This window comes from Saimiri boliviensis, chromosome 2 (assembly GCF_048565385.1).
Source record: "Saimiri boliviensis isolate mSaiBol1 chromosome 2, mSaiBol1.pri, whole genome shotgun sequence".
Taxonomy (NCBI): Eukaryota; Metazoa; Chordata; class Mammalia; order Primates; family Cebidae; genus Saimiri; species Saimiri boliviensis.
The window spans coordinates 87,975,173-88,921,124 of NC_133450.1; the positions used below are offsets into that span (position 1 = coordinate 87,975,173).

Genomic DNA, 945,952 nt, shown 5'->3' on the forward strand with positions numbered 1-945,952 from the left:
GGCAAGCTTTAATTTGGCATTTATTCATACATTTCTGAAAAATTCATGACGGGTTTATTCATACATCTATCTGACTACAGACTTGTTTCTTGGGATACCGCAGTTTCTGTATTCGTAAATGTTAACAGCATAAAAAATAAAAGTTTTAATCTACAAATTTGTGGAAAACATTTCTGGTGTTCAGTGTTACAGTAATGAAATGCAAATGTTTGTTTGCAGATCTTTTTGGCTGTTTTCCATTTGGAATTTGCATAGTAATATAGAAGGATCTTGAAAGCCGTGGAGGAAGTCATGATTTGGTCCAAATTAATATTCAAGAGGTTGCTCTCTTTTGCTCTCCCCTCCTCTTTTGAGACAGGGCCTTGCTCTGTCACCAGGGCTGGACTGCAGTGGCACGATCAGAGCTCACTGCAGTCTCAGACTCCTGGGCTCAAGGGATCCTCCCACTTCAGCCTTCCTAATACCCAAGAGATTTCAAAATCAAAACAATATGAAATGACTGAGTTTTGAGTTCCCACTCCCTGAAATGGGTTATGTCTTCATTGTAACAATTTGTAACTGACACTTACTCGTGTGATTATTTGAATGTCCCTACAAAGGACACGAACTCATCGTTTTTGATGGCTGCATAGTATTCCATGGTGTATATGTGCCACATTTTCCCTGTCCAGTCTATCATCGATGGGCATTTGGGTTGGTTCCAGGTCTTTGCTATTGTAAACAGTGCTGTGTGGTCAGTTTTTTATCTCCTGCAAATGCTCAGCTTTCCAACGCAGCTTCCCTGACCCAGTGGTCAGATACTCCAAGTGATACGTGGGGGCTGGGCACCGTTCCCATCACCTGGAAACCTCCTCTCTCCAGCTCTGGAAACCCAGCTCTCCCAGGGAGTTTTCTTCTCCCTTTCAACCCAGAGCCCACCCCTTTGAGATAATCCCAGTGTACATCCTGGATTGAACTAGGCATTGAAAAATCAAAAGCCACCTTAACTCTGCCACTGGGCAAGGAAGGCCTTACTTTGGCTGCCAGAAAAGCCTAGCCCCTCTTTGAAAAGGGGGAAGAAAAACTGCCTCTTGTTCTTTCGGATGAACTGTCAAAGAAACAAGAGCTGATGTTCAAATGGGTCATCCTGCCAATTATATTAATAGCAATCCGTTCCAACTGGGGTTTCAGGTGATTACAATTTTCTTTTTCACAGTTTTCTCTATTTTCCAACTTTCTCCAATTATTACATAATCCTCTTGTAAAAAAAAAACAAAACTAAACTAAACTAAAAAACACCATACCCAAAGAACAACAACAACAAAATCTGCTTTTATGGAGTATCTCCTCACGCCTGTAATCCCCAGCACTTTGGGAGGCCACGGTTGGGGGATGGCTTGAACTCTGGAGTTCAACACCAGTCCGGGAAACAGGTGAAAACTCCATCTCTTAAAAAAAAATACAAAAAGTATTCAGGTGTGGTGGCATGCTCCTATAGTCCCAGCTCCTCAGGGGACTGAGGCAGAAAGACTGCTTGAGCCTAGAAGGTCAAGGCCACAGTAAGCCATGTCCACACTGAGCCATGTCCACATCTTGGCACTCCAGCCTGGGTTGCAAAGGAAGACTTTGTCTTTTAAAAACAAAAGCAAAAACAAAAAAACAGGTTGCCCCCCCTCCTAGAAACCTCCCACGTGCTTCTCTTGGATGTAATCAGCTACTCTCCACCCTCAGGTGCCTGTGGTTTTTCTCAATGACAGCCCTTGTCACTCTACTTGGCTGGAGTTGCCTTGTTCTCTCTCTCGTAATATCCCCAGTGCTTTTTCAGGCACCAGCACGTAAGAGGTATGTCTGTTAAACAAATGAAGTAAACGAATGAATACCTGGATGACTGAGGACCAGTATTACCTGCAGAACTCTACAGTTAAAACAAAAAACAAACAAACAAAAACTTTTTAGTCATCTAGCAGCTCGTATCTATTCAGACAAAAGTGATTCGCTGAGACCAAGGTGGTTCTCCAAAGCCCAAGACTCCATGGTAAAGGTCGAAATCTGACATGGAAAGCGTAACAAAGACTTGTTTCAAACATTTCTGTTCCTAATCCAAACTCCTTCCTGATTCGTGGATTAATTAATCTTTAAACATTTACTTTAAAGCATAATTGCCTTGGGCTACATAGTTCATTCCTACACTGCTACTACCCGAGATCAGGTAATTTATAAAGAAAAGAGGTTTAATTGACTCACGGTTCTACATGGCTGGGGAGGCCTCACGAAACTTTACAATAGAGGCAGAAGGTGAAGGGGAACCATGGACCTTCTTCACATGGTGGTAGGAGAGAGCGCTGCATGCTGGGAAAATGCCAGATGGTTTTAAAACCACCAGATCTCGTGAGAACTCACTCACTGTCAAAAAAACAGCATGGGGGAAACCCACCCCTGGGAGCCAATCCCCTCCCTCCCTCCACACGTGGGGACTACAATTCTAGATGAGATCTGGGTGAGGACACCGAGCCAAATCCTATCAGGCTGTAATGGATTATAGCTGAGAAACTTCCAATTTGTCCTCACCTACCATTTAAAGAGATGAGCCACCCCCACGGCCAGGTTCCACTGGCATTATGTTTTTCCTGGCTTGTTTCTTATTAGTAGAGAGCTGATGGTTCAACTACCTGTCAGCAAGGGGGGCAGGGGTGCGTCAGGGGAGGGCCAGGATCATCCCTACATATTTAGCTCCTTTCTTTCGCTGACTTTAAGGGGTGCAAGAAAGCCCTCTTGTACCCCAACCATTCATTTCCTAACTTTACTCTTTCCTGTAATAGGAGGACAAAACTTCTATTCCAAATAAAAGATAGGGTGAGTCCTGCAGACTCACCCCAGGGGAAAGGATATGGGCTAACAGCCATAACAGGATTGAAATAGTGTCCTACAGACTCTGGAAGGAGACCGGGAGGACTCAAGTCCTTTGACTCCCTCCCAATTTTGCCCAGAGCTTGCCTAGCTTTTGCACCAGATGCAGGCTATTTAAATAATGGTGAGTTTGGATTTCTATCAGGAATTTCTACCCTGATAGAATTTCCCTCACCTCTATCACTCTCCTTGCAAGGAACACGACTGAGCAGCCTGATTAGGGACACAGAGCTCGGAACAGCACAAATGCAAAAGACGACTGGCAAAGGGGAAACTTGTGTGCTTATTCTGTTTCGGGAAACCTGCTGACATAGGGAATGCTTCAGTTTTTCTGCAGAAATGCTGCCTTCAGTGGACAAAATTCAGCCACAATCAAGCTAATTGAATGCACAAATGTAATATTTTTCCAGGGCACCTCCAATTTAATGCTTGATGAAATTGTGTCTTTCGCATATATTTACAAAAGCTTTTCTTCATCCAGAAATGTCTGCTAAAATTGCTTATAGATGCTGAGATAGCAAATCACTCTTCTAATGTAATGAGATAAGTCATCTCTATAAACTTTGCTTGCTCAAATGTACTCGCATAAAAGAAATCAGGCTACAAGCTTTTTTCAATAAATAGAATGAACAACTAGAACTTGATGGCTATAGCATGTTCTGCCTCATTGCTAAGGGATGTTTAAAATTGCTCGCACTCTCTCTCCGCTTCTCTCTCCTGCAGCAGAGTTTTCATTTTGGTAGTTGATGGGAAAAGGAGGTCAAATAAACTGATGTGGATGAGAAACCAAAGCTGTTTGTCAAAACACAGGGAGAGGTCTGGAGACGGGAGTCATTTAAAGACTAAAATTGATTTAAAAGATTTCTGTCCCCAAATCATTTTTCTTGCTAAATGTAGCCATTTTGTGAGCCTGGTTTTCCCTGCCTTAGCTATCTTTACTAATAATTTATACCATGGGAACTTCACATACAGGGGAAGATTCATACATACAGCCATTTGTGCATAGCCCAGTAAAACTGGTCTGAAGATCAAGAGTCTATGGAAGTCAAAACCTTTAGAGGTTTACCCATTTGTTTCTAAGTAGAAGATTTGTCTTTTTTTTTTTTTAGACAGAATTTTGCTCTTGTTGCCCAGACTGGAGTGCAATGGCACAATGTCAGTTCACCGCAACCTCCACCTCCCTGGTTCAGGCGATTCTCCTGCCTCAGCCTCCCGAGTAGCTGGGACTACAGGCATGTGCTACCATGCCTGGCTAATTTTTTTTTGTATTTGTAGTACAGATGGGGTTTCTCCATGTTGGTCAGGCTGGTCTCAAACTCCCGAGCTCCGGTGATCCACCCGCCTTGGCCTCCCGAAGTGCTGGAATTATAGGCATGAGCTACCACGCCCAGCCTGTTATCTAACTTTTTAATCCGGAAGGCAACTGTAGCAAAAGGCCAAATAGGCCGTCTCACACATACCTAGGGTCACAATACTGGGCTGTCATGTATGGCTGCTCAGGTTGTACACCGCACAACACCAAGGGAGATACCACTCACATAGACTATAACAGGATGAGTATTCTCTGGGGTTGTATAACATGATGGCCCTGTCCAGCCCCACCAAGGCAGGGAGAAAAAATCACGTTCTGGATCACAGCGTTATAGTGCAGTAAGTTTTCATAGCTGCATTGCATCAGTTACCTTTTATTCCTCAAAGAATATAATCAAAGTTCTTGTTACCAACTCACAGCCTGCCTGGTGCCCTTTTCCTTCTCTTTGCAAAGTAAAATTGCTGCGGAGAACAGTCAAACCTCCAGATGGTTCTCTTTATTCAAGAAATGGTTTGGACAGCTTGGCTGAGGAGAACAGGCTGCAATCCAGAAGAAAATGGGCCCAAATTCCAAGCCTGGCTGTGAGTTTCAGAATACACTGTGCTGCCATTGCTTTGTACAGACGAAAGACAGTTGACAGTGTTTGAAACAGTTCTCCAAGCACCTTTCCTGTGCTGGCCTGCCCTTTGGATTTTCCCACATACCTGCTTCCCACACACTGTTGTGGTCACAGTGGGAACATACGTCTCCCCACATTCACCCCATGGCCTTGCCTTCTCCACACCACTGTTCCCTTTGCAGCCTAAAACACACTTCGGATTGAGGGGTAACAATGCCAAAATATTTCCTGATCTGCAACATTGCTACGGACAGCCTCTGCCCAGCCCTGTCAATTCTGAGTTCAGTGTAAGTTCTAGGACTGAGCTGTACAGCATAGTTGTACGTTTTCCCCAGACTCCCTACTTCTGTCCAACCTGCCCATTTCATACACTCATTTCCATAATCCACCTAGTCCCTGCAGATGACTGAGTGGACCCTGCATCGGCCAAGTTCCAAAAATGAATAGCTGACACCCTCAGAAGAAGGTGCTCTTCTGAGGAGAAGGGTTGGAGGGAGTTGTGTACCTCCCCATCCTCCCAGCCCTGCACCCTGCTTAGGGGGGACACTTGTATCAAAAGGAATCTGCAGATCCCAGGACGACAGCCTGGGAACAGCACCTTCACATTTGTGACCACAGACAGATACATAAATATACACACATGCTTTCGCAGTCTAGCCATGAAAATGTACTGGAAACCAGGTGGCTGCAGTGACCGGCACAGGAGAAACATCACTTTCAGGGTACAGAAAAGTCTCTGAACTTCTTGACATGTGTACCATTGTATGAGCAACCTGTCATTCATTCCCAGACCCCTAAGATCCTGCATGGAGTGTTTTCTCCCAGCTATAAAACCTCACCTTAGGTTTTAGGGTACAGCTCAAATGGCTTCTTTCTCTGTCATCTTTCTGAATCCTCCCAGTCAAAAGCAATCCGTTCTCTGTGCTTCCCGTCTGCTTGGGTGGGTGGGATCTCCTTTGCAAGAAGGCTGCAGCTTGCCCCACCCTGCCCCACTGCCTTCCCCAGTGTGTGGCTGCCCCAATACTTGTTTTCACCTCATTAACCTGTAGAAAGAGAAGCAGATGAAGGGCAGGTAATGGAAATGCTCCCTACCTGTGCTGTCCAGGTGTCCTAGCCGCTGACCACATCTGAACGCTGACCATTTGAAATGCAGGTTGTGTGACTGCAGAACTGAATCTTTTATTTTATTTTATTTCATTTCATTTAAATATAACTTAAATAACGACACCTGGATAGGGGCAACCATGCTGTACAGCTCAGTCCTAGAACTTTCTCCCTGGAGAGACAGCCTCACCGGCCCAACAGCACAACCCCAAGCATGTTTAATTTTCAAACAATTAAATTGACAGCAGGGCCACAAAGTACTTGTTTCTAAAGTACAAATTCAGTTTATTCAACTGTTTACGACACAGTACACAGGAGGCAAAGTGTTTCACATCACAGACTTCACTTCCAACTCCTTGGAATGTTCATTTCTTTGGCTTACGGGAGAGACTAGACAGGAAAGCCAGGCAATGCTTAGGCAACTAGAATGGGGGTGGGGGCAACGCTACCGTCATCCTCACAGGGCCGGCGATAGGGGCTGTTAGTCGCAAGCTGGTTTTCTAGACCTGTTAGCTGGAAGCATAGGGAGCACCGTTCCTGATGCTCACACCGTGTCGGGCTTCAGTCGTCTCCACCACACAGGTACAGCAGCGCTTTCTGGTAGTCACCCTTAGTGTCTTGCTGCAAATAGCCCAGGAGAAAAAAGAAATACAGCATCAGAAAAAAAAGCCCAAAGTAGCAGCTCAACGTTCAGTGAGGCCTCTCCCAGGACAGAGAGAAGACTCTGCAGGAGACCTGCCTTGACACAAAGGCCCGAAGGGCCACACCCAACCCATTGCCCTGGAACCCTCTGGGAGTGTGGTAGGAGGAGGCGTTGGGGAAGACATTCAAGTCTCCTTGGGACTGTGGCATGGAGGGAATGCCAGGCGCTGTAGACTGATAAAGACCAGTGACCAGGGCTGTTCTTACGCAGCAAGGTCCTGCCAACACCCCAACTTTCCTCTCTCATCCTCACCCTTCTACAGAGAACAGGGTACTTTCCTACCTCACTCTACTATTTCCTGCATGCTTAAGGTCAACTGGACATAAGCTGGTGAGATGAGGAACAATTGCTAATAGTCTAAACAGTCCTTTGACTTTAAACATGCGCCCTAATAAACCTGGCTATAGAAAAACCCAGCTCTAACTTCATCTTTGGTAACCATGGGCAGGCCCTAGGACATTTCAGGAAGTTTTAGAAAGGGGAATTGCAATGGCTGTCTGAAATCCACACAGTGCCACCACTGTGAATGCGGTCACTTCCTTACATGCAAATGCGCCAGCACACCAAAACAGACAGAGGCTAAATTGACTGGAAAGATGGCAGTCAGTCACTGAAAGTTGTCAGGCCTATCCCAGAGGATTTTCCAAGGCATAAACACATAATAAACGGTAAAATGTAACTGATCTTCCAAGTCTCTTTGGGATGTCAGCAAGGCTTACAGGGTCATCATCAGGAATACCAACAATCGTTGTAGAGGAACAGATGTGAAAAATATAAAACATCTGCCTGATTCCACAAAGACCAGGACAAATCACAAATGGTCCTTTCAAAGCAAATCCCTGATGGCGGGTGACCGGCATCTCTTCCCCAGAGAGTTAGAAAACAGAAAATCACCATTCCATCATCATTCTGCCAGGCCAGCTGCTGGGGCCCGGGGCGCTCTGGATGGCAGGGCAGGCTGACACGACACCTCGGGCTTACCTGGATGTAGTAGTACAGGGACTTGCCGTACTTTCTCTTGAATTCGGACCTAATTTTCAACATGTCCACTTCACTGCGGGAGACCATGATTCTGATCAGGACCTTATCTCGAGTCCCCTTGCCCTGAAAATCAAGTTGATATTCCAAGTTACACACACTGAGAATGTTAACATTAAAGAAACAGTCTAAAGGTTAAGCATCCCTGATCTGAAAATCTGAAACCTAAAATCCTCCAGATTCCAAAACTTCTTCAGTGCCAACATGATGCCACAGTGAAAAATTCCATATATAAGCACTGAACACAAACCGTTTCATGCACAAAATTATCAAAAGCATTGTATAAAATTACCTTTAGGGTATGTGTGTAAGGGTTACATAAAACACAAATGGATCTCACGTTTAGACTTGGGTCCCATCCCTAAAATATTTCATTATATGTATGCAAATATTCCAACATCAAAAATAAATCTGAAATCCAAAACATTCCTGGTTTCAAGCATTTCAGATAAGGGATATTAGGGCACAGCGTACACTACCTGGGTGATGAGTGCACCAGAATCTCAAAAATTACCATTAAAGAACTTTCATGTAATCAAACACCACTTGTTCCCCAAAAACCTGTAAGAAAGGGAAGACAGAGAGAGACAGAGAGAGAGAGCGAGAGAGAGAGAGAGAGAGAGAGAGAAGAAAGAGAAAAAGAGAAAGGAAGAAAAAAAGACAGAAAGAAAGAGAGGCAGGCAGGAAAGAAGGGAGGGAGCGAGAGAGGGAGGGAGGGACCGAGGGAGGAAGCAAGAGAAGAAGGGAGTGGGGGAGGGAGGGAGGGAGGAAGGGGAGGAAGAAAGAAAAGAAGGAAAAAAAGAAAAGAGAAGAAGAGAAAAGAAAAGAACAAAGAGTATCTGGGAATTCCAAACACACCAGGCTGTAGTCAGCACAGACTCCCACTCTGTGCCATCGTTCCGTAAATGTACACTGAGCACCTACTACCACAAGGCTCACTTCAAGCAGTCTGAGCTTCCAAATGTAACAAGAGGTTCCTGACTCTTGCAGGCTTAGCGGGGACATGCCAATATGCTTCTATCATCACTCTGCGCCATCTGAACGATATGTGCAATAAAGACCACCGAGTTTACTTCCAGAGCATCAGACCAGAGGCACTGAGGGATGCCATTTGATATGGAACTCAAAGACAGATGGCAGAGGCAGCGCGGACAAAGGAGATGTTCCAGAAGGAAAAGGCAGAAGCCCAGAAGCCAGAAAACACAGGCACATCTGAGGTGTAGAAAAGGGCATGGGTCTATGGGAAGAGGTGGTTCGTTGAAGGGAGAGTTGTGGGGCTGTCTTTGGAGAGTGACAGACCCAGGTTCAAATCTGGCTGTGTAACTTCAAGCAGCTTGAGGCCTTCTGAGCTCCGTCTCTGCATTTATAAAGAAGACAATCATATAAGCCTCAGACCTGATCTGCAATGATTTAAGGTGAAACAGTAGCACATGTCTACTGTATAGTGGGCACTTAATAATCCCTCCCTTCTTCACTTGTCTTGACTCTGGGGCTAACAGGAAGAAATCACTGGGAAACCGGAGCAGGAATCAGATACGATGACCACGTCGCATTTTCTCTCTCCCGCGGCACTTAACTTTCTGCCTGAACACAAATACATGTTCAAGCAGCTGAGAGAGAGACCAATCTGTTGTTCTCTCACATGTCAAATACAACCACAGCTGACTAGTGTGCTCCTGCCCCCAGACAGTGGGGTCCCCTTCCTCCATCCACGAGTTGAGGAGACTCCGTTTGGGGCACAAGACAAGAAAAGCTGTGCGTGGGAACACAGCCCTCTCAGCCAGCCGCCCTTACCTTCATGGAGTCGTACAGCCGATCAGCAAAATACAGGGGCTTGTTCTGAATGCACTGGACTGTGGAGAGAAGAACGGGAGTCAGAGCTGTAGGTGCTCTCGCCTCTCCTCAGCCAGTGGGAGAAGACGCCCTGACCCTGGGCCACAAACCAGAAGTGACCTGATACAATGGAAGCGGGCTGCAAAATGGGACAGGCTAAGGGAATCCTGGAAATCCTCTGCAATACTGAGTTCCACCACGGTTTTAAACCAGGGGACTCCGAGACGTGCAGATCCCAAGAGCACATGTGAGTTTCCTCAACACACCCCTCTCTTCTCCTGTTCCCTGACTCCTCCCTGGCAACCATCTGTTACCAACTTAGGCTTTTATTCAGTTTTATATTCTTAAACCAATACAATTAAGACTGTAAAACTATACCGTTAAACTATAAATTAATTATTTAAATAAATAATTAAAAACTATAAACCTATACAATTAAGACTGTAAAACAGAAGCCACACCTCCCAAACACTGGAATTAAGAGGATGGAATTAAGAGGTGCTCCAGCACTGTCCACTGAAAGCTGATGTCTACCAGTAATGGGGGCCACGCTTGCTTACCCAGGTTCAGAAAGGCATTTTCCAGGTCTCCTTTAACCTCTTTCCTGATGCTCTCCAACATGTCATAAGGGCTGTAGCTCTTGTACCTATCAAATACTGCAGAAAACCAACAGAGAGTTATCAGATCAGAGCCACTGGTCAAAGTTGTCAATAATCACCCATCTAGTTTTATGCACCACGATTTTTTCAAAAATTGAGGATGATCATAGCATCCTAGGGTGTTAGAGGTTGCCATGGTGACCAGAGCCGACATCCCACGAGTGTGTCCTGGGACAGCCATATCATGCACCTGTCCTGAATGGCATTGCCCAGGCCACGTATTTTGACCATCTCCATCTCCCCTGAATGGAACCCACTGCATCTGGAAACCACAGGAAACAGCACAAAGCATGCAGCAAAGTCCACTACTTCAACAAATATAGTGAGATAAAATGGTCATCAGACAAGAAGGAGCTGCAAGCTACAGCACCAAATGCAGAAACTATTTGCAAGAGAAAAGAATCCAGGCCAGGTGCGGTGGCTCAAGCCTGTAATCCCAGCACTTTGGGAGGCTGAGGCGGGTGGATCACGAGGTCAAGAGATCGAGACCATCCTGGTCAACATGGTGAAACCCCGTCTCTACTAAAAAAAAAAAAAAAAAAAAAAAAACAAAAAATTAGCTGGGCATGGTGGCGCGTGCCTGTAATCCCAGCTACTCAGGAGGCTGAGGTTGCAGTGAGCTGAGATTGCACCATTGCACTCCAGCCTGGGTAACAAGAGCGAAACTCCGTCTTAGGAAAAAAAAAAAAAAAAGGATCCAGAATGGGAGAGAAAGGCGAATGTACCTGGTGGGGGAAAACGGGTGAGCCTATGAGAGTGGTAAGTAGAGAGAGGACCTCATTCTGGCAAACTCAACCCCAACATGGACATCCACCCAGCCGCCCCAGAGCCCCAAGGCACTGAGACCCCCTCAGCACAGTGCCCACCTTTCTGCAGGTGGCACACGCTCCGCTCGGTCATGATGCTGATCCACTTGGGAACATCAGTTCCTTTCCTCTTCACTCCAGCGTCATAGAGATCCTACGAGTACAACCAACCAGAAAAAAGTTAACTACGCAATCCAGCATAAGGTCATAAAAACTGTCATGCAAAAAAAAAACAAAAAAAGCTACACACTCAAAACGCCCAATGGGGAAGAATGGTTATACTACACACATGGGCACCAACGTACTATTTAGACATACTTAGTCACAAGCAGTCTTCCTGAGGCACAAATGGATACAAATAAGACTGTAAATAGTTCATGAGGTCTGTGATTATAGCCTCCTTCCTTGAGTAAGAAAGGAAGGACCAAGAGCTTTTATTCATATACAGAAGGACAAGTCAATGTTAATTAGCACATCTGGCCCTCCTCCCTTTGGGTACATTTAGGGGCAGATAAACTAGTCAACATTTACTGGACAGCTATGGCCAGGCTCCCATTCCCAAGCTTCTCAGAGACTCAGGGAGTGATGGAGCTGGAAAAGGAGCCTGTCCCATCTCATTTTCAGTTTCTGGAAAATTTAGGCGCTATAAGCAGTCCTTAACAATGTCAGGAAGGACAAGAGGAAGAAAGGCTTACTGAAGGGTAGATATTCATTCCGTGATCTTCCACCCTCTAGGAACTGCAAAACCCAACTTCTATTATTTTATTTAAAAGTGTTCTCAGGCCGGGCGCGGTGGCTCAAGCCTGTAATCCCCGCACTTTGGGAGGCCGAGGCGGGTGGATCACGAGGTCAAGAGATCGAGACCAACCTGGTCAACATGGTGAAACCCCGTCTCTACTAAAAATACAAAAAAATTAGCTGGGCATGGTGGCACGTGCCTGTAATCCCAGCTACTCAGGAGGCTGAGGCAGGAGAATTGCCTGAACCCAGGAGGCGGAGGTTGCGGTGAGCCAAGATCGCGCCATTGCACTCCAGCCTGGGTAACAAGAGTGAAACTCTGTCTCAAAAAAAAGTGTTCTCTACTACCTTCTAGAAGTGTTGTGTGGAATATATTGAATTTAAAACTAACATGAATTTAATTTTTTTCTGCAGCTTTTATACTTACTGCGACGTAACTGTTGAGCCTTGAGTAATTACAGTTCATAGCAGTCTGAATAAGCTTAACAAATAGTTCTCAGACATTATCGAACTACAACTGGCAAAAGTTTTATTCAGCCAGAAAAGGACAGGTCTCTGCTGGCCTCCTTTTTCCCCCTACAACGAGCTGTCAGCCGCCCTGTCCCTGGCTGTGTCTTCACTTTCTTCTGCTTCCCACCTGCCTGCCTGCTAAGTGTGCACAGCCAGATCACACTCTGCAGAAACTGGTGCTTCCATACAAGCAAAGCCTGAATGAGCATATGTGAGTCAGGTATTGACTCTGTAGGTAATGCCAGCATTATAACAGAGTATCTTCTAATAAACATTGCTCTCAGACTACAGTGGGTTTAAAAGATGGCCAGAAATTCTTTGACATTCCTCCCTTCCAAAGGAGGAGCCTAATCCCCTCCCAGTGAGCGTGGGCTAGACTCAATGACTCACTTTTAATGAAAGGAGTATGACGGCAGTGCAGGGTGGGACACCTGAGATTCATAAAAGATGCTATGGCTTCCTCTTTGCTTTCTCTCAGATTGCCTGTTCTGGGGAAAGCCAGCTGCCATGTTGTGAGGATGCTCAAGCAACTCTACTCAAGAGACCCTGAGCCAGAACCACTGCACTAAGCCACTCCTCAATTCCTGACACAAAGAAACTGAGAAATAATACATGTTTGTTGTTTTAAGTCATAGAGTTTGGAAATCATTTGTTACACAGGGTTAAATTACTATACAGACTATCCAGAGATTTACCAGAAAATAGAAACTTAAACCGAAAAGCTCAGCACTTACCCGGGCATCTTGGTCAATCAATTCATAATCAATGACAGAGCCATCCTCTGCTCTTCTGCCCTATGAGGAGGGCAGAAAAGAACTTCAAATCCATTTCTTTGTGTATTTTAAAGCTGAAAATGTTTTCTCCCCAGTCCATGTAAGCCATTAGTTAATTTTCTAAATAAGTATCCCCCTAAGATTTTTCTTACTTTGAAACCTAGACCAGCCAAGGAGTGGTAAAATCATCGAGCAAGGAAGCGGGTGCTGTGCCTCTCCATCAACAACCCCCTCCTTGGAACCCAGTCCTGGCCTGCACACCTTACAGAATCCCTTTCCCCATCCCCCACAAAAAGCTGATGAGATTTAGCTCTTTCCTTTAGCAAGCTTGCAATGCAGATGGAGGAATAAGCGGAAACAAATGTACAGCAGCCAGGGAACCTACGGCACTAGGAAGACACGAAATCCACGCGGAGGAAGAACTCTCAGAGAGCAGAGTCAGCACACGGTGTGAACCATGGGGCCGGGCTGAAGCGGAAACTTCAAGGGTCAGTCAAATGCAGCTAGCCAGGAGGAGAGGGAGAGCCAGACTGCCCACGAGGGCTAGCACAGGCCACAGGTGCAGCAGAGCACGCTCCCAGGTAAGTGAGGAGCTGCCCTGTCAGAGCAGAGCGGAGCAGCAGAGAATCCTAGGAGCAAAGATGCAGGGAGGGTACAGAGGACTTTTCCCAGCAGTTACGAGTTTACAATGGATGCAGCAGAAATGGGGTTTGAACAGGGAAGTAACATGGCGAAAGTGTATTTCACAGAGATCCGTGAGCGGCGGTCCACAGGGGAGGTGGGAGGGAAGAGAGGAGAGCCAGGGAGAACAGCACAGGAGCTGCTGCAGTAATGGAGATGTGAGCGGGTCAGAGGCGGCATACCGTCTGTCATTTGTCATCAGGGTTCCCAGAGAAAACAGCCTCTCGTCCCTCCCCTGGCACATAAGCATTAAGTGACACACCAGCCAGAATTAGGGATTCACGGGGGAAGCACCGTTTCCTCCATGTTAATGTGTTAACATCAGCAATCGGCTCGACAAAGACAACTTCACTCCAGACAAAGGACTACATGGGCAAATTCTCCCATGAGAAGTGAACTCAAGAAAAAGAAAGAAGGTCACTTCCCACTGGGTCCCGCATGACCACAGAGAGAGGCAAAGTGACCTTCCCTAAGTCACGCGGCCAAGGCTCTGGCATGTAGATCCAGGCCGGGACTTGAGAGCTGCCCAACCCTCCTCTTGCTCCCAAAGTCCACTTGTCCATGAGGTTTAGCAGGATAAGAAATCCTATTATACAAAATTGACAACTCCGCAGTGACAGTGCAAGCCCACTGTCGAAAATGCAGCTGAATTTCTGATGCAGGCACAGGGGATTTAGTTAATTCACTTCAAGTCTAAAATGAGGTATGTGACTTGCCTTGGGAGGAAGCAAGGGCAAAGAAAGAAACTGGGAAACCAACCTTTGCCAGGGCAACCATCAGCTTGCGGAAGTCACCAGATGTATCCGAAATAATGTCCTTCTCCAGATCAGTCTTGTACACTTGGAGAAAAATACATCTGGTTTTATGCTTTCTGCCTGTGAAGCCAACCATCCACCCCAATTTTCCATTTCCCACTAAGACTCTGAAAAGCAGAACAGCTATGTCAGCTGATATATCCATTCTTCTTAACCCCCAACCGACAAAGGATTCACTAGAATGATTTTCACCCTCATGAAATCAGAGCCAGAGTTACTATCCACGACAAGGGGCAGCCAGGGTAGATCAAATCAGGGATCCTCGGGCTCACCTTTGACCAGTGCCCTCTTGTGTAGTTTAAATACTGTCTCTCAGCCCTCCTGACTGTGAATACTCACTCTGAACATCAAAAAAACTGGAGGGCTACACACACACACACGCACACACAATACCATGCTTTATTGTCCACTGAAAAAATGCACAAAGGCAGAAACTACTAAGAAAGAATGCTTTTGAATAAAATTATATTTCAGTAGTCAAAAACAGCATCTATACTGAAATACAGTAGCTAGAGAGGAACTGTTATGCTCCTAGTACAAAGAAAAAAATAAATGTGTGAGGTGATGGATATCCCAATGACCCTGCTTGATAATTACATATTACATGTACCAAAATATCACATGTACCCTCAAAATATGTACAACTATGATATATCAACTTTAAAAACTAAAAGAAAACAGAAATGCAGTAGCAACGTTGAGTTGTGTTGTTTATTCCACTCATAGTCTTCTATACTGTTTAGTGTGCACAGGTCAACAGCGGCTTCTTGCTATGATTTTTCAGCTACCCACAGTCCAGAGTTGGGAACCTCTTGAGCAGAGACTGAACAGCACCCAATAAATGGAATCCATCTATAATACTTGCTACTTCTCCTCCTCAGATCTTTTTTAAAAATAAATGTTGTTTTCTCTCCTTTCCCTCCTGTCTACTGTTCTTCGAACACAGAAGTTCCAGCGGAATGTCATGATCAAAATGCCGGCAATGAGGAGGTGAAGGAGAGAAATGGGACCACAGCCAACCCCGCTTTGCATGGTCAAGATGGCAGGCACTTCAGCACATCAACAATCCAGGCATCTTAACCCGAGTACTCACCCTGGTGGCCATGACAGAGTCACAGAAATTGGGCTTAGAGGGTGAATCACAGAAATCAAGCTACTCACTTTCCTTGTAGACTCTGTTAATTTCCTGCAGCTCCTGGTTGGTTCTTGAGCAGATGATCTCAATGAGGGAGTCCTCATCTGTTCCCAGCCCCTGTGAACCAGGAAGCACCAACATTATCAGGGAAAGGCTTCTCCACCGTTAGCCTACTTTTCGGATCTCCACCAACTAAATTGCAAACATGGATTGCGTCTGTTAGCATCCTGCCTTCTACATTCCTACTGAAGAATCTACGCTCTGTTCCTTAGCACCAAGTAACGGCATTTTCTGTTTCTTTAAAAAAAATGCTTCACCGGAGCACAAGATGGTGTAACTGGCACGTCTGAGTTCAACTGTTAATATGTTTGTTTGTTTTTTTTAAAGTAGTGAATGGGAAGAGGCAGCAATAGAATATGCCAAAATGTTACAAGTGGCAATTGCCTTTTGCTGTGGGTATGTATATAAAGTAACTTTTTCTTATTATTTTTCACCTTCTACCATAACCACCCACTATTTTTAAAATGAGGATTTTCTTTGTTAAACAATGCTTCTCACTAATTTGAAATAAAGGAAGATAGAAAATTTATGTTGTCACTCACAGCCAGCATTGTTAGAGGAAGTCTTTTTACCAGGAAAAGGTATAGAAAAAATTTTTCGCTTTACCTCTTTGAAATGTAAAATTGGGTTAATGTTAAAAATTTCATTCCTGTCCTTCCATTTTTGCTTCATAATTATGCATTCTTCAGGCATTTTAGAAAAGCAAAAAGAAATAATGAAGTGCCAAATAAACCTAGACACCAACACTTTATTAAGGAATAAGGATTTGATGGGTGATGTATTCAAATTTAATATATACACTTTTGAGCATGCCAGATAGCTTAAAAGGACTCAATGAAACATGTATTTCAAAGCTGGCTTCATGATCAAAGTCAAGATTTAGTAATCAGGCTTCTTTAATACTTGTCTTTCCAAATATGGAAATATCACTTTGAACTAAGTAGAATTACAACTGTTTAAAATGTAAATCAATTATAAGGTGTTAATACAATAAGAAACTTACTTATCCACATGAAAAGTGTGTCAGCTATTAATTAAACTTATTAGAGGTTATATGCCCCTGAAAAAACAGTTTGTATAATATAAGCTAAGCCTCGGGTTAATGGTTAATTTTGAATTTTATTCTTCATCTAATCTTTGAACCAATGGCTCTTCTTTCAGAGTTTTTAATCATGATCTGTAGAGGCTCCAGCAAAGCCAAAAAAATTCTCCCCTTGTTAGCCAAAGGTCTATCCAGCCTTCTGCACAAATGTTACTAAATGACTGCGGACCATCTTTGAATATTTTTAAGGAGACGCAGTTGTTCAATCTCAAGGATGATAGAAATACAGTCTAAAAATAACACACATTGGGAGAAATGCTATATCCTGACATTGTAGAATTGCAAGACAGGCAGAATAATGTAAGATGTGTTTCCTTCCTTCACTGATATACCAGTGTTAACATCTGAGAATTCTAAGAGTGGTTTTTACGTCTACATTCAAAGGTGACCTTGGCAATTTCCAAAGCCTGGCCCAAGCTGTCCACAGACTGTCCACAATTCCTAGCACAAGGGTAAATTCTACTGTAACATATGGCAGATACTGCCACTGGTACTGCCAGAAGTCAAAATAGATTTTTTTTTTTTTTTTTTTTTTAAAAGCATAGTTCAGTTAATGTCACTTCAAGCTTTATGGATTTTGGAAGGGTACTCAACTGTGATAGCTAATGGAAGAGCTGGCACAGGGTCAAAGCTTCAACAGTTAAAGCACCTTCCACTGGGCCAATTACATAGATTACCACAGTGACTGACAGCACAAAAAGGTCTGTTTCAAGTCACTAACACCTAGTAATCGATACTAGTAAAGTCACACTAATCATAACTAAATAGATTCTTGATAAAAATAAGACAAACTGATCTGGATTGTGGATGGTCAGAAGAAACCTAGGAGAGGCTGACTCATCCCTGCCTCCAAAGGTCCACAGACTCGGCTTTCAGGAGTGCTATTTTTATCAAGCGGGATCATGAAATGTTGTTGACATTTCATCATTCTTAAGGACGTCTTTTCTGCAGTACAGCCTACTTAGGACACTCAGACAAGTCCGCTCAAATAAACTGAGCACAGCCTGGGCTAAGCTGAAGAACTGAAGGAAGAAAGAGACTTAACAACAAATCTTAGAGCAGCCCTGAGCTATCAAGTTCAGGGCTCTGGAGATGCCCAGTGTCCGAAGCAGCCTCACTCTCGTGTTCTCTGGGGAAAGGATGATGACTGAACTGTGACATTAGCTCTGGTGACAGGCTTACAGCTCAGACTGTTCATAATTCAGGAATAGTGGCTTCAGAGAAAAAACAGACTCAGAATGAAAATCAGACATATGGCTTCCCCCACTACAGCAGAGCCTTTACCCATCTTAATCAGCAGAGGGCAGTGTCGGACTGTTCAAAGTGCTGCAGACACTACCAAAAAGGGTCCACACGCGTTGCAGTTAACATGCGTTTATGTGTGTGCGTCTATTACATTTATAGACTTGATGTTTTAGGTATGCACAAAGTTCAGGAGGTTTCCAGTCTAGAATTTTTACTTATTAACCTAAAATTCCAGGTTCAAAATAACTTTGCAAAAGAAAAACAAGACAACGTGCAATGAGACTTCACAGTTACCTTCACACGTGTACAATCTGGGTACAATTTGGGATTCATCATCCGAAATTACCCCTTATGTGCACTGTGATGTTCTGATTCTGCCCGAAGTTGAAACAAACAATGGTACTGACAGAGAGAATATGGGAGGAAGAAACACCCACGAAAGGATGAGCAGAATTTGCAAGCTTCACTTAACAAAAGCTATGAGATTTTTTCTTGCCTTAATATCACAACACATCTTTTTAAAGGAGGAAGTGTAATCAAGGAAGTAGTTTTCCCAAATGGTATTCCAATTGCCCAGGTGCTGAGTAGTAGCAGCTGGTAACTGACTTCTCAGCATCATGAAATTTCTTCACAGTCTTAAAACAAGTAATTGAAATATTTTTGGTACAAATCCTGAGACGTGTAGCTTCAGTTCATTTTTAAAAAATGATTCCAAATGAGAATTTAACAAAACTGAAAATCACCAGATTATACTCAGAAAGCTGTAATTCACAAAATTAATAGCAGATTTGACAGAGAGGACATCTCATAGGCATTTACCTTCATGGAAGCTTTTAGCTCAGAGGCGTCATACTGAGCAGGTGTCTTCAATAGGCCTAAAATCACCGTCTCCAGGTGGCCAGATAAGGCTGACTTCAGTGCTGATGCAAGTTCCTTCAAGAAAACAGGCAATCAGGAGGAAAGTATTTATTTTTTCCTTTAAAACTGGTGGGTAAAACAGAAGTAAAAGGGGTCTGTTTGTGAAGCAGGTTGTGAGTCTAACCACTCCAGAGTCTTGGTCAAACGCCATCAACTGCATTCCTTTCAACAGACCCAGATCTCAGAAACATAAACACCAGGCTTTGCTTTAAAGAAATTCCTTAAAATCCTAGTTAATTTTGCCTTCTTCCATGATCGATAAAAGGAAACTGGATTCGTATGTGATTCCTCAGAAAGCTGTGAGAGTACAGGCACTTTGCAATATGCCTGGAAGTGGTAACAGCCTGTGGAATCAGGATGCTTTCTGAGATCAAGGCCCCTGCTAAGAGGAGGTGTTTGAGCAGCCAGCCTCCTCCTCGAAAGCAGTCCTTGTGGCCTGCTGATATACTGTAAAAAAACGTGGGCGCAGCCATTGCAGCGGCAGCTCCTCAAAGTCACCGGAAGGAACCAGAGGCCCCAACACAGTTGGAAGTGAGGTCATGAAACTTGTCTATGCAAAACACTTCATCTAATACGGACAAAACAGCTCTTTGTCCACACCAAACTGAGACGGTGTTTAACGGAAGAGAGAACTCACACTCACGTGGCCCCCTTGAATTCCCTGCTGCATACAATTTCTTAAGGGTTCCGCCGTCACCATGAACACAAAAACTTAAGTCAGAGGTCTGGTGAGCACCCATGTATGCAGACAGAACTCCCAACTCCATGTGGCTTTCAGCGATGCCTTCCTTGGGCTAAACTTTCCACAAGTCACAGCTGATGACTGAAACCTCCTACTAAAATAATGTTCTTCTTTTCACCTTTTCCTTTCACTTCTCTTCTTTCTTTCTGTCCTGCTTTCTAAGAACACCCATAGCATCTACAAAGCTTAGCCCCTAGAGGTACTCGCAGGCTACAAGACGCGATTTGCAGCCTGTTTCAGACACCGCCATCTTGAATCATTCAAAGATGTCAACACTGTTAGAACTGACATGGATCTTAGCACCTGGCCAGAGCCTTTCCCCAACCACTTTCTCCTGCTTTCCGATGTCCTGGGAACACACAGCACTTAGAAGGGGGCTGTAAAAGCAGTACCTCCCAATTATAACACCAGTCTCCCAGTTTGGAACTTTGAGGTCAGCTTAACTCCAAACTTAGCCTACCCTTGACACTCCCCTCTACCCATTCTCTGTTCAAACCTCAAATAGCATTTGGGCACCTACTGACTTCTTCCACTTCTATTCCGAACTCCTTATGGGCGTTCAACTTCCTGTTTCTCACCATATCCAGCACAGAGCTTTGCTCTTAACAAAAACTAAACCGAAACTCCAGAAGTGTATGATAAACAAAACATAAGCGTTCCCTGGATATGTTTTATTTAGCATATGGAGAAGCCCTGCATCTGGCGTCTGCTGGAACATGAAGGAATCGTAAAAGCAGCTGTCTCTCCCCGCTCCTCTCCACTCTACTAGCTTGGCCCAGGTTCTTCAAGCTCATCCCCTGGGCAGTCGCAGCCCGTTTCCCTAAAGAACTCTGCAACGCAAATCTTGCTTATTTCACAAACATTCTTCTTAATTTCACAAACAGCTGATTGTTTCACTTGAAACTCTCTCAAGTAGTATACCTATCTTTTAGAAAAGATACATAATTCTCCTTGGCCCAAGGCTGAGAGTCGAGAATTAGTAGGACTGTGGCTGGGCGTGGTGGCTCACACTTGTAATCCCAGCCCTTTGGGAGACCCAGGCACGTGGGTCCTCTGAGGTCAAGAGTTCAAGACCATCCTAACCAACATGGAGAAACCCCGTCTCTGCTAAAAATACAAAAATTAGCTATTTCTGGTGGTGGGCGCCTGTAGTCCCAGCTAGTCAGGAGGGTGAGGCAGGAGGATCACTTTAACTTGGCAGGCAGAGATTTCAGTGAGCCCAGATTACACCAATGCACTCCAGCCTGGGTGACAGAGCAAGACTCCACCTCAAAAAAATAAAAAAAGAATTAGTAGGATGGTGAGCTGTCCCCAGCACACAGCGAAGCCTGTGAGATCTTGGGACCTCACCATAACTCTGGTAGTATCTTCCCTCCAAGAGGGTATGTGAGAGCTTTGTTCTCCATATATCTAAAACCAAGACCTAGAATTTGGGTGCGGCAGTCTCTGACTGTAATCCCAGCAGTTTGGGAGGCTGAAGTCAGAGAACTGCTTGAGTCTATGTGGCAGAGGTTGCAGTAAACCGAATCACACCACTGCAATCAAGCTTGGGTGATGGAGCAAGACTGTTGTCTCCAAAAAAAAAAAAAGATCCAAGCTTCTCTGTTTGTGCATATACACCCAAATGTATTCCAAGACCATACTCTCTTAGTGACAGCTGAAACATCAATTTTTTTGCATGCTGTCCAGAGATGAGCCTTCTGCTCCAACGGGAACTTGGCTTTAACAGCTCACAGACCCCTTTGGGAAGCTGAAGAAATAAAACACACCCCACTACGCCTCACTACCAAAGATTAATATAAGTCTAGTGAAAGAAGAATTTTAATGCACATGAGATGAAAGAAGCCAGATGCTTTCCTATTTATGTCCTTTCCAACTGTTTTAGAGTGCGAGAGATTGGAGTGTAGCAAGGCTTGACCTACAAATCCCAGGCCTGGTGCTCATGTCAATCCCAAGGGCGGAAGTATCTCTTCTAGAATCCTTCCAGCTCACCTCTACTGCGGCTATGAGTGAAAGCCTTAAGTCAAACGGGAGCTGCAGGAAGCCACATTTACTGCGCTGTCCAAGAATAAATCAAAAGCTTTTAATAGCAAGAAGTTAAAAATAAAGCAGCACATCCTTAAAAATAAAATTTCCTAAGACTGACAAAATAAAGGATGAACAGGCGCTGCTGTTTCTTAACCGCTAGTGGACAAGCAAAGGGAAAAGCACACAGAGATCCTTTAAATAGTAGGAGCGTGGCATATGAAGATAGCCTTACAGACCAAATGAACTACCAGCTAAGCCCACTCGCTGCAAAACTCTTAAGAATTCAAGTGTATATTTTTAAAATGAGAGGAGCTTGATAGGGTCGATACTCAGTGGAGGGCAGTGTCCTAAAATTAAATTAGAAACATCTTATCAAGAACCAGCAGAAGTCATAAAGATGAAATGAGTTGTGACACGTAGAAAACTGAGCACAGTGCCTGGCCCAAAGTAACCACTCAATCAACGATGCCCGAGGTTGTTACTGTTGTTCCCCTATTCCTTTCTAACTTTCTAATCCCGGAAGTTCTCCATCCAGGAAGCCTAGGTTGGAGTGGGGTAGTGTCCTCACACAGGAGCTCCCCAGCACTCTAAAGTGAGCATGACCACCTGCGCACTGCCCCTCTCAGACCGACGGTGGCATTACACTCTCATAGGAGTACAAACCCTATTGTGAGCTGCAGGTGAGAAGGATCCAGGCTGTGTACTTCTCACGAAAGTCTAATGACTAATGACCTGAGATGGAACAGTTTCATCCTGAAACCACCCCTCCCCACCCACATCCATGGAAAAATTGTCTTCCATGAAACTGGTCTCTGCAGCCAAAAGAGTTGGGGACAGCTGCTCTAAAGGCCGTGTGTGTGTGTGTGTGTGTGTGTGTAATCTAAGAGCACCCATGGCATCTACAAAGCTACACACACATGCACAGGGACTCTTAGAAGGATTTAAGAAAAATATCTTGGGGCCGGGCGCGGTGGCTCATGCCTGTAATCCCAGCACTTTGGGAGGCCGAGGCGGGTGGATCATGAGGTCAAGAGATCGAGATCATCCTGGTCAACATGGTGAAACCCCATCTCTACTAAAAAAAATACAAAAAGTAGCTGGGCATGGTGGCGTGTGCCTGTAATCCCAGCTACTCAGGAGGCTGAGGCAGGAGAATTGCCTGAACCCAGGAGGCGGAGGTTGCAGTGAGCTGAGATCACGCCATTGCACTCTAGCCTGGGTAACAAGAGCGAAACTCCGTCTCAAAAAAAAAAAAAAGAAAAAGAAAAAGAAAAACATCTTGGATATCCAAGGGTCCCAGAAGTATTCTGCTCATGAGAGCCACAACTCACGAAAAGACAAAGCAGCCGGGCGCAGTGGCTCAAGCCTGTAATCCCAGCACTTTGGGAGGCCGAGGCGGGTGGATCACGAGGTCCAGAGATCGAGACCATCCTGGTCAACATGGTGAAACCCCGTCTCTACTAAAAATACAAAAAAGTAGCTGGACATGGTGGCACATGCCTGTAATCCCAGCTACTCAGGAGGCTGCAGCAGGAGAATTGCTTGAACCCAGGAGGTGGAGGTTGCGGTGAGCCGAGATCGCGCCATTGCACTCCAGCCTGGGTAACAAGAGCGAAACTCTGTCTCAAAAAAAAAAAAAAAAAAAGAAAAGAAAAGAAAAGAAAAGACAAAGTAAAGCCTGAGGAAATAAAAATTCAACAAGAAAAGCCCTCCATCCCTGGAATGCCTTTACCTTTTTAGTCCTTCTCTGGTAGGCGAAGGCAATATCTTGTCTCTGTGCATTGCTGCGGTTGGTCAAAATGTTGACAATGGTGACCTCGTCCACACCTGTGAAAATACAAGTTGTTAATTGTTACTCAACCATATACTCTAATATTTTGAGCTTACCTAGAAGGTGTTAAGCAGAGTTTTTCAAACTAAAATTTATATGTTTTCCAAACTGAAATACCAAGACACCAAGATTTGTTCTGTCTCTTTTGTCCACATCCTCTACCTACCTAATGCACATACTCTCTTTCCTTTTTTCCTGAGAGCCTCAAACCTCAAGCTTTAATGGACCTTTTAAATATTTGTGGTTTAAAAACTATTTTATTCATAAATTGGTTTCTGGAATCAACAGCAGGAGGTACATTTGTGGGGCTTTGGCAGTCAGATGGAACAACAGAGATTTATTAGGATTTTAAATCAAGGTCCCCAGATTGCCATTTTACTAGGGATTTAATAGACAGTAACTGCAAACTGAATTAATAGAGATAATTATTTATATTTATTACAGGATTATAGCTATATAAGCAGCTAGGTATAATTTCTATAATTATAAAAACTGTCATGACAAATGAGTCAGATTTAATATGGCAGTTGTATTTTAATAGCATAATTGATTAACACAATCATACTTATTGAAGACAAAATTGTTCTGTAAGGAAAGTAAACGTTCCACTGCTTTTAATCTTCAATAGGCAACTTTAATAATCAATTTTATAACTTTATTAAAAAGAATAAGTGTTTTAATCTAAATTAAATCTACATTGGGAGTTTTTGAAGTGCCACCAAAATATTTTAGTACCTATTTTAATTGGAACATGTGTATTTACAAAGATAAGCAATGCCTTCTGGTGTCTGAAAGTTTCCAATTTTATATTAGAAATACTCCTAACATCCCATTTAACTTAAGAAAGTGCAGTTTTGAAAATTCAGAACGTGAAAAGTCTCTCTCCTGACTGATTAACTTTGTTTAATAAAAGGTAGAGTCTTTGCCATAACTGGATGGGTAATTTTTGGGTGAGAGAGTACAGTTGCTAAACCTGCAAGGTCACTTGCAAGCTACAAATGGCTTGGCCTAAAGAAAATCAGGAGTCCTAAAGGAACAGAGAGGTCAAAACCGTAACGCTTTGAGACAAAGACAAACAGCAGACCGACAGAGGAGGTATTCTGAATTCTCAAGTGTGTTGGATCAGAAAATATAAAGTTAGAATTTCTGGGTATAGGGCCAGGCGCGGTGGCTCACACCTGTAATCCCAGCACTTTGGGAGGCCGAGGCGGGTGGATCACGAGGTCAAGAGATCGAGACCATCCTGGTCAACATGGTAAAACCCCGTCTCTACTAAAAATACAAAAAATTAGCTGGGCATGGTGACGTGTGCCTGTAATCCCAGCTACTCAGGAGGCGGAGGCAGGAGAATTGCCTGAACCCAATAGGCGGAGGTTGTGGTGAGCCGAGATCGTGCCATTGCACTCCAGCCTGGGTAACAAGAGCGAAGCTCCGTCTCAAAAAAAAAAAAAAAAAAAGAATTTCTGGGTATAAAAATAAATCAATTTTTTAAATGTATATGCTCATTTAAAAGCAAGTCCATACCAATAGTCTGGCTATCTTAACTGTAGCATCTATAACTTTAGCTCTGATTTTTAGAGTAGCCAAGGTAAACACAAAAATCCAATTGCTGGATATGAGATACAGCTTCAAAGATGCTTATTTCAGCATTGTATATATCGAAAAGTAAAGTAGGAAAACCACCTATGTCCAATAAGAGGCTGATTAAATGTTCTTTTTTCCATATGAGATACTATGCAGCCATTTAAAATGCTGGCATATAAGTATTAAGTAATGTTGGAAAATTCCACAATATAGATACTGTTAAGTTTAAAAAAAAAAAAAAAAAGAGGTTGCAAAGCAGTATCGTCAGTATACGCTCATTATTGTAAAATGTATATGCATTACAAGAAAATATCTAGAATTCTCTATATAAAAATTTTAATAATGATCATCTGAATGGTGGGATTATGTATAAATTTTTCTTTCTTTTGATTATCTGTACATTCAAAGTTCACCATAATGACCACAAATGGGTTTTTTAAAATACCCAGTGAGTGGCAGGCAGTCATTGCTCTAACTTCACTTCAAGAGATTCCCTGTATAGCTCTAAATACTTCAGTTACAAGAAAACACAGTCATAATAATTAGTAATTACATCTACATAATTCTCTTCAGTTTCCAAATGTCCTAAGACAAGCTTTATTATTTCATCCTTACAACAACCAAGTGAGGATAGCTGTTTCTCTTTCTACGTCACAGGTGGAGGCTCTAAAGCTCAGAGGGACTGCATCCCACTCTAGAAGGACAAACATCCCTGTTACGTGTGTCAACATTGGCCCTCCTGGGGTCTCAGCTGCCACATCTGCACAAGTAAGGGGGCTTGAACAATGATCCCCCAGCCAGTTCTGTTTCTATGAAACACCAATGGATATAATAGAGCTTTAACTTGTATTTCGTTTCAATTAGGAATGGGCAGAAGAGAAAGATTCAAAGACTCGATAATGCCCACACAGTGGACGTGTGCCTGGGCTGCTGTGTATGCATGCCTACCCACACCCGCGTGCTCACTTGCTCATCTGCTCTCTTGCTGTCTCTCAAAATTCTATGGCTCTAGCTTCACATCAGGCAAACCACTTGCTTATTAATGGGTTTTGCCTTGTACTTAATTTTATTACCTACAACTGAAAACGCTGAAGAATTAACACAAAATACAATTCTATACTCTAACCTCAATTCTAATACTTCCAGAAGTCAACCTAGGAGCCGCTGGCCTGAAGTATCAAGAACACTGACCCATAAAAAAGCATTCTCTGATAAAAACAAATGCAGTCTGTGTTTGGGTCCGAATGTGTTCTTGGCCCACCTGCATTAACAGCACATGAAGCACTTATTAAAAACACAGTCCCTTGGGCCCCACCTGAGAACCACTAAGTAAGATTCTCTAGAATAGGCGTCCCCAGACTACGGCCCCCTGAGGCTATTTATCCGGCCCCCCGCTGCACTTCAGGAAGGGGCACCTCTTTCATTGGGGTCAGTGAGAGGAGCACAGTATGTGGCGGCCCTCCAACGGTCTGAGGGACAGTGAACTGGCCCCCTGTGTAAAAAGTCTGGGGACGCCTGCTCTAGAACTTGGAACCCAGGAAGCAGCACTTCAGCAGGCTCCCTGGTAATTCCTTGTTTGAGAATCACCAACAGAAATGGATAACCATGGGTGGGAAATGGAAATGTCTTTAGAACTCTACCAATCCAAAAGACTTTTGTGTCACATCTACCAACTGCTTCTGCAAGGTACGGGTGTCGATTACAGTTTTAAGGAAAGACGTGCTTACTTGGGTCCAAACAACCCAGATAAGAAGTAACATCTAAAAAGAGTTCCCTCCATAAGCTACAATGCAGTCCCACACTCTTAGCCAAGGAAACAGCTTTTTGCCTTTCTTTCCATTGCAGCTACGTGTCCAGCCAGCAGAGACAGAATTCAATCCAATTATTGGAAATCCCCATAAAGAGCCCTGGGTGGTTAACCCGAATCTTACCTAGGAGGCAGCAACAACCACAGTCTCAAGGAATGGAAATGTATTTTATCTAAATTAATTTACCAAGCAAACAGCCAGCTGAGATGCAGCATCTAAGGAGCTGGGACTTTACAAGTGAGCAGTCCTAATCCAGTGCACAGGTGCTAATGCCAGTAACTACAAAGCAATGAAGTGGAGGCTATTTCTACAAGTGGAGGAATCCCCTCCCACTGCCCTGCCCAAGAATCCCACCTGCACCGGCTATTTATCCCATAACACTGTCTGCATGTTTCAAGCTGAACTGGGAAAAGGAAGAATCATGGAGCCAGGATCAACTGCCTGGTCAAAGCCCCTTAAGTCCTGTCCTATGCCGTAATACCAAATACGTGCATCTGCAAATGGGATTGAACCATCTTATCTTTGGAACACTGCTGCTTCCTCCTGACCTGCTATTGTAATTGGTGGGGCCATTTATTCCTGTGGAAAATTGTTCAGTACAGATTGAGGCTGCAAGGGTCATCCGGTTAGTCATCAATTCTACCCAGGATGCAAGTGAAGGACTCAGACGCAACCTCAAATACCTATGTCAGCACAATCATCATCAACAATGTACAGCCAGTGCCAGGACACCAGAAAAGCCCTCAATTGAATACAGTGTCAGATGCCCGGGGGATAGGACTCTGCCTCCCTGGATTTCTACTCTTTGACCTCTCGTGTTCCAGTGCTTCAGGCAGTGTTTGCTGGGTGGAAGGGCCCAGGGTCTAAAGAAACCATGTGGGTGGGGCAGGGCATAGAGAAGAAACAGCAAATCTGAATAACGCTTTCTTTCCAACCTCTTCCTCCTGTGTCTGAGTGATCACAAAGTCATCTAAGCAAAGGCTCTCCCCAAGAAGAGTGATGTGGACAGGGCGATCCCATAGAACGTAGGTGAGAACATGAATTCTGTGATCCAGGCAGATTTTTTACAATTTTTTTTCAAAACTAACAGAAGTTACAGTTTTCCAAGATTACTGAGGAACCGAGACACAAATGTATTTGGCTTCCGATGGGAAACACCACAAGAAAGTCTTAAAGCATTTACTCCTTGAACAAAAATAGCCAGTTACCCTAATTAGCTAACTACAACAGTATTTTCAACACTTGGATTGTGAGCACCCCAGAGGCCAGTCACTGCTCCAAATGCCAGTCAATCCGAAGCAACAGCTTTGCCAAGGGAATGCCAGGGAGGCGTTGCTGACAGCAGGATGCCAGCAGAAACCTGGGGGTCCTGGGTCCTGTAAATCATTCACCATATTTTTCAAGCATAGAGCACATTTGCAGTCTAAAATGATGGCTGAATCCAAACCCACAAAATCAGCCTCCCGGAGTTTCCTCCTCCTCTCTGCGGGTAGAAACCCCAAGTCAGTTCCAGCATCTGGCATTCCATGGAAAATGTGTGTCTTTATTGTCCATGGCAAGGCACCAACAGCCGTTCTGAACAGGATGCTGACTCACATCTGCCGAGACACACTGACTGCACAAAGAAAATGGATTTCATTTGTGTTTGACGAAGGGCTCAGGAGGGTGAGGGCTGACTTGGAAAACAAAGGAAAACTGTCCATACCTCTCCTTTCCTAGATGATGGGGCAAACCACTACTCGACTAAGATTACTGAGCATACCAGTATCAAAGCTGAGAAGAAATCATCTTTACAAAAAGATGAGATGCATGCCAAAAAGAGAGGGCAGGGCACAGAGCTATGGGTGTGCACACGTGGACATACTTCATTTATTAGAATAATAGTAACTTTTTGCCGGGCGCAGTGGCTTACACCTGTAATCCCAGCACTTTAGGAGGTCAAGGCGGGCAGATCACCTGAGGTCAGGAGTTCGAGACCAGCCTGACCGACATTCTAGTGGAGACGGGAGAAACCATGTCTCTACTAAAAATACAAAAAAATTAGCCAGGCGTGGTGGCACATGCCTATAATCCCAGGTACTCGGAAGGCTGAGGCAGAAGAATGGCTTGAATCCAGGAGGTGGAGGTTGTGGTGAACCGAGATTGCGCCACTGCACACCAGCCTGGGCAACAAGAGCGAAACTTGGTCTCAAAAAAAAAAAAAAAAAATGTAACCTTTTACTGAGCCAGGCGTTTTTATGAGATGTCCACATTCTATCATGTAATTCTCATCACACCCATCTTGGGTGGGTGCCATTGTCATTCCGGTTGTACTAATGAGGAAACCAATGGTCATAGAAGGCAGAGAGACTCACTCAAGGTCACACAAGCAAGACACCTCCAGGGCTAAGACTCAAACCAGGACTAAAGACCCTGACTCACTGCACTGGGCAACTCTGCCTCCTGTGATACAAAACGATGCCAAACTTGAAAATAAAGCAAGAGGAAGACAGCATATCCTCCAGGTATGTGCTAGACCACTATCCCACAGGCCCAAAGACTCCTGTTCAAGGAACCCGCTCTTTCCCGACTTGCTACTTACTACCGATTTAGGCATAGATTATGTGGGGTTACATGTTAACTTGAAGATTTTGGTCCAGTAGAAAGGAGGACCCCAAAGGTTGTGGCTTCACTGCCCCATAGGATATTAATGGTCTTGTATCCAGCTCAACAATCTTCCTTTCTTTTTTTTTTTTTAGACACGGTCTGACTCTGTTGCCCAGGCTGGAGTGCAGTGGTGCAACCATGGCTCACAGTAGCCTTGACCTCCTGGGCCCAAATAATCCTCCTACCTCAGCCTCCTGAAGAGCCAAAACCACAGGCACTCACCACCAATGCCCAGCTAATTTTTAAAAATGTTTTATAGAGATGGGGCCTCCCTTTCCTGCCCAGTCCCTCCCAAAGTGTGGGATTACAGGCAAGAGCCATCATACCTGGCCTGGCCCAACAACCTTACTCCAACATTCTTTTCTCAACACTTATCAACATCCAGTCTCTCAAATTCTCCCTGGATCAGACTTGCCTCAATGCATTAAATAAATGTTTAATATATGCTCATCGTATGAGTCAAGTTTCCACTTTTTTTTTTTTTCAGTCTTTCCTTCTATTCTAGCTCTTTTTTATGTTTACTAATAAAACTGTTAGGAACTTCCTAGCCTAAAAATAAAAAAGACCTTTTCCTTTGAAATATGTTTAAAAATACTGAGCACACCCCTAAGTTAATGCTCTCTTCCCTGTCCTCCCCTTACTACCAGACTCTTTGGCAGACTGGTCTAAACCTACTCACTCTTCTGTATCTACTCAGGCTCTTTCAAGGTGGCTTTCACCCTGTAACAGTGGAACCAACAATAAGTTCACCAATAACCAACCTCCTAATTAGCAAGTCACACAAGCTTTCTCAGCCTCCGTCTTCCCCTGCCTCCCTCCTCATCCCCCAGCTTTCTGCCTGTGACACTTCTGATCACTTTCTCCTCTTTCAAACTTTATATATCTATATATATATATATTATTGCACTTTAGGTTCTGGAGTACATGTGCAGAATATGCAGGATTGTTGCATAGGTACATACACGGCAGTGTGGTTTGCTGCCTCCGTTCCCATCACCTGTATCTGGCATTTCTCCCTATGTTATCCCTCCCTACCCCACACTTTCCCTCCCTATTTCCTCCCAACACACCCCAGTGTGTGATGTTCCCCTCCCTGTATCCATGTGTTCTCATTGTCCAACACCCGCCTATGAGCGAGAACATGTGGTCTTTGATTTTCTGTTCTTGTGTCAGTTTGCCGAGAATGATGGTTTCCAGGTTCAACCATGTCCCTACAAAGGACACGAACTCATCGTTTTTGATGGCTGCATAGTATTTTCCATGGTGTATATGTGCCACATTTTTCCTGCCCAGTCTATCATTGATGGGCATTTGGGTTGGTTCCAGGTCTTTGCTATTGTAAACAGTGCCACAGTGAACATATGTGTGCATGTGTCTTTATAATAGAACGATTTATAATCCTTTAGATATATACCCAGTAATGGGATTGCTGGATCAAATGGAATTTCTATTTCTAGGTCCTTGAGGAATCGCCACACTGTCTTTCACAATGGTTGAACTAATTTACACTCCCGCCAACAGTGTAAAAGTGTTCCTGTTTCTCCACATCCTCTCCACCATCTGTTGTCTCTGGATTTTTTAATGATCGCCATTCTAACTGGCGTTGAGATGGTATCTCAATGTGGTTTTGATTTGCATTTCTCTAATGACCAGTGACGATAAACATTTTTTCATATGTTTTTTGGCCTCATATATGTCTTCTTTGGAAAAGTGTTCATATCCTTTGCCCACTTTTGAATGGGTTTGTTTGCTTCTCTTCTTGTAAATCTGTTTTAGTTCTTTGTAGACTCTGGATATTAACCCTTTTCAGATGGGTAGACTGCAAACATTTTTTCCCATTCTATTGGTTGCAGGTTCATTCTAATGATTGTTTTCTTTGCTGTACAGAAGCTCTGGAGTTTAATTAGGTCCCATTTGTCTATTTTGGCTTTTGTTGCCAATGCTTTTGGTGTTTTAGTCAGGAAGTCCTTACCTATGCCTATGTCCTGAATGGTTTTGCCTAGGTTTTCTTCTAGGGTTTTTATGGTGTTAGGTCTTATGTTTAAGTCTTTAATCCATCTGGAGTTAATTTTAGTGTAAGGTGTCAGGAAGGGGTCCAGTTTCCGCTTTCTGCACATGGCTAGCCAGTTTTCCCAACACCATTTATTAGACGGGGAATCCGTTCCCCATTGCTTGTTTTTGTCAGGTTTGCCAAAGATCAGTTTGTACCTTTTTAAAATTATACTTTGACACTTCTTGATACAACACTCCACCATCTAGCTCCTACAAAGGATATGGGACAAGGATGTGTCAATATGTGTAGAGAAATGAGCTGAAATTGTTACATACAAATTCACTTACATTTGGTAATCTGTAGGTAATGATTTGCCACCTGGTAATAATCCATGGCCACTAAAAGGATAACCCAACTGAGGTTTTTTCCAACAGAAAGAGCTAGAAGATTATCCTCTAAGGAGAGAGATTAATAACTCAACAGAGGGAGGCAGTACTTCCCAATAAGCCTATTATGCCAGCCAGCCAGCCAGCCAGCTACTAGGAGAGATTTTAGGAAGAAAAAAGCTCCCCTCCCACCACATGACTACTCAAAAGCACCTTCAGCCATACTGCTGGCTGGCCCGGAACCCCTGTTATCAAAGTCGCCCCTCTGGGTTATCCAGCACAAGCAAGCACTCTGTCTCCAGAGCATCTCCCATCAAGACAGGACGCCCAGCTGGGTGACAGATGCCAGGGGAGGCCTCTGGATAAGTGGCAGCCACAATGCTATGCTCTGGAAACTCCATGCAACTCACACCTGTGACATCCTGGGGCACATGAGTTCCCTCCCTAGGCCTGGGGGGTCTTACTCCATAGAACAGAGATGATGGTAATCCTTTTTTTTGGAGACAGAGCCTCACTCTGTCACCAGACTGGAATGCAGTGGCGGGATCTCAGCTCACTGCAACCCCTGCCTCCCACATTCAAGCAATTCTCCTGCCTCAGCCTCCCTAGCAGCTGGGACGACAGGCACATGCCAGCACATCTAGTTAATTTTTGTATTTTTAGAAGAGACAGGATTTCACCATATTAGCCAAGATGGTCTTGATTTCTTGACCTTGTGATACGCCCACCTGAGCCTCCTAAAGTGGTGAGATTACAGGCGTGAGTTAACGCGCCTGGCTGATAATACTTATTTTACCAGGATGCAGAAAAGACTGGCTGAGTTAACAGCTAGAAACACATCTGCTGCCTTCATTCAGCTTCTCTGTCACAAGCCTGGCCCCTGTCTGCATGTGATTTTTTTTTGTCTGTGAAAATACGGGGCAAAGAAAGGTAGAAAACATTTTAGCCACTGGCACATATGAATGAGGAGTTCAGTTACATGATACACTCTGGCAGCTGCCGAGAGATGGGAGAGAAAGCAGGCATTGCACAGGGTGAAAGGAGACAGGGGAGCTGGGTGCCTCTCCCACGTCTGGCACAGCTGGGGCACAAAGTCCCAACTCGGGAAAGCCTAGTATAGCTAAATGCCTAAGAAGCAGTTTTGGTCCAAAAATCAAGTTTCCTACATTTCCTTTCTGCTCTGATCTCACTTCAGCTGAGTTCCTTAGAAAAAATTTAAGGTATCATCGACGTGATCTCACCGGATGCTTTAATAATCTAGAACCCTGTCTGCCTTCTCTGAAATAAACTACAAGGTCAGCAGGAAAACACAAAGTAAGCCACTGCTCAAGATTCGAATCAAATCGAATCATCACTGAAGGAATATGCATAAAAAGCAAGCACCGTATTACTCCCCGCTACTCCATCAGCCTCATGGGATAGAAAATAAAAAATGTGATGAGATGTGAGAGAAACTCACATATCCACCCTTAACTCACTCGACAGTTGGAGAACTTTCTTGGTGTTGCTGACACCAGATTAGAATCTGGTTACTCCCATTGTCCCTGGGTGAAACCGGTATTTGGATTCCACAGGGAAAAGAAGTAACAGGTTTTTTTTTTTCTTTAAAAAAAAAAAAGCGCCGGGCGCGGTGGCTCAAGCCTGTAATCCCAGCACTTTGGGAGGCCGAGGCGGGTGGATCATGAGGTCGAGAGATCGAGACCATCCTGGTCAACGTGGTGAAACCCCGTCTCTACTAAAAATACAAAAAAATTAGCTGGGCATGGTGGCGCGTGCCTGTAGTCCCAGCTACTCAGGAGGCTGAGGCAGGAGAATTGCTTGAACCCAGGAGGCGGAGGTTGCGGTGAGCCGAGATCGCGCCATTGCACTCCAGCCTGGGTAACAAGAGCGACACTCTGTCTCAAAAAAAAAAAAAAGCAAGAGCTGAGGAGAGGCAGGTGACGAAAGCTGATGCCTACAACTGGAAAAGCACCAGGGACTCCTCTACCAGAGTTTGATAGCTACGTGGCTCAGGTCTGGCACCCACATAGCTACATAGACAAGTATCATTACAAACAAAATCTGTACTGGCAGAGTCTGGGTGGCTGTGATTCAGCACTGGCCTCTTTGTTCCCAGCACTGCTGTAAGATGAGAACTCAGTCTAAAGTAAACTTGAACACAGAGAGAAAGCCTTAGCAACTGGGAGGGGTCCATCCCTCCCGTTCCAGTCCAGGAGGGTGAGAAGGCCCTGGGCTACATGAGTCACAGAAGAGCTCACACTCAGGCCTGCTCTTCTTAATTGAGCTCCTCGCTTGAAGCCCTGGTAGAGGACAGAGGCTACTTTTCCCAGCCGGTCTGCCTCCTGGCGCCCTCAAGAGAATACCTTCCTGATTGCACTGCTCAGCCAAACGAATATACCTGGCGTGCAGGTGAAACCAAAAATATCCATCCTAACTTGTTCTGCAGTGGCAGGGGATGTGAGACTTTTGGTCACAGAAATCTTAAACAGTTCTATTTTAAAAGTATAAGAAAAAAATACGTGCAGAACTTGGTGCATTTATGCTTCTATACTTGTGCTTCTGAGAAAGGGGGAAAAACAATCACCCGCTTTTGCATCCCTTCCGGAGAATACAAACACTGCTAAAATCAAAACTGGCAATAATAATAGGGCAACTCATTACCCTCCCCTTCCAGAGAGAGACCAAAGCTGTACCAGTTTATTGGCACTCACACTAACTCTGGGGTTGTGCTGCTGCTAATTACAATCTATTTTCTGGAGTCTAGATTCATCCTTTTCTAATTTAGCTGACTTTCCTTTCTAGTTATTTGGACCCATATGGTAAACCATTCACAGCTGTGTTGTACACTCCACAGTATATATTTAACCCAAGGCCAATCTAAAGCAAGAGACTCCTACGGATTAAGTCTCAGAAACCTCTTGTTAATTAAGCAGTATTACTACTTTTGCATGACTTTACTCAGTTTCTAACTAGACATAAATTAAGGTAAGTCATTGCATAGTCTACCTCAAGCTGGAGCATACAAAAAAAAAAAAATCCTACATTTGGTTTAGGCAGCATAGGCAAAAAAAAAAAAAGCCAAGATCCCTTCAAACTAGAAACAAAGCAGACTTATTTTTACTTTAGCAGTATTGTGCTTTCCTCCCCCTTCTCACAAAAGCACAATAAACGAGTATATAGCATATGATGAGAACACAGACCAAGAAAAAATGGGTTCTGCCTTCTCAGAGAGAGCTTGTTGGTGCTACACACTGGCTGGGGCTCAGAGGTAAGTGGTAACGGTGTGGCTGTTTGAGGTGGGGAGGAAGGAGGCTGCAGGTTCCTGAAAGAACAAAGGCAGAGGCGTGCTCCTTAGAGGGCCATGAACAGAGCCGGACATGAGGCTAGAAAGATACTCTGTAGCCGGGTGCGGTGGCTCAAGCCTGTAATCCCAGCACTTTGGGAGGCCGAGGCGGGTGGATCACAAGGTCGAGAGATCGAGACAAACCTGGTCAACATGGTGAAACCCCGTCTCTACTAAAAATACAAAAAAAAAATTAGCTGGGCATGGTGGCGCGTGCCTGTAATCCCAGCTACTCAGGAGGCTGAGGCAGGAGAATTGCCTGAACCCAGGAGGCGGAGGTTGCAGTGAGCCGAGATCGCGCCATTGCACTCCAGCCTGGGTAACAAGAGTGAAACTCCGTCTCAAAAAAAAAAAAAAAGAAAGATACTCTGTAAAGATTGAAGCAGAGAGGTCTCTTAGAAGACAGATGCCATGGCCGGGTGCGGTGGCTCAAGACTGTAATCCCAGCACTTTGGGAGGCCGAGGCGGGTGGATCACGAGGTCAAGAGACCGAGACCATCCTGGTCAACATGGTGAAACCCCGTCTCTACTAAAAATACGAAAAATTAGCTGGGCATGGTGGCACGTGCCTATAATCCCAGCTACTCAGGAGGCTGAGGCAGGAGAATTGCCTGAACCCAGGAGGCGGAGGTTGCGGTGAGCCAAGATCGCGCCATTGTACCCCAGGCTGGGTAACAAGAGCGAAACTCCGTCTCAAAAAAAAAAAAAAAAAAAAAAAAGAAGACAGATGCCATAAGAGCTCACAGGAGAGGGAGTGACATGGGTTAGTGGAAGGGGTGAATAAAAGCTGTTTCCCATACACTGGAAATTGAGCCAGGACAGGTATTTTTGGTTTTGCCTGCACACCTGGAGGTATATTCATTCAGTTGAGCACAGCAGTTAGGAATATATTATCTCGAGGTAGCCAGGAAGGAGGCTGGCTGGGAGAAGTAACCTCTCTTCTCTAACAGACCGCTGCAAATGAGGAGCTAAACCAAGAAGAGCAAGTGTGACTGACAGTTCATCTGTGAGAAAGGCCTTCCTGACTCCTGCACCCATGCCCTGGCCATGCAGGCAGGTCCAGCCCACAGGTCTCTCAACAGCTCTGCCCTCCTAGCCACCATCCCACTCCAGGCCTGCTCCTGTGCACTATCGCTGGGGGCTGATTAAGCCTCCTCAAAGGTGGCCTGCTCCCAGCTTTTCTTCCTGAGAGCACACAGACCACAGGGAAATCAATGGAACAGGTAACATCCCAGCACAGTCACACACGTGTGTACACACCGCCAACCCTGTCTAAGCAAGAAAGAGGCCCAGAGAGTCATTGCTACATGGTCCATTGGCTTTTGTTTCTATCTACATTTGAGGTTTATATCATGTGCTTTGATGTCAAGGAAACACCAACTACTTAGTATTGTGTCTTCCCGATAAAGGGTTTGACGTGGGAGTGAGACCAAGGTGTGGTATAAGCTTCTTAATTACAGTTAAGGTAAAAGGCATTCTAAGAAAAGAAGGTAAGATCTTAATTAGCTCATTTTTAAGTGGTTTTAGTTATCTGGTATCTAATAATATCAAGGAGAAGGAGAAAGGAACAAAAGGGTTGTCATCCTTCCCAACTAATGACTTCCTTTTTTGTTTTTAATTAAGTTTACTGCCTCATTATGAAAGTAATACAGGTTATCATAGAAAATTTGCAAAAAAAACAGAAATACAGAATATACTGAAATGAAAAGGATCAATTGCCCACAATTCCATATACAGGCACACCTCAGAGATACTACTGGTTCAGTTCCAGACCATCACAATAAAGCCAATATAGCAATAATGCAAGTCACACAAATTTTTTGGTTTCTGAATGCATATAAAAGTATGTTTACATTATACCGTATTCTATTAAGTGTGTAATAGAATTATGTCTAAAAAATGCACACCTAAATTTTAAAACTATCTTTATTTCTAGAAAATGCCGGCACAGAGACATAAAGTGAATAGTAATGCCACAAACCTTCAACTGTAAAAACCACAATATCTACAAAGTGCAGTAAAGGAAGCACCACGAAGTGACGTATGTCTGTTTTCATTGCCAGTGCCTTTTTTTTAAATTAAAAAAAAAAAAAAAATTGTAGGCCAGCCACAGTGCCTCACACCCGTAATCCATCACTTTGAAATGCCAAGGCAGGTGGATGGTGAAACATGGTGAAACCCCATCTCTACCAAAAATACAAAAATTAGCCAGGCATGTGGTGCACACCTGTGGTCCCAGCTATTCAGGAGGCTGAAGCAGGAAAACCGCTAGAACCCAGGAGATGGAGGGTGCAGTGAGCCAAGACTGTGCCCCTGCACTCCCGCCTGGGCAACAGTGTAAGACTCTGACTAAAAAAAATAATAATAATAATAAAACAGAAATGTGGTTGTGATCACAAAGTATATACTATTCCACCTCCATTTCTTGATGTGACTGACACATTTAAGGTGAATGGATGTTAAAATGAGTGTTAGGGAAGTTACTGTGGTGACAGCTGCTCAACTCTGCAAATACATTACTAAAAACAATGAACTGTATACTTTAGGTAAATCATCTGGCATATAAATTGTATCTCAACAAAGATGCTGAAAATTATTGATAAACTTTAGTTTTCCTACCTACATTCTGCAGACATTCTATGTAATATAGGGAGTTACACATTATCTATGTAATATAGTTTTACTTAATCATGTATTTAATGATTATAGGGAAGTATACCTCAAGACATACTTCTCAACTAAAAGCTGTATCTAGTTTTTTCATTATGATAACCAATGCTAATATTAACATCTTTGGTACACTGAACACTTATGAATATCATATTCTTTCTTCCCAATCATCTCCTAAAAGGATTTAGGGTTTTAATAATACCAACAATCTAGAAATTATTTTAAAGGACTAATAGACTTTTCAAAAACTTAGTTACTCTCTAATATTACTAAGCATGAAAAATAATAAGTGGGGTGCAGTGGATCATGTCTGTAATCCCAGCACTTTGGGAGGCTGAAGTGGGCGGATCACTTGAGGCCAGGAGTTCGAGATTATCCTCGACAACATGGCAAAACCCCATCTGTACTAAAAACACAAAAATTAGCCAGGCACGGTGGCACATGCCTATAGTTCCAGCTACTTGAAGGCTGAGGTATAAGAATCACTTGAACCCGGGAGGCAGAGGTTGCAGTGAGCTAAGATTGTGCCACTGCACTCCAGCCTGGGTGACAGAGCAAGACTTTGTCTCAAAAAAAATATGTGTGTGTGTGTGTGTGTGTATAAAACTAAGTACATAAACAAAGAAATAAAAAGTGGTCCTAAGCGAAATGCACTGAAGAAGATTAACTGTGGGGAGAAAAAGGAGGCAGGGAATCTAAGGCTAGACCACAAGTATGAGACTTATCAGAAGGCAGTAAGATCATAGATGGACGATGTTTTTCATATCTGAAAATAATTCAGGGCAAAGAAAAAAATCCATTTCTCACAGGTGGGTGCTACACATCATGGTGCCTAAGAACACAGGCCTAGGGCTGGACAGAGCTGTGTTCAAATCCCAGTTTGATTCAAGGCCAACAGACCTCAAACATACTCATCCTGAATTGTTACCACCCAAAATTTGGGGATGACAGAACACTTACGTCAGAGGTTACTTTGAAGTTCACCTAAGATTAATGTTCCTTAAGTGCTTGGTACAATATCCGCCCATAATGAGCATTTCATAAATAGTTGCAATGATGAAAATGATGATGACAATGATGATGACAGCTGCTTTTGATGAAATGGGAATGTTGGAATCTAAATCTTAGCCCTCCAGACGTTTCTGTCTAAAAACGACAGTATTTTTCTACTAACTCCAAAAGGGCCTGAAGGTATTTTTATTACCATGAGAGTTTCAGCTGTGACCAGAGTTCATTTGCGCAATCTTTACATTCCAGTGCACTAAGTGCTTTCTCACGCAGGGATAAAAGAAGTCTTTGTCACATGCTTGTGAAAAGCACCATGTTTGCTAGATGAGTTAAGTGCTAAACTTAGTGTTGCTGCAATGGCATGCTGGGAAACCACATGAATCTAGGAACATCCAAATAGTGAAACAGCATGGGTTTTAGGGAAGCAGACCATGTGGACGTAGATGTGCACGTGTGTGTTTTAAGGTAACATATTTTGAGTAACATCTGTATGCCAGGCATCATCCTAAATGCTTCATACTTTACAACGATCCTGTGAAGTGGGAACTTTGATTAGCACCGCTTTATAGGCAAGGAAACACTGTCTTGGCAAAATTCCGTGTTTTCCTCACGTCGGATGGCTGATGGGTGAGTTGGGGAGCCAGCATTTGAACCTGGACTCACACATGCTCTCATCCTCTACGCTCCACTAAGCAGAAGTGACTGTGGTGAAATAAGCCCTGTAGATTGTAGTTTAATTTTCTGATTTGTAACTTTTGGTAAGAATGGTCACTTGGCCAGGTGCAGTGGCTCAAGCCTGTAATCCTAGCACTTTGGGAGGCCGAGGCAGGTGGATCACGAGGTCGAGAGATCGAGACCATCCTGATCAATATGGGGAAACCCCGTCTCTACTAAAAATACAAAAAAAAATTAGCTGGGCATGGTGACGCATGCCTGTTATCCCAGCTACTCAGGAGGCTGAGGCAGGAGAATTGCCTGAATCCAGGAGGCGGAGGTTGCGGTGAGCCGAGATCGTGCCGTTGCACTCCAGCCTGGGTAACAAGAGCGAAACTCCGTCTCAAAAAAAAAAAAAAAAAAAAAAAAAAAAGAATGGTCACTTAAATAAAGCACCTCCCCAAAAAAAAAAAAAAAAAAAAAAAAAAATTGGGCCAGGTGTGGTGGCTCATGCCTGTAATCCCAGCACTTTGGGAGGCCAGGTGGGCGGATCACCTGAGGTCGGGAGTTCAAGACCAGCCTGACCAACATGGAGACACACTGTCTCTATTAAAAATACAAAATTAGCCAGGTATGGAGGTGCATTTCTGTAATCGCAGCTACTTGGGAGGCTGAGGCAGGAGAATCACTTGAACCCAGGAGGCAGATGTTGGGGTGAGCCAAGATTGCCGCATTGCACTCCAGCCTAGGCAGCAAGAGCGAAACTCCATCTCAAAAAACAAACAAACAAAAAGGTTTTTTTTTAAAGGTCTAATCTGGATGCTTCATTATTCTGCCCCTAGTTGTGCAGGCAGTCACCTGGGGCGCGGTCCACAGCAGCCCCGAAGAACAGAAGGCTTCCCAGAGGCAGATGACGCCAACGCTTACATCTTGTTAGAACCAGAGCACGTAAGTGGATTTTTCTACTCTCCTTTCTGTCTCTGGAAACAAGGTCAGCAGATTCTCCATGGTTTTAGGAAAAGGTAGCCATGTAATGTAACCTCTAAAATAAAACAGTTCTGAGACTGAAAGGTACACTATTAATAAATATGCAGGCCTAAACCAGGATATCGCCTAGTTATAGGTTCCCAGGTCAGCCTGGTTGAGGCATCTCAGTCTTTCAACGAATCATATGTGAATTGCTTAAGTGTGTCAGTAAGTTAAAACGCTGTACATAGAAGGGAAAAACGTGACGTGGTTCTTTGCCAGGGACATGAACCAGCAGCTCTAATTGTATGGGTCATGTCTGCATCCCAATATGGCCTCATAGTGACAGGAAGTGCTTTAACCAAGGGGGGAAAAGTGGAGAATCACAAAGGTCAGCACAAGAACTGCAATATTTTTCAGGAATTCCGGGGATAGGACAACCCCAAGGACTGCTTCATTAATATAAGCCCAGAAAGTCTAAAAATCCAATTTTGTAGATCCAGAAAACAATATAATGACCTTAATAAGCTCTTGCTCAACTCTAACCAACTAGCACTTTATTTGCTTTACTTTTTTTTAATTTAATTTTTGGTGCTATTGAGATGAAGTGAATGTATTTATTTGCTTTATTTCAAGAGGAAGGCTTGTATGCCTCCTGGTCTCTTACTCATCCTGGAACTTCAGGAAACAGGCTCATATGGACAGCTCTTCTAATTCCAGCTCCAGGCCTAAGGAGCAGTAGCACTTACATGGTTGGGAAAAAAGAGTCTGAATTTTTGACTCTCTAGAACAACCTAAGAGCAAAACGGTAAGGTTTTCCCAGCATTTTTCCAGCAAATGTAGTGAAATTTAAGGGCACTCAGAAAAAGAGATGCCCTTAGGGACCGCTATGACAGACTTCTTCCTTGCAGAAGAAAGACTGAAGCCTCAAAGTGAAGAGCTGCACCCAAAACACATACCCAAAGGACCAGATCTGGCTCCCAGCCCGATTCCCTTTGATTATGCTGCTTGGTTAAAACACTATCTCAAGTTGTAGATCTCTCCAAAGAGAAGGAAGGATGGAGGGAGGGAGGAAAGGAGGGAAGAATGGAGGGAGGGAGAGAGGAGAGGAAGAAGGGAGGAAGGGAGGGAGGGAGGAAGGAGGGAGAAGAGAAGGAAAAAGAAAGAAAGGATGGAGGGAGGGAAGGAGGGAAGAAAGGGTGGAGGGAAGGAAGGAAGGAAGGAAAGGAGCCATGGGTTGAGCTAGGTCTAGATGTAACCCATCAAAGCTTGATGACAATTTCAAATCACCAACGTAAGGCGATTTGAGGGAGAACAAAGAGACAACCAAAAATGTCTCAGTAAGACCCTGACAAGAAGAGAACAAATGTATCACCTACCTTTGGTCTTGATGGCCGTTTCAATGTTCAAAGCATCCCGCTCAGCATCAAAGTTGGTGTAGGCTTTGACTGACCCATATGCACTTGGGGGTGTAGAGTGCTGAAGATAAAAGATAAACATACTCAAAAGACATACATTTAAAAGACTCCTGTTGAAACAACTCTTTTTTTTTTTTTAATTTCGCCCTCCCCACACCCCAGAAACAACAACTCTTAGTATGTTTTCCTATTGTTTCTTTCAACAATTCAAATCATTCTCACGCTAGGTAACTAGGTAGGTATTATTAACACACCATCACATTTCAGACAAGCAATTTCATTGTTTCTATTAAGAATTCTTCTTCAGCCGGACGCGGTGGCTCAAGCCTGTAATCCCAGCACTTTGGGAGGCCGAGGCGGGTGGATCATGAGGTCAACAGATCGAGACCATCCTGGTCAACATGGTGAAACCCCGTCTCTACTAAAATTACAAAACATTAGCTGGGCATGGTGGCGCGTGCCTGTAATCCCAGCTACTTAGGAGGCTGAGGCAGGAGAATTGCCTGAACCCAGGAGACGGAGGTTGCGGTGAGCCGAGATTGCGCCATTGCACTCCAGCCTGGGTAACAAGAGCGAAACTCTATCTCAAAAAAAAAAAAAAAAAAAAAAAAAAATTCTTCTTCTTCAAAGTCTCAGCTAGTTTAGAATATGCTATCTCAATTTCAACTTTTCATCTTACTTTCGGTGAGAGTTCAATAGTAGACCATGCAAAGCTGGGAACTGAAGCCAGCATTCATTCCGGAAGCCTCTGAAGACCTTTAAACTGGGCTGGCAGCAATATGAAATAAGCTGAAAATGTGGAAATACCTGAATGACAAGGGTGTTTAGCCAAGTTTCTGCTACAGGCACATGCATTTCTACTGGGCAGTTGTTGCTGAGCTAATAGTTCAGAAACGTGAGGGAAGTAGCTCCTCCTACCTCTTGACTTTGGCCACCGCGGCACCTTGCTCTGGCCAGATGGCCCACATGCTCCTTGTGTCCTCTCCCTTCTCTCCTCTGAAGCCCTCCCTCTGCCTGCATTAACACCATCCCTTCTGCCTACACCCTCCACTCTTCCTAGGATTTCTTACTGTCTTTTAAACCACAGCCTCTTCCTTTCCCAGAGCTTTCCTTTTGTTAGGCAGGATCTCACTCTGTTGCCCAGGCTGGAGTGCAGTCATGATCATGACTCACTGCAGCCTCAGCCTCCTGGGCTCAGGTGATCCTCCCACACCAGCCTCCCCAGTAGCTGGGATTACAGGCATCCACCACCACACTCAGGTAATTATTTGTTCGTATTTTTTTGTAGAGACAGGATTTTACCATGTTGCCCCAGCTGGTCCTGAACTCCAGCCTCCAGTGATCCTCCCATCTCAGCCTCCCAGAGTGCTGGGAATACAGGTGTGAGCCACCAGGCCCGGCCTTTCAGTGCTTTTCAAAGCTCATTATCCTTCCTGATGTGACAGACGGGAACTCTCCCACTCCAGATTGAGATAAGGACAACAAGTGCTTCCGTATCAGTTCTCCTTTCAAGGTATTAACGTCCCTCCTTGTCTGAAATGCTCTTATAGTTTTCCCTCTCCCTGCTACCCAGGCCCAAAGCAAAGGGCACACAAAGAGGATGGACAATGTGGTTGTGGTTGGCTGATGGCTGGTGGAGGACGCATCGCTGCCCATCCTCAACATCGAGGCTCCCATCCTGCAACCCACCCCCAGCCCTCCAGCACATAATGCCCATATAATGTGATGACCGGGCTTTGGTGCAGTGTTCTGTGAAGAGTGAAGAGACCAAGGTTATTTCTCCACCCACAGGCATCACACTGTAAGCCACCCAGGACCCACACCATTCCATTTTATTAGCACTGAGACTGTACAGGTGAGCAACTAAGAGGGCTTCCTCCTAGATGTCTCCCCAGACATGTCAGAAATCCAAGTTCAGTGTTTGACAAATGTTTCCAAATGCACTTGTGAGGACTATCTTGTCCAAATATGAAATCCAGTTAATATTTATAACTCTGAAATGCAATGCATTATCAAAGTCTGTTCCATCTAATTTCATCACTTAAACTTTCCATTGAGATGAACTTGACCTGGAACACACATTCAGAAAAAAAAGCAAAGTGCTATTCTGAACTACTCAGTATGTTTGCTATGGTAGCTACAAAATGTGGATGAAATCTAAGGAAAAACATTTTCCCATTTATTAAGAGTGCCATCAGTTATTTACAAGGCAGGCAGTCAGCCACTGAGCCACATCATGTATGACTGCATTTACCAGGAGGTATGTTGTCTTGTTCCAAAAACAACAGTGAGTCGGGAACACTTCTGTGTAATTTTATAGTGTCTCCGGAAATGAAATTAAAAAGCGAACTGAACCTATTACCTATAAAATCCACTTGTCTAAAATCAAATTAGTGAAGCAAAGTTGAGTTATCTCTTCTTTCCTTAAACTACTGGGGAACATGTGACATTTTCTGTTTCTGCCCCATCTCTCCACACACAGTAATATACTAAAAGTCCTCTTCCAAAACCTATTAACAAACACAATCCAAGTCCATTAAAGAAACAAAGTATTTAACACCTGAATTTGTCTGACCTCAACATGCAGTTTGTATTGTTGCCAAAACCAGCATGCACACATTTCAAGAAGAAAAAGACTTTTTTTTTCCGAGGCGGAGTCTCACTTGGTCACCTACGCTGCAGTGCAGTGGCATGATCTCGGCCCACTGCAAACTCTGCTTCCCTGGTGCAAGCGATTCTCCTGCCTCAGCCTCCCAAGTAGCTGGGACTACACAGGTGCCCGCCACCATGACCAGCTAATTTTTTGTATATTTAGTAGAGACGGAGGTTCATGAAGTTAGCCAGAATGGTCTCCATCTCTTGACCACATGATCTGCCCACAGGTATGAGCCATTGCACCCAGGAGAAAAAGGTTTTTTTAAAACTCTGTAGGCTTTATACTCCATACAACCTGTACTTCCATAGGCTCCATTAGTTTGAATGTTTTGATGGCAAGTGCCATGCACAGTACAGAGGGTCTCGCACCAGATGACCCAAGTCACTGTCAACCCTCTGTTGAGTGATTCATTGCATTTTAATTTCAATCAAAGCATATTTTGAAAGACCTGTAGGATAAGGCTACAAATCAGTATCAGTGCTGAGTTTGTGTAAAAGCCATTTCCGCCAAGACGACCCAGAAGATGCATAGTATCACTAGTTATTTTACATATTCATAATTAATATTCCACTTAATTCTAAAAGTATTTGAAATAATTTTAATTTCACATATAGCTTAAAATTTTTAATTATAAATAGCAAAAGAAACAAATGCATCAGAATTTCTAGGTTCACATATTTCCTATGAAGGAAAATTAAATTTAGGCCAGGCGCAGTGGCTCACACCTGTAATTCCAGAACTTTTGCAGGCTGAGGAGGGCAGATCACAAGGTCAGGAGATCAAGACCATCCTGGCTATATGGTGAAACCCCGTCTCTACTAAAAATGCAAAAAATTAGCCAGACATGGTGGTGGGTGCCTACAGTCCCAGCTACTCAGGAGGCTGAGGCAGGAGAATCACTGGAACCAGGGAAACAGAGGTTGCAGTGAGCCGAGATTGTGCCACTGCACTTCAGCCTGCGCAAAGAGCGAGACCCTGTCTTAAAAATAAAATTAGGTCAGGCGCGGTGGCTCAAGCCTGTAATCCCAGCACTTTGGGAGGCCGAGGCGGGTGGATCACAAGGTCAAGAGATCGAGACCATCCCGGTCAACATGGTGAAACCCCGTTTCTACTAAAAATACAAAAAAATCAGCTGGGCATGGTGGCGCGTGCCTGTAATTCCAGCTACTCAGGAGGCTGAGGCAGGAGAACTGCCTGAACCGAGGAGGCAGAGGTTGCAGTGAGCCGAGATCGCGCCATTGCACTCCAGCCTGGGTAACAAGAGTGAAACTCCGTCTCAAAAAAAAATTAATTTAATTTAATTTAATTTAAAAAATAAAAGAAAATTGAATTTAATTCTGAGCTCCCTAATAGCCAAAGCTAAAAAGGAAACAGATGAATTATAATAATTTCATTATATTCTTGGTTTTTAAAAGAAATATCCCAGCTTTTTTGAAGAAAATATTTTCCAGGTGCTAAATTTTTAAAAATATAGGTCCCCATCTGGAATAACACCTGGACACTGTAAGAAATCCAAAAGAAGGCCGGGCGCGGTGGCTCAAGCCTGTAATCCCAGCACTTTGGGAGGCCGAGGCGGGTGGATCACGAGGTCGAGAGATCGAGACCATCCTGGTCGACATGGTGAAACCCTGTCTCTACTAAAAAAAACAATACAAAAAATCAGCTGGGCATGGTGGCGTGTGCCTGTAATCCCAGCTTCTCAGGAGGCTGAGGCAGGAGAATTGCCTGAGCCCAGGAGGCGGAGGTTGCGGTGAGCCGAGATCGCGCCATTGCACTCCAGCCTGGGTAACAAGAGCGAAACTCCGTCTCAAAAAAAAAAAAAAAAAAAAAAAGAAATCCAAAAGATGCAGAATTATTTTCTACATGGCTGTAGCTTATGCCAACCAGTAATAAAATCCCGGGGCATGACATTAAAAGTCATGTAACATCATAACAATTATCACCAATGACATGCTAGGTAAGGCAGAATAAAACTCCAGCCATTCCAGTGTCACTAATGCTGTCCACTTTTAATGTGATGCCAAGAAAAGTTTCCAGTGCCATGGTATTTCCTTCAAACTGAACTACTAGGAGCCGCTGAAGTATCGAGAAAGGGGAAGAACCAAATGACGACTGTCTGAATTGTCCCTATCTTCCTTAGGTGTACAAAAAAGAGAGTAACACGGTTATCCAGTGAGAGGTCTGATTTGCAAAAACTGCATAAAGTGAAAGCGATATACTTACATCACCCTCCAAGCTGAGCTTGCACAGGATTTCATGAACAGTAGACATTTTGAAGGAAGCTGGAAAAAAAGAACCACAAAAAGTCTTTATGAAGAAGCTTTCCTTTACCCTGAAGCACAGGGATTCGTTATACTAATTTCTACTCCTTGGATCATTTCATCTGAGAATATTAGAGTAATTTTGCAAAGAGATGCAATTCCCATGTTATGATTGAAAAATCTAAAGCTCAGAGATGGTCTGCCTTGGGTTGGAATGGACTACTGAATTAGCCAGTCATTCTCCTCCTCTTTGTGAATGGAACCTTGGAGACTGATTTGTGAACACAAAAACGCAATGTGCCCCAAGGCTAACGCAACCTGTTCAGACGGGACAAAACTGAGTCTTCTACTTCTCATAAAAGGTGATGAGCCTGCCAAAGCAGACACTACTTCTGTATTTCTCACAAGTCATTAAACATATTGAGATGGGCCTGAAAGCTACGACGTGAACTAAAATTGGTAGCATTTTCGTGTTGCCCTAATTCTTAATTGGAACCTATATTATTATCCATAATTACTTTCTTAGTCCAATGACGCTTGGAACTATTTATGAGAAAGACGATGGACAGATTTTCTGACCTTAACTCATTCCATAAAGGACTGAATCTGTTTTATTTAAGATTCGAAATGGCTGAAATGAAGTCATCTTCTTCCAGTTAATATACTTAATGGGGAAGCAAAACAATAGCCTGATGAATTGGCTTCCCAGCTTTGCAATCATACAGTTCTTGGAATTGATACACCTAACCCCTGCCAAAAAGGAGTGCTCAACTGTCAGTAAATTTATCTCAACTGAGACAAGACAGGTCATCAACATAATCACCCCCAAAATAAAGAAAATAGCCTAGAGCAGCATCCTGAAATAGACGGAAATGACATTTAAACTGCAGCACTCCTGCTTTGGTCTCTTTTTGCTTAATAGTCTTTGATCAAGGAAACTGCACACATGCAAATTCAGCTTTCCCTTCTCTTCAGTTTGCTTAGTCTAAATATTTTCATAAAATTGGTTTGGAGCCGGGCACGGTGGCTCAAGCCTGTAATCCCAGCACTTTGGGAGGCCGAGGCGGGTGGATCACGAGGTCGAGAGTTCGAGACCATCCTGGTCGACATGGTGAAACCCTGTCTCTACTAAAAAAAACAATACAAGATCGCGCCATTGCACTCCAGCCTGGGTAACGAGAGCGAAACTCCGTCTCAAACAAAACAAAACAAAACAAAACAAACAAACAAAAAATTGATTTGGAGAGAGTATTTGACATAGACATTTGCTAACTTATAAGAACATTTTGGACTAAGCAGATCCCAGGCCTGGTGTGGGGTGGGAGGTGGGAAAACGTAAGAGGAGAGGATTTGCCTTTAGTTGTGGTGAAGGATATATTTTTGCAAGATTCTCCGAGACCACTCCTCTCTTCTTAATGCTCACCGAAGCTTTTGACACACGGTGAAAAGTCAGCCAGTCAAAAGATTTTTCACTTCTCCCACACTCACAACTCTCAGGCAGCCTCCCCACCCTAATATGTCCCACCGATGGGGTATAATTCTGGTTTGTAAAAAGCATTACTGGGCTGGCTCACGCCTGTAATCCCAACACTTTGGGAGGCTGAGACAGCAGGTCACGAGGTCAAGAGCTGGAGACAGCCTGCCAACATGGTGAAACCCCGTTTCTACTAAGCATACAAAAATTAGCCGGGCATGGTGCCACATGCCTGTAATCCCAGCTACTCAGGAGGCTGAGGCAGGAGAAGAATTGCTTGAACCTGGGGGGCGGAGGTTGCAATGAGCCAAGAACATGCCACTGCACTCCAGGCTGGGCGACAGAGGAAGACTCTGTCTCAGGGAAAATAAAAAAGCACTGCTCTAGAAATAAACTCTGGTACATTCAGACATGGAATAGTATTCAGCACTGAAAAGAAATAAGCCATCAAGCCATGAAAAGACACAGAGGAGCCAGGCACGGTGGCTCAAGCCTGTAATCCCAGCACTTTGGGAGGCCGAGGCGGGTGGATCACGAGGTCGATAGATCGAGACCATCCTGGTCAACATGGTGAAACCCCGTCTCTACTAAAGATACAAAAAATTAGCTGGGCGTGGTGGCGCGTGCCTGTAATCCCAGCTACTTAGGAGGCTGAGGCAGGAGAATTGCCTGAGCCCAGGAGGCGGAGGTTGCGGTGAGCCGAGATCGCGCCATTGCACTCCAGCCTGGGTAACAAGAGCGAAACTCCGTCTCAAAAAAAAAAAAAAAAAAAAAAAAAAAGACACAGAGGAACCTAAAATGCACGTTGCTAAATGAAAGAAGCCAACCGAAAAGTTAACGTACTGTATAGTTCCAACTTCATACTATTCTGGAAAAGGCAAAATGATGGGGACAGCAAAAAGATCAGGGTTTAGGGGAGGAGGAAATGAATAGGTAGAGCACAGAGGATTATTAAGGCAGTGAAATGATTCTATAAGATACTGTAATGGTGAATGCATATCATACATTTGTCGAAATCCATGTACAACACTAACAGTAAATGCTAATATAAACTATAGACTTTGAGTATGTAGGTTCATCAGTTCTAACAAATGTACAACCCTGGTGCAGGATGTCAATAGTGGGGAGGCTGTGAGTGTATGGGAACAGAAGAACATGGGCATCCTTTGTATTTTCCATTCAACTTTGCCATGAACCTAAATCTATCCTAAAAAACGAAGACAATTCTAAAAAGTCTTGCTCTGTAGCAGAATCATCCAATACAGTGACCATCAGCCTCATGTGGCTACAAAGCACCTGAAATATGGTCAGTCCAAACTGAGATGTGCTATAAGTGTAAAGGACATACTGAATTTTGGGGACTTAGTATAAAAAATATATTTAAAAATCTCTCATTAATAATTTCTTTCAGCCAGGCACAGTGTCTCACACCTGTAATCCCAGCACTTTGCGAGACTGAAGTGGATTGGGTGGATCACGTGAGATGAGGAGTTTGAGACCAGCCTGACCAACATGGTAAAACCCCATCTCTACTAAAAACACAAAATTAACCGAGGGTGGTGGTGCATGCCTGTAATCCCCGCTACCCAGGAGGCTGAGGCAGGAGAATTGCTTGACTCTGGGAGGCAGAGGTTGTGGTAAGCTGAGACCGCACCATTGCACTCCAGCCTGGGCAACAAGAGCGAAACTCCGTCTCAAATAAATAAATAAATAATTTCTTTTTTGGTAAAGGCAGGATCAGTCTTGCTATGTTGCCCAGGCTGGTCTCAAACTCCAAGACTCAAGTGACCCAAGCGCTGAGAATATAGGCATAAACCACTGCTTCTAGCCCAATAACTTATATATTGATCATATATTACAATTAGAACTATGACATGTTGAATATATCTTATTTCCATTTAATTTAACCTATCTACTTTGCCTTTCTTAATGTGGCTACTAGAAAATTTTCAATATATGCAACTCACATTCTACTTCTATTGGGCAGTACTGGTCTAGAGGAACCCAGAGAGCCATTACCTAATCTAAATCCCAACACCTATGCAACAGTCACAAATTTGAGTCTTCATGCTTTTTTTTTTTTCTTTTTTTTCATTTCTTTTCTTCTCTAATGTTTCAGGAGAGACAAGGTCCTACTATGTTGCCCAGGCTGGTCTTGAATTCCAGGGCTCAAGTAATCCTTCCACCTTAGCCTGCCAAAGCATTGGGATTACAGGGGTTAGCCACCATGCCTAGCTTTTTTGTTTTGTTTTTTTGAGACAGGGTTTCTCTGTCACCCAGGCTGGAGTGCAATAGTGCAATCATAGCTCACTGCAGGCTTGATCTTCAGGGCTCAATAGATCCTCCTGCCTTAGCCTCCCAAGTAGCTGGGCCTACAGGTATGTGCCGCTACACCTGGCTTTTTTTTTTTTCCAGTAGAGATAATCTTTCATTAAATTACCCAGGATGACAGTCTTCTTGAGAGAGAAGAAATCTCCAACTTCAACGTGGACCAAAAAACATTATAGAGGGTCTTATCAGTATTCCTCAGCCTGAGAATTACCAAACCAGAGATGAAATTCCTAGGATGGGCATCAAACCACCTAAGCCCTGGCCTTAACTATCACCCATGGACTCACAGAACTGGACCAGGACTGCAGGAGGGGATAAATCGCTGTCATCTACTGTGCGGAATTCTAGTCTCTACCATAAACAGGCAAGAAATAAAAATGTAAAACAACAGCAAAAACAGGGGACCAGCAAGTCAGAGTTGCAAAACAAAGAGTTGTTTCCACTTAGAGGGTGTAGATTAAATTCTACTCATTTATTAAATCAGGTACCTCACTTCGGTTCTGATGTTTAGAGAATCTCAACTAGAGGCATGCTAACTTTTCATTGTGTGATTCTTTCAAGTTGCCTTTCAAGCTCTGAGCACTGGCTTTGTAGACTGCTGCCTAACGGTGTCCCATGTGGGACTCCCCAGGACTGTGCAGATCAAAGACCATCTGATAGGCTTCTTTACACTCTCCATTCATGTTAATTCTTCTCCCACAGCCACAACACCTTGAGGAGACTGTTAAAAGCCCAACAAATCTTCCTTCCTATTTCACCATTCATAACTGTCCTGCTCTTTCATCAAATCAGGCCTGCATGCCACCATCAACTAAATCTACGTAATCTTGTCAAAATCACTCGAAATCACTCCTCTGTGGCTTCCTCTTACTCCGGCAGAGCCCAGCCTTCAAAGATGAGCATCAGAATCCAACCTCAGTTCCTTCTGTTTACTCCCCAGCTAATGCAGACTAGGGCCAAAGTGTGACTTGCCTCTCTGCAGTCACCACTACTTTAGCATCTGCTCCAACAGGGTCACCAAGACCCCTACTGCATAGAACTCTCTCTTGCCTTTCAGTGCCTGGGAACTTTTTGATACCACTTCATTCATCCGTTCGGCAGAATGTTTTTAAGTGCCCTACATGTGCCAAGTATTCAAATGATGAAAGCATCAGTGTAATTCAAAGCAGTAGGGAATAAGTACACGGTTGACCTCATCTTCCCTACATAGTCCCAGGCCCCCTATGATACAGATTTAAGAGTATCATAGCCAAGTATGGTGGCTCACGCCTGTAATCCCAGCACTTCGGGAGGCCAAGGCCAGAAGATCGAGGCCATCCTGGCCAACATGGTGAAACCCAGTCTCCACTGAAAATACATAAATTAGCTGAGCATGGTGGTGCATGCCTGTAGTCCCAGCTACTTGGGAGGGTGAGGCAGGAAAATCACTTGAACTTGGGAGGTGGAGGTTACAGTGAGCTGAGATGACACCACTGCACTCCAGCCTGGAGACAGAGCAAGACTCTGTCTCAAAAAAATAAAAAAGAGTATTTACAAAATCTATGTGCTAAGCTGGGCACAGTGGCTCACACCTGTAATCCTAGCACTCTGGGAGGCCGAGGTCAGGGGATCGAGACCATCCTGGCTAACACAGTGAAACCCCGTCTCTAGTAAAAATACAAAAAAAACAAAAGTAGGTGCTAAATCAACTTGAAAACAATGAGTTGCTATTTTGTATAAGATTCCTATTTAGCTGGGCGCGGTGGCTCAAGCCTGTAATCCCAGCACTTTGGGAGGCCTAGGCGGGTAGATCACGAGGTCAAGAGATCGAGACCATCCTGGTCAACATGGTGAAACCCCGTCTCTACTAAAAATACAAAAAATTAGCTGGGCATGGTGGCGCGTGCCTGTAATCCCAGCTACTCAGGAGGCTGAGGCAGGAGAATTGCCTGAACCCAGGAGGCGGAGGTTGTGGTGAGCCGAGATCGCGCCATTGCACTCCAGCCTGGGTAACAAGAGCAAAACTCCGTCTCAAAAAAAAAAAAAAAAAAAAAAAGATTCCTATTTATATTATGTATAATCACCCTGTAGAAAAAAAAAAAACCACAAATGTCACAATAACCACAAAGTCACACCTACCACAAAGCAATATCTATGAAATTTGACATTACACCATGCAGGTGCCTTTTGTATCCACATAAGTATTTCCTACTTCATTTGAGTTAAACAGCAAATATTTTCACCCCAGAAATAAAACATGGGCCCTTTCCTCCCATTCTGATAGCATTCCGAAAACATGGTAAACATTCCTAAAACCCACTGGGGCTTTCTTTAAAAAGTGTGGCAAGCAAGCACCAACCCCTCAAAGTGGCACAGTATCAGAAGGGCAAGGACTCCCTGCATGCACAGGGAAAGCGGTGTTATGACAAGAAACAGAATGACTATGGTGAGCAGCCTAAGCCAATTTTCTGGAAAATAACTAAAACTACAAAGGAGACTGTGCTGAGGCTTGAGTGTGCTGAGCCCAACTGCAGATCTAAGAAAATGCTGGCTGTTAAGACATGACAGTATTTTCAACTGGGAGGAGATTAAAAAAAAAAAGAAAGGGCCAAGTGATCCACTTCTAAGAGTCATCTTTTGTTTTATTATGAGGACAATAAAATCCTGAGGTTATGTCCAAAAAACAAAACAAGCAAAAAGAAATAAAAGACAGTGCTTTCTTCTTCACTTCATCAAATCCCCTAGCAATGCAAAGTCATTGTGTATATGGTCGATTATTCGCTACAAGGAACAATAGTTGGCTTTGCAGTTCATCGTTGGTTAAAACATGAGTTCAATAAAGTACCTTTCATTAATGGGAATGTGTCAGTGTGCTGCTATCCTTGAAAGCAGGAAAAGAAAGTCTTGGCAGTGCTACTGTAGGTTACAAACACTGGTAATTCTCTAAGAATTAACCAACGAACCCGTAACAAGCATACGCTGGGCCTGCACTACATTAAAGGATATAAAAGACACTTATAAAACCGTGAAATGCAGACTCCCACCCTGCAGGACCTTTGAGCTCTCTTCCCTTCATTCCTCTGTGACACACTGACAGTCTAGCCCAGGGTCACCCAGTGAATGAGTAGCTGAGGCAGGGCCAAAACCCAGATCCCCAGTCTCCTGGGCCAATGCCCTTTCAACCTCACACAATGGTTCTTCATTCCAAGAGATTAAGACACAGAGAGAAAGATGATAGTCATCAGAGTGGGATTAGTTAAGGGCTTAACAAGAAGGTGCTGACTACTAGGCTGAGAAGGGTGAATCACCGTGTGGGAGGCTCCAGCCAAGAAGCAAGAGGGAAGGCCTGGGGAGAGGGGAAGAGGAATAACGCCGCAGGGTGGCAGGAGAACAAGAGCACAGGCTTGAAAATGAGCCATGTCCAGTGGGGTGCCCTGTGGGGAGCCTAAAATATAAGTCTCTGAATCCTGCAAAATTAAGCTTCCCTATGGAAATATTGAGGAACCTATGAGCCAAAGCAATTGGGACTCGGTACTCATATTTACTCCCCAAAACATCTGCTCTGGAGGCAGAATTTCTTATCTTTTTTGTTTATTTTTTGAGATGGATGGAGTCACCCAGGCTGGAGTACAGCGATCTTGGCTCACTACAACCTCTCCCTCCTGGGTTCAAGCCATTCTCTGGCCTCAGCCTCCTGAGTAGCTGGTATTACAGGCATGCGCCATGACGCCTGGCTACTTTTGGTATTTTTAGTAGAAATGAGGTTTCATCATGTTGATCAGGCTGGTCTCGAACTCCTGACCTCATGATCTGCCCACTTGGCCTCCCAAAGTGCTGGGATTACACGCATGAGCCACCACGACCGGCCTCTGGAGGCAGAATTTCCTACTGAAAAACAACTACTCTGACTTTAGTGTACCTATTGTTTTGAATGAAAATTAAAAATGAAGTCTACATGCCATATGAGACAATTCCACCTCTACTCATCACTGTGTAAAACACATAAATCCATTAAAAGCAGAACCACCACTCCTTTTCCGCAGACTTCTCTAAAGAACATGAAAATGGCAGTTGGTACCACTCCTTCTGACACTTCAGACTCACCCAGCTGGTTTCAACTCACAAACAAGAAAAGAAAATCAGCAAATGGAATCTGTTGATAAGTGTATCTACACACCAATGCTTTGCATTCCCAGGGAAGGTTGGGTCCTAGACAACATCATTAAAATGGCCCTTTATCAGAGAAAGTTTTTCTGTTTAAGAAAACAAACTAGAGGTACAGGGAGATTTATTGAAAGAGCCACACCCACCTCAAACTGGTTTAAAATCATTCACTACTTGGGTAGGAAGATAGGTCACTTGGCCCCACCCTAATGAAAACAACAGTTTCTTCTGCCTTGAAAAGACCCACAAATGAGACTGTGAATGCCTGGCTAGAAAAGCTCCCAGTGCAAGGCTGATCATTAATGAAATCCATGCAGTTACTGAGAAACAAGTCATTTACATTTAACAGGAAAATTCTATTAAAGATATTTAGCTTGGTGCCAGTCACTGCCATCACTTTTAATGGCACAAACCACAATTACTTTTGCACCAACCTAATAATTTAAGGGTTTATAAATTTTACTGTCTTTTATCATTTCACTCAAAAAATGCAGTTACCAAAAAAAAAAAAAAAAAGACAAGTGAAACAGTTTTAACTTCACTCTCAAAAAGAAAAGTTTACAAAAAGGTTAAAACAAACAAAAGAAAACTTAAAAGTCAACACTTCGAATAGTAACAACACGTTCTACTGAACTGAATTAAGAGCCAGCCCCAGAAAGCCCAAATGGTTATTTGAACAAACGAACAAAAACATGCTGCAACAGGGCTGGTCTGCACAGGCAAATCTGAGTCTGATCCAGCAGTTTCGTGGGCACACCCACTTCACAGTTGAAACGTGGACTGTTGATCCGTTACCACAAAACAGATTCTTAGCAACCATGATGAATCAGTAAGGGACTAGATGATTCAAATGAAGGTTTTAAAACAAAAATGGGTGAGGGTGGGAGTGTGGAGAGCTGGGTTTCCCTGCCAAAGCTCTGACTGTCCACAGTCCTGGACACACAGTCTACAGGCCACACTGGAATTTTAAACTTAAAAAAAAAAAACAAAAAAAAAACATGTGCTGATGTGCTGGGTGGGGAGGGGGGTTCCCACTGCACTCCATCCTCTACCCACCTAATGTGTCTTTCTTTAACAGGACCTTTCAGAAAGCACATACTCTTGTCCTTGGTTTTATAGTCTTGATTAATGATGGAGTCACAGGGCCAACTCATTGCCCAGAGTTCCTGGAATTCATCCCAGTGGCCTTGATCAAACTGAGCAAGAGGGACACACAGCACTTGCTCTAGCTTGTCTCTATGGCCTGATCTGAATCAATATTTGTTTGTTCCCTACTGACTCGTTGCAGCTTCATGCTCTCACAGCCTCTCTCTGCTGGTCTCCTGATCTGGGGTTGGAGTGGGTGGAAACAGACCAGCAGGAAGAATGATGTCACTTGGCATGAAGCACTTTCAGGGTTGGGAAATCCGGGCCTTTGAGTCTACAACTCAATTTCAGTGTTTTATGGCCCACATATTGTACTTTCAACAGGGCCTGGCCACCTACAGAAAAAAATCTGAAGTCAGCATTCAAGATCTTCCACACTGTGGACTTGCCTACCTTTCCTTAAATACCTTCTACACATACATACATATACACACACACACACACACACACACGTATACACTCATCCTGCACAAAAGAGTTAAATGGACTGTTAACTCTTCCCCAAACAAGCTCAGCACTTTCTCAGTTCCCTCTACCGGGAACCTCAATCTTAATTAGCTGGTATCTGAATGAGTCCTTAGACACAGCAAATGGTAAATGTCGCCCTTCTCACACGCCCCTCCTGGCCCTGTGCTTCTGCAGCTTTTGTGTGTCTGTGCAACATTAGAGTTGTGTGTGTAAAGTCTGTCTTCCATATTATCCGCCCACAGGGTTTCCGACCAGCTTTTTGTGTGTCTGTGCAACATTAGAGTTGTGTGTGTAAAGTCTGTCTTCCATATTATCCGCCCACAGGGTTTCCGACCTACCCCTTCCTGTTTTTTTTCCTAGGTCTGAGCACAGTTGCCTGGCACAGGATAGGCATTCAATTTCATCTTGGGGTGGTTTACACACAATGGGTCTTTCTATAATACAAAGTATTTTCTTCTTCTTTTTCAACACACTCTCCTTCCTCAATTTTCTTTCTCCTCCTCAGACTGGACATTTCAAATCCAGTTCCCGCTTCACATATTCAGAGCTGGAGGCTTAAATCACCAACTTCTGCAAATCTTAGCAAAGCCCAGCAGATCAATTCGGGGCAGCCTCTTATCAATATATAGCCATGGCCCCCACCTCTGCACTGTCAGGGCCACTTGGGTCCTAGTTCTGTCCGTAGGACAACATGGGACTGTAACCTACAACTCCTGGCAAGCAGACAGTGAAGAGGCAGGATGTATGAGCAGCCTTAGGACTCTGATTTCCTCTGAGCTGAGGGTGTGCAGCCTGGGTGTGGCAGGGAAACAAAGGGCATGGACCAAGGGCTCCAAGTCACAGCCACTCCCTAGAATTCGAGCTTTCTACACCACACCTGGGATAAAACTCAGGCCACTTGGGTGCTCCTAACTTGCGGTCTAACAAGGTTGAACTCAGCTGGCTTAAAAGCTTCAAGGTGGGCTGGGCACGATGGCTCACGCCTGTAATCCCAGCCCTTTGGGAAGCTGAGGCTGACAGGTCACTTGAGATCAGCAGTTGGAGACAAGCCTGGCCAACATGATGAAACCCCGTCTCTACTAAAAATAGAAAAATTAGCCCAGCATGGTAGTGGGTGCCTGCAATCCCAGCTGCTCAGGAGGCTGAGGCAGGAGGTGGAAGCTGTTCTGAGCAGAGATCCTGCGATTGCACTCCAGCCTGTGAGATAGAGCAAGGCTCCATCTCAAAACAAAACAAAACCAGCTTTAGGGTGTACCCTAGGAAAGGAGATTTGGAAGTAATCTCAGTGGAACCCAGGCGAAGAACAAACAAATATGGGCATCTCCTGACCCCTACTGCTGACCTGTTCCTTGACAAAGTAGATGAACTGCCTCTGGCAACAGCAGAAGAAAAAACAGACCAGGCAGTGAATGAGTGGAATTTTTTTAAAGAACTGGAATTTCCTTTGGTGTGACCTACAACTAGAATAGGGTGTGGCACCAGGGAAAATGAAGTAAGAGGATTTGTGTGTGAGAAAAAGAGGAACATTGCATTTCTATTTCATCCTCACAGATGAATCTAAGGCAACTGAAGACACCGTAACTGTAAGCAAAACTTCCTTGAGGTAGGCAAATGAAGCTCAGGTCTGTGGAACAGTTGGATTAAAGGGGACATGAACCCCCAGCAAGTTTGGAAACTAGTATTAATTTGAGAAAATACAGTTTAAAACCCCACAATTCACTTACTTTGTCTCTTTCTTTCTCTGCTAGATTTGAGGGTGTGGAGGGGAGAGAGGGTCTGTTTTGTTCACTGCTGTATCCCTAGTGCCCACAACTGTGAGTAGAACATAGTAGGTGAGGCTGGGCGCGGTGGCTCAAGCCTGTAATCCCAGCACTTTGGGAGGCCGAGGCGGGTGGATCACGAGGTCAAGAGATCGAGACCATCCTGGTCAACATGGTGAAACCCCGTCTCTACTAACAATACAAAAAAAATTAGCTGGGCATGGTGGCGCGTGCCTGTAATCCCAGCTACTCAGGAGGCTGAGGCAGGAGAATTGCCTGAACTCAGGAGGCGGAGGTTGCAGTGAGCCGAGATCGCGCCATTGCACTCCAGCCTGGGTAAGAAGAGCAAAACTCCGTCTCAAATTAAAAAAAAAAAAAAAGAACATAGTAGGTGATTAGTATGTTGCAGAATAAATAGTGTTTAAAGCAGCCCACTAGAGCCTGAGACTCCTTTTGTGACACTCCCACTCTCCCTTAATGAAAAATGGTCCCGCAGGCTCCGGGCTCTGCACAAGTAAAGCGTGAGAACAAAGGCTCGTGACAGCAATTCGTTAGTGGCAGCTTCTAGGCCCGAAGGTGCAGGAAGACCCTACTGCCCTCAAAATCAATAGCAATTACAGAAGCATATTCTACTATGCCAGGAAAACTACTTAAATCAGAAATTAGCCAGGAAAACTAACGGCCATGACTGCAAGCCTAATGTCAATCAATACCATAGGTTAATAGCTCAAAGACACAAGATGTTAAATATTGAGACTTCAGTGCAAGACTGGGCCCCTAATCAGAGTCAGTGAGTCAGCAATATTTCCTGGGCATTTACCGCAGGCAGGCTACTTGGCACTGCAAGAAATACAAAATCTAGGCGGTCTCCAAATCATAACCCTCCAACTGGAAAAATGCACATAGATGGTCACACCCTTCCACTGCAGATTCAACAGACTCTTTTGGAGAAACCCTTGAAACCTTTCGATAATAGACGGACTTAGAAGAAGGGAAGAAATCAAGGACACCTTGGCTGTCTTGGTCTTACCTAAAATATTCCTTGATATTGCCTGAATATTACCACTTTCTGATTCCATAGCTTTGAGTTCTAAAAATTATACATCTGTTTAGGTGAATGAGGTTTTTTTTTAAAAAAATTATTTTACGTATTTATTTTTTGAGACTGGTGTCTTGCTATATTGCTCACACTGGCCTTGAACTCTTGGATTCAAGGGATCCTCCAGCTTGAGTAGCAGGGACTACAGGCCCCAGACCACACCCAGTATTGTTTTTTTGAGTAACTCCTCTGGGTTGCTGAGGATCTTTGGACCAGGAACCATTCCTAACTTAATGAATATTGTTTCAATTTGTTAGTCTCTAGCTGGATACGGGTTCGCTGAAATGGGAAGGGGGAAGGAGGAAGGAGGAAGGAATGTGGTGTAACTGGACCAGCCTGGACAGCTGCCTTAACAGGACACAGAAGAACATCTCTATGGAGGTGGAAGGTGAAAAAGAAAGTGGAACAGAGGCAAAGACATAATTTTTCAATTAAATTAATTTACTGTGTCAACCTCAAAAATTTTTTTAAAAGTTCCAGAAAAATATTTCATCGATTTAGTCTTCCTGTACACATACTGTCCCTCACTACCCTCCACCTCCCTACCCACCACCATCCCCATAATTAGGCAGGGCATGTCTTAAATAGGCGCCTTCTGAAATACAGATTCACTGGGAGAGTGCATTCCGCGTACCAAGTCACCAAGTTCCAGACAGGTACAGCAGCACACACGCATGAAGAGAATCCATCGCTACAGTCTGGGGCCCAGGCCCTTGCACACCAACAGCCTGAGGTTCTTGGTAATGGCCCAGCGTTCACCCATGAGGCCACTGCTCTTTTACACACAGACTCAGAACACCCACAGCTTTAAAATGGCAATCAGACTACAAAAATGAGACTTGGCATTTGCACAGCACTTAGTGTTTTCTGTGTGCTTTACACATTTATTTTTGAATGACTTTTCGAAATCTCCAATAGCCCTGTTTGGGTGGTGGTTAGACTAGGCATCCTTAAGCCACTTTCCCAGATAAAGAAAGGTGTTCCTCTCCTTCTCAACAGCCAGCTGATGGAACCCAAGCCCTCCACACCAGCACTGGGGCCAGCTGCACCGAGCGGCCAGGAGAGAGCGGCCCCGGGGCCACGCCCTTTTCTGTACCCTTAGTTCCTGACTCATTGCCACATCACGGCGAGTAACAGTCAGGACAACCCTCCCCACAGAATCATGGAGGACACTACCTTCCTGGGACCAATGTGTTCGACCAAGCGGAAAACTCTCCTGGAAGAGTGAAATCCGAAGTTGCAGTCCTACAAGATAATCTAGATCAAGGGGAGTGAACTGACGCTTTAATGTTTTCTTTTTCGGGGGCAGTGGTGTCTACTCACACTCTCGCCTCTCATCCTCCCACACTGCTCTCCTCCTGCTGGTCGTTCCAACTGCACAAGCGCACGTTTGTTTCGAGTACAGTAACTTAGAACAGATGGGGGCACTTTCCAGAGGGCGGTGGAAAGCCCACCCGCTACATGCGGCTCCCTGGGCGGCCACACCCTGCCTCGCGGCGCCCGGCGCGTCTGGAATGCGGGGCCCCCCTCCCCGCGCCGCGTCGCCCCGGTCCCGAGAGGACTTCAAGGGGAACCCCGACACCCCTCACCTGGGCCCTGCACCCTCCCGGCCTGGGCGCCGGCGGCCCCTCACCCCTGCCCCGCACACCTTGCCCCTGCGCCCCCTCCCCAATGACTCTCCAGTGCGGGTGGACCCTTCAGCCCCCTGCCCCCGACGGCCTCCGGGACACTTCGCCCGAGCCTCCCTGCCAGGCCGTGCCCTTGTTCCCAGCGTCTCCACACCCCGCTAGCGGGCGGCCGGTAGCTGGCAGGCAGGGCGCGCCTCGCTTACCTGGGCCGAGCGGCGAGAGCAGAGAGCGTCCCCAGATGCCGAGCGGAGCCCGCTGGCCTGGGTGGGGCTTTTATACTCGCCTCTTCCTCCCCGAGAGGCGAGGCCCGCCCCGCCCCGCCCCGCCTCTACCCCCCCACCCCCAGCCCGCTCCCACCCCGAGTCAGGGTGACTCACCCCGGCCCGCGGGCCCGCAGGGACCGCGCCCTGAAACGCTCCGGGGCCGCGCCACACGGGAGCGGCCCCCGCACCCCTGGCCCTGCCCTGGGAGAAAGCCCGGCCTAGGCTGCCCGCAGGCCCATAGGAGCCCGGCTTCTTCCTCCTTTCCTTGTTTTACTTAAGTGCCACGTCGAGCTCTCAGCCTCAACTTGGGTTAATAATGTAGCAAGACTTTAGTAGTAGACTCTGGGACTGGTTAAGTAGCTTTTTTTTTTTTTTTTTTTTTTGGCGATAATGCAATGGAGGAAAGAATTGTTCCAAGAAACATAAATCTGGACTCCCCTGAGCTGGGGCTGTTGGCATCTAGCGCCCCATTACCATGGGGCGTCTGCAACATGTCAGCTTAATCTCTGGCCACCAGTTCCCGGGGGGCGCGCCGGGAGGGAGGGAGATTCGCCCAGTGCTGCAAAGCCTGGGCCGCCCCGGCCTCCGAGCGCGCTGGGAAACCCCGAGCGCGGGCTGGGAGACCGAAGCCGCGAGCCAGGATGCCGCCTCAGTCACGCCCCGGGAGGCGCCCCTGTCCCTAGTACGACTGTGCTCTCTCCTCTCCGCGCCCGGGCACCTCTGCGCGGCCTCGTGGCAAGTGGTCCTGGGCTGGGTGTGGCCCATGGCTTTGAACCCGGAGTTTCAACATACTCTTCCCGTCCTTCTTTCTTGACTGCTCTGTGTGTGTGTGTGTGTGTGTGTGTGTGTGTGTGTGTGTGTGTGTGTGTTTCTTGCAGCTGGGTTTTGTGTGTGTTTCTTGCAGCTGGGTGTGTGTGTGTGTGTGTGGTCTTTCGGCCGTTTAGCCAACTCCCTTGCTTGGTTTTGCTGTTTTGTGCTGTGTGTGTGTGTTTCTCGCACAGCCTGATTGCGTGTGTGTTTCTTGCAGCTGGTGTGTTGGTGGTGGGGGGGGAGAGTGGGTGTGTTTCTTGCAGAGGTTTACCCAACTCCCTTGCTTAGTTTTGTTATTTTGTGCTCTGTGTGTGTGTGTGTGTGTGTGTGTGTTTCTTGCACAGGCTGGTTGTGTGTGTTGGTGTGGGTGTTTCTTGTAGCTGTTTACCCAACTGTCTTGCTTGGCTTTGCTGTTTCTCGATTTTCCTCCAAGAGTCACGTTGGCAATGTGCGGGCTAACACGTATTCGTTGTACGTGTGACGACGCAAATACTGTATTCAAAACCTCAAACTAGCAGGAAAGCTATGGTGAGAATCCCGAGGACCTCTCACAGCGTCTTTTAAATCCTTCCTTGCACACTCACTTCCTGCAGCTTTTTTCTGGTTTTGAGGATTCTGTGTTTTAATCTCCCATTTCTCTTAACGTCCATTTTTACTTTCCAGTTGAGCGTCAATTCATTCCTGGGAATCAGAGAATGATAAGGCCAACAGACCTTCAGTGCTCTGCTCACTGTCGTAGAGTGAGACAGGGGAAAGTTGGCCACAACTGGAGTCTCTTAGCAACCCACCCAGAGCTGTTACCCAGCGCTTTCGTGAGGAATTATACACGATGGGCCCTACCGCAGGGCCAAATAGAAAATAAAACATTTTGGGTGCAATTACATTTATAGCTCTTCAATTTAGCCTGAAAGCTTCAAAGGCAGAAACAATGTTTATCTGCCTATTTGGTGTGAACTGTGCTGTGATAGGCCCTTCACAGAAGATAAAATTTAATTCAAATCATATGGAATATATAAAAGCCATCAAATGTCCAAAAGAATTTTGTGCTCATCTTGGGCATGCAGCAATTCCAAATTTTCATAGATTTGTACAATCACCAGGCTTTGCTTCATTCGAAAGAAATGTGCACTGATGTTATCATAAAAATGTAGCTATTAGAAGTCGTAGTTTGGCTGGGCGCGGTGGCGCATACCTGTAATCCCAGAACTTTGGGAAGCCGAGGTGGCAGGATCACCTGAGATCAGGAGTTCATGATCAGCCTGCCCAACATGGTGAAACCCCATCTCTACTAAAAATACAAAAATTAGCTGGGTGCAGTGGCACATGCCTGTAATCCCAGCTACTCAGGAGGCTGAGGCAGGAGAATCGCTTGGGCCTGGGAGGCAGAGGTTGCAGTGAGCTGAGATTGTGCCATTGCACTCCAGCCTGGGGGACAGAGCAAGCCTCCATCTCAAAAAAAAAAAAAAAAAAAAAAAAGAAGTCGTCATAGACTATTTCTGAGGAATGTGAGGCCAGTTCTGCCAGTATAAAAGATCTTTTGAGTATTAGTCAGAGAACTCTATTCCCCGCAGCCCTGCCCCAGCCCACCGCCCCTCCCCACTCCCACCTCCCCCATCCCCCCACCCTCCCCACCCCCCACCACGTTGGGGAAACTATTTACATCAGCACTCAAATTGTCTGCTGTTGTCCATATTGTTCTCTAAGTGCTCGACTTTTTCTTCACACTTTATCTGCTGCGCTCAATACCTCCACTAGTGCCTCGCTAGCAATGGTAGGCACTCACTAAATGTGATAGAATGATAGAATACAATTATTCACTGAATAATAGAATGTTAGAGCAGAGAGGGACCCTAGAGATTAAATTGCCCAATCCTTGATTTTTACTGTTATTATTTGAGATGGAGTTTCTCTTGTTTTGATCTCCGCTCACTGCAACCTCCACCTGCCACATTCAAGCGATTCTCCTGCCCCAGCCTCCAGAGTAGCTGTGATTTACAGGCATGCACCACCATGCCTGGCTATTTTTTTTGTATTTTCAGTAGAGACGGGGTTTCTCCACCTTGGTCACGCTAGTCTCAAACTCCCAACCTTAGGTGATCTGGGCCTCACAAAGTGCTGGGATTACAGGCATGAGCCACCACTCCTGGCCTTTCTGTTTTAGTTTTGGTCTCACTCTGTCACCAAAGCTGGAATGCATGGTATGATCAGGGTTTATTGCAGCCTTGGCTGCCGAGGCTCAAGCAATCCTCTCCCCTCAGCCTCTTGAGTAGCTGGGACCACAGGCCCGTACACCAAGCCCTGCTATTTTTTCCATTATTTGTAGAGATGTCAAGGTCTTGCTATACTGCTCAGGCTGGTCTCGAAGTCCTAGGCTCAGGTGATCCACCTACCTTGGCCTTTCAAAGTTCTGGAATTACAGGCATGAATTACTATACCTGGCCTTGATTTTTATATATGAAGAATTTGAAGTCCAAATAAAATCTTCTGCCCAGTCCAAGTATTAAATAATGCACCCAAGACCCTCTTACCAGTTACCTTTGCAGTATAACAAATTATACCCAAAAACTTAGGGGTTAAAACATAACTATTTACTTGCTTGTGATTCTGCAGTGTAAGCAGGACCCAATGGGGACAGCTTGGTGCTCCTCCTCCGCAGCATATCGGGTTGGGTAGTTTAGTTGGGGATGGAAGATTGAAAGCAGCTTCATTCGTCTGGTGCCAGAGCTGGAATTGCTAGAATGACAGAGAGGAGGCTGGGCCTTTCTCTTCCTTGGTCTTTCATCCTCCAGGTTCTCCTCTTTTGCTGCAACACGGTCATCACGGCAGCCAGCCTTCTAGAAGAAAAAGCTGAAGGTGCTAGGACTCTTGGCTCACAGGCTGTGCAAAAACAAGCGACAGGTGGGATTTCCCCTATGGGTTGTAGTTTGCTGATCCTTGTTTTAATCCATTGCTCTACTCAAATTTTGGCTTTACCCTCTGACATCGAGGCTCCTCCCTTTGAATGTATTTCCTTTTCTTAAGAATGGCCCATATTTGTAGCTGAACAGCTCTCTCCGTCTGCTTCATTCATGCCAGTAGAAAGTGAAAGGTCTAGAAACCTCTTTTCATTTTGAACTATTTCTGGTTTAAGGTGGCAGTTCTTTCATTAATACAAGTATCTTAAAAACCGTGTGGATTTTCTATATCTTATTAAGGTTCATACTATGCTCCAAAATTAACATACAATTTTCTCAAAAACTTTATGTAAATCTTGCTAAGGTTTAATTCCATGTTCCAAGATTCACATTCATTTTTTAAATAGATCTGTCTCTACGTTACACATCAGGCTGCAGTGGGAAAATGCACTCAAGTTTCTTAGAAGCCCTGGGATGGTCTTCGAAGCACCACAACAAATCTTTCTTGGGGTCTTTAAAAAAATGTTTTTATAGCCATACCTTGATTTGATCTTTCTCCAGATACCATTTCTTACTTTGCAAACATTTCAATGGCTAGAATTCTGCTTGAAAACCAAACAGATCTTTTGCCCTTTAAGCAGCTAAATGAAACCCACTGGCACTTTCAGCATTTTACCTGAAAACCTCCTTGGCTATATCCAGAAGTTCAATGGCACATATTCTATCATTCGTGTCACCTCAGGCAACAGCAATGTCAAACATCCTGCCACTACGTGATACGGTTTGCCTCTTCTCCAGTCCCCTTGTCCATAACAACTCCCTCACTGCTCTTCCATCTTCCACTAACAGTCATCTCTCTAGCTACCAGCTGGCAGTAAAGTCAATGTCACGTATTTTAGGGTTTTGTTACAGCAGCACTCCAAATCCAGGTACCAGTTTATGTTTCATTTACCTATTACCATAACATAGACCTCCTCCAAATCTTAAGGGGTTTAAAACCACCATCACCATTTATTTGTTCATGATTCTGCAAAAGGTGGCGTTCACTGGGTGGGCTCATCTCTGGTCTGTCTTAGCTAGCAAGGTCCAAATGAGGCTGACAGATCCAGAAGGGCCTCTCTCCAGCAGGATAGTTGCTGGCTTTCAAGATGTGAAAGTGAGCCGGGTGCAATGGCTCATGCCTATAATCCTAACACTGTGGGAGGCTGAGGCAGGTGGATGACGAGGTCAGGAGTTCAAGACCATCCTGGCTTGCATGGTGAAACCCTGCCTCTACTAAAAATACAAAAATTAGCTGAGCATGGTGGTGCACTTGTAATCCCAGCTACTTGGGAGGCTGAGGCAGGAGAATCACTTGAACACAGGAGGCGGAGTTTGCAGTGAGCCGAGATGGTGCCACTGCACTCCAGCCTGGGCAAGAGAGCCAGACTTGGTCTCCAAAAAAAAAAAAAAAAAATTAAAGTGGAAGCTGCCAGGCCTAGAACTGAAACAGTGTCACTTCCACTGCATTCCAATAGAATTTCAGCATAAGTTGGTCAAAGCAAGTCACATAACCCAGATGCAAAGGAAAGTGAAATAAACTCCATCTCTTCATAAAGAGAGTGACATGCGAGAAGGTGGGTGGAAGGAATTGTTGGCAACCATCTTTACAGACACTCTACTGCAATCCTTAAACTCGTAAGAAACAGAGCTGAGGCCAGAATCTGTTTTTCTGTCGTTCCATCTACTGCCTTGTCCATTACATCATATTTCTCAGATACCACCACTCCTTCAGTGAGATACAGGATGACACTAGACCCACTACATTGCACAGTTTAGACACCGACTAACATAATGCTATTATTTCCTTGACCCTGTTATATGCAATCAGTATATGCATATATTTCTATTTGAAGATATGGCCAGAAGAGGAAAAGGATCTGGGAAACGTTAGCTGGCAAACACCAAATAATAATTCTATAAAGAAAGAACAGGCAAAATGGAGGGGAAAAATCATCAAAGAAATAACTGAAGAAAGGCCAAGCACGGTGGCTCACACTTGTAATGCCTGCATTTTGGGAGGTCAAGGCAGCTGGATTACCTGAGGTCGAGAGTTCAAGACCAGCCTGGCCAACATGGTAAAACCCTGTCTCTACTAAAAACACAAAAAATGAGCTGGGTGTGGTGGCAGGCACTTGTAATCTCAGCTATTTGGGAGGCTGAGGCAGGAGAATCGCAACTGCTTGAACCTGGGAGGTGGGGGTTATAATGAACCAAGATCATTCCACTGCACTCCAGCCTGGGCAAGGAGAGCCAAAGACGAAGGAAGGACGGAAGGACGGAAGGAAGGAAGGACGGAAGGAAGGAAGGAAGGAAGGAAAGGGAAAGGAAGGGAGGGAAGGAAGGAAGGAAGGAAGGAAAGGAGGAAGGGAGAGAATGGTTATTTCATTGGCTTTTTGAGTCTTTGCAGCAGCTAGCCTTGCTGAACTCATAGTAAGACCTCAATAAATCCTTGTTGAATTCAGGTGTCAGGACCCAAACCACACAGAGTACTCTTGGTATGTACAAACCACAATGTCGATTTTGTTTGGAGGCATTTTCAGGGAAAAATCTGCAGTGACTTCAGTGTCTCTTTCTCAGCTGTAACAGACAGTTTTAGTCTCAATTCACTCTCTGCAAGGCATCCACAATTCTCTTTCTGAGACATAATTCTGATATGACCGCTCTCCAGAAACTCTTTCCAGCAGGGCTCTCACATACCTGGGCAGCCTCATTCCCCACATCTTCACGCTTCACTGCTCCATGTGCCACTGCTGGGACAGGCCAGGCTCATTCATGCCTCTGTAGCTTCCTCCATCCGTTTTCCTGCTGGATGCCCTTTCTTGCATTCCTTAGTGGTGAACTGCCTCATCCATCAATCCTCAGAGTAAATATTATTTTCTCCTGCAGAGTAAAGCCTTTCCCAAGGCAGATCTGGCTACTTCCCTTGGCATTTTAAAAATATACCTCTACTCTTGCAATTGTCACCCTGCATTGTTATTTTTTAATTTGTTGGTCTCAGCAATTAGGCAGAGCTTCCTGACGACAGGCATTTGGTTGTTTCCTCTGTGTGATGACATCATCTTACCCAGTACCTGTTACTATCAGGTTTTTGTCCATAAACACATTACCTTGCCTTTGTTCATACTTAAACTCGCCTGGCAAAAATTGAAAGATATAGTATTCAGTGTGGTGAAAATGGGCAAAATGGAAATTCTCCTACATTACTGATGGGAGGGCAATTTGTCAGTGTCTATCAATATTTAAAATACTCATGCCCCTTGATGCAGTAACATTGCTTCAAGAAAGCTATCTTGAAGAGACAGCTCTATGTGACCATAACAATATGTGTATAAGGACATTTATATCATCATTTTAAGATGGAAACACCCCAATAAGGCTAAATTAATTTAAAAATATCTGTTCAGCGGAATGAAATTGCTGAAAGGAATGGAGTAGATCAATATGTTCCGACATGGACAGATTTCTAAAATATAGTGCTAGAAAAAGAACAAGCAGAATGTAGGTGCAAAATGGTATCTTGCTGGAATGCTAAGTTACAATACAGATGTATAAAACATTATGAAAACTGATTTGGCTACAGATGCCCACTCTGTCAAGATGATTCTTATATTAACCCACTGGAATATTGGGATGCTTCCTGAAGTGTAAGCATTTTATTCTTAACTCAGCACATTTTACTGCATTTACAGGTTGGCATGTCAGAGGATGAATATTTCAAACTATCAGCCTCTATTGTTTCTTCTGGCAGCATTTTTCCATCTAATTTTGTAGAAAATGCAAATATATTTACCTGCTAAGTATCTGTTATCAATAGAAAAAAATCCCTAATTCGGCTATACAATATGTGTTTCTTAGCCATGAAGTCTAGTCAAAATAGTATAGTATTTTTCAAGAAATAAAATATTTGAATGAATATGAAAACGCACAAAAACAGAGCTGCATTTTGAATGCTTTTATCTTTATGAAATATCCATTGAATGTACTTTGGGTGTTTTGAAATTTTTTTTTTTTTTAAGACGGGGTTTCACCATGTTGGTCAGGCTGGTCTTGAACTCCCGACCTCAGGTGATCCGCCCGCCTTGGCCTCCAAAGTGCTTGGATTACAGGCGTAAGCCACCGTGCCCGGCAGGATGTTTTGAAATTTTTAACTTAAAAGACTGTATGTTCACTGAGTAAAAAAAGTCAAAAAATAATATTACTAAATTGATTCTATTTATATTTATGTGTATTCACACATTTGTGTGTATATTCATATATGTCTGCACAGGTAGGTACATGTAAACACATATATAAATATATGGAAGTATATACACCAAAGTGATATTGGTTAGCTTTGGGGAAAGCATATGTTCAGGAGAATGTTCACCTTATACTACATATGCTTGTTTGCATTATTTGATATTTGTTAACAATGAATACAGACAACTTCTATAGTTTTAAAAACAGCTGGAAAAAAAAACAACCACATATAGCTAGCGAAAAGGAGGTCTGCCTTCTAACACTTAAGGTTATGACAGCCCATGCCAGGCTTTGAGGAAAATTTGAATCTTTTTGATGGTATTTTTCATGTATATTTAACAAAACAATAATTTAAAAATATATAAATAGAAGAAAACTTGGACATCATAGCACTCTCTGCTGACAAAGAAAATACTTAATATTATAAAATCTCATGTGATTTTTGTTTCTTCTAGTTATAATCCATGAGAATACAACTTAGGCAGAGCCAATGCTTATATATTTTTTAGAATGCATGAAGAAAAAAAACTTGCTAAGGCAAATTAATAAAAAATAACTTGTGGCATGAAGTATATGGGAAGGGTCCAGCACATTTCTTTATTCATATAACCTTTGTATTATTTGTATTACATATTTTCTCTTTTGGTACTATAACTGTTTATGTTTCAGGTTGCACCATCAAACTAGGAGCTCCTTGTTCATCTTTGTAACCCCAGCACAGGGCTCATAACATGCTCTCCATGTTGAGAGACCTGACGTTGTTGGAGTGGACTCTATTATTGGATACTCTCATAATCATCATAGAACTCAAGAGGCGTGGGCTCCGGTCCTAGCTCCGATACAAATTGGGTGTATACAAACTGACATGTCACTTAAGCTCTCTAGTCCTGTTCCTCACCTGGAAAATAAGGGTGAGGACTAAAAAATTATTAAATTCTCTTTTAGCTCAAAAACTAAATTTGATCCTTAATATGCAAATGTAATAATTTCAGCACATTAATCATATACATACAGTGGATGTTGCTAAACAGAGACAAGTTTTATCTGTTCACTGAAAATGCCAAATAGGATTTCTAAATGGAAGTACTTTGAATAATAAAACTCTCTCTTTACAAGTAGATCAATAAGTCATTTTTACCAAATATGATTGGCCTTCTTCTTTTTTTGCATTCCTTTTTTGTTCCAATTAGGAAAGGTATCCCTGTGTAATTGAATGCATGCATATAAAGTTGTTGCTTTCATTCAGACTCTTTGGATCGTGGGGCCCCAGCATGTATTTAGCTCCTAGATTATTTAAACATATAGGTGCAATTGAGAAATATCACTTTAAGTTAAAATAAAGCTGTGTCAAATATTATTAAGATAATAGTAACAGGCAACTGTTAAATATCCCTATGTTGCAAAGGAACTTAGGTTTATAATAAAGTGAGCTTGCAATAACATACTGAGGTAATATATATGGGTATGTATACATATGGGTAAATATACACTGGGGACACACTTACGCTATCACTAGCAATAGAGTGCAAGTATTCCTCCCCACTCTTCAGTGAGTGTTGGCAAGCAGCAAACAGAATGGAACCCACTTTTGTAACCCAAGAGGCCAGAGCTGGTACAGGGGACGTTTGGGAGAACATGAGAAGTTGGAGTGGAGAGAGCTAAGCTACATACCAAGGGAGAAGTCAAGGGCACCATGATCTGTTAAAAAGTCTAAAGGAAGGGCCGGGCGTGGTGTCTCATGCTTGTAATCCCAGCACTTTGGGAGGCCGAGGCAGGCGGATCATGAAGTCAGGAGTTTGAGACCAGCCTGGCCAACACAGTGAAACTCCATCTCTACTAAAAATACAAAAATTAGCAAGGTATTGTGGCGGGTGCAGGCAGTCCCAGCTACTCGGGAGACTGAGGTGGGAGAACAGCTTGAACCTGGGAGGTGGAGGTTGCAGTCAGCCGAGAACTATGCCACTGCACTCCAGCGTGAAGAGTAACACTACGTCTCAAAAAAAAAAAAAAAAGAAAAAAGTCTAAAAGACAAGGGCAGAATCTAAACAGAGGAAGAAGTCAAGCTCCAGGGCTGGAGGAACACAAATACCAAGTAGGAGAGAGGCAAGGAGGAAAGGGACAGGCTGCAGCTGGGGCTAGGGTGGCATCCATTGCTTCTGTGACGGTGATGCTGGTGGGTGGTGGGGGGATCAGGTGAGGTTGGAATCCATTGCTGGCATGGATACTAAATCATCTCTGCCATTTATTCAAACAATGCAAAAAAGAGAAGAACAGGAAGGAAAAGGAGAAGAAAAAAGACGGTGGAAGAGAACATTGCAAGGGACGATACTGTGACATTGTGATATAGACAGAAGTGGAGGGAGAGGTTTAAACTCCTGACCACAACATATTTTTTTTTCTTTTTTTAATTTTTTTTTTTTTTTAAAGATGGGGTTTCACCATGTTGGTCAGGCTGGTCTTGAACTCCCGACCTCAGGTGGTCCGTCCACCTTGGCCTCCAAAGTGCTTGGATTATAGGCATGAGCCACCGCACCCGGCCATATATTTTTTTTTATTTAAACTTAGTTTTTCACCTTCTGAGCCAGTTAATATAAAAATATGTACATAAATAAATTTTAGCTTCTTTGCCTCTGGAGAATAGAATATTTTGGCCCAGATCATCTGTAAGTTCCTTGCTAGCTCTTACATTTGTAAGACCCTGCTAAAATAATCTCAAATTCTGTAAAGCTCAGTTAAAACAATCCCTGAGAGATTTATAAACCAACTCTATTACTCAGCTAGTAGAATTTTAGTTCAACTATTTAACACTTTGGCATCTGGTTTTCCTGGGGCCTTTGGTAAGAAGGCCTGATTGCTTCCTAATAGGATGGGTCTCAGGATTGTGTTAGAAGCAAAAGGCAAACAAATGGGTAAGCTGCTCTAATCAGCTTGAGCTGAAAAAAAAAAACAAAAAACGAAAAACAAAAAAAAAAAACCCTTTGCTCTTAAAATGAGAGGTTGGTCTTCCCCAAATTCCAGAGCTCCACTCCCTGATTTGGAGATGAATCAGATTACTTCACTGGTCTTTCCCTTCTCTGATTTCTATGATTCATCAGCTAAAGCAACTAGGGTGGGGAGAAAGAACTCTCTGAGTACTCAGGCTAAGCTGCAGTTTAAAAGGAAGGAATCTGAGGAAAAACTGTTAGGACTGTAAAAGAATGAAGAAAGCTACCTTATGATACTCCTAACTCGAACACATTTTTAAAGAGGACTCCCTATTCTGATAATGGTCAATTACACAGACTTTTCTGTTTATCAATTGTTTTATAAATATTTTTCTATGAAATCAGTTAAAAAAAAAAAAAAAGCATCATACAGACAGAAACCTGGTTTCAGGCTCCGCATGGTGGCTTATGCCTGTAATCCCAACACTTTGGAAGGCCAAGGTTGGAGAACTGCTTGAGGACAGGAGTGCAAGCACAGCCCTGGCAAAAAAGCAAGACCCCATCGTTAAAAAAAAAAAATTAGCTGGGTATGGCAGTGTACATCTGTAGTCCCTGTACTTGGGAGGGTGAAACAGGAGGATGGCTTGAGCCTATGAGTTCAAGGCTGCAGTGAATCATGATTCCCACCACTGTACTCTAGCCTGGGTGACAGGGTAAAACCCTGTCTTCTAAGAAAAAAAAAAAAAAAAAAAAAAAAGCTGGGTGAGGTGGCTCACACCTGTAATCCCAGCACTTTGGGAGGCTGAGATGGGCAGATCGTCTGAGAGGTTGGGAGTTCGAGACCAGCCTGACCAACATGGAGAAAACCCAACTCTACTAAAAAGACGAAATTAGCTGGGCGTGGTAGTGCATGCCTCTAATCCCAGCTACTAGAGAGGCTCAGGCAGGAGAATCGCTTGAACCTGGAGATGGAGGTTGTGGTGAGCCAGGATCTTGCTGCACTCTAGCTGGGCAAAAAGAGCAAAACTCTGTCTCAAAAAAAAGAAAGAAAGAAACAAAGATAAAAAGATAAAAAGAAATCTAGTTGGTTTTGACCATCTCAAAAAGCTGCCAATATCTACCTGAGTGTAATAATCAATGAGCCCTCCAGATTCATTCAATTTAACAAACACTGAGTGTCCACTAAATGCCAAGCCAGGCAGGACTACACAGTGCATACGTAATAGTAAGAAACATGTACATGTATCCCAGAACTTAAAGTACAATAATAAAAATAATAAAAGAGAAACATGTAACTTCTCCTTAAGGACTAGTGGAAGTCAATATGTAACGATAATTTGACAAATGCATGAGATATGAGTACTAGGAGAACACAGTAAGAGAATGACTAATTCTGTCAAGAAACAGTTAACCATTAGAGAAAGGAAGTAAGCCATTCCATCCTGGGCAATGCATTAAAGTTGCTCATAGTTCAGGTCACTGCGCAACCATGAAGGAGGAAATGTAACATAAACCACTGTATTCTCTGTCAGCAGGAAGTGGTAATGAACAGAGGTGTGACTGTTTATTTTTAAACAAATTGTCTGGTATAAAAACAGTAAAGTGAATTAGTCACAAGAGAAAGTATATATTTGATTAATGCTACCATTGTGAAAATAGCTTTGGAAACCCTCAAGCTGAAGGCAAATCTGGTCACTCGGAAGGAATTTTGAGGAAAAGCAAGCAGTCATTCTTGGCTAGGGCTGGTGACTAAGAGGGGAAAAGATAGTAGCAGAAGAGGATACTAATTTGATCAGGCCTTCCTTTGATAACAATTTCAGTGAATTCAGCAATATTTATTTTCTGGTTGTAAAGATATATGATCCTTTTGATATGAGGGCTGAAGTGGATATCAGTCCAATGAAGCTTTTAGATTTCCTGAGATACTAAATATTCAAAATCATGTAATACTATTTAAAAGTAATAATTTGGTGGGGGTAAAAGTGTTAAAAAATATAGTGGACTGAAATGCAATATTCAATGATAACATGAATAATGTACTTACACAGCAAAAAAGAGTTTAAAAATCAAGTATTCTCACGAGCAAAGGAAAAGCTAAATGTGATATAGTTTCCAGCGAAAACTATATGACATTTCAGCCCTTCTTAGGTTTCCATAGAAACAGATTAACATCTGCCATTCCCTTCCTCTTCCAGAACCTATGGTATTCTTGCAAGCATTCTGGATAGCTGGAACAAGCTTAGACATGAACCCAGACAACGGAAGAGTTAAGACGGTACAGAGTTAGTGGATGCAGGGTTGGACTTGAGAGATCTGCCATCCTACCTAAGCCAGTCCTCAAAGATGTTGACTCCTCTCCTGGGGCTCCAGTTACTCTTCCTTCATAAATAGAAATCATACCTTGGAATAGTTAACATTGCTTGTTAGTTTGTTAATAAATTACTGTATTATAAAATTATCTGCCCTGTATTGTTAAAAAATATGGAGCCTTTACACCCTTAATATCTAACTAAAAAGGAACGGCAGGGAGGTTGAGGGGAATAGCCTGGGACCCACATGGGCTGGCAGTACAGGTCTCCACATTACCATTTTGTTTTAACTGTTTTTTGTGTGTGTGTGTTGGTTTTTGAGATGGAGTCTTGCTCTGTTGCCCAGGTTGGAGTGCAGTGGTGTGATCACAGCCCATTGCAACCGTCTCCCAGGTTCAAGCAATTCTCCTGATTCAGCCTCCCAAGTAGCTGGGATTACAAGTACCTGCTACCATACCTGATTAATTTTTGTATTTTTAGTAGACACAAGGTTTCACCACATTAGCCATGGCTGGTCTCAAACTCCTAACCTTAAGTGATCCACCTGCCTTGGCCTTCCAAAGTGATGGGATAAAAGGCAAAAGCCACTGTACCTGGTCTTCTAACTGTTTAAGCCCAATTTGCTCTTTCATCTTTTTTTCTGAGACACAGTTTTGCTTTTGTTGCCCAGGTTGGAGTGCAATGGCACAATCTCAGCTGACCACAACCTCTGCCTCCCAGGCTCAAACAATTCTTCTGACTCAGCCTCCTGAGTAGCTGAGATTACAGGGGTGTGCCACCATGCTTCGCTAATTTTTTATTTTTAGTAGAGATGGGGTTTCTCCATGTTGGTCAAGTTGGTCTTGAACTCCCAACCTCAGGTGATCCGCCTGCCTTGGCCTCCTAAAATGCTGGGATTACAGGTGTGAGACACTGTGCCCAACTTTTTTTTTTTTTTTTTTTTTTTTTTAAAGACAGACTCATGCTCTGTCACCCAGGCTGCAGTGCAGTAGCACAATCTCAACTCACTGCCACCTCTGTCTCCCAGGTTCAAGTGATTCTCCTGCCTCAGCCTCCCGAATAGCTGGGATTACAAGCATGTGTTCCCACACCCAGTTAATTTTTTGTATTTTTAGCAGAGATGGGGTTTCACCATATTGGTCTGGCTGGTCTCAAACTTCTGTCCTTAAGTGATCCCTCCACCTTGGTCTCACAAAGTACTGGAATCACAGGTGTGAGCCATCAAGCCCAGCCCACCCAGCATCTTTTTTCTTAATTTTAATTTTTATTAGAGATAGGGGTGTCACCATATTGCCCAAGCTGGTCTAGAACTTCCAAATATCCTTCAGGGCTAATTTAAAACAATTTTTTTTGTAAAGCCAGGGTCTCACTGTTGCTCAGGCTGGTCTTGAACTTTTGGTCTCAAATGATCCTTCATCCCTCAGCCTCCCAACCTGTTGGGATTTATAGGTGTGAGCCACTTCCGGCAAGAGCCACCGTGCCTGGTTCGACTTTTAAAAGGTTAGGAGAAAGACCAGCTAGGTAAAAAGTAGCATTTAAAGAGTTAACCATTATTTTTTAAGTGACTTTCCTGGGAGTTTACCAAGCTTTTTTACACATTTAAGGTTCACTTCCAAATGATATAATTCAAATGTAATTTTCTAAAGAAAAATTCTGAAAGGAACTCCTATCCCATTTAACTTTGGAGCCTATACAAAGCAGAGGCACCTGCCCCACTGTGTATGAGGGTCTGTAGTTCTTACGCCCTTATTACTTACTTGTCCAACTCCAATAGATTTAAAATCTGCACCTTCCATCTCCTTGGCTTGGCTGCATTTTCACCATATGGCAAGCATATTTAGTATACAGAAATAAGAGTGAACAGCTTGCCAAGTAGGACTGATCACTGTAAACTTAGAGGGTTTTTTGTTTTTGTTTTTTTGGAGACAGAGTCTCATGCTGCCAGCCGGACACGTACCAGTGCAGTGATGCAGTCATGGCTCACTGCAGACTCAGCATCCTAGGCTCAAGTGATCCTCCATATCAGCTTCCCGAGTAGCCAGGACAAAAGGCATGTGTCACCACACCTGGCTAACTTTTTAAAATTTTTTGCAGAGAGGAGGTCTTGCCATGTTTTCTAGGCTGGTCTCAAATTCCTAGGGTCAAGCAATTCTCCTGTCTCCTCATCCCAAAGTGCTGGGATTACAGGTGTGAGCCATCTCACCTGGACAACCTTAGGTTTACACGAAAACATAGCCTCTACTGACCTCCATGTCCTTAGACTTCCCTAGTTTCCATCCTGCTCCCTCAATCTCTCCTATCTATTGCAGCCACTTTCCATTCTAGAAGTTTAACCATGTTGCCAATCCCAGCTCCCACCCCCCATTAAAAACCTTTTGATTACTCCCCATCTCAAGATTACATTCACAGTTTCACTCTGTCGCCCAGGCTTGAGTGCACTGGCTCGACCTCTGTTCACTGCAACCTCTGCCTCCCAGGTTCAACTGATTCTCCTGCCTCAGCCTCCAGAGTAGCTGAGATTACAGGCCAGCACCACCACAATACTTCACATTTATACAGTGGCTTGCATTAAAAAAAAGTAAAAAACCTTTTATATTCATTATTTAATAGATGGGTACTACAGCCAGTAGGATATGCTAGAAAGGCATTAATATCTGGTTTTACAGATTAAAATACCAGGGCTTGAAGAGGGAATAGACAGGGCATTAGCGAATAGCAGAGTTGAGACTCTGTTTCAGGGCACTTTCCCCTTTCTTCCCCCAATGCTTCTTCCAACAAACTCCAACTCTGGGCTGGCTACTTCTAAGACTCAACCTCTCACACTTTTCTTCCTCTGAAAGTTTCAACTGACAATCTTAACATTCTGAAGACTTCCTCGCTGCTGGATGTGAATTAACTCTAGCACTGGGCTCCTGGGAGCAGAAGGCTTGGCTGACAGCCTTGTATGCAAAATGACATTTATGCCTTAGGCACTTAGTAAGTTACAGAGTCCTGCTTCTTAAGAGTAAAAGTTTTCAGGCACTCGAGTGCAGTATTAAAAAAAGCCAAACAGAATTAGGAACTGACCTACCACTTTATTAGCCTCCCAACATGCACATGTAGACAGAGATATGCAAGGCTACTGTACTGTGACTTCGCACTTTCCCCACCCCCGCTTTCTGAACTCGAAAGAAACTGTGCAATTCTATGAGACTGCAGATTGGTACTGGACGGAAATGATTTCCAACTGCCCATTGTGGCACTTGGGAATTATAATTTGCATCACTTTTGAAGGGGCAGAGGAGAGACATTATACTTGCAAAAAGTATTCAATTATTTTTCACAATAGCAAAACTGTGGTTTGGGTATTGTTAGGACACCCATGACTAGATACTAGTTAAAAATAAAACACCAATTTCCTAAAATACAGACTACACATAAAATACATTCTATTTCTTAGTTGTGTAGAAATGTTAACTTTCTCATTCGATTAAACAGATGGATCATAATCATTTATTCTGGTTCCCTTTCTTTCAGTTGAAAACTTGAGGGACAAATGTTAATATTGTCTCTATGAAGGATTATGTAGTCAGTGAGACTGTTCCTGGACATAATATTGTCATTATTTATTTAGAGTTCCATCTAAGAGGTTAAACCAAAAAAGTCCTTTTTTTTTTTTGAGACGAAGTCTCATTCTGTTACCCAGACTGGAGGGCAGTGGCCTGATCTCGGCTCACTGCAACCTCCGCCTCCTGGTTTCAAGTGATTCTCCTGCCTCAGCCTCCCAAGTAGCTGGGACTACAGGCGCTCAACATCAGGCCCAGCTGATTTTTTGTATTTTTGGTAGAGAGGGGTTTTCACTGTGTTAGCCAGGATGGTCTCAATCTACTGACCTCACGATCTGCCCACTTCAGCCACCCAAAGTGCTGGGATTACAGGCGTGAGCCACCACCCAGCAATTCTTTTTTTTTTTAATAGTTTCAGCAGCTTAAGTTAGACAGATGTCTGTTGAAAGACCAGTTTGCAAAACTGTGTATGACTAATGTTTACTTGGCATTGGAGAACATTACCTATGGATGGTGAAGCTTGTGAAAGAATAGGCATATTTTCAGCACACCAGTTATTGGGCAAACGTCTCTCCCTTTGAGAAGAGATAAGCCTTTTGTTGTTGTTGCCCCAGGAAGAACAGACTACATATTTAGGTGGAGACAAGTTTTGGCTGAAAGACAGAATGGTTTTGGTTTTTGAGACAAGGCCTCACTCTGTTGCCCAGGATGAAGTACAGTAGGGCAATCGCAGCTCAGTGCAGCCTTGACCTCCCTGGCCCAAGCAATCCTCCCACCTCAGACTCCCCAGTAGCTGAAACTATAGGCATGTCTCACCCTGTCCAGCTAATTTTTTAAATTTTTGTAGAGACAGCATCTCACTGTGTTGCCCCGACTGTTCTCAGACTCCTGGGCTCAAGTGATTCTCCCGCCTCGGCCTCCCAAAGTGTTGATATTACGGTCATGAGCCATGCTCGGCAAGATAAACTGTTTTTCAGAGGTTTCAAGATATGATATATTCCAAATTGTTTATCTAACCTGAATTTTTACTTCTTTTGTTGCCCGTACATGCAACAGAATTCTATTAAATGAGTTAGTTTGGATATACTGTAAAAATGTATCCAAAATATGGAGAATCAGTCTTTAAGAGAAATATACCTACAAACCGATACAATACAAAGATATAAATTGGAAGTATAACAGTCACTGGTGTGTTTCTTTGATTTGTTTAATTTCTTTACTTATGCAAGGTTACCGATAGCATTGTCCTTGTGACTGGGGGGGGTTCTATAATTGAGGTAGGGACAGCCTAGCTACATGTTGGTTTTGGGGGAATGCTCAGTTAACAGCACAATTTGACACATCTTGATTGACCTTCTAGAGTTTTCCTAGCCATATGTTCAGCCTTAGGTCAGGTACGTAGTTATAGAAAGAAACAAGCATTGCCTGGGAGGACCTTACAGTCTGTTTAGGTAAGCATACAAAATACATAGAGAATAATGCGAGATACATTTCATAGTCAGAATTTGTGGTATTTTAATAAGTATACTACGAATTTGTAGGAGAACAGACTTTTTGGGGATTGTATTGTATGAGCAGTTTCATGCCCTGGATCTGAAAAACAGGAATCCTTGATTCCTCCCTACTTCAACCCTTTTGTCTTTACACTTCTCTGAACCACTTGTTAGAGGACAATTCTCTTATCTTTTATTAGTTACGATGTTTCTGGACACAACTAACAAGCCTACTCAAACTGAGCACATAATAAAAGAGGTATATTGGATAAAGGAACCAAAAAAGTCCAGGGGTAAGGTGACTTTTATGTATGGCTCCATCAGAACTCAGATTCTGATTCCCCATGTAAATTTCCTGCTTCTTCCTTCAGAGTACAGATCTCATCTTCAGGGTGGCATCCATCCCATTTATAATATGGTGGGTGGCAGCACCCACACTATGGTGTATTTTCATCCACACTCAGAGAGAGTGCTTCATCTTATAAACATCTAAGGAGCCCTGAGATTTATACTGATTAGACACAAACCTTAAATCATTCCCTAGGTCTAAGACGTTTACCATGTACTGATTGGTTTAGATCTGGGTTACTATACAAATCACTAAAGTAGGGGAACTTAGACCCACTGGGGTTCACTCCTGGAGCTGGAAGTAGAGTCAATTTCACCTAAATTTCACAGTAGCTACATGACAGGGGATGGAATAATGAAATAAATAGGCTTTTTGTTGGGATAGTGGTGAGGGAGTGGGAGAGTCTCCAAGTTGTACCTTTACACCTAGAATCTTGATCTTCTCCATCTCCGTTCCCTCAGGGCTCCGGGTTGGTTCCCTATCAATTATTAACCTTTCAATTTGTACCTCTGTATTGTAGCAACAGGTATACTTCCTTTAATATACAAACTTAAACAAGTTCTTATCATTCTGAAAACAAAACCCTTTCTCCTGGATTTTCTTTCCGGTTATTGTCCTACCTTCACTCTTCCATTCAACATACTTCTCAACATGGCTTTTCCTCCGCGCCTTTCCTTGTCTCTGGTTCAGTTCTCAGCTTGCAGTGACTGCTTCTCTCACACCATTGAATGTTCTCATCAGTGCTGAATCCAACAGCCTTCTTTCCTTAGTCTTCATCCTCCTTAACCACCTTATAGTACCTGACATTGTGGACAATACCATTTTTTAAAACTTTTAAATCTGAAGTAATCTTCAGAAATTGTTGCAGAAATACTATATATAGCTCCTATATTCATTTCATCAAAACTCCTGTTAACATTTTACTGCCTAGATCCTTCAATTGGAGAGTAAGTTACAGAAATGATGCCCCATTACCAATTTATACTTTGGTTTTTAATTCCTAAGTATGGGACATGCACTGACATAACCACATCACAATCAGGAAATTAACATTAATAAATCACTAACAACTAATCTACAAACTCCATTCAAGTTTTGAGATGAATCAGGAAATTAACATTAATAAATCACTAACAACTAATCTACAAACTCCATTCAAGTTTTGCCAGTCATTCCAATAATGTTCTTTACTGGACTAGGATCCCAGCTAGGATCATGAGTCACATTCAGTTAGTTTTCTTTAACCTGCAGTAGTGTTACAGTGTGAAACAAAGAGAATTTTTGCAGATTACTGACCATTTACTTTATAGACTGTCACTCAGTTTGAATTTCTCTGATATTACCTCATGATTTATGTGTATTTGGAAGGAGTGCATCACAGAAGTGATGCTCTTCTTGGTGCATATGAAGAAACACTGTTGATTTGTTTCATTACTGGTGATATTAATTAATTTCTATCAATTAAGATGGTTTCAGCAACGTTTCTTTTTGGCACTGATTAAATACCTATTTCATACATGTTAAATAAATAATTCATGGGGAGATTCTTTAAGGCTATGTAGCTACCTGTTTATTATCAAATTTTTGCTCACCACATTTAGTATCCATTGATGATTACTAGTTGAATTATTGCCCTAATGATTTCAAATTGATTATTTCATCAATTTATTAGTTGCCATTCTATCATAGAACAGAATGTTTCCTTCCTCCCTATTAATTTATATCAGTATGAGCTCATAGATTCTTATTTCACTCAAAGGATTACAATATTACTATTATCATTTGATGCCCAAATTTTCCTGAATTTGGGAACTCCTTTAAGCTACAGCCCTTGTTTTTTTTTATTACTTTTTTTTTTTTTTTTTTTTGAGATAGTCTTGCTCTGTTGCCCAGGCTGGAGTGCAGTGGCACAATCTTGGCTCATTGCAATCTCCACCACCTGGGTTCAAACCATTTTCCTGCCTCAGCCTCCTGAGTAGCTGGGATTACAGGCTCAAGCCATCATACCCAGCCAGTTTTTGTATTTTTAGTAGAGGTAAGGGTTCCCCATGCTGGTCAGGCTTTTTCTAAGACAGGGCCTCACTCTGTTGCCCAAGCTAAGGTGTAGTGGCATGATCACAGCTCACTGCAGACTTAACCTCCAGGACTCAATGAATCCTCCCACCTCAGCCTCCCAAGTAGCTGGGACCATAGTCACATGCCACTATGCCCAGTGAATACTTACTTTCTCATGCAACATCGTGTTCCAGATTCATCTTCCACTGACCCTACCCAGACTTAGAATCAGTAATTTCTTCAAAGAGCCCTGGTTTCTCTTAGTGAAGAATGGGATACAGAAACCAAGTGTTACATGTGCCACTGCTGTTAAGATTGTCACTGCATCTAGACTCTCTCAGCAGAGTAAGAAAATGTGGGTGGGGCACAGTGGCTCACACCTGTAATCCCAGCACTCTGGGAGGCCAAAGCAGGTGATCACTTGAGGTCAGGAGTTTGAGACCAGCCTAGCCAACATGCTGAAACCCCATCTCAACTATAATACAAAAATTAGCTGGGTGTGGTGGCAGGTGCCTGTAATCTCAGCTACTCGGGAGGTTGAGGCAGCAGAATTACTTGAACCTGGGAGGCAGAGGTTGCAGCAAGCTGAGACTGTGCCACTGTGCTTCAGCCTGGGTGACAGGATGAGACTCCATCTTTTTTTTTTTGTTTTGTTTTGTTTTTTGTTTGAGACGGAGTTTCGCTCTTGTTACCCAGGCTGGAGTGCAATGGCGCGATCTCGGCTCACCGCAACCTCCGCCTCCTGGGCTCAGGCAATTCTCCTGCCTCAGCCTCCTGAGTAGCTGGGATTACAGGCATGCGCCACCATGCCCAGCTAATTTTTTTATATTTTTAGTAGAGACGGGGTTTCACCATGTTGACCAGGATGGTCTCGATCTCTCGACCTCGTGATCCACCCGCCTCGGCCTCCCAAAGTGCTGGGATTACAGGCTTGAGCCACCGCGCCCGGCTGAGACTCCATCTTTAAAAAAGTAAAAAAAAAAAAAAAAAAAAAAAAGGAAAAGGAAAAATGTATGCATATGTACCCACCCACACAGCTATAACTGTTTCTGCATCTCTCTCACTGTGTATATTAAATACCACTAGTTCACTCCAATACTTCCAATTCCAGTCGAATATCACAGGTTGTATTCTTGCCTTCCCCTTTTCCATTCTCCTCTTTTCCTGGAGTGCAATGGTGCAATCTCAGCTTACTGCAACCTCCGCCTCCCAGGTTCAAGTGATTCTCCTGCCTCAGCCTCATGAGTAGCTGAGATCACAGGTGCCCGTCACCACGCCCAGCTAATTTTTGTATTTTTAGTAGAGACAGGGTTTCATCAGGTAGGCCAGGCTGGTCTCAAACTCCTGACCTCAGGTGATCCATCCACTTCAGCCTCCCAAAGTGCTGGGATTACAGGCATGAGCCACTGTGCCTGGCCTCCATTATTCTCAATGTATTTCTTTATTTGCTTAATGAACCTGATACGTAACCTACGTCCAGACCCTTAGCCCAAACAAAGGGGAAGAGGAGTGTCTTAGTCCATTTTGTACTGCCAGAACAGAATACCAGAGACAGGGTGATTTATAAAAAACAGAAAGGTAATTCTCACAGTTGTGAAGACAAGGAAGTACAAGATTCAGGCACTTGTATCTACTGTGTGCTTTACTGTGTCCTTACATGGTGGAAGTCAGGAGGGCAAGAGAAGATGAATGTTGAATTATCACATAATAATAGATCAGAAGAGGGTGAATCCACCCCATATATCCTTTTCATAATAGCCTAATGCATTCATGACTTAGCCATCTTCCCAAAGGCCACACCTCCCAACACTGTTGCATTAGAGATTAAGTTCCAACACAGAAGAATTCTGAAAGGGAACACACTGAAACCATAGCAAAGAGAAAATTTAAAAAGGCCAGGCTGGTCTCAGACATGCCAGCCTCACCTTTCCTGGTGTCTCAGCACAAAGGTGAGCCCCCAACACAACATGCCTATCTATTCCTCTCCCATAAGTTGCAGACCCACATTTTCAGTGTTCTATAGGGCATTCCCTTAGTTGTTCTGCTGCTATTTGGTTGAAAACACAATGTGTCTTTTCACCCCATCCGTATTCTAACATTTTCATTTAAGTCAGCAGCAACACTTCGCAAAAACCTCAGTTGCCTTTGAAACATCTTACTGCATAATTCTACACATACATGCTGTTTTGTGGACCATATCTTTGCTTACTGAGGTCTCTATCACACCCCTACCTCTAACCTTATCAGCTGGAGAACATGCACACATCAATAACATGGATGCTCATTAACTTGTGATGGAGTTACAGCCACATTAACTCATCTTGAGTTTAGGCTGAGCACAGTGGCATATGCCAATAATTACATCCCTCTGGGAGGCTGAGGTAGATCACTTGAGGTCAGGAGTTCAAGACCAGCCTGAGTAACATAGCAAGACCCTGTCTCAACAAAAATAATAAACAAAGAATACGTTGAAAACACTGTAAGTTGAAAACGCATGTAACATACCTAACCTACCAATGAAAAAACAGAATGGCTGTACAGATACTTGAAGTATAATTTCTACGAATACATACTGCTTTGACATCATTGTAAAGTCAAAGAATTGTGAATTGAACCAAAATAAGTCAAGACAATCTTTACATATTTACTGAATGTTTGCTGTTTGCCAAGGTTGATTCTAGATACAGGGAAAAAATAAGGTATGGTTTTTAGCTAAAGTTTCAGTTCATTTATGAGATGTTTTTTGATGCCTACAGTTTGACCAACTCCTATCTCTTCATGTAACTCTTACCCATTATAGAAACTAATTACAATATTTACATTTTTGTACCCATTTAGATGTCTGTCTCCTTCTGTCAAACTGTAAACACTGAAAAATATGTTTTAATTTACTTTTGTATTTTCAACACCTAGCACAGTGTCTACTACCCAGTTGTGAATCAATGTTACTAGTAAACATTCATTTTGAGGATAGGGTAAAATCAGGTATCTGCTGCCTCTTAAAACAGCTTTCCAATTCATACCTTTTTAATCCACCTGCTGTATGTATGGTTAACACCTCGGTGCCATGGGTCTTTCTCCTCTCTAAATAATTATTTATATTGTAGTCTTCCTAAAATTAACCATTTTGCTTTAAAGCCTTTAATGCCTCCTCATTGCTTTCAGAATCAAATCAAACTATCTAGGTATAACATTCAGTATCTCCTACTATTGAGCTCCAATGTACCTCCTCAAGCTCATCTCCCATTTACTACATTTCACCCCATGCTTTTCACATGACCAACTTTGCTTATTTCCTAAATCCAGCCCCTTTCATGATTTTCTCTCACCCTGCAATGCTCTGCCTCCTGTTTTCCATTTTTATGTGTCTTTCAAAGAGCTTAAAGGTCTTTTCTACCGTGCCTTTCTCTGATTCCTTACGCCTTTGCACGATTGTGTCAGTTGAACATTTTCACTTATATTATAGTTAATTATGCATATCTGTCCCCCCAATTAGATTAGGAAATACTCTTAAGGAAGAAACCAATATTAAATTTATCTTTAAATACCGAGAGATTGGTTACTGCATTATACCCATCCAATAAATACTCAAAAATGCATTAACAATTCAATAGAGGACAGGCAAGGTTTTGATAGGCAATAATAAAAAATCCAAGTAGATGTAGAATCATGTACAACAGCATGCAGGCAGGGACAATAGCTAATTTATGTAATGTTAAACCCTGGCTAGAGCAGATGTTGAATTAAGGCAGTGCTTGGAAGGGACTGGAAACTCACGTTATCAATGCGGCTTTGCTCTACTGGTGTACGTCTCTTAGGACTATGTGTACATACTTTCTAGTGCTATATATTTTTAAATAAGCAAAACCTAGGATAGGAAGCAAAGAAAATACTCCTTCTCCCTACTCCCACAAGAAACAGAATTTAAAGAAAAGGGAAGGAGAAGTTCAACCCACTAATCACAGAATCTTTTTAACAGTTTTTCACTTTCAAAACAGCAATCAGGTCATACTTAGGCTTTCCTCCTACTTTCTTAAAGAATCAACCACATCTGTCAAGGCAAACTCTTGACTGTTTAAATCTGTTTGATGAAGTAATCTACAGACCCACCCATCTTAGAAACACAGGTCTGGTTCTTAACTCTTTCAGTAAGTTTTGCCTTGCAGGGCAGATCCAAATCCCAGATAGATGCCTTGTAAGTGTGTCTGCCATTATATACCTTGTTAAGTAGTCTGGACGTATGTCAAGGGGACACGGCAACAATAGATGAATCAATGAAATGAATCCCCATTATTTCTACATCTCAACAAAAAACTCAATCAATCTGTTACCAAACACTTTCAGGTTTGATTAAAAGCTACTATATATCTATAATGCATAGAAAACACCTTAATATCTTTACAACATGTCCATTAGGAACTAGACACAGTATGCTAGTAATAAAAAATTAAAAAGTGTTCTTTCCTCTCCCTCCCCTACCAGATCATAGCATACGTGTTGACTAAGAAATATGGTCACAAATTTTCCAAACTTCTCCCTTAAAAGGTGGAGCTTAAGTGGGGGCTTAGCAACTTACCAGTTAATCCTACGGATGACTACAGCCCTAGCCAAGAGCCTGACTGAAACTTCTGAGAGACCTGGACTCCTGACTCATGGTAACCATGAGATCATTTTCTTAAGTATCTTACGTTTTGGGATAATTTATTATTCAGCAAATTGTTTATAACCAATATAGCACCCAAACCTAGAATCCAAAAGTAGAATGACTAAAGGAAATAAATATTTTAAATTAACTTTCTTCCTACTCTAACCACAGTACTATTTTCTCAGTGGGTAACATCGTCATTTACTCAGTATGTCAAATGAGAAACCCAGAAGCCATACTTTACTCTTCCTTGTTAACCACAAAACTTAGTTGTCATTTTCCCCCCTACACATCACCTGAGCCCACTCCTACTCGTTGCTTTAATTCTGGCCCATTGCCATTTTTAAATAACTACAACACAACCTCCCAACATTTTTTCCCTCGTTTCGCAGCTCTATCACATTCTCTAGACTAATGCCAACAAGAGCCCTTTTCAAAAACCTATCAAACCATGTCAGTTAATTAACCTTCACTACTGGTTCCCACATTGCACAGGACAAAATTCAAATCTCTTAGCATGGTGTATCTGTCTCTGCCCTGTACTCTTCTCTCTCATCTCTCATGTTCATAGCATACAATCTCTCCATCTTTCACCTTTTCATTGGCTTAGTTTCACTTAGTTTCTTTGTGGAAGACTTTTTATTTTTCCCTTTTAACTCCTACTATTTTTTTTTTTTTTTTTTTTTTTTTTAAGACGGAGTTTTGCTCTTGTTACCCAGGCTGGAGTGCAATGGCGTGATCTCGGCTCACCGCAACCTCCGCCTCCTGGGTTCAGGCAATTCTCCTGCCTCAGCCTCCTGAGTAGCTGGGATTACAGGCACGCGCCACCATACCCAGCTAATTTTTTGTATTTTTAGTAGAGACGGGGTTTCACCATGTTGACCAGGTTGGTCTCGATCTCTCGACCTTGTGATCCACCCACCTCGGCCTCCCAAAGTGCTGGGATTACAGGCTTGAGCCACCGAGCCCGGCCAATTTTTAAAAGACTCAGCTGAAGCTCTATCTCAGAAAACCTTAACTACCAGGATCTAGTTGAATGATTTTCTTATATTACTTTATCAAAGCACTTATTATATAGATCAATATATTGTCTTCCACTAGAATGTGAGCTCTTGAAAAAAAAAAAACTATCTTTGGTATCTACACATTCATGCATCTAATTTGTAACTACTAAGCAACTACATGACAGGCACTGTATTAGGTGTTTCTTACTTAATGGTGAACAAAACAAATACACATTTGTTCTTGCAGAGCTTGAAATCTAAAAAGAGAGTAAGTCAAAGAAACAAATAAATATGGTGAGATCTGAAAAAACAATGCTATGAGAGAGTAACTGTGGGGACCTACTTTGGAATGCATGGCGCTAGTTGCACTCAAACACTTACTAAATTAAAGTGTTTTCAAAGAGGTGTGTATGAATTATACCTTCAATGCTGAGGTGTAAGTGGGCCAGGTTGAACACATCCTTGCTAATACAAAGTCTGATTTTTAAAAGAAAATCTTGGCCGGGCGCGGTGGCTCAAGCCTGTAATCCCAGCACTTTGGGAGGCCAAGGCGGGTGGATCACGAGGTCAAGAGATCGAGATCGTCCTGGTCAACATGGTGAAACCCCGTCTCTACTAAAAATACAAAAAAATTAGCTGGACATGGTGGCGCGTGCCTGTAATCCCAGCTACTCAGGAGGCTGAGGCAGGAGAATTGCCTGAACCCAGGAGGCGGAGGTTGAGGTGAGCCGAGATCGCGCCATTGCACTCCAGACTGGGTAACAAGAGCGAAACTCCGTCTCAAAAAAAAAAAAAAAAAAAAAAAAAAAAAAAAAAAAATCTTGCTCATTTTTTGAGATAGGCTCTTGATCTCTCACCCAGGATGGAGTGCAGGGGCACCACCATAGCTCCCTGCAGCCTCAAACTCCTAGGCTCAAGTGATCCTCCCACTTCAGCCTCCCAAGTACCTGGGATTATATACTGCTAAACATATTCCAGTTACTTCTTGGCTTATACACTCTCAGTACTAAAAATCAAGAAAAAGAACCTGAAGCATGATCAAATGTATGTTAAAAAAGGAGGCTGCACTAAGTACAAGCAAAAAACTAGCTTTATATAAAATCAGTGTTATTCAAATATATGGCTATATATTTCACTATGTAAAAAGTAATATTTAAAAAGTGAAAGGCAAGTCTTTCTGGTATTCAGAAGCTCGGAGCAACCACTGTCTAGCTTTTTTAAAAGAGCACATTCCATTTTGGTGCACACAAGTGCGCATTAGAAATAAAGAAACGGAAAAAGTAAGAGAGCACATTCCAAGGGAATCCCTGCCTCTCCCTTGGCTCACTGCCAAATGATTCACAACCAAAACATTTCCCAAATATGCAGCTTAAAGAACAAAAAACTCAGTGTTTAAAAAAAGGGAATGGCAGGAAGAGAAAACAATTTATCAAGGTACAATTTTACTAATAATTACTTCTTAAATAACTTAAAAATGTTTTATAATAAAAAAAATTAAATGAAACAAAACTTGGTAGTTAAAGACAAGTATTTTCAACTGTTACGATATGTGAGGAGATTTTTAGGTCTAATTTCTTAGCAATTAGGCAAAAAAAATAGCCATTCTTTAACATGGAATAGCTAAAAGATTTCAACGCAAAGCAATTATCTAGGATTGCAAAACTTGTATTTTACAAATGACATACATAATTTCTGAAAATTTTAGTTTAAGGTTCTAAAGATTAAACAAGTCTGTCCTTTCTTTCTTTCTTTTTTTGGAGACAGGGTCAACCCTCTGATACTCAAGTTGAGTACTGTGGTACAGCGATCATGGCCCACTGTAGCCTCAACTTCCGGGGCTTAAGCAATTCTTCTGCCTCAGCCTTCTGAGTGGCTGGGACTATAGGCGCACACCACCACACCCAGCTAACTTTTTTACTATTTGTAGAGATGAAGTCTCATTATGTTGCCCAGGCTGGTCTCGAACTCCTGGACTTGAGTGATCCTCCGACCTCAGCCTCCCAAAGTACTGGGATTAAGGTGTGAGCCACCGTGCCCAGCCCTGCCTGTTGTTTCTTAAGTCCAAATTTGCTACAGCAACATCAGCTGATTATAACCTCTTCTGAATTAATCTGCAGGCCCAGAAAATTTAAATCAATCAGTATAGATGAGGATAAAAACAGCTTATGCTTTACACATTAACCTTGTCCACTGGAGGAAAGATACTGGCTTTTTTTCTGGAAACCAAATTCATTTCTTTGCTTTCAGCAGCATATTTCAACACTTAGCTTGAATCTAGGTAAAGACAGAGGGAGATCTGTCATCAAACATGTTATATCACCAAAAAAAAAAAAAAAAAAAAACACCTTTTTTTTTAAAAAAACACACTGATGGTTGCCAAACAAGAAGATTGTAATCTGACTTTTCAGAGGCAGGGAGTTTTAATTTTTGGCTTCTGTAATGGAATTTGACCAGGTTTTTAAATGTATTAGCTTTATTAAACTGCAACATTCATCATTTTAAAGTATATAAAAACTTATCTTCCAACAGTGGCAATGTTTAACCTTTTGAGTCAGTCTCAATAGACTGGCAATATAACTAACAATACATAATGTTAAGTGTTGTTCTTGGTAAAAAAGCAAATTATATTTATATTTACAATTTTTAGAAAAGGTTTAATGTAAAAATATTTTTCTTCTTTATATATTTCCCTGCCATGAATATGTTAAAACGTATCAAGATTCTCCTCAGACTTTAAAGGTGGCAAGCATAACATTCCATTTTAGTTGAAACACTCCTTCACATAGCCAATGTATTTTTTCAAGGCACTCTAAGAACTCTTGAGGATACTATAGGAAAAATGTTCGTCTTGCCTTCTGATCTTTTAGTCATATTTCCCCTCATATTTTTCTAAATTAAACACTGTTATAACTGTTACTTTTTAAAATTTAATTTTCCATGGTACAGTCCTCAAGTTATTTTTCTTTTATTTGGAGCCACTCCTTCAGTTTCAACTTGCTGAGCAGGCAAGCAACTGCTTTTGGTTTCCATGGTAACTGGATTCCTGTGGCTGCGTGTAGGCATTCTTGTTCCACCAACCTAAGAGATGAAGCAGAGAACAGAATAGCCTAATGCATCTACAACGTACTTATATACAGTCAACTCTGTAGTACTTACACATGTATTAACCATCCTGCAAATGATCTCTTACATACTTTTAATTTCCAGCTACCTGGCTGTTTCTAAACAAGTTTTAATCTGACACATTTTTAAAGCACTAAACTTCAAAATAACCATCAGAGAAGGGGATAGATCTGAGTAGATGGGGAGAAAAGTGAATGGGGAAACTATTCTCTATTAAATTTATTAGAGGTTGACATGATAAATTAGAAATCAAGGGAATGACAGGCCTTTTGAGTGACATGTTTGCAACAATTAAACCGAAGGACAAGAAAAAGGAAGAAGTGAATAGGGAGGGAGAAAAAGGAAATACAAGAAGGTAAGAGGTGGTAAAGAGGGAGAAGAAATCACATGGACAAACAGGAAAGACAATATGAAGGGTAGGGAAGAAAAGGAAAGAAAATGAGGAAAGATAATGAAGATTAAGAAAAAGTCCAAGAGGGAAGAAGAAAAAAAGAGCAAGAAAGCAAGAAAGATATAAGAAAAGGGGTTAAAAAAAAAAAAACTGGAAGGGGGAATACGGAAGATGGGCGAAGGGGAAGAGGGAGATTGGAGTGGGGGAATAAACTCTGCTGTGGTTCTGCCTTCAAATTTACCCTTCCTTACCCTCACTTTCTAGCTCACACAAAGATAGATGGTCTATTTTTTTTTTTCTTTTGAGACAGTCTCGCCCTGTTGCGCAGGCTGGAGTGCAATGGTACAATCTCTGCTCATTGCAACCTCCACCTCCTGGGTTCAAGTGATTCTCCTGCCTCAGACTCCAAGTAGCTGGAATTAAAGGTGTGTACCACCATGCCTGGCTGATTTTTGTATTTTTAGTAGGGATGGGGTTTCACCACGTTGGCCAGGCTAGTCTGGAATTTCTGACCTCAAGCAATCTGCCCGCCTCGGCCTCCCAAAATGCTGGGATTGTAGGCATAAGGTACCACACCCAGCCAAGGTGGTCTATAAGAACAGACACAATCCCTTGCTATGCAGTCATGTTAAAGATGAGATCTGGAAATGCTGTCACCAGGCTGGCCCCTGAGAGAACATAGCAAGCTTTTTTTTTTTTAAAGAGTAGTAATGGAGAAGGCAAGATCACACAGAGGACCAAAGTTGTATAGCCTGAAAACATTTCCACAGAACCTGCCCAAATCTGCCTTTATTTTCCCTAGCTACCTTGCTCTCTTCCTATTTCTTCATATCCTGTCCAGTGAATTTCAGGCCTGGGATTGCTAGGTGATAGTATAACTCCAAGCACTCTCTCATAATGCTAGCCCAACAGAAATACTACTGGCATTTTCTCCAAGGAGTTACAGTCTCACTGGGAATGGATCAGACTCTGGCTTCCCTTATTTAATATCTACCGTCCCTTTAAAAAGCATTTTTTGGTTTACATTTACATGTAAAATATAAAAAAAAATATAAAGTGAGTAGAGATTTGTCTGTCTGAATCTGATAAATTTTTGTAATATGCTGATTAGAAAAGTGCTGCAATTTTTAGATGATCTATGCCATTCCTCATTCAGCTGTTATTTCCTATAAAGGTATACTGGTCACACTAATTCTATCTATTAAAATCTTTGAGAAAAGCAAGCATTTTGAAAACTTCCATTGCAAGACTGTATGTGTTTGAATGTGTAAAATGAATGTTTATTACAGAAGCTACAGAAGGAGAAAAAGAGTTAAGTGTGAAGCTGCTGGAAGACTAAAAGTAAAAGTCAAAAGCAGAAAGCAAACGGGACCCTTAAATATCTCTACCTGATGCAGTAGGGAGGCAGATGCAGGCTCTACTGGCTTATCTCTCATTGTAAGTACCAAAGGCACTATACAAGGATGCGATCAGAATTCAAGTGGACTTGTGACTATGGGATCACATTAGAGGGGAACATGTGAACAAATTTTTATACCATGAAAATATGCAGATAATTTTTATTTTATATAGGTCTTACTTTCCTAGTTTCCTGAAATATGTATTTTTCAGGAAATATACATATTTCCTGAAATATGTATATTTCCACAAATAGGGCTAGAACCCCTATTTGTGCTTAGCTGGGTCGGGACTAGAATGCCCATTCCCGTGGCCTGGCTAGGAGGTAGGGAGGAGGATGGGGTAATTCCTTTCAAATACAGGGCTAGATCGTGGGGAGGCGAGCCGATAACCAAAAGCTTTCTACTGGTTTTCAAAAATATATCAAACCAAGTATTAGTTATCTAATTGTCCACTGTACCTAATGCTGGGGTATACCATAGCCTGGGCCTGGATAATCTCGCTAAGTATTTGTTCCTGGACTGAATGCATGAAGTACACTCTGTGACATACATGTAATTGATAATATGTGGCCAAACTGTGAACATATGGCATTTCTCCTTTTCCAAATACAGTCACATTTTGGTCAAAATGAGCTGCATATACAACAGTATTCCCAAAAGATTATAATGGAGCTGAGAAATTTCTATCATCTAGTGATGTCACAGCTGTTAGAACATAACAGTGCAATGCATTATCTTGTCTACATTTGGATACACAAATACTTACCAGTATATTACAACTGCGTACAGTATTCAGTATAGTAACATGCTACACAGGTCTGTAGTCTACCTAACAGCGATAGGTTATACCATACGGCCTAGGTGTGTAGTAGGCTATACCATCTAGGTTTGTATAAGTACAGTATTTACACAACAACAAAATTGCCTAACAATGCATTTCTCAGAATGTATCCCTGTCATTAAGTGATACGTGAGTATAAATTGTTTTCTTACTATACTTAAGCACATTTTAAAGCACATTAGTTTAAAAATCAAATCATTAAAGTATTCCCAAAGCATAAGCATATAACACTATTTTAGTGTCAGTCTATACAAGTATATTACTCATCTTTTTAGAAACACCTTGTACACACATAATACATTTCTCCTTTCACTTAAAGTCATTCAGTTTTAAGGTATTAAACTGTTCATTTTCAGTAAAAAGGAACAAGCCACCCCCACACAGAATTATATGTTATAGGTGAGAGACTATAATCAGTGTTTCTAAATTAAAAGGAAATCATTCTCCTAGAAAAACACAGATCCTTCAAAAATAGTTCTTCGATTATTTTTAAGTTACTTAAGAAAATTTTTCCTTAGGTTATAAAAATGGCTACTTATATTAAACTGGAAACAGACAACCAAAACTGTAGATAAAATAGCTTAAAATGCTCACAAGTAACTTTCTCCATTCTTTCACTTGTCCCAACTTGTTAACATTTATACTTTCTTGGCCAAAGCTAAGTAGGAATGTACAAGGATACTCCCAAACAGTAACTTAGGGTGGAGAACTAAGAGACATAAACAAACAACTCTGTTTACTTTAAATTATTTAAAAATCCTCAGTATTTGCATTCCAACTATTTCTCACAAGGATCTGAGGACATTTACAAATTAATTCAGCATAATACAGACAGTAAAAAGGAAGAATACACAAGCGATAGATGCTCTGGGGCAACCATAATGAAAAGATAGTAACTCAGACAATTTTGACTCAAAGACTTTTGGCAGTACGTAAGGAAAATACACTAGATTGTCTCTTGAACACATTCAGAATCATTTGTAGAAAGCCAAACTATTTTTCTTTTCTTTTTTGAGACAGAGTCTCACTCTGTCACCCAGGCTAGAGGGCAGTGGAGTGATCTTGGCTCACTGCGACCTCTACCTCCCAGGTTCAAGCCATTCTCCTGCTTCAGCCTTTCAAGTAGCTAGGATTACAAGCGTCTCACCACAACGCCCAGCTAATTTTTTTATTTTTGGCAGAGATGGGATTTCACCACGTTGGCCAGGCTGGTCTCAAACTCCTGAGCTCAAGTGATCCACCTGCCCTGGCCTCTCAAAGTACAGAGATTACAGGCGTAAGCCACCGCACCCACTCAAGAGCAAAACTTTTCTTAAAACTAAACTCAAATTGGAATTTCTTACACAATACACAGAATGAGTGACATAGTAGAGACTATCTCTAGCTATGGCTTTATAAGTTTCAGATAATGTCATTCAACTGCTATTTCTGGTAAAAATTCTATAAAGAGAGTAATATTTATTGTAATTCAGTAAGTACTAAGTTACATCCTACTTAGCAAAACACAATTTAGGTCCTTAATACTTTAGCTGTATTTTAACAAACTACTAATACTTCTTTTACCTCATCCAAATTAACAATGTTTAATTATATCGTAATTTTATTACATGTGCTCTTCTGCAAATTGCCTGGAATGCTTAATGAAATGAAACCCAGTATACATAAACAAAAATTACAAAAATATCCACCACTTTGGTTTTCATAGGAATATAAGGATTCAACTATGTGGATGCCTTACCCATATACCTACTGTTCAAGCTAAGAGAGTCTTTTTTATTGGACTTAAAAATCTTACAAAAATAAAAAGTTCAACTACCATGAAGACTGGACTCAGTACAGTGTACAACTTTACCTTTCCTACGGACGTTGCTTTTAGATTGGTGCTGTGATTAATATGGCAATGAGAACATCAGGTTGAAACATAGTATAGTCAGTGAAATAGATAAATAATAAACAACCTAATGAAACTTTTAACTTCAAAAAAGATCTTACCTTTTGTTGTGTTGTGGTATCCAGTGATTTAGGTGGAAAAGTACAAGGTATTCTTCCATGATGGATATGATATGGTAATAACAGGCTGGGATCTAATGGAACCCAGGGAACTGACAGACTGGAAGGTATACCAGGAAGACCACAATGTGTTTTATACAAATTGTATGCCGTCCTAGTAAATGTTCCATCAGAGGCCTTATAGATCAGGAGTGAAGAATCTTCTGCTGCATGAGATAACAAGTAGGAACCCTCCTGCAAGCTAAATCCACACAATGAAACTCAACCAGTGGCTCACCATGTCAATTTCAACAGCACTTTCTTAATCATAATCCATTAGTAAAATTGAAACTTATGTGAAGATCACACCACCCCTAAAAAAACTTTTATGACAAAATAAGATTTAAGAAATCTTTAAAATTAATTTTATGCTTTTTAGGCAACTAATTTTAATTCTTATTCCAAAGTTCAGAATAGTTGATCATTTCCTTTTTACTTTTATATCAATTTGTAAGTTTTCATTTAATGGGCAACAAATAGTGTGCCTAATTCTCTAATCCATGGATTAGATATTTATAGATATCTACACTGAAAAGCATTCCTACAGCATTTTCATTCATTTAACACTGAAACTACTTTGTATCCAATAATAGATAGATGGACTAGATACAAAAGTGAAGGTGACATGTTGCTGCACTGAGTAGTTTAAAATAAAGCGGAAGAAAGAGTCAATGTAAACATACATAATACAACACGAGGTGCTATGAGGATAACAGAAGCAATAGCAGCTAGCAGGTACAGAATGTTTATTATGAGCTAACTACTATAGTATGACTTCACATCGATTTTCTCATTAGATCTTCCACAATAAACCTTCAAGGCCTATTAATTTAAGGTGATAAACAAACAAGTTAGAGATGCTAAGCAATTTGCCCAATGTTCTAAGTGTAGGCTTAGATATAAACCCAGACATTTGAACTCCACAGGCCACACCCTTAATCACGATCCTCTACTATACCAACAACCAGCTATGTTAAACATCAAGTCCACATTTTCCTTTTCTCCTTAGAAAGCTTTAAATATTTCAGTGTATCATCATAAAGAACCAAAGGGATATGAATAAATATATTGTGCTTTCTTGGGGATACACAATCCTCTGGATCAACGATGTTACGGAGAACACTGTTCTTTCCCACAATATATTAAAGAATAAAGATTTATCATACTTAGGTACACAGATTTGCCTATAAATCTAGTAAATTAGATTTTTTAAATTTTAAATTAATTTTAAATTTCTTTAATTTTTAAACTGAAAATAGGTGTTAGACAATTACTTGTATCCTCTGAATTTTTCCCCAATCACTTTCATATTTCCATATAAAGAAATGAATAATAAATTATTTGATAGTAGGAATAACATTTCAAAGATTGAGCTTTAATCAATGAAAATCATGTATCTTAAATACTTCCACTAAAAATGAAGAAAGCTTTGGTTTACACAATAATATATTAATATTTAATTCATGGAAAATGAAAGATACTCTAAGAAAGAGTATCTTATTAAGTGCTGTACACGTCTAATGTACATGGATAAATATAAACAATGGTAGGCGGAATAATGGCCTCCTAAAAATGTTTATGTTCCAAACTCAGAACCTACAAATATGTTACATGGCAAAAATAAATTAGGGTAGCAGATGGAATTAAGGTTGCTAATCAATTGACTTTAAAATGGTCAGATTTTACGAGATTATCCACTGTAATCACAAGAGCACTTAAAAATGGAAGGAGAAGGCAGAAGAGACTCAGAGGGAGATGTGACTGTGCAAGTTCAGAGAGATGTGATGTGAGAACGACTCAACTTGCCTTTGTAACTTTGAAGATTGAGGAACAGAGCTACAAGCCAAGGAAAAGGAATGCAGGTGGCCTCTAGAAGATACAAAAGGCAAGGAACAGATCTTCCCAGAGTCTACAGAAAGGAATGCAGTTTGCAAATGCCCTGATTTTAACCCAGTAAGCCCTGTTAGACCTCTGACTTGAGAACTGCAAAGCAATAAATCTGTGTTGATTTATGACACTAACTTTGTGGTGATTTGTTATAGCCATAATATAAAGCTAATACACAAACTAAATAACACATTGATAATAAAATTTCAAAACTCATCTGGCAAATTTCATGCATAAGCATTGTATGTAACATGCAGAAGAGAACACATGAAATAAAAATCCTGTGACATCATCAGAGATAAGAACTGAAAAGTCCCTAGGAAATTATTGCACTTGACACCATCATTTTACAAATAAGAAAACTGACATCAAGTGGTACAATAGAGTTCTTCAGAACTAGGACTTTGAGATTGCGACCTTAAGTTCAGATTCAAGTTGTTTTCAAGTTTATCCTTCAGTAAGGGCAGAAGATAAGGAATGCAAACATTCATATAACAAAACAGTTTGATAAATGATCAAGGGGAAATACCTTGATCTATATTCTAAGACTTGCAATGGACCTAAATGACTGTTCATTTAGCTCTATGTTCTTTCTTTTTCTTTTCTTTTTCTTTTGAGACAGAATCTCGCTCTGTTGCCCAGGCTGGACTGCAGTGACGTGATCTTGGCTCACCGCAACACTGCCTCTGGGATTAAAGCAATTCTCCTCCCTCAGCCTCCTGAATAGCTGAGATTATAGGCACACACCACCATGCCCAGCTAATTTTTGTATTTTTAGGGAAGACGGGGTTTCTACATGTTGGTCAGGCTGGTCTCGAACTCCTGATATCGTGATCCACCCGCCTCGGCCTCCCAAAGTGCTGGGATTACAAGTGTGAGCTACCGCGCCCGGCCAGCTCTGTGTTTTTCTTTATCCTGAAAGTGAAAATAATATAGCTATGGTAGGCTGAATAATGGTCCCCCCATGATGTCCATATCCTAATCTCCAGAACCTGTGACTATATTACATTTAATGGTTCTGCAAATGTGATTAAATTAAGAATTTTGAGATGAGGGGATTATCCTAAATTATGTGAGCAGGCCAAAAGTAATCACCAGGGACCTTATAAAAGGTAGGCAGAGGAAGATTTTACCACAAAAGGGGAGAAGGCAATGTGACGAGGAGGCAGATATCTGAGTGACATGCCCTGACAATGGAGGAAAGACCCACAAGTCAAGGAATACAGGTGGTCACTAGAAACTGAAAAACGTAAAGAAATGATTCTTTCTTCAGACTCCAGAAAGGACCCGCTGACACCTGGACTTTTACCCAGTAAAACTGATTTTGGATTCCTGACCTCCAGAACCAAAAAGAATAAATTTGTGTTGTAAGTCACCAAGTTAGTGGCAATGGGTTATAGGTGCAACAGAAAATTCATACAATAATAGACTGACAGGAAAATGTAATTGTAAGCTCATTAAAGCCAGATACTATGGTATTTATAATTTTAGAATATTTTGTTTTATATTTTTACAATATAAATTTTCTTATCTGACAGAGTAATTTTTGCATTTCTAGGTTATTTTCTCTCTATTCCTAACAGCATATTTTCAAAGTTTCTAAGAATTTTCATCTAAGAAAATCAGATCTACCAAAGAAAAATGCCTAAAAAATACTTACCTACTTAATTTCTTTAGAACGTGTTGAAGGATGTTAAATAAATTGGAAATCCTAATAAACAAAAGAAATTCATGTGAAATTAAACTGTAGGAAACTTACTTGTAGCAATTACAGCTCCTCAGGCTGAAAAATGCTCTCGATAACAACAACAAAAACAGATGACATAATGTAAAACAAAGAACACTGAAACCTATTTCTATATAAATTACATTATAATTTTACTTAGTTTTTGCCATTTCCTTTCTTTCCTTTTTTTTTTTTTTTGAGACAGAGTCCTGCTCTGTCTGTTACCTGGGCTGGAGTGCAGTGGTGGGGATCTCCGCTCACTGTAACCTCCACCTCCTAGGTTCAAGTGATTCTCCTGCCTCAGCCTTTCAAGTAGCTGGGACTATAGGCACATGCGACCATGACCAGCTGATTTTTTTGTATTTTTAATAGAGACGGGGTTTCACCATGTTGGCATGGCTGGTCTCAAACCCCTGACCTCAGGTGATTCACCTGCCTTGGCCTCCCAAAGTGCTTGGATTACAGGCGTGAGCCACGGTGTCCAGCCAATTTTTGCCATTTCACAATTTCCTTTCATTATCATATTTGGCTTTTTGTCAGTCAGAGCAGTGGTAAAGAGATCACTACTACATGTTCATATTATATACTTTAAAAAAATGCTAAGAGGTCTTTAGTAGAGCCAATATGCAAAAGAGTTTGTCTTTTAGAGGCGGCGGTGAATTAGCTTCCAAAAAAAAATTGGTCTGTTAAACCTGTGATGACAGAGAAGCCCCTAACACAGGACAGGATAGCTAATGGGAAATAAAATACAGATATTATTTTAAACATTTCTTTAGTAATTCTTCTAGACCTAAAGTCATTCTCTTTTTTTTTTTTTGAGATCTCTGTGGCCAGGCTGGAGTGCAATGGCATGATCTCAGCTTACTACAACCTCTGCTTCCTGGATTCAAGTGATTCTCCTGCCTCAACCACCCAAGTAGCTGGAATTATAGGTGCCTACCACCACACCTGGCTAGTATGTTTAGTACAGATGGGTTTTCGCCATTTTGGCCAGGCTGGTCTTGAACTCTTGACTTCAAGTGATCTGCCCGCCACAGCCTCCCAAAGTGCTCGGATACGCATGAGCCACTGTGCCTGACCTCCTTGTTTTTATAAAAAATGGTTTTCACTGGGAAAAGTAAGGCAGGTGGAGAGTAAGGTATGGAAAAGCTTTTCTATTCACATTTGTAAAAAAACAAAGTTACTGTTCAAGAAAAGCAGTTCTTGTAATACAAGCAGACGCAGTGAAGTATAAGTGGAGAGTTCAGCTTTGGATCTGGGACCCTTAAAATACTATGTTAAGCCTGGGAAAGCTGAAATTATGCAGCTAGTAGAATTCAGAATCCTTTCCCATCCTAAGTAGGAATCAAACATATTAACTTCCAAGGCTATAACCAACTTAGCCTTGTGCTCTGATGTATACCACTCGAATATTTCCTCATATATAAAATGGACATCACACTACTACCAGCCTTTCCTAGGAAGCTGTGAGATGCAAATGAGATAATACTCAAGAGATTCTCCTTTGCATTTAGACATTTAGAGTTCTGAGTACAAAAAATTCATTTCAGTCACCTGTATAATACTACTTGGTAGAAGGGCAAACTTTGAGAAGTTAGACTATACTATTCTTTCCCTTACCTATAATGGAGTAAAATGTTTGCTTCCCATGCATGGTGGCTACTTTGGCTCTAGCATCCCTTGTCTTACATAGAAAGGCTGGTGCTACTGGCATTATACTGAATTTGGAGACGGAGATAATATAAACAAATCACAAATTGAGTCTGGGCTCCACCAATGGATGAATGAATAAAGACGTGACAAACACACCCCCACCCCCACACCTCCAACCCCCAAACATAATGGAATATATTCAGCCATAAAAGAAACAAATTTCTGTTATTTGCGTCATGAATAGAACTGGGAGTCATTATATTAAGTTAAATAAGCCAGGCACAGAAAGACAAATACTGCACACTGTCAATCCTATGTAGAAGCTAAAAAAGTAGATCTCATGGAGGTACAGAAGAATAGTTACAAATGACTGGGAAGGAAACAGGTGGGGGAATGAGAAGAAGGTTAAGGTGCTAAACAAGAGAACTAACTTCTAATATTCAATAGTATAGCAGGGAAATCGTAGTTCATAATAATTTACTGTATATGTTAAAATACCTAGAAGAATTGTACTGTTCCTAACACAAAGATAAATGTTTAAGGTGAAGGATATTCCAATTACCTTGATTTGATTATTATACATCATATATGGGTATTAAAGTATCACATGTATCCCCAAAACATGTATAACTCTTATAAATATATCAATAAACAAACAAAAACAAAACAAAACATACTGCTGGCCAGGCATGGTGGCTTATGCCTGTAATCCCAGCATTTTGGGAGGCTAAGGCAGGCACATTACTTGAGTTCAGGAGTTTGAGACCAGCCCAGGCAACATGGGGAAATCCCATAGTTACAAAAAAATACAAAAATGAGCTGGGTATGGTGGTGCACGGTTGTAGTCCCTACTCAGGAGGCTGAGGTGGGAGGATCCCTTGAACCAGACAGGCAGATGTTGCAGTGAGCCGAGATCACACCACTCACTGCACTCCAGCCTAGGTGACAAAATCAGATTGTCTCAAAATAACAAAATACAAAAACAAGAGAAATCAAAACTGGGTTCAATAAGACCTCTATACATAAAAGGATTAAAAGTCTTCAAAGCAATTTAAGCTTAACCAGTATTTAGAGATAAAGGAAAATTAATGATCACATTAACAAGTTTTTCAATTCTCACCACAAAGTAAATTTTCTTACTTGAGTGCTGAAAGCTTTTCTTTTAATTCTTCTGAAGTAATTTCTTCCAGTAGAAAAAGCTTTGAAGTAAATGCATCGATATGCCCTAAAATTAAATATCAAATTTTAAAAGAATAATCAATTGCAGTATTTAGAAAACAAAAAACCAAGTTCTCCTGTCTCCTTAAAAATGCTTTCACAAATTTTAATGACTGTAAAGAAATTCTGCATTTTAAAAGGAGAAATACATGTTTTATTCAGTTTTAGGCAAAGCTGTATTTTAAAATGACACAATTCAGATTATAAAATATATTCATTCTAAAATATCTGCTGAATATATATAAAAGTTTACACATGTACACACATACAAAATCATTTCAAAGCCTACAATTTATGAACAACTGTCAAAGTATTAGTGTTTCTAATTCCTACTAAAGTTACATTTTTATGGTGTTTGTGAGGAGAAATACATACCTATTATCAAAACAGGCAGATAAAATCACATGTATAACCTGGGGCTTTCTAAGACACTTGGTTCTTTTAATAAAAATCATATTACAAAAATCTGGCCTAATATTTTAAATTAAAGCATACCATAAGATTTCCCACTGCTAAAAAAAAAAAAAAAAATCAAAGCAGTATGTTTGAAGTCTTTTTTTTTTTTTGAGACAAATTTTCACTCTTGTTGTCCAGGCTAAATGCAATCTCACGATCTTGGCACACTGCAACTTCCATCTCCTGGGTTTAAGAATTCTCCTGCCTCAGCCTGCCCAGGAGCTACAGGTGCCTGCCACCACATCTGGCCAATTTTTATGTGTTTTTACACAGAGACTGGGTTTCACCATGTTGGCAAGGCTGATCTCAAACTCCTGAGCTAGGTGATCCACCTGCCTCAGCTTCCCAAAGTGCTGGGATTACAGGCTTCAGCCACTATGCCTGGCCCGTCTTACTTTCTCTTTCTCTTTTCTTTTTCTTTTTCTTTCTTTCTTTTTTTTTTTTTTTGAGATAGAGTCTTGCTGTGTTACCTGGGCTATAGTGCAGTGGCGCAAGCTAGGCTCACTGCAACCTTGGCCTTCTGGGTTCAAACTATTCTTGTGCCTCAGCCTCCTGACTAGCTGGCACTACAGTTTGTGCACCATGACTCCCAGCTCTTTTTTTGGATTTTTGGTAGAGATGGAGTTTCATTATGCTGGCCAGGCTGGTCTCGAACTCTTGGCCTCAAGCAATCTGCCTGCCTTGGACTCCCAAACTGCTCAGATTACAGCTGTGAGTGACCACGCCTGGCCCCAAGTCCTACTTTTTTTTAGCAAACACAGTATGAATCTAGAATTCCAAAAAACAAAACAGCAAATTCTTAATATGATGCTTTTGTTTTAAAAAGTAATGCGTATGTTCTAAAACAAAACAGACTGAGAGCTAATACTAAGGTCCTGAAATATAACAATGAAAAGTGACATAAAAGATAGTCCTGGGTTAAGTATTATATAATCAAGTCAAGACAAAAATCATATGTATTGTACCATAGTTAAAAACATCAACTAGGTGAAACCCTGTCTCTACTAAAAATACAAAAAATCAGCTGGGCATGGTGGCACATGCCTGTAATCCCAGCTACTTAGGAGGCTGAGGCAGGAGAATTGCCTGAACCCAGGAGGCGGAGGTTGCGGTGAGCCGAGATCGCGCCATTGCACTCCAGCCTGGGTAACAAGAGCAAAACTCCGTCTCAAAAAACAAAACAAAAAAAAAAACAAAAAAAACCTATCAACTAGCATGATGAGAATATAATACGTATCAATGTTGAAAATACAATTTTTTTTTTAACTCTTATTGTTTAGGTATCAAAACAAATTACCTGGAAAGCTGATGTCAATCACTGGGACAATTAAAAATGCACATAATTTAATCTTTCATTTCCTTACGAAGTCCGCTTTCATTTCATTTGCTTTATGCTCACAAAAACAGAAACATTTTTACCAGATGCCTTCCTTCTATGACAACAAATTCGTTTGTCCACACACCTACTTATTTCTTATGCCAGGTTTTACCTCTGCACTTATAATATATAACACTTATTACACAGTGGCATTTCTAATAAGAAAGACACATCGTAAGGATTTAATAACCACAGAAAGGGAGTATTAAGCATAGTAACTTTTAGATGTTTTCTGATTATGTCTTTGGGAAAACTAATAGCTCTTACCTATTGAAAGCAATTCATTTTAAAAAGTATGTTTTACGGTACATGACAAATACTGTCTGTCAAAAATAACCATACAGAGAATAATACCACACTAAGTGCTATGAGGATCTACCTCCTCGAGGAGTTCACAACTCTCAACACTGGAGTCTTCTAACCTTTAGGTCTCAAATAAGATATATGTGTGCTTAAGATAATCACCACCTCAGCCCTTCAGACACCTAAGCAATGCTTGGGATGGGAAAAGCTTCCTGGCTGCTACCTTTCAGCCACGAGCAATTTCTCTTATATATTACAGTATACCATACAAATATTTATGCGCATCAAGGTTGCAAAGCACTGCTTTATAGACTACAAATAAAATATACACATAATGAAAATGAAACCTTTATATACATACATTCATTCACACATATATGCACATAGACATATACATGCATACACATATATTCATGTGTATAGGTACTCCTAGCTTTGCATGCACTGTGGGACCATAAAAATGACCACAGGCTGAAACTCTACCATTTTAATAATCAACGAGGAAAATTACAACTGTTCCGTTACATTTAAATCTTTTGTCAAAACACTATGAATTCTCTATCAATCATAAATGTATAGGAAAATGAACAGAACAGTAAAATATTTTAGTACACTAATTCAAAACATTAAAGGGTTTTATTTCTTTATGAAACATTAATCAAGAGCAGTTTGAATAGTTTTTGCTTGCTACCTTCTTGCAGAACTTGTGACAGGAAGGATGCATCTTCTTTCTTTTCTTTTTTTTTGAGACAGGGTCTCACTCTGTCACCCAGACTGCAGTGCACTGGCACGATCTCAGCTCACCACAACCCCCATCTCCCAGGCTCAAGCGATTCTCCTGCCTCAGTCTCCCAAGTAGCTGGGATTATAGACGCACATGACTGACGTCCGGCTAATTTTTTGTATTTTCAGTGAAGACAGGGTTTCATCATGTTAGCCAGGATGGTCTTTAATCCCTGACATCAAATGATCCACCCACCTTGGTCTTCCAAAGTGCTGGGATTACAAGAATAAGCCACCGCATCTGGCCTGATGCATCATTTCTACGCCATGGCGAACCGTTAACATTCCTTTCTGAGTTAGGATCAGCAACCAAAACTCTATCCTTTGTGCCTTCAATGTCATGAAACATCTTCAGGAGTTCATTTAGTGTAAAATCTTTTTTTTTTTTTTTTTTGAGACGGAGTTTCGCTCTTGTTACCCAGGCTGGAGTGCAATGGCGCGATCTCGGCTCACCGCAACCTCCGCCTCCTGGGTTCAGGCAGTTCTCCTGCCTCAGGCTCCTGAGTAGCTGGGATTACAGGCACGCGCCACCACGCCCAGCTAATTTTTTGTATTTTTAGTAGAGACGGGGTTTCGCCATGTTGACCAGGATGATCTCGATCTCTTGACCTCGTGATCCACCCGCCTCGGCCTCCCAAAGTGCTGGGATTACAGGCTTGAGCCACCGCGCCCCGCCTAGTGTAAAATCTTATGCCAGTGTCACTTGTTCTTCCTTTATGTCACAACCACTTTCTTCTTCATTTATAAGTTCCCTTTCACTAACTTCGTCTGGCAGCAAATCTAGTCTCTAGAACAACGGCAGAGCCAACATTCCCACTATCTTGTATTTTCTCTAATTCCATTTATGTTCCATTTAAGTTTCACTTCTGGCAGTATCACCTTTTCTTTCTTTGCTTTGATATTTGTTGGCCAATTCTCTCTTCTGATTATCTACTTTTGTAACACATCACACGGGTTTATCACTGGTAGACAAAGAGTCAACACAACTGCACACGTTGCTTTCTGTGCCTGAGCTCAACAGGTACACAATAACCAATTATAAACAGACTTTGAAAGAAGTGACATAACTGGTCTCTGATCATGATATGCCTATTATTTACTGTGATTTGTAGACTGAAAGGCCAGCAATGAAGCTTATACTTTATGTAATGACACACTGTTAATATATGTCGTAATTAAAACTTTTGCTTATTGAAACTGTGTACTAAATGACGACTGCCTGTATGTCAACTATATAAAACTCATCAATATTATGGGATTAGAGGGTGGATACAGAAGTTGTGTTGAGACTATGTGGGAACTTGTCCTAAAGAAGTAAATCTTAAAAGTTTTTATGGGGAAAAGATAGAGTACTTCAACTAGGGAAAGATGGGAACGTGTTTATAGCAAAGCAAACAAACAAATCACAAGTGTGTTTACTCTACTTGAAAAAGGGACTATAAGTTACAGAACTGATGTTCCAAGCGTGGTCCCGAAACAAGCAGCATCAGCACCACCTGAGAAAGTCTCAGGTCCCAATGTAGACCTAGTGAATCAAGTCACTCCAGGGTAGGGGCCAGCAATCTCCACTTTTACAAGCCTTTCAAGTGATTTTCTTCAACAACTTTCTTATATTAAAAAACTTTTTTAAAAATTCAAAAGCTCACAGACACTTCTAAAATAGCATTTTAAAACATATCCCCCCATAACCATACCAAAAAAAAACAAAAAAAAAAAAACAAAGCAAACCAAAATCCTACAACCAGACAATTAATATATGTTTTTCACCAAACACTTATCACAGAAACCAAAAACACTACCTCTGTATATTGAAATGAAAGGCTCACAAGTGGATAGGATTCACAGAGAATAATCAGTACACAGGGCAATGATTACTTAGGATTTTTAAAAATAAGAAGAAGTAATCCAGATAGCTGATGTTAAACTGTACACTTAAAAAACTCAAATCTCAAAAATTTTTTTTCCCATGAATCTCCATTCTCTGTCAGTACTTGAAATCTCACTCACAAGGTCTTACTCGGTCCTCTTCTAAAATGGATGTGGGGGGCAAACTCCTTTCAAGTAGCAAATGTTGAGATTGCTGGTATGAGGTCTTTTGGAGGAACACTGGAAATTCTGGTTACAGACTGAAAACTACTACAAAAACTTCTAGTATGTGTTGAAGAGGGAGGAAGGAGGCAGTATACTACCAATCAGTGCATTGAGCTAGTTCCCTTTTTGAGTTAAGCAGAAAGAATAAATCAATTATCTAATACTCTCATAAAATACGAAAACAAAATACTGATTAACCAAAACAGGAAAAAAATATTAAGTGAATAACCTTTCTTTAAGCAAGAAAAACACCCTCACAGGATTTATTACATACAAGGAACCATGCTAAGCACTATAATAACACAGAATTTTATTAGGCTCAATACAGAATTTTATCAGAGTCTGACCTTAAGCTGTTTATTGTCTAACAGGAAGAAGGGATAGGTGTTAAGAGAGAACAATAAAGTACAAAGTAACAAGTCACAGAGAAGTAAAAGACTGCGCTGAGAGGTCATAGAATGAAAAAGACTATGCGGAAGAGCAGTCTGAGATGATCAGGAGGGACAGAGATGTATGGAATGCATTGAGATGTTTGATATGAGACATTCCCGTGGAGGAAATAATACCAGTAACGACTAGCAAGTAATCTATTATGTGAGGATGTTAACGATACATGAACTGAGCCAATGCAAACTAAACTCCAGACTAATCCCTATGCCCTCACAAAATTTAAAAAAAAAAAAAAAAAGTTGGGGGGGGAGTCATTTCATCAAAATATTTGAGGTTTTAAAAGTAGTGTCAGCCGGGCGCGGTGGCTCAAGCCTGTAATCCCAGCACTTTGGGAGGCCGAAGCGGGTGGATCACGAGGTCAAGAGATCGAGACCATCCTGGTCAACATGGTGAAACCCCGTCTCTACTAAAAATACAAAAAATTAGCTGGGCAGGGTGGCGCATGCCTGTAATCCCAGCTACTCAGGAGGCTGAGGCAGGAGAACTGCCTGAACCCAGGAGGCGGAGGTTGCGGTGAGCCGAGATCGCGCCATTGCACTCCAGCCTGGGTAACAAGAGCGAAACTCCGTCTCAAAAAAAAAAAAAAAAAAAAAAAAAAAGTAGTGTCATTATACAAAAATTTCAAAATAAACTTATAGATGAATAAATAACCAATTAAATAGTACTCTTAAAAGAAGCTTGTTTTAGAAAACAAATACGTATTTTTGATTATACTATTAAACAAGTGTTTTTAAAATAGGTCAGCACGGTAGGTCATCCCTGTAATCCTAGAGCTTTTGGAGGCTAAGGCAGGAGGATTGCTTGAGGCCAGAAGTTCAAGAGCAGTCTAGGCAACATGAGACCCCCATCTTAAGAAAAAACCAAAAAATCAGCTGGGAATGGCAACACATGCCTGCAGCCCCAGCTACGGGAAGGCTGAGGTGGGAAGATCACTTGAGGCCAGGAGTTCGAAGTTACAGTGAGCTATGATCACATGACTATATTCTAGCCTGGGCAACAGTGAGACCCTGTCTAAAAATACATAAATACATACATACATAAAAATTAAAGTAAAAAAGTACAGAATAGAAGTATTCACAATTGAATTTACAAGTATGTTGTACAAGGAAATTATAAAGGAGAATAAAGACTTTTGTATAACTTACCAACATAGAATGAGCTGTTGGAATGCAATAAACTTTCAGTCCATAAGCGACAAAGTTCACTTTCAGTCAGAGCTTCAACTCCGTAACAAGCCTGATACTCTACTTTTGGCAGTACATAAACTGGAAATTGCTGCAATGCAAGATTATATGTTTTCAAAGCTCCACTCATTTATTATTAATAGTAAATACATTTGCCTATACAGCTTTGGCACTTTCAAAGTGCTTTCAGGTAATCTTATTTCATCCTTTTAATTACAGAAGGATTCAGACAGTAAGATGGATACATTCAGGCCTGATGGATAGAAGAATGTCTGGTGGCAAAAGGTGAACGAATAAGCGATCCCTCCCTACCATATCCATTTCTGAACAAAATCAACACAACTCCCCACACAGGCAGCATCTGATTTCTGTGAGGGAATGTGAATGACAGCATTTCCTGAATGAATCCTTGGAACAGTGCCTATCATACATAGTTAGTCGCCCAAAGGCTCAAAGCTAGATGCTGGGAAGCACTGACTTCTTTATCTAATAGTCATTTTCAAGAGGATAAAAAAGGTAGAAATCTTTTGCTCCTTTAAAGCATGAGTCACATTGTCTCAGACTCAAATACTCTGAGCAGCTTGTTTCAGTCTGCAATGGGCACTAATGCCTATATTAACACCTGTGTTTCTCATGATCAAAGGCTTTATTTCAGACATGAAGTAGCTGACAAATTATCCATCCAAGGTCACTGGTCAGCACACTACATAAGTAATTTAGACCAGTACCTATTACTAGTCTAAGGGAGCATATGCAAAGAAATACATGTTGTTCACTGTGCTTATGCTATCTCATACTTTCAAAGAAAACTCTACTCTCAACAGGAGTCTATTTCCATTTGCCAAAAAAGAAACACACGATTTAAGTACTTACTTGCACTGATAAAGCTAACTAGTATTTCTGAAATTATACTAAGGTGTCACCATTTATAGATTTAAAAATATTTCATCAGTATTTCTTAATTCTTGATTTTCACAAAGTAGCAGAGTGGGCTTGGCACAATGGTGGTGTTAAGAACAATTCAAATCCACTATTTTTGTTATCAACAGTGTTTCACATGATTGCCTTTGAACTACATGTAAGAAATCCGGTGATCTTGATAAAATGTAGAATCTGGGGTAAAGCCCAAGGTTTTATATTACTAACAAGCTATTGTTCCAGGAACCATAATTTAGTTAGGCCTCTAGTGTCTTCTCAATTAAAACAAAATTAAATGTGATTAGGATAATTTTATCATTCAAAGCATTTTACAGTGTAATTCTTTAGCAAATGGTTATCTGCATATGATTTAGTCTCTTCATAATTTTAGAGCAAATAGGAGGTTGGGATAAACAAATGAAGGCCCAGAAGGTTAAGAAATTTGCTCAGACTGGGGGCAGTGGCTAAGGCCTGTAATCCTAGCACTCTGGGAGGCTGTGGGAAAATTACTTAAGGTTAGGAGTTCAGGACTAGCCTGGACAAAAATAGCAAGACCCTGCCTCTACAGCAAATTAAAAAAAAAAAAAAAAACTAGCTAGGCATGGTGGCACATACCTATAATCCTAGCTACTCAGGAGGCTGAGGTGGAAGGATCAGCTGAGCCCGTAAGTTCAAGGAGGCAGTAAGCTATGACCATGCTACTGCACTCCTTTCTGAGCAATAGAGCAGGACTCTTGTCTCTCTAGAAAAAAGAATGAATGAAATTTGCCCAAGGACCCATAGCTAGTTTACAGCAAAGTTGAGAAAAAAGTTGACTGAGAAAAAGGATCACAATTCTGGACCAGAAATGGGAAACAGTTAATTCCATATATTTTTTAAAATTTAAAAATAAATATCATTTCTGAAAAGCAAATACTTCGGGAGATTTTCTTAGATAATACTACCCTATCTATAAAACCAAGTCCTAAAACCAGTTTTAATTTCTATATGTACTCTACTGCCATCTCCAGGAAGCGGGGGGAAAAAGAGGCCTGAACATTTCATCTTTCCTTAGTGTCCCAAAATTGAATTAAAAATTTAAGGAAAATCAAAATTTTCATTCTATAAAATTTACTATTTTCTTCCCTTGATAAGTGGCTCTCCAAGTAAAAGTTTTCCTTGGTTCTCTTCCAATTTTTCACATAAGGTACTCAGGATACTTGGTTAACTGAGACAAATAATAATACATATTATGAAATTATCCAAAGTTCCTGGGTATGGATTTTGTAATCATTTATTTAATTTAGCACTGATTCCATTTTATCTTGTGGTCCAAATTAGCCTCTTTATTACTTTTGTGAGATGGAATTTCGCTCTTGTTGTCCAGGCGGGAGTACAATGGCACAATCTCAGCTCACGGCAAGCTCAGCCTTCCAGTTTCAAGTGATTCTCCTGCCTCAGTCTCCCGAGCAGCTGGGATTATCGGCATGCAACCATGCCTGGTTAAGTTTTGTATTTTTTTTAGTAGAGATGGAGTTTCACCTCTTTGGCCAGGCTGGTCTCGAATTCCTGATCTCAGGTGATCCACCCGCCTCGGCCTCTGAAATTGCTGGGATTACAGGTGTGAGCCACAGCACCTAGCCTCTTTATTTTATTCCATCATTTGAAACTGGCTGATGTTTTAAGTTCTTCTTTAAAGCGCAACTCTTATTAAGCAGAGTTTTGGGGAGGCAATATAAATGACACTGGAAACTAAAATCTCAACTAGAATAAAGTAATTGAAGAAATGAGAAAAAACAAAGAGATGAGGTTCTTGGATATCAGAGGTTGAAGAGACTTCTAAGTATTTCAAAGCTCTATCTAAGCAAGTTGGTTTTTAGGTAGGAAATACTAATGAGGGATGTACTTTTACCTAATTAGTTTAAATAGCACCATTTACAACATTTTCAAATTGGTGCCTCAACATCCCTAAAGTTCCCTTACTCAACAATACCAATCCCTCTCCATTTTCCTCATTTACTCAGTGCCTATTTATTGAGTTTCCATAGGATAAAATGTTTTGTAGAAACAGAGATGAATAGGACATGACTCCAAGGAGCATACATTTTACTTAGAGATTTAAACCATGTGTACTAAACTACTACATATAATTATCAGGGGCAATATAAACATTCACTGAAAATTTTAAAATTTTAATGAGTTTGACACAATCAGAAATATGAGGCTTCTATTTAGATATTCTCTAGGGTGTGACTATTGATATATTTCAATAATGAATTTTCTCCTTTATGTCTTGAAATTTATAAATTTCACCTCAGTCAAGTGAATTACAATGTCCTTACCAAGCTGTCTTGTTCAAGAATTAAACTGGTATCCAAAATTTCCCTAGGCTATTCTTACTTAAGAGATATCGGCCATCAACAATTTATAAGTGCTGTAAGCTGAAAAAGAAATACAAAGTGGTATGGGTTCACAGAGTAGGAAGTGAAAGAAATGAGGTAGTTCTAAAATATATCAAAGAAAAAGCAAGGAAGAATTAAAGAAATAAACTCTTGAAAATATAATCTATAGGACTGATACTGTATGTATTCAGGATGTTCAAGCTTATGGCTATTAAATTTATTAGTTAACATATATGAGGCAAGAAAAATTAGCAGATAAAGTAAAATCTTTTAATTCACAGGATGTTAGCATTTATCTAGAAGGAGACAATCAAAATACAAAATGCTGGCATTCCTTGAGTTTCTCTTGTAAGGAGCACTAAAACCAAATGGTTTTAGTTTATAAATAAGGGATTTAGAGATAAGGGCTACTTCACCTGTATAAACCTTATGAAACCATAAAACAAAATTTTGACTGGAGTTTGGACTGTAAACCATCAAGTGAGGTCATGTGTGGAATTTTCCACTTGTGGTATCATGTTGGTTTTAATTCAAAACCATTTGGTTTCTAAAATTTTGAGTTTGAATCAATGATAAAAATTAAATTATGTGAATGAGAAGTTTAATAATTTAGGAATTTAATAATTTATTTGTAATCCTCCTTCTATTTAACAAAACAAAAAAATGTTATCAAGCACAAGGTCCACTGAGTTTACTGGATTTGAGTGGACAAAGTGTACATCCTGGATCTGGATGAGTTAGTCTGAGAGTTTGTCACAGTAGTCAAACCTTCACACTGCTGTTACTAGCATTGTGAAAAGGTTGGATACTTTTTGAAATCCAGTAATTCTTTGATATGATACAGCAGTCAGGAAGTATTCCACAAGGATCAATATTAGAACATCACTAGTCTGGATTCACCTGATCCCTATCTCAAAACATACCGATTTCAAAGTTGTCAGTGATGATTCTTACTAGGCAATGGGTTAGATAACAAGAGACAGAGACACCAAAACCTTTTTTTTAAAATGTATACTATGAAAAATATATACAACAGAAAAAACCCTCAAGAAAAATTAAAGGAAACACATTTTAATATTACATACTCAATTATAATATAGACGATTCTACTTACCAGAATTCAGTACTGATACACACAAAATAAATGCAAACAAATTTGAAAGAGAATTTCAAATGTAGAAAATTATTGAAAGAAAGAATTACTCAAATTGCAGCAATACATTTTTTTTCCTGAGGAAAATACTTACATCAAACAGCAAAGAAACAAAAGGGAGAAAAAGAAAGAAGAGACTTGGTCGTCTAACAATCCTGGAAAGACCTTAAATATGTGTGAAATGCCATCTTTCACAAGTTCTACTTGGACTTCTAAAGTAGGCCAAAAAGAGCCCCAAAGGAGGAGAGAAAAGAGCTCGAGCTTACATGTAATAATGAAAATCCAAATTCCCAGAGAAAACAGGAATATATGTGCCAATCTAGATGTAATAGATGATGATGCAGTTTTTTAATAAGGTTTATACAGGTGGAGTATCCCTTATCTATAATGCTTGGCACCAGAAGCGTTTCAGATTTTGGATTTTTTTCTGGATTTTGAAATACTTACATATACAAAATGAGGTATTTTGGGGACAGGACTCAAGTCTAAACACAAATTTCATTTATGTTTCCCATACACCATATGCATACAGCCTGAGGGTAATCTTATACAATAGATTAAATAATTTTATGCATCAAACAAAATTTTGACTGGAGTTTGGACTGTGACCCATTCATTATATGAGGTCACATGTGCAATTTTCCACTTGTGGTGTCATACTGGAGCTCAAAAGCTTTTGAACTTTGGAGCATTCTGGATTTTGGATTGGAGCTGCTCCATCTGTACATTCCATGCATAAATGTTACTAGTATTTATGGCTACTTTATATAAACACTTAACTTGATCTCAGCATTTTAGTTAAAAAAAAAAAAAAAAAAACTCAACCTGAAGATACTATGAGTGCTCAACATTTTAAACTTTATAGTAATGGCATGTCAAATATTTGTTGATTATTTATGTGATCACAATCTAACTCTTAGGTAACAACTTACTCTTCTGATTTTCTTCCGTTTTTTAGAACGTGGTCTTGTCTCTATCCTCTGGACACTGCAGCGCACGAGTAACAACAGGTCTTGCAGGCTAAATAACTTATAAACAAAATTTCCCTCCTGAGGAGCTAGGTATTCCGACGTATCTTCAACATAGTCCTGAAGTTCATACGGTAATCCTTTAAAAATAATGTTTCTCATTTTTAAAATACATTATCTCTTTACCCATTATAATCGAGGAAACAACAATTCAATTAACTATTTTTAAACTTCTATCATCTTTAAATATCTACTTCTCTGCCTAATGGACCCTCACACTATTGCCATTTCTGTTTACTCTTACTGGAACTGCAGTAAGAGCTGAAATCCATGCTTGAAGGTTCTTCTCCTTTTAACCTTCACTAACTCTAGGCAAAGTATAAATTCATGAGACACCACACCATATGAGAAAAAAAAAAAAAAAGTTTAAAAAGTAATGTTATTCCTAACCAGGCAGAGCTGAGGAGCAGATTTCATAAAACTGCGTCCAACATCAAGTATAAATAAATTTTAAATCAATCAAATATTTACGATTGTTCTGGATGCACTTACCCTTCATCAGTTTGACAAACTATATGACCTATAGCTTAGCATTCATTGTTCATGTTAGATAAACACAAGTTACAAGGCCCATACACTTTTGTGTACACAACAGAGAGTACAATTTGGAAGCAGAAATACTGATCAATAGATTGAAAAAATGAAATATCAATGACTGTGTGACAATTACAAAACAGGTTATAACAAAGTAAAAGAATGAGGGAAGAAAGAAGAAAAAAGAACAAGTAAAACAGTGTAAGCTCTTTGTAAATATTACTTACGTCCTTTTGGCTTCTGAAATGCAGGCCATCCAGGTTTCGGCCAACTAGAGGCGTCTGAAGGAACAGACAATTGCGCAGAAACAGAAGGCTGTTTAGAATTTTCTAAATTCATTAAGGGCAATTCGCGTACTCTCCTGGAAATTGGCTTTAAGAGCTCATCCTGCATTTTTAAAATCTCACCAACTGGATCAAATTTTTTATATACTCGTTTGATAGGTTTTTTTAAAACACATGACTCTTCAGGACTACAAGCAGTATTTGTCTGGTTTCCTACAGAAGCCAGTCCTGAGGAAGAATTTGGACTAGCTGGTTTAGAACTTAAGTTAGAACCCACAACAGCTGTCTTTCCATCACTATTATTTTTACACTCTGTATCAATGATTAAACACTCCTCATCTGTATCACTGCTGCAGAGATCTGTATCTTCAGTTTCAGCTGCTTCGGATCTAACTGCTTTTTCCTTTGAGGTATCTAGGTTTTCCAGAACACTGGGTCTTTCACCATCAGCATGTACCGTATCTACAGTCGTAACATTTTTATTAGAAGTTTCAATTTCCTGAGAATTTTCTAACTGTAAGGTATCAGATGTTTTCAAGTCCCTATCTTGCATCAAAGACTTGTCAGAATTTGATACCTTTTCACCATGTGATTCAAATCCCTGATTATCTTTATTTTTGCACTCTCCAGGGCCACCATCCACACCAGTGACAAGCTGTTTCTCCTTTTGCAACTGTTCCATCAGAATCTGAGATAAACTTTTAGAATTAGCAGAAATGTCTGATGCACTTGGGGCCACAGGTGTAGTTGCTGCTTTGGGGGCTGTAGGAGCATCTGTTATGTTAGGTACTGTGGAAGTACTTGCTGGACTTGGTGACTTTGATGCTTTAGTGGTGGTTACTCCAAAAGTTTCAAGTTCTGTGACATCATCATCAAAATCCAGATACGAGTTTTCAAGAGTCTCAATTTTTCGGCACTCATTGACTTCACAGGAGATCTTAAGTAAATAAATGGGTAAAGTATTAGTAAAAATTTCAAGCCAAGCTACCTATCTCTTAATATGCCTAACCCTCTCACACATACTTCATGTTCTTTTAAAAGAGAAAGGAAAATCTAATGGTTGTAATAGATTCTTGCTTAAGATGACAACAACCTACTACCCACTATTTAACCTTACCTTCCCACTGAAATGTTCGTGATGCCGGGCACAGTGGCCACGCCTGTAATCCCAGCACTTTGGGAGGCTGAGGTAGGCGAATCACAAGGTCAGGAGTTCGAGACCAGCCTGGACAACATGGTGAAACTGCATCTCTACTAAAAATACAAAAAAATTAGCCAGGCATGGTGGTGGGCGCCTGTAATCCCAACTGCTTGGGAGGCTGAGGCAGGAGAATCACTTGAACCTGGGAGGCAGAGGCTGCAGTCAGCTGAGACCGTGCCACTGCATTCCAGCCCAGGCCAAAGGGCAAGACTCCATCTCAAAAAAAAAAAAAAAAAAGTTTGTGGTTAAAGGCAAATTTGCCAAGTTGTAATAGCACAGGAAATGAAATATTTACAAACTACCACATTTCAAGAGGAATTTCAACTAGTCAAAAAATGGACAAGACCACAAAGAAGAAATGTAGGGCCAAACAAGGAGGCAGATTTTCATTTATGTCTACTCTGTAGACTCTGCAGAGACACCTGGTCTTAGCTGACCAGGAGGAAAGCCCCTCTGCCACTGTGAAGATGCTGCTTTCTAATGCGGTCGGAGAAGTGTTACCAGCTTCTGGTGCACCCTTAATATCAACCAGTCACTTTCATTCCACAACTACTCAGGGAAAACAACTCTCAGCAATAAAGATGGGGCAGAAATGGACACAAGATGATTTACTGTATTCGGAGACATCAAGTCATAAATGTTATTTTTCATGTACTGTTTTGGTAATGGAAACTACACACAGTTTTAATTTATTCAGGAATACACTTTCTCCTCCACAAGGAGATAAGCACCAGAAGATCTCTCTTCAATTTGACAGAGCACTTTAAATACCATTGAAATTTGCTAATTGGTTATGTACATCCACTAGCCTTACAGTTCAGGATTTAAGAGAAAGATTCCAACGGTCATCAGGTAGTAAGAAAGATCAACTCATCTAAGTTACTTAACCTCTCTGAACCTCAACCGACTCATCTCTAAAACAGGTAAAGTAGGGCATCTTCTTGGATTTGTTCTAAAGATTAAATGAGAAATTATACATGGAAAATCTCTTGGCATTGTGCCTGGCACTTAATAAGTAGCCTCTCCATGAACGGTGGCTAGTGAATGGTAATTCCTACTAAAAAGACTACGAAATTTGGTAAAAAAGAAAAATTAAACTATATGCTGCTTACATGAGGCATTCCTAAACAAAAAGGTTAAAAACAAAACAACAAGAGATGCCATCAAGATACAAAAAGAGGAAGAAAAGCAATATGTTAGACAAAGAAGAATTCAAGGCAAAAAGTTAGATAGATAAGGGAGAAATGCTAGTTTGAAAACAGAGAAAATCCATGATAAATAGATAATGGTCATGAAATGTGACATGTCAAGTAATGATGTCAAAATACACAGTCAAACTGAAAAATAAAAGAAAAATTTCACAGAAACACAATCATACTTGGTCAATGATATACTATCTCTAAGTAAAAAATAAAAAGGAATACAGAAGGTATGAATAATATTAAAAAATGTGAATATATATATAAAAGATTGAAAATAAATACATAAATAGACTATAAACTTTTTCTCTTCCCAAGAATCCAAAGGGCATTTCAAAAAACCGACTATAATATACAAAGAAAATGTCAATACAGACCAAAGCAGAATCTCATCAAGTCTTACTCTATGTTCAGAAGAACTAAAATCAGAGATCATTTAAAAAATTTAAACAAACAATAAGCTCAAGCACTTGGAAATTTAAAAACATTCCAAACTGTTGGACTACAGAAATCAAAATAATTACAGAATACAAAGCAACAAAAATTAAACTAATAGACATTAAGAAGTATAATAATTTGAAGTTAAAAAATGCATTATCTTCCTGTAAGGATTATTTTCACTTGCTTTTGCTAGGTGTTTGGAGACACTGGCAATCCAGAAAAGGCATTTTACTCTAAGGTCAGGGCCCAAAAACTCAGGCCACAATCTCAGAGAAAGCTGTTTTACTTCTGGTTCACCCTGACTCCTGAGGTGCAGCACCTTTGGGGTCTCGGCCCTCAGTGGAAAACTGATTCCTTTTATCCCTCAGTACTGTGATGCTGCCAAAAGCACAGTTCATTTTCTTACTTACCTCTTCAGAACTGGCAAATACAATCCAACACAAAAATGACCCTAAGTAACAGGCTGACCTTATGGGATTCCTGTCTCTTCAGCAACTCATCCCTACAATTCCTCACTATCTTGTTAGCTTTTTGATGCTTTTAAGAAAAACATTTAAACATTTGTCCAGCTTTTTTAGTTGTCATCAATAAAAGGAGGGTCCAAATTACCTGGCTTACCCATTACTGAAAGAAGTCATTGTCAATTTTTATCCCTCTTAACCTATCTCATGTTTCTTTACAGCCACTTGTTACTGCCTGATATTCACCTCAATATAAGTTTTAGGCAGATTTTTAAAAGTAAAATGTATAAGAAGCAAACATAAGTTAAAAGTGCCTTATGACATCTATATCATAAAAATATTAAAAGGCAAATGGCAAAGAGAAAACCATAAATATAAAAAACAAAAGGCTAACATCCTTAAAACTATATGAGCTCTTAAGTGTAAGAAAAGCATTTTTATATTTTATTTTAAAATTTTTGTTTGCTTTCTCATTTTACTCAAGTCTCTGTTCACATTTCCTGTCCTCAGAAAAGCCTTCTTGATCATGAATATAAAATGACTCCTTCCCCACCCATCTCTCTATTTCCCCTTAACCTACTCTATTTTTCTCCATAGAATTTACCATTACCTGCTTTTTTTCCTGTATCTGGGCCCTCTGCCACTAATGTAAGCTCTGAGAGAAAACAGGTTTTGTTTTTATCCACTGCCTCTTCCTCCCTGCATGGAATAGTATCTGCTCATTAAAAACTTATGGAATGAATGAATCAAGTTTTCTATAAACAATGTATTTTAAAATCATGGAAAAAATACTTTAAAACACAGAATAATAAAAGCTAATATTTACAGAATGCCAAGTGTTACTCTAAATGTTTTACATGTATGAATTCATTTAAACCTAAACAATCCTTTGAGGTAGTATCATGATGCCCATTTTACAGATAAGCAAACTAGACACAGAGATATTATGTAATCTACTCAAGGTCACATAACTACTAAGTATACCGAAGATTAACAATCTGGTCAAATACCTTCTGTACCAATCGAATTAAACTCATCTGTTCCTTTTCACACTTAAAAACTCTTGGATATGGGTTGGGTGCAGTGGCTTATCCCTGTAATCCCAGTGCTTTGGGTGGCTGAGGCAGGTGGATAACCTGAGGTCAGGCGTTTGAGACCAGCCTGGCCAACATGGGAAAATCTTGCCTCTACTAAAAATACAAAAAGTTATTTGGGTGTGGTGGTGCACAGCTATAATCTCAGCTACTCAAGAGTCTTAGGCAGGAGCATCACTTGAACCCAGGAGGCGGAGGTTGCAGTGAGCAGAGATCACGCCACGGCACTCCAGCCTGGGTGACAGAGAGAGGCTCCATCTCAAAAAAATAAAATTCCTGAATACAAATGAGACCAATGAAACAAAACCTCATATTCACTACCATCACTGACTGTTCACTACATACATTACTAAAAACTGTGCTCAGCCTTTAACCTGAAATATCAAACTTAAAACCCTCATGATAATCTTGTCAAGTAGGTTATTACTACTTTTCATGTATGAGAAGAGAAAACTGAGGCTGAGGGAGATTAAGTTAGTTGCCTAAAATCTAGCTAGACTTGAAATTCAATTTAAGTTGGAATCTAAAGCCTGCATTTTTAGCTACTAGGTTTAGGGATTTGCAGTAAAACTTTATGCTTCAAAAGGATAAACAAGTACATTCCCCTAAGGAAAAAAAAAGCATTACATACATCCATTTCAGCTATAAACTCTTCGGGTTTGTCCATGAAGACTGCAGAGACTGGAACAGATGTGTTTTTGGACATCATAAATTTTAATGGAACCTCATGAAAAATATGATTTCTCTCTCTCAAAGTCATTTTCTTCTGGGGAAGTGGTGAATTAATATATATTACTTTAACTGGTTTTGAACCTTAAAACCAAAGAAAAGAGGTAATTAGTATCTAATAGTGATATATTTTTTTTAAAAAACAGAATGTATAACATTAGGATCACCAAAGAGACACCAGAAGAATGGCAGCATATGTCCCATATATTTGCTACCCTTAGATTAGAAGACATTAAAGACCTTTCCAAATCTAAGGGCAAGAAAATTCAACTGGCAGGAGAAAAACATCTTTCTAACAATGTTTTTTACTGTTACATTCTTACTGTCATCATTGCTCAGCTCTTACAGGAACTTGCAAAGTGATGAAATATTCACCACAGAGTATATATTACATTTAATTCTAATTTGTAGTTTTGTTTCATTAGACATAGTCTTTCATTTACTGCATTTATAGTATAGTAATACTATACTATATATATATAGTATAGTATTGTGACATATAATAATATTAATTCTGGAAGATATTTAAAAATAAAATATGAATCAAAACAGTAGGGAAAAGCCGGGCGCGGTGGCTCAAGCCTGTAATCCCAGCACTTTGGGAGGCCAAGGCGGGTGGATCATGAGGTCAAGAGATTGAGACCATCCTGGTCAACATGGTGAAACACCGTCTCTACTAAAAATATAAAACATTAGCTGGGCATGGTGGCGCGTGCCTGTAATCTCAGCTACTCAGGAGGTTGAGGGAGGAGAACTGCCTGAACCCAGGAGGCGGAGGTTGCGGTGAGCCGAGATCGCACTATTGCACTCCAGCCTGGGTAACAAGGGTGAAACTCCGTCTCCAAACAAACAAACAAACAGACCAACAAAAAAACAAGTAGGGAAAATAATTTTTTGAATACAGGAATATGCCAATATTAATTTTGTTGTCAAAAGACAGACAACAACATTATTGCTTATATTTACACATTTACTGTAACTTCAAATTCCAATAGACAAGTTAGTAAGTCATGGAAACTCATCCATTTGAGGTTGTCTGCTGAAGAAATACATTCATTTCAGCAAAAGAAAAACCTGACCATTTCATGAATTTCTTGACGACTCTACGTCATCACTTTATCTCTCTCACCCTTAAACAATGATTATAGGTGTTATGGATCTAATTAATTCATTTAGTAGTGCTCAACCTATACTAACTTTATACATGAAAAAGTTTTACTGAATGTAAATGTCAAACTTATATCCTCCTTAAATCAGCACTTTGATACTTCATAAATGATCCCCTATATTTACACAGCTGTAATCAAACAGTTCTAACCTTTTTTTAAAAATTTTACTTTACGTTCTGGGATACACGTGCAAAATGTGCAGGTTCGTTACATAGGTGTACATGTATCATAGTGGTTTACTGCATATGTTAACCCGTCATCTAGGTTTTAAGCCTTGCGTGTATTAGGTATTTGTCCTAATGTTCTCCCTCCCCTTGCTCCGACCCCGCAACAGGCTCCCATGTGTGTTGTTTCCCTCCATGTGTTATCACTGTTCAACTTCCATTTGTGAGCGAGAACATGCCGTCCAACCACTCTTCTTTGAAAGCAGTATTTGACATAGTAAATCACAAACCTGCAACAGGTATTACTTGAATAAACACTGGAATTTCCCACTGTTCCTTGTATGTCGGTCCATGATTATTTAATAAGGTAAATAAGGATTGACTAGTTATAGCTATCTGAGGATGGTATCTTGAAACAAGCTTCTCCGCATTTGGATCTTTACTAATATCCTGAAAAACAACAAGTAATTTGTTACTTGGTTATGCTTACTGAAACTTTCTTTAATAAAGTAAAAGACAAAGAAAGTCAGAAATGGTACTTTAGGACAATCAGGTTAGATGAATTTTGTGAGATATAAAAGATCATTTAGGAAGATCCAATGTTGCCTTGGTACTTACATAATGCATAGCTTCAGCTGTTTGTTCTGGCGTTTCAATGGTAGCTGTATCATCTTTTGAGAGCTGCAACTTCATAGGCATTGAGGGAAATACTGTTTTCACATATTTTACACTGCCCTAAATGTGAATAAAATAATTAATCATTTTACTGCAAAAATCCTGATGTATTTTTTCTAAGAAAAGTATCTTTCATCATATGAAATTTATCATTCTACTAAATGTAAAGATCAGATTTAGAAACTTTATGCCAAGATATTCATGTTTTTGCTTGACAACCACTAGTTTTTTGTTTTGTTTTGTTTTGTTTTTGAGACTAAGACTTGCTCTGTCATAGAGGCTGGAGTGTAGTGGTGTGATCGCAGATCACTATAACCTCTGCCTCTTAGATTCAAGCAATCCTCTCACCTTAGCCTCCCGAATAGCTGGGATAACAGGTGTGTACCAGCACACCCAGCTAATTGTTGTATTTTTTTTTTTTTTTTGAGACGGAGTTTCGCTCTTGTTACCCAGGCTGGAGTGCAATGGTGCGATCTCGGCTCACCGCAACCTCAACCTCCTGGGCTCAGGCAATTCTCCTGCCTCAGCCTCCTAAGTAGCTGGGATTACAGGCACGTGCCACCACGCCCAGCTAGTTTTTTGTATTTTTAGTAGAGACGGGGTTTCACTATGTTGACCAGGATGGTCTCGATCTCTCGACCTCGTGATCCACCCGCCTCGGCCTCCCAAAGTGCTGGGATTACAGGCTTGAGCCACCGCGCCCGGCCTAATTGTTGTATTTTTAGTAGAAATGGGGTTTTGCCATGTTGGTCAGGTTGGTCTCAAACACCTGATTTCAAGTGATCTGTCTGCCTTGGCCTCCCAAAGTGCTGGTTCTGTCCGTGAGTCACCATGTCAGGACAGTTTCATAGAATTTTTCCAGTCACTTTAAAGTGTATCCTCTTCTTTTAGGAGATATAAATCATAACGGGGGACAACAGAAACTCCAAAATACCCTCTCCACACACTTATTTCTAATATGTTTGTGAATAAAACCCCATTTAAAAAAGGGGGCTTCCTGCTTGTATTCAGGGGCATTCAGACGGGTGATAAGAAAAGAGTATCAAGGAACAAAGTTAGTAGTGGAATTATTAAAAATATCAATATTTTGTATCCATAAAATAAAAACAAAGGGACAAAGATTTGTATTACACATTTAAAAACTTACCTAATAATTGCTTAAAGTTTAAATATAGTATCTATGTAAAATATACGTGAGCTGGGCACAGTTGCTCACTCCTGTAATCCCAGCACTTTGGGAAGCTGAGGCAGGTGGATCACCTGAGGTCAGGAGTTCGAGACCAGCCTGGCCAACACGGTAAAATCCTCGTTTCTACTAAAAATACGAAAATTAGCCGGGCATGGTGGTGGGTGCCTGTAATCTCAGCTACTCAGGAGGCTGAGGCAGGAGAATCACTTGAACTTGGGAGGCTGAAGTTGCAGTGAACTGAAATTATACCATTGTACTCCAGGCGACCAGAGCTAGACTTTGTATTTAAAAAAAAAAAAAAAAAAAAATACAGACATACACACACATGATATTTCAGACCAAAAAAAAAAAAAAAAAAAAAAAAAAAAAGCTTGTATCTTCAGGTAATAAACCTTACCAATGCAAGAAGAGTTTTTTCTAACTTTAATCCCATCTCTACTCTGAATGGGAAGAATCCCATTAAGCTGGTGACCTCATGCAGAGTATAGAATTCTGGATACTTTTTCACTTGTTCAATGCAAGCTCTTAAAATTTTCTGGGAAAGAGAAATTAAGAAAAATTCATTTGTACTGTATTTCTCTAACAATGCAAAAAGGAAATTTTTAATTACGTGTGACTATCTAATTGTTCATTGTAAAAAGTAGCCTGATTTCATTAATCAAGCTTCTAAGATTACATACATTGTATATTCTTTGTTTTCATAATTTATTTTTAACCCAGATACTTAAAATACTGATATTTAATAATACTAAAATTAGCGGTCTCATTAAAATTTAAAAACAGAGAAGACACATATTTTCCATGCTATTTAAGAACTGTTAAAGAAAGCCATATGAAAATTTCAACATGCTTTACTGCAATAAAAGCAGTTATATGAATAATTAGAAATTAAGTAGTATACTCTAAAAACATTCCCAAGCACAATGAATTAATGAAGTAGTTATCTTACAGGTCACTTTAATCTATATTCTAAAAAAAATCAAACGAGAAATGTTCTAACTAATTCAAATGATGGAGTGCTTATTATTTTCTCCAAACTGTTTTCAAAATATTAATAACATCAGGAAATGCAATCAGTAAATAAATAAAATTCACAGCTTCTTGTGAGAAGAGTATGTGCCACTTGTGATAATATATAAACAATTCAGAGATGCTTAGCTGTTGAAGGTGGGGAGAGCTGTTCATGATTAAAATACAGATACATTATCTTCTAAGATACATTTTTTCTTCTGTCAATGAACTTTATCTTAAAGTCTCAGAATGTATTTTACATCAAAAAAGCTCTCAGCATCTCTATACACTAGCTTTATCATATATCTATATCCCCTCTCCCTTAACATGTTTGTAAAATGTGTCAAGTTACAAATCAGTAACTTTACTCCAGTGTATCTTTTCATCTACAGTTTCAGAATCCCTTCTCCCCTTTTCTAATCCCCACTCCCACTCGCTGCTATCTTTCACATTTTCTCTCTCCATCTATGCTTTTCAAGGCAGACCTTGATATTTAATTCACAGTATCATTTGCAACTAATGCAGATGTGGACTAATATGGAAAAGTTTTTAAATTTATCAGTCTACTGCAAACTCGTATCTACAAAATATCTTTGCTCCTTATTTGTACTATTAGTCAACTTTCACTTCTAACATTCCCTTCCTATGGTAATTATTACAAGAACTTGAATAGGTAAAGGAAGGCAATACATAAGAACTATGGGAAATAGAAACTATTCTGGTCACATCATTTTCACATCATTCCTGGTGTAACTGTGAGGATGTTACAGTGTTTTAAACTGAATTTCACTTAATTCGCTAACTACATCAAGAGAATCAAAGGAAAATCGACAGTTTTATACCTGTACTCTGATACATTATACAATTATCAAAAGTATTTTGCAATTGGTAGGTATTCAATTAACTAAAGGATAATTACTTAGCTTATGTAGTACAAAAATGTTTTACACTAATAATTTATTTTTCTTTGAAAAATAACTGAACACCGGAGGTTAAAGGTTCAGGCTGTTCCCCATCACTCATCTACTGAATGCTATTACTGTCTAATACTCAAAATATCTTGGGAATTAAATATACCAAAAGCACATGGATTTATACAATACAGATCTATAATTACAAAAACAGGTGAAAATGACTATGCTCCCTAAATTTTATTTTGGGCCAGAAAGGGAAAATATTTCTGGGCTTGGTGAAAAGCAAGGAAAAGATGCAAGAACAATCAATTGAAGGCCTCAAACACAAAGAGGAGAAACTAGAGCAGTGAACTGTAAGAAAAACTATGAAAGGTGAGGAGGCTGGAGGGCAAATTCGTCATCCAGTTCTAAGATCAGGTGGGGAGCCAAACGTAGGATTTCTACAATTATGCATGGATTTGAACAGATATATGTACACTGATGTTTATAAGAGCATTATTCACAACAGCCAAAAGGTGGAAGCAACTACAGTGTTTTCATCAATGGATGAACAGATGAATAAAATGTAATATATATACACAATGGGATACTACTTGGACACATGCTACTTGGACAAATCTTGAGGACATTATGGTAAATGAAATAAGCCGGTCACAAAAAGGCAGATACCGTTATGTTTCCACTTGACAGATACTGTAAGTTTTCATTTATACAGGGAACCTAGAGTAGTGAAATTCACACAGAAAGAAACAGAATGTGCTTGCCAGGAACTGGGGGGAAGACGGAACAGGGAGCTACTATTGAACGGGTACTCAGTTTCAGTTTAGGAAGACGAAAAGTTCTGGAAATGAATGGTGGCAACAGTGGCACAACAATATTAATGTACTTAACGTCATTGAACTATACATTTAAATAGTGAAAATGGTAAATTTTATTATGTATACTTTACCACAATTTAAAAGGGAGAGAAATGGAGGACAGACTGAGGTTTAGCATAGGAAAAATTTAGAAATCCTACGGAAGAGAAATGAGAACACGAAGGAGAATCAATCATTAAAAATGGCTGATAATTTTCCAGAACTGATAAAGGCTACAGACACAATAAACCCAATCAGCCAGCAGGATTTTATTAAAAACCCTATTTTTATGAAACTCTAAAAACACCAAAATTAAAGTACAGTTAGTGAGGAAAGACAGAAGCTCTAAAAGAAATGACAATTATACATTTTTCAACAATAACATGAAAAAGTAGAATTATATTTTTAAATGTCACGGAAAAAAGTTAACTGCCAACTTTGAATTGTGTATGAAATAAAATAACTTACTAAAATGAGAACAAGATAGATAAAAGATTTCCAAATAAACAAAAATGAAGATTGTTCACCATCAAGAGACCTTCACCAAAGGTACATCTAGAATACACAGGATTTCAAGAAGAATGAAATAATCTCAGAATGTAGGTTTGAGGAGAAGAAATGGTGGGCCAAAATTTGGCAAACCTGTAGATAAACCAAAACAAACATAAAATAATAATGTGGGTATGTTTAAAAAAGAAACAGCATTACAACAAAAATAGCATACACGTCAAGAGGAATGTAATGAGAGTCAAAATGCCCTGTGATTTCTATACTCCTTGGGAGACTAGTTGATACTGAATAATGAAAGTTTCACTGAAAAAATTCAAAAGTAACCACTAAGAGAACAGAAAGTAAACATGTAAATTCCAAACCAAAGGAGACGGGGAGAAGAGGAAACATAGCAATCCCCTCAAAAGGAATAAAAAACAAAAATAGCAAAGAAAAAGTAAAACAGAAAGCACAAACAAATCAATATATACAGTCATCATAATGGACATAAATAAACTTTCTAATTAAAAGAGATTATCAGATTTTATTTTCAAAAGATAGAAAAGCAATCTAGTGGAACACTGTTTTAATCCCACCTAGATTTTTGTAGAAATGGACAAGTTGATTGCAAAATTTACGCAAGAAAGTAAAGAACCCATGATCTTGAGAGTATAAAATTACAGTTATCAAGTTCATATGGTTTTGGCATCAAGACAGACAGATTAATGGAACAAAATAGAGTCAAAACATGGATCCACATGATGGTGGGAAAGTACTTCAGTAATGGAAAAAAGAGTCTTCTCAATCAAACTCTGTGCTAACACAGAGATTCTCAACAGTGGCATTACTGATATTCTGAACCACATTAATTCTTTGTAGCGTGAGGCTGTCCAGTACACTGTAGGATATTTACTAGCACCTCTGGCTCTACCCACTAGATGCCATAAGCACACCTACCAAGCTGTAACAACCAGACATATCTCTACACATTGCCAAATGTCCATTAGGAGGCAAAGTTACTCTCAGTTGAAAATGACTATGCCAGAATTAGATATTCCTATGAAAAAAATGAACTTTGATCCTTACCTTACATCTTACACAAAAATCAACTTGAAATCAACACAGACTTATTTACATGTAAAAGTTAAAACTCTAAGCCCTTATTAGGGTTTCTCAATGCAAGCACCCTTGACACTTTCAGTTGGATAACTGCTTGTTGTGGGGGACATCACATGCTTTTAGTATGTTTGGCAGCATCTGTGGCCTCTAAGCAGTAGACTCTAGTAGCATTTCACCAGTTACAACAACCAAAAATGTCTCATTGCCAAAGTCCTAGGGATGGGTGTCTGGGGGTGGGTCATGAAGGGGTAAAACTGACCCTGTCAAGAATCACTTGGGATAGGCAAATATTTTTGTGCTGGAACACATGAAATCACCAACTACAAAAATTTCTGATAAATTAGACCATTAAAATTCTGTTTTTTGAGAGACACTATATAAAAAATTTAAAAATACATCACAAACTGGAAGAAAACTATACATAATAGAGTTGTATTCAGACTACACGAAGAAACTTTATGGCTTAATAAAAATAAAAGCCAATAAAAAAATCAACAAAAGACTTCATTGAATTATTCTCATAAACAATGATCAACCCAGGAACATCCGCAGTGCCCAGATGGTATTCTCGAAGTACCATTTCATACTAAAAGAAACAAGGGCTCTAGAAAATGGCTGACTCCTGGGCCAGGGCAGGAAATACACAACAGGAGCCTCAAAGACTACCAGACTTACTGAAAAGCCAGTATGAAGAGCCTCTCGGCGAGTTAATACTATTTGAGATTCAGAAAGGATAATAACTGTAGGATAATAACAGAAACACACACGTTTAACTCTATAGTTCAATAACATTTTTAAAACAGAAAGCACGCCACCATTGGAGAACAAAAATGAACTAGCTAATTTTTTTAAGTGGTATTTAAAGGGAAAGAATGCAGTATTTATTCTGTCACATGATAAACTGTATGAACTGGGAAACCAATACTAAATAAGGGAAAGCATATCTTTTAAAAATTATTCTAACAAATCAATTATGCAATCAGAATATTAAAACTGTATAAACCACAGTGAAAGAATGCATCTAGGCAGTGAGCAGAGGGTGGTGGGGAAAATGTTTGTGAAAGGACACAAAATTTCATTCAGGTCGGAGAAAAAAGTTCAAGAGATCAACTGTAAAAGACACTGATGATAGTTAATTATAATGTATTATGTTCTTGAAAACTGCTGAGAGTAGATCTGAGGTGTTCTCACAACAAAAAAATAGATTTGTGAGGTAATGCATATGGTAATTATCCCGGTTTGGCCTTTCTACAATGTATATGTATTTCAAAAACATACTATATACAATATATACAATTTTAACTTGTCAATACAAAAAGATAAAATTCAAAAACATAAAGAGAAAAACTGCAACTCACATAGCCCATAAAGTTTTTGTATTTTGAATATAAAAAGAAATCTTACATATTAGAAAAAATGAACAATACAGCAGAAAAAAAGCAAGACTTTAACAGTCTTTTTGCAAGAAAATATGAGCAAGAAGCATAGGAAAACATGCTCAACCCCTCTCTCTTTCCATATACACACACACATATATACACACACACACACACACACACACACACACAGACACATATATATATACACACACACACACACACACACACACACACAGACACATATATATATACACACACACACACACACACACATATACGTGTGTGTGTATATATACACACAAAAGATTTGGAGTAACAGAACTCTTAAACACTGCTGGTTAGAATGTAAACTGGTATAACATGGTACAGCCACTTTGGAAAACCATTTGCATATCTACTCAAATTGAAGATCTGTATACTCCAGGACCCAGTAATTCCACTCCTAGATACACAAACAGCCCTCGACTTGAGAAGGTTCCACTAAGTGATCTCTCAACTTTGTGATGGTGCCAAATGGTTGCAATTTTGTCACATGTATAGCATTCCACAAATTACAAGACACTCAACACTTTATTATAAAATAGGCTTTGTGTTAGATGATTATACCCAACTGTAGGTGAATCTAAGTATTGTTAGCCCATTTAGAGTAGGCTAAAACATGCTATAATATTTTGTAGGTTAGGTGTATGCATTTTTAAATCACTACAAGTTTATTAAGACGTAACTCCATCATGAGTCAAGAAGCATCTGTATATCCAACAGAAACATGTGCCTATGTGTACCAAAAGAAAAGCATGAGAATTTTCTTAAGAGTATTGCTTAGAATAGCTTCAAACTGGAAATAACCCAAGTTCTGATCAACAGAATATATTGTAGTTTATTCATATAATGGAAAAATAGAAATGAAAATGAATGAATTACAACTTAAACAACATAAAAATCTAAAAATCGTAATTCTGGCCGGGCGCGGTGGCTCACGCCTGTAATCCCAGCACTTTGGGAGGCCGAGGCGGGTGGATCACGAGGTCAAGAGATCGAGACCATCCTGGTCAACATAGTGAAACCCCGTCTCTACTAAAAATACAAAAAGTTAGCTGGGCATGGTGGTGCGTGCCTGTAATCCCAGCTCCTCAGGAGGCTGAGGCAGGAGACTTGCCTGAACCCAGGAGGCGGAGGTTGTGGTGAGCCGAGATCGCGCCATTGCACTCCAGCCTGGGTAACAAGAGTGAAACTCTGTCTCAAAAAAAAAAAAAAAAAAAAAAAAAAATCGTAATTCTGAATGAAAGAAGGAAGACCCAAAAGGATTCTCTTCACATAAAATTCAAAATCAGGCAAAAGGGGCCAGGCATGGTGGCTCACATCTATAAGGGATGTGAGGCCGAGACAGGTAGATCACCTGTGGTCAGGAGTTTGACACCAGCCTGGCCAACAAGGTGAAATTCCCTCTCTACTAAAAATATAAAAATTAGCTGGTGTGGTGGTGGGCGCCTGTAATCCCAGGTACTTGGGAGGCAGAGGCAGGAGAATAGCTTGAACACACGACATGGAGGTTGTGGGGGTGAGATCACGCCACTGCACTCTAGCCTGGACCAAGAGGGGAGCTCTGTCTTAAAAAAAAAAAAAAAAAAAAAAAAAAAATCCCAACAAAATCAGGCAAAAGAGTAGAACTAACACCCTCCATATACACACAAAAAGCACAGAACTTATCACTACCAGAGCTGGGACAGTGATTATCTATTCAAGGTAAGGAGAATGTTATTTATTATACAGGAGGACTATACAGGGAGCTTCTGGATTACTGGTATTATCTTATTTCTTGACCTGGATAAGAGTTACATAGACGCTTACTATACAATTATCTGTAAAATTGCATCTATTTTTATTTTGTTCTATATACTTTTCCATATGCACGTGACATTGCATAACATAAAATTTTAAAACTAAAAGATCTTAGAAAACTATCAGTGAATCTTTGGGGTGAATGTAAAATACAGCTTAGAGAAAAGATGCCACCACATTGATACGGAAAAAAAACAAGACAATGTTTATCAGTTATCATTAGCTACCAAGTAACGCACTTTGCATAAAACGTATAGTTTTATATTCACTTCAGAAATACTTACACTGAGCACCTGAGCGCTTAAGTGTGCCAAAAGCTATTCTAGTCACTGGAAGACTACATCAGTGAACAAAACAGCAGTTAAAAAAGGTACTGTTTTACGAAAACAGTGTGGAGAAGGACAATAAGCAAAAATTAAACATGGTAAAGGAAAAAGTGAGGGTCATTCTACATTCCATCGAGTAATAAGGGACATCTTCATTGATAGGTTACATCTGAACAGAGAGACCTAAAAAAATCAAGACACTATTCTATGTAGAAATCTACGGAACCAATTGAGAGAAAAATAGAATCAGCAAATGCCAAAGGACTTAAGGCAGGACTCTGCTTGAAGCACTGAAGAAACATAAAAGCCAGTCAGCAGGTGGGAGGAGAATAACTAAGGGAGCAATTTGTAGAAGGTGAGGATGGGGGACAGGAGGCAGAGGAGAGATCATGAAGGGCACTACAGAACTTCATAAAGACTCTTTCTAAGAAAGATGGGCTGTAATCCCAGCCCTTAGAGAGGTTGAAGCAGAAGGACTGTTTGAGGTCAGCAGTTTTGAGACTGCTTGGTGGAGTGACATATGCCCATGTCCTTGCTATTCAGGAGGCTGAGGTGGGGTCAACTGAACCCAGGAATTCAAGGTTCTAGTGAGTAAGGACTGTGTCACTGCACTCCAGCGTGGACTATGACTTACGTATTAAAAACATCATTCTGGCCGGGAGCGGTGGCTCATGCCTGTAATCCCAGCACTTTGGGAGGCCGAGGCAGGTGGATCACCTGGTCAACATGGTGAAATCCCATCTCTACTAAAATACAAAAAATTAGCTGGGCATGGTGGCGCGTGCCTGTAATGCCAGCTACTCAGGAGGCTGAGGCAGGAGAACTGCCTGAACCCAGGAGGCGGAGGTTGCGGTGAGCCGAGATTGTGCCATTGCACTCCAGCCTGGGTAACAAGAGCGAAACTCCGTCTCAAAAAAATAAATAAATAAAAATAAATAAAAAATAAGAACATCATTCTGGTCCTTTCAAAGGCACCATTAAAACAAGAACAGCTGCCAGCTCCTTTTCCACATAGAAAAATTTGACATTTCATTTAAACATATTATATTTAGGTTCACAGAAAATAAAAATCAAATTCTTTTATTTAGAAGAATCATTCTTTTGGTTCATATTAACAAAATTCTTCCTTACAGTGTTTATTTTTCTTCCTTTTCTTGAAACAGGGTCACATTCTGTCATCCAAGCTGGAGTACAGGGAGTGACACAATCAAGGCTCACTGTGGCCTCCACCTCCTGGCTTAAGTGAACCTCCCACCTAAGCCTCCCAAGTAGGTGGGACTAAGCCTACAGGTACATGCCGCCATGCAAGCTAATTTTTAAATTTTTTGTATAGATAGGATCTCATTATATTGCCCAGGCTGGTTTCAAATTACTGGGCTTAATCCTGCCGCCTTGGCCTCCCAAAGTGCTAGAATAATAGGTGTGAGCCACTGTACCCAGCCTGGTTTTTTAAAACCAGTAAAAACAGTAATAACCCTGCCATCTGTACTTCAACTATTTATAGTGCTTAGTTTTGTTTTTTCAAACTATGGTAAAATTTACCCTTTTTAAGTGTAGAGTTCACTAATGTTAAATATATTAACACTGTTGTTTACAGTGACCAGCTTTAAACGCTTAAATTTAGACTGACATTTATAGATGAACTCTACTACAAATATACTACGTGTGTGTGTGTGTATAGTTATTATTTAACTAGTATACTTCATTTATTTATTTAATGTATTAATTTTCATTTTTCTGGGACAGAGTCTCATTCTCTCCCCCAGGCTGGAGCGCAATGGCGTGATTTTAGCTCACTGCAAACCTCCACATCCCAGGTTCAAGTGATTCTCCTATCTCAGCCTCCCAAGTAGCTGGGATTACACGTGCCCACCACCACGCCTGGTTAATTTCTGTATTTTCAGTAGAGGCAGGGTTTCACTATGCTGGCCAGGCTGGTCTCGAACTCCTGACCTCAGGTGATCAACCTGCCTCTGACTCCCAAAGTGCTAGGATTACAGACGTGAGACACCACGCCTGGCCTATTTAAGCAGTACACTTTAAATTTCTTGTAGGCTCAGTGAGTGATGGTAGGGAACAAGCAGGAATGATATATTGGTCTTCCTAACAAATTTGCATGAATGAGTGAAGTATCAAAAAATGAACTCAGAGTTGAAATGGATCATTTTGCGGCTGGTTTCCACAGAAACAATAAGTGCAAGTTCACGTGACTGAGTTTTAAAGAACCATTCAGATTTTTAACGACTAGGATAACCCTTTTGAACACTATCCTCTCACAAGGGAAAACAGTGGGTCAGTTCAAACTATTATGTGAGTAAAACGTAATGATACAATACAGTAGTTGGATCGTTAACGAATATAAATATACATACAAATATACTATTTTGAGACGTTAGTTTTTCTACAATTTTAATGCACAATGAAGAAATGAAGTGCGGTTTCTAAACTGGTAATACTGACAGTTCCAAACGCTTTTGGCAGAATCATCACACCTTTCAGAATGCTGCTATTGTCTATCACTTGGCAGTTTACACAAATGTGATTTGTTTTGTTTACCTCTGTGAAGAGACGGGCATCATCAGAAAGCATATTATAATCCTGTGCACATTTCTTTGCAGAATTCTGTAAAAACTTTAGGAACTCAGTAACTTCTTCACTCACGTGTTTTTTCATATCCTGAGTTATAAAAAAGTAGACATGTCTTGGGATAAAAAGTTTCATTAAAAAACAGTCACTTCTCAATCATTGCTGTAATAATTTAAACTTAAAGAATAAAGTATCAAATCCAAAGCTGAATTCAAAAATTATTACATAGGAATGATAAACTGGTATTAAAAACTCCAAAGACGTAGAAAAGCAAATGACTAAGACTACAATACATGCTTAGGAACTGAGAGCTTATTTTATAAAATGCTGTCAAAATTTATTTATTTAGCTATTTTTTAATTTACTTTTTGAGAAGGAATCTTACTCTGTTGCCCAGGCTGAAGTGCAGTGGTGCGATTTCAGCTCACTGCAACTTCCTTGTCCTAAGTAGCTGCAACTACAGGCACCCACCACCTTGCCTGGCTAATTTTTGGTATTTTTAGTAGAAATGCGGTTTTGCCATTTTGGCCAGGCTCGTCCAGATGGAACTCCTGACCTTAGGTGATCCACTCACCTCAGCCTTCTAAAGTGCTGGGATTACAGGAATGACCCACTGCACCCAGCCCCAAATTTTTTTTAAAAAAGACAAACATCCCAATAGAAAAATGAGCAAATATAGTCGAGTTTACAAAAGAAGAAATAAAAATGGTTTATACACACATGGAAAATAATTATTTTCATTAGTAATCATAAATTAAATTAATGTAAAGCAAGAGATCATTTCCCCCATATTAAATTAAAGGCAAAAACAGTAATGTCCAATATTAGTGAAGATAGTTTTTTCTTTTATATTTGATTTCAATTTTCTTTTACCTTACCCACGTAGGATTAGAGAAGATAGTTTTTCAAAACCTGTCATACAATAGAGGTACAAACAAACCGGTTTAAACTTTTTGCAGAACAATTTATGTATGTGTAACTGCAAATCAAAGCTTTGAAAACATGCATAGGTTTTGATCTGGCAGTTTAATTTTTAAGAGTTTATCTTATGGAAACTATCATTGATATGAACTAAGATTCTGCTACAAAGACGTTCGGCACAGCATCATTCATAAAACTGACAATCTGGAAACTTCTTAATTGAGACATGCTCAGAAGTAGAGCGAAATGCTCGAACTATAATAGAATAGAACCAACAAAAAAATTAAAGCACAATTTCTCTGTCAATTAATCTCCTTAAATTTTCCGTTTTAAAAAAGATGACTGGACCTAAAAACATGAATGTAAATTTAAGATAAAAATGTTTCCTAGTTTTTAACATTTTTTCCTGAAACTGAAGAACAGAATACATACCAAGTACTGTAAGTAGTCATTTTTATTTATTCCAACAGCTTTGGAATTTGCAGGAATCTTTGCGTATTTAACCAACAAGTCCACATAACTCCTCTGCTCTCTCTGTGAGAAACGAGAGAAACGAGGATAAGGAACTCTTGGTTTTGGAAGAAGAACCATTCCAATTGTGGTTTTAACTTTTTCCTTTGCTTGAGTTGCTGAACTAACTGCCGGCTCATTTTCTACAGAACTTGCTGAGGCATTCAAATTTTCTCCTATACGTCTGGAAAACAAAATATAATTTACAAATATGTGCTTTTCACTATCATGGAACTTCATGATTCTTAATCACCAGGGAGAATATAGTGTGATTAACACAGTAAACTCTGGATTATTATCTAACTCTGCCACCTGCATTTTGATGTTTAGCCATTTAAAGTAGATTAAGTATTCTGTGGGATAGGATCACAAGGCAAACTTACCTTCAATTACCTGATGGAGAGGCAGAGGCATACTTATTCTATTTAGAAGTTTTTTTTCCCAGTAATAAAGACAGGAAAATCATTCTTGCCAATCACATAAGCAGGTATTTTGTGTTTATATTTTATTACAATTTGAGCTTTTAAAAAATATTAATCACTAAGATTTATCAGTTAATATGGAGAACAAAAGCTACTAAGCCCAGAATATAATGGAATCACAAATTTGAGGTTAACAAAATTCACTGAGATTCTAAATGTTCTGGTTTCCTCTGCTTATCTAAAAAATTAAGAAAATTCCAACATTATGTACCATATTTTATGAAAGCAGTATTGGTTTTAGAAACGCTGCACAATCTTCTATCACTCTTGCACAATTCTCTATCACTCTGGTACATGGCTGAACTCACAGAAATGACTTTACGCTTTTCATGGACACCAAAGAAAAATTCTGGCATATCTATAATAAAATGTACCAGAAGAGAAAGTAGTAAGTAGCTACAGAACCTGTCACCATATTTGTTTATGAAATGTGTGAAGGCTGTAAGAATGACAATGGAGTCACCAATGTTTAAAAACCCCTGATATCATGGAATACTATGCAACCATAAAAAGGAACATCATGTTCTTTGCAGAGACATGAATGGAGCTGGAAGCCATTATCTTCAGCAAACTAACACAGGAACAGAAAAATCACACACCACCCACATGTTCTCACTTTTAAGTGGGAGCTGAACAATGAGAACACGTGGACACAGGGAGGGGAACAATACACACTGGGGCCTACTGGGAGGTTGGGTTGGGGTGGGAGAGCATGAGGAAAAATAGCTAATGCTTGCAGGGCTTAAAACCTACGTAATGGGTTGACAGAAGCCGCAAACCACCATGGCACACGTTTACATCTGTAACAAACCTGCACATCTTGCATATATACCTTGGAACTTAGAAGGCCATGAAGACAGAGTTCTTATGTTTGAATTTCTGATAACAAATTACTTCTGCAAGGTTATCTGCTCAGGAACTGCCTGTCCAACCTCGGATTGGTGTCACCTTTGTTACTGATCTTTCAAAGATGAAGTATAAGTATGTCAAAACAAACACACAATCTTCCTAATTTTTTCCTTAAAAAATCTTTGTCCTCCTTTGCCTCCCTAAATACGCACAAAATTTTCTAGAGCATACATATTCCCATTGCAATGCTTTACTCCCAAATGAATTTCTTTTCTTTTAGAGAGTTTCTCTGTTACTTAGATTTACAACTACCCCTGCTTTTAAGAAGTCACCTTATCATCCAAGTAAGTATATGAACACAACTTCCTTATTTTACTCATAATCCATCTCTATTTTTGTTATTCAGTTATTGTCATCTACATTTTAAATAAGAGACTTTAGAAGTGCATCAAAAACTGTACTTCCTTGGCCTCTACAAATATAATTTCTACCACAGTAACTGTTCCTCTAACTTGGCTCTAAATTACACAATAATCTACACAGAAAGAGAAACTAATGAGAAAGATGAACATCTGCTGATTCATTCTTCATTCCTCCATTTGTTAGTATTTATCAACTAACTACCACGTGCCAGCCTATGCCAGGTACTAGAAATATAACACTAAGTAGGGTATCATCTCCAGTCTCCAGGACATTATAATCAAGTGCATTAGACAAGAGAATAAAGAAGAAAGAAAAGTAGGTATGTACATCAACACAATGGGACGAAGAAGAACTTAGGTTTCCAACGTGAACATACAAATAGGTCACTGAGGAGAATCTTAAGAACACCATGATCAGGGATTAAGGGAGAGAAAGAGAAGGGGGAGAAAATATCCACAGCAGTGGTTCTCAATCATGACAGTTTTAATGTCCTCAGGGCATTCAGGAAGCCTGTAGGTGTATCTGGATTCTAACAAAAGAGAGGGGGGATTACAGATATTCAGAAGTGAGGAATAGTAAATGCCTGCAATATGCAGTACTATCCTGCATAGCTTTTAACAGTCCCCTTCAGGCTTTCTCTTAGCAGGTACAAGTAAGTCTAGTCTGTTATTATTTATCCTAACAGTACATTTTATTCTCTTCTATTTTTCCTATTATTCTTTTACGGTATGCTTTATTTTCTCTTAAGAACTTTAAATGAACTTAAAAAAATCAACTGTGTTCATTTTAATGGGTGCATCTCATTACCTCATTGTATCTAATATAGTAGTCTCTATGAATTTACATATTAAAAATAAATTATTTCACATTTACATGTATAGGATTTTTTTTTTTTAATTATATCTATTAGTTTCATTTTAAGCTAGTAAAGGAGGTGTCTTACTTCCTATAAATATCTGTTATAAAATGCGGGAGGATATCAGTCTGATATGGCTGAGAAATACTAATTTAGAACCATGCCGGACAAAGGGTGAGTTACATTCCATCAAACCTACCACTAATTTGTTTTACATTAACTTTATAATACTAGAATAAATATGGCAAAAATTTCAAAAGATGACAACAGTATTTTAGAAAATATGTAGGTACCCAAATAAAGCAAAAATATTTAAGACCACTCTCCTAGAGCTAAATGATGGATAAAAAACTAATCAAGAGAGCTGATAAGGGAATGAGAGAATAATTTTGGAAATTAAAATTAGCATGCGTATGTTGGGTCTGAAAATAACACAGGTAAAAGAAGACATACTTAGCTACTGAAGTTTCTCCAATAACTGAATAAAAATAAGCATATTTTAGGCTAACAAAATGAATATTAACTGCTGATCCTGGGAGAAACATATTACAGCAAATTGACTTCTCACTAGAAAATGTCTTGAGAGCTATTCAAACCTAACAGTATTGTGTCTGCACTCTTAACAATGCTGCTTCACAGCTGTCTCTCTGAATATGAGAACATGTCTGTCCTCATGGCACAAACTGGCAAATTTAATTAAGCTGCTGCAGCAACAAGATGCTGACTCAGATATGCCAGAGTAGGAATGTCAAGAAATTCTAGCAGTTTAAATTGGCTACATTCAGCAAAGAATGAAAGGTAGCACATCAAGATCATTTCCATGTGCAGTACTGTCAAAATCTTCATCAGGGTGCAAACCAAAAGCATCTGACAGGTTTCTCTATCCACGTATACAGCACTATATATTATTTCACTTGATGGTCTGAAGTTTTCCCCCAGCATTTTGTCAACTACCTATTCTCCTTTCTTACAGTTTCTATGAAAAAAAAAAAAAAAAAAAAAGGGCAGAATCTAAAACTTTCAAGTTTCCTATAATTTAAATACTGGTTTGGTAGCTTGTTTAAAAGTAGCATTTGGAAATGGTGCTTCTAGTCTCCATTTCAAATCTACCAGTATTTTCTGAGTTTGATTTATTTTCCTGTATTAAATATGTTAAATCACTTCCTCTCTCTTTAAGTATATAATATTTAAATATTTATATAATATATATATTACATATTTAAAGCTATTTTCCCCCTTGTTTGCTTAAAACTGAGTTATGTATATCTGCAACCAGAAACTTTAATTAAAAAAAAAAAAAGGAGGCCGGGCGCGGTGGCTCAAGCCTGTAATCACAGCACTTTGGGAGGCCGAGGCGGGTGGATCACGAGGTCAAGAGATCGAGACCATCCTGGTCAACATGGTGAAACCCCGTCTCTACTAAAAATACAAAAAATTAGCTGGGCATGGTGGCGCGTGCCTGTAATCCCAGCTACTCAGGAGGCTGAGGCAGGAGAACTGCTTGAACCCGGGAGGCGGAGGTTGCGGTGAGCCGAGATCGCGCCATTGCACTCCAGCCTGGGTAACAAAAGCGAAACTCCGTCTCAAAAAAAAAAAAAAAAAAAAAAAAAAAAAAAAAAAAAAAAAGGCAATTGTTTACAGTGCTATTTCTACCTGAATGGCTCAAGGGGCATTTTAATATCCTTTATTTTCTTAGGGGACTTTCCAAATATTCTATAATCTTTTTTTCATGCTTCAAAGAAAAGTAACACAAAATTAACTTTTCATATCATTCATTTGTAAAAACACTATTCAAGCTGTCCTTTCATTTTACAAACATTTATGGAGCACAGAGAGCAAAAGGAAAGTTTTTTTTTTTTTTTTTAATCTTGAAATTAACAGAACAAAAGGCCTTGGTTTTCAATAAGAAAACAGTTGTAAATTAATAAAGCCTGAAATAATAATTGTAGTAATTATAGTTATTAAGAATTATTACAGTAATTACTCTAACAATTACTGTAATGATTCTTAGTAAAACAAAGTTAGGAAAAAAGACTAAAACATTATATCAATAGCTTGTGTACTTTTTCTGTAGTACAAGGTAAATTATAGTAATAAATTATTTTGTGCTCTATAGAAATCTAAAGAAAACAAGGATATTCAAAGAAAAAAATATTTTAGGAGTTAGATATGCCCAACTTCCAGCAAAATGCCTTCACAAAGCCAGGTTATAACCCACATCTGAGATATGCTGAACAGAAGTGGACTTGGAAAGAACCATTAAAATAAACTGGGCACACTGACATGCACCTATAATCCCATCTATTCAGGTGGCTGAAGTAGGAGGATCACCTAAACCCAGAAATTTCAGTCTAGCCTGGGCAACATGGCAAGACGACCACTCTAAAATAAAAAATAAAGTAAGAAGCAGTGGCAAGATGAAGATTAAAACTAAAAATTTTTTGTGTGTGAAAAGAGAAAGGCTGAGACGAGTTCAAATATATTAACATTTTTTTTTTTTTTTAATTTTTGAGATAAGGTCTCAAAATTTGAGATGGGGTCTTGCTCTGTTGTCCAGGCAGGAGTGCAGTGGTGTGATCATGGCTCACTGTAGCCATAACTTCCTAGGTGATGCTCCCAAGTGATCCTCCTACCTCAGTCTCCCGAGCAGCTGGGACCACACATGCATGCCACCACACCGGCTAACTTTTAAATTATGTGTAGAGATGAGGTCTTGCTATGTTGTTTAGGGCTGGTCTTTAATTCCTGGGCTCAAGTGATCCTGTCACCCCTAGCCTCCCAAACAGTTGAGATTTTAAGAATGAGCTACTGTGCCCAGGTGAGACTATTTTTTTCTTATGTGTGTGAGAAAGGGTCTCACTCTGGTGCCCAGCCTGGAGTGCAATAGATAGATCCTGGCTCACTGCAGCCTCAAATTCCCTGGATTCAGGTGATCCTCATACTTCAGCCTCCCCAGGAGCTGAGACTGCAGCTGCACAACCACCACACCTGGCTATTTTTTTTTATTTTTGTAGACAGGGTCTCACCATGTTGCACAGGCTGGTCTTTAACTCCTGGGCTCCTAAAGGGCTAGCATTACCGGTGTGAGCCACTATGCATGGCCTGAGATGATTTTTTTTTTTTTTTTTTTTTTTTTTGCACAGAGTGATTTATTAGGCAGAGAGAGAAAGAGAGAGAAGTAGAATGAGCTCCCACGCTATTGTGGGAGGGGATTCCAGAGACGGAAATCCCAATTTTTATTTTTTTAAAGATAAAGATATATATTCTCTAAATCCAAGGAAAATAGAAATGGTAGGCATCTTTTTTGATCCAAATAAACGCAATTCTGTACTTAATTAATAGTAAGTTTAAAAAAATCACTTATCCTCAAAAAACCTGTACAAGTTGAATAACAAATAGTTTTTAAAAATATCCACAAATTTACATACATAAGGGAGTCTTGTACTTTAACCTTGTACATCTGACATCAGCACAGACATTCTAACTATGCACTGTGGCAAGAGCAAAGTTGCTTCTGAAATTTCCCCTTTAAAACATTTATTTTAAAAAAACTTTTTCTCTTTTTTTTGTAGACAGAATCTCACTCTGTTGCCCAGGCAGGAGTACACTGGCACAATCAGAGCTCACTGCAGTCTCAAATTCCTGGGCTCAAGTGATCCTCATGCCTCAGCCCTCAGCCTCCTGATTAACTAGGACTATAGGCATGTGCCACCACATGAAGCTAACTATTTTGGGGGACATGGGGTCTCAATTTGTTGCCCCAACTGGTCTCAAATTCAGGACTCAAGTGATCTTCCTGCCTTAGCCTTCCAACATGCTAGGATTATAGGTGTCAAGCACTGAATCTGGGCTAAAATTGTCTCTTTAAAATAACTCCTGCTTGTTTTTATGTAAACTTATGCATTCATTTGATGGCATCAAAAAAGCGCTTTTTTCCTTACTGCTTTTAATGGCAATCTGGCAATATCTATCAAAATAAATATATACACATACCCTTCACCGATGGGAGTTTGTCCTGCTTATACAAGCACATGTAAAAAGGATGCTTACTGTTTCTAACGGTAAAGGAATGGAAACAAGCTAAATATCAACAGAGGACAATTTAAAAATAACAATAGGACCAACAACCAACAATAGAATATAATACAGCTATGGGCTGGATGTGGTGGCTCACTCCTGTAATGCCAGCAAGTGCAGGAGGATGTGCAGTAAACGAAAAGTTTTTAGTCCTGTTTTTAAATCCATTCTGCCAATCTACCTTTTGATTCAAGAATTTAATCAGTTTACATTTAAAGTAATTATTGATAGGGAAAGACTTACTATTACTGTTTTGTTAATTGTTTTTGATATGTCTTACAGCTTTTTTGTTCCGCATTTCTTCTCAGTGAGCATATACAAGTCTTTAAAGAAGTCTAAATATAAATGAGAGTAGAAGTAATTGGGAGCAAATGTGGAGTCCAGAGATTATTTAAAACAGGACAAGTTGAGCATGTTCAAATACTGATTAAGTTGGCCAGGCAGAGTGGCTCCTGCCTGTAACCCCAGCACTTTGGGAGACCAAATTGGAGAATCACTTGAGGCTAGGAATTCAAGATCACCCTGAGGAACACAGCAAGACTATGTCTCTTAAAAAAACAAACACCAAAACCAAAAAGTGATCAAGATGATGGAAAATGGGAGCGAACAAAGATAGAGGACTAAGAGGGGATGACTGACAGAAAAGTAAACTGAGAAGGTAGGAAAAGATGGGGAGACATGCCCTCCACTGTAAAAGGAGAATGGAAGAAAGTTAATGTTGCGCTCCCCTGGGGGAGTTTCCTAATTCCTCCTTCGTATATTGATCCATTTTTCTAGTAAACTCAATTACTTGGTTTTCAGATTCATCAACAATAGAGTGGAAATAGTCCATCAAAAAGGACAAGACGAGGTACTACAGGCAGGTGAGCAGTAAGAAGTACAAATTATCACTTTTTAGTCATTAAATATCAGAGAGAAAAAAAATCTTTAGGAATTTGGCAGTATCTTTTAAAATATAAAACACAGTCTGACTGAACAATTCAATTTCTCTGAGTGTATCTTATAGAAATAACTATAAAAATTCACCGATACATTGTTTTTAATTACAAAAGAAAACCAAAAACCAGAACACAATGTTTCGCAACACAGCACTAATTGGATGAATTAAAAGCACATCTATAATCTACGCAGTGAGGTAATATACAACTATTAAGGTTGAATTACATGTTGGGGCATGGAAAGATATTCAAAATATCACTTAAAATGACAGATAACTACAAAAACAGTTTTATAGTATATTTAGTATAATCCCATTTTGTATTATGTGTGTGTGTGTGTGTGTATTATTAAGTAGTATACTATTTACTACTATTCTAAATAATTACTAGCATAATACTGGTACTAAACCATTTATCGGTACAAATGTTAGTACAATATTATACTATATTATTAGTACAGTAGTATGAAAATTATTGGGATAAATGTTTTAGTATAGTACTAGAAAACAATATAAAAGTGTTTTGCAGTTCATGTGTGGAGAAAGAACTGAAGGTCTGAAAAGATAAATACCAAAGTATTAAAAGTTGTTTTAGGTTTACCATTTCTATAACTTAAATGTTTAATACTAGAGATACATATAAAACTTCAACTATAAGAAAAGCAACAATTAAATATGGAAATAACCAAATAAACATATTACCTGTTGGATAAAACACATAGTTCTTTTAAAGTTGGAGCCATGGAATGATCTTTATAATTTTCTCGTGAGAAAAACGTCTTAAGGCCATTTTTGGGGGAAATATCCCTGTGAAACAAAGTAATTTACTTATATCTGACAATTCAAAATCTCATCCTAGACTAAGACACATAATGGCACAATTTTAACTTATAATTTCATACCTTCTTGCCCCATGACCCCCAGACAATCTCTTCTTACTATGTTTAATTTCATATACCAGATCTGTGGACTTTTAAGTGTTACTTCCTGAATAGCCTTAAACCCAGGCCCATGATGAAATTCTCCAGCTCCAATAATCAGCCTTGCATTTTCTTTAGTACCTAATTAAATAAATGTCACAGAGCTGGAGAGTTAAAGATAGAAAAGACTGAAGTATAATCACAGGTCTGTCAAAGGCTCATCTCACTTCTGGCTCTAGGACATAACATTAAGATATTTGGTTGCTGAAAACACTTCTCAACTCATTTTGGTTTCACGCACCATTGTCTTGAGCCAAAAGACACTACAAAGACTAAATATCCCATTTTGTTTACTACGGCAAATGGGATAACTGGTTTGCAAAAAGCACCTCAAAGGTGATACGATTATTTGTAACACCGTAATTCATTTAGAGACTAACATACAGTATTCAAAGCTTTCCATATAGTTAGGCATCCAAAAATGCTGTTTTAATGAAGTTAAACATTTTAAAACAGTGAATCCATTAATCCAGGGAGGAAAAAGGTCAGTAAAATTCTGTGGAAAAGGATAATTCCATGGCTACAATATTGTGCAAAAGTTCTAAACAACATTTCGTTCCACAATGCCAGTGGTGTATAAGAGCATCTGTGCTACATCTGAATGCATACTTTACAGCACTGGCAAGGAATGCAACTGTTCCTATCTCTTATCTAATCAAATCGCAACTTCTGGCTATCCTACTGTCCATATAGGAAATTCTAGCATATTTGCTCCATATTCTTTTCTCTTTTTAACTGTCTTAAAGGCATTTATCCAAAAAACTACAATAAAGGTATTAATGGAATGGTAAAATTAGAATGCCTTATTTGCTATGTACCACTACAGTTTCTTACCACCTTGTTGTGGTATTACATCTGTGACATCTCGATAAATTTTTAAGTTTCTGCATATCATATAAAAACTAAGTGAAGGGACTCAGGGGCTATGAATTCCCTGGGGATGGGAGTGTTGTTTGCAATAAACAAATACATTATAACATCCTGACTTAATATTCTGAGTCAGGTACTATTTTAATACTCTTTGTAACCGTTTGTAACTTTTGATCCTCCTTGGCTGGCTCAGTAAAAGTGAGTTAAAATGAACTAACGCAGCACATGTGTTAGCTATTATATTATTTAAACGGATATCTGCAAAGTTTTCATACACTTCTAAAATACCATCTATGCATTTATATTATCATTTGATATACACTTCAACATAACAGCACGTCTATTCTTAAAAAAAAAGTCTTTTTTTATTACTTTTAGGGAAATGGGCAAGGTTCTTGGACACAAGAAAATTCCAGTATCTCTCCTTCACAGGAGAACAACACGCACCTAAAAACAATTTGAGGACTGAACTGCTGTTCCACGATAGGAGTGGAAGTGGAGTCAGCCTAATTCAAGCATTTAGTACGTGTAGATGAGGATAGGGTAAATTCTCAGACCCGAAACTTGTAACTTCTGTTTCCTCCAAATCTCTCTATGCCGAAAATCTACTTTCTTATGTCAACCATCAGCCCCACTATACTCCTCTTCAGTGGATTACAAAATGGCTACAACTCACCAATTCAGTCCCGGTTCACTTATGACCATCTTGGAGCTCATCTTCCTAGATTTCTGCTTCACTCTAGTTCACAGTTCACAGCTTCCTGGCTGCGAAGGCTCCGATACAAACAGGATCCCTCCCGAATTTACTCAACTGAGGAAAAACAAGAGGCCAAGATCAAAAGTGAGTGATTGGCTAGGCCAGGTGCTGCTAGATGAGGATGAATCTCGCCCTAAACATCTACCCTCAACAGCTGTGGCATCTAAAACAGAATACAGCAAACGGATGAACGTTCCCCGAGGTTGAGGCAGAGCATCACTGACGATGTACGAGGAGTCCGTTTTCACTTAATCTACGCCGGGGAGTGTTACTCTGAGGTCCCTCACTATGGAAATGAGAGCGGAAACAGAATGGTGTTCTCATTGCTCACATGCTAGGCTACCTGGTGGCACGGCACTGGAAGTGAACTCAGGTCTCCACTCCCTGACTGCCAAAATAAATCTTGCTTTTCTTTTCCTGACCTTGCTTGGTTATGGGGCAGATTCTGGCAGGCACTGCGTGACAAAAGCTACCTCGGTATCAGGAATCTTAGGCCTTTAGCAGAGGACCTCACCTTTGAGCAGACTGAGGTCGTCCACTTAAGCGACGTTTCATTAGATCACTTAAAGACATCGTCAGGACTACAGATCAGGCTTGATCTCTCCATGTTCAGTATTATTTCTGGGACCCCGGGCAGACTGATAAAGTGACACGCGAAAACCTCAACGAATGTAGGAGTCGGTCTCTCGGCACCGGAGAGGCCCTACCGGCTCCCCCTTCATCTACCTCTCACACTTCGACCCAGTGTGGAGCCGGGGTAAGGTCGGGGGGAAGAGTCGGTGAAGGCAAAAGGAACGGCTGAGGGAAAGGGGTCGCAAGGAGAGGGGAAACAAGGCAGGCAGGCAAAGGGCGAGCAAAGCAGGGGTAGGAGCCGCGCAGAGCCAGGAGCAGAGTCCCGGCCCGGTCGCCATGTTCCCTCCTCCCGCCCCCGCACGAGCACCCCCGCGTCTCGGCTTCAACGCAGCCTTTCCGCCCACCTCATGGTCCGCGGCGGCTCTTGCCCAGGCCGCAGCCACACACCATACACGCTCCACGCCACTCCTCACAGCGTCGCGCGCGCCGGGGATAGGCCATATTTAAAGAACGCGGCTGCGCCGCTTCGGCCCTGCGTAATGACGACACCAGCGGCGTCGTGGGCGGTGCCTTGCGTCTTGACGGCCTCTCCGCCCCTCCCCTCCCACCGGCGCGCGCTCACTTGTGGTTCTCAAAGCGAAGGGCGGGACTGGGCTCCCCAGGCGAAGGTGGTTGGAGGCTGCGTGTTGTCCTAGAAAGTCCTCCACCTTTGTCTGGGAGAGGAGGAGATTGACAGACTGGAAGGAGGACAAGCGACAAGTGCAATACTGGGAAGACCAGAACGTACTTGGTTGTGACCTTAGCCAAGTATCTTGACTTCCCTCATCCAGACTCCGCATCTGTAAAGTGGAGATGAAATTGTTAGCTACTGCTTCATACATTTTTTTGGAAAGGATAAATGAAACAAAAGATGAACCTGTGCTCCGCATGGTACCTGGCACATAGTAGGGCCTCATGAAGTGCTCCTTTACCAATGCTGCACTCCCTGTCCAGTTTTAGCTGTCAGTTTCTACCGGAGACCTTTCTGGTTCAAACACTAGTTTTGTTCTCATGCATTATGGAAAGATTTATTGACCGTAAACAGATTATTTTGTGCTTGGTGCTGGGTACACATAGGACTAAGACTGAATACTGATTTTTCCAGTGCTTTGGATCTTTGGGGATGTAAGAAATTTACGTTAAATACAATAGCAAGTAATAGAATACAATATTAATTATGATTATTGTAATACAATAAATACAATAGAAAGTTACATAAGAAAGGTGTATAGAAAAGATTGAGGTTAGAAGGAGAGGAATAGCTAGTGTGAGGGACAAAACGCAGCTTTGAATAGTATTGAGTACTTACATGTCAGTTACTGCACTGACCACCTGCCACGTGGGCTCATTTGAAGAATGTGGGTATGTGGAATGAAGATAAACGGCATTCTAGACAGACCAGCACAAGTGTCAACGGACAAAAATTTGACACATCTAAATATTTCTTTTTTTTTTTTTTGAGACGGAGTTTCGCTCTTGTTACCCAGGCTGGAGTGCAATGGCGCGATCTCGGCTCACCACAACCTCCACTTCCTGGGTTCAGGCAATTCTCCTGCCTCAGCCTCCTGAGTAGCTGGGATTATAGGCACGCGCCACCATGCCCAGCTAATTTTTTGTATTTTTAGTAGAGACGGGGTTTCATCATGTTGACCAGGTTGGTCTCGATCTCTCGACCTTGTGATCCACCCGCCTCGGCCTCCCAAAGTGCTGGGATTACGGGCTTGAGCCACCACGCCCGGCCCACATCTAAATATTTCAATTGCCTTTATTGCGATTCTAGAATCAGGCAAAACTTCATTCCATAAAATGGAATGAGAGTCCCAATGAGTTGGAACAGAGGAGGCTGGCTTTACCTGCAGAAGAAAGGGCTGAAGAAAGAAGTAACAAAGAACAAAAAGCAGATTGATCATTTCAGAATTACTTTCCTGGTAAGGTGGAAACAGAACAATAGAAAGATAACCGATTGGTTAACATCCGTTTACTTCAAGTTACCCTTTGCTGTAAGGACTAAAACAGAGGAAACTTCATTATTTTGCTGATTGAAGATTGAAACTCTCCTGTTATCTCTGTCTCCTGATTTCTTGGAGGGCCAGATACTTCAGTTTCGGTTTGGTGAGCATGGGTGACTCCATTTTGATTTCAGTCTCTTCTATTGGGGTCTAGTGCAGAAGTTCAAAACAATGGCTTCTTATAATTTTTGTTTAATACAAGGAACTGTGTAAACCTATGGCATAAATAGAATCTAGTGTGTACTACTAGGAAAGCATGTTCTACATTTTATGTTTTGTTTTAAGTCAGAGTCTCCCCGACTGGAGTGCAGTGGCACAATCTCAGCTCACTACAACCTGTGCCTTCTGGATTCAAACAATTCTCTTGCCTCAGTCTCCCTAGTAGCTGGGACTACAAGTGCACACCACCACACTTGGCTACTTTTTGTATTTTTTTAGTAGAGCTGGGGCTTAATCATGTCGGCCAGGTCTCAAACTCCTGACCTCAAGTGATCTGCCCACTTTGGCCTCCCTACGTGCTTGGGATTACAAGCGTGAGCCACTGAGCCCAGTAGACATTTGAGAATGATTTAGAATATTGTTAGAAATTATTTTAATGTAAAAAATATGCTATAGGAAACCATAGGTAGTTTCTTTTGCCTGGAATGCAAGGTCTCTGAAGAGTAGTAGAGGAAAAGGGGTTGAAAAAAACTGGTTGAAGCCAGAACACAGAAGACCTTAGAAGCCAGACTAAGGAAGTTTGACTTTATTGTATAAGAAATGGAAACAAACAAAAAAGCTTACGTAATGACACAATTAGAACCGGCTGACTGTGCTTCAGGAAAGTTCACCTGGCAACCTATGGAATGCATTTAAGGGAGGAGGCCAGTTAGGAGACAGTGCCTGTGAATACTTAACTTAAATTCAACCAGTACAATGCCTGTTACTGTGCAGATATGCAGACAGCATTTCTTTTTTTTTCTTTCTTTCTTTTTTTTTTTTTTTCTTTTTGAGACGGAGTTTCACTCTGTCACCCAGGCTGGAGTGCAGTGGCTGGATCTCGACTCACTGCAACCTTTGCCTCCTGAGTTCAAGCAATTCTACTGCCTCAGCCTCCTGAGTAGCTGGGATTACAGGCGTCTGCCACCACGCCCAGCTAATTTTTGTATTTTTAATAGAGACGGGGTTTCACTGTATTGGTCAGGCTGGTCTCGAACTCCTGACCTCAGGTGATCCGCCCACCTCGGCCTCCCAAAGTGCTGGAATTACAAGCGTGAGCCACTGCGCCCAGCCAGAGTCTCAGTTTCTTCATCTGGATAATGGAGGCAGTCATACCTCACCTAGAGAATTGTTGTGAAGACTAGAATATATAAAAACTGCATTGCAAAGACTAAATGTTCAACAAAAACGAGCCATTCAAAAAATAAAAGATGAACAAAACACAGTGGAGGTGGCACTGTACAAAAAATTATAATGCAAAAAAATGGTATACATCCATATGAAAGATTCCATGGGACCACAAATGAGGAAGAAATTCATTTTGATGGAGACAACTTAGACACTGCTTCAGAGAAGTTTAACTTACCATTTGAGTCTTGAAAAATGACAAGTTCACTGGGTGGTGACAGGGCTGTGGATTTTAAGGCGTGAAAAAAAAAGCACTGAAGTGTGAACAGCTCCACATGTTCTGGGGAGGAGGAAAAGCTGCTGCATCACTATGCTGGGGGAAATGAAGGTCATTGGACCAGAAATGGTGAAGTGGACTAGAGATGGTCTTCCTGCCATGCTAGAGATTTTGGACTTTATTCTCTGCATTATGGGGAATCTCTCTGTGTGTATGTTTGTGTATGTGTGTTTTGAATAGCTTTGTTGGTTTAGAATCTACATACCATAACGTTCATCCATTGTAATCGTACCTTTAAAAGTCACTTAGGTGACTTTTAGTAAATGTGTGAAGTTTCACAACCATCAACATGATAAAGTTTTGGAACATTTCCATTAACCCCACATCCCGCGTGCAGTTTGTGATCAGTCCCTCTTTCCAACCCCAGGCAACCATTAATCCACTTTCTGTCTCTGAAGATTTTCCTTTTCTGGACATTCCATTTAAATGAAATCATACAATATGTTGCCTTTTGCGTCTGGATTATTCACATACTGTTTTAAGGATTATTCATGTATTAGTTGTAGCATGTATTAGTATTTATTAGTATATACATTAGCATGTTGTATTAGTATTTTAGCATGTATTAGTTGAAGCATGTATTAGTATATAAATTAGCATGTATTAGTTGTAGCATGTATTAGTATTTATTCCTGTTGCTGAACAGTAGCTCATTTATGGATATGCTCATCTTGTTTATCCATTCAACATTTGATGTAGATTTAGATGGTTTCTACTTTTTGGCTCTTCTCAATAACGTTGCTGTGAGCATTTTATGTGTACAAGTCTTCATGTGAACTTTATATTTTTATTTCTCTTTAGATATCTAGGAGTGGAATTGCTGAGTTGTATGGTAAATTTATGTTTAACTTTTTTTTTTTATAGAGGTGGGGGTCTTACTATGTTGCTGAGGCTGGTTTCAAACTCCTGGCCTCAGGTGATCCTCCCCTTGGCCTCCCAACGTTTTGGAATTACAGGTGTGAGCCACCATGCCCAGCCTATGTTTAGCTTTTTAGAAAACTGTCAAATTGTTTTCCATGGCGATTGAACTATTTTATTCTATGGATTTTTAAGCAGAAGAAAGATTAGGTTTTCTATTTCTGGTAAACTGAGGAACAAACCAACCCAGAAGTTGAATGAGAAGCCAATTTAATTTGGAAAGAGCTCATAATAGTATGTGCTTGAGTTTATAAATGTTTCATTGGACCAGAATTTCAAAAAGAACTCTAAAAACTGCAAACATTGACTAAGCCAAGTTATCATAGTTGTTACTAAGTTACTAGGTATTTATTTATTCTTGGAGACCAAATCAAGGCAGGGAGATGTGCAAGATCATCTTTTTTCATTTTTATTTTTGTCAGTGCAAAAAGTCATTTTTCTACCCCTCAGCTAATGAGCTTCCTTTGCTTGATTTGAGATGAACTTGGCCTTGGAATAGTTTACAGCCTGGTAACTGCTTCACTTAGGGAATTGCTTCATGTATTTACAATCATCCATAAGGTACTTTCAAAATGAAAATCCAGAAATAGTCCTCTAGCAAAAAGGTTTCAATCTAGTAAGTGATTCAGAAACTTTTGGGGAAAATATTGTTGCTAATAGCAGTTTGTTCAAACCAGGCCTTTCAACAATAAATGGTATTTCAAGTGGGGAGGGAATCATCGTCAATGCCGAAAACCAGCAAAATACTCAGGCCCAGCATAAGAACAGAATGGCTACAGTGTTCAATCTTTTTCTACTCAGAATATTTTCTAAAATATATTTAGATATGTTCTGTATTATGTGGCCCCTGGGCTGAACAAAAAAACAACCCAGAAATCACTGTTCACTTGAAAGATGGTCTTTTATAGGGAGCATGTAAGTGTTACACAGAGAGAAGTTGGTAACAGCGATAATTCTAAGTAGAGTAATTTAAAATCTGTATTTGTCTTTAGAATGCTGTGTGTGTTTTATCAGCAGGGTAGAGAAAGAATGGTAGAAAGGGTGAGTGTGGGGCTTGTTAGGAAGTCATCATCATCATAGATTTTGGGTAAGGCTACTATTAATTTTTGTCCTTCAAGCAAAGAACAATTGATAAATGAAGTAGCTGCTTCCTCACAAAAGGGAAGTCATCCCAGAGTTAAAAATGTTGAGAAGTCTATCAAGCGGGTAAATAACAAATGGATTACTGAGAGATGACTAGATTATGTCCAGAAAAGACATTTCCCCTCCCAAGGAGAAAAAAAATCTAGATTCAAATGAAATACAGAAGGATTGGTTGCTCTCTTTTCGGCGTGAGAGATAAATGACATTAGAAAAAAAACCAAGAGTTTTCTTCAGGTCATCACTGGTGGGACAGTGAAAGGAGAGAGCTCCTGTTCGTCTCCTAGAGTGAGGCCTCTGCCAGCTATGGGAGTCCAGGCTTGCTTCAAAAGCTGGGGATGGGGAGTAGAAGCAGTAGGGGAGCCATCAGTGTGATTCTGCTGGAATCCGGGAGGGTTCTCGATCAAAAATTCCCTTCTCACTCTGAAGTTCCCCGAGTTCCTTAAGCATGGAAGTATCTTTATTTCTTTATGTCTCTGATGATGACTTACATGACATTAATAACCTCTTTGGACCATAGTTTTGAACCCTACTGGGCCCTATCTTTAGATTCTCGTTCACAAGGGGAAGCCAAGGTGCTTGGCTGCGTCTCAGCACAGCAGCAGTTACCTTTCCTACCACCAGGCATGTGGCTCGGTGTTTTCACAGACCTGTTAGGAGAAGCTGAGGCCTCTGCACCTGCCCACGTGGTCCAAATGCACGTTAGACACGAAATCCACTTTGGAGGGGCCAGACTTGCCCCTTGCTTCCTCTTCTTTCATGAAGAAAAGTTTAGTAGTAACAGCAGAAACTAAGACATTCTTGATGACCAGTCCATGGTTATTACTTTTGCTTCCTCTCCTAGACTTTATTCGTAACCTGGCATTTGTTATCCTTTCTGTTTTTCCTGTGAGATCATCATGAACAGAATCTTAAGAAGTCTCTTTCATATTCCTGCTGAAGTACCCTTTCTGAAACTGAGCAGGCTAATACAGGATAAAGAGGTGGCTGTAAATCATTATTTTTTAGCAAAAGGAGTTTAGGCATGAGTTTGGGCAGAGATCTACAGGTGGCAGATTTTCATATTTTAAACTGTATTTTAATTAACTCTCAATTTCTGTAGACACGGGAAGGTGTGTTTGTAATTATGGAGAGCTTGATGGTCTACAGCGATTTCACATGCATAATTTTATTCTTTTTTTCTGAGGCAGTTGAAAATAAAAGCAGGATTAGTGGTTGTTTACTACTTGCGCGACTTTGGGGATTAATTCAGATATTTATTGACTACTACTGAGTGTAGGGGATGCTTGGGCCTTATAGTATGTTGAGGAAAATGCCAGTTCAGTTGCCTTTATTCTGACTTCAGAGTATTTTATCGTTTGAATGTCCTTGATATTATTTTCACAGTAATTGATGATGAGGTCTTTGCACCATTAAAACGGTGTAATACTTAGCTGATGCTAAATTTATGGTTCACCTCTAAGTAATTTACTCAAAAGAAGGGGTGGGAGTGGGGCAATGACAGTGCAGGTAGTCAGAGACTCTAAAAAAGTCTTTGGCAACATTTCTGCAATTCGATTTTAATGATTTCTAAAGCAAAAAATGACAATATATACTATGCATTCAGGATTTCTCCCCTTCTGAACTCAGGGAAGATATGAGTTATCAGTCGTAGCACCCTTTTTTTTTTGAGACAGGAAGCAACCTCAGAATTCTCAATTCTGCATTGCCAAGAGTGACTGTCAATCAGTGGGTGATATCCCACAAGTTAATACTGATTTGCCTTCTCTGACCAAAAGGGTTGCTTGATCCTTGTAAATATTATTTTCCCTGCAAAATGGCAGTAAACTTTTTTTTTTTTTTTGGAGACAAAGTCTTTGTGTGTCACCCAGGCTGGAGTGCAGTGGCGTGATCTCGGCTCATTGCAACCTTCGCCTCCCGGGTTCAAGCGATTCTCCTGCCTCAGCTTCCCGAATAGCCGGGACTACAGGTGAGCACCAACACGCTCAGCTAATTTTTGAATTTTCAGTAGAGACAGGGTTTCACTATCTTGTTCACGATGTCTCGATCTCTTGAACTCATGATCCGCCTGCCTCGGCCTCCCGAAGTGCTGGGATTACAGGCGTGAACTACTGTGCCCGGCCAATAATTTTTTTTTTTAAGTGCTATACTATAGAACAGTGTTTCTCACACTTTAATGTGCATACAGATCATCTGGAATCCTAAAAAAATGCAGGTTGATTTAGCAGGTCTTGGTGGTGCTTGGGATTCAGTAGTTCCAACAAAGTGGCAACTGATGCTGTGCATCTGTGGACCACACTTCCTAAGCTTCTAGACCCTTCGCTACAGACAAGATGTAAGCTAGGAAACTATGTACGGCACAACTCATTAAATAAGAAAAAAGAAAAACAAAGCAAGTGTTCCATTAGAAGCTGAAGTTTTATTATAGGATAACAGTACATAAAGCACATCTAAAATTGATGTGTTCAATGCACTTTTAATAAAGGTAATGTAATATTAAAGGTACAGTTTCTAAGTACAATATAACAACATTCATATTAGAATGAAAATTGGAGTATTTAAAAGACAACATTAAATCTCTCTTTTGTACAGCTTGTATTTACAAAATGAATCAAAATATTTTTTTTAAATTCAGGACTCAATAAAATAAACAGCTGGGAATAAGCAGACTACTGTAAGAGTGAATTGAAAAGAAAACCCAATGTAAGTGAAAAGTTGGATGATCCTCTAATAAAGATCATTAGCAAAGTTTTAGTTCAATACTAGTTTTAGGATTCCCGTAAATGGCTTGCATTTTTAGTGTGGCAGAAAAGGAGTTTTTACATACTGTACACAAAACAGACAGCATATATTTATAGGTACAGTATTACTGTTTCCAAACTTGCATGTATTTACAGAAGGCTGAGTTTGTTACTCACAGAGGTTTGTGAAATTTGTGTGCTTAATCCTCAAGACCTACACACAATTAGAATCAGCATTTCATGTGGTCTTTTTAAATGTGGCTTAAATAGTTGGTTGTAGAAGAAAATATTAACCATAAGGCTTGCCTTACTTTATAAATTTAACAAAACAACCCAGGAAAAAAAGTTTTAATGGGGCACACTTTTTATCATTTAACTATTGTCAAATGCTGACATGTGCTGGCCTTTGTGCAGACGCAAAGAGATATACACAATCTCTACCCTCAGGAAGCTTAGGATGCTAAATGGTGCTTTAAAAAAAAAAAAAAAAAGGTTTCAATCTCTTTCCAAGCGAGGCAGTTAAGGAATGATGTGATTTATATTAAAAGAGATTTCTCCCTAAACTGTGGCCAATCCACTTTAAAAGGTTAACTATTAGCATTAGCTCTCATTAACCACACAATTGCATTTATAATTAAGGTAACAGCAACTCTTCCACAAAAATGGAAAATGTCTAGAATTGTGGGTAAATATGCAGTGCATGGAAGCCAATAATCATGGCTTGAGAATTTATCACCTTCAATTACAAAAAGTGCAGTAAACAGAAACATTTGCTCTACATTTATAAATTGCTCAAAAATCTTTGCTAAAGATCTTACAAATTCAGTAATATTACAGAACAATTCTAATCAATATTTAATAAGGTTAACTACATCCTTAGTTAGATATTTGATATACTTTGCTTTTCAATAATGCCAATAGATCTTGGGAGAATGGGTAAAAAGGTTTAAGTAAGCTCATTAGTAAATAACTTTAAAAATGAAGGTCCTTCATTCAGTTCATGGAACTGGTTGAGGTCATATTGAAATAGAACATCCCTTGTCGAATTTGCTTTATGGCCCATGTTCTGGCAGAGGATGTCTCCATCCTTCTCATCACTCAGGTAGGAGGGGAAAGGTTTATTCTGCCATCAAGCCACCTAGGATATTTTATATAAATGCCTATCATCTATAATAGGAGCTAAGTATACAACTCTGTTAGATGCCAATAATATAATTCCTTAATAAGAAAAAAAAGTGTATTACTCCATTAAACAAGTTTCTTTAGGATCTTGAAGGCCTGGCAAAATTATTTTTCAGCTTAGGAGATACGCTATAAAGCCAAGTTGCAAACATAAAGTAAATGCTAGTAAGTTTCCAGATAGCCATATTTATAAGCAAATTCACCCTATAGATGTCAAATATCCATACTAAGGAAGTAATTTTATCCTAATTAAATACACTCTAGAATAATTTATATAACGATATTATGTATTTAAAGAGAAAAGCATGTCCCAAATCCAGCACTCTGATACAGCTGCCAGTTGGGCGTAGGTAGATATATATATATATATATATATGTATATATATATACAAATATATAGTTATACTCAGTGAAATTAACAAGACCCAAAGGTGGTATTGTCTAGGAATAAAAGGGATTTTTTGTTGTTGTTCACAAAAGTAACTTGTCTAGCACCACACATCAGAAAAACACAAAAATAGCACACTCTAGTTCTAAACAGCTATGTCTAAAATAGATTATATAGTAAAACCGGTATTATACAGCATATTGTGGATTTGATAAACAGATAAATATTTGCACTGAGTAGGCTGTTTATAATATAACATTTTCTTATCTATACAGAATGAAAGCCAAAAAGTTAACTGTATAGAGATGTGCAGAACAACATTAAATATGACTCAAAAGCAGGGACAGGTAAATTTGAAAGAAGAGTAAGAGAGAAAATGTTTACAGGCCATTACAAGTTCTTAAGTTAATAGTAAATAAGGAATCGATTGCTCAAGTTGAAGAAAGCAGTAAACAAGAGATTGCATTTACATGCAGATGTCTAAAATTTGTATTTTTTAAGTCTATGCACAAAAGTCATTTGTTTTATTGCTTGACATTCAGTTATGGCTAGATTATTTAACCTATTTTTTTTGTACTTTGGAAACAAGAATATTGTTAAAGGTGCCATAAAAATGGACAACATTGAAAACGGTTTGCAAATAAACCACCTAACACTGCAGTTCTTTATACATATTAAAAGCCTTGTCTGGGGTTTGTCATATGTTAAATATTATTTAAACTGGGAAAATATGTTGTAGCTTGAAGCCTCCCATTGGCCCAAACATCCAATACAAAAACACATCTCCACAAAAGGAGCAGGCAGACAATACAGGTACATTTACAGAAGCAGCCAGCTAATGTCCTAATGTTTAAAAATTTACCACTGTTTAATATGAGATTTCAAACTGTGTGGATAAGAAGAGAATTTTGGATTCAGGAAGATGTATACAGTACATACAGATTTTTTTTTTTTTGTGAAATCATTTTCACTATATTGCTCAAGAATTATCTGCATTTACATATGCAATCTGTTCAATGATAATCAAGTTCCTAGAAATAGTATTCACCCACATTAAAGTAATAATGTTGAAAACGGAATCACACATGAACACTGGAGAGAATTTAGCTGCTCTTGGAGAACAACATAATGGCAGGTGCAGCATGTCAAAGCTAATAGCAAGCTATCTTTCATTAGTTCTTAGAAGCATGAAAGAAAAAGAAGTGTGGTACTGCTAATGTGGCAAAGTACACTAAATGTAAACAGCAAACACAGATTTTCTAGGCATCTATTTAAAATGTTCATATTCACTTTCTCAATAAAAGACTCCATGTTATGTTGCATCACTGAAAAAGGCTGTTTCTATTTGGACTGAATATTCTGTCACTCATTTATAAATAAATGACTGAATGTATTTATTGCTCTAAGTTCTGAGGGTTTGGTTGAACATGGAGATCCTCCCTGCCCATCTAGGATGGCTCCTTAGTATGAAGTCAGGCTTCTGGATTCTTGTAAAAATTATTTTGGGAGCCTGACAACACTGATCTCACCTACACAAACAAACAAACAGACCCAGAAGTGAAACCAGTTGCACAGTGGAGACGTTGCTAGTCAGTCTTCTCATCTCTTAAAAATAAATAGTAATAGGAAGGTCTCTATAATAGAATCTGGTGGAACCTCTTTATTAACATTATGTTTACAGACAGAATGAAGACCTGTGTCATAGAATATTACCAATAGATCAAGACTTACTATTGCAATTGCATTTCTGGGTGCATTATTTGATCTATAGTATAAAGTTACTTTCACGGGGTTCCATATCATAACTTTATAAGAAGTGGCAATCACACATTATATTAAAATGTCAGTAATGTGTGTGGGTATACACACAAATATACCAATACACACACACACACACACACACACACACACACACACACACAAACACAGAGGAGAGATTTCTACCATGTTCCATATTCTTTATTACCAAAAGCAACATGGCAAAAGTATCCTTTTCATCTTATAAACATGGGAAGTTTTCCCACATTATTCTCCTCTGTTATAGAAAGAAAATAGATAAATCTTCTTGTGAATGTGTATCCCAAGGTGAAAGAATCAGAGCCAACAGTTACACTGAACTTCTCTGACTTTATGGAAAATATTATGTGGAATATGGTAGCAAAACCGTATTTCAAAAATATAACATGTAACACTAATGTTGGCTTGAGTTGCTGCTGTCATATAGGCAGGTTTTATTTTATCTTTAAACATTAGCTCTTGTAATGCACCAGCTCTAAACTACAATGTAGAATAACTGTTTTCCGTGAAGGAATTTTTGGTTTGCTTCTAGAGGAGAACACATGGTAACAATAGTTAATTGCCAGTGTTTTTAAAACATATTTTATCTTTTACCTAAATAGCTGTACTGATTACTGGTTTTTTAAATTTTTATCCTTAATATGTAGAATTTGAAAGAGTTTTTAACATATGATGCTATCTATACATTTTTTCACGAGTATTTTAATTGGAGAAACGGTAACTGGAATATACAAGGACTATACTTTGAATGATGCTCTTTGCTAGTACATTACCTACTAATTTATCTTTTAAACACACTGGCATAACTTTGCTTTGAAAGTTATTCAGTGTTTTGAAACACAAGACTGAAGAGCACATCAAGTTCTGAACTCAACAAAATGAGATGAGAGTACAGAGTTTACACACACGCAGTTCTATATAGTTCACTTGTGCCTTGGAGGGATAGTATTATCATTATTATTAATAAGAAAAAAACACAATTTGTCCCAGTAGTACTGGCCACCCTGTTTTAAGAGTTTTAGGAGATCCCTGAGCACATTGTTTCTGACTCTTAACCCCAACTCCAAAATGATAGGGCTTCTATCGTTGATATCGAGATGGATTGTCATTCACAGTAAGTCAATCATAAGGTGCTTATTTACCCTTGTTTTTCACCAATCAGCACAAAGAACTGTCAGAAAATAACTTTTTATTATTATCTTAAAATAATAGCATTGGAAGGACATATGATTTCAACAATCAATGTTTGAAACAGTGGCTTTAGGATTATTATCTGGCTGCCCCTCAACAATAACAAGTGATTCGATCGACATTCCTTAGCCAAAAACAAAAGGCAAAACAAAACAAAACAAAAAAATCCCACAAAACAAAAAAACCCCCAAAAACTGTACAAATATGTATTTTTCCCTGAGGGATCAAGGTACACCCGCAAGTGCTCTATGTACATATTGCACTAGAGAGGAATGAAGAACGTGTGCAAAAAAGCAACAATGAGAGAAGCTCACGTACTACTAAAACCTTTTCATGAAAGATACTACTAGGTCGTTTTGCATTTTGGAATGTCGGAACACAACAGCTAGCTATGCCTTAGTCTAAAAACTAAAAACACACATTTCTACTATGGCACATTCAATGAAATAAAAAGTTTTCCAAAGACAGATAGACAAATTCCATCAAGAAAATAATACAAAGTTTGTTTGTTTGTATTTTTTTTTTTAGAAAATTACATTACTTTCTTTCTTTGTTTCACATTACAAAATCTTTTTTTCTTTACACAAATCACATTTTATTGCAGGAATATTTCAAGTGCCATCAAATATTTATAGAAGGGTTAAAAAAATAGAAGTCTCTCTAAAGTGGTCCAGACAAGGCTTTGTATAGAATAAATCTTTTTTTTTTTCCCCATCTTCTAGTTTTGATTTAAGTATTTTGAATACATTTTCTTTTCCATTGACACTTAGTAGCCTAGAAGCGGTCCGACACACACACATCATACACATGCAAATCACACACACACACACACACACACACACACACACACACACACACACACGCTCCTTCCTCACCTGACCCTCAGCCCACCCCCATACGCTCACAGATAACTGGGTATCTACACTATAAAGAACAACCAAACTTAGAAGCAGTGTCTTAAGTTATGTTTTTCTTAAGTTAGAAAGGGTGAATTAGGATGCTGAAGACTTTAAAAAAAAAATCCATAGCTTTAATACAAAGTAAGATGCTGAACACTTAAAAAAAAATCCATAGCTTTAACACAATTTGCAAACTGTCCAAAAAGCACTTCATCTGTACTTTTGTTTGCATTGTGACCAAGGCCAGGTTTTTCACAATATAATAACCATTTGGACACTATTGGAACAGAAGGTATTCAGGCTTTCTACAAAAGCCTTATTTGCCTTATGTAAAAAAAAAAAATATTATAAAGGCATTGTAGCAGCAAGGCTGACGGTGATGTGGTTCCAGTCCTTAAAAGACTACTGGACATTGAAGTTTAGGAAGCTTTAATTAGAGGAACTATTAAGGATAACTGTTCTGATATCACCCAAGTATTTTATGTTATAACATAGGTGTTTTTATAGCAATGAAGAAAGGAAAATGCAAAGTTTTCACATCCTTTTCTGAGCTCCGTATTTTTTTCTAACTGAATTTATTGTTTAACATCAGATCCCAACTTAGATCCAAATAGTAGTCAGTTGTTTCCTTGTTTCACGGAGCATGTCTCTGTCTCCTATTTCATCCTACTCTGTCAATCACTGGACTTGGCTCTTAAGCTCCACCCCTGCTTTTCTTGCAGAAACACCTGGGAAGAAGCATCATGTTATGCTATCATGGTTTACCATAAAAGCAATGTCACCATGGCATGACTATTACTGAGGTCAGATCATGAGTTTTCTTGTCTGTTTTTGTTTTGTTTTGTTTTGCATTAGGTACATGCAGAATCCTTACTGGGAAAAGGAATTTCTTTTAAGTTCAACATTATGTTCTCTCTCACCCCTGAGAAATTCAATTTGCTCTTATTATTTCACAAACGGACACTGGAATTAGGTTTAGTTGCTCTTTAATGTGCTAGTACCTGAGGCTGGTCATATTCAGAAAGCTTTGGTTAAAAAGAAGTTAATATACTTTAATAAAACCATCCCCAAATTTAGTGAATCTGAATGACAAAAAACAAAACAAAAACAAAACGAAACAAAACAAAACAAAAAAACCAAAACCCAAACAAAAACAAAACACCATTTCCTCCCAAAGGAGAAATAACAGGAAAAAAAAAAAAAAGGACGAATAAATAACTGAACTAAGCTTGGTACTCTAATTTTTAGAGTATAAATACTATTGATCTTTAAAGGAACTATGCTTACTTAAATTAAAGATTTGATTTAACCCTTCTTGCCCCAATATAAATACTATATGCTGACAGGTAGTCTCTCTCTATAAACACATAAAATTTTACATGCCTGTAAGAAATTTAAAGGAATATTACTCTTGTCTTCCATTTATGGTTAAACCCTTATTATGTTTTTGAAAAAAAAAAAAAAAAAAAAAAAAAGTCGGATGTTATTTAGGCTTCATACACACATCTGTGTGAATAATAACTTCCCGTTTTCCAAGTCCCTCAGGAAACAAGTCAGAAAAGTCAGTGGAGTTAGAAACAGAGTGAAGTGCTCTGGGAAGCCCATGCTGACAACCCAGCATAATGTGAGAAGCTGCAATTCCTGTGGAAGATTCCGCAGGGACACCAGCGGCAGAGGAGCCTATTTCTTGGACAGAAAGGGCTGTGTGGAAACTCCTACCTTAACATCCATGGGAGACATTCCCTTTTCTGTACAAAACGGTCTTTGACCCGTAGTTCGAATCCCACCCTAGTGCGACTAAAATCATCGTCTAAATGCCTACATTCTCAAAAGGTCACTTGTTTTTAAAATATGCATACCTGTTTATCAGGCTACTCCTTTCCCCTTCCCCCACTAGGGATTACTAAAAAAAAAAAAAAAACCATGAAATTAAACAGAAACAACTCAGTATTTCTCACCTGAACACACCAGCCAAATAATCTTCTAAATATTTAATAAAATAAATTACAGTCCACAGTTTCCTAGTGAAGATAAATACAAGAGTAAATGTTTGCAGCTAGCATCAACTTCACTTTAAAGGCTTAAAGAATTTAATGTTTAAATAAGAGAAACTGGTTCAACATTGTATGCTCCCCTCACCCTCCTACCCCTCATTTTTCAAATATGGAGAGCAATATTCTTGAATTATAGCATCTATTGACAAGTCTAGAAGTAGTTCACTCTGAGATAAACTCAAAGGGTTCCTAGATTGTACCAAGAACATAAACATTCACAAAGTAAATGCTTCATGTCCTCACATAGGGAGTGTGTGTTTGCTCCAGATATAATCTTTGGGTCCTTCTTATAATAAAAGCTAGATTCCAATAAATATTCTGGTTATTGATTGGTTGTCAAAGCCTAAGACTTGCAAGTTGAGACCGAGTCCGTATTTAATTACTGAATTGTGTAAAATGAGCTTCCCTCCCTCGCCTCCATGAGGTGGCATTTTAAAAAGTTTTAAAAAAAATGAGCATGATGGTGTATGTCCACAGCACCGATCAATCATTCCACTTTGTATGAAGCATAAACACATCTACCATTAAACTTACCAAAAAGCAAAGTATAATTTAGGGAGAGTTTCATTTCTAATTCCAAATTCACATGTTTAAAAAAAAAAAAAAATCCAACGTGGTGATTTCTAGATATGACCAGCCAGTATTTTAAAAGTAATTTTGTAAACAGCAGCATAAATACCTCCCGACGTACCTTCCAAGCCTTCTCAGTTAAACTTGTGTTTCTGGTGCACATGCGACACGACAGTGAACACGCTAGCATTTAATTTAAAGAAAAAGGTGCAAAATGAAAGTGCCTTATCAATTCAACAGGAGAAGCTACACCAGTAACTACATTTTATATTAATTAAAACAATATATAAACAATATCTCTTTTAGCTATATATAGTCTTCATGCCCATTTACCCTGTAATATATTATAATGCTATTGTTGCTACTGCTATGGACCCTTTTCATGCCATCCTGCAGACTGGCAATAATCGGTGAAAAAATAAAAACTTCCTTCATGAAACAAAGAGCCAGTTGTGCAAAGTAATGCCGCAACCTCCGCTATGCACACCAGTCACCGATTATTGCTGGACTCTTTGTTGCTACTGACAGATTGGTGACTCTGTAGAAAGTCTGTGGGCAGTGAGCTACAAGAAAAGGGAATCCTCCGACTTTAGTACCCTCCTGTTGTAAACAGAGGTCAATGATCAAGAAGTCAAGACAGAAAAAGGGTCCATATCTGTAGGCATAATGGAAATCATATGCATGAGAAAAACAAGTTCAACTTTTATTTGTTTTCATTGTTTCCCCTCCTTTGCCTGACCCTGATCACCAAAAGATGTGCAGTGTGTGGCGCTCCAGGTCTGTGCAGGGCCATATAAAGTGTCTCGGTTAATTTTTTTGTTTGTTTTTCAGGTTTGTACTTCAGACATTCTAGAAGTGCTTAGGTGATACATTTACCCATCAATTTGCATTGCTGGCTCAAATTCTGAAGTGAACAACTCCTTGTATAATGGAGGAAAATGAAGTCGCACAATGTCTGGGTATATTGCTTTAAATGCCATTAGCTTTTCTGTATGTCGTCCACATAAGGCTCTTAATGTAGACACCTTGCATATTAACTGTAAATGGAAGAAAGGACACACTGTCAGGCAAGAACAGGCATGAGCATCAAAGATTAGGGAATCGGAATGATCTTTACGACACTATTTATAATGGTCAAACACACTTAAAGCAACTTAATGATGGCCGGGTGCGGTGGCTCACGCCCGTAATCCTTGCACTTTGGGAGGCCAAGGCAGGTGGACTGCCTGAGCTCAGGAGATCAAGGCCAGCCTAGGCAACATGGTGAAACCCCATCTCTACTAAAATGCAAAAAATTAGCTGGGTGTGGCAGTGTGCGCCTGTAATCCCAGCTATTGGTGAGGCTGAGGCAGGAGATTTGCTGGAACCTGAGAGGCAGAGGTTGCAGTGAGCCGAGATCGCATCACCACTCCAGCCTGGGCAACAGAACAAGACTCCGTCTCCAAAAAATAAAAAAAAAAATGATGAGACAGTCATGTCACAGAATGCCAAGTATACACTAAATACGATTTTCAAGCTGAATAATAACTAGAGAAGGTGTTCATACGCAAAAGTTGGTACAGCTTGTTAGCGGCTGACTCGAGACAAGAACCCAAGGCTCTTGACTCCCACTCCTACTCAAAGATGGCTGCTGCTCTCTACTTCCGGAAACCCTGCCCTCCATCACTGCGCAAAAAGAAGAGGTCTGGTGACAGAGAAGCAGGTGAGGGACAGTGATGGGTAGTGAGGGCACTGCAACTGGAAATGACGGCATCCCCTATACATGTTCTGTAGAACTGGCACTAGTCAACTCTAATGATCAGTTTCTGTTCGATCAAGAGTTTTAACTATAACAAAGCAATTCTTGATCTGAGCACAAGAATGGCGTCACAAGGCCTGGATGGAGGTACCACCATTGATCATTTACCAGCTGAAGGTAATGACACAATTTGTAAAACTGTTTTTAAATTTCAAATCACCTCAAAAAGGCAAACTGCTTATTATTTTAACACAGAATGATCTTCTCTAGGAAGTGTATTCACCAGATCTTGTCCACATGTTAAGCGCTGTCTATCATCAGAGATCCTAATGGTACCCTTGCCTTTGGGCAAAACAATGGAGAAGAGAGTGAAGTAACCTGACAGGGTTCCTCCCTTCTATTTCCCATTCGTGCCCCATTTGCTCATTTAACAGGTGCAACATCAAAAGCAAAACAGCAATTAACCGCCGGTTACCCTTGGCTGACCTAACAGGTTGGAAATGAAAAGCAAAAACAGCAATTCATCCCCAGTTACCCCTTTCTGATAGAACCTAGCTATGAGGAGAAAAAACAAGCAAACAAATAAACAAACAAGAAAACAAAACCAAAAACCTCTCATATCATCTCACACAATAAAATACCTAAAATAAGAAAGAATAGGGCTGATTTTTTCTAAGACCAAATACATACTACTAGCAATGTCACTGAAGGATATTAGCCCATTTTTAAAAATTGGCATTACAATTATATTTTTATCGTGAAAGATGATGATTGGTAAAAATGAAACCTTATGCTGTGAATACAGAGTAGTGATGGCAAAGTGATGAGAATGCAGAAGTCATTGACTGTCGATGACTAATGAATTTAATCGAAGTAGAACTAATATTATCATGTATAGTCATTCTGACTAAGTCTTTTAGTCCTCTGTAACTTCCTTCTAAATTCAAAGATTCTAGGCTGGGCACAGTTGCTCAATCCTATAATCTCAGCAGAGGATGGAGGATCACTTGAGGCCAGGAGTTTGAGACCAGCCTGGGCAACACAAAAACTATAAACCTAATTAAAAAAAAAAAACAAAAACAAGAACAAAAACATCTCTATGAAAACTAATTTTAAAAAATTAGCCAAGTATGGTAGCACATGTGCCTGCAGTCTCAGATACTCAGGAAGCTCAGACAGAAGAATCTTTTGAGCCCAGAAGTTCGATGTTGCAGAGAGCTATGATTATTGTGCCACTGCACTCCAGCCTGGGAGACAGAGTAAGATCTTGTCTTTAAAAAACAAATAAATAAACAAATTCAAAGACTATTTTTCTAATTTATTTCGGTGTGAAACATGAACTCTGCTTTGTGCCCAACTTTGATGGAAGAGGAGAATTTCTAGAATGTAACTTTTTCCCCCCCTACATTGCAGGACACTTTGTAATCAAGCGATAATAAATATAATTCAGACTGAATAATGGGTTTTCGCTCAACAGAATTTTTTTCAAATGGAGATTATTTCTTTTTAGTAGCCTGTTGCTTTCTGATATTTTTGGGAATTGGTCATATGACTTAACATGACCACACTGGCAGCATCATTCGTGCCAAGGGGTAATTCAGGCCATGCCTTTAGCTCTCACCTTTGTTAGTATTCCATCTTCTCGGTGATTCTTCTGTAGCACGTGTTGAAGAGCTAGCTGAATTTTCTGTTGCAGTTTTTCAATTTTTACCTTTTCTTGCAGCCACGAGCGATCTAAACATAAAAAAAGTGATATTCTTTAGCATTCCTCCCCCATGGTGTCAGGATCCCCTTTCTCCGGATTCTTTTGATACAGATAATTGTACCACAATGAATATTTAGAGACACAGAGGCCAGTTTCACTCCTCTTTGAAAATTTCTCCTAATGGAGTGAAAAATAACAGGATGTTAAACCTTTCTATTTTTACCAATACTTAGAGGAAGGAGGGATCCTCCCCTTCCAAAGGATAAACAATTAAACATGAGGCCATAGTCATACGAATGCAAATGAAACCACCATGGCCCCTCAAGATTTTCAAATAATTATACTTGTAATGAAATATTATCAATCCTGCTAGCTTTTTTGAAAAATATAAAAGTTTTCTTACAATCTTTGAGGATGAAAATTGTCAATAGGATTCCAAGTGACTTAAGGGTTGTTAATTGAGGATTAAAGTCTTTATGTGTAAGTCTTCCAAATGGAAGGTAGTGACTAAGCAAAAGTGATCATCCCCAAACATGCAGTGCTGGTTGAAAACACAGATTAAATTCAGATAATCTAGTGGATGACATCTAAGTGGATGTTAACAAAAAACAGGATGCCTCAAAAAGCATGTTATCCTGGAGACATGTATTAAGAAAGGCAACCCTATTCTACGAATGCATTTCTCTCGTAACAGGAGGTTAATTCTGGACTGGGTTTTATTCAATTCTCATTTCTTTTCAGTTTATCTGAAAGGCGTGACATTTTCTTAAAAGAATCTATGTTTGTATTGGAGGGACAAGAGAGGGTATCACTTGAAGACTTAAAATTAGATTTAATAACGGTGGAGACCTCTCTTAGTACCTCCCACATATTTTATAGCTATTAAATGTATGTACCTTGTAAAAGTTCTTTATCTTAGACAATTCTAAATGTCTTTATCTTAGACATATTTATTTCATTATCTTACCTGCTGACATCAGTACGAATGCAGAAAATAATGCAATTTCATCTTCAGTCAGATGCATAGAACACAAACTCTTTCCAAATTCAAACACAAAGCTAATAAAGTCTTCACAACCTGCCAAAATTAAAATAAAGACAGTTTAGAATTTTGGTTACCGTCTTGAGAAAAACCTAGGTCTTAGCTTTTCCTAAGGTTCTTCTAAGACCTGTAAGAGGTCTTAAGAGAAAAAAACAGGGGAAGGTGAAGAGAGATCCAGTGGTTCAAGATTGAAAGGAATAGTAGTAACATTTCTACAGTTTAACAGCTTACGATCTTAAAGGAAAAATCTGTCTATCCATCACCACCATTGCTACCACTTCTATCACATCACCATTACCACCGTCATCCTCATTCAAAATAATGAGACCAAACTCTTGTAGTGTGATGACTTATGACAAGTATTGCTCTAAGATATTTCTTTGGGTTTCTTCTTATTTTACAACAGCTTTATGAAGGAGCGATTATTATTATCCCCATATAAGAGGTGAGGAAACTGAGACTTGGAGAGGAAAGTAATGCACCTGTGGTCACACAGGTAGAAAGTATAGCCTGAGAAGCAAAGCAATGTTGCTTGATTTCAGAGCCTGCACTTTTAATCTACAGAGTCTAACAGCCGTAAGCTAATAATAAATTAACTCATTTTTGTTTTCAACTCTACTCCATCTGAAACATCCTTAAAAACGTTAACAAATGACACATTCTGGTGGTAAGCTATTACCACTATTTACTAACATGAAAACACAGAATGTGAAAGTCCCCTAAAATAATAATCCATTCCACAAAAGACTGCTTAAGTTTGGTGTCTATTTCTTCAGATTTGTGTATTTTTGCAAATGTATATATTTAAATGACAATGTGCCATATACATATACATCTTGTCATATAGCTTTTAAAGAAATCTCATTTATCCATTCTTCTTAATAACTATATTCATTTTATTTAAATTACAGAAATCCAAAGTTTATTATTACAATTATTTTGAGACAGAGTCTCACTCTGTCACCTAGGCTTGCAGTGCAGTGGCACTATCTCAGCTCGCTTAAACCTCCACCTCCCGGTTTCAAGTGATTCTTTGCGTCAGCCTCCTGAGGAGCTGGGACTACAGGTGTGTATCACCACACCCACAAATACTAATTTGTGCACTTCTAGCAGAGATGGGGCTTCACTGTGTTGGCCGGGCTGGTCTCAAATTCTTGATCTCAGATGATCCACCCGCCTCGCTCTCCCAAAGTGCTGGGATTACAGGCATGAGCCACCGCGCCTGGCCCAAAATTCTTTATTTATAAATTGTGTGTTATGTTTTCCCTTAGGTTTAACTTTTACTTCTTGGATATACGCATTTCAGTCTCATTAATGGTTACTGTTTGAGGGGGATAGAAGGGCAGAGCTTTTGCCCTTTGCTTAATTTTATGTATCAACTGACATCCTAAAGGTTATCTGAATAATATACCCCCAGCAAATCTGGTTTCTTTCTTTTTTTTTTTTTTTTTGAGACGGAGTTTCGCCCTTGTTACCCAGGCTGGAGTGCAATGGCGCGATCTTGGCTCACCGCAACCTCCGCCTCCTGGGCTCAGGCAATTCTCCTGCCTCAGCCTCCTGAGTAGCTGGGATTACAGGCACATGCCACCATGCCCAGCTAATTTTTTGCACTTTTAGTAGAGACGGGGTTTCACCATGTTGACCAGGATGGTCTCGATCTCTCGACCTCGTGATCCACCCGCCTCGGCCTCCCAAAGTGCTGGGATTACAGGCTTGAGCCACCGCGCCCGGCGTTTCTTTTTTTTTTTTTGAGATAGAGTTTCGCTCTTGTTACCCAGGCTGGAGTGCAATGGCGCGATCTCGGCTCACCGCAACCTCCGCCTCCTGGGTTCAGGCAATTCTCCTGCCTCAGCCTCCTGAGTAGCTGGGATTACAGGCACGTGCCACCATGCCCAGCTAATTTTTTGCACTTTTAGTAGAGACGGGGTTTCACCATGTTGACCAGGATGGTCTCGATCTCTTGACCTCATGATCCACCCACCTCGGTCTCCCAAAGTGCTGGGATTACAGGCTTGAGCCACCGCGCCCGGCCTCAAATCTGGTTTCTTAAAATCTGGAAGGGAACTGGAAGGACATGCAATCTAAATCCCTTTGATTACCAACGAGGTAAAACGAAACTCTAGGTCTTTACATGTAATGTAGACAAAACACTTTTGAGCTATATGACTTTTCTACAGTGACTAACTGGAAAGTAAAATAGGTATAAAACTCCTTAATTTCTGTTTCTAAATAATCGGTTTTTATTTTGTCCAAGCAGATCTTTCACTCAACACCCATCTTTTCCTATAGCCTCAATTTGAAGAAAAGGCACCTTTGTATCCTCTTACCTAAGGATTTGAAGACATCAGGGCTAGCATACTTCCCATCAAAGTACACGGTGTTGTTTTGGGAGTCAAAGGCACGGCACATTCTGATAAACACCACCTCGAGAGAACCTAGGCAGGGGCAGAAATGGCTCAGGTTATTCAACGCCAGTGAGTTTGTTTCTAAGGTGCTCAGAAAGAGACTCCTGAGACAGCTTGGTGGGTGTGGTGTGCAATTAGCTAGCGGGTTCTCAGTCACATCAGCTGTCTATCCAAAAGGGCAGGGTTTTCTATGTTGTTAAAGACTGCTGTGTTGAAGCTAAGGCCTGTTGACTTGAAGTGAGGGCTGATTTATAAATTACTTCCTCAGCACTCTTCCTCCTTGCAATGTGGAGTCTCAGAGTTGCTGGGGAAATATTTATTCCCAGGTACTAAAACACAGACTCAAACACAAGTATATCTTTCTGCGTTCTATGTCCCTCTTCCTAACGACATCATAAACTCAGAGGACTTGGAGTGTAGAAACAAAACACAGGTGACGGGAAAATGTGGGAACGCGGATGTCCTTCAAATTAATCTTTTCACGCAGAAGAGAAGCGAAGCGGGGGGGGAGCGTTTCCTGCACATATCTCAAAACCTTTCAAAAGAACTCCATTTCTGCTAAGGAAAACCTGAGCTATTATCGAAACTGCTCCCGACACCTTCCTTACCCAGCATTTCTTTAATAAGTGGGTGAAAGCAGGTTAGGAAGAGATCTCAAAATTCACTTGCAAAGCACATACCTGCTTTTAGAAGCACAATTTGATCATTTTGACACAGTTCCATAAATCCATCAATGCGTTTGGCAAACTCCACCACATACTGTATAGCTTCTGTAATTTTGATGGCACACAACTGCCACATCACCTCCCGCTGCTGTTAAAGAGGGAAACATATTAACATCCTCCAGGAAGATGTTACGTTTTGTAGCAGAAGCTGGAGAGTCATGAAAGCAAAGCATGCCACTGCATCGGCCCTGGGCCATGAAGAATGGCAAAGTAGGTTCTTCTTTTTTTTTTTTTTTTTTTGAGACGGAGTCTTGCTCTGTTTGCCCAGGCTGGAGTGCAGTGGCGTGATATCAGCTCACTGCAACCTCTGTCTCCCAGGTTCAAGTGATTCTCCTGTCTCAGCCTCCCAAGTAGCTGGGATTAAAGACACATGCCACTATGCCTCACTGATTTCTGTATTTTTAGTAGAGATAGAGTCTCACCATGTTGGCCAGGCTGGTCTTGAACTCCTGACCTCAAGAGTCCGCCTGCCTGGGCCTCCCAAAATGCTGGTATTACAAGCATGAGCTACCGCGCCTGGCCTGGATGTTCATTTAAGCAATTATTTTGCCTTGGGAAATTTAACATCACTTTACTGTGGGAAAGGGAGAAAAGGGGGAATTAGTTGAATTTATTGTGTACCTACTATGAGCTGGGTGTTTTATGACACCCTTGTCTTAATTCCCGTTCATAAGACTATTTTTCTGGCTGAGTGCGGTGGCTCACGCGTATAAACCCAGCACTCTGGGAAGCCGACACGGAGGAATCACTTGAGGTCAGGAGTCCAAGACCAGCCTGGCCAACATGGTAAAACTCCGCTTCTACTAAAAATACAAAAATTAGCCAGGCATGGTGGCACACGCCTGCAGTCCCAGCTGCTTGGGAGGCAGAGGCAGGAGAATCACTTGAACCTGGGTGGCGGAGGTTGCAGTGAGCCACGATCATGCTAGTGCAAGTGTCAGCTTGGTGACAGGAAGAGACTCTGTCTCAAAACAAACAAAACAAAACAAAACAAAACAAAACAAAACAAAACAAAACAAAACAAAACAAAACAAAACAACTAGTAGATAGGGGAGCTGGGATTCCAACCCAAGCATCGCTGACTCTAAAATCCCATTGCATATACCTTGGTGCTTCTTACTGTTTTCTTGCTTCTCCCTTGTAGCTTTGGCTGCTGGAATTACCCGCTACCTCAAAGGCAAACAAAGCGGTGTGCTGCTATTCCTCAACATACCTGGCTAAATTCCTTTTATTTATGTACTCTCCAGTTCAGTTACAGAATGATCTGGATCAGTTTTATTGCTAACTTGTTTCCCTAATCTTAGTTTCAGACTGTTTCCACCAATATGATGGGGTGGAAGAAACGGCGAATTAGGAGCCCGGAGTCAAGGTCTGGTCTTGATGTTTCACTATCCAGACATGTCAACGGGTGTTAGTTTTCCTCATATGTAAAATGGATTCACCTAGATAATCTTGTTGATCTCAGTGTTTTATGGAAAAAGGTAAGTAGGGCACTATTTGTCAGCCTCACATTGCTAGGTTCGGACTGGAGTTACGATCATAGCTTCTACTTTTTTTGTATATACAACTCCATGTCAACTTCCAGAAACATGAGGCTGAGATTCTTTTACATGAACTTCCAGACCTTAAAATCTTCGATTGTGATATTGAGACAAATCTCAATTCATTTAGGCTTTTGGAAGCTGCTAAATCTAGTCTCCTTTTGCCAAATGGAAGGAGATATGCACATACCTGTAAAGCACAATAGAAATTATTCGCTACTGCTGAAATTATATATGCAGGCATCTCAGTAAAATGGCAAAGCTTCAAGTACATGAGTAGCTTTGGAAAAAAGATATTTAAACAGAAACTTGCTTTCTGATAAGAGACACTCATTCTTTGGTCTGTTTTAACATTTGAGCAAATTTCCTATACTTCCTATACCTACACCCTTCCCAATATTGCCTCAATCCTAGGAGGAAAAAGTCCTCAGATCATACCTTGTTTTGATAGTTCTCAATTTCTTCCTGCAAAAAGGTCTGCCACGTTATCTGCTGGAGCTCTTCTCTCAAGTATTGGCAGGTTTCCAGATGTGATTTCGATATATTCTGTGCAAGGTGTTCTAAGGAGAAAACAGGAGATCACAAACATGAGAAGCCAAATTCTTTAAATAATTGGTGATTTAGTATTTTCTTGAAAAAGTAACAAGTAGAAAGCAATGTGCTGTGCAGGTTCGGACCGTCTTTACACATTTAAACACGTAATCTGGAACCGTCTTGTACTTGGGAAGATGAAGGAGGATAGCGGCTTTGCAAAGCCAACATTTGAAGATGAGGCTTGGTGACTTCAAAGACCCTTCTGACTTTGCTCTTGTTCTGTGCCTTTATACCAACGTCTAGGAACGAAAAAATATTGACCTAGATAGACATAGGAAATGATTGACGTGGTGTTTCTTCTTGGCATTTTTATGAAGACACATCTGCCGCGTAACTTTGACCCAGGAAGGATTATTCTTATTCTTGAAAAACTGGAGAATGACATTCTTTTATGGTGACAACTAGGCATTTTCTTTTGTTTTGTTTGTTTCTGCAAATTGCAGAACAAGTGTTACCGAGGGCCCAGCATGTAACGATGCATACTGTAGTTGTCAAGACATAGATTCTGGAGTTAGGCCGTTCGAGTCCGTTTCTCAGCTCTGCTACTTACTAGCTGTGTGATCTAGGTTATGTTATTTAACCTCTTTGTGTTTCGGTTTCCTCATGGGTAAAATGACGGAAATGGTACCCATTTCATAGGGCTGCTGTGAGAATTAAATGAGTTGAGCCCTTAGAATGGGGAGGATTACTTAGAATGTACTACAGACTATTAGTTATTATTATAATTGAGCAAGGAGTTTGAAAATGTTAAGTATGTAGAGGCCAAAGAAGTTTTCTCTAGGTGCTTGTAATCTGGTGAACACGTATGAACACACTGGAAGGACAATTCAAGACATTAGATAATAAGGTATAAAGTTGAATTTCAGCAGAAGAGAAAGAAGAAATAACTGAAGCTGTCAGAAAAGGAAGAGATTGGCTGGGTGCTATGGCTCATGCCTGTAATCCCAGCACTATGGGAGGCTGAGGTGGGCAGATCACTTGAGGTAAGGAGTTTGAGATCAGCTTGGCCAACCTGGTGAAACCATGTCTCTATTAAAAATACAAAAAAAAAAAAAAAAAAATTAGCCGAGTGTGGTGGTGGGTGGCTATGATCCCAGCTGCTCGGGAGGCTGAGACAGGAGAATCGTTTGAACCTGGGAGGCAGAGATTGCAGTGAGCTGAGATCATGCCAATGCTCTCCAGCCTGGATGACAGAGTGAGATTCAGTCTCAAAGAAAAGAAAGAGATTAATGTTGGCTTGACGGAATTAGGAGATGCTTCTTGGCATAAGAGGAACTTTTGCATCGTACCCTGAAAGATGGATATGATAGGTAAGCAGAGTCAGTGGCATCAGGCAGTAGACCAGCTCCACACAAAAGGGAGGGTACATGAAGGGATTTATAAGCAAAAGGCAGACATGATAAAGTGATAGTGTCAAAACAGAAATACAGGTAGGTCAGGGCGCAAATCCTGAAGGATCTTGAATGTTAGGATTGAGTTTTGGACTTGATACAACAAAAATAATCAGAAAGATTCTCAGGAGGAGTTGTCATAATGAAAATTATATCTGGGGGTAAGGGTGTGGTGGCTCACGCCTGTACTCCCAGGACGTTGGGAGGCTGAGGCAGGTGGATCACCTGAGGTCAGGAGTTCGACACCAGCCCGGCCAACATGGTGAAATTCCATCTCTACTGAAAACACAAAAATTAGCTGGGCAAGGTGGTGGGTACTTGTAATCCCAGCTACTCGGGAGGCTGAAGTAGGAGAATGGCTTGAATCTGGAAGGTGGAGGTTGCAGTGAGCCCAGATTGCACCATTGCACTCCAGCCTTGGCAACAGAGCAAGACTCCATCAGAAAGAAAAGAAAAGAAGAAGAGAATAGAAGAGAAGAAAGGGAGGGATGGTGGAAAGGAGGAAGGAAGGAAATTCTATCTGGGGAAATGGAACAAGCAGTTCTGTGCTTGGTGGACTGGAGCACACAGAGGCTTGGGTAGGAGGACCACATAGAAGGCTGCTAGAATCTAGATTCCAGGAATCAACAATTTGGAGCAGCTTAGCAGTAATTGTTCTGGAAGGGAAGGATGATTAAAGAAGTATTTTTAAAAAGAATCAACAAAACACCATGAATATAAAAAGCATATCAAAAAATGATCCCTCTCCCTAGTGTTTTGAGTATAGAATAGGCAAGCCATTTTAAGAATGGGGCTGAATGCAAACCTGGCAACACCAGGGAGAGTGTCTATTTGTTTGGAAATTTGTTACTGCTTTCCTCAAACAGAAGCAGACTTGTTTGTGTGAAAACAGAGCAGGTTCACCTAAATGGAGCTTGAAACCAGAATCTCCTTAGAGACACTGAAACATAATAAACCTGAACGGCTCTACTTGGCAACACGGACACTCAAACAGCATGTATAAACAACATAAAAAATAAAACACAAATAAAAGAACAAATGTAAAGGAAAGAATGAGAAACTGAGAGAGGGAGAAGCCAGTAAATGATGTGTCTTACAATCAATGACGCTTGCAAAGAGGGGAGTAAAGACAAAAATAATGGGGAGTCAGAAACGAGAAAATACAGACATAAGGTAGTGAACTACCTCTTTTGGAAAGAACTCTCCTGTGTAAGATTGTTTGTATAATGTAAACCAATTTTTCTGATAAAAAAAATGATGAGTCTTCACGGGGAATCGGGGGGATGCTGTGGAGTGAAGGATAAGAAGAGGCTCATATCATTTCCTTCCAGGTTACGTATACTTCATTTTTAGTTAATAAGATGCTTCGCACCTTGTGGTTTCACTTTGTCTTAAGAAACTGGCCACTTTGCCCAGAAGTGGCACAACAAATCACGCAATGTACAAGACATACCAGTAGAGGGCAGTGGTTGCATTCCCACCATCTGCTCACCAACTGCTTTTGATTCCAATTCACAGTCGATTTGGCAAGAGTAAGATTTTAGACACTTGGCTATTTTTAAAATCTCCATTTCAGCAAAGGGGAGTATGGTCATGCTGAATAAAAGTTGAGAATTTAAGCGTGGTCTCTCAGAGAAAGTCTGGAGTAGTGAAATACCCTGGGCTAAGAGTTAGGAGACCTGGCTTCTGCCTGAGCTGAGCAGATCGTCTATCTACCTCACTCTGTGACTGGGGCAAGTCACGTGCCCCGACCACGACTGCTTCAGCAATGCAGCCAATGCCTTGATGCTTCAGATGGAAGTCCTGGCTTCTGAGTCAGTCACAGATTTTCATAATGGGAAGGAACTTTAGACACCATCTGGTCCACACTATCCTTGTTTAACAAATAATAATGACATGAATAATTATAACAGTTAGCACATACAGCATTTACTATGTGCCAGCCCTACATAATTTGTGTCCATCCTAAATATATATGTTTTCTCACTTAATCCTTAAAACAACCCCAGGAGAAAGGTACTACTATTATCTCCATTTCACAGAGGAGGAAACTGAACCGCAGGGAGGTCAAGTGACTTCTTCAAGGTGTCACCATTGGCAAGTGGCAGAGCTATGATTCAGACACAGACCTTTATATTCTAGGAGTAGAGAAACCACAGTTCGCAGATGTTACTTACATGACTTATACTGGACTGTACTACTTACATTAATGCTAGGACCACAACCCATGAGAGCCGATTTCTTGTCTCATGCTTTGCCTAATATATCAGTCGTCTCTCCTGCGCAAAGCTTTAGATATCAATTACAGTAACAAACATAATTTGCACTTAAAGAAAAAACCTAGGTTGTTTATCTGGAATGTATAATTCAGATACTAATTGTACACCAAGGGCAGAATTTCCTAGCCAAGGATGAAAACGTATTTTCCACTAAAAGTAATGGGTTGTGCATACCACTCTTGAAAGAAAGAACTGGACTTAGGATGTGTTGGTTTATGATTTATTTTCCTATTATACAACTGGTTTCATATAAAATTCAGTGACAAAGTGTAGCCTAAAATGAAGTCAAGAGTCTTAGTTAAAGAGAGAGCAGGTCTTAAGTCCCAAAAGAAACATCCGAGAAATTTAAGCAGCTTTGGAGAAGCAGCATCAAGACTTGGGCCATTTTCATGAAACTCTTAGCTCCCTGAAACACTTTGCAGGTATAAATGGGATAAGAGAATTAGAGCCCAATCATATCCTTTCCAGATAAATGCTAGTTGAGTTTAGGGTTTGGGCCTTCTACTGATGATCTCATTTAATTTATTCTGGAAAATGTCACACCACCTGTGACAAATCCCTCATTTAAAAGCACACAGAGCAAGCGTGAGGATGCAGGGCTCCCAGATTGCACTGGAAAGTGAGCCCATGCAAGAGGATGCTGACTTGTCTGGGAGCCTCAGGGAATCAGCTCAGCCATTTCGGGTCCCACTTCGGCATCAGTGCATTTTTTTTAGCCCAAGTGCCGTGTTCAAGGGCAATGCTTTGCCAAAGGCCTGTGGATTTATTTCAGGATTGAACATTTGACAAGCAAACAGGACAGAGTCACTAGTATTTATGGTAAGGTGGAAGCAAACATGAAGTGAGTCAGGTCATTTTTCATGGTATGTCAGCTTTCAATCAAATCCTTATTCATTTCTGAAAATTTCACTTTCATTACAGTTCTGCTTAAGGCTCATGCAACCAAGATTTCATGACGAAAATGGAAGGTTTTTGTTCTAGTTCAAGAAAAAAAAAAAAAAAAAAAAAACAACCTACCTCTGCTCAGCTTGGCTTCTAGTTCAAAGGTTTCTCTGTTAATCAAAAGAGCTGCAATACACCTTTTAATGCTGTTCAGTGGTTACAGGCCAGGCTTAAAATGTCCCTGCTCTTGAGGATTTAAATTTAGACCCATAAAGAGATGCTTGTGTAAAAACCATAAAGAACATTCAATTTGTTCTATTTGGAGAAAGATTTTACTGGAAATATAAATTTTCACTTAAAAAATCTTTTATGGGATACAGAGGTAGAGAAACCATCTAAAGAACACAGACATTATTTCTGTGAACTGAGGATTTCTGTGCTCAGTCTGAACCTGCTGTTTCTTTTCCATCTGAAGTCTTCATTCTCTCCTCGTATTAACTCAGTCTTCTCTACAGCAACTAATTGAAATATCCCAAAGGATTATAACTTTGTGTGAGGAACCACCAGGAGGAGCAGATCAAATTCAAAAACTACAAAGGTTCTTATCAAAGTTTTTCTAATAATAGTGCTGTACTTAAAAATCGATTAAATATAGCAGAGGATGTTAACACAACTTCCTTGAAATGGAAAGTTGCCCGCTGTCTGTGTTATCAACATTCTAGGTCACATCTCCCAAGAAGTAGTCATGTCCCAGCAATAAGAAAAAGACATTTTTTTTTTTTTTGGCATGGTGAGCCTTAAACATCAATTTTGTCACCAATATCCATCATCAGAGCATTCTGATAAATAAAGAAGCTAATTTCTGTTGAACACTTACAGCATATATCAGAGTTGCAAAACTTACATGCTTATGGGGGCTGTGTATATGATATAATGGTAGGGTTGGGATGGGCCATTAAAAGACATAAGCCTCTGGCCCGGCTGCTGACAGTTGGCTGGTGACCTTCGTAAATGCTGACCCAGTGTAAATAGATCATTTTTCCCCTCCCACAAGAAACTAAAATACCTGAATTTTGGGTGTAATTAGCCAAATTTAAATATTAGCAAGTTATTCAAAAATGTTAAAACTTTGCACTGGTCAAATAAATAAATAAATAAATATGCCTATGGGGGCCAAGTTTGGTTTGTGGACTGCCATTTTTTTTGGTTCACCTTAGATAGAAAGCAGTCCCTGGGATATAACTAAAGTAAACGACTAACGAAGTTGATGTGGCCATTCCCTGAGCTGACAGTTTCCTGCAGAATTCAAAGACCGTGGACGTCGGTTTTTGTCCCGTTTCGGATGCTGAGACGTCAATGCATGTCCTGGGGAAACCATGGGAAGCAACAGAGGGCGAAAAGCAAGAGGGCAGGGTGGAACACGCAGGGGCTCAAATGGCAAAGGTGAGTCGCATCATTTAAGTAACAGAACTCACGAGAAGAAAGTCAGACACACCCCTTTGACTTCAAAGGGCACGAACAGAGCATCCCAGTGGAAGCATGCAAGCCATTACCTAATTCTGCCATGGACACAGTTGGGGAAGTCTCTCCGTTGGTGAACGAACAGTAGGGAAAGAAGCCTGATGCTGGTGTGTAGTCACAGATTGGTTCTGGTTTGATTCCATTGATATCAAGACCTGACTGGTCTGGGGAAGGCTGTATGTCCAGGTAGAAGCTGCTGACGGCAGAGTCTGCCTTGCTCCCCTCGGGGGTGTGCCCGTCCATGTAGTTGCTGAGGTCGTCGTGAAGTTCCGTCAGCCCGTTGGCCGAGATGTTGTAGGTGGGCGTGAGCGGCTCCGCCTCTCCAGGCTGCTGCTGGTGGTCGCGCTGCTGCTGCTGCATCCGGTGTTTCTGCACTTCTGCATACAAGCTGTCTCTCTGCTTTTTCGACATTCGGCCAAATTTTACAGCTGGAAGAAAAAAAGCCAAAGCATACCATATACCATGCGCTTTTCTTCCATAGTCTCTCCTGCATGCGTTGGGGTTTCCTCTGAAGTCTCAGACCATCTCAATCCAAAACCGCATGACCACAAAATAGGGACATACCCAGAGGTGAAAAGGGTTCCAACCCACACAGGCTCACTCCAGCCCCCTCGACAGCAAACACAAATCACAGAGAAACGAATGTTTCAGAAAGAGACCAGGTACAGGTAGGAGGGGCCCAGAGAGATGCCACCTCTGTTTTCCTGCTGTCACATCCCCCCCATACCCACGGGGCCTGACTGATGACAAAACTTAGTGGACTTGTTCACTCTCCACCCGTGCAGCTACCTTAGGCTACCTCTTTCTCTCACGTTCAGACGAAGGCGCAGGGATGCAAAGACTTGCAGGGTCCCTAGGGGAATAAGCTATCAACCTCAGCATTCATTCAGTTCACCATCCCATATGCTTGAAGAGGTACTTCCTGATAAATGGCCAACTCTGCAGCTTCATTGTGAGGTGTCAATGAACTGGATGAAGCCTCTGTAATTCTTTGACTTCTATCAGAGTACCGGACCTAAGAAGCACCCCCTTCTCCACTCATGGCTCATGGCAGCCCCCGTGGAACCCTGAGACCCATCTTTATTTATTTAGAGACAGAGGTGTGAACACGGCTCACTGCAGCCTCAACTTCCTGGGTTCAAGTGATCCTCCTATCTCGGCCTCCTAAGTAGCTGGGACCACAGGTGCACACCACCACACCCAGCTAATTTTTTCATTTTTGTAGAGATGCAGTTTCACTCTGTTGCCCTGGCTGGTCTGGAACTCCAGGGCTTAAGCAGTCCTCCAGCCTCATCCCCCCAAAGTGCTGGGATTACAAACATGAGCTACCACACCTAGCCAGACCCTTTTTTTTTTTTTTTTTTTTTTTGTGAGATGGAGTTTCACTCTTGATACCCAGGCTGGAGTGCAATGGCGTGATCTCGGCTCACCGCAACCTCCGCCTCCTGGGTTCAGGCAATTCTCCTGCCTCAGCCTCCTGAGTAGCTGGGATTACAGGCACGCACCACCATGCCCAGCTAATTTTTTGTATTTTTAGTAGAGACGGGGTTTCACCATGTTGACCAGGATGGTCTCGATCTCTTGACCTCGTGATCCACCCGCCTCGGCCTCCCAAAGTGCTGAGATTACAGGCGTGAGCCACCGCGCCTGGCTACAAGCCAGACCCATCTTTAAACAACACTTTCTGCCGTTCTCATTTAGTTTCAAGTAGTCACCGCATCAGGATTTGGAAAGGACAAATATGATATTATAATATGATACGAGATCCTTATAATATATAATCCTTGTTGGGCAGATCTGCTTGTAATGCTTCTCTTTGGAATATGTCCCCATATTTAAAGTGGTGTAATCACTACAGTAACTTTCCAGTTCATTCAGAATATCAAATGACTTCTCATGAAACACCAAGATAATTGAAAAAAAAAAAAAAAAAAAAAAAAGCAAAACTATGATTTCTTGGTCTGAATTCTTTCATGAACTCATCTATTCTCAGCTAGACTCAGCCTCTGCTGGAGGGACTTAGCTATCCTAATTGGTTGTGGTTAAATTTATTGCTGATGGGGTGGATGAATTCATCCATTTGACTATCATTTTATTTCTAAGAGTCTAGGGCAGGAGGCAGGATAAATGGACATGAAGCTGGGAACCAAAGCTCCCATGGTGGCCAGGTGGTGAATTATTTTCTTGCCAAAGAGGATGCACTGTCTTTGTTCACAGAGGAAACAAGTGAGCTGGAATACTGATCACTTTCCAGTTTCCACAACTCAGATAACAAACTTGAGTGGGGCTAGTCAGGCAGGAACTGGGCTGATGTGGGCTCTGAATTTCAGAACTATTATTTTATAGCCTCCAGAATTCATTCTATACCTATGACAACTTGCACTATTTCTTATATGCAAAATTTTCAAAAGGCATACTAAAAGTGCTTAATTTTTTTGTAAAAAATTTTCTAGGACATCCAAGTGGATTAATATCCACAGGTGAAACTCTGGGTGACTCCACAATGATGACTTAACTTTTTTTTTTTTTTTTTTGCGACGGAGTTTCGCTCTTGTTACCCAGGCTGGAGTGCAACGGCGCGATCTCGGCTCACCGCAACCTCCGCCTCCTGGGTTCAGGCAATTCTCCTGCCTCAGCCTCCTGAGTAGCTGGGATTACAGGCACGAGCCACCATGCCCAACTAATTTTTTGTATTTTTAGTAGAGACGGGGTTTCACCATGTTGACCAGGATGGTCTCTATCTCTTGACCTCGTGATCCACCTGCCTCGGCCTCCCAAAGCGCTGGGATGACAGGCGTGAGCCACCGTGTCTGGCCCGATGACTTAACTTTTATGTTAATATTAACAACAGTAATCATATCCTGTAAGTGAAATAGAGGGACCAGCTTTTGAGAAAATACAAACATAACTTGTGATTTAACTTACAAATTGATGAGACAGACATAACTCTTATCAGTTTAGTACCATTGGAAAATGAAATCTGCAGAGTTGCATGCCACAGGAATTTCTGAGAATGGAGTGGAAGCTCTGAGATTTGCATCTTCCAGTGACAAACGCTTCACTTTTGTAGTGGTGCACAGGGTGGCCTCTTGGAATATGCAGGAACAAAAGTGAATGTATGCCTATGTAGGTCTACTGGCGCTAAGAACATCAGATTATGGGGAAAGCAGACTGTTGGAAAGCCTGCTCTGCATTCTGAAGTATTTTTCCACAGGCTGAAATTCCATAGGAGGAGACATTTTCCTTCAAAGGGATCTCTTAGGAGAGCCAGCTGGTATATTTGGAAAAATCCTTAAAATGGACCCGCTGTGCTTTCTGCCCAGTTTCCACGTATAAGCATAACTGTCTTGAAATCTGGTGTTGATTATTCAGTGCACTTAAGATAGTTTTCCAGGAGGATCTCGAAATGTTTTGTACTCGAATGGTAGACAGTCTCTATTCCTTAAAGTAGCTTCTTTTAATGAAAAGAACGCTTGTCACTGAGCCATGCTTTGCACTATTTTCACACATTCTGTATGTACAAATATTTGGCTTTGGCATGTGATTCAAAATAGCCAGTTAGCATAAAAGCGGATTCACTTCAATCTCCAATACACTTACTAGTGTAAAGCAAGTAACAATTCTGGTTCGGGTTTCCTATGTGCGACAAAGCCTAGAGGAGGCATCTTTATTAAGGCCCTCAGATGTCACTTACCGTTCATTAATCGACCCACCTATGAAGGCTGCAATACCAAAAATCTGAAGGTGCTCTGACCACAAGACACTTCTCCTCCACCCCACCCCACCCCACCCATCAGCAAGCCCACCGACTCTGAGGACGAGGAGGAGGAAGCAGTTGCTGTGAGTTCCACAAAGCTGCCAGAGGAGCATGGGGGGTGGTAAGGTGGAAGAACAAGGAGGGGGCAGGCGGGGCAGATGTTGGCAGATCTGAGTCCAGGTGTCAGGAGGCACTTTCACAACCCCGCGCAACTGTACAGCTCAAGCTGTCAGAGCTCACCATCTCGAGACATCCCTACGGCAAGGCATTTCTGTAATCGACAGTGTTGGCAGCGGTTTCTACTGGTTCGATCAATCAAACAGTTCTTCTGACGAGGACAGGAGTAGGTGGCATTGCTTTGCTGACTTCTCCTGAAAAAGCCCTGTGATTCGGTTATAAAACATAAAACAGGTTAGTGTCAGTATGAGCGGAATGAAACTAAAGGCAGGATGCTAGGCGCTGAGCAACATTAATATTTAATGGAGAATTAAAGTTGTAGCAGAATCATCCAGGAGACCATTAATGAAATTAAAGTCACTTCTTTTTCCTTGAGGAAAATTGATCCCCAGAGCCTAATCCTCCATCCCTCATACATGCAAAACTTTCTTTAACGTCCACACAAAGTTGCCCATGTAAAAGGCACAGGACCACGTCCCTGTTCTTGCCTCTGATGATCAAAGGCAATGTGCCTGACGGAATGATACAAAGGGACTTACCTTTAGCCTTTATCTCCAGTAGATTATTTTGTGAAAGAAACACAAAACACTTCCCTGGAATATCCAAGTTAAGGGAAATGCAGCCACACCATAACCTAGGGCGCTGTGAGCCTGCTACGCCATGGTAACCCCTGCTAGCCCATTTCAACACATGGCCCTTTAGGCGTTTCTCATTCCCCAAGTCTGAACCTACTGTTGCAAGCATTAGAGAACACTTGGATGGATTATTCTGACAGCTCAGTCGGAGTGGGAATATTTCCTTATCCCTGACAGTTTAGAAAGGCCACATGTTCAGAATCATGGCCTTTAAGATTTAACAAATCCAATCTGATGCTCATCAAGTTCCTCTCATGTGTCAAGCGCCGTTTTGAAAATGAGAGGGAATACAAAGATGGATAAAGAGCTACTGACCTCAAGATTTTAATTTTGTTATTATTTTTGCTAACTTCCTGAGCTGTATTCTTAGCTGATTAATTTTCGCTGTCTATTCTTAAAGTGTCAAGTTTTCTTTTTAGTGATATTTTAACAGCAATCCAAAAGCTTTACTATGTAGTATTTTCATTCTTATTCAGTGAAAAACATGTTCTAATTTTCGGTAATTTTTTCTTTAGCCCAGATTGTGATATAGAAGCATATTTCTGAATTTCTAAACACATGGGAGCTTTTTTTCAGGGGAGGGAGCAGGGTTTTGCTCTGTCACCGGGACTCCTGGGCTCAAGCCATCCTCCTGCCTCAGCCTCCTGAATGGCTGGAACTACAGGTGCACACCACCATGCCTGGCTAGGTTTATATATATATATATTTGTTGTTGTTGTTGAGACGGGGGTCTCACTGTATTGTCCAGGCTGGTCTTGAACTCCTGGCCTTAGGTAATTCTCTCGCCTTAGCTTCCCAAAGTCTTGGGATTATAGGCATGAGCCATCTTGTTATCTTTTTATTGCTGATTTATCTTTCAGTCGTTTTGCAAGTTAGGGATGTATGCAGAAAAAAAAACAAGGTAAGTAGAGTCATTTTTATGAAGCAAAGCCATGAAGGGTACAAGTGAGTATTATTATCTTCAAACTTTAATGGTGAAGATAGATGACCCCAATGAAGGTGATACTGGTGGGAAGAGGTAAAATCCTAAAGAATTAACAGAGTGGTAGGCAAATTGGTAAGGGTGCTCTCCCACCAAAAGAGTTTTCTGAAGGTCAATTTGGTAGTTCTATAAAAAAATTTTAAAAAAGCCTACCTACTGAGCTAACCTTTTAAGGAATACACCTTAAAGAAATATTAAGAATGATACAAAGATTTTTGTACAAGGGCTTTCTTCACAGTACTACTATTATATAAAAAATGTAGAAAGATCCTAACTGTCCAACATTACTGAAAGAAGAGTCACATTGTACATTCATACAATGGAATTCAGCAACCACTACAAATGGTATTTCAGAAATATAATTATTGATATAAAAAAGGTGATAAAAATAAACCAATGATTTTTTTTAAAAAAGCAACTAAAGAGCTAAACATAGTACAATCCAATTTTTTGGGGAACAAAGGGTACCCATATATTTACTATAAAAGCAGCTTTGGAAAATTATGCCCCAAATTGTTGGCAGTAGTTGGTGGTGCCAATCAGATATTAATTTTCTTTTTGTTCATCTGTGCTCTTTTTTTTTTCCCCTACAATAGGCAGGTGGGAAGGTATGTGGGCAACTTGAGAAGGAGAAGTGTGCCTGCCTTCCTTTGTAATGGCTGGGGGCCTCTGTAGACCAAATGGATGTATATGACCTCAGTTTCCAGTTCTTTGGAAAACCCAACCTGGGATGGGACAGGGCAAGACCCTGACTTCTCACTCCTCCTGCTTTCAGCCAAGCTGCTTGCTAACCTTGACATGGGCAAAGCTGGGTGCCTAGTGTCTCAGACTGTCTCTCTGTTGTACTTTACCCTCGATCAAGTCCCGCCTTTTCTGTAAAGCAATCTCTCTCTTCTGAAAATATCTAACGCTGTGTTTTCTATTTTATTTCATTGTTTGTGTGTGTGTTTCCCCTGTGAAAAGGAAGTGAGAAGTAAAGCTTTCTTTGGGGCTTACTAGGGAGAATTCAAGAAAATATAAACGGTCACAGAGGCAGATAATCCTTAGAAAGAGATACAAGGAGGTCAGCTGTCTGAGTATTCATTTTCCTCTGAGACACATAATCTCTGTCCAAGCTGAAAGGTGTTGATCTCTTTCTTGAGACTCTCCCACCATTCATGCCCTCATGTAAAGGCATCACTGTGGCTGCCTAACGTCAGAACTTTATTTGCTTCACATTAAGCCTGTTAGAGTTTCTCGTATGATCACTGAATGTGGGGAATGTCTGAAGGATCTTTTTTCTTCTTAACTGGAGCTAGTACTTGAGGGCTGCCATGCTATTTCCTACATATATCTTCTAAAGCCCAGATCCTCGCACCTCTCACCTTTCTTTCTAGGCTCTTTTCCACCTTGTGTATTTCTTCTCAGAACCCTCTTCAGTTTCTTCACTCCTTCTTCTTTTTTTTCTTTTTTAAAATTGAGGCAGGGTTGCGCTATGCTGCCTGGGCTGGTCTCAAACTCCTGAGCTCAAGCAGTCCTCCCACCTCGGCTCTCCAGGTAGCTGAGATTACAGGAATCTGCGAACCCCTATATCTGGCATTATTTCTTCATTTCTTTCAAAAGTCTGAAATCCCGAACTAGACACAGGTCTTGAATAACGGTCAGATCATTAGTGAAAAGGAAGCCTCTTTTTGGTTTGCACACACACATTAGGTTAACTCCCACCCACTATGAATAAAGTTCAATACTGTTAACAAAGAAGCCATATATAATCATCAGTGAGCTCTGCTGTAAGGGGACTCTGAGACGGCATGAGGGTGAGAACGACAGATGATCAGGCTCAATGAGTACCTATATTAACCGTATCTTTTTCTCCTGTATTTTGGATGCAGATGTCTTAGAGCTTTGCAGACCCTGGAGGGGCTGCTGTTGCAGGGCTGGGTAACTCCTACACAGAGCAACAACCTGCTGGCAGCCACCTTCCACATGGAATCCAACTGGCCAGAGCCCACACCCATGACACCGCCTTCATCAGGCCATTACCCTTCCAGCCACGATTCCCCCGCCCCAGTCACCCTAAGGCCAGGTACCTGACAGTCAGAACAGCCTTGACCTCTCAGCGCTCTCTAATGGTTCAGACTAGCCACTCCTAACCCTGCTCACCCTGCTGCACCTTCCTCCCTGTGGAAAACACAGTGGAAGCTCTCGGCAGTGTCTCCCCGCCTCCCTCTCCCCTTCACTGATCCCGGCGCTTCCCCGTGTGTCCCCTGGGGCACGGCAGGGGCCCCGTCTCTAGGGATCTGTGAGTCCAGCAGTCTCTCCTTAGTCCCTGTTTTGTTTTCCTTGTTTCAGTTACTTGCGTCAACTGTAGTAAGAGAATATTAAGATATTCTGAGGCCGGGCACGGTGGCTCAAGCCTGTAATCCCAGCACTTTGGGAGGCAGAGGCGGGTGGATCACGAGGTCAAGAGATCGAGACCATCCTGGTCAACATGGTGAAGCCCCATCTCTACTAAAAATACAAAAAATCAGCTGGGCATGGTGGTGCGTGCCTGTAATCCCAGCTACTCAGGAGGCTGAGGTAGGAGAATTGCCTGAACCCAGGAGGCGGAGGTTGCGGTGAGCCGAGATTGCGCCATTGCACTCCAGCCTGGGTAACAAGGGCGAAACTCTGTCTCAAAAAAAAAAAAAAAAGATATTCTGAGAGAGAAAGGGGAGAAGTGAAGCAAAGAGAGAGAGACCACATTCATATAACTTTTATTACGGTACATTTTTATAATTGTTCTATATTCTTATTATTGTTGTTAATCTCTCAAAGTGCTTAATTTATAAGTTCAGCTTTATCACAGGCCTGGATGTATGGGAGAAAACAGTACCTAAAGGGTTCTCAGTTTCAGGCATCCCCCTGAGGCTAAGGGGGTATTGCTGTGTAACAAACTTCTTCCGTTTTGACAGTCACTTCCATATCTGTGTCTTCTGATAGCTCATTAAAACAAATCCCAGCTGGGCACAGTGGCTCACACCTGTAATCCTAGAACTTTGGGAGGCTGAGGTGGGCAATGTCCCTGAGCTTGGAAGTTGAAGACTAGCCTGGGCAACATGGTGAATCCGCCGTCTCTACTAAAATACAAAAAATTAGCCAGGTGTGGCGGTGTGCACCTGCAGTCCCAGCTACTCAGGAGGCTGAGGCAGGAATATCGCTTGTACCCAGGAGGGAGAGGTTGCAGTAAGCTGAGAATGCACCACTGCACTCCTGCATGGGCAACACAGTGAGATTCCATAAAAAAAAAAAAAAAAAAAAAAAAAAAAAAAAAAAAAAACACCCCAAAAAGCAAAAAAAAAAAAACCTAAACCCACCCCCCCCGCCACAAATCCCAAGTACCATTAAAACAGCACTGACTAGGTACTCTATGCTTTATGCAGATTGTGACATTTACTTCTGACAGAGTGATACAGGGCAGGTGCTATCATTTCCCTGGTTTGAAGGCAGAAAAACGGAGGCTTAGAGAGGTGTAGTGACTCGCTCAGAGTCCCACCTCTAGCATGGGGTAAGGCCAGGATATGAATTCCCATAGCTGAACTCCAAAACTTACACTGTCGTTTTGCTTTTCTGCTTGTCTTGTGTGTCAAAAGAATTCCTCCTTAGTTGTTCTCATACAGGGCAACCATTAAATGAGGTAGTGTGAAAGACAGGTTCTACAGAATAAAGCAGCGAGAGTGATCTACTCTGAAATTAGTGTTTTCCCTCGATCAACACCTTTGGCTGACCCAGCTTCCTACTGCCCAGACATTTTACAAAATCTTGCCTCCTGATCTCAATTAGGAGTCACATAAGAAAATTAGTCTCATGAGTCCATCATGTTTCCTCATTTCTGACAGAAGCTTTATGCCCCATTTGCTTCACCTTACTTATTTCAAAATGACTTTAGCTCATTTAAGAACACAAACAGACAAACAATGAAACTTAGTGCAATGGTAGAGAGTAACCACCATTAAAGATGTCTGTGTAATTGTGCCATCAATTGCAAGGCAAATTCATGAAGCATTCCATACGTGCTTTGAGCAGTGGCACTGTGGCGGGAACCCATGTCCGGCTTCCACGCTATCTGCTTGGAAGAGGATTACCCTTATTTGGAAGTCTCAGTTTTCAGGATTTGGGGAAAGCAAGCACAGAAGCAGACATGCCTTATTCTTTACAACATCATTTATGCCTCAGCTAAGTCAGCTGAGCCAAAGCCTGCTGAAAAGTTCTGTGAGTGGCACAGCTAAGAACCAGAAAGGAGATCTTTCTTTTGGATTAAGTCAACAGAGTCACGCCCACAAGGAGAACTATCAAATATCAGCTATGAGAGGTGAAGTGAGGTTATAAGGTAAGGGCTGAGAAGGGAGAAACAGGGTAAGTAGACCTCCATGGCTCAGACGAATACTAAACTTTGCATTTCAGAAAGATACCTTATGATACCTAATGAGGTATCATAAGGTTGCTGCTCCTTTTTCTTTTTAAAAACCTCTTGTTTTCAGTATTCCTTGGGGGGGGGGCGGTTATCAGAGAATTAAGAGTTTAGAAAATTAAACAGATAAGATATTACGGTTAAAGAACACATAAGAGGAAGAAGGATTAGAAGAGAAGAAGAAAAAGAAGAAAAGTAGAAAGTGCGGTAGGTAGCTTCCTACCTCAAGGTAGAAGTAGTGTGCTTTTAAATTTAGAAATAGGATTTTGTCTGACTGGGGGGAAATCCTATAGAAGGATTAGGAAGCAAGTGAGCTGAGAGATGAATCCCTGGGCTTGGAGGCCATAGAGAGAGCACGGAAGGCACAAAGCTAGGGCATGGAGTTTTGGGTGGAACTGAGGAGGTGTTTAAAAAAAAGAGTGCTGAAGTTGTGAGTTAGCTTGGGAAAGACATCAAGTACATAATTGGGCAACTTTGTTATTTCTAAAAGAGAAGCTAACCAATTACGTCCTTGGCTGTCATAAAAGTTCACTTTCTATGGATGTCCAAATACAAGAAGATGTGGCATTTACAAACATGGTGGGCTTGAGCAGAGAGCCACCATAATACATTTCAGGGAAGTTATGTGCTTAGTGAGACTGTGGCGCACTATCACCACCTAGTGGCAGCATATTAACATGCAGCTATTGCAAATAACAACAAACAGGTCTTTGGCACTGAAAGAAGTTGAGAGATTATCAGGTAAAGTAGTTCACAAACTGGTGATGCATCACAAATACCCGTAGAGCTTTCAAAAGATAAACCTTAGATTTATCGAACCAGAACCCTCGGGGATGTGGTCCAGGCACACACAGTAGTCTGAACAATAAAGAAATTGCCATTTGTATAGGTCAAAAAAGAAAAAAATTGTCCTTTTTTCTTTTTTAACGAAATACTTTTTAAAAACTCCCTGAAGACACTGATTTCCTTTTGCAAAGAACCAGAGATTGATTCTAGTTTTCTGATTTGCCAGAAACAAAATGAAGCCTAGAATGTTAAATGACTTGTCCAAGTTCCCACGGTTGGTAAGTGTCAGTGCTGAGACTCAATCTCGTGTCCTGATTTTACAATCAGTACCCTCTCACTTACGTGTATCTTCTTCAGTGTGGGAAAAACAAAACGATGTCACACAATCTCGATTTCCTGACATGGAGTCCCTTTTGTCCACCTTTTGTTTCCATTTCTAGAGTCTCAAAGGCATCTCTTTAGTGATTCCTCCCTTATTTCACCTAGGTTTTCAAAACACCTTTCACTTACTTTTATTTCTGATATATGCCTTACCTTTGCTGGGAAATTCTATTCCCTAATGCTTTTTCTTAAAAAAAAAAAAAAAGTATGACTGCACACTATGAATTTGTTCACTGACCCCACTAGATGGGAGCTCTGCAAACTGGGATGGAGGCCATGGTGTTTAGAAGGCTCCTATCAGGTTGCAAGAGCTGAGTGGTAAAATTTCAGGAATTCTGTTAAGTCTAGTGATTAAATTTGTTATTACACATTAACTGATACATTCCTGACAAAAAAAATTAACTTAGTTTTTAATGATTACTTTATTATTATCGACGTTCTTCAGGTCATTTACATCAATTACCCTTATATCTAAAGGGGAAATACAGACCATGGTATGCTGCTGTACATCCCTTTCCTACTATGCATTCTGTGAAAGAGCAGGTCAGGTGGCTTGAAGATGGCCATTGGTGGGATTATTTACACCACAGAAATTGGCAAATGCTACAAATCAGGTTTTTGTTTATTATTTTGCTTATTGTCTAGATTTTAAAAGTGATGGCCCAGTGCAGTGGCTCATGCCTGTAATCTCAACACTTTGGGAGGTTGAGGCAGGAGGATCACTTGAGGCCAAGTGTTTGAGACCAACCTGGGCAACACAGACCCTGTCTCTACAGAAATGAAACAATTGGCTGAGCACAGTGGCTCACGCCTGTAATCCCAACACTTTGGGAGGCCGAGGCAGGTGGATCACGAGGTCAAGAAGTTGAGATCATCCTGGCCAACATGGTGAAACCCTGTCTCTACTAAAAATTCAAAAATTAGCCAGGCATTTGGCACGTATCTGTAGTCCCAGCTACTCGGGAGGCTGAGCAGAAGAATCGCTTGAACCCAGGAGGCAAAGGTTGCAGTGAGCTGAGACTGCACCACTGTGCTCCAGCCTGGCAAGAGCCAGACTCCATCTAAAACAAACAAACAAACAAACAAACAAACAAACAACCAGCCAGGTGTAGCGGCATGTGCTTGTAGTCCCAGGTACCTGGTAAGGTGAGGTGGGAAGATCGCTTGAGGCCAGGAGTTTGAGGATGCAGTGAGCTATGACTGTACCACTGCATTCTGGCCTGGGCAACAGAGTGAGACCCTGTCTCTTAAAAGAAAAAAAAAAGAAAGAAAATAATAATGCAGATTAAACTTAACAGTACATCATGTCTAGTGACCTCATTGTGAATAACCCAAGTGGAGGAAATGTTCTTCTAGCATTTGAAAACTATTTACTGATTCAGCAAGAAAGTTGTTCATGTCACCAATGGCGAATGAATGAATCTCCAAAATATCTTTGTTATTTCACTCTCTTCTTATTCATTAATGTAAACAAAATATCAACCAATATTCATGTTGGAACTAGTCTTTCCTCAACTGTAACCAGAGGATGGAGGTAAGAGTTCAGCCAAAATCATAAGAGCATTCAGAGAATCATTTGTCTGTATGAAGTTTATAATAAAAATATTGTATATTGTATTATTGTTTGAAAATTGTGAGAAACTGTATCAGTGAGATAGATACCAAAGTTAACTACATACTGAAAGACACTTTTTGCTTTCCAGAGAGCCGGTTGTTCACAGCTTGCCAGCACATGGCTGGCCTGAGTCTCATCCTCACTGAGTCCCCAGCTCCCCATTACGTTGTGTGAATGCATCCCCCGGACTTCGGATAGGCATTCACCCAAAGTTGTGGGTTGGCCTTCTAGAGCCCCATCACCTTTCCCCTACCCACTAAGTTCTAAAAACTTCAGCTGATTTTTATTTTCCTTTCTGGAGGAGAAAGAAAAAATACATATATATATATATTTGTGTGTGTATGTATGTGTGTGTATGTGTGCGTGTGTGTGTGTGTGTGTGTGTGTGTGTGTGTGTGTGTATTTAGAGACAGGGTCTCTGTCACTCCGACTGGAGTGCAATGGTGCGATCACGCCTCACTGCAGCCTTGACTTCCTGGGCTCAAGTGATCCTCCCAGCTCACCCTTCTCAGTAGCTGGGACCACAGGTATATGCCACCATGACTGGCTAATTTTTTAACTTTTTGTGGCAGAGACAGGGTTTCACTTTGTTGCCCATACTGGTCTTGAACTTCTGGCTTTAAGTGATCCTCCTGCCTCTGCCTTCCACAGTGCCAGGATTACAGGCCTGAGCCACTATGCCTGACCTAGAAGAGAATACATCTTCCCCCACAGCCAATTTCCCAGCCTTGTCTCCTCCAGTGTTTTCTTGCTCAGTGACAGGCACCATCTTTCTGTCAGTTACTCAAGGCAGAAAGACGGGCTTCCCTTCATCTCTACCTCCTCCCCACCCATATCCAAGCAGCACTACACATCAGGCTGCTTCTGGGCACCTTCCTATTTCTCAGATCCATCTACTTGTCTCTATCTTTACTGCTGTTTTCTTACGTTTCCATGTCTTTCACTTCTTGATTTGGTGATGATACAGCCTCCCAACCGGGATCCCTGCTTCCATTCTCATTCCCTCCAATCCACTGCCCACAGTTACTAAATAGATCTTTCTCTTTTTTTTTTTTCTGAGACAGAGTGTCGCTCTTGTTACCCAGGCTGGAGTGCAATGGCGCGATCTCGGCTCACCGCAACCTCCGCCTCCTGGGTTCAAGCAATTCTCCTGCCTCAGCCTCCTGCGTAGCTGGGATTACAGGCACGCGCCACCATGCCCAGCTAATTTTTTTTTTTGTATTTTTAGTAGAGACGGGGTTTCACCACATTGGCCAGGATGGTCTCGATCTCTCGACCTCGTGATCCACCCGCCTCGGCCTCCCAAAGGGCTGGGATTACAGGCTTGAGCCACCGCGCCCGGCTAAATAGATCTTTCTAAAACATCAAACTGATCAAGTCACTTCTCTGCTTATGAGCCCTTAATGGCTCCCTGCTGATGACCACGCGATGGCCACATGTCCAGCCAGCTCTTTTCAAAGTCATACTCTGACCAAGCCTAAACTGCTATGTTCACAGTTCCCCAAAGAAACTGTCGCCTTCCCTTCAGGATTCACTGAGAAGACATTCACTTGCTCTGGGAACCTTTTCTGACCTTGGCCCTCACCAAGCTGGGTGAGGGCCCCCTCCACGTACACCCTTACAGTCCTGTATTTATCCCCTCCTACAGCCTTACCTTGTTGTATTATGAATATCTACTTTTCCCAGGGACTGACAGCCTTGTTTCTTTGTTTCCAGGAGCAAACCCAATAGTTAGAGAAATCAACAAATATTTGTTGAATGAATGACCAGAGGAAAAAAAGGTGGTGGTGATAAAAGCAGTGGTGACGACAGGCTGAGCACCCACTCCATAGTCGGCACCTTGCAGGACGCTTTGCCGTCCTCATCTGCAATCCACGACGACCTACAGTTGGCAAAGTAGGGATTTGTGTGTATCTGCTTTACAAATGACAAACTTAAAAGTTAAGAGAGGTTAAGCCCTGGGCCCAAAGTCACAGAGCAGGTAAGGGGAGGGCCCAAGATTTGAATTCCGGAATCCGGGGTGCATCTTATTCCAAAGGCCACAGACTTCTTACTACACCACCTCAGAAGCACCAAGACAAACAACAGCAGCAAAAGATGAACAAACAACAAAACAGACAAGCAAAAACCACTTTTCTGTAGCCCGAGTTCCCTGCAATGGTTCAGAGCAAAGAGACGGCATTTTGTAGGGTATCAAGTACCAGGTTTCCAAAGCACTCCTTGGCTATATATACTTTAAAAGTCCAGAAACATGCCTGGCACTTCTCACTGGCGTTCTTAACAGTTTTGCCCAAGAGTCCGGACTGGCTGGACACTGCACCGTGGGTGTGGCCAGGAAGGTGAGCGGGGCGGGGTGGGGGGGGTCTGACTCTGAGGGGTCCTCTCCTGCGCGGGGCTCCTTCTCAGTGAAACACAGGCTGAAATGCTGATCTGATGTTTGGTCTTTTGACAATTTTCACTTAATGAATTGATTCCTACAGTTCATTAACATACCCACTTCCACTTCTGTATACACATATGTCTTAATTAGCTGCTCATTGGCTGTTTAATTACAAGAAAACAGCTGACAGCTGCCTTGCTGAATTCTAATGGCAGTCGCTTTGGAACGGCTATACACTTGCTTTTGACAACCAAGATTTATTCATAACGCTGTGATTTATTGTGAATGTTCACATGCCTGCCCAAATTATTGTATTTTCCAACAGAAGTAAAAATTTGGAATTTGGGGGACTGCTGAAGTGGGTGTATGTCTACCTTTCACTTTACTTCTGAGACTAAGAAAAGCAGAGAATCTTCTAAGTACAAAGCATGTCCTATGTTACAATTTTATTTATCTTGGCAACTTTCTCTTGAGAATGTTTCGAAGCATGGGGGTGAGAAGAAAAGAAATGTCTTTGGATTAATGTGGGCCAAAAGTTGAATATCTGGCTAGAGGGGTACAAAGAGGATAGCTTCATTTTATTGAGGGGTAAACGAAGGGCACGCCCGGATTAAAATCGAGCAGAGGAAATGATAAAATTAAAGTTGGGTGGGGGGCAGAAATGAGAGTCCTCAAATAAGCGTATGAAGAAAAAAATGTGTTCTTTAGAAAGAGTAGGCAGCCTCATTCACAAAACTTAGCTGGTCCAGCCCTACACGCATACATCTGGCAGTAATAAATCACAGAAATTCAGATTTCCTGAGCTATGTTTTTGCTCAACAGTGACTGGCCTCCCTGTAGAATTGTATGCGTAAGTGGTCTCTGATTAAAGCTGCCACGTGTCATATTTGGTAAGTGTAGATGTCTGCTTTTGCCTGTACTTTGCCGTGCTCAGATCCAATCCAAAGTGAAGACCTGCAGCAAAGGCTATTCCCAAGCATGCTTGAGGACCAGCCCCGAGCCAGGTGCTCTGTCAGGGATCTCTCTACCACATGGCCTTGAGCCCAGCGTCTTCTGTGAGCTGAGAAAGGGCAGCAGTTGCCGAGACATGATTAAGATCAAAACAAACAAATTAAAAAAGAAATCTGAATCATCTTGATGAAAATTGGGGTTTAACACAGCCTACCACTTGCACATTTCATCACAGGACTGGAAGATTTAGCTAAACAAAAATTTTCGCTTATTGCCCATGTACCACAGAACTGGAACTCAGACATCCTAAGGATGCAATGATAGCTTATCTTCCCCGAAGTCTGATTTTCATTTTATGTGCCTAGCTCTAATATTGGGGCCATGTGTTTAAAAGCATTAAGATAAAAATGTTGAGTATGAATGTACCAATGCTGAAAAGTGGACAGAATGAGTTAAGGGCTAGAGACATTTCACAACTGAGATAAAAGTATTACAATCCTCTAAAAGACAATTTGGGCCTCAAAGGAACATTCATAAAAATTTCTTTTTAACCTAAACATAAAAAGCTCCAGAAATGGCTTTAACAACTTCAGTGGGGCACGGTGTCACTTAAATACTCTAGAGATTTTTGAGAAGGCTTTTTTATTGTTAGTTTAAGAAAATAGATTTGTTAACACAGAGATAGTATCTCAAATTAACTTTACTGGGTAGAAGGGGAAGCTATGAAGAAGACATCATCTGAAATGTATTAATTGATGAGTATACGTTGGGCAAATGAATGCCACTTTGTTCTTAGTCTTATACAGAGGAAAACGTTTTAAATATAATCAGAAACCAATTCACTAACCCCAATACCGGATCATGTATTATCATTAAAAAACTTGCAGTTAAAATTGTACAGCCAAAATGTCTAAAAGGATATGGATTTTAAAATGTGTGTGTGTGTGTGTGTGTGTGTGTGTCTGTCTTGAGATAATATTTTCCTCCACGTTATCTGAGCAGCCACTATTCTCATAATGAAACTGGGGACACAAGTTGCATGGCAAACAAGATGATTTCTCGAAAGAAAACCTGAACCGATGATCATTTCCCTCCTAACGCTTCATATGTGTATTCACTTTGAAGACTGAACTTTAACATCTACAGCCTCCAGTGTTACTATGGCCTTTTCCTCTGCTGGCATGGGGCACGAGCTGCCCCTCCTCCCTGGCAGGACTGCCCCCGTGCATGTTCTGCCCCCTCACCATGCTCACCCAAGGCTGAAACTGAAGTCTTTTCCAAGAGCTCAGAAATGTCTCTGAACAGAACTAAAACCTTCCAGGCCTGGATTCTAACATATGTTCTTCTGAAATGCAATATTCAGGGCTCCAGCAGTGCCAATACATTGTTCCCTGATTCTTTCAAGAGAACAAGTCAAATACCTTTATCATAAAAACCTCGGCATAATGGCAGTTCCTTAAAAGTTTGGGGATGGAGTGCCTGTCTACCTTCATCTTCCACTACACAGAAAGGGACTCTTTGCTTCCATCAAACTGGGTTATGTGCTATCCCCTAAATACATCCAAGACTGCCCTATTTCTGGGCTCTTGCCTCTCCATTCCTCATTCTCCTTCCTCAGCCCAGAATGTCCTCCCAGTCCACCTTCACTGGGAAAATCCCTCCTCACCTTCAGCCCATCATTGGTTCCTCCTCAGTGACCCCTTGCTAGGCCACTCTCCTCTAGACCACCTCAGCATGTTGCCAAGTGGATATGGGCTTCTTTTTTTTTCTTTTTTTAGAGACAGGGTCTTGCTCTGTGGCCAGGCTGGAATGCAGTGGCACCATCAGAGCTCACTGTAGCCTTGAACTCCTGGGCTCAAGGGATCCTCCTGCCTCAGGCTTCAGAGTAGTTGGGACTACAGGCAAACACCACAGTGCCTGGCTAATCTTTTTTAATTTTTTTGGTAGGGATGGAGTCTTGCTATGTTGCCCAGGCTGCTCTTGAACTCCTCGGCTCACATGTTCCTCCCACCTCTACTTCCCAAATTGCTGGGACTACAGGCGTGAGCCACTGTGCCCAGCCTATACATGCTTCTTGTGTATATCACAGATTGTGGAGTTACTCTGTATTTAGTTATTGCATTGCTATTTAGCTTTCCATACGCAAGCCCCATCTCTACAACTAGACCATAAACTGCTTAAGGGAAAGATTTGTGTCTTTGGATCCTTTTAGTGCTCACATAGTCCCTGGGCCCCAGGGAGTGCTCACAGTATTATTTTTATTGGTAGATTCCACAGAACACATTGCAAATGGTCACAGACATCAAGATTACACCCACAGATGTCCCAGAAACAATATCTAACTAAACAGAGCAGCATTACCAAGCCACCAAGAAGTCTGCCTACCAGTGACAATGACAACAGCAGCCAACCAGCCAACACTCAGTAAGTGCTTGTGATGCGTCTGGCCTTCTTCTAGGTACTTTCCTTAAATGCATGTGACAACCCTATGAGTTATGACAATTACAGTCCTCATTTTACAGATGGGGAAACTGAGGCACAGAGCCGTGGTGTAGGTACTCAAGCTGGTAAACAGCAGAGCTGGGATTTCAACTCGTGCAGTCTGGTTCCAGAGTTAGAGCAGAAGCATGCTATCTGCTCTTTCTCTACAGACAGCAAAGGGGACCGGGAGAGGATTAGCCAGGAACAGCCAGAAACGACAGAGAGAGCTACCAAAACCTCTACCGTTTCTGCTGTGCATGTGCAATGCTTCTCAACTATGTGCTACAATAATTATTTCAGCAATTAAACAGGTTCTCTAGTTTCTTATGGTTTCAGGTTAATTTAAAAATGCAATGTAAAGTACATTCACAACATGATTAGCTCAGAAGATGACTGATCATCTTTTTTCTCTTAGATATCTATTTGATACGTCCAATGTGAAATTTTTCCGGTTTAATCACAGCCAAGTTATTCACAATTGATCATGATAGAACCACCTTCACCTGGTTAGAACACGATAAACAACATAAAATGGCAAAATAGAAGTCTATTTTTAGAACTAGGAATAAAAATGTTAGTTACAACAGAAATTATAATGGAGAACAAATCGTATATGTATCCAATATAAATACATAACATTGTTCAAGTCCCTGGTTAGGCATAGGCCCAATCTCCTAATAAAATTATGTTTTATTTGTCTTGTGGTTTTCATTGCATAAAGTCAACAGAGCAGGGGAACAGAACCACAGATAAATGAAAGCCACTTTGGCACTGAGGACATATGCAGACAAGATCTGGAAGGGAATCTAGAAAAATGACAACTTTGGAATGCACCTTTTGTTTCCTTATTGCTTTTATTTTTGTCTCGTTAAGTATTAAGGGTAAAAAGAAAATTGTTTGTGCCTCTGTGAACAGTGGTACTCAGAGAGTCAGCTTAGATTTTACTCAGCAGCATGCTGTTAATTCATCTTCCAAATTGTTGAGGTATTTCATATGAAGTAGTACCCCCTCCCTTGTCCTTGCCCCAGACTCAATTCCTAATCACTTCCATCAATCACTTCTATCAAGTTCTAGATAATCACTTGCCTTACTGACAGACTCAGAGGAAATGATCAGTTTTGTGGGCAGAATGAAGGGACAAGCAGCCAACTGGTATCCAGGATGCTGCCTAGAACCCCGTCCACTTAAGAAGACACTCAGTTGATAACGCAAGGCGCAAAAAGAACTGGCACTCCCAGCAGCCAAGCGATGCAGTCTATAAACCCTTCATCGAGAAAGGCCATGGCATGCCTACCAGGGACACAGCTTTGGGAGGTGGAACACAGACGGGGTAAGGGTGAAAGGCAATGGCTCCCCGGCAACGTCAGCCAAACCAACTCCAAAAACAAGGAGATGACAGTGGCCACAGGCCGATCACTCTTATCTTATAATCTGGGATGGCAAAGACCAGAGAGATTACTTCATTTTCTTTGTTTTTCATTATTTTTATTTACTTTTTTAGGGAGAGGGTCTTGCTCTGTTGCCCAGGCTGGAGTTCAGTGCTGTGATCACAGCTCACTGTAACCTTGAGCTCCTAGACTCAAGTGATAAACCCGCATCAGCTTTCCCTGAGTAGCTGGGACTATAGGTAGGTACACACCACTATGCCTGGCCTCTCATTTTGCTTAATTTATTTAATTAGTCAACAAATATTGAGGGAGGGCAGATTTTGGAAGCTTTTGTAGTGTGCTGAAATCTAAAGCTTTGCTAAGATGGGATCAACATGAAGCGTCTGTACATGTACAAATTAGCAAATGTTACCATGACTAACAGTACAATGAAGAATTAAGGCAATTATGAGGTTAATTTCCTTGAAGTTTCTCAGTAGTCATGTGAGTCGATAGGTGATTTTGTATTTTACAACCTTGTATTTTCTAATTTCATGAAAGGAAAGCTAACCAAATTTGTGGATTTTATTTTTTGCCTGCATGTCAAAAAGCCTTAGAGCTGACTGAGGCCTGGTGGTAGCAATCGGCCGTCTCAAAGGCCTCCCGCGTGTTTAAAAAGCTTCTCTCCTGTTTATTTTGCACTGTTGTATGCTGTAAGCTGTCTCAAGGCCCTTCCAATACAAGCATGAGGATTTAAATCTTAATAAAATGAAATTGGAATAATAGGGGTAATCTGGGCTCGGAGGGTCTTGAATTACTGGGAGAAACATCTCTATTTCCGATTTGCACACTACGTATGTGTTGTACATACCACCCCATGATCAAGGTCAGAAATAATAAAAACAGTCATAGCAGAAATAATACTGATAACATTTAGAATTAAATAGCACTTTTCCATTTTTAAGGACTTTTAAATATACAGCTTCTCCCTCTATTCTTGGAAGAGTACCCCATGGTAGGAAGATCAGGTGTTATACCCACTTTTAAAACAAAGCAAGTGAGTCACAAAGAGATTAAGACACAGTGAAAACAATACGGAGGAGTGGAGGCAGTAGGACTAGAACTCAGTCTTCCTGACAGCTTTCCTGCAGTTTGCCGGATGTGTTAACATATGTGTGCCAACAGTAAGACTCAATGACATTCCAATTAAACTTCCTGGAGACACCGTTTTATAAGTTTATGACAGGGACATTGTACAAGTGTGGAGTTAGCTCTTTTTTAAAAAAGATTACCAAAGAGACTGCTCGTCAGCTCAGCTCTGGGGCTGAAAGTGACAAATGAGCAATGCTCAAATACCTTCTATGGTCTCCTGTTATTTTGAAGGAAGGGGTAAAAATACATATAACTTCCTTAATTATAATTTAACGCCCAACTATTTCTTCGATCCTGTCATTTCTTATCACTCGAAATTCTAAGGAGTTGAATTTTAAGATCTAAGTAGAGATATAAAAATCAAGAAGATACATTCTAACATTAAGAGAAACAACAACAATTAAAAAGGCTTACCTTGCAGCCTTCACATGTAATGACACCATAATGGATTCCTGATGATTTGTCTCCACAGATCTTGCATGGAATAATTTCAATTTGAGCTGCAACAGAAGCACGCAACCAGTTAATTACATTTTCTTTTAAACACCTTATAAAAGCGTTCCCTGATCAGCATTTGTATAGTGAAAACTAATAACCTGCTAAACATTATACTGCATTAACTATTCATTGCTGAACTGTGAGGGTCCCCCTAGAGCCCTGGACTAAATTATGGCTGCTCGTTATATAATAGCTTTCGGGTTATTAAAATGGGTCATTTGAGAAGGTGTTTAAGAACCCACAAGAAGACTGGAATCAGCATTTCAAAGCCTTCAAGAACTGGAGAGTTCGCAGTTTAGGACTCAGAGCAAAGCAGATACTGAAGTGTTTCCTCCCATCTCATTTTCCGTCATTATTTTTAAAAGGTCATAAATCTGTCTTGGCTGAGCATTTTAGCTCGACTGCTAGAGAAAAATACACTCCAAAAAGTCAGGTCTCGTTAGGAAAACGATTCAATTTAAAATATTAATAAGTTATATATGATGGTAAGAATTCCTTATCCTTTAAAAAATTAATGCAGCTGCCATGTGTTAAGAATTAGTCCATTTGTGTACAATCAAAACCTTTTAACCACAGAGTTAATACCCTGTTTGAATTTAATAATGATCAATCCTGAAAAATAGGATATGTTGTTTGTGAGTTCCTTATGCTGGACACTGAGTAATTTCCGGTACAGAGGGCATGTGTTTCTACCCAACTGATGACTTAAAGATGCCTCATGCTGGAAGACTAGCAAATAACATGTATCACACCAAATTTCTCAAGTAAGACAAAGCACATTTCTAAGCAAACACAAATATCTCAAAGTTAAAAAGAGCATAATTAAGGATTAAAAAATACGGAATAATTAGGCAAAAGAAAATGCTTAGATCAACTATTAAATAGAACTTATGTATCAAATAAAGACCAATGCTGAGCTACATAGACAGGATGGGAACAGTCACCAGTTTACCTGGAATATGTCATTACACTAAATTCATTTCCCATGGTTTTCACTACTGGGTATCACGTTAGAGTCTCTGAGTTACACACACACATACAATTGCATGTGCCCTAGTCTATTTCATTTTCATGCAGCTTTTACCTAGCCCCAGGCCTTACACAGAGTAATTTCTTTGTCCAAAGAATATGTCCCATACTGTAAGCACCACACAGAGACCACAACCCACTTTTTCTTCTCATGTAATCCCATATCCTGGGATAATTCCACAACCACTTACTTTGGATTTGAGGCGATGCTGGATTCAATACTCAGAAAGAGCACACATGAAACTACCAGATTTAACCTCATATAAACCGTGTGTACTGCTAACTCTCTTCCTCAGGGCCTAATGCAAGCACTGTGGTGACTTTTAGGGAGTGCAAGCTATTCTAAAAGCTAGCCATCATTTTTTTCAGTGCTTGCATATGGAGTTTCGTCGCTTGTCCAGATTTAGAGATTGTTCCAAATCTTACATCCAGTGTATTTTCTAGACTCTGGAGGCTTTCTAATACTCTACTAATGGTGACTTTGGACACTAACAGGTACAGTTTGAGTTAAACAACTTAGTATGTTTAAGGTTGCGTTCCACAAAAATTGTCATTTGCAAGTCTTCCTTCTCATGTGAACACTTGGCTTTTTTTCAAGAAAAATTCTTTATGAAACATAACATCTAATAATGTCTCATACTTCACATCCCTTCCACTATGTTTCATATAGTCAAGGCAAAGGTTTGTGCCACAGCTCTGCAAATCTAGAGAAAGCAAGTTACGTCTACCACTTTCCAGAGATGCTCAAAAGCCAAATGGAAATAGAGAAATCCTGAAAGGTGGTATCAGCTGGCTGCGAGTTATTGCCTGCTTTTCTCTACATGAATTGAGTGGTCTAGAATGAGAACCAGCCTCCTCCTACCCTGGTCCCTAGGAATAGAATCATTAAGCAACATAAAGGCCTTGAACCACCTGGTAAACAGAATTTATACATGAAATGAAGAAGACTCGCTTGGAGCTGCTTCTGCTCATGTCTCACCTCAGGCTGTAATGACGGGAATTAGGGATGAACAAAACTCTTTTAGGTCCCCCACTTAAGTCAGCATCAAAACTACATGACGCTAAACTTGGGCCTTTCAAGAGTTATCTTGATTCTACTGTAAAAATTGTGGAGATCAAGCATGTCTCTTTAGTCTTGTAAGAATAGGAAGGCCCTGGGCAGGGCATGTTGGGAACACTGAGTCAAAATGCATCTGGACAAAATGAAAATGGTGTGCAGTATTCCTGTCCAGTCGGCCTGGACTCACAGTGGATTACTAACGAGAAGTGAAGTAATGATGTTTAAGGCTGTGACCGCGATGCCTGTGTGGCATGGAGGTCTGCTCATGATGGCGGTGGCCTTGGAAGTACCATGCTGGCCCCAGCACTTCCACCCGTGGAATGGCTCACGGTCTGGCGGGGGTGAGCGTAGGGGGTGCAGGTGGGGAGCAATTGTAGTGCAGACCCAGGAGTTTGGTGCCACTGTGACACAAGACTGATGGCCTCAGCCAGGCTTCAACTCCTAGGGGTTTTCAGATCCGGAAGATACTTGAGCTGAGATAGTCACAAGATCTGTGGAGGCCAAGAAGCTTAGGACAAATGGACTCACTGTAGATTGACTTGTATTTCCAAACAGGGAGCCATTCACTTAGATCTTTGTCCCCATGGTGTCTGTGCTTAGTTCCACTGGGCTAAAGCATCAGAATTAATTGAAACAAGCTTCACTGGGAATCTCATGGTTTCTGGATAGCAAATTGGTATTGTGATTGGTTAAATTATTCTCCTAGGCTCCCTCCTGCATGGTTCTCTCATCTCAGATGACAATTTCAGTTCCAAGCGCTCTTTAGGAAATGACTGCAATTCCCCCACTCCAAAAGCAAACCCTCTGAATGTGATCTGATCACACGTGTTGATACTCCCAGAAAGCAAGTATTTGCAGATTGGACCAGGGCACTTGCTCAGCCCTCCATTTAACCCAACAATGCACAAAACCGTCTCCATCCCCGCCTTTTAGTCAATTTCCAGAATTCAAATGAATCCATGAGGAAAAATGCAGTCTGTGCCTTGCCAATTCTCCAAAAGGATGCAGTTTAGTTTCATGAATTTGAGTTTTCTGTCCAACAAGAAGGAGGAAGACAATAATCCCTCTGTCCTTTGCCTTTCATCGTGTGGGCTTTTCCGTTTCCCACCAGGTAGTGCTGTGTCTTCCCAAAACAATCTTCTTTTAACACAGATGATGAATCTTGGCCCATATATATACTGCACACATTAACTCAGCCAGCATTTCAAAGGATGAGTTCTGTCAGACAGCACTACTGTCAACGTTCACAAGTATATTGATTAAATTAGCCCACATGCATATTCATCCCCGCAAAGAAGTTTATTGTGTAGTGGAGTATCTGGAGCAAGATGCGTGCATATAATCATGAATTGGCTTCACAATGAACAATCTTGCTATGAAAAATTCTAATTGCCCACATTTCCAGCTCTATTGCCTCAATAATCTGCTCTCTCATGTACCCTATATAATTCAAAGAGGCTCTCCACACCTGCAGAGGCAAATCTCTGCAGTTTCAAGGAGCTGACAACAAGGGGCAGCGGGCATCAGGAAATCGTGGAATGCAAGGGCGCTAATTAACCAAGTGGTCCTTGGGGCGAGGCTGTCATTTAGCACTGTACTTCTACAAGAAGTTCGCTTTGAATTTTTAATTATAAAAGGAACAAGAGCTTGAGCACTAGCCTTCTTAGATGACATGTATTCCTCAGGACATATCTTTAGAGACATCATGGTCCAGAGAACAATGCCCATTCTTCCAAAGAATTAGAAAAATAAAAATTGTATGAGAGTCACCCAGTACTTCATGCTGTGGGGTCAGCAGTGATCTCTCAATAGTAATAAAATTAATTTATAATAATACCTATATGTATTTGTGCTAATAATGTGTCATACATCACGTCTCACTCCTCCAACACCCTATGCGGCAGGCATCACTATTTATTGTTACTGTCGTCACTGTCATCGTCACCACTGCACTCTTGTTAAGCAATCACTAACCAGGGTTCAAAAGACCTCACCTTCATAGTTTGTTTAAACTTACATACAACTCAGGAACTGATGTCAACATCTCTTTCTGTGAGTTATCTGCTTAGTTTATAACTAAAAATAATCATCAACCTTCCAGGCCACTGATCTCAGTTTCACAAACTTCTGATTAGAATTTTAACCCTAAAATGACCAATGCCAGTATTTGACAATTCTTACTTAACCTCTCTGAGCCTCAGTTTCGTACTTGAAGGTTCAAGGATGTGATACATAAATTATATGTGCACATCACACAGTTGTTAGAAATAGCTGGCACTCAATAAATAGCAGTTATTATTATTGTTGCTGTTGATAAGAAATCCTGCCTTATAGTGAAATGAAATTCCTTCCTCCAGACTTTAAGCTCTTTCTGAGGTGGGGATAGAGAAAAGCTGCTTATCCTCCAAATAATATGACAGGCAGTTCATACCGGCTACCACAGCAATCCTTCACAACATTGCTGCTTAACTGTTTGCTACAACACAGTGGTATGTTGCAGTAAGTTGCAGGAGCATCACAGGGAATTGGTTTCTAATAAAACTTTAAAAGAATTAAAGTTTTTCATCAGTTCACATAAAAGTAAACTAATATGGACCCAAGGTTACCCCAATAATATCTTTCACTCTAGCTCACTTGCACAATCATATATTTTCTTGACTAGAAATGAATGGGATGGGGTTACTCTTGGTTGGCCAATGGTCAAACCTTGGGTACACTTTTGAGAATATGTCTGTCATGCTCATGAATGTCAACCAATTTTGTGTGTCTTGCAAAAATGGTTAAAAACGAGTACATTAAAAAGCCTACTTTTTACACAAATTTGTTGTTGTTTTTTTTTTCTGGAGTGCAGAGAATATGGAGGACTTTTCACTGGCTATATTACCTATTTCTCTAATGTTTGAATTGTTTACAACCAGCATGCATTACTTTTGTAAGCGGAAAAACCAATAAAGATTAAAAAGAAAAACCCTAAGGCATTTGATTTTATTTTCAGTAAAATGGCTTGAGTCCTTTATGGATTAGTCACTTCATTTTATCCCGTTTAAAACTGCCAGGGTATTAAAGGCTTCCGCTGCCTGAATGGTGGCCTGGCTTGCGTGTCAAGGCTAGCCAGGGGAGACCTGCCGAGTCTTCACCTTGTTCCTTGGAGAAACTTCAGGAGCACCAGGCTTCTAGAATTTCACAGCCCCCTTGCTCCAGGGCTTCTAAAGCTGGTCATGCATGTTGTGCTCTGCCCAGTGCGACCTCGTGAGGGGGCAAAAGTTGGGGCTGAAATGCACCTGGCAGTGAGCCTTGCTGCAGAGTGGCTGCAACAGCCTGGAGAGAGCCTTTCTCCATCTGTCTACCCTGACAAGCTCCTTTTTGGCAAACCCTCCTTCCAGGGGTGGTGCCCCTCCTCTATTGCGCTAGCAGTGGAGAGTTCAGGGAGCAAACTGTTTTCTCTCTACTCTGCCATGGGAGGCCCCGGACCACCATGAGGGTTTGCAGAGAGTTCTCATCACAGCTCCATGTGGAAGGGGAACAGACCATCAACCTGAAGCTGTGACTTGGAACAGCGTATGGGTATGTTCCACAGCCCAGGCATGTTTAATGGCCCTGAGGGATGAGGAGAGCCGAGTTCTAGCTGCATCCTGTGCAAACTGATGACTGAGTCGTTTGGCCACTTGGTCTACTTGGTCTAAGTATATATTCAACATAACACTAATGTGTTTTTCTAGTACATTATTTTCTTTTCCTGATTTTGGATTCTTTCATGACAGTATTTCATCCTCGCTAAACATCACCAAAACAATCAGACCTCCAATTAGAAAGCCCTCCTCCTTCGGTAAGCAGGCTCACTGTCAGCTTGGCAACAGTAACAATGCCTGAGTTGGTGTGAAATTCTACAAAGTTTTCGAAGTTGTAATCCTTGTTAGCTCGCTTTGATTTCGGTGCTTTCAACATTCCTAAAGGAGGCAGATCGGTTTTATCATCCCCATTTTACAGATGTGGAAAACGAGCCTCAGGAAGGTTAAATGGCTTCTTCTCTATGTTCAGATTTCCCAGGGTTTGATGCAGAAACAGCCATAAATGAGACAGACTTGGTGGCTCTTTCCTATTCAAGATTATTTGATGCGTTCTGATTTATTCCATCACTGATCTGGGGCTCTCAAGGGGACATGACACCAAAAAGAAAGCACTGGGAGTGAACTCAGCTAAGAGGTAGAGGTGGCCCTTCCAAGTCTCCATCTGAGACTGGACTCCCTGGGTGGCCTCCAGCAAGTCACTTACACCTCCACTTCCTCCAGCTATAAAGTGGGAATAATTCCTACCTCCCAGGCAGGTGGTGGTAAATGAGTGCTCACAAAGCTCTTTGAAGATGAAAAACCTATATAAATGGGAAGCTTCAGGAAGCTTGCCATATCATGCTTGGCAAAGATTATGACGCTGTGTTCTACCACCCATATTCAGCTACGCCACAAGGAGAATAAAAATTACATAGAACTGTAATTTTCATTTGCTAGCTAGACTTAAATTTTTTAATCACTGGTTTCCAAGATGCTTTCCCAAGGGACTGATGGGTCCCGACGTTACTATCTTATCCACAACTTAGAAGAGAAAGAGCACTTAGAGGGAGAGGTCGCCTCTCTATGCAAATTCTTTGACCTAGCTTTATCTAGGGCTTGTACAGTCTTGTTGGGGCATGATGGAAATGACATGATTCCCGCTTGTTAACATAATAAACATATATGTCACCTTCTGACATTAAACCTTACTATTAACATCTGACTCAAATGACTCTATCAAATTACAGCCATTAAAAAAAAAGTTCTGTACCTACTCAATAAGCTACTTCTTAAAAACTTCAACTGGATTGTCATTTCTGCTGAAAACCTAATGACTTTAAAAAATCATTTTTCAATAAATACCCGCCAAATACACACACACACACCCACACACACACACCCCTCCAACCATCAAGAGAACAAACATTTGTAAACTAAATTTAAAATAGGACAAAATTGAAGTTTGGAACTTTGACGATTTTTCTTCAGTCTTTTTAAGACCTAGGTGTGTTAAGAGGTAAAATACCGGGCCATAACGCTCCGTCTGAATTCAGAGAAAGCCGAGCTGTGTGTGCAGGAAAATTCTGAAGAATAAGGAAGCCAGGCACAACTTCTCATGTGGCTTTCTGTGAATATGCAGGTAGTTCTGACAATGGGAACTGAATATTAATCCTTTGTAATATGTTTCCATCCCTACTAGATTAAGCTTTCTGGAGAAACTGACTCACATTCCCTGATGCATATGTATCTTTGCTAAAAGCCAAATCCAAATGAGCACTTTTATCCCTAGACAGGGAAATTCTGTCAAATCAGAGAGGAAACAGATTTTTCATATAGAAGAACAGTGGGTGGCTTTGATTTTTAGATCCAGTTCTCTCTAGAATTCTTCCATCACATAGTAACGCACAAACTCTTAAAATTTTATACAACTGCCTCTTTATCTTTTTTGGTATCTACCTGGTAACGAATTGACACCTCGAGTGAAAGACTTGAACAGCAAGAGAATAAGCTTTGTAATACTTCATCATGCTCATCCAGTGGGTCAAATACTAAATTAGTTCTCACCCAATAAATGATGCCACCATGATCAGCAATTCAGCAATACAATCTTTTTTTTATTTTTTATTTTATTTTTTTACTTTTTGTTTTTCCTCTCTCTTGGTTTTATAAACAAGGGACTATAATTGTTGTTAAGGATTTGTGGGGTTATGTGGTATCAGGGGCTAAGATAAAGGTAATTGGTAACCAATGGTTCTTAGTTGGCATAAAGTCCCTCTAAGATTCTAGAATTAACTACATTTTAAAATATAAAGTCCTTGAAGATGTCCTAGGACCCTGGGATCAGTAACATCTAATGGAAGTCCTCCTCTAGACTCTCTCAGGATGGGTTAAATGTCATTTCATAGCAGCAGGAAAGAGAACCTATTTATTTTGCTAAGTGATTAGACTATGCTCAAGGGAAATTCCTAATAACTTTGTTTCCAACAATGGTGTCCCTTACATAATTCTGGATAATACTAGACCAGAAAAAGTCATCTGATTCACAGAACCACATGTAATCGTTTCTTGCTATCAACCTCACTTTAGGTACCAATGTCTTTTTTTCTCCTTCACAAGAACAATTACACTACATTTAGGTGAAGTCTTCCTTTACTTACAGCTGAGAGCGGTGGGGTCAGCTCTTTGTTTTCATCGCTCAAGGTCTGTTTTCCACGACAGAAAGGAAAACAACTTTAAAAACAAACCAAATCTGGTGATCTTATCTAGTTTCTGCTCAACCAAAAACATCAGAATTACTCTTACTGCATTTTATGAAACAATCTTACTCTAAGCAATTACCCCAACATTCTCACACCTAAGCCCACGAGAAAAACCACTCCACTTTACAGCTGTCTTAACTTCACACCTAATTTCACAACACCCCACAAATCCTTAACAACCACTGATTACTAATACTACCTGCACAATTTCCATAACCCCCATAACTGTGCCATCACAAAACTCAGCGGCACGAAGCAAGATGTGCAGAAATGGGTCAAAATAACAAGAATCCAGGTTAGGTCATAAAAGCTTACCAGGCAAAGGAACCCATCATTTCTTTCCATGAGCTCTGACGGCATTCTGAAGATCCGCTACTGCTCACTGAATAGATGTCACTCAAGAAATATTCCCCAAAAAAACAAACTTTGGATTCATGGCAAAAGACTGGAAATAACTTACAATGTTAAACCTTGAAAATGCATTTACGTCCCTCTATAGCAAGCCCAGAAGACTAAAAAGATAATACATTTTACAGTCACGGGAACAAAGTGTCCTGACCAAAACCTTCTCGGTCCACGGTTCATTTTAGTGGGTGAGGATCATTAAGAGGATGAGACCACAGCCTGTATCTCTGTAACTTCTGTGCTGTTTTCCATTTCAGAAAAGTGTCCTTAGAATCAGTACAACGATGAAGCTTTGGATGAGAGATGAGGGAAGGTTCTGGGTTTTATTTAAAATCACAGGCAAATTATTTAGGCTTGCCAGAAGCAGAAGTGTAAATGTTTACATATTAATCACTTTAAGATTGTAAGATCTTGAAGACTTAGTGACCGACTCCTAGAAATTCAACTACTATATTTATCTCCAATTTCCAAGACAGGGTCATTAACATCTAGACACAAAATATGGCAAGTTCTATGCCTCTCAAACGCATCACCAATGTATTTCTGAATTGCGGCTCAATAGTATTTTTTTAAAAATTCTCTTTTATGATGCTTTTCTTAGACAACCAGTTCAGCCAGGCATACTAATGACCAAACAAGCTGAAGACTTGTTTCTGACTCTTTTTCTAAATGCATAATCTTTAAACTTGCTGATTAAAGAAACATTTCCATTCTTAATTACAACATATAAGCTCAACCTGACAAAGGATAGCAATATTGTTTCTAAGCCTGTTCCCAAGGGGAAGCAGCAGGAGCTGGTGGCTATTTCTCAGCAGGAAAGGGAAATACAGAAAAAGGCAGCAGGCCTTGGGGACTGAAGTAGTTGTGAGACATAAGGAGAAGAAATGATCTCGACCAAGCTAAGAGATTGTCGGATTTATTTTAAGAAGGTCTGACATCTGATCATCGATGCAGACAATATAACACCTCATAAATGTCATTTTTTCCCAACTAAAAGAAACGCATAGCCTGTGTGTTTATTTTGAAGCTACTTATTTTTATGTGGGACATACACTAGAGGTAAGAACACAACTGCCATATAAAGATGTCAAAACGAGGCCTGCAATCCTGTCCTTCCTATTCCATTTTCAGTTTATGCTCCTCCATCCCAAGGTGGTTCTTCTGCCTGCAGAGACAAACATTTCTGATGCTATTCTATGACTATCCTGCAAATACCGCTATAAGCTATCCACTGTTTGTCAATGGGTGTCTCTGTCACTTAAGATAGCTTGAGTGAGTGTGACATTATCACTGCAGTAAGCGAATCTTTTTAATTTGCAGTAAAAGTGTACCATTTACACACTTTGGTACTTCAGTATGGCAAGGTTTTGAAATCCATTTCACAAGTGGTGGCAGCACATTTCACATCGGATGGAAACACACTCTGATTGCTAACAGCTGCCGCAGGCACATCTTACTGTCACAGCCAGAGCTCAGAATAGCAGGTCCTTTTTAATGCCAATAGCTGCTACCATCTTAAATGGCAACACAGGCACACATATACCACATATACACACATACTACACACCTATACCACACATGCTCACACATACCACACATACATATACCACACTCGCATATACCATTTTCACACACACCACAGATGCACACCTTAAACACACACGGCACACATGTACACCTCAAACACACAGGGCACACATGTACACACATACGGCACACATGCACACGGCACACTACACATGGCACACATCGCACACATGCACACCACACGTGACACACACGGCACAAATGCACACTACACACATGGCACACACACCACACACACGGCACACATGCACACCTCACACACAGGTCTATTCAGCTGCAAGCCCTACCTCCACTGCTGAGAACCTGCATGCCTGGGCACCAAGGACACAGAACACACAGGCTCACAGCCACCCTACATAGGGACCACACACACCACAGATGCACACCACACATGCCACACACACACATACTGCGCACACACACCCCACATGCTTACACATACACGTCACCCCTCGCCCCTCAACGTATGAGTCGACACATGGGTCCATCCAGCTGCTAGTCCCGCCAACACTTGCTGTGAACCTGCATGAGCTTCACCAGGGACAGAGAAAGGATGCCCAGAACCCCTGAGCATCCCTCATCCTGCTGCATGAGCTGCACCGCACAGGAATTGAAGGATGAAAGTGAAAACTTTTAATTTTTTTTAAGGAGAAAGAGGAGAGTTGATTATAACCTTGAAGGTAAAATACAGAGATTTGATTTGCAAACTCCAGATTCTAGGGCTCAATCCCTGCCCTGACATTTGCTAGCTATGAGAACTCGGGCACTTTCTTAATCTCTTTGTACCTCAGTTTCCTCACCTTTAAAACAAGCCCTATCTCATTATTACCGGGTACACAAGTAAAGTGCCTACAGCATCAGTGCCCAGCACACAGTAAGTGCTCCATAAATGTTAGCTATAATCATCACCACTGTCTTTTTTTTTTTTTTTTTTTTTTAAACTGGGTCTCATTCTATCACCCAGGCTGGAGTGCACTGGTGTGATCACAGCTCACTGCAACCTCTGCTTCCTGGCCTGAAGCAATCCTCCCACCTCAGCCTCCTGAGTAGCTGGGGCTACAAGTACATACCACCACACTCAGCTTTTTTTTTTTTTTTTTTAAAGTAGAGATGGGGTTTTGCCATGTTGCCCAAGCTGGCCTTGAACTCCTGGACTCAAGTGATCTACTTGTCTTGGCCTCCCACAGTGCTGGGATCACTGTCTATCTTTTAAGGATGATAGTATTTGGCAGGGGCTGCAGCTGGAGTTGAGGAAACTATCGGAAGAATGAAGGATAGGTCACTGTATTTCTTTTGTATAATGGCATGGGGTTTAGCAGCTTTATTTCTAACACAGAGGCCTAATGTGAGAAATAACAGTAACCAGGGAACGACTGAAAGAAACCAGTGTTTCTTTCTAGGGAAAGCCCACAGCGTGGCTGGCATGTTGGAGAGGTGGTAAGTGGAGGAAGTGGGAGAGAGGCCTCACACACTGAGGTAAAACGGGGAAAAGACTGAACGGCAGGGTTCGGAGGGTTCGCAACTGCCCGTGCAGTGAGCGAAATTCACCAGACGCCTGTAATACCCTGTGGCTCTCTTTCTCCAGGGCTCAGCTTCCTCATCTGTTCTTGGACACAATGGTCCACTGGATCTTCTTCCAGAGCCAGTCCCGCTGTATTACACTGTGATGTGAAGGGCGACCTTCCATTTCCCCAACAACAGGGACCTCTTTTTATGGCAAAACCCAGCAGGTGTTATCTCGGCAGGGAAAAGAGAAAGTAGAAGAGCAGACTATGTGGTGACTCATTTTTCCTTTTCATTGCATTTTGGTTTAGGAAAGAAGACACAGTGAAGTTTTCTCTTCAAGATCCAAAATAAAAGTTCTGGCCCCTAGACCACTGTGGCAGCTAGAACACCGTTTTTAGACACCTAACCCCTCGCGTTTCCCGCACCCACCCCCCACCCCCCACTTTTTATAACTTAATTTTAGAAAATAACAATTCTACTACCAAATGAGGAGAAATTTTTTCCATACCACGTCTTGCTATTACAGATGAGACAAGGCAAGCATGCTAATATGGTGATGTAAAAATAAAAGTTTTTTTTTTTTTCCCCTTCGAAGTAAACAATTTTAATTGAACATGCTAGGACAAACTTAGGTCATTTTTATTTTTTCTCTCTCTCTTTGAAGTCCACTAATTGTCCACTTTTGCTTTAAATCAATAGAGGCAAAACCCACTGTAGGTAGTGTCAGTGATGCAAATCCATTTCCTATTGTAATTCACTATTCAGAATGAAACCTTTTCCATCAGCGAAGCATTTTAGAAACGCAAGCTACACTGTTCCCACCTGCAAGATTCTAAGGTATTGGAGGTAATGGACAAAGTCGAAGGCCACGTCAAGGAGCATGAGGACAGAGGGGGAACTTCCGAGGTAGCCCCCACCATGGTCATATAAAAACATATTTATCAGACAAGTGCCTTTGCTGTGAGATGTTGGGGAACCGAGCCCAGTGGGGTGGCTGGATCAGCTCAGTGTTCCAGAAAAGCCAACCCAACTATTCATCAAGACTCGCCTCGATTTTGCCTTCACGGCTATTCAAAGAGGCTTGAAGCAGTCATTGAAAGCAATTTCAAGAAATCGAGCTAAAAAAAGAGAGAATTAAAGTTTAGAAAATAATCATTTGAGTAAGTGTGCAGACTTGCAAATAAATTCAGAATGGAACACATTTTTCGGGGGGATTCATAACCTTTGGTATGTTTTAAAAACCAGCCACCCCTTAAACATACCCACCAATAATGAGAAGAATGGCTAGCACTCATGAGGAATTATTATTCATTTAAAATACCCTTTAAAGTGTGTCACAAAGATAAAGGTGTTTAGTCCGTACTTGTCCCCACCCTTCACAATAAGCAATAATATGCCTATTGAAGCCAGTTTCCTATTCCTGGAATCAGCTTTTTGAGTTGTCAGTTAAGCTATATGAGCTAATTAGTACGGAACGTAGCATGTCAGTAGGAAAACAGGTACTTGACCAGAGAAATATCAGGTCTATTTTAGGAATGTTTTTAAGAGGGAGTTGTAGTTACCTACTAGAGAAAAATCAAGCCTTTTCTGGTCTGCTAGGTTCAACAGTGTGATGGAAGGATGTTTCACTGTCCAATTAGAGAGCACGGTCCATTTTCAAGTGAATCTGTTATTTTCCTTTCCTTCCTCATTCCTGACTTTAAGACAATGCAAATTAACCTCAAAGGATGTCTTCTTTGGGCATAATTTTATAACTACTCTTTAAGATCCTTTATCCCATTTCAAAACACTTTGCGAAAACACGTCCTCAATGAGGTAGGCGAGATATCAGGAACGGGGATAGAATTCGTTTTTAATAAATAAGTGTGTGCGATTTTTCTACTGTATCATTGCAGGGACTTTCCTCAAAGAGGCTTTACAGAAGAACTTAAAATGGAGAAAGGCGACTTCTGCACGTGGTGATCAGCTTGTTTTCAGTCTCCTCAAAGTCAGGGAGTCAAGGGGCTGTGGAGCCAGCTGTCCCAACTACTACCACAGTTTCCCAACCTTCTCCTAACCTGACAAATGCCATCGACATTGCTAGGCCCTGCTTCTCATTCAACTCTAATTGAAAAATGAGGAGAAGAAACTATTGTGTAAAAAAAAAAAAAAAAGAAAAACTTTGAGGGCCAACTAACAGATTTCCTAAACTAATGATGTATTTTAATATTCCAGGAATTTGATTTAGGATGAATTGTTATTTGGATGTCTGTCTACTGAGAGAGTAATTGCTAAACTCAAGGAAATTGGTCATATATACTTTAGCAACAGCTTTAGATTACCAGTGGGCCAAAGATTTTGAGATCGTGACGAACTTCTCCAGGAACGCTACCATTCATTTCACTCCAGTGTGGCTACGTTCCCCCATCTGCAGTAAGCCAAGGCAGTCCCCGGGAGAAGCAGACAGAGACAGGAAGATAGGGGGCAGTTCTGTCTAGTCTTCAGTGACAGACAGCTCATAAACATTAAAAAAATGGACTTTTAATAAAGCCCATTTTTATATTTTCAAACACCAAACTGGGAAGTGGAAGAAAACGATGATAGTTCCAAAGGACTTCCTGTGGGGGAAAGCTTCAATGTCACAACTAAAACCTCTATCAAATTCCCCAGCACACCCCTGTCTTCAACCCGAGGCTGCGTAACGGAGGTTTGCGGAGCCTGCAAACAGGGCATTCTGTGTGACTGCGGTCAAAGCACCAAGCAGCCTCATGACCAAAGTCTCCTGTACCTTAGCCATTTCTGAACTGGTGGCTGAAGTCAGAACTGTCCATGATTACTATCACAGGATGACAATGAAAGTCACCATTCTGTGTTCTTCTGAGAAGGATTTTCCCTCGTGTTGTCCCTCCGTTCAGCTTCCCACACTCACTGCTTGTGTAGAATTTTGTTAGGGGGGTAGCAGTCATGACGCAACCGATAATGTGTACTATCAAGATTGGGCTAATCTGGGTATCTGACATGTATTGTGGGCATGGAGATGCTCCTGTGCTGTGGCGGATGACAGCCTGCGAATGCTCTTCGTTGTCTTCACTGTTATCCACTCTATTAATTTTCTAGATGAAGAAAGCACGTGGCCAATATTTTCTTCCAACAAATTCACTGGCTCCAGCCTCAACACCAAAATGAGGACTGATCATCGAAGTTCTGATGTTGTCACTGCCCAGGACAGAGTTGTGGTCCTTCTTCCTTTTTTATTTTTATTTTTTCAAGATAGAGTCTCACTCTGTCACCCGGGTTGGAGTGCAACGGCATGATCTCGGCTCACTGCAACCTCTGCCTCCCCCTGGGTTCAAAGAATTCTCCTGTGTCAGCCTCCCGAGTAGCTGGGATTATAGGTGCCTACCACCACGCCTGACCTTTATTAGAGATGGGGTTTCTCCATATTGGCCAGGCTGGTCTCTAACTCCTGACCTCAGATGATCCTCCCACCTTGGCCTCCCAAAGTGCTGGAATTCAAGGTGTAAGCCACTGTGCCTGGCCTTTTGTTTAAAGATATATTTTAAGAAAAATGGCCTGGCTTGGTTTCTTCACTTACCTTTTTCAATACATTAACTATTGGTTTTTTCAAATATCAAGCTCACTTTTCTAGGAGACCTATGGGCACTATGGAGAACATTAAAACATTGCTAAAGGAAGTGAAAGCCATTTCAGAAGAGGGGTTATATATTAGCTTTTAGCAGTGACAGCATTATGAAAATGGACATTTAGCCTCCCCAGTTGACTGCTTTGAAGGGGCAATGTTCACGTGGAAGTGTATCTCCTAGTACATTTGTTAAAATAAAATCAGCCTCGTTACCTAATAACGTAAATGTCTTTGTGCGAAAACTCTTAAGTCTCATGTTCTATTTCATCTGACAATGCTGTTCAATTAGGGCAGACTTTGTGGAAATTCTGATTTCATTACCCATCACTGCTGCATTAAAATACGCTCTCTGATGTCATGCTCTGAAAGAAACTTAAGTTGTTTGCTCCAACTACCTACACAGAAATTAGAAAATTATATGACAAGAAGTTTAACACAGCCTGCAGTTGGGACACAGGTTATTACTGAAAGTCGTTGGCGGCATGGTTTCTGGTTTCACAGTAAAAGAAGACGACTTGAAAGCACTCAGTGGTTTTGATGCTCTTCTGAAATGAAAACACTCAGTGAGCGTGTAGCATTGGGTTGTCATTAATGTCAGCCAAGCGAAAACACTGTCTCCACGAACACTGCAGTCATTTCCCCACTGAGACCAAGACTTTCCACGCCCTGGCATTTCGGGCACTGTGCTAGTACTTTTCCAAAAGAGACTCTTCGGGCAATCCGTTCTAGATTACCAAACACAGACAACAGTCTTAAACGAATAGGTGGCCTGAATTTGCTGATGTCAGCCAACAATTTGCAGGGGAGCATGTGTTCCTTTCTGAGAAATACTGTAATGTAAGTTTTCCCAAACCCTCAAGCGTTGGAAGGCAAGAAGTACAAATACTATACTTCACGGTAAATGGCCTTAGTTTAAAATAATGTTGTGGATAAAAATGTAATCAAGGAACTTTACGTTGCTTCTATTACATTGCTTCTTGATACACACCGTTTAACATGGTCTTGATGAAAATAGGAAAAATCTCTGGCATTCTTGATACAGTCTATGATTTGTAGCAGCTCTTACATTTTGTGTCTGTTGCCTATTTTGTAAACAGGCAACAAAATACCATACTTCATCCCAAAGTTATAAAAAACAAGGAATTAATAAGCATGTTGTGTTGGGTGGAGTTAATCACGTAACAGTAAAAATCCCCAGAGTTTCCATCTACTCTCCTGCTGTCTGCAATCAAGCTGGGCACGAGAGAAGAAGATAAAGCTATTTTCTCTGGTAGGGAGTGAGCGTTGGAAAGCAGCACTTACTATATCAACAGGGCATATTTGTTGTTATTTATTTTTCCTCCCCCATTCATTGCCCATGAATTAATTTAAGAAACAAACTAGGCATCAGGGAATTGGCTAAATATAAAACAGTACTTGCTATGTTTTTTGGTTTCAAACACTGTAAGACCAAGGTACTAAACTTTGGATGAGAAAATACTGTGCAGTTTCTCAGGATCTCACGTTTGGCATGCTTCCTACAGTGGTAGTATACTATTTTTAGTATCACTTTTCTAATTGCAATGATTTTTAAACACCAAGGTAAATTTCCACAGACAACCGCCTAGGGATAGGTGTGTGTGTGTGGGAGGGGGGATCTGGTGATACTCATATGGTAACCTTTTAATTTCATCAATTTTCTCTGCTTTCAATTTACAAATTGGAACTGCAATATCATTCTCAACCCTCTCCCATCTCCTTTCTAATCCACAAAACAAAAAATAAAATTCATATTTTTACTGTGTATTGTGAAACAGCTTCCAATAGGACACGAGTGTTTTTTAAAGTCTTACTTTTTATAAAGTGTCTGATTTTCTTCTGGCCATCAATTGAATTTTAAGGACAACATAGCTCATTTTATGAAACAAAAGTGATATTTGAAACTAAATGGCTGAAGATTTAATTGTCTATATTTGAGTTGCTTCTGACCTTGTAAAAAGTATAGAAGAAGGGCTGGGCACGGTGGCTCACGCCCAGCACTTTGGGAGGCCAAGGCGGGTGGATCACGAGGTCAGGAGTTCAAGACCAGCCTGGCCAAGATGGTGAAACCCCGTCTCTACTAAAAATACAAAAATTAGCTGGGTGTGGTGGTAAGCGCCCCTTTAATCCCAGCTACTCAGAAGGCTGAGGCAGAGAACTGCTTGAACCCGGGAGGTGGAGGTTGCAGTGAGCTGAGATCATACCACTGCACTCCAGCTTGGGTGGCAGAGTGAGGCTCCTTAAAAAAAATGAAAAATGTATAGAAGAGGAACATTTAAGACCTGAAATTTAGATGGTAATTTTAAAGTTTTAAGTTGCTCATATTCAAGCCCAAACACATTCATCTAAAAAAATAAAGCCACAGAATTTATAATTTGTGCATCAATAGTTTCTCCGTTAAGTGCTCAACAAAAAGGTATCAAACTTGTGTTTGCTATAAGAGCATATTTTAAAAATATCAATGAATGTACCCCAGAACCTAAAGTACAATAAAAATATATATACATATCAATGAGAGTGTTACCAGTTTTCAGCCCTCCTCACTTGGACACTAAAGGGATTAAAGTTATTGTCAGCACACACATGTATCAGCTTTCAACGGAAAAGAATATTTTCTCATGTTATTTGTTTTCCTTAAGGCTCAAGGACACTCAGAGAAAGAAGTAAACAGAAGTATACATTGTCATGTAGATGGTGACTCTCCAAGGGGATGATGTGGGAACAGAAGTAATGCTACCCTAATTCCGAAATAATAGAAACTCAAGCAATGAATGGCTGAATTCACACCTCAAAACAGCATGGAAGACACGGATACAAAATAAGCTTTCAACTGAATGAACTCATTACCACAGTTAAAGAAAACAAGCAGCACCATTTTGCAGAACTACGCTGGTTTTGCTTCTCCTTCTGCTCAGTTATTCTGTCCAGAAGGTTCACTGTGTGGACCACTGGCGCTTCATGACGCTTAACCAACACCTTTAGAGGAACACCAGATAGCTACGAAGCAAGTAGTATCTTTTTATGTTTCAGATTTCTATAAGGCGATTTCACAGTATTCCAGAGTGAAATCAATTAAGAAATAACTATAGCTATATAGGGAATATGCAGCACATGAATCTATCTGCATAGACTGTATCTAGGCACATTTATTTTCAGCATTTGAAAATTACTGGTAAGAGTAAGGGCCTTTCCCTGTTGTTTTGATAATCTCATGTCTTTTAAGCAAAAGGAAATGTATACTGCATAATAGCTTTACCACTCTGACCTCAATATGGAGTAAAATGACAGATAACAAGCAGAAGCCAGCCAGTTTCACAAGAAAGTGATTCTGATGCTTTGGCTCATCCTGCTCCCTGCTCAGTTCCAACATCCTGACATGGCTGACTTAGTTAAGACCTGTCATTTCTAAAGTTGAAGAAATTAAACATAGTTTGAGAGTACAAAGAATCCTCTTTGCTCTGATCTCATTAACAACCTCCTAAGAGTTCATCCCCCTCACTAACTGTCCTCAGGAAGGAAAGTTAAGAGATCTGGAATAATTTCTCCTATTGCCCCACAATGATACTTTACTTCTCTCCTCTTTCCTAGTCTGACACTTCTCTGGAAAGAGACGTACTGCTTCTAGTAAACCATAGTTCTGGTTTTGTTTAGTGTACCCTCAAGAGCCACATGGAGTCTTTTAAATCATTCAGTGCCAGGCCTGTCAAGGTCTCTGTGATTAACAAATCAAAACCCTTTCTTTTCAGCCAAGACACCTGAGGCTCAGAGACAGAAAGTGACTGTCCCAAGGTTACCAAGCTGGGGTGAGACCCAGGCGGTACTGCCAGCACATCTGTTCATTCTCCTGCCACCTTTTCATTAGGGTTTCTCCCAACCTTGTCATTTCACGGATCCAGCGTGAACAGAAACAACGCACTTGGGAAGAGTGAGCCCAGGCTCTTCTATCAGTGTAGCTGGTTGAACTTCTGTAGCCACAGGGGGCCTGACCTTGAGGACACAAAACACAGGATCCTTCGTGGTTCACAGTGGTGGTGTTAGGGAGAGGCAGGGAGCTTCGCACAGTAGGTAAAACACAATGCAGCTGCGGGTGCGGGAGTTATCAGGGAGAGAAGGGCCCAGGAGACTGGGACAATGATAGTGGTGTCAAACAGAAAAATGACACTGAAATCACACCACGTCCACTTTAGATTTTCCTCAGTCTCCGTCCTAGCCACAAGTGTACTGCAGTCATATTTAGAGATGCAGAAGCTTCCACTGAATTTTAACAAGTTTTTCTTCATGTTTGTCCCAGGGTCCACAGGAAATAAAAAAACCCGAGGCATCCCTAGCCCTCTCCCCATAAGTCAACTGCTACGAATACCTGCTTTCATTCTTCAAAGCGTTTATCACTCCCTGGAATGCCATCTATTTATTAGCTGTCTCTACACATTAAGAATAAGATGTCCAGAGTAGGAACCTGTCACTCTTCTTCCCAGTGCCTGCCTTAGTGCCTGACACACAGCAGGTGCTCCAAAGGAATAAATAAATTAGGAAATCCTACCACCTGCTTCTCGCATGTAATACCTACCACCCAGGAATGGAATGAAAGGGTTATTACAATACCCAATGACAGCCTCAGGTTTTTCTTTCTAGTGTGCAAAGTCTATGGCAAAAACCAACACAAATTAAAGTGTATAAAAAGTCAACTGGGGCAGGCGTTTTCTTCTGAACTACATTTACTACAGCCTGCCACCAACAGACGCCAAAGGAAGTCATAGGATTATAAGAAAAGGCTGAAGGTAGAAAGTTAACAACTACTCTTGTGACAACTAGGGCTGGACTACAAGGGGTCAGCACGTGGACCTCTCCATATATGTTGTTGGATGTCAAAGAGTGTGGGTTTACGGATAGACAGCCTTGGACCCCAATGCTAAATCTTCCACTTATTAGCACTGTGATCATGGGCAAGTGATTTAACCTCTCTAACTCTCTATTTCCTAATCTCTACCACAGAGGTAACAGTAACTGCTTCACAGGGTTGTTATGAGGCTCAAATGCAAGAATATATGTAAGCAACTAGCTCAATGCCAGGCATACAATGGTAACTGCTATTGCTATTGTTATATGAGCTACTGATATTTTTATCTGATCCCAGATAATACTCAATAATCAAAGTTAATCTCCATCTGCTTTTTTGAACCAGGAATTACTGCTTTATCCTGGGATTACTATAAGGTCAAGATGGCAAGTGAGTTTCAGTTCATATTTTGAGTCACATGGATTTCAAGTGAATGCTTATGGGGGCTGGTTGAGATGCACTGTGCTGTGATTGACTGTGACATGTGCCACAGGTGTGGAGCCTGGCTCATTGTTGGTTCTAAAATTAGAACTGGTAAGCCTCTTGCAGTAGTATCACAGAGACTAAAGGCTATTTTAATATTATATAATAAAGCACTGAGAAATCAAAAGAATGGGCTAAGAGTCAGAGGTCTAAGTTCTAATTTAACTCTGCAACTAACTGGTGAAAAGATCAGAATATGCTACCCCAAATTATGACACTTTGGCATGAAGATTATTTTGAGCTGAAGGCAACTGAGAAATAGCAGAAAAAGCTCTCTACCCTCCCGCTATCTGGCTAAAGGGAAGGCATACATCTCCCTTTGTAAAGGTGCCCTTTGCCCCAACCCCATACTAGGAAGAGGAGACAATCCTTATCACTAGAGATGGGCACTGACTTAAATCTGCTAAAACAAACCTTATTGAAATAACCCTTGCCTTCCGTTAGTTCCCATATATGTTTACCTTCCCACAATTTACTGCCCCTAGAAGCCTCAAACCATTTTCCTTTATCTTGTCACTTCTCCAAAATTTTATTGCCCTTGTGTTAAAACGGTATATAGGTCTACAGATCTGATGTCCTTTCTGGGGGTTTTCACTTAGTATCTGTGAGGCCCCCTCATATACATATAAAATAATCCTTTTTCTACTGGTAATCTGTCTTGTAATTTTATTTTGTGGGGCCCCAGATATGAATATAAGAGAGTAGAGAAAGAAGTTGGGTTTTTTTCTTCTCTAACACTGGGTAAGTGATCTTAATCCAGTCACTTCTCTTTCTCTGTAAAGTTATTTTCTCTTGAAGTATTGTGATTTGCTGATACTGATTTTTTAAAACGTAAGTAAAATATGTCTAGCTATGACAGGGCCTGGGGTACACTATGGGTATTTGCTGTGATTATTTCAAAGAAAAACAAAAGCACAATGCTATAATATGGAAGTCTAACAGTTAAATATTTGCTATTCTCATTCAAAAAGATTGACTCTTCCTATCAACGAGGAATATATTCACAATGAGATAAAACTGCAATATTTTTGGCACTAAAAAAAAAATCAGCAAATGCTTAGTAATTCTTCAAGAAAGACAAGACTGTTGTGAATATGGCGGCGCTTTAATAACGAAGGCACCATTTAAAAATAGCCAGAATTCATTACAGGGCTAATGACCCATTGAAAGGCTTATTTAAATACCAAAGCCAGCACTGAACAATCATGGAAAATATGGCTTAAAAAGGGCGTTAGAGAGCAGAAACCAGGAACCACAGCTGAAACAAAAAACACATTATCCTAGAACACTAGCTACTTTGGTGAGAAATATTCAGGATGTGAAAAATCTCAGGGGAGTTCTCAGGCTGGGTAAGAGAAGCCACTAGGATCAACAGAAAGAAAGATGATGACACATAGGGTCACCTGTTTGGAAAAGACGGACTGCTATTTAGCATTCACCCAAAGAGAAGAATCCTTCAAAAACCATTCTCCCCCATTCATCAAGGCTTTCCTTCCCCCACGCTCCCTCCTCCACTTTACTGATATACCCACCCATTTTTAATGTACCATAGGATAACATTTTAATTTCCACAGAGAGGAAAACATATATTTTAATAAGTCTCTGTGGCCGCTTTAGAGCTGCATCATCTCCAAGAGCTTCCTGTGTCTCAGTCCTCTGTGCCCTGCATCCACACCATCATGAGCCAAGGAAGAGGTGATAATCCTCAGTGTGCCCTACTTGCCAGACCAAAGTGATGCCACTGCAGTTCTTAGCTTCTCTCTGTACCAAAATGGTCTTTCTGTACATCAGCGTCTGGGGAGCGCAGCAGGTGGCCAGAGATGGAACAGTTTCATTACTTCATTCATGCCCATTGATTAAATGCATTACTCTTACTCTTATTTACTATGGCCTAGACATGTAGCAATAAAACCAAAAGGTTCCAAAGCCCTTGAGAGCTTACGGCAAAGAGGCAGGGGAGGTAGGAGAGGGAGTGAGGCACTCTCAACATATACGGGTTTCAAGGAGCAAATATAAATTTTAGCATAAATTGCTGTTCACAATAATGCTTTGAAACCAGCAATTATTTATACTGTACAACTGGAGAAACCCTATAATTATTCTGAAAACACTTGCCAATGTCTACCCTGTTTCCTAACTGCCAACACAGCCTTGTTCAAAGAATTAGTGGTGATGGCAAAATTCTGTTTGGTACTAGGTTACTGTTTGAAAGAAAAAGTGATTGTACAATATTGGGATATTCAAGCAGAATGGGGCCAAGAAAGTCCCCAAAGAATGAAATTGCCTTGTATTCACGGGTGGGAAGAAAAGGAAGGTGGTGGTTGAAAAGGAAAAAAAAAAATGCCTGAATTGTTTTTCCTTTTTTAAACGATCTTCCCAAGAAATACTGCCATCCGTTGAACAAAATTACTTTAAGGAAATGTTCTTTAAAATGCTGGAAATGGTAGTGATTTGAAGGAAAAATGTTAACCCACTCCTCCGTCTTCCCCACTCCCTCCTGCCCAGAATATATGTTTCTACTTTCGGTCCTTACTCCTCATATTTGTAAGTGAATCTGGTAAGTGATTACGGAAACTTGGCTTATACATCTCAAAACACCCATCCCTGCAGGTCACTTGACTTTTCTGATCTATTTTCTGCCGTTTCCTTCTGTTACACAAATCTCCCCCACTTGAAAGAGCAAGAGTCCCTCTACTTTCCAACGAAGGACAGACAGCAGAGAGATTTCTTACTCCCTGTCAATGTAAAAGCTTTTGGAGCATCTGGCACTTCAGGTGAGTGTTTAGGAAAAAATGCACCTCCTCCTGGGTGTCTCTCTCATCTTTATTTCATGCTCTCTCTTCTAATAAACCCACCCAGTTGTGGACAAGGGGATCTGTGCTCTCCATCACCAAATGGAAACACATCCTAAATATACCCCAAAATTGAGGGTGCTGTGCAGTTTCATAAATAGAAACAGGGAGGAGAAAAATCTGGCATGACAACTTCTGAATTTAAGCCATTTATTCTCACCTCCACCCCATTTCTATCCCGCCTCTTCTCTTTTATGAACACGTCATGTAAAAGCAGAGAACTAAGGCAGTTTCCTAAAATAAATATTGTATTACTTGTCTAAATATTTTAGGGAAGTGTTTTTCCTATTCCGACTGTCCAGGCTACTTTCCCAGTTCTCATGTTCACTCTGCAGGTGAAGATATTGCCATTGACTGGCAAACGTGCCTGTGGACCATAACCCAAAGGTGACATCTTTTGTGATAAAAGAGGTATAACCCTGTTTCATGAGTCTATTGGCCACGAATGAGATCCTATATGCCCGGAAGTTCATGACTTCCCTTTTCTCTTCATCATTTCAGGTTCCACTGGAGGCTCATCTTTGATTCAAACCTCATTTCCTCCTAAAAGCCTTCATAAATGAAGAAACCTTGAAAATTACTAGATGTTCCCCCTCACCATTCATGTAACCAGTTTGTACTTCCTTATCTTCCTTTTGTGAATATGGTGGCTTGCTATTTTGCCTCCAGGAACATTTGTTTGTCCACCCCAATACAATGAGAAAGGACAAAGAAAAGATTTATCAGAGCATGTATTTACGCATAGCGCATCCCCAAATGCTTGAACAGCAATAAGCCCAAAAAAGTACTGTTTACATAGCCGACTCCCACTGTCTAATTTAATCCCGCTGCTACTGGATGTGTCTTCTTCTCCTTTTGTTCTAAAGAAACTCGTTCTACTACTATTTGCTGGCAGGAATAATTTTCTGCCACCTGTAGTACTCTTTGCTTCTGTGAAGGCTGAACTTCAAGTTGCTGGGAAAGAATTTGCATTATCCCTCTATAGTCATACCTAAAATTAACCCACTGTTTTAAGTTAAGTAAGATCCAGAATGCTCACAACTGTTATGGTTATCGGAGAACCAGAGAGTGAGGCTTTCTGGCACTATAAGAGGATGTAGAAGATGACACATGTGGTTTGGCCTTTATTTGGAAGCAGCAAAAATCACAGAGGTGGTGGTTACAAGACAAAAAAGGCCAGGGGAGTGAACAGAGAGTTTTGGCTGAGTTACTTTGTACTATTATGTAATGAGATACAAGCTCAGACTTGCATGAGTTTAAATCACCATAAAGAACTGTTATCAACTCTGGGATGGAGGCATTATCAACACTGGAAATTCTGTACTTGGCCCTCCAGTTGGTCAAGTCTACTTGTCCTCATAAGAAACACATTCCCTTGGGCTACAAGAGAAACATTCTGCAAACTGGAAATAGAAGTCACTTTCTGCATAGTTCTCTCAAAGAATATAATGAAGTAAATCTGAACTTCAGAAATCTCTGTGATCATGTATTTTAGAACATCGGCAATGAAGCGCAGCTGATCAGAGCTTTAGTAAATAATTGGGATAGCTGAATTTCCAAACTGCTAGAGTCTTATCCATGTAAACACATGAAAACAAAGCGGGCAGTTATCATAAATAGTTTTAAAGAAACATAGCTAAAATTATGACACATTTGTTTTTAGAGAATTCTGAATATAATTTACTTTCTTGATGATAAACAGTCATCGGAAAATTTATTAGAAATCTGGAGAGCAGGATGTTGGGCCTCTGAATGGGAACCTTAGTGCCAGTGACGAAAGAGAGAGTTAAATATGAGTGATGTTGAGAAAAGCAAGATTTTTGTCCAGAAATGTGCCCAGTGCCACACTGTGGTAAAGGGAGGCAAACACAAGACTGGGCCACATCTCCATGGTCTCTGGATGGAGGACACGTCAGGCTTTGAATTTTCTTACACGGACGCCACTGAGAACAAAACCATCACTGGGGCGAGGATACGCTGATGGACTACTTGGAGAATCCAAGAATGAAAATGATTCTAGGGATGTACTTCTTCACTGGCATTAAGAAGGCAGAAAGGCCAGACCCGATGGCCTATCTCAAAAAAGCTAACAATGAGCATTCATTAGCCACTGCCTTGTTTATTTATTACAAAACAGGAACATGTCATGACTTTTTTATGTGTCCCATAATTTAATAGATCTCATACACTAGAATTCAGATCTTTATAACTGACAATACTTTTGTTGGGCAGTTCTGATTTAACTATGACTGGATTGTGCTTAAATGAGTATGTTCTGTGTTTCTTTGAATTTTAATAGTAATTCCAATTCGGTAAATGCTATCTGTTTCCCCTTTCTAAAGATATGATCAGACTTCATTAGTAAAGTTCAACTTTTCATACAGATGGTGAATACCACTTTAAAACGTATTGGCAATTGGTTTTATGTTTAGATTTATGTAACTGGTTCTGTGAATATATTTAAATACTGGGGAAATTCCTTCAGTGTCTTGGAACCAAGCAAGATTTACCACTATTTCACATTCTCTTGTCTCTTAAAGGCAAGGGCTGAAGATAAGGTAGCAATGTCTACTTTGTATTTTTGGCTTTATGCCAATCTAATTAGAATTCCCTGTATCTACAATGGTTCCTTTTACTTACTGAAAGGCATTTTAGTGTAGTCTATGAAATAAAGACTATTTATTGATACTTTGCAATTTCTTTATTTGATGCACACACATACATTTTTTTTTTAATATTATGGACTTTACAGAAATGTGTGATATTTAGAGTCATATTATACACTAAAGTGTAATACGTTAGGAGTTAAATATTTATTTGATATTACATTTTGGTGTGTAGTATATCAAATATACTCTATAAATAAAATCTTACAAATAAGGCCGGGTGCGGTGGCTCAATGCCTGTAATCCCAGCACTTTGAGAGGTCGAGGTGGGTGGATCGTGAGGTCAAGAGATCAAGACCATCCTGGCCAACATGGTGAAACCCTGCCTCTACTAAAAATACAAAACTCAGTCGAGCGTTTGGCACGTGCCTGTAGTCCCAGCTACTTGGGAGGCTGAGGCGGAAGAATTGCTTGAACCCGGGAGGCAGAGGCTGTAGTGAGCTGAGACTTCGTCACTGTGCTCCAGCCTGGCGACAGAGCAAGACTCTATCTCAAAAAAAAAAAATCTTATAAATAACAAAATCTGGTAAAAATCAAATAAAGAATATTTAATATCATACGCCAAAGTGTAATACCAAATAAAGATTAACTCTTCTCAAAAAATTAGACACTTAATGAAAAAAAGTATAAATTATATACCCTGTAATGCTCTGAAGGCCTTCTAAGATTCCTATGACATTTTGCCGCAACACTACATGGCCCTGGATGTTACTGAATGTTATCCTTTTTCATGTTTTTCTTCCTTCTGTAGTCATATGCTAGATCTTATGAGGCCCTCCCTCTACCTGTAATTAATATTTTGACTTAGAATTAGCTATGTCTTGGAACCCAACCAGATAACTAAGCTTATGTAAAAACCAATTATAAATAGGATGTACTGGGTCTAAAGAGATTTTCTCTGAAATCAAGTGCACGCAGTGTAGTGCTTGAACATTGGGACCCTGTTTCGGCAACCTAAAGGCCTATCTGCTTACTTCCTAACTTCTCAGACGGTTTGTGATAGAGAAGGTTGTAAGAGGACAGATTCATCACAGATGAGGTATTGCTGTAGTAGGAAGGCAAAAAAAGATACTTGAAAGACCCTGTTCTTCAAATTACCATGAGAAAGATGTGCAGGAATGGGACAATCACCTTTCTGTTATTTGCATTACGGCTTGACAATTATCACAAGTAAATTCAGTTTCAGAATTTCTCAATCTCTTCTCAATGCCTTCAAATAGGTATGTTCTGACTCATGGCAAATTGAATTCATATTTACTTAAGCAAGGCCAATTTCATGTTCCAAAAATATTTCAAAGCCAAATACACGTAACTTTATAAATCTGACCATTGTTTTTTTTTTTCCCCTTGACTGTTTTATTCTTAATTGCCATAGCCAAGAGTTAATATACTTGCTTTTTCTTCCGGAAGCAACGTAAATTCTAACAAGAAATCTGTGAAAATGAATTTGTGATTTTAGTTCATTTTTGGACGGTATCAACCAATCATTGTAGCCCATAGCTGGCAAAGCAAAAAGTTTATCACGGCAACTCTTTATTTTGTTCCCTGTGAGGCTGTATTACATTTAGATCTCTCCAGAGCATTTGACTCACTTAATTCATGTTGAAAATTATCATAAAGCCACAAAACGCAGTCCATTTTACATTAAAATGTGTGTTTCTAAAATGTTTTGTTTTGTGTTCTCAAGAGTGCTTTCTAAAGCAAATTCATGTGACAAAAACAGGGTCAGCTTGCCCTAGTTACACCCTTACTATTTCATTAACACAGGAACTGGGCTGCCATTCTGTTTTTATTATGCTTATACTGAATAACTGCACTCAGCCAGCTGCCAAGTAATCTCGGCACTTTGAGCCCAGGAGTTCGAAACCAGCCTGGACAACATACTGAGATCCTGCCTAAAAAAAAAAAAAAAAAAAAAAATTAGCTTAGTGTGGTGGTGCTAGCCTGTGCCTGCTTAAAGTCTTGGCTACTGGTCGGGGAGAGGGGCCTGTGGTTGGAGGATCACTTGAGCCTGGGTCGAAGCTGCAGTGAACCGTGGTGACAGAGCAAACCCCTGAGTGACAGAGCAAGATACTGTCTCCATAAAAATAAATACATAACTGTATTCAGAGGGCTTTCTTCTTCTAACATGGCTGCTTGGGCAACTTATCCATCTTCCCCCAGCAGCAGCTGCTAATGTTTAAGTGTAATTTTAGGCTAAATTTCTGTTTAATTAAAAAAGTGAAAACTTATATCAGTTTATTGAAGCAAATATAGAAAATACAGAAAAGTATATGGAACAAAAAATAAAACATATTCATTGTCTTCACTCCAGAGATAACCAAGTATTTTAAAACGTACAGAAATGTACACATCTGTACTCATACATGAGCACACACATTTGTTGGCAGTGTCTTTAAAAATGTAAATGTTTTTATACATGGGAAGCTTTAACTTTAAATACTGGAGTTTTTTTTTTTAATATTGGAGAATGTAAAATAGTAATAAATAATGAGGCACAACTGTGACGACAAGAAAGTAATTTTAAAAAATGTTAAACTCTTTAACTCTGAAACTAACCTAAGAATTTGATTCTGTGTTGTAGAACCAGGAACACATGGGGAAGACACTTTAACCACAAGGTGGCTCTCAAGGTTTTTGGACCCCTTTCCATAATGTAATAGATTCTGAATTGCAAAATTCCAATACATTTTTTAAAAGGGTCAAGAAATACAGAAGGAAAGCACATCTCAATCTAAAACTATATCCACTGAGAAAAGAAAAACAGCTCAGAACCATGTGAGCTATATGAGGTATGGAAAATTTATCACCCCCTGAGAGAAATGCGTATGGACTTCAGTCACGCTCCCCCCATGCAGGGGTGGTGGTGGGTGGGGGAACTATTTCAACCCATTTTGTTCCTGACTAGATGCTCCCTCCATTATCTTCATGTCACTGGAATTCGTGATACAAAGAACAATAGCTTATGGTTTACAAAAATTTTTTTTGAGGAAGAATCTCACTGTCACCTAGGCTGGAGTGCAATGGTATGATCATAGCTAACTGCAGCCTCTACCTCCTGAGCTCACACAATCCTCCTGCCTCAATTTTTTGAGTAGCTGGGATGACAGGCATGTGCCAATACGCCCAGTTAGTTTTTAAATATTTGTAGAGATGGGGGTCTTGCTTTGTTGCCCAGGCTGTTCTCAAACTGCTGGGCTTAAGTAAGTGTCCTGCCTCAGACTCCCCAAGTGCTGAGATTATATGCATGAGCCGCCGTGCCCAGGCTGTAGCTTAGGTTATTTAAATACAAATTCTTGGTTAACAATTTAGGAGCTGCTTCTTACTGTTTCCTTTAAAAATTCACTTGTAACTGCTGTTAATCCGAGTTTACAAGGCAACTTGAATCTGTACTTCCAGGTGGCTAGCCTCAAGTTTGGGCTCAAATAAATGCTATACTTAATCATATTTTCTGAACATTATTTAAGACTGACATGTATAAGTTGAAATTCTCGCAAAGTGAACATGGAGTCAGTCTACCAAAGGAAAACCAAATGAAGTTGAAAATTTAAACATTCAGACAAAAATCCCTGCTATTGAAACAAATCAGAAATATTTGCTTAGCATCCACTAGGTGCAAGAAGCTGATGAAGCCAACGGCAGGTGTGGCAGACAACTGCCCAGCCTTTTATACCTCTTGGCCTAACCAGACACAAGACAAGGGCAGTCTTCCACACGGAATTCTTCTTCTTGTACTCTGGCATCAGCATACATCCATTCTAATGGTGGAGAATATTAAACAGACCTTTGATTTAGATGGTATCTCACTTCACTTCAAAACAAAGTCTACCTTGTGAATTTAATCAGGGAACCTTCAGGAGATTTTAGCCCTTACGTGTATTTCCAATTATTTCGGTCATGGGTAACACTTTCTATTCCAATTCTGCCACTTATGTGGTTGATCTTAGGGAAATTTCTTTGAGTTTCAGTTTCTTCATTTGCAGCTTGGGGATCTTACCACTCAACCTACCTCATAGTGTCCTAAAACCAAACTGAGCTAGCCCAGTGCTTGGTGGACAGGAGACTCTCAATAAACAGCAGCTCTTACTGTTGTGCCCCAGAGAGACTCAGGAAATGGGCTCCCCAGAGGTTCAAACCATGGCTTTTCCTGTGTGGCTGCATCACTGACATTGTTTATCAGAGGACACATCTTCTAGTTCACTGTGGTTCATTCTTGGTGGTGACTGGGAAGGTTGCTCCAATACAGCAAGTACACACACAGGTAGCGATGGCCACCTATGTATTTGTTTTCAAGCAATGTTTTCCAGCAAACATGGCATTCAGTATTGTAGGAAACATGCCACAGTAGCCCAGAGACCTGCATGCGGCTTTCACTTTGCGCTCTATTGTACAACTTTTCAGGCGCTGCCTGACTTGAGCACACTTCTTACTACATACTTCTTTTTATTAGCCTGTGACTTTGATATCCAGATAATCAATTCAAAGTCTGAGAAATACACACGCTAATAACTGGTATACATCACAGCTGTGGAGACATGGTTGAGAAGCTCTGGGACAAGATGCCTAAATTCAAATCTCAGCTCACACTTCCGTGTGAACTTGTGCAAAAATTTTAACCTTTTTAACCCTCAGGGCCCCTCATCTGTAGAATGGTTATCCCCATTCTGGGTGATCCCCAGAGTTGCTGAAAGTTAAAAGTGATCATGCTTGTTCAGTGTTTAGCCCAGTGTTTGGCATATAGAAAAAAAAATGCAATAAATGACATGCTATGATGTAATTGTTTCCCATTTTATCTTAACATAATGCACTTCACGTTTGGCCCACCAAATAAGATCATTTTTTGGAGTCTTTTTTTTACTGCCAGTGATAACAATTTAGTGAGAATGATGCACACTTTCATCTAGCTGCTTTTACCTTCAGTTATGAGAGAGCTAGCTAGGGAGAGGGTAACCAGAGGGCCACAAAAGACTATTTTCCTGTGTTCTAAGTCTGCTGGGTATATTAAATCTGATCTTTTGGTCTCATCACAATAATCCTCTAAGGTGGGGGCCTGGGAGGACTACAGCTTGTTAGAGCAAGTCACTGTTGACGTGTTGAACTTTCAACAAGTTTATTACTCAAATATATTTGGGGGATAGGTCATCTGAGAGTATTCTACATTAAAAGTATTTTATCAGTGCAAAACAGTGATTCTTCTAAGACAATTATATGAGAACATAAAAGTACTGATATTTAAATAACTCAATACTCCAATTACACTTAAATTAAAACCCTGCAACCAGCACAGTAGTATCATTATTATATATTTTTGCTTTACTTGGTGGGACTTTACATGTAATGCTACAACTAACAGCTTATAAACTGCTATGGGCAAGCAGTGACCCCCTTATGAGCTCAGTAAATGTTACCTATTGTGTTCTACCAACATCTCAGCAAAAAGACAGAGTGTTCCTGAAACCTCAGTCTCTAAAGTCGTCCACCAGAGCTTTGAGGAAGAACACTGTCTTCTTTTCATGTGGGCTGATTTTAAGGGACAATAGAGGTTTAACAGGACAACAGGATGTGACTGAGATAAAACTGTTATATTCACAAGAACTATCCCATAAAAGTAAATTCTACAGATTAAGACACTTGCTTTTCTTTTAATTTTTAAAGGTGATTTTTCTTGCAACTGGAAGCTCAAGTACTACTGCTATTCAGTGTTGGTTTCAAATAGTGCTAGAGGTGGCAAAAATAATTCTGCAAATGCAACTCACAGTGTGCACATTACATGCAATCTATTTTCATATATTCATTAGCAGTCGCATTTGGAATACCTCGTTGCTGAATAATGAAATAAATTGCATTTATCCAATCTCTTCCTATCTATATCACATTTATATCCGGACTTGAGATTAAACCAATGTTATTCAACAGCCGACTCTGTCTCATTCATAATGGATTTTCTCCAGGATGGATCTGTTTCGTGTTAAAATTAGTGATAAAGGTAGTTTTTAATGGAATAGGCAGTAGGCAACAGCAGCTTCTGAAAGTATATCCTAATGGGGATAACTTAATTATTAGCCATATCACCTACAGAGAACCAGGATTATAATAAAACTTAATTTGGTTCAAACATATATAGATACCACCCCTGTTTTTTTTTTTTAATTAGCTAATTATGATGTGGCCTGAATTGATAAAGTCAACACACCCTCTCAAAGAATCACTTAAACACTTAAGGAAAATGAATTGCCCTTGGATTCAAGGCCAGGTGTTTGACGGATTTATAAATGTCGCTTACCTCCTGGCTTGAAAACAGAAGTGAATTCTGATACAAGTTTCCTGCGCACCTACACCCTGATGCTGGTAAACTGTTAAGTAAGCATTTGGGTAATACAATGCAAAGTTATTAACAGAGGTCTATCATTAACTCATCCTCATATGTGCACTCTAAAAATAGGGTATCAAGGAAAGTCTTCCTATTAGGTGATGTGATCAAGAATTAATTAGCTAATGTCTATAGAGCCCAACTACATATAAATAAGCTTATGATTATTATAATTATGGAAAGCACAGTTTCAAGTTTGAATAGTAATTTATACATCTAAGTATAGATGCAAATATTTAACTCGGTAAAAACACTTATTTTAATGCTATTCCTAATATTGAGTATTACTTATCACTTGTTTTTTCTCTTAGCAAAAAATGATGATTCAAAAAATCCTAATTCCCTTTTGCCATTAATAACATTTATATATATATATTTATTTTTTTTGAAAACTTGGTCATAGGAAGGGAAGAGGGAAAGTTTGGTGTTAATGCAGAAACTGCCTTATTCATCACAGTGCATACCGGTTGATGGTTAAGACGGTGATTTAAATTTATTGAAGGCTAGGTTTTTATGAAAAAGAGAGCAATGAAGTTGGGTTCCTAGCCTCCAAGTCTTACATATTACTTGAAGTTGGGGAGATAACTAGATGAATACATGATAGCAACATATACAGATCATAATAACAGAATATACCAAACCAGATTTTTTTAGGGAATTCAGGAAGATCATCTGTCATTTCATTTGGGCCACAAGAATGAGTACCACATTTCCCCAGGCAGTGAAAGTTGTGATGGGAGTGAAGAAAAGCCAAGCAGAGGTCCCAGCGTGAACGTGCCTGATGTGTTCAGAGGCTCACTGTGTCTCAGAGAGACATGGTAGAGAGGAGCACATGGCTCCACGTCAGGATGGAAAGTGGGTAGCTAGGTTGGCGAGACCTAAACCCAAAGGGCCTTGAACACTCTGTTAAGGAGTTTGGACTTATTTTCTAGGTGCCTTAAGCTTTCAGAACAGAAGGGAGCCTGTTTAGATTACATGTTAGAGCCCATCTGTCCAATGTTCAACCACACAATCTCAATAATGAAAAAGATACTAACACACCTAAGTTTTTAAAATTCCTTTCTAGTCATTAATAACCAGGGAATTTACATTAACGTTCAGATTTATAGAATCTCTTTTAAAAAAATCAAAGACCTGGTGATGACAGACCAGTTATTCCAAACAGTGACAGAGCCAAGGGCAGTGCCCCCTCTCCAAAGCATACGTGCTGTCTGGTGGTCCAGCCTCCTCTATCTGCCACACTCACACCACCTGCCTAGGGGCACTAAATGTTTGGGTTTAAACCTTTTCTTTCAGAGCGATACCCTCTTTTATTTTTTTTCTGAGACTGAGTCTTGGTCTATCACCCAGGCTGGAGGGCGGTAGTACCATCTTGGCTCACTGCAACCTGCATCTCCCAGGTTCATGTGATTCTCTCACCGCAGCCTCCGGAATAGCTGGGACTACAGGCAAGCATCACCATACCCAACTAATTTTTGTTTTTTTTTAGTAGAGACAGGATTTCACCATGTTAGCCAGGCTGGTCTTGAACTCCTGGCCTTAAGTGATCCGCTTGCCTTGGCCTCCCAAAGTGTTGGGATTATAGGCGTGAGCCACCGTGCCCAGACAATATCCTATTTTATTAGCAAGAATAATTCTACCACGTATAAGTTCATATATACTGCTTGTCTCCAGCTTTATTGGTACTGCATTCCTTTCCCCTTTTTTTCCTTCTCATGCCAATAAAGTTTTCCATTTATTCCTTTACCTAACATTAAAATTATATGGCATTAAATAAAATGCATTTGGGTTGAAAATGAAAATGAAGATGTCAGATGCAAAGGGCCTGCGATGAACAGCAAGGAGAATGCATGCTCTGTAGCCAAGCTTCTCAGCCTTGGCACTGCTGACGTCTTAGGTGAGAGAATTCTTTGTTGTTGGGGGGGGGGGGGGCTGTCACAAACACTGCAGAATGTCTAGCAGCATCCCTGGCCTCTACCCACTAGATGCTAATAGCACTCTCTAATTGTATTAATCAACCATCTCTCTAGACATTGACAAATGTTCCCTAGTCGTCAAAATTGCCCCTAGTTGAGAACAACCGTGTTATGGAGAGAATGGTTTCCAGGATTATTTTCTCTGGAAAGGAGAGTGGTGCTCTGCTGGAAAATGGATAGGACAAATGCTCATGTCTCCTGCTGTTACCTCTGCCCCTGTGCACCTCTCTTTTGCCAGAGACAAGGGTTGTCCCACCCACAGAAAGGTGGGATCGCCAGGCATGCTGACGTAGGGATGCCAAAAGCAGCCCCAAGTCCTCTCCTACCTGGGAGAGCCTTTGGCACTTCCACAAGGCAGCATGGCATTGAAGGCTTCTCTTTCTCTCTTCTCTACTGCTGATGTAGTTAAGGGAAAGAAGAAAGGAATTTGCATGATCTACTCTCAAGACCCAAACCTCCCTGTTCACATACCCTGGCACAGCGTGGTGTCAGAACGCTTCTGAGGAATGAAGGAGCCTCTTCTCTTCGACAAGGCACAGGGGTAGTCTAGTCTAGATCTCACTGGGAAGAGCAGGATTTGCTGCTGGTTATACCTGGGAGGTAGGAAGCAGGCCTGGCACAGATCCGGGCATACATCAGACCAAGGTCTGGGACCTCCTGTCCTTCGGCTGGAAGGCCCTTGACCCAGAGCTCACTCACCCAAGCTTCTTTCACTTTTCATGTAATATACATTTATCTCGAAACTAAGCATTGTTGATACATCATCAAACTGTCAGGATGGTTCTGTACGTTTTCCTAGTATAAATTAAAAAGATAAGCTGCTTTGCAAGGAAGGAACAGGGAGTTGTTGGATGACAAAGTGAAGAAGTAGGTAAAAGTTGATTGAATAGTTTTGTCATTTTTCATAAGGATTTCAGCTTAGATGGTTCTGCACTAAAAAAAAAAAAAAAAAAAAAAAAACCTCTCAGGATGATGGCATTTTCTGGAGTGTAAAACAGGCTGACAATACAAGTTACAAAAGGCCTTTTTGTGGTTAGCGTCTTTTCACACCTCTACCTTCCTTCTGGCATTTACAATCTAATCATTTCTCTGTGGTAAGAGGTATTATATATAGGAAATTGGTTGAATTAAATTAATCAACGAAAGTGGCTTGTTCATTTTGCACTCCTCAAAATAAACCACCGAGGTGGGAGGACTGCTTGAGCCTAAGAGTTCGAAACCAGCCTAGGCAACAGAGAGAGACCCGTCTCTATAAAAAAAAAATAACAGGCCGGGCGCGGTGGCTCAAGCCTGTAATCCCAGCACTTTCGGAGGCCGAGGCGGGTGGATCACGAGGTCAAGAGATCGAGACCATCCTGGTCAACATGGTGAAACCCTGTCTCTACTAAAGGTGCAAAAAATTAGCTGGGCATGGTGGCGCGTGCCTGTAATCCCAGCTACTCCGGAGGCTGAGGCAGGAGAATTGCCTGAAACCAGGAGGCGGAGGTTGCGGTGAGCCGAGATCGCGCCCTTGCACTCCAGCCTGGGTAACAAGAGCGAAACTCCGTCTCAAAAAAAAAAAAAAAAAAAAACAATAATAAAATAGCCGGGGGTACTGTCATATGCCTATAGACCCAGCTACTGGGGAGGCTGCGGTAGAAGGATCACTTGAGCCCAGGAGTTCCAGGTTACAGTGAGCTATGATTGCAACACTATACTCCAGCCTGTGAGACCCTGTCTCTTTAAAAAGAAAAAACCCCAAAGGATTCATTTTTACAAAATTTAGGTCTTCTGAATGATGCTTAGTGAATATGTAGTAGATGCTCAATACAGGCTAGCTAATGACAACAGTGATTTTCGTCCTCACGATAACTGGGCAGAAGGGGGTTGGTTAAAAGGGGAAACAGGGCAACAGCAAAGCGAAATGACAATTAGTCTCCTCATTCACTGAATAATGAGTAAGTGAAACAGCAGTCACCCCCTTACAGTAATGACAGCTCAAAAGCATCAATTGGCTTGAACAGGGGAGGATGAATAACGCAGGGGTAAAAGAGGGATACAGACAAGGAAGGTTTTGAGTAAGTTAAACCTACTGGTGACAAAGAACGTACAGAGAGTAGGGCCAGGCAGCTGAAGCATTCTTTTATTCACAAATCAATGGAAGCGATTCAAGCCAATATGGTTTGATTTAGCAGATATTAACTGTGGCTAAAGTGATGCAAATACGTCAGCAAAAGGAGAGCAAGATAAACACGAGAAACCCACACTCATTTAAAAGGGGGATGAGAACAGAGACTGACATTTAAAGATCAGATTAAAAGGATAGGAAAGACTAGAGAAAAGGAAGACAATGTGAGCATGAGATCCTTAGACAGAAGGGAGGTGAAGGGGACAGATCCAACAATCCCCCTGCTTATTTGACTAAGAGACAAGAGAGAAGATAGCCGATCATGGGCTGTCAGTAACACAAACAGCAAGGGCACTTCATGAATATTCGTTAACTAAATGTGCATGAAAAATGCCTTCCTTTCTGGATGTGAAGATGAACTGAGATTATGGTACCATATTAACAAGCTTTTGTCTTTTGGAGGATGCTTAAAACCATGGACAGCATTTGTGTTTGTGTGTTGGGGGGCGGGGGTGTTTGTTTTTGAGACGGGGTCTTGCTCTGTCTCCTAGGCTGGAGTGTAGTGGTGTGATCACAGCTCACTGCAGACTTGACTTCCTTCCCCAGGCTTAGGTTATCCTCCTACCTCAGTCTTCTGAGTAGCTGGAACTCCTAAGTGCGTGCCACCATACCCAGTTATTATTATTATTTTTTTATTTTTTGTAGAGACAGTGTTTCACCATGATGCCCAGGATGGTCTTGAACTCCTGGGCTCAGGAAATCTGCCCACCCAAAAAGTGCTGGGATTACAGGTATGAGCTACTATGCCTGGCCCATGGACAGTTTTAATGATCATTTTAAAACAGCTATTCATTTGGATACATTTCCATGAGCCTCAACTTGTACCCCTGACACAGGTGCCATTACAGATTCAATTACAGGGTCACAGTACAGTAGCTGGAGCACTAGACTGAGAGTCAAGAGACCAGGGTTCCAAAATTGGCTTTGCTGCTAAGTGTGTGACACTGGGCCAGCCACTTAACCTTTCCGAGTTTCTGTTTTCTCTGGAGCAGCAGGAGTGGCTTGGACCAGATAACTCTCAGGCCTCCCTCATGATCCCACACGTGCCATGGAGTACATTACCATATTAATCATTTATTTCGTCCTGTCTGTATCCTGCCTCGTATGCCCACTGTTGAATGGCAGATAAAAGTTCTTTTTTTCCCTCTCTCCTCATTTTGTCTGCTAGAGGTTTGTCAACAGTAGTTTCTATAATCAATTCTGGAAATGTTTACCCATCTGTATTATCTGAAGCCTGTTATTTACTGTTCTTGCTATTTTTTTTCCCGGGGGGGTGCAGTAATTTTGATGGGCCTCCCACAGGAGACCGCAGCAAACAACAAGGATACGTTTTCACAATACTCAGCATGAAGGGACACCGTTTTGTTGATGTCCCCGACACAGTTTGAATTCATCGTAATGGTATATTTGAAGTGGTTTCCTGTGTTTTTTTGTGCCTTTAAAGACTAAATTAAAGCACCAGTGCACATGGGTCTTACTGTGTGCTGTTCCTCTTAACTAGAATGAGTTTTTTTCCTTTTCCATGAAAACACAAATACTTGTGCAGGCCAATTAAACTTTTTGATAGAAATTAATAGCCTTAGTTTTTAAAAGAGTAAAGAGACCTAGTACATCACTTACAGCACTTTTTGATATCACAATATTACATCTGAGCTGTCTGCGGCACTCTCAGATGAAGCATGTGCTATGGAAAGATTCTGGCCGAGGTATGAGGGGTCCCTGATTTTAGTCCCTGCCACTAACTTATCCCAGACATGGCCTTTAATCTCCCAACTACCTGATTATAAAGTTAGCAGACTGGACTAGATGACTGCTAAGGTCTCTTATAGGTCTAACAGTGCATATATGCAGCTAGCTATGAGACTGTTGTATTTAGCTAGGCCACCTTCTACGATGAAAATTTTCTTCCCTGCTGGGAAGTTAACAAAATTCACTTTTTAGAATGTTATGCCAACACAGAAATTGACCTCAGCATATTTCCGTTACTTCATTAAAAAAGTAGTAATCCATCAAAAAGTACAAGGTGTGAGGGTGATTTACGTAAACAGAATAACACCTTTCCTTAAACATACCAGAACATATTCCAGAGCAAATAGGAGTAGCTCATAAATCTCAGCACTCTCAGATGAGGAGACAGAGGCCTGATATCTAAATTCCATGCTTGAGATTCTATAAGTCTATGGAAAAAGTACGAGGTATATACCCTTATCCATTACTCAACATCCATGCTTTGATGGATGCCTTGGGAGCCTTAAAATGACATAGCAAAGTCGAGTAGCTTTAAGTGTAGACAGCAGGTCAGTGAGTGGCTTTAAAGTGGATTCATCTGTTGAAGATGCGTTTCTGCATTTCACATGGTCAGCGAAGGGCAAGGAGGGGAGAATCACTCAGAATGTGTGTACGGCGGGGAAAGAATCCCATAAGAAACCGACCAGAAAATGGACATCGTCCCTCCTATTTGCAAAATCTTTCCCAACTTTACTACACACTTGAATGCTCTGGGCATAGTGAACCACAAAATATATAGGGCGTATAATCCACAGGGCTTAATAAACACATGGCTATTATAGACAACTGGATCCTCCTGCTTTTAGCATTGGTAGCAAGAAAAAAAAGTGGCTTTTTAATCATACTCCGTTCTACCATTTAAAAACAAATCCATACATAACATAGATAACAAAACTATATTTACGAAGAAGCACTCACTGATGGGCCGACCACCTTAAATGTATCACCTCATTTAATCCTCAAAATAATCCAGTGAGGTTGATGCCATTTTCATCCTCGGCAGGAGATGGGCGCTGAGCGAGGTAAGCCGCTGGCCCTGTGGTAAGGCAGTCGAATCACCACTATTCTGGATCAATTGGCCAAGTTTCGAGTGTTTACCTTGAATACAAAAACAACCCGAGGGGCAGCTGGCAACGAATCCGTCTTCACAGTTTGGGCATGAGTCCTGACTAACATGTACTAAATTACCGAGCCTATCTTTAAATAAACGTGTGCTACAGCAACTCTAATTCAAACAACAATCTTTAATGTAATAATTACACTGGCTGTGACACGAGCTCAGCCGAGAGTGTATTTTTATTTTAACAAGCCTGAGTAAGTACATGAGTGTGGGCTGAGCTTTCTGCTCGATAGTCCATACTTGAAAGCAGGCTCCAGCCTTTAATTTAAGCATTCGCTTGTAGCAGCAACAGGGCTACAGCATTTCTAGTATCAAAGACACACTCCTCCAGCCTTTCATGGCCCCACTTCTGCAAGCAGCGTGATTGAACCGCGGCACCACAGAAGCTTGTTTTCCCTCCTTCTGGCAGCGTTAAGCCAAAACACTACTGCCCCATTCATCTCGCGCGACATCATAATGAAGTCCCTGAATCCATTTCTAACAAGCCAAGTGCAGAAATCCACTGAAGGAGACTTGTGGCGGGTGTCTTTCACACATCTCTCGATAGCATACAAAAGGCGGAGCGTCCTCACAGAAACCCAAATCATACCACAGAAGGGTCCTTTGCAGCATCCAAAAAGCATTTTTGCCCCTGAAATAATCAAGGGAAAGGAAGATACTGAGGATATCTGATTGTTCCTCGTGTTTCTTCATGTGCCTTAAAAACATCTGGCAACCTCCCTCCGTGGCCTCTCAGCGTCTTCAGTAGAAAGAACAACTCCCCTAGAATGAGGGCGAGAACGTGTGATAATCCAGACCCCACGCATCTCCTCTACACATCTCGTCTCCTGCAGTCCCCTGACTTGCCTTGCTCGCTGTCTAGCTTTCAAGGATTGTCACAAGCTCTGCCGATGGTTGGCAATAACCTTCCTTTGCTTCAAAGCTCAGCTAAGCCTTCACCTCTTCCAAAAAGCTGTTCCTAACAGTCTGCTTTGTGCCCCTCCTCTGTGCTCCTATCATCTCCTGCTTTCCTCTAATGTGGCATCCACACGGTGTCATGATTTTATTTTCACCTTGGGCCCTCCCTGACTTGTGAGCTCCTGAAGGCAGGGACCACATCTTTTCATCTCTCTGGTTCCTGCCGTTTTTATAGTGCCTGGCACACATCAGATGCACCATCCGTTTCTATGTGTATTTTGTCTACTCCCGTTCTACTGAAGTCTTCGTAAAGAACCCCTAACCTCAATTTGCATATCGCCTAATCTCAGAAACTGGAACAATGTGTGTTTCTGAGACTCCGGTGGTGCTGGGGCCATTGGGTCAGAACAGAGCAGGGTTAGCACAGCCCTGGGAGTCTGGCAGATTCAGCCCCAACGGCAGCTATGTGTTAGCACTGTGATCCTAGACAGGTTGCTCTGCGTCTCTGAGTCTCAGCTTCCTCCTCTGTAAAAAGGGGGATGAAAGGCTAATGTAAGTATTAAATGTGGTAATCCATTTCATGGTGCTTGGCACAGAGGAAGCGCTTTATAAATGATAGGCTTAGAACATGTATTACTGGTTACAAATAGCAGGGCTTGGATAATGCAGAATTAGAAGCCTCTTATGTTATATGACGAGAAATATCGTGAAAGTTCTCCTTCCATCAGCCCCCATCTGACCAGACCACGTAACTCATATGCTTGGGCGCTGGCCAAGGCCCCTGTTAAAATGCAGTATGTCCTAGCTGAGGCTGGATGAAATCATTACCCTAACTTCAATCTGAATATGTGATGTGTAGCATTCACCATGTGTACAAGAGGGTGAGAGGATGAGAACGTTAACACTTCTTCAGTGCCTACCGTATGCTAAATGCCTGCCACACGTGAGACACTACATTAAGTGCCTTCCATGTGTTACTTCCTCCTTTTCTTTTTTTTTTTTCTTTTTTTTTTGAGACGGAGTTTCGCTCTTGTTACCCAGGCTGGAGTGCAATGGCACGATCTCGGCTCACCGCAATCTCTGCCTCCTGGGTTCAGGCAATTCTCCTGCCTCAGCCTCCTGAGTAGCTGGGATTACAGGCACGCGCCACCATGCCCAGCTAAGTTTTTGCACCTTTAGTAGAGACGGGGTTTCACCATGTTGACCAGGATGGTCTCGATCTCTCGACCTCGTCATCCACCCGCCTCGGCCTCCCAAAGTGCTGGGATTACAGGCTTGAGCCACCGCGCCCGGCACTTCCTCCTTTTCAAACATCCTTACGAGGTAGATGTTGTTATCATTTTTACTTCATAGATGACAAAACTGGGTCTAGCGGGGTTACGTGACTTGCCCAAGATCCTTCTGCTAATACGTGGCATTTCTGGGACGTAAGCCTTCTATTTGGAAATATTTCCAGATCCATGCTTGCTCTTACGCCTATGCCAACTTTCTGACAGTCTTTCTTATTTATGTATCTTCTGTCACCCAGAGGAGCCAGGAGAGAACGGGACACAAGATCAAAACGCTGAGACAGGGGCAGGAGAAGAGGAGGGAGGTCTGGAGAGACGCACTCGATTTTTCTGCGCTGAGAAGGCAACTCTGCCCTCAGCTAAACCAGAAGGCCACTGAGAGCCCTGAGACAGGAGAGGATGACCTTTGGAAACGTAACTCCGTTTGTCTAATCCAGCCTTACCTAGGGCCAGAACCCTCGGCAAAGAGCTAGAAAGTGCACAGAAAGCACGAGGTCTTAGAAGACCTTCCTATTCCAATAGCAACGTCACCACATCTTCTGATTCACTTTTTCCTCCTCACTTGCCTAGCAGGTCATTCGAAAGCCAGTGATTATAAAGCCAGAAAAGAATCCTGTAAAGGTTGATACTGGGCCTTCACGATACAGAGTTATGCCTTTGTACACGTACTTGAAGTATAAATGCCTTCAGTCCCCCTGCTGTCAGGTGGTAGATTAAATTTACTTTTGTGAAGTGGTGCTACAAAGGAACTGAGAATAAGCAAAATGTTTGGTAAACGACAGAGTGGAAAAACTCCAAAGTCGAGGCTAGAGAATATTTTCAGTACTGAGAGTATATTGTTTACAAAACAAAAATTTACTAGAACCCTCTGCCCTTTGGTAAGCTTTTTACTGAAGTGCAATATGCAAACAGAAACAGACACAAATAATAAACCTAAGCCTGATGAATTTTCACAGTCCATACTCTCAGATCAAGAAAAAAATGTCCCTTTGGTTTTCTTTTAAATCGTTTTCCATGCCTGGTTCAAAACCACTGAATGATGCAAAACTTAGCATATAAAATCTACTGTTTCAAGTCCGGTTAGCCAGAAAATGCTAAAAATTTAATAAAATGCAATGCCTACACATGAGCCGTTTTACTTCAACAAGAACAATTATGTTGCACTTTTATTTCCCAAATTGGAAAGTTAGAAGTTTTGTTTTCTTTTTAACCAGGAGTGGGCATGTAGTTATTTCTCTCACCCTTTAAACAGCCAGGGTTTCCTCACCTTCCTAACACCCTCTCCAAGACTAGAGGAGGGCTAGCTTTGCTGTCCTTCCCTTTCACTCTCATCCTTCCCCCACATCACCATTGTGAGTTGTTCTGAAACTGGGCCATCTCATTCTCCTCAGGCCTTCTGATTTTGGGCAGATCCACAGAAGAGAGGAGGTGCTTCTTCTCATGGGCAGGGTGGCTGTGGGCCATTTCACAACCTCTGTTTATACAGTGAGTGTGTTTCAGCCTATCCTTTTAACTGGCCAATGAAACCACACCGGGAGCCAAGGCATCCCAATATTCCGAGACTGATCTGGCTCTAAGGGCACCAACTTCTTTCTTAGTGATGAGAGTCAGAAGCAAGACCCTGGAAATGCAGAATGTGCCAAAACGCATTTGCTCCCACTCAACTGACAGCCTTTTGATAGGAAACCAAATAGAAAGCAAGACCTGGGTGCCCCCTATTTGATAATAACAAAGAGGCAGATGGCCCAGCCACAAAGGGCAATGTGAATGTCTATATGTCAGATGCCAACAAAGTGATTATAAAATTAGGGACAAGTATTTAGGGGCACTGCTTTCAAACCGCATGCTATTTTTCACAAGAAATTTCAGGGAAGGTTGGGCTTTCACATATTTAATTAGTATAATGGAACTGATTCTGCCAAGTGTATCTGTTAGTTGAGGGCTTAGCCTCCTCGTCACACTCAGGTGCTGACAGCCATCTGGGCAGAACTCTTCCCCAGTGGAGAAGGTCTGAGGGAGGGTGAAAGATGGATGTGTTAAGTTGCCCATCACTTGCATGGTGGCAGGGGCTGCAAGGGCTTTCCGTCTCTACACACAGTAATAAAATTCTCCAAAGTGCCCACACGCGTGACAAAAGTTTCACATCTTTCAGGAGCTGGGAAAGCTCTGGAAGTGGTACTAATTGTATAGAAGCTTTTTCCTCCACCCAAGCCCGAACAAGAAAAGAAAAACAGCCATCATTTACTAGTATTATTTTTGTAAGCACAGGTTGCAGATGATTAAAGATAAAATGTAAGCCTGTGTAGACTGCAAATTTGATGCCCAGATCTTTGCTATACTAATAAAGAAAACAACAAAATCTCTGAAAACAGACTATCAGCAAGGATTCTGGTCTTCCACTGTGCTTAAGGATGAAGACATTACAAAGAAAATGAGGATTAAAAAATTTGCTCTTGAATTCATGTCTGAAAGCGCTTTGTTGAGCATAATTTATGGCTCGTCTAATAAATCTGCCTGAATTTAAAGCCCCTTCGATTATTACCTTGTGCTTTGAAAACATGCACTTTGAAAATGTAACTCCGTTTGTCTAATGCTAGCCTTACCTAGGGCTACAACCTTCAGCAAAGAGCTAGGCAGTTCGCAGAAAGCAGTAAGTCCTGGTGCTTTGCCATTCAATTTTCTGACTGTGTCTCCTAGAGTAAACTGTAGAGCAAGAGTTCTCAAACTTTTTGGTCTCTGTATACTTTTAGGCTCCTAAAAACTGCAAAGAGGACAGGCGTGGTAGCTCACGCCTGTAATCCCAGCACTCTGGGAGACCTAGGCAGGCGGATCACCTGAGGTCAGCAGTTCGAGATCAGCCTGGTGGACATAATGAAACCCTGTCTCCACTTGAATTACAAAAATTAGCTGGGTGTGGTGGTATGTGCCTGTAACCCCAGCTACTAGGGAGGCTGAGGCAGGAGAATCGCTTCAACCTGGGATGCCACTTTACTCCAGACTGGGTATAAGAGCAAGACTGTTTCCAAAAAACGAACAAACAAAACAAAAAAATCCAGAAAACACCTTTTGTTTTTGTGGGTTATATACCAATCATTACCATATTAGAAGTTAAAACCTGGGAAAATTTAAACCATTTACTTGTAATTCATCTTAAAACAATAGTAATAAACACCTTGCATATTAACATGAAAATAAGTATATTTTATAAGACAAAACAGCACAAAGAATACCATTATTTTATACTTTTGCAAATCTTTTTATATCTGGCTATTAAAAGAAGACAAGTAGATTCTCGTAGCTGCTTCTGCATTCAATCTGTTGTGTTATGTTCTCAAGGCTGATGTATTGAAGAAAATTTGGCCTCACAAATATATGTAGCTACAAAAAGGAGACGTATTATAATAGCCTTTGCAGATAATTTTGGATATTCTTCTGTGGTACTACACCAAAACTCAACGAGTGACAGTTTCTTAAAGAATAGTTTGAATATGGAACCTGAATCCTTATCAGTGACTTTTTGTACTCTGATAAATTAAAATACATAAGTACAGTTTGCGCTTTGAGTGGATCATTTACCTATGTGTATTTTTACAATATCATGCATGGGTCACTTGGAAACTACTGGTTCACTGAGTTGTTCAGTTGTTCACTGGTTCACAGATGTTGACAGTTTCCATTATTAGATGTGGTTATATTAAGGAATTATGTTGATTCATATCACTACCCATATTATCAGAAAAGTTTTAAGTATTGGGAAGCTGTCAAATTCATGGGGTTGGATACAAGTTTTCCAAAATTCTGATTTATTCCTGAATTTATGGGCAGTAAACACTGTGAATGGTTTCTCTTGACAAAACAGACTCACAATTCACTTTTGAGAAAATAATATATGAAACATACCCCAATCTGAATAATTACAGTCTGCTATTCTATTAAGTGGCATTCCATTCAAAAAAACAGCTAGTTCAGCTCTTAACTCAAACAACGACACAGGCAATTCTCCCTGCAGACAAACGTGGTACTTAGGTATGAAGCCAAAGTGCTTTATGCGTACTTCCAATTTTGCCATAAAGAACATTAAAAAGGTGTGGACTCAAGAGTCAGAATTTAATAAAGTTAATAATTCTATTCCGCTTCGTCAAGGACATTCCTAAATGAAACTGGCAATTTTTTTTAAAACAGTAACTGCACTGTAATGAAGAATACCATGACTGCTAGTACAGGTTGGCGTTACTGCCCTGCTTCCTGCTAAGGTGCCCGGAGTTTTACCTACCCATGCTCTGCACCATTAATACAAACGGTCACTGAAGTAAAAAGGGCAAATAATGCCTTACAGTGTTATGGAACTATTTTTTTTTTAAATTCTATCTCTTGGAGCCCCCGAGAGGGCCTTGGGGAGCAGCAGGGGGTCCCTGGATCACCCATTGAAGACCACTACTGTAGAGAATCATATCTATTAAATCCAAACACGCTCTAATCTGCTAAATGCTTATGTCCTTGCGGGGTTCATGTAAAGAAGATTTAAAAGGTTTATTTTTGTCTCCACTCTCCTGCCCTTCCTACTTAAAAAAAATTCCACTGTGATAGTTCAACATACATTGTGTATATAGAACAAAGAAATTATAGTACTCTTGATTTCATCAGCATTTTCTAACAAAGAAAGCTAGCTATTCTAACATGCTACTGAAAAAACTGTTCAACTACCATGAGTTATAGGAAATAGGACATGCTCAGTCCCTCCTCCATCTCACTTAGCTCCCAACTCTCCTAAACCTTTCACTTTGGGGGTATTTTGGATGAGCTCTTAGTAGTGTCCTCAAAAATAATTGGTTGTCCTAATTCAGCCACATGCAAATTAATGCTCCCCTAAAGAGGCCTTATTATAATTTCCAACCCTTGATGTCTACATAATCCCCTATAGTTCTTTAACTTCTTGTTTTCTAACTTCTGTTTACCAAAGCACTACTTTTGTTAGCTCAGTATAGCATCAATTAGTAACACAGTTGTGTTATTAGGTCTCCCTAGAGCCTTGAGAAACCTGCTTTGTATTTATTAATGACTACACAGAGCACTACCATTTTTCAATAGCATTTTAAAAATGAGTAAATTACTAAACATGAACTATGAAAAAACTTTAAATTTCAAAGGCAAGCCAAAAAAAAAAAAACAAAAAACAAAAACCCAAAAAACCAAAAACACATTATTTCAAACCTCTCATAATACTTGCATGGTTAATTTCATTTTCAATTTACTATCAAAAGAGGGAAAAAAAAGTCAAACCCAGACTCTTCTTCCTGTTCTACTTTTGCCATTTTGGAGTACACATGATCTGAGTTGGAGAACTGAGGCACAGCTCTGATGATTAATTCAGAGCTCGTTTAACAGGTCTCAAGTTCATTATCACACACACCTGTTAAGTAATGCACACCTGATTCAGCAGAAATCCACCCACAAGGTTAATCTCAAAAAATTAGGCAATCAAGAGGAAAGAAAAAAGAGGCATACTGCACTAACTGAGGTCCAGCTTTATGTTCTCAAGCGTAATTCCAAATGACCAACTTGAAATGTATCCACTGTGTTCTCTCTTCATTTTGTGAATAATTCCCTGTACTATATTAGGTGAAGTTAGAGTTGCCCACACAGGGATAGAATTCGCTACTCAAGGAAACCAGAGAGACCAATCGCTCCTGTACTGAATCTTTCCTACCCAAACTTAAAGTGATGGGGGCAATTAGGGCGTTCATTTGCCCTGCTTTTATATTCCCGGTCATTTATGAAATGAAGACGCTGATCTGCAAAAATCACTATGCATTCATGAAAGGAGCTCTGGGAGCTCCCCCTGAGGATCTGGCTATGAGGCAGAAACATACCTCGGTGCACTTCCTTTGTCTTGTGCTCCCTCTTTGATGTGCAAGTCACTGGTGGAGTAAGCTGTGATCGCTTTGATGTTGAACTTCTAGACTTTATTGTTACTAGCATGCCTACAAGGAGAGCTGTCAGTCATTTCTTACATCTGAACAACCATGTTTCTTTACAGCACCTCTTTTACAAGCATCAATCCTTAAATACATGTTTTCACATTCCTGCTGATTACCACACTATCTTCGTTGGGGGAGGGCTGTGCTCAGATATAACTACAGCACCCACGTTTTCTGTAAACACCCTGAGGCATCATCAGATGGCTGGTAACCAACCTTCCTACTTCAACAAGTGGAGCCCGAGTGCAAAACACATTTCTAGCAAATGAAAACATTCTGAAAACGCTCAATCCATCTCAACAGTCAAAATGAATAGTTTAGCCAATATTTCCCCTAAGCAGCCACTGAAATTGCATAGCAACTTCCAAGCCACTTCAAAAGGGATTCTGAAGGCAACAGCAGCAGGGGGCTTAGAAAGACTCCCAAAACTCTGAGACATCTTAACTCATCTTAAACAACTTTGTTTCTCTGCAATGGTGGAAACAAAACATTTCTGTTTTACAAGATTTTGCTTCTGGTAGGAAACATTGCTTTTGAGATGGACTTCTATTAAACCAATTGTTTTGTTCAACAATATGTTCAAAAGTTGCCTGCTATCACAGATGCAACTTAAGTTAGAAGATGATGATTTTTCATAATCTTGTGTCTAAAGCAAACGTGGCTGTGAATACAATTTATGCACTGTTCCTTAAATACAGACAGAAAATGGGCAATACGCAAATCTTTAAAGATCTCCATTGAAGAAGATATGGCTCTAATTTCATTTACCAGCTCCCATCAGATTTTCTTTTCAAATTCCTTTATCGCTTCTGAAACTGCTGAATATTATCAAACGCCACTGGGAAATTCCACACGAGGAAATAAACTTAAGGTGCTCACCGTGCTGGTTTATAATGAACTGCTGTCTTTTTGAATAAACGTTTCAATGAAAATCAAGTTCTTAGAGATGCCAGGTCTCAAATGAGGAAATTAAATGATACATTTCATGTTGGAGTTTAGTTCTGATTTTCTTTTTTTTAAATAAAATAAGATGGCATCACAAGATATACACTGTTTCTGCTTGCTAATAAACTGCAGACCATACATTGAGAGAGACTCCATTTCTTTGGGTTCCTGGCCTGGAGTAGTTGGTAAAGAATAAAATTACTGTGGTATGCAGTGGTTACAGCTATTCCAGGGTTTCCATTTTTAAACAACTGCCCTCACCCCTTGGTTTTAAATCAACCATCAAACACGGAAAAAGCTTTGGGCTAGAATTTAATAAATAAGGTATGACTGTAATTTACTAGAACTAAGTCTGGGCATATTTATTATTAATATTAATGAAAATTTGCTTCTTCTGAAATTTATTTAAACAGTCAGCATAAAGTCATTACCTCCTTCTACCTTAAATTTTCACTTCCAAAACGAACTGATTAGCTGATCAAAGCACCTATAGCAATTAACAGTAGAGACTGGGAATAAACAAAGTAGGAGGTAGTTGTTTGCTTCTCCCAAGTCTCAGACAAGAAACTAGAGCATGTTTCTGTCTTAACAGACACACTTTCATAGAACAGCAGAGCTGGACACGATCTTGGTGGCTATCAAGTCCAACCCTTCAGCTTTAAAAATGGGGCAAGTGAACAAGTTAGGATTAACCTGACAATTATTGCATCACAGATCTGGGACAAGAACCCGTGTCTTCACCTTCCTCCCACCCTGTGTAAGGGGGTTTCCACCACTCAACATTATTTGGCTACACTGCAGACAGGGTGACTCACGTATAAAGTGAGGGTGCTGGACTTCAGAGGTTTCTCAACCGGAATTATCTGAGCATCTTCAAAGATGTAGCAATACTTGAGCCCTATACCTTGGACCAATAAAGCCAGAAATCTGTAAGACTAGGCTTGTATATTTTTTAAAAACTCTCTAGATAGATTAATATGTGGACCAGGTTGGGAGCAGATACCTGTAAGCTCCCTTCTGGGTCTACTGCAAAATATTCGCCATCAGCTGGAAACATTTTTTGATTCAGTTCCCTGATGTTGACCCATGAGGCCGCAAGCATTTCTAAACCATTACACTGTTTCTGCATTAGCCTAGCAGTTGTCATTATCTGTATTTACCTAGTTTATTGATATGTTTACCTAAGTATTATCTACCTCCCCCACCAGAATGTTACACTCGCAGAAACCAGAGTCTAAGTCTGGCATGATCACTGCTGTCCCCTCGGGCACCAGCACCACATCTGCCACAACACTGCAACACTACACCAGCACTTTCAAAAGAAAAAGGGGGCTGGTGTCACAGTGTGGAAGGGGTCTGGTGGACCTTCTTCACAGCAGCCAGAGCAAGTCTACTTTGATCTATTCCACCAGACTAGAATCTAAGCTGCAAGAAGGCAGCCTTTGGTCTCCCCTGTTTGGACGTCACCTCCAGAGCCTGGACACTGGCAAATACACACCAGATGCTCAGTGCCTGAGAAAGTCCATGTGCTAAACATGAAGCACTGATCAGCTTCAGGGCGCTGAAACCTTTACTTTGTTGCTGACTAAAGCAACCTTGAAAAGACTTCACTGTTTCCACGGAGTTGGCCTTGACTCCAGCAGCAGAACCCTCAGCTTGCCTCTGCTAAGTGGTCACAGTATTGGCAAGACCCGGCCCAGGCACACACTGAAGGCTACAGGGCACTGTATCTATGCCACAAGCAGAGGCTGGAGCTGCCAGGCAAAGCTTTATGCCGAAAAAGAGTATAGTATTTGGCAAGTTTCATACCCACCTCTGGCACCAAAACAGCCTCAGGGTCCTCTCCTGTTTGGGCCACTTGGGGTAAGAGATTTGGGCTAACAGGCTGCCCACTTTCTTCTGCATGCTCGTTGACCACAAGGCCAAAGTTACCAGAAAAATAATTCAAGTGGGTTAATACCAATAGCAGAAATTGCTCACATCTGGTACCTCTTCCACCCTGAAGGAGTGAACTAAAGCGAAGTGAATGCCTATCTTAATACCATTTACTTTTCTGAGATTCCCTTTGCTCATGAGTAAGAGAAAAGAGCTCTGAGCAGTGGTTCCCAAACCCGCCTTATCCTCACCGGAGGAGCTTTTACAAATGAAGTTTCCCTGGTCTTCCCCTAGGCCTTTGTAAGCAGAATCTGCAGGTGCTACTGGGGAACAGCCTTTATTTTTTATTTTATTTTATTTTATTTTATTTTTTTGAGACGGAGTTTCGATCTTGTTACCCAGGCTGGAGTGCAATGGCGCGATCTCGGCTCACCGCAACCTCCGCCTCCTGGGTTCAGGCAATTCTCCTGCCTCAGCCTCCCGAGTAGCTGGGATTACAGGCACACGCCACCATGCCCAGCTAATGTTTTGTATTTTTAGTAGAGACGGGGTTTCACCATGTTGACCAGGATGGTCTCGATCTCTTGACCTCATGATCCACCCGCCTCGGCCTCCCAAAGGGCTGGGATTACAGGCTTGAGCCACCGCGCCCAGCCCAGCCTTTATTTTTTAAATGCTTCCCAGATGACTGTGAAGATCAATGACATTTGGGGCCCACTAAAGGAGTAGAGGACTCTGCTGCCTACTCCAGCTCTGACAGGCTAGGACAGAGCTTCACAAAGTGAGGCCTCAGGACCAGCTGCCTCAGAAAACATCTGAGACGCTGTGTAAATAAACACCTTCGTGGGCCTCACTCCAGACTGACGGAATCAAACTCTGGGTGACACCCAGGGATCTCACGCCTGTAATCCCAGCAATAGGGGAGGCCAAGGCGAGTGGATCACAAGGTCAGAAGATTGAGACCATCTTGGCTAACACAGTGAAACCCTGTCTCTACTAAAAATGCAAAAAATTAGCTGGGCCTGGTGGCATGCGCCTGTAGTCCTGGCTACTCGGGAGGCTGAGGCAGGAGAATCACTTTAACCTGGCAGGTGGAGGTCACAGTGAGCCAAAATTGCGCCACTGAGCTGTCCACTGTCCAGCCTGGGTGACAGAGCAAGACTCTTTAAAAAAAAAAAAAAAAAAAAAGACTCTGGAGTATGGATTGTACTTTACAGTTTCAGAACCACTGTTTCAGGCAGGATTTTAGACCTAACTTATGGCTTACGTGGAAGCAAATCACGTTCATTTGTAAGCATAGGGTTTGACTTTATCCAGCTACATTAACATTTCATTGCCCTGTTTGGCATGTCACAAAAATCTCCGTTGTTTTAAATGGCACGTAGCTTACAGCAACTGCAAACCTGTAAGTCCAACAGTCCTAAAGTAGTCTTCTCTAAGTGTGGCTGCCAACTTCTCAGTGCATTTTTTAAACGCTGATTCATGGCTGAAGACACTTGATTGGGAGGAAGGTGTCTCAGCTCTACTATAAAAGTGCAAAGGTGGTACCTGAATTACTTAGCACACAATAGGCACTTAAGTATTTGCCGAAACAAATTTATTTACTTATTTTCACCCAGTATTCTATAGAAGATTCGAAGTGAGATAAATAAAAAGAAAAAAAAAAACTTCAACAACTGAAAAATGAAAATAACATTCTGTGAAAAAGAATACTTCTCATGTGGTGAAGGAATCACACTTCTGGGTGGCGCAGTTTGTGAAACGGTTGGCTTCAGTAACTGATCTGAAACCTAACCACAAGTCCTGACTTCTGAACCACCACCTTATTTCTATGATAGGAAGGTTTAAACAGCAGGTTTTCCTTGCTTTTTTTTTCTTCTTCTTCTTTGTGTTTCACGAAATGATGCAATTTCATCTCTCTAATGGGAGCAGGTAAGCACTGTTATCCTTTGCAATCCTGGTGATTATCTGTCATTGTTATTACCCTGGTTATTCTACCTCAGATTAGCTTTGACTTCTTGAGCAATGCAAAATTCATAAAAATGTGCATACTTAGACATCTCTGTAGCATCAGTAACAAATAATATTTAAGCAAATAGGAAGATCTATATTTATTCCTCAGATTCCAACAGAAATCAGATTGTTTCATGATTGTTTCATACTTGCTGTAATAACAAAATACAAATCCACAATCCACTTGTATTATTTATCTTAAAAATTATGCAAACAAATGCTTGTCTCTACCTCATGCAGATTTTTTGACATATACTCTTTTTTTTTTTAGGCAAACTGTATATACTTAAGTGAACCAAATGATCCAACCAAAAAACTTCAGAAACCAAGGGGTTAATAGTTTTTTCATCCATGTTTAAAATTGTTTTAATGCCCCGCAATCAGCTATTGTAGTTTGCCTTTTTTCTAAATGTTTATCATTTCTTAAAAAGAAAAGCTCTAGATTTAAAAAGGGGAAATACTGAATTTAGCTCATCAAATGATGACCTCTTTTAAAAACATTTTCAAGGGTTGGGAAATAGAATGAGGGCTGAAACTTAAAAAATACAAGGATTACCATAAAGGTCATAATAATTGTTTACTCACAAGCCAAATTTCACTTAAATTTAATATGGAGCCAAACAGCAAATAAATCAGCTTTAATCTATCTGAAGTTAGAAAAAATGTTTCCCTTACTTCCTGGTAAGCCAACTTTTAAAATTCAGTATCTCCTTTGAAGGTACATTTCTGATAACCATGAAAAATAACGAGTTAAACTTTTGAATCTGATGTAGACTGTCTCCTTCCAATTGAGAAAAGAACTTCGACCTTTGACCTTCCCACTAGCCTGATGGGAAATTCACTGGCACCATTACAGGTTTAGGCGTCCATGGTCGACTCACCACTAGAGGGCAGCCTTATCTCAGCTCTGACATGCCGCAGAAAAACACCTAACACGCTTCTAATGTTCCTTTAATGATTTTTGTAGTATCTTTGATTTTCCTGGATATTTAACAATCAACTTCAAATGGAACTAAAATTATTCCCAAACAGTTCAAAAGTCCACTTTCACACACAATGATATCACAAACACTGGTGGTGAGAGGTGCTAGAGAAACAGCCTAGCTGATGTGATCTTCAAAAACTGGAAACAAAAGTTTTCATCTTTAAGTCATGACTTCTTCTCTACTACATGGTGGGGTATGTGTCAAGCGAATTATATCACAACTGGCACTTGGGGTCCATTTTTGGCATCAACATTTCAAGTGGTTCTAGGCAAACTGAAGTGTGTTTGAGGAAGAAACTGACCAAGAAGGTGGGAAGGCAAAACCACACTTTCAGCAAAAAGGACTGAAGAGGGACAGCAGAGATTACGTATGAGAGGGTGTGTGTGTGTGTCTGTGTGTGTATGTGTATGTGTGATATGCTATTAGTCTTCAAATGTCAGACAGTCTTTCATTTGAAACATGGAGTAAATGTGTTCTGCTCAGCCCAAAGGAAAGGATCAGAATTAAGAGATTAAAAGCACAAAGGAGACAGTTATGCTTGAAGTAAGAAGACTTTTCTAATTCAAGATGGAATAAGCTATCTTTAAAGATAGTGAGTTCCCCATCGTGAGGTGTTCAAGCATAACCAGATGACTACTTGGCAGAAATATTGTGGGCAGAGTCCAAATGCCAGTGGGGACATTCATCTGAGTGACTTTTAAGGTTTCTTCTATTTCTGAGACTGAAATAATCCTTATTTGCTTTCAGACAAACACACCTTAATCCAGCAGTCAGTAAGGCCAGTCCCCACTAAGTGAGAAATGAGCTCTTTCAGATCTACTTGAAAACTTTTAGACTTGACTTGATTCTTCTAAAAGACAACCGATTTCTCCAGAATGTATCTACAATCATGCCCCTAAACTGTCATGGAAACAAACAGGACACCATTCCTAAGCACAGAAGTTTTTAAGCTTTATACTACATAAAGGCGTATTAAAATTAGAAGTTGCATTTGTTAATGTTTCCTGTGCCTAAGGATAAGTGGAACATACTGATAAATCTCTCACTTCTATCACAATGGCGACCGGATATACAGGTTAGCACTACTTCATGATATTTTGTATTCTTCAGGAAAATAATGCTTACGTTTCACTCATATCCTCTGACAACAGCAGACTTGATGAAAATCATGGATGAAGAGAGCTAATGGTAAGCAAGTAAGAATAACCCCATTTGTACCAAATTGATTTTATTAAATAGTAATTTAAAGATATTAGGCTCAGCAAAGCATTACATAATGGGATCTATTTTTCCCCCGTATAAATGCCAGAGTTATAATTTCCACTAACTAGAGACAAAGTTATATCCAGGACGTTTTCACAGCTTCCTCCAGGGGAGGCATGAAGATAGAAATTACGGTTGTAGTTCTTGTTTCGCTACGTATCAGCTGGAAAGGCTAGGCTCTAGAGCAACCTCTGTGAGCCTAGTTTCTTCAACTAAAAACTATGGGACTATCAGTGACTTTCTACAGAGGATTAAATAATGTAAGAGTTTTTGTAAAACAAAGCACAAAATAAATACAGATTAACATCATCTCCCTATTTATGAAAAGCCTTGTAAACTTCAAAAGCAGTGACATTTTGAAAAACGAAATCATTGGCAAACCTAGGGAATAAACTTGACATTATTTTTTATACCCAAAGGAGTCAAGACTTTTAAAGTTATCATATTATTTCCTGAAAATATGATGAGGGCTAACAAATTTCATTCGAAAGAGAAAATCCAGAAACAAAAGATTTCAGCTGATTCCTTGCATTTTGTCCACTGGCTAACAGACACGATTATCCACGTATTTAGACCTCTTATCTCTGGATACAGCACTCTTGACAATTAACAGAAAACCCATGTTCTATCATGTCACACAAAATACTGATGTATAGAAAAAGCTCTGACTACGAATCTCTCAGTTCATGAGTCAAAAGGTTGGGATGGAAGGGAGTTACCTTCAGTAGAATAGCTAGATAGTGGAGAGAGAACTTGTAAATCATTCCTCAGAGGGTCTGTATGTGGTCTTTGAGATACTATCAAATGTCAACTCACACCTGACTTGTCACTGGTGGATGGCTCCATAAAAACTATGTTTTAAGTACAGAAGTAGAAAAATGGTGTAGCTGCTGACTCTGAGTGTCTAATTATGGTCTTAAAAACGATTAAATATGAAACATACAGATTAAGGCAGTCTTGATTTACTAATAAATACTGTAAATAGTTAATATGTGTGGAGAAACCACTTCATGGCAGAGTATTCTTAGGAAATTTCTTCAATATAAGGGGTTTTGTTGATCCCCTAATAATTTAAAAGATTTTTAAGAAAACTGAACCCCACATCTACCTCTACAAATCAATCTATCCACCCATCCACCCATCCACCCACCCACTTCTTTTCCCCAGTAAATGGTCCTATCTTTTTCCTGGGTATTATTTTCCTAGGGACCCCAGAGCATATAACAAAGTGGCTGGGTGCTATTGTGGGTGCTTTGCAGTTATCACTTTGCTGATCTCATCCATGTTAATTGTGTTTCACTTGAGTGGGAGGGAAAGATAGGAGAAAAAAAAACTACTGAGAATTATTAATATATTTACAAGTATAACTACCACATATTAAAGAGCTAAGATTTAGATGACATACTGTATATATATTTTTAAATGACTATTTCTGTTTAGAAATTGTATTATTTCATGACGGGGCAGCATTAAATAAATTATATGGTTCTCAATTCAAATAGAGGGCAAAAGGGTTTACTGGTATATGGTGTTCCTTCGTATCCCAAGTAATGTGATTGAAATATATAAAATCAAGAGGCTGCTCATGAAAATGGTGCTTTTAAAATACACTCTACTTCATGGAAGGTCCAGGCTTCCCCCGCTCCCATGGATAAATGAATTCAGAAATCCTCTTTGTCTTTAAAAGAACTGATCCCTTCTTGCCAGATAAGCACTCTGCTCAGTAGTGGCAATCATTTGGGTTTTCTCTTTTCAAGATCCAGACATCACCTTTTCCCAATCCTTCCCATCACAAGTAACAAAAAAGGTACAAAAATCTCAGTGAAGGGATACTAGGGAAAAGGTCCTTACAATGAGATCTGAGATCAAATTCTAATTTCATTTGGTAAAAAGAAAGGCCAAATTCTTCAAAACTATAAAATTATACTTATTAGAGCTGGACATACTACCAACACATACAGCATTTTCAAAATGGTGAAGAGTCTTGCATCTGCACATGAATCAGGCCGGAGGAAGAATCTATTATGGGCTGTAAATTCCCTTTAAGCCTCCCTGTGCCCTTGTAACTCCATTTACACGAACACAGGCTGAACACTCGTATGAAGCAAAGGGGTGTATCATCTGAAACTGATGAAGCTCTATCATTTCCTTTCGGTTCTCAGCCGCCGCATAACATTTGGCCAATGCACTTTTATGACGAACGGAACAAGTGCTCCCCTGATTATAAATGTTATCGCTGGCTCTCTCCCTTTGCCCAAGAAACGATCCAAACGGTATTGGAATTTTGTTGTTAATTAAACACAAGCAAAATTGAAGGAAGGGACTAGAGTTGCTCAAATGAAGATTTATTACATCTAAGCATGAAACTACTTTAAGCCTAAACTTATTTGACAACTAATGCAAAGGAGGATTTTCTTCTTTGGCGAGTTCAAAGGGCCTGATTTAATGATGTTTAAAAAACATACGTAAATCAGCCAATGAAGAGAATCTTTCTCTTTTATGGTGGCTTCTTCTATTCTCCCTCATCCACATGCATCCACATACCAAAAGGCTATATTGTAAATAGTGTTTCTGTTTTGCACGAAAAACCTAATTATACAAACTCTTACATATGGAACCAATTTAACTATTAAAACTGAGGCAATAGGGAAGTATTTAATAAGATTCTGGGCCAGTTTTCCCCCCTTAAATCTGATATGGAAACATTTACAGCATTCCTCACTTTCCCACAATTTTTTTGCAGCTTAAGTTTGCACCAAAGCAATATAATCCCGTTAAAATACAGGATGTTATGATATCGGGAGTGAAATATTCTAATTGTCCACATGCATTCTCTCTCCCTCCTCTCCTCCCCCCCCACCCTTCCTGCCATCCCCAGGCAGCTGAATTTATAGAAAAATTGCACTGCCAGTACTTATGAGCCACTGTTTTCAAAGCCCAATACTATGAATCTATTATTTTATGGCAGGCAGAGGTCACTCCAAGACAAATGTGTGGGGGTAGTGTGTGATTCTCATTATTCTGTTAGGGATAGTATGGAACTTCACTTTGTAGAACTATAGATGCAAAAGCCTATGTACTAGGAAGCATCAACATTAAATCAAAATATTAAAATGTACTTTCCTTATTGTTTCGTGGGCGGTTACTGCTCATTCGGGGAGAAAGCAGTTTAAAATGTGGCAGCCTCTCGCCTTTCCTCCAATCAACACAAATTATATTAAACAAACTGGATAAAGACTGGCTTTGACATCTTCCAAATAGCAAAATCTGTTTTATAATTTAAAGACAAAAAAATGTTTTAACTGCAGAGGTTATCTGTTTCATGCTTACAGGACTAATGAAAAGCAGGAATAGCATAGGGAGGAGGCAAATAGATTTTTTTTTAACATAAGAAGTCGGTAAGAAACCTTAAGTACTTCCCCTTCCAAATAATTTTAAGTGCTTAAGAGCATGGAACACTGGAGGTTTCCTTTTACTTATGAGTTGCATATTCTAAAAATGATTAAATCTCATTTCCCTCAAGCCACAGGGGAAAAGAGAAAATTTGCTGTGGGCACATTGTATAGAAAGATTTCATCTCAAGCAGCTCATCTTAACGTCCAGTACCTTTCAGCCTGTTAATAATTAATACAAGAGATGCCACCCAATCTCTAGTGAAGAAAGGCAAAGCTCGGTGATCCGAAAGTAAACCCAGTGCAGATACCAAACTGGTGTCCTTCATTCCAGATTGCAACAAAACCCCAACCTAGCAAACGTTTAACGAACGCTTGGCGCTCGCACGGGTGGGCAGGACCCGCAGGACAGTCTGGGTCTGCACAATTGCTGTCCATTAGCGAAGCCGCGTCCGCCGCAAACAGATGGGGCTCTAAATCCCCCAGCCTGGCGGCCGGGCCTGCGAAGCCGCTCGCGCAGATTACCCACGGCGAGGAACCTGCGGGCGCACAGGCGGGCGGCGTGCCGCGGACTGAGTTTCTCCAGAGCTGTTTGCAACCGTCCCAAGAGCGAGTCTCGGTTTCTCCCGCAGCACGGGCGACTTCCTGGACACCTCCAAACTTTGGCTTTCCCAGCAGAAAGTTCCCTGACTTGCCACGGTTTCTCTCCTCCTCATCTCAAAGCACCTCGAGCCAGTCCTCCCTCCTACCAGATCCCCCTGCTTTCCCGCCCCCGGCCCGGCTAAGGAGTCCTTATGAGAGCGGAAGGCCAGGCCGGGAGGCTTGGCCGCGACTAACCCGCGCGCGTCGGCCCTCGCCGCGGTCTAACCTCCGCCCCTGCCCGCGGATCCCGTGGGCCGCCGAGTTCCTTCCCACCTCCATCCACCAGGCAAAGTGTCAAGCGTGGGTGCGCCGCGGCTCCCGGGGCGGCCCAGAGCGTCTTGGCACCCTCTCGGCGCCCGTCTCGCTCTGGCCCGCGCGCTTTCGGAAGTGGCCGCGGCTGGACCCAGCGCGGGACCCAGCGCGGACCTGCGACACTTGCCAGACCGGCGGCCGCTGGGGCGCTCGCGGCCGCGGGGGAAGGGCGCAAGGCCTGGGGCGCTGACCAGTTCCCGGGGATGACACCGCGACCGCGCGCACGCCCGGCCCTGAACGGCCGCTGCGCCTCCCCGACCTAGGCCGGAGCTGTCCCGGGTGCGGGCCCTAGGGACCGGCTGCGGGGCGTCCCGGGCTTCCTCGGAACTCCATAGAACCCTCCCCTTCCTTCCAGAAGCGCGGCGACTCCCGGCAAACTTTCTTTTGGGAGCACCGCCGGATGCCAAGCGGACCCAGGAGACTGACAGGAGCCGGAGAGGGCAGCAGAGGGGGATCCACCGCGTGCGCCTTTGCCCCTAATCGGAGACAGGCCGATCCCGTCGCCGGGCTCAGGTGGCGCCGCGGCGGTGGCCCAGAAGGCCCCGGCGGGGGCCCGGCGCCGAGCCCGGGGCAGTACGTGCGCTCGGGCAGGCGCGCCCACCCCTCCCCCTGCGCGCCCTCCTCCCCACCCCCCGGAGCCGCCAGCCCACCCGGCCCAGGCGGGGCGCCCGGACTCACCTTTCATCGCTGCGATCACAAAATACATCATTTAAGCCGCGGTGCGGAGAGCGCAGGGAGAGCGGATGGTCCGACCCCGGAGCCCCCTCTGCCGCCGCCGCGCCGCCGCCGCCCGAGCCACAGCAGCAGCTGCCGCAGCTGCCCGCCCGCCGAGAGCCATCCCGAGCCATAAGAGGCTCCATGTGACCGGCTGACATCACGGCCGCCGCTCTGTTTACACCGCGCCCCTCCGCTTCCTCCCCGGGCGGGAGGCGGGAGGCGGGAGGCAGGCGCGCCCCAGCGCCGCGCCCCGCCCCGCCCCCGCGGGCAGGTGAGCTGCCGCCGCTCGGCTGGCCCAACCCGGCGGGGCCTGCCCTCTCGCGCCCCGGGCCCTCGCCCCGGCGCCCGCCTTCCCCTCGCCTTCGGGATCACCTGTGGCCGCCGGTCGCTTTTCTGCACGCAGCGCCCCGCGGAAGGCGCGTCTGACCACTTTCTCCCCCCACTCGGTGGGGCAAGAGGCGCGCAACCCCGCGCCACTCTCCCGCTGGCTTCCTGGAGCCTTTGGGGGCCATAAATGCGCCAGCTCGTTGACGGAATAGACAGATTTGGTTTGGGAAGCTACGGCCACCCTCATTTCCCAGAGCGCCCCAGCTCGAATCGGAAGGTACGGGCCCCTCCAGGGCCGTGGAGAACTAAGCTACTGGGAGCGTCCAGGGAGTGGAGTAAGCTCCTCCTGTCTTTCTGGAGAGACTCAACAGCCTCGGCAGTGGGAACTCCGCCCACCCAACCCTTGGCAACCCTTGGATATTGGCAGTTAGACCAGTCTCCAAGGTCCTGGTCTGCACCTGTTCCCCCGATCCCCTTCCCCGTGTCCAAGACGACTGACACCTGCAAGGAGAGCCGCAAATTGTTGGAGAATCACCTAAATGAACTCCAGGTGCCAACTGATTTGAGCCGCTAAATTCCCAGGCTCTTCCATACCTCTCCAGAGAACCCATCTATAAGTAGGAAAAGCTATCGTTTTCATACCCTAAAAATGAAACGTTGTGGTATTTTTGACAGAAAATAAAGATCTCTAAAGGTCAACTTTGTACATTTTAACATGCAGCTAACACTGAATTCCCTCTAAACTTTGAAGCTTTTTACTGTCCTTAAGGAACTGTAAATCATGACATTATTATTTTACACATCAATCTCTTTATGATGAATTTCACATGCTGCATACCCAGAGTCTGCATTGTTTAAAACTTTGGTTAGGACGTCTATAGTACCAAGCATAACAACAACAACCACAAAAATTCTCAAATGTCAAGTTTCCGTACCTATTGCTGTTCCTCCACGAAATTTCATGCTGCTTTCTTTTCTGTTGGTCTGTTTCCACGCACAACTTAAAATATTAGATGGCTATTAGCTGCTGCGTTCATGATGATTAAGCAAGGATAATTCTAGCATTTTTTTTTTTTCTCCATGTAAGTGAGTTGCTCTTGCCCCTGAGTTGGGCCACAATGTAAAACACAAGCAGATAATCAGCACTGCAAAAACAAGGTTTCATACACCCCCTCCCCAGCCCCCTTTCAAGGCAAAATTGAGTCTTCCAAACATTCGTACAGCACTCTGATTTAGAAGGCCAATAAAGTTCATTGTCCTTCAGTCAAGGCATGGCTTTATCAAAGTTTGATTTCAGATAAATTCATTCTAATAGTTTTTTTCTTTTAGATTGTTTCCCCAAATAAAGCTACAAAGAAAAGAAATTATAAAAAGGTGAACCCAAGACCTACCCATGTTAACTCAGCTGTCCAGCCATAGCAAAGTGGACAAGAGTTTCAAATGAATCAATCATACCCACTGCAATGTTTACAATTATGAAATTAAATCACACCATGTTCCTATGATGCAACTGTATCTCCCAATGAGGCAACGCCCCTCAGTTACACTGACACCGTCATTCAGATTTGATTCTTGATTTCCCTTGTGCTAACGACTAATGCCAAGCTCTCCTACAGGTAGGTCCCAGGTACAATTTTCTTTCTTTTGTATCGTTAAAGGATGGAAAAATATCAGAGACTGCATGCTCATAAGTATGTTGTTCCAGACTCAATGCAAATGAACCCAGATATACAACTCAGAGAATTCACCATGCTGCTTTAAAACAGTATCCTTCTTTAGAAAACAGTTTTGAAAATAACCAAATCTATTAGCTCTAGCCTGCCTGTCAGACATCTGACTCCAAGGTGAATAGTCTGACATCACTAGTAATCAGTATTTATTTCCAGATCATTTCAAATGAAATCAGTCACTGGGAACAACATGTAATGTGACATCTGCTCCTGCAATTACAAGTAGAATCTTTCATTCTATAGATATGTCCCCAACAGAAATATAATCTCAAAATACTTCTCTGAAATATTTACACATTTATTCAACAAAGACATTGCCAGAATAATGTAATACTGACCTTGCCCTTTAGAAATGTATTTCATTCACTTCCTACAACTAATGAGCAACAGAATTTCAGATATGAAGTCCTAACCTTCCGATGTAGCTAGATGCTATTTGTAATACATGCCTCTATTAAATGTCTTCAGCTTTTAACCCAGGGTATATTACTGTTCTTTATATTAACACAAAGCTCTTTGAGAGTACAAACTAGAGGCTTTATTATTATTTTTTTAACCACTTGAAATACACATTTTCTATGACAAATCAGTTAGGAATAAAAGGATACACATCTCCTTTCAGTAATATCAAATTAGATCCATTCAAATGAAGTGATACATTTCAGCACAAACTTTAACCCACTGTGTATTAAAATACAATCATGTAAAAGCCAGTGTGGTGGTTCATGCCTGTAATTCCAGCACTTTGAGAGGTCAAGGTGGGTGGATCACTTGAGGTCGGGAGTGCAAGATCAGCCTGGGGAACATGATAAAACCCTCTCTATATAAAAACACAGAAATTAGCCAGGCATGGTGGTCCATGCCTGTAATCCCAGCTACTACTCAGGAGGCTGAGGCAGGAGCATCACTTGAACCTGGGAGGTTGAGGTTGCAGTGAGCTGAGACACTGCACTCCAGCCTGGGTGACAGAGCAAGAATCTGTCTCAAGAAAAAACAAAAAACAAAAAACTAATCATGTAAAAATACAATAAAATATTAAAATGCAATAAATATGTTGGAATAATTGTTTGGATTTTATTAAACGAATGCTTATGAGTGCCAACAATGGGGGAGAACCCAGTGCTAAGGAACGTATTCTGTCTTTTTACCAAGCGTTCCGAAACAAAAAAAGTAATATTGCTTACATGAAGATAATTAAACAGAATGGGACTTCTTTACTAGGAGTGGGAGTTTGTTATATATTAATTCACAGCCCAAAGGTTTCTGTTGGCTAATCTCAGAAAAAGAAAGCACACAACATACTTATAAACACATGTAACTCATCTCAGAATCTCCCAGAGTTGGTCACAGCCCCACGTGGTGTCTTTGTGTGCTCGGTTCCACACTGAATCTGTCACTTAGTGAGAAAGTAGAGAGACACTTCTAATGCCATGTTGTTCCTAAAAACACCTAGGAGAAAAGGCTGGTACATTTAGTAGGAGTCTAGACTGGAGTATTATTAGTAAATTAGTGCCAATCTTCCTATATTACAGGTTAAATAAATGATACTTTACTTTTTGAGAGTATATTTTTTCACCACGCAAGTTCTGATCTCATAATTTGTCACCCCAAATCACAGATACAATGCTATTGGGGAGAATGACAAACCAGTGGACTGGCAAAATTATCCTGAATCTGCAAGCGGCTCCTAGGACAAAGGTGATTTCAACATTTGTTGATGCTCGTGAGGGACAGCATTTTGGATTTGTGTCACTCGGACCCCGTGTGTCTCTCTCCAGTGTGCAGCTGCTTGCTAATTCAATTAATTTCTTTCTAGCTGAACAAGAAAGGGATCAGTGAAAGGTTAATATGGTCCTAGGTAGCTTGATTCAATGGAATCCTTAGCCACCACTGCACTGTGACCTTTAGGAGCCGAGCCATTCTGGTTGACATAGAGCCAGGGGACCAGGTTTCCCATAAACCAAATAGGGTCAGACCCAGAGAGCTCTAAAGCAAGGATACTTGGGAAGCTATGGACATGTCACAAACTAACCTAGAAGAGATCACAGCCTTGCTTCAATTTGGGTCCAGAAGGGGCCAGTGTCTCATAAAGGAACACTTACAAATGGAGTCATACTGGTGAGACCCAGAAACCAACAGTAAGACAAAGAACTCTGCTATTTATGAGTGTTAAGGGGTAGAGGACAAATGGATTAATTCGCTTTATCTGCCTTATTCATGATTTTAAAACAAATATAGATGTAGATTGAAATATGCATGTATGTATGCATATGCGTAGTCCATGAAATACAATGAAATAAACTACATTCTGGTGGCAAGAGACATCTACAATTTTACACACACACACACACACACACACACACACACAACTTCCTCATAATCAACCACACTTACCGTAGGTATTATACTGACACTGTGATGGAGAATCAAACAAGAATAAGACAGTAGCCCTGATCTTGAGAAGGTCACAAATCAGCTGACCTGTGCTCTGAAAACTGTAGAGTTTCATGAGTCGGTCCGAACATTCCTAAAGGTGTACCCTGTCTGGCTGTCCACTGAAAAGACGTTTGTGCAGCACTCTGCCACTTACTAACAGTTGACAGATGACTGCAAATCATTAGTTGGCTATTAGTGTAATGGGATGTTGGAGGTGAAAGATCTGACTGAATGGAGACAATGGTGTAGCGCTTCTGGGATTTCTGGAACCATATATTTCATACACCTATTAGGAAATTCAGAGGACTGGCTTATGTTGTGTAATCATCACAATAAGGAAAAGGGTAAAGTTCACAGGCATACAAAGCTGAGCAGCCTCCACAGAATACTGTAGGTAGGTAGCAGGTGCTTCACTATTCACACAACAGCCAAGGCAGGAAGGGGAGAAATGCAAACCAAGGCCAAGGGAGACCTCCATTCCTTTATGTCCGCATGCTGTGTCCTCACCCCACTCCTATACCTGGCAGTGGAGCAAGCCATTCTTGAAACTATATATATGGAATACAAGAAATACAAGTGAACTCAGAATCTGGAATCCCGGGTCCAGGATACTTTCGCACTTGTCACTAGCTTTCTACGTCACATTGGGCAAACCGTTTTATCTTTCAGGACATCAGGCCCCTCGACTGTAGCCTGATGGAGTAGGAAAGGACTGCAGCGGGCTCTACAACTCGAACATCCTGTGACTGCTTTCAGAATCATTCCCCATCCACTTTCCAGGAACACTTTCTTCCCTTTCTCTGTGCTGTGCCATGTCTGCTGCTGCTCCAAGAAGCCTTCTTTATTTCCTTGAACTCCGTGATACGGTGGAATGGGCTCTGGCATTAAAGCCGGGCTCAAAACCAACCTACATCCCACTCACTAGCTGTATGAGCTTGACCACACCTTTGTTTCACCATTATGTCAGTAAGGAGAGCAGAGTCCTGTAGGGCCACGAGGAGAATTAAATAGACAGAAAGGAAAAAGTGGTATCTCTCAGTAGCGCTTACAAATGGCACTGCCACCACTCCACCAGCCCCTACCTTGTTATACACACGGAGCCCATACCTGACATAAAATACTGACCCTCCATCAAAATTCGCTGAAATGTCTCTCAGCATGCACTTTTGCTGAGTGTTCCACAATTTTGAAACTCGTGCACGTGTGTGTGTGGTGTATACAAAACAAGTACAGTTGACTCTCTAACGACACAGATTCGAAATGTGCAGATTCACTTTTATAAGAGGATTTTCTCCCACCTCTGCCACCCCTGAGACGGTAAGGCTAACTCCTTTTTCCCTCATCCTCCTCAGCCTACTCACTGTGAAGACGGTGAGGATGAAGACCTTTCTGACGATCCACTTTCGTTTAATGAATAGTAAGTATAATTTCTCTTCCTTATGATTTTCTTAATAGTATTTTATTTTTTTCTACCTTACTTTATTGTAAGAATACAATATACGATACCTATAACATCCAAAGTATATGTTAATCGATTGCTTATTTTATTGGCAAGGCTTCCAGTCAACAGTAGGCTATTAGTTGTTAAGTTTTTGGGGATTCAAAAGTGATACACACATTTTCTTCTACAAGGGGGTCAGCACTTTTAACCCCTACATTGTTTAAGGATCAACTGTATTTATTAAACACCTGCTAAGTATTGGGGACACAAAGATGACTAAGAATTAAATTACCCATTAGCCTAAGAGGCCTTGTGGTCTAGCAGGCTTTTTATGTCTTATTTCCTATAGGAGAGCAAGTTCCCATCCAACGAGCAATGACTAAACACTTTCTGTGTGCATTACACTGTGCTAGGACGTCGAGAGGGAAGGGCAAAGATCAAGACATCAGTCTGTCCTTCAAGGAGCTTGCAATCTAGTAGGAAAATAAATGCAATGCTTATAACGTAAGGCAGAATGTGTGCCACATACTCTAAGTGTTCCAGAAATAAAGTATTATGTAAGTCAAGAATAAGAGAGGTTACTGTGTGCAGGGTTCATCTGAAACTTTAAGAGAGGAAGGACTTCACGAAGGAGATTTGAGCTAGAGCTTGAAGGCCAAATCACATCTTGGTGGATAGAAGTGAAAATCAAGAGCCTCTTAGAAGGAGGATAGAACACACTTGTAAAAGTATAGGCTGAGGGCGGTGGCTCATGTCTGTAATCCCAACACTTTGGGAGGCCAAGGTGGGCAGATTACCTGAGGTCAGGAGTTTGAGACCAGCCTGGCCAACACAGAGAAACCCTGTCTCCACTAAATATTAGCCAGGCGTGGTGGGCACCTATAATCTCAGCTACTTGGGAGACTGAGGCAGGAGAATCACCTGAACTCGGGAGGCAGAGGCTGCAGTGAGCAGAAATCGCACCACTGTACTCCGGCCTCGGCAACAGAGCAAGACGGTTTCAAAAAAAAAAAAAAAAAAAAGAACACAGTTGTAAACATACAGAGAGAGAAAGTTGACTCAAGGAAACTAATAGTGAGCATTTACTATAGATAAAATACACACAGATAAGAAGAGAAGAAAGCCGAAACTGCAGGTTGTAGCTATTTCTTCTGCCTTCCCTTATAGTGCCCAGTACGGAGCTCTGCAAACTATATACTTGCAGAGGATGATTTTTGAAAAAATAATTGGAGGTAGAAGGGAATTGTGCTTCAGAAAATAAATCTCTTTGCAGCTTGCCTATTTCACAGTCTTATTGTAAGGATTAATAGTTGGTTTGATAGTCATAAAGTCAAATTACACTTAATAAAACACATAGAGCAAAAGAGTTCCACATCACAGCACACCAAGGAAGAATAAAACTGGAAATGGATGTTATTTCATCAGAGTGAAAAGCTAAGCAGAGCATTTTAGGATGAACAAGATAAATGGAATGTTATTTGATTTTGTATCTCACCCATTTCAGTTCTGAAAATTATCTGAGACAGTTCTATTAATATAGATGCTTCATATATAGGCCATATTTTATTTTTTAAAGAACTATCTTAAAATATATTTTCAAATAATGGAGAAAAGATAAGCCGTTACAGATGGTTTTCCCTATTTTTGTCATGCATGATCAAGGGCTGCAGAGTAACGTGGGCTTCATTGGGAAATCCAAATCTTGCAGCTAGGAGCGTTCCAGGAGCAAATGCTCGCATTATTTTGCTTTCACAGAGAAAATATGTTCCTGTTCAGTCAAGCAAAGTAATCAATTATTCTGCATTATGAAATACTCATTTTATAACTATTGACATTTCAGACAGTTGTGCCACATGTCAATAGTGGTTTTGATGCTCACATTTAAGCTCCAGCTTATAGGATGGGATTCATCTGGGCTGACAGCGTCTGATCAGAAGTCTATTCTCTGCTCTCAGAAGCACATCTATTATTTATGGCCAGTCCTACACTGTGGAAGTGTGTTGTGAGCACTAAAACGAGAATAGATTTGGATATTTTTTGTTTTAATAAAAAATGTTAAAATGTTCTAAATACGTTAGATCCACATTTTAAAAAACCACTCTTCTCTTAAAAACTCTTCCTACATTTCGTAAGATGAAGGTAGATTAAATTAGGCATTTCAGTCAGAAGTTCCAAAATTCATGTTAGATTTTTAGTATCCGGCGAAACCTTGTGTCCCCAAAAATAATTCTGTGAAATCAAAATGGCTTTCTGATAATTATATAATGCTGTTACTGTTGCTGCTACTACCTCTCCTAGTTGTTAACCATTCCCCGGAATTTCCTCTGTGGCAGGCATTGATTTCATGCTCTTTTTAGAAATCATTTCATTCACCCAAAAACATTCTGTACTTTTATTACATTCACTTTAGAGATGAGGAAACTGGGGCCCAGAGAAATTAAGTGACTCGTCCAACAGGCCAGGGCCAATCACTGGTGGAAACATAAGAAAATTCCATGTCCACTGATTCTAGCATGTGTACTCTTAAACATTATGCTGTAACTCTCAGCAATTGCTTTAACTCTTCCTTGAATTCAGCACTACTTAGTATTTTGAAAATAGCAAGCTGACTTCTCCAGAAATCAAAAAGTACTATTCTAATAACATCTAGGCATGTGTATGAGAAATTCTTTGATCACTGGCTCCTGTAATTGAGCAAGGTTAGCATGTGTCATTATGAATTATTGCATAATTTAGTAAATTATTTAATTACTACTAATGAGGAAACATAGTGTACACAGTTGTAATTATCCTGTTTGAAAACAATGTTGCCATTTGTACATTTAAGAAACACTTGCTACATACTGAATTAACTCTTGAGGGAAGTTTATTTTGTATTTTGGGATAAGCAGACAACTCTAAATGTTGTTAACGGTGTTAATGTATGTTAGATAGGATTACAGGAAACTAAAAAATGCACAAACCAATGCTAACGTTCCTAAAAGAATTCAAACAAAAAAAATTATAAAGGTTAAAAATAGCGATTTCACAGTTCATTGATATTCTACAGAAAAAGTACAAGATATATTTACTGCTTTTACTTTTCCAAATTATTTCACTGCAGCTCTTTGCATAGTTTTTGCAACGTATGTCATATAATATAGCAATTTGTTCACCTACTTTAACTATCTGACAAATGGTTTTGACAGCACAATAATCTTAAGCAGAGCCACTTATTTTCAATGTCCTTTGAGTAAACGGTTGTCTACGTTTATTAAGGGACTATAGTGCTGCATAGTCTTGTTATTTATATAAGAACACAGTACATACATAGCCTTGGGATGTTTTGACAAGACATTTTAAGCAAAACATAGATTAAAATCTTCAAAATATAATACAAGTGAGAGTGACCTGTGTTAGCTACAGTATACATTATTGAGAAACAACTGATATGCATTATTGAATTTGTTGTAAAGCCTTAAGTACAGTAATAGTCTCGGAAAGCCCAACTCGCCCATTACTTCAAAGGTTAGGTACATGTTATATGGTGAAACTGACTTTCATAAACCAGAATGTAATTGTGATTTGATTTACAACATCTTTGCTCCTTGAAATATAATAGAGGTAATGTAGCAAAGCCATTCTAAACACGAAAGAATAAAAAAGGGAACTATCAGAGTTTAAGACATTCAAAAAGGGCATATGGTAAGTCTCTCTGTTTTCAAGGACACAGTTAAACTGTTTCTGACAGAGGCCTATCATTAAATAATCATATATAAGCAAGATAAATGATATTATTATATTTGCTCTGTTGTCTTGTTTGTTATATTATCCCAAGGTCAACTGTCATTTAACTGGGTAATCCAAATCAAACAAAAGTTTGTCCTCTTATGAATAACGCATATATTGGAATCCTATTATGATTTGCAGATTACAGAACTTGTCAAAAAACCAGTAAAAAACTGTTTCCTGTCACCATGTTAGATTTAGGCGTAACGAAACAAGAGAAAAGAAAACATGTTTTATATGTTCTGAGAGATCACTGCTCTATCTGCAGTATAACATAAATTACTATATAGTGTTTATTTTACAGTGCCAGTACGTTATCAACTAGAACTACTGTAAACATATAGGGTGTTCTCTATTTTAATGGTATTTTCTGATGTCACTGTGTCAAACTAGAAGAATTGTACTTTGATTCGTCTTTCAGGCCTCAGTTTTTTAATCTTATTAAAATATAATTTACATATAGGAAAACTCACAGTTTTTAGGATATGGTTCTTTGAGTTTTGACTAAGGCATTTAATTGTGTAACCACCAACACAATCAAGACAGAACAGTTCTATTCCCTCTCCCCCCAATATTCCTCTGTGCCCCTTTATAGCCAATTTATCCCCTCCACCCCAAATCCTGGCAACCAGAAATGTTTCTGTCCCTACAGCTTTGCCTTTAAAGAATATTATTTCAGTGGAATAGTATGCTATGGAGCCTGTTGACTGGTTTCTTCCACTTAGCATAAGGCATTTGAGATTCATCCGGTGCTGCTGAGCACACAAATAATTTGCTTCATTTTACTGTTGAGTAATATTCCATTCCACGGTTGTTTTCAGTCCCCAATTAAAGGACAGTTGGGTTGTTTCCATTTTATGCCAATCAAAAATAAAGTTGCTATAAATATTCATGGTACGGGTTGTTGTGTGAACCTAAATTTACATTTAGATGGTTAAATACCTAGGAATGGGACTGTTAGATCATATGGAATGGATATATACGTTTAATTATAAGAATTCCTTGATGGTTTCCAGAGTAGCTGTGCCATTCTGCATTTCTATCAGCAATATATGAGAGTTCCAGTTGCTCCATATCCTCTCCAGCACTTGGTGCTGTTAAATATTTAGCCATTCATTGTTGATTTTGGCTCTTCGAAGTAGTTAAGTTTTATAAAGTTCCCAGGAACACAGAATTTAAAGAGACAAAATGATTTCTCCTACAAAAAATACAGAGTTTGGTTTCTGTGAGTCTGTACCCATAGGTTTTTTGTCCACTGATCAATACATAACTTTGTTTTATGTGTGTTTCTGTTTAAAGACATCTTACTTGGTATGTATTGTTGATTTACTAACATTGCACTGGCAGCCAACAGCAGTAAAACTCATGGCTGGAGACAGCTTATCTAACACATTGTATTTTCTCCATTAAGACATATCACAATCTTCTCGCCCTTAGGAACACTTCAGCAAGCACCGTACTTGGGGATCATTTTAAACAGTGAGATTACCAACAAGAAGCACAAAAAGGGCCGGGCGTGGTGGCTCATGCCTGTAATCCCAGCACTTTGGGAGGCCGAGGTGGGTGGACCACCTCAGGTTGGGAGTTCAAGACCAGCCTGGCCAATATGGTAAAAACCTGTCTCTACCAAAAATACACAAAAAAAATTGGCCAGGCATGGTGGCACGTGCCTGTAATCCCAGCTACTAGGGAGGCTGAGGCAGGAGAATCACTTGAACCTGGGAGATGGAGGTTCCAGTGAGCCGAGACTGCACCACTGCACTCCAGCCTGGGTGATAGAGCAAGACTCCATCTCAAAAAAAAAAAAAAAAAAAGGCACAAACATTAGAAAAACATGGCATTGAACAGACTTTAAAAAGGACACCTGTTTATAATATTAGAGCTGAAACAAGATGGCAGAACATCACCTTAATGAACCTCAGTGGGGAATCTGTACTAGGACGCTGTGTGCACACACCTGTCTGCCAAGGACCACATAGCCAGTGTGGATTTTGGGGTTATAAATAAATAGAGTGAGAATGCAAATTTGTAAACACAAAGTCCTCCAGTAATGTGAAGGGACTAACCTTACTTGCCTGTTTATTTTTGCCATTCTATGGTCTATGACTGCCCTATAGTCATCTTGTTCTCCTCTTTCTGTAAACCTGATTTGTCACCCTCTTTCTGAATCATTTGTTATCTTTTCTGTCTTCTCTAGATTCTACACACGAGAGTCAGGACACATACCTGTCTTATTCACCACTGTATTCCTTACATCATTAAGGCTGAGCATAGGTGCCTGGCGTACATAGATGTTGAGTGAATATTTGTTGAATCAGTGAATACTTCTTTGAAAGTAGTATATATGCAAGAAAAAGCACTGGAATTGGAGTTGGAAAATCTGGTTTTCCATTCTAGTTCCAACATTGGCTTTGGAATTGGTGGCAAGTTACCTATGTTCTTTGAGCTTCAGTTTTCTCACCTGTACAACCAAAAAACGAACACCTCTCTTTAGAGATGTTTTTAATACCTTAAAAGTAAGGCAATAAACACAAAAACCATTAGCATATGGCACACTGCTGATACCCAATAATCACTGGATTGGAGTGGTTTATGACCTATGACTAGACATTTATAACTGTATGAGCAACATAAAATATACTAACAAACAGTGTGAACAGTAAGTTTATTTGGACATACAGATAGTGCTAAGTCTCCATGTATTTGGTGTTATATACTCTGAGCACCCAAATAATTAAGAGAATTTTTCGCCTTAGAAGTAGATCTTTTGTGATTCGGTCCACCAAGCTCTGCTCTTCAGGCCCAAAGGTTCTACAGACTATATACTATGTACATGTCGCCATAAAAACTGATAATCTGTCTACTCCATTAAAAAAGAATTCCTGAACATTTAAAAGCAATTCTTCAGTAATGTAGTTAGAGTTTGTACTCCCTGGAAACAAGATTTTTTTTTCTTCCAAACACTCCTAGAGAAAAAGACATTTAGTTAAGAAGCTTATTATGATTCTGTATGAAATGCTTTCTTACAAAAACCTATTGTATCCCTTAAGATTTCAAGGCAATAAAAACCAATAATTTTTATAAAATTTTGTCCATCTTCCCACATAACTAAGGCTAACAACACAATGTAAATGTTAATATATAGTGAACAAGAAACTACATAAACAGTGCATATGGTTACTTCACTCAAAATCTGTACAAATACTTTTCTTACAAAATTATGACGATCAGATATGATTAATGACATGATTTAAGATTACTGGTCTTTAATAGAGGCCAAACCTGATGACTCACTAACAAAGCGAGCTAATAGCAGGGAGGGAGAGATGATAAGTGTATTTGATTACAAAGCAGAACAGATAAGTAAAACCACAGAATCAATTATAATTATATTATATGAAACTTTCATTGTTTCCTAACTTACATTTGTATTAACTTTTCTGGAGATGACATTTTTTAAACATATAAATTGTCATTAGGAACTTAACAACAGTTCTGAATCAAACCTAGGGTTAAAACATCACTTGCCGACAGGCATCCTCCAAGTGTTTTCCGCAGAGGCACATCACTTCTGATTATTCCCAGGCTGTTTTAAATGATCTTGGACAGGGCTACTGAATGACTTGTCAGTGAACAGGAAAACATTATGACACCACTTCTCCAGATTTCTTCCCAGAACACGAAATATTTGGGATCATTTTAATTGAATCAAGACTAGCTTGAAAAAACAAGTTAAGCTTCACTTTAAAGCTTTCGGTTTTAACTGGAGGAATGCTTCTAACATATGGCAGCTGGGTTCTGACTCACAGCAACCTTCAAATTCTGGCCAAAATGTCTGTTTCCTGAGGTTGTGTCTGACATGCCTGTGCATCCCTGGTGGGGTCCAGCAAGCATTCAGTAAACAGTATTGTTGGAACGAAAGAATGAATTAAAGGGTTCCTGATTACGAGCCACAAATTCTTCCATCAACAAAATAATCCCATAGGAAAGCTGCAAGGTACTTGGAATTGATATCCACGTAAAGTTCTATTTGCAGTTCCATTACAAATTATTTTTATTATTTATGCTCAACTTGGTCTTTCTGGTTTGTTTTTTTTTTTTTTAAAACCAAGATGTGAAAAGCACAGAAGCGTTTTCCAGAACATGAAAAACCAGTATACTTTGTAGAAAGTTTCATTTCTACGTAGCTTGTGTGTGACAATCATTTTTAAATCTCAGTTAATCATCATATATATTTTTTCGGAGCAGACTTTGGGTCAGGCACTACGTGAGACGTTTGAAAAAGATAAAAGGAAAAAGTCCTATTCTTGAATATGCACCCCAAACTGGAGTAGGAGGTAGGCAGTTTCCAGTAAGTCGAGTGGTATCTAAAGAAAAACGAAATTAGAACTGCTATCGGAGAAATATAAATAATTGCTATAATACTTTTCATAATCAGACATCTCTCATGTGAAAACCTTGTGAAGTGGAAGAAAGCAAGCCAAAAAACACAAAAGAAAAAAAGAAAAGAAACAAAGATCAGCAAAGACACCACTAAAACTCCAGGAACCAAAGTTTGTATATGTGCTTTAAAAAGCATCCCTCTGACATTTACTCCGAGGCTGTTTTCTCTTACGTAAGACACAATTCTGATAACCTTGATATCTGAACGTCCAGTATACGGGAGATATTTTAGAAGCACCACAGAGACTTCTGCTCATAGGCACAAAGAGAAACAATAAATAGTGAAGGAAGAGATTTTAAAAATGATAAAAAGTTAGACATAAGAACTCAAACAACATGGTAGCATGGAGCCGTTTAGCATGGGGACAAATAGTCAACCACACCTGCCGAGTTTCTGAGTGCATCCTGTATTACAGCATACTGTAAACACCATAATAATTAATGGTTATCATGACTTTGAATCACTAAGAATGCATCAACCCACAAAGTCTATCAGAAGATGGGGACTTACATAATATATTTTGAAAGCTCTCCTTCCCCCTGTAAAGTGAAGTAGTTTTGGCACTTACAGAAATATGCGGCAGAAAACTAATTTTTATGATGTACTTCATTTTCTGATAATGCCTTGAATGCGGCATGGTATACATACCTAAAATAATAACCCTAATTACTGAAGTCCTTACACTCAAGGACTTAGGTGTTCCTGTTTCACTGAGCTATGTTCTGAAGCATACTGGAAAAATAAAGCATGTTTCACAGGAGGATGCCTGCATTATATACAGGTCTTTCATTTAATTCTAATATTAGCCAAATATCAATAACACAAAAATTGTTCAAACACAACCCGTTCCCCCTAGTTAAAGCTAGAATGTTTTTGTAAATATTTTTGCTTGAATCATGAGTGTTCAGGGCTAAAGTTTAAATAGATAGCATTCTGTGAAGGTATTTGTTACCATTGCTATTTATATAATAACGTTTAACCTGCCAGAATTCTGGAGAAAGAAAGATTAGCAGTTAAAGCAAGTTCAATGGGGAAAAAAGAAGAAAGCCATGGACACAACTTGGCATTGTTCCCGTTCAGTGCAGGTGAAGTGACAGGTTTTTAAAAGTACGCTTTATCCATGCACACACAGGATACCGATACCTTTTTCATGGCTGCACCAATTCTTTTTCAAAACTGCTAGCCTGTTTCCAAGGCAGCTGCAAAACATCCGTGAAAACTAGTTAATTTGTTGGAGGCATGGAAAGTGCTGCCTCTCCACCTGCCAAGCTAGATCCACCTTGTACAGACTCTACAATGGCAGGAGCTGAGGGTCCCGAGATATATTTTCTCGGTTCCTGCATAGGTGGAGGAAAGGGAAGTTATTTCTGAGAATGGCCTGGAAATGGACGCGGAGCTCAGACACTTTTGGGTTTCTGTCTCTTTCACTCCGCATATTGTCCAGGATGCAGAGAAGAATACTTTTTGTATTAAAGTCACCATGGCCACCTCCAAATTGCTTTTAAATGTTATTAGTATTATCATTATGTTTTGTTAACGAGAACGCAGCTGAAAGGCTAAGTTTGCCACTTACAAAGGGCCACAAATCCAGCAGGCAGGAATCATCCCACTCACAGATGGGATAAGTGAAGCTCAGAGAGGCCTTTGGCCCAGCGGATCACACCGCGGATGGCAGAGCTGGGACTTACACGGGGGTTTCTACTCCCCACTCTGGTGTTCACTACATGTTACAACATGCTAAGTATTGAAAACTGACTTCCTGTTCCCGAGGAATTTATATTTTGAGAAACATCAGGTTGGCAAGTGTAAGGAAAGTTTTCCATGGTAAGACTTTGAAAAGTAAACAGGAGGCTGTCTTACATTTCTTCTTCAGGAGATTTTTTGTCATCACTTATATCTTTCTTTCTGTTCATCCATTTTTATATTGTCTAATCATTCTTGCCACAAGAGATAATTTGCATGGCTGTTCAGCAACATGCCACCAACAAATCACGAAACACAATTTTAATAAATCAGGACTCATATCAATCTACAGTAAACCAGATCATATGATGTTGAGCATATACCAAGCCTGGTCATAGGATGGAGGTTTTACAGTCTCTGGTCCTTTCTGTGTGATCCAGAAACACACACCATGTGCAAAGGGCCCCCGTGTCTATCATGACATTGGCTTTAGAAGTTAAGAATATATTTGCAGTTATGTCTGTTCATTTTTATGGCTCTGTATTTCATTAATTTCATTAAACGTTTCTTGTACATTTTAATACATTCACATGGTGGGGGAGGTCTAGGCAGGCTGATTCATATTTGCTTACCAATAGCCGAAAGGAGAGGTTCCTATGATTAAGTCTAAAACTGACCTCCTTCCACATTTAAGGGATGATCATTTGGCCGCTCTGCTCCACAGACCTTTGCTCTTAACATCATGCTTGGTATGAAATATTGAATTAATTAAGAAAAGAACCATAATGGATACTAGGGCTTTTGAATTCAAATGTGAAATACTTAATTAAGCAAAATAACATGCAACATTAATGGCAGGGATTTTAGAGGGAACAAAAATGTGGCAGCCTTAGGGTTAAATGACTTTTATATAAAGTCTCAGGTATAGAGAATGGCAGACCCGGGAATAAAATCCTCAAGTCTCATACCTGCTCAATGTTCTGACCATCTGGTCACACTCTAGGAAGAGACAATAAATATGTATCTGCGGAAAGTCCATAAGATGGAAATGAGGTGGCCTACCTTTCATCATTTGCAATGATCACAGACAAAGCCATCTATAAAAATACCTGCCATAACAGGAACCGCCGCTTCTCAACTCAAAACGGGAAGACACAGAAGAGCTTGAGAAAAATGAAATCATGATACACGAATCCTCATCCTATCACCAAAGTGGTTGCCCAAAGAGGGGTCTCCACGGTTGCCTGATGAAAGGCACAAATCATGGACTACCCACTGGGACAGCAGGGACAGAGAAGTGAGGGAATGGCCTCTTCTTCACAAGGCTGAATGGCTGGACTCTGTCGAATGAATAGATAACACCATTGCAGAACAGACAGTGGAGATGAAAGTAGGAGCCAATGAAAACAGAAGCAGGGAGGAAAACCATCAAAGGGGTGAGAAATAACAAAAGTCCAGGGACTGATGTGATCAGCACCCACATGCTAAAATTGTAGCTCGAGAAAGCTGTTTGAAGCTGCTAAAGAGATTTCATACAATCTGGAATGAACAGAAACATTGCTATCAAATAGAACAGAAGGGCCACCAAGAGACCTTAAGGAAGGGCAACCTAATGGAATGTGGGCCCTGCAAAGAGCTCACATGGCAATGTCCTTTTGAACATCTCACTCATTCTAAAGTGTTCTGTAAATCACACACACACGCACGCACACACGCACACACACACACACACACACACAGAGTCCAGGGTCTGTGGGGAATTTTGAGGGGAGGTGCTCATCAAAAGTCTTAAATAATGCAAGGCAATGGCAATCCATCCGATCTTCCACTCTGAGGACCAGGAGCAAAGAACAGACGCAGGTTTCATCAAAGCAGCCTCTAATCTTTCTAGCACATCTGCAATGTCCATCTCACCAGGGGTGACCTTCTGAGTGAACTTTGGGAGAGATGTGCTCTTTGGTTTTGTCTGGGTTGCAGTTTAATTCAGCAGGAAGCGGGCTGTGGCTGGGAACCACAGCACAAAGAAAATCACGGTAAGGAGGTGGAAAATGCAGGACTGATCGACAATAAGTAAGATGAAACAAATGACTGGTAGTTTTTTATGAGACCAGCAGAAGAAAAATATATATGTATATATGATAGGTGATCACTTTCAAGGCTCATTTCCCATTGCTGTTACTAAGTAGGCAGTGATAGAAACAGCACAATTGAGCAATAACACTGAGATCAGAGAGAGAGAGAGAGAGAGAAGGGAAAAAAAAAAACAAAACAAACAAACAAACAAAAAAACACGAAAGGATCAGAGAGGCTCTTTAGGACTGGGTCCTATCCAGGGCAACCATCCAAATAAAAACTTGGAATTTCATTCAAGTGCCATGTGGATAGATTGCAGTGTGGAGATAAAATACAGAGACTTCAGAAAATGATTCTGTTTTCATGCAGATTGATGCTGATAACTCCTCGGAACTGAGTATTCTGGTTTGTGCAAGGTAGAAAAATCAGAAGACAATAACAAGTTTCTGGTAGATAATGCTAAGAAGTCATGTCACCTAAAGCATATGGGCCAGCGGTCTTTCCTCATTTCAGACAAAGGGAGAAAGAACTTACTTCTCTAAGCAGGGGCAAGCTAAAGGGAATTTGCATTTGGAGGTATAAATAAAATGTCTATTCCCGCTTAATTATCTTCACTCTGCCAAGCTGGGTGTTATTGCATAGACAGTGGGGAATGGAAAATTCTTTCCTCTTGAATGGGTTTAATCTCTCAGACCTCAAAAGATCTCCAAGGGAATCTCTACAGCAGGAGTGGCTAGACCCTTGCTTCGGTATCTTCTGTCTCTCACCCTTGGTTGTTGATTTTACATCCTACCATGTTTCCAGCATGACTCAGCCCCAGGATAGGACATGGGTGGAAGGAAAAGGGATGCAATTGACCACAGCTTTAACCGTCCTTAAAGTCTTCTGTGTTTATGTACTGTGAGTTTTCTAGCAATCGGAAAATGCATCTTTTTAATAATTGTATTCTGCATTCTCTTTCTCCTGGTAGGAAACAAAATCAACATCTGTCTTTACCTCAAACCATCTTGAGTTTGGCAAAAAAAAAAAAAAAAAAAAAAAAAAAGGTGGTGTCTTCTTTGCACGAGGAGTCTAGAAAACTCTTAGCACCTAGTAGGTGCTCAATAAATACCAGCCAACAGGCAGGGCTCCTTTCCTCTGACAGCTGGCCGTCGACACAAGCTGCTTTGGGAAACCTGATGGAGAGACCCGCCTTTCTGGTACAGCCATCCTCACTCTTTCATCACTGCACTCAAAGATATTACTGATGTTGGTCCTCTGGTTTTGCTGCTTTTTTCCTCTGACTGGACTAACTGAGTCTACTCTGCTCACTAGCTGCCACTTCAGAATCCTGTCACGCAGCGGAAGGCCAAAGGACATTTTCCCCTAAGTCCTTTTAACTTCCTGGCATTCCGTTTTTCAACCCCACATTAAAGGTGCTGATGTTTCATCCTAGTCCTACCAGCCAATGGGTGGCCTCAAGTTAGACTAGGCAGGGCTTCTGTCGGCTCTTTCCCTGTTGGGCACAGGGAGAAGGAACCCAGAGAAATGTTTCCTCAAGCTCATTTTCTAATTTTTCCTTGGATGCTATCACTGAAGTTCTGAGATCATGTATTAAGAAACAGACACATTTGAAACTAACGTATAACAGATGTCAATCTAAGGCCAGGGTTGGCCAGCAAGACTGATTTTTTGCAAGTTCTCAAAAATATTTTTTTTTTTCCTTTTTGCTTGCCTTTTCTCCCCCCGTGCCCTCGTCCAACGCCCAGTCATCTTCTAATCCATTAAAATTGGTGTACCAATTCTGTTTCTATTCCAAGACAAGACCTGCCAACTTGAAAAACAAAAGTGAACCTCCCCTCATTTTGGCATGTTCCTCCAAGCCTCAACTAACCCCGGGCAGAAACCGGTGGATGTATGCCCAGTTGAAGCCTGAGGTTAGAGTCACAATTTTTACCTCCCTTAGTGAACAATTCCCTGGTATGTTCCTGAACTGTCATTCTTGGTATATTGCTAGAACCAGGCATTGGCAAACCCAGCAGACTGGCATTCTCTGCAGTTTGATGGAACAAGCCACCTGTCCTAAGGAAGCTGAGATCTGAGACACCTCTGTACCTAGAAGAATCTCTCTCTCTCTTCTCTCTGTTTTACTCTGTCCCCAGGGGTAAGTATTTTCTGCAAACATAAAATTAGTTTATATTTTAAGGGCTTTGGAATTACTAATTTTGACTAAGTTAAAAAGGGCAGAGCATCCTACTACTCTCCCAAGTGACTCAATCTGTGATTCCTGGGAAGGATTTAATGGAGATACTTTATTTTCGTTCAGGGTGACCTCACTGATCATTGTGGAATATGCCCTCTCTTTTTTTTTCCCTCCTTAAAACAAAATAACTGCAATTTTCTAGGCATTTCCTAGGGAAGAAAACTCCGTATTTTTTACTTGTCTTTAAGGCCACTGTTGAGGAATTTTTTAAAAATTCTATTTAAAGTGTAGGTGAAGGTGATTATATCTTTCCAAAGTCAGTAAAACAAATGTGTTGCATAAGTCATTTCAATTCAATTAAGAGAAACAGGTCAGATGCTAAAATATTAGTAAAATCAATTATGAGTAATAGGTCTCCTGTTAACATGTATCACTACAACCGCCTCTCTCATAATATTTGAATAAATTTACATTTGTTTTGTATCTCTGTGTGCCTGTAATATATAATGGTGTCACTTGACCATAAAACCTTCTCTATTTCCTTCTCTTAGTTACATTTTCTCTGATGTGCCTTGGAAATGACATGTAGACTAACCCTTCCTTATAGAGTGAAGGTTTTTCTAAGGAGAGAAAGTCCAGTGACAAATTAAAAAGAGTTTTGCAGTCAGATCCGACTTTGAATCTTGTCCTATCACTTGTCAGTTGGGCAGGGAGCTTCCTCCTTCCTTGGTTTCCTCACCTGTGAGGGTAATAGTGCCTTTCCACAGGGTTGTTCCATGATTTAAATAAAACAACTTGCCATAAGACTCCCACCAGGTTGCTAGGCACATCTGGCATTCATTAAATGAATGTTTCTTTGTGAACTCTTTTGAAAATCCTAAAAATTACTCATATGTAAGAGAAAATAATCATACAATCTCAATTTGATATGGGGTGCGTGCGTGCGTGCGTGCGTGTGTGTGTGTGTTAGGACTACTGCCACAGAGTCACCTGAAAAAAAAAAAAGGTGTCAGAGAGACTTTCTCCTTACTATTTAGTAAAAGGGCACCCCCAAAACTCAGGTGGATAGTTCATGGGAAGGCCTTAGGGAACAGCAAATTTGCTTCTGCAACTTCTGCCTTCCTTTCAGACAAACAACTCATCTACAACATTGCTAAATTGTGTGAAAAAAAGAATACGACATTGAATCTATGCCATAATTGCAAAAACATAAAATGATATATGTATATGATAAAAGACAAAAAAGGAACACTGGAAATGTTTTTGGCAGATTAGTAAAAAAATAATGGTCATTTTTTCCTTTGTAATATCCTTTATTCTAATATGACATTTGAACATTAAGTGGTAAATAGAGAATTGTATGATTGGAAATTCATTCTTTTAGGCTGATAAGCTACCAGGCCTATCGGTTGAAAAAGACAGTATCTCAGGAAGCTAAGTACAGTTTGGCTTAATGGCATACTTTTCTCCTAATCACAGAGGAAATGCAATCATTGGCGTTGACTTCTGGGGAAGAGGAAGGAAGGACAATTTTGGAGCACGAGCCATCAGCTGAGGGGAGCAGATCTGGAGACACTGGACCCTAAATGGAAATAAAGAAGTTGGAGCAGCAAGGCAAATCAGGACAAATGCAACCTCTGGAACGTTCTAGTTGTGTGGGACAGAGCATTAAGATTGATTCTTTCGGAGTGTTTCTGTGTACTTTTGAGGCAAAGAGGCATTTGTAGGGTGCACTGATGAGAAGGTCCCAAGAAAAGCATTCAAGAGTTTGGAATGCAGCTCACTGACAATCTGGTTTCTAAAGACATGGCTTCCGCATTGTTTCTATGAACCTTTGTGGGGAGGGGGCAGCATGGCACAGGAGAAAGATCAAGGTCTTCAGGGCTTGACCAAATAAGGTTCAAGCCCACCTCTGCCACGCACTAGCCATGTGTACTAGGCCAGTGGCTTCACACCTGAAACTCAGTTTTCTCAAGAAATAGGATATTTAATATGTATTGTTATCATAAGGTTTAAATGAGATTATACACACGTACATCCAGACTGACATGCTTACATGGGCTGCCTGGAACATAGCAAGGTCTCAAATAATGCACCTGTTCTCAACACAGGGAGCAGAAAAGAGAAGAACTCCCATCCTAAGATAATAAAATTAATAAAGTTCTCTGCTGTGGCTCCATCCGTGTTTATATGCTCAAGTTGAGACCAGAACAGCCTGCTCAGGGAGCTATAGGTTGAAGAGCTGTCAGGGAAAACAGAGCAGCGCCACCCCGCACACAGCCCCCTTTCCACTTCCTAGAACCTGGTGGTGGATTAGCTGCCACTATCGACAGCTGCCCAAGTCCTAATGCTCTTTCGTGTTTCTTCATCTTAGCGCTGGTGCACCTGGCGGAGCTGATGGCTCTGATTCCTGTATTCTGAATCCTGTCATAGCCCATGCTGACCATGCTTGGCGTCAGGGGATATAGATAAAGGGGCACTGGGTGGCTTCTGTTCTCCACTGAGCCCTGAGATCGACTGCTTCTAAGTCCTAAAGGTTTGCCTATCTCATCTGGGAAACCGCTAATAGGAAAGAATAACACCCCAGCTGGTATCTCTAACCCTCACCTTGCAACAAGTGTAAAATGAGAAGGGGAGGGAAGAGTCTCTCCAAAGTCTCACGAGATGGGGCTCTGAAGACTTATCATCGGGAGCTCACAAAGCAGGTAACTCTGTACCGTGTGCTTCAGCAGCAGCCGGGGAAGAGGAGGCTGATAATGGGATTTGAGTTTACCCAGCAAAACCAACAGGGAACAATCTTCAATGGGCGGAGGAAGAATGTGAGCTCAAGATAGCCCAGGTCGGGGAAGCTGCTCCCTGCCAGCCCAGCTCATAAGGAAACTGTTTATGTTTTTTGTTTGCCAAAAAACCTTTGTGTGCTGCTGAAACCTGTTTGTCCTGAACTCCTAACAATCAACGCATGGCAACCAGTTCTTCAGATGACAAGCCAGTTTGCTAATGAGCAAGGAATGACTGACGAGGCCCTGCTGCCTGAAACCCCTTAGCTGTGTGGAGTTCTGTGGATGAAGGCTGAGAGGGTTGCTTTGAAAAGAACTCTGTCTTCTCACTCTCCATCCACCCATATGCCCATGCTTTTCACACATGAGCAACCCGTAAGCATTATCGTTATGGGCATGCCTGATTTGGGGAGTACTGAATTTAGTTCCTCCAAAAAGTGCCATTGCTCCAGGAAAAGCAAATACGCCTCTGTTGGACTCACAAAACTCACTGTGAAGACTGTTATAAAATACTTCGAATTTTGTCAACACATATACACTCACACGCATAAAACACTGTTTAATGTATGCATGTACAAACATATGCATACATATGTATTTGGGGTTTGGGGATCTACCAAGAGCAAGGTAACATGTGAATTGACCGTGTTAAACAAATTGATGAAGGTGCTGATCAAATCCCGTAAGGGCGTGTGTGTGCTCAGGGTGGTGCCAGGACGGGTCTTCAGCGAGCGTGAGACTAATGCTAGCACATGTGTCTGCCCTCTCATCTCTCTCACCTTGTTGTCTATTAAAATCTCGCCTCCCACACCTGCCAGGTTCCTCCCAGTTGCACGAGGGTTGCCACTGGTTGGTGAGGATTGAGAAATTGTGATTTGTTTGTTGTTTTACTGGTATCTGTTGTGAACCGAAAGTTAGAAAATATTCCTTGAGTCCTTGTGAAGGCTCAGAAGGAAACAGGAGTTGGGAAGAGCCGCGAGGGGGTGTTAGGGGGAAGTTGTGAGGAATTCCAGGGGTCACAGGGCTTAAGAAATTCTTGTCTTGGAACCAAAACCGACCTTAAACATGTCAGAAGTACATTTCAGTCCCGGGCGCAGTAGCTCACACCTGTAATCCCAGCACTTTGGGAGGCCGAGGTGGGCGGGGCGGATCACGAGGTCAAGAGATGGAGACCATCCTGGCCAACATGGTGAAACCCTGTCTCTACTAAAAATACAAAAAAAAAAAAAAAAAAAAATTAGCTAGGTGTGGTGGCATGTAGGCACAGCAACTCGGGAGGCCGAAGCAGTAAGAATAGCTTGAACCCAGGAGGTGGAGGTTGCAGTGAGCTGAGATTGCACCACTGCACTCCAGCCTGGCGACTGAGCCAGATTCTGCCTCAAACAAACAAGCAAACAACAAGAAAACTAAATTTTAGGAAAAGAGCTTAAGAAAGAAAGTTTCTCAGGTACAAATGAAGTGATTTTCCCTGAGTAATCTTGTACTTTGCACCAATTAAGAATGAACACACCTGTGTTCTGTGGCTGAGGCACCTCCAGGTTCAGCCTGACTCGCCCCAAGGTTTGCTGGGTCAGGAGAAAGGCTGTAGGAAACCCCCTGGTCCTGAAAACCCCCTTTGTTCTCAGACCAGCCTCACACCAACCTCTAAGAAACATCTTTGAAGATGACTTGATGGACATGTTTTTACTGTGACAGGCAAGATTCATCTAAAAGACGATGCATTTGGGGAAAGACTTGCACAATATTGAATTGCTTCTGAAATAAACAAACAAAAAAGCCCACAACAACACAGTAGCCTCAAGCCTTTTCACCTTTCTATCCTAGCACAACTTGTCAGAAGCAGGGGCAATATGATGATATGTATTCTTTGCTAGTGAGCCCAGTAGCACTGGCAGTGTATCTGTCTGGTTCAGTGTTACAGGCACAGAGCCCACAGTGCCTGGCATAGAGTAGGTACCATTTTTTATTGCTTGTGTTTGCTGAATCGATCAATCAATCAATCAATCATACCAGGGAGAGAACCCAGACCCAGTCTTCAGTAAGTGCTTATCCACTAACTGAGGCAAATAAATTGTACCTGGTGCCACTGAAATGTGTAGTACCTATTTTTACCACAGCAACACGGTAGCAAAGGGTAAACTCTGTACTGAGTTTTGAAGGCAGCAAGGTCTGAGGAAGCAACTGCACAAGAGGCAGAACGTGACACTGAGCATTCTTCTTGGAGAACATCTATCCATAGACTTCCCTGGAGGGACTGCCTGCAGAACTGTCCCTGGCCAATTTCAGTGCAGGTTACAGATTCATAGCACAGTGGGTGATGAGCTATATTAATCAGGAAGGAAGAAACAATAAAGAAAAAAATACACACACACACACACACACACACACACACACAGAGAGAGAGAGAGAGAGAGAGAGAGAGAGAGAGAGAGAGAGAGAGAGAGAGAAGACTTAAAACTGTGGGCTTCTTCACCGCCTGGTCTGCATTAAGAACTTCACAGCTGGTGATGGGCAGATTTGCCCTGTGGTGGGAAGGACATGTCAGCTCATCCAGTCCTTGACAGCAGTTGCTATGCCCAAGTTTGGGCAGGACTGTTGCAGAGGCTGGGCCCAGGTATATTACGAACTGGGGTGTTGTTGTGGGAATGGAGGAAAGATAAGGGTATGGAGGGCAGCTAAGGAGAAGAGGTGCTTGAGAAGTTTGCTGTACTCTTGGCAAGCCAAACTCTGGTTCTTAAAACCAAGAAGTCATAGAGAAGTGGATGGGGCTTGTATCGAGGGCAATTTTTAATTATCAGCTAGGAATAGACTACCACAGGCCACAGACGAGGTGTCAAACATGTTCTTTTCATTGTTACTCATACCTTTCTTTTCTTGGCCAGTAACACTTGGCTGGTTTTCTTCTGTATTCCTAGAGGTGGGGCAGAAGTAACTGGGGACTCTAAGAATCTGACAGTAGCACCATCCTCAGAAACAGTGATGGAGCAAAGCTTGGGTACCAGCATTTAAGCCTCTATCAACTTTGGCCAAGGCCAAGAGACTCCGCTACCACACAGTCCTCTCTGACCCCTGCTTACCCACACAGCCCCTTACAGATAACATGTAGCACGGGGTGACACGGAGCTCTTACACACGTATCTTGAAGCCTGTCCTTTGTGCTCACCCTGGGCACCTGGCACCCAGCAGTGCCCAAAAATGTGTCAAATGTTGGATGACTGAATTAAAATATTAGGAGACAGGATACCTGCTGCATGTTATAGTTGCCCTACCAAATTTCAACTCACTAAAAAATATGTGAACACAGCTTTAAAAACATATATGTATTTTCTAGGAGCTTTATGAGAGGCAGGATACATAGGTAACATGTTCTACTTGGATGACAAAAAGAAAAATTAATGTGTTTTCTCATTTCAAGATAGGAGAAAGTCATCTTTCCTTTGAGTTTTACATTTTAAAGATAACCCTCTTCTCATTCTCCAAACGTCACCTCCCAACATTTACATGTTATGGGAGTAGGCGATTTCTTTGTAATTTTTCCTGCCTTGCCATTTCTCCAAATCTTGCTAATCTGCTGGGTTTGAAGCTCATGCATTTGTTTTTCCCATCTGTCTTAACACCTCCTGCTGACACATGCCCAAAGGTGCTCAGCTGAAAAAGGGAGTGGTCTTCAAAAACATAAACTAGGTGTTCCCTGTTCAAATGCAAAGTTGACAGGTATTCTCATAGGGAATACTGGCACCTTTCCCTCAACAGCTGTACAAAAGGTTAAAACTTGTTCCTGGCAAACACAGTTACACTAATGCATCCTACACGGATTGTCCCTTCTTGTGGTTCACTAAACTCTAATTGCAATCATGTTGGACGGACGTAAGCTGCTTACCATAACGTTTCATAATGTAAAGTGCACTCTAGAATTCAGTGATGCTTTCTTCGATTTAAAGCATGATCGTGGTAACAAAATGACTTCCAAAATTGACACACATTCTTCAATAGATCATCTTTCTTTGGACACAAAGACACATTCTGACTCCTCCTATTATTGAGGATGGGATTTAGTTTTATGCACCGTCAGCAGCCATCTCAGCTGCACTTGATCAATATGGGGACAAACTTTCTTGGGGCTACAAATACGGCAACCCATATTCACAGATGATGTATCACGATGATGCCTTTTACGTCTCTTCATAATCATCAGGGCTGAGAAAATTTTGGTTTGCCTTGTTTCTTTTTTTTTTCTTTTTTTTTTTTTTTGAGACGGAGTTTCGCTCTTGTTACCCAGGCTGGAGTGCAATGGCGCGATCTCGACTCACCGCAACCTCCGCCTCCTGGGTTCAGGCAATTCTCCTGCCTCAGCCTCCTGAGTAGCTGGGATTACAGGCACGTGCCACCATGCCCAGCTAATTTTTTGTATTTTTTTTTTAGTAGAGACGGGGTTTCACCATGTTGACCAGGATGGTCTCGATCTCTCGACCTCGTCATCCACCCGCCTCGGCCTCCCAAAGTGCTGGGATTACAGGCCTGAGCCACCGTGCCCGGCCTGTTTCTTAAAATCTTTTCAAATTTTATAGCATAAGAATATCATAACATATAAGTCAACTGAGAAATCTAGCAGTAATCCTGTAACACTATACACATTCGCTGCTTCCCTCCTTCCTGTCATCTCAGAGCATTGAAATCTGTCTGCATACAAGCTGGAATTCTGCATACAAGTTGGTCCCCACGTTTTCTGCATGGTCACTTTATCATAATGAGTGATAATGTATTATCACACAAGGATCATCCATCTTGACCATTTCACTGTGGCTCAGGATCTGCACCAAACCGCTCAAGATTTCAGGGCTTTATGCTTTTAAGATCCAGAACCACAGGCATTGTTTAAGGCACTTTCTGCAGAAGGTGTACAGCATCTTTGCCTACTTTTGCAGACCTCAATGGTCAGACAGCCTTAGTCCACAAGACTGTCTCTGTTCACGCTTTCAGTTTTCCAAGAGCTCCATTCACCTTCTCTGAGGTCTTCCCCAATCATTCCTGCCCCTAAGACTCTCCCCTTCCCTTCAACTCCTGAAGGTACCGTGATCAGTATCTCTCCCTGTCTCCTTCTGTTGTTAAACTATAGATGCTTCATTACCCTAACGGAACTCGGTCATTTTTAGAGTGAGGAATCTACGTTAGACCTCTCTGGAGTCCCAGGATACCTGGTGCACAGGACGTATTAATGCATATTTATAGATGGATCTGAATAATATTTTTGAGATAACCATCAAATAGAAAGTAAGTAAGTGAAAATAACATAGAAAATGTGAGAAGGAAAAAGACATCACGGCATTAGCTCAAATAAGCACAGGGACCCCATCTCACCCTCTTAAGTGACTTTACCTCTTTGTGCTTCAGTTTCCATATCCAAAATATTAAAATCGTAACAGAACCTACTTCACAGACTGTCATGAGAATCAAATGAGTTCATATGTGCAAAGTGGTTAGAACAGTGTCAGGCACGTAGTAAATACTACGTATTTTTAAACGAAAATAAAAATTAAGTAACATGGTAATGCCCAGATCTAGCACAGAACCTACCACAGAGTAACTGCTCAATAGAGGCTAAACTCAACTACTGTCTGTTTTGTGACACTTGCACCAGCGTGGACCTGGGAGGGAGCAGGGCAGGGACCGAGGGGCTGGCTGATGACGGTGCCTTCCCGGAGGAGAAGTGTTTGGGAACACAGTAAGGTCCGCACTCCAGTTCAAAGGCCCTGGACGTTACCAGCTTCTGCCACAAACTCGTTTAGCTGGCGTGCTCCCAGGTCTGGGACGTGTGGCTTTTCGGGTTAGCCCAAGGCACAGTTGCCGGGCACCCTGGCGCTGGTGGCTGCTGGGGAGAGGGGCACAGCCTGTAGCTCCGCCCCCGACTAGCCGCCCAGAGCCTGCACGGAAAGTTACTGCGTGCGAACGTGGCAGGAATGATGGAAAGCCCAGGGCTGCCAAGTGCTGCAATCCCGGGCTGCGCTTCTTATGCTCACAGGCACCGGCTCTTCGGGGAGTCTAGTCTATACATGCTTCCTGCACATAACTGTATTCTTTCAGCAATTACTATGTTTTGGCGTAGAGGGAGGAGATAGGAGTTTGAGGGAGTGGCAGGGAGACATGAGCCAAGAACCCATACACAATTTCTTCCTTGCCCTAAAATGTTCCTAAGAAGAAATTAGGAACTTCACCCACTGTGTTGTTTCTATCCGAACTTTCATCGAATAGATTTTTGTTGTTGTTGTTTAAAGAAGAAAAAAAAAAAAAAACCTCTTTATCAAGTACAACCCACTGGAGGCTTCCATTTGTCCACCCATTTTTTAACAAACATCTCCTAAGCACCAATTATCTGTCAGCTACCCAACTAGCCAGTTCCTAAGAAAAACTCAATTTCACCCACTGTATTGTGTATCTCTGAACTTTCGTCGAATAGATTTGTTTTGGTTTAAAGAAAAAAAACCTCTTTATCAAGTTCAACCCACCAGAGGCTTCCATTTGTCTATTTGCCCACCCACTTTTTAACAAACATCTCCTAAGCACCGATTATCCGTCAGCTACCCAACTAGGTCCTGGAAACCCAGAGAGGCTCATAGTCCACTGCAGAACCAGAGAGTAAATTGTTGCTATATGACATGAAGGACTACAACCGGGGCACACGCAGAGAGCTGCCTGGCAGAGAATTATTTCTGCCAGGTGGGGACAGCAGCCCGCACAGGCTTGCAGGGGCTCCTTGTTAGAGCTGGGCTTTGAAGAATGACTCTAGTGAGGAGGTCACCAGGTGAACAACTGGCCTAATTAGGCTGTGATGTACATTTATCATCTTTGTCCCACACCTGCTTTTTAAGCAAGGCTTTAAAAATACAAAAAACAGATTGTGGGTTGGAGAACAGTATTGTATCAATGTTACATTCCCTGATTATGATCATTGTACTGTGATCATGGAAGAGAAAGGCCATGTTCCTAGGAAATTCATCCTGAAAAAGAGTAAAGGCTGGGCGCCCGTTGCGGTGGCTCATGCCTGTAATCCCAGCACTTTGGGAGGCTGAGGTGGGCGGATCACCTGAGGTCAGGAGTTTGAGACTAGCCTGGCCAACATGGTGAAACCCTCTCCTACTAAAAATACAAAAATGAGCCCGGCGTGGTGGTGGATGCCTGTAATCCCAGCTACTCACAAGGCTGAGGCAGTAGAATCGCTTGAATCCAGGAGGCGGAGGTTGCAATGAGCCAAGGTCATGCCACTGCACTCCAGCCTGGGTGACAAGAGCAGAACTCCGACTCAAAAAAAAAAAAAAAAAAGACGGAAGGGGAATGTCCCCTCCATGTAGTCCCCATTGGATGCGTATACTGCCTCTATAACAGTATTTACACATGGGGATGGGAAAAATGAAGCAAGTAAAACACAATGTTAACCATGACTGAATTTGGATAAAGGGTGTATGGGAATTAGTTGTGCTATACTTGCAATTTTTCTCTAAGTTTGAAATTATACTAACACAAAATGTTAACAAAAATGTGTAAAATACAAAAGATACTAAATCCATTTTTAAAATACCAAGATGCTGGCCGGGCGTGGTGGCTCACACCTGTAATCCCAGCACTTTGGGAGGCCGTGGCGGGTGAATTGCTTGAGCTCAGGAGTTTGAAACCAGCCTGGGCAACATGGTGAAACTCTGTCTTTACTAAAAATACAAAAATCAGCTGCGCATGGTGGTGTGTTCCTGTGGTCCCAGGTACTCAGCAGGCTGAGATGGGAGAATCACCTGAGCCTGGTAGATGGAGGTTGCTGTGAGACAAAACTCTATCACTGCACTCCATTCAGCCTGGGTGATAAGACAGACCCTTGCCTCAAACAAACAAAAAGAAATAAAATACAAGATGGCAATGCCTTTTATTACCATCATCCTGAAAAGGATCAGCAATACTCAGGACATAATTTAAAAAGAATGTTTTTTTGAGATGGAGTCTCACTCTGTTACCCAGCCTGGGGTGCAGTGGCACAGTCTTGGCTCACTGCAACCTCAACCTCCTGGGTTCAAGTGACTCTCCTGCCTCAGCCTCCCAAGTAGCTTGGATTACAGGCATGTGCCACCACACCCGCCTAATTTTTGTACTTTTAGTAAAGATGGGATTTCACCATATTGGCCAGGCTGGTCTCAAACTTGACCTCATGATCCATCTGCCTTGGCCTCCCAAAGTGCTGGGATTACAGGCATGAGCCACCACACCTGGCCAGGACATAGTTTTTTATTGCAAGGACGCAGGTACGCAGTGAGACCCTGGAAACCTCGAGGAATGCCATGTCTTCTGTGGGTCCCTCCTCACTTATTCGCTCCCTTCTTTTTTCCCCCAAACCTTGAGATTTATAGTATAAAAGGGCCAGAAGAGCAGTGAAGCTCACCACAGGGGTGGTCTGCAAAGTTCCTGAAAAAGGAGGGCCCAAAAGATACTGTTTGCCTTTCTGCAGCGGAGGGACCCCCAGGAATCTCGAGAAAGTAGTTTCACCCAGAAGGGGGCAGTCAGTTTAGCAAGGATTTGGGATCTATGAGCAAGTACAATTCCACTGTACTTGCTTAGGATAAAATTTTAAAAGCAGAAAGCAAAAATTAAAGAGAATAACAGCCACAGCTAATGTTTACCAAGTGTTGACTATACTCCAGGCACTTGGCTGACTACTGAACATGGAATCAATATTCCCCCATGAGAGCACCTTGAGGTAGGTACTGCTAACATTCCCAACTAACAGACAAAGGAACTAAGGCCCAGCTGGGCAGTGGTGGAATTGGATATAAGCCAGCACAAGTGGCCTGACTCCAGAGCCAGGCTCTTGCCCACAACATTATCCTGCTGTAGGCTCTGGTGACCACTTTATGTGAATATGGACAAAGGATACAGAGAGGAGATGAACGTAGTGTGATCAGTTGGGGTGGCAGGACTGCCGTGATGTTTATCTTTATTTCGATGTTCAGTGTGTTATTCATGTATTAAATACTTTTAAAAATCAAATCTATTGTTTGATCACTTTTGACCCAGGAGATCCAGTTTGAGCTATGTGCCTAACACAGAATCTTTATCACTAAATAACTTATAGATTCTCTGTGATTTGGTTTCTGTATCTGAAATATAAGCTAATATTTTCCCACTAAAATCCTTGCTCGAAGGTTGAAATTCTGTGAATGGTATGTGTAAGATACGGAGCGGGTGGAGATTAGGGGGTGGGAAAGGGTAGGAAGGCCCATGGTGGCGTGACTACGGAAATACTCTATGGGATAGTTACTCACTGGTAGAATCAGATATTATGCATGAGGACGAGCTGGCTTTCTACTTATAAGGTATTATATGGTTCAACGTTAGAAAGAAAAAGAACCATCAGATCTGACTTAGGATCTTAATTTTTTCCCCCTTTCTTTGCTTGCCTCTTTTTTCTCAATATCCCTCTCTTCTTCCCCTCCTTTCTTCCTTCTTTCTTTTTCTGGGCCACTGGAAGCAACGTGTGGCCATAGTAACACATTTTATCTGACAGGAAAGACTAGCAGAGACTTAGACCACAGAGAGTCAAGAGGCCTAAAGACCTGAGCATATTTTCCTCTGAATCCAGGGACACGACCCCCTGATATAATTTAAGCCCCTTACCACATGCATGAAAGATGTCCTCTTCTATTTGCTGTACACACACACACACACACACACACACACACATATTTGCTGCAGGCACGCACTCACACACACACAATTCCTCATTGGAAATGTATCTACGAAAGGTCAATTATTTGAGGTAAACAAAAGGACATGCTCCTATGCCTAGAAACTATGTCGGTTAGCTGGTATTCTCTTCTTCCTGGTCACCTTTCAGGCAATCTGGATAGAAAGCACAGCTTTCATTTCGGCGTAGCATCCATCTATGTTCAAAGATGCTTTTGAGAGGGCCAAGGGAACAATGATTTAATGCTGTCAAGTGCTTTGAGATCTCAGACAAAGAAGCTCTGTAAATACTGAGCATTACTGAGCATTAGCAAGCCCGGTATCAGTCCCCTCAGTATTACCAAGGCTTTGGAAAAATTAACCAAGAAATGAGGCCTGGCATATGGAGAGCAGCAATCGCTTCTGGAAAGCATTAAAGACCCTCTACATCGGGAAACGTAGGGCTTAGTGAAAACACCTGCCCAAGAACTACTTTCCTTCCTTTGCAAATTAAAACCACCAAAGACTAAAACCTATTGCAATACGGAAAAGAAATAACTATATTAAAGCTTTTCAACCAAGCTCCAATGGAGACAGGGCAAGGGACCGTGGTTGTGCACATACTTATGAGAGAGAGACATACAGAAAGACACAGACTGGGCCTCAGAAAAAAAGCAGAAAAAGGCTTTTGTCCGTGTTTGTATTTGCCACAAAACCAAATCTTTTTTTGTTTTGTTAAGTAAAAAACGTCTTCATTCTGTCTGGTGAGGTTATAGGGCAACAGACACATACATTATTGGTGGCCACATAATCTGGCAAAGTCTCCATGAAAGCACACTTTGCAAAGTCTACTAATATTATAAATGTATTTACCATCGTCCTAGCCATTCTGCCTCTAGGAATTTATCCTGTACCTTTATTCGCATATGTACAAAATGGTTCATGTTTGAGGACATGCATCGTAGCTTGGTTTGTATTTGCAAGGCCTGAAAACAAACTAAAAATTGATTAGTCGGGGATTAAATAACGTCTGGTGGAGTATCACACAGTTGTTAAAAAGAACAAGGAAATTCTGTACAAAACTGCTACGGAATTATCTCTAAAGATGTAGTGTGAATTGAAAAAATCAACATGCAGAGCAGTGTGTACAAACAGATATATTTGAATATGTATGCCTGAATTCATCATGCTCATATATTCATAGAATGGATTTCTGGAAGGCTGCATAAGATATTGGTAACTGAGGCTAAGGCATAGGGCTTACCTCTAACTTTATATCGTTTTGAATATTTTATCATCTACCTACGTGTCCTATTCAGACAATAAATTAATGTTAATGTCTATGAAACCACTGATTAAACAACAAAGTGAAAATATGAGCTTTGTAACATTTTCTGGGGATGGGGGTCAATGAGGTGTGTCTTCAGAGCTCCCAGTTCTTCCTTCCTCACCAAGGCCAGGCTTCTCAGCACCCTGCTGCCTCAGGGAGCCCAAGAGGATGCCAGGAAAGCTTGGCCCGTGTCAGCTCACGACTATTTCCCTGCCTCTGACGTCTCTAGTGCCCCACAGTTCAACCCAGGGTGGGTAGCCTGGGATCTGTCTGACCTCAATCTCCCCAAACCCGGAAGCCCACAAGCTGTCCTGGTCACCGTCAAACATCTATCCGAGCACACAGGGACTTCCCATGTTGGGACGGACAGGGAAAGTGATCTCTGGGGATCAGGGCCCCCACTGGGCTGTGTCAAACATATTTCACAATTCCTGCAACTCTGACCAGGGATCCTTTTGAAATTCGGGTTTTGTGGCTGTTGTTGCTGCAAGGAACAAAGACTCACCAAACTAGAGGATGATGGCTGCCAGAACACACAAGGAGCAATAAGAATAGCCTCGTTCTCATGGCATTTAGTAAGAATCATAAAACAACAACCTCAAAAATATCAGCGACGAAGTACTCAGCTGCTAAGTGCTTCGTGTGGATTATCTCCTTTCAACCCCATCCTAAACCCATGAGGCTGTCACTGTTATTTCCCCCATTTTATAGGACATTTAGGCTTACAGAGGTCACTGCTGCCATAGAGCGGTGGGCCCCACAGAAATGGGATCAGGAAAATCTGCTGCTCTCTTGCCGTCCGTCTCGTGGGCAGAACGGTTTCCCTCTTTTTGGGTTGCTGCTTTTCCCTGCATGTTTGCCTCTCTGTTCTGATACCAACAGACTTGCTACCCACTGTTGGGCTCAATCATAGACTTTGCTTCGTTCTAACAGCAGCTTCTACAGAGGGATTCCTGCCCTTCTCCACCTCAAATCTCTGTGCTTCAGCTGCCCCCTAACTGCCTCCTCCTGTTCAGATTTCCCCAAGACAGGACTGGAGAGCTCATCCTTGCGTTGGAGGCCGGCTATGTCACTGGTCACCTCCTGACCTTTGGGGTGGGCATCCCACCTCAGGTTCCCATTTTGTTTCATTCCTGGCGGCTGAAAGGTAACAGTCCTTATGGGCTTCATCTTTTCCTTCACTCATCAGATATTCTTTGAGAACTGACTTTAAGCCAGACGTTGGATCGGGGCAGGGGGTGGTGCACAGTGATCAGCAGAGCGAAGAACTTGCTCTCAGTGGCTCTTTCTCATCTTCTGGCTCCTTCACCTGTAGGTGTGGGTATGGCAGACATTCTGGCCTGTCCAGTTCAGAGACGGTGACCCGTGATTGACCACGGCACTCCTGCCTCCTTCTCTAAGTCACTGCCTCCTGTGGTCCCCTCATTCATGCCTTTTCCTGGTTATCCATCTGCCTCCAGAAACTGGGGCTGTGCCTTGCCCCTGTGTACTATGGAGTCTAAGGCGATCAAACAGATGGCTCCAACAGCTGGGTGGAGAATGATGGGGAGGGGCCTGGGGATAATGCTCAGAGGGTCTGTGAATCTGCCACCATGGGCAGTGGAATCCCAGCCACAAAGAATGAGGTTACCAACTATTCTCCCATAATTAATCACTAAATTCCAAAGCTGGGCTCCTCTCTTTTCTTTTCTTTCTTGCCTTCTTTCCATACGAAATGGGCTGAAAAAAAATTCCATACTTTGTTAAATGCCATTTCCTAGGCTCAAATTAACCTTTTCCAAGCTTGTCTTTCACATTCTTTAAACTCCTATTAATCCTTCAAAACCCAGCTCCAGGCACTGCCCTCCTTAGTGATTTCTTCTCTAAATTTGAGATAATCATGCCTTCACATGGACCACGTTTGTACTTGGCATACATTTGTATTGTTGCCCTTATCCTACTGAGTTGCAAATATTTATTGAGTGCTTCCTCTCCTGGAGGATAAGCTTTTGGAGGGCAGGGAACATGTCTTAATTATCTATTTATTTATTGTTTAATTTAAATAGGCGATTTTAGGATAGTTTTAGAGTTACAGAAAGTTGCAAAAATTGTGTTACCGACAGTTCCTGTAGACTTCATTGTCTGGTTTGCCTATTGCTGTGGTATGTTCGTTACAGCTAAGGAATCAGCGTTGGTATGTGACTGTTTACTAAATTTCACTAGTCTTTACCTGGTGCCCTTTTTCCAATACAGGATCCCACCCGATCTCACATTATGTTTAGCTGTCGCGTTTCCTTTGCCTCCTCTGATCTGTGACAGTTTCTCAGACTTCTCTTGGTTTTGATGAGCTTGCCAGTTTTGAGGAGTACTGATCAGCTGTGTTGTAGAATATCCCTTAATGGATTTGTGTGACGTTTTTCTCATGGTTAGACTGGGGTTTGTTTATTTAATTTATTTATTCTGTTAGAGACGGGTCTTGCTGTGTCACCCAGGCTGCAGTGCTGCAATGTCATTATAAATCACTGCTCCCTCAAATGCCTGGGCTCAAGGGATCCTCCTGCCTCAGCCTCCCAAGTAGCTAGGACCAAGTGTATGTGTTACTGCACCAGCTAACTTTTACATTTTTAACGGAGACAGGGTCTCGCCATCATGCCCAGACTTGGTTATTTTTAAACACCATCACTGAATTAAATACCCAGCATGTACCACCTAGCACAGACCAGACATTTAATTAATGTTTACTGAACTGAATAGAATTCAAGTACTTCTTCAGCATCTTCTATATAAATAGAAGCCTGACTGATGCCCTTGGAGAGGTGAAGAAAGGAACTGAAGTCCAGTGAAGATCCTCCACACAGTTGAATAATAAAAGACAGCATGTACCCAAGTGTCAAGTAAGGAGAACCCAGAGAGTGACCTACAGCAGCTCCGGAGATGAATTAATCAGGATGAGCAGGTGAAGTCAGCATCTGTGTGAAAGAGGTGTCTGGGAAGGGAATGAGTTTAGAGAGGCCCTTTTCAGTTCTCAAGCACATGGAGCTTTTCCCTGACCTAGGGTCTGCTTACATGCTGCGCTTGAAGTCCAAAGGTATTTCTACCCCTCTCTTCTCATGTCTGGAGGGCTTCCCATTCTTGAGGCTTCAGCTTAAATGTGACCTCTGCAGACCTACACTATCTAAAATAGGCTCCGCCTGCCTCTCTGTCTCACAGCACCCCGATTGTTTTCTTCACGGCTTTGTCAATGTTTATAGGGACTGACTGTTTATTCTTTAATGTGCATCTTTCTTGTTAGAGTCTAAGGTCCTTGAGGGCAAGTACTGTATTTTTTTTTTATTCACTCTGGCAGAGCACATAGTGGTTCTCAAATTACCTTGCTGAATCAATGAATGGGCTGATGTTGGCTGAGACTAAGAAGGCATAAGACAGTGACAAGAGGACACGTGAGCAGCTGCTGTAAGAGGTACTGAAATGGAGCAAGAGTGAACTGGGTAGGCAGATGGGATGCTGCCAGGTCATCAGACTGATCACAATGGTGTCAGGTCATCCCAAATGGGGTGGCATAAGTTGGGCAAAGGCCAGCAATGTACTAGGTGTGGGCTGCACAGATGTATGGGTCACCCAGTGATTTTCCATCTTGAGAAGGCCAGCCAGCATTCATAGGACAAAGATGGAGGGGGGGGATTAGAAATAACTGGGGTCAAGGGAGGGGCAAGGGCTATAGGAGTGTCCGCAGAAACCAACACCGAGAATGTATTCCATGAATGAAAGTAACACAAAAGCTGCTGGAAGGCAAGGGTGGATCCTAGCCTAACTTCTGCAGCGTTATCACAAGCCCAAGAAGAAAAAGGGAACTCTGGTGAATACTTCCGAATAACAAGGATAAAAATGGAAGACTTGTGACTTGGCTATTGGGCTATAGTAAAGGACAGCCACCAAATGAGGAAACCTAGAAAAATGAAACAATGAGTTGAGGGCTCAGAATGGAAAGAACCCCATAGAAATCTCTGCTCTTTTCCACCATGCTTTCTACACTGATGCAAAGGACAGAATCAGGATATGCATTCCCTGATTTGGAAGGTGTGTATTTTCCCATCCAAGTTCCTGGTGAACTGCTGACCAAAAGGGCAGTGTTTTATATAGATTCTGCCTAGAACTAGCCCAGTGGGAAAAGGCTTGGAAAATGTACGGCAAAGAAACTCTGAGACTCCAGGGCATGATTTAGTAACAAAAAAAGTAGTGCGTCTTATCTCCGTATGCCCACATAAATAATCACGACGGCTGAACTCGGCTATTTTTTATCCAACCTAAGTAACAGCTTTGAAAAAGAGAGAGAACAATGACCTGTGGGTATAGAGTCCAGGGGGACCATCAGCAACGGAGCTCACCAGGCTCCTGGGAGAACCAAGCACATGGTCCAACCGACAGTCTTCTGACAAGGTAGGGGCGGGCAGTGGAAGGCAGAAAGAAAGACTATACTTGTGTTTGTGAAGGTCAGAGCAAGAAATCAAGGAGTGTGTCTTTGTTATTTCAAATCTATAGCCTTTGAAGTCCCAGCAGGTAAGTGGGTGAGTCTCGTGTACAGCTCAGCAATTCTTTTTCTCCTCTGGACCTCCTTAGAGATTTAGGGCTAAGAGAGAGCCCAGGTTTAGCCTGTCTAACCCCTTTCTTTGCAAAGGAGGAAACTGGTGTGCAAAGGACAACACAACCCACCCGAAGTCACACAGGAAGAGAGCATTTGAGCCAGGACAAGACTTTCTAACCCAGCTTCCTTTACCCAATCCTAAGCAGCCCATCTGGAGACATGTGACTGACCACTAAAACTGCCTCTGATTGCACATTTCGATTTTCACTTCCATGTGTTTGGAATGTATAAGCACTGTTGGCATTTTTCCCTCATATTACCTCTATAACAACCTTGAGGTGGTCAAGGGAAAGAAAAAACACCACCCACATTCCCAGGCATTTTAATGAAATACACATCAGGTATCTGACCCAGACTTTACTTCCCTGCCAATCTCCAGCTCATATCAATTCATTTCCCTAACAGAAAATAGGTGTCAACATGGTAGATGGAAAGTAATTTCCTGCAAATATTACCAGAGAGGTTACTGGCACTACTTGACAGTTTTATTATTACTTTTGTTTTGAGCTAAGGTGGGGGGCTCTAGATTCGCCAGGTAGAATACTGGACAAAAAAATGTAGAGCTTTTAACTTTGTATTAGTTTTAACATCAGAGGGGAAAACAAGAAACAAAGAATATGTGGGTGGTGGCTCACACCTGTAATCCCAGCACTTTGGGAGGCCGAGGTGGGTGGATCACGAGGTCAAGAGATCGAGACCATCCTGGTCAACATGGTGAAACCCCGTCTCTACTAAAAATACAAAAAAAATTAGCTGGGCATGGTGGCGCGTGCCTGTAATCCCAGCTACTCAGGAGGCTGAGGCAGGAGAACTGCCTGAACCCAGGAGGCGGAGGTTGCGGTGAGCCGAGATCGCGCCATTGCACTCCAGCCTGGGTAACAAGAGCGAAACTCCGTCTCAAAAAAACAAAACACACAAAAAAAGAATATGTGGGCTGGCCGCACGCCCAATACAGCTAGGGGCAACCTCACAGGATCCTGGCTTTCCTCACTTCCCACCCACAAACTTTCAGATCCTGTAGCTTCAGTGTGGGTTGGAGGGAATTACTCTGCAGCAACTGAAAAGCTCACAGGTGGGCCTCAGGGGCGACTGCACAGGGCCCACTTGTAAACACTGCGTATCAACTCCCTCACAAGGTAAGCCAACCCGGGCAAGTTCACTTGCTTTACTCTTCTGTGGATTTAATACAAGGTGGTTGTAATTTTATAAGAACCCAGCAATCTAAATATTTCACATGCAGACAAGAAAACTACACAGCCCAAAGAGAACCAAAAGAGTATTTTATTAATAACCATTTATGTGTAGTAGCTACTTAAATTCATGTTTCCCTACATATGGATTTTCTTTTCTTTTCTCTTTTTTTTGAGATGGAGTTTGGCTCTTTTGCCTGGGCTAGAGTGCAGTGGTTCGATCTCAACTCACTGCAACCTCCGCCTTCTGATTTCAAGTGATTCTCCTGCCTCAGCCTCCTGAATAGCTGAAATAGGCACCTGCCCCCACGCCTGGCTAATTCTTTTTGTATTTTTAGTAGAGACGGGGTTTCACCATGTTGGTCAGTCTGGTCTCAAACTCCTGACCACCTGACTTGCGCACCTCGGCCTCTGGAAGTGCTGGGATCACAGGTGTAAGCCACCACACCCGGCCTACCTATGTATTTTCTAAAGGGTCAAATAGACTTGGGTGTAGGTTGGCCAGAGAAAATCCAGAGATCCCAGTTAAATTGGAATTTCAGATGCACAATGAAGAATTTTCTAGTATATTCCAAATAATGATAGGACATACTTTTATTCGTTGTTCATCAACACTGGGTCCATTAACCAGCTGGTTTATTTATTAATATTATTGTTCCCCTTGCTTCATTCTTTTCTGACCTTCTGTGGTTTAATTTTAGGAATCCTATTAGAGGGTAGAGGGAGAAATACAACTCACACGCATCGGGTGTCCTACTTATCATTAGCTGAGGCACAAGTTTTGGGAGGGGAGGGATTTGCTACTTTGAGCTAAACGTGGTGATTATCCGCATTCTCTCTATTACCATATGGACAGAATTAGCCATAAACTGATGTCTTCCAGAGACTGGATTTTGCAGGCCAGTAAAATCCAAAAAGAAAAGAAGAGGCAATTGGGAAACTGTGAGAAGATCGATATACTGTTGCCAAGTATAAATCTGATCAAAAAAGGGTATTTAAAAAACCCCACAGTTACCATCTTCAATTACCACTAATTCATCAAAGCAAGCAACATTTCAATATCGCAAAAGTAGGAAGGACACACTCTTCCTTGCTTTTTAAATAAAGTTGGCAGCTTTACAACGGGTTGCCCTCATTTCTGTGGAAACTTCATCACAATCTGGTGCTGGCTCTGAGATCTGAGAATATGCAGACCAGGTTGTGCCACAGTAGCACCTGTAAAATGACAGCAGCAATGCTGTAGTTTACACAGGTGTGTGTTGGTAGCAGATAACCACAGAGCACCTTGTAGTAAAGGAAAGAGAAGGTGAACATGTACTAGTTCGAATGTCGATGATCTTAAATTAATATTTAATTTAAGCATTTTATTTCTGAGATGTATATTATTTGTGTGGAAGTATACTGTGATTTCTCTCAAACCACAAAGCATTTCTTTAACTTACATGGAAAACATTTTTCTAAACTTCCTTTGGAGCACAGCTCAATCTCTGAACTTTTCCTCTGTATCTCTGTAAAATGAATGCTTCAGTAACTGGATAATGTGACACTGAACTTAAATAGCCTCCTTCCTAAGAGAGTTCAGAGGTCTTTGAAAATACAGGTAATTAAGCCTCCTGGCTCCTGCAAGCTGGCAGAATGTGTGACCCCAGCTGAGAAGAGTTGGGTATTTGCCAAAAGGCAGGTGTAGTTGGTAGCAGTGCTCAGAGACCAAGTCCCCAAGTTCAGATTTTCTATCCCTCTTCCCATTGTACACAGGGGAAAACTTTAGTGTCAAAGTGGATGACTGCCTGAAATTGCTGAGTAATTAAGAGGAACCATGATTAAAATCAATTGCCCAGCCCAAATCTCATACATAGTTTGTTTTATCTTCCTCCAACCTGAGAAATGTATATAAAGGTGTTTTTTATCAGCGAAATTCTTCTTTAAATAGGACTGAAACGGAATTTCATATACTGCAGACAGATGCAAGGTATTATGTACCAATGATCCCTAAATGTTCTTTTCTTCTTCACATGGCTATGAAGTTGCAAACTGAGTATCCTTTGCAACTTCAAGGGCTTGTTGAAGCAAGGAATTAAATATACACATACATACTAAAATATATGTTAGTCTATTCTTTAGAAATATGAAGAACACATCCAGCTTTTCACAGGTGATAATCTCTGGGTTAGGGAAATAGATGGGGTCTTTTTCTACACTATGTTTTCCTGTAATGCTGGAGTTTTAAAGTAATTGCAATCAGGTTTTTTTGTTTGTTTATTTTGATTTGTTCTGTTCTTTTTTTTTTTTTTTTTTTTTTGAGACGGAGTCTCACTTTGTCGTCCGGGCTGGAGTGCAGTGGCTCGCTCTCGGTTCACTGCAACCTCCACTTCCTGGGTTCAAGCAATTCTCCTGCCTCAGCCTCCCGAGTAGCTAGGATTACAGGTGCGCACCACTATGCCCAGCTGATTTTTAAATTTTTAGTACAGACACGGTTTCACCATGTTGGCCAGGCTGGTCTCAAACTCCCGACCTTGTGATTTGCCAGCCTCAGCTTCCCAAGGTGCTGGGATGACAGGTGTGAGCCACTGCGCCTGGCTACTTTTATAATGGGTAAAAACCAGAGATACAAAGCATGCACACTCTCATTAAAAATCACTTCAACTTGGATTTTGGGGAGGTCCTTTAAAGTCACCTCGTACTCGCTCCTCCCCACAGTCCTTTGTCCAGCCTCTCTCAATGGCCTGAGACATTCAATGCCACTTGAGTTTCTAGACATCTGTCTTTCTGAGAGAAGCAGTGCTACCACTTTTGACCCTCTCAAAACCCCAACTCTTCTGTAATGATTGAAGCTCAGGTAATTTCCCACCCGCCACGACCCTGCCCAGCCCTATTGAATACCAGCTTGTTTTCATTTCTCTCTCTTTGTCTTTTGCTTTACTAATTCTGACGTGATTATTTTTTCAGGCTCAATTGAATAGCAGAGAGATTTTGGCTTTCATTCCAGAATGATGTTTCACAGAACGTCAACTCTTGTTCCAGGTATCTGATAAACATCTCACTAGCGAACTTCTTGCTGTTTCTAAGCGATTAACAGTTTGGTTAGCAAGCCCAGAGCCCTGCAGACACCTTTTGCCTCCTACACAAGGAATAAGCTAATGAAACCCACAGAGCGTGGCCTGGCCCTCTGCTTCCCTTTAATGGTTTCTGTCACCCAGGCCAGGCTGCCGCCACCACTACTCTGCACATGGATGTGCCGCCTCAGGGCAAGCAGAATGCAAATGACAGTGGCCCTCAAATTGCAATTTAAGGATAGCTGTTAGGTTATATCTTCCCATATATTTCTCTTCCTCACCTCCAAATTTGAGGATAATGTGCTGTTTTAACTTATTCTTAGTAGAAAGAAGGTTAAACCTTAGGGTGATGGTAGCATATTGCTGAATTCTGTATTCTGGAATAAATTAGATTTTTTTTTTGGTGGGGGGAGCACTGCATCCAAAGGTAATTTGATTTTAAAAGCTAGAGTTTCCTGGTTCCTGGGTTCTAGATATTTAAAAAATAGTCACAAGTAATTATGTACCAAATTGTAGAAGGCTGTCAAGCTGTCATCTTTATTAAGGTGTTTCTTGCCAGGCATATTCCAATTCTATGTACTCAGATTTTAACTGCATTTGCCTCTATTGATTAAAATATAGTTTCTGCAATCAAAATGGAACTCCAAGATTTAAAGGGAAAGAACACTTTAAAAGGCGTTTCCAAAGTCGTCTTGGATAGAGGAGCTTTCATCCAAGGATGCTAGGTGGCTTTCTGGAAATGAATCAGAGACTTGGGCCCTCCATTTCCTTAGAAACAGAAGCATGCTTAAGATCGTTAGCTTAAACGAGTCGGACAAAGTACACTCTGCATTTTGTTTTTAATTTCAACTAAAAAAAGTGCTGCACTCTGGTCTTGGCTGGAGAAGTATCCTCAGCCTGTTCATCTCCTATCCTTTGCCCAAATCAACTCCAAATGTGACTGACTGGATTTTCAGTTCCTGTATTTTCAGATCGGGCTCTCTCTGTGGTTGTGGTGGTGGCAGCGGTTCCGGGGTCTGCAAGACTTACCATTTTAAAAGGCTCTCTTCAGGTTAAATACTCTTTCTGTCTGATTCTCAAATGAACTCTGTGAGGAAGACAGTTCTGTGTATATCTAGAAACATTGGTTCTACAAGAATGAGAGCTAGAGAAGCTCGCCCATGTCCCACAGAAACCACTTCTTCCCTTTCCTGAACAAGAAACCCATGTTCTTCGTCTTCTGTCTGTCCACTTGGGCTTGGAAGGCAGGTGAAAACAACCCCATCTTTCTACTCTTAGAAAGAGGTAGGCAGGTGATGCTTATATTCCTCTGGCTTTTATTTGGATCAAATGCAGGAGGAAGGAAGAAAAAAGAGGAAATGCAAACTTGAGAAAGGGGAGGAAGAGAAAGTATTAGCCTGATGCAAAAGTAATTGCAGTTTTTGCCATTATTTTAATAGCGAATCCCCGCCCCCTAAAATCATCTGGCAATCTGCCCTCTGCAGTAAACTGACTAAATGTAGGTAGCAGTACTTCTCTTGGCTTAGAAGTATCTGATTGTCCCTACTAACCAGTACAAGACATAGATTTCTGAAGGAAAAGGATGCCTACCATTGGCTCTTTTTTATTTTTGTAGTTTGATTTTTTTTACTTTTTAAAAGGTTCTAAAAAGAACACATATATACATGGTAGAAAATTTGAAATTTAGAAAGAAGTTAAAAGAAGCCTGCAAAACAGCACCACATCATATTATCTTATTAGCCAAATGCAACCACCACGAACATCCAGGGATGGTTCTTGCCAGTATTGTTTCTATTTTTTTCCTATGATTTAAAAAAAATTCTTCACAACTAAAGTCATTCTGTGCACAGAATTTCACATACTAATTTTGTTCAATCAAAAATATTTTCTGATATCTTTATTAATTCTGTAAATATTATGTCAATGGCAGTACAATTTGCCATCATATAATTTGTTAATAATAATTTTCCTAATAATGGACATTCACAGTGTTTAGAATTTTAGCCATTATAACCAGTATTAAATAAACATGGTTTTTGCATTTATAAATCTTATACTTTTAAAATTATTTTCTTTTTTTTTTGAGATGGAGTTTTGCTCTTGTTACCCAGGCTGGAGTGCAATGGCGCGATCTCGGCTCACTGCAACCTCCGCCTCCTGGGTTCAAGCAATTCTCCTGCCTCAGCCTCCTGAGTAGCTGGGATTACAGGCATGTGCCACCATGCCCAGCTAATGTTTTGTATTTTTAGTAGAGACGGGGTTTCACCATGTTGACCAGGATGGTCTCGATCTCTCGACCTCATGATCTACCCGCCTCAGCCTCCCAAAGTGCTGGGATTACAGGCTTGAGCCACCGCGCCCGGCCTAAAATTATTTTCTTAGAATAATTGACTGGAAGTAGAATTACCAAATCAAAGAGTATGATCATTTTTCAAGACTTTAGTGCCTATCACCAAGAAACTTGAATCAATTTATATTAATATTATATTAATGTCTTCCTGAAATGGAATTAATTAATGTCATTTAAAATCATGCCATTTTGTTAGCCCTCTGATATTCTGTATTTGCTGGTGAGGCTGGAAATTGTTTACAGTCTAATTAGTTACACACATCACATATTAAGGTTATTAAATTTGTGCCTTAATTTTTGAAAAAATACATCTTATCAGTTTGCTTTTTGTCCTTTTTGCTGATCATGATCATTTTTGACATATAAAAATTTTATTTTTCTCTATATTTCAATGTATTGACATTTGTATTCTGTAATTTCTTCTGTTACTGTATAGAAAATCTCCCATATCTAGATAAATATGCAGAAATATGTTCTCCATATTTAATTTTTCAAAAATGTTTCTTTAATTTATCTGGGACTTAATTTGTTATATGGCATGAAAAAATGTATTTTGCTATGCTAAGCTAAAAAAATCATCATGCACAATTTGTTGACTACTTTTTCCCCAAAGCTTATATATGTATTCTCTTTATACAGATGTGAGACTCTTTTTACATATGCAAGATTATGTTTTAGGTTTTCTTCCAGCACTTGACTGATCTCTTTGCCTATTCATTTATCATAGTTTCTCCACCCCAGTCCGTTTCTTTCTTCCTTTTCTTTCTTTTCTTTTTTTTCAAAGTTCTTTTAGCTATTCTTATACTCATTTCTTTCAACTTAAAAGGTGGCCAAGATGACATACCAGAAGGCTGTCTAAAATTATTAGAGAAAGAGAATCTTTGCCTTTAAAGTTTTAGGTCTTAGGTGAAACGATGCAGTGTTAGCTCTGGTGTCTATAAAGGGTGGGGTTCATGGTATGACACAGAAAATCAGAAAGGACTTTCTTGACATTTGTAGAAACAGTAATATAAAGAAGAATTAGGGACCTTTTAGTTCATCTTAAGAAAAGAAAATTTCCAGTGAGGAGACTGAGACATTTAATGTTAAAAAGATCCTCTCGGCTCAGGCTTCTAGGGCACGAGTAAAGATATCAACTCACCTATCTGTAGAAAATTGCCAGACACTGTCACAAGATAAAAAATGAGAGAAGGCCTGAATTACGACAGTCCAGTTGGGTTCCACAAGGTGTGTGCCGAATAATTTTGTTTTCTTTTTAAGGCCTGTGCATAGCTCAGGGTGACGCACTGTTATAGGTGACTTTTTTCTTGTTCTTATTCAACTGTGTTTTCATTTTTTTGTCAAATTGTATAAAAGCCTTTTCTTTTTTTTTTTTTTCTTAATAATGGCCTGTTAATTAACATTAAGAACCCAGAATTGGAAACATTAGTCTCATGAAGTGCAAAGTTACAAAAAGTGGAATTTTTATTTCTTTACTTCTTACCTTAATAGACACAGCAACACTAAAACTCATCTCATTAGAAGAGATTTTGTGAAAATGAGATAGGACATTTCTAAACCAAGTGCTTTTCCTCCGAATAAGATTTCACCCAAAATGAGGTTGGGGACTGGATGAAGTTATGAAAAAACTACTTCTTAAAACTGCTATTTCTAAAGCTAACAGGAATTCTTTTGCCGTGGCCTTTTTCCCCTTGACGACCAATGACTGATACATCTTGCATGTTAAAAAGCAGATGAGTGTAAGTAAGTTTTCAGTGGAAATATTTTTTTTCCCCTGTCCCTTTCCTTTTTGTGATACAGTTGGCATTATTTTGCTGTCTTGAAGATTCCCATTTTACTTAAATGGTCTCTACTTTCCCCCTGTTCTTAGCTCTTCTTAAGTGTTACACTTTTCATTAGTAGATAATTCTCTCTGGCTGACCAATGGGGATGAGGGTCGGAGTCACGGGTAATATACTATATCTGCATTAGTCTGGCTTGAGGACGGCCAAACCGTGCCTCCTTCTCGAATTAGTCACTTTAAGTCTAAGTGATGGGCAGTCTCTGTGGCAATGATTTTGTCATAGTAAGCACTTCAGAATACCTGCTGCAATTTTTTCACCACCCTCCTCCTCTGCTTCAATCAGGCCAGTGCATCTTTGTTCTTTAAACCATAAGCAGGCTTTTGTATTTCTTTTGCATGCCACATTGAAAAGAAATAAAACCCAAGCGCCGTACACGTCAATTAAAGGCATAAACAATTAAGCAATAGTCCATTTCCCCGTTAAATCTTTCATGCTTACTTTGCCTCCTTAGAATAACACTTAAAAGCCATCGAAGCTTCCACAGGACCAGCGTCACCCCGGTTAGTGGGGTGTAGAGCAGGGTATGGGAGGAGGATTCAGCACGTGAAGTCTCTGCAGTACAGTAGAGCTCCACGTCCTGGCCTCCAGTGGACAGCCCTGTGAGATGGGGGAAATTTCCTTCCGCTCACATACTGTCAAGGCCAATGTGCCTTTCAGGAGATTGTCTGAGAGATTTCGAACGTTGAAACTGTAAAAAAAATTGAGGTGGACAGATCCTTGCCACCACTTTTTCTGCTAAATATAGAAAAGTTGTCATCGGGTTGCACAAGCAATTTCCAGCTACAGCACCTCAGGAAGGGAGGTGGGCTCCTGTCTCTGATCGTTAAAGTGCACAGAGCTGAGCCGACCCTGACTCATGGATTGTGAGGAACCAGGGAAGGTGGCTGAAGAGGAATGAGAGAAAGGTGTCTTTGTTTTGGTTAAACATAATGACATGGAAAGATGTGCAGCTGATGATGGTATTTGCTTACAATCTCAGAAAGCATCAATATTTGCAAGGAACGAGTAGAAGGAGCCCTATCCCAGGAGTCTGTGCTCAGAGGTCCTCCTCTACCACTGCTTTGGAAAACACTGTTGTACGGTGGAGGGAGACTTTGAAATATGGAGCCAAACAGGCGTGGGTTGGCATCCTAGCTTTGGAGTTAATTACTTTACTTGGCCGAGCCTGAGTCCTCATTTATAAGATGTGGGGTAAAATCATATTCCCCTCACACCATCACTGGGATTCATGTTATGAGGGAAGTACATGGCCTACTAAGTGCTCAGCTTTCATCGGTGAACCTTCCCCTTCTCCCTTTTAGGCAAATCCTTTAAGCTCCCTGGACTTCAGTTGCATCTTTCTCAGCAAGTCCTATTAATTCTACCTCTGAAGTACATTCAGAATTGATCCACTTCTCTCGGTTCTCATTGCTCATTGTCATTGGTAAACTATTAAGTTTACCAAGTAAAGAGCACTTTGGGTATCTGCTTTAATTAAAAAAAAAAAAATAATGACTTACATTTTGGATGTCGAGTATTTGTATGTGAAAGGATCCTTCTAAGCTATTTTAAAATTTTGTACCTTTAAGTAGCATTGCGATTCTCTGAGCAAACCTATTTAGAGTTTGCTTAGCATGCCCTTTCTTCACAGATCTTGAAAAGGAGAGTGACCCCACAACACAACACATCTGCTGAAAGCCGTGGCTCAGGTGAGCTCAGGCTGTGTGAATAGCATGTCCTTTAGCTCAGAGTCATTCTTTCCGCTGTGCTCTGTGCACGTGAGACCGCTTCTGGGGCCGTGCTTTCAGAGAGACACTGTAAAGTGGATCACATCCCAGGGAAGGAAGTAGAAACCATGTTAGGAGAAAAAACATAGGAGAAAATGGAAATACTTGACTTAAAAAGGAGGGGACTGTGGAGACCTGAGAGTCGTCAATTACTGGAAGCTTTCTCACAAAAAGACAGATTTGGTGCCATTCCCTGGGACAAATTTGGAACCGATGAGTAGAAGCTACTGAAAGGTAGAGTTGGTTCAGTCAGTGGAGGGCATTTCCAACAGTCTGGCCTCATACCTAAGTAAAGCCCTGTTTGGAAATATAATGAGCAGCTGCCTTTTCTGGATGTTAAAATTTCAGGCAAGTAAACCACTAGCCAGCAATGTCCTTCCTACAAGGATTCCTCTTACTGTGGGTGAGTAACATGCAGATTTCTGGCAAGCTCTCAGTGAAATCTCTTCACACGGCTGGGCATACTGGCTCACACCTGTATTCTCAGTGCTTTGGGAGGCTGAGGTAGGAGGATCACTTGAGCCCAGGAGTTCAAGACCAGCCTGGATGTAGCAAATAAGAATAAATAAAAGGTTCCTCTTCAAAGCTTTCCTCTTAGTTCACTATGAATAAATAATAGTTTCTTCAAAGGTTAATTTACTTTAAAGCTTTTGCTAATAATCTTAAAGTAGCTGTTAGTGATAATAAAGAAACACGTGCATCCCGTGTTCTTATACTTTAACCTAGATATCTGCCCTGACATGCCTGGACAAGCCCAGGCAAATCTTAGGTCATCGCTTATTCCCCTTCCTTATTTGGAAATGCTATCACTTCTAAGCATTCCTCAAATTACTTCTTTTCCTTTGTTCTCCTCTGCCTTTACCTCTTTAGAAAAATTTCCAAGTTTTCAGCCAATCAGGTCAAGCATAGCATGTGAGGTCTCGTTCCAGCCAATGGCAGCGACACAGCAGTAGGGCGATTGCGTCAGGTTATAAATGTCCCTGTCTTTGTTCAGGTGTGCTCTCATGTGGCAAGACTGTGGTGAGTTGTACCCTTCCTGCAGGAAGTAAACTAGCCTTGCTGAGTTATCTGTTGTCTTGGTGTGAATTTTTCCCGACGATAAAAACCCGTTTCCAACACTGGGCAACAAAGAAAGACCCCACCTCTACAAAAAAAATTAAAAATTATCCCGGTGTGGTAGTGGCATGCCAGCAATCCTTGCTACTCTAGGTACTGAGGGGATAGGATTGCTTAAGCCTAGGTGTTCAAGGCTGCAGTGAGCTACGATTGCGCCACTGTACTCCAGCCTGGACAACAAAGTGAGACACTGTCGTTAAAAAACAAATACAGGCCGGGCCCAGTGGCAGCCATTTGGGAGGTTGAGGTGGGTGGATTGCTTGAGCCCAGGAGTTTGAGACCAGCCTGGGTAACATGATGAAGCCCCATCTCAACTAAAAACACAAAAGTTAGCCAGGCCTGGTGAAATGCACCTGTAATCCCAGCTACTTGGGGGGCTGAGGCATGAGAATTGCTTGAATCCAGGAGGGGAAGGTTGCAATGAGCCGAGACCGCAACATTACACTGAGCAATAGAGTCTCAGCGATAAGCCTGAGGGATAGAGCAAAACTCAGTTTCAAAACAAAGACAGAGATACATACATACATACACACATCAAATTAAAGAAGAAATCTTTTTGCATATTCTATGTTGACTAATATTATCTGATTTGTATCAATAGTGTTTTTTCTACTTTGTCATGTGTGGAATGTGGTAAGTCTCCTCTTGTTAATAACATAGGCCCAGACAACTTTGAAGTTTCCTAAGTTAACTACAATCTCAGAGATCCATGGTTTTATACGCTGACTTGGAAGCAAGTCACGGGGTATTTCCTATTCAAGAGATTTCTTTCTTTTTTTTTTTTTTTTTTTTTGAGACGGAGTTTCGCTCTTGTTACCCAGGCTGGAGTGCAATGGCGCGATCTCGGCTCACCGCAACCTCCGCCTCCTGGGTTCAGGCAATTCTCCTGCCTCAGCCTCCTGAGTAGCTGGGATTATAGGCACGCACCACCATGCCCAGCTAATTTTTTGTATTTTTAGTAGAGACGGGGTTTCACCATGTTGACCAGGATGGTCTCGATCTCTCGACCTCGTGATCCACCCGCCTCGGCCTTCCAAAGTGCTGGGATTACAGGCTTGAGCCACCGCGCCCGGCCTATTCAAGAGATTTCTAATCTGGAAGGCTGAAGTAGGCTACTACTCTTCTTGGTGAACAATAGTTTGTGTTCCAAGAATAACCCTGGGTTTGGGGATAGAAGATAAGAAGATAAGGCTGAGAGTTTAAGAGTTGTATTAGATCTCCTTTTAATCGGTAGCCTAGCCACTACGCTATTTTCTACCTATGCCTTCCAGCAGGGGTGGCTTACAACTTCAGGCAGAAGCGGAACCTCCCTGGTGACCCCCCCAAGTCTGACCCCTCTTTTCTCCTTCTTCCCTTCCTTTGCCTTTCATTAGAATTCCTATGAGCCTTTGAATGCTTAGCATGAAAATGAGCCCACTTTATTTTTGGAACCCACAGAGGCAGCCCTGAGGGGAGTTATTGTGTTGCTTTTAGCAGCTAAACAAAAAGGTGTGAAATCATTTGCTGGCTGTTCTAGAATGGGAAAAAATAAATAAAAAAAACTGAGAAGAAAGGTTCAGGACAGTGTGTGGCAACTTGGAGGGAAGCTTGTGACGAGGGCTTCTCTGAGACCTATTTGAGACTCCATAACCAAAGTGACTTTGGGAATGTCTGTGCATTTCTCTCACCTTCCCAGGAACTTACTAGAATAGCACAGGAAGCCAGTGGGATTAAAAAAAAAAAAAAAAAAAAAAAGATTGATTTTGCAATACTATTTCCATGTTGCCTTGAAAAAGACTTGAGGAGGGGACTCATTTGCGAAAATTCCTTGAAGCTCTTTGTAACATTTCTTATACAGACAGCATGAGGGAGAGGGGAGAGGACTATTCTACCAAGCTTTTAAGACTTTCACACAACCGGGCAAGGCTTCTGTGGACAGGTATGTGAGTCTTTGACACAGGTCCTCAATGATTTAAACACGTAACAGCGGTAAGAGGCAAAGACTTCAAAGGACTCAAGCAGCAATAACTTCTTGGGAAACTTGAAACTTGCCCCATGCTAATAACATTCACTGAAAGCCATCTCCTGTTTTGGGGGGCTGACAGCCCCAGATACCTCTCTTCTTGGAAGGGGATTATATTTTGAAATGTCTGTTCCTTAGAAGGGCAACTTCATTTTCAAACGGCATCTTTGACTTGGGATTCTTTTTTGTTTGATTTTTTACAATGATGACATTTTTTTTTTAAATGAGAAAGTAGTAACATATAAACATGCAGAGACTTGGTAAACGCACATAGTTATTCCCCGATTTTCACAACTGTTTTACATTTAGAGCAACCTATTTGGGCTCATTTCAAAAGAAATGAAAGATTATGGTTAGACCCTTTATGTTTCCAAGCCTCCTCCTTTCTCCTCCCAAAGAGACAAACCGTGTTCTGTGGGTGGTGTGTGTCCTCCATACTGGACTTTTACGCAGGCCTGAGCGAGTAGCCACTTGGGCTAGTGCATCTGACCTTCGGAGTATTTAGACAGACTGACTTCAGGGGCTGGAGGATCTCACCTTGCAGGGGCTAGTCACTCGGCCTGCCTTATACAGGAAGATGGCTAAGGCTTCTTTTTTTCAGTATTCAAGGCCAGAATTACAGAATAGTAAAACAACAGGAAAAGGCAATCCTTCTTGAAGTACTATTTCATTAACGGAGTCATCTATAAAACGAATAATATTGACTTCCCTCATTGCCAAGAAGTATGTTATGTGCTGAATTATAATGTGTCACAGATAAACAAGTAGAAATTAAAAACACTGTAATTCCAAAATCTCTCTGAGGGAAGGAACTGTCCTGGTTTGTAAAAATTCCGTGATAAGCTATGACCTTGAGGATCTAAGTGGCAGGAATCAAGAGACCGCTGGGCCGGGAGGATCCTGGCATGAGGGAGGGGGAAGGAGAGAAGGAAGGAGGAGAGGGGGAAGTAGGAATCTCAGGGTGGGAGAGAGAAGACAGATGAGAGTAGAAAAAGGACAAAGGAGGGAGATGAAAGGGCATGTGGAATGCATAGGATGAAAAGAAATCTACAGCAGCTCAGCTGCTAGAGGATTCTAATAACAAGGTCCTGACAGATCAGTGGTTTTTTTTTTTTTTTTTTTGACACAGAGTCTCACTCTGTTGGCTCACGGCAACCTCTGCCTCCTAGGTTCAAGAATTCTCCTGCCTCAGCCTCCTGAATAGCTGGGACTACAGGCATGCGCCACCATGCCTGGCTAATTTTTGTATTTTCTGGTAGAGACAGGTTTCACTCTGTTGCTCAGGCTGGTCTCGAACTCCTGGCCTGAAGTGATCCACTCACCTTGGCCTCCCAAAGTGCTGGGATTACAGGCATCAGCCAAGGCGACCAGCTTCCCTACAGATCAGTTTGAAGTCATTTACGTTAATATGAAGGAAACTCATTACTTACTACCCATCCTCTTCTTCCCACTGCAGTAAAATGTTCAGCGAAATAGGATGTGTTTTTTTTTAAAATTAAGGTATTGATTTTGTATATATGTTATCATACATATATATGGCATATACACATATGTGCCATGTACACACAGACACATACACACACCTCTCTCTATAAAAGATATCTAGATTAACTGAAACAAATCAGTGAAAAGCAGAAATTCAGCACCATAGGTGAGCATGAAAACACAACTTCGGGGCCTCCCCCGTATGCTCTCAAAGCTAAGATTTCTCAGAAATCCTGGTAAGGTCTTGACCTTCATTTGGCATTGGGAAAGTACACCGAGGGACATCTCAAAGGACAGGGAGAGCTTATTTGTCACCAGAGTTGAGAGCCGAGCTTACTGTTTCACAGCTGTAAACTGTAGGTTATAGGGAACATGATTTGAATGTGGCGGTAGACTCTGAAGTCATAATTTGTCAAACCCCTACCACAGCTGCACAAATGCTCTTTTTCTTTGCTTCCAACTTTCGAACTCTTACTCATCTTTTCAGATTCTATTTAAACATCACCTTATCTATGGAGCCTTCCCTGATCCCCCAGGGAGGATAATTTTCCTTTTCCGAACTTCTGTATTTCTCCAGATCTCTGTCTATTACAGCATGTATCACATGGGATCACATGGCTTTCAACCTTAATACAAAGTGGACCTCACGGTATCACTTTTGAATTCCCATTGCCTAGTGAGACGCACGTCACTTTTGCTGAATAAAACTTGGGTATGTGAGCAATAAAGGGAAACTGAAAAGCGAATGCCCTGCTTCGGAAACATCAGACCTCTAAGCCCCCAAATGGTGGCACCACTGTCCCCCAATAGTTCTGTTACTAGTCGCCATTTTTTTTTGCCCCTTGTTCTTATTTTGAATAAGAACTCATTGCTCTCTAGAAGTAAAAGCAATGTGATCATTTGTTTGTTTATTTACTCCCCGTGCCAAGACCCAGGGTGACGAAGCTGGATTGCACATGGGGTGTGGGCATCAGAAACTGGAAAGTCTCACCCTGCCCAGCCTGTCTGGCTCGTATGCTTGGGCAAGTCACATAGCTCCTGTGGGACTCCGTTTCCTCACCCAATGATAATGACCGGCTTCACAGGGTGGCTGGAGAGCTTAATTAAAGATTGAGAAGGAGGCAGAAAAGACAAAGTGCAGCATACACGCAAATTTCCCATATTTATTTCTGGGCTCAGTAACCTGTGGTAGGAGGTGTTTATGAACCTGAAGAGAAGTCTAGCAAGAGATGTAACTAGCTATTCTCATTCCAAAATGGTTCGCTTGGTATTGACTGGGAAATGGACCATGTCATTCTTTGCTTTTGTTTGAGTACCTTCTGTGGCCCTTGCTGCTAACTTTCTGGGTATGACTTGCTGACTCTAGACCTCAGTTTCTTGCACAGGACTTTCTCTGTCTTTCCCTTATGCTCAGATATGCTGTGATGGCTTAAGCTTTTCCCTTAATCCCTATACCCTTAAGCCACACTCAGATACAAGGCTGGGGGAAGGCACACGAGTTTGCGAGTGACCCCATGGGGTGGTTCCCTGAGCCAGAAAAGACAGAGACTTATGAAGCCCTGCAAAGGTGACACCCTAAAACTGCCTGGCTTTGTGGATCCCAGCCTTTCTTTTAAGTGCTTGGAAGACCCTGGCAGCTTCAGCCAGTGTTTTGATCACTGCCAGAGCCTGCAGCTTTGTTGCTAATTGTTTGCTGAATGAATTGAGCAAAAGGACAACTAGTCCCAAGGCAAGAATGAAGAGGCGAGGGAAAGACAGAAAAACAAACCAGAAGAGGGGATGGAGTGACTGCCTTGGAAAACCTTATTATTACTAGTACTTTTTTTTTTTTTTTTTTTTTTGGTCTTTTAATCACAAAGACTGTCTGCACTAGGACTAAAGACACAAAACTCTTCAGAAAGACGGAGGAGCCCAGCGCCTTATACTCAGGAGATAACAGAGAAACATCATGTGAGGTGTTTACTGTTGAAAGAAAAGCACATGTCAGGGGATGCCCATTATTGAAATAGGGCCTTCTCTGTACCCTGGATGGGCATGAGCAGGGAGTCACCCTCAGCCTGTTGCAGCTGTTTTCAGAATCTGTGGGATCACACCTCAGGGGCAGCTGGGTCAGCCGCAGGCATCAGGTGAGGAGGAGGAAGAGTGACACAGCTATTACAGGCTGCCGGACCAGTGGCTGTGAAAAGGTGTGGGGCCACCAAGGCTTACAGAAGGACGATGGAGAAGGCAGGTCAAAGGGGAGGCTGTACTGCTGACTTCGACTGGCTAAGGTAATATGAGGCAGACTGAGGGAGGAGAAGGGCAGGAGGGAACACGCTTTAGAAAGCATGACAGTGTCTCATCTGTTGGCACGTGAACACGCAGGTACCTTCTAAAGATGATCCTGAAGAAGGTTTAGATAAATGAAAACTGATATACAATAAACCACATGCCTCTTTACATATGAACATATGAAAGAAGGTTGGCGTTAGCAGAATATGATGATATCCTAATTATATCAATATTGGATACGTTGTTAGAGCCACTTCTCAACTTCATTTAAAAATCGCTTTAAGAAAATACAAAAAAAAAAAAAAAATTCTGAAGATTTTAACCTTAGGTGCTCATAGATCATTTTCTTGGAAGATTGCAGCTTTTAGAAATGTTGGACATACTTTAATCAAAGCGTTATAAATGGTCTCCCTCAAGCCTAGGAAAAAGTTTTCCATAGAAACAATGCTAGAAAAATGCCACGTGCCATGGATTAAACACTGAAACCAGCTAATCATAATACACGAAGGCAAATGTAGCGTGTTCAGAAAAGCACAAATATGTTGAAACATGTCTGTCATGAAATCTGATCTTAACCAACCTCTGAAGACCAGCCTTTCTGCAAAGAGAACTTATCACTAACATACCTCATGCAGGGGTCTCATTTCTAACAGAGTTCATTTTATCTGCATTGACAATGGAAACAGAAGACACCCTGGAAGTATCCTTTTAATTCTAAGCACCATCCACCCTTTTTGAGGCGGGGAGGAAAGCTTTCAGTAATTCCCAGTGTGTCTTACATTGAGTACGCAGAAGATGGTAAAGCAGGGCCAGGTCAGTCCAACACTTAAAACTGCTACTTAACCATCCACGTATTAATGGAGTTCACATGGATTGTCAGCTCCAAAAGAGGTTTCTCAATCTATGTCCCACTCCACAGTCAACTCTCCTCACACGTGCACTTGGCTGTGGGGCACTCGTAATCTCAGAAGCCGATACGGCTGCCAAGTTCAAGTTGCCATGACTCTGAACATAGTAAAACATTCCCACTCCAAGCCAGAGCCTGGCGCTTTTGTGGCTGCTCAGATGAGGGCCCTTCTTGGTACCACTCTGACTCACACACACTGGCTGCAGCCATGTAGCAGGTGAAGGACTTAAGTGTCACTAAGTTGGTTTCCAGTTGCTTCCAGGAAAAAAAAAAAAAAAAAAAGGCATATAACATTCCTGCTCCTGACACCTGGCACTTTCTCCTTATGTTCGTGGCTGCAGAGAGGCGATCCGGCCATTGCTGTCTTGGCTTCAAGTGCTGTCTCCCACACACACATTGAGGGGCTCTGCCACAAACAGAAACCTAGGGACGTTGGCATTTTGGAGGCAAGGTATAGAAAAAACACTCTATGTGTATCTGAAAACTCTGCCAAGCACGTCACCTCTGACATGCCACTTCCTAGCTCTTCCAACATCAGAACATTCTGTATTAGGAGTTGCCAGTCAGCCCAATGTCATATGTAGTTTGATGGTATTGAAATACATCTACCAGAAAGGAAGCCAAAAGGAAGGGCCCCTCTACTGCTATCTTTTGCAGATGATCTGATCCCTGGTGACTGCAGCCCCTCGCTTTGCTCTGGGGCGTTTTCTCCCTGTGCTGCTCTTGGGTGTGTTTCATTTGGACTGAGCATCCATGGAGCTGTGTCAACACTGAAGTTCCGTGAAGAGTAAACTAATAAACAGTCGTGCTAATTACCAATAGATCCCCCAAAAAGCAATCGAGTAACAAACTCACCTTAACTTGGCCTTTGTATCTCTGGCAACCAGAAGCTCAAAATGCATTTCTGTCATTTGTGCACAGTCATTTGCCTTGACGCCCTCCCTCTGCTGTGGAATCAAATCTCCATGTATAAAAATAAACCTAGAAACCTTCTGTTCACACGTTTTGAGGTATGTGCACCAAATGACACACTTTGGGAGGTAAGCACGAGTCATGGTAACTGACCACATCCTTTATCTTTTCATCCGAAGGCTTCGCAGAACTTTATCTTTACAATAAAATGGCCTTTAGAAGTGGGTATCACCAACTTCAGAATGCGAACATCGTTACTGAGAAAAAGCATTTTCCTTTTAAACAGAGAAACCAACAGCCATGCACTAAAAGCCCTGAAAAAAAAAAAAAAAAAGTTGAGCTACCACAAAACAAACAAATATTCAGCTTGGTTTCAGGAAGCTTAGAGAGGATCAAACAAGGCTTTCTCTATTGAAGTTGTTGGAGAACATTTATGGTTATTTCAGCTTCGGTTTCTATTTACGCTGCTGGCTTTTATGCCTCGACCTCAGGAGGGCATTCCAACTTCAGGTTAACTCACAAGTAGCTTCAGAAAAGTTGGCCTGAAAATCCCACCCCCAGAGCGGGGGAGGGAGAGAACACTGGTTTACACTGGTTTCCAAACACTTTCAAACTACCGCTTTGGCCTTGAGTGGAGGATATCTCAAAAACTGGGGAGAGAAATTCCACTGGGAGAGGGCGAGAAAGGGTTTCTTGTGGTGCAAACATTCATATCGTGACACTATCTCTTCCTGTGGTATGAAACCAGGAGAAGAGAGCACCAATCTGTGGAGCCCTCCTGTCGGTTTCCACTCAGGAGTTTGCAATTTTCTGTTGGTCCCTAGGGAGGAAGATTTAGTATATGGTTGAATTTTCAAGCAAATTATCTTCTAGAATAAAGGAGGAACTATGCCAACCCCTTGCAAACAATATTTTTGTTTCATAAATGTATTTACTTTTCAATTGTTCATGCCATTTATCCTCATAACCATGTTTTAGTTAGTATTTTTTTTTTTTTTTTGAGACGGAGTTTTGCTCTTGTTACCCAGGCTGGAGTGCAATGGCGCGATCTCGGATCACCGAAACCTCCGCCTCCTGGGTTCAGGCAATTCTCCTGCCTCAGCCTCCTGAGTAGCTGGGATTACAGGCACGCGCCACCATGCCCAGCTAATTTTTTTTTGTATTTTTAGTAGAGACGGGGTTTCACCATGTTGACCAGGATGGTCTCGATCTCCTGACCTCGTGATCCACCTGCCTCGGCCTCCCAAAGTGCTGGGATTACAGGCGTAAGCCACCGCGCCCGGCCCTTGGTTGGTATTTTTAATGCCCATTTGATGGATGGATTAGGAAATCGAGGCTTAAAGATTAAGGAACAAACCCGAAGTTAGACAATAAATTCCACTAACAATCCATATTGTCAGTGGTGGAAAGAGACAGAAACGTTTGAAGTGGAATACTGAAGAGTTTTGATTAGGAAGCAGATATGAGGCCGAGGAAATATGATCACTTCGGTTGTTGTTATGACATCCCCATCCTTTCATGGAAACATACGGAGGTTTTCTCTTAAACATACATGTCAGAACTTGCCAGTGAAATTTGAGTCACACCCTGCCTATGGTGCAAGTTCACCTCTGAGAAGCAAGAGATGAAAAAGCCTCTCTTTCTAGATGTGTCAAATCTCATATAATATAAGTACCACATGTTGCTTGCCTCTGGAGAAGGTCTCGGGTAAGGTTTGCCCAAATTTCAACATAGAGTATTCCTGTTTAGATATGTCCCACGACAGACACACTTTGCTATGTCAGTATCCACTTGGCATACTCTGGAGCTTCGAAAAAGTTCCTGCCTAAGCTGAACAACTTCCCTGGATTGCTCCTTTGCAAACCGTCATGATTTTTTCATTATAACAGATTTTGATGACACAAAACATGCAACTATTCTAAGGTACTTCCCTCTCCCCAACCGCCCTTTCCCCCATAACATCAATACCCTGAAAAACCTGAAAAGGCTTCCACCCTGGGGGGCTTCTGGGAACATTCCCACACACAGCAACAGCTTTCTATACCCTCCTCCAGCCCTAATCTTTTAAAAAGTTAGTACAGCATGTCCATAAAGTCGACTATCCCTTGCAGAGTTTTGCACAGCCACTTTAGCCACCTAAATCTGAGAGAGATAAATTTACAATCCACTTTAGGTTTATGTGGGGAACCATAAATATCAGGCTTGAGCCCTGAGGGCTAGAATTTCACGGGCCGTTAAGCATGTCACCAGGTGGAAAGCTGTCAATAGCTAGATGTGTTACACTGAGATAACCACAGGGGCCTGGCTTAAGACAGCGTAGCACTGCGTCAGAGAGGGGTGTCCTTTCACCTTCTTCCATCACTCCACTCACCCACTCACCCATTCTCCCTTCACGCCTCTGACCTCAACCTCTCCTTTACTTCCTGTTAGGTGTCCTCTGTGCTAGGTAGCAGACTGCCTTTTTTTTCCCCTCTAGAGTGGAAGGTTGGGTGACATATGGAAGGAACAAGAGACGCGGAGTTCTGGAAGACCTGGATTTAAATCCTCGCCCTGCTACTTAGTAGCTATGAAATAATGTGCAAGTTACTTAACCCAACTTATAGCTTGTTTATCCAACTGTGAAATTATTAAAGATAATTAATAGCATAAGAAAGGCATAAGTAGGGCCAATGGGTAGAGATTGTTAAAAGACAGACTGCCTACTTAGTAGACAGAAGAACTTTTTGAAAGCCAGACTGGCCCGAAAATAGAATGGGCTGCCTTGAAAAGAAATGAAGAAGTGAATATTCTCTGTGACAGGTTTTGCGCATAAGCCGGATGCAGGGTGGTAGATCCCGAGAATAGATAGGAGTTTAGACTGGCCACTGCAAAGGATTTCTAATCTTGAAATTCCATGGTTCTATGATTTGCATATGTGTCCTTCCAGAAAAGCTAAGATAAAACTTCTCAAATCCCCTATGCGGAGGAAAAGTAAATTGACATTATATTTTTTTCCATTTTCATTTTCCTCCTAGAAAACTAATCCCTTCCATGTTTTCCCCCTTCCCTCAATTAGTTGGTAGAGAATCACATTTCCATCGAGTGCACAGAACACATCTAACCATTTTGAAACACTTAACATTTAACACAAGCCACATGGCCATAAGTTTTAATTAGTTCCCACTGCACAAATAGGTCCATTTTTAGAAAAATCAAAATGCTCGATGCTGCTGCTTGCTCTCTTCCTCTCCATTGTTTTCTGTTTGACTAGCTCAGTGCCACTTTCGCACCCTGCCCTCTTGCTGTCTGAGCCCATGGCACCTGCCAATAAAAGTGATGACAGACTTTGATGCTCACACAGGTTTGCAACAACAGAGTTCACTTCATAATCACCAGACTGCAGCCCGTAAGCCTGATCTGAGTGACACTGGATTTTTTACCTGAGATGTTACGCTGTGGGCTTTCGTTTCTACAGGTTATGAACCACTTTGAAAGTGAATTTTTTAGCTTGCTAGGGGGAATGACCTATGAGCCTGCAGACAAATCTCAACTGATTGGGCAAAGCCCAAACCCTTATTATAGTGCTTGAGTTTGCTGGGAAAACTGCCTGCCACATATGAGCCATAGATATAAGGTCCTCCTTTAGCATAATGTGTACAGGTGCGTGCGTGTGTGTGTGTGTGTGTGTGTGTGTGTGTGTGTGTGTGTGTGTATATATTTGAACATGTTCAGGTCATGAAGCAAATCAGAAGTGCAAATCAGTGTCTTCTGTTTGGCCAAAGTGAGTATCAAGGAAAACCACCAGAAGATGAAGCAGCCTCGTTGCAGCAAGGAATGATGGGAGGGCTAAGCCTAGGGCTCCTGTCCTCACCCTCATCACAAAGTGACTGCTAGGATGGATTGCACGCTGATCCGCCAGTCGCGGAGGAAGTACGCTGTTTATACCAACAAGTTGTTATTTATTCAGCCAGGTATTATTGTCTCCATTTTACAGATAAGGCTGAAAAAGATTACATTACGTGCCCACAGCCACGTTACTCATAGGTGGTTGTGATGGAGGTTGAGTCCATGGTAATGCCTCTGAAGCATGTGGACTTTTCATGGCACTGTCCGCTTTCAGAGGCTTTCTCAGTTCAGAGTCTGACTGTAGCTGCCTCTCAAGCCCTGTTTCAGTCACCTTGTCTCATTTTTTTTTTTTTCACTCTGATATATTTTCTACAAATAGTGGCCACATTCTTCCTCCTCCATTTCAGCTGTCCTATTTGCCTAATGTTATGGTTTGTGTTTCAGATACTCCAGGGTATCATTTTTGTTTTCATGTTTGAATGTCCAAAACTACAAACAGCTTTAGGGGCAATTAAAATCTCAACAGGAGCATGGATTCTATCAGGAGACCCTGACCTTTGCAGCCAACACGTCACATGACGAGGTAGCTTCTCTGCTTCTCCTGTGAAGGCTGCCTCTTTGGATAGCTGGGATTTAGCATGACATTTTAGTCAAAGGAGCTGCTGAATAAAGACTTATTGACCAAAGTTTCTCACCGGCTAAGGTCAGAGAAGTCTTATTTCTTCTCTTTGCAAATAAAGATTCCAATCTTCTCATCCCGAGACAGGGGTAATGCAACTGTTTTGATTTTTACCCTAAAATGTTCCATGGCACACTGAGCTGTTTTCAAGGTAGACTTTTAGAAAAGGCGGATTTATTTTTAACCTTGACACAATTAGAATTTAACAAATATTTTTTCCCATATTTTACTTTACACATTTATTTATACTGAAACTGCATGACTAGAATAAAGCGTCAAAAACAGCAGGCAAGCAAACTCACAGAAACCTATCCCACTGTTACCTGGCCATGCAACTATGCAAGTAGAGCCTAGATTCTCTGAGATTTGAAATGCTGTGTACCTTAGGGCAGTAAACTCAGTGATGTGTCCCTACCCCAGCCCCACAGTGTCCACATCTTAATTCCTGGAACCTAGAAACATGTTATTTTAGGCAAAAGGGACTTTGCAGCTGTGATTAAATTCAGGATCTGGAGATGGGGAGATTATTCTGGATTATCTGGGTGGGCTCAATGTAATCACAGGGTCCTTATGAGAAGTGAACAGAGGGTGAAACACTGCTGGTGATGTAACTATGGAAGCAGAGGGACAGAAGAGACATTGCTGGCTTTGGAGACAGAGGAAGGGGCCATGAGACAAGGAATACAGGTAGCCTCGAAAACTGGAAGTCGGGAAGCAGATTTTCCCCTAGAGCCTCCTGAAGGAACTGGCCGGGTGTCACCCCAATAAAAGTGATTTTGGGCCAGGTGCAGTGGTTCACGCCTTTAATCACAGCACTTTGGGAGGCCGAGGCAGGTGGATCATGAGGTCCAGAGATTGAGACTGTCCTGGCCAACAGGGTAAAACCCTGTGTCTACTAAAGATACGAAAATTAGCTGGGTGTAGTGGTTCTCGCCTGTAATTCCAGTTACTCGGGAGGCTGAGGCAGGAGAATCGGTTGAACTCGGGAGGCGGAGGTTGCAGTGAGCCGAGATTACGCTACTGCACTCCAGCCTGGCGACAGAGCGAGACTCCATCTTAAAAACAAAAAACAAAACAAAAAATTGTTCTGTACTTCTGACCTCTGGAACTTTAAGAGAATAGCTTTGCATTGTTTTAAGTCCCGAGTTTGCGGTACTTTGTTATAAAAGCAATACAAAACGAATACACTTGTTGACCATCTATCGCATCTCGTGTGTCTGGCACTGTGCTGGGTATACGACACGGCCTCATAAAGCAATATCGATTGAATGAGTTGAAAATGTAAGGGAAAGCCCTTTTGGCTTCCTGAGCAGCACCACGGCGGTTGGCAAGAACAAGCACCTTAAGAAAGGCGGTAAAGAGGGAGCCAGGAAGAAAGTGGTTGATCCATTTTCTAAGAAAGATTGGTTTGATGTGAAAGCGCCCGCTATGTTCAACATAAGAAATATTGGAAAGACACTAGTAACCAGGACCCAAGGAACCAAAATTGCATCTGACGGCCTCAAGGGCCGAGTGTTTGAAGTTAGTCTTATTGATTTACAGAATGATGAAGTTGCATTTAGGAAATTCAAGCTGATTACTGAAGAGGTTCAGGGCAGAAACTGCCTGATTAACTTCCATGGCATGGATCTTACCCGTGACAAAATGTGTTCCATGGTCAAAAAATGGCAGACAATGACTGAAGCTCATGTTGATGTCAAGACTACCGACGGTTACTTGCTTCGTCTGTTCTGTGTTGGTTTAACTAAAAAAACACATCAATCAGATACAGAAGACCTCTTATGCTCAGCACCAACAGGTCCGCCAAATCCGGAAGAAGATGGAAATCATGACCCGAGAGGTGCAGACAAATGACTTGAAAGAAGTGGTCAATACATTGATTCCAGACAGCATTGGAAAGACATAGAAAAGGCTTGCCAATCTATTTATCCTCTCCATGATGTCTTTGTTAGAAAAGTAAAAATGCTGAAGAAGCCCAAGTTTGACTTGGGAAAACTCATGGAGCTTCATGGTGAAGGCAGTAGTTCTGGAAAAGCCACTGGGGATGAGACAGGTGCTAAAGTTGAACGAGCTGATGGATATGAACCACCAGTCCAAGAATCTGTTTAAAGTTCAGACTTATAATAGTGGCAAATAAAAAGTCTTATTTGTGACAAAAAAGAAAGAAAGAAAGAAAGAAAGAAAGAAAGAAAACATAAGGGAAAGATGTCGTGAGAATGGAATGTACCAAATTCATGGCAACTTTTTCTGATTTAAAAAGTTTTCTCTTTCTTAGGATTAAAGGAACATTCCTTTAAGGCTCAGAAGCGTATACAGTTACCCAGATATCCATGGTAAGGCCCTAGTGGTTACACAGTTGTGGTTTAGCCCTTCAGGCCTAGCGAGCTCTTTCCTGGGAGCAAGTGAAGACCACAGGCCACGATAAACAGCACTTAGAGGCCAACTGATTTCAGAATACCTGTTTAGTGTTTCCGGGGACTCAAAACTCCAGGGAGACAAGTAGGAAGGAGAGGCAGTGTCAAATAGTGTACAATACAATTAGCAAATACCAGCACCTTGAGGAATATTTGGCATATAGTAGGTACTCAGGAAGTAAATGCTAGGATGAATGACATTCAGAGCTAGCGTATAAGCGTGACCCCCCTCTCCGAATGCTTCCTGAAGTGGAAGTCAGTCTCTTCCTACTTCTACCTTCTCTGTCTCCTTGGATGTTTATTTTCATAGGATTTTACTCATATCTGCTGAAGAAGAGCAAAGGGAAGAACCCTTCAACCTCAGACACAGACACATGTTATTTGTCAACAGGCCACACCTATTCTGAACACAGGGACTGCAGGCCATAGCAATGTACCTCACCTCTTCTGGGACCCTCTCCCTTGTTCAGTATTTGTAAGCCTTTTAATTTAAAGACAAATAAAGCAAGCCGTGCCGTCTAATTAAAGAATAATTCCCCCAAAGAATTTAACACTTAGTGATTCTATTAGTGATGTACAGTACTTCTCACGTTGTATTCTTTTAGATGTATTATAGAGGTAAAATCAGTATTTTCTACTAACTAGAGAAATTTAGATGATCTATTTTTGAGATACAGGTTCAGAAAAAAAAAATTAATGATGAAGACTGGAATAACTCTAGTTCCCCCCAAATCAACATCTGATTGGCCTTCAGAATCAGAATTTAGGAAGAGAGAAGTTTGGGGGGTCATGAAGTCCTGCTTCCTCGCTTTGCGGATAAGAAAACCAGGCCTCGCTGGAATTTCCTCCGATCAACAGCCAGAAAACAGCAGGCTCAAAACCAGGGCCTTGTGAGTCCCCAGTGTGACATGCGTATGTGTCTGCCTTGTTTCATTACATAATGGCACAGTGAGTTTGGAGGTACACAAAAACAGACAAACGCCAATCTTGCCTTCAAGGCGTTTACAATCTAGCAGGGGAGGTAACACACAGGTCTATTAAAAAAAATGACCAGACAAAGTAAAGAGCAGTATGCTCTACAAGACGGGTATGGATTAAAAGGAATCTTCAAGTCACTGACCCTTGAGATTCTTTTTTTCATTTTTAAAAACAATGGCAATCAAACTTGTGAAATAGTGAACTTCCTCCATTTTGCAAGATTCCTCGAAAACAAGTACTTGGAATACAACTTGGTTAAGGATTGCACAACACACACTATTTGAGTATCTGATTTGGAAAACGAAGCCACAGAGCCAGACCACACAAGGCACACTGGTGGGAATCTGCTGGGCAGGTATCTCCCCGTCTGTCCGGGCAAGCCAAATCAAATAAGGCACTGAGTTAAAAAGGACGGAAAAAGTAAAGGATAAATCTGTTGACCACCACTCCAGGAGGCCAAGGTCTCTTCCCTCCCGTTAGTGGTGGCTTGCTCTAAAATAAAAATACCACGCTCAGGCTGTGACAGAGGAAAGCCCTTGGTTTGGGACCCAGCTACAAAGTAATAGCAAAAAGAGATTATTACTCCTTAGTGACTCTCTTCTTGGTATAATTAGAAGAAGAGAAAGACCATTGAAGAGTGGGATTTGTGAGAAATGTGGATCATGTGTCTGCAGCACTAGTTGCTTGCAGAATTGGCTATGTGGGTTGGCACACAGCGCCGTGAATATTAGAAACCACAAATCTCCAGGGTTTCTTGAACAAAGTAAAAGGCCTTGTCTTCGGATTGCCAGGTTGGAGGCTGGCTTGTGAAAGAAGCCCCTGGGTGAGCTCCAAAGTTACCTATGCATTTCCTCCTTCTCCGTCTCTTTCTTCTCTTCCTCCTCTCCCCCTCCCTCTCCTCTCATTTGGGATATTGCATCTTGGTGGGTCCAACTGTAGCTTTGCTTCTGCCAATACCCGCCCTGGGGAAGCAGGGCCTCTCCATGACAACATTCCGCTGATGTGGAATCCATAGAGCTCCGGACAATGAGACAAACCGTATTTCTATGAAAGAAACCAAGGTAAGTGGATTCTTCTGCCCCTGGAGGACTAGAGAAGTTACTCCCCAGTCAGATTATGCTGCATTTGAGGGCCCAGAAAAGGAATGAACTTCCCTGTATAGACAGCAGAGCCAATTCCCGAAAAGCAATGCCACTGTGCACGTCCTTTAAAACCTCCCCCTTGGGAGCCTGAAATAAAAACAAAGTACTTCCCTGCGTTCACCTGTCCAGCTGGTGACTCTTCTGCAGAATTACTATCTTGGGTTGTAAGTAAGCTACGGAGATGTCTTTTATAAGGCATACTTTAAGAAAAAAAAGGAAAAGATGAAATGAGTTTGTAAAATCCTAAGGATTAACTATACCTTGGACACAGATTAATCGCCACGTTTTTATACTGCACTTCCCTTTATCTGCACCTGAGACGCTCTCTGGGTTCCTCCTGCATTGCTTTTCAGGCTCTGAAATATTGCTTAGCCAACACTTCAACCCGGGTGACTTCCAGGACCCTCAGCGGGGGGTGGAGTTTCCTAGGTTGTCTCTTTTCTTGGCATCTCTATCAAAAGTATTTAGAGGTGCATTCATGTCCTTTCTCCCTGTCTACCCGTGCCTCCTCCAAAAAAAGCAAAAGCGGGAAGTGGCAAGTGGGAGGAGATTATATTTTTTCTTTCTTTCTTTTTTTTTTTTTTTGGAGAAGGAGTCTCACTCTGTCACCCAGGCTGGAGTGCAGTGGTGCGATCTCTGATCACTGCAACCTCCGCCTCCTGGGTTCAAGTCATTCTCCTGCCTCAGCCTCCCAAGTAGCTGGGATTACAGATATGCACCATCATGCGCAGCTAGTTTTTGTAGAAATGGGGTTTCACTATGTTGGCCAGGCTGGTTTCAAACTCGACCTCAAGTGATCTGCCCACCTTGGCCTCTGAAAGTGCTGAGATTACAGGCATGAGCCACCATGCCCAGCCCATTTTTTTCTTTCTCTTTTTTTTTTTTTGAGACGGAGTTTCCCTCTTGTCACCCAGGCTGGAGTGCAATGGCGCGATCTCGGCTCACCGCAACCTCCGCCTCCTGGGTTCGGGCAATTCTCCTGCCTCAGCCTCCTGAGTAGCTGGGATTACAGGCACGCGCCACCATGCCCAGCTAATTCTTGTATTTTTAGTAGAGACGGGGTTTCACCATGTTGACCAGGATGGTCTCGATCTCTTGACCTCGTGACCATTTTTTTCTTTCTTATCCTTTGTGCTTTCCTTATAGTAGGGGGTCGGGGAGATCAAGGGGATTCCAGAATGAATAAATAAAATCTGCATTTCTTAGGAATCTGATGGACAAGAGAATCCAGAGTCTGTGCAATGGGCAGAGCAGGGGACCAAACACTTCATGGCTGGTTTCCCCACAGACCACAGCAACAGGGCAAAGCCCTTCTGTATGTATTTCTATTTTCACATGTATCTGCACAACCATATGTTTAGAAATCAGAGGGTTGCTATTTGTAAAACTCTTGAAAACCCTTCTTTTAAAGTGTAAAAATGATTTTATAAATGTCGACTCAATCTACTTTATCTCAGTGAGCTGCTATTAAGTGCAAAGAAGTTAACACGATAGAGGGGCTTAAAGAGTTTTGGCCACAAAGGCTAAACAGGTCCATTTTCCCATGTGAAGAAAAATGTTTCTGTTTCAGTTGTGATGTTTGGAATTTCAGCTTAAAGTACAAAAAAGGCACTGTTTCTAGAGTGCCTTTCCGAAAGGGGCTGTAGAAGTGGCTGATGGTCCTTGTGGAATCAGCTGGCCACGTGTTTCCTCCCTCCTACCCAGAAATGTCATTTGAGTATATTGACCCATCCCTGACAGAAAGTCTATGTAAGCCGGAGGAGGAGGAACATGCCGCACACCTGCGGCAGAGCATTAACAAGAACAGAATTAAAACAGATCACTTCTGGGACTCATCACACAACTTGGAAACAGTGTTCAATAAAAGGAAAGATAATTTGGGGCCACACTACCTGGAATGAACATCTGACATGCAGTCACTGGTCTGGATTTAGAAAACGGCTTTGATCCCCAGAGGGTAGATTGTTAATGAGTATTTTAAAGGACAAGATTAAGGAAGCATGATAGAGTTGAAAAGGTACTAGTTTCGAAGGGTCCCAGCCTTGCTTCCACTTCTGTAAGCAGGTGGAACTGACTTTCAACAACACATCTTACCCTGCCCTGAGAAAATACCCTCATCTCTAACATGGGAGGTGAAGTTAACCCTCTAGTCCATGCAGCACTCAAACCTAGGCCTTCGTGACTATGAAAACACGGAAAAAAATTTAAAACAAGAGCAAAAGTAATGCCTTTTTGCTACCTGATAGGAAGGCCAGGCAATCTTATTATAAAAGGGAACTTTTCTTACTCGTATGCTAGCAATCAATGCATAGTTTACATAGCAATGCCTATACTTTATATAGTTCAAGAGACCATTATTGACTGCCTGAATCTGATATGCTCATCCTTGTCACGTCCTTCTCACTAAATACTAATTACCCCAAGTGATCAAACCCCAAATGTAAAAATAATCATCGCATAAATCACAGACAACAAGGAGGTGAAAAAAAGAACTTAGTCAAACGTTTTTGAGTTCATACAAAAATTGAACAGCGTAATCCACCTCCAGGTTCCCATCCCCCAGCTAAAACAATATTTCACCACTCTGCCTTTATTTATTCCCAGTCCTCCCCAGCATAGTTATTTTCTGGAGCATTTTAAAATAAATCTCAGATATCTTGTCATTTCATCCATAACTACTTCAGTCTTCATCTCAACTGATAAGGATTTTTTAAAAACTACTACCATGACAGTATTACACCTGACAGCATTAAAAAGTTATTTACTCTCATATAAAAAACCAATCCATATTCAAATTTCATCAATCATTTAAAACTTCTTGCAGTTTTTGGCTTGAATAGGCATCTAAACAAGCTAAGAGGTGAAACTGGGATTTCACCCAATTCACAATGCCTTGTCTTTTAAATATTTCCTTTAGATGCTAACATTACTTAGACACAATGTATTTGGAACACAGATAATGTGAAGGTCAGCTTCATTGCTGTATTATTTGAAATGCCTTATTCCGGGAATCAGATACAAATGTAGTTAAAGGCTCAGAACTGGAAAAATCTCCAGTAATTCTCACAGTTTTCTCAAATGCATAAATGATTCAGGCAACCTTAATGGAATGTTTTAAAGATATTTTGCTAAATCTTACACCACTCCTAGGAAGAATACTTCTGACAGACTCTAGCAGCTTTTATTTTGTCCATATAAAAGCTGGATCTCTTAGACTGTGGAGCAGCCTAATAGCATAGGTAGCATTTTCAGCTGTAGCTTCACCTGCACCTTAAAAAGAAATCTAACTGAATATGGTAGCAACGAGGCCATCTTTGAAAACAGAGCTAAGAGCCTCAAACTGTCAACTCTGACTTTTGGGGAAAAGGGAGGTGAACAGTTTCTCCATTCAGCCTTCATGAGGCCTCTCTGGAAACACACAGGCACTGCAGTGACTCATAGCTACAAATACTGTTTTATAACACCAGTCTGTGTTTTGTAACACACACTGAACGAAAAAAAAAAAAAAAAAAAAAACTATTTAGAAACCAAAACCAAGCCCTGCATCTGGGCATTGGTATCAAGATCTCAAGATGTCAGAGTGGCTATTTAATCCAGATAAAGTAGGCAAGGCCTTATCCCTTTCCTTGGCAGGAAAGTAGAGGCTTCCTGCCTGCTGCACATGCCCACAGGAGGAGCAACCATGAATTTAATTTTCTTAAAACAGAAGCATTTTCAGACTTGTGTTTTCCTGGACGGCTGCCTAGTGGCTGTAATCCATAATAAGGGCGTGTAATTGACAGTAATGTGAATCACTCACTGAAATTCTGGCAAAAAAAAAATAGAGAGAGTTTTTTTTTTTTTTTTTTTTTTTTCAGGAAAAAATTAAAGAGCAGATTCATCCTGTCCATTGAAAATAGCAATTACTTTACACTTCAGCTCATTAGTTACCTTTATATATATAAATAAAATCACTGTAATTTGCACTATCAGCAAGTGTTGTAAAGAAGTGGTGGAGTTGCACAAGGCATGTGAGAGGCTGGGCTGGGCCGGGGCAATCTGCAAATGGCAAATTTAGATGGGTTACTCGATATAGCATACGTGGGATTCCTGGCCAAAGAGTGAGTTACAGGACACTGTTCTACCAGTCATTTTGCCACTTGAAAAGCTGCTATCTGCCTGGGACCTTGTAATTATTATGGTAATACCCAGGGCAGACTGATCAAGCTGCCATTGACGTCTATGGGCAGCTTCAGAATTCCTTTCACTCAGACACAGGGATCTCCAAAAGAATGGCTGGGGATTTTCCCAGGTAGAAGCTGTTGGAACCATGGAAGCTTTGAGACCAGGTAAAGGGTTTCTCTCATCTATTAATTCTTTTTGAGTAAGAGAAAGAATAATCTGAATTAACTTCACTATCAACCTGAAAGGGCCCCCTCTTTTCCAAGGCAGAGGCACGGGAACTAAATGCTGGAAAGCTATGGAAGATTTAATTCCATTTAGATAAACCCTGACTCCATCCGAATCTGAGAGGTTCAGATATTTGTCTGAAACTTCAGCACCTGTGAAACTAGAAGCCCTTGTCTAGAACTGTCTGGTATCTCAAGCTTCTGGTCCCAGAGGGAACAGGGGTATTTTGAACTCTGAAAATCCCACGAGTGCATGAAGAAAACCTTGGGACTTTAGAAAGCTGAGGTCTGTGTTGGGGAGATATATATTGAACCTAGGTGCAAAGAGTGGAAACATTTAACCTCTTTCCCTCAGCTCACCACATTCTATGAAGATGGTTTGGATTTACTGTCTCCTACTGGGATCTCCCATTCTTAGAAGTGAAATGAAAGTCAAATTTCACTAAATCAGACGTAATGTTGGGATTCTGATGAATGAAACTAAAATTCATGTTGTACTTTATCATTCATTATTTCTGAGACGCTTTTTCTCATATGACAACAGTTGGGGGATGGTATTATTAGCTTATGATAGTTCCCATCTTTGACAGCTACCACTAATCTCCTACTTAATTCTGGCTTCATTTGCAAGTAGTTGCTAACAGGCAAAATGAGGGTGGAGTCTCATAAACCACTAAAAAGAGACTTACTATGCAAATAAAAAGGCCCTGCAAAAATATTTAAGATACTGTATCTCAATTATTAGACAGTAGCAAACTGTCAAAATCTAAAAACTACCATGGAATATGTATAACCAGTTCTTTGCAGGCGTTCTCTTTGTTCCTATGTGAATACATTTTATGTGAGCCCAAATGGTTGGAAATGTGTTATTCATTTTTATAATTGAGAAGAATGTGTTAACGCTTTGGAATGTCCATGTATGGAAAAATAAAACATTATACGGAATGGCATACACATATGATTTATAATGCACACTTCCAGGACCAGAAATCCTAATGAAGAACCTTTTATTCAACAGAAAAAAAAATTTTTTTCTTCAGTATTTGCAATTCTGGCATACTGTAATACGCTTAGGGCAAGCAAGAATTTTTTTTTTTTTTTTTTTTTTTGAGACGCAGTTTCGCTCTTGTTACCCAGGCTGGAGTGCAATGGCACGATCTCGGCTCACCGCAACCTCCGCCTCCTGGGTTCAGGCAATTCTCCTGCCTCAGCCTCCTGAGTAGCTGGGATTACAGGCACGCGCCACCACGCCCAGCTAGTTTTTTGTATTTTTAGTAGAGACGGGGTTTCACCATGTTGACCAGGATGGTCTCGATCTCTTGACCTCGTGATCCACCCGCCTCGGCCTCCCAAAGTGCTGGGAGTACAGGCTTGAGCCACCGCGCCCGGCCGCATGTATTTTATTAGTTTAAATCCTAGCTAAGCAATAAAACGTGTGTCGTTTTAAATAAAAGAGAACATTTTTTCACAAAAGTTAAATTTCTTGTCCATTTGTGTGCCCCTGTAGTGGATGTTGTGGTGTGCTGCACAGGTCCCCCTGGGGCCCAGAGTATTGACTGCCAGTGGCTCACAGCTGAACTGCTTCCTGAGATTTGTCCTTAGGTAAAGTGAAGCTGCCTTGCCCAAGGCTGTACCCTTCCCTAGGTGCAGCCCACACCCAGTGGCTGCTTGATGCAGAGTAAAAGGGTTTTCTACCTGGGAAAATCCCCTTGCTTCAATTTGGGACATCACCAAAGGGCCACCCATGCTCTGATCTCCCTGTGGCATCTGCCGACGCCTACACTGCAACTTCACAGCACTTCCAGGCTTCCTTCTGCCCGGTCTAGCTCCCCTCACTCCTTATAGGCAGTGCCCCGATAAGCACGCTCCGACAAACTGTCTGTATGCCAATTTCAGAATCTGAGCATCTATCCTCCGGGAAATTCAATCTAAGATACCTTCATTTATTTAAGGATACTTGAGTGGAGCGATTAGCCAGCTAATCACTGGGCACAGTGATGAATTTTAGCTCAGAATATGGTAGAACTTCACTTTCTTCAACGTAAGATAGACCCAGCTTAGCTTTTATCTCAAAAGGGTTGGTTCTAGAAGTTTTTCAAAAAGTCCAGCATTGCAAGGTGAGCTTAATTAATGGTAACGGTATAATATGAGGATTTTTTTTTTTTTTTTGGAGAAAGAGTCTCACTTTGTCGCCAGTCAGGCTGGAGTGCAGTGGCACAATCTCGGCTCACTGCAACCTCCGCCTCCTGGGTTCAAGCAATTCTCCTGCCTTAGCCTCCTGAGTAGCTGGGACTACAGGTGTGTGCCACCCAGCCCAGCTAATTTTTTTGTATTTTTTTTTTTATGAGACGGAGTTTCTCTCTTGTTACCCAGGCTGGAGTGCAATGGCGCGATCTCGGCTCACCGCAACCTCCGCCTCCTGGGTTCAGGCAATTCTCCTGCCTCAGCCTCTTGAGTAGCTGGGATTACAGGCACGCGCCACCATGCCCAGCTAATTTTTTGTATTTTTAGTAGAGACGGGGTTTCACCATGTTGACCAGGATGGTCTCGATCTCTCAACCTCGTGATCCACCCACCTCGGCCTCCCAAAGTGCTGGGATTACAGGCTTGAGCCACCGCGCCCGGCTTTTTTTGTATTTTTAGTAGAGACAGGGTTTCATCATTTTGGCCAGGATGATCTCGATCTCTTGACCTCGTGATCCGCCCACCTCAGCCTCCCAAAGTGCTGGGATTACAGGCTTGAGCCAGGGTTTTTTTTTTTTTTTTTTTTTAATATGGAGTTTCATTTTTGTTGCCAAGTCTGGAGTGTAATGACACGATCTTGGCTAACTACAACCTCCACCTCCCAGGTTCAAGCAATTCTTGTGCCTCAACCTCCCAAGTAGCTGGGATCACAGGCATGCACCACCACACCCACTGATTTTGCATTTTTAGTAGAGATGGGGTATCACCATGTTGGCCAGGCTGATCTCGACCTCCTGATCTCAGGTGATCCACCCACCTCAGCCTCCCAAAGTGTTGGGATTACAGGCATGAGCCACTGCTCTTGGCCACAATATGAAAAGTTTTATGATGAGAATTTGCTATTGAAAGTAATAGAAGAATCACATCCAGTGTGTAGATGATCCGTCATACACAGAAAGTGAGAAGTTGGCTCTTCTATGTTTCAGTAGCATAATTAACCCAACTCTTCAGAATTCTTCTTATAAGTGAGATTCCGGGACAGAAGGAGGAAGAACTCACTGACCACCAAAGAGTAGGTAAAGCGCTAGGAAAATCTGTGAGAATGACACCCATATTGGTCATTTTGTTCATCAGAAATTTAACCAAAGAGAAACACCTCAACAGAATCTCAGGGGAAGCAATTTAGGGCAATAAGAACATATTCTCCTAAATGATACTGTCTCTGAGTGCCTCCCCTAGTGAAAATGAGAACATCTTCCTGTCTCTCAAATCACCCCAGTTATACACAGGATTAGGTAACTTCCACAACCAGGCCATGGAAAGTTCTTTGATTTAGAGATATCAGGCAGGACTCTTTTTTTGAGGTGGGTGGGAGCAGGAGAGGAGGATGGTGGCGAGGCTGTGTGTGTGATAGTAACAGCTTTTCCTTTTCCAACATCAAAAACCATAGGCCTTCTAGGACAGCTTCTACTTTGATTGCACTTGGCTGTATGAAAGAGCAGCACAAAATGAAGATAGCTCCTCTCACTGCGCTGTTCAAGACTCCCATCTGAGAAAGAAAATGGGTGAAGGAGGCTATAAGAGATGGCCTTTCTATCAAAAATTCAACTTCAGAAGCCTAAAAGATCTTCTTCCTTCATCGTGTTCTCATTTAGTTTGCTAATAGATGTCTCATGAGAAAAGAATTATTGTGAAGCTGAGAAAGTAGGATTTAAATTTCCTACGAAGAGATGGACTTTCGTTACACGCAAAGGACATTTTTTTTTTTTCCTTCTTACAATAATTCCGAAGTGCTTTTTGACCTTGGAAGAAGAAAATCAGTGTTAATATAGAATTGGTTAGGTCATCGCCTAAGGAGGCATAAAAGGCCACCAGGAAATAAATTAAAATTAAAATAGATTCTTTTATTGGGTCACATCTCATCCTCTCATTTCTGAGCAGGGCTTCCACTCAAGCAATTGATACTGCAGGGGATAATTTTGCTTCTCTTGTTTTGACTCAAGAAAAAGTTACAAACAAAAGTAGAGAGGAAGCTGCATCTGAAGCTTAAAGGACATTTTTAAAAGAATTCCAAGGAAAAAAGCACAGAAACCGTGGCTGTGTGCAGCCACTCATGAGGGGAACAGTAGTTTTGAAATTATTGGTTCCTGCTAAATTAAGGAAACATACTTACATTTTAGACCAGACAAACACAGCAAGTCACATGTTCTAACCCTGAACAAATAAATGTCATTTCTTTCCAGAATTTACCTTAAAATTCAATAAGTAATCTGGGATTATGAGAACATCTACTTCAGAAACTGTTTAACATTTTAGGATTACTTTTTCTTCTCTAGACCGGACAGACACAGGATATTTCCCTTGACAGAATATACCCTTCATTCTTGGAAAGGTCAGCCAGTTCTCTTTTCTAGTGGGTAGATTCCCACTTTGCATAAATGTAGATGCCAATGGTAACTGAAAATGTCCCTTTACCTTTTACTCTATAGAGTTGATCATCTGATTTACATGTATAATGCAAACAAATGGTGTTCAAGGGGGTCACTCCGTAAATTAACACATTCCTCATATTTAGAAAGACAGGCAAGTATTTTTTAAACCTCTGGATAAGATTCTGACTTAAATCTTACAAATTGCAGAAAGAAACTTTAAAGCTATCAGCTGTAAAATTCAGCCTTAAAACTGACACTCAAAAAGCATATGGTAAATTGCCAGACATCAAGAAGCCCTTTGAGTTAGAGCATCAGTTACCAAACTATTATTAGGCACATCTCACAATATAATTTCAAGTAATAAATACCTATTCTTTCTTTCCTTTTTTTTTTTAAAAAAAAAAAAAGACAGAGTCGCACTCTGTCACCCAGGGTGGAGTGCAGTCGTGTGATCTCAGCTCACTGCAACCTCCACCTCCCGAGTTCAAACAATTCTTATGCCTCAGCCTCCCTAGTAGCTGGGATTACAAGCGCACACCACCATGCCCAGCTAATTTTTGTATTTTTAGTAAAGACGGGGTTTGGCCATGTTGGCCAGGGTGGTCTCGAACTCCTGACCTCAGGTGATCTGTCCTCCTTGGGCTCCCCAAGTGCTGGGGTTATAGGTGTGAGCCACCGCACCCGGCCTATTCTTTCTTATAGCTGTTAACAATGAGAAGATCATTATTTTTGGCCAAACTAAAATGTGTGACAAGAGTGTCTGGTCATAAAATTACGTATGTATACACACTTATTTAAAATCTACAGATATTAATTGAACACATAGCAGATACTGACCACTCTGTTAAGCCCAAGGGACACAAAGATAATTTTTTTTTTTTTTTGAAACAGGGTCTTGCTCTGTAGTCTAGGCTAGAGTGCACTGGTGCACTCTCCGCTAACTGTAGCCTTGACTTCCTGGGCTCAAGCAATCCTCCTGCCTCAGTCTCCCAAGTAGCTGGAACTATAGGCATGTGCCAGCATGCACGGCTATTTTACAAATATTTGTTTGTAGATACTGGTCTCCCTATGTGGTCCAGGGTGTTCTTGAACTCCCAGCTTCAGCAATCCTCCCTTCTCAGCCTCCCAAAAGTGTTGGGACTACAAGTGTGAGCCACTACAGCCAGCCAAAGAAATTAAAGAATACCTAGTAGACAAAGCTATATAAATATCAACTATTCCGCAATGCATTTTTCTACCATCACCTTAACAATGTACTGTGGGAGCAGAGGAGCTGCAGCAATTAACAAGGTGGAATCGGAGAAGGCTTTGGATGGCAGATGCTACTTGTGTTGGCCTTTGATGGAGCCATAAGACTTTACAGGTGCAGAAGATGATGAAGGACATTCCAGGACAAACAAGATACGAAGGCACCGAGGTATGCCCCTGCATGGAGTCTCCTAGGAACAGATCACCGAGGATGGCAAAAACTGCCTGCATGGGAGAAGTCACGAAAAGACCAGTGGAAAGATGGAGACCAGGTGGTAGAAGGCCTTGAATGCCATACTTAGAATTTAGACTCCTCAGGCGATACAAAGCCTTAGAGGAGGTTGAATACGAAGATCCCCCCTGGCTCCTAAGGAGGCAGATTAAGAACATTCTGCTAGCAGTGGAATTCTAGAGAAGGCCACTGTTTTTCTTTTTCCTTCCTTTTCTTTTTTTGTTGGCTGGGGAACAGGAATTACTGAATGTCAGGCTGGTGTTTTCTAATATATCTCATCTCAGAGAACAGAATTTAGCCAAAACATTTTTAATCACAATCTTAGCACACAACGACGCTTGGTACAACTAGACAAGACGGGCTCTCTGCCCTCAAAGACAATGGTCCCTCTTACTGTTGGTGTTCTGTTAGCTTGACACTGCAAAGCCAAAGGGGCGCCGAGCCACACCTTGAGTTCTCTGCTCTGCAGATTTACTGCCTGACAAGCCTTAAAGTTAGAAAAAGATTTCAAGCTGAACCTGTCACTAACAACTTCATATGGTTTGTTGTTTCCTGTGTTGCTCGTTGAGAATGCCTGGCCACTGAGAAACCAAATCGGAGGCGGGTATTTCTGACAGGAGCCTCCCTGCCCTGTGCTTTATCATGCTTTATGTTAAATACATCACCACACCTAAGCCCTTGCAAGCCAAGAAGTTAAGGTTACGGTGTGGAAACAAAAAAACGGATGTTTCTCCCAACTGCCTATATTTACTTGAAGTTTTTGAATTTATACAGGCCATGGGTAGCAGAGAGTGTAGTTCGTTTTTTGTTTCTTTTTGTTTTTGAGACAGGGTCTCACTCTGTCACCCATGCTGGAGTGCAGTGGTGCGATCACAGGTCGTGGCAGCTTTAAACTCCTGGGCACAAGCAATCTTTCCACCTCAGCCTCCTGAGTAGCTGGGACTATTGGCATGCCCCGCCACACCCAGGTAATTTTCTTTTTCTTTTTTTGTAGCGATGTGGTTTCGCCGTGTGCCCACGCTGGTGCTCTTCCTGCCTCAGCCTCCCCAAGTGCTGAGTTTATAGGCGTGAGCCACTGTACCCAGTCCAGACAGTATGATTCTATTTATTTCTATTTTTATTATTTAATTCCTCGTCTTGACAGTCTCTTGCGGCAGGTAAGTGGTTAGTTTACAGATAGAAGAAATCTAGGACCTAAGAGATAAAATAATTGGCAATCATTGTTGTGCTAGAGTCAGGGGCAGAGTTTGCGACAGCATTGCTTCGCTGCTGCTCTCGGGAGAAGCCTGACAGCCTTGTTTCTGCTGCAGACTTAACTGTCCTCACTCCCTGTAGATCAGTTCGATTCCTGAGCCCGAATGACAAGCTGAACTACCAATAATGCCTTGCACAGTGTTTTAAGCAACATAATCAGCCGGAGAGGGACTTGTGTCAGTTAGACTTTGTCTCCTTAAAAATCAAGAGCAAGAGTGGTAAGAGAGAAGTTTTTAACAAGGAGGAAAACCCTAGACAGTTGTCTCTAAGATTCTTTACCACAGCTTCAAGGACAACCAGGAAAAGGGCTGCTATTTGAGGCAACTTCATTATAAAATCATTTTTAATAAGCAATCTTAACAAAGAGAGGGAATACTCTTGTGGAGAAACCCTCCAGGGACCCAGAGGCTGCCCAGTTAAGTTATTACGAAGTTTCACACAAGGGACCAAACAGCTATTTCATTGGCCTCGGGGGACAGAGTTTAGTTTTCACCTGTTCTCTAGAGGCACTGGTGTTATCCTGTCTACTAACAGCAGAGACTGGTAACAATCAATTACCCTGATGCCCCAACTTGGTGAGGGAAAAGTGAATTTTCAGTTTTGTCGACACAAAAAGACATGGTATAAGAGGAGAGATAAATTAACTCATTATGGTTCATTATACTGGAGACTAAGAACGCGCAGCCAATCAAAATGCCTCATCTGGACCTTGGTTTTCTTTCAGTAAAATGACAGAAACGTATTCTAAGGAAATTAAGAAAAATCCACAATGTGAAAAGGATGCTTAGTGGTCCTCTTACCGTAATTGTCCAGCTACATGAGGGAAATAATTCACTGTGCTGATGAAAAAGTAATAATCAGTGCAGTTGACTTTGCCTACCTAAGGAGTGAGCAAGGTTTGGAATTTGGGGTTTAAATTTTTATAAAGCTATTTGTAGCTGAGTTTAAAAGGGCTGGAAAGACAGAGGCTCCCACGGTAGCACAGTAGCCTTGAGCCAATTAGCAGCTTGAATGAAAGAAAGCAAGGAGAACCATTAGCTACAAAATTCAAAGTGCTTATGTATTTTTCAAGTTTCACTGAGCATTTCATACCTCAGATTTTAATGAAATGGCAAGAACGGGTCTTACAATTAGACCTTAAAACTGTGGAGTTAGAGAAAACGTCAACAACCTTTTTCTTTAATAATCAGAACAGCCTTCTCTTTTTGGACCAGATTTCTCCTTCTCAATAAGCATTTTTTTTAAAAAATGTAGTTGGTCACAGGAGCACACAGAGAAGAAGTCCTATCTAAGGATAAAAATTTCATCTGTGTTCAGACAAAAGACTGAAGCAGGGAACATCTGATTCACATAACCCTAACTCAATGACTGTGGCAGAAAAACATTGTTTATAGGTCACTGCTTTTTTTTTTTTCACATGCATTCTGTGGCTCCACATTGGTTATGACAGAAAGCCAAAACCTGCTCTCTGTTCTTCAGAGTCTCTCTTTTCCTTGTTAATACTCTACTCCAGTCAGACAGATCTACACACTCATCCCTGATCACACCTCATTCTTGCTGCACTTCTAGAGCAAGCTCGGCTCATCACACATGTTCCCAGATCATACAGCTTTTAAACACGTACTCTATTAGGTTGGTGCAAAAGCAATTGTGGTTTTTGCCATTGAAATGGCAAAATTTCATAGCCCTGCATTTTCCGGCAATTCTTTCATTACTGAAAGTTCCTCATATGTGTGTCCTTTCTCCTAGATACAGGCGAAACTGTTTGACAGGGAGGGATATAAGTTAGATGATCTATACCGCAATGTGCCTTATACAATGTTAGACACAGAGCAGGTGTTAAACAATACTAAGCTAAGAAAATCTGCCTGGCTCCCCGCCCTATCCTTCTGTAGGTATGGGCTGCAGTCTCCTTTCCAGGCTCTGTTCCTTAGACTCTGATATTACAAGTGTCTGAATTGCTCACCATATAATCTCCTTCCTCTTTCCCCTAAGAAGAAAATGTAAAATCAAAGATTTATGGATTAAGACCATTCCACTGAATCCAAACCTTAATCTAATATATCCTAGCATTTTTTTTCTCCTCAGTATGCCTTCGTCTTCTTTTTTCTTTTCTTTTCTTTGAGATGAAGTCTCACTCCATTGCCCAGGCTGGAGTGCCATGGTGTGATCTCAGCTCACTGCAACTTCCGCCTCCCAGGTTCAAGCGATTCTCCTGCCTCAGCCTCCCTAGTACCGGGGATTATGGGTGCATGCCATCATGCCTAGCTAATGTTTGTATTTTTAGTTAAGATGGGGTTTCACCATGTTGGCCACACTAGTCTCAAACTCCTAACCTTCAGTGATCCACCCATCTTGGCCTCCTAAAATGCTGGGATTACAGGTGTGAGACGGTGCACCCGGCCACTCCTCAATATGGCTTCTAATCGGTATCCTTGTCTATTAACTATTTAAGACATTCGGAGCTGGAGTTGATGCCTAGGTGACATACAAAATCAAGGAGGGAAAGAGCTATCACTCCTACATAGGAAAACATACTTTCCCAGAAGCGGAAGTGGATTGGGTGGAGAGCATTCCATTGTGAGGGATTTTGGCAGTCAGAGGAAAACAGTTAACTGAATAGCTTGGAAATGAAAACCTCTGTCATTATAATGTATAGATGTGGATGTCAATTATAATCCAAAGGGTCATGCAACTACAAATACACCAACTTCCTGGCCACAGAAATGATAAAAAAAAAATCAGTGTAAAAAATTTAGTGTAATTGATGAAGTTAATGTAGAATGATCACTTTCTTTTCATTTTAAATGCATTGGAATATCTGTTTCTTCTGTGTTTTTATTCCTTTGCATACAGATCCCAATAAAGAGAGAAGCTGATACAAGTGTAAATCCAGTCCTAAATTCAGGTATGCTTAAACATCCTCAAAATCTAGATGGTAACTTTCTTAGATATCCCTTTGATATATATACATGTATCTGTTTCCAGAGCATTCTGTTAGCATCCAGGGTTTTTTGGGTTTTGGATAGGTTTCTTTTTTTTTTTTTTTGAGATGGAGTTTCGCTCTTGTTACCCAGCCTGGAGTGCAATGGCGCGATCTCAGCTCACCGCAACCTCCGCCTCCTGGGTTCAGGCAATTCTCCTGCCTCAGCCTCTTGAGTAGCTGGGATTATAGGCACGCACCACCATGCCCAGCTAATTTTTTGTATTTTTAGTAGAGACGGGGTTTCACCATGTTGACCAGGATGGTCTCGATCTCTCGACCTCGTGATCCACCCGCCTCGGCCTCCCAAAGTGCTGGGATTACAGGCTTGAGCCACCGCGCCCAGCGGTTTTGGATAGGTTTCAAAGAAACTACTGTGTCCTGAATCATTGTAGTGCTTTGTGGTAATGAAAGTTATTAATGAATTACTAAGCTGGTCTAACAAAAAAGTATAAATTTATTACAAATGTCATTAATGTCTGTTAAAGGCTTTGTTTCTGTGAAAGATGGGTTTGTGCTACACAAAATATATATTACTATTAGAGCGGGGAACATAGCTATCCAAGAAACAGAAATAACCACTTTGAATAATTGTTTTATTATGGAATCAGTTGTGACATTGAGTAGATATCAGTTCTCTGATGCACTAAGTTGAATTGTTAAAAGGTAAGTAATGGTCATTTTAAAGTAAGAGACTTGGCTACGAGCAGTGGCTCACGCCTGTAATCCTAGCACTTTGGGAGGTTGAGGCAGGAGGATCTCCTGAACTCAAGAGTTCAAAGACCTGCCTGGGCAACATGGCAAGACCCCCCCACCCCCACACACACACCTCTCTTTCTCTCTCTTTTTTTTTTTTTTTTGAGACAGACTCTCACTCCATTGCTCAGGCTGGAGTGCAGTGGCGCAATCTCAGCTCACTGCAACCTCTGCCTCCTGGGTTCAAGTGATTCTCATGCCCCACCCTCCCAAGTAGCTGAGATTACAGATGTGTGCCACCACGCCTGGCTAATTTTTATATTTTTAGTAGAGACAGAGTTTCACCATGTTGGCCAGGCTGGTCTCAAACTCTCCTGACCTCAGGTGATCTGCCTGCCTTGGCCTCCCAAAGTGCTTGGATTACAGGGGTGAGCCACTGTGCCTGGCTGGCAAGATCCTGTCTCTACAAAAAATTAAAAAAAAAAAAAAATTGGGCCGGGCGCGGTGGCTCAAGCCTGTAATCCCAGTACTTTGGGAGGCCGAGGCGGGTGGATCACGAGGTCGAGAGATCGGGACCATCCTGGTCAACATGGTGAAACCCCGTCTCTACTAAAAATACTAAAAATTAGCTGGGCATGGTGGCTCGTGCCTGTAATACCAGCTACTCAGGAGGCTGAGGCAGGAGAATTGCCTGAACCCAGGAGGCGGAGGTTGCGGTGAGCCGAGATCACGCCATTGCACTCCAGCCTGGGTAACAAGAGCGAAACTCCGTCTCAAAAAAAAAAAAAAAAAAAAAAAAAATTAGCTGAGCATGATAGTGCACATCTGTGGTCCCAGCTACTGGGAAGCTGAGGCAGGAGGATCTCCTAAGACCAAGAGGCCGAGGCTGCAGTGAGCCATGCTCACGCCACTGCACTCCAGCTTGGGCAACAGAGCAAGTCCCTTTCTAAAAGAAAACAAATAAAGTCAGAAGGCTGTATAGTTTCCAGTAGACTACTTTGTTTAAATAATTTTTTTCACATAGTGGGAATAATATTCCCCTTTCTTATAATCAGTTCATTCTTCAAGCCTAGAAGCCTATGGAGGTAGCATAGTTGTAAGGTAAATGGAAACCTGGGTCAATTGTATGAATGACTATGTCGCACTTGGTTTTCTTCCTGGAACAACCACTTTGAAAAATGAAGCTCTTAATTTTAAAAGCATTGAAACTGTGGACTACCTTTAAATCCTGGCTCCACCACATGCTAGCTAATTGCAGGACCCTGGGCCTTGGTTTTTATCTGTAAAGTGGGGACAGGAGCAACACAGCACCTACCTCACAAAGTGCAGACAAGATAAATAAAGGAACACTTAGAAAGTGCTTAGGGAAGTACCTAGCACTAAGTGGTCCGTAAGTCTTAGTTAATGTTAATACTGGCGATTACAGTGTAGCTCTTATATGTGCACAAGGAGGCAATCTACTCTGTTGTGACTCTAGGCTCTGCCCAGCCGGGTTCGTTAACAAGGTTTTTCACTTTTCTAAGCTAAGTTACTTGTCTCTCACATACCTTTTCTTATTTAAAAAGTGGGTGCAGGCAGTACACAGCTCATGAAGCTGATGAGCAGATTCAATGAGATAATGCACAGAAAGCATCAAACATAATGCTTAGAACATTCAAATTGCTTGGTAGGTGGCGTTCCTGCTACTGCTACTGCTGCTACTGCAAGTAACGGCACTGCTGCTATTACTTCCGCCATTATTATTGTCAATATTAAACTAGGCATAATGCGAACTTATGTCATAGACAGCCAGCGCTTCTTTAAAGACAAATCCAATCATGTCTAACTAAGCATTTATCAGGTATGTAATAAGTCTATCAAGTCCACACCAATACCTGGTAGGCGAGGCATTTCTGTGTTCTCCCTGGTAGTAATTATGGATTTTAAAGAGCCGATCATCATCTTAACACACCCTTTGGAACCGATGTTATGAAGTGAAAACACAAATACTTCTTGTCCAAGCGCAATTCGTCAACCTCAAGTCTGCTAACCGGGCAAACCTGAATCAACCGGATGTTGGGATGGAAACGTTCTGCTAACTATTCAGTTTTTCTATGGAGTTCACAGGTCCTCACCATGAACTGTGAGCTTTAAGATGATGCAAATGTTCTTCTCTGGAAGAAGTGACTGGCAGGGCCAAGTGCAGTCCATTTATTTTTAATATGATGAGACAGAGAAATCCTGTTAAGCTTAGGAGGGCTTGGCTCTAACTGCGCAGGCTGACTCTAAACAAGGCAAATGTTTCCAGACAGTACAGAGAGACTTTTACTTCCTCAGACTGGCTGATCTTGAAGAAAATAAATAGATGTGACCCTACTGTGGGGCTGGGTTTTAGCACCCAGGGTTAAATTTCTGCCTTTGACTTTATTGCTATTTTATGCTCGATCACAACCCGAGAATTCTGGATGCTTTCCTCTAATTTTCTTTTCCTCACTCATACGTCCAGCTTAGTCTGTTTTCGGTTATGAGCTGACTTACGGAACTGGAACACCTGGCGTTTGTGTTTGCAGATTGTTTTATGTGACTATGTCCTTCCACCCCTCCCTAGCCTCCATCCTGTGGCCCTCCAGTCTTTATTTACAACTAGTCTGTAAACACCTGAAAGGTAAAACCCTATTGGCACAGAGTAGGTCCTCAACGCATAGTACTCTCTTAATTAGCCCTTTAAGACCTGTATTTTAGTCACGTCCCACTGCCAGCAAGCTTAATGTCTGGGATAGCGGGTGGCCTTGGTAAGCTAAGCAGTGAGTCTTGCACTTACTTTGTGAGTACTGGGTTATCCCTTTTTCGATGTGTCAATGGGCAGACAGGATCTGGGTGAAGGCCTACTCAAAGAACTTCAGTGCGGCTCTTCTCACATCTGTCCTAATGAAGCACCCTGCCAGCAGCTGAAATTATAACTGCCGTGAGTCACACTGTGAGTCACATAGGTTGCCACGGAAACCTACTAACTATATCACCAAAGCACCTTCCATTAGCTTTGCCAAGAATGGTTCCTGACTTTTCCTGGACTGTGAAAACGATGTGGATGAGCCCTAAGTTTGGGGTTGCTAAGAGTCTACAATAAAAAAGTGTGGCCTTAAGGAAAGGAAAAAAAAAAAAGAGAAAATAAGGTTATTCTAGTTTTTAGATCTCCTGAGTAAATGGCAACAATTGTGACAAATTGTTGGCTTCATTTTGTGATATCAACAGATGTCTAAGGAGAGGAGGTTGAGGCCTCAAAACTAATTTTCTCTAAGTCAAATTCAAAGCCAAGTCTCTGGGGTACAAAGTGAATACATTAACCTATTCCATTTTAAATGATTGCAATAAACACTTTTTTAAATGGATGCAAAAGATTAATTCTCAAACAAATATTCTGATTTGTGCTAAAATATTTTACTTCGGAGAACTAAGTCTTTTTATAAATAATACAGCGCTTTAATTCTATACCGTAGGCATTAGCCTGCTGCGATCAAACATTTGAAAATGGACTAGATTACCTTCTAAAGGCTATTAGTGTTAAATAAAAATATTTCAGAAGGTTCAGAAGCACGTCTTGTTTGGATTTTTATTAGGGAAAATTAACAACTCAAGTTGGGAGTAAACTGACACATTTTCCTGACTGCCTCCACTGAGTAACCTGTACTTTCCAGAAGCGTGGCTCTGTCCCTCAGTGTAGGGGAAAGCAGACAGGGTAGGCTAGGACAGAAGGAACAAGCACTGTGAACAAGGATGAGAACAGAAGGAAGCAGAAATGGTCCGATGCCTCCGGAAATGGTTCAGGGCCCTACCAGATATCTTTTCGGTCTGTGTTGTGGTGGCTGTCTGATATATGTCCTCTAAGGTTCGGACTACATGATGTCAAACTTCCCAGCAGCTGGAAAGAGCTTGAACGATTTGTTGCATCTTTTCACCTCCATAGTTATCCTCTTGTAACACTGTAGTAAATGCAGAACTGTCCAAGAAGAATTCGATTAAGAATTCAGGAGTGAATGACTAGTTGCCCTTGGCAAATAATAAAAACCAAGACAGCAGCTGATTCCAAGAAAATGATTCTTATCTGCATGGTGACTATTTCAGCAGGAAAGAGACCAGAACAAACTTGTGAAACACCAGAGCAAAGCGATCATGAAGGGGTCCAACCAAATACATGTGCTACATAATCACCATGAAAATTAAATTGAAATTCCACACCACAGTGTAAAATTGATCTAAGAGTAAAAACTCTCTCTGTCTGCACACCAGCAGCCAACAGCCACATTTCCTATCAACAATTGAAGAAAACCACAAACATAAGAATTCCTTGAACAATGTGAGTATGAGAACCACTAGATGTCCCAAAGCTTTGTCTTCTCCCACTGGCCAACTAAAGAAAAAAACACTTAAGGTACCCTTCTCAGGAACTCAGGAGAAACTGAGTTCTCCAGCTCTCAAAAGACTATGTTCATGGACTCCTCTGAAGCTAACAATCAAATTTCCTTTCATGGGAATTTCTGGTTCAAGACACCCAAAACATTTTTTTTTTAAATAAACGATACCTGTGCTTTCCAGATAACAAGGTGGACTAAAATATTATCTGGTGTCAGAACTATTCAGGTTCATTTTGCAGTACTTGCACCTCTGTCTGACGTACCTGTGAGCTGACACGCTGGTCTGATAATATATTCTGCAGCTGTACATATTAATTTGTATGTTGAACAATCTCTCCATGAGGGCAGTTAGGAAACCGAGATTGAAATTGCTAATGTCGGGTAACTTCAGCTGTCGTTGATTATGTAGTCAAGTCTTGACTAAGGTTTCCAGAACCCTGGCTAAAAACGGAAGTTTTGAGACAGTACAAAAATGAATTCATACACTTCACTGAGAGTGAAACTTCTTGAAGAACAGATGTCAAGATGATTTAAGAGAAGCCGGAATTTAACATCTTAAAAAAAATGTATAGGCAAGTTAGGACAGTTCAGATTTCAAGAAAAATTCGACAAATGCTAAAGAAGAAGTCATCTGGGTGACTGTTATTAGAGAAAAAACCGATTGATTGTCTTTCTCCTCACAAGTTGTGGGCCCTGTGGAGATGCTAAGATCAGAAGTATGATGGGCTGTCTGCTGAGCTGGGTGACAAAAACGATCTCCATGTTCAAGTAGCACGGAGGACTTCCACTAATATGTAACTTGGACAATTCAATTTCTCCTTGGCATGTATAAAGCTGTGTGTCAACTGTGTATTCAGGTGCTATTCTTTCCAGTGTGTCCTGGGGCCATTTTTATTCAGAGCCCTCTCCCCCAAATCATGAAAGTAAACATCAACCAAAACAATATGAGTTGTGATGTAAAACTTTCCGTCAATTAAATAAAAGGAGCTTTACGTCTTTCTACATTTACTTTAAGCTTTATGCCTGCTGATTTTCATAGTTAGAAAGGCACTCACAGTCCACCCTCTGTGGCTATATCTTGATTTTGCATGAAAGCCAGTATAGCTGATGAAATTCTTTAAGGCTCTGTGGAGAGACCCACCTGGTTCAAGCGTCTGTTATTAGAACACCAATTCTTCCTCTCTCGCCACCACTCTCATGCTGTCACCTAAGTCCTTCCATGAATTTAAACTCAACCACAGGTTATTATTTCTGCAATAGGCCAAGACAATTATTTTCAGGGATGACGGTTCCTCGAATGTCTGTCTACGGACTGTCTGTATACTAGCTGACATCTCAGTCTCTGTCGTATGTTATCTTCTTAGCTGAGATGTACTCTTCATGTCCACTTATCTCTGAGTCAAGTCATAATGCAAATAGCCAGTAGCTTTCTGTACATTGCCAGGTGGCCAGGAGTCCATACCCCAAACCACCATACACAGTAGGCACAATCATCAGCCCCTGTTGGGGAGAGGCCCAGGACTGAGCTAGCAGAAAGACTGAATTACTTACCACCTCTAGAGTGGGTCCCTCCGGGCCAGGGACGAGCTCATGGGCAAGGCTGTGCAAGGAAGCGCTCTGTACCATGCCTGCCCTGCGGATATACAGAGGACTTCAGTCTCCTGTACTGTCAATCTCTCAGTCATCATGAGCTCAATTATGCACCGACAACAGCAAGAACAAGAACAACAACAACGACAAAACAACCCCAAAAAAAGCTAAGGGTCACAGACTACCCTGATGGAGGGACAGCCAACTGGAACTGTGCATTGAGAGATGGAGGTGCCATCCTGATCACGTATCAGTACAGGCCTGACCTTTTCATTGCTCCTCAAGCAAACATTCCATTGAAGCCCATGAGAGAGCCACGTGGAGAGACTGCAGGACAGGGTCCTCAGAGTCAGGCAGCTTCTCATCCAATTTGATGTTTTTTGGTTATGCTTTTTTTTTTTTTTTTTTTTCATTTTTGTTTTCTACAAATACAGATAGACAGACAGACAAACCCAAGAGCGGATTTCAAGAATCAACTGAGGCACAAGATAAACCACTTTGATGTTACACAGATGTTTTCCCCTAAACGTTTCACATGAGATAAGCAAATTTAAAGTGTAATTACGAAAAATTAGGGGATACATCCTTGTTGTCCCTGTATTGTGCCATAAATATCTCCACTGCTTGCCTTAGAAGGATGCCCAAAGATATCTCATAGGTAGCACGTATCTGTGGTCTAAAATAGTCATCAAATTCTAATGACACCATTAATTCAAAGCCTAAATAATATGCTGGTCAAGTACAGTGAAAGTTGACTGCCTGCATCAATGATGTCTTGTTTCATCCTGAGGTTCAAGGGACAGTCAAACATCATTGCTCAGATTGCAAATCACAACACCTTACATTGACGTGAGTTTGTAACTTATGGTGTACTTCGAATGAAGGCAACTGATGAAAGCAGTTGAACCTGAGAAGTGGGATGAATACAGAGCATAAATCCAGCACACGTTTCCACATCAAGCTACCGATGCCATTTATCAAGGCCCTCGCAGGCCATGCCCGTGGTCGAGCGACAGCGCTTCTATTCCCAGTCAGCATCTCTGCTCCACAGACATGAGTACGAAACGGCCTAATTTGTGAACTAGTGGTGAGGAAAAGGAGATCAAAGTTTAAAAGAAATCAAGGTGATGTTTCCTAGAAACATACCAGCTCTTCTAAGAAGGATCTAAAATAAGGGTGATCAGTAAGTAATTGATCCTCCTGGCTAGATTTCATGATTTTTCTAAAGCTTCATGGCTTGAAACACTGGAATTCATCAGAGTATGTCTCTAGCCTCTCTCTTCAACACACACTCAGTACAAACAGGTGGAGATGTGCCACTTCCGACCACTACAGATTGAAAAAAAAAAAATGACCTCTGTTGACCATGGATCACAGCTGAAACATTAGTTTATACTTGGAGGGTCACAGCAGCCAGACATATGCGAATTCCAACTCTTCAGAAAACTTTGGACAGAAAAAAAATGCATTACTTACATGTATGTGTCTTCTTCGTTACTGAGATACCTGGAAGAGAAAAAACCAAGACATAGGTTACAAGGTGCCCCGTGTCTACTGCTTTGAATGTCCATCATTCCCAGTGTGTTCAGCAAAGCGTTTAGTTCAGATGGTGACGTGGAAGCAAGACCAGTTTTAATCTCGCACAGCAGTGTCGCCAGACCGACCCCAAAGCCATGCAACCATGAACGACGAGGCAGTGACCATCACCTCCCGGTTTAAGACATTCTGTGGTAAAAGTGGGAAACGTGGACAGTAACTAAACAGGGTTAATCAGGGTGACGGGGGACTCTTATTTTTTATTTTAAGTAGGCGAGATAATCATGTTTATAGGCAGAGTGGGAAAGATTTAAGGCACAAGAGAGCAATGCCAGCCTACTCAGTTGAGGGTAAGATGAGCAATTAATTTGCTGTGGCCATTGGTTCTCTGTTTACTCTTTAATGAAAATGATCCCCCTTCCTGTTCCCATAAAGCACAACTTTTAATGGTGAGGGGGAAATACATCCACCAAATGTACCTAGGTGTCTGTATTCATTAAGGTCAGAAAGGGAACCACTGCTACTTGTCTATAAATGGCCCCCAAATGTTTCATACAGTTGAAACACAACTGAGTGAAACGTATGAACACAAACTATGAAAACACGAGCAACTCATGAGTCAGCACCCTTGATATTTCAGGATGATTTATAGGTGGCAGGTGACAAAGAGAACTAAGCAACATTTGGCAGAGAAGTCCTGATAAAGATAGCATGAATGTATGCTTTGATGTAAACAACACTATCTCCATTTCAGAATTACTACATTTTTGAACCCTTTATGTTTCATTCTTTTTGGGAGACATTCTCGAGACGTAAGTAGGCTCAGAGTAATAAAACTGTTGAAAACATTTAGCCTGTGACTAAGAACTGTGGTAAACCTTGAATTTTTTTTTTCTTTCAAGTTATTAACGGGGATATTTAACCCCTCCTTAAAGGTTGTTGAAAAATTTGAAAAATTTGGCAAAACTATTACTTAGCTAGGGAACATATCGTACAGGGAAGAGATCTGTTATGAAAATCCACGGCAGACATTTTTTTTTAAAAAGCTAGTTCCAAAGTTGTGAGCCAAGACCAAAATCACACACTTGCTCCCCAAAACACTTTCCAAATGATGTACTTAGGGAAGCAGAAATTACATAGCCCAACTCAGATTCTTCTCCAAGTTAAGAACTTTTATTGAGAAAAACTATTGTTGCTGTTTTTTTAAAATCATGTTTGAGTTGGCTTCACAAAGTGAAGTTAGAACCTTCTGCGAAAATCCTTGAAGACTGTCTCACATGAAAACTACAAAAGTGTTCTAGAACTTTTGGAAATAACCTTTATCATGGGAAGGGAACTTCTCCCAATGGCAGCAGGGAGTAGTTTAAAATGTGAATACAATTTGCAGCTCTAGCTCATGACACCAGCACCAGTAAACTGACACATTAGTGCACTTTCAGCATTATGAGAGCTCTATGTGTATTTTCCTTCGGAAATAGTGCTTTCTGTAAAATCACTTTGAAGAGAAAGTGCTTAGGCTGTCTCTCCTGATTATTCAAAACCTCCACACAATTGGATTTAACACAGCCCAAAACAGGCCTATCTATATTCGCTGAGTATGGAACTATTTTCTCTTGACATCCAAAGACCTGATGAAAATACCACTGCTTTGACTTTTCTACTTAAATTTATTATACAGCGTGATGCAGTGTTCTCATCAAATATTTTCATGACGATTACATTGATAATAGATTTTGAAAATCTTCCCAAGAAGGCTGCTTGATCTTGGAGGTCACAGTAGCTGGCATGGAGCTAAAACTTCTCATTATCTGTCTCCAGGAGGAAGCAGGACTCTGGCAATAACACAATCTCTCAGTCCCTCAGTTTTGTTTAACTGTTAATTAATAATTAATAAATAACTGGGAGCTACACTTATATTGGAGTTGTCAGATTTAGCAGGTAAAATACAGGCTACCTGGTAAAATTTGAATTTGTTGTTTATCTTACGTTCAAATTTAACTGCACATTCTGTATTTTATCTGGCAGCATTAACTTATACAGGAATAATGTAAATTATATTTATTATACCCAATGAAGATGTACCAATCAATTAATACACATTTTTTTTTTTTTTTTTTTTTTGAGACGGAGTTTCGCTCTTGTTACCCAGGCTGGAGTGCAATGGCGCGATCTCGGCTCACCGCAACCTCCGCCTCCTGGGTTCAGGCAATTCTCCTGCCTCAGCCTCCTGAGGAGCTGGGATTACAGGCACACACCACCATGCCCAGCTAATTTTTTGTATTTTTAGTAGAGACGGGGTTTCACCATGTTGACCAGGATGGTCTCGATCTCTTGACCTCGTGATCCACCCACCTCGGCCTCCCAAAGTGCTGGGATTACAGGCTTGAGCCACTGCGCCCGGCCTAATACACATATTTTTATGGAGAAAGGCTTAGAAGACATACTCCTGGTACAAGAGCAATATATTTTTAAATTGCATTACAACTCCTTAAGCATGGAGATATGACTGCATGATATTTAATTTTTTTAACTTAGCCATTCTGAAGACAGAAGTCTATTTCCCTAGAGAAAGTGAACAAACAAAAAACCATACAAACACACAAAAGGCAATTTTAATTAAACAAATCAGGAAATGTACTGGAATGTTCTTTGTTCCTCTGAAATATAACTTCTCCATAGAAGCACTAGTACTTCATAGTAAATGATTCCATAGAAGTACCAGAAAAAGCAGAAAACATCTTTTTCATTTTACAGATGAGGAAACTGAAGCTCAGGAAAGCTTCATTAGCATAATAAAACATCTGTGGAAAGTTATATTAAACTGGAAGTACACTTATGGCAAATCTTTAAATACTCTGGTGTAGATGTACCCTCTAAAGAGCAGATATGCAAAAACGTTTTACTCCATGGAGCATACCACTCAGCAGTCAGCTCTGGGAATCATTTAAACCTGTGGGAGTGCCCTCAGCTGTATTTAAACCAGGAAGACTCATCCTGAGTTTGGGAGAAAGATGTACTCGGATGCTGATGTAAACACATAGAAACCACAGTCCCTACTACTAGAAGAGCATACTGAATTGAATCTAGAATGTTCTGGAATATTCTAAGAGAGAATATTCTGCCAGGAATCCAGCTGTCTGAATTATGCACACTTTCCTGCTTTAGGCCTTCATTCACAGTTGGCATGTGTGCCTGGGTTTGCTACCAGCAACCATTTTCCCACCCTTAAATGAGGGATGGGTCTCCCCTTTTCTTATTCTCATTTTCCTAGAGGTTACGAGATTCCTGTTTTTGTCACCAGGAAGAGAGTTCATACTCAGTGAGCTCACAGCAGTCACACACTGCCAATGTTTTTTCTCAAGTGGAAGGAGAAATGCCTTCAGAAAAAAGAAAATTGCATCCAAACCTAATGCTACTACCAGCAGTACCTCTGAATCAAGATTTTTGGGAGAATTAGGCTAACTAAAGGCAAACCACAGCAGGTCTTAAGGAGGCAAACAATTCTAATTCTACTGAGGAATAGAGAAGAATAAAGGCAGCTCTACATTAACTTGATCTAGAGTCAAGCTGACCTGAGCTTGCATTTACAGCCCACTTTCCTGCTTCTGGGCTGACAGACCTTGAGTAAGTTACTTAACTTTTCTAGTCTCGAATTTCTTGGTTTTTAAAATTGCGTATAATCATGATGACACTTAAAAACTGTTGTGAAAATGAAAGGAAATAAGGCTGTATGAAGAGCTTTACACACTGGGAAGTGTGACATAAATGACTTTGCTAAGGGGTGAGCAACTCACATAGCATTAGATTAACCAAACTGAATTGCAATGTGCTACTGAAAGCTATGCCACTTCTACTCACGATGTCCCTCAGTTTCGTACTGACTCATGACCTAGGACTCTGGTTTTCAGATCAAGTACTCTGACTAGAAAATATCCTCATATTTGATGGAAGAGAGCCTGAGACAGAGAATCAGAGAATCAAGTTCCTTAGAGTCAGTATACTCTATTCTAGACGCCACGGTCCATCTCCTTTACTCTCTAAAGTCAAAGGAAAGGAGCCTGGTGTGGTGGTGGGTACCTGGAATCCCAGCTACTCTGGTGACTGAGGCAGGAGGATAGCTTGAGCCCAGGAGTTCAAGTCCAGTCTGGGCGACACAGTGACACCCAGTCTTAAATGTAAAAAAAATAAATAAATAAACAAAAGGAAACTACGTACTCACTAGCCAGCGGCTGCATTGTCCAAGTGGGCTGCTGATCAACACAGCCAAGGACCCTGGTCCCTACCACCAAAGGGCGTCGAACAAAGTCCAGCTGTTGTACAGGTTTTGATTCACTTCCAAATGCCTGGGAAGAACACCAAGATCCTTCCCCGGAGATTCACAAACAGATCACAGAGCAGGGTAATGCTCTCTACAGAGATAGGGACTTGATAGAGTTGTGGTGAACGATGGGGTGAAACCAAGTTTCTAAACCTAAAATACACATACACTTGAGCCCAAAGTGAACACAGTGGATGACCTGGGCAAATCATTTAACTTCTCTGGGTCTTAGACGTCTCATATGCAGTCTGTTGTCCAAACTGGAGTGCAGTGGTACCATCATAGCTCATTGCAGCCCTGGCCTCCCAGGCTCATGCCATCCTCACACCTCAGCCTCCCTAGTAGCTGGAACTACAGGCATGTGGCGCCATCCCCAGATAATTTTTACTTTTTTTTTGTCCAGATGGGGGCCTTGCTAGGCTGATCTTGAATTCCTGGCTTCAAGCAATCCTCCCGCATCAGCCTATCAAAGTGCTGGATTAAAGGCATACGCCACTGTGCCCAGCCAACATGATTTCTTAATTTCTCTTCCAGTTCATCAACCAATGGCTCCTTGCCCTGCTTCGAAGCTATCAAACCAGACCACGTCTTTGCAAGCAACAGGCTGTCAGAGCTATTTCTCACTGTAAAAAATCCAGTGTAGCTCATAATCAAAGGTAACCCCCTGAAACTTTTTTCTTCTTCCCTTTAACAACCAAAGAAGAAGAAAGGCAGTACCCACAAAAGGTTATGTAAGTAAAAGACACACTTTTCTTGGGCGATCTTTAAAAATTATCTGGGCTAGAGAAAAACGGCACCTTTTGATAAAGTTGTAAGCCTCCTTCAATTTTACCCAGATACACACACACGCGCGTGCGTGCACACACACATACAGACAGACACACACACACAGCGGGTGTATTTCCAGGTAATGCTTGAGCATAATTTCTAACAACAATATGACAGAAGTTTTAAATTGCCAATTAAACCCCTAAGTGATTAAGAGGGTTAAAACCCCATAAATATTTTGTCCAAAGCAAAATAGGACTTGACTCTCTTTAACTGACCATGCCTCAAAGTAAAGCAAAGGAAATGTCATGAAAATATCACAGATTCAGCACTACCGTGGTTATCAGCAGGGAAGTTTCATCATAGTTATCACAGAACAGAGCACTTCAGGAACATAAGCTGCGATTTAATCCCATCAGTGCCATATCTTGGACCAATTAACTTCCTTGATGGACTTCTAATTGTCTTTTGGTTTGTAAGCAATTGTCTGCGTATCTAGTTAATTTTACTTTTTTTCTTTTCTTTCTTTTCTTTCTTTTTTTTTTTTTTTCCAGGACAAGGTGGCATTTTTCCTCTTCCCAAATGTAGCAAGTACCAAACTAGCATTTCCAGAGGCCTTGCATTCTGGATAAGGCTGCAGGCTCGACAAAGATGCCCCTCTGCCACTCGGCCACTGTTCAGCCTGTGTGCCTCCTTATTTTGTCCTCTTTTGCAATGAGATAACGACAGCTGACAAAGAGGTATTATAAACATGAACAAATTCTGTGTTAATATTAAAAATCAAACAAAACACTCAAACCCATGCTGTGTAGTTTTTCTTTTATTTGAAAAATATGTCAGTATTTTTACATTGCAAGTGAGTGTGGCTGGGAGGAAGGGATGTGTTGAGTGATAAACAGTCTTTCATTGGCCCAACTCATGTCTTTACACCAGCCTTGCACATTGACTCTTCCTTCATTTCCTAGAAAGGGAGGGCTCCAAATCTGAGGCCTTTAACAAGATTTATTCCCCCTCCCTGCAAGATGTCTGAGTTAAAGAAGACACCTATTATTGAAGCCATGAGCTCTCAGGCAAATGGCTTAACTTCTCTGAGCCTTTCTTTTCCTATCCGGTAAAATGAGAATAAGATTCTGGGGGCTAAGTTTATGGTAAAATTTAAGATCATTCACATGGGGCACAGGACATAGTACCTCTTTCCTACTAAACTATGTTTCTAATTGCATGCACCTGGTGAATGCACTGTGCATTAAACAGAGAGACAGCCCTTGAATGGACACAGGCAATACTCATTAAGGCACTACCATTAAACAGGGGAGTAATCCGGGAAGTTAGTGTTTGAGAGCCCAGGAAAGGATTTTCCAAATAAAACCCAAATAACCCACTCGCTGCCACGTTCTTAGCAAGCACACTGCAGAGGCTGTGGTCTCCTGACTTCCTCTTGACTTCCTCATGGTAAGGAGCCAGCAGTTAAAACGGTGACTTTACATGCATACATGAACACTAGCTAAGAAACGAGGCCTAGAATTTAGGCTTCTTCTTTTGAATGGCTAATAATTGTTTTCTAAAGAAAAAAAAAAAAAAAAAAAAAGCTTTGTGCTGGCCCTGTGTCCCCCTGCTCCTCCATCCTGAGTTGTCCGGGGAGACTGCTCTGTTCTACACATAGAAAGAAAATCAGAAAATCTGTGCACGAGGCGGATCCAGAGCACAGCCCACATAGGGCCTTGCCAAAAAAAATGATGTTACAAAACAATGTCCTTGTCTAGGACAAAAGAACTATTAATGATAATCAGTACATATTACTCAAAGTGCTCCAAGTAATCTTTGGACTTTGTTTCAAAAATTCTTAATGGACACTAATGCTTAGAGTTCACTCAAAAGAGAAATAAATTACGTGCCAGGGTTGCAGGGACCAAGGACAACATGTGGAAGGCATCAAAGCACTCGCGGTGTTACGACAATCAAACATTTTGTAATTGCCTAAAAAGCCTTTAAAAATCATTTAGATATACTAATTATGAACATTAATAATACTGTAATGGGAGGTTTCTTTTATATTCGATTTGAGCCTAGGTAGAGCTGTTTCGGCAATAATATTTCAGCTCTTTTACCAACCAGAGTGCTTTTGACGCCATGAAAAAAATTCCATTTTTGTTTGAAAAATGGTTATGGGAATGGATAAGAGGAATTTTTCCTGTTTTTTGAATTCGAAAAAAAAAAAAAAAAGTCTGCGATTGCTCTCCATCTCTAGGTCATATTTCCTGACATTAGTGCCCAGAAATATCTTTTAATTTTGGAGAGGCAGACCAGAAGTATGCCCTCTTTCAAGTCCTGCCTTTATCTTTAACAAAACAGTTCCAAGGACAAAACCTCATTCCGGGTTCCCCAGCAAAGGCAACATAAAGAGAACATCAGTCTATCTGAGAAAGAAATCTTCAGACAAAACTTATTTGGGAAACATTCCTCTTCTCAGAGATTACTATTCAATGCATACGCAAGGAGGGTAAATTCTCTTGTTATTTATTGGTCCCAATGTATGATTAGTACTCATGAAAAGTAAGAATCCTAAGAAGCCTTATTTTTCCAAATTGATTTCCTTTTACTGAGTGTCTGTATGGAAAACAATGCTATCCATTAGATATTACCTGGTTGATTTAAATGTGATCTTGGAGCTCTGAGGGCAGAGGTGTGAACTGATATCATCAACACTTTCAGCTTAGCCTTCTAGAATTGAAAAGTTTTATCTTATAAGTGAATAATTCAGCTCAGGTAAACATCAGCGACTTTCAATATGCTTTTCCAGGAAATGCTTTATGTGCCTCTGCAATCTGTTAAATCTGTTTATCTTCGCCACTCATATGGGCAGGTGTAGACGTGAACGGTCTGTTGGTGACAGTCAAACACGTGGCTATAGCTACAGCCCCCAAAGTCGAAGCTACCAGAACTGATCGGATAGGGATGACCCAAAGATGATGAAGCCGCTGGCCCTAAAGCAAGTCCGACACTGTGGGCAGCTTGCATGTATCATGCCCTTGGATAGACAACCTAAATCATACCTCATGGAGCATGGATCCTGGTTAGCATACCAAGTCAAGGCAAGTAAAGACGGAAGAAATATCACCTGGTCTGCAGCTGCCCCCAGATCAAAGTCTGCCACTGATGGCAGAAGCCTAGAGAGACCAAGGGTATGACTATGTGATAACGAAGGAGGGAACAGTCCCATGCATTCATTCATATCTTGAATCACCTAGAGAAGAGAGGGAATCTGCCGAAGTGGAGACAATGGAAATTTGGTTCTAAATTTAGAGGAAATGAGATCCACTCTCAGATCAGATGAAAAGTAAAAGTCCTAGGACCCAATGGGGTATTAAACAAATATTTAAAACTAGAGAGGTGGTGACCAGTTATTCCCTAATATATAGAATACTATGGCTACACAAAGAATGTTTAAGAGTGCCAATGTTATTAATACTTTGAACAAGACATGAAAAGCTGATTAAATTATAAAATATGAAATCATAGATCATTACCATTTGTAGCCTCTCTACTCCCCTCTGATTACAGAATTTTACGCAGTTTGTCTGGATTGGTGATTGCTGGATAAAAACTCAAGGAAAGAAAGCAGCCATCAAGATACTTCTTTTGAGAGATCGAGGCCGGCAGATCACTTGAGGTCAGGAGTTTGAGACTAGACTGGCCAACATGGTGAAAACCCATCTCCACCAAAAAATACCCCCAAAATTAGCCAGACATAGTGGCGCACACCTGTAGTCCCAGCTGCTCAGGAGGCTGAGGCACAAGAATCACTTGAACCTGGGAAGTAGAGGTTGCAGTGAGACTCCGTCTCCAAAACAGCAAACAACAAAATACTGATCTTGCGTTCACACATTTTATGAAGAAAAATTTGGTATTGTTAGATTTAGAGATATAAGCTATGTTCTCATATGAGATTTTCGAGTCAGGAAATCTGGATTCTATTCCTAGCTCTGCCACTTACCAGCTATGTAATTTGGGGCAAGATACTCTCTCTCTGAGCCTCAGTTTCCTCATCATTAAAAGGGGGGGGGGAAAGATTTCTTCTTTCACTTTAAAATTCCATCACTAGAAATGTTGTTTTAGGAATCAATCATGAATATACACAAGAGTTATCATAACACTGTTTATATCAGCAATATATTCAAGGGAACACCCAAATTCCCTTCCAGCAGTAGAAGATGACAAATAAACCATGATATGGGTCGGGCGCAGTGGCTCATGCCTGTAATTCCAGCACTTTGGGAGGCCGAGGTGGGTGGATCATGAGGTCAGGAGGTCGAGACCATCCTGGCTAACATGGTGAAATCCTGTCTCTACTAAAAATACAAAACAATTAGCTGGGTATGGTGGCACAGCTACTCGGGAGGCTGACACAGGAGAAACACTTGAACCTGCGGGGGCAGGGGTTGCAGTGAGCCAAGATCGCACCATTGTGCTCCAGCCTGGGCAACAGAGTGAGACTCTGTCTCAAAAAAAAAAAAAAAAAAAAAAAAAAAAAGCATGATATGTCTACTTAACAGGATAGTCTACCATCATTAAAATCATGAAAAATAAATCACAAAGATGTTTCAGCTGCATTATAAGAAACAAAAAAATGCAAAGTCCCAAAGCATAGTATACCATTTTGTCACAAAAGGAAAAAAAAAAAAAAGACAAACAATACATATACCAAATTAGTGAGAGTGGTTATCTTCGGGTGGAGTAATTATGACTGATTTTTGTCTATGTTTTCTAAAATTTCTGCAATATACTTGTACAAATAAAATCTGAATAATAAGAAAGGTTGATATTAAAATAATTCTTCCACAAGGTGACTATGAAGATAAAATGAAATAAAGAATGGCAATGTTGACCTAATATTGGTTAATACTGCAAACACCTCTCTGTGACTGTTAGGAGACCCAGTTTCCTCTGGCAAGTACTGAGTGTGTTATCCTTTCTAGAGAACCCTATGTGAAGTCTGAAGTGAAAGTGTGATCGCATAGCTGGTTACTTTCAGGAGGGCCCTGTGGTGATGGATAACTTGATAATACTTGCTAAAATGGTGACATGACCAATATGCTGATAAAGCTCTGAAAAACAAGCCTTGCTTAGTGCATGCATTTTACATAGTGCTCTAGAATGCAGTGAGAGACCTAAAGGCTGATCCTAGGAAAACCACCATCCTTTAGCTACCAGACAGGTGTTTGCTTATACCAATGACTATAGGGCATATGACTACAGTGTAAACACGTACCAGCAACCAAAGGCCTGTGGAGACCATTGCAGGGCAGGTGCTGCCTCAGAGACTGATCACAAATCCCGCAAGGCAGCAGCAAGCCCTTTCATCAGGACCCCCGATACATCTTCAGGACTGAGTGCCCTGTAACGTAACTGAGTGCCCAGGATCTCTGGAATCAGACCCAGGCTACAAGCCCAGCTTCACCTACCAACTAGTCATTTCACTCGAGGCAAGCTACTAGGCTGGAGCCTCAGTTTCAATTTCTGTAGGATGGAAGCAAGGATACCTTTTTCATGAGGCTGCTGTGATTATCAAAAGGTATAGGCAGTGCAAAGCTGAAAGTGGTCAGCTGTCAGCGGATTCTATTACCTAAGCAACATATCTGATGGCAATGCCTCTTATAGGAATGCACTGGAATGTTTACCATAGAGAAGGGAAGGAAGAAAGGCCCACATGTCCTTGGGTTGTGACACTAAGGTGGCCTTGAGCTTCAGGACACACTATGGGTTCTTTTTGAGATTGACATACCCTGTCATATTTTGACTGATTTCAACTAGCACAGTTCTTCTCTTCTAACTTATTCTTTTTCCGTTTTTCTTTTTCTTTTCTTTTTTTTTTTTTTGAGACGGAGTTTCGCTCTTGTTACCCAGGCGGGAGTGCAATGGCGCGATCTCGGCTCACCGCAACCTCCGCCTCCTGGGTTCAGGCAATTCTCCTGCCTCAGCCTCCTGAGTAGCTGGGATTATAGGCACGCACCACCATGCCCAGCTAATTTTTTGTATTTTTAGTAGAGACGGGGTTTCACCATATTGACCAGGTTGGTCTCGATCTCTCGACCTCGTGATCCACCCGCCTCGGCCTCCCAAAGTGCTGGGATTACAGACTTGAGCCACCGCGCCCAGCCTTTTTTTAAAATTTTAGTTTAAAAAAGGTTGTAATGAGTTGAATTGCATCCCCTAAAAAGACACATTCAAGTCCTAACTCCTGACACCTGTGAATGTGACCTTATTTGGAAATCATATCTTTAGAGACATAATTAAGACTAAGTAATACTGGTCTAGGGTGCAGTCATCTGAATACTTAGGCTAGGTATTTAGATTTAGTCTAAATTTAATGGCTATTAACTACTTCTCTAAGAGGCAGGAGAGGGAGATTTGCATTTGGGGACACAGACGACACCAGAGAAAAAGGCCACATGCAGATGGAGGAGGGATTGCAGTCATGTAGCTGTAAGCTCAGCAATGCCACGGATTTCTAGCAACTACCAGAAGCCAGGAGAGAGGCTTCCAGAACTTCTTCCCTGGAGCCTTCAGAGGAAGCAAGGCTCTGCTGCCGCCTTGATTCGGGGACTTGTAGCATCCAGCACTGTGAGAGAACATATTTCTGCTGTTTTAAACCACTCGGGTTGTGGCACTTTGTAACCGCAGTCCCATGAAATTACTACAAAGGTCCAGGAAACGTTATGAGTACAAGGTGTCTGGCAATAATACTCTGAGATCTTCCAAAAACAGAGCACAGCTATTTTCTTGTTGCCTCCCCAAATCGATTATCCCACTCCTCCAGGGCAGTCAGGTTTTAGATGGACACGTAGCCATCCAGTTAGAGGCTGTAATTCCCAGAGTCCCTTGCAGCTGGGTATGGCCACAAGACTAGATTCTTACCAAGACATATGAGCAGAAGGGGTATGTATAACTTCCATGTCACTTAAAAGGAAGCCGCTCATTCTGGATATCCTTTCTCTCTCTTCCCACGGGCTGGAACTTGGATGAAGTCATGACCCAGCTCCAGCCATGTGGGCAAGGCCACCTTTGCAGACAGGAGAGAGCACCCAGACAGAATCTGTGAGCAGAGCTTTTTCTCGGCTGCCTCCACTGACTCTGATACTACAGGAGAGAGAAGCCAAATTCTACCTCATATAAGCCACTGTGTTCTAGAGTCTCTTTGCTACAATAGTTTTCAACCTTTACCCTAACAAATACACAGGGTTAGGAAATAACTAGTTTACAGATTAAAATCCCCAAATGTTAGACTAAAGAAATTGTACCTCTCCCTGAGAAAGGACAGAAAACTGAAACGGACTCATGGGGATTTGGCAACTGGTTTCAAGTCGACCAGCCAGTTAGGGGCAGAGCAGAAAGTGGCACCCTACACAGGGGTGGCTCTGTGGCCTCTGTGGCCTGGATGTGTTGGAGTCTTCCTGTTACCACACAGGACACATCAACTGGACCCAGGAACAATTTCACTAGCCTCATTTAGAAGCTCCTGTAAGCCAGAGTGACTTTTTGAACTATAGATCCAACCACATCAGTCCCCTGCTCAAACTCCTTCCACAGTTAAGAGGGTCATACATTGATGCAGCCTGCCTGGTTCTCTAGCCTAGTATCTCCCTCTCTCTCTGTCTCACCCATCTCACTGCTCCACACTAGCCATCTGTTTTTTTTTGTTGAGACAGAATCTTGCTCTGTCCTCCGGGCTGGAGTGCTGTGGTACAATCTTGGCTCACTGCAACCTCCACCTCCCGGATTCATGCGATTCTCCTACCTCAGCCTCCCAAGTAGCTGGGACTACAGGCATGTACTACCATGCCCGGCTAATTTTTTGTATTTTTAGTAGAGATGGGGTTTTACCATGTTAGCTAGGATGGTCTCGATGTCCTGACCTCGTGATCTGCCTGCCTTGGCCCCCCTCAAAGTGCTGGGATTACAGGTGTGAGCCACCGCACTGGGCCCACACTAACCATCTTAAATTTCCTCTAAAGCTCTAAGCTTACTCCAGATTCACGTCCTTTCTGTTTTTAGTTCCCTCTGCCTGTCTCCCTTTCCCTCCAGTTCTCCGCAGTTCTCTTTCACATCCATGCAGCTCTCTGCTTGGCTCTCACCTCTCATCTCCTGCTGGAATGCTTCCCGGCCAGCTTATCCACGATCGCTCTCCCTGCCCCATTCCCCACTTTGCTTTACTTTGCATCTTCACGGTATTTCCCTCCTCCTGACATTCTATTACACAGCTGTATGTCTTCCCAACAATTTCAACTCTTGAAGCAGGGACTTCCCATCCTTGGTTTACCACTGTATTTATGATGCCCAGAATGGTGCCTGGCACATGGATAATTACAAAAAAACGTGTTGAATGACGATCAGAAAAATACGTTAAGTGAATGAAGATGACTCCCCAAAGCCACACATCTAGTTTACCGATATTGACTCCAAAGCAACTGGAAGTATGGAGAGAAGACAAGAGGAGCATGGAGGACGAGACAAGCGCTAACTGAGAAGGTCAGGGGACATCTAAAGAGAGGTTTGCACGGCCAAAGAGAAACTGAAGGCTATGTACAAAGAGCGAGAGGGCAGAGACACAGGCTAACCCCAGGACCCAAAGCCAAGATCAGGCAATCAATAGAAAAGTTAAAACGGCACTTTTAAACACTTGTGATAAAATTGATTTGGTCATTACCAGAGCTGAACACAGGGCATGCATGCCTCATCTGTTAGAAAGATCTTTATGATCTTGTCAGCAGATCCCCAACCCAGAAGCTGTAAAGGTTATAACCCAACTTGTAAAACTAATCTCATCCTGGCTCTGGGATAATAAAGAATCTACAGACAACTTTCCAGTTAACTGCATGCTATATACAGCAAGAAGCCGGGCTTTTGTGGCTTCCCCTACATGGCAATTCAGGATAACTCTCCTGTTTCTGAGATTCAGAAAGCTATTTTGCAAACAGTGATTTCAATATGCATAGTTCTTGGACACAACAGCTTAGAGGTTAACTTGAGTTTAACCATTTCTCTCCTATTCAAAGTGATTTTATAATAAAAGTCAGCATGCCATTGCCATTGAACTAAGCTGGGATCAGGTGGAATAGTAGTTTGGCAAAACTCTCTTTGCCAGATTTTTTTTAAAAAATTATTTTATTTATTTATTTATTTATTTGAGATGGAATCTTGCTCTGTCACCCGTGTGATCTTGGCTCACTGAAACCTTTGTGCCTCCCAGGTTCAAGCAATTCTCCTGCTTCAGCCTCCCGAATAGCTGGGACTACAGGCACGAGCCACCACACCCAGCTAATTTTTTTGTATTTTTAGTAGAAGCGGGGTTTTACCATATTGGTCAGGCTGGTCTTGAACTCCTGACTTTGTGATCCACCTGCCTTGGCCTCCCAAAAGGCTGGAATTACAGGCAGGAGCCACTGTGCCCAGCCAAATTATTTTATTTTTAAAGATAGCACTGTTTTATATTTGCATAATCCCAATTGTAAATATTTAGTTTATTACTATTATCACTTGATATGTGAATTTTGGGTCATTCTTCCTAAACAAAACAATGCAGCATCATTTCTCGATTAATACGCTTTTGGACCACATGGTAGGTGTATGGGGTAGTACGGAAAGAAAAAATGAGTTCATGTTACACAGCAGGTCCAGAAAACAGAACGCAGTAACAATTACAAAACGTACTAAGCAGCCTTGAAAAGGACACAAGGGAGAATGTGAGGGTACTGGGCACTTAATTTTGAGCAGGATGCATACTAAAGTATGCAGAGATGAAATGATATGATGTGTGGGATTTACTTTAAAATGCTTTAGCAAAGGGGAAAAGGGATAGATAGAGCAAGTGTGACAAAATGTCGGTAAGGCGGAATCTGGGTGCTGGGTATTCGGCAGTTCATTCCACTGCTGCGCCTCTTTGCAAACATGTTTGAAATTTTCATAACCAAAAATCCAAGCCAGTAAGGGCTGGCTGGAAAACTTTAAAAAGAGGTTTAATCACTCGTAAACTGTGTGAGTGATCCCAACTAAAAAAAAAAAAAAAAAAAAAACAAAAAACCCAGGACCGGATGGATTTATAGCTGAATTCTACCAGAGCTACGAAGAGGAGCTAGTACTATTTCTTCTGAAACTATTCTAAACAACTGAAAAAGAGGGACTCCTCCCTAACTGATTCTATGAGGCCAGCATCATTCTGTCAGCAAAACCTGGCAAAGATACAAAAAAAAAAAAAAAAAAGAAAACTTCAGATCAATATCCCTGATGAACATTGATGCAAAAAAACCTCAATAAAATACTGGCAAACAGAATCCAGCAGCACATCAAGAAACTTAGGCACCACGATCAAATTGGCTTCATTCCTGGGACGCAAGGCTGGTTCAACATATGCAAATCAATAAATGTAATTCATCACATAAACAGAACTAAAGACAAAAACCACATGATCATCTCAGTAGATGCAGAAAAGGCTTTCAATGAAAGTCTACATCCTTTCCTGTAAAAACTCTCAATAAACTAGGTATTGATGGAACATACCTCAAAATAATAAGAGCGATTTATGACAAACCCACAGCCAATATCACAGTGAATGGGCAAAGGCTGGAAGCATTTCCCTTGAAGATTGGCACAAGACAAGGATGCCCTCTCTCACCACTCTTACTCAACATAGTATTTTAAGTTCTGGCCAGGGTAGTTAGGCAAGATAAAGAAATATTCTTTCAAATAGGAAGACAGGAAACCAAACTATTTGCAGAAGACAGGGTCCTATATCTAGAAAACCCCACTGTTTTAGCCCCAAATCTTCTTAAGCTGATAGGCAATCTCAGCAAAGTCTCAGGATACAAAAGCAGGATGCAAAAATTGCAAGCATTCCTGTTCACCAACAACAGATAAGCAGAGAGCCAAATCATGAGTGAACTCCCATTCAGAAGTTCTACAGAGAGAATAAAATACCTAGAAATGCAGCTAAGAAGGGAAATGAAGGACCTCTTCAAGGAGAACTACAAACCACTACTCAGAGAAATGAGAGGTCACAAACAAACAGAAAAACATTCCATCCTAATGGATAGGAAGAATCAATAGCATGCAACTGGCCATACTATCCAGAGTAATTTACAGATTCAATGCTATTCCCATTAAACTACCATTGGTTTTTTTCACAGAATTAGAATTTAAAAATACTTTAAAATTCATATGGAACCAAAAAAGAGCCCCTATAGCCAAGACAATCCTAAGCAAAAAGAACAAATCTGGAGGCATTGCACTACTGACTTTGAATTATACTACAACGCTACAGTAATCAAAAGTGTTGGCAGCACATTTTCAATCGACTTTCTGATTTCCTCATCTCCCTCTGTGAAGTAAGTAGTGAAGATACTGCTGGATCCATTTTTCAGTGAGGAAACTGAGGGCCAGACAGGTGGAGGGGTATGTTTAAGGTCAAATGGTCCCTGTAAGACAGAGCGGGGCCAGAGCTCAGTCGAGGGATTTTTTTTTTTCCCAGTGGCCACTACACGTATTTCCTACTCCTCATCGACATTGACTGAGTCCTTCAAGTGCTTTTCCCACATCAAAAGCCAAAGGTACCCAGCAAAAAGCATGGAGTTGAGCATGCGAATTCTGGCTCAAAGCGCTCCCTGCAGTCTCCATGCTTTTGCAGCATTAACCCTTTCACCAATAGGCGCTCCTAGCTTTACATCCTGGTTGTCTCTTCCCATTTTGTGTAGTTCGGATTTGGCGAATGAGAGTTTTGATGGTATATTGTTGTGCACATAACTGCTCCTCAGTTCCACCCACCTCCTATTTGTAATTGAGATGTCCAGGATTGGAGGGGCCTCAGCCAAACCTTGAGGACACTCCTCGCTGCCGAGGTGGGAGACTGGACCTTTATGATACTGTACTATCCAAATGCATGTGGATCAACACCCAGCTCAATGTTCCCTTCTCTTCATTTCCCCCCACATAATGCAAAAATAGCACTCTCAAGGCCTTTATAAATTGGGAAATCAACCCCTATGCAGCGAGGTCACTTTAGTTACCTCTCATTTCAGAGCTGTCACGAATTGGTCCCAGGATCTCTTTAAATTCAGGTCTACAGGGCCAAAGGGAAGCTTGAATGAGGAATTTGAATGACTCATTCATGGACAATGTAAGAACAATTTGATCTTTTAGCGCAAAGTGGGATGCATGTGTCTGTGAAATCTCAGGCTTGGCATCTACCCCTGGCTGACTTTGTAATTGTTTGTTCGTGCCCTGCCCCGTGTTAGTCAGGCATTATGTTAGGTGACGGGGATGTAGCAGCAGACAGGAGAGTAATGATCCCTGTGTTCACGGTGCTCAGGAGGAAAGGCCTTATTCCAGGAGCAGCCAAAGCCTCTGCTAGTGACCCAAATTCCAGTCTGCCCATCCATGTTGCATCAGCCCCACCCACGTTCCTAGAAGCCATCTCTTCTCCCTGAGGAGGCCCCAACGCTGCTCTTCATATCCACAGGCTTCCAGGAGCAAAAGGCATTTTAGGGACCCTGAGAAAACGCAGGCTCTACTAACTCAGCCTGACCCTTAGCATGTTCTCTTTTTCTCTTTGGTGACTTGGGGCCCTGCTTTTTTTTTGAGGGTGCCAATATCCATCCAAGTATGCAGACAGGGACCTCTTCTTGCTTACATTTTTCCTCCTACAAACACCTTGATTTTTTTTTTTTTCACTTGCGTTTCACCAGATCCTGTTACGGGATCTAAATATTCCAAATAATTTTTACAACCGCTATATGATGAAGAGAACGAATCCTGTTACTCTTTATTTACATACATGACACCCATGCCTCAGTTTCCAAGGTAATGGAACAAAGAAAACGAGTCATCACAGGGATATCCGTACCAGTGAAGGTCAGACGGGTTCGATCTCAGACACCAGGCAGTTCCCAGCCAGCTCTACATTCTCATTCTTCATGATCCCCGCCCTGCACTCCCCTCAGTCCCACCGCCCCCACAGCCATACTTCCTGTGGCTTACTGGAGGGTGCTTTAAATACGGCTCGAGAAAGTACACGGAGGAAGCAAGTCGACTTTTAGGATTTCAGTTCCAGCAAATGAAGGCAAAAGTGACTCATCAGAGCGAACCGGACTCAGGAGCATCAGTCGCAGAACGAATCAGCCTCAGCCGACAAGTCTGACACAAAGTACTGCTCCCGTGACCACCAAGCCACAGATAAACCACCAGGATGCAGAGAACTCCTCCATCACTTGTAAGCTGACAGAAGTCTTATTATTATTACATATTATGCTGAAATTCTCAGCTTTACTGTAAGTCATCATTTTATATAGTTTTCACAATGACAGTAAAATCCTGCCACAAGTGGCACCGTCAACTTTTCTATGAGCACTTTCTTTTCCTGGCGGTGACATTCAGAATTCGGAGTCTCCTTCATCTAAAGGAGCTGTCCTATCAGCTCGCTAATGGGAACAATTTATTTAACCTGCACTCCAAGTACAGCCATGGAGCCAAGTCATATGTATGGGATCCGGGGGGAATTGGTCCTTCCAGCTGGCCCCTCCTGCCATTTGATTCATTGATGAGAGTTCCACTTTCTTTCCACTTAGGCTGATTTACAAAAAAAAAAAAGGCATTCCAGAAAAATTAAGTTAACTATTAGCCAAATCCCCTCTAGCTGCTGGCTTGGATTATATAACAACTCCCTAATTCCAGAAGCGAGGGAAGAGAAGGCCAGCATTTAGTCCGATTTCCTATCATTTTAATGCTTTTCCACTCTCCCCACCTATTCTCCCAGCCCACCACACCACCACATCACACCATCACCACATCCGCCTTTGGCAGTATACATGGCTCATCTTCCTCATCTGTTTAAATTAGGCTGGGTGCTTCTGCTTACACTGCAGTGTATCCTGGCTTCATAGAATACTCGCTCTACGTGACCCTTGCTTGCTGCCTTTGACCCACTCACCGTGTAACACTTGCGGAGCCAAAATTTTAGGAAAAGCACCCGCAATTATTAATGCATTAAGCCAGTGTTCGAAATGACTAAATGCATTATTTCTGCTGTAGAAGAAAATGCTGAGGTGAAGCCAGAGCAAAGGTAAAAGACCTGGATTTCCTAAAATGGATGTAGCCTTAGAGGCATTTATATTCTCGGAGGACCCAGTCCTGATTCTTCTGATCATTTTTCAAATCAACTTAATGAGTGTTAGATGGCCTGCTCATTAAACTGATATAATAGGTAAATATCACCTGCATTTAGAGTGGGCAACGGAAAGAGGGCAACTGTTTCCTGGGATTCTAAAGGATTTGTAAGGGGAGCAAAAATGCGGGTCTGATTTCTGAACGAGGTTTATGCTCCGCTCTCATTCTTGACTGGCTGCCACAATAAACAGGGGGAGAGATTTTTAAGCTCTCATGAACTAAAAGCAACGTCAATTGCTATGGATTGCTGTTTACAGAATTTCGAGTAATTTCACATTATAAGTGTTACCTCTGCTTATGACTTCCTTAAAAGATCACCAAATGCCAAGCCCACTGGAATAAACATCTAGAGTAAAGAGCTACGTGTACCCCAACATATTGTTTTTTCCAAAAGCCACAAGCCTAGGTTAGGTGCTTTGTCTTCCACACTGCTGCTCAACTGAAGCTTCCCTTCCCCCATCTTCCAAGTACAGCCAAAACCCTAAAGACAACCTTTTGAAGGATCCTTTACAAAGTGGACGTTAAACGTGAATCAAACCTCATCAAACCATCTATTCTTTTTGCTTTAACCTGTAGAGTCATCTACATTTGCTATTTCCTTCAAGTCTACTTTCTCTTCCCAAACACTGGAGAAACTTCAGAGCCACTCACACGTTGCAGTAATTCTGTCTGCTCTGTGTAAAATAAGGCCTGGTCTTGTGATCACAAAATCAGGCCAGTTACTCAGTAGAATCTGTGGTCTGGGGTGACCCTGAAGAGACATAAATTTCTAATTTTTATACTTTCCTCAAATTTCACATGTTATTTTTGTTATTTCAAAATCCAGTGCTTTATAATAAATTTATAGGGCGCCTAAGGGAATCTCCATTCATATTATATGGTATCTCATTCTCGGCTCCTCCGGGAGAGAAACACAGAGTCATACCTCTCAGTCAGCCAACAGCACTCTCGCTTGTGAAGTTCCTATATAATAATGAGAAACAAGGCTCCTGTGGGTATCCCACACATGTGTGTAAAATAAACGCCTACAAAGTGAAAATGATGCCATGCTACACTTAAAGCAGGATCACGTGGGTAAGCTGGAAAAAATGCTTCAGTGTCTGTAGTCATGAAGTGATTCTGTATTTTATTGCAGAAATTGTATCAAGTATCAGTTTCAAGTGATTTTTATATACTCCATGCTTCAGCTGAAATGTTGTCTGTTCCTCCTTCTTTCCAGGAGCGTCAGAAGCTGTAGTCAAGTTTCAAGAATGGGGAATGCTGTGGGAGTGTGCAGGCAATGACCTAAAAACAATAAAAAAGCCCCACGAAAAGCTGGCCTGCTTTTGATTATTAATTGCCCTGTGCTGACAATTCTAAGTAATGTCAATGATAGAATAAATCACTGGACCAACCACTCCCATGCCTGCCTCTAGTTGATATGGCACTGTGAAAGCACTCCAATATCTTTCTTAAGAAGGATACATCATCATTTAAATACTGAAAGTACCATATATTCACTGTAGGACATCTAGAAAAATCATTTTTAATATTTTTAGGAGAGAATTCAAATTTACATGAACTCCACCACTTAGTGATAATCATAGCCCTTTATGTCATTATTACTTTTTTGGTTATTACAAGTAATTCTACCATAAATATCCTTGTTATACGTCTTTCTTTTGGCCTTTGTGGTTATGTAGAAGTACACTCTTGAAAGTTTAACTTTTAAAAAGCATTGAATATATATCATCACGTTCTGTGAAAAGTGCTTAGCAATTGATAGTTCCTAGATTAGTGTACACTTGTCCCAACACAGAACTTTATCATGAAAAATAAATCCTGATAATTTAATTGGCTAAAAAGGTGTCCCTTTAAAGTGGACATTTCTCTGTTTATTTATGGTGTTGTTTTGTCTATATTTTCAAAAATTTGTTTTTATTGTCTAAGTTTCTTGACTTTTGTATTTCCTCTTTTGTTAACTGCCTGTTCATAATCTTTGCTCATTTTTGTATTGTGGTATTAATCCTTTACTACTTAATAATTTCTAAGAATTCTGTACAGTTAATCATATGTTGCTTTTCTTCCCAGTTTCTTTTTTCTTTTTAATTTTATTTAGGTTGCTTCTCATGCATGTAAATTAGCTCTCCCACTTATTGATCATCATAGCTCTTTATGTAATTTCTACCTTTTTGGTTATTAAATATAATTCTACTATAAATATCCTCTTTAAAATATCCAACATAATAGTCTTTTATTTATGGTTTCTGCTTTTGCTTGCATGCCTAAAAGGACTTTATCTATTCCAAAAACCTATTCACCTATACATAAAAACATCTGGCCAGGCACAGTGGCCCACATCTGTGATCCCAGCAACTTGGGAGGCCAAGGCAGGTGGATCACCTGAGGTCAGGAGTTTGAGACCAGCCTGGCCAACATGGTGAAACCCTCATCTCTACTAAAAATACAAAAGTTAGCCAAGTGTGCTGCCGGGTGCCTGTAGTCCCAGCTACTCGGGAGGCTGAGGCAGGAGAATTGCTTGAACACCGGGAGGCAGAGGTTGCAGTGAGCCGAGATCGTGCCACTTCACTCCAGCCTGGGTGACACAGTGAGACTCAGTCTCAAAAAAAAAAAAAAGAAACATATACATAAATATAATTTTACCTTTTATATTTAATTGAAAAATTCAAATTAAATGATCTAAATATAATTTTTTCTTGCTCTAGTTTAGCTTGTACATAAATTATTTCACTCCACTTCTCAAGATGTGAATCTAAACAACACACCAACTATCTTATGTCTTTCTTTGTTCTCCCGAGAGATACGTCACTCTGTCTCTTGTGTTAGAAAAAAAAAAAAAAGACAGAAAAACAGGACTATCAAAAAGGCTTAAAGCCAAATTCTAGCCCAAAAAATTTACCTGTAGAATTTGAGTTGGTTCACCTCTCTTTAGAAAATGAGGCCAACCATTGAGATTTGGGGCATCTATTTCCTAAATTTGTTTTTACTGAATAAACCTGGGCAAGTTCTGACTTCTTTGTAAAATGGGGATTATAATAAGAGCAGCACAGTACTGTAGCATCTGAATTGAACACTCGCTGTAACAGATTACTGGTGTAACAGGAAGTTTCATTTTATCTTTATTGCATTTAGTTTTTGTCTGCCACAAAAACTACTAATGATATTTTAATGTTTACCAAGAGTTTTCCAAACAGGGCTGATTCTATTTAAAAAAAAAAAAAGCCGGGCGCGGTGGCTCAAGCCTGTAATCCCAGCACTTTGGGAGGAGGAGGCGGGTGGATCACGAGGTCGAGAGATCGAGACCATCCTGGTCAACATGGTGAAACCCCGTCTCTACTAAAAATACAAAAAATTAGCTGGGCGTGGTGGCGTGTGCCTGTAATCCCAGCTACTCAGGAGGCTGAGGCAGGAGAATTGCCTGAACCCGGGAGGCGGAGGTTGCGGTGAGCCGAGATCGCGCCATTGCACTCCAGCCTGGGTAACAAGAGCGAAACTCCGTCTCAAAAAAAAAAAAAAAAAAAAAAAAAAAAAGACCCCTTGTGCTATTTACCGGTTTGTTTAGATCAGGATTATATTCCAGAAGCTAAGAGGGTTTCGTCTGCTGATCTCCGACAAAGTACACATATAGAACATGAAACGACACTGCTGAGACTGTCCCACTCGTTTTCTGGTTTTTGTTGAGAAGGAAAAGCCAGGGAGGTCACAGAGACAGAAAGTTCCTTGCAGAGAGGTCCACCCTGCCCAGATACGGGAACTGTGCTCATCAGGAAAAGTAGCCGGGGAGGGGAAGCACATCTTTTCTAAAAAAAAAAAAAAACCGGAGCATGGGAAGAATAATGTGCACACTGGCCATCCAATGAGATGTGAATAACAATTTACCACTCTATTCAGAAGTGTCTACAATATAATAATCCCTCTTTATTACTCCCTTTTGCCGGGATAGTTGCCACCGCAAAGGTACTGCGGGACAGGATTTTCGGCAGCAAGGCATTCCTTAAAGAGAAGGACAGACGGCAAGGTGGCTGAACTCTGATCCTGCCTGACCGTACCTCAAATCCTTGAAATCCTTCACTTTGCAGAAACTGGAAGAAGCAGAGCCAATGTGATGATGCTTAAGGGAAACCTGTCATGCCACTGACAGGGGACAGGAATCCAAAGGACATTTTTAACTCATTCCTCAAAGACATGGGAACGAGTATAATTTACATTCATTCTCTACTTCATGAGGGGGAAGGAACAGTCCGACAGACAAAGCAAGAAAAAAAAGTCAGGCATCTTTTCACTGGTGTCTTTCATCAGCAATAAATGTCTCCCCAGTGTAACACTGTATTCAAAGCATCAAGAAATTTACTTAATGAAGAAAGACACCTGGCTTCTCAGCCTTTATAGCTCTCCAAATGTTCCATGAGTTTAAAGACCCTAAGTTTCTTGGTCTTCTGTTCCCTCTTCCAGGAGTGCTCTTTCTTTTTTCTTTACTAGGCTAACTCCCATTTATCCTTCAAGATACAAAGCAGGGCTTCGCTGTGTCATCACACCCAGGGTAGATTGGTTCTTTCCCTAGCACACCCTTAATCCAGCCCGCTGTGGTCTGTTGTACAGCTTGGTCATAGTCCAAGGTCATGGGTGAAGGGATGGGTGGAGATATGTTTCATTCACCAACCCATGTGCTCCCCAGGTCTGGGTTTGCCTCCACCAAAGAAGGAGGCACGTTTTAAAAATCTCCCAAAGGTGGCCTACCCTTCTCTGCACTTAGTATTCTCTTGTTCACTTGTCTGTCTCTTCGCTACTTCCACCGTGTACATTTATCCCCTCCTATCCTCCCTACCAAAGAATAGAGAACACCAGTCCTTCCAATTAAGCACACGGACAATATATTTTAGTTCTAGATCCTAAGTCCCTGCCATTGTGTCTGGCACATAATAGCCTCTTGGAAAATATCAGTTGAGTATTTGCCGAATGAATCAAATATGCCTTCAGGAAACATGCAGCTTTATGCAAAGTTGGCCTTAGCTTCCTAGAAGTACTGTCACAAAAGCTTCACATGGGCAAGAACCACCACGGATCGAGGGGGACTGAAGAAGTTAGGAGAAGTTTTACGGAAGAAGTGAGTCACTGTCTCACAGGATCTCACTGAGAAACTTCTAACCAGAGAATCAGTTTCTCTCAATTTAGCGTACGGTGCACAAAGGATTTGGAACTCACCAATGTACTGCCTCTGCTCTCCCCTGTAACTGTGAGAATGCATTCACTTGCTCACTCAATCACTCACTGTAATATTCATCCGTCACCTACCACATGCAGAACTCCGGCAGTGCCCGGGCCCTCCACCCGCAGCACATGCTCTGGGGAGTGCCCTGTCCCTGACTCGGTCTGCTGTAATACTTCCTGGTCTTGTCCTTGTGAGCCCATGCTGTTTTTAAAGGAGAGAGGGATGGTGCCCGCTTCTTTCGTATTGCAAACGTGCTCACCAGTGACCTCAGAAGTCTGGAGGGAAGAGTGATGAAGCAGAGTTTTGAAAGGGCTGTGAGGTTATCAGGGACTGCTACGTCAGTCTCTGACTCTTCGAAGGCCTGGGATACTGTAGACAACAGCAACTTCTCATCAAGGTCACACTTCTGTAATTCTCTCTGGGACCCTCCGAAGGAGCACGTAATTGATCAACTAACACGCAGGAAATTGTCTAAAAGATAGTTTTCCCAAGCTAGCAGAAGATTAAAAACACGATCTTTCTGAGAGAAGTAGTTTAGGATTACAGCTGAGAGCACAGGCAGATGACGAGTTTGAAGGCTGGGATCAGTGCTTACCAGCGGTGGAACACTGGGCAAGTCACTCATCCTCCGAAAGCCTTGGCTCTCTCTTCTGTGAAACTGGAATAATGACGGCAATCTTCTCATACAGCTATAATTCACCTTCACATAACTTTTTTTTTTTTTAGACGGAGTCTTGCTCTGCCGCCCAGGCTGGAGTGCTGTGGTGTGATCCTGGCTCACTGCAACCTCAACTTCTGCCTCTCAGGTTGAAGCGATTCTCCTGCCTCAGCCTCCCGAGTAGCTGGGATTATAGACATGCACTACCACACCTGGAGAATTTTTTTGTATTTTTAGTAGAGGTGAGGCTTTGCACCACGTTGGCCAGGCTAGTCTCAAAGTCCTGATCTCAAGCGATCCACCTGCTTCAGCCTCCCAAAGTGCTGGGATTGCAGGTGTGAGCCACTGCGCCTGGCCAGCTTCAAGGATCTTGTGTCTGCAAACCATTAAGCAATGACCAGTGTGGAATGAACTCCTTTAAGGGTATGTGAATAACCTTAGGAAGTCACATCACCTATAAGTTAGTAGTAATGTTACCTAGCTTGGAAAATTTTACAAGGATTAACTGAAACAATGCATGTGCAAGTGTCTGTCACATGGTAGGTCCTAAAAATGTTAGTTCTTTAAGATTACTGGAATGAGATTTTTCTATGATGCCCTGTTTGAACATTCATTCTCAGCGGCTGAGTTTAACTCGGTTTCTTTGGGAGGAAGCCTTCTCCTCCCATGGTCACCTTGTGTGGAATGGGCCTTTTCTCTCTTGCCGTTTTCATTCAAAATATCTGTGGCAGTGCTGTGGAATATTCCAATACGTCCTCTTGACCTCTATCCATAAACAGCCTTTCTCACAATGAGATGTTCCGAGTTTAGGAGCCTTGCTATTTTCAACAAAGAATTAATTGCAAAGTAATTAAGTTTAGAGCAGGGGAATAGATGAACCCTGTCTATCATAAAGGAACAGTGTGGATGGTGACATAACGGAGCAAGGAGACGATGCTTCAGATTAACACACACACACATACACACACACACAATCTCTTTTCTAAAGCACACAAAGAAACCTCCCATCACATATATTGACAAGATAAATCTAAGCTGCTTAAAGAAGCACTTAATTTTGTTCTCATTAAGTCGCAGGGTTAAGGGCTTTACCCTCAACGCCCATGGAAGCGATGTTAGGTTTTCACCTTGGAAAGTTCTCTGAGGCCCTAAGTCCATTGACAAATATAGCACTAAGATGTGTTACAGAAAATTGCATCTGAAAGCCAGTTGCTTTACTGGCCACATTCCCACTTGGCTCTGTGTTCCTCAATGAACACAGAAAGCACAGAGAGCACCAGAGGGGCACACGTGTTCATCCCTCTGCCTTAATGCACACAAATTCACGAATAATCAGCGTGGATCTAAGGTGGGGGGCGGTGGGTGCGCAGCTTAGATGGGGACAGACACAAGCCGGTTTTACCACTACAGCTAGGAGGCTTAATCTTCTTAATACCGATTAGGTTGATGCCACCCTAACATTTTCTCTGGTTATTTCAAGGGACTCAGAAGGTGCCAGCTCACATCACACATCCTTTCTGATGACATGAATGGAGAAGGAGCTGGAGAAGTCTGTGTTCTCTGTCATAATTTAGGGTGCATTCTTACACATCCTTGTGTTCTGGTTAGAACAGTATTTGCCAGATACCTCATACTTGTACCTGAAAACACAGTACCTGGGATTTAAGAAATGTTTGAGCACTTGAAAGAAAGAAAGAAAAAACGGAGAGAAGGGAAGGAAGAAAGTCTAGAAGGACACATACCAAATTTTTAAGTGTCATTGTATCTAGTATTTTTCTTCCTTTATGTCTTCTCCATAATTATTACAGTGAGTATTGTTTTATGATGGATACAATAAAATGAACTTGATTTTGATCATTTACCAAAACTGCTCTCCAAAAACATCAATTTGAATACAGCATGCTTTAAAAGTCCTTATTACCCTCAAGAAATTTTACCTCTGACTCTAGGCAACACAGCCGTGATAAAAAATAGTGACTCCAAGTTTCAGTGGACAAAGTCTAAGTTTAAGGATTTTCCCGAAGTGTTTAATTGTGGCTCTTCTCTGGTGCTTTTTCATGGTTTGGTTTGGAGGTGAGTTATGGGAGGGGCCACCTCAGCGTGCGGTTGCAAGGAGAGAAGGGTGTTGCTGCCTCCCAGTATCACACCCAACCTAAGAGCAAAGGCAACCCACAAACCCAGTTGTCACACTGCCTGGGTGGCTCCCCGAAGGTGCTGGAGGCACACTCCTAGAGGGTGAGGCCGAGGAAGCTGAGATGCAAAAAAACAAAAACAATGGCCAGGGCTCTGTTGGGCAAGGTTTTCTGTTGTCTTCTTTCTTCTTGCCCATACTGTTCACAGTATTTGGCTGGGTTTGGCTTAAATCTTTCATAGAGAAGTGTTAACCTTCTTTCAGAATGAAATAAAATATAAAAAGAAAATCAAGTAAAAGCTTGAAAAAGATGGCCAGGAATGCCACAGACAGAATGTGGAGCTAGAACTAAAGTTCGGGGTGCTTCAAATGAGTAATCCAGGTCGGATGGGCACGCTTCACAGAACACTAGACGAGAGACCCTCCCAGCCAGCCTTGCTGGTTATTGATTCAGTTCCAGACAGTGGTTACCTTTCGGTATTGTACAATATTGGCTTGAAGTCCTCCACGTTTGCACCCCTGACTCATATTGCTCTCGATGGTGAATGAGCTTGCACACGACATCACATTGCTCCCCACTCTGACCTACATTACGTTCGACTGTGAATGAGTTTAATGGATTAAGATCTGATTCGCATGAGCTTTCACATGTGACTGCTGAGGGCTGGCAAGGCTTTTTGTGAGCCAGACATTCACTCTGAGTTTTCTTCTCAAAAATGTTGCTTTGTGTTTTGTTTTGCTTTCCTCCTAGAAAGAGTCTCGTTCTCATTATGACACTTTTGTGCCAGAAAAAAAAAAAGAAAGAAAGAAAGAAAGAAAGAAAGAAAGAAAGAAAAAGTGAGCAGTTTCCTGCCTATACAGTGAAGAAACCTAGGTGGTTTTTATTGTCATCCAAAACACAGGGCATGCTGAACTGGTTTCATTTGAAGACTGGATTTGTATTAAATGCCAAATAAGGAATTTTTACACAGTGTGGAAAATGAGGCAAATATAAAATGAATACTGGGTTGCATGTTCCCTGAAATTTCTGTGGACTGGAGTTTGGACTTAAAATTTTCCACTCATAACTTACATTAGCAATTTGTAGACTATCACCCCAAGTATGTGTGTAATGATGACCCTGTGATTTTTGAACAGTTACTTAACTACAATGGGATTTAATCAAAGGATTCAACAATTGTAGGGGCAAAAGGTCGTAAAATGAATGAACTTAGAACTGTAGAGCTGTCCTTACTATGTAATTATTATAAAGGAGACAAGGGCATTTTCTAAAAGCACAGAGGTGATTGTAGTCTCTATTTTCTTTGGTAACTAAAACCTTAAAAACAAGCTTCTGAAGTTATGGTTAGAATTGGAAATCCACCCCATTCCCTTCACCAGCCAAACAACTGACATTTTTTTATTATCAAAAAATGTTTTTTAAAATATATATTCTGTTCTATAGACTGTAAGAATTAGGAGGATTGGGAGATAATTTCTCTAAAGGAAAGTATAATCTATTTGCTTAATGATCCTACAAGGAGCTACTAAGTATCATCTCTCTTAGAAATACTAATACTTTGCTTTTATATAGCATCTTTTCCCAAGGAGTGCAAAGTATATTACAGAAAATATCTAATTAATCCTCTTAGGGTCCCCAGGTGGAAAGGAAGTGGCAGGTATTACGAGAGTTCATCAGCACCGTCAACATGTCTCAGGTGAGGAAGTGGAGCTAGAAAGCATGGTAAAAAGGGTACATGCCTAGTTATTCAGGCTACATCTGCATGACCTGAAAGCACTGAATCCACTCATTGACAAGAAGAACTAATCACGTTTGAGCAAAAGAACAGGATCGTTGGACTGAATGATTTGCCTTTTCCACCAGCTGGGCTCATGTAGCATGAGTTTTAGCGGATTTGCCGGTGAAAGAAGCCACATTCCCTGACTTCTCGTCTGGTGGTTTCTTCAGAAGGACAGCATGGGTAGTATGGATGGTCTCAACTTCCCATTTGCTGCTTGACACAGCACCCTCTAACAGCACATCAGCCATGTGGCTGTGGTTTTGCTTCTCACTGTCCTTTTAGATTTGCTTGCCTGGAGTCTGTCCACTATTCTCTGCCAAGTGGGTTTGGATGGGGTATGTTGGCAGTGGGGCATGAAGGAAGGTATTATGGTAAGAAAGGGGCAGGGGACTTGAATAATCTGTTTGGGTGGCCTCTCTCTCTTGAAGCAATAGGGGATACATTGCAGGTCTACACCTTTTGTATCAAGATAAATCACAACCCGAGAGTCCCGAGAGAGGGAAGTATTTGCCCTGTTGCAGTGAGGCTCCATTTCATTTTTAAACATTCCATGGGCAGAATTCATCTTCCCATGGTCACAAATCTTCTCCAGAGACAGAAGCCTATACCAGCGTCTTGATCAATAACTGATGAGCAGGAGGGAGTGCTTCTGCAAAGAGTGAGCAAGCCTTCAAATCAAAGCCAAAGTAGCACTTCCTAAGCTTGAAACTCTCTTCTGACAAGCTTTCTGGGGAATTGGCGCTCAGCTAAAATCACCTCCCAGAAAGGAAAAAGCCCCCAAGAGAAAATTCCATCAAATTAATAAACTAGTTGCCTCTGATATGAACTACATTTCTGACACATTGAGACAATAGTTTCTGATTCTTACTTACCTAGCTCAGGAGAAACTGATAGTGGTTTTACAAGAAAAAGACACTAATAATGTCACTTGTTTTGCAAACGGAGGCATACAACGTGCTCAGGGGGAAGACACCACTTTTTTCAACATTGGAACATAATAAATCCATTCGATGGCCCTCAGCTGGCCACTGGAATGTGTAGGTGTTGGTGTGCCACTAGAAAGGTGAGCATCTACTGAAGCTTCTCAGAATGGAAGAGGCTTCCATTCTGGCTGCTGGAAAGAGAAGATATCTCACTCAATCCCCTGAATTCACTCTAATCTGCTCTCTGACCCTAGCTTGCCCCTCGTATAAGTATGAGTACTTCCCTTTAAGCATCTATGGTCATCTATTTCTTGAAGCCACTCAACGGGTCCTTAAGGCCTCCCACTGACATGAATCCTCTTTTGATAACCTAGTTGACCTCTTCCTCTCCCACAGCTCTTCTGTTTCCAGGAAGTTCCCATTGGTGCCTAGTTCTTGGTTGGTACACTGGCCATCCTCCAGCCTGAAATATCACCCCACCTTCTAAGTTTAACCTCTTCCCTTCTTTACCACTGGGGCACAACTAAGTTCTTCTACATCTGCTTCTTATCCTGTTTCTCTCAGCCACTCTGTAGGATTTGTATAGAACATGTTGTATACATACTTGAGTTCATGTTTACCACCCATTTGCAGACCTTTTTTGTGGATGTGTGCTCAGCCTCTCCTTCCAAACAAACTGTCACCTCCCTGGACTGAGGTTTAGAGTTTAGGGTTCTCAAGATAGAGAGCTTATCTGTTAGGTCCTTTGAACCTCCTCCTAGCATTCTGGCAATAGAGGAGCCGTCTGTATTATTCATGTAGATAGCCCAACCAGGACCTTCCTAGGTACCTATGTTCTTTTTTAAAACCAAATGTCGCCTGACCAACATGGTGAAACCCCATCTCTACTAAAAATACAAAAATTAGCTGGGCATGGTGGCATGCGCCTGTAGTCCCAGCTACTTGGGAGGCTGAGACAGGAGAATCTCTTGAACCTAGGAGGCGGAGGTTGCAGTGAGCCGAGATCACGCCACTGCACTCCAGCCTGAGCAACAGAGTGAGACTCTGTCTCCAAAAGAAAGGAAAGAAAAATGTCACCAATGCACATCCAAGTGGCATTCAACTGTGGCTTAGCATCAGAGGTTGAGCTCTTTGTCATTTTATGCCTGTGTGTGTCTCAGGGTAGGTGGGAGAAACACAAATAGCTTCAACTGAATAAAGGGTTAGGAAGGAATTTTCCATAATAACTTGCACAAAAATTACAGCACTTAACTCCCCAGACTCTCCACAGAAATCCTAACGTCTTCCCCCACCCACCAAGCCTTTTCAGCTCCCTATGTCTTTTCCCCACCCTGTTCCCAGGGTGTATCGGCAATAGCACAGCTATGTCTGTTTGGTATTCAGTTAGAATTATTTATATATCAGAGCTCAAGCTTGTTTATGCAGTAGAATGATGAAAAGGAAGTGAGTCGAGACATCTATTCCCTAACAGGGCATCCAGGGGTCAGGCTGAAAACAGTACTGATGATAAGGTAAAACCCATGTTCTACAGTCAGCTTTACTATTAACCTCAAGCAGCACAGACACACAGGGCCAAGGCCTTGATGTAGTGCCTGCAGAGCTAGCAAAGAATACGTGAGCAGGTAGTCAATCTTATCCCAGGGAAGCTCCTGAGAGCCCACGGGCACGGGGAGAATCCCAGAGGCCTTCAGGAAACCACGGTTTTCAGTCCCTTCCTCCAAGCCTTCACATCCCAAAACTTTATCCGAAAGATCAGTGGTGGGATTCTACAATACAACATACCCTAGCTCAATTAACTTTACGTAAACGTATCTTTGAACTAACTACATTTAAGTTTTTTAGCAACAGTAATTAACAGCTACTACCATTCGCTGAGTTTCTACTACGCATGTGGTATTACTATACAGCATTCATTTAATTCTATAACAACATGGAGATATCGTGAGCATCACTCTCATTTTACTGATGAAGAAACTCGAAGATTCAAAACCTGCTATCTGTTAAGTGACAGACTGAGAATTAAAGCTCAGGCTCCTTTGATTCTAAAGCCAATTGTTTTCCTTTAGATCAGGGGTCCTTAATCCCTTGTATGGTTCTGCGACCTGTTAGGAATGAGACCACACAGCAGAAGGTGAGCGGAGGGTGAATGAGCATTACCACCTGAGCTCCGTATGCCGTCAGCTCAGCAGCAGCATTAGAGTCTTACAGAAGCGTGAACCCTGTTGTGAAATGCACATGCAAGGGATCTAGGTTATATGCTCCTTATGAAAATCTAATGCCTGATGATCTGTCGCAGTCTCCCATCACCCCCAGATGAAACCATCCAGTTGTAGGAAAACAAGCTCAGGGCTCCCGGTGAGTCTACATTATGGTGAGTTGTATACTTATTTCATTATATATTATAATGTAATAATAACAGAAATAAAGTACACAACAAATGTAATGTGCTTGAATCATCCTGAAACCATCCCCCCACACCATTGCCCCAGTCCGTGGAAAAATTGTCTTCCATGAAACTGGTCTCCGGTAAAGGTTGGGGACCACTACTTTAGACCACCCTGCCTCTGTATGCCACGTGTGAGGCAGTGGCTGCATTTAGCAGGCGTGGGCTGAAAGTTCTGCTGAGGAGGGAAAAAGTAACTTAAATATCATGTGTCTGGTCTGTCACGAGTTTTGACCTTGGTTTCACTGTCTCAGAAACACTCAGGGCTGGAGGTCTGACAGGAGAGACTGGATTCTCATCCAGGTTATGCCACTCTGGACAAAGCCCTATCTTGCCTTGCACTTAGACTAGGGAAGACAGGTTTCTCCTTATGTTAAAAATTAGTTATATTAAAAAACAGAACAGACAACACGGCCAATGTAAGTCTTCAGTCAGAGTGCAGATAAGTAACCTGTCTAAGGTATGGTGCAGGAGATGTTCAAGTCTCAACCCAGGCAAGAGCTCTGTGATGAGGAGTCGACAATTAATTGCTGGATGGCCTTTGCCTGGCATGCGTTTACTCACATTCTCATGGTTGAAGCCCAATTTCCTTCCTGAGCAGTGGGATGATGTTGGTGGGCTTTCTGGACAGCTCCTTTAGTGTCTCTGAAAAGCAGGGCTCTGCTTACTACACTGGTCCCAGGGCACAGAAGAGGGAGGGAGGAATCCCAGGTAAACCTCGAGCTGTCTATGCTCCAGGGCACACCAACAGTTAGGACCTGCAGAGCTTTCAGCAGAAGGGGCCTCGGAGATGGTCCTTCCAACTCCAGCAGTTAGAGGTGGGCAGCTAAGGCAATGAGAAAGCACGCTCCAGGCTGAACACTGCTGGGAAGTGGTGTGCTGAGACTAGAATTCTGGGCTTTTTCAACTCCACATCATCAGAGCTTCTCCAGCCTTGCTCTGCCCCTGCAGCCCAATTTGGGCACATTAATCCAGAAAGAGATTTTGCCTCTGTTTTAGCTCAAGGGCTAAAGGGAGACGATACTTCTTTTGGCGAAGATGATTTAACCTTTGATTGGACCTCCAGGTTTTTCAAAACCTGTCAGCCACCCACCTTTGCATCCATGACTTACTGGGAAGATCCAACATTTAAAACACCACCACTGAAACAAATTATATGATAATAAAGCAGCAAATTCCTTAGCCTTCCCACAGTCACCCTCAAGATGTTAGAAATTATAATAGAAGTGGTTTCAATTCTCTTTTTTTCTGCAACATTACAATAAAACTATTTTGTGATACATAGTCTAATAACATTGATTTTTAAAAAAAATGAAATGAAATCTGAAATGTCAATGACAGTATGTTTTTCTTCTATGAATATTAGAAGTGGTGTTTGTTATCTTAGTAAGTGTGGCTGATACTTTCAGATGGGACTCATATCCTACATAGGACATGTTGAAAATATCATTGCATTACTTTGGGGATGATGTGGGCGTATTCCAGAGCTGGTATACCAGTTGTTCCCTAAATATTCCGTTTGAGTTACAAGTGATTGTCTAACATTTCTAAAGAATTGAAGTATATTCCAACACTTAAACATCTAGATGTTTTCTTTAAAAAGATGTGGTTTGTTGAATACAGAAAATAGGTAATACAGACCTTTGTTCTGGCATTATGCAATTAAATTTGGTCTGAATGGGTGGCTGCCACCTTTAGCCAGGACACAGACTCTCCGGTTGACACAATCTATAGCTCTCTCTATTGTCTAGTGGAACTGAGGTCATCTGTCAGTTGCCATTTATCATTGGGTTTGCATGATGGTTTAGATTTATTCTGGCTTATCCTTTTAACATGTGCCCAGACAGCTTAAGGTATCCACCTAACTTCTGCAGTCATTTGCATTCGGAGCCCAGTGTATTGCAAGGCATTACATGATGGACTGGGCCCAATTCAAGCTCTGGTACTTCTTCCCGGGGCCAGAAGGCAAGCCTTTCTTGCAAACTGCACAAGACCCAACACAGTTCTACTGCTTCAAGGAAGCCTTTTGTGACTGCTGGTGCTCAGCTTTTCTTTATTTCCCTGACGTGGGGTTCCCCAGCAGCCAGAGCTAATGACACCACTCGGTGAGAATTCACATTGTCGTTCAGTTGCTTGACTTAGGACAGATTTGTCTTTCTACGGGAGAAAACCCCTGAAGATAAAAATACTCTCTCTTGGACTAGAAAGCCTGACCTCTCTCTGCTCATGGCTACTGGACACATATCTTACTCCATAGGGCGAATACTTTGAACCTGGGTTAAGCTGGGGGTGGGGGAACCAATAATTTAGGTTACATTAATCAGTAAGGCAAACAGACTTTTCATTTCCTTTATAATTTTTTCAGATTGTGGCCAGGACTTCCCTGGCAATAAAAGACCATATCAAATTGTTCTAAATTATGTAGATGATAGTTATTAATGTAACCATCTTCCTTAAGAAAACAAATGTCATAAAGCTAGCAATCCATGCCAGAGGAGCCCAAGAATGTTCCCCCTTATTAGGGTGTCCGGCTAACACTGGAGCTTACGAGTCATTCCTCCGTTCACAGCCTGAGGCTGGAGAGGTCACTTGGTTTGAGGAAATGGCTCCTCGGCTTCTCCTACCCCTGCTTTACCCACTAAGAAAACCAGTGGCGCCTTTTATCAGTTTGGCAAAAAGACAAAGGGGATGTTTAATTCTGCACTTAAAATTCTTGGTTCCTACTGTCAGCATTCCCAGTTCTCAGAGAACACTGAATGGATATTTGAAGAGTTTTGTGAAACTCAGACTGAACAGTGGCAATGACGAGGAAAAGATCCAAAATTAAAAGAACATTTAAAAATACACGCCCCCGTACATTCCACTCCCCTCGTTTTTCTCTCCTCCTCAACCAAGTCATATTCAGCCCTTAGGAATATTCCCCCAGGATGGAGGTGACGTCATGTCCTCAGACTGTCTGTGTTCCAATCCCAATTCACCCTACCTAACCGTGAGGACTTGGGTAAGGAAGTGAATGTCTCATGCCACAGTCTCCACAACAGTAAAGTGAGGTTAACAACAGTGCCAAGTTCTGGAACCTATCATATACGAAGGGCTCGATGTATAGAAATTGCTATTATCATTTGAATTTTCTAAGGAAAGCACCTGATTACAACAGGATTTGCAATACAGAGTAATAGCTGCCAACTGGCAGACCACTGGCCCTCGCCTTTCAAGCTAAGACTTTGCAGGGTGATGAAATGAAGCTCTCCGGTCATTTCGAATGAGTGAAGTGTTCGCACTTGGCAAAACTGGGTCCTCTAGAAAACCAAGAGAAATTGAATTAGCACTTTATTCTCTTTTTTCTTTTTCTTTCTTTTTTTTTTTTTTTTGAGACAGAGTCTCCCTCCATCGTCTAGGCTGGAGAGCAGTGGTGCGAACTTGGCTCACTGCAACCTCCATCTCCCACGTTCCCTCCAAAATTCAAGTAATTCTCCTGCCTCAGCTTCCCAAGTAGCTGGGATTACAGGTGCGTGCCACCATGCCCAGCTAATTTTTTTGTATTTTTTAGTAGAGATGGAGTTTCACCATGTTGGCCAGCCTGGTCTCAAACTCCTGACCTCAGGTGATCCACATACCTTGGCCTCCCAAAGTGCTGGGATTCTAGGTATAAGCCACTGTGCCCAGCCAATTCTCAATCTCTCTCTCTCTCTCTTTTTTTTTTTTTCAGATCAATCTGAAAAAAAAAATACTCTGTCCCCCAGGCTGGAGTGCAATGGTGAGATCTCAGTTCACTACAACCTCTGGCTCTCTGATTCAAGCGATTCTCCTGTCTCAGCCTCCCGAGTAGCTGGGATTACAGGCACCTTCTACGATGCCCAGCTAATTTTTGTATTTTTAGTAGAGATGGGGTTTCACCATATTGGCCAGGCTGGTCTCGAACACCTGACCTTAGGTGATCCACCCACCTCAGCCTCTGAAAGTGCTGGGATTACAGTCGTGAGCCACCATGTCTGGCGAATTCTCTTTTTAAAGGGTTTTTCTTCCTACATAGAAAATTTGTGTTTAAGGGGGATCTTGGGATGTCAAAGTGGGTACTGCCTTTTCAGTCTGAAAATATGCTGATGTGATATGTGACCATCTAATGAGACCATTGCTCACTTGAAATGTGGTCTATAAATTATTTTACAGACTGAATAATGTAATAGTCCTCTGATCTGAAAGCTAGAAGAGGCTTTATGAAGCCCTCTTTCACAAAAGAACCATCCAACCCCTGAGAGTGGAGAGAATATGACCAAAGTCAAGTGAGGGGTAAAGACGGGGCTGGAATTCAAGTCTTTTGGCTCCCATCAAACGGGTTTTTCTTTTCACCAAACTAACTCCAATAGGTGGGTTGGATGACTATGCTGTTGAAAAGTATTGAGCCTTGCAAGACTTTCTGATTCTAGCTCCTTCTGTGCGAGAAGATGAGCTTTAATTACTGTACAAACACCCTATTTATTCTTGAGCAGCCTGTCATGCAGGGCCTTGGCCATGCCGCCCGTGTGCCATCATTTCCATGGGAAGACCCACAAGGAGCAAGAATCCAACATACAAGGACACAGTGAGGAGGAAAGAGGCATGGAAGTAGATCAGAACTGCAGCAGTCTAACTTCGAAAATACCCCATATGATGAGAAACTTCTTTGAACCCAGTGATGTGGCACAGCCAGCCGTAAAACATCTTCCTCCTTTGTTAGCTTTCTTCCAAAGCCTTCCAGCAACAGGCTGGTGTAAACTTTCACGGTGTTTCTCCAAAGACCTGCATACGGTGTCTCGTGGCAGACTGCAAAGAGATTCCTTGGAGATTGTCTAAGGAGAACAGAAGAAGCCTGGGCAAACAAAGCTAGGAAAACCACAACTTCATTCGTTCCTGAAGGTTTGCAGTCACAGAAATTGCAGCAATTGTTCTGCACATTGAAAAACAAAACCAAAATTTTATTTTTAGAAAGGGAATGTAATGGAAACACAATTGGGGTTCCTTTTGCTTCCCAAATAGTACCCAACAGTTGTTTCTAAGAAAGTCATGAGCTAGCTTTTTTCTAATTGTGTACACAGTTGTGTCTGTGTAAACGCACACAACTGTATACATGTGTATAAACACACTCACCATTTAATAGTCAAAAAGTACTCTTAAATGTTAGGGGAAGGAAAGATCCATTTCCTAGTTGAAGTCACCAGTCTTAAAAGTCACAGTTGAGAGAAATTCTGCTACGCCTTGTTTTTTTTTTTTAATGTAAAAATGTATGATTCTTTCTCGCAACCTAATGTAGGGAATTGCTTTCACCCAGAAATGATCTTCTGCTACACTAGAACTGCTCAGTCAGCGTCTTTAATTATCATTTCCCACCAGCCTCTAGGCCAGTGCTTCTCAAAGTTGAATGTGCATACAAATTGCCTAGAGAGCTTATTAAATATGCTAATTCAGATTCAGGAGGTCTGGTGTGGGTCCTGAGGTTCTACACTTCTTACAGTTGCTGAATGATGCTACAACTTCCAGTCCATGGACTAAACTTTGAGGAGCAAGTTTCTAGACCAAGAACACTTAACATCGTTCTCTCACTAGGGCAAGCAGTGGGCCACAGCTAATTTTATGGCTAGGATGGTAGGCTTCAGTAAGGTACCATGTTTCCTGTGAATCTTCCCCTCATTCAGACATACTTCCTTCTGTGTCATCTTCCTTCTTCTGAATGCACTTGCAGTCGCAAACCTAAAAGAGGCAGCCTGTTGCACCGGCCCACGGAGAAGAGTACACAAACTTGGGTTTGAATTTCATCAATACCACTTACAAGCCAGGTGATTCTCTTCTCTGAGCCGAAGCTGTAATATGGAGCTAAGATACTGCGGTGTTATGATCTATATTGGTTTTCATCCACAGTTCCTGAATTGTAACTCTCATATCCTTTGTGACAGTCTTTGGTTATCATGTTGGTTGTAGGAGGCATCAGGGACAGGTCTCTGACCCAGTCAGCTGTCCCCAAGGAGGATTCTACTCTTTCCCCACCATTCTGTTTGTAGGTCTTACGACCGTCCTTGGAGAGAGTCCCACCCTATACTCTGAAGGGAAGGAATGCTGATATCATGACACTTCCATAAAAACCCAAGACGGCTGAGTTCAGAGCTGAACTTGTGGAGGTTCCAAGAGAATGGTGTCCTAGGGAGGGTGTGGAAGCCCCATTCCCCTTCCCCCATACTTTGCCCTAAACATCTCCTCATCTGTATCCTTTGCAATATCTTCTATAATAAACTGGTAAATATGTTTTCCTGAGTTCTATGAGCCACATCAGCAAATTAACTGAACCCAAAGAGAGGGTGGTGGTGGTAGGACCCCTAACTTGAAGCTGGTTGGCCAGAAGTTCTGGAGCCCTGGACTTGTGACTGATGTCTGAAAGCATGGAGGGCAGTCTTGGGGACTTACTTAGCCTTCAAGCTGTGGGATTTGACAACATCTCCAGGTAAACAGTGTCAGCATGGAATCAAAGGATACCCAGGTGGTATCTGCTGCTTGGTGTATGGGAAAAAACTCCCACACATTTGGTCACAGAAGTCTTCTGTGTTTGTAATTGTTGTGTTGGTGTGTAAGTAGAGGAAAAACTCAGTTCGGGAGAAATTTTCCCAAAGGAGAAACCCACCCCCGAGCTTGTTACTGTGGCTAAATGAGAGAATGTACAGCACCCAGAACAGTGCCTTGTATGCAACAGTGCAACGAACAGCAGCACCCTCTCGTCTTTCCTTTCAAGCATCATGCCCCAAGTCAGTGCTTCATATACAGTCCCAGAAGGACAGACTTAAGGAGGGCACAGTTTGTAACCCACAGCATGGAATAAGAGTCCTATAGAACTGGCAGTTATAAGGCAAGGTACAATCTTCCTTTCTTGGCAGTGAGTTATAAAACCTTTATCATGTTTCTTTGTCTTTCGTCATCAACGCTAAATTGGTATTATCTGGTGTTGCCAATTAATTAACACATTTTACTAGGCCCCTGTTGTGTGCCAGACAATGAGTCAAAAATACAAATGAAATCTCCAATGCAACCAGCTTCCAGATTAGCTGGAGTTTAGGCAGGAAAACTCTGGATAATTGGTTGCATCTTCTTTTTTTTCTTTTCCCTTTTTTTTTCTCTTTTTTTTGAGACAGAGTCTTACTCTGTCACCCAGGCTGGCGTGCAGTCTCTGCTCACTGCAACCTGCACCTCCCAGGTTCAAGCAATTCTCCTGCCTCAGCCTCCCCAGTAGCTGGGATTACAGGCATGTGCCACCACAATGGCTAATTTTTGGATTTTTAGTAAAGATGGAGTTTCACCCTGTTGGCCAGGCTGGTCTTGAACTCCTCACCTCAAGTGATCCACCCACCTCTGTCCCCCAAAGTGCTGGGATCACAGCCATGTTGCATTTTCATTTTAAGATCTGGTGTTCTGTAGATAGAACCTTCGTAACAGTAAAGTTATGTCAGTATGGTAGAGTTGGCATAATAAAATTAGTTTGACATACAGGCAAAACAAATGATGGTCTGGACATCACCGGGCAGAGTTTTTATTCTTTAAAGTTCGTCTACCAGTTACCGGTGTAAGGATCATGCTAGAATGCTAAAGTTTCTCATGTTATCCCTGATGCTGCATTCAGAAGCAAACACCACACCTGCCAACATTCTAAAGGTGGTTTTCTTCTCGTGGAATTCAAAACGAAGGTGACAGCAGAGAAGTAAAGACATGCATCTACAAAGTGGTCACTCCTCACTTTTAAAAACGAGTCTAGCAAATGAAAAAATCTTAGATTTACAAATTGAGTAGAAAAACACAGTCTGTAAGAAGGTTTTCTGGCTAAATGAATGAAAGGTATCTGTCTGTGGTTTAATCACATTAGACTGAATAATGGTTGTTACTAAATTTGACTTTCCTGTCAAAATTGTCACCATGTTGCAAACTGACTTACAAAGAATACCAAGAGCCAGAGAGGAGTAGTGAGAACTTCATACACAAAGTTGGGGTAGCAAAGAATTCATCTAACCATCCATGTCTTGACCTCCTTCTAACCCAAATACAAAACTTGGCAGGAAGCAGATGAGGAAGTCATTAATATGTAGAAAAGAATCTCTCAAAAGCACACCAAGACCTGTGCCTTTCATTGATGGAAATCAGAAGGAATTGTACAAATATTCACCACAAGAAAATAATTCTAAAAGCTGAAGGATTTCCACAAGTGACACAGGGTACCGTATTATTACCTAGGCAAAGCTTCGGTTCAGTACAGGCTCCCATTCCGTTCTGAAAGTGAGGTGTAGAGGTCAGTTCAAGGACTGGCCCTTTTGAGCTTTTTAAAAAGATCATCAGCTTTGTGTGTGTGGTGTGTGTGGTGTGTGTGTGTGTGTGGGGGGGCATTTCTAGTTAAAGATGCAAAAAGACCTTACGAAAACTGGTTATGATTCAATGTTTTTCTTCCTTATTTGGGTCTTTATTTGATCAAACCAACTGTAAATTTGAAAATGGACTAAATATTATGTAACATTAAATAATTATTAATTTTCTGTTGATTTGATCATGGCATTATAGTTATATAAACATATTTTTAAAATATGTACCTCGAGGCCAGGCACGGTGGCTCAAGCCTGTAATCCCAGCACTTTGGGAGGCCAAGGTGGGTAGATCAGGAGGTCAATAGATCGAGACCATCCTGGTCAACATGGTGAAACCCCCTCTCTACTAAAAATACAAAAAATTAGCTGGGCATGGTGGCACATGCCCGTAATCCCAGCTACTCAGGAGGCTGAGGCAGAAGCATTTCCTGAACCCAGGAGGTGGAGGTTGCGGTGAGCCGAGATCGCGCCATTGCACTCCAGCCTGGGTAACAAGAGCGAAACTCCGTCTCAAAAAAAAAAAAAATATATATATATATATATATATATATCTTGAATTATTTAATGTTGAGAGGACATGATGTCTGAAATTTTCATAAAATACTCTGGCAAAATAAACGTCTGTGTGTGTGTGTGTATGTGTGTGTGTGTGCTGGCAGAAGGGGTAGGCGAAACAACAGTGGTAAAATGTTGATGGTCATTGGAGCTGAATGATGGGTTCACTGGAGCGCTGCACTTTCTCTCAAGTATTTTTGGAAATTTTCACAATAAAAGTTTAAAAATTCCTACCCACAAAAAAATAGGGTTTCTTAAAAAGCACTAAAAATAGTTTACACAACAATACTAACGCTGGCCGTGAAACGCAGGGAATAGGTGCAAAAACCCAAGAGCAAAAATTAATGGCCAATCTTATGTGCATTACATTAAGCACGGGCAGCTGTCATAAACATCTTAATTTAAAGAGTTGGGGCTTGGGGAATCATGGCACTGCAAAAAGCTACGTCCTACTGCTGCTCCACAGAACTGGTACATATCAGACCCTTAAATTTTTAAACACAGCTTTCATGTTTTTGAGAGCTGAAAAACCTTTGAAAAGTCAGCTTGTTAGGAAATTCACCTTGTACACTCCTACTTCAAGGGTTGGTGGAGGTGCCCGGGTACTGGCAAAATTGATTTGGGGGTAGGGGTGGAGGCTCACAGGTAAAATAAATGTGTTGTATGCTTCAGAAGCAGCAAGCTCTCTCTTAAATATACGGGGCGTAGCTACGTTGCACTGGTGCCTTTCAGCAATGCAAAATATACCACCTCGGGAGAGAGGGATTTCAAGTCCACAAAGCCCCGCCTCCCAGCCTTTATTGTTCCTTTCCCAGTCCTCGTCATAAAATAGAAAGCTGCAGGCCTGGCGCCGTGGCTCAAGCCTGTAATCCCAGCACTTTGGGAGGCCGAGGCGGGTGGATCACGAGGTCAAGAGATCGAGACCATCCTGGTCAACATGGTGAAACCCCGTCTCTACTAAAAATACAAAAAATTAGCTGGGCATGGTGGCACGTGCCTGTAATCCCAGCTACTCAGGAGGCTGAGGCAGGAGAATTGCCTGAACCCCGGAGGCGGAGGTTGCGGTGAGCCGAGATCGCGCCATTGCACTCCAGCCTGGGTAACAAGAGCGAAACTCCGTCTCAAAAAAAAAAAAAAAAAAAAGAAAGCTGCAGCATTTGGAAGAAGCACTAGGCAGGGAGCAGGAGCCTAAAATTGAGTTTCTCTCACTGCTGTGTGTTCCTGTAAACACTAGGCCATGACCTGCTTTGGGTGCTGCTTCTGTGACACCGGGTCAACGTTTCACACCCACGAAGGTCTCCTGAATCCCTTAGGGCCTAATACACCTGAGTACAGGGGCTGTGATACGAGAACTAGACTTAGTTCCCATCACCCCACTAGCTGTAGTCCTCTCCCCGACAGCAAGACGGCACGCGAGGGTCCTGTTTGCGCTGCCAAGTTTAATGCGAACAGAAGGAGGCAGACGACAGCTAACACGATCTAAGCTAACCAATGAAAAGCCCAAACTCTGCAACGAAAACATTGGAATGGACCCAATCACCTTTTATCAATAGTACATGGAACCAGCCCCATTGGTGGCTGCTTCCATCCACGGCCCCTCCCTTCCCGCTTCCCTCAGAAACTCCGTATTTGTGTGTAAATAAGGAAATGTCTTGGGATTCTGGGTCCTGATGGTTGCCCAAGAACTTACGAACACCCATGTGCAGGCTGCATTTGACAAGAAACAAAGCTTGCTGGCAGCACAGACAAGGCCTCCTATTAATTTCTCGAATCAATCCCGGCAGTGATTATCTGGTCCAGGAAACAACAGGTCTTTGCTCATAGCACCAGATTTGAATGTTTTACAACAACACTCTCTATTGCCCGTAAGAATGACTAATAACCGTCAGCTGTAATTTCCCAGAGTTTGTGGGTACGACTTCCTCAGCTTTCCTCGTGTTTGAATTTGCCAGATTTCGTCTGGGGGCTTGCTAGGACTTTCAAGCGCCATGTAACCAAAACCCCCAGCCAGCTCTCGGTTCAGCCTGGAGAACTGTGTGGTACTCTCGAACTTACTACTTCCTGCCCCCACACCTGAGAGTCGCCCCGCGCCCTGTTTCCCCCGCATCATCCACCCTCAATCAAACAAACAGAGAAACACAGAAACCTCAGTTCTCAACTTCAATCAATACAACCTCCTTTCCTGGGGTAGCGTTGCCTTCGTTTTAAAGGTCTTGGAATGAGTCAGGGGCAGAAGAGAGAAACAGAGGCGGTGGGTTCTGTGACTCCACGTCTCAGAGGGAGATCAGCACATCCAGAAAAATGACCTTATTAAGCTGCACCAGTTGCTGGGGGGCGGGCAGTGCAAATTAATTTAAAAAATCAGAGTGGTCAGAATACAGTTTTGCTATTTTACACACGGTCTCAAGAGCTAGACAAATAAATTTGGCCTAGTGTATGTTCTAAGTCGCAAAGAGATAAGAGGAAATTGAAGCCACACTAGCCAAGCACCTCCCCGAGGAGAGCAAGGCTGGGCTTCCATTACAATCATATTCTTATTTATGTTTTCTCATGCACATTATGTAAGTATGTATGCATTTACTCATACAGACCAGATTTGTTGAGTACCGCTATGTGGAATTGACAGTATGAAGTGCCGTGGGGCAGGCAGACCTAGCTACCCTCGAAGAACTTGGTCAATCGCGATTCTTAAGGGCTAGTAATCAAGTTGCTCTTCTAGCAGGAAAAAATAATGGCTGGAAAACTTATTTATACTTTCAGTCCACAAGGCTATTTGGAACAAACCAGATATAGGAAACATTTATATATGGAGCATTTCTAAAACAGATAAAATCAGGGTTCCGTCTTCTTTATTAAAACAAAAAAGCAAAAGACTTTCCAATGTGAGCAAAGATGATTTCCGCAGAGGGTCATCTCTAGTAAGAGGTGCCTGTTTCTCAGACCAAGTGTTTGTCTTTTGGGGCCATTCCTTATTGGGTGGTGATTCATTTTACTGAAGGACTCACCCTAGACAGCATGCAACCAACTCTTTAGAAAACATACCAATTGTTTAAACAAACCATGCCTGTATTCATTTGCTTAGCAAATCATTTTGTCACAGATTTAGCCCAGCCAAAGTCTAAATCAGGCGTCCCCAAACTACGGCTGGCCCGTGGGCCGCATGCGGCCCCCTGAGGCCATTTATCCGGCCCCCAGCCGCACTTCAGGAAGGGGCGCCTCTTTCATTGGTGTTAAGTGAGAGGAGCACAGTATGTGGCGGCCCTCCAACGGTCTGAGGGACAGTGAACTGGCTCCCTGTGTAAAAAGTTTGGGGACGCCTGGCTAAATGATCAGAATTAGTGGAACAATACCAATACCTTTTCTACTGAAAACGTACCAAAGAAATAACATCAGTTCACATTATCATTATGGATTCTTGCCTTTTTCTTCCTTAACTCTATTCTCTTCCCTTTCAGTTTGTTACTTATTTTCTTATGTTCCAAATTTCAAGAAGACTTCCGTGTGTTATCAACATATGGTGCATCATTCACATAAGTACATGAAATTTTCTATACGTTATTAGCAAAACGGAGCTTCTGTTCCAGTAAGTGAAATTGAAGAGGAATTAAAATCACAAAGACAACCCTGCAAACTAAGGTGCAGCTAAAACAGTCGTCCCCTACCTCCATCAGCCACTGCACTCTGTCTCAGAACTTTCTTTACATATATGCAAATAAACAGAGTGTTTCTGTTCTGCCTTATTTGTATAGAGGACCTCCCTGCAGCTCTCTGACCTTCCTCTGGCTCCTCTGATCAGCCCCTGAGGGACCTGGATCACCCACATGCAACAGGCTGATGACACAGCAGAAGGCTGTCTTTCAGGAGAATCAGAGTCCCACCTCGGGACATCATGCCCACATGCTCCTCCCTGGTTCAGCTGACTTCCCTGGACTTGCTTTCCTGTTGCTCTGACCTGTGCCCCATGCCAGATCTCACAACCGAGGCTGGGCCCTGCTCGTTCCTGGCCAGTCTTGTCCTGTTGTCATCCAGGAAGAATGTTGGCAAGGAGGGCCACAACCTCGGTCACTGGAGACCCCGTCATTCTGATGAACATTTCCAACATCGGACGGGAAGGCCTTCCTTCCCCTTTCTGATCCTTCCCTCTCCGTGTCTCACAGACACCAAGTCTCCTTCCCAGAGAATTGGTCAGGGTGTAGCGAGCTGGGCAGCCCAAGTAATCCCACAGGTGAGCATGTTGCCGCTGATGCATGCTACCCCTTGAGTTTAACTTCTTACCAGATCTCTGCAAAGACAGAAGAAAACTAGCTTTCAGGAAACCCCAGCTCTCTGGATTGTCTGTCCTTAGGCCGTTGGGATTTTCTTTTTTTTTTTTTTTTGAGACGGAGTTTCGCTCTTGTTACCCAGGCTGGAGTGCAATGGCGCGATCTCGGCTCACCGCAACCTCCGCCCCCTGGGTTCAGGCAGTTCTCCTGCCTCAGCCTCCTGAGTAGCTGGGATTACAGGCACGCGCCACCACGCCCAGCTAATGTTTTGTATTTTTAGTAGAGACGGGGTTTCAGCACGTTGACCAGGATGGTCTCGATCTCTTGACCTCGTGATCCACCCGCCTCGGCCTCCCAAAGTGCTGGGATTACAGGCTTGAGCCACAGCGCCCGGCCTGGCCGTTGGGATTTTCAAGGGCATGCAGATAGCTGAACTTCACTTATTTTCAATAATAATATTATAATAATACATAATGAATTTAATGGATTATTTAAATAATACATAGGGACTCCTTACCCAAGAAAGATAATGTCAAGACTAGATTTTATAAAAAGGCTAATCACTACACATAAATAGATGGCTTAACAGATAAAGTTTTATCTTAGTAATAGCGGCCAGCCTTAGTTTAGATGTGCATATGGGTTGAAGAAGGTTTGCTGAAAGAGAACAGTGAAGACTATTTGTTATCTCAAAACTGGTTGAGATGGACAAATGTGATCCTATCAAAACCACTTCCCCATTCACATAAAATGGCCACTATCTTTGAAAATTTGTGGGAAATCACATTTTTTTTTTTTTTTTTGAAAACTCTCCCCCTCAGGGCACATCAGGAGCACAGGAAAAGCAAAGGAGAAGAAGGTAAGTTAAATTAGTTGAGTACTTTCTCAGTGAAATGATTTCAAAGAACAAATTCCCCTAAATAAAATAAACAATAGATTCTCTGCAAGTGATCCTTCTCAGAGATCTTCACACCAAAACAAATATGAAATGAACTCATGCGAGTTTATCATGGTCAGAAATCTTACTGTACCCAGGAGCATACACAAATCCATCCATCCATCCTGCCATCCACACATCCATTTATTCATCTATTCAAAACAAATCAAGAAGTATTTATTGAGTGCTTACTATGCAAGATCTTGCTCTTGGGGCTTGGAGGCTACAAGAAAGACCAAGGCAAGCTCTCAGTCCACAGGAGGGTGAGAGAAAGGAAGAAGGTTGGAGCATGTGCAGTTGTGTAGAGCTTTCTTCAGCACTTCAGATACCAGATGACTCTAGGCAGCACAGCCAACTCTGTAGCCCTTGACCTTGTCTTAGAGAAACTAAGTGCTTAAGGTAAAGGTGTTAATTCCTTTAACGCTTAGTAAATGTACCAAATCTGATAGTGTGCAATCTGAACACTTACTTTCCCTCTGGCTTCATGTTATGATTCCTACCTTTGTTTTACTTCCACCCTGACTTATTCACTGAATTTTTATCTTAAATATTCTATGTAGTATTATAAGCTACCACAAATCCTCTAGGGAAGTAAAGGGGTCTACATTCTTAAAGGATAAATACAATTACCCTACTAGATCTCTAACAACAATAACAAAGATGGTAATTCTTAATATCACAGGTAACTTTCATTGAGGGCTCATATGCATTGAGCACCTTACACATATTTTCTTGTTTGTTCTTCATAATAATCTCTTGAGATTGCTACAATGATGATCCCTATCATGGGAAAGGAAAACGAAACACAGAGAGTTTATGTAATATGCTAGTCTGTGGTGGAACCAAGATTTCAACCCATACACTTTGAGTGTGGAGCGGTTCCTTGTGTTTTATCCCAGTATTCAGGCTCTCCAGGTCTCCTGATGGGACAGAAGCCCATTGCTTACTGGTTGGACTCGGTAGGCTTTCCTATTGTTTCACTTTGGGACTCTGATGCTGTGTCCTACCCCGTCTTAGGGACCTTCTTGAATATGGCCTCCATTTTCTCTCATCCTGCGGTCGGTTTAAAAGGAGCTCCCCTGTCTGAGTGCTGTGTCTCTGGAGGGTGAGGTCCTTAAGAAAAGAGTGTGTCCTACTCACTTTCTAATTGTGAGTACCTGGAGGTAGATATGAAACACAGCAGGTGTTTAAGAAAGGGTGGTGGGGGTTGACTAAATGAATGAGGGTCCCCCCACTTTCTGGTGAATACTGTGCCTGGGATCCTCTGGCCACCCACCCAGATAGGCACTCCCAGGTCCTGACACCCCACTCCTCACACCGGGCCCTTCCTGATAGCTCTGTGGCTTCACCTGCCTGTGTTTGACAAGTTCTACCTGTCTAGGTGACGCTTCTAAAATTAAACAGCTATCAATCTGTGAATGATAAAGCATATGCATTCAGATTTTATCAAAGCAGAAAGCAAGCACACTTTACAAGGAAAAAAGGTCTTTCTGATTAGCGATTATAAAATGGACTTGATTTCAATCTAATTTACCATATTCAGAAGTGCCACATTCAGAATTGGAATGGGCACTTTCAATTATCTTATGAGTTCAGGTATTTCAACGTCTTCTCTTCCCCCCATTCGGCTTAGCACAATGCCAGCACCCCTCTCTTTCCTGCTCTCATGTGGTCTTTCTCCGTATTTTCTGTGTTCTTATTACCTGGACTATTTACTTGATGACTAATCATGTGTAACTTACTGATACGAGTCATTGGGTTCAACTGTTATTTAATTCCTGCTTTGTTTGTTCATGGTACCCATGTTTCTATCTCCCGTGGAAATTTTTCTTTTAATTTTTGTGGGTATATAGGTGTTTGTATTTATGGGGTAGATGAGCTGTTTTGATACAGGCAACAACATGTAATAATCACATCATGGAAAATGGGGTGTCCACCCCCCTAGCATTTATCCTTTGTGTTCAATTATACTCTTAGTTCTTTTAAAATATACAATTAAATTATTTTGACTCTAGTCACCCTGTTGTGCTGTCAAATACTAGGTCTTATTCTTCCTAAGTCTTCTTTTTTGTACCCACTCCCATGGAAATTTCTTGACAAGCGATCATTGTGACTTGTGCCTCTTGGGATCTAGTCATTTGAGAACTGGTTCCATGGTGCTTTGGGAAAGGCCATGAAATTTCATCAAAGACTATGTCCCTCAAATAAACCTAATTAAATGTCCTCCACTGGTTCATTCATACATGTGAAGTGGAGGGAGGCCATATAGAGCAGTCTCCAGGCAGAATTCTGGTCAGAAATGTGGAAATTCTGGCCACAAATGAAAGGCAAGAAAGGCAAGGGGTGAATGGTGGTGGTGGTGGTGGTGGTTTGAGGGGCACACAACATACTTTGAATGGCCACATAGCCTAGGCACTAGAATAAATGATTTACACCCTTGATGTCACTTAACCATCTACATAACCCTCAGATGTTGACATACTGCTACCTCCCCTTCTACCCATAATTAAGGCCATATAGCTATTAGGTGATGAGGTTGGGGTGTGACTCCAGGTTTACCTGACTCCAAAATGATACCGTTTCCTCTATATCGCATTCAGAATCGCCTTCACTTTCCACTGCGTGCACTATCCAGAATCCCCCCTTTAAGCTCAGAATGAAGGAAATGAAGGTTAGTGAGAGGTCATGCTGGCAAGTCTAATGGGGTCAGGACCAATAGGGAAGGGTGTCAGGGCCAATGCAGAAGGAAAGTGGAAATGTCTACTTGCCTTGTTGTCTTGGGATTGCAAAAATGAAGGTGGCAATGGTAATAAGGTCATTAATGGCCAGTGTTGAGCACCTACTGTGTGTAAGGCAGTTTGCCACTGCTCAGGGCACCAACAGAATCAGGACAAGGTCATGTTACCCAGGCTCCAGCTTACCTGAAAGCCAGCTGGGCCAGGAGGACTCATTTCCCTTTCCTTGCACTGGAAAGCCAGCAGCCAATCATCTCTTGAAAAGACCAAACCAAGGTAGTCCCTCAGCTTTATTCTGAGTGGGCCCTGCCTGGAGCCCCGTCTGCATGTGTCTCCAGTGGGGCTGCAGACGCGCCACTGCGTCTAGGGGCCGGCGGGTGTACCGGGAGACGAAACCAGACTTCAGGCAAGCAGGGGGTTAATAGCTCATAAAATAAAACCCTCTAACACAAAAATGTTATTTTAATTGTATTACATTGAGGAGCCCTGAGGGTCGTGGGGTAGATAATCAAAAAGGACAAGGAGGAAATTAAAAAAGGGAAGGCGGCAATCAAAAAGGCCATTTAGGAGAGGCCCTTAATCCTCAATAGAAAGAACACTAATTATACTACAGAATCTCCTTATAATTAACCCTGATATAAAGTGTTTTTTGAGCAGTAATAACTTTCACATTCACAATCGTTTTGATCTCAAATGCCTGTGAACGCCTCACAAACAGCAGCTCTCACAGGTTGGCTGGGTTTGGTCCCCAGCAAGCCCGGGGATTACACTGCTGTTCGTAACCAGAAAGACAAATATTTCTGCCCTCAGCTAACTCCACTGCTTCGCTGAACTCAGCCCATTGCTTTCTTTCCTTCTTTTTTTTTTTTTTTTTTTGGCAAGAACAGCTCGAAAGTCAACCATCCCTGTGCTTCCTTCCCTTCTTCGTAATTGCTTCACTATGCTCGTTTTAAACCTTTAATATGACTTGGAACATCTCACGATTGCAAAACGCACTGAATTCCCAACATACCTTCTTTAGTGAAAAGACCCCTGCTTAGATTTACCTACACTCCTAGGGCACACATTGCTGTAATAGTTCTTCATGTTTCCTGACAAAAGCAAGGATTCAGACGAACTCTGCTCAAATCCCGTCCAAAATAAGAGCCTCACATTCCTCTCCCTGACAGTGGATCCCTTACAAACCAAAGCTCCAAATTGTCAACTAGAAAACTTTAGGTACAGAACAGAACAAGGAAAGAATGCAGACAGTTATAGACTTCAGGGGTCCCAGGGTATCCGGAGGCAAAGCAACTGGAACCAGAGTGAAAAGAGAGAAGGGCCTGGAACAGGTTGTTTGGGACTTTAATAAAAAATGGCATGAAAGTGAAAAGAATCTGTCCCTGTCCTCACATGAACTGGCCATCGCTCTTATCCCACCTTGTAAGAGAAGGAGCAGGATCTCAGATCCCATGAGATCCCTGGGGAGATAGTTTCAATGGGGCGCCTGCCTGCCAAATGAAACTGTAGGAGAGGTTCACCGGCACTCCTGACATTGACAGCGCTCTAAAGGTATTCGTCTCCTCTGAATGCACTCCTGGACCTGGCTTCACCTCCTCCTGGCAAATACACAGCAGATGTATCTGAAAAGTCCGCCTGCTCACAGTGGGCTACATCCCCACTTTAACTTGGAGACTAGGACACCAAAGTCTGTGAAACATTGAGCTTAGTATTTTTCCTCCGTATCAAAATAATGAATGCCAAAGGAATTTTTCCATTTCTCCTTGCACGCTATTGGAACTAAAAACCTTGCTGCTACTTCCCATCCAGGTGACTACTTCTCATGTAGAATTTAACAAGATAACAAGATGCTTCCTTTTTTGTTTTTTATTTGTTTTTTTTTTTTTTTAGATTCAGGTCTCACTGTGTTGCCCAGGATAAAATACTTTTTTGCTTTGTAAACAGAATCCATAACCAAGAGACAAATATTCTCTTACTGTTCAACAATATTAAGTATCTGCAGTATACCCACCACCCCCTCCCATACCCACCCTTGGACCTGTCCTAGGCAATATAGGATAGGAATTATATTGACTTTGCTTGTGTAGGGAACTAGGTTGTTCCTCTTCACTTACCTATTCGGTTTAATAGCAAGTTACAGCTCATTAACACACAAGAACACAGGATGTTAGTTCATTTCCACTTTAAAACATCCCTACTAAATAAATCATCATTCATTTCACCCAGAATATCTGTAGAGACACACAATTCACTTATAAAGTAGAACAAGTGGATTAAAAATGAAGAACAGGTTATAAGTCTCCCATTTGAAAAAATTTTACAAGTAAAATACATTTACCAGTAAAATACACCGAAAGGATCTGCAGTAACCCTGCTCCATTCATTAATGCAACAAGTATATGCCAAGTGCTAGTCATTTCTCAATACCTGAAGGTGAGGCAGGCACAGATCCTGCCCTAAAAAAACTTCAAGTGTAGTAGGGGAGGTAACACACATTTACATATCATTCAACTGCAAGTCAGGGTGTGAAAAGTACTGTAAGCAAGGTATAGATTTTGAGAAACTTCATACAATGATAAAATTAGAATACAGATGTAGGATATTATTAATTTTATCTGGTAGAGGTCTCCCCTTGAGTTGTCCCATTTGAACACAGAGCTAACACGGTTATATCCATAGGCAAGATATTTACAACTCTCTCTGTTGGGCTTTTCTTCTAGATGTAAGTACCATTAGCAGGACAGGAGCTGGAAGCCAGTAGGAGGAGCTGAAGCTGAGGCTGATCTTTACCTCCCAGTTTTTGGTGTCGCTTGCCTTGAGAAGGCGGGCCCCAACACTGGTCTCCCACTCACGTCCCCCCACCCTACCCCATATTCTGAGTACCTCCCACCTCGGCTCTGCTCCATCAAAACTTCATTGCCAAAGAGGCTCATGGATGCCACTAAAGGGGACAACACATTAACTGGAAAGGTGCAATCTCTTGATCACTTTCCTTATTCCAACCTCCAATAATACATATTTTAACAGAGTGTTCTGGAGATGAGTCTTAAGCCAAAAGAAAGTCCATCTTAGGAGAGCCGGAGACAACCGAGTCAGGAGTCCTGGATTCCAGTCCCAGATGAGTCACTCAATACAATACCCTTGGACAAATCCGTTTATGTACCTGAGCCTCCATTTTCTCCACTGTTAGAATTCACCTATATCAGATTCCCAATGTTCTGAGGATATAATATGCAATATAGAGCTCTCACGAATTACGTAAATACATTTAAATACAATCATGAGAGGAAATTTTAATGAGGTGCAGGGAATCTTTTGACAGGAACCTTGTGTGGATTACCTTGGGTGGGGTAGGTTTGTCCTGAGACAAGACCTGTGCCGGCAAATAGCACTGAATCCATCCCAACTAGATTATAATCATTTACACAGTTGTTAGTCGATTTGTTCTTCTGTATTTTAAATCTAAAACATAAAGTCTAATCTCACTCATACTTTATACAGTCAGGGTTACAGATGGTATTTTCTATGGAACATCTTACCTCTCTGCTTTAAGGCTAGTTGGGAACAATAGATTAAGTTTTTAAAAAAATCGCTACATTCCTTCTTTTCTGGTTCCATTTCTGGAAATAGCAACACTAGCAGCACTGAATCAAAGTGGTCCCTGTCATGACTTGTCCCTTGTCCCTTTTTACATTTATCTCCTGTTAACGCTAGCACAAATAAAACCGTGAACAAGAGTAAACAGCTAATGTTGGGGAAGCAATTTTTTAAAGCAGAACTTGCAATCACTTTTAAATAGCCCACAGTTCCAAATGAGGCCGCAAGCATCTTGTCTTCCTTCAGTTGACCACAGGAGTAGATGTGCCCTAAATGATGCTGGAAGGTCTTCCTCTATTCAGGAAGATGGCTTTCCTCCCACACGGTTTCAGGTGTGCACACATGACCCTTGGACGTGACTGTTAGCAGGTGGAAACTTTGGGGCTACCAAGGACTGTAGGAATCACCATTCTTCTCTAACTGAATTTGGCTAAATGGTCTTAACCTTTTATGGCCTGATTTCTTTTGTAGTTGCCATCTTCCAATAAATTTAAATCAACCATGATTTCTTTAAAATACAGAAAGAATACATCCTGTAAATATCTTTAAAAATACAGTAGTATGTAGAATATAAACCAAAGGATCTTTTCACTTCCCCCCTCCCCGTTCCTGAGTCCCTCTCTTCTCTTTGGAGGTCCAACTTTTAAATGTAACTTTTCCTAGCCTACTTTCCATGCTTTAAATATATGCTTAAATACAGACGCATGTATGTGCGTGCTCACTTACGTTTCTCTTTGTTTTTCTGTGATGCTTTGATTTTACTTAATACTATATCATGGATTCATTTCCAAGACAATGTATCTGTGTTTGGTTACTTTCTAACACTGTTTTGTATTACAAGGAATAAACAGAAAGGTATATTACAATATAATTTCTCTTTGTATGTTTTCCTGTGATTATTTTATTTTACTTAATACTATATCATGGATTCATTTCCAAGACAAGGTATCTATATTCGGTTACTTTCTAACATTGTTTTGTATTACAAGGAATAAATAGAAAGGTATATTACAAAATAAAAAGTTTATGTCTCAACAAAATCTCAGTGAGCTACTCATATGGGAAAAGAATATTTCTTTTGACAGAAAGGACAGTGTTTTCATTGCTTCTTTTAAAAAATACTTTTATTTTTAAGTCCAGGGGTATATCAGGTTTGTTACACGAGTAAATGTGTGTCGGGGGGGTTGCTGTATGGAATATCTCGTCACTCAGGTACTAAGTCTAATACCCATTACTTATTTTTCCTAATCTTCTCCTTCCTCCCACCTTCATTGCTTCTCGATAACAATCTGTCACATATAAAGGCTAACCTAGTAAGCAGGAAAGCAACCCAGCATCTTTAACTCAAGAAGCTTGTGAACCCTGGTGAGTCATATGGAGTGATGGTGAATTTGAGTGATGGTGTGTCTAGAAAAGGATGATGTCCCAAACCCTCAAACAATACACTTGAATTTCACCAATAAAAATTCCTTCTTCGGTCTAACCAAGGCCCATACTAAGCATTCTCTTTAAACATGCATATGTGTTTGGGACAAGCTACAGTTTAGTTTGTGTGATGCTTTCCTTTCCAGAAAGCATGATTCAATCTGAGAACACCGAGTGTTTCTGGTGAAAGAATATTGCAACACTGGGGAGGGGGAGACACAAAATAGAGAAGATGTACTGGAAGAAGAACACATCAAAACGGCAAGGGTTCCAAATTAGCTGAAGAATCAGTTCCCTGCCTAGAGATGGCTCCAACTGCTAAGAGGAAAAGTTAACTTCAGATGAATAACCATAGATTGTTTGAGAAAAGTAAGTGGTTTCTTTGGCGAACTACAACAGAGGAGGCAAGTAGAGCAAGCACGCTAACACCCCGACTCCTTGTTTACAGCAGACATCACTAATCTATTGTGGAATGGTTTCCTGCCAAACCAGGACTCGGCACTACAGGCAGCCTCTACCACTTGACTGCACTTAGTGCCCAAAATGAAATACAATTTGTCATTCGGTCATGGGAGTCATCATCTCCTTTATTAGCAACCATGAGTTGGAATTTCACAAGTAGACATGAATTGCAAAAGCTTAAAGTTGCTGTCAGGGTTCTTTTACAGCCAAGTATCTGCAGAGGAGGACACGTCCCTGGGAAAATAGGAGGTCTCTCTTAGCTAATGGATTAGGATCCTGCCATATCAGACTAGAAGCTCTGAGCATCCAACCTCTTAGAGGCTGAGTTGAACGGTCATCTAAATCATCTGTGATATGGAACAGGCTGCACCTTCACCAGATGCTGGGTATACAGAGCTTCTGAGAATTTAAAAAAGATGTTGCCTTAAAATGTCTTGTTTGGATAGGGCCATCTCTGCATATACACCCCCAAATTAGATTATTTTTAAAAAGTTCTATTATCTAAAAATACTATGTAACATTTTAAAATATAGTAACCATCAAGGAAAACAGAGACTGAATCTAACAGGAAGAGGATGTGAGTGTCAAATTGTTGGATTATGTAAGATGGAAAGGTAGGTGCGGGTGAGCCAGCACCTTCCAGATTCCTGAGAGGCAGCAAAGACGGGGTGCCTGTGCAGAGGTCAGGCCAAAGCTTTCCTCTCTGTGGGAAATCTTCGGCAAACAGCCAGCTCCCTGTGCTCAGGACACACCACATCCACCACCACATTTCAGGAGGCTTACTTGAAGTTTCAGTGTAGAAACTGTCCTCAAAAAAATTAAGCAAATTAAATTAGAAAGCCTTAACCTGATTTGGCCAGTTTAGTTCAACTGTGTCAGAGCGAGGTTGAGCAAGCCCTTCCAGCTTGTCTGAGATGTGATAATCATTCTCATTCTCAGCTGGGTAGGGTGGCTCACGCCTGTAATCCCAGCACTTTGGGAGACTGAGGCAGGTGGATCACAAGGTCTAGAGATCAAGACCATCCCGGCCAACATGGTGAAACCCCATCTCTACTAAAAATACAAAAATTAGCTGGGCATGGTGGCATATGCCTGTAGTCCCAGCTACTTGGGAGGCTGAGGCAGGAGAATTGCTTGAACCCAGGAGATGGAGGTTGCAGTGAGCGGAGATTGTGCCATTGCACTCCAGCCTGGCAACAGAGCAAGACTCTGTCTCAAAAAAAAAAAAAAAAAAAATCATTCTCTTTCTCTCTCTTACTTACTCGTACACACCCACCCACAGACACACACATGTACACACACCACCCTCTACTTAACCAACACACGAACACTTATACAACCCTAAATGCCCTGACATGTGAAGACTTAAACATACAATCACACATACACCCACATACACTCACATACCTACAGCTACACACACACATTCACACACGCACCTATAAAGACTATTCTATTATCAGTCTTTGGAGATGCAAAGTCAAATATGGCCTCATCCCCCATTATACTGTTTTCTTTCAAAACAAAAACTACTTTCTTTTGACAGAACTCTCCATCTGCAAAAGGGACACTCTCATAAACATCAGGCCCTGGGGACTGTGTGGGAAAGTGGCACACACTTGCTCTGCAGCCGGCCCCCTTATTGCCAAGATGGCATGAGCCTGCTCCTCTGGAGGAATTCTGGCTCAGAACTTTTATAAGTAGGAGACTCAGTTATGCTTCTTATGAGTTCCCTAAATTTGGAAATGGAGCTAAATAAGGAAAGGCATTAGTCAATGTCCTTCTCAACCTCCTCCCCAACTCATACTTCAGTCTCTTTTTCCCCCTGCTTTCTTGGGGTGATTTCTTCAAATTAGTAAAAACTACCGGCTATAGAGGTCAGAAACAAGGCACAATATCGAGATGGGAATGAGGACAGTGGAAGAAGAGGAAACAAATGGCAATCTTATACATGGGTATGACCAGGGTGTATGGGTGAATCCCCAGGGCAAGCAGTTTTTGTGGGCCGAGCCAACTCACGTCATGCCGCACTCCACTGAAAAGCGAGCAGTGCTACTGTGAGATTCCAAGGAAAGAACACACCTTGACATGAGATCTTTAGATTTTAACTAAAATGCAAATATTAATGTTGCCAATATTTGGAAACTAGCGAGGGTATTCCCGATGAATGAGTACTGAGGAAGAAAGAAGACGATAATCTGAAAGTTAAAACTGTATGATCTCCCATAAAAGCGGCAGGCAGAGATACGCAAAGTCACCTTACGGAGCTTCTGGAAGGCAAAAATGTGACTGGAACCGGCCTGAATTGACGAATCCATCACAAGGAGGTATGACAATCAAGCCCGGCCATGGACGCAGAGAGAAAGGAGAGTTATGGAAACAAACATGGGGAATGGCTTATTAGGATTTTTCAGGCCTAAAGATCCAATCAGTTGTTCCCAGTGGCTGGGAAGTTGAGTTGCCTATCCAACTTTCTGCACACAGGTGAGCGGCTGGAACAGGGGCAGAGAGGAGGAGAGAGAGCACTGAGATGGGAATGAAGAAGGGAAGACGAAATGAAAGAGGGCAACAGAGTGGGAGGAGACAGACAGAGAGTGAGATGGAGATGAGAGATGTAACTCTTAATCCTTCATCAGCCTCTTCAGCTTCTCAGAAGATGAACATCTCTCTGTGCTCAGCACAAGTTTTAGTGTTTAATTCCAGCTACTGTTAATTCAACAGGACCCCTAAATCAGTGTTCTCCAACTGAGGTCTTTGAGCCGACAGCATCGGCATCACCTGGAAACTTATTAAAATGCAAACTTGAGTCTCACCCCAGCTCCACTGAATCAGAAACTCTGGAGGTTGGGGCCCAGCAATTTGTGTTTTAACAAGTTCTCTCAGCAATTCTGATGCACAATGAAGTTTGGACACCACTCCCCTAAACACAAGCCAACTACCACATCTGGAGCTGTGCTGAAAAAACAGCCGGAGAAATCTCTCTTTTAAAATAAACACGGTAACATTCTGATTTTAACACAGGAACTGATTATTTTATACAGTTGTTTTGGAAGCTTGAGCGATTTGAGTCTTCCTCTCATCTCTGAACATTGCAAAGACAAGGTTTTGAGTCTCTGGAGCTGAAAGCTTGTCTCAGCCAATGGGAGACAGTCACCAAGGTAATGGTCCACCATTAAGTTTCTTAGGACCCCTGACCTCCCCAAGTGCTGAGTAAGTACCTCTCCATTTTCACACCCTTACAGAAAAGTAGGTTTCCCTGATTTGACAGAGATCCACACCTTGATAACATGCTGTAGAAAGATCTAACATACTCTTCCAAAAGACTATTCAGCATGGTGTATAATGTGATGGCAATCATGTAGAGACTTTGAGGTGGCAGATGGGGCCAGAAATCGCTGTGATACTTTTGGCAACGGCTGACTAAACTGTGTTCCTGCATTTCCAATACATCATTCTGGTATTTGTTTCTAGCCTGCTTTTATTGTTCATTTTATCTGCTATTCACACTCAGACTTGACTTGCAGACAACTGTGGGCAGCACAGTTGGGTATAAAAGAGAGTTATTTAATGGTGTTATTTAAGGTGTGTACCTTAGCCATGCAGTTTACAAAAGCAGATCTCTGTGAGGTACAAAGCATCAGAGAGCAAAACAACATTCACTGACATCTCTTCAGAGGAGAGAAAGAAGCTGAGTCACTGAGCCTGCAATTCAAGTGAAGGCAAATATATCACAGAACAAAGAATAAACCTCCACCCTGGGTCACAGGACATCTACCTCAGAGATGTTCACCAACACAGAAAGATTTGTTGCTTATGATAAAAGACATCTGTGACAAGACATACTGAACAAAGCATTATTTGACCCCTAACTAAACATAGCTGCTTTATAAAAGGTTGTTTTTTTATATAATATTGCTAAACACTATTTCTGTAGCTCTTTTAAGAAAAGAGAGAACAGCAAGTGTTATTAAATCTGCGGTAGACATCATTCTAATCTGTGTCTGGGAAAGCATATGACACCTCCGTCGTAACTGCCTAATTTGCTACTTAGGGATAGAAATTAATGCTACTTAATTGAAATAAAACCAGATGCACTGCTGAGAGCCTGCCACCTTTAGAACTATGCTAAGCATCACAGGGAAAAAAGAAGAAGAAGAAGAAAAAAAAGACCAGGTTGCACTTTGGCCTCGAGAAGAGACAAGGTAAACAGAAGATGAGTTCAAAATGTTTGTGTTTAGAGAACTCCATGTGAATTGAAATGTGGCCGGAGGAGCTTTCATAGAAGAGATGAACTTTGCTCAGTGGGTAAAATTTCACAAGGCAGTTTGGCAGGAAACACAAGCAAAGCAGCACAATGGATTCAAGGCTCAGTGGTTTTGAAGATAAAATTCAATCCCTCACTTCCATTTGGGATGAAATATCGGGAAGCAGCAAAAGTGTCACCAGCAGGAAGGTCAACTCGCCATCGGAGATAGACTTACTGACTTGCCCAGCCAAGCCCAGTGTGATCCTCCATCCCCAGGTCCATGTCCTTCACAACACACATTTCGGCTGTCACCTCTCCTAATTATCTTGCTTACCTGTCAATTCTAAGGAGTCATCTAGGGATAAAGCGATGCCCTCAGAAGCCAGGACTGAGTCTGGGGCAGGGGCTGAAGCAGTTATGGGGCTGGAGGAGTCTCACTAGGGATGTCAGCTCACTGCTGGCTAAGAGTGGGGCCCAGATTCAGTCTTCTCCTTTTGTTCCCCTGGTCCCAAAGTATCCTGGAACAGTGCTTTCTGGTTGGGCTATGAGCTTTCATGGTGGCAATCTTAGTTGGTTCGGGAACCAGACGGCAGAGGTGTTGGCAGCCTGGCAGGAAGATCAAGGAAAACATCTGAAATTCTGTCTCCCTCTTCCAGCTAGCAATAATCAAGACCCTTCGGTTTCAGTACTATTTTAAAAAGGGCTCCTGCACCCAAAGGAAAACCTTTGTATAGGCCAGCATTCAGTTTAAGACTTTTGGCCTTGGTTTCTCAGTTCATGAACTCTGATTCGATGTTCTGTGACCTGAACAAACTCTGATCTGATACTCTCTTTTTTCTTCCTGAAAAAGAAAGTACATTAGAGGTATGGTGATTTCCAGAGCATCTCTGAGGAAGTGTGAATCTGTTTGTGTGGCCCCGTCTACCACGTATCATAAGGATTTATGGGTCTGCCTCACTCTCCCCTACTAGACCATCTGGATGAATCACCTCAACATTCTCTACCTTGCTCAATCTAAAAACTTATCCTGGGGAAACATTCAATAAATAGATATAGGCATCAATGGCCATACCTCCCTGAATGTGCCGGATCTTGTCTGATCTTGGAAGCTAAGCAGGGGCAGGCCTGGTTAGTACTTGGATAGGAGAATAAATAGATACACCTTGGTAAAGAAACACAGCAGTGAGAATTCAAGTTCTTGCAACCTTCCCACTGCCTAGAAGACAGAAGACTGAGGTCTTGCTAAACATTTATTTACCACCACTCTTTACCACTGTGTCCTTTCCTAGACCCTGCCTGTCCAGCTCTTCCTAAATACCTCAGCATCCAAGTGTATTTTCAGACCTGCACCCTGGCAGCACCTTTCTCCTGGACCATCCTGCTACAAGCATTTAACAGTGACACATCACTAGAGGGGATGCCAGGGGGTGGGTGGAGAAGGTATCACATTGCATGGAACAGGAAAGGGACAATCACATTGCATGGAACAGGAAGGGTGCAATCAGGTGGATCATGTTGTGTGGTCCCATGATCCAACTGCCCACAGCCCTTCTGGAAAAGTGACGGTGTCTACTCCCACCTGTTTTCCAGGAAAGTAAGTTCTATAACTTCAGGCAACCCATTCCTATGTCTCAAATTCATTATGTCCCCTAGTAATTGAAGTCTCTTTCACCTACTGGCAAAAAGACCAACGGAAGGTTAACATCTAGACAAATGGTTCTCAGGGTGTGGCCTCTGGACCAGCGGCATGGGCAGTACCTGGGAACTAGGTTAGAAATCCCAATTCTTGGGTTCCATCCCAGACTGACTGAATCAGAAACTCTGGGCCTGGGCCCAGCAATCTGCTTTTAACAACTCCTCCAAGTGATTCTGATGCTCACTCCTTTGAGAACCCCTGATCTATGGAATGGGGGCTATGAGCATCATGTGACTGTATCAGTAGTCAATTCTGAATCACCTGCTTGTTTGGCTTAGGTTTCTTCTGTTTGTTGCTGCTTGTCAGGAAGAGATACCCCCTGCATTCCACAGGTCGTGTGAACTGTCAGCTGGAGAGGATGGGACACAATATTCACGGGCCACTGGGCTCCTGGAAGCTGAGGTTATTTGACTTCGAAGAACTACACACAAGATCCTAATTGATACATTTGTCAAAAGCTGCTCCTTTTTGTGACGATTCTAGCAGAGACATCGGTGACAGCCGTCCACTTTTATGGATTTTAACTGAGTAATTAATAGGATAACAGTTACAAATGCAAGTTAAGTGCACATTATTTCTACTGGATTGGGTCATAAATAAGTAATACAGCTTTTGAAAGTGAATGGGAAGAGACGCTTGAAAAGCGAGACCTATTGGGAGCTGAATGAGGGAGCCCAGACTTAATTTGAAGCTCTACCTTCTCATTTTAGCAAAGCAAGCAGTTCCACAAGGGATACGCCGAGACCATGGCGGTTTCTGTTTCACTCTGTGCTGCAGCTGCAGCCAAACATCGACAACGTACCCAATGGAGACATTTTTGAAACTGTCCTCCTCTCTCAGATGTTAAAAGCAAAAACGACTCTTCAATATACCAGAGGTAAGGGGGAAGGACAAACAACAGCAGAGACTGAGGAATACTTTATCACACAGTGACACAGACCATCCGACACTTTTCTCTTTTCCCAGGTCCCCGGGGCTAACTCCTGCCTCAACCACAAACTCCTGGGCTGCCCTAGGACGTAGAGGGCCACTCCTCTGTTCCGTTCCAAATCAACTCGGGGTCTCAGGGCCATGTCACATCTTTTGTGGGTCCTGAGCACTTTTGCTTTCACGAGCCCCTTTCTCCATACGAAAAAAAATAAAAACTACATTTTATGATGTCGTTAGTATTAAGACAAATCGGTTATGTGTTCGTTATTCTGATATTTATTTTGTCCTGATTTGAAAAGAAGTAAAAATGAAAGCAGTTTCATCGATCCCTACAAGTGCTGTGGGCCTGTGGTCGTTTCCTCCGACTGCTGGAACAATGTCCCACTCACTGGTGGCTTCAGACAGCAGAAGTGCATTATCTCACAGATCTGGAGGCTGGAAGTCCAAGCTCAAGCTGCTGGCAGGGCCACGCTTCCTTTGAAGGTGCTGGGGGAAAATCCGTGCCAGTCCTCTGTCCTAGCTTCTCAAAGTCCTCTGTCTTGTGGCAGCGTAACTCTGATCCTCACAAAACATTCCCCCTGTGTGTGTCTGTCTTCAAATGCCCCCCTTCTAGAATGACACCAGTCATGTCAGATTAGAGGCCCACTCTGTGCCATTGATGACCTCATTTTAACTTAACTAATTGCTCTGAACAGCCTTATTGTCAAATAAGGTCATATTCCAAGGTACTAGGGATTAGGATTTCAAAATATATAAGTTTTGAGGCAGGGGGACACAGTCCAACCCACAACACAGGGCTGTGGCCTTGTGTCTAATGAGAAAGTCACCTCTTGCAAGGGCCTTCTCTGGGATTCTGAAGGCCACATAGAAACTTAGGGTCTTTAGTAGCATCAGAAATGAGATAAACACCCAGGGGTTGGGGAAGATACATTTTTGGTTTGGGGCTGGCCACAGTGGCTCACACCTGTAATCCCAGCACTTTGGGCGGCCCAGGTAGGTAAATCACTTGAGCTCAGGCTTGAGACCAGCTTGGGCACCACGGCGAAACCCCATCTCTACCAGAAAAATGCAAAAATTAGCCAGGTGTGGTGGTGGTGTATACCTGTAGTCCCAGCTACTCGAGAGGCTGAGTGGGGATGATCACTTGAGCCCAAGGAGGCAGAGACTGCAATGAACCCTGATCGTGTGACTGCACTCGACGCTGGGTGACACAGCAAGACTTCATCACAAAAAAAAAAAAAAAAAAATTTTTTTTTAAAGGAAATGCTTCACCACACTTCAGGAAGACTTTGTGTGGATTAACTCAGTCTGGGGGAAGGTGAACTGCTCTCAATGCCCCCCTTCAAACGAGTGCCTTGCCTTGGGGACCTCCCAGTCTCTGATTTAGGAGCAAACCTTCCTCCACCTTGAGTGTTACATCCTGCTTATTTATCACCTGTCCTGGGAGCTGAGCCCCACTAGGTAATGAGAAAGGAAACGATTTCTTTCTTTCTTTCTTTTTTTTAAAGAAATCTGATTTTCATGGAGCCATGTACCTTCATGCTCTTTTCCCCATATGAACGAGCTTTTTTCCTCTCCTGCAAGAAACATTCAGCTTGCCCCTGGGTCTTCCTGACAATCCAGAACAGAGGGGTAGAAAGAGAGGTTCCATCCAAAGAAAGCGACTTGTCCATCTCCCCTGGACACCACCCTCTCTTCTCACCTGACTCCTCTTCTATTAGAAAGGAGAGAAAGGCAGCAGGGGAGACTGGAACGGATACTTGAGATGATCACTCCCTTTTTCTTCGCTTCAGTGTTTTAAAGTTACTATCAGCCCATGGCAACAAAGGCCTCTGAATTCTTTCTCAGTCTGTGGCTCAATGGTTTAATTCTCAAAGGATTCTATAAACCCCAACAACGTGTGGGCTACCCAGCTTGTTACCCGCCCCCACTTCAGAAGAAAAATCAACCTCACACAAGAACAGCCAAATAAAGCCACACAGTCCAGAAGGCCTATCAGTTGAGAACTGAAATGGTGCATGAACTTTGCCTGGCCACTGAAATTGCAAAATCTCTGGCTCATTCACAGACACACAATTGGGTCTGGCAAAACCATTCACAGTCCTGGATGTGAACTGGAGCCTACGACAGGGTAGGCACCAAGGACAATGCCAGTGAGGCTGTGTCGGAAGCTGGACCGTCTCTGTGAAACGGTTCTCTCTGAGCAGGCAGAGGTAAGTAACAGTCATTGCTTTGAGAGTGTGCGTGCCGAAAATGAAGAGCCTGCCGGTTACATGGAGGAGCTGTTGAAACCATCCCAGGAAGACTTTTTCTTTCGGCACAAATTATAATAGAAAAATGGCAGTGGCACTCTGAACCGTAAGTCTCTTAGAAGTTTTTTTGGTTCACTTTTAAAGAAACGTGACACTGCTAGGTACACAGGCGGATGATCCATTTCTTGTAACTGTCTGCTCTTCGTAGCGCCGCTCTCTCACGGCTTTGCGGGTTTTATGACCATATCGAAGGAGCTAGCAGAATCGTGTTGGTTGGACTGCTACCAACAGGGCTTGGGTTGGTTAACCTACCGGACCAACCCGAAAGGTCGAGCAAACCCCAGTGAGAAAGCAGCTGTGGTGCTTTTTGAGGCTGTGCAATCCATTCGCCTGTGTTTCCGTGGTGTTGAACAACTGCAAAACATAAGCCCTAGGCCAGGCGTCCCCAGACTTTTTACACAGGGGGCCAGTTCACTGTCCCTCAAACCGTTGGAGGGCTGCCACATACTGTGCTCCTCTCACTGACCACCAATGAAAGAGGTGCCCCTTCCTGAAGTGCGGCGGGGGGCGGATAAATGACCTCAGAGGGCCGCATGCGGCCCGCGGGCCTTAGTTTGGGGACACCTGCCCTAGGCATTCTTCTTGGGCAGTGGCAATGGTGTGGTTTAGAGTGAATCGACACTCCATGCTCCAGGTCGGTGACAAACCATTTGAGTTATCCCCAAATCCTCTCCAAATGCTTCGAGTGACTAATCTTATAACACGGACCATTACCAAATAATGTGGGACAGGAAGAGAAAGTTTCAGTGAACCAATGACTCAATTCCGTTCCCAGCCAGAAACTTCATGGGGCACAGAGGCCAGTGTCCTCCAGAACAGTGGCTCTTGCTTCATACGACCTTGAGGCTTTCTTCACCTTGGAGGAGCTGCATGCGGTCTCAGGCTCCTCCTTCCCTCAGAGGAGAAAGACTGCTTACTGTTCATATGATCTCTGATAACATGAGACTCAACAGGCCATGGGTTTCAGAGGTGTTTCTTTGATGCCGTAAAAACCAAGATCAGAGGAAAGTAGGATGGGCCTATGCCTCCTTGGGTAAGAGTTTCTAGAGAATGGAATCAAGCAAAGGATAGGATCAGATTGATGAAAAATTCTCAACAACACTGCTCAGAGGGTTGTGGTCCAGGGCAGAGATTGCTGCTGGTTCCTCCCTGTCTGGCCCTGGAAATGCAGAGGTTTATACCTGGGGCGTTAGTAAATGCCACATAATTCCCCAAAGCAGGTCTGGTTCCCTAGCCTTACTGCAGAGGCGTGGGAGCCACACCTCATCGGCCTAATGGACCCGGGAGTTGGTCAAAGAGATGCATGCCCTCTCCCTGGAATTTCGGAGCCTCAGGGACCTTCTCACTGTCTTCATCCCCCCATTATTCAAGTGGGAGGCCTCAGCAACCTGGTCTTCTTTCCACACGTCCTGCATGGCCACAGCTGACCCCCTCACCTGCCTCAGAACAACTGTGCAAATCTCCTTGGGAACCAACATGCCACTCCCTCAGCACAGCCCTGCGAGTTCCTTCCCTCTCAGCTGGACAGAAGTTTCTCTCATAGCATTTATGTAACTTCTGAAACCCCACTTCCTCTTAAAAAGCCATTCTAGATTGATTAGAGAAATGCAAATAATTCCTGTAGCTACAACTGGAGATAATATTTATCTCTATCTCTATCTATCTCTATCTCTCTGTATATATAGATAGACAAATGTATGTATTAGGAGTTATCTTCAACAGCCACCAAAGTTCTTGCTGTCTCCTCACTGTCACTCACATTGAATGCTGTTACTCTTTTCAAAAGTGAAAATAACTTTAATGTTTTACTGATTATAAAAGCATGATATGCTCACGTAGCAGGTAGATAGGTGAGTGCAGAAATCTGTTCAGAAGAATATGAAAATCACACAAACCCCACTATACACAGACACAACTTTTCTTTTTAACTAACAGGTAAAAATGGTATATATTTACGGTGTACAGCGTATTTTGATACATGTATACTGAGTGGAATGGCTAAATCAAAGCACGCTATTTAACATGCATTACCTCATAGACATCATCTTTGTGGTGAGAATTCTTAAAGTCTCTCATGGCAATTTATAAATATGTATCATTATTAATTGTAGTCACTATGATGTTCGATAGATCTCTTGAACTTACTTCTCCTGTCTCACTAACATTCTGTGTCCTTTGACCAACATCTCCTCAATCCCCCCAATGCTCAGTCTTTGCTAACACCACTCTCTTTGCTTCAATGAGTTTGACTTTTTAAGATTCCACATATAAGTGAGATCACGTAGTGTTTGTCTTTCTGTGCCTGGCTCATTAGTTCACTAACTTAATGTCCTCTAGGTTCATCCGTGTAGCTGCAAATGACCAGGATTTCGTGCTTTTTAAAGTGGAATAAATAACATTCCATTGTGTCTATGCACCACATTTTCTTTCTCCATTCATTATTTGATGGACACTTAGGTTGATATCATATCTTGACTACTGTGACTAATTCTGCCATGAACATGGGGATGCAGATACACAGAAACAAGTTATATGATATGCCTATTACGTAAATGCATTTATTCTTTTCTTTTTTTTTTTTGAGATGGAGTCTCATTTTGTCTTCCAGGGTGGAGTGCAGCGGCACAATGCTGGCTCACTGCAGCCTCTGCCTCTGGGGTTCAGGAGGTGATCTTCGTGCCTCAGCCTCCTGAGTAGGTGGTGATGACAGGTGCATGCCACACCTGGCTAATTTTTGTATTTTTAGTAGAGACATGGTTTCACCATGTTGGCCAGGCCGGTGATGAACGCCTGACCTCAAGTGATCTGCCTGCTTCGGCCTCCCAAAGTGCTAGGATTACAGGTGTGAGCCACCGCACAGGGCCGTAAATGCATTTATTCATGAATGCTATTAGCTCCATGAAGCTGGCAAAAATGAAACTGAGGCTAATTTCCATAGCAAAGCAGAAGTAGCTACTTATTAATTGCTCCTATTTACATGCCTACCATGAAAGAATTATTTTTAGGCTTAAGGGGAAACCTTAAGCTTGACTGAGACTATCACAAGAAAGCCGTGAATAGCATATCTACCTGAAGTGGAAGATGAGTGAGCTTTAATCCCATTGTCACTCTGCTATAGATACTGATGAGGCTTATAAAGGCAGGAAACATTAGTTTGAGTAAAAAAAAAAAAAAAAATGACTGAGGTTGACAAAAGAAGTACCCGCAAGGCATGGCGAGTGGATCTGCCAATCTCTCTGGCCGTCTCCAGACAGTACGACTCTGATTCTAAGCCCAAATTTAGTGGGAGTCACTGCTGCCGCATCTCACGTACGGCTGAGCTTGGTTAAGGCTGGCGGTCACTGTCTCTGTTTCATGCACGTATGACAAGGAGAAAGTGATTTGCAGCTTCTCTTTCCCTCCTGCCTCTAGGGAGAAGAGCACCTCCGTCCAATTTTATCCGGAGCCTTGTTTTTCTAATCAGAGTCAAGGAACGGGGATGCAAGAGAAGAATAAAAAGAAGCCAAGACCATCTGATTAGTTTACATTGGAGAAACCAGACTCACAGGAGGGGAAACGCTACATCTGTAAGAGAGAGGGTAGGTGAGAAAAATACAAGAATCAGAAAGCACTAGATCTTAAAAAAAAGTTCTGGGAAACTTCCTTTTTTGCTTTTTTCTTTTTCTGAGAAGGAGAAGTGATTAAGGCAGCTGTCATATTGTGATAGGTGGAATTTGGAGGAGATAGATGGATAAAGAGATTTTTTCAGAAAATCTGCTGTAAGCTGTGGATGGAACTCTCCCTTTAGCATTTTCTGAAAGACTGTAATAAAGATATACATTGCTTTTAAATGATTTATGAAAACCAATGTGTGCTTCTTTGGGGATGACACTGTGCTGACACGGGGACACGAGGCAGCTCCGTTTTATACAAGTTAGGTAGAAACCCCTGTGTTGTGGGCTTAGGGGCCTTGGTTTCTAGAGGACAGGCACCCATACCCACGCAGCTGATACTGCTATATCCAGGGAGGCATCTTGTCATAGTTACAAAAGCTCTGAAGTAGGCTGAAGAGCTGCATTTGAGTCCTGGTTCCCTCTCTCGCCAGCTGAGTGGCCTACGGCATGTCACCTATCCTCCCTAACTTTGGTGTCCTCACCACCAGCTGGGGCAAGGATGGTGCTATCTGCCTGCACCCTGGACTTCTATGAGAATCAAGTACGGTAAGGGTATGTCAGCTTGCTCCGAGGACTGTGAAGAGCCACCCAAATCATTACTGTTTAAGGCTTCTTGGACAGCACGATACTCGCCAACTTACTGTCCTAGTGATAACAATGGTGGCTGGGATGGTTCTGAGACTGTTTCTGCCCAGGGCCATTAGCAATTCTTCTCTACTCCTTCCTGGCATCTTCTCTGAGTCGGGAGGCAGGGAGGAATAAACTCAGTCCTAGGAAACCTACTGGGAACTGGACAACTTCCCCACCTCATTTCACCCGGGGCCTCCACCACTGATTAAATGGAAATGCCGGAGGGCATGATGGGCCCAGGCCAGGATTCTCCTGAATCCAGCCTATGCCTGGCCACCGTGCTCTGTGCTGATGGTGACCTCACCCGCTGGCTCCCATCTCAATGGATGGCTCTTTCTGAAAGGCCATTTTGTGACTCGTCTTGAGAGGGCTTTATTCATGCTGGCTGAAGTTCTTTCTTCTTTGCTCAAAATTAACTCTCCTCAGTCCAAGGCAGCCAAAAAGAAACCAAACTAGACATGAGTGAGCGAAGACCTTGCATACTCCAAATCTGTTTCCAGGGGAGTTTTCTCTGCTTTCCAGGATTCCAAGAGAATGTCATCCAACGTCAGAGGCAACTGCTAGGCTGAAGCCAAGAGCCCACCTTCTGCGGAGGCCTCTCCTAACACGGTCCCGGCACTCCCGAGATCTGCACCTCCCTGTGCAAAAGTAGTCAGACTCATGTCCGGGTATCTATCTGCTGCCTCAGAAGCAGACCTTTCCTTTTTGTTTTTAGTTGCTGAGACCAAAAACTTGGCTGATTCTGTCTCTGGTCTGAGGCAAGAGTCCTTGCATCTGATTTTCCTAAGAGGCAGCCCAGAGGCTGGTCAATAAGAAGCTGGCCTGCTTTCCTTGGCCTCGGCACGGCCTGTTCTGCCCTCGCTCTGAGCCAGGCCAGCAGCGACCAGGGCCCAAAGCAGCACCAGGATCTTGAATTAAGACACAGGCAACTCATTTCACTTTCCTGGCTGCCTCAATACAGCTGTCTTGTCGGCCTGTGTCTCAACCTCTTGAGCGATTCCAGCTGCTGAACGATGCCTGTAGACACAGTGACATTTGGTTTCTGTTAAAACAGAACAGATCGGTGTGTTCACCTGCTTCATTTTTTTCCTTCCTGCACAAAGACAGGGACAGAGGCAGCCAGAAACTGATGCTGCTGATTTGGAGATTTCCCATTCTGTTTCAGTGACTTCATGCCTTGGACTGGCTGCTGCTGGGTCTTTCAAAGCCACTTTATTTCCTGTGTATTTCCAGCACTCAGCCAAAAAGAATGTACAGTATGAAAAAAATGTCTACTACCCTCAATTGCAGACCCTCTGGAAAAAAAAAATACCTGGAGGGCTTTTAAATAAAAGAAATAATTACAACCTGCTGAGTGCCTTACAGAATCCATGAAACTCGACCTTTTCCAAAATATCATAGTATTTCCTGTGGCTTCTGTAGGCTAAGCCTTCGTGGATTTATAAGTATGTCTCCAACAGTCTCTGGGCTCCATTTTTTAAAATCCAAAAGTCAGATTTGAAAAGCACAAATCCATACTCTTGGAAGACAGCATCCCAAAAGGTGTTAAGTGAAAACCCAGCTGTAAAAATATAGGCCGCCAGCTGTCAGGGGTGGTGGGCCCATGAGCATTTTTTTTTTTTTTTAATTTAATGAATGGAGATTTGCTCCTCCAGCTTGCCGCCCAGTTATAGGTTTTCAGAAGCTGAACATGTCAGGAATGCCCTGCAGATGTGTATAGTTGCAGCTTAGAACTACATGGTGGGTGGAGAGTAGTTTATGAGCCTTGAGATTCATAAATTCTAGTCTTTGGAACTCACAATATAAGCATGGTTAAAAATTGGAAAGGGAGAGAAGAAAAACATTCTGACCTTAAACTACCTGTGATCAACGACGCAGACTCCTGGTAGCCAGACCCAAGAGAAAACGGAAACCTTTGAAAGACAAACCCAAGGAGACAGAAGTTCTACAGACTTTCCAGAAGAGGTAAAGATTCTAAGCCTAGGTTCACTGTGCATGACTACGTCTTGCCGCGACTATGTGTGGACAGACGAGATGAAATAGAGGGTGGTACAATTAAATGGATGCTTAGTCTTATGTAGACCATGTCAGATAGGCGGTCATAAAAATATCTTTCCTTAGGTCGTTTGGAAAAAATAATTCAGATGATTATTTCAACTTCATGCTCTAGGTTGCCTACCTTAGTTAAACCCAAGGAACAAGGGACTTTATTTCCAGTGGGGAAGGGTCGAATTCCATATCAATTTACTCTGAATAAAATAGTGAGTACAAACTCACTAATCGACTCTAGTTAGTGTCAGCCTCGGGCTGAACTGGGAACTGATTACCATTTGTGTTCTCAGCCTTCTGCCCTTCCCTTTTGTTCCCCTTAACCCCTAATGTTAGAGACCCTCTATTAAAGTTTGGCAGCACCCCCGGCTGGGGAATACCCCCCTGCTCAATCTCTTCTCTAAAAAAACCAATAAAGTGATTTCGGTTAAGGTGAAAACAGCTGAGGATGGCCCACCTCCCAGATAACAGCAACGTTTTAATCCTTAAGGGAGAATTCCAAAAGAGTTGAAATCCTTGGAAACAAGGAAAGCTGACATCTTTTTAACTGGGAGATGGGCAGGTTCAAGGTTTGTTATCTGCCAGCTTCAAGGGAGTAGGAGAACAGTGCCTGAGAGATGGCAGTGTATGGATGAACTTGATTTACTCCCTAAATCAAGTGTAGGGCTCCAGTGACTGGAAGTAGAGCAAAGATAATGAAACAGATGTTTTTAAATTGGCATCTCTTCACTTAGCCTTGCTCTATTAAATAGAAGAATATATACAACTATTTTTTATGCAGAAAGAAAAATTCTAACACAACCCAATCACCTGCCGAAGACACTTTAATATAAACTTCCTACCACTTGGACTTGCCTCCACCATTTCAGGATTTCAGAATAGACGAGGCAGTCCCATGTGGACCACAAGAAGGACTACTGTGCGTTAGGAGAGGCGTTTTCGAGACGTGCAGTATGTGATTGCTGGAGGACACGAGCGAGGCATGGAGTAAAATACACAAACAGGCCATGGTAAGCTCTCAGATGAATTGTCTTGGGCTCCCAGTTAAGCTACAAATCAAGTAGGTAGACCCTTTCTTGTTTCTATGCCTCTCCTTTAGGGATCTAATTCTTGGTAAGGCAACTCAGGAAGAAGAAAAAAATAATGCTTCTTTGTTTCTAGGACTTGGCCTTTTGTTTTATAATTAATATAGATTCCCACCCAATGCATAAATGTTTAAAGCATCATTTATATTGCATTGCCCACTTGTTAAAGTTTAAAATGTTGCAAATAGCCAAGAGTCTGTGCTTTAGTTACAAGCAAACTTACTCACCCCATGGTCTTAATCTCCGGCAAACAGTGGCATAAATGAACCTCAGGGTCAACTTTGTATTTGCTGTACATCCTTTGCCATTATAAAGTAAGATGAAAAGATGTGCTTTTAAGTCAAAGCCTAGCTTAGAATATTTTAAGTATGTACACATATGTGCTGGCTTACAAAATGTGTGTTTGCATGTGTGTGCACATCTCTATCATATAGTTTATACAGAAATAGATGAAAAAAGTAGTCCTAACCCAATACTGGTATGATTGGAAAAAAAAAAAAAAGGCACAAGGAGATATAATCTCGTGTTTCAGATATAGGGATTATTCTGTTAACAAGGAAATGGGTCCAGAGATTGAACCATCTGCATTCTAAAGACCATATGACCATATGCAAATAAAGTAAGAGGTTCTTCTTCACATGGTTCTTAGATACGTTAATGTTTCACGTCTCTTTGACTTATATGTCAGCTCATCGGTGGATTGTGCAGTGGTTTCAAATCAAGGCAGCCTCAGTCAACTTGTCCTGGGCTGGGTTCTTGACTGGATTCCTACTCTGTCCCTAACGGCCAATCCAGCTCCTGGTTCAGTAACTGAGTCCTTGTTTGTTCTATCCAGGTTCTCGTTCTAGGCCTCCCAGGTCTCAGACTGGTTCCTTTGAATCTCAGTCTTACCACCGTAATTTTTAGGCAGTATGGATTTCCATTACAGGGTTCTAGTGCGGGAAGCATGGCATTGATAATGGGAAGTTGGTGTATGTTTCAGTAATATTTCCTTATTAAAGGGGGAGATTAAGTCTGCACTGGTGAGAGTGTTTGAATTCTAGAATATTTTAAAAAGAGGAAGCCCCAGTGTTTTCCAGTACACAGGGGAATGCTAGATATCTGCAAAGGAGTTTCCTGGTTACCATAATCAAGGTATAAGCGATTGTCAATATTTTGTGTAATAGATACTCATGAATTTTAGTAAATATAAGAATAGGCCAGGTGCGGTGGCTCACGCCTGTAATCCCAGCACTTTGGGAGGCCGAGGAGGGTTGATCACGAGGTCAAGAGATAGAGACCATCCTGGTCAATACGGTGAAACCCCGTCTCTACTAAAAATACAAAAAATTAGCTGGGCATGGTGGCGCGTGCCTGTAATCCCAGCTACTCAGGAGGCTGAGGCAGGAGAATTCCTGAACCCAGGAGGCAGAGGTTGTGGTGAGCTGAGATCGCGTCATTGCACTCTAGCCTGGGTAACAAGAGTGAAACTCTGTCTCAAAAAAAAAAAAAAAAAAAACAAATTTAAGAATCACCCAGGGAGCTTATTAAAATGCACATTCTGGCCAGGTACAGTGGCTCATGCCTGTAATTCCAGCACTTCGGGAGGCTGAGGTGTGCAGATCGCTTGAGGTCAGGAGTTCAACACCAGCCTGGCCAACATGGTAAAACCCTGTCTCTATTAAATATACAAAAAAAATAGCCAGGTGTGGTGGTGGGTGCCTGTAGTCCCACCTGAAGGCTGAGGCAGGAGAATCTCTTTAACCCAAGAGGTAGAGGTTGCAGTGAGCTGAGAGCACACCACTGCACTCCGGCCTGGGCAACAGGGCGAGACTCCATCTCAAAAAAAAAAGCACATTCCTAGATTCCTAGAGTCCATCCCCAGGGGTCCTGATTCAGAAGCTGTGGGTGTAGTTTATGAGTTGTGGACTTTCGCCCTATTCTCTCTTGGGTGGAATTTTGAGAAACATGGTTCTACACCTTCACTGAGCAACATCCATATATAAATTACAAATTTTAATTTCATACAGACTATTATTGTTACAAAAATATTTACTGTCTTTAACAAGTTTAGGGTATCTTACAATCTTACTTGCACCATTAATTCTTCCAGTAAATTATTTCTATAAAACATAGATGTAAAAGTTAACGTACCCTGATCCAGAATGAATTATCCCAAATTGCTCTAAGCAGGGATGAAATGTAAATTAATGAGATTTCTGTAAATACTTATTTTTTTCTAACTAATATCCTATAATGGTGAGTTATGATATGTAGTCAAATATTGAACTGTTTTAGCTATTTTAGGAGATTAATTTAAAGGCTATTTTTATACTAGCTAAGAGAGGGAGAGTAAGTTGATGATCAGTTTAACCCTTGCCTTAACAGACTAAATTTTGTGGGAAAAAGTAAATGCAAACCAGAATTGCCCAGGTAAATGTTGCAGGGTGTCTATTAGCACACTTAGACAGTGTCTCCTTTTACCAGGAGATAAGACAGAGAGAAATCTGTTCTTGATTTTAGATGTCTAATAAATAACAAAAAGAATAATGATAATAGCTAATATTAGGGCTGGGTGCAGTGTCTCATATCTGTGATCCCAACATTTTGGGAGGCCAAGGTAGGAGGATTGCTTGAGCCCAGGAGTTCAAGGTCAGCCTGGGCGAGATAGTGAGACCCCCCCCCCATCTCTACCAAAAATAAAAAAGTGAGCCTGATGTGGTAGCGTGCAACTGCAGTCCCAGCTACTCAGGAGGCTGAAGTGGAAGAATCGCTTGAATCTGGAATGTCGAGGCTGCAGTGACCCGTGAGCACACCTGTGCACTCCAGCCTGGGAAACAGAGCAAGATCCTGTCTTGAAAAGAATATAGCTAATATTAATCCAACCTTTTCTATGTGACAAGTACTTTTGATTTGTTATTTCATTTTGTCTTCACAACATCCCTACAGATGGATACTATTATCAGCTCCAGTTTACAGTTGAAGAAATGGAGGCTCAAAAAGGTTAGGTAATTTGCCCAAAGTCACACAGCCAAATCTGACTCCAAAGCGTAGGAGACCCAGGTCACATCTACAGCTGAGAAAGGACTCATTCTCCTCGCTGCCACTGGTCTCCTCAATCGGTATTTCCTTTGTTTTAGGCACAAACTAGCTAGCTAAAACCTACAGTTTGAAGAATTCATGCTGAATGAAGTGTCATACAGAGAACAATCGTGCAGATAATTTTCTTTAGAAACCAGAAAAAGAATCCCTTCTAAAATTTCGGTTTCAATATATTTTTGCAAGCATATTTTTGTCCCAGTTGCTACCATGTGCAACCTTGTCTGAATCCGGTGACCAAACCACAGTGAACATTCTGTCCAGGTACAGCAGCTGTTTTGGGCAGCCTAATAATTAAGACTCTCCATGTACATAATCTTTCAAGGAGAGAGGACATCATACCGAGATTAGATTAGAGGAAAAAGTGAAAGAGGACCAGGGATCGTAATCTATTCCCTTTTGTGATCAGCATGTAGAAAACAGTTTCAGAAATGTATTTTCACTTTTCACTGAAAAAAAATATTTGTATCCCCTTCAGGGAAGGCAAGAAAAAGTAGCACTCAGTTTCCTAGCAGTTGCTTCAGAAAGAGGAAATCGGCTGGCACTCTGCCATGCATGCTTCATACCCAAAGCCACCTATTTCCATTAACAGTCCTCTGAGGTGCGAAGGGCGGGGGAGGATTCAAGCATCTTAGTTCCGACTCCAAGTTGGGCGTCTCGTGACCCCACGATACAGGGATGATTTCATTCCCCTGTGAGGACCTGGATGGCAGAAAGGCATTTTCAAGTAGACAGTGAGGAGAGCAGGGAAAAAAGGCAGGTGGGGACTTGAATGTAAGACAGTGCACAGGGCCTGAGAGACCAGGAGAACAGGGAGAGGCCACGGTTGGAGGCCCCAAGGAGTACGTCCCCCAACAGCCTTCAGCTGAATGTCCTTTCCCTCCCCATAGTGGGGCATCTCTCTCCGCGCCCTGTCCATGTTCACCTTGTTCTGCCTCCTTTGACAGTGATTCCAATGCTGTTGTCATGCATTGATTACTTACGGCAAATAACGTCAGGAGGAATTGGCAGTTGCGTGAAGATCGGTGGTGGGAGTAAGAAGTGAGACTAGCAGGAAATGTATCATCATCATCAGTATCATTATTATTTAATTAAGCTTTGCTATTACAATAATAAAGACCATAAACTAGCATTTAGTAGGTCAGGCACTATGCCAACCATTTAGAATATGCACGCTTATTTAATCCTTATGCTATTTTGATCAGTATTTTCATTATCCCACTTTACAGATGAGGGTGTTGGGGCGTAAGGAGATAAGTACCTTGATCAAGGTCCTGGGCAGCTGAGTGGTAGTGCTGGGGCCTAGATCCTACATTCTGACTGCACACTGTGACTCCGGTGCCTGCTATCTTGACCACCACGTGCCTGACTTTCACAGGAGTTAGCTTCCTGCATCCTCATGGCACCAGGCTGAACTGAGCGTGGCTCTCCCTTCTTACAGATGAAGAAACTGAGGCTCAGAAACAGTAAATAATCTGCTCATCGGGAGGAACAGGGCTGAGGAACAAAAACAGCCTCTAAGCTCCTCTACCACAATTGCACAGACCACTCAGTGAAACACACTCTGAGTTAGAATGGGACATTATTTGTCACCGCTGTGACTCCGTGTCTAGGTAGAAGCAGAAGCGTTTGGGAAGAGGACAGAGATCCGACCACATGCGTTAGGAAGTAGGGAAGCTGTATGCGTGTAACATATCTCCCGGGGCCTCCATCACTTGAGAGGGGAGCCGTCAAAGTGGCTTTGATACCTTTGATATCTCCAATGTCCATTCCGTTAATCCATCCATTCAACAAGTACTTATTGAACACCAATTCTGTCTCAGGAACTCTGCTGGTAACTGGGAATACCAGTGGACGCAGACTCAGCCCTAGGAGCTTGTGTCCTAGTGGAAGATGGAAATAAAAACAGCCACTGTGCTCTGAGGGCCTGCGTAGGCAGGCACTGGCTCTCCACCCTTCATCCATTACTGTATTTGAATCTCACAACCACCATGCAAGTGCAGGTGTCTCTATCTCTATTTCATAGATGAGGAAATGGAACTCAGATGAGTTAAACGACACTACGCCAAATCACACTAGCAAGCAATGAAACTGGAATCCAATCCTAGGTTTTCAGAATTTAAAGCCATACTACATGAAGAAGAGTTTGGGGAGAGGAAACAGATCTGACAACCTGTGTTAGGAGACAGGGTAGCTGGATGCATGAATAACTTATCTCCCGGGGGTTCCCCATCACTCGAGAGAGGGGCCCTCCATAAGGACGGGGAGAAGGGTCATCTGAGCTAGGCTGAGTCTTCTTTGACTTGCTAAAAAAATGGGGAGGGAGAAGGCAATGGGCCAGTATGGGAGAGAATAAGAAAGAGACGAGGTAGAAATGAGGGAAGAACATTGGGCAAAGAGAGAAGCCTCTTAGAGCAGCATTCACAACCAAAATTTCAGGCACCAGCACAAGCCCACTGACGCTCAGACACCTCTGACTTTCCCCATTTCCCTCCCGACAGCACAACTGGAAGCTCTGATTTCGTATTTCCCTTTCCTTCTGGCTGATGCACCCTGACAAATACAGTATATAAAGCGCAGGGACGTGTGAAAGGAAAGCGTGAGGTTGTTTTCCATCTTCCAATAATAGAGTTTCAATTTGGTACCTAAATAAACAATCTATTTCAGTGGCTCCCCTTTGATATCTCCAATGTTCCCTTCTGTTATTTCTGGCAGTTCCCAATCCTGTGATGTGATTAGAGAGGATGATTACACTTACATAACAGCATCAAATTAATTTGCCGCCGAGAACAACAGTGGTAGGAAATCATTGGAGTTCTCAAATTGCTCCCCCTACCCCCACCCGCCTCGAGTTTATTTAAGTGACATCAAGGGATTAGAGCGAAGTCGGTCAGTAGAGCACTGCTGGGAAAACAACCAAAACATCGACTCTGACCTTGTAAACGAAAGAGGAACAGAGCAAATAATGAATAGTGCTGGTCCCAGGCCTGGTGCAGGGGCCATCGGATGAATCAGCCTCCCAAACACGCATTTCCGTCTGTCTGCAGGAGAAAGAAACAAACTGTACCTTTCGGTGCAGATTAGATCCATTTTCCTGGAGCTATGTCCAGCCAACCAGGGACTGTCAAAACCAAAGATAGTTGAGATTTTGCTTATGTTTCTTTGCTTTGTTTTTTGGACCCTTTTCAAAAAAACAGAAAGAATGTAAAAGTTGACTTGAATTTTTTTACTCTGTGAGCCCTGAACAAAAATCCAGGGGAAAAAAAAAAAAAAAAGCTTCTGCTTTTCTAAAAGATATGACAATAACAGCTCAGAAAACTGTTGCCCGGGTTCCCACTAAAGGTTAGAGGTTCAGAACAGGGAACACCACGTGGATGGCATAGAAAAGGGATGCCTTTAGGTCCTATTCCCGGTTTAGTTCTGACGCTAACCTTCGACAGTTATTCAAACTCTCTGGGCCTTGGTTTTGGTACCCAAGAAAGCAGATATTACCATCTTTCATCTCTTTTACAGGGTTGGTGTTCACCCATCCGTTCATTCCATTAATCCATCCATTCAACAAGTACTTATTGAACACCAACTCTGTCTCAGGAACTCAGGTAACTGGGAATAATACCAATGGACATGGTCTCAGCCCTAGGAGCTTATGTTCTAGCAGAAGATGGAAATAAAAACAGCCACTGTGCTCTGAGGGCCTGCATGGGCAGGCAGTGACTCTCCACCCTTCATCCATTATCCTATTTGTTTTTTTGGTTTGCTTTTTGAGACGGAATCTTACTCTGCCTCCCAGTCTGGAGTTTAGTGGAGCGATCTCAGCGCACTGCAACCTCTGCCTCCCGGCTTCAAGCAGTTCTCCTGCCTCAGCCTCCCCAGTAGCTGGGACTACAGGAGCATGCCACCACGCCCAGCTAATTTTTGTATTTTTAGTAGAGATGAGGTTTTGCCATGTTGATCAGGCTGGTCTCGAATTCCTGACCTTGTGATCTGCCTGCCTCAGCCTCCCAAAGTGCTGGGATTACATGTGTGAGCCACTGTGCCCAGCCCCATTACCGTATTCGAGTCTCACAACCACCATGCAAGCATAGGTATCTCTATCTCTAGTTCACAGATGAGAAAACTGAGCCCAGATGCATTAAATAACACCATGCCAAATCACACTAGTAAGCAAAGAGATTGGAATTCAAACCTAGGTTTTCAGAATTGAAAGCCATACTACATCCCTTTCTATTTCTGGAAACTGATAAGCTGTAAAGCACTGTGCAAATACAAGGAACTGCTTTAAGTGTGTTTGCACAAGCTGTTCATATACTAGACAGACGTCACAAATGCACGAATTTCTATTGCTTTATTCCAGTGATTACAGCACTTGATTCTTTTTAAAGCAAATCCACATCCATTGCTCCATTTGATCCTTGTAACAGCATTGTGATACATGTGGAGCAAGTATTATTACTCCCACTGGACAGAAGAAGGGACCAACATTATACAACTGGCTAAGGCCCTTGACCCACACTTGAAACACTGGTCAGTGGCTAGTCACTTGCTCTTCACCCTCAACCTCCTCTCCATGGGTCCGAACAAGTCTAGGATTATGTTTTCAGTTTTGGCCTCAATAGATTTATGGGTACTTCCTATATTGTGTTGGTCTTTTGGGTCCGAATGGCATCCCTTTTTGGGTAGCAATCCATATTTGCAACAGAGCATGAGCTATTTTTATAGTTGTCTGCTTTGAAAATCATCGGCTGCTTTTCCACCTTATGAGAACGTGTCACATTTTCCCATCGCCTTTTGTTAACATCATCAACATTTCACCAACCCAGAGGTTTCACTGTGCATTCCTCTCACTTAGCTCTTTCAGAAGATTCCTCTTAATACCAATGTGCAGGGCTTCCAAAGTTGGGATTATTCCAATGAGATGAATTTGACCTTTTGTTTCAGACAAACTCTTGTTCATTCCTTCTGCAGTGTAGAATCCATATCGTCTGACTGTGCTTTTCCATACTTCTCTTACTTCATAAAATAGACATCAAAAATCATTTGGACCGTTTTACTCTCATGGCTTGGTTCCTGTACCTGTAATGCTTGACCCCCAACTCTGACACCCTTCCCTCATTCTTCAGGGACAACTCAACTTCCACATCCTTGAGGATACATGTCCACAATACGTCTGCCAACACTTAACATCCACCTCCTCTGAATTTCCAAACCCCATAGACTGTCAGAGGTTTGCTGCTCAGGCACGTTGAGAAGCTCTGGTCCTACTTCCTTCTTACACAGATGAGGAAGCTAGGACCCAGAGAGGGCAAATGACTTCCCAGTTGGTGCCAAAGCTGGAACTAGGGCTCCATTCTCTTGCTTCTTGAACAGCTTCCCTTAGACTGCTTTTCCTTTCCGTCTAAAGTCTGTGGAACATGGATTGTGTATGTTCAGTCTGGAATGAATATCTCTCTTATCATCCCCATAAACTCAGACTACTTCTTGAAGATGAGAGCTGAGTCTTTTTCATCTCTGAATCCCACAGCATTTTTCACAAGCTCAACACATAGTAGCTGTTCAAGAAATGGTTTTGGGATAAATGTTCTTGATGGAAACAATCTGTCTTTTCACCCATAAGGTTGTTTGCTAACTCATCTCCTGTTGGTTTCCTCTCTTGTTCTTACAGCAGTCTCTCTCCTCAACTCAAATCATGTCCACTCCGTTCCACACCTCTGCAGAAAACTCTGACTTCTACCTAAGCTGCATTCATTCATTCACTCATTCATTTATTCACTGAATATCTGCAAAGTGTCTGTAGGGGATGCAGCAGTGAACAAAATGAAATCCTTGCCTTGGTGGAGCTTATCATCCCTCACTATCTCCACCTTCTCCTAAGTGACAGCTCCTAAGTGACAACTGTCTCCTAAATGACAACTCGAAGGAAACCCAGAGCTTCACAAAAATGTTTTTAAAATACATTTTAAAACATTAACTCATTAAAAGTGATAATAGCAGATATTTTAATGTCTACATAAATAACTGAATAAATGTAATGACTACTTACATATGGTTTTCATTTAAAAGTACAGAGTTTGGCATTAGCTACCTGTGCTCATGACTTTCTCACTCTCCACCACTGAATGAAGAGCTGAATGTTACCAGTTATTGTGGTAAGTGAACCAATAGGCAATTTAAAATGTTTATTTTTGGTTGGGCACAGTGGCTCACACCTGCAATCCTAGCCCTTTGGTAGGCCAAGGTGGATGGATCACGAAGTCAGAAGTTCAAGAACAGCCTGGCCAAGATGGTGAAACCTCATCTTTATTAAAAATACAAAAATTAGCTGGATGTGGTGGCACGCGCCTGTAGTCCCAGCTATTCGGGAGGCTGAGTCAGGGGAATCACTTGAACCTGGGAGGTGGAGACTGCAGTGAGTCAAGATCATGTCCCTTCACTCTAGCCTGGGCGACGGAGCAAGACTCTGCCTCAAAAAAAAAAAAAAAAAATTTATTCTTGGTTGTTTAATTAAGGTGTCTAATTCTTGCGCACAATGGGTTTTTGATAAAGACAAATAGTAGAAGAATTCTGAAGTAAAAATTTTAAAACAGGCGTCCCCAAACTACGGCCCACGGGCCGCATGCGGCCCCCTGAGGCCATTTATCCGGCCCCCCGCCGCACTTCAGGAAGGGGCACCTCTTTCACTGGTGGTCAGTGAGAGGAGCACAGTTTGTGGCGGCCCTCCAACGGTCTGAGGGACAATGAACTGGCCCTCTGTGTAAAAAGTTTGGGGACGCCTGTTTATGAAGAGTGTGCGTCTGATGGTAGCTTTGTAAATATATGTCAAGGTATTCTTCACTGGATTTCAGAACTGCATTTACCTCTCACATAACCCATTAAGATCCCTCCATAGGTTCAAAAATCAACCTAAATAATAGAAAATTTGGTATTACTTACGTCCAATTTGGCTTTTAATTTTTTGTATAGATGTGTTTACTAATAGCAGCTAGAAATCCTTCTATTTCATTAGAAATAAAGAAACAAGGAATAAAAATAAATCACATTGTTTACCCAAAAGGTAAGCTTTTTTACCATTAGTTGTAAATCAGATTTGGCCTCTTTTTATCTACTTTTGATACTAAGAGACAGTTAAATTTCAACCCGCAGTTCAATTTTTATTTAGTTGCTAAACTAAGCATACTAATGGATGTCATTTTAATGTCTGTTTCATAAATTGTCATTTCTTACATAATTAAAGTAAATTACACCATGGGCATCACTTTTTAGATGGAACTCATTCAGAATTTATTATTATAATCCATGAATATTAGTAAATATTGTATTCAATTAATTTTGTAATAAAATCTTTAATATATACTTATCTAAAATGACACGTACATTTAAAAACATTAACTCACTTCATGTTGCATTATATGCAAAATGATTAGATGTATAAAAAAATGTCCAAGTTATATGTATGACTATGAAATGAGTTTACAAGTTTCGAAGTGGTTGGGGAATGCTATTCTAGACTCTGTATAATCTGCCCTTGCCCTTACCATCTCTGCACCTTCTCTAACACAACTGTCCCTCTCAGCACCATTGATCATCCTTTCTCTCTCCCACATTATCAATCTTTCCTTTTCCACTTCTTTTTCTCCCTAAAATCCACAAACATTATAAGGTCTCTCTATTCTACACAGCCAGACAACCAACTATACACAGCATCAGGAAACCTCCTTCCCAGTCCTGTCTTCCCCTCAAGCTGCTACCTTACACAGCCAAACTGCTAGAAAGAGTATTTTTCTGCCATTTTCTCTGTCTCAGGGCCTTTGTACCAGCTGTTTCTTCTGCCCAGCATGTTCTTCTCACGATTCTTTGCATCAGTGGCTGGCTCCTGCCATTCAGGTTTCAGCTCCGGGAAGAGCTGACCAACCCTGCTACAATGCCCAACCAATCCCTCTTCTGATTCTGAGTATTTATCACTATCTGACATTTCTCTCATTGTTCCAAAACCAGAGAACATCCCTAGATGTGACTCCAGGGGTGTAAAATGGTGCCGGGCACATAGAAAGTGGCCAGGCTTACTTGTTGCATAAAGGAATAGACGAATACATGATGAACCCCTTCAGCCTCCCTTGCTGGTTTCTTCCCTCTGTCCTGACCCCCAAATGCTTGCTTTGTGCAGGAGTCTGCCTTTCAACCTCTTCCGTTCTTCCTTTTCACACTCTTGCTGGGCTATCACAGCCACTTGTCACCCTCAGAATTCCAACGTTCACTCACATGGAGATGGCAAACACAGAGCATGGTATAGCCCAGCAATGCAGACAATGCTAGTGCATCTCCACTCTCTTCCAGACAGTCTACTCCTAGTGTGTGCATGCTGTTCCAGACAGGATCTTCTAATCGATAGGACCAGCATCTCTAGGTGAAGGCTATTTGCTTTATTTGACCTGTATGTCAATGACTTCCCAAATCTGTGTTTGCAGCACTGGAGTTTTCAGACCCCTTTGTCAAACAGCCTTCTAGACACTTTCATTTGTTCACCTCTAGCATCCAGCACAATGCTTGGCACAGGGTGAATGCTCCCTAAATCTCCATGCTACGATAAGCATGGATTCAGTGACACTACCCACTCAGAGAGTCTCTACCAGCTTGCTAGGTATAAAAGGGAGGCTCACCTCCTTGTGCTTCTCTTCTTTCAGAGTCATGGTGGCGATCTGCCAGGTCTTGAGCACAATACCCATTTGTAACAAGCTACACGTTTTGGCCAATAGTTCACAATTTCACCCTTGAGTTCCTTCAAAACCCTTGGGTAGCTGCCATCAGTTCCGGTGATTTATTTACACCGAGGGTGTCATTCTAGGACATCCTGTCCATTTGCCACAACTTGTTCCAAGGCTTTAGACCTCTCTGTTTTCAAACACAGATGGAGAGGGGGAATTTTCCTCTTCACCACATGGTAATAGTGAATAACCAAGGATTTGTCACGACTCTCTCCACTATTTTCTGCTCATCTTTAAACTAGTGCAAGTGAGTCCAACTGTTACAATGGTCTCTCTCATTTTTTTTTAACTGCCATTGGTACATCATAAAAGAATGCTTTCTGATTGGCATAGGAATTCCCTGCAAAGTCATCCTCAAATTATCTCCTGAAGCACTGTGCCAGCTAACTACAAAGTTCCAGCTGATAACTCAGATGGATTCAAAAGCTTTCACACGCACCAGATCACTGAATCTGAATTAACAATTCTGAAAGATTGATAAGAGAGGCTAGACAGTTACCACTTGACAGGCAAAGAAACTGCGGGTTCAGAGTGGTCAAGAGATCTGAATGTCACATAGCAAGTTAGCAGCTGAGCTGAGGCTCAAACCATTCTGTAGATTTACAATCCAGTGGGTTTTCTCCTTGCTACACCTTGATTCAGTTGAACTGCATCAACCTACCCTAATCCAATCAAACGCTCAATGAATAGTCATTAGGACAACTGGAAAGAACTAACTGACGTCAAAACGGTTGATTCAGTAGCCACATGCAGCTCTGGCCTCATGTAACAAAAATGCACTCTGCTAAGAAATATTCCCCAAGGAGAGCCCGAGAGAACATACTGAGAGTCCTGCCCCACAGAGGACAGCCCGGACTACGTTTGAGGGTGGGCAACACACTACACGGAAATACACACACAGCTTTGTGCATTTCAAGGCTTAAAAGTTCTTGTTGCTGGATTTTATCTTGAGGTTAATTGAATTCTCACTATACGATCCTCAACAGGAATCCAGGTTGAAGGGGACATGGAAGCCACCTCTAGGAATGAATACATCATCAAACGGGGGGCAACTTTGAGTCAGTAGCAACCGCAATTCCCACAAGAGAATAATGAGGAAGCTGAGTAGCTGGAAGGACTAAATACTGGCATTTCATTTTAGGATCGTATTTTGCGTGCAACCACAGCTCCAGACCTGAAAGACTGGCCGTCTCAGATTTGCCCATAAACATAGAGAAATCTGCCTCTAATGTAATCTGACATCGTCCCTACTCTCTGATTAACCACTTTTGGGTAGGCCTCAAAGAAGTGTGTGCCAAATGATGCCCTGTGGATCTCAGGGGCTGCCAGTTTCATTTTCATTTCTACCTACTCTTTTCCCAAGTAGTACCTTGCCAGTGGAGACAATCTAATGGAACGGAAAGAACTATTTAACCATCTTTGATACAAAGATGGGAGGGGCAAATAGACTTGCTATCCCCTTTTCTCCCATCGGCGAGACACAAAATAATTTGTTAGATTTAATTTCTTTGCTACAAAGATTACTCTGACAGAATTCTGGACATCTCAGTCACTCAACTCGGTATTTTAAATTTTTTAAAAGCATGACCTTGAAGTTTATGTGGGGCTTTTTAGAGTTTTAAATTAGAAGGTCCTGAATATTTTATAAAAAGTTCAATTTGTATGTGTGTTTTTAGAGAAGGTTTTAATTTGCTTCATTACAAGCTGTCTGAGCTTAAAAACATTTTTTTTTTAAAGGTTTTTGAGCCTTCCTTCGGAAGAATAAAATGCTCTTCTAACAAATGTCAATTGATCACTGGGGTCGAGGAACCGTGCAGGGGATGAATGTGGGCTAAACATTCTCTGGCACCTAGTTGATCTCTCCCACATTAAGCGTACTTGCTAATGAAGAGAGCATTGGTATGGGACTGAAAAACAGGATTCCCTTAGTCTGTTAATTTACTTGGAATAATTCATTAGCTGACACTTTTAGCTGTGAATTTAGCTGGTAAATCCCAGGTCACCCCAATATTATGTGTAAAGAGGATAGTTCAGTTTTTGTGTGGGAACTTCGGGAGGATGGATTAAAGCCCTTTCTCCCATAGTTACCCTGACATAAGGGAGCTTGTTAATAAAGAGCTCTTCGGATCCTTTCCTTTGTACAGGCACTGTATGAATATTTATGGAATATTTCATCTGTAAATAGCATTAAAATATAAACAGAGCATACCAAGAAGTAGGAAGGCCATTTTCACCGAATACATAGCAGTGCTGTGAACATGCTGGGGTTCCATTCCCGGTTATCAGCTAAGGAAGAGCAAAGACGGTAAAAGTTATTTGTTTAACAAATGAGGGGGCAGCAAGTCGTGTGATCCGGTGGAGCTTTGGTGTTCTTGTTAATCAAGTCTTCTGGGTAACTGAATGATCTCTGCATGTCTATACACGCAGACACACACACAGACACACACACAGACACACACACGTGCCTCATATTTGTAACCACTGCAACTGGTCATATGAAAACGTGGCTTTTGTAGATAAAAAGAGGTCAAATATCAAAATTTTTGTATGACTCTGCCTAATTAGTGCCGCCCTAAGTTTCTGGCCTTTCTTCTTTTGGGCACAGGGAGGGGTGGGAATATGGAATGGCTGTTTACATGTGGGCTCCTTCTAGCAAGCTGAGCAGGAAAGGGAGGAGAGGGAGGAGTTGAATGAAACCTTCACAGAGACCAACTTCTGCAGATTCCATGGGCAACACTGCCTCTTCGAAGCAGCAGGATCAAGGATGTGGGGGTGGCACCCAGCCTGTACACCAAAGACACTTCCCACTCACCAGTTGTGGCTGTGTGCTCTGCATTGCAAACCTCTGGTACCCATCACTGATGTATTACCAATTTTCAAAGGGATTAGTATACAATAAAATACACTCAACAAGAAAACCACCCAGAACGCAATGAATCACTCTTTGATGATTCAGGAGGCATTTTAGGATCCTGTAGTGCCTTAGGGGCAGCATTACAAACATCAATTATCTTATGGTAAATGTGTAGAAGAGCTAGTTCACTAGTTAAGAAGAGCTGGGCAACTCTCTTTTATGATATGTTTTTTTAAAAAAATAATGTTCTATCCCAGGCTTTTCTACTTTCAAGCACTTGCCCAGAACGTTGCTTCTATTTTTTGCAAAAATGGCTCATTTACCAGCTTGGAGAAGTACCTCTTCTATGGTGTGCCTGAGTAAGTAAAACTGAAATTCTCTCATTTTCCTGTGAGCCATTTCCAGGGTAGACTTCTGTCCTTCTTCCTAACCACTTAAGTACGGCTCTAATTAAATTCAAAACACTATATGAGAAATTTGGTCTGACGAAGATGACAATGATTTTTTAGAAAGGTCAGTCACATCAGTCAGGTGGCACATTTGGGCATGGTTTGGTTTCAAAAGTTTCTTAAAACCAGGAGGGTGTGTGATTCTATTGCATTCAGGCCAATCGCAAGCTAAGTTTCCCCCTCTTCGAAAAGGACTGTGGTTAGTAATGAAAAGAAAAAAGTCTGGTCCTTGGAAATCAAGTCCTTGAGCACTTTTGAAAACAAATCTATCCAAAACATCTGTAAGAATGCTATCTTTAAAAACCCAGGTGTCTAAAACATTAGGGGAAAAAGAAACAAATGAGATTCTGTCCACCAAGTTTTTGAAAAACAGGTTTCCGGCAGAAACATAGTGTCTAGAATGAAATGCAGTCAGCTTTATGAATCTTTATTTTCCATGGTGATTCTTCCTTTCTGGTCTTCGACACAGAATGGAATTTCTAGGTAAGTCTCGTCAGATTTTCCAAAAGTCCTGCTGAAGTAAATGAGGGGATTCCAGGCAAGACAGCATCTCTGGGAGGCTCAACTTGGGCTTGAATGTATTAAAAACTTCCGGTTCTTAATGTAAATTTTAATGGTGACAGACCCGAAGCAACCAGACACAAAGGTTAAGGCATTATACGTGAATAACTGAAGACAGATGTGCCGTGTTTCTATCAAACCAAAACCACAGGCCTGGGCCCTGCCCAATGGTGAAAGGTCACTGGAATTCAGAGAAAGGAGGATATATTACAGCTGACTGCGTGCTTTAAAGAATTGCATGACACACACACACACACACACACACACACACACACACACACTACACAAACAGAATAAAGGAGCATCTCCAGGTTGCTTATACACATATTTACTCCTACTATTATTAGGTAAGCCTACACATAATCTCAAGAAATGTCATTTTACTTGAAGCGACTCTGGCTCTGTAGCTACATTTTGTTACAAGTTCAGTATCATCTAACTGCTACCTTAAAATTATGTCTCCAAGGGGGACACTACTGGTATTTTGTAAACTGCTGCTGCTTCTCCTCTTTCTCTGTTAGACATGGTCTAATGGGTTTAGAAAATGACATTCAAGATGCTGCTTTGCCAATTAGAACTTCCGCTACCTGATTCTTGAAGGACATAAGCATGCCTAATTGTGTGCTCACACATTTTATTAAGTTGTTTTGAGTGCTGAAAGTCTTTTAACCTTCATATAGACCCATATTCATTTTAAAAAAATGATTTCAGGGAAAAAAATAACAGGGAAAAAGGCATTTAATTACAAATAAAAGTACTGTTTCCAATATGCACAGATTTCCTGCCAGCCTACCAAAGCAAAGGCAGGCTGCAGATGGTAAAAACTGAGTTGGGAAAACTGCACAGATATTTTCCCAAAACGTTCTCAACGATGTTGCAAATGCCATTCTGGGTAGCTGGGAGGGAAAGACAGCAAGCGTCATCTTGCCAGGGGCAGAACCTACTCTCAAGCCGCTTTTGAGAGAAAGCTGAGCAAATGTGATCTAGATGTTTTCCCTGCCCTAGAAACATAGTCCTTGGGTTAACTTGGTCTTTGGACAAATTGAGGAACAGTGTCTCCTACCAGGGAAATTATCTCATGCAAGAAAAAAAGTTCTCTTAAGCATCAAATGATTGTTCCTTAACTTTCTTTTAGAAAGTTACCTTTTCAGCCAGCTTGGTGGCTCACGTCTGTGATCCCAGCACTTTGGGAGGCTGAGGCGGGCGGATCATGAGGTCAAGAGACTGAGACCATCCTGGCCAACACGGTGAAACCCTGTCTCCACTGAAAACACAAAAATTAGCTGGGCGTGGTGGCACACACCTGTAGTCCCAGCTACTCGGGAGGCGGAGCCAGGGGAATCACTTGAACCCAGGAGGCAGAGGATGCAGTGAGCCGAAATCGCACGCCTGCACTCCAGTCTGGGCGATGGAGCGAGACTCCGTCTCAAAGAAAATAAAAAAAGTTTCCTTTTCAAAAGTTTAGGAGGTTACACGGCATGTTAAACTCTTGAAGAAATCTAAGGCAGAGGAGTGAGGAGGTTCGCTACTGACAACCTTCCAAGAGAACCCAGTCATTAATGAACCCCAACTGTCACCAATCATATGGATTCCCATGTGGGACACACTTTAGCATGAACACAACCTTGCTTCGGAAAGCATATATGGGAAAATGTGCCAGGGGGAGGGTAGCTCCCCAATTCTACTGCCCAAAGATGTTTGCCATAGACTAGGCTGACTCGCCCATTCAGGTGCCCCTCACGTTCCCGCTGGACCTACTCATCGGATTTGAGATCACCCACGTGTCTCTTCCCACCTCTGGAGGCTTTTATTTTCCGCTTCCTCCCTTCTTAGTACAGTGCCAATCACTACTCTCTCCCGCCACCCCCTTCCCCAAAGGCTCTCTGAGGCTGCTCCCTTTGTGATTGGCATCTCATTAATGAAGAAGGGCTGGTGTCTCTCATTACAGTTACAGTGAGTGAGAGGACCTCAGAACTAATTTACTTGCTCTCACTAGGGAAGACACTTGCCTCCATCAAGAACTTCACTTTCCTGCTGCCTGTGGCAATAAAAGAACCCGTTTTGTTTTAACATTAATAAGGTGAGAGAATAGAGAATTTCCAAAAGAAATTAAGAAAGGCAAGAGGGTAGGTGTTGGCCCGTGGAAGTTTCCCTGAAGCAGGTCTGATGGTGGAGTTGAGCGAGGGGCCTTTGATGCAGCAACATCTGGACCACATAAAAAAGAGCCTGGCAGGCAAATAAGAAGCCTGTCAAGCAGAGAAGCTGGGGTGGGAAGCAGGAGGCACGGGTTCTAATCCTAGGTCCTCAGTCCCTGAGTGACCTTGGGCAAGTCTTTGAGTTTTCTCTGGTCCTCAATGTTATTATCAGTAAGATAAAGGGATGGAATAAAATGGTCTCTTAGGGTCCTCTCAGCTCTAAAATTTTAATATTCTATAAATGAGACTGTGGACTATTTAAAACTTTTTTCATGTTTGGAGTGAGTTTTTTTATCTCTGGCAACAAATTAGAAATTCCTCCAGAATTAAAGAGCATGGAATGGAAATCATTTGGCTTCTCCAGCTGAAAAGGTCAACTAGATTCAGAAATGTACTCCAAGGCTGCACTGTCTGCATGGAAACCTAATTAGAGATCATACTTCATTGGCTAAAAGGGATCAAACTTATCCGAGCTTTCATCTGGATATGTATTTTTTAAAAAATTACTCTGAGTTACTAATTCATTTATCTTTCTACTTACAGGAAATCCCACTTATTGATAAAGCTCTGCTTCAACACCCCTGCTCACTCTGAAATACCTTCTTTCTATCCACGTTACTTTATGATTGTGCCCCTTTACCATGTTATACTTGAAATGCCTCATCATTTAAGAAACCATAAACAGGATAGCTTTAAAAATGGGATCATCATTTAGCTGGAGATGGCTTATGTGCCTGGAACCAGAAGCCTGTCCTGTCAGTGGTACGCCTCCATGAAAGGACGCCAGCCTGCCGACTGCCACCACAAAAGACAGCATCATGTGCTGCCTTGATTTCTATTCAATCGGAAAGTTGGGGCCCGAGTCCAATATGGATAACAAAGCCATGGGAATCTGAAACGCCCACATTAGAAGTAAGGATGGCTTTATATTGGGAATATCCTCGAACCCAGGGCCCATTTCTAACTCCCCCTTCTTGCTTTCCCTGATACAGGCTATTTTTGAAAGAGAAGGACTTTGGCCCAACTCAACACTTTGGTTTCTTACTGTTCACATCTATGAGTCAAAGTAGCTTGCTCCCCAGACCCCTGACCAAACCAAATGAAAATAAATTCAACATATGCCCACTGAGCCAGGCCTGGGAGTTCTGGAGATCAACTCAGAATCCTGGTGTTTCTGTCACTCCCCAAACACTCCTACCTACTTCTACCTGTTCCTAAGTATTGCCTTAGGATACTGACAGTCTTTTCTCCTACTGACAGATTTTGAATGATATTAAAGCTTAATCCTCTCTGGCTTGGTTAGGTCTTGTGTAAGATTCCCACACCCCACAATCAAGGCCTTGCCATGTGGTGTTAGAAGAGATAGCCAAGCTACCACACCTGTATCACGATTCAGATGAGGATAGTTTTTTTTTTTTTTTTTTTTTGCCTTCCATGAAACAGCTTTGAAAACCTGAGTCACAGAACCTGCCTCATGCAAATCCTTCCACTCTCCTCCTCGCTGCCAGTATATTGGCACCTTCTTGTTAAAATGAGCACAGAAGCATGAACAAGACCTCTATGGACCTCAGAATAAAATGCAAGATCTTCAGATTTCCATTGCATGATTTCACCAGGCCAAGGCAGCCCAGCTTCATTTTTACACGCGCTGTAGCTCTAAGTATTTGCAGTGCTGTAACCCGCATGCCCACCCAAACCCCCCAATACGGATACTTAACTCACTTAGCTTCTAGTAAGAAGCATAAACAAAAAGAATCAAAGCGTAGAAGGCAAGAAACTGGGGACCAATTTTCAGGTCACCCTTTCCTTCTTGAAAGAAGGAATTTGCCTGCAGTGTCTATAATTTAGAAGGTTTTAATGAATGGCTTCTAAATTATTTATTACTCATAGAAAGCTGTAAACATCCCTCCCTAACCCATTATGATATTATCTGGGCAGAAGTCAAAAGGTTCAAACACTTGGCACTTTTCACTGGACTGCTGTTGAAAACAGTTGTGCTCTGTGAATGTAACTTCTCTCCTTCCTTGTTACATGGGATTGTGTGTGAGCCTGTGAGCCTGTGTCCGTATCATTCACTTGAGATCATCAAAAGGCATCCTGGCTTTGTAATTTGCTCTTTTGCAGTTTCAACTTAATAAGAGATTCCAAAATTAGTAAAAATAAAATAATAAAGTAAAATAAAGCCAATTTAAAAAGGCATTGACAGAATATACAAACTGGATATTCAAGCAGAAGTGTTTGAAATGCCTCAGCCTCATTTCAAAGAGCTTCCTGCTGTCAAGCCCAAACACCCAGACAGGCAGACTGCTGTGAAATATGTAGGCGATGCCTGCTGCCTGATTTTCAGATGGCGAGGAGGCATTTGAAAGCATCAAAGTTCTCTGTATAGATGTGTGTACATTAATCCCAGCCCCTGTGATCTCTGCACTCGCCTATTGTAACTTGCTGTTTAATAGATTGCCAAACTTTGCCCTTCACAGACTGCACATTTTTTTTTTTTTTTCCCCAAGAATCTGCTCCTCTCCCAGGAGCTTCTTGCTGGGGCCGAGTTTTAAAAGTTTTCATTCCTGGGCTTGTGCTATGGCATTGGGTCACTCTTTGAATTCTGCACTTTTGAACACCTCACTTGTTGGCTTCCTTTTCCTCGCCCCTGGTGTCGATGTCTGTATGTGGCTAAAGTCAGTGCCCTCCAACCATGAAGCATCTGCCATGAGCCAGCCCTGATATGAATCATTAACAACCACAGCACTAGCCCTGTAAGAGCCTGTAATGTGGTGGGAGAGAAGACAGATCAAAGGCTGTCAACTGGCAGCCCACAGGTTGTGTACGGCCCATAGACATGCACTGTTTTGCCTACACTGTGTTTTAAATTCAGATTAGTAACGAACACAGAAAGGATGGGAAATTTCACTTAGAAATCTGTGGTGCTTCAAGCTCCTCTTGGAAAATTGGAAGGTGTGATTATACGGGGCTTCCTGCCTGCATGGGTCCCGTTTTAGGTGGGATTTGTATTTTTTTCTAAACTGAGTTGGTGGAACAGATACCATTAGGCACCTTAGGCTTGGCTTTCTTGATATCTTGATGTTACCTGCTGGGACATTGGCCTTTTGAGTCTGTGGTCCATGATAAAGACACACACAAAGGCAAATAATACTAATTGGAATATTTGGGGGACACCAGCAGGTTCTCTAAACATGCCATCTCATTTGATCTTTCCAACGTTATCTGCAAATCTTGGATTATAATAATCACTTTACACAGGAAAAATTGAGGCTTTCTGTTTTTAAGTACCTTGCCCTATTTCACACAGCTGATGATAAAGGAGTTGGGTGTTGGAACTAGAGCTATCAGCTTTGAAGCGTTCTTCTTTCCAACTGGAAATGCAAGAAAGTCCCCAGAAAGGGTGCAATATGGGCTCCCAGATCTTTCCTCACTGTCACTCAACTCTGCTCTAGTCTCGACATCCCACACTTCTCACTGTACCCTAGATATTCTTGGTCAGTTGATCACTTCTTCTGTTCGTGTATTCTATTCCCTGTCTTCACCTTCCCTTCTGGACCTGCGAACTTCTTCTTTCTGTGCAAGACCAAGATGTATTGCTAGTTCCTTTATGAAGATTTTCATGACCGCTGGGTCAGTTTTTCTAACACTGGGGCTCCTAGAGGCTCCATTTTTACTCAAGTGTCTCGTGGTAAAAGGTCAACGTACTGGTTGCTTTTCATTGGACTGTCAGTTCCTAAAGGGCAGGGCCAAATCTTATTCATCACTCCACACCGCCACGCCCAGCACAGATGCCTGACATGCAGGAAGTACTCCACGCAGGGTGGCCTATGGGTGGAGTTTTCCAGGCTGAATCACACACCTATCAAGGTCTCCTTGGGGGAAGTGAAATTGAATTGGAAGGGTCAACAGTAAATTCCATTTGTGTTTTCATTTGTTTTCTCATCCCCCATCATGACACTCTCGCTTATCCTCCAAACTTTCTGCTTAACAAGACTTTGCCGCTCTCTCCTCTTTTGCCAGATGGCAACGCACTCACTCCTTCCAATACCCAGATACATCCATCAAGCAACTTCAAATTTGAAACACATCAGAAACTTGCTGGGCATGGAACGGGTAATGAGGAAATGGCATATGTGCACCGTGGGATCATGATGGGGCTGTAAAGTTAATCAAGAAAGAAACAATTCCACCAAGAGCCTGTGAACATACCTGGAAGGGTGGGCGGGTTTGCCCAGGTGTGAGCTGTAGGCTGGCTGAGTATCTCTTTCTTATGTGGGTTATGGGAAACCAATATGCCTCCAAATCACTGGCTGGACCTCAACTGAACTTTCAGTTTTTATTTTCCACTCCCGTACTATTTTTGAAAGTGTTAAATAATTGCTTCTACAGCTAACCGCTAAAGGCCTCATTTAACAAAAATCAATATGGAGCAGTACAGGCGTGGAATAAACCAAACCAGAGGCCAAAGCTTAAAATCCATCTCACCACTGAATCATAAGTGGTAAAATTAAGAGCAGGTGCACTGACAGACAGAGGTGAAGGCTGCCCTGATAAAATGGATTTTTGTTATGGCTAATGAACTCATCACACGCAGACAATGAGAAAGAACTGACCAGGTGGGAGGGAGGAGCCGACTTTGGCAATGATGTGTCTTCTCCACAAAATGATTATTTCAAAAAGCATGCAGAGTAGAGGCTGTAGTACATTTAGGGGAGTTTCAACCGTCATTATTTCATTTCTCATCCCAAACAAATCTTCACTGAATGTGCACTGCATGTGTGGTTATTTTTAAAATGTTCACAGTGAACACTGCTTGTGAAACTTCGGTCATCATCCTAATCAGCCAACGGATGCCCTATTCAAGATTGGTGTATGCTTGCGATCACATTTCAGAACTATTTTACCTGGTGTGAACAGAGAGTAAAGGAAGGCCAGCTCTTTCTTCCAATAACAGGTTCTTAACTGTTAGTCCCAGGAAGTAAAGTACAGAGGCAAATGAACTTCCATAATAAATATTCAAGAAAAATACTCTGAGTTAGAATGAAAGTAAACGTGCAAACTGCTATTTGAGAGAAATGTCTCGACAAGCCTCTTGCAAATACGATATGAAGCAGAAAGTCTGTTAACTCTTTTTGTCTCGTCTTTATTCACCAGGGTTAGGTGCTCTTACAGGGCGGGGGGAATCTGGACTAGTAATATCTTGATGAGGTTGCCAAAAGAAAAAGAAAACCCATTTGTTAGAGCACTGGAGCTGACATCTGCACCTGTAAGTGAAGATAATTCCAGAGCTGCTCTGCAAATTTGGTTGGGGTTTAGGGGATTATCTTAGACTAATAAAATAAACCATCCTTGAATGTTCTGGTCACCAGGTAGCAAAAACCTGCTTAGGTCTCAGTGGATCCTTCTTTCTGGTCTCGTTCGGAGTCAGACATTGATGCGATAAACCCTTATGCCATGAGTATCCCTCTCTGAGGTCTGATATCCATGTGGAATTACCTCGGAAAACTCAACATGACCAGCAGTTTCTTCAAGCAGGCCACCCTCTATGCTCCTGAACGTTCTCTGACCAGGCTGGGCCTTCCTTCTCCTCTAATAATTAGCCACCCATTGCCCCCCTCCAATTTCTTCCAACCCTGTTTCCTACCCCTTTGCATGTTTTCTTGCTTCTTTCATTTTTCCTGTGTATGCTGACTGCCTGGTTCCTCTTCTACTAAATTATGCTCTATTATTTCCACAGCCTGAAGAACTCACAGCTGAAGCATTATTTCTAACCTTATTTTGTATTCCTAGCATGTGCTATAACCTGTTTTGAGTTTTATTTGCAGCCAAGATGCTGACACAGCTCCAATTTCGTTTTCATATTTTGATTGGGTAGGAGTGTTCATCACTGTGGGTACTAGGGTAGGGAAGAAAAGTCATTTTAAAAAGGCACAATTTACACCTTCCTTAAAGAGCTTTTTGTTTCTGAGTGCTGCCCATTTGAATTCTAAAAACTACAAATGCTCAAAAAATATATTCCTTTTCTTTTTTCTTGGAGAAAAAGGGTTTAATGAAAATTGTAGTAGTCCAGTGTAATTTTCCTATTATGTTTTTTATGTCAAGCCTATTATGTCTGATTTCCTTTTGTGTTTCTTAGCTGACCGGCATACACAGGCAGGTGTGAAAAGCCTAGAAGTCAGGGGTGTGTAAGAAATGAGGTTTTCAAAGCCCAGTTCAGCTCTACACCAACCAGCCTTCCCAGGGACAAATGCCTCATTTGTGTTATTATCGAATTCACGGTTCATAGTAAGCTTATATCTCATAAACAGGTAATTCATGAGTTTCAGCTACAGGGAACCCCTTAGCTGGGGCATACAATTTCTAATGAGCTTTCCCATAAAGGAAAGCGTAGGATGAGTGAGGTTTCACGCTCCTTTATTTTTGTTTGTTTTTTAGAGACCCAGTCTTGTTATGCTGCCCGGGCTGGAGCTCAGCAGCTACTCACAGGCCCAATTATAGTGCACTTCGGCCTCAAACTCCTGGGTGCAAGAGATCCTCCTGCCTCAGCCTCCTGAGTAGCTGGGACTACAGGGGCCCGTCACAATGCCTGGATAGTTGTCACAGTTCTTGCTGTATGATTCTCAGGTTCCTTTTTGGAAGGGATTTAATTTCATGAGACTCCTCTACTCCAAAATCTTCAAGAACTCTACAGTTAAGGTTGTCAGATCAAGATACCCAGTTACACTTGAATCTCAGATAAACACCAAATCATCCTTTTGTATAAGTATGTCACATGCAGTATTTGGGGCATAATTAGCTCAAAAAAATACTCTTTGTTTATCTGAAATTCAAACCTCTCTGGGCATCTTGTATTCTTATTTGCTAAATCTGGCAACTATATCCACAGTACATAAAGGAACAAGCTTTAACTCTTAAGGTAGGACTCCTGAGTGCCACTTAGGATGACTCTCCTTTCTTTCTGCCTTATTTTCCGCCACATCCAACTGCCCCTATCCTCCCATCCTCCATTCCACTGAGTTTGAGTTACTTTCCCAGCTGGAATGCCTCCTTTCCTTCTTGCCCTGGATTACTCAAGACTGTCCCCTCAGGGACGCCTTCCCTGAACACAAAGCCAAAAGTAATCTCTTGGCTCTTTCAGACCAGGGAGCTCGTTCTGGATGGACCATTCATTGATACATTTCACACACTTGCCTGGGAGCTTCAGCTAACATGTCATGGGTATACTGTATTCTTTCCAAGAAGGCACAAGCTCGTGGGTAGCAGTGACCTTACCTTCTGCTTCTTTGTGTGCTTTGCAGTGTCCAGCACTAGGCCTTTCACATAGTTGGTGCTCATGAGATACTTACTGATAAAAAGACCGCTATTGATTGCCACTGTGCTGCTCTCTTCTACAGCTTCACGTTTCTCACACTTATTTCCCTGCATTGAGGGAAGGCTCAATGTGAGCATGAACTCCATCCATGAACTCCATCACACACCTCATTAAAAACTTGGTAGCCAGGTTCATTTCTTCTGGACAAGTGAAGAATAAGTAATACAAATTCAGTCTTACGTGGGCAAGCCACTTGTTCTCTCTGTAGATGAGCTGTCTCATCTGGGAGAAGGGCCTGGCTTCTCTCCTACCTCTAAGGGTCACGAGGATACATGAGATCTTGGAAAAACGTAGATAGGATGGTGCTGGAGTGCATTTAATTGTGAGGCCAAGAACACGGAATAAACATTTCTAAGTATATTCTGTTTAAACTGGATGCTTGAGTTTCTAATGAGAATTTCAGGGCACATGCCAGCATCAAATTTTCAAATTATGGCTGACAAGGTGGGATTTTTAAAAATAACACAATTGGAGACAAAAGCAGCTGGCGAGCAGGTGGCAGGATTCTCCTGCTAACCTAGGGTACTACGTCTTGGCCACTGGAAATTTCTACTTACGAACTACCTCATATGATTGTCTGGATTTTAGAGTTATGCAAAAAACACAAATTTCTAGGAAAAAACAACAGAGTATTAATGTCAGCTTTAACTTTCTTTAAAAACTGTTTTCAATGTTTTTCTTTAAAAAAAAAAACAAACTGTTTTGCTTTTCCTCATGTGGGTCCCCACACTTACCTCGTATCAGCCATCATCTCATGCATGAGGGCTTTCAAAATGTGGTAAGTAAAGCAAGACATCTACTGTGTATCATGTTAGGAACCTGCTTTTCCTTTTCGTCCCTGCTGTGCTACAGGAAAGATGGTGGGGCGTGCGTGCACCCGTGTGCTGCAATGGCAAGGTGAGCCACATGCAGGGGCCCTACTAGCCACAACTGCCTGGAAAACCTCATTTCACTGCTGGATCTACAGGCAACCCATGTATTGTGATTCCTCCTCCTCACACCCACATTCCAGGCTCAATTAGTGGAATCCCAGTCTTCCATCCATACCACAGCAGCACATTAAAATGTCTCCGATTAAGCCCTGGATTAGCATGTGCCCAGACTTTATCTTAATTGCCGATTAAGATTAATCCCGCTAGGGAGTTTTCCAGGGCTGCTTCATTACCATGGGGTGAATCATTACACATTTTGAGTTGCAAGTTTCATTTAGCTTCCTTTGACTAAAATGGGAGACCCAGACTCTCTTGGCTTCTAAGGACAGGGCTCTTTATTGCTTTCTGAAAACCTCCCTTGACAGCTCATTTGCACCTGAAGGTTGGGGGGATGAAGCCTTGATCCCTCTTGACAAGTCTATGAAAACTGGAACACAGGGAGTCACAGGCTTTCTGGCAGGCTCTCGGCTTTAAATATCTACAGTGAACTTTGACTTGAAGAATGATCTTCTTTATATACTCGGTGCTGTCTTTATCTTGCATAGTGATTCACTTAAAACCTTTTTCTCTCGCTCTCTCTGGCTCTATCTGAAGGTACATAATTTGTTTTCTGAACCATTTGAGGATATGGTACGTGCATGGTCCTTTAGCTCTGCATACTTCAGTGTGTGTTTCCTGAGAATGGGAATAATCTCTTACATAACCACATTTTTGAAGTTCTGAACTACAAAAATTTACATTGGTACTTTTACCAATATTGATTCTACTAATACTTTTACCAATACTGATTTACTCCAAAATCTACTTCACTAAGTGATACCCCAATACCTATTAAGTCTGGTTACAGAAAAGGGGTGGGAATTGAGAGCAAGAGAATTCTGCATGTTAGAGGTAAAGAAATGAGACCTAGAAAAGAGAAGTCACTTAGTGAAGGTCACACAGCGGCAGAAGAGTCCAGATAAGCTCAGGAACTCAGGGGCAACTTCTAGCCATTGAATTGAGAAGCTCATAAAGACTCAAGAAAGGTCAGGTCAGTATCGACTTTGGAAACATCCAGAGCTACCTGGTCAATCAGACTTGACAGTACCCTACCTAGATATGGAAATTTTCCAACTGCAGAGGCCAAGAGCTCTGTTTTTGAAAGGGTATGCTTCACATTTATGTGATACATAAGAAAGACTTGATGATAGTTGTACCTGCTTCACTGAAACAGGGATTCTCCCAGCTTTAAGATACTAATTGGTCACGGAAGTCAGCTTGGCCCTCTGGGGAGGCATAAGTCAGGAGCATTCAGCAGCTATGTGGAGATCACTAACGTGGCACAGCTGTGAGACCTTTTGATAATAGTATGTGCCTTTGGCCTGACTCAGACTGGAGGACCTGGTGGACACCCATGGCCATGGCTTCTGGGGATTCCTAATAGAGCAATTCCCTGCTTTCTACCCCAGGGAACCTGATCATGTTGTCGCTCTGAACGGATCGGCTTTGGTCAAAGATCTGGGTCAGATGAGTCTGTGTAGCACTTTTCAATGTCAAGACCAGTCATGATACTCATCATCGAATGTATTGCCCCATTCTGTGATGTCTCCATTTGAGAATCTGTCCTAATCCAAGAGCCAACACTGTAAACAGTTTTATCCTGTTTTATGCTGAGAGGCTATCAACAGATGTCAGAAGGTTCACAGAGCCCCAATCTCCTTCACAGATTCCCCACCAGACATCCCTTCCTAAGAACTCCTTCTCACATGGCTGTGGGTATTCCCGCTTCTGCTAGTGGCGTGCACGCCAAGAAAAGAAAAAGCCCCTCTCTGGTTTTCTAACCCTGCTTACTGCCCTGGGTGGCTACCAGTCTTAGTAGTATTTGGGAGTCCTAACGGATGCACCCATAACTAGGTAACACAAATACCCCGAAATCTTTATCTTCCTTTACACTAAAGTCCTGAGATGTACCACACTGGTCACTGATATTTCTGAATGGATGGAAGTCGTTTGCTGGTCTCTTTCTAAAGGCTGTAGTCTGCAGCTCTCACAGTAATTTCATCCTAAAGCAGAGCATAAGAATTGAGGATGAAAGCTATTTCTTTTGTTGAACCCACAGTATAACCATGTTCCTTAGATTCTATTACAAAACAACCATTGGCTTTAACTGGAAACTTGAAAATTTAGGGTAATTATAGTATCAATTCATGATTACTCAACACATTTCCTCAACTTCCTTTGTGACTGATATTTTGAGTATGTTACTGTAACATTCGTTGAAGAAAGTGTGCTGTCCTGAAACAAGTGAGGCCTAAGACACCCCACACGTCTAACATTTCTCACCCATGAATCATGCGGCTGCCAAAATCTCTTTCACCTTTCTTCTTTCAATCCTTCTCTCTTAAGTTCCCTAAACTGTGTCAGGCTTCCTGAATTTGCCTTCAGCACCAGCAGTAACAGGACTCTAAATGGATGAGTTTTCCATGTTATTCTGGTCCAAGCTGCAAATGATTAGATTCCCTGCCGAGCCCTGATGGCAGTATTACCAGGCTTTAACTTGATGGGACTGACTTCGTTAATAGAATTCTCTCTTCAGTTGTTTGACTATGTTAATGTTGCTAGAAGGGGGAAAAAAACCACCCCGATTTTCCTATATGTAAGCTGTTTTTAAACTCGCGTGGGGGTTCTCCCAAACAGATCTGCAGGTTTCTTCCTATGGAGACACTACAATTACACGCTCCTTTTTCTCTTTATCAAAACTAGTATCTTGCTAGGCACTCCGCCAGGAGTACTGAAATGTAGTCCTGATAAAAATTCTTCTTGGATATTTCTGGTCTAAGCTTTAAGATCTCTTTTCCTGCTTCCCCTCTTTGCTCTTTTCCCCTCCCCGATGACCCCCTACTCAAGGCACGTGCACATACACACACAATTCATTTATGCCTACCTTGGAACAGATCTGAGCCAACATATTCCCTGGGGGAAACAATGGTCTCTTTTCCTATTAATGAACAGTATGGTGTTGCAGATTCATGGAGGGCTTAATTTAATAAACATGGAAAGATGAATATGCTTATGGGACAGCAAACCTCTTTAGGTTTAAAATTACTGACATAGTAAGAATTGTCTCATGAAGCACCTCATCCTTTCATGGCTGGGTCATTATGGAATACAATGTGGCAGGGGAAACGTATCTCCTACCTGGGGCTTCGACTCTTTCTACCCGTTGACTCCAACTCCTCCATCCCTAAGTGCCGGAGGAGGCGTCAGATCTGCAGAAGTCAGCAATGCCTGTGTGTGAACTAGTTCAACCTCCAATTCTGTGGCTTAGTCCTTATCAGTTATTCGATGGGAACCTGAAACTTTGTCGAAGGGGAAGGTATTTTGCTGGCTCGGCTAGAATTGAGTTTAGACAGCACCCAGGATACTGTGATAACCAATCAGCTTGAGGTGAAGGCCTCATCCCGACTCAGGACCAGCTTTATCAGGCCTCCTCCCAACTCCTACCTGCTTTCCCTCCCGGCCACTCGATGCACTTCAAACTGAATCCTCTGTGCTCCTGACCTCACTCTTTTTGTGGGAGAAAAAGCATGCAATAAGACAATAAGAATGGATTTAGCTGATCAACTAGACTCTATAGTATAAGTTAATAAGGACCAGCCTCCTAATATCTCCCTCACTGGCCAAGCAGAGCCTGACCCTACCCCATCCTGAACCCATGGCAGACATTGCTAATCAATCACAGCATTCTTTCCCATTAATACCCAAATAGTCCATGAATCTTTCTCACCACAGTACCTTAAGTGGTCCCTATCAATCAAATGAAATTGACATGGGACCTGAATCCTACTCACAGGTCTGGGTTCCACTGAATAATCCTACACTGCTGCGGTTTGAATCCCAGCTCCGCCACTTAAAAGCTGTGGGGCTTAAGTTATTTTGTGTCTCTATTTCACCAACTGTAAAAAGAGGTCACTGCAGCCTTTTTCTCATATGGTGCGTATTAAATGAGTTGATACTGTGAAAATGCTGAGAACAATACCCGGCACACATCAAAAGGGAATGATGTGTTTGCTATTGTTGTTATTGTTCAAATGTAAATGTCAGGCAGGGGGAATGTGTTCCAGAATATCAGCCCCTTCCCCTTCATCTTGGACTAGTCTGTCAGAGGGCTAGGTAATCTGGCAAGGTTTACCAGGGAGAGGAGGGAAATGAAACGGGGAACTCTACCCAGGCATTTAAAGATGCAAAAGGCTGCCTGGTAGGGAGCAAAGAGCTGGGAAGTAGTGAGCACCAGCAGAGAGCTGGGTGCTGGGGAGGAAGAAAGGAAGGCGCTTCAAAGACTTCACAACCAGGCTTTATTAAAGTACATGTGCTCTTCTGTTCCTCGTAAATTATGCAAACCAAACTGAGCTAGGCACAGCGGAGCGTAGATCCTCCACTAAAAGGGTAAGAAGCTCGCAGCTGAGCCATGGCTGTAAAAGGCAGAGAAACAAGGTGTGGGGTTCCCGGAGCTTGGGGTCCGCGTCTGGTTAGGGGAGTGGAGTTGTTGTCGAGTCCTTACATCCTCCTCTGCACCAATCGCTGTCTAGACATGGCATCAGTAACAGAGCAGTTACCGTCTCTGGACCATTCCGTTTAAACCTGTAAACTGCTTCCCTTTTTCCTTGTCCCATTTTTCTTTCTTCCCTTAGCACTTACCACCTTGTACCACTATACAATTTATTTCTTATATTTACTGCTGTCTGTCTTCTCTCTGCAGAAATACATGCTCCTCAAAGACATGACTATTGGTCTGTTTATCTTCATTGACATATCTCTAGTACTTGGAGTAGGGCCTAGTTAATAGTAGTGCTGAATAAATATTTACTAAGTAAACGAATGAATGTTATTACTCTGTACAAGCAGTCCCATACTCTCAAACATCAGGAGCCCTTTAAGATGAGCAAAAACAAAGCCAGAACAACTACACGGAAACAAAGCATAAGAATGTTCACAATTTAGTCCTCTCTAACAAAATATAATCCAATGAGTTAAGTGAAAAGCTGATACAGAACAAAATAAGACCCAGAACATTCGCTCGGGAAGAAACACAGAAACGTAGAAATCGCAACGAACAGCCTCCTGGTATCATGGAAAATTGATGGCCTAGATATCACGAGATCCTGGTTGCAGTCCCAGCTTTGCATACATCTGTGTGGCCTTAGGCTAATCACCTTGCCTCTCTGGGCCTCAGTTTCTCCAGTTAGGTTTGATTCAATTCAAATATTTAATGTATGCCCATTTCATCACTTCTATCTCTAAAACGGCATAGTATTTCCTAGTCCCACCTGATATTATGATGCTGAAATAGCCTACTGCCAAAATTTGATCATTTCTGGGAAAGAAATTAAAATTGCATGCCCCGCCCCCTATCACTGTAGGCTGCAGTCCCCAGATGGATTACACCTTCATTTTAACATCCTTACTCAGCAGGGTAGGCATTTACTCTAAGAGGTGAAGTAGAAAGAGTCCCATCATGCAGCAGAGTCTGGGTGCTGACCTCTAGTAGCCACTTTGGAGAACCAAGAATCAAAACGCAATCTTGGCAGCCAAGGGAAGGAGTAAAATAACGATAGTCGAGGAGTATATTGAACTGCTGAGCAAGGGGTGTGCAAATGCTATTTCAGATGGCTTAAAAAGCATCACAGCAATGTAAGTGGGTTACGGTTGCCTCACAAAAGCACATCTGGAGGATCTCTTTGCTCTCTTACATCCTTGAATATTGAACCCAGAAAAATAAATTGACTGGCTGTTTAATCCAATAGTCAATATGAGCTTCTATTGTACAGACTCAACCGACTTAAAACTCAAGCTATAGCCTCTGGCAAGAAAAATGTAACACAACTGCGCAGGCCTGGTATTGATACATATCACAGGTAGCTGTTTCTTCAGCAAGAAACAATGATCGAATGGTCAGTGATGAGAGATCAATGTGCTTGTAATTTCTGATGTGGCGTACTGAACAGCTGCGCCCAGGTTTGGTTTGGTTTTCTTTTATCTTTATGGGTCTGATGGCTCTCTAAAAGGATTAGGTTATTGTGATTTTCTTTTTCCCACACAAAATAACTTTTTTTCCCCCTGTTTTAACAAAAGGGTATCCCCCACTGAGTACCACAGAGCCAGTGCTCCTTAATATGCCCTCTGCCATGCATTACCTTAGGTTATGTGGCAAATGTAACTCCAGACTACAGTCCAATCACCTCAGGGCAGACAAATGGCTGTATTTGATTGTTTTGCTGTTGAGGATGGATTAGCAGGGATAGAAATTAAATTATATTGAGTACTCTTTAATGCCTTATGTACAAACTCTTCTGGCTGTCAGATTCTCTGTTTGGCTTCCTCAGGGACTTGAAGGCAGGGGGTCAGGAACTGAATTTTTTGAGAACTGACAGCTCCCTTTAGCGAAAAACAGAATCCTCCCACCCTTACCCATCTCAGTTCAAAGAATTGCTTCCTACTTCTTTGCATGGAAGACAGTTACTATTTTTTTTTCCCCTTTTGAGTCAGGATCCCTGGAGAACCCTGTAAGAACACAGCGTCTACTGGTTAAAGGGGAGCCATTTTCAGGGAACTTGCATTAATCTTATTACAGTTTGTCTTCCTTCGGGGTGGCGGGTGGAATGCACTGTGAGGTTTCTTTTGAGTTTCGGGTTTAGACACACCCCAGAACTCAAAGTAAAAATGATATAGGCTTAATAACAACTTCTCAAGAAGCCTTTTCAAGTTCAAAGTAGATTGTAAACATTAATTAATCAATTCCTCCTCCCAGCACTGTGTGGGGCATGAATTACTCCCATTTTATAGATGAGAACGTTTAGGTAGAGAGCATGAATAACACGTTTCAAGCCCAGATTGGACTTCTAGTCAGTGAGGGACAAGCAGTTTGGATTCCTGTGCACAGTGAAGGCTCACCAGACTTTCCTCATTCACAAAAATTGATGAAAATCCTGTCCCAGGAACCTAAGCCTTGTTGTCTCCCTGGAGTGATCAGAGTGGCCTCTCCCACCTTTGCCCAACTCTTAGCATTTTCATTCTCAGTTTTCTGGCCAGAAAGAATTGCTTTCCTCCAACACAACCACAAGGAGTTAAGATCAAAGGCTCATCAGTGGGTCATTTAAACGCCCAAGGCTGTCTAATGCATCTCTCCATAAGACTCCCCGAATGGAGGCTTGGGTTTTACCAGCCCAGCTCTGCCAGTGAAGCCCTTTGCAATCCAGATCGCTCAATGCACGTGCAGCTCTGGAAGACGTAATAGGAGCGGGAAGGACTATAGAAGGGGAAATGCCATTTGGCACAAGTAAGTAAATAGATAGGTTAATAGGACAACACATTTTGCAATCGTTCACTATTGAAAGGTTGCAACCCGTTGGCTGATGGTAGTAATCCACGTTTCTTTCATAAAAGCCAAGCTGGTGGTCACGTTGCAGGAAACTCTACAAGGTTTTTCTCAAGACAGTCCTAACAATGAAGCTTCCAACAACCTTAACATGGTCTACCTTTCCCTCGGAATCGCCATAAACTGGTGAGCACTGATATTCTTTCCATTGACTGAAACATCATGATACAGTCAACTGAGAGCCGGGAGGAAAGATTGTGTGGCTCATACTCATGAAGGAGGTTCACCTCAACTTCAAGGGTAGAGACACTCAGATTTCAGCCTTCCCTCGTCAAAAAGACATATCCTCATTTGGACATGCATTTTTCAAGGCAGTTGGGGGTTTTCAGCAAATGTTTTGTTGTTGTTTTTGAGATGGAGTGTTGCTCTGTCGCCCAGGCTGGAGTGCAATGACAGGCTCTCAGCTCACCGCAACCTCTGCGTCCCGAGTTCAAGCAATTCTCCTGCCTCAGTCTCCCAAGTAGCTGGGAGTACAGGTGTGCACCACCACGCCCAGCTGACTTTTGTATTTTTAAGTAGAGACCGAGTTTCACCATGTTGGTCAGACTGGTCTCGAACCCCTGACTTCATGATCCACCTGCCTCAGCCTCCCTGGGGTGGGGTGGGGGATTACAGGTGTGAGCCACTGCACCTAGCTTCAGCAAATCTTTATACATCTCATGAAAGTAATTAGAGAAAATACTCATACTTCACAGAATACATGTGAAATGCGTCTGTTAGGTGGGGAGAGGATGGGGAGAAGGAGTTTTAGCTGAGCCATAATGAATAGCAGAAATTAAAGATAAACAGAGAGGGAAAATTTTCTTTCTTTTTTGTCATGCTGGGAGTGGAAAAGTTTGGCCTAGCGGATCTCCACCCTGGCTGCTTATCAAAACCATCTGGAGAACTTTTGAAAACTCTTATGTCTAATTCAGTCCTACTGAATTTGCTTCTCTAGAACTAGGGCCTAAACAGAAGTTTTTTGTTTTTGTTTTTTTTTTTAAGTTCCACGTGATGTGCGACGGGCCTGGGAACCACTGGGCTGGTCTAGGGAGCACAGTGTGGACAGTGAATGTCCACATGTAAGATACATGACCTGTCAGAGAACATTTAAGAGGGCAGTTCCTTTAAGAAGAATCAGGCGTGCTTCTCCTAATAGCTTCCAACGAGCATCAGTGTTCAATTAATAATGTAGTTTTCTTTGATGTTTCATGTGAGAAACTATTTTAAAACAAGAACTCTTTCATTCTTATTCTCATTTAAATGGACTCAGAAGAAAGAATTCGCTTGACAGATGATCAGAATAAGGGATTCTATGACCCTAAATTAACTGAAAATAAAAAAAATATTGAAACAACGAAACAAAAACCACACTTCTCCACCTGTGATCAACATCTGTGTAGCCATGCAGTAGAAAAATTATTGAGGGTCTAACGTGTTTCAGGAACTATGCCTGATCCTAGCAGTGCTGGGGTGACGCAGACACAGTCCCTACAAGCTACTGTCACCCAGTCTTCAAGGGAAAGGACAAGCAAAACAAAAAAGCCCTCTGCTAAGAGCAGATTTTTATTTACCTCTTACCAGGGTCATGCAATCTTTTAAGTGCTTTTTGTTCCATATCTCATTTTATCTTCACAACAATCTTAGTAGGTGGGTTCTATTATCATCCCCATTTCACAGATGGGGAACTATGACTTAGAGGACTTCAGTGACTTCTTGAAGGTAACAAAACCTGTGAAAAGGAGAGCTGCATCTTTTGGACTCAGTAGATCAAACATATACCTCCCTCTTATTCTACTTCTTAAATGCATAGAAGGTATGCCGAGGCTGGCTGGCCGTGCTGGGGTGGAGTGGGGACGATTGAGCTTATCCTGGTCTCTTGTTAGGTCAGCACTGCTCCAGGTAAGAGCAAACTCATCATCTCTGGTGCCTGCAGCTTTCCAGATTGGTGTTGAGGAATCCCCTTCCCCTTGAACTTGCATGCTTTATGGTTAGCAGTGCCTTTGAGGCACACACTTAAGCAAGGAAAGAAAACATAACCAGCCGGGAGTCCTCGTGCTGGGGCTTAATTTGGTACCTGAGATTCATTCATTTCAGTTCCGGGGGCAGGACACTGCCTGGCCTGCTTACCAGTGTTTCCGCAGCATGGAGGGGCTCCAGCCAGCCTACAGAGCTAAGTGCAGCTGATCTGTAACTCCAAATCATCTATTCATCCCCTAACTGTGCTGCTCCACGGGCAAGTGCAGGGAAGGAGAACGTACGCTTTGCCACAGTTCAGTGAGCGGAGCACAAGCTCCTTTAACTTGGCTGTGGTGTCAAGTCACAGTTATATAACCCCTGGGCTGAGTGCCTCCCTGGGGTGGGGGGGGGGGGCCAACAGGGGAGCAGGAAAGGCATTATTAGTGTAATGTTAAGAAAACAGACTGACATCCTCCAGAGTCTGAGAGTTTGAAGCTGCTTGTTTTCCATTTAGTTTGTTTCCCAGTTCATTCTACAATCTTCAAATCCCAGACTTTGGAGTCCTGGCAGCTGCGGGAGGGGAGTCCAGTAGTGTGAACTGGGCTCAGCCCCTTTTAGACAGTGAGCTTACTTAGCTTTAAGAAATGCCCCAGGCCAGGCACAGTGGCTCACGCCTGTAATCCCAGCACTCTGGGAGGTTGAGGTGGGCAAATCAAGAGGTCAAGAGATCGAGACCATCCTGGCCAGCATGGTGAAACCCTGTCCCTACTAAAAATACAAAAATTAGCTGGGTGGGGTGGCGCACCTATAGTCCCAGCTACTAGGGAGGCTGAGGCAGGATAATTGCTTGAACCCAGGAGACGGAGGTTGCAGTGAGCTGAGATCAAGCCATTGCACTCCAGCCTGGGTAACGAGCGAAACTCCATCTCAAAAAAAAAAAAAAAAAAAAAAAAAAAAAGAAAGAAATGCTCCATTGCACGATGGTTTTCAGAAGACCAGTGATTAAGAGCACAGGAAAATTAATGCACAAATGCAGCTAAGGAAGTGCACCTTTTGTAACCACTCTTTTGCTTTGCAAATCATAAAGTACACAACTCGAAAGACAGAAAGACCTGAGACTGACAGCCTTGTAGAAAACCCTGGAAACCTTTCAATAAGGACAACAGAGTAAACAAATGAGGCCGGGCGCGGTGGCTCACGCCTATAATCCCAGCACTTTGGGAGGCCGAGGCGGGTGGATCACGAGGTCAAAAGATCGAGACCATCCTGGTCAACATGGTGAAACCCTGTCTCTACTAAAAATACAAAAATTAGCTGAGCATGGTGGCGAGTGCCTGTAGTCCCAGCTACTTGGGAGGCTGAGGCAGGAGAATTGCTTGAACCCAGGAGGTCGCGGTGAGCTGAGATTGCGCCATTGCATTCCAGCCTGGGTAACAAGAGCGAGACTCTGTCTCAAAAAAAAACAAAAAAACAAAATGAGTTTTCCTTTTATTTTGGTAAGCCTGTTTCTTTTGGCCACAAGAATTACAAACATCTTTTCTTTTTTTAATTGCCAAGGTGGTCATATGATACGCAGTCACTTCATATCGCAGAAATCAATTCAAGTTTTATTCATGGACACTCTTCCACAGCTGCCCATCTGCCCCTCCAGCTACGAGAAGTAAAGTTTCCTGAAGACAACTACTCCCTCACATGAGGCCCTAAAACATTTTTAATGGATAGTCCTAGATAAGCGAACACATGGGAAAATGTTCATCCCTGCTAGTAATAAAAAATGCAAATTAAAGCAGCTTTGAAAAGGTAACATTTCAGTTTTCAGAAATAATATCCTAATGCTGGCCAAGCTGCACTGAAACTGACAGACTCAAATGCTGTAGGCATTGAGTTAAAGCAGCATAATTCTTCTTGAAAGAAATACGGCAATTGGTAACCATAATTATTAAGATATGCATGCCCTGACCCAGCATTCTTCTCTGGGACTATACACTAACAAAATAATCTGACAGAAGCAAAATGTCACACAAATTGCAGCACTGCCTTTAATGATCAAATCTAATCACAGACATACACACAAAATTCCAGAAGGAGACTAACGTTCAATAATGGGGAATGGCTTAGCAAATTCTGGTATATTGATAATAGAATAGTAAAAAAAAAAAAAAAAAAAATCAAACTCCAAATACAAAGGGGGTACATGTAAGATCTAATGTCACTGGAATAATAGGATTTATTTGAATGTTTTTATCTTTTCTTTTTTAAGAATATATAAATCAAATAAAAGCATTTGTACAGACTATACTAGGAGTTTCATAAGACAATTATTTTGTTGCCCACATAATCTGTGCAAAGGGTTATTTCTTTTGCACTAAAAAATTAAATTTTATTGACAAAAATTATAAATATTTATTGTGTGCCACATAATGTTTTGTAATATGTAAACATTGTGAAATGGCTAAATTGAGCTAACATACGCATTACCTCTCAAACGGTATTTTTTTATGGTGAGAACACTTAAAACACAAAGGGGCTTTTATTAAGAGTTTTGAAAATGAAAATAATAAAACACAGAGGGTCACCAAGATCATGCTGGATATGGGAAGAGGGCTTAAAACATCGCATCCCTGAGTCTCCGGTCTAAGTCAGGTCCTTGGCCTTTGAGTCTCACCTTTGCAGAGGGCCTCTTCCATTTCCCCACATGGGATGACTCTGAAAGGTGCTAAAACGGGGCCCTCCTCTCCTCATACCAGCCGTAGGAACTCACATCCATTCAGGTCCTGGAATGACCTCCAGTAAGGGCCTGTGAAAACTCTAAATGCCAGAGTTCCAAACCTTCCAGATCAACAACCTGTCTGTCTTCCATCCTGAAATGAAGGAAACCCCAATCTGCGTGTCCAATCATCTTTTCAACACTAGCAAAGAAGGGAATCTCCATGCAGGCTAAACCATTCCCACAATTAGGTTAACACAGTGATTTCTGGTCAAACCTAGGGAAGCCATCCCTCCTGTTTATCAGCAGCTTCCACATGCTGATCAGGGAACAGTACAGGCGGGCCCATGCTACGGTTATCACTGGTCTGTATCTAACCGAAGAGAATAAGGGTAACATAATACGTTTTCATGAAGCTAAACATGTTCGAAGTAGAGAATTATTTCTTACTCTAAGATAATGATCTTTTTATTTTTTTTTTAGTTCCCAAAGTCTACCATTTTGGGGAAAGATGAAGGTTTTTTGTTGTTGTTGTTCATGTTATTCCTTTGCAGTAAAATATAGGGACCCTCTATTGGCCTCCCCACATGTTACTGAAATCATACTGTCTCCTTAAGCATATTAACCTTGGATCTTCCATTCAATGGGGAGATGGAGATTCCTGACGTTCCAATTGGGAGTTTGGCAAAAAGTTCTGGTCCTTTTGGCATTTCCAACTGTGCTGTATAACCAGCACACAGCTTTGATTCCATCACTGAGTCTGTCTACCCGACCTGGCTGTGAGTATTTCTGCCCAGGAACCCCTGCCTGATTCAGCCTTTTGTTTCTGGTGACTAGCACAGCCTTGAATATCCTGTTGTGAGACTGAATCCGTAGTTGGAGGTACAATATGGGTGAAGTGCGAAGAACAGCTATGAAATTGAAGAGAAAGATTTCAGGGCTGGTTCAGAAGACCTAATTACCATCCCGGTTCTGCTATTTAACAGCTGTATGACTTGAGGAGTGAGTCTCTCTTATACTAATTTCCTTTCTATAAAGTAGAAAGTCAACCTAACCTCTATACAGTAGAAACGTCTCCTGTGCCCTCCCCGGTATCCTAGCTGTGTCCTTGCGTGAAGGGTCGTGTGAAAGTGCCCACATGTTAATTTCACTGATTTCTCTCCATTTTATTCCCTGCTCAGAGGCGTCTCATATCTACATGTCACTCCTGTCCCAGCCCCTGGCCAGAGGAGATCACCAAGCAAAAGGCCAGATTCCCCAACCCAAGGAGGTGGGAGTCCAGAGGTAGCTGTCAGCACGCTTCCAGTAAAGACAAAATCAAACGCTAAGCAGCGTCCATTTGCATTTACTCATGATTATTACGTCTGACAGGATAACCTGTACCCACGTGTACATTCATTACAGAGCTTCTAAAATGATTTTTCTTTGTCTGTGAACATAGGAATTTTTAATAAACAGTTTCAGTGTCTGGTTTCATGCAGTCGAAAAGTAAACATCACTGAGCATCTTTGTAACAGGCTTGATCCATGCCCTCGGATGGTCTACCAGAGACTCCAGGAGGCAGACTTGTGTGGGTTTGAAACTTTCTTCCTAAGGTCACTGATGGACACAAAGAAGAAACTTTCAGCCTCCCCCTTCCTGTGATAAACATTCTAAATAAATGAATAGGTAAACAGAGAAGGGATCTGAATTTTTATTGCTAGTAAGCGAAGCATAGAAAGGAAAAGAGAGAGTTGTTAACTGCCAGGACAATCTCATGCTTTCTTTTGAACAGAGTCATCTGTAAATGAATGTGGCACAAGGAGATGTCAGATGTTCTGCCTGTAGTAGCCTGGGAAGCTCAAGCCAAGTCTCCCATCTGCCCCTCCAGCTAGCTATATCTCACGTCACGCCTCCTCTGGAGCCTCGGTAGACTTCACCCAATTCCTCAAATACATAATCCTTCCTCTCTCCACAGGGCCTTTGCACATCACCCTCCCTTTGTCTGGTTCAGTCCTATTCGTGTTTCCAATCATGTGTTCCTCGGGGAGGCATTCCCCCCCTCCACGTTGAGGCTAAAGTATTTCCAGGGGACAAATGCTTCGTGGCGTTTCTCCCTGTTGTTATTTTACATTCATTTGGTGGCAATTCGACCAGCTCTGTCTCCTGCAGAAGACTGTATGCTCTGCACCACAGGGCCTGTGTCTCTGTTTGTTCTCCATCTCAACTCTGGCACGTCCCATGGCTGGTACTCAGCAACTATTTGTTAGGTACTAAATGAACGGAATGAATGGATCCCTGACAAATAACTTCACCAAAATCTTTTATTAAAGACTTGCCTTTTTAAGGAACCCTGTGGAATGAGTCAAAAGACATGGTTCCAGGCCTCTGAGGGCTTCATCAGCTGGAGGTGTCACCTTAACAGACACACAGCATGACTGCAGTTGAGAGTTGGGCTGTACATGACATCAGTGCGTCCAGGAGCGCTCTGGATAGCAGGTTCTACCTCGGACAAGCCACTAAATTTTTCTGTCCCTCCATTTCACCACTGGTCAAATGGTGACAGTATCAGTGTGTTCCTTGAAGGAATCAAACAAGCTAACAGAAACAAAAATGCCTCAAAAAGATAAATATTACTAATACCTTCTACTTAAAAGTACCCATCTCCTTAACCAGCTCTACAAAGCGTCTTGGGCCTTGCTAGAGAAACAGGACAGAAGCCCCCCTCTTTGTGAGATGCAGCTTGCCCAGGAGGAGTGGTTGGGGCCAAGTTGGGGCTCAGCCTAGACAGCTGAGAAGACAGAGATGGGGCTACGCTAGAGAGTTGAGGGACACCAACCTTCTGCTACCAGGTCCAGCCAGGGCGGACAGTGGGTCGGGTGGCCTCCCTGAAACAGGGCTACTGATCAGCTTCATGAGGCAGAGAGGGTCAGAGGAAAGGAGCAAAGGGCCAGATCCCACCGCAAAGCATACTGCCAATCCGCCCTGAGGTCCATCCTTTCTCCAGTGGTCCTTGGGCCCTGTTTTGCCTGGGACTGGCACACAAACAGGAAGCCTCCGCCTTTTCTGATGCTCACATGACTGGATCCAGCCCTCACTCAGCCACAGCCATGCAAGTGCAGGTAAAGCCCTCCCGAAGTCTCAGCTCCTGATAAGCGTTTAGCAACCTTCCCAGCGGAGGTGTGGAGAGTATGAATGGTCACAGAGTGAGAACCATGGCCTTTCTCAGGGTCAGTGTCTCGGGAACCACGGGGTGGCATGTGAGTGGAATCTCGTCACTGTTGTGTGACGATACCTAAGACTTTCAGTCTCTAGCTCTAAGAATGTCATCCCATTTCGCAAATGAGAAACAGAGAGGTTAACAAGCAAATCTACAGTAAGTCATTTAATGCTGCAAAGGTGCAGTCCATCAAATGAGATCTAACAGGAAAACTTAGGAGACATGCTGGGATCTGCACGGGGCCATCAGAATGGAAGGCTCTATGACTGTTCAGGCAGCTGCCACCAGCCTGGGAGCTCAAGGATGCTGGCCTGGCTGAGAGACACATGTGGCAGGCAATCATGCGATTCAACAATGCATTAAGTCCCTTTCTTGTTTGTTTGGAAAGGTTACACCCGCCTCAAATGCTAACAGGAACCATGAAGGAGCCACTAACTATGGCATTTCCTCACAACGTTTCCCCTGCAACTGCGGTCAAGAAGGAGGAGGGATGGCCACAACCAGTCATCTTTTCTGAGTGTTCCTCTGCAAGGGGTGGAGTGGGGACAGTATACGTTAGTGGGCTAAGAATTTGCTTATCAACAGAAATGCAGCTTAACTAACCAAGGGATACGTACAATTGTTCTTACAAATTCTGCAAACCATACCCAGCACTTATAAAGGCCAGGCCCCGTGAGAAATACTGAAAATGCAAAGCTGAATAAGGCACCTTGACTGCTTTCAAGGAGCTCTCTCCTGATTGGCTAGGAGAGGATAGAACCCAAAATTTACAGCTGCCTTTTGGCAAGCCTAACACTGCAATTTACAAGGTGCTGTGGGAACTTCAGGGAAGGAGAGACTGTCGGAAGAGCCTAGGAAACCTTCCCCAAACAAGGCATTGATGAAAGAGTGGAAATTCATCAGGCATCAGAAAAACCCTTCATTCGTTCATTAACATTCAACAAATACTGAAGAGGCACTGATTGTGTTGGGCACCCTGGTGGCTACTGGGGATACAGCAGTGGGTCCAACAGCCTAGTTCCTACCCGCACGAAGCTGAGTCTGGTGGGAGTGACAGGCACTTGGAGAGTGCTATGAAGAGGAAGGACAAGGTGTCTCAAGAGTATTTACCTGGGGAACTGATCCTGTCTGAGAGGCAGAAGGAGCTTCAGTGAGATGTGACATTGGAGCTGAGACAAGAAGGGCGTTCAGCCATGGTCTAGGCTAAGGGGTTGAAAGCGAGGGAGGCTGAGATTTCGGGGCTGAGCGAGCATCACGTGCATTCATCCACTCCACTGACATTTATAAAGAACATGCTGTCGCACCACGATCGCTGATGATGCGCAAGACGCATCTCTGACCTCAAGGAGCACACAGTCGAGTTGGGAGACAGATGGCTGGAATAGGATGTGCTAAGTTCACGGCTGGTGGGGTGGGGAATGCTTTCTCATTAGAGGGAACAGTGTGTGCAAAGGCCAGGAAAACAAAGCTCAAGACATTTTAGTGGGAAGTTAAGGGTTCCAAACTCCACTTGATTGACTGCCTTGTGAGGTGTGCTTGACCTATCGTGTTTCCTTTTCTTGCTTAAGAACGAAACTCTTTTCTCTACCAATCGCAGTACTGCTGCACCAAGAAGAAGCCGCCTCAGCAAACGCTGACGCATGCATTTTGCAGTGAGCTAGAAGTGCCCAGCCTGGCTTGGCCTCTGTCTCCCTCCTTTCCTCCCCAGGCAGGATCCACACAGTCATCAGCACCACGGGGCTTATTGCTTAAAGAAGGCACCCTCCCTGCCTCACTGCTCCTAGCTGGCCTCAGCCCAGGTACCTCAGCCACACCCACAGCTCATCCAAACCTGCTGTCTGAGGGTCAGAGCCTCCTTCCATGAGAAAGCCCCTGTCCCGCTTAATAACATTTTTTCCTCTGCCTGTCTAATTAACTCCGTCACTGTATCTGCAGTCAGATAAAATGCTCATTTCACACCACATTAATTTTTATCAGCTGAACATTAAGCAACACAAAGCTATCTATGCGTGGTTTAATTTACATACTGACAGACCTACAAAGCATTACCCACAGTGGCTGCGAAGCAAATAAGCAGAACCGGCATCAAACAAGGCTCTTCAAAATGAAATATTGATTTGCAAGGCTGACAGTAAAGAAGGGTTGGAGGGCTATGGAAGAAGAAGCAAGGAATATGAGAGTGATTTTTCCTTGAAGAACAACTGTCACCATTAGGCCTCCCAAAGGCCAAGCAGAAGAGCCAGCTGAGGCCAGGATTCCCAGGATCAGATGTTCCCAAGGAACACAGCCCCGCAGTCCATACTGCTCCCTGGAAAGGAACTCTCCATCCTGGCATCAGAGGCCATTGCAGCCTAAAAGAAAATGCCCTCAAACAACAGAGTGTTTTAATCACATGAACATGCACAAGCACAAAGTTCCTTCTGTAACTCTGCTCAAGCTATTTCTCTACAAGAGTCTTCCTTCTATTCCATGGCCAAGCTCAAGTATCACCCCCTCCAGGAAGTCTTCTCTGAACACCCTGCTACCTTACAAATGTGTCACCAGAATTATCAGTACTTGGTCTGCCTTGCAACCACCCATACCATTTCTTCATAATCCATGGGTATGTTTCTTTATCCCACTGGTTGTGAGCTCTTTCAGGGACAGATCTAGGTTTGGGGCAGCTGAAGCTTACACAAGTTAGGGGATTTTCATGAAGAAGAAAGAATTTTAAAATATCTAACTTTTGATAATATTACAGAAACTTATAACCATGAAAACATATTACTAGGGGCACTCTCAGGGCTTTGGGAGAGGCCGGTGCAAATGAAGTGTCCTGAAGTTTATCAGCTTTGAGGTGGGTCTACTTCGGGCCTCTTGAGTGAAATTCCTTGCTTGCAACAAGCATTAGATAAAATATAGGCAGCATAAATTAAATGAATAAAGAAAAAGGAACTACTTTGGGGTACACAGTCTATGATAGGCACAGCCAAAGAACTTTGGCAAGGATATTCTACTATAAGCAGCACAGCAGCCTAAATAATAGAACTGATAAGTGCTGAAGCCAAAATTGATTTCCAAGAATCACGATCCTCCATCTAAGAAATTATGACCCAAGAAAAAAAGAAGCGATACCCCAAGCAAAAAGGCATGTGGCTCACACAGGTAAGTCTTTAGAGTTTTGGAGATCTTAGCACTCATCACTGCACCCAGACCAGTGGTTCTTCCACTTTTGTGTGCATCTAAATCACCTGACTCAAAGCTCCAAGGCAGATTCTCTGGCCTGTGAACCAGAGTCAAATTTCTCATGTCTGTATCATTGGAGCAGAGCTTGAGAATCTGCATTTTAAATGTGTCCAGACACAATCTTGCTGCAGGTTTTCTAAGACCACACTTTGAGAAACCTTGAATCAAACACAAATGTCGATGTTGAAGGAAAGTGCACCGAGAGAATTAATTGGGCGAGAGCTGTTTGAGAGGCTAGTGGGAAGCTGTATTTCCTTCCAGAAGCTGGGATTTGACTTTAACATGATGTGGCACCATGGCCTAAGGAAGACCGGGGACTGACTGAGAATGGAAACCTTAAGTCTAGAACCTGATTAGTAAAAAGGCTGTAGGTGTATTTTGAAGAGCCTGTACAAGCTCCCAGTTTGAGAACAACAATCGTCTTTGTGTGACTTTCAACCTGCAGGTGTTTTCAACTGAGTCCCCATGAAGGAGAGGAACAGAAGACCTTCTTCAACCACAGGGGCCAATGGTGGCTGAGTATTCCACTTTGCTACATTCAGAATTTCAAGGCTGGCTGCAGTGGCTCACGCCTATAACTCCAGCACTTTGGGAGGCTGAGGCAGGTGGATCACTTGAGGTCTGGAGTTCGACAACAGCCTGGCTAACATGGTGAAACTCCGTTTCTACTAAAAATATAAAAAATTAGCTGGGCATGGTGACACGTGCCTGTAATCCCAGCTACTGGGGAGGCTGAGGCAGGAGAATCGCTTGAATCTAGGAGGCGAAGGTTGCAGCGAGCCAAGATTGCGCCATTGGAGCCAGCCTGGGCAACAAGAGCGAAACTCCTTCACACACACAAAGAAAGAATTTCGAGAGGTAGCTCCTGGATACGTAATGGACAGAACGCTTGTCCTGGTTGTATATGGCTTCTCAGGAAACTTCTGGCCTAAGCTTCAATTTCACAATTATGCATGGTGGGGCTTGTAGGTACCAGATGGTTCCAGGGTTACCACAGGAATTTTGCTTTCAACACCATCACGGTAAAGTTTTTCTCTTCAGAAATGTCTATGACCCTCTGAGGCCCCAGACTCCCCCAACAAAAAAAGCTTCAAAAGCCAGTGCTGTCTATTTTTTGTCTTTCACTTATTTGGTCGTGTTTAGTGGGAAGAAAACGCAATAGGTACTTTGATATGAGAAAAATCTAGCTCCTTTAGAATCAGATGTCCATAAACCTGATCGTAGAATGAGCACAGGTCAATGTCATGGGGTCTGAGTTCAGACCTGATTCAACGACTACAAAGCCATGTGAACTTGGGCAAGTCACTCAACTTCCCTGAGTCATCTCATCTGTAGCACAGACTTGATAATATTAGTTCCGCCTCCCAGAGCTGTGATATGAAGCCAAACTGTTTTGAAATAGGTAAATATAATGAGTATTGGCTTTTGGTCATAATTTACTAACCCCCTGCAGATAACAATTGAGTTATCCACACAAAACAATTTCTGAAAACCATTTTTGAAGGCAATGGAATACAGTCAAGAGCCAAAAGGAACTGGAAGGGAGTCTGTCCCCTGAAACATGAACCTTCACCAAGTAAAATTTATGAGTTTGTGGGGTTTTTCCTTGGGAGCACTCCCAGGTCAGCCTTTTTGCTCCAGATAGCTTGAACTATCAGAGAAAAAAGTCAGAAAAGAAACAAGAACATAAGGGGAGAAATTCTGGAACTGCAGAGGCAGTGAGCTGCAAATCTGTCTACAAAATCTGCCCAATCCTTGGCTGGCTGCTAAACTATGCGTGCATGAGGGAGACTCCAAGGGATCTAATACAAAGAAGCAGCTGGAAGCTAAAAGAACAGAAAAGTGACTTTACCTGCTGCTGACCACACAGGAACAACAGAGTCGGAATTTGAGTCCAGACAAGTCGAGTGGTTGCTAAAGCAAAAATTCTTTTCAGAGAAACAAACAAAATCTAGGGTCTCTGCAACAATCATTTGTACTATCTATTAGTCAACCCAAAGTCATCACACATGCAAATAAAGAGTAAAATGTAACACATACTCAAGGAAAAAAAGCAATAATTAAAAACTAACCCCAAGAATGCTCAGATAATGTCCTTAGCCATAAGAACTTTAAAGATGCCATTATAAATATGTTCAAGGAATTGAAGTAAACATGTAAATAATAAATGAACAGACATGTGACTTCAGTGAGAAACAGAAACTATAAAAATGAACCAGAGAGAAATCCTAGAGTTGGAAAGTAGAATGAATATAGTTTTAAGAAAAATTACTATATGAGCTTAACAGCACACTGGAGATGGCAGGACAGAGTCCATGGACTTGAAGATGGATTAACAGAAAGTATTCAATCTTAAGAACAAAAAGAAAAAAACTGGTTGCCGGGCGCGGTGGCTCAAGCCAGCACTTTGGGAGGCCGAGGCGGGTGGATCACGAGGTCAAGAGATCGAGACCATCCTGGTCAACATGGTAAAACCCGTCTCTACTAAAAATACAAAAATTAGCTGGGCATGTTGGTACACGCCTGTAGTCCCAGCTACTCGGGAGGCTGAGGCAGGAGAATTGCTTGAACCCAGGAGACAGAGGTTGCAGTGAGCCAAGATCGCGCCATTGCACTCCAGCCTGGATAACAAGAGTGAAATTCCATCTCAAAAAAAAAAAAAAAGAAAAAGAAAAAAACGAAAGAAGAGTGAACAGAGCCTCAGTGACCTGAGCATCATAAACCATCAAATAGTATAGCATATACGAAATAACAAGTCCCAGAAGGACAGAAGAGAGAGAATGAAGCAGAAAAAAATATATAATTGAAGGAATGGCTGAAAACTTAACAAGTACAGTAAAATACATCAACTTACACATTCAAGAAACTCAGCACATCCTAAGCACGATAAATACAAAGAAAACAATATCTAGGCTAACCATAGTCAATCTTCTGAAGTCCAACACTGAAGAGAACATCATAAAAGCAGCCAGAGACCTAGGGCCAAAACAATAATATGAATGATAGCTATTTCTCTTGCACATAGCAAAGGCTGGAAGACAATGAAATAGCGGCTCTAAAGTGCAGAATGAAAAACATTGTCAACCCAGAATGTTATATTCAGGAATAAAGGCAAAATAAAGTCATTTTTGGATAGGCTGAGAGATTCATTGCCAAGAGATCTGTACTAAAAGAACTGGAAAAGACAGTTCTTCAGTCTTAAGGGAAATGACACTAAATGGTAACTGAGGTCTACAGAGAGGAGCGAGGATCACTGGAAATGTTTTTTCAAAAATATAAGAATTTATTAATTTTTCTAGTGGGTAGCAAATTTATACCATATAATCACACTTTGCTCTGTACTAAATGACACATTGCCTTTTTGTCACAAAACTCCTAAATTCTATAAATTCTGTTTTTCCTGCTCCCTTCCTCCCCATCCCCACCACCCCTTCCAAACGGACAGAGGGAGAGAGAGGAGAGAGAGGAGAGAGAGGGGAGAGAGAGAGAGAGAGAGAGAAAGAGAGAGAGAGAGAGAGAGAGAGAGAGAGAATGAATTTGTTTTTATTATATAGCTGTGTGACCCTGGGCAAAAAGTTAACTTTTTTGTGCTTTTGTTTCTTCATTTGTAACAAGAAAAAGTGGAATAAATGATCTCAAAAGTTCCTTTTGGCCTGAACATACTGTGATTCAGCTGAAACTGGTGCACTATGTTAGAAATAGTCTTCATTTAATTTTTATTATTATGGTTACGGTAACTAAGTCTTAGTCTTCATAATCATACAGACTCATCAAATTCATTCAAGAACTAATGAAGCTTAGAAGTGTCTTACACACCAACATCCTTTGGAGCCTCACCACTCCAAAATAACCCAAAATATGCTCCCATGGCTGAAGTAATCAAATGAGGTAAGCCACAATACATGTCCTCTGCAAACTGCAAAGCCCAATGCAGACAGAGGTAAGGTGGTTTGATTATCCCAACTGTCAGATTCCCTTTCACATTTGCAATATATTGATGCTGTATGCCAGTTTCTTAGTCATCTTAAACACCAAGGAACTACATTAAACCATATTAGAATGTGCTTAGCCAAGTGCGAAAGTTCACTGCACAAGTCTTGCCTATGTGAGAAGCAGAGAGTAAGGAAGCTTTGAGCCCTCAAGGACTGGGAACAGTTAATTAAATATTCAGTGTGTCCATGTTTCACTGGGGGGAGAATTTATGGAACCTTCAAAGAGCTTTCTGGTGATTTGCCACAGAGATGGACTTCAGCCAGGCTAGACTCCAAGGCTTACTGGCCACCAAATCCTGGGAGGCTGCCCTGGGGTAGCCTTCCTCAGTCCTGATGCTCTGTGACATTTGAGCTGTGCAGCCTTTCTCTCCTGCCTCAGTGCCTCTGTGATTCTGCCAGATTAAGCAAGCAGTGGGAAGTTCCTGACTTAGGCAGTACACTCTAGAACGGGTACTTTGAGGACCCGGGTCCCAGCGGCGTCTCCAAGGTGGCAGGGAAAAGGTAGGAAAATTCAGTCCCTTCTTTGGCAGCCGTTTTACAATTCTGCTGAGTGCCATGTGTTCAATTGTTTCTTTTCTTCCCCAGAACACAGTCACTGTGAATAACGTGCTGTTTGGCAACAGGTCTCCTTAAAGTGCCACATTCATGTAATTATTTACGAATACTGGCATAAATGAAATAAAGGTCTGACTAACACAGAAAATCTCAAGCCTAACACCATTGCTTTAATGAAGAGAGTGGAGAAAGGCTGAATCGTTTTCTGCTTATTTCACAGCATTCTTGAGAAACCTTTTCTCCTTCCTGCACACACATTCCAGGTGAAATCTCCCTTTTCGCATTGGCTCCCACTACCCAACCTACAGCACATAATGAAGTATACATATCACTTGTGTTTCTGAATGGCTTTTAGATAGATTTGAACATGTTCACTGGAGGACCATGACACCTGTGTGTATGTTGCCCTTCAGAAGAAAAACAACTAGACAGTCCTAGGGGAAAATTCTGGGTGCACACTGCTGAGCCAAAACTTGCTTTTAGATAGCCAAACCTCCACCGACGTCACCAGCCTACTGAGTCCTCAACATCCCAATGAGCTGCCTGCAGGTTTCCGACAACAAAATCCAGGACGTGGTCAAAATGACAACCAGAAATGTCTAAACTATTGGCCACTGTTTGTCGAATAACAGCACTTCTATTCTGACAGTGCGGAGCTGTCATTCAGTCAGGGGCAGAGAAAAAGCACCTGGCTCCCTTCCCTCCTTTCTGTTGAGAAGGGTGCTTTGGCTCATGTGCCCATATCCTAGCGCTCACTGCTTATAAGCAGCAGAGGCCTGGAGTTCTGCCTGTCCGCTTTCTGTCCTTCAGCCATGCAAATGTGGAAAACAGGCAGGGCTGAGATTCTGCTGGCAGAGGGGTTCATCTAAAAACAAATCTTGGACCTTAGTTGCTAAAATGTGACACCCCTTCCCACTGCTTGTCAATTACATAAAAAACCTCAAGGAAGCACTGCCATAAGCATTGGCACTGACAATCTATCACCAGTTTGCTATGTATATCCCAGGGTGATATCGACTATTCAAAATCCCTACACACTAGATGTATGCCACCTCAGGAACCGGGAAAAAGAGTCCTTATCTCTGAAGAACCAACCTGGATTTTGTGGTTGGTAATAGAGACGGCCACAGAGATAATTCGCAACGGCAACCAGAAGTCAATGTTCTAAATGGGCTATTCGCCTTCTGCAGGCCGGCAGGAGCTCTTCAGCTTTACTCCTGTGCTCACCACGAGACAAGAGTAGCAGCAGTAAAACTTCATCCCCCAATGGGCTACTTGAGATATAAAATCTGCTTTTAGATTCTTCTTCTCTGAACTGTCTTGGAAAAAGGTAGCCAAACCCCAGGTGAGTATTTGTGAGCAAAGAATTTGACAACTGTTTAGACTGGAAGCTCCCTGAGGGAAAGCTCAGTCCTTAAACTGTATCTCGCTGAGGTACGGTTTGGCACCATGGTGTTATATGGTAGCTGATATGGTGCAATGCTGAAGGAGGGATCTGAAACAGCCACTGACCTCCTAAGATTGTGACTTCAAACAACTTTCTACCCTGCCTCCCTCCCTCCCTCCCTCCATGGTGAGTAGGGCAGAAACGACAGGTTGATTTGTCAACCGCGGACAATCAGAGAAGGCCTTCCTTATGGCGCCTTCCTATGTATGGCAACTCCCTTCACCTGGCCCACCATTCTCCCCTCACCTCCATCCCTACCAGATGTGACATGCCCTGCAGACTGTAAGGCACTGTATCACCACGAAACATTACATAAGACATAATGGTGATGGCTCTGTGAAATTACCCAAAAAGCCTCATGCCTCAGTTTCTTCGGCTTTCAAATGGAGATCGTACTACCTGATGTCTGGCCTACCTTATAGGATCACTGTGGGTATCAGAATGTATAAAGTCTACGCAAATAGAACCATCAACATTATAACATTTTCTTAACCTCTGTATCCTCAAAAAAGGGAAGTGCAAAGTGAATGTGTGGTTTTTGACAAAACTGAAAGAAGCCTGGAGCAGAAGTGAGCCAGGGCCTAGCTGTGGTTCTGCGAGGTCTCCTCCTGTGCACGGCAACCAGGCTCTCTGCTCTCAGTGCCTCTGATCACAGTGAGGGTGATGCTCTAGCTCTGCTGGGAGACATGGATTATAAGCTGGAATAGGCTTCAGCTCAAGAGCTTCTCCACGCACATGACTCTCCAGGCACTTACACTTTTGACTTCCCCACATGCAGGAGCCTGATTCTAAACTTGGAGAGACCTAGCAGGTCAAGCTGGGCCAGCCCACAGCAGTGACCAGGTCTATAAAAGCTTCCCACCTCTGAAAATCTTATAACTATTCAGGATAACAGACTACTCTGAAAGAAAACCAGACAGATACCACTCATACCCACTAGGATGGTTATTAAAAAAAAAAAAAGAAAGAAAGAAAAGAAAAAAAATAACAAGCATCGGTAAGGAAACTTACGTGTTGCTGGTTAGAATATAAAACAGTGTTGTCACTATGTAAAGGAATTTGGTAGCCCCTCAATAAATAAAACATAGAATTACCATATAATCATAAAATCCAGCAACTTCATTCCTAGGTATATACCCCAAAGAATTGAAAGCAAGTGTTCAAACAGAAAACTTGTACACAAATCTTCATAATGGCACCCTTCACAATTGGAAAAAGGTAGAAACAACCTAAATTGCTCATCGACTGATGAGCTGATAAACAGAACGTGGCACATTCATACAAAAGAATATTATTCAGCCACCAAAAAATAAATAAGTAAATAAATAAATAAGGGACCCATACAGGCTACATCCTGGATGACCCTTGAAAATGTTATGCTCAGTGAAAGAAGACAGTCACAAAAGGCCACATAGTATATTATTCCATTTATACAAATACCATGGGTAGATTTATTATTATTTTATTTATATTTAAATATATTTTATTTTTATATTATATATAAAATATGCATTTATTACATTATCTGTATGTATATTTATATTTTATTATTAATTATATTTGTTATTATTATTTCTGCACAGAGGCAGAAAGCCAGTTAATGGTTGCCGGCGGCAGAGGGGAATGGAAAATGGAATTTCCTTGCGGGGTAATTAAAATGTCCCGGAACTAGATAGTGTCATGGTTGCAAAACTTTGAAATTGTACTAAATGCTACTGAATTTCACACTTTAAAATGATTAACATGGTAAACTGTACATTATGTATATTATACCATTATAAAAAGAGAGCCATACAAAGGTGGGAATGAGGTGGCTGGAAGATAGAACAGTTTTGGAGCTCCTGTTGAGAGAGCCTTCCAAAGCCATCTTTGCTGCTGTGTGTGTGCCTTCCAAGGGCATGGGTTATACATTCATTGAGAAATGACTCCCAGTAAGTCCCAGGAAGCTACAGGTCTTTTGTGTACAAATGGGAAATAACCGTATCTCATGGCAGCTCATTACACATTCTTTTGGTACCATGAGTTGTTTTAAAACCGTGAAATTAGTTCTGGCAGAGTTTACAGAAAAACACCCAAGAGATGAGACCGAATGAGTTATGTAAGACTCCTCGCACTCTGCCTATGAGATGTGAACTCCCTACTGGTCCGGCCAAGGACACCGGTGTCATTTATAAAGTAGCAAGCATACCCTGGTTTCCAACAAGATCAGCATGCTGTTGACAAGAAGCAACAGTGTAGCCCTTGATCTGGTTGGTCTCATGGAGCAGTTGCCAGCTTCAGCAGCTAGGTCCTTCCTTCTTCACGAGGAGCCGGTGTGACCTTTAGCCAGGTGAAGGGACTTGCTCACACAAACCGGCTTAACTAAAAGTTCCAGTCTTTGTCCAGGAGTTAGGCTGACCTTTAAAAAGCTTTAAAATCAACCAGATGTGTAGAAGATTAATATGATCATCACTGGCCTATAGCTAGCCCCACCCTACCAGGAAGATAAGTCATCTGATCCATTGAGCTTGAACTCTGGCATTAAGGAGACACATATTTCAAAAGGTTCTATCTGGCAATAGTCACTAAACTAATTATTATACATGGAAGAAAAAGACTTATTTAACGTGTGAGCCCCAAACAATGAACTTCCTCTACTCCCTTCCCCTTTGTTTCTACACACACACACACACACACACACACACACACAGACACAACCACTTGTGTACTTACAAAATATATATGGAATATGTTACATATAAAATAGACTCCATAATTTATTTAGAAAGTAGCAAAGCATTCAAAAATGAGTTGAAAAAGCTTGTTCAAGATTTGCCTCAAGAGTCAAGTACTGAACTTGGAAAAACCTCAGGACTCTACTTTGAATCCATGGTCTCTCATTTTAGAAGCAACACGCTGAGCTGTCTGGTTCCTAAACACTAGCTCACTGGAAGGGGAGACAGGGAGCACCACAGCAAGAAGCCCTAAGCAACACGTGAGTAATGACCACCAGAGTGGGAAGAACAGAGAGGACTAAAAGCAAGCAGAAGTCACCAAAAAAAAAAATGACGGGCATCATCCCAAACCTGGAGCCATGGGAAGTGCCAGCAAACCATCTCATCCTAACAGGCAGCATGATAGTGGGGAGGGGACACGGGCCTAGGAGTTAGACAGATCAAGGTCTCAAGGCCAGACGTTGCTACTTATTAGCTGTGCAATACTGGGTAAGTTACTTTCCCTCTCTGACCCTTGTTACAGGGCCTTTGTGAAAATGGTGTTAAGTTATGTAATGAGCTAACCAAGGCATCTGGTTATTGCTCGGTAAAGGACTTTTTTTTTTTTTTTTTTAAGACTCAAGGACAGTGTATTATGGCGTGGGCTGATTATTCATGCTCACATTGAGGACCTTGAGTCATGCCGACAGGGCTGATATATAGTTGTGTGTCCTCAGTTGGAGGGCAAGGACCTTCCCTTTAACCCACCCCAGGACCCCAATACTGCAGGCCTCTGTGCCCTCGTGCTGGTCTCTGGAGCTATCCTCAGACTCTCTTCCTCTCTCCTTGAAAGCTTCTTCTGGCTAACTATTCTTCTCTAAGTTATCCAATAAACTAATTTATCTTAAGGTGTCAGTGTTCGATAATAGCTAAGCTTTCATGGGAATCAGTTAGCAAGGGGGGACCGCTATAAACTAACAGTGACGTTTCAGCAAAGGTGACAGGCGCATGAGGAATTAACTTGGGGTCCGGGGGCCCTCTTGGTGTCCTCTCAGTTTCACTTTGGAAGCAGTTTCTTTTCTACGGCTAGCCTGAAACATTGCAATATGGAGCCGAGGCACTTCAGCCAGCCAAGCACTGGCTGCTGCTGTCTGGCATGTCTTGATATGAGTTAGATGTTAAGACACATCCACTCAAAACATGATAGATCCTCTTCTGATCGATTCATATTAATTTACTTACTTTATTTATAAACTGCATTGGTCCAAAAACACTGCTGGGGAGAGGAGCCACTAATGTAAACAAGTTCAGATGACAAAAAGATCCCATCACCAAAATACTAAGTATACCATATGCTTCATGCCAAGGTACACTAAGAAGTCAAAATCGTTTCTTTTTTCCTTGTCTTTCTTTCCCCTACAATCTGATGTTCTTTTAAACACCCATATCCCGGAGATTGCGATAGCAGAGAGGTAGATAAGGAGGGAGGGGCACAGGAAGAGAAAAATCACTGAGGCACTTCAGAATTTATCAAGATAGGTAGATGGGAACCCATCAGTCTTTGTCTTGCTCTGTGTTTCTGTCTCTAAGTGCCTCTATCTCTTCAAAATAACAGAAATATTGCTAATATCAAATGAAAACCACTGTCTCTATTTCACCAGACCAATAACTGGTGGCTGTATTTCCTATGGAGGGCTGAAGCCGGGGCTGAGCTGTTCACCTGTCTATCTCCTGGGCCTGCGGTGATGTGCTAAACCAAGTCTGCAGCTCCTCCCAACCTTGTATTCAGCCACCCCCAGGTCGGTTTCCCAAAATTGGCTACAGTGAGAATTTATACCACAGAAATTGGCAAACATTAGACATCGGGGCTTTTTCTTCCTTGTTCTCTAGAACTTCTTCTGCAGAGTTAAACACTTCCCGGCACACCATTGATACAAGTATTTGTTAAATAAACGAAAGAACAACACGCTGTTCCATTTAATTCAGCGATTTCCAACACCTCTCTGGCCCTAATCAAGGCAAACGCCTCTGTAAGTTCTCCTCCACAACAGGATGACAAGCCCTGGGATTCAGTTATGAAGTAGAGAAGGAAATGCCAGGAAGACTAATCTAAAACAAAATTTCGTTTTGGTAACAGTGTCTCTGACTCAGCTCTGGTGGAAAGTATCAACCTCATAAACCCACAAGGAAGAGGTGAAGATTTCACATCGTTTCTTCTTTTGATGTTAAAAAGAGAAGCTTCTTGAAGGCTGGGACAGCGCTGTGAGAGGAGGGACGCCAGGCTTGCAGCAAGCAGTCCCTTATAGCAGCCTCCTCTTTGTGAACATAGGGAGCAAGAGACTTTCCATGAGCTCAAGTCCTCGCTAGAGACCAGAAACTAGGATAGCACCTCCTCTGTCTACTCCACACAGCGTCTACCTCCCAGCCCCACAGACTCCTATTTATCCTCCAGGACCCCGTTCACATGCCGCCCCACCTCTTTGAGAAAAGGCCTGCTGCCTCAGCATGCAGGTCCTTCCTGTCTCAACTCCAGCATTTACTACGCTGGGCTGCAGTTCCTTCTTATCGATTTGGTCACCCCTCTGTCCCTCTGTGACCCTCTCAAGGGCAGGGGCCACGTTGAGCCTGCATTCCCAGTCCTTTCTGTGGTGCTTGGCACACAGCAATTGATTGCTGCATGCCTATTAAAGTGAACCACTGAAAAACTAGACGTGAAGGCACTTTAAACGGGAAATGTAATCTGTAAAACTATAAAGAGTTATTGCCAAGGGCAGACCGCAAAATAGAGCGGCACACTACTGCCAACCCTTAGGAACAGTCCTTACCTGGTACAGACCCTATTAAAGCATTTAATCACCTTACCGATAGGTAAAATTCACCTGGAGGGCTTGGGTGGAAAGGCTCAGTTAGGAATTACAGAAAGCATTCTCTAAGTAGTGGGCTCTCCCTCCCCGCTCCTCCGACAGCTTTATTCCAGGTTTCCACACCCTCCCTGCCCACAGGGCTCAGAGGTAAGAACATTATATAAGGAACGAATGCTGCCTTCATTTGTTTTAATAAAGAAACAGCCCATTTAAAGAAACACAGACTTTAGTGGCTTAGATATTTCTGAATGTGAATATGACCCAGAGGCTCAGGAATACAGAATGACTGTCTTGAGAATGAGCATTTTTTTCCTATTTAAAACATTCTGGAAAATTGCTCGGTATCCCCGTGCCAAGATGAAAAAATAAAAAACATAAGGGCTATTTGGAATGTCTCTGCATTTTACAGATGACTTTAATGCATAATGTTATAAAGACATGAAGCTCTCTGGCCTCAAATGCCCCCACTGCAGCCGCCTGAAAGCCCGGGAGAGGCACACCACAGCGTGGAATCTGTGAGCAGACCCCACAAAGAAAACTCGCGGTTTCAGATGAGCGTTGTGATTGTTCAGGGGCTTTTAGCTTACAGAAATCTCCTGATAGAATGCAAGCAGGCTGGTGTGGAATAATCCCTTAACTGCATGGTATAAAATGTTTTGGTATAAAATGATGATGATGATGATGATGATGGGGTGGTGGTGTACTTCAGTGTAAGAAGCTGTTTTCACATGTATTTCATCTTGTTTTATTTGGTATCGCAACCACATTAGCTAGGTAGGAAATGAATTACGATGTTGCAGAAGTGGAAAAGGAAGGCTGAAAGAGGTGGTGTGGCTGGCCCCGGGTCTGATCGCCAACAAATGAATGGTCTGGCACCAGAACCCAGAGCTACTGTACAATGCTTGGTGCGAGTGGGAAGTTGAGTAAAAACAGGCACCACTGTTAAATAAAGAAGATTTCAGAGAACACAAGTGCTGGATCCTGACAGACCCCATTCTGCACCTGGGCCCTGACAAGGACAGGCTGCCTGATCACGGAGCAACTATTACAACCTTCTGGTCAATTTCTTCATCTGTGTATGTGTGTAACAATTCCAACTCATGGGGAAATATTGCAGACCAAGTATTTGGGCTCCATTACAGCACATGGTAGGAACCAAAGAAGTGGTAGCTACAAGTATTTCGTCATGATTTCCAGCTTTACAGAGGGCTACTGGCCCTCTAAAGGTGTTCATTTCATTTGTTTATTGTGACTACATCTGGGTGGTAATTCTCCTAAGTATTTCATGAGGCCCCTCTCTCTCCCTGTAGAAGCTTTGCCAAGGACAAAGAGCTCAAGTATCTGGCTTCCACGTTCAGAAGGAAGAACTTTAGCTTTTACAAGGCACAATGTGTGTGTCTTTATGTGCGTGTATGTGGCATGTGTGTGTATGCATATATGTAGGGTGTATCTGTGTGTGTGTGCATGCCATCAGCCTCGTGGCTGATGTCTATCACTCCTCTTTACTTTTGAAATGGTATTCACCTGTTGTCATTTTCAAATATTTCTGTGTCTACAGAGATGAAAATCTTTGTCCAGATACAATCAGGCAAGAAATCAATTAAGGTTTTCATTTACTGCTTAGCCTCAAAAGACAGGACACTGAGAGAAGACCTAAGTAAAGAAAGTATGTACAGCTTCCTGGAGGTTTCATTCCAGGTTCCAGGTTCTAGAAAAAATAAAATAAGAAGGAAAACCCTAAAACTCTACATGTCCTATTTAAAACCTAAATGCTTGGTTTCTTAAAAAAAAAAAAAAAAAAAAAAATCTAAAGCAACACCACTTCATTTTGATTAATATGGACACCTCCAACTAAAGAAAGACACCTCAATGTTTTGAAGACAGTCCTATACCTAACAGCTTGGTTTTTAAATGGCTACATTTCAATATTTCTTTCTCTGTTCATTTCCAAACCCAGGCCATAAATCACCCTTATGAACACAATGGCCTGTGCCTACAGCAATTTATCATTTGGATAATGTCACTTGTTCAGGTGTGCACTAATTTATGCCTCAAATTAGAACTCCTGTTGGCTGAAACCTTGCTTCTCATGTGCATATCCTGAGCTTTAGCCCCTTCGGACCAAGTGGGAACGGTCCAGGCAAGGAAGAACCTATGTAATTCTTCACTCAGGGGAGGGGGATGGAGGTGATGAAAAGAGAGCTGGGGCCTAACAGTTCTCTCGAATTCACTTGTTTAGACTCTTAATGTTTGTGGCCCAAGGATGCAACCTATTAGGAAATACTCAACAAGTCCAGACGAAAGAGGAGGTCTCTGCATGCAACATGCACATCAGCTTTTGCTGCTCCAAGAAAAAGCAAGGAAATGAGCAGCAGTGGGTGCAGAGCGAACAACGTGGCATTTCAGATTGGGAGGGATGCCAGAGTGGACGTCCCAAGCTGGAGTCCCGGCATTGCTGCAATTGCCTGTCAATTCATCTTTCTGGGCCTCAGTTTCCCTAGCAGTAAAAGAATCCTAAGATCTTCTTCCTTCTCTGGCGTTCTGTGACTCTATCTCGGGAGGAAGTCATTGTTTATCACCGTAGCCAGCTGTTTATTACTACCTACAACCCCTATCATGTCCCTATTTTCTCCACTTACCACAAAAGAGACAACACAGGAACAACTGTAGGTTTCTGACCCACAATATGGAGAATTGGTTTTTACACATTTGCCGTGGAGATCTTTATTTGGTATTCTCCCCTTCTATCTCCACTCTGTATTTTCTCTCTTTCACTGTTTCTCTCTTCCAAATATATCAGGAATAGACAAAGCACTTTCTAGCACCAGCATTAAAATGCACTACCAGTTAACACGTGTTTGCTCTGTGTTAGCTATTATGCCATAATTCTTTAATAAAATAAACCCATCTAATGCTCCCAACAGCTTCTGGAGGCCCACATGAATTCTCTTCATTTGAAAACTTATGATACTGAGGCACAGAGTGGTAATTTGTTTGAGATCACACAGGGAATGGCAGAATCTGAATGCGAAGCCAGGGCTGTCTGAATCCCAAATGAGTACTGTTTCCACAGTGCTGAAGTGAGCCAGTTCATGAATCAGGGCCATTTAAAATGTGGCTAAGTGAGTTTGACTGCTTAAGCACCACCTCCACTGGTGATTAAGATCAATGGTAGCCAAGAAGGACTACAAATATTTTGGAATTTCCACAAACGAGGGGTGTGACTATAGTATTACATATGTATGAGATTAAACAACCGATTTCAAGAGCCACACGCAAAAATTAGTCTCACTGCATTTCAGCCAGGGTTTATATATTTGAATTGTAAATGCAGAGATCCTTTATCAGTTAATATCTCTTTATAACTCTGTGATAATAGCTCTTAAATTCAAACAGGCTCTCTCTTTCAACAACAGAAGAAACCAGAAATCAAAAATTCACATTTGTTCATTGTTCTTTTGTAATGCAGTCATTGACTTCCTTATATGTGTACCTTTAAACACAATTTCCTCATCGCCCAAGTAAATCAAGGGAAAATGGCTTCCCAGGCACAGTTTTTAAATGCACTAGTTTTGTTTGAGGCATGAAAATTGTGAGAATTCCATGGATCCAGGGTGATGAATCACTGCTTCCACCAGTCACTTCCCCAACCTGCAGCCCGAGTTGTCCCGAGCTCCTCTCTCTCGCACCCCTTGGGCAGCCATCCCCTCTCACCATGACGCCACTCTCCTCTGACACGCAAGGGAACACCTGCCAGAGGGTGACTTCACCATACCCAGTCACTCTGACAACAGCCCAAATAAAACCGTGTCAGTCATTGAAACCAGAAACAACAGCCCAACAGGGCTGGGGAATTCAAACTCACAGGAAAGAGAGAGAAGGAGAGAAGAGAACTGTTGCCACCAACAATTAAAACCCAGGCACAAATACCTTAATGTAGGAAAGGCAGGGAGAAGAAGGCAGCAAGAGGAAGGAGTCAGGAGTCAGAAGGGGCTGGGTTTCAGCCCAGCACTTACCGGGTGTGCAACCTTGGGAAAGTCACTTACCTTCTCTGATCCTACTGTCCTCTTTGTAGGATAGAGTCATAACAGGACCCAACACATACAGTAGTTGTGATTCTGAGTATTTATGTAAAACACTTAGTACCTAGTTAGCAGTCAATGCACCTTAGCTGATATTATTAGTGTATCATTGATAGAGGATTACATAGTAGGTCTATGAACACTCTAGAGCCCAGGAGGCTCCCCTCTCTCTCTGGCAAACTGAGCAGAAAAAGCCTTGGATTCCAGTCCTGGTTTTGCCACTGGCCAGATGAGACAAATCACATTACTTGGTGTCCGTTTCCAATTCTCCCAAGTAAGAGCGTCATTTCAATGCCTTCCAAAGACCCATTTATAGCTCTATAATAAGGTATCTTTTCCTCTACACAACGTTCAATACCAGGTTGGCAACACAAATGACAGAAGTTTAAATCTCAGCTGTTCAGGAGCCTCTTTGGAGAATCAACTCTTCTCTCTGCCCCAGGACTCTGTATAGGGCAGACTGAGCAGGTTTGGGGGCTTGGGAATGGTTTGTAAAGCCTCCTTCTTTGGTGCTCTGGCCAATACGACTGCATCTCTAATAAGCATTTGAGGCAGTGACATGCTGCCTTGAAGTTCTTCCTTTCAGTAGCAAAGTCAAATCTGTCAGGAGGAGTGTAACTCTCTGCTTTTGATTTCTTGGTAAGAACCCAAGATGGAAAAAAAATGCAAGGAGGTTTAAAAAACAAAAACAAAATCTTTGGGGCAAAGGAAAATACATACTCTAGCAGCAGGCTGGCCGAGGTGCCTGAGTGAAAAGCACCCACCATTCTGCACACTCCGACTATAAGTTTCTCTCTGTGTGAAGATGTCTATAGCTCCACCCATGAACAGCAGCCACATGCAGACTAAATCTAGGGCAGACAAGAATGGAATGGTTAAAACATCTCTTGCCATGCCTTCTGGAATGCCACTCTTTTAATACCGCAGAACTCTCATTAGCATTACTAACGGAAACTTCTTTCTTTCTTTCTTTCTTTTTTTTTTTTTTTTTTGAGACAAGTCTTGCTCCATCACCAGGCTGGAGTGCAGTGGAGTGATCTCAGCTCACTAGAACCTCCGCCTTCCAGGTTCAAGTGATTCTCCTGCCTCAGCCTCCTAAGTAGCTGGGGGACCACAGGCGTGTGCCACGATGCCCAGCTAATTTTTGTATTTTTAGTAGAGACAGGGTTTTATCATGCTGGCCAGGATGGTCCCAATCTTGACCTTGTGATCCGCCCGTCTTGGCCTCCCAAAATGCTGGGATTACAGGTGGGCGTCACCATGCTTGGCACCAACGGAAACTTTTAGATTGCCAGTACTGATTTCTCTCCCAGGGAGCTGCCATGGTAACAAGAATAATAGCAATGCCTGGGATCTGTAAAGCTTGACAGTTTCATAAATGACCTTATCTATATCATCTCCTTCGATGACCACAACAATGCTACAAAGTAGGCACTGAGGGTATTATTATTCTCATTTTACAGATGGAGAAACAATGGGACTATAAGAAAACTACAAAACATGCTGAGCGAAGTTAAGGACCAGTAGGTTAAGAGCCGAGTCAGTACTGGAGTCATGCCTTTCTTGCTTCCCATCATGTGCCCTGTCCCTTTCTGGAGTATCTTTTATGGACAAAAGGAAGAAAAACGTAGGCTTCAAGGTGTCAAAGGGAGAAAATTGGGCCAGTTTTCTTTGTAGTGAGGGCTCCTGTCTATTTAAAAGAAGTCCTTCAACATACCTTAAGGTAAGAAAAGCCATCTATGACAAACCCACCGCCAACGTAATACTGAATGGGGAAAAGTTTAAAGCATTCCCCCTGAGAACTGAAACCAGACAAGGATGCCCACTTTCACCGCTTCGATTCAACATAGTACTGGAAGTCCTAGCCAGAGCAATCAAAAAAGAGATGGAAATAAAGGGCATCCAAATCAGTCAGGAGGAAGGCAAAGCATTGCTGTTTGTTGATGATATGATCATATGTCTAGAAGACCTTAAAGATTCATCCAAAAAAGGCTTCTAGATCTGATAAGTGAATTCAGCAAAGTTTTTTCAGGATACAAAATTAGTGTACACATATCAGTAGCTCTGCTTTACATCGATATGACCAAACTGAGAATCAAATCAAGAACTCAACCCCTTTCGCAACAGCAGCAAAAATAAATAAATAAAATACTTAGGAATATACCTAACCAAGGAGGTGAAAGACCTCTATAAAAAAACTACAAAACACTGCTGAAATAAATCATAGATGACACAAACAAATGAAAATATATCCCATGCTCATGGATGGGTAGAATCAATATTGTGAAAATGACCATACTGCCAAAAGCAATCTACAAATTCAATGACATTCCCATCAAAATATCACCATCGTTCTTCACAGAACTAGAAAATATAATCTTAAAACTCAAATGGAACCAAAAAAGAGCCCGCACAGCCAAAGCAAGGCTAAGCAAAAAGAACAAATCCGGAGATATCATATTACTCAACTTCAGACTATATTATAAGGCCATAGTCACCAAAAACATCATGGTACTGGTATAAAAATAGGCACATAGATTAATGGAACAGAATAGAGAACCTGTAAATAAAGCCAAATACTTACAGCAGACTGATCTTCAACAAAGCAAACACACGCATAAAGTGGGGAAAAGACAGACACCTTATTCAAGAAATGGTGCTGGGATAATGAAAAGGCCACATGGAGAATGAAACTGGATCCTCATCTCTCACCTTATACAAAAATCAACTCAAGATGGATCAAAGACTTAAATCTAAGACCTGAAATCATAACAATTCTAGAAGATAACAATGGAAAAACCCTTGTAGACACTGGCTTAGGCAAAGACTTCATAACCAAGAACCCAAAAGCAAATGCAGCAGAAACAAAGATAAATAGATGGGACTTCATAAAACTAAAAGGCTTCTGCACAGAAAAGAAATAATCAGCAGAGTTAACTGACAATCTACAGAGTGAGAGAAAATCTTCAGAATGTATACATCTGATAAAGGACTAATATTTAGAATCTCAAAGAAATCAGCAAAAACCAAAAAACAAAAAAACACAATCCCATCAAAGAGTGAGCTAAGGATAGACAATTATCAAAAGAAGATATACCAGTGGCCAATAAGTATATGAAAACATGTTCAACATCATTATCAGGGAAATGCAAATCAAAACCACAGTGTGATACCACTTCACTCCTGCAAGAATGGCCATAATAAATTTTTTTTTTTTTTTTTTAATAGCAGATGTTGCTATGGATGCGGTGAAAAGGAACACTTTTACACTGCTGGTGGGAATATAAACTAGTACAGACGCTACGGAAAACTGTGTGGAGATTCCTTAAAGGCCTAAAAAGTAGATCTACCATTTGATCCAGCAGTCCTACTACTAGGTATCTACTCAGAGGAAAATAAGTCACTATCCAAAAAAGATACTTGCGCATAAATGTCTATAGCAGCAAAATTTCCAATTGCAAAACTATGGAACCAGTCCGAATCAGTGAGCAGATAAAACGTTTATATATATATATGTGTGTATATATATACATGTATATATGTGTGTATATATATAATACACATGTATATATATGTATAATGTGTATATATAATATACATGTATATATATGTGTATTATATATACACACATACACGCACGCATATTCACACACACAAATATACATACATATACCCACACGTACACATATATACACACATACACACACACACACACACACACACCATGGAATACTACTCAGCCATAAAAAAAATGAAATAATGGCATTTGCAGCAACCTAGACGGACTGGAGTCTATTATTTGAAGTGAAGTAACTCAAGAATGGAAAACTAAGCATCGTATGTTCTCACTCCTATGTGGCAGCTAAGCTATGAGGACGCAAAGGTATAGAACGATATACTGGACTTTGGAGACTCAGAGGAAAGGTCGTGGGGCGGCGACAAAAGAGCGCACACTGGGTAGAGGGTACACTGCTCGGGTGATGGGTGCGCCAATATCTCAAAAATCACCACTGAAAGACTGACTCATGTAACCAAACACCGCGTTCCCCAAAATACTGTTGAAAGAATAAATAAATTTTAAAAGTCCTTCAGCTCTAAATTCTGTAAACAAATATTCCAAACATCCTAAAAATGGCCAGGCAGATATCAAACTTGAATTGGTAAATTGTGTGGTAACAGCGGCGTGAACTGGTAGAAATGTGCACAATTAATCCAAATTCTGTCTTTTTCCAAATTCATTTACTTAAAGTCGTACCTACACATTACTTAAAGAGACAAGTAATTCTACAAAGCTTTATAGAAAAACTTGTTTCTTAGAGCCTCCTGTCTTTCTTGGTTTATGCCCTCAAGTTTGATAGTACGTATCTTTCAGTAGTTTCCCCAGAAAGTGTATGTAAGCTAACATTTTGGAGACCTATCTAACCTATCTAATGTTTTTGTTCTAACCTCACATTAATTAATAGTTTTGTTACATAGAGAACTCTACATTAGAAACAATTTTTCTTTTGGACTTTGAAAACCTTGCTTTCATCACCCTCTGGTTTCCAATGTTGCTGTTGAGACATCAAACATGAGTCTAATTCTTGGATCTTTTATACAAAAGCTGCTATTTCTCTTTGGAAACCAAGGGTCTTCTTGTGTTTGGTGTTCTGAAATTTCATAATGATCCTGCCTTAGTGTAAATCTAACCTTACCCCTTATACTGGACATTTGACAGATTCAAAGAGAAATTTCAGTGTTGGGAAATTTTCCTGAATCATCTTTTGCCTTATTTTACCCTTCCCATACCCTGCTTATTTTTCTCTCGTTTTTAGCTTCTACTCTTCAATTCTTAATTTATTACAGCTCATTATTATTTTTTAGCATTCCTTGTTTTAGAACATTGTTCTTTGATCATGAATGCCATATCTCTACTTATCTTTCTGTGTTTGTTAAAGACGGGTATTCCACCCTTTCCCTCCTGTTTTTTTCTCTTCTTTCATAGTTCCTGTTTCCTCTAACTTGCTACTTCCTCTGTATCTTACATTAAATGCTTTCCTCAAATGCCTGGTAATTCTTCTTTATCTTCTCATATTTTATTGAAGAGTGGGGCATTAAAGCTGACTATGATTTCTGGGCACACGGAAGGGGTTCACCCACTGTTAGAATAATGCATTAGACCATTTCCTTGGGGAGCTGCAATGCCAGCGTCTTGGCTCTTTATTCCTCTTAGACTAGTCAGATACCACAGAGAAAATTCCAGTTGCTACTTAGAGACAAACATCTGGCTGCTGCTGTGTGGAAGACAAGTCCGAAGAAGAAGGCCGGGAGTCTCCAATTAAATACATGAACCTATGTCTTAACGCCACTGTCAGCACACTGACCTGAGTCCAGAGACACTCAGTTTCACAGTACCTGAAGGATAATTCTCTAGCTCGGGGGAGGGATGGTACCATTTCCCAGAGTGAATCTAGGATAACATTGCTCTTTCAACAGACTTTTCATCCACCTTATTTTTAGCCCATCGACTCCATTTTCAGAGGTACCTGGTGCCATCAATTCTTAAACCTGCCTGGCACTGCGTTCTGTGAGAACCTGGGTTTCCCCCCTTGCTGGCTTGGGATTCAGCTTTCCTGTATCTGATAAGTCAGTGACCTCTATTTCATCCGCTTTCCAGCTCCCAAAATACTGTTGCCAATCTATTCTCCACTATTCTTTTTGGCCTGTGGGTTATTCTTTAAAAAGACTCTTTACAAATCGTTTTAGTGGATTTTGAGGGAGAGAACAGAATTACACATGTATATTTAATCTGCCATCTCTAACCATTCTGTCTAAGCGCCTTCATTCTGTGTTTAACATAGTAAAATAGTCAAATATACTTTGGACCAATGATATAATACAGAAACACTGTCTGCAAAGAAATCTTAATCCACCAGAAAACTGACAGTTTCCTTATGGCACTTATAATTGTCCACATCTCAATTCTCACTTCTGCCTAGTACATCTCTGCAGAACTGGTCCTGCCCAGTGGATTTATAATCTGCACCTTTCAACTACCTATTTGATCATTAGTCCACAGTAAGCAATGTGTGTGCGAGGCCAGCCAAGGACCAGGGTATGTTAATTTCATTTACTGTCTCTTGGGTGGCTAACAACTTTTCATCTCAGGTTATTTATGAAAGTTGAATCATTTTCATATTCACTATTTTAATGCTGAAGTGGCAAAGTTTTCTAATTATTAAAAAAACCCGAAGTTGAATCAAACAGTAACATTCTTTAGTTTTTAAGAATTGTGCGCATGACGGGAAAGCATCACATATTCATAAGCATGGCATCGCTGATCACACTCCCTAGGTTTGAATCTCTGCTTCCCTCTCTTTGACCCTGGAAAATCTGCTTAAGCACTCTGTGCCTTAATTTCTCCATCCATAAAATGGAAACAACAACAGTACTCAACTTGTAGGTTTATTGTGAAAATTAAATGAAGGCCAGGCGCGTGCCTCATGCCGGTAATCCCATTACTTTGGGAGGAGGAGACAGGAGGATCACTTGAGCCCAGGAGTTTGAGACCAGCCTGAGCAACATAGTGAGAACCCATCTCTACAAAAAAAAAAAAAAAAAAAAAAAAAAAAAAAAAAAAATTTAAAGTTATACAGGCACAGTGGCATGTGGCTGTAGTCCTAGCTACGCAGGAGGCTGAGGTGCAAGAATTGCTCTAGCCTAGGAGTTCAAGGCTGCAGTGAGCCATGATCATGCCACTGCACTCCAGCCTGGGCAAGAGAGTGAGACCCTGTTTCTTAAAAGAAAGAAAGAAAAGTACATGAAATAATATGTGGAGAAAGCACTTTCCCCAGTGACCTACACAAAGAAATAGCTCAGTAGATATTATTATCCCATATTTGTAAGGACTTAAGAATAATATCAATAAATATGTATTAAGTGGCTTAGGGGCATGAGAGACACTCCCTCCCTCTTCACTGTGACAGAAGAGAAGTAGCAGTATCATCTGAGAGTTAAACTATAAATTCAACACCTAGCAGGTCTGAGGAGAAATACACAAAGTCAGGTTGAAGGAGGTCTTAGGTCAGAGAGCCTTAGTGCAGTGTAAGTGACAGAATCCGGACATTGGATGGGTGAACATCATCCAGAAGGGGCATGTCCTACCATTATAATAGAAAAGGATACTGCCAGATTCTGAACTATAGTCACATCACCAAGGCAACGGGACCGTGCTGGTCAGAATAGGCTGCGCCCTGCAATAACAAATCCCTACCTCTCAGTAGCTTAACAGAAAAGGCTTTATTTCTTGATTCCATCAGGGCTGGTGCAGATCTGTGGTCTTTATCTTGTTGCTCTGCTATCTGGAACATGCTGCCTCCAAAGGCACCAAAGTAGAGAAAGAGAGACAGAAGAGCTAGAACTTGCATCCTGTCCATTAACATCTTATTTGCCTGGACTCAGTTTCATGGCTCTAACCCACGAATGAGTAGACTGGGAAATACCATACCCTCTGTGCCCAGGAAGGGCAGACAGGTTGGTGAGGGAAAAGACCCTTGCAGGCCACTCGCTTTGCGGAGTTCTATGTGGACAGCCAGCTGCTTTCTCTGGGAAACACCTTTCTGTTCTTCATGGGGAACACATGGTTGTGCGTGATGGGCTGTGTTTGCTCACATACCATGAAGTCTATGGATGGCAAAGACTTGAAATCTGTGTGCTTAGCTCTCCTAGGATTCAAAATAGAATCTAGGCGGGCAACCTGTTAAGAGCTCCACCTCAGTGCTGCATAGGGTCTGGAACCTACTGACTAAAATCTGGTCTTCAAAATGAGCCCCAACCAATTGTACCATCTTCCCATCAGCCTGTCATTGAAATCTTAGCATTCGTTGTGTGGCTGAATGCAGACAGTCTAAGTGGCCACAGTTGAGGTAGTAAAAATTACTATACCATATTATATCTTTATTATAATTACTTATCAGCTCAAACATAAAAAGAGCAATATTTTATATCATACAGTATAGTTTACAAAGTACTTTTACCTGTGTTGCCTTCTTTTATCTTTGAAAGAATCCTGAGAATCAGGATAATTATCATAATTTTACATAGCAGAAAACCAAAGCTCAGAACTAAAGCATCACATTCAGTGACCTTTGAGCCTAGGTCTTCAAACTTGTGTTTAACTTCAACTTTTTCTTTATGTCTTTTAGGTAGAAGTCACCCACTCAGTCCTGCTCAGTTCTATGTTATGGGGGGGAAGAAGGTCTTAGAACTCGAATAACATATAATCTATTTGGATAAAAAGGCATACTGCAGGTCATAAAACAATCTATGAAGATTATGAGAGAATATATTATTAGGGACTAATTTAGCTCTTCTAGTCCAAAGGAACAATGTCGCATAATGAAGACTTAACGTTTTATATGGTCTCCAAGCCTCCTACAGTGCCATGCCTCCATGCCCTTACTCAGGCTGTTCCTTTTACCCACAAGGACTTTTTCTTAGTTCTCAGACCAACCTGGCTCAAATGCTACCTCCTCCCTAAAGCTTTCTCCAGCTCCCCAGTGTTCTTCGAGGCATCCTGCATGTGACTCCCCTGTACTGAAGCACAATTCATATGCTAAGGATGCTGATTTTTGGTAGAGGTGGGCAAGGTGAGGGGGATCTATTGTATCTTTTTCTCTTCCCAGATGGAGCTTCCTGAGGGTAGAAATTAAGCCTTATTCTGCTGTATCTCCAGTGTCTAGTGCAGTTCCTGATATGAGTTAAGAGATCCATGGAATAAAATAATAAATGAAGACAGAATATAGCTTCCTAAGACACCCAGCAGAGTCCCAGAGGTGTCTTTTCCAAGCTTGAATCTTGGAATTTTGGGAGCAGGAAGCCAGAGCAGAAGACAATGGATGGAAGAGAAGAAAGGGGCTGTATGAGCGGATGCTCAGTAGTTGCTGGGCTTCAAGCTCCTGCCATCAGAACAGGAAGCCCCTGGCAACAGTGGCCTCTCTGTCCTTCCATTTCCTTCCCCACCCTACCTGGCTTTGTCAGGCATTTTCAACCAGTGCTGTGATTTTCCTCCAAAGCACTGTCCTTGGCATCATTACGGATCAGCTTCTCTCTATGCATAAAGGCCCGTGAGAGTATGGAGAAGTAAGAGCACATGTATTAGGATTGCTTCTGGGTGCTTTGCCTCTCCTCCCCCTCCTCAACCCTGGGTAGAGGAAGGTAGGACCAGGGTCTCTAGGGTTTCCCAACCCTGTAGGTTTATTCTTCTTGTAGGCACTGGGTAAGTCTGAATCCATGCTCACAAGTAGGACACATGAGGCGAAAGGGCTGATTGAATATAAAAATCCCCAGGTTTTTTTTCCCACGGTTTGACCTTAAGGAAGTCAACTAATCCAACTGTGTTTCAGATGACTCCTCTATAAAAACAAGTCTGATGATGCTTCACCTAACTCATGGAGGAGTGGTCAGGCTTAATTAACCAATGCTCATTTCTCTCAGCACTTTGGATGTCCTCCATGGGCGCAAAATTATGTTATTACTTGGAATAATAATAATAGTTTCCCCTAATAATTCTGTGTTATTATTGCATTTAAGGAACTCTATTAGAGGCCTTCTGGAACTAGTTTAATACCTATAAATGTCTCTCCCTGGCAAAACAAGGGAGCATTGCCTGGTGATTATGGTTTGTCTTACATTTCAAAACTAGCCCATTTAAGCCCTCAGCAGAGTCCTTAAAACAGCGCCTGGCCAAGGGGGACCTCTTTTAATCTCAATTTGCTGGACCACGGACAGCACTGAACTTGAACAAAGCGGCTTCTTTTCAAAGCTGAGGACTTGGCAACTCTAAGGGCCCAACTTACAAATGTAAGACAGGCACAGAGAAAAGATATACAGACGCAGCTTCCCCCACTGCAAGCCAGAACCAGGTATGAAAATCACAGTTCTGATCACCAGTGCCACCCCCCACCCCCGCCACCATTTACTTCCACCGGCTTCCCTGGCTCTTCATTAGAGACCAGCCAACACTCCCCCCGGCGAGCAAAGCCCTCCAGCTCATCTTTAGATGCCCCCTCCCTTGCATTCTGTTCTTCCATTCTGATCTTTGTTTTTTAAAAATGTTTGTATTTCATTGACAAATAACAGTATATATTTGTGGGGTACCATTTGATGGTTATGACACACGTATGCATTGTCAAATGAACATATCCATCACCTCACACACTTAGCATTTCTTTGTTGTGAGAACATTTAAAATCTAATTTTTAGCAATTCTGAGGTACAAGCAAATGTCGGTGAGATTGTGGGTTCGGTCTCTAGACCACAGCAATAAAACCGGTATCGCCATCAAGTCACACGCATTTTTTTGGATTCTCAGTGCATCTAAAAGTTATGTTTACACTCTACTGTATTCTAGTAAGTATGTAATAGCATTGTGTCTAAAAACACAAGTATACCTTAATTTTAAAATAGTTTATTGCTACAAAGCTGACACGGAAACATGAAGCGAACACACGCTGTTGGAAAAATGGTGCTGACAGACTTCTGCGAGGCACTAATGCCACAAACCTTCAATTCGTAAAAGAACTTAGTATCTGCAAAGCAGTGCAATAGAAGGAGGTATGTCTATATAATACATCATTATTAACCATAGTCCCCATGCTGTGCAACTGTGCAATACAGCACCAGAACCTACTCCTCCTGTCTCCATCCTGGTCTTTTGTTTCTTCAGTAACACCAGGTCCAGTCTCCTTGGTGCCCTGACACACCCTGTTCCTAGCCTGGCCAGCCCTTTCTCCTACATCTTTCCCTCTAGTTCCCAGGTAGACCTCATTTCCTTCCCATGTGTGGGCTGAGGGCCCTCTAGGGGGCACCCATAACACCCTGTGTTTGTCCCCTACACCAGATCACTTGGCAGAGAGAAACATACCTACCTATTTACTTCCAGGTTTGCCCATGTACTCTTTGGAGGGGGGCAGTGAAGTTTGTCAGTCTTGAGCCCTGGGTCTGCACACAGTAGATGCTTCGTCAATATTCACGGAATGAATAAAAGAATACCGTCTTCTTTCCCTTATATACTATTTTCTTAGATTCTATGCCCTGATTCTAATGTTAATCATTCCTACCCTCTTTTATTCCAGTCACAGGACAGTAATATGGATGAAGAAATGAAAAAGAAAAGGAAGTAGATTCTTTGAAAGGAAAGAGAGAAATACTGTGGGTGAGAGGGATTAGAAACAAGGCAAAATGAGGGAGGAGGAGGTAATTTGGATGGGGAGGGCCTAAAATGAAATCAAGGAGCAAGCAGAAGAGTCTATTTAGGCTAGTGCAAAAGTTGTCGCGGTTTTTGCGATTACCTTTAATGGTAAAAACTACAATTACTTTTGCACCAAACTAATAATATGTTAAAATGCAAAACAAAAAATCATCCTTAAATTTTGTTTCTCAGGGATTTTCCATATAAGAGAAGTGCAAGGGGAAGGAGAAACCTGTTAGGATTCTTTACATAGATGATCTCCATTTATTCCTCATACCCTATTGCACAGGAATTCAAGTCACATTCAATAGAGGGAAATAAAGAAGCTCAGAGAGGCGGAGTACCTTGCTCGAAGTCACACAGCAAAGCAGCAAAGCCCAGTAGAGAACCAGAATGTGTTTGAATCCCACCTTGCCCATTTATAAGCAGGATGAAATGTTCTTCCTGTGGGACTCTGGGGCTTTCAAAGTTCCCTTCTCTTTGGGATGCAGAAGAGAAAGGGAGTAATTAATAATTAAGAAGAAAAAGAAACCTAGCACACAGCCAAATTCTGCACTTTGAAGAGTGGAGTCTTGCTTATGCATGAAAGATTGAAAAAAAAAAAAAAAAAAAAGGGATTCCTATCTTTCATCAATAGGAAAATGAACTGATTTTCCTTGGCTCTTGGTTCATCTTCCTAGGGTTAGGTGCATGTTTCTGAGCCCTGTGTACATAAGCCCAGTGCATAACTTGCTATTTCCTTGTCACACCCACGGTGCTTAGGGGCAGGCAGAGACAACAGTGCTGCTGGACTTTAGCAAAACCAGCCAAAGGGAGGCAACAGGTATGCTGAAGAACACTCTATACCACTGTTTGCCTGTCGTAAAGGCTCCCTGACTACAGTGAATAGATTCCAGCAGCCCAGATCATTACTGACATCTAAATAACTTGGTCTCAGTCTCTGGTTTTCTACATCTAAATTTCCCCTCCCTCTGGGGCATGAGATTAAAAACAAAAATCTTAAGCAGAGCAAGCAACAGTCTTGTCTTTGATTTATGCTATTACTGGAACTGTAGTCCTTGAAAGAAATTCCTTCACCACCATAATGAGGATGAAGATTCCGTTAACTAATAAATCCTTCAGGACCATGCTCTGATGCTGTTGAACTTTTCATGAAACCATGATGTACAAGAAAAGAAGAAAGATTTTTAAATAACACTATACAGACACACATCCACCATGGAATTAGTCAAGCCTTCGACACACCATGTGTAAGAGAGCCGGGATGACAATCAGTGATAATACATCTCTCCTGAAAATACTAGGTAACTTAGTCTTTTCTTCATTCCTGGGCCTGCCTTTGTAAAGGGAAGGGAGAGAACTAAAAACCTATCAGTGATTCAATCAGAAAATGCAAATGAGGTCAAGTTTCTTACAGGCTTGTGTGAGATTTCCCTAGAGAAATTTCCACAGCATCGCTGCTGCTGGTGCCCTTTGGAGGCTGGGACTCATCTGTGGGGTGGGAGGAATGCAGCAGAAGCTTCCTCTTTTTTCCTTGGACCTCCTGCTGGACGGACAGTTGAATTTTAGTAAGGGGCTCCTTAGTGCCTTGAGAATATCACTCCTGGACTGAAGTCAAACTCACACACACACACACACACACACACACACGAGTTGCATTTTTCATGGTGGAACTCATGGCCTGCCCCTCTCCTTAGTGCCTTGAGAATATCACTCCTGGACTGAAGTCAAACTCACACACACACGGGTTGCGTTTTTCATGAGGGAACTCATGGCCTGCCCTCTGCCCTGTCTCAGAGTGATGGCCCTGCATCCCAATCAGGCAAGAGGAAGGTCCCTTAAGCAAATCCCAGTGGTATGAATGGATCCTGCCTGCTTCTGGGGCCAGCATCTCCACCTGGGCAGATGCCACAGGGCAGTCTGGAAGGAGCTGTCTCTCACACAACCACACCCCTCCCTAACATCCCAAACTAAAAATGTTTGTGCATGTGCACGCGCTCCTCCCCTGGGCCAAAGAAGTTTGAAAAGCCTTCCCTGCTATCTTCGACTGAGAAACTAGTTGATTGGGACAAGCTGACAGGTGAGGCTGCAAGTCAGGACGCTCCACTCCACCTCCCATCACGTGGGGGTGGTTCAGGGAATTTGTAGGGTTTCTCTTTGTTCAGCACAGGTTTTGGCATGTGTTTTGAAAGCTGCCTATTTTTTTTTTTTTTTAACCCAAACATAGATACAAACCACCAATCGAAGCTCTAGGCCAGTTCCCCTACGTTTTAAGATTGGACAGTATCAGGAGACGGCTTTCATGGCACTGAAACGAGGAAAGAGACAGGAAAATCTCCCTCACCCTAGCTTTCAGGGTGCTGGAGGTCTTGAAGAAATGGTCAGACCCTTGATTAAACCTTTTATATTTTTATGTAAAATAACATGAAAACGGCGGGTGTAAATGAGGCCTGCATTGTGTAAAGAGGGTTTAAGATTTGAGGAAAAAAAGGTGCATTCTCTTTCCTGTAAAATTTGCAAACATTTTAAAGCTAAATGCTACCCTCTTGGCCTATAGATTTCACCCTGGGAGTAAAGGCAGAGGGTGGGGGTGGAGGCGGCAGGTGAATGGGTCCTCCAGGAAACTTCCAAGAAAACAACGTAGGTTTCAATCTGTTGGCCTAGTCTTGGTTTTTCATTATGGAGGTTCCATTGACTATCCAGCGTTTTACAAAGTCTCTAAGTGCAGTCACAGACTACCGATGTGAGAACTCTGAGTGAAGCTGTTTAAAATGCAGATTCCAAAGCCGTGCCCTGAAGGATTCTGGGTGTGATACAGGGATCTGTAAATGCGGTGGCTGATCTCTAATCCCCACACCCCACCCCAGCTCTGCGATTCTATGCTTCTAGACTCTCTGGAAGGGAACACCACCAGGAACTGCGGCTGTCCCACTGCCAGAGCGCACCTCACCTGTGCCAGGTGTCACCAATTACCTATTTCCAGCTGCAGGGCCTAGGACCTCGGCCAGCATTGGCTCCCTCCACCAGCTAACAGGGCCAGTTGGCTGTACGAGGGATCCATATTCCACTGGAGATGGCTCCAGTGCCTCCAGGTTCACTGATGACTGGCTGCGGTGTGTGCTCTACTTAGCCAGCTCCCCGTTGCCGTAGCCTCTTTCTGTCTCCCTGCTGTCTGCTCTTCCCTTTCACGCTGGCTCTTGTCTCCTTGGCTGTCTGGATCCGGGGCTTCTAGCCCCTATGCTCTGCACTAGGTTGCTGCCCGTGTCCTGGTGCCTGTGGTCTCCTTCAGCCCTCCAGAAGGGCAGGCCTCACATTAAGAGCCGGCTACTTCTTCCTCTCACCACCCAAAGTGGCTCAAAGGCTTCCACGTGACTAGTAACTCACCGCTTTTATCCCCTACCTCTCCTCCATATTCCTCAAAGGCCTGGAACACACTTTTGTCATTTCACATCATAGTCTGATGATTTCTATCTATCTCTCCTCCCTGCCTAGGCTGTAAGCTCTGTGATGCCAAGGACTGTGTCTTACTCATCTTTGTATCCCTAGCAACTCGTGTGGGCCTGATGGTACTGATAAAAACATTTATTGAGTGCTTACGATTTGGCAGGCATTGCACTAGGTGCAAGACACTCCTTTGTGCAATACTTGCTATGCCACTCCATCCTCACAATAACTCTACAGGAGCCACAGCTTTATTAATCCCGTTTGAATAAGTGAGACCAACCAGGCCAAAGAGTTTAGGTCATTTGATCAAAGTCACACAGCTGGTACGTGGTCAGTTGAGGATTGGAATCCAGGCAGTCTGACTCCTGAGTCGCATACTAGAAGCTCAATGAAAGTTTGCTGAATAAATAAAGGAAATCTGAATAAATCAACGAGTAGCAGTATTCATAGAAGCACTGAATTTTAGAACTAAAAGAAATCTAGATACGATTTAGTCCAAACCCTGATTTTATTGCTGGAGAAACAGGGTGGGAGAAGCGAAATGAGGTATGGTGGTAAACGGTGTGGTGGTAAGTGGCGTGGTGGTAAATGGCGTGGTGGTAAGTGGCATGGTGGTAAAAGGCATGGTGGTAAGTGGTGTGGTGGTAAGTGGCGTGGTGGTAAATGGCGTGGTGGTAAGTGGCGTGGTGGTAAGTGGGGTGCTGGTAAATGGCGTGGTGGTTAAGTGGCGTGGTGGTAAGTGGGGTGGTGGTAAACAGCGTGGTGGTAAGTGGCGTGGTGGTAAGTGGCATGGTGGTAAGTGGCGTGGTGGTAAGTGGCGTGGTGGTAAATGGCGTGGTGGTAAACGGAGTGGTGGTAAGTGGCGTGGTGGTAAGTGGCATGGCGGTAAGTGGCGTGGTGGTAAGTGGCATGGTGGTAAACAGCGTGGTGGTAAGTGGCATAGTGGTAAGTGGAGTGGTGATAAGTGGTAAGTGGCGTGGTGGCAAGTGGCGTGGTGGTAAGTGGCGTGGTGGTAAACGGCGTGGTGGTAAACGGAGTGGTGGTAAGTGGCGTGGTGGTAAATGGCGTGGTGGTAAGTGTTGTGGTGGTAAACGGTGTGGTGATAAAGGGTGTGGTGGTAAATGGCGTGGTGGTAAGTGGCGTGGTGGTAAATGGTGTGGTGAAGGGGACCCCAGGGTGGAAGAGATGGCCTGAGTCAGAATACAACTTGTCACCCACTATCTGTGTGAGCCTGCGCAAGTCACTTAGCCTCTTTGTTCTTCAGTTTCTTTACCTATAAAATGAGAATGATAATAAGAGAATTTTATTGTTTTATTGTTAGTATTAAATGAGATAATGTAAATCTCTTAGAATGATGCCTGGTATACAACAAATGCTCTTTAAACGTTAGCTACTGTTATTTTTGGTCCATTCATAGCACATGGGGCCGACAATAGTCTTAGAAATCACAAATCCAACTCTTATTTTATCAAGGGGAAAACTGGGGTTCAATGTCACACTTACTTCCACAGCTGAAATTGCCAGAATTTGATCATTTAAAAGAAGCATGTTATCGCTTAGTTCAAGAGCCTCATTTTGCAAAATAAGCTATAGCCCAAAGAGTTATATGACTTGCCAAGGTCTCTACCTCATCAGAGCAGACTTGGAAATGAACCTGGCTCTCCTAAGTCCAACTACACTAACACAGACCCATTAGTCAGCCCATTCTCCACCACTCTCTCATCCCAGCTTCCCCAGTCAGGGACAGAGAGTCCAATTCTCCATGATTTAACCTTAGTAGAAACTTAAATCCACACTGGAGCTCAAATGCAAGACAAGCAGGTCCATCCAGATCCAGTTCTTTCATATGACAGGTGGGTAGAGTTACAGGCTGTCATTACACTGGGGATTTGTGAGATCCACCTCAGAAGAAGGCAGCGTCCATTGAGTGTGTGAATCAGCATCTGGGTGGTGAACCACCCCCCAGGATGTATACACTAGCCAGCCCTCAGCAATCAACACCACACTTTCTGGCACCACCTAGCATGCACATTAGCTGCCCTTGAAAATGCTGATGCCCAGGCTCAGGCCCAGACAAGTGCTATCAGAATCTCTGGGAGTGGGGCCAGGCATCAGTATTTTGTTTAAAGGTACCCCCACTGCAGCTCCAGGTGATTCTAATACATGTTGAGCTAATTCATAAGGCAAGTGAAACGTCTTCCTTCCAAACTAGCAGCATCCCCTTGGAACGTGTTAGAAATCCAAATTCTACATTAGGCCCCTTCGTTATTTTCTTTCTTTCTTTCCCATCTTTCCTTCCTTTCTTCTTTCCTTCCCTGCTTCCCTCTTTCCTTCCTCCCTCCCCTTCCTTCCTTCCTTTTCTTTTCTTCCCTTTTTTCTTTCTTTTCTTTTTTTCTTTGTTTCCTTTTCTTTCTCCCTTCCTTTCCTTTTCTCTCTTCCTCTCTCCCTTCCTTCTCGAGACAGAGTCTCAATCTGTCAGCAAAGCTGGAGTTCGATGCTGCAATCATAGCTCACTGCAACGTCAAACTCCTGGGCTCATGCAATCCTCCCACCTCAGCCACTGGAAGTGCTAGGATTCCAGGTGTAAGCCACCTCAGGCCTTCCCTGGTACTTTCTCTCAGAGCACTGTATTGTTACTTTTCAGAACACTTAGCAGGATGTGAAATCATACATTCATTTATTTTACATCCTTTGCCTCCTCCCAACCTCGGATGGTAGGCTTCGTGGATACAGGCCGTATGTGTTGTGTCACTCAGCACACCTCATGCCTGGCACACAGTGGGCACTCCATAAATATAAATGATAAATGAACGGATTTGAAGAATGAACAAATTGACAGACATTAGGTACATACAGGCAAGACAGATGTCTGAATTTTTCATTTTTCAGCGTTCACTGCTGTAGCCTTACAGAGACAGAACACAAGCATATGTAATAGAGACCTTATCTTCCCCAGAAATACAGAAGTTTAACTCACTGGCGTAGGTAACTACGATTTTTTCAAGACAAGTTACCGGAAAAAAAGAAAACACCAAAAACACCTAAATTAAAATAGCAAATGCTAAGAAAAATTTTTAAAAATGAGCATAACAACTTTGGCCAACTGAGTGGCTTGGCCTAAAACACGGCTTCTTTAGGTCAAGTCCCTAAATATTTATCAAATATATCTTGAGGGTGGCCAGCATATTAATACTTCTTTTGTGAAAACATTAATAAAGTTTCAACCATGGTTTACGGCCTTCAAGTTTGTTGGGAAAGTGGAGCTTACTGAAGTAGAATCAGAAGAAGGATAAGGTAAGTTAATAAGTAGGAAGGGTTACTCCCCACACACAGGCCTGTGGAATGCATACACATATATGAGCTGGGAGATAGATCCGCTGTCCTGATTTAGGTTCAGGGGATCTCCAAGGAAGAGGCCTGCAGGAGGAGAGCACATCATGGGCTGCCATCATCAGAAGGATCTTTGTGAACGAGGAAGAGGGGTTGGGACTCGGAAACATTCTTGATTCAACAAGGCTCTTGGAAGTTAACGTAGTCAACATTCTCCCCTAGTCCTTGTGCGGAGAAGAGGTCTCATCTACGAAGTCAAAACAAACTTTGTTCTTGGATATGATTTGGGGGTTCAAATGAGGAGACACAATTGTCTCTTTGGGCTTTAAATATCATTTTGCTGACAGAGAACAAGTGGCTCTTTTCATAGATAGCTTCCCTTACAAAAAACCTCCTAACGTGCCAGGAACTGGGGTGTTATATTCAGTAATAAAATCCGTGTTTCAAAACTTGGTGTGCTCGTGGCCATATGCTGTAGTGATTACATCAGAATAGCTGGATTTAAATCTCAGCTTCTGTCATTTAACAGCTGTATGACTTTGGACAAATTATCTAACCTTTCTTTGTCTCAGTTTCCCCATCAATGAAATGGGGCTAATAATAATTCCTCACTGAGTGTTGCTGTGAAAATTAAGTGAGGTGATTTACATAAAGTTTTATAAGAAATACTACAGAAGAGTTAGCTCTCATTGGAAACCAGATGTAATCTCAACTCGCACCCATGCAATTTGCCATTAAGATCTATTTGCTTATCCAAAAGACCACCTAAAGTGAACTGCAAATCTGCTAAAGGACAGAATAACAGCTGGTCAAGGACAAAATAACCTAATGGTTGTGGAAAAGGTCACAGCAGTGATTTCATAATAGAATATGAAATATCCTAAAGACAGTCCAAATGGGCTAACGTAGCACTGTACGGTTAGGAACTTCTAGAGGTTCCTACTGCTGATACCTGGGACCTAGCTCACGTGATCAGACCACCGTTTATCGGAGGAAAAATACAGCGTTCATTCTAATTTGAATCAGTTGCTGTCCCTCCTGTGCTATGGCATCGGGGTACCTGTTGTCAACCGGCGTACCTTCTAAATTCTGATGCCACTGTTATTGAGCAGAACCAGAAGAAAATGTAGTTGAGGTGGCTTGCCACAATTCCTTACTGCTTCTAGACCCATACCTCAGAGCACATGCTAAGCACTTCATGTTCACACCACACATGCACAGAGAAGGCATTAAGGCAATGATCATATAGGAAAGTCAGGTTTGATAGGCAGAGCAGTAAAAACGATGTAGAGATTCTGTGGAAGTCACTGTGACATTAATAACTATGTTCACTATTCAGCAGAGACCAGAATTTGAACTATGGCAAAGCTATCTTGGAGTCTCATTCAGGAGGTCGGTTTGAATCACTGAAGTTCCATAGGGGGTTTGATTCAAGGTGGCCTCATTTATAAGTCCCAAGGCCAAAAACCGGAGGCATTAGAGTGAAATCCTAGCAGAATACACAGTCAGCACCGAGTAGGCTGCTTCCCCATCTTCCACCTCCATTCTCCACCGCCTTCCCCTGCACACGAAGCGCGGCCCTGAAGAACAGCGAACCGCTACCCCAGCAGCCTGACTCTCTCGGAACCCCCTCTTCTGTGACATACAGGAAGTGAATTGGCTAATTTCTAACATCTTTTCACTTCCTACATTTGAATGTAAGATAATCTTTATTAGAATCTAAGATATAATTTAGATGTACCTTGGCTGAGCATTGGGCAGCACAAGCAGCGGCCGTCCAGAATAAGAGGAAGAGTCTCCTTCCCGAAAAACTCTCTCCCCTTCTCACTATCATAGTTCCTGAAATTTTAGCGTCATAAATATATTCCTTTGGGCTTCAAAGCCCTTTTACATTCTTAAAAGGCTTTAAATTCTATGACAAGGCAGGTAACTCTGAAAACAATTTAAGCCTTCTTTAGTTCTCACCTTAGGGCCAATTGGTCAGACTGCTTTCCAAATATGAGGAAGACACGGGCCCCATGGGAAGGGAACACTGGATGGGGATGGAGTGGGTCCCAATCTACCCAAGAGTAGGAACTATGTCTCATTCATGGCCATAAATTACATCCTAGTAGCAGCTGGCATATGCTTGGTCATTTTCACGTTTTTTTTTTTTTTATAAGGAAGGAAAGAAAAAAGAATAAAAGAAGAAAGGCAGGATTAATGAACGAACAAACAAGAAATAACTCTTGAGAGTACTTTCCACACCTGACCTGGTCAGCATATCCCCAAGGGGTTAGGGTGACCTTGGGTCCTGGGTGTTAAAAACAACCCCTGTTCTTAAGGGGCAATCTCTACCCTGGCAGGTGACTTCCCTTGGCTTGGAGAGGGTCCTTACTATCACTGAGGACTATTCAGGGACTGAGGCAGCCCAGGCAGTTGCAGTGTTCAGCCCTGCACCAGTTCCAGATGTTACACTTTTTTAAAGCACTTGATTTAAATGAAGAAAGAAATTGGCTTATATTTTTAGCAGCTCCTGCTACTAAAACTCATTTGACAAAAGTGCCAAAGGGACAGTTAAGTCTGAGTATGATTTTTTTTTTTTCCCATGGAGGAGGAGGAAGATATAATTTATCTGAAAATGACTGGTACTTTCCTGGCCTGGGGACATTATTCTACCTGCGCACGCCCTCTCTCTCTCTTCTTTAAAGACATACCCATTTTTTTTTCCTTCCCATCAAATTCCAAGCTTAAGATATTGATTGTCTTTAGGTTTCATTCCTAAACCCTAACACAACCTCAGAAAGGAAAAGGTGTATAATCGGAGTTCAGAAACTCCCCAACTTTCAGTAACATTTTGGAACCAGAAGCCTCTAAGTGGGTTTATCAAAGCCTCCCATGTTATGCATGTAATGTCAAGTTCTTGTTAAGAGTACAACATTAAACCCAGCTGAAAATCAGTATGAATGCTATTCTACGGGTACTGGATATCAGATTCAAAGTGTATGATTTCAGAGTGCCCCAAGCCCCTCTTCCTGATGTTTCTATTACTGACTTGCCTTAATATGTACTTGAGGTCTCCTCCATTACAGCTATGGGGAGAAGTTCTCTTTTTCGTTTTTAGGGCTAAGGCACTGTTCTGTCAGAAGGCTCTGCTAAATGCATATATGTTGCTTTTGAAAGTCACATATTAACCCAATGCTTTGTAAACATAAATGACTTAACGCGTGAGCTCATGGAAATTGAATCTTGAAAGAACGGGAGTTTCAGGGCTGCTAAGAAAATGTCTGGCATGTAAAAAAAAAAAAATCCAAAATGAACTCATTTGTTTATTTGTTATTTGGAAACACAAAGTCATGAAGAGTGATTATGTTCCCAGAGGACAGCTTGAAGAAATATGTTTTGTAACCAGAATGTAATTGAAGTGTACTCCTAAGGGGAATCCCTGAACCACACTGCATGGCCAGACTTCCAGGGGAAACTGTGTTCAAACAACCAGCTTGGGAGGCCAGCACCCCAGATTCCTGCTGCAGGGACATGAGGGATGCGGAGCTACCTCCTGGGAGAGAAGGGGTTCCTGAGGAATCTGGGTTGGACAAGCAGCTGCCTGTGTGGGTCCCTGGGAACAGGCCAGCTGCACGTGTGGATGTGTGGATGTGTGGATGTGTGGATGTGTGGATGTTGGCTTCCTGTGAGCGAAGGATTGCTGATTATTGCCACTTCCAGTTGGGATTCTTAAAGACTCCTTTATAGCAGTCGGGACCATTATAGCAGTGAAAAAAACGATGACAGCTACCATTTGAGATGTTTTATAGACAGCCAGACATAACCTCTCATTCACGTGAGTAAGCCGTGGTCTAGTGGTTGGCATGTATTTGGTGCTCAATTAGCACTGGATGAAGTAAGAAAGATTTGGGTACATATCAGAGAAAAACTAGGTCCAACTATGTTGGGCGTGTCATTGAAGAGGGTCACTAGGGTGAAGAACAGGCAATGCTGGGAGTGGTGGGCACTGTACCTGAAGAAGGTACAGGGCAGGAGATGGGCAGGGAGCTGAGACTTGAGGAGACAGCTAGGAGGGAGTCGGGTAGCTGTGGGGAGCAGGAGGGAGCGCGGCTGGTGGGAGAGTGAGGGTCAGGAGAGGCAGTGCCCTTCCCAGCCTCTCAGCCTTGACTCGGTGTCTCAGCCTGGCACAGGCAGGTAAAGAGATGAGGTTGGTGAACAAGGTGGTCCTGCCAATCTAGTAATCAGTTCCAGGTAAAGAAAGTCTTGTGTTGGGCCCAAAGGACATCAAAGGGCTCCAGATGGAAAGAGTCTATGAGGAGGACAAGGGAGGGGAAGGGGAGGTGAAGACACGCCAGTGCCCGAAAAGTCTGGATTCAGCTACAGTGGCGGGGGGTGGGGTCCGTCCATTTTCAGCATCTCTGGGCAGCTAGTGCCTGAGGCTGCTGAGTGTGAGGAGGACACACTCTCTGAAAGCCCCTCCGGAGGGAAGAGTGCACCACTCTTCCTGGTCCAGGCTCATGGGGCCTCTGTGTCCCTCAAAGAGAAAGCTCCTGGGAGGCACTAGGGCAGAAACTGCACAGGATCTTTCTTTATAACCTTAGGAAGAAAGTAATAAAAGCCAAGTCTCGGTTAATAGCTTCTCTAAGGACCACCACTTTACATTTTCCTTCTCTCTCTTCTTCCTGATTCCCATTGATTTTGATTCTCTCTCATGTTCAGACAACGGCTCTCCGCCGGTAGTTCTCTAGTCTCTCTCAAACCTGTGCAAAGGTGCGGAATTCATTTGCATTCGTTACGGTCTCAGGGCAACTCATTTACTTTCATCTTGCAATATCCAAAGAATTACTCATTTACTTAGATCATTTAAGGGTTTCCAAAAGTCCTGCAAAGAAGACACTAGGTGTCCACCTCCCCCTCGAACTTTCGGAAGTTTTGCACATCCCACGGTGGTGGGGGAGGGAAGTGGTGCCTTGGAGAGACTGAGAGAACCAGTCGGACAGAGCATTCAGTAAGAACCTATCAGGGAGGAGACGTCCTTCCTCTGTTCCACTCTAGTTCAAGCCTCACCTTTGCTTACCCATGACTTCCAGTCTGGAGACAGGAGATGCCTCAGGGAGTTTCACAGCAGCAAGTCTTCATCTCCCCTGGCATTCATTTAAACCTTAGGGCCAATGGAATTTAGCGGGTCACTGCTCCCTGGGGCACTGGCCTGTTAAAAACTCTACATCTCCGCCGGGCGTGGTGGCTCATGCCTGTAATCCCAGCACTTCGGGAGGCCGAGGCGGGTGGATCATGAGGTCAAGAGATCGAGACCATCCTGGTCAACATGGTGAAACCCCATCTCTACTAAAAATACAAAAAATTAGCTGGGCGTGGTGGCGCATGCCTGTAATCCCAGCTACTCAGGAGGCTGAGGCAGGAGAATTGCCTGAACCCAGGAGGCGGAGGTTGCGGTGAGCCGAGATCGCGCCACTGCGCTCCAGCCTGGGTAACAGGAGGGAAACTCCATCTCAAACAAACAAACAAACAAACAAACAAAAACAAAACTCTACATCTCACTGGGGTAGAAGATGTCCTCCCCAGTTCCTGTATCAGGGAGCAGGGAGCAGGGAGCAGTTAGGATGACAGAGGGCCTTTTCAGGACCTTTAAGGCCACATCTTGAAGGTTTTTAACTTCCACCTCCACATGGGCCCAATTCCGCCAAAACATCATTGTTTGGCCACATCTCTAGCTCGAGTTCTAGTCCCACAGGAGCCCTGGATTCACTAGGAAGAAACTTCACACGTCTGGAGGCCTCCACCAGTGACTCCTTCCAGAGTCATCCGTTCCTTAAATGGCACAAGCTCGCCAGGACAGCACATGGAAAGAGTTTGTCAGTTCTTCCATGAGCCATTATCATTTTATGAAGCGATCTGCTGAAAGGGTAGGGCCCAGACACTTGAGATTCCTACCAGGAGACGGAAGAAATCTCACAGAGCACCAGAAAACTCTGGAATAAAAGGCCAGGGCTGGAGATGAACTCTTGCTTCTGTTCATTTACCCATTTATTAATGTCTTCAGTGAACACATACTTACTGACAACACCAGCAGACAATTAACATATTGTCTCAGCAGTAGTTACTACCTCCCTATCGTACTACAGTCGTCTCACAATTGGAACCTAGGCTTTACTCGGTTTAGCACTGTGCTTGGCATACAACGGGAGCACAACAAATAGCTCTGAGGAATGAATGAATCAACAAATAAGTGAACAAACAACTTTAAAGATATCCCACTGAGCACATGACTTTGTGCCAGAACTCACTCAAAGGTGAGGAGTCACAACATTTGTCTTGGATTTTTGGAGAAAATATCTGCTTCCATCAATACCTTCACCCATTTGTTAAATAATACTTTTGTGCTTATTCTTTAAAAAAAATAAACAAAAACGCTTTATTTACAAATGTAAGATGTATTGGTATTCAAAGAGAAAGAAGAATCATTTATTTAGAAAATGTGGAAAAACACAGATGAGTTTAAGCAGTAAACCAAAACTTGTCCATGATCCCACAAACTCTTGCTAACATTTTGGATAATTTTCTTCTAGTCTTTTTTTCCTTTATATACAAATTTACAAAATTGGGATCGTGCTGTATATGCAGTTTTAGATACTGATTTTTCCACTTAACATTATATCGTAAGCATTTTACCACATCGTTAAATATTCTTTGAAAACGTTACATGAAGTGGCTGCCTAATATTATATTATAACTATTCGATTCTTAACTAAGGCAGATTTATTGTCCTTAATAAGTCCCTACATCACTACACAATTGAAATTGTTCCCAGGCTTCTGTAACTGTCTTAGTGGCTGATGAGGACTGAAACTTTTACAACATGACAAATACTTCCAGGCAAGAAAAGCTGTTGCAAGAATGGCTGGATCTCATCTTCAGCTTTTTCCTCCTCAAAGCTACTAATTCATACAGGCATACTAATGCCTTTGGAATGTTTATTCTCTTAAAATTGGAGGCTCTAGGGTACACAAAAAAACAGGCACAGAATGTGATGAGAAACACATGGCAAGTGTCTAGTTGATTCACAAAACACTCAAGATTTTCTTCGGCATGAGAGACCACACCTCAGTTTAATGGAACAGAAATATTTCAGTTCTCTACAGCAAAGCGATTTGGCTAAAAATATATGTGTCTGTGTGTGTGTGTGTGTGTGTGTGTGTGTGTGTGTGTGTATCTGTATCCATCAAAAAGAGAAACACCAATTCAACACAGACACACAGCCACGCACTTGTATAGTCAGTGAGGAACTGAGAATACCTGGAGAGGAGATGGTGGAAGAGGAGGAGATGAAGGGTCTTTACAGAATGAAAAACATTGAATCAGTTGTGTCTTGGGCTCTCTTCTCATGAACAACTAGTTTCCCAATGTTACTGCATTCTCTCTCACTCCCTGGGTCTCCTACTTTTCCAACCCAGTCTTCTTTGCCTTGAAGCTGGAGCATTTGATAGGGTCTATTGCAACTTCTAATGCGGGGAGGTTACATGGAGAGCTAACTCCAGCACAGCCAGGACAAAGACGGGATGGCATGCCTGGCGGGGCAGAACTAGTTACCCTCACGACTCAGCAGTCACATCTGTGTCCTCAGGCTCATTCTTTCCTGACATCCCAGCTTGAGAGTTGATATTACCTCCTAACAGCAATGGAAATAAAACACACATCTACCCTAGAAAGCTGTTTCTAGGCTGCTCGTTGGCTAATTACATGGAAAATCTTCCCCGGATGTCAAGTCTGAGGCAGGTCCTTACATTTGCTATAGGCGAGACTCCTGGAAGCTCACAGTTATGTTTCTCTGATAATATTTTAATGCAAAACTCCAAATCCTTGCATTTGTCCACACATCACTTGGGTGTTTTGGGATAAAACCACACCCTCCAGATGAATCTTTCTCAAGCACTTTTTCATCATGTCATTTCATGACTCTTGAACTCAAAACCATTCCAGTGACCTACTGCAATGTACCTTACTATGTCTGGCCATAATGGCATGTTGCAATCAATTCAGAGGGTGTCAGAAGAAATATCTGTGGCTAGTCAAGACAATACTAAGCAAAAAGAACAAAGCTGGATGCATCACACTGCCAGACTTCAAACTATACTACAAGACTACAGTAATCAAAACAGCATGGTACTGGTACCAAAACAGAGACATAGACCAACGGAACAGAACAGAGACCCCAGAAGAAACACCACACATCTACAACCATCTGATCTTTGACAAACCTGGCAAAAACAAGCAATGGGGAAAGGACTCCATGTTTAAAAAATGGTGTTGGGAAAACTGGCTAGCAATGTGCAGAAAGCGGAAACTGGACCCTACCTGTTACCTTACACTAAAATTAACTCCAGATGGATCAAAGATTTAAACAGAAAACCTAACACCATGAAAACACTAGAAGAAAATATAGGCAAAACCATCTGGGACATAGGCATAGGCAAGGACTTCAAGACTAAAACACCAAAAGCAATGGCAATAAAAGCCAAGATAGACAAATGGGATCTAACTAAATTCCAGAGCTTCTGTACAGCAAAAGAAACCATCATTAGAGCGAATTGGCAACCAACAGAATGGGAAAAAATTTTTGCAATCTACCCATCTGACAAAGGGCTAATATCCAGAATCTACAAAGAACTAAAACAGATATATAAGAAAAAAAAAAAAAACACAAAAATCCCCATTCAAAAGTAGGTGAAGGATATGAACAGACACTTTTCAAAAGAAGACATATATGAGGCCAACAAACATATGAAAAAATGCTCACCATCACTGGTCATTAGAGAAATGCAAATCAAAACCACACTGAGATAACATCTCACGCCAGTTAGAATGGTGATCATCAAAAAATCTGGAGACAGATGCTGGAGAGAATGTGGAGAAATAGGAACACTTTTACACAGTTGGTGGGAGTGTAAATTAGTTCAATCATTGGGGAAGACAGTGTGGCAATTTCTCAAGGATCTAGAAAAGGAAATTCCATTTGACCCAGCAATCTCATTACTGGGCATATACCCAAAAACTATAAATCGTTCTACTATAAAGACACATGTACATGTATGTTCATTGCAGCCCTGTGTACAATAGCAAAGACCTGGAACCAACCCAAATGCCCATCAATGATAGACTCGACAAAGAAAATGTGGTACATATATATCATGGAATACTACACAGCCATAAAAAACGATGAGTTCATGTCCTTTGTAGGGCCTTGAATGAATCTGGAAACCATCATTCTCAGCAAACAGACACAAGAACAGAAAGCCAAACACTGTATGTTCTCACTCATAGGTGGGTGTTGAACAACGAGAACATGTGGACTCAGGGAGAGGAACATCACACACTGGGGGCAGTTGTGGGGGGTGGGGGAGAGACAGCAGGGTGTGGGAAGGCAGAGGAGGGTGGGGAGGGATAATATGGGGAGAAATGCCAGATATAGTAAGCACCTAAAGTAAAATAAATAGATTTAAAAAGCAGAAGTATTTGTGGCTGATTAATACTTGTAAAAACAAGTGAGTAAGGTTCAAGATTCCCCCTATGAAACATCACTCTCAGATATGCCTCCTAAACTGGGAAAAAGGTGAAATTGCAGCTAATATGGCAGAATGTACACAAAGCCCACAACCTGACCTTATGGGACAGTGTCTGCTAAGCTGTCTTTATGGATACAGCACCATCAGCCACATGAATACCTGCTAAGTATTCTCTTCATCAACCAAAATATTTATATGTTAACACAGAGACAGCTAATATCTATTACCCGCTTCTTCCATAGCCAGAATAAAGACCGTATCTTCCAGCCTTTCTTGCAGCTTCGTGCGACTTGGCGACTAAGTTCTAGAAAATGAGATGTAACCACAAGTGAAGCATACGACGTTCAGGTTGGGCCCTAGAATGAGGCTGACAATCTGCACTCCCAACCCTATCCTACCCCATCCCTCCAGTTTGCCAGGAATTGTTCTGGTTTTAGCATCAAGGGTCCTGTGTCCTGGGAAACCCTGTAGTTCTGGGCAAAAAATGGGATATTGGTCAGCCACCTCCCATTTCCATCTTTCCTCAGCCTATTTCCATGGACTCGGTGGTGAGCCACCTTGAACGTGCAAATGAAGGCAAACCCCAGGAGAGGCAGGAGAAGCCTGGGACCCTGCCAGCTTCATACAGCACAACTGTGACTCTCCCTCAGACTTTGATGTAAAGGATGAATCAACTTCTACGTTGTTGAAGCTGCTAATTTTTGAAGTTTGTAGTACACTCTTAGACACCTAGACCCAAACGAATGTATCTAATTTCATAGTTTACCTTGCTGATGAAAAAGAAAATGCAGGAGAGGTGGAGAATTGATTCATCAAAATTTAAATACGCCAGGGGACAAGTGCCTGCCCGAAAACATCACCCGTCACATTTTATGGAGGAAAAATGTTGGGCAACTTTTATAGGACTAAAGTCTGAGTCTTCATCTGGAATTTCTCTCTTGTCCTTACCATGCCTGCACTGTGTCTCCCGCCATCCAACCTTCTCTTCGTCCCATCTAGCCTTCTGTTCCATCCCAATTGAGTCTTCTTTTATTATATTTTTTATAAAATATAAAATATATATTATATATAAAAATATATTTTATATATTCATATATATTTATAATATAAAAATATATATTTATATTTTTAATATAAATTTTTAAATATAAAAAATATAAAAAAATGTATATATATATTAGATAGTGCAGTGGTGCTATCTTCACTTACTGCAACCTCTGCCTCCCAGGTTCAAGTGATTCTCCTGCCTCAGCCTCGTTAGTAGCTGGGATTACAGGCATGTGCCACTACACCTGACTAATTTTTGTATTTTTAGTAGAGATGAGTTTTCACCATGTTGGCCAGGCTGATCGCAAACTCCTGACCCCAAGTGATCCACCCACCTCAGTCTCCCAGAGTGATAGGATTACAGGTGTGAGTCACCCAGCCCGACCCCAGATTAGTCTTCTTGCTGGGTCCTCCCTTTCTGTGCCCCTCTCCAGTTAAAGGACTCTTCTCCTTTCCCTTAAGTTCACCAAACCCACCAAGCCCCATCTCCTTTACCATTTTTCGTTACCATGATTTTATCCTTTTCTGGAATCTGGCAACACCTCTATGAATGTGGCATATAATTACCGACCTCTTTGTACTGCCTTATTCATGTGTTAAATCTTGCGTCTCTGTAAAGGTTCTAAGATCCAGGGAGGAAGAATGGTTGAGAGAACATCACTTAGGAGTCAGAAGATCTATATTGAAGTCTGGCTTCCGACACTTGCCTCTTGGGTGGCCTGGGATGTCAATTTCCTCATTTATATAATTTATATAATGTGACGGTGATTACGACTCCTCTGCCTAATGCACCATGAAGTTGTGAGAACTGAATGTTATGGGAATACATCATCAACCAGTAAACACTTTAGCCATGCTAATTCTCTTCAGAAGCTATCCTTTCTCTAACGTCCCACTGGACAGCCCTAGCACGCCTACCACAGTGCTGCGGATGCAGTGAATGACAGCTCCATAAATCTTTGTACAATGAATGAGGAGAAAAGGCAAAAACAACAGTTTCTCAAATATTATAAAACTGCAAAGAAAGGTCTCTGCCTGGATATCTCCTTCAAATGCAAAGAAGGCACCTAAGAGCACATGTCAAACTGAGTCTCAGATCCATGTTTTCATCTCTGAGTGGTTTTAAAAGCTAAGTCACTCCTTAATTCCCAGTAATAAACTCTAAGTCAATAATGCTAGAGATCCAAGGTTAGTTTCTGGGAACAGCGGCACCACCCTTCCCAGCCTCAACTCCGTGTGCTCCATACGGAGAACACGAATGAGTAAAAATCAAAATGGCCCCAGATACGTCCTATGATGCCAAGAAAGAAATGGCTTCTGCTCAGCAAGCAGCAAAGAGAGGTGCTATATTCAGGTGCTCTTGAGTTTAGTAGATTACCAAGGTGATGACATTAAGCATAAGACTGCCTGTTAATGGAATGATAAATGTGAGTAATTCAGTAAGGCTACTTAAGTAAACACCAGTTGAAAGATAAAAATCATCATAAAGACCATGGGGGAAGAATCAGAGGCAGATTCGCCCAGCAGCCCAAACAATGGACCTCTCCCATCCCCAGATGGGGCACCTGCTCATTTGTTGAGGGCAAGTCATTTTGTTAGCATCTAAGTGACACAGCGACCCCTCGACAATGCTGAGAGCTAGGCCCAATGCCTCGAGTTCTTTCTTGTTCCCCTTTCCCCGTTCACCCTGCAATAGTGTATTTTCCTTCTGGACCCTAATCTTTGCAGGATTTTTTTTTTCCCCTCCAAAGAACTATCCTTGTTCTCAGAAGAGGAGCCAACAAGCTCAGCATCACTGAACTATAAATGATTGGTAGTTATGTTTCCTAGATATATTTAGAGCTTCCAAGGGACTGGAGGTTCTTAAATCCAGGGAGTGGACTTGTAACTGTGGAGCTCAAGTGTCTACAGGGCCAGGTGGGAGTGGTACTGGAAAGGAAAGTGGTTTTGAAGGGAGAGACACCCGAGTCACTTCAGAATAACATCATTTGGCTGCTGTCTTGGCTGCATCTGCACAACGTGGGACCAGAACACGGCACGCAAATTGCTCTGATCAAATCAAGGGGCCCTAAAGGAGATCAGGCTTGGCTTAAAAGCTCTTGGGCTACGAGTTAATAAGAATTTTAATAAAAATGGAAAGCATAGCCCGGGGCGCTGGTACAATATCTCTCTGGGTTGCTGGTGTTCTATCAGTCAATCATATAATCTTTCTGACGTTACTAAAGTGAAGAGGGTAAGCGAAAACGGTGTGGACCAGAGATGATTTCAAAAACAGAACCTACAGCAACACCATCAGCTCTCTGATTGGCCTTCCAGAGCCAGGAGATACACCTTAAAAGTGAAGTCTTCCCCTGAAAATAACATAGCAATGAAAACAACCCACTTCACATCACAAAGCAGTTTCCATACACACAGAACTGTCATGGCAACCCGTGATTTCAGTTTATTACCATCCCTATTTACAGTTGAGGAGTCTGAGGACGGGGTGTGGGAGCCTTGATTCCAGGTATTGGACTCTTACTTCTCCCTCCAAATTCCTCAGTAGCTTATTTGAACATTTTTGAACTCAAGCTGTTATATCATTACGATCCTCTACTTTGGTTTATTAACCTTACATGCAACCAAGTAGATGATTGGCCTGTGTCATTTGATTCACCTCTAAAGCCAGCAAATATTATTATTTCTTTTTACCCCCCCCCAAAATTGGCATTGATATGAAAATTTACTACTGATTTAAAAACAAATAGCTTCTCTGGTATTTATTTTTGTCTGGAAAACTCAAATTCTGTGATATTCAAGGCACAGATTAATACCTGGAGTGTTGCCCAGTCATTTACGTACTTCATTACACTGACCTCTTTTAGTATGCCTAGTAACAGGCATATTTCTGATGGTTAAGCACTGGTCACAACAGTTTACATGCAAATTTGGTTTCATTGTTTTTGAAACAGATGACATTCGGCTGAAATCTACTCTACATGATGTACCGTTAGTCAGCATGTGCCAGTGTAAACGCCATTCCATGGGAAAAGAGCATCCCCAGGCAGAACTATGATGTGGCTTGAAACATCCCTGAAAGATTTGGGCTGGCCACGCTGCTTTATGTGGAGATGGAGAGAGGAGGCAAAACTGAGGGGCTTCCTCTTGCTCTGGATTTTTTAAAGCATGCACAATGACAGAAGGAGAAGAGATGTAAAAGGTTACTCTGGTTGTCCTTGAATATCTCTGATCATTCTTCATCCTTGTCACAGGCTCCTTCCCCTCTGCCTGCCCCAGAAGTGAAGGTCCCATAGGCTTCCTTGATCAGTAGGCTGATCATTCCATGTGCCACGCTTTCCCTGGGCACTAAGAAAATCCCCAGCATCATTCTCGAAGAAGAGCTCTCCGTGGGTCCAGGCTCCCTTCCCTGTAGCTCCCTGAACACTTCCACCCACACGTTCAGTGAGGACTCCAGACATAGCATTGTCAGAATCAACCTCAGCCTTCCTGCCTAACCTACTATTTCCTAGGTTTTCCGTCTTAGCTGGAGATGCCTCCATTTAACCCCTGCAGGAAAGCTGATAATCTCTACCATCCCCTCTCTTCATCATAGCTCATGTCCATTAGTCACTGAATCCTCAACGGGTTCTCTCCTAAAATATCCTCCAATCAGTTCCCTCCTCTGTCCTCCCACCTCTACTCTCCTAGGTCAAGCTGTCCACATCTCTCGCCTACTCTAAGGCACCAGCCCAAATTCTTGTGTACACTGTACAGCAGTGCAGCAATGCTTCTACATAGCAAATCCGACCAGGGCCTTCCCCTGTTAAAGAACACTTCAATGGCTCCCTAAGCTCATAATCACATACAAAATCCTTACCTTGACCTTGTTTTTTTTTTTTTTTTGTTTTTTTTTTGTTTTTTTTTTTTTTTTTTTTTGGTAGGTATGGGGTTTTGCTAAGTCACCCAGGCTGATCTCAAACTCCTGGGCTCAAGAGATCCTCCCACCTCAGCCTCCCAAAGTGCTGTGATTATAGGCATGAGCCGTCACACCCCATCCCTACATTGACTTTTTTTTTTTTTTTTTTTTTTTTTGAGACAGAGTTTCACTCTTGTTACCCAGGCTGGCGTGCAATGGCGCGATCTCGGCTCACCGCAGCCTCCGCCTCCTGGGTTCAGGCAATTCTCCTGCCTCAGCCTCCTAAGTAGCTGGGATTACAGGCACGTGCCACCACGCCCAGCTAGTTTTTTGTATTTTTAGTAGAGACGGGGTTTCACCATGTTGACCAGGATGGTCTCGATCTTTCGACCTCGTGATCCACCCGCCTCGGCCTCCTAAAGTGCTGGGATTACAGGCTTGAGCCACCGCACCCGGCTCCTACTTTGACTTTTAAGTCCCTCCTGAACTTTGTCTTTGGCCCTTTCTTCCTGTCACTAAAACAATTTCTTTCTTGTTCATTTTCTTTCCCATACTGCCTATGTTTGTGTCAATATATGAAATTTTAAAAAGCAGCCGGACTGGGAAAAAATGAAGCCTATTTGATTGAGGTGATTCCAGATGTGGAATGAAGCTTGGAGAACACAAGCTCCTCCACAGGTGGGGCTTTAATAATTATGAAGCAATGTGGATGCACATATATCAATCAATGTGCATGCAGCACGCTGCCAGCCTCGCCCCTCCTTGCGCACGTCAATACAGGCTCAGGCATGGTAGCAGGTACTACAAGTTTCACACGTGAAAAGCACAAAGCAAGAATCACCATCTCCCGCCCTGCGTTCCGTGGGGAGCCTGTTTGAAGCGTAGGGGCGCACCTGCTCGAAGTCATGTCTCATGCTGGCCTGTAGCCTGGTCCTCGGTTTCCCTGTTGAACACATCCTTTGTGCACCATTTACCCCTCTAAAGAACTCACTGCGGACACAGTCTTCATCCGCTGTGAGATCATAAAGGGCTCCCCTCGACAAGTCGGCATCTGATTGTTTCTTCTCACGTTGCCAAAAAACCTGGATATTTGGACACCTCTGGGAGCAACTGAGTTGTCTGCCTTGCATGCACGCATTTGGCATGTGAAGACACAGCCTGAAGGACAAGAGCCATCTCCTTCATGTCTGTGTCCTTGTTGCCTAGCACGAGAGCTGGCAGAGAAAATGTCTGAAAAGCCTGAGAAGGTGCTTTAGGGATGAATAACCCAGCTCTATCCCAGAACGGGGAGTGCAGGGGACCATCCAGACCCTTCAAGGCTTGGCTTCCAAGCCCTTCTCTGAATAGAGACTCCGTTCTTACTGTCTCTCAGCTCCACTTGAGCCATCATAGGTGGTGGAATGAGCTGTTCTCTGCCCTCTTAGACCTCTATCCTATTGTTTCTGCCACCCCTACTCCCCAGCGTGCCGTTCCTCTAGTGCCAGACCTTAGAGTCTGCTTTATCTATCAACAACCCTAGAAAACAGGTGGCATTTGTTGACCCAGACATGGCCTGGGGTGGGGATTTTACTCTATGAACGCGTAGCACCAAACATCTGGAAGAGAAAGGGAAAAAGCTATCCAGCTGTTTCCAGATATCCAGATGTCTGGCATGGGGAAGAGAAGCATCCCACTGCCTGTCCCACTGTGCAGGGTGTGCTGTCCTGGCAGGCAGGCAGCAGGTCACAGGGCCGTGGGGCCAGCCCATGTGGTCCAGGGTTGCCAGTCTGTCTCTGGGCAAGGTGAAACTGGACCTGAAACCACCCGACTGAAAAGGGCCCTCTTTCTGGAAGTTTTCTTTAGAAAGCAAGTGGCAGAAGCAGCAGCAGGTTCACAGGGAATCCGCTCACGCCAGATGTAATGGCATCTTTTATTTGTAGGTGTCAAAGAGTGTGGCCAGTTCAAGATTTCCCTCTCTGCTTTCAGTTTCCGGGGCACATGGTTTAGCCAGAAACATGTGAAAAACTTCAGTGTCTTCTGGCTTTAACTCAGTTCCCCCAGACTATCTTCGTCTTTTCCTTTCAAGGGAGCATTTGGCTATCCACCTGGTCATCCTTCAAAACATTCATTCAACACGTATTTTGTAAGTGCTTACGTGTCAGGCACTGCAGGAATAGTATTCACATACTGTACCCTGAATGAATATAATGATACTTTTGACTAAACAATAATTACATTAATGATGATGATAATAATTAAAATTACGTATTGAGCATTTAGGTACCCCACTGAATAATCTCATTTGTATTTATTTAATTTGTCAAACCACCCTAAAAATAAATGCATTACTTTTAACGGCAAAAACTGAAATTCCTTTGGACACTAACCCAGTATCTCGTAAGAAGCTCAGAGAGATTAAGTCACTCACAAAGCCACATGGCGTATTGATAGTTTAGCTCGAACTTGAACGCAAGTGTGCCTGGAGTTCGGCGACCACACCCTTACTCCCTGCATTATATCAATTCACATCAGCACAGTGCAGGCGGCAGAGGACCCAGGGTAGGTATAAGGAGTTCATAACTCCACAGAGCACCATTCGCTGTATTCCGTGAGACTGGCACTGGCTGGAGCACAGCTCCACAGCATGCATGGAGAATGACTCCCTCTGGAGTTGTGAGCCCAAGTGTCTCTGTCCTGCATTCACTCCCAGGCACCAGAAGCCTGGGAGGAAATCAAACCCCAAATAGCAATCGCTATGCATGCCCATGCATATGTGCATATAGCACGTATGTCTCTGCGCAGCTATGGAGTGTCTAGAATGAGGGCTGGCGTCTAGTAGGAACTCTTACATTTCTGCTGTTTGCCTAATTACACAGAAACATTTAAAAATGTAAACAGAGAGAGTGGATGCCCAGACTGGAAGAGGAAGTAAGAGCTATGTCCTGCTGTGGGTAGCAGGCAGGGGCAGGGGCTGGAGAGTCTTGGAACAGCCAAGGGACAAGAGCTGTCATGATGGGAAGGGGCTGGGTGTGTAGGCTTGGGCCTGAGATGGCTCCCACGGGGAGGAGGACACCTGGGTCTGCAGCAGCAATCACAACTGTTTCTGGGGTTCACCTCACTTGCTGCCTTAGCATGAGAACCACGGTTTCCTTTGACAGCCTAGTTCTCGGGTGGTCCACTTGTGCCTCGGAGGGCTCTCAGAGGGAAAGGAAGGATGCCTGTTTCTCTGGTGCCTGGTCCTCTCAGCCAGCGTCCTCTGCACCTGCCCCAGAGGACTCCGACACAGGCCTGGTGGAGAATGAGAGCTCAACCTGGGGCTGGTTAAAGGCGAAACTCCCCAAGTTCTTAAGCAGGATTCAGGTCTGTGGCTGCAAAGCCAGGCTTTTTGCCCTCAACCAGAAGTCTCTGGACAATGGATTTGCAGCCATGACACACACAACCCTGTCCCCACTCTCACCAGCAGTGGCTTGGCCCTGGGAAAGTTAGTTCAGGACTCTGGGCCTCAGGAGTCCTATTTAGAGAAGGATCAAGAGAGTGAGATGTTTGCTCAGCTGCCTCTTGCCTCCAGAGAGGGTCCCAGCACTTGCCCCGCCACTGTGAGGCTGGTGGAGGACAGGAGTGAATGAGCTCTGTGTTCACAGCACGTCTTCTTACCCAGCCTCTCTGAACATCCCAGGAACGGGGCGCTTAGCTTCTGGTTTGTGACAAGAGGAGGATGCTTCATGATCCCCCACGCCTGTCTCCATGGACTGGCAACCTGTCTGAGAAAGCATCTGCCCGGCACCGTGGCCCCTGCCATCGAAGCCGGACCAGCTGGAGCCCAGGCGATAGTTTTTCGAAAGCTGTTACCCAAAAAAAGCAACACTGAGTCGGGTGTAGAGATCACTATCTGTGCCGTCACACCACACGGGGAGGGAGGGTAGCGACAATACCACCTCCTTCCTCGACAACGATACCTTACGGAAGCCAAACACATGTAGGCATTGAAAGTAAAAACATTGCACTTACCAAATGTTGACTGACTCTCCGTGAGCATATTTTCAGCAGGAAGCTCAGGGAAAGCACTCTTTCTTGTTTTCTCTCCATGCCACTCCACAGCTGACCCAGCTTGGAGAAAGAACACAAGCCCAGAGACTCCAAACACCTGGTGAGGCGGCTGTGAACCCTCTCGGGGCCTCAGGCACTGCCAGGTGCCCTCCCCGACCTCCTAGGTATGAAACACAGAGGCATCTAGGGCTGCGTGACTGTGTGCTGCCAAAGAGAGAGAGAGAGGAAGCGAAGCCACAAGTTGGATCGTCCAGAGGCCACTGCACCTGCCACCGTCCAACCAGCAGCTCACCTGGCAGTCCCTACTGGCAATGGGCTCTCTCTGTCTCTCTCTCTCCCTTTCTGTGGCTTTCTTGCTTTCTCTCTCCCTCTCTCTTGCCTTTCTTGGGGGTTGTATTGGCTCTGGAGAAGAAGGCCCCTGCCATGGCTTCTAACATTGCACAGGAGAGGAAGATTTTTAAATGCCATTGAGAAAGACCTGGTTTTTCTGTCTTTGCCGAAAGGGATTCCTCCCTCGCAAAGGGGGTGGATTAGAAATGATGGAATAGCGATGGGTTCGTGTCCTTTGTAGGGACATGGATGAACCTGGAAACCATCATTCTCAGCAAACTGACACAAGAACAGAAAAGCAAACACCGCATGTTCTCACTCATAGGCGGGTGTTGAACAATGAGAACACATGGACACGGGGAGGGGAGCATCATACGCTGGGGTCTGTGAGGGGAAACAGGGGAGGGACGGGGGGGTGGAGGTGGGAAGAGATAGCATGGGGAGAAATGCCAGATATAGCTGAGGGGAAGGAAGGCAGCACATCACACTGCCATGTGTGTACCTATGCAACAATCTTGCATGTTCTTCACATGTACCCCAAAACCTAAAATGCAATTAAAAAAAAAAAAAGAAAGAAATGATGGAATAATCCGAAGGCCATGAGCGGACAGGTGGAGCCAGCAGCCCTCCACACACCTGGTGAGGCCGTTTTCTGCCCCCGTCCCTCCTCCCGGTCACGATGTTGTACTCCACCCTCTACCTCCTTTTTTGGGTTGTTACGGTTCCAGCTCAAAGTCACTTGTGAGGAAGGTGGAAACCGTCCACCGTGGCTGGTGTAAAACGGCCACAAATCTTTTGGAGGAAAGCAGGATACAAATGAGTCAAGGTGCCATGTAGTGCCCGTGGGGCTGCGGGACCTGAGTCCACTGATCCCAGATGCTGCCCCCACCTCCCGGAGAGAGAACAGCACCGTCTCTCCTCCCCTCGCACTGCGGTTTGGGTCAGTGCCATCACGGATGCCTTCTCAAAACACAGCTCTGACACCCGCTTCCTTCTCCTCTGTGGTTGCCAAGCTGACCCATCCCTTGCTCCTCAGCTCCTTTCTGAAGTTTATGAATTTGTGTTTTCCGCTCCCTTCCCTTTCTCCACCGCCCCCGGGCCCTCATTCGCTTTGCAAGGAGCCTGAGAGAGCCTCCTTGCCAACATTCTTCCTTTCTCCCCAAACTGATGACAGGTGAAGATTTCTCCAAACAGCGATTTCTTTAATGTCATCCCTGCTGGAATACCTTTCTTGGCTGCCCACGGACTGCAGGATAAAGTCCAAATACCTTGTCTCGGCAGACAGAAACTTCTACATCTTGACCCTAAGTTACTTTTCAAATACATTAATCACAATAGGTATTTTTTAAGCTACCATTTATGATTTATGGGCTACTTAGAACACATCAGATACAGCGTTAAGCACTGTTTCTGAGCTGGTTCTCACAGGAGTCCTACATGAAGTTTCATTACATGCACTTCCCACTTTCAGGCCTGTGGAGATGAAGCGGCTTGAGAAGGTTGCACAGTGAATCGGTGGTCAGTGGTGAGCACTGGACTGCAGATCTTATGATGTCAGAACCCATGCTCTTGACTCTTCCCTGTTTTTTTCTTTGAGACAGAATCTCACTCTTGTTGCCCAGGCTGGAGTGCAGTGGCGTGATCTGAGCTCACTGCAACCTCCGTCTTCTGGGTTCAAGCAATTCTCCTGCCTCAGCCTCCTGAGTATCTGTGATTGCAGGTGTCTCCCACTGCACTTGGCTAAGTTTTATATTTTTTAGTAGAGGTGGGGTTTCACCATGTTGGCCAGGCTGGTCTCAAACTCCTGATCTCAGGTGATCCACCCGCCTCTGCCTCCCAAAGTGCTGGGATTACAGGGGTGAGCCACCATGCCCGGCCGACCCACCCCCTTTACTGCCCCTTCTAGGTGAATGGAGGCTCTGTGCTGCTGTCACACCCCTCCCCTCCCCTCCATAGGCCCTGGGCAAGGTCCATGAATGTCTCTTTTTGCTTCTCCTGGGTCTCTGGTGTACCTGTTGGATTAAATCTTAAAGCATACCCTGAATGCTAAATATCTCAGGAGAATGCAGAAGGTCCTACCTCAGCCGGGGTTGGCTCATCTTTCTACAGCCTCACCCTGATAGACCCACTCTGCTCAGGGCACACGAAACATAGCCCACATTTACTTTTTCTGTTATTCTCTCCACCAGGAAAATCTTCCCCTCCTTACCCAGCAAACTTGCACTTGACTTTGAGGATGGCGTTTCGATGCCTGCTCCTTTTCACAGCTTCTTCTGGCTCTTCTCTCTTAGTAACCTCACTTGTCTTCCCAGGGAACTCTGTTCATGGAGCCTCTCTGCCCTTCCTAGGTTGAATTCTGGCTATTTGTTAACATATGGCTGTCCTGAGGCTCTCTCAAGGACAGTGACTCAGTCATATTCATCTTTGTATCTTGAGTTGTCAGTTCAGTTTCTGGGACACAGACAGAACAGAAGAATTACTAGCTTCGACTACAGAGAAATGCATCTGCTTAAGGAAAACTTTGCTCCAAGTTCCCAAATGAAAAAGCCAGTGAAGGTTGGGTTTCTTTTTTCTTTTTTTTTTTCTTTTTTTTGCCCCTAAGAGTATAGCAAAGGCCCCTGACTAGTCAGTTTCCATTCTGAATGGTAAAGTGTCATTTTACAAGCTGCTGCCATGAGCAAACCTCCACGTATATCGAATGCACACTTGTGTGCATGCACGCACACACAGGAGCTAGAAGGAGCTGGCTGCTCTGTGGCAAGAAGCGGCAAGGAAGATAAGATCACCATACTGCAAGGGAAGGTAAGCCACGTGATGATGTGGGTAACCCCAGGCACAGATGACACCCTCAGCGAGGCCCAGCTCAAATCTAACCACATCATCTTTTCATGACACAGACATGAAAAAGTAAGATGAAGACAATTACAAAAAAGGTGGTTTAATGCCTTCTTGCCTCGATGGTATCAAAGCTATTGACTCCAGGGCTCCACTTGGGGAAACAACTCTCTGAGATAAGGAGATGAACTATCTGTTCAAAAGAATGTGCAGGAAGCTAAGGTCACTGGGCAACACATAATGAAACGGTTTGTGGCCAATGAGCCATCTAAACAAAAGTGTCCCTGCATCAGTTGTGTAAGCGAAGGAAACCAAACCCACCCTTGTTTCAAAGTGAAGACTTTGTGGGTGCCAGTGTGTATGTGTGTGTGTGTGTGTGTGTGTGTCCTCATTATCACAGTTAAAGTGAAATTCACAGCTCCCCCAGCTGTGGCTGACACTGGTATAAAATGGAAAGGTTGAAAAGGTGAGACAAGTTGTCATACAGCAACCTTGAAGTGCCTTTCCGGGTGGCGCTGCCTGCTATGCGAAGGTTCATGTGGTGAATGACCATCACTACATTAACACAAATTGAGATCTCAGCATTGATTTATCAGTGTGTGTCCCAGAAAGAGACACTGCATTTCGGCATCATGGGATTCTGATATAGTTAGGTTCTGAATTCCCTGAGCCACAGACAGTGGTGTGTTTCTCCTCTCTGAAGCTCTGCTAACGCCTTGTCTGTATTTCCCTGAAATACAGTTTTCCCCCATCAGTTTTCAACCTTTTCATTCCCCGAAGCAATCTTCTGATGATTCTTTAAGGTTCTCAGATCTACACAATGTGACAGCTGGGATGGGCTTTGGGGGTGTCAATTGCAAGCTTTATAGGCTCTAAAACTTGCCATTGAAACTCAGCTGTGGCATTAGTCAATGTTCTTTCATTTCAGGTAAATCACACACCCTAAATCTGCGCTTTCTCATCTACAAATTGGGACTAACAGAACCCATCTTGAAGTTGAGTTTGCTTTAGAAATATACAAGTTAATTCACATAAAGTACTTAGCACAATCAGCATAAAGGTACATCTCAGTAGGTGAAGCTATTTTTATTACCACCACCAGTATGGTCCCTTCAGACCCTCTTAATCTTGAGATCCAGAGAGGTAATGTAACTTGTCCTAGGGAAATGAGTCTTAGTTGAGACAACAGCTATTGTCTCTGCTATGCAATGATTAAACCAAAGACGGCAGCAATCGCAAGTGGCTGGCAGGACTCAAGTCGACTTGCTCCCAGGTCAGAACCACATTCGTGCCCATACTGTGATTTATCATTGCATACTTATGCTTTTTCAGAGTGTAGCACTTGATAGGTACTGTATAAATATTTATTAATCAGCTGATTGCAAAGATCACTGCTGATTTTCAAAGCAACAGGTTTCTCCATTGTAACTGCTTCTCCTCCACACTATCAGGTCCTAATAATTTCAGAAAACTCATCTAGGAAGGACTCATACTAATGTGTTATCAGAGGGAAACATTCCACCCCTTTTTGGAATGCAGTTATAGATTGCTCCAGATTTCGGGAACATTAATTAGAGCCACTGGTAATTTGACTGAAGCGCTAAAGCCCCAAAGCACTCACAGAAGGCACCTTTGTCCTCGCACATTAGAGTTTTTGTCACTACATATCAAAAATGGTCAAGTTGCCTTTTGATGGTACCTACAGCCTGGATGACAGGATCAAGATGCCAGTCCACCAAATCCATCATTGGAAAGAAAATTGGGGCCATCCTATTTCCTACCAGTTGAGGATGTTGCACAGATTGCTGGTTCTAAATAGGATAGTCTAATGAACATTGCTATTATTTTTACTGTCTGCTGCAGTATTGAATATGCTTCTCATATTCTAGACTTTATGCAAAGCCACCATGACCTAAATGTTTAATTCAGATCTTTATTTTCTGTTTCATAACCCCTTTTAGTATCACTGTAAAAATCCAAATGGATATACATGATTCTCTTTTATTACTAAGCTTTTTGGGCTGTACTTTTGTGGTTAATATCAGGGTCAGAGGAAGAGCTCAAGAGAGCATGGGTAGAGCTTAAAAGTGCCTGGAATATACTTCTTGTCCTAGCAATTGATACCCTCTCATTGCTTCATTGAATTTTTCCTGTTTTTAACCTCTGCCCTTGTTTTCAGTAATATTGGTATAATGAGTTGAATAAATGGCCCTATCTAAAAAGAAATGGGAAAAAAAATCTGGCGTTGGCTGAAATTCCCTGAGGATTAAAGGTATCAGGGTGAATGCAGAGGTAAACTCAGAGATCTATGAAATAAACAGAGACAGGGTGTTTCAAGGAGGTTGCAGCCAAGCAAGAGTGTAATCAGAGTCTGTGGCTGAACCTCAGCGGCTTCACCAGAAGACATACGCTTTCTAGAATCTCCTGTTCCATCCCCGACTTCTGTGGCCTACTCAGAGCCTCTGAAATTGGGGATGGCTGATGGAAGTGACAGGTAACCCGTATGTTCTGTGACACTGCACCTGTTCATTGCTTTCCAAAATACCACCTGAGGAGACTTTGCACAGGATTCTGAGAACAGTGCCTAGACATGTACTATCCAAAATGGTAGCCACCAACCACATGTAGCTGTCAAGCACTTGAAATATGGCCAGTCCAAACACAGGTGCACTTTATGCATAAAACCCACACGAGATATTGAAGATGTGGTACAAAAATGAATATAAAATATCTTATTAATAAGTTTTCCATATTGATTACATGTGGAAATGATAATACTTTGGATATATTAGGTAAAGAGAAAATGTTTTACTAAGGTTAATTTCAGCTGCTTAGTTTTCCATCTTAACATGTGGCCACTGGTGGGGACTATCTAAACTGACAAATGTGATTAGACTGTGTTTCTACCAGACAGCACTGGTCTAGACAGCTGCCAGAGACGTTGTCTTCATTCACGTACAAGTCAGTCCGGTGAAAACACAACTCTCCAGCCCTCTGCCCACGTTCTACTGTGCTCAGAATGAAATCCACCCTCCTCCTCTGGCCCTTGCAATGCTGAGGGACCAGGGTCTTGCCTCCTGCTCCAGCCTCCCCTTCCAGCCTCCCCCTCCAGCCTCCCCTGGCTGCTCACTTCAATCATGCTGGCATTTTCCTCAGAATCTCCAGGCTTGTGCCAGGCCTAGGATCTTTGCAGTCTGTCCCCCTCATCTGTTTTTGTCGTTTGGGTCTCCTCTCAAGTGCCACCTCCAGGGAGAGGCCTTCCCTCACCTCCTGTGGTAGGAAGAATAATGGCTCCCAAAGATGTCACCTCCTAATCCCTGAAACCTGTGAATATGCTACGTTACACGGCCAAAGAGACTCAAATGATGAAGTATTTTGAGATGTGGAGATGATCCTGGCTTATCCATGTGGGTTTGATATGATCACAAGAGTCCTTATAAGGGAAAAAGAGGGAGGAAGGGGACTCAGAGAGGGAGGTGTGACGACAGAAGCAGAAATTGGAGAGATGCAGGGCTATGGGCCAATGAATGCAGGCGGCTTCCAGGAGCAGGACAAGCCCAAGATACAATTCTTCCCTGAAGCCTCCAGAAGGGGCAGGCCTCCAACCTGTGTTAGTCCATGCTCGCTATAAAGAACTACCTGAGACTGGATAATTTATAAAGAAAAGAGGTTTAACTGGCACACGGTTCCACAGGCTGTACAGGAAGCATGGCTGGGGAGGCCTCAGGAAACGTACCGTCATGGCAGAAGGTGAAAGAGAAGCAGGCACGTCTTCCATGGAGGAGCAGCAGAGGCAAAGAGAGTGTTAAGGGGGAGACGCCACACAGTTTTAAACAACCAGATCTCATGAGAACTCACTCACTATCATGAGAACAGCAAGGGGGAAATCCACCCATAATCCAGTCACCTCCCGCCAGGCTCCTCCTCCAACACTGGTAGTTATAATTCAGCATGAGATTTGGACCGGTGCATGAATCCAAACCATGTCACAGACTGTTTTAGACTTGGGACCTCTAGAACTGTAACAGAATACACTCATATTGTGCTAAGCCAAACCACCTCTGGTTATTTGGTATAGCTGCAGTAGAAAATCAATATACCTCCCAACTTGAGACTGTGCTCCACCCATGCCCCAGCTCCTCTAGGTTCTTATGTATCCTTTGCTGCTATCAGTTTCTAATTTCTCTGAGGATTTGTTTACTTGTTTATTTTCTGTCTCTCCTGACTAGACTGTGGAGTCCCCTAGAGCAAAGACCTCCTCCGTTTTGATTACCTCTGAGTGCTCCGCCTTTGTACGAACGCCTGACACACAGCAAATGCTCACTGGTATAAATAAATGGTTGAATGAATGAAGGAAGGAATGACAGACAATCAGGTATCTCAAACATTCACTTGTAACCAGTTGGGTAGCATCTGAAAACTTTTAGGGAAAAAGTATACCCCAACTATTAATAGATGAAATGGACAACATTGACAGATACGGATACCGGACAATGCTTCCTGTTTATGAGGTACCATGATGACGCTGTGGAGATACAAAGGATGTGATGATCCTCTTACAGTCTCCACTGAGAGACAAGCACGGGCACCCATAAAACCTCACCAAAGTACAGTTTTAGTCGTTGGGGCCAAATGAGTGGTGGGGCATTAGGTATGAGCAGTGATGTGCTTAAAAACCAGCTTGCAAAACAACAGCAAAAACAAGGGTCTGATCTGCAACACTGGCCAATTCCTGTGTTGTAAATATTCCTACAGTGACTGATTTCAAGCTACTATTGTGATGTCTCTGACTGTGGAGCCAGGAAGAAATATATACACAAGGATGGTCTTGTTGAGGAGGTGGGATTTCCACTGGACCTATAAGGGTTGGTGGGACGTGGATGGCTTGAGGATAGAGGAGGAAGCATCTTGCACACAAAGGGAAGAATCTCTTCAGGGATAGTGAGGTGCGGTCTCAAAGGCCCTTGTGGCTCTAGTGGGTTTCCTGTCACTGAGAGAAGCAGAAATGACCTACTAATGAGACATCATCATGAAGAGGGCTCTCTGGAAAGATGCAGGGGCAAGGAAGATGTAGATGATTTTGCATCCCTGTGGTCATTTTAACAAGCATGGAGGTATGGCTAAAGCACAGGCTGCCAAAGCCCAGGGAAGAGAATGAACAGTCCATGTTCGTGGAGCTGGTCCCAGGACATCCCGACCTGAATCCAGGCTGACGCCCTCACTCATTCTACCTCTCACATGTTTATAGTCAACATAACATGCAGCTCCTCCATCCCAATGGTGAGCTGGCAAGGGAACTTAGAACAACCCTTTTTCGAACAGTTCTCAAAGTATCCCTTCCTGAACTTCCCCTCCTCATTCCATGAATCATCCTCACCAATTTGCAAGCACAGGAAGTTTGATTCTGAGGATCTCAGGGCAGTGTTTAAGATGCTGGTGTGATGTTGAAGCAAGAGGTCAGATGGTACCCAGATTCAAATCCTGACTCCCCATGACTCCTCCACTGGGGAGGTCACTTGATCTCTCTAGACTGGGTTCCTCATCTCTAAAATGGAGATAATAACGGTATCTGCGTGAGAGGGTTTGGAGCAGATTATACGATGCCTAAGAGACACCCTGTCCCGTGCCTGGTATGTGGTAAGTGCCCAATTCATGTCACAGTGATGGTGATGATCATGCTTTCCCCTTCTTCAGGCTTTGCCAGACACAGCGGAGCTGCTTTCCAGTAAGCCCCTTTCCCATCTGTAGTCACCTGCCCATCAACTTGCTCTGAGCAGGGAGCCCTCTAGAAACCCAGTCCAGCATCCTCCCAGGCCGTGTCTTGCTTGCTGATCACTTTAAGAGCAATGCATTCTTCTGTGTTCAGGGTGAGATGTTTTCGTTGCTTTGGGCATCTTTTAGTGAAAGACAAGGATAAGGCCATTATGTGAACACAGGGACAACAATGAAAAAAAGACTGCTTTCTGAAAAGCACCAAAAAGCCTTATTTTGCCTGAATGCCCATTATTTTCATTCTTTCCCCCCCACACAAAGCACCGGAGCACATTTCATTCAGTCTGTTGCTGAGTGAGTGGGTGTGAAGATGCAGTACAAACAAAAGCGGTAACATATTGCTGTTGTCAGGACTCTTGTTAAGCGCTTTGAGAGGTGGACCAAGCTTCCCCGCTAGCGCTGCTGCTTGAGTCATCAGGAGCAACAATGTACATATACACACATAAACAGAAAAACCCTCCATAATCCCTGACATGGTTACACAGCGATTTACGAGCAGGAGCTGGATTTCAAAAGTCGGCAGAACATAAAAGCACAGTTTTCTTCTAAGATGAGGGCACCTTGTCAGCCCCGTTCACAATCTTACGTGTGGATGCTGCCTGCCTTGGATATGCTCTGTTCCTCTGACACATGAGGGCCCCCTGGTGTGAGCGTGAAAGGCCTCAATGGGGTTGGGAGTGTTGGTAGCCAGGTGCCTGGAGAGTGGGGAAGATGTGTGAGGTCCCAGGGTGCTGGCGTGTTCTAGGTCCCAGGCTATCCAAACCATATAACTCAAAGCAGGAGAAAATCCGCCAATTTCGACTCTGTGTTTGCTGAAAATACAAAGCAGTTCTGAAGAGGGAAGGAGAGAAATCTTGGCACTTGCTGCCTTTTGCCATGCAAACCTTGGCATTTACCATAAATTGCCCTTTCTCAAAGACAATTCTGTGGCTTTGGTTATGAGGATTAAATGAAGCTATATATATAAAATACCTACCATGGGACCTGGCACACAGTAGGTGCTTATGAAATTTTTATAACCAGCTTCACATCGATAAGCAGAAAAAAAAAAAAACTGAGGAAACAAGATCAACATACAGAAAGCAACTAGGGAATATTATAGAGTGAGCAAATAATAAAGAAGTAAATAGAATAAATCATAAGACCTTTAGAATAAGCTGAAGCTATCTACAGCCTAGAAGGGAAATGAAGGATTCTGGGTGAGTCTGCAGCAAACAGTATCGCAAAGGACAAAGATCAGAGATGGAGCTTGAAGAGATGGCCTAAATGGCTGTGGTTCCCCTTGGAGGACAAGGTTTCTGGTGCAATAAAAATTGCCATTTGAAAAAAAAAAAATTCAAGTGCCTGATTCATCTCATGGGATCATGGGAGTAAAATGAATAACAGAAGGAAACACGGGCTGATCCAGGTGGGACAAAGGCCCTCTTCTTCCGACAGCATCTCCCCCTGAAAGATTGCCAGTAATATTCTTTGTGTCTGTCACTGAGGCAATTAGTAATGACCCCCAGCTTGGCACTGTGAGCACGCCTTTATCACAAGAGCCGGCCAGACACAATCTCTCTGCTCAGAGTTCAGGGCGGAGGGGGAGAACCAGGCAGATCCACATGGTACATGCTTCCAATTAAAAATACAAACAGAGGCAAAGCAAAATGAATGTCACAGAAAAGAAAGTGCTGCCACCCACTCTTGGCCTAAAGGTCACTGTGCTGCAGCCTTGGCCATTACGTGCAGCCGCAAAGGTCAGGGGGGCCGTCTGCATTGCTGGGGAGTATGTAGGCTTTCATAAGGCCTCAAAATGACTGTTGCTCTGACACCAAAATTAGTGACAAGCTCTCAGCAGAAGACGCTAATAGAGAAATGGAGTGACTGTAACCTTTTCCGCCATCTCTCTTGTCGGCTCCATGAAGCAGAGTCACAAGGCATAAAACGAGAAGTTTCCACATTCTACAAAAGACTACAAGGCTGCTGACTTAATTGGGTACGTGACAAATGGCTATACCATTGCCAACAAGAAGACATCAAAGAGGAAGGAGAAAAGAGCGATTAAAACATCTCATGACATCCCTTTGAATTTGGAAACTGGCTCCCGATGTACCTGGATAGGCCCTGATACAAATGCAGGGAGCTAGCCACGTGGTCCACGAATATTCCAATCACTGTGGCCCAGCAGGGACAACCATGCCACTAACTAATTTGTTGAATTTCAGGAAAATTTAACCATAGGAAGAACTGGAAGAACACTGGACTTGGAGTCAGATAGACCTGCATTCAAATCTCAATTGTTGTCCATATTTGATGGGCAATATTAGATAATCATTTACCATCCCTGCACTGTAACTCCACAGTGTTTTCATCTGGAAATGGAATGACTTCAATACCTAAATGCACAGGGTCCCAGTGAAGATTAAGTAGGAGCAAAGAAACAGAAAAATCCTTACTAAACGATCAGGTACAACACAAATACAAACACAACTTGAATACAAATACAAAAATAACTTGAATCATTATTATTATTAGCTAGTAATAATGTCCACTATCCCTACAGAAATCTCTATTCCTATCCACTCTGAGGTAATTTTGTTTTTCTGTATTTAGGCCATCCAAGGAGAAAAATGTTTGTTGTTGATGATAAATAGAACGTGCAAAATGCTACATGCACAACTATTTCATTGGGTTGACACATAAAGCACTAAAGGAAATAAACCAAGGCACACAGCACACGCGTAAACATAGGGCTAACGTTGGCCTTCAGTAGGTATCAGAAACAAAATTAGCAACTTGTTACACTTCAGCTAAGCTTCCTAGCAACAGAAATACATAAATAACAAATACTTAGGATGATTATCTCTAAAGCTCACTATAATATTAGCACGTGATATTGGTCCCTTCAAGTGTCTCTAGCTCAAGGCATTTGGTGTTTTTCAATTACTTAGGTAATAAAGTATTTGATGTTTAAACCATCAAGGACGGGGCATAAATGATACTTTGGCAGTTCAAAGTGTTGGCCTCCTTCGTTTTCAGAAGGAAATCAATCATCGCATCAGCACTACTCCAAAACTCAGAATCACCCAACGTAGCAAGGACGGTTTTCCTTCTGAAGTTCTGTGCCCGTCCCCTCTTAACAGGTCTGGAGAAGATGCTGGTAAGTAGTTTTGAGCATCGCATAGTAACTCAAAGCAGCTGACAGGCTCAGAGGCTGGGCAGAGCTTATGATCATGCTAGTCTGTGTGGCTGACCACATGCGGGATGCTATTGGCACTGCTTGCTTTATTGGCCTGCATATAACTCCTTGGGAGACACAGCCAATTTGGTAAGATGTGGGAGAAATCTGTACTTTAAAGTTTCCCAGAACACTGGGTATCAAAGGAATGAGATGTCTCCTGGCCTTTCATGTTGCAAACTAGAGAAAGAGACAGGGCTTACCAGAGCAGCTAAAGCTTAGGATCAACTTTTACAGCAATATGGAAACCACATGACAGATTGCATAGGCGCCTGCATAACTTCTGACTCATTGCCCAGGTACTTCTGTTCTCTATAGCTTCACGGAGCCATGTTGAAGAGAGACGATCAGAGCAGTATTATTCCACTTGGTGAAACTGGTCATATTTGGTCACATACTTATGAGGGAAGATACTAGCAGGAGTGGAGGCAGTGATATCTGAGTTTACTCTGTCATTGTGCAGGTAAAATGTGACTCAGTTCCCAAAGGGTAAATGTGTGGATCCTTATACTTTATTATTTATTCTCTTGCAGTGTTTCCTCATTTTTTAAAAAAACATTTATGCATTAGATTGAACTAACGTTAAATACAATGTAGATTTCTGGGCTAACTTCATTTATACTAACTTCATTTATATCAGGAATTGTTATGAAAGGCCCTGGAGTCTAAACTTTCAGCAATCTCAAGGGATCCTTCAACCCACTCAAGTTAAATATGGTGGCCCTGCTGATCCATCCTCAACAACCAAATCCCTGAACAGATCTGAAGATCATCCCTACTAACTGGGGAAGCTGATTAAGTGCGGAAGGAAAAATTTAGAGACAATGAGAAGAGTGCAGGTAAAATTACCTTCTTGGCTTATCCGAGGCCACCATTAAGTTGCATAGTATATTTTGCTTCTCAAGCAGAAAATCATTCAGATGCCTCCCACAACTCAGTATTTTATTTCCCTCTCAAGCCTTCCCCCAGAAATCACACCGAATAGAGTTCACCTTTCCAGGTCTCTGCCTGCCCAACCACTCACCTGTTAAGATTTAAAGTACGGTAGCAGATCTGAATAGAATCTCTTAGGGTGAGGAGGTGAGATTCATCACTGATTTTATACAATTATTGATTTTTATTTTTAGAACTAAGAGGGTCCTTAGATAATATCAAAATATTAGCTGGACAAAGAAAACTCACTGATGCAAATGAATTAATATGTCTGTAACTTGAAAAAAATGTCTAACATTTTACATCGTGTTTGGATCAAGGAGGTTAGAGAGAGTATCCGTAGAGTATGAATTCAGACGACTCCTGGCAACTGCATGTTTACTTCAAATAGGGCAAGAGAGAAAGTGGTACCTCTTTTCTGGCCAAAGAACACTTCCCAAATGAGAAGAGTTGTAGGTGACATTTCACAGGTGGAACCTGGCCCGTCAGAAGTGTGTGTGGGTAAGGACAGAGGGAGAAGGGGTGCTATTCTGGGGACAAATTCATTTAGGAGAAGGCTCAGAAAAGATTCACCAATTGGGTAAACTTTGAGTCTATCAAAAGAGGAAGGATGAGGAATAATCGGAGAATGTCAGAAAGACAAAGGAAACTCTTGTTCCTAATCTGTGCATAGAACACTGGAAGATGAGCATAGAGAAAGCCGTCATTGCTTCATTCATTCCTCCACTCTTCATTCAATAAACATCAGTGGGAGAGCATCCAAGGATGAGTGATACATAGCTGGTGCCTATAAGGACCTTGCAGGCTTGTGGGCCAGCCAGAAAAATAATGAGAGACATTTTCATTATGATGAGACAAGGGCTATGATGGATAGAAATTGAGGGGCACATGGGTGAAATACAAATGCAGACATAACATGTTAGGGAGAGCTTTCTAGATAACAGGGCACCTCCTAGAGCTTGAAGAGAACCAATGAGCAGAGATCTGAACCCCAGGGGGAGCTACCCAGCAAGTCAAGTTCCCACGAAGAAGCCCAAGACTGAAATGATCTTTGCTCATGCACCCCCAAAGGGAAGTAAATGTATCAGATGTGAGTCTTTGCCCTCTCCACCTTGAACACCCCATCGACACAACACAATGTGCCAGGCTTTGGAACATAACCAGCAGTGTACACTCAGCCAAAGTGACGGATGTTGCTTTCCGGGTATTTGTAGCTGAAGGTATGCCCGCTCCTTTCCAACACAAACAGAGGAACTCAGCTGGCATCAAGACGCAGCCTCATAGCATCCAGCCAAGTTAGAAGGCCTACCTGGCTGCCACACACGCCCTGCAAAATGGCACACAGGTGCCATCATCCAGCTAGCAGCTTTAGCCGTGTAACCAGCTCCAGAGGGTTGACAGCTGCAGTAAAACACACTTGGAGTTCAACATAATTAAGGAAAATGATTAGCACTGAAGAGAAGCTGGCAATAAAGAACTCTGGTTTCCGAGGCAAAATTATAGGGTCCCAGGATATTAGAGCTGGAAAGAGGTCTTACAGATCACAGACAGCCATCTCCATTTCACAGACGAGAACGTAAGGCCAAGAAAGGTGAAGTGAAGGGCCGAGGATGACAGTAGAATCTACATACACAGCATCAGGGTAAGAGTGAGGACTTTGAGATCGATCACACTGGGCTTTGCAACCCAAGTCTGGAACTCGCTGACTTCAGGACGGCACCTTGGTCTCTGTAAACCTCCGTTTCCTTTTTGAAGTCTGCATTGCCATGAGGATTAATCGAAGGATATTGCAGGGTCTGCTGCCCATGGCCAGTATATAATGTTACTATGGAAAGTCAGAACACTGGGGTCATGGTCTTGCTTCACCGCATATGACCTGTGCTGCTCTGGGTCTCAGTTCTTCTACCAGTGAAATGGAAATAAAGATGCTAGTACCTGCCCTCATTACTTGCCAGGATAAGTGGAACCGTTGCAGGTGAGAGCTGTGTGTGCTTCTCGGCAAGTTGTTGTTATTACTATTACTATTATTGCAAAACACGTTTTGGGCCTTCCTACTGGTAAGTGGCAGAGCCAAGGCAGGATACATGCAGTGAAAGAAAAAGACCAGAGCAATTTTCTCCCGGGCAACTGATGGATTGCAGTGTTTGGACTCTCCCAGTACGGTTCAGAAGGTCTGACGGGTCAGTGAGGAGCTCAGGCGCGAGAAGAAATCCGTGGTATATTCAATGCCACAGGGTCTCACTTCTGGGTGGGAGGGACAGTGGGGACGGGGTGAAGCAGGGGTGGGCAGCAGGAAGGAGAGGAAAGAACCTGGGGAAACCGAACCGCCTGCCTGGGTTTCACTCTGAGTTTTCAGATTCATTAAAAAGAAAGAAAAATACACCCAAAAAAAAAAAAAAAAAAGCACAAAGTAAAACCCCAGTTTGGTCGATCCACGAGAAATGAAAGACGGGGCTGTAAAAAGTGCTGAGAATGGGATTGCTCGACTTTTCACAGCTTCAGCTGGCTTACAATACCCTCAGCTTGGTGCTTCTCCCGAATCCACATCTCAAACGCTCTAATTAGACTGTGCAGCCGAAAGAAGGCCCGGTGCCCTTGGAAGTAAGGGATTGCTTACTTGCCACAGGAATGTTCTGTGCTTTCATACGCTTCTTCTTTTTTTTTTTTTTTCCCCTGGGGGCTTGGGAATGAATTGGGCAATTTCTGAGGTGTCTGCCCCACTGAAAGATGTTGAGTTTATATTTGGTTTCTCTTTTTACCTAGGCTGTTGCCTCGGCCTAAAATATTCTTTGTCTGGCTTCCTTACTTGTTCACCTGCTCACCTCTAAGACCCAAGTCAGGGCTCCCACAGGCTCCAATCCACCTAAATCCTTACCTGGAGTGACCGTGGAATGGTTACTGTTTACCTGTCTTCCCACCAAGAGATGATCCCCTAAGGACAATGACTCTGTCGTCTTCATCTCTTCACCTTTGTGTTCTCTGTATCTGACATGACGCTTTGTACCAGGGGCCTTGAAGCGCACAGTGTGTCTTACGGCTTCGCAGTATCAGTCCCACCTGGGACCCTGTGGGATGTGCAGAGATCTCAAGCTCCACCCAACCCTTACTGAATCTGAATTTTCTTTGCTTTTTTTTTTTTTTTTTTTGGAGACAGGGTCTTGCTCTGTCATCTGGGCTGGAGTGCAGTGGTACAATCATAGCTGACTGCAGTCTCTTGGTGGGACTGTCCACGAGATTGTCCCGCCACAGCCTGGTGAGACTATAGCAATGTCATGCCCGGTATTTTGTTTTCTTTCTTTCTTTCTTTCTTTTTTTTTTTTTTTTTTGAGACGGAGTTTCGCTCTTGTTACCCAGGCTGGAGTGCAATGGCGTGATCTCGGCTCACCGCAACCTCCGCCTCCTGGGTTCAGGCAATTCTCCTGCCTCAGCCTCCTGAGTAGCTGAGATTACAGGCACGTGCCACCATGCCCAGCTAATTTTTTGTATTTTTAGTAGAGACGGGGTTTCACCATGTTGACCAGGATGGTCTTGATCTCTTGACCTCGTGATCCGCCCGCCTTGGCTTCCCAAAGTGCTGGGATTACAGGCGTGAGCCACCGTGCCCGGCCTCTTTTTTCTTTTCTTTCTTTTTTTTTTAAATAGAGATGGGGGTCTTGCTTTGTCCAGGCTGTAAATATGCAATTTGACAAGTTTCCTAGGTGATTTGTGGCCACACTGAAGACTCACCAGAACAGAGTGGGGTGGGGAATACTTGATCAATATTTGTGGAATTTACCCATTGAAATCCAGTTATTCCTACTGAGTTTCTCTCTCCTCCAGGAGGACACAGCAAACAAGCTGAGGAGGGTGTGTGCTGCCACCCTCTCCTCAGCCCTGCAGCCGATCCCTGACATAAACTCCTTAAAGTCTAGAGGCCTCTTTCCATGCACCTACCACCTACACCTACTACTTTCAAAGAAACCACAACCTGGACCTGGAACAGACCTGGACGTGCCAGAATGCCTGAGGATACTTCATCGAACATGGCTCTCTTGATGGGAAGCTGGCATGACTAGAAATGTCAGGAATCTTCCCTCTCTAGGTTTCCAGTTTTGTGATGCTGATTCAATGGTCCGGATTGAGATCAGATGAGTCAAGTTCACATAACCATCCAAACCTTTAGACGAGGCCTAAAAGCAAATCTGCGTTCTCAAACCATTCCAAATGTGTTGATCACCAGTTTTAGTTTGCCATGCCACCCAATCCAAGAGAGTGTAGTCATTTCTCTAATAGCAGATGCATAATTTGCTCATCAGTGGAAAATCTACACGTACATCACAAGGTCAAAAGTTGCAAGAAACTTGACTTCTTTGAGCCTGTGCCAAACCTCAAGCTTTCAGTAATAAGGGCTCTCAGTCAAACCTTCTGAGGAGGATGAAGTATATTTGACCCAAGGTTTAGCATAAACAGGCACATACTATGCTGTCCCTTTAAAACGGTTGAATTCTTGGCTAGGCTATGAAGGAAAACAACAACCCAAGCGAAGCCTATATAAAACATCAATCCACGGCCGAGGCCCAATGAGGTATGGAAATACTGTTAAAATCCAAGAAAGTGAAATGAAAGTCCTGAGCCTTATTGGCTAAATTCCCTTAATTGTGTCATGCTAAACAAGTACAGTCATTAGTTCTAGTATCATGTAAGCACAACATTCTAAAATGTCTACTACAGATAGCAAAAGCATGAATTCAATGTATACTTTCTGGGCACCCACTGTGTGCTAGAGGAAGTGTTGGGTTTTGGAGATTCAACATGCAACTTCCTTTTACTTTCCTTCACTGCCTTTCTCTTTTCAAATATTTAATGACCATCCACTGGGTCCCAGAAGTTGCCAGGCCTGGAGCAGATTCTTTCTCCTTAAGCCCCCTGTGTCCCAGCTGGGAGTGACAAATACATCAACCAAGAAATAACGTGGTGGGAAAGGTCCACGAATAATGATGTGCACACAGTCCTTCGGGGTATCCTTAACCATCATGCTCCAGCTTCGATCTCTCAAAAAGACACTTTGCCTATTACTGAAGAAGTCAGCAATAAAACTCGATCCTAAAGAAACCATTCATGATGATATATCCTTATTGGAATTGAAAATGCATGAGGAAATCACACATAGGTCCCAAGTGATAAAATAGTATTCATCCATTAAGTTAGATAGGAGAGGTGACTTAATGTCAATTACGTATCTCAGAAAAACAAAATGTGCTCATCTCTTGATTTTTGTAGATCACATCCCACTAGAGGAGTTGGGTATGTTTGTAGACTCAGCTACTTCCGTTGATAAGGCAGTTTTCAAAACGACTTTATAAATATTTGCTCACTGGGTCCTCAGAGTAACCCTGGAGGTAACTGGTGGTAATGTATCATACTCTTCGTCAAGCAAAAGGCAGACAGTCCTTCTCCACTTTTTAACTGATTGACTGCTTGCTTGATTGAGATGAGTCTCACTATGTTGCCGAGGCTGGTCTTCAACTCCTGGGCTCAAGTGATCCCCCTGCCTTAAGCCTCAGGAGTGGCTGAGACTACAGGCGTGAACCACCACACCTGGCTTATTATTTGTTCTGAAAGCATTAGAAGTACTTTTAGAAAATTCCAAGGAACTCAGTGGCCCTCTCAACTGCCTTCCTCTTCATGTAATTTGACACTAAGTGCCCTGGTGTGTTAAGCTCTATTTAAAAGGCCTTGCAGAAAGCCACGCCACTCAGGTTTAAGGAGACAGAAGGCACTCTGTCCCTGAAGCATCATGACACTGAAAGTTCATTAAGATCTCTGTCCCAGGTATTAGACTCCTAAGGTCACTAGGCCTCTCCACAACAGGTATACTAACCAGTCTCCAAAAATGTCCTCAGTTTTAGGATGCTAGGGAAATAATTCATGAAGGGGATCAGCTTTCAGTTTCAATTATATGTGCTGTAGATTTTATCTTGGCTCCTGCCCATGAATATTCCATCTTCTATTCACATCTAAGGCAACTAGTTCAGAGCGGTAGGGAGTGGGCACTTTATGAACATCTGCTATATACAAATATTTAACCACCTTTTTCCTCCTTTAGAATTTTTCTAACTCAGTGAACTCTCCATTATTCAAAAGAAGTTCTTGATTTTCACTCCTCACAAGGTTACCTCTTAGAGGTAAGAGTATCCCTCTTCCCTGCAAAGGTCAGGACAACAGAATAGAGGAAAAGCTAAGAGAATCTCAGAACTGTGCATGTGCTACAATTCTTAACTTAGATGTATCTGGACAAGGAAAGTGGGCAAGAGAAAGTAAAACTAAAATTTAGGCAAGGAAACCAATTAGCCAACAGGGAGAGAGCCTAAAGTGAGAGTATCAGACCAGACTATCTCAGACCCATAATCCTGTGGATCAAGGTACTGATGGAGGGCATCGTAGAAAAATGTGGAGGGCAATATGGCAGACACCTCTGCAGTTGGCATACTGCATCCTCTCCTACTAAACGATCACACTCCCAGAAGCTAAAGGAAAGAAGTGGAGAATGGGAGGTATATTTTGGGTAAGAAAGAAAAAGAAGCTCTTGTATGGGTTTTCATGCTATTTCAGTGAAGTCATAATAGAACAGCTTCCCTTCCCAGAGCCTGCCCAGAACAGCTATTTAAAGGGAGAACGGGAACTGTACAAGCTTTGACTAGATTCTGAGGTCGGAGCCTTAATTAGAGTCACAATTGTATTGTACATCTATTTGTGTTACTGTTCAATTAGGAGTGTAATAGCTGGGACAGAGATCTTAATGAGCTTTTAGTGTCATGATGCTTCAAGACTGCCCTTTTTTGGTTGTTGTTATTATTAAGATTTCATATAGGGGCTTTTTCCTCTCTGCTGTCCAGCTATATTGTTCTCTCTTCGGACAGGTTGAAATGTAAGACCGACTCTTTGTATATCCAAAGCTGGCCATTAAAAATGGGCTGTCTTCCCCTCATCATCTTCATAATTAGCTTCTAAACAGTTGCTGGGATCTATCCTGTTATCAATATAACCTCTGGGAATATTGGAATATTAGGGCCAATCTTTTACAATTGAGGTAACTGAGATTCAGAAAGATGAAGTGACCTACTGGACACACCATAGATAGTGACAGAGCCTGGTCTTGCAAAACAGCGTTCTCACCTCCCGGCAACAAAACAATCAGAACACCTGAACACATCACAATAAGGTCATTCTAACACTACAATGAATACAAGTAGCCAAACTGAATCATTCATTTAAAAAAGAAAAAAGAATTCATTCCCAAAGACATAGTTTTTGTGGTCTTAATAGGTATTTTACTTAATTTTTGTCTGCCTTTCACTACCTAGGCTTGGGTACAATTAAAGATGATTATTAGATGGGCATGGTGGCTCACATCTATAATCCCAGCACTTTGGGAGGCCAAGGCAGTGGATCACAAGGTCGGGAGATCAAGACCATCCTGGACAACATGGTGAAACCCCGCCTCTATTAAAAATGCAAAAATTAGCCAGGCATAGTGGCATGTGCCTGTGGTCCCAGCTACTCAGGAGGCTGAGGCAGAAGAATTGCTTGAACCCACGAGGTGGAGGTTGCAATGAGCCAAGCTCACACCACTGCACTCCAGCCCAAGCAACAGAGCAAGACTCCATCTCAAAAATACATATATATTTATATTTTGTGTTATATAAAATGAACAGTGCTCAAACACATTCTTATTTAAGCAAACCTGGCCTATGAAAAGCTGTATTCATGAACCCTAACCAAATAAATGGTGAGGGTGGTTCTTCGTTTTGTTGTTTTGGCTTTAGAAAATGATTCTCTGCCTTACTTCCCTCACACGTAAAATAGACATCATAATGTCTATATTACGGCTACCTTACAGGATTGGTGGGAAGATTAAATCAAGTAATGCGGTTAAACTGTTTCGTAGACTATCTGGCAGAGCTTCAAACTCAATCAATACTAGCCGCTTGTGTTCTTACTCTTTTCATTATTACAGAAGGATGGCCAGAAGATTACGCATGCCAACTGTCAGAATCTTTTTTTTTTAAACGGAGTCTCTCGCTCTGTCACCCAGGCTGGAGTGCAATGGCGTGACCTTGGCTCACTGTAACCTCCGCCTCCCAGATTCAAGTGATTCTCCTGCCTCAGCCTCCTGAGTAGCTGGGACTACAGGTGTGCACCACCACACCTCACTAATTTTTGTATTTTTAGTAGAGAGGGGTTTTACCATATTGGCCAGCTGGTCTCGAACTCCTGAGATCTGCCCGCCTTGGCCTCCCAAAGTGCTGAGATTACAGGTGTGAGCCACCACGCCCGGCCCTCAGAATCATTTTTTATATTTTGCTGGAGGAGGTGGACGACTTGGGTGCATGGTGGGAGGTGCTGTAAGTGTTAATATTTTGAGATGATTAAAAAAGAAAGTGAAAATGAGTGTAAAAGCTTGTGAAAATTACTGTTGAGACAAAACAATTATTCTATTACAAATTAATAGTACAATTCATTTATGGTATGTTATTGAGTGCTTAAAGAATGGATTGCCCTCAAATATTCTTTTCAAAACCCATTTATTGCCCAAGATAAACTTAAAGGTAGTGTCACACTTTGAAAAATGTTATTTTTTTGACCATAATTTTTCACAGTTCCAATGGGGACCTAGTGACAGGCCAACACAGCAAACGTCCTTCACGTTACCATCCCTTTTTTTTTTTTTTTTCTCCCTCTAAAGCTAAGTTGTCCTGGGACCACTCCAAATGTGATTTATTTGTCCCCATGCCAGCAGAAGTGTCCGTGTAGGTGAAAACGGATGTTGGGCTAGTTGAAGAGAAATGGAAATGAATTCTGCAAGCTGACTTACTCAGTGGAAACCGGTAAGTAACGTGGGAACATTCTATCACTGGACATTCTCACTACAAGGAATTCTGGATAATTCATGTCCCTTACAGATATATATGAACGTACACATGTTCTATCAGGAAGGAAGAAGACAGGAGCCCCAGGAAGAGGGTGAGCATCTCAGAGCCAGGCCTTTGTGCTACGTGCTTTATTTACTCACTTAGTAATTGTAACAGTCTAGGGAAGCTTTAGGTTTCAAAGTCACAGAACACCAAGCAGCACCACCACTGGGATCTGTTTCACATTTGGTTTGCTAGTATTGTGGAGATGCTGTTTTAGCTTGTCTCTTCCTTTGGGGAACAGTAGTAGGCCTCCACTTTTACAAGAAAGTTGATGCTGTGAAGAGGAAATCAGAGGCCAGAGAAATTCAAGGTAAAATGAATGAAGATATGTTTAGATCCTGGTTCTCCCATCGCCTGGTCCAATGTTCTTTCCACCGCACTCCAATCCACGGGGATGAGGTAGAAAGAGACAGATGTTTGACAGATCTGACAGGCCCTGAAGAGGGCTCTGGGTCAGAGAACTTGGGTTCCAGTCCAGTCTGTGAATCTCACTGCCTGCAGCCCGGCCCTTTACTTCCTCACACCTGTTTCCTCATCTATCAAATGGAGAAGCTGGTCTAGAAGATCTCCAAGGTCCATTTCAGATCTAACATTCTATGATTCTATTATCTTTGTGCTCTGGTAAGTAGAAGCATATAGCCCTGGGCTTATTAATATTAATTGGGGCAAACAAGTGAAATTAGTTTATGAAAATAGAGCTGTGGTTTTTGCTTGGAGCCAGTTCTGCCTTATGAGACTCACTTTAAGCACTGGTAATGGGATTGCTGATGGCTCCTTGGCCAGAACCCGAATGCCCTGCTGTTACACTTTCCAGTTGGTGCCAAGGGTGAGCGTCCTCTGCAGACACATGAAACCGAGGCACCACACGGTTTAAGTGAAAGGAATAAATCAAATCAGTCACATTCAGCCAGACTCATCTTTCTTCTATCTTTTCTCAATGTTTGTTCACTCCAGCTCAGTACAAAGGCCAACGCTTCCTGGAAATAGCCCCTTCCAGTCCCAGCCTGCAGTGATGGGTTGCTTTACTGAACCACAGAGAGTTCCTACTCTCTACACCCCCACCATTTATAGTCTGAGACTCAGGCCTGTCTAAATGTCTCAGTATCTGAGAGCTATAATGAAGATCCTTTGTGCCAGGGGTAATGCTTTATGCCTTTGGTCAGGGGAGAGATGGGATATTAATTTGTTTTTGGCCTAGACTTATCTTCATTTATTTACATATTTTTACATGTGATATTTTGATACAAACATACCTTATATAGTGATCAAAGGGCAAAATGCATTACCCCAAGCATCTACCACTTCTCAGTGTTAGGAACATTCCAATTCTCCTCTTTCAGTTATTTTGAAATCGACATAAATTATTGTTAACCGTAGTCACCCTACCGTGCTAATGAACATCAGATCCTATTCCTTCTAACAGTATTTCTGTACCCACTAACCATCCCCTCTTTATATGCACCTCCTTACTATTCTTCCCAGCCTCTGGTAGCTGTTATTCTACTCTCCCTCTGCCTGAGTTCAAGATGTGGTTTAGCTCCCACATATTAAAATATTTGTCCTTCTGTACCTGGCTTATTTCACTCAACATAATGTCTTCCAGTTCCAAGTGACTTTGTGATTTATAATTAGAAATATATATTTGGTCTTCATCCATTTCTGGTACTGAGTTCCTAACACCCTTGGAATTGTCTTTTATTGTTCATAACATACCCTTTTCAATCACACCTGAGTTGACGTTCATGACTGCCCTTTAGGAAGCTCCTGAGGACTGGGGGGCTGCTTGCCAGAGAAACCTACTGTGTGATTGGGACTCTCAGCCCCACTCTCCAGAACTCTAGGGAGGGGAGTGGGGCTGCAGCTTAAATTAGTCACCAGTGGCCAATGGCTTAATCATGCCTACATGACGAAGCTGCCATAAAAACCCAAAAGGAAGGGTTTAGGGAGCTTCCAGGTTGCTAAAGACATGGGGGTGCTGGGAGGGTGGCATGCCCCATCCCCTATATCTTGTCTTATGCATCTTTTCCATCTGGGTGTTCCTCAGTTGTGTCTTTCTCTTTCTCTTCTTTCCTCCTTTCCTTTCCTTCCTTCTTTCCCTCCCTCCCTCCTTCCCCCCTTCCCTCCTTCCCTCTCTCTCTCTCTCTCCCTCCCTTCCTTTTTTCTTTTTCTTTCTTTTTTTTTTTTTGAGACAGAGTTTTGCGCTTGTTGCCCAGGCTGGAGTGCAAAGGCATGATCTCGGCTCACCGCAACCTTTACCACCCAGGTTCAAGTGATTCTCCTACCTCAGCCTCCTGAATATCTGGGGTTAAAGGCATGTGCCGCCACACACAGCTAATTTTTTGTATTTGTAGTAGAGACAGGTTTCTCTTTGTTGGTCAGTCTGGTCTCAAACTCCAGACCTCGGGTGATCCACCCACCTTGGCCTCCCAAAGTGCTGGGATTACAGGCATGAGCCATCACACCCAACACTTTCCTTCCTATTTTCAAAACAGAATCTTGCTCTGTCATCCAGGTTGGAGTGCAGTGGTGTGATCTCGGCTCACTGCAATACTGCCTCCAGGATCTCAAGCCATTCTCATGCCTTAGCCTCCTGACTAGCTCGGACAACAGCTGTGAGCTACCACGCCCAGCTATTTCTTGTATTTTTAGTAGAGATGGGGTTTCGCCATGCTGCCCAAGCTGGTCTTGAACTACTGGGCTCAAGTGATCTGCCTGCCTTGACTTCCCAAAGTGCTAGAATTACAAGTGTAAGACACCACACTCAGCCTTTTTGTATAAACATATATATATATATATATATATATATATATATATATATATTAATATAAACCAGTAATTTAGTAAGAAAACTGTTGTCCTGAGTTCTTTGATCTGTTCTAGCAAGCGACTGAACCTGAGGAGGGGGTAGCGGCAACTTCAAATTTATAGGTGGTGGGTCAGAAATCACAGATGACAACCTGTAGATTGACATCTTAAGTGGGGGCAGTTTTGTGTGACTAACCTGTGGAGTCTGATGCTGTTTACAGGTGGATAGTGTCAAAATTGAGTTTAATTGTAGAACACCCAGTTCTTGTGTACCACAGAACTGAATTGTTATAGGAAAAGAAACCCACCCATCTGGTGTCAGAAGCGAAATACTGAGAGCGGTAGTAGAGTTTTTCCTCATAGGGTAGAGTATAGACGGGAAGTCATAAGCTATATATTTGACCTACATTGCCCTTTTGGCCAAGTTTATTTTAATGATCTGCCCTTGGGTTCTAACAAAAGATGCCATAAGAGCCTAAGTAGATCAGTATGCTAAGTACATTAATGTGTATCCTGTAGAAACTCCGTTGAGGCTACAGCTACCTAGATCTCTTGATGTTCTCTCTATGAGACCCTATGATAGTTCTTTCACAATTTAATGTCAAGAAAATGGCTCATTTTTAATGATCATTTGATTAAAAAGACTGTGAATTGATAATGTCTCCCATTTAGTTTGGTTGCCAGGAAGTCCAGGAGAAATATAAAATGAATTGATGTAGTCTCTCTTATTCTATATAATATGTATAGCGTATTTTTAATGTGGTCATGATAGTTTTCAGTGTTACACTTTCTCTGATCCTGCTTCTCTAGTCGTATGTATATTTTGCCATTGTTACATATCAGAAGTTTCCTTCTATTTCCCCCAAATATTTCTTAAAATAAGGTAAAATGTATATAAACACACAAAGAACACCCATAGTTTGTTTAAATCTAAAATACCTAGCATGGTGCCAGAATTTTAGCAGTTAACAACTGCTGATCTTTAGGGAGACACACTGCACCTGACAGAGAAGCAGTCTCTGACAGTCAGAGCTGGCTGGAGAAGAACTGCATGGTCCCTGTCACTGGAGGTATCTGTAAATAAACTGGATAAGCACTTCGGCCAACTTACTTAAGCCTTGGTTTCTTTAACTGGAAAATGGTAGTAATAGAATCTTGACCTCCCTTGGAGGTCACTGTGAATAGCATAAGTTGGTACATGTCAAGCTCGCAGGCTCTTAGCACAGTGATGCATATTTGAAAAAAGTAGCCTTTATTGTTAATGAGGACATGTGCATTGAAAGCTGTTTTATTAGCTTAAGTTCACTTCCAAACCTGATGGTTCTGTTGGGTTAGCAAGCCCTCGGTCATCAGAAGAACAGTGGACTTGGGAGTCTTGGACCAACCCTCCTTGTGCGGCTCATGTGGGAGGGATTTAAAGAGCAAATAAAGGACTGGATGGAGTGGCCTTTAGGCTTCCTCCCACCCCAAAGTGCATGATACTTTTGTTTCAAATCCATTCAGTCAGAGATGGTGTAAGTGTGTCTGGGAGATAAAAAAGTATTCTAATGTAATTTTACTAAAAGTTCTTCCTTCTTTCATGTGTAAATTTCACTTGGGACCTTATCAATTGAATATGAAAGCATTTTCCAGGGGAAAAAACAGTAAGAGGAGAATTGAGGAAATGTCTGAGAGCACTTCATGCCTTCCCGTCTATCTGTACATAAAGAGCTGCTTTCTTCACAGCTTTCCAAACACAGGCTGGCAACCTGATTACTTCCATTAGGCACAGACAGCACACTTCAAGCAAGGAAGCTGACCAGAACCCATGCCAAACATGATGGATGTTCCAGTTCTAGCACCATCACCCTTGCACCAAATCACTCCATTATGCACGCCCCCCCGCCCCCATTATTTTACAGTATTATGAAGGTGGTATCCTTCAGAAAATGGGCCACATCTAGAAAAAAAGAACACATAAGTTCCTTATATTTTGGCTGAAATGACCATAAAACTGCAGGTCTTCAATGCAGCCAAGGTAACCGTTTTTTCCCACTGACCTTTGTGTAAGGAGTTGTCAGGCACCGAACGGGGCTGAATTAATAGGTAGGACCTTTCCCGGAGATACAGAGGGCATGGGTTGAGTTCACAATTTTAAAGATGGATTTTTCTTTTCCATGAAAATCCCAAGAGAGGCATCTATTACAGAGGTTGGGACTACAGGTGTCACCCAGGGTAGGCCACAATATAGATTGTCCAGGTCCACCTCAAAGGAGAAGGAAACAGCAGTCGTAATGCAGGACATGTTTCAGCTTAATACTCCTGAGTTCAGCGAATACTTTGGTTAGAAACATGACTGGCAATCTCTTGTTGATAGTCTCTCCAAGCTGAGTGGGCAGGTCTGATGGCACGCAATGTGCAGCATGTGGCTGGTCACATAACGGGTACTATAAATATTTGTTAAAAGTTTCAAGTTGCCCCAGCTGCTCTCAAGTAATGGCTTTTATAAGCCCCAGACTTCCAGGAGCAAAACAAAATAAAACCAAACCAAAAGCAAGTGACCACTGCTCCCTCTGCCCTTGGAAAACCATAAAATAGACAAGAAAGTACATCAGCGATGCTACCCTAGGGGCACCCTGGCCCTGGCACCTTATGTCATCCTCCTCTTGTTCCCTCTGGCTCGGTACTGCATCACTGTTTTTCCTTCCTCCACAATTATGACCCAGATAGAGGAGGCAACATGACCAGGATACGCTGCACCACTAGGAATTCATAGCAAGATCAGGAAGAAGTGACTTGAAAACTCTCCGTGTTCTTTGGTTGCCTGCTTATCTTTTCTCACTCACTGCTAGAAGGCTCACTGTGGTTGACTGAGCCAAGGAAAAGATCTCCATGAAGTAGTTTCTGCAGCAATGGTATAAGAATTCAATCAGACATGTGACTACGTCTTCCTATTATTCATGATTTCAGTTATAAGGTAATGAGCAAAAGAAAGGTTATTCTGTTACTAGCTGCAACTGGGTACAGAAACCAGGTGCTATTTATTGAGAGTTATTGAACTGCTAGTATGTACCAAGCAGCATGGTAAGCACTGTGGGGGTAAATTAAGGTAAATTAAACAAACATCCCATGCACAAATTATCCTATGAGGGGGAATTAGACACCTACTTCTATCACGAGAGAGTGAAAAGTGAACCTAAGAGCTACAGATGCAAATTTTGTGAATTTTAGAGGAGCAATAATGTCTTCTGTTTACAGGTAACTACAAGGTTGCATGGAAGAAGTAGTGCATATGTTGGTCCTTAATGGATAAAAAGCATCTGGACCTGAGGAGGCGGAGGAAGTGCAGAGACAGTGGCAACAACCGTAGAGCAGAGGGGCATCTTTAGCCAGCAAATCTCTGTGGGACGGTACATTAGACTAAGAAAGCACCTGGCCATCACATTAGGTAGTTTGTTTATAACCGTGTATGTCCGATGACGCTCAAACACTTTTGCACAGAAACCTACTTGGTGTCACAAAAGCATAAGACTTCCTGGGTTACGGCCTGCATTTCCCCGCCTCCACTGGGCATTCTGGTTGTCAATGGTCACAGGCATGTTATGCTAGCCCAATCCTTATTCTCACTAGTTACACACGGGGCACTTGTAGCGTTGTTTAACTGTCACTGTGACATAAGCATATGCTTGCCTCTGGCTATTGTACAAGACAAGTCCTAATCCTATTGTTCTTTTCCAAGACAACCAATGTGATCTCTTGCCAAGAAGTATTTTTTAAACAACGTAACTCCCTCAGTTACCCTACTGGCCCTGTTATGAAGACACTTCACAGCTGTCTGGTTTGCTAGACAATCAATACAGTTGGAGAGGCCTGACACTCGTGCAAACACAGCCAGATCCTCTTTTCTCTGAAGTGAGAACGTTTACAAATACCTTCTTGAGCACATTAGAACAAGCATAGGAAACAGTAATTAGAATGGACTTCAATGCAAAATAGATCAAGCCTACAAAAGGAGATGGGATGGAGATATCCAGGCAACAGAAGTTTTGCATAGTTCCCCAAATTACATTCCTGTTGCAGATCAAAGGTCTTTTTTTTTTTTTTTTTTTCCAAACCACAACAAAGCACAAATTTGGAAGCCAAACTCCTCAAGGGCACTTAAGAATTATTTGGTAACTTTCCTGTTAAATTTGGAGTTTAGCTTACAAGCCTAAGGTATACCAAATAATGGCCTTTACTCAATCACTGCCTTAGCAAACAAAGCATTGTTTATGGGACTGGAGAATGACATCTACATGAGGTTTGAAGTATTTTATGTGCATAATTTGTTTCAAGGTCCACCGCCAGCCAGGCTACTTGTAATGCCATTCGTCAAGTAAATATTAATATCATCAACTCTGATTTTGACTCTGTTCTTCCTTGTGGGAGCCATTAGCCTAGAAGAGTTGAGCGAAATGTGTCTCCTATATTCCAAAGCTGAATGGTTTTTCCACTTAAAAAGGAAGACTCTTCCCTTTTACAGAACTGGCTCTCTCTTGTCCAGTCTAGCCTGTTCAAAGCCTTTTATGTGAAACAGTCAGCTTCCATATACCACAACCATGTATAATTAAAAAGTTTAAGGACGTTAAATGCAATACAGTATCCTGGATTCGATCCTGGAACAGAAAAAGGACATTAGTGGAAAAAACTGGTAAAATCAAAATAAAGTCTGGACTTCAGTTAATAGTAATGTGCCAATGTTAACTTCTGAGTTTTGGCAAATGAATCACAGTTATGTAAGATGTTAACATTGGGAGAAACTGGGTAAAAGGTATGCAGAAACTCTCTGCGCTATCTTTACAACTCTATGCAAATCTAAAAGGATTCCAAAGTAAACAGTTTATTACAAGCTTTACAGATGAACTTACACTTTGGAGAATAATTCACTGGCAGCGCTATGAGGGAATCTCTGTTATAAAGCACGCGTGCCATAGGAGAGTAAGCACTAGTGTAAGAGGTGGGAGCTCTATGTCTGAGGCCCCGGTCTACACATGCTTTAAGCTGTGATCTTGCATTGGCCATTTAACCTCCTGTCGAATGAATATCTGCATCTGTGAGATGCTCTGCGTCTCTCGCAGGAGTATTAGGAAGATCATATGCAAAGATGCTTTGGAGAATGCAATGAAAACCTAAAAGGATAACAAATTCAAAAGGTGGTCTAAGCAAGACGTCTGTTGGGTATCTTGAGAAGGTACAGAGCCATAATGTGCAGACAAACACACAGGCAGCTATTGTTTTGTCTTAACTCTGGAAACGGGACAGCAAGAGAACTTTTTGAATGGTACCCGAGGGACCACACTAGGGTCTCTCAGGGTGCACAGAACGTAGCAACCAAGTACAAAGTAGTGCAGTGAGAACAGCGAATGTTTTGCTTGGGATCTCCTAGAATCTCTGAAACTGGTGAGTGGAATCAACTCTCTAGCGACTGAGAGGTGATTCATACACAGGTGGAGGGAATCTTGTGATCCCAGATGCTAGCACCACTATTTGCTGATGTGTCAATCCAATTAATTAGTTCCTTCCTACGGCAGTACATCTGCTCTTTCTTGCACGATTCCCCAGCACCAACACTACCAAAGCCAACTCCTTAGCATGGTGCACAAGCTCCTTCACATCTGCCCCCTTTGGCTCCTCTCCTGGCCTGTCCTCCTTACCTCCAGCCATGCTCCCCTATGTACTGTTTCCAGAGTGCACATACTGTTTAGTGCTATGTGCTCTTCACCTGCTCTTCCTTGTCCCTGGGGTGTCCTTCCACATCCTCCTCACCAGTGCGGTCCCTACTCATCTTTTCTTTTCCTAATTCCTTCATTTATGGGCTCCCTCTCTTTCCTTCTTAGTTTTCATTTTTCACATCAAGTGCCATGTCTTTAAAGATTATTCCTTGATCTTTTGTCTCTCCCAATCTCAGCTGGTACCCAGAGACTCTTGTGCCCAGAACTTCCCCTCACTCACGATTCAAGTGTTCATCTCAGATTCTGACTCTCTCCCTAACACATCCTCCACACCAGATTGAGGTCTTCTATGGGTAAAGTGTGTGTGTGTGTGTTACAAAGTAGTTTTTGGAATAAATGAACAAATAAATGGTGACACCCCTTAGATCTAATCCAGAAGAATGCAGGTACTTCTAGAAGGCCAGGAAAATTTGGTATTACATGTTAAATGTTATTTCTATTAGAATAATTTCCAAGTATATTCATATAACTGTAGTGAGCTCACACAGTTCGGTATTATTAACAATATGCACAGAGTATTTTGCAGAATGACATAATGAGAATGACAACATTTTATGACTAAGTACCAGATAATGAAAGAAAATTAATTAATTCGCTGCTAAATGACTATACAAACTTAGTGGGGAAAGCTGCCATAGCTATTATGTGTCTAAGTTTGTTCTGAAATATAAAGTACCTTCCACTGAAAAACTCCCACCTCCAATTAGCTGTATTAGCTCTATTAAGTTGAAATACAGCTAGAGATATCCAGCTGCTGTTTTAAACATCCCCAAATAATACATTCTGGAGCAAAAAGCAAATTTTGTAGGTAATAGGTATAAAATACCAGGGAGTTTATCTTTCCCATAGTAATTCACAAAAAAAAAGGGCAAATAACGAATGCGAAGCAGTCTGTCTATCCTTCCATATATATTTGCCAATTAGCTTATAGGGAAGTCACCTAAAACAAATAACCTACTTTTTTTAATGTTAATATTAGTTTTACCAAGCCAAGGCCTGAAGTCCTGAAAAGGGATAAAGAAAAACCTACAACAGCTGTTTACCGTACATCTGGCATCCCTTCTTTGATAAATGCTCAAGAAAATTGATAAAATTCTCACAAATTCACTGTTACATAAAATTTATACATTTGAACAATACATTTTATAGGTTTTTTTTTTAATGGGGTAGATTATACTAAAATTCCCATTTTTTTTTTTAATGGGGGTAGATTATACTAAAATTCTGCTTATTTACAGACTGAAGCTGTGTCCTTGAGGGCATAGTTGAAGTTACGAACAAAATATTTTATCTTATTTTTTTCAAAAATATGTATTAAGCATCAACTAGGTACCAGGCACTGTTCTAGGTGCTGGGAGTACAGCAGTAAACAGAATAAACTTTCCAACTTTATATAGTTACATTGCAGATTAGGGGTCAGTAAACTACCATAAAGCGTCAGCAGAGTAAATATTTTTAGTTTCGTGTCAAGACAATCTTTTGTAAGACTCAGCTCTGCCATTGTGGTACAAAAGCAGCCATAGACAATACATGAAGAAATGAGCGTGGCTGTGCTCCAATTAAACTTCATTAATATAGACAGGCATGGGGCCTGATTTAGCATGTAGGCCACTGTTTGCTAACTCCTATTCCAGCTTAAAAAATTTCGTCTTAATCACCAAAGCTAAGTAGGGATATTATAGAATTTATGGAATGATTTACAGAATTATGAAAATTTAGAATTGAAAAAGGACATCTACTTATTTTAACCTTACTTTGTCCTGAGGAAGTAGCATCATGGTTAAGAGTGTGACCTCTGAGGTCAGCCTGCCAGTGTACAAATTCTGCTTTTTCACTAACGATAGGTGATTTGGGGCAGGTTATTTAATCTGTTATTTTTTCTCACTGAAAAAAGGAAGCAAATAATACCATCTACACTGCAAAAGACTCCTAAGGTAATCCAGGTGAACATTTATCAGGGTATATGGCTCACAGGGAACCCACAACAAAATTCTAGCTATTTATCCAAACAACAGCATCAACAGTAACAAAAACAGTAATGGTAACAACAAAAACACTGAGACTCAGAGAGGTGACAGGACTTGCAGAGGGTCCCATAGCTAGACAGTGTCCAAGTCAGGATAGGAACTCAGGCTCTATGCCTCCAAACTCAGGATCACTCCCTGTCCTTCCTGGATCTCAGTACATCATGCGATTCATGAGTAACAAACGCTGGGCTTGTCTACAAATAGTAGCAGGACTCACTCAGTTCAATTACCCCAGGAATTCTAGAGCTGGGCTGTGCTGTAAGGAGAGGCACTTCAGGGAAACTGACCTTTGAGAATTAACCAAATCTTTCTGTTAGAAATGCATCTGCTGTTGTCTCATCAGTATGTCCAATGGTGAGGATACCCGTGGAAATCACCCAGGAGAACAATATGGTCATTCTGGAAAAAAATTCTGCAGCCAGGGTAGATGAGAGAACCCAATCCCTCTAGGGATGAATGAAACCAGGCCTTCAGTAGTAGATTCACTGTGAACCAGAACGCCTGGAGGAGGTTAAACGTTTTGGCTTTTTCCACCCGATGGCAGGCTCCAGTGGACCACCCAAGGAGCCCTTTGAAATACAATTTTTTATGGTAATTATTTTCAAACGTTTGCTTATTTCACTTAAGGATCAGGTTTTCTAAAAACTTCTTTGAGGACCAGAGTTGTTCAGCATATTTAATCTAAGTTATCCACAGGGAAAGAGAAAAACCAGAGTTGTGAAAGCCAACGGTTTTATACCACCATACCCTTCTGAAGTCCCACAGATTTCTACTATTTCAAGCATATCAAGCCACAATAGCATAAATGTCCTTTCCAGGAACTTTAAGCTAATTAATTGTGAATGTGACAGCTAGAGTATGGAGAATTAATTTCCTGAGGTTGCTTCCCCCCCTCCACCCCACCACCAAAAAATGTCTTTCTTCTTAAGTTGACTTTCTGGGATCTATCATTTGTGGGCTCTGACAGGAAGTCGGAGGGCTAGAAGACCACCACACTTGTTGGAGTCACTCAGAATTCTTTTGACAAATGGTTTTGCTGACTTGAGACATCTGTCTGGTCCCTATTTGGCTTAAATCTGATTTTAAAATCTTTCTTCCTAGGCCAAAGATAATGTTCTTTTTGGAAATTGTGGACATCACTGCACTGACGCCCATACGCATCAACCTTTACGCATTTTTTAAAACCTCTGTTACCACATCAAGGTAATGTGATAAAAGTCAAACAACTTCCGTCTGCTTGAGACACCATGGATCGCACTTGTTGGGATTTTTGTTGATTTTCTTTTCTGAAATCATTTGGGCAAAGTACCATTTCCAGGTAATTGTCAAAGAGAAACTTCATCTAGTGTTTGTGCTTCAGTTATTTATTTGTTTAATACATATGTATGGGACATCTTTTATGCCTGAGAGTTATGCGGTATTTGATATCATGAAAACGTGGTTCTTTCCTCAAGGATTAGTGAGGCAAACACCTAGTTACAATGCAACATGCTAAGTGCTATTAAATTTTGTGGATATGGGACATGTTTTCACTTGTAAGTGGGAGCTACATGATGCGGACACATGGACACATAGAGCGGAACACCACGCTTGGTGCCTTTCAGACAGTGGAGGGTGGGAGGAAAGAAAGGATCAGGAAAAATTACTAATGGATACTAAGCTTAATACTTGGGTGATGAAATCTGTACATCAAACTGCTATGACACACATTTACCTATGTAACGAATCTGCACTTGTAGCCCTAAACTTAAAAGGTTAAAAAAATATGTTGTGGATATTGGTGGAGACTTTTTAGAAGAATGGACATCTCAACACAAGGCTGAGAAGTAGTTCAACGAGGCAAGTAAATGGGAAGCACACGCTAGGCTGAGCATGTATGAAATCCAAATGCAGATTCTAGGACCTCTTAAGACCTAATGGCGTATTACTGAACATTGAAAGCCTGTGTTTCTTTCACGTGCATGGTGTGGTACACTCTTATCCTTCTCATTTACCTCTCTCTCTCCCCAAAACTTAACATAGTGCCTGATATTTTATAAGAATACAATGATATCAAGTGAATGAATGAGTGTTCTTAAGACTTTTGGGGGGCATAAATGTTCTTCCCCTGAGATAGTAAGTTCTCTTAAGATAGGGTCTGAGACTGTTTTGATGTAATCCAAAGATAGCTAACTGATTTGGTATGAGAGTAAAAATGGCTGTTATTATTTTTAAAATCCAGGTAGATATTATCACTCTCATTGTTATTATAACACTGTTACCATATCCAAAAAATTTTAATGAAAACACCAAAGTTTACCTTAAAAATAACAAATCCATTCCAAATCTAAGAATCTGTTAACAATCAAGATCCATATTCACGGAGTTCTTGACACTTTACTACTTGAGAAACATTAGTAAAATAAATTAATAAGACACAGCAGTCAAAGCAATAAAAGAAAGATTTCACTTTCATGCTACGGAATTATGTCTGAATACACCCATAATTTCTTCCCTTTGCAGATAATGGTAAAATTGCCTAAATCATACACCAGTGGTGCTCTAATGAGACCCGATTTGGATTCACTTCTATTCAAGGCAAACTAACCGTATATAAATGCCTTGCTTCAAACATTCACAATATTATACAAACTTTCACAATAGATCCCACTGAAGTGAGTTTGGGCTGATGAAGAATAAGGTGTGGAGCCTAAATTAAGAATTTTCCAGTCTTAAGGAGGACAGTGTGACTTTTTCCTCACCAGCCTCCCGCTGTGGGGACACAGAGAGAGCTGTGAATTTTGCATTACCTGGGTGGTGGCTGGCGTGACTCAGAAGGAGGGAAAATCATGGCTCAGAAACTGAAGATGTGTTGAAACTGCTGTGATCCTTTGAGGGTCTGCCTGCTTGCTCTACAGTGGCTGAGTCCTGACCATCCTCGGAGGTCACTCCTGGTCCTGAAAGTCCTATTCCTCTGCTAGTACTTTTTAGCCTTCTTAGCTAAATTCTGACATTATTATAGCTCAAACCTCTGTCTGAAAACCTGGGCCCCACAGAAACAGCAGCTATCAGAAGCCATGTTCCTATAACAACCTACTGTACTTATTTTTCTAGATGAAGTTAATTGTGTCTGAGGTATTGTCTTTTCTCCCCAAGTTCGTGCAGTGTGTTGGTTAAAGAAAAATTCCCATTAGTTAGGTCTCCCTATCGGTATCCAGAATTGGTGTCTTATCCTACAACCTTTAGTTTTAATTTTCTTGATTTAAGCTCCCTGGATTCCAGAACTCCAGACCAATGGCACATCTGCTCATCAAGCCCCAAGTCAGCCACTCACTTGTCAGCTTGGGCAGGTTTTGGGACAGGATCTGAAGACCTCCAGTGACCTTTCTAGTTCTTGGAGTCATGATTTTTAAGATCTAGCTGGCGTTGGCCTTTTTGGCTACCCAGTTCCTCCACTACCCAAGTAGCAGACAATGTCCTGTGTGACAAAATCAAGTGTGTCCATGTGTTAGAAGCATATACTTAATCTCCACTAAGCAGCAGCAAAGAATGATCATCTGTCTTTGCAGGGGAGCAGGGGCTTACTGCAACAGAGAACCAGGGTAGTGTGGCCCACAGTGCTGAGTTTCAATCTTGTTGCTAGTTGCTAACCAGGTGGCCTTGAAGAAGGTTTTTTTTTTTTTTAAACCTTTCAAAACCTCAGTTTGTTCAACAGTAACATGAGATGTTACTGATAATTACGGTACCCACAAATCATGGGACTGTTGGGTAGAGTATGTGAGATAATATATTTAAAGCCTTTCACAGAGCCAGGCACACAATCAATGCTAGAAAATATTAGCCGTTCGTGTTAGTGTTATTTAGAGAAGAAAAAGCAAATAACTATCAAAAGTCAATAAAATGATACTCTAAACATCTAATTAAATGCAACTTGATCATCATATAACTGTATTATTTATATGATTTGAAGTATTTTTCCTAAAAAGAACAGTTAATTTCTTTGATGAATTATTTAGCTTACAGAAACAAATTTGAGGGCTCACTTTAAGAGGACAAGAAGTGGCACCAATGGAGATCAGACATAAGAGGATATCAATGAAATCTATGTCTAACAGGCTAATAGCACTGAGGTCAGCGTTCTGGAAATTCCTCTATATTAAAAGGAAATGCTTTTAAATGTTACTTAGCTGAAACAAATAGTTTCCTTTTTCACCACTTGTAAAATATGTCACAAACATAAACCTTCCACCTCTATGTACCATTTTAGAATGTTATTTCCTTTAAAAACAGACATACAAGTCATCCCCATGAATGTGGGATTGTCAACTGGGTCACTAGATGAAGGAGATTTTAAAAATCTGTGACTGCATTTCCTGTAAGCACGCTTTGAGGAAATGATCTGCTCCTTCACCCATGGGTCCTAGAATATGGTCTTGACTCAGACAAGTGTGTAAGGAGTAAGGGGCAGTTCTGCCTCCCTCAGAGGCTGAAGTTATTTCTTCCGACCAGTCATATCTCACTTTACTCTTTGGTTTCCGGGATCATTTAAGCATCAACTACTGGCAGTCCTGTTGGTCTATAAGCCGACGTATTTCTATTCCCTCACCCACTCCTCACCCTGGCACTGGTTTGGCATCTACCTCTTCATTCTATCTTACTCTTGGTCCTAATTTCTTAACAATGATTTCTATTAGGTCAACCCTATTGTCATTTGTATAGGTCAAAACCATTGAATTTCAACAACTTCATTTGAGTCAACCTATTTTTCCCATTGTTAGTTTATGGATTTGTTGTAGGCCAACTCAAAGCCTCTGGAAAAGGAGAAAATATATGCATATAGCAATAATCAGCAATAGACTGTTTTTTAATAGATATTCAACATAACACAAAGAAATTAAATTTAATATATGTCTGACCTGAGAAAGCCAGAAATAACAAAAATTTGCCAGTGGGTTTAACTTTTTTTCCTTAGGGTATGCCTTGCTTTAAAGGTAAGGCAGATACCAATCTACAAAACAAATCTTGCCACCTGACACCTCAGCCTCCATCTCTTACCCCTATTTTAACCTCAGGGCCTCTTCTGTAGACCCCACTATGGGCTCCTCAACAGTTAGACAAATGCTGATCTAAACAAGGATTAATAAGGAGTTGAAAACAATGCTCTGTGCTCTGCCTTTCTCACACTGAGTCTTATGACTCAACTTCATCATGATCTTCCGACCCTTACTGTACCTTCCTTATCGTCAGCCTCGCCTCTGCTTTTGGACCACACTTATCTTTCTTCCCCGTGCCACACCACACTCCTATGGCCTCCTAAGCTGCATGCCTCCTGCCATTCCCAGGTCTGGACACAGCCAGCATGGCTGTCTCTGCTGGGGGCTGGAAACAGCCCCACTAGAGAGAGACCCTCACCAGGCCAGGAGGCCCCAGACAGGCACCTCTGACCAGCCCTGCTGGGACCCAGTGCTACTGGCCCTGTTTCTCCCAAAGGGTTTTCTCAATATATTCAACGGTCCTGAAATCTCTACTCCACCCGTTGGATGAAACACCATTTTACCATAACTTAGAAAATCAGGATATGGCTTAAACTATAAGGCTGGCCATCAGAGCTGAGGCTCAAAGCACATTTCTAAACACAAAAAGGCCACTCTGTCACTGTCATTTCATTTTTAACAAACCTCTAGCCTTTCTTTTACCACCAAAAAACAAGAAGACAACAAGAGAGACAGAGAGAAAAGAGAGTGGGAGTAATAGGGAAAGTGTTAGAAAACAGTGACATTAGGTCGGGTGCGGTGGCTCAAGCCTGTAATCCCAGCACTTTGGGAGGCCGAGGCGGGTGGATTACGAGGTCGAGAGATCGAGACCATCCTGGTCAACATGGTGAAACCCCGTCTCTACTAAAAATACAAAAAATTAGGTGGGCATGGTGGCGCGTGCCTGTAATCCCAGCTACTCAGGAGGCTGAGGCAGGAGAATTGCCTGAACCCAGGAGGCGGAGGTTGCGGTGAGCCGAGATCGTGCCATTGCACTCCAGCCTGGGTAACGAGAGCAAAAACTCCGTGTAAAAAAAAAAAAAAAAAAGAAAACAGTGACATTTTCTGAACAAAGGTTGCATTAAAAAGCATCTTTGCGGCAGAGAGACCACTCACGAAGGAAACAGCACCTCAAACCAGGGGGCCGTTCACCAAAAGAGAGTTGCCATTTGAAGCTCTTTGCAAAATGTTTTCCTGCGTCTGCTTTCCCTGGTTCACTACAAAACTGATGAAAAATAAAGATGATAAATATGTTTACACAAAAAGAACCCATTCAATAATTCATCACCTTGTTGGCTTACAATATAACTACTCCAAAAGAAATGTGTTTTCCTACCCGCTGACCATGAATGGACACCTGAGACTTAAATACGGCTCAGAGCATTGTCTTCCTGTGCACGTGTTCCGGAACTGTCCCCAGCAAGCTGCCTGTGCCAGTTAACCCAGGTGGGGCTTCCTCCTTGATTTGCCCTGCTGTTCTGTATCTTCCTCCTCTCATCTTCCACCTCCCACTACAACACATGCTGGCGAACACCCAAAGTTTTGTTTTGCTGCAACCACTAAAATTCACTAGACATGGAATTACAGTGTTTTTCAGCCTAGAACAGCATTCTCAATTAGGGGCAATTTTGTCCCCCAGGGTATATTTGGCAATGTTTGAAGACATTTTTGATTACTACAACTAGGAGGGCAGTATGCATTGACCTCTAATGGGCAGAGGTCCGGGATGCTGCTAAAAACCATCCTACAATGCACCAGACAACCCTTCATGATCAAGAATTTTCTGGACCAAAATGTTAGTAGTACTGAGGCTGAGAAACTCTAGCCTAAATGGAATACAGTAATAACCATCTGCTAGGCCAAAGCCTAGGGTGGGAAGCAAGGATAGGATTTTCCCAGAACTACCCAGCTTGGAGGTGGTAGAGCTATATGTGGCTCTCAGGTTAACTAGTGCTATACATTTCCTCTACAGCATGTTTATTCTAAAAGGACTTATCCTTCAGATGGAGCTTAACTACACGCACACATACACACACACACACACACACACACACACACAGTCTGGAAGGATACACACCTAGATGTAATTGATGATTACTGCTGGAAATAGTAGGATTTTACTGTTTTTCCCTCCTTGTTCTGATACGTCCAGCCTGGATTTATTTGGTTCGTTATGATTTGTTACTTTTGTTTTGCTTTACAATAAGCACTTCTGCTTTTATAAACACAAAGAATAAGATACTATTTTTATTTTGAAAACCTATATATGGAGGCCAAGGTGGGCAGATCACCTGAGGTTTGGGGTTGGGAATTTGAGACCAGCCGGGCCAACAGGATGAAAATCTGCTTCTACTAAAAATACAAAAAGTAGCTGGGCATGATGGCAGGCGCCCATAATTCTAGTTGCTCAGAAGGCTGAGGCAGGTGAATCATTTGAATCTGGGAGGTGGAGGCTGCAGTGAGCCGAGATCGTACCACTGCACTCCGGCCTGGGTGACAGAGCAAGACTCTGTCTACAAAAAAAAAAAAAAAGGAAAAAAAGAAAAACTATATAAAATACAGTCAAATTTAGCTTGATTAATATTTATTGCTGGTGTGAGGACAGCAAGAACAGCATTACAGAGTCATATAGAAAGGATGGATACATGGTACAAATAGGGACTCTTCTAAAAAAACAGACAACATGGATTCAGAGTATTAAGAGTGTCCTGTTGTTGACTTAGCAATTTCTCTGTAACGGATTTGTCCCAATGAAAAAGGGATGTCAAAGATGTCTATAAAGAAAGCTAAGTGAAGTATTATTTTATAACAGAAAAACAACGGAAATAATTGAAGTATCTAATATATGACGGGCTTAATAATAGTCTGAGTGAACAAAATATATAAATTAGAAAGTGTTGGTTTAACCCCAAATATATGCAAATTGTGGAATACTATGCAGCTGTTAAAGGTCACGTTTTCCATTATTTCAGTGTGGATCTCCCCATTAAACTAAAGTCCATGAGGCCAGGGATCCTGCCTTTTCAATTCCTTCTGCATCCCTGGTATCCAAAGCAGTTCATGCAGGAGGTATGTAATAATTATTGTTGAATGACTAAAATGAATAAATGAATATGGTTATCGATCAGTGACAGTATTACAGATACTTAGAAACTTTCTATTTTTCTACTAATATGTTTATGTTTCCAAGATTCTCCAATAAGCATGTGTTACTTTTATAAGTAGAAGATAGATCATATTGTTTGTGCAAAAAGTAAAGGGACACAGAACTTCAGTTTAAAAAAGAATGCAGTACAAAAGAGCATAAGAAAGAGCACTGAGTGTACTTGGGAAGCCCATTCCACGATGCAACTGAAGGATATAATGATTTGGCTGCCATGCATTGAAAATGTGGGGGTTATATATAGCCAATTGATGGCTAGCACTCCTTTGTCAAACTGGTTTTCTCTCCAGCATTCTTCCCTGATTTGAGCTTTTCTTGCACTGGTAACACCAAGAGCTAAAACAATGGAGAAGCTACAAATCAGATTCGTTGGGCAGAGACTCTAATGGCCCCCACAGTATTGGAGGCATTGTAGCAGCGGTAGAAGCTGGGGTGCTTTCAACTGGATTGCGTCTATGGCTGACAAATGGAATAAAAGAGCTATGCTGTAGTGCTCAAAATAGAACAACAACAAAAAAAAGTATCCCAAAGAGAGAGAGAGAGAGAGAGAAAGAGAGAGACAAGAAGAAGAAGAAAATGGCACAGACATGAGAGGCCAGCTTCTGGAACAACCTAAAAAGACAATGTTAACCCAGACCGATGAATATGATTCTCACATCCTTTGTAGAACTTTTTTTTTTTTTTCTCCACAAATGCCTCTTTGGCTTTGGGACTGCAACCCTGAAAAATGTCATCTGCCCACTTCCTGGAATGACTGGATCCTTATGTTACCCAGCAGAAAAAAAATGCCTGGTGATTTTATGTATATTTGACTACTTGTGGTCATCTGGGTGAGGTGATTAAAGAAACAAACAAGTCTAAAAATATAAGTCCATGTATGTGTATGGAGAGAGAGCAAAAGAATAAGAGTCCCAAAAATCTAAGAGGGTTACAGGGAAAGAGACAGGGACATGTGGACAGCCTACAAAACAGGGTGGGTCCCGCAATAACATCATGGGGAAGAGTTAGCAGTTACTGAAGTCATCTGAGTTTACTGGCTCTGTTATGGTCCTTTGTCAAAACCCATCCTCTCTTGCCTTCTTCATCCCCCCAAAACCTTGAGACAATATTTCTTTTCTTTTTTTTTTTTTTTTTGAGACGGAGTTTCGCTCTTGTTACCCAGGCTGGAGTGCAATGGCGCGATCTCGGCTCACCGCAACCTCCGCCTCCTGGGTTCAGGCAATTCTCCTGTCTCAGCCTCCTGAGTAGCTGGGATTACAGGCACGCGCCACCATGCCCAGCTAATTTTTTGTATTTTTTTAGTAGAGACGGGGTTTCACCATGTTGACCGGGATGGTCTCGATCTCTTGACCTCGTAATCCACCCGCCTCAGCCTCCCAAAGTGCTGGGATTACAGGCTTGAGCCACCACGCCCGGCCGAGATAATATTTCTTTACCAAGAGAATAATCCTTTTCTCCATCAATTAGAGCTATAGCTCAAGATGAAAACAGTCCTCAGAAGAGCATGGGAGTCATGAGTATCTCATTGTCTTTGAGCACAGGTTTTAGAGACACACAGCAAAGGTGACTGGGAATCTAGGGGTGAGAGAAAGGTAGGAGTCACTGAAGGAATAATAGGCCCCCAAAACAAATGTCGTTTTTCTTACAGTTTGGCCCATAGCGAGCCCTGTCTTTAAAAGCATCATTTCATTCTAAGAAAAGAGCATATGGGACTATAGTAGATTAAAGATGGCTATACATTTTTGACACTCCCTTTGTTGAGAAGTGGGTTTGCTTTGCTCTGGCCTTGAATCTGGGCTGGTCTACAATACTTTGACAAATAGCGTACAGTGGAAGTGAAGCCATGCCCATTTGGGGCTCAGCCTACAAGAGAACTGGTAACTTCCATCATGCTTTCTTGTAGCCCTGATCTTCCACATAAGAAGCCAAGTGCTCTGTGGTAGAACCATGGTGAGATAACCTGAGAAAACCCGGGGTGTGCAGTTGAACCCCAGACTTCCAGCTATCCCTGCCAAGTTACCAGATATACAAGTATTGCCATCTTCGACTCTTTAAACCAGCCTGGCTGCAGCTGAATACCAACAAGTGACTCTAACTGATGCTAGGCAGAACAGAAGAATGGACCAGCCTAGCTCCGCCTGAATTCCTGACCCACAAAACATTGTGAGATACAACAAAATGGTTGTGGTTTTGGCTAAAGAATTCTGGAGTACCACATTATACAGTGATAGACAGTCTGGTCCAGGCAAGAGGATGACAATGTCTGCCTACTTTCAATGTTGACTTTGCCTCAAAAATATATCTATTTCAGACAGATGGACTATATAGAACACAACTTGTACTCCTTATGCAATGCAGTACAATGCAAATGCTATCTGTTTGTCTCAGTGCCATTCTTAGCCTTGCCATTTGCACCATAGTATATAACTTTGGCAAACTACTAATTTCTTTGAGCCTCAACTTCCTCATGTGTAAAACAAGGATAACAACATTGCCTTGATGGAATGGTTGGAAGTGTTAAATGAGAAAGCGAATGTGAAGCACAGAGCTCAGGAAGAGGTGTGCACAGCCTGTGCTCCCTGAGCCATCCTGTCTATGCTAATTTCCAGTGTTCAAATCTCAGGCAGCTTCTCTGCTGCCTCATTTCCTGGTCACTCTGACTTTTACTAGGGAATCACTTCCCCACTGCTTGTGACATTTTAACCTGACTGGCTGTTAGACCTTCAGCAAACAGAGGGAATCTTTAAGAGACCATATCTGGTATCCAAAAGGTTCTTCAGCAGCAGAGAAGTTGTTACATGTGGAGAGGACAATTCCCCAGTAAAATCAAATGACATGGTTTGTTATAAGGCAGGTAATGTAAACATCCATAATATGAACAGTAAAAAAAGATCAAAAGGGAGTGCTAAGAATTGAGATGGTAAGAAAAAGAATAAGAAGGTTCTAGCTTGGGATTTTGTTTAAGTGACTGGACAAAGGTGAGCAGGTGGGGGCCCCTGGGTATATTTCGTATCTCCCTGTCTTACAGCTCACAGGGGTTGAGGACTAGATCTCCAGGGTTATACACTGCAATGTCTTTTGCCTACAACCAAGTGCAGAAATATCCTACGTGAAAGCCCAAATCCCATGCGCGGGTGGTTCCTGTGGAACTTTTCCTTGCACTTGCGTATGTTAAACTCCTTATAGAGTCAGCCTGCCAAGGGCCACCCGGTGACAACCATGGATTTCAATTCCTCCTGCAAAATAAGTCAACCCATTTGCTTAGTCAGTACAGACAGCTTTGATCTCCATCTGAGGTGGGTCTAACAGTAATGAAAAAAGCAACTTTTCTTGCATGAACAATTGTAAGGATGATGAAAGAATCAAAACTCTTAACAACTCAGGACATTACTAAAAGGACTATGTCCTCATCCAGGTTTTCCAGTGGGGATATTTCATAGTTACAACTTCTTCCTGGACAACCGAATCTCTTTCTGAAATGGTTTGGCACACCTGCTAAGTGTTTGTGGCATAGGCTTGGAAGACGACCGGGAACTTTGAAATTCCTACCATTTGTAAAGACCAGAGGAGACTCACAGTTACCGCACTTAAACCTAACAGCCCCCTAGAACAACATCATCTGTGACTATCTCTCTTGTGCTCCTCAGCTACAAGATCGTCTTCCTTGATAGTTTTTATTGCTTCTGGAAGTAATTTGCTCTTCATCTAGTTATCACAAATGAAAACCAAGACAGGTCAGAAGAAGGCTGGCTTCTTTGTCAGCAAGATACTTCCCTTTGCCAGAGCCGAGAAAGAGAGAGCTGGAATTAGAAAAAAAATGTTTCAAGTCCCTTTCTGACGTCTGTGATCTTTTAACAGAGATGTAAAGCATATGAGATTTGCAACCTTTCGTGGCCTGAAGGGATCCAGTTATTTGGCCAGTTGTAAAGACATACTCTTGTTCCTACTCTCCCGGTCATGCTGTCATGGGGGTGCACGCCTGTTTTATGATAAAAGGAAGCCAAACTGGGTTTTTACAGGAATTTCAGAAGTCTCAAAATTATTGAAGACTCATACCAGGATGAAACCCAAGCTCCTCAAACCAAAGTGAAGCAAATGTGACATATTATAGACAAGAGCAGAGGAGCAAGAAGAAAGAGAAGGGAATGGCAAAGAAGCAAGGGTACACGATGAATAGGAAAAAAGCATCTTTTCATGCACGTTGGATGTAACTCCTGGGACATCTATTTCTTTCTATGTGGTTAAACGTTCGTGGTTATTTGGCATTTGGCCGGGCAGAATGGAGGGAAGGGTTTTTTTAAAAATAGTCCACTCTCTTTGGCACAGGACAGTACTAGCATGAAAGGCTGGTTGTTTCAAAGGACGAATCCAGGCTGTGGAGCTGTCCTGCAAACACTGAATCATGACCTTGCCGGCAACTGGCTGTGGGCATCAGCAGGAGATGATGTAGAAGCTCCAGCAATGGTATTTTGTTCCACCTAAGACCAACCACATTCCCTCACATCTTACTTCACATAGTCTAGCACTCCGTGTAGTCCAACATGGGCATCTAAGAGGCAGCAGGCTAATGAGAACCCCAAATGAAGAAAATCTAAACATTAGCCCTACTTAGCCAATAAAAGGTAGCTCCAGCTAACCCAGCCAGAGCTTTAGGAAAGAGCCCAGGAATGTCTCTCACCATCCCTACCCTGCTCCTTAACCTGCCCCTTGTTCACGAGGCTCCTGACCTCTGCTCACCTCATCCATACCCGGCCGCAGATGCTGGCTGATTGGCTGGATGCACAGCACTTAAAGGAGCAAGGGCTTTCGGTTGTCATTGTTGTTGTAGCTGTCCTTGTGCTCCATCAACTCCAGGCGAGTATTTCAGGGCCCCAGCTGGATGGCCCCAAACCTGTCAGCTCTGACCACTCCACCTCAGGGGGCACTGGCCTGACAGGAAGCAGTTTCTGGAGAAGGTGTTTCTACCACGTTCTTTTGGCGTGACAAAGAGGACACGTGTGAGTGCTAAGGGAGGGTTACACAGGGTGAAGAGGGAGAGGAAGATGATGTGTGCACACGCACACACACACACATGCACACACACTCACACTGGCAATCTTCTCAGGGAAGGCAGCTGATGATCATGTTTCTGCAACGGAATAAAATCAAACCCAAATCACAAGGTAACAGCAGCTGTCTGGCCCGCCCTACACATGGCATTTCTAGGCACAGTGTGGCCGATTATATCCTTCACCCCATGGCTCTTTCAGCCCTGCTGTTTCTGGCTCTCCTCAAAATTCTCTTTCCCTTTAAGACATCAGGTGGGCGCTTGTCAATTAGAGTGAGCCACAGAGAAAAGCTGTCTGTGCCCTGGGAGAGATGAACCTGCTTCTTGATGAGCCCTTCCTGAGCCAGCAGCACGTCTACTGCGCAGAGAGGATGGGACAGAGATCCCACTAGGGGATGGGCAGAAGGAGCCTCATACTCCTGCTCTGAGGAGTGGGAGGGTGGGGGCAGAAGAGGAGCCTTCACCACAGAAAAGCAATGTGTCTTCAATGCACAGAAAGCCACTGGGATCAGAAGCGTTCACGCTGTAAGACATGCATCAGGAAAATGGGGCCACCTCAGAGGCACCTCTGCTGACCCTTCTCTGCCACCCCTACCCCGTGCTCAGGGTCACGGTTGCCCCCCATGTCCCACACTCATCCTGTGTATGCCCGCCATTACCCTGGCTACAGCGGACGACTTCTCACTTGACGAACTTCTCCAGGCAGGAACGAGATTCTCCGGTGCTATGCTTCTAGCACTACACCTGGCACAGAGAGGGGGTTCACTCAATGCATGTTCAGGGACTGACATCTAGGCAAGCTTCCTTTTGCAGAAGAGAAAACTGGTGCTTAGAGAGAAAGATGGGGAAGGCAGGGGAGGGAGAAAGAAATCCCCGCTTCTGGAATACCAGAGAACACGTCAGGCATCTGGCACTCGTTTCTTCATTTTCCTCTCAGAACCCTGGTGAATTAGGCTTCGCTGTCTTGCAGACTTGCTAGTGAGTGCTGGGACACCCATTTATTTGGGAGAGAGCAAAATGCACATCGTACAAAGGAAAAGGCTGAACAGTTGGGGAGAATGACAGTTGGAGAGAAGAGCATCAGAGGCCTCACGGTGAACCGAAATGAGAGCTGTGCTGTGCGGGAGGATGCCTGGGAGGCACCGATGCCCCTCGAGCTTAGCTCTGGCCTGCCTTGCAGGCAGAGACACAAAATCTCCCAAGTTAAAACGCTGAAAGGCAACAGACCAAAACCAGAACAACACAGTTTCCACCACCTCCCATTCACCTTTGCCCGTTAGTAGAGTTAAATTTATAACAGAGTTAAATTTCTATGTATGAACTCATGCACAGAAACTAATACACACTACTATTGGAAACGTAAATCAGAACAACTCTTTTGGATGGCAACGGATGTAAAAATACCTTAAAAATATAAAATTACTTTTGACACACAAAGAATAAGAGATTAGTAAACAGCATCAAGTAATTCACCAATTTTGAAAATAGAGGAAAATGTATCATATATGTATTCGTGTACTCTGGAAGGTTCCCTGTGGAAAGCAGGTCCTATTAGAATTCTCAGAGTCTGTCTTTCCACAGTAAGTCTCTTAGAGGTCACTGTCTTATTTTCCAATTGTCTGTGCTACGCACATACACATCCCTGAATCATATCGGTACTTGTTTAAAGTCACCTGATATTAGAGCTGAAGGCACTTTCATGATCATTTATTCTAACCCCCTTATTTTACATTTGGAAAAATTGAGAGCTCAATGAGTTTTCTCAAAGTTAATAGAAGAGGTGGGCCTGGAACACTGCATCTTTCTAAAATGTCCCATTTAATGCTACTCTTTAACTACAGGCCATACCAACTCCTCTCAGAAGAATGCAGGGTACACAGATTTTAAATAAGAAAGAAATTACATGCTGGCCATCAAGAGGTTTACGACTGGTCCGCACCATCTCAGCTTTTCTCTTGCCCTGGAGGCCCCAGCAGCAGAACCGTGAGCACATAAGCCATGGAATATAGGGTCCAGCCCTATAGGGTTCTGTGAGCCCCTCCCTGCTGCTGTGGAGACCAGAAACTGTAGAAATAAAAGACACAGACACAGAGAAATAGGAAAGAGAGTTTGGGCTCAGGGGTCCACTGCCAACCAAAATGTGGAGACCTGCAGTGGCCCCGAGTGACTAGACACTCTTATATTGAGTACAAAGCAGTGGGCAGGGAAGGCAGGGTGAGGTAATGGTGGTCAGGGACAGGGTCGGGTAAATCACGTGTCTTGAAGGCTGGGGGCCCAAGACTTTCAAGTAGCCGAGGCAAGGAGAAAACCTAATGCATCAGCGCTCTTCACATATTTGTCAGAAATGTCAAGGACACTAAGATTATGTTACTATTATGAATTCTTATCTTTTAAGAAAAAGAGAAACCAGGTGCAGACGCAGGGCGTAAGAGTAGACAGGAATGTGACCACCGAAGCACAGCACCACGCAGAGACAGTTAAGCCCCCGATGTCTGCGGGTCTCCCTGACAGCCGTCACGCCTTGCCACAAGAGCTTGGAGAAGCGGAGTTTCCTCCTAACTTCTCCAGGAAGGAGGCGTCTCAGCCATGCTGGACATCTCCTTCCCTAGCTGGCTAAACAGCGGGCGCTTTCACAGCGCTGGCGCTGCCGCACAGCCCAGGCAGACGTCATGCGGGCGTGACAGAGGGCTTAGAGCATTCTGCCTTAGGATCACTTTGTTCACAATGTCACCTCAGTTCCATGCCTCATAACCCGACAGTCAGTAGTAAAAGTTACACTGAGTATGTGTCTTGATGATTATAAGTAACTAGAAGATTATATATGGTTATATAAAGGAATAACTATGTGCCTCCATTTCTGATTCTTTTCTAAATTAATATTTATATGGGAACAGGCTGAGGCTTCAGACCCTCGCCACGGCACTTGGCGGGGTTCTCCCCTACAACGGAAGATGCTGCTGCTGAGGAGAACGTGTGTTCCTGTGGTCAGGACATCAGCCACCATCGCCCTGCTCGGGGCCCCTTCACAGGGACTGCAGAGAGCAGCGTAGATAAGGTGTGACTGAGGGCTGTTCTTTTTGTGTCATTTTAGTGATGCTGGGATGTTATGCAAGGAAATCTTTGGCATTGCAGTAATCCTGGATTATAAATAATTTAGCATATTTCTTTGTAAACTACAGGCCAGAATCCTTGCAAATAAGAAAGGATTAACTTTTTTAGAAGTACTTGCTCTTGAGACTTTAAGTTCAAGGCAGAACAATGCTTGCCATGGTAATTCCATCTATTTTAAGATCACAAAACCATACCAAGTTGAAACCAGAGCAGAAGATATTAATGCAGTGCTCTCTCTGAAGTGCCCAATAGTGGGACGAGAAAGCTTTCAAAGAGAATTAAGTAGACAGAGAAAGCTCCCTGTTCATGTCCAAATCATAAGGAGGCAGCTGAATAGGATTCACAGTTCTCCGTGGGAAGGACCCACACCACAGCTAATGTTCAAAACAGGGGGGAGATGTCTTGGGAAGATCAAGGACCCAGAATGCTGCTGTCAGAATCAGCTGCCTGCCCATTAGAGCCTCAAAAGGACCCTCTACGATGTGTGAGCCAATATGATCCTGCAAATGAGCCCACTTTTCTTTTTCTAACTGGCCCAAACTTTATCTGAAGGAAGCTGTCATTATGAAATATTTCCAAAGAACCCTTGATGTAAACTTCAGATCTGATATGTGGGTGTACGCATGTGCACGTGTGCATGCATATTGTGTGGGTGCATGTGTGCGGTGGGAGAGGGTGAGGGGACAGTGAAGAGTCAGATGTACATACAAAGTAGAGAAACTGATGGGTAGCTGCTCTGCATATGGAGGACCAGAGAAGCATCCAGACAGACCCTTAGGTCAAAGCTCAGCACCTGGTATGCCACACAGACGACAGTCATGAGGAGAACAGTATTAGCTCTACAGAAAGTCAGAGCCTGGAACAGCGGAAGAGTCAAATGGGCAGCAAGAGACAGAGACTCAGAAACCATCAGCCAGTAAGTAGGTGGCAAGGCCAGGGCATGAAGACTAGGACAGTCAGTGAGCTGCACTTCCAAAGCCTGGCATCCAGTGCTCACTGTGCTCTGGCCTCCGTCTCTTTCCAGCCTCACTTCCTGCTATGCTGCACATGACTCCTTTACACCACCAAATTATAAATGCAGCCTACTCTGGACATTGTTTTCTAGCTTCTTTCCTTTGATCTTTCTGTTCTTTGTGCAAAGAAAATTCTTCCTCCCTTCTCCTAAAAATGTTTCTCATTTTCTAAGCTTTAGCTTTACAGTTACTGCCTCCTGGATGCCTTCCTGGCTTCCTAAGCCTTCAGGGTGGGTTTAGTACCACTCCTACATGCTCTGATGATATTCTGCCAACTTCTAAGCTTCCTCCAGAGGAAGACGGCAAAGAAGTTCCATCTTTGAAAAGCTCTAAAAGAATTATGGTTGTTTGGGGGCAGGCACTGCGTTGAGAATGATTCTGACGCCTCATCCAGAAGTCATTGGAAGGAGTGCTGCAGTCAGATAAGGATGCCTGCCACTTAAGGGTGTGGGTTAAAGTTTAGCCAATCCTCATAAGGCCAGCATCCTCATTAGGCAGATGAGGAACCTGAGGCTGAAACATGGGAACTGTCTTGCCCAGTGTTATAAGGCTGGTTAACAGCACACTCAGATAGGAATTCCAGGTCTTGGGATTCCTAAGCAGGTACTTCTTTTAAATAAGATTCCCAAAGATTCTAAATTTGGAATATTGAAACTCTTAATATATTTTTAACTTTTTCCAGGGGAGGAGGGTAATTACATAGTGATGGAGCCAGTGAGGAAAAACTTCAAGCTTTTGCAATTTTGCTTGGACACCCACTCACCTGAACCTATGTCTTAACGTTTTTTTCCCTTCCTGATCCTCCAAAAGTCCCTACCTTTATGCCTTTTTTTTTTTTTTTTTTTTAAGTGAGCACTGTTAGTACAGCCAGTATCTATTACCCAGGTTAAAATGAAGACTTCTGAGCTGACTCTCCTGATATCACAAATATACAATCAAAATGGATGCATATATCTCTGTCAGGGAGAAAAGGTAGAGGAAGTTGAAGCCACTTTTTCCAACTTCATCCTTTACTCCTCTCACTCTGGAAGCTGAAACTTTCCTGACAAAGAAATATACTTAGAATGGTTTCATTAGATAAACTCTTTCCCTATCTGACTGTGAAAGAAATTTTCCAGTGGGCTCCAGTTTCAGGAGGTTACAAGGTAAAAGGGAAGGAAAGTTGGCATGCTCCCAGCCTGACAAGAAGTTGTCACATTACCATCACCGTCATAAATTTAGCTGAGACACTGTATTAGATTCTATAGTGCACTTACCTGAGTCATTAAATGGTGAGAAACACACAACATTTGCCTGCTCACCCCCTCTCCCACTGCCCTCTGCTTCCATCAGAGTTTGGGATTCGAGATGAATTCTCCCAGCATAGCCTCAGCTTACAAAGGGTCATCTAACCTTTAAACTTCAGTCCAGCAAAGCAGGCTGAAGAGAATCACCAGGGTGTCTCCTGTTATGTGCTTCAACATCAAATGACCTGCTTCACCAGGTTACCCAAGGACACAGCTTTAAGCAAAGACGTGAGAATTCCCAGAACTGGAAGCAAACGCGAGCTGATGATAGGACATTCCCTAAACCCCCTATCCCAGGATGCTCGACAGCAATTAGCAGCCATGTCCTTTGTCTCACCTCCGCTGTGTTTTTAGCAGCTCAGTTTCTTCAGAGGACAAGGCAAGAGGGAATGGGATTAAGCTGGGAGCCCTGATTTTCTGAAGGAAGAGGGTATTAAACATTTTCAAGTTTCTCTGTAGGGTTTCTGGACAACCAACGCCGCCCCCCACCCATCGGCCCCGGTGAAACTCCTCCCCACCGCCGTCCCTGATTCTCTATTTCTTTAAGTGCCCACCTTACTCTTCCACAAGAAATCATAGCAACCAATATGCAGTTAATTTTCCAAGTGGCTGAAAAGAGAAGATTGCCTTGTATTCGTTTGCCTGGGTGTTTTTTATTTTATTTTAAATTTTGCATAAACCCTCTAAGAAAGAGGCTCCTAAGGAAAGTGGGGGGAGGGGGCGCACTGAAGGAAAGAAGAAGTGGGTGACAGAGCCTAGGGGATCAATAAATTCAGCTGCTCCCGTACACAAGGGGAAGGACAGTCCAGGAAGTCAGATGGGAGAAGAAATCCCAGACATCCATTTTAAAGCTGAAAGGTCACCTGGCATAACCTCCTCTATTTTATAAATGAGGAAACTAAAAGTCAGATATGCTAATGGACCCGTCCAAGGTTATGCAACTTGCCGCGAGAAAACAAGGACCCCAACCCACACCTCTCAAGTCCCCCGTCTGGGTCCCTTCACCTTCTTCACGGCCCACAGCAGCTGCCACCTCGGCCAAGCAGCCATGTTGATCGCTCAAGTGCCTGCCGGAAGACCGGACGGCTGACCACGGACACCTCCCATGATGCTCCTCTCCTCAGCAGCCACGTTCTCCAAAAACTCCCTCGGCTGGCCCCGCGGCCCGCACACCTCCCATGATGCTCCTCTCCTCAGCAGCCATGTTCTCCCAAAGCTCCCTCGGCTGGCCCCGCGGCCCGCACACCTCCCATGATGCTCCTCTCCTCAGCAGCCATGTTCTCCAAAAACTCCCTCGGCTGGCCCCGCGGCCCGCACACCTCCCATGATGCTCCTCTCCTCAGCAGCCATGTTCTCCAAAAACTCCCTCGGCTGGCCCGGCGGCCCGCGGCCAGAGTTCCTCCTGTGAGGAGCCCCCGCCGCTTGACTTTTTATGTGAAGCTGGCAAAGCCGCTTCAGCGATCATTTTTTAACACGGCAGCTCCCTGACAGGAGGATTAAAGCAGGCGGCTTTCAAAAAAGTCTCAAGAATAATTTAAAACTCACTATGTTAATGCTTGTCTACAGTGTTGTACACTTGCGTGAAAAGTCATCCATCTCTCCCGCCACACCCTAAGTACGCTCATGTAACTGGCACGGTTTTCTGACATTAAGAAAAAAGAAAAAAAAAAAATTAGTGAACACAGTCATAAATTAGGACCAGAAATCTAACTGCGCAGATGAGGCTTCCGAAGTCACAAAGCAAAACTGGGTGTGGAGTCACAAACTGAGGCTTTTTGAGGGAGTGGGTGGTGGTTATTTTGGAAGATGGTTCCTTTGCAGTCTTCCTGGAGGATGAGCAAGGGACTAGAAAACCGCTGCTCAAATGCTAGTGCGCCTCAGAGTCACCTGGCGAGTCTGTGACAACAGATTGCTGGGCTCCCTTCCCTAGCCCTTCTGATTCTGCAGGTCTGGGACAAGGCCCGAGAATTTGTATTTCTAGCACGTTCCCAGGAGCTGATGCTGCTGGCTTGGGGAACCATGCTTTGGGAACCTCTGGCCTTGCAGAGACATCTTCAGGCCTCTGCTGGTGCAGGACCTCATCAAAATATGGAAGCAGGAACGTGAGGCGCAGCTTACAAATCCCTGCATAGGCACAGCAGACGGGGCGGGAAATCGCGCAGACAGGAGGGCCCACCGCCACAGCACCGAGCAGTGCCTTCAGCAGGGAGGTGAGCAGTGCGCTGCGGCTGCTACAGTCACCTCTAAAAAGATAATGCTTGTCTGAGCAAAAGCAAACACCAGAAGGCTTAAAAACCCGGGGTCCCCATGTTCCTTCCTCCAGCAGTAGAAAATGTCTTTATGTACAGAAAGCGCAGTGTAAATAGAAAGTAGGGCTCGATATCCACAAGCTCAAGTCAAAGAATCTGCTGAGAAGGCCACATGACACACGAAATGAAATCCAGGTCCTTGATACCCGGAGGCAAAAGAGCGAACGCAAGATCCAAGAAAATCCAAAGTTTCCTGAATTTTTACAGTAAACAGTTCTGATCGGATTCACTTGCTATTTTGGAACATACATGAAGTTCATTAACTGGCATACATTAAAAAAGAAAAAAAAATGGAAAAAGAAGGAGCTGGAGGACAAATCAGTAATTGCTCCTTTAGAGCAAACCCAAGTTACTGAGAAAATCTCCTATAAAGGCTCTGTCAAAACAAGTCACTTAAGGATTAGTGAGAGCTAAATCCTCCGTCAGAGAGATTTTTCTCAACAGTCGTAAATGGGTTTTAGTATCGGAAAATCTTAGAAAATACACTTCTGTCTCCATCCCCCTCTCAGAATGGCTCTTTCAATACCTCGGCATCTTGTGGGAGCACAGTATTTCCTTAGGCGGAGGCTTTTTATTTAAAAAATAAAATAAAATAAACTCTGTCATTCACGGGCCGGCACAGTCGGTGGCTGGAAATAAATCTTTACAGGCACCGAGTGCATGTTTCAGAGGCCTCCCCATGCAACACACATGGTCAAGTACATACAGTCTTTTTTTTTCTCTCTCTCAGCAATTTCCCTCATAACAATTAGTATAAGCTAGGGCTCTTACTTCAACTTTTTACCTTGTTCCATTTTGGTCTCTTTTTTTTAAGGTTTCACTGCTCAATTTGTTCATTTCGTGAGGCAAGGGCTTAAGGTTCATCCTTAAAAATGCATAGGTGATTCCGTGATTTAATTAGAAAAAAAGCAAACACGGCTAATCTTGAACCTTTTCAATGGCAGCCTTCTAGGAGCACACATTTTAATTCCATCAGTAAAGGGTCATCTTATTCAGTCTCTTAAAATCATCGTGGGGGTCCATGCTTCATTTCTGGGCAGTCTCTTGTGGATTACAGAGGTCTGTCTCTGTTCATTACATGAGTATGCAGACAGACCCACTCATCCTGTAAGCACTTAGAGACACTCTGGAGTTTGATCCTCAGGAAAGGGTGACCTGGAAAGGCCATTTTCCTATCTGCCTCCCAGATGGTCACAATCTTCTTTGTCTGCCCAAACCTTTTTTCTCTTATTAGTACTCAAAGCTAACGCATCTTAGACATCATTGGTACCAATCAATGGAAAGCTAACACCTGTACAACAGTCCATATGTGAATAAGGATTGATTTTATCCCCTTTGGATACAGAACTACGTTTCTAAACTTTCCATTTCCTCCATTAGACGCTTTAAAAACATGCATCTGTCAGGTAGGCAGAATATTTCTCCTGATACCTACACAGCAAGTCTTAGTTATAGGGATGGTTTTAGGTATTACTATACTAGGCCATTCCTTAGTATGTGTGACATGAGTAATCAGTTATCCCAACCCCAAAATATTTCCCTTCCCAATCTACTTTATCCCCAAAATTTCACCACTGAAAAATCCTTAAGACATTTTTAAGTCCAGAAATACCTTTTTAATATTAAATTATTCTGAGAGGCAACCCATTAAGTCTATTTAATTAGCAAGACTCTGGAGAATTTAGCCTTTTTTTTTTTTTTTTTTTTTTTTTTTTTTTTTTTTTTTAGCTGCACAGCCAAGGGAATTTAGGGTTGGAATGACACAGGCCAGAGTAGAAATTCAAGAGCTGTCATTTCCTAGCACCATGAACCTGGGCAAGTCACTTAACCTCTAAGAAGCTCAGCTCTATCACTTTATCTACATGGGGCCTGATACTTGGATAGTACTGAATAAGCAAATATCCTTTCTCATGGACTGGCTGGCCAGGGAGACCAAGTCTGGAGAGAATGTCTACCCACGGCTGAGAAGACAGAGGCGAAACCAGGATACATCCTGGAGAGGGCAGCTTCAGGAATGAGTCCTGAGGTCTGGGGTGGGGTGGGAGATGTTTTTGATGTCATTTAATGGTTGGTAGTGGGAGCAAGGAGAGCATCGGTCACTTGGAAAAGAGGACTGCAGAGTGGAGGCAAGAGCCACAGAAAGGAGGGAAAGCTATAGAAGGGGCTAGCAAGGGCCATCTTCTGCTTGCTCCACTCATCTGTGGATCACCAGGTCTACCCACAGTTTTACAAATTTCACTCCAGTTCTGCCCTAACTTGATTACATATCAGGGCCTTTCACTCATTGTCTCAAAAATGACATCTTAAGATCTTTGCCTGTGGGGTTAATGAGTAATCAGTAGGTATCATGTAAATTTCCACTTCACTACAGAACAAGTTAAACAGTTGCTTCAAATCCTTTCTTGTAGACGAATGGGGGGTTAATCCCAGCACTTTGGGAGGCCGAGGCAGGTGGATCACGAGGTCAAGAGATCGAGACCATCCTGGTCAACATGGTGAAACCTCGTCTCTACTAAAAATACAAAAAAATGGCTGGGCATGGTGGCGCGTGTCTGTAATCCCAGCTACTCAGGAGGCTGACGCAGGAGAACGGCCTGAACCCAGGAGGCAGAGGTTGTGGTGAGCCGAGATCGCGCCATTACACTCCAGCCTGGGTAACAAGAGCAAAACTCTGTCTCAAACAAACAAAAAAAGAATACTAGGTGAATATATAAAGAAAAGCGTGAACCAATGACCCTGGTAATGGTCCCAGACACCAAGAGACCTTATTCTCGGGGCAAGAATAAAAGTTTCCATGTCTTATTTAACCTTGGATGAACCCAGGTTTCTGTATTCCACATCCACTGGACAGATGCCCTGTGGCTAAAGACATCTTTTTGAACCCCTAAACTGAAGCACTGGATTTCCCAATGACGTGAATTTTATTTATGTAGGTATTCTGATGAAGTTTCACTTTCCTCAAAAGGATGAAGCTTAAATGAAAGAGGATGAACCCAGAACATGTACAGTGTAAAAATACACACAGTGAAGGAACTAGGTCTCAGCCATGATCGGTCTATCTTGAGCTTCCTGTTAAGCACCAAAGTGATGCAACAAGACAAAGAAAAACTGTACCCACAATAAAGAGGGGAAGACCCCTGTGAAAAATAAGATGGAGCCCATACTAAATTAGCAAAAGACTTGATGTTTCCCTCCACCTTCACCTCCTTCTATTTCTATCCAGGAGTAACACAAATGATGAACACGGGACCTTAAGTCATCAAGAAATTGTAAGATTAGGAAAGGAAGCTGTACTTGTTTAGAATCTACTATGTGCTAGCACTGACTCATGTAATAGATGAGATAAGAACACAATGAAGCAGAATCCTTTTCTCCGCTTTCCAGGCCAAAGAAGCAGAGGCTCAGCTTGGCTCAACTGCGTATCAGTTTAGGGACAGGAATAAGATTCAAACTGAGTTCTGACGACTCCAAAGAATGGGGCAGGGTTAGGATGGTCTTTAGGCTTTGGAGGCCTTCTGTTCACTGGTGGCACAGGCTTAGTTCCAGGCTGTAGGAAGAGAAGTAAAGAAACTGGTAAATCTTTCTGTATAATTTTCCAAGGGTTGAAATGCGGGCAGGAGAGCTGGCCCCAGGGGCTCACAACTACAATCCCAGAAACTCAGGAAGCTAAGGCAGGAAGACAGCTTTAGACCAGCTTAGGCAACATATCGTCTCTAAAAATACACACTATCTCTAAAAAAAAATAAAACCTTTAAAATTAGTCAGGAATGGTGGTGCACAGCTATAGTCCCAGCTACTCTGGAGGCTGAGGCCAAAAGATCACTTGAGCTCAGGAGTTTGAGGCTACAGTGAGCTATGATCATGCCACCGCACTCTAGCCTGGGCGACAGATTGAGACCCTAACTCTTAAAAGAAAGAAAGAAAAAAGAAATGGAGGCAGGAAAGGCAGAATGCTTCAGAAAATAAGGCAATGCATTCTGGCTTTGTTTGTTTGTTTTGTTTTTGAGAAACATCACATGGGGTTGGATAGAGAAGTACTCTAAGAACATCTATTCAAAATGACTATGAAGAGGTTCTACCTAGCATACAGTTTTCAGGGAGTGGATATGAGGGCACAGCGGGTTTGAGGGCAATGAATGTATGATCTCAGGCTTACTAATAGATGAGACCATGGTAGACAGTCACTCGAGCTTCCAGAAAGCATCCAGCAAGTTACTGCCTTCATGCCACTGTAAACTAGCATTTGAGAAAGGGGTAGTCCACATCCTACTTAAGCGTGTAAGGAGCAGCATTTCATTTGCAGGCAACTAAGGGCTGTTCGCAATGCAACAGAAACCCCTTCTTATCCTTGAGGGGGCAGCCAATATGTAATCATGTTTCACACCTGTCATTTTCCAACTTCATCTTCTTCCATCCTTATGTAGTATCTCTTAGAGAAGATCTCAGAGAAATAACTGTGTATATACCAGTTTCAAAAACCCTCAAGAGGAAGAGCATGGAACTCTGCATTCAGCTGCCTGGACATGTCAAAAGCAGATAATGCAATAAGCCAACATTTAGTATATGGCCCTACATGGACATGGTCCCTTCACAGCTCTTATCTGATTGAAATGTATAGATGTGGATAGGAAATGACATGATCACTAATTTTCTGAGAGGAAAAAGGGGAAATCCAGTATAGTGACTGGGTGAAAAGTTAGTAATAAAAGGTAAGTGACCCAGACAGGGAGTTTCCTGAGCAAGCATAACCCGGCAGTTTTTAGCCACACTTCTTTCATGGCGTTCTCTTCAAGTTAGGTTGACAGATATCTGATCCAGTACTTGGCCATCTACTGAAACCACCTCTTACCATTTCACCAGGTAAGGACGTCAGCAAAAAGGCTTTTCACCACAAGTAGCAGCCTACTTTCCAAAACAACTCCCCAAAACTAAACCAACGACTAAGTAAACCTAGATTAAATAGAGCTTTATCAGGATGGAGTTTGAGTAATCTCTGCATCAGCAAAATCTGGGGAATGTGTGTACAGAATATCCATTATACAAATGTCAGACCGCAAAGTCAAACTCTTTGTTGAGATGCTGTTAAGGCCCTCCCTAATCCAGCCAATACAGGAGAGCGGGAGAAGCAGGGTCGTGCTACCATCTACTCCAGAGCCTGTTTTTCCTTATGTAAAGGCTAGTAAAGCAAATTTTCTCCAGAATTATTTTAGTTGTTTCCTAAAAACAACAAGATAGCCTTTTCTCATTAGTCTGAATAGGAAGCTCCTTTTCTGAGGTGCTCTAATTTCTGCAGATTAAGCTTCACTATCATGTATCCTCACAACCATAATACAACTGGCATCATTTGGTGCTTTTGGACTTGGTTGAGTACAAACTAGAAAGTCCAAGATGAAAAAGGTCATTTATTGTCTGCCAGATGGAATGTTTCAAAATGAAATGATTTAGTCACATCATTAGGAGAAAAAAGAAGAATAAAAATGTATGCTCACATGCACATTTAAGTATGCTTACAAAATGATCAGCACAGGGAAATGTGAACAGTAGCCCAAGAGCATACACATTACTTGGATTGCCACAGACGTTCTTAAATGGTATCTTCTACATTTATGTTGAAACATGTGGATTGCTTTTTAATACTGCTATCATAATAGTCTAGTACAACTGGTAGCATGAGGCTGAATATGCCTTAGAGTCAGACAGAAATGAGTCCAATAAGAGCCTGTTCACTCACTACCCAAGTTTGTTAGGGGCATGTATCTTATTTCTGAAACTGCCTTATCATCTATAAAATGAGGACCACATGGTCTTCTTCCTAGTTTTTTGCATAGATATAAGAAAGTTACATGTAACGTTATCTGGCTCTGACACATAGTACATCCTTGATATTATTCCAGTTCTCCTCCCCTTAGGTCAGATACTTTGTGTGTGTGTGTGTGTGTGTGTGTGTGTGTGTGTGTGTGTGTAGTATTGAAATTATGCTCATATGTAGAAGAGAGGCAATAAATATTTCTTGTCATTTACTCAATAATGGACATTGATCATTTACCTTTTACACTGTCTAACTCAGAAGGTCTCAAATGACTCGATTCATGATGTTCTTAATGGTCAGTCCATTTTTACAGCCCATCTCAGCTGAAAGAAATACCTAATAGTTCTGTTTATTTGTAAATTAGACCCAAATAACAAGTATTTATGTCCTAACAATTTGATTTCTGAAAAAAGAATATACATAAACTAAAAGAAAAATCATGAGTCCTTTTCATTGTTAAATAATCATAAGTACTTAATACTGAGATGCACATGCCTGTTGAGCAGCAGGCAACTTCTCAAACTCTGGCATCAAGTTGGATGCCCTCACCCTCATTTCCCACTCCACATTAATTTCCACATGGTGCTGTTTTATATTACAGCAATCTACAAAAACTTAGCTTCTCATAGGTGTGACATCACTGAAAGAAAGTTATGCATTCCAGTAGTGAAACTGTGAACTACCTTGAGCTAGTAGTTCACACGGTGTCTGACAGATGTTGAGAACTGTTGTATTTTCCTCAACTATTGAGAATATTTCCTGGCACCCCTTTGAGGTCTCTGCAATGTCCAGAGTGCCTCAACTCACACCTTGGGAACCCAGAGGCTAATTAACCATATTGAATCAGATTCGTTTGCTATGCTACTACCAAAATATGAATTGGACAATGTTATAGATAGCATGACTTTTAAATGCAGTTCTAACTCAATTTTCTATTTTGATTCCATTCTTCAGTCATTGTTATTGGGCTTTTGAAAAGCTGTCCTCATAGTGTCATACGATCACCAGATAAACTCTGCAGCGAAGGTTCTTTTTTAATTGCATTTTAGGTTTTGGGGTACATGTGAAGAACATGCAAGATTGTTGCATAGATAGACACATGGCAGTGTGATTTGCTGCCTTCCTCCCCTTCACCTGTATCTGGCATTTCTCCCCATGCTCTCTCTCCCCAACTCCCCACCCCCACACTGTCCCTCCCCTATTTCCCCCCAAAAGACTCGGGTGTGTGATGCTCCCCTCCCTGTGTCCATGTGTTCTCATTGTTCAACACCCGCCTATGAGTGAGAACATGCAGTGTTTGATTTTCTGTTCTTGTGTTAGTTTGCTGAGAATGATGGTTTCCAGGTTCATCCATGTCCCTACAAAGAACTCGAACTCATCGTTATTTTCTGTTCTTGTGTTAGTTTGCTGAGAATGATGGTTTCCAGGTTCATCCATGTCCCTACAAAGAACTCGAACTCATCGTTTTTAATGGCTGCATAATATTCCATGGTGTATATGTACCACATTTTCCCTGTCCAGTCTATTGTCGATGGGTATTTGGGTTAGTTCCAGGTCTTTGCTATTGTAAACAGTGCTGCAATGAACATTCATGTGCATGTGTCCTCATAGAAGAACGATTTATAATCTTTTGGATATATACCCAGCAAAGTGAAGGTTTTTTAGATTCAAATCTATGTTAAATTATTTCGATTTTTTGATTAAACACACACACACACACACACACACACACACACACACACACACACACACACACACAGAGTAACCCAAAGCTTACTAGGTGATCCTTCTCAGTCAAAGGGATTTGTGGGCTGTGGATCAGCTTCCTACTGATTCATTTGAGATGAAGACAGGACTCTCCATCCTGCAAACTTGGGTTTGAAAAAAAAGACGCAGGGGAAACTGTCCTTTTACATGTGAGAATGGCTCAACCCTCAAGAACGCTGCTTGCATGTTCACTGTTCTGCATTTAGAATCCAAGCCTAGGGAAGCAGCAGGCCTTGTCTCTGCTCCGAATCAGACTATCTTACATTGTTTTAGAGCCATGTCTACATAGCTGAAAGATAATTTAGACCTTGTTCAAAAGAGGGTGGTCAGAAGAGTACAGTGAGGCAGAAGACAATGGTGGTCAGTGCTTAAAAATGACTCTCTGAGAGGACAATCCTTGGTTTCTACTATCTGTGCTGATTTCTATGTTAAAAATACTCCCACCATGGCTGAACAAGGTCACTGAATTCAGAGTTAGGGAAAGAGGCACAAAATCAGCTCCCACCAGCTGGCTCTTGCCCTTCACTGGGCAGAAGGCTTTTCTCCTCTTTTATAGCTGCCAGCAGAATGCTCTGAATCTAGGGACATACTCTGCTCAAAGGAAGATTTGTAAATGCTCACGTTTATTAGCTCCTAATTGAGGATATCTGCCAGACACAATAAATAAAGTTGAAAAAAAGAGTGCTTTGGAGAGAAAGTAGGCTAATCCTAAGCTTTTTATGCAGTGGGTGAATTCTGGTCTTTTTCTCTATGTTTGGGACACTCCCTTGACCTTTCTGGCTGAGCCTATTAGCTCAGAAGTGGCACTCCAGCGGTCAACAGGTATTCATCAGGCACCAACTACAGACTCAAAATTGATATTAGTTGTTTTGGAAGGTTCCAGGAGAAGACAATGTAGACTCTGTCCTGCGGAGTGGATGATGTAGGTGAGGAGAGAGGCTAATGGCACAGAAAGCCAGTGCAACTGGGCTCTAGACTCTTCTCATTGAAACTTCAGAGTAAATCAAGTAATGCTGTCTGTCTTCCCGGGGGTACCATTGGCAGAGACCAGCAGGATCTGTTGTTTCTACTGTTGGATGCGTTTAGGGGCCCTACTGGCCGATTTGGCAAGCAGCTTTATATAAAACGTCTTCCGGAACCGTACCGTCCCCTGTGAGTCAGTCATCCTCAGAGTCCTAATTCTGTCCAGTTTGTATCAGGCCTCCTCAGTCTCTGCAGTCCAAAGCACATGATAGGGTATCGATATTCAAGGCCCTGCTTTATTTTGGAATTCAACTGGCACAGCTATTACATTCTACCAACTATTTCCCCAAGTAGTATACAACGCAAAGTGGCAATTTTACACCATGCTAGCCCAACATAAATTCACAGATGAGTGCACACCTTATTTGGAGTAAAGAGAAACATAATAGTTATTAAAGGGGCGATTACCTTCCCAGGGACCATGAATTTAAAATTATGCAAAATCAAAGGTCGGTCTCTAAAAGTTCACATAGTGATGTAAACGGAGGTAACAATGAATATAATACCTTCTAACATGGTAAAACTTCCACAGCAAACCTCTTATATAATGCTCTGTTGCTTCACTGATTTGATAAGCTTGCGGGGGGGTACATTTTGCATTCGTGTACAACATTTTGCGTTCACATACGACATATAAAGTATCTTGTTTGCTTACAAAAAGGAAAGCTCAATAACAACAATCCTCAGGTTGTTATCATTTCTTTATCATTCATACTGAGTGCTCAGTGTTGGGAACAGCGTTTGTTTTACCCTTGAGGAATCTGCAGAGCAGTTAGTAGGTATCGGTGTCCTTTGCGGTGGTTCAAACAACAAATAACTATCGCCGGGCGCGGTGGCTCACGCCTGTAATCCCAGCACTTTGGGAGGCCGAGGCGGGTGGAGCACGAGGTCAAGAGATCGAGACCATCCTGGTCAACATGGTGAAACCCCGTCTCCACTAAAAATACAAAAAATTAGGCGGGCATGGTGGTGCGTGCCTGTAATCCCAGCTACTCAGGAGGCTGAGGCAGGAGAATTGCCTGAACCCAGGAGGCGGAGGTTGCGGTGAGCCGAGATCGTGCCATTGCACTCCAGCCTGGGTAACAAGAATGAAACTCCGTCTCAAAACAAAACAAAACAAAACAAAACAAACAACTATCATAACATATTTGAAACAAGCCAATTATTATGCCATTTGAACATTTATCCTCCCTAAGAAATATCCTGGGTTTTACTGAAGGCCTTCTCTCTTAATAAGGTTTTTCTTTATGATATGAGGGTCCTGGCTGGAAAAGAGCTGAACTTCAGATACATGGTTAGGAGGAAGAGGAGAGTCTTTTCCCTCAATAGTGATTTGCCTGGGAGCTAAGGAGCCTCCTAGTTGGGGAGGTGAACTTGAACTGTAGCAACAATCAAGATTCAGACATGTATAGACAAATATCATGGCTTGAGGAGGACAGTGCAGGCAGAAGTTGGGGGACAGGGATGGAAAACAAGGGTCACTGCGAGAGAATCCGGCAGGGCCAAGCCAACTCAGCCACAAGGCAGCAAGTAGACGGGGAGACGCTGAAACGGGTGAGATGTTCTCCTTCCATATGGTGGCTGGTGTTGGAACTCATTTTGCCCTCTCTTCCAGAGGCTATGTACACCTTAGGTAGAAAGAGCTACACATGTGAACTGAAAGAACTCTCTCACCAAATTCCAGGACACTTCGGGGCTCAAATTACCCTATTCAAAGTACTACCCTTCTAAATAAGCACAGAGACAGAAAACGTTTTCCTCACGTCAGCACAGGCTGCTATTCTGTCATGGTAACGAACTGCTGAAGGACCTTGGTGGCTGGGGTCTTCTTCTCATAACCATCGGAAGCAGCAATAAAGAAAAATAGGGGTAGTGTGGTTTGGGGTGACCAAGGCCAGTGCTGAAGACCTTGGTAGAGCTCAGAAGAGCAAGCAGCATCCAATGGTGAGTGGAAGCCCAGATTAATTCTGAAACACGCGTAAAGCACGTCTACCTCTTTGGGAACTCAAAAAATATTAAGGTTGGGATGAGCTTCGTGAAGGATGGAGTTACCTGAACAAATGGGTGAGAACTTGAGGCTCTGGGGGCACTCATCTTTAATGTTAAGGAGATTCATTCATACCAAGGGCTGGGAAGGCTTGGAAATACTTTGGTTGGAGAAACTGACATCAACCCCTCTTCTTCTATTAATTGATATACAGTCTTAGCCCTGCCCTGTTATCATCTCTGATCTTGACCATTTCCCTGAGCCACTGGGCAACCAAAGTCTCTTTCCAAACAGTTGGAAGAAATGTAGATTCACTGGTTTTCTCCAGAGCAGCCAGAGGCTCCCTAATTTGCATCGTTACATGAGTGCAAAGCACGAAGCTAAAAAATGTAATTCTTAAGAAACGTCAAAGACAGCTCATTAGATCAACTTTTTTTCCGTATATGTGTGTGTGTGTGTGTGTTTGTTTGTTTTTAAACAGGGACCACTGTGCTTCCTTTCAAGTGACAAGAGTTGTGACAGCTGCTCTATAAGATGTTCAATGGTTAATTAAGACACGAGTGTCATCACCGAGCTCTTTTGTGTTTCATAGAAAGCAGTTGCTAAACAGATGAAAGTAGGTCTGAGGCAAGGGGTAGCATAACTATTATTTCAATTAATAAATAGCTCTAAAAGTGAACGAAGTGACAAAGGCCTCAAGAGCGTCTGTATCTGCCCCGGTTCTGTCAGGCAAATTAAACAGAGCACTTGTGATTGCCACTGCTTCTGTTTAAGAGATCCAAGCAAGTAGGGTCACCTGTGCTGAGCAGGTTAGAGCCTGCCTGGTTCTTGGGGCACCCCCTAGTGACACGTTCCTATACCCCGGCATATCCCTTTCCTTGCTACTGAAAGAAATGGGGCTGAATTCACCTTGTTCTTCCACCGCCTCATCCTCCGTTCTCCCCCCTCTTCCACCAAAGAAGCCCTAAAATGTATTTTCAGATAAATATCAGGAAAGCATTTATAAATATTTCAGAGGCGTTTCATAAATAAATCAGCAAATCTACAAAAAGACTTCTCTCTTTTAATGAGATCTTGGCTGTGGTATATGCCTTTTATTTGAGCATCATTAAAACCAGTTGGGAAGATTTTTATACTGGACTCTCTTTTGGAGGCTTCATAATATATGAACAAGCCTGCTATGCGTCTGTGAAACGTGTAGCCTCTTCTTCTGACAGATTAGGCAGTCCTGGCGCGAGGGAATAGCTTTTACTCTTTTTAAAGTAAATACTAATCAATAGCTACCGTACTGACAAAAACCTTCTTGCTGCCTAATTACACCGCAGCCACTCATAGACCCTAACAGAATTTTCCCCTGGATGTCACAAAATTAACTACCAGAGGCTGAACTACTGAATTATCACCATCCCTCTATTCAAATGTAATTCACGCAACACCCCAACTACCACATGCACCATTAAAGTACCATTTGTATGTGTAATTTTCAAACAGCGTCTAAAGGTCGTGCCCACATCAATCTTTTCAACACACACATCTGCACAGGAAATCAAACTGGCAGGGAGGTGGTCCCAGCCATTCTAGGAAATCTCTCCCTCTCTGAAATATTGTTTGTAGTTTCTCCTCTGCAGCTTAATGCCCTCTGTGGTCTGTATGGCCGTGTCAGAAATAGCCGGACTGTATCAGAGGCAACGAAGTGATTTAAGATATTTTAGCAAGCAAATCTAGTACCCAGCTCTGGCGGATCCAGGGGCTAGCTATGCAGGAATCTTGCTGATAGTTTGGATGGATACTACAGTCATTTTGGTTAATAATAACTAATATATGTATATAGGTATTTGGAGAAGGAGTCTCGCTCTGTCACCAGGCTGGAGTGCAGAGGGTGCAATCTCGGCTCACTACAACTTCAGCCTCCCAGGTTCAAGCGAGTCTCCTGCCTCAGCCTCCTGCATAGCTGGGACTATAGGCATGTGCCACCATACCCAGCTAATTTTTTGTATTTTTAGTAAAGACAGGGTTTCGCCACGTGGGTCAGGATGGTCTCAATGTCTTGACCTCCCGATCTGTCCGCCTCAGCCTCCCAAAGTGTTGGGATTACAGGCGTGAGCCACTGAGCCCGGCCAATAATAACTAATACTTTTATTGCACATTAGGCTTATAAAAAAACTTGTACCTGCATTTTTTGAACTCATTATTATTATTGGCAATTGTAGTAAAAGCAGGGGCTGTATACTGAGCATTTGCGGTAAGAGCTTTACATATATAGTTTGTCAATTAATCTTCCTAACAACTTTCTAAGTTAGGAATTATTTCCTCTATTTTAAAACCAAGGAAACTGAGGCTCAGAGCAAGTATGTGACTCAAAATTCTCCAAGCAGCAAGAAGGAGGGAGCACCAGGGTTTGATCCCAATTTTCTGACTCTGAGGGTCATTCTCACATATAATCACTTTGGGAAGGAGGGATCATCAGCATCCCCACCAACACTGTAATACCGTCATCATCAATATACATCTGCCTTTCATACAGAGAGGTAAAGCAACTTCTTCAGGGCTACACAGCACGGAAGAGTTCGGAAGAAGAAGCTTCTACAGCAAGATAAAGGGAAGAGGCAGTCATGGGGATTCATGGAATGGATGTCTCTCTAAATGTGTCATGTCCTAGTGGCCATTCTGTCACCTTCAAAAGTGAGTGGAAAGAGTAATGGAAGAGCATTAGAGAGACAGGGGCCATCCACTCAGACCAGACACCAGCTAGGTGACCTTGACCTTGACGTCCCCTCTCTGGGCTCGGTGTCCTTGATTACATAACTAGCTAGAATAGAAGCTCTCTCAAGTCACTTCCAGAAGCAACATTTTATGCTCTTAGTTTGTGAATTCCTTGTGCTAAAAGAGGACATATATGGAAACCTAACATAGTGTTACTTTCTCAAAACGACCTGGAATGTGCCCGCTACGACTAATACACCCGTGTTGTCACAAAGCCACCTCTTGATAAAAGGAGAAGCCCTGGGCTAAGGATGCCCACATTTAGTGTTTTTTCAGAAATACTTTGCCACTCCCAGAGCCAACATATACAAATAGCACTTGCTACACTCTCTCCACGTCCCGTGTATCACTTGGCAAGGCTTCCCCGCTTCTGAAGAGGTCTATGCAATGTCACCAAGGTCTGTAACTCCAGCTAGAACTCAAATGCTGTAATTTTTCAGCAGCAGACTCTGTTGTTAGAAACCTTGCTCCCAGGTGCACAGTGAACACAGAGGAGCCTTCTCTAATGGGAGTGCCTTGAGTGCGTCCATTCAAAGATGCCAGGTTCTGGCCTGTGAGGCTGTGCATGGGGCCAGCTAGAATGCTCGGAATGTCCCTCCTCCACCCAGATACACGCTGGCCACATGTGTCTGGGGCTCCTGAGTTTTCTCTCCTGCCTGTGGCTCACCCAGGACATGGGTGCCTTCTGCAGTTGAGGTTATAGTTGATCCATGTTGGTGAGGTCTACCATTAGCCTGGTCTTGAGGGGACATGCACCTTCATGCCTGAGCTGACCCAGGGGTGGGTAGGTGGGTGTGTGTGGAGTAGGGGGCTTTTGGTGTCCAGAGGCAGTGGGCATCACATTAATTCCATTTGAATATGTTTTCCCTTGATTCAGAATGAACTGAGAAGCAAAAAATACTCATCAAAATGGAATGCAAATATCCAGGGCTCCTTTCTCTCAGAAAATGCCCTATTTTCCCCCCTCCATGGTACTAATGTTTTAGAAATAGAAGGCACCTCTGGAGAGACAGGATAATACCAAATTTTCAAATCTGTAGAAAATGAGTACAGGGGTAGGCGGCACTATTAGTGCTACTAAAAATAAGCTTTGGGAAGCTACAATAAATGGAAAAACCAGAAGAGTCATTCCTTTTTTAAACTGTGCTGAAAATCCTGTATGTTCGGGAGCCATTTTCTCCAGAGATTCCAACAATAATACTCTGAATTCAAAATCCATTTCTACAGCGGTCTCTCTCCCATTTTGTCCCCCTCCCTTCACCACTGCCCCAGTAATGCAGGCTAAATATTGAGCTTATTACCCCCACGGAAAGCATGGTTCTGCCAAAGGAACGCTGTGCCAGACGCCAAGAACTGGGGGGGACTATGCCCCGCATACTGCTTGGTGTACTGAAGACGGGGATTCTTTTACTTTATCTGTATTTCATTTTATTGATTACTTTTTTTTACAGAGAGTTCTAAAGTTACTGTAGACAAACAACCCAGGGATTGTTCGAAGAACAGGGATGTCCCCACAGACTTGGGGATTCTATCACGCATGCAGCCTGGTATGCTGCCCAGTTCATTTCTCCCTCAGTGGACAAGCCTCTTTGTCATTATGACCTCCAGACGGAGACACCCAGGGGTCTGCTCACACCACCCATCTCCAGGCAAGTGGAAGCAGGTCCTGAAGAGTTGCCTGAACCCTGGACAGCTCCATCTGACTAGAGAAATGGTGGCAAAGGAATTCTTGCTATGGTGCCAGTGGAGAACATAACAGATTTACCCCTCTCCACCCTAATGCTCAGACTCCAGGGACACTGGCTGCCAAGACGTGACCTGCTTGGAGTTCCATTGCAGATACTCTGCTGGATGTCTCCGCCAGCCTCAACCACAGACTTCCAGCTGAGCTGAGCTGTTCTGAGGATTCAGGAAATTTGGGGGATTTTAACAGAAAAAGAAAGCCTGGCTCCGCATGTGTCGAAGCTCTGGAGACTGGCTCCTTAGAACCTAGGTGGGCTAACGGGAAAAGTCAAAGTTAGCGGTAAACCCAAGACCAAAACGTAGTCCTGCCTTTCCATCTTCTCTCAAACATAGCCTTTATCGAACTACTGAACCCTCACGTACATAAATGCAGAAAGATGTACTCTGAAAAAAAAATCTACAGAAAAGAGAGTCACGAGTTATTTATAAAGGGGTCATTTGTTAAGGTACCCAGTCTACTTCCCTGATTTTATAGGCACAGCATTTGTTAAAGTAGCCAATCTACTTCTCTCATTTTACAGGCAGAGAAACAGAGGAACAGAAGGTTGAAGGTTCTGAACAGGATCCCCACTCAGCATATGTCACATCTGGGGATAGAACCCTTGTGTGAGCTTTTGCCTTCTAATTCAGCATTCTGACCACCACGTAGGGCCCTGTTGTTCCAAAGAGCCTCTGGAAAGGGAGTGGCCTTAAGTGTGACAGGAATGAAAGGCCAAAATTGCTAATGCCTCCCTATTTTTTCCAAGGTGATCTGGAATGTGTTATTATTTTTTCCCCTCTTTATTTTAGTCTGGGCATTTTTGCCTCTTAAAAGCAGCTAACCCTTTACCACAGAGGTGATGCAGAAATCTACCCATCAAGTAAGTCTGAAAGCCCTTTGCTTCCTGCAGAAAAATCTCTATGTGCCCTTCAGCCTCATAATTGAGTTGCAAAGGGGAAAACTAAAATTGTTTCCTAGCTGTGTGGAGCCATTCTCCCCCACGTGCCAATAAAAAGCAAGTCGTGTTTCTGTCCATAGGATGTCCAGGTTCAGAGTCAGATCCATGAGGCTAAACAAGGGCTAGGTTATTACCAACAAACGATTACACTCCGGGTTGTATTGAACAGAGTGAGATATTTGAACGCTTGAGACTAATTGGAAGGGTTCTGAAATGTCAATGTTGACATCCCCTGTCTGGATTCCCTAAACCACAGTGGAAACTCACCCTGAATCTCAAAAATACTGGCTTCCAGAAAGCCCTATTTTTATCAGGAGATGTGAATATTAATTCTAGGCTAGTCACTGAGCCACTAGTGCCTTTCTTTGCCATCAGACAGTAACAGCCATCTGCAATATCTTTTCTCAGAAAATTATTTGGAAAATTGAGTAAATAGCGTAGAGCATTTTAACATGTGAACTACTCTTCTTATTCAATCATAATTATTCTCGGCAATATGTGGAAGCAGGTGAACACCATCTACCTCAAAACAGCTTTGTGAAGTTGGGGTCCTATTTTCAGTATGAGAGGACTGAGACTCAGAGAGTTTAGGTGGCTCATCGAAATTCACAAAGAACTTAAAAGAGCAACAGACAAGGTACAAACCCAGATTGGCTACTTCCATCTCATGTTCTCTACGGAGTGACATGGTTTATCTCCTGATACTTTTAAAATGTTCTTAAAGGTTAAAAGAGTGATACTGTAATAACTAATTAAATTCATCCCCACACTGTCAGTCATGTTAGTATTTAGGAGTTCACGCTTCTCTACATGGACATAAATCATCTTTATGAGTCTCTGTTTTTGTTTTTGTTTTTTTTCTTTCTGAGATGGAGTATTGCTCTTCTTGCCCAGGCTGGAGTGCAGTGGCGCAATCTCGGCTCACTGCAACCTCTGCCTCCCAGGTTCAAGTGATTCTCCTGCCTCGGGCTCCCGAGTAGCTGGGATTACAGGCACCCACCACCATGCTCAGCTAATTTTGTGTGTGTGTATTTTTCGTAAAGGCGAGATTTCACCATATTGGCCAGGCTGGTCTTGAACTCCTCACCTCAGGCTATCCACCTAACTCGGCCGCCTAAAGTGCTGGGATTGCCGGCATTAGCCACCATGCCCCATCCGTTAAATGATTTGAGGGAAGGTCACAGAGGTGAAGAAAGAGCACAACAAGCATATTAGAAACCCCTCAGTTTGTCCATTATTTTGCTTAAGACAATGCCTGTTAAATCCCCAGGACCAGTGGCTCAGGCCTGTAATCCCAGTACTTTGAGAGACTCACCTGGGAAGATCGTGTGACGCCAGGAGTTTGAGACCAGTCTGGGCAACATGGCAAAACCCTGTCGCTAGAAAAAAAGAAAAAGAAAAACACAGCCAAATGTGGTAGGGTGTACCTGTCATTCTAGCTACTTGGGAGGCTGAGATGAGAGGATCACTTGAGCCCAGGAGTTCCAAGGCCATGGTGAGCTATGATCGCACTGCTGTATGTACTCCATATCCAGCTGGGATGACAGGCTGGGCAAGAGAGGGAGACCGTGTCTCAAAAAATAAAAGAAAAACATCACCGCCTCTTGGTGCTAGAGAAACAGTGTCTGGGGAATCCATTAATAGGTGTGATTTAAAAAATGTTCAGAACTGCTTTATCGAGGCCTAGTGTATATGCCATAAAATCCACATATTATAGGCATGCAATGTTATGATATTTAATGATTTTTAGTAAATTCAGAGTAGTAAAACCATTATCACAATGTCGTTTTAAAAACAACTTCGACTGGAGAAAAACAGTGCTTTGAAAAGGTAACACTGCTTGCCCAGCATAGCACTATAGGGTTTATTCTTACTGATAACCTGCCTAAATTAGGCTCCACAAAACACTGGGTAAGGGCAGCCGTGCTCTGGAGGACTTCCTCTTTCCCTGGCTTCCGAGTGATGATGTGCTGGGATTTAGCAGTGAGCTCAGAGCCTACCACCCCGTGCTCCACCTCAGGGAGGGGCCGTTGGCCTTGGTGTGGACATGGAAATCCCTGCCATGTCCGCAGCCTCCATGGCTCTCTACCTGGAAAGTTACAGACAGCTCCCAGTTACATCTCTGGTTTCCAGAGCCAGTAGAGCAAGCCTGTGATCAGCCCCTCCACCCCAGCCTCCTACACCCACGTCTCCTAGGAAAGCCTGGAGGAAACTGACCAACGTCTGGGCATGCCATCTGGTTGCCAAGTCCCCTTATTGTTTTTGCATTTCTAAGAGACCTTCAGTACAACTGCCCCCGTGACTGCCACGTGACAGGCTGTGCCGTCCTTTATCTCAGGACACCAAATGACTTACTTCATTCCAGGTCTTTCTGTTTCACTGTGAGTCCGGTGGAAAGCAGAAAGGTGGGCCTATTTTAAGGCAAATGTTAAGACAAAGACACTGCTGTGCTTTGCTGGCATTTGTTAGGAGCAGACACAGTTAAAGAATGGCTATGGGCAAATATCTGGACGAGTACAGAATCTGCTTAAATACTACGGATTGACTGTATAGGATGTCAAAGTAACAGTTGGAGAGTTAGAGTCATTAGGGTGGGTCTCAGTGAAAAATATTTATGCCTTTACATGCATGCTGTTTTGTCTTTTGAGAATTATCTTTCCTCTTCCTTCCATCTCATAGTTCCCCAAACCCAAAATATTGACCTTTGCCATGTCACTGCTTCCTATGGAACTCAGGCAGGTGGCTTAGGTGATTCTGTTCATGTCTGTCTCCCTTTCACATTGTGCGTTTGTAGGAAAGGGACTATGTCTATTTATCTCTGTAACCGTAGCATATAACACAGTGTCTGGCAATAGATGATCTGCACTCCATTGACTGGGAAGAGGCTGTGAAAACAAAGAGGGGCACACATTCAGAGCAAATATTTCCTGCTTTGGCTCTGCTAATTTGCTGTATTTTACATGGACAGGGAATGATGTGTGATCATTTGTTGAATTAAGAAATTGTTTTGGGCTCAAGAAGCACCAAATGTAAACTTCAATGTCAGATAGCGAGAGAAAAGGGCAGGAGGTTTTGAGGAAGGGGCTTTCCCACAGTGCTTGCATGGGGAGGTAAGGGGAGTGCAGGTTCCTAGCCGCAGAGAATACAGTCACTAAGTCCACCACCATGCTTTGCGAGGACCAGGCAACCACTCCTTACATACATCTCCAGTCAGATCTATAGGCATGGCAAGAAACACAAGGGTGAGCTTTTCATTTGTGGTTTATGGAATTGCCTTCACAATTTGAATTTTATCTACCATGTCCACTGTTCTGTCTCCAAGACTTAGCACAGTACCTGGCACACAGAAAGCAGTATTTGTGATGCAAATGAATATTTCATAGTCCAGCTGGCTTCTTTCCCATGTTTTTTTTTTTTTTTTTAAATTCTACACTAAAACTGCAGTGTCCTGGAATAAATTTTCTATTGAACATCTCACTTGACAGGGAAGTAATCTGTGAATGTGATTGTGTGATTAATAAATGGATAGCAAATCCATGGAAACCAAGGCTTGGGAGTTCTACCGTTTAGCAAACAAAAGCAGTGAAGACTAAAAATCTCAGACATTATAAAGTGATTATGTGCCTTCTGGGTGACCTCAGAAATACCAGAGGACTCTGGGGGCCAGTGAGCCATGCACAAAGAAACTTTGGTGAAGGGGAGAGCACTAACATTTCTTTGACATTTCTTTGACAGGTATCCGGCCAAATGCTTCCACCTCTCATTTTGGTACTCACAACAAACCCTACCAGATGGTTATGGTGATCATGACATTCCAAATGAGGAGGGGAGATCAGAGAGACTATCTGTCACCCCCAAGATTGCCCAGCTAGAAAGGAGCCACACCGGAACTTGAACACTAGCCTGTCTAATTCTAAAACCTCAGCTATTTCCAGCCCACTGTGTTCCTCTGGATTTTGAGTCCCAGCAGGTCAGAGACAAGGCTCCGGGCAGTTATCTCTGTAGCCTCCTCTCCCCAGTATGGGCCAAAAGAAGCATCAAAACATGCTTTCTGAGCTGCATTTCAGATCATAAGCACTAGGACTTCTTTCCCCAGTAAGGGGTCTGACTGAATCCTGGCCACTGCCTCCACAGGCACCCACCTACAGAGTACTGGCTCTAAAGGAAGTTCTCAGGCAGCGCTGATTCCTCTGGTGGGGCACTGGTCCCAGTGTAAAGGAGGGGCTCATTCTTAGGCACATCACTTTTCCTCCCTGGACCTCAATTCCTCATCTATACTGAAAAGATACGCTAGGTTGTTTCTTGGCATTGTCAAAGTTTCCATGATGAAACAAATACTGTATTTCTGTACCGTCTAGTACATTCACCACTAGCCACATGTGCCTACTGAGTACCTGAAATGGGCAATGACTTAAGAACTGAATTTTTAATTTTATATCATTTAAATTAATTTAGATTTACGCTGAAATAGCCACATGTGGCTACTGGCTCCATTACTGGGCAGTGAAACAAGGAAGCTTCAGCTTTAAGAAGTGGAAAAGGAAACAGGGTAAGATCGGAATTCTAGCTCACTGGAATATGGGTTCAAATCCCATTCTTCCACTCACAGGCTATGAGGCCAAGCCCAACATATTTAAACTCTTCAAGTCTCAATTTCTTTTTCTATAAAATGGAGATAACGGCTTCCGCATGAATTTGGTGGGATAATCATATGAGATAAAGCACTTCGTGCCTTGCCCATCGCATAATGAGGGCTGCTCCAGGAAGGCGATTAGAAAAATTTCATGAAACAGCACAGACCTGGTGGAGGTGGGGGGGCACTCTTTCCCTGATTAATCCATTATTTCATTCACCAACAAGTCACATCTAAAATTAAATGGAAAAAAAGAAAGGTTTAAAATCCACTGGGTGGGGCACTGGAGGGGGAGGCAAGGCAGTTCTGCTGACTTTATACTTTTCCCAGGGCTGTTCCTGTTTGTGTCGTTTGATTGATTGGGTCAAATTACACAAGATCTAGCTAGATATTCAGATTCCCTCCAATGCATCTGTGTTGTGTAATCCGCCCAGCCTTGTAAAAGAACAGATCTGACTGGCCAGAGACTGTACAGGAGGCGTCTTCAGTGAGATTCACAATTCACTGGAAATAAGGGATGAGACCTTGGTATTCTATGACAAATGTGCAGACAGTCTAAAACATCAGGACAACATTTCCTATGCTATTTAACTGGTATTTCTGAGCTGGAACAATTAAACAGAGATCTACCCACTAGTCTAAAAGAGAAAGCAGTCGACAAGGAAGTCAGTCCCTAGCTCCCTTTGCCCCCAAATATGCCAATTTTGAATATTTTCCATCAGCTTTCTCTTAATAAATAGCTTCCTACCCATCCATCCCTTGAAAGTATCATTAGAATTGCCTGGATATATATATTAATCATCACATTCACTTAAATCAGAAAAGGTGATAGGTGAGTGTGGCACCCAGGCATGAGTATTTTTTAAAGCCCCCTCACCCCAGGTGATTCTGATGAACAGCTAAGTTTGAGGCCAAGTGTTCCAGATCTGGGCAGAAACTCAGGAGTTAACTGCATGGTGAGCTCGGATCTGTATCATACACTCAAGGCCTAATCAGAACATGCTGATGTTTCGGTTAGCATGCATTGCTTATTGCAACTAGAATATTTCTCAACCAACATCTTTCTTAATAAAGTCTAATTTGGGCCAGTTCTGCGCTGTTAGTGTTGACAGGGAAATTCCCCATCGCACTAGCGATGGGAGGGGGTGGTGCTTTAAAATCAAGCCTCCAAGAAGTATCCTGCTTCCAGAGCCCAAAAACCTCAACAGAGGAGCTGGTTCAACAACTTCTGCATACTGCCACCTGGTGGGGCCTGGACCCAACTTCACCACAGCTCTTCATCCTGGGGCACCTACCCGCCTCCCCATACAGATGTAATTTAGGAAAATGTCATGCATTTTCAATCCAATTAACTGGTGCTTTCCACACTGATCAGACTTCCTTCTCCCTTTTCCTCCCATCTGGTTAATATAATTATTGCCATTTTACGTAATACCTTTGTTTGTTACTATGGCTACAAGTTTAGTAGCACTTTGGAATATAAATCTACCAACCCTGAAAGTAGCTTGTAGCTTTCTATTTGTCAAGGTGCAGCCCGTAGGTGCATCACAAAGCAGAGTAACAGTGTTAGATTTTTGTTGTAAGGAAAGCGGCCTTTCTTGGTCTTACTGTATCTGAAAGTTCTATAAGCCTAGCCTAGACACTCCTGGGAAATCGCTGGGTGCTGTCCCACTTTCTCCCTCTGGAATTTTCCTGACTGATGAGGCACCCACAAGCAGCCCTATCGGGAGAAAGTGGGAAATGTCAGCCTGAGGGGCAGCTGTGTTTGCTGGGCCAGAGCCTTCGCATTGCGTAACTGGCGTTTTCCCTCGTGGGTTTACTCTTGGCTGATTTATTTACCAGTTAAAGGCAAGGGCTGAGAATATAATCTCTCAGGAGTTAAGTTTCTCTGAGTGTAATCCCTTCCTCTCACGCATGTGAAGCATTGGCCCTTATTTCCTGATGGAAGTGGAGTTATAATCTCTGTTTGGAAAGTGGTAAGAATTCAGTGCTGGGTTCAATCTGCCACCTTCAAGTGACAAAGCGTGACAGCGTCTCCACTGCAGTGCTTCACACCCAACTGAATCAGAGCCAGCCCTTTGAGCAGAAAAGTGGGATGGCCTGTGAAGTTGGGCTTTCTTCCCATTCTCAGCCAGTAACAGCGAACCTCGGAGAGTTTATAGAACGCGTCCATGTATGTAACCTCATCTAATCCTCGTGACAACGGGAGGTATGCGTTGCCATCAAGCTGGCATCACTCCCATTTTACAGAGGAGGAAATTGAGGCTCAGAAGGATGAAGCACCATCCCAAAGTCATATAACCGATGCATGGGACTTAAATCTTTGGAAAGTCCTGGTTGCTAACTTCACAGACCTTCACTTTCCAGATTCAATGAATGAAGAGAAAAGAAAGAGCAGGCAGTATCAATGCCTTCACTAAAGCTTCAATTAAACCGAAGTGAACAAACATCAACCATCTTCTTCTCTTGCAGGAGAAAGTTATTGGCTTGGTAACCCATTGGTGAATTTCCAGTGGCTGCTAACTAACCATGTCATTCACATTTATTATCACAGACCAGGTGTGTATTTATTTACACCACTCACACGGCAGGATAATTTGCAGTTATATAATTTCATGGTAATTACGATTGGAATTGCCATGAAGAAACTGGGCACTTTGGAGATGCTTGATTACCAACAACTAGCTGCCTTGGAATTACCCATTAATGACATGATTAGTTGTGGCCTTGTAAGAAAATGTTATTATGAAAGAGACTTTATCTTTTCATTCCCAATTGACAGAAAAGCAGGAGCCCTGGAGATATTAGAAATATTTTTTTTCTTCTTCCGGCAGGTAAAGAATGTAGTTGTGCAGGTTCGTCCTGTTTCTGGGCATGTCTTGGTGCCTTGGTGACAGGGAGGGAGCAGAAAGAGCCGTGTGAGCTTGAGCAAAGGGTGCAGGCCCTGAGTTGTACCAGGCTAGTCTTCAGATCTGTTGAGCCAGGATACAGCCAGGAATTGCTAACTTGGTAGACAGGGAGTAAGGAAGCTCAGGCAGCCTGTGCTTGGGCTAAGGGGTACAAAACCCAGGAGGACTGAATAACTGCCTGTCCTCTGCTGTGTGGGGACCAAGAGAATATAAGGAAGGCACAAGCAGAGGAGATGGTAGGTCCCATCTACTTATGATGCTATGAAAAGACGTGCGGCTTATATAACATCCACTAGGCGTGCACCATCCTGTCCCCAAATACAAAACTGGTCTTCAGGCTGTATTTCTTGGCAACAGTGGCCTCCTTTGCTTTTCTTCCACATCCCCTTGAGTTCACTGTCCTCTGAGCTTGCTGTTGCTTTTGAATATCACTGGCTATCACTAGGCATGGGGAGGAGAAACCCACACAAAGGGTGCCTCTTAGGGAGAATAAGAGTCTCTTTAGCTCTTAGAACTGCAGGAGACCCCTCGTTTAACAGAGGAGAAGCCCCAAGCCTGGAAGGGGTAAAGGTATGTTCCAATGCCACACAGCAGATAAATGGCAGGGCCAGGCCGGGAGCCCACACAGGCTACCTCCGAGTGATTTTCCATAATGAAATTCTTACATGAGGGAGGAGTTGTTGATCCTTCAACATTAAGACCAGGCTAATACCGGTAATATCTACATGGGGAGTGCCTCTGCATCCATTATAGAAGCTACTCTGGGATAGTTCAACACATTTTTTTTTTTTATATCTGACTACGCAACCTATACAAAGACTCCTGTATCGAATTCCTTTCACTGGTCAAGAGCAGACAGACATTTGCACCTCCTGACCTACAATTCCCCCCTACTACTACATAATGAGAAATTTGAAGTCCACAAGGATTAGCTTTTCCTCTGGCTGCTAGGAAGCTGAGAATCCATCTCTTCCTTAGGCAGGAGTTTTTCATTACGGTTTTCCTTTCCTCTCTTTTGCTTGACATCTGCTCTTGCTTTATATAAATTGTGTTGATCTTTCTGAAAGTGTGTTTTTAATATAAAACATCTAGATGCAGGTAGGGCTGGCAACCAATCAATAAAAAATAAACAAGTAATAATCTTCATGCTGGGTGTTCAATCATGCAGGAAATAAAATCTTACAGAAGGTACCGAAGAGCCAGGAAGGATCACACACTCTCCTGTGCTATCTACATACGAAGGAGAAGGGGAAGAAGGCTCAGTGTCAGTGGAAAGGAATAGGAAACAGAAAGAGGCCTCGTCCTCTTATCAGCTCTACCACAGCCCCAGCAGCACGATCCCACTCCACTGACCAAGCATCCAAAGGACTTGAAGGCAGAAAAGAAAGGGCTTCTCGAGACCTAGGAATTATCTGTGCATCCATCTACGTATCTATGTGTCTAAGTACCTATGTTTCTAACTATGAATCAATCATTTTATCTTCCACCTCCATCATCGAAGTTAAAATTTCTCTAATCTTTCTCTAAGCGAATCTCATCATCTTTGTCTTAAAGAAGCAGTGACTCCGAATTAAGTGATATTTTCAATGTCAAAGAATAAGTAGCTGTGGCATCTGAACCTATGCACATTTGTATCTGAAGGCCACATTTTTTTTCTACCATGTCACCCACATTTTCAGACAATCGTTTTCACCTCAAACTGTCAATAGGCAACCAATTTTAGGTCTCACCAAGTTTTACTAGTACTGAAACTGGGTGCCTAGGAAGAGGTTGAGCGCTACAGATATGACGTGCATAGCTGCTTACCCCAGGGGAGAAGCCTATACCGTGGGGTTCATAGTTAACAGTGAGCTTCAATATTTTTCATCATCAATGATGAAACTGTGATGAGACCATTGCTGTAATATTGACGAATCATCAGGTACACCAAATGTCAAGATGAATTTTATTGAAATTTTCATAACATTTTTCCTTTTGCTGATGGTTTAAACAAGTATGTTCAAGTTTCTCTCTGTCAGATGATTTTTGGTGTCCTGAAATGACATGCTATTGTGTAAAACTACAGATGCAGGACACTTCAGTATAGTTCTTTTCTTGCATTAAGCTTACTTCAAGGAAGATTTACGAAGCCCTGAAGGTCTAGATTGGGCCTTGGGGCTCATCATCAACCCTGGACCAGAATATCAAGGCCCAAACTGCAATCTTGGTTCTACCTCATAGCCTTCTGGGACCCTGTGTTATTCTCCAGCCTTACAGAACTAATCACAGAAAGTAGTTAATTTCTTGACCTATTTGTAGAGAGAAATGGGTGATAGAAAGAAAACAGGACCTCCTGGTTTACATATGCCTACCCCGTGCCCCTGCAATTCCACTCTAGGAAACATCCAACAGAAATCCATACTTCTATCCACCTGAGGACATGTATAAGAATATTCGCCGGGCGCGGTGGCTCAAGCCTGTAATCCCAGCACCTTGGGAGGCTGAGGCGGGTGGATCACAAGGTCGATAGATCGAGACCATCCCCTGGTCAACATGGTGAAACCCCGTCTCTACTAAAAATACAAAAAACTAGCTGGGCGTGGTGGCGCGTGCCTGTAATCCCAGTTACTCAGGAGGCTGAGGCAGGAGAATTGCCTGAACCCAGGAGGCGGAGGTTGCAGTGAGCCGAGACCGTGCCATTGCACTCCAGCCTGGGTAACAAGAGTGAAACTCCGTCTCAAAAAAAAAAAAAAAAAAAAAAATTCACAGAGCCATTATTCATAAAAACCCCAAAGGGGAAATGCCACTAATTGCACCCATAACAGAATGGATCAGTCATGGCACATTTCTACTGTGAAACACTATACCGCAATGAAAAGGAAAAGACCCATTACAGGCATCAACATGGACAGATTCTACACACATAACGTTAGGCAGAAGAAGCCATCCATTAGAGTACACATCACACGTTTCCATTGAAATAAAGTTCAAAATACATGCAAAACTCACTGATGGTGCCAGACGTCAGGACAGTGGTTACCTCTGAGGAGAGGTCATAGGGTGGTTTTGGAGATCCTGATAGTATTCCATTTTTTGATGTGGATATAGGTTATTTGACATGTTCACTTACAAATTCACTGAGCTGCACAAATATAATTTGTGCACATTTCTTTGTATGTGTTGTGTTCCAATACAACTAAAGCAAAAAGCAGGGTTCAACTCCCATCTCTGCCACTCACCATGTGGCTTTTGGAATTCACTTTACCTTTACACTACATCTTCCTCATCTGAAAAACCAGCAGAATACAATTCACTAACAGGGCTGTTGTGAGGATCTAATAAGAAGCTCCATATAAAACATCTAGCACTGAACCCCACACATGGTAGGTGCTCAATATATGGTCATTCATTATTAAAATTTTAAAAAAATTGATGGACAATATTGAATATACACAAAACTAAAGAGAACAGTATTAACAGACCCCCATGGACCCCACCACCCAGCTTCAATAATTATCAACCTGTGGCCAATTTTGTTCTATCTGTATCTGTCTCCCCAACCATTAAAAAATGTATGCATAGTCTACAGATACATGCTTTTTTTTTTTTTTTTTTTTTGCATATACACATCAGTTTGCATCTCTAAGAAATAACTCTTCTAAAAAACATAATAAAAAAGATCAGTGATTGCTGGGAGGGACAAACAGGTGGAACACAGGGGATTTTGAGGGCAGGGAAACTGCTCTGCATACTACTATGATGGTAAATACATGTATTTATACATTTACCCAAACATGTACAACAACAAGAGTGAGCCCTAATGTAAACTGCGGACTTGGGTGATAATGATGTAGGTTCAGCAATTATAACGCATGTGCCACTCTGGTGGGGGATGTTGATGGAGACAAGGGGTAAGGGGTAAATGGAAGCTCTTTGTACTTTCTGTTCAGTCTTTCTATAAACCTAAAACTGCTCTAAAAATAAAGTCTATTTAAGAAAATACTCACAACTATGATCATTAAAGACTACTACTACTGTCCTACTTCTTATCCAGTTTTCCCGACTCATAAATACATTTTTACAACGGTTTTGTTCAAATCAAGGGTATACTTATTTCACTTTTTCATTCTTAATTAATTCAATGTCTTAACAAATCACAAAGGAGAGAAAATAGAGAGAAAAGCTGTTTATGACTTTGGCCACCGATCACAGAATACTTTGTGGGTTGGGAAAAAAGGGTATTGTCATAAAGCCTCCTAAAAACATCCAGAGTTTCTGCCTATAGCACGCTTCTGAATTCTTTAGAACTATGGATGGCTGCTGTCACTGTCAAAACTAGATCTAATACCATAAAAGAAATACCCTTTAACACAAGATTGTGAATATAAGTGGCAGAGAAGATACTATTATCACACATACATGCAGAAGAAATTCTGTAAGGGGTATTTCCAGGAAGACAGACAAGGTGTGCTATCTGGTGTCACCGTTTGTATGAAACAAGAGTTTTAAGATCCTCAAATAAACATTCTGCCCAAATTAAGGTAAAAGTGAAGCAGACAGGACCCACTTTTTGCACTTTGTATCTTTTCTCTCTGCTCTTTCAGCATGGCCCAAAGAAACTGTCGTTTTCATCTCGCACACTGGATGCCATCCTCTGAAGCCTGAACAAAGGCTGGATCACATACCTAAGCAGTATTTTACCTTGTGCTGATTCCTTAAAAAAAAAAAAAAACAGATTGTCTCCTGGATTGCATCTAAAAGTTCTTACTGCGTTTTATTAAATAACCAGCTAATGTTTCTGCTTCCTCTAAGGAAATCATGAGTCCCCTGCTCCCGAACAAAGGGCCTTCATTTTATTCATCTGTCTATTCCGTATCCCAGCACAGCACTTGGTACACAGTGGGCCCTCAAACAAATGTATGTGGGATAAATGAACAGATGTGAGTAAAATGAGCCTGTGGGGAAAGCACTGGACAACGGAGCTGGAGGCCTATGGCCCCAGACATTCAGAGTGACTTGAGACAAGGCACTAACTTGCCTGGGCTTCCGATGATTTCTAGGGTCTCTCCCAACTCTAAAAAAAGCACAGAATCCTAAAATGTGTTTATTTACTGCTTTGCTGTGCTGATCCACCTAGTGACTTATATCTAAAGGCTAACTGCTGGGCCGGGCGCGGTGGCTCAAGACTGTAATCCCAGCACTTTGGGAGGCCGAGGCGGGTGGATCACGAGGTCAAGAGATCGAGACCATCCTGGTCAACATGGTGAAACCCCGTCTCTACTAAAAATACAAAAAATTAGCTGGGCATGGTGGTGCGTGCCTGTAATCCCAGCTACTCAGGAGGCTGAGGCAGGAGAACTGCCTGAACCCAGGAGGCGGAGGTTGCGGTGAGCCGAGATCACGCCATTGCACTCCAGCCTGGGTAACAAGAGCGAAACTCCGTCTCAAAAAAAAAAAAAAAGAAGACTAACTGCTAAGCAAACTACTTATGCCCTCCCGAACGTGCCACAGCAACAAAACTCTTGTCTGTCCAGTTGCTCTATACCTCCTGTGTCAATGGTGTTCACACTACAGATCACGGTGGCAACGACCCCACCCAGAAGAGTGAGAAAAAAGCCCTCCCCTTTAACTCACCATAGGGCTTGCCATGTGCTGGATGTGGTTCCGCTAAGTTGTGCTGGAAGCTAGAGTGGGCAAGGACTCAGAAGCCTTCTCTTTCCCCCTCAGTCCATGTCTGGCCCTGCTGTGGACAGAGCTATGATGAATGACCATGATCATGTGTGAGCACGGGGCAATGTGTTTCAAGGAGGGAACACTGGCAGCAGTGGGTACAGGGAGGGCCAGCCTACTGAAAACTTCCTAAGTGGGTGAACCTCACCCTGGCACTCGCTCTCCTCTCTCCTGCCCTCCATTCCATTCCCGCCGAGTAGTATTCCATTCTAGAAAAGAACTCTGACTTTTAGCCTGTTGACAGCTTGTCTCCTGAAGGTCTTAGCTAGAGCCTTTTCTGAGGCTGAAGATGTGACCAATATAGGTGCTGAGAGAATGGAAGGAACTGGTTGAGTTATATATATTCAGTGCGTTTTCACTCATTTAAAATTAAGCACGCAACTGAGAGGAGTTATCTTCTACTTTTAAGAAATTTTCTTATTGTACCACTGCCTCTAATAGTCTAAAAATATAAAAACATGGATTTGAACAAAGAAGGAAACTAAACTTACACATACTACAGTCCTTTAAAATTTTAGAGCCTTCTAGATCTTTTCATATAACTTAATATATTTCTTATGTGCCCATACTCATACTTCTACTCATCTGACTTAATGGAATTCTATTTATCTGTAAAGGAATAGAAATTCTTGTCCTTGGGTAAGTCACTGGCCCCTTCTATCCTCAGATTCCTCATTAATCAGTAAAGCACTAATACATAGGAAAATTAAGTCATGAAACACTAAAACACAGGGTTGTGCATGGGAGCAGCCAGGCCGTGTGGTGGAAATACTGTGAACTCTAAAAACCGGAGAGATATGAGGAGCGATTATTGATAGGACACGTTACCATTTTCAAGGATTTAAAGGTAATCTGGCAGGGCACGGTGGCTCATGCCTATAATCCCAGCACTTTGGGAAGCTGAGATGGGCGGATCACTTGAGGTCAGGAGTTCGAGACCAGCCTGGCCCGCATGGTGAAACCCTGTCTCTACTGAAAATTAAAAAATTATTTGGGTGTGGTGGCGCGCCCCCTGTAATCCCAGCTACTTGGGAGGCTGAAACAGGAGAATCTCTTGAACCCAGAAGGTGGAGGCTGCAGTGAGTGAGCTGAGATCGGACTGCTGCACTCCAGCCTGGGTGACAGAACAAGCCTCTGTCTGAAAAATAAATAAATAAAATAAAAGTATTCTAACAACTGAGGAAGTGCCTCCCTATCACATCCTGAACAGGTGGACCCTCACTGCAGCCACAGGTGTAGACGGCTCTCTCAACGGCATTTTTGGCAAGGTGGCAGTTTCTCGGTGTTGGAACCTCTCCCAGCTCAGAGGTGTCAGCTTCAGACTATCTATCTTCTCTAAATGGGACTGACTTCGAAAAGAACATTTGAAATGTTCCCATATTCCAACTAAAAGGAGACAGGCTGAACCAGTAAGACCAGCCAAGAGACGCTGAGTTACACACATTGTTGGGGCCACAGAGCCCTGCTCTGTTTCTCCTCCACCTGTCCAATCCCACAGTACTAACAATGTGTTGTCTGTAGCCCCAGTTGTAAAGACTCGGGCCCTGTGGACCGGCTGTCCTCAGAGGGGAGTCAGGGAAGCCCCAGAGGGGCTGTCACAGAACGTTGGCCCAGCAGCCCCACAGCTCCGTCAGAAATGCACTGCGTGCCTGATACAGTGAGTGTTCATCAGACTGGCCATCCGAGGCCGAGCACTTTGCCTTTCTGGGCGTTTGTTTCGTCATCAGAAGCATAAGGGTGTGGGACCCAAGGGCTGTCAGAATTCCTTCTTGCTCAGATGCCACGAACCTGTAAGTTTCTGTCCATTTTTTGTGTTCTGCAGGTTCCCAGGACAGTGCCTATGATAATACAGGTACTTTGTAGTATCTGTTGAAGGAATGGGTGATGAATAAATGAGTGGAAATTCTTGCTTACCATGAATGGTAACACAATGGTCAGGGAGAATTAAACTCTAACACATCACATGGTGACCAAAAATGCTGAGGCCCTATCTGGCCTGCATGGTCTGACATGGTCTGATTGCAGGCTGCCCTGAAGGTGGTAAGATAGAGTAGATTGAATCAGAACTGCTCTCTAACAACTAGGAAACAAGGCTGCTATATCAGGGGTCAGGGGCCAGAAAACATTTGCACGAGGGCCTGGCGATGGTAATGTCTGTGACAGGTGTACATCTATGGTTTTGGAAGCATCTCTATACCTGCATTTCTTATAAGCTTGTGCATATAGTGACACACAGCTATTATGAAAGCCAAAGGTCCTTCCATCCAGGAACATTTGGAGCAGAACACGGAAGACAACGTATCTGATCTGGCATCAGCTGGCCCCTGGCTGTCTTCAGCTTTCCATAAACCCTTGGCAAAGTCTCACCCTGCCCAACAGGATCATGGACTCAGGAGTACTTGGAGACCGAGTCACTGGGGAGATCGCAGAGTTCTCCAAGCCTCCATCCTGCCCAACCCCAGCCCTGGGTGCACTGGCATCCCAGTGAAAGAGAACATTAAATGACATTTTAAGTACAGTGGTACGTCTTCTCAGAGAGATTATTTGGCTATTATATGCCGCAAACTTGGAAAGATGCATACACTTTGCTTCTGCAGTTTCATGTCTAGGAGATCATTTGAGAAATGCACAAACATATATGCACATTAATATCAGGAAAAAACTATTATCATTTTGAAATAAAAAAGAATTTTAATGGAAGCCTCGGAAGGGAAAAAGAGTGGAGATCGCTCCAAACCGTTGAAATGAATGTGTGCTAGTTACACACATCCTTCCCACCTCACTGACCAGACAGGAAGTGCTCAGCATGTGTGGACCATTTCTCTGCTAGCTGCCAAGTAACCAATACCTGAAGCAAAATGGGGATTCTACAAAGCGAGAGTCCTAAAAAAGGTCTATTCTAAGTGATTTGAAATGAAAGTAAAGGATGTGTCCTACTGCCATCTGCAATGTTCGCTTCCCAGGACCCATCTGTATCCTTAGCAGTAAGTAGCTGACGAACATCCCAAATAACACTTCTGTTTCAAACACCGTCTTTGTAGCTTCCTCTTCTTTCCTACTTCTAACTACAGGGGAACAAAAAAAACCCTGAAAACCATCTAGGCATGGTAGCTCACACCTTTGGGAGGTACAGGTGGGTGGATCACTTTGGGATAGCAACACTTTGGGAGGTACAGGTGGGTGGATCACTTGAAGTCACGAGTTTGAGTCCAGCCTGCCCAAGATGGCGAAACCCCATGTCTATTAAAAATACAAAAATTAGCTGAGTGTGGTGGTACACGCCTGTAATTCCAGCTACTGGGAAAGCTGAGGCACGAGAATCACTTGTATCTGAGAGGCAGAGGTTGCAGTGAGCCAAGATCACGCCACCGTACTCCAGCCTGGGTGACAGAGTGAGACCCTGTCTCAAAACAAACACACAAACAACAAACAACAAACCAACCAACCACTGAAAACCTAACCCCTGCAGAATGCAAGAGTCAGATTTCGAGGCCATTCAGTACAATGCTCTTATTTTACAGAGCAGGATACATATTCTGGAGAAAATAATTCAGGTTGCTTATTGACAGTGTCTGGATTAGAACCAGTCTTCCAGCTGCAAGTCCTGTGTTCTCTCCACCTTTCCCACAGCCATGCCCTTGTTCGGGGCCTGTGCTCTCTCCTGCTTGAACTCTTGCCACAGTCGTCAAGCGAGTTTTCCTCCCACCATCTCCTCCACGCTACAGTCACATTCCATGGAACTAGAGAATCTCTGTAAAACACTGAACTGCCCTGCCCATATCTTTCTCCTGAACAAATCCCTTTAAGAGTTCTTCACGGACTCCAGGACAAAAACCCAGGCTCCCTTGCATTTCACATGAGCCTTTTGAAACATATTCATGGACCACAGTGGCATCCTCAAGAAAGAATCTTTTACATACAACAGCTGGAAATACTTCATGTTCCTTTATTGTCAAATAAGTGAGAGTTTCTTCCAGGGGACTGTCTTGTAACTGCTTAATGTAAGGAGGAACTAAATCCGGAAGTGCTAACCAGTTCCTGAAAATACAACCAACATTCTAGACAGGAAGCTCATGGAAGCCCGCAACAAAACCACTCACACTCAGTACGCCTGCCTCCCCCTGGGAACCTAATACGTGGTAGGACCTCATAACCACCACTTGCCAAATAAATAGACTAAATAATAACACTAGGTGGAGAGGCTAAACTAATACAATGGGCAGTGAACAGAAAAGCTGTTTCTCATTTTCTTAGACCCATTAGAACTGAAAAGACTCAGTTTATCCAATCCAGTTCCCTCATTACATAAGGCAGCTGAAGCTCAGAGAGACCAAGTGACCTCCCTGAGGTCCCACAGCATGTTCATGGGAGAGTTAGGACTGTGCCTGGAGCTTCTGATGGCTTCCATGGTGCCATGCTGGCTCTCCAGGCAAGTCTAAAGTAACGCTGGCAATAACGCACAGCGCTCTAGCCACAGGCTCCTCTGGAAGGCGCAAGACAGCACACGGGCTGGGGTCCGAGGTGTATGGCTAATCATCCCCAGAGAGGTTCACCTGAGCTCCCGGACGGTTTTGCTTTTCTTTTAATCTTGAATTGTTTGGTAAAGAGTGTCTCAGGCCAAGGAGCAGACACAGTTGGGTGCCCCCCTCCCCCTCTTCCCTTCTTTGTTCCTTCTCTTCGAGCGGGGTCCATTGGAGGAGCATTGTACGGTGCCCCTGCTGGGTCTACAAGGCCCCTTTTCGGTTCAATTAATGAGCCATAAATAACCCAATGAAGGTGTCAACAAAGAGGGTAATTTATCATACCTTGTCAGGAGGGCGAGCCTTCTGAGGCAAGCGCTCATTCACAGTCTGGTGCAACATGTTAAGATTTATTCCTGGCCGGGTCCCTCCTCCTCCAGCCCTCCCTCCCCACCTCACCAAAATTTATCTTCTACAGGAATCCTCACAGGTGTGCTGCTTTGACAAATAAGCTATGAAGTCTGGTATTCATCACCGGCTGGTCTTTGTTGGGATGAAGGCAGCGGGAAACAAATTTATTTTAGAGGGAAGGTACTTGTGATTCAAACACACTCAAGGGGAGCAACGAGGTTATTTCCATCCTCCTGGTTCTGCAAAAGGAGAGAAGGAGATAATGCTGGGACAGCCTCTATCTTCAGTTTTCACCACCTGATGAAGAACAGCCAGGACTTCACTGAGATGACACCCTTAGCTGCCAGTCCGGAGGCTCCAGTCACATTCTCTGGAAAATGTTGGGTTGGGAAATCTTACAGTGGAGTACAAAGTGTTACCAGACATCTGAAATGCCCAGAATCGCTGTACCAGGAGGTTTTCCTGTTTCGCTTCTCAACTTCTGGCTTCCCTTAAAGCGTTGACACTGAAGTGCGAATTTCCATAATAGCCATCTGGGAGTGCTTGCTAAAACACAGATTCCCAGGCCTCCCCTCTAGCCCCCAGAGATCCAACCCAGGAGGTCTAGGGAGGGCCCAGGGACGCATGTTTTGACAAATTCGCCTCTGTCCTTGCCTTCGGACGCATGTGGTTTACGGAGCACATTTTGGACCGACTCATGCTGCTTGGAGTCTCTGGTGCATGCCTTTGAACTTCCTGCAAGGATGGAAATGTTCTCTATTCGTGTTGCTTAATACTCTGGCCTCTAGTCTCTTGTGGCTACTGGGCCCTTGAAATGTGGCTTGTGTGAGACAGGAATGAAATTTCTTAATTTTATTTAATTTATTCAAATGTATGTGGCCATGTGACTAGTGGCTACCATTTTAGATGGTAGAGCTCTAGCCCATCCTTCTGCATTCTGCAGAGTAGATACAAATGAAAAAGTTCAACATAAGATCTGATATGCCAGTCTCTTCCTACTCTCCCCTATTTTCCAGCTAAGAAATACTGCAAGCCCCAGGGGTGTGCCCTATTTAGGCATTTCTAAACAGGAAGAGGGAGGAGTATATCCTCCCACCTCCATTCCCAAGGTCTATATAAGTTGAGAGGCGGAAAGATCCAATTTCTTAAGTGCCTTGCACATGGGATGGTGGGGGGCATCTCTGAGAATCAGATACGGTCTCCCAACACAGGGAGGGAAGGCAAATACACAAGTGACCCAACACCAGGTGGCCCACTGTGACGCTGTAAAGAAAACACCTACATCTGTAACGTGCCAGGAGTCCTAGCCTCCCTAGCAGATGTGAACACTTCCCCGCACCAGCCATTCCCTCCCCACTTTGGAATAAACGCAACAGCTTCGTAGTTCACTGTGCCCAATTCACAGAAGGAAGTTAGACTTCCGAATTCCTTCCCGGAAGCATCCAAGGCAGGTTTCCCTCTGTCTACCCTGTTGAGATGGAACCCACCTCTATGGTTATACTTTGTATGTGGTGACTGTCATCACCTGCTCCTCTGCTCACCTGTAGACTGAGAGGTCCATGAGGAGAGATTCCAGTCATTTATATCCGAGCCGAGAGCAGAGCTGAGAGACCAACCCTGGCGGGGCAAAACCAGTAAGTTCGAAACTGAAATGGCCTCACATCTGCCTACATGAGGCCCCTTATGTCTTGCTGAAGGCTGCAAGTGAGATGGGCAAGGGGGCCTCGAAAATCAGAAAGTGGGCTGTTCTCTGAGGGTAAAAGGGCCTGAATGTTCCCTTTCTACAGTGTTGTGAGAGAGACTTACCCCTTAAACATGCATTTTAAATGGCAAGAGAGAAGGGAGGGAAGGGCACATGGCAGGAAGACTGGTCAAGGGTTTGCGAGAAAACTCCACCTGGGAAAGAGAAGGCGAGTCTGCCTGCAGCGGCAGATAGGCTCCAGATCCAGAAGTGGGGTCAGGCAGGCTTGCAGGAGGAGGAGGCATGAGGCCACACCGGGAGGTGGGTTGTTCACTGCCCAGAGGCACAAAGCCCCTGTCCCAGAAGTGAAGGGCAGCCTACAGGCCCCCACCGATGCCCTGCCACCGCCGGTCAGCCCCTCCCTGTCCAAGCACTCTTCCTTACTCAGTCCTCTGGCTCCATGGGGAAGCAGAATCCCAACTCATAGCTGCAGGGGGAATAGCTGAAGAGAGAAGCGGCCTGGCTTCAGCTTCCAGAGCTAAGCCCTGCCAATCTCCCAGACTCCTGCAGTCTTTCAAGTCTCCGACATTCGATTCCTCCTTTCTTCTCATGAAGTGTCCTTATTTTGCTTCTAGAAAACAGGCACTGGTATCAAGAGTTGGGTGGCTGAGGCCAAGACTTCATGCTCCAGAGAGTCTTGCACAGGGCCAAAGCTGTCTCTCCTGGAACACAGAGAGTTCTACAGGAGAGCCCCTTACAGGCCACCAGCCACTGTGAGGACCTCAGAAGTAAATGCAAGCGGAGGAAGAGATGGGACATGGTCTGGCAAAAATCTCAGCCTTCTCCCCAAGATCTTCCGCCTTGTCACAGTAACGGCTCAGGCTCAAAACAGCTGGCTGAGTTCTCCAGCTAAATATTCCTTCCCTCAATATTAATGCCATGTGCGGGAGCCATGTTAAGCCACGGCCTCAACTTAGCACTGCGGCTAGACACCATGAAATGCCAGAAATTAGGGCCTGGAATTGATTGTGATACCAACTGTAATCCTGAATTCTCAAAAAAAAAAAATCTAGAAAGATAATTAATCCAGAGATATACTTTTTTTTTTTAAATGAAGATCCTACACTGGAAGGAGAAGGGTAACTTCTATTTGGAGTAACAAGCAGTACCGTCTTTGAATTCACCTTGAAACTGTGGTATCCTTTGGCGTAGAAAGACTTCAAGGTGTTTGACATTTGCAACATTACTAATGATGTGAAAATCTGAGGGACCTGAGAAGATATGGTTGCTTGAGAAATAGTAACGATGTAAGAAATGAAGTACGGTGAGCAGCAGCTTTGGACCAGATTCCAAGGTAGTATCTTGTAAACTCAGCCAGGACTGGAGCTGGGTCATTCTGGACCTTCCTATAGAGAAACCATTAAAAAACTAATTCCTTCAGCTATCACAGCTACTTACTCATAGTCGCTCTTTCATAGGTGAAGAAACAGGTCTCCCGAAGACCGTATAACTAACACGGATGTTAAAAAGTTTCATTTGTTGATGTGTTACTACCAAGTTTCTCCATGAAGTGCAAGGAAACAATTTCTGTGCAACAGCTCGAGATACGCCACCTGAGTCTGCCTAAAGCCCTGGCACCGTGAACGTGTGGCTCCTTCAGATCTTGCATGCTACCAGCCATTTGCCGGGGTGGGACACTGGCTGGAAAACCTCCCAGGAAACCACAGCTCCTGCGAATGACTCAGTAGGTGGTTCTGACTCCTCTGAGTCAGACCAAGCCCATGGCCCAGCCCCACACCAAGACTCCCTGGCATTGCTGAGATGCTCTGGGCTTGGCTGGCATGTGATACTGAGGACCTCTGGTGTTTGTCTGCAAAGGGATGAATGCTCTATCTGATAAGGAACCAAGGGGTGTGGACCAGAAAAGCAGCTGAGTTCTCTTGGCGGCCTGGCTCTCTCTTGACCCCAATCCCTGAAGAGTGTTGATGGCTTTCAACATCAGGCAACTATTCAATTAAAAGCTTACTCCTCTTCCTTACCCAGGAGTTTCTAGGTTGCCTCTCACAGTGATGAACTTGTAGACACAGAATGCTTAGTTCTAGTATTGATTCTGCTGCTACCAGGGCTGAGACCCTGAGCAAGTCTCCTACTGTGGGTCTTAAGTATTACCCACTCCAATTTCATCATCGGCCCAATTGTCTTCTAGTGCCATGATGATCATACTAATCACCCAACCCAAATTCTCCACTGGCTCCCACTGCCTATGGAATCATGTCCCAGACTTCTTAGCCTGGTATTCAAATCCCAATCTATCTTTAAAGCCTTAGCTTTCTCTATTATTCTCCCTGTAGCCTACGTTCTCAGCAAATTGGACCATTCACTCTCCCACAGTGGGCTGTGCATTTCCCATCCCCTGTGCCCTTGTAGTGTGCCCTTTTCTTGAGATGCCCTCTCCTTGCCTCTGGAAATGTTCCCTGTGCTTCCCCATGCCTCCACACTCAGATCAAATACGACCTCTTCCTCCACGCAGCTTCTCCAGCTCATGTCTTGTGAAGGCCCCTTGATCTCTCACATCACACTTTGTTGGTATCTTCCTATTGACACATAATACACTGTTCTGACTCGCAGGCATCTGTGCAGATGACTTCTCTCTCCTAGATGGCATACTCCTAAAGGAAGATGGGTAGGGGAGGGTGTCTTATTCCTCTTTCAATTTCCCATTATGCCAGGGTATACAAATCTGCACTAATGAACAAATGAATGAATTTAGAAAATCTAGATCAGGCGTCCCCAAACTTTTTACACAGGGGGCCAGTTCACTGTCCCTCAGACCGTTGGAGGGCCGCCACATACTGTGCTCCTCTCACTGACCACCAATGAGAGGTACCCCTCCCTGAAGTGCGGCAGGGGGCCGGATAAATGGCCTCAGGGGGCCGCATGCAGCCTGCGGGCCATAGTTTGGGGACGCCTGATCTAGATGGATGCTTTAAAATTATCTACAGCTGTGGTATTTCACATCAGAGGTGGCTGCACATCAGTAATAAAAACCAGCCCAGACACAAGCTTTTCATATGGGAAAAAGCTGAGGCACTGGTGCGATCCATTCTGTTGGCCATGAAATGTCTTTGGGTGTGTGCACACAGACTCCCACAAACCAGATGTAACATCTGCTTTTGAAGGGCCTAGAGAGGCTGGGCTCCCTCATTTCTCAGTGTGAGGAGAAGTACATTGGAGTCTTGCAGCTGACAGTCGTTCTGGTAACGAAACACCTACTTAGCACAGCCCCAGCTCCAGCTCCAAACCATATGCATCAACAGGGGAGGGTCACGGTGCCCTCTTGGCAGTAAGCCAGGAGGAGATGTGAGGTTTAGTTTTGCTGTGCTCAACAGGCAGTCCTGATCTACATCAACAAGGCTCCTGCTTCCCTGTGACTAGCTAACAAGGAGACTGCTGCCTGCCTCATGCAGGGAGACCTTCCCCAGGGCTGGGCATCTGCCCTATGCTGGCCCAGTGGAGGCCAAATGGGGGAGCAAAGAGGAGGACATTGCTAAAGCTCTCTTTTCCACTCTCCTTCAAGAGACTAGACCAGTATTCTCAAACTTTAGCAAGGACCAGAGTCCTCTGGAGGGCTTGTAAAAGTGAAAAACGAAAACGCACATTGCTGGGCTATAACTCCAGAGTATGTGACTTAGTAGGTCTGGGATAATGCCCAAGAGTTTGCTTTTTTTTTTGTTTGTTTGTTTGTTTGTTTTTTTTGAGATGAGGTCTCACTCTGTGACCCAGGCTGGTCTTGAACTCCTGGCCTCAAGCAGTCCTCTCGCTTCAGCCTCCTGAGTTGCTGGGATTACAGGCGTGAGTCACCACACTGGCTCAAGAATTTGCATTTCTAACACATTTCCACGTGAGGCTGATGTTGCCTGTCTGGGAATCACACTTTGAGAACCACGGTAGAGGCTACTCAAAGAAAGGCCTATGAAAGCCATCAAGCCATCACTGGTTGGACAAGAGGTGTGACTCTCTTCCTGCCTCTAGGCTCTGCTCCATTACAATCTGTCCACTACTTTGCCACAGAAAGCACCCTTCTAAAGCACCCATCTACCTATGCCACTGGCTGCACTACCTGTTCCTTGCCTATAAAATACAAACTCCACAGCCAAGCTTATATTGACTAAGCCCTAACTGTGTGCCAGGTACTGTTCTGAAACCTCTACACATTATTAGCTCATTTAATCCACATAATTCTGTGCAGTAGGTACTATTATTATCCCCATTTTAGAAATAATGAATCCCACAGGGGGCCCTAAGGAAATTTTTTCTGAATGAATGAATAAAAAGATGCTCATAAGCATTTACACCATGTACTACACAGGACTATTTCCATGCCAGAGGAAACCATCAAAAAGTGAAGAATTGGCTTGCCAACCAGTCATTTGTTCCTGCACTACACCAAATAACCCGTTTGCCTGTAATTGGCTGGATATTCTGGCTTTGTGTAGACATCTCCTCGCTGGGAGAAAAGCCAGAGTTAATCCTTCACAAAGGGTTAATAATAACCAGAAACTGAAGGAGAGCAGAAAAGAACACAACGATCCCACACAAGAGGAAAATGGACTGTGCAAACTCACGGTGTCCATGCTGCCAATAAGGTCCCTTGGTGTGGCCTGAGGTTTCTTCATTTTTATTATTAAAAATAGAACATGACTATGTCTCTCCTGATTATCACCACCAAATGCACCAGCGAAAACATCTATGGCTGCATATGACTCTAATGCAACACTAATGCTTACATTGGAACAGAAAATCAGGTCATCCTACAGAGCCTATAAATGGACAGCCCTCTCCACCCATTACTTATTCATGTTTCCCACCTTTTGCTTAACCAGCCTTGAGGCCCAAACAGAGAAACGCATCACACATAAAGTTGCCAGTCCAGATAAATAAAACATCAGACAGAAATTGGTAGCTCCATCCTTCATTGCTTTGGAGGAGGTGGACTTCAACAGCCAGATGCTACACAAATGATCAGCAAAATGTGACCTTTGAGACTGCAGCAGGCAAGTCATGCCTAAGATGTGTTATTTTTCCCAAAAGTTAGCTTTGCCCCTTTTGGAGAACGTTCTTGTTTACTGCAGGCAGAAGAAAATGATCGCAAAAGAAGTTTGAGCCCAAATCTCTTTGAGTTGGACAAATTAGACTGACGCTGTTGAATTCATCACCAGTTGAAGTCAAGGGTTTCCCCATGTGGCCTGCCCTACAGTTACTCAGCCTTAAGGTTCATCATGGTATTATTAGCCATGGGGAAGTCTGCACATTGAAGTAATCAACAGAGTCCCTGTGCAAAGTTCCAGCAGAAAAACAATGATGCTAGGCCCCAACCCTATCTGATGGGCCAGAGGTATCTATGGCCCTGGGAGAAGCTCTACTGGGTAAAAGGATGACTCATCTCCAGGAACAACATGACTTGCCTTGCTCCTTACAGTCTTCCTTCTGTCTGCTCACAGCAGCCATCTCCTGGCTTGAATAAAGTAGGATGCTTTTACCTAGTTTTCAGCTTAGCCTAATGCTAGGCAACCTGTGAAGTTGCTCAGATGGAGAGAGCTGGTGTAATCAGCTGCACAGTGCACGTTTCCAAAAACAGCCTGGATGGAGAAGCAGAGGGCAGCCTTGCACACCTGTTAGACCTTCAGCCTCTGCTCAAAAGCCTCCACCTTCTTTGTCCACAGTAGCTACAGAAGTGAAGATGTTTGCTTCGGCATTCTCTCCATCACCGTCACCACTGCCTAGCCCCCAAACAGGGATCACAGTGCTCCATCCACCTCTGAGAGTGACTGTGTGCCGTCACCAACTAGGATGGTTCTGCCAGAGTGACGGGCACTGCCCGTGACTACACAGTGGCTGCGGTCAAGAAACAAGCCCTTCCCAACACTTCATCTTTTTACTCTGTGCTGAGAATTAAGTGCCTCTTACCTAGTTAGAAAAACAAGCAGTTTTTACTGATGAAATGTGTAAGACAGACATTTTGTTAGGGGCAGGGAAGAACATGGTACAAATCTCCAGTTGCTGAGGACTGTCTCTAAAACCACTCAAATCAAACCACTTCAAGGATGGTCACTAGATAAGAGGAGTATAAAATCTTATGCTCTGTGAAGAAAAGTGTATAGGTCTCTTATTTTTTTATTCAATGGTAACAATTGCAAACATCTACTTACTGTGTGCTAGGCAGTGTATGGGATGCTCTAAGTTGGATTATCTCATTTTATCCTCACAATTTTATGAGGAATACATCATTATTATCAATCCATTTAACGGAGGAGGAAACTGAGGCATGCAGTTGGCAAGTGGCAAAGCCAAAGTTAGAACCCAAAAGTCTCACACCAAAACTCAAACTGCCCCCTCTACCACAGAACCTTCCATGGAGCTTGGTGAGAACTCCAGGACCAGTGTAGCCACTAACTGAATTCTTCTAGATAGCACCGAGCTTGAGCATAGTTATTGTTGAAGAGGATTCACCGTCTGGGTGATGATTCTGGCTCATTTCAAAAGGCTTTTATCTTAGTGAGGAAACACTCACCCTCTTCCAGCTGGAAAGCCAAGGTCTTCCAACCTTGGGAAAATCTTGCTTCATTATGCCCTGAGTTACCAAGCAACACAGGAAAATATTACCACAGATTTCCTGAAACTGGGTGAGATTATGCGATTCAAAGCCTGGATAATTCTGTTTTCTACGCATTGGGGGCAGAAAATGCATAATAGGTCCTTAGAGCTCATTCTCATGGGTGATTCCACCAATTTCCAAAACTCCAACTTCAATCTTCCCAGTAACGTCTAGTGCCACCACAGACAGTAAGGTGCGGCAGAGGGAGTTCTGAACCATAACACCTGGTTCAAGTTTCAGCTCCAACTACTGTTACAATTCGTGTGACCTTGAGCAAATCACCCAACCACTCTGGCCATCTGTGATATTATCAGTCAGGTGGGGGTGCTGGTATTTGTGATAATGCTACATAGACGTGCCCACTTCAGAGGCTCACAGTTAGGACCAATGAAGATCCTCTACGTGAAAACATAGGTTAATGTAGATCACAACAACAGTGATAATGGCTAACATTTCTTTTCTTTTTTGCTTATGATGTGCCAGGAACCTTATGAGATGGCTCATACTATCTGCATTTGCTGGTGAGGAAGAGAAAGGAGGAATTTTCTTCAGAGGGAGAAGATTAGCAGAAGTAGAATTTGAACTAGGTTCCTAGGTTCAAGATAGGCTTTTCTAGCTTGTGCACGCAAGCTAATACTGCCCTCAGAGTGAAAATTGATTTTTGAGGGCCAAAAAAATGTTGCTGTTTTTATATGTAAAGTACAGATATACATACTGTACATAAACAAATACATAGGGTATCTACAGGATTAGAATCTCATGGGGAGAGCGATTAGAAAAAACAATGTCTAATCTAGGTCCATAGGAGGCAATAATGAAGAAAAATTTGAGAACTACTGGTGTGTCTTCACTTTATCATTCCATTTCACATAATTAAGAAAAATAATCATTACTACAATGACAAGTAAGTTTCTACAATGGAAGGTTGCATGCTGTATTCAAATACAGTCCCTGAGAAGGTGGTGGCCAGTTTAGTTGCCACTGTGGATGATCTAGCTTAGAGGTCGTGTGCAAAGAATTCAAATTTAAATTCACATTTAAATGAATTTTAAATTCATATTTAAATTCACATATAAATTCTAAAGGGTAAATCTTCCGCCAATCAAAATAAAAAGGTCATGTGTAATTAATGGCTATTCACTCTACACCCTGGATCCAGGTACATGTTTAGATCAATTTATACAAACCAGAGGAGAGAAAAACTCATTTTAAACATTTTAAATAAGAAGGAGGTAAGGAGGATTGCTTGAGGCCCAGAGTTTGAGACCAGCCTAGGCAACATAGTGAGACTCCATCTTAAAAAAAAAAATTTTTAATTAAACACTGAGAAAAATAAAAATGATAATTGGTATACTTAGGACATTAATACAAATCTGCCTAGATCTGCCACTGTGGATACAGATTGTTTCTTTTCTTTTGGCTATTGAAAAAAAACTGGAGATTTACATGTAAATTCAAAGTAATATCTGCTAATTAAATAAAAAGGTACTGGCCCATGTGCTACTTCTTAAACAAATGAGGCTTATTCATGCAACAAGCTTCCAGAAACGTGTTAAAGTCCTGTAACCAGCGATGGCTCGATCGTGGTGATTTGCTCAGGCCACTGCTCATTCATCCATTTCAACTTGCTACGTCTTGTGGTCATCGTCCTTTCTCAGACCTCTTCCCTCAGCATCGCAGCTCCTGACCCCCACACCCTGGCCTTCCCACTGCCACTTTCCACTTTGCTGTTAACGCTCTCTCAGAGACTTCCTCTCATTCCAATCACGGATTCGTTCACTCACTCACTCGTTCATCCATTCATTCCCTCATTCTTTCACTCCATTCATTCTATGATCTCCAACGAATTGTGACCTTGTCTTCACCATGAACCAGGCATTCTTTCAGCATGGTAACCCTGTCTCTCGCGTCTGAGAGGTCCGACTGCATGGGCCAGCCTTGCCCAGATTCTCTACTGGACAAAGCAGGCTGGAGAGGAGAGACTCGCCGTCATCGGAGACTTCATTTTGTACAAATTGCCTTTGAGGTGTTGTTCTGACTGGAGCACGGCAGGGACACACGTGCTCACTTGCAACGCCGGGCCAGGCTGGTCCTGAGGTACCTGCGATAATCAATCCAGTTGCCATGGCGGCCGTAAGTGTTCATTTACCACTATGCGACCTGGAGCAATAATATATTATGCCTTTCGCCAGAGGGAGCCGTGCCAGCCTCAGCACAGGGCGGCCGTGTCGGCCATCAGTCACCACTCCCCTTCACAACCTTTTGTTCCCCGCTCATTACGGTGAATTATAACAGGGAGACAGCACATTTTTCAGGAGAGTCTCTCCTGTTACGTCTGAGAGCTAACTCTTCCCGGGTTGTTCCAAGTCAGCTGTGCTAGCCCCGTGCCCCTGCAATGTTTAAGCATGGGGCAGTGCCGTTCGCTGGACTTGCCTCTTTTCCCTCCTCTCGCCCTTAGAATGGCTGAAAAGCAGTGTGTGTGCACATTTCTATAACGCAAGATAAAAAACCACTCCGGTGTATTTACCATAAATATTGGATACTGCATTTCGTTGCACTGTCAGGTCTCCAAAGGCCTGTCCTGTTGGTAAATTACTTTATAGCACACTAAATAGGCCATCATTTCAGCCTTGGGCCTTGGCATTGCTACTTTAAGATGAGTAGAAGATCACTTCCAAAGTCACACACGGGAGGATCAGGGGCCAACACCTCCAACTCTGTTAGTATTTCTGGAAACTGTTTCACTGTAACAGTGACGGTAAGCATTCTAAGATCCTAAACATTAGAGGCTGCTTCACAAGATTCGAAGACTAAAAGAAATTAAAGATAAAACTGTTGGCTAAGATGACTTTCAATAGCCCCAAAGCAGAAACAGCCCCAAAGGCCATCAATTGGTGATGAATAAACAAAGTGTTCATCCATACGATGAATTACTATTCCAGTAATAAAAAGAAATGAATTATTAATATATATGATAACATGGATGAATCTCAAAAACATTTTGCTAGGTGAAAGAGGTTGAACAAAAAAGACTATGTTGTATTATTACATCTAGATAAAACTCTAGAAAAGGTAAAATATAGAGACAGAAAGCCGATTTGCAGTTGTCAGAGGCCGGGGGTAGGGGGATGGGATTGAGAACTAAGAGGCCTGAGGGAGCATTTCCAGGTAAGAGGTCTGTTCTATGTATTGTTTCAGATGGTGGTTATGAGTGTAAACAATAACCAAAATGCATCAAACTGTATGCTTATAATTGGTGGATTATGTGGCATGTAAGTAATATTTTAGTCAATGGAAGTAGAGGAAAACAAATGTTGACTAAGGGGAATGGTCCTAACTTTTCTCCTATGTGATAGTAATCCAGCAAGCAAGAGAGAAGTGATACTGAATAGAAAAACAAGATACACTCATTAGACAAAAACGAATGAGCCAAGCTTGTGAAGCTAAGCTTGGAGACACTGAACACTTGATAATTTTTATGGCATGGTGATAAACTATTACATATTCCATCCCTGGGGTGGAAAAGCCTTGTCAGTTTCAGTTCAACCTCTGGTTAATTCACGCTGGGTCTAAAGGGTACTAAATGACTGTGGTTACCCTTCCTTGGATTTCAGCTTCCTTGTCCTTGAAGTGGAAGGGTTGGACAAAATGGTTGTTAAAGCTTCAAAATGACACAACTGTGCCAGTCTTTGCTCAACTCCAAGTTCTTTAATGTGTTGGCATCTTGCGATTCCATGTAGCTATTAGGAACCCATCACCAAATTGGGCTTGTCCCAATGTCATTGTTCTTCAAAAACGGGTGAAGGGGCCCAAGATACTTGGAGGAAAGTCTACCAGTGCCGTGGTCAACCGTGGGCCCTCCCAGTGAGACAGCCTCGGGCTGAGCTCCCTGTCTGGACACAGCAGCCAGTTTCTGTGATGCTCTGACCCAGAGATGTTCTTGGAAGATCTCCAGTCTACCTTATTTTTAGTTCCTTGGTGAGTGCTCACTTTGTATTCTAAGAAAACTTTTAGAACTCAAGATGAGGAATTTTTGATCTCGCTTTTTTATGCAATTATGAGTCATTCCACATGTTAGCATTAGCAACCCAAGACCTCCCTCTCCTCACTGATCTGTCTTTTTCATCTCTTCAAAGATCCTGGAGGTAAGGAAGGGTTTTAAATGTTTGCCCTTGAAAAGAAAAGACGTGTGAACCGGAAACTGGTGACGAGCACTGCTGTTATTACCAAGAAATGGTTTTTAAAAGCAGATCTTTCAGAAGTTAATTATTGATCTTTGCATTATCCACCAGTCCAGTGAGCAGGCAAATCTCCTATGCATAAAATCTGTTACAGCTTCAAGCAAACCCACCTTTCCTAAAAGATTGAGTTAAAACTTAATCCACAATATCTTGGGAAGATTCCTCCTAATTTTTTGAAAGCATGGAATTTTTTTCATGTGATAGATCTGGCTGAAAACTAAAATATCAGCCAAAGCCATAACTAATCATAAATACAACTATTTATGGAGCCCTTACATAATGGTCAGCTATGCTGCACACAGTAGATCTTTCAGATCTTACAACTACATGTAGAAACTGAGTCTTAGGGAATTCATGTCTCAAGTGCAAGGCTGCCTAACCTGTAAACAGCAGAGCTGGGACATACACCCCTATCACACCAAATCCCAAATCCATACTCTTTTCCCTATTGCTTATTGCCAAATTTGAGAACCAGGTTTCCATTTCCATTTGCATTCATAAGCAAGATGAATAGAAATTCATAAGCAAGATGTTCTGCAATTATTTGCCCATGGAGAAAAAGGTGTATGTTTAAGTTTCTTGTATCTTTTACTTTGCTTCACATTAAGGATGTAGCTTCAGGCATACGTTCATGTGAGCAGTGACCTGTAATCAGTTTATAAGATTATCACTTAAAAGAATTTTCCTGCTACTAATGATACTTAGAGATTTGCTGTTAGAATGTCATGTGAAAGTTATGTGCATGTACATACACAAGACATTTCTTCTTTATCCTTGATCTTCCTATTCTGTTTCAAAACAAACACCATCTTCAATCTTTAGGTTTATGTCCAAAAGTAATAAGACAGATATACCCTAGGATGGCGGGGGGGGGGGAGGACACAGGAAACTGGGCCTAAGGAGAGAGAATAAAACAGAATTCCAAGGCTGGCCTTTGCTGCCCTTACACATTCTGGAACAAATAAAGCTAATAATATTATCAAGCCCACTAAGCCCTGTTAGAGTTCAAATTGCAGCTCATCGAAGGTCAAATTTATTAGATTTTCTTTTCTGCCTTCCAAGGATGGCTGAATAACAACTTCCTATTTGTAGCACGAACTCTCCTTCGTAATTGCTTCACCCAAATCAAGAAATCAAATAAAGAAATCAAGGGTACCTGTATCCATCTTTGCTGGCATCATGTTCTAAATCAAGTCCAAGTAGCTAGGCACAGCAGCATCTTCTTACTTTTGAGACTTGGCCCTTCAACTCGTGGTTTAGAAAGAAAGTTGACTTTGGTAGCATGTTGCGGGGAAAACCAGGGTGCTTAGGAAGACTGCTAGTTTCTGCAGGATGTTTTAAAAGTGCACTGTCAGGTTTGGGGTTTAACCTCTCACATGCCTTTTTAAATTTTTTTTTTTTTTCTTCACTTTTAAAGTTAGCTTAGGAATGTCAGTTCTGATTCGATTCAATCTTGTTCTGGCTCTTGCAGTCACTCTTCTGAGGCACTCTTATTCTTTGCGGTAATCAAGGTCATACTTAAAAAGGGATGTTATTTCTTGATCAGGGTTTCGAGAGGATTACATTTTCAATGTGAAGGTTCGGCCACTGGTTTAGAGGACTGTACTAATGAGAATAAGAAGGAAAGTCTCGGCCCAATGTGGACCCCTATTCAGTTCTATTCTCCAAGTATGGAATCTTTAACCTCAGCCAGCTATTTCACAAAAGTGAGTTACTGGTCGGTCAGACATGGTGACTCACGCCTGTAATCCCAGCACTTTGGGAGGCTGCGGCACGTGGACTGCCTCGGCTCAGGAGCCCGAAACCAGCCTTGGCAACACAGTGAAACCTGGTCTCTATTAAAATACAAAAAATTAGTTGGGCATGGCAGCATGCACCTGTAGTCCCAGATACTCGGGAGGCTGAAGCAGGAGAACTGCTTGAACCCAGGAGACAGAGGTTGCAGTGAGCAGAGATCGTGCCACTGCACATCAGCATGAAAAAAAAAAACCAGGGGGAGTAATGGGTCAAAGGGGACCAGATGAGAGCATAAATGAGCATAAATCGATCACTCCTGTTAGCTAAACAAACCATAAAGTGGAGGCCTTTTGCCACAGTCACTCAGTCGTCCATTACCATGACGGGAAAAATCACACATACGCTCTCATATGAGTTGTTCATCTGTCAAAGAATGTGTATAAACTGAAAAACTGTAACACACACTGAACTATGGAAAGCACCTGAGGAGCTTTAAAAATTCCTGAGGCCCAGGCCACCCCGGTCCCACATGGCAAGTTTGATGTAACTAGTCTGCGTGGGCATCAGTATTATTTAAAAGCCCCTGCAAGATCCACCTGTGCAACTAGAGCTAGAACCACTGGTCCAGACCTAGTCGGCCACAGTGAATGCCATACTAAAGGCCAGGGACTCTGTACAAACTGCCTTAATGGGCGGAGTTGCAGGTAGGAAGAAAACTGTATACAGTAAGCAGGATGGTGCGAGGTGCATTCGTCCAAACCTGTTAATCCCAGCAGTTTGTGGGGCTAAGGCGAGTAGATTGCCCGAGCTCAGGAGATCGAGACCAGCCTGGGCAACACAGTGAAACTCCATCTCTAACAAAAATACAAAAGAGAAAAAAATGGCCGGATATGGTGGCAAGTGTCTGTGATCAGCTACTTGGGAGGCTGAGGTGGGAGGACTGCTTGAGCCCAACAGGCAGAGGTTGCAGTGAGCTGAGATTGTGCCACTGTACTCAAAAATAAATAAATAAATAAATAAATAAATAAATAAATAAAGGCAGCATGGCCCAGAATTTCTGTCTGATGCTTCCCAGATTCCCAGAGGGCAATAAATCATTTCCAGTGATTGTCCCTGCAGAAGGACAGAAAAACATCAGCAACATGAGTGACACTTAAAACTGCACACCAGACCCCTGTGGTTGAGGATGCTGCACACCCAGCATGCTCTGACTTCCTACTGACTGACCTAGGCGCAGTACCAGGCAGAGCATGCAGACATGCCAGGGTTTCCACAGGGTCCACAGCTCGGAGATATACCAGATGCCCAATCGGAGCAAAATGAAACACTGAAACAGAAACAAACAGCCCACTTTTGTTTTAGAGCAAAAAAAAAAAAAAAAAAAAAGCCAGGAGCTGACTGGCTTAAGAGCAGAGAGGAGGAAGGCTACAGTATAATAAACCCAGCAAATCCAGCCATACGGGGCCGGACAACCCTATACAGACAACCTAAAAAATAATATTTCCCTCCCCAGCCTCTCTCTGAAAATCCAAGCTCATGGTCACATAAACCGCACATGTCACGGGGAAGAACAGGAACTCTCATCTCTCTTTTTAAAGGAAAATATGTATTCCAAGGCTCCTGTTGGCAGGAGCTGGGCATTGCAGGGCTGATATCTCTGGGGACGAAGCATAATGTTGGCTTCCTGCATGTAAGGTGGGTGGTGCCAACTGGCCAGCATGCCAGGTTGGCTCTCTTCCGGGACACAGTGGCTTGCCTGAGTTCCTGTCAGGGAAACGCTGTTAGATCGCGGCTGCTGCAGACAAGAAGATGATGGAAAGGACAAGGCTCTCTAGGCTACAACTACCGACAACAGTGCTTGTTAGAAAAAATAAGACTTTCCACCATTAGGGGAGGAAAAGGGCTGTTTCTTCAAACTCTTCCCATTTCCTTCCCCTCCCTGCCATGCCTAACAGTATGTTCCATTCAGAAATAATGTTAGAAATAAAGAACTGTACGCAAAACTGTATTTTGTAGAAGGGAAAACAATTGATTTGGTCAAGGGTCACTTTTTTGGCAAACCTAAGGCAATTCACATTGGTACATATTCTTGTCTATCACACTGCACAGGATGAGACCTGAAATCAAGAGGTCAATTCTGTTTGTGGGAAAGCCAGGATCACTTAAAGTCACCCAACTGGCCAGAAGAGCCAGAAGCAAACCAGCCTATCAACCCAGTTTTTAATCTATGAGGCAGAATCTGTTCCCTGACTTTTTCACGCAGGTGATGGTAACCCTAAGTTCTCCTAGCAGCTGGGCAGACTGAGAGTCAGGAATGTAGCAGGCTTCCCACCCTGAGTCCAGGCTCGGTTCACTCTAGGGCTCAGGCAGGTCTGGGGAAGAGGTGATACTTAATGTGGGTTATATGCAGGAGAAACCAAGGACCCTCCAGGAAGCAGATGCATTCCAAGGGAGAGTGAAGCCAAGGGCACCTTTCTGAATCCAAGATAGTGGGCCAGGATCAGAGGGTATGTTGAGGGTGATTCTGCACAGCATCCCCCACCTCTGCTGTCCTATGTCCCATGGGAGAGCAGCTGCAATTGCATGGATGAGTAAAACCAACATGAAACAAACAAACAAAAGAGCCATTTTCCAGAAGTCATGGGTAGCACCTGGCCAGTGCAAAGCACGGTCTCGGCTGCTGTGGTCCCCGCAGCCTCCGCGGCGGAAGCTGGTACCTAAACAAGGTATTGGGAAGAGCTGCAGCAGTAATGGCAGCATCGACAGGCAGGGCATGGGGCCTTGGGGCCTCGGGGCAGCTGTCTGTGGGTATGAGAAGAGGCATTAGTATTATCCACAGACAGCACCACCACCCCTATGGCCACCTGTGGGCATCTATGGTGGTGGATGATGTTTTCTTTGGATGTCCTGGCTAAGCCACTGTTTGGGGCATCTGCAGCTTCTGAAGATGTTACTGAGAGCCACAAAGAAGGCAAAGACATCTAAGACAACCAGGTCACGTTGAGACACGCCCAAGATGCTTAGATTGCTTAAAAGGAATTTGGTAAAGGGAGCATTTAAAGTACCTTCCAGAGGATGGATGGGGGCAAAACTACCTGGAGAGCCTACTTTTTATTCCCAGGTAAATAGGACTCAAAAAAAAAAAAGTCACAGGTGTTAAAGAAGAAAAATAAAATGGGATAAAAGCATGTCTCTGCTTTTTCTGGTGATGCAAATACAAGGCATCGTCCATTTAAAAGAAACAAATCAATTTGTTTCTTTCCACTCCAAAATGCCAACATTCACAAATGAGTTACGGGAGTCACTTCTGGAAGGCAAAATACTCTCCATGGTTCATTTCCTCAGTCACTCAACAAATAGTAACTAAAAATAGATGATGTTCCCAGCTAGTGCAAATGTCTATCAGGGATAAATAACAACAAAAACAATATATAATTTATGCCAGACTCTTTTGCATGAGCAACCTCATCTAATGCTTATGATCCTACTGTGACAAGCACTATTTTCTCCCATTTTAAAGATGAGAAAACTGAGGCTTAGACAAGTTCTGTGACTTGGTGAAGATACTACAAATATTAAGGGACAGAATCAGGCCATACATTTGTGTCTTCCAGTTCTCGCCCTAGATTCTTCCCATCACCCACAACAAATATAAAGATACGTTTCTTCTCTCTGCTTTCAAGAAACAGACACAAACCCATTAAAGAACTAGACTAGAATCTGTTTCTATTCTCTCCTGGTTCTGAAGGATGAAGGCAGAAGAGACTGATACCATAGTTCAGGCAGGAGAGGAATCAATGAAAGCAGGAATTGTCAGGGCGTTGTTCCAGAGCAGGTAAGAACATAAGCATCTGAACAAGCAAACAGGAAACAGGCAGAGTTAAGCAGAAGTATATTTTGAGCAGTGGACAAGAAGAAGAAAGATGAGCTTTCTTTCTAAGCTGCGCTGGAGTGATGAAATACAGGAAATAGTAGTGGTCTCCAGTCCGGCATTCTGTCCTTCCGCAGCATCTCCGAAGCACCCAGCATGCACCAGGCACTTTACCGTACCCAGGAGCGCACACCCTCTGTGACATGATTCCTTCCCCGTGAAGCTCACAGCCTAATGTGGTGAGGCGGCTGAACCCCATGTGATTCCCAGGCCAGCCAAACTGTCTCCTACTATCCATGATGAAAACATCAGAAGTTGCCAGCACAAATCCTACTTGGCTTCTCAAATCAGGCGGTTTATCAGCACTGCTTCACAGAGATAAAACCTCTCAATATAGAGCTAAAGAGGAAAAAAACTCAGCACGTAAAAATAAACCACCCAAATCATGTTTCCTCCCCAATCCATTCAGTGCCCAGTATCACTACACACAAGAGAATGCCACGCAGCTTCTGGACCTGAGTACCAGAGCAGCTGCTGTGTGTGGACATAAAGCACAACTGAGAGCCCTCTCCACTTCTGCTCCAATTGTCGTAGCCTCATTTGAACTCTGAGCTGGACGCTCCACTGTAGGATACAGAGCACGGATTCAGAGAAAGCTTTCTAACCTTCGGATCGTCAACTGGTGTCTCATGGCGTTTGCCGCAGATCCCATGGTGCGCTGTTAGAAATGGTATTGACACACTCCCACAAATCTCTAGCATTACATTTTCCATTTTGCTCCTTCTTACATCTTTATCTGCACTTGGCTTATAAGTGAAATCAACTGATAAGGCTTCCGTTGCATACCATCTGTTACGTGTCACCAGCGCTGGTTTTGCAAAAGAGATGAGAAGGATCTGTTAAGACTATTGAAACGTTCACAGTCATTTCCAGCTTGGGAGGCTAGAAACGGAATCTCAGAGTCACTGGACACACTTAAAGAAGAACTTCCCATAAATGTTAAGGTGTGAGTCAAATCTTCTTTACAAGTGGATGTTGACAGCAACTGTCTCCTGGAGGTCTGTCTTATGGAAGAGTGCCCTGTTTGGGCCCCAGCGGATATGGTACCCACCACCTATTGACCGATGTGGGGTTTCTACTGGATTTAATAAAAGTGAAAGAAGGCTGCTACCAAAAACGTCAAAGGCAAATCCTGTTAAACCCTGAAGTTTCAGGTGAAATGCCACATCTTCTTGCACAATTAGGTTGTTGAAAAAGTAACTGCAGTTTTCGCCATTAAAAGTAATGATTCCCTAGACTCCAAGACCAGTTATTCCTACTGAGCTCCCCAAGCACTTGAAGGGCCTTATTCAGCTCTCACGACATTCAGCAGGATGGTGAGCTTCTTGAGTACACAGACTTGCTTTGCTCCTCTTTGCCATCATCCAGAAATAACAGACTTTAACTCAGTACATACTTATTGAGAAAAACTGGGCATTTTTCTCCAGTTATCTGTTGCTTTGACTTACCATATTAATACGGGTTTATATCTTTAAAAAAAAAAAAACCATCTTACAGCTAGGATTCTCATGTCTGTAATTCCAGCACTTTGGGAGGCCAAGGCAGGCAAATTACTTGAGTTCAGGAACAGACTGGCCAACATGATAAAACCCCATTGCTACAAAAACAGAAAAATTAGCCAGGCATGGTGGTGGGTGCCCGTAATCCCTTCAACTTGGAAGGCTGAGCCAGGAGAATTACTTGAACCCAGAAAGTGGAGATGGCAGCGATCACGCCACTATACTCCAGCCTAAGCAACAGAGTAAGACTCTGTCTCAAACAAATGAAACAAAAAACCATCATCATGTATATGCATTATTCAAGACTGATGGTACTCTCTCATTTTAAAGAACTCGTGAACGTTAGGAAATATGATAATACATGTAAAACGTTTAGTATATTTCGTTACATATTAAGTACTCAATAAATGTCAGCTATTACATTGTTGTCATACATAAGGTCACCCGGCATTGACTTCATGCCTTTAAAAACTCCTGGTTCTAAATGTAATACGAAAATCTTTCAAAAGATGCTAAATATTCTTGGGAATTCAACATAATACGAACTCACATTTATACAGTGCAAAAGATTTTATAAACTGATTTTTAGAAAGTTAAGCTGCTGTTTTTGCTGGTGAAGAAATGGGCACTCGGCCCCCACGCGTTCTCCATTCACGGTCAGAGAGCCAGCTGGAGCAGGCGGAGGAGTCAGGCCCCAACAAGAATGCCGACTTCCAATCCTGACAGCCCCTATGCCTCTCTAATTCTTCCTTGCCGCTTTCCAAACGTGTTTTTAGTTTATCCATTTTGTGTATTCCACTGAGAAAAGGACAGCTTATGGACGTATATTCTCGAAAGAGGTCAGATGATGTGTGAAACTGCAATAATGGTAGACAGAGCTTTTGAGCAGGAGGGTGTATTATTGAAAGCAGTTAGAAAACAATGAACAACATTGTAATCGCTGGCACAATTTTAAACAAGATTGCTTTACCTGCTTTTGTTTGCTTTCTGGATAGCTAATTTCACCAGCAGGTTTGTAACAAAAAGAAGCAGGGCAAGCAGATTCTCTTGCTGGAAATTTATTAGTGTGATGTTCAGTGATGAATAGAATTATTTCTCTTATTTTGATCATGCTTTGCCCACAGCATGAACTCACTAAACACCTGTTCAATCAAATTAGTATTATCAGGGCTTGTTGCTTTTTTTCCACTGGACAATAATAACTTTAACTTACATAATGCTTTGTAGTTTACAAAACGTATTTTTCATGTAGTACCATTTAATTCTCACAGCAGTTCCAAAAGGTAGATACTAATTTCTTCATTTTACAAATCGGGAAGTAGAGGCCCAGGTAAGAGAGCTAATTTGCCCACGGTCAAAACTGCCCACAAAGCATGGCCTGCTAGAAAACAACAATTTAACAGAAAACTGGTCTTTTAGGGGAGGACGCGTGGCCGAATGGGAACGTAGAGGAGCTTTGGACAAAACCACCTGGTTCAAATCATGTCTCTATGACGAACCGGCTCTGTGACCATGCACAGGTTTCATAAATATTGTGTCTTGGTTTCCTCATGTATGAAATGTTAGTAACAACAATAGCTGCTCAGCAGCACATGAGTTAGGACAACTTATATAAAGTTAGCATTTACTGAGTACTCATCTTAAGGATTCAACGAACAGCTATGATTGCTACAATGATTACTCTTTCTGTCCTCAGAAAAGTGTCTCAGTAGGCTCCCTCATCCCCTCAATGATCAGTATATACTAGTCTATTATAAATTGCAGAGGAAGGTGTGAGTTAGGGACATGGCTCAGGCACCGGAGGTCCTCCATGTGAGTCCTGGCCCCACCTTTATCAGCTGTGAGATCATGAGCAAGTTTTCAAATCTTTCAGATGGCCAGCTTCTGCATCTATGAAATGGTATCGCTCTTGTCCTATCAGCCTCACAGTGCTGCTGTGTGAGTTAAATCAGGGGAGATATGAAGGGAAGGCACAAGGTAGTCCATTCATTCACTCATTCATTCACAGCCTGTTGGCAGTATGACTCCTAAGTGCCAGGCACTGTGCTAAACAGTGGTGATTCAAGAATGAGTCAAGATGGTGGAGGAGACGGACAGGTAGAATGATAAGTAACTGTATCAGAATATGTGTTCAAGTAAGGTATTATTAACATGCACTTATTACTGAAATAGACATGTTGGGGGCTATAAGAGTGTTTTAAAATGTGAATTCAGCCCACATCCTCACTGCAGAGAAAAGACTAAAATCCTCTCAGCAACCACATTCAGGAACTTTGCCAAGAAAGGCAGGTGAGGACTCCATTGTGCCTGTCATCCTTCAGCATGGAAGAACTAGTGAACTGCAAGGGCTATGATTTTAGCTGTGGTTCCAACAGTTCTGTGACACCATGTACCTCCTCAAACACAATGCAATAGTGAGGCCTAATGTCCCAGGATTTATTTTCACTCTTTTAAGTCGATGCTTATGGAAGACCTAATATGTGACAATCATTGCGCCTGGTAAACAATGTTGGAAAGAACACTTTGCTCAGGCCCTGAGGGGGGCCATAGTTCAGAGAGGCAGAGATGCACACATACTAATTATTTTGCAATACCCTGACTGGAGGTCAGGAAGGCTTCCTGGAGGAGGTTACAACTAATCATAGACCTAAAGGGTAAGAGCCAGTTAGCTAGAGTAAGTGGGGAGAGTATGACAGAAAAGAGAAGAACATAAAACAGGTAGAGACAGTTCTAAAAGAGTTAATTATCCAAGCAAACTGCTGCATTTTCCTCTCAAATATAAACACTTGGTCCCCAAATATCATCACATTATGTCCCCTACTTTTCACGATTTATCTTATAAGGAGCTTTATAAACATAACCAATATTCAAAATGACCTATGAGGCATGTTTGATTTCAGAGTCTTTTTTTCCCTAATCCAGGGTACCTTGAAATGAAAATAATTAGCCATCTGCTTTGATTCAATGTCTCCTTTGAAATCGTTCATCTACTTTATTTCTCCAACTGGATAAATAAATTATTCAGAAACCTGACTATGGGAGCACACAAATCTGAAATCTGAGCTAGAATTTTGGTGGGCAAAGGTTCATATCTCATTACAGAAGATGTTTGATATAAATATTAATTTTGCTAAAGTGGTGATGGCAGAGATTTCATACAAAGGATGTTCATATTGGATTAAACACCAGACTCAAATTACCTGAGGCTTTGCATGCATGGCACATCAAATTCCATTTCATCTTGATAAGAAGCTGCCCTGGAGAGTCATCAGGGATTTAGCAAGCTAATGTGGTCCACTGCCACCTTACCAAAACATATGATGATCTAAAATATTATTTATGGCTTAATTGCCTTGGCTAGAGGTGGAGAGGAAAGTAGAATTTCATAATATCCCATATAATATCAATTTTGTCCCTGCAAGCTAGTAACTGTATATTAATTGCCTAGTGTAGACGCTCATTCAATTATACTCAGTCTTCTCAACCACTCTGGGAGGCTGGAATTTTATCCCTATTTTAAAGATGAGGAAACTGAAGCACAGAGAAATTAAGTGTCTTATTCAAGGTCAAATAGTTGACTTAGCCATGGTTGCTGTGAATAATAAAGGAGATAAAACATATGGAAAATGCCTAACATGGGGACTGGCAGCTAAGAAATAATGGCAGCCATGGCTGTCATTAAGAAAATCTACCATCCACAAAATGTATGGAAAGTATATTTGGAACGTGCCCTGTGGGAAGATACTTCCTGATTGTGGATCAGGATATGACACAATCTGAGACGTCCACTCAGCAGGTTCACACAGCAGCTTGGCTAAGGCACATTCTTAGGTGGCTGGCAAGGAAAATCTCAGAGAGGCAATGGCCCATACCTTCTGCACCAGAAGGGCATGAGTCCCAGCAACCAACTCTCTGCCAACCAGCCAGACATCAAAGCTCTTCAAACATCACCCAAACCTGTAAATTGGCACACCTATTAAAGTTGTACCTGTGAATAGATCCCTATGGACACATACCAAGGCTGTAGAATTTTGGAAACTTCAAAAACTAGAACTACCAACTTGCTTGGTACAGCCATTCCCATTGGGTACTTTTGTGCAGAAAGAAATAAAAATGGGTTCTTTTCCTTCCTCTTATGACTACCGGACAGAAGACTACATTAGATATTCTATCGCTGCTTGACTCTGTGCAACAGAATGACAAACAAGAAACTGACTCAAAGGGATCTAACAAAATGTACTTAAAAAATCACTTTCCTGAAACATTCAAGTAATTTCAAGTATGCGGCACCTTAGTCTGACTAATCTGAATTCTAGAACTCTGATGGAAGGGCTTACTTACCAGAGTCCTAGTTCAACCACGGACCTGATAGTGACTTTGTTCCAATGTCTTTAACTTTAAACTGAGGTATTAGGCAAAATGAATGTGTTCTGAAACACATAAATGTTGCAAGATGTTTCCAGGAGCCTTAAAATAAAGGGGTTCTTTATAAAAATAAACAACAGCAAACCCTATAGATATGGATGTTTGTATCCTTTCCTGGAGAGTCACCATGCTAATGAGCATATTAAAGACTCTGAAACTCCAGATGCAGACATATTAGTGTCCATTGAGCCATCATTTCCACATTTTGTGGACCATGAAACATGACACCTTTAAACACCCTGGGAAACTGGCAGAACACACTTGAAAAAACACTGAGTTAAATGGTCCTGAAGGCTCCTCTGCTGCTGCATCCTGTGATCGTCCAGAGAAGGCTTTTTCTTTTTTTTTTTTTTGCCATAAAGGTTTATGGTAGAGTCACATCTGTGAAAATCTCTCAGTTCCTCTCCCATCCAGCACTGTGGCCTCCTTATCTCTTTCCTAGCCTTGGGGTGAGGGTGTGGGCTTGCCATGCAAGAAGAGGTGCCCTCTATACTTCCCTGTGGCCATTAGACATTGTAAAACTTTCCTTAGAAGCCCCCTAAGCAAATGGAAGGAGGATATTTTTTGTGGAATGAGGAAAAAACTGCCTGAAACTAAGATTTGAGGTTCTGGACACTTCCTGGTTTACAGAGCCACCTGGCTTCATCTCCCTCTCATTGCTACAAAGACTAGATTGGTTTTGTGGTCCCTTCCCACTCCAAAATTACATGATATCATAGAGATATATTAGAGAAGAATCTTTATCATAAAATCATCAGTTTACAGCTGGCACATTTAACAAGCCTGGTGCTCTCATGCAATTCCTGTAGCAAAGACAATCTCTAGGAGCAAATGAGCCAGCCATTTTGACTTGTCCTCCTGAAACCAGCCTCGGAGTTGGGAGACTCTCTTAGGAATAGCAGCTGAGAGGGTACTTGAGATAGACACTGATTTAGGTAATATAGTTGTCCATCTGATCAAAAAGAAAATACCTGCCCAACAAAGAGTCGTGATGAAAATCTGGCCTGCTGGAATGGCTAACTAGGGGTCTGCGCAGCTCATCTACTGAACAGGGCAGGAACTGAAGAGTTACATGATCAGGAGAGATGAATTACAGACACACCCGTTTCCCCTTCATATCCATTTTCATCATGTTACACTTCAGCACACATTTTTTTTTCTAACAACAGTTTCCTCTTTCCTACTGCACCAAGTCCGAATTCCTCCAAATGACTTCTATGGGCCTCCGAAGGCTGGTTTCACTTGATTGCCTTTGAGTTTCAACACATTCGCATCACTCTAGACCGTTCCTCTCTTTGGTCTCCCTGCCTCACCACCATCATTCCCCCTTTTCAGCTGTGTGCTTTACAGGTATTGTTTCAAATAACCTCAAGGTTATCCATGAGACGGACACCATTGTTATCATTTCCATGTTATAACTGGGGAAACTGAGGTTAATAGGAAACTGATCCAAAGACATTTCACAAAATATACATTAAAAAATCATTTTCCTCAAACAGTCAAATAATTTCAAGTATATAGCATCTTGGCCTGACTAATCTGAATTCTAGAACTCTGAAGGAAGGGCTTACCAGAGTCCTAGTTCAACCATGGACCTGATGGTGACCTCTTTGATAGAGGTTAACTAACTTGCCCAAGGTCACGTAGCTAACAAACAGTAGAGCTGGGATTTAAGCCAAAGCCATCTGTCTCCAGAGTCTTCACTCTTAACTACCAGCTTATAGAGGCTTTATTCCTCTTCTTCCCCATGTCTGACCACTCCATCAAGGTCAAGTGCAAATCTCACCTCCTTCAGGAAGTTCTTAGATCTCTTACGTGTGGCCTCTCGCCCAGCCATTCCATTTGGTACACTTCCCCATATACCATTTTATTTTCTCATGTTGTGTCATGCTGATCTCTGTGTGCGTGGACTCTGACTGGACTGCTAGTCACCTGAAGTCAGGGATCATTTAAAGCATTACTTCTGTATGTGCAGCAACGCCCTGCATGGTATAAGGTACACGGTACCTCATGCTCAACAGAAATCTGTTCACAGAAGAGCTCTCTGATGGTCCTATGAAGGCATCGTTCCAGCCTCAATCCTCCCACCTGAGATATAGGTACATCTGGTCCTTGAATCCAAGATTCACAAAGAAAAAAAAAGTTAACAAGAAGAAAACGTTCAACATCCAATGATATACTTGACAGAGACTTAAAAGTCAACTGCTGATAACATGATGCAACCACACCTGTGTCGCGGTGAAGTGTCTCAGCTGCTACTTCAGATTTGGCCTAAGACATGAATGGGCAGAAGCCTCCTTCCTCTGAAAGACATTCCTGGCTCTGAATGGACTAAAGGAAAGGAGGAGGGAGGAGGAGGGGGAAAGAAGCCATTATGGCTTTAATGGTTTAATCTACCGATATATGTTGTCCACCTGGCCAGCCTCCAGGAGCACTGAGCACCGCTAGCTCAAGCCAACACGAGCACATGCTAACTTGATGGGCTGTGTAACGAGACACAGATTGTATAGCTGAAGGTTAGCACGCGGCCCTCATCCGGTTTATGATCCCTGGGGTCCCAGCCTGAAAACAGTAACCGACCAGCCATCACGTGAACCGGGTTTAGACACAAAAACGCAGAAGGCCTGTGAACATATATGTGGAAGGTGCCGGGGTTTGAATTTTTTTGGCCCAGTGCACGAGCTGCGCGTGGGCAGATTCTGCTGGAACACTGAAAGGTGCTCCGATCCTGCCGAGTGCTGCCTTCCTCTTACTGTGACCACGAGGCCACAGAGTGAGAGTGAGCTGCTTAGAATGCTGAGTGCCTTTGCTTTTCTGGAAGGTTGTAAGTTGGGCTTTCTTCTTCAATGCCTTCAATGATCACAGTGCAAATGATTATATTCCCAGCACCTCCACCCAAGAGCTGCAAAAATTTGGCATTTCCTGTCCTGACTAGAAAATGACCTGGCACGGCCGGCACAGAAGCCTGGCTCTTCAGCTTTTTTTCTGATGCAGCCTTCAATTCATTTCCCCTCCCCCGTTTCTAACCGCAAGAGAAACAAGAGATTAGTGCAGATGGATGGAAATATTTTTTCCGCTTCAGCATTTGCTGTCAGAACCAAGAACTAAGAAGGTTCTCAGACGGTGTCTCAGGCAACCTGGAAATTCCCAAACTCATCTTGAACAATAATTAACTGGTCCCAAAAGGAATGCACAGACCAAAGAAGCCGATTTCTCCAGAGAGCAGCCCCTCGACATGCCACTTAGAGCTCTAGTTGAGGCTGGACTGCTCCCCAACGTCCGCTGTACCCTAGCCGTTCCAGAGCTGTCCTTGACACATTAGCACACTATTTTAGACACCATAAGATGAACACTTGGCAGTCTCAACATGTCCACCTGCCCAAATATGAATGTTGCTCTTCACTGGTAATCACGGCCCCCCAGGAACCAAGGACTATATAACACTCAGTTGAAGGGTGAGAATGGTGGCATGGTTCTTGTCTGAAAGGGCTGACAATCAAACTGGGAAAACATAAGCCTTGCTCAGAAGAGTTGGTAGCAAGAGATAAAGGCCAAGGAAGTGATAGAAAGTAGGTGCGCCTTACGTTCAAATGAAATTAAGTGGTTGCAAGAAATGGGGAAGACAACACGGAGGTGGTTATCATTTGTGGTCATGAAAAATAAGCAGAGTTTTAAAAGGTAGGAAGAAAGTATTCCCACCGAGGGAAATCGCGTAAGTAAATGCATCTAATCACCTCTACGCTTCTACTACCATGATGCCTGTAAGCAGCAATCATAGTATGTATGCTCTACATGCATACAGAGATGCTGTCCATGCAGATGCATGGCACACAGTGTGATTCTGAACTCGTGAGGCAGATATGACTATCCCCATTTACATTCAGAAGAAACGGAATTTTTCACAGGGCAAATGACTTGCCCCCAAACTGAATAGCCAATGGGTAAAATCAGCTCTGATTCTAAAGTCTGTGCTCTTAACTGCTCAAAGGCACGGAAGTTAAGACTGTGTGGATGGTGCAGGGAGCCTCTGTTCCAGAGCACAGGCCTGACGCATGGATCATAAGGCATCGTTGACTAAGCAGAGGTCTTAGGCCCGAATAGCAGAGATGAGGATTGATGGAGGCAGACGATGGGAGCAAAGGGCTGAGCAGGGCCAAGTTTGGAGGGAATCTTCAGAGGTTTATTTTAATTTCTCTTGGGCCTAGAGCAAGTATCTGGGAGGTGGTGGAAAGAATGCTGGCATCATCAAGCTTTTGGCCCCTTGGCCTCCTGGAGGGGGTCAGCTGATAAACAAATTACACTTACTTGTGAGGTTTCCCTTCCATTCCTCTGCTCCTGTGCAGCTGACTGCTGAAGGCATAGCCCTCAGCTTCATCTGAAGCCCTTTCTGAGCACTGTCTATGTGTTGATGAAAGTGTTCTACTAAACGCTACAGAACTCAGCAGGAATGGCCCAGTTAGCTCTGCTAGCACATTCCAGGAGACTCTGGCAGACAGGTGTGGATTGCAGCCCTGGATAACACGAGCAAGCTCAGGTTCCTACGCAGTATCCCAGCCGCAGTAGGAACCCTTCACAAGCTTTCTGGCTGGGATATTCAAGGGGAGGTTCATCAGTGGGTGGTTTAAAGCCGAAGATTTATATCAAATTATTCCTTACGTCTAACTTAAGGGAATGGAGAGACATGAAAAGCAAGGTGGATTTAGCACCTCTTATTTGCAGGCAGCAGCGTGCCTTCATTTCACATTTTCTCTCACATAAAGCCCCTACTGCCATGTAAGAGAGGAATCATCTCATTTAATAGACTGGGAAACCATAGCCTAGGAAGTCTTAATAATTTGACCATGGTCACATAGCTGGTAAGTGGGACCATCTGGTTTCAAGTAGAGGTCCATCTGATCCCTACCCCTGAATGGTTCTCCCATTCTGCTGAAGCCATTCTGGGGCTCTAGGAAATATTTTTGGTACCCAAAGCATTAATATGCCTACCTGCATAAGATGAGGTGTGGTGTCTAGCTGAAGAGGATTTCCCTGGGTAGCCCCCTTCTTTATGACGCAGAGATCCCAGTGTGAGCCTCACTGCTACTCGCCCTAGGATTCGGGTATGGCTGATGGAAGGTGGCGGAGGCTCTGGGGGGTTTCCTGGGAGAGCCCTCCTTTGAAAAGAATGAGTCTTGAGAGGAACAGTGTGAGGAGGGGATGGAGCAGAGGTGAGAGGGTCATGCTGAGATTTCATTCGTACCCCTTTTCCTGGAGCCATATAGCTAAGTCCTGGGGAGAGAGAGAATAAAAGGGCTAGTAAAGACTCCAGGACCCTGTGGAGTGTACGGAGGGCAGCGCTGCCTTGGGACAAATGCAGGGGAGTACAGCCAGCGAGAGTTGGAATGAGGTGTCCTGCTGGCCTGAGCAGCTGCCAAGGAACTTACAAACGCCCCAGGGGAAACGAGTTGAGAATACTGGTGTGTGTCTTCAATCACTGCAGCCCCTTGCCCAAGAGTGCCATAGATGCTGGTGTGGGAAGAAAGGGAAGTGGTGGCTGGGGTGGCTGCTGAGAGGCTGGCTTCCGAAGCACCCCCACTGACGCTTCTGGGTGAAGCAGCGCTGCAGGGGCACTGCATAGGAAGAGGTCTTGTTTGAGACCCTTGGGAACCGTAAGTCACTAAGTTAACACTGAATGATGGCATACTAATTTTGCTGCAGGGAGGCTCCTTGAACCAAAGAGAAGTGTCTCTTCCTCTCTCCCACCCGGTAGCAAACACTTACTGAGCGCCAATGATGAACCAGGCATAGTGTAGGTTCTAGAGATTCTGAGATAACTATAGGATGAAGTTATCCCTCAAAGAAGACAACTTCTTAGGCCAAGAGGACTAGGGAATTGTGGGGCTTGGGTCCTGCAGTGATCTTTAAGCCTACGAGCACCAGTGGAAGCCCCATGTCCCATCACCAGTTATTGACATCTTGGAGCTCATGGTCCACCCTTCCTTCCCAGCTTCATTTTTCAATACCCTGTCATAGAGCATCCCAGCAATAGAACAGGAATGGCAAAATATCACCCTCTTCTCAGTCCTGTTGCTTCTCTCACCACCTAGTTTGTGTCCTGGTATTGTCCCAAGGGCCATCAGTAGTCAGGGTACAAATCCAAATATAGAATTAGCAATGGTCTCTGCACACTGAGCTTAAAACTAAATCCCAGCATTAAGGAAATGCCTAACTGCATAATCAGATGAGGCACAGAGAGTCTCACATTGGAAGAACTTAATATGTCTGAGCAGAAGAAGAAACTAGCCTAACACAAAGCCATTCTACGTCTTTGTAAAACAAGCCAGTTCAATAAACATGACATCAGGGGGAATGAGTCCTCTGGAGAGGGCAGAAGCCTCTTTCACACTGATGAAGCTATTACGATGCAAAGAAGATTGCAACTTGACTTCTCTGTTTGCAAGAGCTATTTTTCTCCCCAAGCACTGGTTTCTTCGCTGTTCCTTTTCCCTGAAACACTAATTATGCCAACCTCCTTCTCTACTCAAAACCTGACCAAACCTTCACCCTGTCTCAACCTTTGACCCTACTACTAGCCCTCCCCATTCAGGCCAGTCCATTCCCCGTCCATATGTTTGAATTGCAATATATATATATATATGTATTCATTTGATAGGGCTACCATAATGAAGTATGGCAGCCATAACAAAGTAACCACCCAGACTGAGTGGTTGACATGGCAGAGATTTACTGCCTCGCAAAGCTCCAAGTCTGATGTCAAGGTGTCCGCAGAGATGGTCCCTTCTGAGGATGGTGAGAGAAGGGTGTGCTCCAAGCCTTGCTCCTTGGCTGCTCAATGGCAATCTTCTCCCTCTTTCTTGACATCACCTTCCCTCTGTATCCACATTTACTCTTCTTAAGGATATCGGTCCTGCAGGATCAGGGCCTACCCTAGTCACTTCTTTTAACTTAATTACCTCTTTAAAGACCCCAGTTATATGACCACATGCTGAGCATAGGGATTAGGACTTCAACATATGAACTTGTGGGGGAACACAATTCAACCCATAATAATATTCTCTAGAGATGGCTTTCTGATTGGTTTCTGGAAGATGAGTCTTATTTCCCAGCTGGTTTGCACGTTCCACCAATGTGATTCATCTCTGCTTTTCACAAAACTTAATGGTTAGTTGACTTAACACTTAACATTTGTAAGCTCCAAGAAAGAAGGGACTGTACTTTTCTTGGGAACCACTGCTAATTCTACAAGGATATCTGGCAATGGTAGGAATGTATCAGATGAAGAAATAAGTAACCAGAATGTTACACGTTGGGATTACATCCCTCTGACCTTCCAGAGACTGGCTTTGTTTCTAGAGAACAACCTGATATTGGCTTTTACTGTAAGAGGGAATATTTCTACATTTCTGGTAAACCTGATATATTGTAAATATGTTGCATCAGCCACTGAAGTAAATACATGTTAGCAACAACAGGCAGTTAAAATACTCTATAAGTGTGATTGAATAGAATTCTGATTATACGGTTTAGCCAAGGAAGTCGGTCCAGCTCAGCAGCAATTTTCACAGTCAAAGCCAATTTGAGCAACTTGGGGCTGAGGCTGAAACTCACAACTGCCATGACGTTTCTACAGGCCCATGAATCGGTGTCATAGCTTTAGGATATTTTACTCTTCTGCCACCTCAGCAGAATGATCCCGGAAATACCCTAAAGCTGTGCATTACACAAAACGTTTATCCATGAGTCCAAAGGGACCAACTCCCTATCTTCTACAGGGTGTGGAGACAGATTCTAATCAGTAGCAGAACCTGAAGTTAAGAGCTGCTCAAGACACATCATGACTTCAAGTCCTTGCATTTATAAGTATGTATACAGATACTTAAATAGATTATTTTGCAGCTTTTCGTAAAGCATATAACATACAATTTTTGTTATAAACAGGCATATCTATTTCTGCATGGACAGGTGTATGTTTTAATGTATTATGTGTCCTTTTTAGCATCTATTTCATTACCCCCACCCCCAAATAGTACCGATTAACAGAGAATTTCAACTGGGCATCAGCATCAACTGAATGCGACACTGATGAATGGAGCCAGGAGGGACAGAGGCAGTCAAAGCAAAGAAGAGTCTACGTCCCTGGTTATGTCTGTCATTATGACATGCTCCCCTCCATCCCAAATGATGGACGAGCCTGTAATTTGCTCTTGCTGGTGTTTTGGCACACATTTGCAGAAACAAACTTGGTCATGGTCCCCCTGCTGCGAGCTCAGCCAGGCAAGTGCCATAGGAAACAGACTCTGGCATTTTAGCTGCTCACAGTCTGGGTCATTCATACAAGTTTAATTTTCTAAAAATATTCAGTGAGATGCTTTCCCTGAATGAGATGGCTTCTGGTTCATCAAAGTATTTATGTGAGTAACTAGGAGGAAGATCGGTAAGTCAGGAATGTAATCAGCTATCATCCAGTCCATCTGGTTTAATTAGAGAGCACAGCAGCTCGCAGGCACCTTTTAGTAAAAGGCTTCAGTACTGGCTCCCTGAAAGGCGGGGGTGCTTCTGAATGTGGTTACAAATGCTTACCATCTCCCCTGCCTCCACAGAGCCCTTTATCAATTCCCATCACAGATCAAACTGGAAACACATCACCGCATGCCCCTTAAGGGCATGCAAATGAAGCTACATGTGGCATAGGGGAACACCACTGAATATCACCGCCAGCCCCTCAACTCATTCGATAAGCATCAACTTAAGCATCTATAATAAACACGTACTGGTGGTTACGCTATGCCAGGGACTGTGTGAATGGGCCTTGAACTAACCCTGGTTGGGAAGAGACCAGGACGTAAACAGATGATTTCCAAACCCTGAGATGCACTCTAAGGAACTGAGGGAGCTCCAGGACTGGAAATCTGCTGAGCTGATTCTGGAAGGGCACTTGGGAGCAAGTATGGATAAAAGGGAAGGAAGGAAGGTTGTAGGCCAACAGTTCTTGAACACACGCCTGCACCAAAACTTTGGTACATTACAAATTGTTGGGTCCCACCCTCAGAGTTTCTGATTCAGAATGTCTGGGGTGGGCCCAGAAAATTTTCATTTCTAACAAGTTTCCCACTGATTCCAATTCTGCTAGTGTGGGGACCATAGTTTGAAAATGCACTAACAGTGCCAACCCACTGGAATCACCTGGGAGCTTCAACAGCTACCCAAGCGTGGGTCTCCTTTCCGAAATGTGTGATTTAATTGGCTTTGGGTACAAACTGGGTATCAGGGATTTTGTCTGTTTGTATTTTAAAAATCTCAAACTTACAGCAAAGTTGCAAGCACAGCAGAAATAACTCTTTTATTTTAAGTGAGCCATTTGAGAGTAATTTGTTGACTTGATGGCCCATCATTTCTTTGTAGTGCATTTTCTGACAAATAAGAACATTCTCCTACATAACTAAAATACAAACATCAAAATCAGTCAATTCGCATCTCTACATTACAACCACCCAAGTTTTGGCAAACGTACCCTTCATGTTCTTGATGGCAAAATGATCTACTTCAGGAGCACGAGCTGCCTTCAGTTGCCATGTCTTTTACTTCCTCCATTGGAAACAGTTTCTCAGGCCTCCCCTGCCTTCCATAACCTTAACCCTTTTGAAGATTACAGGACTGTTATGTTAAAATACGTCCCTTAATTTGGATTTGTCTAGTGTTTCCCCGTGACTCGATTCAGCTGCGTGTCTTTGGCAGGACTATCTAAGCAGTAACGTCTTACTCTGCCCTAGAAAGCGGCCCATGGTTTCTGTTTGTCCCATTACTGATGACGTTCACTTTGCTCACTTGATCCAGGGAGTAACTGCCAAGCTTCTCCACTGTAAATGTACTCATTTTCCTTTGGAAATCAGTAAGTCCTTCACGCAGAGTTCTTTGAAATTACGTAAACACTTTGTCATCATACTATCGATGCGTTAGCTAATAACCTCTATCAGATGAAATCATGGTTCCTTATTTTGCATATTAGGTTATAACCTGTTACTATCATTATTTGTTTGAGACCAGTGGAGGCCCTTCAACCCGTCTCTGACTTACGGGTTTTAAAAAGCTTTTTGGGTGATTCTAATGTGCAGCCAAACCTAAGAACCACTTTTCTAGGTAGATCAAAGCACCTATATTCAAAGGATATTCAAAGGAATGCAGGTAAAATGGAGCAGCCTCAGAGAAATGCAAGGTGTTCAGTGTGGTTGGTAGACAGGATGGAGAGGGAGATGAAGACAGGGAGAGATTCCGTCTTTAGATTCATCTGAGCTCAGACAGCCTCATCATCATTCTCTCCAATGACGGCATCCTATCCCTCTCTATACACCAAGCTACCACTCCATACAGCATGGTGCCACTGCCTCACAGTTAGGTACATGGTTTTCAGCATAAGGGAGGGGGTTTGAGTTCCTGGCTCCAATACTTAGCTCTGCAACCTTGCACTAGTTTCCTGTTTTGGGCTGAATGTTTGTGTTCCCTTCCAGATTTATATTTGGAAGTCCTGTTGTGGCTGTACTTAGCCATGGGGCCTTGAAGGACGTAATTAAGGTTAAATGTGGTCCTGTGGGTGAGGCCCTAATCTGATAGGATTAGAGTTTTGGTAAGAGGCACTAGAGAGCTCATGCATGTGCACTCTTGCATGTGTGTGCTCGCTCTCTTTCTCTCTCCACAAAGAAGAGGTCCTGTAAGCACACAGCCAGACGGCAGCCACCCACCAGCCAAAAGAGGCCTCGGAATGAAACCTGTGTTCCTACAACCTTGATCTTGGACTTTCCAGCCTCCAGAACTATCAGAAATAAATGGCTGCTGTTTAAGCCACTCAGTCTATGGTATTTCCCATCTGTAAAATGGATACTAATGGTCCTATCTCATGGAGGTCTTGTGAGGTTTAAATGAGAAGGAAACAAAGTACTCAGCACGCTACCTGGTTCTCAGACAAGGCTTAACAAGTGTCAGCTATTGCTATTACTTCACTGGTCCGCAGACACACCCTGCACATTCCCACTTCTGTGCCTTTGTTCATAATCAGTTCAATACCACAAACATTATTTGAGCAAGTCCCTACTGCGTGCCAGGCATTGTATGAGGTCCTGGGGATACAGAATGCAACAAGGCCTTGCTTCAAGTCCAAAGACTAGAGTGAAGATGCTCCCCACTGCTGGCCTTGGTGAAGCTGTTTCAGATTCCATTTGTAATAAAGGGACTGATTCACAAGAGGAAATAGGAGCTTGGTTTGAAACCTGTTTCACAGCATTGGGCTGCTGGGAAAATGAGTAAATCATAGGATTAGATCCAACAATTTCTCCGTCTCCCTTGGTTTTACGATATTCATATGCTAATAAAGTCTTCTCCCCAGCTTACCAGTAATTATCTGAGGCCCTCTAAACTCATACGGGTGTGTATTTTTTTTCTTGACGATCACAGAGATTTTTTTTTCCCTTTGTGTTGGTTTCAGGTGTAAGGTAATCACACTCTAAAACGAAAAGAACTTTAAAACTAGCAAAAATGGAAGGGCCTTCCTATGCTCCACTGAAATTCAGACAGGAGACGGACAGACGCATTCCTGAGCCACGTGCAAATCATCACTTACAGGGTTCAACTGACTCATGTTGGAAAAAAGCACAGTCATAATTTTACACTTCCTTTGGGCGTATCAAGAGAGAAGCACTTTCTTCGTTTCTGGAGGAAAGCTAACTGAGGAAAAGGGAGTCAAAATGAGTTTGAGAAGATAAAATATGAAGAGTCCAAAATGTCATACGAAGTCCATAATAAAGCATGGAAAGGGACATCGTGCCATGTGTTGGAGGAAAGCCAGCTTTTGCATGGACACTTCGACAGAAGCCGCCCTCCTCTGGCCTCCCCCCAGACTCCGTTTGTATCTCCACGACTGCCTTTCCTGATTGTCTCTTTGCCTTAGAGTTTTTGAGTATGTTCTCTCCTAGACAGTGAGTTCCTTAAGAGAGAAATTCCTCTCTCGCGGGTCCTTGCTGGTGTCTCCCAGGGTCTAGCACAAAGCGGGTGCACACTCCCCACTCCCGGTCCTGCACGTCCCTAACTGCAGGGGGAGGCTGGGTACACAGAGGATGCAGGTGTCCAACATTCAGCCTCGGATCCAGACATACCATGCTTTCCCCTTCTACTGGAAATTCCCACTGTCTATGGTGTTTTTTCTTAATATCTTTGTGATTCTGTCCCTCATTCCATTGCAATCCTTAAATTTTTTTTTCTCTTCCCCTTTATCATTCTCGACCTCAGAACTAACCTTTCTGTTTATAGCCACCACGTTCCCTTTTCTTCCTTCCTTAAAGCATCTCTGCAAACCTCTTAAAGCTCTTTGACAGACATGAATGGTGGATGAAAGACCCTGTGGAGGTGTTCACTAAAGAGTCGCATTCTCCTTCCTTGTGGCCAGGAAGAACGCTTAGGAGAGATGTGGATGTTCCTTCAGTTCACAGGCAGAACTTGCTCACGCTGGGGGAGAGCGAGCGTGTGGAGCTCCTGACACTGGCCCTCCCACCGCTGGGCTGTCTGAGCCAGGGCAGTGGTTTCCCAGCTGCATTCCCTGGAACCTGAAGCCTCCTTGGCCCTCCAGGCCTAAGGAGAAACCAGAATGGGAGAGAAGAGTGGATGGGGTCATGTCTCCCATCATTCCTGCTTCACACACAGCCACTCCGCCTTCATCTGCCAGACAGATTAGGCTTTTCTAAACGATCAGGGTAGAAAATAAAAATGGTGCCACTGCTGAAATACTTTGTGAGCCACTGTAACAGTGGGAAAAAAAACAGCCAGTCAGATCAACTGAATGTTGGCAAATCCTTTAAGGGTAGATTAGATTTACACATTGGAAAGCATCAAAAGCCACTTGGAGTCAAGCCTGGTGAAAAGATAATGTGAGCACAAGGAATAACACCACAGGAAGGCCAAACAGCAAGGGCAACAAGAGCACTGTGGGAGGCCGAGGCAGGCGGATCACAAGGTCAAGAGATCAAGACCATCCTAGCCAACATGGTGAAACCCCGTCTCTATTAAAAATACAAAAATTAGCTGGGTGTGGTGGTGCACACCTGTAGTCCTAGCTACCCACGAGGCTGAGGCAGGAGAATTGCTTGAACCCAGGAGGTGGGGGCTGCAGTGAGCAGAGATTGTAACCACTGCACTCCAGCCTGGTGACAGAGTGAGACTCCGTCTCATAAAAAAACAATACCGTCCACATGTGTATGTGCGTAGCTCATGAAGCGCTCCCAGGAGAAACTCCCCAAGCAAGCATATGTGACATGGTTGGAACAAGTACATAAACTGATCTTACAAGGTGATGACAGTAAAGCTCGGAACTCACTCGCACGCATAAATTCTCCTGTTCCTTATGAGTATGGCTGACTGTGTGTGCGCATCTTACTGCTTTACAATAAAGTCCAAAATTACTCTAGTGAGTCTTTGGATAAGAAAATGCCTCGTGGTGTTTAGTCTGGATTTAAATGCTGCTCCAACGCTTACTGGCTGCGTGATTCCAGGAAAATCATTTTAACTTTTCTAAGCTCGATTTCATCATCTATAAAATGGGACTAATAATATTACTACACAGGGTTTGGGGAAATTTAAATGTGGCAAAGCATGTTAATTCCTTAGCTCAGAGACTGGCAAAGAATAAGTTCTCCTAGTAGTTGTGGCTATCAGTATTATGATTGCTATTATCATTATCCTCTGACCTGAGCATACCTGACTCCAGCATACCTGGGCAGCACGCATTCACGATCCCCTTCTCTTTAGTTAATAGATGAGGTCTTACTATAATTGACTGAGAAGCATTTGGAAAAAAAAAAAAAAAAAAAAGGCAAAGGGCAGCTTTGCTAACTCAGCGGATGACTCATGGGAAATCGAGATTACAACAAAAAGTAGAGGGAGTTTGGACAACAGGGCATGGGTAAGAGTCACAGTAAAGTCCCATGCATTTTTCGTGGGCAGAGACGCAGAAAAAAGCGGTAGGGAGGGTCCTGGAAAGGAAAGTGAAAGATGCTGAAACATGAGAGTCTCTTAAACTCACAGGTTCACTGAATATCAGCACGAGATCTGTGAGAACCCTGATTCTAGTCTATGCACAGTGAGGCCCAGAGACGTGAAGTTACCTGCCCAAGGTGGCCCAGCTCCTGGGTGGATGAGCAGCATTTAAGTGCTCCTGATGCAGGAGCCACTGACTTTTCCCTGCCACCCAGAGGGCTCTGTCTGAGCTAAAAGGGTTTGTGAGGGGCGGGCAGGGTGGCTGAGCAGCCTTCGCCCAGTGCTCTGAAAATGCTCTGGTTTTTCAAGTCTGCAGCCTCAAAGCGTAGCCTGCAGTAGTTGTCCTGTCTCACCTTCTACTAAAAATGTTCACTCTGAAACTTGTAACAGCGGTGACCTCTGACAAACGGCACGTCCCAGCTGTTAACATTATTTGGCTTACAACAGAAGTTGCCCTCGAGCCCCTTGTAGCCATGCCCAGGGAGGAGGTGACACTGTCAGGGCCGGGCCGCAAGAACGACAAAGAAAAAGTCACCTTAGCACTCACGGTCTGGGAACGGCTGGTGGCTCCATCAGGCTTCCTGCAATCACTCCCTTCTGTAACGGTGGGTTGGAGACGCGAAGGCTGCCTCTAGCCTCGCCAATGAGGCCCAGCCACGGGGCTGTGGAGCCCCACACAAGGAATCCCTATTAGCAATTAGTGGATGGAGGATCACTTTATACCAGGGCTTATCTTTAGCACACAGTCACCTTTCCACTGGGGCCAAACTTTTTTGTACCCAATCCATACCTGAGTTTCAGGACATTGCATTTCAAACCTCTGTGAATTGACTTCATTAGTTAATGTGCTGCTCCTTGAATCCTGCGGGTAAATGAGGAGATGAAGAAGACGAACTTAAAGCAAGTCTGCAGACAACAGAGGAGGATGGATGCCCCTGCCACCACCCTGGTCTCATGGAGCCCACGTCAAGGGGCATCAAATTCTCCCAGGCTTACCTCCATTAGTCATCCCTGAATCCTCTAATGAGCTTAGGTCATTTCCTGTCCTTCCAGGTTTTTATGAAGGGAGGTGTCGTAGGCAGTATGAAGCCTGCGTGTGTATCTGAACCCAAAGCAGCTCTCTTCACCAGCACCCCCTTGCCAGCTGATTTCACCTTAGTTGTTTCGCCTCTCGGGTTCCTTGTCTATACATTGGGAAAAATTGCTGACTCGCCCCCTTCTCCCCTTTACAAAGCCAGACAGGTGGTTTTGCGGAGCAAAGCCCTGCTAAGGCGAGTGTGATTAGCTCCCTTGGGTGACAAGGGAAGTCATTCATTCACTCTGCACTTTTCCTATGTGGCTCGTGAGTTATCAGGACCCTTAAGGGCCAAAATACATTAGAAACATGTTCTGGAACTTCAGCCCTCTAAAGGCATCATTCGTTCCACATGCACTGAGTCTGTGCCAGGCTGCTTGTAAGCGGACAGGTATGGACAAATCCCAAACCAGGCCCCCAAAGCCACGGATGAGTGGCAGCGTCATACAACTTAAAAGCCAGGACCTGGCCTCAACCTAGAACAGCCTCCACCCCAGCCTGGGGCAAGAGGACCACAGTAGCAGATACCTTTTCCTGAAGGACGGGCCCTCATAGATGCTTTGTTTGCAAAGATTCAGCAAGGGAGAAGAAAAGGCAGTATTTTTCCTAGGTGTTGAAAAAAGGATGGGAAAAGGCTGGCACAGCTGGGGAAGGGAAGCAACACGGTTCGGCTGGACATAGTGAACAAGTGTGGACTGCAGAGGTGGGACCTGGGCAGGTGGCCCAAGGCCACACTGCAGAGAGCCTGGAATCTTTCCTGAACGGGAGGGGAGGGGACAGAGAGGGTACTGGGATTTCAACAAGGGAAGAAGCATGATGAGGGACATGCCTTAGAAAGATGACTGTGGAGAGTCGGGGCGGCAAGGGCCTGGGCAGGGTGAGCATAGATGCCCTTGGAAGCTGCTGCACGGAGCAGGGCTTGGAGAGCACGTTGTTGAGCAGGGAGCAACCGGGGGCCTAAGCAATTTCAATCCATCATAACATACAGCGTGAAGATATGCAAAACTTGAGAACTGAGATCCGAAAAGACAAAGCAGGCAAACTGAGTACTGGGTGCCTGATTCCAGGAAGGTGTTCCGGTCTGGTACGCTTCTTCCCAGGCCGAGTCCCGTCACTGTCAGGGCATCTTCCTGGATTTGTCAACTAGGGCTTGAGCTCTGACAGACCTTCTGGAAGACGTCTATTTGTAGTTTGCCAGACTTAAAAAAAAACAACAGAAAAGTTGATCCTAGAGAGGATCGACTCTGGAGAGCATTGAAATGAACATGTGGAATTCCATTCAGAGCATGTTCGCCTTGAGTGTATGAAATCTGGGCCACCTTCCCTGAAAGCCCCTCTCCCTTGCAGGCTAAGCTGGATTCTGGGGCCCTCCACTTTTCCCCAGGAAGTGAGGACAATCATGCCCGTGTGTGAGGAGTCAGGGGATTAAGAGTGAATGAATGGAAAATAACTGATACAGTGTTAGGCTGGGCACAGAAAAAGGGAGACACCTAACAGGGCTCCCTGATTCTTACATACTTAAATGTGTCCCCTCTTCACAGCCACCAACACTAACCATATGCACACGTGTGTATGTACATTTCAGTTCCAACTCTCAGTTAAGAGCTGCCATTTTCCTTCTGTGAGGTTTTCTTGGGAGGAGACCTTTCCAGAGAGCCTCAGATCCCTCAACACTCATTTCTTCTCCTCACCTACCAGCAGGGGCTGGCCTGAGTGCTATAAGCTGGACGATTCATGTAACTTCTCTTTCATTAAGGAACTTTCTGGAGGTGGAGCAATTAATCCACAACTCAGCTCAGGGAAGCAGACAGCTGATCGTCATTTCACGAATGAGATCACTGAGCCGTGGCTCGGAGTGCGTGGGCCCAGCCAGGTGGAGACTGGATGCTGGCAGGAAGGGTGTTAGACCCCTCAGCTACCCAAGCCCGTGGTGGAGCAAACAGCCCTGCAGGACTCAACGCCTTGAACCCTTGGATTTTCACCCAACACTTCTGCGAATCTCTTTCCTCAAATAAACCGTCCCCTACCCGCATAATATGGAAGCTCAGAAGATCGCCCACAAAGAAAAGAGAACAATCTTGTAGAACGCGAGGCAGTCAGATTAAATAATTCTAAAGTGTCTTCTGGCAAATGCAGATCAGAATAGAGCATACTAAACACGTATCCTTTTAGACCCACTCCTTCTGCTTGTGTCTGGAAAGCCCAGGCCTGCCAGCATCAGCAGCGACACTTCAATTCTGCCAATTTGATCTGACCACGTGGATTTTCCCTCTCCAATACACCAGTTGATAAAGAAGAGACAAGTGTTAGCAAGGCAGCCCTGGTCAATCCCAAAGTCCTTAGATGCAAAACACAGGGAAAGTGGTAATCATCAGGAGGAGATCCCAGATGGGCTCATTAAAACCAGTATAAGCAATCCCTGTCTCCCCCACGGCACCCCCCGACCTCGGAAACCCTGGCCCTGGTGAGTGAGTAGGGATTGCAGGGGCTTCGGTTCTTTCTGTTTAGGAGGGAGCACGTGGCTCAGCTCACCATCACCACCTGCAGCAGCAACAGTAGCAGCAATTACCTTTGAAATCACCCTCGCTCACAAACCAAGTATTTGTTATGAGTCTGTGCCTGGAAGTAAATATCCCTTCTGTTTCAGTGACCATGTATCCTGGATTTCCCAGGACAGTCTGGTTTATGCCTGTTTTGCTGACAGCACATATGATTAGTACCTATTTTCATGCTGAAAAGCTTCTTGATTGGGCAATAAAGTATGTGGTTACCTAAGCTCTACCAAGTTGTTTCAAAATTGGTTGGAGGGAAAGAAAAAAACCCTATAGAGCCACCGACGATTAAATTATAAGATTACTTTTCCAAGATGACAGTGATCCAGTTTTCACTCACAGATGTTATTATTTAGTTTGAGGTACTGGTGGGGAGGGGGTCGTAAATGCAATTGAATATAAGTTAAGACAAGCAAGAATGGTATTCTGTAGCCTTACAAAATCACAAACACATGACAGTTGTCAGTTCAACAAAGCATCCTCTGTTTAAAAATAAAATGTTAAAAAATTATATTTATACTCATTTTAAATGTTTTCCTATGAAAAGAAAGGTTTTCCTGTTTTTCTAATGAGAGAAAATTCAAAAATATCAAATTAACCATTTTAGAGTATACGATTCAATTGTATACTTTCACAGTTGTATATGACCATCAAGACTATCTAATTCCAGAACATGACCCCAAAAAGAAACCCCATAGCTGTTACCAGACAGTCTAATTTCCCTCTCCTTCATCTTCTGGCAAGCATTAATATATATTCTGTCTTGATGGCTTTGCCTATTTTGAACATTTCATATGAATGGAACCACATTGTATGTGACATTTCATGTCTAGCTTCTTTCTCTCAGCATAACGCTTTGAGACTCAACACATGATGCAGCATCAATCTATATTCCACTCCTTTTTATAGTTGAAAAATATTCCTCTGTATGCAGATACCAGATTTTGCATGCCCATTCATCAGCTGATGGACATTTGGTTTGTTTCCACTTTTTTTGCTATTATGAATAATACTGCTATAAATAGTCAATGTACAAGTTTTCATGTGAACATGTTTTCAATTCTTGGATATATACCTAGGAATGGAACTGTTGGAACAAATGGTAACTCTATGTTTAATTTTTTGAGGTACTGCCAAACTGTTTTCCACAGAGGCTAGATCATTTTACATTCCCACAAGCAATGATCACGAATTCTAATTACTTCACATCTTCTTCAATCTGTCTTATTTTCTTCACCACCACCACCACCACCATCATCATCATCATCATCATCATCATCATCATCATCATCATTGCCAGCCCAGTAGGTATAAAGTAGTACCTTATTGTGGTTTTGATTTGCGTTTTCCTAACGAATAATTTTCATGCATTCTTTCATGAACAGCTTTTTTGCAGTGGCCCTTTGTGTATCGTCTTTGAAGAGACGTCTGTTCACACCCTTTGCTTATTTTATTCATTCAGTTATTTGTCTTCTTGTAGTTGCGCTTCAAGAGTTCTTACATACTTTGAATACTAATCTCTTATGAGATATACTATATACAAATATGTTATCCTATTCTGTGGGTTGCTTTTTACTTTCTTGGTAGTGTCCATTGATTCACAAAAGGTTTTAATTTTGCTGAAATCCAATTCACCAATTTTTTCTTTTGTTGCTTATGTTTTGGGTGTCACATTAAAGAAACTATTGCCCAATCCAAAGTCCTGAAGATTTATACCTATGTTTCTTTGTAAAACTTTTATAACTTTAGATTTTACATTTAAATCTTTCATCTATTTTGAATGACTTATTTGTACACAGTGTGAGGTAAGGGTCCAAAATTATTCGTTTGGATGTGGCTATCCAATTGTCTGGCAACATTTATTGAGAAATTATTCTTTTCTGTTTTGACCATACATGTATGTATTTATGTATGGACTCTCAGTTCTATTCCATCAGTCCATATGTCTATCCTTATGTCAGCACCAACTTGTATGGATAACTGTAGCTTTGTAAAAGTTTTGAAGTCAGGAAGGGTGAGTCCTCCAACTTTGCTCTTTTTTATTTTTTCAAGAATATTTTGGCTATTTGGTGTCCCTTTTATTTTCGTTAAATTTTCAAATCAGCTGACTTTTAAGATCAACTGCAAAAAAGCAGCTGGAATGTGACTGGCATGGTACTGAATCTGTATGTCAATCAGGGGAGTACTGATATTTTAGTAACAGTGAGTTTTCCAATCCATAAACACAGAAGATTATTTCTTTCAAAATTCTCATAGTTTTCAATGTATAGGACTTTCACTTCCTTGGTTACATTTATTCATAACTACTTTATAATTTTTCATACCATTTTAAGTGGCATTACTTTCTTCATGTTTGGATGTTTCATTGCAAATAGATAGAAATACAACTGATTTTTGGATATTAATCTTATATCTTACAACTTTGTTGAACTCCTTAACTCTAATAAGGGGTGTGTGGGGGTGTGTGGGGGTGTGTGTGTTTCTTTAGGATTTTTTTTAGAAAATCATGTCATCCACTAATAGAGATAGTTTTAACTTCCTTCTTCTAATCTGGATTCTCTCTTTCTCTCTTCCACTTCTCTCCTTTTTCTCTCTTTCTCACCTAATTGCCCTGGCTAAAATTTCTAGTAAAATGCTGAATAGAAGTGGTGAGAGAAAACACCTACATCACGTTTCTGATATTACAGGGAAAGCTTCCAGTCTTTTACAGTCAAGTATGATGTTAGCTGTGGGTTTTTCATAGATGCCTTTTATTTGGCTGAGGAATTCCTTTTCTACTTCTAGTTTGTTTAATATGGTGTATTACATTGATTCACTTTCATATGTTGAAGCAACTTTGCATTCCTGGGATAAATTCCCATTAGCTATAATGTCTAGCCCTTCTAATATGCTGTTGGATTCTGTTTGCTAGTATTTTGTTGATAATTTTTGTATTTATATTCATAAGAGATGTTAGTCTGTAGCTTTCCTTTCTTGTGATATCTTTATCTGGGTTAGGTATCAGGGTAAAACCGACCTCACAGAATGAGTTAGAAAGTGTTCCCCCTTTTATTTTTTTGGAAAGATTTTGAGAAGGATTGGTGCTAATTTTTCTTTAAATGTTTGGTAGAATCCATTGATGGAGTCATCTGATCCTGGACTTTCCTTTGTTAGAAGTTTTTCATTGCTGACTCAATGTATTACTTGTTATAGGTCTATTCATGTATTCTATTTTATCTTGAGTATCAGTTTTGGTAGTTTTTCTATTTCTAGGACTTTGTTCATTTTATGTAGGTTATCCAGGTTGCTGGTATATAGGTGCTAATTATATTCTCTTAAGATCCTTTTGCATTTCTGTAAAATTGGTGGTACTGTTCTTCTATCATTTTTAAATAACTTTACTTCTCTTTTTTTTCTCATCAGATTTGCTAAAGATTTGCCAATTTTGTTGATCTCTGCAAAGAACCGACTTTTGATTTTGTTGTTTTCTTGTTCTATTACTTATTCCATTGTTCACAACTCTAATCTTACTCTGCTTGCTTTGGGATTAGTTTGTTCCCCTTTTTCTAGTAACTTAAAGGGGAGGTTGGGTTATTGAGTCCAGGCAAACTGTCTCCATTTTTATTTATTTGAAGGTTTCTTAATTTCTCATTCACTTTTGAAGTTATCATAATTTTGCCAGGTACAGAAGTCTGGGTTTACAGTATTTTTCTTTCAGCGCTTTGAGTATCATCCCACTGCCTCTGGCCTCCATGGTTTGTAATGAGAAATCCACTGTTAATTTTATTGAGGATTTCTTGTATATAATGAGTTTCTTCTCTCTTACTGCTTTTGATATTCTGTATTTGTCTTTGGTTTTCAATAGTTATTATGATGTATCTCGGTGTGGATCTCTTTTAGTTTATCTTACTTAGAGTTTACTGAGCTTCCTGTATGTATACATTGATTTTTTTACAATCAAATTGGGAAGTTTCACCATTATTTCTTCAAATCATGGTTCTACCCCTTTCTCTTCTCTCTTATGGGACTCTATTTACGAGGGGGGTTGGTAGGCTTGATGTCCTCTGGTCTCCTAGGCTCCGTTAATTTCTTTTATTCTTTTTATTTCTCATTCCTCTGACTAGATACTCTCAATTCACCTGTTCAAGTCTTCTCATTCTTTCTTTGGTCTGTTCAAATCTTATGCTAATCCCTGTAATAATTTTTTCTCTCAGTTACTCCACTTTTCAGTTACTCAAATTTCTATTTGGTCCCAATTTGCAATTTCTATCTCTTTATTGATATTCACTACTTGGCAGGGTATTGCCCTGATATTTTACATTAACTCTTTAGACATAGTTTCAGTTTTTTGCATGTATTTTAGATAGCTGATTTAAAGTCTTTGTCTAGTAATGAATTCATTTTTACTTTCTCACTTTCTCAAAGACAGTTACTGTTGATTGCTTTTTTTTCCCCCTGGCATGGGTCACTGATACATTTCTTTGCATGCCTTGTAATTTTTTATTGAAAAGTGAACACTGACTATCATAATGTGGCAACCCTGGAAATCAGATTCTCCCTCCTCTCTATAGTTTGCTATGATTGCTGTTATTTTATTTGTTCCTTGACTTTTCTGAATTACTTCCATAAATCTGTATTCTATGTCATGTGTAGCCACTGAATGCTTAGTTAGCTCAGTGGCCAATTAAGAATAAAACAGAAATATCTTTCAACACTTGGAACTAATCAATCATCCACTCCTAGCCAAGGGGCTCTGTGTGCACTGTGTGTAGGGGTACACTGAGCCAGGCCATTTACTACTCAGCCTTTGCCTTCACTTCCTGCTTATGCACAGCCTGATGGTCAGCCAGAAGTAAAAGATGGGGGCCTTCCTGCATTTTTCCTGAGCATGTGCACAGATCTGGGCATGTGAATGTTCCTCTAAAATCTTAAGAACATGGAGGACCTTTTCAAAACCTTATTCCCCAGACTTTCCTTCCAAGTTTTTTGGTTAGTCTATTGTTTCCCCCAGTTGTTATCCAGTGCCTCAGACAGCAAAGAAGAATGTTTTAGACCATGATCCCTGGGAGCAGCCTCGTATAAAGCCAAGTTCCCAGTCAGAAAAGATAAAAGACATGTTTCTCGTAGCACGTCTTCAAGGCAGCCACCAGACAGATCAAATCAGAATTTTCTGTAAATATGGGACATTCTGCTCCCTCATACATCTGTACTGGGAATGTGGGTTGTTATTTCAAGGCTGCTGCTGAGCTAGGGAGTGGAGTATGGGATTAAGGTAAGTTAACACACCCACAGTTTTGCTCTTTTCTTTAAGAATTAACTAAGGTTTTTTGTTTTTGATTTTAAATAAATTCTTCCCAGAGTACTTCAAGCATTTGGTTACATTCCAGGGTTCTGAAAAAGCGGATTCTGATAAGTTACTGCCACCTTTTTTCTAGCTTTTACAGAAGGGTAAACTTTTGGGGTACCTTACACCACTATTTTCGTTGACATTACTTGTTTTGTCTTTCCGTAAAGGTGAGGCACCTCCTGCTTCTCTTGGGTGTCATGGGAAGTCAGATGCCGTTATAGTCCTTGAAGAAGCCTGGAGGGTGGAGGGTGGGGATTGGGAGTTTCTAGGTGTAAACCAAAAATAAAATTCTTAGTGCCACCCCAACACAACCAACTGAGGGTCCCCTCCTCTCGGCCAAAGGGATTTCAAAGAAACCTGCAAAACTAGTTCAGGCCATGATAAGGAGGATGTGGAAGGAGTGGTTGGACATGTCTCCTTCTCTGTTCCCTTTGGAATCCAGGCACAACTGACCAGCATTAACGATAACACTCAGACCTTAGACTAACAAAATAGATTCTTTGTAGCAATAAGATAGAAGCTCCAGCCTAACTCTAGTATTGAATCACATGACAGAGAGCAGGTCCTGAAAGTATCAAAGTATTTTACCCCAAAATATATTTCTTTGTCACATTTTGAAATATGCCTGCAAAGCTGTCTCTTGCGGGGAAATTTTACATTCTATAGAGAATCTTCTTCCCTTTCTAGTTTTTTCCTGATCTGGGAGAGATTTAACTAAGAGTCTGGCACCTTTTAAGGTCTGATGAGAGACATATACCCTCTATTCTGTCTGAAGCCTGCTACCTAGAGGCTTCATCTGCATAATAAGAACCTTGGTCTCCATAAACCTTTATCTTAACTCAGACGCTACTTTCTATTCATTACAAGTCTTTAGATAAGAACTCTTTCAACCAATTGCCAGTCAGAAAAATCTTTGAATCTACCCATGACCTATAAGCTTCCACTTTGAGTTGTCCCGCATTTCCAGACTAAATAAACGAATGAATACATACCTCATCTGTTCTGACTGATGTCTCATGTCTCCCTAAAATGTATAAAACCGAGCTGTAACCCAACCACCTTGGCCACATGTTCTCAGGAACTCCTGGGATTCCATCGTGGGCCATGGTCATTCATATTTGGCTCAGAATAAATCTTTTCAAGTATTTTACAGAATTTGGCACTTTCTGTCAACACAGAGAAGAGGCAGAATTTATAATTTTCTGTTTGTATATTTCATAGCAAAATTATAACTGTGCCATGTTTTTAATTCCTAAGTACTCTTGGATCTGGAATGTACTCGGGATAATACCAAAAACTGTTTGAGCATACGTCAGTAGGGTAAGAACCACGATGTGAAGAACAACTACAGAGTTTCTCATATACAATTACTTTCTGATTCACTTTATAAGAACACATAGCATCCCGACTGAGTGATGATAATTAACAGGATGCTTTTGTTTCTTTAGGTTTTAAAAATTACACTTTTGGCTGGGCATGGTGGCTCACGCCTGTAATGCCAGCACTTTGGGAGGCCAAGGCAGGCAGATGATGAGGTCAAAAGATCGAGACCACCCTGGCCAGCATGGTGAAACCCCATCTCTACTAAAATACAAAAATTAGCTGGGCATGGTGGCACGTGCCTGTAAGCCCAGCTACTCAGGAGGCTGAGGCAGGAGAATTGCTTGAACCCGAGAGGTGGAGGTTGCAGTGAGCCAGGATTGCGCCACTGCACTGTACAGCCTGGCACCTGGCGACACAGCATGACTCTGTCTCAAAAAAAAAAAAAAAAATTACACTTTCCCTATGAAACTAGATTTAAGCAATGGAGTATCTTCAGGATAACACTAATAAAAAGAGGTTGGAGAAGGGGGCGTTCTAGGCATATTTTTGTTGTTTTATAAAAGAATAGTGACAAAGTAATAGCAATTAACTGCTTTTACCAATAATGCTACTCATTATTTATTTTTAATATTAGTATAATAATTATTACTATAATTACTGACAGTTACCTACTTACAAGTCTTATTGGAGAAAGTGGGGGAATGTGGACACATAAATAAACACTATCTAATGTCTATCCACAAACGATTTACACCAGGCATGAGGTAACATACAAAAATAATGAGGCACTGTCTTTAATAACCAGTGCTCCTCAAAGTTCATTTTGAGCAGAACTGATCTGCAAGCTTGTTGTTACTGGTTTGACACAAGATAAATACAGAAATTGAGAGTTGTGCTTGGAAACTTATAGCCCTTTGCACTGGGTGCGGTGGCTCACGCCTGTAATCCCAGCACTTTAGGAGGCCAAGACGGGTGGATCACGAGGTCAAGAGATCGAGACCATCCTGGTCAACATGGTGAAACCCCGTCTCTACTAAAAAAAATACAAAAATTAGCTGGGCATGGTGGTGAGTGCCTATGATCCCAGCTACTCAGGAGGCTGAGGCAGGAGAATTGCTTGAACCCAGGAGGTGGAGGTTGCGGTGAGCCGAGATCGCGCCACTGCACTCCAGCCTGGGTAACAAGAGTGAAACTCTGTCTCAAAAAAAAAAAAAGAAAAGAAAAGAAACTTACAGCACTTTGACAACGGGGCACATCCCCTCCAAAGTGAAATGTGGTATCTGTGATGTTTGATAATAATAAGCCTTGGCTTGTATTACATATGTTTGTTTGTTTGTTTTTGAATTTGGAGGGACAGAGAGATTACTAGGGTCTAGAGTGGTCTGAGCAGGATTTATGGAACAAGTGTGACTTCACATTATTACAAATTGTAGGTGAAGAATGAAAGAAAATTTCAAGATCAAGTTTCCTAAAATTTGGAAATAAACTGTGTAAATTCTCCTAAGGTTTGTATCTTTCTTATCTGAATATAAGAATCTTTTTCTATTATGATGGGTAAGATCAGGAAGTGAATTAAAATCTTTTAATTTCCTCCTTGGTTTTGAAGTTCCTTAAAGAAGGGATTTAGAATTTAAATAGTATGGTTATTACTATCTTTGAGTGAAGGATAAAATGTAAATTAAATGTCTTCTCATTTTTTAAATTAGGTAGAAAAGCTTACTCTCACCTAAGAAAAAGAAGAACTAAATTAAAATTCATTTTGCCCTGAGAGTAATCAGTATATCTAATCCAAACTGAGAAAAATGAAATCCTTTTCAAATTTTAGGACCTGTATTTTCAAAAGCCATAATTCTGTTTGGAAATCTATGAAGGTACATTTTTCTCACATATGAAAAAGTAATCTTGTGCTGAGGCTAGGCAAGGAACTCATCCTGACTTTTTTTTTTTTTTTTTTTTTTTTTTTTTTTTTGAGACAGTCTTGCTCTGTTGCCAGGCTGGAATGCAGTGGTGTGATCTCAGCTCACTGCAACCTCTGCCTCCCGGGTTCAAGGAATTCTCCTACCTCAGCCTCCTGAGTAGCTGGGACTACAGATATGCGCCACTGTGTCCAGCTAATTTTTGTATTTTGAGTAAAGACAGGGTTTTACCGCGTTGGCCAGGATGGCCTTGATCTCTTGTCCTCATGATCTACCCTCCTCGGCTTCCCAGTGTGCTGGGATTATGGACATGAGCTACTGTGCCCAGCCAACATGTTTTATTTAAATCAAGGAATTCTCTAAAATTAACAGTTTATCTGAAGATTTAAATTAAAATTTCTACAGTAGTTGAAGGTTGTGGGAACCATGACTGGTCCAAATCAAGTTACTTAAACTTAGTAGTGAGAAGTCCCCAGTCCCTAAGAAGCTAAGACTTCCTGGTAGTCCCACAGCAATATCTAAGTAGGTGGGACTAGAAGATAGGACCCTTAATTGAGAGTAGAAGTATGGTCAACTGATTTCTAATCTGACATCCTTACTTTTATAGTTTCCTATGACTACAATTATGTGCTTTTCAAGTTTCTGAACAATTTGAGGCCATCTCTTCCTAACTGGCCAAAGTCATCAATGATCATACCAAGTTAGACAGAGAAGGCGACCAGCTAGTTGGGAAGCTTGTAACTGTCTTTGGCCATGGGAGCTTTAGACATGGGTTCATCTGGGGACAACAGAAGGCTGTCAGGGGCAAGGTAGAGGCCTCCATTCAAGCACACAGTGCCCAGACACACAGACCCTGGGTTTCTGAAAGGCTCCCAAAGTGCTTAGATCATAAAGCACACGTCACATGCTGTGGTTGTTGTTACTGACCTGTTTGTCACTAACTGCATGGTAACTCTTAGAGCTGTCGTACGGGGGTCAGGTTGAGGCAGCAGGATTGCAGAAGCATGGACCAACTTCCAGGTTTTCCTGAAATGTCTGCCTTGTTTCAGTTTAGGGGAACATAGAACTGCCCAGAATCATTGAGACTTTGATTCAACACAATCCTCAGACTGGGTGATTAAAGCACTTTGGTTCTTTTGGATATTTGTTCATTTTCTTTGTCTGTCATCCACTCAAAGCATTTTGAATTCAGCTATTTCTGATGTCCAGTAATGCCAAACGTTCTTGTAATAAGGCTAAACCTGCCTCTCTATGGAAAGACTGGTAATCATGTAGCAAGGGATATGAAGATATTGGCAGCATACTGAGGTCAGCTGGGGAGACTGATGCTCAGAACAGATTTCAAGACTAAAGACATGGGGTTATGATGTCTCTTTATCTCTTCCCATGCCACATGGATGGTGTCTCCTCATTGTTGGGCACATCAGTCTCATGCCTTGGTCCCAGGTGTTCCTCCTTTCCTGGAGAATCGTCTGTCTAATCATGATTATCCAAGATAGATTCATGATTGAGCCAAGTCTTCTTAATCTTCAAAGCTCAACTCAAATCCTACCAAAACAGTACTGCAAGATAGGAAAACCATGGACTTCGAGGCTGACCAGATCTGAGATGGGCAAACAACTTACCTCTCCCAGTGACAGATTCATTATCATGAAACGCTAGGTCACTGCTCAAAAATGAGGTGCTCAAAAATAGTAAGTGTTAGAACTTTCACTATTCCAGCCATCCACTGGTGCCCTTCTCTCAGGAACTACAAAAACCTGAGACTCACAATCACATCTTCAGGATGTGTATGATTTGTACGTATTTTGGGGATTTCAGTGTCGTTTCCTCAAACATTCTTGAGGGCAGTGAAGGCACCTCACTTCTTTGAAGCACAGATCCAGTTATGCTGAGTATCTACTTAGGGAACACTTGCTTTGTGATAAGTACTGGGCTGCCTTCGTTTAATTCTCCAAAGAGTCCTAAGGAGGAAATTTTTATCCCACTTACAGATGAGGAAACTGAGGCTCAGGCCAATTGGTTGCATGTCCAAAGGCTCACAGCTAATGACTGCCACTCTGATCTTGAACCCAAGGCCTCTTCACCTGCAAGTGTCCTCCACACAGTCGGGGCTCAAGTGCAAATACTGACTGATTGATGGGCTGCATTCCACTCATATCCCTGGTCTCGTTGCATCCTTTTCTGCATGGCATCTTGCCCTGCTGTCCCCTGGCTGCCAAGATGTGCTTACTTGCACTGATCTGCGTTCACTCTTGCCATTGTGTTGAGCATCCATCAGCACAAAGCTGGACAGTTCTAAGTACCTAGGAAGTGAGCAGACCGTATCGCACAGGACCACTAAGTGGTAAGAGTGAAAACAGCATAGCAGACGGGGACCCTAGGCAGGTTCACTGGGCCAGAGGGAGGGTTGAGAGAGGGAAGATACTGGGGGCAAGTGACAGATTACCTAATACTAGAAACAGGTAGAAATATTAATTCCTCCTGGGGTAGAAAGTCAGAAGCAAATGTAGCTACAATCGGTCATAGCATGCTAATAGCCGGGGAGTCACATTTGATGCCTCTGGAAATGAACTGCTCACCTCGCAGGTCAGAAGGCAATTACCACCATTCGGCTCAGGAAATGCCTATTTTTCAACCAGTGAGCATACTGTTTGGGGATTTTTGTTCGTCTGTTGTTCTTCCTCCATTGGAAAGAATATATAAAAGTCATAGCCAAAGGCAGAACGTTTGCCCCGCTGACAAACAGCCCATCGACCATGGGAAATCCTCTGCTGCTAAACTATTAGAGTTATGACTCGCTGCTTCCTTGGCAAATACCTGCCCTAGATGAAGTGCTCCAAATGCTGCAGCTGTCTCTGTCTGTTCCCACCCCGCACCCAAAGACTCTATGATGTTTAAAGGCCACCTGAAACATTCTCAACAAGGTACACAATGTAGTTTAACAGACACTAACATCTTAAAGGGCTGACCTAGATTTATGTACTGCAGGTGCACAGATATTGGTATCTATACCCCACTCCCCATTTCGACTCACTTTTCAGTTGAAACTACTATGATCTCACTGTCTTTTCTTTTACACCGAAGGAAAGAAGGAATCATCCAGAATGGGTGCAGGTTGGGGGGCGGGCACAGTGATAAAGGAGGAATAAAGAAAGGAAAGGGTATTTTTTGAATGCCCACAGTGTGTACATCATTCTGATTTAAACCTGATCACCTTCAGGGAAGAGTATTCTTAGTTTATTTCTATTCAGGTGAAATGTACATCAAACGCAATTCCCCATTTTAAAGAGCACAATTCAGTGGTATTTGGTGTATTCATGATTATCTACAACCACGACTTTTTTCTAGTTTCAAAACAGTCTCACTGCCCCTGAAAAACAACCCACACTTATTAAGTAATCGCTCCCCACTCCCTTCTCCCCTCATTGACTCCTAACCACAAATCTGCTTTTTGTCTCTATGGATTTGCCTATTTTGGATATATCATATACAAGAAATCACATAATACGTGAGCTTTAGTGTATGGTCTTTTAGCACAATATTCTCAAACTTCATCTAACTTGTAGTATATTGGTACTTCATTCCTTTTTACAGCTGAATAATATTCCATTGTATGTAAAAACCACTATTTATGTATCCATTCATCAGCTGATGGATATTTAGATGGTTTCTGCTTTTTGGCTATCATGAATAATGCTGCTCTAAACACTAAAATTTCTGTGTGAACACATGTTTCTCTTGGGTATACACTCAAGACTAAAACTGCTGCTTTAAGTGTGCTTTACGATAGGGAAACTGAGGCTGAAAAAGGGCACGAACCTTGCCCGAGGTGGTTTGGCTGATTCGTGGTAGAGTCAGGATTGAATATGGTCGACACGATTCCAGAACCACTTTTTTTACTTTTACTTTTGTTTTTATAAGAAAAGTAGTCTGTCCACTACACTTAGAACTTCTTTGGCTAAAAATTTAGTGAACAATTATTTTTGTCAGAGATTACTAACTTTTACTCTCCAGCCAAACACCCTGAGGTCATGTGACTAATACCACTAATTTGAACTCATGGATTCAATAGTTGCATTTGCCTCATGCTGAGATCTGAGCTTTTTGTTTCCCAAGAAAATCAATAGCAACAGACTTTATCTTGTTAGATCAAATATAACTTTTATTTTTAAAAGCTCCAATTATGCCCTAATGCACTGTTTATGTACTCAGAGGGCTTAATGAGATAATAAATGAAATTTTAATTTGACAATTAATAGTGTAAAAGTGTTAGGATACTTTGGAATTAGGAAGGCTTGTGTGTGATTTTCTTTTTTTATTAGCCTTTGTTTTAGGATATAATTATACTTGTCTCACATTATGACTGGGAGTAACTCAATTATTAAGAAGTAGAAAAAGGAGTAAAATTTCTACTCCTGTGCCTTTTGTAGCAAATTATGAAAACAAAATAAAAAATAAAATATAACCAGGAGTCCTAAGCATTGCTAAGAAATGGTGTCATTCTTTCATTTGCAATCATTCCTGGCTAAGAAATGACTGCTCAAACAGCCAATATCTTTATCATGAATATTCATCAGGAATGTAAACTAGTAAGACAGCAAAGTCTGGAAGAACTTGGGTTCCCTGAATGAGGCAACAGATAATTGTAAATGTGTGAAATATATTACTATACAATTACAAAGTTATTTCCTCACATACCTGTGTCTGCACGCACACACATCCAAGCCCACACACCCACAGCCATAGCATGACTTTTCCAGAGTTCCAAAAAAAGCAAAAATACTTGGACCATTATTTAATACGCATTTACTCAATATGAGGGTGCCACGCATGAAACATTATAAAGGAGTAAATGGAATCACAAAATACAAGGCCAGCAAAAACCAATTTATAAACCTTAGGTTTAGCTAAAGTGAGTTACTGACAATGAAGTAAAATGTTCTCTATGTCATCCAATTCCAAGTCATCTTTACCTATATGTCCTGTGTATTAAAAAGGCAAACAACTCTTTTCCAAATTAGCAAGAGCCAAATCTCATTCATTTTTCATTTATTCAACAATTACTGGATGCTCACCGTAAAAGTACAATTTCTAAAAATGAATGGAAAACCCAGTCCCTGTTGAGAAGACATGGACTATACCCGGGAAATATTACCACTTGACTCGCCTCCTCAGAACCACATGGGAAGAGAACAGAACTTCCTGTATCAGGCTGACTTCTAGCCAAACACCAAAGAACAACTGCCAGGAGAGCAAGCAGAAACTGTTTGTTGAGTGCATGAATAAATGAATGAATGAAATACCACAGACAGAATAAAGACCTCGCAGAATTTACTTGGACACCACAGACTGGGTCAGGGGAGACTCACTGGGGGTTTTCAAGGAGGTTTTCTTCACTTAGCTCAATAGAGGATGTTTCTGAACCGCTTTAGACACGTAAAAATTAACTTGACAGGCAATGCATATCAAAAGTCCTAAAAGCCTTAAGAGTGTTTGTGTCTTAATAATACTAGTTCTAACAGTTTTTGTTTAAAACGCGTTCAAAAGATAAAAAAAAAATTAAAAGTAGCAAAGTTTTAATAATATAAAATGGTATTTACAAGTGAAGACTGGGCGTGGTAGCTCACACCTGTAATCCCAGCACTTTGGGAGCCTGAGGCGAGAGAGCTGCTTGAGACCAGTAGTTCAAGGCTACCTTGGGCAACACAGCAAAACCCCATCTCTGCCCCCAAAATAAAATAATTAAAAAAAAATTATCTGGGCTTGATGCTGCACGTGCCTGTGCTACTCAGGAGGCTGAGTGGGAGGACTGCTTGATCCCAGGAGCTCAAGGCTACAGCAAGCCATGATGGCGCCACTGCACTCCAGCCTGGGTGACAGAGCGAGACCCTGCCACAAAAATACAATAAAATGGTAAAAAGTTAGAAACAACCTCAATGTCTAATGTTAAGAAATAAGAATCTTATGGTAAATGAATAAATAAAATCAAGTCTTTGGATTTAAGGAGAAGCAGATGTGAAATAGAGTTAAGTAAAAAAGATCCACATGAAATGTTGTTAGTACTATAAAGTATGCTTTTACACATTACTGTGTTAATAAACACCAGACTTTCAAACAAGGAAGAAAAACGGATTCCTGCCGGAGGAAACGGCACCGAGAAGGCCCATGGGTTTGGAATGATGGAGAGAAGACGAGAAAAAGGAAGACTTGATTAAAACAATTTCAACTAGTTGCTAGGATTTAGGCCACATTCATTTCTGGTTAAAAACTGAGCTATGATGAAGTTAACCTAAGCCTCCACGAAGGTGCTAATTGCAATCCTTAGCAATTCTGTTGAGCGGAGGGACTCTTGGCATCTTAGCATCTAAGAAGACACTACAGTCCTTCTGCGTTAGAGTCTTAGACTTTAATACACACTGCCATGCAAGGAAATGCAGGGACCACTGAATAGAGGGTCAAGAATAAACTCAACTAACAGCCTGATTCCAAACGCCAGCACACAGAGGTCTTACCAGGTTTTATCTGAAACCACTCATTCTACAAGTTGATCGATCATCTACAGGCTGAGATACTGTGAAAAGGCTTTTTTTGTTGAAAAGCTGCTGTTGCATCCCCCAGATCACAGATTCGCACGGAACACAATCTGCAGGCATAACTATAAACTGGGAGAATACAACATCCTTTAGCAACCTCTTTTCACACCTCCACCCTACCACTGACCTCCCCTGCCAATAATCCATTTCAATCAGCTCTAGGATACATAAGTCATAATGGTAAATGTGGATTACAGGCAAAACTCATTATACACTCACGGAAAAGACTGCATTTGTCCATGACAGATTTAAAACCACTTCAACACTTTTGGTCCCTGCAGTACTAGGCACCCTGTGACATGGTTTGGCTCTGTGTCCCCACCCAAATCTCATCTTCAATTGTAATCTCCCCACATCGAGGGAAGGACCTGGTCAGGGGTGACTGAATCATGGGGGCAGTTTCCCAGTTTCTGCCATGCTGTTCTCATGATAGTGAGTGAGTTCTCAGGAGATCTGATGGTTTAAAAGTGTTTGGCAGTGCCCCCACCCTGCCTTTCCTGCTCCAGCACGCGAAGACTGTGGCTTCTTCCCTCTCTTCACCTTCTGCCACGATTATAAGTTTCCTGAGGCCTCCCAGCTATGTGGAACTGAGAGTCCCTTAAACCTCTTCTGTTTATAAATTACCCAGTCTCAGGCAATTCTTTTTAGCAGTGTGAAAATGGACTAATACATCCTGTTTTTATCTGCAGCTCTACTTTCAGAATTCAAATTCCCAATATAAGCCATAAACATTCAGTGAATCCTTTATTTTGTCTATGGAACTCTCCTCACCCCCACTTTCCACAGGCATCCCTTCTCTGAAAGGCTGTAATATACACAACAATCCTACTTAATGCTTAAACCCATCCTCAGACTCTAGCGTTCATCAGAATTCCTTGGAAAGCTGGGCTCCATCATCAGTTTCTAATTTAGGAGGTCTGGAATGAAGCTTTGGAATTTGCAGTTGCAGGAACTTTCCCAGGAGAGGCTGATGCTGCTGGTCAGAGGACCACATTTTAAGAAGCGCGGGCACTTATGGAGGGAAATCTAGGTACTGGTATTTCCTATGCTTGCCATAGGATAAAAGGCTTATACAACCCCTACATTTCCAATTTGCCATTACCACCTATGTAGGGTAGGTTCTACAGACACAACATATATAAGAATGGGAAGGAAGAATAGTCAAGACCAGATCTTCCTATCCCCTTTGGGTGAGAATCCAGGCCTAGATGTAGATGGGAGGCTACCATGGGATCACTTTCTTCTCTTCATTGCCACCACCATTCTGAGAGGCAAGCTTTACCTCCACAATCAACTACTAATCTGTTGTCATCCTTTGTCTCACAGAGCCTTTGACACCATGAATGTTTTCAGAGAGCCATTCACACAGTTTGCAAAGATATGAGAGAAAGATGTACAACTGGAAATCAGAATGCACCTGTGGATATTAAGCAAGTCAAAAGTCAGCTGGGCGCAGCGGCTCACGTCTGTAATCCCAGCACTTTGAAAGGCTAAGGCGGGCAGATCATGAGGTCAGGAGATTGAGACTAACCTGGCCAACATGGTGAAACCCCATCTCTACTAAAAATTCAAAAATTAGGTGGGCACGGTTGTGCGTGCCTGTAATCCCAGCTACTTGGGAGGCTGAGGCAGGAGAAGAATAGCTTAAATCAGGGAGTTCGAGGTTGCAGTGAGCCAGGATCGTGCCACTGCACTCCAGCCTCGTAACAGAGTGAGACTTCGTTTAAAAAAAAAAAAGTCAAAGTCAACCTGTGCTTTAAAAAAACAGTCTATTTTGGTCTGGTTTGAGTACTTAACCGATACTTAGAACACTAACACACTTAGAAGAGAAAGTCACATAGAAAAAGGCTTTCTTGGACCCACATACCAAAAAATTTCAAGTGCTTCAGCATGAAACAACTGCTCCATAAATTGGAGATGTCCCGCCACCCAGCCCCTCTCCGCAAGGTGCTGGCCTGTTCTGAAATGGAAAGCACCAGCTTCTGATCAAGCTCTTCACACTTACTTGACCTTGGGATTCATTACTTAACAATGCAGGCAACAGGTATCTATTTGCAGTATTCTCATTATGTTAAGCTCAGCTCTTTCTTGGATAGCGGTTAACTTTTCCAGTTTGAAAAAGTGCACTGAGAAATGGCTCAATCTGCGCATTCTTCTAGCATGTAACATGCCCCAAGGATTCTATCTCAGACGCTTCATATATGGGATTTCACTGACCGTCACAATATTATTGTGGGGAAGGTATGAATGTCCCCTTTTGATAGATTGGCTAAGTAACTTACAAAGCAAGTTAAAGACCTGGGATCTAGCTCAAATGTTGTAACTATGTTGTTACCATCGGTACCCCATTTAATTCTCATTTAACCAGTCCAACTTTTTTTTTGAAGGGATCTAACTTCAATCTTTGAAACCATCAGAAAGAACATTTGGTATTCCTAGCTACCCCCAAACAGTGCTACTAGCAGCTTGGATAAAGACAATTTAGCGGGTGGATCCCCGTACACCAAAGGTAAATTTATAACACATTTTCCCTATAATATTTCTCTAGATATTTACTTTTCAAAAGAAAATACAATGTCTATCTAAAAATTCTAAGACCCTTAAAGGGATCAAAAAACCACAGTGTTACCCTCATCTGGTATAAATGCATTAAGTAACTTGGTAAAACTTTGGGTTAACAAGAAAACAATCTGAGGGCATGTTAAAAATTCAATGTTTTGTCCAAATTTGAACTGGACAAACAGGTGTATCTCTAAAAGCTACCTCAGATAAACAGAGGTCACTAAGAGAGATTATCTAAGCTGTGTGGCCGTTTTTTAATTTTGGAATTACAGATTTCAAAACAGAACAGAAGTGAATGGAGACAATCCTGATGGGAAAAGCCTAAAGTCACTCATAATTTCTTCTCTGGATTCCAAAAACTTCAGTGATTACAACACTTACGGGCTTCTGCGATGAGTCTCCGCAAATGTGGTAGCTCTAATGGTAAATATTCTGCTCCCGATTTTCTTTAAAAGAAACTGAATGGAATGTAACCAATTGTGTGTGTGAAGAACCAGGCCTACATCTCCAATCTCAAGCCCAATCAAAATCCCGCCCTCCTCCTTTGACTATCATTCCGTGAGCCCCAGCAGAATGGGGTCTAGGCCAATCAGCCTGGCTTCCTGTTGCCATCTCTGCCTTTCCCTGCTTCTTTGGATACTGGCTCTTTCTGTTCTTGCAGGAGGATTTGACAAGGAGAAATCCTATCCTCCTGCCCAGGAGCCTACATGATGACAGCCCAGGAATGGTGGAATGCAAAATCTGAGATCAGTAATCAAGTGGGTCCAAGAGCAGGAAACAGGATGCTGGGAGAGCACTGGACGTGTGACTGTCATCAGAATGAAGACATCTCAACACACGTCTTCTCTCAGGTCCTTCCATGCCCTAGTCCACTGTAACCACAGGCCCGAATAAACTCACAGGCCTCCTTGAGAAAGCCAACTTTATCACCCTTCTGAAGACCCTTCGTTTTAACAAGTGTGCTTATTCCATTGGAGCAATGGGGTGTCAAGGGCCAGAGCTTTAAAAGGGAAGGGAAGAGAAGAAAATCAGGAAGTAGTGTAACAAAGGCCTAATGACAAGGGAGGAGTGTCTCTCTACAGACAGGTCACTGGAAGGATGCCAATGGCTCTTGTCGCATAAAGGAAAAGATTGTTATAAAAAGATTTTTAAAAAAAGAAGAAGAAGAAGAAAGAGGCATGGCAGTGGAGACTGGGAGGTGGGGGCAGAGAATAGGGAAATGAATAAGAATAATGACTTAAAAGCTGTCTTTTTTTTTTTTTTTTTTCTGGTTCTCTTCTTTCCTTTCTGCAGATGCTCAGCTGAGCAGTGCAGCTGGCTCCTGACAAATGTGGAAAAATCAGCCAATTTGAGCTGGTTGTTAGCAGTCGGGGTACAGAGGCTCAGATAAATGGGGGCCTGCCTCAGGTGCGCCAGCTGATCTTCCCGTGTGTTCTCAAATGATTCTCGGGCAGCACGAGGCCTCCTGGCCTTCAGGGTCTCACCTGTGCTCCCTTCTATTTCAGGGCTCTACATTCTCCTAGGAGTGACCTTGGAAGATGTATTTTCCTCTGTCTGTTCCTCCTCCACTCCCCTTTCTCCCTCTGACAAGGTTTCCTTCCCTCAAACTGGTGGGGCTTTCTCAACTAACTTAGTGAAAAGCATAGATAGCACAAGGTCTCTTGTTCCCAGACATCTGACCACAGATCTGAGGGTCCAACTCAAGACCCCTGAACAAATGCCTGATGTGTATTCCTTTTCACATTACTGCATTGGACCACAGAGTCTGTTGACACCCTGGAAGAATACCCTGGAGTTTCTGTACAAGACAGTGAAGGCTTCTTTGTACAGGTTCACTCACACCAAATAGTATGCCACACAGACTTAGGTCCTCATTATTACGTCCACACACAGAGTACGCATAGGAAAAAAAAGAACGCACATCTGACCGTTCCATTCAAGAATACTTTGAGCCAAGTTCAAGGTGAAAAGAGTTTTCTTGCAAGTAGCTGTGGAAGTTCCTTGCTTCTCAAATTACCCTCTTTCCAGTGATTCGTGTTTATGCATTGATAAGTAAATAAAAAGAACATAAATGAGGAACTAAGGTATTAAAATAAGTGCTTATGTGAGGGAAGTTTCTAGAGGGATGGAAACGATCTAGATCTTACGTGGTTTTTTGTTGTTGTTTTGTTTTCTTTTTTTGAGATATAGAGTCTCACTCTGTTACCCAGGATGGAGTACAGTGGCATGATCTCAGGTCACTGCAACCTCCGTCTCCCAGGTTCAAGTGATTCTCCAGCCTCAGCCTCTCAAGTAGTTGAGATTACAGGCATGTGCCACTATGCCCGGCTAATTTTTGTATTTTTAGTAGAGAAGAGGTTTCACCATGTTGACCAAGCTGGAATAGAACTCCTGACCTCAAGTAATCTGCTCACGTCGGCCTCCCAAAGTGCTGGGATTACAGGCATGAGCCACCACCCCAGCCATACATCTTGTTTAAATTGGTGGTTACATGGGTATATACGATTGTCAAAACTCCCTGAACTGAACACAAGATCTGTACATTTTGTTGTATTGTTAATTACATCTGATTCAAAATTTAAGAATTTTAGGTCTTACATTTCAGTAACACACTGAGGTCTACACCAGCATAATGAAGTGGCAGCTACTATAAAAACGCACAGGACACACATACACTGTGTCATATCATCAGTCACCCTTTACACCCAACAGAATATCTTCAAAAGAATCTAACATAATTTTTATACCATCCTCAAATACATTTTAGAAGCCTATAAAGTCCAGAGTGGGTCAAAAAGATTTTTATGGAAGAAGAAATGATGTGTGTGTGTGTGTGTGCGCGCGCGCGCGCGTGTGTGTGTGTGTGTGTGTGTGTGTGTGTTTGATTACTGCTATTCTTGTAAGTTGAAAAGAAAATACCTTCGGTGCTTGCATTAGCAGTTCTCAGATGTTTTGGTGTTGGAAGTATTATCTGGGAACTTGAAGGGGAGGGTCAACGTAATTGGTTTGTTTGAATAACACTAATTTGCAGATTAAGTAGGAATGTTTGTTTGATTTAGGAAGAGAATGACAGCCCTTCAGAGGTGAAAAAGTATTGGATTGTAAGTATTGGATTGGATTATATCATTAAAGCAATATAAAAATAGAGGCTCAGAGAAGGAAAGCAATTTGTCTATGAACATACAGCTGTTTCCTGCCAAACATGAATCTTCCGATAGTCAAGTCTGTTCTCCTTCCAGTTTTTCATTATTTGTATTTTACACGACACTCTCTATAATATTTTAAAGAAAAGATGATATTCATATGTCATCAACTTTCTAGACAGTGATATTTTCATTAATATGAGAAACATCTTCAAAAATTGTTTTTCCTCTGAGAATGGTTGCTTCTCAAAGTGTGTTTTAAAAAATTAAGAGAGTCTACTGCGACACTCAAGGACTCATTTATCTTCTTAGAAAGTACCCATGTATATCTTCCACATGACAGTTATGACTTTAAAAAAATTCAAATTTATGTTGCTGCTGTCCCATCTACCCATCCCTTAGAACACAGGATTCTGAAAAGCGTTTTGTCCCCGGAAACCCACATTTTCTCCCATCTGGACCTTGAAGTTTCCTTTAACTTTGCTTTAGTGATTGAGCAAGTCATCTTTCTTTCTGTGGCTTTAAGAATTGCCCATGATAAAGTAAAAGAGCCATACTCTCATGGAAACCATTTATGAGGCTTAATCAAAACATAACACTCTTGTTTATGTCTTCAACACATTGTTTATGGAAACAGTGAGCCACAGTGCACAGACACTATCATGATGCTCAGGTGAAGATGAGTGATCAAATGCCCAAGGGCAGAACTGAATCCACGCTAAAGACCGATAGGTGCGGCTCAAGCATCGCTTCAACATTTCAGAGGGAAGTTCAGAAAGCCCATGTGGATTTGCTTTGCTTTATCTATTCCTTTTAACCACAGCTGCCTTTATCATGTATATTTCTTTCTTTTCTTTTTTTCTCAGACAGGTTCTAGCTCTGCCACCCAGGCTGGAGTACAGTGGCACGATCACAGCTCACTGTGGCCTCAAACTCCTGAACTCAGGTGATCCTCCCACCTCAGCCTCCTGAGGAGCTAAGACTACAAACATATAACACTACACCTGGCTGATGTTAAAAAAAAAAATACCATTTTAGAGATGTGGTTTCACTATGTTGCCCAGGCTTCACTGTATTTCTTTTCTTTTCTTTTTTTTTTTTTTTTTTGAGACAGAATCTGGCTCTTTTTGAGTCAGAATTTTGCCCAGATTGGAGTGCAGTGGCACAGTCTCAGCTCACTGCAACCTCCACCTCCCAGGTTCAAGCAATTCTTGTGCCTCAGCCTCCCAAGTATCTGGGAGGATAGGCAGGCACCACCACACCCAGCCAATTTTTTGGATTTTAGTAGAGATGGGGGTTTCACCATGTTGGCCGGGCTGGTCTTGAACTCCTGACCTCAGGTGATCTGCCTGACTCAGCCTCCCAAAGTGCTGGGATTACAGACACGAGCCACCACACCTAGCCCATCATGTATATTTCTGACAGCCTCTTCAGAAAGCTGATAACTTTGTGTTACTCTTGACAGATGCTGAACGTCTCTCAGCTTAGCCAGGGCCACCCACCCAGCCCTTTGTAGACCCTTGAAACGACATCTCGGCATCCTGGGCAACTGGCACGATAATGTTCGTTTTTCGGAGCAAGAAACAAACTAACAAGGAAGAGCGACAGGAGGATCAGATCAGAGCTATCTCCCCTCAGTGACTGGGAGGTCCATCTCTTCGGCAAAGGTTAAAGACAGCTAAACTGGAGTGGTTATTTGTCAGAGGGAGAGGGGGATCCAGAACCCAATAAACAACCACACTGGATTCTGCTACAGTCACAGCATCCCCGTGTTAGAAGAGACCCTGAAAACCATCGAGCGTGGTAGTTATCAGGCAGTTGTTGCTGTTATGTTAAAGCAGTGGAATTCTTTTTGAAATTAAATCTTCTGTGAACCCCTGGCATAGAAAACAATTAAAATTGAGGAAGAGGTTGCTGAGCAGTTAAAACATCCTCACTGTTTGATGGAAAGATTCCTCTCATGGCATATGGAGCCCCGAAACACTGCTGTGGGAGGTTTCCCAGGGCCCATTTGAACATGGGGCTCTCAAAAGATCAGTGACAGCAAGCTCACTGCCACTAAGGCTCATTCCACCATAGGTAGCCCAGGGTAGTAGAGGGTGTCTTCCGGGCACAGACCTGAAATCTGACTCCTCCTAGCTTATATTCATGGATGTTACCTTACCTCAGAGGCCAAGTAAAATTAACTTGTATCCCCATTTCGCAAGGGAAAATCTTCATATATTCAAAAGCAGCTGGTATGTTGTTTTTTAGACACATCCCTCATTACACGGCAGGCTGTGTCCACGCCCCATCTCTCCCACACACGTGTCCAAACTCACACCACCTCTGCCCCTGCTGCAGCCTTATCACGACTTCCTGTACTTCCTGTCTGTGTGTGCTGCTGGGGGTTGAGCCTTCACAAGGACCCAGGGGCTCCTCAGGGAAATCCACAGGCCTTTTTACGTGTGAACAAGAAGGAAAGGAAAAGATTTCGCTGCTGGGTTCTTTATCCTCCCTCCCACCAGCTTCAAAGATGACCCCACCCCTTTTGAATTGAGGGCCATGAAGACTGACTGGCTTGGGGGCCCTTTAGAAGAGGATCAGGTTGCGGGGCCAAGTTCTAAACAGATTTTGCATGTGAAAAGAAAATAAAAACAGCTGAATTACAGGCAAAAAATTAATCTGCCCCTTTCCCTCTTAAAAAAAAAAAAAGGCACCATAACAGAACTACTTCAAGATTGCAAGGGAGACTTCCTGCACAGTAACATTCAGTGTTTCCAGCAGATCAACAGCTGGAAAAGCAAACTATTTTTTTTTTTAATGTTTAACATTTCACGGTTCAAATGGCTTAACAGATGTGAAATTATAGGATATACTTAGCATTTAGGTTTTAAAAATATTATTAGCTAAATATCTTTTTTAAAAATACAGTTGGTGGTTAGTTCTTGATGATGGCAAGAATTTTTTAAAAGTTCATTATACTAAAGAAAAATGTTCATTATGCAAAATCACACTTTAATCAGCTTAACATGTGGCTTACACAGGTTCGCCTAAGATTAACTGGACATTTTAAGGCCTGGAAACAGATTGTTCTACTGACCAGCCAACTTATGTAAAAGATGAGAGGCACAAAGACTGGGAATGATATCAGATGCCAAGTGAACATCCCATATGGAAATTAATCATGAGCTACGCTGGTGAGTGAAGAGACACCAGATACAGATTCAAAGGCAAGGATACCCTTGTCCAGGGAGCAAGCCTGAGAGAGCACGGAGAGGTGATGTCCAGCCACTACCCTTCATATGGGGACGAAGTGACCGCAGAGGATTGAACCAGAGAACAGAAGCCGCTACCTTGATAGGAAATAGACCTGGTGAGGGAAGGTTAGTGGGAATTGGGTGGTTTTGATCTTAGAAGAAAAGAAAAAGGGCAATTTGATTACTACTGTCAAGCACATGACTGACTCTTATAAGAGGCTTTGGGGAAATTAAATGAAAGCGGGAGATATTCAGGTGGGCATTTCCAGAGGGAGGCCAGGTAAGCTAAGCAGGAAGTGATCAGCCAGGGAATTAGGAGACCTGGGTGGGCCCAGCTTGTCCCTAACTTGTGGGGAGACCTGGCATAAGCATCTTACCCTCCTGGGTCTCAGTTTCTTCATCTTTAAGAAGCCTGTAGTAAATGTGAAGATTCCTCCAGTTCATAATGATCTTTTAATTAATAATAAATAAATGGAAAAAATAAACCACCTCTCTTAACTGAGGTTAGTAAAATTATCAAGTAGGTTTCTAAGGACACTCCATTTTAAATTACCTCATTATTGGGCAAACGTCTAAACCACTGGTCTCTTGTTAAGTTCTTCCAACATTCTGACCCTGTCTTGCTTTGTCTCAGCCCAACTTGCAGTCCCATGACTCTGTCCCTCACCACTGAGATAAACACGATACTTACCAATCCATGGTCTGCTGGAGGAAACAATGGCTTTTGAAAAATGAATTATAAATCCCTGTGAGAGGGCAAGAGTGTGCTATAAAGAAGTCATTAATAACTCAACTTAGCACTCAGATTCCCACTGGAACTATCAACCACAAAACAATATGCTTTCTGGCTGAGGAAGCTACGGGATCTAAGAGGAACACAAAACCTTTGAAGCTAAAATTTTAGAAGCAAAGGAAGGAAACTAACATGGTGTTCTGGGCTAGTTTTTTTTTTTTTTTTTTGCAATAGATTAAGCTTTACAGTGCCATGGGGAGACGGGCATTTATTATATCTACCATTATAAGCAAGCAATCAAAAGTTCAGAGCAGTCAAGAAGCCTGCCCAAGGTCACATGGGTGTATTGAGGAGTCACTGTTTCAACAAGTATCTACTGAGTGCCTGTTCTGTTCTAGACACTGAGAATACAGTGGGGGAAGCCAGCGTGGTAACTGTGCTGCAGAGTTTACTTTCTAGTGGGAGGAGTTTGCAGCTGTGAAAGCAACATGCTAATAAGAAACGGATATTTGGTAGTGTGAAATATGACAAAAACGACACCAAGGAAAAAGACAGACAGTGACTGACGAGTTGCTTCTACGTGGCCAAGGAAAAAAGAACTCTCTGAGGATGGGGCTTTTAAACCAAGAACAGAATGACAAGAAAAGCACGGCCATGCAAAGATCCAGGCAAGAGTCAGCTGACGTGGGCAGGAGGAGAGAAGCTGGTCCTAGAGTGGAGATGGGCAACTTCAAACAGAGCGTGGCCCACAGAGGCAGCCATGAACAGGTGGGGCTGCTGGGCAGCTGGTGGCTGCCAAACGAGCTCCTTCCTCCATTGGGCTGTTGAGGTGGGCTGACTGGTTTCATGTTTGTCTTTCAACAGAATGAATGGGAAGGAAAAAGAAACCATGTCCACAAGACAGTGGTACCTGCATCTAGAAAGGAGGACTTAGTACCAGGAATGCTGGCCCTCCCATCTGGCCGCCCTGGTTCATGTGCCAAGCTTACCTGTCAGATTTCACCTCCCAGGGGACACAGCATCAGTGTGTTGAAGTTGCAGCATCTGAGCCAAGAAAGCCACCTCTGCATAACATGAAAGCAAGGTAGGAAGGCAAAGGCAACATCCCACTGTGTTATCAGCCATATTTCTTCCACATGGCAAGTTTCATTTTGTTTAATTTAACAATAAAGTCATTATATTAACTCAATTCAATAGAAGCAGCAGGGGGATTTCTCCTAATTTAATCTTGGGCTTTGGGGCGTCTTGCTCAGTGTTAAAACAATACCATATAAAAAGATTAAAGGGATTGTATTATATTGAAAAAAATATGTTAGAGTCTCGGAATGCAGCCGACCTTTAATTTAGAAACTAGTCAGCCCACTTCTTACTTTATCCGAAGTGTCATCTATTCAGAGGGCTAATCTCTGCAAGCAAATCGTGCTGCTTTGGGGTTTAAACTCCGCAAAGTGAGGGTTTCATCCATGTAGCTGATGCTCCAATTTGAAAAAGAGTTATTAGATACCCCCAGCCAGGGAATATAAATAACTTGAGCTTATCAGTGTCACGGAACTGGTTTTCTGTAAGTCACTTGGAAATACAAGGACATAACGAACAATCGATATCAATCTATGTATCTATTATGATAGGCTATATAGTATGCAGCCCAAAAAGAAAGGTTGTTCCTGATAATTAACCATTATAAGAAACAATCTCCAAGCCTTTGAAAAATCTTGAGGGATTGGAGACTACATAATCTGCTGATTTAGTGATTTGAAATCTGGGGATTCCAAATTCGCACACACATCTACACACACACAATGGCTAGAGAGCAAACAATGTTTTTTTGTCCTCAGCTGGCAAGAAGACTTAACAAATTCATTAATTAGGATGCTGTTTATGCTTGTATTGAATATATATGAATACAGGCCCACTCAAAGGCTCCAGCTGGGAGAAGCCAACTTTTGAAATTCAAAGACAAACTCGATTTATCTTTGGTGCCTTCATATGCTTATTACAGTCACACTGACCACGTGAGTTTGTGTGTCTAAGTGAGGCCTGTGAATATTTATTTAACCAAGCAAGATTTGTCCTTTCAACTACAAAATGCAAAACAAGGCTAGCCACGGCGGGTGGGAAGATGGAAGAAATTATCTTTATACAGGACTGCTTTTAGAAGAAGAAAGAAGTGGCTGAAATCTGGGGAAAGGTGCAGATAATAGCTGTGATTCACTCCAGCCGCGGCTAACAAGGCCATGTGCTTTTCCTGGTGGGAAGCAGCTGGGAAGGATCTGGAACAGGTAGAATGGGTAGGGGAAAGAAATAAGCCTTGCAGACACCGCTGTTTCCCTGTCTCTCATATAATCTTTCTCTCTCTCTCTTTCTATGAGAAATCTTTTTTCTTGGCCAAAAAAAAAAAAAAAAAAAATGTTTGAGGAACAAAACAAGATCCCATTGTGGAGGGACTAAAGCCACGCCACAGGGAGCTTCTGTCACGGTTCAGATCCCAGAGTGAAGGGGAGTCAGACAAGAGGAGGTTTCAACTCTTGAAATCTTTGTCACGCATTTCCTTTTTTTTATTGACAGCACTTCCTTCTTGTCTTGGAAAAGTGTTATTTGCCAAAAAGGGGGCAGTGGGGAGAGGGAAGGAGTAGAAAGAAATGGGGAGAGAGAGGAGGAGAGAGGAGAGAGAAGAGAGAGAGAGAGAGAGAGAGAGAGAGAGAAAGAGAGAGAGAGAGAGAGACTAACACAGGCAATACAAATAATACAGCAAGAGGAAGCATCCTATTATAGGATGCTTTATGCTTAAAATGGAGTCTTTTTTTTTTTTTTTCATCTAAAAATAAGCCTGTAACCTTTTGTATTCTTCAGGCCATAAGTATTTGTGCAAGGTCCAGAGTCCCAAGGTACATGGGAAAGAGTGAGGGCCGTCTGGTCCAGGTCCCCGGAGCTAAGAAGTATACCTGTCAGAAAAGCAGCAGCCAGATTCAAAGGAATCCACAGAGGCCTGGGAGGGTACTCTGAACCCCACTTCCTCTGTCAGTTATTGATTAAACATCTTATACATACATACCCATTCTAGGAAAGCTGAACTTTTATTTTATGCCTCCTGTAGAAAAGACGGATACAGACATGAGTTGAGGAGTGAATAATACTCAGCAACTAGAAGAACACACACCTGCAAATATTCTCATGGTTAGATACATATATATTTTTTTGAGACGGAGTTTCGCTCTTGTTACCCAGGCTGGAGTGCAATGGCGCGATCTCGGCTCACCGCAACCTCCGCCTCCTGGGTTCAGGCAATTCTCCTGCCTCAGCCTCCTGAGTAGCTGGGATTACAGGCACGTGCCACCATACCCAGCTACTTTTTTGTATTTTTAGTAGAGACAGGGTTTCACCATGTTGACCAGGATGGTCTCGATCTCTTGACCTCATGATCCACCTGCCTCGGCCTCCCAAAGTGCTGGGATTACAGGCTTGAGCCACCGCACCCGGCAGATTTTTTTGAAGTGTAAAGAAATGAAAAAGAATGTCAAATCTCACTTATAATCAAAGATATGCCAACTGAAGTGTGTTACACTTTTTAAAACTTATCCAATTAGCAAAGATGAAAAAGAAAGAGAATACCAATGTTGATGAAGGATTATGCAGACAGGCACTCTCACGTCTATTCAAAGTTGGAATAGAAATTAGTAGTCTTTCTGGAGTTAAATTAGGCAACATGTTGCAGATGCCTTCAATGTGCAGATTCTCGTGCGGCATTTCCACTTTTAGCAGTGTATTGTATCAGACATTTGCAGTAGGATGTTCATCACAGCACTGTTTAGTGCAGCAAATTGATGGAAACAGTAGGATGACTGGTTAGGTCAATTTCATTACATTCATACAATAAATGTGATTAAAAGTGATGCTTACAACAAATACATATCTAATAAAATGCTCAGGAAATGCTGCTAACCTAAAAATAAAATCTGAAAGATCTCTCTTTCTCTCTTTCTAATATGTATACACACACACACACACACACACACGCACACACACATTATCCATGTCCATACAATGCTTATTGTATTCTAAACGTTTAGCTAAGTGTACTTGTATTATTTCATTTAGCACTCACAAAAACCCAATGAAGTATGTACTATTATTATGGCCTTTTCACAAATGAAGAAACTGGAAAATGAGAGAAAGAAAATCTAAACCCCGGTGTAGTCTGAAACATATAAACTTCCTCTCTCGGCCGTGACCGAGGGTGTGCATATGTCTATGTCCCCGTGTACGTGTGCCTTCCTGATGAATACAGATACTCTGAAATGGTCATAGTCACCTCTCAGTGGTAGGCTTAGCAATGTTTTTTTATTGCTTTGTGCTGTGTGTTTCATGATTTCTACAACAACCACATATTTCTTTTGCAACTATAAAAAAAAACTGCAATTAGCTCCTCTTTTGAGATATTATTCTGATGATGATTATCTTCTGACACTTTGGAACTCAAAAGGTGTCAGGAAGAGGGAGAAAGTAACTAATAGGTATTTTTTACCCTGGGTGGACTGTGGAGCCAAGGAACAGCCACTCATTGCTCATGTGGCCTGGGAAAGGCCACTTGACTCCATAAAGTGAGAAATAAATGTGATAATGCGTGTGTTAATAAAACTCCTTGCCACACAGAATCCATGCCTTTGCTCCCTCCTCTGCCAGCCTCTGAAACACACCAATTCCAGCAGTGATGTTCTCTAGACTCCGCATCAGACACAGTTGGAATTGTCTCAGGGAAGACCATGAACTTACAATCAAAGGGAAATACATTCTGCCTGAAGAATGCCTTATCAGTGCTTACAGATGCAACTGACTGTCCCTACTCATCTAGATTCTAGCTCCCTTCCAATGACAGTCCTTGCTTATTGGAGCTAGAAAATATGTCCTCTTGAAGTGTCACAAAAATCCTTCCTGGAAGTATACGAACACAGATAATTTTAAGGAAATTAATTTCCAGAATCTCTATTTCCCAGATTCTTTCCTAAATGTGATAATGCATTTGAGGTTAAGAGGTCATGCCAGAATACTGACCTGTCGACTTACAAGCCTCCATCTCTTGTCTTAAAGCAGAAAGGCATAAGTTTCGCCTATGGCAAATCATAAATAACTCCCCATCCAGGGCTATGAACACGACTTCCTGCCCCAGAAAAGACTGATTTGATACAGGGGTTAAAAGTAAGCCTTCTATAATCAAGACTTTATAAATTCAAGGTAAGTGGTTGGTTATTTTGGGTGTATAATTCAGAGGTTCAAAATGGAGTCTCCCTCTGTCACCAGGCTGGAGTGCAGTGGTGCAATCTCAGCTCACTGCAACCTCCACCTCCCAGGTTCATGTGATTCTCCTGCCTCAGCGTCCTGAGTAGCTGGGACTACAGGTGCATGCCACCATGTTCAGCTAATTTTTGTATTTTTATTAGAAATGGTGTTTTACCATGTTGGCCAGGATGGTCTCAATCTCTTGACCTCGTGATCCACTGGCCTGGCCTTCTAAAGTGCTGGGATTATAGGTGTGAACTACCACGGCCGGCCAATCAATAAAAGATTTTTAAGCATAAAAATATGTAACAGGATAAAAAGTTATATATTTAACTGTAAATATATAACTGATAAAATGTAGAAGTTTTGGGTATTGAAAAAGAGCTTGTTCGTATTTTTTTTAACAAAATGAATGAAAGCAAACTTTTATACCAAAATAGTACTTAGATTTCACTAGACACATTTCAAAAGTGACGAGTTTTATCTTTAGATGTAAATGTTTATAAAATGCCAGAAATTAAATCCTCTGCTATTGAACTATTTAAACTTATAAGGGAAAAATTTAAACATCAAATTTTAGATAAACACGCACAAGGAGGTATAAGAAATTTCAAATTCTGTGTGTGTGTGTGTGTGTGTGTGTGTGTGTGTTTAGTAAGCAAACGACAGAAAACGAAACCCACTGTCTGGTGCATTTCATGACTATTCTTTTTCCTCCATAGGACCCAAGAGAATGACATTTACTTTATTGGGTTTAAGGTGGCTAATGAAAATATTTGATTTAGTTCTCTCAAGAGATCTGGCCACAGTCCAGCTGCACCCACAAGCCAAGTGTATCTGCTGGGTCGCTAGCCGAGCAGGTCATTAAGAGCGCCTGAACAGGAATGAGCACAGGTCAACTCTGAGGAAGAGGATCATGTCTGACACTGGGCTGTTCCCTGATGAGTGGAATCAACTTGACTCACAGAAGGAACGGAAAACTAAATTTTCCACCTGTGACTTACAGCTGCAGTCAGGTCATTTATGCTATCATTTCCAAGAATGGAAGAAATTCTACGGAAAAAAAAAATTAGCATGCAGATGGAATTCTTTTCCTTTGTACACATCTGACTTACCCTCTTTCAATGCCTTTTACTTGATTCCATTAGAAAAAAAATTCCACAACTGAGTACACTATGCTTTTGAAAAGTTGCATACATACACCCACTCTCAAACAATGAAAATGACTTGGAAATAAATGATGTTGATGTAGAAAAATGACAGGAACAGGCATACTGCCTTTCTTCCTCTCTGGCAACTCTGACCAAGGGCAACTCCAGGGACAGAAAGTTATTCATTTGATGAAATTAGGGCACCGGGCATAGAAAAGATCAGGTCCTGCCACTTACCAGCTCTGATAGGATAAACAACCTATCAGAGTCTTGGTTTCCTTATCTTTAAGACGAACTTTAAAACAGACGCCGTGCCTACTTTTTCACGACTGCTGTGAGTAGCGATTCAAATGTGAATCTGAAAGACTGTTATATGCCATTAGCGATTCGTCACTTTGAGTATTAAAAGCTTTTCAACGCCATCATTGTTAGAAGAAGAAACCTGGTGTTCTCCAACCGCTTCTCCGTCCTGATGCTGCCTTTTTTTTCCCTATAAAGCAGCCCATAGGGGGAAAAGATGGGTAGGAAAGTTGCCAGGGATTTCATTAAGATAGAGCAAAAATTTATTATAGAAAAGATGCACATTTCAACAAAAGCCTAGGGCTTGCAGCCCTGGTTTCACTCGAATGAAAGGAACTACCACATCTCCGGGCATACTCTTATTCTTAAACACCTGTGTTTGGCTTGGTGGAAATACACCAAGATGCAAGACGTCCACCTTGATTCATCCTTATGATACAGGAAAGAAAAACCAGCAAATTAATAGACTGTCTATTTACACCTACAAGGTCAAGAGTAATCTTTAATTTTAATGCAGATGGATGGTCTTAATGGAGCTGTTAACAACAGTGAGAAATGGAAATACCTGATGTGTCCTGACTATGCTTACACCTCACAAATCTTGAACTACAATCCAGAGAACCAAGGTCACTTAACGCCTTCTTAAGCTGATTTATGTAAGTAATGTCAAAGTTCTCTCCTGAGGTAAAATACTATCAGTCCTGACATTATTAACCTGGACAATTGACACATAAAAAGATCCTAATCCATTAATTAACTGATTGGTGTCCACTCCTTTGGACCCGGGCTTCCACATGTCGGTCTAGTGTTGATCTGCAGGAAATAAAGCCCAAAACAGGGTCTGCAAATGTGCAGATCTGGCTGCAGCTTCGAAAAAAAAAAAAAATTGAGTCTTAAAATTCTCTGAACATGAAAATGAAAAACACAACTAATAAACAGTTGTGTTACTTTTTGTCTTTGCCCCCAACCGTACTGCTTCATTTTTAACATATGTTTAACTGCTATTTTTTATTAAACTCGTATTTAGGCAGGGAGGAACAAGCTTACCACATATGCTTTGGGTTATATACTAACTATTTCTTGTCAGATGGTGAGTGAAAAAGAAAAGACACTGGAAGAGAAGAATTAAATGTAAATCTGGCTTATGAAAATCCCTAGCTTTCGAGAGGAAAAACTTCTATTTGAGAGAATTGGGGACAGGTAATTTTTCGGGGCACCCTGGGGCTTGCATCTAGTACTATCATATAGAAGTTCTGTTTCACGCAGAGTCATCTTGAGTCCCATCTGAGACGTCCCTGAAGTGCCAAAATCATCCCTGTAAGCATCCATATCTAAGATGGTCCACATCCGAGACCCTACTTTTGGCTTATAAAGTTCTAATGAAAATTAGTGACCTTGCTCATATTAGAACTTAGTTGCAAGGGGGTGCTGTGTCATGCCCAGGGAAGGATAAAAACATCTCATGACTTAAGAACCTGGAGATCAGGACTGTAGGCTGGGAGTACTCAAATAAATTTACTTCCTCAGATTCTTCTCTTTTATTTCTGCTTACATCAATGAGCCTGGTTCCTTGGTTCTGTTCTACTGTTATTCCAAAACACTTAGATTCCATGCATAAATATTAAGTCAGGCACATTTCAACTACATCATGTCACCTAAACATCGTGTAAAGCTTATACGATTATTACTTCATGATTAAAAAAAAAAAAAAGATTCTGATGAAGTCAGGTGAGAAGGCAAAGGTCATGCTGGCAAAGGCAGAGCCAGGAACTGAACCCGTATCTTCTGATTCCAAATCCTGCTTTCCTCCCTGCCTCCTCATTCAACTGCACACACTTCTGGCTTCTTGTCCTTTCCTTCCTATCTCCATTTTGCATTTTTTCCTTCCCCGCCCCCCCCCACCCCGCCCACCTCCTGTATCTTCTGCATTCTCTTCCTTTAGCCATTCTCTCAGGAGATCCACTGTCTCATCACTCAATCTGTTTCTCTTCTATAGAACTGTTATTAAAGTTTCTGAACTCTAAGAGAAAGATGGAAATGTGGGAAGGAACTCCAATAATGACATTCTAAAACTAATGATGTTAAGACTAATAAAAGGATACAAGTCTTGCATGTGTTGTTTGATTGTAAATGTATAAATCTTACTTTATGTATCTGTGAGAATAGTGGCTTGAAAAAAAAAAACCCTGTAATCTAAAGAGGAAACACAGTGCCATTTCCTTTCATTTTCTCAAGGGAGATATTGAGAAAATACTCTCATTGAAAGTATATCTGCAAAAGTTTTCCTATGCATTAAGAGAAAAGGAACATAAAAGGCCGGGTGCGGTGGCTCAAGCCTGTAATCCCAGCACTTTGGGAGGCCGAGGCGGGTGGAGCACGAGGTCAAGAGATCGAGACCATCCTGGTCAACATGGTGAAACCCCGTCTCTACTAAAAATACAAAAAATTAGCTGGGCATGGTGGCGCGTGCCTGTAATCCCAGCTACTCGGGAGGCTGAGGCAGGAGAATTGCCTGAACCCAGGAGGCGGAGGTTGCGGTGAGCCGAGATCGCGCCACTGCACTCCAGCCTGGGTAACAAGAGCGAAACTCCGTCTCAAAAAAAAAAAAAAAAAAAAGGCACATAAAAAGTATTAGCTATTTGACACTCATAAAGCTCGGCATTGCTGGGTACCTGGCGTTTACTACAGTCACTTGAGCTATTTTGATTTATGAGAGTTTAACCCTCAAGTAGGTTAGGTTTAACCAAACTGGCTACAAGGGCCCACTTAAGGATTCTTTCAGCAAACAAGAGGAAACATTTTCACTTAGAGTTCCTGCCACCAAGCCTCAGGCTTCACTAGGAATGATGCATTCATTTCCGGAGAGCTTGCCCTCGGTTTTCTCCACAGCTTCCCACAATTTACATCTCTATCAAAGAAACAAAGAGCTCACAGATCACCTGGTCTGGCCGATTGCATAAAATGCACAGGCAGGCAATCCCAACATCCCAGGGGTGTGGAGCTTCCATTCACCAGAACTGACCAGGAAAGGGAGTGTTCACTAGCAGAATATAGAAAACGTGATTTTGATGTGCCATCTCTTCAGTATTTACTGTGAGCCTTTGTACCTCAGTTTTCCTACCTCTGAAATGGAAATAATAACATCAACTATCTCATAAGATTGTTGGGAGGATGAAATGAATTAATTCAAGCATAGCATGTAAAACATGAGCTAGAATATGTTAAAGATACAGTAAATTCAGCTAATACTATCGACCCCTTCCCCATTTGTTCCTATAGGTCACCCAAATTGGTACAGTAATCTCTGCTGACAGCCTTCCTCCCCATCGCAAGTCTCACCAACACTGACTTGTTCCTCTTGTCTTGTTCTCTTAATCCTACCCTTTTCTAGCTAAAATTAAGTTCTAACAAGATAACTGGACAGATGACTTTGTAAGCCACCTAATGTATTTTCTCTACCAAGGGAAAGGAATTACTCTAATTCAAAGAAAATTCATGTCTCAGAAATGAATTTTCCTGGCGATCACTTAAATAATGGACATTGTAGGCTAGCAGATGTTTTTCGATCAAATACCCTTTTTCAAGTGCCTGGCAAACGCTGTTTCACTAAACTAGGTTATCACTTTTTTTGTGGGGGGGACAAGGTCTCACTTGTTAACCAGGCTAGAGTGTAGTGGTATGATCTCAGCTTACTGAAGCCCAGACTTCCAGAGCTCAAGTGATCCTTCTGTCGGGCCTCCATGTGCAAGCCCGGACCCAGAAAGTCTAAAGTCCTGTCTGCCTCATCTGATCACCTGCTACCCCACAGCCTGTGTTCGCCATTATTCCTAATCACCCAGCAGAGCTTCCCCCCAAAATAAGCTTCCCCTCACACTACCCTGCCATCTTAACTGTTACTATGATAACGTGAATACTCCTTACCCCACCCTGCCATCTTAACTACTCTTAAGCCTTACCCCACCCGCCACTGTAACTGAACTTAACGGTTAATGTATACTCCTTGCCCCTGTCCCCACCACTGTAACTGATCTTACCACGTAACACCACTGCCCTGTCCCCAAAAGATTTGCCCCAACCTATAAAACCAACTTCTATCCCACTGCCCTTTGCTAACGCCTTTTTCGGCCTTAGCCCACTTTCACCCATGTGGATAAACAGCCAAGTTGTTCACACAAAGCCTGTCCGAGGGGTCTCTTCATTCAAAGCGTGCGTTTTAACACCTTCCACCTCAGCCTCCTGAGTAGCTGGGATTACAGGCACACACCACCACATCTGTCTCATAATGTTTATAATTTTTGTTGAGACGGGGTTTCACCATGTTGCCCTGGCTGGTCTCGAACTCCTCAGCACAAGTGATCCGCTTGCCTCGGCCTCCCAGAGTGCTGGGATTACTGGTGTGCACTGCACTCCCAGCCTCACCTAACTTCTTGATTTGTCTGCTTCCAATATCAACTACGATCACAGGCAAATGGCATCTTGGGGTGAAAAACTTCCCTGAAATCTTTCTGGGTACATGTCTTCAATTTAGTCCATGGAGCATCAAACTGTAGCCAGAGAAAGTGAATTCTAGTTCCAGAGACATCGTTTATTCATTCAGATGCATTTGGATAAGTCACTTTACTTTTCTAAGCCTCAATTTTCTCATCTTAATCATGGAAACAGTAATATGTATTCACATTACTATAGCTTGAGAACCAAACCCAGCTCATTACCTGATTTTGTAAACAGAGTTTTATTGCATCATAGTCGTGCCTATTTGTTTATGAATCACCTCTGGCTGCTTTTGCTGCAGAGTTGGGACAGAGACCACATGGCCCATGAAGTCAAACATCTCTACCTAGTCCTTTACAGAAAAGTTTGCCCACACCTGCTCCAGAAGACTGCTGTGAGAAACCAACAAGATAACTGACACGGAAGTGCTTTGTTAACTGCAAATATTGATGTAAAGTGTCGATCTTTATTACTGCCTTTTAGATGTCTCCAAGCGGTTACTGTTGCCCACCCCATAGCTGCATTCTTCCTTGCTAAGCAACCTGAAGCACCTCGAGCCTGGTACCTATGAGGCCAATTTAAAAAAATGTCTCTTGCTGTGTTTGTTGCTGGGTGGGGTATTTCTGGACTTGCTCCAGTTTCTCCTACTCATTTTTCTTTTAAATTTTCATTAAAGTATAGTATACTGGAAAGGTTATTATCTAGTTCTCAAGTAAAATCTCAGTTAATACAGCTAAGAACTGGGTTGGTTTTTTAAATAACAGCTCTGTAGTGACACGCTCTTGGCCAAGTGGACACAGCAGGATTCAAAAGCAGTTCAATCACGGAGTAACTGTGAACACTTGAGCGAATTATTTAACCTCTCTCAGCCTCGGCTTCCACATCTATAAAATGATAGGACAAATTGTATAGACCTTTGAGAGTTACTGTCGAGATTATAACAGTGTATTTGTAAGCAAGCTGACACATGCCTGGCACACAGTAGGTCCTTAGACAAGGCTACAGATGTGGCTTCCTGCTGGCATTGATAGACACTTTTCCATCACACTCATGCCCAGATGATTTTAAAATTTTGAGTCCATTTATTGGACATAAGTATCCTACCTTACATTTGTCCCTATTGAACTTCAACTTGCTTTTGATTTATTGAGGTCACTTTGACTTCTATTCCTGTCTTCTAAGGAGTTAGAATTGATGCTCTTCTGAATTTGTATTCTGTGAACTTCATTTCCAAAGGATGAAAGAACAAGAGAAAATACAGGTTAACTAGGGTCATAAGGCTACCTGTCTAAGGCAAAATTAAGTGTAGATTTGGCACAATTATTCAAAACCCAATACGACAAAATGTTTTGGCTGTAACTGTCTAAGCCTTAAGAAACGAAATACATTTTCCTATCAATTTTTCACTTTACGCTGCTAACGCAGACCTAGCCAAAGGGGTAGAAAGACAAATGAGTGGTCAAAATTAACAGCATGCTTAGGGAACAAGGAAGAGGAAGCATGTGACTTTTCTCCCTGGCAAGGTCTCCCTGATTTTTAAATGCTTCTACCTTACCAAGGTCTGTTCTGAGAGTGTTTTTAATCTGAGATGTTTTATCTGCTCAAACCTTATTTTTTCTGCTTCATTTTCTGCATTTTCCTCCAGCATCTTTTGATTCTCAGCATTTACAGCAAGCACTGGATCTCTCCCCTAGCCCGAAGCTCGTTACACAAACGTGAAATAAGATATAAGCACCTCATTAATCACCATCATCGAGAGAATTACTGTGCCTATCAATAAATATGAAAGTTGCACATTCTCTCTCTAAAGAATGAACTTGCCATGCACAGGTACTGGATGCCCTCCCACCCGAGACAGATCTCAATCACAGAAGACAAGGAAAGCCCTGGCGGCAGTTTCTATTTTAATCCAAGGATTTGGGGAGGGACTTTCCTGCCAACTAAGGAGTGGCTTCTTTTTTTCCTTCGTGCCTTGTGACTTTGAAAACCAGCTAAAAATGCATATCAAAATGTAAAATGCCTAAATCAGCATTGTGGGAATCATTTAAAATGTACTGACAAAGCTGCTCTTAGAAGTTGAGATATTAATTGAAAATGTTTAAGTAAAAAAAAATTAATTACATTGAAATACACAAAAAAATGTTTGGAAGAAAGGCTTTTTACTCAACTGCAGTTTCCGATTTTCCAATAACACAATAATAATTATACTAGTTCATATTTATTGACGCTATTCTGTACAAGACACTGTATTGAGAAGTGTGGGTGCTCATCTGTTCACCACCACAATTCTGTGAAGTGTGTGCTATTATTATTTTACTCACCAAAAATGTGGGGCTTAAAGAGATTGAGCAACTTGCTACAGATCACAGGTCTGTTTTTAAAAATCAGCTGCATACATGGGGAAAGAATAACAAACAATTCTAAGAATACGCTCCAAATGATACAAAACTGTAAACCTGTAAAAGAGCTTATTGCAGTCTTAGGTTGCATTAACTGAAGAAGATGGCCCAGGAAAAAGGAGGCAATGACCTTGCCCAAATCCTTGGACCTCAGAATTCTGCCAGGGGTCTGTTTTCAGTATGATGAACACAGTTAACGTGGAATATGGATAAACCAGGGGGAAAGTGGCCAAGAGGACAGGAAAGCTTGAGTCATGATATCGGAGAGATGACTGCAGGAACTAGCAGTGGGAGCCTGGAAACAGAAGGGTATCAGGCTTTGTGAGAGACTGTAGACGGCGTGAAAACAAGAGCATTAGCTGGGTTCCAGCTTCCCCTTTCTCTCTTATTAGTGCCACAATGTAGAGTGAGTTATTTAACCTCTCCATGTCTCAGTCTTCTCATCTCTGAGATGGTACTAATAACGGCAGTCTACTTCATACAGTTCTTGAGGGAATTTAGATGAGATAATATAAATACCGCACTGACCATTGTACCTGGCATTCAAGACGCTCCTAGCCAATGCTAAGCACTACTATTATGGTTGCTGTCATTGTCGCTTTGGTGGTTCTTAAAATAGAACCATGATTTCCAAAATCACTGCAGAAAACTGGTGTCCCAGGAATTGACAGGGGGCATGCCAGCAAAGACTTCACGGTTCCAAAGGTTTGGGAAATACCAACTCAGAGAAAGTTAAGCAAGACTTTTACTCCGGGCAGGTGGCTCTCCAAGAAGACATAAAAGTATGTAACAATTCTCAGCCATGTTTGGTTAGGATCATTTTTAAAGAACACCCCTTGGAAGGAGTGTGTTCTATGAACTTACATCATCATAAGCCATGCCCATCATCACCTGATGTTGATGAAGCACACCCCAGAGAATCTGCCCAGAGGTTTCGGGACACATAAGGGGAAAAGAATAGCTGAACGAGGTGAAATGGGGAGGCAGGCCACTGGGCAGTTAGAAACGTGAAAATGTGCCTGGCTGGACACAGGGCATGAGGCAAGCAGCTCATTTGTGGAAACTGGTGGAAGAGTCCCCTGGTAAAAGCTTACTTTTAAAGTAAAATGGCCCAGATAAACCTGAGATTTATTAAATGAGACCTGGAAGTAAGGTTGCCCTATATAGACTCATCCGAAGATGTATGAATGAAGAAAGAAATGAATGAATATTTTTATTCCAAAGTTTCCCATAGAACATATCATAAAAACCACACCGTTATTACCATTGATTACCATTATTGTTAAAATTATAAATAACAACCACAATAACATCACCTGAGCCCTTCTTTCTCAAGCTGCCTGAATCACATAAATCAGGCTCTTTTGATTCCTACATTTTTATTTGTTGACTTAACCTTCAGGCCTCCTACGTAACACTACCCCAAAACAAGTTCCAAATGTGAAGGATTCGACAGAATCCAGGACAGGCTTTGTGTAGCCATGGATTTTCACATGCTTATTCAAAATATTTGCTGTCAATGGTACTTGGTGAAAGTGATTGTTACATACAGCATGGATAACTTTTTAATGTAAATGACATGCAAATGTATGCAATGTTATCTTTAATGCAGATGTAGCAGAAAGTATTAAGCTATGCTGAGAGCCTAATTAGGTCCTACATCAAAAACTATATATAAACTTGACTCCAATGTCTCAAGAACACAAATTGAGTCTAGAAATCCCAGTTTGCAAGCTTAAAAAAAAGATGTACATATATATTTTAAAACACAGTTCTTTTTCTCCTCCCTTCTCTAAGACTGAACACTTGAAAGGATGATCTTGGACAGATACTTCAGCGTGGGGGAGGGGGTGTGGAGTGGGTGGGAAATGAGCAAGTTTCTTTGTAACAAAAACTGGGAGGCAAGAAAAAAAAATTAGCCACATGCCCCCCCCCCCAAAAAAAAAAGGCAAAACAAAGCTGTCTGGTGCTTTCCATCTTCATATTAAAAATGATGACGTGCCAGAAAGCATATTTTTGCATTTATTTCCATTTCTAACCTTCCTGGAGACAAACACATGTGCATTCCTTCCTAATTGCTCTTAGAGTAAAACCTTATGAATTCCAGTTACACTGATTCTCCATGTGGATCCTTCAGACAGGGGTGAGCGGAAGTTTCTCTTTATTTAAGGCGGGAAAGGGTTGACAAAACAAATAAATATCATAAAAAGCATTGCAGCATGCCTGCTCAACCTACATGATGGTACAAGCTCTTCTTAAGCACCTAGAAGCATTGTTCATATAGAAAACTATTCAACTGTCTTTCCTATTTATTACAATAGATCCTCCAAAAGAACTCTGCTGTGGGATACTTCGTTAGTCCCTTATATTTTACTATACACGGAAGAGTGCTAAAACTGAACATCTTAAAACTGGATTATCCATAATCCAGGCTCCTTACTAAGTCACAGGATCCTTGCCTTCTGATTCCTCAGCAAAGCGTACTAGGCTTAGACTGGCAAGTACCTGGGGTCTCTCGTGGCTCTAGCTGTGTGTGACTTGCTCTGTGTCCTGGGACTTCTTTCCTGCTAGTTTTACGGGGTTTTTCTTTCCCCATTAACGTTCTAAAATTGCTTTGGGAATCAAAATACGGAAAAAAGAATGCAGAAACAATCAGAAAAACACGGAAAGTACTTCATAAATGTAAGGTGTCACTGGTCTATAAATTGTGATGGTGTGTGGGAGTGTATGTGTAGTGTGTAGCACAGTAAAGTATTCCACATGCACACGCATATATATATTTGGATTCATAAATATTTACATGTGTATATATATCTGTTTGCATGTATATACTGAGTATGCAGGTATATGCTACATGCATGTATATACTGTAATGAGCTCATCTCAAACATGTACATAGGTACTCATGGATAAGTATAGATGTATATATGAACATATTGACCTCAGAGTAATCATACATATAACACATATGATTATATATGTATATATACACATATATATGGACACAAACACACACATCCTCATAAATGGTAAGGATATGTATCTCTATCTGTGCTAACGCATACATTAAATGTGCTTGTATCTGAACTAATCAACCTGTGCACCTTGCCGTAGAGAGTAGCTGAAATGGCCCAAGACAAAATCTAGACCTATGTATCCAGACTGAAGGGCTTAAAGCAAACAGAGCTTATCCAGCTCTATTCCCCTCTGAGTTTTCTTCCATCTTATCTAATACACCCTCTGAAAAGAAGGATCTTTTTTAGTTCTGCTAAGATCCCCAAATGCTCTTAACATCTCCAAAGCTCTCTAATACAAAAGGACCCAGTAGCTGCAAGGCACAGGAATTGCACCGGCTTCACAGCACCACAGAACATGCCCAGCGGAATACATTACACACCGCTCCACGCGGCTCCTCTGAAATTGATATTGCTGGCATCACTCGCCCCAAATTTCTAACATTGTCATGATAACCCCATTTGTTCTCAGACGCTGCTTCCCACATTTTAAAGTAACAGAATTTTCCCCATGTCTGTCCTTCATCATGCCCTTTCTCTAAAGAAAAAAAAAAAAAAAAAGTCTTCCCCTGGGTTTTTCTTCCATTTTGTGTAGTAATTTCTGGGGTTGTTAGTCGATTACCAAGTATATAGCAAACATTATCTCCTACTAATACACAATCTGTGTGATTTTAACCAGGCTCGAGCACCCTAAGCTGAGGACAATGGAAGGTTTTGTTTTAGTGCTAAATAGTTTGGTTCAGAGGATAATCAGAGATACTCAGAAGAGGTAGGGGTTGTTCTGGGCTGGAAAAGGTAGGGAAGGGGGGAAACTGAACAATTCTTCCATCCTGCCCCACTCTGACCGTTTCCAGCACTCCTCTCAAAGGAGGAAAGCATTGAGCTACTCCGAGTGTCTCACATCTGCACTTATCCATGAGTACCGTACCTTCACACACCCTGCTTCTCCTCTGCGCCTCTCTCCCAGTGACCATCTACCCTCCTGATGGGGTTCCTGATGGTGGCCTGACCAGCTCTCCAACAGCTGGTCACTGACAGGGCCTGCCTGCCCCCCTTCTCTTCACCTCTAAAGCAGAGCATGCTCCTGGTATCTTTGCCACTTCTCACAAAGCTTCTTCTGATTTCTGCTCTGACGCCAACTTTCTGTCCTCTGACCTTCTGTCTTCTCTGTCTATATCCTTCACCACCACCCTTCGGCATTAACCACCGACGGAATCACTAACCTCTCTCAGAGGCTCCAGATTCACGTTTGCAAGTGTCTGCCGGACATCACCGCAGAATGTCCCTTTGTAGAGTATCAACGAAACCAGCTCTGAACACTGCATCTTCCTTCCAGATCCTAATGGGGCTGCCACTGTCAGAATTTTGCAAGTTTGAAATGCTTCATACATGTGTTTTTGTTTCCTTCCCTTTAGGACTCCACATTAAGTCTGCATCTCAGTGTCACCTCCACATACCTTCCCACCTGTGTCACTTACATTCCAAGTTCAGACCATCCCACCTGCAAGCCCAGGATGGAAGCGCTCTCTTTGTCCCAGAAGCAGCGAGCGTCTTACAAGAGAAAGAATGCACACTGCGGGCCGGGCGCGGTGGCTCAAGCCTGTAATCCCAGCACTTTGGGAGGCCGAGGCGGGTGGATCATGAGGTCAAGAGATCGAGACCATCCTGGTCAACATGGTGAAACCCCGTCTCTACTAAAAATAGAAAAAACTAGCTGGGCATGGTGGCGCGTGCCTGTAATCCCAGCTACTCAGGAGGCTGAGGCAGGAGAATTGCCTGAACCCAGGAGGCGGAGGTTGCGGTGAGCCGAGATCGCGCCATTGCACTCCAGCCTGGGTAACAAGAGCGAAACTCCGTCTCAAACAAACAAACAAACAAACAAAAAGAATGCACACTGCGGAAACAAGAGCCAAGATTCTAGTTCAGAGCCACTGCTTTTTCACAAATAGACTTTGGGCAGTGAGTGACTCAGTACTTTTCAGGCCCAACATTCACATCTCCAAAACGTGAATGAGGCTCTTTTCTTATTGCTTATTGAAGATAATAATGTCTGGCTATCGTTATCACCACCAAGGCCTTCCTCCTCCGATCCAGATGCTTCCAAAACATTCACCCTCAGAGAGACTGATCAAGGAGTATCAACAAAAGGCCCTTCATATCTTTATTTTGAAAAGTTTCCCAGGCGATCCTGGTGCACAGTTAGATTTCGTAGTGTCTGCCCTAATCCATCATTGAACTTGAAGCTGGAATTCCTTTCCTAAAGCATCACTCAAATCACATTATTCCCAAACTGAGAAACCTTCCAGGGCTCCACATAATTTCGTGAGGGCATTTTAGGTCCCTCACCTATCTTCTCTTCTTCCCAAATAGTAACAGACCCTTGTGCTAAATTAGCGTATTTCTTGCTGCCTCTCAGTTATGACGAATTCAGTTGTATCAGAAACTCAACTGACAGTGGTCTAAACAATTAAGCGTTTATTTTTTTTCCACATAACATGACTTTTGGGGGCAGATGGCTTTGTGCTTTGCTTCACTGATTGTACAAGGTCAGGGATCCGGGCCACCGTTGGCAATTCTCTTGGTCCTCCCCTCAAGGTGGGGACATGACAGCAGCAGCTGCGACAAGCACCAAGTCCCCACCTGTGTTCCAAGGCTGGGGCGTTGGGGGGGTGGGATCTGCACTGAGAGGTCCTTCTCAAGGCCCGCTCTCTAGTCTATTGGCCATAATGGGTCACATGGCTATAAGAGAGGCTGGAAAAGTGACTGTGATGTTTCAGCCTCTATAGTGGGAGACTAGACTGGGAGAAGGGAGGCTCTGTTAATGACCATCAGTAACCAATCGTTAGAAACCCCTAACTACTTCAATATCACTGCCTAAAATTAGAATGGTCCTTCTTTTCCAAACCTCTGTCTATTTAAATAATTACAGCTAACCTTCAGTAAGTGCTTGCTATGTCAGGCAGTACTTTGAATGGTTTATGGGTGACAATTCTTTTTTTTTTTTTTTTGAGATGGAGTTTCTCTCTTGTTGCCCAGGCTGGAGTACAAGAGTACAATGGCGCGATCTCGGCTCACTGCAACCTCTGTCTCATGGGTTCAGGTGATTCTCCTGCATTAGACTCTCGAGTAGCTGGGATTACAGGCATGCACCACCTCGCCCAGCTAATTTTGGTATTTTTAATAGAGGCGGGGTTCCTTTATGTTAGCCAGGCTGGTCTCGAACTCCCGACCTCAGGTGATCCACCCACCTTGGCCTCCCAAACTGCTTGGATTACAGATGTGACCCACTGTGCCTGGCTATGGGTATCAATTCTTCATATTTACAATAACTCTGAGGCAAAAGGATTATTCTAGCAATCTTACAGGGGAGGACAGTGAGGCTGAGAGAGGTTCAATCACAGACAACCTGACCCTGGATCCCACACTCCTAGCCACAGCACAACACTGCCTCTCAAGGAACAGCTCAAGCATAACCTTCTCCACGAAGAGTATCTTGCATGCAATCCTCCAACCAGATGTACCCTTTTCTTCCTTAAAATCCTCTGGCGTATTTCTCCTATGGTGAGGGCAATGATATCATCCAAAGTAGGGCATGTCTGAGATGAAGGGAAGCACTATCAGTAATTACAACAGGGAAACACACTGTCTTATGCAAACCAGCATGTATGAGCATCCCACCTGTGGTTCTAGCCTCTGGGAGAGCGCTTGTGTACACATCGCATTTCTTCTTATTGGTGCGCTGGGATTTTGAGGGCGGGCACTATGAATGAACGGTATATCACTTACTTGGTGGGCTTCATATGGTGGTCTGCTCAGAGTAAGTGCCCTTGGTCAGTTAAACATGTGCTGACCTGAGGGAGTCTTGAAAGGCTGATAGGGTGTACTTACACGAGGGACTGCAGGGTGGCACCTGTAAAGACTGAGAAAGGTGATGGCGCCCAATCAAAGTGCCCACATTCAAATGCTAGGTCAACCATTTGCAGGCTCTATGATTTGGGACATCTTGCTTCACAACTTCATCGCCTTAGGTCTCCTGTCTATAAACTCATGATAACAAAATAAATTTCCCAGTAGGGTGTTTGGGACCACTGATGGAGCTAATGCATGTGAAATGCTTGACACAGAAAGACTCCAGATTTAGGCAGCTATGAATTAACACACACACGTTCATTAATCTGTGGGAACAAATGTATATAAGTAGAAAGGGGCACGGCGAGTGTGTCACACACTAAGGTATTGCAGGAAGATAAGTTGGGACTGCACGTGTGGCTGCAGGGCTTGACCTGATAGGCACTATCTTTTTCCCAGTGCTGTCAAGAACAGAGCTCAAATTCCACAGTGCTGTTTTTGTTTTCACGCCGGTATTTTCAATGGTGCCCACACAGACACACATCCTGCTGATGTAAAATCTGCTATAGACTGGGACGGGGTCATACTCAGAGCTCTGCCGTGATAAATAAGACTCCATTCTATACTTTTGTGCTTTCTTATTTCCAAACTGGGTAAAAATGTGACCTCTAGATACACCGAGGCAAAGACTGTACAGATCTAAGTGAAATGGTTAACTGAGAGTTAACTGGTTAATTCTATTCTAAACCAGATTTGTGGTTTTGCTGTCTAGACATAGAAGAAAATGGTAGGTTGAACATAAATCCAAGTCTGTGTTTTTCCTTTGGCTCCTCAGGTAGGAGACGCAGAATGGCAGCAGTATTCCTAGTGGTGACCGCTGTTTAGGAACTGACAGGTGCAGTGGCTCACACCTGTAATCCCAGAACTTTGGGAGGCGGAGGTGGGCAGATCACTTGAGGTCAGGAGTTTGTGATCAGCCTGGACAACATGGCGAAACCCCGTCTCTATGAAAAATACAAAAAAAAAGTTAGCTGGGAGTGGTGGCGGGCACCTGTAGTCCCAGCTACTCAGGAGGCTGAGGCAGAAGAATCCCTTGAACCTAGGAGATGGAGGTTGCAGTGAGCCAAGATCTCGCCACTGCACTCTGGCCTGGGTGACAGAGCAAAATTCTATCTCAAAAAAAAAAAAAAAAAAAAAAAGGAACTGACAAAATCTGTATTTGTCTGTTTTCACACTGCTGATAAAAGACAGACTCCAGACTGGAAAGAGAAAGAGGTTTAATTGGACTTACAGTTCCACATGGCTAGGGAGGCCTCAGAATCATGGCAGGAGGGGAAAGGCACTTTTTGCATAGTGGTAACAAAAGAAAATGAGGAAGATGCCAAAGCAAACCCCCTGATAAACCCATCAGATCTCGTCAGGCTTATTCACTATCACAATGGTATGGAGGAACCAGCCCCCAAGATGGGAGTCTCCCAATGTTGCCCAGGCTGGTCTTCAACTCTTAAACTAAAGCAATCTGCCTGCCTCAGCCTCCCAAAGCACTGGGATTAAAACCGTGAGCCGCCACACCGAACTAGAAATTTGTTAGATCTCTTTCCACACTTGATGTTAGCCAACAGACCAAGAAGCAATTTTCTATCTCCCAGCTTACTTTTCACTTGTTTTGCTTTGGTTTTTGTATTTCATGGTTGGGGGCAAGGCAAAAGTGTCCCCAGTGTTTTTGGTGTTTAAGATCTCCGAAGTTTTAGGCCCAGATCACACATCTGATGAATCAAGCAGAAACCCACCCATGCCTCTGTGACCCAAAACCCCTTCATGTATAAAATGATGAGCCCAAGTCAAGCTCCAGGATGCCCTGGAAAGTTCTACCCATTCTTATGGCATAGTGCTATACACTGGGACATGACTTCATTTCTCCACAGGCTTCTAAAATCCTAAGACATGCATGTCTCTATCCACACCCGGGGCTGGTATCGCAAAGCCTTGTAAAAAAGCCTCTCCTGAGAGAACTTTCAGCCCCCAGACAGCTGCTCAATCCCTTCAAGGGCTGTGGTCCCCGTTCCCAGGCCCCAGCTGTGCTTTAGTGACATGATTCAGGCTCACCTCCAAAGCAGCGGGGCAAACCCTGTTCTTTTCTGGGAGCTATTGTCCTTGAGTCATTACCTCATACTCTCAGAACTTTTTCCAGTTTCTAGAGATGAAAATGCTTCTCTAGAATGCATCTCTAGCTCGGATAGTCTTTGTGACCAAGGATAGAAGAGGACATAAGGGTGAACACAGGATACCTTGTGGACTGAGGACATAAGTTTCTAAAAGGTCCCTGGGCTGATGATTTTAATACAAAAGAGCCACGGGACATGGTTCTGAGTTTAAAAGTGGGAGAAATCTGGTCCAGTGCAACTCAAGCTTATTAAGGTAAAGAATTAGCGCAGAAAAATTAAATGAGTAGATGAAGAAAAAAGTTTGGAAGGAAAAACGAATCCTCCTCGCTACCTTTTACCAAATGAGTATTGGCAACACAGGTTGGAGCTGCCTTTGTGCACATAATTTGCCATGCCTGCATTTTTGCAGGACCTACAGTAATGTTCCTAGCCGTGTATTTGAATTAACCAGACCCAGAGGATAAAACTTTCAAATTAAACACATTCCTAAAGGATTTCAGGCTCATTGTGTATGCACCAAGGAAACATAACATCCTAAAAATAATACATACACAGAGAGAAGCACATTTTCCACGAACATTAAAGTGGAATATGAATTATGACCCAGCTCATGGGAATAGACATCTGATTACATGCAAAATGGAGCTTTTGTAAATAACATCCGTCTTTGTGAGCTACCACAATTATTATCAACCATTTAATTCTATTCCCTAGCAACTCATCCATCATTGTTAAAGCTGTCCACTTTTGTTTTTTCCCGTCTGATGCACGAAGCTCCAAATTTTGTAAAGTTCACCGTTAAAGCTATGTAGATTACCAACCCAGCAGCGAACGAGTTCACGAGATTATTAGATTCACCAAAGCATATGCTGCATTGTATATCTGCTATTTAGGGATGTATTTTGCTAGTGAATTGCTAGAAGCAGCAACATTACAATGGTAGCCATTCTGTTCACTTTTTATACAAAGGATCATGAAAATGTGTTTAAACTTTTGGTATTTGTGTATTTAAGTACAAAGTAACTCTCAAGGAAATCAAGTATACTTCTTTCTGTCTCCCTGGCCTGCAATCTTTGACATTATTCTATGAAATACCATTCATAATTCCAGTTGGCCTATGTCATATACAATATGCTTACCTCATAAGTAGTAAAATAAGTCACTTGGTGCCTTCACCAATTCTATTTCATGACCATGTCAAGAGACATGATTATCAATAGAACTAAACTTTTACCAATAGAAGTTTAAATAGGAATAGACAAAGGATGCCACCAGATGCATTCCCTCGCCTATTTAAAACTCAAAAAACAGACACAAGAAATACCTATGGCTAATGATCTTTTGTTCTGGGAGAAGTTGCTAGGCGGCACCTCTGAACAACGCCTTTAACACTTTATGGGAGACCTGACCTCATAAAATGCGTTGTATTTTCTTTCCCTTGAAATTCCATTTCAGTCAGAGGTGAGGATTTTCACTGGCTCCCAGAAACCTTTGAGTTTTAACTGCATCAGGAGTAAGCTTAGAAAGCCTCTGGCCTGCAAAAAAAAAAAAATGTTAAATTTCCCCATGCAGCTTCAGTGGCATTTATCATTGTAAGTGAGCTGTATTTGGTTGAATTATAAAAGCCTGTTTGTTTATGTCTCTTCTAATGGAATATGAGCCCAGTGTGGGCGAGGGTCCATTACTATCCTATTCATTTGTATGCGTCAATAGCATTAGTAGAATTGGTATTCGCTGAAATGAAGAGACTATTTAAGGTGGGAATGCAAGTTTTTATTTCTAGTAAACATTTTAACGTTTTAGTACCCCATTTCTTTTTCGTCTTAGCCTGAAAACATATTAACTGGGAGGGCAAGCCATAACTGTCTCCTGGAGCCCTTCATTTGTCCATTAACACAGAAGAATTCGAAGAAATGAAAGGGCAGAGGGGACTTATGTTATTTTCAGCACCTACTTGGTGTCAGACATTGGCTTGGGGTTTTGTTTGTGTCATTTGATCCACAATTATACCGCTGAGATTGACTGAATTATCCCCATCTTTAAAATTAGGAAGCTGGGACTCAGGGAAAGCAAAGAACACGCTCAACTAATGAACAGTGGAATCCAGATCCACCTGGCTCCCAAGCATGGGCCACATCCTCTGCTCTGTTCCGACAACCAGGCTTTTACTCAGGCATCATCTCTAACTTTCCTAATGCTCTACGTTAAATCTTCCAGTTAAAAGGAGAGCCTACATCTGCCAAAACGGATAGACAGTATCTAAAACTATGGTGGTTAACATGATTTGAGGTTAGAAAAAACTATGGGATAAAGGGCAAATTACTTTTTCCCTCAAAGTCTCAGTTGACTAATCTGAGAAACGGTAACAATGTCTATCTCCCAAGGTGACTAGGAGAAATAAATGACCTTACAAACCCATAGGCCATAGCACTGTGAGTACCTAACCCATAATAAGTGTTCCAGGAAGGGTAGCTACTGGCATTAGAGCTAACCACTTGTTCAAACAAAAATATTTCTACCATTAATTATTTCCTGTACTTTAACAGCAAAGAGAAAGCTTGTTTAAAAGTTTTTTTTTCTCCCCAGATACAGACATAAGCTTGCCCTGGGAATCCCATTCCTCTTCACATCTGACATTAACTCGGAATTCACAGCTTTGCTCCCGGCTCACAATGTATTCACATCAGGGCGCTGCTCTGCTTTTGCCCATCATAGTTATTTCTACACATTTTGCAACTTAATTCCAATAAATATATAAAATAAACGCTGAATTCTATTACAAGTACAAATGGGTCAAGGGACGCTGGGGCAAGAGGAGGAGTTGACTGGTTTATGGAGAGCCCTTCCTATCTACAGCACAACAGAGCCCACGCCAAGGAAATTCAGACAAACCGTCTAGATAAGCAGGCTGCCAGAAACAATCTGGTTTTGATGAACTAAATTAGGATTCACTCATTCTACAAATATCTAATGAGCTCCGACTACATGTGGGGCCCTTTGTTAGGTGTTAGAATACCATGGGAGTCAAAGCAGATATGGTCCCTGCCTCCTCTAGTTTACAGTCTGTTAGAGAAGACCAGCATTACGTTAGGCCAAGAATCAAGCAAACAAAAGTAGAATTGCAACCATGAAAAATCCTAGCAAGGTGAGACAGAGACACCCTAACAAGTGCAGTAAAACCCTAACAAGCAGGATCTGGCCTAATCATGCAGGTCAGGGGAAGTGCACCGAGGAAGTGATGCTGAATTCCATATTTGAAGGCTGGCCCAAATGTCTATGAACTGATGAATGGGGAAATAAAATATGGTCTATCCATACAATGAACTATATTCCACCATAAAAAGAAATGAAGTACTGATTCATGCTAAAATGTGGAGGAACCTCAAAAACATTACGTTAAGGGAAAGATGCCACAAACCAAAAGCCACCGTATTGTATGATTCCACTTACATAAAATGTCCAGGACAGGAGGGATGGTGGTGGTAAGGGTGGTGGTTGGCTGAAGAGTGACTGCTGCTGCGTATGATGGGGAGTGAGTGCTACAGGATACAGGTTTCTTTCTGGGGTGATGAATATATTCTGAAGTAAGACAATGGTGATAGTCTGAAGTAAGATAGTGGTGATGGTTACACGCCTCTGTGAATATATTAAATATACTGAATTATATACTCTAAATAAGCGACTGATGAGGTCTGTGAATTTTTTTTAAAGAAATCTAAACACCAACCCAAACCAGATGGTCTGTGAATTACATCTCAATAAAGTTATGTGAAAATACTGCAAGGCTAGGGAAATGACAAGCTGAGGAGCAAAGCTTCTATGGTTGGAGGACACATGATGAGCACCATTGGAAAGACCAAAAGGAAAAAAAAAAAAAGCCAAGGAGTTATCAGTTCGGAGACGAAACTGAGGAGGGAGGGGAGAGCAAATCCACACAGGGCCCTGTCAGCCATGTTGATGTTCCATTTATCCTAAATGCAATGGGTGGCATTGGAGGGCTTTAAGCAGGCAAGAGGTCGAGGGAGAAGGAAAATACACAACCGTATTTACATTGTGAGAAGATCATTCTGGCTAAACTAAGGATTACAGATGGGAGGGGGTTGGAAAGCTTATGTGTAGATCAGTTGAGAGGCTGCACAGGTCGACGTAGCATGGACGGGCAGAAGTGAAGAGATTACAAAGATGTGTAGGTGGTTAAATCATCAGGACAAGGTGACAGACTAGATCTCAGAGTAAAGAAGAGGAAAGAATTCTTGTTTTCATGTTTTATAACAAGATGGGTGGTGGCGGCACCCATGGGATCCAGGACACTGTAAGAGGCCCAAGTTGGGCCCAGCGTAGTGGCTCAAGCCTGTAATCCCAGAACTTTGGGAGGCCGAGACGGGTGGATCACAAGGTCAAGAGATCGAGACCATCCTGGTCAACATGGTGAAACCCTGTCTCTACTAAAAAAAAAATATATATATATATATACAAAAAATTAGCTGGGCATAGTGGCGTGTGCCTGTAATCCCAGCTACTCGGGAGGCTGAGGCAGGAGAACTGCCTGAACCCAGGAGGCGGAGGTTGCGGTGAGCCGAGATCGCGCCATTGCACTCCAGCCTGGGTAACAAGAGCAAAACTCCGTCTCAAAAAAAAAAAAATTAAAAAAAGAGGCTCAAGTTGTCAAAGGGAGAGAATGAGTCTGGTTTTGGACATGGACTCCAAGCCTTTGGCATCCAAAAGGGTATATGAGGAAGACACTGGGTGTGATGATTCCAGAGCTCACTGGAGAGGCCTGGGCTTGAGATGATTTGTGGCTCACCTAAAGAGAGACACGTGGAGGCATGAGTACACATGGGCCTGCCCCAGTGAGAAGACAGGAAGGCCTGAAATTGAGCACTGAGCAGCCCTGACCCTTCATAGCCTGAAATTCCTGTAACTGCAAAACTGGAATCTCATAAGACAAACCCAAAGTGATGATCATTCTGTGAAGTAACTGGCCTAGAGTCATCATATGTGTTAAGGTCATGGAAGTCAAGGGAACGCTGAGGAACTGTTCCACATTAAAGGAAACTAAAGAGACTTGACAACTAGATGTAATAGATGATTCTGAACCGGTACCTTTTGCTATAAAGGACATGATTGAGACAATGGGTGAAATTTGAATGAGGTCAAAGGATTCGAAGGTTATAACGCATCAGTGCTAATTTGCTGATTTGGATGGTTGTATTATATATATGCCGGAGATTATCCTTGTATATGGGGATTACATACTAAAGTATTCCAGGTAATGGGGCCTGAGGCTGGCAACTTATTTTCAGATGACTGAGAAGAAAAGTTTATCTGTACTAGTCTGGTTTCTTTTCTGTATGCCAGTAGGCATGACCCACGTGATAGGGAGATTGATTTTTGAAGAGAAGGAATGATCCCTGGTGCACAGGTCCTGAGAAGGAAAAGTTGAAGCAAAGGAAGTTTGAGAAAAAACTTAAAATCTCTTTTTTTTTGAGGCAGTTTCGCTCTTGTTGCCCAGGCTGGAATGTAATGGCATGACCTTGGCACACCGCAACCTCCGCCTCCCAGGTTCAAAATCGTTGTCATGTTGTGTGGGAAAATGAGTCAGTAAGAGAATTAGAAGATTGCCAAGCATATGTGGGGCCCATAACAGGATGGTGATAATGAACAAAACAATGACATGACTTTAAAACACATTCAAGACCTTAGAAAATGTAGCATTTAAAACAGATTTTTAAGGTTGCATGTATATCTAACTTAGTAAGCAAGTTTATTTCCTATGACAGATATCTCTTCCCCATTAATTTTGAGAAAAAAAATGAATGATTGTGAAGGATGTTAGAAAAATGTAGATAGTTTAAACTTCACAAAACTATCAAATTTAGTTTATGTATATGTATATGTGTGTATATGAAAATATGCATACGTACACATATACATAAAACATATATTTCATTTTAATAAAAAAACATAGGTTATTTAAAATGTCATTATCCAAGCACTTCAAGACTAAAACAGTTGGCATGTTAACTGTTTAACTGAATTTGTTTACAAATTGTCAGCCTCTTGACAAGATTTGAGCAGTGGAAAGGGGTAAGATAAACAACCGCAGAAAAATATGAAATCCAAAAATATTATTAGCTAGCTGAAACTCAATTATGAAGTAAAGAAAAATTCCTTTTGAAAGCCGAATTCAGTGAAACAATGGGAAACTTACAAAAGGGTAATTTATGTATTTTTTTCTTTTCAGAACTCTAGGTGAGGCATGCCTATTTCACACATCTTCATCTGGGATCTAGATTGCTCATAAGAGATTATGCCTCCAGTTTATTTATTTGCATTATTTCCTTTCTAACATATACCAAATGGTAACACTCGCGATCTGGTTTTCCTGAGATGCATCTTTAAACTGGGACTTGACTTAGCTCAGCAAACAACAAACTTCCTGGAATACTGTCACTGAAGTTTTGTATTTTGTGGTTGTGTGTATGTTCTAGACATACATGTATGAAACAGTTAAAGTTCTTTTTGGCAAATTGGTGGTTGAGGGAGGACAGGGTTAGAACTATATCTACTGACTTTTAGGGGTGTGTCTGATGTACTGTTCAGTGGGAAAAATATGCATAATATGATTCTATTTCCATACCAAAAAGAGAGAGAAACTCCCTATAAATGTGTATCCATGCATATGTATATCTGTATTAGCAAAGAGAAAGAGATGGAAAGACAAATCTGCTATTACCTGTTCCATCATGATCGGCAAATTGAGAGGATGACGAAAGAACCACAGGAATGGTTAGAGACTCTTCTTACGCAAAAGACTATATATAGATGTTCATGTGTAATACATAAAAGTGTTCATCATCTTGTTCTCAATATCACGGCGCTTCTGAAGAGTTGGAAGATATTTGTTCCTCCTACTTACTCTGCCAAGGATGATCATTTTATCACTGATTACCTGTTAAGGTTTGTCTTTAAAATTGTCTTTTTGTGTCACAAGGGACACTATGAAATGGACTTACTACACGTAAGTGGTATATGTCAAATTCAGCACATGCTTTACCCATGAAGAATACTTCCGTTAATTGACTGGCTAGCAAAATTACAGGCAGAGTACTTGAAATTATGCAAGAATACAAAGAAAACCCTTCCAAGTAGCTTCTATCACATTTAACGAATTGTAGTTACCATTTTTACAGATCCCTTAAAAAGCTATAAAATGTGACCCAAATGTCATTTAAAGCCAGAAGTGTTGAACTGAAGAAGAACTGTGCATCTCCCCATGACGCAAATCAAGCAGAATCCTGTAAACAAAGATAGTGCCCTCCTGGGCACGAGACTGAGTCTGTGTGAGGATTCGGCTAACCTCACAACTTTGAAAGTAAATTAGAGAAGAGAAAAAATTAAAAGTTGGTTTCCAATAAAACTATAAGCCCCTAAAAGGTAAAAAACAAGAATTTCTGTATTTCATCAACAGAGTAGACCAAAACTGCCCGCTTCACCTTTTCACAAGACAACTACATGGAGTGTCATCACACACCCAGGTTGGACCAAGGGTAGATATTAGAAACATTTTATATTCACAGCTAAAGTCATTTGGAAAACAATGACAAGAGGCCAAAGCTGATTTTGACAAATGCTTAGGAGTTTTTTTTAACAACCCAGGCATCTACCTATTTCTGCCCTAGCTTCACTAAGAATTATCTTCATACAAGATCATAAACTAGGAAAAATAGTTTTCATTTATGGATCAAAGAGCAGTACAAGGGATCCTTCTGCATAAGGCCACAACAGCAATTATGCACAATAATAAAATAAGGAATCCTTTATTATCTACATCTATATAAATATTATATCTGTATACATTTATAATACGATACTAGCTATAATTTATCGACTGCCTACCGTGTGTCAGGAAGTTTGCCAGGTGCTTTAAATACTTTATGATACTTACTCCTCAAACAACTCTGCAAGGTAGGCATTGTCCCTCCCGTTTTACAGATTCAGATCTGCAATTTGCTCCAAGTCACCCAGCTGTTCAAACCAAAGGCTATCAGATGGTAAAAGTCCAGCCCTCTTGGCTATACCCCAAGGAGTTTGTGCATGTTGATCACTGAGCTTGGAACGAATTTAGGCTCCAGTCTACAGCTACAAAACAAACAGGAGAGGCAAAGTGGGTCTTCCATGAGGCGGGAGCTGCCTCAGGCAATGGGGAGAGAGGAGTGCTGAGTTTTCCTTTAAGGATGCTGAGTTTTCCTTTAGTCTACATGCTCCTTCTGTTCTCAGATTGTTCAGAGAGGACTAATTCTTCCCAACAATGCTTGCAGTTCAGCCCTCACTTGCAAGCAGAACTCAAAAGCCCCCAATTTATAGCTTTATTCTGAAAAAAACCAGTTATGGTCTCAGTGGGATCCTTCCAAGTTGTAAGACCTCCTGCCATTTTCTTTCTCCAAATCCATCACCAACCGAGTGAGAGAGAGAGGGTGATTCATTCTTTATTTCCAAATTGACCTAGATAGGAGCTCCATATAAACAAGACACTCAAGCCAACAGCTTTTATTAACTTAATAGTGGGTCTTGTTCAAGTATTATTTACTTGCTATGGTGTCCAATTTGGTTGCCACCAAAGCACGTGGCTCTTACACACATGACATGTGGCCACTCTGAATTGAGATGTGCTGTAAGTGCAAAATACACACCAGATTTTCAAGACTTAGTATGAAAAAAGGGACGTAAACTCTCGTATCAACAAGCAGGGAGTCCCACCCAACTACTTGGGAGGCTGAGGCGGGAAGATCTCTTGCGCCCAGAACTTTGAGACCAGCCTGGGCAGCATAGTGAGAAAAAAAAAATCTTACTAAGAAATATTTTATATTGGTTACATGTCGAAATTAAAATATTTTGGATATATTAGGTTAAATAAACTACATTATCAAAGTTAATTTCAGCTGTTGCTTTTTATTCTTTTTAAGGGAGTTACTAGAAATTTTAAAATTATGTATGCCATTTGCATTAGAGTTCTACTGGACAGTACTGGTCTAGAATGAAAGCTTGCCAAAGCTATTTAAAGACCGTTACAGTTCTGTGTCACACACAGGTTCTTTTTGTTTCTAGGAGGCAGAAATGTGTTAAAATTGCAGCTATATAAAATCCTTGATGGACTGAAACTCGGGGGAAAAGAAGGAAGCAGGTGGGTTTGAAAGAAGGGTAAAAAGGAGTTTCCAGCATTTTCTTGTAAAAATGTGATTCTTGATTTGTTTGGTGGCACGAAGTGATTTTCTTACGTTTCTCAGACTGCTTGACTTGAGTCAAATAATCTATATAGAGGCTATTCCTGGATCTTAGTTGAAAGCTGTTGCCTTTCCATTTGTTTAACTGATCACTTCAGAATGATAATTATAGCTCATTGTTATTCCCTTTTTAAAAACCATTGACATTCATCCAAAAAGTTATAACTTACAGGTCAGGGAATATTTATAGTCTGTGAAGAAAACCCTGGGAACTGCCAGTAGGGAGGATTATTTACCGATTTCTTATTCTTCAAGTTTGAATTTATTTGATATTTGTATCCAACAGACATTTTGCAATCCCGTACAACTCTGATGTGTGAATATAATTGTGCATATTGGTCAAGTTAAAGGAAAAAACCTTTTTTCTTTTTCAGAGGAGAGGGCCAGGAACCCTGGCTGATTTACTAAAAACATCACACACCAAAAAAAATCCACTCAAGGAAGTAGTGTTAAATACTTGAAGAATTTTCTGAAGTTAGCCAAGAAAAATAAGCTACGATCAAAGAGGAAAAGCTGGAGTTTCAGTTTTCTGGAGATTGTACTTCCTGGTGACATAAAAACAAAAGTTAAATTCAGAAAAATTCAACCATGAAGTTAGCATCATATAAAAAACAATGGAAAATATTTAACTATGTGCATAAGTTTGTACACAAACAGAAATAGATATAAACAGACCTTAATTAGCATTGTAGACTTTAATTATCTTTGTACAGTAATTGGGAATGGTTTTGTTCTGATTTATTCCATAACGCTTACTGTGTTCTGTTAACGACTCATTTTTTTCCCCTTCCAGCCTGTAATAGAAGGCTTTGACTGCATACTTTACTGCATCTGCTTCTCATTTAATGACCATTGTTCTGGTCTGGCAGAGTGAGTGGCTATACAACTTCCCAAATCCGCAAGATTAAGCAAATATTTTGACAATGCCTAGTTTTCTTTTTTCCTTTTTTTTTTTTAACTTACCAAATAAAAATAAAAAGAATTTTTACTTACCCACACAATGTGAGGAGAGTTCTTAGAGACTATAAAGAATCAAGCGGCAGCGAAATGTACTTCACGTGGCAAAATACATCAAGCAACTTTCTGTCCCATTTCACTTAAAAGTCCTAAGAATCCTGCCTGAACCACACTGCTGGGGTCAATAGGAGTTGCTCCTGGGCTGCAGGGAGGTTGTGGGCCCCTGGGCAAACTGCCTAGAGACCTTCAAGCTTCTAGAATGAAACAGAGGCCTTCTGCTGATTTTGGAAGACCCCGGCAGGTAAGCCGAATGATAGGTTTCTGAATCACTCACTATGAAACGTTATTTTTAAAAATGGTCATGCTACATATAAAATTGCAACACCACTGACGGTATGAAAACCTGGGTGATGACTCTCCCCACAGAAGGTGGGTACGCATACACAGACGGAAGTATTTCTAAGCCGCTGGAAGGAGGGAGAAGGTTGTGGTAAGAGGATAAAGAGAAAAATCTATTAACCCGTAGGCATTCATTAATTCTACAAATGATCTAATGGTGGGAAGCCGAAAATAAACCAATAAACCAGCAAAAGCACGACACGGACACAAATGCTAGGAGGGAATGGTGTGTGGAAGATGTTGCAGTCACTGGAATGAGGGAAAGTGGTTAAGAACAGAGCTTTCAAGAGACAGTCCCTGCCTTTTAGAGTAGCTAAGCAAACAAGTTACAGAAAGGTAACTAGGAACAGAAAGCAAGGTGACAGAAAGGACCGTGTTAACCCTGGAAGTGTAAGTAACACTTTCTGGTGGGGAGCCTCTCCTGGGAGGCAGCAGCCAGCGAAAATTCCTGCAAGAAGGTCCTATGGGAGGGCTGGGCATGGCGGCTCACGCCTATAATTCCAGCACTTTGGGAGGCTGAGGTGGGCGGATCATGAGGTCAGTAGTTCGAGACCAGCCTGACCAATATAGTGAAACCCTGTCTCTACTAAAAAAAAATACAAAAATTAGCTGCTGTCGTGGTGCGGTGGCACGCCCCTGTAGTCCCATCTACTGGGGAGGCTGAGGCAGGAGAATCGCTTGAATCTGGGAGGCGGAGGTTGCAGTGAGCCAAGATGGCACCACGGCACTCCAGCCTGGGCAACAAAGAGAGAAACTCTGTCTCCAAAGAGAAAAAGAAAGAAGGTCCTATGGGAGCAGCCAGGAGGACAGGAAAGAAGACATGACAGGGACCGGTCCGTAGGAGAGCATTGGCAAAGACAGAGGACACAATCCTCTTTGGAGGAAGCGGAGGTTTGTCTTGTTGCCATTAGATTGCGTCACATCCCCGCTAGTTGGTGTTTACTATAGGGAGGAAAGTACAAAGCAGGACATGTATGCACTTCAGGACGCTCAAGTGCAAGGCCAGGGGGTTCTTTTGCGAGCTACTAGCAAACCCCTTGTATTTGGGGTGGGCGTCCTGTGGAGCACGCCTCTGGAATAGTCCCTTCACTGTTAACACCACTGACTGGGCCCTTAATTGGAGCAGGTCTGTGCGTTTTAATAAACATCTTTGATGAGTTCTCTGGACTGTTCCATTAAACATCCAATCTACCAAAAATACCTGGTAATTCTCTCTAAAAATGTCTTTCTGTTATCACTTCCAGTGTTTTCTAAAGCTAGGCAGTACAAAGAAACAAAAATCCAAAAGACTTGACTTTAATTTAGAAGCCTCAAAGAGTGTGTTTACCCTAGAGCAGAGATTTCTAAGGTGGTAGTATTGGCATCGCTTGCCCCCAGCCCCCACCCCTCCCCTTCTCTCCAAACAAGAAAACGAAGCAGCATCAAAGCTTGAGGTTCAGAACAGAATAAACATACTGGTGCAGATTTGCTGGCCTCAGTGAAAAGAATCGGAATCGGTAGGTCTTGAGGTATCTTCACTTTTAACAATCACTACAGGGCATTTTGATGCAGTTGGTTCAGAAATTAAATTTTCCAACACCCTTTTGTCAAGAGGCAACCTAGTACATGGCTTAAGAGTGGGGTATGAAGCTGGAATAGACTGTAAGAATTCAAATCCCAGCTCCTCTACTTCCTAGCTGCGTGACCAAAAAAAAAAAAAAAAAACCAAACATTCTGTGCTTCAGTCTTCTCATCTTCAAAATGGGATAATGGCAGCAACGTGTAAGAATTTAAAAATATATAAAGTGCTTAGTACAGGGCAAGGCATGTGATAAGTGCATGAAAGATGTTAGCCACTGTTAACAGTGGATTCAACCCAAAGTGATTTCAACTAATGAGCCAAATTTGGGAGGAGGAGGTATGCTGAATCAGATTCCAACCAAATCAATGAATACAGCTAAGCATAAAATTGAATCCTTATTAGGTATTCTCCTGCCATCATTTCAGCATGGTCAGCACCAGTCTGTAAGCTGTACCGACATCCCATACAATATGAATCTCCTGTAGCACAATATGTCCTAACAATCCTCTCGGGCACAGCCACAGCCACAGGGCAGGAGACAAAGCAACAGAACCAGCAAGCGCACACTCTGCTGTCTCACTTCGTGGGAATCCCATTCAATACCAGTCTGGGAAGAGAAGACCTTGCAATGCAGATCCAGTTAATTCAAATCAACAAGCATTTATTGAACCCTTAAGATGGATCAGAAATTCACCTAGATGCTGAGAATGATACAAACAGCAACAAGAAAATCACCATGTCTTCAAGGAGGTCATCATCTAGTGGGAAAACAAGATACAAGTAATTTGAAAGCAAGGTCGCCTGAGATGAATGCTATAACAGAAGATGGAAGAATGCCATGTGAACACAGAGCAAGTAGTAATTAACTCTGATAGGGACAGTCAGGAAAGGCTTCCCTGAAGAGCAGACATAGCATGCCATTGTGAGAGATCAATAAGCCAAGCCTATGAAATTGTTTAATGACTTTATCATTCACGGAAACAACCCAGAAAAATCCTGAGGGACCATCTCTGTCTCTGCATTAACATGGGTGTGCTTAAGATTTGATTAAATGTTTGTTGTTTCTGTAACATCACATTTTAAAAAAACCAAGTATGAACATTCGTCTACTATTCTGATCTTCTTCTAAGAGAAAGAGTCCTAGAATACTTCTCGTTTTTCAAAAGCAAACCCTCTGTGTTAATAGCAAAATAAGAATGGCAAGTTATTAAATGTATTATGAACTAGTTAGCCAAATCACAAGTGTGAGAAGTCTCACATTTGTTTTACATAGCAGCAAGGCAAACTATGAGAGCTTTTTTCTTCTTATATATAGTTGTCTCTTTCTCCCTGACTATAACCATTAGTAATTTCTTCGGCCCAGCACAGGAAACAGGTATTGATCACAATAAAACACTGCATCCACAAACACTTGCTATAGTAGGTTATGGTCTCCATGGAAACCTTCCAATAGAACCAATCTGAATTCAATTTCAGAAGTAATGAGAGCAGATAATTTTACACTCAATCAATCACTGTCAGTTGCCGCTATCAGCCAATCAGTCATTATGTCAGTCAGTCACACTCTCAACAAACTTCTTCTGTGGCATGGTCAGATGAGAATGTTTTGACATCCAGAAGCAACATGAGAAAATTGGCTCATCTTTCCTGGCAAGACGCCAAAGACACAGCAATACATTGTGTTTGCTAAGGCAATCAACAGACAGGCCAACCAAAACACACTGTGGTGGCGGAAGATTTGAGGCAGCAATTTCAATCATTGTTATGATATGGATGGCAGAGAAGTACTTGCAACCCAAAGGTCATATAGTTTAGTCCTGTCACTTAAACATGAAGAAACGGAGCACCAGAGAAGTTAAAATATCGCCGAAAGCTGCACAGCTAACTGGTGGAAAGCCCAGGATGCCTTGTTGCTGCTATTCAGCGCCTTCTTTTTTTGAGGCAAGAGGGTAGGGATATTTGAAGATTAGATTCTGTTTCTAAACAGAGAGACCCAAGCCTGCGGGAGACTCACAGGATATTTGTGAGGCTTGTGCTTTGGAGCCAACTCAAACCTCTTGCTGTTTGGGGTTAGCTCGTCCTTGGCCAAATACAACTTTTGGTTTCTAAGGAGAGACAAAAGACTTTGAAATACTACAGCGCAACCAAATCACTGTCTCAAAATGACATTTTCGGTAAGTTTAGCACAGGAGTATCAAGAACACGTGGATTGAATTCCCTAAAAATGCATGGGAGAAGGAGGTAAAATCTGGGGGGAAAATTCTGCTTCTGGCAAAATACAGTTGGGCTCTTGTCAACCTCAAACATTAGAAATGCTGGAACTTGGGAACTAGGAAGAATCTGAAAGGTGTCTGGTTTCTTTTTTCTTTTTACTGCATTATTGCTTTGTTCATTTCTTAGAGACAGTTCTCTGAGACTGAGGCTGACACTCTTTCTTGGTAAAATAGATGGGTCAGCTTGATAGTTTGCAAACTTCAATGTGCATAAGAACCTACAAAATCTGTTAAAAATGCAAATCCCCAGATCCCACATCCAGAAATTTTCATTCAGCAGGTGAGGCTGGGTCCACGAATCCGCCTTTTTAATGTGGGGCGCAGGTAATTCTGATGCACTTTCTCTGCCAATCAGTGTTGGAAAACATTGGTTAACTAATGCTATTTGGTAAAGAATTTGGGTCATTTTCTGATGGTAGTTTTCCAATTACATTCCTCCCCAGACATTTCAACTTCGTAAGTTGCGTGTATCACCTATATCATAAGAACACAATTCTGATGGCTATGATCACAAGCTTATCTACATATATATATGGAGAGAGAGAGAGAGACAGCTATTTTCTGTTAGCTGTAAGTAGGCTTTATCTTAAATAGGTAGGTGGTATATGGGACACTCTAATTCATCCTATCAGAATTTGTCTAAGGCAACAAAGCAGGTTCAGGCTTGAGCTAAAACTAGTAATTGCAACAAGAACAGTTTGGAAGCTTCCACATGAAATGCTTGCTCCATTTCTTCTAGTCTGCTTGCCTGACCCCAGCCCACGATACCTATTTTATCTTCTTGCAAAACACGGATACAAAGCCTTTTGCCTGTTTCTACATGTAATACTGATCTTTTCCCTCCATTTCCTTCCTGGCTCTATTTTTTTTCATTTTCTGATGCATTTCAGGACATTTGATGAGTCTTGGGAGTGTGTTTAAATGAGGACAACCATATAACGTATACACTACGTAGACCATACACTCTATGAGGACAAATACAGTTCTTTTTTTTTTTTCTTTTGCCATTTCATCATCTGAACACGTCACAGTACCTGGCACAAAGTAATATTAATAAATATTCATTGAATATATAAAATGAATAAAACGATGGATGGATGAAAGACAAGTAAAAATTCACCCATCTGGAGACTGAATGAATGCAGATACCTCAAAGGATCTATTAGTTTATAGTCATAATTGACAAACACTCATTTTTTTCAAACGTTTTTATTGATAAAACTCCTCTTGGTTAGGTGTTGTTTACCCCATAGAAACCAAAAGCAACTACAGTGTTTTCTAATTATGCCTTCCTTTGTAAAACCAGCTATCATACAGATTTCTCTTTGCAGTCTTCAGCTTATTTCATTTTTGTTATGACTGGAATGGAAATGTTACTGGAAGCTAAAACAACTCATAGACATTGGGTGAACCATAGTGGGGACAGTCAGGAAGGGGGAGATGAAAAAAAAAAAAACCCAAACCTCACCAGGGCAATCAGCAACAGATCCTTTAGAAGCCTGTCAAAATTAAGACAACTTTTAAAACTCTCTTTGCCTGTCATCACTACGCACATTCCAGGATCGCAGCCTTTCTGCGTCATGCAGACGACAGACAGACGTAAGCCTTAGGAAGCTTAACTTATCCCACTGGTAGGTTTCACAGCCTCATGCCAGTGATGTCACAGAAAACAACTTTAAATTTCCCATGAAACAAGCAAACTGGAGGGGAAATGAATTCAACGAGCTATCAGAGGTGCTTTCCACCCTATCAGAAAAAAGGAGGAAAGCAGGAAGGAAGGCAGGAAGAAAAGGAGTAATTAACATTCATTGAGCATCCATTGACAACTAGGTGCCACACTAAACTCTTCTTCATATTTTATACCATTTTAAGCCTATTACATTTCCAGGGGGTGGAAATTCATAGGTTCATTTTATTTTATTTATTTATTTACTTTATTTATTTTAGAGACAGCATCTCACTTTGTCATCCAGGATGGAGTGCAGTGGCACAATCATAGCTCGCTGCAGTCTTGAACTCCTGGGTTTAAGGGATGTTCCTGCCTCAGATTCCCAAAGTGCTAGAATTATAGGCATGAGCCACAGCGCCCAGCTCATATGTTCATTTTATAGGTGAGGAAAATAGGACTCAGAGAGGTCCATCCCCATGGCCAAACAGCTAATGAACAATAAAGCTGTGACTAAAATAATAGCAAATATTTACTAAGGACTTAACATCAGTCAGTTTCATGTGTGTTAACTACTAACTCATTGAATCCTTCTTTCAACCTTGAGAAGTAGGTACCTTTATGCCCTTTTCAGAAGTCACAGAACAAACACAGACAGGCTAAGTTATCTGCCCAAGGAGTCACAGCTTGTACATAGCAGAGATGGGGCTGGAGTCCATGTGGTCAGCTTCAGAGCCTACTCTCTTAACTATCACACTCAGCCATTCTCTACATTAGGGTCTAGGTTGGCCTTTTTCCAAAGGCTACCTCCTTTCTGGAATACAACTTTGATTTTATGTTTCTAGAGAAACAAAAAAGGCATCCCTCAACAATAGCCTATTATACTTCTCCCAGCATGACAAATTATGAGTTTTTGTTATATATACAGATATGCTATGTGGTCATAATTAAGGTGGCCATATAATTTATTGTCCAAACCAAGACTCATCTGGGAGTGAAAGAGGGTGCTATTAATAATTATCCAGGGACAACAGTGGTAACCTGGAATTGTTCCAGGATGGCAAGGGAGCCTGGTCACCCTAGTCCTAATGAATGTGTGTGTGTGTGTGTGTGTGCGCACACACACACAGACACAGACACGTATGATTAGATAGCATTACTTTCAGACACATTCTGATACTATCAGCTGGAGTACAGATGTGGAATTAAATGCTTTCTAATACTGTGAGAGCCCATCCTCCTCCCACCTCAAGAGCTGCTAGCCCTTTCTTTACCTAATACATTTCTTTTAACTTGTTTTCTCACAAAAGACTGTGCGTAATTGGCCAGCCACGAGAGATTAATTTGTGCTTAGCTGGCTGAGCGGACACATGATAACTCAATAGTCGCTGATGCCAGTGCATGGACCAGCAGCTTCTCTCTATAAGCATTCCTACCTACTGGGGACCTCGTCCCTCCCCAGCCTGCTTCTTTGAGAATTGCCAGCCAAGCCCTTTACTTTATTTACCTCATTTTTACCTGCCTTGGAGAAATTCAAACTTGCAGTTTTTAAGTTTCTTCAATGGGCCATTTTTCTTACGGAAATGGAAATAATAGCAAAGACACCCAGACTCTCCCCTTCTAAAGCAGTGCATGAAAGAGTGCACCGGGGCAGGTAGATAGCAGGGAAACTGATCAAGGGCAAGGTCATGCATATCCTTCATCCGGCTCACACTGTTTATAACGGCAGTCAGACACAGAGAGCAGGCTCAGAGTGACGGACATAGTGATGACAATGGCAGTGATGGTGATGGGAAGACTCTAAGAACTTCCAAAGCGCTTTACACAGATTATCTCATCTAATGCTGTCTCAGCCCTAGGTGGTAGGTACAATGATCATTCCCATTTTAGAGATGAAAAAAGATATTTACAGAGGGCAAAACATTCTGCCCCAAGTCCAACCAAGGTAACTTAACCTCAGAGCCAACACTCTAATCCACAAGGCCTGGACATTCAAAGGCACTAGTCAACCACGGAAGACAGAGCGGACTCCAGTTCAGTTCTTTTTCCTCCTCCACAAAATATTTACCTGTCAAGAACTTTGCAAAAATGAAAGGAGAGGTCAAAAACCTCACCGAGAAGTGCTGCGTAAATGCTAACTGATATTGCTAGACCAGCCCTTAAAGGCTATTTCAGAACGTATTACTCCAAAAGAGTAATTTTTTCATACTTGGACATCAGACACAGCATTGGAGCAAATTCCACCTAACCACAGAAATTCACTGTGGCCTGAGTTTACATATGCAATACAGTTCCTTCCCAGGGTAGGTACACCTGCCACATCCCAGTACACTGCCAGTAAAGATAAAGTACCTTCTAATATACTTACAGAAGCACAGAGTGCAGGGGCTAGGGACTGTAAGAAGGCAGGAGGCAAGGAAGCAAAGGGTTTTCTTTTTTTTTTAATGTCCCAACTCCTCTAACCTGGTCCCTTTGCTTTGTTTGGCTGGTACGCCAGGTGGTGACTCTTAAGCACTATGTGCAGCCTGTTCTCGTGTCGATTATCCCAAGCAGCCTGGAACTGCAAGAGAATGTGCAGTAATGCACAAGTCAGGATTTGGTTCCCAGAGCAAAGCTGTGCTCAAAGGATCTGACATCAGAAACAAACCTAAAAAGAGCCACAAACACGGACCCCAGGCTCCTCCCACCCCCTCCCTAACTCACCTGTGGGGTTTAAAGAGGTTCCATTTTAATGAAGCAGGATGGGCATAAAACTTGGGAAGGAAAGCGAATCTGGCCTACCCCAAAGCAATTAGCTTCCTCTGCTAGCAAGAGACTGTGCGGGCGTCCTGAGGTTTTATTTCAATTTTCCTCAAGGGGGTAGGAAGTTCTCTGGTCTAAGAGTCATGCCTTGGAGGCTGCTCCTCAAGTGAGGAGACCACATGGCCCTGTAATCCAAATGCCAGGTCCCTCGGTGTCACCTTCTGCTCCTCTCAGAGTCACTCTGCTGAGTCGCCCGGTGATGACGGCATTATCTGGACCCGGGCTAATACAGTCGCTACCAGTCACCTGTGGCCACCAAGTACTGGAGCCCGGCCAGTCCCAACTGAAATGTGCTCTCAGTGCAAAATCCATGCCCGAGTTGGAAGTGAATATAAATACCTCAATACTTACTACATGAATTACACGCTACAATTGTACTATTTTGGATATATCGAGTTAAAAAATCGTATCTCCAGAATGATACCTATTTCTCTTTACTTCTTAAAAAACATGGCCACACAAATAATTTAACACGGCATCAGTGGCTATCATATGCATGCTATATTCCCACTGGACAGTGCTGTTCCAGACCCTCATCAGCTATGATGTGCTCCCTACACTAGCAGCATGTGTATCAACTGGGAGCCTGCTAGAAATGCACAATCTCAGGCCCCATCCCACACCGACTGAATCATAATCTGCATTTTCAGAGATCCCCAGGTAATTTGCACGTACGCTGACGTCTGTGAAGCACTGCCCTGGGGCTTAAAACACAGCTTGGCACACAAGAAGCACTTGAGAAACATTTGTTCAATGAATAAACGAGTTATGCCTACGAAACTGCTGTACGTGGGACACTTGGGAAAATGTGATGGGCTGTCCCTGGCTTTCTCCTTAGCTCATTAACATCGATATATTCATATCAATCACCTTTCATTTTAGTAGCTGATATGGTTTGGCCGTGTCCCCACCCACATTTCATCCCGAATTAAAGCTCGCATAATTCCCACATGTCATGGGAGGGACCCGGCGGGAGGTAACTGAGTCGTGGGGGCAGGTCTTTCCCATAGCGCTCTCATGATAGTGAATAAGGCTCACGAGAGCTGATGGCTTTACGAAGTGGAGTTCCCCTGCATGAGCTCGCCTTGCCTGTGGCCATGTGAGACGTGACTTTGCTCCTCATTCACCTTTCGCCATGGTTGCGAGTTCTCCCCAGCCATGTGGAACTGTGAGTCAATTAAACCTCTTTCCTTTATAAATGACTCGGTCTCAGGTATGTCTTTATTAACGGCCTGAGAATGGACTAATACAGTAGGTCCATGGAATCAGGCCTTGAGAGAGTGTTATCCTTGAGAGATGATATGGTCCATATACACCAGCAGCCTGGACATCCTAGAAACAGGTTTGAAATTCAGAATGCTAGGTCCCTCCTCAGACCTACTGAGTCAGAACCTGGGTTATAAACAGACTTCCAGCTGAATGCTAAACCTGGGTCAGAAACAGACCTCCAGCTGAATGTTAACCACTTGAATGACTGAGAAGCTGGGGAGTATGGGGCAGCATCTTTCAGTTGCTGCATGGAAGCAAAAAGCTGAGACAAGGGCAGAAGGTTTGGAAGGTGAGCACCTTGAGGCTGAGTCATAATCCGCATTTTCAAAGATCCCCAGATAATTTACATGCACATTGAAGTCTGTGAAGTACTGCCCTGGGGCCTAAAACGTTGCTTGACACACATGAAGCACTTAAGAAATACTATCACCTTCAGTGTTAGAATGTCAACATATAAATTTTGGGGGGAAACACTCAGACCGTGGCACCCATTTAAAGCTGTCCCTGGCTTGTAAGTAGCATATGTCATGTCTACTCATATTCCATTTTCCAAAGCAGGTTATATGGCCAAGTCCAAAGTCAATGGGACAGGAAGGGAAGACATGTTCAGGGAGGCAATGTATCACTGTAAACTAGTAAACTGATTACAAGGTGCCCAGATCATCCAAGGGGCAGCAGGTATAGAGGGGCGAAGAAGACCCTAGCACAGGTCAGACAGTGCAGAGAAGGAGGGCAGGCCCCAGCCAGGACTCAAGGAGAGGCTGGGCCCCAAGGTAGACTGCAGTGTCCAGCAAATCAAACACCTGACAAAGGACTGCCCTGCATCCCCACTCCCCATTCCGTTCCTTTCTAGATCTAAAACCCTCAACACAAACGGAATGTCTGATCCCTTTAGCTATAAAAACACATAAAGCCGTATTTTCCCCACTGAAATCAGAAGCAAATGCTAAGGGAAAAGGACGTCGTGGCAGGCAGAGAACAGCAGTCACAACTATTGTCTCTGTCTCCTGGCAGTCTCTCCCAGACATCTACAACCTGCCCTTGGACAACCTCAGGCCAGAACAAGAGAGGGCTGGAAGGCTGGTGGGGAGCAGAGAGAAAAGAAAGTAGAGACTGAGAAATCCGGGGACAGGGTAGATCAACTGAGAAAGGGAGAGAAGTGAGAGGAAGCAGTTAGGTCTCAGAAGTTCCACCACAGCTACATGTGTGCCTGGGAGAGGGAAAGAAGGCCAAGGAAGGGGGAGGAGAGAATACGAAGGTGTGTCTTAAATAAATTTCCCTTTTAATTAGCATGAGGAAGAACAGGAATGTCTGGCTAGAGGGCATGAAAAACAGGATGAGCCTTGTGCAAACACAACTTCCTCCACTCCCTTCTGGCAAAATATGGTCAGCTCTCTCTTAGCTTTGATAATTGTCCTAGGGAATAGTCTTCCCCAGGAGAGGTGGCAGGGAGACAGCCAGCAGGTTTCTATCAGTCAATAAGCCTCTCACAAAGGGGGAAGGTGGGCACATGGAACTGAGTGTCACAGTCATCTCACTGCCACCACGCTGGAGCAGCTTAGAGATCAACCTGAGTGAGCCAGAGGTGAGCCGCAGGAAGGGTACTGCAGAGACGTTCATGTGAATGCAGGATGATCCCTGGGTCCCTATACCAAGCAGCAGGGTGCCTTTGACAAATGTTGCTCAGTATTTTTTAAGCAAATCAACAGACCCCAGCTGGACTGGGTGGGATATTACACAGCAGGACCCAGTACTGAACTGAGGAAAGGGAGCTAGATTTGATCCCAGACAGATTCCAAGAGACCTTCAACAGAGAGGGAAGAAACAGCCTCCTCCGGTATCAGCTTGAAGTAACGTTCTTCTGACTTCGAGGCTACTCTGATGAAAAATGAGGATTCTTGGAGGTATTCAAAGCCAGCCTGCTGCCAAACAGCATGCTTTGTCAAAGTGAAAGTGATATTTGCAAACTCAAGGCCCTTCTTGGAGAGCATCTTTTGCTCAAAATGGCTGGCTTGGAGTTCTCGACCGCCAAGGCAGCTCTAGTTAGTTCTTAATTTCTTACCTTGACTGGGGCAACCGGCCATTCCATAGCCACCTGTGCTATGAAACCTATAAGGATTCTCTCTTTTTATTCTAGAAGGGGTTGAGGGCTTTGGCATGCTGAGAAGCTGTCAAAACCACAGAGGGCCTTCTTTGATGCCATGGATGAATGGACTCTGACTGTCATCATGCCCACATCCAGGGATTTACACTTGCTGTCTTCAGGTCACCTGGCGCATGGCCTGCCCCCTCCCACCCCTGCCCCGCCACGCAGAAGCCCCTGCCACACAGGATGAGGAAATAAGACAGGCCGACCCGGGGACTGAGGTTTGTTCCCTTACTTTCGGAGGATATCAAAAGGAAGACCGGTTTTCTCATTCTATACTCACATTATTCCTGAAGAAGAAAACAACAGGGTTTAGGTTTTTGCAAGTGGGAAGGCCTCAAATGCATTAAGACCACGGAAGTACCTCTGGAGGGCTCGGTAATTGCAGCCTCCATGGGTCCTCTACCTTCTTAAAAGGGCAAATGGAACTTCTCCTTGGAATGTCTCTTAACCTTGTTCTTGAGAAATAAATCAGGATAAAGGTGTTGAGAATGGTCAAAAAAAAGGTCAATGAAAAATCCGAGGCATCACTCTCTTTTTGCTATATTGTTCCATTTTTTAAATGACATATTTACATTCCACCCCCCCCTTTTTTTGCATCTGACAGTACACAAAAAATTCCAAACCTTTACTGTCCCCAAATTATTTATATGCTCAATAGACCCAAATCGAGAAGCAGAGGAAGTGAAGCATGGTCCTCTGGCCACAACTTTTCACTTTGGTTTTCCCAGCTATTAAAAGGGAGATACCATCATTCATTCAACGAGCATTTCCTGTGGACCCATTTTCCAGGATAGAACCATCCAAACCGAGATGCTTCTTCCTATTGTGGCAAAAATGGGCAATGTTAAAAGTCCCCAGAATGCAGAAGTGACTTGTGTTTATGTAAGTAGGTATTTAGATACGGCTTTGGAAAAGAAAACACAGACCTACAAGAGTCTACCAGCATTTGAACAAGGTGTATAACCTGGGTGTTCAAAACTGCATTACAATTCACGTGGGTTTTAAGTCAGCATCCTTTGTCTTCTTCCCTTTAAATTCTATTTGAAACTAAAGTAAGATGATACTGCTATTACTGATTAAATTATGTGCAGGGCTGTGTGGCCTGTTCTCCTCCGTAAGCCTCTGATAACGTGTCCCTAGGTTATCCAGCTCCACTTACCCGAGTGCCCACTTTATCCCCGGAAACCAGGGCTGAACACTGTGTCCCGGTGTCCTCTTTCCAGTGAGCCAGGCCTTCTGAGACGTTAGCAGCTCAGCCAGACCACGGAGGTGAGATGGCCACAGGCACACTCCAGACGCAGGGTCTCTGCCCTCTGTCGAGAGCCACTCAGAAGAGAAGACATGATTCCTGTTCCAGGGGAACTGTTTCTCCTCTTGCCAACACCCCAAAGGTCCCCGTGGCAGCCCTTGCCCTGAGATGCCCATGAGCATCATGGTGGAGGAGCCAGCCTGTTTCTGATTATTCTGCTTGACAGGGACGACCTGCTGGCATGCGCAGTTGCAAACATTTCACAAGCTCAGGACTCAAGGAGACTTTGCTGTCAATTCCAACAGGACCCATAGAGTCCCTCTGAACAATTCTCATCTGTGTGGGAGGCCTACGGGGTGGTTTTAAATAGGGGTTGGCAGGACAGTAAGGCTACTTGTTCATGACTCTTCAAGGACAGGCTCTGTCCTGGAGTCCCCTGGGAGTCAAGGCCTACTTTTGGCCTCAGACACAGTCAAAGATCATCCTGTTGCAAAAACCACAATCACCTTTGAACCTCTTGCCCCATACCGCCTTCCACTTTGGGTTTCTGCTATACCTTTGTACTGGGGACAAAGACTATCCATGAATCCTTACTTTCAAAAAATGCCACTGAGGTAGTGGCTCTGAATCATCCCCCCCTGGATACCCTCACCCGTCGGAACACTCTCACGTCCCAACACCACATCTGCTAAAGTTGACTGGGCCTGAAATGCTGGCGGCTCAGTGTTTTCGGAAACTGCGGAGGGTTCTCCTGCCACAATTCTCTTGTTGTCATCAAAAGCAATTACATGTTTCAGATGATGAAAAGCACTGTCATGAAAAGCTGGCACAGCAGCCAAGGAGACAGATGTATTAAACCACACGGCTTCTCAGAACTCCCACTTATGTTAGAGCTCGGCACGGAGAAGAGCACTGTGACACCCCTGCTCTACCGTCCTCCCATTTGGATTTACTGCATGAGGCTCGTTTTTGATGAGGTGCTAAATTCTTTCGGTGGACAAACACGAACTTGCAGAAGTCAGTCATCGTACAAGTCCATGTCCCCAAACAAAAACAATAATGTCATAAAGGCAAAGATGCTAACATAAAAAAGTACAGCGGGTGGACTTTTGTGAGTCAACATTAAAAAATCTAGCATTTCTGAACCCAGGAGGCAGAGGATGCAGTGAGCTGAGATCACGCCACTGCATTACAGCTTGGGCAACGGTGCAAGGCTCCATCTTAAAAAAAAAGAAAGGAAAAAGAATTCAGCATTTCTAACTGGTAGCATGAGGAGTACCAGTCTGGAGGACGTGAATTAACTGATAGGCTATGAACAATACATTACACACTCACGGAAGTGGGGAAACTATAGGTCAGACAAAGCTACAAGTATTGCTTAGCTGCAGGACTTCTCAGAGCTTTTGATATGGTAATAAGTACAGTGCAGTGAGTGAGACAACTCAAATCAATACACAGCCGACACATTTGATTTGACCACTGAACTATACTTTTTATCACCTCCTAGAGCTGTGCTCAGAAAACCACTGCCCATGGAGTGGTCTGATCTGGCCACTGCTTGCTTTCGTAAATGTTCACTGCCCACATCCAAGCCCATTTGTGAACATGCTGTCGATGGCTGCTTTCACACTGCAGCCGCAGTGCTGAGTCATGAGACACACACCCGTGGCTCACAAAGCCTAAAATACTTACTCTTTGGCCCTTTACAGAAAATGTGTACAAACTCGATTCTCTGAAATACAGTTTGGGAACCTACTTCATTCGTGGTATCCGTAATTTTAACAAATTTCAAACAATTTTTAAGTCAACACTGAAAAGCTTTCCATGGTTAGAATTTAATAATTACAGTAAGTAACTCTCTTAAAGTATCGTGACAATACAGTAGGACACTGTGCCATTATTTATAGTCTTTGTCTTCAGGGAGCTTCCAAGCCTTTGTAAAAAAGAAAACTCACCTGCCGGGCGCGGTGGCTCAAGCCTGTAATCCCAGCACTTTGGGAGGCCGAGTCGGGTGGATCACGAGGTCGAGAGATCGAGACCATCCTGGTCAACATGGTGAAACCCCATCTCTACTAAAAATACAAAAAATTAGCTGGGCATGGTGGCGCGTGCCTGTAATCCCAGCTACTCAGGAGGCTGAGGCAGGAGAATTGCCTGAACCCAGGAGGCGGAGGTTGCGGTGAGCCGAGATCGCGCCATTGCACTCCAGCCTGGGTAACAAGTGCGAAACTCCGTCTCAAAAAAAAAAAAAAAAGAGAACTGAAGCCACAAATAACTGGGGGGCAACAGAGGTTCTAAACACAAAGAGGGTGCAATATGGCATAGTAGAAAGAAAGCGAGAATGCGGACGAGTAAAACAAACACGGGACGCAGAGCCACAGGAGCCAGGGTTTCGTCTTGGCAGTGGTATCTTCTTCTGCGATAACAGTAAGACCTGACTTACTGAGCACTTACTGTGTGCCAGGCACCGTCCCAATTGCTTTCCATAAGGAATTGCTCTTTAATTCTTATCACAGTGAATAGGCGCTATTATTATCCCAGTTTATGGGTGAGGAAATCAAGTTTTAGCTTGATTAGCTTGTTAACATAAAGCACATACCTAGTAGGTGGTGAACAAGAGCCAAAACAAGTCTGTTGGATGGATAACCACCGCATTACAGTGGCTGCTTCTTAGCGACTGGAGGTATGCTCTGCATTTCCCCAGAGGTGACAGAAGCAGGGGAGAAGGTAGTGCTCTCCAGGCTCTGACACACAGCCCAGGTTTGCTGACTGAACAACCACACAACGCAATGCTGTGGCACCTCAGGTGGGAGGGAGGGTATCATGGGCTGGACTGATCTTCAGGAGGCTGCATCTAAGCAGGGTGTGGAAGGATGGCAGAAGGAAGCGGGGGTGAGGCACTCAGGGAAGACAGAAGGTGATACTGCCACATCCTCCACTTGGAAGGAATCTGGAAGGTTTCGACAAATATGTATATTTTGGAGCAGGAACAGCAGAAAGCAGGGGCTGGCTATCTGCCTTCCACTACCCCATCCCCACTCCCTCTAAGGGGATGGGGCAGAGATAAGCATGCTTTGCGGGGCACACGGATTCACAAACTTGAAAGCCTGAGCTCCACTCAGCAGCAGCCTGGGCAGGCTGAATGGTGGTGCGCGGGTGTTTGCGGCATGGGTAGCTTCTCTTTCTCCTAGAGTCAAACCAGTGATCCCCTGCGACAAGAATCCTCCACTTGACCAGAATGCTCTGTGTTGGCACGTTCTGGACAGGAACCCTATCGGGTATTTCATCAAAGCATCCCACGGCAGTTGTTAAGTGAGGCTCCATGAGAGTAAGACACCAGGACAGCTGTGCCACCTAGTGATGCTTGCATGTACTGTCTGCATCCCAGAGAGGGGGAGAGGCTCCGGGAAGGACTGGTATTTGCTATTTTTGGCCACCACTTCTACATGCAAAAGAATCTTAAGTCTCCGCCTGGGCTTCAAAACATTTCTTGTGGCCTCACTGACCATTCCGGTGAGCCTCAGGGGACATGAGTGTCTTCATGCTAAGAGGGGGCAGTCCAACTCTGTATCACGAATTACCAGGGAACATTCAACAGACACTTCCCTTCCTCCATTCCTGCCTTTCAGCAGAGAGGGAGGACGCACCTCCTCTTACATCCTATTGTGGCTACAATAACCTGCTTGCTTTCTTGTACAGCCTGGAAGTTGTATGCACACAGCATCTGCCGCTTTCTAAACTAAATAGAAATGCTATCGTCTGCAGTCAGAAACAGAAAAGGCAGACAATGTCTGGTGAGAATCTGTCCTACATCCCAGAGTGGCAAGAGTTAAAGGGGCTAACCGCTAGTGTTATGTGGGTGCAGCTGATGCACACAGAAAATGATCAGTGTTTTCGTTTAATGGGACCTCTTCTCCACTCCCAAACACGGCAGTGGAGGGAAAGGCCTTTTAAGCCTTATTAAGGTTGAGGAGAAACTCTGGTGAAATGATACTAAATGTTTTTTTTTTTTTTCTTTTTCCATTTCACATTCCTCGTAAGAGGTCCACCAGAAAGCTAGAATTCTAGAAGTCAGGATGGCAAAGCCTCACACATCTTGCTTTTCCTCCTTTGAATTACGGTTAACTCCAGTGGTACCACTGACTCGGCTTTCATGGAGTGGTTCAAGTATCGCACAATGCTCATATAAGGGAGCTATGGAAAGGAAAGGAAAACATCAGTCCAGGAGAGACATGGAGGGTGAGTGATATTGATCAGATTTTAGCTTCTGAGAATGGATTTGCTTTACCAGATCCAAGGCAGCCTGCTTCTACACATCATCACCGGTCCTGTGGGAAACATTCCAGATACTCCGAGAGTGCGTTTTGAGACCGAGTAGCCGGTGCCCTCACTGACTGTTTCTACTGTAAGTAATAGTATGTTTCCACGCACTCTTGATTGTCATTTTGCAGTTCATCAATAAGACAGAAGCAGAAAAGATGTACAGAGACCAACAGGGAAGAAAGACGCGAAGATGAAAACATCAGCACCGTGCAGCGTCCGGGAGGCTTGGATGTGCCCTGAGCAGAAGTGTCCACTCTGTATCCCGCTTACATAGCTGCTCACCTGGTACAAGATTAGGAAAGTGACATTTTTTTCCTTATTCACTCGAAGGGCCTTGGGACTGAATTGTAGCACAGAGTAAGTACAGAATCCTAAGGGGAGGGGAACTCAATATTCATGATTCTTAATCTATTCTCTTGATTAAAGATGTGGCCAAATACATCACTCCTGCTTTTGTCCCTGTAGCAACCAGTGCTGTTAGCACAAAGAGATAAAACCAGACCTGATTGGAGCTACTCACTGGGTCCTGAATCACTTGATTTTCACCCAAAGCTAACAGTCTTGATTCTTCATATTTTAAGACGCTCATTGCAATGTACTGTTACTTTTTGCACAAAGCTGTCAGCTGTGAAAACTTTTTTTTAACACAAAAATCTGGCTTTTGCCCCCCGGGCCCCCACCCCCATTCCCGGAGACTTGAGGGTAGCCTACTGACTCACGCTGACAAAAAGGACAAAGGCCCTGGGTTCTCCCTGCTGCCTGGCTGTCCAGATGTAATTAGGCCTCAAACAGGTAACCCCTCGGGCAGCAGAGAAAGCTCAGGGAGAAGGCTCGGGGTTGTGAACACAGTTTCACGATGATTTCCATGGCCGCCATGAGGATTCTGATCAGTTACAAACGGGTAGATGCCAGATGAACCTCCTGACTTCCTGGTCCCTGCTGGATCTGGATCTGGTGTCCAGGGAAGAGCAAAGACCAGGAGAAAGAGGCAGACCCCCAGCAACAAAGCTTGGGTGTGCGGTCTTTGAGAATGCCTCAAGAACACAAATTCTGGCTTCTCCCTTTTCAAGGGGCTACAGGGAGACAACACAGCTGACGGTTATTTTTGCAGCCAGATAACAAGTAGTGTTCAAGTTGGGCATAGGTTCAAACAAATGTGCTCTGTTAAGAATCCACACAGCATGAAGAGTGCTTTAGAGGTCATGTATTCCTTTAGCACTCCCAAAGCATTAGATATAGATGTATTTTACATATATATTATATATAAATGTATTATAGTGTATATATGTATATATAAACAATGTGTTTATATATATATATATATATATATATATATATATATATATATATACATTCCTTAGGGAGGATTTCCTTCAGAAAATTCAATACCAAGGAAAAGGAGTTAGGGACAGTTTATTTTGGTTATTTTCTTTGTTTTCTACAAAGCTATTTCTTTAAAAAGGAATCCTTTCAAAGTAAATAAAGAAATCCTTTCAAACTAAAACAGACGACATTTTTATCCCGAAGCTGCTGGGCGGTAGGTGTGACTTGGAAACTGTAGTTTGTTTCATGCAAACCCATTTGAATTGAGAATGCAGAAAAATAAAATTAAAGGATGAGGATGGAAAAGCGGAAAGCTTTAAGGATCAGTTTAGTCCAGCAACTTCATACTTACCTGTGCCTTTCACATGGATGTAGTTTTTTCTGAACACAAGAGGAAACGTGGTCACGAGGGGAACGAAAAAGTAAGGAAACTAAACATTTGTCAAGAACTTTTATTTTCTAAAAAAATAAAAAAAAAAAATGTTCTCCCATAGATGCAACAGAATTAACTTTCATTAGTTAGCACAGCTATACTATTCTTCTTAAATGTCTCAGATGAGACTGTGTCTTCCCTTAGAGAGGAGGAAGTCGGAGGGCTGCAGGAATAATTCAGACAATAGGGCTATGGGCATAGCAACAGGATTGGAACCCGCAGCCCCTGAATTTCTCATTCTCACTGAGGCATACGAAACATCAGGGTTTTTGATTTAGGCTCCAAGCAATAATTGGCATCTAATAAAGTTCCTCCAATGAGGATTTTTATATTTCCTATCCCTAAGCATATTATTTTAAATACCCTAATTACTTTTGAGGATCTGTAGGTATATGAATAATAAAGGTAAATGACACCATGAAACAAGGCACTGTTTGTAAAAGGCCAAATTCTTTGGGCTGTACTAATCAAATAATAGTTGACTCTCCCTTTAACTTTTATCATGCATACGAAACAGTCCTTTTGGGGGCATTGGGGGGTGAGATGGGGTCTCACTCTGTTGCCCAGGCTGGAGTGCAGGGGTGTGACCATGGCTCAGTGTAGTCTCCACCTCCTGAGCTCAATAAATCCTCCCACCTCAGCCTCCTGAGTAGCTTGGACTACAGGTGCACAACATTACATCTAGCTAATTTTTGTGATTTTAGTAGAGATGGGGTTTCACTATGTTGCCCAGGCTAGTCTCGAACTCCTGGGCTCAAGGGATCCACCTGCCTTGGCTTCCCAAAGTGCTGGGATTATAGATGTGAGCCATTGTGCCTGGCCTAAAACGCAGTCTTGGACTGATCTGGATAAGGCAAGGTGCTAAAGATGCCACCTTGACCATCCTGAACCTGCTCCTCTTTTCCCCATTTCTCACTTTTTTAAAATTCAAATTGATTCTCCGTAGCAAAGGTTAATAGCATGGCTTTTAACATGTGTTGAGGGTTGGTTTTCACTCAGACTTCTCCCCACTCTTCACCACAGCAGTTCCGGGAGTAAGTGTGGCTTTGTTTAGGGACCAGGGCCACAGGGAGAACTCGGATTTATTTTTTGGCTAATCTTTACAGGGCAGATTCAGCTGTTCAGCAAAACTAACTTATTTTCCCAAAGAAAACACACTCATCTCACTTCTCTGCCATCTCCCCTGCCCCCACAATGCCTTGCAGGTGTTTCAGCGTCTTCGGGTGTTTCAGACGTTCAGGTCCTCTGCCCACCCACGATTGGGCCCGCTCTACAAAATGACTTTAGGAAAAAGGAGGCTGCTTCCAAAATTCTAGCTGGTTTCTGAAAGTAATACTTAGCCAAAGTCCACAGGCAGAAAAATGTGATCATCCTGAACTTTTATCACACATCAAAATTTCCTTCCTATATTTTTAGAACCGTTTCAGTGAAAGCGTAGCATGGCGTTGCTGATCTTTATAGGCAAAGAACAGAATCATGAGGATTTGAGACGTGTTTCGAGAAAAGGGTCTTTAAAAAATTATCATCATGACACTCCTCCTCAATTCTTCATCCAGCAGAGTAAATGTCTCTTGACAGGTAATAGTCCTTTCTGTGAAGCTATAACTGCAGTTTGGTCAAGATAATGAGTGTTATTGAAAAGCATGCTTTAATTAAATTCAATGTCTTAGAAAACCATTCTGTTTATAAGTAATAAACAACTCTTTAATTTTTTTAATTTTTTTTTTTTTTTGAGACGGAGTTTCGCTCTTGTTACCCAGGCTGGAGTGCAATGGCGCGATCTCGGCTCACCGCAACCTCCGCCTCCTGGGTTCAGGCAATTCTCCTGCCTCAGCCTCCTGAGTAGCTGGGATTACAGGCACGCGCCACCATGACCAGCTAATTTTTTGTATTTTTAGTAGAGACGGGGTTTCACCATGTTGACCAGGATGGTCTCGATCTCTTGACCTCGTGATCCACCTACCTCGGCCTCCCGAAGTGCTGGGATTACAGGCTTGAGCCACCGCACCCGGCCGTAATAAACAACTCTTAAATATTCATCAACTACCAACCCAAATTCATTAAAAAAAAAAAGCCCATGTACTACTTCTATGTTTAAAAAAGAAAAGAAACATATTAAGAATGAAAGCAGGTTATAGAAAAGAACTAAAAATAAGAAACCAGGAAATGACACTGTCAAAGTGAGCACCCGTTCTGGAGTGCGCTTTTTGAATTTGCTGGCTCCAACGTTAAGTATTCTTACATGGGCTGTCTCATTTAACCCCACCCTAAATCCTATGAGGTGGTTACCAGCATCCTTCCATCAGATGAAAAAGCTGAGGCTCAGAGATGTTAAGCATCTTGTCCAAAGGCAAACGGTCTTCAGTGTAAAGACTAAAATTTCTATCTGGAAATCTCTGAATCCCATGCTCCTTCCACTATGCACAGTGCCTCTCAAATAGAAGAAAGTAAAAAGGGGAGAAACTGAAAAAGTCAAAACCCAGGATTATTCAGAGGCATGGAATTAACCATATTTTGGGTAAATATGTGTTTTCCAGCCATTGGATCAACCATGATGTGATTCAAACTGGCTTTTATGAAAGCCAAAGATACCAGATGGACCATCCTTCAATCTGGTGTTTTTGTCATCTAAACATGGTCCTAGAAATCAAAACAAATAGAAACATAAAATAAAAATTTCAAAATATGGGCAATCTCTATTCTAGAATAAAGGCAAAGAATGAAAAAATAATTATCAAAACCAGTCCTAGAATAGACAGGGCCTATTTTAACATTTAAAAAGGCAGACACCCATCCAGTTTCCTTCTGCAAATAGTCACCAATCACTGCTTCTGCTGAGTAGAGATAAAAATACCTGATGTGGTTTTCCAAAGGGCTTCTCACAGTATTTGGCCTATTCAACCTTTGCATCTGCCTTCCCTCTTGGCCCCTGACTTTTTTTAGGTGTACCATGAAAAGGCAATGCCTTTAATGATCTACATTTGACAAGACTGGAAATTAACCTTTTAGTGAATCTTTCACATTCAATGTGAAACAACAGAACCAGTGGTGATGTGACATTTTTGGTAGGTGAGCACATCAAAGGCGCCTGCCTTCAAGATCTCCCTGAACACCCAAGGGTATCTCAGGCTGCCAGGTCTCCTTAGACTCGACAGGCCAGGGGAGAGAGAGGAAGGAAGCCTGGGCAAGCTCTTGAAACATCCACAGAAAATGAAGGTATTCAAAGCTGCTTCTATTTAGGTCTTATGCACTTCATGACGCCTGGCTTTTGAATATTCGAGTATCAAAGAGAAATACAGGAAAAAGTCAGAATATTGTTTCTTACTGTCAAGCCCCCAAATGCAGAACTACAGAAACATTTGACTTCTACGAACCCACACTCACACACGATCTTTCTGCCAGCATTTCTCGGAATGATCACGTTTACAATTTCTGTGGGGAAGGCAAGTGCCTTCAGCATTTCTTTAGATGTCATGAAGCATTTTTAAACTGAAAGCACATGAAATTTGGAGTCACCTCATAACACTGGCATAGCATAGTGAAAGTCACAACAAATACTTAAACTCATCTCTGAGGTACCGTCTTCCTTGCGCTCCCATACTTGGGGTACAAGGACCACCTCTGAGACCCAGACATCTCTAGAAACTTCTTGTTTCTTTGTCTCTTTCATTTCTCCTTAACATAGGGAACCGAGGGGAGGACAAAGCATGGAAAACTACTGGCGTTTGTACAGGGCCACCATCAAGATCCAGCACTTGACCTTGAGCACCTCACCGGTACTTACTAGAGAGCAATGATAAGCCTAAGTAGACGGACTGAAACTCTAGAACTTCTGAAATCTCGCTCTTCATTCAGGAATCCATCCTCCTGGAAAGAAGACCACTGCAGACGGGGAAGCTCGAAGGACAGGGATTTAGATCTGAAAGGCATTTAAGAGGAGACTCAGCAAAGGATTCCGTGGGACTAGGGATTTTACGCGCCATTCTCACGTGAGCGTGGCTTGTGGCTGACTGAGTAGGGTGTTTGCTGCTGCTCAGTCCTCGCCCCTTACAGGCTGGAGTAGTCAGGGAGGCTTCCTGAAAGAGGAAGGACTCCAATCAGACTGTGATGAGGGCTTCTGGGTGCCCTGGTAGAGGCAGGGGAGTAAGTGCAAAGGAGGAGATAAGAACACGTAAGGTGTTGTGTGAGATTGTGAGGAAAAAGCATTAGTAGAAAGGTCACTTTTAGATTAGGAAAATATAGATGAGAAAGGCAGGGTGTCGCCAGGCGGAAGAAAGCTAGAGTTTCGGAGTTCTTCCAGGGCGAGCATCTGAGCCCCTCTGGGCACCCTTAACCATTGGATGTGTGAATGTGAAGGCGGTGCCGGTTCAGGAGGAAGAAAGAAATTCTTTAGGGAACATTAATCTTTCTGCAGGGTCCTGGATAACTCTGAGGGAAGTCAGCTCAGGGGCAAAGAAATCAGCTTAGAAAGCAAGGCATTTAGTCCGAGTAGGAGGTATTAAGGTCCTGAGTTCAGGTCTATGATAGAAAAAGGCAAAAGAGGTAATTTGAAGAATGTCAGGGAAGTTACAGACTAATTGAATATCAAAGGGTGAGCGGAGGAAGAGAGAACAAAATGGCTGATACCTAAGCCTCTGTGCTGGAGTGATCGGAAGAATGGCACGAGTGTTAACAGAGCCAGAGGATTCAGGAGACCCTGTGTCCCCACTTTCAGGGCCCGACACTTTGTATCTTAACCAGATAAAACACACTGCATCATAATGTGTAGTGCTGCTCATCCCACCGTAAAACTAGGCAAGGACAAAGTCTCTACGTTATCAGCCTTTCTGTGGCTTAAGCACCCCAAAACCCAATGCCTTACACGAAAGAGGTACTCAGCAAATTAATACTGGTTGTATAAGACAGGTTTCATTTTGGAGAAAGATGAGGTAGTCAGCTGGAAAATATGGTGAATTGACAGTGATAAAGCATTTCCACAGGCATGACAAACATTGATATTTTCGACTGAGGTCATGTTTGATTTCTTCCTCAATTACTAACTACCTCTGCCATTCCTCTAATAATATGCAATGACTCCTGTGTCTTCCTCTCAATGTCTATCAGTCACAGCCTTTCCTTTCCAGTGGGCAGAGGGATGTTATAGTTCTGAAGACAGATTATTCTCCAAGAGAGAGAGCAGAGAGAAGATAAGAAACCCAGTGACTGAACCTCAGAGGATGGCTCTATCTAGGCAGAGGAGGAAAAAGAGGAACGTCATTCCCAGTTGCTGTAATAGAGTCAGAACAACCAAGATCTTTGCCTACTAAGGGAAACATAAGATGTAGGCCAATGGGGCCATGTGCAGATGATCTCAGGTATCAGATGTTCACTGCACACCTTAGAGTGGTGTTTCCTCAACCATAGATAATGATATTTAATTGTCACTCTTGGAAAGACAGTTCACTTTGAGTTCCCTGTGTAGCAGAGAGTTATTCAAACGTACCTATTTATTACAAGACCATTGTATAAGCAATTATGAATGTTTCGGGAAGAACACAGGTTTGTAGAAATCTTCTTGCTCCATTCAAAATCTGCTTTGCGATACGCTATTGCGATTTGTATCAACAGAAACTTTCCTCCCACTAGGAAATCAGAGCCCAGGATTTCCTGCTATTTATGAGTTATAATAAAAAAATTCTCCTTCTCTATTTTCTTTATGTGTCCTGTCCCTAAATCAGGCTCAGCCTGAAAGCTGGGATAAGGACAGATGGTCTCAAGGAGAAAAACGACAGTGAATTCAAAGCTCCCATTTGGCAGCCAATCGCTCTAATCAAGAAACAGGGATTTGGTTAATTTCAATAATAAAATTATTCATAAAATGTAAAGGATGAAAAAAATGTAAAGGATAAATTAAAATAGTTCCACACTAAAGGAAAAAAAAAAAAGCCTTTCTGACAAATACCACCCAACTACTAGTTCCATGGAGGCAGAGGGGGTTCCGTGTTATCTGAATTATCCTCACTGCCTAGAGCACCACGTGGTTCCAGATCTCAGTCAAACCCAGGAAATGAAGAGCTTGTAAACTAACTCCTTTCAGGGAAAGAGTTCACATTTCTCAGGAGCCTCACCACCCCTAGTATCCTGCTGGGCCAAAGTAAGTGCCTGGTCGACATGTCCCTGGTACTCTGGCTTCTCTTTCCCACAACCCTCTTGGCTTCCCTTCCTTCCCTCCTCATTCTGCTCCAGGAAGAGTCAATGCATTGCAGGAACTCTTCTCCCAGGCCTGGTGTCAGGTGGTTGCCATGATAACACCCCCTGAGAGCAGGCACTTGCCACGGGCGCCTTCCAGGTACACCTCCTCAGGGTGGGGGCTGAGGGCAAGAGTGACCCAGAGGCCCACATCAGGGGATGAGTGAGTAGACCCCATCTGGTAGATAACACACATCTCTCTTGACGCCCGACCAATGTCAGCTGCTCAGGGAAACTGTGGACCCCCTCACTGGGGTGAGGTTCTAGCTTTCTCATGCCAAGACCACATGGGGAAAGCAGCTTGGGATGCTTCAATGATTCAGTCACCTCACTTTTTCTAGTGAAAAGAGAAAAATGGCTGTAATCTGACATCAAGATGATGGAAAACAGGGGTGTCCAATCTTTTGGCTTCCCTGTGCCTCACTGGAAGAAGAATTGTCTTGGGCCACACATAAAATACATTAAGAATAGCTGATGAGCCAAAAAAAGAAATTACAAAAATATCTGATAATGTTTTAAGAAAGTTTACAAATTTGCAACGGGCCACGTTCAAAGCCCAGATTGTATGAGGACCGTGGGCCATGTGTTGGCCAAGCTTGATGTATAATGTCAAGCCTGAATCAAGCAGGTATTCCCAAAGTCCTCATGGCTGAGGAAGGAGCTACTGTTCTTCCTCCCTGGAATCTGGCATTAAAGGGCATAGCAAGAAGTGCTGATGTCCAGGTAATGAGGCCAGGTGTATCTGTTGTTGCTGACCCGAGGTATGGATGCTGTGAGCAGGGGGTTTGGTAGGCCAGAATAGACAAACTTTTGACCTCACCCCTCATTCTAATGTGTAATTTCCAGATTTTCAGTAACTTATGCACCAACCTCTAAGCCCCTTTATGGTTTATTCATTCCTAGGTATATTAAAAATAATTCAGGTTTACATAGTCTTTCTCTAATTGCAAGAGTTCAAAGAAAATTTAAACTACTGCTTTAGTTGTTGGGCATACAGGTATGCAGAGATAGGGTGTTAAGCATCACTGTATCACCACTTTGCATATAGGAAGCATTCAATAAATATTAATGAGGCCGGGCGTGGTGGCTCACACCTGTAATCCCAGCACTTTGGGAGACCAAGACTGGTGCATCACGTGAGGTCAGGAGTTCGAGATCAGCCTGGACAACATGGTGAAACTCCATCTCTACTAAAAATACAAAAATTAGCTGGGCGTGGTGGTGTGCACCTATCATCCCAGCAACTTGGGAGGCTGAAGCAGGAGAATCCCTTGAACCCGGGGAGCGGAGGTTGCAGTGAGCTGAGATCATGCCACCGCACTCCAGCCTGGGCAACAGAGCGAGACTCTGTCTGAAAATACAAAATGTTAATTAGCTGAACAGAAATACTATAGGTAAAGCCAGTACCCCCTATGGGGCACTGCCACCTCTTCACCACGTCTTCTTGGCTCTGACGGCATGGCAATGCTGTCGATGCAGACACGGGCCTTGTCCCCACACAGGGCGATTGCTGTTCTGTTTGGTCAAACCACAAAACTGAGGAAACGGCCTTGGACCAGCTTCCCAAGTTTGTCTCTTTCCTAGCCCTCTCCTTGAGATGTAGTTCCGGTCTTGCTTCCGTATCCCCTAGCCTTAGCCACCCTCTCATTGCCGCAGTGCTGCACGGTCAATTCTGTGTTTCATTTGCAGCCTGCCTCTGTGCCACTCACCTTCTGAGAGTGAGCAGAGCGCAGCCGGACACTGACCTCGATGGAGTCAGGGAACAGGTCTCAGAGGAGGGGACCTTCAGGGGAGTGTTGAGAGACAGGAGGAACGAGCCAAGTAGAGAGGAGCCGGGCGAATGATTCAGGCAGAGGAAACAGCTTCAGTACAATCCTGACATGTCTGTGACCAGCATGTCCGTGAAACAGCTTCCTGGCATGTCTGTGACCCCTGCTTCTCAGATGGACGGCCTCCAGGAATCTCCGGGGGCATTTGCATATCATGTATGTATTAATTTACGTATTCAAGGTAGGCACAGCATTCCTATCTGGAGTGATGATAGTGATTATGCTCCCTCCTCTGCCAACTACACAGGTATGCAACAGGGGTGCCCTATCCAATTGAAAGAGCAGTCTCTACCCCCGAGTGTGGGTATTTCCATGCTCACTACCCAGGTTCAGGGACATGCTCCCCGGGAATAGCCTGTGATAAAGCACGTGGTAGAAGGCATTCCATTTCATATGAACTCTTTTTCCTACACTTGGTTTTTTTTTTTTCTAATTTATTAAGATAATCTGAAAATGCCAGAATTTACACAGTTGAAGGATATTACCTGAGATCCCACCACACAAAGAAAAGATCATAATATAAGGCACGAAGAGTGGGAACTCATAGACCAGGCATGTTCACCAGTGTGCTCCCTGACGTAGAGAACACAATTGCAAGTGGCAGGCTGGCCCTGCAAAGCTCACCGATCAGGACATGCCACTTAACGGCACCATCAGCAACAGCCTCCCCTTAGAGATTCAATAATATCTGATCCCTTCAAGGTGTGGAACTGCCGACGTTTCTAACTACAAATTCAGGCTCCACAGAAAACATGGCTTCTCTTTATTTTAGATTATCTTATTTTATAAAAAGCAAGATTATATAAACGATGTAGAGAAAAAAGGCAGACAGAAGCCACTGCCCAGTGAGAGCCTGCAAGAATATAAAAATGTAACTTGATAAAGGAAACAGTTACCTAGAAACTGCTGTAGAGTAAATGTGTAAAACATTTTATCTTTCATTATCTAAATGCGAAAAGGAATTCAGTTAAGATCACTTGACCTTGTAACTATACAAAATGAATTTTTGTACATTCGGATGATCAATCAACAGTGCGATAAAATGTAAAATGATATCCCCGAAATCAGATGAACCTGGTTGAAATCTTTGTCCTCCTAAATTGTATATTCTGGGAAACACCCTTGAAAGTTTCTAAAGGCTCAGACTCTTCATCTTCGAAATGGAGATATTTCTGCTGAGGGGATTAGATGGTTCCTGGATACAAAGTATTTAGAGTACTGCCTGGCACATAGTGTGTGGTCAGTATTAACTATTGTTATTCGAAAACAAAAAGAAAACTAAATGACGGGTTTTTTTTTTCATTTAAAAATTCCAAATCAGCTTTCCTGTGAAAATGGTAAAACAAGAGCTGGTGTTGCAGAATGGAGAGGACGTCTGGCCCAGCTACGGAAACTGGGAGGAAGCTGAGAAAGGAAAGTCAAGTCCTAGACCTGGCCCTCATTTGGCGTGGGTATGTCAATTCACCTCGCTGGGGCTCTCTCTTGCTTCAGAATAAAGCGTGAATGGAGTTAGTGCTAGATAATGTGTCAAGCCCACTCCAGCCACAACATTCCGGAGTCAACCTCTAGGGCAGCTGCGACGGCAAAAGTCAACACAGTACATTTTATAAACCATAATTAGAGGACAGAGTGATCGGGCCTATTGCCCACATTATGTAATTAGCCCTCTGCCTCCAGGGAGGGAGTGCCTGTGTGCAATTATGCAATCACATTTTGAAGGGAAAGACACCAACTCACATCACATTATCAAGAACAATTATGATTCACTTGAGTCACAGTTTCCATCCGAGAAGGTTTGTCCAGGTAATTTTAGTCTGTACCTTTGTAGTGCCAAATATTTAAATAGTTCCTTATTTTTGCAATGCCTTGCAATACAAAAGCACATTTACATGACCCATTCTTACTGGCTTTATATTAGACTGGTAAGCTACATACCATTTTATCTGGACCATAACCTGGAACTCCCACAGGTGCAAACTTCAGGGATCTCAAACTTTAGAACCAAGAGAGTCACTACGGAGCTTGTTAAAAATGCAGACCCTCCTCCCTCATTATTGATTCTGCAGGTCTATTGTGCTCTTTTTAAGAGTCTCTCCAAATTCCTCTGGTGTCACTGGTCCACACCATGAAGAAAACTAAGATTTACCATGGATAGCTTTGGTGGAGACCTTGCAGATGGTTGCAGGACCACCATTACATGAATTGAGGCTTCTGGGCTTCCCCCAGCCATCAGGAAGCATGAAAAGCTATTGTCCAATCTCCCCATCCCCTTTATAGAGGCAGAATTCTAGAATTTCTAAGCTATAAGCCAGCTAGGGAGCAAAAAGCATTCCTCAAGCTCCCCACTCCACCCTGTCCCTTCACACATAATGAAGCTGCTTCATCAGTTGCCCTGAGCTACTTAACTCACTCTTCCCCATCTTCCCCCAACAGAGACTAAGAAGCCGCACTAAGTGTTCTCAGTACATCCAGCAAGGAGAACCTGAGTCCCACCAACTGAGAAAGCAAAGCATCTAGAGCTCCAGAATGTATCACAAATTAACCTATCATTTGAAACTCAGCTCAAATGTCACTTCTTCCAGGAAGCCTTTCTTAAAGGTAACCCCTCTCGACAGAATCTGTTTTAGATATTAGGTAATAACATGACATGCCCATGAAAATCTTCACCACAGGTAGCAAGTATCAAACGTCCTATAACTGTTTATAACTGTTTTATTTAGATTATGTGCTCCTCGAAGGTGGATGCCGTATCTGTGTTATCTTTACATCTGCAGCTCCCATCTGTCTCACCTGGTTAATTCTTACTAGTCTAAGTTAAACTGCCATTTTCCCAACAGAGCCTTCCCTAATGTCAGTCAGTCCTTACTATAAATGCTCATTCCACCCTTTTTTCTCTTTTGCCACACTTCATGATGCTTCTCTTTTCCACACTGACTGGTTGATCAATGCCTCTGCAATCCCACTAGCACCATGAGGGCATCAAAGGGGAATTTTAAAAAAGGCATTAAAATAATATCTTTTGAATAAATAAATGGATTCCGATGACAATAATTCTACCCTGTAGAGGCTGGTCAGGAAATATGGGGCAGTGTGGGATACCTGGATAATTCTACCTCTAAGGTACTGTTTCATACTGGTCGCTTCCTCCTCTTGCATTCAAAGAATCCAGTATAAAGCTCATGCTGGTACAAGTTTGACTGCAAAACTGGGAGAGAAAAGGCCTCTTAGAGCACAAAAATATCCACCAAGACCTTGTTTCCATTGCATAATCCATTTCCTTCATGCAAGACTCTGGTCCCACTCCTTTAATATTTCATATTCTCCAATAACTTCATTTTACTCCCAAAGCAGGCAGATCCTGTTTCTACCATGGCCAGTGTTTTTCAAGGGAACTGGTTGCAACTTGGGTGAAACAACTCAGTGGAAAGCCAACAACTGAATCCCATGCTCGATGTTCCTCTTCTGGAGTAGGGTTTAGACCTCTTATGCCTAATTCCCTGAGAAATTTACTAATGTGTCCGATGGTTTTTATGACTGTAAAGACCCAGTCTGCAAGGGTATAATGACACTCATTTACACCACATGAAACATGACCTTCCCATTTTCACCTATCACTCGTCAGCTTTTAACAAACACAGCCTAAGGATTCTATGGTGGAAGGCAGGCATTGTGGAACCAGAAATGGACAAGACTCTGCTACGTGTTCAACTTCTTTCACCTGGGAAACTTCGTTTTCAGGACCAAATGATAAAGGTGTGAGTAGTTTACAACTTCTACAATTGTGGAAAGAGAGGGCGTATTTCTTGAGAACATAGAATACCCTTTCAAGAAGTTCCAACTCTCTTTGGAGCCAACTAGGTAAAAACGTCACTTCTCAAGTCTGAAGAATCAACATCTTCCTTCTTTTAGATCCACATGCTATTAAATGAAAGGGTTCATCAGACCACCCCCCCCCCACAAAAAAAAAGGGTGTATAGGCTAAGGCCTTGGTCAATTGAGCACTGTCAATTTTGGCAGTTGCATTAAAGGTACAACTGTGGAAAAGAATGACTGCAACCTGATTTCAATGTCAAAGGTTAAAGATCTGGCCCAGATGCCTCTAGTAGCTCTCCCAGGTTAACCACTATTGACATATTATGTATGCATTAGTCTAACCTTTTTTTTTTTTTTTTTTTTTGAGATGGAGCCTCACTCTGTCACCGTGGCATGACCTTGGCTCACTGCAACCTCCATCTGCTGGGTTCAAGCAATTATCCTGCCTCAGTCTCCTGAGTAGCTGGGATTACAGGCACACAATACCACACCTGGCGAATTTTTGTATTTTTAGTAGACACAGGATTTCACTACATTGGTCAGGCTGCTCTCGAACTCCTGACCTCAGGTGACCCACCCGCCTTAGCCTCCCAAAGTGCTGGGATTATGATTATAAGCTCATTTTCTAGGTTATCACCTATAATTCTGGCTGCTCGCTCCAGTTATAATTTGAGGTGTTTCTTTTTCCACAGGCTTGGTTCATAGGGATGCTCTCCTGTCTCTTTTTAACACTCTTGGCCTATGACGGCTTTGTATTTCACTGTCAGAAAGATTGAGAAGTTTCACTACACAAACGATTATAGAGAAGTGTTAAACTGGATCAGCTCTAACCAATGCCTAAGGATGTATACTGTCTATAGTCCTCCATTCAGAGAAATAACATTGCTTATCCAACCATTGTTTCCTGTCTTGAAGATAGCCTCCACCCATGAGAGTGTTTCCTCTGCTATTACTTACAGTCATTAACAATTTTAATGGGAGGAAATATCTGAAAAAATTCACTATGTCAATTGCATGTACTTGTCAGAATCTCATGATAATGGTTCAATTGTTCCATGTTCTTTGACATCTTGGACTCAACTTCAGAGTATTTCATTGCCCTGGGCATCTAAGTACATACGAGCAAAGCAGAGTAGGTGGCTGTACAGTTGTTTATATTGACTAAATGAGCCATCTATTTAGTCAATATAAACCATTCTGGGAAGAACAGGATTTGTTTGCCCACATGAAGAGTCTCCACTACTGGAAACAATCACAATTATCCAAGTTTTTACCTTTGGCTTAGCTCATTTAGCTCAAGACCTGCAACAAGTCACCCAATAACAGGGTGAAATTTTCTTAGGCACACAAGCGGTTAAAACCATTTCTCCACTGAGTGAAAGGCAGAAACAAGCACTCTTGAAAAAACAAAGAGAAATTAGTCTGATAATGAAAAACCACTGAAAGCAATTTATGAACCATTTCCCCTGACAATATATAAACTCTTAATATACTATACATAATTCAGGGTCGGTCTTCCTTTGATGCCTTCCTTCTAATCATCCACTTTTCTAGCAGAAATACTGACATCTGAATCTCTTTTTCCGCACTGTTTCAAAGGGATATACAATAGCAAAAATGGCTATGCACTGGATGAAGCTAAAAGCTTGTATTGTTTATTCAATGGTACACCTCTGATAATTTAAAAAGAAGATTAATCAAGTAGTTGTGAAACCAAATATTTGCAGAAACTAAGCACTTATGTAAAAATCTACAGTGCCCTTAAATAAACAAACTAGTTGATCATTGCAAATTAAAAGAATTTAAGTGGCAAAAACTACCATTTCTTTAAAAACGATGATAGCTAAGAAAAAAAAACTTTTGCAAAATAAAATTGGATGGAGGATCTAACAAACAGAGAGCTATGGCATCCCAAAGGAGAAAAAAGCAAAAAGAAGTTTCAGAAAGGATAACAAATTAGTTTAGCAAAGTCACAATAAGAGAGGGCAGACAAAAATAAAGGCATAGGATGCAGCGTCCAGGGAAAGAGGAAGGGGCGAGTGGAAACAGCTGGAATTGTTCAGCTGTGTCAACATTCGGCTGTTTCACAGATTGACTAGCAAAGTGTCATCTGAAACCAATTACATTCCCAAAACCCCACGGACCCAGTTCATAACATTGATTAATCCACATTGTGAAAAAGTCCCCAAGCAAAACTAGAACAGCTGTCAGCCTTTGGAGCTCAAAACACAGCAATTGCTTGAGGAAAAAAAAAAAAAAAAGAAAAAAAGAAAATCTCCTCTTGAAATTTTAGGGATTTTCAGAAGGTATGTCTACTGAAACAGAAGATAAATTTAAAACTACTCCACCTCCTGTCTGTTTGAGCACAACCGGCTATAATTAGAAAAGCAGGGGTCATGTTAGAATAAACCCAAAGTCCATTCCCAAAGTCAGAACGGAACTGCCTCACAGTCTGTAATACCTTGTGTCTTTTTGCTCCTTTCTGGAGCTAACACCATCATTTGATGTTTTTAAAAGTATGTTTTCTTTTTTTCTTCTCATCATTTTAAATGCGTTAGTCTACTCCCTTTGGGCCCATAAAAATATAGTTAAATGTTACATATTTTCTATTAAAAGCTGTTTTTATACTTCTTGTTCTATTTCACAGAGGTAGAAGAATACGAAAAGTCCTTGATTTGCAAGCATCTAACTCGTGCATGACTCAAATACAAAAATGGCCACCGTACTCCTCTGATGTGCAAAACTCCACTATAGGAGCCCGTAAAGGTGTTCACACACATGCCTACGCCCCCCACCCGGGATCATATATACACCGTACCTTCTAGCAAAGGCACTCATCCAAAGATGACACATTCATGTCAAATGCCCTGGCCTTCCCCTGGAGCTACTACAGCTAGAAATCCAGACACCAGGTATGGCAGAGGGGACCCCAACACCATATAGGCAGCCATGAAGATCTCCTTAAGAAGTCTCCATTTCTGCAGATCCTGGCCTAACATCACCACTGTGAGGATACAGAAGTTGTAGGCATCTGGTGCTTGGGATGGATTTTTCCCACATACATAAAATACATGCTTACTTATTTGCTCATTCATTCAGCAAACGTTTATTGGATGTCTATTCTATCTCAAACACTGGGTTGTACCCAAAAAACCAATATTCAGTTTATAAAACATTTGCATATACTGAATTTTGTAGATGGGTAAATTGAAGCTCCAAAAAGTTTAGCGACCTGCACAGGGCCATGTAATTAGTAAGTGTTCCAGTTTGTACTCAAACTGAAGGCTATCTGATACCTTTCACACTCCTTCCGAAAACTTCATTACTATATTATGCTTGACACAGGTTTTCATAAGCTAGCAGGGGAGCCCAAAAGCATGCAAAATACAGTTTCTACCTGGAAATGCATCCAGGTTACAAAAAAATGGGGTATAAATTGGACTTTAAGAACATATGCGGTTTACATATTCAGATTACATTCTACTTTTGCTCCCTCCTCTATAAAAACCCCATTAGTAATCTAATGGACGACTCCACCGAAAAGCCACAGTGTAACTGCAAGTTTTATGAATTGAACTAAGTCTTTGATACACTGATTCTTTTTCTTCTGCATGCTTATGCATATGTAGCACTTACCAACAGTACCAGTATGAGGCCGTTTCTAACTCAAAGCATTCAGAGAAACGCAAACCTTGATTTTCCTGGCACATCCCTCGATTGGAAGGGAGGGGAAGGGCGGGGTGGGGAGGGGAGAGGGCAACCCACAACTCACTGTGCCATGCAAAGGAATGGGCTGATTCTCTGGATTTCGGAACTGAGATGAAGGTCACCAAAAACAACAAATTATCTTAGATGTAGAGACAAAGTGTTACTAAATACTGTTCTGCAAATAGCAATAACATTTCTGGAGCTTTGCAGCAGGTAACATCCCTACTGAGTGTTGACGAATGTGTTGGGTGGGACAGGGTATAGTCAACGGGTAGAGATGGGGTGGAGGCAGGACACTCAAAGACAGGGCAGTAAGAAACAACCACTAACGTCTCTAGGCAGATCCTCCACTTCTTCCTTTTTACTATTTTTTCACCCTGAAGGGTATTTATAATTATTGTTTTTTAAATGCTCATGATATCACAGATAAAGAATACCAATTGCTCCCAATAGAACTCTAACTATAGTATATGTTTACAAGAGCAAATTACTGTTTATACATGGACGGGATTGTGAACGAGGGGAAGAACATTACAAATTATATGTTACTGAAGGAAAGTCAAAACATTTCTTTTTTTTTTTTTTTCTTCTCATGAAAAGACATCATTACCTGTATATGCCCCTCCTCTCGGCTCCCTCAGTGAACACTGGCATCGAAGAGCCCATTAATGAGCCCGTAAGGGGCACATGATAAGACTACAAGGGGTTCCATAGTAAGTTTGTATTTTTATGCTATGATTTTAGAACCTGGGACAATAACCAGAGTGATGGAAGTAAAACTATTCACATTTCCATATGCCAAACTACTTCAAGAATCACTAGAGTACAGAGTTTACAACTTTAAATGCTGAATGGAGAAATCATCTGTCCCAAGAACTGCACACATGTGGCTTTCAAATAAATCGATCTCAAAAGGCCTACCATTTAACAAAACAACAACAGAAACAAAACTTTAAAAGAACACAAACGAAGTTTTGTATAAGTTCGTATCTTTTTTCTATACATTTTGAATAACAAAAAGTTACTGTAAGCTACACTTTTTATTTTATTACGCACCATTCTTATTTTATAAAACGTAGCCCTAGTCCTAGAAAAAATATTTTTTGGGGAATAATGGGGGTCAACACATATATCTGGGGTTACCATATAACCCTAAGAAGAACGCAAGGAACACAGTATTAGGCCTAGCTCATTGGTTGAAACATCATTTTAAGGATTAAATGGGTAAAGTCCACGTAAAGTGCTCAGAATAGGGCATGGGCCATAATAAAAGTGTTGGAATAATATTAGGTGTTCAAAATCAGTGTTTGCATTCCACTGGAGTTCCAGGAAAAGTGAGTTCCAGGAATCTGTGTTTGGGTAGACCTAAGGCGGTTCTGCAGCAAAAGATGACTCTGAAAAAGGAGGGATTTCTCTCCACTTCTCACCACCATCAAATGCATCTTTTCTTAACCCTCTGTAGAAAAGCAGCTGAGAAAGGGCCGACAGTGTCTGTCTGCTCTGAAGTACAACTGGCCAAGGGCCAGACATGGTCTCTCTTCTCTTGCTTCTGTGCTGTAATTGGCTCCTCTGAGCAGTTCCTTCCGATTCCTATGCCAAAGGCTCTTGTTAGATTGTGAGGCAAGGCGGAGGGCAGGGCGCAGCTATTCCATTTGTCACAACAAGCTTCCTTACTGCTCCTGTTTTATTTAAAATCCCGCTCCTGTTTTATTTAAAACCACGACACTCAATCCACCATGTCCTTAGTAGCACATCTCTCAAAGGCTTGCATTCATTCAGAGATGGAACGGACAGTGAAGCCTACCGAGACACATTTCCTCACAGCCTTGTCAGCGCTTGGTGGTTCAGATTCTCAAATGGCATCCACTGCCCATCATTAGTGCCACTGTTTATACTGGAGGGCTGTAACTTGCCTCCACCTAAGAGAGTTTCAACGATATTGGCTTAGGGAATACAGGGAAATGGACTTGTGCAGACTTGAGAAAACCTCAGAACTGAAATTCAATTAGTCAGGTATCTGACTTAAAGTAAGGTAACCATTAAATCGGAACGCATACCTTGCCTTCTCCAGCTGCTTCCTACATCGATGCAATTATGCTTCACCCATCTTCAGATGAGAGGCAGGCATCCATGTTAGATCTACTTTATTATTTTTTTAATTTTTATTTATTTTTATTTTTTGAGACGGAGTTTCACTCTTGTTACCCAGGCTGGAGTGCAGTGGCGCGATCTCGGCTCACCGCAACCTCGGTCTCCTGGGTTCAGGCAATTCTCCTGCCTCAGCCTCCTGAGTAGCTGGGACTACAGGTGCGCGCCACCATGCCCAGCTAATTTTTGTATTTTTAGTAGAGATGGGGTTTCACCTTGTTGACCAGGATGGTCTCGATCTCTTGACCTCGTGATCCACCCGTCTCGGCCTCCCAAAGTGCCGGGATTATAGGCGTGAGCCACCGCGCCCGGCCAAAACATGTTGGAGTTTTCTGAAGTTACTCAATTTCTCCACAATGTGTTCGCACCATAAATGCCAAGCATTGCTGAATCAATTGCTAAATTTCAAAAGGCATGCCTTGGCTTCAGATACATTAATTTTCTGGAATAACAAGCAGTCCATTTTAATGGACATAAGATACTATTTCCTTCATCTTACCACTCATCTTGACCATAAAACGTGGGATGGTTCAGAACCACTGGTGGGTTTCGACGGTTTTCTACTCAAGAACAATGTCAACTACAGAATGAGGCCTAGATACAAACCCATGGGGTGTGCTTGCTATGATCATGAGGAGCAGAAAAGCTCCTCCAGGTTCCCCACCATCCTGCCAACACACTTTGATCTCACTTCCCCTCGTGAACTCTTGAGAGGATAAGCCTGTGCCTGCATATGAAGCCTTAGCTGCAGTGCTGGATATACTTAATGCTACCCTTTGCAAGCCTAAAAGAACAAGATCAAAGAAGTTTAAGACTGGTGCCATTAGAGAAGCCATTTGAGAAACTAAAACTACCCATAAGCCACCTATAAAGAAGTTACATAATTCAAAAACATACAGTAAGCACCTACTGTGTCCCAGATCCTGCCCCGAAGTAGCCAACAATCTCCTCACTGATACAGACACAGACATAGATAATAGATACGACCTTTACTCTGTTATTTCAGAAAGACACCATTTCTTCTTAACTGAACTACAGGCAGTATATCTACAAATGGGTTTACGGTTGGCTTGAAATTGATTCTGACTTTGAAATGCTGGTAAGGAAATAAGTCCTATCTGTCAGTGCTTATCCTTCCTAATTATAGGAATAATTTTTTTTTTAAAAATCATTATTCTACTGAACTATTCCAAGAGGAAGTATCAGGAGGGTGGTAGACTCCTGGGAATATTTCTCCATGTTCTAGTCCCTCTCTCTTGCCTCAGATGAGGTACAGGCCAAGCTGTGGGCTGCAACTAATTCACAGGAAAGCCATGGGATGTTTGCAAGATTTCATGGAGAGCCCAGGCATGGTGGCTCACGCCTGTAATCCCAGCACTTTGGGAGGCTGAGGCAGGTGTCTCACTTGGGGTCAGGAGTTTGAGCACAGCCTGGCCAACATAGTGAAACCCCATCTCTACTACAAATACTAAAATTAGCCAGGTGTGGCAGTACACGCCTGTCACACCTGCTATTCAGGAGGCTGAGGCCTGAGAATCACTTGAACCCAGGAGGCAGAGGTTGCACTGAGCCGAGGTCATGCCACTGTACTCCAGCCTGGGTGACAGAGTGAGACTCTGTCTCAAACAAACAAACAAAAAAAAGTTTCCGTAGAGAAACAGTGACACATACAGATTCAGCATGGATTATTATTAAGTTATTTGAAACTAACAAATGGAGCCAGTAAGTATTTCTCTTGTTACAGGGGGCGCTGTGAAAAAGTTCCAAGACACAAAAGCACCATAAACTGAGAAATCCGGAAGCTTAAGGAATCTGGAGGGAGGAGGCTCTCTCTATCAGACTTTAATGACCTCAAGCAACAGGCAAAGGGGCATTCCTGCTCTCCAAGGTCACCTTGAAGGGAGTTGCCATGACTCAGCCTTGTGTTCGACCATGTCTTCCGAGGGAAGCCCTGCAGTGGGTGTGCATCTGTGCAGATGGATCAGCTTCATTAATCAGTAAAGAACTTTGCTCCCCCCATTAGTCGATGCTTCTCATTGGTAGGGCACCTTCAGTCAACAATCTGTTTGAGTGGAGAAGTAACGGTTTGGGTTGAGTAAAACCCCATCCCAACCCCATCTCAACTGAGCAGAACATCCTATGAAAGAGATCAGGCAGATACAATTATCCCCGTTTTTGAGATGAGAAAACTCAGGTCCATCTGAGTTTAATGAGGTTAATGGATTTTCCCAGAGTCTCAAAGCTACTGGAGCAGAGCTGCGCCTTGACCTAAGCCTTCCATGTCTAACCCTCCTCCCGTTACACCACAGCTGCTTAGATTTTGAGCAAGAATTAGTGCCCTTCCTTGCTTCAACACACATAACACAATGGAGAAACAAGGAGTCATTCCCCTCAAGGCAAGAACTGTCCTATATCACACCCTCCTCATACAGGCTTGTGGAATGACTTGGCTCCTGGAGCTGCCAGGCAGCCCTGAAGCATCATAAGGAGAGAAGTGACCACACTGTTACCCTGCTGAGGCAGCGGGGAGGCTGTCGCAAAGCCCATCTTCACTTCCTGAAAGCTTAGTCTCCACCTTCTAGTCCTGCTCCTACCCTAGGCTATCTCTCTCCTCTTGGCAGAAAAAAGGTTGTGGAGGTGCTCAAGAACCAGCAGGGATGCAGGCCCGTGATTCTCTGACATGAGCACACATCAGATGTGCCAGGGGAGGTGTGTTAAAGCAGAGGTCGCAGGGCCTGACCCCAGAGTAGCCAAGGGTAGGGCCAAGGAATATGCATTTCTAACACATTCCCTGGTGACTCTGATGCTGCTGGTTCAGGGACCACACTCGGCGATCCACCAGCATACCGTGACTTCTCTCCTCCCAGGATCTCACTTACTGCTCCATGCATAGCAAAGATACTTACTGAGCAAACATGAAAAAAGGCATCCCTTGATCATCTCAACAAAAACGTTTCAACAACTTCTATCATCAGCTCCGTTTTAGACCCAGTGGTAAAAGTTAAAAGTCCCTGCCTTCCAGGAACGTGCAAGCTAAAGATAGACTTAATTCATGTAGACATGCACACAAAGATAAGACTACCATATTCAGATTATAATAAATCCCACTGAATAAAACAAAAGGCTTACAATAGAAACTGCAAAGTTCCTTGGGAAGTCTCCAAAGTTTGCACTTTTTAATTTTCAGTGATACCATCATCACGCCGTGGATCACTGTGCAGATATTACAACTGTATTTAATCACAATTCTAAAGCCAGATTGGGCTGCTCCAACCTAATGCCACGTGAGTCCTTGAACTGCCATCAGCTGGCTCTGACAGCAGGCATGGCTGCAGCAGGCAGTTACAGAAATGGATTTAAATGTGGGTGACTCTTGGTATCAAAGATCTGTGAACTGTTCAGCTAAGCAGAGGAATCATCAAAATAATGATCATTTTTCACTCTACCCCCCTCCCTTGCTCGTTCAAAGGAAAAAACAAGCCCTTAATTGCTTCTTGAACTACACACAAGTGGGCCGTTGACTGTGGCTGTAATTCAGCATGGGGAAGCAAGGGAAACACTGAAACAGATTTTGTGGCGGTAATGCCTTAAACGGAGAAAACACTGCCATGGGATCAGCAGGCACAGGACACTGTTAAGTGGAATGATACCTCCTTAAGGCACGGCTTGAGGTATTGTCAGCCATTGAAGTAATATTTCATTGTAGATGACACCAGGTGTGATCAAGAGGGAATATATTAACAACACAGGGGGTAAGGTGGGAGCAGGCAAAGGGTAGTGAAGGGAGAAAAATAGCGCCGGGCGCGGTGGCTCAAGCCTGTAATCCTAGCACTTTGGGAGGCCGAGGCGGGTGGATCACGAGGTCGAGAGATCGAGACCATCCTGGTCAACATGGTGAAACCCCGTCTCTACTAAAAGTGCAAAAAATTAGCTGGGCATGGTGGCGCGTGCCTGTAATCCCAGCTACTCAGGAGGCTGAGGCAGGAGAATTGCCTGAACCCAGGAGGCGGAGGTTGCGGTGAGCCGAGATCGCGCCATTGCACTCCAGCCTGGGTAACAAGAGTGAAACTCCGTCTCAAAAAAAAAAAAAAAAAAAAAAAAGAAAAAAAAAAAGGGAGAAAAATAAGGAGAGAGAACAAATAGATACGATTTTAGAAAGACAGCACATTATGGATGCTCTACCGGATTCGGGCTCCTAATCAAGAAGGCACTGTTTACAGGAACTGAAGAAGTGTGGGTTCAGTCATTTGCCATTTATCTTGAAAGATACATCCAGATAAACGATTACATCTTGAGAAGTCTGGACCATTTCCTTCATTCTAGACTACGGGTACCTAGAAAGGGTTATGAACATGGAAAGGTAGAAACTGTTTTGCCCATCCTGCCCTTCAGTCCGAAGTCATGACCCTCTGTACAGGCAGCACTGGCCACAGGGAAGAGAAAACAGAGGCCTGCGCCTGAGAAGCCTCCTGCCAACGACAAGCCTTTTGTAAACACTTCTCTCCATGTTTACCTAAGAAAGATGCAGGCTTTCCAAGGAAAGCCTCCTTTTAAACACTGTGCCTTTTTATTTCTCTGTGCTGTTAGGTCCCTAAAATAAAAACTAATGCCCACACTTCTTTAAGTCTCCCATCCCACTCCATCCAGAAGCATCTCTTCTTCCCTTGAGACGCCTTTTTCACTATATTACAAAGGCAGTGCATCCATTTCTGTGCCCTCACATGCAGGCCTGCTTCCACACCAGGAGAGTCAGGCGAAGGCCCTCCACTTCCGTCTTCTGTTCTCATGTAACATAATGGCTATGTTACATCCTCATTAACACTGAACCTTGTTTGCAAATGAAGCGTCAGTGAAGAGAGCAAGCACTCTGACAAGAGAGAAAGCCTAATACCTACTTCTTCGTGAAGTGACCATTGGACAATAAGAAAAAAGTAGCTGGCAATAATTAGCATCTGTAAGTACTTACTACCTGCCAAGTTCATACTAAAGGCTTTATTTTAAATTTTTTTTTTTTTTTTTTAGACAGAGTTCTGCTCTGTTGCCTAGGCTGGAGTACAGGGGAGCGATCATGGCTCACTACAACCTCTGCCTCCCAGGTTCAAGTGATTCTCCTGCCTCAGCCTCCTCAGTAGCTGAGACTACAGGCAAGCACCACCATGCCTGTTTTTTGTTTGTTTGTTTGTTTGTTTTTTTGTAGTAGAAACAGGGTTTCACCATGTTGGCCAGGCTGGTCTCAAACTCCTGACCTGTGACCCACCCACCTTGGCCTCCCAAAGTGTTGGGATTACAGGCATGAGCCAACACACCCGGCCCATACTAAAGGTTTTAAACAGATACTCTCATTCAGTCCCAACAGTAACTGCTCTAGGTAGACACTATCATGATCCTCATTCTACAGAGAAAACCAGTGCTCAGAGATGGTACGTAGATAGCAAAAGTCATAGTGATGGTGGTAAAGTCATGCTTTGAATCCCCATTTCTCTGACTTTAGTGTCTAAGCTCTCATATGCTATTAATGGCCAGAAAAGGTACCACAATCAGGGTACAACCTACATAGGGACAATGTGAAGGAGGGTATGGTCTATCTGTCTATCCATCCATCTATCTATCTATCTATCTATCTATCTATCTCTATCTACCCACTCACCCACCTATCCACCTGCCTATCTCATGGAATCAGGGGCTTAAATGTCTACCACATACTAGGCAATGATCTGATTGTTCTTACATACTATTTTGTAAACTTTATAACAACTCTACAAGGTAAGCTGTTTAATCCTCATTTAAGAAATAAGAAAACTCAGAGTCTGTTCTTATATACTATTTCTAAACTTTATAACAACTCTACAAGGTAAGCTGTTTAATCCTCATTTAAGAAATAAGAAAACTCAGAGTCCATATGATTGAATAATTTACCTACCTTTCCATAAATGATAGGTGCAAGTGATTAAATGACTAAGTCCATATGCCTTCCTAGTTTCACTCGCCCAAGACTCCCTAACTAACCAATTACAGACTTATTACCATCCTCCTCCTAATTTCACAAAAGATAAAAAAAAGTACTAGCCCTAATCTAGGACTGTTACAAGGCCATACTCTTGCATATCTTATCTTTCTGAGCATCAGAAATGATGCCACCAATTCATTTAGACATTGCCTTCGAATTCCCATATAAAAGGTGCTTACTATTTTAAAAACTGAAATTTATAATGGGTATATTAATAGATCAACTAAGGAGATTTAAATAACTTGTTTCATTGGCAGATCATAGATGCAGTACTATACTATTCATTTAGTTTATAAAGCTTTCTCCGCGACATAAGCCTGACTTTATTCCCCTGATGGTAAGATATTCTCTCTCTCACTCTTTAAACAATCACAGTCCCACTCCCATCACCAAGTATCATGCAAGGATTTCAAGGGTCTCTTAATAGTAGCTACATCAACTAGTTCATCTTCTACTGATTTACCTACTCAGTTTCAGAGGAATCATGTAAAAAATGCGTAACTCCATTGTTACTGTTGAATTTTTTTTCTGAACTCTTTTGATAGGCATGGAAAAAAGGGACAGAGTTACAGTATCAGTTAGCAACATTTACTGAGAAGGTATAATATGCTCTGCTCTTAGGCACTAGACACTCAGCAGAATAACCCTTTCCCTTTTCCACAAAGAGCTGGCTAGGGAGTTTTACGTGAGCTTTACATTTGCCGGCCTGGGCATTTCTGGATGGTGGTGGTGAAGAGCTCATGTTTTGAATCAGACCCGGCTTGAAACCTGGCTTTGTGGCTCTATTTCCTGTGCAACCATGAGCAAGTTACTTCAACTCGTAAGGGCTCAGTTTCTGTCTTTGTAATGGGGCAAGAAGAAGTAGCAAACCCTGTATATAAAGAGGCCGGCATGTGTCCAGCACACAGTAAGGATTACGGGAGTCACGGACCTAGCACACAGTTGAACAGAAGGGAGCTGGTTCATGGGAAATGTTTCCCTGGCAGCTCAGGAAGCTGTGAGTTATTCAGAGCTTTTCTCTCTTACTTATTCAGGGCTTTGCACTCTTTTCCTTGGTTGCAGCTCCCCACTTCCCTACTTCTAAACCCCATGCAAATTTTACCTGATTAACCTTTATTCATCCTTCAGTCTAATCTAAACCTCCATTCCCATTTCATCCTGAAATTCCCACCTGATCACAAGAGCACCTAAGCTTACCCATATCTTTGCACCTGTCACTCGCCTTTGAGAGTCCCTATTTACTTGTCTATACCCCCTGCCAGAGTGAGAAACTAGAGGACAGGACTATGTGTCAGCACTATGTTCCCAGCTCCTGGTACAATAATGGACAGTAGCAAGTGTTCAATAATCATTTGTTTAGAAGGTGAATGGATAAATGCAAATAGATACCATGTCTAAACCTGCAGAGATCTGCCCTTAAGAAAAAGGGCATGGCTCAAATGTGACATCAAATTCTGCTGGCCCATCTTGTGCCTCATGTCATGAAATCTCTGGATAAGCGGCAGGAATGGCTACAGTGTCACTTGGAGGCTTTGCTACCGTGATGTCGGCTGCTCGTCCTGCACACAGTGGGTATAGAGTCCATTACATGGCTTGGCTGGCTCTCTCTTCCTAAGATCATCGTTGCTAGATATGGGCGTGAATGTGGATGCAATTCAGATGTTTATACCAACGTCTGGCATAAATAAACGAGGAAAGAATTCAGGTCGGTCCAATCATTAGTAACAATATCTTCCTGCTCTCCTGGGAGCTGGTTCAGATTTTGGCTTCATCCTCACCTCTACATAAAGGGACAGGGATGGGACTGCAGCTTCTAGAATTACAACCATTTTGTCAACTTGTCATTTGACTCACTGTCTGGCCGGTGCCTCTCCCTCTGGGTCCAGAGACATTATTTTGCACAGGAAGAAAGCAATAAAGTGAAGTCACAGGGCCGATGAATTCTCCAATCTTCAAAGCACCTCGTTCTGTCCCACAGTACATACATATTTCTGGTAAGCGCCATGGAGAGCCTCACATCTGTTACCTCCTGCACCGCTGGGAATCAAAGCATTTATCCCCATGAGATGTTTTCTAAAGGCCTGAGGGCACTGGGCCATTTTATCCTCACTCCCTTGGAGAGAGCTTCCCTGACTACATGAAAATACCTGAAAAGGCTAACTTTGTCTGTTCCTTATTGCCTTAAAAATAAGAGTACTCTTAACCTTTAGGGATTTATATTTGGAAGAGGGAAATGAACTAGATACAGCTTACAAAAAGGCAGGAGGGTGAGTCATTTTTTAAAATTGTTTACAAGCTTGGGACCAAAAAATATACATATTTGCAGATCTCTGAATATACACCGGTCTTATTTCTCAGAGTGTATTATGCCTTTTCTCTAATATCTTTACACTTTTCAAAGAAAACTAAGTGGGACCTATACGGCAGGTGCTAAAAGCCTTGTTGATTATTAGAATAACTGGGATTTACAACCATTAATTAATAAAAATTAGACTTGGGAATAATAGCAAGAATTCTAGAAAGCTGGGAAACAGCCCATATTTGGGGTTTCAGCTTTACTACTTACTAATCATTTCCAACAGATGCGGATAATACACAGTCACCTCACAGGTTTACTGTGACAATCAGGCATAAAATAATTTTGTAAAGTGCTGAGCTTCTTAGTAGTGACAGATCTTTCCACAGTTGCCCCTTGAACAATCTAGGTTTGACTGCTAGGGTCTACTTACACATGGTAGTCAACTAAATGCAGATCAAAAATACAGTATTTGGCTGGGCGCAGTGGCTCATGCCTGTAATCCCAGCACTTTGGGAAGCTGAGGGAGGCAGATCACCTGAGGTCAGGAGTTTGAGACCAGCCTGGCCAACATGATGAAACCCCGCCACTACTAAAAATATAAAAACTATCTGGGCATGGTGGCGGACACCAGTAATCCCAGCTACTCTGGAGGCTGAGGCAGGAGAATCGCTTAAACACAGGAGGTAGAGGTTGCAGTGAGCCGAGATCACACCTGCCCTCCAGCCTGGGTGACAAGAGCAAAGCTCCATCTCAAAAAAAAAAAAAAAAAAAAAAATCACAAAAATACAGTATTTGCTGGAGGTAAAGCCTGCACCTACAGAGGGCCGACTTTTTGTAAATGTGGGTTCTGCAGTGCCAATTTCATCACTTGAGTATGTGCGAACAGACAGAGGAACCAATCCCCAGGAACACTGAAAGATGGCCGTAGCTCTTCACTGGGACGAAAGGGCAAATCCCAGTGGGGTTGTTTTTTCAGAGAAAGAGTTACATCAACATGTTTTTTTTTAAAAAGTTAAATCACATTTTTAATTAAATCTCCATTGATTCTTTCTTTAGATTTCTTTTGCCTAGGACGTTCTAGGACTCTAAGAGAAGAGAGAAAATAGGAATAACTTATTTGATCTGTTTAATAACCGAGAAAGAACTGGAGAGCGTTATCCTTAGCAGAAGCTTAGAAAGCATCTAAAGAAAGAGAGGCTGGATGAATTCCCCAAGATGACATACCCCAAGATAACAGAACGAGGCTGGGGTGGCAGGCCTCCTGACTCTTCAGTGCTCTCTGCTAAACAAAGCCTTCTTTTTTGGCTTTCGACATGAAACCCGCATCTGAGACCACAAAAGTGTCCCTCTCGAAAGGGTGTGGAACTCTTGTGAAAGCTGTGCCTGGAGGGTCGCACCTGACTGCTCACTGCAGCATTCTTTCTCTTGCACCTCCACAATAGCCCTGCGGGACTCATGTTCCGTTGTCCCGAGGCTGACGTGGCTTCCCTCTCCCAGCCCGAGAGCATCCAAATGGGTCACGCTGGCTTCACTAATAGTGACCATGTTATTAAAATTCCAGGCAGAATCCAAAGTGCAGGATTAAGATGACAAAATGCCTAGTTCCGGTAGGTATCAGAAAAAAGAGCTGATCCAGTTCCTTTAGGTTATCTGGGCCACGAGGTAGTAGTTCCTTCATACAAAGCCATCCATACCCATGGACTTTCTGGAACGGGGTAATTAATTTCCTAGTCCCTCTGAATCTGAGGCTAAAATCCCTCCACGTTCAGAAGCCTAACATATTTCACAAAATCCTCTGGTGCAGGAAAAGCCCAATTTAAACAGACCCAAATAACCCCAGAATACACTGTTGCCGACTCCACATCTGTTGCTGTGTTTGTTCATCTGGAAAGGATTCTGTAGTTCTCTAGTGCTAAAGGGGAAAATTAGGAAAGGGGAAAAAAAAAAAGCCCCCTCAGCTCACACTTCCACCCACTTCTCCAAGCACCTTCTCCCTTACGGGGGATTGCTCTTCCCAGAAAAATCAAATAGAGTCAGCCTCCTCATGCAAAACAAATAGAAGATGGGAATACGTAGACTACTCTTGTTTATCAAGTCTAAAAGCATGAAGAAAATGGGGGAGAATACAAATGGAGGGGATACAAAGAGTCCTTTCTGGTTGGCCTCAGAATAATATGAAGACAGCACAAGCAAACCCTGCGCCACTCACGCACAGAAAGCTCTGTTTTCACCCCTTCAGGGTTGAACCAACATTTAAGGCCCAAGAGTTAGCTGGGTAGGAGGTAGGTAAGGGGGTTCCCTACCATGGAGATTATTCCCTTGCAGCCAACGTGAAGTGAGAGACATAAGCGTACTGAAGGGAGCTTTCTCACCTCAGGCTGGACCCCAGAGGGGCTATCACTGCCATTCCCCCTCACTCAAATTTTCTGCCAAGCCTCTCAGGGAACATAAACAAGTCATTTCCTCTCTCTACGTGAGAGTACGTGCATCTGTTTGGTTCACTGGAAAAGCACAGGATTCTTCTAGATCCCATGAACCATGCTTCATGACTAGTCCATCCACTTGGACATTCACCCGCCATACCAGGAAAAAAAAAAAAAAAAATCCTAGGTAGCAACTATACAGATTCTAAGTCAAAAGGAGAGAGCAAATTGTACACCTTCTCTAGGAAAAGCAAACCACTAACTTGCTGAGGTCTCTTATTCAAGCCCCAAGATAACCACAAGAGAGGGATAATTTATCTGACCTTTTTCAGAGGAACCTAAATATAGGAAATGTTATCACTTTCCTTTGGGACTTGCTCTATCTTCTTAGAAGCTAAGGAGTATCTTCTGTGTATGTCTCTGTCTCATTTCCTAAATTTCAACTATTCTACTGCCAGTTTGAGTTCTCTTGGCAGAATCTTCAAGTGTGCTCAGTAACAGATGCCTGGAGGAGAGGGATGCTATGAGTTCTGAAACAGAGCAATGCACAGAGCCGGGGAAGCAGCTGCTCCGCTCTAGTCACTGTGTATACAACTTCACCAAAAGTGTTTAGGAAACAGATCATTCTGGAACCTATACCACCTATTCAAAATTCAGGCCCTTTCAGTTCTACCCATCCTTTTTTTGTTTTTCTTTTTCCTATGCTGTTTGTTTTCTGCCATGAGCTTTAGCAATCTGTTTATGTTGTGAGTGTGTGTGTGTGTGTGTGTGTGTGCATATGTGTGTGTATTTGTGTTTCCCTCTCCAGCCTGGCTGAATTATCCCCAAGTGACTCTTAATCCTCAACCATAATTCCCTGTGATTGCACTGACATGATAACGGGGGAGCCCATTTCCCTCCCACCCCTCCTCACTCCCTCCCGCCCCTCCTCACTCCCTCCCCCCTTGTTGCTAAGCTCAGCCAAGGATGCTCTAGGGAGCTGTTCATTTAAAAGAGGAAGTTCACAGCAGGGTCACCAGGCTTTTAAACAGAGAGAGAGGTTGCCCAGGGTAAAAGGGGAGCTGGAAGTCACAAAACCTTTCCTTTGTCCTGTGACCCCAGCATGTGCAGACATCAGTCCCAAGTTGCCACTCTTTCCAAGGCCCCTGACTGCCTCATAGCGTACCTGGATGGGCGCTCTGACTAGTAGAGGTCTGCACTGGGAGGCAGAATGCCAGCACCTACCGTGAGCTAGCTGTTTCACGGTGGGAAAGTCACCTGCCCATTCTTGCCCTCGATTTCCACAATCACAAAAGTGGACTGGACAGATCTGGCTGGATGATGAAACAGGCAGTACTTCTCAAACTTCACCATGCAGACATCACCTGGAGACCTTGTTGAAAGACTCCTGGACTCGCCTGTAAAGGTTTTAATTCAGTAGGTTGGGCTTAGGGCCTGAGGATCCGCATTTCTAACATGCTCCCCGGTGATGCTGACGCTGCAGTCTGAGGACCACACTTTGAGAACCACTGACCTATGGCCTCTTTCACCCCAGATATTCCACTGCTCTACCCCCAGGATGGCACAAGAGCAGTCAGAACTATTTGGCCTGGTCATGTGAAAGATTCCACAAAGGACTACAAAAGTCACAGGGCTCTCCCACACTTAAATAGTTTTGTTCTTTCCTGTCCCCAACATCTGCTCACTTCTATGAAAAGATAAGCAGCAAAGATATGGAGTGAGGAGAACTACTGGCTTAACTTTAAGCTGCCAACAGTTGCTACCCCAGTGAGGCCATTTGCAATTATAAAACAGAAACAAGGCTGGGCACGGTGGCTCATGTCTGTCATCCTAGCACTTTGGGAGGCCAAGTCAGGCAGATTGCAAGGTCAGGAGATCAAGACCATCCTGGCCAACATGGTGAAACCCCTTCTCTAGAAAAAATACAACAATTAGCTGGGCGTGGTGGTGCATGCCTGTAATCCCAGCTCCTGTACTTGGGAGGCTGAGGCAGGAGGATCCCTTGAACCGGGGAGTCAGGGTTTGCCATGAGCTGAGATCGCATCACTGTACTCCAGCCTGGCGACAGAGGAGACTCTGTCTCAAAAAAAAAAAAAAAAACCAACACACCAACCAACCAAACAAACAAAAAAACAGAAACAACTTGAAATAGCAAAGTAGGAATAACAATGAATTATACAGGCTCCTCTTGCCTAGATTGCAATTGGGTCATAGTCTGTCAACTGCGTAAGTCACTGGGAACAGTGCAATGTAAATTTGGTAGTCCCACATATTGTGTAAAGAGGTATAAGAAATTACTCCAAAGCAATAGGAAAAGAAGTACTATCAGGCAGGCCTTCAGATATTTACCTTGCTTCTAGCTCTATAATCCTTTTCAAACTGCAAAATCAGAAACCTTTCTGCCATTTGGCAATCTGACTATCATCCATCAAATATTTACAAATTCCTGCATATGTCCACACTCAGAGTTATCTGGCCTGGTGCGAAACAGCAAAAGCACTGGGCTGGGGATGCTGGGATTATGTCTGAGAAGGATTCTGGTTCTAAGCCTCTTCTTTCAGATACCGAAGTATTTTGGCTGACTCGAAATTCTACTTATGTGACTGCAATAGTTTATGCTAAGGCATAGTTGTAAATGAGAACTTAATGAACTCAGAGTAATGTCACTAGGCCAGTGTTTCTCAGCCCCTCTTCCTGTTTGAAAATCTTTGCTATATTGAGTCACTGCTAAGAATACTGTATGCATCAGAGGAACTAGAATAAATATTAAGAACCACCGCATTGGGACAAGTAAAATTTTAAGTAAAAATTGTATTCTTTAACTTAAAATTTGATTTGGCTACTTTAGAGATTGCCAAATGGAATTGGAGCCAGATAAGGGGTCCTTTCCCAAAAGTTCTAAACATTTTTTTTTTTCCTAGATTTCCCAATAGCTTTTGAAAAATCTGTATTTGTTTGAATTGGAGGTTAGCAAACCATGGCCCACTGACTATTTTTTTTTTTAATAAAGTTTTACTGGAAAATAGCCAAACTCATTTGTTTACGTATTTTTTATGGAACTTTTTTTTTTTTTTTTTTTTTTTTTTGGAGACAAGAGTTTCACTCTTGTTGCCCAGGCTGGAATGCAATAGCATGATCTGGGCTCACCACAATCTCTGCCTCCTGGGTTCAAGTGATTCTCCTGCCTTAGCCTCCCAACTAGCTGGGATCACAGGTATGTGTTACCATGCCTGGCTAATTATTTTTGCATTTTTAGTAGAGATGGGGTTTCTCCATGTTGGTTAGGCTGGTCTCAAACTCCCCACCTCAGGTGATCCACCCACCTCAGCCTCCCAAAGTGCTGGGATTACAGGCGTGAGCCACCGTGCCTGGCCACTATCTATGGCAGTTCCGTTGTACAACAGCAGACTTGAGGAGTTGCTCCAACAAGCCTATGGGCTGGGTGCAGGGGCTCACACCTGTAATCTCAATGTTTTCAGAGGCCAAGGTGGAACGATGGCTTGAGGCCAGGAATTTGAGACCAGCTTGGGCAACGTAGCAAGGCCCATCATTGCAAAAAATTTAAAAATTAGCCAGCCATGGTAGTGTGGCCTGTAGTCCTAACTATTCAAGAGGCTGAGGTGGGAGGGCTGCTTGAGTCCAGGAGTTTGAGGTCACGATGAGCTATGATTGCACCTGGGTGACAGAATGAGACCCTGTTTCAAAAAAAAAAAAAAAAAAAAAAAAAAGCCAAGCATATAACTTGCTTAAAATATTTACTACCAGCCCTATATAGAAAAAACTGCTAGTTTAAATAACAGAAAGGAAGTAATGACAGCACATAAACTCTAAGATGTGATGTACAACGTGCATCCTCCATCCAATTACCAGATAAATTAATTACAAACCTGTTGGATCACAATCCTATCAGCCAAAGTCAGAACCCACTTCTTTCTCCTGGCTCTCAGCAGTGTCTTCCAAAGCAAAACTAATAATGCTTTGAAATCCACTCAGCTGTTGCACAAACTTTTGAGAGCCTGTTCTATTCAAAGTGCTAAAATCAATTTAAGTACTTAAAATTTATACATATCCATATCCACCAAAAACTAAAAGCAGAGCCATACTAATCACGAATTTCTGCATGCGATTTGAGTCATATAAAAACAACATATGAGGAAGGGGACAAATGAGGTCTTTAGACGCCGTAAGTCTGCCGTTGGCAGATAAAATGCCATCTCAGATAATCACATTCAGCTGTCACTAATGTTAATATATGTCGGTAACAGTCGCGCGCTGCACACCAGAGGTTAGCTTTACTGCCCATATGCAGATGTTTGCAATACTGCGTCTCTGCCATAACCCTGTGGGAATGGCATTTTTTATGTGTTCTGCAGTGAATTTATGGCCAGGGAGCCATAAATGTTATAGTTCTGTAAACCTTTTGCTTTTGGAGATTGTCACAGTGCTTGAAAAGTAGACAGTCGCAGATGTCTTCTGTTAGCAAGCCACTTCTCAATGTGCTCAGGGATATGGCCTACGCCAGCTCCTAAAGTTCCAGTCACTTGTGTTATCAATGCCACATAGTTTGAAACCCTACTATCAACTGTGTTCAGTTTGGATCTACAGAGGGTTATTAAGGCCTAGGTGTGCAAGGTGCTGGGCTAGGCTCTGAGACAAGACCCTTGACCTCACGGCAATCACACGTTGGCCAGAGTGATGGGCCATGCATGAAATACGACACGGTTAGTGCCAAAACAGAGCTCGAGACCAGCTCCATCAGAGAGGGGTGGAACGAGAGCCTGGGGAAGTCTGCTGGCAGGAGGCCATGCCTGCATCAAGTCTTGAAGGACCAGTGTAAGACACGTAAGCAAAGAAAAGTGTGTGCACGTGTGTGTCTGTGTGTTTGCTCTGAGTGTGTGTGTGTGTCTCTTCATGCAAGAAAAACTGTACAAACAAAGCCACAGCTGCAAGAAACAGGCTGATTTGCTCCAGAATGCACATGTGGTTTAGTACTAATGAAGCATGAAGTGGTGGGGACAGGGAGACAGGAGACACACAGCTGTAGAGACTGGAAAGACTGGACTCAGGAGAGAGGTACATAGCCCTTGATTCCAGTTCTGGCTCCGTCACCTAAAGTAGCCTCATGTTGAGTAACTTGCTGAATCCCATAAGCCTCCTGTCCTCATTAGTAAATGGGACCTCAAAGGATTAAAAGGAAGGTGAAGGGAGGCATGGCTGGGGCCTGAGAACAAAGTGGGCTGGTAAACCGGTAAACTAACCACAAAGCCACCAGGGAAGAGACACACTCATTCTATTTAGCATGAAAAGGTCTTGCATTTTCTTTAAAGAATTCTATCTAAAGTCTCCTCCATGAGCATTGAATGATGATGGAAGAAGTCATTTAAAAGAGGAACTGAAAAGCACAGCTCAACCTCCAAAATCTACCATTCACCTGTATTGTCATCAAGCAGGTGAGAACCACTGCTGGGACACTATGAATCACACATACAAACGACACTGTTCAGAATGGCAGCCTTATAAGCTTCTTCCCCAGTGTCTATATACAACACCAGCTCTGTCTGCTACATGTGTGCCCAGAACCAATGGGAGCGGGAAACAGACCCCTTAAAGTAACACAAAACCCACATCTGACATACCAAGAGCCATATAACACATGCAAAGGTTCTTTCAAGACAAATGAATCAGCACCTCAAGCACAACAAAAGGAATGAATTTAGCATTTTCTGTTAACAGGGCTTTTCCAATTTCTCTCAGAGATTAAAAAAAAAAAAAGCCCCCCATGAATATGAGTAAATCCCCCTACTCTGAAAAAAAGTCAAAGATTAGTGGCCACCCTTCCTCCAAGCCTGCCTTAAGTTTTATGTGAGACGGAATTCCACAGAAGAATATAGACTTTGCTAAGTTGAGAAAAATCCTGCTTCTCACAGCTGTGTCTTTGTTTATTGCTTTTTCTTGCACTCACAACACACATAAACACAAGTTCACATACATGCACACAAACACGCACATACATACACAAAAAAGGAAATTATCACATCTGCATGGCTGAGACCTATATCTCTCAGAAACGTGGTGCAAGGTGAAAGGATGCCTTTCAGTTGTCTGAATATACAGGCCATCCTTGGAGATCACTTCTAAGGTCTCTAGACAGAAGACCCTAAACCAGAAAGACAGTCCTGACGTAGTCTCAAATGAAAAAGCTCACCCTGATGAAGAAATTCTCCTTTAAAGGTTTCAGAGCCACCTTTTTGTGTGCGTCGTGGAGAACAGACCTATCCAGCTGCAGAAAAACCATCACTGCAGGCTCTGAGGCCCTGGGATTGGTTTGCTGAGTATCTCTGCAGCCCATCCAGCAGTGGCAGGCAGCAGCCTCCAAGTACGCCCTGACCTCATCAAGCTGTTGGCAAACACAGCTTTCCAACGATGGAGAGTAGAACATTCCCAATTACCAGGCCAATGACCATTCTGAGGGTATATATAATTAAGCAAATGAATCATCCAAGGGCAACCTTTAACTATATGAGCTGTGGGCTGGAATTCACTCTGTCTCTAGCCCCTGCTTCAACTTTCAAAGCACCAAATGGGGCAAGGCCAGGGTTTTCTCCTAAAAGACTTTCCTTCCAGAGAAGTTTCTCCATTCTTAATCTTCAGCAGGCAGAGAAGGATAAATGAGCTTTTCTCTAGAGTAGGGTAAAGTGGGGATAGTGCCTGTCTAGGAACCCTGGTCTGGGTTCTAAGGGCCAACTGTTTCACCAATTCCTGAGTCGGGCTGAGTGAATAATTTTCAAGATCTTGTATTTTTTTACTCTGTTTACTAAGAGATCTGAATCGACTAGATGATCCTAAAGCTTCCTTCCAGTTCTCAGTTTTATGATTCTAAATGAAAATAACCCAAATCAAGGTGTCCCTCTGTGGATATGAATGAGGCAGTTGCCAATACAATGTCATTTGAGGGCTCTTAAGAAAAAAAAAAAAATACCCCAGCCTCTATTGGAGATCCCTGAGAATCTCGCCACCTAGTGATTCTTGGATCAAGAATGAAAGCTGCTAAAATGTACTCGTTGTGTAATCTGGGGATGCGTGCCCATTAACTCATTATCAGCCATTTAGGCACCCATGTAAACTAAGCTATCCAATAGAGTCAGCCAAAGGTTAGGTAATTTTTGTTGGGGAAGAACAGGTCTTAAATCCCTAGCCCAGGAAGATGACAGCAGCCACAATCCATCTATACTGAAATGATTATGGAGCTCTAGAGAAGATGAGACAAGAGACAAGCTGTTTAGTTAATGAGAATCTCAAATCTCTCCCTGTGAAACAGGAATCAGTGGTCTCCAGCTACCGTGTCACACAGCCGTATTCATTATGATCTGCCACTGTAATTCACTCCTGCTTGAAAGCTTTTGTTACCCCCAAAACGTACCCCCCAGAATTCACCACCTTGACACACAGTCATTTATGAGTCTCAGAAGAGCTGAAACCAGTGTCTGAAAACCTCATGATCTCACTCTGTCCCTGCTAATACCTAAAACAGTCCACTGTTCCATTTACACAGGCTTTTCTTCAGCAGATTTACAAGGTAACATCTGCTTCAGAAACAGATGTTTATGCCAGAATTCTCTTCTGCTCATTAATGCTTTTCCGGTTAACATCTAACTATCTCACTCATTAGTTCTTAATAATACTTTTTGTATCCAAGCCATGCCAAATACGCGCTCTTTAGAGCTCTGCATTATTGTTGCTTCTGTTGCTGCTGAATTACGCTGCTGAATAAAGGAAAAGTAAAAATAAGCCCCTCTAAGAAGGCTGCTATGTGTCAGAGCGCTATCTTTGTGAACTGAACAAGCTGAAATCAATTAAAAGTGTGTGTTTAGAGAATGCATCTCAGCTGTCTAATTGCACCACCTCTGCTTTAGGGCCAAAGTTTGACTCCCTGCCAAATTGCCATCAAAATGGGCGTCCGTTAGTGCTGCTGCACTCCCTCCACCGCCGCCTGGGCCTGATGCAAGCACTTGTGTGATGAAGAAAGCCCAGTTCACCCCAGGGCTCCGCACACACACACTCCCACGTCCCAGGGGCAATCCTCAACTATGGGACGCCAGCAAAAGATGCCAGGAAGCCTCCGGGAAGAAGGTCCTGGGACCAGGTGATTTATTCCACCCAGCTTCCTCGGTCGGCCAGCCTTAATAGATTGGCCACAGGAAGCATCTGCATGATACTCTTGACTTATCCCCAAGCAACTTCACCTAACAAGAATTAATTCAAGAACGGCAGACTCAACATACCTTTGCTGAGTGCCTAGTAGTGCCCTGGGCTGCTAAGTACTTTGTACCCATCCATCACTAGAAACATAAATGCTGCTTCTGTGTATTCACAGCCAAGTGAAAAGATAAAGAAAGGTTCGTATTTTCACGATTTGTTCCTACAATGGCATATGTTAAAATGGTCTTTTAAACACTTTGAAACACTTGATGGTGGCCCCCAAGACTAGCTTTTATGTTTCCAGAAGCCAACACCGTAGTCAAACAATGGAACAAACCAAGATATAAATAAAGCTAAAGTTGGTCTATACGATAATGGAAAAGCCAATCCTCCAGGGAACTGGGCCAACACAATGTATTGTTTGGGATCGGGAGAAAGGATGCTTAATCAATCATCAACAATAGTTTCCATGGTTACAGTAAAATGTATGCTCACCTATATTGTTTAGCTTTGTAACCATTTCTACGGGAAGAAATAATGAAGGATGTTGGTGATAAGCATATACGAAACTCATTTAACTTAAAGGCTGGCAGTATGTCCAAAAAAAGTTGTGAAATAAAACTGAAACTACGTCTAATCAAGTAAACTTTCAGTTTTTCGGCCTCTCGGTAGCCAACATTTCTTGGCCCCAATGAACGACATTGCAGCTCCATAATCCTCTCTGTACTTTTTACAGTAGGTCCTTCCCTTTCTGCCTAAGTGGCTGCTTTTCAGCAAAATTACTTGGCAAACACTGCTTTATCAACTATAAATCAGATATGCTACTCTGGAATCTAAACCCACAAAGAATATGCCCCATAACACGACACAAAAATGAAAAGTAGAAACACCGCATTCTTGCTGCCAAAAGAAATGTAAAAATATGAATGAAAATGATTGCTGGGTGTGCCTTCCATGAGATTCCATTTAAACAACATTCCTCATTTACTTAAATCTCTACAATCTAATGGGCTTACATATTGCAAAATGAAATAAAAGCACATTTTATGAGGAAGTTAAAATGTTATGAACTGCCCTGGGTGGTGCTGGCATTATACACAGAATAGTGAGTACTAACCACAGTCAAAACCTTGTTCCCCTCCAGTCAACAGCTACCGTCTGAAGCTTTGAAGCAATGTGTTAAGGGAATTCAAGCTGGAGATTTGGGGGCTCTCCACTGCCTGTCTCCAGATAAATTGCAAGGAATTCCAGGGTGACAGTGCAGGTGAATGACGAAGGAGGTATAAACAATGTATGACCTTGCACCTCTCAGCCCTGTTGTTTAAACGCTCCCCACTTTCAGACCGCTCTGCTTCCTCTTCCTGTACCTGCTGTCAACACCGCTGTCTCCTTCACCTGGATTTCTCTTCTGAAGTTGTCTCCTTACATTCCGTAGTAAGACTGATGGCTAATACCTATCTCATACTCATTTATTCCACAAAGAGATAAACCAAAAAAAGTAATACTCTCCCATCTTTAAGAGTTTTCTTAAATCTCAACCAGAAAGATAAACTTCCTTTCCTATTACTGTGTTCCTTTCAATAAGAATGCATTAGGTGTCACAAGAGACCATGCTGGACCCAAAGCTTCCCTAGGACAGAGCTCAAGGGCTTTCACTAAGCGGGTGTCAGGTGTGAGTCTTACCAAGAGCACCAGCCAAACAAACGATATAGGCATGAGGCCACATGGTAGACTATCCGGGAATTCTCTCAGATCCTATGTCTAGAGATGCATACCAGCCACGTTGTGGCTACAGAGCTGTTGACTTTCTCATCCCTGTACTCAGAAGTCACTGTGGACAGGGGAGAGATGCAGAAGAGCACACAGGAGAGTAAACTTCCTCCACGATACAGTGATAACTAAAGATGATGGGTCGACGATAAGTAAGCACGCTCATCTGGACTTCTGTAGAGCTGCTATTTGCTTGAGGAAAGCACCTTTCTCATCAACCCTTTGGAAGCGGTGGCATGGCAAAACTCTTCTCATGACCCGTAACTCGACGGCCATCTCTGAACCTAACCAACTGAGAAGGTGAAAAAGGAGCAGCCACACTTTCTCTTGCTCCACAAGGTCTACAAGTAGTTTGCAACCCAGTGACCGAGTTTCCAAAACTCCGTGAAATGGGGTTAGGGCAGACACACACTGAATGAAAGAAGACAATGTCTGCCACGTCGATGACCTAAAGAGGGCAGAGAAGACCTCAGGTGAGGATTACAAACCTCTCTGCTTCCACTGCCAAGTCCTTCAAAGCACATGCTGATCAGAAATATTTTTCAAGGTTCGACATGGCCTAGGGCTTTGCCTCAGCTGTAGGACTTGGGCACAGGAGAGAGCCTCATGCTGGTGAACCTGGCAGGTCAAGGTGTTGATATTCATTAGAAAGACTTAGCCTTTTCTCCTAAGCACAGGGCATCAAGAGGTATTCATTCCTGGGCTTGGCGCGGTGGCTCACACCTGTAATCCCAGCACTTTGGGAGGCCGAGGCGGGTGGATCATGAGGCCAAAAGATCGAGACCATCCTGGTCAACATGGTGAAACCCCATCTCTACTAAAAATACAAAAAACTAGCTGGGCATGGTGGCGTGTACCTGTAATCCCAGCTACTCAGGAGGCTGAGGCAGGAGAACTGCCTGAACCCAAGAGGCGGAGGTTGCGGTGAGTCAAGATCGCGCCATTGCACTCCAGCCTGGGTAACAAGAGCAAAACTCTGTCTCAAAAAAAAAAAAAAAGAGGTATCCATTCCTGGGGTAACTACTCCTTTATGTGAGTGAACAAAAATGCTGAAATTTCCATAGATTTCAAGGAGATATCAGAACAGTAAGAACTGTTGCCCCCAGAAAGACCTATCAATTTAGGAGGTAGAGATTCACCCTCCAGTTTTAGGAAGGAAGATCTAGATCCTTAAATTGACCTTGGTGTGATATTTTTATTATGCATTCTAAATAATCAAATATAACCACATGCTCTAATCAAGCAGATCCAGGTAGTAGGTATCTGAGCTGGTGCTGTCTCCCATGTTTTAAGTGACACCAGGACAGAGCCCAGCCCTGCTCCAGCCGTAGAGGATGCCCAGCCAATGAATATAAAACAAACCACAAAAAAGAGTCTCCTCAGCAGTGATCCCACCTCTCTCAAACAAAATGTGGAAAGGTCCGAAAAACGCACCAACCATATCTTACGCTCATTGCTCTATGGGGAAGACAAAGATGAGAAGGAATTAGTTATTTCTGCCACAGATAGGAAAGCTCAGGAAGGAAATGGAGAATATTCTTTGACCCACTACTGGGTATCCAGGGCTTAGCCAGATGCTAGAGATAGAGTGACACAGAAGACCCAGTTACTGCCCTTCAGGGGCATGGTGCACTCAGCAGACAACTAGTTGTAGCAAACCTAAGGTAGAAGAACAAAAGATACTTGTGCATATGCCTCAGGAATGAGAAAGAGGCATTCCTCTGCCTAAGTAAAGAAGAATTCAGAAGAGATGCTATTGGAGCTGGTTTCACCAGGCAGAGAAAAGGGCAAGAGGATTCCAGGTAAAAAGCAGTGCACCTTCCTGAGAGCCCATATTCTTTCTGCATCAACGTGGCTTCCTCAGTGTTCAGGACAGTGCCTGAAATATCATGGGAACTCGGTAAAGGTTACTGGATGAATCAGAGGATTTAGGGCACGGATGAACAGAATGTCCTTTGGGTGTAAAGCTGTATCGGGGAAGGCGCTGGTCAGTCCTTGGTTTTGAAAGATGTTTCTGGTGTTCTGGAGGCTGAGCTGGCTGCCCAGGGACAAGCTTGAATGCTCAGGTAGGAGGCTGCCGCCATGGTCTGAAGGGTAGGGAAGAGCGGGCTGTGCTGAGATTATCATACGGGATCGTTTTCAGAAGGATTTTAGATACTTAGGGTAGGGATTTATTTACCAAAATTATATTTTTTAAAATACCTACTTTTAAAAAAAGATAATGTCTTTTAAAAGCCTTATTTCCTGGAAAGAAAGAGCTTTTAATAACGTGTACTAATAATTGTAAGGGAAGTTACATAGGAAACCAGTAACGAAAAGACTGCATTTAACTAAACAAGGTTAATGCCTACCCATCTGAGGAATCTTCGCTTCTCTGTAAATATACACTCAGGCCAGGGGCGGGCCCTGGTGACAAAGGCATTCTCTAATCTTATGGAGAATGAGATAAGATGGCTCCAAGGTTGTGCAAGGACAACCTTGCACAAGGTTTTGAGCACTTTTTAAAAAGCAGCAGAACCCTCTGCTTAAGCAAAATCTTATGCAGAATCTTATAGGCAAATCAGATTCCAAATAAGGATGTTCGTTTGAAGTGAAGTGTTGGGGACTGGGGGACCCCAGGGTCCATCCATGATTCTCCATCCCCTCCTGGCCCTTGGAAGCAGCCCATATAGGCCCTGAAGAAACACCCAGAGACCTCCTGGGGCACAAACTACTTTCTAAAAGTCAGGACAACTTCTAAACTGGCCCATCTTTTATACTAAAGTCCTGGTCCTGAGAATGATGAGACAGCCCCTGAAGGATCTGGATTGCTAGGTCCTGCTGCTTGTTTGATAATTGACAGTGGCGGGGGGCGGGAGGGGGGGTTTGAAATTATGAATCACAAGCCAAAGGGCAGACTTCAAAAGCTCGTCTGCAAGTGGGAGGAGTGAGAGGAGCAGGAGATTGCTCCTTCTTGGTGAATCCCAGAGACGGGACTTTGCAGATGAGGAAGGCAAGACCCCATGTGGACAGCACCGTACCAGGCCCACAACCACACGGGAGGAGTGTGAGGCAGAGTCAGGTGTGAAGGCTCCTGAAGTTTCTAGCTGGCTTTGGGTAATGGCTGTGTACACCAGTGTCCCTCATAGAGCTGCAGCTTTCTCAAGGGGTTAAAAGAGAATTGAGGACATGCCTCATTGGGTACATGCCTCATCTAGGGTGCTCTGGTATAAGCACACAAGTAGTGCAGCATGGGGCGTATCCAATGACATTTTGTTCCTGAGCAGAGACTGACGAGCTCTCCTGTCAGTGACAATTTAGCAGTGACAATTCACAGTCCACAAGAAAATGCTGAATCTCACTTACAGACATAGTAAAAATCAGGCAAAGACAGCCAGATAGCACTGGAAGCTCTTTCAGACATGCATATTTTAACACCATAAATCTTTATTTTTCTTAACCAAATAGTCCGCAAGATTATCTGTTACCACAAAGTCCCTGTGACATAGGTTATCATACCCATTTGAGAGATGGGGAAACTGACTTGTACAAGCCAGGGATAAGACCAGAGCTGGATCTTCCTTGCACACAGCTGCCTGTGGAGCTCACACAAAGAGCTTCCACAGTCAGCAGAATGTAAGCTCCTAGTGCCTATTAAGGCAGCTCAGTGCCACTGAAAATCAGTCCTGGCCGGGCGCCGTGGCTCACGCCTGTAATCCCAACACTTTGGGAGGCCAAGGCCAGTGGATCACTAGGTCAGGAGTTCAAGACCAGCCTGGCCAGTATGATGAAACCCCATCTCTACTAAAAATACCCAAATTAGCCAGGCATGATGGTACACACCTGTAATCCCAGCTACTTGGGAGGCTGAGGCAGGAGAATTGCTTGAACCTGGAGGCGGAGGTTGCGGTGAGCTGAGATCGCGCCACTGCACTCCAGCCTGGGTGACAGAGTAAGACTCTATCTCAAAAAAAAAAAAATTGGTCCTGTCCCATCGTAAAAGGACATCTGGATAAATACACCTGGGGAGCCATTTCGTGAGTGCTCATGACACATTTCCCATCGTGCCCTCAGATCAGCTTCTCTCTGGTGCAATACTTTGGGAAACACTTCTCTGCTAGCCTGATATATGGATTTGGGTTATTTCAAGTAGATAATATTTATTAGGCATCGCCCATACAGAAGGCACACGTGCACAGCAATGGATGCAAAAAATGAAAAATAGTGAGTAACACAAGGTCTTGGCATCCCAGAGGCTCTTACTCTACTAGGGGAGACCAACATGAAGCATTTTAAAATAAGGCAGAATGTGAGAAGTACTAAAAAGAGGAAAAGGCGAACAAGATGGGGAGGTGTTTCCAGTGGGGCAGAGCGTGGAAGGGCTTGCGGAGGAAATGGGATTTGGGCAGGATCCGGAAAGTCAGGCAAGACTGACTCGCAAACAAACCAGAGTGAAAGGAGAGAGAAGCCTGCCTTGCCTGGTGTGCTTCCCAGCACACTGGGCTGGTTAAATGTCTAAGTTTTAATCAGCTTTCTGCATGCAAAGGAAATAAAAGGAAATGCTACGTACCTGGAATTGCTATAAACCTTTCCCCAGGATTTACCAAGGTCCCACGTTTTCCGGCCTTGCCTCTTTCTCTGACCTCAGCTCTGTCCATCCCTCTCCTCCCTCCCCTCACAGCAGCCACCTTGTCCTCCAAGGGGGGCCCAGGACTTTCTGCTTGTCATTTTCCCTCTACCTGGCACAGAGTAGGAGCTCAATTAGTATCTTTGGAATAAATAAATGGATAAAATAAAGTTCTCAAGTACAGTAGAAAAGAGCTGACAAACAGAATGTCTTCTTGGATAATTCGTCTGGCTGTTTTTAATTTTTTAATTTTTTTTTTTTTTTTTTTGAGATGGTGTTTCGCTCTTTTTGCCCAGGCTGGAGTGAAATGGCACGATCTCGGCTCACTGCAACCTCTGCCTCCCGGGTTCAAGCAATTCTCCTGCCTCAGCCTCCCGAGTAGCTGGGATTACAGGCATGCACCACCACGCCCAGCTAGTTTTGAATTTTTTAGTAGAGACGGAGTTTCTCCATGTTGGTGAGGCTGGTCTTGAACTCCCGGCCTTAGGTGATCCACCCGCCTCAGCCTCCCAAAGTGCTGCGATTACAAGCATGAGCCACCGCGCCCAGCTGGTTGTTTTTAATTTTTAAAATACGTCTCTCTGGACTGTAAATGGTGACTTCACCTGCCCTAAACCACAAGGACTAAGTAGTATTCAGTCTGATACACCATTGCCTTTCATTCCCAATGTACTTTTGCAGTTTTCGAATACGAGATCATTTCAGTCTGCACAAGAAGGTTTGGTGTTTTTAATTCCTACTTCACAGTTGAGAAAACTTATAATCAAGGCAAAGAAACTTCTCAGTAGTCAGAGTCAAAAACTGCAGGAACTAAGAATGGAACCTGAGTCTTCAGCCCGGTATGTTGGGCCTAGAAGGGAATTGCTACTCCTATCTCTCCTCCCTGTCTATTCTATCCTCCCTCCCTCACTCCCTCCCCTCCTTCCTTCCTTCCTCCCAGGCCTAGAAAAGAATTGCTACGCCTATCTGTCCTGCCTCCTTCCCTCCCTCCTTCCCTCCCTCCCTCTCTCCCTTCCTTCCCTCCTTCCTTCTTTCCTTCCTTCCTTCCTTCCTTTCCCTCCCTTCCTTCCTTCTCTCCCTCTCTCCTTCCCTCCCTCCTTCCTTCCTTTTCTTCCCTTCCTCCTTCCCTACTTCCCTGTCTCCTTCACTGCCTCCTTCCCTCCCAGTCTCCCTCCTTCCTTTCTTCATTCCTTCCTTTCTACTTAAGAAACAATGCCTGGCTTTGTCACCCAGGCTGGAGCGCAGTGGCGTGATCGCAGCTCACTACAGCCTCAAAATCTTGAGCTCAAAAGACCTTTCATCCCTCCTGAATAGCTAAGCCTACAGGCACATGCCATCATGCCCAGCTAATATTTTTTATTTTTTGTAGAGACAGGAGTCTCACTATGTTGCCCAGGCTGGTCTCAACTCCTGGGCTCAATCAGTCCTTCCTTCTTAGCCTGCCCAAATGCTAGAGTTACAGGTGTGCACGCCCAGCCTGCTACTCAGGGCTTCCATGTATCAACAAGGGAATGTAGTGTGATCTGAGGAAAATCTCACCCTACGAACAGGAAATATTAAGCAAGTTTTGACAGTTACTCCTCCTTTGCTTTGCTTTAAAGTGAACATAACTCCTCTTGATTACTGTTATTGGAATGTCTAAACTTAAAAATCACAAGTACTACTTAGGAGCAATCGTTATCTTAACTGTGAATTAAAATCATGAGTCTTTTGTTTAAAATGCAATTGCGTGTTCTACTGAATACTTCCAAAGGTTCCGGGCTGTGAATCCCTTGCAGCAACGCATGCTTCACTGAAATTTTTCATTTGCAAATTAGGTTCGTTTACGGCCCAAAATGAAAAGTCATCATCAGACAGACCAAGAAATGGGGCCATTCTTTACCTAGAAGGAGTAATTAGCTGAAATATCTGTGGGGAAATTTTATCTTTCACGTATTGTCAATTTTACAAAGGTATGAAAGAATCACTGTAAAAACCTCAAGAACACACCTAATTACGGTTTACCCCAGTGACTGTTCCTATCTGCCTGTTTACTCAAATTGGAATGGGAATTGCAGACAGTCCTTGGATGAGACCACACTTCACAATATGGAATTCAGTAATGAGGTTCCGGTTCACAACCTCAAAGTGCAAGGTTTGGGCGAATTCATTTTGCATGTCTATCTATAGATTTAGACGGCTAGGTAGATGTCAGTTCTAATTATCTCCTAAAGGGCAGTCTATACAGTCCCCCCAGTGGGGGAGGGGAGACCTTTCCTTGGAACGTTACCTCCCTATTTATTTAATTTTCTAGATAAATCAGGAAGGTACAAGGAGAATGGAAAGGTAAGCTCACATATCACAGGCATCCCCACAGCAGTGAGACATTAGGCTGGTGGTTATCTACAAAATACTTATGAGTTCAAAACTAACACATGCAACGCATATGTCCTACCAAAAACAAACAAACAACCAACCAAAAAAACACAAGATCTTTTCATCATGATTGTGTACCATGTTCAGCTCTGGCCATTTTTATTTCCAGCAAGTTGGATTCATTCCATTTTTAGTGGCAACTCCTTTAGGAAACAATCTTTTTAAACCTGTGTTTTGAGAAATGAAGTTAATGGGCCAGAACTAGTTTATCATGAAATACTCATCAAGTCAGAAAATACAATTCAAATCCTCCTACCCTTAGGTGAATGAAATTCGTTTGTAGGACACTGCTGGCGTAACTATCTAAAGGTCATCTTTCTAGTTACTGAAGACAGTTCTAAAATAGTAAACTTGGGTTCACTACTATCACCTTCTGTCAAACTTAATTTAAAAAGAAGGAAACAAGTTTGATACTAAATCTAATAAAGTAGTCAATCATCTGAAATTACAGGAACAGAATTCAAAAGACCCAGAAATTGCCTTCTTTCCCTCTCCCCACCAACACCTAGAAATGAGCGGTCACTTTCTTTTATTGAGATGGAGTCTCACTTGGCCACCCAGGCTGGAGTGCAGTGGCACAATCTCAGCTCCCTGCAGCCTCTGCCTCCCGGGTTCCAGCGATTCTCCTGCCTCAGCCTCACAGGAAGCTAAGATTACAGGCATGCATCACCATGCCCGGCTAATTTTTTGTCTTTTTAGTAGAGACGGGGTTTTGCCACCTTGGCCAGGCTGGTCTTGAACTCCTGATCTCAGGTGATCCACCCGCCTCGGTCCCGCAAAGTGCTAGGATAACAGGCATGAGCCACTGCGCCCAGCCTCAGTGGTCAATTTTTGAAGTGTTCTAATTACAGCATTTTCAAAAGCTGGAAGAACGGAGGCTGTACATGAAAGCAGCAGAACAGTGTGCCCTTCTGCACTCCATGGCTCCAGGGCTATCCGTTGCCAGAAAGGTCTCACTACGTTGCTCAGGGGTCTGTGGCAAGCGATCTCCAGAGCCACCTACGGCTAGAGAGTTGGGACCATTCATTTGGTATGGGGCTGCACTCCCTGTAATGGAAAGCGGCCATGACACATTCCTGTGGGTCTGGTTTTCAATATTCCTTATCAGCCACCACATTGTCTATCGCCAGCACATGCCCTCATGTTACAATTAACTAGAGCACAGCTTATCTCACATGCCTTACAGTTTAGGCTAATGTCTTTCTGAGATTTGGGAGTGGTTAATCACATCCCTGGTATGTTGATTCTTACCAGCTTTAATTTCAGGAAATTATACTACTTGGAATACTGGCATGAGAAAACTATGCACTCAGACCATCTTGTATATAACTCAGTTATAACACTTATTCTACTGTGTGGATTGATAATTTGTAAGACTGTCTCTTCCACTAGAATCTCCGTGAAGATAGGTAATGTGCCTTAATCTTAGCTGGCACATGGTAACTGCTCATCAAATGTTTGTAGAGTGAACAAATTAACAGGGAATAGCCACTTAAATTCTTCTCCACAGAAGCACAGAGTCGCAGCAACCTGCTACAGATCGCTTACTCATTCGCTCTTCAACCAATATTTAAAATATACTGAAGACATCCAGATGAACAAAACAGACAACGGCCCTCCTCTCAGGGTGTGGATGCTTAACAGAGAAGACAGTAACCACATAAATGAATATCCAATTGCAAACTGTAACAAAGTAAGTGGAAGCAAAGGAGGGTCACGAGAGATGGACTTTTGCTGTGAGTGCTCGGAGCTCACCTGGACCACTCCTCCTGCCCAGCTCACACCATCTCCCAGGCTCACAGGAAAGGCGAGGGCTTTGGTTAAGAATGCACCCTAACAAAGCCCAGATCATTCCCTGAATCCTAGTTGTGGCACAAGCTACACATACGTTTCTCGCAGCCCTCAGCACAAGGTTCTGCACCCCGGTCCACGTCATGGCCCCACTGCGGAGAGTAGATGCTTGAGAGAATCTGTGCTTTCCTCCCTGTCAGCAGTTGTCAGCAGGGTGCAGGCACCCACTCTTGGGGTTTCCAAACGAGAAGCCCCTCCTCAATCCGACTGACTTGACGAGCTCAGGGGTGCCAGTGAGTGGACTACAAAATGTCACACAGACAGTGAAATCTAACGTCTCCATGTCTTCCTTGAGCGGCCTATAAACACCCTCCCCTTAAAAGAACAAAAATAAAAGCCCTGCTTCCCATTGTGAGTTCTGGCCTGTCAGAGCCACAGCTGAGGACCTCTGGCCTCCCAGGCCTTTCGTTTTTGCTCGATATTCCCTCTGCTTCAGTTCCCTGACATCCAAAGCTCTTCTTAAAACATCCTTTGATATCCAATTTCCTTTTTATATGGCCCCTACTGTCAAAAGCACATTTTTGTTTTCTCGCTGGAGAAGAGATCCAAATTCCTCTTCTGTGTACCCACAACCTCCTGGTTCTGCTCATATATCCCCGGGCTGGTGCGCTTAATCCTCCCGATCACTCAGCCTGCTCTTTTGCAGGGCTGCCTCCTACACTGAAGCCTGCACCTACTTTTTCTTTCTTTAATATACGACAATCCAATCTAGCTTTCCTTGCTTGACCATTCTTTTCCCTACATGACAGCGTGTTACACATTCCGATTCCTCCTGGTGATAGACTGGATGCTTTTTTAAAAAGGCCCAACAGAGGCTTTTCAAAGCCCCAGTCCTTCGTTTAAGAATCATTCTATATTTTGAATATGACTGTTTCTTAATTTTGAATACCCAGTGGGCATTCAACGCTAGATACAAATTATTGAGTGGCTACTCTACGCTTGGCAGAGATATCTGTTTAATAACTGTGTTTATTCAAACACCTTCCTATCTCCCTGGTTCCCTAACTCCTTTCACTTATTTTAGGTGGGTAGCTCGAGCACCCTGTGCTCTGGAGTACGGGAGAAAGCAATGTGTGGGCAGCCATGGAGAAGACATGGTGGGACGTGGGCTGCCCTCCTCTCCTGGACGGGGCTGAGGAACTTGGTGGTGGAGGACGGGCACTGAGCATCAGCAGGCTGCTTTGGGGCTAGTAGGAGGGAGCCTTCACAATGATTGCATGGGTAACCGACCCCCAGATAATTAAGAGCTAACTGGATAAAATCTGGGATGATCCAAGCCCTCATGCCTCCTACCTACTCCCTTGAGTCTGGTAAAGTCAATGTAGTGCCTTCCACTTTCCAGACATAAACTGTGCGGTTAAGAACTTTCTCCAAGGCTTCACGGGGAGGGTGCGTGCCCCCTGCAGCAGCTGACTTTGCAACCCACCACCACCACCACACACCAAGACCTTGTCCCCAGCGCCCATAGAGTGTCTGGCCCCGTTAACACTAAGGAGGCTGTGCCTGCCACTGCCAGGAGACCTCAATGACTCCAAGTCAGTGTGTGCACAGGCTTGAGGCTCCACACTAATTCTCACAGCATTCATACTGTCCCGGCAGCTCACCCCTAGAACAGATCACAGGTTGGCAGCCAGCAGGTAAAGACCTCTACATGTGGGCAACACCGGGATCATCTGCATGCAGGAAAGAGGCCATCCCCATCCCACCCATTTACACAGGCAGGATCCACCCTGCCGCTTGGACCTAAAAAGGCCTCTTCGAGCACCGCAAGGTTTATGAAATCAAAGAAAACAAGCAAAAAACTCACTGAATCAGAGGGAAGTAGCAGGGGCTGCTTTTCCCCTCCCCTAATGTTCGCACTTTGCCAATTACAAAATAATTTGCCAATCTGTTTAATTTCCTTGGCGACTATGGACACACTAAACTCACAAAAGTTAATTCTCTGAGAGAAGAGAGACGGATCTTAGATAAACAAGGCTGCATCTGGGGAGGTGGGAAAAGCCACATGATGCACGTTCTCATCTCCCCTTTCACCCAACTCACCTGTCATCCTCCTCGGCTTCCTCGCTGCAAAACCAGCATTCCTCTCACGGTTGGCTATGCACAAAATATCCTTCTGTTCTCCTGGTCACATCAAAGCACCTTCACGCTATGCAGACAGGTCATTGAGGGAACGGAGAAAATTAACAAACGCACCTAGGTTATTTCTATTAAAATTTGTCCCTCAGCCTGTCGGCTCTGCCGGTTTCCATAGAACACAAACTCTGACGAGACTGTTGAAAACTCTTAACCATTCCAGGTTGTGTCAACAGCTTGCAAACTCAACAGGAAGATGGTGACTCTGAGTTCTGCCTTTCCTTTTGGAATAGAGGAGGTATCAGGGCTTGTCCCTAGCAGCTTTCATGTTTATCTTCACCGCTCTGCTCACTCCCCACTGCCACTTAAGGAGCATACAAACACCTTACTGGATAAAGACAAACATCTGTCAATTGTCTGTAAGGTCCTGATGACACGTAGCTTTTGCCGACTTCTCCCCTCCTGTCTTAGCCCACTCTCTGCTGCGCTCTACTCAGCTCCTTCCAGAATTCCTCAAACAGGCAGGTCGAGCTCCTCCTGCCACAAGGTCTTTGCATATCCTGCTCCTGAGCATGGAGCCCTCTTCTTCCTTAGCGATATGGTTTAGCTGTGTCCCACCCAAATCTCATCTTGAACTATAGCTCCCATAATTCCCACACATTGTGGGAGGGACCCAATGGGAGATAAGTGAATCATGGGGGCAGTTTTCCCCATACTGAACCATCTGATGGCCTTATAAAGGGAAACCCCTTTCCCCTTATAAGGGAAAAAAAACTCGGTTTTTCACTGTCTCGTCTGCTGCCATCTAAGACGTGCCTTTTGCCTTCCGCCATTATTGTGAGGCCTCCTCAGCCACACGGAACTCTGAGTCCATGAAACCTCTTTTTCTTTATATACTGCCTAGTCTTGGGTATGTATTTATCAGCAACATGAAAATGGACTAATATAATTAATTAACCCTTATTCATCTCTTTGGATCTCAACTCAAAAGTCACTTTCTCTGGAGCAGGAGAGTCTCAAATGTACACTCTCATAGCCCTTATACATTTATACTGAAGCATGGTCCACAGTTGGGTATTATATATAGTATTTACGAAATTATTTATCAAAGGTCTGTTTGCCCACTAGAATAAAGGTTTCATGAAAGCAGGAACAATGTGTGATTTGTTCTAACAGGGAACATGATATTTACTTACTAAGTATGTTTAATTATTAGATTAATTAGTAATTTTATCATGCCATATCCCAGTTAAACATTGCCCAGTGGTTCCCATGGTATTTCATAAAGTTTGAAGTCTTCCAAAACCATCTGTAATGGAATCTCACCCAATCACAGAAATTCAAGATTATTTAGTATTAATCCCGTCAAAGGTACTCTGCTCTTCTGCCAAGGTCACTGCCTGACTTTGCCCCAATCATTGACCCTCATCTGAAATAGCTTCTTTTCTCTCCCCTCTGACTATTCAAATCTAGTCACACATGAAAATGCAGGGGCATGTGGCCACCAAAACACAATGTAAAGAAGGCAGCTCTGGCTCAGAGTCCTGGGTTCAAACTCATCCATCATGACTTACTCTCTCTGTGACCTTGACCAAGCCACTTGCATGCTCTGAGCTTCTCTCTTCTAAAAGGAAAAAAGTGATACCTACAAGGCTATTGTGAAAGTTAAAGCAGTGAACACATTTCCTAGCACATGGTAGGTACCTAGGTAACTGTTAGCTCCACTTGCATTTTTCAGGTGAGACCATCACAAACCAACATCTATACGGTGAAAAGTTGACATAATGGAGAAGCAGTATGGGCCAAGTTCATTCACAAAATCAGTTGCCAGGAAAACACAGCTTGATCTTCACAAGCTGGCAAGGAGATGATCAAAACTGGTATATGGGTTCATTGCCATTGGGATCAGGCAGGCCCTGGAGGAAGGTCTGCTCTTCCTGGTACCAAAGCAATCTATAGTCAAAATGATTTTTTTTCTTAAAGTGCCCTAAAAAAACACCAGTTTTTATCAAAGGTCAACATCCTGTGTCTTTGACCAGCTTGTTCAATGAGGAAGAGTTTCGGCAGCACCTCCTAGATGTTCAACTTTCTAGTTATTACTGGAGAAGATGCAAATATATTACACATGGGTCTTTCCCACAAGGAACAAACAGTATAGCCAGAGAGAAAGAATTACTTTGATCAGGTGAGATTATACAGAATTCAATTTTAATTGTGTGCTACAGACTTCAGTTCAGAGGAGAAACAAAATATATCAAAAGAATAACTCATTCATTTAATAAGCATCTATTAAGTATTTACCAAACACAGAACAATGAATCAAAAAACCAAAACATGCAGGGCACGGTGGCTCACACCTGTAATCCCAGCACTTTGGGAGGCCAAGGCGGGTAGATCACGAGGTCAAGAGATCGAAACCATCCTGGCCAACATGTTGATACCCTGTCTCTATTAAAAATATAAAAATTAGCGGGGTGTGGTGGTGCGTGCCTGTAGTCCCAGCTACTTGGGAGACTGAGGCAGGAGAATTCCTTGTACCTGGGAGGCAGAGGTTGCACTCTGCCCTGGTAACAAAGAGAGACTCTGTCTCAAAAACCAAACCAAACCAAACCAAACAAAAACCCAGCTTTTCTGGAGCTTGTAACTCTCTCCATCTGTGATCCCCTTTGTTCCATCCATCCAAATCCTACTCACCCATGAAGGCCTTGGTCAAATTACACAACCCCCACGCAGCCTTTCTTAACCATTCTGGACCAGCTCCCCATCCCCCATCTACACTTCTCAGAAATTCACACTGATTTTACCACTCTCCTCATATTTGCATGGCCTGTGCTGTCTATTATAAAGACAGTCATCTCTACTTCCATAACCCTCATTTCACTTTTTTCCCCCAGTCTATACATCTTTCCATCTATTTATAAGCCCTGGGAAGCCAAAGGCCCTTGAAACTTCTGCCACAGGTTTAAAACAAATGCATTTTTATTTGAATGAAAGTAGGTCTTCCTAAGAAGCGGTTCAAAGCAGGAAGTGGGGGGTACCCTTTATGGAACACGTGCTATGTGCTGGGTCCTTCCCTCAGGCCTATTTAAATCTTTATAATCCTAGAAGAAGGTACTGAGTCTTCTTGGAATCCTTCCTCTCCTCCTACACGCATCTTCCTGAACATGGTCACTGAGCAGCCAGCATCTGCCCACCTTGGCCCTGGCTACATTCATTGCTTGAGTGGGAGTATATTTAACTGTTTCCAAAAGCAGGGAGGTAATTACTTGCTGTATCCAATGAGCTGGAATCACCCATGCTCTGCTTGTTTCTAATACGCCCATCGGCCAAAGCTAAACACACAGGAGACCACCATTAGAAAACGCAGGCTGTTTTTGCATGACTGCCTAGTTGAACAAATCCACAAAGGTAATCCAAGTAAGACCATCTAAGAATACAAAAGTTTAAAAATGATAGGCGGCAGTTTTGCTAGGACGTACAAAACTGCAGTCCTTCTTTTTATTTTTAAAGGAAGTGTACTATTCTCCATTTCCCAGAAAGTTCTTTGTTCTTTTGCTCTAACAAAGTAAATTATTCCTCACCTTGGGCAAGTTGGTAGGAACGTGAGAAAATTACATTAAATCAGACATCCTTGAGATCAAAATAGATTGGAACAGGGGTTCTCTTTGTTTAAAATAGTTCTTCAAAGAGAAAGCAAAAGAGCTTAAGGGAAGAAAAAGTTGTCAAACACCCTCCAGCACTTTGGAAGCACCTAAGATCTACAAACTATTGATATGTTAATTAAAATTTACTTTTATCTAGTATAGGTGTTGCTGGTCATGGTCCCATTACCCTGTGACACTTTCAGCCTCTTGAATAAAATTTCATTTCTGGAAAGACATTAGAAAATGCTTCCTTTTCTCTGTTTCAGATGGTTTCCTCTCCCTTACTGCAATTTAACAAAACTTCCCTCTGGCTTAAAGCTGGACACCAGATTCCAGAGAGAATATACTATCCATTCACTCCAGTCACCAGCAGCCTTCTGACCAGATCAGAAACAAACCACACTGTACAGGGGACAGAAAACATAGAAAATTTTAATCACTCAGTAATTAATAACTCTGTATTTACCAGTTGCCAGAGTAGGACTTCTCTGGCATTTAAAATGTCTAGAGAAAGAAAATCCTTTTCAGCAATAACCCTTCTCAGTAATCTGCTTCAATTCTGCAAAGCCCTCTCTGCTGAAAATTCTTTTGGACCCAATATAAATGTCCATGGGGCAGTTTATCTATCTCCTCTGGTTCTACTGCAGAGAAGATAAAGATAACCTTTCCAGGTTCTCGAAATTTCTTCCTTAAGTGATCCCCACTACCGTTGTTGATCTTGAACCAATCAGAAAATAACGTCATGCAAAAGAGTAAACTCAAACCATCAGGAGTCAAATTCAGACTTGTAAGTGTCTAAGGAGTATTGTGACTTTGCAGTGAGTCAGGAACTTTTTTTTCTATTTGTTCATGTTTTCTTTTAAAAAGCTGATCCCATGCACTACGTCGTTGCTAACAGAATTTTTACTTTCTTCTGGAACAGGGGTTAGCAAACTATGACCTGTGGGCGGAATGCCTGTTTATATAAATAAAACTGCATTGGAACCACAGCTATACCCATGTGTTGACATATTACCTATGGTTCCTTTATTCTTTCAGCAGCAGGCAGAGTTGGGTAGTTGTAACACAGACATTGCCTGCAAGTACTAAACCATATACCGTATGACCATATACTACAAACAGAAAAGTTTGTAGACCTTTGTTACTACTAAAACGTTACCACTAAGATGCACAGTATCAAAACTATTACTCTAAGCCAGAGGAAAACACACTGGCTATCCTAAAACCTAAAGCCAACTTTTACCGTACGATTAATTCAACAGTGGTCATTCTGGAGCCCTCCAGAGAGCCATAATTGCCTTTTATGATCTCATTTGCCATCACCATCTACAAACCCTGTTTTGGCATGTCATTTGACACACCCTACCAAAAAATTAGGACGGTGCCAATACCGTCTGTAGAAAGCATTAACCAGCAGCACCATATAATAATAACAGGCCAGGTGCATAGGCTCATGCCTGTAATCCTAGCACTTTGGGAGGCCGAGGCAGGTGGATCATGAGGTCAGGAGGCTGAGACCATCCCGGCCAACATGGTGAAACCCTGTCTCTGCTAAAAACACAAAAATTAGCTGGGTGTGGCGGTGCGTACCTGTAATCCCAGCTACTCAGGAGGCTGAGGCAAGAGAATTGCTTGATCCCAGGAGGCAGAGGTTGCAGCGAGGTAGATCGTGCCATTGCACTCCAGCCTGGTGACGGAGCGAGACTCCATCTCAAAAAAAATTAACCAGTACCATAAGCACTGTGCTAAGCATGTTACATGTATTGTTATGCAACCAAGATGTAAGATACACAAGGGTAGGGTTTTGTCTGTTTGGTTCACTATTGAGTCCTTGTAACTTAGAACAATGGGTAGCACACTGTAGCCACCCAACAAAAATCTGGTAAATGAATGAATGTTAGTTCTCCCATAAACGCCATGGGATTTATCCTGGTATTGGCAAAATGACACATAGAGATTTGAAACCAGGTGGTTTCAGTCAACACCTCACTGCCTCTGTTACGATGTGGTTCAGCCAGCACACCCTCCTCCAGCCCATCTTGTTTTCAATTAAGTAAAGACCCTTTGGCAATGGAATAACTAAATCTAAGCTGATTAAATAGTAAGCATTTATTGGGAGTTGATTTACTTAGCACTGTATTAGAAACTACAAGCCTAAAAAGAAATCTAGGACGCTTTTGCCTGTGGCACATGCAGAATAGTATGCTTGCTAAAAGCATGCACTCTGGAACACTGCCTAATGCTCCATCCTAACCCCGTTACTTCCTTGCTATGTTACCTTGGCAAGTTATTTACCCTCCCAGTGCCTCAGTTTCCCCACCGGTAACTGGGCATGACTATAGTATCTAGAAGCTTGATCCACAGTAACAGTACCTATCGCATTGTAAGTGCTCATATGTACCTGTGAGGGATTTCTTACAGTCGTGTGCCCCGTAAAAACATTTTGGTCCACGATGGAGCAAATGTGATCTCACGGGATTATAATGAAACTAAAAAACTCCCGCTGCCTAGGGATGTAGCCATCAGAATGTCTCATGGCAATGAGTTAATCACATCTGTGGTGATGCTGGTGTGAACAAACCTACCCCACTGCCAGTTGTATAAAAGCACACGTAGAAATATGCACAGTGTATAATCCATGATAATGACAGTAAATGACCATGTTACTGGTTTATGTATTTACTGTTAGATGCTTTCTATTGTTACTTTAGAATGCACTCTTTTTTATGTTAACTGTAAAACAGCCTCAGGCAGGTCCTTCCAGAGGTATTCCAGAAGAAGGCTCGGTTGCCATAGAAGAGGACAGCTCCGTGCGTGTCATCGCCCCTGAAGACCTGATAGTGCGGCAAGATGCGGAGGTGGAAGACAGTGATATTGTCCTGGCCCTGTGTAGGCCAAGGCTCACGCGTGTGTTTGTGTCTTAGCAATTTTTTATTTTTATTTTTATTTTTGAAAGGGAGTCTCGCTCTTGTCGCCCAGGCTGGAGCACAGTGACGTGATCGCCATTCACTGCAACTTCTGCCTCCCGGGTTCAAGCGATTCTTCTGCTTCAGCCTCCTAAGTAGCTGAGATTACAGGTGCCAGCCATCACGCCCAGCTAATTTGTGTACTTTTAGTAGGGACAGCATTTCACCACGTTGACCATGCTGGTCTCCAACACCTGACCTCAGTGATCTGCCCGCCTCAGCTTCCCAAAGTGCTGGGATTACAAGTGTAAGCCACTGTGCCTGGCCTGTGTCTCAGTTTTAAACAAAAGTTTTTAAAGGGTAAAAAAAAAAAAAAATTATTTTAATCCAAAAACTTGATATAATAAAGATATAAAGAAAATACTTGCAAGCAGCTATATAATGTGTTTTTTAAGCTAAGTGTTATTACAAAAGAGCCAAAAAGTTAAAAATAATTTAAAAGTTTACAAGGTAAAAAACGTTATAATAAGCTAAGTTTATTACTGAAGATAGGGGAAAAAAAGTGTGTATTTTAGTACAGCCTAAGTGTACAGTTCTTAGAGTCTACGGAGGTGTGCAATGACATCTGGAACCCTGACCTTCCACTCACCACTCACTCACTGACTCACCCAGAGCAAATTCCAGTCCTGCAAGTTTCATTCATAACTGTCCTATACAGGTGTACCATTTTTTCATCTTTTATATGGCTCCTTCTTACTGTACTTTTTCTATGTTTAAATATGTTTAGATACACAAATATTTACCATTGTGTTATAATCACCTGTAGTTTTCAGTACAATGACATGTTGTACAGGTTTGTAGCCTGAGAGCAATAGGCTATTCTGACTGTAGCATCTAGGTTTGGTAGTGTAGTAGACTATAGCATCTAAGTCTGTGTAAGTAACTCTATTTTGTTACCCCAACAAAGAAATTGCTTAACAATACATTTCTTAGAAACTATCATTGTTGATAAGCAATGCATGATTGTATGATATGTATTTAATTCTGTGACTGGGAAAATAAGAAACTCCCACCTGAGTCAATTTATGAGTCACACTGCATTATATTTTATAACCCCACGTGCTGGTAGACAAAAGCCACAAACTGTTGAGGGCTGATGGTTATAGAGTTATTCACAAGCCCTAGAACTTCCCCCGTGCCCACTACTTCCCCTGGTAAATTTCTCCTCATCCTTCATGTCGGACCTTAAATGTCACTTCCCTACACTAACCTTCCCTGACCTCCTTGTCCTCCACCTGGATCAGCGTCCACAACGCGATCCCCATACTCCGCATGCACTGTACTTGTTCCCCATGAATGCAGAGCTCCTGGACTCGTGCAGTAACTGTCAGCTACATGTGTCTAGTGTGTTTCCTTGTGTCTTGTTTTCTTCTGCATTCCTGCTTCACACACAGGAGACTTCCATAAATGTCTGCGGCCTGAATGACTGTGCAGTGTGCCCCTCCCCTCAAAAAGGAGAGATGATTGTGAGTCTGAAAGTCTGTAGAACAGTGAGACCAGAGATACTGAGACAGTAAAATGAAGAAGGCTGAATGGTTTGCGGGTCTCGATTTGATTTTCTTTTCTCTTTTTAAAGTGAAGGAATAACAGCAGTGTGTGATTTCTGGAGAAGAATGGGGATGGCTCATCCACAAATCTCAAAAGCTCTGTTAAGTAGTTCTAGAGGAGGGAGGGCTGGGTTTTGTGTTCGGCTGAGACAGACACAGTGATTACAGGAAGACGTGCTTTCTGGTGCCCTGGTTCCTTTGCCCCGAGTCTGGGAATCACCACTGTATTCCTCAAGGAGGAAGAAAACCTTGGTAGGGAGATTTTCTTTTCAAAAAACATTGATTTGGTGATTGATGGCAATACTACAAAGTAAACGTTTACTTTTTGTACTTCAATATGGTTCTTGAGTGGTAACTGCTCTTGTCAAGTTTATAAACATATAAGTATATAATCTCTTTCTTCTGCTCTCTAATTTGCAATTATTCATTTCAGAAATACTGATTCTTCCTAAAGCATAAGTTATGGGTTTTCTTAAGATTCTCACCTATCTTATTTCTTAATATATTTATCAAGTAGGCCCTTATTTTTGTGAAAATATAAACCTTATCTCCATTTAGCTAGCAGAGATGGAAAATAAAAAATGTTTTTAAAACTAAGGAAAAAGAATTGGTCCTAATATGCAACGCAAATGAGTGAATTTTATAAAAGGCAAAGAGAAAAAAAAATTATAATCCCTTTGGCATGCCATTCATTAAGAAAAACTCTTCCTAAGGTCTATGAGTTTTAAATATGCTCAGCAAGTCAATCATTTATTCATTCATTCAATTCAATTAATATTTATTGTGCATTTATTCATTCATTCATTCATTCATTCAATTCAACTAATTTATCAAGCAACCCTGTATGTATAAAGCCTCGTGCCAGGTGTGGGAGGCTGGGTTTACTGAGTTAGACATGTACCTGAGTTACTGTGCCCATGAAGACGGGGATAATGTAACTCCGCACTGTTCCAAGTGCGCTCCATGAACTGATGCTGGTCCTCAAATTGGTCATTGCTGGGGCAAGAGATGTACAGAAACTGAGAGTAAGCCTTCAAAACCTTGCCCGTATATGTGATTGTGTCATTTTGTGTCTGTTAACTCTAATACATAAAAATGGAGCTTGTATTTTTCACTGCCTTTTTCTTTCTCATTGTACTTTTATAAAGTATTGAACCGTGATGGCCTGGGGGAAATGGGGCCGGTTCTTGACCACAGAAAGTCTGAGAAGCCTTGCTCTAGGAAAGGTAAAGTAGCACAGGGCAGGGACGAGGGAGAGCAGGAGAGCATGCACATTTCCAGCCTGGGAAAGGGAAGCAGGAAGCATTCTGAAAAGGCTCCCTCAGGGGCGTGGCATTTGAGCAAAGCTGAACAGGATGGGGAGGGTTTGGAGGCAAAGGCAGGAGAAAGGACGTTTTGAGGCAAAGAGAAAGGCTGAGGCCAGGAAGTAAAGGGTTTATGCAGGGCGCCATGCGTATTTAACGCTCTGTAAAGCACAGAGCAGGTGAGTAATCACGATAATAATAGCAGCTAACATTTATTGAACACTTACCGCAAGCCAGGCTCTGTGCTAAGAACATGGTGGGAATTATCTCATTTGTTCCTTCCAACTACCTGCAGGGACACTGATTTGTGAAAATCGTTCCCAGACAGACAAAGGTTATTAAATAGGAGGCGAGAGTGCCCCTCGGGGGAATGGGCTTCAAGAGCACAGGCAGACAGGAGTCAGATGCCATTCAGGGGCAGCGGGGCACCAACTCTATTGTCTGTCTCCTCCTAGAGGAGGATGTGGCCTTCCTGGGCCTGAGTCAGGCTTATCCATGTCCCCTTTAAGTGGTAGGCATAACACTGCCCTGCAAGTTCTTTAAGAATGGCGACGTGAGGCCAAGGACAAAGATGAATGGGCAGGGAAACAGAAAGCACTGGCTTCCCGGGTCTAGCACAACCCAGCCTTGCTGCAGGCCCCTTCTTCACAACCCTGGGGACAGCTCTGCTGAGTGGTGCTGTATCTGGCTCCCGCGGCGAGTAGCCCCTGGAATAGGTAAGAGTGTGTCTCTGGCTCATTAAATGCAGACCTTAATCTAACCTTACAAGGTAAGTGTTCGGCTCCTTCTAGTTAGTACAGAAATGCTGCATGTGCTTTTAAGCAAGTGTGAAGTGATTGGTATAGACGTTTCCAACGAAGGCCTAACTGCCTCCGGAGATGCAGGAAGGAAGACCAGAACAGGACATGAGGGCCAGGACACAGATGGAGGCCCTGACTCCCCGGCTTAGGACCTGAACTTCGATTCTGGGGACAGCAGGGAACACAAAAGTCATATGGGAGCTTCTTTACCTCCACAAAGAATGTTCTTTTGCTCAGCAGGACAATGTGGTGGGAAATGACAACGTAACTCATGAGGGCCTCGGTCAGGTTCTCTTGAGGAGAACAAAAGGGCTGGAATAGCTCTTCCTAAACCAGGTGCCGCCAATGCCTGTAACCACGGGGCCCTAAAATGTCTAGCTAGAATGTTCCTGAGCCTGTTTTTTTTATCATTCAAGACACACACACACACACACACACACACACACACACACGCATCCTCACCTTTTTGTGAGATCACTGCTCAGAAATCAGCACATTTGGTCTGGTCTACTTACCAATTTGTGAAACACTTCAGCAACTTTTTAGATGTCAAGTGCCAGGAAATCAAAGTCCCTGCTATTGTGGTAAATCGACCTTCGTTGCCAAAGCAAAGCCAGAGACAGAGTTAACCATGGCAGCCATGAATAGCTGTTCTTCAAGGGCCAAAATCATGATTTTCAATGTTTTTCCATCTGAAATAGGGGAACATTACTCACTAGAGCTGAAACGGTTTCCTGTCCCATGAAGCTGAATTCCTACGCCAGCAATATGGTCTCAACAGAAGCACTGAAAACAGAAATGTCATTCCGCAAAGTTCTTATTTCAGCCAACAAAGCTTTAAGTTTAGACTTAACTGTGAAACTGAAAATTTGGCTCACCACAGAGGAAACTGGAGAGACTTTTTTTTAAACGCCAGGAGACTGATGTCACTGCTTTGCCTATCCAATGTCATCTCATCCCTCTCCCCCAAAACCCAAGCAAACTCTGCAGTAAGCGACAAACGGTTGAAATTTCAGCTTTACCCCTCAGCTAGCAGGCACTTCCAAACTCATTTAAAGCTCAGGTAAGTTTTAGCTTTAAAAAACTTGGTTAGGAAAAAGACCAAGTACTTTATCCCGCTAGCATCTATTCCATGAAAAACAGGCGAAAAGAAAAAAAAAAAAAACCAAAAAACCTACGTTAACATGATCTTTAGCAGAAGAACACAGTGTTGTTAGGCCTGGTTTCTTAGACAGATTTCTTTAGTGTATCCATATTTACTAAAATGTTTACTGCTGTGACTACAAGAAATTGGGCATTAATATTTACCTCTGTTGCATGAAAGAACTTACTGTCCCTTTTCTGCAGGTATTTGGAGTCAGAGATTCCTTAAGTAAACGTGTTCCAGATGAATGCTATACCTGCAGAATGATTTAGCAAGATACTGGGCTCTAACCCACGCTGATGAAATTGGTTATATAATTGGCATTGCATCATGGATGGCTATCCCTATACTTTGTTCTTGTCATTTCAATCAGCCCAAGCAAGTGCACCCCTTCGGATTTAGAGTCCCAACCAACATTTGCCCACACAGACGTGGTCAAGACAACCCCCAGGGCCTTCGTATGTTGGCTCTTGTCCAGACGGTGTAAGAGCCCATTTATGACATCAAAATATTATGTAAACTCCCGCATCGTTAGAGTTACGTGTTTAGCCCATTCATTTAAAACTCTGACAAGTTATTTAGCAGGGCTTTAAAAAATACTTCTAAATCCCAGAAGTATCTACATTTATTTGAAAAATAGTGCAGAACATGTTGCTGGTACAGTAGGCACTATTTGGTGGCAGGAGTCTGTGGCTTCCTCTAACCCTCGTGAAGCCTAGGGGACTCCAGGGATCCAGCACCCATGGGTTTAGAGTCTTGGGTGTGGTCCAGTGAAGACACTGCTCTCTTTCATATCTCCAGAGTCCATGAAGGAGCTGGCTTACGCGTCCTTTAATTTGGCTCCGTTTACTGGGAGGTGCTTCACCATGAAGGCTTGGTAATGGATAGTCCAAAAAAATGCAAATAGCAGCCACATTCAAGAGCACTATTTAAAATGAAAACCCACATGAGGTCTCTCAGCAAAACCACTAGCTTTAAAGGGAGCCTGGCTGACTTCGAAGAGGGGACACTGGAGCCCGGACACGCTGCACCACACGGCCTGCCGGCCACAGCCCTGCTGCTTCTGAGCATGGAATTTCCAAAACAGACTCCCTCAAGGAAAGCCAAGAGCACATTTTTGTGGCATTAGAGTGAAGTGAGGTTTCTCTTTATTAGAGAGAGATGGCATTGTAAATAGGGTCATTTTCCCTCACAGAGTACCAGTCTCCAGGAGACTGCCTTCCCAGAGAAGTACCCTGGGAAGGAAAATGCCTCAGTTAAGGTACCACATGCTTTGAGGGACTCAAGCTGTCTCCAAAAAGCCTTGGGAAGAAGAAGGATCCATTTCAGCACCACCATTTTTCTGAACCAAGCAGAGGGCTCGACAATGTGGGCACCAGAACTGAATGATCCAGTCACCGTTCTACAAGGAGGACCCAAGGGCCCAAAAGCCATGAAGTAATGAACAAGAGGAGGCTCTGCTCCAGAGGGCAGGGGGCTTCCTTCAGGAGGTGAGTCATGAGCTGTGTTTTGCATTGGCAGAGAGGAAAGCTACATGGGTAGGGTAGAAAAGAGTGGGCTGTGTCTGGGAGACAAGATGAATTGGATGAGTGGCTCAGTGCCAAAGATTCACCACTAATGAAACACTGTGGGCCAGGCAACGTAAAGGTGTCCCATTGGAACCCACAGCTGATCCCTTAACACTTAAAAAAAGCAAAACGAAACACTGGATGCGAAAGGAACCATTTTAGCACTGAGGGGCAAGATGAGTTGGGATGGCAGGGAGATTGGCTTTGAAAATGGGGTAGTGATTCAGTTGTGGTATAGATGGCATTGGGAGGAAGATGGTGAATATAGGAATGCAAATTACCAAATTAGATGCAACCAAGAGATGACTCCTGAGCAAATTATCAGACCTACTCCCCAACTGTGAGCTCAGTTTTAGGACTGTAGGTGCAGACAAAACAGTATAGGGCTTGGCTATGTGCACCACTGGCCTACAGTACAACCTACTGCTACCCTACATTTAAGGTAACAGCGGTTAAATACCCCACATTTCCTCTTCCCCTAAGCACCTCACAGCATATTCACCTATCGCCGGACACCCCATTCCTGGATCACGCGGCCATTCCTTTGAGATGACTGATTCAACAAAGTATTGAAACAGAGAGCTTAACCAGATGATTACAAATGCCATTGAAATGTGAGACTTTCAAACTGGAGAGGGCATGAAGCTCAGGTAATACGCTCATTTTATGGATGCAGAAGCCAAGGCTGAAAACACTGATGAGGCTTCCCTAGGATCTGAGAGAGCTGGACTGGGTGCTGGGTGAGTTCTGTTCCCGGCTCTACCCCTGAAATACTAGAAGAAGCTGAGAAATCTTTTTTTTTTTTCCTGAGCCTCAGATTCCACATTTGTAAATAGAAAAATGTAACTAAATGGCTCCTAGGTCCCTGCTAGCACTAACTTCTTGTGTGATCAGTGCTTCTGAAATTGCAATGTGTCCAGGTGGGGAACTTCATTTACCCCCTATCTGGTTTATGCTCACTTAAGGGAGTGATTTCTTTCCTCTGAGGCTCTCATCTTGCCCATTATTCAGAGCGAGCTGCCTCCTGGTGTGCTGTCAAAATACATCAGCTTCAAAGACAAACACACACCTTTCCATCCCAGTCCAAGAGAGTTTACTGTATAATTTATGATAATGTTAAGTCTGTTTCTCATAAATGTTAATGGTGCTACATTTTTTTTTTTCATAGATGGGTAATTCTCAGAAAAGCAGCTGGATGTTAAAAGTTACTTACTTTCTTTCTTTTTTTTTTTAACAACATAAACAGCCTCAGCCAACAAATCAGATTAAAACAAAACTCTCCAGCTTTGCTGGCACAAAGATTCTGTTAGGGATAGTAAGTAAATCCAAACAAAAATCATTCAAAGATTTCATTCTTATAATTGTTTATCTATCATGATTTGATGAAGCTCACATTCACAGATTTTTCTCCATTTTAATGTATAGATATTAAGAACTCTTTACCTTAATCCAACTCTTTCCAATCCTATAAACTGCTGAACTTGTACATTAGTATTAATAAATATGCCTAAGTACCTCCCAAAGTAAATTCTTTCCTGCTAAAAATATGTTGCCATCAAATATTCAGCCTTTTCTCATCTATACAAACTGTAACCTTTACTTCGAAGTGCCATGCCTTCATCTTTTATACACTATAGAATTGTTTTGACTGCTAAATGTGCTTGAGGAATTCTCTCTCTGACATTTGAAAGTTGGATTTTGAAATCATTTGAATCTTTCAAAGTTATCCCCTGACAAAAGAAAACGAATCAATAATTTCAGGTTAGTTACTGTACTGGAGCTTCTGAAATTCCAAATTTTCTATTTTGAAGCATCACTTTATCAAAGAATGCAAGTATTCTTAATTTTTGATGCTGTAAAATGCAATAACCATAGACACATTTTAACCTAGAAAGATAAAGACTTCAAAAGTACACAGACAGAAAAACATACGAAAGAACTATCTTAAACATCTTCAAATTGCTGGGGCTCAAGATACCTGAGTTCTAATCCCTCCTCCATTTGATAACTCTGCAACCTCATTTATTCATTCATTCATTCAACAAAGATGTACTGGGTTTGACAGCAAGGTACTGTGCTGGGCATTTGTTACAGAGAAACGCTAAAATATGGTGGTCTCTACTCTCAAAGAGTCCATAGTGCAGGAAGAAACAGCCATGCAAACATCTGTTTGCATTCCTACAGTGTGGTGGGAACATTAACGAAGATACGCAGAGAGGGCCGGGTACGATGGCTCAAGCCTGTAATCCCAGCACTTTCGGAGGCGGAGGCGAGCAGATCACGAGGTCGGGAGATCGAGACCATCCTAGCTAACAGGGTGAAACCCCATCTCTACTAAAAATAGAAAAAATTAGTTGAGTGTGGTGGTATGTGCCTGTAGTCCCAGCTACTTGGGAGGCTGAGGCAGAAGAATTGCTGGAACCCAGGAGGTGGAGGTTGTGGTGAGCCAAGATCGCACCACTGTACTCCAGCCTGGGTTACAGAGTGAGACGCCATCTCCAGAAAAAAAAAAAAAAAAAAAAAGATAAGCAATAAGCAGAGAGTATTGGAAATGAAAGAGAGTAGGGGTGGGGGAATGTCAGCGTTTCAAGTTTTCTTTAGGAAGGAGACACCTCAACTGAGCCTTCAGGCCTGCCCCGTCTCTCGGCTTCACAAGACACTTGTGAGGCTCTCGTAAGATAAAGCCCAGGAAAGGCCTGTGAACTAAAGCACAAAGAGCCATAGTGGGATTATTTTCCATGGTGAGAAATAGAAAGCTACAGCATAATGAGTGAGTTCTTTTGCATCTCTGGCTATTAATGAAAACATCCAAACATGATTTGGAAGTGGGTTTTAAAAAAACCCAGTTTCAGCAGATTTTCTCAATCTTATTTGTATTTATAGAGGACTTAAAAAGAAAGGACTGTATATCTCCATTTCACAGATGAGGTCATTTAGGCACGGGGCCCAGAGAGTTAAAGGACGACTCTGCTAGGGGAAAGAGAAAAAAGCCTCAGCCAGAGGTCAGACAGAGCAGCTCAGGAACCAGGAGTAGGGGTGGCAATGGTGGGGGTCACATTTTCCTTCTGTGACACTCTCCCAAGGGTGACGCCACCCCTGTCAAAATCAGGAGGAGGAATGATTTGTTTTTCCTTCATAAAAACAAGTCAGAAAGGAAACAAAATCCACATTTAAAACTCCCAAATGTTTTTTGAAACAAGTATTTTCTTCATTTCTTTCCAAGGCAGACAAAGCGGGTGTTAAGGCTGAGACCCTGCCACGTGAAACAAAGATGGCCCTGACTGCCTTGTACTGGGCGACCTGTAATACGGACTTCAAGCGCAAAACGAAATAAAGAGGAAATAAAAAAAGAATTCGTGAGGGTCAGAGTTTTTGTAAGATGAACATGGAGTAACAGCATGAGCTGGGTGTTGAAGTCAGGAAGATTCAGTTAACAGAGGAGGAGGAGGAGGGGTGGCCGTGGAGCAGTCGTGCGAGCAAAGGTGCAGGAACAAGCCCTCAGTTTACCCAGAAGAAGGACCGCTATCCAGAGAAGTTCTCAGGGGCAACTTTCATTTTTTGGTTTGTTTCGCTGTTTGAGACAGAGTCTTGCTTTGTCACCCAGGTTGGGGTACAGTGATGCAATCTTGGCTCATTGCAAACTCCACTTCTGGTCTCTAGCAACTCTCCCACCTCAGCTTCCTGAGTAGCTGGGACCACATGCATGCATCACAATGTCTGGTTATGTTTTTGTTTGTTCGTTTTGTTTAGTTTTGTTTCGTTTCTGCAGAGACAGGGTCCTGTCATGTTACCTAGGCTAGTCTGGAATCCCTGTACTCAAGCCATCTGCCCGCCTTGGGCCCCCAGAGTGCTGGGACTGCAGGCATCAGCCACTCATCAGGGGCAAATCTCCATCAGGGCTTCCCCCAGTAGGGCTCTCCAGGTTGGCCTTGAGGGCCACAATAAGAAATCAGACTTAGCTATACCCCTTCCCTGTCCCCAACCACAGTGAATTCTTGTGGATGAAGCAAATGGCAGCAAGGACAGCAGGGCTCTACCAGAGTTGACTCATTTATTTGATGCATGCTTAGTGTGCCAGATCTGGGGACATGAAGCTCCAGTGAAATCCAGTCTTTGTGCTAGACAAGCTCATACATCTCTGGAGAAGACAGATGCCCACCCACTCACTATATTACTGTACAGTGAGGGGTTCAGGACAACAAAAGAGAGGTGTGCAAATGCTAGGGGCAACCGGTGAGGTGGGGAGGAGTTTTGTGAAACAGACGATGGTAAAGGAGAACGTGAGCACACAGAGATGAAAACACACAGCATGTTTTGGAGAGGAAAGAAAAGCTGGTGTCAAATCTAATGTGGATGACCGTTCTGCTTGGGCTGTGGTTCTCAGCCCTGGCTGCCCATTAGAATCATCTGGAGAGCAAATACAGATGCCACATGTCCTATATTTTGATATGGGTGGTGGCTATACAGATGTATTTCTACGTAAAAATTCATTAGGCCACATACTTAAAATTTGCATCCTTTACTGGCTTAAATTACACCTCAACAAAATTAAAATACTAATCCCTATGCTCCAACCTGACCAATCAAATCGGAATCTGATACGCGAGCAGAGCTGAAGACTATTGTTCCAAAGGAGGAATTTTTAAAAAACATGCCCTACTTTAAATGCCACGTATTTTTAAACACGAATCAAAGCCTTAGATTCCACTATGTACTAAGAAAAAGTTAACAAAAATAACTAAAATTTACTAAGGTTCTTGTTAGTGCTCTTTTTTTAAAAAAAAAAATTTAAATCAAGCCTTATTTCTTTATTATTATTATTATTATTTTCTGAGACAGAGTCTTGCTCTGTCACCCAGGCTGGAGTGCAGTGGCACGATCTTGGCTCACTGCAATCTCCGCCTCCTGGGTTCAAGCAATTCCCAGCCTCAGCCTCCTGAGTAGCTACGACTGGTGTGTGCTATCAAGCCTGGCTAAATTTTTTTTGTAGTTTTACTAGAAACAGTGTTTCACCATGTTGCCCAGGCTGGTCTTAAATTCCTGACCTCGGGTGATCCACCCGCCTCGGTCTCCCAAAGTGCTGAGATTACAGGTATGAGCCACCGCACCCAGCCAATCAAGCCTTGTTTCTAATCCTTATCACCACTCCATAACATAGACTAAATTATACCTCTAGTATTTAACAGAGGAGGACATTTAGGCTCAGAGAGGTTACTGTCTTGCCCAAGGGCACAGAGGTAGCAAGAAGTGGAACTGGGTATCTCTGTGCATGGAGGGGTGCATATGTCTCTGGAGGGATCCAAGCATCTTTCCTGAAGGAAATTACTAAATACCATCAAATGACTTTTGTAGCCCACCACCATATCTACCTGAAGCTCTAACTTCTTTAAAAAGGAGCTTTTGCTGCTACAGAAGGAATTTCTGCAAAGCAGGAAGCCTGAAGTCAGCAATGATTAAACTGCCCCTTGAAACCCTTAGCTACTTGCATGCCTCTCTGTCTTTGGGGTCTCATCTCAGCAATTCTTTTCAGCTTCAGTCTGCACCAGGATCTCAAATCTGTCATGCCAAGGGCAAGAAGAAATGCCCTCCTAACAAGACTCTGGGCATCACTGGAGCTGCCTGCAATCCAGACTTCCAAAGAACTCATATTCTTCATGAGCAGGTAACGAAGCTCACAGGGACAGAACTGCACAAAAGCAGAAAACGACAATTCAGAACACACACCCATCAAGTGACGGCATTAAGGAAATCCTCAAAGCCCTTAGCAATGTAACTGCCAAAAGAAAAAAAAAATGACTTCTTATAAAAAATGCCCAAGTAGAAGTTATAATAAGGATCTATATATATACTGCAGGTTGTGAAAATTACTGCAGCATTAAAAGTGATAAGGGAATAATGTCATCTAGTGTACGTATATGAAATCCTGGACAATATAAGATGGGTTGCTTAGGCATAAACGCTAATACTGCTTAGAAACACCAGGGAAATAAGAACTGTATGTAAGAGGAAAAACATGCACTTGGTATTTCTGGATCACCTCTCTGCTCTTTGCAGGAGAGTCAACAGCATTTCCGGATGGCATCTCAGCAATTCTTTACATTGAGAGAACTCCTTTCTTAAGCCAGGCTCTGCTGTTTGAGCTGAAAAGTTCAGGAGGACATTATTCCATGTGACTCATTCACTCCCCATTCTATTTCTAAAATCTCACAATGGATAACAGAGAGGGCTCTCTTGTATTGTGGAGGAGACTGAGAACTAAGGGAAGCATTTGAAAAGGGGCAGTTTTGGAAAACTGTACACCAATGGTCTTTTCTAAGAATCCAGACACAAGACCTATGGAGCTAGAATGTATTTTAAAGTGTCTCCTCCAAATTCTCAATTTCAAAAATGAGGAAAAGAAGACCAAGGGCAGTGAAGTGATTTGCCTGAGGTTACACTGACTTCATGGCGGAACTGGGTCTAGTAAAGCCATAATTTACATTTTATATATGGCTGTACAACGTCTAAAGCACTTTCTCAGACCGGATCTCATAAATACCCTACGGAAGGTATCAGTTTTTTTTTTTTTCAGATGAAAAAATTGAGGCTAAGAGAATCAGGAATTTGTTTTTCCCTAAGCTTACAGTTAGTAAGGGGTGGATCTTTTGAAGCCAGGTGTCTAGAATCCCTCTCTGGTATCCAGAAAATTGCCTATGCCAAGTGTGTGGCCAGCAGGCAAATGTCCACATCTGTAGGAGGCTCCATTTGTCCTGATTTGCCCTAAATGTAACTATGCCATCCTCTCTGCCCACACCCCAGGTAAGGCTTCTTGCCTGTACATTACTGAGTAAAATATATTCGGGCAGCTTCAGGCACATGCTGTACTGAGAAAATTGAGACAAAAGGCTAAGGATGTTTGGGCACGGGCAAGAAGCTGTATTACAAAGGTACATCACTTTCATATTCATTTGCACATTTTTCCTCATAAGAAAATTAGGCTTTAATGTAACCTCAATTTCAACCTTGTTGCTTCATCGCCTAGAGCCCATTAGAGAGCTATTTCCCAGGGCCAGGAACTTATGATTGGAGGTCAGGAGGCTGGGGTTTTAATCGACTCATGATGAAGCTGCTTTCCCGGGGCGTCACTCTTCCATCTCAGCTCTGCCCTATTCTCAGGGTGGTGGGTAGGGGGGTGCACCCTCATGAGTAGTGAGGATTTTTCTTAATACACCAAAGGCTGAGTTAACTGACAGTGAGGCGAGGCAGGGGAGCAGGGAAGGGGATGGAAACTAGCCTCTTTCATTCACTCACAGAGCAATATGTGTCAAAACTGAGAGCTAAAGTTTGCAAATACACTGCCCAGAATAATGTAAGGGCAGAGCATGTTCCTTGCCCTGGGCTAAACCAGGTGTTTAATTCATATTAGGGGGCCTGAAGAGTTTCATGTGTCCCAAAACAAACAATCTTTGAAAAATTCCTCAGATAATACTATCTGCAAACAGGGAATGTTCTCGCCTACTGGGTCTAGATTCACACTGGAAGTGCTGAGGTAGGCTTTAAAAATGTTGATGCTTGGGCTCCCCAGCCCTTTGCAGATTCTAATATAATTGGTCTGGGGTGTGGCATGAGCATTGGGATTTTTTTTTTTTTTTGGAGATGGAGTCTCGCCCTGTAGCCGAGGCTGGAGTGCAGTGGCGCAATCTCGGCTCACTGCCACCTCCACCTCCCGGGTTCAATAGATTCTTCTGCCTCAGCTTCCCAAGTAGCTGAGATTACAGGCGCATGCCACCACATCTGGCTAATTTTTGTATTTTTAGTAGAAATGGGGTTTCACCATCTTGGCCAGGCTGGTCTTGAACCCTCCTGATCTTGTGATCCACCTGCCTCAGCCTCCCAAAGTGCTGGGATTACAGGAGCGAGCCACCGCACCTGGCCAGGGCACTGGGATTTTTAATCATGTCTTCCCCAACTTCCAGGTGATTGTAACATGCAGGCAAGTGTGAGAAGCACAGCTGTAGTGGAGGCCTAAGCCTGCCTCTGACCTGAAATGTCTCCCGACCTCTATGTCCATACCTGGGAAGGAAGAAGGAGGGGCATGACCCTACTGTCCACGTCCCATGTGCTGGGGCCAACCATTCCAGGTACTCAACAGCTCTGGGTAGGATGCTGCTGAGAACGCAGGAGCAATTCACTTCAGCCTGCTGCAAAGTCCTCGAAGTCTCTGCTTATTCTACTAAATAAAATGTTTATCAGGCCTCAGACTTCAGTTCGTACACATGATCAGCCACCGGAGGCCTGTGCGAAGCTTCCTCACTGCCCAGCACCCAGCACCACGCCAGCTCTGCTGATTTCCTTCAAAGCAGATTTCCCTCGCTGCTTCCTGAGGCCAGCCTCCCGCCTCTCAGCCCGTTTTTGCAGCCTGGCACCCCTGCCATTTACGTACCGGCTCCTTTTCCTTTAAGCAATTTCATTATCAGGGCTCAGAGATAATGCAAACACCAGGAAAATACTATTTTTATATTCTAGTGGGTACAGCTTATAATAATTCATGCTGGTAGGTTTTGTTTCCTGTATATGCGGATCCTGACTGCAGTCTACCTCCAGGCAGGAACAAAATGGATGCAGAAGTTGGAGGCAGCAGGGGAGACTCCCAATGCATTTGATGCCGATTCAGCACCTTTTCTGCCCCTCTGCGAGCAAAGTGTGGAGTTTCACAGGGGTTGCTTCTCATCAGGAAGCTCGGAAACACCAACAGCAGAAGAAGGACGCGCTGGAACATGGCTTTCTAGCCAGAGAATCCCAAGAGAGGAATAACCCTTTAGTTTCTGACACAGGTCATTCTTTAAAAGCAATGCCTTGTCTGTATTTATTGAACTATTTTTTAACCTTCTTTTATTTTTTACCCAGCATAACTTTTCCCCAATTCCTTTGCTTTTCAAATCCTGCCTGGGAGCAATATCAATAAAACTGTGAAAACCAGGCTCTGCTACTAAGGAGCCTTGTAACTCTGCATAAGACTGAACCCCTCTCTGAGCCTCAGTTTCTCCATCTGATAAGAAGGTCACACCTCACTAGCTGGTTGCTAACCTTCCACTCTAACCTCACATGACTCTATCACTGTAATCCCTTTTTATTCCATTGTAATATTTGGGTCTTATTTCCAGCATCTAATCCATGGCAGGCATTAACATTATCTCTCCTTAGACAACCCATTCTTATTCCACCCCTGCAAAAAAGAAAAAGAAAAAGTGTGTGTTTGGAACGGGAGCGGATCAATTGGATTTTTTCAAATTTAAAAATGTTTATCATCAACCTTTCCTATTATTGCCAGATTGGTGGTGATGCAAATGAACTGCCTATAAAATATAAAACTGTACCTTTTTGTCCACTAAATGTCATATTTTACATCTATTAACATTAGTATTCATATCAAAAGCCAATTATCGTATTATTGTAAAAAGTGCATCTTGTGAGGGCAAAAGGGATAAGGTTACTGCAAAACGTGACATTAAATACCCTATACATATTTATGGAATCTTATGGCTTTTGGGTATTATCCTTGTTATCTCAGGTAGAGAAGTACTATGAAATTATAAACTTGGGCGCTGTTGCTATTATTTACCTACAGAGTTGTTAGTTTCTTTATTGATACTATTAGCTTACAAAACACGTCTATTCTGCTATCCCGAGAAAAAGAGCACAGTGGTGTTAAACAAGTGGGCACAAAGGGCTTACTAATTTTATGGAATTCATGTTTATTTCATTTATACAATGCATCAGATTGTTTGTTACGTCACAATGAATATATTATGATATTTGATCCAAATAATCCTTTTTGCAAAAATTAGATTACAACAGTAACTTTATTATACCATTTCAATATTTCTCTTTGAACTAATCGATTTTTAAAAATGGGCAATGCTTCTGATTCCTTTGTTTAGCACGAATTTTCTTGTTCTTTCCTTCCCCTTTTCTCCTCCCAGTTGCAGATCAGAAGGGTCAACAAGGATACGCCTAAAATTTTCCACCAAAGCCCTAATATGAAATGCTTTTGATATGAATAAAATCAGTTCCATTAGCACATTTTAAAAAATCAATTAGCTAAAAGATAGTGAAAAATCATTACATTCACTGTGAGGAGGATTGTATAGCCACAGGAACAGTGGCATACAATCCAGAATGCAAAATGTCATGTTGGGAAGCTGTGCTATAATACTAGTTGACACAAGTATTAATGTTGTGATTTTTTTGAAATTTTGCATTACATTAAATTACAGTTTTGCAGCTGTGTAAGGTGTAATGAGAAGAATTCTGGTCACTTTTTTTTTTAGAAAGCTCCTCCTCTGAGGCTACAAGAAACCAGCCTTGGCTAACACAAGCACCCTCCAGTTGACAGCCAGACGTAGAGTCTCCACACCCTAAAATCATCAAAGGCTCTCAGTTGCCCTTTCCCCTCCAGCTTTATAACAGTCTGACTCACAAAAATTTTATGTGTTTACAACATATACACAGCGTGTATACAACACGATGTTTTGATATATGTATACATTGTGAAATGATTAAACCCAGCTAATGAACATATCCATCAACTTACACACCTTTTTTTTTTTTTTTTTTGTACTAAGGACATTTAAAAGCTACCGCCTTAGCAGTTTTCAGGTTTATAATAAACGATTATTTACTACACTTACCTCACTGTACTATAGATATCCAGAACTTACTCATCCTAACTGAAATTCTGTACCCTTTGACCAACATCTCTTCATTCCTCCTCCTTGCTTTTTAAAAAATGACTACTATATAGGGACAGTGAAGAGTATGAAATAAGAAAATTATCCGTCTCTAAAGAGTTGTAATTAACAAGTTATTCATTTTTTCACCTCCTATTGTAGACGCCAGATAGAACATTCACATCTGATCCTGTTTGATCATCAAAACAGCCTCCCCCACACACCTGACAGATATCACTATTTCCATTTTACAGAAGAGAAAATGGAAATTTAAAGTGTTTAAGTAAGTTGCACAGGGCCTTCCTATTGGAACTCTGTTAGCCTGTGATCAGCCCATGCCCTCTCCGCCATCCCATGCCACTGGGGTGCACCACAAAGCAAGATAAAACACCAAAGACGAAAGCAACTTAGGTTGTTAAGTCAATAAACTAAGGCAAACAACACTGCATGCATTTTATTCTTCCAATATATTTTTGGCAGAGAACAAATTGCCCTGGGAGAGGTATTGTATAATTTCATTTGGAGCCTCATCCTTCTGGTAGCGGCAAACTGAAACATACACACACTAAAATCAGATTGCAATTAAAATCCAATTATAAATATATTACTATATTAGACACCTACCCAGGAAAGATCCAGCAGGGGACCTTCTCTGAAAGGCAGTGTGTCACAGTCTTCAAACTGCTTCCATGTGTACTTCTGACTGTGCCCCCTGACCTTGAGTGTGTGTTAAACAATGCTTGGCCATTTTTCTCTGAGATGGAAAGGACTCAATTTACATCTCATGATGGAGTAACTTTAATCATACTATTACCAGTTTGCTTTGGAGAATGACAGGTGAGGAATATTAAATCTTCCTCATGCAGATTATTAAACAAATGGAACACAGCATTTAAACTGGTGGGATTTAAGAGATGGAATCTGTGTGAGAATAGGAAACATGGAATCAAACACACACAAAAAAAGGTCCGCAGGTGACGTTCACACCTTTTTGGCTCTTTGTTCAAACTGTGTGCTATTTCTCTGACTTGAATCGTGTAGTAAACAGACATCCAAAGAAATGGGCAGCCACACCCCCTCTACCCAAAGCTTTCTTACAACACGATGCACAAACGAAATGAATGGCCGTCAACACCAAGGATGCATCATATCTGACGATTCTGGAATTTCCTTCCAGTCGCCTTCTAGAAGATTCGTGCGGCTGGCAGTTAAGTGGATTTTCTTTAATTTGACAGAACATTTCAACAGCAAAACTCAGGCTTCCAATATTTTTCAACAGTTGTCCTTGAGCTCATTCGTCATCATTAACATGAGCCATCTAGACAGATCACCCAGCACAACTCCATTCACCCGTCCAGCTCTCCAGCGAGGATGCAGTACCTGGGCTGGCTCTCAATATTTTTAATTTATGAAAATGTCTAAGGGCCAGCCACGGGACCCCCACAGTTTCTTTTTAAGTGGTCTGGCATAGACTATGAGGCCACACTGTATGCATCAGCTTCTTACAGCTATAGGACAGGTGCTAATTAATCTACCTAATTATGCAGTCCAGTGGAGGAGGCTTACCCACAGGATTTTAAATCTGGAGGAAAAAAGCAAGGGAAGGAGAAAGGGAGGGAAAATGCTTTTGGTTTCACACTGAAACATAATTTCAAGAGTCAGCTTACTTGTCATTTCTACTTAAGTTGGAATGATTTGTATATTTCCCCTATATCACAATTGCTCTGTGTGTGTGTGTGTGTATGTGTGTGTGTGTGTGTGTTTCTTCAAGGGTATACTCTTAAAGCACTAGAAAAAAACAGCAAACCGATCTGAGAATTATTAGCTTACCTTTATTTTTTAAACTGCAAATACAGCAAGAAAAAAAAAATCCAAACAGTATATAAACTTAAAATCAGTCACATGAAATGTACAAGACCTCAAATGATGCTGTAATTCCAGCAGGCTCCTGTTTGCAGTTAACCACTTACAGGGCCAGTCACTGGAATTCCCTGAGCATCCATACAAATGAATATAATTACAGATACCATCAGCACAGACCTATGAGGCTGTTGATAATGTTAGATAACTCAGGGATATGGGGAGAGAGAAATCCTGGGGTGTGCAATCGATTTTGTCACATATATTCCCTTGGTTTTTCCAGCTTTATGGAAGGGTTGAAATGCTCTTTCTCTGGTTCCAACTGCCAGGGACACATATGAATGCTGTGATATCTGTCAGGGAAGGGGAAAAAACTACTGAATTTCCTTCAGGGGAGTAAAAGCAGATCACAAGGGACCTAGTCTCTCAGAACACAACCCAATATTGGCAATGCATCTTGAGAGAAAATTCAAGTGCTGGGCGATGTCAATCAGCGCACGATGGCCCCACAAAGAACAAGCAACCTGGTCCTACATGCTCATTTACATGGCGCCCAAGAGGAGACACGGTCTTCAGCATGTTCCCGCCTCGTGCCCACTCCCTTCTACAAGTGCCCCTAACCCTTTACAGAATAATAACTTAGTGTCATGAATTAAAATAGCTGAAAATAATTTTTTAAAATGAATAATTTAAGAATTCACATGTCTCGTTAACACTAAATGACTTTCCAGCTGGGCAGAAAATCAAACTCTGCATTTGGCAGTTTTACAAGTCATTATGGAAATATGTCTACTCCTCATTTGATCTCCTATTTCTAGATATCTTCCTCACTTCTAGATATTTTCCTCCTCTATATGTTACAGAAGGTATTTCAAGAGGCTAAAAAATTGGGTACTATTTGTGATTTGAGAGCGGGAAAAAAAAAAAGAAATACTAAAATACTTGCAGATTTAAAATGGCAATGTTTTCTTGAAAACATTATGTTAAGTGAAAGAAGCCAGTCATAAAAGGCCACATATTGTGTGATTCTATTTATATGGAACATCTAGAAAAGGCAAAAATAAAGAGACAGAAAGTAGATTAGTGGTTTCCAGGGACTAAGGAGAGGAGGTCATGGGGAATGATTGCTTAATGGGTACCAGGTTTCTGCTTGCGAGAATGGAATAGGTCTGGAACTAGATAGTGGTGATGGTTGCACACTGTGAATGTACTTAAAGCCAATGCTGGTTCATTTTTAAATGGTAAATTTTTATGTTATGTGTAATTTGCAATAAAAAATGTGATCGTGTTTTAAATGGTGGAGTTCAAGCCGGGCACGGTGGCTCAAGCCTGTAATCCCAGCACTTTGGGAGGCCGAGGTGGGTGGATCACGAGGTCAAGAGATTGAGACCATCCTGGTCAACATGGTGAAACCCCGTCTCTATAAAATACAAAAAATTAGCTGAGTGTGGTGGCGCGTGCCTGTAATCCCAGCTACTCAGGAGGCTGAGGCAGGAGAATTGCCTGAACCCAGGAGGTGGAGGTTGCGGTGAGCCGAGATCGCGCCACTGCACTCCAGCCTGGGTAACAAGAGCGAAACTCCGTCTCAAAATAAAATAAAATAAAATAAAATAAAATAAAATAAAATGGTGGAGTTCAAAGTTTGGGTTCTAATGAATGACAGTTCAAAGGATCAGAATTTCCAGGAACTCTGCTAACCCTGACAGGGCTTCACCAAGAATTTTAACAGAGAAGAACAATGCTTCCATCGTCCGGGTTTCCTGTCTTAATCTTCTCATCTTGAGATCTGTCTGGAACTGAAAGAGATTCCATTTCCTCAGAGTGTTTACAAACAACAGGAAATGAAAGGTGTATAAGATTACTGCTTATAAACTCCAAAATGCTCTGCATGGCTGGTCATGTCTCCCTTCCTTATCAAAAAGGCAAAAGAAAAACCGGAAGAGAGGAAAGAAAGCAGAGAGGGAATGGACAGAAAAAGAGATGACGCTATCACCAGAAACCTTTTCGGTCCTGAGTACCTAATGAATATCTTTCCCTTGATCTGAAGAGAAATAATAATATTGGTTATAATAATATGAGCATAATAATTTACTGGTTATTTCATCTGTAAAATGGACACAACTCACATATGTTTTGGAAGGGATGAGATAAATGTATACAACTGGTTTCTGATGCTGGGAGTTGTCTCCATGTGATCTCCGAGCCAAAGATTTCAAAATCTTCCACAACCCTCTCATTTCACGTGCGGAAAAAAACAGAGGTTCAGGAAGAAAAAATATCTGAAAAGACGATATTTTACAGTGAGCTTTACAGATTTTGATTCTATAAAAATGGAAGAAACAAGTGAATGCTTTGTGGACGCACTGCCTTTAGCAGTGTGAGATGTTTTGGCAAAAGGGTCCACTTAGAATTCAGAATTTCTAGACATGAGTTCAAACTGTGTTTCGCCATTTAATAGCTAAAGTACTGAGTAAGGAATTAATATCTTTGGGGCTTAATTTCCTCATCCATAAAAGGGAAATAAGTTTATCTAGATATAAGGTCACTCAAAGGATTAAAGAAGGAAAATACAGGTCAATGATTTAGCACAGTACTTGGGGCAGAAGTACTTGGTACATGGTAGTTGTTGGTAGCATTACTACTATTAAAATCTACTCTAGAATGGGTGCTCTTCACAGTTCTTTCAAGTTTTCTGCACATTTCAAAATGTTCATAATGAGAATCACATTTAAAAAACGTAGGGTTTCAAGAAAAAACAAAGAAGAGAAGGTGAACATCTATCTTCACAGTTAATCCTTGTATCACTGAGACCTAGCCAAGTTTTCAAAACAGCTCATCAGTAGTGGTGAAGCCCAGGTCTGTACGCACATAAATAATTTTAGTACACGTATATAGTTCAGACGATGCACCCGCTACTCAACCCTCTGTAATACCCAGTGAGGCAAAACCCAAGTCACTCAAGAGTAGGAGGGATTCACATGTTATGCTTGGCCAACCAGGTCACACCACTTTTGAACATCAGGTGTAAACTTGACGGTCACTAACATTCCTGATCGTGTGCTTTTACCAAAGCCCATTTTTCTAACTTTCCAGGTGGCCTCATCCCACTTCTGACTCCGCAAAATGTTTTCATTCTTTGCGTATTTATCTGTTAATAAATAAATCCACGTTTTTGCATTGTCCATAGAAAATAAATCTAGACTCTTCTGTCAGAGACTTCTAGCAGATTTCAGCAGCGCTTGCTGGGGCAAGATGACTCCAGCGTTACTCTAGAGGACACAGCTGCAGTCTCTTTGGAGCTACTCCTGGGTTGGGTTGGGTGGGGACAGAGGACTTCCTGGGGAAAGGCTGAGGGAAATTATCGGGGACTTTGGCCATGCACTGGAAAACTGCAGGAACTGGGATCTACTTGCTCATGCTCTAGAATTAATCATTTTACTAATAGAAAAATGTGCTACACTACTTACTATCCGCCACATTGTGCTTTAAGCACTTTTAATGTATTCACTCATTTAATATGAAATGAAAGCCAATATGCCAGCATGGGAGCTCAATTTGGAACACTGGAAAAACATACTGAGCAGAAATTCCAACGTAGGCAGGGCTGGGGGAGGGGTGGGGCAGGAGTGAGAAAAATGAAACTGGACTCCAGCTCCGCATCAAACGGATATGGAACTCTAAGCAAGTCATTTCTCTCTCCCCCCACTTTTTTTTTTTTTTTGTAAAATTTCATAATTGGTAAATAGGAAAAACTTCATTTGGAAAAAGAGCACTGAACTGGAACCGGGGGTAGATGCTGTAAACCTGATTACTAGTGGAGACGGAACACAGGGGTAGAATTCGCGTCCCTTGGGGTGTTCTCCGTTGCCTCCTTCACTTTCTCCTTCCCTCCCTCTCTCTTTCTAAAACAGAAATCAGATTTTCATTCAAGTTCTTTAAAAAAGGAGAAATTTGCTCACTAATCTACCTATTCTTGGTATAAAATGGAAGTATAGAAGTTCATTGAAATTCACTGAAATGCATATAATCTAGTAGTTTACAGAAACGATATCATTCCAGAAAAATGAACTCAATTTATTTTAATTTCCTCAAAGTGTAACCACATTAAATGCTAGCATATATACATGTCAACAGGAAAATTATTAATTTTTTATATCTTAACAGATGTTTGACTGATTGATAAACCATGACCTCCATCATGAAAAAACAAAGACAATTCAGCCAAGTGTCTTACCTGCTAGATTGTTCTTGCTGTTTAAAAAGTTTTTTCACAGTAAAGTATAATCACCCTTGACCCTATTGTATAGGCATTACATATCCCAGTTCCGGATAAAGGGATAAAAGACTTTTATCCATCTTTTCAATATTATTTTTACAGTAATCACCTGATACTTTAATAAATAATGTCAAACGATAAATAATGAAAATGTAGATTTCAATATGCTATACTTCCAGTTGTAAAAAAAATGAAGTGCAATAATTTAGGGTTTGTTCTTTAGCAATTACAAACATAAATAGAATTTCCTTCAGCTTTTACATAGATTCTAAGTCTGTTGTAACAGTCCTGCTGTCAGAAATGCAAACAGCTGAAAGAACAAATACCGACTTTACCTACTGTTCTATAAATAAGGTTAAACTCTACTGCTGGCGGGGGAAACGCAGCCCATAAATTCGGTACCACCATTTGCTTGGTACATTTGTATGACTGACCTGTATAAATGTATACTGTTTTCGCCATTGACACTTTTATAAATATAAAGAACTCACTGAATAAATCCAGCTATATATCTCTTTGTATCAAAATGGAACACTCTACTGTTGTGAAATCTGGCAGTTAATAAAAATAGACTGCTTTTTTTATTAGCTTCATCCAACTATGAGAACACAACAGATTAATAGTAACTAAGTATGCTTCAAAAGATAAACTCTCTAAAAGTAAAATTGTAAATACTAGAAAATGTATCATACTAGAAAACCTATCAAGGGAAACATTTTGTTCATTATCCACCCAAAAAAAGTGGTCCTTTTTTTTTAAAGAAAATACCTTCCAAATTCTTATGTAAATAAAGTAATATCAATCAGATAATATATATAATGTTCTGCCTGGTAACTGCTAATGCCCTCTTGGGGTGTAAAGAGAAAGCCACTCTTCTTTGTCACTTCCTGAGCCTTGTGACTGTGGAATAGTTAACAACGTGCACGGCAGAACTCTCACAGGACTTAAGGTAATGATTGCAGTAACAGTAAAACAGATTACATTTACCCTTTCAGCAAGGTTACATAACCATCTTATTATGAAAACAAAACAAACTAAACCAAAAATGACGCAAAGCAAAAAGAATCCGGAGAAGCATCTATGAGGATAAAGAAACCCAGAGAGTTGAAGGCTGATGGCTGATCAGAGAATGAGGTCAGCTGACTCCGTAATGTCAGGCAAGCTCAGGGGAACGGGTGAGTCACAGGTCAGGATGGCCAAGGAGAGCCCAGACAGACAAAAGTTTCGTTGGCTCGGGTGGTGGTTCTCTGGGGCCACGACTACATTCACCCCCTGAACTTATCTTCCCTGCGCTCCTCCCACCTGAGATAAACCAGTCGTTTCTTGAAGCTGACTGGTTGCTCTGGTTATATTTAAGCTTTCTTTTTAGTTCCAGGAATCCGGGAACATTTGCTTTGATGCTGCCCCCTTACCTTTCTAACGCCTACCCTTCTTCCTACTGCATCATCAGTCTCAATGAAAATAAAACTCTTTTTAACTGTAGCAAAACACACTTAAATTCTCCCACAGGAAGGCAAAGTCTCATGAACATCTTGCCAAAACACAGTTGAAAGGAGAGGCCAAGTTTGTTTGTCAAAATCATTGGTTTCTTTTACTACATGTCTGATTTCTTGCAGATTCAAGCAGGTAGGCTACTGATTTCTGGAACCACAATTTAGTATGTGAACAACACTGAGTTTCTTTCCTTTGGCATCAGAACTGTTATTTGGCACTGATTATGTGCACCCCAATTTAGTCATTTTTGGCTTAATGAAACAGTATGTCCCTCCCTCAGAGACTGAGAACTGGCTTGGCCAAGCCAGCCTGAAAGTACAGACGGTCTGCTGGACTTGTAGGGCTTATTGATGATCTGGAGTGTTAATACACTAAGTAAAGTTTCCTCATCATTTCGACTTTAAAAAGATTCCTTTTCCCACTTAAGAAATCTAGTCCGGTGACAACAAAGGGCATGAACTCTGCAGCGTCCTGCTGGGGTGTGAATATCAGCTCCCTATGTAAGGTTCTGTGCCTCTGTTCCTCATTTACAAGGCAGGGGCTCTAACAGTATCTCCTCTGACAGGCAGGAGCAAAGAATCCCCGGGAGACACTGAGGAGGGTGCCAGGAACAGAGGAGGCACTCAGTAAGTACTAGCCTTTATTATTAACCCATTAAAAATGCAGCAAGAATTCCTCTTCTCAATCCCTTGGGTAGGAGTAATAATACAAAACTATGCGATGGCCCAGGGTTGATTTATTAGAAAATAAATGTGCTCATAAAATTACATTCTAGATGACCCAATGCACATCACAGTGTTCAAACCTTAGACCCTGTTCTGGTTGTCCTTGGCGCAGTAAACACGACACAAGCAAGTGTCTGAAGGCAATGACCACACTTTGAGAGTCTTCAGAGTTCTATGGGCGTTTGGAAGGGTAGGTAGTCTCCTACTTCAGTGGGTCCCTCTCTCACTCCCCAATCCTCTACTGACTACTGCCTACAGAACCATAGACCCCATCCAACATACAATTGTACTGAGAGATTTCAAGGTAAAAAAAACAAAAAAACAAAAACAAAAACAAAAAAGCTTTCCATGCCACTGCCCAGACAGATTTCAAGCAAAAAAAAATAGCAGTGGCTCATGCCTGCAATCCCAGCACTCTAGGAGGCCAAGGCCGGGGGATCGCTTGAGGTCAGGAGTTCAAGACCAGCCTAGCCAGGATGGCAAAACCCAATCTCTACTAAAAAAAAAGAAAACACAAAAATTAGCTGAGCATGGTGGTATGTGCCTGTAGTCCCAACTATTTGGTAGGCTGAGGCATGAGAATCACTGAACATGAAACGTGGAGGCTGCAGTGACCCCTGATTGTGCCACCACACTCCGACCTGAGCAACAGAGAGAGATTCTGACTCAAAGTAATAAATAAAATCAAAAATGAATGTTTGCTGCAACAAAACTTTTGTGTTATCTGTCACTATCATAACTTTGGAAGACTAATGCAATCTATTTTACTTACAGCAAGCATAGACACAACTTACCAATAAAGCTTATTTTGTTCCCCAAAGTGTTAGAATAATATCTAAGTGTGAGAATTTTTCTCACGCTTTGATGCTATTCTCACATTTGTAATGTCAGAAACTTGTATTTCTACGTTAAAAAAAAAAAAAAACCCACAACTATCACCAAATACAAAAACCATGTGGCTACAAAATTCCAGTACATCCCTATCCCCCAGCAGAGCCGCATTTGCTACGCACCAGGGAAGCAGAGAGCAGGACTCCTAGATCCAGGGGTGGTGAACTAAGAGAAAGGTGGAAGTGATAAGCTAGTCCTTGGGAGAGCCTAACAGACACCAAGCGTCACCGACAGCCAGATCACGTGAGGTCTCACATTAAGCAAGAGAGAGCCAAGTAATTGCTTCACATGTTGACCCAACTAGCCATCTCTCTAACACCTTTGAAACATGAGTAAAACTGACCCAGAGTTGTATATAGACTGAGTTGAAGAAGATGAAAATTGAAAGCTGTGAGGGGAAATAAAAGCTTCCTGCTCATCAAACATTCAAGATAAAAGAGGTCCAGGTGGCATTTGTTTGAACTTCTTTGTTTATCACTTGTCTTCCTTTTTAGGGATCGGCTGTGATTTAAATTGAGTGTGCTGCTTCCAAATTTATTTTCCACTATTCTTGAAAGGGGGTTCTTTCAAGAAAGGGGGTTCCTCTAGCCATAGAAGCATAAAAACTGGCCTTCCCTGCCCCACCCAAATATTACCGCCCACCCCCCACCATCTGAAAGATTCATCCACAAGACCCTGTGAGAATTTCTTCTTATTCTACCTGTATTATCCTCCTAGATACCATTTCCCAATTTATTTCTTAAACAGTTACGTGATGCTGACAGGCGCTGTTATCCAGCTGTTACACACGACGCTAGAGGTGGGTCCATTTTACTGGTGGTGGTGAAATTCATATTTGAACAAATTTGTAACCAGTCTGGGGTCTCATCTACAGTTATTATCAACAATTCAAGCAAAATCATTTAAATCCTTTTTTTCTTTTAAAGTGGGGTTACTATTTTCTTGTTTTCATTACAGAAAGAAATGCAATAAACTACAATGAGACAAAACACTTGGGCACATTGTCACCATAAGACAGAACTGGTGAAGAAAAGGGATTATTTCATTTCTTGTAAAGAAACAATATGTGGACACACAGTCAAAAGAGCAGTCCTTCAGAATAAAGCATTTCAACCAGTATAATTCAGAGTTACTGGGACTCATGAACCAATCAAGGCTGGCAATGAGGATGCTAATCATAATGATGGTAACTGTGACACATCCTACCGTACAGCATTAGAAACTCTGTTCACACTGCCGTCCTCTGTAGGACACCATCTCTTCCTAAAGTTTACACTCTTAAAATAAGGCTCAGGAATATCACCTTTATTCTGAGTCCGAAGTCAAGTTGGCCTCAGCTTTGCATAACACATTTCCTGGAATTTGCTGTTTTGGCATCCACCCATTCTAAAAAGAGAAGGTCCAGCATCCAATGACTGGAGACCAAAGCTGATGAGAGAGAGAGAAAAAAAAAAGAGGAATAAAGAAAAAAAAAAAAAAAAAAAAGAGGAATAAAGAAAAAAAAAAAAAGTAAGTGTGTCCAGGGTGGCAGAGTTCTCTTTCCAGACCAAAATAAACGTGACCAATATTTCCCAATGTAAACGAAAAATAAGATCCTCACCAAATGTAGCTCTGTTTATTCTAAAGTTATCTTTTGAAGACTACGAACTCCAACGTGTTTTATGTCTCTCCAGGCTCTTCATCATTTATTCACTCTGTAGCTCATACAATACAGGCAATCTCAGCAACAGCAGTTACGGGTTTAACTTTCCTTTTCCCTCTGGAGCCCAAAGCATCCCAAACCTGGAGACTGTGGCTCCGTTGCCTTTTGTAGTTTTTGAACATTAACTTTCTTAAAGGAATAGACCTTAAGCTCTTCCTACAAAATTAGTATAGTGCACACACTCATCCCCATGCGTAAAACACCTTCTTTCCTGACAGCATGTGTCCACGGCCTCGCTGGGCATTCAGTCAAAAGCGGCATCAGCATGCAGCAGCAAATCACAGCGCTGTGCCATTGTGCCAGGCCTTTCCTAACACACATGTTCTCCAGAGCCACAAACACACCTCCTCTTGGGCTCAGAACAGAGCTAAACTGCATTTAGCATTTTGAAATTTAAAACATCTGCTTAGATGAGTGCCACTCCTGCTGAACAATCAATTTGCATTACATTAAATTAACACAGTAATGGACAGCTATGAAATTACACATTTTCTGCATTAAATTTAATGATGAAATAATAGGTAATAACAGGTTACCAATTCTGACATAGCTATCACACAATCAGTAAATTCACTCAACAAGAACGAATAACTTCAAACATCCCATTTTCCAGGTAACAGTCTTGAAAGAGGAACATATAAATTAGAAAGTTATTGTCCATCAGGAAAACATAATTACCCTGGAAAGAGACATACAGGGGGCCATTCACCTAAAGCATATGGTTTCCAGAGACTTGCCATGCTTTCTTTATATTGAGTCATTTGGAAAGAATAAAAACAGTATCACCTCTATTTTGACATGCTGTTTCCATATCATTCATTTTTATGGCAAAAAAACACACTAACTCACATGCTTGGAATAGGATCAGAACAAAGGTGGTAGTTCTTGGTAATAAAGAAAGTGAGAAACATATGTATTTGGTTCTTAAGATTCATTTGGGTTTTTTAATTAAACAACATGATTTATTTTTACTTTTTTTTCTCTCTAATTATCTATGAGCATGAGACACTTTTAAAAAAGAAGTACTTAAAAAAAGTGACTCACGTAGACGTGGGATGGGAGCTAGATGGTTTCGCGTGTGCTGAATGATGTATGAACAAAAATATTCAGAGAGCAGACTTCATACAATATAAAAACCTAAGTGCTTCAGGTTGGCCGTCATTACACCCCGGGGGTTACAAAGACCACTCTGAAAATGCTTGAGTTGCAGTGCTGGCCTGTTTTAAGCACCGATCTTTGGCTGCCCTCTGACAAAAATGTGTGAGCCTTTATATGGCAAGAAATCCAAGTCCCTCCATGCCTCTAGATCATACTGCTACCCCCAGCGAAAAGCTTGTGAGCCACACGTAGACAAGCTCCTAGAGGTACAGGGAGGACCTTTTCCTGCACAGTGCAGGCTGCATTCGGTGGAACATCTGTGCCCCTGGGGACACCAAGAGGTGCTCTGAGGGGGAAAAAAGCCATTCTAAGCAAAAACAAATGTTCTGCACATGCTGGTCTAAACAGAGATAAATGCTATGACAGGGACACTGCATGAAATACAAATTTTTAAAAAAATCGTTAAACCTTTTCTTTTTTAAACTGAAAAATTCTCCATCTTTAATGCGCTAATATCCACTGAGAAGCAACATGGGGGTGATAGAGCAGGCAGTGCTCCCCAAACTAAAGTGACCACAGAAATCCTTTCCACAGAACAACTACAGCTACTTTACCCATCTTCAGCGTTCCCAGAAGCACAGTCTGGGAAACACTGGTCTAAATAGATTAGAAGAATCAGGACATTTGGCCCAGAAAGACCCCAAGTCTTGCTTACTTGCTTAGAAAACAAAAATAAACCAACAAAGTAATGAAGGAATAAAATTTACAAGAAGACTGAGACATAACAAGAGAGGATGAGTCTTCATACATCAACTTTTGGATTTGCAGGTGACAAAATGTGACCAAGTTAAATCGGAGGCCACCTAAACCGGCAGCCCAACATTACTTCTATGGGTTTAAGGGACTTTGTTCTCACTTTGGGGAGCCGAGCACTTCAGAGAAGCTGATGAGTTCAATTCTGCAGGGAGAGCTTCCAGAGAACCGTTCGCTTACCAACCTCTTAATGAAATGGAGAGAGTCAACCACTCCTGCCTCCGTGGCTGGCACCACTGCCAGAGAGACAGTGAGTTTAAGATCTGGTAAGAGAAAAGAACCTAAAATTAAATCACAAGAAGAAAAATAAAAAGACACACACCCCTAAAAGCTTGTAGCTTCGTTTTCTCAAAATTCTAGCCCCTTGTCCTAGGTTTCCTTTAAAAATACAGTTAAATAAGTTGAATTGAAAAGAATGGTTACCTGATTGGAAGTTCCTCTCACACCAGAACAGTTCTGTGAGATGCTGGAGGACAGCATGTGGCACTTCTCAGACTTCATTTGCACATTCTCAGTTGTACTGCTATAAATGTAACCACTGGTGTGCATATACATTCACAGTACACTGAATGTACAATGTTGAACTTATTTTTTGAGAGAGAAAATTTTCTCTTCAACATGTCAATGGTCTCATTTTACCAGTGTCTGCTCACTTCCAAAAACGCAAAGACAGAGGAAGAAAAATTCGTTCTGTCTTCACTTGCCTTATGTACAGGCAGAAAGCCCACCGTGCTACCTAAAATTTTCAGCAATACCATGATTTCATTAAGAGCTCTGGATACAGGTGATTTTAAAGTAGATTAAGGAATTATGTTGCCTGATAGGGATACTTAACATACTAGCACCTGCTGGTGTGCTTGATTAATTACCCCTGGCAAAATTCTACTCATCCTTTAAAGACCCAGTTTAAACGCCATCTCCTTCAACATAAACTCTATGATGTTCCCACCCAGATATGACCTATGACCTCTTTCTCACTTTGTTTTTGTTTTGTTTTGTTTTGTTTTGTTTTTTTCTCTGAGACAAAGTTTCACTGTGTCTCCAGGCTAGAGTACACTAGAGTACAATGGCACCATCTCGGCTCACTGCAACCTCTACCTCCCGGGCTCAAGCGATTCTCCCACCTCAGCCTCCGGAGGAGCTGGGACTAGGGGCGTATACCACCACACCTGGCTAATTTTTGTATTTTTAGTAGAGATGGGGTTTCACCACGTCAGCCAGGATGGTCTCAATTTCTTGACCTAGTGATCCACCACCCACCTCAGCCTCCCAAAGCGCTGGGATTACAGGCATAAGCCACCAAGCCTGGCCACTTCCTCACTTTTTTTTTTTTTTTTTTTTTGATGGAGTCTTGCTCTGTTGCCAGGCTGGAGAGCAGTGGCGCAACCTCAGCTCACTGCAACCTCCGCCTCCCGGGTTCAAGCGATTCTTCTGCCTCAGCCTACCGAGTAGCTGGGACCACAGGCATGTGCCACCATGCCCGGCTATTTTTTGTACTTTTAGTAGAGACGGGGTTTCACCAGGTTAGCCAGAATGGTCTCGATCTCTTGCCTGATGATCCACTCACCTCAGCCTCCCAAAGTGCTGGGATTACAGTGTTCCTCACTTTTTAATGGTTATCTGCTTCAAATCCCAAACAATACCTGATCCAGAGCAATGGAACCAGGAAAGATATGTTCCAATGGCAGACAGAAGTGATGAGGTATGATCTGATCCCTCTGGGAGGCACTAGTGAGCTAGAGATCTACAAGGGGACCCCAAAACTTTAACAAGGAATAGCAATGTGAAGCTACAGATGGGAGAAAAAAAAAAAAAACAAAAAAAAAAAACAACAACCTCACAGCAGAGTCACAGAGCTGACCTTACAGCAGTTTTATCAGGAGTCAGCCCTTTGCCTGGGCTGTAACACTGGGACTCTAGCAGGGGGGTGGGGAGAAGAAGAACCTACTGTATATTCATATTTGGGGAATACTTTTAGTCTTGTGTTGACATGTGAGCTGCCAGCACAAAATACACCAAACACCTTCCTAACTCCCTCAAAGCAAATAAATAAATGAAAAGAGAGGCTGTTGAAAACCTTGACAAGCGGCTTGTCAAGAAAAGCTGTTTTTCACACAAGAAACCTCCTTTCAGAACCCTAAATCCTACCAACTTCCATTCTATTTGCAGTACCCTTATCTGTTAGTATCACAACGGAAAAGTGTAAATTGGACCCAAAAAATCCTCTTTATATTTAAAGCCAAAAACTGATCAAGGAGTTCTGTCTACATTTCAAAACACTGTATTCTTATTTCAGAGATACATTTATAGACTTTACAAAGAGGTGCAATATTGACTTCTGAGGTTAATGCAACATCCATAGATTTATCTTACACATACATTATGTGCTTCAACTTATGTTACTGGGAATAAATTTTTCATGATCAGTTAAGCTTGTAATCAATGTAGAGTTTGGAATGGAGTATTTATCAGAACAATTTGTGACTCGAATGATTTTAAGCCAATACACATGTAATCTTTTGCCCTGTTACAAAATCCAACACGATTTCTTAGGACTAGCAGAGAGACACCCAGAGAGCAAAACAAAATCTAGAAAAGTGGCAAAATGATATCCCACTGACCAGCATGAGAAAGAGGGAAAAAAGAAACCAAAATAATGCATGTAAAAAAAATTTTTAGAAATCTATTGGAAAAGAAATCTCGGAAAGACTTTAGAAAAGGCATCAACAGCTTCAGAGATAGAAGACTGCTGAGGCTGAATCAAATAGTACTATGGCTTGATTTCATAAGGACAAGATTGACCCTACCTACCCAGAACAGCCAGATTGAGAAATGGGGAGTGTGGCTTTATCAGGCACATAGGTCCTGCAAATCTGCCTGGCAGGCCCCTACCTACTGCTTTGAGTTTAAATATCCTCAAATCACCCTGCAAAATACAAACAGGTCAACTGCAGGAGGCACAGCAACAAACCTTCACGTGAGCTTGGATTGGACTAACACCTTATTAGCAAAGGGCTGCCTCAGTCAGAGTAGGTTCAGGTGTGGGAAAGAGAGCCTGATGCCCAAGCAGGTGAGTGCTCGCAGGTGGATCCCGGGCTGAGGAGAAAAGGGGAGGGGCAGGAGGGTAAATATGGGGAGGTCCTCTCAACAAAGTACGAAGAAGAGAAGAGAAGGAACTAAGACAGCATTTACCCCTTTCACATTTAATCAGAAGAGAACTCTGTGAATATAATAGAAAGAGTCTTAATTTCAGACTACATGCAACATAGACCTTTTTTTTATTGTTGTTTTGCCCTGAATATAAAAAGTATATATTTAATTGTTGTTGTTAACCTGAATATCTCCAAGATTTTTCTATGAATTCCCAGTCTGTTTCAACTGAATTCTCTAGCTCCCCACCTCCTCTTAGCACTTGCTGGCACATTTCCAAGCTCCTCTGGCATCTCTCAATTCCTCAGGAAGATACCCATTAGCCCCTTCATCTTCCTTTTCCATCTTGGATAAGACAGTTCAATCTTGACAATTATTAACATAACTCATCAAATGTATTCCTCTAAAAAGACATATTTAGGGAAGCACTGACAAAGACATTAACAGATAAGCTGCTACATGCTGATTTCCATTAAAATATTTTAGTATGTTTTCAGTAAAGAAAACTTTTAAGTTATTTTTCCAAAACAGTTATAACACTGATTTTGAACCTGACAAAAATAACCCAAAAAGGAAAGTCAGATCACTCTAACTTATAAATAATGATGTAAAAATATGAATTCAAACATTACCAGACAGAATCTATCAGTGCAGTAATAGAATAAGCTATCACAACCAAATAGGGCTTATTATAGATAGTAGGATCATTCAAGAACAAAACTTTTACCTCTGTAATTCATAATATCAACACATTGTAGCAGAAAGATCCTATACTCATCTTCACCGGTGCTAAAAAAGCATGTGACAAAATCAAAATCCTTTCTGATTTAAGAGGCCCTTAATAAAATAGAAATCTATGAATATTTTTGATATGGGAAAGAGAGATATACATATAAATGTATCTGCTCAAAAGCCCAAATGATACTAAGTGATTCCTAGGACGCACTCCTATTAAGACAAGAATGGTCACTGCAAGTACCCTACGATTTTATACCTTCCAATTAGTACTAGTGTAATGAGGAGAAAGTCATGAATAATAAAAATTAGAAATAGACACAATTATTATTTTTGCAGATCATACATGTACGTACCTAGAACATCAAAGAAGATCAACTGAAAATAAATGGATACATTAAGAGAAAAGGTAGATGTTTACAAAGCTAGTACACGAAATAGTTACATAAACAAAACCAATTAAATATACAGAAGAAAGGCACCATTTTTAAGAGCAAAAAGGGCATACATTAAAAAATAAATTTAGAAAAGTACAGATTTCACAAGAAAAATATTCTCGATCCTACAAAGAGACGTATAAGTTGGCAAATTAATGGAAAGACACACTTTGTATTTGATAGAAAGACTCATTGCAAAGATGTTATTTTCCCCTAAATTTAATGTGAATCCAATAAAAATGCCAAAAAGAATATTTTGAAACTGAGAACATTAATCCTAAATTGCACATAAAAATTAACCTGTGAGAATTGCCAGGAAAATTCTGAAATAAAAGGTTATTAACTCTACTGGCTATTAAAACATACTATAAAGCTAAGGAATTAGAACAGTTTGTTATTAGCAAACCAACAGTATTCCAAGGCAAAACAAAACAAAACAAAACAAAACAGTTCAGAAATAGACATGATGCACATAGAAATATTTGTTACATAATAAAGTTGACATTTCAAATATAGGAAAATGGTGGGTTGTCCAATAAATATGTCGGTATGACTGGCCAGTTACTAGGGAGAAAATAATGCTGATTCCATTCTCAGGTCTTACATAAAAATAAATCCCAGGTGGCACAAATATTTAAATGTAAGAAATAAAGATCTTAGAGGAAACAAAGGAACATTAGAAAAACGATAATCTTAGCATAAAGGAGGCTCTATTAGGCAAGGGACAAAACCCAAATGCTGTACATCAAAAGAGAAGAGAGAAAAAACTGAGAAATTTACATCAGCATTCGGAACTTCTGAAAGGCAAAGAAAAACAACAAAGTAAAAACCAAACGACAAAGAGGCAAAAGTGTCTGCAACTAATATGTTAGATAAAAGGCTAAATTCTCCACAACAGAATCCCTTCAAATCACTAAGGAAAGAACAGGAACCCTGTGTAAAATGAGTACGCTTATTGTCCTCCGCTGGGCGCTTTGGGAAGCCGATTTAGGAGGTGGAGAGTCATGTGCAGGTTTCTTGGGGAGTATTCTCAGGATCAAAACCCACGGAGGAAGGAGAGGAACCAGGACTGGTCAGAGAAGTCAGGCAGTGATGAAACTGCAACGAAGACCTCAGCTGGTTCCACAGGCAGCTCAAGCCAGGACGGCCATTCAGAGTTGTTCCAAACTGGTAAAACAGGAGCTGAGCCTTCTAGTTTTTGGATATAGGGTATTCTGAGGAAAGGGGCCTGACTCTGCCAGGGGACTGTGTTCAGCTGTAGCAAACGAAGAAGGGGCCGAAGGCTGAGTTCTTTCTGCTACCCACATGCACAGCAGCTGAAGGACTGAGAACTTGGGTCCTGCAGAGGGATCTAGGCAGCTCAGCACAGCTTCCACTACTGTTAGTAGGGGTCAGTTCATAGAAACAGAAAAGCAAATGACGGCTAGTCAATGCACAAAAAGATGCTCACTGCATTCATGACTAACAAAACGTAAATCAGAACATATATCATCTCTCTTATCAGATAAGCAAAGACAACAGGGTTGCCAACAGATTTGTTAATACTGACATTCTTAATGCTGTTGAGTGGAAGGTGCAACTCTAAGATCCCCTGGAGGACAATCTGGCAGATCTTTCTAAAGGGAAAGTACACACACCCTTTGACCTGGCAATGTACTTCCAGGAATTGTTCCTATAGACAGAGTCACAAGTATATCCAAAATACGCACTGAAGCTATTCACAGTAGTTACTTTCGGGGAGTATGTCTGGAGTGAAAGGAGAATAGGAGACTTAAGTTTTGCTGCATATCCTTTTACAGTACATTGAATGTTCATCCTGTAAATGTGTTATTTTAAAAAATATTAATGCTTAAAAAGGAGATCTGTACATAAAATTGAGACACCTATCTATAAAGATATCTTGATGGTATATGCCTCTAAGTAAAAGAAGCTTTTTTTTTTCCATACTATTACAGCTAAAAATATCTTCTAGATTCTCTTATCCTTAATATCATAAACGTACTTCTCTACACAGGGAATCTGTATGAAGATTTTAAAGATCTAGATGTATTTTTCATATGCATAGCAAATTACACCAATTCAACTCAAACCCTGGCAGTTCTGAACACTTCTGGAAAGGGAACTCAGCTATTGATATACTACCTCGTGCCTACTATACCAATAGGCACTTTAATACATGATCTAATGTAATCCAAAAATCCTGCAAGTTATATCTTATCATTCCCAATCTATAGATATGGACACAGAATGCACACAGGCTAAGTGACCGGTGCTCTGTCATACAACTGAAAGTCAGGAAATCCAGGCTACATCTAGATGTGTGCTTCCTTCTCCAACACGCTCCCACCTCGCAGAGTATTTTCCTTTTGGCTTCCAAAACATTTTGTAAGCAACCACTGGTAACCTCAATTTACATGGTATGATTTCCATTATAAAGAAGAAAAGACTGACTGAGAAACAGTCACAGGCAAATGTCTTTCTCTAGCCCAGAAAGCTAAAATTTCACATAGTCCTAGAATGCCAGTCTTCATCTTTCTGTTACCTCCTTTTGAATATACTTTGAGCCACTCATAACCCTTTTGCTAAAAGAGAATTCAAAGTAGGTGGGATCTCTGCCTCAGTTGTCTTCTTTGAATTGCCATCAGAAAAAGGATCAGGAAAAATATGTTCAGCCAAGAGAAGAGGGAAGTATCCCAGCACCATCATTTTCCTTTCAAACACTAAACTCCAGGCTATATCCTGGACACCTATGTTAGGTTGCCTTATAGGAATCCCATAGAAAAGAGACCCACAAAGTTTGGAGACAAAAAAACCAAGAAGGAGACAAAGTGAAGGATGCGTCTCTCAAATGTCAGGACAATGTATTTAACTAATGAGTTAGGAGATAGTAGGTACCTTGAGTTTCCCAATATCCAATGCAACTGTTTCCCAAAGGAAAACAGCCAATGCCACCAAAAATTAGACTTAAGCCAATGGCAGAAATCCCTTTTACAATATTTTAATTGTAAGTCATCAGAATGATGATGGGTTGGTTTAGAAACATGGTGAGGATTTTCCCCCTAGATAGTGTAGCCGTTATCCAAAGGAAAGATGCTATTGCTTCTGCTCCACTGACACTGTTTATCACTTCGCCCAGACCCTTCAATAGAAATCGCTGCTTCTCACTGCCGACCATCTGTTGTCATCTACATGAAGAATCTACATAAATCCCTACTAGTTGCTGTATCTCAGAAATGCCCCCTCCCAAACAAAATCACAGATGAATTGTTGCTGCTTTAAAACTCTAAGAAAGGGAAATGAATCTAAATATACCTTCCTCCCCTCAACACACATACATGTACACACACACACACACACACACACACACACGCACAGCAACTTTCATCTATAATTTAGAAAATGGATGCAGCTCACCAACAGTTAAAGACTAATTTCTTATGCTTTTTGTGCATTTACATAATTGATTCGCTAGATAATGCACTCTGCTTCCTTATTTAATAAACATGTTAATGATTTCAGACAATTACTCAAAGCTGCCTACAAGTGTCTGCCTAAGAAAAGCAACAAAAAATAATTAAAATGAAAATACACACCAAAAGGCACATCCTTCATATCACATTACACAAGATATTAAGTCAATATGTCACCCTGTCACCAGTCACTTGCTACCTGCTGTTATACATTTATTCAAATTCTAATGTATTAGCTGAGGCTGATACATTGGTTAGACACCCAAGTGGGCAGACACACAGAGTGAGAGAATAAACCTGGTGCTTTGTCAGGGTAGAGGCAGTAAAATAGCAGCAGCCAAGGAGGGGAGGCAATAAAGTACGGGACAGAAACAGAAGGTTGAAGCAGACGCTTTCACAAGAAAACCCTCTTCAGGCTATTCATGGTGGGGGGCAGTCATGGGGGAACTAAATGGATTCCATTTCCTCTGCCACCCCTGAGCGCTTGGAGAGCAACAGGCGGGCCAAACATTACAATAGGTTTGATTTTGGCAGATGCCTCATGCATTCTGGCCATTTTCGGGCTTATTTTCTTCCCTAGAACCTTTGCATGCGTCAACCACAAGCCATGCCTTGAATCACAGAGCACCACGGTCACTTCTACCACCCCTGGGAACCGTCAAGGTGGACAGGGGCATTAAAGGAGCTCAGATGCCAGGCAGCCATGACTTTGGCCCTCTCTGGTGCCTGGCCAGTACCACTGAGCTTGGCTCCCTCAGTTCCTGCTGGAAGCCATGTTGCTTGGGCACCATGAGGCTCAACCTCCCTCCCCAGCCCTCCAGGAAGAGAGAGGTGGGTAACCTGACAGGTGCAACAGGACACTGAACAAGGGACATGAGAGCGTCTAGCCTTTGGTAGAAGCTAGCTGATTCTGACTAGGGAAATCCTGGTTCCAAACCTTGCAGAAGACAGATGGGGAGCAGAAAAAAAAAAAAGATGAAATTGTCTGAAGAGAAGGTGAGCTGTCCATCAGTAACTTCTTCTGCTAGAAAAGGAGTGTAGGAAGATGAGCAAGTAAACAGGAGGCTTGCTTGACCAGGTGACACTCTTCACATTTCTAAGCCCCTGTGTCCTGGCTGGAGTCAACCCATGACCGCAGTCCTAAAGGAAGGGTTAATGGTCAGTAGGAACACGCACGGGTGAGTTGTGTGTATGTCTGTATGTGTGTGAACTCTTTAGGTTTTACACCTGCTTCCTTCACTGTATAAGCCCAACCTGCTCACTGTGTATCAAGCAGAGAAAATGGGTAGAAAGTTGGCAGGGCAGGAACAAGGATACTTCATTCAGAATCAATAGGCATTTTATCAGGAAGGTTATGGAGAGCCACTGGGGAACTCCAAACAAAGGGTGACAGAAGCATCATTCTGGCAGTCAGGTGGAATAGATGACATGAGGAGGACAAAGAAGACCAGTGAGGAGGCTGTCACACCAATCCATCAATGCCGAAGGCACGAGCGAAGGGGCTGGCAGTGGAATCTGAGTGGCATCGGCAGCAGTGTGGGGCTAAGAGGTTTTGAGGGTCAGGCCAGGGCGGCGATGTGGAAGGAGATGCTGGTCTCAGAGTGGAAGAGAAACAGGAAGTGGGCAGAGGGTGGGTGGGTATCAGGGTGGAAGAGGAGGTATGATCCCAGAGCCACTTTGTGTCAGTTGGATGCTGGGATTCAGGTGCCTACAGTACATCCAAATGAAGTATTCAGAAGATGGAGCCAGACTTCCGGACTATAGTTTCACTCTACCAAATATGGAATGGTCCACTAGACTGCAAAGGCAGCAAAAAGGATATTTTACCTGGGTTATGGCATCACCCTAATTACCATCAGAAAAGTCTCTCTCTAGTCTCTGGAAACAACCAAAGCATGAAACAGGAGATCCACTCCTACCAAGCAGCAATAAAAGACATCATCAACAAATTAATTTAAACCACCCCTTCCTTGAAAAAAAAAAAAACATAAATAGGGTGGGGAGGAATTCATTCAGGTTAGCAAGTGGAGCAAATAATTCTCTAACCCAAATGTTCAATATTATTAAAAAATTCTTATAAATCTACTCAGCAGTTAATTTAAAATTAGATCAGAAGGGGATCATGAAGCCTGACAAGCCTGAGAGGAAAGAAAACCTAAATGACCTTTTATAGAGGCAAACATCTAGCCAGGTGACTCTTTGAAAACTGATGACCAAAGGGCACTCACATACCCTGCCCCAAAAGCATGTGGACTGCAGAGGGGACGGGCAGCTGCATCTACAGACAGACCCACGAAGGGTCTGTCCTTTGCAGCTCTGTTGGGGCTTCACATCAGACAATGTGCTCAGTCACTTCTTGAATGATGCCTTCTACAAATAAACAAAAGCTACATCCCAGAATTCCGAATGCTGAGGTGTGGCTCACAAAATCAAATATGAGCCAGGTGTTGGAGACTTCACCCATTCAGCTGACTCTGTTGCTGTGCTGTCTGCTACAGAAAAGGCAGCCTCCTCGCCAGCTTCCATGAGAAATCCAACAACCCCAGACCTATTGTGATTGTTCGTGTTACTGAAGGTCTTCGGAGCCATGGCGGGGGAGTCCCCATCAGAGTCTCTTTCCTTGTCTCTGTGCTTAGCAGCTCCATCCCTGGTCTTTCTCATCCCTCTTCATCTACAGAAAAGCCTCATTTTAAAACGTGGATACCCAAGGACTTCATTCTATTCTACAACAAACTCATCAGACAAGTTTCTCATCAAAAGAACGACACCACCACTACTAGAAAAGAAGTTACCTCAGCTGCTAAGAAGACACTATTCTAAGTCATTTCCTTTTTATGTATTCATTGCCTTTCCTATCTCCCTCTAGAGAGGATCTGAAGAAACTTACAGCAAAGGAGTGATGTGCCATAATTCAGCTACAAGGAAGGGAGGGAGAAAATACCCTGACCCCATGATGAGTTGAACTGTTGAGATTCCATATGAACTCCAGCCAGGAGCTCCAGGTAGCCACAAAAGAAGGGATAGCACTTTTATGAAGTAGCTATGTATTTGGTATTACCATAATGATAAAACATCCCGATACCCCAGAGGAGAAAAACTTAAAGACAGTTTTCAAAGCATCAACTTGGAAGTCCAAACGATTGGTTGAGTCCCATTTTGTCTTTCATAGCCATGTGACTTCAAACAGTTTTCCGTTGTCTTTATTATTTACTTAAGGAAAGAACAGACATTGGACTGGGAGTCAAGAATTCCTGGTGTGATCATAAGCTTTGTGTCCACTGGCAAACGGCTTCACCTTTCCAAACAGGAGGCAAGAGGCAAACACAGCTCTTTCCATCTCCAATGTCATATGGTTTTTAAGATAAATACCATTGGTTTTCAAAGAGTTTAGAAATGCTATACATGGTTAAACTCCTTTCTATGTGGAGAGACAGGACTAACGTCCTCTTATAAATTAACTTTTAAGCTTATGGTAGGAAGCTACGTTTTTGGAGATACTGTATGACTCAACAGCCTATGGTTCTGTGTAACAGTAAGCCACACACGACAAGGGGTGTTCCCCCACATTTCTTAGAGGTAGAAAAAAATACACTATTAGAAAACCATATGTCAATTATTTATTGGCCTCCTTGAGTTGATCTTCTTTGGGCTTATAAAGCTCTGCATCAATTGCCATCCTTTAAAATAAGGCGTGCGATTTAAAAATAAGAACTGTAGCGCCATCATCTGCACACACGTGGACATCACAAATAATATGTACATACAAACAATCTCATACGTTTGGTCTATATTTAATGACCTTGTTCAGCCCTCCCTATGCTAACACTATTATGTATAACAACCTTAATTTAAACCCATAGTCAAAAGAAAACATTCCTAATGAAACACAATTTCAAATTAGAGTCAAATCTGTCTCCTAGACCAAAATATACAAAAAAGCTCTTGCTTTTATTTTTAAACTTCATGTGACTTATTTAAAGATTCAAGGTTTTCACTGAAACGAGGCATAGATGACTAAACTCACTTCAGCTAAATAGTAACTCAGGCAGAATTCTACCTGTGGATTTGGATTAACACTCCTCATTAAAACATACGCAAAGCAGTTTGACCAGGGGAAGCTATACTTTTCTCTTGTGCTGTTCAAGGCAATGGTCTGAAAAAAAAAAAAAAAAAAAAGGGAGGCAAATTGCCATTTCTCTACTTACAAGTGGGCACTGGTAATTATTACATTGCATCAGCTGCTCTTTGGTGCTTCCATTTTTAAAATTAAATTAAATAAAACTATGTGTATCAGCAGAGCTTTTAACTTAGTAGAAGGCAATGACTCACCCTTATTGAGCAAGAGAATACAGGTATTGGAACTTCATGGATTATCTGACCCAGGATAGTAGGTGAGTTGAATACTGCCTGTAACTTCCTACCCATCATCCAGAGCAGACATCACCAATAGCTCATGAATAGCATCCTTTTACTCTGTGCCCAAATGTGGCCTTAGATTTCTTTTCAAGAGAGCACTACGGGCAGCTGATACCAATTGACAGTACATGAAATGAAAGCTTTTTGTATTCTGTGATGTCATCTAAGCCTGATGTTATGAGAAAGACACCAAACAAACTCCAAGTTGGATAAGATACAAAGCTATGCAACAGAGCCAGGACCACACTCTGAACTCTAAATTCTGAATACAGTGCTCTTCCACTAGACATTAAATGCAATGTCTTACACTTAATATGTGATTCTTAAATAGGCTGAGTGAATGAATGAAATTCCCCTTTGTTCTTTAGTGACTTCTCCTTTTCTTTCGGGAAGATATGTCTAGAACAAAGCTCCTAATCGTTATCAAGCCATAATATTTGGGTACCAAATGAAGCTTACTAGGCAAATAAGAAATACTGCAACCCATCCATAGGTTTGAAATACCAGAGTGTCCCATTCTAAGTCATCTTATGATATCAATCCAAATATCCTGCAAGTTCAACCCCACAGGATAAGAAGTGCACACCAGTGATTTTGCTACTGTCCATCTGTGACATCTTGAACTGAATGTTCCCCTCTCTGGACACCATCGTCTTTATCTGTAAAATGAAAAGTTTCAAAGATCTGACCTCTAACATAGTTTCTGAATATGAAACTTATCAAATGTATTTCAAATTCGGCAGCTATTTATTGAAAGTCCAGTGGAAGCGGACTTTTGATAAAAGCGCTACGACAGATGCAAGGCAAAGCCAATGGAGGGAAAAGAATTCGGCCCTCCCTCCAGTTCCCGCATTCGCTATTAGCACGTGGTTCGCCTTGCCAGTTACCAGGCCCATATCACAAAGAGGGCCCACTGTGCTCCAAAGTTGGGGAAAATCGTTTTTCTCCATCACGCTGTCAGTCAGAGTAGTTTGGGGAAAATTCCAGTGCGATTTCATTCTCTGCAGCTCTCTCTATGCAAACTACAAACAACAAAACAAACAAATACAAATTCCACCAAACATCCTGGTGGAGAATGATAAACCCAGAAAGGCAGTGGCAGAAAAGCAAACATTATAAACACATATTTTAAATAGACATTTTGCTGAAGTCAATACCTAAAACTCACATTTTTTTTTAAAGCTTCCCCAACTTCTAAACTGGAGAAATAACGAGTTCCTGCCCAGCTATCAATGAAAAGAAGCTACGAGAAGAAAGTGGAATAAGCAAGCAGTCCCAAGGAAGACGAAAAATTCATTGTGAGGAAAAGAATCATTACAGATCTAATAGATATTTCCTTCCAAATCAAATGTGTTTATGAGCACAAGTAATATTTATAGTTAAATATCATATATTTATATTTAAATGTTATATGATCACATATGTTATATATAAATATTACATGTAAATATTATATTGTAATGTAGTTAAAATCTAGAAAAAAATTATTCTACTGTGTCTCATTTATTCATTCAACAAATATGTACTGAATCCTTTTGTGTCCTAAGTACCAATCCAGGTGCCAGGGCTTTTAGTGAACAAAAGACCCCTCTGCCCTCATAGAGCTTACATTTAGATAAAAATAAAGCCTGCAAAGCAGCTTTTTAGGACATCTCTCTATGTATCCATCCATCCACAGACTCAAAGATATTTATTAGGTAACTATATCATGCCAGGCTTTAGGTCAAGCTGGGAGAAAATCAAGAACCTAAAATGCTAGCACTTGTAGATAAATAAGCAACTCACGATAGAATAACAGAGGTCTGGACAAAGCCTGTGGACAGGCTGCTGCTCCTTTAAATGTAGCTCGCTAAAGAGCTGCTTTAATGGAGGTATGGACACAGCATTGGGGACAGAGGGCTGATCAATATCCCTCACGTTTTAGGGGACAAGTCACAATTGAACTGGCCTTTGAAGGGTGAGTAGGCGTGTACCAGGTCAGCTAAGGGGGAATAGGTGTCCTGATAGATAATCCCATCAGAAAAAGAGTCATGAAGAGTACAGAGAGGGTTGGGCATCCACAGGAAGCCCTGGGGCCTGCAGCACCGGGTGGGGATTGGAAGGAGAGGATTCTGGAAAAGCAGGTTAGAGCCTCAAGGAGCTGGGTCTCAAGGCCATGTTCAAGAGTTTGCCCTTAACCTGGAGGAATGGCAAGATGAACCTATTTTTAGTAAATACCCAGTTCAATGAAGCCTACACCATGTATACCTATGTGGGGTGGGATCGTTTATCCCTCCGTATTTTGAGCCTCCTCCAACCCCAAAACCAGTGAGGGAAATTTTACTAATTATTACCAAGGAAGGACATGGGGGTGTGACTGGCACAGGCCGGACAGAGCCCAACACATTCAGAGAGAGTATTTTCTTCCTCTCAACAGCTGTATCCAGTGAGCAGCTGCTAACCCACTCATAGTGCCAGAGAGACTCAGTGGGTCTGATGGCTGTTAATGGTCTTTATTACCTTGTTGAGTACCTCAAACTCCAGTTACTAATTACAGGGCATCGACTTGAATGTTTGGCTATATAATTTTTGTTAATTGATTTGCATGAGGGGATTTGGGCACGACCAGCTGTAAATTTTCTTCCGGCTCTAAAACTCCATGACTCTTCTCTATGACTACGTGCATCAATTAATGACCTTGTGTACTCGGCATTGTGGGTTTCATGCATGAGCTCCTCCTCCAATTGCTAAGAACCCTCAGGAGCAAAGTGTTATGCAAGGGCACACAATGACATGGAGGCCCAGGCTAGAGCAGGACACAGCCATTATCATTCATGCTAGCTAGCATTTATTGATCTCCTATCAAGAAGCAGATTTTGTAAGGTCAAGCCACTTTTAGCCATTTCCACACCTTGCCTGCAGTGGGCTCCCACAGTTTGTAGACATGAAGCAGGTGGTTCTGCTTGATTAGTAAATCTCGAACCCTTATATCCCACACTTCCTAGCCAAATCCTTTCCACATTTCTCCTTCACTTTCCAATACCAGGTCTTTACCTTACCCCTTTTCTCATGCCCAATTCACGCTTTCACCTCCCCCAAATCCACAGCTCACTTTGAAGGCATTCCTCCCCACCCACAACATTAGTCTTTGGCGTCTCCAACTGACATTCTTTTTCTTGGCATATCCTATTCGTGGGATGAAAAGGAAAACAAAAGTGAAGGCCAAGATAGGAAGGACCCATAGGTAGGCTGGTTCAGTATTTACATATCAGACATCCCTAAGACCATCAGCCAACTGCCGATAGACCAAGCAGTTCACACTAACTCTCAGACCCACAAGTTTCTCATGCCCTGGCCTTCAAGGTGAAAAATACAATTACTAAGAAACTGGGAGCCATAGCACTCCATTACCCGCTGAGCTTCTGGGCAAGGGATCCTTGGAAATATCTCTGCAGTGGAAACAAGTGATTCTCAGTCACAGAGAGGTCACAGACCTACGTGACCTGTCACCCCAGATGGGTCATGAGCCATTTGTGGCTAAGAATAGCACAAATTATAAAGTTTGGAAATAATTAAACTTTACTTCATCTATTACACGGGATTCAAGGTTATCACACAGTAAAGTCCTTCTCCCAGCCCCACAGTCTGGTATGTTTCCTCAAGTGGGAAGGAAAATGGTGGCCTTAGAGCTACGGTACCCACTGTGTTTTTGCCACAGTGTGAGTGTGTGTTCTACATGGAAATGTGATTATGGCAGTTGTGGCAGAAAATACACACTGACACCCTCGGCTGGCTCAAGAGTAGAGAGTAGGCTGAGAAAGGGGCAAAACAATGGTTCTGCCTCTCGCGTTGTGGAAGGGAGGTGACCCTGGGCAAGGAGTGTTTCTTTGGGCACATCAGTAATGCAGTGATCAGTGATCACTTTCCTGGATCCAGATGTTCAAAGTTATAGTTAGACAGGACAAAGATGTTCTGGAGTTCTATTTATGGTATGGGGACTGTAATGAATAACAATGTGAATGGCACTTGGTATATTTCGAGACAGCAAGAAGGTTTTAACTGTAGTCACCACAAAGAAATGACAAATGTTTAAAGGGACAGATGTGGTAATTATCCAGATTTGATCATTATACAATCTATATAAGCCTTAAAACATCACACTGTACCCCATAAATAGGTATAATTACTATGTGTTACCTATTGAAAAATCAATGAAAAAAGATGACTATCAGCATGTTACTTCAAAAATAATTAAAAATAAAATTATATTAACCTTCAAACAAATACTAAATAAATAAAATTAAGGTGATTTTCTATAGTTCAAAAATAAAGATAGAAGAAATACATCTTCAGGCATATAGATCTTAAATCTCAAAACTAGCCAAATCCAACTCAAGAGAAGGCACCAAAGGGGTTTACATTCTGAGAAGGAAAAACCAGTGTGAGAAAAAGAGACGCTTACTGAACAAAGCTAGGAGAGCCGCTTGGTTTTCCGTTTTTCAATATACCCTATACCCTGGCTGTTTGGGGAGTTGTGGCCGCAGGCATGGGAAGCTCTTTGGAAGACTCCTTGGGCTATTAGGCAACACAGACTGATCAAATGGGAAAGATTAAACAAAATAATACACTTGTGTATGATGCCTGGCAAATTCTGTCTCATCTTCAGCTGTGAGGGGGCAAAAAAAATCATCTTTTCCTCCAATAACATTAATTATCCAACCACAGAAGAAATTTGACAAAGGCTGAAGATGTGTTTAGAAACAGCAAAGGTGGTGAATCACCAGGCCCTGATCCAAGGATTCAGACACCTCAGCACCGGAGCTCTCTTACCACATTCCAGGTGGAGGGAGACCCCGTGTTTCAACCCAACCAAGGCAGGAATGTGCACACAGGCACTCCGGGTTTTGTGTTCAGGAAAACAGGATCAATTATACAGAGAAGATGCTGTGGGCGCCTCAGAACCCAACAGGCAGGGTGTTAATCCAGCTGTAACCATTCACTCTCCTTGCGCATGACTTTTCTGGAAGACGTTCCCCGAAACTTTGCAGAAGAAAAAAAAAATCTCATGATCCACTCAAAAGCCAAAGGACAGTTCCTACTCTTTCGTGGGTGAGAAGCCAGTTCCTTGTAACCTCTCCTTCCTTTTTTTTTTTTTTTTTTTTTTTTTTTTTTTTTTTTAGAGCATAAAGCAGAGGAAAAGAGGAGAAAACGAGGGGAAAAAGTTAGAAGACATATATTAAGGTATTTTGAAATCTGTTCCTCTTACCATGTTTAGTATGATTCTAGATTTAAAAATCTAGAAAAAAGTGTGTTTGATAATATTTGCAAATGGTCCAATAGTGTGGAAAAGGAGCCTGCCTGAGATAGTCGGTTTCTTGAGCTACTTCTTTTAATCAGAAAAGAAGCAACAAAGCCGTTTCCTTTCTGCCCCCACAGGCCGGCACCCCTACAGTCCATGAGTCATAAAATCGCTCCTGGGAGAGCCAGTTCCATCAAGGCTTCTCAGCAACTCTCCATTACGTTCCCCAGAGACCTGGAGAGATGCTGCCAGAGAACAGCCCAGCAAGAATCTGTGGGAGTGAAAAGCAAACAGGAAGCCTGAGACCCTAGGAGGTAGGAGCACTCTGAGAAGGAGGAAAGTTCTGGAAGCTACGGTATTATTGGAGCCATCATTTAGGGTATAGACATGAAATACAGCCAAGGCTTGGAAACAGACCCTTAAAACTTGACGCCCTCTCCAGACTCCCCCATGTTATAGGTCATGTTAAATCTGAGCTGAAAAGAAGTTAATCAATTTGTCAAAGTCACACTTCTATGACTTAGTACTGGTCCATATGAAGGATTTGCTTTTTCAGAGGATTTTCCAGGTTGTAAAATAAGACCAGTGCAGATTCAGCCCAATACCATCTATCTTTTATAATGAATGGTGAGAAAGATGCTCATCTTGAAGAACTTCGGTACTGGTACTGCCAGAGCCTCCAGTTCCTTCTAAATCAACCAAACAATGATATCCTCAATATATTTTCAAGGTAGAGGATAATTTATCCTTTTCCAAGCTTCAGAAAACTGAACATTTCTGCATGGTACATGTAGTAAATCTGAAACAGAATATGTAATGAGGGCAGTACCTGGCACGTGGTAGGTACTTAGTACAAGTTTGTGGGATGAAAAAAACAAATGACCAAAACCAAATATTGGGCCAATTGGAAATAGATTATATCCTCTGAAACATTAAGTTTTGACATCTCTTAGGGAAATAAAAATAGCCCTTTGGCATGAATATAGGCAGCGTCATGAATATTAAAAGGAACTTCGATCCAGAGAGCTCTGTATTGGGCAGGGCACCCAACAAGCTGTGTGATGGTGGGGAGGTAAGTTAACTTTTCTGTGTTCAGCTACAAATAAAACTTCTAAAAAACACCCTCTAAGGTTAAAGGGTTATTTGCGTAAACTAAGTGACAGCGTGAATAGGAAGTTACACTTATAAAGTCAAAAATACTGGACGCAGTTAGGTATTTGCACTACACGGATACAATATATTTGATCCTCACAGCGCTTTGTACCCAGCTTTAGTGTAACACTTACCCCACTATTCTCCAGGAGCCAAGATTCAAGGGACAGCCCTCCCCACCATGTGCTAGCACTATGAAAGGCCCTGGGCACACACCGATGAGACAAAGAGAAAAATCTTTGCCATTGATTTTAAGCAGCTCTCTCCCATTAGTGTGTATGTTTTAAAGGAATCTGATTCTCTTCACATCTGGCCTAGTGACGGGCCCTAGTTTCATGACTGCCACACAGTAGGCTGTTTATTAGACGACCATTAAAAGCGTGTATGGTGGGAGGGATGAAAACAAAGCAGCAGTGGGATAATCAACCCATCCCTCAGACTCAGATGAGTCAAATTCCATAACATGCAGAGCTTAAGACAGCAACAGCATCAGGCCTCTGAGGTATGTGTATGTTCCTCAGCTGGAGCCAAATCCCAAACCCTGGAGAGCATGGAAAGTCACAGTTCAATTCATGAGAGGACGTGCCAAAGCCCAACCCCAGCTGCACACTGACTTGCTGGAAAACTTAGCAAATTCCCTTCCAGAGGGTTTGCTGTGACCACTCTCCCAAATGGAGTGTTGATCACATGTCAGACTTGGACGCCAAGTCCTTGTCCACAGATTGTGGGCTGAGCAGTTCCATCCTGACAGATGTGATCCCTGGAGTACTTGAAGTGACAGTGTGGAGTTTTCCATTCCTCCAGACAACCAGCAAATACGTGCTGATCTGACTTGGCTTCAACGAAGGCCCGACAGCCTTCTCCTCCCTAGAAGTGTCATCTCAACTGGAGATCAGCCAGGATGTCTTTGCAAGTTGTGGGTTCTCAACTTTCTAGAACTGGTGGTGGCTGGGAAATCTGCAGCATTAATTGGATATTAACTTCTCATTCCTCCTCCAGGGTGGTTAGTGTTGGTCAAAGGCATAATATTTTTAACCTACTTTATGTCTACATGGCTACAAACCTCATTACTTTCTAGGTGGCTGTCAATCTTTGCCTTTGTTGAACAAACGTGAACAATTTTTGAGCACTTGCTATATACCAACCACTCTTCCAGATTCTTTGCAAGTATCTGCTCATTTACTGCTCATCCAAGGTAGGCACATGTGGTAATACACACCCAAAGCAGCTAAGAAACTGTGTTCACGGTCTGGACTGTTGTGGGAGCTGTCGTGTCAGCTGAAACAATGTTTGATGAAAGACTGTGCTCTTTGGAGAATAAAAAGGCTCTGTTCCTTTTCAGGAGTGAGTCATTCTGCGGTATCTTCTATGGGATTTAAAGAATGGAGGCAGGGATAGAGTAGGGAAGTCCAAAAGGAAAAGTCCCTTGGGAATATTGTGTTCACGTCGGCACCTTTAACCAAGGACAGAGGATATCAAGGAAAGTACACATGGAAGATGTGGTAAGATCTTTTCTCAGATTCAATCTTGGTCATTTTATGAATAGACCTCAATAAACCACAAGCATGGAGTAACATATATAAATATAGATAGACAGAGGGAGATATAAATGATAGATATAAATAGATAAATCAGACTCTGATTTAAGAATAACTCCCTACCCTTTGTTAATCGGAAAATAATCATAGATCCTCCTTTACAGAATGAAAGAGGGTAACTTAGCCCACATCAAGAGTCCCAGTTATCAGCCTTGTTTAAGGAAATGCCACACCCCCTCGAGACAGGTCTCTCCTCATAAAGAAGTAGCTCTGCCTTTGCTATTTACCCACCTACGCTTGCTGAACATCATTAAAACATTAAACCACCATTTAACCTGAGAGATAAAATTTAACCCTGAAAATGTACTTCCAATTTTTTTTTCTTACCAGTTTATCACCTACAGCTAATCCCTTTCTTCCCTCAGAAACCCTTGTCAAAAACTGATGGTTATCGCATGCTAATTTCACCACAAATACCTGATCTGAATTCTAAGTAATTAGCAAATCAGGTAACCTGTGAGATGCTGATCTTTTTTTACAACCACAAAAAAGCTTGTCACGGAGGATATTTTAGTTCAAGAACATTTCCAATCAGGGAACCTAACATCGTGTTCCAAAACACCACACTGTATTGCATTCATACATTTAGGTGAGATATTGACTGACGATGATAATGCACCTTCACGGCAATCGCACTGCATTGTGGATGTGCAGTGACAACCAGGTGTGCATTATGTGTGTTTTACCAGTTTGGGCAGCTGCCCATAAACAGGGATTAGCTATTACAAAATTCATTTTGTGAGTTTCAGGTTTCCATTGTGAGTGAAAAGCATTTGTTTGCTCAACTGGAAGTATGTATGCCTACTGAGGATTTTTGTTTTGTGAGGATCTGAGGATGGGTACACTCAGATGATAAAAGACAAAATTCCTGCGTAATTCTGAAAATCAAACTATTGTGTAGTGGACCCTGGGATAGAATATGACTCATTCCAGTCCCTTCTCTGTGATCCCCAGCTCTGTGACCTAAGTTTCCTTACCTATAAAATAGGAATGCAAACAAACACCCACATCAAAAGGTTGTAGAGAAGAATAAAAGAAATGACGTGGCAATGTCATGCAAGCTTAAATCAAAACTCCGCATAAGCTCTCACATTCCTGGCAGGGATCAACAATCGAAGAACTGACAGGATCTACTTCAAACAAACAAACAAAAATAACAGCAAAGTTGCATAAACCTGCTTCCATTACTGATGCTCATAAAGCAGCTCCCTGTTTATAGATATTAGCGTGTGAGGTCTGCAGCCTCTGGCAGTATACATAAAGTAACTACGAGGTGAGAAAGATAAATTTTTTTATAATTTACAAGTTCATATTACACATTTTCACAGCACTGTTGTTTTAACATCGAACTGCATTTCACACTATAGTTATCTTATTGAGCTTTAATATTCTGTAAATATGTTTATTCTTACTATAATTTCAAACAAATATACAAATATCTTGAAAAACAGAATTCTGCAAATGTTAAGCATGAAACAAGGGCAAAGATGGGGATTTGGATGAGAATGCCACGAGAACCTGATGCTTGGCCCGCGGCTGGTGCTCACTACCTGCTTGATGAATAAATGGATGAGTGAATCAACTACAGAGGTGGTAAGAAACATGGTGGCAAGTGGAGAATTTCAGAACTGCATGCTATTTTAGAGCTATCATAATTGATAGAAAAGATGGAGAATTCTTTGAGTGGGAATCTTAGAGGGTTATGAAGAGAGCTATCTTCACAAATGAAGACATAAAAGTTACAATGCAGAGTGAACACAAAATTCTTTCTATTTCTTCACTAAGATCCAACCAAGCATTTGCCCAATGAACAAAGATTTCCCATGGAAAGCTGGGCAGGATGTTTCTGGGGGAAGTACCAATATAACAAGCCCACTTTGCACTGGAGCAAGCCCAGACATTTGGAGACAAGCTCCCATGGAAAGCCAACTGTATTTCACTGAAGCAACAGGACAGGGATTTTGGTACAGTTGGGAGGCAGGGAGTCTGGTAAAACAGGGCGCATCTTCTTACTCAGAAGCCCAATATGTAAAACAAGAAAAGGCCAAGGTGCTTTGATTGAAGCAATGGGAAGAGAGATGAGGCTGGAGCCAGAAGGACTGTGGATCCCATATCAAGTCCCAACTCCATGGCCCCCCAAACGGTGAGGACACTACTCTTGTGGACTATCTTGCTGAATTTTTTTTTTTTTTTTTTTGCAAGCTTTACAGCAATATAGGGCAGAAAAGCAGGCAGTAGCCACCTTGATCCAATGCTTGACTGCATTTAGGCAGCATGCTATAAAATCGGAAGAAGCTGAGTTTTGGATTTGAGAGACCCAGGTTCAAATGCTGGCTCTGCCATTTTCCAGCGACCTGGGCAAGTGCTGACCCTTTCTGAGCTCAGTTTTGTCTTCTGTGAAACAAGAATAAGTAACATCTATCCCACAGCCTGGCTGGGAGAACGTAATAAGATAATGTATGCGCATTTGCATAGTATGTGCTCCATAAATGTCAGTTTTCTTCTCCTCCTATCTTTTCTTAATGTTTTATTGTTTTGACTGTTCTTATCTCTACTGTTGGGCTTGGGTGCAAGTAACTACAAAAATAGAATCTCGAAAAAAGTCCTTACGTATTATTTGAATCTTTAAACAGTAAGCAACTTAGATTGTAGATAATTTGAAGATGCTAATTACAGGCAATTTCTTCTCATAGCCAATAGGAAGTTCAAATCTATTAGTCCAAAGACATATTTATCTTCCCCCCATGAAAGTCACTTAAAAACACAAACTCATGGGGTCCAAATAAAAATACATTCATATTTTTATTTGGCAACAGTTCAATAAATTATGGTATAACCACTATGAACCATACATCTAGCCACTGAAAATCATGTTTTTGAACCATTTGTAATTACATGGCAAATGCCTAAGATACAATATTTGAAGCAAAAGGCAGAGTGCAAATAAGCAAAAATAAAAATGTAGATATACACACCTATATGTTAAAATTAGTTCTAAAAGTGGATATTTCATTGTTATCATTTTCTGTTCCAAAATGAGCATATACTTTTGCCTGTAATCAGAAAAAAAATAAAAGATGGCCTTAAAATATTTCACAGTCTAGAAATGATATAACTCCCATGAACTGTAACGAATGTGCTTTGCAGTGTAATATGTTACTGTCCCCTGCTGAAGGCATCCATGTAAAATCATTAGTCCCACAAAAAGATGTGTCTGGTAATGATATGGTCCGGTCCTCAGTCCTGGGTCATTACAGTGGTCAAGGTTGCAAATGAACTAAAAAATTTTAAAAGCAAAAGAAGAAATATCTTAGTTCGTATTTTAAGAGACTCTAGCCTTGACAAAAGGCCACATACAAAAGCACCTAAAAGGCTCCTGTTCAGGAAGGAGAGTAGGGGTGCCAGTAGGGGCATCTCTGGCGCAGACAGTGGTCTCGGTGAGGGACTCTACCGACAATGAGCTACGTGAGGGGGAAGGTGACAGCCATCTATGGCCCTCTCTTTTAGCCTTGACATTTAAAAATAATTTTTATACATTAACAGATTTCTAGATCTGGCTCAACCCAAACCAGCTGCATCTTATTATGGCTAAAGAAACCACGGTAGGAAAAGGTTAAGAGTTTTATTAAATATCTATGGACCCACAGTTAGCAAAAGACCTGAGACCATAATAGTTTCCCAACACACAATCCAACCCTCCTTCACTAACCTAGTAACTACTTTGGCCAGCTCAATAGGTGGGCTGTCTATGACCAGCTTCCAGCGACTTACAAGTCTTCAGCATAAAACTGGAAACAAGACCACTATTACTGAGGAATCTGGCAGAACACGGAATTGTTGTATGCTCCATTTACTAGGGTCAGAGCAGGTCTCGCCACCGACGTGTCACTCACTGCACTCAGCGAAACGACTCATAAGGTGCGGGGACCTGATTTATATTGGGTGATAAGTCAATGAATGAATCAATCAACGCCAGTGGCTCCAAGTAGCAACAGAAACACACTTAACCTAGTAACACTTCATGATTTCCTTCCATCTATGTTAGGGGGGTTTTAAAAAATTCTACTTGCTATTTTCCAGTTAACTATCTATTTCTCTGTTTATCTGTGTGTGGATATGTTTGCATTTATCGGCTGCTTTAGTATCCATATACCAAGTCATGAAAGGCCACACAGAAATTAAATAAACAAAGGGGCCTGGGTCCCAGAGCAGAACCCAAGAGGATCCATGTTCCAGGAGACACCAGTTGGTCAGGGAAAATAGAACACCAGAGATTAGCATCATGATGAGATAGGGCACCGAGCAGTATCTGTTCAGAGGTAAGTCGGCATTCCAGAAGCCATAAATTCCTCCAGGTAAAGGCCTCAGAGAGCAGGACATGTAGAAGGTTCTGGAATCTGACAAATTAGAAAAGGCAAGAAAATACCACCAGCAGCCAACACGTAGACCCAAGTCTAATCGTCAGATGAAAGCAACTCGAGATTTGTACTTCCTACTTAGGAAGCGGGAGACGCTGAGGGAAGAGACGAAATTGAGACCAGATGTGTGCTGAGCAGGGCACACAGGTGACACAGAAGCAGTGCTGTGTGATGGTTTTGAGACGAGAAGATGACTCCAGATTTCCTATGACTCTGTGGAAGTTGTCATTGCCCTTGTGCAAACCCGCAGCCGTGGTTCCTCCCTGACCAGCTACCACTGCTTCTATGTCACCTGTGGGAGGAACCACGGCTGCGGGTTTGCACAAGGGCAATGACAACTTCCACAGAGTCACTGGAAATCTGGAGTCATCTTCTCATCTCAAAACCATCACACAGGCCGGGCGCGGTGGCTCAAGCCTGTAATCCCAGCACTTTGGGAGGCCGAGGCGGGTGGATCACGAGGCCAAGAGATCGAGACCATCCTGGTCAACACGGTGAAACCCCGTCTCTACTAAAAATACAAAAAATTAGCTGGGCATGGTGGTGCGTGCCTGTAATCCCAGCTACTCGGGAGGCTGAGGCAGGAGAATTGCTTGAACCCAGGAGGCGGAGGTTGCGGTGAGCCGAGATCGTGCCATTGCACTCCAGCCTGGGTAACAAGAGCAAAACTCCGTCTCAAAAAAAAAAAAAAAAAATCACACAGCTCTCACACAATCACACATCACTCATTGAGAGCATTTCACACACAAAGGACCACACTGAGCTCTTAACATGTCATTTATTTCTCCAAAAAGAGACTGTTGCCCTTGTGATTCACATGGAGAAACTGAACCCTGGCTGAGATGAAATGACTTGCCCAAGGGAACACAGTAAGCCATAGGGGGATTAGATCCAAATTGCTCAGATCACTGAGTCTGGGCTCAACAAACTGTTGGCTAGTTTAAATGCCTATGCAAACAAAAAACCCCAAAACAGACACAAGATCTTACAACTGGAGGTTTCATCTCTCAAGAGAGCGTAGGTGTCTCTGCATCAATGGTGCAGCCGACAGGTGAGCCCAGGTGGCTCAGTGGCCTGTCTCAGATCAAAGACATGTGGAGCCTGTATTCTTAATCTTTTTCTGACTTTGAGTATAAGGTTTCATCAGCACTTTAGAGATATTTTCCATATTTGTTGTCTCTCTGTAGTGTCTAAACCCAAAACTTACCAGCATTAGCTGGCAGGCTGAAAATATGTGGTAAAACTCTACTCCATACTGAGTAGAAAGATTGAGGGTGAAGGGTTGGTGGAATTTTTAAACAGTAAAAACCTTGCTTTTCCCTGAACGATCAGGTGTCATTGCTTTATTTTTATCAAGAACAGTAACAAACCTAAGCAGTGCAACAACCATTGCCCTATGCAGGCCCTGCTTTTATGAAAAGGCTAGAACGCTTTGCAATTAGGACAGCACTTGTATGCTCTTAAACACCTACAAGCCCTTTGTTCCTGTTGGGTAGATCATACGAGCTCTGGATGAACTTGCTCCAGCAAAGCCCTTTCCTTCCTGAGCAATGCTAGCTACATTTTTTTTTTTCTCAACCTCTGGCACAGTTATCACAAATTCTGAATCAGTAAGGCCTAAATTAACACTATGTTCTATACCAGATCTGCAGATTATATAGAAGGTTACTGTGAAGGGATGAAGAGATCTGGAAGCTGAAAGACTGATTCCTGAAAAGTTAAGAGAGGTATGGAGCAGTAACAGAAACTTACAAATGTTCAGGTAATTAGCACTTTCCAAGAAGCACCACAAAACTGCAAGTGCCCATCAATACTAAAGAACACCAGGCCAGTGACTGCACAGCAGAGAACCTTTCCAAACACAGATTGGCAGCTTTGCCCAAGGCACCCTGCACCCCGCACCACCTCCCCATCTCCTGCAGCTCCATCACACCCTCTCAAGCTCCTACTGAGAAGTAGGCATCCTGCTTCTCTCTGTAGTTCCCCTAGCAAACCCCCGAGGAATAAACTGCCCGTCATTGTGAAACACAGAATTTGTGTGTGAAAGGACAAAACTTCATCCTTTTCACCTTCCTGCTGCCTCAGCACAGGGGGTCTCTTCCCCATGTCAATATCACACCAGGCGTCAGGGGGCATAAGTCAGTTTTCCGGGAGATTTGGGGTAGAAAAATTGTTTGTGGCTGCAACTCTGTCATCCATTGGGATTATTTCTTGCTGGGATTATAGCCCCATCTTCTCAACAGTTCCAAAGTGGCTGTGTGTATCCTGCTCCCCTCTTTATTTCCAGAGCATTTCTCAGATTTTAGAGTGCTAAGCCTCACCAAAGTCAAGGCCTTCATCGAACTCTTCCTGTTGATCCAGTGTCTTTATCCTAGACCATGGCCAGTAGTGGCGGGTTTCAAAACTCTTTTTTCCATAGAACTTTTACCCTCAAGAAATTCCATTCTAAATGCCAATATGTAAAATAGAACAAAGGCCTAATTAGAAGAGAGTTGGAGACCTGGGGTCCCACCAATCCCCAAGGCTGGAGAACCTGAGGGTTCTGTGGATGACTTGAGAGTGGAAACACAGGAACACGACTAGGGAGGGGAGCGATTCATAAAAATGAAAGAGGGGGAACCAACATTCCACTTTAAACACAAAAGCTGAAAATTTTCAACCCATTCTCAATTGCACAGGGCATGTGGAAATATCAAACTCAGAGGCCTGTCTTACAAAAATTAATAATATCTACCCCTTACTCCAGACACTTGCAGAGATCTTATTTGATCCCCACAACTTCTATCCCTGGTTTACAGATTTTCAGCTTACAGATGAAGAAGGTGAAGCCCAGAATGATGAAGTAACTTGCCCAAGACCACATAGACCTAAGTGGCAGAAGTGTGACTTTAGCTCGATGTGGGATTCTGAAACCTTTACTCTTAATGCATGCTGGGCTGCCGCCAGATGCAAGTTTTTCAAACTCTTCTGTGTGGGACCTATCAGCGCAATGAAAGAATATTCTAATATGTGGGGGAGAAATGCAGCAAATGTAAACGCTGATGCCATCTTTTTTAAAGACTGAAACATTTCAAGAACTCTTTCTTTAAGAGGTTACTGAGGACCTTGATGAAGAGGTAAGAAAGACACTGAGAAGTATTCAGGATCGATGAAACTGATCTATTCTACTGAATACCTACTACACAGATGAATGTGTCTCTTGGAATGCCAGAATAATTTCCCCACGTCAGCCTTCTGAATCTGATTAGAGAGGAGGGCCCAGGGACAGAAACAAATAAAAACAGGAAAAGACAAAGAACAGGAGCAGGCAGAAGAACAGAAGAAAAGAGGTGAGGCAGGAGAGAAGCAGTTAATCTTACACAGCATTTGGACTTTTCAAATGTAATTGCACATCCACTCACAACTATTACATCACCTTATATTTACCCGGTGCTTTTTGGTTGAATCTCACAGCACCATGATATTATAGGAAGGGGAAATATAAAACCAAGCTTTACATCTAAAGAATATGTGGCTTCAGAGAGGTCATCTTTCCAAAAGTCACAGAGCTAGTTAGAGGGAAAGCCAGAGCTAGGATCTGGACGCCAGGACTCCCAGCACAGTGCTCATCCCATCACACAGAGGGCTACTTGTGAAGCAGAACATATCCTTTACAAGTTATCCACAGCTACAATGCCTGCCAGTGGCCAGTATGGTAGTAAAGACTCCATTCTCATGTATATCTCCATCATTAGATTTATTTTTTCCCATCCTCATCCCCACAACCCCCTCACCAACAATTATCTGAGCCTAGGTGTGCTCACCTCTTTTTAAGACCTGCCCTCCCTGAAATTACAATAGAGGAAGACAAAGATGAAGTTGTAGCTGCCAGATGTCTCAAATTGCAGTGAGACACACATACGACATCACAGAATCAGCTGTAACCCCAATGCTTCTCTGTTCAAAATCCAGTTCTTGTTGTAATGATATCTAATCAGGCCCTGGATCAGCTGAAACGAGAGCTTCTGTAAAAAATCACTGTTCACGTAGTACTCAGCAGTTAAGTATCTTAAATGTCAACCTGCTAGGAATTATTTTAAAAGCTTTTTTCTCCTTCATTAAAAACCTCAAAGCTATTGAGTCTTCCAGCTGAACCCTGATATTCATATAGTCCAGAAAATATCAATGTTCATATATATATATATATATATATATATATATATATATATGCTAGGTTTGAACAATTTTGAGTTACAGAATGTGTCCACATCACTGGAGACACTCAGGTTAATACTAAACATTGAGTTCCTTATCCAGATATTTATAAGCTTTTAGAACTCTTTAGCGGATGCAGATAATTTGGCCAGGAGGTTTTTTGTTTTTGTTTTTGTTTTTTTTTAATTTTACAAGAGGTTTCTCTACAACTAGGACTCTGGCTAAATCCACTAGCCCTACAATTTGGCTATGTGACCACCAGGTGGTGACAGTGTGCCACAATCCAGGACCAGCAAGGTTGGCATGGGTGAGCTTTCCCCACACTTCCTATGTTGAAAACCAACCTCTCACTTAATCCCCTGCCACATTTAAGGTGTTAATTTTAGCAGAGCATCTCGACCACCACCTCTGGGTTAAATCCTTCATAATCTGTGCAAATGAAATCTAAGCTGGCATTCAGAGCCCTCCAATGGTCCCGCCCCACCCACCACTCTCCTACACAGTCCCTATATTAAAGCCACACTTCAATGCATGTTTCCTGCACATTCACAGAGATGTAAAAATGCTTCTAACATTTCTTGCTTCTGTATATTTTCTCTTGTGGATAACCCACCCTAATGTTCACCCACCTTTTCCAACACCTATAAAATATTTGGAAACACTTGCTCAGACAAAACTCCACCAAACAGTTGTAAAAGCCCAGAGTTCTACTATTATTTAGGGATATGCTGAGTGTTGTTTCCAGTAAAAAAAACTTGTATATATATATATATATATACACACACACATATATATATACACACACACACACATACATATATATATAATTCATTACATATACAGACATATATACGTGTACGTGTGTGTGTATACATGTGTGTGTATATATATACATACATATATATGTGTGTGTGTGTGTGTGTGTGTGTGTGTGTGTGTGTGTATGTATTTGAGATGGAGTCTCACTCTGTGGCCTAGGCTGGCGTGCAATGGAGTGATCTTGGCTCACTGCAACCTCCACCTCCCAGGTTCAAGTACTTCTTCTACCTCAGCCTCCCTAGTAATTGGAACCACAGGTATATACCACCATGCCCAACTGATTTTTGTATTTTTAGTAGAGACAGGGTTTCTTTCATCATGTTAGCCAGGTTGGTCTCAAACTCCCGAGCTCAAGTGGTCCTTCCACTTTAGACTTCCAAAGTGCTGGGATTACAGGTATGAGCCACTGTGCCCAGCCCTTCTATTACACATTAATCTTGCTACTTTTAGGATACATAAAAATGAGTGTGTTGATGAGAGCTATCACATAACTTGCCTTATCGACTCAGCCATATCTCTCGAACATCTTTCCATGTCATTAAATGATACATGAAGCATTTTATGGTTCCCCCTCACCAGGAGTCTGCTCAGTCTGGAGGACAGTATGCTGGGCTTGGGATCAGAACACTGAGCTTCAGTCCTGGTTTTGGCTGGTGCTAGCTGTGTTTGGGCAAGTTATTTAACCTCTCTGAGCTGCAAGCTGCATGGGTGTAATACTTACCTCCCAAAGTCTCTGACAGCCTAAAGGAAATCACTCCTCTAATTATTTCTAGCTTGGAACCTGCCTTGGAGTGACCTCTCAATTATTACTCATTTCTCTCCACTTAGTTGATGTGATTTCTTTCTCCCTCCAAGGCACACCACTCTTTGCAGCTTCCTGTGCCTCCATCCTGCTGTATCTCGCCTTAGAGGAGTTTGAGGACTTGCTGTCCTCCCCCTGCCAGAGGATAAGAACACTCCTGAAGGTAGGGCTGGCCTGACTCCTCTGACTGGCCCCAGGGATCCCCTTGCACATGCTGAGCCCTCTACAGATACCAGGCATCTGTGAAACTGAATGAAGAACCCAGCCTCCCTTCGCCTTAACCCTTGCCATTCTGGGCCTTGCACTCTCGTAGCCCTGCACACAGCTTGGGAAAAAAAAAAAGTCTGGCCTCTTTTCAGGCTCTGCCTTGACTTGATGTTAAAAAATATTTTCAGTCTGGAGCTTGGCTGTTTGGGGTCCTGATGAGACCTCCCTGCCTAGCATCCTCTGCTTACAGCTTCTCACTTGGTGGCCAGCTCTGCCTCCTCTTCTGCAGGTTCCTCATCTGCAGTAGCAGAGGGTGTAGCAGCACCTTGCTAAGTGAGAGGAAAAGCAGTGTCCCCTCTCTGTCCCTTCCTGACACAGTACCTGGACACCACAGCTATGGCAGGGAACTAACCCATGCTGGGGCCTTCTCCAGCCTTTTTAGCATTCATGTTTCTTTATTGCTGTTTGTGGCTTGGTTTTGTTTTTCCATTTTCATGAAAAAAAAAGGTTTCCTTTTTTGGCTCTTCTTTCATCAGTTGATTGATTTGGACTGGATGCTAAAGCCACTTCCTCTTTTTCCTTCAACACCTCCAGCAACGGTCTTCCTTATAAACGGCCTCAGAAAAAAAAAAAAAAAAAAAAAAAAAAAAGGAAGAAAGAAAGAAAACAGCTCACATTAACAGTACAGTACAGGGCACCTGGGAACAAAAATCCATTGGATTTCATCAGGAAGTATGATGTTCCTTGGGCAGCATCCCAGGGTGGACCTTTCTGTTGACCCTATCAGGCTTGTAAAATTGAAAAGAACCCCCAGAAAGCAGCTGTCACTACCCCCAGAGGTGCAGTGTCCATCAGATTAGTTCTTAAGTGTGTGTACTAGAATTGGATGTGGGTGTGTTTACGTCTGCACTGCCTGGTAACTGTGTGACCCAAGGTGAGCTGCTGTGTCTTGCTGAACTCCAGCTTCCTCATTTGTCAAATGGGTGGAGTCACAAGACTTCCGGTATTAGTTTCCTGTGGTTGCTGTGATCAATTACCACAAACGTAGTAGCTTCAATCAATACAAATCTATTAACTGTTCTGGAAGTCAAAAGTCTTCAAATCAAGGAGTTGACAGGCTTGTATTTCTTCTGAAAGCTATAGGGAGAAATCTGTTTTCTTGCATTTTCTACTTTCTGCAGGCCACCTGCATTTTCTCTGCCTTTCTTCCATTTCCAAAGCCAGCAGTGTAGCATCTTCAGATCTCTCTTTCTCTTCCTGTGTGTCCTGTGCTTTTGTCATTAAATCTCCTTCTTTCACTCTGACTTTCCTGCCCGCCTCTCATGAGGACCTGTAATTATACTGGGCTCACTCAGTTAATCCAGGATCATCTCCCCATCTCATGGTCCTAATTTAATTGCATGTGCAAGGTCGTTTTCCATGCAAGCTAACATATTTCCAGGTCCTGGGGATTAGGGTGTGGACATCATTAGGGGGCCATTATTTTGCCAACCATACGTCCCTCAATAGTCATTATGAAAATATTAAAAAGAGCATCTATGTGTATTTTTCAGCACAATCCTGGCACATTGTAAGAGCTCCAAATACATAGCCATGATTATATCAAGATACTAATATCAGCACTAGCAGTCAGAAGAGAAGTGGCTGTTAATGCTTAGTTAGGTAAAGCAGGGCCATTTGGATCAACCTTGAATGAAAGCAAAAAGAAGCGTAACTGGGCTGGATAGTGCACAGAGACACCCTTTTACAGTTCCATATCCTCACTCTTCATTTTCAAAACCAATGTTTATTGGGCACCCTCTGGATATCATACTTTTCATTCCTGGTAAAAGTCACTTCTGGTAGCTATTACAGCCTTATTTTACCGGTGACGACAGTCAGACTTAGGTTAAACAATTTGGTCAGATGGTTCCGCTATTGACCAGCAAAGGCAGGATTTAAACTTGCTTTTGTCTGATTGAAGCCCGTCCTCTTTCCAGGCTCCAGGACTTGGCGACATGCTGGCTCATACACACTTTGATCGTCAAAACTACATCAGACCTGCCCCACAGGCAGCTGGCACACTTGGCTTTCAGGGCAGAAATTAAGTTCTTGCTTCTCCGGTGTCCTCCACAGCCCTTCACCCATTCAGGGGCACATGGTGGGTGGGCCATGCCATCCTTGCAACCTTGCTAGGAACAGGAAAGCCCAATGAGAGGCATAAGTTCTTCTGTGGCAAGGGTTCTTAGCCCTGGCATGTGTCAGAATGACCTGGAGAACCTGCTAAACCAGGCTGTTGGCCCCACCCCCAGAGTTCAGTAGGTCTGTATTTGCATTTCAAATAAGAACCCAGGTGATGCTGATTCTGCTAATCCAGGCCCACACCCTGAGAACCACCTCTCTGCAGGGATCTGGAATTAAATAGATTAGAGAAGAATACATTGCTCAGACACGGAGTCTTAACACTTGCTGGTCCCCATCCACTCCACTTTTGGACTTCTATGGATCCACTATCCCTGCTTGACTAATACTTCCTAGCAGAGGGGCAGGGGTGGCCTTCTCCCCATAACCTATGACACACTGCTCACTGTCCAATGCTCCTCAACATGGCTCCCACTGGGAATCTTAGCTTTACTGGCCACATCTTTAGCAGAGAGGCCTGGGTCATCTGTCCTCCCTGTCTCTTCAGCTCGGCCAAACAATAATACACAGCACAAGACACAAAACGTTGCCTTTGGAAATGAGGCAGCTGGGGAGAGGAACAATGCGTTTAAAAGGGCAAAATTTCTTCGGGACACCGATCCTCAACATCTCCCCCTGCGGCTCCAAGTCAAGGCTTGCCAGGGTTCAAGTTCTCAAGTGTGCTCCAGTGGTGTTACTTAGATGTGACCCTATAGGCTGAAGGGCATGCACATTAGCATATTTTGCAACAGCTGTTGATGAAGATTTTAAGTTTTGCTCAGGGGACCAGTTGCAGTGAGAAGCATTTTATGAGAACAATACATATTGTAGACATCTGAGTATATTTCCACGAGAAAATAAAGATGAAGAAACAACAACAAAAAAAATGGTATAGCGTTCTTACACAGCAGATGAATATTTAATACACTGGAGGTTATCTTTAAGAGAAAAAAAAATACCCATTACAATTTTACATGCTTCCTACAATAGCAATCCATATACAAAATGAGAAGCACTATAGCCACCCACATAAATACCACATATTTCATTAGCCCTTTCTCACAGTGGCACAAAGACCAGTTGCTACATGAAGTATCATGAAAACATAAATTAGGGGTTATAAATAGCATATTTAAAGGATGAGGCCGTCTATATCAGGTGGCTTAACATAGGCCAAGAACAAGCCTGAGGAACTGATAAGACAGGAGGGAATCTCAAGTAGTATATGCAGATCCCGGGACAGCAGCCCCCCGATGCTCCAAGAGGGGCTCTCAAAACAAGAGTTTGAGGGGGATAAAGTGGATTTCTCAGGGGCCTGGAGGAACAATCCTACTTCCAGGTGACCCTTGCCACCTCAGGAGGGACCAATTCACACACTCCTTATCACGACTATTTTTAACCTCTTGGTAATATAACCAGTACAATGGGAAAATCGCCCAAAGTAAATACATACTCTCATTTGATTCTTCTCCTGGCAAGTAGTTTTCTACTATTTTCTATTAGAATCATGTCCGGGATAAATCACACTTCAGAGGCAGGGCTTAAGTCTAAGGGTCGTCTAAGGAGCATGTATCCTGGGCTGGAAGGAGCTGCAAGAATGTGTATCTTTGCTCTCTGCTGTCGAAGCTGTGTCCAAGCAACTCCTGTGAGAAGCCTCTGCAAGTTTTTCACCTTCAAGTCTCGTTCGCCACTATTAGTTCCCGAGTTTTGCTACCAAACAAAATTACCTGGAGTCATATATAATTATTTTTCCATGAGACAGTGTAATATTGATAACATTTTTTGCGGTTTTTAAATTGTATTTTGTTTTTTCCTTTTTCACCTCTCTTTGCTGGTATTAATCACATCTTCGAACATTCTCTTCGAACACTAGGCAGTGTACAAGGATCTTCTCACATAATGCTCATCTCAACCCTATGAGCTGGGTACCACTATTACCCCATTTTATGTATAAGAAGACAGGATCCCAGCAGTGAAGTAACTTGCTCAAGATCTTGCAGCTAGAAAGCGCTGGTACGAACCTAAAACCCAGATCTGCCTTCAAAGTCCATGCTTTCAACCACTGCACTGTGCAGCCGGAATTCACGCATGTCACCATACTATGTTACTACAGTTCCCTATTAAAGAGGAAACTATTTAAACTACTTTAAAACTTATGAAGGAGAAATGCATAACTTGCCTTAGAATTTTTTAAACACCTAAAATCGTTTTCAGGCGTCCCATTCAAGTCTTCATGGACCCCTAGCTGTCCTAGACCTCACAGTAGAAATCACTGACCTAGACTCAACTGAACGTCATTTGCCATGTGAATCTTCTAGGTCTGCTCAAAATACCTAGTTAAAAATATGTCTGATGCTCTGGAATATAAAGTCAAATAAAATTAAAATTCTGAATGACATTCAAGTCTCTTTTTCTGAGTGTGTAAGATAAGGACCTGCTTTGTCACCCAGGCTGGAGTGTAGTGCTATGACCATGGCTCACTGCAACCTCCACCTCCCAGATTGAACAGATCCTCACAACTCAGCCTCCTGAGGAGCTAGCACCATAGAGGTGTGGGGCCTGTGCCACCATGCCTGGATAATTTTCTGTAGAGAGATCTATGTAGGCTGGGTGCAGTGGCTCAGGCCTGTAATCCTGACACTTTGGGAGGCCAAGGTGGGCGCATCACAAGGTCAGGAGTTCAAGACTAGCCTGACCAACATGGTGAAACCCCATCTCTACTAAAAATACAGGTGTGCACCACCACATCTGTAATCTCAGCTACCTGGGAGACGAAGGTTGCAGTGAGCCATGATCGTGCCACTGCATTCCAGCTTAGGTGACAGAGAGAGACTCTGTCTTAAAAAAAAAAAAAAAAAAAAAAAAAAAAAGTTCTATGTAGCCTGGGCTGGTCTCCATCAAAGCTCTTCTTAAACTGGTCCTTTCTACCTTTTCAGATCCATCTTCCAGAACTGTGGTATGCACACTGTGTCTGAATCACAGGTTAGAGGGCTGGGAGTCTGTGCTTTAGGCAAGCTCCTCAGGACACCTTCACTGGCAGAAATTTTGAAACACATTTCTGTCCTGTTCATGGCCGTTCACACACATGGTATGACCTCCTGGGGCAACTCACCATTTACAAGGCACGTTACCTACTCTCTCAGCTTTGTGCCAGGGTTCATGCCCATTTTCCAGCCTGATATGTATGTCTCATGTTTTCCTCCCAGGCCCGGCTCCAAGGTCTCCTCTGGAAAGCCTTACCTGCTGGCTTCTGTTAGAATGTACCATGTCCCATCTGCTGCCACAGCACCCAGTTCACATTCTGCCTTCTTCCATGGCGAGCCATTTCCTAATCTCACCCAGTGGGCAGGAAGCTCTTTAAGAGTTACGCTGGTTCTTACTAACCTTAGCTTCCCCAGCTCTTAGCCAACCACCGGCTATAGAATGTTCTTGATAAGGATCCGGAGATTTGATTTGTCACTGGCAACCACGAGTAGCCACTATTCTAGAAACAGACTTCTCCCTTCTTACGCAGCTTATGCCACGGGCAAAAGGGGGGCGGGAAATGCGATCCAGGATTAATAACGCACTAGTATATCACTGTGTCAAAACTTCCTGCCATAAATTCTGACAAAATATTTTAGTATCTGCATTTGTCATCATCAACCACACTCATACATAAAATGGAGCAAATCACTCCTGTGCCTGAGTACACCTTCCCAGGCTCCAGTAAACCTCAGCCATACAAGCTTACATTTTCATCTTGCATCTGTCCCCTAAGGAAAGAGAATTTTACTGATTACACGCTAATGTTTATTGCACACTTACTATGTTTCAGAGACTAAAGCCTCCACTCTTAGGTCTATCTGACCCTCATAATAGCTCTCTGAGGTGGTATTATCATCATTTTCTAGATGAGAGCACTGAGCCCAGAGAGTTTAAATAACTTGCCCAGTTGCACAGCTATCGAAATTGGGGTTTGAACCCGAATCTGCTCAAGTGCCAAGCCCATGTTCTTAACCACTCCGCTAGTTTCTAAATAACAAGAGCCCCATGATTTTACAGGATATAGACAATGACATGAAAATATAAGTGGAAGAAGGAAAGTTTCTGGGTCTATGCTACGGCTCGCTGGAAAACAATATTTCAGAGGTCATGGCTTTGCATCAAATAAGCTCACCCTGTCTAGAGCACAGGGATCTTCAGGCAAAAGTCCTGGTGGGCGACGACAGTACTTCAAGATGCCACGAGGGCTGTGTCCGTGGTCCTGAAAATTTAGGACTCAAATTCAGGAACTAGTATAAGGCTGCCCAGCCCCAACCTCAGTGAGAATGAATGCCAAGCTGCCTCAAGGACAGCGTCTCATGAGGCTGTACAAAACACAAGGGCCAAAGAGACTAGGGAGATCCCTCATCTCATTTTCTCATTTTAAAGATGAGGGCCAGGCACGGTGGTTCATACCTATAATCCCAGCACTCTGGGAGGCTGAGGTAGAAGAATTGCTTGAGTCCAGGAGTTTAAGACCAGCCTGGGAAACATAGTGGGATCCCATTTCTTAAAAAAAAAAAAAAAAAGAGGCCAAGCATGGTGGTGTATGCCTGTGGTTTCAGCTACTTGGGAGGCTGAGGTGGGAGGATCGCTTGAGTCTGAGAGGTTGAGGCCTGGAGTGAGCCATCATTTTGCTGCTGCACTCTAACCTGGGTCACAGAGCAAAGCCCTGTCTCAAATAAAAACAAGGAAGGAAGATGTGGAAACTGAGGCTCACCAAAGTTTTGTGTTTACCCAGGTCACAGAGGTAATGAGCCACAAAACTAAGGCTCAAACCCTTATTTTCTGCTCTGAGTAGAGCTTGTCTTCTTTCCTTAAGCTTTATTTTTTAATCTCATAAGAAAATGTCAGAAGTTATTATAGCATTGAAACAATAAGGGCGTACATGAAAAAAGACCTCTCCTATCTCACGCCAACCACAGGCTTCTGCCCTGCAAAGATCACCAATGTCAATGGTTCGATCATATGCCATCATACTGGTTCCTAAATTCATCTAAATATCTGCAGACACACACACACACACACACGCATATGCACACACACACACACATATACACATATTCTTTCTTTAACAATTTGGAGTACACAAACATTTATTTACTTTGAATCTTTTAGCACTTAACATGTGTTGAGTATATTCCCAGGTCAAGCGGATCTAGCTCTTTTTTATTAAATGCCGCTGCACACATCATAGTCACAAGGTTGCACACGTGTTCGAACACTCTCTTCTTGGTAGACAGTCAGACTATTTGGTGTTCCCTCTGTAGACCACCCTACGGCCATTTACATAATAAACTCTGCTGATACAGGACTATTCCCTAACTCATTTCGTTTCCTGTGGATCAAAATAAAATCCTGGTCTCCTAAATGGGTGTGTCTGGGAGATCACTTGCTTTTCAGAGAGTAATTTCCATTTCCTGTACATCAGATGGTCAGCCCTTTAAGCAAGCCTATCTACAAAAAGAAAATATTTCTTTCTATTTTCATGTTTCAGAGATGGGGTCTTGCTTACTGCCCAGACTGATCTTGGACTCCTGGGCTCAAATAATCCTCCCTCCTCAGTCTTCCAAAATGCTTAAGGATTACAGACATGAGCCACCTGGCCTGGCTAAAAAGGAATTTTTTTTAATCAACTGCTTAAAAACATGCTTACTAAGCCACATGAACTTGGGCAAGCTGCAGTTTCTTCATCTGTAAAATGGGAAAATCATAACACTTATATAGTTGTATAATTCATAATTAAATGACTTGACACATATAATATGCCTAATATGAATGATGTCAGGAACACAGTTAATTCAAAATGACTACTATTATTGTTGTTGTTGTTAAAATTATGGCATTTATACACTATCAAGAGAGGTACAAAGGTTTTAACACAAAGGTTCATGCTTTATATGTCCTGGCCTTATATTAACATGTTACTGCCCTCTCCAACATTCATCGCCCTACATCTGCTGAATGCCTGCCCTCATGGGTCGGGGGAAGGAGATGACAAAGAGGAATGGAACAGGATTCATTGGCCTTACGTGGCTATCAATGGTTCAGTATTTAAAAGACATCGAAAGACATAATCCTTACACAGCCATTCAGTGTTTATCACGCACCTTCTGTGAAATGACGGAAGGAGTTCTGATGTCTAATTCTACAACTTTTCAGCATCCACAAATCATGCTACTTCCAGCAGAGAAGAGGAGGATTTGCCACTCTGGGTTAAGGCTACTGAATCCCAGTGAGCACAAAGGCACTTGGAGGAAAATGCAATTAGAAAAGCAGGTGAGTGGAGAGTTAGGTTTCCAGAAATGCATGTTTAGAAATACTGACAGGCTTGGGATTTTCACCCAAAATGTTTTACATCTTTGAATATGTTTGAAATTTGTGTGGTCTGCACACTCCGGCTTTTGTTTTGAAAAAGAAACTTTATAAATCACTGTATTATTATTACAAATAATTGCTAAAGACTAATATGTGGTTGCACACATGTTTACAACTATGGGAAAAATACAGCTGTCAGCACCAGGGCCCAGTTTCCATCACATAACTGTTTGTGCATTTTAATGGACATTTGAGTGTTACAAATCAGGGCAGGGTGGGAGTCAAAGAGAGGCATAAAATCAAAACAAAACAAAAAACAAGGAAGAAAGGAACCGGAGCCTGACACAGTAATAATCCCATGCAATCCCAGCACTTTGGGAGGTTGAGGTAGGCAGACTGCTTCAGGTCAGGAGTTCGAGACCAGCTTGATCAAGATGGTGAAACTTCGTCTCTACTAAAAACACAAAAAATTAGCCTGGTGTGGTGGCATGTGCCTATGATCTCAGTTACTCGAGAGGCTGAGAATCCCTTGGACTTAGGAAGTGAACGTTGCAGTGAGCCAAGTTGCACCACTGCACTCCACCCTGGGCAACGGTGTTAAGACTCCACCCCCCACCCCCACAAAAAGGAAAGAAAATAAAGGAAAGAAGGAAAAGGGGAAAGAAATGAGGAAGGAAGGCAGAAAAAAAAACCTGCCTTCCATTTTCTTATTCTTAGCATTAAAGAAGACTCCAAGTGTTACATTGGAAAGTGTGTTTAAAATACTTGGATTCTAAAAAAGAGCAATGAACCTAATGTGTATTTTTCAAAATCCTTTGATTCTAAATCCATTCAACTATAAAACTGAGTTATTACTTTGAAAGCTAGCTACACCCTGACTTTCCTAAAGTGATACAAAATATTCAATCCCAGGCCAAGAAAAATCCCAAACCAACCAACAGAACGCAAGAAAAATTGAATACAGAAGCTTGCAACTTGAATTACTCAGATCCAAAGAAATTAAAACTCTTCCAACCTTTCTCCCCAGTTAACTTTTAAAACATATTAAATATGTTGCCCTAAATATTTCAAAATATAATCTGAAAGTGCTCAAATTCTATTTTATGAGCAGAAAAATATGAATACACCAATTTTATCTAGAATGCTCACAGCCATTTCTTTCAAGAATATTGTAAAATATTGGTAGTACTGTGTCTACTAAAACACGTATAAGGCATCAGAGGAAAAGCTTTTTGATACTTTGACTGATTTAACTCTAAAATAAACCATCACCCCAAGATTCGTTTTACAAATAAAAGATACTCTACGTGAAGAAACCACAAAAAAGTATGCAATTCATATACACAAATACTAAACGGGAATAAACAGGTTGTTAGTTACAAAAAAGAAGTAAGCCTCCATATAAATGACAAGCAACAACCTACCAGGAGACAAGTGACATTAAATAGAAACATGGCACCAATGGTAAGTCCTTGAATAGCTAACCATATAGACTACACACGCTTTTGAAAACATCTTTTGATGGGGGAGAATGTATTGCTATATCTAACCCATTATTTAATGTTTTTACTTGACCCATCTACATATTTCTTCTTTTGGTACAAAAAAATCTAAACACATGCAGTGTTTTTTCTTTTGTGGATTCAAATCTAAATAAATGTGGCCACATGAAGGAATCATGGTCTAATCTGCTGGGATGTAATATGGACCCGAGGGCCTCAGCTCACAGCTCTGCCTCCTTGGGTTCTTTTCATGCCACCTCCAGGCCTCAGTATCTCCACTGCATAGAGGGCAGGGGCATGATCTTGCACAGCAGTTCCCACAAGCATGGTCCGTGGTCTCTTGTGGGAGGGTCACCTCTTCCAAGGAAACCCATGAGGTCAAAACAATTTTCATAATACTTTGACAAGTAGTAGAGTTTTCCAGGGGTTATATGATGTGTGATACCACCACACATTGAATGCAGAAGCAGAGCTGGGACCCCGGCTGTTTTCTATTGAGCCAGACATAAAAGAGATATGCAAAAATAAAAAAGAAAGCCACTCTTTGCCGGTTTTTGTTTTAGAAGATTTTTTTTTTCATTACAATACGTTATTTATGTTAGGATACAATGGGTTATATTTTAAAATACACGTATTTTAAATTATTTTTTCTATTTTTATTTCCTAGATGGTAAATATCAATAAATGTAATTCACATAAATGAATGCTCTTTAAGATCCTCAATAATTTTTTTTATTGCATTTTATGTTTGGGGTACATGTGAAGAACATGCAAGATTGTTGCATAGGTACACACATGGCGTGTGATTTGCTGCCTTCCTCCCCTTCACCTATATCTGACATTTCTCCCCATGCTATCTCTCTCCACCTCCCCACCCCCATCCCTCCCATTTCCCCCCAACAGATCCCAGTGTGTAGTGCTCCCCTCCCTGTGTCCATGTATTCTCATTGTTCAACACCCGCCTATGAGTGAAAACATGCGGTGTTTGATTTTCTGCTCTTGTGTCAGTTTGCTGAGAATGATGGTTTCCAGGTTCATCCATGTCCCTACAAAGGATCCTCAATAATTTTTAAGAGTATAAAGGGGTCATGAGACTTTCAAAGAGTTTGCCAGCCCATGATTCAGCAGCACGCCTGACATCTAGTAAATGTGGGGCAAACAGACAAACCAATTGATTAAAGAGTTTTAGTGACTGCTTTAAAATGTTCAGAGTTCAATAAATGAACACAGCCAGTAAAGATCTTTGGATAACCACCTTCAGGCCCTCTAAACCTGCTTACACATGATTGAAAAGCAAACGATGGTAAGAAGACAAAACTGACACCCGGGCATGGAGGCTCACATCTATAATCCCAGCACTTTGGGAGGCCAAGGTGGGCAGATCACCTGAGGTCGGGAGTTTGAGACCAGCCTAGTCAACTGAGTGAAACCCATCTCTACTAAAAAAAAAAAAAAAAAAAATACAAAAAATAGCTGGATGTGGTAATGTGCGCCTATAGTCCCAACTACTGGGAAGGCTGAGGCACGAGAATCACTTGAACCCAGGAGGCGAAGGCTGCAGTGAGTCAAGACTGCACCACTGCACTCAAGCCTGGGTGACAGAGCAAGACTCCATCTCAGGGAAAAAAAAAAAAAAAAAAGACAAAACTGTAGAGCAACAATTACTACACTAAAGATGCCAGGTAAGTATGGCTTAAAGACAAGGAAAGGGAAGTAAATGGAGGATCCAGGTAGGTACGGGTACAGATAAATTTTCATTACCTACGGCTTCATTTATCCATCCTATCACTACTTATTTCTCATTTCAGAGAAATAGTATCTTCTACAAATTTAGAGAGCATGTTGTTCTCAACGGTTTTATGAGATTTAACACACAGGCTGATTAAACTATGCAACACCTTACATGGCTCAGTGCTTATAACCCTACAAGGTTATAGGGTCATTTGTGTGGACCAATTAGTTACCTTGCTATGTTCTGTCACCATAGCGTTCACAATCTTCTACGTTTTCTTCCTGGCAATATCTTATTCATCTTGCAAAAGCCAGTTTGGACAACACCTCTTCCAAAAAGCTTTCCCTGAATTCTTCTTTTACAGAGACATTTAAAAATTCCTTCCCCTGTCTTACCTCTGTGTGCTGTGCCTATGTCTAAGGTAGCATGTAGCACATTCTATTGACATTCTGTATTTTTGCCGTCTTCCTTACTAGACCATGAGCACCTTGAAAGCAGGGCTTGTGGGTTGTCTACTGTTGTGTTCGAGCACCTAGCACACTGCCAAACATGGTAGACACTTATAAAATCCACATAAGGGCCAGGCGTGGTAGCTCACACCTGTAATCCCAGCACTTCGGGAGGCTGAAGCAGGTGGATCACCCAAGGTCAGGAGTTCGTTCGAGACCATCCTGGCCAACATGTCAAAACCTCATCTCTACTAAAAAATTAGCTGGATGTGGTGGCATGCACCTGTCATCCCAGCTACTCAGGAGGCTGAGATAGCAGAATTGCTTGAATCTGGGAGATGGAGGTTGCAGTGGGCCAAGATCATGCCACTGCACTCCAGCCTGGGAGGTGGAGCAAGACTCCATCTCAAAAAACAACACACACACACACACACACACACACACACACACACACACCCCTAGTCAGTCATCTTACAGGTCAATAGGACTAGTATCATAGGACTACTTAATTCTAGTATTTTACTAGAATTAAGTAAAATGCTAAGGAATACTAAGAGAGCAGTAACATTCCATTTATTTCCAGCCAAGACAGAAATCCAGCATGTGTCTTACTGAGTTGGTCTTGGTATGTTTGAGAATGAAGGGTAGCCATTTAAAGAGAGCCCTTTCCTAAAAACATACCTCCTGGAAGAACATTTAGTTCTTTTCATCCTTCTGAAAGGATACAAATTGCAAATGGTAAGGCAAGAATTTCAAACGATAAATTAAACCAAGGTAAAAACTCCAAGGCAAAAAGCAGTACTAAAGAGAAAAAGAGTTAATTAGCAGAAAATGACCAGAAAGGGGGAAAATGTGAGAATCTGGAATGCTTATGTGACGCCAATGAGGGTTAGAAATTCATGCTCTGAAATCAATCAGACTTTGTTGCCACCTTTTAACTGACGTGCCCATCAGCAAAGAACAAGCATTTTCACTAGCAGAGCAAAGAAAAAATGTGTATATGCCTAGGATTAGCTTTGGCAAAAAAAAAAAAAAAAAAAAAAAAAAAAAAAAAAAAGCTGATAAAGTAGGTCATTTCCATGTTCAGCTTTAAGACTACGGCCATATGGTAAGAATTAAGATGTTGCCCAGAATCTAATATGGGAGAGATGTCTGCATACTCCAAAAGAAGAGAGAAACACCAGTAGCACTAGAATGGAAATTCGAGATTGGGTAACTAAAGGCAATCTCATCTTATGAAAAGCTACAGAGGGGAAAGGTCTTGAACATAAAGAACTTGTCCATTCTTACAACCATCCACTATAATTGAATGTATATCCTTTTGTGAGACTTTGAAAATAGCTATTTATTTCTCACTCATTAGCCTGATTTCAAAATACCCTTACTGGATGTCTCAATCATACAGACTCCAACGTCATATAACACTCGGACACCTTTCCTATCTGTTTTCTTTACTGTATTTTAACTCGGTTTTCCTTATCAGAGGTAGAGTTCTAGCCAAGAGGGAAATCTCACCGTAGAACTGCAGAATGTGACCAGCGAATCACTAGGAATTGACTAATATAACCTCAGCCACTTCAGGAAAAGGGAAGCCCAGAGAACTCCAGTTTCTTGCCTGAGGTCACACAGCTCAGTATCATCAGGAACAGACCAGTCCTCAGGGCTTCCTTCCTCCACTTCAGTGCTGTTTCCATGATACCAAAACAAAGAAAGTAGTGTAGATCTCATCTGGAAATGTGTGTTTGGACAAATTGCTAGCCCTGAGCACCATTTCCTCTCTACATAAATAAAACCAATGCTTTCCACCTGCTACCATCACCCTGGGAACATCCATGATGTGTGAGTTTATTCCCTGGAGCCCGCGGCAGGAAGATGGAAGACAGAGCATCGCATGAAGCCACGGTGCTGTTTCCGGCAGGAAGCTTGGTTAGAATCAACCACGACAAAGGACTGAAAAGGAGCTCCTGGTAAGTGTAAGGAGAATTGGAATATTTCCTAGCCTCAAAGTATTTGTTGATTACGAAGGAAACTTACGGACTTTATGGTGGAGATGACTGGCAGACACCTCCTTAACTAGGGAATCAGATCGAGGGTCACATCACCAGAAATCGGACAACTCGGTGTCATGATGCAATTTACTGATGATATGATATGTTAAAGAGAGCCCCTCACTTCTGTGTGGTGGTGTTCTTCCCCCAAATCCACAAGCTCCCTCTAACCAAGAGAAAATGCCAGAGAACCCAAATTGGGTGGTAGTGGGGGGGCTTCTTCAAGTTTCCTAACCAATGCTTTTCACAGGGATCAAGATCAAGATCATTAAAACAAAACAAAACAAAACAAAACAAAACAAAAAAAAAAAAAACAAGGAAAAGCAAGGAACCGTCAAAGGTTGGAGGACTAAATAGACAAAGCAACTTGAATGCAATGTGGAATCCTGGAACAGAGGAAGGACACTGGCAGAAGAATGAGTCTATCCAATAAAGTCTGTGGGTGGTGGCATTCTGCCAACACTAAGTTCTTAGTTGATAAGTTGTACCATGGTTACAGAGGTTAACTTTGGGACAAGCTGGGTGAGGAGTGGAGCAGAGTTACCTGTACTATCTTTACAACTGCTCTGCAAGCCTAAAAGGTATTTCCAATTTTTTAAAACTGTGGCCAGGCACGGTGGCTCACGCTTGCAATCCCAGCACTTTGGAAGGCCGAGGCAGGCAGATCACTTCAGGTCGGGAGTTCTAGTACAGCCTGGCCAACGTGGTGAAATCCTGTCTCTAAAAACACAAAAATTAGCTGGGCGTGGTGGCAGATGCCTGACATCCCAGCTCCTCAGGAGGCTGAGGCAGAAGAATTGCTTGAATCCGTGGGGTGGAAGTTGCAGTGAGCTAAGATCACACCACTGCTCTCCAGCCTGGGCAAAAAGAGTGAGATTCCATCTCAAAAAAAAAAAAAAAAAAAAATGTGGCTTGCGGATGGTCAGAGAACAGAGCTGAAGCCTTTGCCTCCCCGCAATCCCTTGTTGGAATCATTCCTGCATCCCTCCTTCCTTTAAAAGCAGTTCACACTAGTTCTTCTTTTCCTCATGTATTCTGATTTTGTGTACCCATCTTTTAAAAATGGTAATGTTTTAATGGCAGAGAACAGGGAAGAATCTGTATCACTGCTAAAAGTACCTTGTCCTGTGTTTTTCCACAAAGTAAATGCTCATTAAACATCTCTGGTATACGAATGAATGAGTTACAATCAACAGGCTCATGTCCTCCTTGCATACCTCTGTTCCCAGCAATTTTATCAAACAGACATGCCTTGCCTAACCTTCCCCATCCTTGGAGTGGGAAGGCAAAGTTTTCCTGGATGCTCCCACATACCTCTGCCCGAACCCAATGACCCCCTCCTCATCGGTCAGTTCAGATGGCTGAAACGACACAGAGCCATCTCCTGTCAAAGCCCACTTACCAAGTCCACAGAACTCACAAACCCATCTCCAAACAGCTGATGTGAGAATGCACTTGCTTCCCACAGATGAGTACCATGCATCATGATTGTGCCCCATCTTCCCATTCCGTAAGTTAAAACATAAACTTTGCGTTTGCAACCATGTGTCTATCTCTTCACAGCACACCTCCCTTGCACACTGAACACTGAGAAGCAACAGCTATTCATACTTCCCTGTGTTCTCTGCCTAGCCTGCATTTCACCTCCTTTTCAGTCCAGAAAAATGGCCAGTTACTTTCCCAAACTTCACACAATGCATCATCTCCTCCAGGAAGCCTTCCCTGGATACCTCTCAATGTCCCCCTAAGACAAGTCTCTGTCTCCTTAGCGTTAAGGAGAGTCTCTTTCTCCTTAGAATTAATCACTTTCTGCTCTGTGGTACCTACGTACCTGGTATGAAATTCTGTTTCAGTACCTGCAACACTCAATCTTAATTATCTATACACATCCATCTCCTCAATTATCACAGGAGCTCCTTGAGAGAAGTAACTTTGCTTCATCTATTGTATAGCCTTAGCCCCTAGGAGAGTACTTGCCACAGAATCAGCCACACAGTAAATAAAGCTTTGCTGAATCAAAAAAGGAATGTTAGGTTGGGAGTGGTGGCTTGCACCTATAATCCCAGTGCTTTGGAATGCCAAGGTGCAAGGATTACTTGAGACCAGATTGTTCAACATCAGCGTGGGCAACGCAGCAAGACCTTTATTCTATGAAAAATAAAAATAAAAATTGACTGGGCATGGTGGCATGTGCCTGTAGCTGTTGCTAATCAGAAGGCTGAAGTGGAGAGACACCTTGAGCCCAGGAGTTCGAGGCTGCAGTGAGCTATGACTGTGCCACTGCACTCCAGCCTGGGCAACAGAGTGAGACCCTGTCCCTAAAATTAAAAAAAGGAGAAGAAGAAGAAGGACTGGTACTTCTGTTCTCTAGCTCCCACCACCCAGGAACTTACCAAGGTGGCAGACATGTGGAATGTGCAGGCGTTACCTGGAACAAATGAACACAGGCTGCAAAGCTGTCCTGCACGTCCTTTTGCTTGTTGCAGAGAGCTCGTGATCTCGGTATGTCCCTCTGCAAACGAGGTTTCAGCACGCTGATGAAGCATGAAGTGATTATCAGCTGACAATCAGATATCTCTGAGCCTCTGCAGCAAACTAAATGATATTTAGCCTCCAGACCTGTTGATGCCATCTTCTTTCTTTCCTATGAGCATTAACGTTCAATAAGAGGGACAGGAAATGAATTTAGGCAACCAGATTGGCAGAATCTCTAGTGACACCAGGGTTACTCAAGTATAAAGAAAAAGTGAAATCTTCCCAGAATGTTCTCATCAGAAACTTCATCTCTCCCAACTCTGTAATCAGAGTGGTTTTCCCTGATTGCCCCTGATGTTGGCAAAGCCTTAGGATACCTTCTAAACTTCTGGCCAGCTACGCTGCTATCTCACTGGTCCCCCAAAGTAGAAAACTTAGATTTGTCAGTCATTGAATTTTCGCTCTCTTGGCTCCCACATTCAAGTGAAAACCTTATTCTACTGATCATGCAGCAGCTGAAATAACCTAAAGTACCACTCTGATCCATTCTGTGCAGGACTAAGTTGCAGCCTTTGGTCCCTTAATTCTGGGGCATCCCTATCTGTACCTCAGATGCAGCCTAATCTCATCGTTTCCCCATGCCTCTGATGGTCTCACCAGGAGGAGGTGGTCTGCAGTCACACCTCTCTTATCTCTCATCACACAGGCACCATGAAATGCCCAGACCAAGACCTGCATTCCTGCCGCTCCTCCTCCCTGGAACACCCCACTTTGTTTCTCTACTAAATATACCTTCTTTACCACCCAGCTCGAGAGCCATGCTGGTTAACCTTCACCCTAAGAAAAACACATCTCATTATTCAGTACGCAATACTAAGTTCCCTCTGTGGCTGGCTCCTCCTAGAATGTGAAAAATTGACCATTCGTGATTTGTCTGCAAAACACAATCTGTTTATTGAATTTAATTATTTCACTGCTGTCATTTAAGTCTTCATATGCATGCGTCATGTCTTTGATTAGACTACAATGTCTTCCTAGCTCAGCATGCTGCATCCCTCTGTCATCTAAAAAGATGTGCTGGTTAAGTGACTAAAAAGCAAACATCATCCTGTACCAGGGGATGAAAGCCCTAGGGGGATGAAAGCCCCAGGATTGTCCCTGTAGTCCTCAGCCCACGGTGTGTATCAGAAGCACTTGGGAAGCCTGTTAAGAATCCAGATGCCCTGGCCAGGAATGGTGGCTCATGCCTATAATCCCCGCACTTGGGGAGGCCGAGGTCGGCAGATCACTAAGAGGTCAGGAGCTCGAGACCAGCCTGGCCAACATGATGGAACCCTGCCTCTACTGAAAATACAAAAACTTAGCCTGGCGTGGTGGTGCATGCTTGCAACCCCAGCTATTCAGCAGGCTGAGGCAGGAGAACTGTTTGAACTCGGAAGGCTAGGTTGCAGTGAGCCAAGATCACACCACCACGGCACAACAGGTTGGGGGACGGTGCCAGACGCAGACTCAAAAAAAAACAAAGAAAAAGAATCCAGATGCCCTGGCACTGCAGATTTGGATTCAAAAGGACTGGGGAAGGTCTACCAAAATCTGCATTTTCCAAGAGGTCCCCCACTCCTGCCCCTTACTTGTGCTGTTCCCCAAACATGAGAACCACTCCTTCCTACCGTGGTGTGCCGAGCTCCAGCACCCTGCTTGCCCTTAAAGCTCCCTCTGCCTGGGGCCAGAGGTGAGAGGTAAAATTAGGAGGATTCACTAAAGAAGAGAAAGTTCAGAGCCCTCTGCGTTGGCTTCTCTTGGGAACTGGCTCCCGATCTTGGAGGCAGCTGAGAGGTGATTGTATCTGGAGAGCACACGGACTACTTATCTGCTCTCTCTGAAACGCCAGTGAGTTTGAAAGGCACTTTGTCCAATTAGAAGTGTGGAGAAATATTCATCCTGTCCATGACAAAGATGAAGTGCTCCTTTCAAAAGCGGCAGTGGCAGGCTGCCAGTTTTAAGAAGTCCAACTATTCCACATCGAGCCAGCAGTTATTAATTAGTTTTATTAGTGGCAGGGTCTTAATGCAAAATGACAGAGGGAGAGAGAGAAGATCCCCGTCACTACCAAAATACAAATTGTCCGGATTTAGGTTGTGTTGTTCCCCAACATGTGCAGGCGGCCCGCCAGGCCCAAGTGGGGACGGAGAAGGCAGCCAGATGCCTTTCCGCAGAGTTCCGGACTATTAATGGCATGACAAAGAGACTCGGATCCTTACCTCAGGTAACTCTCCAGGGGAAAATCCACCAATTTTAATTATCAAGGAGGAAGGGCCTCCAGGGGGAGGATGGGGAGATCTGAGGGAAAGACCAAGGGGAGAGGGAGGAGGGAGGCGGCAGGGATGGGCAGTGGGCCCGTGTCATTCACGCGGTTCAACACAGCCTCTGCAGAAGCAGCGTCTTCCGCAGGGAACCGGGCAGGGCGACGTGGCTGAGAATTCGTCTTACACTGTCAACCCGTTTTTTATGACCATTAATCACATTTGTATTTATAAGCGCTAAGACAGGATAATCAAATCTCATGCTTCAAAGCATATGTTTATCACCACAGGCATAAAAGGGAAGGAAAAAGTTTACAAGCCCACACTGCTGGCAAGAGCTGCTGCCTATCTGGTGGCTGCCCCAGAAGCACCCTGGGGGGCTCCGAGGAACATTTGGTGAGGGAGAAGACGGGACTGCCCGGTGCCTCGCTTTGTTCATGGTTCTCCCTCTTTTGGCACCAGAAATTCCTAAGGCAGGAATTTAAAGGAAGTCCCCCGACATCGTCTCCCTCGACCCTCCCCTAACACACCCCTGAACTGCACGCCTCAGGCCCGCCAGACCTTCTTCCTCTGTCCCATAAGGCAGAAGATTCCGACAGGCTTTGAGTGATGTCATTCTCACCGCGGCTCTCCTTTTAGCAGCTGGCACATTCCCTGTTGTTTCCCCAAATACCCACGACCCAACCCCAAGCTGCCTAGGCTTCAAAGAGGTTTTCCCACCCCACACACCTCAGGGCCACCTTCCTCTAGACGGGAGCGCGGATGGGGGAATTCTTTCTGCCAAAAGTCAAAAAGCGAATTGTGTTTGTGGGCCAAAAGGTCTCTGTGGCAACTACTCAACTCTGCCATGGTAGCCTGAAAGCAGACTCAGGCCATGTGTCAACAAGTGGGTGTGGCTATGTTCCAATAAAACTTTATTTACAAACCGGGCTGTGGGTTGGCCAGGTCTGACCCACCAACGGGGCCTAGTTAGCTGACTCTTACTCCGGAGCAGCAGTGCCCAATCCAAGAACCCAGACACCAATGAGTTCTGCAAAACTAGAGGGAATATTTAAAAAATTCTAACAGAAAGCGTGCAATTGCCTTCATCACAACCACACAGGCTGACCCAGATCTCTCGGCTGGAACCCTATGGGTGACCTGTTTGAGAGTACCTACCTCACACTGTCTTGAGTAACAATTGGGAAATAATCATTAATGACTTAAAAACAATAATTTAAATAAACAATCAAAAAATCAAAATGCAGCTGGATAATCAAAGTCTTTCAAAACATGGGTCCACACTGGGGAGAGGGCAGGTGATAAAAGTGGCCCCCCTGGTCCTCTTTCCTTCAACAACAAACAGGGATCTCAGAAAAGTCTAACATCACACATTCCTAGGAGACTCCCTCAAGAAGCTCAACACACTTTTAATGAAGTAGAACATCATCTCCTAACCTGTGAATGATCAAGGTCCAGGAGAAAAAGCCTTACCCCCTGCTCTCAATATTAAGTACTAATATTACGAGTACTCACCGAGGAAGAAAAAATTGTATCAGCTCGTCAGAATCAATGGCATTACCAATCTACTCTCAGATTTTCTAGAACACTATGAAAAAATACACAACGCTCGGGAAAGAAAACAAGAGAAGGGGAAACACAAGAGCAAGGAGCCCCTGCTTCTCTTGCTGAGTTGCTGGGTGACAAACAGCAATTCACTGAGCCTAAAAGTCCCGTCTTCTTTATCCTTGACTCCTTAGTGTTCAACACAGTCCTTAAACGTCCCTGGGATAGATGCATTCTTACATTCATGCTAGACGTTACAAAAGATTTAAAAATAAACATGAGATGATCTTCACCTTCTTAGGGTTAATGGTATCGTAATGGACAGCGTCACAGGAACAAGACATAAATAACACCCAGTACCTGGGTCCAGGCACTCTATTTGCCGGCTCGCGCTCCACAGCTATGGGCTCTTGATTTTGAGAGGATTTTTTCCAGCCTGCCCATCTGGCTTCCCAGGTCCCAGCCGCTCTGCAGGAGATGACCCCAAGGATGGCTGGAGGAGGAGTCCTGTGGGGCCAGCAAAATGTCAATATTCCAGCAAGAAGAAGAACTGCAGGCCAGGCGTGATGGCTCACGCCTGTAATCCCAGCACTTTAGGAGGCCAAGGCGGGCAGATCACAAGGTCAGGAGTTCAAGACCAGACTGGCCAACGTGGTGAAACCCGTCTCTACTAAAAAATACAAAAATTAGCTGGGCATGATGGCTCGTGCCTGTAATCCCTGCTACTTGGGAGGCTGACGTAGGAGAATTGCTTGAACCGGGACCCCGGAGGTGGAGGTTGCAGTAAGCTGAGATCTCACTACTACACTCCAGCCTGGGCTACAGAGCAAGACTCTGTCTCCAAAAAAAAAAAAAGAAAAAGAAAAAAAAGAAGGGAAAAAGAGAAGGAGGCCTGCAGCCCACACAGGGCCCCAAGTACTGAAGAGAGAATAGACATCCATCATTATTCCAGCATTATTTATCATGGAAAAGCCAACAGCAAACTGCAAACAACCTACATGTTTGTCAACAGGGATGAATACATTCACGGGTATCTACACTACGGGAAATTTTGCAATTCTTAGTAAAAATAATAAATGAGATTTATATTCATTGGCCTGAAATGAAGTTCATTATGTCTTTTAAAGTGTATCCATTCCTCAAACTCCAAAAGCCTGGTGAGGCTAATTCTCATGCTTAGCAACCAAAATTATTTTTCTCCATCAATTAATATTTGGTCCAGAAAAAAAAAATCAGTGTGTCTTGCTTTAAGAACATCAGTGCGCTCAGACTTAAAATCAGGAAACACATACAAAAATAAAACCTGACTTTACAAGGGGCATTGTGCTGTTAACAAAAGGGACATCAATAAGTTCTATAAAATTGATTGTTTTACATGGTACATGGAAAGCACGACGTTGCATAGAAACTAAAGTAATATGAACTTTACGGAGACATGTCCTGCATAAAGTGAGGCCTACCTTTAGATATCAGAAGATGCTTTCCTAGAAAATAAAATCATGAGAGAGATTGCATAATGAGTTTGAAGGAGGCTGGGCATGGTGGGTGGTTCCCGCCTATAATTCCAGCACTTTTGGAGGCCAAGGTGGGTGAATCACTTGAGCAAAGGAGTTTGAGACCAGCCTGGGCAACATGATGAAACCCTGTATCTACAAAAAATACAATGAGAGGCTAAGGGTGGCTAAGGGAGGCTATGAGAAGCTAAGGTAAGGAGGATCTCTTGAGCCCAGGGACAGAGGTTGCAGTGAGCCAAAATGGCACCACTGTACTCCAGCCTGGGTAACAGAGTAAGACTGTCTCAAAAAAAAAAAAAAAAAAAAAAAAAGAAAAAAAAAAGAAAGGAGAACTGACATATCACCCAATGGGTATATTACAGAATGACTGCGTGTGCGTGTGTGTGTGTGTGTGTGTGTGTGTGCATCATTTTATACACATTTGTATAAAGTATAAATATTTTGTTTATATATATGAAACTCATTTTCCCACTGGCTGCCCTTAAAAACTAAACAAAACAAAAACACCTTACTGATCTTCAGTAGCTCATGAGCTAAGATTCTTAGCCTTTCAGCTGCGAGGCAAGGTCTACAAACAAAAACTAAATGCAATAGGGAGATTTTTCATATATTCGCATCTCCACGTGGGAAGCAACATTATACAGCGGAAACAACATAGTCTTTCAAACAGAAGAGATTTGCATTAAAAGGCTGGTTCCAACGTTATGGATTTGGGCAAAGCTCTGAACCTCTGTTTCCTCCTCTAAAGATAGAAACAGCTGCACTTCCCTTGCACAATCATCATTCGGAATGGAAACACTACGCATGAAGCCTCTGGTACAACTCTTGGCAGAGTACACACTCAGGAACTGTCAACTGTATTATTGTATCACAAGTTGACGTTTTTTGAAGGAAAGCACATCTAGGCTGCCATTGCTCTCCTTGTAGCCAAAAATAAAATAAAATAAAATAAAATAAATAAAAGAAAGAAGGAAAAAAAGAAAGAAAGAAAAAGAAAAGAAATGGGTTCGGATCAAGGGCACATCTGATAGTCGAGAGTGAAATGTGAAATGGAAGATGACGCCACCACACAACCCGCCCCTTTTTCATTCATTTAGCTGTGTCCCAGGACACCACAAGGCTGCCTATTGTACTTCTCAGGCTGTGTCAAAACCATTTTAGTCAAGCCCAGTGCTTTGCAGATGAACACACTGCCAACCTTTAAAATATTCATCTTCCCCTCTATCGTTCCTTCCAATGGAATTGAGACAGTGACTGCTTATCTGTACTCCCTTTCCAAACAATAAGAACGGTAAAGTGGTACTCATGCAGACGCAACACACAGAGTAATCCAAGGTCAACTCTGTCCATCAAGGGAGCTTCCGCAAGACCCAAGGTACCAACGGGCTCATTTGTGATTTTGTGTCTCACATTCTGTCGTCTGGCATCTGTTCTGAAACCCTGATGGTTTATAAAATAACAGGAATATTTAAAAATTGGGTCTGTAGAGTGGGATGGGTCTGAATGCCAAATACTACTGCCGTTCAAGCTTCGCTTCTCTCAGAAAAGGCTGCCTAGAATGAAGACTCCAATTGCGGTCCAGGCTCAATCTAAACCTTGTTTAATGGGGCACAAGGTACTCGGGTTGATAGAGCTACATGCAGCTTTTGAGGGGTGGCTCTCCACAGAGCATGCTGTATGCAAACAGAGGTCATGTCAGCACACGTCACCCCTAACCAACACGGTGCTATTTAAGGAAATGCCAACCTGCGGTTTCGGCAATTGTGATTTATTGAGGAGGGTGGTGTGAATAATGTGGAGGACTTGACCATTGGCCTTTAATTCCTCTCATTTAGACAGGCTGCTCTTCCCCATAAAGTAGGCATTCTGGAAATTAATGTGTTTTATTTTAAAAGTGACACGTTGTACTGGCTTGTGCTTAAAGGCAAATTACTCTGGATTGCCAGCTTCCTAACCAGGCTACAAGGGGTCCAGCACACTCCAGCCAGAGAAGAGGAAAAACCTACATGATCAGGAAAAGATGACATTATCTACCATCTCCACCCAAGACCCAGGTACCCCACTCACCAACAAGGACATACCTGCTACAAAATAAGGGGTCCAGTGCTCAGTAACTGAGGGCCTCTCTGCATCTCAGCACTGAGCCCTGCCTCATCTACCTGGAAGCACCCTAAATACAGTGACTGCCGCAATTCGCTGTGGTCTACACTGCCCTGAGACCCAAAGCCAGTCAGGCAGTGAGTGAGCGTATTGCCTTTCCTTGGTTAGTGCTGAATAATGATTTATAGAATAAATGATAACGCACACTGCTACCAGTACACAACCCAAGCCACCATGCTCCTCACTGGGTATGTGCTTTGGTTCCTACAGACTTGAGTTCACCTCCCTGCTCTGAGACTCTGGTTGTCAGAGAGCTCCACAGAGTCCCTTAACATCTCCGAGCAGACATTTTCTAGTCTGTGAAACGGAGCTCACACCTGCCTTATAGGGCTGTTGTGAGGTCAAACAGACAAGGTACCTATGGCCATCACTGACCAATGGAACGGTGTTTGCAAATACCAGATGTTGCTGTTCCTATTATAACTCCTTGGCATGAAACCTTCAACAACTCTCTATTATCCAGTGAGTAACAATGAAACTGTAGCCCAACAATCAAGGCCCTTGCCAGCCCCTCTCTCTCCTACCTTATGTCTTTCAAACTCCCAATATGAACCATCTATCCAAACATACACCATCTTACTCATCCCCGAACACGTAACGCCAGTTCCTACCCCTTACGCTCTGTTCCTACCATCCTGAAATACCCGTACTTCTGTCTTCAGCAAAGCTTAGGCTATCTAAATTCTATCCCTTCATAAAGCAATAATATATTTTTAGAATCTACTATGTGCTCCATAAAAGTAGCCACAAGACCCAGTCTTGCCACCGGGTGTACTACCTTCAGGCCCCCAACTCCACAGTTATTGCTGCAGGGGTGGGGAAGGGGCATCCCATGAACTAGTCTAAGCTAATGAGTATTTTTTTAAGGATTCATTACAGCAAAAGTTAGACTGTTTCCCTTGGGTCTCTTGCTGTTGAGGAACTGCCTGTGAATGGAGAAAGGCCAATACCGAAACCCTTGACTACCTGGATCCAGCCCTTCCTGAAGTTTGATCTCCTCCTTAAATTTTCTAGTGACATGAGCCCATTAATTTCCATCTTTACTTAAGATAGTTTGAGTCTGTTTTTTCTCATTTGAACTCCAGAGAGTGACAACCAATACCAATAATAATAACAGCAGCTCCATGTGCTTATAAATCAACAGGATGTTAATTGCGTTATATATGCAATACCCTACAATTTTGTAATTTGACAGTTGTGGAAGTTCAGACCCAGAAAGGTTCAATCATTTTCCCAAGGTCACACAAACAGTGAGAGTGTCAAGTGTCACCAGTCCCAGCTTAATGCTTCATTTCCACCATATGCCACCTTTAGACATTAACCTTAGTGGATGGCTCCAGGGGCAAGTAGGAAGGGTTGCTGCTCTTAAAACGGCCCCTTTTTCAAGAATTATTGTAGTTGGAAGCAGATCCACGGCAATTTCCTATAGCCCTGGGGAGTGTGCTTTTACCAATGCCACCTCTAGCTGCCCTTCCCTCTCTCTTGCAGCAGGGCCAAGACTGATAATGAATGGCCCGTGGGAAGTGCCTGAAGTCCAACGTGAATCAACGGCAGCACTAATGAAATTGCTTCAAGTTCTAGAGCAGAAGGTGAACGGATGCCTTTCAGAGACGTTTGACCTTGTACCCTTCCAAGTTCCCAGAGAAGAAAGTAAATGCACATGGGGTCAGGCCAGCAGTAGGAGCAAGCCGTCACATAGTTCTCATTTTGACTTAAAATCTGTAATACTTCCTCACTTAGACCATATTGGTGGAGAAGGCAGCACTCCACATACATGACTTCAAAGACAATGGGCTTCTGTTTATTTTTTCATGGTTCGTATTTCTGAATGCAACTTTGTACATTTCAGTGTGTCAGTAAAAGGGCTTCCTGAACTTTATTTCATCATGGTCTACGGCTTGGAGGTTATTGGGGGTATAGGGTATTTTTAAAGCGCAGGTAGAACCACGCGGCCTGGGTTTGTATTCCAGTTATATAATTTTTCAACTGTGTGACCTTGGGCAAGTTCATTAACCTTTCTAAGCTAGAGTTTTCACATTGTAATATAGGGATAATTGCGGTACCATTCTCACTGAAGTGCTGTGAAAATTAAGCCAATGCAAGTAAAATGATTAACATATCTTGGAACACACAAAAAAGCAGCCCTTTAGTTGCTATTGTTGTTAATAATAATATATTGTTAATGTTGTTATTTCAACATCACCAATTATGATTTCTTTTGTGACACAGTGATGTCTTCAGGAGCCACAGAGGCATACAGGTGGATTTACCTTATCCCTAAATGACCCCAGTCTCTGACTTTTTAAAAAATGCATTCTGTAGTTCTTTTGACTCTGTAAGATTTTAGGTTGTCAGCTATTACTGCCGTCAGCTTGGATGTTACTTACGTTCTGCTTCCAATGTGTAACAGCGTAGCCAAGCTTGTGAGAGTTATGCATTCAACAAGATTCGTGCCATTAAGGATTGCAGTAACTCTCTCCGCCACTAGAGGTCTACTCCACACTCACGGGTTTGCTGCTGTGCTGGGCTTCCCAGATGTCTGCAGGTCTAGTGACACCTCCATGCTTGATCACACCAAATCACACAAGCTACGGCAAGGATTTCCTTAACCTGGCATTCACAGTTCTCCACAGAGGGGTTCTGATCTACAGTTCTAATCTATCCCACTATGTATTTCACACAAACCGTTACTCCCAAAACAAATGCATATTCTCACTGTTTTCCATAGGGACCTTGACCCCTTCACCTCTGTGCTTCGACCCATTGGCCCCATGAATAAGCATCTGTCAGCCTTCCCCACACACAACCCCCAGCTGTCTTTCCACCTATCTAAATTTTCATTCTTCCAAAACTGGTCAAGATCCACATATAAGAAGCTTACCTAGTGATCTATCTTCTCCATGGAATGCACTGAATTTTACGTGCACCACCCACTAGTCGACAAGTCACAGCCTATTTGCGACATGCTCATATTATCTGTGCCTTTATTTAACTCAGGGCCTACTGACACTTTCCCTATTCATCTAGATGGTAATCTCCTGAGGCCACATATGCCTTTACCATCCCACATGAGCGTCCAAAGGCAGGGAATGAGCACCCAATACGTTATGTGCCAAGCAGAATGTTGGTCATTTTATAATCTTGATCAAAAAGGCTACTTGACAGATATGTCTATTACCTTTGTAGAAATTGAGACTTACAGAGAGAAAATGATTTGGCCGAGGTCTCACTGCTACTTAAACAGCAAAACCCATGATTACTTTTGCACCGACCTAATAGTAAACCAAGAGCCACAATTAAAATCCAGAGCTGACCCCTAAATTACGTATTTTTGTCCCATTATATCACATCTATATCATACCTATCCAATATTGTGGGTAGTAACTACTCAACAAATATTCAGGGGTAACTTGAGCACTAAGTAGCAGCTTATGCTGAATATGGGCAATATCAGACTAACAATCAACCAGAAGCTTGCATCACCAGTCCTCAGACCCCCGAGTCTGCATGACAACTCAGCAGCACAGCAGTTTACCCGATAAGCCCGGACTATTTAGGGATGGAAAAGCCTCTTTCTCCAGCATTCCAGTAGTTCTTTAGATCCCAGGCCTGGTCTCACCAGCCCGTTACAGGTTGCAAGGATCTAATGCAGATGGAAACCGAGGAGACGGGAGTGACTGTGAAGCTGCACAAGCAGCACTCAACGCTTCTCAAAGAGTACATGAGGCTAACGCGCACATTTTCCCAGCTCGCAGCTTTGTAATTCCAGTAGCACTACGACTCAGTTAGCCATAATATTATGAAACATGTCGCAAACAACTGCATTTCATTTCAAACGGCATAAATTAACAAATGGCACGTGTGCACACAGCATCTGCTAACCTAATAATTAAGACATTTTAAAAGTCACCTAATGGCACCAAAGTCAGAATAACGGAATAATTGTTACAGTGTTTTAAAAAAAAATTTAAAGACACATAATCCAGTCAGCTGTGTAGCGCACCAAACGGAGGGAGGGCTGCTTTTTCCTGGTCTCTTTGAGCACCGCGTTTGGATTAGCATGATGTGAAAAGCAGCAACTGCTGTTATGTAACTAAACCCTGCATATACAGTTGTCAGTCTGGGTAAATTTAACTCTGCAGGTTTAAGACAGAGCTTGCTTGCCAGAGCAGAACTTAGGAAACAACAAAAATTTAAAGTCATATGGCCCCACGGACCACAGGGAAAGGCCGATGAGGGAGCTGTTCAGGCAGCAAGGTGCAGAAGGCCAGTGTGACTTCCCGGTGCCACACCGGGCCCTTAGCCCCCTGTAATAGCTGGTTTGAAAACAATGAATACTGACAAGAGCATGGTTGTTCAATTACAAAGCTGTCTGCATTTTCCCTCTCCCTACGCGGCAATAAAGGCACTTAGGGGGCCTAATGTAGTTCAGAAAGAAAGGCACTGAAACCTAGAATCAGGGGGAGGCTTTAATAACAGGTTGCCTTACAGGGAGAACAAAGTGGATCCCGTCTCCAGGCAAGGGCTCCACTGTTCCCATGGCATGAAGGAGCCTGCCAAGAGCCGAGCCGCGTGGCCTGAGTTCTAAGCACTGTCGGTCACGTGGCTCACGAGGAGCCCATTCCCCTGCCCCTCAGGTTTGCCAGATGGAAAATAAAGAGACGGGGGTTCACTCTCCGGTGGTCTCTTCCAAATCTATCATTTCTCCCTCTGGTTTTATTGGCAGATCTAGATTCACTACAGAAAAGCAGTAACTCTGTAGGTTACCTCTCATTCTAAACCAGGCTCTGTCCGGTGAGGCTGAGAGAAGGACATTCACTAGGAACTGTCAAGATGTCAAAAATTATCAATCCAGTGGACCATGTTTCCAGTCCTCCTCCCTACCCAGCTGAACTCATTACGAAGCAGGTTTGTCCTGGATCCCATCCAAAAAGACCTGGTGAAGTCAAGCACGACGAGGAGCTTCCCATTTCTAAGGCGTCTCTTCACACACATCTCAGCGCCTTAGAGAGGAAGGTATAGCCAGGGAAGAGCCTACCACCACAAGCTGAAGGGAAGGTACCTTCCCAGGGGTCTCAAGGAAGGCTTGAGAGTGGTCTTGCTTTGCTTGCTGCTTGTTTTGTGTGCTGTCGAGGACATATTTTATAAGGATGCGAGTTGACTCGAAGAGATGCTTAAATGACTCAGAGCATTTGAAAGATTTTCCACTCTGTTTTATAAACGCAACAGAGCCAGACCAGAGGAGTCAAGCGAGATGCTCATCTCAGGCGCAAGAGTTAAGGGGAGCCCAGACAACTCAACAATCGACATAAAGGGTATTTTAGTGCAAAATTTAAAAAAATTGGTATGAGTGCAAACAATCCATGATGAGCAAAATACCCAAATGTTAAATAAAGAGAGCAGCAGTCTAGGAATAAGCAGACAGCCAGGTTCTTTTAAAAGAGTAGGTCTGGCTCGTGTAAAATAAACCATTGTAACATCTTCCAATCCCGCTTTAAATTTAGATCTAGGAAGATAACCTAGATCTTGGAGACAGGAGCGCTGATGGGTTATCCACATTCTCATCTTTGTCATGTCCACATCTGCATTTGCTAAACATTCTGATCACGGATGTTCGGGAATGCGCAATGCCAGCCGCAGAACTGTACTAGGAGGACACGCCAACAGGAGGTATGCAGCTTCCATCCTCCAAGGCGAGACCGAACAGCAACTTTCAAGGATGACTGTAGGAAAATTCAGATCCTGGATAAAAGTATGATCCCCAAATTTTCTATTCTAAAACGCTGTTTCTTTGAAATCATTAGTATTTGAGTAGAGAGAACGTTTCGGCCTGTATTATATTCTCTCTAAAAAGAAAAGACAACTACTAGAGAAACCGATACATATTTATGTGCTGGAAGTGCCGTTCCGCTGATGTCACCCCCAACTCAAAACCTCAGGGGGCTCCCGACTGCCCGTCAACTTGAATTCAAATCCAGAGCCCAGCAATCAAGAGCCTTGCTCTCCGTATCAGTTCCTAGGATGTGCCTTCACTCCCGCCTCTTCCACTCAGCCTCCAGCAGCCCTGATCCGTTCTGCCCACCCCGGCTTTCCAGCCTTCCTGCCTTTGCTGAGGCTGTTTCCTCCAAGGAGCAGGAAGGCTCTGCTCTCACCATCCCTAGCCCATCTCTCCTTTTCTAAATTTTACTCATCCTTCCCACCTCAATTCTAAAACTGCCTTCTCTGCGAAGCTTTAGGTGCTGAAGTATCAGAAAAATAAGTTAGCAAGTGATGGCCCCAAGTAGCTTTTGGATTTTAATTTAACCCTAAATTAACCAGAATGCTTAATTTATCCAAAACACTTCATTTTCAAAGCATACTGATTACTCCTTCTCTGCCCTGGGGAGCAGTGCCAATGGGGGAAAGAAAAACAGGGAAAAAATGGGGAAAAATAAAGCTGCTTTTCCTCACACACTTCTCCTGGAACAAAGCAGGTATTCAGTAAATGAATAAACAAACAAATCCAACTTTTTGTGGACAAGAAGTCAGTCCAATGGCCCCGGGAATCAGATACAGATACACAAGATAAATATTCTCTGAATCCCAAAAAACCCGTACACAGAAATACACGCTACCCTTGGACCAAGCAGGGAAAGAAAGAAAAGACGCATTTCGACTCCTGAGGCTTAACTGGGGGTCCCCAGATCTCCCCGACCCCGTGCCGCCTGCCCTGAGTGATTTGTTTCTGAAACTAAGGGCCTGGTGCTCAAAGCCTGATTTTCCCCGTGCAGAGCAATTCAAAACCATCTTAGTCACACAGACAGAAGGTGAAAGTATACTGCAAGCAAACTACTGGACTGAGGTCGAGTTTATCAAACCAATTACACCGAGATGTTATGGGAAGGGGGGGAAATGTAATCACATATGACAGGGATGATCAAAACTGCTTACACAGTAAATCAAGAAACTGATAACAGGCTGACAACGGCATATACCTGACTGAGGAATTTCAGGCTCAGATTCCCCAGGCTTGTAAAACAGAAATAACAACGCAGGCCAAGCTGTGCCCTGCTGCCGGGCACCCGGGCACACCTGAGCAAGGAGTGGAGGGTGAGAAAAGCCTGGATGGGTCAAACAAGAGTCTGTCTCATGGACCCGCCTCCAAGACCGTGTTTCCCAGGGTGCCCTTTCTAGTTACACTATTCAGAAACATCTTAATGGGTTCTGACCTTGGTCAACACAGAATTAGAGCAGTAAGTCAGTAAGAGATGAGGAAACTCCCTAGGGAACAGAAAGAGACCCAGAGAAATCAAAGTTGCACATTCTGGTGAGGACTGGAGTCAATCAGAGCTCCACCCTGACAGGACAGTCGGGAAAAGAGTCACTCTGCATCGTTGCTGGCATCAACTGACTTTCTGAGGAATGGCCTAGAAAGCTATATGGGGCTTTGCGAGGAGGGGCGTGCGGGCACACTGAGAGGCTCTCGCTCCTTTTCGGACCCTGCCTTTCAGGGTGTTGAGAGGCCATCCAGGGTAGACAAAGGCAGGCGGAGTGGTGTCATGTTGTACCCCAAATAAAAGGGCAATAAATTAACTTTCTGGAATGTAGAGTCACCGCAGGATCCATGGGGGCCCAGAGCAAAAGCAAACTGCAGGAGATACCAAATGAATCACTGACAGACAACACACCAAAATAGAGGCCCTAAATAAAGCAACTGACCTGGAAAAGGAAATAAATCCCTACATTTTAAAGGAGGGGCCTCCTAGTCTTTCCTGTGCCTCACTAGGCTTTGGGTTTTGTTCACAAGTGTGGCGCCTTGAAGCACTCTAAGAAGTTTGGCTGACTCAGGAGGGCACAGGCTTAAAGTTTATCAACAGCGGCGACAGCCGTGATTTGCATCAAGTTCAATGCTGTCCTTTTGGCAGTTGTTGCACTTAATTGAGTGAAAAAAGCTGTCAGTCTAAAGCCCCGTTCCCAAGGTAGATTCACTCTGAACTAACCATCTGCCAGGGCTTCTCCCAGGGTAGTCAACACTTACCATCCCGAGGACTGGATTCGCTTTCTCATAATTAGATCATTCCTGAATTAAAGTGACGGTCCCGGGGAAAAAAAAAAAAAAAGCAAAGTGTGTTTTGAGACCAGAAAGCAAACGCCAACTTGTTTTAACAAATGCAGACGACTACATATTTTTCCACAGCGACAGAGTAGCACAATAAATGGTTTTTCTAAACTAGGTTGCAAACAATTCTTATCTTCCATGCCACCCTCATGAATTATATTCACATTTTTGTTTGGAAAGGTAAGGCATTTCTTGGAAGCTCCACACACAAGCCCGAAGGAAAGGTAGCTGTTTATAGACCTACGTACCCAAGCAAGGTCAGACCAGGTTGACCAATCTTATCAAATGCTGCAAATGTCAAAGTCTCTGGACATTTGTTGACACACCCATAAACCTGCTCCTCATTCAAAATAAAGGGAAAGAATCACGGGCAGTTTCTTGCATCCCAAGGTAGTCATTTGTTGGAAAGGCCTGGGTTAGGGGAGTCTGGTCAAACAAACCACTAAAAGATAAAACTAGAACCAGGCCCCAAAAGCAACAAAGTTGTGCTCTAGGCAAAAACAGGTGAAGCTATGAAATGGGAGGAGCATCTGAAGGCTTCTCTGTAAACATGATTTCACCCAAGTAATTGGGTGATTTGCCTCGAGTCAGATTCAGACTCATGGGCACTTAACTGCAAAGGGTTTTTCAAACATTGCCCATTAACTCAAATTTTTCCAGGAAATATTTCCGAATTAACGAACGTGTTTAGTAATTTTTTTTTTTTTCTGTTGTTCTTCAGAAGTTTTCACACCACTTGGTTATCACTGTTTTTCTGATGAGACACAGAGACAGAAACCCATGAAACCCATTCTCGTAGGGCCTTCTTCAACCACGGGTTAGGAAAGATTAATTTAACTCAAAATAGAATGAGACCAACTCATTTTTTCCTGAATATCCATGTTAGACATTTTGAGGCCTTCTTTTGTAGGGATATGTTATTAGAGGTAAGATAATAAAGACAAGCCGAAGCAAATAACAATTAGGTCCTCCTAACATTACAGGACAAATTAAACTTACTATTAGATATTAAATCTATGTAGATAATGTAGTATGTCGATTTCTCAAACTTCTAATATTTATCAACGCTGCTTGATCTTAATAGTCACCAGTAGCATTTAATAAAAACAAACGATTTTTAAGTCCTTCTTCTAGAGGTTTAAATTCAGTAGGTCTGGGCCTCAATAATCTTTTACACAAACTTCCCGGATGCGAAAACTTAAGAGTGGAGCACAGAGGTCAGAATCGAAGCAAAAAGAAGAAGAAAAATGCACAGATGATGGGGTGCTGGCCTGGGTCGGGGGCATTCACTGTCCTCTACACATACCCGAGGAGGGAAGGGCGTGGGGTGTTAACAACCTCACAGGAACAGGAGATAAGATTTTGCAGCCTCGCTTGGCCAGAAGCTATTCAGACGCCTATTTTAAAAGCATCCTCGGCCAGGTGCAGTGGCTCAGGCCTGTAATGCCAGCACTTTGGGAGGCCGAGGTAGGCAGATCACAGGTCAGGAGTTCCAGACCATTCTGGTTAACATGGTGAAACCCCATCTCTATTAAAAATATAAAAAATTAGCCCGACACGTGCCTATAGCCCCAGCTGTTTGGGAGGATGAGGCAGGAGAATCACTTGAACCCAGGAAGCAGAGGCTGCAGTGAGCCAAGAACATGCCATTGCAGTCCAGCCAACTCCATCTCAAAAAAAAAAAAAAAAAATTAAGAAATTAAATAAATAAATAAATAAATAAAAGAATCCTTGAAAAACGAACCCCTTCATGAAGAAAAGACTAGAAAAACTCAACCCCTTGCTCAAGGAAGTGAAAAACGAACTTGCCATCTACCTGGAACCCCGGGTAGAAAATTCAAAAAAATTTAAAAAAAAAAGGCCCCCATGAGAAGCTGAAATCCTAAACCTATGGAATACGCAAATATATTTAAGGTCCGAATTTACACTACCCTGTGTTACAGGATAGAGACATTTGCATGACCCAAGATACACAGTACTCAGTGGAAAAATAAGTTCTGATGAAGATGATTTTACAGTCAAAAATTACAATCATATAAGGAACAAATCCACTATATGTAAGATACAAATAACGAAAATTAGCATACCTTAAGTACTTGTCATTATCAACTAGTATTAATATAAAACATGCAAGTCTGAAAACTTTTAAGAAGTTTTAAAGAAGAAATAGAAAGCGTAATGAAGTAACAGACTACTATGACCAAAAAAGAGGCAAGTTTAAAAAACTTCTGGAAAGGACAAACACAGTCACTTAAAATTTCACAAAGGACATGACACAAAGAACGCACTTGGCATGTTTCCGTTTATGTGAAATTCAGTAAGAGGCAAAAGTAATCTGTGATAATGAAAGTCAGAAGAGCATTTAGCTTTGAGAGGATATTGACTCAGAGGTGCTTTTAGGGGTGCTAGAAATGTTCTCCGTCTTGATGCGGGTGATGGTTTCATGAGTGTTTTCCCATGTAAAACCATCATCACTGCATGTATATTAAACCACCATTTAACAATTTCAATAGGCAGTTTAAACAGCAGATTAGACAGAATGAGTGAACCATTCTGAAAGGACCAAGGAAATTGCCTGAAACATGAGACAGAGAGAAAAGGAGACAAAAGATATGGAAGAAGCAAAACGGGATAAAATGAGTAGATCACTCATGCCCAACAGAAGCTTCAGAGAAAAAGACTGAGAAAAGACAAAGTGTCCAAGAATACTCTAGAATTAAAGGAAAACAGGAGTTATCAGAATGAATAAGCACGAGTCTTGAGCAGAATAAATAAGCAAATCCACACTTAAACATATCCTAGTGACCCTGCAGAACACCAAAGAAAATCTTAAAAGCAACGAGGAAGACAAATTACCTGCAAAAGAACAACAAAATGACTGACAGCGAACTTCTCATCCGCAACATTAGATGCCTCCTGCCCGTCAAAGGCCACCGCCAAGCCGTTGACAATGCAGAGAAGGAGTTTTGTTCAAAACATTTGCTTAGAGTACGTATTTTTTCACTGACGCCGGTTAGTGTTAAATGCATCCTTCCTTCATTCCTTCAACAGACTGAGCACCTACCATGTGCCAGCCTGGGCAAGGAACTTTCCTGCTTTCAAGGACTTCAATACTCTGAATTCAGGTGAGTGCTTAAGTGCTGTGATGCAGAAAATACAGGTGCTCTAGAGGGCAAAGGAATGATGTCGAACCCAGAGGAGAAAATCAGGGACAGCTTCTTGGAAGAGGCAGATCCAAGCTGAGACTCATCAGATGGGTGGGAATTAGCAAGTGACAACTGTGAACTCCTTGAGAGCAAGAGCCTGTCTGTCTTCACATGAATGTATCCCCAGATTCAGAACAAGACTTGACACTTAGGAGGTGCTGCACACATGCTTCTTAAAGGAATGAATGAATGAATAAATTAATTGCTGTGGCAACCAATGAGAGGATAAATCAGAGCAGATAAATCAACACAGGTTTAAGGGAAAGCACACGGGGGTGAGAAAGCATAGCATGCTGGAGGACCAAGGTTCAGTACGGCTACAAAGGCGAGCACGTACGTGAGCAGGGGAAGGACGGATGAAAGATGAGTCTGGAAGGCTCGACAGGGGACAACTGAGGCCATGTTAGAGGGCTTGAATTATATTCTATGAGCAGCATGAGTCCAAAGTAGGGTTTTAAGTAAGAACATGAGACAGGAGACTTGCAGTTCCAGAAATCCACTTGGGTCCTAGTGTCCATGTAAAAAAAAGTTAGCACTGCTCCGTAAGGGAAAAGAGCGCTTCCTCACTGGTATTATGACGTGGCTTTCAGACTTCCACCCAAAAAGTGTGCGCAAGAAAGAGAGAGAGAAACTGAGACTGACTGTGCGTGAGCAGGTCTAAGAAATAAACATAAAATCCTGGCTATCCAAATCCTGCAGTGGGTGTATTTTCCAATCAGCCCTGAGGCTTATGGCAGAGATAAAATAGGAAAGGAATATGTCCCCAGCTCCAGCCGAACATTCTGTTCAGGCTTTTCAAACTAAAAACTTCAATGTGCTGGTCGGCACCATTGCTGTTCTCGTGTTTGGCCTACGCTGGGCCAAATCCTGCCCCAAAATATCAACGCGTCAGATGTGGGCCCAGACAAGGGACTCTAACTTTTCCGAAGTTTTTTCCCCTTTCATAAAAGCAGTGAGCCAGAGAAGGGTCCATGGTAATAATTATGGCTTCCCTTGTGTGGACAGCATCCAGAAAGGGGCAGCGAGCCCGCAGAGCCTGGCTGAATAAAGCCGTTCCTCAGCCAATGCCAACTTCAGCAACTTCTCTGTTAGCAGCTCTTGTTAGAGCCGCAAAGCACTGGGAGAGCTGGCTGGCAGGGGTGGGGGGCAATCCCGAGGATGTGTCCACTTTGCGTTCAAGGGTCCTGCCATGTCATAAACTCTGCATCTTTCGTATTCACGGTCCACAGCACACGCCTCTGACAAGCCACAGTCACCGGTTGTTCTCAACAACTGGTTAAAGTTACTTGTCAGAATTGCAAGCAGGAATTCCTCCAGCAAGATGAGAGTTTCGCTTTGTCTAGTCAGCCGGAAGTCGCCTAAGACGGCGAGGAAGAGAGTGAAATCTCAAGGAGTTCTCTAGCACAGCCGTATCAGGCCAAGGAAGGGCAACAGGATGCCTAAGGAATGAAAGGAAAACCTGCGACCGGGAAGGAGGTGGCCCGGCAACAGTCAGAGGGCAAGAGAAAGTAGAAAAACAATCCCTGGGGGTGGCTGTGGTCAGCTGACTTGGCTGAACGCTGCACAATGCCAAGGAGCTCCATTTGCTTAGGCTGCTAACTCCTGCCTCCACACATGAAGAAGGGCACACGCACAGATGAGAAGGGAAGTCAGGATGCTGGGGGCTGTTACGGAGACACATTTAATGCAGTTAGGGGAAGGGGATGGGGAGCTTGGGTCGGTGGTTTGGCAGGATGCATGAGCCATGGTCAAGAGCAACCTTCTGGACTCACACTAAGCAACTCTTCTAGGCCTAGGTCTTCTCATCTGCAACGTGGGGATCATAATTCTTGTTTCCTAAAGACGCAGTGAGAATTTTAACGACTGAACTCAGTGTGTTCAGTACCTACAGCAGAGTAAGCTATCAGTAAGTGACAGCTCCTAACTATTATGAACCATGATCAAATCACATCCCGAACTCCAGGATAACATTCCTATTAACTCTTTGAGGGTACAGATAAGCTTTCATTTTCTCTTTGTGACCTCAGCACCTAGTGCAGTGTCTGGTGAGTACAAGAACTGATTACTGCAGAAGGAAGGGAGGGAGGGAGAGAGGAAGGGAGACACTCTTACTTCTGTATCATGGGCACCCAGCAAACATCAGGCATTATTGTGAACACTGGTATATTCACAAATACTGCTTGTTGAATGGAAAAGTATTTATTCATCAGCTACTTACAAAACACTAGCTGAGGACCTGTTGTATGCAAAGCACTGTATTAAAAACCTTGGGAAACACATGGACAACTCCACAACATCCCTGTCCTCAAGGATCTCAAACTCAGTCGGAGACTCCTATATAAATCATCCGAGCAATGATCAACTATGATAATACTATCATACAGGCCCAAATAAGAGAGGATGCTGGCTATCCCTCCCTTCACCCCCACCACCAAACAAAAGACACAGCATGTTTTCTCTATTTCCTCCCTGATGAAGAGAAGAAAATTTTGCCACTTTAAAGCTGTGGGAGAAAAAGGATAAGAATATGATCACGCCTGGATGCAGTCTGCTCATCTTCCAGCCTGGCAGCACGTGGCCCTCGGCAGCCCTCTCTGCCCACAGTTACCAGATCTAAGGCTCGGCACACGGGAGGGTCTGATGTTTGCTAAAGAATGGTCTGGCTTATCTTTCCCTACAATAATCCTGCCATATGGATTCAACAAAGGCAAAGCTTTCGCAGGACCCAAGAGGCAGGGTGTGATGCTGTAAACATCAGTTCCACCAGTGGGAACAGTCTAATGTCTAAATTCCAAAAGATATTACTGATGCCATTTATAATTAGCATGCTAAATAAAATCGAGGCAAGCTGCTGGCTTTCACAGGCCTCATCCCATTATGTAGTTAGAAGAACATGTATGTGTGTATATATGTGTGTGTGTGTGTATACATAGGCATATATACACACACGTGCACACACAAACATTCTACTTGTTGGGCCCAATCTTTCTGAAAATTGTAATAAAGGCTAGGAAACATGTCTACCACACATAGGAAGATGAGAAAGGCAAGCGGAATAGACTGTCTCCTTCATCTTACAGGACGCAGTAGCCAAGGATGGATTCCAGGAAATTAAGATAGACCTGAGAACAGCTGAAGCTCGAAACATAACCACAGATTAACCATATTTCCAGAGCTAGGCTTTAAATGAGAGAATCATTTGAGGAGCATCCAGAATACTGAGTTGCTACCCTCCATTAGCTAGAAACTTAGCAAATGAAAATGCACATCGTGGCTCCACTCACATGAAAAGAATACCACACATGAACACATGAGCGTTGTCTTCTCTATAGTTTCTCTTTAAAGAAATCAACAGCCTGAAGACTTAGCTCAATCTTCTCATCACATCTACCTTTTCGTCACAATTATATTTGGCCGTCTTTCTGATTCCGAGCTGAAAAGCAAAGCATGAGGCTATTTCCCTCTGTGAGTTTGTTATTGTTCATGATAATTCTGATGACTTCCAGAGAAAAATCCTGAAAGTGACATTACTCAGTCAGATGAATAGCCAGTGACCTTAACTCTTGCTTCCAAGTACTTCATCATCCAATGTGTAACACAAATGCAAAACGGCAAACAGGCTATCATTAGGAAAGCTTTTGAGTCAAGTTCTCTAATGCAGAAATCTCACATTCATATTAATTACAAAGCAAGGAAAAGTACCTACAGGTAGTGCTTTCACGTTTACTGATAGTTACTACAAAGCTGCTAAGTCACATTTGCAATGACCCAGCCAGCGCAGTCCACTGACTTGGAAGGTTTCAGCAGTTTACAACACAAAACTCCAGCCTCTTCAGTAAGGGAAGGCCTGAAATAAAGACCTGGCATTTCTCTAAGAGAGACCAGTTTTTTCCCAGTATGGCATAGGCTACAGCAAGGGCAACTGCTACAGAGGTAGGAAAGGAAGAGAAAGAGCCTATCAACTGACGAATGAATCAAAAAAAGGTGAAACGTCCACATGATGGAAGATTGTTCAGCAATATAAAGGGCCAAGTTATTGATCCATCTGATGACATAAACCCCCAAAACAGGATGCTAAATGAAAGAAGCCAGACACAAAAGAATACAAAGCATATGATTCCACTTAAATAAAATGTCCAGAAAAGGCAAATCTGTATATAGAGAAAACAGACTGATGGCTGTCTTACACTCGAAGTTGGAAGGAGGAGTAACAGCCAATGGGCATGCAGCTCTTCTTGGGCTGATGGAAATGTTCAACTAGACTGTGGTGGTGGTTGTGTAACTAAAAATTTACTAAAAATTACTGAATTGTATACTTCAGATGGGGAAATTTGATGGTAAGTAAATTATACTTCAATAACAATTTTTTAGAAAGTTGGAATGAATTTTTAAAAAGTATATTCTTTGCTGGTTCCGTTAAAAAGCTGGATCTTAGTCACAGGATTATAGAATATCAAAGTTGCAAGGAGCTGTAGCATCTCTATACTAAGAAGCAGGTGAGGTCTCAGGGTAAAAGCCATTTGCCCAAAGCCACTGACATAACTAATGGTGGGCTGGGATCAGAACGGAGGCCTCCTGGTAACTTGTCTAGTGTATTCGTCACAATTTGTCTTCATTATTTTGCTTCACATAAACACCCAGGGCATTAACCATACAGATAAAATATATTCACGAATAGTTGTGCCTGAATCAATGATCAGAATGTTTTTGTGGTATATATCATACTGGATAATCCATGATTTGATTATTCTCTTCTTGCATTAGTACTTATATTTTTCATTTTCTTGTCTTCGCAATATTTGTTTTTAGGTGAAATCTATGGCTGTTTATAAGCTTTAAATTGAAGGTTCTTTCCTGACCCTAAAGACTCACAGATGAGTTTTTCAGAAGCTGAATCGACTCTAAAAGGCTTACTGCTTCAGTACTTCTAATGGCAAACATCCTAATTCAGACTTTGCCACAGGGGCTTGTCTTTCTACTAGAAATGTAAAATAGATCTTTATTTGCCACAAAATTAAAATGTGATCCAATTATGCAGAATATGAAAGAACTTGTTGTTGAATTACCAAAAAAAAAAAAAAAAAAAAAAAAAAATCACACACTCTCTAATTTAAAACAATGATACCATAGCCTTAATTACCTTGGGTTTTACTACTGTGATTTCAAACAGGACGAAGAGAGGTGACCGTGCCTAAGACAAAACACACAAAGGAAACTACGACTCCTTTTAAACAAATGAGCAAGCTAAAAAAATTTAACTTTTTAGAGACAAATCAACCACCCTGAAAATTATTAGTATGCTTTGAAAATTATTAGTAAGCATCGACACGTGTTATGAAATGAACGTTTGTGTTCCCCTAAAATTTCCGCATTAAAGCACTAATCCTCAATGTGATGGTATTAGAAGGTCGGGCCTCTGGAAAGGTGAGAAAATAAATGACTGTTGTTTAAGCCACCCGGTCTACAGTGTTCTGCTATAGCTGCCCGAGCTAACTAAGACAGCCAAATCATTACTTTACAGTTGTGCAGACCTCTGTACGATTCTTTACAGTGTGATCAAGGTCAAGTGGTTACACAACATCCCTTTCTCGGGAACTCGATTAGGGGTTATTCATGTGCATTAAAGTATGTGAGAAAATATTTAGCCTCCCTAAATCTGCATTTTGCAAGGGGCTATTCTTGCACTGACTTACTTATACATTTATAGTCTATCTCCCAATGCTTTTGCCTTGGCATAAAGTGAAAATTAAAATAGAACTGCATATTTAGCTCAACTTCCCCGCCACAGAACCAGTCCCTAACTTTCTAAAATGTACTTCAGCCTTAAAGTGATGCCTGTCTTGAAGCGGCTTTACTTTTCAGGTCTCTGTGTGTACAAGGGCCAGTTGGACAGATGTTCCGGGCTGCTGAGGGTTCCCCCAAGAGGCAGGTGTCTCCTCTAGAAACATAGAAATGAAAATGTGCAGTAAGGAAGGGAACAGCTTCGCTGACCAGCATGTGCAGAAGCTCAGGATTTAAGTATACGGATGATCTTACACTTAAAAAAAAGACTCCAAACTGCCCCTAGGGATCAGAACTTTCCTAGCCAGTCTTTCTCTCTCTGACAATACCCAGTACTGTTTCCTATTCCATCTAAATGACCCGGCTGATACCTAAAATGGAAAGAAAAATTCCACAACCAAAGGTTGTACTTGTAGGCAATAAGGCGAGTCTAAGACCTAAACTAGATGATATGAGAATAGAGAACAAAGATTCCATCTCAATTCGTGAAGGTTACCCACATACCTATTGTAACAGAATAAAATAAAATAATTCTAAACTGCATGACCTCTAAATGATCAAATCCTATATGCGCCTTCATTTTCTCAAATGACTCCTAATTTGTGTAAAGAAAAAGGCAGAAACAGAAACGACGGAAGTATGTCAGGGTGCGCTAAAGCTGTGAACACCTTTTTATTTAAAATAAGAAGAAAAAATAGATAATCATGCATTTTTAAAAGGGAATTTTTTGAAACCCTGAGCCGCAAAGAGGAACAATTCTTGGCTAAATTGCACCACTCAAAGACAACTAGACTTATGATCATGTCTTCGCCCACCCATTTGTTTCAGGATTCTTACAGATCCATGGCACGTTGCAAGCTGACATAGGACCCTTTCGAATAACGCAACCTAACCTCCTTCACCAGGAGCCACGATTCTCTTCCTACCCTTCTGCACAGAGAGGCCCTGACCCTCAGCTGTCGCTGGGGCTCGGGATGGCGGCCAAGGCAAAAGCAGTCAAGCCGGAGAACTCCCGAAGGTGGTTCTCAGGTAACCAGCTGGTTAGATTTCATCTTGCGTGAGTTTAGCTTTGCCTAGCTAGGCCAAGGAGGCACTTGGCCTGAGTTTAGAACGATTTCTGTTTAGGTTCTTCAGGGCTCAATTATAAACAGCCCAAAGAAAGGCTCTGCTGTCCTGAAGGGCACCTTTCAAGAGAAACAAAAATGGGACTCTTGCTTAACAAAAGGGGACTGTTTGGCCACCAACATCCTGAACACGGTCTGAGTGTATAACTGGAAGGGCTTTCTGCAAAGTTAAAAAGACAGAGAAGAAAACAACAGCAAGAAAAGGATCATCACAGAATCTCCCACTCCAAACCTTCCTTCCGCTCAGAAGCGCCAACAGATAAAATATAAACCCCTTTGAAGAAAACTCTAGCCGGAGCTCAGCTTTCAGGTTTTAGAAGACACCGGCATCCCAAGGCCTTCCCACTGTCAGATCAAACACACACAAAATATTTCCCTGATAGTTTCCTAGTTTCACCCACACCATAAAAAACAGGCTTTCATTTTAATCTACTTACCACACTGTGGGTGAAGGCCTCTAATTTCACAACACAGAGATAACACACATAATTCCTATGACACATTAGTGAAATATCGACAGGGAAAACATTTAGTCAGTGCTCACCAAAAACAACGCGGAGCTCCATGACTGCCTCTGAGGGCAGGGAGATGCCTTTCTAACGGGCAGAGCCCCCTCCTGCCACACTCCTGGAGTTAAAGATAAGGTCAGCCTACCTGGATCTGAATTGTTTTAAGGCAACAGGTCTTTGTAATTGCACAACATTTTTCTAGTCCCTCCATGGGTTGCAACATTATCAACCTCCTTCCAGGACTTCCAGGGGCTGCTGTGTATGTGAAAGTCCCTAGAAAACTGTGAGGTGCCATAAACATGCAGCCATGGCAATCCCACTCCAATCATAACCAAGGCCATCACCCACCTGGCCAGCAAACACTTGTGTGTTTCCTTTCTCTTTCTGGTCAACTTAAAAAAAAAAAAAAAAAAAAAATTCTTACACTTAGTTTCCCATGGCAAGACCCAGTCTTTGAAGATCTCACCTGCTTTCTCAAGACCCTCTTTCAACCTTCTCTCCCACAAAGTCTTCTTCCCAGGGCAGTAAGAAGACCTCTCCACAGCTACAATTCATTCCATTTCCCCCACCCTTGAGGTTCTGCCAAGCGTGGGGCAGACTGCCTTTAGAGACAGGACAAATCAATTTTGTCTGTGTAGAAAGGTTTTTTTTTTTTTTTTTTTTTTTAAAAAAAAAGGCCACAACTCTTCAATCATCAGCCACCAGAGCAGAGAAAACTGAAATGCAATCTGAAACAGCAAAGGTCTGAAACCTGACTCTGGGCTTACAAACACCCTTACTTTATTTTTATTTATTTACTTACTTATTTTTTGAGATGGAGTCTCACTCTGTTACCAGGGCAGGAGTGCAATGGCACAATCTCGGCTCACTGCAACCTCTGCCTCCCGGGTTCAAGTGACTCCCCTGCCTCAGTCTCCTAAGTAGATGGAATTATAGGCCTGCACTACTATGCCCAGCTAATTTTTGTATTTTTAGTAGAGACAGGGTTTCACCATGTTGGCCAGGCTGGTATTGAACTCCTGACCTCGTGCTCTGCCTGCCTCAGCCACCCAAAGTGCTGGGATTACAAGTGTAAGCCACTGCTCCCGGCCCATTCTCACTTTCTTATGCCTTTAAGTAGATGTAGGGTCCCAAAGTCCCAACCCACTTTTGTGAGACATTTGTCTTTGTCTTTGCCTTTGTACCAATCCAACCCCTTCAATTTCCCAACCACACCCACGTGGACCTTAGATTTATTTTCTGCTGATATCATTTCAAAAGCCATGAACATGACCTCGTGGATGTCAAAATTCACCTTCCAATTCTCTGTCAGGAGTGCTGCTCAGAACTAGGGCTCCAGGTCTCTAGCCTGGCCTTCCTAAGTGCCAGGTTCTTGTTATTTTTTTGTTTTCTTGCCTAATGCCACACGTAACATGTTGTCACATGCTCCTTGCTAGACCTCCATTCCCAGCTGCCCATCAGATATGTCCCTGGAACTTCCAACTTACCCCATCCCAAACTGAACCCACGTCTTCTCTCCTCTTTACGCTCTACCCCTCTCTACTGTCCCAGCCAATAATCGCGCCCCACTCTGCACTTGGGTCCCGTCATTCTCTCCATCATGCTCTTCCTGGGGAATTCTGCCAGGGTCAACACTTCCTCTCCTTCCACTCTCAACCCTCAGCCCAGCCTTGGCCTTTAATATCGGTCCTAGAACTGTCACAGTGATCTCCTAACTTGGTTTCTTGTTTATACCATCCATTCTCCCTCCCTAACCCCACGTAAGTATATTTAAGGACCTTATCAAAAAGAAATCGGTTATTTTTCACTTGCTCAAAATTTTGCTGTAAGCTAAGGTCCAAAACGCGTAGGCTGGCCCCTGCCTACTTTTTCCAAACTCATCTCCTACTCCTCACCAACATACTCTCAGGCCAAGCTACACCTCACTTATGTTACCCGAACAGCCACGAACTCTCCCCTTGCGTGTCTCAGCCTGGACTGCCCTGTTACTTTTGGCCGAAAGAATCTCTCCGTTTTTCTAAAACCCAGGCAGATCCAACCACCTCAGTGAGATTTTCCTAACTCCCCTTGGGACATTTTCTCCTTCTTCTCTATGTTGTAGGCTTCCTAACTATCCCTGCTATAGCTATATCTTATTAAAGTCATGTCTTTCTTGCCCAACCTTAATTCAACCTTGTCCCTCCATGGACTAATACGGGACCCGACACACAGTAAGTGCACGAGAAATACTTGATGGATCGATGCAAGGAGGCGATATATTCTATTATACTGCCTTTAAACATTTGAAACTTTCGAGGAATAGTAGATTTTCTTGTCTCATCCCAGTCCTCCCTCAGCTGGCTCATCTTTCACGTATTGATTCTAAACTGCGTGTCACCAACATCCTGAGGGCATTCGCCGAAGGCTCAAGTAAAAGGCAGAGAGATATGGGACAGAACACGGAAGACAATCTATAACCCTGCCCCCAAGGAACTGAGACTAATGACAAGATAAACACAGCTGAAGCCGCAAAATGTGAATCCAACGAGGACTATAACTAATGAGAGAGAAAACCAGAGTGTGTTTGCTACCAAGAAAATAATAATGGAAAAAATCAATTAATAAAGGGATGTTGTCAAACGCCATGACAATTTTCATTAAAACATTTTATTAGGTTGAATATGATACTGATGCCTTTTCATTGAGCTTTGTAATAAAACTTCTCCACTAAATATATTCTTAATTCAGATGCCAGGCATCGATACTGCTTACTGTCTCCTAAAATCCTTGTGGAGTTTAAAACTTACATTGTTGATTTCAAAGACAGGGAGTGGACAGTGGCTTGTGAAGCAAATTCGCTTTCAATATTTTGATCATCAGAGCAAGCATTATGTATATGAAAGGTAAAGGTATTCTAAACTACATACAATCTCATCTCTATGGACAAGTCTTTCTGAGGTTCTAGATTACCAGATGGAGGTGTTAACAATGCCACAGAAGCAAAATCCTAAACTGTGGGCAGGTGAGGGATGGGAGGCCATCAGTATAATCCCTTCTAGATGCCATGGTGGCAGAATGCAGAGAGGGGGCCTTGGAGGCAGCAATCCAGACTGGAGAAGATGGACCAGGCAAGTTTTCATGACCTCCCTGTCTATACCACCCGAACGGTTGAAAACTCCGGGACAATTACTGCTAATCTACCCCTGAAGCCAGTCCTCTTGTGGGTGAAGGGATAATGTCTCCAGAATGTCATCGAAGTGTAACACCTTCTTGGACCTTTTAATCTACATGTCCCACTAGAAGCAGCCATGTTGGATGCTGCCTTCTCAGGTCCTATTTCTACTCTTAGGGTTGAACTGTATGTAACTTAAGGCATAGAAATGTGCCTCTGTATTTCTGCTGCGGAAAGAAAACCGTTTGACAAATGTCCTTCCTTAGGAGAAAAATGACAAAATAAAATGATCATTCCTGGGCCCTTAATACTTCTTTCCAAACCTTGAGAAACATCAGTTAATAGGGGATCTAAGGCATGGTAATAAGGACGAAGAGGCTGAAACAAATGTAAAAAGCCTTGTTTTCAAAGCCCGGCATGGATGCCGTCATTGACTTGACCTGTCATAATTAATACCTGTCCCCATTCAGGATAGTCAACTTGTGAAAAGGCAACATAAGCCAAGCATTTTTTTATGCCAAAGTCATATATCGTCCAGATCTGCCTGACACAATATGTCTGTGTGCATATGTGTGTGTATATTTATAAATGTGCATGTATGTATATATGTATATGTATGTATAAATTCACTTTACACAGAACCAATTATTTTTATTCACTGACTGCTCAATATTATAGGACTGGGGCTTCTCTTCTCAGTTAGAGTCTATTTCTTAAAGACCAGCGCCTGCAAGTCTGTATCTGTGTGTATCACTCACACTATCACAATACAAATTAGGCAAAATAGATGCTTAATGATGCAATTCAATTTACAATGGCACTATTATTACAGCATTACTCTATTTTCATTACTACCACATATTAGAATCAGCTTCCACCATGTTCGAGTGAAGAAATAAAACAACCTAATCACCGTGCCAATTAATTCTGTAAAAGTCATGTAGTATATCAAAACTAAAACATTTCACAGCATCTCAGAAAGACAGGATTCCATACTTGGTTCACCCTTTTTAGCCTGCTATGCCTCTACTGCTTGAATACTTTGACCTATCCTAGTCCAGCTATAAGCCAAAATCGATAAAAGACCCTTAGCAAGTTTAATTGATTCTCTGAGAAAGGATATTATAATCCATCCGCGCACCCTCACCTTGTGCTGACATTATTTTCCTGGGTTTACCCAATATCATTGTGGTACCAGAAACTACTCTTTTCTCACGCTGTTCTCTCATCAGCTCAAATAGTGTAACAGAAGAGCAATTTCAAACAGGTTGCGAGTCTTTGAGAGTACTGCTTGCAAAGTGCATGTAAATTATTAGATTACATTACAAGTGAAAGACTCAGCAGTGGGTCACCATAGTGGAGCATTAATGTAGAGCAAGTTGAATGGAACCCTTGCAGACAAGCTTCTCCAATGTGATTTTTTTTTTTTTTTTTTTTTTGGCAGAAAGGAAAGTGAGTAAAGGGAAGGGAGGGCAAGGAATGATGGGCTGCTGAAACGTGAAGTCTCTGAGAGCACTAAAGCAAGGTGGGAAAAAGGGAGCAGCCCGGGCCTCAGGGCCTGAAGCGGGCAGCCAGAGGGTGCTACAAGAAGAGTGGGAGCAGGGAGACAGGGGGAGGAAAAGAAGAAGCCAGACACAGGTATGGGAGGTAACGTCAGGAAAGCCCAACAAGTGGCTGATAGGACTGAATTTAAGTGATTTGTCCTCTCTGGGTTGGATCCAGCCCATGGGAGCTGAGCTGAGGGATCAAGGCAAGATCCAGTCCCAAAATGCAAACGGGTTGTAAAACCAAAGGCTTCAGGACCTCCACCAGATACCTGAGGCTCTTACTGATTTCACAGAGCAGTCCATCAGAACGAAGGAGCAATGCTATAAGAAAAGGGAGCTGAAGACATGAGGAAAAGAAGGGGAGAGAGGACAAGGGCACCCCACCCTCCTGTATAAGCTCCATCATTACCACGTCATCAGAGCTACACATACTGTGTGCCAGGCCTCTTACCTGGCACACATTATCATGTATGATCCTCCCGATCACCCTGGGAGGCCGGCATCATCATCATGGCCATCACTATCATCCCAGTGTTCAGGTGAGGAAACTGATTAATGAAATTGCCTAAGGTCACCACGGCTGGCATAGAGCACACCTGGATCAGACTGACCCAGGTCAGTCTCACTCCTCCCAGCAGGCTTGTAAAAGCCACATACACAACATGTCCAGCTTTGGTCTGAGTCGCTCAAGACTGGAGTAGTCCTAAGCGGGCAACTGAGGGGATCAGTGGATTCAAGACAGGCAGAAGTCGGACAAACGAGGGCAGCTGGGTCCAAACCGAAGGCCCCACTGGAAATATAAGCCAGCAGGGGATGTGCTTGCAGAGCTGGGAAGTGCTGAGCTGGTCTATTGAGACAGCAAACACATCTGCAGGGCAATGTGGGAGAGAACATCTGCATAGTTAATGAGCACCTATTTTATGGAAGGTACAGTGCAGGGAGTAAAAACATCAACTTTGGTCCTGATCTCCTTAAGGAGACTAGGCTCATGCCCAGGAAATAACTATCAGATGTTGCAAAACAAACCTGGCAGAGAAAGAAGTTACATGTTGATTAAATGAGCAAGGCCCATATGACTCACTGCTGTAACAGACAGGGGTCTGGGAGCTTTAAGAGGGAGAAGGTGGATCTTACCTGGAGTGAAAATGATGGTAGAATTTTAATGAGTGAAGAGAGAGGCGCGGGGACTGGGCGAGGCAGAGGAGGAGGGGAAAGATGAAGGCACATACAAGGTAGAGAGATGAAAAGGCCGAGTTCACAACACGTTTAGAAGAGAACCACCATAAATGCCTGGTCCGAGGTGACCCAGACAGCGAGCTTCTTAAAGAAATGCCACCCCTCAAATATAAGATCCAGAAAGGCAGGGAGCTCACCTCTCGTTTGCTGCCCCGGTCCCTAGCACATAAAAAGTACTCAGTAAATATATATTGAATGAAAGAATGCCACCGTTGGGCTCTCACACAGTGATGTCAGCTCCAAACAAAAGAGGGATCCCAGAATTTATATTCTATGCCAGTCTAGGCAGATGTGCCCCTCAATGTAATAGCATATTAATGAGCATGTGCTAAAAGTGGCATAAAGATACCATATGATTATAAATAATATTTACATTATTTGCCCTCCCCCACCGCCTCCCTTAAGTCATAATGAGTAACACTGGAGCTTAATATCAGTCACTGTGGAAACACTTCCTTCCTCCCCCACTGCCAGGCCATGGTCCCCAGAAAGGCTTCTTCTACTTCATGCCCAGGACAAGGTTTTCAGATTGTGAGGAGCAGCTCATAAATAGATCATGGAACCAATCTGGGGGCTCATGACCTGTATTTTAAATAATAAAGCAAAAATAACCATGCATCACAGTGAAGGGTAAATATTTTACATGAAAAGTTTGTGTGTGCATGTGTGCATGTGTGTTTACTAGTTCACAATGTAATATGTTTTTCTCATTGTGGATTACAGTATAAATGCCTTAAAGATATCTCTGAGGGGCAAGCAGTTTCAGGATTAGGACCTCTAATATTCACGTTGAATAACTCTTGTTTTACTGGCTAAATGTGACTGTCAAGTGGTATTTCTCTTTGGTCCGGTAAACTTGGCACGTCCTGAAACATCAAGACGTTCTGTGTGACATAGCAAGTTCAGAGTCAGTTCCTTCAAAGCATCTCCCATTTCACAACACACAAACAACCTTTGCAGAAGAAAAAACGATTTATTTTTTCTAATTACAGAAGTAACATATACATAATGCAAGAAGCTCAAAAAATACAGAAAACCACAAAGAAAAAGAAACTCACGGATAGTCCCACCATCCACAGATGACCACTTTATCATTTCATCATTTTGTTATCCATCGGTCCAAGTTAATTTACGAATATATCTCAGATACACACAACACACACACACACACACACACACACACACACACACACGTAATTTCCTTTTACAAAAAAAGATGGCATACCCTGCACACAGTCATGAAAGCTGTTACTTTTCACTTAGCAATGGCCGATGAACATTTTAAAATACTTTTCTACTGCAACATGATTTTTAACGGCTACATAGCATTCCACTCACAAACTTGATCCTGAGCATCTCTAGAAAAGGCACAGCCTTAAATCCTCTGTTTTGAGAAAACAAGCTTGCTGCGGAGACACACACCTTTGCTGTGGGCCCCCGGCTGTGTCTAGCTCCGGAGAGCACTAAGTATGAGATGCTCAACTCCATACCTATGAATAGAAAGTAAAAGTAGTTTTACTTTCTATTAATTCAGAGCATGGGACTTGGGCACTATTTTCACTATGTTTTAGAACGGCTTTACTGACATTGCTACAAGCTCGATGATGTATTTTTAATTAATAATAAAAACGCCCAGTGGGATTAAAAAAACAACAATTACTGACAATGTTTCACTAATAATGAGTAGCCAAAATAACCCATGTTTACTCTACTGCCTAATGCTCGATCAACTTGCACACATCTTAATATCCTCGTTATTGGAACTGGATCCTAGCACAGCACACAAGTGATAGAAACGTAAGAAAGTACAAGACTTGGGTTCTAGTCACAGCCGTGCTACCTACTAGGCATGTGCTCTCGAACACGTCACCTCTGTCAGCATCAGTTGAAACAGGATGGGCTAGGCTCGCTGATTCATAAAGCCCTTTTTGGCTTTAACATACTTTAGTCTAATAAAGTATGACCCAGTGGTAGCATCATGAGTGAGTGTCATATATTTAACACACACCCCCAAGTTCAAGACTAAAAAGTCATCTCTAGAGGGTTCAAGAGCTCTTTCAGTGTCGCTTCAGTTCCCCTTCTGATTCCCTGTGAGTCCTCGAGAATGCTAGAGAAACTCACCAATCCATAACTGTCATCCTTCACACTGTGAAATTTTACAGCTTCCAGGTTAATGGCCTGCTCTACAGAAACTGCCTGGGTTCCCACTTTCTGCACACACGTGCTCATCCAAAGCGCACGATGAGCGCCAGAAGTGGTAAAATACAACTCTGGCCGTTTCACACTTGTCATCATCAGTCAACTAATAAGAGCACTAAAAGAGGAATCATTTTTTGATGATCAGGTTATTTCATTTGCCTTTGCTTTCCCAATGCTTCATTACCTGGACAATTGAGAGTTATGGGCAGTTCACGTTCCCAGTTGCCCTGTCCTTTCAGATATAATATCCCTGTCACACAAATGTTACTGGGAGTACATGCTGAATTGTCACATGGCCTTTTCATCATCCACTGGTTTTATAACTGGAAAGTAAAAACGAAAAGCAATGCAGTTTATTTAAGAGGTTTTAGACTTGCTAAATATACATGTGTGTCCTCTGTGATTGGATGTTGAAAATCCATTAATTTCCACACAGCCACTCCTCCCCATGACTGGCATCGATCATATGCGATAAGATAAGCCTCTTTGCTTCAGGAAGGGCGGGATCACATCTGGTTGCCTTTTCTCTGTCTTTGTCCATTTCTTTAGGTTTCTTTAAAACTAATTGGAAGAGTCAATAAATATGCCTGCCAATTCCCTTTACACCTTAGGAAGGCAGCTCACCATGCCCTTCAGACCTGTTCTTGCTGTTTTTCCAAGTATTCCCTTACCTGCCTTTGTCAATTGGCATTCTCGACAAGTTCGTCATAACTTCTCAAAGTGTCAACTTTTCCTCTTTTCATTGCCCTTGTTACAGATAATTTAAAATTAGAAAGTCACATTCCCAGCCGTTTCAGAGTCAATGCTAATGTCATTTTCTTTAGCACAGAAGTCTCTTTTCCCTCTAGAAATTCCCTGCCTTCATCCGCAGCCCCCACTCCTCAGCCCCAAAACAGGCACTATTAATCTCTGCAGGCACAAGTCCATTCCCCTATTTCACCCTTCTTATCTTTCCCCCAAAATACTTCACCCAGTGAAATTACATTTTAGCTTGTGGTTCTCCTTCCTTCAGTCCACTTCGGAGAGAAATGTCTGGGTCTAGAGATTGTAAAGTCACCTTCAGGAAAGAGGCATACAGTTGGCTGTCAATTAATCAGGAAAAGACCAAAAAATTATATCATGTGCAGCTTGGCTTCTCAGTAAATGCATTTATGTTCTGGGTACCAAGAGGAACTCTCCCGTACAACCTAAAATTCATATTTGTGCCTTTTGTTTGGCTATAACTAATTCCCTACCTAACTGCACAGTAGTTAATAGTCTGGAATACTTAAAGCAGTGATTCCCATACTTCATAGTAGAATCAAACATCAGTTCCCTCATTTCCCCCTCATTCTGTTTCACCTCTATTTTTGCCTGGTTAGCCTTGGTGGCAATCTTTGCTTATAAAAAAAAAAGTCAGATGATTTTATATTCTATAATTTTTATTCCCATGGCTAGCTTGACATATAAATTTTAAGCCCGTTTATTTTACTCCATTAAGCACAGACCCAAACATCACCATTCTTATCACATGCACACCCATCAAGTTTCGGAGTGTCATTTATACACAATTTTATCTCTTACTTTTTTCACACACGCCTACCACTTACGTACAGCAACTTCACTACATTCATATTTCATAAACTTCATCAGTATTCAGCCAAACCCTCCCCCAAAGTAAGCTGGGTATTTTTAACAGTGCGCTGCTGCTTTCACTGGCTCGAGGATCCTATACTAAGTGGCAGCCTTCCTTGCATCCTAGAAGAGTTTATCTATTATGGTCTATGCATGGAGACAGAAGCTTCTTAACTGTTTCAGGAAACTTGAAGATGTTCATAGTCAAGCCAGGTACAGTGCTACGCACTTGTAGTCTCGGCTACCGAGAAGGTTGAGGCAGGAGGAGCCCTTGAGCCTATCTCTTTAAGAAAAAAGAAACCAAAAAACTAAAAAACATATAGTTCACCATCAAAAGTAAAACACAATAACATTGTTAAGATGATTCTAGGCTGGGAGATTATCAGTAAATCCTCTATACCATAACATTTCCTACTTATTTCCACCCTCTGACTCAGAGTTTCAGAGAAAACACCCGTGGTATAGAAAGTCTACCTGGGGCAGCCTGGAGTCCTCCACCAACCTACAAGACTGTGTGAAACCTGTACTCTCAGCTGTCAGTAAGTGCTGCACAGGGCTCCCCAGAGGACCACCAGGGCCCCAGCTCTGTGGACAAAACAATCACCAGGAAAACCACAGCACCATGTCATTAGTAACATGCCATAATATGTAATATGATAAGACAGTCTGTAATAATGACATGTCAGTGAAGGCCATAAAAATACGTTAGGAAAAAAAATTGTTCTTGCACCAACATAAGGGAATTGTTACCTATAATTCCTTTCAGCATCAGCATGTAAGAGCTGGAGCAAAATGCTTCGCTGCCTACACTGTGAGCTGTGGTACATTTATTCCTCATCATGCCCCATTCCTCTCTTCCAAGGATTTCTTTAGCCAATCTCTTTGATGTTTTTGCTCCAAAAGCAAAAGAAAAATAATAATAATTGGGCTGCCACGAAGGCACACCAAGACTCCCAAGCTGCATTTCCACCACTACAATATCAAAGATAATCACAAGACAACTGCAGAACATATCATTAAGTCAAGCGGGACAGTCCTGAGAAAGCCAGCTTCTGACGGTGTGGTTCCAGGGATGCTTTCCATATTCGTCCAGTGAAAACAGCCTATGCTTGGAAAGAGGGTTTTCTGGGGGGCAATCTAAATGTTCTTTATTGACATTCTTGAAATTATTCCTTCCAACCCTAGACTTTCCTAACTTTCAGGCTTTAAGAGTCTCATGCTAAAGATATCCCTTCAATATATCTATGGAAGTTAGGACTACCTGGAGTTTCTATCTACCATTAGATGGGGGGAAGCTTACATCATGTTATCATAATACCGTAAATAACTTACTTGAAAATACAGTATCCTTCCTGAATATTCAAGAATGACTTTACTGCCAGGCGTGGTGGTTCATGCCTGTAATCCTAGTACTTTAGGAGGCCGGGGCAGATGGATTGCTTGAGCTCGGGAGTTGGAAACCAGACTGGGCAACATGCTGAAACCCTGTCTCTACTAAAACAGAAAAAAATTAGCTGGGTGTGGTGGTGCATGCCTGCAGTCCCAGCTAGCCGGTAGGCTGAGGCCAGAGAACTGCTTGAACCCGGGAGGCGGATGCTGCAGTGAGCGGAGATCCTGCCACTGCACTCCAGCCTGTGTGACAGAGCGAGACTCTGTCTCAAAAAAATAAAAAAATGAAACAAAAAGGAATGACTTTACATCCTCTCTAACTCCAGGGAAAGAATTAAGAAGAGCCTGGGCTCTGGATGAAATTTTCCTATAAAGTAAAAATCTTAACTAGAATTAACTAAGTGAATTTCTATTTTGCTACCTGCAACTTAGAGAACAAGGGGTGGGGGGCAAATAACAAAACATACTGATATTGAGGATTTAACAAAAAAAGAAAGAAAGAAAACAATTTCCAGGCTGGGATCAAGATAGATTTAGTCCAATCTCTGACACTGTGTCCATTTACAGTTCTATAATGTACAATTGGAATTCATACTCAGAACGGTGACCTTGTGGCACCGTAAGATTCTCAAACCTCCAAGAAAGAATCAATTACATTCTCAATGTTCTTTCTAGAGCAGGAAAGGGGACTAGTACCTTTAGAAAACCTATTCAACAAGGAAAGGACAAAAATTTTGGGGGCTAATCTACTGTTATTCACAAAAACCAATTCATCAGTAACGTCCTCACACCCTTAGAGAAAAATCATGGTTTACTGTGTATTAATCAACGCTTGAACACTGATTATCAGGCTTTTTTTTTCTTTGAAGCATTAATTTTAAAATGATACAATTTTATTTTAACATACAGTGTAAAAAGATGGGTGAAAAAATTAACAGCTCATTTCTAAATCAACACTTCCTATATGAATTAGAAAAAAAAAAAAAAACCACTAAAAAATGACAGGAGAGAGAAGGAGAGACAGAGAGAGTATTATTCCTAAATTCTGAGCAAAAAAGACAATCTTCATATTCAGAAAAGTATTCCAAATTCTGGATGAGTATTCTCTCCAGTACCTGAAGGCCTTTCAAAAATACTCTCCTTGTTTCTGCACAATGTATACTAATCTGGGAGGAATGGGCCAGGAATCTGGGAGGGAGTAGATAGGTCTACCCCAAAGTCCCTGTGTATTGGCTTGTGGAAGCCAGTAAGTGTGAACAGCCAGATAGGTCATAATAGGAGAGGTGTGTTTCCTATCATTTTTTTTATTTGTTTTTGCACACATGGCAATCATATTACAACTCTTTCCCCAGACACCTGGGAAACGTAGTTATGCATTTTGCTTCCACAGAAGTATAAGCTAAGAAGCTCAATTCATCAAGTTGCCTGGAAAGATGAAGGGGAAAGGAAGAGTAACTTCAGAACACGTGGCATATGCTTTAAGAGACCATACCACATGAACCTCGAATAACCTCCAACTCCCATCTGTCCTTCTAACATCGTACGGCAAGCTCCTAAACGCAAACACAGGAGAAGCTGGAGGAAAAGACCTATCTTCATTCGGAAGTGACAGGTCCAAGGAAAAGAACCCATGGGCTTGCCTCACTCAAATTCCAAAGATTAGCTCTGGACAGAGGGCAGTTTGCTTCCAAAAGTGATTCAGCTGTTACCAAGAATCCTCGGAACATTTTCATCCGGAGGTGAAGTATTACAATTAACATTCTCACATTTCTCTGTGTCTTTACGAGTCTACCTTGGAACCAGGAGGGTGTGCTACAGTCCCCACCTCTGCTGCCGTGAAAACAAGCTGAAGGGTCTCATCGTTAGGGGCTTCCACGCAGGCTCCGTACTTCGGTTTCAGAAATAGAGGTGTTCTCTAATGCCAAGGGCTCGTCACAATGCCAGTAGGTACTGGAAAATTCCAGCAGGTGACTCAACATTAAAAGAGTCTCCTATAGATGTTTTGAGCCACTCAGGACTGGAATTCGAGATTAATAATTCAATTCTTTTTTAAGAAATAAGAGGGAAGCAACAGAAGAGGTTATCACAGCTATCATCAATTGCATTTTCTAAAATTATTCTATTACATTTTTAAAAGGTATTATTATAAATGTTTTTATGAGCGATTTACTGGAAAATTAAAGTCCTTTAGTTTAAAAAAAATAATTATGTTATCCCTCTGGCAAAGGATTTTCTCCCAGCCAGTAGCTCTTTCAAACTATGGGGCATCATTTGTTCACTGTGGCAAGCCGGGTCCATGCATGGAAAGTTGATCTGAGAATCAATCTTTAGAAAGGGCGCTAAATTGCTAGGTAAGAGCACCTACTAGAAAGAGAATCAGCCAAAACCGAAGGGGGCAAGAGAGGCCACGCACTTTCAAAGTCAAAGACTTATGTGGTTCCAGAAGTCCTCAGGGCTACACATAAGCCACAGGCCCTGTTAAGGGATTTTAAGTCCACCTAAACTGAGCTTCCAGGGTGTTCGATCTCAACCCAACTGAGCTTTTCACTGTTAATCCCATCTTTCGGTTTCGATTTTTCCCTTAGGTCTGCCGGCCCTAAAAGCCTTCAACCTTCAGCACTGGTGTTCCAAACCAACTGTGTGGTCCACAGCCGTGTGTGGATAACTAGAGCGAAGCAAAATATGTAAGCTGCCGGCATGCACATACAATAACGAGACTCTGAAAAAGGGTTTTTAACAACAGTTATGTCACAACGCTCATGGCTCTCTGAAGTCCCTGAAAGCCTTGTTAAATTAAAGATTCGCTGTGGTTTTTTTCCGCTTCGTTCCTACTTCCCATGTTGCTTCCTGTCTTTCTTTTTTCTCTTTCATTGTGTTGGAAAGATGGAACTGAATGACACAGGCCATCATTAATATCACCTAGAAAATGGAAGAGTTTCGTTAAAACTGCTAACATTCCCGGCACAGTTTTATGGACAGGGGAAGGTCGTCTTTCAGATTATAAAGTCACACATCTGATTCTGTAAGCTCAGGCAATAAAGGCACACGGTGCATTCACACTTGGATTCCCAAGAGTGAGGAATTCAACAGTAGCCTCAAGTCTACCTAGGTAGTGTCTCATGAGGTCACTGCAATGTCATGATAATCCAGACCACAATTTCTGTGCACTTCAAACAGCGACTGGCTAGAAGCTAAACCTGCTACCTTTTGGAAGCATCTCCCAAATCAGAAGGCTTCCCATTTCACCCAATGCCAAGAACTCCACTCCACCCTCCCGGAGGTTGAAAATGCTAATTTTAAGGTGATGATGTTTGCTTTTCCTTTCTAGTCGTGTGCCTTTATGTTTTAAGTATTTAAAAGGCGTAATCACCTAGTGTGTAGGTTAATTTCTTTCCGATATTGTAATTTATGCAACATTAATACTGGATGCCAGCTCCAATTTTCTTACTGCTTACACTCTGGGAGCCGACTTGCATATTCTGCCAACTCCATTACATCATCTGAAAACCCAAACATTTCCCATTTTCAAATCACTCTCAACTACCAGGCATACTTACACATTCTCTTTTTCTCCCTAGCTCACACACACAAAGATTGGTACCCCTAAGGAGCAGATGCTACATCTGAGGTTAAAGTCTGCGAATGCACATAAAATTTCTGGAAGCTATTACTACTGCTGTGTTAGCTAAAGGATGCCTCCATCTCTGACCTTCCTTTTTCCATTCAGACTGTTATATAACCCAGTGCCTGCGTGCAGAATGTGAGTTGAGTGTTTGGGCCTTACCACCCTCCTCCCATTAAATCTTCTAGGAGGGATAGACAGGGGCTGGTTCAAAAAATGAGTTGGGGGGGGGGGCCCAGGGTGGGGGTGAAGGGGATATGGGTCAGCAGGTCAGCTGTGCAAGATGTATACCACTCCTACTATGCCCCTCTCCCTTTCTGCTGAGCCTAGGGGGCTGGTGGCACTGAATGCCCCAGCGTTACATAATTTGCAAGAACAGCAAGTTACGGATTTGCTAGTCGGTTCTGCAGCCTGCCACCCTGATCGCTTGCAAGAACACCTTCTGGCAAGAATGACACCTGAAGATGTTAATAACACACAGGGTGGGGGGTGGGGGTCAAAAAGGAGAAGGGTGGCAGCACAAACCAAAAATTAGTGCGGCTTCCTAAATACTATGCCCCCCCCATTCCAAAAAAAACCCCAGAAACACATGAAGGGGATTTTCTCCAGTGTTTCTGATTAACCCTGTTACATAACCCGCTCGCATTCCAAATCCACCGTCTCAGGGTCTAAATATACTCTTTGCAGCCAAAAGCTCCTCACACACAAACTCACCGAGCTTAGCGGCAGGTCCGGACCCCCAGCCCTCATCCCCTTCCCTTTCGTCCCAGCCCTCGCTGCCCCCCTCCCGCTGAAACGACAGTTTGGAGTGGTCACTCTTTGGAAATCGCCTTTAATTAAATGTTTTTCGCGTGTGTCATCCTGATGGCTTTTACTGTACTCGAATTCCGTGAATGGGAAAGCGCCTGGATAGGGGGTGTGGCTAAGGTGGGGGGGGGGGGATACTGTAAAACAGCCAGCACATGATCAGCCATATTCCTACCTCCAACTATAACATCGAAAGGAAGGCAGCAGCTCCCGGGGCCCCCATTCGCCTCTACCGAGCCCTCCCCAACCACTGCCGAAGTCCATTGAAAGAGGAGGGGGCGCGCTGGGCCGGTACCCAAGCCAGGGCTGGAGGAATCCTCTCCGTCCCCAGCTCGCGCGAGCCCGCTTCCTCCAGAGTGACAGGCGTGATTTATACATTATTTACAACAGTAATTAAAGCTGTAGCTTCCTCCTGTTCTTTGCAAACTCCAGGCGCATTCAAAGAAATAATCCCCTACTCCCGAGAAAAACCCACATCAGGTTCCAAGACCTTTAAGAAAGAGTGAGCTTTCCTCAACAGCTTACTTTAGGAAAGGAGGGAGCAACTGAGCCCCCCCCCCCATCTCTCCCCACCACACGCACACACAGACCAAACACCAAAATGAAGAGTAAAAATCGCCAGGGGAGGAGGAAACATTGCTTGCACTGTCCAACCAGCATGCAACCAGCACTGACCATCCCCAGGTTCCTGCAGAAACGCTTGGAACCTCCGAGAGGGAAGGATTCCCAGAGCAGAAATAAGTTTGGGTGCTTGCTTGCTTTTGTAGACGCTCCCTCCGAATGCGCGTGGAGCGCCCCACAGGACCGCCGCCCTCGGCGTGCTGGTGCGCACACGCCCCCCGCCAGCCTGGGCGCCGGGCTCCGAACCCCCGGTCTGCAAACTTGCGCATCTCTCCTCGCTGCGCCCGCCAGACAACTTGGCCAGCAGCTCCAGCGCCCGCACCCCGCTTCCTCCAGCCCTTCCTTCAAATCTCAAACGCACCGCCGTGCTCCAGAGAAGGTGTCCACATCGCCCCAGACCCCGGAGCGCCCCCTCTCCACCCCCTGGGCTTCCCAGGTCGCTCACTCTTCCCGTCCCCCGCCCAGATCTGAGAGGGAACCGAAAACAAACCCCTCGGGCAGCAGGGGCCGAAACTGTCAAGAGGAGAAAAGGTAAAGCAGGAGGAGGGTGGCCATAACAGATTTTTTTTTTTTTTTTTTTTTTTGCCCCTTCTTAAAAGGACACTGCCGCTTTAAAAGTTTCTTTCCCGGGCCCCCATTCCCCGCTTCTCCGTATTTTGGGGGAGCGTATTTAATTAAGGCAACGCAGCTTTCCTCCTGTGTTTGCAGAAAAATCAAAGCCGGGGGTGGGGGCGGTGAGCCGGCCGGCTGTCAACCTTCCCGCCGCCTCCCCCGCCCCCCTCTGCTCCCGCAAGCCGAGAACGGGCTGCAAAAGTTTGCAACATTTCTGGGGGGCGGAGGGGGGAGGGGAGGGGGATCCTCCGGGCTCGGGGCGCCGCCGCAGGCTCGCGCGCGGCCGCCGGACCCCGCGTCCCGGGCGCCCGCTCCCGGCCGCCCCCCGCTCCGCGCCCGGGCTCCCGCCGCCCCCTCCCCAGCCCCTCTCCAGCCTCCTACCTCTGCTGGTGCTGGAATAGCTCTGTCTGCGCACCGGGGCTGGCGGCTCGCTCTTGCGGGCGGATTCCTGGTTCAGCGGGGTCTCCCTGGAGCCGGCGGCCGCGTCCGCGCCGCTGCTGCCTGGCTCGCTGGCGGCGGGGTCGGGGGCTGCCGGAGCTGACTCCATGTTTTTTCCCAATGTAGAGATCGCTGGAGATGGCGAGCTCCGAGACTCCCTCTATCTTCTGTTTTCAGAGCAACTCTATGGTACCAAAAAAAAAAAAAAAAAAAAAAAAAAAAAAAAAAAAAAAAAAAAAAAAGGAGAAGGCAACCGGCGAGAGCAGGAGGGAGAGAGCAGGCGGCGGCGGCGGGCGGGCGAGCGAGAGCGCGAGGGAGCGCGCGGAGTGTGTCTGGGTGGACGTGTGTGTGCGCCCGAGAGGGGACAGGAGGCGGGTCTGGCCACAGGCAGCGCTAGCGAGAGCTTCTCCAGCCGGCCCCCACACCCACATTCCCCACCCTCCAGACCCCAGACCGAGAGCCACAGACTGGCTGCCAATTTTGGGAGGTGGGGAAAAGAGGGGAGGAGGAGAGCAGAGCCTCCCGCGCCCCAATCCTCCCCTCTCCCCAGCCCAGGGACAGAAATTCAAGTCAGTGAGATGATTCTGTGCTTACTTCTGAGACTCTCTTGGGAACAGAACTCGTCCCCATCCGCTGCCAGCCTGGGAAGAGACAAATCCGATTGTCCACGTTGGGAAATCGCAGGTAGCCCCCAGTCATCCCTGCCCAGGGCTGAGGAGAAACTAAAAAGGGATTCGAACGGGGCTGACACCCCAAGGAAGGCGGAGGATGGGAGGACGTGGCACTTTTTACTTTGGGATGGGACAGCCAGTGGGTTTCCAATCTTGGTTAGTTGCGTCTGTGTCTAAAACAGATTTTGTGAGTCTAGAATCGCCATAGACAGTTGCTGGTATGGTTGAAAGAGGTCGTTTTCAGCTCCTTTGCTGTCTGTCCGCGAAGGATCCAGAAACCATTTGGCAAGGGACTTTCTACTGAAGAAAACTTTGGCCTGTTTGGTCGATGACTATCTAAGCTGGATGAAATATGCCACGCTGCATCTAGCTCAAGTGTGGCTGCTAATTGTCAATTCCCACTGGTACTTTTCCTATTAAATGTACTCTCTCATCCATAAAAGGTAGATATACTGGAAAGGCATTACTAATGCCCAGATAACATTCAGATAATTAAGAACTCCTAATAATTCACATTATTGTAGGCATCATTCTACACCCTCCTGCCATTGAAATACACTCATCCCCTAGTAAGTACTTAAAACCCCAGGAAAGCAGAGAATTGCGTCATTGTTACCTTGATCCCAAACTCCGGTATGAAGGAATAATACAAATTGAAAGAATGGGAAATATTCCAATGGTAGTAGCTTGATTTCTCTGCCTTCGTAATCAATCTGCCACTTCCTTCTGCATGCGAAGACACTGTGGAAATCAGTCCATGTTTAACATACACCCCACCTTCCTTTCAAAAAGCTCCAAAATTTTGACAATAAATAATGTTATTATAGACCAGAAGGTGGCATAAATATATGCGTTTAAGAGCGTTGGGTAGGCTGAGGGAATTGGGGGACATTTTTCTTTCGCTAACTTCCTGGAATGCTTTAAAAAAAATTAGGGGAAAAATCTCAGAAAATTGCTTAAGAGGAACCTCCATATGCCAAATTTCACACGTGGTTTCTGTTGCTGTTACTGATCTTGATCTTACTTCAAATACACAATGCCTTTTTGCCATGATCTGTGCGTTAATCAGCAAAACCTGTGGTCCCTTCTTCAGGGTGATGTAAATGAAATGTGAATAGTCCTGATACCTTAATCCTGTCTCTGCAAGGATCCCTGGCTTTATTTAGCCTGTCTGTTGGCGCCTACAAACAATGCACAATTGTCTCCTCCATCCCAAATCAGATGTGTGAGTTTCCCCATACATCGAAGCAGAGATTTCCAGAGCAGCCTTCACACCATTTACCATTGGTTAGCCTGTTAGTAATGTTCTTGATGCAATTGACCTAGCTTGTCACACTTGACTTTTCTAAGGAAACAAATATATCAAAGTGTACAGTTTAAGAAACAACTTCCTCTGGGACAGTGAGCATCTGTTGCCTCACATTTATTTTAGAATACTTTTTAAAATACTTGTCATATTACGTGTCACAATAATTCTATTTGGGATGCAAGTGACTTAAAAAGTATCCCTGGTTTCCTTTTAGGTACCAGTAGCAACTTATTAACATTTTTGGTTAAGTCTGTTCCCCTTGGACCTTTAATGAGTTTCTTACTGTGCTCCTTAAACTAAGGTGATATTTAGTCACCCAGAACAGACCATCTAGAAAATGGTCTTAATGACCTGAATCAATTAAAATAGACCCTATATTCCCTTCAGAGAAAGAGCTCAGCTCCAAAAAGCCACTTCTCATAACTCCCTAAGACAATTACTGCTTCTGCAATTTAAAACAATTGGGAACTCAAGTGCTTTCCCCAAGGGAAAAAAATAAAAGTGAGTTAGATACATTCCTTGACTGTCAATCACTGTTACTAAAGTGCAAATCACCTGGACTGGGGAAGTATTTGAAACCTGAAAATCACAGTGATTAGGTTCATATTTCTTTCCTTCCCTTGTGCTCCCTTCCGGATTGCTAATTAAGGTTTTCCAATTTTCCAAATATTTGGAGAGATGGGAGCCTTCCTTAGATTCTGCTCATTGACAGAGGGCAACAGTGTTTGCTTAAAAATGGTTATTTTACTTTGCACCTCTGAGTCCTCTGCAAAAGACAGAAAAAGCTATGTTTGTGGGAGAGATCGGCATAAATTCAGTGTTGTTTTGTTTTGTTTTGCAACTCCTCTTTGCAACACAACGAGGATTCCCCCCCACCCCCCAGCTCCTTACTAATCCCCGGCTTCTCTCCGGATGTTAACATTACTTTTCTCCTACTCTAAGGTAATTACTGGGAACCTCAAAGTTAACGTTGACACCTCTGTTTTGCTCCTGCCCATAGCTCTCCACATGCTAATGCTGTAAATTCTACCTACATGACATATGCCCCTGCTTTCCACAGCCATCCATGCAGTTCCAGACATTATTGCTCACCTAAACCATCTCAGCAACCTCTTAAATAACTGGCCTTCAGTCTTATAACCACTCTAATCCATTCCAGATAGTACTGCCAAGTTAATTACCCTGAACTATAGCTCTCATTTCCCACCATGTCACTCCCCTACTTACAAGACTTTAATGGCTCCCCATTGCCCATGCAATTAACAACTAACTAGTCAACTCAGTATTGAAGGTTCTACCTCCCTATCACTGCACTCCTATGCCAAGGATGGCAAGTTGATCTCGTCATGTGGAAAGGTGTGGGCTGTGATTGATTTATGCCATCTCCCATGGGTGGAGGATAGGGAGTGTGAGACTGCTGGCAGGAGTTTGTCAAACTGCCTTACATCCTTATGTAATCTGAGTATGTGCAGTACTAAGGCCAGGCCACATGCTGCTGCCCTTCCTCCTTCTAGTCCATGACATATATAGTTGCCTCTGCCTCCCTAAAGGCCCTTCCTGCTTTCTCAGTTTACTGAAATCTACCTTTCTTTCAAAGTTCACTCTAAATGACAACTCCTCTGTGGAGCCTTCCCTGATTTACCCCAAACCAAACTATTTGAAGTGTCTTAGTGTTTTACATCACTCCTAAGGCATTTGGTATGCTCCATCTACCTTGTATTGGGGTTTGAACCTTTGCTCTATCTTCCCTAGTGGAAGACATACTCCTTAAAAACAAGGATCGTGCCTTTGCACAGAGTAGGCATTCATTAGAGTTAGTGAATTTGAGGAATGCAGTTGATGAAGTAATCATAAAGTAGCATGTCCACACTGTGATTCCATTATACAACGAGAATGAAAACCTAAGCATTTCAACTTTCAATCACTTGAAATAAGCCTTTCCTTCTTGGATAAAAGATTCATCGGCATGTATGTGCTGTTATAACTTATATATGCAAAAAAAAAAAAAACGTTGACAGTTATTTTCTTGCATTTCTTGAGAGGGAGACAAGGGAAATGATGGAAATATATAGTAGAATTTCCTTGGGAGTATGGAGCTTTCTACAACATGCACAAGAACAAAGAAGACAGAAAATTAAAACCGAGTGCCCAGACAACAAGTTCGCTTTCTTTCAAGAAAGCATCCAGAAGCCGAAGCTGGGCCATGTGCTGAAAATAAACGAAACACAAGTGAAAATGCAGTAGTGCTCTTGGACATGGGAGGAGCTTCATCTCACTGCCTGTCATCAAGGCGTCCCCAACTGGTAAAGTCCAGGGCAAGAAGGAGCCAGAGAATCAATGGGATAAACTTGAAGTCCTCCTGTGTGTGGGGGGTGGGGGGGGGGGGAAACAGGTGAGCCAGACTTGCCAGACACTAGGAAATTAAGATGAAGACTGAAACACACAGTGTCCACCCTGAATGACTCACTCCACCTGTGCTCATTTTATAGGTGAGGAAATGCAAATGCAGAGAAGAAAAGTGATTTCCTCAAGGCCACACAACTAATCAGTGGCAAGATGTGACAGCTTCAAACTGCCTGAATTCACCACCCAACCCTGCCACGTGCTGGCAAGGTGGCCAAAGGAAAGACACTAACAATTTCTATGCCTACATTTCCTCATCCATAGAGGAACATTGTTGGGGTTAGATGAGATGATCCTTCTGAAACGTTGGCACTCAAAATTCTGCTATTATCATTATGCATCTTGCAAGATGTTATAACATTCTATATAAAACGGTCCTGTCCAACGCTAGTCATTAGCCAGATGTGTCTATTGAGTTCTTAAAAGGTGGTGAGTTCAAATGGAGATGTGTGATAATTGTTAAAATCCACACTGAATTTCGAAGACTTAGTACAAAAATGTAATGTGTCTCATTAATACTTTTATATTGATTGCATGTCAAAATGATCATGGTTTGGATATATTGGGTTAAATGAAATATTTAAATTAATTTAATCTCTTTTAACTTTTAAAAATCTATCTACTAGAAAATTTAAAATTACTGTGTGGTTGACATTATTATCTATTGGACAGTGCTGGCATGGACCATCTCCGGCTCATAGTAGGTATTTTAACAATTTAATAAGAGAAATTTCTAGGGCTCAGCTGGGGGTCAAGGGGTAGCATCTAGCCAGGAACCGTGCTCTGCACCTATAATCCCAGGACTTCGTGGGGGGCCAAGACAAGCAGATCACTTGAGCCCAGGAGTTTGAGACCAGCCTGGGTAACATGGTAAAACCCCCATGTTTTACCATACAAAAATTTAACCCAATGTGGTGGCACACACCTGTAGTCCCAGCTACTAGGGAGGCTAAGGTGGAAGGATCACTAGAGCCCGAGAAGTCGTGGTTGCAGTGAGCCACTGTGATTGTGCCACTGTATTCCAGCCTGGGCAACAAAGAGAGACCTTGTCTAAAAAAAAAAAGAGTGAGCATCCGTTTTGCCATTTCAAAACATTTTAATTGTGCTGCTGCTACTTGCAGGGCATTATGCTGGATGCTAAGGAAAACAGAGACAAAAGTATTGTGTCTTGTAGGAAGGCTAAGAGTGCACATCAAAACTCAGTGGAATTGTATGCCTCTGTTAAAAACCTTTAGGGAGGAGGTGATCACTGCCCTAGAGACCTCATAAAGCAGCTAATAATTTTTCCAGGGCAGGAAGCAAGAAAGGCCCTGTCCTGGGCAGCTAATGTTCCTTTGGATAACTTCTAGAACCAGGGCTGAGGAATTTGAGAACAGAAAGTCATTTGACAAGCGGCAAATGCCAGGGGACATGAGGAACAGTTCTTCAGTAGCCCAGTGTTTCCAGCAGCTTCACCTGGACTTCACCTGGGTAAGATGAAGGGATGTTGCATTGGCCTTAGCGTCCTTCGTAGAACCAAGACTGAGTTTACTAATATCTCTGGCTGGCCTTGGAAAATGCGAGGGTAAAGAAATCTAGATTGTAAGCTCCTTGAGGGCAGGAACCATGTCTCACTTGCTTACCTGTACATCCCCAGTGCCAAGCACTGTGTCTAACACCTGATAAATGCAATATTTGTTGACAGATGGAGTGAATAATGAGGTAGGGTCAACATACAAAAAAAAAAAAAAAAAGGAAAACTGAATAAGTCAACAAATAAAGGAGTATGATTTATTGAATACCTACTAAGTTCTACATCGTTTCTCAGGTCTCATACTTATTTTATAGATTAAGTTCTTCCACTTTGCCATCAAGCAATTTACTTATTTTCTCTCAGATTACATTTTTTTCCAACTATAAAATGGACAGGATGACTTTTTAAACCACTTACATCACAGCAGTGTTGGTGGGGGCAGATAAGATAACACAGATGAAAATGATCTGGAAAAATTCTAGGGTAGTCCACCCAATAGAACCATTTATGTGTTTGATGTGATTATCACCCCTGTGTGGCTATTGAGTACTTGAGATACAACTAGTATGAGTGAGGAACTGGAATTTTTCCCCTTTAAATAGACTATTTTTAGAGCAGTTTGGGGCTCACAGAAAAAGTGAGCAGAAACTAGAGAAATATCCCATCTATTGCCTATCCTGACACAGGCACAGGCCCTATCACTGTCAGCATCCCACATCAAAGGGTACATTTGTTACAGTGGATAAACCTATATTATAATCAGTCAAAGTCTGTAGTTTACATTAGGTCTCATTCTTGGTGCTGTCCATTCTCTGGGTTTTGATAAATGTAGAATGACATGCATTCACCGTCATAGTACCATAGAAGGCAGTTTTACTGCCCTGAAAGTGCTCTGTGCTCAGCCTGTTCCTCTCTCCCTTCCCCTAACCCTGGGCAACCACTGGTCTTTTTACTGTCTCCATAGTTTTGCCTTTTCCAAACAGTATATAGCCTTTTCAGATAGACTTCTTCACTTAGTAATGTGCATTTAAGTTTTCTCCATGTCTTTTTATGGCTTGGTAGCTCATTTCCTTTTACTACTAAATAATATTCCATTATTTGGAGGCAGGCGGCAGATAACATAGATAAGATAACATAGCATAATTTGGATGTACAGTTTATACATTCACCTACTGAAGGACATCTTGGTTGCCTCCAAGTTTTGGCAATAATGAATGAAGCTGCTATAAACATGCATGTGCAGGTTTTTGTTTGAACTTAAGTTTTCAGCATTTTTGGGTCATTACCAAGGGGCACAATTGTGGGATTGTATATAAGAGTACGTTTAGTTTTGCAGGAAACGGCCAAACTGTACCACAAGGTGGCTGTACCATTCTTCAGTCCCACTAGCAATGAATGAGATTTCCTGTTGCTCCACATCCTCACCAGCATTTCGCGTCGTCCACGTTCTGGATTTTTGCCATTCGAATATTCATGTGAACAGGATCTTATTGTTGTTTTTATTTACATTTCCCTAATGATGTAAGATGTGCACCATCTTATCCTATGCTTATTTGCCATCGGTATATCTTCTTTGGTGAGGTGTTCAAGTCTTTGGCCTTTTCTTCATGGGATTTTTGTTCTCGTATTGTTGAGTTTTAAGAATTCTCCAGCTGTTTTGGAGAGCAGTCATTATCAGATGTGTCTTCCTAAATATTTTCTCCCAGTCAGTGGCTGGGCTCTCACTCTTTTGACACTGTCTTTCACAGAGCAGAAGTTTTTTTAATTTCAGTGAAGACAAACTTAGCAATTATTTCTTTCATTGATTGTGCCATACATAGTTGTATGTATGTAAAGGTATCCAGATTTTCCTCCCGTATGCTGTCTTTTAAGAGTTTAATGATTTTGTATTTTACATTTAAGTATACAATCCATTTTGAGTGAATTTTTGTGAAAGGTATAAGGTCTGTGTCTAGATGCACTATTTTGCATTGGGATTTCCAGTTGTTCCAGCACCATTTGCTGAAGTGACTATTTTTTCCCAATGTACTGCCTTTGCTCTTTTGTCAAAGATCTGTTGACTATATTTATGTGCAACCATTTTGGAGCTGTCTATTCTGTTCCATCTATCTGTCTATTCTTTTAGAAACACCATACTGTCTTGATTAGTATAGCTTGGAACTGGATTTTGAATTTCACTTAACTTCAATTAACTTAACATTAAATTGCCACACATGGCCACTGGTCACTGCATTTGACAATGCAGACTGTTAATTTTAAGTTTTACTCTTGACTTTCTAAGCTCATCTTCACATGAATACTCATTCATAGGTTTTAGGGTCTATAAATATTTATTTTGTATCTGCTGTGTGAAAGACCTGTAGGGGATTCTAAGATGTATCAGATAGATTGTACATCCTTTATGAGAAGCTAAGACAATCTCATAAACACCTGTACTTTAAGATACAAAGTATCAAATGCCATAGAATGGATTCAGGGTCTCAGAAACAGAAGCCAATATTTCTTTTTGGAGAAATCAAAGAAGGCTTCCTTGAGAGGGAGGCATTTCATAGTTGTTTTTGCTGGATTCAGGCCTAATGATACAAATTTGGGAAGTGGTTAAGGCAGTAGATGAACTTTTAGTGAAGAGCGTTGAGGTTGCTGACTCAGTTTGTATTCTGCAGGTGGACCTATTCTTAGTGTTAGACACAAACACATTTTTGTTAAGGAAACACCTAAGAATCTTCCCTGTCAAGGCAACATGCCAGATAAAATCTGTCTCACACCTACATCATTTTTCACCTTATATTTATGGTTTTCAAAGTGTGGTTTGCCGACCAGCAGTATCAGCATCAGCTGGTGGACTAAAGATGCAGATTCTCAGGCCACGGCCAGACTTAGCTGAGGCAAAAACTCTGGGGGTGGGGTCCAGCAACCTGCGCTGTCACAAGTCATCCTGGGGACTCTGATGCACCCTCAAGTTTGAGAATACCTGTCCTACATTCAAGACCACCTGATTAATAAACGCACTGGTGTGAATGCCATAAATCCTAAACGAGGGCTCTTCTGAGAGATGAGACCTATGCTTCTGTGGGCCTAGCAGTCTTTTGACTTAGGATTGCTGTACAATCACAAAATTTCCAGCACCATGTAAGGAACCCTATGATAACTAAGGCTATGTATGTCTGATCATTTTGATAGTGGTTATACAGAGAGGGCTTTTTCTCTGTTCTTCCACAGAAACTTTGAGAGAGCTTAAATTCGAAAATAAAAAATAAAAAAAAAAAAAGGAAAGGAAAAGGAAAAAAAAAGCTGTCAAACTAGCCTGGGGCACTGATGATTCAGAATGCCAGTTCTGCCCTGGTGAAGATAGATATTTAGATGGAGGCCCTGTGTGAAACTGAGTAAGAAATCAGCAGGAAATACTTTCTGCTTAACAGATCAGAAGGGTGACAAAGACAGTGGCACTGTTCCCAAAGCTGTATCATGGTAGGCATGATGGGTCAAACCTTCCTTTAGAAAAGGTTCTAAGTTGTCTCTTTCTCTCATGCAAGAAGAAATGTTCAATTATCCAAAAATGTTGGCCATCTCACTAAATAATCTTTTTCTTATTTTCGTGGTGTCAGTTACCTCTTACACAAAAATGCCGTCGAGCCAACTACCCCCAAACTCAGGGGCTTCCAGCAGTAACACTTCCTTCTCATTCTTATGTCTATGGGCAGGCTAGGGTTCAGCTAGGTTTGGCTCCAGGCTGGTAATTGGGTTTAGTTCTGCTGTATGTGTCTCTTCCTAGGACAGTGGTTGACTGAAGCATGCTCTTCTCCTGGCAAAAAGCAGGTGCACATGAGAGCAAGCCCCTCCTCCAAGCAGATGTCAAATCTTAGCACACATCACATTTACAAACACTTGATTGGCCCAAACAAACCACATGGCCAAATCCACAGGTCAAAAGGTGAGGAAATATCTTCTGCCCACCAAGACATTATGGCAAGGATGTGCCTGGGTAGCTCGACTGCAGGAGAGTGAACAGTTGAGGCCAATCCTTCAGTCGCTCAGGTTGGCTTATCTCTAAATCAGAGGTTCTCAAGCTTGGCTGTACATTGTAATCACTTCGGGAGCTTTACCAAGTTTTGATGCCTGGGTCCCACCCCTAGAGATTTTGGCTTAATTGGTTTGGGGTGTAGCCCAGGCCGAGCGTAGTAAAAGCTCCCCAGGTAATTCAGATGAGCAGCCAAGTCTGAGAACCGCTGGTGTTAAACCAAATGCTATTGATTAAACAAATGTAATTTTGCCTACTGCTTTGGGGAGGACCCTTTCCCACTCATTTTGGGAACTCCCCGCCTTTAAAACCTTTTAGAATTACAGCACATTACTGCATCAGATGCAATTTCAGTTCCCTCCAGTGAGCAGCCTCGGGTCAGAGTCATAAAAAGGTATCATCGGAGATTTTCTTAGCATTGAATTCTAATGAATTTCTGGTGATTCTGTTTGTTACTTATCTGTCATTAAAGTGAAAACACTGGTGTGGGTGCTAATTGCTGTCTACATTTCCGAAGAAGCTTTGCACAGGAGTGGAGCATCTTGCTCTATCATTAGAAGTTAGGATCTACCTTCTCAGGCCATAGGACACCTCCTCAGATAATGTACATTTTATTTTGCTTTTCATTTATTTCTGTATTTTCTATATGTAAATACATTGAGAACTATTTCCTTTTTTGGGTGACTTCTGGCATTCAAAATTCTATAAAGACATGGAAGTTGTAAAGGAGCTTATAAGGGTTTTGAGGACCTTATGGAGATCTCTTCTAAGGCTTTATTTTATTTTTGCCGTACATTTTGGTAAAGGGTTGCATGGAGCTGATCACAGTTGGCACCCTTCTCATTTATAAGCCACGTTTCTTCCCATAGGACATTTTGCCACTTAAGGGTCTCTGTGTATTTTTAGTCCTAAAAAGTTTCATGTCATTTATTCCATCACTAATTTTATTTCACAGTTTTTAGTTTGAGATATTTTTAAGCCTCTTTATGACACTGTAAAAATAAAAATATTGCATCATACCCCCTTTTCTGACTTTTTTTTCTGTAAGAAAATAATATTTTAAGGACCAATCTATGCTTTAGACCATCCTTCATTATCTTTCAGGGATCTTCTAGATACAGTGATCAAGCAAAACATCCTCCCACAATTTCCTAATACGTTGTCTGGCTCATAGAGAGCTCATTTGTTGGATAAAGAAGAAGATAGATCATCAGTCTGCATATTATTTCACCCCTCATTTGATTGCTGGCTGTCAGGATGCTTGAGATTTTGAATAACCAATCAAATTATTAATTTTTGGATGAAATTCCATAACGCTTTGGCTAATCATTGATGCATATGCAGATTAGGGGGAGCTCTGTGTAGAGCAACAAAAATGTCAGTGTCTAAGAAGGAGGAAAAAAGATACATCTTCCCTGCACATGAGTCACTGGGAACATATTGGATACTTTCATCAGAGTAGGAAGCACTATAGAGTCAAGAACGTTTCACTTTGACACTCACTTCACATCCAAAAGTTAGATCCACAAATATTTTCGTCCTGGGGACATGCTGCCATAATAAAGAAAATAAAGCCCTGGGACTACACAGCTGTTACCCTTCATTCACCTTTATTCCTTGATGACATGCCCCACCAAAGAATACATCATCAGGTACCAACCACCTTTTTATTGCAGAGGGCTGAAAGCGGGTGTCCTAGAACTGTTGCCAAAAAGCTGTGTGACTTTGGAGAAGTTGCTGCACAACTCCGGGTTGCAGCTTTTTAATTTTTTCATCTGATGGATTAAATGGTTTCCAACGGCTCCCACCCTGCCCCCCACCCCCGCCCCAGCAATTTCTTGTAATTGTCTAAAGAATACTTGGCACTACAAAAGATGCAGTGTTGGAGGGAGCTGTGTTTCAAGACGTGGATAAAAGCAGATGTTCAATATGGAAGATGTTATGGGTGGAATGTTCTGATGCTCAGGACATTCATTAAACCAATACATAACACTAGACGCTCAGAGAATAGGCAGGGTCTTTAAGTGACAGGAGGAAACCAGTGAAGTCAGTGAGGACTTGGCCAAAGTCACTCACAGAATTGGTAACTGAATGAAAGAAGGCCCCGGAACTTCCAACTCCCCATTAGTGCCCTTTTCTCGGCCCTAGGCTGCTTTTTTGGCCCAGGTTCAGCAGCCTCGCGATTTACTGGCAGCTTTCACTGTTTGGCTGGCGAAACGGCACTTTAAAATACCCTTTGTTTTAGTGTGAGCAAAGGGATTTTTGAGGGCAGACACAGCCTACCGGATTGGAGACAAAATCATGCCACTGAATGTGGACCAAAGTATGGCCAAGCTTTTAAGTTCATTGTCAGTTACACTGTAACCAAATGATCGTACAAGATCAGCAATCAGTCCTGGTCTCAACCAAGTGTTCGGGCTGGATTTGAGTCAATTTGATTGTACTGCCTTAATCCCTTTGGGTAAATGGTGCCATTATTCAAGCTCAGGGGTGCCCCAACACTGCCCCCAGAGGAGATGTGGTTAAGGCTCGGAACCCCTGTCTTTGCACTTGGGCTTGGGTCTCAGCGGGGAATATCAGCATGTCTTGAAACATGCTAGGGCTGTTACTTGCATTATCGAATGGAATCCTTAGTGCTAGGGACTGAGTAGTGGAATCCTTGCTTGGCAAAGAAACAGCCCAGATGTTTTAAGGGGTTTGACCAAAGCTCTGTGGTTAGTATTCAGCAAACGTAGGCTGTCAACCTAGGTCTGTCTAGTTCTAGTGCCCATGTTCTTTCCACAACACATTTTCATTCTAATGAAACAATAATAAAATAAAAAAATAAAAGATTAGGCTGAAATCTCAGGCTAGGGAAAGGGAAAAGGAAAAGGGTGGTGGCGGGGAGAGATGAGTTAGTGAAAATACATAAGAAGTTAAAAACCAGGGTCCAGGCCGGGCGCGGTGGCTCACGCCTATAATCCCAGCACTTTGGGAGGCCAAGGCGGGTGGATCACGAGGTCAAGAGATCGAGACCATCCTGGTCAACACGGTGAAACCCCGCCTCTACTAAAAATACAAAAAATTAGCTGGGCATGGTGGCGCATGCCTGTAATCCCAGCTACTCAGGAGGCTGAGGCAGGAGAATTGCTTGAACCCAGGAGGTGGAGGTTGCGGTGAGCCGAGATCGTGCCATTGCACTCCAGCCTGGGTAACAAGAGTGAAACTCCGTCTCAAAAACAACAACAACAACAACCAGGGTCCAAATTCCAGCTCTTTCTTCTTGATTATCACCCCATCCTCTTCAGCACATATTATATATTGCTATACAACTAATGGCTATTGAGCATTCACCCTTAAAGTGCTTTAAACTCATTTCCTGTACTTTACAACTATTTCCTACATGGCAATACAGTGAGGCAGCTACTGCTATCACTTGTGGTATGGTTGAGGAGACTGAAACACAGAGAGAAGATAAGTAGCATGACCAAAATTATGCAACTCATGGTGCAGAGCTGATGTATGCCATCCCCTCCTCCCCATTTCAAACTGACACCAGGTTTGTCCTTGACCACTCAATGCACCTGCCAAATTGTTTAGAGTTCCTAGATCAATCACTTTCCCTCCCTGGACATCAGCTTCCTTGTCAATAAAATGAAGAGGCTAGACTAGATCTATGAGGTCCTTTCCAAAACTAACGTTTGCTACATTTGTGTAGGACAGAAAGACTACGAAAGACACATGATTAGGAAGAAACTAGAGTAAGAAGAGGAGGAGGAGGAGGAAGAACAGGAAAATCCTGGCCAGCAGAATTTCTCAAAGCAAAGGTCTCCGCCTTTTCAGTGTTTTGAGAGATCTTAAAAAGCCAGAAATTCAAGTACTGTGTTCTAGGGACAGAAAAACCTGAATTCAAGTTGAAGTTTTGCTCCCATCAGCTCTGTGACATCAGGTGAGCCATTGCTTTTCCTGGGTCTTAGATTCCTCGTTACTAACATCATGGCCTCAGTCACCACAAAGTCCCTCTCTGTTCTTATAGACAGTGATTCTGTGGAAAGTATAAGTACTTCCCCCATGGAACTCTCAATGTTTATAGTAAGGGCTTTTCCGGGTTAAGGCATAGAAGACTATCACTAAACTGTGATTTTTATGCAAGAGGAAGTATATTAAAACTATATATATCATTAACCCCTCACTAGTCATGTTTTGCTTATTCATATGATTATATCATCATTCCCTCCACTAACAATCTTTTTTATTGTTATTGGTATTATAAAGTAAAAGCAATACTGGTTACCATTTATTGTGGGGCAAGTAAGTGCAAGGCATTTTACCAGCTGATGAAGATGAAACTGTGACAGCCTAGAGTGTCAGCTCAAGATGCTAGTTGAGAAGGCAGTGGTGGGAGTGAGGTGGGAATGTGACATGAGGTATCCATGAGAATTCGTATATGCGTTTGACCCCATTCATCAGCACCATTATCAGCCATCATCCATTAGCAAGCTACGCTATGCAAAGAGCAGGGCTTTGGAATCTCAGGACATGTGTTCAGACAGCAAGCTCTTTTACCCTGACAAGTCTTTCTCCACATGGAATGTATCAAGTTGTGTTCCATTGCAAAGAACAAAAAACTCAAATCAAAATGGCATAAGCAAGAAGGAAAGTATGTTGTAATGTAAGAGATACTATGTTAAGATGGACCTGGACTTGGCTAATTTTGTAGCTCAGTGATATCCACAAGGGTTTTTCCATCTCTGTTTTCTGCAGCCTCTGAATGTCAGCTGAATCCCTCATGCTGACAAAATAGCTGCCACTGCTCTAGGTATTGTGTCCAGCAGAATAACAGCGCTATCTTGTCCTTGTGTTCTTTTTTTCCCTTATTTTTAAGAGATGAGACAATTCCCAGAAGCCCCTCAACAGACTTTAAGTCTTATCTGTTGGCAAGAAGTTATTCACAAGCCTACTCCTAAACCAGCCTCTTAAAAAGGAATTAGGAGGATGAGAATTGGCTTAGGCTAATTGAGATTTATTCCAAAATTGTTGGAAGGTCACCTTTGCTGGAGGAGTGGGTGCCCAAACACAAACGAGTCCTCTTAGTAAACCAGGACCTTCAATTCCTCCAAATAGCCATTCCTCTTTTGCAAGACTGTTGTATTAAAATCATGTAGCAACATTTTAAACATTTTAAATCACTCACAGACATAAGGTACTATTATCCCTCTACTGTAAAGCAGAGATTCTCAAATTGAGTGAGGGTCAGAGTCCCTTACATGGCTTGTTAAAACAGATTTCTGGGCCCCAGAGTTTCTCATTCAGAACGTCTGGGTGATGTCAGAGAATTCCTTCGTCTGACAAGTTCCCAGGTGCTGCTGCTGATGGTGGTTCAGCATGACACTTTGAGAATTCATGTTCTAGACTATGAACTTCTTTTGCATAAGGACCATGTCTTATTTCTGTTGATGCCTCTAGCACTTCAGTGCCTGATGCGCACAGCAGAGAGTGAATTATTCTGTGCTCAGAACATTATTAATTCCTTTACATGGATTCTTTCCTTTAATCCTTACTGTAACATCATGAAGGAGGTACCATTATTACAGATGGGCAAAGTGAGGCATAGATGCAGAAGACTAGTGAATGTGGAGCCAAGATTCGAACTCAGATATCTGTCATTCAAGAACCTGTACAGTAAGTAAAACTTTCTTCTGAATAGAAGTGGTTGCTGATTATTGAATGAATGGATGTAAGATTCTAAAGGAAGAACAAGTAACAGTTGTATGCCGATAAGATAAAAAAAGACAAGGCAGAGCTAAAGCATGGGCCAATTCCCTGGGAATGTAATCCAGGAAAAGCCATTGACATTTGGGATCCTGGGCAGAAAAGTAGCAGGCAGCACAGCGGGCCCCCTAGAGAGGGAAGATCCCCAGAGAGGTGACTCTAACCAGCGGGAAACGGCTTTCAACCAGAAGCTCCAGTTCACCTCCCTTACTCATTGGCCTTGGCTTATCTTTCACTGACACAGCAACCCTGCATGAGGTGTGATGAGAACATAAGGGCACAAAGGGGCTTCACTCTCCCAATTTTCCACCCTCGGCTGTCCATGCATTGCAGGGAGAATTCTGAGCATGCATCCCTTGATGTGAAGGAAGCCTCTTTACAGATGTGTACTCACTTTCTAAGTCACCAGGGTACCATTTGGTAAATTGCTGCTGCAAAGCAGTGAATGGTACCCTGGTGGCCTCACAGACTGACTGTATCCCTAAAAGTGTTTAATTTATCTCTGGGGGGAATTTACACCCTGGGAAAATCTGCTTAAATGTATAAATGAATCTTCTAACCAGCCAAGATTGAAGATATCATAAAATCATAAAGCCAGAAGGCACTCCCTGAAAGCAACAGTTTCATTCGCCTCCTGGCACACAATCACTACACGGTCTCAGGCAGGTGGATGTCCCTGATGATTTCAGGAGAGCAGAGGAAGGAGGTTCCAGGATGTCATTCCACCTCTCTGACCCTCAGAATATTTTTGCTCACCTCACCTAAATTCCTTCAGCAGTAGCATGTGCTCATTTCAGTCTTCTCAGACCCCAGTGGAGATGGAGGACAGATGGTCAGCAGCACCCTCTGAGTAAGAACCTTTTTAAGCATGGTAACAGCCAGTTAAACTTCCAGTGGGTCTAAACCTTTTAGGGTTAAGCTCCAGTTTAGTGACTTTTCTTCTCATTCCTTGATGTAAGATTAAAATGCCAAGACTCACTCTCTCACTGGACAATTTCAACAGTGTCTCAATCAGGATAGATGACGTCACACAGTGGTAACCACCAACCACCATCTCTTCCTAGCTTAGAGCAACCAAGATTTGTGTCTTGCTCACACCACTGTTCACTGCAGGTCAGCAGTGTGGGCATATTTGAAACACTATTGGCCACTGGACCAGTGAGAAACCATGCATGGACTTTTGCAGTTTTTGCCTGGAGGTGACACTTGTCACTTTTATTCACATTGCATGAGCCAAAGCAAATCATGTGGGCTCACCTAACTCAAGAAGGCAGGAAAGGGAAATCCTAACATGTTCGCATAAGGGAGCATGGGAAATACTTGGTAAATCAGCACTAATGACAATCACAAGGAACATCCCTGTATGGGAACTTCTTTGAAAAGGTATTTTTCATCACATACCTGGAAATACCTGGAAAAATGTTCAGTGAAGTTGTGAATAAGTATATGCAACAGGAAAATGAATCTACAGTTCTGTGTTTTTGCTAGTACGTGCACTTTTGGGGGAACTATATCTATTTCAAAAAATTATTATTTCCATCTCATATAGTAGTAGCACATTCTAGGGGAAATAGAGGAGGAGAGAGATCTAAATTCAAATGAGCTAGTATCTGATTCTATAGTACAAGTTGAGAGTAAAAAATGAATCAAGAAACTGTCCCTAGTGCTAAAGAGTGTAGAGTCTGTGAAGGAGATGGTCAAATTAATACTTAAATTCACTATAATGCATTATGCCATAATGGGTAAATGTACACGTTTCGGGATCATAAAGACCTGAATAGGCATCTCAGGTTCTAGCTCCTCAAGTGTCCTCCTCACAGATTGTCCATAATCATAGTGGCCTCCTTCAGAAGGCTTCTGAGAATTAAAGTAGGCAATCTATGTAATACATTTATGGCACACAGGAAATGAAATGCTCAAAAGAACATTTTACTGGAATGAAGATTCAGGCTGTTACAGGAGCACAAAGGGGGCTCAGTCTGGGGCACAAGGGATGGTTTCCTGAAGAAGTGTCTCCTGCATTGTGTTTTGAAAGGTGAATAGGGTTTAGTTAAGGAAAAAAGCAAGTCGGAGGCCTTCATAGCAGTAGAGATAATACAGCCATGGTCCAGGATCTAAATCAGAACCAAGACCTAGCTGGGTTCAAACCCTTGTTTTGCTATTTGTTAGCTATGTGACCATAGGTAAATGACGTCAACTCTCCAATGCTCCGTTTTCTGACATATTCCTCATGGGGCTGTTATGAGTATTACAGTTCGAGTTAGTATGTGATTAACTGTAGATGCAATAAATAAAGGCTCAAACTTGTTTGAGAATGGGAGCATGAGATGCCAGTGCTTTTTTCTGCACTACGATTTTACCAGTGCCTTGGTTTTATGACAAAGAGCGTGAGCTCACTGCCATTATTCCATGCACCGAAAAGGTAAGAGAAAAGCAGTTTCATTGGCCAGGGTTGAGGGCAAGAGTGAGGAACAGAAATTTGTGTTTGTTTTTTGTTACAAGTGGTAGGCTTCTTGTTAGCAAAGGAAGATAATTGACTAATAGTTCCCACTAAACTTAAGAGGCTTCACTTAGTGCCAGATGAAAATTAAATAATTAGCAAGGAATGCTCAGTTCCAACATCCTCAGCCAACTGTCTGTTTCTCCATAAAGACGGGCCTCCAGGGAATAAAGATGGATGTAACTGCAATTGAATAGGTGCATAAACCTTGCAGAGAGCTGTCACCACAGTGCCAGAGCTTGGCTGTGATCTATGCTAGAGCACTCATCTCCCCCATTCATGGTTTACTCCAAGGGAAAGTACATCAAAATGGTGGTGAGCATTCCCAGATCTGCCCATTCTTAAAACTACAAGTCCAATGAAGATGTCATTCTAAAATGTTGTCTATAGAAGATGGCTATTTCAGAAAATATAGTTGAGAGGGTCTGATGTTTAAGGTTTCAAAGTCATAGGCCCCAACAAAAGATGTAAAACATATATATTTATATAGAAATGTATAAATACAAATATAAATAATTTATATATATTTATAAATATAAATATATATATATATATCACCTTACCTGAAATTCTCACAGTCACTACTATCTTGCCTATAAATAGAAATGTATGCCTCCTATGCACACTTATTGAGTATTTACTATGTTCTATACCCAGTGTCAAGTTCCATGAATGTAATGCTGAGTAAAACATAAGCCTTCCCTGTGGCTCTACATAATTCAAGATTAGATTCAACTCCACATAAAGAAATCTAACTCAAAACAATGTTTTAAATTACCTAGAAGTTATTCCTGTTTCTTGGATAAAAGACGAGAAGGAATATGAAGTTGAGGACTGACATGCCAGCTCCGTGAAGTCAGGGACCCTGACTACTCCTGCCTTGTTGGTCTGGTCTCTTTGACATGATACCATATAGTACAATATGGCTGCTTTAGCACCAGCCATCACGTTCACATCTCAGTAATCAAAAAAGAAGTAAAAGCAAGAATATTATGCTTCTTCCCTTTAAAGACATTTCACAGATACTTATGAGTTTCAAAGAAAGCTAGCAATTATATGGTCTTTATTCTGGGTTGTCATGTACTCAACTAAGAACTGAGAGTTTTGTTACTTAGGAAGAAGGCAAGAACTGATACTGAAGAACAATTAAGAGCTTTGCCACAGGATTAAAAAGCTTACTTGCTTTCTTTCCTGCACTGTCTTATTTATAACCAAATAACTGAAGTAGCACCATTCTCCTCCAAGAGGAAGAAAAAGGCCTAGGTACAAGTGTGTTACAGGAAAAAGGTTGTCTTGATTTTTACTACCTTTCAGATTAATAAGAGCTGAAAGTTTTGTATGACAACCAGAATGGGAAAATATAAAAATATCAGAGGTATTTTAAGGATGTTCCTCTGGGAGATTATTGTTTAACCTCTTGGAGAAAAATAAGTATAGATGTTTACTTCATGCTGTAAATGAAAACACATTCCATAAAGGTAAAAAATTCGAATATGAAAAACATGAAAGTATATTGTATAATTAAATGTAGGGTGTTATATCTTTAATCTAGTGGTGAGAAGGGTAATAAACAGATCACACACACACACATATACACACATGTCACACACACACATACACACAAATATATACATATAACACCATCCACAGATGACATTTTAGAAAACATATTCAAAATGGTACTAATAGCCTTAATGTAAGAAAATGATGAAAACTCCAAGTGTAAAAATGACAAAGGCAATTACAAAATAATCATATTTAATTTACATGAGTTTAAACATAATTTTGGCAAAAACAAATAAAAAAACGAAAGACAAATCCCACTGAAGATAACTGGAGTTATTCTGCCCGCTATTCCACTCAATAAGCCTCAACTCCAGATCACCCCTGCAATAAGAGATGAGGACCTATCTCTTGTGTCTGTACTTCATGGACAATGTAAGGAATCTTCAAGAACCATTTGGACTGTATCTGATCTTTTGCTTTAAGTGCTGTCTTTAAAATCTAAACATCATTTGGAATGCAACATCTCTTTACCCAGAGCTGGTGAGGAACTGGGGAGAAGAACTTTCTCACTCACAGCTGGTGGGAAATAGAAGTTGATAGAAGCTTTCTTGATGATAATTTGGCAATGCAATGCGTGAAGTTCAACAGCCTGGGAAGTGTTTTGAGAACTGTAGCTTGTTCAACAGGCACGGGGACAGACTGTTGGCAGAGTTGAATAACAACTTAGTGAAGCATTTCAAGAAATTAGCCTTGCTAGTTGGCCACATTTAACCATTTTTGATTATGCCTCTCAATAGAGATATGGGTCTATAAACCAGCATTTCTCCGGGGAGTCTTGAGAACCTGGGTGATCTTTGGTTGTCTTTAAAGTGTTCTTCAGGTCTTTGCATGGTGTCAGAGGGAAAAGTCATTCTGTTTATGTATGTTTGAGAATGGGAACTTAATTATGATCTTCTAGAAATTCTGCTTATATATGTTTGAGATGGGAACTTAATTATGATCTTCTAGAAATCTACTGAGAGTGCTAATAACCATTACATTCTTAAATGTTGGTTATGCACTACTAGAATTGCATTTGTTATGCTGTCTTGACTAACTGCAGATAATCAGTGTACTTAATATTGGTTAAAACTTTTGTATGTCTCTTTTGGACGATCATTGTGTTAACATTTGAATTTATTGTTGTTACTATATTGTTGTATCATATTCTCAGTGAACTGAAAGGGTCAATAATTCAGAAGTCACTGACTGAAATCTGTGAGTAGTGATAACACAATTCAAAATAATGTGTAAACATGAATTGTGGGCTGCTCCAGGGGACTGCTCCAGTGTAAATAGTGGGCTGCTCTGCAAATTCGCATTCAAAAAGATGTGAATCTCTGTGTGCTGGGACACCTGTATTTGCAAGTGTGATGGCTTTTCATACACAGTCAAGAAAGAAAAAAGGGAGTAGGAAGAACTATGATGAATCTGAAAATTAGATTTTATTGAGCCAGCCAGCCATTCATTCTCAATTCGAAGTGTTTTGTCTGATATGAAACTGCCAAATTGTGGCATGAAACCACCACATTAAAAAAAAGTTCTCTCTAAACACAGCCACTTCTCTGGCAAATAAATTTATCTTTTCCGTAATAAGCACAAAAAAATGTTTTCTAGCATGAAATTGATGAACAGTGTTGGTAAAGGCAAACAAGAGACCAAAACTACAGAAGCATACTTCAAAGTCACACTCCTTATAGCCTCAAAAGGAGTGTCCCTCCTGAGAAGCTTAGGAAACGATCCTCAATATAACAAACATTACACTCAGACAGAAAGAAGATAAGCTATTGATGAAATTCCTTCATCAAATGAGACAGATGGACATAGCAAAACAAAAGTGGCTTACAATGTGGGACAGCAATTACTCTCCCATATACAGCCTCACAATTGGAAAAAACCAATGATACGGAGTGCACCAATCAGGTCCTGGAATATTATGGTACTTGTATGAGGCAGAAGTGATGATTGGCTTTTGTTTTGATGATCACAGAAAAAAATTAATATACAGGAATTTACGTCATGGCATTTTGTGAACTAAGATAAAACTGAAAAAGGCATATTGTGGTACGTACTGATGGAACACCAGGCAGCTATTCACCAAGAAAGGGAATTTCCACATACACACAAAGATGTCTTATCTGGACACCAATCAAAAAGGGCAATTGGGAGTGAGCCATGTTGCTTTGGGTCATGACTTAGGGCTGAAGAAAATATTGACCTCTGTGAATATAAGCAAATTACACCATGTGTGTATTTTTTCACTTTGCTATGCTAACAAGGCAGTAAGGTACAAGAATGCTTGTATACACTGGTATATGCTTCCTCTGGAAGAGAAGGTCTGCACAAAAGTTTTTGAAGGCCAGGGGTATAACTTAAAATATTCAAAGCTATGTTAGAAAAGAACTGTGCAGTCAGAAGACTTATTCTACCTGACTTCGAAGCTTACCATAAAGCTTCAGTAATCCAGACAACATGGTGCTGGTTTAAGAAACAAATAGATCAGTGGGGTAGACTAGAAAGCTCAGAAATAGACCCAAACTTATGCCATCAATTAATTAACTTAATTGTATTGTAATAAAAAGTCTCATGATATAAAAGTCACTATTATAAAGTGTACAGTTTTATAAAGGATATGGTGTTTGTAGTATACTGGCAGCCTTGTGCCATCATCACCATTACCTAATTCCAGAACATTGAGAACACTTCAAAACAAAACTCATAACTGTCAGCAGTCACTCCCCTACTCCTTCCTCCCCTATCCCCTAGCAACCACTAGCCTAACTTTTAATCTATATGGATTTGCCTATTCTGCATAATTCATGTCAACTAAATCAGGCGTCCTCAAACTTTTTACACAGGGGGCCAGTTCACTGTCCCTCAGACCATTGGAGGGCCGCCACATACTGTGCCCCTCTCACTGACCACCAGTGAAAGAGGTGCCCCTTACTGAAGTGCGGTGGGGGGCCAGATAAATGGCCTCAGGGGGCCACATGTGGCCCGCAGGCCATAGTTTGGGGACCCCTGAACTAAATCATACAGTATGTAGATTTTTGTTTCTGGCTTCTTTTATTAGTGTAATGTTTACAAGGTTCATTCATGTTGTACATATGTATCAGCATTTCTTCTTTCCCTTTTCCTGGCTGAATACTATTCCATGGAATGGCTATATTATACGATATTTTGTTAATCTATTCATCTAGCAATGAACATTTGGGTGGCTTCCATTGTTTCACTATTATGAATAATGATGCTATGAATATTTGTGTACAAGTTTTATGTCAACATATGTTTTCAATTATCTTGGATATATAACTAGTAGAGGCATTTTTTGGTTGTATGGTAACCCAATGCTTAGCTTTTTGAGGAACTGCCAAACTGTTTTCCACAGTAGCTGCACCATTTTATATTCCCAGTAGCAATGTATGAGCATTCCAATTGCTCCAGATCCTTGCTGATAATTATTATTGGCAATTCCTCAAAGATCTAGAGGCAGAAATACCATTTGACCGAGCGATTATATTACTGGATATATACCCAAAGAAATACAGATAATTCTATTATAAAGATACATGGACATGCATATTTATTGCAGCGTTATTCACAATAGCAAAGACGTGGAATCAACCCAAATGCCTACCAATGATAGACTGGATAAAGAAGATGTGGGACATGTACACCATGGAATACTATGCAGCCATAAAAAGGAATGAGATCATGTTCTTTGCAGGAACATGGATGGAGCTGGAAGCTGTTATCCTCAGCAATGTAATTCAGGAGCAGAAAACCAAACCTCATGTATTCTCACTTCTAAGTGGGAGCTGAATGATGAGAACACGTGGATATGCGGGGGTGAAAAACACACACTGGGGCCTGTTGGGGACTGGGGTGGAGGTAGGGATGGGGAGAGGGAGAACATTAGGAAGAACAGCTAAAGAATGCTGTGCTTAATACCTACATGTTGGGTTGATCTGTGCATCAAACCATCAAGGAACATGTTTACATATGTAACAAGCCTGCACATCTGCATATATACCCTGGAACTTAAAGTAAAATATGAAGGAAAAAAAATATTGTTAGAGTAATCCTGGTGGGTATAAAGTAGTAGTATGGTTTTAATACCCATTTCCCTAATGGCTATTGATGTTGAGCATCTTTTCATCTGCCTATTGGTGATATTTTTTATCTATTCAAAGAGCCAACTTTTGGGTTTATTGATTTTCTCTATTGTTTTTCTATTCTCTATTGTGTTTACCTTTAATCTTTCATTTCTTCCTCTTGCTTTGGGTTTAGTTTGCTCTTCTTTTTCTATTTCCTTAAGGCAGAAGATTAGATTATTGATTTGAGATTTTTCTAATTTTAATGCAGGTTAAATTTAATGTAGCTATAAATTTCCCTCTGAGCACTGTTTTTGCTGCATCCCATATATTTTCGTATGTTGTGTTTTTGTTTTCATTTATCCCAAAGTGTTCTTTAACTTTTCTTGTGGTTTCTTCTCTGCCCCATTAGTTATTTAGAACAATGGTGTTTCATTTCTGCATTTGTGAATTCTCTAATTTTTCTAATTATATTCCATTAAGATTGGAAAGCATACGTTGTATTTCAATGATTCAAATCTATTGAGACTAGTTTTGTGGCCTAACATATGTTCTACTCTGGAAAATGATTCTCACCCACTAGAGAAAAATGCATATTCTGCAGCTGTTGGATAAAGTGTTCTATAGATGTTCAGTTGATTTTTGACCCAATAGACAGAACAAAGTCTTTTCAACAAATGGTGGTGGAACAACTATATATATCCATATGGGGAAAAAAATGAACTTTTACCTCTCCATTGTCCTAAGCATAAAAATTAATTCAAGGTGGATCATAAGCTTAATACAAAAACTAAGACCTCCAGATATGTAGTAGATAAATATAATATATTTACAAATTGGGGGTAGAAAAATTTTTCTAAGTTAAGACAGTATGCAATAAACACAAAAGAAAATAATGATATATTAGAATTCATTGAGATCAAGAACTTTTGCTCATCAGTAGACACTGGTAAGAAAATGAATAGACAAGACATAGGCTAGGAGGAAATATTTATAAAATATGTGTCTAACAGAAAATGCATAATCAAGATATATAAACAATCCCTTCAGCCCAAAATTAAAATGACAAATCACTCAATATGAATCAAGTAAAATATTTGACAATATTCTTCATAAGATGTATACATATACAAATAGCTAATGAGCACATGCAAAGTGCTCAACATCAACAAGTAAATGCAAATGAGAGCCATAATGATATACTCATAGAACACTACATACCCACTAAAGTGGCTAAAACTTTTTTAAAAATAGACAATACCAAATGTTAGCAAGCATGCGAAGCCATTGAAACTCTCATATTGCTGATGACCTTTAAAGTGCTTCAATCATTTGGGGAAAATGTCTAGCAATTTCTTATAAAAGAAAATACATGCTGATCTTATGACTCAGAAATATGAATCATAGGTATTTAACCAGGAAAAAATATATATCCACAAAAATACTTATACAAGAATATTTGTTTTAGTTTTTTAAAAAAATATATTTTATTGACTTTAGGTTCTGGGGTACATGTGCAGAACATGCAGGATTGTTGCATAGGTACATACATGGCAATGTGGTTTGCTGCCTCCATCCCTGTCACCTATATCTGGCATTTCTCCCCATGTTATCCCTCTCCAACTCCCCAGCCCCTGCTGTCCATCCCCTAGTCCCCAAACAGACCCCAATGTGTAATGCTCCCCTTCCCGTATCCTTGTGTTCTCATTATTCAACACCCACCTATGGGTGAGAACATGCGGTGTCTGATTTTCTGTTCTACACAAGAATATTTGTAACAGCATTATTTATAATAGCCCAAACTGGAAATCGCTCAGATATCCACCAAGAGCAGAGTAATTAATTAAATAAACTATGGTATATTTATACAAAGTAATACAGCACAGAAATACAAAAGAATGGCCTACTGACACACCCAAAGTGTTGAGCAAATATTTAAAATGTTCTGCTATGTGAAAAGGCCTTACAAAAAATAATGCATACTGCATACTCTATGAGTTCAGTTATATGAAGTTCTAGAACAGGTAAAATTAATCTACGGCTAAAAAAAATCAGAACCTGATTGTCTCTGGGAGACAGGTGTGGGGATTGTCTGGGATAAGGTATGAGAGAACTTCAGGAGATGATGGTGCTTCTCTCTATATTAGCAGGAGTTTGGGTAACATAAATGTTTGTTTAGGTCTGTCAAAACTCATAGAACAGTACATTTGAGATTTATGCATTTATTGTGTACACATTCCATTTTTCACAAGGAAATATAAAAAGTTTTGAACTCTAGTTAAGGACATGCATGCTTCAGTTTACGTTAAAATGTATCAAAATAAAATGAATTGATGGATGGAGGAATAGAAATATGGAAAAACTGATAAATATATAAGGTAAATATAGTAAATATAGTAAATATTAACTGTAGAATCTAGGTAGCTATGAGTGTTCATAGTACAGTTCTTTCAACTTTTCTATGTGTTTGAAAATTTCATAACATGTTAAAAAACAAGAGTCTGATAAAAAGAAATAAAATCATGACTCTCATAATTTTTGTGAAGACCATTCCCATGATTTTAGGAGTTTAATCATCTGTTGTTTCTTAGGGTAAGTGTTTTAAATAATATAAGCCTATTATTTCAATTTTTAAAAAATTTTTTAGAGTTAAGGATAAAGTATTACGATGCCTCACAAAGACCAAACTTTGGTGCAAATGACCTAACTACCAAGAATATCATGTTTTCTGTCACGTGATTTTACACATTCATCAGAAAATGAGAATGATAAGGACATGCAGAAATACTTTCCAAAATCAAATGCAATAATATAATAAGAGCAAAATTGAGAATCCATTTGCTGCTATCTTTCAAGCTGAAATATTCAACCTTCTGGCTTTTGAATGTGATACACTCACTGATTTAGCATCTGACTGAATGATGAAAGTAGTCTTCAGTGCAAAAATCCCTTTATAATTTCGATGTCCATATTCAATCCTGAACCATTTGTCAGAGCCACCAAAAACGTGCTGCCATTCCTGACAAGCTGTGACTGTAAATTTGTATTTTCTAATATGGTGACTATAAAGAGTAAAGAGAGAAATTGACTGGATACAGAAAATGGCCTATGGCTCACGTTATCTGTCAGATGGTAATACAGTCTTAGCTCAGGTTCCCTAGAAGGCAGAGCCTAAGGCAAAGATTATCCGTTAACACTTTATTGGTAGGTGCAATCTCAGGGAATGAAAAGATAGGGAAAAGGAGAATTGATTAAAGAAACGAGAGAAGTCAAATGCAAGAGAGTGCATTATTGAGGTGGTCAAATTCCATACCAAATACAGCTCGGTCACTCATTCTTTCAGAGATGTCATCATTGAAACCATACGTTATGTGTTCCAGAATAACCCTTGGGAAGGGGTAAGTAGGTGAGAGGGATAGAAGAGGGAGAAAGGTTGACACATTTATCTTCTGGTTTCCTTTGCCTCTCCTCTTCCACCTGAAGCCCTGCTCTCTGTTCATCACCCAGCCCTTCCCAGCACCCAGGGAAACTCCAGAACACCTAGGCATCCACTTCAGCCAGTGCACAGGTGTGGAGTCCTTGTCAGCTGACACCACAGACAGGTGCTGCTTAATGTAGACTTGGTGGCAGTAGTTAACTTTTAGAATCTTGGGAACAGAGTAAGCTGTGGCTCAAGCAGCTTTGGCCAGGTGATAAGACATATATGGCCATGATGAGAGGGACTGGGTAGAGCTGGGGAAAGTTTACAGTAGGCCTGGTATGGATAAGTTGGTAAGATTGCAAATGATAAAAACTTGACATAAAATTGACACATGAAATCATCATCAATGTTTTAGTTAAAATTTTAAATAGTTTATTATAAATTTTTTAAATAAATCTTTACACATGTAATGTGCAATTGTCTTTATGTATGAAGAATAGCATTTAAGTGGTACTTGGTGGCCACAGGTTGGAGAAATGTAGGTATATATTGAAGTTCTTACAGGTTCAGGTGAAAAAATTCAGTAAGTTATGTAATTTATTATATTGTGAGCAGAACAAGGCATTGTTCCATTATTTAGCCATGTGTATTTTAGAACTGTTTCAAGAAGAACAAAGCCAATAATAGTGACCAAAGTATTAAAATGAAGCAAGTAATCTTGTCAATATACCATAACAGGAAACTTCTTATCCATCAGTTTCACTCTAATATGTCCAGGAGTTGATTTTTACTTATCCTGCGTGCAATTCAGCAGTTGTTGCTTTTTTGTTTGTCTCTATTTGGTAATTAACATCTTTCTTTAACTGTGTTAAAATCTCAGTTAACATCTTTTCAACACTGCCTTTCTGCCCTTCCAATTCTTATTATTTCTTGAGCTTTATACCTATCTTTCCCAATCTGTTACCTGACTTCTAAATTCCTCCTTCATATTTTCCTTCTGTTTATCTTTCATTGTACAATTTGGATACGTTTTTTAGTATTATCTTTGTAGCCATTAATTCTCTTTTCAACTGTGTCAGTCTGGTGTTTATTCTGTCTTTCGTGTTCTTCCATTCTTGAAAGAATGTATTTGTCATTTTCAGGATTTCTAGCTAGTTGCTTTACTAGTCCTCTAGAACTTCTTAACTATTTTTATTTCTTGTTTCCTTTATCTATTTAAAATGATCAATATATTTATTTTGAAATTTTTTTAGATCCTCTATCATATCTATTTCCTCGAAGTTAAACTCCTTTGGACAGGAAGGTATCTTTCATATCTGTTTTCTAATGAACTTGGACATTTACATGCAAGCTCATTCTGTGTGGGGGTTTTGTTATGTTTTTCTCTTTGCACTGAACCTGCTCTATCTAGATGTCATTTGGTTGACCTCATCAGGGCCCCTGTGTTAGGCTCCCTAGTTCAGAAATGGGTCTGGTATTTGGAGTCCCTGAGCTCTTCTTGTACCATGGTACTGTATCTTTAATCACCCAACCATTCAGCTTGATGCCATTCACAGACTGAGGCAGTAATTAAAATTTGTTCAGCCTCTGTTCACTGAAAAAGCCTTATCCCAGAATGTTTTCCATACTGTGAATCATGTGTAGGTACGGCTGATCCTTTTTTCTTGGGAATGAACCCTAAGCTGCCTTGGCTTCCATTCTGGAAGTCCAGTAGGACCAAAGTTTTAAGTCCTTGGATATTTCTGCTCTACAGAAATATTTGCCATACTTTCAGTGATAAATCTTTTAAAATTATTTGAATAGAAATATATTATGAATCACTTTTTTGCATTTAAAATATGAGTGTGTATATTTGCATGGAGTTCTGTGACCAAACATCTCAATATATTGAGTGAAGTTCAAAAATATAACAAAGTGACATTATTCTGATCAGAAATATGCTAGATTATTAGAAATGTAATTTTTGTTAACTTTTAAATTTTATTTTAGGAGGGAGTCTTGCTCACTCTGTCACCTAGGCTGGAGTGCAGTGGCATGATGTTGGTTCACTGCAATCTGTGCCTCCTGGGTTCAAGCCATCCTCCTGCCTCAGCCTTCTGAGTAGCTGGGGTTACAAGTGCCCACCACCACACCTGGCTGATTTTTGTATTTTTAATAGAGGTTGGGTTTCACCATTTTGGCCAGGCTGGTCTTGTACTCTTGAGCTCAAGTGATCCACCTGCCTTGGCCTCCCAAAGTGCTGGGATTATAGGCGTGAGCCATTGACCCTGGCTGCTAGCTTTTAAAATACGCATATTTTAAAAATAAGAGGTTAACTTTTAGGATTAAACCCAAAGGCAGTTAGTTATTAAGGCATGTGAAAAAAAATTGGCCTTTGGAAAATGTATCATAACATTACTTATAAACAAACAAACAAAAAATAAATAACTAAACGATCAAAAATATAGGATTAATTAAATAGATGGTGCTACATGTACAAGAGGAATCTTCATAGTCATTAAATGTAATTATAGAGATGTATATTTTGACAAGGAAATACTTTTACCATGTATTAAGTGGAAAAACAGTTTATAAAACAATTTATCCAGCATAATCTCATGTGTATTTACTGAAAGGGGACAGAGTAAAATATTGACAGTAGTAACCACAAGATGGTGGATATGGAGGTGATTTAAAATTTTGCTTTTCTTAATTTGCCTGTATCATTTCTTAGTTATTTTCTGTTTAGCTAATTTTCAAGTTTTCCTTGTTAGATATTTTATTCTCTAAATTTCTATTCTTTATCTCATAAATGGAAATAACCACAGTAAGTTCCCCGTAAGATTATAATGGAGATTGAATGAGATAATTTATACCCAGTAAGCCTTCTAGCACATCATCCAACCAACAGATAAATGCTTTGCAAATGGACTGATGATAAGTATTTCGTATGTTTAACTATAGAATAGAGTACATAGGGGGTTGGAAAAAATTACATATTCTGATAGAGCATAAAGAATGCAACTAAAAAGTGACAGAAGAGAAGAAAAAGTGAGAGTGTAGAATAAGATCACTGACTATTACATAGGTACTACATGGGAGTGAAATGGTACGTTCAAACTGAGGGAGAGATTAAACAAGTAAAGAGGAATTAAGGATGGTATAAAAATATTAATATAAATGTAACCACTAGAACAGAAATACAGACCTTCTAAAATACTAAAACAAAATTTTTGAAAAGCAAAGAGGACATGTCAAATTCAGAAATAAAATCAATAAATAAACATAATACAGCCAGTAATTACAAATAACATGATATGACAGACCCGAGATTAAGGATTATGTTTATGTGAATCAATATGAATCCCAGCATTAAAGAGGCCAACGCAAGTGGATCACTTGAGCTCAGGAGCTCAAGACCTGCATGGGCAACACGGTGAAACCCCATTTCTACAAAAAATTTACCTAGGCGTGGTGCCATGCATCTATAGTGTCAGCTATTAAGAGGCTGAGGCTGGAGGATCACTTGAGCCTGGAGGTCGAGGCTGCAGTAAGCCATGATTCTACCACTGCACTCCAGCCTGGGCAACAGAGTGAGACCCTGTCTATTTAATAAAACAGCTTTCAAATCTGCATATAAGGTAAAATTCAACTCTATACTGTTTAAAAGACACACTCAAAATTAAGAGGTGTAACAAGGTGAACATAAAGGGATGGACAGAGACTAACAGACAAATGGAAACAGTAAGAAATCAGGTGATGCAATCTCAGTACCAGAGTAGGCTTCAAGGCAAAAAGCAGTAAATGAGGTAAAGGCTCTATATTAAAGCCACATTACACAATGAAGATATAATGGGTTTGAATATCTATTTTGTTATAAAACAAAAAGTACAGGAATGTGAGGAGAAATAGAAACACACCAAGAATCAAAAACTTCATAACAGTACCTTCTGTATAAGCTAGGTCAAGTAGATAAAATATAGATGTGACGTAAAATATCTAATCTACCAATAGCATAGATCTTTTGGAGAGATATGTTAATATTGTACCCTGATAACAGAGAATATGCCTTCTTCTCAAGTATGGATGGGAATGTCAATACAAGTGATTGCATACAAGGGCACAAAATAGATTCCATAAAACAGAAATATTGCAAACCACACTTACTAATCATAATGCAATTAAGTAAGAAATTTTTAAAAATTCCTTTGACTACAAGCATAAATTACAGAAATACTAAATAAATTGAAAACACTACATATCATAATAGTATACATTTAAAGCAGTGATCAGAGGAAAATTCACAGCCCTAATCATGTATATCAATGAACATGTAACAGAATAAAAATAGGTATTACATTCCCAATTCTAAAAACCAGAAACCACAACAAAATAAATCAAAAGCAAGACAAGAAAGGAGATGATAATGATGAAGGCAGAGCAGAACATCAGAACAGAAAATCTGTAGATTAAATTAAGAAATTAAAACTCTGGTTCTTTGAGAAAAATCAGCAAAACAGCAAAACTACTAGACAGTCAGATCAAGGAAACAGGGAGAAAATGAAAATGTGCAAAGAAATGACAAGATGGATTTACTGATACAGAGGACTTTAAAAAAAAAAAAACCATGAGACTGCCTTGCACACCTTTATGCAAGTAAATGTGACAAACTAGAGGAAGAATATACTAGGTCAGTATAATGCAGCAAACTAACCTCAGTGATCATATAAAGCTTAAAAAGATCAATTTCCACAGAAGCAAGCAAGAAAAAGTTATCAAAGAACTGTTTCCTAAAGAAGCACAAGTCTAGATATTTTTCTGCAGGTAATTCTACCAAGATTTTAGAAACTGGATAGCCTCAAAGTCCCCTAGATTATTTCAGACTGTAGAAAATGAAGAACAGTTTCAAATGGTTTTTGTGAAGCAAGTACAATATTGATAGCTAAGTGTGATAAAGATAACACAAATAAATTACAGACAGCATCACCTGTAAATATTGATTAAAAACTTTTGAACAAAATATCTGCAAAAGACTCCTACATTACATTAAGACAATAATTTAACTTATTGTAGTTTATACCAGGAATGCAAGGATGGTTCAATACTAGATAATCTATTAATATAATTCACCATATTCATAGCTCTAAAAAGAAAAACAGTATAATTATCTCCATAGATTTTTTTTTTAAATTTTAGAGACAGAGTCTCACTGTGTTGCCCAAGCTAGAGTGCACTGGCTATTCACAGGCATGATCATTGTTCATTATAACCTTAAACTCTTAGCCTTAAGTGATACTCCTGCCTCAGCCTTCTGAGTAGCTGAGATTGCAAGTATGTACTACTGAACCTGGCCTTCCATAGAGTTTGAAAAGCATTTGATATAATTAAATGCCTATGCCCAATAAAAAACATCTGGAGAGAATAAGAATGAATAGTTCTTCAACGTGAGTGTGCGCGCGCGCGCATGTGTGTGTGTGTGTGTTTACTTAGAGTGACTGTTCGCACATTTCACTACTATCAATGGGGTTGATTATGAGATGTTGCTTCAGACACTCCTGAGAGTTTCACATGATAAACAGCGTACTTATCATATGACCTTTCTAAGATCAAAATTCCAAGATATAATTGGCCTGAGCATTCTGGATAATGGATTGTGGATTTCTTTTGCTGCTGCTTTCAACATTACTAATAGTTCTACTATGTAATCCCCTAAATAGCACCAGGCAGAGAAAGGGAGAATAATACATTGCAACATATTTAATAATAAAGAATTGGAGACAACTAAAATTTGTAATATAAAATAGATGGAATAAAGGAAATATGTGATATCATTTGTGATAACTCTGTAACAACCGGAAAAACCTACTTCTACCATACTGTTAAACAGAAGAAAAAAACAGAAAATAAAAAATTTAATTAGGTTAGAATTTAAAACACACTACTATTTTTAATAATATGAATGATATAGACTGAGGTGACATATAGAAAAGTAAAAATGAGTGACTTGTGGAAATGGTAAGATTTTATGTAATTATTTTCCTAATTCAATTTTCTGCATGTTATAAAACTGTTTAGGAATTAGTTAGAATGATGCTGAATTCAAGTTTGTCTAAGAATCACCAAGGGCATTGCCCTTGATTTGTTCTTTACGCATGATATGAATGTATCCAATTATCACATGTACCCCCCAAATATGTATATCTATTACGTATCAAGAAAAATAAGATTTTTTTAGTTACATATAATTTAGTAATCTGAGAACCTTGTCCATTTGATACATAGCAGACGAATTTGATGTAAAATTGTAAAAGGAGAGATTACCTTGTCAAAACTTCCCTGTCTTCCTGGTCTGTCTTACACTTGCCCTCTCAGCAAAACAGATTCAAGCAGCAGGATTAGGCCCACCCCCACCTTTGTTAGATCTGAGGCAAGAATGTCAACTGACGTCCATATGTAAGACATCTAAACATTTAAAAAAGATTATTTCACAAACAGTTAAACGTGTTTTGACAGATAATGAGAGAACTTAGAAGCATGTGGTAATTAATGGTTTATATATGACAGATAATAAGAAAATTACTGAAGACAACTAAATTTAATTACCGCACATGTCTCGGTAATCTGTTGATGGGATTTCAGTGCTTGGAAGAGTAACAAAATATTGACACATATATATGTTTTACAAATTTTTATATATAACTTACATAAAATTTATTTTTCTGGCCAAATCATTAATTATGGGTTATAATCAAGATTTTGATTTAAATTGTGTTCTATGACAGCGATGCTCTAAATGATTTAAAAATAAATGTATATTGGCCGGGCGCGGTGGCTCAAGCCTGTAATCCCAGCACTTTGGGGGGCCGAGGCGGGTGGATCACGAGGTCAAGAGATCGAGACCATCCTGGTCAACATGGTGAAACCCCGTCTCTACTAAAAATACAAAAAACTAGCTGGGCGTGGTGGCGCGTGCCTGTTATCCCAGCTACTTAGGAGGCTGAGGCAGGAGAATTGCCTGAACCCAGGAGGCGGAGGTTGCGGTGAGCCGAGATTGAGCCATTGCACTCCAGCCTGGGTAACAAGAGCGAACCTCCGTCTCAGAAAAAAAAAAAAAAATGTATATTAAATCATACAAAATGTGAAAACATTTTATGAAAACAAAAATAAAATTGATGTAAAAATGGAAAAAACTAGCATCCAAACAAATCCTTCCCTAACGCAGACCTCAGAGTCGCAGTGCCTGTGGTGGTGGGCATCCTGACCTGCAATGACTGGATAACATGAGCTTGCTCCTCCCAGTCTGTCAGACGCACTGGGAGCCCAGTAATGTGGGCTGTAGACTTCCCTACTTAGTTTACATCAGCTGTCTTTGAAGTGTTTCTTACCAGCCCAAGAAAAGCATGAAATCAGTTTAGCAGAGAGAAATAAACAGATGGACAGAGTCATTTATTTTGAGGGGAACTCTGTGCTGTTTGAATTAAAGTAATGAGCACTTTAAGATGCAGTGAAGCTGTTTTTACATTTCATTTGAGTAATTCAAGATGTAAACAGAGCCTCATGGCGGATGAGCAATACCACACTTCTTCAGCTTCTGAATATTCTAATAAAGGATTGGGAAAGGAAACATCCTTCCTCTCAGAGGAGGTAATAATAATAATGATGGTGATGCTGTCACCAACAGCATCTTCTTTTTGAGCACTGTCACGTGCAAGCCTTATGCAAGGCAATTTTATGTGCATCATCTTTAATTCTCACCATAATTCTGCAAATCCCTACTTAAAGATGAGGAAACTGAGTCTGAAAGTAAAAAAAAAAAAACTTATTAAGGGCAAAGAGCTTGTAAGCGATGGAACTGGGATCAGAACCCACTCCCCTATGATTCTAAAACACTTCCTCACTCTTTCTGCCATTCCACAGACTGAGGAAGGTTCCTGTCTTCCATTCATCCACCAAAGCTTGGTTGCTTTGCTTATATTTGAATTTAATTGCTGCCGTACTGATGCTCTGTAGTTAAAGTAAAAAGCAAAGCAGTGGTCTGTATTCTGGCCCAGACTTCAGCAGCTATTGGTATGGGATATTCAGCAGGTTACTAAATATCTCTGAGATTCACTTTCCCCATACATAAAAGGAGGATAATGATACGTTACCTACCAAGGGTAGTGAATAGAAAGGCATTTTTTGTCGGGGATAGAGTGGTTGCCAGGACAAAAGTATGCCAACTGTGTAACAAGCTATTCACATAGTAGTAATTACAGAATAGCATAGTTGAGAATAGTACAATGGTATACCATAGAATAGAATATAGTAGTACACGTTTTCATTGACTAGACTGATCTAGTGTAGCATAAATAACAGCAAGGTAACCTCTGTGCACTGCTCTTTGTCTGTAACATTAAACTGCTGGGAAGTAAGTTGTTTCAAAATGTGTATTTTAAAAAATAGATTCATATATCAGCCATACTTGTCATTTGATCTCTAAGTATTTGTATATATAATATGTGTTAGACTTTGTAGTAAGAACAGGATCAGAAAGCAAGAGGAGGGGAGATAAGAGAAAGTATCATATTCTCTAAAAACCAATTCTAAAGATCTCCTTGCTTTAAGTAACTGTATCCTTGTTCTATTATCACAGCATTTTGGGTACCAGCTATCACCCCTGCTACATAGGCCTAAGAGATCAATCTTCAGGACCTTGACTGGTGCCATGATACAACTCTGTGAGGTTATATCACTGGGCTGCTGACTGCCTTATTCACCTCTGTGTGAGGTACCTAGCATAGCATTGAGGCAGGTGTCCCCAAACTTTTTACACAGGGGGCCAGTTCACTGTCCCTCAGACCGTTGGAGGACCACCACATACTATGTTCCTCTCACTGACCACCAATGAAACAGATGCCCCTTCCTGAAGTGCGGCGGGGGGCCAGATAAATGTCCTCAAGGGGCCGCATGCGGCCTGCGGGCCATAGTTTGGGGACGCCTGCACTAAGGGCAAAGCAGTCACTCAATAAATGTTTGCTAAATGAATTGAATGCATAATGAAATGCTCTGCCTCCATCAAACAAGTTATCAAAGTGCATTTGTGACAGGGGAATAAATTTCTTATTTATAATTGAAAACTTATTACACAGAAAATGTAGTATCTTTTTTTGGTAAGAGAATTATGCTTAAGTACGGAGAAACATACATATTCATATATTATCTATAGAAAAATACTTAGGAGGAGAGACAAAATATTGACAGTGATTATCTTTGGATGGTGAGATTTTAGATGCTGCTACATTTTATTTCAGCATCCTCATTTTCTTATTTTAGACAATAACCATGTCTGACTTCTAATAAAATGTATGGTATTAAAAGGAAAAAACCTCTTCTTTCCATTGTCAATGTCACACATGTCACTAGCCTTGGCTGCCTGGCAATGGGAGAGTCTGCACTGTTATAAAGTGGTGAAGTCTTGTTGCTGCTCTTTCCAGTATTCAGCAATGAGGGGAAAGAGAGTGACTCTGTTCAACAGCAATAAAATTTTACTCAACCTTTGAGTCGGTTAGTTGGATTTTCAGATCTGCATAGGAGTGTGTATAGGGGATTCGTAGTATTAGGCTCTTGCTCAGGGTGAAGCTCCGATAAAGAATAACTAGATTTGAAGACTCAAATTTGCTTGGCTCCTCAGTTAACATTGACTGGGAGAATCCAGTTAGCAGACTGATATAGAGAACAGAATGCAGATTAGGTTTAAGGATAACTGGTTATGTGAACTTGAACATGCTTTTTAACTTCTCTGAACCTGTTTCCTTACTGGCATAATGAGGAGATTGGAGCATGTGATCAAAGATTTTCTGGGAATATATGTTTTGGGATTCTCTTTCTACCATGATATTCCCTTAGGGCCTGAATTCTTCAAACAAAAAGTCGAAAGCGATCGTTTTTTGAGGACATGTGATTGTTTTCACCCAAAGTCATTGGCTCTCTAGGATCAAAAAGTTGCTCCTATCTTGGGAACAAGGCTTCTATACCTCCAGCCTGGGCTCAGCCAGAGGCCAGCATCTTCACATAAAAATTCCTGAAAAGATTCTCAATGTAAACTGTCATAAAGGAAAAGAAAGACACAAAGCAAATGGTGACAGAGATCCCCTTTGGGAGGTCGGATGATAAAGATATCCACAGAAAGAGGCTGTGGAAAGTTGATTTCTTAAGACTCAAAGACTATTCTCTTAATAGCTGCTGATGTAGACGTCAGGGACAGTGGGGGACAATGGGCATTATGCAACTTCTCCAAATACTTTGTGAGTACTAAATAAGCCAACACATATGAAGTGCTTAGCATAGGGACTGATAACTAGAAGGCACCAGGACATGGTGGCTCTGATTATTGTAACTTGTAAATGTGCTCTGCACTCTTTTTTCCTTCATCACATTGACGATTTTTTCTGTTTCCTGTGCTGCTGTACAGACTTTCAGCCTTTTCCCCTATTATTTTCCTATATCAAATACCCGACCTTCATCTTTGTATGTAGTTTTTGCTCCAGAGACAGCATTACACTTGGAGGCCGGTGGGCTCTAACTGGTTAATCTGGAGCAGAAAGTATACAGTGTCAATATTTAGAGTGGCACTATTTGACCGACAGTGGTTTTTTTCCCTTCTCAGAGTAATTACTCTTTGTTTGGATTCTCAGTTTTCATAAAAGAAACTTGGCTTGCTAGCTATTACATATACCAAATGAAGCCTAAGCTTGTGTAAATGTTGAATAATGAATTAAAATAAAATTGCTGCTAGTGACAGACCTTCCATGACTTAGTGTGGTTTTGCAGGCAAAAAGCCCCCTATGTCAGCTTCTATGCCGGAGAACATTAGAGTTGCCACATAGCAACAGCCTCATCAGAGTTTCATTTGGCTGAACGATAGAGACAGCTTTAGAGATAAGCAGGGGCTTTTGAGTCCTTCCTTCCTGAAAACATAGGTGGTCCAAATGTTAACTTGGGTTCCAGTAACTTTCATGAAGATAGGGTCCTTGGAGTGGTACTCAGATCTGTGAGGCTCAACTGCTGAGTACTGAAAGCACATTTGGAAATAATTATATCTTTCAGAAGAAAAGTCATATGGAGAAATGGGGCAATTTATTTCAGGACACAATCAAAGACTCTTTAGTATTCAGCAAAGAAGCTTTCGAACATACATTTGGGGAGGGATTGGTGAAAGCCACTTTGGCTGACATCAGTCAGAAGGCATTTAAAGGCCCTATGTCCTTAAATTTGGTTCTATTCTGTAAGACCCATCCAATCTCCACTGCAGACCACTAAGGAAGAAAAAGTAAGTGTCACACGATGTTAGTCCAAGTGAATGTGATTTTAGTCCTTAGGCAAGTAAAGAGAAAGGTAGGAGATGAACCTATAGAAGAAAAGTCACGTGGAGAAATGGGACAATTTATTTCGGGCATAGTAGAGTATATACTTATTCTAGTTGAAATTAAGAAAGAGTTTGATGCTAATATGTAGACAAATATTCCTTGACTGGATTAATTAATTGTTTTTTAAAGAACAAAGACCTCTGCTAAAAGGATTAATGTTTCTTTTTGACCCCAGACCTACCCCTGTTTCCAAAGCCTCAAGGTCCTTCAACCTCTGCCAAAGCAGTTTTCTACCATCAACCAAAGCAGCTGAATCAGGAACTGAACTAAGTCAGCTCAGTTCAACTTGGCAAATATTAATTGTGCATATTTTACTCTACTAGAAATGGGGTAAACTCAGGTGAAGATGTAGTACTTACTCCCAAGTAGCTCACAGTCCAGTAGGAAAAAGACCTGTCATCAACAATAAGCTTATCTCTGTGAAGTTCCTGAAAAGTTAGAAGTAGCCCCAAGTTACCACAGTGGCATAAACAAGGGTCTGTGAGGCAGTGCCTGCCCTGGACTTTCTGGTTAGAAGAGGTTAAGGTACAACAATCTAATTGCATGTGCTAGAAATGGGCAGGATGGGTGGGTGGCAGGTGGGGCTGATAGATTTAGCAAATAAAACTACAGAACACCAAGGTAAATTTGCAGTTCATAAAAACAACAGATGTTTAGCATAAGTATGTCCCATGCAATAGTCTAAATTATTTTTTTTCCTGAAACTCAAATTTACTGGGAATTCTGTATTTTATATGGCGGGCCTAGGAGTTGGATTGCAGTTTTACTAGCTTAGCATTTTACAAAAGACTGAGACGACGTCAAGGTTAGGAAAAGCTTTCTAGAGGGAAGAACTCGGGGGCTGGGTTTTGAAGACTGAAAATGAGAATCTCTAGGCCCTTGGAATCAACGTGTGATCTACAGACAAGCAACACCAGCATCACCTGAGAGCTTGCTGGAAATGCAGACTCCCAGGCATCACCCCAGACCTACAAATCCAGAATCTGCATTTTTACAAGGTGTCCAGATGATTCATATGCACATTGTTTGAGAAGCCCTGGTCTAGGTGGAAAAGAAAGAGGAGTAAATAAAAGAAATGGCATGTGCACATGTACGCATACTCAAAACAGTGCAGTAGTCTCGTGAAAAATCAATCACTTATTTTAATCTTATTTTTAATTTTTTTGAGACAGAGTCTCATGCTGTCGCTCAGGATGGAGTGCAGTGGTGCCATCTCAGCTCACTGTAACCTCTGCCTCACAGGTTCAAGTGATTCTCCTGTGTCAGCCTCCTGAGTAGCTGGGACTACAGGTGGCCCCCACCATGCCCAGCTAATTTTTGTATTTTAGTAGAGATGGGGTTTCACCATGTTGGCCAGGATGGTTTTGATCTGTTGACCTTGTGATCTGCCCACCTCTGCGTCCGAAAGTGCTGGGATTATAGGCGTGAGCCACCACGACTGGCCCTCAATGACTTATTTTATCCTTTACCACACACAGCACAGACAGCACTATCTCATACTTCGTTATTATTTCTTGCGTAGATATTCTTCTTTCCATTATAGGAAGCAAAAAGGCCAACATTACTCTTATTTAGCAGGAGTTCTATCCTGGCGAATGGTCAGAAATTTAAAGACATAAAACTCAGTTACAACCTACTAGGTTATTTTCATTCATGTTCAATTAAGGGTTTAGCGTACAGTGGGCTACGCTTTTCATGTACGGAATCCTGACATGCATTAGTGATTCCTCCACATTTTTATGGTTCCTTTTCATGTGCTTAATTCAACCATGCCTTAATGGTTCCTCTGCATTCTGCAAATGGAGAAATGAATGCCTTGAAGGCTGAGTGACTTCCTGGATTCAAAGGCAGAATTCTAGCCCAAAAACGTCCGCCTCAAACTCTCCATTTTTTGCCCATTGCCTTTAAGAGGTAACTGTGAACAAAGTGAGAAAGGTTTAATGTTTTAAAAAACTTTTAGAAAATGCAGGTTAGCCGGGCACGGTGGCTCAAGCCTGTAATCCCAGCACTTTAGGAGGCCGAGGCGGGTGGATCACGAGGTCAAGAGATCAAGACCATCCTGGTCAACATGGTGAAACCCCGTCTCTACTAAAAATACAAAAAACTAGCTGGGCGTGGTGGCGCGTGCCTGTAATCCCAGCTACTTAGGAGGTTGAGGCAGGAGAATTACCTGAACCCAGGAGGCGGAGGTTGTGGTGAGCCGAGATTGCACCATTGCACTCCAGCCTGGGTAACAAGAGCGAAACTCCATCTCAAAAAAAAAAAAAAAAAAAAAAAAATGCAGGTTAAACAAATGTGGCTACAGATTCCTAGACATTTTAGGCAGCATTTTTTTGTTGTTTTGTTTTGGTTTTATGGGTGGGAGGCAGCATTATCTTGCTAATTGCCTCAACTGTACATTCTTGCATGTATATAAAATGGTGGGTCTTATTATTGGCCTACCATCTTCTCTTCTCTTATCCAAATTTTGGCCCAACCTCAAGGCTCACCTAAGACTGTTTCTCTTCGTTCTTCCTTAAAAGGCTTTCCCACACTACCTTAACTCACTGGGATTCCCATTCCAGGCCCTTCTTCCAATTATTTCTTATTGATCCTGCCTGTGGTTCTCAACTTTCCCTTGAGCAGTGGGCTTTTAAAAAACAAAACAAACAAAGAAAAAACTGCAATTATATATAAGCCCAATTTGAAGTGAACTAGAGCTCTAGGACGCCCTCTCTACCCCAGACTCACCTCCTCTCTCCTCTCTCAAAGCCCCCTTAGGCACATGGGGAACACTAAGAGGAGACTGATCTGTGCCACTCGTATTGCTGTCAAGTTGTTCTTGTATCTTTGTCTATCTTCCTACGTAAATGAAAGCACTTTGAGGGTGGAGAACGTTGAGTATCATGGCTACCACCTCATCCAAATCCCAAAACGGGGCTCCTGTACTTCTGCGCTCAAGGGGGCAGAATTATTTGAAGGCCAACCCGGAAAAACCTAGCATTACAGTTATTTTCTACTTTGGTGTTTTTCCTCATGATTCCTAGCACAGTGCCTTCCACATAAAATATGCTTAATCAATTCTGTACATGCTGATTAATTGGCTGCTCTTGGAGTTAAGTGGATCACTTTAATCGTATTGGCTGAAATATATTTATTTAAATTGTATAAATTGACTGTACTCTTTATAATAGTGTGTTAGTGAGTCGTGTTTTTAAAATTTATAAATCATAGAAATAAGAACAACATACGTGCAGACAGCAAAAGAGCTACCATCTGATTTATAGGCTGTCGTTCTTCTTTGGAAATTAAAATATTTAGTCAGATGAAATGTATTACAAAGATTTAAATTCTCGGAAGAACTTTTTGTTTGGATATTCGCCTTCCTTCAGCATTCAGAAGTTTATTCCACTACCTTAAGGATTGGTAATCATTTAAATTAAAACATTGCCAAAAATTCTGATGGGTATATGGAATGGTTTCTTCACTGCAAACAGAGTCTCTGTCACATAGAAAATTATGGCTTCTTCAAAGTCCAAGTGAGACGACTAGAATGCTCATTCCACCATTCATTCATTCACCAAATATTTATTGATCAACTTATACATGCCAGGCACTATGCTAAATACGAGTGGTTATACACTAAGACACTGTATGCACTACTCCGAAACCTCATGTTCTGCAAAATCACACACTTAAAAAATAACAGGACTTGGAAGAAAAATAAGGTTGGAATAGATCACTCAAAACCTGAGCTGTTTTAGAACCAGAGCACTAGCATGAGCAACAAAAAACAATAACGGTTCTAAAACTTTCAACATAGTTAAAAAGACATTGGCCAGGCGCGGTGGCTCAAGCCTGTAATCCCAGCACTTTGGGAGGCCGAGGTGGGTGGATCACAAGGTCAAGAGATCGAGACCATCCTGGTCAACGTGGTGAAACCCCGTCTCTACTAAAAATACAAAAAAGTAGCTGGGCATGGTGGCACATGCCTGTAATCCAAGCTACTCAGGAGGCTGAGGCAGGAGAATTGCCTGAACCCAGGAGGCGGAGGTTGCGGTGAGCTGAGATTGCGCCATTGCACTCCAGCCTGGGTAACAAGAGCGAAACTCTGTCTCAAAAAAAAAAAAAAAAAAAAAAAGACATGCTAAATTTTTAAAGGATAAATACTATAGTAAATATTAATCAGATAATGTAAATATTTATTAGATAAGTAGTTGTTAAAAAGAGATTGGTTGCTTGGTAGAAGTGGATGTGAGATGCAAGGGAGGGTGGAGGCCAGAGGTCACTGAGACATGGAGGGGGCGCCATAGATGGGGAAGACTGTGTTCCAGCACTTCCAAGACAGCGTGGAGACACAGTCAAGAAGAAGAGCGGGTGTATCAGCTTAGGTTTTTTTCAAATGAACCTTAAGAGCAGGATTTTGGTGCAAGTAATTTACTGGGAGGTAATCTAGAGGAAGCCCAGTGAGAGAGCTGAAAAACGAGCAGGGCAGGGAGGACAGTCTCTTCACTTTATTATGTGGCATCAATGTACATGTTGCTACTGGGGGCAACTGGGACTGAGCCCAAGTGGGATGCGTCTGGCTGCAGATCACCCCTGGGGCCTTAATTCCTTAGTAGTTCTTTTCCTATGTACAGGCCATGCAATTTCTCTTGGATGTCAAAGACACATTCTCAGAGAGTTGCAGACAGTGACTTGTAGGTTCTGGAACCTTCTACAAGTGACCTTGGAGAAGTAGGTAGGCTGGGAGGATCCAGCAGGGAAACTTAGAAGGTCTGCTAGTGGGCAAATGAGGACTGTATACAGTGAGGTAAATGGGCATTGGGTTCAGTATTATATTTGTTCATGGCTTGCTGGAATCAGCTTTGTTTGTCTGCATTGGCTGCTGTTTGGTGGAACAAAACTCTGGAATGTTAGCACGTATTGCCTAGGAACCAGGGAAACTTCCAAGTTGTGCTTATATCTTATCCCTACTTATGCCTGTGTATGGGAATACCACCTTTTTTTCTCTTTTTCCTTTTCTTTTAGAGACAGGGTCTCATTCTGTCACCCATACTAGAGTGCAGTGGCACACTAATGGCTCACTACAGCCTTGAAATCTTGGGCTTAAGCAATCCTCCCGCTTTAGCCTCCAGAGTAGCTGGGACTACAGGCATGCACCACCATGCCCAGCCTTTTTTTTTTTTTTTTAACGTATTTGTAGAGACAACGTCTCACTCTGTTGCCCAGGCTGGTCGCGAACTCCTGGCCTCAAGCAATCCTTCTTACTTGGTGCTGGGATTATAGATTTGAGCCACTCCCAGAGTGCTGGGATTATAGATTTGAGCCACTCCCAAAGTGCTGGGATTATAGATTTGAGCCACCATAACCAGCAGGAATACTACCCTGGAATAAACTACTAACGGCCCCTGATTGCAGAAATCTTCCAGTCTAGTGGGAGAAACCGGAGTTTAGATTTCAGTGAAGTGCTATGACCAAATATGTTACAAAATGCACCACATCTCCAAACCAGTTCTGGGCATCAGAGAAGAGACACTGAAATCCTGAAGGTATAAGCAACAGGTAAGTTGGTAGGTGAGAGGAGAAGCCTAGGGAAATAAATGTGTAGGAATACAGAGTGAACTTCTGATGGTGAAGTCATTGCCCTACTCCCTACAAATCAGCAAAGACCACTGGATTCAAAGAGTTTAGTGTAAGAAAAGGGGGAACATGGGGACTCAAATTTGGGTCCTCAGAGAAAAAAATTTAAGCCCTAAGGTAGGCGCTCAAATTGATCCTCGCCTCATGCAGAGCCTGGCTGGCTGCAAGCGCTGGATAAATAATAAATGCCAGCCCCTTCTGTCTCTAGGATCAGCGTCCTGCCTTGACCTTGCTTATCAGACCAGGTAGGAAACCGAGGTCCTCCTTACCACATGTGGTCATTGCATTTCCCATGGCGTTTTTCACAAGAGGCCCTGGCTGCTTCCCTGGCTGTTCTCCAGGTAGGTAATTATCTTGCCTCCTGTTCTAACTCCCTTGTGGTTTCAGTTGTAGGAGAGAGCCTTCTTCATTCGCACGTGATTGGCTGCTGGTACTGAAAGGTTTCGTTCCGGAAATCTGTTACCTTCTGCCCCGGAGCTTGGCTGGCATTCAGGGGTGGGAGAGGATGTTTGAGGACAACTTGGCTAGGTCTATACTTACTAAGAGAAGCAGAGAATTGGGACTAATTTCCTGATACGTCGAGCACCAAATGTAATTATTTATCGTGTGACCTCATTTTCAAAAAACATGAAAACCTGGAGTGTTCAGGGAAATGAAAAA

The 945,952-nt window shown here is 42.2% G+C and overlaps 3 protein-coding genes and 1 pseudogene across 8 annotated transcripts; 1 reads left to right on the forward strand and 3 right to left on the reverse strand.

The window, feature by feature from the left end:
* Nucleotides 1-6,179: 6,179 nt before the first annotated feature.
* Nucleotides 6,180-61,282, reverse strand: ANXA2 (annexin A2). Its single transcript, XM_003928995.4, has 13 exons — nt 61,184-61,282; nt 46,894-46,952; nt 41,976-42,075; nt 23,440-23,534; nt 18,839-18,952; nt 15,639-15,729; nt 14,422-14,501; nt 12,943-13,002; nt 11,021-11,114; nt 10,056-10,151; nt 9,457-9,515; nt 7,606-7,728; nt 6,180-6,542 (listed from the first exon to the last, which is right to left on the reverse strand). The coding sequence occupies exons 2-13, from the start codon at nt 46,939-46,941 to the stop codon at nt 6,483-6,485; spliced, it is 1,020 nt and encodes a 339-aa protein (XP_003929044.1). The 5' UTR covers nt 46,942-46,952; nt 61,184-61,282; the 3' UTR covers nt 6,180-6,482.
* Nucleotides 61,283-90,007: 28,725 nt separating this feature from the next.
* On the reverse strand, nt 90,008-146,404 carry ICE2 (interactor of little elongation complex ELL subunit 2). Of its 3 annotated transcripts, XM_010339625.3 has the most exons (16): nt 146,265-146,404; nt 145,207-145,341; nt 143,383-143,487; nt 134,979-135,240; nt 133,596-133,715; nt 123,503-123,640; nt 121,860-121,976; nt 121,532-121,691; nt 119,811-119,992; nt 114,727-115,720; nt 113,870-114,045; nt 108,447-108,576; nt 101,763-101,847; nt 98,904-98,954; nt 95,300-95,558; nt 90,008-90,630 (listed from the first exon to the last, which is right to left on the reverse strand). In XM_010339625.3, exons 2-16 carry the CDS (start codon nt 145,245-145,247, stop codon nt 90,502-90,504), a joined length of 2,949 nt encoding a protein of 982 aa, XP_010337927.1. In that variant the 5' UTR covers nt 145,248-145,341; nt 146,265-146,404; the 3' UTR covers nt 90,008-90,501. The 3 variants fall into 3 exon arrangements, with proteins under 3 accessions (XP_010337927.1, XP_010337928.1, XP_074249950.1); XM_074393849.1 differs by lacking the exon at nt 90,008-90,630 and having other exon boundaries at nt 95,465-98,158; XM_010339626.3 differs by lacking the exons at nt 145,207-145,341; nt 146,265-146,404 and having other exon boundaries at nt 134,979-135,080; nt 143,383-143,484.
* A 14,881-nt stretch (nt 146,405-161,285) lies between these two features.
* On the reverse strand, nt 161,286-901,231 carry RORA (RAR related orphan receptor A). 4 transcript variants are annotated; one of them, XM_074393852.1, is made up of 11 exons: nt 901,005-901,231; nt 349,287-349,316; nt 199,782-199,867; nt 182,272-182,413; nt 178,307-178,702; nt 172,046-172,167; nt 170,022-170,154; nt 169,264-169,371; nt 166,862-166,972; nt 165,811-165,923; nt 161,286-163,488 (listed from the first exon to the last, which is right to left on the reverse strand). In XM_074393852.1, exons 1-11 carry the CDS (start codon nt 901,168-901,170, stop codon nt 163,324-163,326), a joined length of 1,572 nt encoding a protein of 523 aa, XP_074249953.1. In that variant the 5' UTR covers nt 901,171-901,231; the 3' UTR covers nt 161,286-163,323. The 4 variants fall into 4 exon arrangements, with proteins under 4 accessions (XP_074249953.1, XP_074249954.1, XP_074249952.1 ...); XM_074393853.1 differs by lacking the exon at nt 901,005-901,231 and adding an exon at nt 517,550-541,758; XM_074393851.1 differs by lacking the exons at nt 349,287-349,316; nt 901,005-901,231 and adding an exon at nt 260,340-270,219.
* On the forward strand, nt 293,938-324,014 carry LOC104651561 (small ribosomal subunit protein eS1-like; annotated as a pseudogene).
* Nucleotides 901,232-945,952: the final 44,721 nt, after the last annotated feature.

What these genes read in the sequence shown, in the direction of transcription:
- ICE2 (XM_010339625.3), bottom strand. Translation starts at nt 145,247, where the DNA reads ATGAGCTCCAAGATGGTCATAAGTGAACCGGGACTGAATTG. An exon ending in TCAAGTAATACCTGTTGCAG is followed by an intron (nt 119,993 to 121,531) that starts GTTTGTGATTTA and finishes TTTGGTTTTAAG; the next exon opens with GTTCAAAACCAGTTAAAGTA. An exon ending in CAACAGCTCATTCTATGTTG is followed by an intron (nt 101,848 to 108,446) that starts GTAAGTTATACA and finishes ATTTAATTTTAG; the next exon opens with GGCATATCGATGCATTTACT.
- RORA (XM_074393851.1), bottom strand. Translation starts at nt 260,541, where the DNA reads ATGAGGGTGGCCGTAGCTTCCCAAACCAAATCTGTCTATTCCGTCAAC. An exon ending in ATTCGTACTGATGTCAGCAG is followed by an intron (nt 165,924 to 166,861) that starts GTAAGATAATGA and finishes TTTTATGTTTAG; the next exon opens with ATCGCTCGTGGCTGCAAGAA. An exon ending in AAGATGGAATACTAACAAAG is followed by an intron (nt 163,489 to 165,810) that starts GTGAGAGCTAAA and finishes TTCCATTTACAG; the next exon opens with TTAATATGCAAGGTGTCTAC.
- ANXA2 (XM_003928995.4), bottom strand. Translation starts at nt 46,941, where the DNA reads ATGTCTACTGTTCATGAAATCCTGTGCAAGCTCAGCTTGGAGGGTGAT. An exon ending in ACCAGAGAAGGACTAAAAAG is followed by an intron (nt 18,953 to 23,439) that starts GTAAAGGCATTC and finishes GTTTTCTTGAAG; the next exon opens with GAACTTGCATCAGCACTGAA. An exon ending in CGTGTGCCACCTGCAGAAAG is followed by an intron (nt 10,152 to 11,020) that starts GTGGGCACTGTG and finishes GGTTTTCTGCAG; the next exon opens with TATTTGATAGGTACAAGAGC.